Below are 1,153,433 nucleotides of genomic sequence, written 5' to 3' on the forward strand. Positions count from 1 at the left end.
TCCATCAATTCACTACAGCAGTCTACACGAACTGTGGGCAATCCTGTAATGAGTGTGATAAATACAATACAACCTCTCTGTAATTTCCTTAGGTTCCTGGTGAAGTCTTAGACCTGAAACTTAGTTAAAAATTTGTTGTGGATACAGTACCAGGTGCATAACTTACCTATAAGGCTTCTTCCCCACAGACGAAAAAAAACGCTACTTCTGTAGCATGTAGATTTTTTTTTTACAGATCAGAAAACACAGGTGCATTGTTGAATATTGGACACAGTTGCATATAGATCTGCTTAAAGATCTGTTATGCAGCAATGCAGTTTGAGGCTACGTTCACACTCATGCAGTGTGGTACTTCGCATGTGATTCACATAGGAACCGCACAGCATTCCTGTGCAAATCACTTGCGAATTGTGTGCTGTGTGATTGGAGCCATACATTATGTATGGCTCAAATCGCACCGCATCTGCACCAAAAAGGTGGAGGACCCTTTTTTGGGCCTGCACTAGAATCGGATCACATAGGTATTCACACCTATGCGATCCAATTCTGCACATCACACCGCGTTTTGCGGACCGATTTAGGGGTCTTGTTAACGTAACATACACATCCATTGCGGTTCGCATGAATGGGGTGCGATTCTGATGTGGTGCGGAATTCCAGACCGCATCAGTGTGAACCCAGGCTCAGTGCAGTAATTTTTAACAATGAAAACCAGCGCAAACCCACATATTCAATTGCATTACTCAACTTGAAAAATCATTTTTTTGCTAATAAAGATATATATAATAAATTATATATAAATAAATTAATATAAAAATAAAAACATTAAATTAAATTCATAAGTCCAGTGACAAAAAAATCAAGTGATAAAAAATCGAAAAAGTCCCAAAAAAATATATATATATTTAACAGTCCCGTGACAAAAATAAATCAATTTATAATTATCATTGGATTCTTCCGTGTTACTGATCCCTTCACCATCCACCAGTGCAGGAATCAACATTAACCGCACTCACCAGATATTAGTAAGTCACACGCCTTTCAGGAATATTAAGGGCTCCTGGACCCCCTTTACTTTTGTGAGACCTCCAAATGCTGTTTCCTCTTATATTTGGGTACCTCTTCTGCTTACTCCTCTCACCGAATCCCCCAAAGAAAATCAGGAAAAAGAAAAGACCATAGCGTGATACCGTAGTAATCTCTCCTCCAAATAATCTCTCCAGACCACTCACATTCTTTTGCGGGATATAGCCCGCCTTTTATTCAAAACAACAATGATTTTCTTCCAAAATGATCCACTTTTCAGGTACACCGACTTCTTATAAGAGACCCCACAGTCTAGTGTGCAGCAGGATGGCAGACCTCAGCTACAGACTCATCTACTAGGCTAAGATGGCCCCTTGGAACGCACCGCTCGGCATGCGCTCCACTCACCGGAAATGACGTCAGACGACGGACCAGGCAACCGGAAGTGCGTCAACGCGTTTCACCCCACCCACAGGGCGTTATCAAGACGCTCATTACCACTTCCAAGCCGCTTATAAAGCATTAGGGGATCCCTCCCACTAATTAATCTGGACACAAAACCTGGACACAGGCATGTCCATCACCGCCATCCATCTGCACACCCATGTGGGGTCCCTTTACAACAAAAACCATTACAATAAATACATTAATTAAAAGACATAATACCTAATTTTAATCCTAAGTCTTCACCCCAAACACAAGGGTAAAGACAGATAAGAATAAATATAAATGAAAATAAAAATAAAAATAAATAAAGATAAAAATAAAATACAAAAAATAATAATAATAAAAATAGAAATAAAAACAAATATAAGTAAATAAAAATAAAAATAAATAAAAATAAAAATAAATACAAAAATAACAATAAAAATAAATATAAATAATAAAAATAAAAATAAATAAAAATAAAAATAAATAAAAATAAAAAAAATAATAAAAAATATAAATAAATAAAAATAAAGATAAAAATAAAAATAAAAATAAATGTAAAAATAAAAATAATAAAAATAAAAATAAGATAAAAATGAAATAAAAACACCTAATTGAACACGCACTACGGACTTATAACTGGATATTACCAATTCGACAAAAAGCAATTTATATCAATATCTACATTCAACCCATTAGGATACAATGTACCCATTTGATAAATCCACTTCGTTTCATTTTGGGACACATTTATTACCATATTACCTCCTCTCCAAGGGGCTTCTACTCTATCTATCCCACAAAATTTCAACGATGCCGGATCTCTGTTATGATACCTTCTAAAATGATATGATAAACTATGATGTTTGAATCCCTTCTTTATGTTCCTAATATGTTCTCCCAATCTGGTGGCAAGTTTCCTAGTTGTTCTCCCTATATACTGGAGTTTACAAGAGCACTCCAGCAGATAGGTAACATGCGTACTATCACATGATATAAATTTATTGATCTTATGGGATCCTCCATTATAACAGGATTGAAAATCCTTGTATTGCTTCTTTCTATCCCCTTTCAGGGTTCTACAAGCCAAACACCTCCCACACTTGAAAAAACCAGCCCTATCCAAAAAAGTAACCAATTTCTTAGGTACATCTGGAACATTTTTAACAAGCCTAGACCTTAAAGTAGATGGTTTTCTATATATAAACAGGGGTTTACTAGGTAACACTTTCCCAAGGGTTTCATCCCTCATTAAAATTGACCAATATTTTTTAATAATGTTTTCAACTAATTTGTAATGCTTAGAATATCCTGTGATCAAAGCCACATCTCCCAACTTCTTTTTACTTTCTTTTTTCTTTAGAAGTTCATCTCTACTGATCTTTCTAACCTGTTCCAATGAAACCGCCAGATTTTCTTCTCCATAGCCTTTCTCCCTAAACCTTTGCAACAACACCGCAGACTGTTCCAAAAAAACACCTTCATCATCACAATTACGTTTGATCCTAATAAGCTGACTCTTAGGGATGGATTTTAGCCAATTTTTATGGTGGCAACTAAAACTTGGGATATATCCATTCCTATCTACTTGCTTGAAATATGTCTTGGTATAAAACCTGTCATCTTTCTTGTAAATTGTCAGATCCAAAAAATCCACTCCCTCCTCACTAATATTTTTAGTAAATGATATGTTAAAAGAATTAATCCCCATTTCTTGGATAAACTCCTCCAGTGTCTCTCTTGTACCTTTCCAAATTATAATAATGTCATCGATAAATCTTCTATACACTAGCAACTCTGTAGTTCTTTTCTTGAAAATGGCTTCACTTTCCCACCTACTCATGAACAAGTTTGCCACCGATGGTGCATACTTGGCCCCCATGGCCACACCCCTTGCTTGCCTATAATATTTCCCAGAGTACCAAAAGTAATTATGTGACATAGCTAAATTTAAACTATTAAGTAAAAATTCAGTTTGCTGTGATTTTAAACCTGCTTTTGCCTCCAAGGCCCATTTAACTGCTCCCAATGCATCCGCATGCCTTATATTAGTGTACAGGGAATTGACATCCACACTAGCCATCACACATCTCCCCTCTTCCCTAATTCCCCTAATCAGATTAATCAAATCACCACTATCCCTCAGGTACGCTGGAAACATGGGAACTAGAGGTTGCAGAAACTTATCCACATATTCACCCAATCTACAGAACAATGAATCTATCCCACTAATAATGGGTCTCCCGGGAGGTTTTTTAAGATCTTTGTGGATTTTTGGTAATTAGTAGATCACAGGTGTTATTGGAGCAGAAGGTACCAGATATTTAATCTCTTTTTTGTTAAGTATTCCTCTTTTACCCCCTTCTTTAACATGTTTTACTAACAGATTCTTATATTTAATAATGGGGTTACCCCTTAACAACTCATATGTTTCAACATCATCTACCAATCTACTTAGTTCTGTATAATAATCTACCTTGTTTAGTACCACCAGGCCACCACCCTTGTCGGCTGGCCTTATAACAATATTTTTATTTTCCTCCAGTCTTTTTATACCAGTTTCTAAATCATGTTTCTTCCTCATAAAGGGAATGGTTAATTCCTCCAGATCATGTTCCACCATTTTTTTAAATGTTTCTACACAACAATTATTAGAGATTTTCGGATTAAACACCAATTTATTCCTCAACTGTGTATGCAGAAAATAATCATCTCCCTTTACACTGTTATACTCAAAATTAGTTTTATTCGCCCAATATTTCTTTAAATTTATTTTCCTTACAAACTTATGTATATCTATATAAGTTTCCAGTTTATTAAGTTTTTTATCCGGTGCGTATTTCAATCCTAATGCTAAAACTTTTACCTCTTCTTCATTTAAAACAGAATCACTCAAATTGAAGATCCCTTGATTTAAGTTGACCTCTTTCTTTTTCCTTTTCCCCCCTCTACATCCCCCTTTTCAAGTGTGGGAGGTGTTTGGCTTGTAGAACCCTGAAAGGGGATAGAAAGAAGCAATACAAGGATTTTCAATCCTGTTATAATGGAGGATCCCATAAGATCAATAAATTTATATCATGTGATAGTACGCATGTTACCTATCTGCTGGAGTGCTCTTGTAAACTCCAGTATATAGGAAGAACAACTAGGAAACTTGCCACCAGATTGGGAGAACATATTAGGAACATAAAGAAGGGATTCAAACATCATAGTTTATCATATCATTTTAGAAGGTATCATAACAGAGATCCGGCATCGTTGAAATTTTGTGGGATAGATAGAGTAGAAGCCCCTTGGAGAGGAGGTAATATGGTAATAAATGTGTCCCAAAATGAAACGAAGTGGATTTATCAAATGGGTACATTGTATCCTAATGGGTTGAATGTAGATATTGATATAAATTGCTTTTTGTCGAATTGGTAATATCCAGTTATAAGTCCGTAGTGCGTGTTCATGATTAGGTGTTTTTATTTCATTTTTATCTTATTTTTATTATTTTTATTTTTACATTTATTTTTATTTTTATTTATTTTTATCTTTATTTTTATTTATTTATATTTTTTATTATATTTTTTTATTTTTATTTTTATTTTTATTTATTTTTATTTTTATTTATTTTTATTTTTATTATTTATATTTATTTTTATTTTTATTTTTGTATTTATTTTTATTTTTATTTATTTTTATTTACTTATATTTGTTTTTATTTCTATTATTATTATTTTTTGTATTTTATTTTTTTCTTTATTTATTTTTATTTTTATTTTCATTTATATTTATTCTTATCTGTCTTTACCCTTGTGTTTGGGGTGAAGACTTAGGATTAAAATTAGGTATTATGTCTTTTAATTAATGTATTTATTGTAATGGTTTTTGTTGTAAAGGGACCCCACATGGGTGTGCAGATGGATGGCGGTGATGGACATGCCTGTGTCCAGGTTTTGTGTCCAGATTAATTAGTGGGAGGGATCCCCTAATGCTTTATAAGCGGCTTGGAAGTGGTAATGAGCGTCTTGATAACGCCCTGTGGGTGGGGTGAAACGCGTTGACGCACTTCCGGTTGCCTGGTCCGTCGTCTGACGTCATTTCCGGTGAGTGGAGCGCACGCCGAGCGGTGCGTTCCAAGGGGCCATCTTAGCCTAGTAGATGAGTCTGTAGCTGAGGTCTGCCATCCTGCTGCACACTAGACTGTGGGGTCTCTTATAAGAAGTCGGTGTACCTGAAAAGTGGATCATTTTGGAAGAAAATCATTGTTGTTTTGAATAAAAGGCGGGCTATATCCCGCAAAAGAATGTGAGTGGTCTGGAGAGATTATTTGGAGGAGAGATTACTACGGTATCACGCTATGGTCTTTTCTTTTTCCTGATTTTCTTTGGGGGATTCGGTGAGAGGAGTAAGCAGAAGAGGTACCCAAATATAAGAGGAAACAGCATTTGGAGGTCTCACAAAAGTAAAGGGGGTCCAGGAGCCCTTAATATTCCTGAAAGGCGTGTGACTTACTAATATCTGGTGAGTGCGGTTAATGTTGATTTCTGCACTGGTGGATGGTGAAGGGATCAGTAACACGGAAGAATCCAATGATAATTATAAATTGATTTATTTTTGTCACGGGACTGTTAAATATATATATATTTTTTTGGGACTTTTTCGATTTTTTATCACTTGATTTTTTTGTCACTGGACTTATGAATTTAATTTAATGTTTTTATTTTTATATTAATTTATTTATATATAATTTATTATATATATCTTTATTAGCAAAAAAATGATTTTTCAAGTTGAGTAATGCAATTGAATATGTGGGTTTGCGCTGGTTTTCATTGTTAAAAGTTTTTTGGTCTTTGTACCTGTGCACAGCAGCATCTCACGGGGATTTGTGTGTTAAATAGGAGAGTCCTGGGCGCTGAGGTTTTGTTTTCTTTACATATTTTCAGTGCAGTAATTAACTTATGAGTATATGCAAATACAGTATTTATGAGTGTATATGCGTAAATTGCAACATTAGCAGTTAGAAGAGAATAAAGAAGAATTTTCATGCCTGTGTATGCATACACTTGTTTATGTGTCTATATGTGCAATGTCTTTACAGAAAACTAACTCATGTTTTTCTTTCTGCCAGCAACATCCTGCTTCTAAAAATCAATAAATCATTATGTCCGTGTTCAAGAGGCCCAATGAAGTATGTCCCATGTCCTGCTGGCTGCTGCTTACTACAGAAATCTCTCCTCAGTCAAAACCAGATACTCCCCACAGCAGTATTTTTCCACTGCTGCTGCCGCTCGCTTTCCACTTCCTCCACTCTCACACATTCACACATATTATTTCCTGCAATGCAAAGCGTTATGTGAATGGAGGAAGAGTAGACAAATGACAGGGCCCACCTCCCCCAGTCACAGAGAGCATTCTGAGAAAGCATACCACAATTTTTGTGACAGTGAAGGAAAGGAGCCAATATCCGGCTGTGTCTGGCAGAAGAAGGTCAATGATTGTATATCCGAATGTCTACTGCAAAGTGTTACTATAAATAAGAAATGTTGAGACCTATTTTATGACGCTCAATGTGACTTACATCAGGTTGTTATATTTGAATGTAGTTCACAAGCTGACGGGATTTTTAATTTATTTTACAGGATTTACATAGCTTCAACAGTTTGCTCAAAGCTGTACAACATGGATGAAAATCTCTGACTTAGATCATTGTACTGTTTATCTTTATCTAGACTAGAACCATATAGCCTGTATTACAGGTCATTTTTTGCAAGCCAGTAGTAATGGGTGGCCTATGTATCAGTAGTAAAATGGTAGCTTTAGATCAATCAGGCTTGGCATCCAGATTTGTAGAAAGAACAGTCTCTAACCCTTATCTCCATCTCGCCCAGTTAGAACAGAACTGTTCTGCAAACTCTGCAGAACAAACCCATAGCTCTAATTAGTTATTCACCTTACTAGTGACACCCCCCACCCACTGCTTCTCTGCCTCCTCTCTCCCTGCATTCTACTGCACCTCTACATCCCTGCACTGGCTGCTAAAAAGGCCCCCACCTTACATTCCCCTTCCTCTGTATTCACCGCCCTCAGCACCAATGCCCTGTTGCTCCAATGCAATTACTGGCTTCCCACCTCTGCCCTCCCACTGGCTTAATGTGCTGCACAGGTGATAAAAATATGTAAATAATTCCCCCAGCCACTGCGACCCCATTCAGTAGCCCCTCTCATCTATCTCTGGTGGTCCCCCAATGAGGCACTGCTGGATGTATGGAGAACGGGGGGGAGGGGGGGTTGGTAAGCATGTATTTACCAGCCCCCATCCTTTCCTGAATGAACATATTGAGCGATCGGTACAGATTGCTCTTGTGCTCTTTACTATGCTTCAGTTTGTGAATGAAAAGGAGTCTCTGTACAGAGACTTCTGCTCATTCATCTACTAAAGCAAACACCCATGATGGGCCGTGTTTACCTGCAGGGGAATGCACAGATGTTCCCTGTATTCCTGTGCAGGCAGTCCTATTCATGTCAATTGGGATGCAGCAGCTGCATGGACACAGCCAGTGATCCCAACTTGACATCTGTGTGGGTGCATGTCCCTGAACTCACACTGGCCATGTACCTACATCCGAACAGATGTAAGATTTGGAGCAGCAGCTCTGTCCTTGCAACCACTGCGACTCAATTGACATGAATGAGACTGCCTGCACAGAACACCTGTGCATTCCCATGCAAGTAAACACAGCCCTCCATGGGAGTTTGCTTTAATGCATATGAACCTTTAATAGGAATTTAGCAGGAATTTTGTAAGTTACATTGCATTTAGGTATGCAAACAAAGATTTTAGAGTTTTTAGTGAAAATAGTGGTTTGATAAACATTTTCAAAACTATAGTGGGGACTAAAAAATTAGTAGTCCCTTCTTTTTATTCTCCTGGTTCTACAGTATGCTTGCAGAAAATGTATGGTTTGGGAGGTGGGTCATTTACAAACGCTGAAAGATGTAAGGGAAAAATGAAAACATAAAAATGGAGATTTATATGGAGAGTCGGTTGGCCTAGGGCATTTTCTAGAGGAGACTTTCCACCACACCACTGAAGGTGGAGGTGCTGGTGGTAGAAGATCCCAGCCAGGCAGATCAGGCTGAGAAGACATCACAAAAATCAAATTCCTTAGGAGCTTGCATTTTTGCATACTTTCCATTCCGCTTAACTGTCAGGCTGAAAGGGATACCCCTAGTGTAAGTAATATGGTTTTCATGCAGTGTATACAGAAGGGGTTGGAGAAGTCTCCTCTTCTGGAGGGTCATCCAAGAAAGATCTGGGTGGAGTTGAACAGGAATCCCCTCAAAAAGAAAGGTGTGTGTGGATCTAGCCTTTATCCTCCTTAAGGATGTAGGAATGAATGCGACAGATTGGATGGGGACCCCTCAGGCCTTAGAACTCAATGAGCCCAATCCATTTCAATGAGTTGAGTGGAAGGTTCCCCAAGAAGGCTGTTGAGCAATGATTGGAGCACAGCTTTAGGATCTTCTGATTCAGCAGATCAGGAAGGCCGCAGACTCTAATGTTGTTTCTATGGTCCCTGTTGTCCAGGTCTTTCAGGTGCCTTTGAAAATCTCTTAGAAGTGAACGCTGGTCTGCAAGGTAGATTTGGACTTTGTGAACATTTAGTTTAGTGGTCTGAAAATTCTCTTCCACCATTTCAGCCCTCTAGGCCAGGTGGTGTATATCAGTCTGCAAGGCTTTAATATATCTGCGGCAAGTTTCTTTAACACCATAAAGTAATTGCTGCAGGTCTTCCTTACTCAGTATGGATCTTACTTATTCCTGCCAGACAAAGTGTCCAGAGGAATCAGAAATAGATAAGGTGGAAGAAGGACCCCAGGGGTGAACTTGATCCAATGTTTGGGTGACCGTATGGGAACCCAATGCAGCTAGCTAGTGGGCTGAGACACTATCAGTCGTCTGAGGGGTATTCCATGACAAATACCAAGCCTGCTGATGAGATGGAGAGAAAAAGGTTGCAGCAGTTGAGGGAGGACCAAGTAGGTTGGTCATATTTTCCAAGGGGGAAGCACCAGGTGGTGTAGATAGTTTAGAAATGCTAGAGTCCCTGAATCTCAGTGGTGTTTGAGGCTTAGGGGCACAGGGAGGCAGTGCAGGATAGACCGAGGAAATGAGTTCCCTTAGCCCTGACCTGCAGTGTAGAGAAGGAAGGAGAGAAGGGAGTGATATGTGGTGGAGATGCAGGAACAGATGCTGCAGATATGTTGCTTACCAGCCCATCTAGTGAGATATCTCCCTTGCAGGAAAGTGAAGGAGTGGAAGAGACAAATTCTAAAGCAGTGGTCGCAGGAGAACCACAAGGGCCCCGTGACAGAGGCGGTGAGATTCTGTGGGCTTGGTCTGGGACACGGCCCTATGGACAAGGCTGTGTGTCTGCAGTTCTTGCATTCAACAGTCAGTCTGGTGTGCATGGAGGAGACTGGATCTGTGGTTGTTGTATACCACCTGGGAGTGGGACATCCATCTCCCATGCTCCTGGGGGCTGTGTATCAGAGAGGATGCATGGCGGAGATCCGGCTGGTACCACCTTGCTTTCTTCCCACTGTGAGCTCCCAGCCAGGAGCTCAAAGAAGCAGCGGATCATCAGAGGGACCACTTGAGGAGTCTGGTTGGGTCCCACCAATTTGGTCGTGCGTGGAGCCTTAACTTTGCCCATCTGTTTTATGAAGAGTCCCCCAAAATAGTGATGAAAGATCAGGTTGTATGGAGGTTGTAAGTGCCTCAGAGGTCCATCCAGCTCAGCTTCCTGGCATGCCCCCATCTTCTTTTTGTTCTACTGGTCACATGCTTTCAGTAAATGTATGGTTTGGAGGTCTTTTACAAACTCTGAAAACTGTAAAGGAAAAAAGCAAAAGAAGAATTGAAAAAATGGTCTGGCCGCATTAGTTTAAAAAGCCTGGAAGCAAAAGGGTTACAGAAAAAGTGAGAGATTGTTAAAAAAAATACATATTTACCTGATGAAACATTGGTCCAAAGCTGCAGCTGTCCCCTACTGACTCTAAGCCCAAGAACTGAGCGATCACGTGACCACTAATCGCTTCCTTCTCAGGTCTGCTATGAGCAGAGAGGGGGGACTGTCTATCTCCACTCTATGCTCTGCCCCTTTAGCACTCACTGGAGCACCGGGTTGTGGAACAGGCAGGAACAGATGGCTCAGATTCTCAACGGTGCTCTGAGAGGCTGATCCAGCTGCCTGTCAGGAATCTGAGTGGATCTTGAAGTTATTGATGGGATCCTCTCAAACACTAGAGAAGATCTAAGACATCAGCAGTTAGTGAACTTTAGGCTGCTGTTGGCTGATTCTGGATCACATAAGTACAAAAGGAAGTGCACTACCATGGCCCATATAAGAAGTATGACAAAACAAGCTATGGCCATTCTTCTCATTTAAAGCTCTGCTGTACTGAGGTTGAACCAGAAATAAACCCTCCTCTACTTTACAGCTAAGGAAGCAGCTACATTAGCTTCTATTTTATCAGCATTTTACCTGGTGCTGCACATGTGGTCAATTTTGACACCATCCTTTTAATGGGTTGTCAAAAAAAGGCAACTGTGATGGTTATGCCTTGAATTTAACTGTTTTGGGAAAGCATTGGTTTAGTTCTACTTTACGTTTGGTTTTTCAATTAGTAATGTTGCCAATAATGGTTATACACGTGTACCACGTAACTACATCTTGAAATAAAAAGTGAATGAAAATATTTAAATAATCTGTAGAGCTAAACCTTTTTATTTTAGTTTTGGATAGAATAGAGAAGAGTTAGAGCCTTTGTCTTTTTTTAATTGTCGTCTGTGTCCCCACTAGGCAGTTGTATCCTCTCTATTTGATCTGATGACCATGGCAGAAATCCAAAATTTTACAATAAGTGAGAGAAAATCTTCTAAAGGGTATACCTGTTCCTCTGGCAATTGTCTAGGAGGAGAATTCCTTTCCCTTTATAGAGAATTCTTCTAACGAACAGAAAGTAAATGGGACACTTAAAAATGAAAAACTGACAGATGTTTTAATCCTCCCATACTCCATCCAAAACTAAAAAAAAAATGGAACTATACATAAACTTGATTTTCTCAAAGTGTTTTAAAGCATGTGTTTTTGAATACTGGTTTTAAAGGATTGCTTTATGCTAAAACACATTGAATATGACAGATTTAATAGTAACACACATACTGATTGAATGATATTACTAAAAATTATATACTGTATTTTTCGCTCCATAAGACGCACCTGACGATAAGACGCACCTAGATTTTAGAGGGGGAAAACAAGAAAAAAATATTCTGAACCAATGGACTGCAGACATAGTATAGCAGATGACCAGAGACTGCGGACACAGTACAGGAGATGACCAGAGACTGCAGACATAGTACAGGAAATGACCAGAGACTGCAGACATAGTACAGGAGATGACCAGAGACTGCAGACATAGTACAGGAGATGACCAGAGACTGCGGACATACTACAGGAGATGACATAAGACTGTAGACATAGTACAGGAAATGACCAGAGACTGCAGACATAGTACAGGAAATGACCAGAGACTGCAGACATAGTATAGTGTGCATGTACCTGAATTTGACAGGTACCCGCTCCCACTTCCACGAAGTTGTCCTTCCTGTAGTTTTGTGGGACACGTGACAGGTCCCAGAAGACTACAGGTGACCATTCACAAGGCATAGCGCTTCTTGCGCATGCTCAGTGGGCACCCGACTGAGAAGCTGCAAGCTGTCACAAAGGGGTGCCCACATTGAAGATGGATGCCGGGGAGAGAAGAGGGCTGGTGAAAGCAGGACACCACTGAACCGAGCAACAGGTGGACCAAGGAGCAAGTTTTTCTGCACAGTAGAGCAGAAATACCAACGTGGTATTCTAACACGGCGGCAGTGGGAATCAGACGTTGTGTTCACGTAGGATAAAACTAGCTTGCACCTTCAATTTTTTCATCTGAACAGTTGGAACTGGTAGTCGAAAGCACTAAACTATCAAACAAATAATCAACCGATTGATACTTGTACAGATATTTTTGTACGTTTTACCTATCGTGTGTACAGGTCTTAAGTTTCCTATTAGAATAATTTGAATCTGAGAACTACCACGACTAGATCAAACTGCATTGTGCGTAGTGTCTTTCATTATTCATAACAACAATAAAGTATGTATTTCAGAAACAAGCTTCATTTGCTATTACACAACTGAAAGTGTATAGAAAATTATTGTTTTTCATACAGGTTCATTAAAAACAAAAAGCACACATACTGTAGTAATTGTATTTTACTTTAATACATTTAGTAATTTGCCTAACGTCTTCCTGCAATAACTTATTGTACATATGCATGATGCTTCCCTGTGAGTTAGTTACTATGTATGTCTTCTTAGATAGGCCATGATTATTTACTTACATTGCAACAGTATATAAGATTTATTAAATGCCATAGCCGTCTTTTGTTACTTTGTCCAGGATTTTGGTTTAGGGTTGTCTGAATGTGATTTTCCTTGTGTGGCAGACAGAGCTGAGCTAGATGTTTACAATGTAAAGCTGCTTCAGGGTGAACACTGCAGCTGAGACTTCAGCTGCTCTATGCCGAAATCATAACCTTCACTGACTTGGATATCAGATGTCTTGTAAATCCACTCATAACAAAGAGCTGGAGTATTTATCTGTATTAAAATGTGTCCTGCATGCACCCTGATTACAGCATATTTCCAACATACCAATTAAAAGTCAAACCTGATGCATCATGCAGCATGTAAAGTACATGGAAAATCAGCCTTACTAATGGCTGTGTGACAGTAGACTAGTTACTGTAGAAATGTGTAATTAAGATCTGTAATTAGCTTGTTCCCTCGGATATTTGGACAAGTATTAATCATACAGTTGGAGAATACCGTACAAAACTGTAAGATGTGTATACGAAGCCTTGGCATTTCTTCCTCTTCCCCCAAAGTGTATTTTCAAAGTCACTGAGTACACAGCTACATGTACAAGATACACATGATCACCAACATCATTAGATTTGTTTATTGCAACTAGATTCTTCTGTACATTTTCTAGCATGCACTGGTCTATAAGTAATAGTCCTCCTTTCAAAAAAGGAGACAACATGCTATTTGTACATTGAAATATCTAAACACAATAGATTCAAGTTTACATAAAGATGATTGGAGTGATTTAGGTTACATTGATTTCACCATGATGAAAACTTATCATTTTTGATTAATGAGTTGCTTAGGTCAATTTTGTTTAAATAAAACAAAATAAAATATTTTAATTCATTGATATAAAGGTTGTGTTTTTGGGAAGGGTGTGTACACTCACCGGCCACTTTATTAGGTACACCGTGCTCGTACCAGGTTGGACCCCCTTTTACCTGCGGAACTGCCTTAATTCTTCGTTGCATAGATTCAAAAAGGTGTTGGAAACAGTCCTCAGAGATTTTGGTCCATATTGGCATGATAGCATCACGCAGCTGCTGCAGATTTGTCAGCTGCACATCCATGATGCAAATCTCCTATTTCACCACATCCCAAAGGTGCTCTATTGGATTAAGATCTGGTGACTGTGGAGGCCATTGGAGTACAGTGAACTCATCGTCATGTTCAAGGATCCAGTTTTAGATGATTTGAGCATTGTGACATGAAGATGGGTACACTGTAGTCATAAAGGGAGGGACATGGTCAGCAACAATACTCAGGTAGGCCATGGTATCTAAATGATGCTCAAATGGTACTAAGGGGTCCAAAGTGAGCAAGAAAATATCACCCACACAATTACACCACCAGGCTGAACTGTTGATACAAGGCAGGATGGATCTATGCCTTCATATAATTTATGACATATTCTGACTCTACCATCTGAATGTTGCAGCTAAAATGGAAACTCATCGGACCAGGCAATGTTTTTCCAATCTTCTATTGTCCAATTTTAGTGAGCCTGCAAATTGTAGCCTCCGTACTTAGCTGACAGGAGTGGCATGTCGGTGTGGTCTTCTGCTGCTGTAGCCAAACTGCTTCAAGGTTCGATTGAGGCCAATAAGTGGTTATTTGAGTTACTGTTGCTTTTCTATCATCTCGAACCAGTCTGCCCATTCTTCTCTGACATCAACAAGGCATTTTCGTCCATCCAACTGCCGCTCACTGGATATTTTCTCTTTTTCTGACCATTCTCTGTAAACCCTAGAGATGGTTGTGCATGAAAATCCCAGTAGATCAGCAGTTTTTGAAATACTCAGACCAGCCCCTCTGGCACCAACAAATATGCCACGTTCAAAATCCCTTAAGTCCTCTTCCTTCCCCATTCTGATGCTCGCTTTGAACTTCAGCAAGTCATTTTCACCATGTATTGATGCCTAAATGCATTGAGTTGCTACCATGTGATTGGCTGATTAGCAATTTGAGTTACCAAGCAATTGAACATGTGTACCTAATATATAGGCCGGTAAGTGTACTCTTAAGTAAAAAAACAAACACATATATATATGTATACACACACACACACACAGTGTTCAGCATAAATGAGTACACCATTTTTGAAAAGTAATATTTTAATCAATATCTCAATAAACACAGGTTCCAAAATTTTAACAAAACCCGAGTTTTATAGAACATTTGTTTAGCTCATTACATGAAAATAAGGTTAATAATATTCCTTAGATTACAAAATCTTCAGTTTTACTCAAATTAGTTGATGCAAAAATGAATACATCCCACAACAAAAACTACTACATCTAGTATTTTGCATGACCGCCATGATTTGTAAGGACAGCACCAAGTCTTGTAGGCATGGAATGAACAACTTGGCGACATATTGCAACATCTATTCTTTTCCATTCTTCAAGAACGGCCTCTTTTAGAGCCAGGATGCTGGATGGAGAGTGATGCTCAACTTGTCTCTTCAGTATTCCCCATAGGTGTTCGATTGGGTTCAGATCAGGAGACATACTTGGCCACGGAATCACTTTCACCCTGTTCTTCTTCAGAAATGCAACAGTGGCCTTAGATGTGTGTTTTGGATCATTGTTATGCTGGAAAAGTGCATGACAACCAAAGGCACAGTGATGGTACCATGTTCTCTTTCAATATAGAGCAGTACATCTGTGAATTCATGATACCATAAATGAAAGTCAGCTCCCAGACACCAGCAGCACTGCCACCACCATGTTTCACTGTAGGCACCATGCATTTTTCTTTGTACTCCTCACCTTTGTGACGCCATATGGTTTTGAAGCCATCAGTTCCAAAAATATTTATCTTGGTCTCATCACTCCAGAGTACAGAGTCCCAAAAGTCCTCTTCTTTTTCAGCATGGGCCCTGGCAAATTCTAGGCGAGAATTTTGTTCATGAGCTTTATGAAAGGCATCCTTCGTGGATGACACCATGCATGCCATTCCTCCGCAGTGTACGCTGTATTGTGTCACGGGAAACAATCACCTCAGTTTGGCTTTCTACTTATTTAGCTAACTGCTGAGCAATGTATATATATATATATATATATATATATACACACACACACTGCATATACTGTACATACACACTCTTTTTCACTGCTTGGTCTTTTCTGTGAAATAAAGTAAAATAACAAGGGAAATAAGTGGCCATTTTTGACACAGGTACAGGATAGGTAAATGGAGCTTCTGTTAATTTTACCTTGACTCCAATGTATTGAACCAAAATAGAGAAACTTTACCAAAATCTCTTGATTTTCACTGAATTTCCAGGGAATTAAAACTGTCATTTTTGCTTATCCCTAGCAATAACTGTTCTGTTTCTGACTCCACAACTTTGAGAAAATTACCCTGATTTACTAAAGGAATTGAGCATGTTCATTTTGCAAAGCAAACTTTCTTTTAGCAAGGGCATTTTTACTTAGATCCTCCACCAACCATAACAGGCAAATCTTAGGGCACTGGACACTCGGGAGACCTGTACTTTCTATCTTACTATTTTTAATCACCTCCATTTGTGTGATCCAGAAATTCCAGTTCCCCTGTGTCAGTCAGCTTTTGCAGGGGAAATGAGGGAGTGCTGACAGTAGCTAGGCCATGGGAGCCTATGAATTATGTCATAGCTCCCAGATTTCCCAACTGTTGTTGAATGCTCCCTGCAGGATCACATGATAAAACCACAGCAATTAGAAAATAGGTCATTATACAAATCTAATTTTATACAGGCTAGGACATTTGTAGTTATGGTCAGGGTTTTGTTTCCATGTTAACTCAGAGATGAAACTGTGATGACTTCAATCATCCAATCTATGCTAGCAAAAATCCTGTTTTTACATTTTCCTTGCACAAGATTAGGTGCTCTTTGCAAAGTTAATTTTAGCCACATTTACAGTACAAAGTTCAAATGTGCATTATGTACAGAGTGCAGTTCCAGGGGGGCCCTTTGTACAGAGTGCAGAGTTCAGCGGTGTGCTTCATACAGAGTGCAGAGTTCCGTGGTGTGCTTCATACAAAGTGCAGAGTTCAGCGGTGTGCTTCATACAGAGTACAGAGTTCAGGGGTGTGCACCGTACAGAGTGCAGAGTTCAGGTGTGCAACCTCACCACCCAAAGCTTACTCACATCTCTCTCTCTTACCTGGCCCTGCTGTAGTACCTCCCTGTGTATTTGACTCCTGTACCCCCCTGCGGAGGCGGCTCTGCCTTGTCCTGCAAAGAGATCGTTCTGTTTCAGATTCTGCAGATCTTTCCTTCCTCCATGAGTGCTTGCAGGGATCTGTTAGATTCAGAAGCCACTGTGAGCAAAACTTTCCCTGGTATACACAGAAGGCTTTGGTGTTTACTAGGCACAGAGGGGAGCAGGAACAGAGGGGGAGAGTCGGTGGTGTTGGAATGGAGTTCCGCCACGTTCCAGCTGCAAAAATGCATGCAAGGGCCACATGACAAGGCCTAGCGGGCCTGACTTGGCTTATGGACCTTGTGTTTGACATTTGTGGTCTAAAGGATTACAAGTAGAAATTTCTATGTGATCCTTCATTTGGTGAGTTTTGTTTAAGTTATGCTTTTATCTTTATGAATATTTTATCTTTAGTTATGGCCAACAAATGATGTTCTTGTTGTAACTGCCTAACACAAGCATCACTAAAAGGTTAAAAGAAAATGTGTCCAAGTCACACATCGGTATTGAGCCATTCACAATATAAGCAGTTGTAGATTGGTCACAACTGTTCAGATGTCTCAAGAGTAACAACTAGTGAGACACTTACCTGTCCTATCTGATATCACCTGACTATCCAGACCTGCCAAGATCATCATTTCCATTAGACAGCATATAGAGTATTTGCACAGCAAGAATTTGAGCTGATTACAACATTCCTGTACACTGAGCTTTCCACACAGTTTCAAAACTTTGATGCAAGATGGCTTATTTGAGAAATAGAATTCGGGCCTTTATTTGTAAAACTGGAGCAATGCTTTTAAAGCTGGACTCCAGGCAGTTATAAAATAATCTGAATCTGCCCTTATATCAGCCATTTGCACAGTAGCACAGGAAAGATAAGTACTCCAAGTCAAGCAAAGATCTTTTCCTTTACGCAGTGCTGTCAGTCTACCCTAATAAACATAGCTACATGGGACAGGAGGGGAAAGCAGAGGGACAATCTCTTCAGAGTCCTGCTGCCTGTCAGTGTCCAACCACTGGGCTGGTGACTAGATAGTGCTTTAACTGCAGCAAAGACAAGGGGAGGTTATCAATCTGGCTATTCTGTATGGTAGAAGGCTGGCTAAACTCAATTATAAATCCACTGAAATGTAATAAATGTATGAAAATACAGGGGCTGGACAAAAATATGGAAACACTACACGATTTGCAGGTGTGAAAGTGATGACAAGTTTTGCTTCAAAAGTTAAAGTAATGTAACATTCTTTTGCTTCCGCTGTGTGATGAGACACTTATCTAACATGTGGGAAGCCTCGCTTTTGTCATTCATTGTGTGCGTTGATAGTAATACGGAATCATATCAGATGGTTTGACGGCATATAAAGTTTCCAGGAAAACATCGTCTGATAAGCATAAGTGCGATCGACATAGTCAACTGACTGAAAGAGACAAAAGGACATTGTGCAGAATTGTGACCAGGAAAAAGAAAACAACTGCTGCAAAAGTGACTGCAGAGCTTAAGCTTCCAAACCCCGTGTCCACAAAAACTGCAGGGGAAATCCATAAGCAGAACATTCACGGCGAGCTGCAATTGCCAATCCACTAGTGACCGCTATTAATGCTCAGAAGAGGAGGAGTGGTGTAACGCCCATAAATCGTGGACTATAGATCAATGGAACACTGTAATATGGTCCAATAAATCAAGCTTCACACAACCAACAGTAAATCTCGGTGGTGGCGCAGTAATGGTTTGGGCAGCAATATCTTGGTATTCTGCAGACCCCATCATCACCAAGAAAAGATAGATTACTGTCAGCAACTATGTGCAAATCATGTCCTACCATGTGCACCCCATGGTGCAGACATTGTTAACAGAAGACAACGCCATTTACCAAGACGATAATGCTCTGATACACACAGGCGTATTGTCGAAGCATGAACATGGAAATTAAGTCTCACACCTTCCCTGGGTGCCACAGTCACCGGGCCTCAATATCATAAAGCCACTATGGTCAATTTTGGAGAACAAGGTTCAGGCTCATTTTCACCTCCGGCATTTCTGCGAGAGCTGGACTGATTTTTGAATGAGGAGTGGTATCAGATTCTATAATCCACCATCTAAGACTTATATTTGCCAATTCACAGGATAATTCAGGCCATCTTGGATACCAAAGGTGGTCCAACACATATTAAGTTACAATTTTGTTCTTTTACATAATATTGTTCAACCCCTGTATATTCCAACTGTGTATTTAGCTGTTTTCTGAAGTTTGCCTTTAATCCTTTATTGGTATGCCTGACATGAGGACAGTCCCTGGACATAATCCTTAGTACTCTAACCCTTGACTATAATACCCAGCCTCAACCTAAATATAACCTTACCCTCAAGCAATAGGATTAGCACTGATAAAACCACTGAGCTACACATTTCAAATTTTCTACTCAAACAGATTTAGTCAAAATATAACAATGTCAAACATTGTGCTTGAAATCATGTAGCTAATGCAAACTGAGCCAAGGATCTCTAAAGCAAGTAGTGTTCCGTCTAAAGCTCTATGACAACATTTGTTTTATCAAGTGAAAACAGTGGGGCTGACAAATACTCCTTTTTTGATAGTCAATCAATAATTTGCATGAAAAACATGGAAATTAAAATCCCAGTTGGATCTGTATAAAAAGTCTTGTTTTTTTTGCAATACATGCAAGTGAGTATGTACCTTAGTTTCAATCCTAACCGTTGTATTAAATTGTCTCCCTTTATTTTGTAAAGTGCTGTGCAAAGTATTGGTGCTATAGAAATCCTGTATAATAATAAAAAACTTTTATGTTTCCCTTGCCAAATGAACAGTGACAAGCTAAGGATGTGCTACCTTAATTTAAAGGTACATTGTTGTTTGTAAATGTTATCTTTTTGATAAAGAACTGACACTTAAGCTAAATATTAGTCCTATAGTTCATGTCTTAACAAAATTGAACTGTGGGATGAAACTAAACTAGGCATCTGAAAAGGAAACCCTACCCATAGGAAAGGAAACAGGCAGATTAAAAAAGTAAATGTAGAATTAAAGCGTATGTAAGCTCTAACCTTGTTTGCTGCCTCTTGGTCTGTTAAATGTACTACTGAAAGTATTTTTGAAAGTTTGTTTGGACGTTACACACGGCTGCTTTCCCAGGTTACAGCAGCTGAATGAGGTGACACAAGAGCAAATAACGTGCGTATGTGCACTGGGTAGAAGGGATTTAAGTGACCCTTTTACTTTGCCCTGCATCCCAAAGAATTCAAAGAAACAAATACATGTGCAAATTTTAAGATTTCTCAGTGATTAGACACTGCTAACGTTAGGTTAATGTTCTAAAGTTGTACATTACTGCCCAATCCACCTAATTATGTGAAACTCAGAAGATGGTTACATGTTTATGGGCAGTCTCCAGCCTGTACATATACCCCCTGACTAAACTCAAGAGCAAAAACATATTAGGTAGCTTAAAATTTCCATAGACAACAGTAAGCACCTTCAAACATGCATTGGGCAGACATAGATCATTTCTCAGACAAAAAAGCAAAAAAAATTAAAATACAAAACACGTAGTGGAAAAAAAATGAAACCGGGCAGACACTTGGTCTTTTTTTTTCTGCTCTCATTTTTCTATGTTTCTATGTAATTGCTATTATTCTATCGACAGCAATCTAAAGTCCATTGTCTGTTTATGATCAGCCATGAATGTTTTAAAGTATGTGTTTTTGTATTGCATGCAATCCTAGAACATACTCCATAGCCAATATAGGCTTGGCTTTGCATGCCAATTTTAGCTCATGCAACTGAGATATAGGCCTATTTCACACGTTTGGACCATTTGTCTATTTTTCATCCATTAATGGGCGAAAAATGGACATCAAGCATCTCTAGTGAAAAACAGATGTAAACGGATGATACATCCATTTACATGCATGTACATCCACATCCATCAACATCTGTTTTTTTAAACAAATCAAAGGCCTATTTTTGCTCCATTAAACAAACAGAACCGATGAAAAATGGATGTAATCGGCAGTCCATTTCTGTATTGTTAGTGGTTGTAAAAAAACTGATGTAAAAACTGATGAAAAAAACTGGTATAAGCTTAATCCATTTTTTCTTTAAAAAAACTTAACTGAACTGAAGAAGCGAACAGTCTGCATGTGTGAAAGGGGCCTTGTGCAACTACTAGCAATTATCCCATTAGCATCACATTGATTTCAATGTGCAACAAATGGGGTGACTGCCAAACGTGGCTGATGTAGCCCTAGATGTATAAACTGAAGATACATGTATTTATGCTTATTTTGTATGGACATTAGACCGTAAGATGCACACTGAGCATTAAACAGTGGACAAATGGGAACATAATCAACAGGTTATTAAGGCGAAACCATTTTATTGAAACAAGCATATAATTTGCATTTCAAATTATAATTTCATTTTTAACATTTCAGTAAAAAATATCAAGTAAAAAACTTTTGAATACCTTTCTTGTAGGAAATAATACCTTAGCTATTTAGAATATACCTTCATTTCAAACATATATTTGGGCTCAAATAAAAACAACAGTTTGAATTAAACATTATAAATATTAAAATCTGAATAGGATTCAAAATATGGCCATGCCTTCATGGTGTTCAAGGGCTTCATTCAGTAAAGGAGTTCAAGCACAGAAAGCATAATAATTGGCAAATTATCAGCTAGCTTGCATGAATGCACACAAATATGGTTGCTAACCCAAGAAGCAAAACAATTTTCTCATGCAATTACCAAATTAGCATCAATTTTGGAAGCAAAATACCACTATTAGTAATATTAATTTTTCTCTGCTTCTTAAAATGTACGTATAGATTATAACCAGAATAGCCAGCCATGTTGTAGCCATATTTATTAATGTTAGGAAATAAATGATCACCATAGCATGAACTTGTGGGATATCGCCAAGTGATTTTATTAGTTCCCAGTAAGCTACAAAGGGTTTTTATTGGTTAAACCCCAAACATGCTGCTTGTATTGTGTTGGAGCATTTACATTAAACCATTTTGAACAGGGATACAAAGAATTTTAATAGACTAAATATATTGATTCACATTGTTGATGCTATTCCAAGACTTGCAGTAGATATACTGTAAATAAACATAAAATAACTTTCATGTCAATAAAGATAAACTTGTAGTCTTTAAATGCTTAAAAGGTTAAAATAATGTCAACCCAAAGTGACAGTTACTACTTGGGATAAATCACATATTTAAAAAATGCAATATTATAGCTTAAAAAATATCTTTGCTACTACTGTAGAATTTATTAATTTCATCTTGTAGTCTCTCAATCTATTTTTACCCTGAGTACATACAGTCCTTTAAAGTGGTTGTAAACCTCTGAATTAAAAACTACACAAAACACCCTTCTTACTGTGCACCTGCCTCTATGCAGAGCCCCGAGTGTGATTTCTGTCTCCTCTCCCACTCCTCTGCTAACTGCATGAGTCACTTCTAACAATCTATGTCGGCACCAGACAATCCTGGGAGATATCCCCACCTCCAGTACACAGTGAGTTTCCTTATGAGACTGTGTAGAGGTGTGGGGAAGGGGGTGTCCTTTCCCTCCACTCAGGTCTCAGATTACACTCAGTTCCCTGCTCTATGCTGTGCAGTGTTTGACATCAGATCCCTATCCCCTGCCTTCTGAAGTCTAGAAATGCTGTCTAAACAGCTGTAGAGAGGAGGGTACTGCTAATAAACCTGTACAACTTATGTAGAACACATTCTTTATTCTCTGTGTATGACTAGTCCCTTCAGTGGATACATGTAATGGTTTACAACCACTTTAAGGTGTTGAGCAGAAATACTGAAGCTTTTTATGAGCATATTTACAGCTTGGTTTGAAGCTCAATGGAATAATAAATATCTCTTCACCAGAAAAAATAAGTCATAAGTGGTGACTTGCTTTGGCTTCCATACCATAAATATGTGCTGTTTTTCTATGGACTTAAAAAGAGACCATATTCACCAATGTAGTGGATCAGATAACATAAATGGATGGTTAAGCAGCACCAAACAGGTTGTGGAAGACTAAGCTCAATATTTATCTGGTGATTTTATCTGAGCAGTAGAAGCATAGTAATTGTTTTCCCATGGCTTTTTGATAGATGAACATGCAATGCATCTGATGTAAACACTAAAGAGATACAGGCACATACTGAAGAGACACGCTTCAAACAGTAAATATCTCTGGCAACAGTTGAACACAAGATACTGTATATCCTGATATAATTTTCATATTTTACTGGGGCAGCGCCATTCCTTCAATTATGGAACTCTTAAGAGGATGTTTACTACAGTGTTAATTTTAAGCTACATTTAATAGTCTCCATGTTATGATTAAGGAGAGTAACAGAAAAGCTAAACTACTTACCTTTACTAGAGAAAATGCAAATCTGTGCTCCTGCTAGTGATGGTTACATGATCAAAAGCCAAGATATTTGGTCACAAACTCTGTTAAAGTAGAACTTTAGTCCTGATAGATCACTTCAGGCTGGCACCTTTTGCAAGTATAATGTAAAAAAATTAAACATAAGTGCCTATACTGTAATACACTGTCTTACCTAAGTTGTCGTGGGAAAGTTACACTTTAAAGTGTCGGGGAGCTTAAGCAACAAGTGCTAATTCCTGTGCAAGAAGTGCTCATCATCATGAGCATAGAAGCCTAACTAGATGGGCAAGGATAAGATTGCGCATATGCATGAGCATTGGTGGGCACACCTACAGATCCTGGTGCCCAATGCCTATTTAAACCCAAGGTCTGCCTAGCTTTGTCTTCAGCTCTAGATCTTGTATCCTACGTTCTTGAATGTCTGCTTATCTTGTTCCTGACCTGACAAAGTTTGTTACTTCTCTTGGATCACATCTGACTGTTATGTCTGCTGCTTACTTGTGTTATTGAGCATGGCTTGGGCTTGTGACCATAATTTCACCTTCTGACTTGGTATCTAGCAGCCAGAATGTGACTGACTCCTTCCTGTTTCTGACCTGGAACTTGATCCTGACCCTGCACCTGTCTGCCTGGCTGCTGCTGAACATAGCTTATGACCTGACTCTATACTGCCACTGGAAGGACTCCTGTGTTTCCAAGCTCAAGTTCACTACTCCATCTTACTGCCACCTGGACCCTTTCACTACTCTAGCAGTCCCTGTCTCCACTACCATGGGAGCTTGGATAGGAATTGCACAATAGGCTGCCCTTGTTATCTAGAACTCCACAGTCAGGTACGTGACATAAAGGTAGGAATTCAAAAACCTGAACTCTGACCCTTTCTTTCAACAGAGATCAGATGATCAAATGCCTAGACCTTTGTTCATGTTAGCAGCACTCAAGGAGCTTTTTTTCCAGAAAGGCAAGTATTGTAGCTCTTCTATTATCCAGCAAGACTGTACAAATAGCTTTATGTTTAAGTGCATATCCAGCCAAAGCAGACAATGGTTTCACCAGACAATAGTAATAAAAATGAGTAGTAATAAAAACACTCTTTTCCGTAGACTAGGGGAAGGCTAGGACCCCTTTCAGTAAATACAAGCCATCCAACCATTTTTTTTCTATTGTATACAAAAATAATTGGTATAACTGGCAAAACAGGACACTTTGGGAGTATGTAGTTATAAAAGAAATGATCCTGTGAAACTATGTAAATTTGTTCAGTGCAAATGGGAGCAAATTTTCAAGTGGTTCTAAAACAATTTTTTACCTTAATGCTTTCCTTGAAATGTTTAGGTAAAAGTATTGTCCCCTCCATCCCCCCTTACAATTACCTGAACCCTCACTCAATCCAGCGCTGTTCCCATCTGCAGCATCTCTTTTCTCTTACTTCTCAATTTCACAGGCTTTGCTAAGTTAGCCTTGGCTCCTGCTGCTGTCAGTCAAATCCTGTGATGAAGGATTGGGGGTTGGGGTGGGTTCTGAGCCGTGCTGTCTGTGTTTATGGACACAGGGAGTGCAGCTTGGGATTAAGCCCATAGGTGTGCCACGATAGGATGGAACTTCCTATTGTGGCACACTGAGAAGAGGAGTAGCCAGGATCACCATTGGAGCACCCAAGAATAGGAGGTTAGGGGCATTATGTGCAATTCAATTGCACAGAGAAGGTAAGTATAAACCTGTTTGTTATTTTTAAAAGTGAGTTTACAATCACTTTAATGTTATTAGGCTATTTTCTCTCCAGGTTGCATGTTATTCTTCAAACAGAATACAGTGAATCGGGAAAATACTGCATTACATTCACTAGATAGAGCTGATGATCATAGAATAAAAGTATTTATTTTCTTTTATCTTGTGGCCATAATGTGGTATTTTCCTGATTCAGTCTTTTCTGTAAAAAGAATAACATTTGACATGGAGAGAAATAGCCCAGCCACATTCAACCCCCCCCCCCCCCCCCCCCGTTCACACAAATTAATGTGTATGCAGCTTCACAGGACAAATAACTCTATACATTTGCTATAAATACACCCCTTTGTATTTCATTAATAAATTTAAGGTGAGGGTTTTGCATCTATAAGCATTAAAATAATTAGTTTTAGGTGTTGATACAGTGATCATGGAACAAATACAAATGGGTTACTGGGATCCTATAGATAATGTACTGTAAAGCATATGAACTAGTTTTACAGTATAAACACCCAAAACACACACACAGAAGTACTAATTTGGAAGAAAAAAATCTGTTCATTTTCTCAGTATTCTTTGCTCTGGTGCAACTGTGCATGGTATCTAATCAGCTTCCAATTTCAGCTTGTTCAATTACCGTTATGCTTTGGCAATAGAACCTGGAAGTTGACGTGTTTCTTTACACTAGATTTTGCACTCTTTAGTTTTAGTAAATAAACTTTTTTTATGAAACTGACTTATATGATTCAAACTTTATAAAAGGCCCTATAATTGGTCATTATTTGATTTTGCCTGTAAACTGTAGTCTCAGTGTTTTCAGCACCTATATACAAAGCATATTTCACGCTTCCAATGAGTTGTTTGAAGCCCATAGTGGGTTGAGAACCTTGGATGTGTCATGTACAGCCCCAAAACGTCACTGAAGTAAATTGTCCTCTCCTCCACTGCTGCTTCCCCCTGCCATTTTTGTCTCCACAGTAGCCTTTGCTTTGTAGAGCTTATGAACAATATCTGTAAACACTGCTCAGGAGCTCAATAAGGAAATTAATTGTAAAATTGTTACTTTGTGTTTCCTTTTAAGCATTTTCAGGCATTCCCATTGATGTCTGATGGCCAAAAGTAGAACAAAAGAAAAGAAAACTGGAGTGTATCTGGGTGTCTGATCACTCCCAAAAAAATATAAAATATTTTATGGCCATGTCCTAATTATACCAGTCAAAAATTAAGGGAAGGAAATGGGGGAGAAATTTCTCCCCCGTTTCCTTCCCTTAATTTTTAACTGATGGCCAAAAATGCCCAAATCTGCCTCAAAAGCAGCTTAGGCTTCGAGCTGCAGGTGTCTCAGTGCTCATATGTGATCAGTCACCATTGTAATACATAGGATTTGGGATGCTGGGCATTTCAAAACTTCTAGCTACAAAACGCTCAGGTGTGGAAGGGACCTGAGGGGTATACAGGTGTAAGAACAGAATTGGTAAAGAACCCTTCATAAAGACCTCAAATGAAGAGCTAGATGTTGCTTAAAACACGTTTTCAACATCCTCAGCTTGCAAAAGCCCGTCAAAAGCTTATAGGATATACAGTACTCCCATTAAGATCTGAAAATCTTTCATTTGTAAAAGCTTTTTGAAATTGATGTAAACTGGTGTTTACAAACAAAGACCAAAAATTGCTGTCCATGTTTAGGGCCTTAGTGATCAATAGGGTATTAGTAGCTGACAGAATTTCAATACATTGTGCGTTGAAAAATGACTAACCTGATTTTAATCTTATAAAAAAATGTAATGCTGGTATGTTTAGACATTCCCAAACTTGATTTACTGGTAGTAATATCTACACTATAACTAGCAGTTCTGCTAATATTATAGAAAATTAATCAAGTACTGTCTGTCTTTTGGGAAAAATGCACATAAACAAGTTATATCTCTGAACACTGAAAACGTAATTATTTTAAGCTGTGAAAGTTACCTTAACTCCAGGGAAAAATTTGGGTATACTAACAGACAGGATGCCGAATAACAGCATAATAAGCACAATAGGAACTCTAGTTTTCTTAAATCCCTTGTTGGACCACATCTACAATGTTCTGCTTCATAAAGCACTGCAGAGAAACTACAAAATTGTTGTTCTCTCAAGCTGGGTCTAATGTTGTAGCTGCTTTCATGGAGGAGACATTTTCATGATCTGTTTGCTGTCTCAAATATAAGAGACATGAGAACATAATCTGATTTTCGGGAAGGTACATTTGATTTTTGCAAGCAGAAGAGGTCACGAGCCAAATTTTTTACTTGTTGGGTATGTTAATCAGAAAGTATGTATTTTAATCTTCATGACTTATTTAATACAACTACATCACTTTGTGGTCATTTGATTGCAAAGATGCTTTCAATATAGTGTAAAAAGCACATAACATGACACATATTTTTTAAAGCACATTTTAATTGCCAATCTGTTTAATATTTAAAAGTTGTTTGGAAAAAGTGCAGCACATACATATGGCCCTATATAATAACACATAACACACATGGAAAGAGATAGACCTCTACATTTAGGATTTAAAGAAAAAAAATAAGTAAGCCCTATGTCTGAAGACAGAACAGACACTGTATTCAACCATTGTAAAATAAATCTTTTTTTTAGCTTTTTTCCGGATATCTTTTGAGACAATTTAGGAGCCATCACTTTTGGAAGAACAATACATATTACATAATAGTCATTTAAAGACATCTTGCATAGGAAAGTAACATATAACTAAATTTTCCATATTAGGCCCTTCACTTGATTTATTAAACATGTGGGAATTTGTAGTTCTTTTTCAATAATTTCAGGATACTAGCTAGTTTGGTCTCTAACAGAGATGGAAAAACGTGGACACATGTCATTTCCTATAATAGTCACTACTGTTAGGAGGAGTGTCTGCAGTCTGCACCTGTTTCTAAGTAAGAATCATATGGGTACCGATTTAAATTTTAGCACATTGTACTCTTTGTAATATTGTGTCACTTATTGAATATTTCTATTTGTTGTCTAGATTTTGAGCAAACATGGCATATAACATATAACATAAGTTTACATTGTCTTTATTCATTTCCATTTCCCTTGACATTTCCTTTCTTATCCTGTTAACTATACTGTGTTCTCTGCTAGACAAATGCCATTGTCCTTCTAAATAAGAAGCAATGCCACGCACACAACCTCTCTGGAATGATGGTATGCAAGGCAGCCAAAGGCATTGTTTCTTGACATTCAGCTCTATATTTAGCAGTGCTCTCATTTTCTGACATACTTCATTTTGCATGGTTTTCCACAAAAAAGAAAGGCATATGCATGACTAATATTACATGGGAAATCAAGTTGCATTATTTTCATAAAACAGTTTTGACTGCAAGCTTTTCAGTGCACAATAGTTAAAACCCAACTTAAGTTTCATATTGTTTCTAATCTTCGGAAAATATTTTAGCAGATCGCTTTGGAATCTTGGAAGTTAATACTTACTTTCTCATCACCAATGTGTTCCACTTCCCATCCTGTATTCTTGTACATTCAATGCCACTCCACTTCCTGGATGGATGACACCCAGCATCATCCAGCCTACCATCACTCTGCCTGGGTTCACTGTTGAATTTTTGGTAATCCACACATGTTCATTCCCCATCCCAAGCAGCAATGAAAACATATTGCTTGCTGGGAACTATAGTTTTCAGATCGAAGACTGTGTTAGAACATTACAATGCGCCAGTGCCATAAAAGCCCATACACAGCCCCTATACAATACAGGGAGAAGGGAGCAGTCTTAGTTACATTACTGCAAATAAATTAAGGAATTATATCTAATGATAAACTAACTAAACATGAGGAGGTGTGCATTGATCTCAGAATTGGGCTTTAATGACCGTAGCACAAAGCTATGTAAAAGATATGTAATAACAGCACACTAGCTTTGCTTGGTAGATTATCATTATAATCATGCTTTTCTGTGGGTCTCAAATCCAGGGAACACAGGTATAGAATTTTAATTACAGAGAAAATATTTTGCATTTATCATGGGGTGCCATAGGCTGTCTTCTGGCCAGAAAAGCCATTATTTTTCATCCATTACAAATAAATAAGTAATCCCTAACAGATCTTTAAATGGTTGCTAAGGAATATAGAATAGATATTTGAATTAGTTCATTAAATGTGTTTGCTTCAAAAGGCCATTAACAGGGATGTTTTTTTGCTGTACTTGTGTTTCTGTGGACACGCCACCCTATCATCACTGTTAATGCATGGCCTTCAATCCACATAACCCTTCAATTGTTTAAACATCTCTTGTTTAACAAGAGTTGTATAAGTTCAAAAGCCACTCACTGATTAGTGAATTCAAATTGATTCAATGAAATATTATAGTGTAATCAAAAATGTATTTCAAGACATATACTGTATATTCAATACTCCTGCACAAGGAACAGACATTTATGTAAACATTTGTAAAAGGCACCCCACTCCCCAATTCTTAATAATCATTGACCAAATCAGTCTGGCATGGAACAATTTTTCAGAAAAACTTTAATAAGAAAATAAATAATAATGTATAATTATAACATTCCTTTTAGATTACATCGCCAAACCAAGATTGTACAAATGGTTATTCATCCTCTCTATAACCAATAAGCCATTTATAAATGTTTTGCAAGGAAAAGGAGGTCCTTGTTGCACTGATTTTTTTAAACAATAGTCAGAAACCATTATATATGAAAAAGTATGTGCATTCTGGGGATGTAACATGTGCACCTACATGCATATTTGGAAGAATATAAGCTAATATTTGCAATTGTAAAATGAACAGTTTTACTATTTAACACTTTAGACACAACACGCTTGTAGCTGATTGTATTTGTTTCCTTTTGTGGTTAGAATTTTGTTTTTTTTATTAACTGCACTGACATATTCTCCTTAACACATAAGAGGTGAACACTAGGTTAGAACACTCTTTGGTATGTTTTGGGGAACATTATATAGTACTCTATATTTTAGGGAACAATATCTAGCACTGTATATGACTTGCCTGTGGCTTACTTTTAACAGTGTCCAGTGCAAGCCCTTTTTTAATGTTGTATTGTATGAAAATTGGTGAATGGTTTAAATTCATTCTTTGTAAAAACCATTTTATTAAATATGTTGCAATTGTGTATACAACAAATAATATTAAACACATAAACTGTACAATGCAGACAAACGCTTTGCATATACTGTATGTATGTCAATTTAGTAATACATACCAACATTTCTTGATACACAGAGCTTACTACATGCAGATCATCGCCACCCTCTTCCCATGCAACAGATGAGACACAGAACTAAAAGAACTTAAGCGAAGAAACACACAGACAACAAATATTACTGTCATATGCGTCAACATAAAAAAGGAAATAAAATAATCCCATAAAGCAGCCATTCGAGAAAAAAAAAAAAAGAAACCTCTTACACAAGTTGTAGAAACATAGAATAAACAAAGATTATCCAACACATACATAACATAGTCATCATTTACAAAAATAAATTCAGCCTTAATTTCAACCAGTCAACTGGTTCGCTGGGCACGCAGCCCTGTATGTAGACTTTTATGACAATGGATTGGGACTCTTTACCTGAAGTTGGGACACCAGCCCCACACAGGTTACAATGAAATCTATGTTGTGCAATTTTAATTATACATTGGCTAATTTCTCACTTTGTAGAACATAGTAGAGAATGTCTGCTAATGTGCTTCACTGTCATGAGAGGGACAAGCATAGCATAGATGTGAATGATAACTATGAGCAGTGAATGTAGCTTAGCAGCAAATGTTCTCAACAGTCGAAGCAGCTCACATTTAAATCATTGTGAATAGATTTCAGAAATAAACTGTTGCAGTAAATCCTTCATAAGCAAACATGTTGATCCCATACACAGCTGTAAAACATTGTGGATTAAAAGAAGCAATACATTTTTAGCAGACACTGTGCAAAAGCAGAAAAAAGCAAAGGTACCCGTTTCTGCCAACTAAAACAGCCAACTAAAGGTTATAGTTTTTCCACTTAAGATGTCCAAGTGGACAGATATTTTAATCTGGTACGGATTACTCATGGAAGCGTACCTTCTCTATGCATGTATACAGAATGACCTCATTGTATCTTGTATACAATGGATGGACAACTTACTGGAATTAGTAACTGTTACATGTGAGGAACCCAATGCCTTTGTGAAAACCTAGTCACACGACAGACATAAAATAGGCACCTAATGACTTCAGATTCGCTTGAAAGTTCTCTTTCCACATAAAGTGGATTTGTGTAAAATATGCCACAACCTAAGCAAGGCACCTTTAACATGTAAATTCTGGTTCCTGAAGGTATCATGTTAGGATTATGCAGAATTTAGTGTGGAAAATAATAATACTACTGGACTCTGCATGCTCAGCAAATAGAAAAAAAGTAAAACATGGTGTTTAGTTACTACTTGCATTACTGTTTCAAAAAATGTGGACACAGCAAACAATGTGCCCATGCTTAGCAAACTTAATTTGCAGGAACTGCCAGAGTTGAAACTGATCTCAAAATGGAGGCAGCCTTTTTGCAAGCTTAAAAGCTACTTGAATGACCAATTTACTAATAGTGGTGTTGGTCTGGTTTTTTTTTTTTAAATATTGGAAGAATCCTCAGTATTCTCTCAAATATTTATTTAGGCCACGAGGTGGCCACCTCCTTCCTGAGCTGACAATGGGTGCACTTTAACATGAGCTTGGTAAAATTAAAAAGGAGTTTTTCTTTTTGGAATAAACGTTAGCTAGCAGAACAGTTGCTCGTTATGTTGATAGTTTTAACTATGAGGAATTATAGATGAAAAATGAGCCTTAATTCAGGCCTACAAGGCCTACAGAATTCTATGGACCCACCATATTAAAAAGCAAGTGGGTCTTGCTTACTGGGTAAGGCAAATGTCACCATTACCAGTAAGCCTGTGATATGTATAAAACACACACAAAAAGGAAAGTATAGGGTGTATCAAACACTAGTCTCAGCCTATTTCTCACTGGGCGTGTTTGACATATATCCCTCTAGTATTTATCGCCAACTTCTGAAGCACAACATCTGCTGTCACACTTGACCAGTATTTAAGTCCTGTTTGAATAATCGTGTTTAGAGAGTAGCGGTTTGAAGGCTTCCTGATTCCCTGATTGCTTTCGTAACTAAGCCACCTGAAACATTCAAGTTCTAGAGGAACGCAATCCCTGCAAAAAGGTCACAGACAGTGGTGCAAGCAGCCTTGTAAAAAAGGTTAGAGAAATCCTTTATAGCGCAGTTTACAGCGTCTAACTATAAATTACTTAATATTTGTGTGCTACAAAATAGAACTTAAACACATGGATTTCGCTGTAATTGGACTCAAAAGGGGGGAAAGGGTCATTGTCAGCAGGCAAGGTATCAAGTGTACTTGTGAAGTATGTCATTCACATGAAGTGTCACAGTCACGGATAAGATATTAAAAAGGCATTCCATATCTGGTAGGGCATTCCATGGTCTGAGTTTAGCTGGTTCCCCAGGTGTCTTCTAGTGAAGGGAGGAGATACACACTGAGTTTTATCCATCTTCAACATATTGGTTCTGGAACAGCAAAGAGCCAGTGCGTATTTACTTTTTTTGTTTCTTTTTATATTCCTTTTAATACAAACACTGGAGTTTGGACAGTCTGGCGGGGATAAAATGCTCAAGTGTGCCAAGGGCTCAGTGAGTCACAACACCCTTAAGGGTCTGGCTATGATGTCTTACTCTTAGTGACTGGTTTACCCCCGTTCATTATTGCAGATGCACTTGTGCTTTTACTTGGTGTCACACGGGCCTTTGGCACTGTCTCTCCAACATCATGCAACGACGGCTCTCTGTACATGGCAACTGAAAAGAAAAGCATATAAAAATGTAAGTTTAAAGGTGTAAAGAGAATGTTTTTTTTATATATATATATATATACATACACACACACACACACACACACACACACAGTACACAGACACACATATGTGCTAATAGTTTCAAATGTGTTACTATGTAAAAAAGTAGCTATATTTTATATGCAGATGATGTGCTTTGTTTCTTTCTAGTGCACGCTCTGCACACATCTGTGGATCCTTTTGGAAGCAAAATGATTCACGGAATACTATACAATTTGTAGATGGTTTACCCCATAACTGATTTTAGCTATTAACTGGTTATGCTGATTACAAGGGCAGAAGCAGAGATAGACAATACAGGAAGAACCTACAAATCTGTATATCAAAATACCATGAACAGTATAGGAACACAGAAAATATTACCTAAATCCAAATGTGTACTGGCTAAAGGATACACAATAATTTGCAAAAGCCTAAATGAAGATACACATTGTACGCAATATTTTATAAATATGCATATGCACTATACAAGAAATAAAACTTAACAATATTTATTGTACATCCTATACAGGCTTTTGAAATATCAAATGACATCTGCAGATAAATATACACAGATAAGACTAAGTGTCTCCCTACAAGGATTTTAAGTAAAAGGATTTTAACTCCTCTCTGGGATTGTCCTCTGTAGCAACTCATTCAGCTACTAACTGTTTCCTCATCATTCAAGTTTTAATCAACATTCAGTATCCCATATGACCCAGAAGATTGCAGGATGTAATAGACCTCCCTCTAACCATCATAGCACCCTACACAATGCAGAGGACAGTGCTGTACCAGTGCCAGTCTCTGCATTATTGAGGTTCACCCACCACTAAAGAAGATCCAGGAAGAAAGAGAACGTTGATCATCATCTGTAAAAAAAAAATATTGCCTAGGGAGGAGAGTTGACTACATTGGAATGCCTGCAGACAAGAGTTGGGCTTTAATACTAAGACAAATCTAATGATATTGCATATTGGACATAATGGAAATTGGTCTATTAATCAACAAATTAAATTTGAGGGCCCCCAGATAATAAATATAATGTTCGTTCATTTGGGGGCTGATCTAAAGCATAGGACTATTTACCTACTCCACGATCCAGTGACAGCCAGTGGTCTTTTCCTCTGCTGAAACATGGGTGGCCACTAACACCACATTGCTCAGTCTGCTGACTACACTACAATGGCAACTCAGCCGGAGCCTGCACCTGATAATTCACTAGACCTAACCAGCTTGGAGGCAATCATGGAGGTGATTACTACCTGCCACAACATTCTGTCCACCAAGACAGAGCATCTGCAAACGGATGTTGACTTGATCTGTTGTGATCTCAATTCCTTTTGGGATTGGATTTTATCAACAGAGCAAAAAGTGAGGAATGTAGAAGATGTTCATTCTTATATGGGGTCCCTACACAGCCTGCAAAGTAAAGTGAAGTCTCTGGAGGCCAGAGAGGAGGACGCAGAGAATAGAAATTGACACAACAATCTCCAACACTTTCTTTAGTTTTCTAGGGTAGGGGTTTGTTATTTGTCAGTGCTTACTGCCTTTCTATGCCTATTTTCTAATGTGCCACAGGGCAAGTGGGCTCGTCTCTTAACTATGACTGTTACAGCTGTCTATCTGGATCCTAGCTTAATTGAGTTTCCTGGGTTATGGCTTTAGTTTTCCAGAACCAAACCCATAATTGTATCTCCTGTCAGGAGATTAAACTCCCTTAAGAAGTATTCCCTTGTCTTCCAATTTCTCAAATACCACTGACCCCACATTTGTATTCCCCAAGAAACACATTTGCTGTGCAGGAGAGTGATGACTCTCAAGAAAGCATGGGTTGCACATTACAATAATGCTACATACGCCACAAATGCAAGGGGGTTAGTCCACAAATCAGTGCCATTCCACTTACTTCATCTTAAGCTGGATCCAGAGGGAAAATTTGTTCTGCAATATACTGAAGAGGAATGTGCTGACTTGGTTTTGATGGGATTGTATCTGCCCCCTCTGGCTAGACACAGACATTCCAGAGGTTGACAGCTATGTTAGCCCAATATCTTACCTCTAATCCTATTATCGTGGGCAAATTTACCATTACGCCTAATCTGAGCCTGGATAGACAGGGATCTGTGGCTGATGAGGATTTATAGAGTTGGGCTGTGGTATAAAAAGCCCATCAGAGAGGGCAGATACATGCCACTCTGCTACATATAGATCAAATGTGTCAAACACAAGGCCCACAGGCCAAATCCAGCCAGCCAGGCCATTTCATGTGGTCTTCACACCTCTTTTGCAGCTGTGGCACCCCCTGATCTCTGCCCCCACCATGTCTCAGCAGCTAGTAGCACAGAGGAGGACAGAAGTCCTCCACCAGATCCTACTCTTCTCCATGCAGCCAAAGAGAGGTGTGTCTTGTCTCTACGCCTCCCCCTCCCCTCTCAGTCGGCAGCAGAAAGGAGGAGAGAACTCCTCCTACACATCTTACACCTCACTGTGCGGCTGCAGCACCCCCTCATCTTCACCTCCCCTGGTCTCAGCATTCAGTAGATTCTGGCAGCTAACCCCAGCCTTCCTCTGATCCTCCTCCATTCCCTGAACTTTCTGCTTCCCAACTCAGCCCCCAGGTAAGGATGGGGGGGGGGGGCTCTTGACATCTGATATAACGGGAAAATCTGGAAATGTACTTATAATTATTGTAAGAATAATACAATTCTATGCCTATTGAAAATGAAAACACACCTCTGGTATCATCCACAAGAAACTTTATTGGAAACTGCTCAGACAGAACACCATGGCACAACCATATTCTGTCTGAGCAGTCTTTATTAAGGTCTTTTGTGGATGATACCAGCGATGTGCAACCAACTTTTTCAGACTTGCATCATCTGGTACAGGAGTGGAATATGTGCCGGTCTACACCTGCCCTATTTTACCATGAGGTATCTCTTATCACATACCTGTTTATTTACAGTTGTCTTTGACTGCTGTGCCAGGGAGTATTGTATGGAGGCTGTCATGGTAATGGATCTCTGATCCCGCTGTCAAACCTTGGATCCAAACCGCTATTTTTGGCCTATTGGTGCTTTAAATCTGACAACGCCTCTCCGGGCACTCTCTAGAACATGTTCTAAGCTTACACATGGGGAGAAAACAAGGCTTTGATTGGAAGAATCTGCAGGAACCATAATTCAGATCTTACTCAGGCAGAGGTTACAGAACAACTGTTAATAAGCAAATATATCACTCTTTTTGTCCCACGTCTTTTCTGATTTACAAGTGGCTTTTCAGTAACTAATGCTAATCCATACTGTACTTAACCAAGAAAAAGATGTTACTTCAGTCGCAACGTATTTTTGAGAAAGGTGAAAGAAATGGTAAACTACCAGCCTGGCTTGCATAAGGGCCCATTAGTGCCACAGCTAATACTGAGGACCCATCTCAGACATTACTTTCTTCCCCCAAACGTATTAATAAATGCTTTGCATTATACTATCATACCCTGTATACCTCCGACTTCCAGGCATTGGCTCAATATCTTGACATTATTAATTTACCAACTCATACCAAGACCCGAGGTACACAACAAGATCCCCTATTCTGGTCTAAGAGGTGCAGACCGCCATCACTCCTATCCAGTCAGGGAAACATTGGGGCCCGATCGTCTCCCAACAGAATTGTTTAAAACCTATCCTGAAGCACCCATCCTTCATAAGACCCTGGATGAGGCTCTGAGAGAGGGTACCTACCTTGATGTCTGAAGCGATTACAGTGATCATTCATTCCTAAGTTGAGTAAATATCTGACCTGCTGTGCCTCATACCGCCCAATTTCTTTTTTGAATGTTGATGCAAAAATATTTGCAAAAATTCTAGTGAATCGGCTGATAAATGTTATGTCCTCTTCAGTACACCCTGACCAAACTGAGTTCATGCCAGGCAAGGGAACAGACATCAGTATTCAAAATCTATGTATTAATATCTCAGCAGTTTTATATGGCAATTTGATTAATGGCTGAGAATGCTTTACTCTGCTCCTACAGCATGGGTGTGTATCAGTAATATACTGTCCCTATTGTTTAACCTACAAATGGGTACAAGACAAGGTTGCCCACTTTCGCCTGGGCTATTTGCCCCATGCGGATGATCTAGGTGATGCTACTTCATCACTATGTTCCATTTTAGAGATAATCAACTCCTTTGGCTCTAATTCTGGTAAAAAAAAATAATTGGGAAAAAGCACTTCTCTTCCCACTTGGGTTTCTAAATATAAATATCTTGGGGCTGAGATGCAGGCAGACCCTTCCATCTTCATTTTGGATAACCTGCAACCTTTGCTGCATAATTTCTCTTAAAAGAATGCTAGCTGGATTTCTCTTCCTTTGACTGCCATGGGTAGGTCATTATACCAAAATCCTTTCTTGTTAGGTTAGATAGTGTTATTGCAACATTTATTTGGGCATGGAAAACTCCCAGGCTGATAAAATCAGCTCTATATCATCCCCTCACCCTTGGGGGTGAATGCTGTTACTGCCAATCACAGCGGTTACATGATCTTAAAGGGCATAGATGAGGCATCAGGAAGGGGTTAAGCTAGTGCACAGAGTGTATTATACCCCACAGAGGCTGTCTCACATCTAACACACACAGGAGTCTGTCACAAATGCTCCATCGAAGTGGGTTCCTTTCTTCATATTCAATGGACCTGTTCTAGATTACAGGATTACTGGAGGGGAGTGGTGTCCACTCTGCATGCAGTGGTGGGGATGGCAGTCCCTGTGGATCCTCCTATATTTTTCCTGGTAATGACTAACCATGAAATCTTGCTCTGCCAAATTGCTTATCTTTTATGTTGCCTTTTATGCCAGATGAGAAATATTTAAAAATGGAAATTACCCTCACCCCCAACTGTTGCTGAGTGGAAGACAATGATTAATATTGTCTCACCTATATACAATCTCACCTATGTTAGTCACAATTGTCCTAAAAATTTCAATAAAACCTAAGGAAACTAGATAGATTCTAAAGACATAACTGTCTAATGAAGGATATTCAGTTTTTTTCTTTTAGGAATTGTATTCCAGTATTCTCTGACAATGCCTTGATGTACTTCCCTTTGTTCATTATAGCTGGAGTATGCATGCCCACCCATCACCCCCTTCCGACCTCCTTTTCCCTTTTCCCCACTACCCCCCTCACTGTTTTTCTACAGTAGGATCACACAGGAGCGGTGGGGGAAATTGCATGCAACTTAAACAGGAATTGCACCACATTCCTGTTCAAATTGCATGTAATTGTTTGCAGTATGATTTGAGCCCATTCATTTTGTATGGGCTCAAACTGCACCACAAAGATATGTTTCAGTATTGGGAGAATTTGTACGAGTACTCGTGCAGGTACCTGGTATCAGTACTCTGTATTGCTGCAACCCTAATTTTATTGTATAGTTTACTAAACACCTCATTAGGACTTTTCACTGTAATACATAGTGAAAAGTGTTATCACCCCTTATCATCAGCTTTTCATCATTTAATAAATGTACACATTAGCCTTTAAAAGTTTGCACAGTTGAAACAGTACAAAAATGGTGTTAAAAATTATTTACATACATTTTAGTTTCTTTTGTCTGCCTGTATAATATTAGATTTCTTACAATAGTATAATAAATATTTTTTTCATAAAATATTGATACTATATTATTACACAATAGAGAAATCATATAAAAACCAAAAAATATCTAGGGTAACACAAAAATACTGGTCTTCTTTTATATATAAAAATAAGAATTGTTTAGAGGTCTTTGAGATATTGAATGCAATTTTTAGGCCTTGATTTGCATTATACCGAAAACTAAACAGGATTTCCTCTGGGCCGTAAAAAATCTTATTACCAGATACTGTAATCTAATAATCGAAATAACATTTTCTGATTAAGTTTTAGAATATAGATAATATTAGGAGATAACAGAGCTTTATCACTACTGAATTCACAAAATTCAATTACTTTTTATAATAGAGTGATGCCTAAAATGTGTTGCAACAATTATAAAAATAAAAAGAATAAAATAAAAATGTCTACATGATGCAATTTTGTTTCCAGATCTTTACAGTTACAGATTCTAGCTTTTACAACAAGGCATTGTTTGGATACGTTTGCGGCCCTTTACGTACACATGTACTTACAGTATGTACTACAGGTTAACATACCCCCTGCTTATTTTCATACCCAAACACTGACCTCAGGTGCAGCAAAGGCCAACCCCAAAATGGATAATGTAAAAATCTGTCCCTCTCTACCCTCCGTGCTGCAGTGTGCAGGTGTAGCTATAGGCTTCATAGAGACAAAGTACACAGCCCAACTATCACCTCAGGCAACCTACATGGCATATGCTAGATCACCATGGTTGATAGCCAGCTGGAATGGCAGTGATTGGTGGGTGGTGCTGGGCATGGAGGTATAAAGCAGACTCAGCAACCAGCCGTGAGGTGCCCATCACCTTTCAGGCATTGCTGACATGATGGTGCCAGGTTGCCCATGAAGAAAACTTCATGATTAAATTAGATTCAACAGCACTGGAATACAGTAAAACAATAGTTGCAATGAAACTTTGCAAGGTGAACTGTTGACCTAACACAGTATGTTTTGATTTTATTCAGGCCAGCTTTAAAGTGATTGTAAAGATTCTGATATTTTTTTTCAAATAACAAATATGTCATTCTTTCCTGCTCTGTGCAGTGTTTTTGGACACAGCAGCCACGTTCCTCTTCTTCTCGGGTTCCCTGCCAGAACTCCAGGCCCCTCCTCCCTGCTGAGTGCCCCCAGAGCAGAGCTCTCTCTGTGTGTCTATGAGATACACATAGTGCAGCTCAGTTCTGCCCCCGCTCCCTCCTTACTGGCTGTGATTGGCTCCTGCTGCTGTGTCTCAGGCAATGAGGAGGCAGAGACCCGGGAGAGCTTCTGCTCTTATGCACATTGCTAGATTGGGATCGGGTTCAGGTGAGCAAAAGTGGAGGCTGAGGGGGGAGCTGCACACTGAGGGTTTTTTACCTTCAGGCTTTAGGACCACTTTAATCCTCCCTTCTTCAAACCCTTAGGGCTAGTTCACACTAGATGCAGTTCAGTGTACTTTTTTTCTGCATCAAAAATGCATGCACAGTGTTTTCCATGTATTCCAATGGTCCTAGTTCACACTAGTGCAGTCAGTTCCAGTCAGTTTGTAGTGCAGAAAAAAAAGTAGAACATGCTGCATTTTTTCTACACATAAGTGTATTGGAACATAGCAAACTGCATCAAAACTGGAGTGTGGTGTGAACTGTAAGCAAAAACGTATCCAGAATGTATCCAGAGTGCATTTGTGTAGTGTGAACTGGCCCTTAAGCTTGCAAGGACTGTTATATATAATTTTGTTTTTTTTGCACCTGGCACTTTTGGACAATATTAATTTGTAAATTTTCACTTATTGATTTGGAAAATCATTTATGTGGGTAGACATTTATGCACTGCACTGTTTTGTTATTTATATATGAATTTAGTGTCACATTCTTTTTTGTGCAAGCTGCTCCCAACTCTGTAGCGCTCGCCATTTATTTTCAATTTGCAGGTATTTAACTGGAAGTAATCGTATTCACTATTCTACAGATGGCAACTAAAGGAAGCATTTGAAATATAATGGGCAAAATATGGAACAGCGCATTAAATATTTTCAGGTCAATATTATGACTTAAAGGAGTATTGGGCCAGAGAGGGAGGAGCCTGAGCATGGCGGCAAGGCAGAGTGTGGTGTGAGCACTCTCCGACAGCCACCCTTCCTACCTTCCCTGGTACCCACGAGAGCTGCGGAGGATGTTCGTCTACTCTCCAGAGAGTTGCCCGTGAGAGGGGTGGTCGCGGAGGAAGGAATAGAGGCCTGGTTGGGTGAAAGAGGTGGCAAGGCAAGGCACCTGTGATGATCGCTGTCGGACAGCGGCGGTCTCTAGATGGAGTGCCGGGTTGCCGGGAGACGGAGTGACGTGGAGACCACGTGGTCTGCCGCAGAGGAGCGCTGGGAGGTGGGGAAGCAGGCCAGCATCCCAAGAAGGGAGAAAGACGCCAGTTTATCCCCGGCTCAATTCGGGTGAACATAGAGGCATGAGACCCGGAGGAATCCCCCCCAAAGAGAGGACATACTCCAGGGGAAGCTAACCACCAGAAGGGGAGCCTGGAGCCACCTCACTGAAGAAATAAGAAGAAAAGGGGAACATGAGTGAGTGCAGTGGGGCTAGAAGGATGTCTGTTTGCTGTGTAATGTAGAGGGGGGTGATTCCCAGTGAGTCTGAAGGAGGAGAAGATAAAGTGGGAAGTAATCAGCCCTAGAAGATATAAAATTCAAGGAAAAGGATATAGAAAAAGGAGCAGTGGATCAATAAAAAACCTTTAAATCTATCCCAGCGATTAAATAAATAAATACATGAGAGAAGCAAGTCTCACCTGCGGCATGAAAAATAAAAGTGTTAAAGGAAGTGGGCCTAAGGGTTCCCAAACAGGTACGATTCTAAAATATTCTTCACAGGGGAATATGCCCCCAGAAAGATCTCAGGCAGCAAGTGAAAGAAGCAAAATGGAAATCAGTATGGAAAATAGTCCTAGGCTATCCCTGGGAATGGTTAATAGCAGCCAACAAACGACAGAGCGAATGGAGGTGAAAGAACATGAAGAGGAACTACAAATGCCAAATAAAAAAGAAATGGCAGAAATGTTTAAAAAATTGAAAAAATCAATAAAGCAAGAGATGGGGATAATTCAGAAAGATCTGGGGCAATTGTTAACTAGAGTGGAAGAAAAGGAGGAAAAAGTTAAAAATCATGCCCAAATTATCTCAAAAATGGAAAAGTGGACATTAGAAATGAGGAAAGAGCAAAGAAAGCTGTTTTATAAGGTGGAGGATCAAGAAAATAGGGATAGGAGATGTAATCTAAGGATACGGGGAGTACCAGAGATTTCACAAGGGGAAGACCTAAGGGAAACAACACATAAAATGTTAAACACTATAATGGACAGATCTGTTTCTGAGACTTTTAAATTGGATGGTGTTTATAGAGTAGGAAAGTTTCAACAAGAAAGGAGTAAAGTAAAATTGAGAGATATAATTGTACAATTTCATAATTATGGAGACAAAGAAGAGACATGGAAAAAGATCAAAGGAAAAACAAGTATTAAGTATGGAGAAATAAAGATTCAGATTTTTGCAGATTTAGCAGTGGGGACACTGCTGAGAAGGAGATCTTTGAAACCATTATTAGAACAGATGAAAAAACAAAATGCGCAATATAGATGGGGCTTCCCGGCGTGTTTAATTGGTTGGAAAAATGGAGTTACAGCAATTTTGAGATTTCCTGAAGATATGAGAGATTTTTGTGATAAACTTGAATTGTAGAAAATGGAGATACCTGGATGGGAAGAAGAAGGAGAGACATGGACTATGGAAAAAGAGGACTGGCAGCTAATTAGAAGGAAAAATAGAGAATAGAGAAGTGTGTGGGGAGTGGGAGAAGAGATATGGAGGGGGAGGTGTTTTTTTTTTTCTCCTCTTTCTCCTTCATCTCTTTCCAGCCCCCCACTAGGAGAGTATGTGGATATTTATTGAAGTAGATAAATAATGGGTCACTGGGGGTGGGGGGGAGGGGAGTTGTACAGGGGCGGAGCTTCACCTCTAGGCTTGAATCTAAGGTGGGAGTAGGCCCACAAATGATTCATAGGAAAACTATAAGCCTAATAGGGAGGAGGGGGGAGCGGTGGATTGGGGGGGGGAAAGTGGGGCAGGGTGCGGGGGGAGGGATATGGGGGGTGGGTAGTTAGGTTTTCACTCTGCAATGTGATGGGAGACATATTAGTAAAGAGAGAAGGTGAGAGAAGAACGAAAAGAGGAGGGGAGGTAAAAGAAGAATGGAAGAGATACAGTTTGTAACTTATAATGTAAATGGGTTAAATTGCCCTGGGAAGAGATTCAGGATATTTAAAGAGTTACACCATAGATTATCTTCAGTGGTTTTCTTACAGGAGACACATCTGGAGATTGAGACAAATGTGAAATTAAATTCTAGACATTATTCTTTGTGGTACTATGCAGATTCCCCAATTAGAAGAGCAATAGGGGTGGCAATAGGGTTTGCAAAGAACGTAAGGTTTGATTTGGAGGATAGAGTGACAGACCCTGAAGGGAGATTTCTGTTTTTAAAGGGCAAATTACAAGAAATAGAGTGTACAGTAGCAAATATTTATTGCCCAAATAAGAAACCGGAGGTATTTTTGAAAAATGTCCTGAAAAAATTGATGGATTTTAAAAAAGGTGGTTTGATTGTGGCAGGAGATTAAATTTTTGTATGGATCCGCTGATGGATGCAACCTCTTCTGTGCAGAGAGAGGAGAGTAGGATTCTGAGATCACTGAAGAGGATGATGTATGAATGTCAATTGGTAGATGTATGGGGAATTAAGCATATGAAGGATAGAGACTATGCTTTTTTCTCACATGCACATGAGATGCATTCGAGACTGGATTATATATTGTTGGAACATCAACTTACAGAAACCTTGGTCAAAGTAAAAATTTAAGTGATGTCAATATCAGATCATGCTCCTGTTACAATGAAATTAATATGGGGAAAAGAGTTGAAAGGAGGAATAATATGGAGGTTGAATGAGACACTTCTCCTGCATCAGGAGACCGATAGAAAAATAAAGGAAGAAATACAGCGATTTTTTGAGGAAAATGATACAGGAGATGTGTCAGTGGCAACTGTATGGGAGGCTCATAAGGCTTATATCAGAGGTATCCTTATTGCAATCGGGGAAAAAAAGAAAAGGGAAAGGAGAGAAAAAATTAAGGGGCTCCTCAAGGAACTCTCTGAACTTGAACAAATGCATAAGAGTAGAATAACAAAAGAGATAACGCAGAGGGTAACAAATAAGAAAAAAGAACTAAATAATTTGTTGGAGGAAGAAAAGAGAAGAGTCTTTAATAAAATGATAAGCGAGAGATATAGATGGGGAGATAGACCTGGAAAGTATTTAATGAGAGCTCAGAGGAAAAAAAAGGCTAGAAATTATATAGAGAAAATAAGAGATTCCAAGGGAGAATTTGTACATTCAACCAAAGATATTGCTAGGGTGTTTAAAGAATACTATAGTAAGCTATATAATATTAACCCCCCTAATTCTATAAATAGTAATGGACCAGGGAAAATCAAAAAAAGACGGACATATTTAAAAAACACAGGATTATCGAAATTAAGCAAAGTGCAACTGAATTCCCTAGAATCAGAAATAACCCAGGAAGAAATACAAGTAGCTTTAAAAAGTACCATGGTTGGGAAAAGTCCAGGACCAGATGGATACACCGTAAGGTATTATAAAAAATATAAAGGACTATTAGTACCCAAATTGAAGATATATAGGAATGCACTGGGGGGAGAGATGAAAATGAGGCGAGAATCCCTACAGGCACATGTGGTTTTTATCCATAAAGAAGGAAAGGATGTTACTCATTGTTCAAGCTATAGACCGATTTCCTTACTGAACACAGATACTAAATTATATGCAAAGGTTTTAGCAAATAGGTTAAAAGATTTAATGCCTGAGTGGATACATATGGATCAGGTGGGTTTTGTCCCAGGGAGGGTAGAGACAATGGGTTGAGATCTTTGCTCCTCATACAGAAAAGTAGGAAAGAGAAAACCCCAGTGGTGGTGCTCTTGATTGATGCCGAGAAGGCATTTGATAGCGTAGATTGGGGATACATGATGGACACTTTGGAAGTATTGGAGATGGGAGTTAGAATGAGAGAGTGGATAAGGAAGTTATATAATGTGCCCTCCGCAGCAATCATGGTTAATGGGGATGTATCAGAATATTTTGGGATGTTAAATGGAACAAGACAGGGGTGCCCTCTGTCTCCATTATTGTATGTTTTGTCATTGTAATCTTTGCTGTCTACAATAAGGAATAATATAGACATAAAGGGAATATGGATAGGAGACACAGAGCATAAAGTCGCAGCTTATGCAAATGATTTGCTGTTTTATGTGGGGAACCCCAGGATAACATTGCCAAACTTATTAAGGTTACTGAAGGAATACGGGGAGTTGTCAAATCTAAAAATTAATCCAACAAAAACTGAGATTTTAAATATAAATATCCCAATTAGAGAGAAATTAAGATACAAGAGGAATTTCCCTTCATCTGGAGAGAAAAAGAATTAAAATACTTAGGAATAAAATTAGCTGTCTCTAATAAGAACTTATATAAATTAAATTATATTCCATTGTTGAATGAGATTTAGGAGGAACTAAGGAAATTAGGAGGAGGAAACCCGTCATAGATAGGTCGTATAAACTTGATAAAAATGGTAATTGTTCCTAAAATCTTATATAAATTTCAAATGATACCAATTAAGCTCTCAGAAGTATATTTTAAAACAATCAAAAAAATTATAACAAGATATATTTGGAGGAATAAAAAACCCAGAATACGTTATGAAAAATGATGTAGAAACAAAGAGAAGGGTGGACTGGGAGTTCCAGATCTTAAAAGATATTACAATTAAGTAATAATGGCGAGAATTTTTGATTGGCCGCGTAACCCAAAAAGGAAAAGTTGGGTTAAAATTGAAAATGTACTTAGCAAAGTTAATTTAAGTAGGATCATATGGGTGCCCACACAATATCGAGGATCAGCAGATAGCACATGTTTATACACTTTAAATGTTTTAAGAGTTTGGGATGTGTTGCACAGACAGAAGGGATGGGAATTTAATTCACTGTTAATGTCATTAGGGGATACAGAGTTTTTCCCACCGGGTAAAAAGGGTATCACAGGAAATTGGATTAGGAAGGAGGATGCACAGTTAAGGGATGTAATGGAGGGGGAGGAAATGGGTTCTTTTAAGGAATTGGAAAATAAAAAGGGAGATGTTTTCAGAAGAATGGATGAGTGGCGGTATAATAACTGAAACACTTTGTAGGGAAGCTTCCGAAACCCTTAAGAACTAGAAAGGATTGGAACCCTTTTGAACGGCTGTTAGAAACAAGGGGAGATGGAAAACACGGAATTGCTAAAATATATAAGATTTTCACTGAAATAGACACAGATATTAGGCCACCTTACATAGAAAAATGGGAAAGGGACATGGGTGTGGTAATAGATGAGGAAAAAAAGAAGAAAATGTATAAATTGATTCATGAAAATGTAAATATGCGGGAAGTAGAAATGAACTATACATTTTTAGGAAGATGGTATATCACACCAAGTGTGGCACATAGGTTAAACTTTGATAATTCACCAATGTGTTGGAGGGGATGTGGTGGTAGAGGCACTATGTATCATATATGGTGGGAGTGTTCAAAAATACAGGAATTTTGGGAGAAAATAGTGCACCTGATTAGGGAAATTACTGAAGTTGATATTATATTAGACCCAGAGACTTTCCTTGTTCATAGTACAGTTATCAGTTGACAAATATAAAAAATCTGGTATATGGTATTATTTGAATGCAGCAAAGGGTTTGATACCCAAGTTTTAGAGATGTGAGGTGCCGAGGGTAGAGGATTGGGTCGACCGAGTGGATCAAATATGTGAGATGGAGAAACTATGCCATATGTATGAAGATAAAATGGAGAGATATTATGTGAGATGGAATAGATGGGAAGAATTTAAAAATATAAAAAGTAAAAATTAAACGTGAAATATAGAGGGGCATAATGTAATGTAAAACATTACCTATCTCTTCAATTTAGAGGGGGTGGGGTCCCAAGAAGACAAGGAAATTGTAGAGTGGATTGGGAGGGGGGGTGAAGAGGGTGGGGGGTGGTGGATAAGAGGATTTGGGGGGAGAGTTTTTGGACGGGCAGGAATATACTGTAAGTACAAGTAAAAGTGAAGTGATAATTGTATTATAAGTGTGTCAATGATTTTTAAAGCATGTGTACTGTATAACTTATATGAAAATTAATAAATATTTAAATAAAAAAAACCTGGAATGAGTATTGTCTGATGGTATGTGGTTCCAAAAAAAACCACATACCAGCAGACAATACTCATTCCAGATAACATCCAGTGTATTCTTGTTGCTGAAGTGGTCAACACTTCTTTAAGGAGTTGAAAATATAATTAACCATCTGTCATTTTGATTTCCACAAAGTTTTTGATATTGTCACATAAAGTTTCAGTAAGAAATTTAAGCTTCAAAGTCAGTTTAATTTCCAATGTATTATCACAGCAGATTCTGGCTCTGACAGCTGAGCCCCTAATCAGATCAGGCTAGCTGAGTTTTCTGCTCTGTAGGTTTGACATTTGATTTGGACAAATGACCAGTGTCAATGTCAGTGTTCTCAAAGACATATCACGTCAAAAAATATTCCAAGTGCTCTTTTCTGTCTTTTTCTTTTTCATTCCAGACCTGATAATTTGTTTACCAGAACATTATGCAATACTCTACCGAACAACTGGACATGCATATTTTTTTTATTCAAGAATATGTGACATACTATACACATTTTACATATTTTAAAGAGTTCTATTTACATTCTTGTTCATATTTTAAAAAAATATGCTAAATATAAGGCCTACTCCAGACACGTTTTTTTTTCATTTTGGATAGAATTAGAACCTCTATCAAGTTTTTATTGCTCTCTTTAGTCCTATCGAGATTTATCCTCCTTTGATATCACCTGTCCCTTGGTCAAGAAGTAATGGGAAATCATTCCAGCTAAGTCATACATAACAATAAAAACAAGTTTAGGTTTTTCATTGAGTGTTGAGGGGTTAGCCCTTCTCCCAAGTTTTCTATTGTTGTATTTTCCCCTTTTTGTAACTCGTACTACTTGTGTGTTGACATCGTGGGGGAGATTTACTAAAGCTGGTGTACTCAGAGTCTGATGCAGCTGTGCATGGCAGCCAATCAGCTTCTAACCTCAGATTGTTCAGTGCACCTGATTTTGCACTCTCCAGCTTTGGTAAATAACCCCCCCTGTGTTTCAGGGTGTTAGGTGTCTCTGGGACATGATATGAGGGGAAACTTTCCTAATGGCAACACATCAGTAAAAACTAACTATTTTTATGAAATGTTATTATTTCAGTATTTTGTTTTTCATTCTATTATATAATTGTGTTCCTCCCACAGAATAAACCGTAAAAACCTTATGGAGGTTTTCATTCTTACTAGGTTAACAATTTTGGCTGGTGTTGGGCTTTAGAAGATACATTAAAGAGTAACTCCACTATTGAGAAAAATAACATTCCCCTCTGGGTGATCTATGAAAGGATTTTTAATAAACTTTGTTGCAGATTCCTATCTTTTGTTATTCTGAAGAAAAAGCTGTTTGTCTGATTCCATGTGGAAAGTGAATCTAATGGGAGTGGATTCATAATTACCAATCAGCTGTTGCACCTTCAGGGCTCTATTGAGGTAAATTGCTAGATCTAAAAGCCAAACAAAATAATTTCCTTGTGCTAGCAAAAATAAGAATATAAATAAAGACTGCTGCATCTACTACACAATCTAGATACTAGGTATAAAAACAACTACTTCATGAGTGGGCCATCTCTTAAAAATTCCAAAGTGCAATTTTGCATACAATATAACTATCAAACCGTATTATTTTAGAAGGAAATGATAATAGTGTAAACTCAATATATGCAATAACCTAAAAAAATTAAACATTGAAAACCAAATATAAACACAAATTAAATTGTGGCGTATACTTAAAAAAGCATTCAAACCTTAAAGTGTTACTAAACCCAGGACTCTACATTCACTCTATCTGGTCTCCCACAGTACACAGAACATAAAAGTGCAATTATTTTAGTAAACATAAAGGGCTAAATACCTTTTCTCATCAGCAGTTAGAGCAGTCTTGTTACTTCTATCAGTGTCCATCTGAGCACTGATTAATCTTGTAGGAGGAGTTTTCATTCTCCCCTGATTGTCCTATGAGGCTGCCGGACCCCTGACCTTCTGTCTGGACAGTGCTGATTGGCCCTGTGCTGATCACATGCACCCTCCCAAAGAAAACAAATCTAGCAATATACACGAAACTGAGTATGTGCAGCTTGCCCCCAAGGCTCTGTACTATCATCAGATGGCATGGACACAGTAGAAGTAGGGGAGGATCAGAAGAGTCAGGATCAAACAGCCTTTTTACACAATACAGAGAAATAACCCATAGGTTCCACAATTGAACAGACTGATTTTACCGTTGTGGGTTTAGTAACACTTTAAAGCATGTGTAATATAATACCATACTCTACTTTTAAAATAAAGATAAACATAGAAGAGTGTATATATACGTACATATGGACAAATGTGTATGTGGACAATTATAACCTCGATGTCAAAAGTACTCAAACTTTAAAGAGTATATAATATAACCCAGTACTCCACTCTCAAAATAGAAATAAACAAAGAATTGTATATATGTGCAGATGGATAAATGTACATACGGACAAATATAGATACAAATATGTTATTCAATATTGCAAACAAAGATAATAAAGATAAATAAAGCAAATGTGCAAAGTACCGTACAGATGGATAAATATCCTGGTGAAAAGTCCAAAATCAAGATGGAAAATCCCAAAGAAAAGGAAGACACACTTCAAAGTGTGAGATGGAGAGCATTCAATGCAGCAGGAATGAAGAGTGCCAGGAAATCACCCCACCCATATGTAAGGTGAATTCCTTACCAGAGACACTGATCCCACATAGAAATCATAAAGCGCCTTGCTGTCACGCAGCACAAAATATTCAGACACGCCACTCCAACTAGTTACAATCCTGTATAAGTGTGCTCAGCACAAAGGAGTTAAAAACAAGAAGGGACCACCATTGCCTCTATCCTCTGAAGACGCCGTTTACAGTGAAACACGCTAGAACGGGGCTCGACACGTGACGTTATCATGATGTTATCATGTGGGAATCTGACGGTGCTCAACATTTGTTATATGCCTGTGAGTGTCTTCTTATTTTAAGTACATTACCATATTAAAAGCCCTTGGTTTTAACATACTGCACTTTGGTGGTCCCTTCTTGTTTTTAACTGAGTTTACACTGTTATTATTTGCTTATAAAATAATACGGATTGATATCGTTATATTGTATGCAAAACTGCACTTTGGAATTTTTAAGAGACAGTGTGCCCACTTTTCTTGAAGAAATTGCAGGATCTGCATCCCTTTAGATTCCTATTGGGAGTATCTCACCAAAAATGACATTTTAGTTAAAGGGGATGCCTGAAATCTGACTTGTATCTTAGTGCAGACTTCTGGGAAAATCAGTAAGCCAATCACACACGCAGTAAATGATGTTTCTAGGGAGCGTTCTGTACACATTCTGTCTATAGAACATCTCCAGGTAGCCATATTGCATTGCATTTTACAAAAAATGTACAGAGCTGCAGATTGAAAAGGAAAGGTAATTTTTGATAAAATGTAATTACAATATCACAATTGTATATGCTATATTATATTTTTAGGAAATGAGAAAGTCCTCCAGCGCTCAACTATACAGGCCCCTATTAAATGTGCCAGCTGCTATCACCTATTCCCTATACCTCAGGATATGACAAAGTAAACCAATAAATGGTGAAGCGCTAAACTAATATAATAATACAATTTGATAAAATAAATAGGTAGTGCAAAATATTAAAAACCAAACTCCACATTCATAATTAATATAATACAAAAGATATTGATATTCAATAAATATATAAATATATAAATAATTATGCAGTGATAATAAGAAATACCATAAACACAGGTGAAACTCGAAAAATTAGAATATCGTGCAAAAGTTCATTTATTTCAGTAATGCAACTTAAAAGGTGAAACTAATATATGAGATAGACTCATTACATGCAAAGCAAGATAGTTCAAGCCGTGATTTGTCATAATTGTAATGATTATGGCTTACAGCTCATGAAAACCCCAAATCCACAATCTCAGAAAATTAGAATATTGTGAAAAGGTGCAATATTCTAGGCTCAAAGTGTCCCACTCTAATCAGCTAATTAAGCCATAACACCTGCAAAGGGTTCCTGAGCCTTTAAATGGTCTCTCAGTCTGGTTCAGTAGGAATCACAATCATGGGAAAGACTGCTGACCTGACAGTTGTGCAGAAAACCATCATTGACACCCTCCATAAGGAGGGAAAGCCTCAAAAGGTAGATGCAAAAGAGGTTTGATGTTCCCAAAGTGCTGTATCAAAGTTATGTGGAAGGGAAAAATGTGTAAGAAAAAGGTGCACAATCAGCAGGGATGACCGCAGCCTGGAGAGGATTGTCAGGAAAAGGCCATTCCAAAGTGTTGGGGACTTTCACAAGCAGTGGACTGAGGCTGGAGTCAGTGCATCAAGAGTCACCACACACAGACGGATCCTGGACATGGGCTTCAAATGTCGTATTCCTCTTGTCAAGCGGCTCCTGAACAAAAAATAACATCAGAAGCATCTTACCTGGGCTAAAGAAAAACAGACCTGGTCTGTTGCTCAGTGGTCCAAAGTCCAAGGACCCAGAGTATGCAGGAAGAATGGAGAGGCACACACTGCAAGATGCTTGAAGTCCAGTGTAAAGTTTCCACAGTCTGTGTTGATTTGGGGAGCCATGTCATCTGCTGGTGTTGGTCCACTGTGCTTCATTAAGTCCAGGGTCAACGAAGCCGTCTACCAGGAGATTTTGGAGCAGTTCATGCTTCCTTCCGCAGACGAGCTTTATGGGGATGCTGACTTCAATTTCCAGTAGGAGTTGGCACCTGCCCACACTGCCAAAAGCACCAAAACCTGGTTCAATGACCGTGGGATTACTGTGCTTGATTGGCCAGCAAACTCGCCTGACCTGAACCCCATAGAGAATCTATGGGGCATTTCCAAGAGAAAGATGAGAGACATAAGACCGAACAATGCAGAAGAGCTCAAGGCCACTATTGAAGCATCCTGGTCTTCCATAAGACCTCAGCAGTGCCACAGGCCGATAGCTTCCATGCCATGCCGCATTGAGGCAGTAATTGCTGCAAAAGGGGCCCAAACCAAGTACTGAGTACATATGCATGCTTATACTTTTCAGAGGTCTGATATTATTCTATGTACAATCCTTGTTTTATTGATTGCATGTAATATTCTAATTTTCTGAGATTGTGGATTTGGGGTTTTCATGAGCTGTAAGCCATAATCATTACAATTATGACATATCACGGCTTGTACTATCTTGCTTTGCATGTAATGAGTCTATCTCATATATTAGTTTCACCTTTTAAGTTGCATTACTGAAATAAATGAACTTTTGCGCGATATTCTAATTTTTCGAGTTTCACCTGTAAGTGACTCCAACAAATGATATATAAGTGACACGTGCTCAATTTGAAAACCCACAATGAACTGTGTACAACCAGATGCCTGGTCTGCCAACCAATTAGGCTCACCAGGTTAGTGTAGTATAAATATAAGTGATATCCACACTTAAATTATAAAGTGATCAGTGCTCAAATGCATTATAATCAAATTGATGTAAACATAAAGTTCTTGTGCAAATAACTGTGCTCATCAAACATAAAGTGCTTCAATCTTCATTCCACACTTGCTTTGTGCTCTTGGTGACACTATAGTGTGACTTATCCCACAGTGGCTAGAGTGCCTCCTCACCTCCTAGCATCAGGGCCACAACACTTTTAGGTATCCCACACCAGAGGATGTCTCACAATCTTGCTCCACCGGCTCCACTGGTTCCAATAGAACTCCGCACCTCAAGATACCTCAAGATACCCTTCCAAACAATCGGACTCAGGTATGTATGAAGGAGCAAACAGAGAAGACCTCCATAGTGTAATAACGTTTTAATGATCAAAAAACGCCAAATGAAATGAACACTCACATGTATTCCTTCACAGTACAGCAGTTCCCATGTGCTATGGGTGTACTAGGGGATTCGGGTGTACCAAGATGGCGTCAAACAGGAACCGCAAGTGTGTCTCCGCTTCTACCGGAAATACGTCACTGCACACGCGCTCTCCGCTTCTACCGGAAATACGTCACCGCGCAAGCATTCTGCACGTTACACCACGATCATCACGTGGCTTCATCAGGGTCCTGAGGAAGCCACGTGATGATCGTGGTGTAACGCGTAGAGTGCGTGCGCGATGACTTATTTCTGGTAGAAGGGGAGACGTACTTCCAGTTCCTGTTTGACGCCATCTTGGTACACCCGAATCCCCTAGTACACCCATAGCACATGAGAACTGCTGTACTGTGAAGGAATACATGTGAGTGTCCATTTCATTTGGCAATTTTTGATCATTAAAACATTATTACACTATGGAGGTCTTCTCTGTTTGCTCCTTCATACATACCTGAGTCCGATTGTGTGGAAGGGTATCTTGAGGTGCGGAGTTCTATTGGAACCAGTGGAGCCGGTGGAGCCAGATTGTGAGACATCCTCTGGTGTGGGATACCTAAAAGTGTTGTGGCTCTGAGGGGTCGATGCTAGGAGGTGAGGAGGCACTCTAGCCACTGTGGGATAAGTCACACTAGAGTGTGTCATTATTGCAATAACAGTGTATATTTTTAGCACTTATCACTGTATGAGTGTCACTGGTTCCCACAAAGTGATAGTTAGTGCCAGATTGTCTGCCGCAATATCGCAGTCCCGCTATAAGTCGCTGATTGCTGCCATTACTAGTATAAAAGAAATAAAAATTCCACTGTATATATATATATATATATGTTTGTAAAAGCTATAACTTTTGCGCAATCAATATACACTTATTGGAATATTTTTTACCAAAAATATGTAGCAAAATACATATTGGCCTAAATTTATGAAATCAAGTTTGTTAAAAAAAAATGTATTTGATGTTTTATAGCAGAAAGTAGAAGATATTGGGTTTTTTTTTTCCAAAATTGTCAGCCTTTTTTTCACTTATAGAGCAAAAAATAAAAAACCAAATGGTGATCAAATGCCACCAAAAGAAAGCTTTATTTATGGGGAAAAAATGTCCGTTAAAGTTAAACAAAATGGGGTAAGGGGGAAAATCTTCTGGAGGTCAAGTGGATGAATAATTGCAGCTGGTCATACCATATACTTCACATGTGTATATACAGTGTTCATATGAACCAAACAAAAAGGTGTAGTGCTGTTTATAATTTTTTTCTATATCAACCAAAAATTAATAAAATGTCCAAATAAAACACAATCTTTATTTGTGTCTTTTTAGTGGTTATCCCTCATGCATTCAAACATGTTCACTTCACTACTCCACCAACACCAGTTGTGCTCCCACAATCCTCCTGCAAACTCCCCCCCTAAGGAAGTCACATGTTCTGGTGATGAAATGCATTGAGGCCTTGGATGAAGTCATAGCATAGTTACCAACCCAGGAAGTGTGGTACTTGCTATGCCAGTGGAGATACTTATGTATTAATACATAAGTGGGTGCGCTTTGAGTAGTAAATGTGAGTGTATTTTCATTAGTGGGTTTAATAAAAGTGTTTTAAATGGCAAAGGACTATGGAGCCTTTGTATTTTACTTGAGTCACTGATTGAGGAATGGAGAATTAGAAAATGCAGGTTACTGGGGCACTGTCGGATTCTTCTTAAAGGGTCTGCACATCCCTTTGTTGGAGCAGTGGAGAAAAAAGAGGGGCAGGAGGATAAAGCACCCCAGTTAAAGGGTACACATGCTTATTATGATATTATAAGGGGTCATAAACATAAGGTGAGAGCACAACTGGTATTGGTGGAGGAATAGAGTGAACATGTTTGAATGCACAAGGGTTAACCACTAAGGAAGACACAAACAGAAACTATGTATATATATTATGGACATTTATTAATGTTTGGTTGATATAAAAAAAATTATAAGTAGAGCTACACTTTTCTGTGTGATTTATAGGGAGTATAACCCTTTCCTTACTTTTTTCAAAATGTGGGGGAAAAAAAGTTTCACTATACATACTATACACTTTAGATCCCATTTTATGCAATTACACTCCTAAGAGGTATTTATGCTTGTGAATTGAATATTTATTTATTATTATTTTTTTTAGGAAAAACTTATCAAGAGATACAATTGGGAGTGGAATGAAAACAACTCATTCATTATGAAACATGAGACTATATTATTATTGATTCTGAAAAAGAGACACCACATGCAGTAGTTATGTCTCATCCTCTGAATTTTCCACTAGAATTAAAATAATAAAGGTTTTTTGAATAGGAATACTGGACTTTGTAGCCAAAGATGTCTGAAAGAGGGATTGTCTGTGGTGCTCAAAAATAATCGTATCTTTATTGTCTTACCTGAACAAAAAGGTTGACTGGAGAAGTTGGGTAGTCACTAAGGACAATACAGACAAGTCTTTTTTTCAGACATTTTAAATCACATGACCTGGCAAAAATGGCATGTGACATATGGTGTGCTGTAAAAGTGGGTTCACATGCTAAGAAGAAAAAATCCAGCTATAACCAATTTTCCACTATGATGCATGTTATCTTCCATCCACTAAAATGATTCTAACAGGAAGCAGTTTTTAAATACATGCTACCCGAGATGTCCTGGAATTAAATGTAATAGTAGATAGTGTGAACAACCAGACATGAATGTGTAAACGACGTTCATGAATATACGAATATATGACCCTTACCTTCCAATGGCTTAGGTAGAAAATGGGCTGCTGGTTTTGTTTTCTTGACTCTGTTTCCTTTCATGACTTGACCTTCTTTATTGAGACCTAAGAACCAGGCTCTACCTGATTCTTGCTGTCTGTATATCATAGAGGAGTATATGACATAATAGTTTTCAAACACAGACTCCTTGAACTTGCATTCCAGAGTAAAAAGTTCCTAGGAAAAAAGAAGAGCAAAATGTTTAAACCCCATAAGTATTTTTAATAATGAATGTACTGTAGGTTTACAGTAGTTTACTACATGCCAGACTTCAAAATAGCCATAAAAATGTATAGTGTGAGCAAACAAAAATATATGAAAGTATATGTACTGTATAGCCAAAACCGGTTTCCGTTATTTTTTAATAGAGTGGTTTGAACCTCTTTCAGGTTTATATTGCTTTGTGTGCCCACTGGGGAGGACCACTCTGTCCATATGTCCTGGTAACCCCTGTTACTAAGAGAAAAGGTGAAGGGAAATGCAAGATGTTAGAGTTGTTACCAGAACACACCAGAACGAGAAGTGAGAGGAAATGTTTTACTGTTTTACTGGAGAAAACTGTCTGGGAGAGGTTACTAGTTGATAAACAAATACATATATGGGACTTTGGTGTCACAATTAATCTTGTCACTCAAAAATACGGTCATAAAAAATTCACATTGTTATTATACCTTTATAAAAGTGTAAGAGAAAAGGTAGTTGGTCTTGTTAAGGGAACCTATATTACCTAAGTGTATGTACACTTTTGTCTGCAGTATATACCAATGTAGTAAAACCCATATATAAAACCTATATCCCTTTTTTATACAATGATGGGATTTATTTGCTAAAACTGGAGAGTGCAAAATCTGGTGCAACTGTGCATGGTAGCCAATCAGCTTCTAACCTCAGCTTGTTCAATTGTTCAACTAAGCTTTGACAAAACAAACTGGAAGCTGATTGGTTTTTCTATGCAGTTCTGCACAAGATTTTGCATGCTCCAATCTTAGTAAATCAACCACAGTGTTTTAGTAAATGTATAATCAACTATGATCATTTTTTTGACTGCATTTTGAATGATGAGATTAATTGTGACACCTAAAACATCCCGAATAACATGTATTTGTTTATGAACTGGTGTCTTAAGTTGGGATATGGTGTTTAGATTGAATGACCATCAATTATACTGAATGTCTAGGAGGGGAATTCCCCATGCTTTGTAGAGATTTCCCCTTGTGTCCTGCTACATCAGTCAGGACAGCAAGTGAAGGGAAATCTATCTAATGGAGCACAGGCAGCAAAAAATAAAGCAACTTGGGTTTCAACCCTTCCCTGCTCTAAATCTAATATAAAATGTAAAAAACACTGAGCAATTATTCTACAAATTGAGGTTCATGGTCTGATTTTCACAACACATCATCATGTAGTTGGTATGCTTTCCCATGTGTGTATGGATTTTAGGCACTCTAGTTTAGAAAATCATCCCAAAAACAAACTATTAAGGTAACTGCAATAAAACTGACTGTAGTGTGTACTGCTGGGGTAGGAGGAGGGACAGATGTTCTCTGAATAACATTATTCCTGAACAAATAACAACAAACCCATATTTTTGTTGGATGGCAATATAAAAAATAACAGTGAGCAAATTTCCTGTATTAAAGCAGATTAATATTAAAGTATATTTAAAAGGTAAAACTTTTTTTTTCTCCATTTCTCTATTTTTTTCTGCGGTCCATTTTCCTTTAGGAAGATTTCTATTCTTTTCCTATACTGTAGAGGAAGTGAAAAGAAATCTGCTTAAAGAAGGAACTCTTCTCTGAGATAGTTATCACCAGAACAAGTGTTCATATTAGAAGTGTTCACTGACCTCTAGCTGGAAGCACTAAGCAGCAATTCATCCTCACAACTGCAGCTGCAGCTACAAACTAAGAGGGCTTTTTCTAAGGTTTAGTTATTGCTTTTAGGAAAGGGTAAATATGCGAATGTCCATAGCCTGGATACAGCTACACTTTAAGGTACATATGACATGTTTTAAAATCAGGAAGAAAACTTATTCAACATCATTATTGTGGTATGTGCAAGTGAGTTCTCCTCCAAAACTCTTCTTCCAACACTCATGATAATACAAAAAAAAGGCAGTCACTATCTAATATCGAATACATTTATCCTTTTGCTGCACTTCTTAACCATTCTGGAAATTAGTCTGCATAAACTAAAATAACATGATAGATTTTGTAGCTTTTATTGCCTACTCATGTAATTATTTAATGTGAACGTTTAAAATTTACTGCTGTTAATTACCCAGCAACAAGTCATTATCTTCTAAAATAGGTGCACATTATTTGTGTTATAAATATAAAGCAGCTATAATCATTCAGTGTTCTGACAATGGCTGTAATTATCCTATATGCTGTTTGTAGGGGTTTACACTGGGGTTTACACTAGTATCTACAACTAGCCAAAAACATCAGAGAGTTAATGGATAAGTGAATCCAATCGTCATAGAAGATTTTTTTTTTCAGACTGTCACATAAATATGCACACTTATTAGTCAAGCATTCATGTTTATTCCCATGGAGGGGGAGAAGGAGGAAAGCCAGACAAATGAGGCACAATTTGTAAAAAATGTCCAAAGGCCAATTGTTATTACTGCCAAGTGCTGGTGCCTACAGATATGAAGACTGATATTGGCCAGATGAGGCTACCTTAGTAATCTGTATTTTGAAAAATGTACAATCACAATAAAAGAAATTACATAAATTGGAATTGCGTGGCTCCTTCTAACCATATTATAAGTAACAGAAAGAACATTTTCTTATTTTATTAACAATGGTAAAGCTAGAATTTTGCATGCTCCCCATTCATTGCTGAGCAGTTTTAATGCATGCCAAGTAGGTTAGGTATGCCCAGTGGATAGCAAAGTGTCCTTTAGTATAAATACAGTATGTGTGCAGCCAATTGGAGGCAAGCACATCGTAACACAAGTCTTAGTATTTTACAATATAAACTGCCTTTGGCCTGACTGATAAAAACTAGAAAGGAGAGAAAGGAAAACTCTTTTGCATAGCAACCAATCAGGTGCTTGGGATCAATGGCCAAAATGAAATTTAAAAATGACAATTTTAATCAGAATAGTTGCTATAAGCAACATCTTTCTTTCCTTCTCCGGCTTCTGGTGGGAGCTAGCAATAATGTACTATTCCCCTGAAATGGAAAATGCTTTTCTGTTAGCTGTTGAAGAGCCCAGTGGTAGAAGCTTAGAATAGAATGTGAAATTCACCTTATACGACATCCTAGAGGAAGTCTCTTTCTTACAATAATAATATACTGTAATTACACTAGGTTAAATTAGGCTTTCAAAGTGGAACTGAAATAAAACACACACACAAAAAAAAAAAAACTTAGAAAGTGCTCTAAAACTTAGTCCAATAAAAAAATCCTCTTTAATTTTGTATGATGACTTTTGGGATGCGATCTTTGTGCTGAAGTTTCAAGGTCCTCTGGGTTTCTACAGCTATTATGAGGAACTATTACAGTTACAGTTGGATTTACAATTTTTCTGTCACTTTTTTCATTAAGTTTAAATGCCAACCACCTTCCCAACCACTTATACTCCTCAGCTGCTCTGTCAAAGCCGTTGTGAAATACCCATAGCTTCCAGGTACGGGGAAGCAAGTGAGCTCCTACCAGAATGTATTGCTTGAGCCTAACGGGCCAATTCCCAGGCCCAAACATTGTCATGTACAGAAGGAAAAAAAGTAATTGATTGTGTAAGCACTGACACCATCCAATATGCAGCTCACATGGAGGTTTGAATCTTGGCCCTGACAAATGAACAAATGCAATCAGCAGGAGTATAAGTGGGTTGGGGGGGATGGATTGGATAATAAAAGACTCTGAATAGGAACAGTGGCAGAGTTAGATTAATGCTATGTGGATAAACTTGAGCCTTCATTTGCTTCTTAAAGACCATAAAGGAAGAAAGAACCTGGAGTTCTGGAAAGGGAAGTTCACAGCTCCAAACCTCAAGAGAAAAACAGAAAATACACAAATCCAGCATGTGAATCAGCTTGCCAGTATTCACCCTAACAACTAAAATATAATTTCTTGGACGGTCTGACCCTTTCATGCTTGATGACAGGTCCACTTACATTCACATCAAAATCTAACCTTCATTATGTTTGTATTACCACAGAAACACACACAAATGCCACATGCTGATAATATAAGATGCATTATACCATTCTTCCCTGTTGAATGAAAGGCTATCAACGACAACATGTGAAATCCTTATTTACAGTAGATTAATTTCATATAAACATGGGTTTTTACCTATCAGTTTTCAAAGGAAAATTACATGGCATCAGTATCACTATATCAACATCACATTCAGTCACCGTTTAATACATTTCTCTGTCAATTGTGCTCCACAGTCCATTGCATCTATAAAAAATAAGTAGCTTTTAATATCCAGGAGATGGCAAAAGCAATCAAGCTTTGTGGTGGTGAAATTACTGCAACCCAAGCAGAGTGGCACAGTAATAAGTCTATGATGGCCTGCCCTCCTGGGCAGATGATGGCCTCTTTATGGGATGCTATACTTTCCAAATCAGGTTTGCCTTGTGTTTATTTATATGTCACAGATCCATCAAAGTACTTTTTTTTAAGAATGGGCTATTAAAATGACAACAGATATAAGAAATGTGTTGTCTGAAATTGCGTGTTTATGATATACTGTGTCACAAATTTAATATAGACTGGGAGATACAGATTATACAGCCCAAACTGTATTACTTGGAGCTGTGCTGACAATGTGCCACTGATGGCTGCAGCTGAGCTGTATATGACAGATGCTCTCCTGTTATAAACACTGAAGAAAGTTGTCATTTTATCAGTCCAATATCTTATCTGACCAGAGCCAGCACATCACATTCCCTCTGTGCTGTCACCTATTCGTCAGAAAATACATTTCTACCTAAAATATGAAAGCTCTGGTAAATGAGGTACAATTACATGTACCAATGACGGACAAGTATGCAAGGCCTTATTTACTAAAAGGCAGCATGGTTAAAGGGGGAAGCATCCAGCCTCAAAAAGTAGCAATTTGAATCAATCTTTCCTTATTTTATTCCCCTGTTTAGGCCACTTCTGAACTTACAGTGGGTTGGTAAATGCCACAAAGGAACTATAGGATATAGTGCTTACAGATGGTGTCCTAAGGTTCAGAAAACAGTTTAGAAACTATGGGGTTGATTTACTAAAGGCAAATTGGCTGTTCACTTTGCAAGACACTTTTCCACGGAGTGGGGGATTTCCATCATCAGATCATGTGCAAGCAAAAAAATTTGTTTTTTTGTTTTTTTCCTTGCATGTAATTGAGTGTTCTTTGCAAAGTGAAATTTCACCACATTCAATAAGCATGGGGAAATTCCCTTGCACAGTGAACAGCCTTTTTTCCTTTAGTAAATTAACCCACATGTCTCATAGTTCTTGTTTGATGGTCTATATAACTAAAAAGTAATTCTGCATTTAAAGCAGTCAGGATGCTATTTTAATAGCCTTTACTAAAATAATCATATGCCACAAGGAGCGGAGCATATCTAAAGATTCAAATCAAATAAAATGGTGTTGCGCTAATATCAGTTGTACTAAGGACACAATAATTAGAAGAGCGGAGGACAGAAAAAATAACCCCAAGACACAGGTGATAAGTATAAAGGCCTGAATCCAGATCTAATTAGGTGCAATATGAACTGTGACAAAGACAACGTGAGTAATAATCAGCAAGTGAACATAAATAATACATAAAAATGTAAAGGCCTGAACCCAGACCAAACTAAGTGCAATATAGATTGTGAGCTTTTTTCAATAGTCCTATCTATACCTATAGCAGCGCAGAAAGTTTTTTCTATTATTAACATATCCAAAGATTACTGCTATTCATGTGTGTCTATGGCAGCATTATGCTTAAATACACCCCTACATAGGGTTACCTGACAAATAAGTATACAGTATATTATAGCCATGGCCTAAGTAGGGCCAAAGGCAAGACATCAAATCAATCCCCAACCTAAAACAACTTCACAAAGCAAAAACACTAGACATTGTTTTTGACATTTGGAAAATGTTCTGCCAATAACATAAGAATTTTCTAAAACACAACAATAAATAAATACAACAGAACAACCAGGAAACAGACCATGGCAGTGCCACGCAATGCTGTACTCTAATGGATAACCAAACTCAGCCATTCACAACCAGCTTGGTGGTAACGCATGTCATACCACACTATTTAGCACCTCACAATAACCCTGGAAACTTTAAATTTCACTTGAGCTTAAACCTGTTTGAGTTAACAATTATAATAAAATACCTCACCTTTCCAAAGCAAAAATAATCCTGCAGATTTATAAATCTACCACATCCCGCATTTCTGAATTTAAAAGAGGAAGATAGGAGAAACTTCCTTTTCTCTTCAGTTACAAACTAACGCCTTCCTCACAACTACATGTTTATTCTCACTTTCTAGTCAAACTGATCACGTGTCCTTTACTGCAGCTCGATCACAGCTTGGGATAAACCACATTTTGTAAAATACGAATCCACTATTATACTTACCTTCCATAACAAATGCAGAAGGATAAATTACAATATCTTTGGAAACAAAGGCCTAACCAACAGCCTTGGAAGAAAAGGCAATCATAAGTAATGCAGTATAATCTAGTTTCATACATTTTATCTAGACAACAATAATGTGGCTAATAACTTAGAACAAAATAGACATTAAAATGTACTGTATGTATAGAGCCCCTCCATCAGAGTTATATTAAAATAAATGGTATGCTGTAGTGTTTGTGTTTTACTATAACTCAAGTGTCATTGTTGGAATTACTTATACTGTAGATTGTAGAAATTATAATATTGTTGGATTTAGGACTCGGTAGTTCAGTACACTTTTTTACTGCATCAAAAATGCATCCACAGTGTTTTCCATGTATTCAAATGACCCTGTTTCACAATAGTGCAGTCAGGTCCAGTCAGTTTCCGATTCAGAAAAAGAAGTAAAAGCATTTTTTCCGCACAAAAATATACTGGAACATGGCAAACTGCATCACAACTGCACCGGAACTGCACGTGGTGTGAACTGTAAAAAAAAAAGTATCCAGAATGCATCCGGAGTGCATCGGGAGTGCATTTTTGTAGTGTGAACTGGCCATTAATCATTTGTAGTTCCATCTCTGTTTGGAAACCTTTCTTAAATTCAGTTTATCATATAGTAGTTCAGTGTACAATTTCAGCATCTGAAACTCCCGTTATTTGATTATCATGAAATATGGAGAATGCAAAAAGTAAAGGATTTGCAAGTACGTATGCAAAGTTTTTAACTTTAAATTTCAGCATGTTTTCATTACAAAGATACCTAGTTCTGCTTCAAACATATTAAAAAAAAACTTTGAGAGAAGTTCTTGCCTTTGATTGGATTAGAAATAATTGCGCAGAGTTCAGCTTTTTGAACACCTTTAGTGACAGAAATATTGACCTTCTGAAAATATCAGTCTCAAAGTTGCCTCTGGCTTCAGCTTAATCACAAACCCGCTTGTTATCAAGTGAAGTCAGACTGAAGTCACAGGTCCTGACTGAAGTCACAGGTCCTGGTCTGCATATCTATTGCCACTCTGAAAATCAGAAAGTACTGATGCAATCACTGCATCAGCATGACAGCTGGGCAACTGGAATTTTTAGAAGGTGATCAGCAACAGAAACATACTTATTTCCATCAGCACAAGTAATTTAGTTTAAAGTGTGATTGAAGTCTTACATCATTTTATCTCTTTATAGTTGTTTACTTATGTATGTTGTGCTGTGATGGTTTTCTGCTTGCAAATGCATGACATTTTGTTTTTCTGATACTGAAAGTGCTGGCTACTGTCTTCACACTTTGTGATCTATTGTACTGTATGTTAGAATAGCTGAGTAACAGTCACAGTCTTTACAGAGACTTGTACAGGAAGAGATGGGTGTGTCCCTTATGTTACCAAGTCCTGAATACTGAGTGCACTGGGTCTAAAGTTGGCCCAATTTCCTCTGATTCCATCCTCAGGGTGAACAAGAGGAAATCAAATGATTCCCCAATCTACACTTACAGCATGGATGGAGATATCTCCACTGTTGGCTATTGTATTCAATAACTCTCATGAACATCTGAAAAAAGAGTTCACTATTCAGCCCACAATTTTCCACCTGGCTCTGTCAATTTGCAAAGCGACTTTTGTGGAACTGGATGGTGCTTGCAGCGCCATCCACAGCTGAAACAGGAAAGTGGAGTTAAGAGTATGAAAATGGAGGTTATAAGTCCAATGTCAATCCAACTTCATATCTATTTCTGTGACTTAAGTAAGGCTTTAAGTCATTTATAGTAGCCTAACTATGATATGCTATGAATGGCAGGAGGAATTATTTATATGAAGTTGAGATCATATGTGACAAAGATGACAGAGCAATGCCATACACAGGAATTATTAACAGATTTGCTTTGTACAACATGTTAAAATGGATGCAACATAAGGAATTTTTGCTTTTGAGCCATCCTATTGGTACTTATAAATGCACTGAAAAGTCTGTAATCTGTTTAAATAAGCATAACAATCAGAAAAGAGATGAACAGGAATGTAAGTAGTATGTTAGGCAGGGGACTCTACATGAAGACTGAAAAACCTGCTCTTCCATGATCAATTACTGAAACAAAAGCAAAAAGGTATGACAATAGAAGTCAGCGGGATAACAATCAGTAACAAAGAATGCCAGAATTGTACAGTTATTTGAAATTAATTGTGGGTCATTGTCACCTGTGTAGAAGGTCACTTCCATTTACATTACTTTTGAATGCCTTGGTTAACATCAGGGGTAAGATAGACAGTTGGCTACAGAATACGGTCCTCTATCTGGAGGACGGAAAACAATCTATGTTATCTATATAGCAGTGACCCCACTCAAGACACACATGTACTTTGTCAATTAACAGAAAGTGACAATCCCACTACATTATTAGTTATAGCACAGTCTGCGCAAGCTCTTTCTACTAATGCGTTTCACTCCAAACAGCTTATTTATAGCATAATATACCCCTGAAATTAACCTCTTTGGAGTGAAATGTGTCCATGAGAGAGGGTTGCGAAGACTGTGCTGTAACCAACAATGTTAATAGCAGGATTATTCTTGGTGCATACTGCCATTTCTGTTGAAACATGTGGTACCAACACGCTGAAGATAATTGCTAATACAATTTCAGCAGGACTGGATGAGCGTTCCAATGTCTGTGAATGCTATCAGACTGTAGCAGACACCATACATGGATGAACAACCACAAGGAAAGTAGTGATCACTGGTGCTGAATATTTTTAGTCTATCACTAGTGTTTCCCTGAGATAAGCCAGGGCTAGAGGTGTCTGGATATTCTCCCACCTATACTGACATAACCAAACACTGCAGGGCAATCCAGGCATGTATGTTTGCCGAAAGCGCTTTCTGAAAGAACTATTATTTAGTTGTCAGATGAAACCTATCACCATAAATGTCTATGGTTAGCTTAACAGTTAGAAATATTTATTATAGAGAATAATGATAAACTAGCAAATAATAAAAATAAAAGTATAGAAGCATACTCCCTGTATTAATTCTGATGCAATTTTAAATTTTTTCAAATCTGTGATTGATGAACAGATATTTTTAGAAAGGAACTGTTTTGTCTAATCAAATGAGAAAAAATGAATCATATGATGTATTCATAATTATTTGAAATACCTCAATTCACCATCAGAAGGAAATTAACTTTCAGATTCCTATTTTAATTAGCAATCTAAGATTTCCATAATGTTTTGAGGGGAAAGGTATGCTAATTTCTGTGACAGATAACAAGACAATGTAATAGGTAAACACTCTCTGAAATGATGGGTCTACATTCATTTGTGACATTAAAACATATAGTTTACAGCCTTAAAGTCACTTTTGGTCAATTCTGAGTTGGCCCACCCTTTGCAGCTATAACAGCTTCAACTCCTCTGGGAAGGCTATCCACAAGGTTTAGGAGTGTGTCTATGGGAATGTTTGACCATTCTTCCAGAAGTGCATTTGTGAGGTCAGGCACTGATGTCGGACGAGAAGGCCTGGCTCGCAGTCTCCGCTCTAATTCATCCCAAAGGTGTTCCATCGGGTTGATGTCAGGCCTCTGTGCAGGCCAGTCAAGTTCCTCCACCCCAAACTTGCTCATCCATGTCTTTATGGACCTTGCTTTGTGCACTGGTGCGCAGTCATGTTGGAACAGGAAGGGGCCATCCCCAGAACTGTTTCAACAAAGTTGGGAGCATGAAATTGTCCAAAATGTCTTGGCATACTGACACCTTAAGAGTTCCCTACACTGGAACTAAAGGGACAAGCTCAACCCCTGAAAAACAACCCCACACCATAATCCCTTCTCCACAAAATGTTACACTTTGTACAATGCAGTCAAGCAAGTACCGTTCTCCTGGCAAGTGCCAAACCCAGACACATCCATTGGATTGCCAGACAGAGAGGTGTCACTCCAGAGAACATGTCTCTTCTGCTCTAGAGTCCAGTGGTGGTGTGCTTTACACCACTGCATCCAATGCATTGCATTGAGCTTGGTGATGTAAGGCTTGGATGCAGCTGCTTGGCCATGGAAACCCATTCATGAAGTTCTCTATGCACTGTTGTGCTAATTTGATGGCCACATTAAGTTTGGAGGTCTTTAGCTATTGACTCTGCAGACAGTTGGTGACTTCTGTGCACTGTGTGCTTCAGCACAGTGATCCACTGTTGCAGTGATCCATTGTTGCTGGGAAAATCTATTGTTGCTGGGATGATGGGGCTATTGCTGCTGGCTGCAGAGGGGATATACTCTACTGCTTTTCTTGTTATCATTAATAAATTCCATACAAATTACGTACCACCACAAAATGATATTTGCCTCTTTATTCTCTAAAAGCAGCAGTGCTGGGAGGTGGGTAGGGGGTAGAACCAAAAGACAGTGCTCGGATGTGTGTGGGGGGAAAGGGGGGCAGGAGAGGGAGATGAGAAGTTCCTGTACATTTTCTCTTAGAAAAAAAGGCCTGTAGTACATATACGTATACATGGTGAGAGCAGGGGCGGACTGACCATTTGCAAACTCAGGCACTGCCCTAGGGACCGGCGTCAGTAGGGGGCCCCATGAGATACCCCTGGTACCTTTTTCATAGGCTTTTTTGAATTTGGGCAAGGACTCAGGGGCCCCATGATTTCCTATTGCCCGGGGGCCCCATGAGTTGTCAGTCCGCCCCTGGGTGAGAGAGGGAGATAGATGCAGGTTTATAAACAGATTCATGCTGGGTTCCCAGTTTTGTTCTTCTAAATTAAAATTTCATGCCAAGGCAGTTTATCAATAACAATTAAAGACGTATTATATAGATTTCATTGCAAAATTTGACAGGGGAAAGATACCTATGCAGGAGGATGCATGCAAATCATCCTGGCTAGCCAAGTCTTATTTTCCCATTATCCTGTAATATGAATATATGAGTACAGCATTGCATCCTCAAAATAGAAGGTATGTACATGGATGACTGTCTATTCTGTCTCATTACTATATCAGGTAGACAAGGCTGTTTTTTGCATGTTACAAAATGATGTTGCATATAGTGTATCAAAGCTATAGTGCTATAAACTCCCAGTTACACTGCTTTCAATGATGTATACTGTTCATTAGTACTGTACAAGGAATATACTGTGAACTGTTAAGTGATGAGGAAGTCCTAGAAGCCCCCAATGAATGCCAGCCTGGTGGCACCTGTGGTTACAGCAAATGCAGCTGTAACATTACCGCAGCTAAAGGTCTGGAAGATCCACAGTCACTGAAGAACCACCAAATGCATATGTCAATTAGGATCTACAACGTACTGCAGACAGGCAGTAATATCTTGATAATGTGCATTTCTCAAGCCCAGTCACTCATGGAACACTGGGGAATAGATGAGGCTGTCTCTATTAATATTCCTTATTTATTGTATCATATTAATATCACCTGTTGGTCATTTTTGAATATTGCTAATTTAATCCAGCAGCTGGAATTGTAAATGTCACTGCACATCAAAACCACATCTGCATTTGCTTGAAATTGTCTTTTTAGTCAATTTCACTTTAACACCCTAAGGAATATCTTCAATCTAGTTAGTGACCCATAGTAGAGTAGCTTTTTCTTTGGTACAGCTGTGGGGAATTCCTTATAATGCAGTGTCAATCGTGCTTATATATGTCTCCTAATGTAATGTCATTCTTGCTCACAGCATTTATTTTACAAACCGTTCTCTCTGCAGATGAGATTTTTTTTTTTGAGGCACAAAAGGATGGAACATACCAAAGTTGTTTTATACAAAGCCACTATAATCATTTATATTCTGTAGAACAGGAGAGATACAAAACATTCTGATGTCATAATACACTGATATTACATCTGCAATCACCCATTAGATAGGAAAGGAACATAATATAATAATTTTTATGACATTAAAAACTATGGGGGAAAAGTATTACCAACTAGTAATTACAAGTAGTGGTAGAGCCTGGTACACACTAGCATTTTTGTTCGTTCAACCTACTGGGCTGAACAAAAAAAAACTGCAGAGCTCAGGAGGAGCCGCTGTCCTAACAATCCAATGTTAGTACAATGATCTCCCAAGTTTAGCTATTGTGTTCTGACACAGGGAACGGCCCCCCCATCAGAGCACACCATTCAGCGCTCTCAGCCGTTGGGTGAGAGCGCTGATCGGCAGACCTTTTTTGGTCATGCCCCTTTGACAGACGCTGGCTGCCATACACATGTGCCAAATGTAGACCAGTTTTTATTGAACTAGCGGATGACGCCAGACATTTGGCCTGTGTGTAGCAGGCTTAAGTGGATAGCACTCTTACATTGCAGAAGAATCAGAAGCACTGGTTTCCTCCAACAGCTTGACCTGATTGTTGCTGTGTTTGTGCGCCTGTTACATGAAAACAATTGAGTGCTGTCTGTGATACTTTTTTTGCACTAACACCCACATTTTCAGGACAAGCTTTCATGGTGTATCCCCTTCTTCAAGGTCGAAGCAGTAATAATACACAAAGGTTTTGCAAAATGTTAATAAAACAAAAAAAGGAAAGAAAAACACGCAGACAAACATACACAGAAATAGTAATTAAACCTGGATAGTTAGGCTCCATGCACACTGACTTAAAAAACACTGCTAGCATTCTGTCTTCAGAAGCGACTTCTGTTATCCTATGTGTCTATGCACATTAGGTAGTCTAGAGGTGTTTATTTATTATTTATTTATTTATTTCAGGTACTTATATAGCACCATCAATTTACGCAGCTCTTTTACATATATATTGTACATTCACATCAGTCCCTAACCCTCAAGGGGCGTACAATCTAAGGTTTTTTAAGCTCAATGTGTAGAGGCAGAAAAAAAACCCTTCTGTTTTTCATTTTGGAGAGCATGAAATGCTCCTAAACACTGCTAAACACTCCTAAGCACTAGTGCCAAAAAAAACCCCTTAAATTAGCTTTTTTTTTCTGCCAAGAGCTCTGCCATTTTTTTTAAGCCAGTGTGCATGGAGCCTAACTGAGATAAGGCAGGGAGAGAGCTATGGAATGGGAGGGTGGAAAAGTCACAGAGGTGAGAGGGGTTGTAAAACTGTTGGATAATAATTTTGAAAATTAAGGTCCACATTTAGTACGTTATCTTTTGTGTTAAATAGAATTGTCATTCTTAGTTCAAATGTTTTCCTTTCCTTAGTAGTTTTGAAGTTCCCTTTAATTTATTTATTTAATACAGATACTTATATAGCACCATCAATTTACGCAGCGCTTTACATATATTGTACATTCACATCAGTCCCTAACCCTCAAGGAGTGTACAATCTAAGGTCCCTAACTCACATTCATACATACACATACTAAGACCAATTTAGACAGAAGCCAGTTAACCTACCAGCATGTCTTTGGAATGTGGGAGGAAACCAGAGTTCCCAGAGGAAACCCACTCAGGCACAGGGAGAACATACAAACTCTGTGCAGGTAGTGCCATGGTTGGGATTCAAACCTATGACCCTATTGCTGCCAGATGGAAGTGCAAGCCCCTTTAAGAAACAAAACCTTCATGTCTTCCACAGAGTGGTCTAGTTGTGAGAAATCAGATGTGAAGAAATTATCTTATTATCTTCCTTATGTTCTTTAATGGTGAGTCTGTGTAAATGTGGTCTTTTTTGTCCTGTTTCGTCAACATAAGATCCTTTGATGCATTGATTTCTCCAAGAGTTTCAAAACACATCAGTAGGTAATCTAACTTTCACCCAAACTGGCCCCAATATTTCATTGTGAGCATAAATGTACAACTCTTAGGAGGAAACTCAAGATCTATGATATTACATCAGGTTCCAAAGTGAACAAAAAAAGTAAACTGAAATGTCTTGTAAATAAATATATTAAAACTAATAGGAGGAGGAGGAGAACTAATTGTCAAGAAATTAATAATTATCATCATACCGTAAACTTCACATATAGAAAATGTATTGGGTGGTGAGCAGCACAATTGATTTGGAAAAAATGGTACAGAGTACAGTCAACAACACTACTGTTATGTAGTTAGTGCAGTGAACAGCACTACTGTAAAATCTACTTTAAATGGGAATGAACATGTTATTATATGAGCTAAGGTTGAATGCACTAATTAGCTGAATGGTTGAATGCTTTTAGCACATCATGCTGGACCGCATGCCAATGACCCTAAACTTCTCTCATTTTCGATAGCAAGTATAGAGTTTTATGTGTCCCTTTTAATTCAAGCTGTGAATGTTTCCATTTTTGCTTCAGTATGATTATAGTTATCGAGTCCGCCTTTATTTCTCATGGTGACAACATAATTAAGGAAAAGAAACACCTTGGCAAATGCAGCTATACAATGCTTACATGCAAGACATCGTGAGTGTAAAGTTGGAAAGATACACAGATGGAGGCGCCCTGTCAAAGTGGTAAACAGGAAACATGTGCAACACTAATTAATGCCACAAAAATAGACCCATTGTGGAACAGGAAGGTAGGAATGCTGATACTATATATTCTGTTTGTCACACATGCCACTTGCAAAACCTATCTTACTACAAGCAAAAATGTATAATTAGATGTGAAATGTAGATGAGTAAAGCTAATAAAAAAAATAAACTGTTTTCCTCTATATATCAGTCCCTAAACAATGACTGTCAGTGCCCATTATTTACATACTTGCTGAATTAAAATTTGCTCAAAGCCGTGTAGAGAAAGTCCAATTAATAACAACTTATGTGTTGATTCAAAGTTGATGAAGGTTATGGGCCTTTATCATAACAGCTGGGAAAAATGGCTATACCTGATGGTTTCTAGTGATTACTACTATAATATAATGCTGTAAAACTTTTTATATACATCACAAACTTATATAACACTACCCCCTAAATTAAAAGTAGACAGGAGTATACTGGATCCAACTACACAAACAATTTCCATCTTAAGCTCTGCATACAAACTATTATTATTATTAGTATTATTATTATTACAGGCATTTGCATCCTGAACCTGTAAGGAGTTAGCCCTAAAGGTTTTCTACATCGGCACCCTATGGCCAGACAATGGTAATATGACCTTAATGAAATCACAAATATCAATAATAATCACACTTGGTTATCCAATAAGCATGCTGTATATAAAATGAGAATACTGGTACTATTTAAATATGACACAGCCTATTTCAAAATTCTATACAACTGAACTTGTATTTATTAGCATTTATTTGACTGTGCTTGTCCTTTAACAACTGTACCTTCTTTAAGCACATAGAGGGCTTGTATCAAAATAAGTGGAGAGGCCAAAGTAATGACCCTTGTTAGCAAAGTCTATATTGCCTTACAAATTAGCGGTTTTATTGGATTAACCCAGAAAAGCAGTTTAAGAACTGTAGGCAAAACATTTTAAAATGAATTTACAAATTCTTGCATTCACAAACCCCTAAATGGATATTCACTGTGCTGAAATGGCCTTGTGATGGACAATTTGGTTGCAGCTGTGTAACACTGTGTTCTCTGCAAATTGTATGCAAATGAGACTAAATGTAGGCATTACACATTCAGTCACTACGTTAAATGGAGCTTTGTGGGTAATAAAAATGAGGTGACATGGGAATACTTCTAGTCAGGTTACCACTCAAATCCAAAATTCTGCTTAAAAAATCCAAGTCAGTTTTCAGCTGTTATGCTTGCAAACCAGAGACAATAACTGAACTTCTGTAACTCATTTGGGGTAAATAATTATGAAAAATATAAAAATAACTGACAAATCAGGCTATTGTATGACACCTTCTCTCACCATATACTGTTCCTTTCCATTACTTCCGCTTATGCAAACTGGTTAAACATGGTTTTAATAAAAGCAAGCAGATGTCTTGTTTTTGTGCCTTGTTTTCAATCATTTGGACATTTCTCAGCTGAGAAAACAAGTAAATTCTTGTGTCATAAAAACTCTTAAACCAAAACAGAGCTGTGTAACCCACTGAGAAGGATACTAATTAGAAATTGTAAAAAGCAAGAACTGGGAACACAGCAAACTACAATGGTCCATTAAAAGTTCCAGGGGAAGCTTGCAATGCTCCTCCTCTTGAAACTGACACTGACAGCCTGGATCATTGTCCCATGCTTGTCCTCAGAGTCTTCCCTAGATATTATCTGTTGAGTCTCGTTATGCACCAGAAAGGAATTTTCCATGACTTTACAAGTAAAATCACTGCCATCATTCTGACTCATGGGGCCTAAAGCATCTGTCTGCACCTTCTCCTCCTACAGTCTTCTCTGATATGCCTGCAGCTGCTTCTGCAGAGTAATGAGAAGTCTAGCCTATCCTTTTTAGATAATTTTTTGCCTGAGGAGGTTCAGTCTCCTGACAAAATTCCATAGCTTACAGATAACCATTTCAGTTCTTATTGACGCTGTGCATATATGTCTAGATATGATGCAACCTGCTTTTAAATTCTTGAATGTCACCAGTATGGCTTCTCTTGAAAGTCCCCAACCCATCAAACCTTTTCCAGTATATTGCTACAACTGATTCTGTGTGATGTTTGCTCCTCTTCTGAAAAGCTATTTTCCCCTCCCAAGCATTTTGCTGCACAGTTACCTATTGAGGAAGTATTTGTTAGGAAATGGGCTCTCCTTTTTGTGGGCCTTGATTTTTTTTGGCTTAACAAGTGCCTAACTGATCCTGTTGAGGACATTCTGGTATTTAAAGACTCCATTGATAAAACACTAGAATCTTTTTTCCAATTCCCTCTTTTCCTTGACAGGACTTGCTCTGCAGTCCACCATTGCTGTCATGTCCATTTGTCAGACATTGGAGGTTTGGTAGAAGGACATGTCTGAGTCACCTGAATCAATCCTAAATGATCCATCTTAGAACTCATAGAATTATTCCCCTTTCTGTACACACGTGGAGAACTCTCTGACCTGAATATTATTCTGCTGAACAGCAGTGCAAAAAATGCTTGCTACATATGCCTTTTGATAGAGAATGCCTCTTCTGTACTTTCCTGGCCAACTTTATTAATGTTACTGGGGGAAAGAATACCCTTTTCCCAGCAAAAGAAAGCTAAGGTTCAGGCTGGAAAAGCACCTTTCTCTGGAGCTAACAACAATTTATTTTTTTTCCCCAGACTTCTAAGCCTAGGTCCAATGCCAGGACTTTGTTTCTTAAAAGCTAGGAAGCTACTTACTAAAAGCCGGTAAATTCACCTCTCGCAAGGTTTACCTTCACACTTGGAATGCATACTGTGCATGGTACAAGGCAGGGAATTTCCATCCCAGGATACACTTAGTGGAATACAACATGGTCTTTGTCCAGTATGGTCTGGATCAACATTTGTCCTTGAGTACTATTAAAGGTTAGATCTTGGCTCTAGCAAATCTTTTTCAAAGACCACTTACCTCTTGTTTACTGGTGTAAACCTTTTTACAGGGTGTCATTCACATAGTTTAACTTTTATATCCATTTGTGACTTCATGGGTTCTCAATCTGGTACTACCAGCTCTTCAAAAATCACCCTTTCTCTGTCTACTCTCACCCACAAGGTAGCCTTCATCATTGCAATGATCTCTGTGAGAAGAATTTCTGAGTTAGCAACCTTGTCTACCAAAGAAACTTTTCTTGTTCTACACATACAGTGGATATAAAAAGTCTACACAGTCCTGTTAAAATGTCAGGTTTCTGTGATGTAAAAAATGAGACAAAGATAAATAATTTCAGAACTTTTTCTACCTTTAATGTGACCTATAAAGTATACAACTCAATTGAAAAACAAACTGAAATCTTTTAGGGGGTAAGTAAACATAAAAAACTAAAATAATAATATGGTTGCATAAGTGTGCACACCCTCTTATAACTGGGGATGTAGTTGTGTTCAGAAATAAACAATCACATTCAAAATCATGTTAAATAGGAGTCAGTACATACATGCCATCATTTAAAGTGCCTCTGATTAATCCCAAATAAAGTTCAGCTGTTCTAGTAGGTCTTTCCTGACATTTTCTTAGTCGCATCCTACAACAAAAGCCATGGTCCACAGGTATCAGTCAGAAGAAAGGTACAAAAGAATTTCCTAGGCATTAGATATACCATGGAACACAAAGACGACAGTCATCATCAAGTAGAGAAAATATGGCACAACAGTGGCATTACCAAGAACTGGACGTCCCTCCAAAATTGATGAAAAGACGAGAAGACTGGTCTGGTAGGCTGCCAAGAAGCCTACTGCAACATTAAGGGAGCTGCAGGAATATCTGGCAAGTACTGGGCTATGGGGTGGCAAGACAGAAGCCATTTCTTATGAAGAAAAACATCCAAGCCTGGCTAAATTTTGCAAAACCACATCTGAAGCCCTCAAATGTATGTGAGAAAATGTTTTATGGTCTGATGAAACCAAGGTTGAACTTTTTAGTCATAATTCCAAAAGATATGTTTGGCGCAAAATCAACAATGCACATCACCTAAAGAACACCATACTCACAGTGAAGCATGGTGGTGGTAGCATCATGCTTTGAGCCTGTTTTTTTTCAGCTGGAACTGAGGCCTTAGTCAAGGTAGAGGGAATTATGACAAGTTCCAAATACCAGTTAATATTGGCTATTGGCACAAAACCTTCAGGCTTCTGCTAGAAAGCTGAAGAGGAACGTCACCTTTCAGCATGACAATGACCCAAAGCATACATCAAATCAACAAAGGAATGGCTTCACCAGAAGAAGATTAAAGTTTTGGAATGGCCCAGCCAGAGTCCAGACCTAAATCTGATCAAAAATTTGTGGGGTGATCTGAAGAGGGCTGTGCACAGGAGATGCCCTCACAATCTGAGAGATTTGGAGTGTTTTTACAAGGAAGAATGGGCAAATATTGCCAAGTCAAGATGTGCCATGCTGATAGACTCATACCCAAAAAGATTGAGTGCTGTAATAAAATCAAAAGTTGATTCAACAAAGTATTAGTTTAAGGGTGTGCACACTTATGCAACCGTATTATTTTTGTTTTTTTATTTTTACTTCCCTCCACCTAAAGATTTGAGTTTGTTGTTCAACTGAGTTGTACAGTTTATAGGTTACATTAAAGGTGGAAAAAGTTCTGAAATTATTTATCTTTGTCTCATTCTTTACATCACAGAAACCTGACATTTTAACAGGGGTGTGTAGACTTTTAATATCCACTTAAAACATGGTTGTCATGAGGCCTTCCACCTTAAACAGGCCATTGTTCTTCTTTCTGTCCTGCTCCAGTACATCCCAAGTAGATGTCTCTCTATGTTTTGGATGTGGTACAAGCTGTTAGCTTGTATCTCTTGGCTATAATTTCTTTACGAATGTCAAATACAGGGATCTGTTTGTCAGATTTGCAAGTCTGCCACCTTGGTTTTCATCTATACATTCTCTAAGTTTTACCTGTTTGATGTTCAGGCCTCAGCTGATGCAGGCTTTTGATGTAAGGTCATTCAGGTGGTTCTTTTAGCTGTAAGCAGTCTCCATTTTATCTGTTGTTGTGGGCTTGTTTTTTTATTTGCTATGTTGTCCCTCAGTTGGATTGCTTTTGGACCTCCCATACATTTTAGAATCCCTTCTGATCCTGTGTTCCTTAATGAACAGTTAACAATCTTTAAATTTATTAAGAAACACAGGTTATATAAACACTCCTACTCATTTTGAACGAAACTGAAGCATGATGGAAGTGGGATGAGTTTTACTGGTTGACTAACAGTGTATTTATTGTCAGCATTTGTAGGTTCTGGTATACCCATAAATGTCAAAAATTCTTATGACTCTGTGTACTTGGTATTAAACCCCAAAGCAAAAATGTAATATTGCAGCTTACCAATCATTAGATGTGGTGGTTGCATTAGTTTTATTTTTTAGGATATTTTCCCTATGTTTTCGCCAGGTAACCTGACAATCTGGTCAGTAACACACCTCCTTTATTAGAATACCTCCAATCTGGATGAATGAGCACAGGGGACACCTTTGGACAGCAGCATTGTCAGTCAAAGGGCAGCAGAGGTTTAAATATACTAGCAGATTTAAATATACTAACAAATTGAAGCCAAACTCCAGTTAATACTGTATAATACAGTTAGAGCAATCCATTTTTTTCCATTTTAGAATAAAGGATTTGCATAAATAAATAAAATCTGACCATTGTAAGCACCCCTGCCAGTGGTAAATGGTTTGCTTTATCCCTGTAACTAAATGGGCAGCATAGGAGAGGGGCAGGCACAGCTACTGTGTGTGAAAAGACAGCATCTCTCCTTTCAGAGCCCCTGAGTGTAGCAATAGTTATCATTCAGGAGCTTCATAAAACTGTCAAATGTGAATAAAAGAAGTCCACAAGGTGGCATGGACTTTGTTCGACCTAACTCATAGTTTGTCTGCACATTTTGCCAAATGGCTGAATTCCTGGAGTTCAGCTTTAAGTTTATTTTAGGGCTAGGTTTAGGTCTGCTTCAATGTACTAATTATTATGTATCAAATCCTCTCAAAAAATGTATACAGTCCACTTAAATTGGTAACAAATTATTTTATTTTGGAAAGGTAGAATGTCTAGCTCTAAAAAAAAAGTGTGCTATTAGCAAAATAGAAATTAAAAAAATTGTGTAGGAGTAAGCTGGCTTGTATAATGTTTAGCTACAATGCTTCTGGCGGTGAGTAACAACTGTGAAATTAAATCTTTATATACTCTTGGATCCTCCATCAAGAAGAGTTTATGCCAACATCAAAAGGGACTGTAATATAATTTATTAAGGACTATATCCTTTACTACTGCAACTTCACAGGAAGCAAGGCTAGAGACTTTGGGGAAGCATGCAAAATCCTTTACTTTATCCCTGCTAGCATTAACTCATTTTTGTGCTTTAGCCAAAGGTGGATGTTTTCAAACCACGATAAGCTATACACAAAACAGCAGATCTATGTTGTGAGCTTTTTATTTAGTCACCAAAAATATCCATATATATTCTTGTGTCTCCTTTTATGCAGAAACTACTGCATGGCTCCCTTTCTAATTTAGTAGCACCCTAATGGATTTTCAGTGTTCACAGCATTTCTAAAACTATTTCTAAAATTGTTTTTAAAATATTACATTATTTTTTCCATGGTATCACAAATGTCTTGTGACATGTGCACATGAAGAATACTGACAAAACCAGAACACTCGTTATATAAAGGTAGGAGGGGGTGGTGGAACCACGAGTGCAGCTTGGAAGGAAACAGAAATAAGAGATGAAAATAACTGATAGGATTAGTACGGGCATTACGGAGAGAAAGCTAGTCACTTCTAATTGGGTATAATTGCATATTTTGGCGATTCTGGGACAAAAGCATAATTTCAGTGAAAAGGAATTGAAATTTAAACTGTTTGGGGGACTTAAAAAATATAAATCTGACTTAAAAATATACCAAAAAGAAACAAACTGACTAGTAAAATGGTTCATTTCTATATTATCTGTAGTATGGGGCTTGGTGAGTCTATGAGATGCATATTATTATTTGGTTATTCTGCTTAAGTCTAGAAGCTGTATGTGTTTTCTTTGAAACCCTTATCTGCTTGGTTTTTAGTTCCAGCAGAGTTCCAGGTGTGAAAAATACACATGTTGTGACATTTCAATGAAGAGGCAAAGGACCTCAAAGACCTCTGCTGTTTTCAGCACAGAACACTGCTTTAAGGAGCACAGAGTGCATCGCACTTGGCACCTTTCATTGCCATGGCTTGGCAGGTGGTATGTCAGTTTTCTTATAAACCAAAAATCAAAAAGTCAACAGTAAAGCATTCTGACCAGAAGTTGAAGGGCCCCAATATGATGTTTCGTAGTTATGACTTACTGTATGTTCAAATATTTTATTGTGCAGAATTATTGTCAATATTGGATGAAAAATGTTAAACTTTTTTTTTTTACTGTTGTTAGTATAGCCTTTATATCACATTAAAATGATTCTAAAGGCTAACGTTTTTTTACCTTCATGCATTCTATGCATGTATGTAGCTCCCCCAATTCTTATCTGAGCCTGATCGTGATCCAGCACTGTGCAAAAGAGGAGCTGCTCTCCCAGATCTCTGCCTCCTTATTGGCTCAGACCAGGGGCGGACTGACCATTTGGAAACTCGGGCACTGTCCGAGGCCCCAGGGTCAGTAGGGGGCCCCATGAGATGCCTCTGGTACCTTTTTCATAGGCTTTTTTGAGTTTGGGCAAGGACACAGGGGCCCCATGATCCCCTATTGCCCGGGGCCCCCATTAGTTGTCAGTCCACCCCTGGCTCAGACATAACAATGGAGTGAGGAGAGAGTGGGGTCAAGTCTTGTTCAGCATGTCTTATGGACCCACAGAGCGGGGCTGGGAAGAGAGCAGGAAGTTTGCCATGGGGGCGCTCAGCAGGAGGGATGGCGGGGGACCTGAAAAGAGAAGGATCAGGACTGCTCTACGCAAAACTATTGCACAGAACAGGTAAGTATGACATGTTTTGTTTTTTATATTTGTACCTTTAATATCATTTTAATGTAGCCAGGTGTTAAACCAGCATGAAAGGAGCTGCTGCGGAGACACTGTGCTGTTCCTGCTCTCTGTGTGTGACCACACAAAGCTTCTAAACTGATCCAGCTTGTTTTGTTTTCACCTCCATCACTCCATATACCAGATGGAGACTGTAGGACATGGAGTACCAGATTGACTGTGATGAAAGATCGTGGTGGATTGTGGAATGTTTAGTTTGCAGGAGACACTGAGCTATATTACAGACTGGCCGGAAAAACTACAACTCTCACAACAGAGATATTAAAGGGGAGGGGCTGGAGTGAGTTTCCTGGACTGAAAGAGAAAGAACTACTGAATTTCCTTCTGCATGGGAGACCAAGCTGATACACACCATAACCCAGTGTGCAATGTGAGCAGAGAGCAGGATGCCTTTACCTGGAAACAGCAGACACTATCCTTGAGCCTTGGACCATGACCTGGACCATGACCTGGACTGTGCGGAGCCTACTGTGCAACAAAGAGCGACACTCAGAGGATACAATCAGGGAAAGAAAGAAGGAAGCCCTTTTCCCAAGCACATGGTCTGAAAGCCTCTATGTACACAGGAATTGTGAGTGGCCACTGGCCAACCATACACTGCAGCTACAAGCAGAGAGACAAAATTTCTGGCTAGGAACACTATCCCACTGCATGAAAAAACTCTTAAATAGACAGTACCCCAAGTGTACCAACACAAGGTTTTGGGTCCCAAGCAGCTGGCCAGCAAAAAGTTCAGACCAGCTGTATTATTAATTACTGACTGTTGCTGTGGAGATCACCTATAGACCCTTTCACTAGTTAGGGTTACCCATAGTGGGTGCAGTAAAGAGGTGCACTCTTGGACATTTTCTGTTTGCTGCCTGATAAGTAAATTGTTCAGCTGTTGCTATTTGATTGTTGCAGTTATTTTTTAATGCTTTATAATGCTGTGATATATATTTTAATTGTGATCCAATGTAGAATATTTTTTTTTAGGAGCTCACCATTGCACAGTTCTTTTTCACATTCATCTGTGGCACTTAAATGATTTGGTGTAATTTTCTGTTGGATTTGTATTACTGTGTATATATACATGCACATGCACTTGCACATCTATCTGCAACTACAGCCTAAGCCCAGCCAAGTGTGTCAGAGAATACCAAGCTGTTCACAGAGTTGTGGGCACAAGAACAGAAGAACCAATACATCAAGCAGCTTCTTCGGGGGTAAATGTTTCATTATGTTTACACACACAGTTCCAAAGGATCTGAAATTCTAGGCTGGCTAATATGCCACAAATACCTCCCCACTTGCCTTTCTTGACACTCACAAATGACCACTTGCATTAAAAGTATAACTAAAGGCAAAGCATTTTTTTTTCTTTTAGTTTTGGATAGAGTAGAAGGGGATTGGAACCACTATCAGGTTTTTATTGCTGTCTGTGTCCTCTTAGGGAGGTCCATCCTCTCTATTTGTAATTTTTATCATTATCATTGAAAGTGAAAGTAAAAAAAAGTTTAAAAGTTGTCCCCAAAATAGTAATAAAGGAGAAATCTTCCAATAGGGACATTAGTTCTGGTGACCTTGGTGACAATAATGGATTCCCTTACTTTCTGTTTTGGCTCTGTGACAGGAAATGATGGGTGCCCAGAAGTCATGTGTATTTTCCTTACGTACGTCCACCAAAACTTGAAAATTAAAATCAGACAACAAAAAGACCTTTCACCCCTCTATTCAAAGAATAAAAAAGTTCAAGTTAGAATTTTATTCTAATTTTTTTTTTACTCAGTTGTTTTGGTGATATATAAACATGAACATTTACCTTGGTTCCTGCAATTAAATGGAATGTTATTTTAAGGTGCTGGAAACTGTATATTCACTTACAAAGGGCCTGACAATGGTCTCTCTGGAAAGTGTTCAGCAGTTTAATGTTCTCCTATTTATTGTGTGTGATACTGTACAAAAAACTGAGCTTCCCGACAAAAGTACTGCGACTGTATTAGTACTCTGCCCACTATCTTGATTTTTACTAGACACGTCTGAACCTACAACGTACAGTTGATGAATTGCAGCTTACGCAGTGACTAGCCATTCTTTCAGAGAAAAAAAACACATTTGAAAGCAAGCCCTGAGGAAATGCCTTAAAGACGTTTGGTAAAATAAAAATGAAACCAGCCCAAGGCTAGATATTATACACACAAAATGACATTTCAGTGTCAGAAAAAAAGATGGACTGAGCTTCTACACCTAAAATGTAAAATTAAAAATAAAACACTTTTATCTGCCACAAACCTATATAACATCTTGGCCTTACCATGGAGCAATCAACTGTGACATTTGCTTGGAAGGACAATTGTAGAATGTCTATTTTTACCTAATTCTTTCTGAAGAAAGAAATTGTATAACATGTTTTCCATTCAGTGCAGAGATCAGCCAATAGATTAGTTTGAATTGCATTTTTAATCCATGATTTCTATTCCACTAAAAAGGGTAAACAAAAAAGAAGCGATAAATGCCTTAAAATGTAGTTTAGCATTTAACCTGTTTAAGCAAAAATTAGGCTGGTGTACTGCTCAGTATATCCACTTTGCTTCTAATTGATGCATTTTAATATTTCTAGAACTAAGTGGCAGTTATCATCTGGTATATTCTATGTTGTTCTATATTTTCCAGTTGCTCAAAAAAAGTGAACTGTGTTTTTCTGCACATTACTACACATGTACAGAGTGAACAGAAAACATAGAAAACAATTGCATTCTGTTCACACCACACATGTTTGGTGGTGTGAAGAATCATGCAACTCAATGGACACTGAGTAAACAAACTCTAAGCATTTGGAATCAAAGACCTACAACTTGGTAGGTTGACTGGTTCATAAAAGCAAACCTGTAGGGCAAACGAAAAAAAGTCCCACCCCCATGAGAACATATTCATATTTCCTTCTTTCCCCTGCCACTTTTTTAAACCACCAGGGGTGAGAAAAGGAAGCATAATGTACTTTGCAAGTCACTAAAGTTGAGTTACAGAAGAATGTCTTCCTGCCCACCATGTGATAGCAATGAGTCAATCACCAAGCAGAGCACTATCACATGAGAAGAAAGGGCATAAGTCACACATTCCTTTATACCCAGTAAAAAGTATTTGCTTCACTCCTGAGGGCTGGATGGAGTGTTATGTTATTGAATTAAGGGTTAGTATGTGCTGTTGGAGAGAAGGACATTAACACAAACCAATAGCTTGGTCTGCAAGGACAGCAAACTCCCCCCATAAATTTTAAAAATACATATAAATACATACCACAACTCCCTTCTCACTGGCTGACCTCTACCTAGGCTATCCCCCTTTCAGTCCATCATGAATTCTGCTGCCAGACTCATTCATCTTACCATCCGTTCAGTGTCTGCTACTCCTCTTTGCAAATCCCTCCACTGGCTTCTGCTCACCCAACAAATTAAATTCAAAATTCCAGAAATAACATACAAAGCCATCTACAAATTGGCCCCTAGCTACATCACTAACCTAGTCTCAAAATACCAACCAAATAATTATTTTTGTTCCTCCCAAGACCTCCTGCTCTCTTGTCACTTCCTTCACTGCTTGTCTCCAGGACATTTTCTGAGTCTCTCCCATGCTATGGAATCTGTCCGACTGTCTCCTATTCTACCTTTGGATGATCCCTTAAAACCCTTCTCTTCAGAGAAGCCTATGCTGCCCCCATCTAATAACTGTACTTTATTTTCTCCATCAGCTCATCCTGCACGGTTATTACCTTTTGTATCACTTGACCCTCCCTTTTAGATTGTAAGCTCTAATGAGCAGGGCCCTATGATTCCTCCTGTATTGAATTGTATTGTACCTGTTGTATCTGCCCTCACGTTGTAAAGCACTGAGCAAACTGATGGAGATATATAAATCATGCATAATAATAATAATAATATAAAGATAACCCTAAAGGTAGATTTTATACAATTAAGGCCCTGTATACATTTAAGGACAGGCCTTAAATTATATCCACCCAAATGTGTTTTTCCTAGTTTGTGATACAGTAGAGAAGGGTAAGAATCACTCACGTTTTATTGCTATCTGTGGCCTTGTTGAGGAGATTAATCTTCACTTTGTGCCCTGATGACAATGTTGTATCCACACAGGAAGTGAGGTAAAATCTCAAAGAGGGACATTGAGGATAATAAAAAGCTAACAGAGGGTGCTAGCCTTTTCTACTCTACTCAATGAAGGATGTTTTTACTGCTGTCAAAGTTCTGACTTAAGATGTCTCCACATCTCCTGTCTTGGAGATATGCTGTCATTGTGAAAAGAGATAAGGGGAAAACTTTCCAGTTGGGCCACAGGGAACAGTAAAATGGAACAGAAATTCCAAATCATCCCCACTCTATCCCAAATAGAAAACACACATTTTGGCTGATGATTTACATTAAAGCAGAACTAACTGCAAAGCAGAAAACCAAATGCAAAGTTGACATACATATGTGTATGTTTTATCTGCCCAAATATTTCCAGCTCTACTAAGCTACTTGAGTGGTTCAGAACCCTGCTACCCTATATGCAGATGGATGATTACACCACTGTCAAGAACATGCAGCACTTCTGCTTTCTGTGGTGCCTTCCAACATCCATCCTGTCACAGGACTCGAGTACCGCTATATTGGTGATGAACACCTTGCGTTCTCTCCCCCACTGTACTATAATTCTTACATATTATTTGCTACAGCTTCTGGTATTTGGCTTGCAGTGCAGCCAACAATTCACAATAAACACTCCTACTTGAATGTCCCTTTTGCAAAATGGATCATCGTGGATTTGTATATAAAGCTCCTAGGAACAGCCCTTCCTTATATAGCTTTTGTTTTTCCATTTAAAAAGAGCATAAAAACAAATCCTGGTCTGCTTCATACCAATAAAGTTGTCAATGCAGCAGCCCTACTCTTAGTTTGATTTCTAGAAAATGTAATATTAATACAGATTTACAGTAATCATACTAACAGCTTTTAAAGATAATGTCAATTATTTTTTAATTGATTCAGAAATAGACTAAAGTATGTTTTTTAAATACTATTAAAAGAAAATATGATACATTTAGAAAAAAGTACACTCTATCCAAAAGCAGTATAAAAATGACAATACTGCTGTACCATGACATAGCACAGGTCCATAAACTTCTGGCCAGCCACAAGCCACCATGATCCCACTTAGCAATTTGCTGTTAACTTGATTATATCTGCACAATTCACAGAGATGTAAACACAATGGTAAGGAATCAAACAATAATTTAAAGTATATTTATAGACAGAGATGTTTTCTTGTTTTGTATAGCATAGGAAAGGGATAGAACCCCAGTTTTTTGACAGATTCACCTCTCTATCTCTCTTGGTGACCATTGTCACTGAGACAGAAATTAACAGGAAATAAAACATTTTACAGTTGTCAAAACATTTTCTAATGAAAATCCATGTTGTGTTGACAACCATTGGAATTATCCTTTGCTTTATATGGATTTTCTTTCACTTCCCATTGCATCCCCAGGACAGAAACTCAAGGAAAAATTCCCAGGGGGACAAAGACGAAAATAAAAAAAAAATATTCACAGGGGTTTTAAACTTACTTTACTCAATAGAAAACTAAAAAAGTTTTAGCTATAGACAATATAAGCAATGGACTTATTTTGTTTCATCTCCTAAAGTTCAAATTTAAACTTAAGCTATGAGCTAAAAACTGGTATCTGATGTAGCTATACAATGGTAGTATTGAACTCCATTTATTACATGCCTCTAGATGACGCTCACCTAATCCAAATCTACCATAGTGGCTGTGCAGGACATTTAAACTTTGCTCTCTTCACGCATGTTCTGTATGTGTAAACTGTAATCTTTTCAGTCACAAAAGGATACTTCAGTCAGTCGGTTTTCTCACATTTCAAGCTGACCTGCTTGGCATTAGCATCCTGACAAATAGACAAAACAATTCCATATACTGGTAATAACTTCCAAATCCCTTAGTTATGGTACATCAACCTTTAAGAGCTCTGTAACATCAGAGTAATCTCCAATGTGTGACCTCTGCCTCTTTCTCCACCTCTGATAATCTTGTCTTACTCATGTCTATAAAAAGCTTCTATTGAGCTCCAGATACTCTCAGCATGTCTTTGCACACTCTGTGTAAACCTTTATTAAAAGCATATTAATAATCCAAACTATATAAATATTGCATTTGGTGGCCTAAACTGCTAAAACCACTTGTGCTACCTACAACTTTGTAAATTGTACTCGTCATGACCATATCTGTCTGTTTAGAGGTTCCCTTTCCTCATAAATCCATTATTATTTTATATTGTAGTTTTTCGTAACTGTACATTAGGCCAAATTTAGAAAATTAGGCTCCTCCAAATACATGAAATTTTAAGGGAATCTAGCACTGTTTTTACAGCAGGTATTGTCACAATACCTGCATTGATTAGGAACTAGAGAGATTAGGGTAAGGATTATGAAAATTTTTCTTTACCATATTAAATTTGGATCACACTGACCAAACAAAGATATAATCTCTATTATAGCATTACAATTCAGCCTTCTTTCCTGTTACCGCAGATATCTATGAAAATGTACTATTCAACTAATAAAAGTGTTATTCTGCACCAAACCTTCATACTATTTCTTAAAGGTCTGCATAACTCAGGGTGTGGCAGGGTTGTGTCCACTGCCTAAACAGATTGTGCTAGAATTTGTACCTCTTTCCCGTCTCAAAACGTTTGGAGGAAGTGGGAGGTAGCTTTAATTACTGTCTGGATTATTATTACTGTATTTCTGGTCAAGTGATAATGGTTCCCCTAATTGCTTGTGCTTCTGTAACTAGCTGTCAGAGGGGCAGAAAATGAAGTAAAATGTGTCCATACAATCCTGATTTTGTGTTCAATTGGATATCCACCAAAACCTGGATATCAATTGCATTTTTTTGGGGTTTTTTTCCTTTCTGTAACAATGCCACCCACTGGTGAAAAGCAATATGAAAGTGTTACTTTAAAATACAACTATCCCCCAATTGTATTTCCAAGTTACATAGTTACATAGTTAGTCTGGCTGAAAAAAGACAAAAGTCCATCCAGTTCAACCATAGAAAAAAAAAAAAGTTATAATCCAATACCCACAGTTGATCCAAAAGAAGGCAAAAAAAGTTCTCACCCCTATCTTTATTTCACTATGCTTGCATGTTTCTTTACTCAAACTTCTTTTTTTTCTAGATTTATCATTTATGAAGGTACACGGCAGGGATGTCCTCTCTCCCCTGCATTATTTGCCATAGCTAGCTATGGAACCGATTACTGAGTCCCTGCATACCTCCCCTGCTATTTGCAGACTGTGGGTAAGTTGGCTGGAGGGAAGAGTCCCATTATACTGTATGTGGGCAACCTTCTACTTTTTCTGAATGATGCCGATTCCTCCTTGCAGAGGGTCTTGTATGTTTTACAGAACTTCTCCCAGGTCTCTGGTCTCAAAATAATTGGAATAAGTCACTCCTCTTTCCTATTGATACTGGAGCCTCGGCCTTAGTGACCCCAGATATGCAGCTGCGATGGGTTCAATCGTTTACATATCTTGGAGTAGCGATATTTCGAAATGTTAATTCCTATGCTGACTTGAACTTACTTCCTGTGCTGTCAGAGGTTAAAATAGTTTGAAATCATGGAGAAACCGGCCCCTATTTCTGCTCTGTCATATCAACCAAATGAAGATCTTCTTCGGGCGGCTTAACCAATTTCTACTCACTTTTGAGTTAGTACTCACTGGTGGCTAGCACTGAACCTGAACAATCTCACCACCATACTGGAGGTGACCATCCTACAATCCTTGGAAGGACTCGGACATTTATTATTCTGTATCTCAGGGCCCCCATCCCCTTTTAACCCTCATGAAAACTACAATTAGAGCTTGGTTGGTGGGGCTCCAGAGGAAAAGATGTCCCCCTCGTACTTTTTCCTATTTCACCCCACTGTGGAATAATTCTTCCTGTACTTGTATTCAGATGCTCCCTAATCCTCACTGCTGGGCTAGGTTTCATATCATGACCTTCTAGATTGTAAGCTCGAAAGAGCAGGGCCCTCAATCCCCTCATGTTTTGCATTGTATTGGTATTGTTCTGTCACATGTTCTGCCCCCCTTTGTAATGTACAGCGCTGAGTGAACTATTGGCGCTTTATAAATACTGTATAATAATAATAATAATGACCTTGGCCAATATTCTCAAAAATGGGCAACTGATACCCTTTGATCACTTCTGTCTAAAATACAATTTACCATTTTATTATTGATTTTGATATTTGCAACTTTCCCATGCCTTCTACACCCAGTTTTCACATCAGGACCTTTTTTTAGACTGCTTCTCTCTTGAAAAGATTCTGCATACTGATCAGCTCTCCAAATTAGCTTTATCCCTGTAACATCATGTCATTTTCACTACCCTCTCAGATCTCTCTGGTCTGCAGAGGCAATCGCAGGGCCACATACAGACATGGATACAGAAGATTGGACCGATATCTGGGATGTACCCTTCTACCAACTGGTTTCTGTCTGGGACAGGATGATCCAATTTAAAATTCTTCACAGACCATACTTTTACCTCCTACAGGCTACATAAGCTATGGCCAAACCTGTCATCAGCCTGTTGGAGATGCGGTCATCCAGACAGGGACTTTTTCCACATACCCCTTCATCTCCTAGTTCTGGTTGGAGATTTTCAATATGATAAATAAGGACACCCAGGCCTGATTTACTCCAATGCCAAGAGTATGTTTGTGGGGCCTAGTCAAAGAATTGGCTCCCACTTTAGCCGAACAGAAGCTCCTGTGTCTACTGCTCTTTTACACTAGGAAGTCAATCACCATGCATTGAAAGAAGACCCCCTTCCCCACTTGTTTTCTGGAAACATTTGGTTAACTCAAATCTTCCTCTATACCGTGATACTTATGAAAATAGGGGTAACAGAAAAAATTCAACAAGGTATGAGCTAGATGGCTGGAGAACTAATCCACTGCTGTGGATTAGATCTCTGATGTTTGATTATAATCTTTATGAGTATACTTGAACTCCTCAGGTTCAGTTGCCTTGCCACCTGATATGAGAAGATGATTTCTTCCACATCCCATAAGGCTATTGACTAGTATATGAGCCACCATATTAGGTACAGCCTAATGTTAGTTAGAAAGGTGTATGTGCATTTTTACAAATAACCTCCCCTGGTTACTTGGAGTCTGTTCAACTTTTTTTTCTTCAACTCAAAAACCAATAAAAACTGATTTTCAGATCAGATATACATTGAAAAATTGAAGCAAAACTCCAGCAGTTATTTATATAAGACAATTATAAGCAGTTACAGCAAACTGTTTTGTTTCCTTTTGAGTTAAAAGTTTTAAATAAAACTGATCATTGTAAGCACCCCACCAGTGTTGAATGGTTTGTCTCATCTCTATCATCTCTATCCAACTATGAAGGATAAATGACTATAATGTTGTTTTAGTTGGGTTTATGTTGATCAACAATTTTTTTTGTATGCTTGATGGAAAGTTTTACCATCAAAGACAAGGAGTAGTGATAGGAGGGCCCATGCGCCTACATATGAATGCATCCACTGTAGCGCTCTTGACACTAAACGTGAATGGGGGAGGTGTCCCAGCTGGAAAAATTTATGGGAGAATTAAACATGAATGAAAATAACATTTACATAAATAAGTAAATAACATTTGCTTATTTAACCAGAGTTGAGAGTATACAGTAATCAGTTTGTGAGTTTGGACTTTTTATTGAGGGCAGCAATATGTTAACCAAAACATCCAGGAAACATTTAGCTGGAAACTCCCTCCTGCACACTAAAAGCCATCAGCTACAAGTCCAAATCATGCTGTCCACATTAGGCATTTTTTTATGTCTCCTTGAGGAATTGCTACAAAATGGATTATGAGATCAATGGACTGAGAGAAGTGTGGGAGCATGTCCAACTTTAATAGCTAGCAGAGGGGTTAATCTGTGTGATGTGCTGGTGAAGAGCAAATTCTGTCCTGTGGGTAGTGTAGCGCTACCCTTGAGGGAATGGCTTGGTAGTCTGGGTCCTCTGTTCATTGGCTCAACTCTATGAATGATCCCAGCCCTTTTGACACACCAGATTAAGCAGATAGCAGCTGTTGTACCATAGAAAGTATAAGTATATGGACTCAACATAGAGTTATAACGCAGTATCTGATAAACACCAGTCTGGTTAGGAGTAAAGAATTACGTTATATTGTAATGAATTAAAGGAAGTGGCAATATGCACATATGGAGACAGGTAGAATGTATGTCTAATACAGCTCTGCAGACAAATGAAGCTACCTTGTGGAAGTAGTTTAAAGTAATGATCATAGCAGTTAGATGGCTCAATATTTGGTAAACTGCTAATCAGTGTTAAGCAAAGGCACAAGCCACAACCACAGTAGTGGTAATAAAAGTATCGACGTAATGTTCCTGATACAAGTATGCTATCTTACTAGAGTATACTCTAAGAGTGACTCGACTATAAAGCCAGATCTATTGCAGTGGTGCCACTACTTCTACAGGCAATGACTGGAGTCCTTTTAGAGGGCTTATACAACAGACAGTCATATGCCCTAGATATTCAGCCAGATAATGTTGGGGCCCTTCTTGCACGTGACTATAGCCACAGTAGAAATCTGCATGCAGTCGTTTAAGCTGTTGGTTAAGTGTCTAATCCCTAGAAGCTTAGCCTCTGATAGCAATAAACAGGTTATGACCGCATGGCCCTCTCACCAATCTAGCAATACAGCCTTGAAAGTCCTGCTGTGCAAGAGCCTTCTGGTTTTATGCAGTGCAACTCCAATGCTCAGTTTACCAGACTACAATGCTCCAGAGTCTGTGTAGCAAAAGACTGTATCCCACAGTGACTCAGTCCTCAGTCTCTGTACACCCTGATGCATTCTCGCTCTCACTCTCTGGCTCCCAGCTGCGTAAAGCCTCAATTACCGCTCAGGCAATTGGCCTTTGTGTAAGCCCAGGCAGGGAGATGTGCTCACTCTGGGTCACACGGCTAAAGACTCCACTATTTGAACTGCAGCCAAGGAAATACAGCTCCCTTCCACTCTCAACCCTGTCTTCTTGTGGATACTGTAATTCAATGGATTCCACAGCATGGTTCCCATTCAGGACTTCAATTCCAACTGCCCAGTGCAGCAGTATACAAGTCTATGGAGCTCCATCAACTTGTCTGCTCCCCGTGCTGGCGGGAGGCAGATAATGTTACTGCAGCACAGTGTCCTCATTTGCTCTCTACTTAGCCAAGCACTTGGCTCCAGTAGTAAAAAAAAAAGAGGCAAAGTGAAATGGATGTTTAGATGTTGTGGTTGTCCTATTTGTAGACATGTGGAATTTGTAGGAATGTTTGTCTATTTAAAACAATATGGCATTGGGAGTTTTATTAATTGTTTCACAACTCTACCAGTCAGTTTTCCCTTGTAACTTGAAATATATAGAGAAGGTCAAAAGAAAGTTGGGTAGGAGAACATATAAGATATGTATGCTCTGAGAATGAAAAGAGTTTGGTAGCTATACATTTTATTGGAAAAAAAAGACAGTGCTTGGATCTATGAGTGCTCAGCGCTGCCAAATAGAAACTAGGTATGTTTTTGTAAATTGGTTAATAGTTGCAATGATAGTAGTGAAAAAGAATGAATGAATAAAGGAAGAGGAGAGATGTCATGCAATTAAACAATGATATTGAGATATCTTCCCAGCCCGAGAACGTGTGGTTATAAAAAGGGGAACTCTCAGTATGCACAATAGAATCTTGATGAAGTTTATGGCCTAAGAGAAACGTTGCAATCAATGCAAAGTGACCGTTCTGCGTCCCCGTTTATAGAGAATGCTAGAGGGAAATAGCAAATTAATATAACCAATGTTTACGTTTATTTACTACTTGTCTTCTAGCATTCTCCTTAGAATTTTTGTATCTTGTATCTTTTGTTACAAAAATTTAGGTATTACCTATACTTCTAAGATACATCTAGTGACCATAATGCGGTATTTTACAATTGCTTCAGAAGAGGAAATAGCCCGAACAAAATTTGTTTTTATCCAATTCACACAGAATGAATGTACATGCAGATTCACTGGACAAATGGCTATGCATTTTTTTTATAAATAGACCCCTTGAGGAAATTGAAAATGTTTGCTGAATCACAGAGGGGCCCAGTTTACATAGGATGTGGTCACTGTTAAATCTGTGCAGTGATTATTGAGCTAGAGTGGTTGACAGCAAGCCCTCCAACCACCACCACACACACAAAATAAAAGTAATTAAAGTGTTTAGATTTTAAACAAATTTTTTTACAATAAGGTATGTAAATGAAAAGAAATAAACAATAGATGAAAATGGTATACAGCAGTCTTATGTAACATGTGGCTTACTAGTTGTGCAATGACAAGTCACATCATACCCTGACAGATGTCAGACAGAAGGGCATGCTGGAAGCTTGTTCTACAACAGCTGGAGAGCTACATCATGTTGCTAACCACTGCAATGTGTGCTTGCTGATAACAAATTTAAGATTTCAGCTTTCTTCAGATGTATGTATGAGGCAATGATCTACAAAGCAAAATCATGCAAAACCATGTCAACAAGCCCAACAGTAAGTGTTCTTATCAGGTGCTCCACTTGCAAACAATGCACTATCTACGGCCATCTTTTCTTTTTCTTTTTTCTTTTTTAATTCTTTTTATTGGTTTTCAAAAAAAAAAGTACAAAAACATACAGCAACAACATCAGAACATTCACATCCTTAGGCACCAAACCCACGCAAGGGCATCTTGATGGGAGTACAGCAAGTATACAGTCGGGAGTCTAGCCCAAAAATAGAGCAACACACAGAAACAATAACATTTGCTGTTCGTGGTCTGTAACCAGGACAGATAGACATGTCATTTCAAGTACACAAGGCCCACCCCATGCATCCAGAGATGAGACACAAGGAAGAACACAGATGGTACAAGGTGGTCAAATGTCAGTAGCTTTTGAAGGTTCCGCTAACCATTGTGCCCACACTGTCATACTTTTGGGGGCACCCTTTGTGCAAATAGGCAGGGTTTGTTTTTTCAGTGGGAACACAGGGAAACCTCCAGCACTGAATGTATATAATGACAAGGAGTTCTGGGATGTGCTGGAGGGTGTATGGATACTTGCTGCTGGGGGATATATTGTTGCTGGAGGGGATCTATTTTTGCGTGGCAGTCTATTGTTGCTGGGGGAGGCTTACGTTGCTTAAAGGGATCTACTCCTGAAGGAGGGGTCTATTGTTTCTGGATGCTGGGAGAGCCATTGTTGGTGGAGGTCTATTGTTGCTGGGAAGGTCTATTGTTGTGGTGGGGGATCTGTTGTTGCTGGGGGTCAAGTGTCCTATCCACCACTCTAGGAACCAGGTCTTCCACCAAACCTAACAGACAACCCCTGGGGGATGGGATCAAGGGAACATCCACCAGGAGATTAATGACAGACATTACTTGTGACCAAAACATAACTATTGCTAGGAAGGTCCAAAAGACATGTATAAAGTCCCCAGGGGCACAACCATAATGCCAGCACTCTGAGGAAGGATTAATGTTTTTGCAATCTGTAAGGAGTGAGATAGGCCCTATGGACAATTTTGAACTGTATGAGGCGGTCTCTCAGAGATACCAGTATTTTAAAAGCAAAATCCCATATATCCTCCCAATCCTCCAAACCTGGAACATTGCGGGCCCAAGTCAGAGCTCTGCAGTGGAGCATAGCTGTAGGGAATTGGCTTCTGAAAGCATGGGACAATTGCCAGTACCTGAAAACATGGGAAGGGGGCGACATTGTAGAGGGATATAAAATAATCAAAGAGGCATAGTGACACATTGTATACCACATCCGCTATGGTTTTAATGCCATATTTGGTCCATGTTATGGGTTCAGGAAGTCTGGTGAAAGTGTGACAGAGAAGGGTTGTTGCACAGGGGGGGATTGGGAGAAACAGCGGATAGGGGATAGCCCTCACAGGTGAGGCCAGCTTGAAGGGTGGTAAGCATGGCCTGAAGGGTGGTAAGCATGGAGAGAGTCAGGTCATAAGGGGCTCTAGGACCATGAAACAGTAAAAACTGGAGGGCCTCCACAGAACGTACCACTGCAGCTTCCAGTCTTGTGGCAGAATAGGACATATCTGGAGTCAACCAGCAGGAGGCAAAAACCAGTTGAGAGGCAAGGAAATCTTTATGGCAGTCTGGCAGTCTGCACAATCAACAACAGATAATAGTTAAAAGAAAAATGTAAGTAGTATTGACCTGAGAAATAAAATCACAATGGGTGAGACATTGTTGTGTCATGTTTATGAGAAAAGACACATAAACCAATCCACATTTGTCTCAATATCTAATTTATCGATCACCTTTTTTTTTTCAAATTAATAATAGCATACCATAAATAAATAGGGCATTGACATTCTGAAAAGTATTCCATAGCATGAAAATATCCTTAAAGAGAGTTGTCCCTTATCTAATTTGACATTCCATTGCATTCACTATGGATGCCTTGACAGAACTGGTTTACTGAATGCACTTTTCTTTAGCGTTAGACTATGTGAACTGACAGTCTCAAGTCATTCATGCCATGCTCATAGAGAATTACACAATAAGGCTTACAGTTCATATTAAGGTATGTGTTATCAAAGAGGAATAATCCAGTCAGAATATGAAACACACAGTTTTCTCAAACCTACATTAAGCCAATAATTACAAGCATCACCTACTTAGCTCAAGCAATGAAAACAGGTAGTTCCTTCTGAATTACAATTAGGTATCACAATGCTAATGGAGGTCCAGATACAGTGCTTTTCAATATTCATGTCATTAAATCCTTTTAGTGACTAGTTGTCCTCCATTTGACTGAAGATGAAAACAAAGGTGTGAGATATAGTAAAGCCGTGCAAAGGCACATGCCATATGATTAATCCTTTTCATGACTGATGGGAATAGTAATCAGTAGAGAAAAAAGCAGAGCAACAAGAGAATGGAATGAAACTATTATAGATATACATCTTACTATATAATAGGTAATCACTCCTCATTTATGCCTATACAAAAAGCCAAATAATGCAGAAATGACCATATTCAGAGAACATCTCTTCCATATGCTCGAGTTCTTACAAGGATTTGAAGCTGTCATGTTAGTGGTAAATACACTGATGCCAATAGCATTAGCAACACCACCAACCATGACCTCACATAAGAAATGCTTGTCCAGGCCTGTCATGTGTTTAAATGTCTAGGCATTTGGTCATGTGGTCTATATTAAATACGAGAATTATCCCACCTGAATTAGCCAACATGAAAATTGGAAAACCCAGTGCCCTGGCCTTCAATCATATGACCAAGCACTACAGTGAGCCTAGAGATGCCCGTCCTGGAGGAAAGGTATTTTGCCCCTTTTTGTACCTTTTATCTATCTGAACAAGACTGTTAACAAAGCTTTGGAGGTAACCTGTTATGTTCAAAGCAACATAAATGGTACAGTACAGATAGTCTGTGGTGCATACAAGTACAAGTCTCTTAATCTGTCTCTTTGCATTTGAGGAGGACACTAGATCCTTGATCCAGGCCATATACAGGGATTCGACTTCTCCACAAGTCCACATAAAGCAGACCTCCTTTTTGCTGAGGATGAGATGAAAAAGTATCCAGGGATTGAAAAAAACCCCCAGTATTTTCAGTTGCACACAAATATAATCTCTAATTTTTCCTTCCAAAGATGCAACTGTGTCATGTTAATAAGTACCAAATATATCCAAGCTCAAAATCACAATTACTCATGAAACAGCAAAGAACTACAATGCCTACAATTGCAAGTAGGCTACAATTTTTTTAAAAGAACTTTACGACCTCACTTTAGCTGCAAACCTAAATGATGGGTTTCGGAGGTTGATTCACTAACGGCAAATATACTGTGCACTGCATGTGCAGTTGTTTTAGATCTAAGGTGAAGCTCTGAAATGAGGAGAAGCTTTGCTGATTTCTATCACCTAACCATGTGCAAGTAAAAATACTGTTTTTCTATTTTCCTTGCATGTGATTGGGTATTATTTGCAAAGTGAAGCTTTACCTCATCTACTAAGATCTGGAGCAAGGGCACTTGCAGTGCATAGTATGATTGCCTTAAGTAAATTAACCCCAATGTGATTACTAACAAGTGGGCCTGATCTCACTGGGTCAGGGACAAGTGAGTATAAGACTTGGAGAAATTAAGGGAGTGCACCCCAGTAAGTGTAACTGCACTAAAAATATTTTTAATTGCATGTATTTTTTCATATTTTCCCAATTTATCTCAACTCAATTGCACACCGAGGGTCTATTGGGCCACAGAGGCTTCCAGCCAGTGAAAGTCAGGGACAGAGAATCCTCAATCTGCAGCTTACCCTGTGCAGTAGCAATACTTAACAACTCTGTATATGAAAGTGTTCAGAGCAGAACATTTTTTAGTTTAATCAGCCTAGAGGAGATCTGTGAGTGATGGTTTACCAATCTCCTCCTACTCTATCCTCATTTTCCCTGTAGTGGTCCCAGGCCCAAATAGGAGCAAGGAGAGCCCAGGAACCACAATTGAGGAGTGGATACAAGATGTGCGGGGATCTTTTTGCAAGCAGCTGTCAAAAACAGCCCAGTAGAGTGCCTTTGCAATAAACGCTAGGAACGAACACTATTCTGACAGTTGAATAGCAAGGGATAAACTAATCTTGACTTGGAGGGTAGTCTAGAATTTGTAAACATCTTCATCTTATTGTGGCCATACACGCTTTGATTTTTGTATTCGATCGGTGTGTGATTCAATCAAAATGATCAAATCCGCAAACAATTAAACAGTGCTAACTTCTCTTTTGATTGATTTAGACTTCAGTTAGATCAGATTCCATCACACTGAGTCAATCAGCCAGGGGGAAAATTTATCAATCGCTTTGAATTGATTTACAGCTTTAAGATACCTTGTTCATTAATATGATCACATTGCGATCAAATGATGATATTATATAGTGTAAACAGAGATGTGACTGAAAACGTATGTTCACAAGATATGATTGCATCAATCAAAATCCACTTCCCCCTGTGTGGCATATCGACTGAATGGGTTGTCGACTATAGATTGATCACTCCTATCGGATGAGATCGATCGGAAAAGAGACTGATCATTTGTCGAAACCTGTATAGCCAGAATTAGGAGTCCTCTCCATGCACAAAAAGAGACGTGTTTAAAGACAAAGACTGGAGCTTGTATGTGCCTGTAAATGACTTATTTAGTGTATAAATGTGCTGCACTGAAAACTGCATAAAGTTTTATACAAATGTTATGCAACACATTGCATTGCTTTAAATGAAATTTGTATAGATCTGTATGTAGTCCTCAGTGCAGCACATTTATACATATTCTTACACCTTTAGGCCCCTTTCACACGGGGTAGACTGCGATTTGCTCAACAGGGGATCTGTCTGCTGATCCCCTGCTGATCGGAGCATGGATGACAGGTCCATGTCCACTCAATTTAGGCAGAGCAAGCCCACTCTGCTCTAAGGGGAGCCGGTTGTAAACAGAAAGGCTATCTTCATACACCCGACTACCCTCTAAACCGATCCACCCACACAGAATAGAATGGATTCCCTTCAAATTATTTTAGCGGACCAGATCAGATTGGAGGTAGGTGGGAGTAGACAGACACCTCGGTCCATATAGATGAATGAACTGTCCAATCAGGAAAGGAGGACCTGACTAGAATAGTTGTGTGAAAGGGGCCTAAGGTGACTCATGGTGCATGCAGCTATAGTTAGGAATACACAGGGGCTGTTGTGCAAAGTTTTTCTTTATCACAAATTACTAATTGTGTTAGTTTTGTGGACATGTAAAACTACTTCAGTTTAACATCTGAGTAAGTAAATAAGTCTATTTTAAGAAACATGAATTGCTTAAAACTTTCAAATGTGATGTACTGAAACATGAACATCCGTCAGTTGGCTATTTGGTTTACGAAGCAACAACAAATACCACAAAAGAACATCGGCAGCTTTCAAATGACTGTCAAGTAAAATAATCATCACAATCCAAAAACACAATTCATGCATTTATAAGAACAGCTAACCCAAACTGCAAAGTCATTTAAAGAGAAGGAACCAATAAAAACACTCACAAGTATAAAGCCGAGATAAAGTTTTTTGAATTTCTGCATGTAAAATGTCAATAGACTAATAAAGACAGCAATTTGCAAAATGGTACACACTAACCTTTCCATGTCCCTATCTGTAAAAAAAAAAAAAGTTTTAGGCAGTGTAGAGAGAATTATTGTTTTAGACAGCTCTCCCAGGAGTGGTGGTCAAATATCATCTCTTTGAATTAGTAGGGATTGGGTGTGCAAGGAGGAACATGCCAAAAGCAGACCATATAAAGTTCAAATTCAATTTTATTCAGACTCTCGAGTCATAAAAATCCAATGCCTTAGGTCCTCCATCAAGGCTTGATGTTTACTGACTGATAAAATATGAGGGATCCTGTGGGGTAATTAGTATGATCACTGCAGATTTAGGTTAAGCATGATTGATATGATCCAGAAATATTTAGACAGAATAAAGGTAAATAAAGCACCTGGACTGGATGGCATACAGCCACGTGTCCTTAAATAATTGAGCTCTGTCATTTCAAAGCCATTTCTCATTTTTAGGGATTCTTTAATGACTGGCATAGTACCACTGGATTGGCATAAGGCCAATGTGGTGCCTATACTTAAAAAGGGGTCAAAATCTTTACCAAGTAATTATAGACCTGTTAGTTTAACTTCTAGTTGGGAAGATACTGGAGAGTTTAATAAAAGACCACATAGACGAGTTCTTGCTGGAAAAAAATATTTTAAGCAACAGACAGCATGGATTCATGAAAGACAGAAGTTGTCAAACAAATCTGATTTCTTTTTATGAGGGGTGAGCAAAGCCTTGGACAGAGGGAGGTGGTGGATGTGGTATATGTGGATTTTGCAAAAGCGTTTGAGACAGTTCCCCACACAAGGCTAATGTTTAAAGTAAAGTCAACAGGCTAGGAAAAATCTGTATGTAAGTGGTTGGACCCTTGCTTTTTAATATATTTATAAACAATTTAGGGTCTGGGATTAAAAATCCCATTTCAGTCTTTGCAGATGACACCAAGCTGTGGAGTGGAATAACGTCCTTACAGGATGTCTCCAATTTACAAGCCGACCTCAATGCACTGTTTAATTGGGCAACTATGTGGCAAATGAGGTTTAATGTTGATAAATGTACGGTTATGCACTTGAGGGCTAAGAATATGCATGCATCAGACATACTAGGGGGGGTACAACTGGGGAAATCAATGGTGGAGAAGGATCTGGGAGTTCTGGTAGATCACAACCTTAATAATGGCATGCAATGCCAAGCTGCGGTTTCTAAAGCGAGCAAAATCCTCTCTTGTATTAGAAGAGGTATAGACTCCAGAGAGAGAGATATAATATTACCCCTGCACAAATCATTAGTAATACCTCATCTGGAATATGCAGTTCAGTTTTGGGCACCAATTCACAAAAAGAACTTTGGGGAACTGGAGAAAGTACAGAGAAGCGCAACCAAACTGATACGAGGCATGGAGGAGCTCAGCTATGAGGAAAGATTAGAGGAACCAAATTTATTCTCTCTTGAGCAGAGGAGATACAATCAACATGTATAAATACATCAGTGGTTCATATAGTGAACTCGGTGTAGAGCTATTCACCCTGAGGTCATCACAGAGGACAAGGGGGCACTCTTTTCGTTTGGAGGAAAAGAAATGTAATCTCCAATGTAATCTCCAAATACGGAAAGGTTTCTTCACAGTAAGAGCTGTGAAAATGTGGAATAGAATCACTCAAGAGTTGGTTCTGGTCAGCTAAGTGTATTGCTTTGAAAAAAGGCCTGGATTCTTTCTTGGATATACAGAATATAACTGCTTACTTACATTTATAGGTAAAGGTGATCCAGGGAATATCCGATTGCCTCTCGGGGATCAGGAAATAATTGGAGCAAATTGGATCATGCTTTATTCGGTTTTTTGCCTTCCTCTGGATCAACTGTGGGTGTAGGATTATAACTTTTTTTTATGGTTGAACTGGATGGATTTTTGTCTTTTTTTTATCCAGGCTAACTATATGAAACTATAGTTTTCACAGGGGGACACTTTAATCCTCAAACAAATGACAAAGAACTCAAGGTAACTACTAAGGATTTACAGACATGACTTACAATTAACAACATGAGTCTGAAATAGTGTACATAGGAAGTTACCACAGGTGAAAGAACTACCACCTGAATACACTAGTACTCATGGTAGCCTCCCTGGCGGTATTCCCGAGTGTAGCTCGGGGTAAAGTTTCAGTACCACAAGCGGTAACACCGAGCTACACTCGGACTTAGCATGCGGCACTGCTCCGGGATCCCTCAATCACTTACCTTGTCCTGCGCTCCCGCGATGTCCCTCCTGCAGTGTCCCCTGTAATGTCCTCCGGCGGATACCGGCATCTGTCATCTGGGTTCCGTCCCCTGCGACGTCGGGACGTACGGGGGATGGAATGGCGGGAAATTTGAAAATGTGACATTCACTAAATTCACTAAAATAACATGGTAAAACATTACTGTATCAAACCATTTCACATACATTTTGTCCCTAGTTCTTTGTCCTGTGCCCTGCTTGCATTTTTACTGTTCTTTCTGCCTGGAAACTGAGAAACGTCCATGGCGTCCAAAAAGCGTCCCTTTAGGTTAAAAGCGGTTTTAGACCAGCTAGAGAACAGCGATAGTAAATCAGAACTACTTGCAGAATTGAGTGATAATGATTCGTGGGGAAATTCGTCATCAGACACTGAAAACGATTTTGTGACTTTGCTCAGTGATGTGTGAACTTGGCGCTCTATTTCAAATTTCAGTGTTTTTGGTTTGATTATATTATTGAATTAAATGTATTATTATTATATTCATTTTATTTTTATGATTATTTATTAAATTATAATTTATGATTTTGTGTTTCAAATTTTAACATACCCGGGATGTTTACTAGACTCTTGTTCAGACAGATTTCAGTGAGTTATTCCTAAAAATTACAGGCCTACAATAAAAAAAATACATATTTCCATGCAAAAAATGTACCGCTTTGAGCACAGACATATGGACATAATCAGACCACTAGGGAGGTTAAGATTGTTGGAGACCATTCAAATGTTGCAGAGCTTTACTGGAACAATTTTGAATTTCTTGCTATGTGTGCAGTATTGTGTTTGAAGGAAGCACGACACTGCATACCAATACCAAGTGCATCATTCCAGATGTGAAGCTGTGCTGCATTATGACATGGATGGCTTGTAATTACAGATTAAATTCCATGCTGTATCAGGAAATGCTATGGCAACGTTAAGGAATAAAGTTATAAAAAATTCAAAAGACAGTGGGGCATGAAACATGACAATGATCACACAAGAAAATCAACAAGAGAACTGTTTTTAAGAACGGCAGATTGAGAGTCTTGACCTCCATTCCACTGAAACTATGAGGCGTGATCTGAAGCGAACCATTCAAGCATGACATCTCAAAAATATGAAGCTGTAGACAAGAATGGAACAAAATACGTATTGTACCTGTTCTGCAGCAGCTACAGAAAGCATTTGGCAGAGGCTGTTACTAATAACATTACAATGAGATCATACACTGGTTCTATCTATGTCCTAGGTATTTAAATTCATCTGTTCAATAAACATACAGAAATGTAAAATGTCTGTATGCTACTTGTAATCACTGAATTTTAGGATGAACTCAGTCTTTCAGGAAAAGTTCCCTTTCCCTTGTGCAACAGAACAAAATACCAATTTTTTTTTACGTTACTAATTGGTCTATATCAGCAATGGGCAAACTACGGTCCGCGGGCCGTATACGGCCCGGCGGACCTTTTAATCCGGCCCGCGGAGCGTGGCAAACATTGCCTGTCAGGATGTGTGTAGGCGGGGCAGCGTGAGGAGTGGGGCAGCGTGAGGAGTGGGGCAGCATGAGGCGGGGCAGCAGGGGAGCTAGGCTCCTCTCACAGTCCGCCCTGAAGACCGGAACGGCGCGGGAACACGGCAAGAGGAACGCGCGGAGCAAAGGTAAGTGAATTGACACAATATGGGGAATTAATTACTATAGGGGGGATGAAGTACTATAGGGGGGATGAATTACTATATGGGGGATGAATTACTATGGGGGATGAATTACTATATGGGGGATGAATTGCTATATGGGGGATGAATTACTATAGGGGGGATGAATTACTATATGGGGGATGAATTACTATATGGGGGATGAATTACTATGGGGGATGAATTACTATATGGGGGATGAATTACTATAGGGGGGATGAATTACTATATGGGGGATGAATTACTATGGGGGATGAATTACTATATGGGGGATGAATTACTATGGGGGATGAATTACTATATGGGGGATGAATTACTATAGGGGGGATGAATTACTATAGGGGGGATGAATTACTATATGGGGGATGAATTACTATGGGGGATGAATTACTATGGGGGATGAATTACTATATGGGGGATGAATTACTATGGGGGATGAATTACTATATGGGGGATGAATTACTATGGGGGATGAATTACTATATGGGGGATTAATTACTATAGGGGATGAATTACTATGGGGGATGAATTACTATGGGGGATGAATTACTATGGGGGATGAATTACTATATGGGGGATGAATTACTATGGGGGATGAATTACTATGGGGGATGAATTACTATATGGGGGATTAATTACTATGCTTACTATGGGGGAATATTACTATACTTACTATGGATGACACATACACATCATTCATCTACTCTTGTTCCGGGCCCCCGGGTCCAATATATGAACCCATTGCGGCCCTCAAGTCAAAAAGTTTGCCCACCCCTGGTCTATATCCTTATTTCTCTGCAGCAGTCCCAGCGTCAAAGAGGAGCAAAGTAAGCCCAGGAATCACAATTGAGGAGTAGGGGAACATTGTGCAAGGCTGTTTTGCTGGCAGCTGGCAAAAAACAGCCGCATGGCATGCCGTGCAAATAATGCACTGAACCATCAGTAAGTTGACTATTTGGTTTTACTAAGCAACAACACATCACATATCACAAAAGGACACTGACAAACTCAAATTTCTGAAGAAAATTCCCTTTCCCTTATGCAAAAAAAATGTTTTTTCTGTAACTAATTGCAAAACTGAGAGACCTTTAGTATGGCGTGCTGTGATGTCATCATTCTTCAGTCAAGACTTCAGTTTTCCCCAAGAGGGAGGTATCTATAAAGGGGATGTCTTCATTACTTTTTATGGCAGACACCCCACACAGAACAACATGTCCCATGATCCTTTGGTACTGTGGTCATAGTGAAAGGTGAATGACAGATGCTCTATGCTGCCAGACCCAGACAAGTGTACAACAGACATTTGGGCAATGACAGTGAGAGGGGACAGATTTTAGGGGAAATCCCGACAAACATTAATGAAAAAAAGGTGTGGGTCAACCCCTAAAATTCATATCAGACCCTTAATCTAAGTATGCAGAATGGCTGGCCAGGAAAGGGCAGTTGAGTGTGCGACCACCCCCTGACCCATACCGGGCTATGTGACCTAAACATGGTGAAGTAACTTGCCAGGTTGAACTCACTGGCAAAACAGCTTGTTCACGTTGTCTCAGTAGTTGTGGGGGTCGGTGGTTGGAGAGCTTATTGGAATCTGGAAGCCAACTTTAACAATATAAGGGCATATAGATACCAACCCTCTCCATGTGAATGAGTATGAGGTACATATTACCTCAACTCATTCATAAAAAAATGTACCCAGTAAAAAAAAATGTAGAAAGTCATATATTAAAATACCCACGCCGATCTGCTGAAAAAAAAATGCCACCCTGCAGAGACACTTTTGATTCCCTCCCACTGAATGACAGGGCGAGTGGGTAATAGCTGTTATATAAAAGGGGGCAGAATCTCCCAGGTGACATCATTGACCATAAATAGGCATGAGCATATTTGATCAATGATGTAATTGACATACCGGTCATGTAATTAAACAAAAATAGTCATGTCCATATACAGTGGGGCAAAAAGTATTTAGTCAGCCACCAATTGTGCAAGTTCTCCCACTTAAAAAGATGAGAGAGGCCTGTAATTGGCATCATAGGTAAACCTCAACTATGAGAGACAAAATGAGAAAAAAAATCCAGACAATCACATTGGCTGATTTGGAAAGAATTTATTTGCAAATCATGGTGGAAAATAAGTATTTGGTCAATATCAAAAGTTCATCTCAATACTTTGTTATAAATCCTTTGTTGGCAATGACAGAGGTCAAACGTTTCCTGTAAGTCTTCACAAGGTTGGCACACACTGTTGCTGGTATGTTGGCCCATTCCTCTATGCAGATCTCCTCTAGAGCAGTGATGTTTTGGGGTTGTCGCTGGGCAACACAAACCTTTCAACTCACTCCAAAGGTTTTCTATGGGGTTGAGATGGAGACTGGCTAGGCCACTCCAGGACCTTGAAATGCTTCTTACAAATCCACTCCTTCATTGCCTGGGCAGTATGTTTGGGATCATTGTCATGTTGGAAGACCCAGCCACGTTTCATCTTTAATGCCCTTGCTGATGGAAGGAGGTTTGCACTCAAAATCTCACAGTACATGGCCACATTCATTCTGTCCTGTACATGGATCAGTCGTCCTGGTCCCTTTGCAGAGAAACAGCCCCAAAGCATGATGTTGCCAGCCCCAAGCACGATGAGTTGTGTTTCTACCAAACAGTTCTATTTTGGTTTCATCTGACCATATGACATTCTCCCAATCCTCTTCTGGATCATCCAAATGCTCTCTAGCAAACTTCAGACGGGCCCGGACATGTACTGGCTTAAGCAGGGGGACACGTCTGGCACTGCAGGATCTGAGTCCCCGGCGGCGTAATGTGTTACTGATGGTAGCCTTTGTTACGTTGGTCCCAGCTCTCTGCAGGTCATTCACTAGGTCCCCCCGTGTGGTCCTGGGATTTTTGCTCACCGTTCTTGTGATCATTTTGACCCCACCGGGTGAGATCTTGCGTGGAGCCCCAGATCGAGGGAGATTATCAGTGGTCTTGTATGTCTTCCATTTTCTAATTATTGCTCCCACAGTTGATTTGTTCACACCAAGCTGCTTGCCTATTGCAGATTCAGTCTTCCCAGCCTGGTGCAGGTCTACAATTTTGTTTCTGGTGTCCTTCGACAGCTCTTTGGTCTTCACCATAGTGGAGTTTGGAGTGTGACTGTTTGAGGTTGTGGACAGGTGTCTTTTATACTGATAACAAATTCAAACAGGTATCATTGATACAGGTAATGGGTGCAGGACAGAGGAGCCTCTTAAAAAAGAAGGTACAGGTCTGTGAGAGCCAGAAATCTTGCTTGTTTGTAGGTGACCAAATACTTATTTTCCACCATAATTTGCAAATAAATTCTTTCCAAATCAGCCAATGTGATTGTCTGGATTTTTTTTCTCATTTTGTCTCTCATAGTTGAGGTCTACCTATGATGCCAATTACAGGCCTCTCTCATCTTTTTAAGTGGGAGAACTTGCACAATTGGTGGCTGACTAAATACTTTTTTGCCCCACTCTATATATATATGTCAGAAATTATAATTGACATGCAACTGTATCCCAGGATGATGTAATTGGCTGTAGATTTACATTGTGGGACTTTTTTAAATTAATGGTCAAACTTATTCACTATTGGCTTTTTTATTGTAAATAAGTGCTATGTACCCCTTACTTATTCACATTGGAGTGGGGGGGTGGTATCGGGGGGGGTGGGCATTATTTTTAAAGGGTGCTTCCAGATTCCATAAAGTCCACTGCCCACAGACCCTCACAACCACTGAGCCAGGGTTGTGGGGAAGATGCCTGTGGATGAGGCCTGATATGGTTCAGAAGGGGAGGTGTACGTTCATCCCCCCTTTGCTGGCCACCCAGCCTGCATGCTCAGATGGGGTCCAGTTTGATTTTGGAATACTAATCCATATTTCTGCAGGTGTCCCCACTGGAAAATGTCCCTTGTTATGCTAACAACTGTAAAATTTTGTATTTCCCTTTATTTTCTGTCCCAGTGACAGTGATCACCAGATTATATAGAGGGGTAACTCTCTCCAGAAGGAGCACAAACAATGTATACCTGATAGGGAATCTAACCCCTCAGCAATATATAAAACTAAAAAAAAAGCCTTTTTTATGAATATCTATTTTTCTGAAACTTAAAGAGGAACTCCAGGCAAAAAATTATTTAAAGCGGTAGTAAACTGTAAAAAAAGAAAATCTCCTCCCTGCAAGTTAAGAACATAATGTGCTACTATGCATCGCATACTAGCACATTATGAAAGACTTGCCTGAAAATGAAGCCTTTCAGTGGAGCGCTGTCATGGCTCCCCGGAGTTTCCATCTTCACCCGGTCTTCCTTCTGGGTTTGCAGGCTGGGGCCGTTTAACTGGCCGAGCTACAATGACGCCACTCCCGCGCAGCGCAGCGTGGCTCGGCTCTCTTGATGGACAGCACACTGTCCATTTAGAGTGCAGTGCGATATCACTGGTGCTGCTAAAGTGAATATCTACTGTACCTACTGGTAAGCCTTATTATAGGCTTGCCTGTAGGTACAAGAGAAAAAAAGACTACCACTTTAAATACTTTTTACTAGAATAATAAAGACTTTTTTCATTTCTCTTTTTGTCTCCATCTGAGATATTTCTCATCCTATGATATATAATATTATTATAAATGTACTGACAGTTTAAAGTGGTAATGAGAAAAAGATTTCTAATGCAATCTGGGACTAAAAATGGTATTAATATACTGTACATTCATCAGGATTATGAAACAAAGCATAGATAGATAGAAGATTTGGTCATCTGTGACTAATAACTGAAAAGCTGTTAGATATCTAACAGATGGGAGGGTCAATGTTGTCCTACGGTGAATATCTTCATGTAGACGTCATATGATTATGTCTATCTTCCCCAGTATGATACAGTAGTTTAGCTCACAAGCATCAGATTGTGCCAACCCCATCTGTTAAAGTCTGGAAGTACAAGCTGAATTTTCCAATACAGAGACCACTTACGCATTATACATTCTGTTACTTTTGTATGTGTGATAACTTGGCTACTTATGAGCTACAGTATAACTTGGAAGCACTGAAAATGAGAGAATGAACTACAGTTCTGTTTTAATCATGATATATTATATGCCATTTACACAGGTATCGCTTATTATTGCCTAGGAAATCACATCAATTCTAATTAAAGTAAAGAACAGAGCTCCATAATTAAAAAGCAAATGATGACATTTCCATTAACAGTTGTCAGGAAGACCCCCAAAACCTACACAAATGTCGGAAAATCCTCTGATATTGGCAGAATACTTCAAATATATATTAAATAACCACTTGGTGTCACTGTTGTTCCAAACCACTAAGTTAGTGATCACTATTTGAATAAAGCAATGTGTTTGGTTAGCAGAGACCAAATACTACATTTCATTAAATTCATTAAATTGTGCTTTATAGAATCTTTCCTGAAAACTGAAGTCTTTACATATATATATATATATAATTTTTTTTTTATAACAGCAAACCACTGCAATTCCAAGCATAGCCAGATTACAAATAAACCCTCTATTTGTGTGTTAATGAATAAAACAGAGAGTGATTTACCAAACTGAAATGGACCAGGGTACACTTCAGACAACTCAATTGTTGAATGTTTGACTTGAGTTGTGATTCTTGTGCTTTTCACTTTCGTACATAATGTCAAGAGTGTAGTTTGTGCACAAATATCATCCTATCACGGCAAAGTTTTGCTGAACATACTGTATATTTTTAATATAACTTCAATATGATTGTATTTTACTCTGCAAAACTACACATGCAGCTGAAATCAATATTAAATAGATGTAAAATAAGCAATCGAATATATACACTTCTGCAACTATTCACGACACTTGTCATTGTAAAATGCTTTACATATAATAGTTTATGCTGAATTTATGTCTAGAAAATTATTTCGTAATCAACTATACTCCTGCAACCATTCACAGTAGTCACACTTGTCAATGTAATATGACTTTCATAAAATAATGAGTTTTGCGAATTCCTGTGTCTAGAAAACTATTTCATTATCAATAATCATCATCTCATGGGTGTGATGACACAACAAAAGCACCATATATTAATTGCCATATTATGTCATCAACATTACTAGATTTATGTAGTCACTAAACCCTGGCTTAAAGCAGTAGTAAAAAAAAAAAAAGAGAAAGAAAAATGAAAAACTTTTCCCCTGCAAGTTAATGTCAAAATGTGCTAGTAAGCATCTCACACTAGCACATTATGAAAGACTTACTTTGAAACAAAGACCTCCAGCAGTGTGACAGGGATTCCATCTTCACCCCATCTTCCTTCGCAGACTCTAAACGTTTGATTGGCTGAGCTGTGATGACATCACTCTCACGCATGCACATGACAGCCAGGATCGTGGCACAGTGCTCTAAAGGGATGGCTCTAAATGGAGTGAAGTGAAGTGAGCATGCTGCAGAAGTGATGAATATCTCCTAAAAGGGGCACGTTTAGGAGATATTCCTTAGACCTACAGGTAAGCTTTATTATAAACTTACCTGTAGGTACAAGCGAGCAAGCAGTGTTTACTACCGCTTTAAAAAATGCTATTCAAGTATTTATTCTCAACTGAAAAACGTACTTTCTATTGCTACCAGCCTCCTCCAAATCTCTTTTTTGCTATGGTGATCTGACTTAGAGGGTGAATACATTCTCCATGGTTCTACTGCAGGTAGGTACGTAGCCATCCACTCTTGCTCACTCCCAAGATGGACTAAGCTATGGACTGTGGGATTTGTAGTGTGCAGAGAGCAGAACATTTGACCACAATTAGCATGCGCTGCCCCAACAGTGAGGGGGAAAAGGTGAGATTCAAGAGCTCACAGATGTTACAGACAGAAAGTCCCAGTAAGGAACAATTTCATGAAAAATAGATCACAGCGTCATTAAGGAGTACATGTATATGGATTATTTTGGGAGAATAAAGATATTATTCAGTGTCACATTAACGGTTACCTACTAGGGCTTACAAGCATACAATACAAAATATTTTAGGCAACTTTAAACACCAAGCTACACCTTAAGCAGAAACAAGTTCTGTTTCTAGAAAATCTTTACACTTGCCTAAGCTTTACTGGTATTAAATGTGTTTTTTGGCTTAGAACTTTACTATTCCCTGCAGTGACAGAGTTTTTAAGACTCGCTGTCACTCCTGCAAATGGATTCCAGCTTTGCCACAATATAGCACTTCACAGTTCCTATTAGCAGGAAAATGCACTAGCATCCCCAGACTGATGCATTTGTTTAACTTGGTTAACCCCCGGCTAATAAAACTTGCTTCTTTAATAAATGTTTGTGGACTCCAGCGTAACATGCATTCAAATTCTAACTGACTTCCTTTCCACCTTGAGAGAAAGGTGTAGCATTTAGGAAACTCGTGCATAAGAGCTGTAGACAATTATGTGAAAGGATGCAGAGGCTCAGGATTAAGAGGGATTAGGTATTAAAGAAAAGATCACTGAAAATAAATCAGTGTGAATGTTACATCATGGGACTGCAATGTCATTAATTAGCCCTTGGAGTGGACAGGGAAAGATTACCCTCTCTAGCTGCTGTTGGTGATAAGAGTAATAAGAACATAGTTGTGGTATACATTTAGGGTAAACTGCTCTTCCTTTTTGAATCTTTTCTTTCCAGGATATAAATTGATGTGGCAGGTGACTTCTACATATAGGTAAACATGTAGAGAAATAAGGACAGTCTACTTCTTTAGAGCCTTTCAGAATTTAAAAAACAAAAAAGTATTTTTCTTCAATGGTAAACATAAAATCCACAAATGCATGCTAGCATTTAAAGTGAACGTGTATGGCTGCTAAAATACTGAACCTATAGTGTTAGCCCATATGTGATAACATAAACAAGTAGCACATATCAACAGTCAGCATTAATGATGGCATCTGAAGACCTAAGAAACCAAATATACCGATAGCACATCTTTGAAAACTGCCACTTGCACAAACATAGGCATGCCCCCCCCCCCCCCCCACATTTGACAGTCCTTGGACCTGTAATGCGTTACAAAAAACAAACTACAAGTAGAACTCTGTACTAGGAAAGGTATATTCCTTTTATTGATGAGTTGTACACATATGTGCTTTTTAATGTTTATGTAATAAATATAACAAAGTTTTTAAATTGAATTCATATTTGTGAAGTTGTTGCTCTTTAGAGGTACATAAATATATAGGTGGGTCACCCTAGAACACCCTTTTTTCTCTTTAGTGTTTTTTTTTCTCTGAAAAGTCTTAAACCTGGTACACGTTGGCCACAAATTGGCCAGTGCAAAAGAAACCAGCCAAACACTGTGTGTACAGCAGCCTGTCCAGCTTCTGTTGAACAGGCATGCTGGAAAAAAAACAGCCAATCGGCATTCCGATCAGCACTTGCAACCAATGACTGCGAGAGCTGGCTGGTGTGTTCTGGCAGGGGCTGGCAGTCCGGGGGTCAGAACACAATAGCTCAGCACGGAGATCGCTGTACTAACATCACATAGACAGTGAGTCCGCTGAGTTGAACGAAAAAAACTGCCTGTGTGTACAAAGCTTAAAAAACTGGCCATGCATGGCTCAAATTTTTTGGTTCAGTCAGCGACGGATCAAGGTGGAAGCGTGAATCTTCCCCACTGTGTCATTGTATTCTGACAACAGGAGTCAGCTGCACTCCTCCACTGTCAGAATGCACTGATCAGTGCTGCAGCCTATTGGCTGCCGCACTGATTGAACTAAAATTTTCCAGCAAGCCTGTTCGAGAGCAGTCGATCAATAGATTGACTGTTCTTGAACAGGACTCGCTATAGATGAATCAAAATGAGGCCAGGCTCTGCTGAATCAAAATTTGGCCAGTCCCTGCTGAACCGGCCAAATTTTGATCCATCTATATCCAGCTTTAGGCAACCTACCAAATATCTGCCATACAAATATCAACATATAAATATATAAACTATTAGTAATGGGAATTTTAGCCTTCATAGTTCATTTCTGTGCTGCAATAATGGAAAGATTGCTGAAAACGGTTATAATTCGGACAGTTATTATGTTATTACAATAAACTTTGTAGCATAAGAAGAGAGACAGTGCAAAAACTATAGTGTAGTACAATGAATGAATGAGTGTAGTGCAATGAATGTAAACACTTTATTAATAACAAGGTATCCTATACTATGGTTTGTGCACTGTTTCTCTCCCTCCCCTCTTGTTGTGCTCACACAGATGATGTTTCCCCTCCACAGTATGCATGAGTAGACCCCATCTTAGTGCTGGCTCTGAATGTCTAGTCCTGGACTACTCACTTTTGTTGATCTATGGTGACTAATGTTTACATTGTGCTTTGATTTATTCCTCATCACCATTAGTTTGGATTCATTAGGCAGTTGCTATATGTTTGTTAGTTTATTACTTTTTTAAATATCATTTAGACTTGGATTAAGTGCTGTGTTGCTGTGTGCCTCAAGGTGCTGGGGTGGTTGTCATAAAACGTGTTAGCCTGCATGTTTCAAATGCAGTTCAAAAACGGACTACCTCTCTTTTGAAAAATGAAATACAACGTACTATGATTTTTTTTATTAGCTATTGATATCCATTTTATATATATATATATATTAGTTATATATTCTATAGTTACCACTTTTGAACCTATATTGTATGGACCGAAGGATACTTGAAAACAAAGAGGACCTAAATCCCTAATAAAAGGATGCTGGAAAAGATGAACTGTGAGGAGTGAAGACAGACCGTATTAACCGTAGACTCCAGAAATGTCAGCATGGGCTACACGGCTATAAAATGATTGAAAGGCAAGATGTCATTTCAGACACATAATTCCCCTGCACAGCAGATACTATTTGAGGAAAGCTGGTGTATTTACTGAACCTTTCTACCCATTTAATAATGTTATTTGTCAAAAGGACACTTGCCCATTACGGTCAAATGACAAAAGTTTAAAGAAGATACATATATGGCAGTAATGACAATGCAAGAAAAAAAAAACCTCACCTACTATTAAGGAAATCATTTTTCCACGATACATTATCATGTGTAGGTGCGCATTGCTGTGGGGAAATCATTGTTTGTTATTCAAATTGCCTCCACTGGTCTATGACTGTACCTGTTTACATATTAATTATATACTGTACTGCAATTCAATAATGAAGACCACAGTTTCAATTAAAAGGCAATCTAAAGTTAATAATTCAGTATTTGGTGGACTCTTGTATGATATAAAAGCTCCTTATCTCTCTGAGGCTCTAGATGTGATATCTATTGCTAGTTTCTGGGGCATCCCTCTAAATTCTTCATTAACCACTTCAATACTGGGTACTTTCCCTTCCTTCCTGCCCAGGCCAATATTCAGCTTTCAGCACTCTCACAGTTTGAATGACAATTGCGCAGTCGTACAACACTGTACCCAAACTAAGTTTTTATAATTTTTCACGCAACTAGAGCTTTCTTTTGGTGGTATTTGATCACCACTGGGTTTTTTCTTTTTTGTTAAACCAAAAAAAGGACATTTTTGAAAAAAAAAAAGTTTTTCTTTGATTCTTTTTTAAAATTTAGCGAATAAATAATTGTTGTTTATAAATTTAGGTAAAAATTCTACATTTCTTTGGTGAAACTAACAAAAATAAGTGCATATTATTTTGTCTGTAGGAAGGTTATATAGCAGGGGTGTCAAACTGGGGCCCTCCAGGTGTTGCGACCTACAAGTCCCATTATGCCTCTAGCTTTGGAAGTCATGCTTGTAACTGTCAATCTTGCAATTCCTCATGGAACTTGTAGTTTAGCAACAGCTGGAAGGTCACCAGTTTGACACCCGTTTTATAGAGTCAGTTCCAAAGCCTGCCCATCTTGTCTGGTCAAAAGCAAATCAAAAGGCTTGTATTAATAATAGGAGATGGGCGAGAGGCATAAGCTACCATTGTTCACAATAAAATGTTTCATACACGGATCAAATTTGATCTGATTCCTGCAGAATTGGCTAAAATGCAACCCTGTCAACATTACGCAGCTCAGCAAAAGTCCGTTTTTCAAATGACTTTTGTTGAAGGAGCTGGGTGGAACATTCAGGCGTTGATAAGGTGTTTTGACAGCTGTGTGTACTGGCTGTCAGAATATAATAGTCAGCACTACAGATTTGTCTATCCACGATGTGGAACAAGAAAAATCTTAATGTGTGTGGCCATCTTTAGACCATCTAAGACCATAGAGTTTGACCTTTTCTGAGAGGAAAGTGCCGTCTGCCATAGCTATTTTCTCATTCTACAAATATTAATAACCTGGCCATCGTCTGATTCCTAATGCTTCAATAGCCTGCATCACTAATCTAGAAAAAGAATAGAGACAAAGTCCTCTGACTTTATTACTGTTCTACGTACTATTTCTAGGTTAGTGAGTCAAAGTTTAGCAATGTTTGCTTCCAAGTCTTATCTTCAGCTGGTATGTTTGTAAGTAAATGTGAACATAGTAAGATCCTAATGTATGAGCCCACAGTAAAAGGTTGAAGTGGTACTAAAGGCAAAATCAAAAGGACGTACAGTATAGAATGCAGTCTGCCACTAGCATTAAAGTTGAGCTCTACAATCCCTTTCTTTAAATGGTCTGAGGTCCCTCTCCGGTGTCAGCATCTTCTACCATTCTTCTTCCTGGTGGTGGGATGTGACATCTTCATCAACTAGCATGGGATGATGTCAATCCTGTGTATACGCAAGAGTTCATGTTTCTTTTGCAATAAAGAACCTGCCTGCTCCCAGTTTTTCAACTGAAGACTTTAGTTAACAAAGCAGTGTTTCTTTTTCTGAGCCCTTGTAACTTTGTGTTTTTTAACCTATTGATCCTGTTGGCATTTTTAAACTATCTTTAAAAGATCAAACTGACCAGCAAAAGTGGCATTAGAGGGTTGGGAGAAACCACTGACAGCAGTGACTTACAATGGTCAGTTTTTATTTCTTTATCCCAAAAGGAAAAATACAGTTTCTTAAAATTGTTAGGTGGAGTCATGCTTTAATTTGTTAGTTACTGTGCTGCTGATCCAAGGGAGTCTCTATTACCCCTCCATGGGTAGAGTTGCCTAAGCCTAGCACAGTTCTGTGTGTCGCGTTTGCATGTGCACAGCAGCCCCTTCATTTGAAAGGGCTGTTGTACATGCATTTCCTGCAAAAAAAAGTCCCTGAACCTTTTTTTAAAATGCAGCCACAGTGTTTTTTAGTGTGTGGGAGCATGTGGGGGTGCAAAAAGCAGCGTTTTGTTTGTACATCTCCATGCGGGTGTGGGAACACGTGTGATTTGAACACACTCACACAGATGTGAACCTAGCCTGAAACAGGAACTGTGTTACTGGCCTGATCACTGGATGAAATAAAGGAAATAGGACCTAAACTCTGAAAACTAACACATACAGCACATATAAGGATTGGTAACCTGCAATATATCACATTTTGGGTTTGGATACACTTTAACCACTTCCCGTCCAGCCCATGTATATAAACAGCCAGATAGGAGCAGTGCAGGGTCGGGTGGCCGTTTATAAACGTCCTCCCGCTTCCCTGCCTGTGCGCGCTCCCTGGGAGAGTGCAGCTCCACAATCCTGTGCCCGCTGTGACCAGAGGACACAGCGGAACACCAATCGCTGTGCAGGACCTCTGTGTGAGGTCCCGATCATGTGATCACTGATTGACCAATCAGTGATCACATGAATAGTAGTAAGCAAGATGTCACTTCTGACATCATTGCTTACTACTAGTGAAATCTGTGAATGATCACAAAGGTAACATGGTACAAGGCTATTCACAACAGCCTTGCACCATGTGACAAGCTGTGACCAATCACAGCTCACACAGTATTTCTCAATGGCTGCAAGAATGCAGCCAGAGAGAAGGAGAATTGATTGCTTTTACAGCCTTTATGGGTGTAGAAGCAATCAGTGTAAAAAAAAAAATCTTCATCACCCCCTACAAGCAGTACAGTGTCACTATGGTGACACTGTACTGCTAGGGTGACAGTATGTTAAAAAAAAATAATAATAATAATATAAAAAAAAAAAAAGTGTCAAAAAAAGTTAGAAAAAATGTAATTTTTGGTTATAAACTAATTAGTATTATTTTATTTTTGCTAAAAAGATAGCTGAATACATTTTGGCTAAGATTTATGAAGACATTTTATTTATTTGCAAAATTTTATAAGAAAAACACAATTTTTTCAAAATGTTTGGACTTTTTCATTTATATAGCAAAAAAATAAAAATCCCAGTGGTGAATAAATACCACCAAAATAAAGTTTTATCTGTCTCAAAAAAATGCTAAAAAATAATATGGGTACAGTGTTGCATGGCCGCGCAATTGTCATTCAAAGTGTGATAGCTCTGAAAGCTGAAAATTGGCCTGGACAGGAAGGGGGTGCAAGTGTCCAGACTTGAAGTGCTTAAGCAGAGTAGAATGTATCATTTAATCCAACAGTTACTTTTGGTTAATATTATACTATAGGACTTTTTTTTATAAAATGATTGAGCCTGGGTTCACACGGATTCGGTGGGAAATTTGCAGTAGTTTCTGTGCGAATTCCGCACCGCATCACAATCACACCCAATTCATGCGAACCACTGCGGGTATGTTAACAACACCCCGAAATCGGTCCACAAAAAGTGGTGCGATGTGCAGAATTGGATCGCATAGGTGTGAATACCCATGTGATCCGATTCTAGTGCAGACAAAAAAAGGGTCCTGCACCTTTTTGATGCGGATGTGTTGCGATTTGAGCCAAATGTATGGCTCAAATTGCACTGCACAGAATTTGCATGTAATTTGCACAGGAATGCGGTTCGGTTCTGGTACAAATCACATGCGATGTACCACACCGCACAAGTGTGATCCCAGGCTGAAGCTGATCTAACATTATGTAGCACTTACTAAACTATCTCTAATCCTTTGCCCCTGTTCTCTTTTCGAATAGAGCATAAGGCCTTTTGCTGTTTACCACACAACAGCATTATTAAGTGTAAGAGTTATTTGAATGTTACTACCACAGAGCAAATACATTAACCAAAAACAAAAACCTTACTGAAGGGCCGGGTGAAAAAAGTATTTTTACTTTGGTGGTACTGAAATGTTGGCCTAAAAATGTGTGTTCACATAGGGGCCCTTTTGGTGACCATGCCTGCCGCTGCCCCAAGTCACTCACTGACACATGCACAGGCATTCAGTCCTATGTGGAGCATGTAATTCAATCTATACAACGCACTTTTCCTCTATACTTTCGTGCTGCATTCCTATTCAGCAGACAGCATAACAAATCACACAGTTGCATTGCTATTCAGCTTCACAGTTCTAACACGACTTTACTTCAGCCCGTAATCTGTTGCCCCACGATCTTGGCATTCGCTGCAGCTTCCTTCCGCTTCTCCTGTCTTCGAGTCACCCAGGTCTTTATATTGTTTTTCTTCAGAGACTTTACAGTCTGTAGAAGATCCTACTCTGCAGGTGGAGCATAACCTTCACAACTGAGATAAGCACCGCAGAAGAAAGGAGATACCTTGTGCAGCAGGTTTAGTTCAACTTAAAAGCACATAAAAACATTAGAATCTACCCAACAGCATATTTGATGTGTTTTGTCAGTTGACTTTATTTCCCATTGGGAACCAGAGTTGCTGAGGGGAAGACAAAGAAGAGAGAGAGCCAGGTCTGGGTCTAAGAAAGGGAAACCAGATTAGGACAATATACTGCCAATGTGGTTAGACCTGCCAAAATATCGGTCTACAGGCTCATGTACACGGGACGTTTGGAGAACACTTCTGAACGCTGAAAATTGACAGCAGGAAAACGCAGGTTAAAAACGTTTGTTTTGCCGTGTTTGCATACCGCGTTTGCGTTGAGAAGCATTTTTTAAAGATACGCACAGGAGATCCTCCTAAATGTCCAGAATGCACTGAAAAGTGGTAAATTATTAACTATTTCAGACTGCTTCAGAGAAATACACACAGTAGAAGCAGACACAGCAGTATGTGTTGAGATAATTAGGTGTGAGTTGCTCATTAACATTTCTTTTGTTTCCAAGGGTGGGAAAGGTGTCTACTGGAATGAGTCATTAAGGTCACCTGGCAAGGGGTCTTCATGAGGAATTTGAGGTGTGAATGGGCATTAACATATCTTTTATTTCCAAGGGTGGGAGAGATCTGAGGTATGAATTGGTCATTACAATGTGTGACAAGCTTGGTAGGAACATCCTGTTAAGTGTTTTGTCCATCTGAGCACCTTGAAACACTTTATATGCATTTTTCATGATCTAAAAAGGTTCTGGACAGCATCGGGAACTGGAAGAGTTAAAAAAAATTTCAAACGCTTATAAAGGCGATTTACCGCGTTTAGCTGAAATGCTGATAGAATCGACGTATGAACGCAAGTTTGTTGTGTTAAAAAAACTACTGTAAACTCAACTGCTTGTAAACGACTGAAAATGAAGATGTGTACATGGACACATAGGAAAACATTAGGGTGTGTTCGGGGGCTGCTGAAAATAACGCTGAACAGCTCCTAAACGTGAGTTTACCAGCTGCAGTATACATGAGCCCTAAGAATGTGGTGAGCACAACAGGTGACTGGCAATAGTAAAGCCGTTTTAAACATGTGAAGTTGAATGGTGGTGCAGCTGTGTAATTCATTATATTGTGCTATGCAGAGCATTCTTTGTAGACTCCACCTTCTGTTCACATCTCTAAAGTAGCCTTAACCAACCTTAACAACACAGCCACATACAGGGCCTCTAACGCTGGATAGGTTACTTTTATTTCAAATGTTTTTATTGAAAGATTTTAACACAATACAAAATAATATATATATCAGTACGGTTCACAATCAAACATATACATACTTAGATGAAGAAGCAAGAGAAAAACCCCACCAATTGGTCGGGGGTACATGAACAATTAGCCAGTGTTTCAACGTGTCATTTATTCAGTGTGAGCCGTTAGGTATTAAAGAAAACGTTATATAAGTTGGAACGGGGTGGGGGGGAAGAGAAACGTTTGGGGGGGGGCACCAGTCTAGGACATAGGGTCGCAGTGTTATTCACTTGTGAGTGTGTTATCATTTTATAGAGCAATTGGGGTTATGTAGCCATAGGGACCATTGTTTATTAAATATGTGATGGGAAGAGTTATTATTAAAGGCTGATCTTCTTTCCATGTCACATTGGAAGTTCAGGTCCGTTATAAGGGCAGAGAGAGAGAAGGGGTTTTGGAAGAGTTCCAAAGTTTAGTGATGTTGAATTTGGCGGCTGCTAATATATGGATAATTATAGTACGGGATGTGTTGCTGAATTTTGGATAGGTTACTTTTAAAAGAAATCTTAGGATATTTAGCCTTTTGCTTGTTAAGCACTCTCAAACCTGCAATACTGTTGATGCATATCAATAGTATTGTCATTCACCAGTTTATCCCTTATTTCCTTTTTGGTACTTTTAGTTTCTTTACCCACTTTGTATGATCCATCCATTTGGTATATTTATTACAATTACCATCCACGTTATGTCTGGTTTATCAGACAACTTCTGAACACTGTAGTTTGTCTGGGTTTGACTCTTTCACTCACATATTTATTCCTTATTTATTAAGCAGGAAATGTGCCAACATAAAAACTCACTAGCTACATCAATAACATTCAGGTGGTTCCTAGTACAAACTATTATAACAGTTCAAAATGTTACAAATATTTTGATAGGCTAACATTTAAATTGTCCATAATTGTTGTCCAGTGCAAAACCTACATTACATTATGCCTCAATACATCTTTTCTGAAGGAAAAAATATATAAGCTGTCAACTGTTTCAATTGCTTTCTATAAGCTAGCAGCTTGTTTATCTCCAGGAATCCTCTGTAATGAACACATTTACATTCCAGAACACGCATGACTCACAAGTTATTGGGGTCTATGGAGGGTTAACACATCATATTCTGTTGGGTTTCACTTTAATACAATATCAAGGGATAAACACAAAATGACAGCAAACTATATATGAGGCACCAGTGATATTCTAGTGTGTTGTCACAGTATTAATACTCACTATATTGTTAAAATGTGTTTCTACCTTGCACATATTCATCCACAGGGACTACTGTAAGACTGGGGGGAAACATGGCATTAAATAACACAAGGAGATATCTTTTTTAAACTAAGCTAGTTCTAGTAGATATTAAAAGAGAAGTATAGGCCTTTTTTAATATCCTACTTACTTAGGTGAATGCAGCATCGAACTGATGCTTCATCTGTCCCCCACCGACTCTAAGAATGAGAACTGAGCGATCAGCGGTGACTGTCAGTCACTGCTGTCTGCTTTGCCCCCCCCCCGGTGCTTACTGGGCTGTGGAAGGGGCGGAAGCGGCTAGCTCAGGCTCTCAGCGGCTTGCTGAGAGGCTGAGCCGGGTGCCGGTCCTTGGTGAATCCCAACCATATGGTCAGGATCTTTTCCCAGCCCGGACTGGTGAATGATGTCAGAAACAACAGACTTTAGCCCACTGTCAGCTGAAAATGGTTTACAGAAGTGCAGAACGAACTGCACTCCTTTGATTCACAGGAGAAGTAGAGCCAAATGAGCTTTGGCTGTACGTTTCCTTTAACTACTAGGTCACCAAGTAAAGAAATATGAGTTTTATTGTACTTGACTGGAAAGCTCTGATTACTTGATACCGACCCTTGCTGCACTTCACTGTCTGCATATACAAAGTTATAACATACAAACTGTATATTGTAATGTACAAGTGGTGTAGAATGGACACACCGACAAATGTAAAATCCAAAACCTATCAGTGCAACACATAGGGGTTGATTTACTAAAGGCAAATAGGCTGTGCAATGCAGGTGCACTTGGAAGTGCACTAAAAGTGCAGTTGCTCTAAATCCGAGGGGAACATGCAAGCAAAAAAAAAAAACAACTGTATTTTTGCTTGCACATGATTGAATGAAAGAAATCAGCAGAGTTTCACCTCATTTCAGATCTTCCCCTGGGATCTAAAGCAACTGCTTTGCAGTGCACAGCATATTTGCCTTTAGTAAATCAACCCCATAATCTGATTCTATTTATAAGATTCATAGGAAGATTGAAATAGTTAGATGTCAGTCAGTGATATTTGTTCAGTCTCTACACGTTGATCACTCCTGGAGGCATTTTGAGTCTCAGATCAGCAACACTCCAAACCTCATTATTAATATAGTGTTCAGAAAGGAGGTGGCTGGGTATGATTGTGTTGTACCCTGTGCATTGATAATGCTACGTATGTTTAGTGCAGAGCCTTACTCAATCTTGCTGTTTAGATGGTAGTGCACATGCACAGATCTTGTGAAAAAGATACTCCCAAGGAGGCTGCACAGATGACAGTGGGGTGGAGTGGATAGAGCCTGATGGAGAACTGAGAGACTGACTGTTGATTCAAATTCCACCCACTACCATGCACTGTCATTCACAGGCAGGCTTCACCCACCCAACAGGCACAGCAGTTGTGAAACTGAGTTGTCAGGTGGGTGAAACCTGTCAGAGAACTCTGATAAACTAGTTCCTCGTCAGGTCCTCCCTGCCTGTGATTGACAGTGGATGGCATTGGGCAGTTGGTCTAAAAAGTGGTGGTAATAAGATCTACCTGATAATAAGATGGTGGTAACAAGATCTACATGTGTCTGTAATTGTACCAAAACTGGTGCAAGGCTTTAGGGCACAGGCCATGTTAGGAGCCATACAACCATAAAATTGACATTACTGCTTTACTGAATACCTCTGCATATGTATTTACATAGCTAGGCTGTTGGAATACTGCACAAGAGTTAGATATTCATTCCTGCAGCTCTGAAATTTGGAATATATATATATAACAGCTATAACAGCTTCAATTCCTCTGGGAAGGCTGTCCACAAGGTTTAGGAGTGTGTCTATGGGAATGTTTGACCATTCTTCCCAGACCACATTTGTGAGGTCAGGCACTGATGTCGGAAGAGAAGGCCTGGTTTGCAGTCTCCACCTCTAATTCATCCCAAAGGTGTTCTATCAGCTTGAGGTCAGAACTCTGTGCAGGCCAGACAAGTTCCTCCACCTGAACTCGCTCATCCATGTCTTTATGGACTTTGCTTTGTACACTGCTGCGCAGTCATGTTTGAACAGGAAGGGGCCATCCCCAAACAGTTCCCACAAAGTAGAGGGAGGGAGCATGAAATTGTCCTAAATGTCTTCGTATGCTGACACCTTAAGAGTTTGCTTCACTGGAACAAAGGGGCCAATTCCAACCCCTATAAAACAACCCCACACCATAATACCCCCTCCACCAAACTTTACACTTGACACAATGCAGTCAGGCATGTACCATTCTCCCGGTAACCACCAAACCTGGATTGCCAGACAGCGAAGCATGATTAAGCACTCCACAGAACACATCTCCACTGCTCTAGAGTCCAGTGGCGGTGTGCTTTACATTACTGCATCTGATGCGTGGCATTGCACTTGGTGGTGTAAGGCTTGGATGCAGCTGCTCGGCCATAGAAACCCATTCCTTGAAGCCCTCTACGCACTTTGGTTTTGCTAATCTGAGGTCTTTAGTTATTGGCTCTGCACACAGTTGGCGACTTCTGCGCTTCAGCATGACCCTGCTCCATCATTTTACGTGGCTTACCACTTCGTGGCTAAGTTGCTTTTGTTCCCAGTTGCTTCCCCTTTGTTATAATACCACTAACAGTTGACCATGGAATATTTACTTACATGGTTTACACATATCAGATCTTTTTTTATATGAAACTTCCGGTCCGCAAGTAACCGGCAATAATGTCCCTAGGCTCCGCCTCACAAGTTACGCCACGTTTGGTGACGTAACGTGTTGGGCGGAGCCTAGTGTCATCATTGCCAGTTACTTGCGGACCGGAAGTTTCATGCAGAAAAACTATCTGACATGTGTAAACCATGTGAGTGTTACTCTGGAATACATTTTAATTTGAAATAAACGGTATTATGCTATGGGAGCTGTCCCCTTTTCATCCTACATATGGAGTATAAGCTGAGAAGAGTTCTGAGTATTGTCTCATCTAAGGGGGTGCCTGTCATCAGCTCTTTGCCGCCATTCGGAGCAACCTTGGTGGAATTACTTTTCTTGGTCAACCTATATTAATTTATAGGTCCACTGTATGAGGTGAGCGGCCATCTATATATTTAGGTGGAGGTGCACAAAGTCAAGGTGGAGCACTGTCTTTGAAAAGCTTTAGCATTGTGGTGCACATCGTATAGAGCAAGCACTTTACAACCAATATATATACACACACACATATACACACTGTGTATTTATACTTCTAAGTACATATATACTTTTTTTCACATGTGTATATGGTGTGTGTGTATATATATATATATACACCCTGTTCCAAATTATTATGCAAATGATATTTTTCTCATTTATCTACATAATTGATGTAAATAACAGTCAGCATAATTCTCATGTTATCAACTATTAAGAGTAGAATTCAAATTTTATTGAACAAACCTCCTAATGATAACAGTATTTTTTTAAACATAAAACACTTACAATGCACTGTTTCAAATTATTACGCACAGTAAGTTTCAAAACACTTTATAGGTTGTAAAGAACTGAAAATTGTCATTTGTTGTGTTTGCAGCATATTTACTGAAATCAAAAGTGATTTCAATCAAACTTTTAACAACATTTTAACTTTTTAAACATTTTAACAGGTCACGTTACATTTTAACATAGGACCCCTTATTTGATAGCAGCTTCACAAGTCTTGCATCCATTGAACTTGTGAATTTTTGGACAGTTTCTGCTTGAATTTGTTTGCAAGATGTCAGAATAGCCTCCCAGAGCTGCTGTTTGGATGTAATCTGCCTCCCACCCTCATAGATCTTTTGCTTGAGGATGCTCCAAAGCTTCTCAATAGGATTAAGGTCAGGGGAGGATGGAGGCCACACCATGACTTTCTCTCCTTTTATCCCCATAGCAGCTATTGATGCAGAGGTATTCTTTGCAGCATGAGATGGTGCATTGTCATGCATGAAGATGATTTTATTACAGAAAGCGTAGTTCTTCCTTCTGTACCAGGGAAGAAAGTGGTCAGTCATAAACTCAACATACTTTGCAGAGGTCATCTTTACACCTTCGGGGACTCTAAAGGGGCCGACCAGCTCTGTTCCCATGATTCCGGCCCAAAACATGACCACCACCGCCTTGCTGACGTCGCAGCCTTGTTGGAACTGGGTGGCCGTCCACCAACCATCCACTACTCCATCCATCTGGACCATCCAGGGTTGCACGGCACTCATCAGTGAACAGGACTGTTTGAACATTAGTCTTCATGTATTTTTCTGCCCAATGCAGCCGTTTCTGCTTGTGAGTATTGGTTAGTGGTGGCCGAATAGAAGGTTTATGCACAGTTGCAAGACTCTGGAGGACTCTACACCTTGATCTTCGTGGGACTCCAGAGGCACCAGCAGCTTCAGATATCTGTTTGCTGCTATGTAATGGTATTTTAGCCACTGCTCTCTTGATCCGATGCATGGATTTGGCAGAAATCTTCCTCAATGTGCCTTTATCTGCAAGAACCCGTCTGTGCTCTGAATCAGCCACAAATCTCTTAATAGTGCGATGATCACGCTTAAGTTTTCATGAAATATCTAATGTTTTCATACCTCGTCCAAGGCTTTGAACTATTTCACTCTTTCCGGCAGCAGAGAGATCCTTTTTCTTCCCCATATTGCTTGAAAATGGCGCTCTGCTTAATAATGTGGAACACGGTCCTTTAGTAGTTTTTCCTTAAATTGGGCTCACCTGCCAATCTAATTATCACAGGTGTCCGAGATTGTTTTCAGTGATCAAAAGAGCCCTGACACACAATGCTATCCATGAGTTACACTGAAAAACAAAATATTTAATCTTTGTGACACAAATAGAATTTGCATAATAATTTGGAACAGGGTGTGTATATATATATATATATATATATATATATATACACGGTATATATATATATATATATATATACAATGTTTTCATAAACACAGATTCCAATAGAACTGCAACATCTGAGGATCTGCTTTCCTCATATGCATTTATATGAGGATGCCTGATGCAGATCAAGTGAAGCAGCAGATTCTGTTCCTCTGACAAGATGATAAATGCAAATTCCATCCTATAATTTATGTGCATGCAGTTCCTGAAACTTCTGCACTTTCCTATCTAATCTCTCCCAAAAGCAATTCAATATTAAGTTTGTAATTATTTGTGCCGCAAAATTACATTTCGTGACACTCCGGTATTGTGTAGAAATAGCGGCGCTTAAAAACATAACAGAAAAAAAAGTGTAAGCAGGAACTCAAATTGTGTATCGCTCAGAAATGTGGTGATTTATCTTAACTTTCACAATAATTATAGCAGAGAATCTGTGGCCATACAGCCTTGAATGTACTCTAAACGAAGAAGAGATGAAATTTTAATTAGGCCTCCAAGCTGAATTTCTGACACCCTCTAACATTACCTGATATGTGTAATTAATATAATTTTCAATCTCATTAAACAGTTCATGTCGACAATTGTATTCCTGGCTAGTCTTAGTTACCTTGCCTGTCTTAGTTTTCAAACTAGAAAGCCCCTGGGATAACTTAGCAACAAACAATATCAAGTATGCACACAGGTATCTTTAGTCACAGCAAGAAGCACAAAGGAAAGTCAACTGTACATCTATATTTATTATTTTAGATCATTTGATCTGACTGCTTAAATAGCTTGATCTAACTGCTTCACAAAGATTTACTGGAGTCCAGATGGCTTCACTGTCCTGTGCCCACTGAGCCAAAGAGCAGCATTATGAGCTCTTACTAGGCCCTGGAGAATAACACACTTCCAGCTGTCATGCCATGCTCCGGGAGCCCATTCAGTTTTCTTGTGTTTATCTACATAAAATAATATCAGAGGGTGTTTGAAATTCCAGGATTCCCCATATAAAGCAAGCAAAACACAAGAGTGTTAAAAATTAGTATGCTAACGAATTTAGAAATTAAACCTAAACAGTGGAGTCAATGAATTTTCTGTTTACAATGAATCAGATTGTATTTTGTCAGAGTTTCAGCACTTGTTAAATTTTAGGTTTAAATAAATTATTCTGCATGCCTACAAGAAATGATAATCCATTGTGTAAAACAGGTTAAAAGAGCAGGTAAAATTACCTAGGGAACCCAGGAACACATATATAGGTGAATCTGTTTCTTAAAAATATACATTTTTCAGGATTTGCATTTTCTTTGGAAGGCGGAAGGTGACCAGAGGGCACATATTAGTACTTCTAGATAGGTACTAGGACAAGCTGATGATTGTTGTTTCCTCTGCTTAACTGGAGAACTATTGGGAAAATCAAATTAAGCTTACTGCTTAACAGAGAGCTCCAATTGTTAGTAGTGCTTGCTCAGTATGTTTAAGTGCTTCTAATTCTACCCTCTGTATCAAAGTAACCTGGGAAGGTTCTGGATGTATAGGTGTAACTCATACAGAACACAGTATGAATGTTAATGCCTCTCCAGCCAATCTCAGGGAGTGTAGTCCTGAAGAATGCTGGGAGAAGGTATTTATTCTTTTGGCTTACTGAGCTCTAAGTCCTTCCTAGAGAGGATTGCACCAGCCTAGGGGAAGGCAAGCTGCCTCTCCAGGCACCTGCTGCCATGCAGCCTCAGGTGGGCGACCTGAGAGCCTGAAGTAAGATAGAGAAATACCTTGGTTCTTCAGTGAGCTGACTGAGAGGAGCTGTCTGCCAAAGATCTGTCTGGTATCACTGGAGGGCATCGTTTGGAAGATTGGAAGGAGGCTACCATTCTGTCTTTGGGCCTTGTGAGTACAGACACTGTGGGATATTAGGGACTCTGTGTGCTTTGCTACCCCTCTGGTGCATTATATTCAGCGTGGGTGATGCTGGCTAGTGTGCTGAAGAGCAATGCCCATTTGACCACTCTCTGATATTGGGACTTTGCTCAAGGCTGCTACTTAAGGAAGTTCTGTCCTCAGCTGTATATAGTTCTATTCCTGGAGTATCCAACTAAATTTCCCAACCCTATGCAAGTTCTCCAATAATAACGCTACAAAAACAATAACCCTAGACTAATCATTGGAGACAACATGCGAAAGTGTGTGTATCTGGCTGTCAAACTACTTTGTGCCTGGCTGCAGGGCAAAGATAGTGAAGACCTGGACAATAACTATAGGGACATCTGCTGGGGTAGTGCCACAGTACATTGATGTTCTACTTCTGAAAACCAGTGCCAGAGAACTACTGCAAATGTTATCAGTGCTGACACCAATCATTTATACTGTATATTATGCAATACTATGTGTCTGGCACTGTCACAACACATATTATGTTTTGACACAGCAATAATGTTCAACATTTCTAAATGTCCTTAACCATTAAACCTAAATTCGTCAATCTCACTCCTTAAGCTATGATTCTATATTATTACTTTAAAGGTTAACCAAACTCAAGAACACATATTTAATATATTGGAGCTTATGTAGCAAATAAATGAATAAACCTCCCAATAATGCTATTACTAGGCTGCTGCTAGAGGGAGCTAATGATTTGTACTGGGACTTCAGGAAACCAACAAGAGCACATTAAACTCGGAATGAGCAAGTGTTTTCTGTCCCCACTTGATACAGTCACACTTGGTTTCTGTTGTCTTAGTTCATTGCTTTCTGTTTGTCATGACACTTTCTCTGTTTAGTATCCTAATATCCCATGTAGCCTGTGCTGCCACTATAAAGAAAGTAATTATCTGTATAGTGTGATTAATTTCTGTGTATTACATTTAACTCAGAATGAGCAAGTGAGCACATGTGTTTTCTGTTCTCCTCTTGATACAAAAACTGCAGGCTCCATCTTTGTCATACCTCGCACAGATGTGGTTATTTTATTAGTTTTCTTGTTTCAGGCTAAGAATATTTTCAGCAAGTACAGAAAAATACTTGATAATCTTGTCAGAAATGCTATGTCCTTGTCACCTGTAAGCTGATCTTAAAGCATAAAAAAATTGTGTCTATCTCCTTTAAACGTCTAATTTCCTTATCCCCCATAACAGGGATGAACAAAGGCAGCCTAGGTCGCAATCATCGCAGCCCCCATAGATACAGTGGAGGAGTGAGAGTAGCAACCCAGGAACAGGAAGTGTGTTATTCACAGGATTACCAGAGGAATTTAAAGGAAAAAAAGCCTGAAAACTGATAAAGCCACCACATCTATGGACTGCTATGGGCTGCAATATATAAATCTGGGTTTTTGTTTTAGATAGGCTTTGACTTGTGGAGTTTATTCAGATGAGGTTCAATATTTTACACCTATGTTCCCTAGTGCAGAAGAGGCAAGGGAAAATTTCTCAAATTACCTTTCTGCAATGCAAATCAAGTTTAGTTCATAAAAATTGTAATGACAGGCATTGTAAAGCAGAATGGCTAAAAGTTACACAGCGGTTTTATTGTGACCTTGGTTTACATTAACTGCCATGCCTTTGGGAATCACAAACTTAAAAGAGATATATTGCAGCTTTCAGTTTTAAACAGGTTTGCTCAATTTAGGCTTGACAAAGGGGGGCGCACATTGTAGTTAGTGTGACAAGACGTGATAGGGTCAGGACACAAATTACTTCAATAATTGTGAAGTGAATGTTTTGCTGTGCAAAGATAGATTTTGATTGATTTGATGTGCCCTGACTTTTATTTGTAAAGGTTTATTTTTTATCTGACATCTTTATTTATCTCAAGTTTATCAGTGAATTTAGCATGCTCCAGTTGAGATATGACTTAAAAGGTTTTGAAATTACAGTTCAAACACAGCAACAAAGTGGCTTTAACTTTTAATGTTTGCTGTCACCAGCATGGAAAATTTTTAGAACTCTGGGGCTATCTTGGATGCTGCAGATTGCCGGCTTTCCCAAGCACTTCTGAAGAATTTATTTTACATAATATGGAATTGTAAAGCACACATGTTGCTGATGCATATGTTTGCATGCATTTGTTTCTTTAATGAGCTTTCTGTAATGCTTCATTATTCTGATTCTCCAAAATTATAGAATAAATGTTTGTTAATAATGAATTACACTAGTAAACTCGGAATGTCATCCTCATATTATGAGAAAGCGCAAAGAGCAAGCTCTGAACATACAGTATTTTTACCTTTACTAGTGAACAAAACATATTCTGTCCACTCGGGCTGCCTTAGCCCTTGAATATTTGTACACCAGCATGAACTGAGCAATGCAATCAAGATGCTCATAAACCAACCCCCAATTCAATGAAAAAACTACAGCAGTCAAATGAGTCCTAAAAATAGTGTGAATATTTCTGGACCATTTAGGACTAATACAGTCAGACATATTAATGAACCATGTTATTCAGCGATATCTATTGATGGGATAAGAACATGATCAATTAAGTGTCAAATGGCAAATACGATACGATTAGGTTTATGAATTTCAGATAAAGATCTTGACTTGTGAGGTATAGATCAAACCACACCATTTCATTCTGACTCTATATTGCAATTAACCTTTAAATCAAAATAGTTATTGCACGGTATAAATATCCTCACACAACTGTCAGATGATATAGCTGCTGGACAAAGGAATATTGCCTTGTGGGGTAAGTCGCAGTGATTACCTTATTACCCACCCCCTTGCTGGTAATAGAGGAAGATATGTACATTACAGGCCTATAACACCCATTTAATAACCAAACATGCCCAACAGTGGCTCAAAACGAAGAAAAAAATCCCATAATTTTATAAAATACCTGGCAAGTCAAACTTCGATTCTGTTCTAAATACATTTTTTACGATATTTACTTTATGACTGCCAAAAAGAGTCTATGAGAATTTGGGTCATATGTACCTTCTCCAAGATGGTGGACAGCAGGGAGAAGTATGGTTTGCATGTCATTTCCTAGACTGAATACTCCAGAAAAGTCTGCACTGATTTCCTGTCAATCACTAATTCTGTTGTCAAAGTTAGGCATTGCCAACTACCAATAAACTAGAGGTTGGTCAATCAGTGATGACAACTAGTTTAGATAAATGCAACGCCAACAATCCAGCTGGCAAGATCACTAGGTATTTTCATATTTTTAAAGGGAGCATGAAGACAAATAGTATGGGCAGTGATAATGTCCAGTCTAGTTAATATTAAATTTCTGCTTTGCCCAAAGTTCCCCTTTACAAAATCCAGCTAGAAATTGTCTGAACACAGACCCGTCTATGCATTCTAACGTTAATAGCAACCTTTTTAGATTGCAACATCTGGCTGGAATATCTGGCTCAGAAAAAAAAGAGCTGCTTTACTCAAGGAAAAGAAAGTGGGTTCTCCTGTTGTGCAAGCATTTAACCATAAAAGCCAACTCTACAAGCAAAGGTTGTCACTAGCCATTCATTCATTTTCTTCTTTAACATTGGCCAGGTAGATGCAAATAGCCTGGCAATAGTGGTGTTAGCTATATAAGCAACCTAAATACCATTCATCTTTATTCAAGAACAAATGGGATTGTTTTTAAGAATTCATGGAATCTTTGAGTAGACTGGTGTTCCAAGTGACCTATTGATATTTTGCCAAAAATTTTTGTTACCACCGCAGTATTGCTATTGCATTGTTTATTGATGCTTCCAGTCATTAATTTACCACTATGGGAAGGGCCGGATTTACATCTCAGGAGCCTATAGGCAGAGAATTCTGAAGTGCCCCTCTCAAAAAATAGACAGACTTTTTTTTTCTTGATAAAATATGTTTATATAAATATATTTATATGTGTAAAGGGGAATGCTGCGGACATTGATGTAAAGGGGAAGACTGCGGACTATAATGTAAAGGGGAACTCTGATGTAAGGGGGTCTCTGGTCACCAAAGCCTCCCCTTACACAAGAGTCCTCAGAGTTCCCCTTACATCAGAGTTCTCCTTTACATCAAAATCTGCAGGGTTCCCCCTTACAGTGCTAAGGGGACCTCTGCAGACCCTCATGTAAAGTGCAACTCTGATGTAAGGGGGATACTGCGGACTGTGATGTAAAGGGAAATCTGATGTAAAGTGATCTCTGGTCACCAAAACACCCCCCCCCCCCCTTCCATCACAGTTAGCAGCATTCCCCTTTACATCAGAGCCCTCAGTGTTCCCTCTTACATCAGAGTTTCCTTTTGCATCAGGGTCTGCAGAGGTCCACTTGCATTGTGGGGTGCTAGTGTGAAAGGGGCCTAATTCATCATGGGCAATATCCAGGGCATTGCATTTGGAAAAGGCACACACACTTTGCTGTGGATCTCTTTTATTGACTTTACCTTTTCTGAGAATTTTCTGCAGACTTGATGAATAAAGGATGGATGGAGGATCCCTCAACCTGTATACTGTGAGTTCACTTCACACTGACAGCTGCCTCTGCTCGCTGCACTGATGAAAGGATGTCAGTCATATGCCACCTTCCAACCTCCTGCTGATTCTTCTCAGCCCGAGCCCGCCCTTCCCTCAGCATTTCACTGAAAGAGGCAGGCAGTGAAGAAGCAGCTGTGAGTGGTATCACTGCGCCAGTGGGGAATGTGAGCTGCAACTATAATTTTATCAGCAAATGCAGCACCAGCAGCTTGTGTAAATCTGCCTGCAAGTGGATTTAGTCAGTCTCCCCCCTTGGAAGGGCACCTGTAGGCCCATGCCTACACTGCCTATTGGGAAATCCAGCCCTGACTATGGGTAGTTTTTCTGGAAAACCTAATAAAAACCCATTGAACTACAAGAACAAATGGAACTGTATTCCTATATGTCAATATACCAGAGCAACGGACTGTAACAGCTAATAGATTCATTAACCCTTAAAATAATTTGTAACTTGAAATAAAAATAGCAGCTATTAAATATAAAAATAAATAGGTAGATATATTTGACAAATGTATTGCAGCAAATGCCAGTTTCTTGTAAACTCACATGGCATGTAATAGTAATATAAAAAGAGTAGACAGTTCCTGGAACAGGTCCTGGGAAAAAAAACATGTTATTCCCTGTGATATGGAAACATTTTGTAAGCACTTTCACCTTGTCATTGATCCTTCAGTAAAACTGACTTTTATGGACAAGGGGGTAGCATAGGTTTCTCAATATGACAGAGATGTTCCATAGGACAGCTTAGGGGGCTCTCTGATTTATATAACCTACTGTTATACCATGAAACATTTTGCTCTTGTTTTGGGTTTTTTTCTGCTTTATTACAATTAGAAATAAAGATGCTGCTTCTAACGTAACCTTTTCACACATCTTTCTTTCATCCACATTCCCCGTAGCCCTTCGGCACTGCAGTTTTTTAGCTATTTCACTGCTGACAGTATGTGAAAGGATTTCAGATGAAAATTAATTGCACTGATACAAATTTACCAAGGGATATGCCTGTGTGGGTTGCTCATTTACCCCATGGGATAATGTGCCAGAAAAACAACAGCAGCAATATATCAGTGAACCTAACGTTTGCTACGCTTGGTGCAACACGGTACACCAATAAAAGAAGTTGTGTTTTGTGTTACAATCACAACAGACATACAGCTGTAAATAAATCATCTTATAGACCTTGCATTTAATACTGTGCCTTCTTTAATATATATAAGGAATTGCATTTTATGTTCTGCTTGCATTGAATATCTGAACACGCTTGTAAATCTAAAAGAACTTTGCAACTTGTTTCCCTCAAGGTACTGAGGTGATACCCCTCTTTTGGTATCATGTTGTTTTCCTAACAAAGTACTGCTGTTGCAATCACATTCACATGGTACCTGTTTGATGCCTATTTTCCAGAAGAAAACACATCACCAATCCCGATAGTGGAGTAAAGTTTATTAAGCAAAGTAGAATAATATACGCTGCTCAAAGGAACACTTTGAAAACACATTAGATCTCAATGGGGAAAAAAATCATGCTGAATATATTTACTGATATTGACTCGGTAATGTGTTAGGAACATAAAGATGCCCCATTGTTTGATGGAAATTAAAATTATCAACCTACTAAAGACTGAATTCAAAGGCACCCTGAAAAAATCGAAGTGAAAAAATGATGCAGCAGGCTAGTTCATTTTGCTGGAATTTCATTCCAGCAACTCAAAATGGTACTCAGTAGTTTGTATGGCCCCCACATGCTTGTATGCATGCCTGACAACATCGGGGTATGCTCCTAATGAGACGACGGATGGTGTCCTGGGGTATTTCCTCCAAGATCTGGACCAGGGCATCACTGAGCTCCTGGACAGTCTGAGGTGCAACCTGGTGGCATCAGATGGATCGAAATATGATATTCCAGAGGTGTTCTATTGGTGTTCTATTGGATTTAGGTCAGGTGAGTGTGGGGGCCATTCAGTGGTATCAATTCCTTCATCCTCCAGGAACTGCCTGTATACTCTCACCACATGAGGCCGGCATTGTCGTGCACCACGAGGAACCCAGGACCCACTGCGCTAGCGTAGGGTCTGACAATGGATCCAAGTATTTCATCCCGATACCTAAAGGCAGTCAGGGTACCATTGTTTAGCCTGTAGAGGTCTGTGCGTCCCTCCATGGGTATGCCTCCCCTGACCATCACTGACCCACCACCAAAATGGTCATGCTGAACGATGCTAAAGGCAGCATAACGTTCTCCACGACTTCACCAGATCCTTTCACGTCTGTCACATGTGCTCAGGGTGAACCTGCTCTCATCTGTGAAAAGCACAGGGCACCAGTGGTAGACCTGACTATTCTGGTGTTCAATGGCAAATGCCAATTGAGCTCTGTGGTGCTGGGCAGTAAGCACAGGGCCCACTAGAGGACATCGGACCCAAAGGCCACCATCATGAAGTCTGTTTTACGACTATTTGGTCAGAGACATTCATATCAGACTGCTGGAGGTAATTTTGTAGGGCTCTGTCAGTGCTCATCCTGTTCCTCCTTGCACAAAGGAGCAGATACCGATCCTGCTGATGGGTTATCGACCTTCTACGGCCCTGTCCAGCTCTCCTAGAGTAACTGCCTGTTCCTGGAATCTCCTCCATGCTCTTGAGACTGTGCTGGAAGAAACAGCAAACCTTCTGGCAATGGCACGTATTGATGTGCCATCCTGGACAAGTTGGACTGCCTGTGCCGCCTCTGTAGGGTCCAGGTATCGCCTCATGCTACCAGTAGTAACATTGACCCTAGCCAACTGCAAAACTAGTGAAAAACTGTCAGAAAAGATGAATAGGGAAAAAAATGTCATGGCCTCCACCTGTAAAACCATTCCTGTTTTAGGGGTCATCCCATTGTTGCCCATCTAGTGCACCTGCTGTTAATTTCATTAACACCAAAGTAGCTGAAACTGATTAACAACCCCTCAGCTACTTAACTGACTGGATCAATATCCCAGGAGCTTAATTGACTTGATGCTATACTCTGCTTAAAAAGTGTTCCTTTAATTTTCTTGAGCAGTGTATATATACACACACATACTGTGTATGTATACATATATATATATATATATACATATACTGTGCTGGGACTAATTGTCCCATCATCCTTTGCACCTTGTACACAAAACACATAGATTTCTGTCTGCGTTTGATACTTATTGATAAGAGTGCTGACACCAGGGGCAGACTGACCATTTGGAAACTCGGGCACTGCCTGAGGGCCCGGTGTCAGTAGGGGGCCCCATTAAATGCCCCTGGTACCTTTTTCATAGGCTTTTGTGAGTTTGGGCAAGGACACAGGGGCCCCATGATCCCCTATTGCCCAGGGGCCCCATGAGTTGTCAGTCTGCCCCGGCTGACAAATAAAAATGTAGTTTGCTAGGGCTTCAGAGATCCCTTCAAGGCAGAGTAGCCATGCTAAAGGCAAAATGCAGAGTCTGAAGAAATAATAAGCTCCAATGGAAAATCAAACTTATAGCAATATCAGATGAGGTATGGTACATTTCTTGTTGTAGGAGGGAGTTTAAGGCTAGGTATAGATCTATGCAGGCTGTGGTTGATGCATCTTTTTGAGTGCATTTTGCATTTTTAACACACTTTTTTGATGCCTTTGATGTGTTTTTTTTATGTGTTTTGTTGGTTTTTTTTGGCTAATATAAAAGTATGACAATTCTGTTCTTGTAGTGTGTGACTTTGATGCGGCTTTACACTCTCTGGCACTAGCATCAAAGTAGCAGGAACCGTTATGTGTCCAAGTCACATGTTAGGGTTAAGGGCTAGGGTTAAATGTTAGGGTAATCATTAGGGTTAGTGTTCTAACCCTAATATTTACCACTAACCCTAACTATAACCCTAACATTTAACCCCAGCCCTGGCCCTTAACCCCAACCCTAACATGCGCCTTTGGACACATAAATGTTCCTGCAAGACCTTGATATGACTTTGATGCTATTTGAGTGGCAGAGAGTGTAAAGTCGCACTACATGAACAGAACAGTCAACACTTGTATTTTTGATGCATGTCCATTGAAGTCTATTACACGTAAAACACAATCTGCTGCAAGAAAAAAGTCCCTGACCCCTCCAAAAAAAAACACCGGCTCAAACCACATAGGCGCGAACTAGATCCATAGGAAACTATGAGGATTGTTCAAGTCAAACCTGGACTTTTGAGTTTATAAAATAAAAGAACAAATTTCAAGGAGTGGAAATTGCATTTACTTTTCTACATATTCCCTTGCTACATTTATACACTTATCCCAGAATTTAACTAATTCCTGGAAAGCTTTGGCATAGAAAGATTTGTTGTAATACTTGAACCATCCTAGGACAGCCTGCTTCACTTCGTCATCAGTGATGAAATACTGACCTGAGAAAGATTTGTCTCTTGTGTAATTTCATGACAGGTTATGCGTTGATTATGCAGGATCAGGTGTTCCACGCACTGAATGTACATAGGAATGATTGCTGTGGGCTGGGAATCACTGACGGACGTATGGCCATCTTGTTTATACCATTCAAATATCTTACTGCAGCTGAGCGTCTCATCACCGTACTGTGCTTGAAGTCTTCTGTAGATATCCGCAGGTTTTTACGCCTTCATTCACAAAAAACTTCATCACCACACGCTGTTCCATGCACGCACCAACACTGTTGTCTGCCATCTTGATTAACGTTCTCTGGACTGGCCTGCGACATGTGCGCCACCTATCAGTAATAGGACACACTTGCCACTTACTACTGTACGTAGTACTGCCACGCTAGCATCCATTTTTTTATTTGTAATAATTAAAAGTCCCGGTTTGACTTGAACGCCCCTCGTATGTTTAATGGACTGTAGTGAGTTTCTGCAAAATGCACTAAAAATGCATAGATGTGAACCAAGGATAATAATGCTTTAATATTTTAAAAGGATGTTTTTAGAAATTCCAGTAGCTGTAGTAATTATTACTCAGTGCAGTATAAACACTTTGTCACACAGGAAAGCTACTTGATAACTGAACATGTTATGTGGTATTGGCTGGCAGGATTGAGGATGGTGTGAACACTTTATTAGGTATACCTTGCTAGCACCAGGTTGGACCCCCTTTTGCTCTTTTTTGGACCAGTCTCTTTAAACCCTAGAGATGGCTGTGCGTGAAAATCCCAGTACATCATACGTTTTTGCAATACTCAGAGCAGCCCGACTGGCACCAACAACCATGCCCTTAAATCCCCTTTCTTCCCAATTCTGATGCTCAGTTTGAACTTCAGCAAGTTGTCTTCACCACGTCTACATGCCTAAATACATTGAGTTGCTGCCATGTGATTGGCTGATTAGCAATTTGTGTTACCCAGAAATTGAACAGGTGTACCTAATAAAGTGGCCAATGAGTGTATGTGAGCTGACTGATGCTTAGGGCTCTCTCGCTCTCTCTACTGTGAGAGCCTGCTGCCAGGTGAATAGGAACATTTGGGAGATCATTAACAGTTCTGTCTGCTTCTTTTGAGGAACTCATAAGGGGGCAAATTGATGGACTGATTTAAATTTAGCAGTGGTTTTGTTTTGTTTTATGCTTGCTGTACAAGTCCCCCCCCCTCCCCACCTCATATTAAAACTGTGTTTCTTTGCTGCCATGCTTAATAAAAGTGCAGGACAAATCCTGTTTAGGCTGTTGCTGGTGTCCCTGTCTCATTTATAGTTTTCTGCTGCCAAAATTAGCTGAGCCTGACCCCATTTCAATATTTTCATTATTCACAATTTGTATCTCATTTTACAAACATAAGGGCAAATTCACCATGATGTATGCATTTTTTTTAAATGGGCTTGGAAACCTCATCTTTCAGTGTGAATGATAAGCACTAAAGCCAGCCAAACACGGGTCAAATTCCAAAATAATTTTCTTTCGAAAATCTTTTCTAAGAATTTTCATTCGAATTTCACGCCATTAGTGGGCTACAGTAATAGCCAATTTTCAAACAGCGATCAAATTTGAGTGATCGGGCATGTTGGAAATTTTTCCAAAAATTAAACAAATTTCTAATCAATTATGAGAGAGTCGTGCGAGAAATGTAATCGAAAAAGAAACGCGCATGAACTGTGACCTGGAAAGAAAAGAAAATTCTTGGCCATGAAAATTCTTTTCTGTAGCAACATGAGGTAAAATTAAAAGGCTTGGTTGGTTGAATTTCTAAATCAATGGTGGCACAATCGACCTACAAAACACACAAAATTTTTGATTTTCTAAAAAAAATGTGTTCAGAATTCAACCCATGTATGGCCTGCATACAAAAAGGTGCTCCTCAGAAAAACAGGCAAGCCTCTTACTGAACCAAATTGATCTCAAGCTATAGAGATCAAATGAGCAGATGGTGTCCGGACTCCACACTGACACTTTCACTGACAGATCCAGGGAGGATGGATGGATCACTGCGTGTTCACACCAGGAACTGGCTTAACCACTTCATACCACTCTCTGCAGTAGTGTATGAAAGGGTTTAAACAAGAAAATACTTCATAGTACAACCCGTTAAAAACAAATGTTTATTTAAAACCTAAGTATTGCACTTACATTGAGATAAGTTAAAGAGAGCAATGGAAAAATATATGACTATTCAGTAGTGGTGTCATTGGCTCATGCGTGGTGACGTCACAGAAAGGCTCCGCCTGACACATTTCCCCAAAAATGGCCTCCTCTAGGATTGGAGATCGTTCCCAGAGATTAGTTTTCACATATGCATGTGAAAATGTTCTTTGCTGCTTCTAATCAGGAATTATATACATTGAAGGTACATTTTTCTCACGGATTTGCTTTTTCACATATAACTTCGCTAATGGATCCCTGTGAGACAAACAAGCTGGATTTTTAGTACAGGTACAGTACACTGTAACCGCTATTGTTATTTTACCTTACAATATTTTCTTGTTAAAACATTCAATTCACAAAAATATTGAATAATTGTGTATTTTTTTTTCATGTGTGAAATGGATATTTCTATTGAAAGCTTTTTTTAGGTTTAGATAGAGTGATGAACCTTTATTTCTAATGAAATGGTGCTGAATCTTCTGAACAGTTATTTTTATCACCTCTTCAAAGGGCTCCATTTTTTGTTCTCCATAATAGACAATTCCTATAACTGCACAATTATCACCACTCAAACCCTAGCAGGATTTTAACCATTCAAGTCCCAGGTGCCATTTTAAACCAGCTAGCAACAGATCACTATAACTAAGCTGCAAGTCGTTTTGGGTATGTATCTACCAGCTTTGCACATCTACAGAGTGACATTTTTGCCCATTATTCATTGCAAAATAGCTCAAGCACTGTCAGATTGGATGGAGAGCTTCTGAACAGCAATTTTCAAGTCTTGTCACAAATTCTCAGTTGGATTTAGGTCTGGACTTTGACTGGGCCATTCTAACACATGAATATTCTTTGATCTAAACCATTCCATTGTAGCTCTGGCTGTATGTTTAGGGTCGTTGTCCTTTTGGAAGGTGAACCTCCACTCCAGTCTTAAGTCTTTTGCAGACTCTAACAGGTTTTCTTTCAAGATTGCCCTGTATTTGGCTCCATCCATCTTCCCATCAACTCTAATCAGCTTCCCTGTCCCTACTGAAGAAAATCATCCCCTCAACATGATACTGCCACCACCATGTTTCACAGTATGGATGGGGTGTTCAGGGTGATGTGCAGTGTTAGTTTTCCACCACACATAGCGTTTTGCTTTTAGGTCCAAAAGTTCAATTTTGGTCTCATCTGACCAGAGAATGTTCTTCAACATGTTATCTATGTCCCCACATGGCTTCTCGCAAACTGCAAATGGGACTTCTTATGGATTTTTTTCTACAGTGGCTTTCTTCTTGCCTCTCTTCCATAAAGGCCAGATTTGTGGAGTGCACAACTAATAGTTGTCCAGTGGACAGATTCTCCCACCTGTGCTGTGGATCTCTGCAGCTCCTCAAGAGTTTCCATGGGCCTCTTGGTTGCTTCTCTGATTAATGATCTCCTTGTCAGTTTAGGTGGACCACCATATCTTGGTAGGTTTGCAGTTGTGCCATACTCTTTCCATATTTGGATGATGGTATCATGTACCTGGTGATGGAGGGCAATGGAGAGAGGGCTAAGTTCCGGACTCCCCTGAGAGAGGGACAGCGGGAATAAGATCCAAACTTTTACAAGTCACCTGTAGGAGTGCTGGTTGGTGGTCCACTCAGAAGCACAGCTGGTGCACGGAGATAGGTCTGCAGACAGGAGGCGCCTGTGCGTAGTATGCAAGCCCTTTCGGGATTTAGATGTTTACTGGGTAGTCTGTTCAAGCCAAGGTCAGGTACCAGGTGGGAATCAGAGCAGATGTAGTCAGATGGGATAGCCGAGGTCATACACAGAGGAGCGAGAGAGAGAGTATCCGTAAGCCAAGCCGAGGTCAGATCAGGGGTAAATCAGAGTAGACAGGTCCAGGAGCAAGCCGAGTCGGTATCAGGAAATCACAGGAAACAGGAACAAGGAACGGGGAGCTAGAGATCATCCAGCAACTTGAGGAAGTGATGAGCCTCCTTATAAATGCCGTCTGAGATTGAGGCTGATGCGTGCTTCTGCGGCCATGCAGGGTATCTTCCAGAACTTCTGCCGTGGACAGGACCCTGACAGATGGATTTAATAGTGCTCCATGAGATGTTTAAAGCTTGGAATATTTTTTTAATAACCTAACCCTGCTTTAAACTTCCCCATAACATTTTCCCTGACCTGTCTGGTGTGTTCCTTGACCTTCATGATGCTGTTTGTTCACTAATGTTCTCTAACACACTTCTGAGGGCTTCACAGAACAGCTGTATTAATACTGAGATTAAATTACACACAGCTGGACTCTATTTACTAATTAGATGACTTCTGAAGGCAATTGGATCCACTAGATTTTAGTTAGGGTTATCAGAGTAAGGGGGGGCTGAATACAAATGCGCGCCACACTTTTCAGATATGTATTTGTAAAAAATTTTTAAAACCATTGATCGTTTTCCTTCCACTTTCCAATTATATGCCATTTTGTGTTGGTCTATCACATAAAATCCCAATAAAATACCTTTACGTTTTTGGTTGTAACATGACAAAATGTGGAAAATTTCAAGGGGTGTGAATACTTTTTCAAGGCACTGTATGTAAAGTGCTGTGTAACTTGACAGCGCTATATAAGTACCTGTAATAAATAAATACATTTGTTTTTGCATGTGTCATAATGATACATCAAAGGAGAAAAAAGCTCTTCTAAATTATCAACAAACACTAAATTTGAGCTTTACAATTTGGCTACATTACAGAAAAATTGCACCTTATATCTTTTTTTTCAGAAGACTTTTACATAGGAAGAGTTAAAGCCGTCCTGAAAAAAATTATGTTTAATATTTTAAGGTAGAGTACAAAAGCTAAAATAGTATACAGAAGCAGCTTCAAAAAAAAAAAAACATTTTGGGGCACTGATGGTTAGAGGGAAGGAAAAGGCTGTGGCACTTGATCATTTAAGGACCAATAACTTGTGTGACACTTTTTTTGAACTGACCCCCTAATCAGTTCCAGGCCAAAAAAAAAACCCATTACACATGGGTGTAATCACAAACAGAGTCAGCCTCAAGGATAAAGGCACACATTTTTCAAAGTTGTATATCCTGAAAATCTCAGCTTCTTAGCTGTGTAAGCAACATATAGAAAAGAGAAAAGAAAAAGGTGTGGGACACTTCTAAGAGTATCAATAGAAGGGTCATAAACTGGAACTTTACAAATGGAAAGTCCACTTAGATGTCAGCCCTACACCACCTCTTTTAAAATGTATAATTAGTTCTCAAACTATGTTTTTCTTGCCTAGAAACATTGCTTCAATGCTTTTGAGAAGCACAAGTGGTGTCTCCATGCCTCATTGCTAAATGCCAGGACAGCTGGGTGGCCAGAATTCTGCCAGAAAATTCTCCTGCACTGTGGTGGAGTGCATTCTTTTGTGATTTCAAGCAGCCATCTTTTCCAGCTTGTAGCAGAGCCAGTGACTCCCCCCATGCCTCCAAAAATTGGTTCCTAGGTTTGTTAATTTTTTTATATACATTATGTCTCAAAACACTTTTGTATTTACTGTTAATGCATCCAGGGCTGCTGTTGGAAACCATGGTGCCCCATACAGGCAACCTGGCAGCCCCCCCCACCTTAAAAAAAGCCAACGCAGTTTACTTCAGTTATGAATGAACACAGTGAGTGATTGGTACTGATCACTCATTGTGTTCATTCAGGAAAGGAAGGGCTGGTAAATGTAATATATTTACTGGACCCTTCCCCTACTCTCTATTCTGAAGAATTATATTATGTGTTTGAAGCTGCTGGTGCAAAAGAAAGAAGGGAATCCGGCAGCACTGTGGCGGTGGGGGCACAAAGGAGTGTCTGGGCAGCAGGGGGAAATGTATGATGCAGAAGGATGGTGAAGGGTGTGACAGGGAACAATTACTGGAACCAAATACCCTGTATGGCTATCCCTGCAGCAGCTGAAAGCCAGCAGGAGGGAGAGGAAAAGAAGCCAACTTTCAGCTGCTGCAGAGATGGCCATACAGTGGATCGGTTCCAGTAATTGCCCCTCCTGCCATGCCCATCACCCTCCCTTCCCACATGTGATTCAACCAGCTGCCTGGTCCCCGTACAGGAGGACTGGTGGTACCCCCTTATCCACAGCCCTGAATGCACCTTTTGTAATGCAAAACTAAATTCCGACCTGATGAACTTGCTGGGTGACACATGTCCCAATCTACAGTTATATTGCTTCCACATTTGGTGAGAGCTGGCTTTGCAAAACATCATCCATTGGTGAAAACAATCCCTGTGGCTTGTGCCAAGATAGATGGATTACTAAACTTATTTTGACCTTTTATTTGCCCACTAAGCTGTTTACAAAGAAATGTCCTCAATGCAAGAAATGCAATCAAGCAACCCCACATATGCAAATCGTTTTTTGGCTTTTCCATTTGAATGTAAACCTACTGAGACAATCCAGTGTATTTACTATTCCCGCAGTAATATCCATTTGCTATTATCTCACTGTGAGATCTCACACAGTATTACATGCTGGCTAAAAGATTCCTGCTGTAATATCACTATGACTGGGAAACACTGATAAGAACTTTACAGTGCATCATAAGTACTGTATGTGTGGTATCTTGCCCAAAGTATGTTACACAGCTTCGGGGCAATTATCATGAACTGGGGCTGGTTAAATTGATTCATTTAGACACAACAAGCTCATCCCACTACTTTCACAGTACCTCAGCAAAAAGGAGAAAAAAAAGGAAACCTAGAATGACTACATACATAATTTGGCTGAGTATAAACTGCAATCAGGGGACTAGAGACCTAAATTATGAGCACTTCTAGACACATCAAATCACATTTCAGCAGAATGAAGAAGAGCTTGGATAAAACTGTAGCCTGCAGCCAAAGGCATGAGCAAGTTATTATGTTCCATTTATTGCTGCAGATCTGTAATGGGGTCATATAAGCTATGGATGCCTACAGTTCCACTCTTCAAACACACTGTGGAACTATGAAGTGCTTTGCAAGCATTACGTCAAAAAAGAAGACGTAGCATGTAAACAAGCTACAGTTTGTATGCATAGATTTTAATGGATTAAAGCCTGGGCAGTAATTTCTTTAGAAGATTTACAATTGTAAGTAAATCTATTACTATGGCAAATTCACTAAATTGAGACAGCACAACAAAGTGCCTCTTAAGCTCATATGTTATTATCAAGCCCACTAGTGTCCCCAAACTAAATTTCGCAGCAGCCAGATGAATCCAAAACGCCCCCTGGCAGATGTTAACCAAATTTAGATCACACCACCTATACCATATATAGCAACACTCCTCTGTTCAACAGGTCTGTGTATGTTCAATATCCCAGGCTCTTACCAGATTTATTGACCCATATACAAATAAATGGGTCAGTCTGGAGAATAAAAGCTCTATTGGACCCATTTATTTGTATATGGGTCAATGAATCTGGTAAGAGCCTGATATATTGAACATACACAGACCTGTTGAATAGAGGAGTGTTTGCTTTATAGTGCTGGATATCATGGACTAAATTTGGACAACAAAGTACCTACCCACACCTTATAGTTGTAAACCCTTACATATACCCAGTAAAGTGACCGACCTTAGGAGATACATAGAGATTAAACAAATCCTCCTACATCATTTGTACTTGTTTGCAGCCTTCTCTTCTCTACATTCAGTTAGGTCCATATACATTTGGACAAAGGCACAATTTTATTTTTTTCAGCTATTTATCACAACATAATCAAGCTGTAGCTATATAATGGATATGAGGGTATGTACATCCAAATTGAAGGAAGGGTTTAGGAATTACACCTCTTAAGTGTAGCCATCCCCCCTTTTTCAAGGGACCAAAAGTAATTGGACAATTGAATCAAAAGCTGTTTCATGGCCAGGTGTGGGCTACTCCTTCGTTACTTCTTCATCAATTAAGCAGGTAAAAGGTCTGGAATTGATTCTAAGTGTGGTATTTACATTTGAAATCTATTGCTGTGAACCTACATCATACGTTCAAAGAAGCTGTCCATGCAAGTGAAACAGGCCATTGTAAGGCTTCAAAAATTAAACAAATCCATCAGAGAGACAGCAGCAACATTAGGAGTGGCCGAATCAACAGTTTGGTTTCTGAGGAAAGAAAAATGCAATGGTGAGCTCAGCAACATAAAAAAGGCATGGACGTCAACGGAAGACATAGATCCTCTCTATGGTAAAGAAAACCCCATTTACAACATCCAGATAAGTGAAGGACACTCTCCAGGAGGTGGGCATATCATTGTCAAAGTCTACAATCAAGAGAAGACTTCACAAGAGCAAATACAGAGGGTTCACCCACAAGGTGCAAACCATTCATAAGCCTGAAGAATAGAAAAACCAGATTAGACTTTGCCAAAAAACATCTAAAAAAGCCAGACCAGTTCTGGAAAAGCATTCTTTGGACGGATGAAACTAAGATTAATCTGTACCAAAATGACAAAAAGAAAAAATTGTGGAGAAGGCTTGGAATAGCTCGTGATCCAAAGCACACAACGTCATCTGTAAAACATGGTGGAGGCAGTGTGATGGCATGGGCATGCGTGGCACTAGGTCATTGGTGTTTATTAATTATGTGACAGAAGACAGAAGCAGCCAGATTAATTCTGCAGTGTTTAGAGATATACTGTCAGCCCAGATTCAGCCAATAGCAGCAAAGTTGATTGGACGGTGCTTCACAGTACAGATGGACAATGATCCAAAACACACTGCAAAAGCAACCCAGGAGCTTTTGAAGGAAAAGAAGTGGAATATTCTGCAATGGCCGAGTCAAACGCCTGATCTCAACCCAATTGAGCATGCATTTCACTTGCTGAAGGCAAAACTAAAGGCAGAAAGACCCACAAACAAAGAACAACTGAAGACAGCTGCAGTTAGAGCCTGGCAAAGCATCAGAAAGGAGGAAACCCAGTCTTTGGTAATGTCCATGGGTTCCAGACTTCAGGCAGTCATTGCCAGTAAAGGATTCTCAACAAAATATTACAAATGAACAATTTATTTATGATTATATTCATTTTTCATATTACATTTGAGCCCCTGAAAATGGAGGGACTGTGTATAAAAATGGTTGTAGTTCCTAAAATTTGTACTTGATATTTATGTTCAACCCCTTGAATTAAAGCTGAAAGTCTGCACTTCAAAATCATTTGGATTGTTACATTTTAATTTATTCTAATGCCATACAGAGTCAAAAGTCTGAAAACTGTGCCTGTGTCCAAATATATATGGACCTAACTGTATGTTTAAAGTGTTGAATTTGTACAGTTTGTCTGAGAGTTTATAAAACAGGGGTCGGAGTGCTGAAATTAAACTCTGCACAGCTCAGTGAGGAGAGCTCTGAAAGCTGATTGGAGGAACGACACACACCCCCCTCTACACAGCGCACGTGAACAGAGCTGAGGCTGTCAATCTGCAGGAAATCCCTCCCCTGTCACCTTTTTTATCTTGGTGTCAGAAAAGCTTGTCAGAAATGACTCATGCTGATAGCAGAGGAATGAAACAGCAGACAGAAATGACACTTAATGCTCTTAATTGAGACAAGTACATACTATAGAGGGATGTCCTTTGTTCATATTTCATGTTTGAGGTTTACAACCACTTTAAAGTATGTTCAGCCAAAACATATTTTCAGAATTAGAAAGAGTAAGGAAGCATTAGGACCTCTATCTGGGTCTCTATTGATTTCCCTTACATTCTATCATAGTGACATTGGATTTATTATACAGGAAGTGAGGGGGCATATGTGCAACAGGGACCCAACACAGACTGCATTTAAAAGATGACAAAGGCTTTATTTCTCTCTGGGTTGGTTTTAGAGAGATATTTCCATACATTCTGCCCAGGTGACAACAGGCTCATTAGACAAGAAGTATGGGGAAATCGCCAGCACAGCTCTTAAGAGCAGTATGACTCAGTTCACACTGCCGCAACTTGGGATCTGACTTGTGAGACCCCAAGTCCCATGCAGAGGCAGACTGACCATTTGGAAACTCGGGCACTGCCCGAGGGCCCGGGGTCAGTAGGGGGCCCCATGAGATGCCCCTGTTACCTTTTTCATAGGCTTTTTTGAGTTTGGGCAAAGACACAGGGGCCCCATGAGTTGTCAGTCCGCCCCTGGTCCCATGACATGTGAAATCCCATGTTAGTCAATGAGAGCCATTTTAACCAGCACTACTAAAGTCGCTGCAACTTTAGGAAAGGTTCCTGTACTACTTCAAGGCAACTTCTATCTGACTTTGGCCCATAGACTTTAATAGAATTTGCCTTTAATAGACGTCAGATCCTCATCTATATTGATGTGATTTGGATCTGACATTACAGGAAGATTACCCAGGCATTCCCTGAAAGTTGCTTCAGAGTTGCTTCAAAGTAGTACTCAAGTCACCTGGCAAAGTCGCAAAGTCACATGACTTTCAGGTCGCAGTAATGCGAACCAAGACTTTAACCTGACAGAGGCTTTAATCCTTTCCCATGCTACCCAAAACTAAAATAAACGTGTTAGCATGGTACAATGTAGTCAACAAAGGTGCACTCCATTGCAGGCTCAAAGTGTCTTTCCTTGGCCTTCAGGAGCAGTGAGCACAACCGTGAGCAGTTCAATCTCCACAGAATTGGCACATCAGGCGGTTTCTGTGTATTGCATCCTTTTGCTTTACAATAAATTTATATTGGCTTTATGGTGAGTGGTTCTCTTTGAAAGATTTTACATGTGGAGCTTGGCTCACTGTTTAAAGTTGGACTCTAGGGAAAACAAAAAAAAATTCTTTGCAGTGGGGCTCCCCCTGCACTGCAAGGATTAAAGCTCATTTATGCCTAGGGTACCAGGAAAAAGGATCTTTACTTGCCTAATCCCTTGCTCCCATAGGCCCCATGCCTCTTCTCTAAGGTGCCCCGATGGTAATTGACACTCTGACATCAAGTACAATAGCCCTGCATTGTACTTGAGGACACCAAGGGCCTGCCCACAAGCTGGGGAAGACTTGACCGACAGCTGCCTGGGGGAGCAAGGGATATGGTAAGTAAAAGTACTTTATACCGGTACCCTAAGAATATATGTCATATTTTTTTCGTCACTAAAGCACCCAAATTGGATTGTCAGTTGCAGATGGGGAGGAGGTATAGGATTTCAGGAAGTGTGTTTCCAGCTAAAAGGAGGCTCCTGAGGCACATAGAAACCTTTGATGCCTACTTTACTGGGGTTTAACCACTTCAAGTCCGGAAACGTTTACCCCCTTCCTGTCCAGGCCAATTTTTTGAGACAGATACAACTTTATTTTGGTGGTACTTATTCACCACTGGGATTTTTTTTTGCTATATAAATGAAGAAGTCCAAACATTTTGAAAAAAGGTGTTTTTCTTATAACATTTTGCAAATAAATAATCTTTCTTCATACATCCTGGCCAAAAATGATTTGGTTATCTTTTTTAGTAAAAAATAAAAACCCAAATTAGTTTATAACCAAAAATTATAATTTTTCTAATTTTTTATATTATTTATGGGTTTATTGTTTTTTTTTTTTAACATACTGTCACTCTAGCAGTACATTGTCACCATAGTGACACTGCACTACTTGTGGGGGGTGATGAAGATTTTTTTTTTTTACACTGATTGCTTTTATATCCATAAAGGCTGTAAAAGCAATAATTTCTCCTTCTCTCTGGCTGCATTCTTGCAGCCATTGAGAAATACTGTGAGAGCTGTGATTGGTCACAGCTTGTCACATAGTACAAGGCTGTTGTGAATACCCTTGTACCATGTGATCTCTGTGATCATTCACAGATTTCACAAGTAGTAAGCAATGATGTCAGGAAGTGACATCTTGCTTACTACTATTCATGTGATCATTGATTGGCCAATCAGTGATCACATGAATCGGGACCTCACACAGAGGTCCCGTACAGCGATCGATGTTCCGCTGTGTCCAGATTGTGATGCTGCGCTCCCAGGGAGCATGCACAGCTTGAAAATGCGGGTGCCGTTTATGAACAGCAACCCGCTCCTGCACTGCTCCCGTCTGGCCGTTTATGTACATGGGCCAGACGGGAAGTGGTTAAAGAATATGTAAAGCTAACATTTCATATTCCTGATAAGTGCATGCTGTACCATGTACTTGTATGAAAAAGTATCCTGTATTGATTCTTTTGTGTGAAATCCATGCTGTTCCTGCCAGTCCCTCTGTTTTCCTATTAAAAACTGACCTCACTAGGCATGAGAGCAAAGCGTGGACAGATTTCTAGATGTGCTGGGAGCTAATCCAATGATCAGGCTTTTGCTTCTTGCAGCCCATGCACACCCCCTACCTGGAAATGCAAAATCATGTATATATACGTGATTCTGAGCACCCCTGCTGCCCTGTAGCAGTATTTCTGCTATAGAGTGGCGGGAAAGCGGTTAAATAACAAATTGAACTTCTTCACACTAGCCAAGTGTCAAAACGATTCAGCACAGTTTAACTTTTTTTCTTTATTTTGTCAACTTTATTGAAATGTAAAGTGGCATTTCATTCGTTCAGTGATTTCAGGTGAGCGCTGATGTGCTGCAGAAAAGCGCAGCATGTACACATTTTTCTGCAATACACTGCAATCCATCCCAAAGGGGTGTTGCAGTGTGAACAGGGCACATAAAATAACAATTGGTTTCTATGTACCCTTTCTGGTAACTGGCAGTGATCAAATGCAGAACAATCCCATTCCCATCCCAGTGTACAGTGTGAACGGGCCCTTAGACTTCTTGGATCTCTTCTTTGAAAGAAACCTGTGCTAAAAACAATAAAATCCCACCACTGATTTTTTTGTGGTTGTTTCCTAGCTGTCATACTGATCCCATGGCTTCTGGGCAGCACAGTGGCTAAATGGTTAGCACTTCCACAGGGCAGTATTAGGGTCGTTGGTTCGAATCCCAGCCAGGGCACCACCTGCCTGGAGTTTGCATGTTCTCCCTGTGCCTGCATGGTGTTCTCTGGTTTCCTCCCACACTCCAAAGACATGCTGGTAGGTTCATTGACTTCTGTCTAAATTGGCCCTAGTATGTGTATGTATGAATGTGAGTTAGGGACCTTAGATTGTACACCCGTTGAGGGTCAGGGACTGATGTGAATATACAATATATATGTAAAGCGCTGCATAAATTGAGGGTGCTATATAAGTATCTGAAATAATACCTGAGTACCTCACCCAATGTGTAGACTTTACTTTGGCTGCATGCTTGTTATGGGTCAGTGGCTGAATGCTGAATCCAGAAACATCAAGGGAAAATGTATTTTCTGAAGGAAGTCTCCAATAGCAGTCTACATGCAGTATTTCTTTGCCTTAAATGATACATGGCCAGCACAAGGTGAGATCAGCATAAACTGGCACAATGTCTGATTCCCAGATGTATTTGCAGAATTTGAATTGAACAACTTAATGGGTTTACAAAGTAGAAAGATGTCCTCAGAATGACCTCATCCACATGCCTGGAACTAATAGCTGAAACTGCGTACTTGTCATACGTAGATAACACATTCGTTGCAGAAATCAGGCTATTACTAACATGTTCTCCAGTAAGGAAAACTCTTTATTATAACCTGTTATTACATTAAAACATAGATTGAGCAAGATGAGACTAACAGTACAGCAGACTCCTTTGTCACTGTTAGAATTCATTATGATTGTTGGGCTTTTTTTCCATCTTCACGCACATCAGGTGGCATATGGCAGCAAGTGTGTTAAATGCACAGAAATATTCTGCCTAGCAACATCTCTTGGGAGGAGGGGATGCCTCTGTCATGATGCCAACGTAAGACCCAGCTAACAAGCTCAACCTGACCTTGACTGGATTCCTTGAAAACAGATTAACGTCTAGTGATTGTGTCACGTGAGGTGCTTTAATGTGTGTGACATTTGTCCCTAGCTATGGGCGTCGTCAGGCTCAACAATGAATGCAATCGATAGCTGTGATGGTATTTTACACTGCACAAGGTTTCAAAATTCATTCTGCTTATATGATAAAAACACCTCTACGGTTGTGATTACTAAAGATGGTCACACATAGTCAGATCAACTGAGATTACTGATGACTGCGTATCACTGCGTATCAGGGGTCTACCTGAATGGATATAATATGAATGGATTGTTTACGTACATCCTCACACTACACATATCCATTTTGACAGATCAAAATCTATGTGTACACAGCTTGAAATGCCATTGAGTGCTTGATGGAAATCTTCCATTGATGGCCTCCTGAAATTGCAAGCTGCCTGGCTGTCACACTGTTAAGGCCTCATGCATGAAGCCACGTTTGCCCATTCAGCACAAAAACCAAGTGGTACAGGTGCAATCATAGGTTGCAATACATGGAGGCTGTACAGTGTTCTAAACAGTACAGGGACAGATGCCCTGAATGCAGACTTAATGCGTTCTGGGCATATTTATTTATTTTAGGTACTTATATTGCTCTGTCAATTTACGCAGCACTATATATATATATATATATATATATATATATATATATATATATATATGTAGTTGTGTTCAAAATAATAGCAGTCAGACATCACTAACCTGATCAATCACTGTTTTTGGTAGAAATTATATTTCTACATGGCAAATAATTTACTAGCAGGTGTAATAGAGTAATAGAAATCCAACAGACCCAACAGTCATGACATGCATGCTGCTGATTCTGTGTAATTGAATCACTAATTGAAAGGGGCATGTTCAAAATAATAGCAGTGTGGAGGTCTATTAGTGAGGTATTCATTCTTTGAATAACAGGTGGCAATTATTGCCCTTATTTAAGGAAGGAAGGCAGCAAATGTTGTACATGCTGGTTACAGTGCATTTCTCTCTGAAATTCTGAGGAAAATAGTCGTTCCAGACATTGTTCAGAAGAACAGCGTACCTTGATTAAAAAGTTGATTGGAGAGGGGAAAACATATAAAGAAGTGCAGAAAATGATAGGCTGCTCAGCTAAAATGATCGCAGATGCTTTAAAATGGCAACCAAAACCTGAAAGACGTAGAAGAAAGCGAAAAACTACCATTCAATGGATAGAAGAATAGCCAAAATGGCAAGGACTCAGCCAACAATCAGTTCCAGTAAGATCAAAGAAGGTCTAAAGTTACCTGTGAGTATTGTTACAATTAGAAGACACCTATGTGAAGCCAAGCTATCTGCAAGAAGCCCCCGCAAAGTCCCACTGTTGAAAAAAAGACATGTGCTGAAGAGGTTACAATTTGCCAAAGAGCACATTGACTGGCCTAAAGAGAAATGGCGCAACATTTTGTGGACTGATGAAAGTAAGATTGTTCTTTTTGGGTCTAGTGGCCGGAGACAGTTTGTCAGACGACCCCCAAACACTGAATTCAAGCCACAGTACACTGTGAAGACAGTGAAGCATGATATGGGGATGTTTCTCATACTACGGTGTTGGGCCTATTTATCGCATACCAGGGATCATGGATCAGTTTGAATACATCAGAATACTTGAAGAGGTCATGCTGCCTTATGCTGAAGAGGAAATGCCCTTGAAATGGGTGTTCCAACAAGACAACACCCCCAAACACACCAGTAAACGTGCAACATCTTGGTTCCAGACCAACAAGATTGACGTTATGGAGTGGCCAGCCCAATCCCCGGATCTTAATCCAATAGAAAACTTGTGGGGTGACATCAAAAATGCAGTTTCTGAGGCAAAACCAAGAAATAGAGAAGAACTGTGGAATGTAGTCCAATCATCCTGGGCTGGAATATCTGTTCACAGGTGCCAGAAGTTGGTTGACTCCATGCAACACAGATGTACAGCAGTTCTCAGAAACAGTGCTTATACAACTAAATATTAATTAAGTGATTCAAAGGAAAGCAAAATCTTCAAACATTTTTCAGTTCATATAGTGAATGTTTGAGTTTGTAAAGAAGAATACAAACACTGCTATTTTTTTTTGAACAGTCTAATATTCACTTTTCTTCAATTTTTTTTAGAGGAACAACACAAGTTTGATATATTTTTCTTCACGTTTTAAATTTGGAATAGAATGTGTAGTGTTCCCAATGCATTTGTGTGTATGGAAATAAAAGCTATTAGAAGGATTTTGAGCTTTATTCACTTTTTTCAAACACACTGCTATTATTTTGAACACAACTGTATATATATATATATATATATATATATATATATATTGTGCATTCACATCAGTCCCTAACCCTCAAGGGGTGTACAATCTAAGGTCCCTAACTTACATTCATACATACACATACTAGGACCAATTTAGAAAGGATCCACTCAACCTACTAGCATCTCTTTGGAGTGTGTGAGGAAACCCATGCAGGCACAGGGAGAACATGCAAACTCCAGGCAAGTGGTGCCATGGCTGGGATTCGAACCAACGACCCTAATACTGCCAGGTAAAAGTGCTAACCATTTAGCCACTGTGCTGCCCGTATGTTCCTGAATATTTACTGCCATGTATGCAAGTACCGCTTGGAACAATGTACAGCCAATGCGTATTGTAACCTGTCATTAGTTTTGATAGGCTGATGGCAGCAAGTTGCATGTCACACCCGTGCCTCCTGGGTGCCGGTGATAATAGATAATAGTGCCCATACTTTCCGAATCATTGACCCAGACCGAATCATTGACCCAGAGCAAATACACAAATCAGGGGTTTTGACTTTGCTCCCACTTTCCTGATTTGCATATTTTTTACAGACAGGTTACTCTAAGACATTGATGCCAGATGATCAGCATAACAACCAGTTACTCTAAGTACCATCTTCAGAAAGAGAGATCAGCAATGGCAACTTTTATATTTATCACATGATAGGTCACCTTAAAATAAATGTGATTCATAGATTAATGATATAAACAATTGCTCCTGTATTAGACAGATAAAATAATGAAGCCATCCTGACTGAAGCCTAGTACACAAAGGCTGAATGTCAGGCTGCATTGGCCGGTTCAATAGAAACTGGTCAACATTCAGCCCATGTGTAGGGCAGCCGGTCTTACAAAAGCCGACTTCTGCCGAAGGGGCATGACCGAAAAAGGTATGCTGATTGGCTCCCGAGCAGCACTCTCAGCCAATGCCTGTCAGAACACAATAGCACAGTATGGGAGATCGCTTTACTAACATTGGATAGTTAGTATAGCGCTTCCTCCTGAGCTATCAGGGTTTTTTCGCTTAGCCGGCTGGGTGTACTAGGCTTTAGTAGAAATACTTGGCTCTGCAAAGATAACATTTTTCTTGAAAATTCCATTTATCATGTAATCAGAGGAGTGACTTTATCTTGTATGCAGCAACCTATACAATGGAACATTAAAATAGGATTTATATAGCTCCTCTTTCCTTAGGGACTCTACAATATCACATAAAATTAGAAGAACATAAATGATAGATAAACATATGTAGAGGGGGCATTAAGAACATTGAGATGAAAAAGAGTTTTTGAAATGTTTGAGCTATAGAATGGAAACCATGCGATCAAAATGTCTAAAGAGCACATATGGGGTGATGTAGAATTCTATTTGTTTCTGTATAACCTGGGGCTTGACTATTTAAAAAGAAATGGGGTAAAAACTATCAGCTTATAGTGCTACTGATGCATAACAGCAAGTTCCTGCAAGTGCTATTAAGTACCCTCCAGGGCCTGTATTCCTGGGCAAACTGGCGTACAACTGTCAGTCAGCTCTTGTGTCCAAACGTCTGTGCTCCCATTCCCTAGATTTCATTGGCCAACAGTGAAGACAGAAAGTTAAAAGGCCAAGGGCCAGACTCTCAGCTATGGGAACTGGTCAGTATTTGCATATCAGATTTCCCACAGCACTTAATGGAAAAAACTTCATACAGAGGCACAACTACTACATGACTGCAGGATTGTTTTGACTTCAGATTAATGCTCTAAAAATTAGAAAGGAACATAAAGTCGTATTTACAAGCATCTAATGTGGCAGCAAACAAATAGTTTAATATGACAGTACAATATTTTGGTTGGCCACTTAGCAGCTAAATTGTGTATTTCTATTGTAACCTATTCTTAGGAAACCCTTGGTAAAGGGTATTGTTATAGTCATGCTGTGAATCATGGATTAACTTTGGTGTATCCTCTACTGGAAATGGGTGTTTTTTCAGTGTTTTTGAGATGAAAACAAAATGATTTAATGGTTTCTGATCATTACCAAATATCACTCTTAAACTGTTACTAAATCCAGGACCCTGCATTCACTATATCTGGTCTCCCACAATACTAGAACATGAAAATGCAATTATTTTAGTAAATATAAACTGCTAAATACCTTTTCTCATCAGCAGTTAGAGCAGTCATGTGACTTCTATCAGTGTTCAGCAGAGCATAGGTTAAAGCTTGTAGCAGTTTTCTTTCTGCTCTAGGAGGATGCAGAACCCCCGAACCTCTGTCTGGACAGTGCTTATTGGTCCTGTGCTGGTTACATGCACTTTCCCAAGGAAAAAAAACTCTCTAGCAATACACACTAAACTGAGCATGTGCAGAGTGTTTCCACACGATATGTCTTATCAAGAGATACGAGGAGGGCACTGAAAGAAGGGGGATCAGAGAAGTCAGCATCAGCCTTTTTACACAATGCAGAGGATTAAGCCCTTAGGTTCCACAGTGAGTATAACACGCATGGTTTACTGCATATACAGAATGATTTTACTGTTGTGGGTTTAGTAACACTTTAGGCTTCATACATGGTGTGATGTGTGTAGATTTACACCCCTTATTTCTGTTAGCCATTTTACACAAATAGCTTTTTTTATGAACCTTGGTCTTTCTACCAGAACTATCTTTGTCTCACCAGGGTTTAATTGCACCCAGCTAGCATCATCAGTTCTTCCTGATTAGCTAGGCAGGCATAAATTGTTGGTATTATGTCTTCAGCTGGATGTACTAGAGCTGAGTGATAAAACTCGGTTGTAACATATATTGCAAATGCAGCCAGTGATAGAAGTGACTCTTGAACAGGGGCGGACTGACCATTTGGAAACTCAGGCACTGCCCGAGGGCCCAGGGTCAGTAGGGGCCCCATGAGATGCCCCTGGTACCTTTTTCATAGGCTTTTTTGAGTGTGGGCAAGGACACAGGGGCCCCATGATCCCATATTGCCCGGGGGCCCCATGAGTTGTCAGCCCGCCCCTGCTATTGAAGTCCATAAAACAAATGATATATGTATATATGAATCTTTATTGTTTGAGCCTTTGGAATCTGCCTGGCAAGAAGGATTTAAGCTAGCTGAACAATGAGTCATCTATACCATGATATGGTTTTAGACATTCGATTAGGATGTGTGGTCTACTATACCAAAAGTTTAATGATTAAGGTGGAATAGTTTGCTTTTCTCCAGGCTTCAACATATTACACAAGTATTACTAGTTTTATGTAGAGTTAAAGATCAACCCCATACAAATAGATTAATTCACAGCTGGAATGCATCTGCTGGAGGGCTTTGTTTTATGGTAAGTCTGTCATAATGTGCTAGAATGCGATACATTCTAGCACATTATGATATTATCCTGCAGGGACCATTTTTTTTAACCGCCTCCCGCCCGCCACATAGTGTAATGACGGGTACAAGGCGGTTCTCTTGTTCAGGGAGGACATTATATGACATCGTCCCATTCTAACTGCACATGTGCGGCTCCGGGAGCGCGCAGCGATTGGTGGTGCACTGTGTCCCTCGAACACAGCGGGTCACTGATCAACGGAAAGAGCCGTAGATGTCGGCTCGGTCATGTGATCAGTTGTGTCCAATCATGGCTGATCGCATGTAAATAGGGAAATGCCGGTTATCGGCATTTCTCTCCTCTTGAGCTGTCACGGCATCCCTCAGAGGGGACATGTGCACTGATCATCAGGGCACTGATAATCAGTGTGCTCTGATGATCTGTGTAGCCCCAGCAGTGCCACCTGTTAGTGTCCATCAGTGCCAGCTGTCAGTGCTCATCCATGCCACCTGTCAGTGCCAATCAGTGCCACATCAATGCCACATATCAGTGCCCATCTGAGCTGCCTTTCAGTGTCACCCATCAGTGCCAGTCAGTGTCACCTATCAATGCCAGTCAGTGCCACCTATCAGTGCCAGTAAGTGCCGCATATCAGTGCCAGTAAGTGCTGCCTATCAGTGTGCATCAGTGCCGCCTATCTGTGCTCGTCAGTGCTCCCTATCAGTGCCGCCTAACAGTGCTAGTCAGTGCCACCTATTAGTGCTGCCTATCAGTGCCATATATGAGTGCTGTCTTTCAGTGCCCATCAGTGATGCCTGTCAATGCCCATCAGTGCCACCTACCAGTGCCTCCTCATCAGTGTCCATCAGTGCCACCTATCAGTGTCCATCAGTGTAGCCTATCAGTGCCCATCACTGCAGCTTCATTAGCGCACATCAGTAAAGGAGAAAAATCACTTATTTACAAAATTTTATAACAAAAACTAAGAAAAACTTTTTTTTTCAACATTTTCAGTGTTTTTTGGTTTTTTAGGAAAAAATAAAAAACCCAGAGGTGATTCAATACCACCAAAATAAAGCTCTATCTAAAAAAAAAAAGAAAAATGTCATATGGGTACAGTGTTGCATGACCACGCAATTGTCATTCAAAGTGTGACAGCGCTGAAAGCTGGAAATTAGCCTGGGCAGGAAGGGGGTATAAGTGCCCTGTAGGCAAGTGGTTAAATACCTACACAGGAACTGCTATCTGCCAAATGATTTTTAATTCTGTGAAGCCACTCGGACCACTGGCCTCTACAGCTGCAGCAGCATAGCTTGGTAAAAACACACTGATTGGACATTGAAGGAGTCGCAGTCATGAGCCAACAGTCTACTCTAGTCGTGCTGTAAGGGATTACAAAAAGTGATTAACAAGTAAAATTAAAACAAAATTGAGTAGTTGCATTTAACATTTTTTTTTTTACCTTTTTCTCAGTGTTTATTTTCTGTGAAAAAAGTAGGATACAGGATAGTTGAAATGAGCTACCATAATACTCAAGAGCCATTTATAGCCCTTTGCACTCCTAAAAAAACACAATCGCCTTAATTTTGCTTTTCCTATTGATTCCAATGCATTTTACCAAAATGCAAAAGCTTGCCAAAATCTCTGCTTTTTGCTTAAATTTCAGGGAAAAGATAAGAAAAAAAGGCACTTCTAAGGAACAAATATGTGCAGTTTGTAAAGTGTCATATCATATAAGTACCAGAAATAAATTAATAACCATATATATTTGAATTGGGTTAAGGAATCATTAAATAAAGCAGTAAAGAGCTAGATGACAACACTGAACATTTACAGTTGTGGCCAAAATTATTCAACCCCCAATGCTGTAAAGGGGTTTAGGGACTATAGTGTACATTTGGAATTGTATTCAGAATCAAATCCTACAAGGACGTTGTAACTACCCAAATGCAACTAAAATGACATCAATTGTTTATGTAATACAGTAGTAAATGGTTCTTATGTGGTTTCTTCATTGCCACAATTATTCAACCCCTTAAAGACTACCACTCTGAAGAACAGAGGTTCATACAGGTGCTTTCCATCAGGTATTGAAAACACCTGTGGATGTCACCGAGCAGCAATCAAGCATAATAAGCACCAATTAGGCAGCTTTAAAATGACTGTGATACTCAGCTCCTTCTAGACATTTACTGGTGTGGTTACAAACATGGTGAAGGCAAGAGAATGGTCCAGGAAGACAAGAGAAGAGGTGATTTCTCTTCACAGGAAGGGCAATGGCTATAAGAAGATTGCAAAGATGTTAAACATACCAAGAGACACCTTAGGAAGCATCATTCGCAAATTCAAGGCAAAGGGCACTGTTGAAACGCTACCTGGTCGTGGCAGAAAGAAGATGCTGACTTCGACTGCTGTGCGCTACCTGAAGCGTAGAGTGGAGAGAAGTCCCCGTGTGACTGCTGAGGAACTGAGAAAAGATTTGTCAGATGTGGGTACAGAAGTTTCAGCCCAGACAATAAGACGCACACTGCGTAATGAAGGCCTCCGTGCCAGAACTCCCAGGCGTACCCCCTTGCTGTCTCCAAAGAATAAGAAGAGTCGACTGCAGTATGCCAAAAGCCATGTGGACAAACCACAAAAGTTGTGGGATAGTGTTCTGTGGACTGATGAAACAAAATTAGAACTGTTTGGGCCCATGGATCAACGCTATGTTTGGAGGAGGAAGAACAAGGCCTATGATGAAAAGAACACCTTGCCTACTGTGAAGCATGGTGGAGGGTCAATCATGCTTTGGGGCTGTTTTGCTTCTGCAGGTACAGGGAAGCTTCAGCGTGTGCAAGGTACCATGAATTCTCTTCAGTACCAGGAGATATTGGATGGAAACGTGATGCAGTCCGTCACACACCTGAGGCTTGGGAGACGTTGGACCTTTCAACAGGACAATGATCCCAAGCATACCTCCAAGTCCACTAGAGCATGGTTGCAGAGGAAAGGCTGGAACATTTTGGAGTGGCCATCGCAGTCACCAGACTTAAATCCGATTGAGAACCTCTGGTGGGACTTAAAGAAAGCAGTTGCAGTGCGCAAGCCTAAGAATGTGACTGAACTGGAGGCCTTTGCCCATGAAGAATGGGCGAAGATACCCGTAGATCGCTGCAAGACACTTGTGTCAAGCTATGCTTCACGTTTAAAAGCTGTTATAACTGTAAAAGGATGCTGTACTAAGTACTAAGATTGAATGTCACTTGGGGGTTGAATAAAACTGATAATGCTGTGAGCACAGAAAAGACATTTGTGGTTATTTCATTATAACTGTTATGTTATATTTGTCTGACCTACAAGTGCCTCTTTAATGTAAATGTAAGCAAGATGACTGAATGATCAAAAGCAATGTCAAACTGGCCAAAACACTCAATTTCAGTGGGGGTTGAATAATTTTGGCCACAACTGTATAAAGCAGTTAGCTATGGCTGTTTTTATAATTCTATCTTGAAAGGTTTTCTTTTTAAATGTGTGCAGTTCATATGTGTTAAGGCTAAACAGATTTTAATAATTTTTTTTAGAATGCTGAAATGGCACAACATTTAACAGAAAAACAAAATACCAAACAAGGTAATGAATTCACAGCTGAGAAGAAAAATTATGATGTGTAATAGCATTGTCAGTAAGTTCTTGTTATAATAATATTCTAACACAGACAAGCTCCTGGAACGGAGCATGGATAATTAACTGGTAATGATCTATTCACCGTTTTCTCCCTAAATTCCTGTGTAGTCAGTGTGTGACAGACTTAAGGTAATGTGGTCAAAGCACATTACATACAGAAGTATGAAATAAACCAGTCTTTATATTAAGTAAACCATTTTTCAATTGTCCTTAAATCATATCACTCTCACTGTGACCGTTCCCTTATCTGTGTTGATGACATGGCCAAAGTGTTCTTTGGGCTTGTTTATAAAGAAGAGGCATGCTTATATTTGTACACCATTTCCTCATATGCCGCTTTGCATAGCCCACACACAAGCTGTTTTCCACCACGTTTAGATGGATTGAACCAATAACCAGTATTTTCAGAGAAATAGAACGTATTCTTGGTAATAAAAATCAAAAACCCATGCCAAACTAGACACCAAACCTGCCAAACCTAAAGAGGCATTCCAACTTCATCCTAACTACTCTGGAAACTGGCCCCTCCCTCCTCCTAACACCTATGTCAACTAACGTATATAAGAAAGATTCATATACTTACCTAGTTTCAAGTATATATATATATATATATATATATATATACACACAGTGGATATAAAAAGTCTACACACCTCTGTAAAAATGTCAGGTTTCTGTGATGTAAAAATATGAGACAAAGATAAATCATTTCAGAACCTTTTCCACCTTTAATGTAACCTATAAACTGTACAACTCAATTGAAAAACAAACTGAAGTCTTTTGGAGGGGGGGGGGGGGGAGTAAACATGAAAAATTAAAATAATGTGGTTGTATATGTGTGCACACCCTCTCATAACTGAGGATGTAGCTGTGTTCAGAATTAAACAATCGCATTCAAAATCATGTCAAATAGAAGTCAGTACACACCTGCCATCATTTAAAGTGCCTCTGATTAACCCCAAATAAAGTTCAGCCGTTCTAGTAGGTCTTTCCTGACATTTACTTTGCCGCATCCTACAGCAAAAGCCATGGTCCACAGAGAGCTTCCAAAGCATCAGAGGGATCTCATTGTTAAAAGGTATCAGTCAGGATAAGGGGACAAAAGAATGTCCAAGATATACCATGGAATATAGTGAAGACAGTCAACATCAAGTGGAGAAAATATGACGCAACAGTGATATTACCAAGAACTGGATGTCCCTCCAAAATTGATGAAAAGAAAACTGGTCTGAGAAGCTGCCAAGAGGCCTACAGCAACATTAAAGGAGCTGCAGGAATATCATGGTAAGTACTGGCTGTGTGGTACATGTGACAACAATCTTCCATATTCTTCATATGTCTGGGCTATGGGGTAGAGTGGCAAGACGGAAACCTATTCTTACGAAGAAAAACATCCAAGCTCAGCTAAATTTTGCAAAAACCACATCTGAAGTCTCCCAAAAGCATGTGGGAAAATATGTTATGGTCTGATGAAACCAAAGTTGAATTTTTTGGCCATAGTCCAAAAACATACGTTTGGTGGAAAAACAACACTGCACATCACCAAAACAACACCATACCCACAGTGAAGCATGGTGGTGGCAGCATCATGCTTTGGGGCTCTTTTTCTTCAGCTGGAACTGGAGCTTTAGTCAAGGTAGAGGGAATTATGAACAGTTCCAAATAACTGCCAATATTGGCACAAAACCTTCAAGCTTCTGCTTGAAAGCTGAACATGAAGAGGAACTTCATCTTTCAGCATGACAATGACCCAAAGCATACTCTGAAATAAACAAAGGAATGGCTTCACCAGAAGAAGATTAAAGTTTTGGAATGGCCCAGCCAAAGCCTAGACCTGAAAAACTGTTGGGTGATCTGAAGAGGACTGTGCATAGGAGATGCCCTCGCAATCTGACAGATTTGGAGTATTTTTGCAAGGAAGAGTGGGCAAATATTGCCAAGTCATGATGTGCCATGCTGATAAGACTCATACCCGAAAAGATTGAATGCTGTAATAAAATCAAAAGGTGATTCAACAAAGTATTAGTGTAAGGGTTGTTCAACTAAGTTGTAGGGTTTATAGATTACATCAATGGTGGCAAAAGTTCTGAAATGATTTATCTTTGTTTTTTACATCACAGAAACCTGACATCTAAACAGGGGCGCGTGTAGACTTTTTATATCCACAGTATATATACAGTATATATAAATATATTTATTTTTTTTAATTATCATGTGTACCATTCATGAACAATAAGGATAAAAAGGAGGGTGCAGTGGGGAAAACAACAAAATCAAAATGTAAGCCTGTATCATTGAGATGGATGGAACTGGTTTGAGAAATAGTCAGTTTGCCAATGATCCATCCTGTTTTTTGGGGAACTTAACCTTTAAATGTTTCACTTTCAAGACAGTATATGCCCTCATTCTATACCATATTTTCTAAATCTTATTTTTTACACCAGAGGAGACCCTAAAATAAGTTTCAGGTCTTAGGGAACCCTTACTAAAACCAATTCCTCAGGGGTCAACTTGAAAAATGCCCCTTACATTGGTAGTCAGTAGGAGGAATGCAACCCTTGGAGTGTTGGTCAGAATAGCACTTTTTATAGACAGTTAAAAAGAAAACTGCTGCCATACTGCTGGCTTTGCCAAGTAGCGTTGGCTCTGGAACTTTACAGACAGCATTAAATGGGAGGTCAATCAGCCACAGGTCAATGAACCGCAAGCAACCTCTGGAGGAACCCTAGGTTTTATGGAACTCTGGCTGAAAATGGCTTTTCTACATAGATGAACTTGGCTACAATCTGTCCCAAGGTTTCTTTCAGTTTGCAAACACAACACACACAAAGCAGTATATATAACAAAGGTCAGTTGCATTTACCTCAATTCAAGAGGTCAAAGCAGCACAAACATGTTTTAGACAGGGAATTGCTTTTTCAAGTAATGTGTGTGTTTCCTTCTGGGCAGAATATATAATCATCCACTACATCAGCTACCAATGTTATATTTCAGTGTTATTTCTCAGCCATATACAGATTGCATGTTTCTGCCAAGCACAAAAAGCCGTGTGGGTTTAGAACAATGACAAAAACATTAATACAGGCTGGATTCCATTCATGCCACATTGTCACACAGCTTGTCAAATTATTACCTATGCTCAAATGTTGTAGCTGTTAGAGCGGATTCTATTTCAGAGGGAAATACACTCACTTTCACAGACAATATAATGTGTTGAAATATACAAGTTATATTTAAATATGACATTTCAATTGTTTAAAGAATTCCTGTCAGACGTGATCTGAAACATGTATATAATTCAACTGAAGTTCTCGATAGTCATGCTTCTTATCACAGTATCAAGATAATACACTGGCAATTAGGAATGTCAAAAGAAAGTTCAGAAAACAGATAAAAATGAAATATATACTCAAAAGATGTACTAGAATCTTAAACTGGCATAAAAATTGTTATAATGTTGCAAGCTGAAGCGTTCTAAAAACAACAATACTGAAGGTTTTGTTGCATTAGGGTCCATTCTCACCTAAAGCAGTAAACATGCGTTTGTGCTCTGCGGTGCAAATGGCACCCTCATTGCACCCCCAAAATGCATGTGTGCTGCAAAGCATTGCACATGGGGGGTGATTTACTAAAAGCAAATAAGCTGTTCACTTTGCAAGGAAATGTGCCTTCTGTGTAGCCTAACTCCACCTTTTGCAACATGTTACCTGCTGCATCCCTATTTAGGGTGTAACATGTACATGTTGCTAAGCAACCTTCTCCTTCCCAACAAATGTCACTTTTAAAATCGTTGTGGCTGTGTGGGCCTCCATCACGTCATTCATTCACAGAAATTTAACCATTTCAAGTCCGGACACTTTTACCCCCTTCCTGTCCAGGCCAATTTTCAGCTTTCAGCGCTATCACACTTTGAATGACAATTGCACGGTCATGCAACACTGTACCCATATGAATTTTTTAGCATTTTTTTGAGACAGATAAAGCTTTATTTTGGTGGTATTTATTTACCACTGGGATTTTTATTTTTTTGCTATGTAAATGAAAAAGTCCACAAATTTTGAAAAAAAGTGTTTTTCTTATAAAATTTTGCAAATAAATAATATTTAATCATAAATCTTGACCAAAATGTATTCCTTTATCTTTTTAGTAAAAAAAATTAGTTTGTAATCAAAAATTATAATTTTTAAACTTTTTTTTTTTTACATTTTTATTTTTTTTATATAATTTTTTTTTTTATTACATATTGTCACCCTAGCAGTACAGTGTCACCATGGTGACACTGTACTACTTGTGGGGGGGTGATGAAGATTTTTTGTTTTTACACTGATTGCTTTTATATCCATAAAGGCTGTAAAAGCAATCATTGATCTTTCTCTCTGGCTGCATTCTTGTAGCCATTGAGAACTACTGTGTGAGCTGTAATTGTTCACAGCTTGTCACATGGTACAAGGCTGTTGTGAATAGCCTTGTACCATGTGACCTCTATAATCATTCACAGATTTCACATGTAGTAAGCAATGATATGAGAAGTGACATCTTGCTTACTACTCTGCATGTGATCACTGATTGGCCAATCAGTGATTACATGATCGGGACCTCGCACAGAGGTCCCGTCCGACGGTTGGTGTTCCACTGTGTCTGGAGGACACAGCGGGCACGGAATCGCGGTGCTGCACGCTCCCAGGGAGCGCGTACAAGCAGGGGGTGGGGAGGCCACCGGCTGCACTGCCACCGTCCGGCCGTTTATATACAACGGCCAGACGGGAGGTGGTTAATAGGCATGTGCATGGCGGACATTTTTGTTTTGTTTCATTTCAGATGTATCGAAGAATTTTGTTTTGTCATATTCATTATGTTGTTGTTTGTTGTTATATCGTTTTCGGAATTCACTTTGTATCTTTGGCATTCGTTTCATATATTTGGTAGTCTTGGGGTATTCAAAAAATGTTGCAGTTTTTTTCGACATATTGCTTTATAATAGTTTTCGGTTTTTCAGGTGAATTCATTATTTGTATAGCAAAACTATTCAATATTTTCGGATGCAATGGAATAAATAAAGCAAAATTCAGTGGTCTTGAATTTTTCCTACCTAAGAATTGCATTAGACTGTTGAACTGAACTGGCTGACTGTGACAATTACAAAATCAATTTAAATCACAACTCTACTCGAATCCAAATTATCGAACAAATTCGAAAATGTAATTCATTTCGAATGAAAATTGATTTTTTTACAAAATGAAATGCACATCTAACTGTTAATGCAGGCAGACGGACTTGTAGCTTTCAGTGGGTGGAGGAAGAGTCTGCAGGAGCCTGGCACTGCATCCGTAATCCACTGATCACAGGTGCAATATTTTGTAGGCTCCTGTAAAAAAAAACAAATACATACTGATTGTTTTCCTGCTAAAATACATATGTAAAGATGTGCTGGTTGCTTTAAATCTTAAACAGCAGTTGCAAAGCATTTTTTTTTCTTTTCCCTCTTTGTGAGGTACAGACAGGGAAAGCAAGACTGTGCTCTGATTGGTTGTTGCTACAGCTGAGAAGAATCCACCCATAGCAGCACTGTTGCAGCTGGACTTATGATTGGCTGTGCAGGAAAGGAGAGAGGAAAAAGGAAGAAGAAGCACATGGGAGGAGGCAGACATTTTCAGGGAACCGCATGGAGCAAGGGCTCCTGATGTAAAGTCACAGAGGCTCACTCTCTGTGCTGCTGGAACCCATAAACTGGGGTGGGAGTGTGTAGCAGAGGAATTGTTGCAGGAGGACAGTATGCAAATCAAGGATTGTCCTGCCTGACACTCAGGATTACAGCCACTCAAGTACATGTGTCTCTCAAAGTTTGGAGCTGCTGAAAGAGAGAGGATTTCTACTGCTGTCTAATGCTATCTAGAGGACAATCCAGAAACAGTGAGTACTCTCTGATGAAAGGGGATTTTGATGTTGGTGCATTTGCTGTTCTTCTCTGGAGAATGGTCATGAGAAAGCCTGCTCTCTAATTTTCAGAGTGACACAGATCTTGGAAAGCCCAAGCAGCTCAGAATTAGCTATTCCTGCTGCTGATTGATGAGAGAACTCTGTCTCTGTATATTACTGGTTTGTCTGTGGCTGAAGAGTGTGTTTAGTTCCAAGTCCCCACAGAAGCTTGCTGCTTTGAATATACCGAGCAAGTGTCAGTATATCAGGATTTCACCTGTATGGTAAAGATTTGTTGAAGTGTTGTATTTTTCTATTGCAATGTTCACTGGAAGATTGTGCTTAAAGGAGACTGTGCTATCCTGTTACCCCTGGATAACAAATACTCTCCCATGCAGAGAGTGAGCGCTCTTCCATTGATTAAAGGGCCCCAACGTTGAGAGACTTTAAGTTTTATCCCACTGGCCAGTGGTTAGGTAGGATATTTCTGCTCTAGATAATACTGCTATAACAAATGTCAATAAGCTGTTTAACCTCCTTAACAGTTATTGTTTCATGTGTCAATGTCAATCTCATGTGCCACCCTAGTCAGTGTGATACTAGTCAGTTTTTGGAGTCTTTGGCGAATAAAGTGTGATTTCTTACTAACTGTGTTATGCAAAGTGGTATCTGTGTTTTATGTACGTTACCTGTGTTAAATCAGCCAGTTCTTTTTCAGGGTTTGTTTTCTTCAATAAAACCCATATAAAATATTTTCAGAGTGTCAGAGAGTTCTGGTTATAATCGGAGGTGTCACCAGATTCAGGTGAGAGCTGAACCTGTATATCTAGCCAAGCATCACCCAAGGGTGTGCTACACATACATTTATTCTTTTTTTAAAGGTGAACTTAGCCTTTACCCACTTGCCCTCCAGAGGATTTACCCCCCTTCCTGACAAGGCCATTTTTTTATGTCGCTGCATTACTTTAACTGACAATTGCACGCTCATGCAACGCTGCACCCAAATTAAATTTATGTCCTTTTTTTTCCTACAAATAGAGCTTTTTTTCTGTGGTATTTGATTGCCTCTGCGTTTTTAATTTTTTGTGCAATAAAAAAATAAAGACTGCCAATTTTGAGAAAAAAACTATATTTATGACTTTTTGCTAGTAAACATGTCCAGTAAAAAAATGTTAAAAATCAAACTTCATCATAAATTTAGGCCAAAATGTATTCTGCTACATGTCTCTGCTAAAAAAAAAAAAATCCCAATACGTGTAAATGAATTGGTTTACGTGAAGATTATAGCGTCCACAAATGATGGTATACATACTGGCATTTTTTTTTATTTTTACAAGCAATGGAGGCAATCAGTGACTTATAGTGGGACTGCGGCGGGCGTTCTGACACCTGGAGGGGAACTGATTAACTGTCACTGACATCCCCAGTGACACAAATACAGTGTTCAGTGCTAATAAAAAGCACTGACACTGTACTAATGACACTGGGCAGGAAGGGGTTAACATCTGGGACGATGAAAGGGTTAACTGTGTGCTGTTTTAGTATGGGGGCTGTGTGTGTGTTTCACTGTAAGCACGCTGCTTTGTATGGCTCTGCTATGCAGAGCCATACAAAGCAGTGTGCAGGAGCTGACAGGGGAGAGATCTGTATTGTGTACATACAGGTCTCCCGAACCCCCTGTCAGTGATACTCAGTGATCTGCGGGTGCTGGCGGAGAATCACCGTCCTGGATCTGGTGTTGACAGCCGAAGCTGCCAATGGCGCACAGGTAGGGCGTGTGCGCCCCCTACCCAAAGATGCAAAATCACATATATATATATATACATATACATATACACACACGTGATTTTGCGCACCCCTGCCACCCTATAGCAGTAGTTCTGCTATAGGGCGGCGGGAAAGCGGTTAACTTAGCGAATGAAGTGAAGCTCTGCTGACTGCCTTCATCCAATCCTATGCAACCAAAAATATTTTTTTCATTTTCCCTGCATGTGATTATGTATTCTTTGGAAAGTGAATGTTTACCACATTCACTAAGTAAAGGTAAAATCCTCTTGTAAAGTGAACAGCCTAGTTGTCTTTAGTAAATCAACTTCAATGTATTCTGCAATAAAAAATAGCCTGTCCCCTTTCCATGTGTGTCACTATGCATGTGAGCCTATTCATTTTGAATGGGCTGTTTAACACACCACCAAACAAGACAATGCACAACAGCATGTGCAGTGCAGAGCAAAGCCTTGTGGTGTGAATGGTCCCTTCATCAGACAAAGCTATGATATGCCCATTGAAGCTTTTTGGTATAATAACTATGTTTCAACCTAAACCATGTTACCTTTAAACAATAAAAGGTTCCAATGCTTTTACTTTATAATGACCAAGCTGCTACCCAAATGAAGAAGTACAGGAATAATACACACCAAGGACCTTGTCATTATTTTTGTCTGTTGCCTCCATCTGACCTTCAATTGTCTATGTGGAAAGAGATGTTCTAAAGCTATAAACGCACTTTCTAACTAGAATGCTGGCCTTCTGCTAATACGTAAGAGAGCATCCTGATCAGTGAGGTGTTCCTGCTAATAAATCTCACAAAAGAATACAGACGCAATACTGATGTGTCACTTTTTTTTTTGAAAAGAGGGCTCCTTTATATTTCACATTTATAAGCATGAAAAAAAACAGTCACTTAAAACTGAAAATAAAATGAAAACCCGAATAAGCACAGGATGTGTAGGCCAATGTATGAAAATTGTGCTTACAAGTGTGTATGGCTAGAGATGTTTTTTATTTCTTGCAAGAGTGCATGTGATCAGCACAGGGCCAATCAGCCCTGTCCAGACAGAGATCAGAGGTTTTGCATCTTCCTAGTGCAGAAAGAAAACTCCTCCTACAAGCTTTAACCAGTGCTCTGCTGGACACTGAGAGAAGTCACAAGACTGCTCTAACTGCTGATGAGAAAAGGTATTTAGCAGTTTATATTTATTAAAATAATTGCATTTCCATGTTCTGTGTGAGACCAGATATAGTGAATGCAGGGTCCTGGGTTTATTAACACTTTAATTGTTTAAGGGTTCAGTCACACATGCTTTGCAGATTGCTCTTCAGAGGGCATTTGACAGGCAGTGAGGACGTATTATATCACCTTCTTGCCATATGCTTTAACCCCTTTATCACGGTATAGGGCCCCGGCCAATTATCAATTCCCGCTTACTGATCCAGAGTGTCATGATAGGAGTTATCTGCCAGCCCAGTTATTAATCCTCAGGTATTAATTCCTTGTTCCTAATCCCTCCTGGCCATAGCAAGAGCCTCCTCCAATTAGTATTCACTCCTGCGTGCCAAAGGCATCTAGCTGTAATTAAGGCTCCCCCTCCACAAAAAGTCCCAAATTCAATTAGTGTATACATCCCTAATTAGTGCCTTACTTTTGTATTAATGTATTTTCCCCACTGTTACACTGTTTACAGCTGCAGATTAAATTATCCTGTTTCAGTGTCCAGCCTGTCCAACCAGTATTTTCTGTTTACAGCTACAAATTAAATGACTGTAGTTCCATTCCTGTCCATTCTCTTCATTGTCACCTGCTAATGACCCCCCACCTCTCATCCTGCTCAGGGGGTTTAAGAGGCCAGTACTGGTCTCTCTTGTGGAGCCATTCTGCTGGGCAACCACTGAGGGGTCCAGCTGGACTCTAGTGGCTCTGCCTGCGCCCCATTGGAGGAAGGGGGACCCCAGAAGCTAAATCAGCCCTGCCTGAAACGCTGTCAGCTTTGCCGGAGACTACCACATCAGCTCTGACTGAGACCACCGCATCAGCTTTGCGTGAGTGTATGCTTCTCTTGTGCTATCTGACTGCTTATCAACTGCCTCTCTGATTACAAATTGCTGTAGAGACTTTAACTTTTCCCACCGGGGCTGGATTACAAGTATTTTGGACTCTCTCTCCCTGCACTACTCCCCACTGAGTGATTGTTGTCTGTTTTAATAAAGCTTTAAGTGTTTGCCGTCTGCCTTGTGTGTTCTGTCTCGCTTACCCTCCATCTCACCCTTCAACCCTGCACTAGTGTGCTGCAGCCACGTGCATTGCATATGACTGTGGGGCACTTGTAGAGCAGCACCATTCACATGAATGGGTCATGTTTGACAGAGATTATAATTCCAGCCATGGCATGTACATCTAAAGGGGATAGTGGTTGGGGGGCAGTAAAAGCTCAGCTCAAATATGTAGTTTTAACTCCCCCCCTTTCCCACACACACACACACACACACACACACACACACACACACACACGTGAGTGAGCCTTAAGGGATCATTCACGCATAAATCCCTTAGTTATTAAGTGGCTCAGAATTAAGTAGAAATACCTTAAAAAGTGAAATTTAGCTTTTTCTGAGAAAAAAGAAAAAAAATCTCAAGAACTATAATAATGGCAAGGATTTTAGCAAACATTTTGCAGATTTATACCATTATCTGCTTTGATGAAAATTGTATTTGTTTTTCATGTCTGATTTTTGAGTGGGAGAGTCCTCCCATCAATAAAATCACCTGAGCAAAGTCAGTGTTGCATTAAGCTGCTGTGTATGCATCTGGGTGAGGCAAGACATAGCTTTAGAAAGTAATACAAATACAACTTGTAGGGAACATGTTATTTAACCAGTAATTCTGTGCAGACTATCATAGATATGCGCACAGATAATGTTTAGTAATGTTTATATGATCCTATATATGTATATCATATTGTTCTAACAACAATCTTAGTCATAATATCTATGAAATGTTATCACGTTTTAATATGCATAGTTATGTCAGTAGGTATTCGCTTTATCTTGGAACAACTAAAAAAGGCACAATTTTAAGGTTGTATTGCCAATATCCCATATACTGTAACTATAGGTTCATGTAAAATATTTACTGTGTTTCACAAAAACAAAAAAAATCTTAATAGATGAGTAGTAAAACAAGCATTTTAAAATTAAAAAGTATGAATACTTAAGAATTCAAAGTTCTGCTATATTTTTCTTGCATGGTAACACCAAAGATATTACTAATTCTCCGCTTCCATAGTTGCTGAAGTTGCCATCTGTCAAAGAAAGTTTTGAAACTATATTTTTAGCTTGAGCGAAACTTTGCATACTTCAAGAAAAAAGTAACTTTACACAGTTCAAAAGAAGACAAATGCAAACTACAGTAAACATGTCATTTCCTGGAAAGGATTTTTCGTTAAAAAAACCAATAGCAGGAAAACAGAACATATTTCGAGTTCCCAGTAATTAAATAGCAACTCTAGGCAACAGTGAATTGGTAACTGTGCTAAGGGGAAAACCGTAAAATAAAAAATCAGTACACCTCCACAATACATGCACATTTTTCCATGTTTTATCTACTTAAAATTGCTGCATGTGCATAAAAATGCCAGTTGAAATCCATTGTGCATCCAACTTCCTGTCTGTGCTGACAACACAGTGCTTCTGCAGGTGTAGCAAGAGCTGCTTTCATTTTATTTTTGAATAGGCTACTCAGTTTTACCATGTTCTTTTTGGGTGGAGTTCCATTTTAATATGCTAAATGCAGCTTCTAGAATTTTACATTGCAACATAACTGAAGCAAGAAATGTTTATAATATTTGCACTGCTACAGGTTATGTTCACATTGACTGACCCAGTTTCACTAGGTGAATAAAATGTGACCCATGAATAGCATGACTGGGACCTGTACTCCCTATAGTGACATAAATACGTGAAAAGCATCACTGGATGGGACCCACAATGCATTATAAGACTTTCCTGATTTAAAGGTGCTAGCATTTCATGCTCTATTTACATGAAGTATATAGCACATTTATAGCTAACGTCACAGAAGCAAGGTGACCCATACATATGGGAATAAGAAATATGTCTACTTCCTTTCTATTCCTTTAGGTTTAATCAAATTATTTGTTCCAATGTTCTTTAAACATTATGTCGATCCTTGTTAGCACTGCTGCCAACAACATGAATCTATGTGTGCTTTTTGCTCTTTATCATGTCATGGATCTTTAGTCAATAAAAAGCAACCATCAGATCTCTGTATTCAAAGTTTATATACAAAGCCACATTTTTTTGCATAGCTATTCTTTCATCCAACTTGCATGCAAATTTGTTCTGTGACAATGGGGCAAAATGGACTGTTCTCCAACTCACTGCAATTCAAATACGTTAATGCACAAAATTTTACATTATGACCACTAGACTGCACTAAAGAGCACATTCATCTCTTATGATAGCGCCATCTAGTCACCATAATTTAGTATTTTCCCCATCCACACATTCAAATTGCAGAGAATATAGTTGGAGACAGGGGCCTATTTACCACAAGGCAAACAAGGCACTTGCCTAGGGCAGCATTTTTCAGAGGTGCAGCACCTCCCCCCAGAAGAAGGGATTAAAGAAGGGACATGCACGCCATGGGAACCAGGTGGGATCCAAGAGAGATTGCAGGCTGCTTGATGGTGTATGTAGAGCCTGACTCTCATTCCCGAGGATGTCTAGATCTTTGAAGATCAGTATCTTTCTCTCTGTCGCCAGGGGGGTAGTGGAAGGCTCTTCCGGGTGGGGGACAGGGGTGTTGTTGGTCAATGTCAGGGTCTCTCCATGGGAGGGGTAAGGGGGGGATGGTACTGGTCAGTGTCCGTGGAGGTAGACGATTTTTGTGTTACTTAGGGCAGTACAAAACCTAAATACCTCACTGGTTGGAGAACAATACATTTTTCTCCATTCACACAGAACAAATTTACCTGCTTGGATGGACAAATGGCTATTCAATTATTTTAGAACTACACCCCTAGGTGTTCATTAGCCTATACATGAAGTAGTCACAGGTTTGTGCACCACTAAGATACTCTGGAAAAGACTGTGAGAATTCTATTAAAATAGAGAGCTTTTCTTCAGGTAAGGAGAAAGTCCATCATTTATTACAATTCCTGCTCCATTCGAGGATATCAAATTGTATGTGTGCACCGAGCAATAAATGACCAACTTGCAATCTAATTTCTGTCTTTGCTTTATCAAGTTATCAACCTTCAGATAAACATGTAGCAGTAGATGTGGTAGCAGAATCTGTATAGCAAGCATTTAAAGTATAACTAAAGTTACAAACATTTGTTCCATTTTAGAAGCTCTGTAAGAATTTCACTATATGTGTCCCATTAGGGAAATGTTCCTTCACTACCTCTCTCCCAAGAGCAGGAAAGGCTGTTGTCAATGGAACAAGTGCCCCCATTATAAGATTTTTATCCCTATCCTTCTGGTGTCAACTCACAATTTTGGATTTTCCTTCACTTTCATTCTCAGTGACAATGGTCACCAGGACAAATAGAGTTGTTTTTCCTAAGGGGACATAGACAGCAATACAAACCTAATGGGTAGTGGTGCCCAATTGTCCTGTATTCATCATCTTACCACAAAGACAGGGATCCCCATGAGAGCACATTCACCCAAGTTGTGAAATCAAAGCATAATAGGTCAAAGAGAGTTCCAAATGAAAAATCTTTAGGAGTCCAACATTTGTATTGTTCAGCTGGTCACAACAAGCAGGGCAAAGGACAGCCAATGCATTTTTGGAGCCATAAAATCCACCTTCATCAGAAAAAAGCCTAAAGTGGAAGTTTAGTCAACACTAACTAAACTTAAATCTACTCCCACCCCAGTTCTAAGCCTCTTCTACCTACCTTGTGAAAAGAAAGATGTGTATACGTACAGATTCTGAGGGTGATCTGGTCTGGTCACATGGTTCCACTGTTGGCTTTATTTTAGAAGAGGGACAGCTCAGAACTGATGCCTCATAGTAAGTGGGGTGATGCCATTGCCCACACTCTGCAGCCGTTGTTGGTGATCTCTCCTCTTTGCTAAAGTCAGCACTGGGACTTGATCATGTGACCACACCAGAGCGCCTTCAGCACAGGTATGTATACAGATTTTTCCTTTCCAAGGTAGATAGAATAGGCTTAGAATAGGGATTGGAGTAGCATATAGTTAGTGTTTGACTAAACTTCCTTCATAAAATCGCGCACATAAAAATCATTATAATTATCATCATTTGTGTGTGTGTTATTTTAATCTTTTCCACCAGACCTGAGGAATGGGGGATTGTATGCACCCCACAAAGTGCTGGATTTCCTTTGCCCTGCTTGTTGCAACCAGATGAACAAATACTTTGGACTCCTAAAGATTTTTCATTTGGCACTCTTTTTGTGCAATAACTACCTGAAAGGAGTTCTAACCCCTTGGCAATCTACCCCCCCAAAGAAAACTTTAGGCTTTAGAAACACTTTAATTGACAAGTTCTAGTTTGTAGTCTTGAAGGAAGTTGATGTGTTTGCATTAACTGTATTGTGATATAGTCAATGCAGTGGTTTGGCATTTAGAAGAATATTTACAATAGCCAATTAACTGGTATATCATACCATAATATAGTTTCAATATAGTGTCCCTGTTTCAAGAGCACAGATGTGCAAAGTGGTCTAGAGAAATATTGCACAATGTTGTATTAAGGCAGGCCATACATGGGTTGAATTTTAAATGAATTTTCTTTAGAAAATCGGAACTTTCATGCATTTCGTAATCCGATGGTGCTACCATTGCTTTCGAAATTCAACCAACCAAGCCTTCAATCTCACCTCATGTTGCTACAGAAAATAATTTTTGTGGTTGCCAATCTTCTTTTCTTTCCAGGTCACAGCTCATACTCATTTCTTGTTTGATTACATTTCCCACATGATTCTCCCATCATTGATTAGAATTTGTTTTTCAAAAAATTTACAACATACCCAATCACTTAAATTTGATGGCCACACGAAAATCATCAGATGCTACTGCCCACTTATGATGTAAAATTCAAACAAAAATTCCTAATTACAACTTTTGAAAGAAAATTGTCTAGGAATTTGACCCATGTATGGCCTGCATTAGTACATATCCTGTATGTACACTGTATGGAACAACTTCTAATTCTGTGTGGCTTCACATGTAGTGAATCATGTAGAATATATTCATTTCACTTACTGTTTCTTTTTAAAATGTTAAAATGTGAATGTATAAACAAAAAAGATTGTAAACCAATAGAAGACTCATTTAACATGTTTCTAATCTAATGACTGCTGCAAAAAGCTTATTAGAATTCATCTTGATATATTGCCCATATTCACTTGGAGAAAGGCAGCAGTTAATGTTCTTGCAGTAACTTAGTTACTCTTCATACAATGATAAATGGGGCCCCAAATGTCACAATGAGAAATCTACCAGACACTGGCCACCCTTACCTAAAAGCTTTACTGTGTATTTTAGGAAATAAAATGAAAAAGGGATAACATAAGCACAATCATAAATCTTTTGAAAAAATATTTATGACTAAAACAAAATATTTTAATTGATAATGTCATATAATTTATGACTTCAGATAAAGTTAAATTATTTTCACCTATGTTCCAAAAAGTTTAATAACAGTGGACTTGACCTAAAAGAAATAGGATCCTCCCTATTTTCATTACCAAGACACAAAGTAGGGTTTTGATGATGGTTCTTGCTTCTATATTATTGTGTATATTTTAATATGTCCAAATAAGCTTTGTGATACTTTTATAGAAAAAGACCTGTATATGTAGACCTGTATATGTTTCTAGTTGTGGTGACTTAAAAATCTTTTTACCAGATTTTGGACTCAATATATTGGGACAGAGAACAAAGTACATTTTGCAATGGATCATAATATATTCAATTAAAATCTATTTATACAATGATCTGAAATACTGTTTCCTACGGATTTACAATCATGCTCTGATTTAAGTGGTAGAGTTTGAAGGGGCTTCGCAATGGAGCTCAGCTGTTTAAATCAATTCCCAGCACTCTGCCAAGAGTTGATTCCCTCAGCTGGTGGGCTTCTGCTCTTACAGGCTGCTCGAGTAATGATTTCATTGAACATTTTTTTTTTTTTAGCCGTTGACATTATGCTTAAGCCTCAGAGTAAATGTAAGATTTTCTTTCACTTGACTTGATCTGGACAAAATTCACTAATTTCTCCTCTAACCCAGCCCAGAAAGTTTTAGGCAAGTACATTTTATCTTGTTCAGGGGATTTACAATAATATTTAAGATTTATCTATATTATGACAATACTACTGTCTAGAATACTTGTTGATACATTTTGCAAATGGGAAGCCCAAGTACATCAATAAAATATGAAAATTGTAAACAAGGTAAAAAGATCACATTTTTTTTTTTAGGTGCCAAGAGGTTGACACCCTAGGTTTGTACATCATTCAGGCATTCCAGCAGCAGAATATCTGTACTCAAAGCAAATTTTAACTCTTAGTAAAATTGTTAAACTGCCCCCCAGGATCGGGATGTATTCCCGCAGCTGCACTGGAACCTGGTTTCATGGGAATAAGGAGGAAAGACCCTTAACCTGACAGCACTTGGCAGCTGGGAAAATCAATAATATCACCTTAATCATATCCAGGGCTGGTGCTTCCACAAGGCAAACTAGGCAGCCGCCTAGGGCGTGCTGACACCTAGGGGTGCCTGGGCGCAGCACAGGCTGGCATTCTCTCTGTGTGGTTTATGGACCTCTTGTATGAATTCTTCATTTCTCTACACAGGGAATGATGAGGGAATGATGGTATCTCTCCTCTGCACAATTGTCTCACAGCCTGTCCACACATGACCATTTATTACCTTCTTCTACACAGCTGGAGCCAATTGGGAAGCCAAGGGAAGTGGTGTAGTGCTGGGAAGCCACCTGTCCTCACTGAGAGCCACAGCCTGGACTCTGCACCTTGGCAGGAGCTATCAGAGGTGAGCTGAGCCTAGGAGGATAGCAGGTAAAGGAGGTGACAGGAGGAGGAGAGTGGCGCAGAATGGGCAGGGTGAGGGGAGCAGATGCTGATTGGTTGTGTGGGACACCGCCACATCATGAATGATCCTTCAGCTGAGGGGACAGGCAGCAGAGGGGGAGGAAGAAAGGACAGAGGAAGATGCTGGGTGTCTGGGGCCAGTGTAGCAGCTGAGCTGCAGCTCCTCCAGTGCTCTTCTCAGACTCAGTCCCTTACTGTAAGCCGACTGGTGGCTGCTGATCACTGTGGACTTTTGTAACTCTGTCTCTTTTTTTGCTTCTCTGTCTGAATGGTTAATACATTTAATTTACATTTGGTTAATATATATTTTGTCTTTAACACTGGTGCTGGAGGCATCTTATGGCACTTATTTTTGCAAATTAAAAGAAATTTAGCAGTTTCATGTTTTGTTGATTTAATATTTTCTACGGTTTTTAAAAAATGTTTATATTTTTTTTTTAGGGGGGGCGCAAGTAGCTGGTCTTGCCTAGGGTGCAAAATAGTCTAACTCCGGCCCTGATCATATCACCTTACCAGTATTGTTTTCACTTTAATGTCATGGTATAAGCCAGCTCAGCTCTCCCTGTGACTGCCCCAGCAACAATTTAGCACCCTTCAAACCAATCATATGCTTTGAAAGGGGGTAGAAGGGTGAGTAGAGCTATTGATGGAATCGATTTGAACAGCTTCAGAGTTCATACAGTGTTTTTGTCCTGAGTGTTAAGGTTTATTTGTTCCACAGTGATTTACGTTACAGATGTCAGTAAAGCCTCTTTTAAAGTTTTTAGGCACATGAATGTCTATAGCCTAACCACAGGTTCACTTTGAGAACTTTATTTAATGCTGGTTGTTTTTCCAAAACAGGTTAGGAAACCCTAATAAAACATTATATTATCCTGAACTATTTGGGTTTGGAATATAGCTAAAAAATTCCACAATCCTCATCAAAGACATGTTGTAAAACTGGTCCCCCAGGAATTACTCAAATACATCAAACAAGAAACTATGATTTTTATTTTCCTTTACACACAAAATCATCTTGTTTTGGCAACTAACATTTTCTGTGGTTTGTGAAATAATTTTAATGTTACTTTTTTAATGACTGAAACAGAAGCAGCCCCAGGGGTCTGTTTTCCTTAACTTCAAGAAGCAATCTAAACAGGTTTCTTTAGTAGTCTGTGCCTACTGTTATGTGCTCTAAATCCTTAGATGTAAAACACAGAAAACACAACAGGGTTTACCCTTCGCTTGCTATGCATCCTTTATTGCTGGTAATACAGTATTATTTTGTGATCAAATGCTGATTGAAGACTACAGTAAACAGTACCTAATACACCATGGGAATCCTCTTGAAGAGAAAAGCAACTTGCAGCTCCTTAGATAGGGGTTCATAATTTGTGTATAGGAATGTGGTTTTCCAGAGTGGTATTATGCATGTCCTCTTTATTCTATTTGCTTATTTTATATATTACTGTATACTACTTATCCATTTTCCTCGGACCCTCTCATGTCTTCTTTTTGTATGCCTCAGTGGTATATATCTATCATAATTAATGGATGTGCTTATTGCATGGCACAACTCATATGCAATGCTTTGAGATCTACCGTACTCTATAAAGAAGTAAGCTTGTCCTTATCCTCCAGAATCATCTCTACTTGCCTCTGTTTTATGTTACTCTTCTATATTGATACACCAAGTATAGGATAAGGTCGCTTTGTTACTCAGACTTTGCAATATTGTGTCATAGAAGGCACATGAATCCTAGGAATACTGTTTGTGGTTGTGTAGCGGATGATCATGCATGGGCACACACACAGGCATGTACATGTGTGAATGGGCATTGGCGCCAGGCAGGCTATTTAAACTGCACTAGTGCTCCCTGTCAGTGCCATTTGGTCAACTCCATTTCCTGAAGTATTGCTGCATCTGTTCCTGTATTGCTCTTCTGACTCGACCTTCTTCTGGCTCTACATGAATACCTCCTGCACCGCCCCTTGGCTTTCCTCTGGACTATGATACTGTCTCACCCCTCTACTCATCTGCCTTGCTGTTACCGATCCTGGTCTGATTCCTAACTACTCTTCTGCCTGCTGTCTATGTCTGATCTGCCTGCTAGTTGCTGACCCAGACTTTCTGACCTTGCCTTAGTTCTTCTGCATGTACCCTTACCAGCCGAGCCATGCTTGTCATCAACTCCTGTTCTTTTGCCTGCATGCTACCTAGTCTTGTCAGACAATCATGCAACTCTGGTGTTCCCTGTTACTTTACCAGGGCTCCAGAGCCAGAGCTGTAAGAAAGGCCTTCATCTACACTTCATCACCAGGTACATTACAATTGTATGTCAATTATACCATGGAAAATTCCTAATATGTGGTTACCTGTACTGTTTTATGTATCTAAATGTATCTCAGTAAAAATTGTAAAAAATATATATCAATCTATATATATAGATATATATTGTACATGCACACACACATATAACTGACCTAGTCTGAGAGAATGATGCTGAACAGGGAACTCGGTGCCTGCAAGTATTGTTGTTAACCTTCAGATTAACCAAAAGTGTCACTATGGAACCCTTTGAATCCAAGGACCAACTGTACATGATACCTTAACCTCTGCCAAAGTGGAAATTAAGCCCTGTCCACTGCTGGTATTAAGCCCCACCCACTCTAATTCAACTGGTAATCCCAAAACTGTAGTGGGTAGTACATGCTCTCACATTTTATAGTAAATAATTAGTGATGGAACTTATCAACAAAAGAGACAGGAGTTTATTTTGACCTGTACAGGTTTTAAAGTCCCAAGTCCAGCTTATGATTCAACATTTTCACCTCTAACAAATCCATATATTGATTTGGAAGCTTGTGCTAATGCCACTGGCTCCTTGATGCAGACTCTATAAAGTTATTAGGATATATAAGTTATTGCAGAAAAAAAGGAAGTTGACCTTATATTGAAGACTAGTGTGGTAGTCAGAAATGAAGTTAAAACGTCCCAACAGGAATGCAAACAGTTTTTTAAAGCCTGATAAAAAAACAACCAACCTCTATTCTATCCACACTTTTAAAAGCGTTTTCGGTTGAAGTTGCCTTTTAAAATGTTTTGAAGACAGCATTAAATCATCTCATATATGGATGTTCATTGTGGACAATGTTAGAAAGCACTTTGTGGTATTTAAGGCCACACAGAACACACTCCAGGGCAAATTGTTGCTTACCCACTCTAATTTTTTTTTTTCTTTTACGGTGATGTCATAATGGCAATTACACTAAAGCGCACTTTCACTAAAGGTTGTCACACCCTCCTTTGGTAGGAATGCTGTAGAATCTCACTCACTAGTGATGCAGTTGGTTCTGGCAGCAAGAGTGTGAAACAGACTCTTGTTGATGCTGTTGCTACCAGAAACTTGATTGTGTGGTATGGCCATGGTAACATTTATGCAACATGTAGGCACATTGGACTAAAGTTAGTCATATATGAGGCTCTCATTTTATAGTAAAATAAAACCTTAAGGCTGAATTCCAGCAAGACATACAGAAAACACCAATTAATGCAGATATGCATTAATTACAAGAAATAGAACATTTTTAATTTATTTTTAGGGTCAGGGTTAGAAGTTGGCTTCAGTGCTAGACGTTAATTACAGATGTTGTGCATGTGCTGGCAAGAAATATGTTAAAAGGAGGAGAGCAGGGAGATGAGCTCTTCAATTTGCTGCTTCTCCGTCATTGTCAAATCACCGGCTGAGGGACAGGGAAATTATCTAGCTGTATTGCTTCATCAACCTGACGGCTGTAATAATCCCAGAACAGCATAAACAGAAATGTAAACCTTTTGGCAGGTAAAACAACTATCATATATGTATTTCAAATGTGTGTTTAGCCATTTGCCTTGAATTCTGTTTTAATTATTAAAAGAACCAACAAACATTAAATGTAGACAGCTCTCCAATTGTTAGTGATTGAAGCTGCTGAAGTTGCTACCTAGACAGTAAGGCCAGGCTCCCAGCAGTAGTCCAAAAAAAACAATAAAATTAGGGCCAGCACATCTAAACAAACCCTCCACAGAAGGTTTATTCAAAGCGACATTTAAAGAAACCCTGTTCCTATACTAGTGTTTTTTAGTCAAGGCAAACCTGCAAAAAAATGACTAATACTCAACTGCCCTGCTGCCCAGCACTGCTGAAATCCTTAGAAATCTTCATGTGAAGTCTGCTCAGAAACCAAAACTTCCAGGAGTACCTGCACTGCTCAGTGCTGCTCTGGTCCTGAGAAATTATAGTTTGAAGCTACATGGAAACCAACGTTTCAGGGAATACCGATCTCCTGGGTTACCAGAAGCTCTCATTGGTTCCTTTGGCTATCCACCCCTTATTAATTCAAAGAAATATCAGTGATTTGCACCATAGGATTTTATGAAATCAGAGCAGCAGCTGTGTGTATCAGAAATAAAAACTTCTTACTGAATTGAGAACAAATAACAGCACTAGCTCTGATTTAAAAGTACACAATAAACACCAGTTGAAAATAAATAAATGAATACCTTCTATCCAGTGCATCAATTCAAAAACATAATGTGCATTAAAAATAAAGTGACATGTGCATACGACATTAAGAAAATTCATACTATTATTAAAAGTCCATATGTGCATATGACATTAAGAAAATTCATACTATTATTAAAAGTCCATAAGTGCATGTTCATCTGTGCCAGAAAAAACTTTTTTTTCCAATGAAGCGCATTGTGCAAAATGAAAAAATTGTTCGTTTGATTCTTTATTGAACACCACCAGCAAGTGTTCACCACCACCTCATGTTCTAAACACTCACCAAGAAAATTTGCACAAACACCAGCAAACATTGCATGTATATTTATTTGAAAACAAAGGGATTATACCAACCGCTTACATTAAAAAGTGTCACATCCGACACTGGTATATCTCACATTCACATGTCAGTGGGTCAGCTTCAGCCACTTTCCCTGGCTGCAAACACAGACCCAAAACACCATGGTGATGTAGTCCAGAAGCCATGCCCTACATATGTTTCGTCTGTTGACGTCCGCCCCATGAAGACGTCAATAGACAAAAAATTGGTGTTTGGTATAATCCCTTTTTTTTTCAAATAAATAGACAGCTTTCACACACTAGAGATCTTTGTTTTTCTTCCTTTCTGATGCCAAGGAGATTTGCTGGCTTAATTGGGGAATAATCACTGTTGTCCGAAGCTGAGACAGTCTCTTGAGAATCCATTAGCGCGATCTTTATCCACACGCTATGTTTGCTGGTGTTTTGATTCATACCAGCAAATTTGTTTGGTGAGTGTTTGGAACATGAGGTGGTGGTGAGAGTGCTAGTGGTGGAGTTAAATAAAAGATCAGCATAACTACTCCTAATCTTAGTCAAGTTATGGTGTGCACTTGACTTTAGGTGTGCCAGGTCAGTCCAACCATGCCTTGTCTCCAGATCAGCAGTTGAAGTTGAGTGCTAAAGTTTTCATTTATATTTTTAATTTGCTTTGTTCAGCTTTTGTTCTTTTTTAAATATCTTCTACTTACCAGTTTATGGCTACTGTGTTATTTTGGCCTTATGTGCCATGTGTTTAGCATAATGTATGTAATACACAAAGCCAGAAATAAGCAAAGAATTAAAAAATACATGAAGGATCAGATGCAAGATTTTGCAGTTTTGCACACTTTATTGAAGAAAATACATTATTCTGACACATATTAACTTTTTTGGTTTTGCACTTACAGACTTTTAATAATAGTATGAATTTTCCTATTGTCATAAGCACATGTCAATTATTTTTCATTTTTTATTTTGTTTTCAACTGTTTTTTTTTTTTTTATTTTGTACTTTTAAATCAGAGCAAGCACTCTTATTTGTTCTCAATTCTCTACCCTCCCCTTATTACAGAATACAGTAATTACACAGGGTCAGCAAGAGGAACTATGTCTTTATGTCTGTCTTTTTCATGCTCACAGTACATTTACGTACAAATTACTGAGGTGCTTTTAAATTCCAGCAACTATTTTCCAAGTAACCTGATTTCCTAAATTCTATTTCAGACTATAACTGAGAGTGATATGCACTTATATATTCAGTGCTGCTTGTCTTGTATTGTATTTGATATTGTATTATGACTAGTCAGTTGTAACCTAATGATACTCTATGATCAATGATCATATTATAGCTAAAGGTTTTTTGTATTTTGTCAAATAGCAACAGTACAATGTTGACCGCATTAGCAACCTGTGAATGGGTGCTTTTATTTTATTCTAGGTTGTAATTACAAGGATTGTAAAGAATGAAGTATTTCCCTAGGCCAGCAAGGTCATGGGGACCTAGACATTAATACTATTTCCCTTTACTTAGCTGCAGATTTATTTATTATTTCCTGTGTATCACATTATTTCCTTCACACTTCTTTTCTCTTCAGCTATTTAATCCTGATAATTATTTAAGGGAAAAAACTAGTGTTCCAGTTATATAGAATTTAAAAGCATAATAGTAAAACATTTCTACTAAATAGGGTAATGTATAATGGGGAAGGTGCTGTTCAGGATTTGTACCAGGACCTTTCAGGTTTAAATGATACCTCCAACTTTGTTTTTAAAACTTAAATATATGGCTACTACTACTATGGTTTCCTTTTCCAAATGTTATGTCAATAACATTTACTGATTTTCTGATCCATTTCCTGGCAGCTACTACTTTCTAGGACTTGCCAAGCATTTTAACTAGGTGTATGGAGGTGCTCTGTAACCCACAAGATGTAATTTTGTGGGAACTGAATTGCAAGCAGTTTTGAGGTTATGAAAATGTTACATCCATAACTGTAGTTTAATATATTTTAGGCATGACCTCTTATGGAAGTCCCTCGGATTTGAGCTAGCACATGAAATACATGAATTCTAAAACCCCACAGCTTTTTCAGATTTCTTTACGTTATACAAAGTGGTACTGTGTCTTTAATAAAAATAGAACTTTCCGGCTTGGTGCCTCCAATGCAATTACTGCTTTCCAGGCCATTCTGTAAACCAATGATATCAATGTGACATTAGCCCAACAGAAAACACTAACAAACACAGGTGAAAAAATAAAATGACCCTTGTGCCTTTCAGTAAGCTTTATTGAGCTGGCAACCTTTACAAAACAGCAGGCGCAAAATGGTATTTTCTACAAAAGAAATAAGTCTACTGTATATTTTTAGCCATGGCAAAGCAGACAAAACATTGGGTTCCTTTCATTTCACAAAATGGGGATATAATTCAAACTCTTTCACACCTGTAATCACTCAATGGATCAAACATGTGGAAATTCTAATTCCATGTTCAGGTGAAGGCATAGTGACTTTAATCCTATTCAGACTTGATGTTGTGAGTTTCTGGATATAAGAGCACACAGTGGCACTGGATATGTGATCTGCCAATTGCAGACGCATAGATTTTCCCTGCAAAACTAATTACCAGAAAATACATCACTGGCTCTGTTACACAGTCCAGATGACTTTGAATGAGCTTTTACCAGTATACAAGATAATCAGGGTTCTGAGGGAAGGATATAACAATGATTAGGCTTTAGCAGTGTGCAGGTTAATGCCAGGCCACGTACATACATACAATCCTTATAAAGCAACACTAGCGAGCAGCTCATTTTAATTAGCATTATAAATCTTGGTAACAGGGAATTAAGCAGTGCAGATTTTGCCATAGCCACAGCTTCTATTTTAAGCAGAGAATAACTTTCTAAAGTGACATCTGCTTACTTTTTTGTGTCAGGTGTGGTAAATGTCTGAATTGGTTGAATCTCATTAAAGAAAAAAAGTTATAAAACCTTGTCTGTTACTAAAGTCAAGGTCACTACCTGGCTCTGAGTACGTGTAACAGAAAGCAGTGACTGACAGATTTCCTAAGAGCTAAAGTATGCTTACAAATGAGCAAAACAGGGTATAAATTGTGAGAATGACGGTTGGAGCTCAATACTGAGTAGCAATCAGTGGTCAAAAGTATTTGCTTCATTTTCTTAGCCTACTAGAAAGCCCTATACTTGCATGACACTATAGATGTTCTATGGGAAAAATGTACAGTTTTGGAGCATTTTCACACAAACAAGACTTGTAATGAGAAAACACATTGGCTACTATTACTGAACTCTCTTGGCAATGGTATTCATCTGTCTATTATGTTAATCCAAAAGCTTTGATATGTTTGTTGAACAAGTACAAAGATCAGGAGATCTAACTTCCCTTTTAGTTAAAGTGGTAATAAACCACATCCCAAAAAAAAAACAAAGCCCTGTAAGATGTCAGCACCTGTGGTAGTGAGCCCTTGTAGATACTCAACTTGGGGTTCCCCAGGGCACAGAGTCTAAGCCCCAGCCTGCTTCTTCACCAGAGCCCCTGATGGTGGGGATGGACTTGCAGCAAGCTGGGACCAGGTTGCAGCTCCCGGGTACGCCCAGCTGAGGATGAGGAGACCATTCACGGGAGCAGAGTACAATGGGAGGAGACAAACAGAAATCCAATAGACTAGCCGAGGTCAGCACAGGCAGAAAACAAGCACAGTCAGAGAATGAAGCCGGGGTCAGTACACAAGTAGTCAATGCAGAATACAGGCAATAGCAACACACAGGAGCTCAGACAACTAGGAAGTTGCTCAGGCAAAGTGGCCTAGACTGAGCATGTCTTATATAGGCAGGCAAACAAGGAGGCAGGCCAGGAAGTGATGGAAGGGAAGGAAATAAAACCCAGAGAACAGCAGATGACGCCCATAGGTGAGCACAGACAAACACATATGTGAAGGGATCAGGAACAGCATTGCAACAAGGAGGTAAGAATACACAAACAAGAAACTGCAGGCTAACTTGTGACATAAGGTAAAGGCATAATGTGCTAGTATGCATTGCATACTAGGACATTATGAAGGACTTAACTTGCAACGAAGCCCTCCAACGGAGAGCTGTCACAGCTCCCCAGGGCTTTCATCTTCACCCAGTCTTCCTTCCGGGTTTGCGAGCTCTGGCTGGCTGACTGGCCGTGGTGCAATGAAGTCACTCCTGCACATGCCACGGCACAGTCCTCTGAAGGAATAGCATGGGTATGCCGTTCCTTCAGAGCGCATCAACCGGCTATCAACAAGGGCTAATATCTCCTAAACGGTTCATGTTTAGGAGATATTAATTTTACCTACAGGTAAGCGTTATTATAAGCTTATCTATAGGTAAAATTATTAAAGAAGAGTTTACTACCACTTTAAAGCAGTATTAATTATCATATGTAAAAAAAAACCTAGTGGTCTCTTCTGTCATAAATGCCTCTCCCGGGCTGTCAACAGTATTGTAATCTGAGCCACGCATGCACAGCTCAGACCACTTTTATGGGACCTGCTGTATGCTGTGGGGAAGTGCCTTCTTCGCGCATGCACAGAAGTGAGGGTTTCGTTTGAGAGGTACTTTTGTCATAATGTGTTAGTATATGGTGCATACTAGTACATAATGGTATCAACCTGCAGGTGGATCATTTATAAAAAAAATGTTTTGAGGAGTTCAATAGTGCTTTAAAGTGGATTTCTGGCTATAAACCTAATTAGTCTTAAAAATGTTCCCTCCCTTCTCCTAACACCTATGTTAACTAAGCTGTGTATGAAAGATGTATATAAATACCTGTTTTCAGTTTACTCCAGTCAAGTGATGCCCTATGTCAGCCAGTGGCAGCTGCAGGGGAGAAAAGAGAGTATTCCAACAATGGCTAGTAAAACCTGCAGTGGTGATGTCACCAATAGGCTTCAATGGCCCATCCATTGTTGGCGTTCCCTCCTCTCACCTGCAGGCACAATGGCTGTCAAAGAAGAGCAAGATCATGTGACAGGAGCAAAGCAGCCTGAAATAATGGAAGTATATACATCTTTCTTACATAGGTTAGTTAGCATAAGTATTTGGAGGGGGTGGGGACAGTTTTAAGGCTCGTTAGGTGTATTCAGTACAGGACTCCTTTAAACAGTCAGTAGTGATCAGTCTACAGACACAACATTCCACTTTAAAATATAGGATATTCTTTAGACAACTCAAAAATCCCAGTATTGACAACATAACTTCTCTGTCAGGTCAATATAACATACTGTTGTACATCTCTGCAACACATGCACATTTTTCTATGTTTTTCACTTTAAAAATTCACTCAGTTCCTAATTTCCAGTTTTGAGCTGGCAACATAGCGGAGGGTTGTAGTCCACCAGAAAATCTAAATGGGCTCTTTAGACTCCTAGAGATAACATAGGCATAGAGAACATGCATATGCAGTTCAGGTTTGGGCACCAATTCACAAAAAGAACATTGGGGAACTGGAGAAAGTACAGAGAAGGGCAACCAAAGTAATCAGAGGCATGGAGGAGTTCAGCTATGAGGAAAGATTAGAGAAACTGAATGTATTCTCTCTTGAGAAGAGAAGATTGAGGGGGAATATGACCAACATGTATAAATACATCAGTGGTTCATATAGTGAACTCAGTGTAGAGCTATTCACCCTGAGGTCATCACAGAGGACAAGGGGGCATTCTTTACGTCTGGAAAAAAGAAATTTAATCTCCGAACACGGAAAGGTTTCTTCACAGTAAGAGCTGTGAAAATGTGGAATAGACTCCCTCAAGAGTTGATTCTTGCCAGCTCAGTGGATTGCTTTAAAAAAGGCCTGGATTGTTTCTTGGATACACAGAATATAACTGGATACTAACATTTATAGGTAAAGTTGATCCAGGGAATATCCAATTGCCTCTCTGGGGATAGGGAAGGAATTTATTCCCCTGTAGGAACAAATTGGATCATGCTTTACTGGGTTTTTTTGCCTTCCTCTGGATCAACTGTGGGTATAGGATTATAACTATTTTTTTTTTATGGTTGAACTGGATGGACTTTTGTCTTTTTTCAGCCAGACTATGTAACAGGAAAGCTCTGGATTACTGATATGATATGATCACAGAGGTTTGTTTTTTATTGAGCAGATATACAAAAGAGCTTTCAAATTATATATTTTAACAGACCAAAAGAGAGCAAATGCAAAACGTTTATTGTTAGGGTTTACACTTTAAATGCAAAAAGATGTCTGGAATTAACGTACGGCCTGTTCATAGCCTATGCATTTAGCCCTGGCTGACTGTTCCTAGGAACACTGCCACTTTCCTTGCAGTATTGCACTGGGTGAAAGACTGAAACAACTACTGATCTAGTCTCTGCCACAAGCTAAAAACAATCTTAAGCGCACAGTTATAATGATATTGGGAATAAATTAAAAGGAAAGATGGCAATTACAATTTGGGGAATTTATAAGAATTTATTAGTGGATCATTTTCATATTCAAGCATACCCCAAAAAAAGATGTCCCACAGGCAGATTTATTCAGTTGGAGAAAAAAAAGTCTCTGCAATACTCCTTCATACATTAATATATTCCGTTCTCCTTTCTATAATTGACTTTAACTTTCTAGCTTCCATATGCTTCCTGTAACTGTGTTTGAAGCTAAACAAAATCAGACATTTCCATATGTTTATCTTACTGAGAACAAGAAGAGCTTCTACTGCTGCCTTAATATGCTGTGACAATGTGCTGTTTCACTCCTTCTCCAATTATTCCTGTGTTTGGTGACTGCAGAGCTTGCAACACCACAAGACACAACACATAACAGCTGAGAGTTGCTGATGCTTCACTGCATGCTTTAAACATCAGCACTCATTTTTCCGTTCATTAAACATACGGGGTCAAGTGTAACACTGTACCATGTCTCCAGTTCCTTCCCCAGAAAATAAATGAATGTATAGGCCTTCAAATAATGTGTATTAAAGAGGAGAGGACTTACTGTACACCAGGCTTTAGGTTATTGTTACCTAAGCAAATGTATTCATCCTCTTCATCTAGTAAGATATTAAAATGAATGCAATAAAGGCACAAATTTGACTGTTAAGCTGAGAGGACTGTCCGGTGTTTGATTGTGCAGAGTTTTTTAGGACTACATTATGTATGCGCAGATTGTCAGAGCATGCTCATATACACTTATTGGGGCACAAGGAGAATTTTCCCAATATCACTTTTGCTAGCTATTATCAGCCTCAGCAAACCCCTAAGATCAGTCAGATGGTATGTCTGGTGGCCTCTGCCAGTTCAAATAGTCATGAGGACTGTTGGATGATGACTGTCTAATTTCTAAGGCTCCTGTCTTAGGCTCCATGTACATAGGACACTTCTGAATGATGGAAACTGACTGGTGGAAAGCGTAGGTTAATAAACGTCTGTTATTTATATTATTATTATACAGGATTTATATAGCACCAACGGTTTGCTCAGCGCTTTACAATATAGTGGGAGACAATACAGCAACAATACAGTTCAATACAAGAGGGATTTGAGGGCCCTGCTCCTTGGAGCTTACAATCTAGGAGGGCGGGGTGAATGGTACAGTAGGTAGTAACTGTGGGGGATGGAGTGGTTGGAAGAGTAGAGGATTCAAGAATTAGCAGAGGGTGGGATAGGCTTCCCTGAAGAGATAGGTTTTCAGTGATCGCCTAAAGGCAAGTAGAGTAGGTGATAGTCTGATAGATTGGGGTAGGGAGTTCCAGAGGATGGGTGACGCCCTGGAGAAGTCTTGGAGACGACAATGGGAGGAGAAAATAAGGGAGCTAGAGAGTAAGAGGTCTTCCGAGGAGTGGAGTGTACGGTTTGGGTGATATTTAGAGATAAGATCGGTTATGTAAATTGGGGCAGTGTTGTGGATGGCTTTATATGTCATTGTTAGTGTTTTGAATTTTATCTGTTGGGCAACTGGGAGCCAGTGGAGGGATTGGCAGAGATGGGTGGCAGATACAGAACGGTTAGTGAGGTGAATGAGTCTGGTAGCAGCGTTCATGATAGACTGGAGGGGGGATAGCCTGCGATGAGGTAGGCCAATGAGGAGGAAGTTACAGTAGTCGAGGCGTGATATGACAAGGGAGTGAATAAAAAATTGTCTGATTAGCCGCGTTTGCATACCGTGTTTATGCGAGTTTATGAGCGTTTGCATTTAGAAGCGTTTTTTAAAGATAACCTCACAAGACCTTCCAAAATGCCCAGAATGCACTGAAAAACAGTAAAAAATTAACTATATCAGACATATTGAGAGAAATAGAGAGAGCAGAAGCAGAGAGAGCAGTATTTGTTGAGATTAGCTGTCTTTTTTTTTGTGGTGTTTGGATATGTTCCAGCATTTCTGTGCAGAAATTATTGCAGCAGTGTCTAACATTTTCTTTCATGCGAAACCTCAAAGTAAGGTGTACCAGGTCCATTTGATTGCCGGGAAAAAGCTTTGCATGCATTTTTCATGATGAAAAAAAGGCTCTGGACAGCATCTGGAAATGGAAGAGTAAAAACATTTTTCCAAACACTTATTAACGCAGTTAGCCGCATTTGAAATGCTGATAAAATCTACTCCTGAGCGCAAGTTTGGTGCGTTCAAAAAAACGACTGTAAACTCAACTGCCTGGAAACGACTGTACATGACATAGTGTACATGGACACATTGGAAAACATTAGGGAGAGTTCAGGCGCTGCTGAAATAAAACACAGAAAAGCTCCTAAACGTGAGTTTATCAGCTGCAGTGTACATGGAGCCTTATATGCATAGGAAGTAAATGTGGATACCGATATTATGGAAATGAAGAGTCTCAGGTCATATATCTACATCATATTGCATGTGGTAGGGTGCTATATCTCTAAATATTGTAGATAGAGCTGGTAGATTCCTTGTAGAGCAGGTCCATCAGTCAGTAAATCTGATCATTATCGGCTGTTCTCATACTTTTCAGTTGCTACGATTGTTAGTAAGTTGAGGATCTACAGTCTGTAATTAATTTCTAACTAAGATAATATCAGTCTAAATACAAATAGGGTGTAAAACTGATAGGTAAAGGAAATGATTTGAAATGTCTCATTGTGTACGGCTACAGCAATAACAACACTGTTTCCAATTTCTATGTCCACCCTTTCACCACCTACTTCTGAAATTAATATAATGGATCAATTTGCTCAATAGACTTTGATAAAGGTACAGTCAATGAACTACTCTCTTCTCTGTTTCAGGTTGTAAAATATGTTTGATTTCAAAGACAATATTGAAGATGACAGTTACATTGTAAAACTGCCTGTTGATGCATTTTTACTTTCAAGTAGACCAAATAAGAAGTAAGGTCACATAATTTGCATTCTTTACTCCAATCCATGCATAAAAGTTCAATAATGTTTAGATCTGTTGACTTGCCACATGGAAGGTGTTAGACTGAATTCTAGTATTCAATTTTGTTTTTTTTAATACATTGCTTCTGAAATCCAGATGCCATCAGCCCTATAAAGCTTACTTCACACTTGCTTTGAAAGCAGGCATTTGAGGGGCGTTTTTATCGCTCCTGAAATGTCTATGGAAATGATACTATGGGCAGCACACAGTGCTGTTCATATTAACAAAACATGAAGCGTTGCTTAAAAACTGAAGCTTCATGTCAAGTCAGGAAGAGGTGAAGCCTTTCAACGTCTCCCATTCAAGTCTATGGTGATGCTCCTCAAACGCCTGGCAGGTGTTTGCAGGGCATTTGTTAGGCGTTTGAAGGGGCATTTGCGGGGTGTTACTACCATTAGAGTTTATTATAGGTGTTTGTAGTGCAGTTTTAAAGCTTGTAAAATGCCTCAACACAGTGCATAGGGTGTTTGGGGAGTGTTTTTAATGGTTGTAGAACACGCATACTAAAGCTCATTAACGCCTGTCCAGGGGCGGACTGACAACTCATGGGGCCCCCGGGCAATAGGGGAGCATGGGGCCCCTGTGTCCTTGCCCAAACTCAAAAAAGCCTATGAAAAAGGTACCAGGGGCATCTCATGGGGAACCCTACTGACCCCGGACCCTCGGGCACTGCCCGACTTTCCAAATGGTCAGTCCACCCCTGTGCCTGTGCCTGTCTAACGCTATAGCTGAGTTTTTGAAATTTAGTCAAGTGTGAACAAGCCTTTCGGATGCCTCATGGCATGTTAAAGTGCTAATTGATATACCTCTTTTATAGCTCTTTATATGTTTGAATTCATTTAGTTGCTATCAAATTAAACTTTTATTTCATGTGGTACATATTGATGTTAGTTTTTTTTATAGTAGCAGTTTTGGACCCAAGTTCCCATTTCTAACACAATATTGAATATTAATAATTAGTGACCTATAGCAAAGAAGCTAAAGCATTAGACAGTAAACTATACACATTAGAATGAAAGTCTTTTTTTTTAATCTGAACTAAAGGATGAAAAATGGTATTGTCGTTTAGGGAATTAAAAATACATCACCAGTAAAACCACATATTTAGGGTATTGCATATTCAATTTTAAATGCAGTATGGAGTATTTTAGAGGAAGCATTTTCATTTTCCATATAAAGAATGAAGAATATATTAAAACAGCCAAAAGATGTACATAGAAAACCTGAATCAATTAACCTTTCAGCACAATGTATCTTTTTGTATAATTTCAGACCTTGATTCAGCGGGTTGATACTTTCTATCAGATAAAGTACTTCCTGCTAATAATAAAATGGCTTGGTTTAAAATATGTCATTATCTTCATTTATTTTGCACCTTATATAGGCAAACAAAAGCTTAAAAAGATACCCTTGGCATCATATATTTGGTGAGAGTTTTCCTTAGCAGACAAGCTTTATCTGTAGACTAATAATCCCAGAATTAGAATAATTCAATTCTGTTATTCAACTGTGTGAAACAAGAAACTTGCAGCAAATATAATAAACTATGCAAGGGAATTCTCATTCTCTTCAATGCTGGGCAATAAATTGTTATCTCAAGAAGCTCCAAACCTAAAAAAATGTGCAATGTATTCTATAATTCATATTACCATGTTATTTCACAGCTCACTGATTCTAAAATCGCTAGTTAATGGAAATTACTTTTAAGGTTCACTTTAATGCAACAGTAAGGAGTACTTTAATATATTTATAGGGGATTCACAAATAGGTTGGCTCCTTCAGTGAATTGCAGCCTAGAACTCCTTACACAATAAAACGATTAGATAACGAAATACTAAAGTAAAACAATGAATACCTATTTACTACTCAGTTAATTAAGACTTACAGACCGCATATGTTGTATCATGGGCTTAAAGATACCATTGTAATATAGTTACTCAATGCATTTATTTGATCCGGCTGTCTGTGTGCTCTCATGGACTGAGTTACCTCTGTCTGTCATTTTACTTCTTATGTATACATTATAAAATAAACAAAAATCAAATCATTATGTACATAACACCCAGCTTTACTAAAATGCATCATGCTTACATTTATCAGGACAACTCATTTTGCAGCCATAGGAAAATCTTTATATATTACACTTTACTTTTAATCAATTTTAGATGACATTTCATCATATAATTAAAATGACTGACAAAAGTATTTTATCAGCTACAGACTTTTCATCCTTCCAAATAAATTGTCTCTAAATATAGGAATAAGCAGTCTTTTGATAACAAGGTTTACAACATAACAAAACAAAGCGATCCTGTGTTGAATTCACTAAAATACATGTGGTGTTTTAAAGCTTAAAAAATAAATCAACATAAGGGATAGTACTTACCTTTGATGTGATATATTCATTGTGCTGCTGTGTCCTGGTTTAGCAGAAATATTTCTATTTCAATGCCCCCCTACCAGCATCATCTTCTGTTGAGGCTTAGGTTAATAGAACTGAGGGAACTGTGGCAGGCTCTCATCAAGACAGCCCGACTATGCCTGCCCTTTCCACCAAGCTCCTACATTCATAGAAGATGGTACTACAGCTTCTATGAATAAAACACAATCTATGAATGAAGAGGGTGGACCTTTCAATCATCTGCCACCTTTGTCGCATTAATCTCCACCCCAAATGACTGTTTTGTTTTCTACTTTAGGAAGGGGCCGGATTGTGGCCAGTGGGGATAGAAAATGTCACGGGCCCAGCTTTAGTGAGAATAAACTTAGTTTCAGGGTTCATAGTCAGTTACATAGCGCCTGTGGTCAGTAGGAGGAGGAGTAGTGGCCCATAATTGGTATTATTGGGGGAACAGTACCCCATCATTGGTATTGGTAGAAGGAATAATGTCCCACCATTGGCCTCAGTGGAAGAAATAGTCCCCTATTGTTGGTGTCAGAGGGAGGAATAGTGGCCCATCCTAAATATTAGTGGGAGGAATAGTGTCCCATCATTGATATTACTAGAAGGAATAGTGCCCGTCATTAATATTAGTGGAAGTAATAATGCCCAATCGTAGATATTAGTGGGAGAAATAGTACCCTATCATTAGTGTCAGTGGTAGGAATTATGCCCCACTGTTGGTGTCAGTGGAAAGAATAGTGCCCCATGTGAGTAGGAGGAATTGTGCCCCAAGGGTCGGATAAAGGCTAACAAAAGGCCACAACTATCCCTCAGGCCACAGTTTAAAGACCACTGTTATGGAGCATTGTATTAATTTCATATTCCTTTTTATTGTAACAAATACTGTTGTTACCAATGTTGTGCTGTTACTGGTGTTAAAATAGTGTGTTATTTGGTACAACACAAAAATATTGCTGCTGAATTTGTATAGATAATCTTGGTTAATCCTTTTTACTAAATGGCCAGTGAGACATTACTATATAGATTATTCAAAAAATACAAAGAAAGGCACATAGCACATGTGGTATAGATTTTTGAATGGACCCCCTCATCACACGGTTTTTCAATGGTTGTCTCAGCTGAAATGAATGGGAGGAAGTCAATGACTTGTGCCCAACAAAACAGTAAGGAGAAGTGTAAATCTGACAATTGTGAATATTTCTCAGGTTTTAATAAATATTTTAAAAGCAGCTGGAAATCTAACATGATTATAAACTTTATACTTCATCTATTATTCCTATAACCTAACTAATCATGATACACACACACACACACCAGTTGGCCAGTTTCAGTCTGAGTGGTCATTGATTTTTTAGCTCTTTAAAAAGATGAGAAAAAATGACTGCAGGTTTTTGGTCAGTTCTCTATTGCTCTCCCACGTCACTGTAAAGATAAGTACAGTGCCAGAGTTTATAATGCAATTCTGATAAACTGTTTGTATCTTGAGGGAGGGATAAAGATTCCCTGGAGGTCAGGTAACATCCTATAGTCTGAGCAACTATAGCTTTAGTTTTAGTATGACTTAGGAACCTCTGTTTGGAGTGCCAACGACAAAGATTAAAGACTAGTAAAACAACACATTCCATAGCAGGAATGACACAATATGACTTTTTATACAAGACAAAATAAGCAAATGTTATTTCCTGCTGGTGAATTCATTTCATAATTAAAGTTTGTTATTAGAAAGAAAGAAACCTGTAAATATCTCAAGTAATTGGCAAATCCTGCAGCATATGTTGGAATGTACAATTTGAGATAGGTAAACACAAGAGGATATAATGTCAGAAGCAAAGTAGCTATTTGTGCCGAGATCAATAAACTCACATTCCCCAGACTCTTACACCACATCCCTCATCATAAAGCCATTACAGAATACTAATGAATCAGGTTTGTGCAAACAGAAAATCTGCACTATTTTGCAGTTCTTTTGGGATGAGCCATTCCTGCAGTTAAAATAGTCTATTGTTTGGGCTTTTCGTGGGGAATCTGCTTATTTTTCTCATTGCTCAACTGCATAATGGAATTCTAATTAGATACCCAGATGATTGCTATTTCCAGCCTAAAGCACTTCTGCGTAAAGTTGCCTGAAGAAAGACTAATCTCTAACAACAGGCTATGGCATATCTGGCCATCCCTACTCAAACTGCATTCCAGGACAGTCAGTGCTTTTCCTGCTAACTATACTGAAAGGGTCTTTTCCATGGAGTTAAAGAAAAGAGTACTGACCATCTAAGCAGACATTTTCCAACAAGTCAAAAAAGTCACATACTAAATACGATTTATGATGTTCACAAAAGCTTTTTATCACCCTCTGCTACAGTAGAGCTGTCACAAGATAAATATAGGGGCTGCTGATGCTGGTCTACATCTGAAAATGCTGCCTGCCTGGTTGTGTCTAGCTTCAATATTTCTAAGGCTCCATGCACACTAGCTTAAATATTGCTGCTTCTACAGGAGTTTTGTGTTTTGCCTGTAGAAGCAGCTCAGTCTTATCCTATGTGTCCATTCACATTAGGACAATTAGAGGCAGGAAAAAAAAAACCTTCTGGTTTCCATTTTTAATTGGAGCTTTCTGGCAGAACAAAATGCTAAACTCTTTTAAACTCTACTAAACTGTTAACAAAAACGCTCTATATCAGCGCTTTTTTCTACCAAAGAAACTGGCATTTTTTAAAGCCAAGTGTGCATGGAGCCTAAAGCAGATCATGAATAATCATGCACCGAATAAATGTCAGAATTCCTTATATATAGACATATTCTGGGTCAAAGACTCAGGAGTATCATTATGACAGCTAGGCAAGAAGCATATTCAGAGAATACGACTAGCAATGGCAGCCTAAATATGTTTGTCATGAAAAGATTCATGAGATACATGGAATCTGTTGTGCTGCAGACCACATTTCTGACTGAGGGCCATAAAAAATGAGAGATCTGTTTGTTGTTGTGGCAGCTGTACAAATGTACACCGATGGTGGCCTCCTGGATAAGACATCGGTTAAAAAGTGGTAGATCTTCTTATGGATATTCAAAACTGCTTGCACTTTTTTTAATAATATATTACTAAGGATCAGAAGCTTTTTCTTGTAATCTATGTACAGGTTTTGAAGGTATACAGGAACCAGGTTGTTTGAGACTGACATCCCTGAAGAGTATTTTTGACAAGGAGGTTGAGTCACTTTGTGTAGTCACTTGGGCAACTGCACACCAGCAAACTGCCTATGACTTTTTAACCCTTGGGTGAGCTTAAAATTTGCTTCCCACAAAGTGAAAGGTTATTTTTTCTTTTTAAGGGGAAACCAATAACAATCACAAAGAATAAAAAGAAGAATTCTATAAAACTCTGCAAGTGATGATAATCTGTGCATTTGTATGTACATATAGCAAATGTGGTGTTTTCATTTTTTTTATTCATTTTATTTTTATGTATACAGTTTGTTAATAATTATCAGTAGTTATCAATCAATTCCTTCACTGGCTTCTGCTCACCCAACAAATTAAATTCAAATGACTAACAACTTACAAAGTCATCCACAACTCTGACCCCAGCTACATCCCTAACCTAGTCTCAAAATATCAAACAGATCGTTTTCTTCATTCCTCAAAAGCCCTCCTGCTCTCTAGCTCCCCCTTGTCACCTCCTCCCTCACCTCCAAGAGTTCTCCTGAGCCTCTTCCAACCTCTGGAACTCTCTACCTCAATCTGTCAGACCATCTCCTATTTCTGTCATTTGAATGGACTGTCGTGGCACGCAAAAGCGCAGGGAAACAGTCCCTGCACCTTTCCAGAAATCGTTTGCGGTTCCCAGTGCAAGTGCAATTTCCAGTGTGGGTGGTGTGATATTAAGTTTAATGGTCCTCATCCGTGGGTCCTGCGTTTTCTGTGTGGGTGGTTGCAGCTTCCGGACAAAGTGTGGGTCCCACAGCGGCTTCAACCTGCACTAATGTGAACTGAGCCTTAGGCGACTCCTGAAACCCTTTCTTTTCAGAAAAGCCTATCCTGCCTCCACCTAGCAACTGTACATTTATTTCATCTCCCAGAGTTATTACTTTTTGTATTGCTTGACCCTCCCTTTAAGATTGGAAGCTCTAACGCTCTAACGAGCGAGCCCTCTCAGTCTCCCTGTATTAAAATGTATTGTAACTGTACTGTTTTCCCTCCTGTTTTAAATGCTGCACAAACTGCTGGCATTATATAAATACTGTATAATAATAATCATCTTCAGTGACTGTCTGATAAGATAGGGGAGTATGCAATTAGTCCTTAAAGCTCAACTTTAGGCTCCATCGTTTACTAGCTTAATAGAGGTGAGTATCCGTTTGCCCAAGCAATGTAGTAATCAATGAGGTAAACAGATACTATTCTCTCTAATGACCGATTCACAACAGGAATCGCACAGGACCAAGCTCCGCATTCCTGTGTGATTCATGTGTGGTTCAGTGCGGTGCGATTTGAGCCCCTTCATTTTGAATGGGCTGAATTGCATCAGACTGCAGCAAACGTAGTGCATGCACTACTTTAAAAAAATTCACTATTTTAAAAAACTGTATGATGCAATCAGGAGCAAGTAAACGCACTGCGTTTGTGACCTGCATTTGGGTTGTCATAACTTAACATTGACACCTGCTGCAGATCATAACTGCACAGCCTTTTGAATGTGGTGCAGGGAATGCAGGTTTCCCATATTGCATTCTGATGTGAACTGGCCCTTAAGCTGATAAAAGGATGCTGTGTGGAGTAAGGATTTACAACATATTAGCAAATATAATAAGGATTAAACAAATTGTCTTTAACATGTACATTCTTAGAAAGAAGTATATAATAGGTAGTATACAGTTCCCTTTTTCTGTATTGCCATAGAAAGATGCAACTGAAACTGCAAGAGGAAAATACAAATTAACAACGTGTCACTCAGTAGCTGCTTAGTGTCAAATACACTGGAAACAAATTACATCTACGACATGCTCACTGATCACGAAAAACTGCAAATGATTTGTGTTATACTTGTTTTTGAGGAAACAAACAGTGCCAGTATTTTAATTATAGTAAACATGTACAGATGAATTTCAATTTTGTTCCAGAGCTGTTCACCTGCAAGCAGTTCCATATTGGCCTTTAATGGATATTGACAAGATAATAAAAAAGATCTGCCCTATAAGGCTTCAATCACACAGGCATATGTGTATTTTCTACACAGAATATAGGGTCTTGTTGGGAGAGCAAGTAGAAGATTCTGTATAAAATTTGTTCCTAAAGTTTTCACGCATTTAAAAGCATACAGCATTTAGATGTGTACAATTGTTCTGATGACTTTACATTATGCATTTACACATGTTTACACACATACAGATGCAGCTGTATCCTTCTTTTTGTATGCTGCTAAAGGCATATCTTTTCATTTATAGACACAGCTGTGTGTATGGGCCATTGGCTGCTATAATGCTGTGTTTAGATGCATACAAAACTATATGATGTATCCATCTAAACACAGCATTTTAGACACTTGTGTGAATGAGTCCTAAAGGAAAGGATGACAAGCTTGCTGTACATATATATATAATGTTTATTATTAAATATGATCAAATTGATCAACAAGAACCTGGTGTCCTCCTCTGAAATTGCTAGTTACCTGACTGCTTCTATATTTAGTAATAGTGAGAGATGCAGAACAAGTGTGCAGAATATGAAGGTCAGAGAAATCAGAACTATTTATATCTTTTTTCTGTTATCAGATGCAGTTTGGCCGGCAATTTTCCACCTTGCTCCTTCAACTAAGCCAACTGTAAAAATAACTTTTGTTGAGGCACATGGTGATTACAGGGCCATCAGCAACTCGAATGTTAAGCCTGTATGGCCATGTATGGCAAGCTTTAGTGAGTCACTGATCTGGCATAAATATACAGTCAGTGAATGGCCTGGACATCAGATCTATGTACTTGTTCCTAATCAGTGGCATTCCAAGAATTGACTTGTGGTTGTTGTAGGTGCTGGATCCCAATAGCTTAGGTGCCCCATTGAAAGGTAAGGTCCCAGTTCCATAGTGAAAATATTATTATTATACAGTATTTATAAAGCGCCAATAGTTCGCTCAGTGCTGTACATTACAAAGGGGGACAGAACAATACCAATACAATGCAAAACATGAGGGGATTGAGGGCCCTGCTCTTTCGAGCTTACAATCTAGGAGGGAGGGGATAGTGGTACAGGAGGAGATAGCTGTGGGGGATGGAGTGGTAGGAAGAGTGGAGGAGGTCTGCAAGTTAGCAGAGGGTGGGGTAGGCTTCCCTGAAGAGATGGGTTTTCAGGGTGCACCTAAAGGAGAGGAGAGTAGGTGATAATCTGATGGGTTGGGGCAGGGAGTTCCAGAGGATGGGTGACACCCTGGAGAAGTCCTGGAGGCGGGCATGGGAGAAGGAGACCAGGAAACTAGAGAGAAGGAGGTCTTGTGAGGAGCGGAGTATGTGTGCTGGGTGGTACTTGGATATTAGGTCAGTGATGTAGTTCGGGGCAGTATGGTGGACAGCTTTGTACGTAAGTGTTAGGATTTTTAATTTGATCCGTTGCGCAATCAGAAGCCAGTGGAGGGATTGGCAGAGGGGGGTGGCGGAAACGGAGCGGTTGGAAAGGTGAATGAGTCTGGTAGCCGTATTCAGGATCGACTGAAGCGGGGATAGCCAGCGGCGAGGCAGGCCAGTGAGGAGGGAGTTGCAGTAGTCGAGTCGTGATATGATGAGGGAGTGGATGAGCTGTTTGGTGGTTTCTGGGGTTAGGAACGTGCAGATTTTGGCGATGTTGAGGAGGTGGAGTCTGCACGAGCTTGTTAAAGATTGGACTTGGGGCTGGAAGGATAGGTTGGAGTCCAGAATGACACCAAGTACTCTGGCCTGCGGGGCGGGTTTGATGGTGGCGTTGTTGGATGTGATGGAGAAGTCAGTGGGGGGTGGAGTCCGGGCTGGGGGGAAAATAGCTCTCAAATACAGGGGCACTTCACATGGAATACAGTAGGTAAGCAAATAGGATGAAAATCAGTGGCTAGGACTCCAGTTGTGATTATATTATCATTAAAAAAGTTGGAACAGACCAATCAGTTTTGGGGGCTCCCTTCAACAAAATATTCTGTTTTGTTCCTAAGATTGGCTACAAAAACATGTCAGATACGCTCCAGCAGATAACGGAATAATTTCAACAGTCATCCAGTTAGAGACCAAATAGGTTATAGCTTCCTTTATGAAAGCAGTAAATGTGACAATTTGTCCAGAAAGGTGTCTGAAAGCACATTTTTCACCCATTTCTGGTTTGCAGAGACTTTGGAGTTTAAGTGATACCCTTTGCTGAAATTTATATAGCCTGAAGAACAGATCTAAGCTATCCCAAAAGCTTGCAACTTCAAAGACTTAATTAATCAGTGGCTAACATGAAGACCCTACTACTGTTTCTGTTTGAAAAGGCTTCTATTAGGCTCCATGCACACTAGCATTTTTTTATTAAGTTAAAAACACTGGAATAAACGCTGGATTAAAAATGCTGGTAATAGTGTTTTAGTGGTGTTTAGAAGTGTTTAGGAGCATTAGCGTTTTTACAGTACATGAAGAAAAAAAAAAGCTAGAAAAAAGCTGTAAGCATTTTAGTAGCATTTTGGAACATTCAGCATTTATTTCTGCTAGAAAAAAGCTGCCAAAGACTCTACAAAACCATAATTTTTGGCTCCTAAACACTGAGGCTTGAAAAATGCTACTACCCTAAAATAGTGTGCATGGACACATAGGATAACGCTATTTAGCTTCTAGAAGCAGAAAACGAATGCTGATAACAGCTTCTAGGAGCCTAAAAAATGCTATTGTGCATGGAACCTTACCTTACAACTACTAATTTACTATAGGTGTTTTAAAACAACATGCTAAGCATCAGGATTTGTGAGACTGTTGTGAACCCTGCCAAGTTCAGTCTATACAGGAATGTTTTTCTATTTAGATTTTATTAATTGTCAGCCAGACCCCTGCCCATGTGTACCTGATGCAGCAATTCAGAAAAGCAAACTGAAACGAAAAACTATATATCTTTCTTTTTTTTGTCCTCTTCTCAATATCAGTTTATGTTGTGTGTTAGAAAATGAATAAAGGAACCCTGTCATGAATAAATATTATGGCTGTATTTACCAACTTCTCTCTGAAAATACTAGTTGCATGGCTGTCATTCTGAACCACTGTTTTCAGATGTTTTGATGGCAGCTAACCAAAAATGAAATTGTACAGTGACTTAGTAGCTGGAAGTAATTCAATATTTTAAATAGAAGCACCCTTCTTATCCCAGAGTTTACTTGGATGCCCTCTGCAAGCCATAGAGTGTGCAGAAATTATAACATATTAAAGCAATACTATAGGATCTTTTTTTCTGTAAAATAACAAACATACCTATGCTTACCTGCTGTGTGCAGTGGTTTTGCACCGAGCAACCTGGTTTCTCCTCTACTCGGGTCCCCTGCAGGCTCTCCTGGCTCCTCCTGTCTGTCAGGTGCCCCCAAAGCAAGCAGCTTGCTATGGGGGTACCCACTGCTCCATGTGTCCATTCACACACGGAGCCGTGGCTTGGCCCTGCCCCCTCTATCTGCTTATTCGCTGACTGGCTGCGATTGACAGCAGCGGGATGCAATGGCTCCCACTTGCAGAAACCTGGGACAGCCAAGGCTGTTGTGCACATCGCTGGATCGCAATGGGGCTCAGATAAGTATTGAGGGGGCTGGGGGAGCTGCTGTACACTGAAGGTTTTTTACCTTCATGCAAAGAATGCATGAATGTAAAAACCTTGAGCCTTTACAACTATTTTACGAATACTATGCAATTAGCATGCAAGTCTTAAGATATGCTGTAAAAAGGTTTGACTCCACAGTCTCCAACCATCATTCATTCATATATGCTAACAAAGAACATGCCGATAGGAGGTGAGAGCAGAGAAATGACCTCATCAGTCTTGGTGTGCAATTACTATCCACTGCCTGGCTGTCATGCTGAGCCACATTTTGTCAGCTCTTTGATGTTTTCAATTTAAAGTGCTGGCAGTTAACTAGAAGTGATATTGTAGAAGAGACATGGTAGCTGGAAGTGATCCAATCCCTTTTAAATAGATGCAGCTTCCTTATCCCTGAACGTACTTGGATGCCTTTTGCAAGCCATAGAGTTTGCAGAGATCATAAGAGGAGACCAGGGAACTCCCATCCACTAATCTACCCAATGTGAACTGGAAATGTGTATTCTGAACACTTTTTTTGCAATTCAGCTCTGAACCCTAAACAGCTATAAACAAAGATGAAAAAAAATATGGGAACTGTTTTACCTGCCCACGAATGTGTATGTCCAGCCATCCATTCCTGATATTCACACAGTTCAGCCGCACAGCACAACTAGGTAAGAGTAGGATGGCAGCACTTACAGTTAAAGGATAAGTTCACCTTTTGTAACATGTTACATATCCCACCTTTAGGATAGAACCTGTAACATGTTCCAGCTCCTGCAGCCTCCCCCCCCCCCCCCCGATCCCTGCCACAGTGTGACAGTGGGAAGGGGATCCTTTTCCCGCACCCACTGTCACAATTCAAAAACAGTAAGGCCATGCTGGACTTTGCCCACATGGCTGCATCATTCATTCACAGTTTCCTGTGAATGGATAGACTACAACTACCATCAGCCGCTGCAGCAGACAGCTTATAGTTCTGTATGAACTGTGAGGGCGCTGATGAACTCTCTCTGTCTGCATTGTTGGAGGCACAGTCTGCAAACTGCAGGGCTTGTCTGTAGAAGTCTGACATCGCACCCCTGATCATGGGTGCAATGCTTTCCAGGCTTCTGCAGGAAAAAATAATAAATGCACATTTTTTTTTATCTGAAACAATATGTGCATTTATCATTTTTTTTTCTTAAAGTGTGAACTTATCTTTGAAAATATACAGTGGTATCCACTCATTGCCCCAGTTTTTAATGAAAGAGCAGCAGCAGACTAATGAAGTTACCCCTCTGCTTACTCTGCTCTCTCCTCTTCATAGCATATATATTGTTAACAGATTTTAAAACCGCACACATAATTGGCTGCCAGTGCTGCTCCCACTTCTCCCAACAGCCAGATACCAAGTCAAAATGATGTACTGGTTGTTCATACAAGTGCATACAAAATGCTAAAATTAATAGCAGAATGTGTGTATTTTAAATCTTCCTGAAAAAATAAAACTTAAAAAATGCATCATCCCAAATACATGCATGCACACGGCATAGGTAGGCACATGAATGTTTATTATACTGTGCACAATAGGCATCTCTGCACATATTAGTGGTATTAAAATAATTCTGGGACCCTAATTTTAGTATACCTGTCAAATAACATGTAGAAATACAGTATATTTCATGTAGTGTTTGTTTCAATTTGTGTATTGTTGTTTTTTTCTATTTCTTGGGTACATGTAATTTTAAGCTTACAAGTACTTCTTATTTACAAATTCATCACAATAATATCTTTTAATGTTAATGGAAAGTTTTCCATATTTGTGTCTTTATTGAAAACATACAGTAGATGTGATCAACATTTGAGCAAGTATGCCATATTAAGAATACTATGCAAGCAAAGTAACATGTAGGTTTTAATTTATCCTGTAATGAGGTTTTATTCAAGAGTCTCCAACCATCATTCATTCATACTAGATATGCTGACAAAGACATGCTGACAGGAGGTGAGAGTAGAGAAATTACCTCATCAGTCTTGCTGCTCCATTACTATCTAATCACAAGTTGGGGGCAGAGAATTGAGCTAGTTGTGTTGCTTAAAGCGGAGTTCCACCTGAAAAAAAAAGTCAGCAGCTACAAAAACTGTAGCTGCTGACTTTTAAAATACAGCCACTTACCAGTCCCTCGGTCTAGCAGTGTCCTCAGCACGGCTGGTTTCACCGGCCGCCTTTTCTCCCTGGCGCAGGCATCTTCAGTGTGGGCACCCGGCTGTGACAGCATGCGGCTTCACAGGCGGGTGCCCACTGCGCATGTGTGAGAAGTGCTACGCTTTGTGAATGGCCCCATAGTCTTCTGGGACCTGTCACGTGTCCCAGAACACTACGGGGAGGACAACTTCCGATTGCCTAGGCGATCGCAGCGGAAGTGGGAACGGTACCTGACAAATTCGAGTACCCGCTCCCCCAAGGTGCCAGTCCTTAATGGGGAATGGGGGACAAAGGCTTAAAGCAGAACTTCCCCTTTTGGGTGGAGCTCCGCTATAACCACTTGACATCTGCCCATAGTGTATTTACTACGGGCATGTAGCATGGTCAGGCTGGATCACGTACATGTACATCAGCCAGCCTGTTCTGGGTTAGGGGCATGCAGCATGGTGACACTGAACTACTCTGTTGAAAGTGTGTAAAAAGAAAAATAGTAAAGAAAGAAAAAAATGTAAAAAAAATTTTAATAGAAAGTTATTTAAATTTTTTTTAACATACTGTCACCAGTCAGCATCACACAAACCAAATAATATACACTTATTGGGAATTTTACACATGTATCAGAATACATTTTGGTCTAAATTTATGAAGAAATTATATTTTTTTATCTTTTTATAGGATATATTTTATAACAAAAAGAAGAAAATGTTTTGATTTATATATTAAAAACATTTAAAGACCCAGTGGTGATCAAATACCACCAATAAAAGCTATATTTGTGTTACAAAAATGTTAAAAATGTAATTTGCTTGCAGTGTTGCAATACTGCGCAATTGCCATTTAAAGTAGCACAGAGCTGAATAGCAAAAAATGGTCTGGTCAGGAAGAGGGTAAAACTTCCAGAGGTCAAGTGGTAAGGCTGAAGTTTAGGAATAGCTATTTTTACATAGGTACATTGTTCCAGCTTAGACCAATGTAAGTATGTATGTACCATACCTGTTCCAGTAATCTCCACTAGATTCCAGGTCCCATGCCGAGTAGCTGCCCTGCTGCATCGTGAATACAGGAGGTCACTGGCTTAGCATAGGCACCATTCCGGGAACACTTTGCATTTATTCAATTAAGATGGAGGTGGAGAGACAGGCCAGTGAAGTCATGATGTCCACCTTGTCCAATCAGAGAACACTTTGCATTCATTGAAAATTCCATGCAAAGTGGGTGACCTCCTGTGTTCAGTAACCAACACAGGACCCATAAGCTAGCGGCAATCACTGTAGTAGCAGTGCCTACTACAGTGATTTCCAGCTTTCAGGGGGATCCCACAGGTATGACACATACATACTTACAATAGTCAAAGCTGGACCAATGCACCTTTGTAAATATTGTTGTACCTAAACATCAGTACATCAGGCAGAGATTTGTAAATCTCAGGACTGGATGGACAGTAATAGAATTCCTTTATCAGGTAAAACAGCTCACATACTGAATATGCATTTCAATTGTGTAGTTAGCCGTTTGCCTGGAGTTCAGCTTTAATACAAGAAAATACATGAGGTTTTTCTGGTTAATTCAATAAAAAGGAAAGTCTTAAACACAGCAATCTGATATTGCATCTCTCCAATCCAGTTTGTGTTCGTTGATATGCTCTCTGTTAATGGGATCATGAGCTGAGTGGCAGAGAGCTTTCTGGCTTGAATTGATAAATTGTTCTCCTTTCCTTTTTCTTCATGGATTTCTAAACCTGTCAGTGCTAATAATATGCAAATGATGTTCCACCAAATGTCTATGCTATACTGATTCAATCTCTATCTCTACTGTGAAACAACAGGAGTCTTTCAGAATTTTATGAAGACTGTCTTATTTGTTTACATCCATACAAACAAACCCTGTATAGAAGTTTTGCAAATCAGATGCAGGCCAAAGGTAGATGGTAGAAAGTCTCTGTGACCTTGGGAAATCACCTTATCAGGTTAAGCCGGGAGATCTAAAAATTACATTGTAAACTATTTCAGATGTAATTTACCTATCATCCTGATAGTCATTTGACTTCTGTGATTCATGATTAATAGATGACTGTACAGTGGCAGTTTTTTAAGGACATCAGGCCTCATCAGCTGGGAAAAGAGATTTTCCTCTAACATATAATCCTCACCTGCTTTGTTAAATGGAGCTTCTTTTGCGAAATGTTTGAAAATAACAGCAGTGACTTTATTTGTCTTTCTTTAGCAAATACAATATTTTAAAGTTTACTTACATTGTAAAGTTGACCTTCACCCTCTCCAATAACTTGCCATTATGTTTCTCCTCCCCATCACACAATTAGATATTAAAGAAAAACGTGCTTTTTTGGGGGTGGGAGGAAGGGACATTAAATGCCCTTTCTGATCCCCTGGTCCCCTGATGTCTTAATTGTGCACCTAGGCAAGAATGATGCACCCCCCACCAGCCCGCTTGAAGCCTCCTACATCACATATCCTAAGAGGCTTTGGGCAATCTGCACCACACTGAAAATGCACTAGGCAAGAAGATAGAGAATAAAATTGTAAATGGAGGTAGTGAAATTCCTCTTTGTTTTAAACCAAAGTTTAGCATGTAATGAGAAAATACCTAAGTAGAGGTTATATGCAACTGTATTTCCCTGTATGACTCTACTCTTTCTTACCCTCCATATTGGTCAGAGATGCTATCCATCACATTGGAGGACCAACAGGGAGGCTTGGCTTGCCTTCACTTTAGCTGTGAATCCACAAATTGTTACAACATACGGTGGTCACTAAAGATAACCTTCCTAATGGAAAGTCTGCCCACAGTCCACTCTATTTACATAAACCCAGAAAAAAGTCCAGGTCAAAATATTGTTGCGTAAAATGAAATGTAATTACTGTATAATAATTGTAGGGTAATGTACCGAAACCACTAATTAAACAGATTTTTAAATGCAAGTAATATTAATACCTCATTCTGCTTTTTTATTAGCTAGTTGTAATCCCCTATGTAACACCATTTAGACATGGGTGATACAGCATTTTAAGCCAGTTAGGGCTCGAATACTTTGCACAATGCATTTGCTAACAGGAGAGGCAAAGAGATGACTTGATCAAATGTTTCCGTTATTCATTGTGTGGCAGGCCACAAGAAAACAGCGATTGAGGCACCGACATTTCTGTTGGTTCTGTTTCCTTTAAACACAATCACATGAATTATTACAATTGACATCATTTTAGAGGCAAATTGTTGAACTGTGCACAAAAAAATCCTGCATTTGTATTCTTTTCCTTGAGTTTTGTTTAAACTATTAAACTGTATATTGTTCCCAAATGTCCTTGGAAATTTATAGCATCCTTCATCGCATGTGTTCTCTCTAGTCTATCTAGTATTAATTACACACATTAGTCACACCCTAAACCACTAATGGGCTGGAACTTTTAAGTATCTCTCAGTGGAGTGAAATTTTTCATTTCTTTAGAATTTTTACTTCTAATAAATCTAATGGAATTTTTAATATAGACTTTATCCCTAAGAGAACATCCTTTTTTCTGATTATAATTTAAACATGTAGATTAAAAAGATTTGGGTGCTTAAAAATATACAGAAAAGTAAAACTCAGAATTTAAAGAGACCTTGTCTGAAACCAATTCATCAGTTATGGCCTCATTTCATCCTCTGTATAATTTGCTAATACACACAGGTCTTATATATTTAGGTTTAAAATAATCCATTTGGAGGGTTACCTCTTCAAGCATCTGACAATGCTTTTCAGAATAAAGGTTTCTCTTTTTATGAGAAAAGAATAGTCTAGGATTATATACAGAAAGTAATACTCTCATGTACAGTATCTGCATTTTAGAGCATAGTATTGAAAGAGAATAGCATTATTATCTGGACCAATGCGATTATGGGAGTTTCCCATGGTCTAGTTTATGTATGCATACTTTTATTAATGTAACATGCTAACTACAAAGGAAACATTGTAACTACAATACTTTCCACTGAAATACTAATTGTCAGACAACAAGGGAGCTGGAACAAGGAATTCTCAAAGGAATATACAGCACAAAACAATTTTTACTACTATGAATCCTTATTAGACTTAGTCTGGCTGGAGGCTGCACAGTTAAAGCGGAGTTCCACTCAAAAATGGAAGCTCTGCTTATTTGCCTCCTCCCCCCCTTCACTACCACATTTTGGGGGGGAGAGGAGAGTGGGTATGTAATTTTGACAGGTACCCGCTCCCACTTCCGGCTCAGTTCGCTACAGTGAAGTGAGCTGGAAATTTGGCCTCTCCTTCCTCCCGCAGTCTCCTGGGAACCTTCAAGACAAATGAGAATGCGCAGTGCGACTCATGCATGCGTAGTGCTTTAAAACCGCAAGCTGTCACAGCCTGGTTCCCACAGATGTGATGCCGGGGAGAAAAGAGGCAGAGAAGGGATGGAGAGCGGGTGAGCACATCGCTGGACTCTGGGACGGGTGAGTGTGTGTTTATTAAAAGTCAGCAGCTACTGACTTTTAATAAACACAAAAATGTCTGGAACTCCACTTTAAGGAAACCTGTCAACTTAATAAAGCTGTCAACATACAACAGTCAGCATATGGTGTCTGCTTTACGTTCACAGCTCAGCCTATGTCCTCTGTATGCCAGTGCAGCCCTCTAAAAAGGTGAACCCCCTGATAATGTGTAGCGATGGGCACCTATTTTGTAGGGTGTATATCTGAATTGAATAAACAACTTAGAGAAGAAGTGAGTTAAGCTTCTTAATGTAAAAAACACATTCTAACACCAGTCACTAAAATATATAAAAAATCCTGTGAGCAACCAAACACGCAAAAAAAAAATTATAAAAAAACAAATTATCACTCCAAATAAAGTTGGTTGCACTCTACACATACTCATCAATGTGTCTAAAACTAAACAAACAAATAAGTGCAGCTCCTTCCAATTACCAAAAACGTAATACAAAATATATACACATAGCAAATAAATCTTGTGCACAATAGTGAGTATATAAAGTCCCATATATCTTGACATAACTTTAATCTTTCAATATTCTATCTTCATACAACATAAAAGTGTTCCTCCACCAACACCCAACTTGTGCTCTCACCTGGAGCTTTTTGACCTCACATTATACAATGTTTTGGTCACACCACGCTTGTGTCCTCTAAATGGGACAAAAAAAGATGTAGGTTCCACTGTTGGTACTCCTTCCCACAATGGGCTTTGAATCTTGTCCTCCTCCTCCTCTCCCCAGCAATCCATAAAAAACAGAATCGTCAGAAACAGTGCTTTATTGCTTAAACACTTTATTAAAATAGATAAAAATGCTACTCACGTGCTTTTGGTGCTATATAGCACCAGTTACATACCGCATAACAGTAATATTACACTTCCTCTGTTATCGGAGTCAGAGTATAGGCCTTTTGCAGACGTGGCTGTCAATCACCAGGTACCGGCCAGTGAATACTCGCCGGCACCTGGTGATTTCCGACAATCTCCAACAGGGAGGAGAACTGTTTTGTTTACTAGCAGTTCTTCTCCCTGTCAGCTCGAGCAAACTGCTTTGGATGGCTGTGCACAGCACAGCCATCCAAAGCAGTGCGCTTACAGTAAAGCACACTGACACGGCCCCTAGTAAAACACTCCCTGCACACAGTTAACCCTTTGATTGCCCTTCATGTTAACCCCTTCCTGCCCAGTGCCATTAGTACAGTGTCAGTGCTTTTTTTTTAGCACTGATTACTGTATTGGTGTCACTGGGGATATCAGTGACACCAAGTCAGCTCCCCCCAGCGTTAGAATACCCGCCGCAGTCCTGCTATAAGTTGCTGATAGCCGCCATTACTAGTAAACAATTAAAAAATTCCAGTATCTATACCACCATTTGTAAATGCTAAAACTTTTATGTAAACCATGTAATTTACACATACTGGTATTATTTTTAGCAAAGATGTAGCAGAACACATGTTGGCCTAAATTTATGATGAAATTCGATTTTTTTAAATTTTTTTACTGGACATGTTTAATAGCAAAAAGTCAAACATATTGTTTTTTTTCTCAAAATGGTCATAATTTTTTTTTATAGTGCAAAAAATAAAAAAAAACACAGGCGATTAAATACCACTAAAAGAAAGCTAAATGCGTGGGAAAAAAGGATGTAAATTTAATTTGGGCACAGTGTTTCATGACCCCACAATTGTCAGTTAAAGTAACGCAGCACCGCAACATCAAAAATGTTCTGGTCAGGAAGGGGGGTAAATCCTCAGGAGGGCAAGTGGTTAAAGTTACGTCAAGATATATGGGACTTCATATACTCACCATTGTGTACAAGATTTCTTTGCTATGTGTATATATTTATGATTACTTGTTTGGTAATTGGAAGGCGCTGCACTTATTTGTTTGTATAACACCAGTCACTTTATGAGAATAGAGTCAGACAGTTTTGGTGCAGAGCCACTTCTTCCATCAACAAGGCAGTTTTCATACAGCCTTTACTAACACGTATCTGTTTTTTTTTTACCTTACACACCAACAAGGTCAGATGCTAGGCCCTGAAGTTTCCATATATGCATATGTGAATGATCCCAACCAAGAAATGTGCAGAGACAGACATTTTCCACAAGCAATTTTTAGGTTCGACATTTCCTCGGGGATTTAGCAGCCTACCCAAATGTCTAACCCTATATCGATATTTGTTCTATAGATTTGTCCTGTCTTTGATGTTTTTGCTATCTACCGTATATCTATCAAAGCATTCGTGAAATACTATGGTATAGAAGTCTCTTCTCTACTCTGACATTTTTTCCTGTTCTCACTTTTGGGGAGATCTCTACAACATGACCAGTGTCTAAGCTACCCATCACCATGTCTGCACATCTAGTCTTAAAGATGTAGTAAAGTGTCCCCCCCAAAAGAGAAAATTTTAAGGTGAGTCTCTCATAATGTGCTAGTATGCATCGCATACTAGCTCATTATGAGAGATCTACCATAAAACAAAACTCTTCAGTGGCATGCTCTCACCACTGACAGGGATCCCATGTTCACCTAGTCCTCCTTCCAGGCTCATGGCCTCCAGCTGTTTAAATGGCTGAGCTGCGATGACATCACTCCCTTGCATGTGCACATACACCACAGCCACGACACAGCACTCTGAAAGGACAAAATGTCATGCCTTCAGAGCACAGTGTTCCATGTGCCAATGACATCACTGGCTGCAGTAGTATTGAATATCTCCTAAACAGTGCATGTTTAAGAGATATTCCTTGTACCCACATGTAAGCTTTATTATAAACTTACCTGTTGGTACGAGATATCAAGACGTATTTACTACTGCTTTAAGAAAATACTGACTTCAAAGTATGCACATGCATAGGATTGGCAGTGTGTTACAGTAGCACATGGGGAAGTGGTTGTATATGTTTCCATTTTAGGATGCCTGCTATATAGCAACATTAGTGATTTCATTTCTACTAAGATGTTACAGGATTACTTTAGATAATTGGAAGTTTTTCTCTCTAAATTTAACTAATCATCTGGCCTTGCACAGAATTGGTGAAGACAAAGAGATAACCCCAGTGAATACTTATTTTTTTGCAAGTTGGAAAACATAGGAGTTTGCCTATATTTCAAATAAAGTAACTTTAAAGCTGGAATCTTGGTTTTTTTTTTCTTTTTTTCTTCTGTGCCATGCTAGAACATTAAGGGTCTAAGTGGAGCCCTTTTCAAGGTCCCAGGGCAGGGAATACCAATTTATGGAGAAGATAAATATCATATAACCCCCACATTCTTACTACCTACACCATGTCCTGGCACCAGACTGATGTTTTGAGAGAAGGAGCCCCATAGTTTCAGCCCAGTGCTTTAATCATGTAAAATAGAAAAATGATTGTAGCTATGCATTTTTTATAATATCCACATATTAGCATGTGAACAGTATCCTTATAAGAAAACCCAGTAGTATAAAAACAAAAGTTTCAATACAGTTTGTTAGAGTGGAAATTCTCAAATCCAGAAGGAGACAGCTGAGGGACATGAAGATAGCAGTCCTTCAAGGTGTGATAGATCTCCAATATATATTTTTTACATCAAAAACAAACAGCTTCAAAAATAGAGGAGAGCAAGATATTCATGCAAGAATTCAAATCAGTTCTGGTCTGTAGTTCAAATCCTGCCATCCATATACGGGATGGAACAGCACACCTAGATGCTTGACCACAATAGCAATTTATGTATTCTAGGTAGTTTAATAATCAAGAATCCAAATCAGTTCTGTTCTGGAGTTCAATCCTGCCACCCATAGAGGGGATGCAACAGCATGCCCAGATCCTTAACCACAATAGCAATATCTGCATTCCAGATAGTTTAATAATCAGCAGATCAAGATACTATAAAACACCATCCTCCAGGCAGATCCCATCAAACTAAGTGTTGAGATCTGCCTGGAGGATGGCGTTAGGAGTATCTTGATCTGCTGACTATTAAAGTATCTGGAATGCATATATTGCTATTGTGGTTAAGGATCTGGGCATGCTGTTGCATCCCCTTATGGATGGCAGAATTTGAACTCCAGACCAGAACTTGCATGATTATCTTGCTCTCTATGTTAAGTGGTTTAAAAGTGGAAGAATATATATATTATACTATATTGGAGATCTATCACACATTTTGGACTACTGTTTTCATGTCCCTCGGCTGTCCCCTTCAGGATTTAAGAATTTCCACTTCAACAAACTGTATGGAAACGTTTGATTTAACACTACTGGGTTTTCTTATTTGAATACTGTTCAGATGTTCCCGTGATGAAGATGTTTGAAGCATTCAAAACACAAGAACTGTGAACTTCATCTTGCAAATACTGGATGGTGCTTCATAGCATTTTAATAGTTGTATAATTAACTTTATGATTTTATTAGTTTAGTTTGTGGTACCATTTTCTATATGCTCAGAAAAAAACCCATTGCTACAAGAATTTTTCGGTTTTACATGTATTTGAGGATGTGGACATATAGGACAGAGAACCTTTATCCTTTATTTGTATACCAGTGCCTTAATCAGCTAAGGACCATGCATAGGCACAAGAAGTACACATCAAGTACTGCAGAAGGCAAGGGGTGGACAGCTGGGGCCAGGGGCCCCAAATATCTAACATTATGACTTGTCCCTGCAGTCCTATAGTTACAGCACCACAACAGATGGTCCAGATTTAAATTGGAAAGGCCAGTCATTATAACTGCAACCTGATTGAGGCCTCTTTTTACACTGATCTGGTACTCTTCTCCCCCTGCATAGGTGCAGTGCTGTGTACCCATGGTTTTTGTGCAGGTTAGCTGCGCTTTACTTTAGGCTTTTATTATGTCCTGTGGTTTTGCTGCATTTTCAGAAAGTGCACTAACCCTGTGGCCAGTGCAAAATGCTTTGGGGGCATGGCCTGGATGGTGTCTGGGCAGAGGCTGCTTTTACTACTGTTACTCCTGGGTCTTGTTGGATGTGCCGTGCCTGGAAAGATTCCTTCCCCCTGCATGCATTTTTGCTACCTGTGGTTTAAACAGTCATTGATTCTGGTGACTTTTCACTTTTTCGGGTGATTAAAGTTTTTTGAATTTCATTTGATGCACGTGTTATTGTGAAGAAGGCAATACACTGAAGTTTAATTTGAAAGAAACTTTTTTTCACACTGTATAAATATTCGTTATACATTTTCACCTTGAACATTCTTTCGGGTTTTGTATGTCAAACATTGATGTTAGCTGTCTAGTTATAGAAATCCCTAGCACTAACTTCTATTAATATATTTAAGTAAAAAATGTTTTTTCATATTTATTATTAAAAAAACCCAAAAAAACTAATGCAGCCATCACAGGATTGGTCAGCTGTAATCTGTTATATTTTTGTTCTTGAGTTTAATACCACTTTAATAGTACAGTAACTAACATTTTTGGAAGATTTCAGCAATGCTAGCTTTCATATTTCTTCAAGTATAGATTTCCTCTAATAAGCTCCTATTTAGGGCCCCTTTACATTTCTGCAGAGCACATATATTAACCTGCATTGGGTTAAGGCACCCCAGCATGTATAAAAATAAACATGACCCTTTTTTTGTAATACAAAGCACAGCAACATACTACCTTGCTGTTCCGTGTGCTTCTATGCCCTACAATGCAGGTATATTGGTAAGGTGCAATAGGGTTACATTCAAAATGAATGGCACTGCATCGCATGCATAACATATATATTACTGCATTGAAAAAGTGTGATTCTGCCCTCTTCATGATTTACTGTAGATTTTATCCAATATACATTTTGCAGAAAAATATCATTCAGGATTAAGTCAAATCCTAAAGTCAGAATTTGCATAATTCCATAGTTCACATACACACAGAATTTCTGTTTGGTACAAAATCACAAGCTGATACCAATCACATACCAGCTAGCACAGTGCTAACATATATTAATGTAGTGTGAGTAATTCAATGTAAATAAACTGTATGTGTACTTCCAAAGTAAAATGTTACAACTCTAAATTTTGCTCTTATAATGTTCAAGACTTTAGGTTTGTTTTTCATTTGACTTTGATTGTGAGGGTTATTTGAAAGCTGACTGAATAATAATGATTACCATCATCTCCTCCTGCTTTTGAACACTGTTATCTACAGCCCTGTATCCTTCCCTGTGGCTGGAAGTTGTTCTTCCTAGACAAGTCAATTATGAGGGCTTATAGAAAACGCAGCAATCAGCACTGTGACGCATTTTAAATGTCAGGAGAGACCCCTCAGTGCCAAAGCTTTTCCCCACTGAGAATTACTGGAGAGTGCAGATATCACAAACTCATATCCAGATAACAGCCAGTGACATTTCCACTAATTCCAAAATAACATAATAGAGGGCAAACTTAGCATCAGGAAAAAATATCAGTTTTTGCTAGCTGTAAAGTTAAACATCAAACAGAAGCCCAAGAATTCCTCATAGTTTAATTTCCAAGATTGTCCTGTTCAACCATTTGGTGTTTGTAGATAGAATTTTGTGTGGCACCATCACAAATGTAATGAATTCTTATTTTAATAGGATGCTTACAATGATGAGGATAATAGGAGAATAACAGCTAAATCTAAAGCTCTAGTGTATAAGAATGGAAGATTTGACAATATTTTAGCTGAGTAATTGTTTCACGAAACCTCATGGATTCTCTACATTCACAATGAATGTGACCCTCCAGGGGTGAAACGCATCAGTTAGATGTACTTCCGGTTTCCTATGTTGAGCGTGTGACGTCATATCCGGGTGAGTGGAGCGCACACCGGTCGGTGTGTTCCAGGGTCATCTTGTACATGCTTAGAGCTGGTCTCTTATTCAGTGCTGCCAGTTTGGTTTACTGTCTGGAATGCGTTTTACATTAGGAAGTCTGTTTTGGAGGATTTTGTCAATTGGCGATTTATTTTAAGTTATAATGTGAGTAGATTGAGCACTATTTTATTCAATGAAAAGTCTTTGCAATATTACACTATTGGTTCTCCTTTGTCTTCCTATATAACACATTGTTATGAGGGGAAATCCCTTTTGAAGTTGGATGTAAGGAAGCTCTTGTATGTGGAGAAGGCTATGGAGAGGAAATTTTCCCTGGGAATTGGAGGATGATATTGTATCCATAAAGTGCAATTTATTCTTATCTTTGGTGAGTACGGAATACATCAGTATTCACAGGAAAGTGTGAATCCGTGGAGTCTCTTCTGTGTATTACACTTATCCTAATTTTTTTTGGAGCACTATTTGCATGTTTAAAGGGGACTTTCTTTGTTTTTGGTTTCATCAATTTTTGTATTTGGACACAAATTTTCTAATTTTTTTTTAATTTTAGTGGTTTTGGACATTTATTTTATAACCACAGAATTTATTATGATTTGTGTATAATTATTTTTGATTCATTTCATGTTTTGCGCTGTTTTATTGTTTCACTGATTTATTGATTTTTATCAATCTTTTTGATTCTTATCAAGGCACAGCAGCATTTACTTTCACATTTTTCATTTTTTTGTTTGTGGTGCAGGTTGTTTTTGTTTTAGTTTATTCACAGGTGTTTAATCATATCCTGTCATTTAAAACACATGCACTAGGAAGTTTCACCTGCAGAAAATATTTGGTAAATGTAACACTCTCTTGGCGTCTATGATATCCTCAAATCAATAAATTTGTACTCCTAAATCAATCCACCTTTATGAAAGCATTCTTTATATCCATGTGTACCTCAAAAAAGAAGAACTCTACATAGTGCATTTCCCTATTACATAAGGAAAAATAAACATCAACCCAGTGCTAATAAAGTGCCTAACCACTCAGTGTCTACTGCTAAGTGGCTATATTAACCGTTTCAATACCGTGCAATTTTACACCTTCCTGCCCAGGCCAATTTTCATGTTTCAGTGCTCTCACACTTTGAATGACAATTGCGCGGTCATACAACATTGTACCCAAACAAAAATTTTATAATTTTCTTCACACAACTAGAGCTTTCTTTTGGTGGTATTTAATCACCGCTGGGGTTTTTATTTTTTGCTAAATTAACAAAAAAAGACCAAAAATTTAGAAAAAAACCCACATTTTTCTTTGTTTCTGTTATAAAAGTTTACAAATAAATAATTGTTCTTCATAAATTTAGGCCGAGATGTATTCTGCTACATGTCTTTGGTGAAAATAACCCAAATTAGGATGTATTTTTTAGTTTGTAGGAAAGTTATAGAGTTCACAAACTATGGTATAGATCTGAATATTGATCAATCCTGAAGTACTGACAGCCAATCTAATTTCTTGAGGTCCAAGAATGTCAGAATAGTACAGATATCCCACAAATTACCCCTTTTTGCAGAGTAGACAGTCCGACGTACTTCATAAGAGGCATGGCGAGTTTTTTGAAGTTGTATTTTTATGTCATAATTTTTCAGAAAATGAAAAGATTAAAAAAATTATTTTCACTATTTTTTTTTTTTACATACTGTCACCAGTGCAGTACAGCATCATATTATAACTGGCATGGCGGTTAACAGGGACACTGACTGGTGACAGTATGAAAAAAAAATATATATATATATTTTTTTAATTTTTTTTTTATTATATTTAATTTTTTATTACATTTTTTTTTATTTTTTTTAAGTTTTTTTTTTCATATTTTACTATGACCAAAGTAGTACAATGTTACCATAGTAACACTATACTACTTTGGGGAAGTGATCAGTATTTTTTTTTTTTTTTTTTTTACACAATTTGCTTATAGCAAAGAATTACTTTGCTATAAGCAAGCATTTACCTGAATGAAATCCATTCATTCAGCTTTTTTTTTTTTTTTTTTTTTTTGTGCTTAGCTGTGATTTGGTCACAGCTAATCACATGACATGTGCATGTGATTAGCTGTGACCATTCACAGCTAGGCACTAGTATACAATGGATGGCATCATGAATGAAGCCATCCATTGTATACAACTGTCATGTGACCTGCTGTGATTGGTCACAGCAGGTCACATGGTACCAGCAACGGGAGCCGGTACTCGGATCTGTCATCGGCCGTGTCCGAGGTGCACGGCCCGTGACAGATCCCGCTGCTGCGCCGCTCTGCATTACCGCAAACGGCGCATGTGCGGGAGCACGCCAAATGACGTGCACCCGGAATGAAGAGGCACATCTGAAGCCGCCAAACGGCCATTGGCCGGGGCGGCTAATGGTTAAATACCCTTACCCTATCAAAACTTGTGTATGACTTTAAATCTCATTCCATAGTATTCCATAAAAACTGGTGCTCCAAACCGTCCTTTTCTCCCATTAGTATTACCTCTGAAAGAACATATAATAGTGCAATATCCTTTTAAATATCCAAAGGTGCTCCGGTTCTCCACAGCACTAGTGTAATGTGAATCCACTCCCCACCACCTTCCAAACCATGCACCTTACCAGACTAAACAATCCACAAGCATAGATGGCTTCCCTCATCCGATATTACTTCCATACTCAATATCCATATGGCATCAAGACATGGGTCAAAAACAAGATTCTTATAGTATAGTATGTCTTAAAAAGGAGTCTAATTTATTAAAATTATGCTTACAACCAAAAACAGATTAAAATCACATTATCCTCAACAATAGGGATCATGTATCCTCAGTAAACGACAATCAGTGAATAAAACCTCTTTCAAGATGGCCGCTCCGTAACTTCTGCTCTACGTCTACGTCCGACTTCACGTCCTTGATGCGTTTCGTCACTTCTGACTCCTTCAAAAACTGTGTGTACGTTGGACTGGTGGCCACTTATATACTCTCACTCCTCCCCTTCCACAGACTGATATCTGCTATATATAACACACTGGCCTTATTTGGAATGGTGGTTTTCATCTGCTTTGTAATTGGGTTGTTTAGAGGTTAGATTACCCTATTCTAAGATGGCGCTATTGGTCTGTGGAAGGGGAGGAGTGAGAGTATATAAGTGGCCGCCAATCCGATGTACACACCCTTTTTGAAGAAGTTGGAAGTGATGACACACGTCAAGGACATGACGTTGGACGTAGATGTAGACCAGAAGTTACGGAGCGGCCATCTCGAGAGAGGTTTTATTCACTGATTGTTGTTTACTGAGGATACATGATCCCTATTGTTGAGGATAATGTGATTTTAATCCGTTTTTGATTGTAAGCATAATTTTAATAAATTAGACATCTTTTTAGGACATACTATACTATAAGAATCTTGTTTTTGACCCATGTCATGACACCATATGGATATTGAGTATGGAACTAATATTGGATGAGGGGAGCCATCTATGCTTGTGGATTGTTTAGTCCGGTAAGGTACATGGTTTAGAAGGTGGTGGGGAGTGGATTCACATTACACTAGTGCTGTGGAGAAGGGGAGCACCTTTGGATATTTAAAAGGATATTGCACGTTCTTTCGGAGGTAATACTGATGGGAGAAGAGGATGGCTTGGAGCACCAGTTTTTATGGAATACTATGGAATGAGATTTAAAAGGGTAAGGGTGTTTAATATAGCCAATTAGAAGTGGACACTGAGTGGTTTGACACTTTATTAGCACTGGGTTGATGTTTATTTTTCCTTATGTAATAGGAACATAATAGCGCCATCTTAGAATAGGGTAATCTAACCTCTAAACAACCCAATCACAAAGCGGATGAAAACCGCCATTCCAAATAAGGCCAGTGTGTTATATAAAGCGCATATCAGTCTGTGGAAGCGAAGGCGTGAGAGTATATAAGTGCACTATGTAGAGTTTTCTTTTTTGAGGTACACATGGATAAAAAGAATGCTTTCATGAAGGTGGATTGATTTAGGAGCACGAGTTTATTGATTTGAGGATATCACAGACACCAAGAGAGTGTTATCTTGACTTTGGACTTTCGGGGGAGAAAGCGCAACTATTTGCATCTAGGGTGGCAAATTATTTTAGGATTATATTTTAGTTTTGGGTAAACTGAATTTTGTGATTGTATAAATATTTGGTGAATGTTACATTCGCTGCTTTTGAAACATCGAGCAATGAGAGCCTTATCTGAAAATACAAATCTGGATGGTTTCCGAACAGCAATATGGAACATTTCTGACATTTCAGAACAATTACCTAGTGTCTTTTTTTTATATCTTTTGAACGTGAAAATAAAAAAGATGATACACTAAGCTATTACTACAATTTCAAAGTCAGACAGATGATTCATAACTTTACCAGAGATTACTAGAACAATAAAATTTTTATAGCAATCCATTAGTAGTTTAATAAATGTAAAAAGTCATTAGCACGAGTTGTTAAAGAATACAGTGTTTTCCTGGATGAAGGGAGGGCTTGTGCAGGGAAGCAATAGAAATATGTCTGCAATTAATTTATCAACAAGGCTGAAGTGAATGCTCACTGAGTTTTTTCTGTATTGAACCATACCACCAATCATATAATTCTTGTACTTGGGAAACAAAGGGTTCTAAGAGTATGACACCTTACAGTGGTATTTAACTGCTGATATGTTTTTCCTGTCTTACCTATATTGCCAGGTTGTCATCAAAATACACTCACCCGCACAGTGAAACCACCATTGTCCCACTTTTGATCCATTGTTTAGGTGAAATAGCCCAGGCCCCACGCCCTAGACCCTCTGTGTCCCTGGTCCTGCATCCTCCTGGAATATATTACATGAGTATTCCAAAAGGTTGCAGGACCAGGAACGTATCATTCTGGCCTGGCCAGAAGTTAAAAAAAACAAAACAAAAAACAGAAACAGAAAAAAAACACATCTGTGACTGTGGAGGGGGTTAGGGTTTGAAGGGAACAAACTTTACTTTTGGAGTCAAGTACCCCTTTAATCTTTGTAAACAAGACTATAGCTTTTATGCCTTCACACACTATGTGTACTCTTTGGTGTCTATTACAACATATGTATTCTATCCAGATATTAATTTTCATTTCAGCATGTCCATATACTTAGCTATCTTTTAATACCTGTTGAAGTTTGGCAGAATAGGTAATCAGCCAAAAGAGGAGATAGTTAATAAGTAAAATTGCAGTATACTAAACAAGTTCAAATTTAGAAGCAACTAATGCAAAAAGGATGGCAAAGAGCGTGGATACACTGCACAATAATACAAAACAGGTTATAAAGGCTTCACAGACATGGACTCTTCACAGCAATATCTCTGTGGCCCAAAAAGGGTAACATGTGACTGTATAGCATTGTCTCTATCACTACTCAGAATCACTACTTCAGCTACTTGCATGTATCCTCATAACGCATTCCTCAGTGAAGTCTAGGATAGCGCTGGTGACACAAACAGCTGTAGTGATCCAAATCCCAAGAACAAAGGGCTATTGGTCGTATTGATCGCATTGGGAAGGTGCTCTCCACAGTAACTGGATCTTCCAGGGAAGCTGCAGGCTGTTCTGACAGTGGAGGGCCACCTATCTGACTACATATCAGTTGCCCAGCCTCCTCTGCCTTCTAAGATGTCAACTCTCTGAGCTAATGAGGAAGATAAGCAAAGGAACATATCTTTCCTGGGACTGTCTAGGAGCCCAGGGAGTTTTCAGAAAAAAAGGAGTTAAAGGGTCCTGCACCTGCATATGATCATGGCGAGTAAATAGGCACCTGCTACAGACAAAAGTACTACTTTAATATATATGGCAGAAAAACTGTAGGTAGGCTGTAGAAAAATATGTTACTCTGAACTTCCCTTTGCCTTTTCCCAAATCACTTACTTGTCTATATACAGATTAATACGGCTCTTTTGGTATCAACCATAAGTCATCCAGATCACATTGTTTAAAAGTCTCAAAGTGCCACTATATAGCATAGTTTCATTTTTCTGCTGGCACCAATCGTCTGTTTCCCTGAACTTATCTTGTGAGAGCTTGTCATATATATTGAGAGCACCGGTTACTTGGGGCCTCTAAAGTAATTACATGATCAATTGTAGCAGTTTATTTTTCCACAAACACAACATCATAAATCCAAAGATGTGAAATGTGATGCAGCACCTAATGTACACACTATAATATGTGTTACTCTATACAGCTTGGCAAGGCAAAGGAAAAAAAGGCAAGACATCCTTGTTAACCATCTTAAATCCTCGTTCTTCTACATATATATATATATATATATATGTACTGTAACTGTTTTCTTACTGTCTGATGGGTTTCGGGGTTTCCAAATCTTCTGATCTCATCACGGCCAAATACATTTTTTTCAGCCATCTAAATGTGGTGCTTTCTGGTTATTATACATTTCTATGCATTACTGCTATTTGTATTCTATTATAACATAAACCCAAATTCGTACTTGTGTTGCTGTTTTTATGTCATTACTACCACACTCATCTGTGTGTTTTACAGCATTACAATGCTGTAAAAGGCTACTACACTTAATCTACACTTAGACTATAACATTATTTACAACAATGCATATAAAAATGCCAATTTGTGAATAGATCTTAAGATACCTTCTATGCTTGTAGGACATTGTTTAAAAATAGCACATACGTGTATATATATAAATATATATATATACACACACAAACACATGCATACAATGGTTAAGAGCCTTGTTAGGTTTTTGTTTGTGTCCCATTGGAGAGATTTTATTTCACTTTATGTCTTGGAGCTCAGTAGGATGACAAAAGCGATTTTCCTGTACTGTTCTGGTGACAAAGTACAATATTGAATTTTGCATTATTTTCAGTCCTGGTCACCAGGACAAAAACAGTGTAAAGGGGTGAATATCCCCAACAGGGACACAAACATCAATAAAAACCAACACTGCTTTTTTCTATTCAAAACAGTAAAAAATTACTATAGATGGGTTTTAAGTATCTTCAGCTATGATTACCTCTGGCTTTTTTAAAATTCATTCATAAATATTATAAACATACTTTTTTTTTGTAAATGTGCTTAAAGTATGGTTAGTTGCCCTTCAAAAAAAATGAAATGAAATTATATTTTGCAATTTATGACATGTCAGCTACTACTTGCTGAAACCCAGAGGTGGTACTTTGTAATTGTTGGAATATCTACAGCTTGAAAGGTAACCACAAAAATACTTATCACTTAACTCTTCTGACAACCAAGATGGGAAACCACAATATTTAGAAGCCACTATAGACATAATTCTTTTAGTTGAATATTTTGTCAGGCAATAGGGAACTTTTCTCCTGAGATAAGCTCAGATGCCAGAAATGTCTGCTGTGCGCACTGACATATAGGCTCCAAACATTCAGATAGTGGGATTATACTATCAAAATGTTTACATTTAGGTAATCCTTAAATATTTTGCATACAAATGTTTATGATAACCTCTGGGTTATGGATTTTTTAAATTATGCCTTAGGTGTCACCAGACAATCAAAACAAACAAGAAAAATGGATTATCGGAAACAAATTCAACACATGTAGACTGCATTGAGTTAACATATTTGCATAGTGAAGTTTAAATATTTCTGTAATTTAAAATACAATCATAACAGGTGGACACTTCCTGAAATGTAAACCTAAATCTATTTTATGTGATAGGTTTCATGCCATTTCTGACATGCTCTGATAATGCCAGCTGTTCGTCTCTTTCTGGTTAAATATTTTCCTAATCACAGATGTGGAACAATTACACTGCAAGTACATCAAAACACCAGATCTGCATATTATTTTGAGGTCAGTGACTCAGAAATAAAGAAATACAACAGCCAGGCAACTAGCATTTTCAGAAGAAGTCCAGCTTATTTATTCCTCAAAGGATTTGTTTCCTTTAACTGCATAAATGGAGTGGATATGTTCACAGTAATAGAGGGGCTAAAAATGCTGTTTCCGTATTTTTTTTGTGCCAGTTATATGTTCAAATGCCTAGGCATTTGGTCACATTATCTGTGCTGAAGTGAAGGATCATGGATCAGTCTAGCTCAGTAGATATCAATATGTATGGGGGCTCAACCATTGTCCCCAACAACATCAAATGTCTGCACAAAATGTTCAGTATTTTTAATGCTGGAATGACTGCTGACATACAACAGCAGATGATGGCCAGAGACTGATATGCTACAAAAGGCAGTAGGAGACTGAGAACATGTTCAATGTGGCTAGTAGAATATCATAGCTATTACCTCTTTACGAATATATGCTGCCACTCCAACTACAGACTGCTGGGGGTTGGTTTAGTAAAGGCAAATACACTGACTTTGCAGGGGTATTTCCCTCAGTTTAGTGAATGAGGTGAACTTTTGCCAACTTCCATCATCCAATCATGTGCAAGCACAATACTGTTGTTGTTGTTTTTTGTTTTATCCATGCACGTGATTGGAAAGTCTTTGCAAAATACATTTTTATCGCATTAAACAAGCTAAGGGAAAATTCCTTCTTAAAGTGAACAACCTATTTTCCTTTAGTAAAATCAACCCGCTATAATCCAAAATCTGCACAACAAAATTCTAAAGGAGTGCATGTGGCCCTCATGTGCCGCGGCAAAAATCATTTGACCATAGTAACATGAATGGCACAGAAGGAAGGCCAGAGCAGCATTTCTATTACTCTTTATTTATAATTCCCAGCAAAACCGTTAGCAAATCTTTATGTTAACATTGGAATTTAGGTCTGTTTTATACAATACTCAAAATGAAAAATTATATATTCTAAGTCACATTTCATAAAAATAGTATTTCCTATTATGCACTATTTTACTTAGTTTAAATATCATGTTACCTCCAAACGGCAATGCAAAATACATGTCTGCAAAAAAATAGCAACACCAATATATTTCCCATCTTGCAACACCATCAAACAAAACAGTACTTACTGATGTGTACAGGTAACCTTCTCCATTCATTGCAATATATAACCCCGTTTTTACGCCTTGGATTGCAACAACACGAAGACCCACTGGTATGAGGTTGAATAATGCTATAAAAGAAAGGGCATTTGGCTAAGTTATCTATTTTTTATTACTAAATGAATTACACAAAAAGGTTTATATAAATATTTCAATACAAAGGATGGTGATATCATACAAACACAGGTCTTTTTCAAATTTAGAAAGCTGACTTAGAAACATAGAAAATTGATGGCGGAAAAAAGACCAAGTGGTGCATCAAGTATATTTTTTTTTTATTTATACATTTTTTTTGTTTTGTTTTGTTTTGTTTTGGGGGGGGGGTTAACTTAAGTTTGTATTTATTTTGTTTAGTTGATTAATTTGAGATTTTTTTTAACCACTTGCCCTTCAGAGGATTTACCCCCTTCCTGACCAGGCCATTTTTTGCGATACAGCACTGCGTTATTTTAACTGACAATTAACTGACAATTGCGTGGTCATGCAACGCTGCACCCAAATAAAATTTACGTCCTTTTTTCCCCATAAATCGCCTCTGCGTTTTTAATTTTTGTGCTATAACAAAAATTAATAAAAGACCGCCAATTTTGAGAAAAAAAACTATATTTTTGACTTTTTGCTATTAAACATGTTCAGTAAAAAAATAAAAAAAAACACAAAAATGTATAGTTATATCATCTACAAATGGCAGTATATAGTGGAATTTTTTTTTTTACTAGTAATAACGGCAATCAGTAACTTATACCGGGACTGTAGTGAGCATTCTGATACTGGGGGGAACTGACTTGGAGTCACTGACATCCCCAGTGACACCAATACAGTGATCAGTGCTAATAAAAAGCACTGACACTGTACTAATGGCACTGGGCAGGAAGGAGTTAAAATCTGGGGAGATCAAAGGGTTAACTGTGTGCTGTTTCACTATGTTGGCTGTGTGTGTGCTTCACTGAAAGCACACTGCTTTGTATGGCTCTGCATATCAGTGTGCAGGAGCTGACAGGGGAGAGATCGGTGTTGTTTATACACAGGTCTCTCCCCTGTCGGAGATACTCGGCAATCACTGGGTACCGGCGAATAATCACCGGCCGGGACCAGGCGATTGACAGCCGAGGCCGTGAACGGCGGCGCAGGTAGGGCGCTTGCCCCCTACCTGGAACTGTAAAATCACGTATATATAAATGATTTTGCACACCCGTGTAGCCCTGTAGCAGTATTTCTGCTATAGGGTGGTGCAGAAACGGTTAATAGAATTAGGTCACTGGTGGCTGGCTCAAAATAATGTAGAAAATTGTCCATTATCATGGAAATCTGGAAATTGATAATAATACACTGTAGTAGAAATTGTTGCCTATTCAAAGGCAGACTTTTCTTTTACTTTGATCTCCTTGTCCTTGCCAAGTTTGGTGGACCCACTTTCGTTTTACAGCCTGGGTGATACTGACTACCTGTAGTGATACCTGAGTACAGAATATGATGCAAAAGTTCATTTATTTCAGTAATGCAACTTAAAAGGTGAAACTAATATATGAGATAGACTCATTACATGCAAAGCAAGATAGTTCAAGCCGTGATTTGTCATAATTGTGATGATTATGGCTTACAGCTCACGAAAATCCCAAATCCACAATCTCAGAAAATTAGAATATTGTGAAAAGGTGCAATATTCTAGGCTCAAAGTGTCCCACTCTAATCAGCTAATTAAGCCATAACACATGAAAAGGGATTCCTGAGCCTTTAAATGGTCTCTCAGTCTGGTTCAGTAGGAATCACAATCATGGGAAAGACTGCTGACCTGACAGTTGTAAAGAAAACCATCATTGACACCCTCCATAAGGAGGGAAAGCCTCAAAAGGTAATTGCAAAGGAGTTGTATGTTCCCAAAGTGCTGTATCAAAGCACATTAATAGAACGTTATGTGGAAAGGAAAAGTGTGGAAGAAAAAGGTGCACAAGTAGCAGGGATGACAGCAGCCTGGAGAGGATTGTCAGGAAAAGGCCATTCAAAAGTGTTGGCGACTTTCACAAGGAGTGGACTGAGGCTGGAGTCAGTGCATTAAGAGCCACCACACACAGATCCTGGACATGGGCTTCAAATGTTGTAGTCCTCTTGTCAAGCTGCTCCTAAACAACGTCAGAAGCGGCAGACCTGGTTTGTTGCTCAGTGGTCCAAAGTCCTCTTTTCTGATGAGAGCAACTTTTGCATCTGATTTGGAAACCAAGGACCCAGAGTATGGAGGAAGAATGGAGAGGCACACACTGCAAGATGCTTGAAGTCCAGTGTGAAGTTTCCACAGTCTGTGTTGATTTGGGGAGCCATGTCATCTGCTGGTGTTGGTCCACTGTGCTTCATTAAGTCCAGGGTCAACGCAGCCGTCTACCAGGAGATTTTGGAGCACTTCATGCTTCCTTCCGCAGACGAGCGTTATGGGGATGCTGACTTTGTTTTCCAGCAAGACTTGGCACCTGCCCACACTGCCAAAAGCACCAAAACCTGGTTCAATGACAGTGGGATTACTGTGCTTGATTGGCCAGCAAACTCGCCTGACCTGAACCCCATAGAGAATCTATATACAGGCCCCTATTAAATGTGCCAGCTGCTATCACCTATTCCCTATACCTCAGGATATGACAAAGTAAACCAATAAATGGTGAAGCGCTAAACTAATATAATAATACAATTTGATAAAATAAATAGGTAGTGCAAAATATTAAAAACCAAACTCCACATTCATAATTAATATAATACAAATGATATTGATATTCAATAAATATATAAATATATAAATAATTATGCAGTGATAATAAGAAATACCATAAACACAGGTGAAACTCGAAAAATTAGAATATCGTGCAAAAGTTCATTTATTTCAGTAATGCAACTTAAAAGGTGAAACTAATATATGAGATAGACTCATTACATGCAAAGCAAGATAGTTCAAGCCGTGATTTGTCATAATTGTAATGATTATGGCTTACAGCTCATGAAAACCCCAAATCCACAATCTCAGAAAATTAGAATATTGTGAAAAGGTGCAATATTCTAGGCTCAAAGTGTCCCACTCTAATCAGCTAATTAAGCCATAACACCTGCAAAGGGTTCCTGAGCCTTTAAATGGTCTCTCAGTCTGGTTCAGTAGGAATCACAATCATGGGAAAGACTGCTGACCTGACAGTTGTGCAGAAAACCATCATTGACACCCTCCATAAGGAGGGAAAGCCTCAAAAGGTAGATGCAAAAGAGGTTTGATGTTCCCAAAGTGCTGTATCAAAGTTATGTGGAAGGGAAAAATGTGTAAGAAAAAGGTGCACAATCAGCAGGGATGACCGCAGCCTGGAGAGGATTGTCAGGAAAAGGCCATTCCAAAGTGTTGGGGACTTTCACAAGCAGTGGACTGAGGCTGGAGTCAGTGCATCAAGAGTCACCACACACAGACGGATCCTGGACATGGGCTTCAAATGTCGTATTCCTCTTGTCAAGCCGCTCCTGAACAAAAAATAACATCAGAAGCATCTTACCTGGGCTAAAGAAAAACAGACCTGGTCTGTTGCTCAGTGGTCCAAAGTCCAAGGACCCAGAGTATGCAGGAAGAATGGAGAGGCACACACTGCAAGATGCTTGAAGTCCAGTGTAAAGTTTCCACAGTCTGTGTTGATTTGGGGAGCCATGTCATCTGCTGGTGTTGGTCCACTGTGCTTCATTAAGTCCAGGGTCAACGAAGCCGTCTACCAGGAGATTTTGGAGCAGTTCATGCTTCCTTCCGCAGACGAGCTTTATGGGGATGCTGACTTCAATTTCCAGTAGGAGTTGGCACCTGCCCACACTGCCAAAAGCACCAAAACCTGGTTCAATGACCGTGGGATTACTGTGCTTGATTGGCCAGCAAACTCGCCTGACCTGAACCCCATAGAGAATCTATGGGGCATTTCCAAGAGAAAGATGAGAGACATAAGACCGAACAATGCAGAAGAGCTCAAGGCCACTATTGAAGCATCCTGGTCTTCCATAACAACTCAGCAGTGCCACAGGCTGATAGCTTCCATGCCATGCTGCATTGAGGCAGTAATTGCTGCAAAAGGGGCCCAAACCAAGTATTGAGTACATATGCATGCTTACACTTTTCAGAGGTCCGATATTGTTCTATGTAGGGCAGCACAGTGGCTAAATGGTTAGCACTTCTGCCTGGCAGTACTAGGGTCATTGGTTAAAATCCCAACCACAGCACCACCTGCCTGGAGTTTGCATGTTCTCCCTGTGCCTGCGTGGGTTTCCTCCGGGTACTCCGGTTTCCTCCCACATTCCAAAGACATGCTGGTAGGTTAATTGGCTTCTCTCTAAACTGTCCCTAGTATGTATATGTATGAATGTGAGTTAGGGACCTTAGATTGTACACCTCTTGAGGGTTAGGGACTGATGTGAATGTACAATATATATATGAAAAAAAGCGCTGCGTAAATTGACGGCGCTATATAAGTACCTGTAATAAATAAATAAAATGTACAATCCTTGTTTTATTGATTGCATGTAATATTCTAATTTTCTGAGATTGTGGATTTGGGGTTTTCATGAGCTGTAAGCCATAATCATCACAATTATGACAAATCACGGCTTGAACTATCTTGCTTTGCATGTAATGAGTCTATCTCATATATTAGTTTCACCTTTTAAGTTGCATTACTGAAATAAATGAACTTTTGCACGATATTCTAATTTTTCGAGTTTCACCTGTATGTGTATATATATATATATATATATATATATATATATGCACACACACATATAATTTGCCATACTCTGCCAGATATTTGGAGCAAGTGTATTTGCTTGCAAAATTGTGATTAGTTCAAGGAGCATTGTTCTACCCCCCTTGCACTAACAGAAGTCTATTGGAAAAGGTATGACAAGGTGATTAGAGTTGACTAGCAGAATACGGGGATTAGCATTCTGGCTTGAACATAGAGAGAATACTCAAGAATGTCATGAATGTGAGCAGTAAAAACAGAGTTGAGCCAGACATAAAAGAATGCAATAAAATGAAAGCAAGGACCAAAATAGAGGCAGGAAATGCTTACACTGCAGTGGAGGAACGAAAAACAAAAGGTGATATCTAAACAGAAACACCTATATAGTGGTTCTACAGGTTTTTAATTATTCCTAAAAAAGGAGAGGATTTCAATCCATGTTTATTTCACTGTTAAAGTAAAATGTATAGCTGGATTTATTAGTCTTCCAATTTATAGGCTGTGTGGACTCCGCGCTTCTTTCCTCCACATGGTGTGCAGTTGCCAGGGAACTGAAGTGAACCTGCATGCACTTTCCTCGCCTGGACAGATCTCCCTGCTGGAGAGACAACTTGGAATCTGGGGGGTTGCTGGTCCTGGACTGCAAAAGTTGACATTAATTGGGGAGCCTGTGAATTGGAGGAGCTGGAGAGTGAGCAATCCTAGGAGAGCATTGGGGGCAGTTTGGAATTCTTTGCTGTTATCTCCAGATCAAGACTGAACCATTAAGTTTCAGGAAACATCTTCACACTTGGGTGATTCTTTATTTCCTATGAACATGGTTGACAGTTTGATTTTATCTTTATGATTGGTCAGCTCCATAGTATTGTTAGGATTTCAGCTGGTTGTCTCCCAGCTGTCAGTTGATCACAGAAAGGGAGCTTTTATCCACCCACAGAGCAGTTGTGCCATTGCTGACAGCGGAGTTTGAGTAGTGAGGGACACCATACCTTTTCCATCTTAAAGGGACCTCCATGTTACTGAGAGTGTTATCTCTAAATGTGCACTTTGATTGCGCATCTGGTGAGTGCGCAGTCTTTACATTTTTGGCCACATCACCACCATACAGGATAAGACCACCAGATATTGAAGATCATCATGATCTCCTATGCACTTCACTTTGGACTATATGAGGATCATTGATTGATTTCTTGACACCTTATACATCATTGGTCACTATATAGTGAAGCAATTTATCACTATTTAGTCATTTTATTTCATTGTCAGCTCTTTACCACTTTTATGTATTTATTTGCTTTATTATATGTACATATATGCATATTAATGTTTGAGAGTGACACTATTCTATGATACCACTGAGTCACTTTATTGCAGTCAGCACTTTGTCACTGATTATTTTATGATCTTATTATTATGGTCTGCATATGATTATAACTATTTTAGCGCTACACCCTATTTTAGATTAACATTAGGATGCTGGCTTTTGTCCCAAGCTTATTAGGTTTGTACTTGTTCAAAGCCTAGAAGTTTTCCCTTCACTGATGTGTACCAACATAGGAATCAGTCATACTGTCATGTACAATTAAATACCTTTAAGTAAACAAAAGCTGATTTCTGACAAGCTGAAATGGATTTCTGCAAATTACCTGCTTATGGACCACATTTTGTGAAATTATATCATAATTATAGTACCTTTGGTGGGAATTTAATAAGAAATCATATGTTAGTATCAACACATGTAGAATTTACAGCCAGTTTTATCAGGTAATTTGTCACCTGTAAAAGCCTGTTCCGGTTTTCTAGTTATTTATGGACCACACTGGAATTTTTGTAACACTAAATAATGTTATTTGACATGTGACCAGGCTTGTAAAAAAAGCACCACCCTCTCTTGAATGTCTAAGGTGACATTTCTTTACATTTATGTTCAAATGAAAATAAAGTAGGTATGGTATTTGATGATCTACTGTAGCCACTACTCTATGCAAAATTTTAAAAATTGGTTTGGGTCTATTAAATTATACACAAATCACAAAGGAAAACTGTACTGTGCTTCCTAGTACATGTCAGTACATGTCAGTGCAAAAGAAAAGAGTATATGCAAAGTGCAGTATTCCAGAGCAACAAATCAGACATTTTTTCCAGCTTTCCATCCAACTCCACATTCCATCCTGCTTTTAGTATCTGGATTATATCATAATTGTTCTATTCTCTTGTGAAATACAGTGTAGAATATCTGGCACCCAGGATATATGGAAAATTCAGCACATGTGACAAAACAAAACAAAAAAAACTAATTTTGTCTTAACCAGAATATTCTGATACGTTATCCTAGATATACAGTAAGTAGTGACAGAACACAAAAATGCTACTGTGAAAGGGCAGTACTTGAGTCTTTAATTGACTGCAGATGTCTTCAGTGTGTCCTTCTCCGTATGCTAAATAGAAATAGTCAGTCAAGCCAGTCATACATACAGGTGAAACTCGAAAAATTTGAATATCGTGCAAAAGTTGATTTATTTCAGTGCAGCAACTTAAAAGGTGAAACTAATAAATGAGATAGACTCATTACATGCAAAGCAAGATAGTTCAAGCTGTGATTTGTCATAATTGTGATGATTATGGCTTACAGCTCATGAAAACCCCAAATCCACAATCTCAGAAAATTAGAATATTACATGCAATCAATAAAACAAGGATTGTACATAGAACAATATCAGACCTCTGAAAAGTATAAGCATGCATATGTACTCAGTACTTGGTTTGGGCCCCTTGTGCAGCAATTACTGCCTCAATGTGGCATGGCATGGAAGCTATCAGCCTGTGGCACCGCTGAGGTGTTATGGAAGACCAGGATGCTTCAATAGCGGCCTTCAGTTCTTCTGCATTGTTTGGTCTCATGTCTCTCATCTTTCTCTTGGCAGTGCCCCATAGATTCTCTATGGGGTTCAGGTCAGGCGAGTTTGTTGGCCAATCAATCACAGTAATCCCACGGTCATTGAACCAGGTTTTGGTGCTTTTGGCAGTGTGGGCAGGTGCCATGTCCTGCTGGAAAATGAAGTTAGCATCCCCATAAAACTCATCTGCGGAAGGAAGCATGAAGTGCTCCAAAATCTCCTGGTAGACGGCTGCGTTAACCCTGGACTTAGTGAAGCACAGTGGACCAACACCAGCAGATGACATGGCTCCCCAAATCAACACAGACTGTGGAAACTGCACAATGGACTTCAAGCATCTCGCAGTGTGTGCCTCTCCATTCTTCCTCCATACTCTGGGTCCTTGGTTTCCAAATGAGATGCAAAAGTTGCTCTCATCAGAAAAGAGGACTTTGGACCACTGAGCAACAGACCAGGTCTGTTTTTCTTTAGCCCAGGTAAGACGGTTCTGACGTTGTTTGTTGTTCAGGAGCGGCTTGACAAGAGGAATACGACATTTGAAGCCCATGTCCAGGATCCGTCTGTGTGTTGGTGGCTCTTAATGCACTGACTCCAGCCTCAGTCCACTCCTTGTGAAAGTGCCCAACACTTTTGAATGGCCTTTTCCTGACAATCCTCTCCAGGCTGCGGTCATCCCTGCTGCTTGTGCACCTTTTTCTTCCACACTTTTCCCTTCCACATAACTTTCTATTAATGTGCTTTGATACAGAACTTTGGGAACATCCAACTTCTTTTACAATTACCTTTTGAGGCTTTCCCTCCTTATGGAGGGTGTCAATGATGGTTTTCTGCACAACTGTCAGGTCAGCAGTCTTTCCCATGATTGTGATTCTACTGAGACTGACTCAGTCCAGACTGAGAGACCATTTAAAGGCTCAGGAACCCTTTGCAGGTGTTATGGCTTAATTACCTGATTAGAGTGGGACATTTTGAGTCTAGAATATTGCACCTTTTCACAATATTCTAATTTTCTGAGTTTGTGGATTTGGGGCTTTCATGAGCTGTAAGCCATAATCATCACAATTATGACAAATCACGGCTTGAACTATCTTGCTTTGCATGTAATGAGTCTATCTCATATATTAGTTTCACCTTTTAAGTTGCATTACTGAAATAAATGAACTTTTGCACGATGGTCTAATTTTTCGAGTTTCACCTGTATGTGCCTCCATAAGCAACTGCCCTCCAGTCTCTGTGACCAGCTTTGATTAAAAATAACCTGTTGCTCTGGATGACTACACATCATAACTTCCCTTTGTACTGCTTTATTATGGTAGTTAAAAGCAAATTTCATCCTTTGCAAAAAAGTAATAAATGAATCCATATTATTTTTAAAAAAGCATATATTAAATTATTGCATTGGAGTATACAAAGCAATGCACAGTCTCCTGCAGTCTTTCCCCAGCCTCAGGTCTCAGGAGGTTGGGTATCGAGATACACACCCTCCAGTATGTGACTGGAGGAAGTATACAATGGACTACAAGTACTGTGACATTATTATTATTATTAATAATAATATTATACAGAATTTATATAGCGCCTACAGTTTACGCAAGGCTTTACAACATAAGGGTAGACAGTACAATTACAATACAATTTACCATACTTGTGCTTTATTGAGATCTACAAGACCCTTCTACCATGGTAGCAGATGGGACATTTACTCTGTCCATTCACAGCTGTTCATGGAGAGGTAATTAAAATGAAAATAGGACAGTGTGTGTGGTGGGGGAAGATTGTAGTTTGAGGGTGGAAGTTAGGAAAAGTTGCAACGTTTCATGTTAAACTCTAAATATGTGAGTAACATGGTGCATAGCCAGAAGGATGGAGCATGCTTTCATGTCTGTTGACTAATATTTCATATTTTCTTGTAACCCAATGTAAATAATGGCTAAATTTTTAGATTACAAAATGAATTATGCTCTAAGCAGGAAATGCGAAATATATACTGCAAGATATTAAAAACAACTGTTTAACAATTACTGCAAGCATAATTTTTATGGATAAAAGAGCCTCTACACACCATTTATTATGGTACATTAGTATTCTTTTACTAGTGTGATACTAAATTCATAATAGCTACATGGACCAAAAGAAAGACTTGCCAAGCGTGAGGGGCATTAAAGGGCTTTTGAAGTTTTATCAAGAAAGTAAGAAACAATAAAAGAAGACATCTCACTTGTTTCCTGAATAGCACTTTTTCTTTACTCTGGCTTTCAAATGAACCTTAGCATAGCTCAGGGATAGTGTTAATTGGCAAACAAAAGACTAATGAGGAAAAACAGAACAAACAGCACACACAATATCAACAATAATCACAGATGAGATAAGAAAGGTACTCACTAGAGTTGCTGCTGTCATCCTTGGTTCCATCGAGAGTTCCATCTGGGTGCATTTGCAAGTAGTATCCTTGCCTGCAATATAACCTGGTCACTATGCCCTTGAGCTGGGGATCTGTAATACAGACATATTTTGACATTAGTCTTACAACAGTCTCATCAATTAATTGTTTCTCTCTTGTTTGTGTCCTAAAATGCACTGACAAAGTCATATTCTCCATGACTGTTAGTTTCAACAAACAGAACAGGACTTAAGACAGAGATTCACTAAACCTAGCCCTTCCAGTTCTGTGACCTTTCAAACATTTTGACCTTTTCAGAAAAGGTGTGGTGACCTAAACAAGACCAGACTAGATGAGAAGCATATACACACATCTCCTAAAAACTGATTATTTTACTCAGTCCCTCCAGTTTTATGTGAGAAGATCTATTAAAACACACAATTTTTGTGATTATGTAAGAATTGGGATGCAGCACATTGTTTCATAACTTTTTGGTATACAATGAACTTGGTATTATAAAGTCCTTTTCTTTAAACCATAATTATTATTTAGATCATAATTATAAAGCACTGTCCTTTTATTCTATAAAGCAATTTCTCCCTAATGCACCACATCAAAAATATACATGACCTAACTGCCAGAACTCCACACATTGATAGTTCTCATGTTACTAATTGTATCAAAATTGTGTCTATTCACATGCACTAGTTAAGGATTAAGACCCCATGTACATGGGACACTTCTGAACGCTGAAAAACATAGGTTAACCATTTGCCGCCCGCCCTATGGCCGAATGGCGGCCGGCAAATGTCATTAGCGTTCCGGGTGGACACCATATGGCGTCCTCCCACACATACGCAGATTGTGCTCCTGCAGAGCCGCGCGATCTGTCACCGCCCGTGTACCTCGGACACGGCCGATGACAGATCTGAGTATCGGCCTCCATTGCCGGTACCATGTGACCTGCTGTGACCAATCACAGCAGGTCACATGACAGTTGTATACAATGGATGGCTTCATTCATGCCATCCATTGTATACTAGTGTCTAGCTGTGAATGGTCACAGCTAATCACATGCACATGTCATGTGATTAGCTGTGGCCAAATCACAGCTAAGCACAAAAAAAAAACCCTGAATGAATCGATGTCATTCAGGTAAATACTTGCTTATAGCAAAGTAATTCTTTGCTATAAGCAAATTGTGTAAAAATAAATAAATAAATACTGATCACTTCCCCAAAGTAGTACAATGTTACTATGGTAACATTGTACTACTTTGGTCATAGTGAAATAGGAAAAAAAAAAACTTAAAAAAAAGAAACAAAATGTAATAAAAAATAATAAAAAAAATTAAATATATATATATATTTTTTTTCTTTTTCATACTGTCACCAATCAGTGTCCCTGATCACCGCCATGCCAGTTATATGATGATGCTGTACTGCACTGGTGACAATATGTAAAAAAAAAATAGTGAAACTAATTTTTTTCATTTTTTCATTTTTCGAAAAATTATGACAAAAAAAATACAACTTCAAAAAACTCGCCATGCCTCTTATGTAGTACGTTGGACTGTCTACTTTGCAAAAAGGGGTCATTTGGGGGATATCTGTACTGTTCTGATATTCTTGGACCTCAAGAAATTAGATTGGCCGTCAGTACTTCAGGATTGATCAATATTAAGATCTATACCATAGTTTGTGAACTCTATAACTTTCCTACAAACTAAAAAATACATCCTAATTTGGGTTATTTTCACCAAAGACATGTAGCAGAATACATCTCGGCCTAAATTTATGAAGAACAATTATTTATTTGCAAACTTTTATAACAGAAACAAAGAAAAACGTGTGTTTTTTTCAAAATTTTTGGTCTTTTTTTGTTAATTTAGCAAAAAATAAAAACCCCAGCGGTGATTAAATACCACCAAAAGAAAGCTCTAGTTGTGTGAAGAAAATGATAAAATTTTAGTTTGGGTACAATGTTGTATGACCGTGCAATTGTCATTCAAAGTGTGAGAGCGCTGAAACCTGAAAATTGGCCTGGGCAGGAAGGTGTAAAATTGCCCGTATTGAATTGGTTAAAAAACGTCTGTTTAGCCACGTTTGCATAACGCGTTTATGTGCGTTTGCATTTAGAAGCGTTTTTTAAAGATAAGCACAGGAGACCTCCCAAATGCCCAGAATGCACTGAAAAGTGGTAAATTATTAACTATTTCAGACTGTTTCAGAGAAATACAGAGAGTAGAAGCAGAGATATTAGTATATTTTGAGATTATCTTAAGTGTGAGTTGCTCATTAACATTTCTTTTGTTTCCAAGGATGGGAAAGGTGTCTGGTGGAGTGAGTCATTAAGACCACCTGCCAGGGGGTCTTCATGAGGAATTTGAGGTGTGAATGGTCATTAACATATTTTTTGTTTCCAAGGGTGGGAGAGGTCTGAGGTGTGAATTGGTCATTACAATGTGTGACAAGCTTGGTAGGAACATCCTGTGTTCAGTCTTTTGTCCAGTTGAGTACCTTGAAAACGCATTGCATGCATTTTTTATGATGAAAAAAGGCTCTGGGCAGCATCGGGAACTGGAAGAGTTAGAAAAAAATTTCAAATGGAAAAGCTTATAAACGCAATTTGCTGCGTTTAGCCGCATTTACAAGCATTTTGAGATTGAAAAGCTGATACAATCGACTGCTGAACGCAAGTTTTCTGCGTTCAAAAAAACGACTGTAAACTCAAATGCCTGTAAATGACTGTAAATGAAGATGTGTACATGGACACTTAGGAAAACATTAGGGGGCTGCTGAAAAAAACACTGAACAGCTCCTAAACATGGGTTTATCAGCTGCAGTGTACATGAGCCATAAGAATGCTCTTGTAAAGCAAATGCTAAATTCCAACCATGGGAACACAATATGCCATAATCTGCTGATTTAAAATTGCATCCGCATGGCTGTTGTGTCTGAGAGGAAAACAAATTGCCACTTGACAATTTTATTGTGATGAGGAGGATAAAAAAATGGGGGAATTTATATTCCCCCAAACACAACAGAGATATAAGGGTAAGAATTGTATTATGTGCAACACTAAATAGGTTATTTGTGCTAACAAGTGCCTCTGTAAGAAGCTGTATGTAGGCACAACATGTTCAGAGCTAAAGGCACGCATAAAGGAATATTTTTGTAAAGGTGCCTCTTTTCTAGGTGGTGGAGAGTGAGAAAGGTGACTGGCAAGAGGGCAACATCATATGGAAAATGTCATCTGAATCCAAAAGGATATTTGAACTTGACACCATGGCCCCTGCTGAGATTAATTATGTTATTATTTGCCTTGGACTAAGGTGCAAGATTATTTTATATTTGTATTATTTCTATGGTTTTAAAAGAATATAGTAATAAAGTTGTTTTTACCTTAAGCATTTAATCTTAACCTATTCACTGGCATTTTATGTAATTGCTAATTATGCAATTAGTAAAGAGACCAATTAGTAATAAGGCTATGTAAATGTGATTTTAATTCAGCAAAGGAAGAAGTAATGGACTATAGTTAGAAGAAAGAATACGTGAAAAGGAACAAACTGTATGCCCACAGCGTTCTTTGAGAAAAACAAACGGTTCTATTGAAATGTGGCGGGTTTGATTCTGAGGTACGGAGTGGCAGCACCAGCAGAGCAGTTTTTGGACTGTTAGAATTTTTTCAAGGTACTGCACACCTGTCACTATGCCACCAGCCCACGCCCAGGCAGGAGAGTGGTTTGCTTTCTGGCATAGTCATTTGCTAAAGTTGTATTTATAAATTTACTAAAGTTGTATTTATGCAATTGAACAATTATTGATCCATAACTGTGGGTGAAAATGGCAGGACTAAAGTCCTAGTGGCTAGAACAGGGAACCATATTATAAACCAACATACTAGTGCATGGGAGTAGATACAATTTTGATAAAATTTGTAATATCAGAGTTTCCCATGTTTGGAATGCAGACTTTTACTTCATGTACTGCACACGTTTGATGTGTATGATTAAGGATACAGTGCTTTAGAACTAGAAGAAATTGGATACAATTTTGGTAGAGCTAGTCATGCTCAGAGCAAGCATTGACTGACACCTTGTTTAAATTATTTCTATTTGAATGAGTGGAAGATTTATCCAATTCAGCATGGCTGCTGGAAAACTATATTCTATCCCTTGCAGTGCACAGAATGATTTAATGTATTAAAGAACATGTCTTTAGCCATTAAGTCAATTGTACAGACAATGGCCTATCCATCTGTGGGGGACAGATTATGCTGGCACTAAGGATGTCTGCACAGTGCACACACATGCATACTCAGCAAGTTACAGCATGCATGTTTATGCAACAATTCTAAAGAACAATGTTCTAACATTTAAACCTTCCAGTTGTCATCTGATGTTAATGGGCACCTTTAAGGAATGTGCACAACACAACATTCCATGGATTCTACAATGATGCTTTAAACAGAAAATGAAATGTCCAGAATATGCTAATTGGTGCAGTTCATCATATAATAAAACACTTGTCTGAAAAGTTTTTGATGGAAGCAAGTATATTCTGACATAAAGCATGCATATTTCTTCTTGCCCAAGGAAGCCAATCCACTTTTGTTTCAATGAAAGTAATATCACTGTCTCGGATCTCAAATGTGGTTTATAAGCCAGAGAATAGCTGTTTGCATCTCAGACACTGAAGAGGTGTGGTAAGAATATTCTATTTAGCAACAAATTAAATGCAATCTAGTTCTAGTCTAGTTTTGTTTTTTCATCCTTTAATTTATACGCATATACTAAAGCTAAACACTCTTAAAATAATATCAAATACAATTCACAGCACTTTGGTATGACATTCTTACAAAACTATGAAAAAAAGTTTCAACACAAGATGGATTACTGAGCAACAAACCTATTCACTATATATCAGACACACAGTAATTTTTGCATACAAACATATACAATAAATAACAAACACATGCATAGCAATAGTGGTGTATAGTAGACCATGTTATCTTGCTAATACAGTGGGGCAAAAAAGTATTTAGTCAGCCACCAATTGTGCAAGTTCTCCCACTTAAAAAGATGAGAGGCCTGTAATTGGCATCATAGGTAGACCTCAACTATGAGAAACAAAATGAGAAAAAAATCCAGACAATCACATTGGCTGATTTGGAAAGAATTTTTTTGAAAATTATGGTGGAAAATAAGTATTTGGTCACCTACAAACAAGCAAGATTTCTAGCTCTCACAGACCTGTACCTTCTTCTTTAAGAGGCTCCTCTGTCCTGCACTCATTACCTGTATCAATGGCACCTGTTTGAACTTGTTATCAGTATAAAAGACACCTGTCCACAACCTCAAACAATCACACTCCAAACTCCACTATGATGAAGACCAAAGAGCTGTCGAAGGACACCAGAAACAAAATTGTAGACCTGCACAAGGCTGGGAAGACTGAATCTGCAATAGGCAAGCAGCTTGGTGTGAACAAATCAACTGTGGGAGCAATAATTAGAAAATGGAAGACATACAAGACCACTGATAATCTCCCTCGATCTGGGGCTCCACGCAAGATCTCACCCTGTGGGGTCAAAATGATCACAAGAACGGTGAGCAAAAATCCCAGGACCACACGGGGGGACCTAGTGAATGACCTGCAGAGAGCTGGGACCAACGTAACAACGGCTACCATCAGTAACACACTACGCCGCCAGGGACTCAGATCCTGCAGTGCCAGACGTGTCCCCCTGCTTAAGCCAGTACATGTCCGGGCCCATCTGAAGTTTGCTAGAGAGCATTTGGATGATCCAGAAGAGGATTGGGAGAATGTCATATGGTCAGATGAAACCAAAATAGAACTGTTTGGTAGAAACACAACTCGTCGTGTTTGGAGGAGAGAGAATGCTGAGTTGCATCCAAAGAACACCATACCTACTGTGAAGCATGGGGGTGGCAACATCATGCTTTGGGGCTGTTTCTTCGCAAAGGGACCAGGACGACTGATCCATGTACAGGACAGAATGAATGGGGCCATGTATCGTGAGATTTTGAGTGCAAACCTCCTTCCATCAGCAAGGGCATTGAAGATGAAACGTGGCTGGGTCTTCCAACATGACAATGATCCCAAACATACCGCCCGGGCAAAGAAGGAGTGGCTTCGTAAGAAGCATTTCAAGGTCCTGGAGTGGCCTAGCCAGTCTCCAGATCTCAACCCGATAGAAAACCTTTGGAGGGAGTTGAAAGTCTGCGTTGCCCAGCGACAACCCCAAAACATCACTGCTCTAGAGGAGATCTGCATGGAGGAATGGGCCAACATACCAGCAACAGTGTGTGCCAACCTTGTTGAGACTTACAGGAAACGTTTGACCTCTGTCATTGCCAACAAAGGATATATAACAAAGTATTGAGATGAACTTTTGATATTGACCAAATACTTCTTTTCCACCATAATTTGCAAATAAATTCTTTCCAAATTAGCCAATGTGATTGTCTGGATTTTTTTTCTCATTTTGTCTCTCATAGTTTAGGTCTACCTATGATGCCAATTACAGGCCTCTCTCATCTTTGTAAGTGGGAGAACTTGCACAATTGGTGGCTGACTAAATACTTTTTTGCCCCACTGTACCAAACATTCTCAAATGAACAAATAGCATAATGTGGGCTGTGTTTTTCATTCTGAGACTTGTGTTGCATATAGGACTTTCATTGTATAGTCACCACAGCCTACCTCATTCAACATGAAAGTCACTAAAATCTGAAATTACCTTTGTTAATTTGAACTTACACTAGTCACTATCTACTGCCATTAAAGATCTAAATGGATATGTAGAGTTTAAGTACACCTGTATGTTGTTCTTCCAGTTAAGTTTAGTCTATTTTGAAGGTATTAAAATATATATATTTACCCAAAAACAAAAATTCATATATTGCTACCCACTAGCCGAAAAGAAGTGGTGGCTTAATTTGTTTTCTTGCATTACAGAGATAAAAGTCTCAACACAGGAATCTTTGAATATATACTGTACAAATCAGGTCGGCAGGATTCCAAAGTATTAGCAAAGTGAACAGCATAATACTGTAAGGTTGATGTAATCATTTAGATGGTATCATTGTGAGGGTGTACAGGGAAACTTTATATGGGTGTGGAGATGTGACCCTCGTGGCAGTGGGGAGCAGGGGTAGGACAAGAAAGAAGTAGTAAGGAGCTTAGGGAGTGGGAAAAGAGAAGGGGGTAAGGTGCTTTGCATGAAAATCCCTATGTACCTGTAGAATGGTACACAGGTCAGTCTATCTTCACAAGAGAAGCTTGTATTTTACAGGTTCTGAAAATCACCTGAGTCCATGTAGTGGTTCCATGGTGACCACATTATGTTGAAGTGTACGTGGCAATTTTTGGTATGAACTGTCATTCTCTTTAATTTCATTATGGAGCAAAGATCCTGCATCCAATTGTAAAAAAGTTAGGATAGTTGAGCAATTCCAATGCCCAGGAATAAAGGTGTGTGCTATGGAAAGGAGGAGAAAGATAATAGAAAGAGATGCTACCTCAGGTGATTGGGGTATAGAGAACTCTGTTACTTGGACTATAAGTCAAATACGCCATTCCAGAATGGTCAGGACCTTCAGCAGCTCCACCAGTTATGGTGCATAGAACCAGCATAAAAATAAAATTGGACATCTATACCATTAGTTCAAGATCTTGTAGTCATTTTCCCTTGCTAAATTGGCTGGCTATAGATATTTTATGTGTTAGTATTAAGTCAGTATGCAGTGGTCTGAAGGAGGTCTTGACATCATCATCCCACTTGTACCCACTTGACAATAAAATATGGATGGGTGGGGGATTGTGCCAAGAGGGGGATCTGGTATAGCAGAGATATGACATGCATAGGTGTAGAGACAGTGAGATTTTTTCCTTAGATTAATAAATGTGGTGATAATCCACTTTGCAAAAAATCACATGCAAGGAAAATTTAAAAAAAAAACAGTATTTTTGCTTGCACATTTTTGGATGGAAGTCAGCAGACTGGATTCCTAGGGTTTGATAGGAGACTCAGAGTTGGATATATTGGAGCCAATGTCTGTGGGCATGTTCCTATACAGATAATATGTCTAACAAGGGTTTGAGTGTGTGGGCAGTAAGGATGAGTGATAAGTAGGCTTCAATTGACACCTAGAGCTTATGACCTGTGCTGTGTATCATGTCTATAACGTGTGTTAGTAAGGCAACTTGATGGTATGGTTTTTAGGTTGATGAGAATCCTCAAACACCCAGGCTCCCTGTAAGGGAATTCCTGTACGGCAACTGGCTAATAGAAATGAGCATAGGTCTGTGCATGCACGCAAAAAATGCGCGCACACGGGTGCACACACGTGGGAGCGTGCCCACGGTTTCTGGCGCCAGACAGACTATTTAAAGGAGGATCTTACTCTCTGTCAGTGCTGACTGGTCTTCAGCTAACTTCCTGTTTCCTGCTGTATCCTGTGTGTATCAGTTACTGACCCAGCTTGCCATTGACCTGCTCTTGGATCCTGTTTATGCTTCTGCTCATCGATTTCTGATCCTGGCTTCCTCCTGACCTCGTCCCTGTCTGATGTTTTGGTACCTCATCGCTTGCTCATTGCTGACCCTGGCTATTACTCTGACTATGCTTCTGGCTCCAGTTATGGCTCTACAGTCCTGCTGAGTGCCTCTCCTGTCTGTCAGTACATCAGCTCCGGTTGTCACAGTGTGTTCCGGCCTCACGCTTATCAGAAGTCCCGGCAAGCCACCTACACAGATCTTGCAGTTCCAGTGGAGTGCGTCCTTAACCTCAGCTGGCCGTTCCTGCATCTCCTCTGTTCCTGACTGGATGGCCTGTCTGATATACTGAGGGTACATCACCAGCCGCAAGTTCCACAATCAATATCCACAGGCACTCGTGTTCCTCCTGTCCCTCGGCACCACCTGTTTCACCTTCAGTGGGGCCTGGGTTGGAGATACAAGAGAGGCTGACCTTGTCAATTCAGACTTCTATCAGGTATGTGACACTCCCTAAGTCTGTCTAGTAAGTATGACAGGCTGGCTTGTTAATTAAGAAATATTTGAAGCCTGACCATAAGCGTTGGATAAAGATCTAAGGGAGACGAATGGAAATTTTGTGGAACAGGTAGATATATATTAGAATGTTCATTTTTAAGACCATTCTACCTGATGGGGTGGTGAAGGCATCTATTGCTGTCTTTTATTTTGTGGTGTGTAAAAGAAAAAGATAATTCAATTGGTACAAATCTAAGAGCTTGGTAGGGATATGTGTTTCAAGGTATGTAATGGCTCGTTGTTTCCAAGAGAAGGGAATACATTTTGTAAGTGTTGGGCCTCACTTTCAGGAAGGTAAATATAGACTACCTACTGACTGATGCAACTTACAGAATTAATTTAATAGTTACAGGAATCCAATTCTAGGTTGTTTGACATATAGTAAGTGATCATCAACTTAAAAACTTTGTGGAGATGGTTTTGGATGGTTATGCACTGGATGGAGGGATCGAGTCAGATGGCTTCTGTTAAGTGTTCCATAAACAGTATGTAAAGTGTACTAAGAGGTACAATTAACCTGCAGTTTTGCCTTTTTATGACTGCATTTGACTTCGAAGCTGCATCAACCTGCTCAAAGCTGCATTTGCTTTCCCTTTGACTTTTATGAGAGAAGCAGATCAGACGTAAACAAATGCCCATGAGCACAGCCCTTCATAGGGAGTGAGTCCCTAAACATCTGTTTCAGTAATAGCCATCCATATAGTTAAAATGTTACTAAACCCAGGACCTTGCATTCACTATATCTGGTCTCCAGCAGTACACAGAACATGGAAATGCAATTATTTTAATAAATATAAACTGCTGAATACCTTTTCTCATCATTAGTTAGAGCAGTCTTGTGACTTCTATCAGTGTCCAGCAGAGCACTGGTTAAAGCTTGTAGAAGGAGTTTTCATTCTCCTGTTGGAGGATGCAGAACCCCTGACCTTTATCTGGACACTGCTGATTGGCCCTGTGCTGATCACATTTACTCTCCCAAGAAATAAAAAAAAACCTCTCTAGCAATACACAACAAACTGAGCATGTGCAGTATGACTCCACACGATATATCAGGGGATATATCAGGGGATAAGAGGGGGGGAGTGGAAGAAGGGGGGGATCAGAGAAATCAGGATCAAACAGCCGTTTTACACAATGCAAGAGAATAACCCCTTAGGCTCCATAGTGAATATAACAAGCATGCTTTACTGCATATACAGACTGATTTTACTATTTTGGGTTTAGTCACACTTTAAATTTTACTTAATTAATATAAAACTGTACCCTGGGAAAATATGCTATGCAAGAAATGTAAGCTGCTGATTACTAAAGGAATTACAAAATAGGATGAAATAAGGAGTACCTTCTGCTAAAGTAATAACATAGAGAATACATGGAGGGTCTTTGCTTTTCTATAAAATAATCACCAAGCAGCTGCCACCAATCATGAAGAAGCCACTTGTTCCAATCCAGATAAACACATTGGAGGGAAAAATGGGTCCGAATGCCATCTGGCATTTTTATGCAGAATGAAGCGCTTGAACCTAGTGACTACCCAATTTAAATTACAGTAAAGTACAAACCAAGTGGAATATCTGCCTAGGCTTCTAATGGCTTGATTCATTTAAGATGACTAAGCTAATAACTTATGGAGCTGTGCCTTTTCCAAGAACTGCATTCAATAGAAAATGCTATAGCATTGTTTCTACCAGTATCACAAATAGTAACACTGCTCTTCACATATAGATATTTATAACTGCAGCAAGAAAGTTAAAATTACAAGTTCGGTTTACTAACTGATGTTTTCTCCTGAAATGTTCAAAATTACCAATATATTTTGGTGTGGAACAATTTTTTTTGCATGAAACAGGCATTTAAATATTGAAAGCCTAATGATTTTCCTGGGAATGATTCTTCCCCACCTCAAACAGCTCCCTTTCCTGTTCTCATCAATGGACAGCTCACTCAAGCAGTTCATCACCTTGAAACGTCCAGTGTTTAAAAGAGCAATAACCTGAGAACTAAGAAATTCTCTTCTACAGTCAAAATACTTTTTAAAAAAAGCTAAAATAATCTGCATGCAGTAACTGTAACTGAATACTGCAATAATACCTTTAGTGAATAAAGAAATCCAATTTCAACTACTAGAAACTGAAACCACATATAGTAATTAAAATACTACATTGGTTTAAACGTGAATCCTGCAAGTAGTGAAATACACGGCTGCAACATCCGCCTGTACTGCTCATATATAGTACTTAAAGAGGATCTGCACTCAGACGTGCCAAAATTAAAAGTCAGAAGCTACAAAAACTGTAGCTGCTGACTTTTAATAAGCAGACACTTACCTGTCTAAGGATTCATTGTAGTCCTCACCCATACCAATTCTTCATTGGTCTTGGGGTCCCTAGCGCCAGCATCTTAACTGTGGGCAGCGGGCTGTGACTGCTTGCGGCTGCGACTGCTTGCGGCTTCACAGCCTATTGGCCCACTGTACATGAGTGAGCCACATTGCACTTTATGAACCGTTCCACAGCCTTCTGGGACTTGTGACATGTCTCAGAAGATTGTGGACAGGTAGAGGGGAAGGAGAATTTCCACTCAAATTGCCTATGTGATCCAAGCAGAAGTAGAGCAGGTACCTGTCAAAACTAGGTACCTGCTCCCCCCACGTAAAAATAATAATCTAACTGTAGTGGAGGAAGAGTGGAACCTCTTCTTTTGGGTGAATTCTGCTTTAAGCCCCATTGCTTCCTACTATACTTAGTGTACCAACAGGTATCAAGAAGAGGTTTAGTGATATAGATATTTTTTATCTACAGTGCTGTGATCAAAGTATTTGCCCCCTTCCTGATAAATACGTAAATACAAAATGCAGTTTTTAAATGATGACTTCATCAAAACAAAATTAAGGTTTTGGAGTGTCCTAGTCAAAGCTCGGACTTAAATTCGTTTGAGATGCTGTGGCATGACTTTAAACAGGCAGTTCATGCCAATGTGCATGGATTTAAAATAATTCTGCAAAGAATAGTAGGCCAACATTCCTCCACAGCGATGTGGAAGACTCATTGGCAGTTATCGCAAATGCTTGATTGCAGTTGCTGACGCCAAGGGTGGCACAACCAGTTATTAGGTTTAGGGGCAATTACTTTCTCACATAAGACCAGGTAAGTTTGGACAGCTTTTTTCCCTTAATAAATGAAACCACCATCTAAAAACTGCATTTTGCATTTACTCGGGTTATCTTTGTGTAATATTAAAAATATGTTTGATGATCTGAATCATTTCAGTTTCACAGTTATGCAAAAAAAAAATCAGGAAGAGGCAAATACTTTTTCACAGCACTGTAGCTGTATGTATCATTTTGAAATGTTCCACTATATACCCTATACTATGCTAATATGATATCTGAATATGTCCTACTTTTTCTTTTGCTTATTTTTTTATATATCTCAAAATGTTCTTTCACTATTAATTATTCTCAAACCTTTGAGAGCTATGTATGTTCAGAATAATGTTATTCTGTATACACTTCCTACTGTATGATTTACGTATAGTTCTATCCTACATCTGAAGTAAAAACTTACAGTGAAAAAAAAAACTACATTGGTTATTGAGTTATGATATTGTGACTTGAGCCTTGTGATTATTAACGGACGTACTACGCACTGAAATATTTACATGCAAATTAACAGGAATCATAAACAATATAATGACAAAATTGACTTTCTTAGCAGTGAATATATGGACACCAGTTGTGGTGCCTAATGTGTTCGCATTAAGGGATAGTCACTGTACACATTTGTAAGGAGCCTTGGCTAGCCATTCACATGCCACATTTTCTGCAAGGAAAAAAAAAAGTGAACAAGGAAAAAAAAAAGAAAGAGTAAAGTGATGTAGCTCAAAACAATCAGGTTCTAGTTATTTATTTTCAATTTCTGTCACCCACTGAGTATGGTCAAATTAACTGAAAACAAAAAGGTAAAAAAATTATGAACCCAATACATATAACTCATATATAACATGCACCTATCTGTCATATTACCTTAATAATGAGATGCACTGGAACCAATAGACTGCAGGTCATATGTTATTTATTACATATTATCTATATCTGATGTGCTCCTGTATCATTTATGCTGTCATTTTCTTCAAGTCATTTTTGTTTCATTTATTTCATTCTATTTTCTTTAGTAATGGAGTCACTTGAGAGGACTCATACTGATATTCCTTTATATTGCCACCTAACCTGTGTATTGCCTTGCAACTAAATTTAAGATACATCATAGCCTCACGGTTACAGCAGCTCAGCTAGATTTTCATGCATGCATTGCATTGCACACAGTGGACTGCTTGAAATTTGTACACATTTTCACACCTGTGTGCCAAGTGTTTTCCTGCGTTTTTGCTGCGTTTGTCGCAGTGCCGGGACAAGGTCATCCAGTGCCCAGGGCAAAGATGTCACAAAGTGTTGGGCTTGATGTTCGAGTCGAACATTTGGCAGTTTGTGTGTTCCCTACAGTAAACCATGGCTGTTCGCCCACAATGCCCCACAATGCACTGCACTTTGACTATGCATTGGGATTGGCAAGGCAATGCACTTGACCACAAAAAATGTATTAATCACAAATGTATTTTTAAAGCACAATAAACATATATTTTCCATGTTACAGATATTTATCACAGAGATCCCTGCGGAACTGGCCAAGATTCAAGCCATCTTTGGCCGGCTTAAGATGGGGGTGAAGACACAATCGTAGTCAATGGACAATAATCTTTATGTAGTGTCTCCTAGATTGTAAGCTCCAAGGAGCAGGGCCCTCCTATCCCTCTTGTATTGAACTGTATTGTTATTGTATTGTCTCCCGTTATATTGTAAAGCGCTGAGCAAACTGTTGGCGCTATATAAATCCTGTATAGTAATAATAATGTAGTAGGTTGTGTGTACAAATGTCTCACTCAGTTCAACCCTTTACAGCCACCTGTTAACTTGTTGTTTTGTACAGCTTGTGTGAGCGACCACCCCCTTGCACAGCAAGGGCTCGTTCACTTGTACATTAAATTAGTGTCGCGCTCCTTTATAATTTAATTAAAATATTGTGTATATTATAAAAAGCTAAATTTTATACAAGTGAACCTCAGTGTATTCAAAGTGCAATGGGTGCTCTAATAATGATATTAGTAAAATATATATGTGAATATTGTTTCTAAGAATAATATAAATAATAACATTATATTAATTGAAGTGAAAAAATCAAAATATTTAAATATATCGATAAATCTATGGTGTTCAAATTCTCAAAAAAAATTCAAAATAATGTTCTATCCAGAAAGTCCACTCCGTGATTATATCCAAATGGCAGGTATAACTTTCTTTCTTATGCGCTCACCTTATTTTTAGCCCTACCAAACAGTAAGGCTAAAACAGCTTTTGTGTCCGTGTTGGACAAGTGAAGTCATTTGCAAACTTTGGCTGTGTTCCAGAGCTGATGGGCAGCTGAATGTAGTGATTCACTTTTCTCACATGGGGTCTCTTAGGCATGCTGATCCCTGTCTGTTTTTAATACACCATAGTAGCTCACTAGCACTGACACTTTATAAGGGCTCGTTCACACCTGACTTTATTTCTAACTCTTGCCAAACGCCCCTATAGCGTTTGACAGGCATCAGACAGGCATTTGCGTTTTTAACGCTCCTTAAATGCTCCCAAAATGCCTTATGCGCGGTTTTGAGGCGTTTGATAGGCATTTGCCAAGCGTTAAAACCGCACCACAAACTCCTATAATGAAGTTAAAAGGTATTAACGCTCCGCAAGCGCCTCATCGCAACCACACCACAAATGCCGGCCAGGCGTTTGCGGAGTGGCACCATGGACTTGAATGGGAGGCTTCAACTCCTCCTGAATCGCCCCGAGGCGTCAGTTTTGCCACGACGTGATGCTAACGCTTCAGTATGAACAGCACTGAGAGGTGTTAAAAACGCTTTCCAAATGCCTGTCTGACACCTGCTGACAAAGATAGTGTGAATGTAGCCCAAGGGTTAAATGTTCTTAAGTCTATGGGTGCATGAATAAGATGTAATATTTACCTTATTCCTCACTTCATCAGGGTCCCTTCAGCAGTGTAACCATTACCGCAAAGCCACCACTCTAAAGCACTCCCAGCCATGGACACACTCCTACCTCCTCCATGTATAATGCAAGGTTAACCCTTTTGCTGCCAGTGGGAGGTTTTACACACACTCCACTGGGATTGCGTGTGACCTCTGCCTGTCAGATGAAAGCATCTTGGCAGCTACACTGCCACTTTCCCTGTAATGCGTGCCTTGTCATGTATCCCGAGCTCTGCTTGCCCATCTGTGGGCTCAGGACTGGCTTAGTGGGTGCCACTGGTTAATGGAGAGAGCTAAGCAGACACAAGTCCGCTCTCCTCCCCTTCTTGTTGCTGAAAGCGACGCGTAAAACCCCATGTCAGTGTCCCCAGACAGTATAGCCAGGAATGAATGTAATGCAGAACATTCTGCACTGCAGTAGATTCAATGGAGCACAAGGGAGACATCCAGGGTCTTTTAGACCCTGGATATCTCATTAAACAGAACCTGTCACCAAAAAATCATCAAATAAGGGACTTTGTCCCCATGTGATGATTTCTTTTTTTTAATTGTAAAAAATGAAAGTTAATTCCAAGCACATGAAGTCCCCTCCAAATTTTTCTTGAGCCCCCCCACTCCCATATATACGCACATACAAACGTAAATGCATGCTTTGAGAGCACCTATGCATGAAACCATTGATTACGAAACATGTTACATATTGCCACGCACGCCAGAGTGAATGTAATATTTCTACCACCAGATCTCCTCTGTAACACCAAACTGATGAGCTATAGGGGGCTTTTACAGCAGTAAATAGGGTACACTGTTGCCATATCACAGGTGCACGCAAATTTAAGATTTGATATGTCGGGTATCTGATTATCTATTTACTCATCTTTTATATTTTACAAAAAAAATGGGTAATGTATTGTGTTTATGTGCCCTAAAATCGACTTCAGTGCATTTTTTTTCATGAACATTTGCATTTCTTGACCTTGACCGGTAATATTGTGTGACATAAAAAATTGCACCTACCACTATTTTATTCTCTAGGATGTCTGCTTTCAGAAAATATATAATGTTTTGGGTTAAAGCAATCTACAGCACAGTGGCTAAATGGTTAGCACTTCTGCCTGGCAGTACTGGGGTCGTTGGTTCAAATCCCAACCATGGCACCACCTGCCTGGAGTTTGCAGGGAGAACCCCTATGCCTGTGTGGGTTTCCTCCGGGTACTCTGGTTTCCTCCCACACTCCAAAGACATGCTGGTAGGTGAAAAGGATCCTGTCTAAATTGTGCCTAGTATGTGTATGTATGAATGTGAGTTAGGGACCTTAGATTGTACGCCCCTTGAGGGTTAGGGACTGATGTGAATGTACAATATATATACGTAAAGTGCTGCGTAAATTGACAGCGCTATATAAGTACCTGAAATAAATAAATCTACAGGCCTCAAATGATTTTTTAAATATGGGTGCAAAAAATGCAAACACAGCTCTGATAGCTAAAAGGCTAATATCCCTGCATTGTATGTGATGTTGCTGAGAGACTGCCCACAGACCAGAGCTTCGAGGTGTGGAAAATGCAGGAGCCTGGTTGAATGTGGAAAACAAAATACTTTACCCTTACAGTGCGTGGGGTACCACCAAGCCAAAGTATGACAAAATTCCAAAGTTGGACTTTAAGCTTTTAGGCACCATTGGATTACTGGAGATTAAAGTGTTACTAAATCTACAACAGTACAATCAGTCTGCATATGCAGTAAAGCATGCTTGTTATACTCACTGTCGAACGTAAGGGGTTAAATCTCTGCATTGTGCATTTGATCCTGTCTTCTCTGATCCTCCCCTTCCTCCATGTTCCCCATTTAATTTCCTGATACAGCCTCGGGGACACTCTGTACATGCTCAGTTTGGTGTGTACTGCTAGAGATTGTTTTTTCTTTTCTTTTTCTTGATCAGCACAGTGCCAATCAGCACTCTCCAGACAGAGGTCAAGGGTCCTGCATCCTCCTACATGAGAATAAAAATTCCTCCTACAAGCTTTAACCAGTGCTCTGCTAGACACTGATAGAAGTCACAAGATTGTCCTAACTGCTGATGAGAAAAAGGTATTTATCAGTTTATATTTACTAAAATAATTGCATTTCCATGTTCTGTGTACTGAGGGAGACCAGATATAGTGAATGCAGGGGCCTGGGTTTAGTAACACTTTAAAAGTGAAAATGTAGGAAACACAAGCATGCTTTGAATACTTATGCACAGACTGGTTTAACAGAGGATTGTTCAGTTTTGAAATCATTCCCAGAATATCATCTTCAAAGATCATGCTTTGAAAGTATTGTGATCCTAAACTGTAGCTGAAAATGTGAAAATAATTGCAGTAGGCACAGGTTTTTAAGCGAGTTAACAGTGTTACATGAGTCTTTATCATATATTAGTAATTCTTGCTAAGTGTCCTAAACAGATTTGACTCAGATTCTTAATTAAACCAATGCATATCAGTCAGCTCAGCTGTTAAAATGCCACTTTTAATAGCAATCCAAGGGAGATTCAGTTGTCTCTTGGCATAAAACCCTGAACAAAAACTCTTTAATTCACTTAAATGTAACATAGCTTCTCTGCAGCAAAGCTGTTGCTTGTGTAATCATGCAAATTACTGTTATTGAGAACACAAAAAAAATCCCACCTCTTCTCTATACTTACAGACATATGTCCTTTGCAAATGCTATTGTGTTAGTGCAAGTCTTGGCAAGAAGGGTCAAGAAAGTGACCCTCATTTAGCTCACTATCGTTAAAGGAAAAAAAGAACAGAGTGTTATAAGACTATGAAGATGATTTAACAGAGGTGCCACCAGATCAGGGGCATACTGACAACTCATGGGGCCCCTGGGCAATAGGTGATCATGGGGCCCCTGTGTCCTTGTCCAAACTCAAAAAAGCCTATGAAAAAGGTACCAGGGGCATCTCATGGGGCCCCCTACTGACCCCGGGCCCTCTGCAGTGCCCGAGTTTCCAAATGACCAGATTGTATAGTGACAAATAGAACTCCTTTGATGTTTACAGGTACATTCATAATTTAGCTTTTGCATATAAAAAATAGAACATTTTGTAAGCTAAACTCTTTGCCCGTTTTTTTTTTTCTTTTTTTCTTAATTTTTCTCTGTTTTTTCTTTTTTTGTGTCTTGGTTTATCTCGAAGCAAAACCTTTGTTTCAAATTTTATAGCGGGGAAGAGTTGGATCCTCAAGTCTTTTTTGCAGATATTATTAATATTATGCAGGGTTTATAAAATGCCAACAAACTGCTCAGTTAGTGTCCCCATTGGGAAGATTCGCTTGGAACCACTGTCACTAAGAAAAAAGCTGATGAGAAATACAAAATTTTAGATTTTTCCCTAGAAGGTGAGGGGAAATCTTCCAAAGAGGGCTCACATCCGATCAGGTCCACCAGTCAGTTTTTCAGGCAGACCTGATTGGAAGGTCAGTGCATTCTCATGAACAGGGGGGTGTCAGTGGAATTTACACCTGCCTACCTCCGGGTCTCATCCACCCCACTAAAAAAAATGGAAGGGGATATGGCTTCTTCTGTTTATGCGGATGGGATTGGAGGATAGTCAGGTGTAAACAGACAGCTGGGTTCATTTACTCCCGATCACCCATAGATCAGAGTGGTCCACCAGTGTCCTCTCTGCAGAAACTGAGTTATCTGTGAGCGGATCCCCTGCAGATCAGAATAGAATCTGCTCTGTGTAGGCTTTAGTATCTTTGGGACAAGAAGTGAAGAAAAATGTCTCCATTGATACACATAGAGGCATATTTACCACAAGGCAAACAAGGCATATGCCTAGGGCAGCATTTTTTGGGGGGGCAGCACTGCCCCCTGGAAGAAGGACATATGCAGCATGGGGACCAGGTGGGATCTGAGAGAGGCTGCAGGCTGCTTGATGGTGTATGCAGAGCCCGACTGTCATTCCCGGGGATGTCCAGAGCTGTAAAGGACTTTCTCTCACTGGGGGGTGGGTGTTAGTGAAAGGCTCTCTTGGGTAGGGGGGATGGGCAAGGGTGCTGTTGGTCACCATCAGGCTCTCTCCACAGGGTGGGTTTAGGTTGTCTAGTGTTGGTTGGTGTCAAGGCTCTCTACACCAGGGAGGAGGGGCGTCAGATTTTTTGTATTGCCTAGGGCAGCACAAAACATAAATACACCACTGGATACACACAGAGCAAAAAATTAACTGACGGGGGTTTTAACACCTCTCTACGCTATCCTAAGCTCCCTCCTATTCTCTTCATCATTTTTGAGCCCATTTATCTTTTGGGGGTTCTGGTTTTGAAGAAAGATGCAACTTCTGGGAGCCTTAGAGCTGTTCTACTACATTTATAATGGCTTTAAAAGCATGCTGGAAAAACATGAAATCTGATAAAGTGTTGTGATTTCAGAGAAACTTTTCATGATTTTATTAAAGATGAAGACACCTTCCATAAATAGAACAGAATTGCTAAAATCAAAAAAGTAAGGGGAGACTATATTACGAGTAATTACATTCACCAAGATCAATGTGTTGTACTCAACATGCAGACATTTTGCTCTTAAAGTATAACTAAAGTCAAGAACAAAAATGTAGTGTATTGCAAGTTACCAGTCCTCGGATGTGGTGACCGCATTCATTTTCTTTTTTTAGGCTAAGAATATTTTTAGCAGGTACAAATAATATGTGTTGATCTGGCTATTGCAGTGTTCTTGCCACTTATGAGCTGAACTTGAAGCAGAAACAATGTTACCTTTCTTGTATAGACTACAGATCCCATCAACTACTGTGTAATGGAAATGAACAAAAGGCAGACCTGGAAAAAACCTGAATAAAGAAAATAAATGCTTCTACCTCATCTAAGGACTAGTAAAATGCAATATCTAACATTTGGTTTTTTATTTAGATACATTTTAAAGTCCATACAGGGCCCTTTTATAAACATGAAATATTTCAATGTTAAATATTGGAAAACAATCAGTAAATGGGTAAATTGGAAAAGGTATCATTTAAAAAAAACTTCCTGGTGGCAATGTTTTATAAATAGGACAAACAAAGGCAGGGGGGTTGTTATATCATATTTTTGGAAGACTGTCTATGTTTTGATGTTTTGACCACTTTTTAAAGACTATTTATTGTTTGGCACCTTTGGCACTTTTTGGGGGTTACACTGATCAAGGTTTGGGATTTGAGCTACACTGTTCAATTGTCATTTTGGAAGGATTTAGGGAATTACAGTATTGTTTAAACTATTCATTACCAGGAATTCATCATGGAGTAGAACTGCAGGAAAATGTCTAAATTCACAGTTGAAATACATATGTAATTGTCAAATAATTCTATTCAGCCAGTCTTGTCAACATGTCACCTTGGTACCTCTGCCAGATCCATGCGCTTTAATAATGTTTAATGATAATTAGGGCACTTGAGTTTTTGGCACAGAGGATTTAGTACTAAGATTTTTCTGTATAAGTTGTATTTTGGTTTTAGTAGTGCAGTAATCTTTTTATCCTCGGTATTAGGTTATAGCTTAGGCTTTTGAAGTTAGGGTAAATGCAAGGGCTAGGTTTGGTAGTTGATTTAAAGTGGTTGTAAACCCTTATATGTACCAGTGAAGTGACTGGCCTCAGGTGATACCCTCCCCTGCCACCATTTTTATCTTGATGTCAGGAAAACTTGTCAGAAGTGACTCATGCTGACAGCAGAGGAGCAAAGCAGCAGACAAAAATTACACTTAGTGCTTTTAATTGGACAAGTACACACTATAGGGGGATATGCTTTGTTCATATTTCCTGTCTGAGGTTTACAACCACTTTAAGTTAAGGATTAGTATATCTGTTGTGTTTTTTTTTTTTGTTTTATTATATCTTTTATTACATTTTTGTTTAACAAAAAATACATTACAAAACAACCATATAATCTTATTATATCATACATGTAAACTTAATCCCCATTCCCACCCCAAAACACCCCTGTCCAATCTCGTCTTATCCTCTCTCTCCCCTCCTATTGATCTAGACATGTATATAGATCTCTTTAACCATTTAGAAGTGACTCATACAGAGGAGCAAAGCAGCAGACAGAAATGACACTTAGTGCTTTTAATTGAGACAAGTACACACTATAGAGGGATATGCGTTGTTCATATTTCATGTCTGAGGTTTACAACCACTTTAAGTTAAGGATTAGTATATCTGAAGCTTAGCATTAGTAACAGGTTTAATGGATGAATTAAGTTAGGAATTAAAGTGTTAATAAACCCAGGACCCTGCATTCACTCTATCTGGTCTCCCACATTACATTTTACATGGAAATGCAATTATTTTAGTAAGCTTCTAAATAGATTTTCTCATCAGCAGTTAGAGCAGTCTTGTGACTTCTATCAGTGTCCTCCTACAAGCTTTAACCAGTGCTCAGCTGGAGTTTTCTTTCTGCTCTAGAAGGTTGCAGGACCCCTGACCTCTGTCTGGTCAGTGCTGATTGGCCCTGTGCTGATCACATGTATTCTCCCAAGACAAAAAAAAACCTCACTATTAATACACACCAAACAGAGCATGTGCAGAATGTCTCCACACGATATGTCTTATCAGGAGATACAAGGGGGACACTGGAAGAAGGGGAGAATCAGAGAAATCATGATCAAACAGCATTTTTACACAATTCAGAGGATTAACCCCTTAGGTTCCACAATGAGTATAACAATCATGCTTTACGGCATATACAGACTGATTTTACCATTGTGGGTTTAGTAACACTTTAAATCTAGGGGTTAGATTGAGGTTAAAAGTTTAGATAGTTAGGTTCAGCTATAGTGATTGGGGGTTGGGTTATATTGTTAATTAGTTGTTATGTAACTGTTTATCATTACGTTGATTGTAAATTGGTATATTTGCTTTAAAATTCGGGGACATAAAAATTCTTTTTTAGTTGTTTTTATGTGTGCTGACATTCATGAATTTAATATATATCACCAATTTTTAATGTGCTATGGTCCCTAAGTTCAGTTTACCTCCATTGCATTCACAATACAGCTTGGCCAAGAACCATCCTACCTTGTAAATGGATAGTTAGGGAGCATCATCTCTCCTGCTATAAAACTAGATAAATTCAGTTGACAAATGTATGAGATCAAAACAAAATTATTACTTTGAAAGGTAATTAAGTGAATAATGTGTGGCAATATCAAAAAGTAAAAAATGATCTTGCTGATTAGAATACTAATGCATAATGACATCACTTTGGCTAGCACCAGCACTGATTTTCTTTCAGTTTAGTATAAAGAAAAAAAGATTAAATGTGATATAATGAATAGAGGGTCTTTTTGGAAATGGTATGATAGAAAAGAGTACAATAAAGTAATCTGCAAAACAAAATAGCAATTCAATGTGACTAAAGCTAAACTCAACACAGTTATAAAAAAAAAAACACAATTTAATGCAGTTGTACGTCTTAAAAAGTAAAGAAATGTTAGGCTGGATCATTTTTTTGACCAGCTAATGAGCTAATAAAAAACAAAACAAAAAACCAAACAAATAAAAGCAAGATGGATAAAGGAATCTTCTCTGCTGTGTTATTGTATTCTGACACTGGGGATGCCTCTTCAATTAGAATACACTGATCAGCACTGCAGCCAATTGACTGCATGCACTAATCAAATGAAAGTTTTCCAACACTCCTATTCAAGAGAAGCCGATCATTAGATCAATTTCCCCCAAGTGGGGATAGCCATAAATAGATTAAAATTCGGCTGGTCTTTTCCATTTAAGTCACCTATGGGCAGCTTCATTTATTTATTTATCTGTCCTAATATTAGCCTCCAGCAATAAGATTTTGCTGCATGCACGTGTACTGACAGGAGGAGAGTGTATTGTGAGCACAGTTGATGACTTAACAATACAGTATATCCTTCATTGTACAGTCAGTAGCCTGTGACAGGAAGGTGACACTGATTTATGCCTTAAAGCAGAATTAAACCCCAAAGCAAAAGTATTATATTGCAGCTTACCAATCATTAGATTGGCTGCATTAGCTTTTTCTAACATTAGCTTTTTTAACATGCCTCCAATATTAGAGTACCCCCACTCTGGATGAAGGAGCACAGGAGGCACAGGAGACAGCAGCAGTGTCAGTCTGTGGGTATTTGGGTGTTAGATGGACTAACAGATTTAAATATACTAACAAATTGAAGCCAAACTTCAGCTAACACTCTTCAATCAGTTACAGCAAACAGTTTTTTTTTCTATTGCTATAAAGGTTTTACATAAACAAATAATAGCTGATCATTGTAAGCACCCCTGCTAGTGTTAAATGGTTTGTCCCAACCCTGTAAACTGATACATTCTGCTGGAGAGCTTGTTCTTTTGAAAAACAACAGACTTGCTGGCCACCATATCACCAGATGAAAATAGAAGAAAGAAAGACTAAATAAAGAAAATGAATGCGGTCATCACATTTAAAGTGGAACTTCACTCTCTCCATCAGCAGTGACTATTTTGAATTCCTATTCTGCTAGCATTAGTAAATAGATAGGAAAGTATATCATATTTACTTACATACATACATCCCAGGAGTCTTTTGAAGAGAAGGAGGGGTTTTATCAGGTAAGCACACCCTTTTGCCTGTATGCCTGAGATAAGGGCAGATATATTCCAGAAACTAATTGCTATATAAATCATCTGCCCTTACTCAAATGATTTCTCAGCAAAAAGAAGTATGGCGACATGTGTGGATGGGGGAGAAATAGCGCTTTTGGTTTGTAGTACTCAGATACAGTGTAGTTCTGCTTTAAAGTGTCACTAAACCCAAAACAGTAATATCAGTCTGTATATACAGTAAAGCATGCTTGTTATACTCACTGTGGAACCTAAGGGGTTAACCATATGCATTGTGCAAAATGGCCCTTTGATCCTGATGTCTCTGTTCCTCCCTTTTTTCAAGCAACCACCACCTTCTATCTCCTGATAAGACAGACTGAACTGTAGGCATTTTGCACATGCTCAGTTTGGTGTGTATTGCTAGAGTGGTTTTTTTTTTCTCTTGGGAGAGTTCATGTGATCAGCACAGGGACAATCAACACTGTTCAGGCAGAGGTCAGACAGTTTTGCATCCTCCTAGAGCAGAAAGAAAACTCCTCCTACAAGATTTAGCTAGTGCTTGGCTGGACACAGATAGAAGCCACAAGACTGCTCTAACGTCTGATGAGAAAAGATATTTAGCAGTTTATATTTACTAAAATAATTGCACTTTCATGTTCTGTGTACTGTGGGAGACCAGATATAGTAAATGCAGGGTCCTGGGTTTAGTAACACTTAAGCTGCTTATATAATATAATAAATGGGTTTATGGGTTTACTGCTTTAACTATAGGAAACTTGTCACCCTCCTAGCTGTACTGTTGGCATAATTACAAAATCCATTGGAAAGAATTACAAATCCTTCATAGATAAGACAGTTTACATTCTGTATGTGTATTTCAACTATGCATTTAGCCCTATGTCTGGAGTTCAGCTTTAAAATGTTTTCAGCAATCTGTAGGTGTTGGAAAGATATAACTTATGATTGGCGGCATTCACTGTAAAGTAGACAGTGCCAACCAATATCTACAGTCATGTGACTACAGTGATGATACCTGAACAGACCCCGCTCCCCTCCATGATTGACAGACTGCATAGTATAGCTCCAGGCAGTGGGTAATGTATCAAATATATTGTGTAGATCCACTACAAAGATTCCTATGTCTTTGCTTTTTTTCTCAATTTGTTGCCTGCTATGGCAGCATATATTACTTGTCTATGCCTCTATAATAAGCATGAGTTTATTCAATCAGTATGCAGTTATCACTTGACCTATTTTACTTCTTATAATCAGATGATTATTTTATGAAATTCGGGTCTCTAGAGATCTTAATTAGGTGACTGTAATCACCCAACAGATTCCTAATTATTGGTACTTTCTATCCCCAACCCCCTCCACCAAAAAATGAAGAAAAAAAAAAAAAACAAGAAATAAATGTACTACTACAAGTGTGAAGAGTTTGAGAGGATGGTAGAGAGGATGGCGTGGCTGAAGTGCAGGCCGTCGTTTTCTGTTCAATATAAACAAATATAAACCAAACCTGTGTGTTGGCATTTGAACAACTTGTGTCCTTAGGGCACCTATTCAGCTTTCTGAAAAGGTTTTCGAAAATATCCTATTCCTTTGAGCACGTCTTGCTGTTTAACTCATTCTCCTCAACTAGTTCTCCACAGGAGGACTGCAGTCAAGTGCTGGAGGTCTGATCAAGCACGAGTCCAGTCAGTTTACAATGTAGATTACATATATACATATTTTAGATTACATTACATATTTCTCTAGGATATATATATATATATCCTAGAGAAACTTACAGTAGAAAGTAAAAAGGTTCAGTTTCTTAAAGTGATTGTCAACTTCAAGTTTTGTTTATTTTGTTTTTAATAGCAACCAGATTTATACTTACCTTCTCCATGCAATTGAATTGTACAGAGGGGCCTTGAACCTCCTCTTCTCAGGTCCCCCGCTGACACTCCTGGTTCCTCCTCTAATTGATGTGCCACCATAGGAAGCCGCTTTCTATTGTGGCATCCATAGATACAGGCAGCGTGGCCCTCCTCCCCATCCTCACAGGATTTGACTGACAGCAGCAGGAGCCATTAGCAAAGACCTTGAGACCGGTGAGTGAGAGGAGAGAGCAGCTGCAGATGGGCAGAGCGCTGAATCGAGTGAGGGGGTGAGGGAGCAGTACTTTTACCTATACATTTTTTTACTTTAAAGTGTTACTAAACACACAACAGTAAAATCAGTCTGTATATGCAGTAAAGCATGCTTGTTATAATCACTGTGGAACCTAAGGGGTTAATCCTCTGCATTGTGTAAAAAGGCTGTTTGGTCCTGACTTCTCTGCCCCTCCTCTTGTTCAAAAGTCCACACTGATAAGACAGACTGAACCCGTAGCCCTTCTGCACATGCTCAGTTTTGTGTGTATTGCTATAGAGGGGTTTTTTTTTCCTCCTAGAGCAGAAAGAAAACTCCTCCTACAAGCTTTAACCAGTGCTCTGCTGAAGTCACAAGACTGCTCTAACTTCTGATGAGAAAAGGTATTAGAAGTTTATATTTACTAAAATAATTGCATTTCCATGTTGTGTGTACTGTGGGAGACCAGATATAGTGAATGCAGGGTCCTGGGTTTAGTAATACTTTAAAGAAAACCCAGACAAATCAAATATTGATGCTGCCTTATCTGACCTTTTTGGAAAATGCTAACTCCCTGGCCAAGTCCAGCCTACTTTCTGAGTCACTTGAGTACCTGTTTCTGACTTGCTACAAATGTCAAGAACATAGTACAGAATGTGTACTGGCGCGTTTTGTGAATAATTAAACGGAAAAACCTAATTTGAAAACAAATGGGAGATAATTAATTGAACGATGGTACATGGTATTGACATATATGTTCCACTTTTAAAAATGAGATTCCAGGAAAAGTTCACGTAAAATGGGCCACACTGTTAATTGCATGTTCAGAAAACTGCTGGATTATTTTAAATGGAGATCAAACAGTGCACTTAGTATTTTGACCCACTTGTTAATATGAAACAAGCAATGATAAAATGAAATGAGCAATAACTCGTATCCAGAATATCCCACATTAATGTATTAATTCCTTTTAGCTATTCAGCTAATGCCTGTCAAATTTTTAGTGACCTCGTAACTTTTAACACCTGGGATCCTCTGCATTCCAAATTTAGAAAACACAGCCCACATATGCAGAAATCAGACACATCCCTAGTTCTGCTCCGTACATTCTTTTTTTTTTTCCATCAGAAAAGTATATAGGCTAAAATAAAGCTGAAAGCCAACATAACTTCACTTTGACTTTTTAAATATTCATCACGTAGGTCTTCACATATTTTTTGCTTCACTGACAAATGACCTGCTTGTCTTTGTCAGTAGAGAGATATGACATTCAGACTTGTTCAATAAGGCACAATGTAAAGTGCAGTAACCAGCTAATCAGAATTCATTTTTTTACTCGACTTCCTTCAGTACATTGTAATTACTCATATAAAAGACTGTTCATTTAAAGCTCATCTCTGGGCAAAATTAAATCCTTCTTACGTCAGACTGACTAAAAACAAGGCCCCGCTATGTGGTTTATTGTGATGTTACTTAGTAATAATGCTAAGTGAAATGACTGGTATATACTGTACATAGCCACTAACAGGACAATATACACATCTCTAGATGAAATAAAATACTTAAAGTGGAGTTCCACTCACCCTGTCAAAAAATAAGTCAGCAGCTACAAAAACTGCAGCTGCTGACTTTTAAAAAACAGCACTTACCTGTCCCTCAGTCCCGCGGTGTGTCCCCCGCAGCTCGTTTCAGCAGCTGTCCTGTATTCCAGAAGGCCGGCATCTTTGGTGTGGGCACTCGGCTGTGACAGCTTGCGGCTTCACAGTCAGGTACCCACTGCGCATGTGCGAGTAGTGCTGCGCTTTATGAATGGTCCTGTAGTCTTCTGGGACCTGTCACGTGTCCCAAAATGCTACAGGGAGGGAGGGAGGGAGGACAGCTTCCGTTTCCAATCGCCTAGGCCAGGGGTAGGCAACCTGCAGCTCTCCAGCTGTTGCAGGACTACAAGTTCCATCATGCCTCTGCAAGTCATAGCTGTAACTGTCAGTTTTGTAATGTTGCAATGCCTCATGGGAAATGTAGTTCCACAACAACTAGAGAGCCGCAGGTTGCCTACCCCTGGCCTAGGCGATCGGACCGGAAGTGGGAGCGGGTACCTGTCACCTGCCCCCAAAGGTGCCAATCCTTAATGGGGAGCAGTCCTTAAAGCGGAACTTCCCCTTTTGGGTGGAGCTCTGCTTTAAAATATAGAGCAGACAGGGCCTTTTTCAGCTGGAACTTAGTGGGATTCAGTTCCACCACCTCTGGCTCAGGCTCTCTGCTCCCTGCTCACCACTATCATGTATAAACACAGAAGTCCGGCTTCTCTGTGTCAAGTGACAGCTTGTCTCCCAATTGCTCCTACAGACTGCTAACAAACAATCTCCTATGCCTGGAAGTGGGATCCGGTGTTAACAGGTGACTTTATTGGTCATGCTTTGCCTTGCTGCCCTCTTCAGATTGGAGATGTCTAGATATGTTAAAATCATAAAACAAGTTAGAGGGCACACCGGTCTAGTGCATTATCCTTAAAATATGTCTTTTATTAACCACTTTCAGAAATACTAGTACAGGGTGGCAGTGGTGCCCAAAATCACGTATATATATATCTCCGGGTAGGGTAGGGGGCACATGTGAGCCGTGCACGTGTCCTTTCTGTGCCACCATTGGCGGCCTCACCTGCCGATCACTGGGTACCGATCGGTGATTCCCTGCCAGCACCTGGAGATCGCTGTGTATCACCGACGGGGGAGAGACCTGTATGTAAACAATACAGATCTCTCCCCTGTCAGCTCCTGCACATTGCTTTGTTTGACTCCTGCATAGCAGAGCCATACAAAGCAGTGTGCTTACAGTGTAAAGCACTCACACAGCACACAGTGAAACAGCACACAGTTAACCCTTTGATTGCCCCATATGCTAACCCCTTCCTGCCCAGTGCCATTAGCACTGTGTTAATGCTTTTTATTAGCACTGATCACTGTACTGGTGCCACTGGGGATGTCAGTGACACCAAGTCAGTTCCCACCCAGTGTCAGAATGCCCGCCGCAGTCCCGCAGTCCTGCTATAAGTTGCTGACCGCCACCATTACTAGTATAAACAAAAAAATTCCAGTATCTGTACCACCATCTGTAGACGCTATATCGTTCATGTAAACCAATTGATTTACACGTATTGGTATTTTTTTTTTAGCAAAGACATGTAGCAGAATACATTTTGGGCTAAATTTATGACCAATTTTAATTTTTACATTTTTTCACTGGACATGTTTAATAGTGAAAATTCAAGAATACTGTTTTTTTCTCAAATTTTCGGACTGCTTTTTTTTATAGTGCAAAAAAATAAAAACACAGAGGCGATCAAATACCACCGAAAGAAAGCTCTATTTGTGAGAAAAAAGGACATAAATTTAATTTGGGTGCAGCACTGCATGACCATGCAATTGTCAGTTAACGTAACGCAGCACCGTATCACAAAAACTGGCCTAGTCAGGAAGGGGGGTAAATCCTCTGGATGGCAAGTGGTTAATAAAACGATGGTAAGTATTATACTTGCAAACAGACAGATGCATAATAGCTCATAATAATCAAGCAGTAACCTCCTATCCACGATATCTTGCTATGGGGGCACTTGTGCTAGCTTGATCCCAATGCTATGGGGGCACTCTTCCTGTGTCTATAGACAAAGACAGCATGGTTCAGCCCTACCCCCTGCTCCCTAATCACAGGATTTGATTCAATGGCTCCTGCTGCTGCCTCCATGTCTTTTGAGCAGCTGAGGAATGCAGGTTTACGGTAAAAAAAAATCCTTTACAAGTACTTCAAATCTAAACTCCAGGCAAACCACAAAGTATGAGTAATGCGTATATATGGGAGCAGTTTGAACATCAAAGATTTGTATTTTTGTTCACCCAGTCCTGATATTTACACAAATGCTTAATAGCTCACCCTATGTGCTGTGATTTTTCTCTTCCACAGTTTAGTAACAAGTACTTCTTTTTCTTCTCCCAGCCCATGATTGGAAAAAAAAGGAGCAGAAGTAGGCTGGTAGTCTCATCACACAGCCACACAGCTGTCTTCTTCTTTAACATGCTCCTTTTATACAACTGAGTGGCTCTTTATGCCCAGCCCTAGCTTTCCCACCCCATTCCCAGGTTGAGCTTTGCTCTACAAGGATTTCAAGATGCTGAAACAAGGTCAAATAACAGGGACTTACTGTTTACATTAAAAAAAACACATTTAATGCTGTTTAAATGAATACAGAGCTGCATGAATTTGTGACTTTTTATCTGTCTGATGTTCAGCTTCAATAAGACATAATGCACAGTTACTATATTTGTTCAAGTTTTTTTTTTACAGCAACCAATCAAAATTCAATTTACAATAGATCAGTACAAGATTAGTTGTAGTATGGCTTCCCAATTGCTATTTTTTTTAGCCTAACACAGGTATCTGGTGCTTCACATTTGCTAAATCCATAATAATGCTCTCTGTAAATCACATGATTTGTGCAGAAACTAATCATGTCTTATTAATATATTCTTTCGTCCTTTTTCATTCACAGTCCTAGTTATATAATTAAATGCTTGAGTTGCAGGAAAATGAAATGTAATGTCAAATCACTGCCTTGGTGGAAGGCTTAATGAACTACATGGTATAGAAGAATTTTACATTAGGCTAAAATTTCAGTAGTGTTAATTAGAAAAACTGAAAATTTTCTTGTGAAGTATTCATTACATAGTATTTTTTTTTTATTATTTACTGAGGAAAATGTAACCTTCATTAAAAGACTTTCCAAATGTCAGCAGTATGAGAAAGCTACGAGGACAAGACTCTACCTGGACAACCAATGACTAAAGCTGTAGTAAACCACTATAACAAAACACAGGACAGATCACAAGCTTAATTATGCAGTGATCCTTATCTGGAAGATATCCTGAGGTATTAGCACTCGCCCAGATAAAGGCACACAAAATTCCATATTTGACAAAGAATGCATTCACATGTATGTAATTAAAAATGCAAACCTCAGCTGGAATTACCAAATTCACATACACACTCACGCATAATTCAAGAGGGGGTGATTCTCACACTGGTATTTGCTGAAAACCTGGATGTTCACTAATTAAACACAATATGCAATTATTGTGGTAGGTTCCTTGCAGGATTTTATTAGGGAACTATTTAAATAACGTGAACCAGTGCTTTGGATGTGATCCCTTAATTCACCACAGCTGCTGTACCAAGTGCTATACTAATCATATCAGCGCTTATATATACTATCTTTTATACAGCGCTATTGGTTTTTGTTTAAACATGTGCAATAAACAAGCATATTCTCTACAATGCCCATATCCTCAAATAAAAATGAAAGATGATTCTATAAAGTGTCCTTTGTGCTTCAATAAAGTCTCTCTGTGCATATAAAGTGTCCAAGTGTTATCAGTTATTCAAATATAATGCACAATGCCTTCAAAAAGTGTCTGTGTTCAAAAAAGTGCTCCATTTCCAACAATCAGTGCCATAGTGTTCCCGAAATCCTCCACCATAAACACAAAACACTCACCAGATTTATATGACTACCTATCACAGGTTAGTCTTACAGCGCTTAGTATCATGGATAGCCAACATCAGCCTTCTCCTTCTCGAGCCAGCTGCACTCTTTCCTTTTAAATGTCTCATACAACACATATGGAGAGATGGAGGGAGACTACCATAGTGTGAAATCTTTAAAACCTTTGATTTATTAAAAACCATTTCCACAATGTCCCCTCACAATGTTAGGTGCATACCCTTGCACCAGGATAAAAACGCATGTTACATCATAAGCATAGGGATAACATGGATCTGGCTCTAGGCTCTCTCACCGTCAGCTTCTCCTGTGTTAACCACTTCCAGAGTCGCTGTGTGGGATGATGTCCCTTCCTGCTATGCCCCGATGCAGCGTTTCATCTTCCAGATGTTCTCAAGAGGTGCTTCTCTCTGGACCCTTCACATTCTTCATCTTCTTTCCTGGCTCTCCAAATGCAACATCCTCTTTCCTGGTTTTCTGGAAACTGCAAGCTCTGCCAATACTACATATCATCTGCCAAGCTCTCAGGATACTACATCCTTTGCCCCAGCTGTTCAGATACAACATAATTTGTCCCAGCTCTCAAAATACTACATATTCTGTCCAGATCTCAAGATAATCCTTTGCCCCAGCTCCCTGGGTACCAAATGGTGTGCTCTGGCTTTCAAATCACCACATCCTCTGCCCTAGAACTCTAGACGCTATTTTCTGCCTTAGCACTACAACCAACACATCCTCTGGCCCGGGTCTCAAGATACTAGATGCTCTTCCATGGCCTTACAAATACTTTATCCTCTGTCCTAGCTCTCCAGATACTGCATTCTCTGCCCTAGTTATCCAGGTACTATATACTCTACCTTAGCACTTCATATACTACATTCTCTACATTCTTTTTAGTGACAGTGGCCCTTTGTTTTTAGGCTATATAAACTAGGATTAATAAGAGTTTGTCGTAGACAGATGTGTGAGTGTTTTGAGGAAGAACCTTTACTGAACGCTGCAGTAGTTTTAGGAGTTGCTTTGTTGAACATATAGCTCATGTGTTGGGTACCTTTAATTTCATAACTGATATAACAGATGATTGCAACAGAAGGCGTAATAAAAACTACATTTCAATCCCAACCTACGGCATGCTATAATTTCTTGGACTGTCTAATAATTCACATACTTCTAATTATTGCCATATTATTGTATACAGACCTGCCCCAGAAATGCCATTCCCTTCTTCTGAGATTGGTCCAATGCTGTTTTCTTTCACTCACACAATGGGACTACAGTGGGGACTACAGTGGGGAGAAACTGTGATTGGAAAAATGCTGTTCTCAGGAATTTCACCTATCATACCACTGTGACTGATCATGTGACTATAGCACCAGACCTTCCTACTCACCAAACAGGAGGAAGAAAGCAAATGGCATTCCTATGCAAATTTCAGTCAAACAGCAGAAGCAAGGGATCTACCACGATGTTTGCTAAAATTCTTGCAAAGTAACTGGCATGGGGAGGATTGCATTTCTATGAACAAACAGAGTTATACTAACTACCCTGGCTTTTGTGGGGTGAAAAATATTAGGTGTCAGCTTACTGGAACTTTAAAGAGAGGTTATTAAGGCACAACAAATTCAGGAGAAAGAATTAGAGTACAGAACACCCAAAAAGTCAAATGATTCCATTTTCATTAGCAACAGGCAACACCAAAATAAGAAACGTTAAGTCAAGACCAGTAACCTGTACTCTTCAGTTTGCTAATCAGCTACTGGCAGCAAACATACATTTTCAGTTGAGCCTACAGACTTTCTGCAATGTCCATCAGCAGCAGCTTGTACCCAACTCTCCATGACACTATTCAGCAGTGAAGCTCCTTCCCCTAGTGCTCCAACAAGGCTCCAGCTTCATTCCTCCTGGTCCTACTTTCTAGCAAGGCAGTGTACGTCTTTTACTTTCAATCTTGGCTTCAAACCCTCCCCAGGAAGCAGGCCTGGGGGACAGAGACCTCCAACATCACCTCCCCTCTTGGAGACCACCCAGAAGGCAAGGACAAAAGGCCCTTCTGGAAGGTCACCTCAAATATGTATGTCCTTCTCCAGCATGCATCACTAGCAATAAACTCCATAGTGATTTTCCAGAGAAACATACATATCCTAACTCTATCTTTCTACTTCTCACCTCACCCCTTCAGTCTCTTCTTGCATTACTAACCTACTAAGTGACATATCGGCATGGATGTCACTCCACTTCCTCAAACTCAATCTTTCCAAAACAGAGCTCATGATATTCCTCCAGCCCATTCCCACTCCCCTGACTTCTCCATCAAGATCAATATTACAACCATCACTCCCTCCCCTCATGCCAGGATATTAGGTGTGATCCTGGACTCCCATCTGTCCTTTCAGCCCCAAATCCAATCACTGTCCAAATCTTGTAGACTTCACCTCCGCAACATCTCCAAGATATGCCCGTTCTTAACCTCTGAAACCACTAAGCAACTTATTCACTCCCTTGTTATCTTTTGCCTTGACTATTGTAACTACCCCAATTTATCAGACTATTGCCGACTCTACTCACTTTTAGGCGATCTCTGAAAACCTATCTCTTCAGGGAAGCCTATCCTGCCTTCAGCTAATAATGGAATCTTCTATTCCTCCTACCAGTCCATCCCCCACAGTTACTACCTTTTGTACCACTAGCCCCTCCCTCTTAGATTGTAAGCTCCAAGCAGCAGGGCCCTCCTAACCCTCTTGAACTGTATTGTTTCACGTTATATTGTAAAGTGCTGAGCAAACTGTTGGCGCTATATAAATCCTGTATAATAATAATAATAATTGCTCAGTAATAGTGTTTCCTATTACACTATCTGCTAAGGAACACTTCCCTGCAACAGACATAAGCAAACAATATTCCAGTATAAGCATAATTATAATGTTCCAACTCATGTTGACTACAGCCAATTACAACATTAAATATAAAGTAGGGACACCCCAGATTATGGCAGAGTCCCTATAGTATGTAATGGAGCCTAAAGGTGTATAATTTTATTTCATTACTAGTTGGCTGGAAGAGGTAAGTTAAAGTGAAACTTTCATCTGGATAAAAACAGCTGACAAACAGGATTTTAATGCAGAAGAGACGTACTATGTACTATGTCTCTCCTGCATTAAATTTGCATACCTGCCTGCATGCCCCTGTGCACTGAACTGCATATATGCAGCTCAGTGTATAAACTTTAGTAATGCCGAGATGAATGAACTCCCGCTACATATGGAAGTGACACCTTCTCAGCTGGACCAATGAAAATGTGTAAAGATCAGTACCCAGACACCGATCTGGACAAAAAGTGACAGTGGTTGGCAAGGAGCTCTGGGATAAACTGAATATATTTCCACTTTAAAGTGTAACCAAATTCCAAAATTCCAAATGTAAAAAATGATTGTTGGCAGGCAGGTTTTGTATCAGAAGAGACTCTATATAAACTCTTGCAAAAATAAAAATCTTACCTGCCTGCCAACAATGTGTTTTTGAATGTACACTGAACTGTGGATGTGCAGCTTAGTGTACAATCATGGCATCTGCTGCATGGTAGTTACATCGTCAAAGCCTGGCCAATTAAGATGGCCAAAGGAACCAAACCTGGGAAGAGCCTAAGCAAAGACATCAGCAGCAGCAACGAGGTACATAGCTACCACTGAAGCTTGGTAGTGGGACACTTTTGCAAGTCTAAGTAAGTGCCACAATATGCAAATGTAATATATATATATTTTCAAATTAGGCAAAAACATTGGACATTGGCAGTGGAGTTTAATTCTGCTTTAAAACTGCCAACAGGCATGTAAAAGACTAGGTAGAGAGCAAGCTTGTGTCCTTGGTAACACAAAACATACAGGTACACAGTAAAGTTATTTCCATGGTAACCAGATTTATTCATATTCAAAGAAAAATTCATTTTATTGTGTAAGAAAGTTAAATAACGTTTGTTAAATTTTGCTAAAAAAAAAATATATATATATATATATATATATATATATATATATATATATATATTATGCTCAGAAAAATTAAGGAACACTTTGTAATCAGAGTATAGCACCAAGTCAATTAAATTCCTGGGATATTGATCTGGTCAGTTAAGTAGCAGGGGGTCGTTAATCAATTTCAGCTGCTTTGGTGTTAATGAAATTAATGACAGGTGCACTAGATGGGCAACAATGAGAAGGGTTTTACAGGTGGAGGCCAATGACATTTTTCTTCCCTACTCATCTTTTCTGACTGTTTTTCACTAGTTTTGCAGTTGGCTAGGGTCAGTGTCACTACTGGCAGCATGAGGCCATACCTGGACCCTACAGAGGTTGCACAGGCACTCCAACTCCTCCAGGATGGCACATCAATATGTGCCATTGCCAGAAAGTTTGCTGCGTCTCCCAGCACAGTGCCAAGACCATGGAGGAGATTTCAGAAAACAGGCAGTTACTCTAGGAGAGCTGGACAGGGCTGTAGAAGGTCCTTAACCCATCAGCAGGACTGGTATCTGCTCCTTTGTACAAGGAGGAACAGGATGAGCCCTACAAATTGACCTCCAGTGGGCCACTGATGTGAATGTCTCTGACCAATCAGAAACAGACTTCATGTGGGTGGCCTGAGGGTCCCATGTCCTCTAATGGGCCCTGTGCTCACTGCCCAGCACCATAGAGCTCGACTGGCATTTGCCATTGAACACCAGAATTTACAGGTCAGCCAATGGCACCCTGTGCTTTTCACAGATGACAGCAGGTTCACTCTGAGCACATGTGACAGATTTAAATGGGTCTGGAGAAGCCATGGAGAACATTATGTAGTCTGTAACGTTGTTCAGCATGACCGTTTTGGTGGTGGGTCAGTGATGGTCTGGGGAGGCATATTCATGGAGGGACGCACAGACCTCTACAGGCTAGACAATGGCACCCTGACTGCTATTAAGTATGGGGATGAAATCCTTGGATCCATTGTCAGACCCTACGCTGGTGCAGTGGGTCCTGGGCTCCTCCTGGTGCATGACAATGCCCAGCCTGATGTGATGAGAGTATGCAGGCAGTTCCTGAAGGATGAAGGGGTTGATATCATTGAATGGGCCCCCATGCTTGCCTAACCCAAATCCAATAGAACACCTCTGGGATATCATGTTTCGATCGATCCAACGCCACCGAGTTGCACCTCAGACTGTCCAGGAGCTCACTGATGCCCTGGTCCAGATCTGGGAGGAAATACCCCAGGACACCATCAGTTGTCTCATTAGGAGCATGCCCTGATGTTGTCAGGCATGCATACAAGCATGTGGGGGCCATACCAAATACTGAGTACCATTTGGAGTTGCTGCAATGAAATTCCAGCAAAATGGACTAGCCTGCTGCATAATTTGTTCACTTTGATTTTCGGGGTGTCTTTGAATTCCATACTCTGTAGGTTGATAATTTTCATTTACATCCACAATGGGGAATCCTTACATTCCTAACACATTACTGAGTCCATATCAATATAGATATCCAGCATATTTTTCCCCTTTGAGATCTGATGTGTTTTCAAAGTGTTCCTTTAACTTGCTGTGTTAGAGAGTTATAAGGTCCAAATGTTATAAATGTGGTAGAGCTCAGGAGAATGGTGTACAAAGTTGGCTGTATGTGTTACAACTATATTGCACAATAAACTAAAAATTGTACAGACATGTAAAGGCATGTGAGTTTATACATTATCAATCAATTCATAAAAATCTAAATACAGTTGTGTGAAATAGTATTTGAAAAATATTGACTTTTTTGCTAGACCTAAGCAGACTGTACAGCTTGCTGTTAAGGTTACAATCTGACTGTACAATTAAATTGTTTGGCACTTAAACAGAGCCGGTACTATCAGATTGTAACTATTGTGCTCATTCTGCAATTAATATACTATACACCTTCCAGTCTCTCCTACTGCATAATTTTCTTACAACTTGTTTGTATGAAATTTTTTTTTTCAACTTTACCTATCCTGAATTGATCACTCATTCACAATGTAACACGGGTGTCCAATTTCACAAGCTGAAGTTGAATGTATTAATATACTGAAATGTTACTTTAACAGACAAGAACACAGGGGGAAGTCACTATGTGGATAATTCAACAAAGCATTTGTGACACATTTATGGTAGTATTGTTGCATTAGAGGTTCTTGTGCCCAATTAATGAAAGTGCTGCGACAGTTCAGTTAACAGTTTCAACTCCTGCACCAGATCCAAGTAGTTGTTATCTGCATTATTTTCACAATATGCACAAATTCATAGAAACTCCAGGTAATTAAAACCAACTCTAATTTGGCATACAGAGACAGGCAAGAGTGCTAAGAACTCTGTGTAACATAGGCGTGAGGATTTATAAAACAGAATATATTATAAAGGTGTGAGACACTGCATGTAATAGAAAGGTATGAGGCACTGCATGTAATAGAAAGGCATGATATGCGGCATGAATTAGAGACATGGAACACTGCATGTAATAGAAAGGCATGAGATACTGCATGTAAAGAGGCATCAGGCACTGCAGATAATAGAAAGGCATAGCACACACAGTGCAGGGGTCAGGGGTAAGTAACACAGAGAATACAAGAAGTAAGCAACACACAGTGAGCAGTGGTCAGTAGTACGTAATGCAGGGTGCAGTGGTCAGTAATAGGTATTGCAGAGTTCAGAGGTCAGGAATAAGTAGTGCAAAAGTCACTAGTATGCGCAGGGGGCAGTAGTGAGTAGCACAGTATGCAGAGATCAGTAGTATGTAACACAGAGTGCAGGAGTCAGTAGTATATAGTACAGAGTGTGTGGGTCACTATGGTGTAACAGGAGTCAGGAGTAAGAATCACCAGTTGTCAGTCCCACGTTTAGGACACCCACCAGTTGTCACCCCTAAACTTAGGATACCCTAAATCGTGTATCAAAGAGGGTAGACTCAACTGCCCCCAAAGGTGAAAACCCCCCCTAATTTGCCAGGGTCCTGGGGAGAATGGAATAAGGCCAGGTTAGATGGGTTGCTTTTGCAGGTGTTGCCTGGTGACTGCAATAAACTCAGCGGTGGTTTAAAGCTTTCAAACAGTTGGCACACTGGATCACATATTCTTTGCTAAAGAATCAAATACTTTAATATCAACTCAGAAGAGGGAAAGTACAACTTACACTCATACTATGAAACTGGATACTGAAGTGTGAGGGGATATTATGTAATTCTCAAGCTTTGTGCAGCCTGAAGGAGTCTCACACCCTAACATGCTCCACACCTGGCCCAGTGTTCCTATCGGCCACTCTATGGTACTGGAGCCACAGACACAGCACTGCCAAAAATAGGGACTAATCCCAGATATTGGGCACATCTGTCAAGCAAAAATGTAGAGGCAGGAACCCCTCAACCTGTCCATCTTGTGGAGATACCAGCCTGCAATGCAGCCCAAAACTGGCCATGCACATTAGGATTTCTATCATTTAGCCCCAAAAAGAATACATTTGATTTCCCCATCCGTGCTAAATAGTGTGGATGGAAGAATCTACAATGACAGTTGTTGTATTCTGGCAACCGGCATCTATGGCCAGCAGAATACCTAAACAGTGCCTGTGACGGGAAACACTTTGGGTGGGGGGCCCATGGAACCCAGCTCACTTTAGAGAGGTGGGGAGACCCCTGTCTCAGCTCCCCATATCCCTCTTATGCGTAAGTTACCCTGTGCCTCTTTAGGGGTGTATGGTGGAATGTCCTGATATTGTGTAGACATGTATAGGTGGGGTGTGGGGGTTGTTTATTGTACTGCCATGTGGTGCATCCCATTGTTCTATTGTGTGTTTTGCTTGGGATCAAACTATTATGGGATGTATGTGTTTGTGTATTGGCTTGGTGGGGGATGTTTCCGGCAGCCCTTCCCCCTGATGGGACTGTCTGCTGATGTGTTTCTTATTGCTAGATTTGGTTTGCTTTGCCCTGTGTCCATATGCAGGGAGGTGGGTTGTTCTCTTGAATGTTTATATCTTGTGTCTGTGTTAAAATAAAGCAGTCTATTTCTTGATTTTACTTCGATTGGTGTCTGTGGATCTGTGTTCGGACAGGGAAGCGGGAGTCTAACGGAAATACCCTAGTGTAGTCGGGCTCCGGTTCCGTTACAGTGCCCGTATCTAATCAGATGCCATTTGGCTGAGGATTTTTTTTTCCTGGCTCCTTTGACAAAAGTCAAATGAAAAAATCGACTTTTGTTGAACACGGGGTTTGCTGACAGGTCCATCCATTTAACAAAATGTATAGCAAGTGTTAATATTATCTTCCCTTTGTGCTAGAATCCTGATACTACTAGACCTGAAATAAATGAACATATACAGAATGTGCACACATGCTACATGCAGTAAATTTACATTTTTATATTTTAATTTTTTTTTAAATATAGAATCTCCCTGGGGATCTGCTGCTATTCTAGGCTGTCTCAACAAAACCTTTTAAACTGTTGGACTTTCACCAAAAATAGCAGGCTATATGTGTGTCTAATAATGGAATGCAATTCCTCAACAGGTTCTATTTACTTTCATGCAACATGCCGTATTAAAATGATATCATATTGATATACTGTATGTGGATTCAACCACAGGAGCTCATGTGCACTGTTATCTCTGAAAACAGACATTCTGGTTCCTAGAGGGTTTATTGTGAGTACAGTGATGCATTAGTTTGATATGACTGAATACAATTCCTGGCATATTAGGAATATCTAAAGCAGCTGGCCAGGGGTGCAAATGAAACTATGACTGAGTGGATTTCCTTCAACGTTACATTAAATGTTATAAATGACTCTGTTACTCCTATGGCCTTATTTCACAGTAGAAGCACTTAGTTACTCAAGATGTCAGGCATACACTGTACTTCCTGTGCAGCCGAGCTAGGAGCATCTGCTTCATTTTATTGTTCATATAAAATTGCTCACACAAAAAAAAGATATCAACAAAGTAGCAGTTCTTGGAATCCAACAAAAGGAAAACTTCCGGTAGGTTATAATCTGTGAAATCAGTTGCCACAGTAACCAAAGCAATTTCTTTACAGACAACACACCTTGTGCTTGGCTTGTTTGGAAAAATACTAGACAGACAATGATGACATAAAGAAAAATTATATGTTCTGTGATTGGTTTCTTCTTTTGTAATTCATTGTACATATTCTCATTTAGAACAATCAAAAGAGAAAACTGGAAGGGATTTTTTTCTACCAAAAAAATTGCAGCATGTATTTAGGGTTAATCTACAAGTGATTAACATTACTGAAGTTTCCAATGTTGACTCTGTAAATGAGCTACTGCCTGAGATAGCTTAGTGAATGCTGTAAGATTAACCTCATGGGAATAATACCCTCAGATAAAAAAAATAACAAAAAAACAATTTCATAACAAACTCACTCAAGATAATAGCAATAAATAAAACTACTGGAAAGTATCCACAGCTATGTTTTGTTAAATTGTATGACAGCATGTGATGGAAAACACTTTCTGAAAATGAATAAGCTTTTAAATGGGAGGTCAGGTTGAAGTTTTGTTGGATCGAAAATGTTGCCATTATATTCATACGCATAATGTAAATGAAGTGTAGTTAAAAGAAAGTAAGCGTTTCCTTAAAGTAGATGTTTTCTACTTTGAAAATGGGTCTTTTCTCTAATATTTACATGGCAATTAACGTAAAAGGAGAACTAATCTGCAAAATACTCACCTCCACCTTGCAACAGTTACATCCCTTGTCATCTTTTCTCTGAGCTCTTTTTGGGTGGGTGCCAGGCTTTAGACCTCTTGATTGGCCAGCAGGGGATGATGTGATCCCTTGCATTAGCACATTAGTATGGGAGCCAGTCATTCCGGCACAACTAGAGTGTGCTGGATACATGGGCAACTCCTTTTAAATTTAATATCAGATCACAAGCAGGTAGGTAAATGTGTCCTATTGCAGAAGAGACATAGCATTAAGAGCTGCCTGCTTGCAATTTTTTACATTTTAGATTTACATTTTAGCTTTACTGTAGTTCTGCTTTATTAAGTACATAATACAAAACACTATCTGACATTATTATGTTACACCACTAAATAAACTTTATGCCCATTGTGGCAATTATGATATGATGCAGTGAGACTATCCTGGTTATGGGTGAATGCCATGTTCTGAGAATAACAGCAAAGAAACCTGCCCACCTGACTAGTATAAAGTACACAGGACAATATCTTGGCCAAATAGAGGAAAGCACACACAAGTAACCTATACTAAAAAGTTGAATACATTGCAGTCATTTCTAGTTTTTGGTATACAAAGCAGAAGTATGTATGTGACTCATATGGTTGCTGAAGCTGCAGCTGTTCTGACAAAATAAGAAAGTCTGCTTTCAATCATCTTGTGCATCCCTGTAGCTTGCATCATATGGTATAAGACAAAAAAAAATTAATGAATTATTGTTCAGTGTTATCACAAAAGCACTGCATATGATATCACATTATAAACGTGTGCTGTGGTGTATGTGTGATTCTATTCATATTATGCAGTCAATAACTCTCATAACAGAAAAAAAAAATGTATCCTCTACTGTACACTAAAGCACCCCCCCTCCCAGAAAACTCAGCATTCCACTTTCCCTTCCTCAACACTTAAGCCCGAAAATGAACCCTAACATTTAGAAACATTAATTTTTTTTTGTTGTCTAAGACAAGCAAAGTCCATTTTATTTTAGTAACTGGATATGGACAAAGATTGGATTGGGAAATGATTGTAAGTCGGCAATACATGGATCAAAATTCACTTGGTTCAGCAGGGACTGTCTGAGATTCGATCTATGTATGGGCAGGCTGATCATACCCAAGTCGATCTATCAATTGCCTGTTTAATTTTTTACATACAATTACTGTTGGTGGCTGTAGCCAGCTATAGCCACTAGCAGTAATCCTTGAAGCACTCCACGCCTTCCTTACCCACCAGTATAATATAATAGCGCAATAGGAGGCATTCAACATTCCACCCATGGTGGAAGGAAAGAAATCGAGTCATCTACAGTATCGGCTGTTTAAGTCAATGCACACACTTTGACTTCTGCAGATATCCACTGGCTGACAGAACTTAAAAAGATTGATTGTTCAAAATGGTTTGAGCCAGATGCCTGCTACTGGCCACCATGCTCGCCCACCCTAGGTTTGATGTGCTTTTTGGCAAAATAGACTGTGCACATGTTTGGATATATATTTCTTTAGTATCTATCTTCATATCTATAGATAACCTTAGAAAAGGAAAATAACATATTAAAAAGGAATAAAGCCACAATTTTTTATGACAGCATTTAAAAACAAGCAGGGCAGTCATTTATCTGACTATAATCAAAAATAATACTACCAGACGAATTTGAGCTGAAAGAAGGGAAATTCTCTCCAGTCCTGCTATAAACCTTCTGCAGTTATTCTATGGGAATTTAGGCTGAAAGCAAGGAAATTCCCTCCAGACATGGAGAGATATATCAGTGTAGTGGCCTCTATACTTTCATCCCGCTATAGATTTTCTGTAGGTATTCTACAAAAATATTGTAGTGCATAATAGGGTGAGACCCCAATCTTATTTCTAACTCTGTCAGACATGCCGTTAAGTCTATTCTTTGTCAAGAGCTATGTGAGTGGAATGGCCTGTAAATCTTGATCCCTTTACAAATCATCAGTGAGTATTCTATGGGAATAGTGCATAACATGAGGGATATACCCCAAATTGTCAGCCATGTCTTAAAGTGTATTCTAATAGTAAACCTCAAGCTAGGATCCTTTAAAAATGACAACCTGAATCCAGAGAGTGCAAATAATGGTAAGCCTGAATGCAGTCCTTTCTTTCCCACCACAATCCTGACTGATCCTCACCACAAACGATGACTGATATTCTGCATTTCTGTAGGTCTCTGTACTAGCTTTAATTTGCAGCTTTTCCAACTAATACATTCTTCCAGCCCATTCCTGTAACATCAAATTCAAATCAAGCAAAGTCTTTCTATGATAATAGCAACACGAATAGTAATTTATTAAAGAGGATTAGTATGACCCCAAGGAACAGTCTTCAGATATTATAAAAAGGAAAATAAGTGATGGGAGCATTTTGAATTTTAAATATGAGGAAGCCAGTGACAGCTGATCCATGAAATAGGAGTGGGCTTGGAATGACAGTTCTTCCAGATTTAGTCATCAGTACAGTAGTATAGTGGCACATATATCCTCCACATTAGCATGTATTGTGCTGAGTCTACACATTTCTCTGAATGACCTATTTTTCATTTGCTTTTGAGTTTCAGTAAACCTCTATGGGTTGCGTGATAAGTGAAGATAAAAGACACTGACAGTTCTACATGTCATATCTATCTCCCATATTGTAAATATTCTACATTTCTGAATGACAGAGGTTTAACACTTACAGACTCTTATTCAAAATGCATGTCAGCTCCAAGGTATTTCTCAGTACAAGAACCCAACATAAACATTTCTCATACCATGCAGATTTATCAACACACTTAAGTGGAAGCAAGGATAGATGCCACATTGTACACATTACTCCATGCACATACCTAAAAACAACTGGTTCAATCAAGGCAGCCATGGTAAATAGATGTGAAAGACAGCTTGGCTGCAAAGACATCAATATATAATGTGTAATGGCACAAAGTGTATAAAATAAAGCACCCTTCTGCCATGCAGCATAACATTTACCAGAAAGATTTTAAACTAACTCAACCACTCTGTCATAGTATATTACAAGGCAAGTCCGGACAATGTGCCTATTTTAAAAACAGAATTTTTTACTTCCACATTTTGTTAGATTATACTTGTACTGATCACAAAAATAACTAACTGACATAAAAAAGAATAAATAAGGATTGTGTTACATCCACCTTAGCCCAAGCTGCCATCAATCCTCTCCAAAGAGAATGACTATAAGTATAAGATATAGAGCTTGATTTACTAAAATTTGAGATTGCAAACTCTGGTGCAGCTGTGCATGGTAGCCTATCAGCTTCTAAATTCAGCTTGTTCAATTAAGCTTTGGCAAAAAAAAAACTGGAAGCTGTTTGGTTGCGATGCATAACTGCACCAGATTTGCACTCTCCAAATTGAGTAAATCAGTCCCAAAGTACCAAGTAGCAAGGTTGCACAAGAAACTATATGCTTTACTCCATAGGCATCTTTTTGCAGAGCTATTGCTTAATCTTAGTCTGTGTTGGTTTCCTAAAATAAATCCAGATTAATATTAGTAATCCACGCATTGTAATAATCCTGTAGTCAAGACTGCAGTAGTAAATGTATATAATTGCCACAATGCATGTGCCCAAATGTGGATTCAGTCTAATGTTTGCTTAAGGTGATTAAATAATAAGAGCAGAGTCTATGTCTCTAAATGCTGAATATTCCTAATACCTTAGTTTTGGCCAGCTGGGATCTGTTGTCAAAGAAAACTGAGGCAATTTGGGGTTGTGCTGTGTGGAGTATATAGAAAACCCCAGGTAATGGCATTGTACACGTTCAAGTGTTTTTGTTGTTTTAACTAGGAATTAGTGTAGTTATATTCCCTGTGTCCTTTGTTTGCCTTACCTTGTAATAATGGTCTCACATGTTGTGGCTGCAGTTTGTAGTCTCATGGCTTATCAATTCCCCTGTGTCCATGTGTTCATTTTCCTAGCTTGCAACGTTTTGTTCTGGATCACGCCATGTTAAATCCATGCATTGCCATTTTTTCTATGTTGAATCAAAAATGTTGCTAATGTATGTTGCTAATATGATAAAAATGCATCTCTTCTAGCATGGTGATCACTCTGTGAATGTGCTGCCTGCTTGTGTCTGTGTCAGACCTAATTACTATTTAGCCTTCAACTGCACCTGTGCTGGACTGAGGAACCCAGGGATTGCAAGATATGTAGTTTCTTCACAGTGTCAGTTCTTAGACTATAGACCATGGTCATGCATTAGCCTGTGCAATGTCATGCCGCACGTTTTGAATACAAATAGAAACTTCTGAACCCGGAATGTAAATATTTACTCTACTATACGCTGTGCATACAGGTCAACAAATGACACCACAAAACTACAGGACCACCATGCATCATACGCATGTGCAAAACGCAAGGTGCAGATAGGAAGGTTTATAATGTCTTTATTGAAGCAGAATTTGCCATGCTCACTTTCCAAGGGAATATTCACTTTAAAATGATTTTTTTACTTAGCTTAGTGAACATTGTGATCATTCATTATACACAGAATACTCAACTATATGCAAAGAAAGAAAAAAAAAACAGGAATTTTGCTGAAACTTGATTTTATGAACTTGTCAGCACAACTTTGTCACATCCAATATGCTAAGTAAAAACTCCCTGGCAAAGTGAACTTACCCTTCTCTTTTAGTAAATCAATCCCTATATGAATTGGATTTGTATCATTGAATGGGGTCCCTGCTGGAGATCTCTTTTCCTCCAAAATCCGTGAAGGTTCTGTTAGGATAGCTGTATTCTTTGCAGGGAAGGGACTGGTGAATGGTGGTATTTCAAATTTTAATGGAACAAAATAAATCTTAACTTTGATTCATGCCTACTGAATATGCATAAACCATCTACATGTTCAGACATACAGACATAATCCACTTATTAGATACCACTAAATTAATGGATTGACAGTAATGCTACTGCCAATATAACTGCTCAAAATATTTGTTCTGGTACCCAAAGTGGCCTTTTCCAGCTTTTATGCCAATCTAATTAACAAATTAACACTACATAAAATATGTTAACAAATGTGCAGTAAACTATTATAAACATATGCATACAAATACAATGTTGTTTTCAGTGCAGTGTCGGTGAATAAACCCTCAAGACAAGGAACAGCCAGAGAATGCAGAACACTACCCGCTCACCCTGCAGCCGTAACAAATGAGTTTCTGTATCTATTCCTCTATGGAACATTTACAGAAATTCCACCAAAGGGGAAATAAAAATCTAAATGGCCATCTCAGTTTTTATTTCACAGCTTCAAAATCATAACTGATGAAAAGAAACGCTTGAACATTTCAGCAATTCCAAAAATATGTCCAGATTCCCCACATTTAACTTTTGAATGAAACTCTAATACTATATCAACCTTTGTTTCTATAGAAAAAAACGTGCTATTGATTTCGAATGAAAGCTTTATCTCTGTGATGACACTATATTTCCGTTTGTTGCACTTGGTGCCATCAATAACAAAAGTGACATCACGTTATTAATGGCTGTCTCCTTGCTGCTGAATTGAAATCCAGTGCATGAAATTACCAGATGACAATCATAGCCGTAATTTTTAGATTAGGTTCCCTACATTTCTGCTAGTATTTTTGTTCCTAATACAAACAAAAATGCAATTTAATTACCCTCTTCAAACATAATGCTCGTTAGGCAGGAGTGACAAGTAATATGATGAAGCCACTGTCATATACACAGGAGGATAACAAGTCATATAAACACTAAATAATTGAACCATAGTTTTAACTTTCAAAACTGCTTGGCTCAAGAGAAAAATGATCACGCATTTCAATCGTTTTGTAAGTACAAATTAAAAATGTTTCTTCACACTACTAAATCACAAATATAAGATATTCTGCACATATGAGGTCAGGCAAGAGTATATTTTGAATGTATTTATTTAGGAAACTGGAAATAGCTCACAGTTTCATTTCACTGAATGGGGTTGATTCACTAAAGGAAACAGGTTGTTCACTTGCAAGGGAAGTTGCACTTTGCAAGGACATTTTCCCTAGAGCTCAGTGAATGAGGGGAAGCTCTGCTGACTTCCATCACGCAATCACATGGAAGCAAATATGCAGTTTTATTTTCCTTGCATGTGATTTGGTATTCGTTGGAAAGTGAAATTTCACCACATTCACAAAGATCTGGGGCAAATTCCCTTCCAAACAGCCTATTTGCCTTTGTTAAATCAATTCCAATACAGCACTCATACTAACCTAACAACTAACTTGTTAGAATCACTGGCAAGCAGTGGTGAGAATGACAAGCATTGGGACTCCCCATTCCAGGATCAGGGAAACTTTTAATTAGAGAATATCAATGCAGTCATTTCTAATGTCTTTGTGAAAAACTTAGTTGCTTATCTCTGGATTCAATACTTTCACTGGCATGAAATCAGCCCTCAGAAAACAAGAGTAAAACTCCCAATCTCTGTACTTGCCCCAAGTTCACAGCTCAAAAACAAATGATGAGAGCCTGAGCCAGCCGCTCCCTCTCCCTGCACTCCTGCTCCAGTGAGCACTGGGAGGGGGCAGAGTAGAGAGCAGTGACTGACAGTCACCGCTCTCTGCTCAGAGTAGAGAGGAGAACTCAGCAATCATGTGATTGATGAGTTCCCACCCTTAGAGCTGATGGGGGACAGATGCAGCATCTGTCTGATGCTGCATCCGATTAGGTGAGTATAAATGAGAGGGGAATAAACCCTACTTCTCTTTTGAGGCCTTTTTTAGATGTGTGGTTGGGTTGGTAAAAATGTGCGGTTGAGCCATGTTTTTTGAAAATGATGCACACAGGGAGCACAGCCTACCTGCTGACTTTTCATTCAGCAATTACTAAAGCTCTTCAATCCATCAAACACCCTTTTGACAGTAACCTAGTAATCAGAGAACAGGTATTTGTGATGCCTGAGAGCCCACCGTATTTCCAGTGCTGTCACTCATAAAGGCGGATATAAAAAAAAACACTTTATGAATAAAAAATTGCTCACAGTTGCCAATCAAATTGCTAACTGTCTAGGCTGCTTGAATGGAATTGGAGACCCAAAATGCACATAGATAAAGTAAGGTACACAATGTAGACTTCAGGAAATGCACTCCCAGTGACTCCCTAAAGAGCTGTGCATAGTTTGTGGCCACAAAAGATTGTAGAGAGCAAAGATAAGGTAGATTGGGTGGACACCTTGATTTTTTTTTATTTGACTATAAATTCTCTTAGATCTGGAATGACTGCTTTCAGTTGTTCCTGAAACTGCTTTTTATGCCATAGTTTCAGTGTTTTGTTTTGGTTATTTTCCCTAACTGGCTAGAATTCACATCCCCTGCAAGGTTGTAGTAAGGCTACTACAAACAATATGGATATAGACACAAAGTATAAAAGTGGGAAATACTAAATAATAATCACACATGGCAGTGTATCAAACAGAAATATCTACTTATTTGCCTCTTCTGGGAGTGCAGCTTGACATAATGCCCATAGGTAGCCCACAAGCAATCCTGTGAAGAGATAAATTGTCTAGCTTTTTCACAGCTAAATACAGCATTTATTTTTTATACTTTATCAGAACCTTACTTCGCATACAATGAGTTTCACAGTAACAAACTCTACAGGCAATGTAAGCTTTAGGAAGAGCATAATAGTTCTGCATTGTATTGGCAGCAAATAGGAAATGGATGTTTGAAAGCAATTTACTGTACTGACAGTTGCTGATTGGGAAAATGACTTTTCAAATGTGAGGGTTTTCACGGATGCCATATGGAATTCCAATTGGCTAACAACAGGAATTATCCAGATTTTTATTTTGTATCAGTTAAAAATATAAAATGTCAATATTGCTAACAAGGAATTTTCATTATAAGATTATCCATTAGAGATTATTTCCCCTGGGGTCAACTCTATAGAAGAATAATCTATGTGGCATTCATGGTTGGTTAGATTTATGGTCTATTATGACTGACCAAACAGATCATCTGTTGTGCTTCAATAGCTTTCCATGGAGAAAACTTTGAGCTGTAAGTTAAGGTGTTATAGAGGCAACCATTGGGGCTTTGTCAACCTTCTGATCTCACAGAATGTTTCTAAAAAAAAAAACAAGCCATAAGATTTTTCCAAGTTGATGGTTTATTATTTTGTAAAGTTTTGGGCAAACTGTTGGTGCTATAAAAATCCTGTATAATAATAATATTAATAAAATGGTTTGAAATGTTGGCAATACAGTGTGAGGTGGTCCTAGTCAAACTTTTGTAGCTAATACGTCTAATTCTCTAGAGGTAGATGTGGGTCTTTACATTTAGGCGGTGCTAAATTTTTTTACATTTAGGCGGTGCAAAGATTTCCCAAATCTCGGTTTAAATAGGACCTAATCTTTTTCTTCTTTGCAGAGAAAGAGCAATTCAAATTTCAAGACTGCCACTGATGGTCTCAGTAACACGACTATGAGTTTTAGAATAGGCAGATGATTTACTGGGCACCATTCTTGTTAAAACATGTGGCCATCTATGGTTGTCTAAATAAATACAAAATAATTAAAAATACAAATAAGAAGCCTTGATGGATCCTTTCAGTCAATGTATCACAACCTAAAGAATAAACTCACACTTTCTAAGTGTGTTAATAAAAAGCTAACATTTTGTTGCCACAAACAACAACTTACCACTCCCTGAGCAAGTTTTGGGTGTCATTGAATGAATATGCCTAATCAAAATAAAACTGAAGCTTTTCTATATGTCCCTCTAATATAAACTATGCATCTGCGGCAAGCGGAGGATACAGAGAAGAAAGAAATGGAATGGCTCGTATTCTCTTCTGGAAGGAAAGATTATAAAAACTTCAAAAAACAATGTCTATATGAGAGTCATTAAAAAGAGAGAGCATTGGTGTTCTCTTTAAAGCTTTATAATCCAGTATTTTTGGCTTTTTGTAACAATTAATTACTTTCTATGATTAAAAAAAAGTCTGAAACATAGTACAGCAACAAGAGGTGTCAGTTTATGACAACAATACTGCACTGATTAATAGGATTTCTGTCTGCTATAGTGTTCAGGGAATGATTCCATCAACACTGAATAGGTTTTGTTGCAGTTCACTATTTTTAAATACCTAATTTAAAAACCTAAATTCAGCTATAGATGGATCGAATCTTGGCTAGGTCAGTAGGGACCGACCAAGATTCAATATATCTATGGGTAGGCTGGTTGTACCCAAGTCAATCTATTGATCAACTTGGGTACAAGCAGCCTGTCAGATTTTTTATACTTGTGATTAATGCCAGCAGCCATAGCAGTAATCAGTGTGTTCTGCCATCCAGGAAGGCTCCCAGTCAGTAGAACACAATAGCACTGCAGGAGTGATTCCCCTATCAACACTGACTGTGTTGATGGGGGGGATTGAGTGATTTTCTTTTCTTCCACCCATAGTGGAAAGAAAAAATATTGCATAATCTATGGCCTGATTAAAGCAGACCTAAATGTTATCAAAACTTATTTCCCTGCCCTTTTTGCTGTTCTATAATCAACATTAATAAAAATAATCATAATACTTCACCATTAGCAGCTCCAGGTGCCTTCTTGTTGCTAGCCCCTAAACACAGCCATGGCTTCGGGAAAGGTGATTTCTGCCAAATGTGCAGCCACTGATTGGTTTGTTGAGGCTAACTATTACTCTTTTACTGAGAGCTTGGTAGATAAACATTGCAGTATAACAAAAAGTGGCTGGGCAGAATTAAAAAGACTTTGGCAGGCGAGATCAGATATGAGAGTTCACATAGGTGTACTTCAACTTTGTATCTAGTTTGCCTGGAGTTCAGCTTGAATTAGAAAAAGACAATTTCAGTAAAGGGGCCACTGGTGTACTTAGAGTCCATGAACTGTTGAAGGACTAATTGAACTTGTTTTAAGCTAGTATTGACATGTACTAAATATTAGAATCAATCGAAAAAAATGTAATTATTGATAGGTCAAGCACTTACAGTACATCTACCGGGAGATCATTACGGATTTTAGGGTAGGCAGAGAAAGCAGGAATATATATAATGTTGCTCTCTATCCCATAATTTTTTAGCTAAATAAAAAGCTGAAACTTTAAACTCTGGCACACAGTTAATGGGCTTTTAATTTTCAGCCTTCAGCCCTCCAGTTGACTGTTTTTAATCATCCAAACCTTATTTAATCCACACGAAAACTGAACTTAGAAGGTTCAAAGTCCTTCTCTCCTTGTGTCTACAAAAATATTACATAAACATATATTTCCTTTGACTGGAACTATTGTTGTCTCTATATGGTTACAGGTATTTGAAATATTTGGAAAAGGAAGACAAACGGTCTAATTCACACATATTACAGCAAAATGACTTGCATGCTCCAGGTATTACAAAAACAAAAAACACTATCAAAGATAACAAATAAAAATACAACTTAAAAATAAGAAACTATAGACAGAACTCATGTGATCCAGGAGACTGCACCTAAAATTCACTCTCAGTTTGTGGAAAATTGTATGCTGCATGCTGGCCTATCTTAAACTACAAGCTAGGCTAAAATGAAAAATAAGATTGTGGGCAGAAAGGCCGAGTCTAATAAATATTGGAGATTGGCCAGAGTCTTCTACACAATACATAGACACTGGTAGAATTTAAGATGACTATACACATATTACCAAATAAATGTGCAATCTCTGGTGCTATTTAGTACAAAGGCCTGCCTGATTAGGTACAAATTGAATGTGTTGTTTCGATGGACCTTCATAACACATAGGCAAATCTAAAGGAAATTGTACAGTATATAAAGTATATGGCTAGATTACTGTGATCAGATGATGTCAAAAATGATTGTATACCTTATTTCCAAGCTTATATTTTTTTTAATATTGTATTTTAGGATAAAAACACGTTAGAGTGTACATATCTTATTTATGAAGAGCTGTTTTCTTGTAAATATTTGCTTATACAAGATATTTAGTATTTACAACTGTCATCACTGCATGCTCTCTGCTGCACTAAAATAAGATATTTCCTCATTTGAATGTTTCCATGATTAGCTGTTAGGTCGTCTATGTGTTTGTGAAGGTGTTGTCTGCAATGAGCAATATAGGCTGACAACATCACAAATGTGCAAGGCTTGTCATAAGAAGGCTTAGAAATACTTATGAACCCTGCTACTACAAAAGAACCAATCTGTATAGCACATCAGTGGCAATGGTGCAAAATACTTGGAAACAATGCTAGTACAAGCTGTTCCACGCCAGCTTTGAAGCATGATAATTATGGATCTATGTGTATAATACCAAATGTGCATTCTGTTCATCTGACAAAAATGGTTTACAAAAGGCAAAGACTTCACAGATAAGCTCAGTTAATGAATTAGATACAGGCTTTGGGTATGTTGGGCCCTACAGTGCATGGTAAACGAAGAAGAAACAGCACAAAAAAATAAATGCTTTGGTTTCTGTAGCTTGAGTTTCACCAGAGTTCAGAGAAAGACAAAAAAAAGAACATGGCCCCGATATAATGAACTGATTCATGAATACAGTCAGTTTCAGCAGGGTAGGGCCAGATTACAGGAGAAGAGAGGTAGAGCTACAAAAAAAGATTCCCATACTATTTTGCTGGCTCCCTTCCTACTACGTCCTCCAGCAAGAGCTCATTTGATCTGAACAGACAGTGTGAGAGGTTTCTCCTAATCACACAGAGCCAATGCTCCTCTCCTGTACTGGCTTGGTAACAAAGGTCAGAAAAGAAGTGGAAGTTACTTGTTAGCAGCTGCTTCTGTTATTGCCCGATGACATTTAACTTCCTATCAGGTGCCAATTTCCATTATAGGGCAAGAATGGCAGTTCCAGGGGACGTATTACTAAATACCAGGCCGTGAGCTCTGTACCTGGGATGAGACAGGGAGGTGCAAGCTACTAAGAATATAAATGTTAGTAGTAATGTGTGATCCACAGAGCCTGGCTAAATTGTTTATTGGAGGATTTATCACATAATGTATATATTGCAAATAAAATGAAATAGTGCTTACTTTGCCTACAGGTCATTCAAGATATCATATGAAAGCTTGCAAAAAAGTGGACCTACAAATAGAAGGCAAGACTGTTGTTCTAAATTCACAAAATAAATGGATAATTTAACAAATTCCTATTGTTAAGATGTCTCTTACTTTACAAATTTTGTTGTCCAAAAAACACTAACAACAGCGCCATCTTCCATCAAAATAAAGTACTGTAGTCTACAAAAAATGTTTTGTACAAGCCATCAAGCTTACAACAATACTAGAATGAATGTTAAAAAATCTATTTACTTATTTCAGCATAAAACATTCTATTAAACTCCATGAAATGCATTTTTTAAGAGAATACCAAGTATTTCTACAGGGTACAGTATGTAGTATAAAAGCAATTAACTGATAATAATTGGAATACAGTAGAAAGGCTCTTGACCAAAATCACACTGTCTTCTGATGCTATTTTCTGCTATCCTTCTCCTCAGCTATTATCTGTATTTCATTTTTTACATTATTTACATAATAGATTTAAAATCTGGATAATCATTTACTACAGGACAAAGGATTCCCAGAGCACCAAGTATTTTTTTTCTATCCAGGGCTCAGTTTAACCCAAACAAGCAGCGCATCAATGCAGCCAAATTATTTTTCATCACTTATATTAAAAATGCTGAAAGTGGGTATCCGCTTTAGAAGCTATTGATACACTATTCTTCATATAAACCAATTGATTAGAGTCCCTTAGTCAAAATCTCACGCACAAGGCTACTAGCTTGCATACATGTTGAAATATCTTGCATCATGTTTATAGGAAGAAAATGTCTTAAATTATTTATGGACAATAATAATAATACACATTATTTCAGGATTAGAAACTAGTCCATCAAAATTCTTTTAATTAAGTCCACATTCATATACCTAATGGAACCCTATTAATGTGCAATAACTGTTAAGGATGGCCACCATTTACATTTGAGAACTGTCTGCCAGATGTCAGCCCTACAAATTCCAAAATAGGTAACAGAATTTGCTATGGACATTGGTCCTCTAAGGTAATCTTCTGGGTTCACACCCCCTAAACTGCTGTGTGGTGTGAACCAGTCCCGAATGAACACAAATAGAAAGGCTACAACATTTATTTTTTTTATTTTACATGTTTTATTTCAATACAAATGTTGAGCAGTTTAGAAATATCAACTTGTAAAGTAATATGCATCTAGGCCTGTTTTTCTTTACTCTTCTGACATGCAGACATGCATGCTGCTTGTCTTTGATTCATGGGGGGTGTATTTAATAAATAAATATTTTTTTTTAACTTGGTCAAGTGATCTTTTCCAATCAGCTTCTTAGGAATTTCCTTACAAATAAGTGTTACAGGTTCATTGAGCAAAATTAAAAATGTATTACTTTAGTAAACCAGCCCCAATGTTTTAAGCTTCTTGTACAAAATTAAGGTCTAGTATGGATAACAGTAATAGAATGGTAAAAATACAAAAAAATACCAATTTAATACAACATCAATTAATCTATATTTACTTATATTCGTTTTACAAACAGCATTTTGACCCCTGGCTGCTAGATATTTGTTTAATTGTAAAAAGTTTGCACACCTAGCATATGCAATGGTATTTGATAGGGTAATGGCTTGTACACTTCTATAAATTTTGTAAGCAAAAGGGCAATATGAACCAAAATCAAATATATAGCTATATGATCAGTAGTGGACATTGGCAACATTCGCCACCATAAAGACATGCCAGCTATCATCTATTATTGAAAACCGTGTAAATATATTTGTTGGTATTCAATTAGTGGTTTCCATTGTGGATAATGGTGGGAATATGATTACACTGGACTTCCAAGGAAAATAATGTTTGTATTGCCCAGAGCAGCCAATCCAAATGTTCCTTTCATTTACCCAGTACAATACATACAAATTAAAAAAAAGAATCTGACTGGTAGCTACGGGGAACACAAAACATTTATTCTGTCTGGTTCATAAATGAGGTCCAATATATTTTAATTTCAGAGTCATTGTCAACCAAGGTATTCCTGAGATGCTAGCAATTTGTGTTTTCAGAACAAAAAAACTATTGTAGGCAGCTGTACTGTGCAGAGACTACCATGCTGAACCCACACTAAAGAGCCATTTCCCCGAGAGCACATGCAATTATTGATTATTAATGGTCTTCTAGTTCAATGGCTGTTAACAATTGATAATAGCTATTACACTGTTGTTAAATAAGCACATTGTTGTGCAAAGCTCACTAGATTCTGCTGATTGTGACACATTGCTTTTCATTAGATAACTATCTCATGTATCCACTAGTGCTCCAGCTTAGGATGAAAACCAATATGTGACTAGAGGTAAGTTTACCAGCCTATACCATGAATATGATTCAAATGTGCCGGTGTTACAGCATACAGTGAATAAAGTGTTTATTCTTTGTAAGTGACAACCCTGGAACTGAAAACCCTGAAACATATTTTATATATAGTATATAAGTGTTTGTGTGTGTATATATATATATATATATATATATATATATATATATATAAATGTATATAAAATATATACATATATATATATACACACACACACATACACTTATATACTGTATATATATATATATATATATATATATATACACACACACTTCTATACTGTATATATACAGTATAAGTGTGTGTATATATATATATATATAGAGAGAGAGAGAGAGAGAGAGAGAAACACACAGTATATAAGTGTATGTGTGTATATACATATATATGTATATTTCAGGGTTTTCAGTTTCAGGGTCGTCACTTACAAAGTGTGTGTGTGTCTGTGTGTAATTTATCTGCACACATTTTTGTATAGTATATTATTTTATAATATACCTATTGTAAAAGTTTGCAACACTAAAAGAGCACATTAAAATTCTGCATGCCAGACATGAATATTTACTTAGCGTTGTCAAATGAACACAGAGTCAGTAAAAAAGCTCTGATGCTTTGTTTAGGCTTATTAGCTGGAAAGAATCTTAAGAGTAAACACACGACAAGGAACTGCATTCATATTCACTCTCCCTACTGCTCACAGCAATACAGGTTATTGATGGCTAATTTTCATTTATGCAAACACTGCTTGTATGCTGCTTTGTGGAAGTGAGCGATAAGATTCATGCATCACCTTGAGATGTGCTACGAATAGCCATTTTTTTTTTTACTCCTAAACTATTCTCAGCACATATAAGTGGACATTCAACCTATCTTCACAGCATCGGATCTCACACCCATTGGTCTGCTGTGATTTCTACTGAAAATGCATAACAACGTCTGCATACTAACTGCAGAAAGATTAAAATACCTGCCAGGCAGTGATGTTCTCAGTGTAGTGTAGCAACATAAAACAAAAGAAGAAAAGCGTAACTTCAAAAAGGCACAAAAGTTTCTTTTGCAAAATGTTTCAAATACCAAACATTATATTTGCAGTTCTGTATGTAGAAAAATTAAAAGAAAATATTAATATTTAAAATTTTTTTTTTTATTAAAACTGAAAAATATTTGCTCATCAAAATGTAATAGTATGCACCTTAAGCAATGTTCCTATTCATTACGAAAATTATAAAACATTAGTTTTGTATATATGTACAAGACAAAAATTTTAAATAATCTACATAGCAACCGGACTATAGCATCTGTCCTTTAAAGCCGAGTTATACAGTAGTCCCAGATTAACATTGGCTTTTGGTACTTTATCCACTGAATGCTCTCTGCTCTTTGGCATGATTTATATTCAGTAATATCTTTTTTTAAATGGTTACATTCAGTTGGATGTTCTGCTTGAATTTAACAAAATGGAATGTTTTATAGGCTAATTATTACCTATAAAACAGTTCAATTTGTATTATGATATATAAAGATGACAAAGTCATCATATATTACATTGGTCAGTGTTTAGAAGTATACATATAACCACCATACTATGTATATACATTTAGCACAAGGCTTCAGGAAACAAATACTTCTTTTTTCATTCTGATTTTTTGATAATGGAACTGAGTTGTCATCCTGCCCAAAGCAGACCTAGCTGTGTTCACATTGGATGCATAATATATGAATATATTATTAGCCATGATGAATTTTAGATCAGCTTCCTAGCTACTTAGAAAAATATATAGATCCATCCTATTGCCTGGTGTCATACTATTAGTATAAGGCGCCCCACATGAAGAATGATCCTTATTCCAAGGTCTAGTATAACACTGCCAAAAGATATGTGCTACACAATCCACCAAGCTCAGCATTCAGTAGTATGCAACAGTAATAGTTAATAGTCATCTTACAAGTGCATCAGAACTGTGTACCAATTCTAACATGGAATGAATACATAATTAGCAACCTGTGCTGTTGGCGTGTCGCCACTAAAGGTTAAGCGATTATGTAATGAATGCACTGACCGTTCAGTCTCGCCTTACATGTAAATACTGTAGATTTGTTACTACTATTGCACTTTTCTGAAGGAAAATATAAGCTAAGTGGGTGATGGTGCAAAGAAAAAATAATATTCACTGTATAGTGCAATGTTTCTATCTTATAATGTACCCCTTTTGAACCAGCAACTGTAAATCAAGAACCCCATTGTAATATACTGCTCAAGTACTTTGCAAACGTGTACTTTTATCAGCAGAATGTTTTATTAAAGTTTTTAAGCCGTTCCCTGTCTAATAACAAAAATAAACACGGTCTCCTCAGGTATGTGTAAGAATTTAACTTTAGAGAGCTACACTGAGTTTCCAAGTCCACGAAGATGAATCCTTAAAACAATCAGAATACTTCTAAAAATGAATTTACTAAAAAACTAAACATTTTCATCAAATTGTATGTAAATAGTTTAGCTGCACTAAAGGCTTTCGTTGGATTCTTCTACATAGGAAAAAAAAATCAACACTATTTGCAGCATCTAATCCAATTCATATTTTTAATGTTCAAAATAGCATATATTTCTTACCATTCCATTTGGATATAATATTTTTTATGAACTGGGTAAATCTTGCAATAGACTGGCCTACAGTCTATTAAAGAAAATTCAAATAGCTGAGATATTACTGCAAAGGGTAGCAGTACTCAAGATGTCCTAAGGATTTAGATCACATCTATTAATATTAATGAAATGATTTATTCAAACATTCATTGTTATCTTTTCTGTTATTTGCCCTTTTGACTTACTACCTTCTATTTCATTTTTTTTTTCATTAAAATATATACACTGTGTGAGTAAATGCTGAAATTGGAAGATAACATTCACATCAAGGATCATTAAAAGCACTTGCATTAACCCTGTTGCTGGAGGTGCCTACAGTACAATTCCTCTCCACAGCAGAGGGATAATGTGTGTTCTGTTAAAGACAAGAGAATTCCCGATGCATGAACACCGATTACATGCAACTTATCAGTTCAGTCTAAATAAAAATTTTGACATCAATGGCATCAGCAGGACCAAATGACAAAACACAGAAACGCAGAGAATGGTGGACAGAAACTTCCATCGGGCACATAGACACAGGGGGAAAAAAAATAAAGAGGTAATTATAAATACAGCCCACAGACACAGACCAACCGACCTTGCCTCCTGAGCCTTCGTTTCCTGAGGCCAAAGATTCGCACTTTGGAGAAGATATCCACCAGATTGCCATTACACAGGCCTCGGTTTTTGCTGGGACTGCTGCGCCTCTTGCTGGCCGATGGTCGGTCCAAGTGTTGCTCCCTTGCCTGGCGCTTTTGACGGATCAGTCCACTTGCAATAGCTGCTGCCATGCCACCTCCCGCACACCCTTACCGGGTTAGGAACCTCAGAGAGGGAGGGGCTGGCAGGAAGTTGTGGTGGGACACCCCACCAGGCTTGAGAAAGAACCCAGATAGATAAACACAGTCTGTGGAGGACACAGAGAAGCAAACCAAGGGGCTCAGCCCCTCTGGAGAGAGCCGAGCATCCCTCTCCTCCCTGTGCTGGATCACTTTAGACAACCAGTGGTGAAGTGGATGATAAGAAAAATGGACTATGACAACTAACAGAGCTCTCCTTTATCAGGAGCTGTATACATGTGAGATACCCATGCAGTATATGTAAGTATATATCTATTTATACATACATATAGGTAAAAGAAAGAAACAAAGCTAAAGTGTTGGTATGTTCCAACCAGAACTTCTTTAGCAGCTTTCTCTCACCTCTTCCACTGAAGACACTGGCATCTATGCTTGGTGGCAGGGCAAAGCTCAGAGAGGGGGGCTTAGCTTGGCTCCTCAGTGCCACCCACACACCAGACAATGCCTGCTTCTCTTTTGCGAGTGAGCTGAAAAATCAGGATGAAGAAGATGGTTAAACAGAGGAGGAAGGAGTAGGAGGAGGAAAAGAATGGGGAGGCTGGCTTTTCTCTGGCATTGGCATGGTCACAGGCAGCAGGTAAACAAAAGCTGAAACATCCGATTCAGTAGCCTTGAACTGATGCTCTCTTGCATCTTTGCAAGTCCATGCTCCTTGATCCTCTGTGATTTCAAGCACCAAGAAGCACTGCATGTGAAACAGCATCAGGAGGCAATCTTCTTTCCTGCACGTTCTGTAATCAAATCATCCCCCTCCTCTTCTCTCCTCCCATTTCTTACAAAAAAAAAAAAACACAGCTTTGTGCAATTTTCTTGAGAAATTGCTAGTTTATAACAGATCCAAGCCTCTTGCTCAGTTGGTGTTCTTGATTGTAATGCTTTTCTCACTAGAAATTAAGCATGCTTAACAGCAATCTTCTGCCTGTATTGCTTTTACTGCTTGCAGAGAACGGCGAGAGCTTATTCCAGCAGAAGCCAAACTGTCTCTCGTATTCCCATTCTTTTTTTTTTTTTCCTTCGGAAACAAGTGTCCAGAATTGCTTGAAGCAGACACAAAGCTACCTCACGTCGCTGTTAAGTTCCATAAAGATCCCTCCCGGTGCTTAGAATATATTGACTTTCTGTAGTGACAATGGAGGAAGGTGAAAGATATATGCACAAGAAAACACCAGAAATTAAGTGTGGAGGCATCGGAAGCAAAGCATTAGGCATTCACCGTGCAACAATCCCACTAGCAATAAAATAATGTATAGTAACAGACATGAGATAGTCGCTTTGAATGGAGGATGACAGGATGTGAAGCATCTGACAGCAACAGCAGGAGCAAAGCCAGCAAGTTTAGCAGATCAAATACGCAGGAGTGTCATCCCTAGACACCTCTGTCTTACACCATCACACGCAGGGGGAACACAGGGTTTTGATAGCGTGCCATAAATGTGAAAAATTACCCTCACCAATAGTTTCAGTCCTAAGAGCTCCTCATCAATCTGTGTGCAATTTCAGATGCCTGACTGCCCTCCCTAGTTTGTCCTATTTACATGTTCCTCTGTGATAAATGTGTGAATGACACAGAGCGGCTGCAGAATAGGAAGCGGAGAGGTTTGTTGTTGAAAAGCCTTCTTAGATGCATACAAATTCCAAACAATGGTGCGATAAAGACTAGAAGATGAATACGAGTGAAATGTAATGTTGTGAAGAAAAAAAATAACAAAATAACTGTGCTGTGCATGCGTTGTGGCCTTTGAATTCTCCCTGGTAGTACTGAGTCTTCCAAATCTAAAGAAGTTACATCTCTAGAGAACAATACACAGCTGAAATTTTAATTTAAACAGAAAGCAAAAAAAAGTTCAAATCTGTAATTAGATCTGTTTTATTTTCATGCATACCAGTGATGAGCTACAGGTTGCAGGTACTTTAACATACACCATTGTAGGATATCATGGTGTATTTAATAATATCTCTGGACACCTCTACAGTATATGTATTATCACTCATATGGAGCTAGGTGTATGTGCCATTTTTTTTATCATACACAGGTATACTTGTCTTTCAGTGAAGAATCATTCAATGAACCTCTCATGTTGACTGCCAATAGTGGTGAGATTTTTCCCTTCATCTTATTTTTATTAAAATTATATTGCTATGCACTGAGATCATCATCTGAATAATTTTACATAAGAGCAGCAGCAAATTTCCAGGATGTGCATTTCTCAAACAAATGTGATACAGGATCTTCAGTCACATTCTAAAAAATTGAATGTCAGCAGCTAAAAATCCTGTAGCTGCCGATTTTTAATAAAGAAACACTTACCAGTTCAGTGATCCAGTGCTGTCCTCACCCAGGCCGGTTCTTTGCCAGTTTTCGGGTCCCTGGCACCACCATGTTGACTGTGGGAAGGCAGCTGCAACTCCCTGCAGCTTCACAGTCAGCTCCCCACTGCACATGCGGGAGCAGCACTGTGCTCTGCGAATGGTCCCACACCCTCCTGGGATCTGTGTCATGTCCCAGGAGGTTGGAGGCAGGGAGGGAGGGGGTGAACTTTCCACTGTGAATCGGTGATTCCAGTGGAAGTGGGAGCAGATACCTGTCAAAACTAAATACCTGTCCCTCCCCTCCAAAAAAAAATTAAAAAGGTTTTCATTATTGGCAGAGGAGGGAAGGAGGAATGAAGTTTAAAGTGAAGTTCCACTTTAAAGAAGCTGAGTGCCAGTAGCGGTGTGATGTCTTTCCCTTTGATTTAAGATTCCCTTTTATTTATTCTACAACAAAATATACATGCATACTGATTGTTAGTGTAAAGCTGAGTTTGGAAGGATTTCACGTATTTCCAGGATGCAACAAATTTACAGGATGCCGAGAGACTTCCAAGACCCAATTCTACTGATAGTTATTAATTTATAATGCTTAATATTGCCAGTTCTTTATCCATCAATTATTATAAACCACCCAAAGCTCTTCATATAGTGCAAAGAGCAATACGGTTATTTACTAAACTGCAACAGCCCAAAAAGCAAAATATTGTCAAGAAAGTTTTGGATCCTTGTGGTCTCTGTTTTGTTTGATTACTATTTCTGTTATTCTGTTTATTACGGGATCTGCGTATCCACGTTGTTCTATGTATGTGTAATCCTGCTGTTGCAGTAATGTCATTGTGGATTCTGTAAGTACTGTTCCATTTTCTTTATTATCTTGACAATAAAAGTTGTTTGGATTTAAAAAAAAAAAAACTGCAACAGCCCATAACAACTGTCGTTTTAAAGTATATGTGAAACTTTACCTCAATCTATTCAGTTTAAAATAGCTGAAACTCTAGTGTGGGGGATATAAATCAAGGAAGATTTATTCAAATGTGGAATGCATGACTTCCTACCTTGTTGCCATCCGGATGTCTTAAGGCCTCCTTTTTGTCCCTTTTTTTCCTTTCCCTCTTTTCATTTATTAGGCGATCCCAGCGGCTGCTTGCGGGTGACTTTCAGGGCTTTTGGGGAATTCTCTTCATTCTCCCCTCTCTCCAATCTAGAAGGGGTATGGGGATATGGTGATATATGGCCATTTTGGTTCCGACAACCCTCTCACTCCAATGGTGCTTTTTGACGAATTGCTGGGATTACTCTACAGCAAATTAGAGTGACAGAACACAACCTTCAGGAACAAGGTTGAGCCTGCTGAAAGATTAATAGTCACATTAAGCTTTTCCTCCAGGAGGTTACCTGCCCTATGGATACTGGAGAGTGGAATATATAGATCTCCTGTTATTGCTACTTTACAAGTAGCATTCTGGTGAGTACAGAGTGGTGGTGGAACATTCACTGGCCATTAGAGCACTGTGTGGAACTGGACACATTCTGTTGTGGTTTTCAGAATCACATCACTGACACACAGACTTATATTGGAAGGACATTATTCATTTGTTATACTCATTTGTTTATGTGTAGCTTCATTGGTTGCACTAATTTGTAAACACATTTTTGACACCATATTTATTTGTTGTATGCGCTGCACTTTATATATATGTTTGTAACTCATAACAACTGTCCTTTTTTATAACTAATCACAACCTCTGTTCTCAGCTGCATAAGAGGCTTAGAAAATTGGGGGTGGAGACTGCAGGAAGGCGTGTCAGCATGAGGCAGAGAGAGAGCAGTACACTGATCTTCTATTGAAGAACTGTACAGGGGGAACTGTCAGCAGAAGGCTGCCCATTGGACCATTGGAGGGCAGGCAGGCTGTGCTTGTAAGTAGAATGCAAAGAAGCAAACTGACCACACTGATATGGATGTGCTTCCATGCCCAGCATGGCCAGCTTGCAATAGAAAAACAGGGGAACTGTCAGAATCACCGTGTATTTCATACAAAGGCAGCAACACAAAGAATAGGATACTATTTCAAACAAGTACACCAGACACATATAAGGAATATGAAATGTTGGGGTAACAAACAGTTTACGTCAGATTGGTAAACTGAACATCATAGCATCCTTGTTAAATGAGCTACTGGTTTGAAAATAAATAGACTATGTATAGGAATTCAGTCAATGCCTATAAAGGGGCATGCTGTTGGCTGTATAAGTTTCAGTGCTGTGCACAGTTAATTTAGCTTGCTAAATAAACTCATTACTAGATGGATAGTTTGGATGATATAGTATAACAGTGATTTGTGAAAACCCACAAAGTACCAAGTAACAACGCGTAATGAACAAATATACAGTATAGCTCAGCCAAATGACTGCTTTAATAAATTAGTCAGTAAATTAGTCATATTAAACTGTTTTAGCTTGGCTATACTCCCATCTCTCGGTACTACTGGTGGTGTCCACATCTGTTCCAACATTATAACTCTCACTGTGTAATATGCAATAATTAACTGATATCAGTAAAAAAAAAAACACAATAAGTAGACAATTGCAACAGGTTAATTGTGTGCTAACAAACAATTACCAGTGGTCTAATAGCTTTGTAAATTGGAAACATGTTTAATTTGTCTGAAGACACTTACAACAGAGCCTGAAGCACACGATCGTACTCACAATGCAAACAACAAATATACATATACATAAAAGGCATATAAAGCAAATAACACACTATAACACGTAAGATGTAGTTTCTCTGACACAGCTACCGTGTACACTATTTTGTGCCTCAGCTGACCAATCTACAGTATAGAAAGCCTTCATAAGTACCATGGACAGCTCACTGTGCTTTTCCCCATTACGCTGATACTCCTTATTGCAATGGATTACAGTAGTGTACTGTAAATATAAATACCGTGCAATAAAAGGTACTAACATGTTACTACAAGAAGTATCTTTACATTAATTTATATATTAAAAGCCAACAATTGACAACTATTATTAATAAAATAAGGTTTTTTTTCAGCTTTGGGCCTTAAAATTCAGCTTAAACTCAACCTCTCTACTGACACGCGAAGTGTATATAATTGAACAGAGGAGTATTTTTCAGCTTTGCATTTGTAATAAAGGTTTACAGTGCAAACACATCCTGCTATATTTCAAAGAAAACTCAAGAGAGCCATCTGCTGTCTTAATATATAATGCAACAAAACACATTTCAAATGCCCTCTTTCTACTTAAGAACTTAGCGATTCACGCCTGAATATAGGTAAAGGGGATTTCTATATCGTACGACACAATGGATTTTTAATCAAGCCTAATGACTCAATCAGCAGCACCTATTTCTTGACATACGTCTGATTTGCAGCAAGTTGAAATCAGTGTCTTGGTCAAGAGCTGCCTGCTAAAAAAGATCAATGTTGAAATTATTTATTCATTAAATGTATGTGCTGTTAGGCTGTGGACCACGCAAAACAACTAGAATACAATTTGCAATTTCTCATTCTGCAAATGCTAGATGCTTGGCTGTCATGCTGAGCCTCTGGCTTCAGTACTTTGAGTTACTTACCCAGCAGAACTATGAAGATAATGACTTTTCTCTGGATTCCAAACATGAATACTTTTTCCAGATCATGGATTTAGAAATTTACTATTATTGTTATTATTATACAGGATTTATATAGCACCAATAGTTTGAGCAGCGCTTTACAATATAAAGGGAGACAGTACAATTACAATACAATTCAATACAGAAGGAATAGGAGGGCACTGCTCATGGAACTTACAATCTAAAGGAAAAGGGAGGTGGTACAAAAGGTGATAGTTGCAGGGGATAATCTGATGGAGGTGACTCATACAGTTCTTAGGTGGAAGTCTACCCAAGGTAGAGGGTCAGCCAAACTTCCAGACATTTTCAGAAAAAGTTTAGCAAGTTTCTTCTAGGAAAGAATAACTTAAACCACACCTGTAATTTGTCCTCTGTTACTTTGTCTTGCATGAGCAAAACACAGGTGTGCTTTAAGAACAAGACTATTTGTGCAAACCTTAGTACCTGTGTTTGAAAATATAACCAATATCTCTATTTCATTCAAATATTTGTATAACTAATAGATGAATGGAGTAATATTTGTAAAAGCATTTTTTTTTAAATGAAGAACTATTGCTATGCATGATTAATCCATATAGTTTAAACAGCTAATGTAAAATTACAGATGTGTTTTCTTAATGCTTAGAAAAGTGGAGTGATGGAACGCTGATGTTTTCTGTATATTTTTAATATTACCATCATCCAAAACTATAGAGGCGGTGTTGGTATGGGGCAGGGATCTCCAAACTTTCTAAACAAAGGGCCAGTTTACTGTCTTTCAGACATTTAAAGGTATGGACTGTGGCCATTTGGGAGTAGAAAATGCCCCAGAGTGAATGTATATAATGCCTCAGGCTTAGTTACTAGTGAATGTAAAAAAATAACATAGTGCCCGTGGTCAGTAGGAGGAGAAATAGTGTCCCATAATTGGTGTCATTGGGAGGAATAGGGCCCCATCATTGGTGTCAGTGGAAGGAATAGTGCCCTATCATTGCTGTCAATCGGAGAAATAGTGCCCCTTCATTGATGTCAGTGGGGGGAATAGTGCCCCATCATTGCTGTCAATGGGAAAAATAGTGCCCCATCATTGATGTCAGTGGGAGGAATAGTGCCCCATCATTGCTATCAATGGGAGAAATAGTGCTCCATCATTGGTGTCAGTGGGAGGAATAGTGCCCCATCATTGGTATCAGTGGGAGGAATAGTGCCCCATCATTGATGTCAATGGGAGAAATAATGCCCCATCATTGGTGACAGTGGGGGGAATAGTGCCCCATCATTGCTATCAATGGGAGAAATAGTGCTCCATCATTGGTGTCAGGGGGAGGAATTATACCCCGCAGTTAGTATCAGTGGAAGGAATGGTGTTTCATTGTTGGTTTCAGTAGGATGAATAGTGTCTCATATGAGTTAGAGGAATAGTGCAACAAGAGCCGGATAAAGGCAAGCAAAGGGTCAAATCCTGCCCGTGTGCCACAGTTTGGAGACCACTGGTACAGGTTATCTGAATATTGGGCTGGCAGTTTCTACACAGCAAAAGATTTCCATGATTATCTTGGCTTGTGATATGGATTAGTGAAGTTATATTCGCCACACCGTGCTATGCAAGCCCAGATACAGGTTTATTCCAACTAAACAAATCCAATGCATTTAGGGGGCTACAGATCTTCCCCCTTATCAGGACTTAGGAAAATGAAACAATGTATGCGTCCTCAGTAGTAAGTGTATTGTTAAGTGTTTTGAGTTACCACTGCATCTGTCAGCAGCTGGTCCTGGGCCTGCAGTGCAGTGCTTCAGTTCAAGAATCACTCATGTTTTCTTAATGCTCTGTTAAATCTTCCAGCTGTTACATATCTGCCTAATACTATTTCTGAAAGCATCAGAAGGGCAGATATAAGTGTGCCTACTCTAAAATATAGAATAACAGTTTTTGTCTTACTGCACATATGCTTGCATTTTTAGTACAATACTATACGTACTATACTGTATATAATTCATATGTCTATCCACGTGACTACCCTCGCCTAGAAGCAAAATTCATTTTCCATTTTGTAGATATAATGACAAATGTTTCATATACTTGTGCATATCAGTCGATCGCACGAATCTGCACCCCCCCTTTCCAAGAAATAGTGTTAATCAATGTGCTGTAAAAAGCTTGTAGTCATGCAGAGTCATTGATTAACATTACACCTTGCACTAAGGAGCATTCTGTATTGAAAGATTCAACCCAGAAGTTAATGTTTGCAAGCTCTAAAGAAGTAAAAGGTCAGGGACCTCTTAGACTTTTCAATCTTTAGCACCACTAATAGGCTGATTTTCAGTTATTTGCACCTAGTATTTTATTTCTTTCAAAAAATATCACTTACAGGTATAACTTTCACTCACGTATTTCCACAAAGGCAAAATGAAAAAAAGAGAATACCGTGCTAAAGCAACATGCTTTGCTACATTTAAAAGTTTAATATGTTTTTACCCAACATTAAATATATATTAAGGATTGGGAAACTAAGTGAAGCAGAAAACACAACTACATAAAATGCAGACTGCAATTGCTAAAGGCTTCAACAGCACAAAGAACACTGCATAAATATTCAAGTAGAATTTGGTAAAAAAAAGTAAACATACTGTATACAAGATATATGCTTCCCTATGTATGTATTCTGCAGTAATAATTATGCTAAAGGGCTCAGTCTTGGGATAGCCTTTACGAAGGAGCTTAGTGAGGGTCTGGAGCTGTGTAGGGTCCTGTCTTGCACACATAAGACACAAACCCAGTTGAAACTTTTGTTTTGTTTTTTTTTTAATTCTAGGTAGAATAGAAAAAAATTTTAAAACCTATGTCAGTAATGTATCGTCTGTATGCCTATTGGCAGAGGTGTATCTACCGTGCAGCAAACAAGGCATTTGCCCTGGGCAGCATGTTTCATGGGGGCGGTGAAGCCCCCAGGCCAGTGGCTTATCATCCAAGGGTGCAGGGTGTTCACTGAACATGGGCCTCCAACATACACTGCACCAATGGATGATACTGTCAGGCACTACAGCTGTGGGTTAAGTGTCCCCACAGACAGTGTCCCCTCTGCTGATCCTGCCCCCTCCCATGCTGCGCCCCACCCTAAACAATACCCCCCTCTCCCTACCTCTCCACCCTAAACAATAACCCCCTCCCCATTTCTCCACCCTAAACAATAACCCCCTCCTCTGAAGAGGTGGAGATCTAATAGGAAGATGGTGGATCCTAAAGAGGAAGAGGTGGAGCTTACAGATGAAGGGGTGGATCTTAAACAGGAAGGGGTGGGACAAATTTAGATGGGGGGGCAATTTTAATCTTGCCTAGGGCAGCACAAAACCAAAATACACCACTGCCCATTGGAAAGACTTCTGGTCAATTCCTGGGCAGGAAGAGAGAGTGATTCTGCTAGGAAGGGAATAAAAATGTGTTGGCTGAAACTAGGCTCTAGGGTATAGCTACAATTGATAAAAAATAACACAGTTTAAAAAATAACGTTCAACACAAATAGCAGTGATGATACGCAAATTGTAGGAAAAGTAATCAAAACACATCTTTTTGGTTTAACTCCAGAACACTCATATCTATTTTGTATGAGTTTATTAACATATTAGCACTGTTTTTTTTAAAGGGTAACCCAACTTTCATGGGGAAATATAGAGTATACAACTGCGAAACACAAACCTTTCCTTTTCAAATCTGTAGAGCTGTCATTTTCTGTAAAATGCAATGCAATGTGGCTACCTAGAGGTGTTCTGTACACAGATGGTGTAAAGAACACCCCCCACCCCTTCAAGAAATGTCATTTCCTGATTGTGTGATTGGCTCACAGATTTTCCCAGAAATCTACACTAAGAAACAAGTCAGGTTTTGGGAACCCCCTGTAACAAAAGTTTCATTTTTGGTGAGTTGCTGCCAAAAGGAAATCACGGCTAAAGGGATGCAGACCCTGCCACTCATCAGAACCCTGCAGGTGCAGCAGCTGATTGATAATTATAAAACCTTCCCCATACAGATTCTCTCTGCACATGGACATAGACAAAGAAAACTGCTATCTCTTCAGAATAACAAAATGTAGGGATCTGCAACCAAGTTTGGTAAAATCCTTGCAATGTACATAGATCACCTAGAGGGGAATGTTTTTTGTTTTTTTTCTGCTCAACAAAAGTGGAGTTATTCTTTAACTAAACCTGATTGTGGCTTATTCTGTTCCCTGTCTCAACAATGGGACATGGCATTCTCATTAGAATTTTTTTTCGTGTTCCATATGCAGGCCATCTAATGCCAACAAAGTAATGTCAACTCACTGTGACCATTTCAGTAATACTGAGAACTTCCATTTGGTTTTCTTGTCAAGAAAGAGACATGAAAATAGACTGCCAAGCAAGTTTCTTTTTTCCACACAGGAAGTACACACTAGAGACGATTTAGGCAGACTCAAATTAGTTACTGAATCACTCAACTTAAAGTGGAGTTCCAGCTGAAAGAAAGAATAAAAGTTAGCAGCTACAAAAACTGTAGCTGCTGACTTTTAAAGTATGGCCATTTACCTGTCTCTTGGTCCAGAGGTGTCCTCACCAGCGCTGGTTTCATCGGCAGTCTTCTCTCCCTGGCACCAGCATCTTTAGTGTGGGCACCCGGCTGTGACAGCTTGTGGCTGCTCAAGCAGCACTGGGCTTTGTGAATGGACCCGTAGTCTTCTGGGAACTGTCACGTATCCTAGCAGACTACGGGGAGGGAGGACAACTTCCGCTTCCAATCTCCTACTCAATCGCAGTGGAAGTGGGAGCGGGTACCTGTCAAATTCGGGTACCCGCTCCCCAAAGGTGCCAATCCTGAATGGGGAACAGGGGACAGAGCATTAAAGTGGAACTTCCCCTTTTGGGTGGAACCCCGCTTTAAATAAACCCTTGTTAAACACAGGAAGAACTTACATCGCTTTTGTAAATATTACCATTGATGGAAAATGCACTCAGGGCGAACAACTTAGCTACCATGCTGCCCTTCTTATCTAGTAAACAACTGTTATTACTTGTCAATTCTGTATAATAGTTAAGACCTAAAATTTCTGAATAAATTGCATATTTATTTGAAATGAACTCCAATGGACTTTGGTAGAAGAGTAGATCACACACAACCACATGACTGTATGGTGGACATACACAGTCCTATAATGTATTGTTGTTGATCACTAAAGAGGATACCTTGAAACTATCTTTGATATCCCAGAATATAGATTAGTGATTGCATCAGTAAAAATGTTCTTAGTTTTGTTAAGAAAAATCCACTCCACATGAAGCATCTATTTTGAATGTTCAATCCTTGCTATCCTTATAATTAGCAGAGGATAGCAAGGAAGGATCTTTGTTTATGAGGATAGTGAGGACTGAGCATTTTGGATGAGCACAAGTATGCTGTTAATTTATGCACTACTCCCACATGCTTACTTTCTGATCTCGCTTATATAATGCACTATGTGGGAGTTGGATACACAGACTGAGAAGGAGAGAAGCAGCTGTGTGATAACACTTGTCATGGTGATTTTTACAACTCGAGTACTGCTGCATTGCTAATTGCAAGTGTTCCCAAGCAGCTTTAATATCATTACCAGAGTCTCAATTAGCTCACATTAATAACGTACCAAGTTGAAGAAAAAGTCAGGTGTGGGGTGTATTTGGTATTAGACATTTTATGTTTGTGTCTGCAAAATTTGTCAGTGCTATGATGTAAATAATCCAGTATTTCTACGACAGACACCACGTGCAACCTAAGCAAGCTGATGCTTTTAGTGCATTGACAGTAAAACCCTTTTGAAAGACCTCAGTGGACTTCATTTAATAATACAGTCAACATACACAATAGTAGGCTGCAAATCTCAAGCTGGCCATACATGTGTGTACAAAGAATACAATCAGTACATTCAATATTGCCATCAGAGATTTAGCAAATGCTGTCTCAAAGTACTTAAGAATGGTGTTTGCTTTTAACTTTTGATTTTAGAATAAATGGAATTTTCTGAGTGAAAACCATATTTACTTTGAGGCCCCTTTCACACGGGCGGTTAGATTTCAGCTTTTAGCTGCGGTTAGAGGAACTTACTTACTGCAGCTAAATGCAGACAATGCATCCCTATGGCTCCATGCACACACTGCGTTTAGCAACGTTTTCACAATATACGGTTTAATGCATCTAGAAAAAATAAAGTTGACTATGTTCAGGAGCGATGTACATAAACACAGTTAATGTACACAGTACAAAGAAAAAATAAACAGTTGCATTAAAAAAGGCAAGAATTTACTACCGCAGCTAAACGCAGCCGCATGTAAATGTAGATAAACGCAATGTACAGACGTAAGTGATCTCTGAGCCAGGAGTGTTGGAATTTCAAAATAAAAAAAACCTGTATTTACAAGCGACAGAACAACTGCCCGTCTGAAAGAGGCCTTAGAATTTCATTAAGTCAAGAAAAATTTTCCAGCCTGTTCGATTTTCTTTTTTTTTTTTACTATGGTTGAAAACTATTGCCAATTTGACCATATTTTGGCGGAGCTCCACCAAAAAGGTTAAGTTCTGCTTTAATGCATTGTCCCCCGCTCCCCATTAAGGATTGGCACCTTTGGGGAGCGAATACCCAAATTTGACAGGTACCCGCTCCAACTTCCACTGCAATCGCCTAAGGCGGTCAGAAGCAGAAGTTGTCCTCCTACCATCCCTCCCCGTAGTCTTCTGGGACACGTGACAGGTCCCAAAGACTACTGGGCCATTCACAAAGCTCAGCGCTTCTCGCGCATGCGCAGAGGGCACCCTGCCGTGAAGTCGCAAGCTGTCACAGCTGAGTGTCCACATTGAAGATGCCAGCAAGTAGACGGCCGGTGAAACCAGCCGTGGTGAGGGCACTGCTGGACTGAGGGACAGGTAAGTGTCTGTATTTTAAAAGTCAGCAACTACAATTTTTGCAGCTGCTGACTATTTTTATTTTTTTTTAAATCAACTGGAAATCGGCTTTAAAGTATAACTGTAGGGAAAACTCGTTTTTTGTTTTGGACAGAGTGGATATGGATTAAAACACCTATTTTTTTTTTTTTTTTAAATTGCAGCCTGTGTTCCCATTAGGGAGATTCACCCTCTCTATTTGCCCCGTTTACATTTATCATTGAGAGTGAAAGCACAAGAAAATCTAAAATTTTTGGTTGTGCCCAGAAAAGTATTAGGGGGGGGGGGCATTTTTCAATAGGGACATCAGTTCTGGTGACCTTGGGTTCCACAAGGAATTCCCTTAAGTTGCAGAAATTTTAACTCACTTCCTGTTTTGGCTATGGGACAGGAAGTGAAAGTAAATATCCCCGATAGGACACAGATGGCAAAAAATAAACTGACGAGTTATAACTCTCCCTTACTCTATCATATAGTTCTATGTTAACTATTTAAAAATTAAACATTCCAAAATCAATTTTTCTTCCTAGGAAACTCTACCCATGTATGGCCAGCTTTACTGTAGTAGCCTTGAAACCTCAGTTTTCAGCAGAATTTTGAGGTTAGACCAAAAATTGGTGACGTCCATATGTCTTCATGTTTACAAACAATATGAGCATTGCTCTCCAATTAAATAACTTGTTACCTCTGGTTCACACCTGCGCGGGTTTGCGGCTCCCATTTGCGCAGACTTGGCAGTCCACTCATTTGAATGAGATGCTGTGCCTGTGTTTTCCAAACAAAAAAGGTTCTTTCACCTTTTTAAAAAGTAAGAAGCAGAGAGAATGCAAAAGCACCCACAAATGCACTGCAGGTTGAGATGTGTGGGGGTGCCATTAAGAATGAATGGCGGCCCTGCGCATCTCTACAGAGCAGCGTGATTTGGCTGCGGGTGCTGGAATAGCAGCTGTGCCCACATCGACAACCACCCAGTCAAGTGCGAACTTAGCTTTAAGCCTTAAAGTATTAAGTGCCTACATTTTATAGAACATAATCATTATAATAATTTTTCCAAGCACATTACCAACTTTGGAACACTCTCCACCTATTACTAATAATGCAATAGTATGTACATTAAACTTAAAAAGATTTCAGCTTGATGCTAAAGTCTGGTAAAGTGGGAAATAGGAACAGCTTGTGTAGTAAAACAAATAGTGACCTGCTAATTGATCAAAGCTATCAGTGATAAAAGGCTCAGTGTTGTAGGTAGGTAGGGGGGGTATTGGTAAATTCAGGTCACTATGGGGTGATCCAGAATTCACCCCTCTTTAAGGTGATTTTAACTGCAGGTGTTGGGAGTATTCTTAGTGCCATAGTTTACAGGAACAAAATTAAATTACCATCAATATTCATTATTTTAACTTTTATAAATTAATTAAATGTTTTAAATAATACAACAGCACATCAAAGCATTTGCAGGAAATAAGCAAACACAGCAACGGAGAATAACAAGCCAGATTCTTGCTGCTATTTTTGCATTTAGGGTTTAAAGCCCATCTGAACCTTCAGTTAAAATAAGCTAAATACATTCCAAGGTGAATCAAATAAAACCGGATTCAAAGTTTAAAGAGTTTTCTTTAAAGTTGAACTGCAAAAATGAGACAAAAACCCTTGTAGTTGGCCGTCATGCTCTGCAAGGGTTAAATGCTCATTTAGTCTAAGTATGCAGGGATAAAGTTTATTATTTATCATATCCCTCCATCTCGTAGGCTCCAGCACTGCTCCCTTCTGCCTGAAGCTTCGGGCTGGCTGTGGACAGTCCCTTGCTGTGTGGGACTATTAACCCTGCATTGCCGGTAAGAGGGAGATCTTGTCATTGTTTCCTGAAGTGTCTTAGAGAGAAAACAGTGCTGCACCAGTCACACAAATGGAGAAAGTTTAGAGTAACATATATATTACACTTTATACCTGCAAACCGTAAAACAGGTATTCAACCCTTGAAGTGTGGGGAAACTCCACTGCAAGCGTAGATTTTGTCTAACTTCTGGAGCTCATCTTTAAAAAGCAGCCACAGCCTGAATAGAAAAGTCTGTCCACTGCCAGAGTGCTATGTAGTGTGACCCTTGCTCTCTGTGTGTAAACAGTAGTCTCTCTGTAGTGGTCCAACATGCCCCCTGCCAATTCAGACCTATATATCTCTGCACTTAGCAAAGCGCATACTCCCTATTTATTGGAGAGGTTTAGCACTACCTCTGAAGGAGATGTGTCTGACCTCTGTAGAGAGACCACTGCTTTCACGCAGAGATCCTACTTACTCTATGGCTCTTTTCTAAAGAAAACAATCTATAAGACTTTGTACACTTTTTTGCTACAATTTCAATTGTCCCTGAATACAACCTACTCTACTTACCTATATATAGCCCGATTTATATGAAAAAATTACTATAACTATTACATAGCTATTTAGCCACTGAAAAAGCTTTATTCACCATAAGTCAGTACTGTATCTTCGCCATAATGGCTTCTTTTCCTGCTCTCAATAGACATCTCACAGAACCTCACATTTATCACCAGCTGGAATCTAGGGATATTTTAGGGGGTGGAAATCAATGCCATAAAATTTGTAAACTGACTTTTACACAAAGGCAAATACTAACAATTTATCAGGAATACAGTGAAGGAGTACATTTATATTTATCCAAATAAATGTGCCTTGACTTGGCTAAGTAAGGACCATGTCGCAGTATTTTTCATCTCTGAGGTTTATATACAGTCACTTCCAAGGAACATTGCATGAAATCACCCTACTTGTACTTGGAGTCTTTAAGATGCAGGGCCTAGCAGGTAAACATTTCATTGATCCAAACAGTGACACAGAGACTACAGTTGAAGCATATTACATAATCATGCAAAAGGGATGAATGGAGAAGGATACTTTGCAGTGTTCAGTACAGTTGTGGGGGATCTATTTGATACCGCATCCTCTTAACTCACTCTGCATAATGGTTAATAAAGTTTTAAGACAGTAAAAAGGGAAGACCACAGTTAGGGTGAGCACCAAACTAAGTGTGAAAGAAGGGTTTCAGTAAAGTGGGCTATATTAATGTGCGGCATATAACAGGGGTGTAAGAAAAGGGGGACCTGGCCAAATTTGCATTGAGGCCATTACCTACTATACCACCATATCCAGAAGTCCAACAATCCTAAGCTAAAAGAAATGAGCTAAAAGAAATACATACATCAATGCAGTGCTGCAAATTTATTGGCCATCTCATTAGATAACAATCACTCATCTGACAAATTTGTGGTGATAGACTGGGTTTTGTAAAAGCTCAGAATCAAACTAGCTGCATGTTGATTAATTGTCTACAAGCGTAGCAAAGGATGCAATCAAATATTTAATCACAACCTGCAGTTATTAGTGATCTTGTTATATTATGCATTCAGAAGCCATAACACACAGTTTTATGTTTGCTGAAAAAAAAGTGACCCACACATGAATTAGAGATGTAATCTTCCAATATACATTCCATGTATGGAATGAAATAAAACCTTTTACAATGAATCAATATTGGTTTTTACAGGGACGGTGTCAAGGTGAAGCAGGTGGCAACAAACCACTGTCAGTAATACCAGGTTACTGCATGGTCAATAAAATAATGCCTGAAAAATAATGAACATTAAATTGTACAGTTGCAAATATATCCAGCATTACATATATACGGTGTCCTTTTTTAATACATATATATATATATATATACACATACACACACACACACACACTATATTGCCAAAAGTATACAGTGGCAGTGTACGCCTGCCTTTACACGCACATGCACTTTAATAGCATCGCAGTCTTAGTCCGTAGGGTTCAATATTGAGTTAGCCCACCTTTTGCAGCTATAACAGCTTCAACTCTTCTGGGAAGGCTGTCCACAAGGTTTAGGAGTGTTTAAATGGGAATGTTTGACCATTCTTCCAGAAGTGCGTTTGTGAGGTCAGGCACTGATGTTGGATGGGAAGGCCTGGCTCACAGTCTCCGCTCTAATTCATCCCAAAGGTGTTCTATTGGGTTGATGTCAGGACTCTGTGCAGGCCAGTCATGTTCCTCCACCCCAAACTTACTCACCCATGTCTTTATGGACCTTGCTTTGTGCACTGGTGTTCATGTTGGAAAAGGAAGGGGCCATCCCCAAACTGTTCCCACAAAGTTGGAAGTCTAAAATGTCTTGGTATGCTGATGTCTTAAGAGTTTCCTTCACTGGAACTAAGGGGCCAAGCCCAACCCCTGAAAAACAACCTCACACCATAATGCCCCCTCCACCAAACTTTACACTTTGCACAATGCAGTCAGGCAAGTACTGTTCTCCTGGCAACCGCCAAACCCAGACATGTCCATCGGATTGCCAGACAGAGAAACATGATTTGCCACTCCAAAGAACACATCTCCATTGCATCTGATGCTTTGCATTGCACATGGTGATGTAAGGCTTGAATTCAGCTGCTCAGCCATGGAAACGCATTCCATGAAGCTCTCTACACACTGTTGTTGTGCTAATCTGAAAGCCAAAGTTTGGAGGTCTTCAGCTATTGACTCTGCAGACAGTTGGTGACTTCTGCACACTGTGCGATTCAGCATGCGCTGACCCCGCTCTGTCATTTACGTGGCCTACCACTTGGTGGATGAGTTGCTGTTGTTCCCAGTTGCTTCCACTTTGTTATAATACCACTAACAGTTGACCATGGAATATTTAGTTGCAAGAAAATTTCACGGATGGCACAGGTGGCAACCTATCACAGTACCACGCTTGAATTCACTGAGCTCCTGAAGGCGACCCATTCTTTCACAAATGTTTGTAGAAGCAGTCTGCATGCCTAGGTGCTTGATTTTATGCACCTGTGGCCATGGGAGGTGATTGGAACAAATGAATCAAATGATTTGGAGGGGTGTCCCAATACTTTTGGCAATTTAGTGTGTGTGTGTACACACACACATACATATATATATATATATATATATACATATATTTTTATTTATTTTCAAGGGGGATCCAAAAACAGGGTATGGACAACAATAAAACCAAAAACATATGCCAATGCCAATACAACATGAGCATGCAGTGTGTGTAGGTAAAGGAGGCAAGTTACAGGTGATACATATTAGAATGAACGTGCAAGAGATGTAAAAAGTCAAATTAAACACATGAAACTGAAGGAGGACGTGCAAGTAATATAACAGAATCTGCTATGGATTGGTAAAACCTATAATTCAGTGCATACAGTGTTTGTTTTTTTTTCAAATCAGTTATTCTTTCTTTTCCATTATGTATGAAATGACACAACAAAACCTATTGCTCCAAACTACTTATAACTATTCTAAACCATTAGAAATTCTGTAACGTGCTGGGAAGTTTCCCTAGAGGTGAACAAGGTTGCTAGAAGAAAAATTAGCTTCCACTCTGCCTGTAAATGAGCTTGTGACACTTTTACAAATGCTTATAAGACCTATACGGTGACACGGCCATACTATATTGTAAAAATGATCAGTTGGTTTTAAAGGGGTTGTTCACGCTTAACGAAAAGAGATCCCTCAAATAGAACTGCTCCAAAAAGGAAGAGAAGTGACGGGTTCAACTGAAATCCATTATTACTGTTTCTAAGAATAGGATATCTCAATGTGACACTATCCTCAGATAATATATTAGCACAACTCACAGGAAACACTAAAGATTTCCTTTGAGACTATACCATGACATGGTTGTCAACTGCCTATAATGCATAAATGTTGCTTTATACAAGATGCATTTGACCTCTATATGAAAAAAACATCTTCCTGACAAGGAACTTATACTGATGATTTGCTATGTTAGTGGTCCTTTCTTCTTCCTTGCCTCCAAGTGATGACACTGTCCTTGAACCAACAGTAGTTGGAAAGGGTAGGTTGTTGCCACATACAAGATCAGCATCTCCTGAAATACTGTGCATCTGACAAGTTACAAGCTGCCCTTGTTGTACTAGCTGCCTAATAAATATGTTCTATGGAAGAAATGTTGACACTGGTTAGATCCACCAGGCTCCCTCCCACACATACACTATGGGAAAATAAAATTAGATTCTAATTGTCTGCTGCTAGTAACTGAAACCATTGCTCAATCAGATGCACGTACCTGAGCTTTCAGGTTTACTGAGAATTACTTTCTCACTTCTGGGCCGCTTCCATGAAACCATGTCACTTCTTATATCAAAGAATACATCTTTTATTTATTGTTTGAAAGCTAAACTATAGGCAAACTACTAAATACAATTTTAAAAAAAATATATGGGCGCTGCCTCACCTAGCAATAGACATGTCTTTTTTGTGCATCCAGTCCTGGGATTTACACAGCCCTACCACACAGCACAGTCAGCCTGTTGAATGTATAGTATACTTGCAGGTCCCTGTACATATTACTCAACCGAATTCTGGCTTTCAAACCTTGCATGAACTAGAAACCAGACGATGGTGCTGCATAAAACTTTATTGATTCAATGGGTGCACTCGCATTTCTGATAAACAAATGTGCATGTAGGATTTGCTCCAAGTAATGCCCCTTCCTCTCTAACTGCTGCTGTACAGGGGATTACAAAGACTGAAATAAAGTCAAATTCAAGTATTTATACTAGCTGCATTTAAACCAGACCTCCTGCCGCATAAATTTTAATTAAAAGGATAAATTCGCTTTTTAAAAAAATAATACATGGACCTTTTTTTGCAGGTAAAAAGCAGATCGCTGGTGCAATACAAGACTCTTGCAGACTGTCAGTGTGAACTATCAGCCCATACATTGCACAGGCAGGCAGTTTCCTGAACTGCTAGAGCACTCAACAGTGCCATGGTAGTTCATTGAGAACTACAAGCAGACAACCACAAAGGCTGTCAGGACTTGTAATTCTTCCATTCACAGAACTCTGTTTTGTTTTTAAATTGTGACAGAAGATCCCCCACTAGTTGTCACAACAGGGAATCATTGGGGGTGCAGAGGCTGGTGTTACAGTAACATGAATATGGGTGTAACATGTAACATGTTATGAGAGCTGACCTTATTCTTCAAATAGATTTCTCAATAGCCAAAAAAGATAGAAACCCACTTTGTGTGCACCACCTTGCCTTTGCAAACCCATTTACTGCTTTGTAAATCTAGTACAGACTTCATGCAGGAAACTTCAGGGGGTGGAAACAAAACCAGTCACCCTGCAGAAGAAGACTGGTCTTTACTACTGGAAGCTTCTGCTCAAAGGCAAAAGTTCTGCATTAGGGCTCATGTACACGGGGCATTTGGAAAACTCTTCTGAACGATTAGATTGCGTTTAGAAGCCTTTTTAAACGATAACCTCAGGAGACCTTCCCATATTCCCAGAATGCACTGAAAAATAGTAAAAAATTAACTATTTCAGACATTTTTAGAGGAATAGAGAGAGCAGAAGCAGAGAGAGCGCTGGTGTACTGGGTCCATTTGAATACATGGAAAACGCTTTGCATGCATTTCTGATGATGAAAAAAGGCTCTGGACAGCATCTGGACATGGAAAAGTTAAAAAAACTATTCTAAACGCAAAGGCTTATAAACGCAGTTAACCGCATTTACAAGCATTTGGCGTTTGAAACGCTGGTAAAATCTACTCCTGAACGCAAGTTTGGTGCGTTCAAATAAACGACTGTAAACTCATAAGAAAATATGAGGGAGAGTTCAGGGGCTGCTGAAAAAAACGCTGAACAGCTCCTGAACGTCAGTTTATCAGCTGCAGTGTTCATGAGCTCTTTGATTACTACACAGATGCGGAAGAAATACAGAAAGCACATCAATATTCAAGTGAAAACACACGCCTCATTTATTTAGACAAAACTTGACTTTTTTTTTTTAAATAAATACATAATTGCATTAATAGAGGTTTTTAATATGTGCCTGGAGTTTAGCTGTAAAACAATGTAACTGAATTGCAACTATATTTTAGATAGAAAACTACTTTTTTCAATGAAACAAGAACTGGAATTTAACTGGGATGATTTTGGAAATATACACACACGGTATAAAGTCAGCTAAGGATAATAAAGATTTCTTTGCAGTCAGGAAAGCATCCAGCTTCCTACAACCCCTGACACAAGTCTAACGATTCTAGCATAGAACAAATGTATTTTGCTGCAGCAGTGACAGCAGTTTGCAATGTGCCGTACCTATCAGAATAATGTATACCTCTGAGACATACTGTACATAGCTAGAATTACTGACACTTCTGGCTCAGGGAGATAAGCCCTCACACGTGTTATGTGCCAGCTGGACATTTACAATTCAAATTGACATATATATTTAATAAAATCCAGAGTTTTTCCTCCCTGTGTTCTATATATTTTCAGAGATTGGGAAGACGTTAGCTCCAATGGCATGGAAGAATTAGACAATTATGCAAAGCAATTAATGTGTCGGTTTACTCGTTTGCTTTGCACTTTAATCAGTCTATAAAAGCAAATGACTGTGAACTTGCAAAGTTGAAAAGTGTATAGTTTTACTTTTATCTAGAAAGTCATGTAAATGCAACCCAAACTGTAATCTATAATCTGATATTATGTTAATACTCTGCCTGGTACAACACATTTGATAATTGCTTTCAGCACAACTGTTTTTATCATTTGATATTCAGCTGCAATGAGAGGGTCAGAGACATGCATGAAATAGGCACTCCATACGTCATCAAAATCTTGTAAATCCTCTGAAAATATCTCTGTGCCAGAGCGATACCCAACCAGGCCTTAAACAGACATAAAGCAATAGTTATCCCCAAATTGATTTTTAGAACACCCAAGTTAGCTATCTTCAAGACCATGTGTGCAGCTTTATTCCAAATCTTAATTAGATTAAGATGGTTTAAGATAAGCAGAATTCAGTAGAGACAAGTAGAACTGTCCACAGAAAGCACATATATTTCCATTTACTTCACACTTGCTGAAGATTCACATTGCTTCTTGGGAACAAAAATCAATATGTAGCCAGGAAAGGCTTCTGAAAACGAATGAAGCACATACAACTATAAAAGAAATTGTAGCTGTAGTTTTATTTGCTGTCATTTAATTTGTCGTTTTTTTGTCATTACATGTGTTATTTCATTTGACATTTACCAATACACATTAAATATTACAACTATCATTGCTAAATTAATATAATAGCTGGGGCCAGTTTATAGCCCCAGGCAATGAGAGTGCTTGGCCTAGGGGATTAGGAAAATTATTTATGTGAAATATTGGTGGTTCACCCTAATTCAGATATCATTAACTAGGCTGTACATAAATGTAAGCCTTTGGGTGACTCCTTTTTGAAAGTGGGGCAACATAATTTCCTCATTCTGAAACAAGGCATCAAATTGATTTAATGTGGAAGATTGATATAATTGTGGAAGATATTACATGAAATACTGGATCACTGAGATCTGTATACTGGATCACTGAGATTTGGCACGTTAGGCAATTATTAACCACTTCCCACCGGCGCCTTTCGGCCCTTTAAGAGTTTCAGAAGCTGGGAGGCGGGACATGCGGGGCAGGGTTTAGGGATCATGTGACCGCCGTGATGCGCCATCACGGCGGTCACATAATTGGGAAAGGTCTTGATCGAAAGAGCAGACCGGGACCTTTCTGTGAGTACCGGACATGTGTGCGCGCTCTCAGCACATATGCTTTTTGTTAATTGCCCACAAATGTGCGGTTGGTCGGCGTCTAGGACCAGACTTTGGGAGGCCGCACATTTGTGTGCGGCCGGCGTGAAGAGGTTAAACTCAAAGATGTGCAGCCAATGCTGAAGCAAGTACATGTAGAAGAAATATGAAAATGGACTTAAAAAGTCGAAAGTGAAAGCATAACAATTGTTTATTAGAAATGGTGCTTTAGCAAAGAAAATGGCACCATTTAAGGTTTAGATCCCCAATCTGCTGCACATATAGTATATACAGTATATAACCAAAATGGGAAATCAATTGCATACCAACAACACTGGAAGGTGGTACCACCAATAACTGGGTGGCAGATCCTCAAGGTGGCACTGATATATGGAATAGGTATCCTCTATTTTACTGGAGTCCAGTGCATAATAACTGTACTCTACAAACTATTGCACTCACAACACTGGGATACGGTTGTTTGACTGGAGCTTTCATTTTTATAATGCTCATGTGTAACGATAGCTATAGCAGCCCACAAAACTTCTAGGGAGGGTTGTTGAGACAAATCAAAAATATAACATCTGTGTGCATGTGAAGGTAACACAAATTCAATACTGTATTTTTAAGGGTTATAAGGGTTAGAAAAGTTGCTGTTGACCCTAAATCCCTGTTACATTACCCAGGCAAGAAAAAGAGATATCACATGCAAAGTTGGAACCCTTAGAATCATTACCACTAGTCACAGATCGCGCACACCACCATCTGGTCATCTCAGCAACCCTGTATGCTTAATTCACGCTTTCCCAGGCTGTGAAAAAATGCCCCCTCACCTAAAAACTGATAAGACTTATTGCACTGGACTTATGTCCTCAACTACTACATCTCCATGTCATCTTCTGCACACCTGACATATATGGTCACTTCAGAGACTTCCACATCGACATATTTGGATCCTAGTGTGATCTCAGTCTGACTTCAAATGACAGCCTACCAATACAATCATGCTATGGCTGTTGATAGACATCTAAATGTTGTTCTGAGAATACTGAACTGCCCAGTGCTGGATGGGAATTTCTCCATGACCTGGTTATTTCTTGTTGATAGTCTTCATGGTATGGTCAGGTGATTGACCTCTCAGCCCATGGTTTCGAGCCTCTCCACCTCACCATGCTATGAACATCATTATCCTAAAAATGCATAGTTTAACCACAGAACAGTTCTTTACCTACCCCCTTTTTTCTACATAATGTGCTTGCCAACTTCAAGGTTATATGTGCCCAGTTATTGATAAAGGTTACTTCTGGACAGGCTGGAAAGGTTTGTTTCCAGACGCTCTCCCTGAATCCATCATTGACTCCTTTATTGCCCTAATTTTTCCAGGAACCTAGACCCTTTTGGTAGATGGCACCCCTGCAGCGATACAAAAGACAAAATTGGAACCTTTTGCATACATTAAATAAGCTTATCATTTATTGATATATACAGTTAGGTCTATATATATTTGGACGCAGGCACAATTTTCATACTTTTGGCTCTGCATGCCACCAGAATAAATTAAAACCAAACAAACTAAATGAATTTGAAGTGCAGACTTTCAGCTTTAAGTCATGGGGATGAACATAAATATCAAGTACAAATTTTAGGAACTGCAACCATTTTTATACACAGTCCCTCCATTTTCAGGGGCTCAAATGTAATATGAAAAATGAATATAATCATAAATAAATTGTTCATTTGTAATATTTTGTTGAGAATCCTTTACTGGCAATGACTGCCTGAAGTCTGGAACCCATGGACATTACCAAAGACTGGGGTTCCTCCTTTCTTATGCTTTGCCAGGCTCTAACTGCAGCTGTCTTCAGTTGTTCTTTCTGCCTTTAGTTTTGCTTTCAGCAAGTGAAATGCATGCTCAATTGGGTTGAGATCAGGTGATTGACTTGGCCATTACAGAATATTCCACTTCTTTTCCTTAAAAAGCTCCTGGGTTGCTTTTGCAGTGTGTTTTGGATCATTGTCCATCTGTACTGTGAAGCGCCGTCCAATCAACTTTGCTGCATTTGGCTAAATCTGGGCTGAAAGTATATCTCTGAACACTGCAGAATTCATCCGGCTGCTTCTGTCTTCTGTCACATCATCAATAAACACCAATGAGCCAGTGCCACTGGAAGCCATTATGCCTATGCCATCACACTGCCTCTACCATGTTTTACAGATGACGTTGTGTGCTTTAGATTATGAGCTGTTTAAAGCCTTCTCCGCACTTTCTTCTTCCCATCATTCTGGTACAGATTAAACTTAGTTTCATCCGTCCAAAGAATGCTTTTCCAGAACTGGTCTGGTTTTTTTAAATGTTTTTTGGCAAAGTCTAATCTGGCTTTTCTATTCTTCAGGCTTATGAATGGTTTGCACCTCGTGGTGAACCTTCTGTATTTGCTCTTGTGAAGTCTTCTCTTTATTGTAGACTTTCACAATGATACGCCCACCTCCTGCAGAGTGTCCTTCCCTTGTCTGGATGTTGTGAATGGCTTTTTTTTTTTACCATAGAGAGGATCCTGCAAACATCCACCACTGTTGTCTTCCATGGACATCCATGCCTCTTTATGTTGCTGAGCTCACCAGTGCATTCTTTTTTCCTTAGAATGTACCAAACTGTTGATTTGACCAATCCCAATGTTGTTGCTGTCTCTCTGATGGATTTGTTTAGTTTTTGAAGCCTTACAATGGCTTGTTTCACTTGCATGGACAGCTCCTTTGAACGCATGATGTAGGTTCACAGCAATAGATTCCAAATGCAAATACCACAATTAGAATCAACTTCAGACCTTTTACCTGCTTAATTGATGAAGAAATAACAAAGGTGTAGCCCACACCTGGCCATGAAACAGCTTTTGATTCAATTGTCCAATTACTTTTGGTCCCTTGAAAGGGGGGAATGGCTACTCTGTAATTCCTAAACCCTCCACCCATTTTGAATGTGCATACCCTCAAATTAAACCTGAGAGTATGTACTTTCATCCCATATCCATTATATAACTATAGCTTAAATATGATTTGGTAAATATCTGAAAAAAAACTAAAATTGTGCCTGTGTCTAAATATATATGGACTTAACTGTATGTTCTAACCCTTTATCTTTCTTTCATAGCACAATCCTGCTTTCTCCATCTTCCTGAAACACAAGCTACCAGCACTGGGTCATTGAATACGTGTTCTCTTTCCTCAGAGAAATAGCACACCTAATTCCTGCATATTGAAGTACTGTAAATCACATAAACCGTCCACACTACCAGCATGGCCAGATTTCTGTACTTAAATGTTAAAGGTATGAACTTTAATGCTAAAAAACTGATAAAATTTGACCGTGAACTTAAGAAAAAAAGTCAGAAGTGGTGTTTCTACCGGAAACACATCTAGACCTTGCAGGAACCTTTACATTTGTATGCTAACACCACCCCATGGCTTACACTGCCCCAACTAGTAACATGAAATACACTGGGGTAGCCATACATACTCTTTTAATGCACTCTTTCAATCATTGACCCAGAAGGGTACTATACAATCCTTTACCCACCTCCTGTCCGGCCGTTGTATATAAACGGCCAGATGGTGGCAGTGCAGGGTCGGGTGTCCGTTTATAAACAGCCACCCCACCCCCTGCTTGTGACCGCTCCCTGGGAGAGTGCAGCACCGCGATCCGGTGCCCGCTGTGTCCTCCGGACACAGTGGAACACCGATCGTCGGACAGGACCTCTGTGCGAGGTCCCGATCACATGATCACTGATTGGCCAATCAGTGATCACATGCAGAGTAGTAAGCAAGATGTAACTTCTGACATCAGTGCTCACTACGTGTAAAATCTGTGAATGATCACAGAGGTCACATGATACAAGGCTATTCACAACGGCCTTGTACCATGTGACAAGCTGTGACCAATCACAGCTCACACAGTAGTTCTCAATGGCTGCAAGAATGCAGCCAGAGAGAAGGAGAAATGATTGCTTTTACAGCGTTTATGGGTGTAAAAGCAATCAGTGTAAAAAAAAATCTTCATCACCCCCCACAAGTAGTACAGTGTCACCATGGTGACACTGTACTGCTAGGGTGACGGTATGTACAAAAAAAAACCCATAAATAATCTAAAAAAAAATAAATATGTAAATAATTATAATTTTTGGTTATAAACTAATTTGGGGTTTTTGGTTTTTTTTTAGTAAAAAGATAACGGAATAAATTTCGGCCAAGATTTATGATGAAATATTATTTATTTGCAAAATTTTATAAGAAAAACACTTTTTTTCTAAATTTTTGGACATTTTCATTTACATAGCAAAAAAAATAAAAATCACAATGGTGAAAAATACCACCAAAATAAAGCTTTATCTGTCTCAAAAAAATGCAAAAAAATTCATATGGGTACAGTGTTGCATAACCGCGCAATTGTCATTCAAAGTGTGATAGCGCTGAAAGCTGAAAATTGGCCTGGACAGAAAGGGGGTAAAAGTGTCCAGACTTGAAGTGGTTAAGGCCTCTCTTCAAATCACTCAGTGCTATGGCTAAAACACTAATACCTTCCAAATACCCTTCCTCGATCACATACTGCCCTTACTATTAACTCTAGACCATGCCTCTTTACAACTGGGTGGAGATCTCAATTTTCCTCTTTATCCACAAAATGAGAGCTTACCCTTGATGGACAATTCTGTGACCTTCAAACACTTAGACAGTCATGTAATTCCAGGCAACAAATCCAGAAACATGGTCTGTTTTATATCTGGCAGCTGCTGCACCAGACCTTATTACACACACAGATTGAATATTTTCACTAATACTGCTCTTCACCAACTTACCAAACACTCATTCATACTACCTATTACTTGGTTGGACCACATACACCAATCAATTTAAATCTAGAACCAAACCTGAGACCAACTAGGATATGTCATTGGTGTCTGACTACTTAAATTCTAAACACCTTTAACAGGCCCTTGGAGTATTTTTCAAAAAGAATTTGCACACAGTCATGATATCGGCAGCACATAAAGGGTGATTAGGCCCACAGAAACCAGAAGGCATCTACAGTACATGAAAGAAAAATATTTTGGCACTCCAATCCCAACTCATGCTGTAATTAAACATTTTAGGGCATCGCATACTAGCACATTATGTAAAACATACCTTAAAACAAACCCCTCCAGCTGCGCACTGTCATTTTTGTAGAGGATTCCATCTTCACCCGGTCTTCCTTCTGGGTTTGCTACCACTTTAACTTGGCTGAAGTGTCACAATATGACACCTTCATTGACCTCCATACCAACTGTGATATGGGGACCTGTAGTGTGGTGAGTTGTCCTGCACAAACATACTGCATTTTTACCCCACACACACCACTGCACATGTATGGTGTGACCATAGAAAACAATGGTAGCCCAGTGCTGGTCAAATTATCTGTACCACCGCCAGACATCTATATTAATGATTGTGTTGAATTAATGCCCCCTCTAGATTCCAGTTATAATAGAGACATTGTGTTCAATGACACAGAGAGAGGAGGATCTCATGGAGAGCAGGGGATTGTGAGACATGGTCCGGATAGGAGGGACTTGCAAAGAAATGATGCTGCTGGGAACTACAGGATCCAGCTGGCTGGAGGAGGAGAGGTGAATGTTGGGGGAGGATATATAAGTCGGACTCGGGAGACTGCTCTTCCTCTTGGGACTACGGGCTGAAGCTGCAAGCAGGGACCCATCTGCTATGGAGATCTGAGCAGGCCACTCGGTCCAGACGGAATGGGAGTCTTTAGCATGTGAGCTATTGCCCACCCACCAGAACAACCATCAGCAGTTTCCTGTTGGCAGACGTGACTAAGCTGAGACGTGAGCATTGTTACCATCTCATCCACAGAGGAATCCCAGTGTAACAAGGTGCTAGGCTGAGCATCCCACACCAGTAGCAGATTCTGCGGGAGCTGTCTAGGACACCTTGGAACCCTTGAGCCGCAATATCATCAGGAATGGTGAGCAGGCAGAAGCCCACACTGTGTATACTCTTCAACAGCGGACACTGAATGCAGACGCCCTTTATACCTCACACCTCCTTAAAAGTTTGAAACCTTTACCTAGTATCATCTCTATAAAATAATTATTAGTGCTAGTTGCCATTGCACCGCAATCCTTTGGGCCCTCATTGACCTAGCTGAAGACCGAGGACATCTTTTACACCAGGACTTTCCTTGGTACTCCTCAATCCTAGGACCTTATCCATGTACATATGTTAAAGTGGGACTGTTTTTAGCATAGCCCATACATTTAATATACAGAGTGCGCTGTTTTCAGGACCTGTGGAAAGAGAGGAAGAGGAAAATTCTGCTCCCTCAGAATCCTGATGGATTCTGAGGGAGCAGAATTTTCCTCTTCCCTTTCCTACCTGAAGTCAGAGGTCCCCCTTACTGCCCATATTTGAAACCCTGTTTGAATTATTGTGCTTATCTCTTCCAAGTTCATCTGTGGTCACGGTTTTGAATTTCCAGCAAGGTGTTTGCCACCTAAGAGGTATTCTCGTAACTGTTATTTACTGTTTACTGACTGAATAATTCTTAACAAATACCCAATTGCATTACTGCATTCAAATGCCTCTGTGCATTATGTCTGAACCCATGGTGTCAGAGGTGTCGGGTGGCTTGCAAGGTCAGGGCAACCTTTGGGGGCCCATGTCTTACAGTGGCCCACACGAAGGTAGCGCTACACAACTGTTTTCTATGTGCCATTGCATTGCATTGATCTACGCATACTAAAAATCTGTTTATTTGTTTTTTTACTATACCACATTACAGACTAATAAAGGTTGATTTACTAAAACTGTGCAAAATCTGATTCAACTCTGCATAGAAACCAATCAGCTGCCAGTTTTTTTGTCAAAGCTTAATTGAAGTACAGGTCAGTACTCTGGTACCTTCCCCTGCTCTAGAGACTTGGATAAGTTTTTGAAGCCAGTGGGTGGGGTTGAGGAGGGACTGACCGGCATATTTATGGGAGTCTGACCAATCCAAGGAAGGATGCCTGGCAGTGTGGGAGATCAGCCCATAAATATGAGAGAGCTTGGCCAGCAGGGAGTGAAGTGGAAAATGGAGTAGGGAAGTGCTGCTGGTGTGGAGCCTGGAAGGAGGCCCTGAAGGAGGGGATCTACCTACAGGCTGGGAGCTGGAAAAAGGGATCTCCACTGTTCTACAGTCTACAGTAAATGAAAGCCTGTCAGCAGGGGAAGAAGCCAGCTCAGTGTAAAGCCTGAAGCAGTTTCACCTTTTTAAAGCTACAGGAACAGTACAATATGAGTATCTCTATACCCCCTGGGCCTAGAAGGAGAGGGCAGTACGGTGCAATACCCAACTAGTTCTCCCTGGAACAGCATTCCCATGTGTCTCGAAATCCCTTACCCTGGGATACTCTTCATGACAGCCAGGTGGATGAGATTTTCATTTGGTGTCTGAAGTAGGTTCATTTAAAGAAGACTAAGTGCTCCTAGAAAAGACTGTGTGCTGTTCGAATCTTTCTTTTTTGTACATAAAACGTCCTCCAAATTGTTTCAGTTCCATTAGGCATCCCATATATCGCTAAGGCCCTATCCAAGTTGTTTAACCCCTAATAAAACAATAAAACCAAGCTCATGAACTGTTTTCTGACTTTGGATGCAAAAGTGGAAAATGTGTGTTGCCTGGCTGTGCAGGAAAATAGGGGGACCCAAAACCAGCAGCTGTGAAGAGGGTAGTGCTACATAGCCATTAATTTCCAGAGGATTACTTTGTTTAGAAGTGAATGATCAAAAAAGTGACTTCACATGAGGGAATAAATTTCAGATTTCTTTTAATGACTGGTTGGTTTTGGCTTCCAGATGAAGAATGAAGTATACATGTACTGTTTGGTCTGCCTGCATGCAATTGCAGTAATGATAAAAATTAAAATCTCTGCATTCTGTTGACTTTCCTGTATGATTTAAATATTGCATCTATTTGTATACAGATGTTCTTTAGGCACACAGGTCCAAAAGACTAAGCACCTTCATTTGTGAAATGTACTCAGACTACTGATGATCAAACTCATAAGTGGGGACATAAAGTGGACCTGCACTGCAACTGAGCACCACAAACCAAAAAATGCTATTTAATTCATTGTTAATATTCAAAGCAAACTCACCAATCCATCCATGTCGCCATGCTTTATTTTGCTGAGAATAAATTTTGAAAAACACCCCCTGGTATTTCTGGTAGTGGCCACCTTGAGTAAGGGCAGATGATTCATGTAGTATTTACTTCCTGTAATCCATCTGTCCTTAGCTCAGGCATTTGGACCTGAGCTGAGAACCCTCCCTCCCTCCTGAAGGCTCCTGCGACGTGTGACATCATTTGCCTAGGCATAGAAACCAGGAAGTAACTCAAGAAATGTAAAAAAAAAAACTTTAAAACAATTACATATGATATGCTTTCCTATCTATTTACTAATGCTAGCATCATAAAGATTAAAAACAGTCAATTTTGATTCAGAGAGTGAAGTTCCACTTCCACTACAGAATATGTAAACCCAACAATTTCAAATTCCTGATTTGTGCCTGCTGTACCATGTACTTGTATGACAAGGTAACCTTATCTCTTATCTCAAATCCCTGGTGTTCCTGCCAGTCCCTCTGCTTTCCTATTAAAAACTAACCACAATAGGCAGGAGAACACAGTGTGGTCAGTTCTCCAGATCTCAGCCTGCTCTCCTCCAATGATCAGACTTCTGCTGCACCCCCCCCCCTTTTAATGGGAAGATCGTTGTTCTGCTGTTTCTTCTCCCCTAGCTTTCTATGCATCTGAGAACAGAGGGAATGTGATCACTTATAAAAAACATTATATATACCCCTCTCCCTCTCTTTTTATATCTATACACAAATGTTTTGTGTTTCATTTCTATTTTAAACTGAATGGGTTGTTTTATAAGGTTTTAAGTCTTGCAAACACTTTAACGTGGGTTTGGAATGACTGGCAACAATTGAATCTACAACTCATTATTGAATATAAGAAAGTGTGAGCAGACTTATTCATTAAGTGCTAAATGACACATTATTTGGTTGTTTGCAGAAATGCCAAAGCTGGTGGGATTTCTATTAAATAAAACAGATTATCACAATGCAGTCAAAATATTGGCACCTACACAGTGTTATCAAAACCACTGTAACACCTATAAACATTTATCAAGAGAAACGTGACACGAGGTGACATTGCAGAGCCTTCATTCTGAATATGCTAGATGTTTGGCTGTTATACAGAGCCAATGGTCTTATTTCTAATAAAACAAAGACCTAGAACAGGTCTGGCAATGAGAGGTTTTTTAGCTGCATGCAGATCAGGTTGATAGCAGTCAGGCATAATCATGCAGCTACATTTTTTTTTTAATGAGACCAGCAATTGTAACTTCTGTATTCTTAACAGGGGTACTTTAAATAAGACTGATGAGGTCCTTACCCATTCTTCAGCCTTTTGCCAACTGTGGTAGTAGAATGAGCAGATTCCAATCACAAAATTTTAAAATAAAATCACTAGGAAAAGTTTATAAGAGGTAAAGAAAAACATGTTGCCCATAGCAACCAATTTGCAGACATTATTGATTTAAAAATACAGGTTTAATAATGAAATTTATCTTCTAATTCAGTGCTACGGGCAGCATTTGCTATTTTCTTTTCCTTCTTCAAAGGACAAAATTCCAGACTTGATAAAATAAGGTGTGCACATTTTTTACATAATTAAAAAAAAAAGTTTTCAATAACAATTTTGTATCTTTAAACAATTTATTATGTAGAACTAAAACACAAACTAGATTGTTCCCTAAATGTACATGGATTCACTGATCAACATGTGCTCTTTTAACTAATAATTTAAATAAAATCTAACAATACAGATTTGTTTGGCCATTCACTAAGTATGTGTAAATGTTTAAAAACACAGAAAAGAAGTAATGTTGCAGTTATGATTCTCACCAGTAGTGGGCATTATTCATCCACTTTTCAACTACAGATGGCAACATTACAAAGGAAATTACATTACCACTAAACCGAATACAGATGGCAGACTGCAGGGCTACATTTTTATCTAAAACGTGATGCAAATTTTGGTATCTATAATACATTGCAAACATAAACGGTTTTAAATGTTTATTACAATGTATTACACTGCAAAATATTTTTAGGAAATCAAAAGTGACAATTTAAATTTCAAACTGCATATACTCTGTAAACATGAAAATCTAAACCCAAATCATATACTGCAGAGCAAATATGAATATAATTAAAGTAGAGAAACATTTTTTTTTTAAAACCTGCAATGTCATTGGGAAGAGGTTTATCCCTGTGACACCAAGACAAGATAGAAGGGTATCAAGGGACACAGGGAAAGAAAGATACAGTAAAAATAAATGCACAAACAACTCTAACTGTAACCCACGCTATGAAAAAAAATGATATTGTTGCTGTGTCTGTCCCCATTGAAGACATATTTCATACTTCCCTGTGCCTCAGACAGGAAGGGAGTGTGAATGGGGTCACAGACAGCAATAAAATATGTTTTGGCTGGCGTTGAACTAAAATAATGAATAGATTCCTCTTAAATTTACTAATTTATATGATCTTGTATCTTCCAGGAATTTACATCGATGATGCTTTGATAGTGCTTTTTTGAAGCGTTAATGAAGCTTTGTCATAGACTTCTATGGAGGCTTTGAAGACACTTTAAAGCACCACAAAGCTGACAAGGGGTATCATTTTTGAAGAAAAGCAAAGCAAACACAACATGTAAACAGGACTGTAAGCTTACCATTTATTTAGTGACAGGTGCTTTGATTGTCATTCAGAGTGCTTTCTAAAAGCATGTCCCATGCCATGTCTTGAAGCATAAAGTGTGAAGTGTAAACGAGTCCTAAGGGACATTGGGTAAATTGAATGTGTATAAAATATATTTGTTGATGAAAAGTGGGAACTCAAACTGCCTAACATCATATAAAAACTAAGGTGATGAAAGATGCCAGAACACCCAGGGATGCATTTTACAAAATGTAATTTACAAAAAATTACATAGCAATTTTCCAGGTGAAATCACATTCGTTCTGTGTGAATGAGGCAAAAAAATGAATGTTATTGGGCTATTTCCTAGGCTGGTCAAATGTTTGTCATTGATTTAAAGTGGTTGTAAAGCCAGGATATTTTTTACTTTAATGCATTCCCTGTATTAAGGTAAAACATTTCCCTGCAGTTGTATTGCCCCCTCACCCCCCTTATACTGACCTAAGTACTATTTTGATCCAGTGCTGTGCCTGTCTGCCTGCAGTGTTGCTCTTTCTCCTCACAGGCCTAGAGGCAGCAGCTGGAGCCATTGATTCTTACTGCTGTCAATCAAATACAGTGAGGAGTAAGTGGGGGATGGCCCAAGCTGGCTCAGAAACAAGTTTGCTGGTGTGCTGGTTTGCGGGTGACCCCAGAAGAGTAGGTATGGGGCCCCTCCTCACCATAACAATGATAACAATAGCATGTTCATATATATATATATATATATATATATATATACACAGTATATATATATATATACACAGTATATATATATATATATACACAGTATATATATATATATATATATATATATATATATATCTTTCTTCTTAAAACTGCTTTAAAAAAGGAAAATACATCACTTGGCCACTAGATGACAGTAAGTATCACAGGAAATTCTTTGGAAATGCAACACACAACCACATATTCACACATTCAGCTCCTCTAGTGTTTTTTCCACATATTTGGCTTTTTTCTTGCCAATGAGAGAGGCAGCCAAGCGTGTGATGTAATACAAATGCTTTTGTACATGGAGAGCTGAGGACATACAGTTAAGGACTTGTGTGGCCTTTTAGAGCTCTTGTGAACAGGCATAAACATGTGGTTTATCCCTGCCTGCCACAGTCACACACGTTTCCCATTTCTATTACAGTCTATATAAAACATTTTTCTAGTTTTAGAGTGGGGAAGGACTAGAACCTCTGTCTGTTTTTTCTTTCTTTTGCAGTCTGTCGACTAAGGAGATTCACTCTCTTTATTGATCCTGGTGATCATTACAACACAGAACGTAAAAATGGAAAATCCAACATTTTTGAGTTGCCAAAGGAGCAGAGAGATGGGAAATCTTCCAGTGGGTATGCCTGTTCTGGTTACAACTGTTTAAAAAGAAGAGTTTTGTCATATTGGAGAGATCTCCTCTTACTTTTTGCAGTGTCTCCTATTACAGAAAGTGAAGGTAAATCTCCCCAATGAAACATAGAAAAAGTATCCTAACCATTGCCAATCTATCCAAAGTTAAAAAAAAAAGGTTTTGTCTTTACATATTCTTTTAGGCAGCCTGTAGGCAGGTGCAGTTTGTACTCCCCACTGTAGGGGGCGCTAAAACAAAGCAGCAATACAGAAGAGGAAGAAGATTGAGGAACTTAGTTCCTCTATGGCTTCCTGCGGTCAGCTGGGAGCAGCTGTTAGTTTGAACGCTGGGCCCCATGTGACCTCCATTGTCATCTTAGGTGAGGGCAGAGTTTATTTAGGCCCCTGTCCCCCTGAACTTGGGCATGCATCATGCGAGTGGGTAGTGTAGGGACAGGTTTCCCATCTGTTAGGGACAGCAATTAGCGGTAGGGAAAGGTTCCGAAGGAGTAGGTAAAGTGCAGGAACTATACTATCTCCACTGTGGAAGCTTCCCATTGGGTTGGGCCGGCCAGGCCCCAATGCTGCTCCTCAAAAGCCATGTTCAACCAGGGTTTCATGCAACCATAGGGTTCCTTTAAATGTTGGTAGAGGTTCTTTGAGATGTGGCCAACTGACTTCTTTTTGATGGTGCCTGCATAGTCCCAGGGCCAACACCACTTGGCAGCAGCATGACACCAATGATCTTTTTATCGGTCTATAAGAGTGGTATTCTGACCCTCTAATGTAAAAAGTATTCTCCCACTGACCGCTTATGAATTGTACTTAGCAGAGGTTCCCCGAGACCTGAAATTATTTTCAAAGGTTAAGCTGCTGAAAGGCTGCCAGAAGGTTAAACAAACTGTACTGTATATAATTTATATTTGTACTGATCATTTTCTTTTCAACCTTGCTATCAAAATAAAAATTAAAGATATAATAAAGGTTGAAAACGAAGGTGCTATACATGTCACGTACACACATTCTGGATATGCTGTTAGGGTACATTTACTCTGGTTGGTAAATTTGACTGTATCTCATCAGCCTATACTCTTTCCTGGAGGTCCTGTAGTAATTGCATCTTTATTTTGCTCTCTCTCACTTTTCAGCTTATGTAATGTTTTTATGAATGTATTGATTTCCGTTACATGTTTAGATGAAATTGAGTTTATTTTGTGCAGCACCTGACTTTAGGGAACAGGACTGAGACAAAATGTAATTTTATTTTAATTGATTGGTTCCCAATTTCAATACCCTAAAGTCAGCACTGATACATTTTCCACACTCCCTTTGATGCGGTTTAGCCTTCTCTGGGTCTCGTAGACCAAATGATAGTATGTCATGAAACCGATCTCTGAGACTATATTGGCTGCAAGTTTTAGCTGGGGAACCATTAGCATTGTTTCTTACATTGTCTGAAGTAATGAGGTCTGAAATGTTTAAAAAAGCTGATATCCAGAGAGGCATTACACGCTTTACCATCATGGGAGTTATAAAAATACATTGGTATTAAGAAGTAGTTAGAGTAAACCTAGGTTGAATATTATGTTTTTGGGAAAAACTGATAGTATCAATTAAAAGCATAAGCATCCCCACTTAAACAAAGATATTTGCTGTGGTATGCACACTTTCAATGTTCTTTATTAACCGGTTGAGGATAATGAAGATCTTCAGATGCTCAGTCCAAGTAACTATACAGGGTCATTTTATAAAGGGAAAGCAGGGAATTTGCCAAAACAATGCAACCACTAATGGGCTCATGTATAAAACAGAGGCATAGAAAATATGGAAGCCGAGAGGACCCTTGTTTTAAAAATAGGGATCAATATTTTCTAAAAAATAAATCTCCATCCAATTTTTGGGGGTTTTCAGATTCATTTATTGCAATACGTTTCTCTCTTTGTGTCCCTGTATTCTCTATGTATTTTAATGTATGCACTAGAAAACCAGCAACACTACTATATGACCCTAGATAAAAATAGAAATACTGTATGTGGAAAATGTACTTCAGAGAAGAAACCTCTGCAGCTGCAGGCACTCTGGGGCAAGTAGTAAAGACATTCAGGTTTCTGAGGCTTTTCCCTCAGCAGCTGGTGTACTGGTTCAGGAAGCACAGGGAGATAAGTTTCTGAAACAACATGAACAATTTTGGTGCTTTTGCTGGGAACTTTGAGGATGGATTTCTCCACAATGTCTGCAGTTACGGAGGCCAGTGGGGGCATCTTTTAAAGCTCATTTATTGCTTCTTCAGAATATGTAAATGCCTAAATGTTCATGCCTGGTTCTATTTAAAGGAGAAGTACAGCTAAAGCTCCTTTGGATCACAGGAGTGATGTTTGTTCTGCACTCCTAGGACCCATTTTCAGCTGACAGCAGGCTAAAGTCCTCTTTCAGCTGACTTCACTCTGCCAATCCAGGCTGGGGAAAGATCATGGACATATGGTTGGGATCCACATAGGAGTCTGGACCAGCGATCTGCTGAAAGTCTGAGACAGCTGCTCCCACCCCCACAACAGCCCAGCACTCCATTGAGCACTGGGGGGGCAGAGCAGATAGCAGTGGCTGACAGTCACCACTCTCTGTTCAGAGTGGTAGGGAGAACTGAGCAATCAGCCATGTCTGATTGCTCAGTCTCAGCCTTAGAGCCAGCGGGGGACAGATGAAGCATCCACCTAGGTAAGTATACTTAAAAAGAAAATCCCAAAACTTCTCTTTTAAGCATATAAATCTCAACTTCAGCAGAAAATAATAAGCTTCTTCTTCCCCCCGTTTAGCCTCACATCCCTCAATGTTAGTACGCGAGTCTACCCATGGCTTCAAGAGACATGCAAAGAGGTTAAGGAGGTAGTTAGGGGATGGGCTTGAAATTGTCTCTTTCTAGAAGATGAGACTTTCATGAGAGTTCCATGGGTGTTTTGGAGGTGCTCAGGTAGCTTTTGTAAATATATATCAATTGGTACCTGATTTACCCCTAGTGGCAGTTTAATGTTTACAGACACAAAGGGGTTTATTTACTAAAGCTGGAGAGTCCAAAATCAGACTCCCTTCTGCATAGGAACCAATCAGCTTCTAACCTCAGCTTGTTCAATGAAGCTTTGGCAATGAAACCTGGAAGCTGATTGGTTTCTATGCAGAAGGGAGTCTGATTTTGGACTCTCCAGCTTTAGTAAATAAACCCCAAAGAGTTTACTTGAAATACCTTTGTCCACATAATTATACATATTTAAAATGTTTAATGTTGATATACCCAGTTATTTTCTTTAACCCAAGTCAATTCTAAAATGATTAGTCAATTTTTACAGATTTTAGTTCCTCAAAAAATATTAATACATTTAAATTCCCACAAATGGTGCAGTTTGTTTCAAATGTACAAATTAAAGTGAACCAGTCAAGATATAAATATGGGAGGGAGCCACATTTACTGATTTGTATTTAAAAAATGAAGTCTAGGTGAAGATATGTGATGCTCATCTTGACAAAAATCATGTTAGCTGATAAAATCCTATGCTCTCTGTCTCTGCTGCATTTTTACAGGGTACTTTGTTCTAAAAACTACAGAACCCCACCATCTATGTTTTAGAGAAGAAAGATGTCTTTAGTCCTATCCTATTCCTGATACAGAATAGTGAGTGTCCTGCACCCTATGACAGGAAGCGTGATACTGGCAGAAACATCAGGTAAAATAAAGGAAAAAAAGAAATCTTATAAAAAAAAAAGAAAATGAATAGAGCCACCACATCTAAGGATTTGTATGTGACAATATATTACATTTTTGGTTTTGTGACTAGATACACTTTAAAGGTGCAGACTGTCATCCTGATCCTGTATTCTCTGCCTTGTGAGCCACCGGGATAGAACAAGACATGCAACAAATAAAGTTTAAAAAATCTGAATTCCCATCCTGCCTACTTGCATCAAGTCACTGAGTTGCTAGGTTGCCAGCAGCTGTCAGAATACTCGAAAGAGCTGCTGCATCTGATTGGATGCAGCCACTGTTCTGCTAACAGATTTTAGTCTGGCTCCTTCATTTTTTTTCAATCAAAGGCTTTTGGGTGAGAGAGGTCAACAGGGCTACCCAGAAAGCGAATTTCATCCAGTTCATTAGGTTGAAATTTGTACAGCATATGGCCACCTTTAGATTCATGAAAAATAAATTAACTGTTTGGAAAATATATCTTCTCATGAATGTAGTTCTTCAAATCTTTGTAAATATAATGTTTAGTCATTTCGGTTTAATGGCCTTTTAAATACTGTTTCCCCTACAGAATTTTCATCACATCTGTTTTATTTTTACTTACTTTATTATTACTTCTGTATCCATGTTATTGCTATGAAATGTATTGTTATCATGGTAACCAAGAAACTGCATGGGCGGATCAAGTCTATACTTTTCCTATTCATACAATAATGCTGTAAACAATATTTTATTGGAAAAAGCATATTGTCATAGACATAGTCATAGACAAAAGTCGTATTTCATATGAAGAGTAAGAGATCAGTAGTTAAAAAGAATGGCACTTTTGGTGTTAGGGATGTGTGTGCATTTTAGGCAGCATTTTTCTTCCCTCTGGCGCTCATGGCATTTCTTTGTATTGGCAGTGTAATCATATTACATCATACTCTGGCGCCTAGAACAGAAATAATGTGCACACATGTCAAGACCTTCCAGATCATTAGCAGTGATTCATGGGGACCAAATGTCTTGCCTAATCATGTTCACTAGTTTCGACCAACAGTAACTTAAAAAAGATTTCACATAGTACACAGAAGAAATACATGGGAGCTGGTTTATCAACCAAAGGATTTGTATTTCTGAGTTTTTGTACTTCCCTGCCAGACAACACAGCCAGAAGAGGAAACCAATTGCTCTGTGACACTTAGGGAGTAGAGTGGTGTCATCTCCACTCCCCTAGCCTATAAGTGGGCAGTGAAGGAGCTGGAGAAGACTGAAGAGGTTATCTCTCTGCTCACTCTGCCTCCTCCTATTAGAACATTAGCACATTTGCATGCAGTACTGCTGATTGCTTTCTGATGCTGGCCTTCCCTCTCTTAGTCTCAGTGCTGAGGCACATGGGAATAAAGGATACCAAGTTAAAGTCAGGATCCTACACCGCTGGCATTAAGAAAAAATATGAGGATTTACTAATGAATGTAGGTTTGCATTATTGTGTGTCTTTAAGATCTGCCTGGAGTCCAACTTTAGGCAAAGAACTCTGGGTGGTGAAGATATGAGACTGCAAGAGGTCACTGACAACAGAGGACTGGTATCTTGGCTATCTGGACTTGAGAGGATGTATTATTATTGTTTTTAATGTTCTCTCAAGTAATCTTCAGTGATATGAACTAGCTGTTATATTTCGGGTGGCTGTGAATTATCAGACTGTTTTATATTGTGCAATAACTTTATACCTGACAGGAGTGTCAGAACTATAAAGTTTTAGCTAAAACCTACAGTTGAGGTTGAGGTAGATGGCAGATAGATAGTATATCATATCTAAAGTCACCCCCATCTCCTAAATAGTGTATACGGCCCCCCACCCCATACTTTCTGGGGTGACTGTAGGGGCTCCCTGTTTAACCTGCAGTGAAAAGATTCCAAAACCTATATTTTCTTTTTGAGTACATTTACAGATACCATAGGTCAGCAGAAAAATAATATCTCTCTACGGTAACCCATGTGACTAGTTCTATGAATATACAGCAGCAGAGCATCTCGTGTGTGTGCTATGGGAAACTGGCTATAAAACAGTAAGAAGGCTTCTCTACAGCCAAGATGGTGGCATGGGGGATCCAAAGACCAACAAAGAACCAGCTCCCGGTGAAGACAAGCAGGACTGGTGAGTACCTGTTTATTAAAAGTCAGATGCTACAGTTTTTTTTTTTTAATTAATCATAGTTTCTCAAACAACTAGTGATGTGAGAGGTTTGTCTACTCCATGTGACCACCATGTCATAGCTATCACGGTGATCATAATTTGTAACCACACTGATAGGTTCCTGATCATTAATTGAGATCAGAGCTGTCAATGACAGCTAGCAGCACATACCTGATTAGTGTTTCCTTTTCACAGGGATCCATGTCTGGGAATATTAATCTACAGAACGTGTGGACACATGTGATTACTTGCAGTCAATGACCCGCTACCCATGAGACCAATTAAAGCGGTAGTTATGTCCGCTTTTTGATTTATATCTACAGGTAAGCCTTTAATAAGGCTTGCCTGTAGGTACAGTAAATATCTCCTAAATGTGCACCATTTAGGAGATATTTACTTTAGTAGCAGCTGATGACGTCACCGGTGCATATGCACAGAGCTCCATTCTGTGGCTTTCCTCGGGAGTGACGTCATCGCCATTCAGATGGCTGAAGCTTGCAAACTTGGAAGGAAGACTGGAAGATGAAATGAAGTAATAAGGATGCAAAGATGGAAGCCCCGGCAGTGGTGACAGCATGCTGCTGAAATGTTTCTGTTTAAGGTAGGTCTGTCATAATGTGCTAGTATGCAATGCATACTAGCACATTATGGCATTATCCTGCAATTCAGCAGCTATCTCAGATAGCACTCCAAGGAACACTGCTGGGGGCAGCACCGAGGATGGAGTGTCCATACTGACAGCTGGTTGAACGAAAAAAAAAAGACTTATCTATGGGCTGCTTTAGAGTCACTGACCTGAAACAAGCACACAGATCAGGAGTTTTGACTTCACTATAACTTGGTTATTTGCCTGCATGTTCCAGGCCAGTGACTCAAAGTATTAAAGCCAGAGGCAACAAGACAGCTGGTATTTTCAGAAGGTCAGCAGTGGAAGCCTCCATAACCCACAAAGTACAGGTTTCTCCTAATCAAAGCTGCAAGACACAAGCAAATGTAGCCTTCTATCTATCCATTTATTTCCTTAGAAGACAGCTTGTTCTAGTTACTCACTCAGACCTGCAATGTGATTTCTGCATCACTTGCAACCTTTAATTATCAAGAGGTTGGAGTGGTTGGATAAATACACAACACCAAAGTGAGACTGCACCAAGAATGCAGATAACTAACAAATGTGTCTGAATGTTTCTATAGTAACTGCTTGATGTGTACACACCATGCAGTCTTAAAAATAAGTTTAGACATGTCAGTATTTGGTTGTAGATTAAAGAACACATGAAAAAATACGGACTTTATAAGTACACACAGGTGGTCTAGGACCAGTTCTGTGCAGCAAACATACAATGAACAAACTAGAGCATAATAGCACTCATACCCTAAAAGAGTAGATATAAGGTATTAATACAGTATGGTGATAAGGGTGAAGGAAACACAGAGGAACAAAGAAAAGGAAAAAGTAATGGTAGAGAAAATAATTATACTTTATCTAAAATAGTCTGTAACAATCTAAGGTACACCATAAATGATTTTTCTTTCCTGCAACCATGGGTGGAAAAAAAGAACACAATGATTACTGTTGGTGGTTATAGCTGCCAGCAGTATCACATGCAAAACAGGCTGGTCGTACTAAAGTCAATAAATGGATCAACTTCAATACAACCAACCATCTTGTAGATGGATTGGATCTCAGCTGGTCTTGGCTGATCCATATTTGGCCAGCTTAGAGGCTTTTTTGTTGCATCAGAACTGATGTTACCATACAAACCAAAGGGACTGCAAAGCAGCTTGAAGCAAATTGAAGCACTAATTGGTGAACTCTGAATGATTTCAGATACATCTAAAACGTATCTCAAATGCAGAGTGAATGTGTCCAGAAGCAACTTGCCTTTGCTTATTGGACAAGCCCAATGTCCATCGACAAAGCCTCTATAGCTTTCCAACTTTAACTAACAAAACAAGAAAGAACACAAGCAGACTTCATGCCAACATTATCATGTATCTAATATTTCTTCATGGAAGATGAGAAATATCATGTAACTCTTGGGCACATTCATCCCAGCACCATGCCATATTGAGAATATACTTCTGTGGCTTAGTGTGCATTTAGAAGAAACATTGCTGGCAGACAGAAAAGGAGCTTTTACTATAGATGAAACCTGCAGATTTATTTGTGCAGTAAAAGTCTACCTGCTACCATTGTACCAAAGTACACATTTACCTGGGTTCTCAAAAATATGTATGTTACATGAATAGTTATCTATGTAAAATATACCATAAAATACATGTGTTTTCTATATATTCTAATGTACAGAGCTGCACAAGAAGTTCCCATACTGGTGTATCTTACCCTATGTTTGGTTCTTCCCCTTAGCTCCAGCTTGATATTGCATGTTCAAAATAATACTATATAGGGTTTAATCATATATACAGGGTTAAAAAATGTAGGAGGAGTGATACATGGAGATGTTGAATTTCTGAAAAAAACATTACCTTGAAAGTAAAACAAATAAAGAATACATTTGGATGTTTGACTTCTGAAAAATGGCTGCAGCACTGGAAGGGTTTGGAGGTACTGGAGGCAGAGCATGAGCTTTTTTAACATCTCACTGTTTTGCTACCATGCATCCATGGTAGCATCAACATTTAGGTGAAGACCAACTCTATCTGGAACAACCTTACCGAGGGGGAAGAACATCCAGAGCTATCCCTGCAGCAGGTGAGTTTTTGTTGCATTAGGATGTGACCTAATTTCTGGCTCAATCAGCTCACACTCTCTCTACCTCCAACTTCTGCAGTAGTCCACACAGGCATTGGTAATCTCAGGCTTGGCAGCTCACACCAGTCTCAGAAGCATCTCAAACTGATGCCATCAACACAGGCACAAAGCCATTTGTGGCAAGAGGACTGATTTTACTGTATAGGTCTACCTCTATTATCTTTGCCATGAGGAATCTGATTTTACTGTATTATGCCTGGTAAACACTATCATTTTTTTTTTTTCGTTCAATCCAGCGGGCTGAATGAAAAAACTGAAGCTCTCTGAAGGATCTCACTGTAATAACTATCCGATGTTAATACAGTGATCGCCCCTCTGAGTTGCTGTGTTCTGATAGGGGGATTGCCCCCCCGCCGGAACACAACGGTCAGCGCTCGTAGTCATTGGCTGCAAACACTGATCAGATGCCGATCAGATGCTGGTTTTCCCGTATGCCCAATCACCTGGCTTCTGTCAGACAAGCTGGTGTAAACAGAGGCCAAAAATACAAAAAAAGGTGTAGCGCTCTAATAAATAAATATGTAAATAATAATAAGATGGTGACCACATCCCTAGTGGGATATATAAGTGAAAAAAAGGGTGAATAAATATCATAAACCAATGGTCTACAAACGACCTAATGTGATCCAATAACACACAATTCAGTGCTGGATAATCCAGATCTCAAAAGTGAAAAAAACTTCAGTAATCAAATAGTATGTAAATGAATAGTGAAACACACATGTGATCCCAGCACTGGGGGATAGGTAACTATAAATAGTGACAAAAGTGCTCAAAACAACATACTGTACAGTTGCAAGAAAAAGTATGTGAACCCCTTGGGATTACGTGGAGTTTTGCATGAATTGGGCATAAAATGTGCTTTGAACGTCATCTAAGTCACAACAATAGAAGAACACAGTCTGCTGAACATAATACTACACAAACATTAGATGTTGCCATGGTTTAATTGCACATAACATGTAAACATTCACAGTGCAGGGAGGAAAAAGTATGTGAGGCCCTAGCTTAATGACTTCTCCCAGAGCTAATTGGAGCCAGGAGTGAGCCAACCTTGACTCCAATCAGTGTGATGATATTGGATGTGTTGCTGACAGCTGTCCTGCCCTTAAAAAACACACACCTGTTTTGGGTTTACTGGTTTCAAGAAGCACTGTCTGATGTGAACCATGCCTCGCAGAAAAGAGCTCTCAGAAGACCTAAGCTCAAGAATTGTTGACTTGCATGAAGCTGGAAAGGGTTACAAAAGTATCTCCAAAAGCTTTGATGTTCATGTGTCCACGGTAAGACAGACTGTCTACAAATGGAGAAATATTAGCACTGTTGCTACTCTCCCTAGGCGTGGTTGTCCTGTAAAAATGACTGCAAGAGCACAGCGCAGAATGCTGCATGAGGTAAAGAAGAATCCCAGAGTGTCAGCTAAAGACCTACAGAAATCTCTGGCACATGCTAACATTTTTGTTGACACATCTACAATAAGGAAAACATTAAACAAGAATGGAGTACATGGGAGGACACAACGGAGGAAGCCATTGCTGTCCAAAAAGAATATTGCAGCATGTTTGAAGTTTGCAAAAGAGCACCTGGATGTTCCACAGCACTACTGGCAAAATATACTGTGGACAGATGAAACCAAGATTGAGTTGTTTGGGAAGAACACACAACGCTATGTGCGGAGAAAAAAAGGCACAGCACACCAACATCAAAACCTCATCCCCACTGTGAAACATGGCGGAGGGAGCATCATGGTTTGGGGCTGCTTTGCTGTCTCAGGGCCTGGACGGATTGTTGTCATTGATGGGAAAATGAATTCCAGAGTTTATCAAGACATTTTGCAGGAAAACGTACGACCATCTGTCCGCCAACTGAAGCTCCGCAGAGGATGGGTGATGCAACAGGACAATGACCCAAAGCATACAAGTAATTCAACAAAACAATGGCTGCAACAGCACAGAATACGCCTTCTGGAGTGGCCCAGTCAGAGTCCTGACCTCAACCCGATTGAAATGCTGTGGCATGACCTTAAGAGAGCGATTCACACCAGACATCCCAAGAATATTGCTACACTGAAACAGTTTTGTGAAGAGGAGTGGTCCAAAATGACTCCAGATCGTTGTGCAGGTCTGATCTGCAACTACAGGAAACATTTGGTTGAGGTTATTGCTGTCAAAGGAGGGTCAACCAGTTATTAAGTCCAAAGGTTCACATACCTTTTCCTCCCTGCACTGTGAATGTTTACATGTTATGTGCAATTAAACCATGGCAACATCTAATGTTTGTGTAGTATTATGTTCAGCAGACTGTGTTCTTCTATTGTTGTGACTTAGATGACGTTCAGAGCACATTTTATGCCCAATTCATGCAAAACTCCACGTAATCCCAAGGGGTTCACATACTTTTTCTTGCAACTGTATATAAATGTGATAATGAATAATGATATAGGTGACAGAGTAAACATATACAGTCATGGCCGAAATTGTTGGCACCCTTGATATTTTTCCTGAAAATCAAGTATTTCACACAAAAAAGGTATTGCATTAACACATGTTTTGCTATACACATGTTTATTCCCTTTGTATGTATTGGAACAAATATAAAACAGAGGCAGAAAAGCAAATATGACATAATGTCACACAAAACCCCAAAAATGGGCTGGACAAAAGTATTGGCACCCTTAACTTAATATTTGGTTGCACACCCTTTGGAAAACATAACTGAAATCAGTCGCTTCCTATAACCATCAATAAGCTTCTGACACCTCTCACCCGGAATTTTGGACCACTCTTCCTTTGCAAACAGCTCCAGGTCTCTCTTATTGGAAGGACACCTTTTCCCAACAGCAATTTTAAGATCTCTCCACAGGTGTTCAATGGGATTTAGATCTGGGCTCATTGCTGGCCACTTCAGAACTCTCCAGCGCTTCTTTGCCATCCATTTCTGAGTGCTTTTTGACGTATGTTTGGGGTCATTGTCCTGCTGGAAGACCCAGGATCTTGGACGCAAACCCAGCTTTCTGACACTGGGCCCTACAGTGCGACCCAAAATCCTTTGGTAATCCTCAGATTTCATGATGCCTTGCACACAGTCAAGGCACCCAGTGCCAGAGGCAGCAAAACAACCCCAAAACATCATTGAACCTCCACCATATTTTACCGTAGGTACTGTGTTTTGTTCTTTGTAGGCCTCATTCCGTTTTCGGTAAACAGTAGAATGATGTGCTTTACCGAAAAGCTCTATCTTGGTCTCATCTGTCCACAAGACGTTTTCCCAGAAGGCTTTTGGCTTACTCAAGTACATTTTGGCAAACTGTAGTCTTGCTTTTTTATGTCTCTGTGTCAGCAGTGGGGTCCTCCTGGGTCTCCTGCCATAGCGTTTCATTTCATTTAAATGTCGACGGATAGTTCGCGCTGACACTGATGCTCCCTGAGCCTGCAGGACAGCTTGAATGTCTTTGGAACATGTTTGGGGCTGCTTATCCACCATCCGGACTATTCTGCGTTGCAATCTTTCATCAATTTTCCTCATCCGTCCACGACCAGGGAGATTAGCTACAGTGCCATGGGTTGCAAACTTCTTGATAATGTTGCGCACTGTGGACAAAGGCAAATCTAGTTCTCTGGAGATGGACTTGTAACCTTGAGATTGTTGATATTTTGCCACAATTTTGGTTCTCAGGTCCTCAGACAGTTCTCGTCTCCTCTTTCTGTTGTCCATGCTTAGTGTGGCACAGACAGACACACAATGCAAAGGTTAAGTGAACGTCTCTCCTTTTTATCTGCTTTCAGGTGTGATTTCTATATTGCCCACACCTGTTACTTGCCCCAGGTGAGTTTACAGGAGCATCACATGCTTGTAACATTCTTATTTATCCGCAGTTGTGAAAGGGTGCCAATACTTTTGTCCAGCCCATTTTTGGAGGTTTGTGTGACATTATGTCGAATTTGCTTTCTTTCCTCCCTTTTTTTGTTTTGTCCCAATACACACAAAGGGAATAAACATGTGTATAGCAAAACATGTGTTAATGCAATACGTTTCGTGAGAAATACATGATTTCCTGGAGAAATATCAAGGGTGCCAACAATTTCGGCCATGACTGTAAATCCCCTATGAAAATACAATCCGAATAATAATAAACAAATAAAAAATGGATGATGATATTAGTGGCAAATAGACAATCAAAATTAAACATATAAATCCACAAAAGTCCACAAAAACACAAAAACATGCAGGTGATCTTGTGCGTTGCAGCCTCTGGTGATCAATCCACACACAGCTAAATTGGCTCCGCACCTCCTTACCGTGACCCTACAGAGGACATCACCAGAGGCTACAACGCACAAGATCACCTGCATGTTTTTGTATTTTTGTGGACACTGGTGTCACACATTGTTTGACTGGACTTGCATTTATTATTATTCAGATTGGTTTTCCATAGGGGATTTATATGTTTAATTTTGATTGTCTATTTGCCACTAATATCATCATCCATTTTTTATTTGTTTATTATTATTCGGATTGTATTTTCATAGGGGATTTATATGTTTACTTTTGATTTTATATTTGTCACCTATATCATTATTCATTATCACATTTATATATGTTGTTTTGAGTGTTTTGCAATACTGGGCACTTTTGTCACTATTTATAGTTACCTATCCCCCAGTGCTGGGATCACATGTGTGTTTCACTATTCATTTACATACTTTTTGATTATTGAGGTTTTTTTTCACTTTTGAGATCTGGATTATCCAGCACTGGATTGTGTGTTATTGGATCACATTAGGTTGTTTGTAGACCATTGGTTTATGATATTTATTCACCCTTTTTTTCACTTATATATCCCACTAGGGATGTGGTCACCATCTTAGTATTATTTACATATTTCTTTATTATTTATTAGAGCGCTACACCTTTTTTTTTCATTTTTAGCATATTTTCACTTCTAAGTAACAAGGTGCAGGTGTTAGCAGCCCTAACGAGATATAATTGGGTTTCTGAGTGCAGGAGGTTTTTATTATATATTGTACACGGAGGCCAATTGTCCGTTTCTGTTGAACTGGCCAACTTTCAGGCTGTGTGTATGGGGCTTAAGTCTGCATTGCATATTTTGACATAAGAGGGTTAGTTTCATTGTGTATGACAAAAAAAAGCTGATATAGGAGTTTTTACATGTGAATGGGAGTTATCCCTTTAAAACCTCATATGTTATACCTAATATATATATACCTATATGTTGTTAAGTTGTTTCTCAGTTTGGCTTACAGTATAGGTAGATAGACTGCAGAATGTAGATTATAAACATTTCTTTATCAAAAGAAAATATAACCGCTAAATTTGGAAAGCTGTGTATTTGATCATCTGCATCATTTGTATGTATAAGTTAAACTGTAAAAACATAATAAGCAACAGAAGGGAGACCGTATGTTGCAGAATCTTAACATATCCTTTGAAAGGTAATATCTATGCTCACAAGATGTTCCGTACTGTTTATTTAGACTGAGAACATTGTATGATGGTATTCTATCACAAGGACATTTGTGAGGTCATTTAGTAAAGTGGTGCAAAGAACTAAGGTCAAAGTGCAGTAGGCCATAGCAGCCAATCAGAAACACAACTTTATTCATAACGCATACATTTGAATGCAAAATGTAGCATTTGACAAGAAAAGGCTGTGTTTGACCTGCTTTGCCTGCAATTCAAATGCACTTCAAAAGGACCTGCTGCACCCAAAGAAACAAAACACAACGCAAAGCATGTCAAACATTACAAGAGAGTTCTTCTGTTGGATTGTACACAAGTGTATGTAATTTTAAAGTGTTTCTAAAATCAAACATGTGCAAATCATATTTGGTTTACATGTCCATGCAATGGCAAAAAGTGTAATCCTTTAATATTTTCTGCATTCAGTGAAATCATACTATGTGGACATAGTAGCAAGATGTATTCACAGGCATTTTCTTTCCTAGGCTGACAACACTATGTTCACTATTGCAATCACATTTGAAAAAAAACATTATATGTTTGTTATCGTGTTCTCAATCACACAACATTCCTCAAATATTCTAATAAATATGTATTACCTTTTAGATGTTGCTCAACAGGAGGTGTCATGGCTAACCGCAAGGGTTTTTGAACAAGGTTAGAGTGAGCCTGTCCCAAATATGTCCTCATTAACATACAATACATGAAGCCCAACTTTTGCACCTCTAACCCTTTTGTGAGGAAAGGCTGGGTTCAAATTTAGTTGTTACTGATAATGGAGATCAGCCTGCACAGTACAGACAGGGTTAATAATGACAAACACTGCTGCCCAGTCCCCCTCACAAAGTGAATTACCTAGTATTTTTCCTCGATGGGGGGGGGGGTTCCATAATAAAGCATCTAAAAAGGCCATCTGCAATTTTTAAATATTTAGTAAGTTGTGCTATGTGAATGAGGGCATGTATCAAATATAAAGTAGGTGCTATCCAAATTTGGCTGCAAGTGTGGAAATATACTTTAAGCTGGCCATACACTGCGTGAATTATGGCTGATTCTTGATGAACCAGTCAAAATTTGCTACATGGGGGGCTCTGTTGGCCCACTCCCACCCAAATGAGAAATCAAAGGAGTCAGGGGGCAAATTGTTGGCCGTGCATAGACTGCATCCAATTACATGCAGCCACTATTCAGGTATTCTTACAGCTGCCAGCATCAGAATACAATAGCCCAGCAGGAGGGAGTCGTCCCTGCGATTTCAGTGAAAAAAAATTACATTGCAACGTGCTGTGTACAGTGCATTAGTAACACTGCCTTTACATCAATAGTGGTCGTGCTGCTGGCATGAACCAACTCTGAAGGACAGAAGTGTCTGTCTTCTTGCTTTGAATCATGTGCGCCAAATACAAAACATTTGGGAGGACTTTCCCTGCATATTGCAATTTGGAAGAACAGCTTCCTGTGGACCATTTTGCACATTGCACTATATGTTGGCATAATTGATATGGTTGTTATGGTACTACACAATATAGTAGCTTATGTTTATTGTTAATATTTTGCATACACATCAGGCCTATACAGCACTATCGCACATTATTTTTACATACAAGTTATGGAATATGTAAAAATACACTTTAGATTTTTATTTATAGCTCCCTTTTCACTTTATGAGTAGTATGGCACTGAATTTTTATTCTCATTTCTATACTGGGGTTCTATATCAGGGTTGAGCATGTTGATAGTTTGTTTTTAAACCACAATTAGTGTCACTTTGAAGTATAACCAAAGGCAAAGCGTTTTTTTTTAGCTTTGTATAGAGTAGAGAAGGATTAGAACACCTGTTATTATTTGAATAAGCGCTGTCTTTAGCGTGAAACGCGTTTACCTGCCAGTCCCTCACTGTATTTCCACTGTCTGTATTGGTTTTATCTTGGTTCAATAAAGTGGATTGTTTGGAGTGCTGCCGATCAGACTTCCTTTGTTCTCATCTATGTAGCATACGAGCTGGGCTAGCACCTACAGGAGGAGTTGTGATTGGAGATTGGAAGTCTCTCTACCTTGAGCAGTGATAAAAAAAAACCAGGTTTTATTGCTGTTTGTGTTTTTGTTCAGGAGATTCACTCTCTCTATGTGCCCTGTTAATTGTTATCACCAAGAAAGTGAAAGAAAATCCAAAATTTTGTGTTATCACCAGAACATTTTGTACTGTAAAAATTGTTTGCACTTCTTGCTCGCATGCCAGAATGATGCAATCCCTTTCTGAAAACATTTTCACTCTATTCATGTTACATAGGGACCCATCATCATGTTACATAGGGACCCAAGGCAAAAATGCATGCTCGTTGGTGCCTTATGCGGTGTTGGTAGCAAAAGCTGTTTGCTCCACCAAGTCACTTCAACCCATCTTTACCAAGCCATAAAGACAAAGTAGGCATGATGGGTGGGTGTATGAATACTGGACTTTTTTTCTCCATGTGGTGTGAATATTCACACCCAGCACCTTGCCTATTGAGAAGGAGACCTACTGAACTTGTTTTTAAGTCTCTTGTAAGTAGATTTTGAAGGAATCAAAGGGTCCATTTTCCAGAGAAAAAGACAGAAACTTGCTTACAATTTCACAGATAGCTTTGTAATAACTTCCTCTCACTGTACATGAGCAGAAACATGTGTCTGACAAGGCTCTCTATCTCAGGATTTAGTTTATATTAAAGATGAAATAAAAACACCAGCAACAAAATACAATTGTTGCTGATCCTGGAAATGTAGAACGTATGGTCTTATTTTCATGTATCTATTCTGAGATTAACAGTAACTTTATAGACAAGGAAATGACCACTACAGACAAGGAAAATTATCTGTACATCATTAAAAAACAAATTAGTGTGCTACCACAATGTACAGAGAGAGTAAAATGTTATGTAAATAGTTATTAAAATTAAGGTTATTTGTTTCCTGATTTTGTTAAAGAGATTGATGTGAAGGGTGCATGATAATTTAATAATGTTATTAGTAGAACCCTGCTCGGCATTATTTGTATTTAAATGGCCACATAAAATCCATATAATTGTAGAAAAATGGCCACTCTTTCAATGATAGAAAGTTATATTACATAGTGTCCCCAGGCTTATGTCAGGAAGCAAGACCAGTTGTCTAAAAGGCTGATTTACTAAAACAGCTGGGAATGTTCACACAATAAATTATGTGATTATTCACTTCAATTATCTAATTATGTGAAAAGCAAACTCCCGGCCACTACTTATTCTTTCTACATATGGTTGGATGACTGAAGTGAATATTCAAACAATTTAGTGAGTAAAGCCTGGTACACAGGGCACGTTTTTTTCGTTCAGCCCAGCGGGCTGCTTAAAAAAAAAAACTGAACAGCTTTTGAGGTCTATGTACTAACTATTCAATGTTAGTACAGCAATCTCCCCATTGTGCTATTGCGTTCTGACAAGGGGACCCACCAGAACACACCGATCAGCGCTCTTAGCCAGTGGCTTTGCCAATGGTTTTCCAGCTAGCTTGTTCAACAGAAGCCAGTCGTGAGATTGACTTCTGTCAAACAAGGACCTGGACACACGGGCCAAATGTCAGTCGATATCTAGCTGATTTCAGACGATATTTGGCCTGTGTACAGGTTTTTAGTCTGAACGAGAAAAAAAGCAGCTCAACTGCAAGTAAGAAATACTTTTGACCTATGTAATCTGTGCTGTCCATCTGTATGATGTGGTGGTTAAACAAGCCTGAGCCTGCCTCTGAAGCAGCTGGTTGGGAAAGGGCTGTTCCCACACTCCCTGGTCTCTATGAACTCTGATGGACTTCAACAATATGATAGGTACCTTCAATTTGTCTTGACTTTGTTCTGATGCCTCAACTCTACTTATTTTAGAAGAATCCTTTTACTAACATGCAGCAAAGTGACTGCCACTGCTATTCCTTAAGGACCTGATTTTGGCTATTTCCTAGACCAGACTCCATCTATCCTGTGTATGAGGGAGGTTCACCTGTTACATATATTCTCCCCCGGATGGTGCGTCGAGCCTTGGGCGCCAGAGGGAGGTGAAGCTATGGTCTAAATACATATACAGCCTATATTATTGGTCTCCTCCTCTGGACTACATTTAGATTGGTGTACTGTCTAGGACTTTAACATGATTATCCCCAACGAGATGGGCTTGATCTACTATCCAGTGTAAGAAGGACCATACCATTTGCAGCATTCTGAAGGATATCCTCCTCTGGACTACACATTTTCATCTCCATATGGAGATTTAATATTGTATTATTCTATCTATTGTATTTTTCCTTTGAGTGGCAGATATATGTGATGCAAGGAGCATTCCTTTTGAAGAGAATTTACAGTGATCATCTTTGAAATCTTATGTGTTGAGCAGTATGTTTCTTTCAGAGAGAGTTACCAAATGTTACCAACTGTTCACTTATTGATATTATGGGTACCGCATTATGGGGAGCATAATATGAGACCTGTGGAGTGTGGTGCTTTTTGTTGTTTTTAGATATGTCTTTGTTTAATAAAGGAAGCGTTGTGTGCCTTTGGCCACCAGTCCCATTGTGTATTATTCAATATAAGTTTACCAATTTAAAAAAAAACACTATCCTGGTTGAGTCCATAACTAATCATTTGTTGTTCAGTTTATCATGATGTGGTGGGTACAGACTTAATTCAAGGTATCTGGTACTGGATTTTAAATCATCTGCTTTTCCATGTATTGATATAATTGTATTAACAACTGCTCCTTTTATGATAATCTGTTTTTTTGGACTGAAGTTTTAATTTTAACCAGACATAGTAGTAGTACTGCACAGTTTTAGTTCAAAAGTGATTATACAGAAAATATAGAATGATATATAAAACCTTCTTCTACCCAGGTCCTCATAATTTACATATCCCAGTAACCTTTCAGTAAGAATTTGTCAGCTGTTTGGCGTTGGATTGTGATGTGCAACACTCACCTATAAATTCTGTTTCTAAGAGGCCATCAAATTATAGAAAATAAAGTTATACAAAATAGGCATTTTTTACCTTACATTACCAATTAAATCCACCAGTAATGTATTTATTTTACCAGAGGTAATATAAGGTGTTAAAAAAAACTTTTTGAGATTTGCATGAACAATGTAGATTTCTACAGAATCATTCAGAAGTAAATTAAATCCAAGTACCACTTTTTAGCAATAATACTGTTGCCAAAGCTAATAACCACAAAGCTCTCCATACAATATACTTTCTTAGCTAATATTATCACAGTGCGCTCTTCTCCATATTGCATATTCTCCTTTTAGTACTGTAAAAAAAAGCTGAAAAATCTGGGGTCCGATACTATTCATGGCTGTTCAATCAAGGTCTTTGTGAGAAATATGGTTTAGAAGCGAACGGATGACCACGGGCCTTGTTTTCACCAACAACAAAGTTTTAATCTGTGTTGTGGCTTAGTGGGTAGATCTTCTGCCTTGAAGCACTAGGGCCCCCAGTTTGAATCCTGCTCAGGAGGCTATCTGCATGGAGTTTGGGTTTGCATGAGTTAACTTCCACACTCTAAAGACATGATCGTAGGTTAATTGGCTACTTTCCAAATTGGCCATAGTATGTATGAATGTGAGGTAGGAACCTTAGATTAGAAGCTCCTTGAGGGTAGTAACAGTAAGGGTTATCAGACAAGTTATTCTGCTCCCAGCAACATATCAATGGTATCAGAATCACTGAGGTGAGGTGATCGCTTCTCCTAAGAGCTTTGCTCCCTCTCTGGCCCAGAAATGCTACAGAATTCCAGTCACTATAGAGGGAGCTAGCAGGGGAGATAGGTAGGTGGTGTCTTAGTGATCCTGTCACCAGTGACCCAAGATTGAAACATGGTAAAAGGTTTGACTTCTGTTTAAAAATCAGTCAAAACTGCTAAACTAGAGGAAATCAAAACAAATTTCCAGCAAGGCAATTGTCATTTCAGCCTCAGCTTAGAAAAGTATTCCTTTCTGTGCCTGTCAATCTCCAGTAGATGTTGTAAAGTCCATAGTGGAGCAGGAAGCTGCAAGATGGATAGTGGCACTCTTTGTGAGCCATGGTCCAACATACCCCCCCCCCCACACACACACCTCCTTTGATCCATAGTTAAATCCTAAAGTGATATAAAAGGATTATATACATTTTTTTAAAATAACAAACATGTTATACTTACCTGCTCTGTGCAAGGGATCCTCCTCTTCTCAGGTCCTCCGCCGCCACTTTGGGCTCCTCCCCCTTGCCGAGTGCCTCCATAGCAACTTACTTGCTAGGGGGGCACTCGTGCATGCTCACTCCCAAGCCCCACTCTCTCCTCACTGACTGTGATTGACAGCAGTGGGAGCCAATGGCTCCCACTGCTGTCTCTAAGTCACTGAGGAGGCAGCATCCCCTCTCCTGCACATTGCTGGATTGAAATCTTGATCTGGTAAGTAATAGGGAGGCTGTGGGGGAGCTGCATACTGAAGGTATTTTACATTTATTTTGCATAGAATGCATAAAGGTAAAAAACCTTCAGGCTTTACAACCACTTTAACTTTAGTTTTTGTTTTTTGGGTTTTTTTATTATCAGTACAAGATGGTACTTACACTGAATTAGAAGTGTCCCTTGTGCTGGTGTCTACTCTCTTTGTTTAAAACTTCTGTCCTCTGTCCACCGTATACCCCCACAGCAATAATTTCTTGTGCTGCGGGGGTTAAGCCAGCTGCTGGACATGTCATAGGCACTTGTCAAGAGTGCCGACTGTGCTCACCCTTTCTGCCCCCTCCACAATAATAAAAATTGTACTATAGCTTCCAGCTATGAAAAGCACTCTGTGAATGGAGGACAGGTAGGTGAATGAAAAGACTACCTCCTCCTTTCAGCTTTTGATTTAAATACACACACACATATATATATATATATATATATATATATATATATATATATATATAGTTTTCCCACTTAGAAATCATGGAGGGGTCTGGAATTCACATTGTAGGTGCAGTCCCACTCTGAGAGACATAATTAAAAAAAAAAAATCAGGAAATCACATTGTATGATTTTTAAAGAATTTATTTGTCTTGCACTGCTGAATATAAGTATTTGAACACCTAAGAAACAGCAAGAATTCTGGCTCTCAAAGACCTGTTACTGTGCCTTTAAAAAGTCCACCTCTACTCCACTCATTAATCTAACTTAGTAGCACCTGTCTGACCTCTTTAAAGACACCTGTCCACCCCACAGTCAGTCAGACGCTAACTACTACCATGGGCAAGACCAAAGAGCTGTAAAAAGACACCAGAGACAAAATTGTGGACCTCCACAAGGCTGGAAAGGATTATGGGGCAATTGCCAAGCAGCTTGGTGAAAATAGATCAACTGTTGGAGCAATTGTTAGAAAATGGAAGAGGCTAAAGACGACTCTCAGTCTCCCTCGGACTGGGGCTCCATGCAAGATCTCACCTCGTGGGGTATCACTGATGATAAGAAAGGTGAGGAATCAGCCCAGAACTACAAGGGAGGAGCTGGTCAATGACATGAAGAGAGCTGGGACCACAGTTTCAAAGGTCACTGTCGGTAGAACACTACGCCGTCATGGTTTCAAATCATGCATTGCACGGAATGTTCCTCTGCTCAAGTCATCACATGTCCAGGCCCGTCTGAAGTTTGCCAACGACCATCTGGATGATCCAGAGGAGGCATGGGAGAAAGTCATGTGGTCAGATGAGACCAAAGTAGAACTTTTTGGTCTAAACTTCACTCATCGTGTTTGGAGGAAAAAGAAGGATGAGTTGCATCCCAAGAACACCATCCCTACTGTGAAGCATGGGGGTGGTAACATCATGCTTTGGGGGTGCTTTTCTGCGAAGGGGACAGGACGACTGCACTGTATTAAGGAGAGGATGAATGGGGCCATTTATTGTGAGATTTTGAGTAACAACCTCCTTCCCTCAGTCAGAGCATTGAAGATGGGTCGTGGCTGGGTCTTCCAACATAACAATGACCCGAAGCACACAGCCAGGATAACCAAGGAGTGGCTCCGTAAGAAGCATATCAAGGTTCTGGAGTGGCCTAGCCAGTCTCCAGACCTAAATCCAATAGAACATCTTTGGAGGGAGCTGAAACTCCGTGTTGCTCAGTGACAGCCCCGAAACCTGACAGATCTAGAGGAGATCTGTGTGGAGGAGTGGGCCAAAATCCCTGTTGCAGTGTGTGCAAACCTGGTCAAGAACTACAGGAAACGTTTGACCTCTGTAATTGCAAACAAACGCTGTACCAAATATTAACACCGATTTTCTCAGGTGTTCAAATACTTATGTTCAGCAGTGCAAGACAAATACATTTTTTAAAAATCATACAATGTGATTTCCTGAATTTGTTTTTAATTCTGTCTCTCAGAGTGGGAATGCACCTACAATGTGAATTTCAGACCTCTCCATGATTTCTAAGTGGGAGAACGTGCAAAATCGCAGGGTGTTCAAATACTTCTGTTCCTCACTGTACATATATATACTGTGTATATATATACATACACACACATGCATATCCTGTTTTTTAGCCAGTGTTTTAACCTGTAATCAGAACCAGTATAAGGCAGGAAAATAAATCTGTCATGTGCCATTAAATGCTTTATTTCAAGTACTACATTGCAATCTTCTATATGTGCACTTTGCTTTAATGATATTCATAGCAGTATAGCAGTTTACTCATTAATGTAAGGAAGAGATTAATGTGTGAGCACGCTTGCAATGAGTTTGGCTCATGGCCTAGTATTTTTTTTATATACAAATCAAAGACTTTTGTAGGATGCCTAGCAGCTGATAAAATACAGTTGATTTCTGTTCAGTTATAGTCTTTAGCACCCATGGCACTGCAGAGCTACTTTCACAAAGTTGAATAAAACAGCTTGATCCAGTGAATTAATCAAAATCACAAATAAGTTATGACCTTCAGATTAACTACTGTAGCGTCAAACTGTTGAATTCCCAAAAGCTATTAAAAAAAATGATTGTATTGTTTAAACTGGGCTGTAAATTAGTTTCCATAGAATACAATAATGATGTTGCTTTTTTAAATATATATATTAAAAAATGGATCTTGAATCAAATAGAATATCCATGAAATTAAAAAAAACCCTAGAAAAGGTTTCTACGAGCACCCAAATCATATTGAATTATGCAGCACCCTGTATTCCACTACTGCTGACTAGAAAGTTGGTGAAAGGAACAAGTATACAAGTGACTAAAGTGACATGCACACCCACACTGCTGAACTACAGACACCAAAAGACTGACCCTATCCTTTTAGCACATTGGTTGGGGCATGTTACTGTTGGCTGTTTCCCCATGTGCAAGAACTAAGTTAAAGGGTCAAATTAGGGTTTTTTTTTGGGGGGGGGGGGTTTACACAAAAAGTGGCCTGAAGCAAAAAAATGTTTTTTTTTAGAGACAGCAGGAGAGTGGATGCTACTTACCAGGATTGGTCAATTTGCCATGGCAAACGGAGCCAGAAGTGGTAGTGGGTACCTGTCAACTACTGGGAAATAAACCCTGGGCATCTTTCAAGCAGCACCTATGGAGGGTAGTGCTGCACGTCTAATCCTTCTGCCCTACTATCAAGAACCCCCCTCCCATTACACAGCAAATCTCAGCTCTGATTGATCAAAGCCAGAGTCTGTGTACTCAGGGCCCATTTACACCAGAACATGGTGCAGGAAACTCGTATTTCATGCACGTTTCCCACAATGAATTCAAACTGCACTGCAGTTGTAATCTGCAGCATGTGTCAATGTTAAGTTAATGACACCCCAAACTCAGGTCGCGTTTGACTGCACTGGATCACATATATGCGATCCAGTTGCGCTGAGTTTTTATAATACTGCTGCAGTCCGCTGCAATTTACTCTAATCAGCCCTAATTAACTCCTTATTCTCCTTTTCCATTCAGTTGTTGTTTTACTGTTTTTCTATTTTAACCGCTTTCCGACCGCCCTATAGCAGCAATACTGCTACGGGGCGGCAAGGATGCGCAAAATCCCATAAATATTCATGATTTCGCATTTCCGGGTAAGGGACATGCGCGCGCCTTACCTACGCCACATTTGGTGGCCACGGCTGTCAATCACCTGCCAATGCCCGGTGATTACCGAGCATCTCCGACAGGGAGGAGGACTGTTTTGTTTACTAACAGTTCTCCTCCCTGTCAGCTCGGGCACACTGCTTCAGTGTTCTTCACTGTAAGCAGTGTGCTTACAGTGAAGAACACTGACACGGCCCCCTAGTAAAACAATCCCCGCACACAGTTAACCCTTTGATTGCCCCTCATGTTAACCCCTTCCTGCCCAGTGCCATTAGTACAGTGTCAGTGCTTTTTTTTAGCACTGATCACTGTACTGGTGTCACTGGAGATGTCAGTGACACCAAGTAAGTTCCCCCCAATGCCAGAATATCCTCTGCAGTCCCGCTATAAATCGCTGATCGCCGTCATTACTAGTAGAAAAATACACGAACGCCAGAGTTACCAGATGGTTTTTGTCATTGCAAGTGTTGTAGTTGAACACAGACCAGGAAAGCAACACCAAAACGCGGATGCCCTCTCTAGGGTACACTGTAGGGTGTCCCACATTGCCTCAGACACCTCCGCATTGAGACGGGGGAGGGGGGATATGTACAGGACACCAGGAATTGGTCCTGGATGGCAGATACATTTCCCCGATATCTGGGGTGTGGTCTCGTTAAGGGGGGCAATTTCAGAGACATTGCATTACTCTCTAGATCAGGGGTCTCCAAACTTTTCAAACAAAGGACCAGTATACTGTCCTTCAGACTTTAGAAGGTCCAGATTAGGGCCAGTGAGGATAGAAAATATCCTGGCCTCAGCATCAGTGAGAATAAACATGGCCTCAGGGTTGCTGGTCGGTAGGAGGAGTAGTGCCCCGCCATCGGTATTAGTAGGAATAATAGTACACCATCATTGGTTTCATGAGAAGAAGTACTGCCTCATTCTAGGTCTCAATGGGAGGAATAGTGCCCCAAGGGCCAGATGAAGGGTAGAAAAGGGTCACATCTGGCCTTCAGGTCGCAGTTTGGAGACCCCTGCTCTAGATGGCTAAATATGTATTAGGGTCCTGACTACAAAGTGGTTAAATCCCAGGTAAGGGAGGCTTAAATGGCAGCAGAGGGAAATCAGCAAGTGTGTCAGGGAAGTGAATGGAAGAGAGAATCCCAAGCTGTGTGGCAAGTGAGAGCTCTCAGACAAGCTGAGATACGGGCTGCTGACCCCCCCAATGTGGCCTGCCTGGCACCCTTACTATGGAGGAGCCTAATCCCTGTATGGGACCAAAGATTAACAATGAGCTTGTGGTTTAGCTTCTGATACCAGGTTTTGGACTGTTTATAGACTTTGGCTGAAGTAAGCTGTCTTTTTGTTTGTCCGTGATCCAAATAAATGAAAGGTTTTGCTTTCACCAAACTGACTGGCGGTCATTCCAGAGCTACCCCAGACTACTATATATATTTGGTACCGTTACTTTAAAACAGTATGATTTCAGTCAGGAAAAAGAACAGTCTTCCATTCTAGAGTTGTCCTTACTAATGTAATGTCTAGCCAGAGCAGACAGGCCACATCTATGAAAAGTATCCTTGCTTGAAAGACAGCAGCTGATGGTGTGGAGAAAAATTAGCAAGCCTAATAAGTCAGGCCTGAGACATTACTGTGCATGGAAATTCAATCATTCAATGCACCTTATGAAAACTCATATCTTGCGATGACAAAAAGAAAAATGGCTTTCTTGCAGGTGCATTATTAAGCCAATGTTGTGTGTTTTACCTTTCTAAAGCTGTTTTTATTACATTTAAATATACACACACATTACTGTGTTGAATTAAGTAACAAAATATGTGCTAAAATATCTGGTTATTTACTACTATTACCTGTCCTGTAACTGAAAAAAAAAACTCTATACAGGACCACCATAATTCTATACTACAAAAAAAAGATTAAGAAACAAAATATGTATACAAAAATATGTCAGATTTACAAACTTTTACAAAATTTTTTTTGTAACATCACTTAAAACTATTCCTTAACATCTGCATGCTTATGTTCATTATAATCCTCTTCAATCATGTCCAGAAATAGGCATGAAATTATTGGCTATTATGATCTACTTAGGCAGTGGAATTATTACCTAAAATATTTAAACAATACAAAGCACAGTGTTATATATTATCTGCATTAAGTAATTGCAAGGGCTGTAAAAACATCACTGTAATATCCAGTGACTCCAATTTTTAAATAGGTGTTGAGTAAATAAGCTTAGTGTATGTACTTTTTTATACAAGATATTTACAGTAAATCTGAAAGAAATGCAAAAGATGATGTTGGTGACCTCCTAATGAAAATGCTAGATGCCTGGTTTTTATGCTTGTTCTTTATGTGCATTTTTGTTCTCAAAGCATAATTATTAAAAGGTTGCCAAACCTTTTAAGGGTTTTTAAAGGGTACCTTTAAATATTAACACCCAACCTATCTCTCCACTCTACAGCTCACTCATTCTGTCTCCTCATGCATCACTAAATTACTAATTGACATATTTGGTGGAAGTCCTACTACTACAAACTTTCCCCAACTTTTCCACTGAGATCAACAATACTGCAATAAAAAGCTCCCTTCAGGCCAAGGTGCTAGACATTTTCTTTCAGCCCCATAATCAATCACTGTCCATATCTTTCTGCCTTCATCTCCACATCATTCATCCCTTCTTTACCTATGACACCACAAAACGTTTTTAAATCACTCTCTTGCTATCTGTCACCTTGACTATTGCCCCATGGTTGGCTTACTCCCTCAAAGGATATCCCTACTTTAGTCTATCATGAATTCTGCTGCCAGACTCATCCACCTAACCTACTCCTCAGTGTCCTACAACCCTCTGTGCCAATTCATCCACTGGCTTTTGCTTGCTCAGCACAAAAAATTCTAAATTTACACAATATACAAATCCATCCACAAGTCTGCACCAAGCTAAATTACTAGCTGCATCTCAAAATATCACCTTATATGTCCTCATGTCTCCTCTCCAAACTTCCTGCTCTCTAGCCGCCTTGTCACCTCCTCCCATGCTCATCTCCACGATTTCTATGGAGCCTTTACCTTCCTTTCTAAATCCCTTCCTCAATCCATCCAGCTATCTCCTACTCTGATCCTTGAAAACTCATCTCATCACAGAAGCCTATCTACAACTGGAATTTTCCTTTATCTATCAATTCATCCCCTTACAGTTATTACCGTTTGTATCACTTGCCTCTCCCTTTAGATTGTAAGGTATCATGAGAATGGTGGGCCCTCTGAACCCTCCAGTGTTGGATTGGATTGTGACTGTATGGCCTCCCCTAATTTTTTAGGGGAGGCCATACAGTGCTAAGTAAAATGTTGGCACAGTATAAATCATGTACAATAATAACTGAACTTCAACCCTATACTAACTATACCTCCTTGTACTTACCTTAAATCAGTAGAAGAGCTGATCCAAGAGTGGAGACTTACATGGGGCTGAGCAACATTCCAATCCTCTTCTCAGCCAGAGAAGGTTTTATGGTACTGCCTATTCTTAATAGGGCCAAATTTAAAAGTAGTCACTTTCATGTAATGTTCTGTCTAGGACCTCAAAATATTCAGTCAATTTTTAAATGTGATTCAACATCCCTTGTTTCATTAAAGCAGTATTAAATCCAGAAATGTAAAAAGTTAAGTCTGTTATTTTCCATCTTGCTGTAACAGATTAAGATGTGCAGACAAAGTAGCAGTTAGAAGATTGAGACAAACCATTAAACATGGATGCTTACAATAATTAGTTTATATTAATTTACGTAAAACCTTTATCCCCAAAGAAAAAAAAAGTTTGCTGTAACTGTTCATAAAGTGTTAGCTGGAGTTCTGTTTCAGATTGTTAGTCAAGTCCATCTAAATCTGCTAGTCTAAAACTACTCTCTCACCAGACTGACAAGGCTGCTGTCCAAAGGTGTTTACTTTACTACTTCATCCAGAATGGAGACACACTAAGACAGGAGGTATGTTACTGGCTGGATCCCCAGTTGAAATAAGGGGAAGAGTCTAACAATAGAAAACCAATGCAGCCATCACATATAATGTTTGGCAAGTTTTATTATATAACATTTTTGTTTTTGAGTTTATTACTGCTTTAAGTCCTAAGATACCTACATTCACTAATACTGGCTAAAAATGAGCAGAGCTTTTGGCTGTTTGTGTTTCTTTTTTCTCTTCTCAGAAGCATTGTAGAGCATTCCAATAATTTGTGGATGTGCTCCTTTTCATTTAAAATTTAGAAAAGAGTGTTAAAACCTTTTTAATACACTTTTCCTGTTTGCTATATACACAATTTGATGGCTACAGGATATCAAAGAACAGAGGTTTACTAACATGCTTGGTGCCTGAGGTGTAATGCATGTTTTTTGGACAGTAAGCACACTGTTTGTACCAATGCCCTGAGTAACATTACCATATTACGTACATTTGCAATACATTTCACTTCATATTCCTAATAAATGCTATATTTAGCAGAAATATTGCCAGCCTTGTGTACAGCCCTCCAAAGGAGCTTTTAAAAAATATATATTTTCTTTTTTTTTACCACAAAGTGCTGCCATTTCATCCCTTCCCCAATTAGACCGATGGTGCAATGAATCAAATGCTTGCTTGCATGCTGTATATCTATTTTCATAGAATCTAGTTCTCTTAGAAGTCTTTTGTCTGTTCAGTAGAGTTACCATATTGACATTTTATGGGTTATCTCAGTGGTATTGCTATCTTAAAGTATAGATGTTGCTGTAAATGATTTGGTTCCTAGGCCAGCAGTTTCTACACCCCAGATGATCTCCACAGTCTCCTTGGCTTGTAGTGTAATGTATCAAAAATGGTAATTGAAGCGCCACACCACTGCTAAGAAGTTCAGATACAACTTCATTCAAATAAAAGTCAGGGTTACAATCCAAAAAGTATTCAACATGTTTCAGGGGTCCAAGAGCAGCCCCTTCATCAAGGCTTGATTAAAAATGAATAGATGAGAAGTGAACTGGACCTTTAAAGTAGAATTCCTTACTAAACCTAACTAATCGTGAAATGCTCCCCCCACACACACACACACACCTATTCTGCCTAAGCTGTGTAAGAAAGATCTGTATACTTACCTATTTTCAGGCCGCTCCAGTCCAGTCACCAGTCACGTTAGCCGGCTCCCCATGCTAGCCAGCAACTGCTCTAGGGAAGAGGAGGAAGTGCCAACACCAGATGGGCCATAGTAAGCCTATGGGTGATGTCACTGCTCCCAGGTATTGCCAAGCCATTGTTGGCAGTCTCTCCTCCCAACTGCAGCCGGAGCTAGCTAACACAGGGGAGATCACGTGACCTGATCGATTGGAGTGGCCTGAAATTAGGTAAGAATATGAAATTTTCCTACACGAGTTTGTCAGAAAAGGTGTTAGGAGGGGAGAGAGAATTTTTAGGATTAGTTAGGTTTAACATTGAATTCTACTTTATTGTTTTTTTTTTCCCAGTGTGATTGTAAGCACAGGTCTTGTCAGCAGCTGGTTTGGTTTGCATCTGGACCCTTTTAGCAGTGGTGTGGTGCTTCAATTTCCATTTTTGTTACATTGCATTAGCTTGGACCAAAAGGAAGTCACAAAATACCACTGAAATATACAACTTTCCTAAACAGTTAGCTTATATCAATCTGCTCTAATTCCACACTTCTAAAGGAATATAAAAAGAATGTGTTTCTCCACTTACACATTTTTCCTTGTAGCTAGCATTTTCCCACTACGTATTTCAATTTTTATAACAGGCTTTTAGTAGCAGTTAAAATCTGAAAAGTACATAGCTAGATTTAAGCCATTATACAGTCATGGCCGAAATTGTTGGCACCCTTGATATTTCTCCAGGAAATCATGTATTTCTCACGAAACGTATTGCATTAACACATGTTTTGCTATACACATGTTTATTCCCTTTGTGTGTATTGGGACAAAACAAAAAAAGGGAGGAAAGAAAGCAAATTCGACATAATGTCACACAAACCTCCAAAAATGGGCTGGACAAAAGTATTGGCACCCTTTCACAACTGCGGATAAATAAGAATGTTACAAGCATGTGATGCTCCTGTAAACTCACCTGGGGCAAGTAACAGGTGTGGGCAATATAGAAATCACACCTGAAAGCAGATAAAAAGGAGAGACGTTCACTTAACCTTTGCATTGTGTGTCTGTCTGTGCCACACTAAGCATGGACAACAGAAAGAGGAGACGAGAACTGTCTGAGGACCTGAGAACCAAAATTGTGGCAAAATATCAACAATCTCAAGGTTACAAGTCCATCTCCAGAGAACTAGATTTGCCTTTGTCCACAGTGCGCAACATTATCAAGAAGTTTGCAACCCATGGCACTGTAGCTAATCTCCCTGGTCGTGGACGGATGAGGAAAATTGATGAAAGATTGCAACGCAGAATAGTCCGGATGGTGGATAAGCAGCCCCAAACATGTTCCAAAGACATTCAAGCTGTCCTGCAGGCTCAGGGAGCATCAGTGTCAGCGCGAACTATCCGTCGACATTTAAATGAAATGAAACGCTATGGCAGGAGACCCAGGAGGACCCCACTGCTGACACAGAGACATAAAAAAGCAAGACTACAGTTTGCCAAAATGTACTTGAGTAAGCCAAAAGCCTTCTGGGAAAACGTCTTGTGGACAGATGAGACCAAGATAGAGCTTTTCGGTAAAGCACATCATTCTACTGTTTACCGAAAACGGAATGAGGCCTACAAAGAACAAAACACAGTACCTACGGTAAAATATGGTGGAGGTTCAATGATGTTTTGGGGTTGTTTTGCTGCCTCTGGCACTGGGTGCCTTGACTGTGTGCAAGGCATCATGAAATCTGAGGATTACCAAAGGATTTTGGGTCGCACTGTAGGGCCCAGTGTCAGAAAGCTGGGTTTGCGTCCAAGATCCTGGGTCTTCCAGCAGGACAATGACCCCAAACATACGTCAAAAAGCACTCAGAAATGGATGGCAAAGAAGCGCTGGAGAGTTCTGAAGTGGCCAGCAATGAGCCCAGATCTAAATCCCATTGAACACCTGTGGAGAGATCTTAAAATTGCTGTTGGGAAAAGGTGTCCTTCCAATAAGAGAGACCTGGAGCTGTTTGCAAAGGAAGAGTGGTCCAAAATTCCGGGTGAGAGGTGTCAGAAGCTTATTGATGGTTATAGGAAGCGACTGATTTCAGTTATGTTTTCCAAAGGGTGTGCAACCAAATATTAAGTTAAGGGTGCCAATACTTTTGTCCAGCCCATTTTTGGGGTTTTGTGTGACATTATGTCATATTTGCTTTTCTGCCTCTGTTTTATATTTGTTCCAATACATACAAAGGGAATAAACATGTGTATAGCAAAACATGTGTTAATGCAATACCTTTTTTGTGTGAAATACTTGATTTTCAGGAAAAATATCAAGGGTGCCAACAATTTCGGCCATGACTGTATGTATCCACTCTACCTCAGAAAGCATTTATAAAACATATTACTTTAAAATAAAATGACCTTTAAGAATTACCTAAGGATATATTTTAAGAGGATTTAACAAAACCGCATACTGTGATTATTCTCTATCTTAAGAATATTTTAAAGTATTCAAATACACCAAGCTACATTTGCTGCAGAGAACAAGATATACATATGTTAATATACTTAAAACTAGCTCCTGTATATAAACCAAACCTGTCACATAACCTGCTAGGTCCAACCATCCAACTAGAGGCCCCATTGTCCAGATCTGGTAAAAGGTGTCACAGAGATGTGTAGTAACCCAAAACTGCCATCACTTCTAGAAGTGGCAATCACAACCTCCAGCTCTGCATTAAAGTCTTGGTAAGACAGATAAAAGTTGACATATACAAGTATCCTTGTAAAATAACGATAATACAAAAATAAGCACTAACAGAGTAACTTTAGCAACTGCTCCATCTTGGCACAAGGCAGGCTTTCTCACCATTTGCACTTATTTAATGAGTTTCCATGTGTAACAGCAAGATCTGCTGACCATAACATAACAGTTTAAAATATAACTAGACCCAAACCTTTTTTTTTAAGTTTTGGATAGAATGAAGAGGGATTAGAATACCTGTTGAGTTTGTATTGCTGTCTGTTTTCCCCACTTGGGAGAGTCACCCTCTCTTTTTGTCCTGTTTACCATGCATCAAAGTGAAAGAAAATCCCAAATATTGGGTTGTCACCAGAAATCTTCCAACAGGTAGTTGGAACACTAGTACTGAGGACCTCGGTGGCAACCAGGGATTTCCTCACTTTTGAGGGATTTCCACTAACTGTTATTCTATCCAAAATTACTTTACACCAAACTCAAAAATTATCCAAAACCAAAAATTGCTTGCAGTAAAACAATGCTATTAAAGCAAATCTTCGAACAAATTTCTTTTGCATACCTGCTGAAGCATTGGTTTACTCATCTAGGTCTGCTGTCTGGGTCCATCAGTAGCACCATTCCCAGGTGCGGGGTACCAGTAATCCAGTGCTGCAGATGTGCCCAAGTGGGCCAGGTCCTGACAGTCCCGTCATGCTGACACCATCACCTGCAGACTCTCTTTTTGGAAAATGAGAGGACCCTGGAGCTGGACAGTTAAATATATAAAGTGTCCAGGTATCATAGACAGGGCTTTTAACACCTTAAGGAGGGCACCATTTCCTGTACACAAGAGAAGACCAAAATGTGACATGAGGAGGCGAGGGGGAGCCAGGAGACCAACTTTAAACAACTGGTTTCCTGACCTCCCTAGATACAGTATGTATCTTTTTCCCGACTTACAGCAACTGTCAATACCTTCACTTTGCCACAATAGCAGACAGTTCTGTACAAGCAAAGCCACTTCCTAGTGGTATCAGAGCCTGCATGGTCCCTCCTAACCCCATATATTACTATTAGGCCATCATTATGATATACTGTCTCAGTGGCCAGATGGTGTAGGACAAGCTTCAGCACTGCCAGGCCCACCCCTGTATTCAAGCAGACAAGCTGGCAACTTTTTGTATTTATTAAAGTGATCAAACAAGGTCCAATTTCAGCAATACCAAAATCGATGTGTTCACAGAGGCATTATTGTAAGGATTCAAGGATAATACAAATTCTTCAAAGTAATTTTTTTAAACTACTGTATCTATTACTTAGTCTGATTTTGAGCAGTGACCTCTAATTGAAAAGTGGTATATAGGTATTAAAGACACATTATCAGGACACACGGCAGAAAAAAAAGTATCTATGAGGAATAGAGAAAAATATGCTAAGATGACATGCATAGCTCACAAGTGCCAGCTAATTCTGGCTTGTTAACAATATTGCCAACAATACTCAGCTTTGTCATAGCTCTAAATAAAATTTTTGTGTATAAGTAGCCAAAGGGTAATTTGTTAAAGAGCAAATTAGTACATTTTGCAGTGCTATGTCTATCCAAACTAGAAAAATGTCAGCATATGCGGGGCCATTCCTCATTAAGCATGGGACAGCAAACTAGTAAGCACTAAAGGGTTGATTTACTAAAGGCAAATAGTGTTCTCACTTTGCAAGAAAATTTACCTTTAGCTTAGTGAATTAGGTCAAGCTCTGCCAATGTAATCATCCAATCATGAGCAAACAACATTTTTTTTTTTTGCATATGATTGGGTATTCTTTCAAAGTGAATTTGCACCACATTCACTAAGGGTAAATTCTCTTGAACAGCCTATTGGACTTTAGTAAATCAACCCCCATATTTTTCCAGCCATAAACGTTAACCACCTCCCCTCCGGCCGTTGCATATAAACGACCGGACGGTAGCACTGCAGGGTCGGGTGGCCATTTTTAAACGGCCTCCCGGCACCCTGCTTGTGAGCACTCCCTGGAATTAGGTGCCCGCTGTGTCCTCCAGACACAGTGAAACACCGATTGTCGGACAGGACCTCTGTACGAGGTCCCGATCATGTGATCGCTGATTAGCCAATCAGCGATCACATGCTAAGTAGTAAGCAAGATGTCACTTGTGACATCATTGCTCACTACGGGTGAAATCTGTGAATGATCACAGAGGTCACATGGTACAAGGTTATTCACAACAGCCTTGTACCATGTGACAAGCTGTGACCAATCACAGCTCACTCAGTAGTTCTCAATAGCTGCAAGAATGCAGACAGAGAGAAAGAGAAATGATTGCTTTTACATCCCATATGGGTGTAAAAGCAATCAGTGTAAAAAAAAAAAAATCTTCATCACCCCCCACAAGTAGTACAGTGTCACCATGGTGACACTGTACTGCTAGGGTGACAGTATGTAAAAAAAATAAAGAATAATATAAACAAATAAAATAAAAATGTACAAAAAAGTTTAAAAACTATAATTTTTGGTTATAAACTAATTTGGCTTATTTTTTTTACTAAAAAGATAAAAGAATACATTTTGATCAGGATTTATTATGAAATATTATTTATTTGCAAAATTTTTGGACTTTTTCATTTACGTAGCAAAAAAAATAAAAATCCCAGTGGTGAATAAATACCACCAAAATAAAGTTTTATCTGTCTCAAAAAAATGGAAAAAAATTCATATGGGTACAGTGTTGCATGACCGTGCAATTGCCATTCAAAGTGTGATAGTGCTGAAAGCTGAAAATTGCCCTGAACAGGAAGGGGGTAAAAGCGTCTGGACAGGAAGTGGTTAAAGGAGAAGTTTGGGATTACAAAAAACAAATTTGCATACTCACCTCTAAGCCATGGCATCACTGTAATGCTGCAGTTGTCCCCCCACTGGCTCTAGCAGGAGAACTGAGCAATCATTTGACCACTGATTGCTCAGTTCTTGATCAGCTCTGAGCTTAGAGCAGTGACAGTAAGAGGGGCAGGCACAGATGAATTCAGCCGTCAGCCACGCCCTGAGAGCCAAAGCCAGAAGTCAATCAGACAGCTGGGTGGATCCTGAATATATTGTTTGGATCTTTCCAGAGCCTGGAGCTGCTCTGTGACATCAGCCAAAGCAGGCCTTGACCCGCTGTCTGTTGATTCTGGGTCACAGGAGAGCACTCCTGTGACTCACAATAGAAGTATAACCAAAAAAACTTTGCCAGACTAGGCATGAAAATCCTCTTATCCTGCAGCACCCCTCCCTCCACCCTCTCCATGCCAAAAATGTAGAAAAAAAAAAAACACAGGAAAAAATTGTAAAGAAATTGGAAAGAATGCTTACCTTACACCCTCACTTCTGGCACATTTACCTAGGTGCCTTTGACATCACTGGGACTTTTTATGGAATCCTGAGAAAACTGGGGAGCACAAATATTGCAAACATGGGCTCCTTAACCAAAGCTTTCTCTAAGATTTTGGCCGGTGGCCATTTTGGAAAGTGGAAAATTTAGATTTTTTTTTTTGCCATTGAATGCCTAATGATGTTTTCTTACATGTGAGTGCAACCATACTTTAAATAAATGTTGTGATTAGGGTTTTACACTATGTGGAGTGTTCTTTCTTTGCATGTTTTCCACTATGAGTCCAAGTCTTATCCTGAATGGTTTGGCTACCCTAATTAAGGTCCATTGTTTGGAAGATCCTTATCTGCTGTTTTGGTGATCTGGAGGAGGATTCGAGTGACCAGCTTTCTGGGTTGTTTAACAAAGTGCGATTGACCACTCTTAACAGGGGGTCATGCCTTTCTGGTGAGCCTTCTGTAGTAGTGGTTGGTGACACAACAACTATCCTTGGATATCTTTTGTTTCATCACAGCCTCTGGTACTTTTCTTTTTTTTTGGATGGAATATTTTTGACACATTTTTCACTGTTTTCTTATGATTATTTGCAACTTTTTAAGCGCTGCACTTTTATGTATTTATTGTTGATTTCCTAGTATCAGGGTTTTTGTGTTCAGCTGCTATATATTTTACACCTCATTTTTGATTATTATCTATTGTAGTTCTTATTAGCACAGGTTTATATATATATTTATCCTTCAACAGTATCTACCCTGAACCCATGGTAGACCTAAACCTTATCAATAGTCAATATAAGAAGTATTATTTTAGTAACTAGACAAGCTACAATTTCTGGGGAAATTGTATGAAGTGTTCTTGCCTCCACCAGTAGTCTACAACTGGAGTGGGCTGAGTAACTGGGTGGAGTGGCTCGTCACTCTGCTGCCTGCTCACACACCTGGGTTCCTATGGCAACTCACTCTACAGCAAGGGCAGAGAAGAGCAGTTAAAAACAAACTGCTCCAACTTGCTCACTTCACTGGTGGTTGCCATATTCAAACTACTGTAGTTTAAAAATTATAACTCCTACACCAAAGAGCTTGTATTGTGAGAATCACAAGACCCAGACCTACATTTTGATGCATAGTATGTCTCTGAAATATTAAAAATGAAGGCCCAGTCGCAGTTTAGAAATTGCCTTTCAAATCTGAGGTGGCTAGAGTGGAGTTTCAATGAATGTCAATGGGCGGTGTGAGTTAGCAAACAAATGGTCATATTGTGAAAACTATCAGGACTATGGCTTAGTCGTGGACATTTTTTGTGGCAGCAGGGATAGCTGAACGTTTTGATATAAGATTTGTGTAGGTGGGCTTGAAAACGATGGAGTGATGGCAGTTTACAAATCAAGTCCTGATTTTTCATCTCACACTCTAGCTTTTGTCAGCTCCCACTCTAGTTTTGAACTTTCCGCCATCCATTCCTATGGGACCAGTTTCACCACAAAAACGCCGATATTTCGTGAACCATTCGGCAAAACATTCCACAAAGTAATAGCACACCAATCGGGAACAATCCGCATGTTTCGGTATATTACTGTCTATGTAGTGTAAAAACTGTGGGAGGAGTTAGGGTGGTAAATTTGGCTATAATAATAAGAATATATATGTGAGATAACAGTAAGTGGTCTTGCCATGCAAGAACACTTAATAAGGTTAAAAGCATCACTAGAAACAAAGTGAAGCTGTCATTTTCTGTGTGACCAATAGGGAACAGTGTTCATTTGTGCAGTGCAAAGAATATAAAGCTTTTCTGCATGTAGTAAACCACAGTAGTGTGATAGAAATACCATTCTGTGAACCCTTGGCAATTCTGCCATGTCACTATCTGTCCTAGCATGACAATGCTTACTTACTGTCAGGGCCTGGACTTGAACCTGGGACTTCTACTATGTCAGGCGGCGACTCTTCTCACTGAGCTACCTGGGATGCTGAACAGCACTCTGCCTGATTTATTGGACTATCCTGCCTTGTGACTTGTTTTCTGATGAACCTTGAACTCCTTGCTCCTCCCATGAACTTCCTGATAAAAGCCATGTCTCTGCACTTCCTGGTTGCCAGATTATTGTGCCTTCCCAGCCAATATCCTGCTTGTCTCTCCTGCTGCCGTCTATATCTTCGCTACTGACCTTTGGCTTGTTCCTGGACTACGATTTTGCTTCATCCTCATCTACTACCGTTTGTGACTGACCCTTGGCTTGTTAACTGACTCTGCTTCTGTTTGATCCCTAACCTGTTTGATCCACTATCGGTTACCGGCTTGCTCATTCCCTGGTGGGGTGATCCTGAGATGTGCGACCTGGTATTAAGGGCTCGTTCACACTTGGCTGTTTTACTAACGCTTGCCAAACGCCCCTATAGCGTTTGGCAAGCGTTGGTCCGGCGTTTGTGGAGCGTTTTTTAACGCTCTGCAAACGCCGCATGCATGGTTTAGCGGCGGTTGCTAGGCGTTTGCCGAGCGTTAATAACGCCCCACAAACGCCTATAATGCAGTTTGAGTGGTGTTACCGCTACGCAAACGCCCCGCAACTGCATCACAACCGCACCGCAAACGCCGGCCGGGCGTTTGCGGAGCGGCACCATAGACGAGAATAGGAGGCTTCAAAGCCTCCTGACTCGACCAGAGGCGTCCGTTTTGATGCGACGCAAACGCTCCCGTTAGAACAGCACCATGTGCTGTAATGTGCAGAATTGGCAGAGGCGTTTGGGAAGTGGTAAAAACGCTTCCCAAACGCCTCTCTGCCACCTGCACACAACGCTAGTGTGAACGTAGCCTTACACGCAGCCAAATCCATCTCCACCACTAGGAGCTCTGGTGAAAACCGGTTAATGCTTAGACCCCGCACCTCAGGTGAGCCTGCGTCATTTCCCAGGATGACCTGCTGGTGTACCTATCCTGCTGCTTTCAGGTAAGCCTTACACTGCTATAGCAACTGGTCTCTGAACCTGACCTCACACCATGACACTTACCGTACTATGGAAAAGCAGAACACCCTATACTAGGACCTACCACAAGACTACAACAACATTCCCCTTTCCTCTTTTCCATAACATAGAGGGAAGAAGTTGTGTAGCCCTCACAAATAACAGGGAGCAATGTAACTGATAAAGAGTGCAGAGAAGGCATGCAGCAAAGACATTTAACAGCCAGAAAGATTTCTGATAGGTTCAAAGGTAATTTTTGTACTTATTCCAGGCATTTCTATACCACCAACAATTTATGAAGTGCTTCAACATACTATTCATACACGTCAGTCATTGAACAGATATAACAAAGTGCTTCAACATGCGAAAAGGGCCCAAATAAAAGAGGTTTATTGTTACCGTTTAAAAGTTTATATATCATTTAGGTGAGATACAGTATATCATGCAAGTGATAATTAGGTGCAGATCTAGATCTAATAATTAGGTGCAGATCTAGTGCAAATCTAACTGCATTTGACTTAGCAATACATTTGCTTTAGATTTGCATACCTATGCGATGCATACGCCTGCAAGTCTGGGCACCTGAAAAAAAAGATGTCATTCAGACACGTGACAGATACATAAATGAACTGAGACTGCATTGCACTCAAAAGCCATTGCTCAGGGATATGTTTATATAGTCTTGGATAAACAAATCGCCATGTAGACCTATTTAAAAACTTAAACGGGCAGCACAGTGGCTAAATGGTTAGCACTTCCACCTGGCAGTACTAGGGTCGCTGGTTCGAATCCCAACCACAGCACTACCTGCCTGGAGTTTGCATGTTCTCCCTGTGACTGCGTGGGTTTCCGCCTGGTACTCCGGTTTCCTCCCACACTCCAAAGACATGCTGGTAGGTTAATTGGATCCTGTCTAAAATTGGCCCTAGTGTGTATATGTATGAATGTAAGTTATGGACCTTAGATTGTACACCCCTTGAGGGCTAGGGACTGATGTGAATGTACACTATATATGTAAAAGGCTGTGTAAATTGACGGTGCTACAGAAGTACCTGAAATAAGTAAATAGTCGCAGTGTGACTTGTGCGGGATTTATGAGTCAAGCTGCTTTCTCATAATTCTTACAGCATATTTCTCTCACTATTCCTGTTTTGCACTAACTTGCACTATTTAAAAATTGATAAATGTTCTTTATCTTGAATACTGGCTGCATTTTTGAAGAAGGACCTTCATTGATTATTTCATATGTAAATTTCCTTCACATCAGTGATTCATACACCTAAGAGCTATTTGTGTACTATTATAATACCACTTCAATTATTTATTCCTATATAACACAATGTTTGGATAAACAAATTGTCATGTAGACCTATTTAAAAACGTAAATATTGTTTTTGGAAAGCAGAGTCCTACCTTTGAAAGCCTTCTTTGGCTGTTCCATTTTTATCTTCTCTAATAGAGTACAGATGACATTCTACGTATCCTATTAAGCCACAAAGTAGTGTATGCATATGTTTTGTTTAAATCATGTAGGATACCAAGATTTACTCAATATGCAAATACATGATACCACTATGCACTCGATGCAAAGCACCAAATGCCACCAAATTACAACTTCCTGTCAACATAAGGCACTTGCGTATTTTCCTTTCTGTATAACCATGAACACAATAAAAGCAGATGTGACAGTTTCTGTAAATGCAATTACAATGTTCCTCGTTAATTAAAAAAACCCTTTCAGTTGAAGAGTCTTTTTAAGCTAAATATGAAAGAATTCTAAGTAGATATTCTAATTCCACATCCCCATTGTGTTTTACTATTGTGCCTTTAGTGCTGTTACTGTATATAGTTACACTCCCTGTTACCCCTGTTTGCAGCACTAGTACATAAAACCACAAAGAGGGCGATGCCAAAAATTGAAAACCTTGAAGCGTATTGAGTCATACAGAAGGCACATGTGAGCTGCTTTGGCATCCAAATATAAGGAAGATGTTCATTCTGTGTTTGCGTTTCTTAAAGTGGAACTTTACCCCCTCATCACGCCCCTACCTTGTCACCTTCCTGCACCACCATCTTGAAAAATCTAGTGGTAGCACAGATGTGACACAGGTCTTGGACAAATATTTCGGACCTGCTAGAGACCGTATGTACAGGGGATTTATGTGCTTGCATACAAATGCTGCTAATTTCCAGTATATAGGCATTATGGCAACCTCTGTGCGCAGCTGCAGGGATCCCCATATAATTTCTGAATATGGTTTGATGGCTGAGAATTTCAAATCAAAGGATGTCGGGTGGGAGGGTATTGACAGGGCCACCTGAAACTCAAATTTCATCAAGCACCATAAGAAAATAATTCCATCTATGGGCAGCTTTGGAGCTAATTCCAGCTCAGTTTACTCCTGCTACTATTTTATACCTTTTTGCCATATAAATCCACATTTAAATTGTGTGTCATTGGGTCACAAATACCCCAAAATAGCTTGGAGGTTGGACACTTGATTCACATGATGACATGTTTCATTAAACAACTGTTGCCCATGCTGTTCATAAAGTACACAGGTCTGTATGCAGGTAAGCTTGACATTCAAAATTAGAGGTGAGTACCAGGCAGTATGTCAATTTACCAGTTTGGCACAAAAGACACATGAGCACACTAAAAGAGCCAATCTACCCAATTCCATAAGGTCATTTGGTACCCTCATTGTTAAACATTTACTGGCATTGACATTTCACATTTCCTAGCCTTCTTTTCTCAACATCCCCTGTACCCCTTCTACACAGTTTTCTTGCTGAGCTTTGCCACAGAATAATGAAAAATACATCTCAGTTTAGGGGCGGACTGACCATTTGGAAACTCGGGCACTGCCCGAGGGCCTGGGGTCAGTAGGGGGGCCCATGAGATGCCCCTGGTACCTATTTCATAGGCTTTTTTGAGTTTGGGCAAGGACACAGGGGCCCCATGATCCCCTATTGCCCAGGGGCCCCATGAGTTGTCAGTCCGCCCCTGCTCGGTTTGTAAATGTGAGGGCCTGTTGCTGTTCCCTATAACCTTGCTTACCCAAGACTACCAGTGCCAATATGGAAAATATATCTCTGTAAGTCTTAGCTATACTGCTATTATTACATGAACGCATTTCAAAGCAAACCTTCACACAAAAATGTACTCTACATCCCCATTCCCTATTTCTGCAATCTAAGAAGCCGACATTTTGGTTGTGTTTTTTTTTTTTTTTTTTTTACTCCTGCCTCCATTCTCACCAAGGTCAGGGGTGGGCAACTGTGGCCCTCCAGCTGTTGGTGAACTACATTCCCATCGTGCCTCTACCTTTGGGAGTCATGCTTGTAACTGTCAATTTTGCAATGCCTCATGGGACTTGTAGTTCTACAACAGCTGGAGGGCCACAGTTGCCCACCCCTAACCTAGGTGATGTATTGCTCCTAAAGCCTCCTGGAATATACACGTCACAAATCCCAGGAGGCTGCAGGTTTCCACATTGAAGTTTGAGAAGGAAAGATCTGGCAGCATATCATTAGGTGGGCTGGCTGCTGAGACAGCCAGCCTCCAATGACATAAGGAAGATAGTGGCATGGGACCTCGTATGCGGTGGCGGATTACAACAGGGCAACTTTGGATTTGCTGGGCATTTGAGTATGCATATTGTGGGCCACCCCTGCAAAAAAAGGTAAGAGGGGGTATTAAAAAAAAAATACATTGGAGGTGGAGTGCCTCCTTAATTAGAACATATGTCCTATCTACTATCATAGCCAGTAAGAGATATATAAATTATATCATGATTTTAAACTAAAGCTGCATTCATATACTAGACCTGTGAGAGTCAGACATATGGATAAATGATTAGAACATCCTAATAACTTATCACATTATACGTTTACAGCAACAGACTTACTGAGAGAGCTGTAGGGCTTAACAAGAAACAGAAGGAATGCTGACATACAAATCTCTGTCTTCTATAAAGCGGAATACTTCAAGCCAGAGGGAGGAATTTTAGGAGATCATTAAAAGTTTCCAGCACACACTTATTTAAAATTCATGACACAGTAGCATACAAAGGTAAAAAAAAAGAAAAAACTCAGGACACAGATGAGCTACGTATATATTTTCCATCAGGAGGAACTTTTTTCTGTGTCCTTCTGCCTCATCCTTTAGGGAAGCAGCAGAATAATTAACTAAAATTGTATTACATTTCCTCCTTCTAAAATTCTTTCTTGACAAGTTTTATTCACTTAACAAATCCTATCCTATAAATCCAAATCCTAGCCTATACTACACTTTCACAAGGAGGATTCTACCACCGGTCCTAAATTTAGTTGCAAAGACTATGCATTAGTGGTGAGATTCCACATCCCACACATGAACTGGTTTTTTCCCTGTATCTTGGCACCAGCACACAAATCCCATGGTCCACACTACCATGAGCTAGCCTTTCCAGGATGCAGAGATATCCTTCCTCTCCCTTGTATAATATAGAAAGATGTACTAGAAGCTTCTTACACCCATTAAGGTCTCATGCACACTGGAACGCTTATCTTATTGCCAGCATAAAAACCATAAACATGGCAAAAACGTGTGTAAACTTGGTACTGCGTTTACCCGTGTTTAGCTGCTTTTAGCGCTTGCATATTTATTAATTTAATTGGCCAGAGTATTTGCCATTAAAATGAATAAACGGCCAAGTACTAAACACGGTTAGCGCTTAGGCATGTTTACCTTCATCTGCACACGGTTATGCGTGTTTCTGCCGCATTTGACATTTTTTGGACAAAACGTTCCTCTCCTGAACACAAACTCCAAGCAGGTGTTGCCGTGGTTGAGATTCAAACCAATGACCCTAGTGCTGCCAGGCAGAAGTCCAACTATTTAGCCACTGTGCTGCCCAGGGGCTTTGGCAAAAAAACACCAAAAGCTTCTGAACTCATATTTAGGAGCAGCAGTGTGCATGAGGCCTAAGCTTTACACCCTCCATGGGTATGCTTCCATTTTGCGGTCTGCTCTCCTCCTTAATATTCATCTTTCCCTTCAATCTTGCCTTTGTAGAAGGGCACATCCTGCTTACTGTCACCATTACTAAAAGCATTCTGGACAGAAACAACTTTACACTCTCATTGCTCATGCACCAACTGTCTCTGCTCTCTGCCCTGTTGCACTCCCCTCCACCCTACATACTCTCCCTATCAATCTTACATTTGCCTTTTTTTCATCTGTGTCAATCTGCTGCTGACCTAGGTGAGAATGCGGTTTCCCCCTGCTGCCATATGAGATACTGTAATCATATATCCCAGAAGGCATTACTTTCCATTCATGTAAATAGGTGCCAGATCTTCCACATGCACAGGAATCTGGTGCTGTATCGTTGGTATGGGTTTGGCTGTAGGAACCAGGAAAAGACATCTGGCTCTTCATGACATAAACAATGAAAATGACGACTCAGGACAGGACCTGGAGCAGGAAAGTGGGACATGAGAAGAGGACATTGCTGGAACCAATGGGTTGTAAGTATATTACAACATAACAAGAACACGGAAAATAAGTGGGGAAAACAGACCATTTCATTGGCTGGTAAAAGTCCCTTTTAAAACCTGCAAGCAGACTGCACACTCAGTCACAGAAAACAGACCATGTACAATCAAACTAGCACAATAAGATTACACAGTCAATCACAGTACACAGAGAGGCAGTATACACCGTCACAGTACACAGAGAGGCAGTATACACCGTCACAGTACACAGAGAGGCAGTATACACCGTCACAGTACACAGAGAGGCAGTATACACCGTCACAGTACACAGAGAGGCAGTATACACCATCACAGTACACAGAGAGGCAGTATACACCGTCACAGTACACAGAGAGGCAGTATACACCGTCACAGTACACAGAGAGGCAGTATACACCGTCACAGTACACAGAGAGGTAGTATACACCGTCACAGCGCACGGAGAGGCAGTATACACCATCACAGTACACAGAGAGGCAGTATACACCGTCACAGTACACAGAGAGGCAGTATACACCATCACAGTACACAGAGAGGCAGTATACACCGTCACAGTACACAGAGAGGCAGTATACACCGTCACAGTGCACAGAGAGGCAGTATACGTAGTCACAGTACACAGAGAGGCAGTATACACCGTCACAGTGCACAGAGAGGCAGTATACGCAGTCACAGTACACAGAGAGGCAGTATACGCAGTCACAGTACACAGAGAGGCAGTATACACCGTCACAGTACACAGAGAGGCAGTATACACCGTCACAGTACACAGAGAGGCAGTATACACCTTCACAGTGCACAGAGAGGCAGTATACACCGTCACAGTACACAGAGAGGCAGTATACACCGTCACAGTACACAGAGAGGCAGTACACGCAGTCAATCACAGTGCACGGAGAGGCAGTATACACCGTCACAGCGCACGGAGAGGCAGTATACACCGTCACAGCGCACGGAGAGGCAGTATACACCGTCACAGTACACCGAGAGGCAGTATACACCGTCACAGTACACAGAGAGGCAGTATACACAGTCACAGTACACCGAGAGGCAGTATACACCGTCACAGTACACAGAGAGGCAGTATACACAGTCACAGTACACAGAGAGGCAGTATACACAGTCACAGCGCACGGAGAGGCAGTATACACAGTCACAGTACACAGAGAGGCAGTATACACAGTCACAGCGCACGGAGAGGCAGTATACACCGTCACAGTACACAGAGAGGCAGTATACACAGTCACAGTACACAGAGAGGCAGTATACACCGTCACAGTACACAGAGAGGCAGTATACACCGTCACAGCACACGGAGAGGCAGTATACACCATCACAGTACACAGAGAGGCAGTATACACCGTCACAGTACACAGAGAGGCAGTATACACCGTCACAGTGCACAGAGAGGCAGTATACGTAGTCACAGTACACAGAGAGGCAGTATACACCGTCACAGTGCACAGAGAGGCAGTATACGCAGTCACAGTACACAGAGAGGCAGTATACGCAGTCACAGTACACAGAGAGGCAGTATACACCGTCACAGTACACAGAGAGGCAGTATACACCGTCACAGTACACAGAGAGGCAGTATACACCTTCACAGTGCACAGAGAGGCAGTATACACCGTCACAGTACACAGAGAGGCAGTATACACCGTCACAGTACACAGAGAGGCAGTACACGCAGTCAATCACAGTGCACGGAGAGGCAGTATACACCGTCACAGCGCACGGAGAGGCAGTATACACCGTCACAGCGCACGGAGAGGCAGTATACACCGTCACAGTACACCGAGAGGCAGTATACACCGTCACAGTACACAGAGAGGCAGTATACACAGTCACAGTACACCGAGAGGCAGTATACACCGTCACAGTACACAGAGAGGCAGTATACACAGTCACAGTACACAGAGAGGCAGTATACACAGTCACAGCGCACGGAGAGGCAGTATACACCGTCACAGTACACAGAGAGGCAGTATACACAGTCACAGTACACAGAGAGGCAGTATACACAGTCACAGCGCACGGAGAGGCAGTATACACCGTCACAGTACACAGAGAGGCAGTATACACAGTCACAGTACACAGAGAGGCAGTATACACCGTCACAGTACACAGAGAGGCAGTATACACCGTCACAGCACACGGAGAGGCAGTATACACCGTCACAGCGCACGGAGAGGCAGTATACACCGTCACAGCACATAGAGAGGCAGAATACACCGTCACAGTACACAGACCACAGAAAGGCACAAGTCATAAAACAGACATAGTAAACAGTCAAACCACACATAGCACACAGCAGTCACAGGAAAAACAAATATGATGTTATTACTATTTCTAGTCTTAAAGAGTAATTCCACTTTTGCTGAGAGTAAAACCTTCCCCACTGGGTGCTCTATGTACATTGCAGGGATTTCTACCTTTTGTTCTTCTGAAGAAACAGCTGTTTGTCTGTGTCCATGTGCAAAGTGAAGGAGAATGGAATGGTTTTATAATTATCAATCAGCAGCTGCATTTGCAGGGCTCTAATGAGGAAAGTGTCAGGGTCTGAATCCCTCTAGACGTGATTTCCCTTTGGAAGCATCTCACCAAAAACAACATTTTTGTTGCAGGGGATGTCCAAAATCTGACATATCTTAGTACAGATTTCTGGGAAAATCAGTAAGCCAATCACACAAGCAGGAAATAACATACCTGGGGGGTATTCTGTACACTATCTGTGTACAGAACACCTCCAAGTAGCCATATTGGATTGAATTTTACAGAAAATTAAAGTGGTTGCAGACTAAAAAGGAATGGTGATTTTTAATATCATCCAACTACAATATGACTTGTGTAGCAATTGTATAGGCTATATCATTCTTTTTTTTTTTTTGCTATTTGTTCCCCCAGGAAAGTAGAGTTACCCTTTAATATAACATTTGTGTAATGTACTGGTGTGCATATGTGGGATAGATCTATGTTGTATGTTAACATGCCAGTGGCTGGAGTCTAGTGAAATATGGTGGCTTGGTTGGTACACAAACACAAAATGCTCAGTAGATTACAGAAGGTGACAAGATAACTTCATAAAGAAGCCAGATTATTGCACAAGTAGAAATAATTACTTTAAATCGTTCTAAAGGCAGGATATTTTTTTACCTGAATGCATAGCATTCCCATTGGTTCTTTTGCTCCCTCACCTCCCCTATATTTACCTGAATCCTATTTTGATCCAGCACTGTGCCCTAATACAGCAGTTCTGCTCTCTTTCCTCTCATTACAGGACTCAATCACAGCAACAGGAGCCATTGGCTCCACATTGACGCACACAGCCCTGCTCAGGAGTGAGCCTGCATATGCGCCCACATAGGATGCGGCTTCCTACGGTGGTGTATGGAGAAGAGAAGGAGCTTAGAGTCCCGGCGGGGAACCCGAGAAGAGGAGGCTCAGGGCAGGTCTGTGCACAGAGCAGGTAAGTATAACATGTTTGTTATCGTTTAAATAAGAATTTTAATCTTTACAAATGCTTTAACACATCAGTTCAGGTTTGGTAGGCATACATCTCGGTTTCATGTATTAAAACAATTTGCATTGAATAAGTGCCTGCTAAGGGAACGCTGTGGAACACCGCAGTATTAATTGCACATAAAGTCTTACAAAAGTAAATTAACATGCAGAGGGCTATAGCAGGATGGCTTTATATTGTAGAAGAGTACATGGTGTTAGTGTGTAAGTGATGCTATAGGAAAATGGCTTTATATTGCATATAAGTATATAAAGTTATTATTAATATTTCAGGTACTTATATAGTGCCATCAATTTACACAGCACTTTACATATATATATATTGTACATTTACATCAGTCCCTAACCCTCAGTCCCTACAATCTAAGGTCCATAACTCAGATTCATATACTAGGGCCAATTTTAGACAGGATCCAATTAACCTACCAGCATGTGTTTGGAGTGTGGGAGGAAACTGGAGTACCCAGAGGAAACCCACGCAGGCACAGGGAGAACATGCAAACTCCAGGCAGGTGGTGCCGTGGCTGGGATTCAAACCAACGACCCTAGTACTGCCAGGCGAAAGTGCTAACCATTTAGCCACTGTGCTGCCCTGTTATGGATGTGAGTCTATAGGAAGAAGGTGAGCACATAGCTGAGCACAGACAAACCACACGTGAAAGGAATCAGGAACAGCACTGCAGCAAGGAGGTATAAATACCATCTCCAAAATGGTGGTTTTACACTTCCTGATAAGGATTTATTGGTCGAAATGCATCAAGGTTTGATGACGTAACTTCCACCGACGTCACTTCTGCCCTTTGGAATGCACGCTGGAACGCGGCGGTCATCTTTTTCTTCCAATACAAATTAACAGAGCTGAACACACTCAGTGCCAAGGGTTCGGCACTTATTTTGTAAGTTTTAGCTCAACTATTTATCCCCAATATTAAAAGTATACAGTTTTACACTATGGGATGTCGTCCGTTTTTTTATTTTTCTATGCTGACAACATACTACATTGCTTGTGGAGGAGAGGAGTAGTGCTAGTATCAAACTAGCCCCAGAGAAGAACTACTGGTTATCACTTACCACTTGACCCGGTGATAACACACTGGTTACCAGTAGCAACATTGTGGAACATACGGGAGAGAGTACCAACACATGGCATTTTGGGATAGTCCCAATTAAAGCGCTAGTGACTTACCTAGAGATAGGTGGTCAAGGAATGATGGTGATTGTAATTCCATGTGGGGCACCAGTCTGAGCACAATGAAGCACTTGTCACCTTAATACGGAGTTTACTATTAAGGATTTAGCATGTTTGCACTTTATTTGCACATACTGGGACCACACAACTTTTTTTATAGATGTGTCTTGGTTATTATGATAATCAATATAATTAACTGTTCTGTGTCTCACACATTTATGTGCGGTCTATATGGTATATTTTGTAACTTTGTGTCTATTAGTTCACAATTAGGACTGCTGCGTCACACAGGGGTTTTTTTTTTGTACACAGGTTTATTTCAGCAGCATCTTTTTAATTTTCTATAAGAAGAAGGCTCTATATTGTAGATGGGTATATGAAGTTACAGGTGTGAGTTTACAGGAAGATGACTTTATACTGTATTGTAGATGACCATATGATGTTATGGACGTGATGCTATTGGAAGATGACTATTTAAAGTTATGGATGTGAGTCTATAGGTAGACAGCTCTATATCTTAGATGGGTATAGATGGTATATAGAGTTATGGAGGTGAGGTTAGAAGATCACTTTATATTGTAGATTATTTTATGAAGTTATTGTTTTGAGGAGCTAAGAAGATGACTTTATATTGCAGATGAGTACATGAAGTTATGAAGTCAAGTCTATAGGAAAATGGTTCTATATCATACAGTTGTGGCCAAAATTATTCAACCCCCAATGCTGTAAAGGGGTTTAGGGACTATAGTGTACATTTGGAATTGTATTCAGAATCAAATCCTACAAGGACGTTGTAACTACCCAAATGCAACTAAAATGACATCAATTGTTTATGTAATACAGTAGTAAATGGTTCTTATGTGGTTTCTTCATTGCCACAATTATTCAACCCCTTAAAGACTACCACTCTGAAGAACAGAGGTTCATACAGGTGCTTTCCATCAGGTATTGAAAACACCTGTGGATGTCACCGAGCAGCAATCAAGCATAATAAGCACCAATTAGGCAGCTTTAAAATGACTGTGATACTCAGCTCCTTCTAGACATTTACTGGTGTGGTTACAAACATGGTGAAGGCAAGAGAATGGTCCAGGAAGACAAGAGAAGAGGTGATTTCTCTTCACAGGAAGGGCAATGGCTATAAGAAGATTGCAAAGATGTTAAACATACCAAGAGACACCTTAGGAAGCATCATTCGCAAATTCAAGGCAAAGGGCACTGTTGAAACGCTACCTGGTCGTGGCAGAAAGAAGATGCTGACTTCGACTGCTGTGCGCTACCTGAAGCGTAGAGTGGAGAGAAGTCCCCGTGTGACTGCTGAGGAACTGAGAAAAGATTTGTCAGATGTGGGTACAGAAGTTTCAGCCCAGACAATAAGACGCACACTGCGTAATGAAGGCCTCCGTGCCAGAACTCCCAGGCGTACCCCCTTGCTGTCTCCAAAGAATAAGAAGAGTCGACTGCAGTATGCCAAAAGCCATGTGGACAAACCACAAAAGTTGTGGGATAGTGTTCTGTGGACTGATGAAACAAAATTAGAACTGTTTGGGCCCATGGATCAACGCTATGTTTGGAGGAGGAAGAACAAGGCCTATGATGAAAAGAACACCTTGCCTACTGTGAAGCATGGTGGAGGGTCAATCATGCTTTGGGGCTGTTTTGCTTCTGCAGGTACAGGGAAGCTTCAGCGTGTGCAAGGTACCATGAATTCTCTTCAGTACCAGGAGATATTGGATGGAAACGTGATGCAGTCCGTCACACACCTGAGGCTTGGGAGACGTTGGACCTTTCAACAGGACAATGATCCCAAGCATACCTCCAAGTCCACTAGAGCATGGTTGCAGAGGAAAGGCTGGAACATTTTGGAGTGGCCATCGCAGTCACCAGACTTAAATCCGATTGAGAACCTCTGGTGGGACTTAAAGAAAGCAGTTGCAGTGCGCAAGCCTAAGAATGTGACTGAACTGGAGGCCTTTGCCCATGAAGAATGGGCGAAGATACCCGTAGATCGCTGCAAGACACTTGTGTCAAGCTATGCTTCACGTTTAAAAGCTGTTATAACTGTAAAAGGATGCTGTACTAAGTACTAAGATTGAATGTCACTTGGGGGTTGAATAAAACTGATAATGCTGTGAGCACAGAAAAGACATTTGTGGTTATTTCATTATAACTGTTATGTTATATTTGTCTGACCTACAAGTGCCTCTTTAATGTAAATGTAAGCAAGATGACTGAATGATCAAAAGCAATGTCAAACTGGCCAAAACACTCAATTTCAGTGGGGGTTGAATAATTTTGGCCACAACTGTAGATGGATACATGAAGTTATGGATATAAGTTTATTGGAAGATGGCTATAAATTGTAGCTGGGTTTATGGAGTTATGAATATGATGTAACAGGAAGATGGTTCTATGGATTTATGGAGGTGCGGTTATAGGAAGATGGGTTTACATTGCAGATGAGTACATCAAGTTATGGATGTAATGCATTGGAAGAGGGCTTTATATTGTAGATGGGTATATGGAGTTATGGATGATGCTATAGGAAAATGGCTCTATGCATTTGGCGATATGAGGTTATAGGATGATGTTTCAATATAGTAGATGAATATATAGAGTATAGATGTGAGGTTATAGGAAGATGGCTTTGTATTGTAGATGAGTATATGAAGTTATGGATGTGAGGTTAAAGAAAGATGACTTTATTTTGTAGATGGGTATATGGAGCTATGGATGTAACGCTATACGAAACTTGCTTAATACTGTAAATGGACACAAAGTTATATATGTGTGGCTATAGGAATGTGGGCAGGAGGCTATTGGAATTCTGGTTTTGAGGCTATAAAAAAAGGGCTTTATACAGCTGTGCTCAAAAGTTAGTATACGCTGGCAGAAATCATGATATTTGCGCATTGATTGAAGCCTTTATTGCACCAATGCCACACAAAAAAAGCCCAGTAAGGAGCACCAAGGTGTTGTCAGGCATAATGTAAGCGGGATTTTTTGTGGCATTGGCGCAGTAAAGGCTTCTTTCTGGCCACTTGACCATGCAGATTATTTTTGTTCAAGTACTGTGGTATTGTGCTCCTTTTAAACAACCACACAGTCTTTTTTCTAGAGCAGCATGTATTTCTCTTGAGGCTACCTGTGGATTTTTTTTTGTATCCTTCTTTGTATTCTTCTAGCAGTTGTGGCTGCAATCTTTCTTGATCTACCTGACCTTGGCTTGCTATCAAGAGATCCCTAAATTTTCCACTTCTTATTAAGTGAACAGTACTGGCTGGAACATTCAAGGCTTTGAATATCGTTTTATATCCTTTTCCATCTTTTTAAAGTTCCACCATCTTGTTATGCAGGTCTTTTGACATTTCTTTTCTGCTCCCCATGGCTCAGTATCTAGCCTGCTCAGTGCATCCACGTGACAGCTAACAAACTCATTGACTATTTATACACAGACACTAATTACAATTTAAAAAACCACAGGTATGGGAAATTAACCTTTAATTGCAATTTTAACTTGTATGTGTCACCTCGCATGTCTGTACGAAGGCCAAACATTACAAGGTATGAAAACTTTTGATCAGAACCATTTGGGTGATCTCTGTTATCATTATGATTTAAAAAGGAGCCAAAGAACTATACAATAATAAATGGATTCATATGATCACTATCCTTAAATAAAAAATATATTTTTGACATGATCAGTCATAATATCAATATCAATGTAAAAATGTCAACATTTCTGTCAGGGTATGCAAACTTGTATTTTGGATGTGTATATGAAGTTATGGATAAGAGACCTTGGAATAGTGACAACAGTGTAATACTGGCTGTTGCACTCGTCCAGCCTCCTGCAAATATTGCTATATTACTGGAGCTTGTGTATAGAAGTCCAGATGACCATGGTACATTATGACAATTTATCTGAATTAATCGATCAATGTACAGGAACATTTTGCTAATCTTTATAAATATGTGATAATGTGAGTCACTGTGATGACACACAGCTATTTCTCATTAGAGGCGTGTTAAATATAAAAAAAATCAGCATGTGCAACTTAGAAATTCACAGAGTGAGCATACCCAGTCATTTATATGGACCTTGAAAGGTCACACAATAGTTGGTGCACTCATGTGAGAATTATTTATATAATTAACGTATTGATTGGTTTCCTACCGAAAACTGTACTGCTCTATTTATTCTAGGTGTAACTGGAATATACCAGCGTGCATTCCAATATTATATTATCTACTCCTATGTGATTTTCAGATTTATCTTTAGGATTGAACTTTAAAACTGACTGCTTTTAATACAGGTATCTGTAAAAGCAGTACGCCCTTTTCGAGTTCAGTAAGTGTTCCAGAGATTTGGTTTATTCTTGGGAGAGTTAAAACATGAAGAAATGGAGGATATCAGTTAAGAACAGAAGCTAATAATATACTCACTGTCATTTTGCAATGCAGTACGGAAAAGAGATTGAATTGTGTAACACATCCGCTTCCTTTTTGTTTTAAAATATTGCTGGCTATTTATTTACATGGGTTGGAAAACCAAAAATAACCCTTCATACAATCTACTAAGAAATTGCCATACAAATTGAAGTTAACTGGTCACAAATATTTGCTTAAAGTAAGCTTATTATCTAAAAATAAGCAAAAATGTATTTCATCTTCTGCCTACCCGCCACTGCCCTTGTAGGCTAGGTAATTACAGAAGATGGTTCATACTCAAGTGTCCTGAAGATATTTGTTCTTGAAATCCTTCAGTGGTGGTTCAGTGTCCAATGTCAAAGGTGGCACATGGCCTCTGCCAAAGTGGAGGTTCAGTCTTCAGGTAGAACTACTGATTATCCAGCATTACCTTGTGTGTTACATCAGTTCAGGTGTATCCAACTCTTAGCAATTCTTTTGGTCAACACCCTGGGCACCATATCTGAAACGTTTGGGAGCCTTTTCTATGGAATTCCCTTGGCGGTTTCCTTCTTTTTTTTTTTTTTTTTTTACAGGGTAGCTTACTAAAGTCTTTCCTCAACCCTCCCCATTTGCATTGGTTTGGGACTGACTTGCAAAATGTAATAACCTATGTACACACATAGTAGGGCCGATTTAGACAAGAACCAATTAACCTACCAGCATACCTTTGGAGTGTAGAAGAAAACCAGACAACCTGAAGGAAACCCATGCAACCAGTGAGCTTGCAGCCTAGCTATATCAATGTGATCTGACAGCCAAGTGGCTGCCCATCACATTAATAACATCCTGTATCAGGAGTTGTGCCTTAAAGTAACAACAGTAAAATCAGTCTGTATGCTTGTTATACTCACTGCGGAACCTAAGGCGTTAATCCTCTGCATTGTGTAAAAAAGCTGTTTGATCCTGGCTTCTCTGCTCTTCCTCTTGTTCAAATGTCCACTTCTTATCTCCTGATGAGACAGACTGAACCATAGTCATTCTGCACATGCTCAGTTTAGTGTGTATTGCTAGAGAGGTGTTTTTGTTTCTTGGGAGAATGCATGTGATCAGCACAAGGCCAATCAGCACTGTCCAGACAGAGGTCAGGGGTTTTGCATCCTCCTAGAGCAGAAAGAAAACTCCTACAAGCTTTATCCAGTGCTATGCTGAACACTGATATAAGTCACAAGACTGCTTTAACTGGTGATGAGAAAGTATTTAGCAGTTTATATTTACTAAAATAATTTCACTTCCATGTTCTGTGTACTGTGGAAGACCAGATATAGTGAATGCAGGATCCTGGGTTTAGTAACAGTTTAACTCCTGATACAGGAGGCCTTTAAAAATGTACTCTCCATTACAAATCGGCCCCTATTGCAGTACACACATTACATATTCTTGCACAAATTAGGGGTATTTTAGGCTAGATTTATACTTTTGCACTGTGCTGTGTTGTGTTCCTGCATGTGATTATTTGCCCCAAGGCCCATGCACCCCAACACAGGCAAAAACCTACTTGACCCTTTTTTCAATGCAGTGCACCACAGCATTTGCCATGTGCTCTGTGTAAGTACATTGGCCTCTACCGTATTGGTGCATTCTGATGCACTGCAATGCACCATGGCATACATGTGCTTTACTACCCATTACTGCAAGTTTGAATGGTGCTTTATTTTAGAACAATGCTAAATAGCTAAAGGTACATTGCATTGCAGTGCACGCACATTAAGACACACTGTCACAGCCATTCAGGTCAAAGTGACAGTGTCCATGAATTAACCCCCTCCACAATGTACTCTAAAGACTCACCTTTTCAGTGATCCCCTGCTGCTCCTACCTCTGGTTTAATTGGTGCAATATACCCAGCGTATACAGAGTACGATGTGATGGTGGGTTTAGTGGCAATTGCTGTGACCAAGCACTGTCACATAGCAGAGAAGATATCATTGCTCCCTCTAGGCTCTGACAATCAGCAACATCAGGTATTTTGGTGGCAACTGCAATGGGGGGTATTAGTAGCAGGGGATCACTGGAAAGGTAGTAGTGGGTCAGGAGGAGCCTTTTTCAGATTGAATGGATAAGACAATGTGTGTTATTTTGTGCATTAATGTGCATGGTGTTAAAGCAGCCCATTCATTTTGAATTGGGTCCAAATGCCACCACTGCAGCTGATTATACACTATTGATGTTTACAGGTCGGCCCCGAATGAGTCATTAATGTCGCAGCAGCGCATGTGCAGAATGAACGAAGGGACCAATACCTCTGCATGCTGGTAAAAATAAGCTCACTGTGAACTGCAAGAAAGCTGAAAATGTATTTAAAAGACATAGGGGTTGATTTACTAAAGGCAAATAGACTGTGCACTTGCACAGGTGCAGCTGCACTCTACAAGTTCAGTTGCTCTGCAGCTTGGTAAATGAGCTAAAGCTTCATGCTACAAAGAATACCCAAACAGGCGCACGGAAAAACATTTGCTGCACATGATTGGATGGTGGAAATAAGCAGAGCTTTACCATAGTTACTAAGCTCTGGAGAAACTGCACTTGCAGAGTGCAAATGCCCAGTCCATTTTCCTTTAGTAAATCAACCCCATAATGTGCACTTTGGTAAAATATAATGATTGTTATTTGTCATAACAATTAAAGAAGCGCTAATAATGAGTTTTGCTGACAAATTTTCAATTTGCCTTGTAAAAAGTGATTTAGAGAACCACTAACTGGTTAATTTTTGTTAAGAAAGGTGTCAGCAGGACCCCCTCCCCCATGCAGGTAGCTCCATCACCTGGCAGGATCTAAAGTTATATTGCTGCAGAAGGTTATGTGACAAGAATCATCCCCCCCCCCCTCCACTTTTAAATAACTGTTCCTATACTTGCTTCTTAGAATAGCATTTGATTGTAGTGTATGGTAATTCGTAACAGCATAGATGGGGTTGGATTCTCATCCTGTAACCCTAAGTAGTGTTAAAGTCAAGACCCCTTTTAAATCCATACAGGCCACATGCCCTGTTCATGCTGCTAAATCCCAAGCCAGAAGGGACTATTAAGCAATTATTCCTGTGATGTAATTGTTTAACTGCAGCTGCTGAGTGCAAATCCTTGTAACAGACAGAATATCTTTGCCCTGTCCTTCTTATTAATTCACATGCATGATGCCAGATAATTAGCTTTATGCTACTGTATGTGTGTAGTGGTCTCCTTCCAGTATACTAGTAGGTGAACATGTTTATGGCAATATATTTTATATGCAGCTCCTGTTATTCTAGGTAACCCTGCTCCTTCTGGTCCAGGATTCTATAGCTAGTTTTAGTTCAGGGCCTGATAACCAGCATAGGCTAGAGCCAGATTAGACTTCCGATGGCCACGTTGGGATCATTAGCGTAAAGGTCCGGTTACATGTCAGATTAGAAACTATTAGGAAAGGACTAAAGTGCAGAGCAGATAAGCAGACTCAGTTCCAATGCCACACCATAGTTCCTGCTGGTGAGAAGCTCTGTTCCAGGATTGTTGGACAACAGTTGGAGGATCCCCCCATGGCTGCAGATCTTGACTTCAGGTCTCCAACACAAAGACATATCCCACATCATCCTCAGGGGCCCCTACAACTGTACTTTTCTGGAACATTAATGGAAGTATCTCTATTGATAACTATATATAAATCTGGGTATAAGTACACAATTCCACCAGAACTCCTATTAGACCTTCTGCTGATAATACCTGTTTGTACATTGGATGTATGTACTGCTATTAATCTCTTCCTATATAAAACTTGTATAATTTCTATACTGGTGTGCATCTATGGTTAATGTTGTATACTGGTTGCGGTAGTTCTTCTCCTCCAAATTACTTTGTAATCCCCTCTGTTCCTGTACTGGGTAGAGGCACTGCCAACCTTCTATATCAAACTCACTTTTCCACTTAAAGCGGAGTTCCACTCACGCTGTAAAAAAATAAAAGTCAGCAGCTACAAAAACTAAAAAACAGCCACTTACCTGTCCCTCGGTCCCGCAGTGTGTCCCCTGCAGCCAGTTTCACCAGCCGTCCTGCATTCCAGGAGGCCGGCATCTTCAGTGTGGGCACCTGGCTGTGATAGCTTGCGGCTTCACAGCCGGGTACCCACTGCGCATGCACGAGCAGCGCTGCGCTTCATGAATGGTCCTGTAGTCTTCTGGGTGTCCAAAAGACTACAGGTGAGGAGGGAGGACACCTTCCGTTTCCAATCGCCTAGGCGATCGGACCGGACGTGGGAGCGGGTACCTGTCAAATTCAGGTCCCCCCCCCCCAAAGGTGCCAATCCTTAATGGGGAGCGGGGGAGCAGTCCTTAAAGCGGAACTTCCCCTTTTGGGTGAAGCTCCGCTTTAACAAAAGTTCTGGTTCTCTTATTTACCTACAGGTTTAGCACAATATCCTGTATGGGGAGTGTCATTTGGCAAACCCCCCTTCCCAAAAGAGGTATACTTTTACATTGGAAAGGACCTTTCCCCTGCTAGTCTTCATCAAATTCAATGCCAAAGGTGAACTGGGGCATGTGAACTGACCATATTTACTCCAAGTACTAACTAGATCCACTAATCTCTAATAAGTATCATTATTTGTAGGCAGATGGCAAATACTGATTGTCAAAGCTTTAGGTGAATATACACTTATCCCTTAAGTAATGCCACATGCAATGATAAAGTAAAAAGTACAGTAACTCATTATTATTACTATACAGGATTCATATAGCACCAACAGTTTACGCAGCGCTTTACAACGTAAGGGCAAACAGTACAATTACAATACAAATGAATACAGGAAGATTCAGAGGGCCCTGCATAACAAGATTTCAATTCACAGTACATTTCTATTTAGTTGCAATGCCTTATATACTGATCCCCAGAAACAATTGAGTACTGACGTGATACTTTTTTTTATTTGCACTAACATACAATTTTAAGGACAAGCTTTTGGGGTATGTCCCCTTCTTCAATGTCCCCTTCTTCAAGGTAGTACTGCTTGGACCTTGAAGAAGGGGACATACCCCGAAAGCTTGTCCTCAAAATTGTATGTTAGTGCAAATAAAAAAAGTATCACGTCAGTACTCAATTGTTTCTGTCGCAAGTGCACTAATACGGCTACAATCACCTCAAGCAATACTGATCCCCTAAATTTTGATTATTTAAATACCTGAGAAACTGTTTTGCTAGTAAATTCTTTTGTCACGCTAAGTTGGAAGCCAGATATATATTTCATATCCAGTAAAGAAATCCGTGAAAATTAATTCTTATTGTTGCTGTACTTCCGAGGGTAAACTGAAGGAAAGACCACTAGAGAGCGCTGTAACACAGTAAGATTTCTCTTATGTCCCAGTTGGCCCAATGACTCCCAGACATTAAAAATATATCCCATTTACAACACAGAGCAAGCTACATAGTGTTAAATTACATGATTATTATTTTTTGACATTTACGGTTATGCTTCATGTACATTATAACTAAAGCTTCAGATTAATTCTTTGCAGCAGCACACAAAATTATATAACTGTTGTACCTGCGTTAATCAGCAGTACTATTATCTATAATAAAATATGAAGTTCACTGTTTGTTCTAGGATGCCTGTTTTATAACAAACTGTCTCTATACCATAGCAGAGTATTGTGCTTCCATTGTGCGTTCTGCTCTATGTAAATAGAAAGAACAATATCAGTTTGCGCTTACTGCAAGCAAACTCACATGTAAACACTATTAATTACGTTAGCAGACATAAAGTAATTTGATAAACACAGCTATCTCATTAAAGTCCCAGGTGAATTCTGAATGGCATATTTAGAAAAAGCGGATCGTTCAACAGAAATAAACAGAAATAAAAGACTGTAATATTTATTTCTCTGCTTGTTCAATTTTGATATCATAAAATCATAAACTGCTCTGTAAAGCTGTATTGGCTACTTACCTAGTAATGCAAACAATGATTTGCTGTTTACCATGGCAAACAGTCGATGGAAGTTATGCTAAGAAAAGCTGATCTGGCATTGGTTTCTGTGGGTTACTGCACCACATTGTCCTTTACAACATTTTAATATGAACATATCATTTGTGATATCAATAAGAGCATCACCAATGACATCTGCTTAGTGTATGGGTGGCAACATAAATGAATAGTAATCACAATGTGATATGCTGTACATCACAATGAGCCATAAACATTAGGTACAATGGCTGATAGTACTTAATGATGTATGCAGGGCAATATAAAGTCAAATAGTTTTCATTGAATAGTGTCCTAAATTGGAATAAACAAATACAATGTGTACCTAATTTTTCTTTAACGTGACTCAATATGTAATATCATTACATTATATAATAATATATATGTGATTCACTTATCCTTCCTGATCTTCATATCTGCAGTCAGTGCTGGGTCAAGGTCATTCAGTGCCCAGGGCAAAGATGCCAAACTGTGCCCCCTCATTCATAATGTGCAAGCTTAGGGGATCCTACACCCAGCAGTCAAAATCACTGCTGCTGGCATTGCTCGTCAACCTTGTAACAGAAGGAAGTCTCCCCAATCTCTGTAGTAAACCATTGTGCCCAGGGCAGCTGCCCCTCCCGCCCACCCATTGTCTTTAGTCACTAAATTACATACTGCAGTGGTAGGAGGGTTTAGTTAAAGGGTGGACAAAATAATAAGACATTTAGGAATCAGTCTGTCCAATCCAGGAGCCAGCAGGATCTTTTTTGGCTCCGTTGACAACAAAAAGAAAACCTCAAAAGTTAGGCGCCAGCTCTAATTTCTAGAGATCATTGGCTACCTGACTCCTGGGATTGTCCAGTCTTCGTGTAATTTGATGATACTCAACTACCAGGTATAAGTTAGATGCTGAAAGTGAAGGGCTGAGCATGCTTTCTGGTCATCCTGTTCTGTACAGGGGTCCATTATATAGGCAGATAGGAAGTCATATGGGAAGTCCTAATGGTATTGATTAAACAGGTGGTTCTGAAGAGGGACCATACATTAATAAGAAGCCTTATTAATATGGGCTTGATGTCTTGCACATAGGCACAGAACCGAAGATTGAAATTTAAGGCTGTGGAGCAAATTTGAAATTGTTTAAAGTGGTACTAAACCCACAACAGTAAACACTCAGAGACAAAATTCAAGGAGCAAATGTCCAGAGTAATTAAAATGTAACAGCAGTCATTTGCTACACCTGGCCTTAGACTGTACTGTAGGCAACTTTAAATACCTGCTCGCTCCTTCACTTTATTTCTAAAGCATCCTAGAAAACACATAGACCTTTATTAATCAATTTGCAACAAGACCTCAAAAAAGCAAGCCCTGGCACACTTTCTTTTACTTCTACACCTCCCTTTTGGCCACTAAATATTGCAGGCAGTCATTATAGAGGCAATCAATATAGAGGTGCAAGGTCCAAGCAGAGCTCAATATTCACAACAGAGGACCCTAGGTTTTAGAGCATTTTAGAATAGGCTGAAACAATGTGCAAGATAGAAGCCAAGGCCAGGTTTACCATGTTTAACATCATTGAAGTTTACTTAAAAGTAGGTCTTTGGCAAAGCTGTGTAACTAATAGCTGATCATATGATGGAAAAATACATAATCAGAGGATCTCTTGCGAAAAGAGAAAACTGCATACCAAAACCATAAGTAGATCCTAGATGTCCCTTCTGAATTTTTATTGATTAATAACACTATCCAGAAGGAGGTGGTGTGAAACTTTTCCTTCAACAGGAAAATTTGTCTGTCCTGATCCTCGTAAAGTATTTCTTGCAGCAGACATGGAAGATTGGGCTGCTACTTTCTTCAATGCAACTGTTATATAGGTTCATGCACTGAGCAAATTGCCTGTGAGGCCTACTGCATTCATTAGTGTTGTTGGCAGATACTGTGGATGTCAGCTATTTAAGTACAAGATTCTGGCAAATCAACTGGCTACATTAACAGGATGTCAAGGACAACTTATAAAAGCATAACTCTGAATGTCAGCCAGCATATGGAAATTTGTTGTATACCTAACTGCTTTCAGCTTTTTATGCAGTTGGTTCTGTATTGTATTGCACTGTTGCCTCAATTGTTTGATAAAGTTCAGTTGATTGCAAGCTATTGAGCATTACTCAGTGACCCCACATTACACTACTATTGTTCTTTGAATGTTTTTACAGTGGGCTTAGTATTGGTTGCATGCAATAGTGACCTTTTGCAAAATGTTGCGCTTTTACTTGTTAACCATTGAATTCTGCATATAATGTACCCTCTCCATCCCCAGTAACCGATTGTTTGCTCATATTCTTAGTCAAAAGGTTTCAGGTGCAGGTGCAAACCTAATTACATTTATGTTTTATCCTAAACTCAGTAAATAATGTCCTTTGACTGAGCTTTGTAAAACTGAATATTCCATGCAACCTTAAACCTTACATATTGTCCATGAACATTATTGTTTAGGTTTAATGCAGAGCTTCCATGCCAAACAGAAGCTCCACTTTTTTGAAAGCCCCCTGCTCCCCAACACAAATGGCTTTAAAACATTTGTAAACAAACTACTTGCCTCATTGATGTCACACATGCCTCCGAAAGTACTGGAGGCTGGAGCTCTGGCAAGTATTTGATGCGAGGGGAAGATGAGGATGTGTAGATAGGCATCTTGTATGTCTACTCATGCCAGAAATGTACCTAGTCTGAGAGAGGCAATGCCAGATCTCCTTGATTCCATCCAGAATTTTGACAAAGACATTTGTTCAATCCAGTATTTGGCAGATGCCCCCAAGTGGTTTAGGGACTCTAAATAGGTATGTATAGAATCTTTGAAACCATTTTTCTGAAGGATTTGGTACAAAGACTCTTTGTGCCTGAAGTTGGTGAAAGGCAATCTTTAAATCTGCATTGTTTTGGTCTGCAGCTGGCACGTTTGAAGACAAAAAGCAACGAGTAGGCAGAGATAGAAATTAAATTTTGTACCCCTTCTGGGATCCAGACTGGCATGAATGCCAACAGAATTCCCACACTCCTTAGAGTGAGGGTGCCCCTTCTTTGTGAGGAGATCTTCTAGGCAGGCTTGGTAGAATTAGGTGTCCAGGGCTTGCAACAAGAGCTTGTAAACCTTGGTTTGAAGTAGATACATGGGGTCTATTTATACCAAATGCAATAGGACTGCATTGGGCAGCTATTCCATTGCAGCCCCACCGCATGTCAAGGCAAAATGCCTTGTCTATCTGCCTGGTTCACCACTATATTGGGGTGGTGTGCAGGAGGTGCACGTTGCAGAAAACTAATTTTTTCAGCACAGCAGAATCCACTACCTCACACCACTTGGCTGGAAATTAAACTGTATGAGATGTCTCAATAACGTTTGTTTAAAAAAAAAAAAAGAAGGAAAACAGTGCGATGCATTGAGATCAGTTGATCATCACTGTGCTGATTTTGGCTGGACCACACCGCACACTAGTTGGTGTGTTGAAATGCAGCGGCTGGTGTGAACATACCCTAAATCTGATTTCTGGTGTGCTATGGGATATGGAAAATAATATAAAGGCAGATTTTAGATGCATCTACTATTTACTATAGTTATTTAAAATACAACATTTTTAATTAGTGTATAACAAGATCAAAAGTCGTTTTAAATTTCCCTGATATTTAGCTTTTATGTGATAAATAATTATCCTGTTTGTCCCATAACATCCAATTAAATTCCTTCTTTGATAAGCAGCTATAATTTTTCAGCACAGATGTACATTTGACAAGGGGTCACTGGCAACAGAGACCATTGCAATCTGCAAAAGCTTTAACCACTTGCCCTTCCTGACCAGGCCTCTTTTTGCTATTCGGCGCTGCACTATTTCAACTGGTGATTGCGCGGTCATGCAATGATGTACCCAAATAAAATTTAAGTCCTTTTTTTCACACAAATAGAGCTTTCTTTCAGTGATATTTTATCACCTGTGTGCTTTTTATTATGCTATAAACAAAAAAAGACAGAAAATTTTGAAAAAAAACTATATTTTTTTACTTTCGGCTATAAAAAATATGTAGAGAACTCAGACATAAATTTAGGCCAAAATGTATTCTGCTACATGTTTTTTGTGCAAAAAAATCCCAACAAGTGTATATTGATTGCTTTGTGTGAAAGTTATAGCGTCTACAAACTATGGTATACATACTGCAATTTCCCCCTTTTTTGTTTTTTTTGTTTTTTACAATTGTGCGATGTTGCAATGCTGTACATAAATTAAATTATGTTCTTTTTTCACACAAATAGAGCTTTCTTTCGGTGGTATTTGATCACCTGTGTGCTTTTTATTTTTTGCGCTATATACAAAAAAAACCCAATATTTTCTAATTTCTGTCATAAAAATATCCAAAAAACTCACATAATAAGCTCACATAATAACACAACATAAACTCACTTGTCATAAATTTAGGCCTAAATGTATTCTGCTACATGTTTTTGGTTGAAAAAAATCCCAATAAGTGTATATTTATTGCTTTGTGTGAACGTTATAGTGTCTACATAATATGGCGTAGATAATTGAATTTACACAGCTTTTACTTTCTGACTGCCTATCACATTTCTTGAGGTGCTAAAATACCAGGACAGTACAAATACCCCCAAATGACCCCTTTTCGGAAAGTAGTCACCGTAAGCTATATGCTGAGAGGCATATTGAGTCCATGGAAGATTTATTTTTTTTCCACAAGTTTTTGGAAAATGACAAAACATTTTTCTTTTTTTAAACAAAGTTGTCATTTAAATGATATATTGCTCACACAAGTCATGGGTATATGTGGACTTACACCCCAAAATACATTCTGCTACTTCTCCCGAGTATGGGGATACCACATGTGTGAGACTTTTTGGGAGCCTAATCACATACAGGAGCCTGACAGGTGCGTAACTTCCTCACTACCTATCACAGTTTTAGAGGCCCTGAAATGCCAGGATAGCACCCCCCCCCCCCCCAATGGGCCCTTTTTGGAAAGTAGACACCCCAAGGAATTTAAAAAGAGGATTGGTAAGTATTTTGCAGATCTCATTTTTTCTCACAAGGTTTTGAAATATAAAAAAAGAAAAGAAAAAATATGTTTTTGTTTTCTTTCTTCATTTTCCAAAAACTTGTGGCAACAAATGAGATCTGCATCATACTCACCATGCTTCTTGTCAAATTCCTTAGGGTGTATTATTTCCAAAAAGGGGTCATTTGGGGGGGGGGGGGTGGTGCTATTCTGGCATTTCATGGCCTACAAAACTGTGATAGGTAGTCAGGAAGTGTAGTGAGGAAATAAAGCCTGGGGGTGCTTATTGGATTTTAGGGCCCTGTACTTGGCTAGACGGCCAAAAATTCTCTCACATGTGGTACCCTATACTCGGGAGAAGTTGCAGATTGTATTGTGGGGAGTAATTCCACATATACCCATGGCATGTGTGAGCAATAGATCATTTAAATGACAATTTTGTGTAAAAAAAAAAAAAAATTTTGTCATTTTCCAAAAACGTGTAAAAAAATAAAATTGTTCTATTGACTCAACATGAATCTCAGCAAATAGTTTGGGGTGTCTACTTTCCAAAAATGGGTTGTTGTTTTTTTGGTAGGGGGGGGCATTAGACATTTATGCCACACATACATATACACTCTTCTAGCCACCTGAAGACCAATACTTTTCTGATACTTTTTGTTCACATGTACAAAATCTGTATTTTTTTTTCTAGGAAATTACTTTGAACCCCCAAACATTATATATTTTTAAAGCAGCCACCCTAGTGAATAAAATGGGTTCTGCAATGTTTTATGTCACATAGTACTCGTGCATTTTTAAAAATACACTTTTTTTTACTTTACGCACAAAAACACAATCTATTGGCCAATTATTTGGTAAGATATAAAAGATGATCGTATGCTGAGTAAATAGATACTAAACATGACATGCTTTAAAACTGCGCATGCCCCGTGCAATGGCGACAAACTGCATACATTTTTAATATCCATAGGCAACGTTTTAAAAGCCTTTAAAAGATACCATTTTAGATTTACCGAGGAGGTCTAGTGCTAGAATTACTGCCCTTAATCTGACATTTGTGGCGATACCTCACATGCATGGTGCAACCGCTGTTTACATACTGTGTATGTGTGTGTATATATATATATATATATATATATATATATATTTATAAATACCTTTTTTTTTTATATATATTTTTTTTTGGTAAGTGATCACATAATATTTGCTCTGAGAGCTGTGGGCAGAGAAACAGCAGTGCACTGAATTTTCATTGAATGGCTGCACATGTCTTATCATTGGAGGATAGGAAGGCTGTCCTCCCAGCACGGCAAAAAACTGACTATGTTGGGATGGGTGAGCTCTGATACCTGGCAGGAGCACCAGACATTTCACACAAAGGAAGCAATACAAAGAGAATAGGATACTTTTTAACACAAGGTACAACAGACACGTATCAGGAATATAAAATGTTTGGATAACCTATTCCTTAAAATGGAGACCAAATAATAACAAAAATGTAATACACAGTTCCATACACTTTTGTTGCAGTTTGAACATTTATATAGAAGAGAACATTAAATGGAACCTTTTTAGGGAGCCAATCCACCAGTTAGGTGGCATTTAAGGGCTTCTTGCTTGCTTTTATTTATCCACCAAACCATATTTATCATATAGGCATTAAATCCAACCTCACAGGTTATTTGGACTCATAATTATAACACAAATCTTTATTCCCTCCTAGATTGTAAGCTCGAAAGAGCAGGGCCCTCGAACCCCTCGTGTATTGTATTGTTACTGTATTGTCTCATGTTCTGTCCCCCACTATAATGTACAGCGCTGAGCAAACCTTTTGGCGCTATATAAATACTGTATAATAATAATAATAATTCTCCTGGCTGTTTGGTCAGTTCCCAGTCTCGGCCTGTTCCCAGCATAGACTGAATCTCCCTCTCCAGCTTCTCACTACTACACTTAGGAGGGTAATATTAACCCCTTGCGAAACAGCAAGAAGACGGGAGTCAGCCAGTCTTCCTGGGTGGGTGGCACATACAGAGTAGGGATAAGGGGTTTGGGGGCAGAATGTGCCGTAAGTGTAGTGTTCATATATGGAGGGGGGCACATTAGAAGCTCCAACTACTTCATTCTCCGGCACCTCACTGACTGGAGGGACTACATTGTCCAAAAAAAAGAATGAGCATTGATAGCTGCCGGAGGGAGGATTATGTTTTCTCCTCCCTCTGACAGAAGCCTGCTGTGGGTGGAAGAGACTTGACCCAGCTGAGAACGCACCTCAGTCTCCCTGCAGAACTGCTGGGGATTGAGGGCAGAGAGCCATTTTCCAGTCACCCCTTGTCATGTGACATATCACAAGCCCAGGAAATAGAGGCTGCCTTTTTCCCCAACTGTCATTGATGCAATGCCATTTTCCTCTTAGCAACAACACCACAGACAAAAGGACATTTCTTCCTTCTAGTGACAACACCCATGCAGGGACATGTTTCCCTTTCGGTGACACCATCGAGATAGGGATATTTTTTTCCCTCCAGTGACACCTCTAAACGCAAGGGCATTTTTTTCTGTCCAGTGAAACCACCTTTACAGGGATATTTTTTTCCTTCCAGTGACACCGCTGATACAAGGACATTTTTTTCTCCTCCAGTGACACCACCAACACATATGTTAGCCCCATATTTGTGCACCAATATTAAATGCTTCAGTTCAATACAGTGTACCAGAACCATTGACACTATTTAAGCACATTTTGGCATGGCATGAGCCACTATTAGCTCAATTTCCTTACCCACGTAAGCACAGTTTGCCACCCTGGACAATAACTGACCTTGTCCCAGCACTGAACACTTACAATCCATCCTGGACTAGGCCCTTAACCAGCTGAGGCTGTCTGTCACATATAAATAACATAGCTATAATCTCCTTCTAGATTCTTTAAAAAAAACTGTCAAGCCCGAATAATGGTAGGATGGACATAATCAAAGTGAAATGATCCTCTAAATACATTTGTGTGAGACACAGAATTCATGCTGTGTGTCCGCTCATCACCAATGCAGTGTATGTAAGGATTCAGCATGAGACCCTCAAGTGCAAGCAGCCATCCATGTCATTTTATAGGAAGACAGTAGCCCCAGGCTGCTAAATTACCCATTTACAAGGAATGTGATACAATCTTCTGGCACATAATCTGTTTTCTGTTTAAAGGGATTTTCCCCTTTTTACACAGCAATATTTCCCAGCAGCAGTTAAAAACATCAACATATGCATCGTCTACACCCTCTATAGAACCAGGATAGAACGCACTAAAAATGGCTATGCCATGTGCCATCCTGTCAGGCATATGTTCTGCAGAGGGCAATGTTATTATCAAAGTAAGCATTTTCCTTGCCATCATGTTAGGTTCAGTCCGTATGTACAGAAATTTAAAAAAAAAAAGGCTACAAATTAATATTTAACCTACTTGCCGGAAATGTAAGATCTTGCTGTCTGCAAAATGAGTCCTGCTGCTCAGCAATGCAGTAAGGTATTATTAAGGCCTCCTGCACACTGGTTTATTGTAAACGCTGTTTCCACTCATAGGGGAAAATCAGAGTTAAAAACTCACCTAAGCTGCATTTTTTTTCAAACCAGTTTAGGCAAGCTTAGCAGTGTTTGGGCATTTATTTATTTGATTAGCCAGATTTTTAATTTATTCTGGCCACTGAAATTAATAAATGCTGAAGTGCTAAAGGTGCCTAGTGCTTAGGCACATTTAGCATTTTTATGCCCAAAAGCTTCTCTTGAATGCGATTCTTCTGCATTCAGGAGAAGGAGCTTTGCCTCTAAATTCTAATGATCCTAAACTCCTCTAAAAGCCTATGTTTGCAGGGACACATAGGCTTTTATGGAGGTGCCTTCATGGGCTTAGGCAGAAAATGCCTGTAGCCCCAAAATCAATCAGGTTAGGAGCAGTAGTGTGCATGAGGCCTAAAGGGGATCTATGGTAACAGCAAACACTTTCATTTAAGAACATCAGCATTGAAATAACATAGTTATAACTGGCAATCCAATATAAGCTTTCTTGAAAAATCTTCTTTCATGTTGTGACTGTTGCCTGTCTGCTGGCCATCTCTTTCCACAACTTTGTGCATTACATGCATCCTTTGCAGCTTCTCTTCTGCTGTTTGCTTTCAACTTCTAAAGACTACATATCCCATGGTACCTTGCTGCCTGCAAGCAGTGATTCCTGTACTGACTCTGCCTCCTGAAACGCCTCCTTTCAGCACCTCTGTCGTTCAAAAAGCAGACTCTGTGAAATGTGTGACACAGCAGTGCCTACTCACAAGGCATGGTGATTACCACAGAAATCAAGAAAGAAAATGTGTGGGGATTTTCATCAAGTTTACAAATTGGAAATTAATATATAATTTTACATTTAGACCATAGATGTGTTTTAATGGATTTTTTGCAGAATCAAACATGATCCTTGCCAATGCAGTAGATGAAACCAAAGTTAAGATTAATGGATTTTCTTAGATCCTTTCCTCAGTGTTTCAGCGTAAAGTGTCATTAAACCCAGATTATGAAAAACTCTCATTACATGCTATATGACAGAGTGTGCATACTCACAAGACCCCTTTATCATTCGTTTTGTGTAGAGTGAAATATACTTTGTTGATACTGCCTTCAGATGTCCCTCCCATCTTCTCTGTGTCCCTACTGATGCCTGGGATTGTGTAGATCAGCTGTTGTCATCTACTGAGCATGCATTGGTTTCCTTCTAAGCTCATCATGGCCTCCTTTTTCTTATCTGTGCTGTCCACACGACACACATGTGGGCGTATTCATTTATACTTCCTCCTCCTCCACATTCTCCTATTGCTAAACACTAAGGGGGCAGGATATAGCATGCCGATTGATTATATTCACTAAAAAACACACAACATTTTTTTTATATAATTTAGTATTTAATATATCAAATGTAATTGATAATACACAGGCTCATACTGGGATCTTTCCCTACATATGCCAAAGAACAGGGAAAAAAAGCATGTGATCACACAACAGTGCTGCAGGAATAACTTGGAGGATTAAAAAAAAATACAGTGGCATGATATATATAATTTATCACTTCACTGCTTCCTATGATACTCAATCTAAATGTACTGTGCAGTTAGCGTATTTCCTGTCTGCTCCTGGCCATAGATTATACTTTTTTTTTTTTTTGTTCAATCAGCAGGTTGAATGAAAAAAATGTGCCAATTACCCCATCAACACACATGATGCTGATGGGGGAATTCTTCCCGCAGTGTTATTGTGTTCTGCCTGTGGGACACCTTCCCCATTGACAATACAATGATCAGTGTTTCCTGCTATAGCCAGTGGCACTGCTTATTTTGGAAAAACACAATAGGCTGGTGGTACACAGTCGATCGATAGATTGACTTGTGTACATCCAGCTCTCCCCTACATGTATTAAAATTAATCTGGCCCCTGCTGAACCAGTCGAAATTTTGATCCATTTATGGCCAGCTTAACCTTGAATCCCACCCAAACCCAGGATATTAGCACCCCCCCCCCCCACACTCCTCATCTAACTAATCACTGTTATAAGAAAAAAAAAATCCTATCCAAATGCCCATTTTAGTTACCTGAAGCCATAGTGACATAGCGATCCTTTTCTATTCTCTTTGCTTCCTAGGATCCCTCCACTACCTGCACAATGTGGACACCTTCTACCTTCTTACAGTGCCAAAGAAGCCCTCATGTAAAGTTATTAGTTTGGCTTATAGAGGAAACTGTGAATGGACTGTGATCCATTACACTGTGGGATGGCTTAGGAAGAGGTGTTTGGAATCAAGACTGAGAAGTAAGGTAGTTGATGCATAATTTCATTTTTGCCTGGATTTGGGCTTTAAGTATATGGCTAACGTTTTACAGAAGAGCAAAACTGCTACATTTACCAGCCAACAGTCCCTTGAAATATATCCAAAACCAGTTTTTCAACTTGGGAATGCTTAGAACCTTTGTCAATTTTTTTTTGTTTTATTTTTATGACATCTGTGTCCCTTTGGCAAAATAATGTGCTTTCACTTTCTGTTCTGCAGACACAACAGTTAGTGAGATGAAATCTGAAGATTTCCCATCTAGTAGGTTTAACCTACCTATCATGTTCAAACTGTAGATACACCTCTTTGAAGTGTATCTAAACTCTAAGGCTCCATTCACATATGTGCATTTTGTAGCTCACAGCTTTAAAACGCTCAACATCCAAAATCTCAGGGTTCGTAAAGGAGACGTTATGGGTTTGCCAAAAAATAAACATAGATACTCACCTGCATGCTGCAGAATCAGTGATGCTGAAGCTGTCCCATGTCGGCTCTAAGACTGAGAACCAAGTGATCACGTCTCCTGATTACTTAGTTCTGTTCAGAGCAGAGAGCATTGACTGTCAATTATCACTCTCTCTTCTGCTCCTGCAGCATTCACTGGAGCACTGGGCTGAGGGGAGGGCGGGTGCTGCTAGGTCTAACTCTCAGATATGCGCCAAAAGGTTGAGCCAGATGTCAATCAGGCAGCTTGGCGAATCCAAACTAAATTGTCAGGATTTTCCCAGAGCCTGGAGCCATGTCAGCTGATAGCAGGCTACAACCTACTGTCAGCTGATTCTAGGTCACAGCAGAGCATAAGTCTACCCCTGTGACCCACAAAAGAAGTATGGCCAAAAATCTTTTGACTATACTTCTCTTTAATTGTGCCTGTTCACACCTGAGTATGGTGTCACTTGAGCTTCAATCTAATAGCTTGAAAAATCAAATGAGCTTTTTTTGAGCTACAAGTTTCAAGCTTCAAGCGTTTTTGGCCCCAGAAGACTTCTATAAGAGTGCCTGAACAACACACGAAGAAACACAGAAAAAAACCACACATACCGTACTGCATTTTTTCCTAGTAAAAAATTATTTAACAATAAATTTAAAAAATGTTCAAGCCTCAGACACCCAGAAATATGCCCATGCAAAAAACCTGCAGAATGGCCAGACACTCAGCGCAAGTGTCAATAAAGCCTTAAACAAAGTACAATATACTGCAGTTTACCAGTCATTAGATGTAATGGCTGCATTAGTTTTCTTTTGTCAGACTTTTTTTCCTTTATTTTCTTTTTGCTGTTCCAGCCAATAACATACTTCCTGTTCTAGGGAAACAACGCTAACTTACATAACGGTGTCCATGGAGGAGCAGCATTGTAAACCTAGACTACTCATGATGTGGACCACAAATACCTCTTCCTGTTATCACCTTTATATAGAATGAATGTATTTTATAGTTCACAGAGAATAGCTTGGAAAGTGGATTCCTGCAATTCCCTGTTATGCGGTACCGCTCTTTTTTTCTGACGAGTCATTGAGCTCCAGCTGTCTAGACAGGACACCAACTCTTCCACCTTCATTCCATATATACAAAATAATCCATCTGACAGTAAAGCTGACCATACATTATACAATTTTCTTATTCAATTTTCATTAGATTTACCTTCAACTATTTAGAACAAGGACCTGCTTGATTACATATAAATTGAAAGTGTTTAGGTTTGACCTCATGTTATATGGTTTTGGTAAATCTAAAGGAAAATTATACAAGACAATTTTAATTAGATTTACCTTCAACTATTTAGAACAAGGGGCTTCCTTATTACATACAAACTGAAAGTGTTTAGGTTTAACCTCATATTTTATGGTTTTGGTAAATCTAAAGGAAAATTGTAGAATGTATGGCCAGCCCTTGTATTTTGATGTCAAGTTGTTGAATAACAAATGACTGGCATTGTGAATCTTTTTACTTTATACATATAGGAAGTACCTACCTTAGGAGGTTAGGTCTAAACAGCTCAGCTGGCTGTCTTCAGTAATGTGTGAATGGGCCCATTAAAAGACACTAGTAAGTGAAGGAGATGCTGAGAGAGCCTGAAGCAGCAGCTGTTTCAGGCAACTGCGCTAATTTTCTGGAAGTAAAGTTCCCTGGGATTAGTTGCCTATGGCTTTATGATCAATTATCCCAGTAGTACACCAGTTTATGGAGATATTTATGGAGTTTAAAACTTTTGAGCAAAGTTCCCAAATGGGACATTTTATTTTGAATGTCAAAGTCAAAAACTCTTCTAGTTAATCAAAATTTTAACATCAACCATTTTAAAAAACGGCCAATGTTCATTTGATTCAGCTTGAATTGCAGGATAGGTATATGTTCATGTAGCTGTCATCTAAAGGGCTCTTTTCACCTCCTGATCAGCACAGTGTATTACAATACTGACCCTTACATCAGCCGATGCCTGTGTATTGATGCTTTAGGATACCCTGTGGGTTCTGCTGGTCTGTATCGGGTGCTGCTATACTAGGCCTGTCTAATGCAGTATTCATATGCTCCCATGGGCTCCCATGAACCTGTAGGTTTATAGGTAGAAATGCTATCCATAGCAGTGTGTGGTACATGTGGCAGGCGCAGCACCCTTTGGTGCCTTGTGCGCTGTGGCATCAGAAAAATTATGCAATTGCTGTTTCTTTGTTTGATTAGACTGACTTTACTCTGTAATTCCTCCAGTGCCGCTCTATGGATGCAGTAGGTTTAAAGAGCACATCGAATACTTTAGTTAACTTCTTTAATAACTTCAATCTTCTTCATATAACACTGCTTACAATGGCTTGTTTTGTTTCATATTACATTGGGTTGATTCATATTACATTGGGTTGATTCGATAGCTTATCTCTATAGATTCGTTAAATTTGTTCTGTATATTTCGATTGATAAATTCACTTGGATTTATAAATTCGTTAGATTACTCTACAGTGACTTGATTCGTAAGTTCGTAAATTCGATAAGTTCGATAAGTTCGTAAGTTCGGTGGAACTACAAGTAAACACATACAACAGTTTTTACATACAGATCTACCTGCATTACTAAACAATAGAGGAACACACAAGTGCATTAAATACCTATTTGGCCTGCTCTGCTTCCATAAAGCTTTTCTGATTGGAACTGTCTCTTTCCTCCTCTGTCTGGTGAGCATGTGTCTCTAGAAAATCCTAGCAGGGAGTTTTACACAGGCATAGATGTGAAACTGGCTGGGATTGGTTAAGGCTCTGTACAGTGTGAAGCTGTCTGTGATTGGCTCATCTTTAACTAACTCTTAAAGGCATATTTTCCTTTTCTGCTTCTGCTAACACAATGAATATAGAAATGTCATATAACAATCAAAGACATAAGTTACAGCAATGATTCTGCTTTTGGCTTTAACATGTGCCCATATACACTGTACTGAGGTTATTGGCAGGTTTGGTATACACATATATGTGAACCATATTAGCAACCTAGGACTGGTCTTAGCTGGCCAGCTACAGTACAAGGTTTGGCATCTTTAGTACAGTGGCACAGTGGGAAGGATTGTAACATTTGGGGTTGCTTAGGAGGCTGATGGGGGCTTATGGATGACAGAAGCATGAAAGTGTATCGGTTCTTTAGAGTCTAGCATATTTTATGCATGTGTTTGTTTTGATGTCTTCAATGTGTTACAATTAGCAACCAATACCAGCTAACCTTTTTTCTGATGGTTAGAAAATCACACAAAATACCATTTCAGCTGCTGTGGGCAACATCTCTATTTTCTGTTTTCTCCATGTTTGAAACCTCAGACGCATAGAAAGCGATGAAGTGATCAGAAAAGCCTACTATACACAGGCTTTTATTTCACTACTTACTGTAACTATTCACCTGACCTTTAAGTACAATTTATTGTGCAGCACATGAAGAAAGACTGAAAGTGACCTACATAATAATGAAAAAATCAACAAGCTCAGCACTGGGGAAACCATGTAAACTCAACACAAGAAAATACTGAATGACAGGAAAAATCATATATTAATATAACAATGCTGTTCACTTAGAGCAGAACTCTAGGCAAGAGGCTTAAAGTGAGTGTAAACCTATTTTTTAAATACCATTTTTGTTATACCTACCTGCTCTGTGCAATGGTTTTGCACAGAGCAGCCCTGATCTTTCTCTTCTTGGGTCACCCACTGGCACTTCTGGCTCCTCCCACTGCTGAGTGCCCCCAGAGCAAGCCTCTTGTCCATTGACACACAGAGCATGGCTTGGCCCCAGTCCCTGCGCTATGTACACTGGCTGTGATTGACAGCAACAGGAGCCAATGGCTCCCACTCCTGCTGCTTTGTCCAGTGAGTAGAGAGAGAGAGAGAGAGAGGCACTGCTCTTGGGCACAGCGATGGATCGAGAGAAATATAGGAGGGGTGGCTGCATAAAAAAGGTTTTTTTTTACCCTAATGTGGAGAATACATTAAGGTGAAAAACCCTTATGCCTTTAGAACCACTTTAATCTGCAATTAAAATATATACTTGTGAGCTGTTTTACCTGCCAGTGTTTTTTGTCCATTTTGTTCAGTCAGTTTTGTGATCCAGAGAGTTATGCCAGGATGTTTGGCCATATTCTAAGTCCAGATATGTCCCAGATTGTGACTGGACAAAGAAGTAGTGGTCACCCGCTGACTTGGTCCTCAATCTTCTATGTTCTCCTATTAGCATTAGTTAGGCAGTACTATATCAGTAGTTCTAGTACTGACCAGTTATACTTACACTATGACAGCAAAAATAAATGTGACTCATGGTTGGGGTAACTGACAGCTCAGTTGTGGACACTTTTTAAAATAAGGGTTATGCTTCTAAATACCCATATTACTTGACAGGCCATTTTCATAGTATTGAGCTGATGCGGACTAAAAAATCATGGCATGAATTCTTGATCCGCTCACCTGCATTTTCCAATACTAGTTAACCGAATCATAGTCTTTCCCACTGATTGTAAAATATATCTGCATAGCATCTTTATTGCAGTGGGTACCTTGAAAACAGTTTTCTTTCTTACTGTATACACATTGTAGTACATACCTTTTTACTGTGCTTATTTTTAAGAGCGGTTTGTTACTTTATTATACACCGAGCCAGTCGTAAAAAAATAATATTTGCAGGTATAGAGCTAAATAAGTGAATTTTCATATTATTTGGAATCAATCCCCAACCATAAAACGTTACTCTTGTGTGTACAGCTGTCAATAATACAGGCCTGAATAGATTAGATACACAGCCCACGGGTAGATTACAAGCAGTTTGCGCATGCTACCTAGGCCACAACATGAGAGACAACAATTGGCACCAATATTTTAGGTAAGTTACTACAAACCCCTTGTCATACCTATATATGTTCTGACATAAAGAAAAAAGTCCTAGAAACTTTGTTAACAAAATACTTCTACAATGGTCTATATCAATAGAGAATTATTACAATCACAATCCACTAACTCCATTAAAGTATAAATAAAGGCAATTTTTTTTGTTTTGGATAGAGTGGAGAGGGATTAAAATGCTTGTCAGTTTTTATTGCTGTCTTGGCCCCCATTAAAGAGATTCATCCTCTCTATTATTCCATTTACCACTATTATTGAAAATTAAAGTAAAAGAAAATACCAAATTTTGGGTTGCTCCGAGAAAGGTAATAGAGGGGAAATCTTCCAGCAGGGACACTAGTTCTGGTGATCTGAGGGCCCTCAAGGAATTCCCCTTAATTTGCAGGGATTTCCTCCCACTTCCAATTTGGCTATGGGACAGGAAATGAAGGGAAATCCCTGCAATGGGACACAGATGGCATAAAAAAATCTGAAAATTTGACAAAATGAAAACACAAGTTTTGCCTATTGTTCTACTTTAAGTTTCTAGAGTAGCATAGAAAAGGAAAACATGCATTTGACTAGTTGTGGATAACACTCATCCTTGGGTATGGAATGATTTCCAGGATGGACTTTGGTATACCATCAAGAGCTGTATAAACACTTTAGGCAAAAAGAACATGTACAGATCTATACATTAGACTTTAAAGCAGGTCAGACAGACTGTTGGGATCAGTGAATCTGAACAATTTCATCAAAGCCATAAAGGCTCTCCACTACCAGAGGCGTGAACCTGCAAAAACAAGAATGACATCCACATTTCTATTGATGCCATATTATAGAATTCATGTTACAAAAGAATTACATAACATTGCTAGATGTACTATAATGTAGAAAGTAATATTTAGAAAATTGCGTTAGAAGAGATGCCATGCTACAAAAAACAAAAGAATGGTAAAAAAAAAAAAAAAAACAGGTTAGGAGAGATGCTTTCTTATGACAAGACAGAAGGGCAATAGCTAGCAGAGGTGCCATGTTACAAAAAACAGATAAATGGCAATACCATACCATATTATAGGTTTTACTCCTTCTGTCATGTGATCATTTTAGTGAAAACAAATGCCAGGATGTACTTTTAGAGGCAGCACACAGTATATGTATAAGCAGGATGTCTTTTCAAACTGGAAACACCATCAAACAAGAGAAACATTTCATTTTTCCTAAACTGTAAGGAGCCTTTTGACTCCCCTCAACATCCTCTGTTCTCCCCTACCATAAATGTAAAGAGGTGGTTAGAAAAAAGGAACAAATTAAGAAAAGGTTTTTAAGTTTTTACAATTTGCAAATGTTATGGTTCAAATCTTGCCCCCCATTCCTGCTGTTCTAGGCTCCGGTGCACAAGTATAATTATGGTAAATTCAAACCTGGATATATATGAATAACATTGTGCATATTGCTAAACTAATGCATACTGAAGATCAACTTACCAATAATATTCCATGAGACTGTTCTACTAAGGGAGTTCATTATGTCCATATGATCCAAACTTGAGCAAAGTTTTTTATTTGTATTTCAAGAATAAGTCAACTTTCTACTTCCTTTATAATCTGTTTTTGTGCATGACTAAAATAAAATCAAGAAAAAAATCTTTATCAATCTAAGTTACTCCTCTTTTATCTCCCTATCTTTAACTGTCATAATAGAAGGATGTGCCTCTATAAATGACAAAGCTCCGTATACTTGTTTCAGAACCACAGAGAAACATTTTGATCAATATCTAAATGCTAAAGATATGGAAATGTCATTATTAAATGGGTCATTTATACAGTACCTCTGGAACTGAATGCCAGTAAGGCCAGAATGAATAATCAACACAAGCATGTCTTTAATCAGACAGAGCCACTTAAATGCATTAAAAGTCACTTAAACATGGTCCCTTCTGTGCAGTTGTAAAACAATAACATACATATGTTTAGTGGAGGGTACAAGGGGGCATGAATATAACAGATAACAGCAGTGTGGCAAACAGTTTCAAAAAGAAGCTCCAAGGAAGAAATGTATTTATTTATTTATTTTTTCATAAAAGATCAGCAAATGCTTGTATAGTAAATTGCTGTATATTATTAGTATTTGATTTAGGAAAAAGAGCCCCCTCGTGACAGATTTATTACTCGTTGATCATGCCAGAGGGTCCAGTATTTTTCTACTTCTTGTAAGAGGTCAAACTGTCTAGCAAAAGTGGCAGTTACAGTTGGGAAGAATATTACTAATTTTATAAGGGTGTATACTTGTGAGCTACTATGGTGTCAAAAAAGTGCTTACAATTAATTAACTATTTTAAATATAGTGGTGCATCAACACATGAAACACATACTCAAAATACTGTGTAAAAATAGACAAATAAAATATTATATGTGTTGCGCTCCTCAAAATATTATTTGGTGATATATAATATAATATATTATAATGTATAATTAAAAATAAATTAAATAAATATAAATAAATGTAATCTCATAATAATATAATGTGAATGAAATTAAAACATACCCAGTGCTATAATTAATATAATTATAAATAACTAAAAATTACGTGTATAAAAATGTAAAAAAATATAATATAATGTGCCACAAATCAAGTAAACAAAGAGAAACCTCTTTGATCAATAATAAATATGTGCAAAGAATTGTTGCATGTGCAAGAAATGCAAATATTGCCCAAGACAGTAAAAATTATATATATAATAAAGTGCAATACTCAATTAAATGTGGAAAAATAAATAATAGTAAAAAAACGTGCAAATAATGTATTGTTATCACTCCACTTGTGCCACCTGAGACGGTGATTAGGACTGTGTACTCCTAATCCTTATCTAAGCTGAGATATAAACGTCCCAATCTATGCAGATATATGGAAAGTCTATTGCTGTTACAGTAGACCGTGATGTTGCTTTCCTTCCACTAGATGGCCTCCCAGTTCCTTCCAGATATGAGGGCTGAATGGATAAATATAGGTATCTTCCCTCTTGTAGTTTGGGGTCTGTCTCCTATTTCCTCTTCCTCCCCTTTGCTCCTCCGATTTAGGCCATGAAAAAGAAGAAAAATCCCCACATGGTGCTTATATCCTTTAAAAAGGTTTTAATGTGTCTCCTGACAAATACAAACTCACATTTCCAAAGATCAATACAGAGCGTTTTTTTAAAATTGTGTGCCCGCGCACAAAGACAGTACTCGCCGTTCCTCTGGTAGTGACATCCCCCTGAGGAAGCCACGTGACCCTGTGGCGTAACGCGTAGGGGAGGGGCTCTGACGTCACGACGCCACTACCAGAGGAACGGCGAGTACTGTCTTTGTGCGCGGGCACACAATTTTAAAAAAACGCTCTGTATTGATCTTTGGAAATGTGAGTTTGTATTTGTCAGGAGACACATTAAAACCTTTTTAAAGGATATAAGCACCATGTGGGGATTTTTCTTCTTTTTCATGGCCTAAATCGGAGGAGCAAAGGGGAGGAAGAGGAAATAGGAGACAGACCCCAAACTACAAGAGGGAAGATACCTATATTTATCCATTCAGCCCTCATATCTGGAAGGAACTGGGAGGCCATCTAGTGGAAGGAAAGCAACATCACGGTCTACTGTAACAGCAATAGACTTTCCATATATCTGCATAGATTGGGACGTTTATATCTCAGCTTAGATAAGGATTAGGAGTACACAGTCCTAATCACCGTCTCAGGTGGCACAAGTGGAGTGATAACAATACATTATTTGCACGTTTTTTACTATTATTTATTTTTCCACATTTAATTGAGTATTGCACTTTATTATATATATAATTTTTACTGTCTTGGGCAATATTTGCATTTTTTGCACATGCAACAATTCTTTGCACATATTTATTATTGATCAAAGAGGTTTCTCTTTGTTTACTTGATTTGTGGCACATTATATTATATTTTTTTACATTTTTATACACATAATTTTTAGTTATTTATAATTATATTAATTATAGCACTGGGTATGTTTTAATTTCATTCACATTATATTATTATGAGATTACATTTATTTATATTTATTTAATTTATTTTTAATTATACATTATAATATATTATATTATATATCACCAAATAATATTTTGAGGAGCGCAACACATATAATATTTTATTTGGGAAGAATATTACACTGACTATTTTATTCGTGTTGTTTAATTTTTTTTAACAAAAGGCAAAAGGAAAAATCTATTACTGTAACTGTACTGTAAAGTGGTTCTAAAGTAAAAACAGTTTTTATTTTAATGTATTCCCTGCATTATAGTAAAAAAAAGTCTCACTACTTGTTCCTTCCCCCTCCCCTCCATAAACATTTACCCAAGTCCTCTCTTAATTCAATGCTGTGCCCATTTGCAGCAGCAGTGTTCCTTCTTCCTGGTCTACAGGTGACTCAGGCAGCAATAGGAAACATAGGCTCCTGCTGCAGTCAGTAAAATCCTGTGAGGAGAGAGCGGGGGCATGGCAAGCCATGCTGCATGTGTCTGTGGATGCACACACCCCAGCTCGGGAGCACACCTGCACAGATAACCCCCTGGCTACAATCGGCTTGCTGAGGGAGCACTTGAAGAAGGAGGAGGAGCAGGGGACCCCAGAAGGGGAGGTAAGTGGCCTCTCTGTGCAATACCATTGCACAGAGCAGGTAAGTATAACATCTTTATTCATTTTAGGGAAAAAATCTCCTTTAGAACCACTTTTAAAAAGTGTTAGCTGGAGATGAGCTTTCATCTTTTTCTTAAAGTCTATTTAAAATAACACCTCCATCTAAGACTAACCTGTCCTAAGAGTGACAATACAGGTAACAATGCTGTTGTGTGGTTTCATTGCAGAATAAAAAAAAAGTATGTACATCATATTACAGGAAGTGGAAAAATAATGAAACTACTGACAGGACCATCACATAAATAATTGCATCATATACAGTATGCCATTATTTATTGTTTCTCCATTATTACACTTAAAGCCTAATGCAGTATACCCACCTTTTACTATCTGTGCCTCTCCAACTGATGTGTACAGTGCCTTGAAAAAGTATTTATACCCCTTGAAATTTTCCACATTTTGTCATGTCACAACCAAAAATGTAAATGTATTTTATTGGGATTTTATGTGATAGACCAACACAAAGTGGCACATAATTGTGAAGTGGAAGGAAAATGATAAATGGTTTTCAACATTTTTTACAAATAAATATCTGAAAAGTCTGGCTTGTATTTGTATTCAGCACCCTTCACTCTGATACCCCTAACTAAAATCTAGTGGAACCAATTGCCTTTAGAAGTCACTTAATTAGTAAATAGAGTCCACCTGTGTGATTTAATCTCAGCATAAAATACAGCTGTTCTATGAAACCCTCAGAGGTTTGTTAGAGAACATTAGTGAACAAACAGCATCATGAAGGCCAAGGAACGCACCAGACAGGTCAGGGATAAAATTGTGGGGAAGTTTAAAGCAGCGATAGGTTATACAAAAATATCCCAGCTTTGAACATCTCACAGTGCACTGTTCAATCCATCATCCAAAAATGGAAAGAGTATGACACAATTGCAAACCTACCAAGACATGGCAGCCACTTAAACTGACAGGTCGGGCAAGGAAAGCATTAATCAAAGAAGCAGGCAAGAGGCCCATGGTAACTCTGGAGGAACTGCAGAGATCCACAGCTCAGGTGAAAGAATCTGTCCACGGGACAACTATTAGTTGTGCACGCCACAAATTTGGCCTTTATGGAAGAGTGGCAAGAAGAAAGCCATTGTTGAAAGAAAGCCATAAGATGTCCTGTTTGCAGTTTGTGAGAAGCCATGTGGGGGACACAGCAAACATGTGGAAGAAGGTTTGGTCAGATGAGACCAAAATTTAACTTTTTGGCCTAAAATCAAAATGCTATGTGTGGCAGAAAACTAAAACTGCACATCACTATGAACACACCATCCCCACCGTGAAACATGGTGGTGGCAGCATCATGTTGTGGGGATGCTTTTCTTCAGCAAGGACAAGGAAGCTGGTCAGAGTTGATGGGAAGATGGATGGAGCCAAATACAGGGCAATCTTAAAAGAAAACCTGTTAGAGTCTGCAAAAGATGTGAGACTGGGGCGGATGTTCACCTTCCAGCAGGACAATGACCCTAAACATACAGCCAGAGCTACAATGCAATAACCGGAAGTGTCGCCGCGGCCATTTTGTTGGTTATCTACACATGGTTTTCTGCATTGTTTGTTGAAGCCTGTACAGGAGCCATGGTCAGAGCTGGAATCTCTGTATTTTTAATGTAAGTTACTATAAAATTTTCCCTATGCTTTGAAGATCAGTCTTAAGACCCTTATTGTCTTTCTGAGGACCTTGGAAAATTATCTTTGAAGAGAGGATGGAGGATTTTGATCCATAGTATTGATAAGCTGATTAATACTTACAGAGGGTAATAGTATTTGGCACTATTGGGTGCTGGTCCACGGTGTGTACACAGAGTTGCAGTGATCACAGAGTGTTCACAGTTCATAGTTTGTGTTATATGTGCACATATAAGGAATTACTTTTATTACTACCTTTTTTTTTTTTTGACACTTTTCTTTGGAGTAGTTTGTGATTTGCACTGAATAATTATTCTTTTTGTATAAAAGGTAATGCACTAGAGGATTTATTTCTTTATTTTGAGGTTTTCGCCGGATTAAATAGGAGTCAATCCTTCTTATTGGATGAAAGTTTGGAAATTTTGGACTTTTGGACACTTTTGGGACTTTATTGGTATTGGACACTTTATGGTTTAATTTTAATTTTTTAATGTGTTATAATATTTATCATTATTTTATGGTATATCACAAAAAGGTTATATTATTTGAACTTTCTAGGGAGAAAGTATGACTTTTTGAGGGGATTGTAGTGGAGGAGGTTATATATTTATTTGTCTACCATGGAATGGTTTAGATCAAAGCATATTCATGTGTTAGAATGGCCTTGTCAAAGTCCAGACCTAAATTCAATTGATAATCTGTGGCAAGACTTGAAAATTGCTGTTCACAGACACTCTCCATCCAATCTGACAGAGCTTGAGCTATTTTGCAGAGAAGAATGGGCGAAAATGTCACTCTTAAGATGTGCAAAGCTGGTAGATATATACCCAAAAAAGACTTGCAGCTGTAATTGCAGTGAAAGGTGGTTCTACAAAGTATTGACTCAGGGGGGCTGAATACAAATGCACTCCACACTTTTCACATATTTATTTGTAAAACAATTTTAAAAACTATTTATCATTTTCCTTCCACTTCACAATTATGTGATATGTTGTGTTGGTCTATCACATAAAATCCTAATAAAACACATTTACGTTTTTGGTTGTAACATGACAAAACGTGGAAAATTTCAAGGGGTAAGAATACTTTTTCAAGGCATTGTAACTACAAGTTCAAGCATGCTTTGCCAGGGAAAGTTGCCAGAGCAGGGCCTGTTGCCTCACAACAACAGGACAGCTATGAGTTGTGAAAAACCGATATTCAATTGTATTGGGCAGAAACGCTAAAGCCAAAGGAGGACAGCAAGTCGTCCATGTAGGTGGGTGTGAAGGTAAGCCATGATGGGCTGCATAGCTGTCCCTTAGAACAAGTTTAGTTTTGATCCTCACTAAATAAGACCCTAAGTGATTAAGTGATGTAGCCATTTATAACTTGGGATTGTTCTGTGTGGAGTGCACTTTTGTTGCTTAAGTGAAACTCCAGCCAATTTTTTTTTTTTTTTTTAATATTGGAGAGTGGGAAAGTGTTTAGACTTTTTGCTATTATTGCTGACTGTGTCCACATTAAAGATATTTTTCCTCACCATCCCTCTATCATCTCTTTCCCACAAGGACATACAAGCAGCACTAACAAACTAGGCAACATTACCAGAGGAATATAATAAGTATATTTAAAAAATACATACAACAGAAAACTATATAGTTTACCTAATCTCTGGCAACACAGAATAAGATTTTAAAATGCCAAAGCTGCAAAAATGAAACAATGAATATGTAAAAGGCCTAATGCTTGCTTGTGATACCGGGAGGCAAGAGCTTCCTACAAGACAAGGCTATGTGACAAAGTCATGTGTACAGTGACATTTACTGTATCTCCTCTGTATGTATCACTGGTTAGATTGATGTCAGGTGCTGTTTTCTTCTTGGGTTTACAGTATATACACTTTAAGCAGCTGCTGTGTCTTAACATAAGGAGTATATATGATATAACTAGCAGATTTTTTCAATGGATAAACATAAAAAAATAAACTAAATGAAGGATACCTAACACCTAAGTCCAGTCAGGGTGAAACGCATCAGTGGGGCATGGCCAGGATGTGGGAACTGTAGCTGAAGCCTTTGTTAGCTCATAGGCACATGTGGTTGATGTATGGGGTGTGCACCCTTAATTTTGCTACTGTCATTTTTTCATGGAGTGAGACACGTTCCTGGAGAGGCTAGCAGCCACTGTGGGTAGAGATCCAACAGGAGGACGAGGTGCCTGAGCCGTGCTATTTTTAACAAATGGTAAAATTTTCACTATATTTATCATTTTTAATTTAACAGCGGCGGGTACCTAAAGAAAAGCAAAGACAATGCATTTGTGTATACAGTATTTTATCTTTTTGTTTTATTTTTTACATACTGCTTATGACTAGGACTATAAATACTTGTATAAGAAAAGGAAGCAGAAGAGTGGAGTAGAAATATGAAAGTGTTGTGTTATGAATAGTAGTAGTAGAATTGGCTAGACAATGGCATTTTCCTAGGCAGTTTATTTATAGAAAATGAAACCTTTTACTACTTTTTTTTAACACACCAACTTGTCTTTTTATCAACACTGTCTGCTTTGCTACATGAACTTCCAGAAGACTACAGCATTTAAGAATTACAAAGCACATGATCATCAACAGTGTGTAACTACACCATAGAACAACATTTCAGGGAATTTTCAAGTGCTACAGTGATGAACTACACGTGTACACAAAATCATAAAACCTTTTTTTTTATTAGTATAAGGTATAGAAAAAAATCATAAAAACTACCCATAAACACAAGAGGGTTTGAAACGTTATGCAAATGCTGAATACAGTACTTAAAGCACTTAAATGATTGCTCCTACCAATATCCCACCAATCAGCACTTCACTGATTATACAACAACTTTAAGTAAGTTAAGTGAACATTGACTTTGCTAACATTCTCTACTCCTTTACCAAATCAACCTTATTTGTTAATATTTAAAACTACTATTCTACAGAGCTTACTGATAGGACAAAGGAAGGAACAGAATGTCAGTGTTTTTCATTCAGTAAAGAGGAATCTGATTGGCTAGCTGACTTTTCTTTGCATTTTTTTTATGGTAGTGCAAAAAAATTATAAATGACTGTTTTCACATTAAAGTAAAATACGCTCTTGCAAAGAAGCTGTCTTGACACTGCAAGGGTTAACTGTTCCTTTAGGTCTAAGGGATGGTAAATAATATTTTTACGTACACAATCCTCTGCTCCCACAGGCTCCGCTAGCCTTTAAGGCTGGTACCCACAACCGTTTCCCCCTACACTGTCGCAGCCCTCTGATGTCAAAGACTAAAAGCCCATAGCCCTGCATTGGACATTGAAGAGACTGAGGGACAGCCCAATATAGGAGCATAGAGGAGTGGGGAAAAGTTCTGGCTGCCAGGGGGGTGCAGGATGGAGTAAGTAAAAGTGCTTTTCGCCCCCCAGACACAAATGAACATTTAACCCTTGCAATACAGGGTAAACCCCATTACAAAGGAGCATTTTTGTTCTCCCCGGAGAAGGGCTTTAAAAGTTTTTAAAATATTTTGTTTAATTTATTTATGTAAAATCTTAATCATGAAAATAAGTAGTTAATAAAATTTATGTAGCCAAGTCATTCACAGGCTTTTCTCTCTAAAATAAGCCTTTCCTAAGACAATATGAAGAGCAAGAGGGCCAGAAGTCCTTATCTGAATGCTTGTTATCAGTTACTTAAGCTGGTGATACATGGCTCAAACATTTGTGCAATTCCTACTGAATCGACCAAAATTCCAAACATCAGCTGAACAGTGACTGCATCCTATTCTATCAGATGCAGTCACTATTTGAGTATTTAGGTAGCTGGAAGTGCTGCAGCTGCCTGAATGCATAGAAAGCAGTAGAGATTCCTCCATCCATATTGTTAGCATGGTTGGAGGAATTGATTAATCTTTCATTGATCGACGTTGAATGAGAGAAAACAAAACATGTAACATGGCTAGCTTCAGTAATAGAAATACTAATAAAACCATATGTAACCATGTGTCTTGTGATCTCTTCATTCTACCAATCCTTGGACTGTCAAAACAGGCACCTCCTATTTGGGCCCATCATATCTTAAAAATCAACCCCTTAATATAGTATTAACAGATCTAAATATCTACCAACATATCTTGTGCAGCACATGTACACTCATCTCCCCGCCATTTAGTTATAATCTAAGCCTGTAGAAAGCCAGTGATCCTATTTAGAGCTTTCTACCTACTGGCTGCCTATCTGAAAAAACACATGGTTATCAGACTTGAAAAATATCGTATGGGTCCCTTATCTCATTTCTGGTTGTACTGACTGCATGTTGTAAATATATATTCATATGCATTGTTTTATATTTACATGATACAGTAAACTTTTACACAATCATTGAAAAGTATACACAAAATAGAAATCCAAAAAAATGTATGTTAAAATACACACTATATATATATATATATATATATATATATATATATATTGTGAGAACTAGCATCAAGTGTAGGACTTTTACAGCACACAGCCACTCGCCTTCTTTTTGAGGGCCTTTAGCCCAATTTTATTTAAAGAAAGTTCCATACAATATGTTTCCCACGGAGGGGTATCCACCATCAATACAAACGAAACAAATATTTAGTCTCCTGGCTCTCTCAGGTATACAGCTAGCAGCCCCTTGCTGCTCTGGCTCCCACCTCTCCTAGGTGGAGCCCTCCTGATTCCTGGGCAACGACCTCCTGTCTGCCAGGGTGGAGCCCAGAGCCATGGTTAGGCCCAGGGGCGGACTGACAACTCATGGGGCCCCCCGGGCAATAGGGGATCATGGGGCCCCTGTGTCCTTGCCCAAACTCAAAAAAGCCTTTTAAAAAGGTACCAGGGGCATCTCATGGGGCCCCCTACTGACCCCGGGCCCTCGGGCAGTGCCCAAGTTTCCAAATGGTCAGTCCGCCCCTGGTTAGGCCTCTACAAAAAGGCCTGCACACACCCGTGTAATCAGTGTGCTGGATGTTCACAAAACATGGGCCCAGGATTGGAGATTTCATCCCTCCCAAGTCACTTTGAAACCTCCTAGCCCCAGGTCCCAAAACGGGCTTTACGAACCAACAAGGAAACTGACAAACCAGTTTCCTCTGCATTAAGCAAACCACCTGGTGCCCCTCAACCTGTATAGTTGAGAATCCTGGGTCATAATATTGATTTAGACCGTGGCAGGATACTGCACTGCCACAATATATATATATATATATATATATATATATATATCTACATACACACACACGATAGATAGATAGATAGATAGATAGATAGATAGATAGATAGATAGATAGATAGATAGATAGATATAGATATAGATAGATATTGTCATGTTGTAAAGCACTGTGCAAACTTTTGCTATATAAATACTGAAGAATAATAATAATATACACCCATACATACACAAAGACAGGTATATATGTATCTCACTTGCTCTGACTTTAAAATGAAAGAGCATTTTAAAAAATGGGAGTGGAGCACAATATATACATTTATATACTCAACATTAATTGTCTCTTTTCCTTGATGCACTACAATATGTGCAGTCAAACAGCCTTTTTTCCGTAACTGCACACGCTGCCAGAACAGACAAATCTATTTTTCTTGGATGTTCTTAGCAAGAACATTAATAGACCAAAAAAAAAAAAAAAGAAAGAAATACTGTGATGTGCTGGCTTGCTTGATTTTTTGGTGCAATATTCTTCAACTCAATTTATTGTCCAATTATACAGCACAGACTGAATACTGCCTCTAGTCACATCTCGCTAACTGTAGTTGCCAGTTGACAAAACACAGCAGATTTTTAGCAAGCTTCTGAGCTACTGATCTGGAAGAACTGGAATTAAGTCAATCGCGTGTACTAACTGTGACAATGCAAGGAAATAATCTGTCATTTCTTTCATATGAGAGCATGCTATAACTGCAGCTTATTCGATGAGATGCCATTTCTGTCCAAGCAAACCAGATCTGTCAGTTTCGAACACTGCTGGTACAAGTATACCCAAGGTTTAGGTTTAACAACTTCTAGGTCAGGGGTCTGCAACCTTTAAGACATAAAGAGCCACTTGGACCCGTTTCCGAAGGGAAAAAAAAGACTGGGAGCCGCAAAACCATTGCAACATTTATAACAAATCCGACACTGCATATATTGCAAAAAGCACTCTGGTCATGAAGGGGGTTTGAGGGCCCAGTAAGCAAAGGGTTAATCAGGGCCACAGTGTATCTTCATAATCACAATCATAGCCTTAGGTCAGTGGTGGGCAACCTTTTTTTTCAACTGAGCCAAATCTCGCCAAAACCACGATTGAAATTTATTTTGACAGCCACATTTTTAAAACTGAAAATACATCCCCCATATAGTAATTCATCCCCCATAGTAATTCATCCCCCATATAGTAATTCATCCCCCATAGTAATTCATCCCCCATATAGTAATTCATCCCCCATATAGTAATTCATCCCCCATATAGTAATTCTTCCCCCATAGTAATTCATCCCCCATATAGTAATTCATCCCCCATATAGTAATTCATCCCCCATAGTAATTCATCCCCCACATAGTAATTCATCCCCCATAGTAATTCATCCCCCATATAGTAATTCATCCCCCATATAGTAATTCTTCCCCCATAGTAATTCATCCCCCATATAGTAATTCTTCCCCCATAGTAATTCATCCCCCACATAGTAATTCATTCCCCATAGTAATTCATTCCCCATAGTAATTCATCCCCCATAGTAATTCATCCCCCACATAGTAATTCATCCCCCACATAGTAATTCATCCCCCACACAGTAATTCATCCCCCACATAGTAATTCATCCCCCACATAGTAATTCATCCCCCATATTGTCTCAATTCACTTACCTTTGCTCCGCGCGTTCCTCTCGCTGTGTTCCCGCGCCGTTCTGGTCTTCAGGGCGGACTGAGAGAGGAGTTCGTCACTCTGCCCCGCCTACATCCTGGCTGCCCCACCTACATCCTGACAGCCAATGTTCCATGCTCCGCGGGCCGGATTTTTGAGGAGGGAGGGGAGCGGGCGCCCGGCACACAGAAGAGCCGCATGTGGCTCGCGATCTGCGGCTTGCCGACCACCTGGTGGGTAGTGTGCTCCGGAGCCGCAGCAAAGATGAAAAAGAGCCGCATGCGGCTCTGGAGCCGCGGGTTGCCGACACCCGTTCTAGGTCATACCAAATAGGACAGCTACATAAGAACTGGCAGGATTCTGTACATACAAATGATTTTAATACAACTCTTTAGCTATGATCTGTACAAATTGCATAAAGGATACCTATACTGAAACTTTTTTTGCTGACTTCCTTATGAAAATGCTAGTTCCATGATTGCCTTTTTTTTAAGGGAATGACCTGAAACAAACATGTAGATCAGGAACCTCCTGATTTCCATATTTTTCAGAGGCTGTGTCAAATTAGAAAGTCAGAGGCTGCCAAGCATTTAGCATTTTCAAGAGCTCAGCAATGACAACTTATAAATATCTGTAGAGGTTTCCTTCAAAAGAGGAAATGATCTCTGGAAGCTGTGCCCAAAAAAAGACAGAAGAGAGCAAAGGAATTGTCACCAGCATTACCTGGAATCTTCCTGCAGAGGATCTTATCCATATTATTGACTTACCATGCCTGAACAGTTGCTGTGTAATGGCAGCCATCTTGGCAGAAGCAAGTTTTGCTTAAAGTAGTATTAAACCCCAAACCAAATATATAATATATTGCAGCTTACTGATTCTTCGATGTGGCAGCTGCCTCAGTTTGAAACCTTTTTCCTCTGATTTCACCTGATGCTCTGGACAGTAACACACCCCATATTTTAGAGTTCCTCCATTCTGGATGAAGGAGCACAGGGGACATATTTGGACACCAACATTGTCACTCTGGGTGGGGAGGGGAGTGTTAGATGGACTAGCAGATTTAGGTACACTAACAAATTGAAGCCAAGCTCTAGACCACACTGCAGTTATACACAAGCATTTACAGGAAACTGTTTTTTGCTTTTGGGATAAAGGTTTTACATGAATAAAAAAAAAGCTGATCATTATAAGCACCCTCTTTCAGTGGTAAATGGTATGTATCAACACTCTTAACTGATACATCTACAGGACAGCTTGTTCTGTTAAAAAACAACACACTTACTGGCTGGAAGAGAAAAGAAAGCCTAAGAAAAACTAATACAGTCATCACATCTAGGAATTGGTAGGCTGCAATATAATAAATATTTGCTTTTGTGTTTAAAGAAAAAGTAAAGCCAATGCTCTTTTGGCTTTGCTTCTGTGGGTCACAGTAGTGCAGTTAGTTCTGCGCTCCTGTGGCTACTTTTTAGCTGACAGTAGGCTAAAGCCCCCTGTTGGCTGACGTCACAGAGCAGGTCCAGGCTCTGAAAAGATCCTGACCATATGGTTGGGATCCATTCAAATGCCTGAACCAGCAGCTAACTTAGGGATCCTCTCAGCATGAGCCGGCCCCTCTTGCCCCATGCACAGCCCAGCGATCCAGTGAGCACTGGAGGGGCAGAGCAGAGAGGAGGTGATTGACAGTCACCAGCTCTCTGCTCTCTGAAAATTGAGAACTGAGCGATCAGTGTTCTTTGATCAAAAAGTTCTCTTAGAGGGGACGAAGGACAGATGCAGCATTTCATTGATGTTGCATGCACCTAGGTGAGTATAATTAGTTTTTTTTATTTAACCCATACTTTTTTAATACCACTTTAAACTAGCTATAGATGGTTAGGTTTTTGTTTTGTTTTTGTTCAACCAGAGGTCTGAAAAAATAAACTAATTCCTACATCGACATAAGAGAGTTGAAAGGAGGAATCTCCCATCAGGTAACTATAAGGGGGGCTTGGGGGTGAGAACAAAGAAGGTTTTTTAGCTTAATGCAGAGAATACATTGAAGTAGAACTAAATTTTAATTTTCGGTAGAGTTTGGCCACCTGTGTTCACAGATTTCTCAAATGGTTATACACTGCTTCTTAAAGTGTTACTAAACCCAGGACCCTGCATTCACTATATCTGGTCTCCCACAGTACACAGAACATAGAAATGCAATTATTTTAGTAAATATAAACTGCTAAATACCTTTTCTCGTCAGCAGTTAGAACAGTCTTGTGACTTCTATTAGTGTCCAGCAGAGGTGGACACTAATAAAAGTTAAAGCTTGTAGAAGGATTTTTCATTCTTCTCTCACTACCAAATGAGCCTGCATAACCCCTGACCCTTTGCTTGGACAGTGCTGATTGGCCCTATGCTGATCACATGCACTCTCCTAAGAAAAAGAAAAAAACTCTAGCAAAACACACCAAACTGAGCATGTGCAGAGTGTCCCCAAGGCTCTGTTGTGTCTCGGAGATGAAATGGGGAACATGGAAGAAAAGGAGGATCAGAGAAGACAGGATCAAACATCCTTTTTACACAATGCAGGGGATTAACCCCTTAGGTCCCACAGAGAATATAACAAGCATGTTTTACTGCATATACAGACTGATTTTACTGTTGTGGGTTTAGTAACACTTTAATGTCCTGTCCCATAGCCAAAACCGAACGTGAGAGGAAATCACTGCAAAGTCAGGGAATCCAGGGTCACCAGAATCAGTGTACCTATTGGAAGATTTCCCCTCTGTTACTGTACTAGTGTCAACTCAAAAGTTGGTATTTTCTCTCACTTTCACGGATAATGATAAATAGGACAAATAAAGAGGGTGAATCTCCCTAATGGAAACACAGACAGCAATAAAACCTGACAGGGGTTCTAATCCCTCTCCACTCTATCCAAATCTAAAAATAAAAGTTTTGCCGTTAGTTACACTTTAAGGTAAAACAAAAACCTTCTGCCTTTACAACCACTTAAAACCAGCTATACAAAATAGAAAATTCTAACATGTATTTTAGCTATTATTTGCAATGATGTATTTAGAGGTTTCAACATTAAAGTGTACTTGTCATGAAAGAAGTATGTAAGCTGTCATTGCTGGCCTTCTTTAGAGAATATGAGTTGTTTGCTGTGTTAGCATCTATTCTCCCAGAGGCACAGTTCTGGAACACGTATGCAGCAAAATGAATTCCTCATCTGCATGCATGTCCCAGCTCATTGACTCAAACAATCAAAGCACCAGTATGACATCCAGGCAGCTACCATTTTCAGAGGAAAAGGCGGCAATGTGATCCTCCATACTTTTCTCATAGCAGATTTAGCCCAACTTTGCATTTTTTCTGAACAAACTGGAGAGTGGTTAGAACCACAGAGTTTATGCACAGTATTATTTTAAGACTATCTGTGTCCCTGTTGGGGACCATGGACCATTGAACAGGACGCAAAAGGAAATCCAAAACTTGATTGGTGTCATTGGAAGGAACAGGTACAGGGAAATGCTGTATTCAAGAGGGAAATCTTTTCCAGGAACAACTTAATGAGGTGTTTGCCTTTAATTTGGGATTTTGAAAAGTAGGGGCCATGCCATGCAATTTCCCTGAAGTTCCCGCACCCGCAAACGCGCTGCAGGCTAAGATGTGTGGGGGCACCATTAACCACTTGCTGCATGGCCCATAGTCAAATGACGGCCATGCGAACCTCTCGTCAGAAGGGCGTCATATTATGTCCTTCCCGGATCGTGCTTTACTCATGCCCGCAGGGCAGTGCTGTGGCGAGATCTGTCACCGGCTGTGTACCTCCCACGGCCGATAAAAGATCTGTGTATCGACCCCGTTGCCAGTACCATGTGACCTGCTGTGACCAATCACAGCAGGTCACATGACAGTTGTAAACAATGGATGGCTTCCTTTCATGCCATCCATTGTATACAAGTATGTCTAGTTGTGAATGGTCACAGTGATCATATGCACAGGCTGGGCCAATCACATCCCATCTGTGTCATGTGATTAGCAGTGGCCAATCACAGATAATCACAACAAAAAAAAAAATGAATGAATTGATTTCATTCAGTTAAATGCTTGCTTATAGCAAAGAAATTCTTTGCTATAAGCAATCAAATTGTGTAAAAAAAAAATACTGATCACTTCCCCAAAGTAGTACAATGTTACTACAGTTATACATTATACTACTTTGGTCAATGTAATATGAAAACAAAATCTTAAAAAAAAAGAGAAAAAAATATAACAAAACCGCCACACCAGTTATATGATGATGCTGTACTGCATTGGTGACAGTATATATATATAAAAAAAAAAAAAATTTCAGTCTTTTTTGTTAATTTAGCAATAGATAAAAACCCCAGCAGTGACTAAATACCACCAAAAGAAAGCTCTAGCTGTGTGAACAAAATTATAGAATGTTAGTTTGGATACAGTGTTGCATGACCACGCAATTGTCATTCAAAGTCTGAGAGTGCTGAAACCTGAAAATTGGCCTGGGCAGGAAGGGGGTAAAAGTGCCCTGCATGGAAGTGGTTAAGAATGAATCTGTGTGTCTCCTGCACCCACAACCACCCACCACAGTGTGAACCTAGGGTAAAAAAACAACAAAGGCTCTATCCCTTCTTTGATTTTTCCAAAATTTCCAAAAACGTATTGGCTGAAAATCTAATCCAACCCCTTCCCACCTCCCAGCCGTTTAAGTGGATATAAATGCCGGGAGGTGGGCATTTCCGACCATGTGACTGTTGTGATTGGCTGTCGCATGATAACATACTCCTGATCACAGGTATGCGGGGGGAGCTTTCCACAACAGTTTAGTTACTGTGCTGGGAGAGTGGAGGGAGTGCACTCTCAGCACAGTAAAATGTGTACATACAGCGTCATATATGCAGCTGCTCGGCATTAAAGCCTACCCACCGAGAGGCCACATATATGTGTGCAGCTGGTGGGAGGAGGCTAAAATAACCTCTTCTAAGTTCTGTTCAATAAAAATCAACTCAGACCATTTTATTTGCAGTATGTTTACGGCGCAGCATGACCTATATTCTGATACAGGTATGAGAAATGAATACATACTGTAACACAAACCTACATACAATATGTACAGATACATTTGCTATTGTTGTAAGGCCTCATTTACATATGCATGGTGTGTTAAGCACTTTGGAGTGCATTGGCAGGCCATTAAAAATGAATGCCTGAATGCGTTAACACTCTGTACATATATAAATGGGACCTAAAGAAAGTGTCACCAGAGCCATCAGTGGTCATCTTTTGCCTAGTTGATGAACAGATCCTTGTGGTCAGTCTGAAAGTTTATTTGTGAAAAGGGTGGGATGGCCTACTTCAATAAAGCACCATAAGCAGTGTCAGGAAAGGAAGGCATAAACATAAATGTTTAAAGTTGAACTCTAGGCAGGATATATGAGACACAAATTAATGCAGTTCTGTAATCATGAATACACATAATTAAATGCATTATTTAAATCAGGCCTTAAAATTTCCACTCGCCAGCTCGCATTGGCGAGTGGAAATTATGGTGGGGCGAGTGTGTCCCCAGGGCTGTCTTGCTGAGTAGGCTCGGAGCTCCAGCCGCATCTGTCACTCGCACTGGGAGCTGTCAGACTGCTCAATAGTTGAGCAAAGTGAAAGCAAAGGAAGGAGTGTGTGCTGTGCTCTCTGCCTCCCCCTGGAGTGCAGTACCCGGCTCTGTGAGTGAAGGTAATGAACTACTGCAACTTTTTATAGGGGGTGTGTGTATGTACATGTATCTGTGAGTGTGTTTGTGTGTGTCTGTGTGTATGTACATGTGTGCATCTGTACATGTGTCTGCGTGTATGTACATGTATGTGTGTGCACATGTGTCTGTGTGTGTGTACATGTGTCTGTGTGTGTGTATATGTGTGTGTGTGTGTGTGTGTGTGCATGTACATGTGTGTGCGTTTGTGTGTATTCAAAGTGTGTCTCTGTGTACATGTGTCTGTGTATGTATGTACATGTGTCTGTGTCTATGTACATGTGTCTGTGTATGTATGTATGTACATGTGTCTGTGCATGTGTATTTCTGTGTATGTACATGTGTCTGTATGTACATGTATGTGTGTCTGTAAATGTGTCTGTGTATACATGTGTCTGTATGTGTGTGTGTGTGTACATGTGTCTCTGTACATGTTTCTGTGTGTGTATGTACATGTCTGTGTATGTGTACAGGTGTCTCTGTATGTGTGTATGTACATGTGTCTGTATGTAAGCCTACATGTATGGGTGGTTTGGTCAGGTTCAGGATTATGTGGTTATTATGAGTGGTAGAGTATGGGGCATTTGAGGTATTGCTGGGTTGGATAGTAGGTAGGATATGGTTGGTAGAGTTATGGTTTTGTGAGTGAAAGATTATGGGAGGTTATAGTTGTATGGGGTACATGGTCTAAGTGTGATGGAGTGTTTAGGTGGACATTGGAGGCCCTAATGTAATGTGGGGGGACTCTGGGGACCCTGATGTAATGTGGGTAACATTTAACAGTGTAATTTCATGAAATAATTTACGAGGGCGTGCTTAGGGGCGGAATTAGAGGTGTAGCAGGGTAAGGGTTGGGTGGGGCAACTGATGGCGAGTAACTCTTAAGGCCTGGCTAGTTGCTCAGGACTTGAAATTTTAAGCCCTGATTTAAATGCAAGTCGTGTAAGTATCAGGATTTGACCTGGTGTTAGGTCTGATCTGAACCTGGGACTTCTGCTGTAGCTGACAGCAACTCTTCTTGCTGAGCCAACATAAATGCTGTAGAGCTCCTTGTCTGTTTTGTTAGATAATCCTGCCTTGTACCGGTTCTTCATTAACCAAGAACTCAAAATTTCTATTTAAGCCATGCCTATGCACTGTTTGCCAGATTATTGTGCTCTCTCCAGCCAACATCTTGCTCATGTCACTCCACTCCTACTGCCATCCGTATCTTCGCTACCACTCGTGTGGATTCACACATATGCGGTGCAGATTGAAGCTCAGATTTTACAGCTAATTGACACAGTATTTGTTCAACGGTTTGGGTCAGGTTTACATCAGATTCATGACAGGTTTAGATCAGGTTCAAGTCAGGATTTCATCCAGTTCAAAACTAATGACGTGCGGTTTAGAAACAGTTCCCAGAGAAGTCAATAGCCTGTAATCCGCACCACACTGCTCAGAATACGGACATGACTCTTTTTCAATCCACAATGAATCCGCACTGCCAGTGCACTGGACATATGTGAACAGGCACCATAGGAAGCAATGTTATTTCACATGTCATGTGGATTGGATTGGATTGGAATGGATTGGATGACAATTTGGGCCCAATTTGGACATTGTCACTTAGGGGTGTACTCACTTTTGTTGCCAGCGGTTTAGACATTAATGGCTGTGTGTTGAATTATTTTGAGGGGACAGCAAATTTACACTGTTATACAAACTGTACACTCAGTGTAATTTCTTCAGTGTTGTCACATGAAAAGATAGAATAAAATATTTACCAAAATGTGAGGGGTGTACTCACTTTTGGGAGATACTGTATGTGAACTGACATTTATCAACCTTTGGTTTGTTTACTTCTGCTTGATCCCTACCTGCTATACCTGCAACTGGAGCCCAGCTTGCTCACCTCTTGGAGGGGCAAACATAAGGACCGAGACCTAGAACTAATATGGAGGAATACCCATCTCCACCATTAGCAGCTCTGGTGAGGACCAGTTAGTACTTAGACCCAGCACCTCGGGTGAGCCCGCGTCATCCGCTAGGGTGACCTGTTTGTATATCTATCCTGTTGGTCAGTGGGAGCCCCTCTACTGTTATAACTACTGGACTCCAAGCTTGACTCCAGAAAATGACACCTCTTGCAGCCTCTGTACAGCAGGGATGGAGTGTGAGAGGAAAAAGCCAATCAGTTCATGTGCTGACAAGAAGCATGCTGATAGGACAGGAAAGCAGAGTGATATTGAGATGAGCTACTGCTTCTTCTTTCACTGTCGTCACATGGTTTGGGAGTGTTCAGGACAACTTGCGCTCAGAAGAAGTTGAATTATCCTGTCCATAAGACTGAGGACATAAAGTGACAGAAAAAGTTACCTCCAATGAAATCCCTGGATTGAAGCTGAATATTGCAGCACAAGCTAGTTTTATTATTTTATCTTATAAAGAACCATTCATTTGTCTCATGTTATTTTTTGTTGAAGTCCTTTTTTGAACAATTTGACAGGACTTTCCAGATATAAGACAACCTGATTCATCAAAATCAAGTGCTCATAATCCTGATCAATGGTTTTATAGCAAAAAAAGACAAAATTTACTCTTGCAGAGGGTAACGGAGCTACTCTGACGTGTTAGCATGTGTTAAAGATAAAGCTGTCGTGCACACGTCAGCCAGGTCAGCACTGCAATACACTGTACGTAGGTGGACAGATGGTTGTATTTCCATACACATTTAGCACACTGAATTATCAGTAACTTATAATACCACAAATGAAGCTGTGCTTCTTTGACCTGTTTATTCAACTTTGAGAATGAGTCATAATAGTAAAGTAGATGTAAACCCTAACTGGATGACATTTCGTTTGATAAAAGCACTGTGGAAATATAAAATTGCCATAGTTTACTTTCATCCTTTGTTGCATCTCAATGCTGCTTATCTCTTCCAACCTCTTTGCTGCCACCTTCTGTATCATGCATGCGCTCCAATGGCAGCTATAGGTCAGTGCTCAGAGAAATCTTCATGACAACAACAGTGGACCATGCCTGGGCAATTAGCGCTGACGCGGCTGCTCAGTCTTATTGGAAGTGCATGTGACAAGCTAACAATACACAAGAGTAATGGGTTGACAGTGGCAGAGCATTGTCACCCTAGAACATTAAGAGCCTGAACAAAGACTTTCATGGCAGGATCAGAAAGTATTGCTTTAATGAAAACAGTAGATTTAAATGACCTTTAAAATTACAATAACATGTCAAAGAATACATGAGGTTTTAGTGACTGGGTTTATATATACATTAAAGCTATATGGCTAAATGAATAGTTAAAGTACATCTAGGACCTAGGACCCTCCCAAGCCTGTGCTTGGACAATAAAGGAGACGCAGGATGCCAACTTTTCCTTGTCACACCCCACAGCAGTTATATAGCAGGAATTATACCCCAGTCAAGTTCTCTTGAAGTGACTATTTGAAAATAATTTCTGAACAAAAGTCTATTTATGCAAGTGAACAATTTTAGCCACTAAAGTATTTTTAATTCTGTTTTACCAATCTTATGATTCAGGTATCCCTGCCAGACAGCACAGCAAGGTGCTTAGCACTGGAGACCACCCTCTGTGCAAACTGTACTGCATCTGAGCAATATAGACTCACCTAGGACCCTCCCAAGCCTGTGCTTGGACAATAAAGGAGACGCAGGATGCCAACTTTTCCTTGACACTTCACACAGCAGTTATATAGCAGGCATTATACCCCAGACAAGTTCTCTTGCAAGTGACTATTTAAAAATAATTTCTGAACGAAAGTTTATCTATGCACAAAATGTTTTTTTTTGGTTTTGGATTAAATGGGAAAGGATTAGAACCCTTGTCTGTTTCTACTGATATTCATGGCTCTGTTATAAATTTTTACCATCACTTACTGTTTATTTATTTTTTTTATTAGTTAAAGAGCTATTGTATACATTTTTTACACTGTTCTGCCCCCCCTCCTCACCCCATGGCAAATACGACGACAGCTAGGAAAGAGATGGACCCATCCTAACTGCAGCTTGACTCACCTTTGAGCACTTTCCTGAGACAAGAGGAATGAGAAGGGAGAGGGGGGATCTGTTCACATACTTGTCTCTCTGCTTTCCTCTTGTCTTGGGAAAGTGCACAGAACTGAGTCAAGCTGCCATCTTGATGAGTCCTTATCCTTGCTAGCTGTTTTCAGATTTGGCAAGAGGCAGGAGGGCAGATCGGACCTCATAATTAGATTTAAGCTGGCTACACACGGATTGAACTTCAGCCGGTTCAGCAAGGACTGGCTGAATTTTGATCTGTAAATGGCCCTTGCTGTCTGACAGAAGTCGATCAGTAGACTGACTTTTGTCAAACAGGACTACTGAAAAACTTTCATTCGATCAGCCACTGCAGTGCTGATCAGTGTATTTTTACAGCAGAGGATTTCCCCTATAGAATTCAATAGCACAGAAGAGAGGATTCCTCCATCCATCTCACTTGTGTGGCTGGGGGAAACTATTATCCTGCCAGCCAAGCAAGAAAAACAAACTGTTATGTGTTTAGGAAGTACCTAGCTACATGGGACAGAGTAGTACATGTACTTTGTCCCATGGGTGGCAGAACAATGTAAAAAAAAAAAGTAATGATAGTTCTTCTTTAAGGGCTCATTCACACATAGTGTGGTAACTGGCATTCTTTTACACTGGAAAAGTGCCAGTCACTGATAGGGCATCCAGAAAACAATTGTTTTCTGTATGTCCTTTTCGCACTGCAGTGAAGCCTGGAGGTGTGGTCCAGTGAGCTGCGATAAAATGCAGACATGCTGCATTTTATCACAGGTAGACACCGTTTGTCATTGCACAGCAACGCAATACATATCAAATAGAGCTGACAATAAAGGGGACTGTGTGATGCACGGAAATGTGCACCTCAGTGCCCCTAACCATGACTTACTGCAGTCAAAACTAACACACTAATGGCAGTGTGTACGGGCCCTCAGTAGGTCTCCTATCATATTTTTTTTACTGTTGGTTTCTCTGTTGCAGAAGGTTGTCCCCAAAACAAAAGAGAAAGTTAGCAGAACATTTCTCTACCAGGGCCATTGGGAGAAGTTAAAACTGCTAGGGATTCTAACCCTTTCCCACTCTATTCAAAACTACACTGCTCAAAAAAATTAAAGGAACACTTTTTAATCAGAGTATAGCATCAAGTCAATTAAACTCCTGGGATATTAATCTGGTCTGTTAAGTAGCAGAGGGGGTTCAGTTTCAGCTGCTTTGGTATTAATGAATTTAACTAGAGGTGCACAAGATGGGTAACAATGAGACGACCTCCAAAACAGGAATGGTTTTAGAGGTGGAGGCCACTGACATTTTTTTCCCTACTGATCTTTTCTGACTTTTTTTCACTAGTTTTGCATTTGGCTAGGGTCAGTGTCACTACTGGAAGCATGAGGCAATACCTGAACCCTACAGAGGTTGCACAGACAGTCCCACTCCTCCAGGATGGCACATCAATACATGCCAGTGCCAGAAGGTTTGCTGTGTCTCCCAACACAGTCTCAAGAGCATGGAGGAGATTCCAAGAGACAGGAAGTTACTCTAGGAGAGCTGAACAGGGCTGTAGAAGGTCCTTAACCCATCAGCAGGACCGGTGTCTGCTCCTTTGTGCAAGGAGGAACAAGAACAAGATGAGCACTGCCAGAGCCTTACAAAATGTCCTCCAGCAGGCCACTGGTGTGAATGTCTCTGACCAAACAATCAGAAACAGTCTTCATGAGGGTGCCCTGAGGGCCTGACATCCTCTAGTGGGCCCTGTGCTCACTGCCCAGCACCATAGAGCTCAATCGGCATTTGCCATTGAACACCAAAATTGGCAGGTCTGCCATTGGCACCCTGTGCTTTTCACAGATGAGAGCAGGTTCACCCTGAGCACATGTTCAGAACGTTATGCTGCCTGTAACATCGTTCAGCATGACTGTGGTGGATCAGTGATGGTCTTGGGAGGCATATCTATGGAGAGACGCGTAGACCTCTACAGGCTAGACAATTGTACCCTGACTGCCATTAGGCATTGCAATGAAATCCTTGGGCCCATTGTCAGACTCTACTCTGGTGTAATGGCTCCTGGGTTCCTTCTGGTGCTTGACAATGCCCGGCCTCATGTGCCAAGAATATGCAGGCAGGTCCTGGAGAATGAAGGAATTGATACCACTAAATGGCCCCCAAGCTCAACTGACCTAAATCCAATAGAATGCCTGTGGGATATCATGTTTTGCTCCATATGAAGCCGCCAGGTTGCACCTCAGACTGCCCAGGTGCTCAGTGATGCCCTGGTCCAGATCTGGGAGGAAATACCCCAGGACACCATCCATCGTCTCATTAGGAGCATGCCCTGATGTTGTAAGGCATGCATACAAGCACATGGGGGCCATACAAACTACTGAGTACCATTTTGAATTGCTGCAATGAAATTTCAGCAAAACGGACTAGCCTGCTGCATCATTTTTTCACTTTGATTTTCGGGGTGTCTTTGATGGAACTGAAAATGATTCAAACAATGGGGCATCCATTACAACACATTACCCAGTCCATATCAGTATAGATATCCAGGATGATATTTTTCCCCATTGAGATCTGATGTGTTTTCAAAGTGTTCCTTTAATTTTTTTGAGCAGTGCATAAAAATACATTTTTGGTATAGTTACACTTTAAACATTGAATGCATATGTACTCTTGGCAGTATACTATAGATGGCATAAACCTGCTCCATAAAAAAGGCTTTGAATTCTCCATTTTACATTCACAAGTTTGCCCATCAAACCTTAGTACAGTTTAGTAATCCATACATTTAGAAGACTATAAAAACCACTGGTGTTGAAAATTAAGCGAAGGAACATTTAGGGATTCCTCAGAGAATCATTTTAGCAAGGTAAATGTGCAAAGTCAGCTCTATCTTTTATTATCCCTCTGTCTCTATAGGGTAAGGAATATTACACAAGTCATACATCATGGCAGCATAAAATTACTTGTCTGACGTGATCTGCTCATAGACGTGTGTTTTACACTTGGCATTTACAGTGCGTATTCCAACACAGAGCTCCTCTACGGAGAAACATACAGGCCATACAAAAGGTCTTTCTCCTTAATGGTAAAATACAATTAGACCATATAGAATTTAAAGTGTAACTACGTATATAGCACACGCAATTAAAATGGCCATTGCCTTCCCGCCATCACTTCATTAGAAGCTACAGCTTCATACTCCAATGTGGACTGGACAGTGGCTCCTAATGAATTGATTACCTGGGGATTGCTTCAAGTACAACATGGCTGCTCGCAATGCTTAAACAAGTATACTTTGCACAATATTAAAATATTCTATTAAAAATGTATTATATATTAGGTCACCTAGAAATGTTTGAGCTGAAGTTTAGAAGAAGTTTATCCAACGTTTATACAACGTTGTGCTGATTGTTCCTTTGTGTAGAAGTCTTCTCTCCAGTGATGACAGGTCCTCTTCACAGCAATGGTGCTGTATTGGTTAACTTCCTGTGCACTAATGCTGTGGTACATCCACTTTCCCCTTTTGTGGCCTCTCCTCCATCTATAAAAATGGAATAGTTTTTTACTGATTGCAACATGTTCTGTGACTGGGGGAGAGGATACTGTCATTCATCCATCCATTTCTTATTCACAGAATGCGTTACATTCAGTGAAGACAATGCAAGGACTTTCATGAATGGAGGCGAGGACACAAAGGGGTGGGTTGCCTTCGGAACTTCTTCAATGTTGAACCTGAAGCTAACCCATGCAACACCAGAAGTTCCGCACTGTGAAGATGACCTGAAATCACTAAGAAGAAGATTTCTACACTAAAGAGCAATCAGCAGGATGTGGGATGAATTTCATTACAGGTAATATATCTGGCCATAGCTGTACCGGCTTTTGACTTCCAACTCACTGAACTCATCAGTATACACTTCTAGTTCTCTCCAGGTAATCTGTTTTGTTTCAAATGCTGATATATGCAATGACATACCTTCTTAACCTGGGTCTGTGTGGACAGTATGGCCACTTGTTGACTTGGCAGAATCCACAGGCAGCCTAACTCTTCAATATGGCACAGAAGTTGAATCCAACATAGTTTTACTTCAGATACGTGTAATACAAGGATGTTTTTACGGGCTTTAGAAGTATAAGCAGACATTGACTTCCCAAAGTCCTTCCTTTTGTGGTAAAAAATCAAACTAAACTGAGCAGCAAAAGGCCTTATTCACACAGACACTTAGAAGGAGATTTACTAAAACACTCTGAATCTGGTGCAGCTGTGCATAGTAGCCAATAGGCTACCAACTTCAGCTTGTTCATTTAATCTTTGACAGTTAAACCTGGAAGCTGATTTATTATTATGCACAGCTGCATCAGTTTTAGTAAATGTCCCCCTTATTGTCCAGGGAGTCACATGTGGCACATACAGCCAACAATACAAGTGAATGGCTATATGTGGTCATACTCTGGTAAATACTGATGGCTGTTACATTTACCAGCACAAGTGGGTACTGCACTTATCCCTGCATTTGTCACCCCGCATTTTTGGAGAAGCGCATTCGAAGGTAAACACCATTTCAGAAGCCACTGGAATTTACCCAAGCATTTGAGAAACGCATTCACAGGTAAACACCGTCTCAGAAGCCATTGGCATTTACCCAAGCATTACAGAAACACATTCACAGGTAAACACCGTCTCAGAAGCCATTGGCATTTACCCAAGCACAGCCACGTACAACCAAACACCTGTATTGGCAAATGTCTGCAGCACATGCGGCTCCCCAGGTGCTGGAAATCTTCAAGGATTTTGTGCCTCAGACAAGGGAGCTGCCAAACATCCATGTATATGAGGTCTAAGGGAGCAGAGTGTGCCTAGCTAGGAACTCTAGTAACTAGAGACAAAACTGAATCTGTTCAATTTGCCTATACACTATTCACAAGATGAAGTAAATGAGAACTTGAAACTGTGAAAAAGCAAAGCACACAAATGAAAAGGAGTTTTGACTCTTATGCCATAGGATGATTATAATTCCACTGTATTCCGGTATGTCTTTATCCTGCAGACACCCTGTTTGTGTGCCTAGTCATTTTAGGCCAAATTATAGAGTATTAGCAGGCAGAACAGTAATAGTTCTCACAGTTCCACTTCTCCATGCCTGTTCTTTACTTTCTTGTTAGGAATAGATTTACCACTTTCTAATGATAGTTTGTCACTTCTGCTTTGACGTTTGGAGTTACATTAACTATTGCTTGTCACTTAATAAATATAGTACTTCAGATCAGCACCTTTAGAACCCTATTTGCTTAAAGTCTAGCTCCACTTTTGTTGAAAAAACAAAATTTTCCCCTCTGGGTGATCTATGTACATTGCAAAGATTTTAACAATCGTTGTTGCAGATTCCTGCCTTTCGTTACTCTGAAGAAATAGCTGTTTGTTTGTCTGTGTCCATGTGCAGATTGAATCTGTAAAGGAGTGGTTTTATTATTAACAGTCAGGCGCTGCACCTGCAGGGCTCTAGTGAGTCTGCATCCCTTTAAACGTGATTTCCCTTTGGGCTCATTTCACCAAAAATTACATTTTTGTTGCAGGGGATGCCAAAAATCTGACTTGTATCTTAGTGCAGACTTCTGGGAAAATCAGTAATCACTCACTTAAGCAGGACATTTTCAGGGGGTGTTCTGTACACCGTCTCTATACATACACCTCCAGGTAGCCATATTGTTACAGAAATTTACAGTGCTGCGGATTGCAAAGGAAAGGTAATTTTTAATCACATTCAATTACAATATGACTTGAGTCACAATTGTGTATGCTATATTATTTTATTTCTCATGAAAGTGGAGTTACACTTTAATAAATACAGAATAAAATAGAAGGAAAGTTACTTTAAAGTGATATTGCGGATAAAGCTGTACTGTGCATAGGAAATATGTTTGCACCAAGTCTTATTTGTTGTACCATATTTGTCTCATTGCACCTTTGCCAAATTCTAGTAAAAAACCTTCTAGGGTAGGTACCATAAAGGAACCATTTTAGTTTTGCTATGCAACTACTGCATATACGCTATTTTATTTCTTATGAAAGCGGAGTTACACTTTAATAAATAAAGAATAAAATAGAAGGAAAGTTACTTTAAAGCGACAGCAAAAAGCACAGCATTCTTCATACATAGCCCCCATGGTTTCAGATTTACATGTGTGTTGTGTCTTATATTTCATAGACAGAAATAGGCCACAACTATACACATTAGAAAGTATGGTTGGTTTCTAGGACATAAGACAAGCATCTAGTCTAGAAGTACAGGATAAGCTGGATGCATGCATGCTTGTGTGTGTTCTGTGTCTATGATATTGCCCTATAAGCTAATATACACTGCTCCAAAAAAAATTAAAGGAACACTTTGAAAACACATCAGATCTCAATGGAGAAAAATATCATGCTGGATATCTATACTGATATGGATTGGGTAATGTGTTAGGAATGTGAGGCTTCCCCATCGTTTGATGGAGATGAAAAATATCGACCTACAGAGGACTGAATTCAATGACACCCCGAAAATCAAAGTGAAAAAATGATGAAGCAGACTAGTCCATTTTGCTGAAATTTAATTACAGCAACTCATAATGGTACTCAGTAGTTTGTATGGCCCCCATGTGCTTGTATGCATGCCTGATAAAATAAGGGCATGCTCCTAATGAGAGGACAGATGGTGTCCTGGGGTTTTTCCTCCCAAATCTGGACCAGGGCATCACTGAGCTCCTGGACAGTCTGAGGTGCAACCTGGCGGCGTCGGATGGACTGAAACATGATATCCCAGAGGTGTTCTATTGGATTTAGGTCAGATGAGAATGGGGGCCTAAGGACAATGGGCAAGGATAATGGACAATGGGCCCAAGGATTTCATTTCAATGCCTAATGGCAGTCAGGGTGCCATTGTCTAGCCTGTAGAGGTCTGTGCGTCCCTCCATAGATATGCCTCCTCAGACCATCACTGACCCACCACCAAAACAGTCATGCTGAACGATGTTACAGGCAGTATAATGTTCTCCACGGCTTCTCCAGACCCTTTCATGTCTGTCACATGTGCTCAGGGTGAACCTGCTCTCATCTGTGAAAAGCACAGGGCGCCAGTGGCAGACCTGCCGATTCTGGTGTTCAATGGCAAATGAAAATCGAGTTCTATTGTGCCAGGCTGTGAGCACAGGGCACACTAGAGGATGTAGGGCCCTCAGGCCACCCTCATGAAGACTGTTTCTAATTGTTTGGTCAGAGACATTCACACCAGTGGCCTCCTGGAGGTCATTTTGTAGGGCTCTGGCAGTGCTCATTCTGTTCCTCCTTGCACAAAGGAGCCGATACTGGTCCTGCTGATGGGTTATGGACCTTCTGCGGCCCTGTCCAGCTCTCCTAGAGGTACTTCCTGTCTCTTGGAATCTCCTCCATGCTCTTGAGACTGTGCTGGGAGACACAGCAATCCTTCTGGCAATGGCACGTATTGATGTGCCTTCCTGGAGGAGTGGGACTGCCTGTGCAACCTCTGTAGGGTCCAGGTATCGCCTCATACTACCAGTAGTGACACTGACTGTAGCCAAATGCAAAACTAGTGAAAAACAGTCAGAAAAGATAAGTAGGGAAAAAATGTCAGTGGCCTCCACCTCTAAAACCATTCCTGTTTTGGGGGTCATCTCACTGTTGCCCATCTAGTGCACCTGTTGTTAATTCATTAACACCAAAGCAGCTGAAACTGATTAACAACCCCCTCTGATACTTAACTGACCAGATCAATATCCCAGGAGTTTAATTGACTTGATGCTATACTCTGATTAAAAAGTGTTCCTGTAATTTTTTTAGCAGTATATATATATATATATATATATATATATATATATATATATATATACACACACACACATGTGTGTATATATATCTATATCTATATATATATATATATATATATATATATACACACACACACTATATTGCCAAAAGAATTGGGACGCCTGCCTGTACACACACATGAACTTTAATGGCATCCCAGTCTTAGTCCGTAGGGTGCAATATTGAGTTCTATTGGGTTGAGGTGTTCTATTGGGTTTTGGTTTGAGGTCCGGACCCTATGCAGGCCAGTCAAGTTCCTCCACCCAAAATGCACTCGTCCATGTCTTTATGGACCTTGCTTTGTGCACTGGTGCACAGTCATGTTGGAACAGGAAGGGGCCATCCCCAACTGTTCCCACAAAGAAATTGTCCAAAATGTCTGGATATGCTGACACCTTAAGTGTCCGCTTCACTGGAACTAAGGGGCCAAGCCAAACCCCTGAAAAACAACCCCACACTATAATCCCCCCTCCACCAAACTTTACACTTGGCACAGTGCAGTCAGGCAGTTACCATTCTCTTGGCAACCACTGAACCCAGACACGTCAGATTGCCAGACCAAGAAGTGTGATTCGTCACTCTAGAAAACATGTCTCCACTGTTCTAGAGTCCAGTGGCGGTGTGCTTTACACCACTGCATCCAACGTTTTGCATTGCACTTGGTAATGTAAGGCTTGGATGCAGCTGCTCGGCCATGGAAACCCATTCTATGAAGCTCTCTATGCATTATTGTGTTAATCTGAAGCCCACATGAAGTTTGGAGGTCTTTAGTTATTGACTCTGCAGACAGTTGGCAAATTCTGCACACTGTGCGCTACAGCATGTGCTGACCACACTCTGTCATTTTACGTGGCCTACCACTTCATGGCTGAGTTGCTGTTGTTCCATCTGCTTCCACTTTGTTATAATACCACTAACAGTTGACTGTGGAATATTTAGTAGCAAGGACATTTCACAGATGGACTTATTGCACAGGTGGCCACCTATCAGGGCTTGAATTCACTGAGCTCCTGAGAGCGACCCATTCTTTCACAAATGTTTGTAGAAGTTGATTTTATACACCTGTGGCCATGGAGGTGATTGTTACACCTGAATCCAATGGTTTGGAGGGGTGTCCCAATACTTTTGGCAATATCGTGTGTATATATATATATATATATATATATATATATATATATAAAAACAGTATACGTATATGCATACTGTATAAACACTTACATTTTTATTTTTATTCATATTACATGTCCAAGGAAGAGGTCATACTTGCTGATATAAGTAAATGTGCTGTGTTTTAAGTGATAAACAGGTCCTTGCTGCATCTCTTTTCCATCAGGTCCTTTTCTGCATCAGGACTCTTTTAAAAAGCTTTAGCATAATATACTCTTGCTAATTCTAAAATGAAATCCTATCTTCATAGTACCAAGGATGCCAATTACACTGTCTGACACACAGGGGTTGATTTACTAAAGGCAAATAGACTGCACTCTGCAAGGTGCTCCGGAGCTTAGTAAATGAGGTAAAGCTTCAAATTGCAAAGAATACCCAAATCACAGGCAAGGAAAAGTAAAAAAAAAAAAAATGCATTTTTGCCTGCACATGATTGGATGATGGAAGTTAGCAGAGTGTCTGCTCATTTACTAAGCTCCAGAGCAACTGCTCTTACAGAGTGCAACTTTCCATTGCAAAGTGCACAGTCTATTTGCCTTTAGCCGATCAACCCCATAGGTTGCGGATATACCTGTACTGTGCATAGGAAATATGTTTGAATATTTGTTGTACCATATTTGTCTCATTGCACCTTTGTCAAATTCTAGTAAAAAACCTTCTAGGGTAGGTACCACAAAGGAACCTTTTAATTTTGCTATGCAACTACTATATATATGCTGACTTCACAAAAACTGCAGGGAGAAGCTGAACTCAAAAACACTGTATCCCAATGACATAAAAAATTCTGCCTTTTTGAATAAGGAGTGTAAAAATGCACCAAATTAATAAATGTAGAGGGTAGTAATATGCAACACACTTACTTTCATTGTGTTAAATGAAACGACAGATGCTTTGAAAATAAACGTCCCCATCTCATTATTTATTTAAATCTCTTCCAGGTTGTCCAAGCAGGCTTCTGGGAGAAAATGCAATAGCAATAAACCTATCAGGAATAATTGGATGGCAGCAGAAAACGTAGAGATAAACCACATTGTCAATAAGAAGAAAAAGTAATCTACTGACAATGCAATGCTATTGATCCGCTTTCTGCAGATTAAACATGTGCTGCTATTTTATTTTGAAATGGAAATCAGCATTCTTAGCATGACTGGTTATGGTATGGCACACACATTGGTTAAGATTTATGGCAACTGAAGATGTACATTTATCTATAATGCATAAACAACATAAAAATATTTTTGCATGGGACTGCTTTAGTTGTTAGTGAATTGAGCCCATCCGGGCAGCGTACGAAGTGGAATAAACTACTGTTATTGAAATCCAGCTGTTATAGTTTACTACACCTTGTAGAGGATTTGTAAATAAGCCAGTGCTAAACATAAGACTATGCTAAACTGATTTCAAAATTAGATATTTTGTTGTCGTACATGTTTTGGTCAGAACAAAATAACAAAAAGAGAGAGTCCTAAATGGCCACCATAAGATCTCTTTCCACCCCGACTACTGTCTCTAGGATATCCAAATAGGAGGTTATTAATCAGACAAAATCAATGAAAATGCATTAAAAAGCAATTCCAGGCAAAAAGTGAAACCGGTCAATGTACTGCTAATGCTATCCAGCAATCATGTTCACTCACCCTATCTAAATATCCTGTGCTATGTAAAATCTCTCTCCAGTTCATGTATTACCAGTTAGAAATAAACTTTCAGCAAGTCTGAATTTGATTGGAGGCTATAAAAATCTCCTACATCAGCTTATTCTATAAGGCAGACATCAAGGCAATGGGTGTGTTTGGGATTGCCTCTATCATATTGCAGATAGGTAAGCAAACAGGGTTCTCAGGTCATCAATGTACACCCTCTGCATCTGTAAAATGCTGAGAATGGAGCAGGGTGGGGGATAATGTTAACTCCAGTGTACATATGGGGGAGTTACATCATCACCAGCCACCCAAAAAAAAAAATGTATTTTTTCAGCACAAAACATAATAAATAATACGGATAAATAGAAAGCTTTAGTGCTGACGGTATCAGGTCACTAGTACCTGCATCCAAAACTTGATATAAGCACAGTACAAAAAAAAAAACTGTAAAGGGACTTTTCATGGTACCCAAATAATCATATTGTAAAACATATAAAATATTCATCATCCAATTGTTGTTACATCTACATAGATTGCGTCCAACAAAACCTGGCCTAAAGTACAACTACAAGCACTTGTTCAAAGGTTACGCCAAGACATAATTGCCTTTCATGTATCTGTTGAAACAAAGAAGTATCAAGGCAGGGCTTCTGCAGTCCCCAAGGATTTCGTGGAACATATGTCCACTTCTTCAGGAGGTAAATGGAGGTGGTATTATTATGTTCAAATGCAAATTGTTTGCATGCCAGTAAAAATCTTCAGGTTTGTCCAACCACCAGGGGCCATCCCAGCACCAATATATTCAGGGGAACCTTCTCATCCATGTAGCATTTCTACAGTCAGCAATGAACCACCAATCTCCAGGTCTCCACATTAACACATTAATACTGTACATACGGGACACCAAATGCATGAACATAACAGGGAGATATCAGTTCATAACCTGGGCTGCTGGATTCTCATGACCTAAAGCTGTCTAGATTGGTCTCTTACTTATCTTAAAGTGTTACTAAACCCAGGACCCTGCATTTACTATATTTGGTCTCCCCCAGTACACACAACATGGAAATGCAATTATTTTAGGAAATATAAACTGCTAAATACCTTTTCTCATTAGCAGTTACTTCTATCAGTGTCCAAAAGAGCACTGGTTAAAGCTTGAGGGAGGATTTTTCATTCTCCCGATTGTCCTATGAGGCTGCATAACCACTGACTCTCTGTCTGGACAGCGCTGATTGACCCTGTGCTGATCACATGCACCCTCCCAAAAAAGAGAAAACTCTCTAGCAATACACACCAAACTGAGCATGTGCAGCTTGCCCTCAAGGCCCTGTTCTATCAGCAGATGGATTGGGACAGTAGAAGAAGGGGAGGATCAGAGAAGACAGGATCAAACAGATTTTTTAGACAATGCGGAAGATTAACCTCTTAGGTTCCACAGTGAGTATAACGAGCATGTTTTATTTCATATACAGACCGATTTTACTGTTGTGGGTTTATTAACACTTTAAGTTCTAATAAGCATCAGAAATGTACTTCAGATGGGGTATCTTAATGACATACAATGAACCTGAAGAAGTGGCTTGATTGAGCTACAAAGGATCTTCAACATTACAGAACATGTCATGTTGAATGCGACTAACTACTACCAGCTATAACAATCTGCAGTTTTCATTAAAATATTACCTAGTGATACTATCATATAGGTCCTTCTTCAGGCTCTTCCTGTTCTGAGACGACAACACTCTGTCCCTGTTTCCCAGTTGTTCTTTTGCATTGTCAGATGCATTTCTGGTGGAGGCTACAATTGGCTGTGCTAATATACATTTCGCAGAATTGATCCACACTATTAGGAAACTGGCCTTGGGAAATATACATGCAGCTGCCACTGGAGTGATTGGATGTTGACAAGAATCAACAGCAGAGGCTGAAAGACATCAGCAGTGCTGAGATGCAAAAGAAGGATGAAGAAGGTGAAAACTGTACACATTGACATACATAGCAATTGTTTATTATATGCAGTGCTTTAGCAAACTAATCCAACCACAATTTAGATCTACTTGTACTTGTATACCTGTACTTGAATACCACTTAAAGGGTTAGTTCACTTTTACAGATCGCTTATAATTGTGACCAACCACCGCACATCTTCCCCACTCCTCTACTCTCCGCTGTAATTGATTGTAGGGATGCTGAGCTGTCAGTGCCCCTACATCTGGGCCAGTGATCCTCCAACTTTTCCACACAGCACTTCTGGGATGGACCAAAGAAATTCGCCGTGACAGTGCTGACCAATCAGAAATGATATAGTCCATCCAGGAAGCGCTGCAAGGGGAAGAGGTGGAAGGGTGAGATTTCAAATCCTCACACAGCTGGACTGGCTACGGGGGCACTGACAGCTCAGCATCCCTGGAGGTAAGTAAAAAAGGGACTGGGGGGTAGGGGGGTGTACAGTGTTTGTTCACAGCTCATTTAATCTTTTGTGATACCATGTTCTCAAGCAGTAATATGCATGCCAGACAGCTACATTTTAATGTATAGATTGTAGCAAATGAAGCTAGATAAATACACCATAGATCCATGTGTTACTATCACCAACTAACCATCATAAAAGCACCACCCTCCCTCCACCACTCTACCACATGAGCTATTTCATGGCAGGACACATTTTTATGCAGACGCTCTAAAATTGCAAGATAAAAGGACATGCATGCATACTTGCAAAACTGTGAGTCTTGTGGCATTTCCAAGAAGTCTCTAAGCTGCTGTGAAAGGCACAATGCAAAACCTGATATTTACTATGACCCCTGGGTTTCAGCACTGCTGGCTGAACAGCTCAGAGTTCATAGACTTTCCAAACCCCCATTAGTATGTCATTATGTTCCTATGTTTACATAAGAGCAGAGGCCATCATTGCACAGAACAATGTGGCTCCTGTCAGTCCTATCCTGTCTTCTCTCTATATGTCTTGACAGCTGCATTGTTTCTAAAGCAACACATAGCTACTGATGGGGCAGGGAGGGTAGAACTGTTCTACTAAACACTAGCTTCCTGGCAAAGAATGAAAGTAGTTCCTTCAGAGACCTTCCCTTTAAAGTGTTACTAAACCTCGGACCCTGCATCCACTATATCTGGTCTCCCACAGTACACACAGCATGGAAATGCAATTATTTTAGTAAAAATAAACTGCTAAATACCTTTTCCCATCAGCAATTAGAGCAGTCTTATGACTCCTATCAGTGTCCAGCAGAGCACTGGTTAAAGCTAATAGGAGAACTTTTCATTCTCCCCTGATTGCTCAATGACGCTGCAGAACCCCCGGACCTCTGTCTGGACAGTGCTGATTGGCCCTCTACCAATCACATGCACTCTCTCAAGGAAAAAAAAAATTATCTAGCAATACACACCATACTGAGCATGTGCATCTTGCCTCCAAGGCTTTGTTCTATCAGCAGATGGATGGGGGACAGTAGAAAAAGGGTAGGATCAGAGAAGACAGGATCAAACATCCTTTTTACACAACGCAGAAGATTAACCCCTTAGGTTCCACAATGAGTATAACAAGCATGCTTTAGGGCTCTGTCACACAGATGTTCCGATCGGCTCCGCCTGCCCGTTTTTCAGGCGAACCCAATCGGAAACTCCATTCACCTCTAAGGAGCGGTGGGTATAAATGGACAGGTGTCCCGCCGACATCCAATCCACCAAAAAGGGACAGATGGGGATCCAATTCCCCTTCTGTGTGTAGGATTGGGTTGGATGCGGGCACAGGCTGTAAATGCGGGCGCCGTTTATGAACGACACCCCGCTCCTGCACTGCTCCCGTCTGGCCATTTATGTACATGGACTGGACGGGAAGTGGTTAATATTACTAAACCAAAAGCAGTAGCTGATTTGACAGCTTGTTTTTAAATTCTACAATATTCACAGAGTCTTTGCATTTGCAGTTACCATTTTCTACTATTATGGTTGTCTAATTCTTTTTTTTATAACTATTTCAAAGGGTCCTAGGACTGATTTGCCTTTGATATATTTTACGTAATGAAACTTTACAAGAGATAAAACTTTTCATGTCATAGTGTTTATTACAACTGGGTTATGTATCACTGAATAAATGAGTATATTTGATACTTTTAGAATATGTACTGCATGTTTTGGCACATAATTTGCATAAGGCCTCATGCACACTGGGCATAAAAAAAGTCACATTTAAGGGCGCTGACTTTGCTGGTCATGCACACAAACAATTACAGACGTATCAGAAGAGGAGCTTTTAGAGGCAGAAAAAAAATAATCAATTACACATTCAGGAGATGATTGTTTGAGCAGAAAAAACGCTTGATGTGCCTAAACATCTCTAAACGCGTCTAAACATGCCTAAATGCTAGACGCTTTTACTACTTGAGTGTTCATGAATTTAATTGGCCAAAATTAATTATAATTATGACCTATAGATGGAATGAACGCCCATAAACTTGATGCACCTAAAGGTGTTTGCAAAACGAGGCTTTAGGCATGTTTTTTAAAGCTGCTTTTCTCCTGCCAGGAGAAAAGGCGCTCAGAGGAGCTGGACAAACTCCCAGTGTGCATGAGGCCCAAGATTTGATTTTTTATAAAGGTTTACCCCACACCAGGCCTGGACTGGCCACAGGGCAAGCAGTACATTTGCCCTGTGGGCCGGGGCCACATGTCCTTACAAGAGAGCTCCAGAGGGCGAGTTGCAGGCCATCGAGAAGCCACTAGTGGTGATGGGGGTCAGGGCTGGCAGGCTGCTCCTTACCTCGTCGCCCTGTGTATCTTCTGGGACAGCCTCGGAGCTGGCCACAGGAGCTCACTTGGAAGAGGAGGCAGTGGACATGTACACAAGGGGGGGACTGGGGGTGGTGGGAGAGATCGGTAGGAGAGGGGAGCGCCTTGGACAGGAGGAAGCCAACAACTTGGTGGAGAACTAAACCAACAGGCCATCTGTGGAGGTGGTGCCGGGGAAGCACGGTGAGGATCACTCATGGATCAACATGCCCGTTACTGGGGCCACATAGTGGCTGCTCTTTTTAAATGTGCTGATGTAGGTATCACTACATGTCCCTCCAGATAAGCAACTAAAAGTTGACACATTCGCTATTGGCACTTTTGACACCCAGTGACCTTCTTTTTGCATTTACTAAAATTCTGTTTGTGAATCTGCCCTACGCTAACTGTATAAAAGCTAGTTGGAGCTAAATAACAGAGATAGCTTAAGTGTCTTTTTACAGCTTCTTTTTTTGTTTTTTAGTGACTGTGTCTGATGCTGACCATACACACAGAAATTTCAAGCAAATTTTGATTGCAAATAGTAACAATGCCAAGTTACCACTAACCTTTTTGTTCAACTGGCAAGCTTTGATAAAACTTACAGAGTAAGGCCCCTTTAATACTGGCAGGGTCTGCTAGTGAATCAGCCTACTCAGTGAAGATCTCTCCACTGATCCCCCTCTGAACAGGTGAATGACAGGTCTGTGTCTGCTCCGCTGATGCAGAGCGGATACAGCCCGCTTTCCTCTATAGATGGTAAGATGGAAACCGACTGTCTGTCCATTTCCATTCAATTGGCCTCCGATCTGCCAAACAGATGTGGAACGGATCCCCACCCATCTATTTTTAGTAGATAGGATCGGATGTTGGCAGGTGTCAACGGACATGTCCGTTGACATTCAACACTCCATAGAGGGCAATGGGTGGACCGATTTGGTCAGCCTGAAAAACAAACAGGAGAACCTGACTGGTCCGCGTGTGAAAGGGGCCTAAATGTGAAAATATTGAGATCAAAAAGAATCTAATAGGAAAAGTCTGCATTTAAAGGCTAAGTTCACCTTTGGGAGCATGCTAAACCTTATACCCATATTTAGGGTGTCAAACGCTCCAGTTAGTCTCCCAAACCCAATCCCCCCCCATTCCTCCCCTGTGACAGTGAACAAGGCTTCTCCTTGCACCCGCTGTCACAATATACAAATAGTGCAACTGTGCAGGGCTCAACCCACACAGCAGAGTCATTCATTCACAGCGATCTGTGAGTGAATGGACTACACTGGATTACAATTCTTGTTTACCACTGCAGATGGCTTGATCTCTTGTAGTTCATTGATCTTCCTGCTTTTCAGAAATTCTCTGCCCCTACCTCTGTATATTGAATTATTATACATAATTCCAAATGATTCTTGAATTACAATGACTGAAGCATGATAAATATAACTAAAAGACATAAAGAAAACGGTAGTTGCCATTATTTGTAATTTGGTTTTAAAAAAAAAATGGGCTGCTCAGTCTAAAATGCCCAGGCCTATTGTTTGTCCCAGTCTGGGCCTGCCCCCCACAGAAATGTACACCCAAGTCAAGGTGAGCCACAGGGTTTGATTAACTAAATACTTCTGAAGCCAATAATTTGCAATAAAAAATAATGTTTTTTAAAATGTTTTTCTTGCACGTGAGAAGGTATTTTTTACAAAGTGAATTTTCACCACATTCACTAAGCAAAGAGAAAGTTCCCTTATAAAGTGAACAGTCTATTTGCCTTTAGTAAATCAACCCCTGTATCTTGTGGATGAAATCTTTATTTTTAGGTCTTTTTAATTGAACACATTGTCTGTCTGCAGTACCTCTAGTATCCACACTATTGCTACATCTACATGCTTCTAAAGTGGATGTAAACCCATCAATCAAATCTCATATAACTCAACAGTTATGTTCAATATTTTTTTAATTCTGGAGTGTATTTAAATACAGTTTGCTGAGCGATGCATACTGTATATATTTACTGCTATCCACCAAAGAACTGTAAATTGACCAGCCAGCAGTGTTGACAACTTACCAAAGTAAAATTTACTGACAGGACACCCAAACATTAGTGATATTTTAAAAAAGTTACATAAATTCAGTTTAAGTGAAAATTTCAGTGTTTGGCTACTTTAATACCAGGCATTACATTCCCTTCCTACTCGGGGAAATTTTCAGTTTTACAGCACTGTCACACTTTGAATGAAAATTGCGTGATCATGCAACACTGTATGCATATAAAATGTATCATTTCTTTCACACAAATAATGCTTTCTTTTGGCAGTATTTTAATCCCCACTGGGGTTTTTTTTTGCTAAATAAAAGAGAAAAGACCAAAAATGTCGAAAAAACAATTGTTTTCTTTGTTTCCGTCGTTCATCATAAATTTAGGTCGAAATGTATTCTTCTACATTTCTTTGGTGAAAATAACTCAAATCAGTGTATATTATTTAGTCAGTAGGAAAATAATAGAGTCCACAAACTATGGGATATGTATATATATATATATATATATATATATATATATGAAAATCAATGCTGCTGTACTGATGGTCTACCTCATTTTTTGACGCCCTAAAATTCCAGGACAGAACAAATACCCCCCCCCCAATGACCACCACTTTTTGGAAAATAGTCTGAGGTAATTAGAGAGAGGCATGGTGAGTTTACTGAAGTTGTAATTTTTTTGTCACAATTTTTTGGAAAATGAAGAAATTAAATAAAATGTGGGTTTTTTTCACCTTTTTTTTTTCTTACATACTGACACCAGTGCAGTACAGTGTCAACATATGACTAGTATGGTGGTGATCGGGGATACTGACTGATGGCAGTGTATTAAAAAAAAATAAATACATTTAATTCAAATTTTTTAAACATTCTTTTAAACTTTTTTTGTTATTATTTTTTTAAAAATCCTGTCATCAGAGTAGCTCAGTGTCACCATAGTTATACTGTACTATGCGGGGGAGGGGGTTATCAGGGATTTTTTTTTTTTTACACTGCTATTGTATTGATTATACAGTGATAATCACTGTATAAGTCATAGCTTTACCTTTCATGAATAGGTTTCCCATTCATAAACAGCTGGTTGTGATCTGTAATTGGCTACAGCTAATCACAAGGTACAAGCAGCCAGGTACCAAGTGATTGCTTTGGGCCAATCACAGATGACAACAGTAAGCAAGCTGTTCATAAATGCTAATCCATTCATGATAGGTTGTTTACATTGTTATCATTTGATCGCTGTGACCATTCATAGCAATCACATGATACCCGGTTACCAGTTACCGATAACAGTCAAAAGAGGGGCCGATGATGCACACGTACACGATCTAGCCTGCTTGTGCCGTCCCCCCCTCACAGTATAATTACAGTGGGAAGGCGGCAAGTGGTTAAAGCTAATCTCAGGGCAAAACTAACCTATCCAGGCCAGCCTTTTTTTGTTACCGGGTGGAGCTCTTTATACTTACCTAAGATCCCCTGTCTAGGTCCCTCACCTTCATATTTTTCAGGTGCCATCAACCAGAAATTCAGTGATGCATATGTGTCTATGCCAATCAGTCCCCTTGCATGGACACAATCGCTGGACTGCCGATAGAAAGTGTCCTTATCATGCAGGCAATGACATGGACATCTGAAGTAGGACCCTACCTACTGTAAAAAAAAGAAGATAAAAGAGGTGGGATTGAAATGTCACGTGACAGTGGATTTAGGAGAGTAAAAGGGGCATTAGGTGGGTTTTTTATTATTTTGTCAGTGATTAATTAAAAGTGCTGAGGGAGTGGGCAGCCCAGCATATGTGTATTTAGCTATATGCCTAGAGTTGGGCATTAATATCAATCATGATAAGATATGATATGTGTACAAGGGAGACTCTTATTGAACGGTAGAAGTTCTGTTTCATTATTTTTGCCATAAAGCAGTCCACTCTTTAATTAATAGAAAACACATTGAGAATGCTTTCAGAAAAAGTAATTACAATGTGTGTATAAATAGATTTAATAAATTTAAATTGTATGAAGTCATTGAAAGGGTTATTTTTAGAACTTTAGAACTGTGCTCAGTGTACAGTGTCTCTCTGCTTACAGTTAACACAACACCTTTCATTATAATGGATTTCTAACTTCTTTAGCAGTAAACAATTTCAAAAGGATTTAATGTTTATTTCTCTTTGAAAACTTCTGTATAATGAAGATCACTAGAGTTAAACCTCTTTTGCTGTCAAGGTGTTTGCTTATTAGATCTGAATAATGTATCATTGATTTGATGTGATCAGATGCGCTCTACAGCAAGCTCTTTATCCTCCAACTTTTTGATACCACTAACAAATACAGAAGGAAATATTCATAAGAATTATTTTAAAAGAAAAGTAGGCCTGCTTGTTTACTGAAGCATTATTGATGGCAATCCTTTCACTAGTGAGCTCAAGAACCCTAGTACCATATACACATTGTGGCTGGTGTGCTTCCTATGCCAGGGCTGTTTTTCATTTCCAGGCCAGAACTCTGCTGAACCTACCGTCATCACCTATCAGTGAGACTTCATTAAAGCAGAATACCACCCATATGGAAGAAAAATATATTTTAAAAATATTTTTCCCAAATATATTGATATATATTTGAAATACTACACTTTTGGACATATTCAATACATTTCAAAATATATTTCAATAATATATATATATATATATATATATATATATATATATATATACACACACTGTATATTGAAATGCGTTCTTATTACAAAATATATGAAAAATATTTTTAAAAATACATTTCAAATATACTGCATGTCTTTAAAAATACAAATCTACATTTTTGGAATGCATATACAAATATGTAAAAATATATGTTAAAATGACTTTTTTATATGTTAAAAAAAATCTGAAGAATATATTTTAAAAATATATATTCTAAAAAATATTTTTCATATATTGTGTAATATATACAAAACACATCTCAACATGCAATATATATATATATATATATATCTTTATTATTGAAATATATTGTGAAATATATTGAATATGGCCAAAACTGTAGTATTTCAAATATATGTCAATATATTTGGGAAGAACATTTTTAAAATATATTTCAAATATATTTTTCTTCCATGTGAGCACCCTTACCTTTTATCCTCCCATCTGCTTCTGTTGCTTGATGGAAAACTGTGATGCTCTGTAATTTTCTCCCCCTCCTCTCCCCGTTGTTTGCCTACAAATCTTCATTGAAGGACATTGCTGCAGGCATATTTCTGGTCTACAGATGCCCAGTCTCCCACGGGACCCACTGATTGTCTCATTGATTGTCCCCTGGGCTTCACCTACAGCAGATATTTCCTATCCGGTGCACAAAACTTCCATAGTTCAAGTTTCATCTGGATGAAAGAGTATGTTACCTGCCCGAACTCAGGATTTTCAGTTAAGGGTGAACTGCAAGTTGTTGCTTTGCTTTTTATGTGTGAATGAAGTGTTTCTGCTAAATGTCAAATGCTGTTGAGTGGTTGTTACTGTAGTGATATGCTGGTTCCATCTGACTCCTGTCAGACATGCAACTGTAGCGGAAGCGCAAAATCATAGAGATGGTCATGTGACCTTTTTTTTATATTTCTCCCCATTTTTAAAAGGTAGAAAACTTCATACAAATGTTATAATAAGGGAAGACAGCTGTCCGGCGTGTGGGGGATATAAAAATACATATTAGTGCAAACAATTTTTTCTTTAATACATTCCTAACATGTCACAATCTATAGTAGTTTATTTTTTCAAAACACCAAAGCACATGCGATGGGGCTAACTGCTGCAGAGCACCATGGGGTGGATCTCTGCAAACTGTGGCCAATGAGAGGCACTGCAGTTGCAAGTTTTTTTGATATGTCTGTTAAAGTGTTACTAAACCCAGGACCCTGCATTCACTATATCTGGTCTCCCACAGTACTTGGAACATGGAAATGCAATTATTTAGTAAATATAAAACTGCTAAATACCTTTTCTCATCAGCAGCTAGAGCAGTCTTGTGACTTCTAACAGTGTCCAACTGAGCACTGGTTACAGCTTGCAGGAGGAGTTTTCATTCTCCTCTGACTGTCCTATGACCCCTGACCCTCTGTCTGGACAGTGTTGATTGGCCATCTGCCGATCACATGCACCCCCCCCACCAAAAAAAAACCCTCACTAGCCATATACACCAAACTGAGCATGAGCAGAGTGTCTCCTAGGGCTCTGTACAATCGGCAGATAGATTGGAGACAGTAGAAGAAGAGGAGGATCAGAGAAGACTAGATCAAACAGCCTTTTTACACAATGCAGCAGGTTAACCCCTTAGGTTCCACAGTGAGTATAACAAGTATGCTTTACTGCATATACAGACTGATATTACAGTTATTAGTTTAGTAACACTTTAAGTTTTGTTCATTCATGTCCATAAGCCCATAGTTTTTGAACATTAAAGTCATCAAACAAGTATATAATACCAAATTAAATTTCAATAATGCTATACATGGCAGCTGATGCATTGCCTGAGAAATTCAGTGGTAAAAATGCAATTGATAACTTCTGAGTTCAATGTCCACAATAAAGCAGTATTAAACCCCAAAATGTATTATATTGCAGCTTACTAATCATTAGATGTGGTGGCTGTATCAGTTTTCTTTTCTTTGGCTTTTTCCTTCTGTTTTTCACCTGGTGTGCCAGTAACACACCTCCTGCATTAGTGAGAAACAACTCTGGAGATGAGCAGAGGAGACACAGTAGACAGGAGCATTATCAGTCTGGGGGGAGAGTAGTGTTAAAGTAGAACTCTGGGTAAAAAATGTTCTCCTATGCAGTGGGTCTGTGCCCACTCAGCATGGGTTAACTGCTTTTGTCTAGGGGTGAACACAGAATCTATACTCACCCATTCCTTCAATCCTTTGAAAAACAGTGCTCTCCGTCCCCCCCAGTTGTGGACTGTTCCTGCTGTCCTCACGTCTGGAGCTAGTCCTATGGACGTGGTGACGTCAGGGACAGCAGGTACCAGGCTTGCGCTGGAAATATTGGCGAATTAGACGAGTATATCTTGGCTCTCCTCACCCCTAGATAAAAACAAGCAGCATACAGCGCTACTGCATGGGGGGAAAAAAACGCAGAGTTCTTATTTAAATGTATTAACAGATTTAGATGCACTAACAAGCTGAAATCAAACTCCAGTTCACACTTTAAAACAGTTACAGCAACAGTTTTTTTTTTCTTTTTGGGATAAAGGTTTGAAGTTATCATTTTAAGTGGTTTGTCTCATTCATGTAAACTGATACTTTCTGCGGGAGAGCTTGAGCTTCTGAAAAACAACAGACCACAAGATTGAAATAGAAGAAGAAAAGCCAAAAAGCTAAACTAATACAGCCATCACATCTAAGAACTGGTAAGCTGTAATATAATAAAGGTTTGCTCATCTTATCTACAGCAGGTATAAAAGTAGTCATCATAGAAACCAGAAACACGCTTTAAGCACCCAATTTTAACAACTGTACGCTCTTTAAAATCTGCTTTACTACAACGATGAAACTGTTAATATCCCACAATATGAGCACAAGCTGGTTCTGCATTTTTTCCTACTTCCTTACTTCTACCTTTGATGCTGCAGCTTTTGAATGTGACATTTGCACACGCAATGATTTAATTTGTGATTTCAGAAAGTGAAACACAGCACTTTTCTAGAACACGGGAGAGCTCTCTTTCAGTACAACATTTTTACAGTGCTAAACAATGGCAAGAGAAAGGCATTATAAAGAACTGCGAAGGCTCGGGCATGAAAAGTCAGCCAGTAATATATGAAGACAGTAATTAATTTGGTCTCCTTGCTGAGTTCTTCTTCACACACTACAAATTATTCATAACCATTCATTCATTACACTTACGTAATAGTCTACCTAATATTCCAAGATTCCATTCCTTGCAAATTAACAGTTGTGTGTTGTAATACAATTTACATGACAGATATCACAAAAGGGTGTTTTACCATGATTAGAAAAAAAAAAACAACAATGTTAATTGCACAGTTTATGGTAAATCCAAACAATTGCCCACACACTATTCTAGGCAATAGGAGCATTTTTGCCCTTGATCGTTGCTCTAGTTCTTGCCTTCCTATCTCTAAAAACATGTTAATTAATACATTGGTGAACTACAAAAAAGGCTTATTCACCTAGTAAGACTAGGTTATTGACAAAGATCACAAAGCCTCATCGTACCAGTAAGCACCTTAAGAAAAAACCTTAGTAAGAAGAATATAAACCAGAATACACTTGGGCTCATATACTAAAGGGGTAGAGAGCGTTCACCTACTATAGCAAACATTTATTTGGCTACGTGACTAAAATTAAAGTGGAGTTCCACCCAAAAGTGGAAGCTCCACTTGTTTGGTTCCTCCCCCCCTCCACTGCCATATTTGGCACCTTTTCAAGGGGATCGGGTACCTGGTTTTGACAGGTACCCACTCCCACATCAGGCTCAGTTCACTGCGGTGAAGTGAACCGGAAATTCAGGCCCCCTCCTTCCTCCCGCAGTCTCCTAGAAACTTTCACAGGTCCCAGAAGACTGCCGGACCATCAGGAGGTGCAGCGCGACTCGCGTATGCGCAGAGGGCACGAGGCTGTGAAGTCGCAAGCTATCACATCCTAGTGCCCACAGCTGAGATGCCGGCACCATGGAGGAGAGAAGGGACTGCGTGGGTGAGCACATCGCTGGGCCCTAGGACAGGTAAGTGTGTATTTATTAAAAGTCAGCAGCTCCAGGTAATAAACACAAAAATGGCTGGAACTCTGCTTGCTTTAAGTTGTATAATACCACACACTAAAATAGTGAAGCGCTAAGAAAACCCTATATATACATGATACATACCATTAAAACTGTAATAATTACAGAATACCATCAATCTAAAAATAATATTAATAATATATCCGTGAGATATCTTAAATAAATAAATATATCATAAATAACCGTGACATAAATAACTCATAATATTATAAACCCGTGATTAAAAATATATAACAAAATTAATATTCCCTTGATTCTTCTTCAAATTAATCAGTGATATAAAATCAAAAACCGTGATTATAATATTCAATAATGCAAAAATGATATATATATCTGTGATAAATTGTGACAGACCTATAAATTGGAATTAATAAAACTGTGATTTTTAATCAAATTACGTGATTATTAATTAATGTGACGAACCATATATCAAAAAATTCAATAAAAAATAAATTATATATTAAATCCACCATTTGCTTGTGATAAATAAATACATAAAAAAAACACTGTGTCTAAAATCAGAAAAAAAGTCCATGCAATGTTGTGAAAACACACAGTGATCTTCACTTCTAGTGCTCAAAAAGGAATCCTCCAATGGCAGAAATGCCTGCTCACCTCCGCCAGGGTCATCAGGTTCACCCTGATGAAGTCACGACGCACGTGACGCAACGCGTCGGAACGCCATTCCCAGTTCAGATATACGTCACTTCCGGTCACGTGGGGACGCATGTCCGGACGCAGCGGCCATATTGGTTTCCCTCTCTGTATGTGAATACACCCAAGGAAAGAGGTGGAAAGTGCTTTGTATAAAGAAATACATGTGAGTGGGAACAATATGTTGTATCGAGTGTCTTATTAAACAGTATTACACTATGGGAAATTCTGTTTGTGTCCTATATGACGTTTAAGAGGAGGTGGAGTGGAAGTCCTGTGATCCCATGCTGAGCTGCCTGGATTAAAGGATTACCTTTGAGGAGAGCTATAGCCTTGGGGCCCTGTGTGGGTCAAGGTGGGGAGGTGAGCAGGCATTTCTGCCATTGGAGGATTCCTTTTTGAGCACTAGAAGTGAAGATCGCTGTGTGTTTTCACAACATTGCATGGACTTTTTTTCTGATTTTAGACACAGTGTTTTTTTTATGTATTTATTTATCACAAGCAAATGGTGGATTTAATATATAATTTATTTTTTATTGAATTTTTTGATATATGGTTCGTCACATTAATTAATAATCACGTAATTTGATTAAAAATCACAGTTTTATTAATTCCAATTTATAGGTCTGTCACAATTTATCACGGATATATATATCATTTTTGCATTATTGAATATTATAATCACGGTTTTTGATTTTATATCACTGATTAATTTGAAGAAGAATCAAGGTAATATAAATGTTGTTATATATTTTTAATCACGGGTTTATATTATTATGAGTTATTTATGTCACGGTTATTTATGATATATTTATTTATTTAAGATATCTCACGGATATATTAATATTATTTTTAGATTGATGGTATTCTGTAATTATTACAGTTTTGATGGTATGTATCATGTATATATAGGGTTTTCTTAGCGCTTCACTATTTTAGTGTGTGGTATTATATTACTTATTGGTTAAGGCAGAGTGATAGCAGCTGTTAGGATAGGGATTGATTCATATTGAGCGCAGGAGGACATTCCCAGTTTTTACCTGCTTTAAGTTGTATTTACTCTAAATACCCAATGATGTGCGAGGAACATAAGAAACATGTACATGATAGGATGAGTAAAGTGAAAGCAGCTTCACCTTATTCTCTAAGTTATGTGAACATTCACTTTTGAAAGTAAAAAGTCTATATTTCTTTAAATCAACATTAAAGTATGATAGTGCAGTCTGATACCAGTCATTAACACTGAGCAAGGAAATTACCTATTAGACAGCTGTCACTGCCAGTGGCGGACTGACAACTCATGGGGCCCCCAGGCAATGGGGGATCATGGGGCCCCTGTGTCCTTACCAACACTCAAAAAAGCCTATAAAAAAGGTACCAGGGGCATTTCATGGGGTCCCCTACTGACCCCGGGCCCTCGGGCAGTGCCCGAGTGCTCAAATGGTCAGTCCACCCCTGGTCACTGCTACAAGTATCCCTAGAAGTACATTTCCTCTCTATTTTTCAAATTTTCATTTTCTTTTACTTTAATCCCCATGACAATGATCTCCAGGAAAAATAGAGAGTGAATATTTCCAGTAGGGACACAGACAGCAATAATAGCCTAACAGGATTATTAACCCCATCAATCTCTTTCCAAAATTAACAAATTTGGCTTTAGATTCACTTTAAAGGATAAGTTCACCTTTCCACAAAAAAATAAATAAAAATAAATGCACGGTTTTTTTTTGCAGATAAAAAAATATGCGTTTATTATTTTTTGTGTTAGGAGGCTGTAAAGCATTGCACCAGCGATCAGAAGATCGCCGGTGTCATGCAGGACTCCTGCACACTGTTAGTGTATCTGCTTGTTCACACATCCCATATGGGCAGGCCGATACATGCTGACAGGAAGACTTGAACTACCATAATGCTCACAGCGCTGTGATAGCTCATTGAGGCCTACAGGCCGACAGCCACTTGTAGTCCATTCATTCACAGAGGACTGTAAATGAATGACGCAGCCGCGTGGGTGGAGCCCTGCATGACCGCATTGTTTTTGAAAGCTGACAGCTAGTATGGGGAACTTCTCCCCGTACTTCTGTCACAGGGAGAGGGGGCAGAGGGTAGCAGCTGCAGGATCGGGAACATGTTACATTATTATTATTATTATACAGGACTTATATAGTGCCAACAGTTTGCTCAGCGCTTTACATGTTACATGTTCCACTCTAAAAACAAGGTGAACTTATCCTTTAATATCTAAAGTATAATTGATATAATTGGTATCACTTCCGAATAAACCAATAGCCAGGCTTTTAAAGCGAGCCTTGCAGTGATCAATGCAAAGTCACATACTTAGCCCCCTTCCACAGTATAGAATGCCTGCTGATTGTAGGTTAAAATAATGCTTATAAGGAAAAAAATTAGATTTATACATAGTCAAATGTCAGTGCAGCGCTAAAGCATAAGTGACAAATGCAATCATAAGTGCTTATGTGAATAGAAGTGTTCATACAATATTCCAATGAAGTAAATCAAATAAAACGTCTCATATCACATAGAATCACAAAAAACTCTGAATATAAATAGCGGATAGTCCGTGGCACTGCAGGTCACAGAAGTGCCAAGTGATATATGTGTGCTTATTTAGCAATATTAGTGATTATACATAGTCCGTGGCACTACAGGTCAAAGCAATGCCCGGTGTTCGTGGAAATACAAGGTGCAGCAATACTAGCTGGGCTGCTCAAGAGTGCTCATAATCCAACATGGGGATCCACCACCTTATATGGATGTGCACTCACTAGAACGGTACTTGTATAATAGTGTTAATGCTGATCCTTGTGTGGGGTCTCAGGAAGCCATAAATAGGGACCGGACTTCTCCAGGGTCAGGGCTATGCAAAACCACCAAAGGATCCTCCTAGGGGGAGAAGCTCACCACAGGAGCCGAAGGTATGGCAATAAAGTGTAGTATTTATTGTAAATAGTTAATAGCAATCCAAGTGGATACAGCAAAGAGTTAAATACCAAAATGGCCACCGCTCCGTCTCCACCCAACGTGTTTCGTGCACATGCACGTCTTCAGGGACATGCTTACTATGTGATCTGAGACGTTTTATTTGATTTATTTCACTGGAATATTGTATGAACACTTCTATTCACATAAGCACTTTATGATTGCATTTGTCACTTATGTTTTAGCGCTGCACTTACATTTGAATTGATTACTGTGGGTTTGTTACCTTACCTTTTGTGCTAGCGGCTACTATATTATCTGTGCTCGCCTCATATCTTGTGTTATATCTCTAGATTTTTACATAGCTTACCTCTATCTTCGAATCTTCGGCATCACTGGGAATGATGTCACCGTCCTTCTGGGAAGATTCCTGGGCAACGCAGAGCAGGGAAAATCATGAGAGAAGACACGACTGTCTATTGCAGCAGCGACTGTGTGAGATTTGGAATGCATTTTCTTGCCCAGGATCTTGCTAGAAGGAGCATGATGCCATCCCCGCCTATGCTCTATGGACAATGTATACAGGGGAGCGGGCCCGGACAGTATTTGTGGACCTTGTTTACACTAAAGCAAACTAATTTCAATGAAACAGATGATCACTATATGGAAAGGTAAAAAGAAGCAAGAGGAAGAAATGTTATGTCTTACTTGTGTCCACCATCTCAACTTGCTCAGAATATGAACAGCTGTTAAACATTCTAGGCATAACATGAAAGATTCTATTCATTTCAAGACTCCCTAAAGGAATGAAGCTGCTTCAGCATATGGGTGATGGTTTGAGCAGTAAAAGGAGGTCATATTAGCCAGCGGTATTTTGCCATTTGTATTGAACTATGGTCTCAGGGTGAAAAAAGATGAGACAGAGGGACTACGCTTAGGCAAAGAAAATACAATACAACAGGGCCTTTTTCATTCAGGCGTCTGAGCTAGTGCAACAAATTCTGTCATATTGCCCCTGGCCAGAAAGTTTAGATGATGCATACAACTACCTATTGATATGAATGGTTGTATGTGACTTCTCTCTGGTATACACTGGTGCTCATCTAAAAATGAGGATAGCATACAGTATGGACATATGCAAAAAAGGACCATTTTCTACTTTTTGCATACATCTGTGTGCTATACTTGTGTTTACAAAAGCACAATTGCAGGGGCGGACTGACAACTCATGGGGCCCCCGGGCAATAGGGGATCATGGGGCCCGTGTCCTTGCCCAAACTCAAAAAAGCCTATGAAAAAGGTACCAGGGGCATCTCATGGGGCCCCCTACTGACCCCGGGCCCTCGGGCAGTGCCCGAGTTTCCAAATGGGCAGTCCGCCCCTGCACAAGTGTATACCCAAGTATAGCTGGAATTTACATTGAATCTAAATACCTAAACATAGGGTCAGATATTTGATTATGGAGTGATCCAGTCTTGTGGCCTAAGAGAAGGAATTTTTATATAGTATACACCAGCCTTTCTCAACCAGGGTGCCCAGGCACCCTAGGGTGCCTTGAGGTTTCTTCAGGGGTGCCTTGGCAAAGCCACAGGATTTATTTGTGCACCACTACGACCTTCGAGCCGGCATCCTGACAACCAATGACATCATCAGTTGATAAGAAGGATGTTAGCTGTCTGCACAGGATCCTAGTTTGACCCTCCCCTGCCCCTTCTCCATCAGTACTGGGGTCACATTAGCTCAGTGATGGAGAAAATTTGATGGAGTAGAGAAACATGGGAATACTACTCAGTACCAGTGTGCAAAAGTGTATTTGCTTTGGAAGAATAAATCACCTCTAATGTTGGGTGTCCTAGATGTGTGGATGTTGCTGTGTTATATAAAAGTATTAGAATAGTTTTTCACATTTTAGAATGGGGGGCCTCAAGACTGTCCATAATTTTAAAGGGTGCCTTGACTGAGAAAAGGCTGAGAAACACTGGTGTACACATTATAGACATGTGACTTTGTAAGCTCCTAGGATAAAAAGGGCAGCCAATTAAGTTGGTCCAGCGTGGATGTCATGGGGGCAAACAATCCCCATTTCTAGAGCAATGACACCAGAAGTATAGAACCTTGCAAACTAAAAATGCCATTGCGTGGGATATGCCTGGCTTATGGCTCTGGTATAAACCCTGCCTCATTTTATCTGTATTAAGATATTTCTCCTTCTTTATTTCTGTAATTAGCAGGATAATAATAACCGGACCGGCCGCTTTACATTCGCTCCATAAGACGCACTGACATTTTCCCCCCTTTTTTGGGGGGAAAAAAGTGTGTCTTATGGAGCGAAAAATACGGTATAATATAATAATCATAAAGAATAATAATAAACTAATAATAAATATAATTCAATAATGTAATCAAACCAAAAACACTGAAATTTGAAATAGAGCGCACATCACTGAGCAAAGCTGCAAAATCGTTAGGTTAATTGGCTCCTGTCTAAATTGTCCCTAGTATGTGTATGCATGAATGTGAGTTAGGGACCTTAGATTGTACGCCCCTTGAGGGTTAGGGACTGATGTGAATGTACAATATATATGTAAAGCGCTGTGTAAACTGACGGCGCTATATAAGTACCTGAAATGAATGAATTAAATCATTTTCAGTGTCTGATGAAGAATTTCCCCTACGAATCATTATCACTCAGTTCTGCAAGTGGTTCTAATTTACTATCGCTGTTCTCTAGCTGGTCTAAAACCGCTTTTGACCTAAAGGGACGCTTTTTGGACGCCATAGCCGTTTCTCAGTTTCCAGGCAGACAGAACAGTAAAAATGCAGGCAGGGCACAGGACAAAGCACTCGGGACAAAATGTATGTGAAATGGTTTGATACAGTAATGTTATACTATGTGATTTTAGTGTATTGAGTGAATGTCACTTTTTAACATTTTTAAATTTCCCGCTGGTTCCGTCCCCCATATGTCCCATACGTCCCGTCGTCGCAGGGAACGGAACCCAAAAGACGGATGCCGGCATCTGCTGGAGGAGATAGCCAGGGACGCTGCAGGAGGGACATCGCGGGAGTGCAGGACAAGGTAAGTGCAGAAGGGATCCCGGAGTAACGCTACATGGTATTCCTGAGTGTAGCTTGGGGTTACCGCTTCTGGTACTGAAACTTTACCCTGAGCTACACTCGGGAATACCGCCAGGGGGGTTAAAATAATGAGCCATTGGTATAAGAACCTGGTGATTTAAAGTGGTTCTAATGGCAGAAAGTTTTTTTTTTTCAACCATATTTTTTTAACCTTAGAATTCTATGCATTAAGGTGAAAAACCTGCATGTAGCTTCCGCCCTTTACTTACCTGAGCCCAATCTCAATCCAGCAATGTGCATGAGAGCAGAGACTCTCTGCTCTCTGACTTCTCAGTGGCTGAGACACAACAGAGGAAGCCATTGGCTCTTGCTGCTATCAATCACAGCCAGTGAGGAGGAAGCAAGGGGTGGTGCCGAGCCCCGCTCTGTGTGTGTTATGGACACACAGAGCGGGGCTAGGGAGTGAGCATGCATGACTGCCCCCAGAGCAAGCGGTTTCCTATGGGGGAACACTTGGCAGGGGGAGAAGCCAGGAGCACAGGCATGGGTCACCAGAAGAGGAGGTTTGGGAATGCTCTATGTAAAACCATTCCACAGAGCAGGTAAGTATAACATGTTTGTTATTAAAAAAAAAACAACTTTTACAGTCACTTTAATGCTAACAAAAGTTCTAACTTGCCATCAGGTCCTGTTTGGACATATTTTTCTTTCTTAACACAGTGGGCTTTGCGAAGTTCAAAATAAAGAAACGTATATAGGTACAGATGAAGGTGATATAAAAACATTGGTCATTGTACATAGTTCATGGCCTTGTGACCTGAAAACTGTTTCCAATGTCCTAGTTTTCCAAAAAGAGTTCTCACAGCCATACATATGGACATTGTAATGGTTGTACTGGATCTACCTTCCACTTTGTATTCAAGTAACATGTGAATGTGCACATAACATACATGCATACATTTTGCTGCTGAGCTCCATGTCAAGGGCACTGGAGAATTATGTTTTATACAAGCCCTTAGACAAGGTTCACTAACACATGCTATGTTGGTCGTATCAAAGCAAAATCCAACAATTTATCCAGGATATCAGTCACACTTCAAGCTTACACTTTTCAGCCATGAATGAGTTTTGTTGTTTTCTCTCTCTCAAAAAAAGTGTAAGCCACCTTTTAAACAAAGATTGTTGCACACCAAAATAAGTTTAGCTTGTATGTTAATTATTATTATTTTTTGGGTTTGGGTTCATTTGGGGTTTTTTCACCAAAGAAATGCAGCAAAATACATTTTGGCCAAATTTTTAAAGAAAGATTTATTTGCAAAATTTTATGAGAAATGAAGAAAAACACTTTTTTTTAATTTTCAGTCTTTTTGTTTATTTAGCAAAAAAATATAAAAAAAACCCAGTGGTGATTAAAGTGGTTCTAAAGGCTCAAGGTGTTTTACTTTCATGCATTCTACGCATGAAGGTCAAAAACCTTTGTGCAGCTCCCCCCCAGCTCCCACTAATACTCACCTAAGCCCCCTTTTGATCCAGCAATGTGCACTGGAGTCTCGGCTATTCCAGAACTCTCTCTCTCCTCTTCAGTTGAGGCAGAGCCATTGGCTCCCACTGCTGTCAATCACAGCCAGTGAGCCAATTAGAAGAGAGAGAGGGCAGGGCCAACCCACGGCTCCATGTGTGAATGGACACATAAAACAGCGGGTGCCCCCATAGCAAGCTGCTTGCTGTGGAGGCACCCAACAGGAGGGATGATCCAGGAGTGCTGGTGGGGGACCTGAGAAGAGGAGGATCCGGGCTGCTCTGTGCAAAACCACTGCATACAGCAGGCAAGTATAGACATGTTTCTAATTTTAAAAAAAAATAAAAATAAGCTTTTAGTATCATATTAAATACCACCAAAAGAAAGCTCTATTTGTTAGAAAAAAAATTGAAAAATGTAATATGTGTACAGCGTTGCATGATTGCACAATTGTCATTCAAAATACGACAGCGCTAAAAGCTGAAAATTGGCCTGGACAGGAAGGGGGTGATTGTAAGCTCGAAAGAGCAGGGCCCTCGAACCCCTCGTGTATTGTATTGTTACTGTCTTGTCTCATGTTCTGTCCCCCTGCTACTGTACAGCGCTGAGCATACCCTTTGGCGCTATATAAATACTGTATAATAATAATAATGTTGCTTGGTATTGAAGTGGTTTAATTCTCTGCATACAGTGTAGACACTGAAGTCTGTTGATATATTTTGCATGCTGAACTTTTGTCTCTACTGCCCGAGAAATACTACTATTCAATATATTAAACCCAAACACAGACATTACAGCAACTCTATAAATTTAACATTATGACTTAGACAATAAAACATGGCGTGAAATGGTACAATGAGGTAATGGCGGGCAAAACTAATACAAACATTAATCAGAACAGATCTGTAAATCAAACCTTAAATGTGAAAACGATAAATCTCTGGATTGAAGGTTCATGCTTTTAGAGACCTTTGACAGAAATGATCATTTATTTGAACCAAACTTTGTATTTCATTAGGAATACAGTAATCATCAAGGAAACAAGTGAGCGGTGTTTATTATTCCAAAAACCAGCCTTGCATATTCAGATACGTTTTCATATATAGTTATATGTTAACTGTGTTTCAAAAAAGGAACCTTTAATTATTATTATTGTTATTATTATTATTCTATAGAAGAAAAATTAACTTGCTTATATGCAGTGCATGATAATGTTGAATACAAAAAAAAGATGCAAAAGAGGATGTTGTATTGCTAATAAAAAGAAACAATACAAATCAAACATAAGGGTTGGTATTATTATCATTATTATTATTATTATACAGGATTTCTATAGAGCCAACAGTTTGCTCAGCGCTTTACAAAATGAAGGCAGACAGTACAGTTACAATACAATTCAGCACAAGAGAAATCAGAGGCCCTGTTCGTTAGAGTTTACAATCTAAGAGGGAGAGTCAAGTGATACAAAAGTTAGTAGCCAATATTCCTTTACCAGACTGCCCCATGCATGTTCAAACACCCACAAAACATTTTAAGATAAGACTGCTATCTTCTAATTTCAGTTCACTCATAAGAGAGGTTGCTTGTCTCCTTAAAATAAAAGTTACCTAGCATACACTGTAGGGTTTGAGCAATCACAAACAGATCGCTGTCATAGTGCATGCCATGGCATTCCAATGAATGCTACACCTGAAATCTCGAATTAGATATATGGTAATCCAAAGCCATGACTTGGATTGCAGCTATTTTTTTTATGTATTTTTATAAGAACAGGATATATTCAGTTTTTCATTTTCATGTACTACAATACTACTTTGACCCAGTATGTTGTCAGTATAAGCAGTGACTTTTATTCAAACACCTTCTCAGCCATAAAAATATTTCTATCTATCTGAAGAGATAAAACCAAGTGCAGATATGATCATGGGATCACATCTTTCTTAATGGTAGTAAATACAGTCACATCTGTCCAGGCATACTATATAGGAAAAACATGAACTGCTTGTAATTAGCTCAGGCAGATTGCAAACCTTACCATGATAGTCTTGTAGATTTTAATTTTTTTACAGATAAACATGGATTTCAGACATAACACCAATAAAATAATACAACTTTTCTGGCTGTAGCATTTCATAAAACTGATCCTGGAATACAAAGTTAATATAAAGGAGTATAATGTAATTAAAGGTACCAAAGCCTTTTGAGCTGCTATTGCATCAAAAAGCTAATTAACATAATCTGTATATGGAATTGCCCACACTATACCCACCATCATATATAAAGTGTTAAATGTGTGTTAAATCTGATCAGATCACTCTGATGAAACCAGGTGACCCTGTGGTGTAATGCGCAGGGGACGGGCTTGCTGACGTCATGACGCTCATAATCCTTTGATGGTGTCTGGTAACTATGCATTGGAGAAAACAACACAGATGTGATTTCTGCTTGCATATTGTGTAGAATAGTGTGGTACACTATAGCATCAATTACATGTGAGTGCAATACTGGGAGTTTTGTTTTTATGCTAAATAAAGCTTTTATACGTATAAAACATAATGTATGGCAATTTCTCTTTCTACATGAATGGCTGCGGAGGAATGAAGTGTGGAATGAAAGAAGTATTAAAGTGTTACTAAACCCACAACAGTAAAATCGGTCTGTATATGCAGTAAAGCATGCTTGTTATACTCACTGTGGAACCTAAGGGGTTAATCTTCTGCATTGTGTAAAAAGACTGTTTGATCCTTTCTTCTCTGCCCCTCCTCTTGTTCAAATGTCTATGTCATATCTCCTGATAAAACAGACTGAACCCTTAGCCATTCTGCACATGCTCAGTTTAGTGTGTATTGTCAAAGAGGTTTGTGGGGGTTTTTTCTTGGCAGAGTGCATGTGATCAGCACAGGGCCAATCAGTCATGTCCAGACAGAGGTCAGGGGTTCTGAATCCTCCTAGAGCAGAAATATAACTCCTACAAGCTTTTACCAGTGTTCTTCTAAACACTGATGGAAATCACAAGACTGCTCTAACTGCTGCTGAGAAAAGGTATTTAGCAGTTTATATTTACTAAAATAATTGCATTTCCAAGTTCTGTGTATTGTGGGGGACCAGATATAGTGAATGCAGGGTCCTGGGTTTAATAACACTTTAAGAAGCAGTGTATAACCATTTGAGAAGTGGAATCATCTGATACACTGAGGAATCATTATATTAGTCCTGTCAGAGAGGACGCAAGCGTTAGATGACCTCACTTAGCGGTTTGGTCATATACCCCAGTACTTTTAATAACAGTACTTTTGTCAGATAAAAGGTGATGATAAAGAATGAAAAAGTAAAATGCGGTTTATAACACCATTGTGAAGCACAGAAGATACATAATAGTACTTGGACTGCACAATTGTGGAATTCTTTGGATGGTTTATATGATTTTTTGAAGTACACATTTGATCGTTTTATGTTAAAGGAAGTGTGGCACTGGTGGATATTATTTTATATCCACAACTTAAAAGAGTTCTCATTTATAAGTGGAGTCTGGTCATTTGCAGTCTGAAGTAAACAGAAGCATAGTCAGAATGGAGTGTCAGAAACAGGGGCGGACTGACAACTCATGGGGCCCCTGGGCAATAGGGGATCATGGGGCCCCTGTGTCCTTGCCCAAACTCAAAAAAGCCTATGAAAAAGGTACCAGGGGCATCTCATGGGGCCCCCTACTGACCCCAGGCCCTCGGGCAGTGCCCGAGTTTCCAAATGGTCAGTCCGCCCCTGGTCAGAAATTGTGTGGTTTTCATGAATATCTGCCTGCATGATGGCAACCCCGTGCACCTCAGAGCAAACATTCACCTGATGGTATTACAGTATATAAACACTTACTGAAAATAAAATATGAACAATGAAAGTATATCATCTCAATAAAGTAACATGAAACATTTTTATCAGATTTCTGTTATCACAATACGGAAGTATGCTGGTGCTTTAGTATGCTCCCTTTAGGGAGCTCATATGATGTGTATCAAGCAATACAGATCACGTTAAACAATCTTCCAAGGGTCACAGCTTTTATGCCCAACTAAAGTCACAGAAATAGAGATGAAGTCAGATAGACATTGTACTGGCAGTCTTATCTCCACTTTCCCCTTCAATCAGATTTGTAGTGTGTCTGAATATAACTGTGTAGTTAAAGGCTACTTGCACATGCATTTTTTTTTAATAACCTTTATTTTATTTTTCATTGCATATATATCAAAATACAGGAGCAAAAAACACACAAAAATAATTCACATAACAAAACAATACCTATATCACCATCAACATTAGACAACCTTACACAACTCCTCCCATATTAGCATGTATTAAATATATTACCACATATACTGTACATGTAACTACATGAACAAATAGACAAAAAAAAATCAAAACAACCGTATAAAATAATAAAAGAGAGCTTAGAGAACCTTTTCCATATAACAGGAAGTAAACCCTGTTATACATTATGTTTATACATTTATATATATATTCCAACATCTATTAGATCGAGCTGCCCTTTATTGATTGCGGTTCCTTCTCCCCCGTCCATCCCAGCATTTTAGTGTGTCTGAGAAGGACAGATGCTGCCTCCAACCTGTCAAAGTCTATGGCAGGCTTTGCTTGGAGAGGGCTACAGGGCTGAACACTGTACCTAGTGGTGCTTGCATTTAGCCCCCGTTCTCACCGATGCAACTTGTCATGCAATTTGACCGTTCAAATCGCATGACAAGTTGCACCCAATGATCAACAATGAAACCGTTCTAATCAGTGCGACTCCGACCTCGTCGGAGTTGCACTGATTTGCAAAGTAATTCCTACACTTTTGGCAACTTTGGGTGCGACTTGCATAGACAGCTGTGCATGAATTCACAAAGGTGTCTTACAAGTCCCACTTGAAGTCGCACTGACATCTGACTTCCAGGTAAAGTCGCACGATTTCAAAGTCGTATTCAGTGTGAACCCAGGCTTGTGGTCCTTTCAGGGACAAATGCACATAATGCAAGACTTCTCAGCACTCAGTAACGGATTTGGTCAGGGATTAGGATATGCCCTACCCTTTCTCCTCTGTGTGAGGACAATTGTGATGAGGCATATAGGTATTATTCATTCATGGCAGAACAGAGCATTAGAGTGTGAGGGCAGAAATCAGCATTTTTTTACTGAGAGAAAAGGGTATTCTGAAGCATCTATAGCAAAAACCTGCCACAAATCCTAAAAAATATGCATGGTTACAGAGCTATAAAGAGAAAAAAAGATGAACAAATTCAAATTGGGCTTTAAAGTGATATTAAAGGCATTTCTTAAAAAAAAAAAAAACATGTTATACTTGCCTGTTCTGTGCAGTGATTTTGCACAAAGCAGCCCCGATTCTCCTCTTCTCGGGTCCCCCGCCAGCGCTCCTGGCCCCTCCCTCCTGCCGAGTGCCCCCAGAGCAAGAAGTTGGCTATTTGAGCAGCCATGCAGGCTCGCTCCTGAGCCGCTGCTCTATGTGTCTATTCACACACAGAGCACAGCTTGGCTCTGCTCTCTCCTCATTGGGTTACTGGCTGCGATTGGCAGTAGTTTGAGCCAATGAGATAGCAATAAAAACCCAACAAAAGTTCTAATTCTTACCTCTCTTTCCAAATGTAGATTAAATTATATTGGCTTGACATGCACTTTAATGACCATAAAAATTGCACACTCCTCTGTGCATCAAAAGTCTAAAACATTTATTCAGATATTATCATAAACATGCATGATCTGGTTGCCTGAGCAGGTATAGTTAGGAATTTGGAGCAGGGAATGGGAACAAAGCCAAATACTAGCTTTTCTTAGATTAAAATATTATGATGTTTTTCCAAAAATACTCCTTAAGGCTTGACCACACCAGCAGTGGGCATCACCACACGGCCACTGGTATACTATAGGAAGTCAGCAGTGCTGATGCACTGTAAACCATGCACCGCACTGTAACCTTTTTTTCTATTAGAAATGTATTGAACCAGGGGCGGACTGACCATTCGAGAACTCGGGCACTGCCCGAGGGCCTAGGGTCAAGTAGGGGGCCCCATGAAATGCCCCTGATACCTTTTTATAGGCTTTTTTGGGTGTGTTTTGATTGTGGGCCAGGACACAGGGGCCCCATGATCCCCTATTTCCCGGGGGCCCCATGAGTTGTCAGTCCATCCCTGTATTGAACTGTCATAGCCCAGAATAGGCCTTAGAGCTGATGTTAGTTTCCCCAAGATCAGTAGGTAAATTGTGGAGTGTGCTGGTCCAATACAATGGGGAACAGTTAACAAAAGCAGCCCGACTGGGCAGTATTATTTTTAACATTCATAATAATATTCAACAATGTCACAATCTTTCTGAAGATGGAGCTAAACCAATAACGACATATCATTCAAGCATCGGACTCTACATGAGATATGCAAATAATTTCAGCTGATATTTTGTTTTTGCAGTTTTGAAAGATGAGGAATAAACACAAACTATGTGCTTAACTAATTTGCTTGAACTACATGAGCCACCCAGAGATAGGTGTTGATCTAAATAAGATCTTCCTATGGGGCTACTCAAAAGCTTGTGTCTATGAAAACCTTTAAAACAGCTTAACAACAGAAGTTTGAAATGCATTATCATACCAAATTTTGCAAAGATCCCAACCACAGAAATCTATACACAGGATTTATATAGCGCCAACAGTTTGCTCAGCGCTTTACAATATAACGGGAGACAATATAGCAACAATACAGTTCAAGACAAGAGGGAAAGGAGGGCCCTGGGAACAAAGGTGCAAATGTTCCTCTGAAGTTTAACATGTTGGAAAGTACCAATAGTATTACCGGAAACACAATATCATCTCAATTTACAATACATAGAGATACGAGTACTAAACTGGAAAATGCCTATAACCAGTTCCATTTACTACCTGCAAAGCTTAAATCAAAGAACTAATTACAGTAGTGTTACATGAACTAAAGAGATACATAGGAAAGAATTATGGATCAGGAGGTTACAATATTTAGCAGAGGTCGCAAAGAAATAGTCCTTGTCAGGATGCAGATGTCTTACAGCACTCTTATACCATAAGAGATCTGAGCTGAACACTAAAGAGATCAAAGCTTAGTAATGGGAAAAAAGATCAAAGAATTATTCAGAGAGCTCAAATCCAAATGATACTTGGGAAAAAACAGAAAAAAGTTGCAATTTCATTCAAACTGATATGCCAGAAAGTAATATACTAAGGAATAATAAAATAGGACCATTTTAGTACCCCTAAGGTGTGCAGAGTGAGACTGCATAAATAAATGTAGCGTACTTCTCTATGTTCATTTCCTCTTAAAGGAAAACATTTTTTGGATTTGCAGAAGCTGGACAATCAGATGATTCCATAGAACCACTCTCCAAGAAAAAGGTCCACCTGAGAATAATGGAAAATGGAATGTCTGCTAGGACTTAACCCTTCACTGGACACCACTTTTTATGCAACCTTGATTTCAATGAGATGCAAATAGGGCAGTGGTGGCGAACCTATGGCATGTGTGTCGCAGCGGGCATGCAGAGCCCTCTCTGTCGGCATGCAAGCCAAGTTGTCCCAGCATCGCCCCAGCAGCCAAGCATTGGCTAACAGAGCACATAGGGGCCATGTGCATGCTCGGAAAAGAGTAGCGGTGCCAGGCAATGACGTCACGAGATGCAACTCATTACCCGCAACTTGTCAAAGCTTTCGCATGGCCTGTCAGTGAGTTGCCAAGGATATACTGTATATATTGGACTGGCTGTGAGTTTTAATAGATTCATTTTTATTAATAGAAACCTTTAGCTTGTGCTGGTGGTCAGTGGAACTTTGCCCCCTTGTGTTGGTGGTCAGTGGAACTTTGCCCGTTGTGCTGGTGGTCAGTGGAACTTTTCCCCCTTGTGCTGGTGGTCAGTGGAACTTTGCCCATTGTGCTGGTGGTCTGTGGAACTTTGCCCATTGTGCTGGTGGTCAGTGGAACTTTGCCCACTGTGCTGGTGGTCTGTGGAACTTTTCCCCCTTGTGCTGGTGGTCAGTGGAACTTTGCCCCCTTGTGCTGGTGGTCAGTGGAAGCTCTGTTATTGTGTTTTACTTTTAAGACAAAAGATGTAAATGTATGGGTTGTTTTTTCTAAACTAAAACCTCAGTATTCAGGTTTAATTGCAGTGTTGGCACTTTGCGATAAATAAGTGGGTTTTGGGTTGCAGTCTGGGCACTCAGTCTCTAAAAGTTCACCATCTCTGAAATAGGGTAACTGCCAACATAAGGTTAAATCATTAAATAGCAGGAAATTAAAATTATCCATGTCATTTTGCCTTTTACAAAGACAGCAGAGCTTGACAGTATCACAGAGGACAACTGTTACTAATTGTTTTTAATTTATTTATAAAGACCCAACATGTTACACAGTGCAAACCATTAATCACAGGTGTGAATGAGAAACTTCCAGGCAAGAATAACTACTAATTATTATCCAGGAGTATATTCATGTTCTTCCATGACACAGAAACTATTAAATAATCATTTTTATTATTATTTTTATTATCATCAACATTTATATACACTGCTCAAAACAAAAAAATTTAAAGAACATTTTTGAGTATAGCATCAAGTCAATTCAACTCCTGGGATATTGATCTTGTTAGTTAAGTTGCAGAGGGGGTTGTTAATCTGTTTCAGTTGCTTTGGTGTTAATGAAATTATCAACAGGTGCGCTAGATGAGCAACAATGAGATGACCCCCAAAACAGGAATGTCTTTAAAGGTGGAGGCCACTGACAGTTTTTCCCTACTCATCTTTCCTGACTGTTTTTCACTAGTTTTGCATTTGGCTAGGATCAGTGTCACTACTGGTAGCATGAGGCGATACCTGGACCCTACAGAGGTTGCACAGGCAGTCCAATTCCTCCAGGATGGCACATCAACACGTGTCATTGCCTGAAGGTTTGCTGTGTCTCCCAGCACAGTCTCAAGAGGATGGAGGAGATTCCAGAAGACAGGCAGTTACTCTAGGAGAGCTGGACAGGGCCGTAGAAGGTCCTTAACCCATCAGCAGTACCGGTATCTGCTCCTTTGTGCAAGGAGAAACAGGATGAGCACTGCCAGAGCCCTACAAAAATCACTCAAGCAGGCCACTAGTGTGAATGCCTCTGACCAAACAATCAGAAACAGACTTCATGAGGGTGGCCTGAGGGCCCAACATCCTCTAGTGGGCCCTGTGCTCACTGCCCAGCACCATAGAGCTCGATTGGCATTTTCCATTGCACACCAGAATTGGAAGGTCCGCCACTGGTGCCCTCTGCTTTTCACAGATGAGAGCATGTTCAACCTGAGCACATGTGACAGACATGAAAGAGTCTGGACAAGCTGTGGAGAATGCTATGCTGCCTGTAACATCGCTCAGCATGACCATTTTGGTGGTGGATCAGTGATGGTCTGGGAAGGCATATCCATGGAGGGAGGCACAGACCTCTACAGGCTAAACAATGGCACCCTGACTGTCATTAGGGATCGAGATGAAACCCTTGGACCCATTGTCAGACCCTATGCTGGTACAGTGGGTCCTGGGTTCCTCCTGGTGCAACGATAATGCATGGCCTCATGTGGCGAGAGTATGCAGGCAGGTCCTGGAGAATGAAGGAATTGATACCATTGAATGGCCCCCACACTTGCCTGACCTAAATCCAATAGAACACCTCTGGGATATCATGTTTCATGGATAAGAATATCACATTACTAAAAGGGCCTAAATACTTACCCTTCCTGGGGAACATGCTATTCACAAAACACAAAGACAAGACGTTTGCTTGCATGATCAGTTGCTTTAAGTTGAGACAACAGGGTTGTAAAATCAAAGATTTTGCAGCACCAACAATATGTACGTATATATACATACAGCTGAGAACTTAACTTGAACCTGACATTTGTTACAATACGATACTTCAATGCTACAGTATATGGGTCAATTGGATAATTAGAGGCCCTCATAGTGACTATATCAACTTGCTTATTTACTATGTTTTTTTATTCATGCATTTTCTTGCAGGCTTTAGGGTCTACTTGGAAAAAAGGTACTGTATAATATAAAAGATAATGAGCCTATGTGTTGTATCATATGTAGCTAAAAAGTTAAATTTTCACTTGTTTCTGGGATTTGTGTCCAGAACTTGCAGCTAATTAGAACACAGCCACTCGTGTGCGGTAGGATGACATTACATGTGCTATTTTTTTCAGCGCACACCACCACAGTGCAGTGTTGTGAACCAGCTAGGTAAGAGACAAGGCATTTTGCTGTGAAACCATGCTGGAAAGGCCACCAAGCGCAGACCTATGGCACCCAGTGTGAACAGGTCTAAAAACATTTATGTAATATTAAGAACATGTAGAAATACTAAAAGCAGATGTATTAGCTATGAGCTTTCAACACAGAGGCTTAAGTAGCAGACGAGGAGCACAGTCACAGATGGGGTGCAGTTTTCTGCGTGTGTTTGATGCTGTAGTGTGAAGATGCAGTTGAACACAGCACCCTAATCATGGCTTCTCTGCTTTTTCACAGGTAAACTGCTGCTCTCATCTCCACTCTAAACTGTAACTTCAGCAACGCATTGACTTCTGCTATCTCTGGGTAAATTGCTGCTCTCATCTGCTCTCATCTCCACTCTAAACTGTAACTTCAGCAACGCATAGACTTCTGCTATCTCTGGGTAAATTGCTGCTCTCATCTCCACTCTAAACTAACTTCAGCAACGTATAGACTTTCTGCAAAACTCAGAACAATTAGTGTATATCTTTTGGGTTGTTTGTGGTGATTGATTCTCCCCTTCTCTTGCACTTCTTTTTTGACTCTGGCCTGTGTCTGTGGCTGGTCTGTCTTTGAGAAACACCCCCTCCCCCCCAATTCATGTGATCCTTATCGGTTCCTATATGGGGCAGAGAAGAGTTGCTCATTTGACCATATCCCTATAAATTTAGACCAGCTCATGGGGGGAGGTCACAGATGGGGGGCACAGTTACAGATGGGGTTCAGTTTTCTGTGTAAGTGTGTTTGATGCTGGAGAGTGACGATGCAGTTGAACATAGCAGTTTAACTAAAGCAGGATAACCCAAGCAGGAAGATACAACAACGAACTCTACTGCACGCTAGATGGACTGCAAGCAAACACCCTGGGAAATATTTCCTACAAGTCTGAGTCCCACTCCATCTACCTTTTAATATGTCCCCTCTACTCCTCCTTTTCATATTACTATCCTGCAAATCTCACTTCTTTACCCCTCTGCTCCACCTCAAAGCTTATACATCTCACCCTCACTGCTGCCATCTCCCTACTACTGCTCTCATCACCTCCTGCTGATACTTCACTCTCCTGCTGACCCAAACACCAGGACTGGAAGGCATGTGCACTCGTATACATCCCGCTCCCATCTTACTTTCCTCACCCTCCTTCTTCTCCTAACCTCTGGGGATATCTCCCCAAACCCTGGTCCTCTACTATCTCACCCCCACACCAGGCACTCTCTTTCCTCCAGGAATAGCAGCAATCCGCTCAATTTAATATCAGTCCCTGTGCTCCCAAAAGCCACCCTCCCTTTTTCATGTGTACTCTGGAATGCCCTCTCTGTCTGTAATAAGCTCACCTCTGTCCATGACCGTTTTGTCTCCAGCTCCCTTAACCTACTAGCAATTACAGAAACCTGGCTTCAAGCAGCAGATTCTGCTTCTCCCGCAGCACTTTCCTATGGAGGCCTTCTCTGGACCCACTCACCCAGACCCAGTGGTCGGCAAGGAGGTGGGGTTGGTTTGCTTCTATCCCCACTGAGCATCTTTCAAGTCCTCCCTACCCCTCCGTCTCTATCCTTCTCTTCTTTTGAGACTCACTGTATTCGGCTGTTTTCTCCCATTTCTCTGAGGATTGCAGTGATCTATCGGCCTCCTGGACCGATTGTCCCGCTTTCTTGATGATTTCTCCACCTGGCTACCCTACTTTGCCTCCTCTGAACTACCCACTATCATTCTTGGTGATTTTAACATCCCCATTAATGTGAACAACCCAGCTACATCCCAACTCTTCAACCTAACCTTATCTTTTGCCTTAGTACAATGGACACAGTCCTCCACTCACTCTGATGGGAATACATTAGAGCTTGTTTTCTCCCATCTTTGCACTCCCTACAACCTCACAAACACCCCCTTTCCTCTCTCTGATCATAATCTCATCACTTTCACAGTGTCCTCATCTTCAAACACCTATCCCTCCAAGCAGCAAACAATTACCCACAGAAACCTTCACAACTTGAACCCTGCTCCTTTCCACTCTGCAACTGACCACCTCTATGACAGAATCTCTCCCCTATCCTGCCCTGACCTGGTCACTGCTGTCTACAATAGTTCCCTTTCATCCACACTAGACTCACTTGCTCCTCTAACAACATGAAGCATCAGGCCTGACCATTACAACCTTGGCAGACTGACGACACCAGAAATCTTAAACGACATAGTCGTGCTCTGGAGCGAATGTGGCGTAAAACCAAATCTCACCAAGCTATCACCTTATATAAATCTGCTTTCTTAACATACAATTCCTCCTTCCATGCTGCCAAACAAGCCTACTTTGTCACTCATCAATAGCTTGTCATCCAGTCCTCATTGTCTCTTCTCCACTTTTAACTCTCTACTTTCTCCACCTTCACCCAGTACCTCACTCACTGCTTACGAGATTGCAAATCATTTCAAAAACAAGACTGATCCAATTCGTGGGGCATTTCCACTGCATAGACATCCATCCCACTTATCATACCTTATACTAAACCTCCCTCAACACTTTCCTCTTTTGACATTGCTACTACCGAAGATGTCAGTAAGATTTTCTCAGAAGCCCATCTCACTACCTGCCCCCTGGATCCTTTCCCCTCACAACTACTATGGTCACCCTCTTCTTCCATCCTATGCTCCCTCACTCACATCTTCAATCTCTCCCTCTCTAACGGTGCCTTGCCCTCCCCTCTAAAGCATGCGCACATCACTCCCATACTTAAAAAGCCCTCCCTGGACCCCACCAACCTGAACAACTTAAGACCCATCTCCCTGCTCCCATTTACCTCTAACCTCTTAAAACGCTTAGTTTACAATCGTCTAAACTCCTACCTCACTGACAACAACCTTCTTGACCCTTTACAGTCTGGCTTTCGCTCACTACACTCTACTGAAACTGCCCTGCTAAAACTCACTAATGATCTACTAACTGCTAACACCAATGGCCACCACTCCATACTCTTACTACTTGACCTCTCTGCGGCTTTTGATACTGTTGACCATCCCCCTCCTCCTCAAAAAACTCCACTCTTTTGGCCTCTGCTCTCTCCTGTTTCTCCTCCTACCTATTGCAGCGCTCCTTAAGCATTACCTATAACTCTGGCCCCTCCTCTCCACTCCCTCTTTCTGTAGGGGTCCCTCAAGGTTCTGTCCTTGGACCCCTACTCTTCTCCATCTACACCTCCTCCCTTGGTCACTTGATAAACTCCCACGGCTTTAAGTACCATCTCTATGCCGATGACACACAAATCTATCTTTCTACTCCTCACCTCACCCCTTCAGTCTCCTCTCGCATTCCTAACCTAGTAAGCGACATATCTGCATGGATGTCACTCCACTTCCTCAAATTCAATCTTTCCAAAACTGAGCTCTTAGTATTTCCTCCAACCCATGCCCCCTCCCCTGACTTCTCCATGAAGATCAATAACACAATCATCAGTCCCTCCCCTCATGCCAGGGTACTAGGTGTAATCCTAGACTCCCATCTGTCCTTTCAGCCCCAAATCCAATCGCTGTCCAAATCTTGTAGACTTCACCTCCGCAACATTTCCAATATACGCCCGTTCTTAACCTCTGAAACTACTAAGCAACTTATTCACTCCCTTCTTATCTCTCGCCTTGACTATTTTAACTCCCTCCTCATTTGCCTACCTCATCGCAGGCTATCCCCTCTTCAGTCTATCATGAATGCTGCTGCCAGACTCATCCACATTACTAACCATTCCATATCTGCCACCCCTCTCTGCCAATCCCTCCACTGGCTTCCCATTACCCAATGAATAAAATTCAAAACATTAACAATAACATATAAGCCATTTATAACTCTGCCCCAAATTACATCACCAATCTTGTCTCCAAATATCACGCAAACCGTACTCTCAGCTCCTCGCGCGACCTCCTGCTCTCTAGCTCCCTTATCTCCTCCTCCCATGCTCGTCTCCAGGACTTCTCCAGAGCTTCCCCCATCCTCTGAAACTCTCTACCCCAATTTATCAGACTATCGCCTACTCTGCTCACATTTAGGCGATCTCTGAAAACCTATCTCTTCAGGGAAGCCTATCCTGCCCTCAGCTAATAATGGAATCTTCTACTCCTCCTACCAGTCCATCCCCCACAGTTACTACCTTTTGTACCACTAGCCCCTCCCTCCTAGATTGTAAGCTCCAAGGAGCAGGGCCCTCCTAACCCTCTTGTATTGAACTGTATTGTTTCCCATTATATTGTAAAGTGCTGAGCAAACTGTTGGCGCTATAATAATCCTGGATAATAATAATAATGTAGCAGATTCTTAGCCTGGCCATACATGTATAGACTTACTTCTATAAGTCTATGGGATGAACAAAATAAATCTAACAGACTCCCCCAAGCAGGAATTAGACAAAAATGTAAGCAGTGTTTGGCCAGCTTTAGACTTGGAGCAAAATACCCTGAAACCCTGGCAATACTTAAGTGTAATTTATTGCTGAGCATATGGCCTAATCAAGGCCAATTATGTCAAGGCTGTCTGAACAGGGGAATCTCCAACTCTCAAAAACTTTGGGAAAGCCAGAGCACCTGGCTCTATGGAGAGAGGCTGTGTGGCAGCAGCTTTTGGCAAGTCATAACTACTGTTTTTGGTGATCTGAACAGAAGTTACATTTCCCTGCTAGAAAGAGACTTGATGTGCAGTTGCAGTGAGTTAGGTGAGGATTTATGTTTGCATCAGGATTTAATGCTGTGGACAATTTGCCTAAATTATACGTACTGGAAATGCTGTTAATGCTTTTCTGAGGCTGGAACTGCATTAAAGCCATCTACAGCAAGTAAAAAAACAAACCTGCTGTGCGGACTCTCAATACCTGTAAGAAAAATTTTAGGCTGTCTAGCACACACATATAAATATATATATATATATATATATATATATATACACACACACACACAGGAAAAATAAAATATAAACACTAAAAAATGGCAAATTCAGCAAAAAGTCTTACTTACATCTGAAGAGGAGATCACTATATTTCTATGTTTGGCTCTCACAAGAGAACCTCAGATTCCCCTTCTGGTTTACCAGCTAATTATAGCTCAGACATTTATGATTGCTACCATGGTAACCCGTTACACTGCACTGTATTATTGTACATTGAACGTCATGCTGTCATACACAGTATGCACATGGCTAATTCTCTATGACCAATACATGAACTGCATCAAAGTGGAATAAAGCAGCGTAAATAAAAGTGCCATTTGCCAGCAACTGAACTGACCTACATTTCAAACAAAGGGACACCCCTCTGTGTTTATCATTCAAAATCCCATTTTTGTCTCGGACATCTAAATTATAATACAAATCTGACAAGCAGTGGAGGTTGAACAAAATTCAGCCTCCAAATTCCCTAAGAACCAGTAGAAACAATCGGATACTGTCCATGGTACTTTTTAATTATCATTAACATACAATTTTTCAGGACAAGCTTTCGAGGTGTACCCCCTGCTTCAAGGTCCAAGCGGTAATAATGCACAAAGTTTTACAGAGTGTTAAGGCAATCTTTAAGAAAGAGAAACAACCCAAAACATACACAGCAATGGTAATTACCTAATCACTTGATTTACCCCCCTTCATGGCCAATTTTTGCAAACAAATAGAGCTTTCTTTTGGTGGTATTTGATCACCACAGGGTTTTTTTTTATTCTTTGTGCTATAAACAAAAAAAGCCCTTTCTGCTATAAAGCATATACCATAAAAAAATTTGCAAAATATAATTTCTTTATAAATTTAGGCCAATATGTATTCTGCTACATATTTTTGGTAAAAAAAATTCCAATAGGCATATATGGATTGGTTTGCACAAAAGTTATAGGGTCTACAAGCTATGGGATATATACTGAAATGTTGTTACTTTTTTGTTTTCATACTAGTAATGGCACAGGATCAGTGACTTACAGCAGGACTGCAAAATTGCGGTGGGCATTCTGGCACTAACTGACACTTTGTGGGAAACAGTGACACTAATACAGTGATCAGTGCTAAAAATATGTACTGTCACTGTACTAATGATACTGACTTGGAAGAGGTTAAACTTCCAGGTCAATCAAAGGGTTAAATGTGTGCCTAACCAGTGTTTTTGTGTGTAAAGTGTGCTGATTTCACTAATGGAGGACTGAATTCAAACACACCCTGAAAATCAAAGTGGAAAAATGATGCAGCAGGCTAGTCCGTTTTGCTGAAATTTCATTGCAACAACTCAAAATGGTAGTTTGTATGGATCCCACGTGCTTGTATGCATTCTTGACAACGTTAGGGCATGCTCTTAATGAGACAATGGATGGTGTCCTGTGGTATTTCCTCCCAGATCTGGACCAGGGCATCACTGAGCTCCTGGACAGTCTGAAGTGCAACCTGGGAGCATCGGATGGACCGAAACATGATATCCCAGAGGTGTTCTGTTGGATTTATGTCAAGCGAGCATGGAGTGCATTCAATGGTATCAATTCCTTCATCCTCCAGGAACTGCCTGCATAATCTCTCTACATGAGGCTGGGCACTAGGAGGAACCCAGGACTCATTGCACTAGCGTAGGGTCTGACAATGGGTCCAAGGATTTCATCCCGATACCTAATGGCAGTCAGGGTGCCATTGTCTAGCCTGTAGAGGTCTGTGCGTCCCTCCGTGGATATGCCTCCCCAGACCATCACTGACCCACCACCAAAACGGTCATGCTGAACGATGATAACGTTCTCCACAGCTTCTCCAGATCCTTTCATGTCTGTCACATGTGCTCAGGGTGAACCTGCTCTCATCTGTGAAAAGCACAGGCCGTCTGTGGAGGACCTGCCAATTCTGGTGTTCAATGACAAATGCCAATCGAGCTCTGTGGTGCTGAGCAGTGAGCACAGGGCCCACTAGAGGACATCGGGCCTTCAGGCCACCCTCATGAAGTCTATTTCTGATTGTTTGGTCAGAGACATTCACACCACTGGCCTGCTGGAGGTCATTTTGTAGGGCTCTGGCAGTGCTCATCCTGTTCCTCTTTGCACAAAGGAGCCGATACCGGTCCTGCTGATGAGCTAAAGACCTTCTACGGCCCTGTCCAGCTCTCCTAGAGTAATTGCCTGTTTCCTGGATTCTCCTCCATGCTCTTGAGACTGTGCTGGGAGACACAGCAATCCTTCTGGCAATGGCACATAATGATGTGCCATCCTGGAAGATTTGGACTGCCTGTGCAACCTCTGTTGGGTCCAGGTATCGCCTCACGCTACCAGTAGTGACACTGACCCTAGCCAAATGCAAAACTAGTGAAAACAGTCACAAAAGATGAGTAGGGAAAAAAATGTCATTGGCCTCCACCTTGAAAACCATTCCTGTTTTGGGAGTCATCTCATTGTTGCCCATTTAGTGCACCTGTTGTTAATTATATTACCACCAAAGCAGCTGAAACTGATTAACAACCCCCTCTGCTACTTAACTGATCAGATCAATATCCCAGGAGTTTAACTGACTTGATGCTATACTCTGATCAAAAAGTGTTCCTTTAATTTTTTTGAGCAGTGTGTATATATAATGTTTGGGGGTTCCGAGTCATTTTCCAGCAAAAAAAAAAATGCAGAATTTTACATGCAGGAGAGAAATGTCAGAATAGACTTGGGAAGCAAGTGGGTTTAAAGCTTAAAGCTGAATTCCAGGAGCCAAGACTTTCATTCAAATATATTCCTCAGTAGTCAAAAAGGATTTAAACCCACTTTGTCATGACATCATCACTATGCTATACATAACCTGTGCAGAGAGCAGAGCTGCGGGAGGGGCCCAGCAGGCTGCCTGCAGAAAACTATATGAGTGGACCAAGACAAGACCAGTCACCCTACACACAAACACCCTACATAGACAGAAAGTGCATTATTGGCAGATCACCAAAAAAAGAAAGAAAATCAATGTAGCCACTACATCTAAAGTCTGCTATGCTGCAATAAATTACATTTTATTTCGGTCGTAGATACGCTTTACCAGAAGGATAAACAACCACCAATAATTAATGCAAGAGACACCAAAAGAAGAATCCACAATACATCAAATAATAAGGAAGGACCGTTATAATAACATTTTAAACAACAGTACAGAAATGATTGCCACTATTCAGAAGAGAAGACTTCTGAAGAGACAAGAAAATATGTATAAAAAATACTGTATATGTTGAGCAACAAATGGCATACAGAAAAGACAACATCATTTTAAAACAATGATGCCATTTCTGATCTGTGGAAGCCAAAGAACAAAACTAAGGAATGTCTATACTTGAAAGAGATCAGACACAGAGACACATAAGAGGAAAGGTAGCTTGAAGATCCATGCGAGTGGTAGATGCACTTTGGCTTTCTCGGGAGACAAATAAATGCTGTCAACAAAGAGGCAGTCTAAACTGCTGATGACATGCTTTACTATATTTTTAGTTGAAATTGACAAAAATTATTGAAAGATTACATTCTCATATTTGCTGCCCTCTTGTTTAAAAATGGAAACAGGAAAAAAGCAGTTGAAACACTTATTTGTTAACTATTTAACCTGCCAAAAGATTTGCCAGAAAGCACAGCCAGATTTTTCACTGTACCGTAGACTACACTGTAGTTAAAGCGTATCTAAACTCTCCTAATCAACGTTATGTTTAATCCTTATGCGGTCTACATTGATACATAGATAATGAAAATCGTTTTATACTTTCTTTTTTTTTTCTACATTTCTTCAGCTGCTTCCTGGTTTATGGCCTAGGCCAGAATGATGTCATATGTCCCAGGAGCCTTCACAACATTTTTTTTTCTTCATCTGAAGGAGGAGAGAAGGGGCTTTGTCAGCACACCCTTCAGCCTGCATGCCTGAGATAAGCAAACAATCACTCATCGCAGCTCAAACCCCCAGCGTCCTCAAATGACTGTGGAGACACTGTGCTCGCTGACAGATCCTGCTCCCTATCCACAATAGTTACGTATATAACAGCAGAACACATCTTCAGAATCCAACAAGATCTTTATTTGTCACAGTTAAAAAAACATAGTCGCCCCCAATGCTAATGTGTTTCTGCCCAGAACATACATATGATCGGATACTTTTGAATCGTGTATTGTTTTCTATGTGTCTTGTAATTAGGTAATTATTCCACACCTAAGTTTCATTGATTATCATTGGGTGTGGAAGTTTTTAAATGCAATGGTGAAGATGGCCCCAGCTAGCTATGATTAAGGCCCGTTCTGGGCAGAAACACGTTAGCGTTGGGATCCACTATGTTTTTTTAACTGTGACAAATACAACTCTTGTTGGATTCTGAAGACGTGTGCCACTGCTACATACATATAAACACAGCAAACTCTGTACTCCTGCGCTTGGAGATGGACTAAGCAAAGGCAATGGTAACAATTCAGATATCCTGGAAAATGCACTCCTTGCCAAACTGGGGTAGTCCAAAGTCACTGGATACAAAGAAAAAAAACAGAGAACGCACCAGCCTAGTGCATTATCGTGCAAAATATGTATTAAAAGGATAAAAAGTAAATATCGTACTCACAATTGACATACAGGACAAAGGAACATCACACTAAAGAGCGGTGTCCAATCCACACTGTATATAAGTCCATAAATGGAACCCTGGACTTCCAACAGGCTAACGTGTTTTGAGGCTGGTGCGCCCTCTGTTTGTTTTCTTTGTATATAGTGGTATATACATGTGCCTGAGCTATGGGCAGATGGATTACATGAAGTAAATGCTACGTGAATCACCTGCCTTTACTCAAGATGGCAATGGCTAGAAATACGAGGGGGTGTTTTTCAAAGTGCTTTCACAATAAAATAAAGTTTGGAAACATGGATGGGTGGGTGAGTTTGCTTTGAATATTAAAAAGTCATTAAATAGAGTTTTCAGTTTCTGGTGCTGAGTTCCACTTTAAGCAAGACAGTCCAGAGTTCAGTTCCAGAGTCACAGGAACGCCTGAGATTGGACAATGAACGACAATTTTCTGATGGATGAGTTTTGTCTTTGCTCTCTCCTCCTGTAAGCACTGTACAGAGCAGTAGAGCCTTACAGTACAGTACTGTACTGTGAAAAAGTATGCAATGCTCAAAAAATGCCCAGATTTCTATATGTAGGACATTGTACAAAGCAAAAGCTCTCACTAAAGAAATAATACAGTACTTGTACTACATGTACACATCAAACCATAAGACACAAAAAAGAAGAAAAAAAGCAGCTTGCACGGGTATATTTTTATAGCGTTACGGAGTGCTTTTTCAGCTAACATGAACATTTGCCAAGCTTACTTAATTGCAAAGCTAAAAGCTAAAAGTATCCTACCAGTAGGTAATATTCTGCAATAAAAAGGCAGTGCTGCATTTTTAATGGTCTCTGCCCTAGGCACAGTAAGTGAATGCACTCTAATAATAATTGGTGGTGACACCAACTCATTCTTTTTAATCAACATGGTATATTCAGATTTTAATGGAAAAACAGTGTGCCAAGCCAAACAGTAAAATACATAACAGCAAATAAAACTGTACACAGTAGTTTAATGGTGCCCTTTAAATAGTCCTGCCTCAGGACGTCTTTACAACAGATGTGTTGTTATGCATTTGTGCTGCATTATCCAGAGCAACCAAAATGCATAGACATAAGAAAACCTATTCTTTTCGTTAGGACCTATACCCATTATGCTGTACAGTGGTATGTTGGAGAAAAGTCATTCATGCTACATTGATCTGCATTTTGCCAGTGAGCAATTGTACAGGGGCCTTCAAAACTCATGTCAACACATGTCAATTCAACATGCATCAAAAGAAACCTAGTTTGAGAGAAATATCCAGTCACTGACCCAGGGCAAGCATGCAGAAAGTGAAAACAGAACCTCTGATCTGCAAGTTTACTCCAGGTTAGTTAGTTAGACAGAACTGAAGCCATATGATCAGCATTACAGACAGATAATTGCATTTTTAGAAGAGAGTAGAGCAATAAACGTCTACATATTCAGTATTTTTTCTTTAACGCTCCATGGATGGTATGAAATATGTAGGAGACATGGCCTGGAAAGAGCCAGGCTGAAGCCGTCTACACTAATCTTGGGGTTTCTTGTTTTGTACTGTGTGTATAGGGCCAGGATGGGCTCTTTTTACTCCCGCACCTGATGGTGTGAGTTGCTTGACATTTTGGATAGAGACCTGGTGTGGCATCCCAAATTTTATACATTCACAGTGAATTCCAGGTATTTTTACAGTAATTAATATAGTTACATTGGTCCAGCCTGGACCAACATATGCATACATATTCCATACTATGAAAGCAGAGAATCACTGTAGTATTCACCGCTACTACAGTGACCCTTAATGTCTTCCGTGTCCTGTGTCGGGCAGCTGCCCTGCTACATAGTAACATCAAGGGGCGTCAGTCAGAGAATGTTTTACATTTTCTTAAAGAATGCAAAGCTTTCTCTGACTAGGCTAGGTGGAGAGGCAGGGTGGGGACATCATTGGTGGAAGACAGCAAGGGTTACTCTAGTAGCAGTAGCTAATTCTCTGATTTCACAGGTATCCCATAGGTATGAAATATGCATACTTAGATTAGTCCTAGCTGAGCCAATGCAACTATGCAAAAAAACCCAAAACATACCCGATATCCATATCATGGATACTGGTGTAAATGCGTTCTTTGGCATATGGCTAGGTCACTTACATGGTAAACATAATGCAGTCAACAGACATGCTACAAGCCTATTTATGCAAAACATGGCATGTAAGCTTTTTTTTTAATAACTGCATGAAAACAGTGATGATGTGCAATAATCAAAGCAACTAGTCAAATATCAGCTTTCATTAGCTTTTCTAAATTAAGAATGAAAAATGAGGGCTCTAACATATGAGCCCAACAGCATGGGAATGCGGCCACCATCCCTCCAAAGTTAAAAAAAAAAAATTTAGTTTTTCTTAAGTAATAGATATGAATAAGGTTAGGGCCCTTTTAGAAATCCATATAGGAAAAAAGCAGGAAAGGGAGTAGGCACATGACCATTGGAAAAGGTGGGAAAATTACGTGACCCTTTGGAACATTCTGGAATAATGGGGCTTATTATATAAAAGCACTCCGTAACAGAAGATTTTGCAGTTGGTCAGCATCGGCCAACGGGATCCCCACCCTCCCTCCTTTGTTGAAAGACACTATTTATCTGGTTTGTGTAACCTTTTCTATAGAAAAGGGGGACTTAGTGATATAATTATTTCAATATAGCTCAGGTCCTTAAAAACTGAGCAAGTTTATTTACAGTTGATAATAAAGTGTAAGATGTGTGAATAAATTATATTTCAAGTTATGTTACGTGTAATACCAATAAAAGTAGTCATTTGAGCATAATTTTATTAAGTATGGTATTTGGGGAAGAGGAATAAAGTGCGTCCTGCATTCCCATGATTATTATTATTATACAGGATTTATATAGCGCCAACAGTTTGCGCAGCGCTTTACATCATGAAGGTAGACATTACAGTTACAATACAATTTGGTACAAGAGGAAACAGAGGGCCCTGCTCATTAGAGCTTACAATCTAGGAGACTATGACTGACCCCAGGAAACATAGTATGTCATTAGACCTCATACACACACACTGACTTCTACGAAGAGTACACAGAAATACTATACTGTATATACCCCGTTTTCAAGAATGGTGTTAAGTAGAATGGAAAAACATTTGCATGTTTTATTCTAACAGTGATTCTGCCATCTCTGTGTTTTCGTTCTTCCTGGTATTTGCATATAGCTCTCATAGGTACTTAACCTTACCCTTTGCTCTAGGTCATTTAGCAAGGTTTTAATCATTGAAATATATATGTTATTAATATTTGTATCACAATTAATAGTGTTCAGTTACACATTTGTCTTATACAGTACATTTCATCACAGCCCATAATACAGAAAATGCTTTGACCTGCGTAACTTTTGTGGTTATACATCAATACATGGCTGTTTAAAAGGTGTCCATAGATCTGAGGCACAGGTCTTAAGATGTAAAAGATTGTTTCAACAATCAAGTAATTAACATTTAATGGCCCTAACAGCCAAGAATGTACAGATAAGACATAAGACTAATTTCAAGGGAAAAAATAGCAGTTGGCAGGTGAACCCTCAAAACTGCTTAAAAAAGGAATCTGTGAGCTGTGTGCTTACAGACATACGATCATTTCTGTGCGCCTATAGACATATAACCATTCCTGCTTTGTCTGAGTAACAATCATCTATGTCTATGGCCACATAAATATATTTTCCTGCTGCTGGCAGCAGAAAGAAGCACCATTGAAGCGGGCGATGAAAGTGAACTTGTTGCTTTGCGTATGTCTATATTTCTAGAACTATATTTTACCTATTGGACTGTCCCCTTTTCCCTTTTTAATTAAACAGCCCTGTATGAGTTATTTAATATGTAAAAAGTGTTCCTCATTTAGCTAGTAGTAGTTAGCCACATTCAGCTGGACTTTATCTGCAACAATTAAATCTATTTCATTGCTTATCCAAACACTATCTTCACTTCTAGTAAGATATGGGAACATACGCCAGCATTTATATCTACACAGGTAGCACAGGCACCTTAAACCGGTAGAACAGGCACCTTAAACCAATCACCCTGGAATGTGTCAAGGCAGACATTGGTTGTCCAAGAATGGGATGTGAGGTGAGAAAGTTGTGGATACTTTTTCTAGTTATATAAACCCATTCTTGGTGCTCGGAAGTTTTTCGTACATTTTAATAATTTTATTCAAATGGCTAAAGGTGTGAGCTGTTGTCATATCTCTGAGGTAGAGATGTAAAAAGTTCATATATGGCAGACAAATGGCATTAAAGACATACACGTCCCTTTAGGGATATATTTTCCAGGCAGAATTCCAAAACTTTCACACCCCTCATCCTGTTCTTGGACAATCAGCATCTGCCTTGACACAGGGGGGTTTATTTACTAAAGCTGAAAAGTGCAAACTCAGGCTAGCGTCTACATAGAAACCCATCAGCTTCTAACCTCAGCTTGTTCAATTAAGCTTTGGCAATAAAACCTGGAAGCTGGTTGGTTTCTGTGCGGAAATGAGCCTGATTTTGCATTCTCCGGCTTTAGTAAATAAACCCCATTCCTTGTTAATTGGATTAAGGTGTCTTTGCTACCTTTATGGGGTACGTTGTCTGACTTATTCGAAATCAAGAAGTGGCTTGGATAAGCTATGAAATGTCTCCAATATTACAGAACAAGCCCAGTTGAAAGTACCCAACTATTAGCTAATCTGGATAAGTGAGAACCTTCACAAACATGTCCCTAAATACAGATGAATTTCCAAATGACACCATAGCACTAAGGACTTCATAGGATCAGAAGAACTGTTGTATAGACCATTTGAGTATCAATTCTTGTCACATACTGGTAGGAGTGGGAAATCGTGAAAACAGACTTATACAAAAAATATAAAGGCACAAAGGCCTAGTGCATTATGAGATAAAACCTTATTGGAAAAGGTGAATGTAATGCGTGCACACTCACAATAGCCAAAGGCACATCATATAGACCAGACCCAAGTGGCAGGGTAGCCCTCAAAAGGATGAGTTTCACCACAATCCTGATGTCACTAAGACTCCCCCACTAACACTTTTCAAGGATGAACCTTCTTCCTCAGAGCATCCCTTTTTACTTTTATCTGTTGTTCCCCCATTGAAAGACTAACACTGCTAACCTCACACCCCTAGCACAGAAAACTATTTCTGGACTGAGACAAGGAGAGACTCTAAGCAAGATCCATCAGAGAATCCAACCCTAACTCATGGACCTTCGTGATTGAACAGTGAAGGAGCACAAGAATGAGATCATTCTGTTACGCTCCTTGTCGGCCTATAAACTGATTTGCCCCTTGTGTAGCTTATTCCTCTCACAGCAATTTAATACATACAAACACAATATAACACGCAATTTTTTTGTAAAATATAAAAGATTATGTTGTGCCGTGTAAGCAGATACCAAACATGTCACGCTTTAAAATTGTGCCTGCCTGTGGAACGGCAACAGACTTTGGTACATCAAATTATCTACAGGCAACACCTTAAAAGCCTTTAAAGACTTTAAAAGACTTTAAAAGTCTAGTGCTAGTATTATTGCTCTCATGCTGACATTTGTGGTGATACCTTACGTTTAGTGCAATCACTGTTTATGTATACATAAGGCACCGATGTGTGCGCTAGCTTTCGAGCACAAGCACGGGGGTGGGGTTCTTAAAATTTGTTTTATTTGATTTTTTTATTATCATTATTTTTACCCTGTAGCTTTACTTTTTTTTTTATCACTTTTATTGCTATTACAAGGGATAAACAACATCCTTTGTGATAGCATGGGCCATGACAGGTCCTCTTTATGGAGAGACCTGGGGTTTATGAGACCCCAGATCTCTCTTCTGGCCTGCAAGGCAGCCGATAAAGCTGAGATTGGTTTGATCTGCTGTTCACCAGCCACAAATTGGCTTGTGAACAGCACAACCGTAAGTGACAAAATCCTTATCTCTTCTTTTTTCTGATGTCACACAGTGGGAGGCACAAGATCAGTTCCTCTATCTGTGTTTAGGAAAGCTGATTCCACTGGTGGCATCCTTACTGGGCTCCCTAATCACTCGGAAGAGTCTAGTAAAGGTGACAGCAGATGGGGGGGTGGTATCCTCTTTCGCCACCTGTAAAAGTAATCCAGCGGCTTCTTAGCCGCAAGTATTACTTTTACATTCAAGGGAATTGCTGGCCCTAAAAAAATTATATTTCAGTCCTCACTTCAGCTGCAGCGATGACTGACATATCACCCTTCCAATACAGCGACTCACTAGTACGTGGCAACCTCTAGTCTGGTGATGTCATCACATTTGTAGTCCATTGATACTTCCTTCAGCCTGTAGCTTTAGGCCCATACCTCTGTACAGACCAGGGGCTGAAGAAAGAGTCTGCAGGAGCCAGAGCATTGAACCCTAGATCCACTGACTGCAGTTACAATGCTTTGCAGGCTCAAATGCAAAAAAATAGCGAATGCACACTTTTGCATTTTGCAATATGAATGTGTTTATTATTTTTGGGGGGAAAGTGGAATTCTGCTAAAATGGGCTCCTCTACAATTTTAAAGAAGTTCCAATTTATTGGTAGCAGCGGGAGAGAGGAAAATTAGTGAAATGACTTCTTTCCTCCAATTAATATAATCCATACTGGAAGCAATGCAAAGAGCCCAAAGAGTTCTGAAGTAACATTTCCATGATATGCTAAGAAAGAGTTAAAAAGTAATATAAAATAACACAGGTGTAATATAAATATATATATAAATGTGTATATATATATATATATATACACACACGACTTTACATGGATCAGTCACGTGTACATATGTCATAACATGGATCAGCCACATCAGTTTTGCATGTGTCATGTTCTTTCTACAAACACTCGGGAATAAAAAAAATGAAAGGCAGTATTTGTGAATGACAGCGGATATGGAGAGCTGGAGTCAGAATGCCATCACATTCCAAGATCTTCCGCAGTAACTGGTAAGTGGTAACACCTCCAGCCACATGTTTTATGACAGCACTTGTTATGTATCTACTTGAGAAAAGCAAGGTTATTGTGCGGAAAAGCAGTAAGTGAGAGAGTTGAAAGGCTAATTATAGCAACATAAAAATGCCACTTTTGTTGCTAAAATGGAAAAGCTTTAGGATAATGACAATGAATTTAGCACAGTATGTCGGATTCTATACATATTTAGCAATCACAATGTGATGAGTTGCTGCTTAGACTTTACACCTGTGTGATTTACATTAACCTATCAATGAAAAAGGTGCTCAAACCCAAAATAACAGGACACTCAGGGTAACACAGAAAGTCCTAATGTTATGCAAAGCATAAAAACATAAATGTCAAGTAAAACATGAGATTACTATACTTTCAGACCACATGTTTAACCCCTTCAGGTCTAGCCTTGGTGGTCCTTATGGACCAGCATAGTTTGCACATTAACAATGGGACTACTGATTTGCCAATAACTTTGTATTTTATGTATACATGTAGCACCCTCCTAGTTTAGCTAGGGGGAGCTAGTGTTTAATTGGTGGTAAGGAAGGCTGAGTAGCAGGCTATTATACCCATAATAGCCAGAAGGTCAAATCATGGTCAGGAGCTGAGCTGAGAGGCTCTGCAGTCCAGCCCCTCTGGAATTTCCTCCTGCTCTAGGGCTTTGGAGGAAGGCTCTAGAGGCAGTGGGTGGATTTGAGGAGTGTCTGGATGTACTCTTGAGGGACCTTAGCCAATCACCGACAGAAGGCTTGGCAAGGGGCAGGGACACCCTTAAAGGTGTTGGAGCCTGCTCAGTAGCTGGAGAGTTTGGGTGGAAGATAGAGAGGAAGATGTGAGGCTAAAGGAAGGAGGCTGCGAGGAGGCCCAGTGGGATGGAGCCTACCCGCAGGCCTGGAGCTGGAAAAGAGGAAAGCTCAGAGCTAACCAGCCCCCTGAGAGAGGACCACCTGTACGGTAGGGAAGAAGCGGCCCAGCTGATAGGTGTGGTAGCAGCCACCAATCCATCAGCAGTACAGGACAGGATCTGAGCAAGTACTTCTGCACCCCCTGGGCAGATAGGGGAAGGCGCACTCTGGTGGGAAACCAGATTCGCCACCTGCCAGTGACTGTTTATCTCTTAAAGTGACAGGAACCGGATCCACTGTTCAGGGATACCTCCAAATTTCTGGGTGAAGAGGAGACGTTCATTTAGGGTCTGGGATGGTACACTAAAGAGGCAGTGGCTAGCTCTCCAACAGAGACTGTGCTGCAGAGAAGGCTTGTAAATAATTCCAGGAAGTTGTCCTCAGTTTATCAGTTTCCTTGGGCATCCTGTACACCACTATCCCTATCCTAGTGTAAATCCCCTAAATAAAATAAAAGCAAAGCTTAAGGACTGATTCCTGACTTTGTTTGCAAGCCTGTGTGAAGATGCAAGTTGCCTGGCTGTGCAGGACTTTAGGGGGACCAAAATCTTCCTGCAACTCCCAAGGGGGTAGTGGTACACACACATATTTTATATATACACACACACACACTGGGCTGGGGTACTGTTGAGTGAACTAGGGAGCTGCCTAAGGCTCACTGCCTGTCTAGGCCGCAGCCATAGCTACTGGTTTCAGGCTATCCTCTGTGCAGTGTCTGTGGTCCCCAGTGGTATGTGGCTTTTGTGCCCACCTGTAGCAGCTGAGTTTAGTGCTGAGCGGGAATGTCATAGCCTGGCCTGTCTTTGTTTTCTCCCCGCTCTGCAGCCATGATCACATACTGACTCACACCGGGGAGGAAGGGGAGATTAGCAGCCATTCAATCAGCCTGTAGCAGCCATCTTCACTTTCTCTCCTCCTCCATCCCTGGGATCTAAGCAGTGCCGAACAGCTCTATGCCCGCCTCTCTCCCTGGGCACAGCGAAGCTGGTACCAGGCTGTATGCAGCCATTGGAGAAGCAGGTTAAGAAGCATTGTGGACAGAGACAACTGGGATCAATCCAGTGAATCTCTTTCATTGGGAGGAAGAGGGAGATCAGTGAATGGTGAGTAGACACTTCTCTGTCATACTAATCATGGACTTGTGCGGGAATGGAGGCCAACATCATCACCCCCTTCATCACTGCCAGAGCAGGGGAGCCCTCAGGCCTTAATCATGGCTCAAGTCATGATTAAGCCTTGAGGATTGAAATGTAGTGGTTTTACTTATGTTCATTGGAGATTGGGGGTTTTCAGAGACCTTAGAGGCTGGGAGCTGCATTGTGGAAGCTGAGAAATATTGACAGGTGATAGCTCTACGCACTTGTTTCAGTTTGATCCATTTACTAGTTATATCCTTTATAATTCCCATTTGCTAAAACTATTCTAAATATATAGTGAAGGAGCTCAGAATTCAGACACTTCTGGATCTTAGGGGATGGCTGAAAATAGAGAACATATTTACAATTAAACATGTTTCTCATACCTAAAATGTTAACTAAACTCAAGAACAAAAATGTAATGTACTGCAACTTACAGTCCTTAGAGGCGATGACTGCTTTCGTTTTCTATTTCAGAAAATATTTTCTGATCTTGTCAGTAATGCAGTGTTCTTGTTACTTCATGTGAGCTGCCCTGAACAATATCTTCCTTTCTACCTAACTTCTGTAAACTACCGATTTCCTTACCCCCTCATGTATTCCATATTAGGATAGCAGCCTAGGGTGACAACCATGGCTCTCTCCATAGATACAGTGGAAGAATGACATAGCCACCCAGGGAAAGGAAATGTGTGGAGATGCAGCCACCATATAAAGGACTAGTAAGCTGCAATATAATACATGTTTGGTTTTGGGTTAGTCACACGTTAAAATCTGATGCATAGGTGTCTGAACTTGTGTCCTGATTAAATAGATTTCTTATAGCTTAACCAGGGTACAAGGTTTTTAGCACTGGTACGGGCTAAACCATTTTAATATAGTTATTAATATTTGTAAATGTAGTATTGTTATATTTTAATGGTACATGGTTGCAGAACTCAATTGTTTTGAAAGTTTAGAAATGTATTAGATCCTTGAAAAGTCATTCTAAAGCTCAGTTCACACTGCCACTACTTGGGTCCAACTTGTGAGACACCAAGTTGCAGGACATGTAAAATCCCATGTTAGTCAACGAGAGCCATCTTAATTAGCTCTACTGAAGTCGCTCTGATTTTAGAAAAGATTCCTGGTTCCTGTGTTTTATCCTACTTGTGCCCATATATTTTAAAAGAAGTCGCCTCCAAGTCAGATCCTCATCTATATTGATGTGATTTGGATCCAACATTACAGGAAGATTACCCAGCATTCCCTGAAAGTTGCTGCAGAGTTGCTTCAAAGTAGTACTCAAGTCGCCTGGCAAAGTCGCACTGTAAGTCGCAACACTTTCAGGTAGCAGTAGTGTGAACCGATACTTAGGCTGGAGTTAAACTAAACTTTGTTCCTTTGAATGCACTTGTTTGCCATTTGTTCAATCACGTTTTTTCTAAGAAAAAATTGATTCAGTTTACATCACCTTGTACATTCGTCTTCAGTTAGGTATTCAACAGTTTTTACTTTAGTTCAGTTCTATTGAGTTCAGTTTACATCAATATACGTCCATTTTTGCATCTGTTTTTTTTAGTTGTTGCAGAAACCAATTATAGGTGACAAAAGTATAAAAAAAAATTTTTTTTGCCTAAAAACATGGATATAACTGTAATGGACGTAAACAGACAGCATCCATTAAGATCTGCCTAAACGCAAAAGGAAACAACCTTGTTCCATTTAAGACCTGAACGGACACAGATTTAGGCATTTGTAAAAGCATGATCAAACATTTACATTTGCCTGCTCATAAATATACATTGTGATTCACTCTGGATCCTTCTCAAAAACAGACAGGTGGATCCAGACTGAGTGCCTTAGTTTATAACATATGTAGCACCCTCCTAGTTAGCTAGAGACAGCTAGATTCCAATTGTTAGTTAGGGCTGAGTAGCAGCCTGGGTGTGATAGCTAGCAGGGGTCAAATTTTGGTCAGAGCTGAAAGGCCCTGCAGACCAGCCCTCTGGAAATTCCCCCTGCTCTAGAACCTTGGAGAAAGGTTTAGAAGCAGTGGGTGGATCTGAAGAGTACTCTTAGAGGATCCTGGCCAATCCCCAACAGGAGGCTTGGCAAGGGGCCAGGACAACCTTTCAGAGTAACTAAGCCTGATCAGCAGGAGGAGAGTTGGAGAGAGGGAGTCAGGTGGAAGATGTGAGAAAGGAAGAGATGCAGGCACCTGTGAAGGGGGCCCAGATGGGAAAGGGGCTCACCTCCAGAGAGAGACCTTGGAAGGAGGAAAGCTTGGAGCGGCCCAGCCAGAAGGCCTGGTAGCAGCCACTGACCCACCAGCAACACAACAGAAGGGCCACGTGAGTAGACCTGCACCCCTTGGGCCAGCAAGGGGAAAGAGGCACTCTGGTGGGAAACTGGATTAGCTTTTTTCCCGGGACTGTTAACACTGCCATGGCAGGCACTGGATCCCCTGCCCAGGGATTCACCCAGTATAGCTGGATGAGCAGAGGATTCATCTAGGGTCTAGGGCGGTAAAGTGGGTGATGATGACTAACTCTCCAGAAGAATTTTTGCTGTAAAGACTTGTACATAGTTGCTAAGGAGTTTGTCGTCTGTTGAAATTATCCTTGGGCATCCCATACACCCCTCACCCCATCCAAGTTCTAATTCCCCTAATAAAACTTCAAAACAGAGCTCAAGGACTGGTAACTGTCTCCTGATGCACATCTGAAGGAAATGCATGTTGCCTGGCTGTACAGGACTATAGAGGGACCCAAATACTCAGTAACTCCTAGGGGTGTAGTCTTACACATAAAAATTAAGGAACAATGGATTTGTCCAACATTACTGCAGTTACACACATTTGTATAGCCAAACCTTTTTTGGGATTTTAGATGAGGATGAGAAAGATTTAAAACCAGTCAGTTATTTTTGTTGTTTGTGTCCTGTTGGGGTAAAACTCTCCAAAGCAAGGGAAATTCTGCTTTTAGACAATTGTCGTTCATTGAAAGATTTCTCCTAACAGCTTTTTACTCTGGTGACAACTTTTTGGGTTTTCTGGCATTTTTTTTTCACAGTGACAGAGGTCCCCAGGACACATAGAGAGGGTGAACCCACCAACAGGGATACGGACAGAATGAAAACCTAACAGGATCCTAAATCCTCCCTACTTTATTCAAGACTAAAAAAGAAAGTTATGGCTATACATATATTTCCAACTGGTACCATCCACCAGTCCATTCGTTACCCCCTATTTACACTCTTTCTTCAATCTATCTTACCTCTAATCTTTTTTTCTCAGTGCTCCTATTTCTTTCTATGTCTACTTTAAGGAATCCTTCATTTTCCAAGTATTATTGCTGATTTTATGGAAGGACATACTTGTCATTAAGTAGGAGTTGTGTGTGTATACATTTCAGTTGATGAAGTATACAGAAAGACAAAAACAATATACAACAGCAGTCCTTCCTTTGCTGTGCATATCCCTTTCTACTTACGGTAATTAATCTTGTACAGAACAATCCTGCTTAACGACTGGTAAAATGAAATGGTACATACTACAGGTTTGTACAGTAAACCCATAACAGTAGATTGGCTTGATGTGTAATATGTAGCTCCTGCTTCTTTCCAAATTAAATCTTGAAAACTAACATTGTACATTTACTTGAATGATATCATTGCAGAGCGTAGCATATGGACAACAAAATACCCTGTTCAAAGACTAAACAAGAAACAAATGCATCCACTTGTTTAGAATTTCAACTACAACTAGTAAGATGCACCTTTTAAAAAGGAATTACTAGATTAACAAAAACATTTACAAACTCAGTTCTCTAGGGATAATGTTGGGAATAATTTAGACAACAACTTTGGTCCACCTAACAATTTTAGAAATTCACAGTAAGCGTTCAACATTTTCAATACTCAAACTTTTTTTTTTTTTTTTTTAATTTCAAGCTCTGACACTGGCTCATGAAAGAGAAATGCCCAAGGTTACATAGTTACTCTTGGGAGTTGTAGTAGGGAGGGCACAGTGGGCACCCTGCTGACTGCTGTAGGTCAGAGGCAGATACTTTGGTGATGTTATGGACTCTGAAAAAGGCTGATAATAAATAAGTATCTTAGCTGTTGTATAAATATTCCTAGGGATATAAATATGAATAGGTGAATGCAATAATAGAAAACTAGCACAAAATAAAATAACAAAGTAAAATAAAAGATCTGTGCTAAAAATATCCTAACATAAAGTGCATATATATTCATATCATTCATATAAATGGACAAGAAAGGAAGAAGGAGATCATTATAGTGCAAACTATGTATTAAGATTAAAATAAAAAGGGATTGAAATCACAGTCAAAGTGCCCAGTAATAAAGTATGTCAGCTCAGTCTCTCCCAGGCTCTACAGTGCTGCGCAACTTTTATCACAGATGGACTTCCTTAGGAGACTACGCATTTTATGTTTGGGCATTTTTAGCATAGATTTATTCATCACATTTATTTTACACCAAGGTTTTGTTAGCTTTTAGTGATGTATTATATTTATTTAGAAAATAATTCTGGTGTGTTTTTATGACATCCAACTTCATATTAGCCGACTGCCAACCTTCAGAAGGCAACAATTTTTAAATAGATGACATTAAAGGCAATACAAAATTGTGTGTTTTCTTTAACATAAGTTCACATTTTGTAACATGTTACACCCATATTCAGTGTGTAACATGTAACAGTGTTCACTGTGTAACATGTTCCAAAAGGACCACCCTCAATCCCTGCTGTGACAACTAGCAGGGGACACTAAACAATGAATACAAAAAAAAAAAACTTCTGTGCAATTGATCAGTGTCTCAAAGTGCAATAAAAGTGTATGACATGATAAAAATAAAGTGCTGAAAAAAATAAAGTGCATATGCAAAGTCTCTGTGCTTCTTAATAGATATTCTCCGCATGCCGCTCTGTGCTTAACACATATAATAAGGTGTTCTCAGTGTTGCAGCACTGGGTAGAGCACTGACAACATCTTTATTACTGTATATGCACAATAATTGATGGACACTTTCAGGCTATATACATTTATTGCACTTTGAGACAATGATCATTTGCACATTACCTTTTTTAGATTTGTATTTATTTAATGTCACTTTTATATATATATATATATATATATATATATATATATATATATATATATATAATTCAGCTATTCATTTTAAAGGGCTGCCTTATATGATTTTCTTTATATAGGAGTTTTTTCATATTAACATTGGTATAGACAAGCAGCTTAAGGGGTTTTTAAACCTAAGCGTGGATGAGTTATATTTTCATTTTAGGTGAGGGTGATGTCAGCTTCCTTTGAACAAGATGACAGGGAACATTAAGTAGCCCAAATCTCTCTAAGAATCCTGCAAATCCTGCACTGTCCTGCAGCGTCTTCTCACCAGATTTGGACTCAGAATTCTTCAGGATCTCAGTTGGCATTACTGTACCGCAGAAGACGGGGAAAGGTAAGTATATTTTTTTTACTTTTTTTAACCCTACAGGTGTTTTTTGTTTTTTTTTTTAACGTTAATATTTCAGCAAGGGGGAGGGGTGCACTTAAAAAGTTAAAAAGTGGATCCTTTTCCAGTTGCTTAAAATTCAGGGTATAAATTTTGTGTAGTTTAATTAGAAAACTACCAGTGAAAATGTGATCTGTAACTATCATATTTTTAGTTTGACAAAAATAATCCCTTCCTATGCCATTGGCATTGTTGATGATTTTATGCAACACATCTTTATCAGAACAACTATTTCTATTCAGTCATACAAAAGACAAAGGATATAAATTATACCAAGAATGCTCAATCTAAAACCAAATTAATGATAGTCCAAAAACAAGCAGAAGGAAGAGGAAACATCTTGATATGATATTTTTAGGCCTGCAGTTTGAAAGATCTCCATTGCTCTTTTATATCAATGCACAAAAGGCTTGTTCTCATGGTTATGACCTGAAGTCTTTTTCTTATTTTTATGACACTTTCAGCAGAAATAGAAAAGCTATTGGAATAAATGATTCCTGCCTTCCTGTTCACATGAAACACCATCAAAACCCATGCATGTTTAACTGCTGTAATGAAAGCTTCTTTAAGGGGTTACATATGAATAGCTCATCCTTGACAGTTTATTTTATAAAATGAATCCCTATTGTATTTTATGATTTCATATATAGACTCCCTTCTGCATAGAAGACCTATCTGTAGCCCAAGATTGCTAGCAGAGGATAAGGACTCGTTTACAAGGGCAATTCACGTGTGACTTTAGAAAAGGGCTTGCGTTTATCTATATAAAGAGCACACTTTAGAGACAACACTGCATGCAATGATACAAAATTAAGAAACCTGAATGGAGCATATGTTATAATAGTTGACAAAAGTATGGCTACCAACATACAGGCATCAATTAGATTTTTTCTGTACCAAGCACAGAGCAGATCAGATTAGTGCACATAGCTGACGTCATTAGTGGCATACTGTCACCAGAAGTAGGGATACGCACCCATTGAAACACTGTGTCACTGTTCCCTTCCTAGAATTTAAACCAATTGTGTGAATAGAGGAGAACGAGCCTCGTCTTAGAACTGTATGACATGCCTCTACCTGTATGCCTAATGTGATATTAGCAAGGGTCTCAGGTGTTATCGTCCATTCTGCAAAGTCACACAGCTGTGTACGATGATCCAAAGTTTACTTTACAAACATGGAGGATATTTGCTCATGCACAGGTATTATGATAGCATGGTCCTCAGCAGTGCAACATAGAAAAGTAAGTAATATTGCCACTCCTAAACATGTTGGTAGATGAATTGGTTGGTGGTATGTATGTATGCAAGACAGAGACCTTAGATTGTAACCCCTTGAGGTCAAAGACGTAATAATGTAAACGTACATTATATTAGAAAAGCATTGTGTAGATTATTAGTACAATATAAATACCTGTAATAAATAAAAAAATACATAAATAAGACTCATCAAAGATAGCTATATAAATACGGCAGCCTCAGTGTTACATTGTCTCTCTCAATATTCTGTAAGCCCAACATTCATAATTCCATAGTCCTTTGTATGCAGTTGGGTTGATTTACTAAAGGCAAATAGGCTGCTGACTCCATCATCCAATAATGTGCAAATGAAAATACAGGTTTTTTTCTTGCATGCAATTGGGTATTCTTTACAAAATGACATGTCACTGTATTCACCAAGCTCTAGGAAAAAATTCCTTGCAAAGTGAGCAGTAGCATTTGTCTTTAGTAAATCACCCCACCATGTGTCTGTCCTGACAAAGGAAAGACTTGGGTGAGGGACTGGAGTGTAATATTGAAGAGAAATGCAGATAGAGAAGTGCTGCATAAAGGAGCAAAGCTAAATGTTTGCAGGAAGCATTCAGTACTGCTGGCAGGAAGAAAGATGCTCCCTTCTGCAAAGAATAGCCAGAGGAGAACAGACAGGGGGCAGGAGCATGCTTACAGAAGGTCTAAAGTTATATGGATCCAATAAGACCCCAATGCTTCCGCCAGAATACAGAAAATGCTCTTCTTTTATATAATATGAATGCATAAAGGATATGTACAGTTTACTAAGCACATCTTATGAATACAAAAGCATATTTCATTTGGAATAGGGATGGATCCCTTTATAAATTCCCTTTTGTCAATACAGTATATTTAATTAGAGTGCATCAAATTTTTCCTAATCTGTATTGCATATGTTGCTAAAGTGGCTATATTTATACCAGTACAGAACACTTTTGCAGGACAAATCACACTACATTGAAACAGATAATTAGGTATTAGGTTTATTTCATGTCTTGACTCTTTATATACTGAGGACCTTAATAAATGACACTATTCACATGCACATGAAATACCACCTAGGTACTTTTTAAGTTAATTTTCTTCAACATCAGATGAACTAGAGAAATTGTGAATGAAATGTTCCATGCGTGATTTCAGGCAGAATTCTGCCAGCAACGCACTGGTGTAGATTAGCCTCATCTCCTACATCTGCAGCCAACAATTTCTTGTGATTTACTAAGTGGAATAACATCAAGAACAGCTCAATTCCCAATGGCCTTTTTGAAATACAGCAGCATAAACGAAGAAAAGGGGGATGGTATCATGATATTTAGAGCATGTAAATTAACACTGCTCCTGTTTGCAAATAGCCCATTTAATGGTCCGAGTGACTTTTATGCAAGCATTTTGTTCGATCAAACTTGTTGTTCCAAGTGAATGAAAAGTAGCACATTCCAACCTTTTGATTTTGTTCAAGGACCTCACTTACTGTATGTCTTATTAGGTTTCCAATAAGAAGCTCCAGACCAAACAGACTAGAAACCGGCACAATACTAACCACACGCCAGTCAAATTCCTCCTCTGATTCAGAAAAAAAAAAAAACAACTCCTACAGATAAAAACATACAGTCAAAAGAAAAAACACAACACAAGCGCTCATGTCCGTGAGCATCCCAGGACCAGAGTAACAGTCACTCGCTTGGGTGTAGCCCTCTAAAGATAGGGGAATTTTAATTATACTGGAAGGAAGCAAAGAAAGGGCGCACTCTCCTTGTGCATTACCATGGTAAAAAGGAATTTATTTGAAAATGACAAAAGATATATACTCACAAACCAAGATTCATAAAACAAGCTAGGAACCAATGTGACAGTCCAAGCAACCGGTATTCTAACAGCAGGGTGTGGTAACGCATTTTGGGAGACGTACTCCCTTCCTCAGAGCTAAAGCAACTATACAAAGAGCAAAGTTATATAGAGGAGTAAGATTAAATGGGAGGCCACTTGAGCAGATCATGTAGGAGGCCAAAGAGGCTTCTCCCTATCCGGGTGACCGCTCTAACAATAGGTCGACCAATCGGGAGGGGAGGCAAAATAGAAATCATTCGACAGAGATGTCAAACGTCCAATACGTGACAACTGCCAAAAACAGAGCAAAAAAAAAAAGGGTGTTAAAAATATAATATACATAAGTGTGTGTGTTTGCAACTTAAGTGCTATTGGTGCTGGTATGAAAAAAAGAATAGAGACATTTTGGAAGCATATCAATATATATGACTTACTAGATCATAGATGGGCAGGTTTTCATGAATGGAACATCCAACAAGCAGCTAGCCACCAAGTGGAGTACCCTTTTTGGTTAAAAAGGTAGCTATAAATGTGGGGTGCCCAATTGTGGGTATATTTGTGAGTATATATTTTTTGTCATTTTCAAATAAATTCCTTTTTATCACGGTAATGCACAAGGAGAGTGAGCCTCTTCTTTGCTTTCTTCCAGTAAAAACATCCAGTAATATAATACAATACTTGAAAGTTTTAACTAACAAAACATGGAAGACTGGATTTTGTGGTGTGAGTGCAGTCAAGTTTGGAATAACTTCCAGGGACTTTTTGGCTACAGCATGAGTAGTTTCAGTTTAGGGGCCATGGTATCATCTTAGCAAACTGTATGGCACAATAGCGCTCCATATCCTCCTTTCCTTTTTATTCTACTTCTTCTCCTAGACCTCCAGGCTTACAGTTCTGCCTGCATTAGACTCACAATTCCATACACAACTTTTAATACATTTTAAAAAGGGTTTTAAATGGTTAGATTTTTATTTTGTCCTTATTGAAAAGATTTTCTGTTATTCTTGTTGTGTCACTGGAACGGAAAGAATCTCACCAATGAGGACACATAACGTGATGAAAGCACTTTCATTAATAGAATTGGGAAAGTCAAATCTCTAATGTTGTTGCTGCCATTAATTCTTCCTCATTTACTGCTGGATCATCAGGACAAGAAATAAAGGGAAATATCATCAGCAAAGACACACAGCAATGGAAACCTGACCAACAGTAAAGTAAAGTTTAATCTGTAGTTATTTTAAAAAAGTAAGGAAGGAGTAAAAAGGGATTAAGGGTCAATTACTTAAACATACGCCTTTTTTTTCAATGTCGTCATCATGTCAGCTAATTCCTGTAACATTGCCTCACAGTCTTAGCTGCACATGTATGTTAGTTTTTTTAAAGCTTTAAAAAAAGTTTTACAATGTTCAAAAGTTTTTCATAAGATGAATCTGCCCATGCGTGTTACTACTTGATTGCACGATCTCCTGCTGCTACAAAATTAAGCAAGCCCATAGATGATTCCATTTTTTTTCCTTCCACCACAGTCAGTGTTGATGGGGGAATATTTCCCACAGTGCTATTGTGTTCTGCCCAGTGAAAAGGGGGACAGGGCGGAGGGCCTTCCCGGTTGGCAGAACACAATGAATACTGCTAGCAGCTATAGCTACTGGCAGTAATCATATGTAAAAAATCCAACAGGCTGGTTGCACCCCAGTTGATTGATGGATTGACTTGGGTACAATCAGCATGGCTATACATGGATCGAATCTCGGCCAGTCCCTGTTGAACTGGCCTAATTTTGATCCATGTATGGCCAGCTTTAAAGTGGTTGTAAAGGCAGAAGCTTTTGTACCTTACTGTATTCTATGTTGTTGCTGTATGTCTGCTGTTATTCAGAGCTAGTGACAAGGAAGTCGGGGGTGGTCCCCAGCCACGCTCTGTGTGTCTTACAGAGCAGGACTTGGGAGCCAGCATACATGAGTGACCTTGCTATGGGGTCACTCAGGAGGGAAGAGCCAAGACAACCAGCTACTTAAATAATTTATTAAATTTAAATCTAATCAGGCAGGCCCTCACACTACATAGATTTATGCAAATCTTGAAGACATTGGACAATCAGAAGGTACCATGTGGATTTTTAGTTTTTTGTGCTTACAAATCCCGGTTAGAGCCATACTATATATTTGAAATATTGACCACTTTAATTTAATTTAGGTACAAAACAAAATTAACAAGAGCCTAAAATGGGACAAAAGAAAAAAGCTGCCAGATTTGAGACTACAAGATTGCAAATTAGGAAAGCAATTAGCAACTTGCACTGTTATTAGAAGAGAAGAGTGTTGCAGCAATCACTCACATATGTCAATGCCACTAAATGGCCTATTTCACAAAGCGAAAATAAGACATTGAAACCACAAGTCATGAAAAATGGTGCCAAGTATTATGCAGAAAATATGCTATCCTGCTCATATTAATATACCCAGATAGCTTTCTTCCCATAGTCATACAACTGTCCCTTTAAAAGGAACATATTGGCAGAGTCAATTTGGATAGTACAGAAAATGTACTTGGTAAGCATAAACATGGATTGTCCTTGTCAAGATTCATTCAGTTTGTCCTATGACATCATCACTGTGTGCTATGCAGCTCAAAAGTCTATACTCATTCAGAATTTACACTACTTATGTAAGCAAGAATGTAACATATTGGGCACTGCTTCAAGGTTAGATTGATTGTAATCTTCCCTCAGAATATCCTAGATGCAAATGGTCTAATCTAAATTTGGCCACATTCATAATCCAGCTCTCTGAAAACATAAATAGGCAAAAATTAAAACACCACAGTAAAGCAGGCATTAACTTTTTGCTGCAGAAGAAACCAGTGTCATATTGGGGGGTACAACCATTTATAATCTGAGCATACCAGATGGTATTTTGCTACAGGTGGAATGGAACAAACAATATATATGAGGGTTCCTCAAACTTTTATAACACCCACATACACACACACACATATATATATATATATATATATGGAAACTTTTTGAAGACCAGCTGCTGACAAGCTTGAAAAACTATGAGATTTTACCTATTTTCTCCAGGAAAATAAACAAGCCTTGCTGAAAGTTCCAGAAATACCTTAAAAGTTTGGATATGTCTAAATTTATTTCACTCAGTACTAAAGGCATCTGTATAGCAATTGAAAAAACTGATTAGAATCTATTAGGTGGAAATAACTTGTGGGTTATTATTATTATACAAAATGTATATAGAACCAAGAATTTGCACAGTGCTTTACAAAATAAAAGGAAGTAGTACAGTTACAATATATTGTTACAATATATATTTGTCTTACAATATATTGCAAGACAAAAGCGTTAAGAGGGTGCAGCTCATGAAAGCTTACAGTCAAAACTATGGTAGTGGTGATGGGATGTGTTCCATTTTATACAACGAAAAAGATTTGTTTTCGTCAAGTTTAGCATTATGAGTAACATTTGCTTGATAGTCTCTGACTAAGTCTAATGTTGACATAAGGTTGTTTCTCTCCACCACCACGTAGCCCCCTGTCAGTATTATTGGACAGCCTGTCCTGCAGTTCTAACTCTGTGACCTTATGTTACAAAAATGAACTCAGTAGGAGTCAGGGCACCCTGCTGCACTGCAACTGACGTAACTGTCCTGAACAGTTTTCTGGTCAGCTTTGCCTATGGCCAGTTTTAAACCTGCACTGGGACCAACCCAAAACACACCAATGTGAACCCAGCATAATACCAGGTTTCAGTGAACTGTAAATCCATTTTTTAGACCTAGCTAGTCCAAACAAACCATTTCCTTCACTAATCGATGCAGAGAATATCAGCACTGTATAAACTGGATGTAACATTAGCTACATACAGTATACAGCGCTGTGTTCCACCAGCGGGATGGGAACTTCCTGTCCCACTCTTGTAACTGTGATGGATTTGGTAAAATGCCTATTTTGTTTCCTATTGAATATATATACGCTATTTCTATAAGTTTTATAAATATTTACTTTTAAACTTTAATACATATGTTGTGTGAATATTTTCTGCCTGCTGGGCTTTGTGGTACTATAAGAAATCCTTGCTTAAGAAATGTCTGCTCACACACACAGACCCCCTCCCACCGTGTGATTTGGAAGACAAAAGAATGTTTTCCTATGAGACAAGGCCTGGAAGAAGATCACACCTATACCATGAGATTGTTTTTGTGTGGAAATGACCAATCAAAGACTAATATAATGCTTATGCTGTTCTCACATGACTCTTGCATCATTTTGCATATATAAGCTCACTTTCTCATTATAATAAACTAGAAGTATTCATAGACTGAACTTGTGTGTCAGCGTGAGTCTCTTCCAGTGTGCGCACATTCCAAAGCTAGCGTCATAAATTAGGACAGGAACAGATAAGCACCGGACATTTTTAGTCCTTGACTAACTCAGCTGATGCCGAAATCTGGGACTCCGGGTCATTAACCTGCAGCCAGCCGACCTGAAAGGGCGTTAGGTGTCAGTCAAACTGGACGGGCCGGAGATTGATCACCTCTGGAGCATGGTAAGATATATTTTGCTATCTTACCATTGCTTATCCTGTCTTTGTTGTTGATTCATACCTGTGCCTAGTACGGCTGTTAAGGACACTAAAGGCAGGTATCTTTGCTTGCCCGGAGTTTATTTCATTCTTACCTGCATGTGCTTATCTGTTACCTGGTTTTATGTTTTTTTGTGTTTGTTTTTATGTATCAGTCTTGAGGTGGAAGAGGAGTGGACCTACTGAGGGTTTTGACACATAATTTCTCTTGGTGTGGTAACCTTGTGTGTTGACCACTAGAGGAGGTGTCACGGTAGTGTGGCAGCGGGTGCCTTAGCCATGTTTGGGGCTAGGAAGAGTTACTTAGTGATCTGTACTCATAGCCCACCAAGATAGACTGCTATGTTATGTCCTAAATGTGTGTCTGTAAGTTAATGTTTGCCGTTTATAACAGAAGGTTGGGGTTTGTTAAGGGTTAAGGAAAGTTTGGACAGCCGCCTGTGAAGTGTCTTAGATTCCTGTTAGGAAGGACAGAGAAGGGGGGAGGAGATGGGTCAGACGCTGATAAGACCCCTAGAAAGGAATGTTAGCATGTGACCTGGTTGCAGAGAGAGAAGAGGAAAAGTATGTGGAATTAAAGATAAGGAGGTATAGAAAAAAAAAAAAAAAGAAGAGAAGAAAGATGTCTTAGTTGACAAACATGTGCTGAAGACAGCAAGAAGTTTGGTATAATGTAGCCAAAGTTATCCACAAAGAGCAGTGGACAGAACAGGTATTGCTACAGGAAAAAAAAACAATAACTGTTTATTTGTTAAAATATTGAAAAGGATTACTAGTATGTCATATTGTGAAGAGGTGTGAAGGAAGTAAAGCAGTTAAAAAGTTATCTAAAGTAGCAAAAGTTTGTAAGCTGAAGGTCAGGACTGGCATAAATCATTGTAGGAACAGAGAGGAATTTTATGTGATAAAGGTTTGCTGAACGCGACAGAAGCTTGGTAAAAAAAAAAAAAAACTGCAAAAGCAATGCATAAAGAAGGATGATTGGAAGAAATTCAATAAAATGGCGCTTGTATAATGTATGTGTATCATAAAATTGAAAATGGAAGTGTGCTAAAACCACCGCCCTATGATGATAGAATTCAGAACAAAGGAGGCCAGGAACAGTCCTGCCCAGCCCAGTACACTTCCTGATGGCAGCCATCTTGCTGCACCTGCTTTGTCCCTTCCTGCCCAGCCCAGTACACTTCCTGGAGGCGGCCATATTGGTACACCAAATTAGACAACTGGAAGGCCAGCGCCTCGAGTGAGCCGCCTCTACCCAGTGTGTCCGGTCTTACAAGTCAATGGTACATTCTACGTAGCACCGGATGTGCTGAGCAGAATCCCAAGTTGTCTATGGTCCACAGGACCCGAAGATATTGGACGTTTAAAAGGTACCCCCAATTATGGTGGAACTGAAGCCTGGAGCTCCCCTACCTAGGAAACCACAGTACCCACCAAAACCAGCGCAATCCAAGGCCATTTCGAAGCAGGTCAAGTCCCTTGTGGCAAATGGTGCACTCATACCTTGTACCTCTCCATGTAATACACTTTTGTTCCCGATAAAAGAGAAGACACCCAAAGGAGAACCAGAGAAGTACAGGATGGTACAGGACCTTCGAGCAGTGAATGAAGCCACTGTCTTAGAGACACCTATCGTTCCAAATCCCCACACTTTACTTACAGGGGTACCTCCAACAGCAAAGTATTTCACTGTGGTGGACCTGGCAAATGTATTCTCCAGTGTTCCCTTGTATCCTCCCTGCAGATACTTTTTTGTTTTTATGCCACAAGGGGGCGCAACATTTCCTGAGCCAGTTTGCCAAAGCCATGACCACCATACTGGGCACGTGGCAAAAGGAACATTCGGCAGTGGTCCTTCTTCAATATGTGGATGACTTTTCCTCTGTGCTGATGACCTGCCCACGGCTGAAGAAGCCTCAGAGAGTTTACTATGTTACTTGGCACACCAAGGCTGTAAGGCCTCTAAACCGAAGTTGCAATGGTGCTCTACAACAGTCGTGTTCTTGGGCCACTGCCTCTCACATGGAACAAGGCATCTTACGGAGGAAAGAGTTAAGGCCATCCAGAACTTGCCACTGCCGTTAGGCCAGAACCCACTCCACGCCTTTCTTGGCCTCATATCCTACTGTAGGTCATGGATTCCTGATGTTTCTTGGTTTATGCAACCACTCTACGATGCTCTCAAGTCTGAGCCCTTCCATCTGTCCGAAGAGGCCGACTCCAACTTTTTTTGGCTCTAAAATGCTTACTTTCTTCAGCCCCAGCCCTAGGTCTACCAGACTACAAGAAATTTTTTCAAACTGTTCGTGTCTGAACGCCAAGGCCATGGCACAGGAGTATTGGCCCAGTCCCACGGAGACTGCCTACAATCCGTAGGCTACTACTCAGTGGCTAGAGGAGTACCCTCATGTCTGCGTGCAGTTTTCGCTGCTCCAGCTCTGCTGGATAAGCGAAAACGATATCGTACTGGGACATGAACTTGTTCTTCGGGGCACCGTATGCCATTGCTGCCATTTTAAACCAAGTCCAACCTAAACATTTGTCCACAGCGAGGCATCTTAGACTACAGTGTTCCCCCCAATTTCCTGATAACGTCACTCTCCTACGTTGCCAAACCCTGAATCCGGCCACTCTCCTCCCAACTGCTGAGGGGGGTAATGAAGGTAATGCAGAAAGTGGAGAGGATGATGGAGCCACTGAGCCTCATAATTGTCTTGAAGTGATGAAAATGGAAACCTTCCATCTCCCCACAGTGAGTGAAACACCACTGCAGGACCCAGACTTCACCTTTTTTGTTGATGGTTCCAGATATGCAGACGATGGAGGCAAATATTATACAGGATTTGTGGTCACTACTGCAGACACAGTCCTACAGGCAAGAGCCCTATCGCCAGCAATATCTGCACAGGGAGCTGAACTTCAAGCACTTACAACAGCATGCCAGATGGCGGAAGGAAAAAGGGCCAATATCTACACAGACTCCAGATACGCCTTTGGGATGGCCCATGACTTTGGACCCATATGGAAGGCAAGAGGATTTACAGTTGTGACCAAAATTATTCAACCCCCACTGAAATTGAGTGTTTTGGCCAGTTTGACATTGCTTTTGATCATTCAGTCATCTTGCTTACATTTACATTAAAGAGGCACTTGTAGGTCAGACAAATATAACATAACAGTTATAATGAAATAACCACAAATGTCTTTTCTGTGCTCACAGCATTATCAGTTTTATTCAACCCCCAAGTGACATTCAATCTTAGTACTTAGTACAGCATCCTTTTACAGTTATAACAGCTTTTAAACGTGAAGCATAGCTTGACACAAGTGTCTTGCAGCGATCTACGGGTATCTTCGCCCATTCTTCATGGGCAAAGGCCTCCAGTTCAGTCACATTCTTAGGCTTGCGCACTGCAACTGCTTTCTTTAAGTCCCACCAGAGGTTCTCAATCGGATTTAAGTCTGGTGACTGCGATGGCCACTCCAAAATGTTCCAGCCTTTCCTCTGCAACCATGCTCTAGTGGACTTGGAGGTATGCTTGGGATCATTGTCCTGTTGAAAGGTCCAACGTCTCCCAAGCCTCAGGTGTGTGACGGACTGCATCACGTTTCCATCCAATATCTCCTGGTACTGAAGAGAATTCATGGTACCTTGCACACGCTGAAGCTTCCCTGTACCTGCAGAAGCAAAACAGCCCCAAAGCATGATTGACCCTCCACCATGCTTCACAGTAGGCAAGGTGTTCTTTTCATCATAGGCCTTGTTCTTCCTCCTCCAAACATAGCGTTGATCCATGGGCCCAAACAGTTCTAATTTTGTTTCATCAGTCCACAGAACACTATCCCACAACTTTTGTGGTTTGTCCACATGGCTTTTGGCATACTGCAGTCGACTCTTCTTATTCTTTGGAGACAGCAAGGGGGTACGCCTGGGAGTTCTGGCACGGAGGCCTTCATTACGCAGTGTGCGTCTTATTGTCTGGGCTGAAACTTCTGTACCCACATCTGACAAATCTTTTCTCAGTTCCTCAGCAGTCACACGGGGACTTCTCTCCACTCTACGCTTCAGGTAGCGCACAGCAGTCGAAGTCAGCATCTTCTTTCTGCCACGACCAGGTAGCGTTTCAACAGTGCCCTTTGCCTTGAATTTGCGAATGATGCTTCCTAAGGTGTCTCTTGGTATGTTTAACATCTTTGCAATCTTCTTATAGCCATTGCCCTTCCTGTGAAGAGAAATCACCTCTTCTCTTGTCTTCCTGGACCATTCTCTTGCCTTCACCATGTTTGTAACCACACCAGTAAATGTCTAGAAGGAGCTGAGTATCACAGTCATTTTAAAGCTGCCTAATTGGTGCTTATTATGCTTGATTGCTGCTCGGTGACATCCACAGGTGTTTTCAATACCTGATGGAAAGCACCTGTATGAACCTCTGTTCTTCAGAGTGGTAGTCTTTAAGGGGTTGAATAATTGTGGCAATGAAGAAACCACATAAGAACCATTTACTACTGTATTACATAAACAATTGATGTCATTTTAGTTGCATTTGGGTAGTTACAACGTCCTTGTAGGATTTGATTCTGAATACAATTCCAAATGTACACTATAGTCCCTAAACCCCTTTACAGCATTGGGGGTTGAATAATTTTGGTCACAACTGTATGACTGCGGCAGGTACGTCCATAAGACATGGAGCAGCCATTGGACGACTGCTGGAAGCACTCCTTCTACTCATTCAAGTGGCTATTCTGAAGGTAAAGCTCATGGGAAATTAAACTCCTCAGAAGCCAAAGGCAATAATCTGGCAGATTTGGCGGCAAAACGAGCGGCCATTGGACCACCAGAAATGGAAGGAGAGGTGACCGGAGAGTGGGAACCAATATTCACCTTACAGACCTTACCTGTGGACAGAAGCTACCTCAAGGAACTCCAAGAAGCAGCAAGTCCAGAAGAAAAAGAAAGCTGGAGACGGGGAGGAGCTATTCTCAAAGACGGTCTGTTTGAGTGCAATAAGAGGCTTTGTTTACCCAAGAATATGTTTCCAGCTGTAGTCCAGTGGGCACACGGAGCAGCCCAATGTGTCAAAGAGCCTCATGAACTCTTTTATCAACAAGAACGATATAGCGCCTGGAATCACCACATTGACGAACAATGTTTGCAGAACATGTGCCATCTGTGCAAAAATGCAATCCGGGACGCACAGAGAAGACACCACAGAAACACTTGGCCAAACCCCTATACCCTTTTCAAAGGATACAAATTGATCATATCCAGATGCCAAAGAGTGGGCGGTTGAGTACACCCTAGTGGTGTTGGACATGTTTTCCAGTTGGCCAGAGGCCTTTGCTGTAACTAACATGACTGCTAAAACAACTGCGAAGAAACTCCTCACTGAGGTTGTAGGCAGATATGGGCTTCCAGAGGTGATAGAGAGTGACCAGTGCCCCACTTTCACAGCTTCAGTAACCAAAGAAATATGGGCGGCATTAGGAGTCACTCTGGCATTCCAAACCCCTATCCCCCCCAAAGTAGTGGAAAAGTAGAAAGAATGCTAAAAATAGCCCAAGAGACTGGCATGAGTTGGCCAGACAGTCTGCCTATTTTCCTATTTAGTGTCAGATACACACCAAGAGGAGAACACTCCCTATCCCCTTATGAGATTTTGTTTAGCTCAGCCCCCAGACTTGGTTGTTATTTTCTACAACAGTTGCAATTACAATTTGATGTGTTAACTGATTATGTGACTGTATTATCACGTGAATTAACCCGTATCCATGTCCAAGTGTTTTCTCCATTCCAGATCCTGAGTCAGATACAGGAACTCACAGCCTATTACCCGAAGATTGGGTATTAGTCCAAGATATGATGGTCCCTTCCAAGTTCTGCTGACCACAGCCCCTTCTGACAAGGTGGCCGGGAAGAACACTTGGAAACACGCCTCCCAATGCAAGAAAGTCCCAAACCCTGAGGAAAAGGCGTCATCTACACCATGACAACTATGTTGTATATCCTTTTTCTTATAAGTCTGACAGAGGCTCAACAGGTGGATATCACTGAAATAGGTGACACCACTATATTTTGGTACAACTCATTCAACACTCATGTAGCTATTTTCACCTTTGATTTCTGTAGTATAGATCCCATGTGGTGCTATGACCATAATCTATATGATCTTGAAACAACGAGCATGTTCCGATAGCAGTGACCAGGTATACATATATGTCATGGATGATTTCTGGGGACCAAAAGATTAGAATCAGATTGGAAGGGATTTGGACTGGTGAGTATGCTCTTGCAAAGGTCATTATGGCTCTCCACATCCTGGCAGAAAATACCCATGACCCAATGCCTGGCCATAGGAGGAAACGAAAAGCTCCTTCTGGCAGTTTTGACCCACATGTGTATATAGATGCTATTGGAGTCCCAAGGGGGGTGCCTAATAAATTTAAAGCCAGAGACCAAGTAAAGCAGGCTTTGAATCCCTGATTCCCATGATAACTGTTAATAAAAATGTAGATTAGATAAATTACATATACTACAACCAATAGAGGTTTGTGAATTACACCAGGGATGCCCTTCAAGGAATCGTTGACCAGTTAGCCCCTACATCCTACATGACATTCCAGAATAGAATGGCTCTGGACATGATTTTAGCAGAAAAAGGAGGTGTCTGTAAAATGATAGAAGGAACCGGAACATGTTGTACATATATTCCTGACAATACTGGCCCGAATGGTAAGGTTACTCTGTCTATAAAGAAATTGGAAGATCTGTCAGTTGAGTTGAAAAAGAATTCAGGAATCACAGACTCGTGGGATCAATATTTCAGTTGGATGAGTGGGTGGCAAAAGATACTTGCCCAAACAGGGGTAACTGTATTAATAATTCTGATTCTCCTGGCCCTGGTTGTATGCTGTGTTATACCATGTGTGAGGAAATTGATGAGCAAAGCAGTAGACAACAGAACACCTACCTTCCTGAATCAGGAGCAAGAGGATCTCCATATGATAGATGAAGGAAAACCTTATACCCCATTACGGTCCCTCTCCGCCAATAGTAATCTCACAATTTTGGAGGGATAGCATCTGACATCCTTATGTACAAAGCCTGTGGCAATGGGGGGTGATGAAATAGTCATCACCTGTCTAACGTACAGCATAAAAGAGTTCCAAGGTACATAAGGACAGATGAGCTAGGTCTTATAGGGAGAGAGTAAAATAGTCATTTTAAGGGGGGACTGTGATGGATTTGGTAAAATGCCTATTTCGTTTCCTATTGAATATATATATATATACGCTATTTCTATAAGTTTTATAAATATTTACTTTTATACTTTAATACATATGTTGTGTGAATATTTTCTGCCTGCTGGGCTTTGTGGTACTATAAGAAATCCTTGCTTAAGAAATGTCTGCTCACACACACAGACCCCCTCCCACCGTGTGATTTGGAAGACAAAAGAATGTTTTCTTATGAGATAAGGCCTGGAAGAAGATCACACCTATACCATGAGATTGTTTTCGTGTGGAAATGACCAATCAAAGACTAATATAATGCTTATGCTGTTCTCACATGACTCTTGCATCATTTTGCATATATAAGCTCACTTTCTCATTATAATAAACTAGAAGTATTCATAGACTGAACTTGTGTGTCAGCGTGAGTCTCTTCCAGTGTGCGCACATTCCAAAGCTAGCGTCATAAATTAGGACAGGAACAGATAAGCACCGGACATTTTTAGTCCTTGACTAACTCATAACAAAATTGGGTCAGGCTGAACATTACTCACCCATTCACAGGAGGCTTTGTATTTCATTAATGAATACAAGGTTTCTTCCGATTGGCTGAGGTAGAGATCATTGCATCATCTGAACACCTCTTCGCCTAAGCAAATCAGAAAAAGCCTTGTATTTTTGGGGGGGAAGGGAGGAGTTAGTGGGCGAGTGTTTTGCCTCAGCTCCCTCTGGGGGGGTGGGTTTGTGTGGGGGTACTCCTGGGGGGTCATTGTGTTCTTGGGGGAGTTTGTGGGGAGGGGAGTGGGGTGGGTGGAGTGTGTGATGTGGCATCAGCTTGGGGCGGCATTGGTCATCTCCCTCAAATATCACCATTTGGGGGTGCCCTTTTTATGGGGGAACTCTGGGAGGCGGTACGATCGGGTTTTGGCACCTGTATCCACAATGCACTGTAGTTTTTATTATCTAATATTATATTTGCAATAAATATTGGTTTGAGGGATAGCTTTATGGGTGTGTAGCCTATTTTCTTTTTCTCAGTTTTCTTATGAAGCCTTGTATGCATTCAGAAAATACAAAGCTTCCTGTGAATAGCGGAGCACTGCTCAGTTTAACTTGATTTTGTTCTGGGAAAGAGTCAAGCAGTTCCTGGATCTCTGCAGGAGCACAGCACTGTATACTGTATGTACAGTAGCTGATGCTACATACAGTTTATACAGCGTTGAAAGCCACTGCATGATTTGGTAAAAGTGTAAGAAATAAGTTTGGTCAAAACAAACTGTTACATGTCTACTAAAACCTGGAGTTAGGATTTAAAAATAACTCCTGCATCATGGCATTGTAAATTCAACCAGTTAGGAGATACTACATTTTGAAGACTGAGGTTTTACCATTTTAAATGGCAAATATCTATATACGGCATAACAGTTTTTATATAAACTGCTGTAAATTCTGGCGTAATTATAATATGATAAAAACTGTAAATGCTGTTCTTCATCTTTTTAAAACCAGAGAATAATCTTTTCATTCTATTGGTCCTGTCATGTGACATGCTGATGTAGGAATATTGATTAAAACAGTCTAGTTTATTTACAGTACAGATAAGTAAAAGGCATTCAATATCTGACTAATGGTTAACAAAAGCTCCAGTAAGATGATACTACTAAATATCCTCATATGGACACATGCCAGTACAGCTCGCAAGCTATTAGACACTTATCTATTAAAGCTAATCGGCCCAGAGGGAATATCACTGACATTGTTATGAGTTTGTTTTCATTGTTTTTCCATACCGCTTATATAATATTTATACAAGGACGAGAACAATGATGTTCTCCCACAATGCATGGCTCTCAAGCAAAGATAAGAAATGTGTGAAGTATCACATGATGCTTTATCTGGAGACTGATAGTCTGCTCTTCCAAAGCATGTGTCTCCTGTTTCTATTTCAGGGCATTAACCACCAGCTTTCTGCCAACGTGAAACCCTTTCTTCAGTTTCCAGTCCATTGTTAACATTTAAAATGGTTTATAATAAAGAAAAGAGGAGCCTCGATCACCATGATCTTGAGCTCATTTTTGGGTCAAAAAATAAACTTGTTTTGACATCCAAATAAAACTTCAAACTGAAAAGCAAGCATCTGAATATACCTTTGGCTAGGTGCTTTAGTGTCCCATATGCTGTAAAACCCAAAGCTGTTTTTGTATTCCCCTTTACACCTCCTTATCAGTCTATAACTTTGATGGGTGACTTCATTGAGAAACAACTAGCTCTTTAACACTATAACCTGAGGAAATAAAGTCAAGATTTGCATAGTAGCATTCTATGTTTACAGTCATGTTATCAGTTTGATAGGTTTAATGCCAAGAAATGTATTGTTTAATACAGACATGGTTTAACAGTGATCGTACGCATCTATTTGTACAGGAATATTACCCAAAGTCACAAAATCCTAAAAACAACATAACCTCCTTGCTCTCATTGGCCTCTAAACATTTAGAACACCTGGTTACAATCATCTGCACTGCAACCTCACTGACAATACCTTCCTGTTCCCTTACATTGCAGTACTGCTTTCGTCTGCAACACTCTACAGAAACTGCCCTACTAAAACTCACTAATAACCTATTAACTGCTAAACCTGATAGTCACTGCTCCATACTTATATTAGTGGACCTTTCTGCTACGTTTGATACAGCTGACCATCTGCATCTCCTGAAAAAACTACACTCTCTTGGCCACCAAGCATCTGTTCATTCCTGGTTCTCCTCCTACCTTCAGTGTCACCTACAACTCCTTCTCCTCCTCTTTCCTTAAAGATCTTCCAAGGCTCTGTCAGTTGAAAACCTCAAATAGCTTCCAATACCGTCTGAATGCTGATGCCATTCAAATATCGCTCTCTACTTCTCACCTCTCCAGTCTCCTCGCACATCACTAATTTACTAACTAGCATAACAGTATGGATGTCAGACCACTTCCTAAAATTAAAAGTTTCAAAAATGAGCTCATAATAATTACCTCCCTCATCTTTTTTATTAAGATCAATAATACAACTATTGGTTCCTCCTCTCATGCCAGGGTGCTAGGTGTAATCCTAGACTTTTAATTCCTTTTCAGCCTCAAATTCAATCACTGTCCAAATCTTCCAGGCTTCATCTCCATAACATTATCTCTCACCTCAGCTAATGCAACTCCCTCGTCATTCACCTATCTACACAGACTATCCCCACTTCAGTCAATCAGTGTTGCTGCTGCCAGACTCATCTACCTTAGCAACCACTCAGTACCCACCACCCCTTTCTGCCAATCTTTCCATTGACATCCACTTACCCAACCAGTAAAATTCAAAATTCTAACTACAACATACAAAATCATTAAAAACTCTGCACCAAGCTACATCATCCATCCGATCTCAAAATATCACCCAAACCACCTCTTTGGTACTCCCAAGACCTCCTGCTCAGTGGCTCCCTCGTCACTTCCCTCATGGTCCCCTCCAAGATTTATGCAGAGCCACTTCCATCTTCTGGAGCGCTCTACCTCAGCTAGTTCTATCTCTTGCCATAGCTGCCCTGAAAACCCATCTCCTCAGGAAGCCTATCCTACCTCTACTTAACAACTGAACTTTTACCTTTTCCATCATCTCATCCCTGCACAAATATTACCTTTTTAACCCCTACCTCCCCATATGATAGCAACATAATTAAATGAAAAAAAGTTTTAAAAAGAAAAAGTAAATGAAAACAAAACAAAAAAAAAATGTATCGCCTCTACCTCTACATACATGCACAGATGTGCATAAACACGTGTGTTGGGTACAGCTATGTACAAAAATGATGATTGAGGCGTGTAAATTACGCTGTAGGTATTGCTGTATATACCACAGTGAAAGCAAATGTTATGGGGCCATTATTCACTGTTAACTCTACAATAATGAGCTGGTATAAACAACTGTAAGGCTTGACAGCTATATATATATATATATATATATATATATATATATATACACACACAATGAACTAAAATAACTAAACTTCAAGAACAAAAATAAATATATATATATATAAATGAGTGTGTGTGTGTGTTATTCACAAGATAAGGATAGTGCACACTGAAGTAGCCTAAATTCGCCATCAAGACATTCTTTACAATGAGCATGTACATAGTGAAAAATAAGATTGTAAAAACACCATTCAGTAAACTCCAACTGCAGCCAAAATGTTTTTTTGTGATTCTGAGGGGAAAAATAGAACCCCTATTAGATGTGTATGCTTTCTTTTTCATTCATATCCTGGTGGTAGGGGTCAGAGGTACAGGAAGTGATAAGAAATGTCTCCAATGGTAACAGAAATTATACCTAAATACTTTTTTTTTTTTTTAGAGAGAGAAAGGTTTAGACCCTCTGGGGGTGATTTACTAAAACTGGAAAGTGCAAAACCCGGTGCAGCTCTGCATAGAAACCAATCAGCTTTCAGGTTTAATTTTCAAAGCTTCATTGAACAAGCAGAAGGTGGGTGTAAAGGCTCAAAGTTTTTTTTTACCTCCAAGCATTCTATGCATTAAGATAAAAAACCTTCTGTGTGCAGCAGTGCCCCCAGCCCCCTCAATACGTAGATGAGTCCCATCGCAATCCATCGATGTGCACAACAGCCTCGGCTGTCTCATTGGCTGAAACAGCAAGTGGGAGCCATTGTCAATCACAGCCAGTCAGCCAATGAGGAGAGAGGGGGCAGGGCCAATACAGGGCTCCTTGTGTGAATGGACACATGGAGCAGCGGCTTGGGAAAACACCTGCTCGGAATCCCTCATAGCAAGCTGCTTGCTATGAGGGCACCTGACAGAAAGGAGGAGCCAGGAGTGTCAGCAGGGGACCCAAGAAGAGGAGAATCCAGGCTGCACAGAGCAGGTAAGTAAAACATGTTTGTTATTTTCAAAAAAAAGAAAAAAAAAGCAAGCCTTTAGTATCGCTTGAAGTTAGAAGCTGAAGGGTTGCTATGCACAAATGCACCAGATTTTGCACACTCCGGTTTTAGTAAATCTCCCCCTCTGCATTTTTATTATTGCTTTATGAAATTTTCTGAACCCTTCCATCTCCTCATTACTTGGCTTGCTGTTTCCATGATGATATCTGAAGGGATTTTCTATCACATGAGTCACAGACAGCTGTAGAAACCTTACAAAATTCTAACCCTAACCCACCCTATTGAACACCAAAAAAAGCTTTGGTTGCAGTTGAGTGTTACCACCTCACTGTATATATATGTGTAACTGATAACTACTGATATCCAGTATAGGAGTATCACATTGAAAAGATAAGACATGTGGCCATAAGATCAATAGGAAGCAAACAATATCCCCTGTTTATGAGTACCTTTTATATATATATATATATATATATATATATATATATATATACACTGTATACATCTAGATGATCTAAAAGCCTATTAAGTGTCACTGCTATTCAATTATTTAAGTGTTATGTTAAATGCAGTATATACTTCTGCATCTCCTTTGATGCTGAATCATTTACCATATCAGTCTACATAAAGAAGGAAAACACTTTGTGAGCCATTTAGGTCTTTAGAGTATACCTCAGCTAACCTTAAAGCATGTTTAGCATTTAAATAGAAGGTTTACTTATCTTTTAGACCCTCAACACTTCTCATGAAAAATAAGCAAAGGTTATTTAAATAAAATCAAACATTGGGAAGAAAAAGATAATTACACTTTGTCTTCTGACTGGCTGCGTATTTGCGAGGCTAACATAACTCCAACTTTTTGTGGGAACCTTGGGTTTCATTTTTTTACGTTCACATTTTTTTTTTTTAACATGGGGCACGAGGGTCTACTCTAGAAGATAAGCATGCAAGGTACATTTTAAGGTGATGATTGTTATTTCACAACATATTACTAAAATATCTTCCACGACACAGCAATAAAAACTGTATATATTACAGCTGGTCAGGAAACATTTTTCAAAGTCAGTACTAGCCACAAAACATATGACGGTATAATTAAGAAAAACAATGTCAACGTAAGTCAATGAACAATCACACCTCAGTCCACTAATAAATACTTTGTCCAGAGCAATAGACATTTAGGGGTTTATTTACTAAAGCTGGAGAGTCCAAAATCAGACTCCCTTCTGCATAGAAACCAATCAGCTTCTAACCTCAGCTTGTTCAATGAAGCTTTGGCAATGAAACCTGGAAGCTGATTGGTTTCTATGCAGAAGGGAGTCTGATTTTGCACTCTCCAGCTTTAGTAAATAAACCCCTTATTGTTTAGACAGGTCCAAGAACTACACAAGGTCCGCCCTTGAGGAATGGCCTTAAGTTTTACCTACTCAGGTGCTATATTGGCATCTCTTTATACATCTCAAATCCCAAACAGCAGTAAAAAAAAGAAATAAAAACATAATGAAAGGGTATTGACCCTTCTAGATTTTGATCTCATATAAATATAAGACAAGCATATAAAACCTAATTCTGAATTTTAATTGAGATGCTTAGATCTTATGTGGCAAATGGCTATTTGGTAAGGAGGTAAGGAAAAAATAACAAAAGAGCATATACATGCTACATTAGAAAATAGGTCTAAATTAAAAACATTATTTTCATAAATTTTTAGTATTTATAAAATGCCAACATATTAGGAGGCTCTTTTTGAGCATGCAGAATTGTTCAGTCCCTGTATCACCAAAGAAGTTCACAGCCTAATGCCCCACTCAAACAAACACCAGGGGTTACTAATAATTATTATCCTGTGCTTTGCACAATAAACTATTAATGTGCCTGTAACTCCGTGGTGCCTATACCTGAAAAATAAGTGAGTTTGCTCGTTTCATAAACCACAACAAGGTAATCTAGTGACAATATACATCAAAAAATATATAAATTGCCAATATAAAATTAATTATAGAAGCTGCAGCTCCTATTAGGGGTACTGACCCCCACAGAATGTAAAATTAGAAAGAATACATGTGCTGCCCCCTTATGTACAAACATACACAGTCCCTTGTGACTTTTTAGTTGGTGAACTTTATAGCTTCCAAATATTAAGATTAAAGTGCTCTTCAAATATCCATACACTCCATGCCCTGTGCTCCCCACCAGTGGTTCCACTCATTCACCGACTCCTGTGGACTCATATGAACAAACAATAGTCCGACTCGCTTTGGTGGAGGAGATGCTAGGTTCTGCTGTGACTTGTAGTCCGCCTCTATTCAGCTACACTGGTCTGTTTCAATCCAACATCAGTGACAATCGGGTACTCATGCATAAGGAATGGAGGAGGAAGGCCACGTGTAATTCCATTTATTAAATCCAAGAAATAAAACATGTATTGCACTTACAATCAAAAGATGTAAACACGAACTAAAAACCAGGAAATGCATGCACTCCACCGGCCAGGAATAACGTCTCCACGGGCTGCACTGACGCATTTCACCCCTCCCACTGGATGCCTTCAGAGGTCAGGGGCCGTGGCGATAGAAAACATCTTATATACCCCTGTTCCACTGACCCCTGCCCCTATTGTTAAAAATATTGGGAGTGTTCCAAAACCTGAAGTGAAACCTGCAGCCATATTGGAAAAAATTGGAAGTAGTTTGAACCGGAAGTGCTCCCACGATCATCTTGCTTCTCTCAAAATCCCACTAAATCGGGTACCAGTACCTAGTATCTGAGGGCCAAGTCAGGTGATGAGCCATATTGCTACTCTTAAAATTTTGACACTGAATCTGCCCTATTAGCTCACTGGATGTAAACCTAATGCTCCAGGAATATTAACCCACCAATGTAATATGTCCACTGACATCAAAGTTACATATCTGATCAGTCAGACATCGCTTAGAGAGTAGATAGACATTGTGTCTTGGGGGTACCAAACCCGATTAACCTTTAGTGTATGGCCCCAATGGCCCTGAGCAATTGTAAGTTAAGGGCCAATGGTACCTCATAGTGGTAATTTAATAATACTACAAAAATATAAGATTTAAAAATAAATATGCTGTTGCATGCACAAACATGTACGGTACTTATACAAATCACAATTACTTCTCTGATGACATACCCAATAAAATATAAATACACCCCCCCTAACAAATAACCTGTAAGTTACAATCTAAAAATTGGAAATTAAACAGTTTACATCAATTTGTACATTAGGTCATCTCGGGACCATGGTACCCAATTGGTAAATCCATTGGGAGTAATTTTGTGAGATAGCCTGTGTCATGTTCGGCCCTCTCCAGTGTTGGTCTACCTTATCTATGCCACAGAATTTTAGCTGGGTACGGTCTCTGTTATGATGTGTTATAAATTAGTGAGACAAATTTCAGTGAAGGAAGTCCTTCTTGATGTTATTGATATGTCTGACTCTAAGTTCTCGAGTTGTCCTTCCCACAATATATTGGAGCCCACAACTGCATTTTAAAAAGGTACGTAACGTGTAGTACAGCATGTAATACATTGTTTTAATCTCAAACCTCCTACCTGTGACCCCAGATTGAAAGTGTGTGCTCTTTCTACTACCTTTAGTGCAAGACCTACATGCTAAACATTTACCACATTTAAAGAACCCTACTTGATCTAAGAAAGCAACCTTTTTATAGGAGGGTCGGGTATATTTTTACTAACTTATCTCTTAATGTTAATAAGCGTTTATAGGCAAATTTAGGTTGTTTTGGAAGTACCTTCACTAATACCTTGTTCTCCAATAAGGGTATGTTGTTACTGCCTTTTACGGTGTTGGGTGGAGGTTTTTTAAATTGGCATAAATTTCAGATGCCATTATTTTTTTTATTGCATATTGTCCAAATAAAGCATTATATTTTTAGTCAAGATACTTTGATTGACCACAATACCTCCCTTTTCCAGGTTCTTTCCCTGGATAAGTATTGCCCAATTTGTTTAGGGTACTTGATCCACACTGTTAATCAGTGAGTTAAGCTGGCCATACATTATATATTTTTGTTGTTTAACCTCTTCATGTTGGCCGCACGCAAATGTGCAGCCTCCCGGCGTCTGGGCCTAGACGCCAAGCGGCCGCACATTTCAGCAACACTTTCTTTCCTTTTGCAAATTAGGACAAAACTAAACAAATATTGGTATTTTATTTCATTTTTTTTTTAAAGAGGAAACCCAAATCCATGCAACTGGTGTCTCGGTTGGGATTTAAACCCTACAGAGTTCCAAGCAAGAGCACTAACCGTTACTAATCACTTTTTTTATTAAAATAAGCATGCACATACAGAAAAAAGCTATGCATGATACTAAATTATTTGCATCTGACATTTTAAATATTCTCCTGCATTTAAGGAGGTGGACAGAACCTTTAAAGAAGACAGAAGCAACCTTATGCTATGGCAAATTTAAACTTCAACAAGGAAATGTCACCAGTTTCTCTCCCTTTATTATACACCTACTTTTTTTTTACAGCTGCCAAAAATGAACAAACAACCATCTATTGTGATTGATGTATTTAGTTAATCAGATGACATATGATGCATACAGCAAATGATGCAATGAAGAGAAGTTTCTCAGGGCATGAATTTGCTATCAATAATCTGGACAGTGAAGCAAATGTATTTCTTAAACATGCAGAACAGTTTTCTTTTGAGCAATGCTTGGAGATGGATTTTCCCTACCACACATTTATGCTGTGCTTTGTGGTGGAATGTGCATAATAAGAAAGATGCAAATGCAACATCTTAATACAAATTCACCATATGCTCACCTCCCAGTGCAAAACAAAACCTGTCACTGATATGGGCAAAAGAAAAGGAGTATGTGATTAAAAATACATAAGTAGAGGCTAAGTTTAGACAAATTCAGCTGAGGATATATGTATATTCTGACTTTTCTTGCAAAAGTCAAGCTCGGCCTCTTCCTCTAACATCTTGTGATTTTTGTATTTATTGGCCAGTGAATTCAGTGATTTTATTAAAGAACCAACAGGGAGGTATGGGAAATCCCTCACTGTGCAAGTGTCAGGGTTCAGAGGAGATGCAAATCAGCAGTTTACATCAGAAACAAATAGTAGTAATTTCCTTCGCTACACAATCCTTGCAAAAATCAGCCCTGATCCTCTCTCCCCTCTTCTCAGGTCCATTGGCACTCCTGCCTCTTCCTCCTGCCAAGTTTCCCCACAGCAAGCAGCTTGCAAGTTGTGCTCTGTGTGTCCATTCACACGCAAAGCCACGGCATGTCCCTGCCTCCTCACTTTCCTCATTGGCTCAGTGATTGTGATTGAAAGCAGTGGGAGCCAATGGCTCCAGCTGTTGTCTCAGCCAATGAGGAGGGAGAGTCCCAGAGAGCTAAGGCTCTCATGCACAGTACTGAATTGCGATGGGGCTCAGGTAAGTAATGGGTGGGCTTCTGCACACAGAAGGAATTTTACCATCTAGCATGAGTATAAAAGAACCTTGAGCCTTTACAACTAATTTAACCTCCCTAGCGGTCTGATTATGTCCATATTTCTGTACTCAAAGCGGTAAATTTTTTTTTCATGGAAATATGTATTTTTTTTATTGTAGGCCTGTAATTTTTAGGAGTATCTCACTGAAATCTGTTCGAACAAGAGTCTAGTAAACATCCCGGGTATGATAAAATTTGAAACACAAAATCATAAATTATAATTTAATAATCATAAAAAATAATATAATAATAATAAATTTAATTCAATAATATAATCAAACCAAAAACACTGAAATTTGAAATAGAGCGCCAAGTTTGCACATCACTGAGCAAAGTCGCAGAATCGTTTTCAGTGTCTGATGACGAATTTCCCCACGAATCATTATCACTCAATTCTGCAAGTGGTTCTGATTTACTATCGCTGTTCTCTAGCTGGTCTAAAACCAATTTTGACCTAAAGGGACGCTTTTTGGACGCCATGGATTTTCTCAGTTTCAAGGCAGACAGAACAGTAAAAATGCAGACAGGGTACAGGACAAAGCACTAGGGACAAAATGTATGTGAAATGGTTTGATACAGTAATGTTTTACTATGTGATTTTAGTGAATTTAGTGAATGTCACTTTTTGTCATTTTCAAATTTCCCGCTGTTCCGTCCCCCGTATGTCCCAACGTCGCAGGTGACGGAACCCAGATGACAGATGTCGGCATCCGTCGGATTACATTGCCGGGGACACTGCAGGAGGGACATTGCGGGAGCGCAGGAGAAGGTAAGTGAAGAACAGATGCCGGAGCAGCGCCGCATGGTAAGCCCGAGTGTAGCTCGGTGTTACCGCTTTTGGTACTGAAACTTTACCCCAAGCTACACTCGGGAATACCGCCAGGGAGGCTACGAATCCATATGCATACAGTTGAATGAGCATGCCAAACAAACATCCAAAACTCCACAAAAAAACGCACTACATTTTTTTTTGCTATGAATCAATTTTATAATTAAAAACCTTGGACTTGTGGATGTTCTTTTTGAAGCTGTCTGTAGACTGCATGTATGTAGATTATTTTTTACTTTATGTGTCCAGTTAGGGAGGATTCTCTTCATCTTTTCTTGGAGATAAACAGGATGTTGGAGATAAACTCAACAAAGTGGTGAAAATCCACCTCATGGACAGTTGTCATCAGAATAGGTGTGCGGGTGACAAAACGAAATTTAGAATTTCCCATCATTTTCTCACTCAGTGGCAATGGTCACTGAGACAAATAGACATTACCAGGGTACAAAAAAAAAGAAAGAAAGAAACCTTGATAGGAGTTCTACCTCATCCCCACACTAACCAAAACTTTTATGGGGATAAACATAGCAAATCAAAATAATATAGAATATACTGCTGTGATACTGTAATTGAATGTTATTAAAAATGACCTTTCTTTTTCAATTTGCAGAGCTGTAATCTTCTGTACAATGCAATGCAATATGGCAACCTGTTCCATACACAAATGCTGTACAGCAGGGGTGGGCAACTGTGGCCCTCCAGCTGTTGGTGAACTTCAAGTCCCATCATGCCTCTGCCTTTGGGAGTCATGCTTGTAATTGTCAGTTTTGCAATGCCTCATGGGACTTGTAATTCTACAACAGCTGGAGGGCTACAGTTGCCCACCCCTGGTGTACAGAATGCCCTCTAGAAATGTCATTTTCTGCTTGTGTAATTGGCTTACTGATTTTCCCAAAAGTCTCTACTAAGAGTCATATTCCCTGCAACAAAAAATGTCCTTTTTGGTGAGATACTCCCAAAGAGAAATCATGTCTAAAGGGATGCAGACCCTGCCATCTTCCTCATTAGAACCCTGCACGTCCAACAGCTGATCGTTCATTATAAATCACTCCCACTAACATTAAGCCCCTGGTCACATCAAGCCCGATTTTGAAATTGTGCAACTTACAGCGAAGTCGCATGATTTCAAAGTCGGGTGACCTGTCGATTTGAGGTGTGATTTGCAAGACATCTGACTATGTGTATGCAAATCGCACCAAAAGTAGTACATGCACTACTTTAGATATCAGTGCAGCTCTGACCAAGTCATAACCACAACGATATGACCGCTCTAATAGCGGACAATAAGGTGCGACTTGGCATACGATTTGCAAGTCACATGGCATGCAAATCGCATGCCAAGTCGCACTTGATGTGAACGGGGTGTAACTTAGCAAATGGACATAGACAAACAAAAAGTATTTGCTTATTAAGTAATAAGCAATGTATAAGTTGAATACTAACTTGTATTTATTACCTGTCAAGGAGATCACACTACTCCTCCAGGCAATGCCTTTCTTTTCCTTTCTTCCCAGAAAAGAAAAAGCCATCTTTGTTCAGATATCATACAGGGTCAACTACCTAGACTGAGATACTGACTCAAAGATGACACAACCATACAAACCCACGCTGCCTCTTCAGTAGTCTTTGTGCCCTTGGCTATATGTGTACATGTAATCTCACCCAGCTCTGCCCTTGTACACTGTGTAGTCTGACTGAACGATGACTGAAGGGAAAGAAACCAAGAAAAGGTTTCCTTCTTAGCAGACTGATGAAAATATTCTCCTAAGATGTTCCTCTAGTCACAGTCACTAACTAAAACTCAAGCACTGCTTTCTACTGCATTTTATTTATATAAAATGGAAAATGATACTATATATTGTGACATGTAATTAATGCATTCATGAAGACTTGAAAAGTTATTTGTATTAATATCCTACCATTAGTTCACATTCAAAGAAGTGGGGAGGTTCGAATAGTTTCCATGAACAAAAAACATTTTATTTGTTATCACTTTACAGGGTGATTTGCCATCCACTAGACATATAATTGTATTAGCTTTTTCTTCTTGCATTTCTTTGTATAATATAAAGAGAGGGTTCAAACATTACACATTTGCACCTATTTAACAGACATCCGAGCAATTCTTTATTAACATGGTGAGTCACAATAATGTTCCCTTCGTGCCATATGCTTTTTTTCAGACGCTTGTTGTCAAGGTACTGACATACCACTTCACTTTAATCAGATTCTTGGCCTTGGAGAATTACCAGAACTGTACAATACATTAGGTTTCTACCATCTCACCATCAGAAATTCTCTTTTCATTTGCTAGACTGCAAAAAAAAAAATAAAAAAATACCCCTTGACAATGACTCTGCATCTTCTACAATTTCTAAATGGACTTTTTCAGTTAAATACTACATATTTCCTTTTTATATAATTAGGCCTCATGCACACTGCACAATTTTTCAGCTGCTCCTTGGGCCGCCATGCGTTTTTTTTCCCCTGCCTCTAAACTGCCCTGCATGGTAGCCTGTGTCCATGAACACATAGGATTTTAGCAACGTTTGGTGGCAGGAGCGTTTAGTGGCATTACAAAAAAACAAACTACTGCCAGGGCGTCCTGGAGCAGCAGCTTTGTGGCTGAAGAAACATTGGACATGTTTAAACGTGCATAAATATGTGTAAACGTGCCTAAATGCAACTAAACACTAGGTGTGTTTATCACTTGAGCATTCATTTATTTCAATGGCCAGAATAAATTATTTATGAAAATGCTTGATGTGGGTAAACAAGTGTAAACACAGAACACACTTACAAGCATCAAGTGTTTTTTGGCCAAAATGCTGCTGGCTTCTAAGAGAGTTAAAATTAATGTCAGTGTGCATGAGGCCTTAGAATCTAGTCTTTTTTTTTTTTTGCTTATCTACAAATATAAATGTTTCAAATGAGACACCTACATTATATACACAATTTTCTAGAATGTTTATATTTATTATGTAGCAAAGCCACAGTCACCTTGCCTATGCACAGCAATGGGCCATTATCTCTAAAAAAGAGCATCCCCTGGCCCCATATACTCACATTACCATCACTCCCTTGTAGCCTCTAGCTGCTCCACAGCCAACATAGAAAGTGTCACTAAACTGAAAAAAAAAAGCATATACACTATCTTAATTTGTTCTCAGAACTGTCCCTTCCAATGGCAAGGTTGGACCAGAAAAATAAGTTTAAACTTTTCTGAACTTCAACCTTCTTTAGGAGGATGGTTATATTCGCTCTCATGCTCCCACTGTATGTGGGAATGTAGCCACTCTCCTCAGCACAGCCCTGAGATGGACTACAGACTTGCCAGTAGATGCTTGAGAAAGGTATCAGTCTGAACAAAAGAAAAGGGCACGCCAAGAACAGTAAAATTGGCAGAAGCAATGATAGATGGGATTTTTAGTTTGGAAGAAAAGTGATGTATGTGGTCACAGTATATGTGCTCATACCCACAAACTGGAAGTGAAGGGAAAAGAGCCTATATGGGGGGAAAGGGACACACAGAAAGTAAATTTATGAGAAAGTGGGCCCCATTCAAAAAACGGTATTTTACTTTTCAAAAATTGAGGTAAAATAGCTCACAGCGTTTTTCCACAATTTTTTTACAGTTCACAAAAAAATTCTACTAAAATGAGGCATGTGGTATTTCATTGAAATGTGCGGTATTTATCTCATGAAACCATTTCCAGTGGGATGGATACAGTGGAGAAGGATTAGAACTCCTGTCAGTTTCTATTGCTAATAAAGAGGTAAAATGGTTTAAACCATAGAAATATTCCTCATCCTATTCTGTCTTGCGAATTTTTGAGCCAAAGATATCTCTAAAAATATAATGAAAGAGTAAAGTATCCTCAACTAAGTATGACATGTTCTAACAAGGGAATTGACCATTGAGATATGCATGGGCATTGTATTATGTTTGGAAGGATTGGGAGTTTTTTTGCAGCAAATGAGGTATATGCTTGTATATACACAAGAAAGTCTGAAAATCTAGTGAAATGACAGTAGAAAATAGATACTACATTATTATTATTATAGAGTATTTATATAGCGCCAAAGGGTTTGCTCAGCACTGTACATTAGAATGGGGGACAAGACATGAGACAATACAGTAGCAAAACAATACACGATACACGAGGGTTAGAGGGCCCTGCCCTTTCAAGCTTACAGTCTAGGACTACATGTAATGTGGTGGATTTACTAAAGGTACATAGGCTGAGCACTTTGCAAGTGCAGTTGCTCTACAGCTTAGTAAATGTGAGGGAGCTCTGCTGAACTCCATCATCTAATCATGTGTAAGCAAAAAGCTTTTTTTGTTGTCTTTATTTTCCTTGCACTTGTGACTGAGTATTCTTTGTGAAGTTATGCAACTTGCAAAGTGCCTTAAAGTAGAACTATAGACAAAACTTTTTTTTAAATTTTGAATAGAGTACTGGAATGTTAAAACCCTTCTTATTTCTTTTTTTGGCCATCTGTGTCCCATTGGGGAGATTTCCCTTCGCTTCCTGTCCCACAGCCAAAACAAGAAGTGGGAGGAAATCCCTGCAAATTAAAGGAATCTCTTGGGGGGTCCCCATGTCACCTGAACCAGTGTCCCCATTGGGAGATTTACCCTCTATTACTTTTCTGGGTACAACCCAAAAATTTGGGATACACTTTTACTTTCACTTTCAATGATAATGGCAAACATGACAAATAGAAAAGGTGAATCTCCCTAATGGGGGCACAGACAGCAATAAAACCTGACAGGGGTTCTAATCCATCTCCACTCTATCCAAAACTAAAAAAAAAAAAAGTTTTACCTTTAGTTATACTTTAAGTAAATCAACCCCAGTGTTTCTGTGTTTTTCCAAATTTAGGTCTCTATGCATTACTGTTGAGAGAACTGATCCAAAAAGGTAGAGACTACTCCAAATTGGCAGCTATTGTATTTTTACATTCCTTAAATACTGCATAAAAAGCATGAGCAAACAAATGCTGTAACTCCTGCACTGGACGATGAGCTTCACAATGTCAGTAACCCCACATGGAGTACTTTTGGGAATGCAAACCTTGCTGCCCTCAACGGACCAGTGAAAATCCAAAGGAGCTGTGTGCAAAGAAACAAACAGAGGGCGCACTGGCCTTGTTGCATTACCTTCTAAAAATGAGATTTATTGAATAAAAAGTAGTATACTCACAAAAAAATAAAATCAAAGGCACATCACAAAATAGGCAGCATGGTCCATTCTCCCTAGATGGTGGCCATTGTGGGACTGTAGGCTTCAATATGGCTCTACATGGCCTACAGTTCCCCAACAGCCACCATCTTTTAGAAGGTAATACACTAGGCTTGTGCACCCTCTGTTTGTTTCTCTGCACCCAGCTTAAATACTGCATGCCTGGACCACTACTTATTTAACTCATGAATGTATTTATTTATTTTCTTTAGTGAAATTACTTTAATGCTTTTTTTGCCTGCGTGTTTTTGCTTATTGAGGTAAATACCTGCATAAGGTGATAGTGAGTTGACATTATCAGCATTGCATGCAATATTTGGGGAAAATGTGTCAGATCACCTAAATATCGCATGTGATCTGGTTTAGTAAATGGAGCCCCATATTTGAACTTCACTTGCAAAAATGGTATGCAAAATTTATTTTCAGACTTTAAAAATTGGCAGTGGTGCTCGGTTGAGATTTTATTTTAACAGTGAGCATTTAATGACACTTTGATTAATTTACAATGTAGAACCTATTGACAATATATGTCGGACTGAGATATTATTTTGTCATGGTGCGCTTAGTGACACTCTGATTCATTTACAATGTAGATCCTATTTGCAATATATGTCGGACTGAGATATTATTTTGTCATGGTGAGTTTAGTGACACCTTGACTCATTTACAATGTAGAACCTATTGGCTTCTGATTTTATACTCTTGTTACTGAAAGTAAACCGAACACAATCAATACTGAAACGTGGCCTATAATATTATTTAATCGAATATATGCTATAACACATAGCAACCAACTAAATTGCACTCTGCTAAAGGCAGAGTAACAGTTTACAATTTCTGAAGGATGCTATGAGTAAATGCATTTGAGAATAAAAATTCTCTGCTGTGAATAAGGCTTACAGAGGTACTAAACCAAAAAATGTTATATATTGCAGTGTACAATTCCCTAAATGTGATGGCTGCATCAGATTTATATTTTTCTGCTTTTTTTTCCCCACCTGGTGGTCCAGCCAGTAATACACCTCCTGCATTAAGGGGTCTCTGTTCTCAATGGAGGAGCAACAGAGCCATCCTTGGACAGCAGCATTGTCAGTTTGTGGAGAGGTATACAGTGCAGTGATACCTTTAATAAAATAGTACACATAAGAACAGAGGGAAATATTGCAATCACATGTGTGGATATAGAGGGCACCCATACAAGAAAGCTCAGCCTCCTGTTATGTGTCCAGTGTAAAGCCTATGCAGCTGCCGCCATGGGCAGGACGATAGATCGCACTGCGGACACTCCAGAAACACTGGCGTAAGGATCAGACACCACCACTGAGGGATAATAGCAGGCCACTCTCATGCCTGTCAACTCACAAGACACCCTGGAAACATGTTTTCGGAGAAACTTCTGCTTAGTCAGCCTAACTGTCCACGGCCCCTTGGGGATGTTTTAAAGAGACTGAAGCATTAACTCTTTCCTGATCTTACAGCCTAAATATAATAGTATGCTGGTACAGGTGTAATTGTACAAGGGAAATCTATCTAAAAAATGAAAAATATATACTAATTACAATCCTTAATAACAAGATATTTATTGAAAGTAAAAGAGTGTATGGGCTCTTACAAAACAAATTATGTTTTGGAGCCCATACACCATACAATCGGGCAAAGTTGTGTTCAGAGAGTAACTTACTCAGGACAACATGACTAACTAGGCATATAAAAAAATTGTCTCAAAATTAAGGGTAAATACTTCAAGAAAATTTTAAATACCTCAGAAGTAATGATAATAATACAATAAATCAGATACATTCAATACAGAAAAAATATATAAATATATCAAAAACAACTATTAAGACCAATAAAAAATCAAAACCAGTCACAAATTACATGGATTCTATATTTCTACTTGTGGAATACTCATAGTTAACACTGCTTGTAATATGCACCAATTGGATAATAATAAATATGACTGAATCTCATCAAGTATACATTACATTCTATTAAAGGTAAACTGATATACCAAAACGTTTATACCAAAACAAATCCTAAACCAAAAAATTGTCTACCAAAAAATTGAAAACAAAGGATCCATGGATGACTGCTTAACCATAAAAAATCATCTAAAACGCAGGTGCTAGATATTAATAAGATATCCTGGCTTTACCATAATGGCAAGTGTTCTGAGTGAAACCATATACATGAAAATGATTAGCAATAAGGAATCCACAAGTGATGATGAAAACTAAATAAACATAAAAAACTAATACATAATATTAATAGGTAAAAGAAAATGTTATAGCAAATAAATAGCATCGTTATAATAAAAAAAATCGAAAGCAAAACATAAAAATATTAAATAAAAATGCAATGCACTATGTAGCTTTTGTTACAGAATGTCTTTTGGATTCCCAGTCCAGCTTCAATTGGCAGCAAAGGCACACAGCAAGTGACAGCTTTTCAGTTATACCTCCAGGAAGATGTTAATTGATATGCTGTGATTTTAATAGTAGATATATAATATGAGGTGATACATAATTATCTTATGCTTTGTTACATTTTTAGTATATTAAGCATATTTTCATATACTGAATATTTATTTTACAGCTGGAGAAAGTGGTTTTAGAACTATGGAACCAAGATCATTGCGTTTAATATTTTTTCCAAGTTGTTGAGAGGGTAGTGTGGGATGCACCAGCAGATTTAGATAGACTTCACTAACAAATTATAGCTGAACTCCAGCTAACACTTTTAGCAGTTACAGCAACAGTTTTTTTTTCCTTTTGGGATAAGCTTTTTAATTAAATAAATAAAAGCTGACCATAAGTACCCTTCTCAGAGTTAAATGGTTTGTCTGAATGCTCTTAACTCTTAACTGTCACTTTCCCTGCACAGCTTGGTGTTAAATTCTGGAGGAAAAATACCAGACTTGTTTGTCAGACCACCAGGTGAAAAAAGGAAGAAAAAAGTCTGAAAAAGAAAAACTAATGTAGCCACCACATTTAAAGCAGACTTCCACTCACTCTGTAAAAAAATAAAAGTCAGCAGCTACAAAAACTGCCACTCACCTGTCCCACGATCCCCCGTTGCCCCTGCCGCAGCCTGTTTCACCGGCCGTCCTGTATTCCAGGAGGCCGGCATCTTCAGTGTGGGCACCCGACTGTGACAGCTTGCGGCTTCACAGCCGGGTGCCTACTGCGCATGTGCGAGTAGCACTGCGCTTCCTGAATGGCCCCGTAGTTTTCTGTGACCTAATGCAAGTGTACAATCCAAACACACACGTTCCTGCAGTAAAAATGGCTTTGTGTATAAGTGGGTGGTGCAGTGACCGTTGGCTGGAACCTAACAGAATCAGCAAGGGAAAATGTCACCAGCACACAGAGGATCACCAATATGGGTCCACAAGTTTTAATGAACGATCACATAGTTACAGCAAAGCAACGTTTTGGAGTCTCGCAGGACCCCTTCATCAGGCATGTGAAAAATTGTGACAGAAACAAAGTGGGAGCGGGTGCCTGTCAAATTTGGGTACCCGTTCCCCCCCGCTCCCCATAGGTGCCAATCCTTAATGGGGAGCGGGGGACCAATCTTTAAAGCAGAACTTCCCCTTTTGGATGGAACTCCGCTTTAAGGATTGGTAAGCTGGTGTATATTACATTTGTTTTTGGGTTTATTACAGCTTTACAAGTTGTACTATACCCATATTTTATTGTTCTGCCCTCTTGAACCCTAGTCCATATATCTATATTTCAAAGAATTTATCCACCTGATCAGCTTCCTATACAATCCATCTCTGCAAATCAGCCCCAGTTTTTACAGTAAAAAGCACACACTTTAAAAACTAATATTTATTCATGTGTACAGGAGAGCTTCTATAGCTAAATGCATGTTGTGCAATAGCAAGCAGAATGCACTGACAGGAGGTTGATTTATGGCATATGGGAAAAGCTGACAGTGATAATGAGTATTACTATATGTGCAGCACTACCAGTGTCTGTTCATACAAAGCTACTTTATATCTCAAGGTAAAAAATGTACAGTAATGGTAAGCTGGCTAAAGGGGCAAGGTGTAATTACATTTGAGGCTATTTGGAAATGTTGCTTATCCTACCTACAAATGTAGAAGATCCAGAAAGAAGTCCTTGTTCACACTACAGTAGACACAATCCACATTTACTTCTATTTTCAAGTAAACAGAAAAAACAAGCAAATTAAAGATGCGGACCTAGTGGACACACATCTAATAAAATGCTCTTCCTCCTGAGAAATCTGGAAAGTGGTTCTACTAGTCTGTATTCAGAGGGTTTTTTTTACTAAAAGAGTGTGGATGGTTCAGTCTGCAAAGTGAATATTTATGGTGATGCGGTGTTCACTTTAATCATCAAATCATGTCCGAGAAAAAAAATCCTGTTCTTTCAATTTCCCTTATATATCACTGAACATTCAAATAAGACCACAGATTTAAGTTATTCTCTTTGCAAAATGCTCATTCTAAAGGCAAATCCTTATTTTTTAGCGTTTGATAGAGTGGTGAGGGGTGACCACTGTCCGTTTTTTTTATTCTCGTCTGTGACCCTATTAGAGAAATTAATTCTCTCTCATTGTCCTAATCACCAATGCCATTGGAAAAGAAAGAGAGTAAATCCAACATTTTGAATTGCCAGCAGAACAGAAATAGAGGGGAAATCTTCTAATAGGGACTCTTGTGGCTATGATAGTTGCCTAAAGTTAGCTACACACTTATAGAAGTTAGTTAGAAATTTTCCATTTTCTGATTTGAGGTTTATTTCAGTTTTCCAATAGTTAATGCTTTCAAATGCATGGGGTTGATTTACTAAAGGCAAATAGGCTGTGCACTTTGCAAGTGCAGTTGCTCCAGAGCTTAATGAGGAAAAACCTCACTTTCCAAAGACTATCCAATCACATGCAAGGAAATTTTTTTAAAAAAGCATTTTTGCTTTCACATGAATGGATGATGGAAGTCAGCAGAGCTTCCCCTTATTTACTAATTTTTGCAGCAACTGCACCTGCAGAGTGCAACTTCCCTTGCAAAGTGCACAGTCTATTTGCCCTTAGTAAATCAGTCCTAATTACTATTATTGGACAGGATTTTTTATAGCGCCAACAGTTTGCTCAGCGCTTTACAATATAAAGGATTTGCTTTCTACTGCAGGATGGAACATTTCTTTCAAACAAATTTCTACAGTGTGTTTTTTGTTTAGGAATTTCCATTTATACCAAAGTCAGATGTTAAAAGCCATCAACATTTTGAAGTACTTTCAAACAACACTGAACATCAAGTCTCTGTTGGCATTATCAAATATACTACCAATATTATCAGGAGAGACTTCATTAACTTAATATATGCAGTCTGGAGGAAAGAAGGGAAAGGGAAGACATGACTGAAACCTTTTACTACATCAAGGGTGTGATTAACCTCCCTGGCGGTATGATTATTTCAGATTTTTGGTGCTGAAAGCGGTACCATTTTTTTGCATGGAAATATGTATTTTTTTTATTGTAGGCTGTAATTTTTAGGAAAAACTCACTGAAATCTGTCCGAACAAGAGTCTAGTAAACATCCCGGGTATGATAAAATTTGAAACACAAAATCATAAATTATAATTTAATAAATAATCATAAAAATAATATAAAAATAATAAAAAATTTAATTCAATAATATAATCAAACCAAAAACACTGAAATGTGAAATAGAGCGCCAAGTTCGCACATCGCTGAGCAAAGTCGCAAAATTGTTTTCAGTTTCTGATGACGAATTTCCCCCACGAATCATTATCACTCAATTCTGTAAGTGGTTCTGATTTACTATCGCTGTTCTCTAGCTGATCTAAAACCGCTGTTGACCTAAAGGGACACTTTTTGGACGCCATGGACATTTCTCAATTTCCAGGCAGAAAGAACAGACAAAATGCAGGCAGGGCGCAGGACAAAGCACTAGGGACAATATGTATGTGAAATAGGTTGAAACAGCAATGTTTTACTGTGTAAAATGAAAAAAAAAAAAAATGACATTTTTTAAAATTTTTAAATTTCCCGCCGCCGGCGGCGGCGGCGCCCGTACGTCCCGACGTCACAGGGACAGGACACAGAAGCCGGATGCTGGCATCGGCCGGAGGAGATGGCCGGGGACGCTGCAGGGGACACATCGTGGGAGCGCAGGGTAAGGTAAGTGAAGAACACATGCTGGAGCAGCGCCGCATGGTATTCCCGAGTGTAGCTCGGGGTTACCGCTTTTGGTACTGAAATGTTACCCCGAGCTACACTCGGGAATACCGCCAGGGAGGTTAAGGTTCAGAAGGGCAGTATATGAAGGTATGATCAAGAACATGGGGACATGACCTCAAACTAGCAGGAGGAAAGTTAAAAAAAAAAAAACTTTTTTTTTTTGCCGTTAACTTGGGTCCGAGCCCTAGTGACTTGATGAATGAGAGATCTAAAAATAAGTCAGTTTTGTGCTAGTCTGGTGAGATCTTCTAGTGTCATCCCTATAGCTGTAGTCAATGTGTCCTACCATCTAATAGCTGGTGTCCTTTTTCGCTTGGTGCCTTCATCTTCCAAACAATATTTCCTTTTCTAGTGATCTTTCTTTCTAACAGGGTGACCAAAATAGGACAGTCGTAACTTCAACATTTCGGCTTCAAGTGACATAGCCGCTTTGATCTCTTTCAAAATTGATCTATTAGTTCTATGGGCTGTCCATGGCATACATAAAATCCTTTGCCAGCACCAAAGCTCAAATGAGTCGATCTTCTTTCTGTCCCATTTTCATTGTGTTCAGCTTTCACAGCCGTAATTGAAAACTACGGAAATTATTGCATGGACAAGCCTGATCTTCCTATTTAACTAATCTTAGTAAGGATTATTTTACCAAAAGAGTAGTTGATGCTTAGAATTGGCTTCCAGCAGAGGTAGTGAGTCAGTCAATAGTAAGTAAATTTTAACATGCTTGGGACAAATGTACATCTATAATCAGGGAAAAAAAAGTTAAAAAGTTAAAAACACAAAAAATATATAATAAAAATGGAGCAAACTCAATGGACCACCTGGTATGTTTTTTGACATAATTCTTCTATGTTTCTATGAAGATTTTTTGAACCAGCATTGGTTTGAAAATCTACCACGTGTAAGGCCATCCATCAAGATATTCTCTCACTTCCTGTTGAGTCTGCAGGACATGAATCGAAGAGAAATCTCCAGGTTTGCCTGAAAGGCAGCTCATTTCTCTTTGGGGAGGAATAGGCTACCTCCAGGCATATTTTTCTCAATGTATTTATTGATGTATATATTCCAAGATGGAGGCTCTCTTAGATTAAAATTAGGAACCTTGCCTCACAGGGGCTTCTTGACAAGGCAGTGTAGTTTTCACATATATTTGCAAATGTATGCAGCTAAAATCTCTTGTTTTAATGTAAATTGCTGAAAACTTTAAATTTGTGGGTTTCCTTACTAGCTGGCTGGAAAGTGTGTGTTGTATTGTATGTGTTCCATCCAAGGAGGCCCCAAAAATCTGCAGTTTATGTTGGCAACTGGCTGCTAAGTATGAAGTTCATGTTTTATGCAGCTAGTGCAGCTTTCTGCTAGAGAATGTCTGTCACATTCATTCCAAATGGCTGGTGCTAAAAACACTTGTTGATGAAATTCAATTCATGCTACCAAAACACAAGTTCGTGAGTTGATGGCAATGGCTGAGTATTAGCAGCAAAAATAAATAGAGCTCCTTTATGTATATGTCCAGCTGTGGAGCAATTACATTAACTATACTAGAGCAGAGTTATACTTTATATGTTAGCAATTCCATGATTGCAAATTATAAAAACTATTTTATGACTGATTGCCTTACAGAGCAGAAAAAAACAGCCATCTCTCAGCTCCACATTATAATAGCTTGATCTAATAAGGCTAGTAAACAGTTCCTATGAAATGTAATGTTACAAATGACATTTAACTGGTGTTTTATTTTTATTACATTTCAGTGTTCAGGATTTAATCAGAATATCTCTAGTGATAACATATCTAGTCATCAGGCCTATTATTTCACATCATGGCACATCAGAGTAGAAGATCTCTGTATGTCATTTCATATCATTTATGGTCATGTGTCAGTAATGACAGTTATTTGTTAGCATCAATAAAACAAGTAATTTCTTCTTCCTCTACTTACTTTCCCCCCTTGGTTGATTATCTCCATTTATACCCAGTATATACCCAGTGTATTCAGAAATAAGCTCAGTGTATTCAGAAAAGGTAGATCACAAAAGAAAATGTTGTTTTAAAAAACTCTTCTAATTAATGTGTAAAAGAAATGTAATAACCATATAAGAAAGAAGCAGGGAGTGAAAGAGAAAAAATACCACTGGGTATTCAGATACACAGCCTTTGTAATTTTAGGGATAACTATAGATTTATAAAGTATGTTACCAACCTCTTCTGTTGGCACCCCCCAAAGTCTTACATTGGCCAAAATCTATATATCCCTCCTTCACCGCCCCGAGTCAAATTTCACCTTGCAACCTAGAACTTACACAAATTGGAACTTGTAGCCTGATTCCAACCATGCTACCACTCCTCTACACCGGCCCCGGGCACCATAGATCCCTGGGACCAGTACCACCCTTGGCCACAAGACACTTAACTGACCTCTACCGAACTTAAGCAAGAGAACTCTAGCTACAAGTAGACACAACTGCGAAAGACTCCACTGCACACTGGGCCATCTGCAATCAAGCACCCAGGGAAACTCTTCTCCACACCTGACTCCCACTCCGTATACCTCTGGAAATGCCTCCCCTACTCCTCCTCCTCATATTCCTCTCCTGCGTCCCAAAATCTCTTTTCTCCGTCCCTCTGCTCCTGCCAAGCAAATGTACATCTCACCTTCACTGCTTTCATCTCCTGTTGCCGATCCTGCTTGTCCATGGCCAGGTGTGTGTTATTCCTTCATTATCCCAATTACAATGAGCAGATAAAAGGTCCAGAGTTCATTTCAAGTGTGCTATTTGCATTTGGAATCTGTTGCTGTCAACTCTGAAGATGAGATCCAAAGAGCTGTCACTATCAGTGAAGCAAGCCATCATTAGGCTGAAAAAACAAATCGAACCCATAGCAAAAACATTAGGCGTGGCCAAAACAACTGTTTGGAACATTCGTAAAAAGAAGGAACGCACCAGTGAGCTCAGCAACACCAAAAGACCCGGAAGACCACGGAAAACAACTGTGGTGGATGACCGAAGAATTCTTTCCCTGGTAAAGAAAACACCCTTCACAACAGTTGGCCAGATCAAGAACACTCTCCAGGAGGTAGGTGTATGTGTGTCAAAGTCAACAATCAAGAGAAGACTTCACCAGAGTGAATACAGAGGGTTCACCACAAGATGGAAACCATTGGTGAGCCTCAAAAACAGGAAGGCCAGATTAGAGTTTGCCAAACGACATCTAAAAAAGCCTTCACAGTTCTGGAACAACATCCTATGGACAGATGAGACCAAGATCAACTTGTACCAGAGTGATGGGAAGAGAAGAGTATGGAGAAGGAAAGGAACTGCTCATGATCCTAAGCATACCACCTCATCAGTGAAGCATGGTGGTGGTAGTGTCATGACGTGGGCATGTATGGCTGCCAATGGAACTGGTTCTCTTGTATTTATTGATGATGTGACTGCTGACAAAAGCAGCAGGATGAATTCTCAAGTGTTTCAGGCAATATTATCTGCTCATATTCAGCCAAATGCTTCAGAACTCATTGGACGCCGCTTCACAGTGCAGATGGACAATGACCCAAAGCAGACTGCAAAAGCAACCAAAGAGTTTTTTAAGGGAAAAAAGTGGAATGTTATGCAATGGCCAAGTCAATCACCTGACCTGAATCCGATTGAGCATGCATTTCACTTGCTGAAGACAAAACTGAAGGGAAAATGCCCCAAGAACAAGCAGGAACTGAAGACAGTTGCAGTAGAGGCCTGGCAGAGCAGCACCAAGGATGAAACCCAGCGTCTGGTGATGTCTATGCGTTCCAGACTTCAGGCTGTAATTGACTGCAAAGGATTTGCAACCAAGTATTAAAAAGTGAAAGTTTGATTTATGATTATTATTCTGTCCCATTACTTTTGGTCCCTTAAGAAGTGGGAGGCACATATGCAAACTGTTGTAATTCCTACACCGTTCACCTGATTTGGATGTAAATACCCTCAAATTAAAGCTGACAGTCTGCAGTTAAAGCACATCTTGTTTGTTTCATTTCAAATCCATTGTGGTGGTGTATAGAGCCAAAAATGTTAGAATTGTGTTGATGTCCCAATATTTATGGACCTGACTGTACATCCCGCTCCCATGCCACCTTTCTCACCCTTCTTCTTCTCCTAACCTCCGGGGATATCTCCCCGAACCCTGGTCCCCCACTACCTCGCCCACACACAAGACATCCTCTCTCTTCCGTTAGCTGCCGCAACCCCCTCAATCTTATATCTGTCCCCCTGCTCCCCAAAACCACCCTCCCGGTTTCATGCGCACTCTGGAACACCTTCTTGGTCTGCAACAAGCTCACCTCCATCCATGACCTCTTTATCTCCCGTTCCCTTAACCTCCTAGCGATCACCGAAACCTGGGTCCAAGCAACAGACTCTGCCTCCCCCGCAGCACTCTCCTATGGAGGTCTCATCTGGACCCACTCACCCAGACCCAGTGGTCGGAAAGGTGGTGGGGTTGGTTTGCTCCTGTCACCACTGAGCACCTTCCAGGTCCTCCCTAACCCTCCTCTATCCTTCTCTTCCTTCGAGACCTACTGCATCCGGCTATTCTCTCCAATCTCTCTGAGGATTGCAGTGATCTATCGGCCTCCTGGACCCATGTCCCGCTTTCTTGACGACTTCGCAGCTTGGCTACCCTTCTTTCTCTCCACTGAGCTACCCACTATCATTCTTGGAGACTTCAACATTCCTATCAACATCAATAACCCGGCTACATCCCAACTCTTCCACATAACCTCTTCTTTTGCACTAACACAGTGCATAGAGTCCTCCACTCACTCTGACGGGAACACTCTTGACCTTGTCTTCTCTCACCTTTGCACTCCCTGCAACCTCACAAACGCCCCCTTTCCTCTCTCCGACCACAACCTTATCACCTTCTCCGTCTCCTCGTCCTCAAACACCTATCCCTTCAAACGGCAAACAGTTACCAGCAGAAGCCTCCGGAACTGGAACCCTGATCCCTTCCACTCTGCAACTGACCAACTTTACGACAGCATCTATCCCGTCATGCCCTGACCTGGCCACTACTGTCTACAGCAACTCGCTCTCAGCCGCCCTAGACTCGCTCGCACTCCCAACAACATGAAGCATTAGGCCCCGACCGCTACAACCCTGGCAAACCTCAAACGGCATAGTCGTGCGCTAGAGCGACCATGGCGTAAAACCAAATCCCAACAAGCGTTCACCCACTATAAATCTGCCTTCCTAACGTACACTTCCTCCCTTCACGCTGCCAAACAAGCCTATTTTATTACCCTCATCAATACCTTCTTGTCAGGGACTGCGGGTCTCGCTGTGGCGCACAGGTCTGCGCATGCGCAGATTGCCTAGGTGCACTAATGTGCAAGCACTAGGACCTGGGCTTCGGCAGCGGCAATTGCGGGTGTGCATGCGCACTTGCGCACGCGGGCCTGGCACCAATGGCGGTTCAGGGCGGACTATTTAAACTGACCAGGCGGTGATCAGGTCGCCGCAAGGTCTAGTTCCTGTACCTGTGTTTCTGAAGTGTGTTCCTGTTGCCGATCCTGCTTGTCCTGGTTTGTGTTGACCTTCTCCTGCTCTGACCCCCGGCTCGTCCCTGACTACTCTTCTGCCTGTTATATTACTATTGGACCCCCCCGTTGCTGAACCTTGGCTTGTGACCCGGCTGCTCTCTGTCTACTGCTTGGTACCTACCTACCTCCACCGTTACCAACCCGGCTAGTCTGACTACGCTCATTCCTGACTGTCATCCATCCATCCCGCTCGGGACCTGGACTTGTCAGCCTCTTCACATCAGGCTCACCCCCGGCACATACCCTCGGCGGGACCCCTCCACCATAGTTGGGTGCACTCAGGGGTCGCGACCTGGTTTCAGTCTTGCACCAAGTCCATCCCCACCATCAGGGGCTCTGGTGAAAAGGCAGACTGGGACTTAAGACTCCACGTCCTGGGGAATCCCATTCTGTGGATCACTAGAGATCCCGCCGAGCGGTGTCTGACACTTCTCCTCCAGACCTCGCCGGCTCTTCTCCACTTTTAACTCTCTACTTTCTCCACCTCCACCCAGTACCTCACTTACCGCCCACGAGATTGCTAACCACTTCAAAAACAAGATTGATGCAATTCGTAGGGACTTCGCCACTGCTCAGACACCCACCCCACCTAGCACTCCTCACACAATAACCCCCTCAACACTTTGCTCCCTTGACCCCACTACTAGCGAGGAGGTCACTAAGATTTTCTCCGAAGCCCGCCTCACCAATTGCCCCCTGGACCCTGTCCCCTCACAACTCCTGCGGTCCCCCTCCTCTTCCATCCTATGCTCCCTCACTCACATCTTCAACTTTCCCTTTTCACCGATACCTTCCCCTCCCCTCTAAAGCATGTGCACATCACTAACATACTTAAGAAACCCTCCCTGGACCCCATCGACCTGAACAACTTAAGACCCATCTCCCTACTGCCATTCACCTCTAAACTCCTAGAACGCTTAGTCTACAATCACCTGAGTTCCCATCTGAGCAGAGAGATACAAAACAGCAAGTCCATGCTGAGAGCAGAGAGACCTGTGTTGCTTTCCCCAACGATCACCAAGTGCTGGCCATCGGTGATTGACATCTCTAGCTACTAATAGAGGCACAGGTAGAGTGGTGCGTGCGCATCCCCTACCCGGAAATGCAAGTCACATACATATATATATATACACACACATACACGTGATTTTGCACAGTTCTGCCGCCCTGTAGCAGTATTTCTGCTACAGGGAGGAGGGCAAGTGGTTAATGATGTAGCTAGACTATACAGTATAATCTGTAATTCGGTAATGGCAAAGTTAAAATCTGCTGGTATAGCCAGATGAATGCTACACACACTTTACATTCTATTTACTAACTAAACACAAAATGAATAATCACCATTTAGTTCACACAGTCTGTTTACTTACCATGATTTGTAATGTATAATAAAGAAGAATATCCAAAAGAACCCAACACTACCCCCACATGTGTTATTAACATCATGTACTAACTAGTGATTTATCACCACTCTCCTGACACTGAATGTCTGTGAGTTGTCTAATTCATCAGGTTCTGATTCAGTCTTGATTCCATTTTATGGTCACTGCTTGGCAGATCATGGAGTTAGGGATGATATTACAGTACATGATTGATGGTCGCATTTACAATGGCTCTTTGATGTCCCTTATGCATAAATAGAATAGTTGAGGACCCATTTATATATTCTGTCACTGCTGCCTAATCCTGGCAAGATCCGCCATTGTCAAAACACTACGTTGCTCAGAAAGGTTTGTTTATTTATTACAGGTACTTAAATAGCACCATCAATTTACACAGCACTTTACATATATATATTGCACATTCACGTCAGTCCCTAACCCTCAAGGAGCTTACAATCTAAGATCCCTAACTTATATTCATGCATACACATACTAGGGCCAATTTAGACAGGATCCAATTAACCTACCAGCATGTCTTTCAAGTGTGGGAGGAAACCGGAGTACACCCACGCAGGCACAGGGAGAACATGCAAACTCCAGGCAGGTGGTGCCGTGGTTGGGATTCGAATCAATGACCCTGGTAGTGCCAGGTGGAAGTGCTAACTATTTAGCCACTGTGCTGCCCAGGTTTAAACTATTTTATTTCAAGTGCTGGTCCAAGACTAAACTACATGGGCATTTCTGACACTTCTGACAATTTTCAGATGCATGATCTGCTATGATTTAAACGGATTTCAAATATAACTAAAGGCAAAACTTTTTATTTCAGTTTTTGATAGAGTGGAGAGGGATTAGAACGCCTGCCCAGGTTTTTATTGCTGTCTGTGCTTACATTAGGGAGATTATTATTATACAGGATTTATATAGCGTCAACAGTTTGCTCCGCGCTTTACAATATTATTATTATTACATCGAGTTTATATAGCGCCAAAGGGTTTGCTCAGCGCTGTACAATAGAGGGGGGGGGGACAATACAAGAAACAGAACAGCAACTACAAACAGCACACGAGGGGTTAGAGGGCCCTACTCTTTCGAGCTTACAATCTATGAACTGGAAGTTGAGGGAAATCACCCAAATGGGACACAGATGGAAAATGAAACCTGATGGGGGTTACAACCCTCCCTTATGCTAATTTTATAAATAATTTTGAAGAACACCCCCTGACATTTCTGGCAGTGGCCATCTTGAGTCATGTTACATTTACATCCTGGAATCCATCTGTCCTTAGCTCAGGCATTGGCTAAGCTGATAACCCTTTCCTCCTGTAGACTCCTGGGATGTATGGTATCATTTGTCTAGACATGGAAACCAGCAAGTAACATAAGAAATGAGGGGTTTAAAATAAATACTTTCCTAACCATTTACTAATGCTAGCAGCATAAGGATTAAACATAGTCAATGTTGATTGAGAGAGTGACGTTCCACTTTAGGCTCTGCGGTTTCCTCCTTTTACAGTAAAGAACAGCTACTTAGAACTGACATAACATAGCAGAGCAACAAACAAAAGTTATTAGTCCAACTGTATCGGAAGGATTAAATTCATTGAACTTTCCAGACTTTGATATAGAGGTATTTCTTTAGTTCATAAAAGGCCTTTTGGTGCACAGATTGTTCTTTAGATAATACAACAATAATTCATGCAAATCAAACACAGGCATCTTTCTTTTACTAACCAAACACTCATGGTCAAGAGCACCTGCTTTCCCATATGGACACTGTTCATCTATGCCTATTCTCCATGTGCTCAGGACATTGTACAGTGCAGCAAAATGTGCCAAAAAAAAAATGTGAAACAACACGAGGCTCTGTGCTCTATGCAGTGCTGTTCTTTCATAATACCAATTGTTCTTTTCCCTTTCTACTGTTCGACAAGCCAGGAAATTCAACAGTGAAGAACAACATCATATAAACATAGCGCTCACAAAACATAACAAAAATAAATAAAAATGGAAGAATGACCTTTACTTACTACCATCTGCATTGCAGTAATTAGTTGTATCTGCCATCAATAAGCCAAATGAAGAGCAAGTCTAAGCAGCACTTCAGCAGAAATTTTCCTGACGATACTTTTGTTTTGATTGTGACGTGCAAAGATCACACACATGGAAAATGGCTCGCAATATTGTCTCAATGCTTTGAAGTACTTGATATGCCAAAGACACTTCTGGTGTGATATCCAAAAAACAGCATGACACTGGCAGTACTTAATTCAACATGTCAAAAAACAAAAACCCCACAATGAGACCAGGCACGGGTTTTCAATACATGAAAGAAGATTTCCTGAAGCACTATTAGAATATTTCATTTTCTCTACCATGACTAGTTTACTAATCAAGCCAATAAAAATATTTAGACAGATGCTTGTCATTTGTAAAAGTCATGAAAAGCATCACAATATACAGTATATCTATATAGTATATAAATATGGAACTGACATGTGCCTCTGCTGAGCTCTCTTTCCTCTCTGTGCAAGGTACACGATTCTTAGGTACAGAAGAAATCAAAGTAACAACACTTTATATTTGTTGCTTCCATATTGAAAAGTTCTAAACAGGGGCAGACTGACAATTCAAGGGGCCCCCGGCAATAGGGGATCATGGGGCCCGTGTCCTTGCCCAAACTCAAAAAAGCCTATGAAAAAGGTACCATGGGCATCTCATGGGGCCCCCTACTGACCCCGGGCCCTCGGGCAGTGCCCGAGTTTCCAAATGGTCAGTCCGCACCTGGTTCTAAAGATTGTTATACAGTAGCCACTTGTCCTCCATCCTATAGTAGAAACAGTGCTACAGGGAGGCAGGGCTGTGTATATATGTGATTTGCATTTCCGAGTAGGGGGTGCGCATGTGGGTGTGTGCGCGCACCACCCTACCTGCGCTGCAATTGGTGGCTAGGGATATCAATCACTGGGTCCCTGTCGGCGATTCCCGGCTGGCACTCGGCAATCGTCGGGGAAAGCCAACGGGAGAGACCTGTGTGTAATCAAAACAGGTCTCTCTGCTGTTAGCATGGGCATGCTGTTTTGCGTCTCTCTGCACAGCAGAGAGATACAAAACAGCATGCCTCCCTATGAAAACACAGCACACAGTTAACACTTTGGTTGCCCCAGATGTTAACCCCTTCCTGCCCAGTGTTATAAGTACATGTTTGTTAGCACTGATCACTGTATTAGTGTCACTGAGGATGTCAGTGGCAGTTAGTCACTTCCCACCCAGTGTCAGAATGCCCGCCACAGTCCTGCAGTAAGTCGCTGACTGCCACCATTACTAGTATAAAAAAAAAATTCTAGTATCTATACCGCCATTTATAGACACTATAACTTTCACGGAAACCAATTTAGGTAATTTACACGTATTGGGATTTTGTTTTTAGCAAAGACATGTAGCAGAATACATTTTGGCCTAAATTAATGAAGACATTTGATTTGTAACATTTTTTTATTGGATATGTTAGTTGGCAAAAAGTCAAAAATATTTATTTTTTTTCAAAATTGTCGGTCTTTTTTCGTTTATAGCCAAAAAAATAAAAACCACAGTGATTATCAAATACCACTGAAAGAAAGCTCTGTGTGTGGGAAAATTTTTCACTTAAATTTAATTTATGTACAGTGTTGCATGACTGCGTAATTGTCAGTTAAAATAATGCAGTGCCATGTTGCAAAAAATGGCCTGGTAAGGAAGGGGGTAAATCTTCTGGAAGGCAAGTGGCTAGAGACTGCGGTCCTTTGTTTCTAAATTCACAGGCCCTTGCGGGGTCCTTTTTTCATTCACCAAGCACATTCACTATTCAGCGTGTCAGTAGTATGAGGAATGGCATCATCTATTCTATATTTTTACAGGTGACTTTAGCTATACAAATCACAGAACATAATTTTTTAAAGGTAATCTATTGAATATACACTGATCAGAGATAACATTAAGATCACTGCCAGGTAAAGTGAATAACATTGATTATCTTGCTACAGTGACATTGGGAAGTTGGTGTATATTAGGCAGCAAGTAAACATGTTGTCCCTGAAGTTGGTGCGTTGAAAGCAGAAAAAGTATAAGGGGGGCTGGGAGGAGAGCTGCTTGCAGAAGGTTTTTTTACCTTAATGCAGAGAATGCATTGAGGTGAAAAAATCTTCCACCTTTAGAATCACTTTAACTGCTTCTGGACCGCCCACTGCGTTTTTGCTGCAGACGGGCAGCCCACCTGCTCTGGATCACATACATGTACGTAATCCAGCATTTCCAGGTATAGGGTGCACACTACAGTGCAAGTCCTGGTCAATAATTTTTAGCCGGGACATGTCAATTGTCTGTAGTGAATCACAGTGCAGAGCCTTGTATTTACTAACACTGCAAAGCACGGAGAAAAAACAGCCACATCTATTAGTAAAATCAGCACATATTACACACATTAGACATTGTTGGACACACAGTTACATAGTTAGTCTGGCTGAAAAAAGAGTCCATCCAGTTCAACCATTAAAAATAAAAAAGAAAGTTATAATCCTACACCCACAGTTGATCCAGAGGAAGGAAAAAAAAACAGCAGAGCATGATCCAATTTGCTCCTGCTGGGAAAAAATCCTTCCTGATCCCCCGAGAGGCAATCGGATATTCCCTGGATCAACTTTACCTATAAATGTTAGTATCCAGTTATATTCTTTGTATCCAAGAAAGAATCCAGGCCTTTTTTATAGCAATCCATTGAGCTGGCCAGAACCAACTCTTGAGGGAGTCTATTCCACATATTCACAGCTCTCATTGTGAAGAAACCTTTCCGTGTTTGGAGATTAAATTTTATTTCCTCCAGACGTAAAGAGTGACCCCTTGTCCTCTGTGATCTCAGGGTGAATAACTCTACACCAAGTTCAGTATGTGAACCACTGATGTATTTATACCTGTTGATCATATCCCCCCTTAATCTCCTCTTCTCAAGAGAGAATAAATTCAGTTCCTCTAATCTTTCCGCATAGCTGATCTCCTCCATGCCTCTTATCAGTTTGGTTGCCCTTCTCTGTACTTTCTCCAGTTCCCCAATGTTCTTTTTGTGAATTGGTACCCAACATTGAACTGCATACTCCAGATGAGGTCTTACTAATGACTTGTACAGGGGTAATATGATATCTCTCTCTCTGGAGTCTATACCTCTTTTAATACAAGAGAGGATTTTGCTCACTTTAAAAACCGCAGCTTGGCATTGCATGCCATTATTAAGCTTGTGATCTAAAAGAACCCCCAGATCCTTCACCATTGATTCCCCCAGTTGTACTCCCCCTAGTATGTATGATGCATGAATATTCTTAACCCCCAAGTGCATAACCTTACATTTATCAACATTAAACTTCATTTGCCACATAGTTGCCCAATTAAACAGTGCATTGAGGTCGGCTTGTAAGTTGGAGACATCCTGTAAGGACGTTATTCCACTGCACAGCTTGGTGTCATCTGCAAAGACTGAAATTGGATTTTTAATCCCTTATATTGTTTACAACTATATTAAAAAGTAAGGGTCCCAACACTGAACCTTGGGGTACACCACTGACAACCCTAGACCATTCAGAGTATGAATCATTAACCACTACTCTACAGCTAAAATCTTTTAGCCAGTTTTCTACCCATTTAAATATTGGCACCATATTGGCCTTACGCCAATCCAGTATTACTATGCCAGTCATTAAAGAGTCCCTAAAAATTAGAAACAATGGCTTTGAAATGACAGAGCTCAATTCTTTAAGGATTCGTGGGTGTATGCCATCCGGTCCAGATGCTTTATTCACCTTTATTCTGTCTATATATTTTTGGATCATATCAATTGTGAGCCAATGTGGATCATCTGGGGCTGTGTCAATACCATGCCCATTATGGACAAGAGCTGCTCCCCCAAGCTCCTTTGTATACACAGAGCTGAAGAAGGTATTTAATAAATTTGCCTTTTCTTTGTCCCCAGTCACCCACTCTAGATTATTTTGTAAAGGGCCTACATGCTCGAACCGGACCTTTTTACTATTAATATATTTGAAGAAGTTTTGGGGATTGTTCCTGCTATCTTTTGCAGTCTGTTGTTCGTTTTCAATTTTTGTGGCCTTTATTTCCTTTTTTCATATTCTGTTATATTCTTTGTAATGTTTAAATGATGATAGCATTCCTTAATTTTTATATTTAATAAAAGCTCTTTTCTTATTATCTATAGCTTTTTTAACTTTGGCTGTAAGCCACATAGGTTTAATTTTTAGCCTTTTAAATTTGTTGCCCATGGAAATATATTTTGCAGTGTGTTCACATTCAGTCTTTTTGAAGAACTCCCATTTCTGTGTTGTGTTCACTGATGCCAATATTCCCAGTCTAAGTCTTGGAGGGCAGCTCTCAGCCTTGGAAAATTAGCTCTTTTAAAATTGAGTGTTTTTATTTTTCCCGTATGTGCTCGCTGTTTACAGCTAACAAATGAAATCATGTTATGGTCACTGCTAACCAGATGTTCTTTTATATGGACAACCCTTTCATAACCCCTAGATGTTAACCCCTTCCCAGCCAGTGTCATTAATACAGTGACAGTGTACAGTATTAGCACTGATCACTGTTTAGTGTCACTATTGATGTCAGTGTTAATTAGTGCCCCTCCCAGCTAGTGTCAGCTAGTGCCAGATTGCCCATCACAGTATCACAGTCTCAGTATAAGTGCCAAATACCAAAGCATGTCTTCAGAGGTCTAGTGGCCTCCATGTCACAAAGGATCAGTGCTGTTTTGGGACCTATTCAATATTAGATGAGTCATCATAATGTTATGGCTGATTGGTGTGTGTGTATGTGTATATATGTATTTAATTTTTTTTCTATATGTTCAGAGCTAAAATAAAGAAGTTCATGCAAATGAAAGCACTGCATGTAAAAATGTCATCTTTACCAGCAGTACACAATAGGTGGAGCTCTAAGCATAGACAGAATCTGAGATTTCAGAAAGCAGTTCTTGCTCTAAACAGTATAAAATGTGTTTATACCAAAAAAAAAACATTTTAAAAGAAAAACTGGAGTGAATGTTAATGCTTGTATTGTTTTGTCTGGGAGGTAGGTTAAGAGTTAATTTAAGGAAAGGGTTATTAGGGTGGGGGAGAGGTTTCATGTTCAGGTGATATTAAATGTTAGGGAATAGGTGATACATAGGGAAAGCATGCATGTTGATAACACTACAAACTCTCCCCATCTACCTGTCTGAAGAGGCAGCGTTCAACAAAAATGGCAACTCTGTAGTAAATGGACTATAATGAGAGTTGCCACCTCGTTTCCAGACACTGACAGGATTGCCAGTTTTTCTAAAGGGATAGAACATGCAAATTCTAATAAATCATTGTGGTTTGCTTTATTTATTTACGATTAATCTATGTTTTGATTTGTTTTTTACTTTCCAACTTTAAATGAACAGGCAATTATATTTTTGGGGGTGTTCTGCACAATGCATATTGCATAGTGCCATGAATTTTACAGCAAATTACAGCAGCTGCACATTGAAAAGAAAAGTTAATTTTTAATAAAGATAAATTATAACATGGCTTGTGTAGCAAATGAATATGCTACTTGCTATTTTTGCCATGTAAGTGGAGCTTGTATGGCCTCTGATCTCTTTTACAGTGTGCGTGCCCTGGTTCAACATCTCCCCCTTCCTCGGCAGACCTCCCCCACCTGTTAACAGGAACCCAAAACCACATTGGAGGGCTTCAAAATGGCATCATTATTTGCCTGATACTGCAAGGGAGGCATGTAACCGAGCTTCCAATGTCTCCATAAAGAGTACCTGTCTCCTGCCCAATGCTATCACATTAGGTTTGATAACCCCTTGTGATAGAAATAAAGTTGAAGAAAAAGAAAAGAAAAAAGTTGAAAAATTGAAATTCGAATTCAATTTACTAGAAAAAAAAACCCAAAATGTAATGCTATGTGCTGCCCTGCACACACACACAAATGCAAACAGGTACCCAGGGTGCGCACATGTACATAAATTGTGATCACACCACACGTGATGTATCACCTCGAACGTCAATGTGAGCTCCAGAACTTAGGCTCCTTTGCCAATGGAGATTTTTGGGTACCAGTGTTTACTATACCATGGGCGCACGCAAAAAAACTTGGCATTGTTCAGTATCTATTTACCGGACACAACCCCATCTTTTATATTTTATGAAAAACATTAGTATTATATTGAGTTGAGGTACATTAAGGTTAATTTTCCTATATTTTTTTCCTGGAAAATTAACAGTTGCGCAAATATCGTGCAATATAATAAAATGCAACAACTATCTGTTTATTCAACAGGTTTTCTGCTTTCATAAAATATTTAATGTTCTGGGTTTTTAGTAATTTTATAGCCCAAAATGCTGATTTTTACCTGGGTGCACAAAATGAAAAAACTGCTCTAGTGGTTAAGTATAGGTTGTGTGTAGTCTTAATTCTAGTCTATTAGTGCCCAAATCGAATGTACCGATTAGTTTCCAAGAGACTTCCAGGGAAACTAATGTAATGTCAAGCGCCACTTTCCACCCCTCTATTTAAATTGGAATAACCTTGGATGCATTAGATAAATGATGTTCAAAACAGCAGCAATATCAATGAACTAATGTAGAAATGAGAAGAAAATGATCATACTGACAGTGGGTCAAGTTAGCAGGTCTGCTGCAGCACTTCATCTTCAGCATACGTTGCAGCCTGTATTAATATGTGTGACATTTAAATAACAACATGAATTTCATATGATAGCTTTTGTGTTAACACCTGCAGGTTACAGTTCCGTTTTCTGTGTACAGAAGGCCTATAAAACCTACTAATTAATATGTATGTATAGGAAGATGCAGCCCTTAAACACGTCTTGCTCTTGACGCTGAAGTTCAAAGCAAGACCGAGCCTTTGTACTGTATGATATGTGAAAAGTGGTGGCACACCTGTGTACTACATTCTTCATTAACAATTCTGGGATGTCAACATAAAACTAATGTCGTACCCAACATGATTTCAGGCCTTTTAAATACATATTACCTGTCAAATTAAATTCCACTGTGTATTACGAAGTCTCTAATACCGCTTTTATAATTGCTCAGGATAAATAAGGTCACCTATGAGTTTTAGAAATAATCAAAATTAAAACAGAGATGCACATACCAACAGACTAATCTGATTCCAAAATTCAATTGGTTTCAAAAAGATTATAAAGGCTGGCACATATTTACGTACTACAGTTAACCAAAGCCAGATTTCCCATAAGGCACATGTGGGCATGTGAAAACATTATGTTAACTGGAAAAGGTGCCCTTTGTACAACAAATTTACTATGCTAGTGTTTCTCAACCTTTTTTCAGTCAAGGCACCCTTTACATTTCTGCACAATCTCAAGGCACCCCATTCTAAAATGTAAAAAAAGGAAACTAATATTTTTTATTAGCGCAAATACACCTTGCACACTTGTATTGACTAGTATTCCAATGTTTCTCTTCTCCCTCAGTTTTCTTCCTCACATCTATGACATCTTTGCAGAACCAGGACCAATCAGCTAATGTGACCCCAGTGCTGATGGAGAATAGCAGGGGATGGGCAAACAAGGATGCTGTGCAGGGGTCCAATGTCCCTCTTATCAACCAATGATGTAATTGTTTTGTTAGGATTTGCCTAGAAGATTGTAATGTTGCACAGTGGAAACCTGTGGCTTTCGGTAACTAAGGCAGGCTTGATCTACCTGCTGGCTTGTATAGATTTTTTTTTGCAGTTTTTAAGTATTTTCCCAAGGCTTCCCTGAAGAAACCTGAAGGTACTCCAGGGTGCCTGGACATCCTGGTTGAAAAAGGCTGGCCTATGCCGTAGTAACCAGGGAAAGCACTGTGTCTCGGTGAGATGCAGTTTCCCAAAACGGTCATTATTCCTTAGTCTTAGTATTTTTAGTGCATTAATCCATAGCAACAAATCAGAATCAGGTGGTATTGGATTAAATTTAAATTTTGTTCCTTACAGATGGACCATACAATCTAATTTCTCATGTCTATCATTGAGCCAGGGTAGATAAAAAGGGCAAAATACCCGTTAGGCTTCTTGCACACTGCTTCTTGAAAATGCTCAGTTTTCAGGCATTTTTACTGATCTAAAATGCAGCCCATTGTTTTCAATGTGCCTGTACGCATAGGAGAGTAAACAAACGCTGCAGATTGATCAGATAAAAAAAACCCCACATAAATCAGAGTTGCTGTATTGTTTCATGTATACCCACAAACACATGTGAATATGCACAAATACGGTCATACGCCACACTTCCTGTTTGTGTGTGCATCATTCAGCTAGGCGAATGATGTAGGGAGAAGATTGAATCGTTAAAAAAGGTATTTACAGATAGAAACATATCATTTTTTATTTAATTTATAATAAAGGAGGGGGACAGCATTCTATCAGAGGCAACATAGACTGAAGATCTTCTTTAAGAAAAAGAGAGAAGACACCTTTTGAAGATAACTGCTTCATTAGAACCATATATCATCAGTGGGTCGTGAAATCTGGTAAGAGCTTAGATCATTCAACACTCACAAGAATATGCCTATGTAAATTTGATGAATCACATTAAGGGCATCCTTATCCTAGATATGGAGAAAGAATGTTAGAGATTCACCAGGGGTGCTGGGGCACTGTACGACTGCTGTGGGAAGTTTTATTTTGGGACACTTGTGCACTACTGAACGTTGGGACATGTTATAGACATGCTAAAGTGAAAAAAGCAAGTCAGTGTGTAGAATTTAAAAAAGTTCTGAAGTCTGTTTGTCCTCACTCCCCCCATGCGTGAACACTTGCCTGTCTCCTCTCAAGGTCCAATGCTGTCCCGATTACACCCCTGTCCAACTACAGCCCTGTCCCAACTACAGCCATGCTTTTCTCTCTTCCTGGCCTCATAGGACACACAGACAGCAGCAGAAGCCATAGGCTCCCACTGGTATCAGTGATACTTCTGTGAGGAGTGAAAGGGGATAGGGTGTACCGGCACTGTGTGCCTATGGATGCACACAATCCGATCGGGATTGCACCTGCATGGGTGCCCCTTTAGCACATAGCTTGCTGAGGGGATACCCACAGGAAGGAGGAGCAGAGAGCGGTGGCAAGGAGCTCCAGAAAACGAGGGTGCAACTCTGTACAAAATTAGCCTTTATATCACTTTAACTTTTACCAGTGCCACAAAATTCTGGCCATAAGACCTGGCACAGATGAGTATATTTCAGAAAAAATAAACTTTATAACATTAGATTTTTCACAACATTTTGTTTAGCCCAATTCTCCTTATAATAAGAATGTTAACAAGAGTCCCCTGCTATGGAAAAGGTTGAGCCCTACCACTCTACAGTGTATAAAACCCACTAAAAATATTACATTATTATGACTGTATTTTAATTTATGTCAAGAAAACTATAACATTCCCTAAGGATGGTATGCAGTAACAATGATTAATAGGTGCACTTATCTTTTAATGCAATATTCAGCAGAAAACAAATGGTACATTACATAATTTACTTCCAGTTTGATGTAAGATCAAATTCCCAATAGGACAAATTGTTCTTTAGATAATGACAAAAGTTCTTTATTTAGGAGATGTAAATCAAACTCACATCCTGGGATGAGAAGGAAGATATACAGTAACTATTCTCACAACCTCAAGGTGTACATGTTAAAAACTCTGGTGCTCACATTCAAAATTCCACCTTTCCAGCAAAATTAAATTGTAAGGTAGAGAAGGAAAATAACATCTGTGAGGAGTATACATGTAGCATGTCTTCTTCTGATATACTTTCCCAGGATGTCAATTCCAAAATTGTAATTTCGTATATATACTGGTGATCAGAATCACCTGTCTGCTCCTTAATATTGCTAAAGCTCCAGAGCAAGATTTCCCCACTGTAGTCTGTATCTACCATCCCTCCCATAAGGCTACAATTGAGTTTCCATTGCCAGCTGAATTTCCCAATTATTGATTGTACAATATATAGAGCCAAACACCTTCATTGCAAATTCTAATGGCTGCAGCATCTGAGCAGAACTGAGAACTAGGATCTCTTAGCACTGGAGTCCCAAGAGATATAAATAGCCAGCATGTGATTCAACGGGACAATTAGAGTGCAGAATTTTCATCATAAATGCTTCTGAGTCAGTGTGCAGGCTACTGTCATATTACTTGTCCTGTCCAACCTCCCACTCGTGCCTCAAATACATTTTTAACAGGGCTGAGATCTTGGTGCTGTATGATCATTCAAGGACATTGATGTTTCAGCACCAAGCATTTCCAGCACTGATAAGGTAAGTACACAATTTTAGGAGTTTATTTAGTGTTAACTTAAATTGTCTCTTGAGTATCTCCAGTCAAAACGTCTATTTCCCCCTTTGGTAAGGCCTCCTTTTGCATCCTGTCTCAGAGATACAATAGGAAGTGAAAGGACACTTCTTCAAAATGAGAAGATATGAGATTCCACTGGAGCAGGTGTCACCATTGTAAGATTCCTCCTTTATTTTTGTTCTGGGGAAAAAAACACACCATTTTGCATCATCCTTTGTCTTGTGTGTCAGTGATAATGTCCAGGACAAAAAAAGAGGGTGGATATCCCCAGGGCACAGACAGCAATAAAAAGGTCCAGCAAACACAAATGCTCCTGCGCCTGGGGATGGACTCGATGCAGGCTACAACCACATTAAGAATGTCCTGGAACATGCACACCTTGCTGCCCTCAATAGACCAGGGAAATCCAAATATACTGAATGAGGAAAGAACAAACAGAGGGCGCAGAGACCTAGTGCATTACCATAAAAAATGTTTAATAAGAAATAAAGTAGGTGTTGTACTCACAAATGACAATAAAGTCAAGGCACGTCATAAAAGAACAGCTGGGTCAACACCGCGCTGAGTAACATTCCGCAATAGGGGGTGTAGACATCCAATAGGCTGACGCGTTTCGAGGACTTGCCTCTTGCTTGTGAGCCTATTGGATGTCTATACTCCCTATTACGGACTGTTACTCAGCGCGGTGTTGACCCAGCTGTTCTTTTATGATGTGCCTTGACTTTATTCTCGTTTGTGAGTACAACACCTACTTTATTTCTTATTAAAAAATTTTATGGTAATGCACTAGGCCTGTGCGCCCTCTGTTTGTTCTTTCCTCATTCAGCAATAAAAAAGTGACAAGGTTTTAGCTTTTCCCGACTCAAATCAAAAAATAAAGAAAAATCATTTGGCTACAGATACACTTTAAAGGTTAGTATTGGGGGAATGTTAAAGGTTAATTTTAAAGCGTAGACTAGGGTTAATTTAAAGAGTAAGTATATATTTTAGGTAAGGGTAGGATTACCTGTTTTGTGAGGTTAAAGTAGAACAAAATGCTCATAAACTTACTTTGAATATGGGGTTGAACTGCCTAACAATTTTGAAAAAATTCTGTTGGAAATAGGAACTTACCAAAATATTACCTCCATGCATGCCATATCCTTTACTTCCATTTTTTGTGCACACATGACACATATACCTAGCTTCTTGTCACAAGTACACATGGCTGCAATGTGGGAGTGAAACTGTAGAAGTTACTGTTACACTGGTCAGTCAAGCATGCTATCATATTTAAAAGCAGGGATGAGAAACCCCACGTGACAACTGTGCTCCTATTAAAGATGATGCCGCCCAGGAAAAGAAAGCATGGGTGGGCCTTTCCCCAACTGTAAAGGCAGAGAAAACCTAGGAAGACAGCAAGGAAGGCAACACTTAAGATGAATAACAATAGCCCTTTCATGTACTTTAAGTCAGGAGTATGGGTACACAGTTTCATTCACACTTATTTTCAGCACCAAAAGCCACTAACCAAAACAACAGCACACGGCCATCAAAATCAAATTACAGTTTTTTATATTTCAGTTAAATAGATAAAGCTTCAGGAACAACAGAGAGTGAGTGGAGCTTAATGTGATATTAAAGGCAATTAAAAAAACAAAAAACAAACATGTTATACTTACATGCTCTTTGCAAAGATTTGCACAGAGCAGACCGATTCTCCTGTTCTTTGGTCCCCCACAGGCACTCCTGTCCCCTCCCTCCTGCTCAGTGCCCTCAGAGCAAGCTGCTTGCCCTGGGGAAACCCAAGCAGGACTGCTCCCAAGCTGCTGCTCTGCGTCTCCACTCACACAGAGCCGTGGCTCAGCCCCACCCCATATCTCCTCATTGGCTCACTGGCTGTGATTGACAGCAGTGGGACCAATGGCTCCTACTCCTCTCTCAATCAATGAGGAAGGGGAGTCCCTGGAGAGCTGAGGCTCTCATGCACATTACTAGATCACGGTGGTACTCAGGTAAGTTTTAGGGGGCTGAGAGGGGCTTCAAAAGCCTTCAGCCTTTACAACCACTTTAAACCAATAAACAGTGTCCTGCTTTTTCAGGCTTAGGGTACCGTATCACAGACTTTCCATTAAATACTTCTTTAGCACATTTATAAGGCACTGCTGCATGCTTAACCATTAGCCGCCCGGCCAATGGACGTTTGGCAGCTTCAGATGTGTATCTGCATTCCGGGTGCACGCCATTTGGCGTGCTCCCACACATGCGCCGTTTGCGCTAGTGCAGAGCGGCGCAGCAGTGCGATCTGTCATCGGCCGTGCACCTCGGACACGGCCGATGACAGATCCGAGTACCGGCTCCCGTTGCTGGTACCATGTGACCTGCTGTGACCAATCACAGCAGGTCACATGACAGTTGTATACAATGGATGGCTTCATTCATGATGCCATCCATTGTATACTAGTGCCTAGCTGTGAATGGTCACAGCTAATCACATGCACATGTCATGTGATTAGCTGTGACCAAATCACAGCTAAGCACAAAAAAAAAAAAAAAAAAAGCTGAATGAATCGATTTCATTCAGGTAAATGCTTGCTTATAGCAAAGTAATTCTTTGCTATAAGCAAATTGTGTAAAAAAAAAAAAAAAAAAAATACTGATCACTTCCCCAAAGTAGTACAATGTTACTATGGTAACATTGTACTATATGGTCATAGTAAAATATGAAAAAAAATCTTAAAAAAAAAAAAAAATGTAATAAAAAATTAAATATAATAAAAAAATTTAAAAAAATTAAAAAAAAATATATATATTTTTTTTTCATACTGTCACCAGTCAGTGTCCCTGTTCACCGCCATGCCAGTTATATGATGATGCTGTACTGCACTGGTGACAGTATGTAAAAAAAAAAATAGTGAAAATAATTGTTTTCATTTTTTCATTTTCCGAAAAATTATGACAAAAAAATACAACTTCAAAAAACTCGCCATGCCTCTTATGAAGTACGTCGGACTGTCTACTCTGCAAAAAGGGGTCATTTGGGGATAACTATACTATTCTGACATTCTTGGACCTCAAGAAATTAGATTGGCCGTCAGTACTTCAGGATTGATCAATTTTCAGATCTATACCATAGTTTGTGAACTCTATACCTTTCCTAAAAACTAAAAAATACATCCTAATTTGGGTTATTTTCACCAAAGACATGTAGCAGAATACATCTCGGCCTAAATTTATGAAGAACAATTATTTATTTGTAAACGTTTATAACAGAAACAAAGAAAAATGTGTTTTTTTTTTCAAAATTTTTGGTCTTTTTTTGTTAATTTAGCAAAAAATAAAAACCCCAGTGGTGATTAAATACCACCAAAAGAAAGCTCTAGTTGTGTGAAGAAAATGATAAAATTTTAGTTTGGGTACAGTGTTGTATGACCGCGCAATTGTCATTCAAAGTGTGAGAGCGCTGAAACCTGAAAAATGGCCTGGGCAGGAAGGTGTAAAATTGCACGGTATTGAAACGGTTAATAAATGTGCATTGTACTTTGCCTACATCAGGATTATGAAGCATGCAAAACCCTTATACATTCTAATGCAAAAAAAGAAAAAATAGTATGCCAAGAGGAGGAGGAACCTGTCAAATGAACTTATGTGACTGTACTCTCCTCCTATCCATGAGACTATCCATAAGAATATCCATGAGAATACACTGCAAGAAATCATAAACTTCAGACTGCATCCTGCAAATCCTTAGATGGCAACTATAAGGCCCCTTTCAGATGGGGCAGACCCATCAGCGGATCCGATTGCTCAGTGGGGAGATCTCTCTGCTGATCCCTACTGAGCAAGCAGACGACAGGTATGTGTTCCGCTGATGCAGAGCTGACACAGACAGAGCCAGCTGTTTTCTATGGGGTGGTCGAATGGAAACGAACCTCCTGTCCATTTCCATCCAACTGTCATCCAATCCGATCAGCCAGACAGATGGGGGTCGGATACCCACCCATCTGTTTTTAGCATACAGGATTGGATCGCATCAGATAAAGGTAGGTGTCAGCAGACACATGTCCGCTGACACCTGCCGCTCTATAGAGAGATATGGATGGTCCCATCGTGTCCTCCTGAAAAACTGACAGGTGGACCTGATCGAACCGTCAGTGTGAAAGGGGCCTAAGACACTGATATTTCTTTCGAATATTTATATATCACTGACACTGTGCGGAAGTTTGGAGTATTTACAACAATGCACAATGTCTTGCTACCTTAGAAGGTAATATCATAGGTAAGGTCAGTCAGCCTGCCAGAGCATCCACAGAAGAAATACATAAACTCCATGAAGACAGTATTTCAGTGGACATATTGTGGGCTATTTACTAAAACTGGTGCACACAAAATCTGCTGCAGCTGTGCTTAGTAACCAATCAGCTTTTAACTTCAGCTTGTTCAATTAAGCATTGACAATAAAATATGGAAGCTGACTGGGTACTGTACAGCTGCACCACATTCTGTGTTTCTGTGTGCACCAGTTTTAGTAAATCTCCCCCATGGTGTACCCAGAGCTGCACGGCAGGAACATTTATCATTTAGCTGCCCTGCTTTTAGCTGTCTAATTTTATTGGCAGCTAGTTGATGTGCAAAGTTTAATTGCAAAACTGGAGTTTAAAACAAAATGGCACTTGAGGTTTGTTTATAGATATAACCATCACTATACTAGACTTGACTAAGAATATTTGTCAGCAAGAATGCATAACCATGACCCTAAGATTCTAACCCATTCTATCCCCATAATATCTCATGGCCCTCTTCAAAAGAACATTGAATAACAAATTATATCCATAGGCTGTATTATTTTCTTAAATACTTAAAAAAACAAGTTTTAAAAAGTGATACTGCCCTGCTATTGTTGAATTGTGAGCACTGACATCCCACTTAAATTGAACAAATATAGTGAGCATATGCAGTAAGTGAAAGAATTATAACATAGAACAACTGATGTAAACTGTTTTACTGTTATGACATGATATATATGATGAACTACTTGATTTGATTTACTGTAGGTACATATTTGGATCTGTGACATCCATTAATGGGACTCGTATAAATTTCATCAGTTGCCATATTATACAGAGGAAGCAGATTCAGACTGCAAAACATGTAGACCATTCATGTGGTACTACCATTGGTGCAACATTATGAGACAATATTGGTGGTCCTTTATTAGGGTTTTTTGTATAAATGTCCAAATGTTGTATGACAGCAGGAGGCTCCATGTCATTTTGCATACCTACATTTTTCATCACTTTCTATTAAATAAATTATGTTTTCTAAATTATGTTTATAAATACTTAATAATTAACAACTAAATGAATCACTAAAAATCAAAATGTTCATTCAGTCTGCCAGATCCTATAATCTGGTTCAAGAATTTAGAGCTTTTAACATAAAAGGTAGAAGGTTGGAGCACCAGGCATACATATTGTTGTTCCCACAGCTAAAACCTGTGGATAGTCAACAGTCTGGTGTTTTAAAAGTAGCGAATCTGCATCCTAACATCATCAGTCCACATTGAGGGCATCCCAAGTTCTGTCACACCTCTTTGGCCAATGGAGGCATGAGTATCTCAAAGATAATGAGTCCATTGGTCAAGCTGTCTGCCTTTAGCCATATGCTACAGTACAAGGGAACAGTCAAGAATTAAAATGGTTTCTGTATTAGGTGTCGTTATTGAAGAGATATTCTAATTCCATTATCACTTCACCTTTTGATCCCACAAAGGCGCAGAATAGCTCAGAATGCTTTCACAATTGACTGCTATTTTTGGCAAGGGGCTGTTATCTTAACATCCATTCTCTTCCAAGTTCAGACTGTGGCCAATGGTCATATGGGCTGGAATCCGCTAAACCAGGAGCCTGCACACTTGTAGCCCTCTTGACATGGTGACACCAATACTACTTTGCACAACTAAAACACCAGGATTTAAAAATAAAAAAAACTTTGAACCACTTTATGACCAGGGCATTTTTTGCTATATGGCACTGCGTTACTTTAACTGACAATTGCGCGGTCATGCAACACTGTACACAAATTAAATTTATATCATTTTTCCCGACAAAAATAGAGCTTTCTTTTGGTGGTATTTTATCACCAATGGGTTTTTTTTATTTTTTGTGCTATAAATGGAAAAATACCAGCAATTTAAAAAAACAAAACAATATTTTTTACTTTTTGCTATAAGTCCTCATGCACACTGGATGTTTTTATAGCTGCTCTTTTTGGCTTTTGACATTTTTTTCTATAGCCAGTAAACTCCCCATTGTGTTATCCTATGTATCCATTCACACATAGACTGTAATCAGCATTTTTTTTTGTAGGGGCGTTTTTTGGCTGGGAAAAAAACCCCATAACTAGTGGGTTTCTAGAGGAGTTTTTTTAGCTGTAAAAACAATCCAACGCTGAAAAACGTGGCAAAACGCGGTAAAACATGGTAAATCGCAGCAAACTGGCATTTTTGGAGCCAGTAAGAGCACAGCGGGGTGGGCGACCCTACCCGAATAAAACCCAAAATAAACAATCACATATACACTACATTGTATACAAGTATTGGGACACCCTTCCAAATCATTGGATTCAGGTGTTCCATTCACCTCCATGGCCACAGGTGTATAAATTCAAGCACCTAGGCATGCAGACTGTTTCAACAAACATTTGTGAAAGGATGGGTCGCTCTCAGGAGCTCAGTGAATTCAAGCATGGTACCGTGATAGGTTGCCACCTGTGCAATAGGTCCACCCATGAAATTTCCTTGCTACTAAATATTCCACGGTCAACTGTTAGTGGTATTACAACAAAGTGGAAGCAACTGGGAATAACAGCAACTCAGCCATGAAGTGGTAGGCCATGTAAAATGATAGAGCGGGGTCAACACATGCTGAAGAGTACAGTGCGCAGAAGTCATCAAATGTCTGCAAAGTCAACAGCTAAAGACCTCTAAACTTCGTGTGACTTTCAGATTAGCACAACAGTGCGTAGAGAGCTTTATAAAATGGGTTTCCAAGGCTGAGCAATGCATCTAAGCCTTACATCACCAAGTGAAATGCAAAGCATCGAATGCAGTGGTGTAAAGCACGCCACGACTGGACTCTCGAGCAGTGGACACGTTCTCTGAAGTGACGAATCACGCTTCTTTGTCTGGCAAGCAATGGACATGCCTGGGTTTGGTGGTTGCCAGGAGAACAGTACTTGTCTGACTGCATTGTGCTAAGTGTAAAGTTTGGTGGAGGGGGGATTATGGTGTGGGGTTGTTTTTTCAGGGGTTGGGCTTGGCCCCTTAGTTCCAGTGAAGGGAACTTCTAACGTGTCAGCATGCCAAGACATTTTGGACAATTTCATGCTTCCAACTTTGTGGGAACAGTTTGGGGATGACCCCATCCTGTTCCAACATTACTGTGCAAGGTCCATAAAGACATGGATTAGTGAGTTTGGGGTGGAGGAACTTGACTGGCCTGCAAAGAGTCCTGACTTGAACTGATAGAACACCTTTGGGATGAATTAGAGTGGAGATTGCAAGCCAGGCCTTCCTGTCTGACATTAGTGCCTGACCTCACAAATGTGCTTCTGGAAGAATGGTCAAACATTCCCATAGACACACTCCTAACCTTGTGGACAGCCTTCCCAGAAGAGTTGAAGCTGTTATAGCTGCAAAGGGTAGGCCAACTCAATATTGAAACCTACGGACTAAGACTGGGATGCCATTAAAGGTCATGTGCATGTAAAGATAGACGTCCCAATACTTTTGGCAATATAGTGTATAAACACATGGTTCTGCGCAGCCGGCCTGCAGTGAAATTACAGTGCACTCGGCAAGCAGTTAAAGAATTAGAAACACAGCAACCAACAAATACAGATGTGCCCAAGTTCAAGAATCTGGGCTTTTTATTTCTCCTTTCTGATAGTAACAACAATAAAACTGTGCTGAAGTTGAAACTACTAAAACTACTAAGTTCTTGACTGATATTATATGAAATAGCTACGATTAAGACCAATACCTGGAATGAAAAAGCATGAAAGAACTCACTAGATGGGCTGTGACTGTTCATCTTTAAGGCTGGCCCCAGGGCTCCTACTTACCTGTCTTTTGAGATTTTGAATCATTAATGTCAGAGGTATAAGACTCGTGGATAAGTACGAGATGTACTGGTTGACATTAATGCAACTTGACGTACTCTACTAAAACATTTTTATAATGTTGTTGAAAATAAAAATGTACAATTTGAAATGTCATTTTGGTTTTTATCCAAAGGCTACAGTAGTGCAATCATATAAGGAAGCACTTAAGCTGTGCATTGGTCATGTAGTATTTAGTATATGTCGTAATAAGTCATTACTTGAAACTGCTAGGGCTAATAGCCATTCACTTACAGTCAGTCATCAGAAGGCAATTTCACTATCAAAATAATTTTCTCCCTCTCAATATTTATGGGAACTTGTACACCTATTTAAAGCAGGGCTCCACTCAAAAGGGGAAGCTCCTCTTTAAGGCATTGTTTCCTGCTCCCTGTTAAGGACTGGCAACCTTTTGGGGAGCGGGGGGGTGACAACCCGAATTTGACAGGTACCAGTTCCCACTTCCGCTTCAACCGTCTAGGCGATCAGAAGAAGAAGTTGTTTTTCCCCCCTCCCCGTAGTCTTCTGGGGCACGTGACAGGTCGCAGAAGACCATGGGACCATTCACAAGGCGCAGCACTACTCATGCATGCGCAGTGGGCACCTGGCTGCGAAACCAAAAGCTGTCACAGCCGGGTGCCCACCCTTAAGATAAGACCATGGGACCATTCACAAGGCGCAGCACTACTCATGCATGCGCAGTGGGCACCTGGCTGCGAAACCAAAAGCTGTCACAGCTGGGTGCCCACCCTTAAGATTCCGACGCCATGCCTTTACCACACCGCTGGATTGAGGGACAAGTGAGTGTCTGTTTTTTTAAAAGTCAGCAGCTACAGTTTTTGTAGCTGCTGACCTATTTTTTTACGTTTTGGCTAGAGGTCGGCTTTAAAGTGATATTAAAGGCTTACACTTTTTTTTTTAAAATAACAAACACATCATACTTACCTGCTCTCTGCAGTGGTTTTGCACAGAGCAGCCCAGATCCTCCACTTCTTGGGTCCCCCGTCTGCGCTCCTGGCCCTTCCCTACTGTCGGGTGCCCCCACAGCAAGCAGCTTGCTATAGCGGCACTCGCTGCTCCGTGTGTCCATTCACACATGGAGCCACGGATTTGCCCTGCCCCTCTCTCTTCTCATTGGCTTACTAGCTGTGATTGACTGCAGCAGGAGCCAGTGGCTACTGCTGCTTTCTCAGCAAAGGAGGAGAGGGAGTTTTGTGATTGCCGAGACTCTAGTGCACATTGCTGGATTGAGAGGGGGCTTAGGTGAGTATTAGGGGGGACTGGGGGAGCTGCTGCACAGAGAAGAGCCATTACAACCACTTTAAGTGTCTGTGGCAACTGTTTCCATAAGTCTTAGCATTATAATGACTGACCAGTAGGTCATTCCTCCCACTCCCCATTACTAGTAGCTGGAGGATGTCTGCCTTAGTCCCCTGTGCCCCACTGACTGTAATGTGATTGTGTAAACTTGCAAAATTTGAAGCACTGGCATATCAATAAGCATCTTTAGTCTTGCATGTGCACTTCTTAGCTGTTTGAAATAAACATTTGGGTCCAAGCTATTAAGCATTGCTTCGGTTGAGGAAACAAAGCATATGTTGTTGACAACTGTCCCTTTTGCAGATGGAAAACATCTCAATTAGATAATTGATGAGATCGTATGCCCTTTGTACAGAATACTCTAGTTCTTGGTAACCCATCTCTGCCTCTTCAAATATATAGCAAATTTAGTGCAGCATGGTTTGAAATAACCAGTGTCAATTGCATAGTCCTGGTGCACAGGTAATTACACAGCTCAAGTCAATTCATACAGTATTTCAAGCAAATTTGCATAGTTCTAGCACATAGGTGATCATATAATTAAACTTCATTTGCAATTTGGCATTATATGAAAGAATAGAATCATTTGATCTTTCAACAAGTTAAATGTTGAGTTAAGGTACAGTGGATATAAAACATCTACACACTCCTGTTAAAATGTAATTTTTCTGTGATGTTAAAAAATGAGACAAAGATAAACCATTTCAGAACTTTTTCCACCTTTAATGTGACCTATAAATTGTACAACTCAATTGAAAAACAAACAAATCTTTTAGGGGGGGGGGGAGTAAACATTAAAAAATAAAATAATGTGGATGTATATGTGTGCACACCCTCTCATAACTGAGGATGTAGCTGTGTTCAGAATTAAGCAATCACATTCAAAAGCATGTTAAATAGGAGTCAGTACACACCTTCCATCATTTAAAGTGCCTCTGATTAATCCCAAATAAAGTTCAGCTGTTCTAGCAGGTCTTTCCTGACATTTTCTTAGTCGCATCCTACAGCAAAAGCCATGGTCCGCAGAGAGCTTCCAAAGCATCAGAGGGATCTCATTGTTAAAAGGTATCAGTCAGGGTACAAGGGTAAAAGGGTACAAAAGAATTTCCAAAGCATTAGATATACCATGGTAGAGTGGTAAGACAGAAGCCTTTTCTTACTAAGAAAAATATCCAAGCCCGGCTACATTTTGCAAAAACACATCTGAAGTCTCCCAAAAGCATGTGGGAAAATGTATTATGGTCTGATGACAACAAGGTTGAACTTTTTGGCCATAATTCCAAAAGGTATGTTTGGTGCAAAAACAACACTGCACATCACCAAAAGAACACCATACCCACAGTGAAGCATGGTGGTGGCAGCATCATGCTTTGGAGCTGTTTTTCTTCAGCTGGATCTGGGGCCTTAGTCAAGGTAGAGGGAATTATGAAGAGTTCCAAATAACAGTCAATATTGGCACAAAACCTTCAGGCTTCTGCTAGAAAGCTGAGCATAAAGAGGAACTTCATCTTTCAGCATGACGACCCAAAGCATACATCCAAATCAACAAAGGAATTACTTCACCAGAAGAAGGTTAAAGTTTTGGAATAACCCAGCCAGAGCCCAGACCTGAATCCGATCAAAAATCTCTGGGATGACTTGAAGAGGGCTGTGCACAGGAGATGCCCTTGCAATCTGACAGATTTGGAGTGTTTTTGCAAGGAAGAGTGGGCAAATATTGCCAAGTCAAGATGTGTCATGTTGATAGACTCATACCCAAAAAGACTGAGTGCTGTAATGAAATCAAAAGGTACTTCAACAAAGTATCAGTTTAAGGGTGTGCACACGTATGCAGCCATATTATTTTAGTTTTTTTTATTTTTACTTCCCTCTGCCTAAAAGATTTCAGTTTGTTGTTCAATTGAGTTGTACAGTTTATAGGTTACATTAAAGGTGGAAAAAGTTCTGAAATGATGTATCTTTGTCTCAATTTTGTACATCACAGAAACCTGACATTGTAACAGGGGTGTGTAGACTCTTTATATCCACTGTATATTTAATGTAAGTGCAACCTAGTATGGCTTTTTTATTATAGTCTGAAAGTTTTTTTTGCCCCATTATTTTGCTCAGTTATTACTGTCAAAAATTAAAAGCAGAGGTATGTGAACCAACACAGTGGTAAAAGCATCTATTTGTTTTTAGCTTGAATTATTTATGTGGCTAAATGAAAGAGCAGCAGCTTAGGCAACAGGCGGTTAACTGGGTCTGCTGTTTCAAGCAACCTGAACCATTGCTGGCGAGGAAAGAATGCATCATTCAAAACTGATGCACTAGAGGCACTAGAGGCATCAATATAGTATATACAGAGCTCCAACTGGAGTGTAGCACAGCAATCAAAGCTTGGCTGCATGCTACTAGAGCTCCAGATCCTGTATGACTCACGTCATCTATTCCCCAGCAGTTTAATCATAATGCCTGATTCCAGTACTTGTGCTGAGATCAGCCTTTATTCTTTATGGTTAGATCCTACACATGTGTAAGGACCTGGGACATTGGGGTTGCATAGAGTAAACACTGTATAGCTGCTGCTTAGGTTGGGAAGTCAGAATATGCTATTGTTTGTAATTTAATTTGTTGTATTTTTTTAAACTCTATTTATTGATCTGAACCAGTTGGACATACGTATATAAGTGCATATATGTTCTCAATTACATTAATCGTAAAAAAACCCAAACCATTTGAGTACAAATAAGTTTCATAAAAAAAGAACTGGAACAGTGACTGGCTCTCCTGTGCTTTTGTTACACAAATGCTTTCTAAAACACCATTGCAAAGAAGTTCACATATCCTATAACTTTAAGGCTTGGGAGGTCACTCCGAACTTAACGTGAGAGCAGATTTACAACATCAGGTCCCATATTTAACAAAAGGGGACAGTTCCTATTCCATATATATGATTTTCATAAGGTATCTGATGACCAGTTATTTCTACTGGACTACAGGAGAGTAGTATGGATTTATCCATTTAATAGCTATGGCTTTGTACGTTTCTCACAAGAACATTCTTGTATAGTATTGCCAACATTCTTCACCTAGATTACCGAATAAACAAAATTCAGGTGATATCTGCCTGAGGTTCACTGCATCGTTTACAGTTGGGGGAGAGGAATATGCAGGGCCATAGATAAGGGTGTACCACCAGTCCTCCTGTACAGGGCCCAGGCCAGCAGGGGGGCCCAGGCAGCTGGGTGAAGCAAACGTGGGCAGAAGAGGGGGTAATCGACATGGTGGGGGAACAATTACTTGAACCGATCCCCTGTATGGCTCTCCATTCAGCAGTTCAAAGCTGGCTTCTTCTCCTCTACCTTCTGCTGGCTTTCAGCTTCTTCAGAGACAGCCATACAGGGGATCAATTCCAGTACTTATAACACACAGTATATCCCCAAGTGGAAGATATATACATATAATAAGTATGTGTATATAATCCACTTTACTGAATATAAACCGTGCTCAAAATGGTAAATTCATAAGTGAAAAAATATTAAATTAATAAGTGAATAAAACTATATATATATATATATATATATATATATATAGCCGCTACTTCCCCCTGTAAACAAAAAATTGTAACCAATAATATTTTGAAATGCCAAAATATGTATGCAGCGCTCTGTAAATCATAAATAAGAAAAAAATTCATAAACAAAAAGTCCATCAATAAAAGTCCTCTTTAAAATCACCGTGTAGGTTGAATTTTTCAAAATAAATCACCACGTGACTGTAAATAAATAAATATCCAAATTGTGCTGTGCTCCCCCTTTAGGTGTGCACTCACCAACTTTGTTTGCCTCCCACTCTCATGGTTGGCAAAATTTGCTTTGGTTTAAACATATATTTCTCCAGACCAGGATAATCGCTCATATACATTGACTTTTCTCAGAATGGTTCCAACACTCCAAACCAATAGCCTCAGTGAATGACTTTCCACAGAAACTTCCCCAGAGTGGCTCCAATATTTTGGCATTTCAAAATATTATTTATTGGTTACAATTCCAGTACTTGCCCCCCCAGTACATCAGCCTCCCTGTGCACCATATATTTCCTCCATTGCCCAAGCCATCCCAGCAGTGCTGCCGGCTTCCCTCCTTTCCTTCCCACCAGCAGCTGTAAGCACACAGGATGGAGAGTGGGGGAATGGTCCTCTAAATATGTCCCATTTACCAGCCCTTCCTTTCCTGAATAAACACAATGAGTGATCGGTACTGATCACTCACTGTGTTCATTCATACGGCAACTGAAGCATAGCAAACTGTGTTTTTTTGGGGGGGCTGTATGGGGCCCCGCGGTTTCTAACAGCAGCCCTGGGCATATGTTCCCGTTTTGTGCAGCTGAACAGGAGATAGGTATGTTTGGAGTAAAATATACATTTTGATTAATTATTAACTGCTGGTGAGACCAACATAAGAGAGAAGTTTATATCATCCAATTGTTCTGTAGAGACAAAACACAGTGAGGTCTGTCATTTAATCTTAATAGCAAGTGGAGTTTCACCCAGCTTAGTGTGTAGCAAGTAGGAAGGGAACGTGGATATCAACTCTTTGAGGCCTTGAGACTTTAACACATCTATTGATGAGTATTCAGAGATGGGTCTATCTTGCTCCCTGAATTGTGCCACCAAGCCACGGCATAGCTGTCAGGATCGGTAGAAAGAATTAAGGGTCAAAACGTGTCTCTCCTGTAGTTGCATGAACAAGTATACCATTTTTTTCTGGTATGTGTCTGCAAGAGTTACAACACCATGGGATATCTATAATGCAGTACCTGGAATCACAGGTTGTGTAAATATAGGGTTTTCCCATAAGGATAAGTTATCTGGGAGGTCCTAAAATCAAGTGAGGAATTTAATCTCAATCCATACCAATCTGTCCAGTTTCAAGATGGGTAGTGTTTTTTATTTTATTTTTAATTTATAAATTCAATTCTACTTTAATACAACTTGCAAAGGAATATGTCCACATTTATATGTATGCTTTTTATGTTAAATATAATTATTTACGTAAGCAAAAAGTATGCTCAAGCATGCGTTGTTTAGCCCATACAATTCCACATTAAATGTGATGTAATTTCCTTGATGCATAGCTTAGTAAACAGAGTTATTGATGTGATAGAGATCTCCCATAGCAGCCCAGGGGGTGGTCGATCCTGTGGTTTGTCCCATCAAAGGTGCTCTTTACGTGCTGTATACACTAAACACATCCTCCCTGTAAGAAGCTGAAAAAGATCCTAACAGCATATTTCTATGTTTTTTAAACTTGGTACCCAGAAAGCAGCAGCTGTCAGCACAGTGATAAATGAATGCAAACCTCCCTTGCTAATACATTATTTCATAGCAGTGGATATTTTCCATTTCTAGGAGCTACTATTCCTAACAAACGTCAGGTCAGTGCTGATGTGGTAGAAGCTTGCTGCACTGCACCAAACACATTGAACATGCAGCACTACTCTGTACACCCAAGTATTCCTCTGGAATCCAGCCATACAAGCAATGCACTAGACGCTGTTTCTCCTCGGAAACAATGGGCTGCAATTTCACCATATGACAGCAATAAAACACATACGATTAATTAAAAAGAAGAGAATAGCAGCAAAAACAACACATCAAGTCTTAACACTTTGAGCACCAACTATGGAGAGAGCCAGTGCTATTTTATGTATTATATTAAACAATATTATGTTTGCCATAATACACTGAAGTACTGAAAGCTAAGCAGCTCTGGGTTACTATAGGATCTTATATCAGTGTACAATTTTATCAACTTTAGAAATTGGTACTGAATGCCACCAGACAATCCATAGACAACATTCAAGGGCACATTTGAAATTGCAAAAAATGGCAATGAAGATTTGGTAAACACACAATACATATATAAATTATACATAACAAGGAATTCAGAGAAATGTATCCTAATCCAACCCTCAAGAGCCACTTATAGGCGAAGGCTGTTCTGCTTAGCGATTTACATTTTATTACAAGTAGAAATCCCTAAAGTGGTTGTAAACCTCAGGCATGAAATATGAACAAAGAATATCCCTCTATAGTGTGCTTTTGTCTCAGTAAAAGAGCACCAAGTGTAATTTCTGTCTGCTGCTTTGTTCCTCTGTTATCAGCATGAATCGTTTCTGACAAGTTTTCCTGACACCAAGAGAAAAATGGTGACAGGAGAGGGACCTCCAGCAGATTGACAGCTTCAGCTCTGTTCCTGTGAACTGTGTAGAGGGGGGGGGGGGGTGTTCCTTCCCTCCAATCAGCTATCAGAGCTCTCTTCACTGTCTCCTCTCAGAAAAGCTTTATAAATGCAGCACCTTGAACAGCGAAGAGAAGAGAATACCACAAATAAACAGGTACAACTTATGTAGGGGGATTTTTTCATCTCTGTGTATGACCTGAGGCCAGTCACTTCACAGGGTATATGCAAGGATTTACAACCACTTTAAAGGGTAATCTATAGTGCAATATATATTTTTTCATTATGATCAGCACTAAAAATAGGTAAATATTAAATATTGCATACAGCTCACATTTACCAGCTGCAGTCAGCAGGTGGACATGTAAGCATGTGTTAAATAGCAGCTAGCGGGTCAGAGCAGATGTTCTGCTAAGCAGAAACTTGAATGGCCTGGCGGTGGGACATAACCCCTATTCCATCTGCTAGCTAAGACAGTAATATATTAAAGGTAATGTGTCACGAGAGAACATAGAATGCCATTGCTGAACTTTCCTTCTGAATACACTACTTATCTAGCTTTCATACTGGTGCATAATTTCAATCAACTTTATAAATTGGTATTAATTGCCACCAGACAATCCATAGACAAGATTCAAGTGTACATTTGAAATTGCAATAAATGGTAATGGAAGATATGAATCTTTCAATAAAATAATCCTTGGCATGGAATGTTGCTATGGAGGTCTTTGTTCCTATTATAAGGCAAAAATACTGTGTTCCTGTTTCCCTGTTGTATTTCTGCATTGACACCCCCTGCCACTTGTACTAAAGAGGCACACTACAAGTACCTATTCCATTACACAATAAACAGATCTGATGTACTGCACTGGCTGCAAAGATAAAGCAAGAAATCAACAGATCTGAGATGAAACAATGAATGAAAAAAGATGAAAACAAGCATTTTATTTTAAAAACAAAATTGTGTATGATACACAGTACTTTCCCAAGCTAAAGGTCTTTAATTTTAGCATTACATCTTTGATGCAATCCTTTTTTCTGAAATTGTATTTTTACTTGGACTTTCTGCCAGTGTTCCAAGCATGAGTCAAACAAGATCATTTTAACAGAATGTTCCATCTTATTATATGTAAAACTACTCTAATATTTCTTTAGCATTGTGTTTGTGCTAACCACCACTTTCTTCAAGCAGTATCCAGCATGCAGATGGTCATACAAGAGGAAGCCATCTCACTTGATACCTTCCAATGCCAACTGTCACAGTACATGTGGAAGCATTCCTAGAATGGAAATTTAAATCGCAGCATGCTGCTGGTCATCATTATTAAGCCTTATGACTTCACGTTGAACTGGTGCAAGTGCAACCAGATGACCCAGCAGATTGCTCACCTCAGGTGCATTGTAAGACAGCTTGGCTCTTACAGGAGTGAAAATTTACCAGGAGTGAACATATATGGTCTGATAAAGGTATGGATGTGAATATAAAAAAAAAAAAGAGATATTGCTTGCCATTAAAAAGACTAAAATAATCTAACAAACTATCCTTTAAAAAATGTATTAAAATAAAAATAATTAGGTATTGCTGGAGGTAGGCTCAATAACAGAGAAGGTTGATTCATGGAACTGTACTACAAAGACTGAAGGTTTCGCAATCTCCCTGTTGCTTACTTTGTTACTCATCCCGAACAGCCTTTTCAAGCTGCAAAATACTGATATTTAAAGATTACCATTCCACTGCTATGAACGCACCTGGCTCATTCTTGCTAGAATCCTTTTTTTTATAATGTGAAATATGTAACATTCATAAAAAAAGGATAATTATCTCCAGGATTATGAAAACTTACACTTAGCTCCCAACAGGGGTGGTATAGCAAATAATATTTAGGAGTTATTACACTTCTTATAACAGCTAAAATGGGAGGCAAGTCTGCAAAGATACCATTGGCAAGCCATTGAGCTTGGGCATAAGCAAAGGTCTATTATGTCTGATACCATTTTTTGGGGATCTGTTTTGCAACAATATCTCTGTACACTGAGAATTAATGATTGCCTAGTGAGGCAAAATTTACAGAAATGCAATAAGTTGTAATAATTGTTTTCTTCCCATGGTGCAAAGACTAACTAATATAATGTCCAACTGCCTGCAAGACTATGTTTCTCACTGAATTTGTGATTAAATAATCGGGTACCCTGATGTATAGCCAGCTTTTAAGTGCTCACACATTACAATCAAAATGTTCAGGTTGCTAAATTTGGAAACCTACAGTACACAAAAAACAAGCAAGCACATGGTTTTCATTGGGGATGGGGCTAGAGACTCTGTTTCAATCTGTGGTGTTTTTTTTAGTAAGGTCCACATTAATATTGAGAGAGGAGATGCAGTGTGTGGGGGGATTGACAGCTATTTCCTCTTTAGACCACTGAATTTAGTTTGACATTTTTCAACTGTTATATATTTTGAGATAGAAGTAATTTTCCTGGCTCTCCATCCTGCACAATACTGAGAAAGGATTGATAACACTTTTCAGGATTGGTCATATAGGGACACAGGTTCCTTGTAAGTGTTTCATATCTCCACATCATAGGGAGTTCCTGCATATGAAGTTATAGTTGGAGTTTTCTTTCTGGACAGTTCCATCCAAACCACCAATAGCTTTTTGTTTGGAGTCCTCCTCTTCTTGGGTGTTTGCCTCCACCTTAGTATATCAACACACACGCAGTCTGCAATATACATTTTTATTATTCAAGTCCTAGTAAAGGTTAAATTTTATCCTAGTGGCCATGGGGTGCGTGGGTAGACGCACCCCAGTCCTGCAAAGGCTAACTAATATAATGTCCAATTGCCTTCAAGCCTATGTTTCCCACTGACTTTGCCTGGCAAGTGAAATTATCCTATAATCTGTGATGAAATAATCAGATACCCTGATGTATAGCCAGCATTTAAAGCTATTTATTTCATTTTTAATATTCAGAGCAGATTCACCCATCCATTCATGTCTCCATGCTTTATTTTGCTGAGAAATCATTTTGAAAAACACCCTCTAGCATATCTGGCTGTGGCCATCTTGAGTAGTTACATAGTTAGTCTGGCTGAAATAAGACTAAAGTCCATCCAGTTCAACCATTAATAAAAAAAAAAAAAAGTTATAATCCCACACCCACAGTTGATCCAGACGAAGGCAAAAAAAACCCCAACAAACCATGATCCAATTTGCTCCTGCAGGGAAAAAAAATTCTTCTTGATCCCCTAAGAGGCAATCAGATATTTCCTGGATCAACTTTACCTATAAATGTTAGTATCCAGTTATATTCTGTGTATCTAAGAAAGAATCCAGGCCTTTTTTGAAGCAATCCACTGAGCTGGCCAGAACCAACTCTTGAGAGAGTCCATTCCACATTTTCACAGCTCTCTCTCTGAAGAAACCTTTCTGTGTTTGGAGATTAAATTTCTTTCCTACAGACGTAAAGAGTGCTCCCTTGTCCTCTGTGATGACCTCAGGGTGAATAACTCTACACCGAGTTCACTATATGAACCACTGATGTATTTATATGTTGATCATATCCCCCCTTAATCTCCTCTTCTCAAGAGAGAATAAATTCAGTTCATCTCATCTTTCCTCATAGCTGAGCTCCTCTGTGAGTAAGGGTAGATGATTCATGTATCATATACTTTCTGGAATCTATCTGTCCTTCACTCAGGAATAGGCTGAGCTGAGGAACCTTCCCTCCTGAAGACTGCTGGGATTTATTACATCATTTGCCTAGGCATGGAAACCAGGAAGTAACTGAACAAAAAACAAAAGGTTAAAACAAGTAAATGTAATATACCTTATCTATTTACTAATGCTAGCAGCATGAGGATTGAAAATATTCCCTGTTGATTGAGAGAGTGCAATTTCGCTTTAAGTACTTACACATTATAATAAAAATTCTCAGGCTACTAAATGTGGAAACCTATAGTACAAAAAACAATCTAGTATACTGGGTATGGTTTAAGCAGGTGTTTTCCACTTGTAAACTCTATACATTATTCTATGTGACCATCAGTACAAATCTGTCTTGTGGAGTCATTGGGTAAATATTGCAAAATAAACATACAATGTGAAATAAAACCATAAAGCCACATAAATACCTCCATATCTTTTGTCAGATTAACATAACATAGATATGAAATACAGCCTAATTGACTCACAGAGCATAACCTCCCACTCTCAGTCTGATTTCTGCTGCGTAGGGGATGGCAGGAAAAAAATGTAAAGTCACATTTCTGGCAGTTAGACTAGCAGTATTTGAAAATAAAGGTAATGGTTTTTAATGAATACACATATTAACTATCCCATACATTTTTCCATGGAATTTTGCTTCAACATAAAAGAAAAATGTGAATGATCTGCCTGCAATCTGACAGTACCTCTAAATGGGATCTTATACATGATAACCTCTGCCTCAACCCTACTAACATTCTATTGTTTAAACCATTTACACAGCCACATTTTCTCTCAAATGATTCAACGTGTATAACCTTCCTCAGATGTACTGTTTAAATGAAATGTAAAAGAAGCCATTCTCATTGAGATAAAATGGTTCCTCACTAAAATTCAAGCACAGTGGGAGCTGATATATATTTTGAGAGCAGTCAGTATGCTCTATGATAAGCAGAGATGACTAAAATATACAAAATAGTATTTTCTGAACTTAAAATGACAACATCACAATAATTATTCAATTATGTCACTCAATGTGGACCTGAACTAAAAAATAATTAAGATATGCTATGTCATAGGGACCATATAGAAGTGTTAATTATGCCTAAGTACCACCCTGAACGCCGAAAGACAGATACAGAGTAGTTGTCCAGTTCTGGGAGGGCGTCCATAGACGTCCTCCCAGAACGCGCCCCCTGCGCTCCCCCAGCGGCGCGCACCCGGCGCTCACTGTGTCCTACGGTCACAGCTCATCACATGACAAGGTAAAAGGCCAATCACAATGGCCTTTTACCATGTGACCAGCTGTGTCCAATGGCACGACAGATCACAAAGTAAATATAGTTGCCGGTTACCGGCAGCACTTTCCTCACGCTGTCACAGCATGAGGAAAGTACTGCCGATAACCAGCAAATGTGACAGAGGAGATCTGCACTGATTATCAGTGCTGCCCAGCAGTGTCACCCAGAAGTGCCCAGCAGTGCCACCCATCAGTGCTGCCTGTCAGTGCCCAGCAGTGCCACTAATCAGTGCCGTCCAATCAGTGCTACCAGTCAGTGCCCACCAGTACCGCCCATCGGTGCCGCCTATCAGTGCCCATCATTGCTGCATATCAGTGCATCATCAGTGCCTCCTCAATGCCCACCAGTGCTACCTATTAGTGTCGACTCATCAGTGCCCATCAGTGCTGCCTCATTAACGCACATTAGTGAAGGAGAAAAAGTACCGGTTTGAAAAATTTTATAATAGAAAAAAAAGAAAACCTTTTTTTTCTTCAAATGTTTTGCTCTTTTTTTGTTTATAGTGCAAAAAAATAAAAAACCCCAGTAGCGATTAAATACCACCAAAAGAAAGATGTATTTGTTTAAAAAAAATTATAGAAATTTCATATAGGTACAGTGTTGCATGACCATGCAATTTTCGATCAAAGTGCAACAGCACTGAAAGCTGAACATTTGCCTGGGTAGGAAGGGGGTACAAGTGCCTGGTAGGAAAGTGTTTAACGCAAACTGTTAGACAGGGCCAAATTGGTTGTTTCGCAGGCTGGCTGGTAAGTGTTTCTGGGAAATCCTTTGTTTGTTTGCAATGTGCATTGCCCTCCCATATGCACCTTACTGCTAAGGCTGGTTATAGGTTGGGACGGTTGCCATTTTTTGTGCTTTTATTCCCATCAGAGTGCCCCCTGACATAAGGTGTCCCCATTGGAGGGAGCTGGGTCATTGTCGTTCTTGGAGGGTTGGGAAAGAGAATTGGGTATAAATATGAATGATCACCTGAAGAGGAAAATGTTAATGCACGGGATGACGAACACAACTATAGTGGAGATGAATTATAAATGTTTGTCTAGATGGTATTGTACACCAAGTGTGGCACATAAACAGAGAGAAGAAGTATCACCTTTATGTTGGAGAGGATGTGGGGCAATAGGGACAATGGCTCATATATGGTGGGAATGCCCAAAAATTCAGTTATATTGGCAGGAGATAATATGGGGGACATCTATCCAGAAGGATCCATGGGCATGTCCTTTCTATAGAACAGAGTCGTCGGTAAAACAATATAAAAACAATTTATTATATCATCTGATTGGTGCGGCAAAGGGTTTAATTCCTAGGTTTTGGAAGGCCCAAGATCCACCAACAATGAGGGATTGGATAGACAGAGTAGAATATGTTAGTAGAATGGAGGAACTTTGTTACATGGAGAATGATGAAATGGAAAAGTTTAGAAAGATTTGGGGTAAATGGTATGAGTTTAAAACTTCAGAAAAATACTTAAAAATTAAAGGTCCCCCAATAGTAGTACCAGAGAATTTAAATGGTTAAAAGAGATCTATATATATGACTAGATTAATAGGAAGGGAAAGAGAGGATAAGATGAGATTGGACAAGGGTGTGTTGGGGTGGGTATGGGGATAAAGTTTAAAGGTATGATGTAAAAAGATTTATGATGGTTTTGTAAGATATTTTTTTTAAAAGCAAATGTAATAAAATATAGAATTGAAAAATACCTCAAATATCAAAATGAAACTTGAGTTGCAAACAGAAAATCTGGAATTCCAGGCAAAGGGTGGCCTAGTTTTTCATTCAGCCTTTGCTATACATGAGTGCCCTCTATTCCCTTTTGTCGATAATCATTGATGCAATATGTCTTATAAAAAGACACTTCTAACTTATTACTACTGTAATTAAATTATAGTCCAGATAATGTACACATGTAGGCAGGGGTGTATTTACCACAAGGCAAACAAGGCATTTGCCTAGGGCGGCAGTTTTCAGGGGGGCAGCAGTATTTTTCAGGGGGACAGCGACGCCCCATGAAAGAAGGGATGGAAGAAGGGACAGACGCAGCATGAGGACAAGGTGGGATCTGACAGAGGCTGCGGGCTGCTTGATGGTGTATGCAGAGCCTGACTCTTGTTCCCGGGGATGTCTGGAACTGTGAGGGTGAGTATCTTATCTCTTCCCCGGGTGGGGTTGGGGGGTTGCCAGTGTATGGGGGGCGGTGGTAGTGGAAGGCTCTATCAGGTGGGGGGCTGGGGTGTTGTTGGCCAATGTCAGGCTCTCTTCGTGGCGGAGGGAGGTGATGGTCGGTGTCAGGGTCTCTCCGTGGGGGGGGGGGGCAATTTTTGTGTTGCCTCGGGCAGCACGAAACCTAAATACACCACTGCATGTAGGACTATAATTGGTCAAGCCTCCAGGTGTTCAGTGGGCAACTCATAGGCTGTGTGCACCATGTTGTTCTTCTTGATACTTTCAAGGCATTCCTACTATTTCTAAATGTTGCAACTATGCGGATAGCTACTCTAAGCCCCTGCATGTCAGGCAAAGTTCAATCTCTGCATAAATTGTACTTATGATGGCTGCTGTCTGCCCTACACTGGACAATTCTGCTCCCAACTCCACCATCATGACTTTTAATTTAATAATTATTACTGACATTTTTTTGGATGCATAGGAAGGAATGTAAAAAAAGTGATCTGCTCAAAATGGGCCCAAATGGGCTAAGTATGCCACTGCTCACTTCAGTATCAAAAAAGTGATCAACTTTTCATTCAGTCCTCTCAATGGAACAACACACAGCTGCTGAATGCAGGTACAGACACAAGCCCTCAAATGTTCCTTTTTCTTGAAGTTGGTATATCAGAAGCCAAGGAGGTTCCTGTGTTTTTATTTATAGAAAATATTATTAGCATTGGGAGATTAAGAGAGTACTATAGTATTGGTTTTAGCCATTTAAAAATAAGCTACAAATCACATATACATGCTATTATAATAACAATATAAAAACAAATTGTAAACCACAACAAAAAACATATTGGGGTTGATTTACTAAAGCTGGAAAGTGCAAAGTCAAGTGACTGCTGCAAAGAAACCAATCTGCGTCCATGTTTAATTGCCAAAGCCTAACTGAACAAGCCGAGGTTAGAAGATGACTGGACACCATGCACAGGTGCATCAGATTCTGAATGATACCGTTTTAGTAAATCTCCCCCATTGTCTTTCTTGTCAGTTCAAAGCTAAATAGACACATATTTTGAACTGTGAAGACTGACATGTACCAGAAGAAGACTGATACAATATATATATATATATATATATATATATATATATATATATACATATATATATTTTTTTTTTTGTGATAACACATTTTGACCAAGTAAAGAGGGTCTATGACTATTAACAGAGATCCTCAAATACTCACACAGTTTTTTTTCTGCAAAGATAACTAGGCTGTGTCTGTGGAAAGTAAGAAAGCATTTGTTTGCCTAAATGGTTAAAAGCTTCATAAAGCAGAACCAATATGGGGATACACATCTAGCTATAATCAATACCATGGTTTACAGAACAGGCTTTAAATATATCTCTCACCTTCATCTTAAAATGTTACTAAACCCAGGCCCCTGCATTCACTGTATCTGGTCTCCCACAATACACATAACATAGAAATGCAATTATTTTACTAAATATAAACTGTTAAATACCTTCACTCATCAGCAGTATATAGCAGTATCGTAACTTCTATCAGTGTCCAACTGATCACTGGTTAAACCTTGTAGGAGGAGTATTCATTCTGCTCTCCTCTCCCTATGAGATAGCATAACCCCTGACCCTCTGTCTAGACAGTGCTGATTGGCCCTGTGTTGATCACATGCACCCTCCCACGAAATAAACTCTCTAGCAATACATACCAAACTGAGCATGTGCAGAGTGTCCCTGAGGCTGTGTCCCATCAGAAGATTAAAGGGGGAACGTGGAAGAAGAGGAGGATCAGAGAAGACAGGATCAAACATCCTTTTCACACAATGCAGAGGATTAACCCCTTAAGTTCCATAATGCGTATAACAAGCATGCTTTACTGCATATACAGACTGATTTTACTGTTGTGAGTTTAGTAAAACTTTAAACCAAGATATATAGCATATAGAGGGGTTGACTTGCTAAAGGGGAAGATAATGGTAATTTTGCAAGGGAATTTTACCTTAGTTTAGTGAATGTGGTTAAAATAGGCTTTGCAAAGAATACCTAAGCACATGCATGGGAAATTTAAAAAAACAGGATCTTTTGTTTGCCCATGATTGGATGGTGGGAATGAGAAGAGCTTCACCTCATTCACTAATCTAAGGGAACATTCCCTTGCAAAGTGAAAATTCATTTTGCTAAGTGCACGGCTGTTAGTAACCAAACCTCAATGAGTACCAGTGTGCGCTTTTTCCACAACATTAGAAAAAACATTTTAAGGCCCACTATAGCAAAACATATTGTATTCTGGTTAATGTATAGAGTTAGCACCTGTAAGGAAACTATTCAGTATATACATTACTTTCTTTATTTGACAGTATTATTATTATTAGTATTATTATTATACAGGATTTATATGACCCCAGCAGTTTACACAGCGCTTTACAACATGAAGGCAGACAGTACAGTTACAATACAATTCAGTACAGGAGGAATCAGTGGGCCCTGTTCATTAGAGCTTGCAATCTAAATGGGAGGGTCATGCGATACAATAGATAATAACTGTGGGGAATAAGCTGATGGAGAAATTGAAAAGCATGCCTTTTATATATTTATCTCTAAATTTCCATGTAGACCAAGCTGTCCTGCAAAAGCAATTGCTACAGAAGACGGGACAACAACATATAACACTACCAAGATGGCTTACAATGATCCCCTTTATTTATACAGGTTACATTTTTTAACAAAACAAAAACTGTTTCTGTAACTGATAAAAGCGTTAGCTGAAGTTAGGCTGAAATTTGTTTGTGTCCTACCTAAAGTCAATTAAAAAAATAAATGTCCATCTAAGGCAGGCCATACATGATTCATTTTCTTTCCTTCAACCAGCGGGTAGAACGAAAGAAGATGGATTCCCTCATCCACACATTTGAGGTGGATGGGGGAATCCTTCTGGTGGAGCTATTGTATTCTGGACAGCAGGGAGGCTTCCTTACCATCAATATGCATTCATCAGCACTGCAGGCTATAGCCTTTGCTACTGACTGAGCAACAATTTTCCAACAGGCTTGTTCTACAGAAGTCAATCAAGAGATTGATTTCTGTACAACCAGCCTGCCTATAGATGGATCAAAATTTGTCCGGTCCCTGCTTAGCTAACTGAATTCCAATAAATCTATGGCCAGCTTGAGACTGCTCTGCCCACAGGGTGACAACACTGCCACAAAACAGTGTTGCCACTCTGTTACAGGAACTGGAAACAAATTTGCTCTCAAAATCAACAGGTAGTAAACCTATGTCACAGGAGGATTCAGACGAAAAAAAACTGCTGTGTGAATGCTGGAGACAGACTATATCATATATGTCTTTTTTTGTTTTTCCAATACTGTACATTCAAGTTTAATTTTAGAGGCAGTATCAAATAATAATGGAACAAAGCTTATAATCACAATTTAACACTGTATAAAAAAGTCAAACACTGTCATTTAAGTCCAGGTGCCCCAGAGCAACTTCTGTTGCTTTGGAGATATTTTTTTTAATTGCTACAAAGTTCAAAAACGAATAATGGATCACCAAACCATACAGAAACACATTCACAAATCTTTCTGTGCTGCACTTTGCCATATCTGCTTATATTGTATTCTCTTTGCTTTCAATTCACTTTATTTTGAAATATTTATCAGGGTTGTCAGTGCCATCTCAGTAGGAACCATACTTCACTCTCTGGCTGCTTCTACGATCTACAGCTGTTTAATATGTAATAGAGCAAGTCTTTATTCTTGTAGCCTTAACATATCCACCTATGACAAGTGAATACATTTTAGAATGGTAATATGTATGTCTAGTACTATAAATAGGAGTGGAATAAACACACACACTACAAGAAAATGTAGATGTAAATGAAGGGGATATTGGAGATATTCTTACAAGCAATGTTATCATTTTATTTACAAAAACCTATACTACTATGTCCTTATCAAGTCAAATACAGTACAGGGGGTAGGCATTCTAAAAAATACTGCAGAACAAAATGCCTTCTGCGCATGAATGTGGTGTGGCACTCCATGTCCAAACCCTGTGACACATCGATTCTTGACTAAGGACTGAAGATGTCTTAACGGTACACTGAAAAAAACACAAAAAAAGAGGGTGCACCAGCCTAGTATATTATCCCAGTAACAATAATAAAAAAGAAAGCATTAAATAAATCTTCTCACAAACAAAAAGTGTCAAAGGCAGGCTCTGAGGAAGAGGGTTTACCCTTGAAACACATTAACAAGTTGCATCCAGATGATGACCTCCAAGGAAAGGACTGTACTATTGGTACTTTATGATGTGCCTTTGATGCTTTTTGTTTGTGCGTTTATTTACTTATTTCTTTTTAATAGATGTTACTGGGATAATGCGCTAGGCTGGTGCACCCCCTCTCTTGTTTGTGTGTTTTCAGGGTAGGAATTCTCAGCCTATAATAACTTGGATTGCTAAAAAAAAAAGGATATCCATTGGAACACCTTTGTGCCACTTTTTACACTAACACACCAAGAAAAACAGCTATTAGACCAATGGACAAGTACTGGACTCCACTTTCCAATTATGAAGTGGATTTTACATTACTTGCTCATCTATAAATATTCACATAACATTACGTTAACGTTTTACAAAATTATGTTGAACTATGCCCCAAAGAAACACGCCACTAATCAGCATGGCACTTGTGGTTCAATGGACTAAGTGCTGTTTAAAATGGAACTCCACTGTATCTGAGCATCACAAACTGAAAGTAATATTTAATACATTTTTAATATTCAAAGCAAACTCACCCATACATCCATGCCTCTATGCTTTATTTTGTTGAGAAAAAACTTTGAATAACACCCCTAGCATTTCTAGTTATGGCCATCCATCTGACCTTAGCTCAGGCATGCAGGCAGGAGAGTGTGCTTAGCTGAGAAAGTCCCTCCTCTCTTCTCCAGATGAAAGAAAAGAAATGCCTGGGATAAAGGACATCATTGTGGCCTAGGGCAGAAATCAGGAAGTTGAAAACAAGTGACTATAACATGCCTTCCTATCTATTTATGAACACTAATAGCATAATGATTAAAACAGATAATGTTGACTGAGAGAGTTTAGTTCTGCTTTTATTCAGTACAGTTGGCTGGCATTGTGCCCTGCAGTATCTACTTTCTTTGTATGATCTGAAACCTTTGTAAACGTGCTTGTGGGCTATCACTCTAGAAACCACACTGATCAACAATCTTATAATGTGGACTTTAGGAGTAAAACAGCTTTCCAGGGACAGGAGAAGCTAAAGCCCCAACATCCAGTAGTACTGTCAATGCCCTGCCATATACACATACATAGCAAGTAGTGCCAAACTAACCAGAATCCATAATCTTTTTGGTATTTTTTGGAGTGTTGGAAGAATATAGAACAAATAAAACCACAAGATCTAGGGAGAGTATGCACATGCCATACAAAGAATGACCTGATAAGAAGAATGTAATGTATTATATACTATACAAGGATAGATATGTAATTATCGCTGCATACACACACACTGTACACACTGTATTTAGAAAGTAAAAGATACAATCCTCCAAATGGGAATCAAATACTTTGCCCTTTCTTACATTCCTGTTACATTAAAGTGTTACTAAACCCACAACAGTAAAATCAATCTGTTTATGCAGTAAAGCATGCTTGTTATACTCACTGTGGAACCTAAGGGGTTAATCTTCAGCATTGTGTATAAATGCTGCTTGATCCCGACTTCTCTGATCCTCCCCTTCTTCCAGTGTCCCCCTCTTATGTCCTGATAAGCCATATCGTGTGGAGTCACTCTGCACATGCTCAGTTTGGTGTGTATTTCTAGAGTGTTTTGTTTTCTTGGGAGAGTGCATGTGATCAGCACAGGGCCAAACAGCACTGTCCAGACAGAGGTCAAGGGTTCTGCATCCTCCTACAGCTGAATGAAAACTCCTCCTACAAGCTTTAACCAGTGCTCTGCTGGACACTGATAGAAGTCACAAGACTGACCTAACTGCTAATAAGGTAATAATGAGGTAATTAGAAGTTTATACTTACTACAATAATTCCATTTCCATGTTGTGTGTACTGTGGGAGACCAGATATAGTGAATGCAGGGTCCTGGGTTTAGTAACACTTTAATACCAAATGCATTGTTTTTTTCTTCCCCACAGCCATTTAAATGCTAGTACAACAAAGTTTCTACAAAATCCCAAATTAAATTAAAACAAGGAAACTTGCATGGAGGAATAAATACAGTATGTACTATCCTGTAATCTATATCTGTTTCAATTATTAAAATCCAATATTACAACATAACAAAAATCATTATTAGAACATTAAACAAATCAAATATTAAAACAATATTTTTTCAAATATTTATCTACATAATTGTTCCAAATGTTGATAGAGGGCTGACAAAATGATGATGATATAATTAACTATTTATGAGGAAATGCTTTACTTAAAGCATATTTAAATGGACATTTTAAAGTGTTACTAAACCCACAACAGTAAAATCAGTCTGTATATGCAGTAAAGCATGCTTGTTATACTCACTGTGGAACCTAAGGGGTTAATCCTCTGCATTGTATAAAAATGCTGCTTGATCCTGACTTCTCTGATCCTCCACTTCTTCTAGTGCCCCCCCCCCTCTTATCTCCTGATAAGACATACTACTGTGGAGACACTCTGCACATGCTCAGTTTGGTGTGTATTGCTAGAGTTTTTTTTTCCCGGGAGAGTGCATGTGATCAGCACAGGGCCAATCAGCACTGTCCAGACAGAGGTCAGGGGTCCTGCATCCTCCTAGAAAAGAAAGAAAATTCCTCCTACAAGTTTAACTAGAGCTCTGCTGAACACTGATATAAGTCACAAGACTGCTCTAACTGCAGATGAGAAAAGGTATTTAGCAGTTTATATTTACTAAAAAAAAAATTGCATTTCCATGTAGTGTGGGTACTGTGGGAGACCAGGTAGAGTGAACGCAGGGTCCTGGGTATAGTAACACTAACTGATGGAATACTTCACATTAATTGTGTGGAATGTTACCTAGCTACTGTAGGTTGAGCATCAATGGATATTAGGTACAATTAGATTGGAATGGAAAATTTGGCTTTTGGAGCCATTACTGGCAACTGGCAAAAGCCAGAGAAATTAAATGCCATTTGATATTATTACTTTGTTATTTTATTATGATTACTTTGTTATTTTGCTATATTGTGGTTAAGTTAAAAGATTGTTCTAGCTTTCAATCATAGTGCATTATACTGAATAGTGGATTGTAGATGCATTATTAGGAGAGAGATTTACATGGTCAAGTGGAATTACTGGAAAGGCAGATGTTCAAGGACCAACAAACAGGGCATTAATCAAATCAGCCTACCAAAGTGAATCAAACATCTCTACATAGTGCACCTTTGCAAAGACTCACACATTGGTATGTAAAGGATCCAAATACAAAAAAGAAGACATCTTGCTGAGCAGGAGGATGACACCACTAACACCGGATCCAAACTTTGAAACATACACCACTGACTACTAGTTATAGGTAAACTACAGTCAATGATTTTTTCTTACTTTGGAAGAAGTGGAAGAGGTAGAACACCTGTCAAGTTTAAAATCCTGTCTTAGTTCCCGCTGAGTCAGATTTAAAGGTTTCTGCAACCACTACAAGGCAGTTCTCTTCTCTTTGTTCTGTTTGACACCCATCAACTAGACAGGAGGTAAGAGAAATCCCTCTTATCTTGATACAGATAACAAAATCCTGGCAGAGGTTAGAAGCTTTCCTCAACCTACCAGAAAATATTTTTACAACTGTTTTTGTCTTAGTCAGGGGAAGGAGGTCCCCTCCTTTCCTGTTCTATCTGAAAGTAAGGGGGAGATTTACTAAAACTGCTGCACACAGAAGCTGAGTGGTTACCATGCACAACTGCACCAGATTCTAACTTCAGCTTGTCCAACTAAGCTTTGACAGTAAAATTCAGTTTTAGTAAATCTCCCCTACAGTTAGAAAAAAGTCCCCAAAATGAGATGCAACCACCAATAAAAACGTGACAGAGGTTCAACCCTTTCCCCACATCAACCAAAACTAGAAAAAAGCCTGGTATTTTAGGTATCGTAATGGTCATTATTATTATACAGTATTTATATAGTGCCAACAGTTTGCTCAGCGCTGTACATTATAATGGGAGACAGTACACGAGACAGCACAGTAACAATACAATACAATACACGAGGGGTTTGAGGGCCCTGCTCCTTGGAGCTTACAATCTAGGAGGGAGGGGAGAGTGGTACAGGAGGAAATAGCTGTGGGGGATGGAGTGGTAGGAAGAGTGGAGGAGATCAGCAATTAGGTGAGGGCAGAGTAGGCTTCTCTGAAGAGGTGAGTTTTCAGGGTGCGCCTAAAGGTGAGGAGGGAAGGTGACAGTCTGATGGATTGGGGTAGTGAGTTCCAGAGGATGGAGGAAGCCCTGGAGAAGTCATGGAGATGGGCATGGGAGGAGGAGATCAGGAAACTGGAGAGTAGAAGGTCTTGTGAGGAGTGGAGAGTGTGTTTTGGGTGGTATTTGGATATCAGGTCGGTGATGTACTTTGGGACAGTGTTATGAATAGCTTTGTACGTCAATGTTAATATTTAGAATTTTATGCGTTGGGCAATCGGAAGCCAGTGGAGAGATTGGCAGAGGGGGGTGGTGGATATGCAGCGGTTGGTAAGGTGGATGAGTCTGGCCGCAGAATTCAGGATAGACTGAAGTGGGGATAGCCTGTGTTGGGGTAGGCCAGTGAGGAGGGAGTTGCAGTAGTCAAGTCGTGATATGATAAGGGAGTGAATGAGTTGCTTTGTAGTTTCTGGAGTTAGAAATGTGTGTATTTTGGAGATGTTGCGGAGGTGGAGTCTGCATGAATTTGTCAGTGATTGGATCTGGGGCTGGAAAGACAGATTGGAGTCTAGAATGATACCTAGTACTCTGTCTTGCGGGGTGTGGCTGATGGTGGCGTTGTTGGTCATGTGATACCATGGTGGTAAGCGGTTTGTTCTCTATCAGATATACCATCTACTTTAGAATTTATTCTCTGTGTTCATATGGGTTTCCTTTGGGGACTCTAGTTTACTCAGCATTTAAACACATATAGTAGGGTTCATTGAATTTCTGAACAAGTGGCTCTAGAGCACAGGTGTCAAACTGGCAGCCCTCCAGTTGTTGCCAAACTACAAGTCCCACGAGGCATTGCAAGATTGACAGTTACAAGCATGACTCCCAAAGGCAGAGACATGATGGGACTTGTAGTTTTGCAGTAGCTGGAGGGCCACCAGTTTGACACCCTTGTTCTAGAGCACGGGTGTCAAACTGGTGACCCTCCAGCTGTTGCCAAACTACAAGTCTCATGAGGCATTGCAAGATTGATAGTTACAAGCATGACTCCCAAAGGCAGAGGCATGATGGGACTTGTAGTTTTGCACCAGCTGGAGGGCCACCAGTTTGACACCCTTGCTCTAGAGTGTTCATGTGAGTGCATTTATGGGTGAGAAAGGGATTTTAGACTGTTGGTTCCCATAGGTGAAGGGACTAATACCCACTGTTCTTTTCTTTGTAAATGTGCTGTAATAAGTCAGTATTAAATAAATAGCTTAACATATTCCCATCGCACACAGTCCTGGGAGAAGCCTGGAATGGGGGGTGCTATAGCAACAGCCAGCTGGTTAACTGGTATTAGCATAGATGTGAACATATGTCGCCAGCTCACAGTGGATCCCTAACATATCACACAAACATTTATTGAAGTGATCACATCACAGACAGTGCCAGGGCAATATTTCAAGGCCGTGCAGGACCCCTTCGTCAGGCATGTGAAGACAAAGAGGTTCTGCACAATTGAAATAGGTTCTTAAAATGTTGCATTGTAACTGTTTTTGGTGTGCTGGCTTCAATACACATTTGGATAACATGTTAAGGTTCCATGCTGCTGGCGACATTTGTTCACATCTATGCTAAATACATTGGGTAAATAAAATAAGAAGGAAAAAAAAAGAAGATCTGTTATGAATTTTGTTATGGTCAAAACCACTACTATTTTGTGGGACACTAATAAGATGAAAGTACAACAAAAGGAGAGGGATTAGAACACCTGTAAGGTTTTTATTGTTACCTCTGCCCCCATTAGGGAGATTCATCCTCTCTATTTGTCCTGTTTACTATTATCATTGAAAGTGAAAAAAAAAAAATCACAAATTTTGGGTTGTCCCCAGAATAATAGAGGGGAAATCTTCCAATGGGGGCACTAGTTCTGGTGATCTCAGGGTCCCCTAGGGATTCTCTTAATTTGCAGGGATTTTCTCTCACTTCCTGTTTTGGCTATGGGACAAGATGTGAAGGGTATTCTCCCCAATGGGACATAGATGGAAACAAATAACGGGGTTTATGGCCTTCCCTTACTCTATCCACAGTGAAAAAAACATTTTGCCTAGTTTTTCCTAGATTCCTACTTTAAGGAATATCTATCGCAATTTATAGTTACTACTGTATTCCTCGCATGCTCATTTCCTAGCCCAAAGGCGACACTCTACATCATACTGAACACTGCAGGCCTGCTGATTGTGAATAATTAAGATGCCATTCATTCTGAAAAAAGCTGTCTGTCAAAAAAAAAAAGTCAGCAGCTACAAAAACTGAAGCTGCTGACTTTTAAAAAACACACACTTACCTTTTCACTCGGTCCCGCGGTGTGTCCCCTGCAGTCCGTTTTACCGGCCGTCTTCTCTCCTTGGGCGCAGGCATCTTCAGTGTGGGCACCTGGCTGTGACAGCTTGCGGCTTCCTGAATGGTCCTGTAGTCTTCTGGGACCTGTCACGTGTCCCAAAAGACTACGGGGAGGGAGGAAGGGAGGACACCTTCCATGCCTAGGTGATCGAAGCGGAAGTGGGAGCGGGTACCTGTCAAATTCAGGTACCCACTCCCCCCGCCCCATAAAGGCTCCAATCATTAATGGGCAGCGGGGGACCAGTCTTTAAAGCGGAACATCCTCTTTTGGGTGGAGCTCGGCTTTAAATTAATGCTCTCTATTAGTAAGAAAATAAAAACAAACAAGTAGGACTATTTTTCCTAAAAACTAAATGACTTTATAATTCAGGTACCAGTGTGTTTAAAGAGAAATTGATCCTCTTGCTGAATTTGTAATTATAACAGCCTTGTTTTTGAAGCATATGTTCTTATTTCAAGATACAATGTTAATTACATCTTTTCCTTTTTCCCTCTCCATTTTACTCATCTAGAAAAACTTTCAGTAAAAAAAAAAAATCCTCCAAAGACCTGTTTAGTAGCAGTCACTTGAATCTTCTATCCTCTTCTGCTGTAATTGTTTTCTGTTGAACTTATGTGACCAGGTTGCTGCTTTTATTCATTTGTTCATGACCTTTTACATAGGAAACATGCACTTTACTGCTGTTTCTGTGTTAACTTTCATCTATAGAATGCTGTAAATATTTACAACAGCCTCCTGTTCAATCAAACTTCTAATGAAATATTGGAGTCTTAAACAGTGGATATTAAGGACCAGTCCAAGGTCCAAGGTTTTGAATGATGAACGGAATGCTTTAGGAGGCTTCCTGATTCATTATTTTATAGACTTGTAAAAGCTAAGGTCACTTACTTGTACAAAAGGTTTTAGAGTAGTACCTAGAGCTGTGGTACCTGTGTCTCCATAGATTGGATATTTTATTTATAAGTGGAGGCTAGTGGGCCTAGTTACCAACCTTGCTTTTTTATAAGCCTTGGATTCTTTGCAACACCTCATTGCCAAAGTTCCCAGTTTTGTTTCTGTCCATCTGGGAGTTCCTACACACCTTTTGAATATTGTTGTGCTCCAGCTGCATTCTCCATAATACACTGATCAACCATAACTTTGAGACCGCCGGAAGGTTAAGTGAATATCACTGATTATCTAATTACAATGGCATCTTAAAGTTGGTGGGATATATTAGGCAGCAAGTGATAAGTTGTCTCTGAAGTTGCTGTGTTGTCGCATATGGGTCAGGATGCCCATGCTTACCCATATCCACAGCCAAAAGTGCCTACAATTAGTATGTAGCCATCAGAACTGAGCCACAGAGCAATAGAAGAAGGTGGCCTGGTCTGAGGAATTTACATTTTTTTTTCATCAGATGGATGGCAGGGTGCATGTGCGTCACATACCTTGGAAAGAGATAGCACCATGATGCAGTATCAGAATAATCAAGCAGTGTGATGCTTTTGGCAATGTTCTTTTGGAAATGTTGGTCCTGCCATTCATGTTACTTGACATGTACCAGCTACCTAAAAATTGTTGCAGATCAAGTGCAGTATGGAAACCATATTCTCTGGTGGCAGTGACCTCTTTCAGCAGAACAATGTGCCTTACCGCATTACAAAAATGGTTAAAGAATCGTTTAAGGAACACAACAATGAGCTTGAGGTGTTGACTAAGCCTCCAAATTCTCCAGATCTCAATCCAATTGAGCATATGTGGGATGTACTGGAAAAACAAGTCCAATCCATGGAGGCCCCACCTTGAAACTTACAGGACTTAAAGGATCTACCACTGATGGCTTGGTGCCAGATACCACACATACCTTCAGAGGTCTAGTGGGGTCCATGCCTCAATGGATCAGGGCGAAGTGGGACTTACTCAATATCAGTTGTGTGGTCAGAAAGTCATGATTGATCAATGTACACAATAATACTATATATACTCCTATTCCTTCTGTACTGAAATGTATTGTAATTGTACTGTCTCCCTTATATTGTAAAGTGCTGCGAAAACTATTGGTGCTATATAAATCCTGTAGAATAATAATAATAATAAACTGAAAAAAGTTGAAAGTGAAAGTCCCTCAAAAGGATTGCAGCAAACGACAGTAAGTCAAGCACAGAGTTGAAATCCAGGCAGATACAGAAGGTTAAAATTAATGTAGCTCTGTATTCATGAATACATTGTATTTTTTGAATACTGAATTATATTTATACAAAGAAACACAATGATCTATGGATGAACTTGATACAAAAGAAAGATTGAAATACATTTGTTTTGGACTTTTTTTAGAAACAGATACAGATGTTTTAAGTTTGTATTTTATTATTTTCACAGTGTCACATTGTGTGATGTTTCTACGTATATTGTAGCTTGAAGGGTAAATCTTTCACTTTAATATAGTTGGAGTGACATACAATACGGCAGCAGCAACACGTACGTATAGCGTTCACTGGTGGGGATTTATTAGTTCACAGTGCAGAGTTGGGATGGTTCATAAATTGTTCACAAGCAGTATACACTCATCGGCCACTTTATTAGGTACACCCTGCTAGTACCGAGTTGGACCCCCTTTTGTCTTCAGAAGTGCCTTAATTCTTAGTGGCATAGATTCAACAAGGATTTGAAAACATTCCTCAGAGATTTTGCTCCATATTGATATGATAGCATTACACAGTTGCTGCTGATTTGTCGGCTGCACATCCATGATGCGAATCTCCCGTTCCACCACATCCCAAATGTGCCCTATTGGTTTGAGACCTGGTGACTATGGAGGCCATTGGAGTACAATGAACTCATTGTCATGTTCAAGATTTGTGTCATGGTGGATTATCCTGCTGAAAGTAGCCACCAGAAGATAGGTACACTGTAGTCATAAAGGGTTGAACATGGTCAGCAACAATACTCAGGAAGGCCGTGGCGTTTAAACGATGCTCAAATGGTATTAAGAGGCCCAAAATGTGCCAAGAAAATATCCCCCACACTATTACACCACCAGTAGCCTAAACCGTTGATGCAAGGCAGGATGGATCCACGCTTTCATGTTGTTTGCACCAAATTCTTACCCCACCATCTGAATGTCGCAGTTGAAATCAAGACTCATCGGACCAGGCATCGTTTTTCCATTAGTCTATTGTCCAATTTTGGTGAGCCTGTGCAAATTGTAGCCTTCATTGCCTGTTCTTAGCTGACAGGAGTCGCACCCTGTGTGGATTTTTGCTGCTGTTGCCCATCTGCTTCAAGGTTCAACGTGTTGTGTATTCAGGGATGGTATTCTGCATAGCTTGGTTGTAACGAGTGGTATTTGAGTTACTGTTGCCTTTCTATCATCTCGAACCAGTCTACCCATTCTCCTCTGACCTCTGGCTTCAAGAAGGCATTTTTGTCCACAAAACTGGATATTTTCTCTTTTTTGGGCCATTCTCTGTAAACCTTAGAGATGGTTGTGCATGCAAATCCCAGTAGATCAGCAGTTTTTGAAATACTCAAACCAGCCTGTCTGGCACCCACAGCTATGCTACATTTAAGTCACTTAAATCCCCATTCTGATGCTCGATTTGAACTTCAGCAAGTCGTCTTCACCACATCTACATCCCTAAATGCATTGAGTTGCTGCCATGTGATTAGCTGATTAGCAAATTGTGTTACCTAGCAATTGAACAGGTGTACCGAATAAAGAGTGTAAGTACCTCAATTTAACAATGCATCATTCTCTTGTGGTCCCTCTACAGCAGATCCCAGACAGGGACAGGAAAAAGCAGCACAAGGACAAGAAGGCAATCAGTTGTGCTGCAGTGACAGAGAAAAGAGCTAAACAGTCTGCTCCTTCTCCCATCACCATCAAGTCACTGACTGAAAGAAGGAACAAATTTGCAAGTGTATTACTTATCTGCAGGAGAGGGAAATCAGGCCTCCTGCCCTGACAGGCATGACTGTGCAGAGCCATGTAAATTGTAGGACTGGATGGACAAACATACTAATCCTTTGGCAAGTAAAACAGCTTCCTTTTTATGCATTCATCTGTGTGATAAGCGGTTTCACTGAAGTCCAGCTTTAAGTCTCCAACATCTACCAAAAACCAATATCAGTTCTGGATAAACATTCTAAATATTTTAGACATAATCTGCTCTGCCACACCCAAGCCCGCTGCTATTCAAACAAGACATATTGAAGGCTACTTTTAAATATAGCAAAGGGTTGAATGGGTTACGTGCACAAATTTCACAAATTTATTAAAGCGGTAGTAAACTGTAGGAAAGAGAAAAAAAAAGTCCCCTGCATCGCATACTAGCACGTTATGTAAAACTTACCTTAAAATATATTGTAAAGCGCTGAGCAAACTGTTGGCGCTATATAAATCCTGCATCATAATAATAATGAAGCCCTCCAGCGGAGCTGTCATCACTGCAGAGGCTTTTATCTTCATCTGATCTTCCTTCCGGGTTCACAAACTCCGGCTGTCTGACAGGCCGGGTTGCGATGACACCACCATGCATGTGCGCTGGAATCCTGGGCCACGGCACACACCTCTGAAGGACCAGCACAGGTATGCCGTTCCTTCAGAGCGCATGCACCGGCTTTAAAAAAAAAAAAAAGAATATCTCCTAAATGTAAAATATTAATTTTACCTACAGGTAAGCTTTATTATAAGCATACCTGTAGGTAAACTTTTAAAAAAATGTTTACCTACAAAATTACTACCACTTTAATTTTTCACAGTGGAAAGGAAATCCAATAGCGGGATTAAGCTCTATACAGACTTTTGTCCACTGTAGATTGTGCTGTGATACTCGGTCAACATTATGACCATGCAGGGAGGTGCACAATGGATGTGGAAGAGGGGGGGGGGAACTATCGATCACATATACAATACAAACGTTGCTCAGTAGTCTGTTAAATGTATGAATGTGTCTGAAAACTTACTACACCTAAAGCTTTACTTGCAGCATATGGACAGTACTGTAAAAGGTAACATCCAACTCCAGAACAACTGAACCCTAGAATGTATACTTTCAGCTAACAAGGTGGCAGTAATTTATAGGGGCCAGGTGAGACGTCTTCTGGCTTTATGTCATTAATTGCACAGTACAGCAATGCAGTAAAATTCCCACGTATTTGTATGTACAAAATGGCATTTTACAGTTCTGTAACAAGACGGTACAATTCAAGGAGGAGTGCTCCTTAAGCAGGTCCTCTTGACTGCTATGAAGTGAGCTCACAATGGGGTTCTGTGCTGGTGCTGTAGGGTGCAAGTCTGTGGTAATCCTAATGCAGGATGGGCAACAGGATCCTTCCCCAAACTCACAGAAGTCTCCAGGGGTAACAGAGTGCTAATCTCTCCTTAACCAACATGCCTTTGCCCCTATCACACACGTCAGGGATCCCAGACTGACCCAAATACAAGCCCTTTCTACATTTGCACAGTACTTAGTAAAGTAAAGTCACCTAATCAGAGAGGGTTATTAAACATTTCTTGTCTCTTGCAGATGACAAGCTGACGTTTGTATCATACCACAGGGTACTATTACCAGATGGCTTGATCATATTTTTCATTACTATGCAAACAGCAAACTGTCTTTTGCATTGGATAATAAGGTCTGTGTGCAGAATATGTTACCTTTAAGTATCGGGGTACCAGACATCACAAATAATGTCTGACAAAATAAATGTAACAGATATAATCATTATAGAAATTACATTTGATAAAATTATGCCAGACTAAACTTAGGGGGGGGGGGGCGTAAATTAAATACTTTTTGTTTGTATAAGACAAGCTATATCAAGTTTAATGCATAGTTAAAGATACCAATACTGACATGACTGTCCAAAATGGCCATTTGACAAATCAGGCAATGTTTGCATATCTATGGTATCTATGTATCAGTGCCAGGAAGATCAGCCTGTACTATACCATAATCACCTGACCTGAGTTAGATACTCCAAGTAATCCTACTGAGATGATAGAGTAGATGTCCTTTAACCCAAGAAGGTTCTTTAGTACAATAAAGAGATAAAGAGCTTGTTATCCTATTCATAAATTTGTAAAAAAAAAAAAAAAATGTATATGAGGTCTCCAAGGTGTGATCAAAGCTCAACCTTTTTTAGGCCTTTAGAGGGGAACTTCTGTTAAAGGTTTTTGTTTTGTTTTTTTGTATACAGTTGTCTGTGCTTTCCTTTCATGCAGAAAACTGCTCCGGTTAAACTGGTACAAAAATGTGGGTTCAAACAGCATGGATAACACTCCTCAGTGGTGGTCACAGACAGAAATGAGCCTGGCAGAAAGGGCACTGCGGTGCATAACATTGTGGATCCCTTGTTTGGTTGGCAGTTTTGCATTGCAGATCTGGGTCTTTGGTTTGATTGCATCGAGGATACTACCTACAAATATTTTGATAGTGTTTATTTTCACCAAGTGTTCTTGTTCCTTCCCAATATCCAAAAGTACACTGGTAGGATAACTAGCTTTCCATATAGAATTTCCGCTATACTAAATGCATGTGTATATAACAATGGCTGCATCATTATGCAACAAACTCCTTCAGTGGAAGGAACTGAAAGGAATGGTTCAAATCACTGCATTAAAGGGTCACTGCTATATAAATCAATAAAACAAATCAACAGAAATGTCCATCAAACCTCAATCCTAAAACCAAAGGGTCCAACATGGACCAGTCTCCAAATTTACCAAAACATTCATGTTTAGATGTGTAACTCGCTTCCTTACAAATCGAAATTCAGACAAAATTTTGTTATGTATTCGAATCCCCAAAACACAATAGTAATGAATTTCAATGAATCTAAAGTAAATTATAACAAAGCAATGAATTCATTTGTATTCATTTGTTTTATTCAGAAGACATGATGCGATAGTTAGGGCCTTTTGTGAATGTTTGAAACATCCAAAATAATGTAACATAACAAATGATCCAAATTGATTTGGATCCATTTGGTTTTTATTTTCAATTAACATTTTTCATTATTATAAAAAATGCACTGCATATGAAATGGAGACATATTGCAATAAATACAGAAAGGTATAAAAGTAAAATAAGATGATGATTCCTACTTGTTTTGTTTGGGTTGGATAGAGGTGGATCGATCAGAATCTCCGAATAATAACATAATGAATTAATCCAAAATTAATTTAGATCCATATGTTACTCCAGTCAATATCGTAAAATCAGCTCATTCTCCGTGATCAAACACCTATCCTTATCTTGCTGTCTCCATCCTGCTTTGCACTCTATTTAGAGCAGAAAACCTCCACTTTCTCCATGTATCTGTTTTATTAGCTTTTAATTGAACAATTGTTTAACCTTCCCCTACCCAATGCCTGTATAAATTTAGTTCAACTGTTAGGACAGCTTGCGAGGTCAGGCTTGCCTGGCACTTTCAACACAGCACTTTAACTAAGGCAAAAGAAAGTACAAGCAGTAGTGCTCCACTCCAAGTTGTCTGGAATTTCCCTTTTATCTTTTCTCTCTCCCTCAGCCTTCTTCTTCTGCTCTCCCTAGCCTCCAACATGCTCATACTAATCTCCTTCTTTGTAATAACGCCCTCTCCTCAAACTCACATTTCTTTACCCCCCTCTCAGGGCCGATGCTTCCACTAGGCAAACTAGGTGGTCACCTAGGGCGCACTGCCATCTAGGGGCACCTGGGCGCAGCACAGGCCAGCACTCTCTCTGTGTGGGATACCGCCATGTCATGAATGATCCTTCAGCCAAGAGAAGGGGTGGCAGAGGGGAGGAAGAAAGGACAGAGGAAGATGCCGGGTGTCTGGGGCCAGTGTAGCAGCTGAGCTGCCGCTCCTTCCAGCGTTCCTCTCAGACTCACTTACTGCAAGACAGCTGAAGGCTGCTGATCACTGTAGAGTTCCAGCTCTTCTCTTCCCACTCATCAGCAGAGGAGGAGCTACTGCTGCGGAAGAAGGTGATGTCTGACTCTGATGTCTCATGTCTGTGTGAGTGCGACTCGGCTGACTGGCCATCCATCACATGTGCAATGTGTCAATGAGTGATGACATCATTACGATCCCGCAGTCTGTTCTTCCAGCACCTGCTGGGCCTGCTGATCTGTGTCAGTGTTGGTGGTGTTGTGTTGTGGTGGATCTGTCATTGTGTGGGAGCGCTCAATTCAGCTGCCTGCTGTCACTTATCTCCCCCCACTGCCTGGGAAATAGTGTAGATCCATCAACCTCCACTCACTGCAGCTGTCATGTTTAGTTCATTTAATATTTTATACTGTTTTAAAAAAAATTGTATTTATTTTTATTTTGGGGAGGAGCGCAAGTAGGTGGTCTTCCCTAGGGAGCAAAATAGTCTAGCACCAGCCCTTCCCCACACAGTATCACCACTTAAAATTCACTGCAACATCTGCCATCATTTAAATCCCACTCACAACTTACCGCCCTTACCCTCCTACTACTCCTAACTTCTTGGGATATTGCTCCAAACCCTGGCCTTTCACCAGTTAACTCTCACCCCCAGAACTGGCAGTCTACTTTCCCTGGCAGCAGCAAAACCCTCACTCTCTTATCTCAATCTCCCTTCTTCCACAAGTCAGTCTCCCTTTTATGTGTGCCCTCTGGAATGCCAGCTCAGTCTCTTAACAAACTTGCCTCCATCAATGACCTTTTCTTCTCCAACTCCCTCAATTTACTTGCTATTACCAAAACTTGGTTCCAGGAATCTGACACTGCCTCTCCAGCTGCCCTGTCCCATGGTGGCCCCCTTTGGACTCACTCACCCAGGCCCAGTGGATGAAAAGAAGGCAGAGTTGGACTTCTCTTCTCCCCACAAAGCCCCTTCCAGGTTATTCCTTCACCTCCCTCTCTCTCCCTCTGTTCTTTTGAATTTCTCTATTTTCTCCAGTTTGTCCGAGGGTTGCAGTCATTTACCTCCCTCCCGCCCTAGAGTCAAGCTTTAACAATGATTTCTCCTCATGGCTACCATACGTTCTCTCCACTGAAATACCAGCCATCATTCTTGGTGACTTTAACATTCAAATCAATGTTAACACCTCAGCCACATCTCAACTTAACAACTTAACCTCCTCTTTTAACCTAATACAATGGACACAAACCACCATTCACTCCAATGGCAACACCCTTGACCTTGTATTCTCCCACTTCTGCACCTCCTGCAACTCTCCAACATCCCCTTTCCTCTCTCTGATCACAACCTTATCAGTTTCACACTCTCCCTGTCCCTGTTTCCTACCTCCCATGCCTCCAATCTGCAAACAGTTACCCGCAGGAACCTTCACCACCTCAACCCTTCCCTTCTTCATCCTGCTACTGACTACCTTTATGATAAATTTGCACTCCTGTCCTGCCCAGACCTGGCCACTTCTGCCTACAACAACACACTGTCATCCACCCTGGACACACTCGCTCCCCTATCTACACGCAGGACCAGGCCTCACCCTGCTAAAACCTTGGCAAACAGATGTTTGGCAGACATGTCAGCCACCAAAAGTCTCAAGAGACATAGCAGTGCTTTTGAGAGAGCGTGGCGTAAAACTAAAACTCTGCAACCTCTATAAATCTGTCCTTCTCAAATACAACTCCTGCCTCCACACCGCTAAACAAACTTACACCACTCTCATCAAAACGTTCTCATCTAAACCTTGTCAACTCCTTTCTACCCTTAATTCCTTACTTCGCCCCCCACAGCCTTCAACCACCAACCTACTTAACGCCCAGAAAATTGCCAATCATTTAAAAAAATAAGTAAAGTTCAACACCACACTCAACACTTTCCTCCTTCAACCCTATTACCACTGAGGAAGTTGCCAAACTCCTTTCCGCTGCCCACCTCACCACCTGTCCCCTGGACCCTGTTCTCTCAAAATTACTGCAACCACCTTTCTGCTCCATCCTAAATTCTCTAACCCACATCTTCAACCTCTCCTTATTCTCTGGCACCTTTCCCTCCCCACTCAAACATGCATTGATCACACCCATACATAAAATACCCTCACTGGACCCCACCTGTTTGAATAACTTAAGGCCCATCTTCCTACTCCCATTTGCCTCCAAGCTTCTTGAATGCCTTGTCCACAGCGGTATGACTTGCTACCTCATTGGCAACCTTCTCGATCCACTACAGTCTGACTTCCGCCAACAACCTTCCACTGAAACTGCCCTATTAAAGCTCACCAATGACCTACTAGCTGCTAAAACCAACTACCAGTATTCCGTACTAATACTCCTAGACCTTTCTGCTGCCTTTGACACAGTTGACCACCCGCTCCTCAGTAAACTCCACTCCCTTCACCTCCATGACTCTGCTCTTTCCTGGTTCTCCACCTATCTATCTCAGGAAACCTTTAGTGTCACATGCAATGCCATCTCCTTTGCCCCTCTTCCTCTTTCTGTTGGGGTACCCCAAGGCTCTCTGCTTGGGCCTCTCCTCTTCTCTCTCTATACCTCAACCCACCCTTTCAATCTCCTTATGTATCACAAATTTACTGAGCGACATGCCCGTATGGATGTCACACCACTTCCTCAAACTCAATCCTTCTAAAACTGAGCTTGTAATATTTCCTCCTCCCTGATCCCCTCCCCATGACTTTACCATTGCAATCAATGGCACAACCATTGGTCCCTCCCCACATACCAGGGTACTAGGTGTAATCCTAGACTCTGACCTCTCCTTCAGCCCCCACATCCAATCACTGGCTAAATCTTGCCACCTCAACCTCCGCAACATTTCCAGAATTCACTCCATCCTGACTAACACCACCACAAAATAGCTAATTCACTCCTTGGTTATTTCCTGGCTTGACTACTGCACCTCCCTCGTCACTGGCTTACCCCTACACAGGCTATCCCCCCTTCAGTCTATTATGAATGCTGCTGCCAGACTAATACACCTTACTAACTGATCCATGACTGCTGCCCCTCTCTGCCAATCTCTTCACTGGCTTCCACTAGCCCAATGTATAAAATTCAGAATACTAACCACAACATACAAGGTCATTCACAACATTGCCCCCAGCTACATCGCCAGCCTCATCTGCAGATATCGCCCAAACTGTCCTCTCTGCTCCTCCTAAGACCTCCTGCTCTCCAGTTCCCTTGTTGCTTGCTCCCACTCTCATCTCCGGAACTTCTTCAGAGCCTCTCTAATCCTCTGGAACTCGCTGTCCCAGTATGTCCGGTTATCCCCTACCTAGACAATCCTTGAAAACTAATTTATTCAGGGAAGCCTACCCCACCTAAGAACTGTACTTGAGTCACCTCCATCAGATCATCCCCTGTAGCTATAACCTTTTGTACCACCTCCCCCTCACTTTAGATTGTGAGCTCCATGAGCAGGGCCCTCCAATTCCTTCTGTATCAAACTGCATTGTAATTGTACTGCCCCCCTTATATTGTAAAGTACTGTGTAAACTGTAGGCACTATATAAATCCTGTATAATAATAATAATAATAATAATTCCATTTCTCCTTCTAGATAGGACTAGCAGGGATGACCAGAAAAAACAAATTAAAATGTTAAAATTAATATAGCCAATCTTATAACTTTCGAAAATACAAATTGATTTGAAACAAAGAATATAGGAAATTAATCTGTATATGCCAAACTAATCTGAATATACAATATGAATTCTGAAAAGGAATTATTCTAACATAAGGAATATGATAAAGCACAATGATTTACTTAACAAATCTGAAATTAAACAGTTTTTTTTCATTGGCCACATCTCCAATATCCTTCCAGCAGAATAGTTGACACTTGAAAAAATATACCAGTAAGTTACAGGTGTTGGCTTGCATCCCTTTGGGACATCAAAAGCTGTGTTGCCAAGACCACCTTCCTGACACAGCCTTTGCATGGAGATCCCACTCTTCTCATTTTTTCATTTACAAAGGCTGCAGTGGACAAAATTAGACTCTCTTGGTTGTTTTTATAATGTGCTCAGTGAATTGCTGGAAATCCATTGGGGAGCTCTAACTTCCCAGGTATATAGAGAAGCATGTTACCATTTCAACCCTTTGAGATTGATGCAAAACTGCAATGTCAGTTTTTAGTGAACTTATTTGCCAGCATGGAATCAGACTATGTAACGGTTATGTGAAAAAGTAAGTACACCTGTTGGAAAAACCGTTTCAACGTGATGCAAAGCACATTAGAAATTCTTCCAAAGAATGCCTCAAAAATAAAAAAAATTAAATAAAACAAATGAAATAAAATTGAAATTTTGTTAAGGTATTTGAGGTGGCAAAAAAACCTTACAAACCTCTTGCAACTGAAGGAAATTTTAAATTGAAGAGTGGTCAAAAGTTTCACCAAGGTGATGTCAGAGACTGGTAGGCAGTTATGAAAAACACCTACAAGAAGACATTTCTGCTAACAGGGAGCAATACCAGTAGGTCAAGGTTGTACTTAATTTTCCCACAGTACACCGTTACATAAATTCCTGTATTGAATAAATAATTGCAATTGTCAATATTCCTTGTGTTTTTACACAAGAATATCCTCTATCTGTAGGCACTTTTTAAAATGAAGATCTAATGTTTGCCTGTTCAAATTGCTTAAAAAGTTTACTATTTCCATAGGGTGTAGTTACTTTTTCACACAACTATATTCTCCATGACCAGTATCAGAAGAAGTCAGCTAAAAAAAGGATTATTTAATCACATTACTAAGTAGTGATAATGACACACTTTAGCTAGCGCGTATGACCCTGGCGTTATATACAGACCAATGTGTAACATTAGTAACTGGTAAAAGGAAAAACAGTAATGTCATGAATGAGGATCAGCACTCCTATGTAAGAAAAAAGTATGACAGAGGATTAAGCTTGCTGGCCTACGGTCTTTTGATATACACTTTTTTTTACATATTTTACCAGTTTCGTTAATATTGTTTACTGTATTTAAATAAAAATGTCCATTCTCATTATCCATACCTGTTCTTTCTTTGTTAGCCCATATTATAGAACTGATAAGCAGAGCAGAATATGCATAATCTAGTATTTTCGCTATTTTTACATGTGCATCATCCTAAATATATTGTAAATGTTATCAAACACACAATATTGGTAGGAGATTTTGTCTATGAGCTTTAACCATTTTAAACTGCAGAAAGGAAAGGCTGTATTTGTGTTTATTGGGCTGTTTCTGCTTGCCTTGTGTAAATTGGCTCTCACTGAGCAAGAACTTGCTGCAGAGTCATGTAAACATCACTGATCGTTTCACATTATGCATTAGAAACTCTCTCCCGGGACAAAGATATACTGCAGTAACTTGTCATGTGTCATCTGAGGGGTTTTTGGATGCATGAGTCACAACTCCCCCAGGAATACCTGATTTTTTTCATGAACCTGCATTAAGAAAATTCTTGCAGGAAATTTACTGTATTATTTTAATATCAACCACAATGATGATATTTAGTAGGAGTAAAAAAGAAATCCATATTGCCATATAATATCGTTCACTCCATTGCACACTGTCTTTTAGAAAAATAATGCAGTTACAAAAGGTAAATTATGACACTAGCCAGATAAAATAGATGGAATGATCCCTACCTGGAGGTGATATATTTCTAACAAAGCTACAAAAATAACTTCAATGAGCTAAGTACATACAGTATATGGTGATATTATTGGTGCATAGTAAACCTTGGTAATTATTCAGAATTTTTAATTTAACGGCTAAAAGTGACCAGACTGAAGGTACCCATAGACATCAGTAGTCTTATTTAACTGAACTAGACAACAATTCCATGTCTGTTGGCAGCCCCTGAATTTGCTGGCTAGAAACTTCTAGGGCAACAAGTGATCGGACATATCAGATCACTTTTCCCAGTACCTATTGTTCTCTGCTCCTCTCAAAGAACAATAGAGAACATTAGTTTGTAAGCTTGAACATTTTTTTTCTCTTACTTTTTATTGATCAAGGTTTATAGAGCACCCTGTGTTAAAAAGGTTTTCCATCCCAAGGGCGAATTCATTGTGTCTGCAGATCTGACTGACCTCTGAAGATTGTGAAAGTCTTAATATGAATTAGTTCAGTTTGGTTGGTATAGATTACTTAAAAGTATTACTCCAAAATCTCAAGTCTTGCCAAACCTCTACTTTAATCCTTTTTTATATATTAAAGATAAACATCTGCCTGCCATGGTGACACCCTTGGCTTTAACCTATAGATATTAAATAAGACCATATAGCTTCTTGTTCCTATTAAAACATTTGATAACAGCAGGGGCGTAGCTAGAACCTTTAGGGCACCGATGCAAGAAATCATGAAGGGCCTCCCTCCTCTGGTCCCGATATGCTGGGGGTTATTATTGACACTAATATTGGGTACTAGTGTACTGCAACTTCTTCAGTGTGAATTGCAATCCCCTCCAAAAAAAAGAGCAGGGACCCTGAAATGCAGTGCTATTGTGCAGCCCTCTGGAAGTGTTGGAGACTGCACTTGAGGACCTCTGTAAGTTGACCACCACTAGAGATGAGCTGAGGCATGTCCAGACAGGAATCTGAACCTTCCTGAGCTATCCTGCCAAAAAGCTGTCACTGCAGACTGCCATTCATAAGCAACAGAGACATTGCCCTGCAAACACATACAGGTATATATCGGCCCCTTGAACACGTGTGGCTGCAGGGTGAGGCATGCCTCTGCTGCTTATTACTTGCTGTCAGCAGCGATAACTTCTTGACAGGATCACTCAGGACGGTTTGGACTCATGTCTGATTGCACTGGTGCTCATCCCTGACCACCACTGCTGTAAAGGATAGGATGGTTTAGTTCTGCTTTGAGACCTAAAGGGTGGGTGGGTGGGAAGAGGTTAAAAACTCCTCAATGTCATACCCGGTGACCCTAATTTGATGGTCCCTCCATGTCATACTGTCATAACCAGTGACCCTAACATTCCTCCATGTCACACCCAGAGACATTGATGTTCCTCCAAGTCGCACCCAGTGACCCTGATCCCCCATGTCACACCCTTTGGCCCATATCCTACATGTCACACCTAGTGACTTTCAATTCTCAATGTCACAGCTGGTGACCCCAATCCCCTGTCCTGGTGACCTTGATCCCATGTTACAGCTGGTGACCCCTGATTTCCTGTCCTAGTAACCCCAATCCCATATTACACCTTTAGACCCCTGATTTTCTGTCCTGGTAACCCCAATCTCATGTTACACCCAGTGACCTCTGATTTCCTGTCATGGTGACCCCAATCCCATGTTACAACTGCTGCCCCCAAAACCATATCCTGTTTGCACTTATCTTTCCTGGACAGCAGTGCTTAGCACAGCTCCAGCCAGCTCCTGGTGGAGGGAGAAGGAGCCCTTTTTCACCATCCTCCTCAGACCATTCCGGGACTCCAGAGCCCACAGGGGCTCCTCTGCTTTTAGTCTGGTGAAGCTGCTGCCCTAAAGCATCGGGCTCCGGCTCAGGTCCAGCTCCCTTCTGCTCCCGGCTCAGTTCCGGCCTAGGGAAGTGAACATTCCCACATTCATCAGTCAGTTTGGTGCAGAATCACCTCCTGCCCAAGGATCAGCCCACTCACTTCCAGCCAAAGAGGATCATGAAACAGGCAGCTCTCAGGTGGGCATTCTTCCTGCCTCTTGGGGCCCCCCACAGTGGTGGAATGCCAGGATCTGGTCACAATCTTTGCGACCCTGGTAGTTTCGCCACTGGATTACATACAGTTATTCTGTGGATGCGCTTTTTTTCTCCCATTTTAAGTTTACAAATAAAAAAAAGTTATTTCAGTTTTAAAAGCATGCTATAACTGGGTATAACACATAGGTTGTAGTAATCTAATCAATAACTTGTTTTAAAGTTGCTGTTCCTATAATAAAACAATGTAGTACTGTCTTTGATACTTTATTTGCACTAAAAAGTAAAGAATACTCCCGCGATACCTACAGTGTCACAATATAGTTGACGTGCTAAAATATGTATTGTGAGCTGCTGCTAGCATCAAAAATTGTGTTCCCACAACATAATCGTGAATAAAACCAATAAACTTAATGCTGCGCTGCTAATGTGAAACGTAAATAACAAATAATCAAAAATTGAAAACAATGAATGAAAAATGGATCAAATAATCAAGTGTGCATAATACAGTGCATACAACATGGTATATATATGTTAACAAAAAACAATGCCCATACAAATAAATCCATGCGATTTGAAATTATAGCAGTGAATGTGAATGATGTTTGACATCAAATATCTTTCAAGAATCCATAGAATTTCTTACATGCTCACAAAACCATCACCTTCTCTTTAAGTGCTGCATATATTCAGGTTTTGACTGGGATTCCTTCACTCTCCTGGTCCTCCACCACTTTTTGGCCACTGGGGGCCCTCCTTCCTTCCGATCTGTGGAACCAATTACAGGACAGGTCCCTTTAAGGGTTGTTTGGGATCAAATTTGCTCCACTCATGTAGAGGAAACAGAGAGATCTCCAATAGTGCAGTATGTTCCAATAAATTAATTCTATTAAACGTATTGCACTTACATATTAAACTTGTAAAAACACCATTAACCGCTTCCCGACCGCCCTATAGTAGATATACTGCTACAGGGTGGCACGGGTGTGCAAAATCACGTGTATATATATATATATATAAGATGTTGCATTTCTGGGTATGGGGCCCAGCCGGTGATTTGTTGCTGGTGCCCGGCGATTGCCGAGCATCTCTGTCGGGGAGGAGAACTGTTTCTAAACAAAACAGTTCTCCCTGTCAGCTCTTGCACACTTGCACACTGCTCTGGATGGCCATGCATAGCAGTGTGCTTACAGTGAAGCACATGGACACAGCACACAGTTAACCCTTTGATTGCCCCCCATGTTAACCCCTTCCTGCCCAGTGCCATTAGTACAATGTCAGTTTAGCACTGATCACTGTATTGGTGTCCCTGGAGATGTCAGTGACATCAAGTCAGTTCCCCCCCAGTGTCAGAATACCCCCCGCAGTCCCGCTATAAGTCGCTGATTGCTGTCATTACGTGTAAAAATAAATAAAAAAAAAAAATCTTAGTATATATACCGCCATTTGTAAACGCTATAACTTTCAAGTAAACCAATTAATGTATACCTATTTTTTTTAGCAAAGACATGTAGCAGAATACATTTTGGCCTAAATTTATGATGAAACTTGATTTTTAAAATTTTTTACTGGATATGTTTAATAGCAAACAGTCAAAAATATTGTTTTTTTCTCAAAATTGTCGGTCTTTTTTTTTATAGTGCAAAAAAGAAAAACTGCACAAGCGATCAAATACCGCCAAAAGAAAGCTCTATGTGTGTGAAAAAAAGACGAATTTAATTTGGGTGCAGCATTGCATGACCGTGCAATTGTCAGTTAAAGTAACGCAGTGCCGTAATGCAAAAAATGGCCTGGTCAATAAGGGGGGTAAATCCTCTGGAAGGCAAGTGTTTAAAATCACATATGGAGTAAACAACCACAGACCGCATTTCCGCATACAACACTTCCAGTTCACTTCTGCCTTCGGCCACGCCCTACGCATTATGTCACAGACATTGTGTTTTTTTAACATATATATACACCACGTTGTATGCACTGTATTATGCATACTTCATTATTTGATCCATTTTTCATTCATTGCTTTCAATTTTTGATTATTTATTTATGTTTCACATTAGCAGCACAGCATTAGGTTTATTGGTTTTATTCACTTTATGTGCACTAACATTCAAACTCTCAGGACAAAGATTCAGGGGGTACTCCCTTCTTCAAAAGGTCCAAGCAGTGCGAATACACAAGTTCTCACAAAAGTGTAACCAAGACAATCTACGAGAAGAAAAAAAATAATACACCTGTTCTTATAACAGAGTGCCAGCTTTACAACACATAGCCCTGTGTACAGTATATATAATAGATATTTATCAGTTTAGAGCTTGGAGAGAGTACCATACAACATGTAGAGCATTATTGAACATAAGACACTTGTCAGCTTGTGCCTTGGGCACTATCAGATCAAAAAATTACTAATCTTTTTTGGTTTTATTTATCATCTGAGGGTGGTAAGAGGATTGATGAGAAGACTGATGTGATGATTATTTAAGTTCTGTGCCAGGGTTGAATGTTATTATTATTATTATTATACAGGATTTATATAGCGCCAACAGTTTGCTCAGCACTTTACAATATAATGGGAGACAATACAGCAACAATACAGTTCAATACAAGAGGGTCAGGAGGGCCCTGCTCCTTGGAGCTTACAATCTAAGAGGTTATCCCCATCCATTTCTAACATTTAAATGACATTACTTTTGTAGTTATGTTTTCCATATAGTCAATACCTTGAATTAAAAAATCAAGTGGCTACATTTTGTGAACAGCTAATAAATCGCACCTTTTATCAGTACATTTCACAAGCATTCAGCAAAGAAAAAGATACATTCACAGCATCTTACATAAGGGCATTTAATTGTAATGAAGCAAATCTGTCAAAGAAAGAGGTATTGATGTCCATTTTAACACCACACTTAGCACTTCTCTGAATGCTGGTTTTGCTTGTGGGGGTTGGTGGGGACCAAATGAATTTGTCCACTGGTGAAATAAATCTATTCATGCCCTAATGCTTTTAGATCTTTAGGGAAAATAACTAATGCATGAAGTCAGAAAACTATAGTGCTGTGCAATTCAGAACTAATGCTGCACACTCAGCATTCTTCATATAGGTTACAATTGTATTGTTTGGAAAACTGTAAAACACTGCCCTTTGGTTATTTCTTCTGAGAGACAATTAACCTTTACAGAAAAAGGAAGCTACATTCACTGCTTCACTCCCTCCACCTAACTGAATGTTATAATTAGACAAGTAGCTTGTTCCTGCCTCCATCAGTTTCTTTAATTCCTATAATTATTAATTGTCTTTTAAAAATAAGGTCAATGGAAATGTTCTGAGAAATGTTTTGACCGTCTCAAAACAAATAATTTTGTAAACATCCAAAAATAAACTCACTGCTAAAATTTAAAGTCATCCTGTCACCTTTATAAGAGTAAAAAAAAATGTTAAGTTAAAAGATACCTGTAAATGGCTGCAGAAGCTCTCATTCACCTATGCCGGGGGTATAAACTGGCAGCCCTCCAGCTGTTTCCAAACTACAAGTCCCATCATGCCTCTGCCTTTGGGAGTCATGCTTGTAACTGTTAATCTCGCAATGCCTCATGGGACTTGTAGTTTGGCAACAGCTGGAGGGCTGTCAGTTTGACACCTGTGCCTATGCCAAGGTCAAATGCTGGCTATTGTCAATGGGCAAAATCCAATATTGTTGGGTAGTGATGAAACTTGCTATAGCCCTTACTTTCCCAATAGGTTTTGGCCATTCTCTATAATGAACTGACACTTTGACCAATAAGAATGTGTTTTAGACAGTGAAGTGGAGGAGGGCATTAAAGCTCTGTCATTACCCCAGGAATTGCCAGAGCTTTGCCCATAAAGAACAGCCACCAGTCAGCCTTAGCAGAGGGCAATGAATGCCCCTGCATGAATCAGCAGCAGATCTAGGTACCTACACTTTATATCTGCTAACAGCTCTCTCTTTTATCAAACAAACTCACTTTGACTCAAAAAAATTTTATATGCTGGTGCTGTGTATTGAAATGAAGATGATGGTCGCACACCGGAGGTTTGTAAAAAATAGAAAATCCTTTATTGATCCACAAAATAGGACAAACAGCACAAGGACTGTACAAGCTGTTAACACGTTTCACACGGTCACATGCCTAATCATTTAGTTATGATTAACCAATAGCCGCCCGGCCAATAGCCGTTTGGCGTCCGGCAAAATGCTGTAGATTTCCGGGTGGACGCCATATGGCGTACTCCCGGCATGCGCAGTTTTCGCGCTTGCAGAGCCGCACAGCGACGCGATCTGTCACCGGCCGTGTACCTCGGACACAGCCGATGACAGATCTGAGTACCGGCCCCCGTTGCCGGTACCATGTGACCTGCTGTGACCAATCACAGCAGGTCACATGACAGTTGTATACAATGGATGGCTTCATTCAAGCCATCCATTTTATACTAGTGTCTAGCTGTGAATGGTCACAGCGATCACATGCACATGTCATGTGATTAGCTGTGGACAAATCACAGCTAAGTACAAAAAAAAAAAGCCTGAATGAATCGATGTAATTCAGGTAAATGCTTGCTTATAGCAAAGTAATTCTTTGCTATAAGCAAATTGTGTAAAAAAAAAAAAAAATACTGATCACTTTCCCAAAGTAGTACAATGTTACTATGGTAACATTGTACTACTTTGGACATAGTGAAATATGAAAATAAATCTTAAAAAAAGAAAAAAAGTAATAAAAAATTAAAAAAAAAAAAAAAAAACTTTTTAAAAAAAATATATATATTTTTTTTTCATATTGTCACCAGTCAGTGTCCCTGATCACCGCCATGCCAGTTATATGATGACGCTGTACTGCACTGGTGACAATATGTAAAAAAAAAATAGTGAAAATAATTTTTTTAATTTTTTAATTTTACGAACAATTATGACAAAAAAAATACAACGTCAAAAAACTTGCCATGCCTCTTATGAAGTACGTCGGACTGTCTACTTTGCAAAAAGGGGTCATTTGGGGGATATCTGTACTGTTCTGACATTCTTGGACCTCAAGAAATTAGATTGGCTGATAGTACTTGAGGATTGATCAATATTCAGATCTATCCCATAGTTTGTGAACTCTATAACTTTCCTACAAACTAAAAAATACATCCTAATTTGGGTTATTTTCACCAAAGACATGTAGCAGAATACATCTCGGCCTAAATTTATGAAGAACAATTATTTATTTGCAAACGTTTATAACAGAAACAAAGAAAAACGTGTTTTCTTTTCACAATTTTCGGTCTTTGTTAATTTAGCAAAAAATAAAAACCCCAGCGGTGATTAAATACCACCAAAAGAAAGCTATAGTTGTGTGAAGAAAATGATAAAATGTTAGTTTGGGTACAGTGTTGTATGACCGCGCAATTGTCATTCAAAGTGTGAGAGCGCTGAAACCTGAAAAATGGCCTGGGAGGGAAGGGGGTTAAAGTGCCCGGTATGGAAATGGTTAAGCAAATGACTGTGTGAAACACGTTAACAGCTTGTACAGTCCCCTGTGCTGTTTTTCCTATTTTTTGGATCAATAAAGGATTTTCAATTTTTTTCAAGCCAGTGTGCAACCATCATCTTCAATTCATACGTTTCTGGTGGTGAGCCAGGGTCTGCACCTGTCAAGGCTTGAGTGAACTTTTTCACCTGAGTGGTATTTTGCTCATTAATGGTGCTGTATATTGGTTGGGCTCTTTCCAGAGCCTGGACTGGTCCTGTCATGTCAGTCGACAGCTGGCTTTAGCCTGTTGTTGGCTGAAAATGGGTCACAGGAGTGCAGAACAAACTGTATCTGCAACTGTGATCCCCAGGAGAAGCACAGCCAAAAGAACTTTGGCTATAATTCTCTTTTAATAAACACAGAGCCTCATTACTTTGTGTATTTTAGAACTGTCTGAAAGTATCAAAGACTAAGACAACAAATACAGGAGATGTTCCTGATGCATTAAAAAACTTGATGATGGCAGAACTATGGCAGCGAATGAGTGAATGTGTGTATGCATGTACCTACATTATATGACAAATGTGAACATTTATATGTGTTGACCACAGAGAATAGAAAATCTGGATTCATAAAAATAGAAAGCTATCTGCAATTTAACTTTACGTGGAACAATGGGCAGCCAGATTTGTCAGAATATCCTAAAAACATAACTGAATTTTGGCTCACTTGAGTTATGCAGTCTAATGATGAGCTCATCGCAAGAACACCAGAACCGTGACCTTGGCTGATTTCATACGTGAGTGCCTGCTGACAGTGGTAGGAATTTCAGACATTAAAAGTCCAGAACTAAATGTAGGTAGTACATGTTTCTTTTTAAGAAACATTTACAATATACAATAAGGCAGAAAAGAAACGTTGATATATATATATATATATATATATATATATATATATATACATACATACACACACACACATACATACATAAATACACACATACAGTGGGGCAAAAAAGTATTTAGTCAGCCACCAATTATGCAAGTTCTCCCACTTAAAAAGGTGAGAGAGGCCTGTAATTGGCATCATAGGTAGACCTCAACTATGAGAGACAAAATGAGAAAAAAAATCCAGACAATCACATTGGCTGATTTGGAAAGAATTTATTTGCAAATTATGGTGGAAAATAAGTATTTGGTCACCTACAAACAAGCAAGATTTCTGGCTCTCACAGACCTGTACCTTCTTCTTTAAGAGGCTCCTCTGTCCTGCACTCATTACCTGTATCAATGGCACCTGTTTGAACTTGTTATCAGTATAAATGACACCTGTACAACCTCAGTCACACTCCGAACTCCACTATGGTGAAGACCAAAGAGCTGTCGAAGGACACCAGAAACAAAATTGTAGACCTGCACCAGGCTGGGAAGACTGAATCTACAATAGGCAAGCAGCTTGGTGTGAACAAATCAACTGTGGGATCAATAATTAGAAAATGGAAGACATTCAAGACCACTGATAATCTCCCTCGATCTGGGGCTCCACACAAGATCTCACCCCGTGGGGTCAAAATGATCACAAGAACGGTGAGCAAAAATCCCAGGACCACACGGGGGGACCTAGTGAATGACCTGCAGAGAGCTGGGACCAACGTAATAAAGGCTACCATCAGTAACACACTATGCCGCCAGGGACTCAGATCCTGCAGTGCCAGACGTGTTTCCCTGCTTAAGCCAGTACATGTCTGGGCCCATCTGAAGTTTGCTATAGAGCATTTGGATGATCCAGCAGAGGATTGGGAGAATGTCATATGGTCAGATGAAACCAAAATAGAACTGTTTGGTAGAAACACAACTCGTCGTGTTTGGAGGAGAGAGAATGCTGAGTTGCATCCAAAGAATACCATACCTACTGTGAAGCATGGGGGTGGCAACATCATGCTTTGGGGCTGTATCTCCGCAAAGGGAGCAGGACGACTGATCCATATACAGGACAGAATGAATGGGGCCATGTATCGTGAGATTTTGAGTGCAAACCTCCTTCCATCAGCAAGGGCATTGAAGATGAAACGTGGCTGGGTCTTCCAACATGACAATGATCCCAAACATAACACCCGGGAAATGAAGGAGTGGCTTCGTAAGAAGCATTTCAAGGTCCTGGAGTGGCCTAGCCAGTCTCCAGATCTCAACTCCATAGAAAACCTTTGGAGGGAGTTGAAAGTCCGTGTTGCCCAGCAACAGCCCCAAAACATCACTGCTCTAGAGGAGATCTGCATGGAGGAATGGGCCAACATACCAGCAACAGTGTGTGCCAACCTTGTGAAGACTTACAGGAAACGTTTGACCTCTGTCATTGCCAACAGAGGATATATAACAAAGTATTGAGATGAACTTTTGATATTGACCAAATACTTATTTTCCACCATAATTTGCAAATAAATTCTTTCCAAATCAGCCAATGTGATTGTCTGGATTTTTTTTCTCATTTTGTCTCTCATAGTTGAGGTCTTTCTATGATGCATACAAGGGAGAGGTGCAGCGCTAGCTGAATAAATATACACTTATATACTTGATAAATATAAATCAGTAAAAAGTGCTGTTAAAGTGCAAAACGGTGACTAAAATAATGAGTATAGTCCATAGCGTGCTCAGAATCCAAGAGAGTCCTTTAAGAGCTCCAATCCCTGGATTCGTGGATGAGGTGATAAAGGTAAAAATTGCGCAGTCACCAGATACGCAATTCAAATGCGCATTCAAAGCTGACAATTCCAGGGTCCTCATATGGATCTGGTCAGATCTGGTCACAAAAGGCCCTCCGCCACCATACAATGGATAGGTAGGTAATAGATGGCCGCCGGGACCCTCGTGGCGCCGGTCGGCGTGACGTCACACCGCTTGTAGCCGCTCCCTGACGCGTTTCGTGCGAAGGCACGTAGTCATAGGGGGAAGCTAATCCCCTATGACTACGTGCCTTCGCACGAAACGCGTCAGAGAGCGGCTACAAGCGGTGTGACGTCACGCCGACCGGCGCCACGAGGGCCCCGGCGGCCATCTATTACCTACCTATCCATTGTATGGTGGCGGAGGGCCTTTTGTGACCAGATCTGACCAGATCCATATGAGGACCCTGGAATTGTCAGCTTTGAATGCGCATTTGAATTGCGTATCTGGTGAGTGCGCAATTTTTACCTTTATCACCTCATCCACGAATCCAGGGATTGGAGCTCTTAAAGGACTCTCTTGGATTCTGAGCACGCTATGGACTATACTCATTATTTTAGTCACCGTTTTGCACTTTAACAGCACTTTTTACTGATTTATATTTATCAAGTATATAAGTGTATATTTATTCAGCTAGCGCTGCACCTCTCCCTTGTATGCATTTTTGTTTATTGAGAAGGTTCATATGGTACCTCTTTGGTGTTCAGCTGCTATTTTCTTATCTCATTTTATTTATTAATTGATTTTATATTAGCTGTATTAAGCGCTCACTTATTTTGAGAATTACTCTTTCTATGATGGCAATTACAGGCCTCTCTCATCTTTTTAAGTGGGAGAACTTGCACAACTGGTGGCTGACTAAATACTTTTTTTGCCCCACTGTATATACTTAGTGTAGGCACAGTAATATATGTGTTAGGGTAACATAATATGTGTTAGCGCTACAATATATCAGACAATGATCTGTTGCCACACATGGCCATACCAGAGTGGGGATTGGCCAATAATGGAATTCCTTAGGAGCCAATGCCAAATGTTTCTGATGGATTCACACCTAATAGTGATCTTGTTGAAACATGTCTATATAATTGAATTTTAATGGAAAATGGGAACAAAACCACATGTGCACTGAATGTATTGCGGTCCAGAGCACAAAAAAGATTTAAATGTAAAAGACAGACAGATGTATGTGTGGTGTGAGACTTCTGCCCGTGTATGAACAGACTAAGACATAAATCATATATCCAGGATAACAAAACTACGGAATTTAATGAGAACCACAAAGTGGCTGTAGTTGACCCAGTGTGTCTGCATCCTTCTATTTAGGACATGTTTCTTAGTTCAGTCTGCACCAGATAAGAAGGTGCCAGCTGCACAGTTTGGCAAGACCAGCAATGCTCATTAGTAAGCCATGTGCAACAGAGCACAGAATAACAAATACAAAATCTAGTATAACAAGGGCTGTACTGTGACAGATTATAAAAGAGGTGCTTTGTGTGGCCTCCTGGGTCCTATAACAACCTGACAACCTACTCAAAAAACTGCCACAGCAAAATGCAATAGTTTGTTTTTTTCTTAACTTTGTAGGCAGTCACAATATGTCTTCATGCCAGAGGATCTCAACATGAGTGGCTGCAATAACTGGCTTCTTCATCTTCTTGCATGCTGCTTTGGAATGATTAGTCCATTCATATTTGAGCCACAGCTTTTTTTGCACAGGCAACCATTTATTTAAGATGATATTGCATTGTGGCCTTTCAGGAGACCATTCATGAAGATACTGGAAAGCAGCTTTGGAGCCAAGTATTCTACTGCATCCTCTGGCATACTTTCATGAAGGAGTTCTGTCAGGTTGGAAGTGTACATTGAACAGCTTAGACTTTTTAGATTATCCATTACTAATGACAATCCTACCAGACTTCCTAAAATCCCTTTTAGGTCTCCACAAATTCAAACATTAGCCCACACTGGAACATTCAACCCTCTGTTGGTCACTGAAGTCACCTATGATCCCTTAGGATGCTTTAGGAGGCAGGAAAAAAGGCAAGTCAAAAGCTAAAATTTGCCTAATAAAGTGCTTTTCAGGGCTGCGAGGATATTGAATGAATTACTAAGCGCACATGAAGGCATCTAAGGCTGCTTTTGCTTTATGATACCAATTCAGAGGTTCACATTTTTTATGCCCATGTACTTTTTCTACATGCATCATCAATTACTAAAAAATCAAAAGAAAATTTTAGTTTTAAAGGATATGATTTACCTCCAATCTGCATTTAGTCCAGATTACGCATTTTCCAAAGCCTTTAATTACGAATATGCATGAAAAAGCATGATGAACCATGTATAAAAACACTTATGAAATGGACTTTAAATCAAACCAAATCTCTATTTGTAGCTGTTAGTTGCTGTTAAAGGAGTAATACAGTGAGCACTTACCAGTGCAGAGGGACGTGATTATGTCATATTAAAAACAACTCTGTAAAATTACTTTCTGCCACTATAAGGTCAAACAGCAAAACCTGATCAGCTTTCCTCAGACCAGAGCAGAATAGGCGCAGGAAATCCCCTATCTAAATCACCCCTTGTCTCGGCCCCCCTACCCACCTCTGAGCATCACCCCTCGGTTCCACTCCCTACCCACCTCTCAGTACCAGCCCCTTAAGAGAACACAGAACTAAGCTTCATTTTGTGGTGGAAATTTGTATAGAATTTGGTAATGATACCAAGAAAAGTAGTAAAATAGATCCCCTTCAGCCAATAACAATAGACCCCACAACAACACTAGATCCAATCTACAATAATAGGCCCCCCGGCAACAAAGGACCCCCCACAACAAATGACCACCCCAGTAACAATAGACCCCAGCAGCAACAACATATCTTCCAGTAGCCGTAATCAATAGACCTCTCCCTTAACATTAAATCCCTAGCAGCAACAACTGATCCCACAGTAACATAAGACTCCCCCCAGCAACAATACAGTCCCCACAAGCAAAAATAGATCTCAACAGCAACAATAGACCCCACACAAAAATAGATCCCCTCCAGTGACAATAGATCCCCCAACAGTCAGCATTAATAGACCCTCCAGCACACTTCAGCACCCCTTACCATTACATACATTCAGTGCTGGAGGTGCTGGAACTGCTTTTCCCCACGTTCCAAATGAAAAAAAGTCCTGGCTCTCTATAAAGTACATCAAGGTTACAGGCAACTGTTGCTAGTTCTCACATTTTTTTTTTAATTTTACATGTGGGTTGATGTGTTTTTTTTTTAATGCACATCGATTTGTTTTTTTTTCTGGCATAATCGTTTATTTTGTAGCAAATTTATAAAAAAAAATGCATGTTCAAAATGCACATGAACTTGGATGTAAAAATGTGTGCATTTTGAAAACTCAGCAAGACCTCCTAGTAATTGGTAGGTAAGGGTATGGTCTCTATGCAGTAGGCTGAGGGAGCAATAAGACAGTATACTAAGGAAAATAGTCCTTCAATAAAATACTATGAATAAAGGAAGAGCTTTCTTAAAACAGAACTTTGATCACTGACAAAGGCTAGCAAATTCAAAACAAGAGTATGCCAACAGGGCAAAGGCTCTAGATTTTTGGCCATATCTGTGGTATTCTTACACAGAGGTATTGGATGTACAGTAGGGCACTGGAATGAAAAGGGATGTATGGCTCTTCCCATCATCCATTGAAAAGAACGTATAACAAAATATATATATATATATATATATATATATATATATATATATACACATACACACAATAGACAGACATAAAATAGTCTGGCACATTACAATAATAAGATTGAGTCTTTTTGTTCCTTTCAGCCCTTTAGCCTTAACATGACCATTCATATTATCTAACTGCAGACTTTTCATTCATACAATGCATTTACTCCACTTTCTCCAGTCAGTAAAATTGTAAAAAAATCATATTAATGATATATCCTCTGCTCATTTCACACATCCTTTTTTGCCTTTAAATCTATAATTCCTTGACTTTTTTTAATTATTCTTTGCTTTTCCACTTGGAACCATTAGTTGTATATTTTTATGTATCATAATTGGTCTATAAAGTGTAAAGAAATGGGAACAAAATTTCAGATTTCTTTTCAGTGTGCTGTAGTTTCTTTTCCAAGAAAAAAAAAAACACAGGTAGCTCTTCTACATTCACCCCTTTACGATCACTTTTATTTCTACAAAAGACTTGCTAACACTTTATGTCTGTATCAGGGGCGAACTGACCATTTGGAAAGTCGGGCACTGCCCGAGGGCCCGGGGTCAGTAGGGGGCCCCAGGAGATGCCCCTGGTACCTTTTTCATAGGCTTTTTTGAGTTTGTGCAAGGACACAGGGGCCCCATAATCCCCTATTGCCCGGGGGCCCCATGAGTTGTCAGTCCGCCCCTGGTCTGTATTTGTACACAAGCCCGTTGGTGGCAGGTGCATTTATTACTATCAATGATTCAACACATTTCACGCTTATGCTTTTATAAATTGCTAGCCCTTCAATGAAACAGCCACTTGTGCCTTCTGTAATTATTTCCATATTTTTTTTTCATTGTAATTTACAATGAATACATGGCTCACACCTGCACCCATTCATAGTTTGGCTACAGCATATGCTGTCATTGCAATGAAATGATTATAGAAGGTAAGACGAGACACAAAAGAGTAACGCTTTAGCACAAATCACTAGGGCCTTCAACAAATGCAGTCATATACATGTAGCCTTTGAAGTACACTAGGCTTTGTGGTCACTAAGCTCAGCACAGAGGAATGAACCACTACTGGCTTAATAAGTGGAGTACAGCTTTGCTTAACCACTTCCCTGCCGGGCACTTTCACCCCCTTCCTGCCCTGGCCAATTTTCAGCTTTCAGTAGTGGCACACTTTGAATGACAATTGCGTGGTCATGCAACACTGTACTCGTATGAACTTTTTATCATTTTTAACACACAAATAGAGCTTTGTCTTGGTGGTATTTAATCACCACTGGGTTTTTTATTTTTTGCTACTAAAAAAAGACCAACAATAATGAATAAAAATAGTTTTGCTTAGTTTCTGTTATAAGATTTTGCAAACAGGTAATTTTTCTCCTTCACTGATGTGCGCTGATGTGGCAGCACCGATGGGCACTGATGAGGCTGCACTGATATGCGGCACTAATGGGCACTGACAAACGGCACTAATGGACACTAATAGACAGCACTGAAGGGCATTGATAGGCAGCACTTATAGGTGGCACTGATGGGCACTGATAGGTGCCACTGACTGGCAGCACTGATGGCCACTGATGGGCAGCACTGATGGCCACTGACGGGCAGCACTGATGGCCACTGATTAGCATCACTGATGGACTTTGTAGGAGGCACTCACTGGCAGCTCCGATGGCCACTTATTAGCAGCACTGAAGAACAATGCTTAGCAGCACTGAAGGACACTGTTGGGGCTGCACTGATCATCAGGACACTGATGATCAGTGCCCTGATTATCATTGTAGATGTCCCCTTTCACACTTGCCGATTAGCAGCTCTGTATTTACATCGTTATCAGCTGTGTCATTGGACACTTTTGATCACATGGTAAAGGGCAGCTGTTATTGGACCCTTACAGTGATCTGTGATCAGCTGTGTCCGAAGGCCGGGTGCGTGCAGCAGCAGGCACATGGGGGGCGGAGTTCTGGCAGGACATCAATAGACGCCCTCCCAGAACTGGATGACAGTGCTGTAGCGGTCATTCAGCTATAGCACGGTCAGCAAGCAGTTAAAGAGGAACTAAACTCTCTCAATCAGCATTAACTATTTTAATCCTTATACTGCTATATTTAGTAAATAATAGGAAGGTATATTATATTTACTTGTATGACATCATTTTGGCCTAGGCCAGATACCAGAAGGCAACTAAAGAAACATAAAATTTAAAACAACTCCTAAATCTTGATGAGCATTTTTTTCCTTTCATCTGGAGGGGAGGAGGGGCTTTCTCAGCTAAGAACACCCTCCTGCATGCATGCTTGAGCTAAGGGCAGAGGGATTCTGGGAAGTAAACGCTAAATCAATCTTCTGCCCTTATTCAAGATGAATATGGTCAGAAATTCTAAGGGGGGCATCTTTCTTAGTGATTTCTAACAAAATAAAGCATGGAGATGTGGACAGAAGGGTGAGTTTGCTTTTAATATTAAACTTATTAAATAATGTTTCTAGTGCTCAGCTACAGTTAAGTTTCACTTTAACATGGGAGTCATCAATAAATGCTAAAGGAATTTACACTGTTAGGCTTAATTTGTAGCTCAAGTATCTGAATGATATTTCTAGAAGAAATTAAAACAATCCAGAGAATATCTGGCCTGTGGCATACAATGAAGGCTGGAGCAGACAATGCTTCCAGACATTTTTGAAATGTTACTCACAAGGAGCTTTGATTGCACACTAAAACCAATATATTTTTGTCAATATTCATCATGTAGGAAAACTGCAGCTCGCAGTCCAAAAAAGAGAAAACGTTAGACATGACCTATATTATGGATTAATAATGCATTTAATTAGACTGGAACACTCCTATAAGAAACCTAATCCTTCCCCACTCTACCCAAAAGTTTTTAAAAACTGTTGAAGTATTGGGTATGGATATACTTTAAAGTTAGAAATCATATAATTCAGTCTGACTAAGGAGACAAAACACAATCCTTTTTGCATGTGTACAGTCAAAACATTTCTCCTTTAAAATTTCAAGCTACTGAGAAAATGAGTATAAGCAAAAGTGGCGGGGATCTAAAAGCTAAATTGTCATGTAGAGAGACATTCTGGATTTTTACTTAACAGACACGAACAGCTCTTGGCTTAAACTGTCACTGTGATATCAGTCTGTTTAATCCCGAACACCATTCTTACATAAATGTTTTCAATCTATGAAGCGTTGTCAAAAATGATTCTTAAATGTTACAGGTTTATAAATACTGTAAGCTTTTGTAATATCATATACAGTATTTTGTCTTGGATAACGGTTAATAGTTTAGTAATTCAACATTGTTAATAGATTCTACTGGGAACAAGATCTCTTTGATGTCCCAAGACAATGAAGCCTGTTGCACACTGTGTATAAAAAATGCTGCTTATACAGGCTTTTGTCGGGGGGGGGGGGGGGGGTTCAGCCTGTATAAGCAACTCTATTTTAGCCTATTTGTCCACATTTGGACGTTTACAGGCATATTTGCAGAGGAGCATTTTCATGCTGAAAAAAACAAAAACAAACAAAAAAATCATGACTAGTACATTTGCGAGATTATTATTATTATTATACAGTATTCATATAGCGCCAAAGGGTTTGCTCAGCACTGTACAATAGCGAGGGGGACAGAACATGAGACCATACAGAAACAATACACTACACGAGGGGTTCGAGGGCCCTGCTCTTTCCAGCTTACAATCTAGGAGGGAGGGGAAAGTGGTACAGAAGGAAATGGCTGTGGGGGATGGAGTGGTGGGAGGAGTGGAGGAGGTCAGTTGTTAGGTGAGGGTGGGGTAGGCTTCCCTGAAGAGGTGGGTTTTCAGGGTGTGCCTGAAGGTGAGGAGGGTAGGTGACAGTCTGATGGATTGGGGTAGGGAGTTCCAGAGGATGGGGAAGTCCTGGAGAAATCCTGCAATCGGGCGTGGGAGGAGGAGATCAGGGAGCTAGAGAGTAGAAGGTCCTGTGAGGAGCTTTCGGGCAGAAATAATGCATGATGCGCATAAGCTCACCTAAATCTTCATAAATAAAGCATTTAGGACCATTCAGCATTTTCAAGTGTACATTGATTATAGTGAAAAATGAATGTTTTGAATAAAAAAAAGCCTCTAAAAACAAACAAATGTCCATAAACATATATAAACTCTTGTGCAATATGAGTCATTACGAGTGTTTTTTGTGTGTCTTTTTCTGCCAGAGGTTTTGGTATATTTTAGCCCCTATTGTGCATGTAACCTAAAAACACAGATTTTTTTTTTAGGTGTACAAGTATTTTGGGGTTTTTTAGGGTTTTTTTTTACTGATGTAAATGCAGACCACGGTTTTCAGTGTGTCTGTACACAGAGACTCGTAAACACGCACTGCGTATAGATCAGTAAAAAAATAAATAGATACTGAAACCTGTGTTGCCAGTCAGTATATTACACATGTATGATGTTAATTTGAAGGGATTGGAATTGCATTCTCTGAGCTAGAATTTATTTTACATGTGTCTGTGCAAAATAAAAAATTAAGAAATTTTTTTGGCCAGGAATACCAGTGTTCAAACATCAGTATCATGTGTTAGAACCCATTGGATGCCAGAAAACAGTGTTTGGGTCAGCAATGTAACAATACCTTTGAAAACATTTCCTTTTATTAGTTACATTTTTATTGTGTACTTCAGCAAGACAAGAGATCTTACAAAAAGAATGCACTGTTACAAATCTCAGAGGTGCATCCAATACCACTGAACAGTCAGAGCAGTATCACAGCCTATTGCAAGTACTAAAACAGTAAATAAAGACAAAGCTTATCCGGCATATAATAAGAGGGTGGTAACTGGACCAAAAATATCTATCCATCTGGGGAAAACCCCTGATATATGGAGTCACCTTAGCTATATGTTGTGTAGGCATAAGACTACAATACCTCTTAAGAAAAATCTTGCTTATGTACTTAGTATTTTCTAAGGTAGAACTTAAAAGAAAGGGAACCCAACTAAGAACACAAAAAACATTTCCTTTTAAATGAATATCCCTTCTTCTGCAAAAATAAACAAGTACACCAACATTGATTAATGAAAAAAATGTGCATTTATTTATTTTTTGCATTGAAGCCAGCAAAGCATGGCAACCATGATCAGCCAATCAAGGAAACAAAGGACAGGTTCTCACAGACTACTCCTCCAGCCACAGGTCCATACCAAGGTATGGCTCTTCGATTATGGGGCTGGAGGAAGTATCACTGGTCTACAAGTGTGGTGATATCACAGCACTTGAGTTCCATTGAGAACTAGAAGTCCCTCTGCCACAGGGGCAGATGAGACTTGTAGTCTCCATTCACAGATCTCTGTAAATGGATGAAGCTGTGCAGGTGGAGCCACATACAACCATGCAGATTTAAAGAAAATTACAGGAGCCTGCAAGGAGAAGAACCCCTGAATTCAGTAAGCAGAGTGGCAGTTTAGGTGTAGGTGACTACCCTAAATATGATTGGAACATACAACATGGTTAGAAAAATGGACTGCTCCCTCTTAGACTGTAAGCTTTAAGCAGCAGGGCCATCCTAACACTCTGGTATTGAACTGTATTGTTGTTGTATTGTCTCCAGGGGCGGACTGACAACTCATGGGGCCCCCGGGCAATAGGGGATTATGGAGCCCGTGTCCTTGCCCAAACTCAAAAAAGCCTATGAAAAGGTACTAGGGGCATCTCATGGGGCCCCCTACTGACCTTGGGCCCTCGGGCAGTGCCCGAGTTTCCAAATGGTCAGTCCGCCCCTGATTGTCTCCCTTTATATTGTAAAGCGCTGAGCAAACTGTTGGCGCTATATAAATTCTGTATAATAATAATAATCCACCTAAAAAAATGTATATTTTAGCTTCCGGTTAAAGATGAAGAGTCATACACATAGTTTCTTAGATTTCTCAGGAACCCCGAAGGTGAGCTCTCTGCATACCTACCATTATGATGGGGTCCTGTTATCAATCAGAGAGATTTACGATTTATGTTATGTTGAATGCAGCAGGAAGACTAGAAACATTGCAAGGTAGATAGAAACAGAGCTTGGGGTTATAGCCGGGAGATTACACCATGAAGAAGAATTCAAAAGATATAAAAAAGATGAAGTAATCCACACTTTGGATAGACCTCATTTTACCTTTTATTTGGTTAATGCACTACACTGAGCTTTTCGTTAACATGCTGATATAAATTACAAATAAGAGGAGACAGAAGCAAAACTGGATGCATGTCGTTAACCGTAATCACATCACTCCTCAAACTCGATCACACTGCTATTTTAGTAACACCATCAAGCTCTTTCAATTTTAGTAATTACATGTAGAACATTTTTAATCTCAATGAAGAATGCAAACCAAAAGAAACCTCTTAAAATATGAAAACTCACTGGTGTCAGAGAGAAGAAAGAGATAATTGCCAGATTAAGGTTTCCTTACTGATTGGAACCATGAAACAACTTTAACTCAGCAGGAATTCTTGCAGTTGTGCAATGAAATGGTTTTGCTGAGACAGTGAGGAATATTTATCCAGCCCTGAGCTAGGATGTCAGGAGAATCTGCTAATGCCTCGGTAAAAGATGATTTTATTTCCTTCAGCCGTTGCTCTTTCTGACAGCAAACATGTTTTGTGTCGCCCCATCTTCTGAGCAGAACAAGGCTTTTACCCTGAAATATGTGTCATAATAATGACAATAGACTAAAATGTCTATAAAGTGGAGGCGACCACAGCCTCTCTACATGAATGTATTGACTGCACAAATATCCTTAAATATGTCAAAATATATAATAAACCCAGAAATACAGAGTTTCTATAGAACGCTATATGTGGCAAAGCAAACATTTCATGGATGATTACTCAATATTGTTTGAAATCTAGCTGGTTTTACTGCTTACAAAATTGTTAGAACACTCTAAGACTTTGGAAGATGGGCAAACAGAATAAAAGAAACTTGAACTGAGAACAATATGAAGGCTGCAAATGCTGACTTTTTCTGAAATGCTAACTACCTGGCTGTTTCTGTCCTCTTTGCAGCACTACCATGAAACAAGCATGCATCTAATGAAGTCCAAGTGGAAAAAAAAACCTTCAGGTCAGCAACCTAAGTATGGAATCATTTGGATCAACATAAAAGCCAGCAATTGAGTGTGTAAGCCACATTGAGTTCAGATGGAAAGATACCAGGAGCACTGCGTATAGTAAAAGGAGGCGATTGTAAAAGGCAAAGATATTCGTACATTATATTCATCATCAACAGGGTTACATGCACATATTATTATTATTATTACATCGAGTTTATATAGCGCCAAAGGGTTTGCACAGTGCTGTACAATAGGGGGGGGACAATACATGGCACAGTACAACAATAACAAACAACGTATCAAATTAGCTGCACGCTTGCCCTGGCATCAGTGATCATAATCCCCCCCCCCCACAAATAAAAAAATAAATAAATCAGTGATACAATGTCCAAGGGCTGTAAATTATAGTGTCCAGAGGATATATACAAGAGAAGGGAAGGGAACAAGTGCCTTTCTCTGCCTAACGCCCATTTCCAGGGTGGAGAAAATAGAAACCTGCAGTATGGTTCCGAGCTCTGCAAGGGTTAAAAGCTCATTAGGTCTAGAAGGAGCTGAAGAGGCTGTATTAAATACTTTACGTTCCCCTTCCACCCCAGCAAGCTCTGATGCTTTCCACTCAGGGTTGTAGGTGGTCCCCTTGCATCTGTACTTACAATGAAGGACTAATAACCCTGCATTGTATAGGGAGGAGGCAGGTGTGCAACCATGGCCGAGAGTGCCTTAGAGAGCAGGCATCACATTGATGGAGGGAATAAGTATTATCCTTATCGCTATACCCCTAGACTTATTGAGCAGTTAACCCTTGTAGCGGGGCTGAGTCTAGGCATAGCTATATTTTAGTTTTTTAAAACTTTACTTCCTACACTACACTGTATGTTTTATTATTTATTCAGGAGATTTTAAGCACTACAATTGAATGGGGTCTAATATCAACACTTGTTCTGATGTTGTACATGCTCCATGTCCCCCTGCTGTGTCACTTGATGGCACAGATCGGGGATAATGTTCCAGCTGTGCTTTTTAAATGACACCAGAATAAGGGGAAGTACAACACCAAAACTAGTGTCGGTCATAGACTCCATTTGAATGCAGCAGGCAGTTGGAAGTGTGGATCCGGCTGCACATATCAGTAGTGATCAGAGAAGATTAGCAAGCTCCTGAAGTAATAAAAAAATTACAGAGCTAAAGTGATTAGAAGGGAACATTTTGTACTTAAACACTTGCTATGGGGGCACTTGTGCATGCTCAATCCTGAGCCAGCTCTGTGTCCATAAAACACACAGATTACGGCTCTGCTCTGCCCTGTCCTCTGCTCCCTCTACAATGGCTGTAATTGACAGCAGTGGAAGAGCAGGGACAGCAGTGAGCCAATGAGAAGAGAGATCTCCATCTTTATTGTAAATACACAAAATGCTTAACAAGTCCAGGCACAAGCCTCTGCAATGCAAGTCCTCTGCCGTAATCTTTTATAAATAATATGTTCGTTTTGTGACAAATTAGCTAGGCAATCTTCCATGAAGCCAGACCCCGCTTATCTCCTATGCAGGGATCTGATAAACGGATGTCTGCCATCTCCGTTATTTAAGTACAGGAGGTCCCTTGAGTACAAGAATGAAAGTCCAGAGATTTTGCATAGAAAATAAGTTGCACCTTACTCTACCAGTATGTCACAAACAGAAAGGTCGTGGTAAAAAAACAAAAGCCAGATGGTCAACGTTACTGGGCCTGGCTTCTACATTTGTCAAGCTACCAAAAATACAAGGTGCGTAATGAACTCCCTCCTCTCTGGAAGTACACAACTGTTCACAATTAATGGTTTCAGTGTACAGAAATCAGTGGCCTTGAATGTACAGAAAAAAAGGCTACAAATGACTTTGAAATGAAACATTACCGTAAAATATGCAGTTCTGCAGAATACATCAACTAGCAGATGTACTTTTTAGAGGTTTTATCCATCTTTCTAACTTAATGATGACATTTGGGAATCGTTTTCACTGCTGCGCTGATCTAAGTCAACACTTAAAATTATGATACTCTTTAAATGTTATATTCAAATAGGAAAAGTTGAATATGTGAAAGTTCTAGTTAATTCTCCAGCAGTACTATTAAGTTAACCTTTACTTGATTTACAAATGTAAGTGTACAAGGATAAATTAAATACTCAAATTAACCTTTATAAAATCAAACAAAGTACTCTTAAAGCATATCCTCATAAAAACAATTTAAATAAAAGAAGGCCAAGTCAGGGAGATAAGTTTCACAGACTGCTTGTAGTCATTATAGAAATGTTACATCATTGTGACTAGCAAGCACTGGTATACACAAGCCATTAATGGCGTATAGAAATCAGGGTGTGCAGGGCCCATTTCAGTCCGATTCCAGCTGTCAATTTTATAATACTGCTTAGAAAATGAGAACAGACATCTGTCTGGTTACAATGGGCAAAACTGACTTTTTTTTCTCCAATAGTTTTATACATATTTCTACTGCCGTTATAACATCCACATGGAATTAAATGATTTTGTTATACCGGCTTTAAGAGACGATCCAGTGCCATCATATAACTATAAAAATCCCTTTGCTGACACTTGCTACAAAGAGACCTTAAATAGCATTACAAATGATGATGGTTTATACAGTTTTAAATGACATTTTGCTAATACCCTTCAACATCTCTTGTGAATGGAAGACAGATTTAAAAATGTTCCGTGATATGAAGTGTTGAATTAAGCATATACAGCGAGAGTACATAGCCTGCACTTTGTTGGTTGATGATGTTAGCTGTGTGTGTATATATATATATATATATCAGGGGCGGACTGACAACTTACGGGGCCCCCGGGCAATAGGGGATCATGGGGCCCCTGTGTCCTTGCCCAAACTCAAAAAAGCCTATGAAAAAGGTACCAGGGGCATCTCATGGGCCCCCCTACTGACCCCGGGCCCTTGGGCATTGCCACCCCTGATATATATATATATATATATATATATATATATATATAGCGGGAGAGAGAGATAAGGAAAGAGTGTGTGTTTTGTGGGTACAATAAGGGTTTGTTTGTTTTTGCCATTTTCTCTAGGTTTGTTAAAGCCTGGTAAGGGTCCTGTAGCTCGGATACTTTGCGAGCTACAGGACCCTGCGATGAAGGGTGCGATGAAGCTTTCAGGTCTGGGCCCACATTATGGTGGCGATTGTGATTATATTCCTAATCAAACAATCACATGGCAGCAACTCATTTAGGCATCTAAACATGGTGAAGACAACTTGCTGAAGTTCAAACCGAGCATCAGCATGAGAAAGAAAGGAGATTGTCTTTGAACATGGCATTGTTGTTGGTCCCAGAAGTGCTGGTCTGAGTATTTCAAAAACTGCAGATCCTTTGGGATTTACATGCACAACCAACTCTAGGGTTTACAGAGAATGGTCCGAAAAAGAGAAACTATCCAGTGAGCGGTAGTTGTGTGGACAAAAATGCCTTGTTGATGTCAGTGGTCATAGGAGAATGGGCAGACTGGTTTGAGATGGTAGAAAGCCAACAGTAACTCAAATAACCACTCGTTACAACCAAAGTATGCAGAATACCATCTCTGAATGCACAACATATCGAACATTGAAGCAGATGGGCTACAGCAGCAGAAGACCACGCCGGGTACCACTCCTGTCAGCTAAAAATATGAAACAGAGGCTGCAATTCACACAGGCTCACCAAAATTGGACAATAGAATGTTGGAAAACATTCCCTGGTTTGATGAGTCTTGATTTCAGCTGCAACATTCATATGGTAGAATCAGAATTTGGCATAAACATGAAAGCATGGATCTATCCTGCCTTGTATCAACGGTTCAGGCTGGTGCTGGTGGTGTAATGGTGTGGGCATATTTGCCACAAGGCACTTGCTTAGGGCAGCATTTTTCAGGGGGGCAGCACCTCCCCCCAGAACAAGGGTTGAAAGAAGGGATACGTGCACTATGGGAACCAGGTGGGATCTGAGAAAGGCTGCGGGCTGCTTGATGGTGTAAGTAGAGCCTGACTCTCTCTGTTTTGTTATTTTTAAGGTTCTAAATCAAAATGTTGAACTTATTGTCAACTTTATTCCAGCCAGGGAATTCCATTTTAGGGCTTTTGGCCCATTTTATTTAAAGTAATTTATTTAAAGTATTTTTAAGTAAAGTTTAAAAAAAACTCACATGGTTACCTTCACAGGGGATTTCATGGTTAACTATATCAAAGCATAATTGTTTCAGCCTCCTGGCTATCACAGCTCTGCCCACCTTGGACTGCACAGGCTCCTGCCTAGTTACACATCATCACTTAGTATTACTATAAGTCCCTAGCCTTACTCTCTATCCACACTCCATGCTCCGGCAGCATCTTTCCTCCAGGAAAAGGACCACTGAATCTGAGATAGCTCCCTAATTACAAAAGCTGTGCACACATGCACCATGACCCCTGGCCGTGCGGGCCGCGATTTGTATGGGCACGAGAGCCCATTCATTTGAATGGACTCCCGTGTCCGTGACACGCAGGGAAGAAGTCCCTGCGCGTCTTTATAAAACGCAGCTCACACGGGAAACTCGGTTCCCAGTACGGTTACGTTTTTGCCCCGCAAGTACAACCAGGTAAGAAACCCAAATTTAAGTGAAGGGTGATAGTTTCAGAGCAGCTAGCTGTGACTTACTGGTGCTACCCCTGAAGATCACATCTGTAGACATGAAAAATGTTTTCCACTGATGGCCAAGACACCTTAATTTTATTGGTACAGTCCTTTAACAAACTGGGGTTAATTTACTAAAGGGCAATTAGGTTGTTTACTTTGCAAGGGAATTTTCCCTTAGCTTAGTGAATAAGGTAAAGCTCTGCTGCCTCACCCAATCATGTACAAGATAAGATACAGTTTTCTAAATTTTCTGTGCATGTGACCGAGTATTTGCAAAATGAATTCCCACCCCTTTCACTAATCTAATTGAAAAAGTTCCTTGCAAAGTGAACAGCCTAATTGCCTTGAGTACATCAACACTTAATTACATACCTTTAGAATATTAATATTGTGAAATTTGAAAACAAGCAATACACCCGCTATTATAAAGCTTATTAAAGACATGCCTTTAGATAATTATTAACATGATTGTCATGTAATACCGCCGAGCTCGTCCAGATCAAACCCACCATTAGACCATGTTAAAGTTTCAAGGTCCAGAACTATAGATTAGGTTGCTATTTGTAAATATTTTTCTTCTCTCCGCCTCCCTCTTGTATAATGCTTTACGCACAGGTTTGGATCATCTGAGCATGCAGAATAATAATGAAAACTATTTTGATTGTAATAATGAAGATTTTTTGGAGGTTGGATAAAGCCACCATATAGCATGTTTTGCCTGTGAACTACAGTAAAGCCTACAAGGGCTCAAGTACACTGCAGCTGCCAAACTGAAGTTCAGGAGCAGTTGTGCTTTTTTTTCAGCAGCTCCTGAACTCTCTTTTATGTTTTCCTATGTGTCCATGTACACATTTATTTATTTCAGGTACTTATATAGCGCTGTCAATTTACACAGCGCTTTACATATATATATATGTTGTACATTCACATCAGTCCCTAACCCTCAAGGGGCGTACAATCTAAGGTCCCTAACTCACATTCATACATACACATACTAGGGACAGTTTAGACAGGAGCCAATTCACCTACCAGCATGTCTTTGGAGTGTGGGAGGAAACCGGAGTACCTGGAGTAAACCCATGCAGTCACAGGGAGAACATGCAAACTCCAGGCAGGTGGTGCCGGGGTTGGGCTTCGAACCAGTGATCCTATGCACTGTCAGGCGGAAATGCTAACCATTTAGCCACTGTGCTGCCCATTATATGGCAATATGGATTTCTTTTTTACTCCTACTAAATATCATCATTTAGCCACTGTGCTGCCCATATCTTCGTTTACAAGCAGTTGAGGTTACAGGCATTTTTTTTAAAGCACAAAAATCACGTTCAGGAGTAGAGTTTACCTGCGTCTCAAATGCCAAATGCTTGTAACCGTGTGTAAATGCTTGTAAACGCGTTCATGCGCCTTTGCGTTTAGATGCGTTTTTGGGCTGGTCCATATCCAGATGCTGTCCAGTGCCTTTTTTCTTCATCAAAAATGCATGCACAGCGTTTTCCATGTATTCAAATGGACCTAGTACACCAATGCAGTCAGTTCCAGGTTTTGCGTGCAGGAAAAAAAATGGTAGAACATGCTGCATTATTTCTGCACAGAACTATACTGGAACACATCAAGACACAGCAAAAAAGCACAAGGAGTGTTGTGTGCACTCCAGAATGCATCCGCAGGCATTTCAGCACTATGTAACTCCTCCCACAGTGCCAAGCATGTTTCACGAGACACTTTTGCTAGAGTTGCAACACACATCAGAAAGTAGTGCTCACTCTGCTTCTGCTCTCTCTATTTCTCACAGAATGTCTGAAATAGTTAATTATTTACTATTTTTCAGTGCATTCTGGGAATTTGGGAGGGTCTTCTGAAGTTATCTTTTAAAAACGCTTCTAAACGCAAACGTGCATAAACGCGGCTAAACGCACATAAACGCAGTATGTAAACGCGGTTAAACTGACGTTTTTATGCTACGTTTTCTAGCAGTCAGTTTCCAGTATTCAGAAACGTTTTTCAAACGCCCTGTGTACTGAGCCCTAACTGTTCAGAACTCCAGATGTGATACTTCCTAATAATCATTTTAAGGCTACAGAATTTTATAGTAAAATATTTTATACATAATTAGTCGATTGCTGTAACACAATGGAAATCTATAATGTTCGCTGAATGTTAGTTTTTCAATAGAACACAACTGTGGTATTACACAAGCCTTGTATATCCTCAAAAAAAACTTTGATCACCTTGAGCAGCTGACAGCAGTTCATTTCCATGATTGACCACTAGTTACTATTGTAAAATGGTTCTCAATAAGAGTGGGCATAGCATGATGTACTGAAAATGAGAATTGAGCTATATACCGTTTAACCACTTGCCCTCCAGAGGATTTACCCCCCTTCATAACCAGGCCAGTTTTTGCGATACAGTGCTGCGTTTTTTTAACTGACAACTGCACGGTCATGCAACGCTGCATCCAAATTAAATATACAGCCTTTTTTCTCCACAAATAGAGCTTTCTTTCGGTGGTATTTTATCACCTGTGCGGTTTTTATTTTTTGCACTATAAACAAAAAAAAAAACAATTTTAAGAAAAAAAACAATATTTTTAACTTTTTGCTATTAAACATGCCCAGTATAAAAATTTAAAACATCTAATTTTGGTGTAAATTTAGGCCAAAATGTTTTCTGTGACATGTCTTTGCTAAAAAAAAATCCCAATACGTGTAAATGATTTGGTTTACTTATAAGTTATAACGTTTACAAATAGCAGTATATATACTGAAATTTTTTTTTTGACTAGTAATGGCGGCGATCAGTGACTAATAGCGGGACTGTAGCGGGCATTCTGACCCTGCGGGGGAAATGACTTGGTGTCACAATAAAAAGCACTGACACTGTACTAATGGCACTGGGCAGAAAGGGGTTAACATCTGGGGCAATCAAAGGGTTAACTGAGTGCTGTTTCACTGTGTGCTGTGTAAGTGCTTTATACTGTAAGGATCTGACAGGGAAGAGATCTGTGTTGATTATACACAGATCTGTCATGCGTAGGAGAAATTCGGCGATCACCAGGTGCTGGCAAGAAATCACCGGCTGGGACCCGGTTATTGACAGCCGAGGCCACGAATGGCGGTCCTACCCGGAACTTCAAAATCACACACATATATATATATATATATATATATATATATATATATATATATATATAGATAGATATGCACCCCTGCTGCTCTTTAGAAGTATTTCTGCTATAGGGCGGTGCGGAAGCGGTTAAAATTACATGGGTTAAAACATGTCATTAGGATTTAGGAATTCTAACCTACATATTAGAGTCTTTAATAGGCAGACACCAAAAAGACCATTACTCGTAACTAGTAGTGCAGTTAAAAAGTGTATTTCCCTCTTCCATTGACCACTAGCAGAATGACCCTGAGGGGTTTATTTACTAAAACTGGAGAGTGCAAAATCTGGTGCAGCTGTGCATGGTAGCCAATCAGATTCTAACTTTCAGCTTGTTCAATTAAACTGGAAGCTGATTTGTTTAAATGCAGAACTGCACCAGATGTTGCACTCTACAGGATTTAATAAATCGATCCCTAAGTGTCTTATCAGGGACCAGCAAATTTTGATCAGTGTGTGACCATTCCCGCTGGACAGAAGTCAATTCTTTGATCAATGTCTGTCGAGGAGAGATACTGGAAATGTTTTCTTAATCAGTGGCTGCAGCTGCTGATCAGTGTATTCTGACAGCTGCAGGTGCCACTGCCAGAATACAGTGTCCCAGGGGGGATTATTCCTTTATCCACCTTGTTTGTGTGGATGGAGGAAAAAAAACTAGCGGTGTATAACCAGTTATAGAGGAAAAAGCTAGATGGTAATCCAGATTTCATGTGTAAACTTGTTTACATATATAAACAACATGAATTGGTAATTCCAAGACTAGGGGCTTCATCAAGACAATAATCAATATACAATAATTCTAACATCCAAGCAATCATTTTTCATCCATGAAACCATATTAAAGTAAAATCTATCGATTGTGCACTCTTTATTTTATTATTACTCTCTATATTATCCCTGAATAATCCTGGATGAGTCCAGAAAGGAGAGTGTAGCAAAAGAGAGGAAAGTGTGTGCAGCCTTTTATATAATTTGGGAATCTCTAGCCTGCATGTCTTTCTCTCATTTCATTGTCTGTCAGCGCCCTACCAAGATAGCCCAACAGCATATTATGTTTGGAGAAGTAACAGTAATTTACTCATCATGATCACCTTTCCCTCCACACTGCCTGAAGACTTTGTGTAACTTGCTTCCACTGATATGTAGTTAAATTTAGTAGTTAATCTAATTAATCTACCTATCCACCATTCACTGATTATTTTTCATTCATGGGAGCTGTAATACAGTGTCTATGAATGGAGGAGGGGGGCAGAAAGGGCATTGTTGGAACTCTGAGTGCCTGTCACAGGCCCAGCACTGGTATTAACTGGAAACGTGCGATTTCTTTCATTACGAATCGAAATTCGGACAAAATTTTTGTTATTCAGAAATTTGGCTGTATTTGAATTTCTGAATCACAATAGTACCGAATTTCAATGAATCCATAATAAATTATATCTGAATCCGAATAAACAAAAAGAAGTCCAAAAATGAATCATTCAAAGCAAACGAATATGATGAAACAAATGTATTAACTTAAAACGGAGGTCCAGTCAGAATTAAAAAAAATAAAAGTCAGCAGCTACAAAAACTCATCTGTCCCTTGATCCCACGGTGTCCTCACACCAGCCGGGTTGACCGACCATCCTATCTCCCTAGGGCCGGCATCTTCAGTGTGGGCACCCGGCTGTGACAGCTTGCAGCTTCACAGCCGGGTGCCCACTGCGCATGAGCAAGTAGCGCTGCGCTTTGTGAATGGCCCCATAGTCTTCTGGGACCTGTCATGTGTCCCAGAAGACTACGGGAAGGGAGGACAGCTTACGCTTCGCAGTGGAAGTGGGAGCGGGTACCTGTAAAATTCGGGTACCCCCGCTCCCCAAAGGTGCCAATCCTTAACAGGGAGCCGGTGACAAAGCCTTAAAGCGGAACCTCCCCTTTTGAGTGAAGCACCGCTTTAAAGTGTTACTAAACCCAGGACCCTGCATTCACTATATCTGGTCTCCCACAGTGAACAGAACATGGAAGTGCAATTATTTTAGTGAATATAAACTGATAAATACTTTTTCTTGTCAGCAGGTAGAGTAGTCTTGTGACTTCTATCAGTGTCCAGCAGAACACTGGTTAAAACTTGTAGAAGGAGTTTTTATTCACCCCTGATTGCCCTATGAGGCTGCATAACCCCTGATCCTCTGTCTGCACAGGGCTGATTGAATCTGTGCTGATCACATGCACTCTCCCAAGAAAAAAAAACTCTCTAGCAATACCCACCTCACTTAGCATGTGCAGCATGCCCCCAAGGCTCTGTTCTATCAGCTGATGGATTGGGGACAGTAAAAGGGGAGGATCAGAGAAGTCAGGATCAAACATCCTTTTTACACAATGCAGAAGATTAACCCCTTAGGTTCCACAGTGAATATAACAAGCATGCTTTGCCGCATATACAGACTGATTTTACTGTTGTGGGGTTGGTAACACTTTAACTTTCCGTCATGCACATCCCTAACCAGAAGATTACAGTTGCAGGATATAGGAGGGGAGGCAGAGGACTTTGGATTTAAACTTCTTCAGTGGGAACCAACACAAGGGACACTTTGGATTAGACATACAGTAAGTATTGACCCTTGTGCTGAATTTTTTTTTTTTTAAATTTTCCTAAACTTAGGCTTTTAGAATACATACTTTTATCATTTTTTTTTCCAAAAACAGAGTTTCGCGTTAAAAGCACAAAGTCTGGGAGAAAGCAGACAGGTGACAGAATGCATTTAGGGTAAGCAGAAGAATGGCTATGTGTTTTGAAAGGATTTTATAAAACATTGTGCCCCCCACATGGCCTTTGATGCTATATTGTGCGGCTCAGACAGCACTGGGAATGTAAACATTACAACATCTCCCTGAATTCCAAAGATCCAGCACTAGATATAAAAAGCAAGGCATACATCAAGTCCCAAGAGACTGATACACTGGGAATCATGCTGCAGACCTTAGGTGTTGAGGTCACCATAGAAGCACTTCATCTCCATATTATGAAAGGCTGCAAACTACCTACCAGGGACTAGCAAGCATTTCACAAGAACCTCCTGTATCCTGACTGCTGCACCTGACAAATGATGTCAGTCTTCAAAACTAGCACATACATTTCTGAAATATGCTGAAACGAAAACTGCAGAAGATTCAGTTGAGTTCACGGATCAGTTTCTACACTATTTATTCCCTTTTACAAGTGTGCACATTTGACCTAAGAAATGGGAAGTAAGAATGAAGGAGCCATTGCCTTTGTATGAACTATGGAAAAAAAAATATGAAAAAAATGCTTTTTTGATCTTTAATAGAAAATGACAAACGTTATTCTACCATTAGTTCCATTTAATAGAATACTAAAATCACAGTTCTGTTACATAGCATGAAGTGATTTGTAAATGAAAAAAAACATGTTTTATCTGAATTGTTTTGTACATTTTTTTCCATAGCAAAATCACCTTAAAGTGTTACTAAACCCACAACAGTAAAATCAGTCTGTATATGCAGTAAAGCATGCTTGATATACTCACTGGGGAACCTAAGGGGTTAATCCTCTGCATTGTGTAAAAAGGCTGTTTGATCCTCCCCTTTCTTCCAGTGTCTCCCTCTTATCTCCTGATAAGACATATGGTGTGGAGACACTCTGCACATGCTCAGTTTGGTGTGTATTGCTAGAGAGGTCTTTTTTTTCTTGGGAAAGTGCATGTGGTCCGCACAGAGCCAATCAGCACTGTCCAGAGGTGAGGGGTTCTGCATCCTCCTACAGGCAAATGAAAACTCCTCCTGCAAGCTTTAACATGTACTCTGCTAGAATGAAAAGTTCTATTATCTTTAACCAGTGCTCTGCTGGACACTGATAGAAGTCACAAGACTGTTCTAACTGCTAATGAGAAAAGGTATTTACCAGTTTATATTTACTAAAATAATTGTATTTCCGTGTTCTGTGTACTGTGTACTGTGGGAGACCAGATATAGTGAATGCAGGGGCCTGGGTTTAGTAACACTTGAAAGCTGGACTCTGGAATAAGTAAATATTGTCTAAATACATTGATCATGTGCATCCTTACTTGAATTTTGGTGTGATGTGTATTTCTTCCAGATCTGTGCAGTAATTCTGTGTGATGCTTTGCCTCTGTGCAGTAGCTTCTTGTAAGGCCCTGTTCAAACTGGCATTAATTAATGAGTTTAAGGTACGTTTTTAACTCTCCTCCTTCCTCTTCTGGTAAAGGAGTCTGCATCTGATAATATGGACAGTACACAGTGCTGCATTGTGCTTCAAAAATCAAGCTTCACGTGGGGTTTGGAAGAATATGAAGCGTCTTAACTGCTTCCATTCAAGTCTATGGTAATGCACCATAAATGTGCCGGCACTTGCAGCGTGTTTCTGATGTGTTTGCGATGCGTTATGCCTTGTCAAAACAGCAAAAAAAAACCCTAAGCATCTGGGGTGTGTTTTTAACACACATTTAAAGCATGTCAAACATGCATAGGAAGTTTGGGGAGAGTTTCTAACACGCGCAACTTGTGGAAAACTCAAAGAACAATTTGCATTAACAGTATAGGCCTGCTGGTCAAACATCAGTATTTTGAGGAAGTGTGAAGAAGGCCTAATATAGATTGTTCACTGCATCTCTCTCTCCTTGAGCAGGGTTACTGGTCTCATTTCTGCTCCCTCCTGTAGTTTTCTGCAGGCACCTGTACTGACGTCCTCCCAGGATCGCACCTCGCGAGCACTCACAGGCTGCACTGCGGCGTGATCTGTCACACGATGTGTCCACTGGACACAGCTGATGACAGATCAGTGTACTCCACTGCCAGTACCATGTGATTGCTGTGGCCAATCAGAACAGGTCACATGACAATTGTACACAATGGATTCATGCCATTCATTGTGTACTATTGTGTTGATCTATGTGATTGGTCACAGTGATCACATGGTAAAGACAGGGCCAATGACAGCCCATCTGTACCATGCGATTAGCTGTGGCTGATCAGAGCTAATCACAACAGTATACACTGAAGGAATCAATGTTATTCAGAAAAAAAAATTTTTGCTTAGAGTGATCATAGAGTGTAAAAAAAATCCTGATCACCTCCACAGAGTAGTACAGTGTTACTATGGTGACACTGTATTGCTCGTCACAGTAAGTAAAAAAAAAATTAAAGAGAAAAAAAAAAGGGAAAAAATTAATACATTTTTCTTTCTTTTTTTACCATACTGTCACCAGTCAGTGTCCCTGATCACCACCACACCAGTTATATGACAATACTGTACTGCACTTGTGACTGTATATTTTTTTTTTTCAAAACAATTGTGGCAAAAAAATTGCAGCTTCACAAAATTCACCATACCTTGGACTGTCTATTTACAAAAAGGGGTCATTTGGGGGTATTTGTACTGTCCTGCCATTTTCAGACCTCAAGAAATGAGATTGGCTGTCAGTACATCGGAATTGATCAATTTTCATATATATATATACCATAGTATGTGAACTCTATAACTTTCCTACATACTAAAAATTATACTCTGATTATTGGCACTTGGTTGTCCTTTTCTTTCAGTATGTAGAAGGAAGGAAAAAAGGAAGAAAGGAAAGCAAGAAAAGAAAGGAAAGACAGACCACCCTATTCAGTTTCACAACCACTTTTGCAGCACTGTTTTTTTTCCTAGATAAAAGAAAAAAAATGAAAAAAAAGGTTTCTTAGTTTCTGCTAAAAATGTTGCAAATAAATAATATTTCCTCATAAATTTTGTCAAAAATATATTCTGCTACATTCCTTGGAGGAATAAACATCAAATATGTGTATATTATTTAGTCAGTGTGAATGTTATAGAGCCTACAAACTACAGTACATGTATTTGAAAATGAATCAGCCTTGATGTACTGACAGCCTATTTCATTTCATGAGGCCCTAAAATGCCTAGACAGTACAAATATCCCCAAAATTACCCCTTTTTGGAAAATAGTCAGTCCAAGGCATTTGGTAAAAGGTATTGTGAGTTTTTGAAATTTAAATTTTGTGTCATAATTTTTTAGAAAATGAAGAAAGTAAAAAGTTTTTTTTCACAAAGCTGTCATTTTAACAAGTAATTTGAACACACAGAGAAGGCATACTTAGAAGAACTCCCCAAAACACAATCTGCTACTTCAAAGTATGGCAATAGCACATATGTGAGACTTTTTCAAAGTCTAGCCACATACGAAGGCTCAAAATCCAAGAAGCAAATTCAGGCTCTCTAGGCCATAAATTACGCATCTAATTTCCTGACTACCTTTCACATTTTTGGAGGCCCTGCAACACTAGGACAGTGGAAACACCCAAAAAGTAGCACATTTTGGAGAGTAAACACCTTAACCTCCTTGGCGGTATTCCCGAGTGTAGCTCGGGGTAACATTTCAGTACCAAAAGCGGTAACCCCGAGCTACACTCGGGAATACCATGCGGCGCTGCTCCGGCATGTGTTCTTCACTTACCTTACCCTGCGCTCCCACGATGTGTCCCCTGCAGCGTCCCCGGCCATCTCCTCCGGCCGATGCCGGCATCCGGCTTCTGTGTCCTGTCCCTGTGACGTCGGGACGTACGGGCGCCGCCGCCTCCGGCGGCGGGAAATTTAAAAATTTTAAAAAATGTCATTTTTTTTTTTTTCATTTTACACAGTAAAACATTGCTGTTTCAACCTATTTCACATACATATTGTCCCTAGTGCTTTGTCCTGTGCCCTGCCTGCATTTTGTCTGTTCTTTCTGCCTGGAAACTGAGAAATGTCCATGGCGTCCAAAAAGTGTCCCTTTAGGTCAAAAGCGGTTTAGATCAGCTAGAGAACGATAGTAAATCAGAACCACTTGCAGAATTGAGTGATAATGATTCGTGGGGGAAATTCGTCATCAGAAACTGAAAACGATTTTGCGACTGAGCTCAGCAATGTGCGAACTTGGCGCTCTATTTCAAATTTCAGTGTTTTTGGTTTGATTATATTATTGAATTAAATTTTTTATTATTTTTATATTATTTTTATGATTATTTATTAAATTATAATTTAAGATTTTGTGTTTCAAATTTTATCATACCCGGGATGTTTACTAGACTCTTGTTCGGACAGATTTCAGTGAGTTTTTCCTAAACATTACAGCCTACAATAAAAAAAATACATATTTCCATGCAAAAAAATGGTACCGCTTTCAGCACCAAAAATCTGAAATAATCATACCGCCAGGGAGGTTAAGGTATTTTTAAGAGGCATGGTCAGGATTATTCGGTTTATGCAGTTAGAGGGAGTGATAGGGGCCAGTCCTGTGTTTGAAGTTGGTGGAAGATGAGAGGGTGGCAAACCACAGGTGGCAGCCCTAGATGTAGAGGCATGGAGGAGCTAAAAAATGAGGACAGAGTAATTGATGAACTTAATTTATTCTGTCTTGCAAAGTGGAGATTAAGGAAGGATATGATAAACATTTCTTTATTTATATAAGTGGTCCATATAATGAACTTGGTGTAGAGTTATTCACTTTCAGGAAGAGATTTAAACTTAACATAAAAAAAGGCTTCTTCACAGTAAGAGCTGTGAAATTGTGGAATAGATTTCTTCAAGAACTGGGTCTGGCCAGCTCCCTAGATCACTTTAAATAATAGCCGGATGCATTCCTAAATGCACAAAGTAACTGGATATTAACCCCTTAGTGAATGAGGTTAAAACAAATCTTAACCTCTTGCCGTCCGCCTGCTGTTTATAAACGGCAGGGCGGTGGCAGTCCAGGGGCGGGTTGCCGTTCCTAAACGGCACCCGCCTTTTCTAGCTGTGCGCGCTCCCTGGGAGCGTGCACCACCGCGATCCGGTGCCCGCTGTGTCCTCCGGACACAGTGAAACACCGATCGTCGGACGGGACCTCTGTACGAGGTCCCGATCATGTGATCACTGATTGGCGAATCAGTGATCACATGCAAAGTAGTAAGCAAGATGTCACTTGTGACATCATTGCTTACTATGTGTGAAATCTGTGAGTGATCACAGAGGTCACATGGTACAGGGATATTCACAACAGCCTTGTACCATGCGACAAGCTGTGACCAATCACAGCTCACTCAGTATTTCTCAATGACTGCAAGAATGCAGACAGAGAGAAAGAGAAATGATTGCTTTTACATCCTATATGGGTGTAAAAGCAATCAGTGTAAAAAAAAAAAAATCTTCATCACCCCCCACAAGTAGTACACTGTACTGCTAGGGTGACAGTATGTAAAAAAAAAAAAAAAATAATAATAATATAAAAAAATAAAATAAAAATGTAAAAAAAAATGTTTAAAAATTATAATTTTTGGTTATAAACTAATTTGGATTTTTTTTTTTTACTAAAAAAATAACGGAATAAATTTTGGCCAAGATTTATGCTGAAATATTATTTATTTGCAAAATTTTATAAAAAAAAAAACTTTTTTTCAAAATTTTTGGACTTTCATTTACATAGTAAAAAAAATAAAAATCCCAGCGGTGAATAAATACCACCAAAATAAAGCTTTATCTGTCTCAAAAAAATGGTAAAAAATTCATATGGGTACAGTATTGCATGACCGCGCAATTGTCATTCAAAGTGTGATAGCGCTGAAAGCTGAAAATTGCCCTGGACAGGAAGGGGGTAAAAGTGTCCGGACAGGAAGTGGTTAATGCCTGAACAAAATTTTGCAACTTTGACATGTGTTAGTAAAATCATACATATTATCGCAAGTACTTTGTGCATCTCGGTGGATTATACCTTGTTTTTTTGGGACAAATTGGGCCTTCTTTGGTGGTAAATGGTAACAGATGACTCCTGGATTTTTTTGTTATCAAAGAAAAATTTGCCCAAAATAGTAAAAAAAAAGCTTTTTTTTAAATTTAGCTGTGTACTTCTTGCTACTACTATACCCTACCACCAAAGAACAACCCATAATACATTTTCCTGCTCCTGACAATCACAGTGATACCACATATGTGTATGTTATTTGTTGTTTGTACCCGTAGTAAGGCCCAGAAACAATAATGTGCATTTTGTTTTTTTTATCCTACCTAAAACACGCTGACACTGACAATAATTTTGATTTTTTTTTCAATCCTGCCCAAAATTTACTGACCCCTGACCTTTGATCCTTACTTGACCCTAACAATAACCCGACACCTATCCAGATCTAAGGTATTTTTTCTTTTTTTTTTATTAGTATTGTTATTATTATTTTTTCACACACATTTGTTTACTTTCTCTCTGTAAAACACAGGGGAGGGGTGCCCAGTGATGGATCACTGTGATAGCCAATTAGAGGCTATCGCAGCGATCAGGTAATCTGAAACCAGGAGTCCTGGGTCCTGATCATTTGTATGGGACCTGGGGCTCCCGGTGACAGCCCGGTCAAAGAGATATGTGGCCTCACGGGAAAAAAAGCCCAGTTCTGTGAGCCCACATTTATGTGTATGGTCGGCAGGAACGGGTTAAAATTAATTCATAGGTAATAGTGACAGGGGTAGTTGATACAGGGAATATCCAATTGCACTGGAATCCAATTCCAGTGCAATTGATACAATTCCCTGTATCAAATGTATCCAATTGATACAGGAAATATCCAATATCCACTGCAGTGAACTTGATCATGCCTTATTGCGTTTTTGCCTTTCTATAGATCGGGGGTCAGCAACCCATTGATTGTGATCAGGGGCAGACTGACCATTTGGAAACTTGGGCACTGCCCGAGGGCCCGGGGTCAGTAGGGGGCCCCATGAGATGCCCCTAGTACCTTTTTCATAGGCTTTTTTGAGTTTGGGCAAGGACACAGGGGCCCCATGATCCCCTATTGCCCAGGGGCCCCATGAGTTGTCAGTCTGCCCCTGATTGTAATCGACTAGTAGACCGCAGGGAGCTGACAGGTCGATCGTGACCATGTTTCTGCCTCCCCCCAGCCTTTGCCGCTCTCATGTTACCGGCAGAGCGGAGAGCAGGAGACAGCATAGTGCTGGATGGAGGGCAGGGTCAGGGGCAGAAGCTGCTCCATGATTGGTTGCTAGGCTGTCCTAGCAACCAATCACCAAGATTGGTATTATGAAATATGGCAGCTCCTGCTCCCGCCTTCCACCCAGCACTGTGCCATCTTCTGATCTCCGCTCTGCTGTACACACGCTGACAGGTAGGAAGTGTTACCTGTGAGTGTGATATGAATGGGACACAGGAGACACTGGGGAGGGGGGACACAGGAGACTCTGTGAGAGAGGTGGCTTAGGAGACACTGTGGGAGGGGGGACAGAGTAGACTACAGTGGGGGAGATTTTGATGAGAAAAGGACAGGGGACACTGCTTTGGGGATGGGGAGGCAGAGGACACTTGGTAGGAGGCAGATAATACTGCTATGGGGCAGGGTAGAGAAAACTACACAATGGGGGGGTGATGTGAAGGGGAGCAGAGGTTTTGGGGGTACAGGACACTACTGGGGGGAAGGGGGCAGAGGATACGACAGTGGGGGGAATGTAGTGTGAAGGGGTGCAGAGGCCACTGCTTTGGGAGGGTACAGGACACTGCTTTGGTGGCTACAGGACGCTGCTTACGGAGGGGTACAGAACACTACTGTGGGGGGGAGGGGGGCAAAGCACACAGCACTGAGGGGGTACAGGACATACAGTTATAATATAATATTCTTATAGGCACAGCTCCTTTATGTTTATATATGTGTGTGTATATAAATATATATTTATTTATTTTTAATAAACAGAATTTTTAGCCAATATAATATTACATTTGAGATTGCTAAAAATTGCCATTAAGTGCCAGCATTAAAAGTCAGCCAAAAGAAAAAAATGTAAAAAACTGGATTCCAATTCTCATTTGAATTATGTTAATGCATAAATGGTTATCTCTTTCAATACATTTCCTTTATCCACAGACATCACAAACACTTATTTAACAGCCGGTACTATATAATTAACTGTGGGAGTGATTCCCGATCCCAAAGCATCTGCACATTTTTCAATTAGAGTGGCTGTTCAAAATACATAGGTGTAATTTGTATCATGAAGACAATTGGAGCTTTCAGTTAAACTATTTAAGACATTCTGGCCTAGAAATCCATCCTGTCTCCACAGCCAGGAAGAGGAGTGGTGGTTATGTAAGCCGTGTACCGGGGTGGGCTCCCCAGGATACAGTGAAGTCACGAACGAGGAAAGCAACCCTGACACCAGCTTTTGCCACAACAGAATTTTACTTAGATGTGGCAAATAAACATAACCACAAATGCTGAAAACATACAATAAATTTACATACACCCAGCCCAAAGGCTGAGACCCTTGTGCTGCACAGCACGGCACCTTCTGATGGATGAAGGTAGAAAGTGAAGTAATTTACCTACTGGTGGGCACAAATAAGCTGCCACACCTTACCTGTTATTACCCTAAAAGAGCAGGAATCAGTGTATGGTATGGGCTAGCCTGCGGTGCAGCACAACAGCTTACAATCTTACACAAATCTACAGTATTCCCCCTCCCATAACTGGTCCTGTAGTACGTGCCTGAGTATTCCTTCTGAGCAAAACACCAGTCTGGCTTGAGTTTGTAGGATTTTATCAACTCTCCAATGTGAAATGTCACTTTAAGTTGTGGAGTCCTTCCAATGATCAGTAATAACACTTGTGGCAAGACACAAACAGGGACCCTAACTAACTAAAGACCTGGACTCAAGGCGCCAACACTGAAATGAGGTGCGTGCACGATCTTACCGACCGGGGTCTGCTTTGCATCCGCTGGTGACTCTGAACAGAACAAATGTCTCTCCAACAGGCCTGCGATATTGTAGTGTATGCTGCATTGCTCCTCGGCTTTCATCAGCTTCCTGGCAGCAATCTCATCAGCTTCACCCAGCCGCAGCTCACACGGCCCCTTCATTCAGCATTCTCCAGAACATGGCTCCTGCATTCAGCATCGTCCAAAACATGGCTGCAGTCCCCTCTTCCTGTTCACTAAAAACCCCACCTCTTCATGAATATACAAATATCTATGCAGTCTGAGCCTGTGTTAGAAAAACAGTGACATCTTGTGGCTAAACCGCAGAATGTCAGTCAAAACATCAATTTACTCCACACCATAATTTACTGCACACAGTGTTCAAACAATGAGAGCCGTTTCCCCATCTCACAGTTATCTGTCCTTAGTGTGGTTAGTTTTGAAACATTGGGATTTCGGTACTTCCCGTTTCTGTTCTGGTTTCTGCAGGCTTCTGTATGCATTTAGATGTTATGCTGTGTCAACTTTTTTTGTCCTGATTGGATTTCTTCATTGTGAACACTGGAGTTTTCCTTTCTCTCTCCTAATGAGAGCTCTGTTTCCCTTTTAATAATGACTGTGCTAAATTTAGACAAAACTATAATAAAGTAAAAGTATCTTTAAAGAGACAGCCTACAACCTGACCACTGCATACTCCCCTCTCCAGAATTTCAGCTCTTTAGAGGTAGCAGTGACATCCCAATATTCACCATGTGCCAGAGTTTGGGCCTAGTAATTGGTGGCTAGGATTAAGTTATGCATTATGGCAGTGGTGTCCAAACTGTGACCCAGGGGCCGGATGGGACCCTTTGCCTGCTTTTATCTGGCCCTTAAGGCAATAGTTCATCCTCAGGCGCCAACAATGGTGCATAATTCCCTCCACTAAAACCAATGAAGGGGCACAATTCCTCTCAATAACATTAACGATGGGGCACAGTTCCTCCAAATAACACCAATGATGGGGCACAATTTATCCCAATTACACCAATGATGGGGCATGTTTCTTCCCAGCCATTGACACCAATGAGGGGGCTCAATTCCTCTCACAGACATCAAAGATGGGGCATTGTTTACTCCCACTGATGTCAGGGCCAGGGGCGGAATGACCATTTGGAAACTGGGGCACTACCCGAGGGCCCGGGTCAGTAGGGGGCCACATGAGATGCCCCTGGTACCTTTTTCATAGGCTTTTTTGAGTTTTGGCAAGGACACAGGGGCCCCATGATCCCCTATTGCCAGGGGGCCCCATGAGTTGTCAGTCCACCCCTGGTCAGGGCATTTTCCACTTCCAATAGCCACAGTCCGGCCCCTCTAAAGTCTGAAGGACAGTAAACTGGCCCCTTGTTTAGAAAGTTTGGAGACCCCTGCATTATGGGTTCACATGCACTCCAAAACCAGAAGCACTGGGCAGTTTGCATAAGCAACCACAGAGGGAGCTGTAGGAGTGTGCTGGAAAAGCAAGTATGAAGGGATCAGAGATGAGCCAGTCACTGTTATTTTGACCTGATTGGGTTTTCTGCAGCAATAAAACATGTGGTTGAAGTAAAGTTGAAGTAAAGCTGACAACACATAGCACATTGGAGGGGATTTAATAAAACTGGAGCACTCAGAGTCTGATCCAGCTGTCCATAGTAACCAATCAGCTTCTAAAATAATAGTTCAGTGCACTATATATTATTCAAATGAAAGTCTATATAAAACAACCATGTTACAAAAATAACCACTTTTTGTCTTTTTCCTCTGTTGCCTCTGTATGGCCAGAATTCCAAAACCCATAATGGCAATTGCAGTATCTTCAGAACATTCGGATACAGTATCCATTACTATTCCGAAAATTCGTCATGAAAGATCCATCGCTGAGGGAAAACAAATGTGGCACCAAAAGGCATGGCTACACGGTCACACGTACATTACATCATTTCCACAGCTATGCTACGGCGTTCGTACAATATTCTCATGCATACAAGCACAACGCTTTCGACCAGCAGCTTACAATCGATGATAACCGGACAATCGTTCATCCAATTTTCTTATAGTGTGTACGGGGCATAACTTCAGCTTGTTTAATTGAACACTGACAATTAAAACCTAGAAGCTGATTGGTTACTATGCACAGCTGCACCAGATTCGGTGTGCTTATAGTACATCCCCCCATTGTATTTGTACATCTCATTTAAGTTTTTTTGAACAATAAAAAGAGATGGCTTACCTAAATGCATATAACTTTGAAATTGAATTTTTGATAGGCCCCCACATTATTTGGCACATTGAAAGGAGATTGTCAAGAGATTATACAATCCCATCGTAACATGTCAGCAGCCTCACAGAGCAGGCCTTTAATATTTATAAGAATGCATTGGGGTTTTTTTAATGAACACAAACGGTTATCTAACTGGAAGAAGTGGAGAGACGGGGTGGCAATGTCATACTCCCCACCTTGCCCAACTCCAATATTCTAAAAGATATCCTAATGTGTAAATAAAGATCAAGCTATTAGGTTGGACATAGGTGGCTCAAATTGTGTCCAATTCCTGCTGCAATTTCAGCCATTAATGACCCTGCAAGCACAACCTGGATCAAAAAAAGTTGATTTAAAAACACACTTATCTGGATGGAAATGTATCTGCTGAACAGTGATTTTATCCTATTAGATGTAATCACTGGGGTTGATTTACTAAAACTGGAGATTGCAAAATCTGGTGCAGCTGTGCATGGTATCCAATCAGCTTCTAACTTCAGCTTGTCCAATTAAGCTTGGTTTCTATGCAGAGCTGTATCACAATATGCACTATGCTCTCGCCAGTTTTAGTAAATCAACTCCACTGTGCGGCACGGTCACTGTATTCAGGCAACTGCAGTGAAGAGCCAGTAGTAGAAATTCTTCCATACGTGCCGTTTAGCTTGCAACAGTGTGTCCCCATTGAAAGATTTCCCTTCTTCTCCTATCCTGGTGACAACTGTAACATTTTGGATTTGGGTCACTTCACAACTGAAGAGTGTTACCTACACCTGCCTTTGTATTAAAGTGAAGAGGGAGTAATCCTGTGTGGCTTCTTTTGCTGACCTATGACATAGGTGTCGGGGAGGAAGAGGGCAAGTGGGAATGTTCATTGATTGCATGTGAGTGTTACATTTGCCTGAACTTTTTGTTCCATTGATATTGGGAACTGTGTGACCCTGAACATATTTTACTTTTTCCTGTAAGTATATGCCCTGTAAGTATAAGCCCATTTGTTCTTTACATGCAAATTCTATGCAAAACCAAAATAAGCACTTTTGAAATAAAAAAGTAAAGAGTGGAGACTTAAATGCAGAGACTTGACATTGAGGGTAGGCCAAAAAGTGAGGAACTCAAAGGAGAAATCGGTAAGTAACTATAAGGTATAAGGTATATAACCATGATAGTGGAGGGGGAACTGAAAAGAATAAGAGCACTTATTCTTTAAAAGCATGTCCTAGACCAGGGGTCTCCAAACTATGGCACCCCAGCTGTTGAAGTACTATAAGTGCCATCATGCCTCTGCGAGTCTTGCTTGTGGCTGTCATGGGACTTGCAGTTCCTCAACACCTGGAGGGCCATAGTTTGGAGACCCCTGCCCTAGAAAAATAGTTAACAGGGGCAGCTGCCAAGCAGGCACTCTGGTAACATTAGTATTTGCTTTTAAATGGAAATATCCCTACTAAATTAATCCAAATGGCAGATGTTATACAATACACCATATCCCAATATTTTTTTTATTAATATTCTAAAGTTGTTTTTGTTGTAATTGGACAGAGGTTGTACAGAAGTGTATAAATGTGTACCCAACAAAATACATTCCCTTAACCAAAGGATACTGCAAGACACATATAAATAAGACACAGCTGGATTTAAACCAGATATGGGCCTATTCTCTTTTCGTAGCTTGATCGCTAAACCCTTGTTGTCCTTGTGCCTTTGGTGAGACTTTCCTTTACTTCCTGTTCTGAAGACACAACAGAAACATGTTTTTGAACTAAGAGAAAACACCTTCTTGGCGGTCACTGGAACAGGTCTCCCCATTGGATAATTTAAAAACAAAAAAAAAGATTGGTCGTCACCATCTATTTGCAGATTTATTAGAAGTGGTAAAATCCAAAAAAAATTGCACACAAAATAAAAGCATAATAGAATATTGAGTCATCTGTCCTATGCGGTTATTCTTTTACCAAATGTGAGTGCAACTTTATTTGATTTTACCACTTCTAATAAATCTACAATTAGATGGTGGCATCCAATATTATTTTGTTTTGAAAGTGGAGAGTTAATGTCTTAATACTCATACAGAGGAGCAGCAGCCATGTCCAGTGGATATACTATATCTATTGCTTCTTAGCACAAGGTTTTATTACTTAGTCCATACACCTCATGTTCTGGACTTTTTGTGTCTTATCTACCCCCAACTTCACCACCTTAGCTCTTCTAGCACCATATGGTGTGTCATGTTTGTGCTATTGGATAATTTTCCTTTGAATCACATTCCATTGACAGCTGTAGGGTTGTGGATTTTCTTTAACCCTGTCCTAGCGACAATGGTCACCAGGGTAGGGTGAATCATCTTAGTGGGGACATATGCACCAATACAATGTTTTGACTTTATAAACTTCTATACTTTAAGATCCATTTTCCACCCAATATCTGCATATACAATGCATGCCAGGACAGTTCTCCCCCAGAGTTTGGTGGGAGGTATAGATAGTTATGGGTCAGATCAGAGAACAAATGAACACTGACTGGACACATTTCAGGTTGCCCAGTTGATTTACCAACACTCAAAAGGACAACTGTTGCGATATTTCTTACCAGATTAGACAGTTGTCCAGCTGCATTACAATAGTTTATGTTTTATTCTATTTAAGTATCACAGCAACAGACATTGCTGTAATGAATCAGAGCCATTCATTGACAGAGTCTACCTTTAGACTTGGATCTTAATGGTGGTTTAAACTGCCAAACTAAGTCAATCACAAAAAGTGAGCTGCAGATGTGGAATGCCCTGTGTTGACCAGAGACCAGAGCATCTCTAGTGCTTTTTACATGCAGTATATATCATACATTATTAATTCACAACCTTTGTTCACACCCTAGTCTTTTTCTTTTTATGCCATTACTACTCTTAGTTACATCCCTTTCTCTCTATAAATAAATCATTAGGGCAAAAACTTCTTGTGTGTTTTACTGAGCATTTTTCCTAAGGGTGTTTGAAATATTTCTAGATGCAGCCAATGCCATGAACCCACTTCAGTCAGGAGAGCAGAACTAAACCCTCAACTTCATGCCAAGATCTTGTTCTTTTCTTGATTCCAAACATAACATAGTTCTTATAGCACACAAATGGCAATTAACCATTTAAATTATAGCCTTGGAAAGAATTTATTTTATATTTTTCATGAAAAATTGTATTATATACTGGAGTCTATTTGTCTCTATAGCACTTGCTTTATACTTCAAACTATGTTCAGCCATCTAGTACAAGAAGAATGTCCAGCATTTAGTGTAGCTTTCACAAGCTGGAATTAGAAAAGAATATCTTTCATTGAGGTTTATTGTTTTAGTAAAAGAAAGTTTTTTTAAGCTGTGGATTTTATGGAGTGTTTATATCCTCTTAGGAGACATACTTTTTATTTTACATTTCCTCCTGCAAGCTGCAATTATTTATGTACTGTATATACATACGCACACATATATATATATATATATATATATACGCACACACACACACACAGGACATAAGGGATGGATCCCCTTATCCCCTTTGTTTGGATTGTGGTCCATTAAGGAGATAGCAAGTCAGCTTAAAATACTTAGTGTCCTATATAGATGAGACATAGGTAGGGTGAGGAGTTGTGGGGTGGTAAAGTAAAAGAGGAAAACTGACTGACTGCAGGTTGTTAATTTAAAGGCTCACAGAGATTTTTAGGCGGGAAAGCCTCCAACCATGATTACAAGGACTTTGGTTCTGAAAGGGTTAACCCACCGGTGGAAGAGGGCTAAAAAGACCTGGAAGCAGTCAGTAGGTGTCTTAGAGGTGTAGTGTGGAACAGCACACAGTTGTGGGAGGACTGTAGGGTACTGGCATTGCTATATAGCGGCAGGGAGACATATCCAATCAGATTAATTTTTCTCTTCTCTTCAGTGGGTGAATGGCATGGCAGGGGAATGAAAGGAAAGAGCATATGTACTATATGTACTGGGGGGAAGGGGTTGGACAATTTAGCAAATATACTAAGCAATGGTTCATTTTAAAGCTCAACTTCAGGTGAACAACTAAATGTACAATCAAGCTACAGATAAAACTGGCTTATTTTTTATGAAATTGGAACTGTGTAGCCCCTTTATGATCCAGACACCCCAGCTCTATAGTACAGACAGGTCTTACACTTACTGGTGTCAGTGGGAGGAACAGTGCCCCATCATTGGTGTCAGTGGGAGGAACAGTGCCCCATCGCTGGTGTCAGTGGGAGGAACAGTGTCCCGTCATTGGGGTCAGTGGGAGGAACAGTGCCCCATCGTTGGTGTCAGTGGGAGGAACAGCGCCCCATCGTTGGTGTCAGTGGGAGGAATAGCGCCCCATCGTTGGTGTCAGTGGGAGGAATAGCGCCCCATCGTTGGTGTCAGTGGGAAGAATAGCGCCCCATCATTGGTGTCAGTGGGAAGAATAGCGCCTAATCACTGGTGTCAGTGGGAAGAATAGTGCCTCATCATTGGTGTCAATGGAAGGAATAATGCTTCATATCAGTGGAAGGAAATGTGCCCTAAGGGCTGGATAAAAGCAAGCAAAGAGCTACATCCGGCCCACAGGCCGCAGTTTGCAGACCCCTGGGGTAGATGGTAGATGGAAAGCACTGTGTAATACAGTCAAGCACGACAGGCTAAGGATAACCTTTTCAACTACAGTGGGCTACGGAAGGCTGATATCAAATGGGATTAAATTTTTTTTTGCCAACTAAATATAAATATTTAAAAATTTAAAAAAAGGTCTAGTTAGTGTATTTTATGCAGTTTCTTTCTGAATTTAAATTTTAAATCATTTTACCTGAAATAATACTACTATAAAATAATATAGTTTAGAAGGGCTTAATACATTCCATTCTACCTACAAATTAATGTCCAGTTTTACCATAATACCAAAAAATGTGTGCACATTAATTTTTTATATCTACAACCACCATAAGCAGCCATTTCATTTTATGCAATGTACATCTTTTATATAACAAAATATACAAACATTAGCTTTCCTATGCTGATCTCAGTTAAGAAATAAAAAGGCCTGTGCTTAGAAGTAACATCATAAAACCGATAACTATTGAAAATAGCATGTTTGCATTAGAAGCGAGTTAAATATTAACCCCCAAATTGCCAATGATGTATCCTATGGTGCTGATTTACTAAAGGTGAATAGGCTATTCATTTTGCAAGGGAAGTTGCACTTTGCAAAGGGATCCTTCCTAGAATTTAGTGAATGTGTTATAATTCCACTTTGCAAAAAATACGCAATAAAAAAACCCTGAATTTTTGCTTTCACATAATTGGATAATGGAAGTCAGAGCCTCACCTCATTTACTAAGCTCTGGGAAATATTCTCTTGCAAAATGAACAGTCTATTTGCCTTTAGCAAATCAAGCCTTATATGCCATGGCCACCCAGCTCCTACAAGGTCTATGATGTAAGGATAGATCACAGTAATAGAAGAGTTCATACAAGCTAACAGCTACCTGAACATTTCTACATTGTAGAAAACTGATATATAATGAAGTTGTCACTCTTGCATTCCCCTCTTGATATGAGTCCCCCTGCTTCTTCCTTCATTCTCTTCTGTTTAGTGATCAAGGTTTCTGTCACTAATCTCTGCAGCCAGCTGCACTCTTGCACTTTATTGACTGCAGGAATAATGATGTCATGCCTGCTATGTCAAACCAAGAAACTGGTCTGGAAGCAAAGGGTTTTTAAATTTGAACAAAGAAGCCCTAATTATTCAGTGCTCCTTGTTGTTCTGGTTAATGTTCCAACACTGGCAGCTTATAAAACAGGAGGGCCGATCTCTTTTTCCCCAATCCAAACCTGCAGTATGTAGTCTAGTCATCAGAGGTCTATTTATATGGCAAAAAAAAAAAATGTAATAAAAATAAAAAAATATATAAATGAAGCACATATACACACTTAGACTTATTAGGCCGATTCACACTGACATGTATTACTGCAACACACCTCCTCCATGTGTGTTCTATTCCAGTGCCTTTCATTGGGAATAACACTCCAATGCACCGTCTGCTCAAATGAGCCCAACACACAGCACAGAGCACCACAGCACATGAGTTGCATTGCAGAAAATGGTCATGGGCCTTTTTTCATTTGTTAATAGTGCACTGGCTGTCCATTCACATTGAATGGACTGCTATAACACAATGTATGTTAATACATGGCATAATGTGCATTAATGCACCACATCATATCATTAGAGTGCAACTAGTCCCATAGTTTACGTCAATGTAGAGGTAGGATGCAAAGACGGATATAAATCCCTTGTATCAACCCACAAGAGGTATATTTGTACATGTTACAGGTTCAATAAATGCATACTTTTTGCTTTATGGGTGTAAGGATCTTCAATTTCTTTGGTTGCTTCATTACGCCCACTTAATTTAAAGGTATTTATTAGCTCAAATCAATTTGATCTTTTTGTATTTAGTAGGAATTGTTAACATAAAATTGTGCACTAATATGAACTTTATTGCATTTATTGCAAACTTTGTTATATTTGTATTTATACACCTTGCTCTTTGCATTGTTTATTGCATATGTCCATTACTCTGAAAATAGCTGGCAACATACAGTATCTGATCAATGCTGAATCAATTACATTATACCCCTTTAGGGCTAAAAAAGCTGAGCTTTGATGTGTGTGGACAAGGCAGTTAAAGGCTGGGCCACTCTACTCAAATGCAATTCAAGCCAATCCAATCAAGAAGTGTTGTAAAATAGCAAAACTAATATTTAAACAGCTGTTCATACAAGTTGAAGAGATAATCGAGGAACATTTACTACCAAAGATAGGTTTTGTTGCCTACAACAGCTGATTAAGTGAAACGGAAATTAAAATGCTTTCTATTCCTCATTGATCTATGTGCCCTTCCTTGGATACCTCCTACACTATGCAGAGGCTCTCTGTCCCCTGTAGAACTGACACAACAGATATATTGGGGGAAATTTACTAAAACTGGAGTGCTCAGAATATAGTGCAGTTCTGTATGGTAGCCAATCAGCTTCTAACTTCAGCTTGTTCAACTAAGCTTTGGAAATAAAACCTGGAAGCTGATTGGTTTGTATGCAGAGCTGATCCGGATTTTGCACGCTCCAGTTATAGTAAATCTCCCTTTGTATCTGGGACCATTCAATTCTGACCCTCCTTCTATCTAACTACTTGGGTCCAATGACTCCCTTTTTCAATAACCCAGCCTTTCCACCAGCTCTTCAAACCTCTACTTTTGGCCCTTGGAATAAGCATATCCATCAACTGCTCCTGCAAATACTCCAATTTGACCCATCACGGCAAGTCCATCCAGTAGTTGCTGACACACTACTGCACAGTGACTACAGAGGAAACAGACCTTATCCTTTATTTGATCCATTAATAGACTCTCAAATATCACCATTAGTCCTATGCATCTGGATTTTTACAGAATGACCCACAACATCTCTCAGTTGTGCTTTATTATGCTATCTGTGGTGCACCCAGACCCGCCCCTCTTACATACTAACCTGGGAAAATGTCCAGACCAATATTGGCTCTTTGGATTGGGAAAAATGTTTCATTCTGGCCCACAAACTTTAAATAAAAAGTGTTCAAACTCATAACCAGATGGCACAGATGCCCCTCCATTCTCCATCAGTGTAACCATACAGTACAAGATACTTGTTGGTGGTGTCATTTATAAAGACACTATGCTTCACATGTGGTGGGTGTGCCCTTCTATTCAAGTATTCTGGATGTGAATCCTTAATCTTTATTGTAAGCTCAAATCCCACTTTTTCCTATGTTAGAACCTCCCTTCATGATTCCAGGACCCATTAAAACCGCTAAAAAGATGTACTCAGACACTTCCTGGCAACTTCCAGGATAGTCATACTCAGTTACTGGAAAACAACTACCACACCTCCCCTTGTGGAATGGGCAAACAAACCTGACTCTATCAGGGAACTAGAACTTCTGCTGTTGCAGGAAATCGACAGAGAACAACAGTTCAAAAAAACAAACTTGGACCTCCTGGTCTATGTTCCATTATTCATCAGCGTTTCAGGCTTGGATTAGGGAGGATAACTTCCCAGCACTCGGTTAGCCATGATGAAGTGACCACATCTTTTTCCATTCCTCCATACCTCTTTGTCCTTTACTCTCTTTTCAACTTCCCCCTTGAAATGCTTTCTTTTTTTGTCGCCTTCTTTTCTACACTTGGACACTAGGTTTATTGTTCAACCAGCCTCTCCTTATCATCAGAATTTGAAAGTTAACACGTTACTCACCATTCAGTTTCTCATGAAGGGTAACCTCCTACTTGCAGAGTTGTTAGCCTCAGTAGTTACATTCTGGATGGCTGAGATTGTAGTGCCCAACTCTAAATTGTTATTACCTTTTTGTTGTCTTCAGACACAACATGTTTACATGGTTTTGCTAATGTGTATGATCTAATACTGTTGCAGTACTTAAAGTGTTACTAAACCCACAACAGTAAAATCAGTCTGTATATGCAGTAAAGCATGCTTGTTATACTCACTGTGGAACCTAAGGAGTTAATCCTCTGCATTGTGTAAAAAGGCTATTTGATCTTGTTTTCTCTGCCTCTCCTCTTGTTCAAATGTCCACCTAATAAGACAAACTGAACCCGTATCCACATGTGAGTGTACGCCCCTTGAGGGTTAGGGACTGATGTAAACGTACAATATATATGTAAAGTGCTGTGTAAATTGATAGTGCTATATAAGTACCTGTAATAAAATATAAAATCATATATTCACTTCCACATGGTATTTCCATTGTTTGTTTTGCCTACTCCTAGTAAGCTTAACAATCTTAAATTTTGTAAACTTACTTTGTGAAGATCCCCACACCTTTACTTTACATTGAGTTCTGTGACAAGTATTCAGTAGGCATTTATGTGTCACAGAATTCACAGAGCCTGCCGTCTGAACTACACAAGTGCTGAAAGGAGGAATTCCAGGAGGTGGAGTGAGTACATGAATCACTGCTTGCAGGCAGCAAGGTACCATGGGATATGTAGTCCTTAGAAATTGAAAGTAAACAATAGAGGAAAATATAGAACGCATGCAGGGAATCCATGAAGTTGCAGAAAAAGATAGACAGCAGGCGCACACAACAAGAAAGGAGATTTTTCAAGTAAGATGGATTGTCAAAGATACCTATTAATTGTATTGCTATTATAAAGCTGATTTTAGAAAATGAAAGTGTATGCTGTGAACACAGAACTCCTTTAACTTTATCAGTACTTATAGCTCTTCTTCAGGATCGAGGTAATAAAGCAAGCACCACAACATTTATTATCACAGTACACAGCACTGCACGTTCACATGGCAGCACAAATGCTTTGTATGCTGTGCTGTGTGGTTTGAACCATTCCATTCCATGCTGTGCTGCATGGTTTGAATATTCCGTTTCATTCCAGCTGGCTACACTGTTTTCTTACCCAACCAATCTTCTAGGGGTCTCTAATTTGGTCAAGCAGCAGAAGTCATTTGATGAACACAAACACTGCATAGCAAACATACATAATGGAAGTGACTGACTAAATGACCAATGTTTTTACTGGTAAGCGATAAACTGCCAGAGGTGAAGAAAAAAGTTTACGTTAACAAAAACTGATAACTATTGAAAATGGCATAATTATGCAAAAGGGATTTTTTTCAGAGAAGTAGTAAAGGGTTAACAACTCATAGTTGTTCTGCAGCAATGTAAGTAAATTAGGACTTGATTTTCAGCTCACACTGAATCCAACTTTGACAATTCAATGTCACATGTCAGTGCAACTTCAGGTGTGACTTGGCTGACATCTGTGCGACTTCAAGTAGCACCTGAAATGTGCAGGAACCTTTTTCCAAATTGGTGCAGCACTGCAAAGTCGCACCGAGTTGAAAGGTTTCATTGCGGACAATAGGGTGCAGCTTGTCATGTGATTTGAAACTGTCAAATCACATGACAAGTCACACCGGTGTAAACGAGGGCTGAAAGCCTATGATAACAATTCTTACAGGTGTCCCAATTTTTGTTGATTTCTTACACGTTCTCTGCCTGTGACTGTGTCACTACACCCCCTTAAATCGGAGCTACACCCAGAAGGGGAAGTTCCGCTTTAAGCCTTTGTCCCCCGCTCCCCTTTAAGGATTGGCACCTTTGGGGAGCGGAGGTGGAGCAGGTACCCGAATTTGACAGGTACCCGCTCCCACTTCCTGTCCGATCGCCTAGGCCAGTGGTCGGCAAGCCGCGGCTCGCGAGCCACATGCGGCTCTTTACAAACTTAAATGCGGCTCTTCTGTGTGCCGGGCGCCCGCTCCCCTCCCTCCTCTCGGGCGGCCGCCCCAAAAGTCAGGACTCTGCAGCTGTCAGGATGTAGGCGGGGCAGCCAGGATGTAGGCGGGGCAGCGTGACGATCTCCTCTCACAGTCCGCCCTGAAGACCAGAACGGCGCGGGAACCCGGCGAGAAGAACGCGCGGAGCAAAGCTAAGTGAATTGACACAATATGGGGAATGAATTACTATAGGGGGGATGAATTACTATATGGGGGATGAATTACTATGGGGGATGAATTACTATATGGGGGATGAATTACTATATGGGGGATGTATTACTATATAAGGGATGAATTACTATATGGGGGATGAATTACTATGGGGGATGAATTACTATATGGGGGATGAATTACTATGGGGGATGAATTACTATATGGGGGATGAATTACTATGGGGGATGAATTACTATGGGGGATGAATTACTATATGGGGGATGTATTTTCAGTTTTAAAAATGTGGCTCTCAAAATAAATTTCAATCGTGGTTTTGGCGAGATTTGGCTCAGTTGAAAAAAAAGGTTGCCCACCACTGGCCTAGGCGATTGGAAGTGGAAGTTGTCCTCTCTCCCCAAAGTCTTATGGGACAGGTCCCAGAAGACTACAGAGCCATTCACAAAGCGCAGCGCTTCTCGTGCATGCACAGTGGGCACCCGGCTGTGAAGCCACAAGCTGTCACAGCCGGGTGCCCACACTGAAGATGCCGGCGCCAGGGAGAGAAGACGGCCAGTGAAACCAGCGGTGACGAGGACACCGCTTGACCGAGGAACAGGTAAATGTCTGTACTTTAAAAGTAAGCAGCTACAGTTTTTTTATTTATTTTTTTCAGATGGAACTCCACTTTAAATAATATTTGGACAGTATTGTGCTGCAGGAAGTAGTATATTGTGCTCAAAATGGTGAAAAGAAGGCAATTAACAAAGGAAGACAGACAGCATTATAACCCTTAAAAGTGTAGGTCTTTCCTTTAGAGAAAGTACAAAGAAAGCCAAGGTGTCAGTGAGAACAGTTTCCCACACCATCAAAAAGCACTTGGAGGAGGTCTGGCAGACCCAAAGTTACAACAGAATCAGAAGCCAGGTATCTGAGAGTCAACAGCTTGTGTGACAGGTGGCTCACAGGACAACAGCTTAACACTGATTGAAGTAAGCAAGTTGCAGTTTCAACTGTGAAGAGAAGACTTCGAGCTGCAGGCTTGACAGGTGAAGTGGCTGTAAGTCAGCCATTGCTAAGATGGCAAGAAAAGAAAAAAAGAGGCTTGCCTGGGCAATGAAGTACCGCTGATGGACTACTTAAGACTAGAAGAAAGTCTTATGGACAGGTGAAGCTAAATTTGAGATCTTGAGTTTATCACACAAGGTTTTCGTATGCCATCAAGTAGGTGAAAGGATGGTTCCTATGTATGTGAAACCAGCTGTCAAACAGAGGAGGAAGTGTGAAGTTTGGGGTTCTTTTGCTCCAATCATTGCCCTACCCCCACATGCAGCAATAGACTCCATTTGATATAATAGCAAGCCTGTCAAACAGCCTGTTGATAAGCTTTCCATTGACGTCCCTGAAGTCTAGGGCATCCATTAGCAAGGTAGCACAATACAGAACGTCAAAGATTTCCTTACAGAGGTTATGCAGCTCCAGGAAGGCTGCAAAGTGAAGACCCCAGAAAAGCAGCGTTACATATACATATATATATATATATATATATATATATATATATATATATATATATCTATTAAAAAAAACAAAAAAAAAAACTTCAGGAGGAATTGGATAGGAGGGGGTGAAACATATAACTATATACCGTATATCACTATGCAAACAATACATGAAATCCAACTACAAAATGATCAGGTCTTCACAGTGGTCACAGTGGTACAGTGAGAGTGTGTGTTCTCCCAATGCTTTGGTTACCTTGATTAATAAAATAAATAAATACATAAAAGTAAGTTAGCTGGCATCGCATTAATTTGATCCTATTCTGTATTTCCTTTGTTAAAGAAAGGCCTGGCAATCTACTTCCATATCTTGGCAAGAACAACCAATGAGTAGTCATACTATGATTATATTAACTAAAGTTGCCATATGTCAAACCAGAATCCAGACAGAAATAATTATAAAATCAGATTTAAAACTACTGCTTGGTATGGTCATCAGTAGGTCTAGGCTAGTAAAGCATAGGGGTTGATTTACTAAAACTGGAGAGTGCAAAATCTGGTGCTGCTTTGCACAGAAACCAATGAACTTTCATGTTTTATTTTCGCAGCTTAACTGAACAAGGTGAAGTTAGAAGCTGATTGGTTACCATATGCAGTTGCACCAAATTGTGTGCTCTCCGGTTTTAGTAAATCAACTCCAAAGTGTTCTAAAGCTTTAAAAAAAAAAACCACGTATATTCTTGTATTTAAGAGCCTACGTGTTGAATGTTTGCAAATGGCATAAGAAATTACTTTTTATAGACTGATCAGCTTTGACAAACATTGCATACAAAAAAGAATGAGATTCTTGAGGGACATTTTGACACATATAAATTAGTAACATGCACATGTCAGTGGATGATTGACTATAGCAAAGATACCTTTTTTGAACTGTCAGTTTTTAATCAGAAAGTCATTCATGTACAGCATACCAGAAAAATCTGTGATGGAAGAATCCTCTGTAATATAGTGTAATAAAACATGGGGATAAATAAATATGAATCCTTCTTTTATTCAAATTGCCCATGAAGTATTGTCCAAAGTGTATTGATTAAAGCTGGCCGTACACTAGTAGAAGTTTATTAGAAAATGTTCATTTTAAGAATATTAATTTAAACTTTTTAATCATTAATGGGGTCAAATCAATGTTTGTTATTGACCATAGTGATGAAAAAATTCAAAGTTGCAGGATGGAAAACTTTTCTTGAGCAAATAAATTTTGAATGAGGTTAATCTTCGGGAAAGTCATTCCAAAACTGATGATAAAAGCAAACTTTTATGAAAGTACATGTGAATGGCATTATTCATGTCAACAAATGTACTATGGGAATCTTCGTATGAAAAATATGAATAAAATAATACATTTTGTATGAACATTAATTTGAGAATAAGCTAGTGTATGGCAATCAGAAGCAGAAATCTGGATGTAGCCTTTATTAGATATGTCACTGCATTTTCCTGAGCTAGTACACATCTGTCATCTGTTAACATGATTAAAGAAAAAAAGAAGGGTTTCTAAGCTTTATGCTGTTTTAAGTGGTTATGCTACCCATCTGCGTTTACATCCTATACCTCCAAAACGTGGCCTCACCTAACCTGTACATGGTTAAATATGTAGCTTGACATTTCATATTTTCAGAATACTAACATGTAATCTGATTGGTTTAAATGGCTCCAGTTTTTCCTCTATATGCATAATTCAGCAAAGAATAGTAGCAGGCGGCAGCTGGGGACGGCTGAGAAATGGCAATCTTATTTCATATTGCCCCTAAAGGGCTTTGCATGATGTCAGAGTTTCTTCAGTTTTTCTTCTGCTCTCATAAATCAACAAAGCATGACAACGGAAGGCAGTTGGGGACAAGCTGAGAAATGGCAACCTTGCTTCATATTGCCCCTAACAGGTGCTGCCTAATACAATGGTCTTCTGCCTCTTTAGCATGAAAAACAAACTTGACAATGAATGTCAGTCCTACAGTCATAGGCCTACATGCATTGTTAACATTACGGCAAATAATCACTGCGCAATTAAATTCCAACAATAGCAAACAATATTTAAACAAATGCATTCTAATGTGTTCCCACACCTACACAGATGAATAACATTTTTTTTCATGCAGTGCAACCTACTATCAAACTTATATCCAAACAACTGTATAAACTGCAATAAACAATAAGAAAAATTGCAATATAGCAATATTGGCGATACCCTCTCCCACCATATTAACTAAAGTGTTTGCAATACTAATACATTTACAAAAAGTCCACAACAATAGTCTTTATATCACCATGTTGTTACTTATTTATCATTCACCACATGCTATCCTCTATTATTATTATACAGGATTTATATAGCGCCAACAGTTTGCGCAGTGCTTTACAAAATGAAGGTAGACATAACAGTTACAATACAATTTGGTACAAGAGGAAACAGAGGGCCCTGCTTGTTAGAGCTTACAATCTACCAACTGCTCACCCTCACATTATGACCTAAATACAATATAGGTCAATATGTGTTTTCCCTTTAAATAGGGTATTCCTCTCCTGCCCAGGTTTTACTCCAGGATAGGATTCACTTATAGTTGTATCAAGCTCCTCCGGATGTTAGACCACATTAGCACTTGCATTGTTCTTAGCTGGACTGTAGTCATTCGGATCTAGCTAGGGTTTTGCATTTTGCTGGAGTCACTCTATTTTCTGACAAGGTCCCTTCTACTTGCTGCTATGGCTTCGCTGGTATATGTACATGCGTGTGTCTTCAAGCATGTGTAATGTTATTGTTTCCTTGATCCACCAAAGGGTTAAGGTGTAGAAGCTGGGCACATTGTATTCTGTGTGTTAATGAGGACAGACTTGGGATAGGGTCATTCTAAAGCCAGGTACGGATGCACTGAAATTAGGTTAGTTCAGCAGGAACTATCCGAATTTCAGTGTGTGTAACAATGTCTGTTCAACAGAAACTGGTTGTTAGACTGACTTCTGTTGAAGGGTCCTGCAGGAAAACCAGTATTCGCACATGCAGGCAATGGCTGCAGTATTGATCTGTGTATTCTGACAAAGGGGATGGGGGGAGTCCCCGCTGTCAGAATACAATAGGACAGCAGGGGAGATCCCTGCTTCCACATCATTTGTGTGAATAAAGGGATCTGTCAGGTTGTTTTTTTTTGTTCAACCAGCATGTATACCCAACTTAACACTGTTCAAAAAACTTTGCAGGAAGTCATGACACCTCATTCTGAGAAACACCTAAAAGATAAGAGATATTTAAAAAAAAAATAAAAAAAGGCATGCTGTGTAAATAACAACACATAACAAACATATAGGTTTAGCACCCTCTAGGTAGCTAGGGTTTGTTGTTTGTTAGTCAGAGGCTGGGTAGCAGCCTGGGATGAGTCAGCCTGAGAGTGAGCTAGTGAGTTCACCTCAGGACAAGCTGGGAGGCTCTACTAGTAAAGGCTTCTGCAGCCCTCCCAACCTTCCAGAGACTGAGAGAATTTTCCAGAAGAGGGGCGGCGGAGGGCAGGAAGTCCAGATTTGCATGTTTAGGGGAACATGGCCAATCCCTAGGCAGGAGCCCGGGCATAGTGACCAACGACAATCCTTAAATGGACAGATCCTAAGCAGCAGGGGAGCCAGGTGGAAGATGGACTGAGAGAAGGCTGGAGTGTGGAGCCTGGAAGGGGACCCCAGGGAGGGGAGCCTACCTACAGGCAGTATGCTGGAAATGAGGATCTACACTTGCCAAAATCTCCTATGGAGGACATCCTGAGCAGCAGGGAAGAAGCCAGACCAGCATTCTGAGCAGCAGGGAAGAAGCCAGACCAGCATAAGGCCTGAAGGCAGCCACCAATCCACCAAGCTAAGAGGACAGCGTAAGTACTTCTACACCGCATGGACCAGATAAAGCGACAGGGTGGCCAGGTGCAAGACCCAACTAGTTCTCATCCGGGACTACTTCAATGTTAGCTCTTGGAATCCCTTGCCGAGGCATACCCTTGTGCAGCTGGGTGAAGAGGAGGATTCATCTGGTTCCTGAGGAGGTACATCAAGGGGACTTCAGTGCTCCTTTAAAAAGACAGTGCTATATTTTCCCTCGATGCATATTTTTTGTACAGTGTACAGGTTGCTAAGAAGTTCATCCTCAAGTTTGCACTTCCTTGGTCATCCCATATACCACTAGACCCTCCAAGTTGTTAACCCCTTAATAAAAACAAAAAAAAAACAGCTCAAGGACTATATTACTGACTTGTGCGTGTGAAGATGTGTGTTGCCTGGCTGTGCAAAGCTAAAGGGGGACCCAAACTCAGCGGCCCTTGAGAGGGTAGCACTATATAGGTTTTCTCAAATCTGACTGCAAAAGTGGAAATACGCACTACGGTGTCCATAGGGCTCAAGTGCCTAATCAGAAGTATTAGTGATGACTAATAAAATGGAGCTAAAAATGTTCCCCGGCCTCCACAGCCCCTAGCTCAAAGGCTTTTCTCAATGTTTTGCTTAGGAAAGCAGTGGTTAGGAAACACATTGATATACACCTAAAAATCCAGCATCTGCTCTTGGTTCTATGGCCAGATTAAAACTACACGACTTGATGCCTGCCATGTTCTCAGCCTGCCTCCAGTCTGTGACTGTCCCATTTGCCTCTGCTTCCATGACTGCATATACCTTCCTTACCCTGCTTCAGATGTTACTAGGTTAGTGAAGCAGGCATTACCACTAGGCTTTTTTCATAGTAAGAACAGATACAGATCTTCGTTTATTCGGTCTGATTTTAACTTTGTGTTTCAAATCAAAGTTTTTCTTCAGCTGCAGCTAATAACTATTGCAAATACAGCTTTCATGTTTAAAATTAATATTCCCATCAAAAACTGATAAATCTTTTGTGGAAACTTTCACCGAAGTGCACAAATTATTTTCATGTACTTATCAGTTACATAACTAAATGTGTATGTCCTAAGGCATACCTAGAAAACAGGGCTATTTTGTGCATTATAAATATTAAAGAGGTTTACATAGGAACTATTCATAGGATTTGGACAAATAGATCTACATATTCTATTAGTGCTGTCAATCAGCTAGAGCTGAACATCTTTCTGAAAAATCTAAAATTACCCCTGTAGTGGGGCTGCCCCCACATTTCAAGGGTTAAAGCCAGTTCACATACACTAGATTGCCAAAAGTATTGGGACACCTGTCTTTACACGTACATGAACTTTAATGGCATCCCAGTCTTAGTCCATAGGGTTCAATATTGAGTTGGCCCACCATTGCAGCTATAACAGCTTCAACTCTTCTGGGAAGGCTGTCCACAAGGTTTAGGAATGTGTCTATGGGAATGTCTGACCATTCTTCCCAGACCACATTTGTGAGGTCAGGCACTGATGTTGGACGAGAAGGCCTGGATTGCAGTCTCCACTGTAATTCATCCCAAAGGTGTTCTATTGGGTTGAGGTCAGGATTCTTTGAAGGCCAAGCAAGGTCCTCCACCCCAAACTCACTCATCCATGTCTTTATGGACCTTGCTTTGTGCACTGATGCGCAATCATGTTGGAACAGGAAGGGGCCATCCCCAAACTCTTCCTACAAAGTTGGGAGCATGAAATTGTCCAAAATGTATTGGTATGCTGACGCTTTAAGAGTTCCCTTCACTGGACCTAAGGGGACAAGCCCGAACCCTGGAAAACAACCCCACACCATAATCCCCCCTCCACCAAATTTTACACTGGGCACAATGCAGTCAGGCAAATAACCGCCAAACCCAGACATGTCCATCAGACTGCCAGACAGGATACAATCCTGACCTGAACCTGATTTAAACTTGTCCTAAACCTCATGTAAACGTGACCTGAACTGCTGAACTACTGTATCAGTTACCTGTGAAACCGGAGCTTCAATCTGCACTGCACATGTGTGAATCAGCACTAAATGCTCTTTTTGGTTAAAGCTCCATTGAAAAGCAGCTTTACTTAAATGGTCCTTCGCTCCTGCAGGCGCCTGTGTAACCAGTCCTATAGGTCGCTATCTGACATCATCACATACCATCTAGGACCAGCAGCACCCACCCACAACCTAGACAGTTGGATAGCAGAGGAGAGTGCCAGCTACTGGGGTAGTGAGGAATAAAAAAAGTAAAGCTACTTTTTAGTAGCACTGTAGACAAAAACAAGCACTTAGCCCTTTCAATGCAAGGAAGTCCCCCCTGTTAGATTGACTTTAGATTTCAGCATTAAGCAACTATATTAAAATGGAACTGATTTTTGTGTCAATTTACATTTATATATCTCCCACTGGAATAGTCTGCCTTTATACTAAGCCATACCCTGGTGACTATATCCCAAACGCTGAACTCAAAATGCAGCAGGATCAAAAAGTCCATGATCAGCCATGAAAAGTTAGTCACAACATAAGTGATTCATAATACTACAACCGTCAAGAAGTAGGAGTATTCATATTTATATCACTAGGCTGGGCAGCCTGTTCAGCACCTGTCATCACTTTGGATACATTTTCACCACCATTGTTACAACATTATAATAACCCTATCATTGACCACTTCCTACATGCCATGGACAAATTTGTTAGTACCCTTACAGCTCAATGCTTCTTTCCTCCTGCAAACTGATAAAATGTCTCATGTGCTATATACCTACATGCATTTAGTATATCAGAGTAAAGCAAAGAAATTGTAAAAAGATATAAAATTATTGGTTACACTATAAAAATATTTTGAAATGTCCTGGGCAGATTTTTTGGTACTTCTAGAAGAAATGATAAATAATGGGATCATAGTGATATTTCAAACTGTTTTTTGTAATTAGTTTCACACATCTTCAATCTTGTAATCAGTCAGTCAGACTAATTAAATGCAGAAAAGTAGTCACTCTGCTTTCTGGTATCATGTGCACCACACTGAACATGGACTAGAGAAAGCAAAGAAGAGAGGTGTCTGAGGAGATCAGAAAGAAAATTATAGTCTAGCACACGGGTGTCAAACTGGTGGCCCTCCAGCTGTTGCCAAACTACAAGTCCCATGAGGCATTGCAAGACTGACAGTTACAAGCATGACTCCCAAAGGCAGAGGCATGATGGGACGTGTAGTTTTGCAACAGCTGGAGGGCCGCCAGTTTGACACCCCTGATCTAGCAGGTAAACGTTATAAGACCATCTTCACTGTGACTACAGTTGCAAATGTTATTAAGTAGTTTAAAGTGGCTGTAGACTTCTTACATGAAATACAAACAAAGCCTATCCCTCTATAGTAAGTCCTGAGCACTAAGTGTTATTTCTGTCTACTGCTTCATTACTCTGCTATCAGCATGAGTCACTTCTGAAAAGTTTTCCTGACACCAAGAGAAAAACAGTGACAGCGGACGGACCTCCAACAGACTGACAGCCTCGACTCTGTTCATGTGAACTGTGTTGGGAGGGGTGTGTCCTTTCCCACCAAACAGTTTCCCGAGCTTTCTTCACTGAGCTCTGCAGAGTGTAGTTTCAGCTCTCCATCCCTTTTTTCTGACAGCTCAAACAAGCTTTATAAATGTTGGACTTTGAACAGACGTACAGAAGAGAAGACTGCAGATAGAGAGGTACAACTTATGTAGAAGGATTTCTTTCATCTGTGTGTATCACCTGAGGCCAGTAACTTCACTGGGTATATGTAAGGGTTTATAAACACTTTAAAGTCCTTAGGAGTGTAGGTGTCAAAGATCTGCTGCTTTGCTGCTGATCTGTCACCTCTATTTCAAAGACTATGATGCATGCTAGTGCATGTTCCATAGCTTTAACTTGGAAGGTTCTTTTGTTACCTGTTATCCCAGAGGACTTGTGTTCAAGACTGGCATTCACCTGAAGTTGATTCAATTGGCTACAAACCCAGCTAAGCCTTCTCTCTTTTTATTGAGCTCATTTCCACAAGCATCTTATGAGAGATTCCAAGTGATTGCAGGACTCCCAATGTTCCTGTAGCTGGACCCCCTTGTCCCTAGAGATTTTGAAAGTGTCCTACAGAACCTTCCAGTGTTCCTAGTGTTATCCAGCCTATAGACTCTCTGGTTTCCTGTCTGCAATCTGTATTTTTGCACTTGTTGTATCCTCTGACCATCCAAGTGTACTTGAGCCTCTGTTTCCCTTGCACAGAGCAGGTAAGTATCAAAGGTTTGCTATTTATAAAAAAAACAAACTTTGATCCTTTCCAATCACTTTAAACTTGAACTATACTGTATCTGAGCACCACAAATGAAAAGTGCTATTTAACCTCCCTGGCGGTATGATTATTTCAGATTTTTGGTGCTGAAAGTGGTACCATTATTTTGCAAGGAAATTTGGCGTTTTATATTGTAGGCCTGTAATTCTTAGGAATAACTCACTGAAATCTGTCCGAACAAGAGTCTAGTAAACATCCCGGGTAGGATAAAACTTGAAACACGAAATCATAAAATTATAATTTAATAATCATAAAAAATAATAATATAATAATAAATTTAATTCAATAATATAATCAAACCAAAAACACTGAAATTTGAAATACAGCGCCAAGTTCGCACATCACTGAGCAAAGTCGCAGAATCGTTTTCCGTGTCTGATGACGAATTTCCCCCACGAATCATCACTCAATTCTTCAAGTGGTTTTGATTTACTATCGCTGTTCTCTAGCTGGTCTAAAACCGCTTTTGACCTAAAGGGACGCTTTTTGTACGCCATGGACGTTTCTCAGTTTCCAGGCAGAAAGAGCAGTACAAATGCAGGCAGGCTACAGGACAAAGCACTCGGGACAAAATGTATGTGAAATGGTTTGATACAGGAATGTTTTACTATGTGATTTTAGTGTATTTAGTGAATGTCACTTTTTGTCATTTTCAAATTTCCCGCCGTTCTGTCCCCCGTACGTCCCGACATTGCAGGGGACGGAACCCAGAAGACAGATGCCGGCATCCACCGGATTACATTGCCAGGGACACTGCAGGAGGGACATAGCGGGAGTGCAGGACAAGGTAAGTGATCGAGGGATCGCGGAGCAGCTCCGCATGGTAAGCCCAAGTGTAGCTCGGGGTTACCGCTTGTGGTACTGAAACTTTACCCCGAGCTACACTCGGGAATACCGCCAGGGGGGGTTAAAATAAGCAAATAAGATATACATTCCTACGTATTTACTAACACTAGTAGCATAAGGATTTAAAATAGTCAATGTTGATTGAGAGATTGAAGTTTTAAGCAGCTTTATTCTTGATAGGATTTGGCGATGCACAACAGATCAGTGGCCACTTGCCATTTACTTTCACAGCTACTTCCTAAAATCACTCACAGTCCTACATCAGTGACACCATATGCCTTGAACTGGATCAGATGATAGAAAACCTGTGAAAGAATATGGTGTTCTACACCAATCACGACGATGTAAAGACAAACAATACTGATATATACATCTCAGCTTTTTTTCCTAATTAAAAAAAAAATACTTCAGGAAAATGACCGAAAAGGACACAATTTTAAAACCAGGTGAAGCCAACTAATGATTTTTAATTTTACAAAAGTGAGCCCTTTTAACAGTATTAAAAGTGTACAAGTACAACACTGTACTCTGTTTTGTTTTTTCTTTCTATAACAGAATATTTTGACAACAGGTATCTGAGCACACGAACAGACTCCTGTACATCTGGATTTAAAGCAGAACTCTATGTAATTTTTTTCATTTTCCCATGCAGTGGGGTTGTGTCTGCAAGCATGGGAAAACTGCTCATTTTGTCCAGGGGGTTAGGGAAGAGCTATACTTACCCTGTCCTCTTATTCTTCGGAAAACTATTCTCTCCAAATGCAGCGGTGGACTGTTCCTGTCGTCCTCAAGCCCAGAGCCGGTCTATGGACGTGATGATGTCAGGAACAGTCCATTCACAAGACCGCTAGTGTGCAGGGGGGAGAACAGATAGGGACCAGTCTTGTGCTCTGAGGATCGATGGTAAGTATATCTTCACTGTTATCACCCCTAGACAAAAATGAGCAGTTAGCCCATGTAGTGCGGGCATAGTCCCACTGCATGGTTCAAAAACATTTTGCCCAGATTACTGCTTCAAAAAAAAAACAAACCCTCTTCCCCCACCTCAAACTTGCAAACCCTTTCACCATGAAGAAAATTGTGACTGCCGTAATGTGTACTTGTCTCAAGATGACCCCCAACACACATTAAACAAGCCTACAACTTCCAGAGACCTCTGCATAGCAAATGAACATAGGTATAAATAATGCCATTAAAAAAAATGGTCAAATCCAAGAATTATTTCATGTCTATATTTTCATATATCTTAGTGAAATTTAAAATAATAGTTCAGTGCAGTATATATTATTCAAATTAAAGTCTACATAAAACAAGACACTTTGGGGTTGATTTACTAAACCCGGAGAGTGCAAAATCTGGTGCAGCTGTGCATGGTAGCCAGTCAGAATCTAATTTCAGCTTGTTCAATAAATCTTTAAGAAAAAAAAAAAAAACTGGAAGCTAATTGGTTTCTATGCAGAGCTGCACCATATTCTGCACTCTCCAATTTTAGTAAATCAATGTCTGTCTTAGCCTGACAACATTTATACAGTTCAAATGCAGCGTTGTAACTTTTTCCTGTGTGCTACTGAGCTCTGCACTACAACCAGCCATGCTAATGCACATTGTGCTGGCAGATTATTATTCAGGATTTATATAGCGCCAATAGTCTGTGCAGCGCTTTACAATATACTGTAAAGAGGGACAGTACAATCACAATACAGTTCAATACAACAGGAATAGGAGCGCACATTATGCTGCAGTCACCAAAGTAAAACTGTTACGTTCAGCGGCTGATTACACACATTTGCAGGAAGTTCAAAGAACGGATGAGCTCAGCACAGGGAGAGAACACATGTATGGTAAAAGGAAAGGGTAAAAAAATAAATGTTTCTAAATATAATAAAAATGTAATGTAAAGAAATACAATTAAGCAATCCTATTTTACTTACAATTTAACTTACTACACAAAACTAAATACTCTTTTGCAAGAATGTTCTTGTTATAAGGGGTTGATAACATAACAATAGTATACAGTATGTAGTGTTAGGGAGAACCTTCACATTTACTTAAGGTACTCAGCCCATTTGCACACACTTCACTTTAAAGTGGAACTGCACTGCAGCTGAGCACCACAATCCAAAAATGCTATTTAATCCATTTCTAATAGGCAAAACAAACTCCTGCATCCATCCATATCTCCCTGCTTTATTTTGCTAAGAAATCATTTTGAAAAATGCCTCCTGGCATTTCTGGATGTGGCCATCTTGAGTAAGGGCAGATGATTCATGTAGCAGTTACATTTTAGAATCCATCCATCTTTAGCTCAGGCATTGGCTTAGCTGAGAACCCTCCCCTCCTGAAGACTCCTGGGATGTATGACATTGTTTGCCTAGGCATGGAAACCAGCAAGTGAATGAAGGAATGCAAAAAAAAAAGGTTAAAACAAGTAAATATGATATATTTTCCTTTCTATTTACTAATACTAGCAGCATACAGATTAGAAATAGTTCATGTTGATTGAGAGAGTGAAGTTTCTCTTTAACTACTACACCAAGACTAGCATGCTATATGGATAGGTATTCACTAAATGTCAGATTTGTCACATTTAACAGCTAGAATCCCAAAAAAATCAATAGCCAGGCTTTTCTGTTTCTCCATCTTAATATCATATCAAGGAGACATACTTATCACTGCTCCAAACATCTTTTGCAATAAACAGATTTCTTCCCAGTACTCTTTAATGTCCTGAAGGGGAAAATCCCTTAAGGAGGTGACCTGCTCAAGTTAGCCTTAGCCTTAAGTACCCTTCTCCACATTGTCATCCCACAGCACGTTACCATTACCTCCCTAATTCGTACCTGTGTTCATTCCAGAACAGTCTCCTTTATGGTACTGTAGTAGTAAAAGAATATCTACAGAGTTGGATTGTAAGAAAAGTATGGAATAATGGAACCACAAATCACTATTTAACAAAATGACATTTATTAGCGTTTGCAGTACTGAAAGGGTTTCAATTCCCTTTTTTACTATTCCTCCATATTGGAGTAATACATACGTTCCAGGATAGGAGAGACCATTTAGCAATCACAAGCAATCCATCAGTCCTCTTCCAGAGAATAGGAATCTTTCCTCTCTTTGTCAATGTTTAATTCCAATACCAACCTGTCCCTTTTTAATCCAACAAATCATCCACTCACACCCAGGTATCAGCAAAACGTATCCAAAAAGAAAGCAGTCTGTTGAAAAATACTCAGCAAAGAGACAATTTTCAGCCCTAAATTCTTATTATACAGGATTTATATAGCGCCAACAGTTTACGCAGCGCTTTACAACATGAGGGCAGGCAGTACAGTTATAATACAATTTAATACAGGAGGAATCAGAGAGCCCTGCTCGTTAAAGCTTACAATCTAGGAAGGGGGATCAAGTGATACAAAAGGTAATAGCTGTATGAGATGATGATGGAGAAAGTAAAACTCCAGTTGTAAGGTGGGGGCAGAATACGCTTCTCTGAAGAGTGATTTTCAGGGATCGTTTAAAAGCAAACAGAGTACGGGAAAGTCGGACAGATTGGGGTAAGGAGTTCCATAGGATAGGAGAGGCTCGGGAAAAGTCCTGGAGGCAAGCATGGCAGGAGGTCTTGGGAGGAAGAAAGAGAATGATTAAGTCTTTATTTATAGACTAGTTTAGTAATGTAGCTGGGGACAGAGTTTTGGATGGCTTTGTAAGTTGTTGTTTGTATTTGAATTTAATTTGTTGGGTGAGTGGAAGCCAGTGGAGGGATTGGCAGACAGGAGTAGCAGACACTAAATGGTTGGTAAGGTGGGTGAGCCTTAACACTATTAGTATAGTGGACATAGTGGAAATAAAATGCAATGGGGTTATTTACTAAAGCTAAAGAATGCAAATGCATACACACCAATTAGCTTCCAGGTTTTATTGCCAAAGCTTAACTGAACAAGCCGAAATTAGATTCTGGATGTTCCAGTTTTAGTAAATCACCCCCAATGTAAATTCGATTCATGTTGCATCTAGGTGTATCCCTGGTTCCAGTGGCATACCTTGGCTATCTGGCACCCAGGGCTGATGATTTTGTTTACACCCTGCCCTCAATATCAAATTATATAATTTTTGAATGTCATGATTATATTACAGAATTATGTAATGGGAGAGAGGTTTCCCCAGCCTGCCTTGTCCCACTTTGGAAGATGTCTTACTCTCTTCTTAAGACCACCAGTGCTCTTCATTTCCATGCTCTCCCTTAACCCTACCCCTTTAATTTTTTTTTGTTCATTTTGTTTTTTGTTTATTGACTGACAACTGATTTATTTCTGTGCCAAGTATATTATGCTCATTTTATCTTGCTATAAACGAGAAAGGAAATTTCATTTACCACATTAAAATGTATATATTGTGTGGAATATAGCATTCTATACGGTAAATTAAATTCCAGAAAAGCCATTTATTCTAACATGCAGATAGGTTTGGTACAACCCATTCTTGTCCGACTTCCAGATAAAATTAAATAGATTTACTCTTTTTGATATTTATTGATTCCTTGGCTTTCTTGCAACAATTGCTGCCAGAGATCCAAGGGCAGCAGTAGGACAATTCACAGTAACCATTGACTTGCCAGTGTGTAGGAAACAGAGAAATAAAGTGCATTACCCCCTTATGTATCATTCATGATGAAGATATGCTGAATCATGATTTTACTGTTGAAGCACTGTGGGATCCTTTAAAAATGGAGGAAGAAAGCTTAGTTCTGTCGTTGATAATGGTGTTATAACAATCCTGCAAGGAATATTTATATGGAAAATAAACTGCGAACTGTGGGCTTCTTGAAAAAATAAAAACAGGCTCCTATAAAAATGCGTTATATACGTATTCCATACTCACTTCACCTGTTTCTTTCAGATAGATCAAAACAAAACTGCAGTCATTGCTTCAATGTATCGGACTACGTATCCATATGTTTCCATAGCACTAACTTACCCTGACAAATATACTTTGATAATGTAGGACAACTAAATCCACTACAAGATCTTCAAGGGCAGGTGCAAACAATGAATCCTTGCAGCATCAGGGTTCTGGGTTAAATTCCTAACTAATGTTTATGGAGTTTCTAGTGTTTGACATTTATCTGGCTGCTCCAATTTTGTCCCTTTCCAAACTTCTTGCCGAGTTAATTATTAAAAGCAGAATACATACCAATGCATGTGCAGACCATCAGCTTAACTACGGTGAAAACTGTTGTGAATGGTAAATACATATTCTGTAAAAGACAATGAAGGATTATGAAATGGAGCTCCTATGGATGGGAAAACCAGATCTTACACTTGCCATATACGTATATCCTGACAGCGTAGGCTTTTGTGCCCTCCATGAAAGAGCAAAGCAGGCTAAGCTGAGAACCCTCCACTACTGAAGACAGCTAGGATGTATGACATCATTTGCCTGGGCATGGAAACCACTAAGTAAATGAAAGAATGCAAAAAAAAAGGTTAAAACAAATGAAAATGATATACTTTCCTATCCTTTTACTAATGCTATCAGCATAAGGATTAGAATGAGTATGTTGATTGAAAGCCTGACGGTCCACTTTAAGCAGTCAAGTTCACTTATAAAAAAAGCGGTAATGGTTATATTTATAATAAAATATAATAGTGGTGTAGCGCGGATAACTAAATGTGCAAGCTCCACAATAATAAGATAAAAAACATAAATCACATAAATTAATGATTATAAATGTAGGTATAATATAAGTGATAGATCTTTCAAGATCTAAAAAAAACAGTATCTCAAACTGTGATATTATCAGTACACAAAGTGCATATGATGAAGCTGGTCCTATGCCCGGACCCTCATACAGTGACAATACCCAGTCCCACTTGGGACCAAACCCCAAAAGACTAGGTGCTATATACAGTGGATCCCAAAATAAGGGATATGATCACAAATAAAGTGAATGATATATAAAGTGTATCCCAAAGTTGTGATATAAACCAAATAAAGTGACTAGTGAATAATGTTAAACACAAAACCAACGTCATAAACGCATAAAACAAAAAGTGTCCAACAAATTGCCAAGAATAGCAAAGATGGCAATTACTGCAAAAATGTGCCTATATCTTCAAACCACGTGCTATAGTGCTGGTGCAGATGGTGAGCATATATCCTTAGATGGCATGCATGCCCCCTCACCTCCTTGCTGCGACCCAAAAGGGTCAACATGCCTTTTGGATCACTCTGGATCCTACAGGTACCAATTCTCCAGGTCGCTCTGATTCCACTGAACCTCACTGGTAACTTCCTTCCAATATAAATCACTCTTCCATCCAGGGATAAACGCAGTGCAGGCCAATAAATAAGTATTACATTACAGCCATGAAAAGACAAAAAAACAAGTCTCCCATAGTGCAACAGTATTATATATATATATATATATATATATATATATATATATATATATATATATAAACACTGTAAAAAAAAAAAAAGAAAAGTCCTTTCCATACTGTATGTATTCTGGTTTACAACCTAATTGAAATATAAAGACTTTTTTTTTAAACTGCGCTGGAAAACAGTGGAGGCACAAAAATGTATTTTTTGTATTTCTGTAGAAGAGAAAAAAACAAAAAAAAACAGGTGAGCAATAGTGTATAATTTCATTGAGGAACTCCAGGGGAGTTAATACCTAATCATATACAGCATGTATCAGCAGGTCTGCAGAGCTTGATTTGTAACTGTTGAGAGTTCTCAATAAAAGAGTCTTCCCACAATTCACCTATAACACAATAATTCTTATGGTATATTACAAATGCTGCCAATGGGGTTTTTCAAAGTCTTGCAAAAACTCATATTTAACCCTTCATACAGGGTTGTTGGTAAAATCCACATTTGGCTTAAAAAAATAATATTCTATTGTGCTAGAATGTAAGTGGTTCTAAAATCGAGATGTTTTTCACCTTAATGCATTCTATGCATTAAAGTAAAAAACTCCCCAACTACCTGTTACCCCCCTCTCCATCCCTAAATACTTACCTGACTCCTCTCACTGATCCAGCACTGTTCCAGCTGCAGCACAACTCTCCTTTTGTTCAGGTCTCTCAGGAGACAGCAGCAGGAGCCAAAAGCTTTTACTGTTGTCATTCAAACTCCTGTGAGGAGGGGGAAGGCACATGGCTTAACGGCACAGTATGTATCTATGGATGCACTTAGCCCAGCTATGGAGCGCACCCCCAGGGGTGCATCCTGAGCACACAGCTTGCTGAGAGGGCACTTGGAGGAGGGAGGAATGGAGAGCGCCAGCAGAGGACTCTAAGTGCCTGTTCACATATATGCGTATTGGATGCTGTTTGAACCGCATCCAATCCTCATGAAATGTGAAAAAACATTGCTTCCTATGGTGCCTGTTCACATATGTCCAGTGCACTGGCGGTGCGGATTCACTGCGGTTTTAAAAAGAGTCATGTCCAATTTTTGAAAAGTGCGGTCCGGTTCAGGTGCGGATTACAGGCTATTGACTTCTATGGGAACGGTTTCTAAACCGCATGTGTGAACAAGATAAGATCCTGAGATAATCCAGTCCTGAACCTGACCTGAACCTGTGAACAAGTACTGTATCAATGAGCTATGAAACCTGAGCTTCAATACGCACCGCACATGTGTGAATCAGCTCTTAAACAGGCGATAAGGGACCGCTTTGTGCAATACCACTGCACAGAGTAGGTAAGTATAGTAAATAAAAAAAAAAAATCTTTACAATCACTTTAAAGCATAGTATAGTCAAAACCTTTTTGTTTTTTGGTTTTGTATAGTGTAAGGAAGAACAGAGTTTGCCCTTTTGTATTCGATCTGGTGACCACTGTCATGGGGACAGAAAGTGTTAGCTTCTCCATAATTATACAGTTGTCCCCAGTACAAGAAGTGAGGGTAAATTTTCCAATGGCGACACTTGTTAGGATGAAAATGGTCAGAGAGAAATTTCTTTCACTTTGCAGAGATTTCCTTTTACTTGTGTTGCCAGATCAGGAAATCTCCCTGATGTGACACCAACAAAAAGTTTGACGGAGGTTTTAACCTTTCCTATAATAACAGAAACACTTGGGCTATCCATACACTTTAAGGGCTGGTTCACACTATGCCTTAAGCTGAATCGCACAGGAACACTGAGCATTGCAGTGCCATTCATCCGCAGCTCTGTGCGGTGCGATTTCAAGCTCATTCATTTGAACGGGCTGAAATCGCACCACACCAAAACTAGTGCATGCATGGCAACCATGCAGGCCAGTGCAGGAAAAACACAATGCATTTGTGACCTGCATTTAGGGTGTCATTAACTTTTAACTGTTTCGGTGGTATTTGATCACCTGTGCGTTTTAATTTTTTGCGCATTAAACAAAAAAGACTGACAATTTTGATTAAAAAAACCTATATTTTTTACTTTTTGCTATAAAATATATCCAGTGTGTTGTTTGCACATAGGTCTCTCTCCTGTCACTGTTTCTTAGCGATCGCCAGGTACTGGCGGGGAATCTCCGGCCGGGACCCAGTGATTGATGGCAGGGTGCTGCCCTTCCCGGAAACGCAGAACATATGTGATTTTGCACAGCCCTGCCACCCTGTAGCAGTATTTCTGCTATAGGGTGTCGGTGAAGCAGTTAAAGTGTTACTAAGCCCAGGACCCTGCATTCACTATATGTGGTCTCCCACAGTACACACTACACAGAAGTGCAATTATTTTAGTAAATATAAACTGCTAAATACCTTTTATCATCAGCAGTTAGAGCAGTCTTGTGACTTCTATCAGTGTCCAGCAGAGCACTGGTTAAAGCTTGTAGGAGGAGTTTTCATTCAGCTCTAGGAGGATGCAGGACCCCTGACCTCTGTCTGAACAGTGCTGATTGGCCCTGTGCTGATCACATGCATGCTCCCAAAAAAGAAAAAAAACCTCTAGCAATACACACCAAACTGAGCATGTGCAGACTGACTCCACATGATATCACTTATCAGGAGATAAGAGGGGGGGACACTGGAAGAAGGGGAGGATCAGAGAAGTCAGGATCAAATAGCATTTTTACACACCGCAGATGATTAACCCCTTAGGTTCCACAGTGAGTATGTTTACTGCATGCTTTACTGCATATACAGACAGATTTTACTGTTGTGGGTTTAGTAACACTTTAAGAAGAGCACCAGCATCCACTGTCCAGCAGAAAATAGTTTTCAATCCATAGACCTTGTATATAGTTTTATTTCATTGGTATATGGAAGAAATCTATAATATATGCACAGAAAATCACATCTCCTTATTCTGACAAGGTAACTAGTAACAACTGAATCAAAAATTAGAAATCTGCCTCAGTGTTTTCTTGCAGCTAAATGACTGCCTTTGTAGGTTATGGAGTGGTGGTAATAAATAAATAATACATAACTTCTGTGAAAGGATTTGTGTGCCAAGAGGAATGGTTAGCTTGTTTCAGCTGTCTGGCTTTTACATCAAAATGTAATATTTTTCCAGGACAATGCACCCAACCAGACTATCTGTTTTAGGTGCTTTATGATACCAAAAATGGAACTGATAAGGGTTAGCGCTTCTACTCTGTCTTTAATGCTGTGAATTACACAGGCAGACAGTTCTAGGAGTAATGTGAGAACAATGGAAACCTACAGTGAGATAGAGCAGAACAGAAACAGAAATGTCATTTCAGATTGGCAGAGTTAAAAGACCCTCATAAAAGTAGTCCATGCCACTCATAGGGTTCCATGCACACTGGGCGTTTTAATAAAGCTGGTAGCGTTAGCTGTGTAAAAACGTGAGTTTTTCAGCATTTTGTAGTACAGGCAGTCCCCGGGTTACGTACAAGATAGGGACTGTAGGTTTGTTCATAAGTCGAATTTGTTCATAAGTTGAATCAGGCACTTTTATAAGCACTAACTACTAACCAAACGACAGGATATTAGATTACGTTTTTGTAATAAGGTTACAGAAAGCAGTAAAACCTCAAGAGGCTCTAAACTGGTGTTTTGCATAAGAACTGCAGCTTGGACACATGTTTGCCTTAACATATTTAACTTTTATGTGCATGTAAATGTTTTATTGCATTATTGCAGGGTAAAAATACACTGTACTGTAATGTACTGTATGAGAGAACTCTGCTCTCCTTTACACAGCACACGCTGCCCCCTCCCCCCTGCACAGACGGAGGATCACTTCAGTGAGCAGCCTGACAGCCTCTCCTTTCCTCTCCCCGGAGGTGCAGACAGACAGTCTTAAATCACTTTGGAGATAGTGGGCAGACACTGCTAGCCCCACAAGTAACGAGCAATGGATGTCTCTGTCTCTTATGTCTCTCTGATGTCTCTTATCAGCTAGTCTCTTATCAGCTTGCTGCACAAGAATGCTGACAGCTTGACTTCCGGTCCCGAGGGAAGTGTACGTAAGTATGAGTATTACGTAAGCCGAATGTACTTAACTCGGGGACTGCCTGTATTTTGTATTAGCGTTTAGCCACGTTTGCGTTTTTTTTTTTACACAAAAAAATGTTGCTAAAAAACGCCAGTTTGCCGAGTTTTACTGCAGTTTCCAGTGTTAGAGTGTTTTTACTCATCTAGAAACCCACTAGTTCTGGGTTTTTTCCAGCTAAAAAATGCCCCTGCCAAAAAACACTGATTAAAGCCTACAGTCAGGTCAATAAATATTGGGACATCGACATAATTCTAACATTTTTGGCTCTATACACCACCACAATGGATTTGAAATGAAACGAACAAGATGTGCTTTAACTGCAGACTGTCAGCTTTAATTTGAGGGTATTTACATCCAAATCAGTTGTAGGTGTAGGAATTACAACAGTTTGCATATGTGCCTCCCACTTGTTAAGGGACCAAAAGTAATGGGACAGAATGATAATCATAAATCAAACTTTCACTTTTTAATACTTGAGTGCAAATACTTTGCAGTCAATTACAGCCTGAAGTCTGGAACGCATAGACATCACCAGACGCTGGGTTTCATCCCTGGTGATGCTCTGGCAGGCCTCTACTGCAACTGTCTTCAGTTCCTGCTTGTTCTTGGGGCATTTTCCCTTCAGTTTTGTCTTCAGCAAGTGAAATGCATGCTCAATCGGATTCAGGTCAGGTGATTGACTTGGCCATTGCATAACATTCCACTTCTTTCCCTTAAAAAACTCTTTGGTTGCTTTTGCAGTATGCTTTGGGTCATTGTCCATCTGCACTGTGAAGCGGCGTCCAATGAGTTCTGAAGCATTTGGCTGAATATGAGCAGATAATATTCCCGAAACACTTCAGAATTCATCCTGCTGCTTTTGTCAGCAGTCACATCATCAATAAATACAAGAGAACCAGTTCCATTGGCAGCCATACATGCCCACGTCATGACACTACCACCACCATGCTTCACTGATGAGGTGGTATGCTTAGGATCATGAGCAGTTCCTTTCCTTCTCCATACTCTTCTCTTCCCATCACTCTGGTACAAGTTGATCTCGGTCTCATCTGTCCATAGGATGTTGTTCCAGAACTGTGAAGGCTTTTTTAGATGTCGTTTGGCAAACTCTAATCTGGCCTTCCTGTTTTTGAGGCTCACCAATGGTTTACATCTTGTGGTGAACCCTCTGTATTCACTCTGGTGAAGTCTTCTCTTGATTGTTGACTTTGACACACATACACCTACCTCCTGGAGAGTGTTCTTGATCTGGCCAACTGTTGTGAAGGGTGTTTTCTTCACCAGGGAAAGAATTCTTCGGTCATCCACCACCGTTGTTTTCCGTGGTCTTCCGGGTCTTTTGGTGTTGCTGAGCCCACTGGTGCATTCCTTCTTTTTAAGAATGTTCCAAACAGTTGTTTTGGCCACGCCTAATGTTTTTGCTATCTCTCTGATGAGTTTCTTTTGTTTTTTAAGCCTAATGATGGCTTGCTTCACTGATAGTGACAGCTCTTTGGATCTCATCTTGAGAGTTGACAGCAACAGATTCCAAATGCAAATAGCACACTTGAAATTAACTCTGGACCTTTTATCTGCTCATTGTAATTGGGATAATGAGGAAATAACACACACCTGGCCATGGAACAGCTGAGAAGCCAATTGTCCCATTACTTTTGGTCCCTTAACAAGTGGGAGGCACATTTGCAAACTGTTGTAATTCCTACACTGTTCATCTGAAATGGATGTAAATACCCTCAAATTAAAGCTGACAGTCTGCAGTTAAAGTACATCTTGTTCATTTCATTTCAAATTCATTGTGGTGGTGTATAGAGCCAAAAATGTTAGAATTGTGTTGATGTCCCAATATTTATGGACCTGACTGTATGTGTACATGAACACAGGATGACATGCTGGGAAGTTCACTGGCTGTAGAACAAAAAAAACGCCAAAAGCCAAAAACAACAGCTGTAAAAACATCCAGTGTGCATGAGGACTAAACATACAAACTTCAGATAGTAAAAAAAAGAGAGGAAAAAGGGGGGTAATGTCAGACTATTTATTTATTACAGGTACTTATATAGTGCTGTCAATTTACGCAGCACTTTACATATATATTGTACATTCACATCAGTCCCTAACCCTCAAGGGGTGTACAATCTAAGGTCCATACCTTACATTCATATATACCTGTAATAAATAAACAGTCTGACATACTAGGGCCAATTTAGACAGGAGCCATTTCACCTAGCAGCACATCTTTGGCGTGTGGGAGGAAACTGGAGTACCCGGAGAAAACCCACGCAGGCACAGGGAGAACATGCAAACTTCAGGCAGGTGGTGCCGTGGTTGGGATTCGAACCAATGACCTTAGTACTGGCAGGCAGATGTACTAACCATTTATCCACTGTGCTGCCCAGACTAAAGAAACTGTAGTCTTGGTATAGAAAGCACACAGACTGGAGAGAAATGTTGAGCAGCAAACAGGGTCAGGGATTATTACAAAGTAAATGAGTAAGAGGAAGTTACTTTTATACATCATGGACCTATTACTTGAAGTGACCCCAAAAGTGTGCCTGGAAAATATGTCTGTTGTCAAGAATTATTTACTGGCATTTACTTGTTTGCAGGCCTTTTTAGCAACAGATCCACTAAGGCCCAGTAAAATAGGAGGTCGCACTAACAGGCTAAAGTAAAGTTTAAATATAAGCTCTACGGGCAGAGAAGCATTTACATATTAAGATTCTTTGTCACAGAAGCTCTGGCGCCCAATTCCAATTTCTCAACATACCATACCCCAAGCCATGGCCATTCAGTGGCCTGTATATATCACAAGTTTTTTCGTAACCCCTTTATGACCTAACACATATGTGCGGCAGCAAAAGTGTGGGCTTTGTTGTCCGATGTGCTGACAGCTCTCGACCTGGCCTAAAGATTGGTAGCCGGCAGGACTGGCTTCTGATCATGTGACACCACAAAGCTTCTAACTCACTCCCTGGTCATCTCCCGCTTTGACTTCTGCAACTCCCTCCTCACTGGCTTACCTTTACATAGGCTATCCCCCCTCCAGTGATTCCTAAATGCTGCTACCAGGCTCATCCACCTTACCAACCATTCAGTGCCAGCAACCCTTCTCTGCCAGTCCCTCCACTGGCTTCTGCTCACCCAACAAATTCAATTCAAGATATTTCCAACAATTTATAAAGCCATCCACAACTTAGCCCCCAGCTACATCACTAACCTTGTCTCAAAATACTGACCAAAACTCATCACTTCAGAGAGGCCTATCCTGCCCCCACCTAGCAACTGTACATGTAATTTATCCATCAGCCCATCCCCCACAGTTATTACCTTTTTGTATCAATTGATTTCCCTCTTCAATTGTAAGCTTTAACAAGCAGGGCCCTCTGAATCCTCCTGTATTAATTTGTATTGCAATAATACTGCTTGCCCTTATGTTATAAAGCGCTGCGTAAACTGTTGGCGCTATATAAATCCTGCATAATAATTAGAAGAAGAATATTGGGACCACTCTGACAATGGTCACATGATTGCTGATCCTTCCCACTCTCCTGGGCATTCAAGGGAAGGGGTTAATCTGCTTTACTGTGCTTTTTCCTTCTTTTTCTTCAACATAGGAAACCGATTTGGGTGAACAAAGATGTCTAGCCATTGACACTCTTCAGTTTACACATTGGAGTTGATTTACTAAAGGCAAATACACTGTTCCCTTTGCAAGTGAAGTTGCACTCTGCAAGGGAATATTCCCCAGAGCTTAGTGAATGTGGTGAAATTTCACTTTCACTACCTAATCATGTGCAAGGAACATAAAAAAAAAAGTATTTTTGCTTACAGATGACTGGATGATAAAAGTCAACAGAACTTTACCCCATTTGCTAACTCTGAGGATAATTCTCTTGCGCCGTGTAACTGCACTTGCAAAGTAAACAGTCTTTTTATTTTTAGTAGTCAACCCCTTGGAGTATACATATGTCATTGCAGTAAAATAATTGCCACGAAAGTCAACACCGATTTAAGAAAAAAGGTCATTACTGGAATCTTACTGAAAAATCTGGTCAGCGCCACAAGACCACAAGGGATATTAAATATGTCCCATGACAAATCTAAAGGGATCCTCCCGAGACTATAAATACATTATATGAAATGTTCATGAATGAGTACTTGCTAGAATAATCAAAACATATACAACCAAAGCTACTGAACATTATGCAGTCCTTGGAGTAAAAAAAAGGCCATCCCTGAAGAGCAGTGGTTGAACAGGCTAAGGCGCTATATATACACACACTATATTGTCAAAAGTATTGGAAGGCCTGCCTTTACACGCACATGAACTTTAATGGCATCCCACTCTTAGTCTGTAGGGTTCAATATTGAGTTGGCCCACCCATTGCAGCTATAACAGCTTCAACTGTTCTGGGAAGGCTGTCCACAAGGTTTAGGAGTGTGTCTATGGGAATGTTTGACCATTCTTCCAGAAGCGCATTTGTGAGGTCAGGCACTGATTTCAGATGAGAAGGCCTAGCTAGCAGTCTCCTCTCTAATTCATCCCAAAGGTATTCTATCAGGTTGAGGTCAGGACTCTGTGCAGGTCAATCAAGTTCCAAGAATTTGGAGATTTGGACAAATAGATCTACATATTCTATTAGTGCTGTCAATAAGCTAGAGCTGAAAATCTTTTTGAAAAATCTAAAATTAGCCCTGCAGTGGGGCTGGCCCACATTGCAAGGTTTAATTGCCAGTTCACATACACTAGATTGCCAAAAGTATTGGGATGCCTGCCTTTACACATACATTAACTTTAATGGCATCCCAAGCCTTAGTCAATAGAGCTCAATATTGAGTTGGCCCACCCTTTGCAGCTATAACAGCTTCAACTCTTCTGAGAAGGCTGTCCATAAGGTTTAGGAGTGTGTCTGTTGGAATGTCTAACCATTCTTCCAGGACCACATTTGTGAGGTCAGGCACGGATGTTGGACAAGAAGGCCTGGATCGCTGTCTCCACTCTAATTCATCCCAAAGGTGTTCTATCGGGTTGAGGTCAAAACTCTGTGCAGGACTGCAGGTCAATCAAGTTCCTCCATCCCAAACTCGCTCATCCATGTCTTTATGGACCTTGCTTTGTGCACTGGTGCGCAGTCATGTTGGGACAGGAAGGGGCCATCCCCAAATAGTTCTCATGAAGTTGGGAGCATAAAATTGTCCAAAATGTCTTGGTATGCTGACGCCTTAAGAGTTCCCTTCACTGGAACTAAGGGGCCAAGCCAAACCCCTGAAAAGCAACCCCACACCATAATCCCCCCTCTACCAAACGTTACCCTTGGCATAATGCAGTCAGGCAAGTACCGTTCTTCTGGCTACCGCCAAACCCACACACATCCATCGGATTGCCAGACAGAGGAGCGTGATTCGTCACTCCAGAGAACATGTCCCCACTGCTCTAGAGTCCAGTAGCAGCGTGCTTTACGCTACTGAATCCAACACTTTGCATTGCACTTGGTGATGTAAGGCTTGGATGCAGCTGCTTGGCCATGGAAACCCATCCTGAACCTCTCTATGCACTGTTGTGCTAATCTGAAAGTCACACGAAGTTTGGAGGTCTTTAGCTATTGACTCTGCAGACAGTTGACGACTTCTGTGCACTGTGTACTTCAGCATGTGCTGACCCCACTCTGTCATTTTACGTGGCCTACCACTTCGTGGCTGAATTGCTGCTTTTCCCAGTTGCTTACAATTTGTTATAATACCACTAATAGTCGACCGTGGAATACTTAGTTGCAATGAAATTTCATGGATGGACTTATTGCACAGGTGGCAACCTATCACGGTACCACATTTAAATTCACTGAGCTCCTGAGAGCGACCCATTCTTTCACAATGTTTGTAGAAGCAGTCTGCATGCCTAGGTGCTTGATTTTATACACCTGTGGCCATGGAGGTGATTGGAACAACTGAATCCAATGATGTGGAGGGGTGTCCCAATACTTTTGGCAATATAGTGTGTGTATAATTTTTTGTTATTATTATTATTTCTTTGTTTAAGTACAAACACACACAATTCCATGCCCAGTTTGCATGGCATTAAATGTATGGTTTCATATTTTGTTTGGCTATACATGCTGTCAGAAATGTAGGATTTTGGAGAAGGGAGCAATTTTACCTATCTCCACATTTAGCTTTTTATGTTTTACTTTTGCTTTATTGATGCATGTGAAAATCTGTGTGAGCAAGCCTGTAGCATAGAGAAGGTTACACACAGGAACCTCCATTACAAGCTGTCTCATAACATTGACAGTAGATCTCTCTCTGTCACAGTCAGCTGTAATTTGCATGCAAATGTGGAGGTAGCACCCATGTGACATAATCCAAATATGCAGAGCTGAAACACACCTGATTTTCCATAACAAGATCCTCTTTATGTATTCATTCTATGCTTAGAGGAGCCATCATCATAGTGAAGGATGTCAGAGCATATTCTGACAAGAGCGTGCGCAAAATCTAGCCACATGTTCAGCTGTTCACCGTTTCTGTAATACTGCAGGCAGACAGTTCTTGTTTCTGGCTTGTATTGTGTGCTTACATGGACCAGACATTTATACACATCAATAACAGACTATAGGGATTCTGGGAGCTGAGATTTTCCGTGTGCACTGATAGCTGTGTAAAGGTGTAGCCACCAGTTGATAGAATTCATATAATGCAATAGTAAATGAGAAAGATGCATTATTAGATAGGAAACATGTTCTTTTTATTTTGCATTGCTCAGTGCCCTTTGTAATTCACACAGTAAAACATTTAAAGCAGTAATAAACCCAAAAAGCAAACATTTATTATATTGCAGTTTACCAATTCTTAGAAGAGATGGCTGTACTAGTTTTCTTTTTTAGGCTTTCCTTCTTATATTTTCATATGGTGATCCAGCCAGCAAGTCTGTTTTTCTTTCAAAAGCACAATCTCTCCAACAGACTATATCAGTTTACATAGCTGAGACAATCCACTTAACACTGACAGGGGTGTATAAAATGATCAGCTTTTATTTATTCATATAAAACCTTTATCCCAAAATGAAAAAATGTTTGCTGTAACTGGTTATAAAGTGTGAGCTGGAGTTTGGCTTTAAATGTGTTAATTTAGTTAAAGTGTTACAAAACATAGGACCCTGAATTCACTATATCCAGTCTCCCACAGTGCACGGAACATGGAAATGCAATTATTTTAGTAAATATAAACTGCTAAATACCTTTTCTCACCAGCAGTTAGAGCAGTCTTGTGACTTCTATCAGTGTTCAGCAGAGCACTGGTTAAAGCTTGTAGGAGGAGTTTTCATTGTCCTGTAGGGGAATGGAGGACCCCTGACCTCTGTCTGGATAGGGCTGATTAGCCCTGTGCTGATCACATGCACTCTCCCAAGACAAAAAAAAACTCTCTAGCAATACACACCAAACTGAGCATGTGCAGTGACTCCACACGATATGTCTTATCAGGAGATCAGAGAGGGCACTGGAGGAAGGGGAGGATCAGAGAAGTCCGGATCAAACAGCCTTTTTACACAATGCAGAGGATTAACCCCTTAGGTTCCACAGTGAGTATAACAAGCATACTTTACTGCATAAACAGACTTATTTAACTGTTGTGGGTTTAGTACAGTAACACTTTAAATCTGCTAGTACATCTATCACTAACACCCCCAGTTTGACAATACTGCTGTCTGCTGTGCCTTCTGAGATCATTCATCCAGAGTTGTGTCCCAATAAAACAGGAGGTGTGTTACTGGCGAGATCCCCAGGTGAAAACAGAGGGAAAAAAAAAAGAAACAGATGCAGCCACCACATCTAATGATTGGTAAGCTGCAATATAATACATTTAGTTTTGGGTTTAATACCGTTGTAAGGCATATGCTATGCCAATAAATACCTCCAAACTTCCAGCTCTGAGAATTACACTCCTGGCTCTAGCACGCTGCACACAGTAAAAGCTAAACGGTCATCATAACTCCATCTCTTTCATCCATAAAACATCTTGTATCCTTTTCATAGAATATAAAGTGTTCTTTGATTGTCCAAAAGGAAAACGCACACCACAATCTCACCACCTGCAATCACAGAACCCTTGTAACCCTGTGAAAAGAATACAAGACATTTAACAAATAGGGTAGGTGGACTATGAGCAACTTACATAGCCTTCCCTGTATGTGGTGTACTAGAATGGGGAATGGAAGTCCCATGCTTAAAGTGGTGTCAGAAAAAAAATCAAATTAGTGTTTTTACCGCACTCAGAAACATTCACCAACAGGACACATAAGTCGTAATTGATTTTTACATAGAAAATGTGCAAATATTGTTCACATTTAAGAGGTTGGATGAAAGGTTTAGTACATTTTAATTTATAGAGATCTTTATGTCAAACCAGAAAGAAGGAAAACTGAGGAGCAAAGAGGAATTCGGTTCCAAAAAAAAATGTGAGTCCCTCCAAACAAGGGCCATTTGGGAGCTATGAAGAATGCATAATTCATTTACACAATATGCTATGTCTAATACAAAAACTTCTGTAAATAAGACATATGAATCCTGGTGAGATAGTACAGCATAGCTGAGAGCTGAAATCTCACCAACATTAGTATGCATATTAAAATCGGGTTAATGTAATAAATTAAAATACACCTTAGCCAAATACAGATTACTTTTCCTGGAAATATACTTGACGGAAACATTCTGAGATAAAAAAGGATGTGGGCAATGCCGATTCCACATTCTGGCTAGTTGCCTGGCTGTCTTGCTGACCCTATTTTGCTTCAATACTTTGAGTCACTGACCTGGAACAAGCAGGAAAATTTAGAGTTTCGACTTTGCTCTGACTTACCTGATCTGCATATTTTTCCAGGTCAGTGACTCAATACTAGAAGATATTGAAGCCAGTGGGTCAGCATAACAACCAGTCAACTAGCATTTTTAGAAGGAGATCAGCTATGGCAGTCTCATATCTCTTAGGAAAGGTTTCCTTTTATTTGGACCACAGCACACACTTCCAGACTATATTCAGATTAATATATTGAAGGTTTTGTAGGTGGAAAGAATGAGTTAAAACTACAAAATCAACAACTTTTGTACAAGGATATGTCCATCAAAGGCAGCTCAGTGGCCCTTAATTTCCTGGGTGAAGGCACTGGACAAACTGATGTTGCGTGGCCAATCTGCCAAGTTATTGCTATGTACTGAGCGGTCATTCAACACTGTACCAAGCTAATCCAAGGGGCTGGGTACCAAGTGATCACTGTGATTGGTCATCACAGCATTCACACGGTGCTTGTTTACAGTGCTGATCCCTCGCCTTCTCCTTTCCAAGGGAAGGAGAGAGATTGAGTACTTGTGAATGGATTTACAATGATGGATCAGCAACATCAGACTCATTAATTATATTTCAGTGACACAGGGATCATTTTTATTAACTTTTTCATGCCCATCTCCTCTCCTACACAAGCTTGCTCCATGTAACCTGTATAATAACCCTCTCACCACCATTATCCTGCACCTCGGAACAATAACCTCTTCATGAGTAATAAAAGAATAAATGCTGCTCTATCACCAATAGTTTATCTTTGAGTAATAACCAATATCTGCAATCTGATGTGTTTGTATGTGTTTTCAGCATTCATCAAATAATCAGAAAAAAAATCAACTAATCGTAAATAATAAAACAGTAAAAGGTCCATATAATTGTCAATGTGATAGTCCCATACAACTTGTGCTATACATATCACTCCCAGGTAAGTGCTGCAAGACCGTGCAAGTAGAAAACACCTTCACCTCGGTGGATCCCCTATGGGCAAGCTCTCATTTCTCTGTATTTACCCCCATGACAAAGGTCAATATGCCCTCTAGCAATAAAATTGGAGTCCTTTTCTTCTTAATCAGCAAGGGATCAGCTCAGGTGAGTGGATGGATGATTCTGTATTAGGAGCAGACGTGAGCTTGTACAGCTTTAAAAAGTTCCCATCTGTAACTGTCAGGGTGGATGGCTATGGATTGGATCCTTCAATGTAAGCTGAGAGAGAACAAACTGACAGTGGAAGCTTTCATTGAAGGAGCCAATCAAATCCAATCTATTGCCATCCGCCCTGACAGTTACAGATGGGAACGTTTTAAAGCTGTATATGTTCATGTCTGGTAAGTTTTTGCACTTCATGCTTGCAGCTTTAATTATTCACATGCTTGTGCACAGATAATCACATACACCAAAACCCCCTCATCTTCATCCTGCCAGTCTATGTGACCAATACATTAACCCCTTTACTTCATGCTTCCTCTGTCTATGACCTGTACATTATTGCATCTAGTGCACCATTCTCTAGTTGTGTATAATTCCCTCAGTACCATCATGTTTCTTTATTTCAAAAAAATTGAGGCAAAAAAAAGAAATTGTTTTGCGGTATATACTTTAAAAACAGGGTAATTCAGTAGGGGGGTTCATACTATTTTTATTTTAACAGAAAGTAAGGGAAAATGGTTATTTTTCAAACTTTTTAATATTGTTTCCTATTCATAGTAAAATAAATGAATAAATAAACAGTTATTAACCCTTTTCTGCCTGGCCTATAGCAAAATAAGGGCCGAGCGGAACTTTCGTCGATCCTGGTGGACATCATATGACGTCCTCTCGAATCACCGCCTCACGTGTGCACACAAGTCCATGCTGTGGCGAGAACTGTCACCACCTATGTCCATCGGACACAGCCGATGACTAATCTGTGTACAGGCCCCTTATCGGTACCATGTGACCACTGTCACCAATCATAGCAGGTTACATGACAATTGTAAATAATGGGTGGCTTCCTTTCACGCTATCCATTGTATACAATTCTGCTGATAGCTGTGATTGGTCACAGTGATCACATGCTACAGACTTGGCCAATCACAGCCCATCTATGTCATGTGATTAGCTGTGGCCAGTTACAGCTAATCACAATAAAACAACTTGAATGGATCAATTTAACTCAGTAAAATGTTTGCTTATAGCAATGAAATTGATTGCTATAAGCCCATGTTTCTCAAGTAATGGGTCACACCCAAGGGCCAGGCAAGTGCCCCCCCAGGCCTCTCTAATGCCCCAATGAAGCGTTTGGTGCCCTGACAACATAGCTTAATAAAAACTGCTGGCCACACTATAAATGTTAAGACTGCAACTACGGCCGGCTTTAATATTTGTATTATTGCGGCCAGCCATTTCCACTAAGGTGCATGGTGCAATTACAAAGCAGTCCCACGGCCCAAGCGCTCATTCTTCCTTCCTCTGTGACAGCACTGGGAGGAAGTGACAGATAACCACACTTCCTTCCAGTCAGCCAGTCATGCATGAGGGAAGAAAAGCACCACTGTACGCCAGGGGATGACTCCGCTAGGTACTTTTCCTGGGTTGTGGCTGGGTGATGGAGGGCACATTTTGAAAGGAGTGAAAGAAAACAGGAAAGCAATAGTGATGGGGGGGGGGGCTGAAAGTGTGAGTGGACTGAAAAGAGGAGGACTGAAGGAAGCCATGAAAGGGGAGGGCATGAAAAGGGGTCAAGGTGGGTATTAAAGGAAGGTGTGAAAGGGGGGTAAGGAAAGAGCATAAAAGGGGAAAGGAAGGGGGGGGCATGAAAGGGGGAATTGAAGGACTGCATGAAATGGGGGGGAGGGGAACTGAAAACACTCAAACAAATATTGCATAAGCTATATTGTTTATCTAAAAAGCCACTGAATTCATTCATACTCTTAACTTAGTGTACCTTTGAGAGAGTGAGAGGTAGAGGGGGCATTGCTCAGCTTAATGGACTGCTAGTGTGAGGTGGAGGGGACATTGCTTAAAGTTAGGGGGGATTGGTGGATTTTTGTTCGTTTATACTTAAAATAATAATTTATTTTAAAAGTCTAAATAAGTGTTTTCTTATGTAAAATTATGTACATTGCACAAGTTGTTTTGTGGAATAAATGATAAAGTTTTGGAAATTAAATTTGTTTTCGGTCACGACTTAATGACCAAGGACATGTGGGTCCTGAGGTTCCACAGGTTGAGAACCACTGCTATAAGCAATCATAATGTGTAAAAAAAATACTGATCACTCCCCCAGAGTAGTACAATGTTACTATGTGCATGTCTGGACATGAACAGTAGGGAGTCAGCTGTGAGTCATCAGGGAATGAGAACCAGCTCTCATAGCCAAGATGGTGGCAAGGAACAACAAGCACCTTGGGAAGCATCGGTTGCGTAGAATACAGTACTTGACTGTATCAACTGCTAAGTATCTGTTTCAATATGCATAGCTGCTGACTTTCAATTTTTTGATTTCGCACTAAAGTTCCTCATTAAATATGTTAACTTCTGACTGGTAATAATTATGAGGCTCCATAATGTGTTTCCTCAGAAGAGCAGTAAATTGAGCAATTTGAGGTGAAAATAGAATAAAGATTTGTGAAAATAGAGGGTTTTCATAGCTAAATATCAATTTAGTACGAAAAAAATAGAGATTCCAGACATATATGTGTGAACAAAACATTTTGATGAGAAATCCTCATGAAGGAAAATAACATTGTAAAATGATATCATACATCTTTGTGAACTGAACCTTATGACAGAAAAATAAAATGATAATTAGCTTGCAAAAGATGTATAAATATCTACAAGAAACCAAAAAATGTACGGTCCTTCTGATTTGCAGGCTTTGTGCTGAAACTTACAAAGTAAGCATTATTACGTGAGACAAGCACATTGTCCATAGCAATGTCTTCCAGCCACATCAGTCATAATGTCAACGAGGACTCAGACATGCCCACAATAAGACAGGGCTTTCATGACAAGTTTATTCTGAAAAATGGATTGTGTAAAGTCTCATAATATGCTTTGAACAAAGGACTTTAATTACCAGCATGCTTTGTCCTCAGAGATGAATAATGAGAAGAAAATCTCAAGGAAAAGTGTAGAATGGTGAGTTCCATTCACACTACAGAGTGGGAGACCAGTGACATGATTGTCTGTAGTTTATATTAATTTGACCAGACTAGTTACTGCAGACACCTCCACACTCCTTTATTCTAGCTTTTATGAAATGCAAAAGTCTTGCAAAAACTTCTGTTATAATACACTGTGATTACAGTAGCTGTAAAGCCTTGACACACAAAAAAAGCAACTGGCAGTCAATTCATTTTTATGCTGGCTGTGATGAATAAAATGATCAAAAGTACTTGACTACTACCTTTTTATAAATGTTTGTCCACATGGTCACATAATCGCAATTTCCTTTCATCTACTAAGACTGTGCATCTGGTTGGCAGAATATATGCTCACTGAAATGTGGGTATCCATGGCATCTCAACACCAGCCCTAACAGAAGAATGGGACGAACTGTCTACAAGACGTGCACGCATGCACTGTTGAAGCTTTCTCAGGAATGTGTACCCATTCATGGAAAAGCATCTTAAGTGCATAGGTCACCAGTAAAAAAAAAAGAAATGCGGAGAGCTGTCAACACTGGTAGGAAATAGGATTCAATAGCAGCATAACAGCAAAGTAAGCCCCGAAACAGAAATACACAGAAGACGAGCAAATTGTCAGAATAACTAGGTACTTTATTAATATTACATTAAGTTAAACGGTTCCAGATCCAGCTCTAGGGGCGTAATATGGTATTAAAACCCTGCAAGATAATATATCTTGGGTACAGCTGCTAATGTTTAATGGTCTCAAGGCCCAGTTCCATCTCTTTAATGCTATGTATTTCAGGTACCTGCAACGTCGACATGCGACTGACCCTCAAATTAATGTCCCACTTGTGCTGGCTTCTCACGAGATTGAAAGTTTGTTGATAGCAGATCAGCTAGACAAGCCCCTATCCTCTCTCTGCAAGTGCTTAGTTCAGTCCACTACTTCTGGAGTAACCTGTTTGTACGAAGCATGGCAACAAGACCTGCCAACCTTGACCGCTGGGGATTGGGAAGAAGGTATACAACAGTGTCTCCTCCTTATGATATCCTCTAGGAATAGGTGGATCAAGCGTAAATTTTTACACAGGGTGTATTATTCCCCTCAACGCCTCTTGGCTATTTACCCCTCGATGGACTCGCTTTGCCTTTAACGTGGGGTCTTCACTGGCCCGTTCATCCATATGGTTTGGTCTTGCCCTATGCTACAATCCTTCTGGAGAGAGATTGTGACTGACATTAGTACCCTCGTTACACTTCTGGGAATTTGCGATACACTAATCACTACCCTCCATAAATGGTTGTTTCTGTACTATACATTATATTACGCCAGGAAATCTACCCTCCTCAACTGGAAGTTGCCTGTTCCACTACAATACAGCAATGGAAGTCCCTGGTTAATCAAGTGCTGGCTTGGTATAAGATGACTTGTCTTGGTTGTAACTGCCCTAAGAAATTCTGCAAAATCTTGGAGGCCTGGGCGAAAAGCTGGAGATCTAACACTGTAGGTTTGGGGGACATCATTGGTAGCCAGTCTAATAACTCCTTTTCCTTACCTCTCTCCTTTCTTCTCCCCTTCTTCCTGCATTACTTCTTCTCCCCTCCCCTCTACACTTCTGATCCCCCTCCCTTTCTTTCCTTTTTTCTTCTATTTCCTTCTCCTTTGTCCTATTCCCACCTCAGATCAGATTCATTTTTCCCCTACCCCTCCCTTTTTTTTTACTTCTTAACGATCTAGTTGCAGGTTCATTTGTTGATATATTTACCTCAACTTGCTCCCTGGGTTTTCTAGGAAACTGCCATGTCCTGTGAAAATAGCCTATGCATTATTGTTCTTGAAACATTGTATTGGTTCACCACTTATGTTTTAGGTATGTTCATCATTCTTTCTGTGCTTTATGTACCTAATCTGTTTGTATTTTTATGCAAATACTTAATAAAAAGTTCTGTTAAAAATAATACATTAAGAATTAAATGTAATGCACAACACAGAAGATGATTGGTTAGCACATGGAAGTTAATGGGAGATTTAATATTCTGAGTGGAATTTTACTTCAACAGAAATTCTAGGCAATTCTTGGTCTTCTGCTGACTGTTTCCTTTCTTCAGGTACTTTGTACTAACTCCTACTTAAGCTTGCGATCTTAATTTTTATGTAATGCAGCAGGTTACTGCTGTTTCATTTCTGAGCTGAGCCTCTCTCTGAACGTCAACAGATCAATAACCACAAAGGCCACCACTACTCTATAGCTCTCTGTTGCTTTTTGTGGGCAAACTATTCATAAATCAAATCAAATAATTTCAATGTAATGAAATATAACCCTTTTTTTTAGTGGTGCACCGAAATGAAAGTTCTGGTGCTAAAACCAAACATGAAAATTCAAAATGCACTTGGCTGAAAACCGAAATGCGCAGTTTTTAAAAATGAATATATATATTTTTTGGAAAAAAATACACTTTGATTAAAAAAAAAAAAAAAAAAAACCCACAATAAATACCCCAATTTTTTTGTAAATTATTAAAGAGGATGTTACAGCGAGTAAATCCCAACATTGTCACGCTTTAAAATTGAGCACACTTGTGGAATAGCGTGAAACTGCGGTACTTAAAAATCTCCATGGGTGATGCTTTAAAAATTTCTACAGGTTAGTAGTGTAAAGTTACAGAGGAGGTCTAGTGCGAGAATTATTGCTCTTACTCTGATGTTCGTGGCGATACCTCACGTATGTGGTTTGAACACCATTTACATATGTGGGTATGGCCTACGTATGCATTCACCACAGCGAGCACAGGGGGACGGGAGCACTTTAAACTTTTTATTTTAAATTTATTTAATTTTTTGGGCTTTTTTTTTTTGCACTGTCCCTTTAAAAATAATTTTAATCACTTTTATTCTTATCACAAGGAATGCATGCATCCCTTGTGATAAAAATAATTAGTGACAGGTCCTCTTTATGGAGAGATATGGGGTCTCCTCTGCAATGTAAAGCATTAGATCAAAAAAAGCATTGATCTAGTGCTTTTAAAAAAAAATAGACGGAACGAACATCGCTCTGGTCCTCCAAGGGCATAGAGATGAGTGGAGGTCATCTTTCCTTCACTAATTTCTATTCCGAGCGCCGGGATCGTTCCATGGTTTCTCAGGTAAGGCTGAAAACTACTGAGCAGCGGGCGGCAGCAGCAGGCGGCGGCAAGGGGCGGGGTTTTTTCGGCACCAGTATCAGTGCATTTTTTCATATTGGCCAAAGGCCAATAGGGGTGTTTTCAGCCGAAGAGTTTTGGCCACTGAAACTTTGGTGTATCCCTACTTTTTTTATATTCTTCAAGGCTTACATAAGTAATAAGATGATAAATCAAAAGATGCTTGCCATCCTAGGCAAAGGCTTGTTTGGCTTCTCTACAAGTCAATTCTGGGCCTTACGATAAGTTTTTCCTTAATATATAGTAGGCTGTGTGGTATGGAGATCATACTATGCAAAGGTTATGGCATGCTACTTAGGTAAGAGGTGCCTTCATACATTAGGAGCAGTGAAGAAGTACCTACTTTGGTGGTCAACAAAGAAATCCTGTTACATTGCTGATCACAGCTAGCCAGATAGTTTTTTGGGTACCGGTAGTGATTACTTACTTTTGAGAGGAGTGACTCTGCTCAACCTACAACACTGGCTCTGGCTTTTGTTAGGCAGGAGGTGATGCCACCTAAGACAGCATTCATGCCAGCTAGGTGTCACGTTATCCCAGTCTCTTCAACAAATGTAATCCCTATTGCCTACAGCAGGGCCCAACTTTTCCCACTGCCCTACCTTTGATTTGATACTGTCCTAAAAATGGCTAAGATCCCAGACTTCCCAGCATGAATTAACATAAAACATATTTAAAATAAAAAGATCAATTAAAATTGATAGCTATCCCAGATTAAGGCTTTTGAATTAGCTGTCTAGGAAGAACAATTATCAGAAAAACAACACATACTGAGTTTGCCCAAAATGCAGCCTCATAGAAATCGCTTTCAATTAAAATGAAAAGTAGTTTTAAAAGGGCATCAAATTCCACACATTGTTCATTCTGACAAATCAGTATTGAGTGGAACCCTTAAGAGGCATTAACTATGGATCAATTACTGTGTGTATATACTTTAACACTATGATTGTTAGGTTAACTTATTCAGAAAAGTAGCACTTCACAAACAGCCATGGATTGAGTTTAGTAGGATTGTACTATAACCGATTATGAGGGCTAGCACAGTTTGCTAGGTTTATGTACGTATCCTTAAATCCAGAGTGGTTGTCGTCTATGCCTGCAAGTGACAGAAAAAGGATCTAGCCAAACTACCCATTCATTAGGATATGGTCATATGTGCCTTCGCTCAAAACTTCACCAGCTTATATAATAAGAACAAATACTGAAAAATAGGTCAACATACAAGGTTTTCCATCTCATCCATTTTTAACCAAGTAGTTTGCTAGCTTCCAGATTGGTTACGGAAGTTGTTTTCACCTCATAAACAAGACAAATATCAAAGCAAAAAAAGTTGAACTCTAGAAAGATGCAAGAAAGTGTAATTTAATGCAGTTATCTATTAATAATAAACAAAATTGGATAAACATATTTTGGAACTATTAGCGAACAGAAACAGCTTATTTGTTCTGTAGATAAAATTCCTGTAATCTTTTGCAGAACAGGACTTGAACCGAACAGGAAGGTCGGGCATTAGGAACCAATAAGGATTTGCTACTTTCCACTATCTACAATCTTGTACAACTAAAATCTAAAAATAGAAACTTGCTGGGAGGAGAAAGCTAAGCAGATTAGTGACCTAATCAATGTAGCAAGCCCCACTCTTTATTTATCCATCTTAAAAACATCATCCCCGGGAACTTTCACCCCCTTCCTGCCCAGGCCAATTTTCAGCTTTCAGTGCTGTTTCAGTTTGAATGACAATTGTGTGGTCATGCAACACTGTACCCAAATGAAATTTTAATAATTTTTTTTGAGTTAGATAGAGCTTTCTTTTGGTGGTATTTATTCACCACTTGTTTTTTCTGTGTTTTGTTTTTTTTGCTAAACAAATGAAAAAAAAGACCAAAAATGTTGAAAAAAATAGTTCTTAGTTTCTGTTATAAAATTTTGCAAATAAGTGGTGATGAGGCGGCACTGTTAGGTTGCACTGATGGGCAATTATATTCTGCACTGACACTGACTGGCACTGATGGGGCAGCACTGATGATCAGTGCCCTTTATTAGTGTAAGGGTTCTCTGTCACAGGAAGGCCGGTTATTGGCTTTCCTTTCCTCACACAGTGACAGCGATGGGGAAAGAAAGTGCCCATAGCCAGCATTTGTTTACATATGATCAGCTGTGATTGGACACAGCTGATCACATGGTAAAGAGCCAACAAAATGTGCTCTTTACCCTGATCGGTGATACGCTGTGTCTGAGGAACACAGCTCACCACCGTTCACCTAATCGGGAAAATTGTATAATACAGTGAGGAACAGAAGTATTTGAACACCCTGCGATTTTGCAAGTTCTCCCACTTAGAAATCATGGAGGGGTCTGGAATTCACATTGTAGGTGCATTCCCACTCTGAGAGACAGGATTAAAAAAAAAATTCAGGAAATCACATTGTATGATTTTTAAAGAATTTATTTGTCTTGCACTGCTGAACATAGGTATTTGATCACCTAAGAAACAGCAAGAATTCTAGCTCTCAAAGACCTGTTACTGTGCCTTTAAAAAGGCCACCTCTACTCCACTCATTAATCTAACTTAGTAGCACCTGCCTGAGCTCTTTAAAGATACCTGTCCACCCCACAGTCAGTCAGATGCCAACTACTACCATGGGCAAGACCAAAGAGCTGTCAAAAGACACCAGAGACAAAATTGTGGACCTCCACAAGGCTGGAAAGGGCTACGGGGCAATTGCCAAGCAGCTTGGTGAAAATAGATCAGAAAATAGCAATTGTTAGAAAATGGAAGAGGCTAAAGACGACTGTCAGTCTCCCTCGGACTGGGGCTCCATGCAAGATCTCACCTCGTGGGGTATCACTGATGATAAGAAAGGTGAGGAATCAGCCCAGAACTACAAGGGAGGAGCTGGTTAATGACATGAAGAGAGCTGGGACCACAGTTTCAAAGGTCACTGTCGGTAGAACACTACGCTGTCATGGTTTCAAATCATGCATTGCACGGAAGGTTGCCCTGCTCAAGTCATCAAATGTCCAGGCCCATCTGAAGTTTGCCATTGACCATCTGGATGATCCAGAGGAGGCATGGTAGAAAGTCATGTGGTCAGATGAGACCAAAGTAGAACTTTTTGGTCTAAACTTCACTCGTCGTGTTTGGAGGAAAAAGAAGGATGAGTTGCATCCCAAGAACAACATCCCTACTGTGAAGATGGGGGTGGTAACATCATGCTTTGGGGGTGCTTTTCTGCAAAGGGGACAGGACGACTGCACTGAATTAAGGAGAGGATGAATGGGGCCATTTATTGTGAGATTTTGAGCAACAACCTCCTTCCCTCAGTCAGAGCTTTGAAGATGGGTCGTGGCTGGGTCTTCCAACATGACAATGACCCGAAGCACACAGCTAGGATAACCAAGGAGTGGCTCCGTAAGAAGCATATCAAGGTTCTGGAGTGGCCTAGCCAGTCTCCAGACCTAAATCCAATAGAACATCTTTGGAGGGAGCTGAAACTCCATGTTGCTCAGCGACAGCCCCGACACCTGACAGATCTAGAGGAGATCTGTGTGGAGGAGTGGGCCAAAATCCCTGTTGCAGTGTGTGCAAACCTGGTCAAGAACTACAGGAAACATTTGACCTCTGTAATTGCAAACAAAGGCTTCTGTACCAAATATTAACACTGATTTTCTCAGGTGTTCAAATACTGTATGTTCAGCAGTGCAAGACAAATTCTTTAAAAATCATACAATGTGATTTCCTGAATTTTTTTTTTAAATTCTGTCTCTCAGAGTGGGAATGCACCTACAATGTGAATTTCAGACCCCTCCATGATTTCTAAGTGGGAGAACTTGCAAAATCTCAGGGTGTTCAAATACTTCTGTTCCTCACTGCATATGGTCAGCCTAAAAATGTATCGGTAACTAATGTGTAGGTGCTCCAAGTATAACTAGAGACATTTTTTTAAGTTTTCAATGGTGGGGAGCAGGATTAGAGCATGTGTCAGGTGTATATTAATATGCAAACATACATATTAGCCAGCACACCATAGATCTCCAATATGGACCAAAAAAGGTTTTTATTGCAAAAAGATCACATCACAAAAAAGAGTGTAACGTTTCGGAGCCACATAGGACCCCTTTGTCAGGCATGTCATGGGCAGGTGTATATTGCTGGCTCTGTCTGTTAGAGAAATTAATCCTTTCTATTTGACCTGTTTACCATTATAACCAAAAATGAAAAAAATCCAACACTTTGCCACCAGAACAAAAATAAGGGAAAATCTTCCACTTGGGTGACCCTGGTGACAACCAGGGATTCTTCTAACTTTGGTAGGGTTTCCTCTCATTTCCTGTTTTGGTTATGGGGCAGGAAGTGAATGGAAATCTCCCTAATAGGACACAGATGGCACAAGAAAAAAAAACTGACAGATGTCCTCTATCCAACAATGAAAAAAAGGTTTTGCCCTTAATTCTACCTTAACTTCATGGAGAAAAGTTGGCTACTTGGCTGCAGTTTAGCATAATGTACAGACATTTTCATAGATCTATATAGCCACTTTAAAGGCAGTTACAAATCTTAGAAATACAGAAGATATGACTACTACTGAATATACAAGATGGGAGATATAACAAGATACACAAAGGTATGAGAAAGAATCAGATAATAACATCAAAAGCAAGAGCTCCCCTCTCTCCCCTCTGAAACAGCCTTCATAAACTCTCATACTATTTTCAGACAGATGCTGCCATCAATTCCTTCGACTCTTTTCTCTGTAGAAGAGGTAGATACTGTGAAAGTGGTGGTACTTCTCTTCAGAAGGATTTACATGTCATTTCAAATCCCAAAATCTAGGTCATCCTGAGATCTTGTACAATGCTACCACACTTCACAATTCCCAACATCTGCATTAAACATTTTAAAGGTAGTGTGTGCTCCACTAAGAGGCTCTGCCCTATATTCCTACATCATCCGTTATTTCTCCTGTTGAGACACAAATAATTCATCACTTTAAAGTCACTTCCAAACGCAGCAAAGAGCCTTTGCTGCGTATATCCTATTGCAGGTACGTCTGTGAATAAAGGAAGTTTAAAAACACTAAAAGAAGAATTAAATAAAAGAAAGATACTGCATAATATATGAGAGTATACAAAACTGACGTAATAAAATATATCATTAATGAACATTACAAATGCATCAGAAGGATGGCTGTGCATGCTATCATTTGTGCATCAGTATAGAACAGGACTTATTCAGTAAGCGTAAAAGTTACTAAACCCAGGACCCTGCATTCATTATATCTGATCTCCCACATTACACAGAACATGGAAATGTAATTATTTTAGTAAATATAAATTGCTAAATATCTTTTCTCATCAGCAGTTACAGCAGTCTTGTGACTTCTATCAGTGTCCAGCAGAGCACACGTTAAAGCTTTTAGAAGGAGTTTTCTTTCTGCTGTAGGAGGATACAGAATCCCTGACCTCTGTCTGGGCAGCACTGATTAGCTCTGTGCTGATCACATGCACTCTCCCAAGAAAAAAAAACCTCTCTAGCAATACACACTAAACTGAGCATGTGCAGAATGGCTATGGTTCAGTCTGTCTTATATGAAGATAAGAAGTGGACATTTGAACAAGAGGAGGATCATAGAAGACAAGATCAAATGTCCTTTTTAGACGAGGATTAACCCCACAGGTTCCACAGAGAGTATAACACGCATTATTTACTGCATATACAGACTGAGTTTACTGCTGTGGGTTTAGTAACACTTTAAAGTGTCATTAAACCCAATATTTTGCTAATTGTGTTCTTATTTATTATTACTAGGGATACATGGATACTATTTTTTGATAGGTTAATACGAGTACCGATACTATCAGTCAAGTACTCGCTGATACTCAGTACCGATGCTTTGCAGGGCGATTTGCATCCATACAGAATATTCAAAATGTGTGGATGCAAATTGCACTGCAAAGAATAGCATGAGATTTGAACAGGGATGTGATTCCTGTCCAAATCACATGTGGTTTCCCCACTGATCCTGTGTAAACTCAAGCTTGTCATAGCCTGAATACACACAGGAGCGGTGCAGGGAGATTTTCTGCAGTGGAGAGTGGGAGAGAAGGGAATGTGGGGATGTATACCTTGGTGACAGATGGAGGCAGATGCTCTGTATTTTCAGCTGTAGTAGACAAGAGAAAGCTGCGGGGATTTGAAAGCCACATGGTTTTCTCTCCTCTCCTTGCAGGGATGAAAAAGTACAGATAAGAGGGCTTTTGATTGGTGAGCACCGTCACATGGATGGTGCTATCCAATCAGAAGCCACCTAGCCTATACAGTCATCCCTGCAAGAAGAGGAGAAAAAAACTGTTGCACAGGTCTGGGGATTTGAGATCCATTTCTCTGCTCTCCTTGTAGGGATGACAGTACAGACTAGCCCTACCAGGGCTGGATCTAGAGGGGTTTTGGGGTGGGCTGTGCCCCCCTAGATTTTTGCTGCCCCCCCCCCCCAGGTCTCAGAGTGCATCCATTGATCAATGAGCCAGTCTGAAGTCGACAGTTGATATAAGGAGGCACTCTGATAGGAACTTTACATGTAAGGGGGCACTCTGATAGAGACAGCTGATGTAAGGGGGCACTTTGATGGGGACAGCAGATGTAAGGGGGCACTCTGATAGGGATAACTAATCATATGTAATGGGACACTCTGGTGGGCACGATTGATGTAAAGGCACACTTTGATGGGAACCTGATGTAAGGAGGCACTCTGATGGCAACCTGTTGAGTAGCCATGATGTAAAGAGGGACTCTGATAAGGACTCCTGATGTAAGAGGACACTTTGATGGTGACCTGATGTAAAAGGGACTCTGATGAGGACTCCTGATTTAAAGGGGGACTCTTATAGGGACATTTGATATAAGGGGGAACAGGTTCTGTTTAGTCACCTTAATCTAATGACAACCCAATACATACTAGTGTTTCCTAGGTCATGATACTGTGTGATAGACTATGCAGACCAATACAACGCAAAGTTCTGGAGTGGACAGGGGAGAGATCTGTATGGTTTACATACAGACCCCTCCCCTGCCAGTGTTCCTTGCCGATTGCCGGTTGCCGGTTGCCGGCGGGGAATCTCCGGCCGGGACCCGGTGATCGACAGCTGTAGCCGCCAATGGCGGCACGGGTAGGGCGCACGTCCTCCCTACCCAAAAATACTAAATCACGTATATATAACACGTGATTTTTTCGCAGCCGTGCCACTCTGTAGCAGTAGTTCTGCTATAGGGCAGTCAGGTTACTTCATTTCGTTGGCCAGAATAAGAATAATTTGGACCATTGCAATGAAATAATGGTCAAGCATTAACATGCATTTACAAGCTTCAGTAGTTTTTTTTCTTCCAAAACGCTGCGGCTCCTGGACTTGCTAGCTGCGTTTTCTTTCCTGCCTCCAAGCTCTCCTGCCACTACACACTGCTAAAGGTCTATGTGTGCACGGACACCTAGGATAATATGGAGAACACCTAGGATAATATCACGTAATATAGAAGGCAGGAAGTCATATCTGAAAATTAGAAGCCGGAACAAAAAAAAAAAACCAGCAGATGCCCCTTACACTAGGTTCACATATGTGTGGCCATGTGGGCTGCAATTTGCATGGGCACAAGAGCCCATTCATTTGAATGGACTCCAGTGCCCCAGGACACACTGGGAAGAAGTCCCTGCATTCCTTTGGAAATCTCAGCCTGCATGGGAAATGAGGTTCCTAGTACGGTTTCGATTTCCAGTGTGGGCAGCGTGCCATTAGAATTAATGGCACCCGCCCGTGGGTCCCGCATTCCTCTGTTTGGGTGGTGCGTCTGCAGGTTTTTGTGCGAGTCCTGCAGTGGCACCACCCGCACAGATGTGAACCAGGCCTTAAAGCAGCAGTAAAAACATCTTGTGTGCATGAGGACTAATAATGATGTGCAAAGTGCACTAACTCATAGGAATGAATTTGATTATACATAAACTAGGTACTCAAACCCCATTCCAACTTTAGATTTGCATTGAGCTTTCCCTTCACTTCATGCCCCAGTGGGAGAAAGGAAGGACAAAGTTAAAATAATAATAATAATTGCTCAGGAAGACATTAAAAAAACAAAAACCCTTCTCTACTGTACTAAAAAGTGTTTTGCTTGTTATCTGTGTCTCCCTTGGAAAGCCTGTCCCTCATGTCATACCCGTGTGACACGTGTCAGCACAACAGGAATGAGTACATTGCAATGACAATACAAAACCATTTGTCCTGGATTTGTGTGTCTGCTTTAGAACAATAGAGAGTACACTAAGTATTTAACAGAGGGATCTCGTAATATAGAAGGCAGGAAGTCATATCTGAAAACATTCCTTTCTATCTTTTAATTAACGATATGGAGCAGCGGGCGGTTTATTTATGGTGGATAATTGTACACCTGAGGGAAGTGGTCAGATAATGTGCTCAGCTTTCCATTTCTTAGACAAATAGCAACCAACCCAGCATTTCTCTCCTCCACCTTATGGTGTCAACTTTCAATATGTATGAGATACAAATGGAAGACAAAGCCACCATGCTCAGTACTTTCACATATTTAACACTTCTACAACAATGGCACTTAGCATTGACAGCAAAATGAAGTGTTTATTGACACATGTGCATGAGGAAAGCATGCTGCAGGTAACTGTGTGTCTCATTGGTTGGGATAGAAATGAGGGAACTGAAACATTTCTATATGAGGTTCCTGAAATGTGCACAAATACCATTGCAAAAGGGTTTGTAACAGATATTTCTTTTAATTTTGCAGGTGAGAGGAGCGAGGTTCAACTATATGACATTTTTTGTGTCTTTGTCTGTGATGTATTGCTGACCCTGCTATACTTTTCCAATTATTGCGGGTTCAATTTACTAAAGGGTTAGGGATTTTTTCTTTTACATAGTGAATGATCACTTAAGTAAGCCGTAGTCAATATGATTTTCTTTTCTGCAACCACGGGAAAGAAAGGAAATCGCTCGATTCCTCCTGCAGAGCTATTGTGTTTAGACGTGCAAAACCATAACATTTGTTTAATTTCTATTCATTATATAAATTATATTGTTTTGTTACATTTGTTTAATTCATTTTGGGAATTTGTTTTGTTTTCAAATTTGATTCAGTTCTATTGAAATTCCCCTGGGTGTGATGGAGGCCATGCACCCACACCCACATAGATGTCATATTGGGAGCAGTGGCTAGGTCGGTGTGCCAACAGATATGAATGGGACTGCTGGCATGGGAAGGATGTAGAGAACAACTGTGCACAAGGCTGCTGTTAGAAAACATGGGGCCCCATACAGCCAACCTGACAGGGCCACCCCTCCTAGATAAAAAAAATCCACACACAGTTTATTATGCTTCAGTTATAAATTAATACAGTGAGTGATTGGTATCGACCACTTATTGGGTTCATTCAGGAAAGCAAGGGGCTGGTAAATGTGACATTCACCGGACCCTTCCTCCACTCTCCATTCTGAAGAATCCTATTGTGTGCTTGCAGCTGCTGGTAAAAAGGAGAGGAGGAAAGCTGCAAGCACTGTGGGGCACACGTGGGGGGGCCTGGGCAGCATGGGGAAACGTATGGTGCACAGGGATGGTGATGGGGGCAGCATGGGGAAACGTATGGTGCACAGGGAGGGCGATGGGGGCAGCATGGGGAAACGTATGGTGCACAGGGAGGGCGATGGGGGCAGCATGGGGAAACGTATGGTGCACAGGGAGGGCAATAGGGGCAGCATGGGGAAATGTATGGTGCACAGGGAGGGTGATGGGGGCAGCATGGGTAAATGTATGGTGCACAGGGAGGGTGATGGGGGCAGCATGGGGAAACGTATGGTGCACAGGGAGGGTGATGGGGGCAGCATGGGGAAACGTATGGTGCACAGGGAGGGTGATGGGGCAGCATGGGGAAATGTATGGTGCACAGGGAGGGTGATGGGGGCAGCATGGGGAAACGTATGGTGCACAGGGAGGGTGATGGGGGCAGCGGGGGGCAATTACTGTAACCGATCCCCTGTGTGGCTCTCTGCAGCAGCTGAAAGCCAGCAGGAGGGAGAGGAGAAGTCAGCTTTCAGCTGCTGCAGAGAGCCATACAGAGGATCAGTTACAGTAATTACCTCCCCCCTGTGCCATGTCAATCACACTCCATGTCCACATTCAATTCACCCAGCTGCCTGGGCCCCCACACTGGCCTGGGCCCCGTAGAGGAGGACTGGTGGTACCCCCTTATCCATGGCCCTGCCTGTGCATCCTGATGCTGATAAAACATGTCCCTGAACAGGGCATGAATGTAATCGCCCTATAAGAACAAGGTCTAAGAAAGTAACTGATCCGTCTCTCTTAAATATGAAATCAACCTTACTAGGCAACAGTTTTTTTCAAAAGGTTGCTCCTGGGTGCCCTGTGTGCTCCCTAAAACCCAGAAGCCCAAAGCTTCCACTATGCTTGGTAAAACCTTTTATAAAACTAACCGCATGGATTGAACTTCTGGTGGTGCTTAGTCTTACCCGACAAAGATTGTTTCATACAACAGCAATAATGACAAGTGTAACTTAAAGTAGGACTAACCCCCCCCCCCCCCTTTCCTTTACAGATGAAGACAACACCATTTTAGCCTAGATCTGCTTCTGCCATTGTGCTACACATGTGATCAGCTATGCCACCACCTATCTGAAGCTTAAGGCCTAATGCACACGAGGCTTTAAAAAAAGCCTTTTACAAGCAGAAAAAATATTTGACACACTTATATGTGTCTTAATGCATCTAAATGCGCCGAAACACTAGAAGGGTTTAGCGCTTCAGTTCACTCATTCATTACAATGGCCAGAATGAATATTCTGGCCAATGGAATACATAAACATTCACGCGCTTGCTACACCTAAACACACATGCAATACACAGCTTTGACCTTTCTTTAACCCCTTGACGCCGACAAATTAGCGGCCTCACAGAACTGGGGTTTTCTCCGTGGGGCATCTAATTTGCGTACCTGTCTTTCTACTGGGAGCGTGCCACATAGGGTGCTCCCACCACAAAGACTGGTGTGTCACTGAGAGCCCCGGGTCCCGTTCTAATGATCGGGACCCAGAACTCCCAATTCTGGCTCACCTGATTGCTGTGAAAGCCTCTGATTGGCTATCACAGTGATCAGTCACTGTAAAGCCTGCCCCCCTTGTTTTCTTTTTCTGAATGAGGAGAAAGATACCAAGTTCTGAATGGAGAGATTAAAAAAAAAACAAGTGTGTGTAATAAATAAACAAAAATAATAATTAAAAAAAGAAACAAAAATACCTAGATCAAGGTATGATCTAGGTCTGTGCCAGGGTTAGTGTTTGGGTCAAGGTCAGGGTCAGTTTTTTTTTTTCAGTCAGGGTTTTTTCAATTTTTAAATTAGTATCAGTGTCAGTTATTGGTAGGATACAAACAAATTGTGCACTATTGTTTCTGGATTGTATGATGGGAACATACAACAACTATCATACACACATATGGCATTGCTGTAATCCTCAGGAGTGGGAGAATTTTTTTTTCTTTGGGGTGTGGGGGGGGGGGGGTTGGTAGTAGATTATGGTAGTAGCAGCTAAGTTAAAAAAAATGTTTTTTTTTTACTATTGTGGACCAGTTTTCCTTTGGTAATAAAAACAGGAGATATCCGTTACCATTCACCACCAAATGAAAGCACAATTTGTCCTGAAAAAAACAAGGTATAATTCACCTGAATGCACAAAGTAGTTGTGATGATATGTACGGTTTTGCTAACACAAGTCAAAGTTGCAAAATTGTGCTTAGGAGTAAAGATTTGTTTTACCTTTAGGCATGAAGGGGTTAAGCTGCTTTTTCCCAGCCAGCGCTGAAAGGCATTTAGAGGAGTTATTCAAACCCCCTTTGTGCATGAGGCCTAAAAGTCCAGTTGAGAGCTGACATAAGCATACTAGCCACTGTGACAGTTATTACAGGATACACGTGCTTTTCACCAGTTTTTCTGCATCTATGGTTTGAATGAGGCCTAAATCCCCCTTAAAGTGGTACTATACCCAGGACCCTGCATTCACTCTATCTGGTCTCCCACAGTACACAGTAGTGCAATTATTTTAGTAAATATAAACTGCTAAATACCTTTTCTCATCAGATGTTAGAGCAGTCTTGTGACTTCTATCAGTGTTCAGCCAAGCACTAGCTAAAGCTTCTAGGAAGAGTTTTATTTCTGCTCTAGGAGGATGCAAATCCCCTGAACTCTGTCTGGACAGTGCTGATTGGTCCTGTGCTGATCTTATGCACTCTCCCAAGAGAAAAAAAACAAACTTCTCTAGCAACACACAGCAAACTGAGCATGTGCATGTGACCACAGGTTCAGTCTGTATCAGGTGGTCATTTCAACAAGAGGAAGGGCAGAGAAGAAAGGATCAAACAGCCTTTTTACACAATGCAGAGTATTAACCCCTTAGGTTCCACAGTGAGTATAACAAGCATGCTTTACTGCATATACAGACTGATTTTACTGTTGTGGGTTTAGTAACATTTTAAGACCATGTTCACACTATTGCAGGGCGATTTTGATCCAATTTTCAGTGCAGTTTTGTACTGCAACTGCAGTGCAACTTGGTGAACTTTTGATATGTTTTAATGCATTTTACTATTGTGACTCACCCCTGCTGTCAGTCAGCAGGGATGAGTCATTGGTTATTAGGGAGCCAGCCCCCTCCAGCATCCTATCGACCAGTCATCCCTGCTGTCAGAAGGGACTTCCCCACTGAGAGCAGCATGTAATCAAAAAACAATATCACAAAACCACATTTTCTTAGGTATTTAACCAGTCGCAGATTGTGGGCATGTTACAAATGCAATCAAAACATAAAAATGTCAACAAAAAATTCATCATTGTACACAGGGAGTGTTTAACACTTCCAGTTCTTCTACCCTGCTGCCAGGACCTCCTCTGTCCCAGTACTTGGCAATTCAGCTCTGATTAATCGGCATTGCCCGCTACACAGAGAAAGTTCCCACAACTAGAGCTCTCCAAAAAAAGCAGTCTGGGAATGTTTATCAACAACATTGCTGAAAGTTAAATACAGAAACATACAAAGAAACATTGTTTAATTTTGTATCTTTCTGTTTATTCATCTACAGATCAAAGGGATGAACTTCATGAAGTCAGTCAAAGCAACCTGACAAGTAAAAAAAAAAAAAAAAAAGTTTTGTCTTGTTTTGAATTAAACAATTCTCTGTTTAACCCCTTTTTAACAGTTAGTTTACTCTAATCAGCCCTAACTAACTGCTTATTCTCTTTCTCCATTCAATTATTATTTTCCTGTTGATTTTTTTTTGTTGATCTTTATTTTATTAACTAATAATTTTTAAACTTTTTTTGTTCATAAATATTGTTACATCTTTAACATATATTTACACATTTCACAAAAAAGCACAAAATGAAAAAAAAAAAAAAAACACTTTACTTCATTTGTAAATACCTTTCCAATGATTTGTACCAGAATCATAACTTTAGAGTAATTTTAAACAAGACAATTTACAGGATAAAATGTGCACTATTTTTAAACTAACATTACTCAAAAAAAGAAAAAGTGTGTTTTGTTATGTTTAATTGTTTGAGTATTGTGAAAAGAAAATTAGTGTTGCAAGACAACATTCACGAACATTGTCCTTAAAAAACAATATATGTATTATGTTTTTATCTTAAGGAATGACAAAGTTATTGCTGACTAATCAGGCCCATAGCAGAAATGCAAAAATGTTTCTGCTCCATAGGAAATGAACAGGTGTGAGAGAAAGTGGTTTAAAGACCAATATTGATGAGCAAACTGGTTTGAAAACCAGTACAATTCAAGTCTTTGAAAGTCTGAATATATGCATAAAGATTAGTCCAATCTGAAGAGAATCAAATAATTGATTAATCATGATTGTCTGAGCTACTAAACTATGTGATTCTATGCTGATCAGACAGATTTATGTGGAAATATTAAAACTAAACAAAAATAGATGAACAGATGATTCTTCTGATTCTATCATCGCTAAATATTTGCTCATAGCATGGATCTTTTGTTCTAACAGTGCGTGGTTACAGGGCCACAGGTGCAAATGTTTCTACTATGCTGATCTCAACACTGGTATAAGTCATACACGTCTAGTGCACTATAAAAACATAGCAGAGTACAACTTGAAAGAAAAAAGCATAAGAATCAAGAATATCGGCTATTAGTCAACTCCTCAGTTGAGAAAGCTACTTGGATGGGTAGCGAAATATCTTCAACACCACAAAGCAAGTCCAGTAAAATGTATATCCTACCATTGCCAATTCTATTTTGCTATAGTGCCACACACATTTATCAACATGGGATGAAAACAAACCCCACCATGTACTAGTCTATCCACCCATACCCAAAGTTTAGACTGCTTTCAAACTGATCTGTTTGTCTTCCGATTTTGCATTCAAAAAAGCGGAAGAAACATACGTGGCCATGTGTTCCTACTGAACTCTTCACACTGATCCATTGTGGGTTAGGTGCATTTTTCAAAATCCTGCCTGCTGCATTTTTGGTGCTGGCTTGGTGCCAACCCCACCTCCCCTTTGAAATCAATATAAAACAAGGCAATAATCGCATTAAAAAATGCACTCGTTGTGCGTTTGAGTCACATGTTCTGTAAAAAATGCAGTAAAATGCTAGGATCAATGAGAAAGTAGCCTTTAAACTGCCTACGTATTGGTTTACTCCAGCATTTCCCAAACTTTTCAATGCAGAGGAACCCTTGACACAACTTTCCAGTCCCAGGGAACCCCTGCTAAAAATGACTTTATCTACAATTCATGATACATTAGTGTGATAGTCAGAGGTAAGAATGCTCCTTACACTTGTGGTCATTGGGAAGAATTACCCCCTTACAGATTGCTAAAAAGATCAATGGTGTCAGTGGGAACTTACCTGAGAGGCAAAAATTGCTCATTGCTCAAGGAACCCCTGGCAACCTCTGTAGGAACCCTAGGGTTCTACGGAACACTGCTTGAGAAACCCTGGTTTACTCTATGTTTTTAATGCCCAGATATTTGCTGCAAGCAAATGTGATGTGACTGTTCACGTAAAAATCTGGCATGGGTTTAGTAAGCTGGATACTTGAGCCTGCTGACATAAGTGACTGGTACACATACAATGAAGATTCTCTTCTTACTGGACTGTCTATTCGCCATGGTCGACAGGCTTTGGGTTTATGTCGATGGCATCAGTTTGAGATACTTCTGTCATCAGTTCAGGTGCATTTAGCCTGCTTTAAACAAATTTTGCATTCCTGTACTCTTGTATGGGAATGCAAACCCCAATTGAAATGAACAGAAGCCAGCCAACGCAGGCCCTAAATATCTCCATACATTTTATAGGCTATAAATAGTAAAAAAAATATATATATATCACTTTTCACATATTTGTAAACATAATAAATAGACATACATATATGGATCAAACTACACTATTTTATTTATATCTATGAGCACAGTAAACCAGGTATAGTTTGACATCAGATACTGTATATGACCAGTTTTACAAAAATAGTTGTAACCCATATTTCAGTTGTCACTTTTATTTCCAGCTGCTGTTAGAAGAAGTGGTGCAGCTGCATCCCTACTGGAATGTGTATGATATGGCAGCTAATGCAGTAGCCTAATTAAATTAACAATGGGTTGCTGACATTGAAAGGCTGGTGTCTATCAAAGAACGCACTATACTTTATCTGGTTTATTCATGTAAAATGGAATTCCAACCCAAAGCATTTTATTGAGTGTGGAAACACATATAAACAGCACACATATAGTGACCTAGTTCTTCACTAGGTCACCATTGCTGTTGTAATAACACCCATTTGAGGCGGCTTATTACATACATACTTAATCATAATCTGACACCAAAGCAGAGCAGAAGTATTCCCTTTCAGATTTTATTCATCTAGATATGATGTTCTGAGACCAATGTGTAAGATGCAAGAATAATGTCATTAATATATATGTATTTGGTGCATCTTGCAGCACAAAACAAACAATGAACTTCCACACATTTCTCCGGGTTAACTTAGGTGATTTATAATGTAAAATGTATGTTATTAAAGTTATTAGGATTTACCTACAGATGAACTTTAAACCGTTGAGGATATTTTAGAGGAGTCCCAAATGCTGGAGTCATTTAGGCCTGGTTCATATTAGTGTTTGTGCGGGCACTAGTTGCGTTTGCATGGACATTGCAGTCCATTCATTTGAATGGGCTGCTGTGCCTACATTTCATGCAAAGAAAAGGTGCATGCACGTTTTGCAAAATGCATCCGCGGGGGAACTGCATGGTCTTTTTGACCATGTGGTTTCCGTGCAATTCCTGCACCCCCGATCGCGCTGACATGGGATGTGTAGGGGTGCCATTCCCTGCGCATCTCGCAAGAGAAACTCAATGCAGCTGCGGGTGGTTGTGAGAACAAGTGCAATTCCTGCACCTGCAACCAGCCCACAGCGTGTGGGATAGTGTAAACCAGGGCTAGATATGCAAATAGCTTAGGTTTGCACTAGCCTGTTCTCTGTGTTCCAGTTATGAGAATCGCATCCATTCCAGCATCCGCAGCTGAACTCCATTTTGAATGGCACCCCCATGCATCTCAGCCCAGAGCGTGGTTGCGGGTGTGGGAACCGCAGGGAAACCACATGATCAAAAGACCATGTAGTTTCCCTGCAGCCGCAGTTTTCAAAAATGTGCATGCACCTTTTTTGTGTGGTTCGCATGGCACAGCAGCCAATTCAAATGTATTTGCAAAATGTATCCTCAAACTTTAGCAAAATGCATCAGCGGGGGAACTGCATGGTCTTTTGGACCATGTGGTTTCTGTGCAGTTCCCGCACCCCTGATCGCACTGGGATGGGATGTGTAGGGGTCCCATTCCCTGCGTATCTCGCAAGAGAAACACAATGCAGCTGTGGGTGGTTGTGAGTGTGGGAACAAGTGTAATTCCTGCACCTGCAACCAGCCTGCAGCATGTGGGATAGTGTGAACCAGGACTAAATATGAAATTAGGCTAGGTTCTCACTAGGTTGCACTCTGTGTTCCGGTTGTGGGAATCGCATTGATTCTGGCACCCACAGAAGAGCCGCATTTGAATAGCACTTCCATGCATCTCAGCCCACAGCGTGGTTGAGGGTATGGGAGCCGCAGGGAAACCACATAGTCAAAAGATCATGCGTTTTCTCTGCAGCCGCATTTTTAAAAAGGTGCATGCGCCTTTTTTGTGTGGTTTGCGCGGCACAGCAGCCCATTCAAATGAACGGGCTGCTGTGCCGAAGCAAATACGGGCCACATGGCCTGCACTAATTTGAATTAAGCCCAACAGAGAACCCCTAGAAATGGCCTAGGTTCACACCTAAGCGTTTTGCGGTGCGTTTTGCATTTTGCAGAAACACACTCCAGTACATTTAGCTTGATTTCCTATGGGACGCGATCACATCTCTGTGTTTTCACCTGGCACGTTTTTTGGAAAAGGTCAAGGACTTCTTTAAATACAAGATGTTGCGTTTTGGTTCAATAAACATCAATGGAGACGCTGCAGAAATGCATGTAGTACTTTTTGATGCATTTTGCATTTTAATATTCCCAGCAACAAGTTGGCAAAAAAACGCAAAACACATAAAAAATGTCAGAAACGCATGTGCAAAAATGCACCACAAAAAGCACTGCAGAAATGGATCAAATGCAAACTGCATAGGTGTGAACCTAGCCTAAAGCTGATCAGCACTTTTCCACCTCTTATTTAACATCCTACTGGCCTTCAGAAGCAAAGAGAAGACTCCCTGTGTAAGTTTTAACCCTCAACCTGGAGCTAACACAAGGCTGGTATTCCCCTCTATCACCATTTGCCAGCACTGGAAGCCTGAGCAACCAATTGCAGTGTACCAGCACTGTCATATGGAAGGAAGGGGAGTGTATTATTTGCTCCCCTATATCCAGAAGTAAAGGGTATGTCACTTTGCTTAGCTTGGCAAATGAAGCATCAGGGGAGCAAAGATTAACCACATGTGAACAGGTAATTTTTTTGCGATATAGCGGTGCGTTACTTTAACTGACAATTGCGCGATCATGCAACACTGCACCCAAATCAAATTTACGTCCTTTTTTTCCCACGAATAAAGCTTTCTTTCGGTGGTATTTGATCGCCTGTGCATTTTTTATTGCTAGTGCTATAAACAAAAAAACAGACAATTTTGAGAAAAAAAAACAATATTTTTGAGTTTTTGCTTTTAAACATGTCCAGTAAAAAATTTGAAAAAATCAAATTTCGTCATAAATTTAGGCCAAAATGTATTCTGTGACATGTCTCTACTAAAAAAAAAAATCTCAATACCTGTAAATTAATTGGTTTATATGAAAGTTATAGAGTTTACATATGATGGTATATATACTGGAATTATTTTTTTTAAACTAGTAATGGCGGCGATCAGCGACTTATAGTGGGACTGCGGCGAGCATTCTGACACTGGGGAGAACTGACTTGGTGTTACTGACATCCCCAGTGACACCAATACAGTGATCAGTGCTAATAAAAAGCACTGACACTGTACTAATGGCACTGGGCAGGAAGGGGTTAACATGTGGGGTGATCAAAGGGTTAACTGTGAGCTGTTTCACTATGTTGGCTGTGTGTGTTTCACTGTAAGCACACTACAAGCAACACTAGCCATACAAAGCAGTGTTCATGAGCTGATAGGGGAGGGAACTGTGTTGTTTATACACAGGTCTCTCCCCCATCTGAGATACTCGGTGATCACCAGGTGTCGGCGCGTAATCACTGGCTGGGACTCGGTGATTGATAGCCGAGACAGCAAATAGCGGAGCAGGTAGGGCGTGCGCACCCCCTCCTCGGAACTGCAAAATCACGTATATACACGTGATTTTGCACACCCGTGCCACCCTGTAGCAGTATTTCTGCTATAGAACGGCACGGAACTGGATAAACAGATGCACTGGTATAAAAAGTTTGTTTTTCTATCTTAAAAGTTGATAGTCAGTATGGCTGAGCAGAGTGATTTAGGAGAAACTATGGATTTGTGGTTGGCAAAAAGTAGTCTGGGGGAAATCTTTGCTCATTGTGCTGCTTAGGTGAAATATGCTTGAAAAAAAATCAACTTTAGTGGTCTTTGTATTCGTTTTTTTCCTATTTTTTTAATTTAGATCTTTGTAAATTTTGCTTTCTTAATTTTTTTTTTCTGTCAAAGAAACGTAAAAAATGAACACAAATAAAGGGTAATTGGTACTAGAAGAGATCCAACACAATTCAAATGAGCTTCACTAAACTTTTAGGAGTGATTTAAAGCCCATAGAACCCTTAACAACTACCCTAATTTTGGCTCTCCTACTGCCTTCAATACATTTTGTCAAAATGGCAAACTTTTACCCAAATCTCCTGATATTTGCCCATATTTTTGGGAGATGAGATGTTTTCAATTTCGCTCAACTCCAATGCTCAGCAGATTTTTATATAATTACAGAATTGCTATCCTTACACTTGTGACTACTTGTCAAAATGCTTAGAGGGCTAATCAACCCAAAACTAAATTTTAACAAAATTTTAGGCCTCTTTTGATGTGCGGACATCAACAGAGCCCGCTCTGCTTTATGGGCCCTCCAATCTGACCCATCTAGATGGAAGAGGATGGGTCCCCTTCAGTTTTTTTTTTAGCAGACTGGATCAGACCTGGAGGTATGCGGGTGTAAATGGACACAAGTCTATTTACACCCGCCTGTTCATAGGAATGCTTTCCGATCAGGTCCACCTGAAAAACTGACAGGGGGAGCTAATCAGATCGCCCATGTGAATGGGGCCTTAGTGTTCAAAGTAAGCCTGTGAACTTAACAAATGTATTAAACTGACAACTCAAACAGCATAGGATGAGAGCAGGTATTTTTCTTCTAGTTCTAGGCCAGCAGCATCATTCAAGGTTCTGACTCAGCTATGCATTTTGACTTTTTAACAAGCTTGTGGCCTGAAGAGGTATTTACCTGGGAGTGTGTTTTTCACAATGCACCTTAAAAGGACTTATAAACTCTTATACCTAAAATTTTTTAAATATCTAGTTACCGCCTAGTTTTTTTCACCTAATATGTTTGCAAAAGCATATCTTATTTCTTCTATGAAGAGAGCTGCACAGGAAATTCCAGCATAGTAGAGCAAAAAAAAAAAGTTGGACTTCAAGCTGGCAGATAGATGACTGTGAAGTAGAGCGGAGGTCTCCAAACTTTTTAAATAAAGGACCGGTTTACTGTCTGGTGAACCTTAGGGGGGCTGGACTGTGGCCAGTGGGGGGGAGCAGAAACTGCACTGGCGTCAGTGGGAGTAAACAATATCTTTGATATTAGGAGGAAAAATAGTGCCTCATTTTTTTGGGTCAGTGGTAGGAATTATGCCCCATTGTTGGTGCCAGTGGGAAGAACAGTGTCTCGTAACAGTGGGAGGCCCCAAAGGCTGGATAAAGGCAAGTAGAGGGCCGCATCTGGCCCCCGAGCCACAGTTTGGAGACCCCCTGATGTAGAGCACTGACAGGAACTACAAGTTCCAGCAACATGCTGGTGTCCCTCATCTGCCTGCGGAAGGGACCAGTATTTAGAGGGTCTGTAGGTTATCTTAGGATGTTGTGGTCTACAGCTAAGACTAAACGTGTCAGCATGCAGTGTATCCGCACATTCATTTGTTGTTGCAATCAGTAGTGTGCATGCAAGGGTGACAACACTGCTGCTCTAAAGAATATATACAAAAGCAGAGTTGTCACCCTTTCAGTGCGGGATGCTTTCTTTTAAAATACATTTTTCTCCAAAGCCTGAAAACAAGGCAGATACAGAGAAAGGTAAAACCTTATTGCTTTTTCTATGAAGAAATTTCATTTATAATTTAAAACAGAACTGAACTCAAATATTTGGTGTTATAAATCTAGAAATGTTAATTGTGCCTACGCAGCACCCTGAAGATACTCAGATATTCTCTGAGGCATCCTTACCCTAGGTTCATACCTAAGCGTTTTCCGCAGCATTTTGTGTTTTGTAGAAACGCACTACAGTCCATTTAACATTTCCTAATGGGACACGTTCACATCTCCGCATTTTCTCCCAGTGCGCTTTTTGGAAAGGGTCAGGAACTTTTATAAAACGCAAAAAGTTGCGTTTTTTTGGTTCTATAGACTTCAATGGAAATGCTGCAGAAAAGCATGTAACACATTTTTGACGTGTTTTTGATGCATTTTAATCTGCCTAGCAACCAGAAAAAAAACGCAAAACACATCAAAAACAAGTAAAAAACACATGCAAAAACACAAAACGGACCACAAAAAGCACTACAGAAACGAATCAAACACAAACTGCATAGGTGTGAACCTAGCCAAATTGAGGAATCGTGTTCTGGCCAGATCACCAGATGAAAACAGAGGTAAGGTAAAAATTAATTTTCTTTTCTAAAAGAAAAGAAAATTAATCTAACCAACATATAATGATTGGTAAGCTACAATATATTACATTTATGGTTTTGTGTCTTAACACTGCTTTAAGCAGAGATAAATTTGCCTGGCACATAAGAATATTTTAAATAGAAACAATAGCCTTTTATGTGCCTTTTTTTAATATATTGGCATGTCATAATTTAAAGTGCACCCTTGTGAAAATTGTAACTAAGCAATAGGGAGCCCGGGAAACTTAGCCTACCCACCTAGGGCCTCGGTTATTCTTCCAGGCATAGGTAAAGTACACCATTCACTCCCACTTGTCAGTAATCTGGGAACTCTTGGCTTCTTTCACACTGTTTACCACACCCCCACCCTGAAAGGCGATCCACAGTGGATTGCTGCTTAGAGGACACTGGTTTGCAGGTGTTCAGGAGGCAACATTGCCGCCTCCTGCTACCCCCTTTTTTTTTTTTGTTTGTTTAACTTTTTTTTAGTTGCTGAATGGTAATTTTACACCACAGGACCATGCCTGTAACTACAAGGCAAGTAGTTGGTTGCTTAGCCCCATTCATTTACATGGAAGAGTTTGGACCGGCAGTACCATCTTTAAACTCTACGTGTGGCGTTAAAATTGTTGCATCAACGTGTACTCCTCCAAACAGCACCATGTCCGCTTGTAGGTGAGTCGTTGGGGCCACCTTTGTGAAAGGAATCTTCTATTTACTGGAGGGGTATTTCCAAACACACTGAAGGTGTCCCCACTGTTTTGCAAACAATGAATCGAAGTGTTGGTCTTTAAAATGTAAGTCTGGGCAAAAAAAAACATATTTGGTACATTGCACGCACATTTCCCATGATACTGTCTCGTTGAAAATGCTAAGTAGATACAGAACCTTGCGTTACAGTTTCATTGCTATATGTAACTGCCTCCACTGTGCTTATATCCTCACTAAGGCTAAGTGTACACCTACGCAGGTTGCGTTTGACCCATTTCTGCATTGCGTTTTGTGGTTTTCCACCTGCATTTTTTACACGTTTTGCATTTTTTCCTTTTTTTTAATTTTTCTTGTTGCTAGGCAGATTTAAACCGCATAAAGCAAAGCACATCTAAAACGCAGCAAAAACGCACTACATGCTTTTCTGCAGCATTTCCATTGAAGTATATAGAACCAAAAACGCAACTTTTTGCGTTAAAAAAAGCCCCTGACCCTTTCCAAAAATGCACAGAGTGAAAACGTGGAGATGTGAACATGTCCCATAGGAAATCATGCTAAATGGACTGCACTGCATTTCTACAAAACACAAAATGCTAGAAAATGCAAGAAACTAGAACGAAAACTAGAAATGGTGTGGTGCTTACTATGTTCCAACTATAAAGCATGAAAATAAAAATATCTAAAAATAAAATGAAAATGTGCGTTTAAATGGTGTGCTCTTCTTTCTGAAGTGTTACATCACTGCTGTGACTATATCAACCATAATACATTACCATGAATTTCAGAAACTCAAATAATACTCTCTGTGTATAAATACCTGCTACTATAAACAATAACTCTCTTATAAAATGAATAAAATCTCTATATAAGGTGCAGAAATAAAAGTCCCGCTTTCATAAAGTACTTTAAAAAGTGACTGGTGCTTAAGCCGTAAAACTATTCTATCTTCTAATTCATGGAAAACACTCTTTGCTCCCCACTTGGCCACCACACTCACCAGAGCTCCATGACACCTATCATGGGTCTCATATGCAGCATAAGTGGGTCTCAAGTGCTTTCAGATGTATAATCTCTCCTACAGCTTGCTCCAGTGTCACCACTTTGAAACATTTCTTTACAGATTGCTCTCCAGTTTCCATGCATATAAGGAACAAAACATAACCAGGAAGCAGCCTCCAATAGCATAATTCCATTTTATTTAAACAATAAAAACAATTAAAATCCACTTACTCCATAATATTGCTTGTGTATGTACATGCTAACAGCGCATGTATTACTTCCTGCACAGCTGCGATCCACCTATCCATGGATACATGTGCTCCTACTATGGAGCCTTTGGAAATTTTAGTTAGGTCCACAGTATACAGAGGACCCTGACGTGGGACTGTGACTTACGCATGTATTTGCAAAGGTGTGCAAACAAAACCCTCTGTTTTTAACGCAAACTGTTAAGACAGGGCCAAATTGGTTGTTTTGCAGACTGGTTGGTAAGTGTTGCTGGGAAATCCTGTTTGTTTGTGATGTGCATTGCCCTTCCACGTGCACCTTACTGCTAAGGCTGGTTATAGGTTGGGACGGTTGCCATTTTTTGTGTAGTTGGCTAATTTGAATGCAGGGACGCACTGGATGCCTTTGCTGTCATTTTGGTATAGCTGGACGTCACGTGCGTCCCTGTACCTTTTAGGGAGGATGGGCTCCTCCAGGCACACCTGCCCTTAACCTATCCATGGATACATGTGCTACTATTATGGAGGCTTTGCAAATTTTAGTTAAGTCCACAGTATACAGAGGCCCCTTGATGCGGGACTGTGGCTTACGCATGTATTTGCAAATGTGTGCAAACAAAACCCTCTGTTTTTAACACATACTGTTAGACAGGGCCAAATTGGTTGTTTCGCAAGCTGGCTGGTAAGTGTTAAATCCTTTGTTTGTTTGCGAAAGTGGAAGTAACGTCACAAGCCGCAATCAACGCGTTTTGTCACACATCTTCACGAGCGGCCATACATGGAGAATGTTACCACACTGCTGCAATCACACAAATGCTGATGGAACTGAGATTTTCTTCACATGCACTCTCCCAAGAGAAAAAAAAACTCTCTAGCAATCCACTCAGAACTGAGTATGCGCAGCTTGCCCCCAAGGCTCTGTCCAATCATGGAGATCGCCGGGTGCGTGCCGCTGCGGGAGCGTGGGATGGCGCATTCTGGGAGGATGTCATATGACGCCCTCCCAGAACTGGACAATCACGCTGTAGCCATCATTCGGCTATAGTGCAGTGAGGATGTGGTTAAACATTCCTTTTACATTCTTTTTATATAAAACCAGATGAGCAGAAAGATAAACTGCATGGTCAAACAGAGGAAACGATTTCTTTCCTCTTCCTTCCTATGTGGCCTGAGCACAGCAGTAGGGGACATGCCAAAGATCGATGGGCATTAAAGTAAATGAGGAAAGTTGTCCGGAACACTGTCAAATGTCAGGTAAAAAATGAAGATTATACTGTACATGGACACAACACTCCTCATTTATCACTGCTTTTACAGTATGAACAATCTTCAATATATTTGTATTTTACCTGTATTTTATTTGGTGCTGGTTAAGTCGAGTCCATGTATCTGTGCAAGGAGGTTAAGGGACTGGTGGGTGAGCTGTACTTTCTTTGGGCTCACTATGTAGAGGTATTACCAGAACGTCATCTACATGTGATAATGTAGAACAGGGGTATCAAATTCATTGTAGGCCACATCAGTCTTATGGTTGCCCTCAAAGGGCCGATTCTATCTATAAGACTAGATATCTGGAGCACCCCACCCCCCTTATATCAGATGTCAAGAGTCCCCCCAGCATCAGAAGTCAAGAGCCCCCCACCCTCCCTTACATAACAGTGCACCCCCTTACCATGTTCTGCTGCCAGGAAGAAGCTGGGGACAGAACTGGGAAGCAGAAAGTGCAGGGTACGGAGGAGGACCAGAGGAGGACTGGAGTTAGTTGCTGGAGTCTGCTGAATGCTGAGACCAGGGGAGACAGAGGAGAAGAGGTGCTGAAGCTGCACAGAGAGGTGAGGGATCTGTAGGAGGAGGTCTTTCCTCCTCTTTGCGTCCATTGCTGAGACAGAGGGGTGCAGAGACAAGCCTCTCTGCAGCTGCGCAGTGAAGTGCAGAATATGATGGAGGAGTTCTGTCCTCTTCTCTGCTGTTGACTGCTGAGACAAGGTGGGGGAGGAGATGAGGGGGGTGCCGCAGCTACAGGAGAGGTGCGAGGGCCACATGAAATAGCCTGGAGGGCCGGATTCGGCCCACAGGCCTTGTGTTTAACATATGTGATGTAGAAGTTTTGTACAAACGATTAATGCTGTGATGAACATTACTACATCTCAGAGGTCCTTAGAATCAAAGTACATACAATGCTGCAGCAGATAAATTAAAAAAATCCAATCCAAAAGGAATCCAACCACAGTGTCAGAAACCATAGTAAAGCACCTCCTATATCACACATATTAAGCATCCAATCCTCCTGAACAATGTATTGCAGAATCCTTATTTCTCATATTAACTATTTGTTACATTTATTATATTTCAGCTAATTTTGATCCATAGTTGCTATGTAGGATCAATCATGCAATGTTACAACGTCCCCCAGGCAACAATGTTTAACAGCTGCCAACCAATTCTTGCACTATGTTTAGGCAGTAATGTTCAGACTACATAAATGCACCTAAAGGTGATATGCATGTTGGATGTTGGACTTGAGGGTATGACCATACACAAACTCAAAATATAACACATATAATATCAGAATATAGCACAAAGCTTACAAAAACCCAGGTAGAAAAGGCAATCATTCAGAGCGGACACTAAAACTAAATTACTAGGCTATGTCCAAGAGCCAGCATAACACCGATTATTCATTTTGGGCCAACACATTCCCCCCTATGTAAACAAGTGGAACCATTAATGTTAGGCCCACATTTAAAGGGAACTTTCTGTGTTAAAATATGAAGCATGTCATTGCCTACTTGCAATCTCCAGGACTGTTATCCTTATTTCACTTCTTAGTAAGTCACTTGACCTGGAACTAATATGCACGTTGATGGTTTGCTATGACCTCACTTTCTGATTACTTGTTATGGGTCAGTGAGTCACAAATGAGTAAAGCATTGAATGAGGATGATCCCTGAAGCACAAAGCTTTGAAATTGGGAGAACATTGGTAGCTCACATACTTCTATTTTGACAGGTTCCCTTTAAGCTTTCCATCAATATATGGAATATCCATTCATATGGATAATCATCACCTTCATTAATGAATGCATTATTAATGTAGCATTTTATGCCGAGTTTGAGTACCCTTTTATCTAAATTCCAGCTCCCATTATGTACCAAAATACCATTAATGTACCTTGCAGAAAAATAAAAGCTTTCTTTGATTTTTAGATCAAGGCCTTTGGTGTGTTCCACAGAAAAGTTCATGACTTCCTGGTATGTAGATTTAGGACATAAAAACCAGTACGACACAGGAAGCAGTTCACTAGCTGACCTCATTACATACACCCTGCACCTGTCAACTATGTTTGCACAGCATCCCTGATATCTCTCCAGGCATTCAATTGCCTGGCTTTCAATGTAGTCTACCACAGTTGCTATGTTTGCACAGCATCCCTCCAGACGGGCCTGGGTCATACTAAAAACTCTCCGGGGCCATAGGTTGGACAACCTGATGTAGGGAAAGGCCCTGCCTGATTGGAAACAGAGTGTATGGATAGATAGGTGGGTCCTCCTATTCCATAGTTTTGGTAAACATAAAGGAAATTGTACAGAGATTGCACAATTAGTTTGTATAGTGGATGGCCACTTTTACACACCTAAAATAAACTAGTTGCGCTTTTAGAGCCATGAATTGTAATTGCACCCCAAACGCGGGAGCAAACACATGTTTTGCCACATGAAAAAGCAAGGGTCAAACTCAGCACACGCACGGTAAAAAAGGTGCAAACTGCAACACGGAAGAATGTCCCATACACCAGGGGTTAAAATTTCGAGTCCAGACCTACTAGCCGGTCACAGAACTTACTCTCCACCAGTTGCCCCACCCAACCTTGCCCAGGTCCACCCCCAACCCCACCCCCAGCCCGCCCCCAACCACGCCCCCTTAAAGCTTATGAAATTTAATTTTTATTTAGAATAGAGTCCAAAATATAAAACTGTACACAGTAATGTATATCCCAGCTCCCCTGTACTCCATTATAGTGATGACATGTATACAGTATGTATATCCCAGCTCCCCTGTACTCCATTATAGTGATATGACGTGTATACAGTAATGTATATCCCAGCTCCCCTGTACTCCATTATAGTGATATGACGTGTATACAGTATGTATATCCCAGCTCCCCTGTACTCCATTATAGCGATATGACATGTATACAGTAATGTATATCCCAGCTCCCCTGTACTCCATTATTGCGATATGACATGTATACAGTAATGTATATCCCAGCTCCCCTGTACTCCATTATTGCGATATGACGTGTATACAGTAATGTATATCCCAGCTCCCCTGTACTCCATTATTGCGATATGACGTGTATACAGTAATGTATATCCCAGCTCCCCTGTTCTCCATTATTGCGATATGACGTGTATACAGTAATGTATATCCCAGCTCCCCTGTACTCCATTATTGCGATATGACGTGTATACAGTAATGTATATCCCAGCTCCCCTGTACTCTATTATTGCGATATGACGTGTATACAGTAATGTATATCCCAGCTCCCCTGTACTCCATTATAGCGATATGCCGTGTATACAGTAATGTATATCCCAGCTCCCCTGTACTCCATTATAGCGATATGACGTGTATACAGTAATGTATATCCCAGCTCCCCTGTACTCCATTATAGCGATATGACGTGTATACAGTAATGTATATCCCAGCTCCCCTGTACTCCATTATAGCGATATGACGTGTATACAGTAATGTATATCCCAGCTCCCCTGTACTCCATTATAGCGATATGACGTGTATACAGTAATGTATATCCCAGCTCCCCTGTACTCCATTATAGCGATATGACGTGTATACAGTAATGTATATCCCAGCTCCCCTGTACTCCATTATTGCGATATGACGTGTATACTGTAATGTATATCCCAGCTCCCCTGTACTCCATTATTGCGATATGACATGTATACAGTAATGTATATCCCAGCTCCCCTGTACTCCATTATAGCGATATGACATGTATACAGTAATGTATATCCCAGCTCCCCTGTACTCCATTATAGCGATATGACATGTATACAGTAATGTATATCCCCCCTCCCCTGTACTCCATTATAGCGATATGACAGGTATACAGTAATGTAAATCCCAGCTCCCCTGTACTCCATTATAGCGATATGACATGTATACAGTAATGTATATCCCCCCTCCCCTGTACTCCATTATAGCGATATGACATGTATACAGTAATGTATATCCCAGTTGATTGGTACACGGTGTGTGTGCTAATTAGATTAGCTGGTGAACTGCTTCCAGTGTCTTCACAGTTTTCATGTCCTAAATCTACATACCAGGAAGTCAAGAACTTTTCTATGGAACACAATACATTCTTCTAAAAATCAAAGAAAGCTTTTATTTTTCTACAACAGAGGTACATTAACCGCTTGCTCGCCACCCTATAGCAGATGTACTGTTACAGGGCGACACAGCTGCACAAAATCATGTATATATACTGTACGTGATTTGCATTTCTGGGTAGGGGGTGCGTGGGAGCCACCCTACCCACACCACCTTTGATGGCTAGGCATATCAATCTTGGTGATCGTCTGCAAAGCTGAGAGGGGAGAGATCTGTGTGTAAACAACACAGGTCTCTCTCCTGTCAGCATGGACATGCTCCTTTGTATCTCTCCGCACAGCAGAGAGATACAAAGCAGCATGTCTCCCAAGTAAAACAGCACACAGCACACAATATAAAACACACAGCACACTGTTAATCCCAGTTGTTAACCCCTTCCTGCCCAGTGTCATTAGTACAGTGTCAGTGCTTTTAATTAGCACTGATCACTGTATTAGTGTCACTGAGGATGTCAGTGGCAGTTAGTCATTTCCCACCCAGTATCAGAATGCCCTCCACAGTCCCACTATAAGTCGCTGATCGCCACCATAACTAGTATTAAAAAAGAAAAAAAATTCCAGTATATATACCACCATTTGTATACATTATAACTTTCACGTAAACCAATTAACTGAATCCCCACCGCCCTATAGCAGATATACTGCTACAGGGTGGCAGGGGTGTGCAAAATCACGTGTATATATACGTGATTTTGCAATTCAGGGTAGGGGGGCGCGCATGAGCCACACACACGCCCTACCCGAGCCACCATTCGCAGCCGTGGCTGTCAATCACCGGGTCCTGGTCGGTGATTACCGAGGATCTCTGAAGGGGAGGAGGGCTGCTTTGTTTACGAACAGTCCTCCTCCCTGTTGGCTCGGGCACACTGCTCTGGATGGCTGTGTACAGCACAGTCATCCAGAGCAGTGTGATTACAGTAAAGCCCACACACACCGCTCCCAGTAAAACACTCCCATCACACAGTTAACCCTTTGATCGCCCCTCATGTTAACCCCTTCCTGCTCAGTGCCATTAGTACTTAGTAATTAGTGTCAGTGCTTCTTTTTAGCGCTGATCACTGTATTGGTGTCACTGGGGATGTCAGTGACACCAAGTCAGTTCCACCCAGTGTCAGAATGCCCACCACAGTCACACTATAAGTCGCTGATCACCGCCATTAGTAACAAAAAAAAAAATCCAGTATCCATACCGTCATTTGTAGATGCTATAACTTTCATGTAAACCAATTAATTTACACGTATTGGGATTTGTTTTAGCATGTAGCAGAATACATTTTGGCCTAAATTTATTACGAAATTTGATTTTTAAAATTTTTTTACTGGATGTTTCATAGCAAAAAGTAAAAAATATGGTCTTTTTTTTCAAAATGATGTCTTTTTTTAGTTTATAGCGCAAAAAATAAAAACCACAGAGGTGATCAAATATCATAGAAAGAAAGCTCTATTTGTGGGGAAAAAATGACATACATTTAATTTATGTACAGCGTTGCATGACCGTGCAATTGTCAGTTAAAGTAATGCTGCACCGTATCGCAAAAATTGCCTTGTCAGGAAGGGGGGGGGGGGGGTAAATCCTCTGGAGGGCAAGTGGTTAGTGGTATAGTGGTACGTAAGGGAGCTGGAATTCAGAAAAAAAAGTAAACTTAGCCTTTAATTATAATTCCCAGAAAACAAAATAATGTATGGGATTGGAACTCCTGACCCTTGTGCTGCAAGTGCTAACCACTCTGCTGCCCTAATTTATAGAATTGAATGTAATAGAACTTCTGCATGTATTATGTGACATATATGCATACTTTTATTCCAAATATTATTCAATACCAAGTTAGAAATCAAAGCAGATAACTGTTCTGAGGACACAGTGGTGGGAATTCAATAAAGCTGCTGTGCCATGTTTCTTATGTTAACCCCTCTTGTTAATGTTGTGCTACAATGAATGTTCCAAAGTAAAAAAAAAAATAACTGACAGTTTGTATCTTGCAAAAGTTGAGCTAATTAAAAGGATATCATCACTTTTGGGAACATGTTGTATGTTCCACCCATTTTTTATGGTGGAACATGTAACATGTTCCCAATTCTGCAGCCACTGCCAATCCCTCCCCTCCCTGTGACAGACGTACGAGGAGAAGGTCCCCATACAAGCTGTCACTTTATAAAACAGCACATGTGTGCAGAGTTCTGTGAATGAATGAATTACAAGTCCCGACAGCCTTTGCGGATGTTGGATTGTAGCTCTCAATGAACTATCATGGAGCTGTGGAGTGCTTTGGTAGTTCATGGATTCTTCCTGTCAGTGTATCTGCTTGTCCATAAGGGATGCACAGGCTAACATATATAATGACAGGTCTGCAGGACTCCTGCATGGCACCAGCGATCTGCTGATCACTGGTGCAATGCTTTACAGGCTCCTGCAACAAAAAAATAATAAATGCACATTTTTTTACCTGCAAAAAAAATGCACATTTATATTTTTTTGTAAAAGGCGAACTTATCCTTTAAGACCAATTCTTTTTTGGCATACAGAGAGAGAAACTGGTGCAGACAGATCTTGTGTATGTTCTAAAAGTGGAGCAGAATGTGGCAAAATCAAGACAGGTACATGAATTTGGTGCATGCCAAATTTTACAATCCATCAGAGACACTTTTGCAAATTCTGTCTTCGACAGGGAGTGTGTGCTTAAAACAGTTTCAGCACAACTGTAAGACACAGGATCAAATGCTCTGCCACCCATTCCCAGCACAGCGACTCTGAATAATCAAGCATTCACAAAAATGTTATAATGACGCCAAGAAAATATATAAGTAACAAAAAAAAGCAGGATCACATATCCACTTCAGCTCCAAGCCATTTCTGGCACTTTTTATATACATTTTAAAAAATCTGTATTTTTTGCTAGAAAACATCTTAGAACCCCTAAACATTATATATATTTTTTTAAAGCAGAGGCTTAAATTGGTGGTTTTTGCATTTTTTTTTATGTCACACGGTATTTGCGTCACAATTGAGTGATTGAGCTCTGCAGTCACTTTTGCTGAAGTTGTTTTCTTATTCCAGGTCACAATCCTGCGCAATGTCCTTTTGTCTCTTTGGTCAGTTGACCATGTCCACCATGCTTATACTTATCAGACACCGTGTTCCTGGAAACTGTATATGCCATTATAATCTTTGATACTGTACCTCACGACATGGCAGACAAATTGGCACCTCCATTTACAGAGGCATCAGCTAAGTAGCATCACAAAGCTCAATAAGCTCTGACATGACGTATCACTAGCAGCGCATGTAGTGAATGAGGAAAGTGAGGCTTCCCACCTGTTAGCTAGGTGTCTCATCACACAGTGGAAGCAAAAGAATGTTACATCACTTCCGCTTTCAACACAAAACTTTGTTGTTACTTTCACACCTACAAGTCATGTAGGGTTTCCATATTTTTGTCCAACCCCTGTATATAACAGGGTTTGCTAAACAAATGTAAAATGTAATGATCCTTTCTAAATGAAAGAACAAATGATTGTTTACACTTTTCAAGGCTGTATCTGCAAAACCAGAAACCACCCTAGCTAGTTCAATTCAATGGTTACACTAATGCTCCTTATCCTTCCTTTGATCATCCCAAATAAATGCAATCAATGAGATGTAGACAGTGCCAACTGCCCAAAAGGGGAGGTGAGGACATGAAATACTGTGCCTAAATACAACCCTCCCTGTGTTTTCGATATGCATAGCTAGTGGAATGGTTTCACTAAGTTGAGCGCTTCATCATTTATATAATTTGTTTGCACATATCTTGAGGTATAAAGAATAGGTGATAGCAGCTTACTTTTGATCACTAGGTTTTGTGGAGCGCAGGGGGATTTTTTGTATATTTATTTCTGTCTAGTGGAATGGTTTCATTACATTTCCACAGAACAGCACCACATCTGCAGCACATCTGCATCTTTGTAATAAACACCAAGATATACTGGCTGTAAAGTGGCATTTTCTGTAACTTTTACTCCTTGCCACCACAAAACAGCCCTTTATAGGGGTCTTAATACCAGTAGGTGGAGGGGAGCTTCCTGGTCATGTGACCACTGTGATTGGCTGTCACAGTAATCACATGATCAGTAAACAATGACCATGAGCTGTTTGGGAAAGCACGGTCAGCATGCTGAAAATGTACAGTGAGTGTGCTTTCACCCCAGAATGGTGGTTCCCTATGGATGCATATGTGTTAAGGCAAAGTCTGCATAAATTAATTTGTTTTAGAATATAAAACAGCAGTGCCTCCTAAAGCTGAAGCCAGGTACAAAAACTGCCATTTATTATCCTCCTCCTTAGCAGCAAAGGATATACAGTAAATCCACTTTGTGTGCATCAAATGGCTTTATAATCCTAGATATCCCCTTATAAAAGTAGCTGTGACATCATCAGTGCGCTGGGCAGAGCCTGTGCAGGGAGTGGAGCTGTGGGAGGGAACCAGAAAGACTCACCCACTACAGGTCCCTTGTAAAAAATGACAGAAAGGGGTGGAGACAAGACCAGTCACCCTGCACAAGGAGAGAGAGCAGCAGTGACCAGTCTATATAACAGGAAGCTCCTGCACAGAGGCAAAGCTTCACACTTGATTACTGCTCAGATCTGGAAGAAATACACAAAGGGGGAGATTTACTAAAACTGCTTCACTCAGGCTTGGTTCACACATGTGCGGGTGGTGCCGCTGCGGATCCGCACAAAACTCCATGCAACTGCACCACCCGCACAGAGGAATGCGGACCCAGGGCGGGAGTCATTAGTTCTAATGGCACACTGCCCGCACTGAAAAATGCAACAGTACTGGGAACCGAGGTTCCCGTGGGGGCTGTGTTTTCAGAAGAAGTGCAGGGGCTTCTTCCCTGCGTGTCACGGGGCATGGGAGTCCATTAAAAAGAATGGGCTCTTATGCCCTCGCAAAACGTGGCCCGCACGGCCGCATATATGTGAACCAGGGGTTAGAATCTGGTGCAGCTGTGTTCAATTAAGCTTTGACAATAAAACCTGGAAGCTGATTGATTTCTATGTAGAAGTGCACCTGATTTTGCACTCTCCAGCTTTAGCAAATAAACCCCAAAGAGTCAGGTAAGAATACACAACAAATGTATTCAGCCAATATTTGCTTTTCCTAGTGTTCAGCTTTAACCACTTGCCCTTCTGAGGATTTACCCCCCTTGCTGATCAGGCCATTTTTTGCAATACGGCGCTGCGTGACTTTAACTGACAAATGCACGGTCATGCAACGCTGTACATAAATAAAATTTATGTAATTTTTTCCTCACAAATAGAGCTTTCTTTTAGCGGTATTTGATCATCTCTTGGGCAGCAATTGGCCCATCTATGTATGAATGTAAGTTAGGGACCTTAGATTGTACACCCATTGAGGGTTAGGGACTGATATGAATGTACAATATATATGTAAAGTGCTGCGTAAATTGACGGCACTATATAAGTACTTGAAATAAATAAATAAATCTCTGTGTTTTTTTACAGTCAATTCTGAAAAACATATATATATTTTTGACTTTTTGCTAAAGAGCATATCCAATAAAAAAATTTTTAAAAATAAAATTCATAAATTTAAGCCAAAATGTATTCTGCTACATGTCTTTGCTAAAACAAATCCCAATATATGTAAATTAATGGTTTATATGAAAGTTATAGCATCTACAAATGGCGGTATATATACTGGAATTTGTATTTATTTATTTTTTTTATACTAGTAATGGCAGCGATCAGCAATTTATAGCGTGACTGCGGTGGGAATCCTGATACTGGGTGGGAACTGACTAATGGCCACTGACATCTCCAGTGACACTAATACAGTGATCAGTGCTAATAAAAAGCACTGACACTGTACTAATGACACTGGGCAGGAAGGTGTTAACATCTGGGGCGATCAAAGGGTAAACTGTGTGTTGTGTTGTGCTTACACTGTGTGCTGTTTTACTAGGCAGACATGCTGCTTTCTATCTCTCTGCTGTGTAGAGAGATAGAAAGCAGCATGTCAATGCTGACAGGAGAGAGATCTGTGTTGTATATACACAGATCTCTCCCCTCTCAGCTTTAGTGGAGATCACCGTGTGCCGGCCGACAATTATTGGATGGGACGCGGTGATTAACATCCGCTACAACCAATGGCAGAGCGGTGTGCACTCCCTACCCGGAACTGCAAAATCACGTATATTGACGTGATTTTGCGCAGAGTGGCCACCCTGTAGCAGTATATCTGCTATAAGGTGGTAGGTAAGTGGTTGAAGTAGTATTAAACCCCCAATGTTTTTGTAGCCTAACACATTCAGCACAGTAAATAAACATTCCCCAGTAAACTACTTGTTAAAATTTTTGCCCCAGCACTTGCCGTTTATAACTTTTAATGCTACTGGCTCTCAGTGCCGCTTCATAGGAAAAAGGTAACAGTGGACAATGTGGTCTCCAGTCAGTTTGTTAGTTTGGAAAAGGGAGAGGGGTGAAGGAAGGATGAAAAGGGGAGTGCCTTGCTATCCTAGGCTACATGGGCTATATGTTCCTATTAATACATATGTTGTACATACAGTTAAAGGATAAGTTCACCTTCTGAACAGGTTATGTGTTCCACTCATTTTTAGAGTGGACCATGCAACATGTTCCAGCATTTGCCCCTTCTCCCCCTTCCTCATGACAGCAGACAGGGGATGTGCTCCTGGCACCCACTGTCACAATTTTAAAGTAATGCGCCATGCAGAGCTTGCCCACATAGTAATGTCATTCATTCATGCTTTAATAAATGGCAGCTGAAATGGAATAGAGGGCATTTATCACGGTGAGGGAACAGGGATGTAATTGACAGAACAGTCACACAGAATATAGAACATACATATAGACTGTAACAAGCACACTAATAGTGCTACTACCCATATGTTTTGAATTAAGAAGGACCACAGGTGCCTGATCCGCAGTCGCTTGGCTGTGTACAATATTTGGGCTTGGTTTCTAGGGACTCCCGGAATACATATTTTCGTTTGACTATATATTTTTAGGTACCTTGAGGCTTATTTTTGGACATTTTGCAATATAGTGCACAATGTATATGGTTAAGGAAGGATCCACACGACCATGGATGCTCTTTAAATTCTTGAATTCATTAGAAGACCACAGTATAAAAATTGCAGATACAAAAAGTTAATGTGTTTCAGCCTACATGGCCTTAGTCATAACTAATATTATGGCATGAAACAAAAAATATATAGTGGTGAACACATGCATTCCGCCTAATGGCTGATATGACAACCACCATGTGCAAGTATGAACCACCATTCAAATCCACATGCAATCACATTACTAAATATTAGTTATGACTAAGGCATTGTAGGCTGAAACAGGTCAACTTTTTCTATCTGCAATTTTTATACTGTGGTCTAATACATGCAAGAATTTAAAGAACATCCATCGTCGTGCGGATCCTTCCTTACCCATACATATAGATTGTGCACTATATTGCAAAACTTCCAAAAAGAAGTGTCAAGGTACCTAAAAATATATAATCAAACAAAAATATGTATTCCGGGAGTCCCTAGACACCAAGCCAATGAGAAACTACCAGAAAAAGGCCTATTTGTGGACTCAACCGGAATGGGAAATTTGTAAATACTCGAGAAAAATAATACAAACAAAAATAATTCTTGAGTATTTACAAATTCCCCATTTCAGGGAATTCCCCATTTCCGAAGTCCACAACTAGTCCTTTTTCTGGTAGTTTAAAAAAAAAAGTAAAAAATATTGTTTTTTTTTTCAAAATTGTCAGTCTTTTTTTTGTTTATAGCGCAAAAAAAAGGAAAACCGCACAGGTGATCAAATACCACCAAAAGAAAGCTCCATCTGTGGGGGAAAAAAAGGTGTAAATTTCATTTGGGTGCAGTGTAGCATGACTGCGCAATTGTCAGTTAAAGTACCGAAGTTCCATATTACAAAAAGTGGCCTGGTCAGGAAGGGGGATTAGATTGTGCACTATCAAATGATTCTAACTCAGATTCCAATGACAAAGTGCAAAAATCCAATGTGCTCTGTATGCTGGGAACATTTTAGTTTAAACCTACATGGACAATCATGCAGCTTGTTCTCTGATCACACTGCACTTGTTTTACATGTCACGGGACCATAAACCAGATCATATCAATCTGCCTCATTCACAGTTGTGGCTCAGAGAATAACCTCTCTTACCTGCAATGGAACAGAGGATATTCAGAGGGGTGTAACTGACTGGAAGTTGCCACCAGAAACAAGGAAAGAAGTTCCCCTTTCCAATTTGTGTGCCCTCTTTCTAAAAACACAGCTTTACTTGTAGGGTGTTATTATTGAGACTATAAGACCTTTTGCGCATTGGGCATTAAAAATATTGGTTATACAGGCTTCTGGGATTTTTTTCTTCAGCCTCTATAAGCAACTTTATGTAAGCACTTTACTCATGGTTTACATTTGTATATTTATGCATTATTTATTGTATAATGATTTATATCACTTTGATTGCATTTTAGTGCAACACTAGATTTTTATTCATAGATGTAAGCCTATCTGTCCATGCACAATTGAACGTTTATAGCCATATTTGCAGAGGAGCGTTTTTAAGCTGCAAAAAATACTATCACAAATGCATTTTTTAGAGGAGCTTTCGGGCAGACAAAAACACTTGACAAGCATAAATAAGCATAAACACAGCATTTAGGAGTGTTCAGCGTTTTCAAGTGTACATTGATTATAGTGAAAATGAGTGTAGGGGTATGCTTTGAAAGAAAAAAGGCTTATAATAGCAAATGCCTATAAATGCACATTAACTCTTGTGTAATAAGAGCCACTATGAGTATTTATGCTGCTTTTTCTGCTAGAAATTCTGACATTTTTCAGCTGCCTAGTGTGCATGGACCCTAAGTCATACAGGTGCTATTTCATGTAATCTGTGTGAATGTCAGTGTATTAACATTTGTGATTTGCTGCAGCGCAAGTAGTTCTTGCATTACTTTTTCTGAAGTTTTGTTGCGATTTCACATACATAGCAAATAATGTAAATCGCACTGTAAACTGCAAGAAATTGTTGAAAATCTTCACAAGTAGCAATAAAGTCTTTAGAAATCGCACCTGAAATCACGCTGAAATTGCACACAAATCGCGTGATTTTAAATCACAGCAGTGTGAACAGTGATTAATAGGATTCTATTTTTGGGGTGTCAATTTTTACATACTTTACACACACAGTGCAGGGAGTCAACTCTAGTCTCTGCATGCAAGGATGACTTCATAGGACACCGCAAGCAAAAGGAGGCACCCTGAAAGGGGAAATATGGGGCAGTGTTATTGGCACTGACTGAAACTGGAACATAGTAAGGGTTGACAGATGAAAAAGCAGTATAATCAGTAAGTGATCAAATCAACTGCTGAAAAGTGCTTAACCACTTGCCCTCCAGAGGATTTACCCCCCTCCTGACCAGGCCATTTTTTGTGATACGACGCTTTGGTACTTTAACTGACAATTGCACAGTCATGCAACGCTGTACCCAAATTAAATTTACACCCTTTTTTTCCCCACAAATAGAGCTTTCTTTCAGTGGTATTTGATTGCCTGTGCACTTTTTTTTTGTGCTATAAACAAAAAAAGACTGACAATTTTGAAAAAAAAAACAATATTTTTGACTTTTTGCTATAAAACATATCCAGTAAAAAAAATGTAAAAATCTAATTTCATCATAAATTTAGGCCAAAATGTATTTTGCTACATGTCTTTGCTAAAAAAAAATCCCAATACGTGTAAATTAATTTGTTTACATGAAAGTTATAGCATTTACAAATGGAGGTATAGATATACTGGATTTTTTTTTTATATATACTAGTAATTGTGGGGATCAGCAACTTATAGCGGGACTGCGGCAGGCATTCTGACACTGGGGGGGGAACTGACCGTCACTGACATCCCCAGTGACACTAATACAGTGATCAGTGCTAATTCAAAGCACTGACACTGTACTAATGACAATAAAGGAGACATTCTGGCGCACAGAGGTGAGATTATTCCAACACGATACAATATGTATTATAAACAATATGAATAATGTCAAATGTCCACAAGGCAAATGACATGTGTATATGTAACTTTTATACGTATAACTCCGTGCCAGGGACAGGCACGGGTTTAATGCAAATCAACTCTGTTAAAAGAATAAATCATAATATGTCCATAGACATAACCAAGTCCTAGAAAGTCTCTGGGACACTGGGTGTCAGATAGCAGCAGCCATCCTATAGAGCAGGGGTCTCCAAACTATGGCCCTTCAGCTGTTGAAGTACTACAAGTCCCATTATGCCACTGCCTCTGGGAGTCTTGCCTGTCAGAGTCTTCAAAGGCCTCATGGGACTTGCAGTTCCTCAACACCTGGAGGACCATAGTTTGGAGACCCCTGCTATAGAGCAGTGGTCTCCAAACTACAGCCCGGGGGCCAAATGCGGCCCTTTACTTGCCCTTATCTGGCCCTTGGGGCACTTTTTCTCCCTGTGATACAAGACAATATTCCTCTCACTGACACCAACAGGGGGGTATAATTCCTGCTGCTGACATCAGCAACAGGCACTATTCCTCCCATTGACACCTACAATGGGGCACTATTCCTCTCACTGAAACAAACCATGAGGCACTATTCCTCCCATTGACACTAACAACGGGGCATCATACTTCCCACTGACACCAACGATGGGGCACTATTTCTCCAATTTACACCAAGAATAGGGCACTATTCCTTCCCCTAATGCCAAAGATGCATTGTTTACTCCCAATAACGTAGAACAATTTCTACTCCCAATGGCCACAGACTGGCCCCCCCTAAAGTCTGAAAGCCAGTAAACTGGCCCTTTGTTCAAAAGGTTTGGAGCCCCCTGCTATAGAGCAAAGCCAACTCTACATGCAAAGACAAAAGAAAGAAGAACAGGAGGCGCCAGCTAAGTGCAGTAATTAGATGCTGTATTTAATAATATAGGATTAAACACACTCACAAGAGGCAAAAAAATGTACTGACGACACTGAGCAGGAAGGGGTTGATATCTGGGGTGAAGAAAGGGTTAACTGTGTGCTATGTATGTTTTACTGTGTGATGTGCTTTACTGTGTAAGCTACTTTGTATTGCTGTGCTATGCATATGCTGATCGCAAGGTGCCGACGGGGAATCAACGGCCGGGACCCAGTGATCGACAACTGTAGCCACCAATGGGGGTGCAGATAGGGCACATGCGCCCTACCCAGAAACACAAAATCACATCTGATTTTGCGCAGCCCTGCCGTCCTGTAGCAGTAGTTCTGCTATAGGGCGATCGGAAGTGGTTAAAGAGGAGCTATGCTCACCTTCATTCCAGCAAGGTAGCCTCTCAAAGCTCTCCACTGGCTGCTGACATCTTTAGGCGGCTGGCTTCCAGGTATCAATCGCCAGCGGGACTGAGATGAGGTCAATTCTGCACATGCGTGGGAGTTTAGTCAGCTCAGTATTGCTGGATTTGTACAACCAGCTCACTTTACGAGGACAGAGAGGCAGGTAAGTAACTTTAATGCAGAAGAGATATTACATGACTCTTCTGCATTAAAAATCCTGCTTGTTTGCCCATTTTTTGTTTTTGCCATAAACTTCCACTTTAAAAAACTGAGGGTTTAAACATTGCATCTGAGCACCACAAACCAAAAAAGCTATTTATTTAGGTTTAATATTCAAAAGAAAACTCCCCCATCCATTCATGTCTCCATGCTTTATTTTACTGAGAAATCACTTCAAAAAACACCCCCTAGCATTTCTGGCCATGGTCATCTTGAGTAAGAGTAGATTCATGTAGTATTGACTTCCTAAAATCCATCTGCCCTTAGCTCAGGCATGCAGGCAAGAAGGTGTGCTTAGCTGAAAAAACCCCGTCCTCCCCCCTGGGATGTATGACATCATTTGCCTAGGCCTGGAAACCAGGAAGTAACTAAAGAAATGTGAAGAAAAGTTCAAAACAAGTAAATATGATATACTTTCCTATCTATTTTCCAATGCTAGCAGCATAACAATTACAAAAGTCAATGCTGTTAGAGAGAGAGAAGTTCCACTTTAATACCTGCCTATAAAAAGCATGCCGGGAGAATGAGGTCATCAATCTGCTACTGGCAGTATGAAAGCATTTCCTCGGCCTCTCCTCTTCAGGGGATTAATCATTTAAGCTGTACATTGTAACCTTTTTGTGCATGTCACAGAGTGAGAGGCTTGTTGGGTGAGACAACCATTCCAGGGCCTGCGCAGGTATCAGGATTTACATGACCAGCTCCAGGGCCAGCAATCCTAATGCCTGATCTAAGACAGCAGTGGCCTTCTAGAGGGATAGGCAGATAAAGGCCTAGTCATGGGGGCATTCTCTGAGATAAGTTCCCGGAAAGGTTTAGGTCACTTAGCATGCCTGAACTTAGTATGACTGTAGATCGTTGTGGGTCCACATTAATTTACCATTCAAGGTTTCAATACACCAATTTAGTCTGTAATAAAATCAAGATAAAAAAACAATACATGCTAGTGACACATTAGCTTTGTAACCATAGCAGCAGTGGTTTAGACATTTTTGCTGAAAAACTAAACTTAGCATGTTAGCGTTGATAGTGTTAATATAGTATATGCAGGTGTTTTTGTTGTTAAATAAATAGAATTTATTCTAACCTTCATACACAGAAACCAGTAGAGTCCATATGTTGTGCAGAAGAGCTTATGGGATGTTAAATCACATGAGGACACAAAAAATGATTAATGACATGACTAACAAATGTGTTTATCCACTATTATTTCCATACGCCACTAACAACCAAATAACACTGGTAATGCCAGAAAACAAGAATGCGCCAGTTATGGGCGCGCCACCATTATTATTATTATACAGGATTTATATAGCACCTACAGTTTGCTCAGTGCTTTACAATATAACAGGAGACAATACAGCAATGATACAGTTCAATACAAGAGGGTTAGGAGGGTCCTGCTCCTTGGAGCTTAAAATCGAATTGGTCATCATATTATTTACTAAGGTTTGATAGAAAAACACACAGCAAGATTACTCAAAGAAGTATCCTTCCCCTATTTCACTTTTATTATATATACTAGCCAATATAGTAAAAAAAAAAGAAAAAAGACACGTCTATCTCTTTTAGGTCCTCATGCACTTGGGTGTTTGGCTGCTCCTATGTGCTGAATCCCAAAATCTCTGGCACTTTCTGGCACCCAAGGAGCCACACGTCGCTAATACAAGTGCATGGCTGTGTTTGGGTAGCCATCAATGGCTTCTGCATCTGCTTCTACTTATGCATGCACATGTGGAGCTTCTCCCCGAACACAAGTGTTGCATTTGGAGAGAAGAGCTGAACACACAAGTCATCAGTGTTTACCCCAGTACAATCATGTATAGCCATGCTCTTGTATAGGTGGTCGCTGGATCCATTGGGTTCCCGTTGCTGACTCAGCCAATAAGGAGGGAGAGTCTGCATACAGCTGAAGCTATCATGAACATTGCTGGATCAGAGGAGGCTCAGGTAAGGATTGTGGGGGGGGGGGGGGGGGCGTTGCACACAGAAGGTTTTTTATCTTCATGCATAGAATACATAAAAGGTAAAAAAAATACCTTGAGCCTTTAGAACCACTTTAACTTTGCCAGTATGTTTTCAGCAGTCCTTTTGTGATGTAACCCAGTGACATGATTTAACCCTTTTATGTTATGTCTAAATAGCATCTGATCAAACACATACTATATGACATGCAAATGAAATTCATGAAATTGCCTTTCCATGTATAAACATTCAGGCCCAATTCAACTGGAGCGTTTTGTAGTTCCAAAAAAGTACATGAACTTCTTTTGAGCTAGAAGCTCCACGCTTCAGGGGATTTTGGCCCCAAAAGACTTCAATGTGAGCACTAAAAGAAAAAAAAACATATTGCATGTTTTTTACACTAGTAACTAGCTTTCAATTGGCTATAATAATTAAAAAGAAAATGAATGTAGTTGTAGGTTTTTTTTAATCTATATGCATTCTATTCATGAAGGTAAAAAACCTTCTGTGTGCTGCTCCCCACACAGCCCTCCCCTAATATTCACCTGAGCCCTATCTCAATCCAGCATACGGGAGCCTCGGCTGTCCCAGGTCTGTCTCTCCTCACTGGATGAGACAGCAGGAAGAATCAATGGCTCCCACTGCTGTCAATCACAGCCAGTGAGCCAATGAGGAGAGAGTGGGGGGGGGCGACTCGCGGCTTTAAGTGTCTTAAGTGTCTTAAAACACATACAGTGGGGCTTGGGAGTGAACAAGCACCAGTTCCCCCTAAGCAAGCGGCTTGCTATTGGGGGCACTGGTCCCTGGCACTTGGGTCCCCAGCTGTGACCCAAGAAGAAAGCATAGAATGCATTAAGGTAAAATAAAAAAATTCTAATTTAGAACCACTTTAACATCTCGTATAACACAATTATACTGTATATATAACTTAGAAGTGTTTTCTTATCTTCCCTGTAGCAGCATATTTCAATCTTATTATTTCCCCATGCTTAGGGTAAGCTGATGTTTCATAGAGAATTAAATAATGTAAATGAAATAATCAACAATTTTGAGTGTGGCCACCTATTAGCTTTAAGTGAAATCAATATTTAAGTACATATGCATGAACCCATTAAAAACCAGAGATGTTATCTTCTCCTGCATGAACAGTCAGCTGCCCCCGCCCTCCTCCCTCAGACAAATCAAAATGAATTGTCTTTTAAGGTTAAAAGTTAAAAGGGTGAATAAATAAGTGTTTCCCTGGCAACTATTGTAGAAGGTAAAAAAAAAAACATTAATCCTATCATGCATTTTCAAAAAAATATTTTTTATATGAAAAATAGTAAATATACTAACATCTGTTTATATTAGCTTATGCTGCTCTCCACACCAGATGTCAGGCCAGCCTTGCGAGCCAATTAATGTGGTTGTAAAACTCAGACATGAAATATGAACAAAGCATATCCCTCTGTAGTGTGTACTTGTCTCAATCCAGAGCACTAAGTGTCATTTCTGTCTGCTGTCTCATTCCTCTAATATTAGCATGAGTCACTTCTGACAAGTTTCCCTATCACCAAAAGCTGAAATGGTGATAGGGAAGGGATCTCCAGCAGACTGACAGCCTCAGCTCTGTTCCAGGAAGCTGTGTGGAGGGGGTGTGCCTTTTTCCTCCAATCAGTTCTCAGAGCTCTCATCACTGTGCTCTGAAGTGTGTAATTTCAGCTCCCTGCACTCTTTTTCTTAACGCTCAGCCAAATTGTATAAATTCAACACTTTGAATGGCTTTAGAAAAGAGAAGACTGCAGATAAACAGGTACAAATTTTGTAGGAGTATTTATTTTATCTCTGTGGGTCACCTGAGACCAGTCACTTCACTGGGTATATGCAAGGGTTTGCAACCACATTAAGCTACATTGTATTGCACGGTGATTTTGAGTTAATAGTGGGAACATGCTCACAGGAGGAGAGAGCAAAGAGATGAGGTCATCACTGTAATGCTATTCCTTCATTGTCTAATAAACTAACTAGGGGTGGGAAGTTATCCAAACCAGCAACAGCTTAAAGGCATATTCAGATGTGTAGCAAGGACTGCCTCTCCACTGAAAAGCCTGTTTTAACCCATTAAATGCCACACTGCCATACTGCAATTAGTTGCAGAGCATCTCCATAGACCTACATTAGTCGCATTCAGCAACACCTGCCAAAAGCGAAATGCTGTTTAATTTTGCCGTTGCTGTAAAGCATAGCATCACAGCTGTAGCACATGTACAGAGGTGAGTGTCTGCACGTCACCATTCAGGTGGGAGATTGGGGGTAATAAAACTGCAGCTCAACCACCTAATTTTACTGCCCTTAGCCGCATGTGCAAAAAAGCCTAACAGCTGTTTTGTTCATTTACAGTCACAAATCAGAGGGGTGAGCATATCAGTGGAGGAAGGGGTTTAGAACTGTGCAAATGGAAGACCCTTGCTGCCTTAAAATTTAAAGTAGGACAAATACATGGGAGATAAGGATTAACACCCTGAAGTTATGATTTTATTAGTTTCATGTTAACATTTTTCTACACATACCCTATTAAAGTAGAACTAAAGCCAGAACATTTTTAATATAAAATGTAAAATTTTGGATAGAGTAAGTAAGAGTTATAACCCCTGTAAGGTTTTTTTTTCTGCCATCCAGTGAAAGAATCCCTGGTTGTCACCAGAAATAGTGTTCCCACTGAAAGAATTCCCTTCTATTCCTATTCTGGGGACAAACCAAATGTAGAGTTGTTTTCTTTTTCACTCTCAATGATAATGATAAACTGGATAAACTATGAGCATGAATCTCCCAAACCACAGAGATTAGTAAAGACCTGACAGATGTTCTAATCCTTCTCCACTCTATTCAAAACTAAAAAAATAAAGTTTGACATGTAGTTATACTTTAATAGTACATGAAGACCCCAATAACCCAGCAACACACTGACACAAAAGTGGTTTTACGAAACTAACTATATTTATTCATCATCTTTGTTATTTAAAACAAACACACTGTATATAGATCTTCGGTCAGTAAAAAGTAGCAAAAACAAATCCAGAGAAACAAACCGTTCTTGCAATGGCAAATTCTAAATAGCACAACCTGGAGACTACAGGACAGACAGTCCTGGCTGGAACATTTGATATTGTTTACAAGTGAACCAGATCTAAAAGAACTTTGATCACTATTACTTTCCTATGGGATGACAGAGTACAAAAGTTAAATGTACAAAATGAAAATGAATAGAGTTACATCATTATCAAGGGATTTACATACAAAACAGCATCCTTGGATAGTTGATAGATATCTCATCAGATCAAAAGAAGCACTGTATTCAGTCTGTGGATTTTTGTTCAGTAGCCATTTGTTTATAATACACAGCTAATGGATAGGAAGTTCAAAGAAAGCCGGCCTAACAAGCAAATCAGACAAACACCTGACCTGAAAATTCTGTATAAATACCCCCTCAAGACCATTTATATTTAGACAGAAAAAATGGCCGTTACAAGGAAAGCGATCAGATTAATAACATTTTCCAGGTCAATAAATAATACAGCTACTGTTAATCCAATTATTTCTAATGGAGTATATAGCGCTACCAGTGAATGCTAACGAAGGCAAGTTTGATGAATTAAACTTTCCACTGAGCCACATAACATCTACTACCCAATGGACTGCTCTAAAAGCTTCTTCCACAGAATAGATCTCTCACCGGAATCCTTTATTTGTGCATTAAGGGTTACATTGATTGCATTGGACTCCAAGGTAATTGATGAAATTCTTTTCAGGATCTGTACCTTGGGAATAAAGCCCTTCACACCGCCTCAGGTTCTGCTGTTTTGTGCATTGTTGGGTAGTCTGACAAAGGGCATAACACGGACTGCAGAGTCCCTTCTTACACAGTTTTGTCATACACACTATTTTTATTTGTGCTTGAATGGAAAGAATGGTGATAAGCCGATACAGAGTTTTGTATACTTCTGGCCCAGAACAGAAAAATACAATACTGACTGCACTTCTACAAGTTTATCCCTTAATTGCAAGCCAAGATTCTACAATTTGAAGATGTTGTTCCAGATGATAAAGCCATTTGATGACTTTTATGTAGAAGTTTTTGCACAAGTCATGAATTGGTACCCTCTAAGAATTTGTGATAGATAGATAGATAGATAGATAGATAGATAGATAGATAGATAGATAGATAGATAGATAGATAGATAGACCTACCAAGATAAAAAAAAAACAAAAAAAATCTTCCATGCATGTTGTAAAGAGTGTTTCATCTAATTAATGATGTAATATTATCTATGAAGTTAATGTGCTTTCACTTGAAGGGGATGCAGGGCCTGTACATGATATCTCCATTCCAAGAATTTTATAAAATATATATGCTGCAATATAGCGAAATGCTTAAAGAAAACAATGATAGGTTTCTCCATGAAAATAAAAAAATACAGTACTCTCCCATGGGCAAGTAATGCAGCGAGCCCCTAATACTATCCGAGTCTACGTTTCATGTTTCTCAATGGAGTCAAGGTAAGGCACAGACCTAAGCTCTTCTAGCTCACTGCAGTAATTGAGAGCCTCTGCCAACTGGTACCTTTAACAAATAAAAGAACCGGCTCTCAGACCTGGAAGCAGTCAATGAGCAATTTTAGCCAGACAGCTGGGTTAATTCTACCTCTTTGGTATTCCAAGAAGTACTCTTTGCTGCAGAACGATATGACAACACACACATACACACGTTCTCAGAGAATCCAGCCCTGCAAAGCATTGCCTCATTGTAACTGCCCTTAAATAATGAGTTCTTCAGCGGGAACCAGCATACAGAAACATGTACAAGAAGATTTTTACATCCAAGGGCTAAATGGCAAAAATGTGACCCTACAGGTTCTGCTGTTTGTTGATGTTGGGATGTCACAATAGCAAAAAAGCTATGATCTACTACACTGCAGTGCCAACGTCAGAGGCAAACCAAGGGATTCGTCTTAATGGGACTGAAAACCAAAAGGAAAGGCAGGTCATGCAGGACCAAGGGAATGCAACAGAAAACATTTCATTATAATCTTGTAACCCGCTATCAGCACACATTGTAATAGCAACACAGGCCATGGGGACAGACCAAACAATACCGGAGGCACATAGCTCAGTTTCCTTCTAAAGCAAGTCTCAGTGAAAATCAACCTGCTGTTGCTTTTGTGTTCTCTATTTTATTGTCTCTGTTAGCTTTTTCAGCCTAGCAAAATGTGTCCTTAAAACACAAATGGGACTGGGAAATTCTATTAATCTCCAACAGGAGGAAGCCTACACAGTGTACTGCAAACATTAACCCTGTGCAGGCTGCTTTCACTGCATCACATAGCAGCTCGACTGATGCTGCATGGAAATCACACACTCTATGGATAGGAAACACAAAATAGCCAGCGTCAAACACATTTCCACAAGATGTTCACTTAGTCACTGTGCTCCTCTGGATGGCACTGCCATGCTCTCAGGGTATTATGAAGAGGCAGAAATGAGTAACAACCTGCCACTGTTTGGAATTTTTTTTTCTACTTTGGAGAGGTGGTTCGTGTTTGGAATATTTGCAAGCTAATCAGAAACTATTGCAGGATGTCAGAGCCATAGCTGATGTGTGCTAGCCAACTGCAGATCTTCTACTGAAAGGTGCTTACATACCAGCTACCTGCATTGGCAATATTTACCATTTTTTTTCTAAAACAAAATAAATAAAACCACACAAAGTTACCGCTCCTCTAGGAAATGAACACTAACACCAAAAACCTGAATCTCATTTTATCCTTCAAGTTTAAAAATGTAGGCTTAGAGGTACGTGAAAATTGCATCGGCCTTTTTGTAAAATTAATCTCATTGCTTAATCTGATTAAAGACGTAGAGCTAGTCATCAGAATGCCATAGGCAGCTATTCAAAAGCAACATTATGCAAGGTCTTTTTTTTCTTTATATAGCTTACCACTTGGGTTCTTGTTTTTCTTGAGACTCTTGCCACAAAGACACTGCAGCATATGCGTTCCTTTGCTGAAAATGTTCCAAAGAAACCACATTGATTTGGGCGAAAAGCAATCCAGCAGCTTAGACACCCTGAGAACGAAGAAATCCTTGTTGTTGCATACTAAGAGGTTGTGATCAGTTCTCCAGAACAAGGGTACCAATTTAACCATAGAAAATGATTATTTTCCTAGCTTCTCCCAGTCTTTGATTTCCTGGCGAGGGTTTTCTTTTTGGAGACTCCTCAATTAGAGAGCTATGTTGTATTTTGCTTTTTTTTTTTCTTTTTTTTCTTTTTTTTTTTATTGTTTCCGCTTTCAGATGTGTATAAGATTTAAAGGTTGTAAGTATATCAGCATGAGCTATTGCCAAAGTGCACAATCTTCCTTTCCAGCATGCAGCCAAATGAAAGTAAGCTAAAGAATTCCCAAGAGAGGCCAAAAAAACTAATCTCAGAACAGTGAGGCATGTACGATCCCCGAAGTAAAAACCATTGCCTGTCACTTGATTGCTATGAGGAAGGGTGGATCTGTAGAGCATCAAAAGCCAAGGCAGGATTCATGGTACTAAAAGACTGCAGTTGTAGCAGCAAGCACAACAAATATCACCCAGCCAGGCAGGAAAGATGATAGAAACTCCCCTCTGCAAGTGTCAATAGTATTACCATCAATCCCCAGTGATCTCTGCAATCTTATTTAACCTGCAGTTCCAAATCATAGAACAGCACTGATGTAAATCCAGATCCCCTTAATAGATGATTACTGTGGGTGGAAAGAGAGACAGATCCTCTTCCCCTGCTCTCACTCTCCCTGCTGCTTCAAGCACTGGTGTGCATTAGAAATAAATTTCCCTGTCTTTCACTCCCTGTGCTTGGCTCTGAATTGCAGGCACAGATAGAGTAGGAGGAGTTGAAGATTTTTTTCCTTTTTTTTTTTTTTTTGGTGTAATAAAAAGCTTTATTTCATCCTAAACCTAGACACATGGTTTTTTTTTTTCTACTGATGCTGAGATACAATTCTGTATCATCTTAAGGCACTGCAAAGGTTAATGGAATATTTATGACAGCAGTTAAAAGCTGAGTTGATTATTTAATATGATCAAATTGTTCTGCAGCTTGCGTCTCCTAGTAATAATAAAACCTGTAAATATGAAAATAATTACAGGAAATATTAAGGAAACAGAATATTTGATTGGCAAATAAGAAAAAACATTTTTGGATGAACAAAAGAGCGGGAGGAATGTCATCTTTTTGCACAGATGCTTTTGAAAGCTTTGAATGGTTTATATGCACTAAATCTCAATGGACATCTAAACATTAAACTGCACTGATAGCACAAACAATAGCAATGCAGTGCACATGTCTGCGGCTCGGCTGTTTGCACTGGGGACTTGCTGATCAGTCAGGCAACGTGCGTTATTGCAGCATGTTACTAGTGTTTTACCTTCTGAGCATGCTTTTCTATGGAAATGAGTCGTGCATTGTTTTATTAATGTCCGTGGTTGCTATAGCAACCCAACACTGTGTTTAGTTTAGGGTTTTGTCCATTTCATTTTTTTTTCTTTTATTTTATGTGTGTGTGTGTTCATGGGGGAGGGGTGGTGGGTGTCTTCTAAGATAAATATAACTCTCTGTTACTATTTATAAGAATAAACTGTTCTGGATGGGAATAAAAACTCAGATGAAACTGTATGATGCAGTAGCATCACTTTCAAAGAATCACTAAGGTAACCAGTTATTTTAAAAGTCGGTTGCAATTATCTTTTTTTTTTTAAAGCATGCTCTATATCATACAGTTACACAATGCAACAAAATTTGTTACACATTCCTTATCAAAACTGTCTTTAACCACTTGCCCTTCAGAGGATTTACCCCCCTTCCTGATCAGGCCATTTTTTGCAATATGGCATTGTGTTACTTTAACTGACAATTGTGCGGTCATGCAACACTGTACAAAGCTTTCTTTCGGTGGTATTGATCACCTGTGTGTTTTTTTTATTTTTGCACTATAAACAAAAAAAAACTGACAGTTTAGAAAAAAAACAGTATTTTTGACTTTTTGCTATAAAACATATCCAATAAAAAAGTTTAAAAAATAAAATTTTGTCATAAATTTAGGCCAAAATGTGTTCTGCTACATGTCTTTGCTGGAAAAAAAATTCCAAAAGGGTATATTAATGGGTTTAAATGAAAGTTATACCATCTGACGATGTATATACACTGGAATTTGTGTTTATTTATTTATACTAGCAATGATGGTGATCAGCATCTTATAGCAGGACTGGAGGACTGTGGGGGGCATTCTGACAGGGGGGGGGGAACTGACTAACTGCCACCGACATCTCCAGTGACACTAATACAGAGATCAGTGCTAATGAAAAGCACTGACACTATACTAATGACACTGGGCAGGAAGGGTTTAACATCTAGGGCGATCAAAGGATTAACTGTGTGTTAGAGAGTGATTTTATTGTATAATGTGTTGTGTTTTACTAAGCAGACATGCTGCTTTGTATCTCTCTGCTGTGCTGTTTACACACAGATCTCTCCCCTCTCAGCTTCACCGTCGAATGCTGAGTCCCAGCCGTGCGCGCCCCCTGCCCTGAAATGCAAAATCAAGTATATTTACAGTACATGATTTTGCCCAGTGAAGCTACCCTGTAGCAGTACATCTGCTATTGGGTGGTGGGCAAGCCGTTAAAGCTGGCCATACACTTTACAATCTGATTGTACAATCTCCGTCAGATTTACCAAAACTATGTAATATGAGGACAAACCTAAGCATGTATTTCAATTAGCTTTAAATCAAGCAAGCTGCTGTACTACATAGTTGATGGCAGATCTAAAAATCACATTGTATAGATTATATTTATTTACTAGAGGTACTTATATATAGTGCTGTCAATTTACACATCGCTTTATGTATATATATTGTACATTCACATCAGTCCCTGCCCTCAAGGAGCTTACAATCTAAGGCCCTTAACTCATATCTCATCATCATCTCACGCCTGGACTATTGCAATTCCCTTCTCACTGGCCTACCCAAACGAACGCTATCCCCACTCCAGTCTATCCTGAACTCAGCGGCTAGACTCATCCACCTCACCAACCGCTCCACATCTGCCTCCCCCCTCTGCCAATCCCTTCATTGGCTCTCGATTGCCCAGCGCATCAAATTCAAACTGCTAACTCTGACCTACAAAGCCATTCACAACGCCGCCCCAAACTACATAACTGACCTGATACCCAAATACCACCCTACCCGTGCCCTCCGCTCCTCACAGGACCTCCTACTCTCTAGCTCCCTGGTCTCCTCCTCCCATGCCCGATTGCAGGACTTCTCCAGGACTTCCCCCATCCTCTGGAACTCCCTACCCCAATCTATCAGACTGTCACCTACCCTCCTCACCTTCAGGCGCACCCTGAAAACCCTCCTCTTCAGGGAAGCCTACCCCAACCTCACCTAAAACCTGACCTCACCTAACAACTAACCTCCTCCACTCCTCCCACCACTCCATCCCCCACAGCCATCTCCTCCTGTACTACCTTCCCCTCCCTCCTAGATTGTAAGCTCGAAAGAGCAGGGCCCTCGAAGCCCTTGTGTAGTGTATTGTTACTGTCTTGTCTCATGTTCTGTCCCCCTTGCTATTGTACAGCGCTGAGCATACCCTTTGGCGCTATATAAATACTGTATAATAATAATATCCATGCATACTACAGTCAGTTTAGACAGGATCTAATTAACTTACAAGATTACAGAGTGTTGGAAGAAACAAATGCAGGCACAAGGAGCAAATACAAACTCTAGGACGGTGTGATTGGGATTTGAACCGATGACCCTAGTGCTGCTAGGTGGAGGTGCTAACCACTTAGCCACTATGCTTCTCTTTCTGGCCCTTTAAAGCTGGTTAAGTTCAACTCTGATTTCCCTGTGCTATCTATTTATCTATCTATCTATGTTTTCCTAAGTATCTATATATATAGATACTTAGGAAAACATATACTGGGGACTTTGCAGGTGCCAATAATGCAGTTAACTCAGTATTTAAATGTTATTGTACTAATTACTATCCACCTTAAGATAACACAGGAAATTACATAAAATACTTATTACATATTGAAGGATGTGTTTATTGGAATTTACCCATGATTCCCTAAATATAGTACACACCCATCGTCTTTATATTCTTGAACCTCTAAATCTGTATTATAACCTGACATTAGGCATGTTGTCTCCTCTTACAATAATCTGATGACGGAGAGTTGTGGTCTCCTCTCCTTCACCCATTTTGCAATAAAGCTTCATTGGGGGATAGAGAGGTTTATAATTACCCTTTAAAAAATCAAAAAGAGAATTTGACACACCAATTACTGCCCTTCATGAGGGGTGATTGGAGCACCAGGGATATTTTTGGAGACCTGTTGGCAGTGAGCATGTCAGGTAAGTGTACTTTATTTGCCCATAATGAGTGCCTGTCGGAAATATAGGTATAGATAGATGTCTATCCACCAAAGATGTATTTATATTAAGGAATAATTGTCTCAAGTAAGCGTTCAGGGTCTGCTTATCTGTATTTCCTCTGAATATTTCCCAATAAAACAGTTAAACCACTTCCCCATTACATTTTCACAGGTCGACCTTCCTCCCGATGCTCACATGTATAGCACCCCTGGTATCCAAGGGAAAGCACTAAGTCCCGTCAACATTGAGCCCAGGAGGAGATCAGGTAATGTCCATTCCCCATTCAAGTCTGCGACCAATGAACTTGGTTTAGACCAGGTCTGAACAGACGTGTGTGGTATCTCTAGTGATGATTTTCCCCTGCCTTTAGTATGTCTCAGGTGTGGTTGTTGGAAGATAACAAACTCAGTTTCTGTGTACACTATTTTGTATATTCATGTGGAGCCCTGCTGGACTGTATTAATGATGTACATTCTCTAGTTAGAAAGGTGAAATATAAGTTGAGTTTTGTTCAACCACTGCTCCAAACCTGGTCTGAAATGTCATCTTCAGCCACAGCTAATTTACACTAATCCATTCCTGCCTCTAGCCTTCCCAAACATCTTCATCTCTGTTACTCATGGCAACCACCATGTCATCCTCAGCCACAGTTAATTTACAGCAGTTTATTCCTGCCTCTTGCTCTCTCATTACCCATAGTAACCGCAGCTGCAGCTTAAGCCGACCACAAACAGGTAAAATCTTGGCCGGTTCAGCAGGAAGGTTCGAACCATGTATGGGCAGGCTGAATGTACCCAAGTAATCAATCAACTTGGGTGCAACCAGCCTACTGGATTTTACATACGATTATTGCTAGCGGCTTCTCCCAGCAGGGACAGCTTCCCCCACCAGGAGAATACAATGGCTTAGCAGGAGGGATTCCCCTGTCAATACTGTCCTTGTTGATGGGAACTCATTGCAGGAAAGAAATTCACTCCATCTATGGATGGCCTTAGTATACCTTACTCCTGACCATGTATCAGTACCCTACTCCATAGCCTTCTGTTCCTGCTTATACCAGCTGTACAGTCTCTGTGACTAGTAATCTGAAGTTTCTTTCAACCTCTCCATCAGACATGGCAAGCCTTCAGACACCCTATCCTGCCACTTCTACCATGTGCTCCCAGCTTCCCACTGCTGTTGCAATTCTCCTGCCATCAAAGCAGCTGGATCGGTTCCTGTCATTTCAGTGGGATTCCAGTGTCAAAGCCAAAACAGAAGCAAAAGTTTTTTTCCAGTTCACACAATTCAGTCACTGTCTACCCCAGCCTCAGCCATCATTCAGCCATATCCAGTGCCAGCTGTTCCAGTTCATCTATTCTCTATGCCAGCTGTTCTTTCCAGCTTGTCTCTGTGCCAACCTTCAGCCAATTTGCTCCTGTAGCAGCTTCTGCCCTGGCTGTTGCCACTCTGCATTTGGAACTCTCAGGTCCCAGCACCTAACTGGATCTCTCAAAAATGGGAAAAACAAATTGATGCTCATTTTTGGGCTTTAAATTGGAAGAAACAATAGACTAGAATTTTAAAAATACACCCCAGCTGTCTATGAATGTGCAGGCTTGCAGTACCCAATGCCAAAAATAACTTTTATGAATCTCAGTTTCGGCACCTAGCTAGATAGGGATAAAGAATTGTGAAGACCCTATTCGTAGGCTACTTAGTCAAGGGCAGAGGCGGACTGACAACTTATGGGGCCCTCGGCAATAGGGGATCATGGGGCCCCTGTGTCCTTGCCCAAACTCAAAAAAGCCTATGAAAAAGGTACCAGGGACATCTCATGGGGCCCCCTACTGACCCTGGGCCCTTGGGCAGTGCCCGAGTTTCCAAATGGTCAGTCAAGGGATTACTGATCCGCCTTCTTTTGCTTGTCTGGTAGCAGAACTACTTGCTGCTAAGCCTCATCGCCCCACATTTATTCTTCTAGACAGGCTTTGAATGATAATAAAGAAAGTTTTGTAAATTTGGGCTTTAATTTACACACCATATTAAGGCAAAATATACATTTTATTGAACTAAATGATCTTCAAGTGTTTGAATCCTCACAATCCCAGGGCATTACTTTTTTTATCAGTCAGGTCCATAAATATTGAGACATCGACACAATTCTAACATTTTTGGCTCTATACACCACCACAATGGATTTGAAATGAAACAAACAAGATGTGCTTTAACTGAAGACTGTCCGCTTTAATTTGAGGGTATTTACATCCAAATCAGGTGAACGGTGTAGGATTTACAACAGTTTGCATATGTGCCTCCCACTTGTTAAGGGACCAAAAGTAATGGGACAGAAAAATAATCATAAATCAAACTTTCACTTTTTAATTCTTGGTTGCAAATCCTTTGCAGTCAATTACAGCCTGAAGTCTGGAATGCATAGACATCACCAGACGCTGGGTTTCATCCCTGGTGATGCTCTGCCAGGCCTCTACTGCAACTGTCTTCAGCAAGTGAAATGCTTGCTCAATCGGATTCAGGTCAGGTGATTGACTTGGCCATTGCATAACATTCCACTTCTTTCCCTTAAAAAACTGTTTGGTTGCTTTTGCAGTATGCTTTGGGTCATTGTCCATCTGTACTGTGAAGCGGCGTCCAATGAGTTGTGAAGCATTTGGCTGAATATGAGCAGATAATATTCCCCGAAACACTTCAGAATTCATCCTGCTGCTTTTGTCAGCAGTCACATCATCAACAAATACAAGAGAACCAGTTCTGTTGGCAGCCATTGGCAGGATACTTTTATATCCTATGTTTCTTCACTAATTCTATGGATACCTAAAATTATGACAGCCAATTGAAGTGCTCAGGTGCATTACTTCATACATAGCTTCTAAGTGGCCAAGGGGGATCATTTCTTCTCTTTGTGCCTTACTTGTGGTAGGCCCAAGTGTCTCTGCATCTTTACCATGTAGGTCCAGCTTGGAAAGGGAAAAATATCAAGTGACCAATGAGAGGCTACTTTGTCTCTATTGCTCCAAATATCATTATTCCTTTCACAAAAATGAACCCAATTATTTAATTTCAATTTCACCAGACACCTATAAAGTTGGTCCATTGGGGTAGACTGAACACTTCCATTTGTCCAAATGTGGAGCAGAATTCAGGAGATCTAATGTGTATGCTATGGAGATGTCCCAAATTAACTTGATACTACACAGAGGTAACTGATTATTCCCAGTGTATTACATGTGAATACTCCTTTTAGTCCCCAAAAAATGTCCTCTGGGTGCATTAAATGAGGATGTGAATCAGCCAGATGTGCTTAGACCAGATATAAGATTTTTTTTTTATATTTCAATTTTTTTTATTAAAGAAACCACATACAGATTAACAAAACCCACAGTTGTGGATGCCAAAATTCCAAACAATAAATCCTTGCGAAAATAAATTATACAATCATTAAATAAAGGGATGTAAAAACGGACTGAGCAATTAGGTATGAGACCTACCAATCCCTCCAGTGCAGTCTAGAGACCAGGAAAAATCACAACAACAGGAAACAAAGATCTGGTATAGAGTGCACAGTGAGAATTAAGTAACCCTAGGCATATTCAGTCTGTAGTAAAATACCAGTATATATTACAACAAAGTGGAATGTCAGAGTCAAAAATGTAGGGAACAATAATGAAGACGAAAGAGAGAAGGAGAGCATAGAAGGAAGAGTAAAGTAAAGGCGGATCAGCCATGAATCCATTAAGGCAGGGCTTGAATATTCTGCTCGCCCGCTCGCCAAATGCGAGGGGAAATCCCTTTGTGGTGAGCACAGATGGAGCAGGTGGTTTGCAATGGAGCGGGTGGCTTGCAATGCAATCCCCAGGCCCTGGGGATCGATTTGCGTTCCACTCATGCTCCAAGCCTCGTTGTGAAGCCGACTTCCGAATTTCGACTTCTGGTTTCCGACTTCCAGTTTCTTCTTCGCCTCCATGGGGGACACGAGGAGAGGCCCGCTCTCCACCGCCTTGGGGGACACAAGGAGAGACCCGCTCCCCACTGCCTTGGGGGACACGAGGCCCGCTCTCCACCGCCTTGGGGGACATGAGGCCCGCTCTTCATCGCCTTGGTGGACACGAGGCCCGCTCTACACCGCCTTAGGGGACACGAGGCCCGCTCTCCCCTGCCTTGGGGGACACGAGGTCCGCTCTCCCCCGCCTTGGGGGACATAAGGCCCGCTCTACACTACCTTGGGGGAAACGAGGCCTACTCTCCACCGCCTTGGGGGACACGAGGCCCGCTCTCCACTGCCTTGGGGGACACGAGGCCAGCTCTACACCGCCTTGGGGGACACAAGGCCAGCTCTACAACGCCTTGGGGGACACGAGGCCTGCTCTACACCGCCTTGGGGACACGAGGCCCGCTCTCCACTGCCTTGGGGGACATGAGACCCTCTCTGCACCGCCTTGGGAGACACGAGGCCCACTTTCCACCGCTTTGGGGACACGAGACCCTCTCTACACCACCTTGGGGGACACGAGGAGAGGCCCGCTCTACACCGCCTTGGTTGTTCACGAGGAGAGGCCCGCTCTACACCGACGTGGGGGACATGAAGGAGAGACCCACCAACGGTGCACATCCCTACACCCGCCAGCTTAAGGTAAATGACATAAATACAACATGTTCACAGTAACTATTATTCCATGTTTTTTGGCATCAAAATAAGCATTTTTTCTTATGCTATACTTCTGTAAACTAAATTTACATCTTTTAAAAGAGACTTTAGTTACTAAAGTCTCTTTTTAAAGATGCAGGAGATAAAAAAAAAAATACAATATGTTTACTACAGGTTTAAAGCTGTAAAACTTGATATTTTGATTGCACCCTATTGCTATTAAGCTATTGCTGTTATGTTTAAATTGACATAATAAAGCTATGTTATAATTGCAGGTTTTTATATTTTGGACTCTTTATTCTAAAGAAAAATGTAATGTCATAAGCTGTAAGGGGGCGTGGTTGGGGCAGGGCTGGGGGCGGGGTGTAAGACTTGTATGATTTTTGTTTTTAGCAAACAAATTGGTAGCTCACTAGTGGTTATCCCCACACCCCCCAACTTTATTCTCCTTGAGAAAACATGATGCTGTCTAGAGAGAAGTTAGTGTATCATTCCAGGAGAAGGCCTTTCTGAAAGGCCGAAAGGATCCTGGACAATGTCTCCACACATAGCAATGACTCCCAAGGGAGCAACTGAGATGTTGGATCCTCCTTGTGCTTCCAGTTGTGATCTGCCCAAAGCTGAACCCGAAACTCAACAACAAGCTAGTAACAATGCAAAGGGATTTATTAGAGCCAGTAAAAGCCCGGTAAAAAAAACTTCTGTTAAACAGTATGGCAATAACAAAGTTAAACTGTATCTATGATCAAAATTTAAAATCACATATAAATTTCCACATTTATTTCAATTATTTCTAGCCTACTCCCATCGTTCTAAATAATATTGAAGTTTAAAAACATACTTTTTGAAGAATCCCACACATTTACTTCTGAATTCTGTTACACATATCTACTCTGCCCTGTAAATACACACTGCTTGTGTTACACATTTCACAGAGCCTGCTGTCTGAACTACAAATGTGCAGAGAGGATGCATTTCAGGGGGAAGGGTCAGGACATGAATAACTGGTTGCAGGCAGCAAGGTACCATGGGATATATAGTCCTTACAAATCCAAAGTAAGCCAAAGGAATGAACAAAGGAAAATCTGCAAAGCATGCAGGGAAGTTATGGAAAGATATGCTCAGCAGATAGGCATACACACGTAGCTCTCACAACTTAGAAGGACATTTTTAAAGTAAACGTATATTGGATTGTTAAAAATAACTACTGCTTATTTTGCTATTAGAATGATAATGTTATAAAATGAAAGAGAATGCTCTGGCTATAGATTTCATTTAAAGTGTTACTAAACCCAGGACCCTACATCCACTATATCTGGTCTCACACAGAACATGGAAGTGCAATTATTTTAGTAAATATAAACTGCTAAATACCTCTTCTCATCAGCAGTTAGAGCAGTCTTGTGACTTCAGCAGAGCACTGGTTAAATCTTGTAGGAGGAGTTTTCTTTCTGCTCTAGGAGGATGCAAAACCCCTGACCTCTGTCTGGACAGTGCTGATTGGCCCTGAGCTGATCAAATGCACTCACCCAAGAAAAAAAACCATTCTAGCAATACACATCAAACTGAGCATGTGCAAATGCCTACGGTGCAGTCTGTCTTAACAGGAGATAAGAGGTAGTCGCTTGAAAAAGGGGAAGAACAGAGAAAGAAGGACCAAACAGCCTTTTTACACAATACAGAAGATTAACCCCTTAGGTACCACAGTGAGTATAAGCATACTATACTGCATATACAGGCTGATTTTATTGTTGTGGGTTTAGTAACACTTTAAGTAGTAGAAAATCTATTTAATGGGGAATCTTTATATATTATTTGTTAAATCAAGTACAGTGGATTTAGAGAGAACTATCATTATTATACATTTTGTATATTGATAATTATGAGATATCTGGAATGTATGCCTGTTATCTCAATTTGCTATGAGAATTGCTTATTGGATGGCCTTTAAGTGCAGAGCAAGCAGGGTCAACTTTGGTTATATAATTGTTTATTTCCCTTTAAAGAGTTTGGAGAAAGAGGGAGGGGATATTTGGGGAAAATGTTTGTACTAAATAAATACAAAACCTTCAATAAAATTATTGCTTTATTGAAAAATAAAACTGCTGCTTCCTGATTCTGCTCTGAGGACTGAGAATTTTTTAATCTCTTCTTCTGAGGTTGTGCACCCTAAATATGCTCCAAAAGTCGAGCTCTTTGACTGTTCCTGAAGCCTTGAAACTTGCCTCTGCTCAGTGGTTTTGCAACCCAACTCTATTTCAAGTACTTTGCACCCTGTCTCCATTCTAGAAGTTATGTACCTCATCCCTGTTTCAAAGATCTTGCATTTTGTTGCTGCTCCTGAGGTCCTGTACCCAGATTTGGCTTGCAAAGTCTTGTACTCCAATCAGATTCCAAGATATGTACCCTGATTGAGTGTCCAAGATCTTATAACCTGATTTGGCTTCTGAGGTCTTTTATTCCTAATTTTGGATTACAGGGTCTTGTATCCTTTCAAAGGTCTTGTATCCTGATTCAGCTTCCTATGTCCTGAATGTCAGTTCTCCTGACTTTCCACCTGCATCCCAATTTGTCTTTCAAGGTCCTGTATCCAGGTTAGCTTATGAGGTCCTGTACGCTGACTCTACTGACCCTCGCCTGCATCCCAGTTTATATTCTGAAGTCCTGCATCCCCACTTTGCTGACTCCCTGAATGCTGTCCAGCTGCACTCTTCTAATTTTCTGGCTGTTGTTTGGTCTAAACCTGGTGTTAAAGTTGACTGGTCTGGTATTTCTGAGTACCCCTTTTTCTCACATGCCTGGAACAGGTTGCCTCTCTGGCCTGAGATTCTTCTAGTAGCTGATGTGAATAAGTTCACATGACACTCTGTTGCTGCTTTTGTGCCAAGACCTGCTGGTCCATTCACTCTGAAAATGATAGTTGTATTTACAATGACAACCCTAATGGTATTGATCTTCTGGGGAATGGTAGAGCTCAATTTTTGCCTTCCCACATGTAATTACTGTGACTCTAGGTGTGTTTGAGGACCCAGGTTGGGTAACCAGTGCTCTGATAAGACCTAGGTGGCTGTCATTTGCAGAGCAGGTCCTAGCAAGAAGGCCTTAAATTGTACCATCTACCCAGATGTGGAGTATCCTTTGTATGTTGAAACACCCTGGCTTCAGGGTGTCTGTTTTCAAAAGACCCAATGCTGAATCTTCCCCAGCATTAGGATATCTGCTGCCTTGATGGACTTTGGGACTAGCTTGTAATCAAATCCCAGCGATAATGCACCTAGCCTGTTAAAAGACCTCAGTGGATGGGCAACTAGCCTGTCATCAGACACCAGTGGTTTGGCATCTAATCTGTTACTTAACCCCGGCAGCAAGGCACCTATCCTATTACCAGAGGGAAGGGATTTCGATTCCACAAGTGCCACATAGACATTAATTACTGGTTTGCTTTACTTGAGTAACTTCCTGTTTGTATTACAACTATTGTTGTACAGGAGTGTAAAGGATCAATGTTTCCTGAGGTCACTCATTAAAGAGGGGGTGCGTTCACTGTCAGGAACTAGAAAACCTGCTGGTGGTTATTGATGAGCTAGGCTTTCTTGGGGTATTCCCCACCCACAGCCGCACATACAGAATTGGCATGTATACGTGCGACTGTGGGGCAGGGAATGCACCAGCTGCAGATGATTGGCGCGTACAGATAACAGTTTACTGGCAGTCTCAAACACATGAGTTCAGATCCTAGTCCAAACATGCCCAAGGTCATACCTTCTGGTGGCACTGTTGTCCCTGGACTTAAATGTTGTAGTTCCAAAATCCACCAGATGGTGTCCCTCAGCAGGTTCAAGCAATTACTCACCACCTGATGCTAGCTGCTTGTTTAGCCCCACCTCAGATGTAAGGACAAGTATAGGTTTGGTTTGAACGTGGCTGTGGACTGAAGTCAGAAGAAAGCTGTTACTCCCTCCCATATAAGGTCAATAATATTATGAGAATCCCCCACCCCCTTTTTGTAAGTGTAGGTGTAGGGAAGGGAATGCCCTGTACACTGTTGATTGGACAGCAGTGACAGTTTTCTTCTGGCTTCGATCCAAACCCAAGTTCAGACCAAACCCATGCTCAGCCCCATGCTCAGCTGAAATTATACTGAAATTAAATTACACACAGGTGGACTCTATTTACTAATTAGATGACTTCTGAAGGCAAATGGTTCCACTAGATTTTAGTTAGGGGTATCAGAGTAAAGGGGGCTGAATACAAATGCACGCTACATACAAAAAATTTGAAAACCATTTATCATTTTCCTTCCACTTCACAATTATGTGCCACTTGTTTGTCTATCACATAAAATCCCAATAAAATACATTTACGTTTTTGGTTGTAACATGACAAAAGGTGCAAAAAGGGATATAATTACTTTTTCAAGACACTTTACCTTCAAAGTTAGTGCCCAAAATGTCTAAAAAAAGGTACACAAGTGAGGAGGCATCATGGGCGGACTGACCATTCGGGTACTGCCCGAGGCCCGGGGTCAGCAGGGGGCCCCATGAGATGCCCCTGGTAACTTTCATAGGCTTTTTTGGGTGTGGTTTGAGTGTTGGTGAGGACACAGGGGCCCCATGATCCCCTATTGCCTGAGGGCCCCATGAGTTGTCAGTCCGCCCCTGGGAGGCATAACAGATGAGAACAAAGGGGAGGCCACACTGCCTGAATTAGGCTCAGAATATAAAGTTGTAGAAAGCAGTGGCACCCTGACAGCTAGCCTGGAAGATGGTGAATAGATCCCTGCTAAAACCAGGGGTACCTGACCACATGTTGCAGAAGTGCAAGAAACACTAATTACACTCAGATGCAGCAGGGCGCAGATACTAGCGATGCACTAAATTTTGGTAATCTAGCAAGCACCAGCAGCGTAGTACATCTTGACTTTTTAGACACCAGCACTGCAGTATTTCATGGTGAAGTGGCTAGCACCAGCAATGCAGTACAAGTTGGTGAGATGGCTAGACCAGTAGTATAATGAAACTGCAGCTACCAAGAATTCAGGTACAGGCCTGTATAGCCCATAGTAGCCTTGCAGAGGTTCTTGCAAACTCTAATTGGCCGCTCCCAGATTCAGCAGCACCCGTTATCTCCTCATTCGCAGCCCAGCCTGGGGCTCAGGAAACAGCCAACTAACAACACCCCTTGACTTTTTTAAGCTGTTTTACACTGAAGACCTCTATAATTTGATTGTGGACCAAAGAAATGTTTAGGCCATACAGTACATCAGCGCTAATCCAATTTCATAACTTGCCAGACAATTTGAGTGGAAATGTATCACAGTTCCAAAATTTAAAACTTTTTTTGGCCTAACCCTTAACATGGCCATTACAAAAAAAAATGAATTGTGGCCATATTGGTCCACAGAACTTAATTCATCATTTGTCCATGTTCTCTGCTGCAATGGCCAGGAAAAGATTTGGGATAATAATGTGTTTTATGTATTTGAGTAACAATAACCTCTGTCACCCCCAGGGTAACCCTGACTATCGGCTCCACAAAATTCAGAACCTTCATAAATTACCTGTTCCCAAAATTTGCAAATGTGTATACGCCCCAACAAAACATCTGCATAGATGACTCCCTTGTACATTTTACTGGCGGGCTTGCAATCAAGCAATATCTCCCCACCAAGCGTGCCAGATATGGTTTCAAAATGTAGAGTATAAGCTCTGTCAGAGGGACACAGGCTATACATACCACTTTGAATTTCTGAGGGAAAAGACAGTCAAGTGGTGCCCCCTGGCTGCCCAGACTACATGGGGAACAATGGTAAGATTGTGTGGGACTTGTTGTCAACCTTGTCCTATATGGTGTACCATTTGTACATGGACAACTTATGTGCAAGCGTGCCACTTTTTAGACATTTGTTCCTTCAAACAATTGGCTGCTGTGGCACCATGTGACCTAATAAGGGGGAGAAAGCCTGCTTGCAGAATGAAGAACTACTAGCAGTAAAATGGTAGGACAAATGTGATATATTCATCCTGTCTTCCATAAACTCAGACATGACGATCCAAATTTGCACAGCATATGGTGTAATTGAAGAGCCTCTCTGCATCCACGACTATCACATTTTGAGTGACCTTAAAATCAAAGACTGGAAAGGTTATTGTTCTGAAAAGTTAAGTTACAAAAAAGTTAAAAAGAACATTACATGTATGTCCAATGTTAGATGTGCGGGGTGGATGTGTCGTGGAACCGTCTAATATTGGGCATACACTTTTCCTGGTAGAGATTTCTTCATTCACATTGATTGATTTTACTGAAGGAATATTTTAGGTTTGTTTTTTTGTTCAGCCCACAGGCTGAATTAAAAAAAGAACATTGCATGTGTGCCCAATATTAGGAGTGTGCTGAAAACTCCTAATGCTGGCCATACACATAAATGTTTTAGAGACCCTAAAATGCCAGGACAGTTCTGGCATTTTAGGGTCTCTAAAAATATTATGTATATGGCCAGCATTAGGAGTTTCCGTCACACTCCTAATATTGGGCACACATGCAAAGTTCTGGCAGAACACACCCCCAAATGACCCCTTTTTGGAAAGTAGAGATTCCAAGGTATTTGCTGAGAGGAATGTTCAGTCCATGGAAGATTTTATTTTTTGCGACAAGTTTTTTTTGCAAAATTACAAAAAAAAAAAACTAATTTACACAAAGTTGTCACTGAGATATTTTTTATATATATATATATATATATATATATATATATATATAAATGCACATTTTTTTGCAGGTAACAAAATGTGCATTTATTATTATTTTTTAGAGCCTGTAAAGCGTTTCACCCACAATCAGCATATCATGGGTGGAATCTCAGGCTCCTGAAGACTGTCGGTGTGCTGTCTACCTGTACCTTGTATGGACAGGCAGTTACACAATGACAGGAAGAGTCAATGAACTACCTATAGTGCTCAAAAGCACCCTGGAAGTTAATTGAGAACTACAAGCTGTCAGCCGCAAAGGTTGTCGGTACTTGTAGTTCATTCATTCACAGAACTTTGAATGAGTGAATGAATGACTCAGCTGTATGGGTGGAGCCCCGATGGCCGCGCTCTTTTCAAATTGTGCAAGGAGAAGATCCCCGGCCCACTGTCATCGGGGGGGTCGAGGAGAAGCTGCAAGAGTGGGGACATGTTACATGTTGCACCCTAAAAACAGGTGGAACATGTTACATGTTCCCAAAGGTGAACTCTTCCTTTAAATACAACCTGAGCATGCTCCCTGAATACACCAAACATTTGCCACAGTCCTTGTACCCACAAAATATCCCTTAAATACTAAGCAACATTCAAGAGTCACACAGACACAAATAAACCTCAAGACAAAACTAACATTTTCCCTGATACAGGCAATATCCAATTACTTCCTGGGGAATGAGAAATAATTTTTTCCCCCCACTTGTGCGAATTGGATCATGCTTTTTTGTCTTTCTCTGGATCAACTGTTGGTATAGGATTGTGTTTATGAGGCTTTGTTTGTTTTTATATTGGTTGAGCTAGATCATCTTGTGTCTTTTTTTTTAACCTAACTACTGTATGTAAGGCTTGGTTCACATTTGTGCAGTTGATGCCCCTGCAGGACCCACACAAATACCGGCAGCTGCAACCACCCACACAGAGAAATGCGGGACCCGCGGGTGGGTGCCATTAATCCTAATGGCACGCTGCCTGCACTGGGGACCTCAATTCCTGTGCGGGCTGCGATTTTAAAAATAGTGCAGGGACTTCTTTCCCACAAGTCCCGGGACATTGCAGCCCATTCAAATTAATAGGCTCTCATACCTGCGCAAACTGCGGCCTGCATGGCTGCACAGGTGTAAACCTAGCCTAACAAAAAAAAAGTTAAAAAAGTGAAGCTCTTCCATTACACATTATTTTCTGCACACAGAATACAGACACAAAGCTAATACTTTGTGCTAGCCTTTCTTAAAGAGACCCAGTCACAAGACATTACTCTGCTGCTAGTAACAAGTCTGGCTACCTGTCCATCCCTATGGAATCGCTCCAAGCTAAAGCTAGCTAAGGTTTCCTTGCTAGATAGATGTTTCCCCCATCGCTAGCGTTCGAGATTCAACAGCATTTGTTGCCAGCAAAGGAATGATTCCATAGAGGTAAGTGGAAGGCACTCTGCTGCTGGTGATTTGTTGCTAGTGGAAGAGTCTCTAATCTGAAATCAGCTTTTGCACAAGGGTGTATGAATGCACCAATATATTGCCAGAAGTTGGCAGAATTTAGGCGTGTTTATGCACATTTACATGGTATTAAAAGCTTTAGAACATGATCTAATTTAATTGGCTAGAATATTCATGGATCCTAGCCACTAGAATAAATGCATGCACATAAAAGAGTGTGTATATACATATATACACATTTAGGTGGGTTAACACTTTCACACGTAAATAACGCTCATGAGCTCCTCTCCAAACACAGCTTCGAGGCATTTTTTAATGTTTCTAAATGCTACTGTTAAAATACAGATCTAAACAGTCAATGTGCATGGCTACATACTGAACTGAGTTTAAAGGTAGAAAAAAGATGCTGCCTGTAAAAACTGAATTTTTTACTCCCATGTGGTCTTAGAAGAGTTTATACATGTTACAGTGTTGCCTTTTCTTCTGTGTGTGTTTTTTAGCTGATGCTACTCTTTGCTGGTGCTGGGCTCCAGACACGGCTTCATCATGTCTGTAACATGTCTTTATGAGGCTGACAGGGGGAGCCAGACAAAGGAGAGCTGGCAGCAGCTGTCAGGATGCTAGTATTCAGCTCACTCCACTGACAGGAAAAGCTACACACAAGGCAAGCTGGCACCAATTGCTAATATGCTGGCAATTCTAGTAAATGATGAGTTATATGTCAGTTGAGTGCAGACTCCTCTGACATGGCTGAGACAAATACTGGCATCTTTGCTGTTGCTGTCCTTCTCTGTGCAGCTCCCCCTGTCAGCACCAGGATGGCACATGACAGGCATGATAAGGCAGTGTGTGGAGTCCATAACAAACAGTAGAATGTGCAACAGAAGAAGAACAAGTGGGGAGGAGCTGCAGGGAGAGCAAGAGCAACTAACAAGTGAACACAGAAATCTGACACTGCTGGAAGTGTCAAATTCATCTGAAACATATTTTTGTAACCTAGAGCACAAAATGATTTTATGCCTTGTACTTTTTCAAGGCTTAACAATAAAATTAAAAACTTCTCTTTGAAGGAGAAATGTATTAAAACAGTTCAGGACTACTTAGTAAGCTGCAACTGTTGCGACAACAAATACAGTATCTAGGTCAGGAATATTTACTGTACTGCCCCTTGCATTGCTGGTCATTGGGTGCAATAAACCCCCTTGTTGTGTCAATGGGCAATAAATCAGCCCCATTGATGTCAGTGGATATAAAAATAAAGTCATTTTTTGTGTCAGTGGGCTTTGTGTTAGTCTCACTGGCTTTGCTGAGGCAGCAGGAGCCACTGGCGGATTGGGTCCTCCTGAAAAAAAGACAGGCAGACCCAATTGGAACGTTCTTGTGAAAGGGTCCTTACACATTGAGAACAATATAATAAACATTCCTCAGTAAACTATTTGTTAAAAAATTCTTTCCCTGGCACTTCCAGTTTACAACTGTCAGTGCTGCTGGCTCCTGCTGCCTCAGTGCTGCTTTCCTTAATTTCCGGTCTTCATAGAAAAGAGTTAACAGTAGATAGTGCAGTCTGGAGTCAGTCTGCTGGTTGGAGAAGAGAGAAGGAGGAGGAGGGAGGAGCAAAGGAATGCTTTGCCATCGAAGGCTATGAGGCTGTGTGAAGAAGATGGCTCTATTCCCTGAATGCAAGGGTTGCTCCATAGGACACTGCAAGAGAAAGGAGCCACCCTGAAACAAGCCACCTGCTTAATTCTAGTAGATACGATCAGAAAATTGTACAAAAATACCATTTTCAAAGCGATCGTACGATAATGTGATCATTAGTACACAGCACAGCTTCGAAATTATTCGAAGGGGCAAGCACAAAAATGTATCTGGTAAGATATCAGATCGTACGATTTTTCGTTTAATTAGTACAGTTTTTGGCCGAAAATACAATACAATACATTATATCACTTCCACATTTTTTTTCTGTCATACAAGAATTTTTATAACGTTAGACTGGAACATAGGAAAGGATTAAAAGATAAGTAAACTTACTAAGTAAGAGATTCAATTGGCTGCTGAAAGCTTAAAAAACAGAGGGTTTAATATCACTTTAACCTGAGAGGTCTCAAATTCCCCTGCAGCACACTACCGTACAGAGGGGCAGTAGGAGATCAAGAAGAGTGTACTTCCTACAACTTCCGCTGTGTAGCTTCCTGTTTTTAACTCTCATGGTAGATTTAAAACTGATAGATTGCTGAAAGAAAAATCTTTATACTGTCGATTCTGTTTGCAGACTTTCTGTGCATGAGAGTAATTCAGCATCACAAATGGGTGTAGTCCAAGATCATTTGCTTACTGATAAAAGGGGATTTGGAGGAATGGCACAGTACAGCATGCACAGCAGGTAGGCTAATTTTCATGTAAGTGTCTCAGGGTTTGATTTTCAGTTTGGACTGGAGAGCACCTTTATATCAAGCAGGCAGGTTGCTTAAATTTATGCTCTGTGCAGAAATTCTAAAAGTTATGAATGTCAAAACTTGCCAGCATGACTGACTGACATATGAAACCACTGATTTCTGTGTCATAATATTTTAGCAGAAAAAAGTAATTGCAATATTATGTGGAAACTCTCAGGTTGGCATAGCCAAAACTGAAATTATACTGTAACATTTTCCTTCTTCCCAAAAAAAAACTGCAGGCTTCCCACTTTTGTCATTTCTAAGTGCTAAAAAATAGGGGATTAGCAACAAATATGTTTCATGTTATTGTTTGTCGTGCGTACTAACCTGTATATACTTGATGTCAAAGACCTTCCTTCAAATTGAATACAAAGATGGTGTTAGCTGTACTCACCATTTTCTATAGTCCTATTGCATTGTGTAAATGGGCAAAAACACAACAGGTTTAAAATACTTCATATTAATTCATATTGTCTGTATTTTAGCTGCACAGTTTCAAACACATTTTACAGGTATTTCTATTCATACCTCTGGAAAGTGCATTTTCTGTAAACCAGACCAAACAGTGAGAAATAAATATTTGTCACTCTCAAACTTGCTGTATGATGGAAGCAGCATTTATGGGTGGTCTCTCTTCCATATGCAGTAGGGGTCTCCAAATGTTTCAGTATGAGAGCCATGTCATACATTTTACAAATATTCATGAGCCAAAAAAAAAAATCACTTTTATAAACAGTCACCCCTTACATCCAGGAGTGTCCAGCAGAGTACAGCCTTTTATACAGGTGTGCCCAGCTAAGAACCCTATTCTAGAGAGATTTGCTAACAATTTGACCGTCTTTGTTACCCTAGTTATGACAATGTAATTCTCTGAAAGAATTGGTATATGTTTCATTCCTTCTAAGTCTGACTTTGTGCTCCCTCTTTGCTTGTACCTAAAGTTGTTTCATTTCCTGTTAGTAGGGCTTTATATTTGGTATTACCATTCTGAGTTAATTGTTTGCTTGGTTAAATGCTTTTATAGTTTTTTTCTTTACTGTGAAATATTTTCTTCATACAAAGCCTTGCCCTAATGTATTAAAATAATTCCTTCCACCTTTCTTCCATCTGAAGAGGACACCGCTGACCCCAACCCAGACTTTGGGAAGGCATTGGAAATCATTTAGGTTTACTGTATTATTACTATATTGATCTACATCTTTGTGATGTATGGGAGAATTTTGACATTTGGGGACCTTTAGCCATTTAACATCCCAGGAAATTACCATTTGATCTCCAATGGAAGTCACAGTGGAGGCTTATTACATGTGCTAACATCTATTATGACCTTATAGCTTCTTAAGAATTTGTTAAAAGGGTTGCGGTGCATGGAGGGGGACACCATTTCAAAAAAAGACAGCATTGTTTGACCTGACCGATACAAATAAGTTAGATCAAGCCTATAACATATAATGTTCAAAACTGAAGGTAACCAATAACTAAGAACGTAGGTCCAATTATTCTGTAGGGAGATTTAATGTCCCCTTACATAGACAGTACTGTCTTTGGGGGGTATAAATGGGTTAGGGTTTGGTGTAAGGGTTCCTTTTTTTCTTAATCCCCAACACAGGATAGCACTAGGAGTAGGTTGAAATCAGATGGAGAAAGTTTGTTAAAGTAACAGGGTCTCTCTGGTTTGCTAATGAAAGCTTATCTAAACAAAAAAGTGCTAAGCTTGAATAGTCGTGACTGGGGAGAAAAAAATAAGTATTTATGCTTTGAGATAAACAGATATGGTGATACTTGTAGTTGGTCATTTAAAGTGGTGAGTCTGAAGGACAATCATACAGAAAGGTGCTTCTGCAAAGACCGGCTTCAAGGAGGTGACAAACGATGTCTATTGTCTCCTGGATGTAAGACCATTTTGATGGCTTTTTTTTAGAGTGTTGAAGGTACATCACTGAACAACTGGAGTTTGGAGATGCAGAATTGCCAAGTAGGCCAGGTAGAAATGGATTCAGCGAAGCAAATGTTTTTCTTTTTCTTACTTCAATCTATCAATTAGCATATATCAGGAGTCTGTCAGAGGGTTCTAGCTATTCTAACAACCTTCAGAATATTGGTTTTGTAATTATAACTGAGGAATTTAACCATCACTGGTTGTATTGGTTCTATGCTGTAGAGTTGTTTTGAAACCTACTTGTATTTTTGAAGACTTTAATAAAAAGATGACAAATAAAAATAAAAATGGGGTGGGGAATGGAATTATCTGGTTTTAGTGGTCCCACACAGTGGACCCTTTCAACTTTGCATCACTTCTCCTGCCCAAATTTGATGATATGTTCTGAGAGTATATGTCGTACAGTGCTGCTAGCACCCTGGTAGGCCTATGATGGATTGTTACTCATGGAATGGTTTTCAAGATCTATTTGATCAATTAGTTTTTAGTGCTGTTGAATACTTTAGTTGATGTGGGTCTGGGCTTCAGTTAGCTTATCTTATAATAAAATATTCTGTGGCCTGGGTTGCAATAAATGGCACTGTATCAACTGCCTCTTGAATGCTTGGTTTTACAGCTTTGTCATTCACACTCATTTACCACCCCTTGACCAGGGGCGGACTGACAACTCATGGGGCCCCTGGGCAATAGGGCATCATGGGGCCCCTGTGTCCTTGCCCACACTCAAAGTACACCCAAAAAAGCCTATAAAAGGTACCAGGGGCATTTCATGGGGCCCCCTACTGACCCCGGGCCCTCAGGCAGTGCCCGAGTGCTCGAATGGTCAGTCCGCCCCTGCCCTTGACCACTCATCTGAACAAGGAGATGTAGCCACTTAGGGATGTACACATGCTACAGCCACCGTGCTTTGCTTTGTGGCTGTAGTAAAAATGAAAGGTTGCATTTGGCATGTGGTGCAAGTGAATCTGGCCACACTGCAACCATGTGCAATGTGGCTGCAGTGTGGTGGATCAGTATTTTCAGGGTTACAACCTGAAGCAAGGAGGAGCCTCCTCACTGCCTGTCAAGTGCCTTCTGAAAATTGATCCACAGCAAATCAGTTTTCATGTGGCAACAACCATTTCCACACATCTGAATGAGCCCTTAAAGCCCTTTCAGCCTCCTTCCTCAGAGTCCCCTAGATCCCTTTAGTTCCATGAACCCCTCAGAGCTCACCTCCCAGTTCCCCTCCTTCATCCCACTGACATACAGTAAATGCCAAATCAGTCCTCCTTAAACTGACATCAGAGGCGCAGAGACATTTTCCCTCACTGACACTGATGCAGTGCCATTTTCCTATTAACAGCATCACTGACACGTGAACATTTTCTTTCAAGTGATACCACCAACGAAGAGGCATTTTTTCCTTCCAGTGACACTACTGTCTCTGGGGCATTTTTCCTTTCAATGACACCACCAATACTGGTTAATTTTTTCTTTTCAGTGACAAAACCAACACTGGGGCATTTTAATATTCCATTGCTACCACCTGTATAGGAACATTTTACCCCACATTTTTGCATTGATTTAAAATATTTCAGTTTGCTGTAGTGTAACTGAACTATTGGTATTATTTCAGCATATGCCACAAACATTGCATACATTATACATACATAGCACTATTATCCCCATGTCCCATTGCTGACTGGGGACTCTCTGTATAACTAGACAATGGCTTCTTATGCCAATGTTCCTCTTTAACAAATGCAGGAATTTTGAGTCAATTTTTTATAATGAGGAACTTTTTATAATGAGGAACTGGATTATTATTACACCATTAAATGCATTTTCATTCTATGGCTGCTATCTACTTTTTTACCTTTTAATGGGTATAACTAGGCAGTGCAGGAATTAAAGAGGTGTGCTTGATCTTGAGACTTTAATGAGACTTGGTTAGTTCATGTGCTCTGCCACTGTATGGTGAGACTAGTATACCAGCAAAGTATAGATGTTCATAAGGCACACAACACTTTACATCTAAAGCAAGCCCTTAACTGGGAACCTTTATACTGGGCCAGGTTACATGTCTTATTATATACTGCAGATTACAGAGGCCGAAATATGGTCACTGTAAGCCTTTCGCTGGCAAGGAAATGTCCTACATGTCATGGTAGTCAAGGGGTTAAAATAAACTCATGTCTTCAAAAGCAGCCCAATCTTGTTTTAAAATCTCTCAGCCAACTCTGTGCTTAATTGTAGAATCAGTTACTTCTACAAGCTTTGAAAGTGATGGTCCCACACCATAGTGGTTCCCATGGTCCCCTGGTTCTTTTTGGAGCTCAGGACAACAAAAAATGATGTCCAAATGCCAAGTGGGAGGAAATCAATGAACATCTATTTTTGATCCCTACTCCAGCCACTGGACTTTGAAGTACTTTGCTCTGAACATTTTCAGGTGTCAGAAACTGTCTGGTAGTGGCCTGATTACGTGGCAATGATACATGGGAGACATTTAATAGATCCCCCAATATCTCTTATAAGAGAACTTGTCACTGCACAATACTATTGCAAGGAGGCTTGTCAATCCTTTTGTGATAATAAAATTAAGTTAAAAAATTGATAAAAGTGAGTTTAAAAAAATAATTATTCGTAGTTTATTAAAATGTAAAAATTAAGGGCTCATGTGCCCAGCACAACAATTGCTTAATGTCTGGTACACATGGGCAGTTTTTAATTTTTTTTTGTTCTGAACGAAAAAAAACCCACAGATTGTTGTACTATCACAAACAATGGTAGTGCAGCGATCTCCCACACTGAGCTATTGTGTTCTGACAGGGTGACTGACAGGGTTCACTCGCAGCCATTGGATGCAAGCACTGATCAGATGCTGGTCGGCTACAGGTTTTCGAGCATGCGTGTTTGACAGAAGCTGGTTGTGAGTTTGGCTTGTACAAGCAGCTGTGCACATGGGCCCAAAATCAGATGATTTCTACTGTATTGGCTGATTTCTGCCAATATTCGGCCTGTGTGTTTGGGGCTGAACACAAACTAGGTACTGCCATGCATGCCAGAGTGAGAGGTATACTATTAGGGACATCATTCATAAAGTAATAAGCTTTAAAAGTAAACGTTGCTTATGTACATTTACAATTTTTTGATATCATAGTTTGCTGCACTTAAGTAGATGCATACAATTTTGAGCCTTGACATGTTTAGAGACATAATCTCATCTTTTATATTTCCAAATTTTTTGTCACAATCTCCTGCTTGTTCACATATTGTCTTGATTACTTCTATATACTTTTGATTGCGTGCTTGCTTGCATATTGCCACAACTGCCAATTTGTTGCTCCCATGTAGTCACAATTGCCCATTTGTTGGCCACATATTGTCCCATTCAGGCATTTGTCATCTTATGGTAACTTATTGTCACAACTGACTGTTTCAGTTCAAACACTTCATTGATTGTCTGTTTGCTGCCTGAACAGTTGTAGTAGTTGACTGATTAAAAAAAAAAAAAAAACACTCATGTGCTGCCTATACCACCAAATAGATACTTAAATTTAAAAAAACTGCTGCATACACTCAAATGTGTTCCAACATCCAATACAAGCAAATATAAATGTAAATCAGTGTAGTGCTGCTCTTGACAATATATATATATATATATATATATATATATATATATATATATATATATATAGTATATATAAAACAGAAGTCCCAAAGTCCAATAAATAAAGTGATTCCAGTACAATATCTTGATAGTGCTCAAATACACCCCAGGAAGAAGGACAGTACTCTACCCCCTTCTAGAATGTATGCTCACCTCAGCATTACAACCCTAAATTAATATAGATCACATGTGCTTCAAGATATCCATGCAATCACTCTTCCATAATAACTAATAAATCATCCCAGAGAAAGGATGTGCAGGTACATTTAAGAGGTCCAAACCGCTTGGCCATATACAGCATATCTCAAAAGCAGGAAAGAAATCCAAAACTAGTATTTCTTTTATTAGGATATATAAAAGCAAGAGAAACACTTACAAACACAGAGAGTCAATCAGATTTATGCAAAGCACATAAAACAGAGTAATACCGCTATTTCCAGTTTCGATCTCCAACCGGAAATTACGTCACCTGGCTCCACCCGATGCGTTTCATCACTGAACGTGTGACTTTTTCAGGGTAAGCATTGTTATTATTGGTATAATATTACACAGCATAGGATATTATGTGCTAATGTTTATCTCATAATAATGATTATTTATGAGTATTTTTTTCAAGCTGTGATTTGGGGAGCAGTTTTACATTGATCCTATTTATATATTCTGAAGAGCAATGCTACACTGATCCACATTTATTTTTGCTAGTAGTTGACTGATTGCTCCCTGTGTATTATATACAATTGCTCACTTGTGGCTTATGTATTGTCAGAATAGCGTGTCAGAATAGAATGTGTTTGAAGTCACAGCTGTTTATAGGTTCGTTTCTTGTAGGCTTGTAGGTTTCTGTTGCTATCAAAGGTTAACGCTATTATCCTTATTTTTATAATGGTGCACCACATGCACTGTTATTTAAACCTTCAATCTTATTTGATTTTATATAGGACATCTCTATCATCCCCATGTTTTGCTGAGGTGCACTATGTGTGATCCTATTAAAAGCTTGCATTTAATTTCATTCAGCATGTGGGTAATTTTCCATATTTTCACCACAGGGCACTATGTAGGCCGGTATGAAACCATCAATTTTTTAACCTTTCAATTTTTTACTAACGTGACTAGTTATATAACATTCAGAAAAAGAAAATGTTTACTGTCTCCAATTTTGTTCTACCTATGATTAGCATTCTTTAAATTTCATGACTACTACTGAAAATAACTGTGACGTATAGAGGAGCATGCTGGGGAGAGTGTTAAAAAATAATCTACTGAGGGAGCCAACTATGTTATGTACGCCTTCCTGATAAATGTTTTCACCTGAACATCAATGTACAGAGGTTCCATAGAGGTGAGAGCATCACCTGTTCACATTGACAGATCACAGTATACAACAGAGATTCCTTTATTTGTAGGCTGGGTGTAATTCTCAGTACTTGTTCTTTTCTGTAGGTATAGATGCTGTACAGTACTACAATTTTTCTTGTCTGCTCGGTATGATTCTTAGTATCTGCTGCTATTCTGTATTATGGATGGTGCAGTCTGTGTACTGGGAGTAATTCTCAGTATTTGCTCTTATTCTGTATGTGCAGATGGTTCAGTTTGTGTACTGGGAGTAATTATCAGTATCTGTTCTTATTCTGTATGTATGGATGGTGCACGGTATCACTTCTATGTTCTATATACTCAATGTAATTCTTGTTCCGTGTTAACAAACACTGCATAAATGCAATTCATTCCTCTTCAACAGAATGCCGCTGCAGGGAAAACTGCACCTATCCATAATCTTAGCAATGCGGTGCACCATAATGCACATTAATGTTTTGCCCTGTGTTGCGGTACACTGCATGTATGGGCATTGCTTTAGTGTGTTGGGGTGCCATTCAGAATTAATGCATGGTGCCATATCGAACATTAGGTTAATGCAGCTTTTTTCAACCAGGGTGCCCAGGCATCCTGGGGTGCCTTGCGGTTTCTTCAGGGGTGCCTTGAGGTTTCTTCAGGGGTGCCTTGGCAAAATGTCTAAAAATTGGCTAAAACTTGTATACAAGTCAGCGGATAGAACAAGCCTGCTTTTTAGTTACACAAAGCCATTATGCTCCATTACAATCTTCTAGCCGCCGGCTTCCTGGCAACCAATGACATCATGAGTTGATAAGGTGGATGTCGGTTGCCTGCACAACATCCTTGTTCAACTCTCCCCTGCCTCTCTCCATCAGTGCTGGGGTCACATTAGCTGAGTGATGGAGCAAAACTGAGGGAAAAAGTTCAAAAGTGTACTTGCTTAAGAAGAATAAATCACCTCTAATCTTGGGTGTCCCACGTTTATAGATGTTGTTGCATTATATAAAACTATTAGACTACATTTTAGAATGGGGTAACTCAAGACTGCCCATACTATTAAAGGGTGCCTTGGGACTGTGCATACTTTTAGAGGGTGCCTTGACTGATAAAAGTTTGAGAAACACTGGGTTAATGCATTTATTAATGCCTAGATTGCAAAGAATGAAACTGGCCTGAATCTTTTTCGCACTATGCTTTGCGCCTTGTCTGACTGTTTAAGGTTTTCTTGAGTAAATCACTTTCATGTCTCTGTTACAAAGTTTCTCACCTAGAGATCACCTGGAGATCCTGCCAGAAACAGCACTTCCTGTTGTAAATTGACAAAGCTAAACCACTGCCTCTTAATTGGTGGTAACATCATCAGCCTGCTGTGTAGTAAATGTCATTACTTATGTTTAATAATGGTGTCTCTATTACATGGGTGAAATCATTGATAAAAAAAAACAGGCCATGTGGTTGTCAACAATCAATGATATATTGAAAATAGAAATACTGGATCTGCTTTTGCTGACCTGAAAATGCTAGTTTCTAATTCTTCTCCTAATTCTTCTGCTGAGACTCTTACTTCATTACTTTGTGAGTCGCTGACCTGGAACAACTATACAGGTCAGCAAAGTCAGAAGCCCCTATCTATGTGTTCCGGGTCAGTGAGTCAAAGCTCTGAGATCAAAAGGCTGGCATCCCAGCCAAGCAACCAGAAGCTGCAGAATGAGATGCCAGAAATAAAAATCTCCATTTTCACATTAGGGCCCTCTACAACCATTTCATTATTATTATACAGGATTTATATAGCGCCAACATTTTGCTCAGTGCTTTACAAAATGAAGGTAGACATTACAGTTACAATAGAGTTTGGTACAAGAGGAAACAGAGGACCCTGCTCGTTAGAGCTTACAATCTAGGAGTATTTCATTAGGTTGTGTACCATTACTTAAATATCAAATAAAGATTTTATTTTTCTACTTAACTGCAATGGTAAATCATTGCAATTTTTTCTCATTGAACCATTGTTAGTCATCGGCACCAACAATTTTATATTACCATTACTGAGCTTCTATACGTCCAGATGGCATGTCTGCAATGCTTCACTAAAGTGATGTCATAAACTGTATACCACTGTATACCATATGGGACTAATACAGGGAAATGACCATTGCAGACCATGGCGCAGACTGGACTAACATCTGGAGTGTATGTTTAAGTGACTCTCGTGAATGTACAAAGAAAATATGTCAACTGTATAAAAATGTTAGCTAGTACACCGCGTTCCAAATTATTATGCAAATTCTATTTAAGTGTCACAAAGATTAAATATTTTGTTTTTCAGTGTAACTCATGCATGGCATTGTGTGTCAGGGCTCTTTTGATCACTGAACACAATCTCGGACACCTGTGATAATTAGATTGGCCGGTGAACCCAAGTTAAGGAAAAACTACTAAAGGAGTGTGTTCCACATTATTATGCAGAGCACCATTTTCAAGCAATATGGGGAAGAAAAAGGATCTCTCTGCTGCCAAAAAAAATGAAATAGTTCAATGCCTTGGACGAGGTATGAAAACATTAGATATTTCACGAAAACTTAAGCGTGATCATCGCACTATTAAGAGATTTGTGGCTGATTCAGAGCACAGACGGGTTCGTGCAGATAAAGGCACATTGAGGAATATTTCTGCTAGAGCCATGCATCGGATCAAGAGAGCAGCTGCTAAAATACCATTACATAGCAGCAAACAGATATTTGAAGCTGCTGGTGTCTCTGGAGTCCCACGGACATCAAGGTGTAGAGTCCTCCAGAGTCTTGCAACTGTGCATAAACCTTCTATTCGGCCACCACTAACCAATGCTCACAAGCAGAAACGGCAGCATTGGGCAGAAAAATACATGAAGACTAATTTTCAAACAGTCCTGTTCACTGATGATTGCTGTGCAACCCTGGATGGTCCAGATGGATAGAGTAGTGGATGCTTGGTGGATGGCCACCCTGTTCCAACAAGGCTGCGACATCAGCAAGGCGGTGGTGGAGTCATGTTTTGGGCTGGAATCATGGGAACTGTCAGGAATCTAGGAGTGACCAGAAAGGTGTGGACTGACACAGGGAAACGCAGGTTTCAGGTATAGTATAATAATACAGTTTATTATTAGCCACACATATATATATATAAACGCACAGTGAACAAATCAACCTACCACTAATCTTAGTACGTGCAGGAACACAGGCGTAGTCAGGGCTGGAGAGGTGGAATGGTCAGGCCGGCCGTAGGGTTCTGTAATGACCGTTCGGTGGTACCTCTAGCAGTTCCCAGGACAGGATTCCCCAGGGCACGGAGTCTAAGTCCCAGTCTGCTTATTCACCAGGGCCCCTGATGGTGGGGATGGACTTGGAGCAGACAGGAACCAGGTCGCGGCCCCTGAGTACCCCTGCTCGTGGTAGAGGGATCTGCCAGAGGTATGTGCAGGTAGAAAGCCTGATGTGAAGAGGCAGAAGGTGTGAGCAGGGACGGCTGGATCCGTGCAGGATGGATGGATGGCAGAGTAGCTAGCGTGGTCAGACGGGTCAGGTCAGCAACGTGCGGGCAGCGAGGTACCAAAGGAGCAGGCAGAGAATGGTCAGGGTCACAAGCTGGGTTCAGTAACTCACGGGCAGCGGTAGAAAGGATCAGGCAGAAGGATGGTCAGGCAAGCCAGGGGTTCAACAGGAGACGGTCAGCAGAGGATCAAGCAGGGTCAGCAACGAAGCAGAAACACAGGATACCAGGTACAGGGGCTCATGGAAAACATACACCAAGGCCCAGATCACAGGCCTGGTCATGCCTTAAATACACCTTCTGCAATCAGCCCCAGGCTTGGCTGATTGCAGGTGCGAGCCTCCAGCCGCCGAGAGCACCCGCCGGTCAGCTCCGGCACTGCAGCCCACACGGCAGGCGAGTCCCACCACCAGTGCTGAGTCCATTCCTGACAGGAGCAGAGCTAGTCGGCCCCTTTAGGGTCCCCGAAAGGTGTAAAGATGACCTCTGCAAAGTATGTGGAGTTTATGACTGACCACTTTCTTCCCTGGTACAGAAGGAAGAACTATGCTTTCCGTAATAAAATCATCTTCATGTATGACAATGCACCATCTCATGCTGCAAAGAATACCTCTGCATCAATGGCTGTTATGGGGATAAAAGTAGAGAAAGTCATGGTGTGGCCTCCATCCTCCCTGACCTCAATCCTATTGAGAACCTTTGGAGCATCCTCAAGCAAAAGATCTATGAGGGTGGGAGGAAGTTTACATCCAAACAGCAGCTCTGGGAGGCTATTCTGACATCTTGCAAACAAATTCAAGCAGAAACTGTCCAAAAACTCACAAGTTCAATGGATGCAAGCCTTGTGAAGCTGCTATCAAATAAGGGGTCATATGTTAAAATGTAACGTCACCTGTTAAAATGTTTAAAAAGTTAAAATGTTGTTAAAAGTTTGATTGAAATAGCTTTTGATTTCAGTAAATATGCTGTAAACACAATAAATGACAATTTTCAGTTCTTTACAACCTATAAAGTGTTTTGAAACTTACTTAATAATTTGGAACAGTGCATTGTAAGTGTTTTATGTTTAAAAAAAATCCTGTTATCATTAGGAGGTTTGTTCAATAAAATTTGAATTTTACTATTAATAGTTGATAACATGAGAATTATGCTGACTGTTATTTACATCAATTATTTAGGTAAATGAGAAAAATATCATTTGCATAATAATTTGGAACACGGTGTAGACTCAAAGTTAAGATTTTGGCTGCTCAGCTTTAACATGCTATGGTATGATGCAATTTATTTATTTATTTTTATTTCAGGTACTTATATAGCACCGTCAATTTATGCAGCGCTTTACATATATATTGTACATTCACATCAGTCCCTAACCATCAAGGGGTGTACAATCTAAGGTCCCTAACTCACATTCATACATACTAGGACCAATTTAGACAGGATCCAATTCACCTACCAGCATGTCTTTGGAGTGTGGGAGGAAACCAGAGTACCCGAAGGAAACCCACGCAGGCACAGGGAGAACATGCAAACTCCAGGCAGGTGGTGCCGTGGTTGGGATTTGCACCAACGACCCTATTACTGCCAGGCAGAAGTGCTAACCGTTAAGCCACTGTTCAAGAAGTATTCCTAGTTAAATTGGAACTCCTAGTCTTGGACTGAGTTGAAAAGGGTTAGAAGCTCTGTCAGATTTGTATTATCCTAAATAAATTACTTTATTAGGTTACATTGGTACAGGTACAGGAAATCAGTATGACAGGTCACATATCATCTGAAGAAAGTACTGAAAAGAACATAAATTCATAGAAACTGTCAGTGTAGGGGAGGTTACATAGAAACTGGTTCAAAGAGGATAGATACAGTATCTTTAAAACAATCAGTCTGTATATTAAAAATGAAATGGGGATATAAACCATACAAATCTGTGGCAAAATGTGCCTCAGTCCTGATAGTATCAATAAGTAGACATGTTTGTTTAGTTTCTTTACGATATATTTTTTCGGACAAAAATTTCATTTTCAGGAATTCGGATGTACAGTATACAAATCTCCAAATGGACATTGTAATGTGTAAACAAACCTAAAAACAGTTCAAATGAAATTAACGAATGCATTTGTTTCGAATGATGGCTAAAGCATGGTTGTCCTGTCCTGGGAGGACGTCATATGACGTCCTCCCAGAACGCACCCTCCCGCGTGCCCCCGGGGGCGAGCACTCGGCGATCTCTGTGATCGATGTGTCCTACGGACACAGCTAATCACGTGATGTGGTAAAAGGCCAATCACAGCGGCCTTTTACCACGTGATCAGCTGTCACAGCGTGAGGAAAGTACTGCCGATAAACAGCAATTGTCAGAGGACGGATCGGCACCAATCATCAGAGCATTGATGATTAGTGCCCTCATGATTGGTGCCCAGCAGTGCCACCCAACAGTGCCACCCATCAGTGCTGCCCAGCAGTGCCACCCATCAGTGCCACCCATCAGTGCCACCTATCAGTGCCACCTATCAGTGCCCATCATTGTTGCATATCAGTGCAGCATCAGTGCCACCTATCAGTGCTGCCTATCAGTGCCCGTCAGTGCTGCCTATCCGTGCCACCTAATCAGTGTCGATATTGTCCAATCAACTCATGCCATTTCTCTTGGTGGGTTGGACTAGAGTCAGAAAATATCTACTCTAGCCGATTCGATAATATATTGAGTATATAGCAATCTTCCGGAAAAACTGCAAGATTTTTCAAATCCACCCAGACCAATGAATATACAAAACAAATGCCGAAGATACAAAATAAATTCTGAAATTAATCTGTTCAACATAATAAATATGAAGAAACTAAGTTTTTCAATGAACGAATGCATCCAAAACAAAATGAACATTTCTGATGTGCACATGTGTACCAATTAGGTATGGAAAGGGGATGGAGAAAGCAGCATGGCGTGGGTGCATTTCTAGGAGCTCCGTCTCAGACTCATCCATTTCTGCTGATCCTGCATGATATCCTGCTCACACTCACACCCGATACGCCCGCCAATCTCTCCTCTGCCCTCTTGTGCCATGTCGCCACCAAAAAAAGTTGCTGGTGGCAAACTTAATAACTTTCGCCATAAGGAGAAATACACCGTGGGGGAAGATGGCGCCGTTGCCTCCGCTGCAGGGAAACCTGCAAAATCTGACACTAATAAGGTATTAGAGGCGATTTCCACCTGCCAGAGCACCCTAACCTGCAAAATTGAAGAGGTAAAGATTGACATCTCACTTATTTACAAAATTTACAAGATTTACAAAAGCTCAGGGAGCAGGTTATGGAAGCGGAAGCGCGTCTTAGTCACGTGGAGGATGATTTGCCGCCATTACAGGCTACCACTGAACGCCTGCAACACCAGCTTCATACAGTGCTGCAGAAACAAGACGACATGGAAAACAGACTTCGTAGGTACAACCTCCGATTCGTTGGGCTACCCGAGGGTGTGGAGGGATCGGATCCGGCTACTTTCTTGGAGTCGTTGCTCACTAATACCTATGGCAGGGAGGCACTCTCCCCTACCTTCGTGGTGGAGCCTGCCTATCGCCTAGTCTCTAGGCCTCCGCCAAAGGGTGCACCGCCACGCACGTTTATTGTCAAATTCCTGAACTATCATGATCGGAACACTATCCTTCGCCTCACCAGGGAACAGGGAAGCATCCCTTTTCAGAATATCAAGATTGCAGTTTTTCCCGATTTCTCAGCTGAGGTGCAACAACGCCGTGCACAATTTGTGGAGGCCAAGCGCCAACTTCGGATTCATCAGGTTTCCTATTGTGGGTAATGACAAGGTTAACTTTTTTGAAGACCCAGAATCGGTACTGACCTGACTAGATCAACGAACTGCACCGGCCTGATTTCTTGGGACATCTAGTGGAATTGTGCTTCATTTCTCCCCACTCCGGGGATCCGTGAGTGTATCACGCTGCACCTATCCATGACTTTGACTCCCCTTTATTCTCCACATCTCTTTTTGCCTTTTCCCCCCTCCTGATATTCTCTATTTTTTCTTTTCGTTCTTCTCCCCCTCTCCCCCCCTCCTTTTTTTATTGTTTTATTTTTCAGTTTCAGCTCCTAATTCCTTTTATTTTGTCCTACCTGTGAGTCTCAGGCCCATCCTATCTAAATGTCCAGTGGTTTCTTCAACTGCTCTGTTTCTTTTTTCTATACTCCCTTTTTCTTTTTAATTTCTCATCTATTTCTTTCTTCTGTTTACTTTTCTTTTTCTCCCCCCCCCCGCCTTTCCCTTCTTTTGCTCCCTCATCCCCCTTCTTTCCCTTCCTTTCTTCCCCCCCCCTTTCCACCCCTCCCTCTCGTTCCCTCTCCTTTCTTCCCTCCCCACATCTCCTTTTCTTTTTCCACTTGGCCCTCTGACACCCTGGACTATGAACCGCTTTTCAGCGGATTGTTCGCTCCCCTAGTACTGGAACCTCCCTCCATATGCTCCAGATTTTGCTGGCTTTTTTTGTTCGCAAGGTCTGGTTTAGGGTAGAGGTTTGCCATTTTTTTTCTTTTTATTACATTTACATACTCTATGTGCGGTTTCCCTGGCCAGCTGGAGTGGGGCAATTTGTCAACTTCCTGTATTTTCTATTGCCCTCTCCATACTGGCCCAGAGTGTATAGCTTATTTTGTTACTCGTTTTGTTTGTTCCTGTTAGTATTGTATTGTGTTTGCAAACTCCAGAACAATGTTATGCTATCCATTGATAGATATGTGGTTTCTTTATATGTAAAGTTAATAGCTCCTCTGACTATACCCTATGTGGGTGAATACCTGTACTTTGTATTGCCTTTGGATCGTGGGAGGACGCCTGCTTGTCTGGGCTATATGTTTTATTATGATCCTTTTGTGTTATGTGCTCTGCTCATGTGGATCCGCCTGCACAATGTCATGGCTACTCTTAAGTTTTTGACTTGGAATGTCCGTGGTATGAGGGCACTGAAAAGCGAATCGCTGTGTTGTCTCATTTAAAATCTTTGAAGGTTGACATGGCGGTCCTTGTTGAGACCCATATTACCGGTCAGCTCCAACTGGCCCTTAAAAAACCTTGGACTGTGTGGCTTTATCAAGCCCCTTACACCTCTAATTCTCGAGGCGTTGCCATACTAATTGCCAAGACAATCTGTTTTCAGCTACTAACTCTGCAGGCGGATCCACAGGGTAGATTTCTTTTTTTACATACTATCCTTAATGATATAGAAATGTTGATACTGACTTACTACATCCCTCCCCCCCTCCAGTTTGCTGTTTTAACTGAAGGCCTGGCGTTTATTGAACAATACCCCGGTATCCCTACAGTGTGGTTGGGGGATTTCAATATGATTATAGACCCTAGTCTGAATAAATTGGATTACAACTCCTCTGTCCCCACCCCATCCCATGTTACTTGTTTTGGAAAACGTTTGACAGAATTTGCGCTGGTGGACACCTGGAGGTACTTGCACTCCACGACTAAAGCTTACTCTTGTTTTTCTGCTTCCCACTCCACTATGTCTCACATAGGCTACATATTTGTATCCAAATCACTGTTACCTAAATTGGGGGAGGCGGGTTTTGCCCCTCGGGTATTATCTGACCATGCTCCTTACTGGATGACACTTTGCAAACCTTCTTCCTTTCCTATATATATGTGGAAACTGGACCCCTTTTGGTTAACTGTCCTCCTGGATGTGGAGGGCATGCAGGCCGATTGGGCTTGTTTCTTTGCTGCTAATGAGGGGTTGGCCGACTTCGGGACTGTCTGGGACTCCTTTAAGTTGCACGCTTGTGGCGTTCTGGTGTCCCGCATCTCTAGGTACATGTCTGAATCTAGATTAGTTGTTCATCAGGCGGAGGAAAGTTTGCTGGACCTAGAACACTCTTTCCAGGCAAACGCTTGAGTGAAGCCGCTTCCCTTGTTAAGCTACAGGCTCGCCTGGTTAATCACTTGCTCTTTGAGAAGGCCAAACAGAATATTTTTTTAGTAGATAGAGAATATTCGAGCATGGGGAATGAGCTGGTCGCCTTTTGGCATACCTGGCACATTTGGATCTCAGGCCCCCCCGCTGTGATCTCCTAGCGGGAGGCCTCGGGTGCCCGTATCACTGACCTGGACATGGTGGCGTGGGAGTTTCGTGACTTTTTTCCACCCTCTATTCATCCATGGTTAATGACTCTCCTGCTGAGCTTATACAATTTTTACAGACCATACCGTTTCCTACCCTTACCCCTTCTCAAATTGCAAACCTGGAGGTCCCCATTTCTGTAGAAGATATTACTGAAGCCATGGCTCACTTATCCCCCTCTAATTCGCCAGGTTGTGGTGGACTCCCTTTGGAGTTTTATACCTACTTCCAGGACTCCCTTATCCCTCGTTTACATTCTTTGTACCAACATATCTATCAATCCGCCTCAATCCCTCGCTCTATGAGTGAAGCCTTAATAGTCCTCTTTCGTAAACCTGGCAAGGATCCCCTGTTCCCCGAGTCATATGGTCCCATCTCTCTCTTACAGCTGGATATTAAGATTTGGCTAAGGCCCTGGCCCTACACTTAAATAAAATCATATTAAATTTAATGCACCCAGATCACGTCGGGTTTATGCTAGCCAAAAACACGGCATTCAATCTCCAGAGGCTTTTTATGAACCTGCAGGCCGGCTATGATTATATGGGTTCCAGAGTCGTTGTTTCACTCAATGCAGCTAAAGCTTTTGACTCTGTGGAATGGGGGTATTTATTGGAATGTTTATGTAGATTCGGATTTGGGCCCAAATTTCTCAAATGGGTCAGACTACTATATCACGCTCCTACAGTTAGGGTATTGGTTGGTGGTCGGGTGTCTGATTCCTTTTCCCTTTTTAGAGGTACGCGCCAGGGATGTCCCCTTTCCCCCCTGTTATATGCGCTAGCGGTGGAGCCACTGCCCATAGCTCTTTGTGCACACCCCAATATTCATGGTCTGTGCTCTGGTCTGCTAACCAAAATGGTGAGTATATATGCGGATGACATGCTCTTGTACCTGGAGGATGCGGGCCCTTCGCTTCGCTTTGTCGTGGCATGCTCTTAAAAATTCAATGCACCTGGGGGTTGCGGCACTCCCAGATCTTAATCTTTATTACTTAGCAGCCCAATTGTTTCACTTCTTCCATTTGGACAAGGGGGATAGGGACAGGTATCTTGCCTTGGTGTGTGCTCCGGCCTTCTCTTGGGCCGTTCACCCCTTTCAACTGTTATTAAAGGGCATGCGATAGCCCTCAATTATGGGCGGCCACAGGGGATTATTGTACCACCACTGTAAGATTTGGTCGTTGGCCTCAAGTACATTACAAGTCCCACACATACACGCCCATACCCCCTTATGGGACAACTTGAACCTTCCTGAATTGCTCACTCTTCCCGATCTTCATTTATGGGTCAATAGGGGGATTTTGTATGTTTCCCATGTGTTCACCAGCGCTGATATTAAACCCTTCCAGGATCTGAAAGTGGAATTTAACCTCCCCAATTTCATGCTCTTTCATTATCTCCAGCTTTGCCACACGCTATGTGCCCAATTTGGTGAATCTGTCTTGCAGCTGGACTCTACATATCTTATGGATGTGATTTTGGGTACGGAGTCCAAAAAACTTACATCCACCTGTTATAACGCTCTCCTTTTACCCTCTGCATCGATATTGGCATATCGACTTAAAACCCGTTGGGAGGTGGACGTGGGGGAGCTGGATGATGAAATGTGGGAGGAGGTGCTGTCCTCAAACAAGTTGGTCTCCCCGAAATTGTTGGACCATCTCACCCAGTTATATTTAATACATAGAACCTATCTAACACCTATCTGGTTGTCTAGATACAGACCACAATATAGTCTGCTTTGTCCTAAATGTGGGGCCCCAATAGTACTATTTTTTCATTTAATATGGCCTTGTCCCCTCATTCAGGGCTATTGGATTCAGGTGTTCCAGTTTCTCCATGAAAAAATGGGCTCTCCCCTTACCCTATGCCCTAAGCAATGTTTACATGGTCTTTTCCTTAGTTCAGAAACCGACAAATTTCAAACCCTCTTTTCACAAGAAACTTTGTTTGTGGCTAGATTATTGCTTGCTCGCATGTGGCTGCAGGCATTACTGCCTACATTTTCACAGTGGGTTTGCTATTTCTGTTATGTTTAAAATGACATAATAAAGCTATGTTATAATTGCAGTTTTTTATATTTTGGACTCTTTATTCTAGAGTAAAATGTAATTTCATAAGCTTTAAGGGGGCGTGGTTGGGGGCAGGGCTGGGGGCGGGGTTGGGGGACTGGCCAGGGGTGGGGTTGGAGGCAGACTTGGGCAAGGTTGGGTGGGGCAACTGGTGGAGAGTAAGCTTTGTGCCTGGCTAGTAGGTCTAGACTCGAAATTTTAAGCCCTGGCATAGAGGATGCCCTGCTAAATATCATAAAATTTGTGATAAATGGCTTGACTCCATCCACGTTCACTTGCGATGAGGAGGAGGTGTGATTATGTCCTGTTTAACTTTATTCTTTTTTTTTTTGCATGTTGTATTTTTTTTTTCCATGTGATGGAGGTACCGTGTTAGTTTACGCTATGTTAGTCTTCCTTTACTTAGTTTCCTAGTCTTATAGTCTGTGTACAATTATTTCCTTTTGTCCACTGTTTTGTCTTCGCCTTTATTGCATCTGTGATGTGATTGCATGTATTCTTCCCTTAATAAAGAGTTTGCTTGATAGGCTCCCCAGTAAACCTGGCAGAGACTATTTTAAAGTCTGTGTTGATGGGTTTTTGTTTGGCATCAAACAAGTTTTAAATTTCCATACAAGTCTAATGCAAAGCCCACTTAAGACAGGTCAAATTAAGACCAGAAGGAGGTCACCTGCAAGTTAAATGCACCTGTAATTTAATTCTGAATGCTCTCAGGAGCATCTAAAATGGATATGCAGAGTAAAAGTAAGCGATAGAGTGAGTAATGCTGGCAGCTAGCAACATTGGTCGATATACATAAACCTCTCAAATGGTATAGTTGTCTGGGGTGCAATGTTAAATTACAGTATAAAACAAACAAAGCGAAAAGAAAGGAATCACAAAAAAGGAACTGTCACGTACCTTACTCGTGAGCCTGATGGCAGGAGGAAGGCCTCTCGTACAGCTCCGGTTCAAGGGCCACTGAAGGTGGAACAGCAACCACAAGAGCACGGCGGGGTATGAGTGCCTGGTTAGTCCTGTAGTCTATGCAGGAATTGTTGGCACTTCACTGGGAGATGGAATAGCTGGAGCGGCTGGCAGCAGAGCAGGCAGGCAGGCAATGAAGCAGGCTGGTAGCAGACTGTATGCAGGGTCAGACAAGCTGGGTCGGTAACAGATGAGCGGATCAGACATGAACAGTAAACAGAAGAATAGTCAGCTCATAAGCCAGGGTCAGTGTTGGTGGGAGCAGATCAGGCAGTATCAGAAGGCAGAGGCAGAGTCCAAGAAACAAGCTGGGGTCAATCACAGGTAATCACTCACAGGAACAGGATCAGGCACAGGAATACAGGAGGGGGAGCTGCAGATCAGACAGCATAGGATATTAGTGCTGCTGGGTTTAAATAGTCTGATTGGCGCCAACATTAGCAACGGGCTGTCACATGTGTGTGTGTGTGTGCGCATGTGTGAACGCAAATGCACACGACCCTCCTTCTGGACAAACTGTTAGTAGCCCTTTTGAACTTCTGGGTGACAGGGAATGCCTTTTGGCCTTGGACAGCCACAGTCATAAATTTGAATCAAAGTTCTCCAGATATTTCCTAAACTGCATTCTTTTACTATTAATTAGATAAACAAGTTACCCCTTGAAGAATGCTATTTACCATACTTAATACCCCTTTTCATGTTATTAGATATTAGACACTGGCCAAGTCCTTTCAAGTCTGACTGAGCAATCTGCATTTTATCACCCTTGCAAGTTTGCAAATTACCTTCTTTGAAACTTAACAAGTTGGCCCTGAAGTACCTTGGTGATCTTGCATAAAATTAGCATAGCAAAGAGTTCTTGGCTATCCTTTTGTTGTGTAAAATACATCTACCTCAGTCAGCTGCTGGTTCACACACTCTCAGTTTATCTAGATTGCAATAAAGACTTTCGTAAGCAAGATAATCTTTTTGTCTTCCCTTAAGGTTCAAGTAAAGACTTTGTGGTGCCATCTAAGGTCATGCCTTCATGGATTGTTAAGACAATATAAATTGCCTAAGAAGCCCTAGACCTACCAACTGCCTTTGGAAGTAAGGGCACATTCAATGAGAGGTATTTCAACATTATAATCAGTTTATGCTAAAGTGTTGGCAAAGATGATTTGCAGTACAGTGAGCTGGAGCACAGTGAATACCTTTATTCACCACTACAGGGTCAATGTGGCTCTTCCATCTGCGGAGACATTTGATTCCACGGTTATTGCATTGACTGTTAGTCATTGAAGTTTATATGCAGCAATCAGTTGTTTGTCTGTTGTTAACCTTTAACTTTTTTTCCTTTTAGCATTGCCTGGTATATCCTGTTGTAAGCTGACAAGGGGAGGTCCAGGAATAGGGAAAATTGTATTCCTTACTTACCGTAATTTTCCTTTCCTAGATCCTCCCCATGTCAGTTCCCATCGTGAGGAGTGGTATACTGAATTGAGGGAGGACAGCCGCACTTTATGGGCTAAGAAAGACGTTGTCCTGGAGGAGTCAGAGGGGGTGGAGCTGACCCATTGTAGGCAGACATGGGGAGGATCAAGGAAAGGAAAATTACAGTAAGTAATTTTGTGATTCCTTTTTTCTTTTTGGTTTGTTTTATATTATAATTTGGTGCTACACCCTATGTAAATATATCATTTGGGAGATTTACATACAGTATATTGGCCTACATTCCTGATTTCCAGAGTTATTCACTCTGGTGCTGACTTTTACTCTGAATACTGTTGTCCTCTATTTGATGGAAGAAATACACGGACATGTAAATATAATCAGTGGACTTTATTGTATTATATTATATTTGTTCTTAAAGGGACAGTCTCTTATATATTCACTTGTATTTATGGAGAAAGGTTTTATGTGATTCCTTTTTTCGTGTTTCCTTCTTTTCTTTTGACTTGTTGGTTTGTTTTATATTGTCATTTGATGCTGCAACCCATAAAAGTATATCTAAAACAGGTGTCAAACTGATGCCATCAACACAAACCCAAAGCCCATCGACACAGACCTTTGGTGAAACTGAGTTCTCTCCATAATACAGACATATGACCTGACTTGGTATATTATGGTAAATTATCTGAATTATTATTTCACATTGTTCTAGATCTGTGACTCATCTCCAATTTCTTTATTACCAATTGAAGTTATTTATAGAAGTTAATAGGTTGAGAAGAATACATCTGAGGAATTAAAAGTCAAGCATAAAGAGATATGTATGACAGATAAGATGACTAAAAAAAGCTGTGTTGACAAATCTATAAAATAAATTTGCCAAGATTTTAATACATCTGCTTGCTTAAATCTGGAATATACCAGATGGGAATACAAATTATGGAGAATGTCACTTTTAATAAAAACAGAGAAGATAATCACTTATTACCTATTTTTTAACAATGTACAGTCATGGCCGAAATTGTTGGCACCCTTGATATTTTTCCTGAAAATCAAGTATTTCACACAAAAAAGGTATTGCATTAACACATGTTTTGCTATACACATGTTTATTCCCTTTGTATGTATTGGAACAAATATAAAACAGAAGCAGAAAAGCAAATATGACATAATGTCACACAAAACCCCAAAAATGGGCTGGACAAAAGTATTGGCACCCTTAACTTAATATTTGGTTGCACACCCTTTGGAAAACATAACTGAAATCAGTCGCTTCCTATAACCATCAATAAGCTTCTGACACCTCTCACCCGGAATTTTGGACCACTCTTCCTTTGCAAACAGCTCCAGGTCTCTCTTATTGGAAGGACACCTTTTCCCAACAGCAATTTTAAGATCTCTCCACAGGTGTTCAATGGGATTTAGATCTGGGCTCATTGCTGGCCACTTCAGAACTCTCCAGCGCTTCTTTGCCATCCATTTCTGAGTGCTTTTTGACGTATGTTTGGGGTCATTGTCCTGCTGGAAGACCCAGGATCTTGGACGCAAACCCAGCTTTCTGACACTGGGCCCTACAGTGCGACCCAAAATCCTTTGGTAATCCTCAGATTTCATGATGCCTTGCACACAGTCAAGGCACCCAGTGCCAGAGGCAGCAAAACAACCCCAAAACATCATTGAACCTCCACCATATTTTACCGTAGGTACTGTGTTTTGTTCTTTGTAGGCCTCATTCCGTTTTCGGTAAACAGTAGAATGATGTGCTTTACCGAAAAGCTCTATCTTGGTCTCATCTGTCCACAAGACGTTTTCCCAGAAGGCTTTTGGCTTACTCAAGTACATTTTGGCAAACTGTAGTCTTGCTTTTTTATGTCTCTGTGTCAGCAGTGGGGTCCTCCTGGGTCTCCTGCCATAGCGTTTCATTTCATTTAAATGTCGACGGATAGTTCGCGCTGACACTGATGCTCCCTGAGCCTGCAGGACAGCTTGAATGTCTTTGGAACATGTTTGGGGCTGCTTATCCACCATCCGGACTATTCTGCGTTGCAATCTTTCATCAATTTTCCTCATCCGTCCACGACCAGGGAGATTAGCTACAGTGCCATGGGTTGCAAACTTCTTGATAATGTTGCGCACTGTGGACAAAGGCAAATCTAGTTCTCTGGAGATGGACTTGTAACCTTGAGATTGTTGATATTTTGCCACAATTTTGGTTCTCAGGTCCTCAGACAGTTCTCGTCTCCTCTTTCTGTTGTCCATGCTTAGTGTGGCACAGACAGACACACAATGCAAAGGTTAAGTGAACGTCTCTCCTTTTTATCTGCTTTCAGGTGTGATTTCTATATTGCCCACACCTGTTACTTGCCCCAGGTGAGTTTACAGGAGCATCACATGCTTGTAACATTCTTATTTATCCGCAGTTGTGAAAGGGTGCCAATACTTTTGTCCAGCCCATTTTTGGAGGTTTGTGTGACATTATGTCGAATTTGCTTTCTTTCCTCCCTTTTTTTGTTTTGTCCCAATACACACAAAGGGAATAAACATGTGTATAGCAAAACATGTGTTAATGCAATACGTTTCGTGAGAAATACATGATTTCCTGGAGAAATATCAAGGGTGCCAACAATTTCGGCCATGACTGTAAATGAAGCAACAAACTAGATCTCCTAATAAAGCAAGCAGAGATAAATTTTTATTCTTACATTTTACGTCATACTGACCTATAACAATTTAACACAGGCAAGAAAATGCAGAGTAGTAATATTCAGTACATAAGGTTTGCTGCATGTTTTACTGGCTATTATCATGCTTTCTCATTTGATCCCTGTTTTTTGTTCTAATTGGATTATAGAAAGACAAAAAGAGGGCAGACCATCCTAGTGTGTTTATTCAAAAACACCTTTTATTTGAAAGATAAAAGCGGTATATTATACTTGCAAACAATACCATTCAAAGGAGTCATATCATATATCAAAAGGAAACCACCAGAACCACTGTTCATGCCCCCAAGTGGGCTTATGATGATCCTACAGAGGCCTTTAGACACTGATGTGTTTCAAGGGTGTCCCCTCTTTCTCAGAGCTAGATGTCTGCTGAATTCCACTTCCTTACATACAATAAATGTATGAGGACTAAAACTATTGGCTCCACCTCCAATTAGTGGGGAGAAGTTAATTGGTCTTTGTAGGTGCTCTAGACAAACGTTCCCAGGGCAAAGGTTTAACCACCAATCCAATAATAACAAAAATAATCTACCATAACAGACTCTTATAGTTCAATACAGTCTCATCAGGAGAAATTAAAATGTAAACGAATATTAATCAATAAATAAATGAATGTTATAATATATACAGTAAATCATATATACATAACTGGTAACTATGGAACAATTGGGGATTGCCAGCTTTTATATGTTACAACAATATGGATGATAAAAGAGATGGAAAATGCCCAATGTTCTTCACTAATGTGTAGTAAAATGAAGCAGAGGAAGGAGTCTGCATATATATTACTGTTGGTATGAAGTTTTGCCCCTTTAGGCAGCTTCAAATGTGATCCCTGGTAGCCATATTAGTGCACTTGTAACAGAAACAATTGAGTACTGTCCATGATACTTTTTTTAAAATTTGCACTAACATCCAAATTTCCAGGACAAGCTTTTGTGATGTACCCCAATATTCAAGATCCAGGCATTTATTTGTGTATTAGTACTACTTGGACCTTGAAGAAGGGAGTAGACCCTTAAAGCTTGTCCTAGAAATTTGGATGCTAGTGCAAAGAAAGTATCATGAACAGTACCCCTAAAGCTGGAAGGCACTCCAAACCACTTGAGTGGAAGTACCATTCAACTGTGCGTTCCAAACGATCTTGCAGTTCCTCCATCCTGAGCTGTATACAGTCTGCCAGAAGGGGGTGGTATTTCTTTCTGTATTCTTCATTAACAGCCTTGCTGTTCCAAAGCCTAGCATAGAGCCAGAACAGATCACACCCCGACCATCCTTCCATTCACTCATCGCCCAACACCACACAACCTGCGATTTTGATGGCCACCAAATGTTGCCATGGTCTTTATAACGGACATATATCTCATAGATCCTCATAATTCAGCAACTCCCTCTGATTTCACAGTAGCAGAAAAAATAAAAAAAAGGTGAGGATAAAAAAACAGTAAATAAATAAATTCATAAATAAATACATACTTATTTAAATACAGTTATGCTCAAAAGTTTACATACCCTGGCAGAAATTGTGAAATTTTGGCATTGATATTGAAAATATGACTGATCATGCCAAAAAATGCTCTTTCGTTGAAGGATGATGATTATATGAAACCATTTATTATCAAATAGTTGTTTGGCTCCTTTTTAAATCATAATGATAACAGAAATCACCCAAATGGCCTGGATCAAAAGTTTACATACCCTTGAATGTTTGGCTTTGGTACAGACACACAAGGTGACACACACGGGTTAGAATGTCAATTAGAGGTTAATGTCCCACATCTGTGGCTTTTTACATTGCAATTAGTGTCAGTGTATAAATAGTCAATGAGTTTGTTAGCTCTTACGTGGAAGCACTGACTAGGCTAGATACTGAGCCATGGGAATCAGAAAAGAACTGTCAAAAGTCCTGCGTAACAAGGTAATGGAACTTTATAAAGATGGAAAAGGACATATAAAGATGTCCAAAGCCTTCAATATGCCAATCAGTACTGTTAAATCACCTATTAAGAAGTGTAAAGTTTGGAGATCTCTTGATACCAAGCCAAGGTGAGGTAGACCAAGAAGGATTGCAGCCACAACTGATAGAAGAATTGTCTGGGATACAAAGGGAAACCCATAGGTAACCACAAGAAAAATACAGGCTGTTCTAGAAAAAGACAGTGTGGTTGTTTTGAAGGAGCACAATATGACCGTGACAATGGACCTGACTGTAGGACCAACAGACCCTAGGTAGACCTATGATCCCAGCAGCAAGAAGGGGAAGAGGAGACTTCTCGTCAGTTAGCTCCCTCTAAGCCCTGATGCCACAGGCAAATAAAAATAACAAAGCACAGTTTATGTAACTTGGGTAAGAGCTCTCCTTTAAAATACACAATTGCTACATTAAGGGAAAAAGGGTCAACCAGACTCTGCAGACTGAATCCTTTGAATGGAGGAGTCCTAGAGGGAAGGGTATCTGTTGTATTCAGTTAGCTACAAAGGGGGCCAAAGGAAACACTGTGCAATGGCAACCAGCAAAGTGGATAAAACAGAAAGGGCGTTTCCCAGCAAGGAGTTTTTAAGTGGATAAGGAGGGGGTAACGGTGTCTGCATACAGTCTCTATACTGTGTTAAGGAGAATGTTGGGCTTGCACCCACTCACCAGTCCTTTGGGAGGTAACACAACCGAAATCTGCTTTGGAAGTTCAGGCTCCTGGCATAGTAGAGTCGCACCGTATCACCTCCTGACAACCAATCAGGACAGTGGGTAGCAATACTTGCAAGGTGGCTAGCAGCGGATGACCCAATTTCTGGATGATATTGCGGTCCCTGGAACATTGAGGGTCACTTCACGGTGCTGGGTGATGCTGGGCGATGCTGGGCTGCCAAGCAGGTTCAGTGCAGTGAGCAATGGTGAACCGTGGCCTAGTCCTGAGGGGGAAAGAGATACTCTCCCTTCTGTCCAGCTCCAATTCCCCGCGCCAAGCAAGCCAGTTCGGCTACTGCAGGGAAGTGTACCCCCTTCCCCAGAATGCCCTTCAGTTTCCTTACTTCTGGTAAGTTTAGTTCAAAAAAGGCTGAAGAATACAATGTCACTAGACTGTGGGACTACAAGTTCCAAGATCATCTGCTTGTCAGACACAATTCCCACTCTGCTACCAGGAAATTATGTGATTACTCTGAGTTGAACACTAGAGGAGGAGAAAGAGGAGTCTAGCTGCAGATGTCCCTGAATTGCAGAATGACACAGCTTGGACTTGGCTACCAATAATACAACTGGTTTAATATACTCAAAATCACTGACCTGGAATAGGCATGTAGATCAGAAATGTAAAAGAAAAGTCCTGATCTGCATATTTATTCCTTGTAAATAACTCAAAGCAAGAGGGTCAGTATGATGGCCTGGCAACAAGCATTTTTGAGGGTCAGCAATGGAAACCCCAAGCCAGAAAGTAGAGCTAAAGTACTGAGGTAGGAGTGTACTTCTGGAAGCCTTTGCAAAGTACCTTCATCCCTCTTACTGCTTTATACATTACTGATCACACTCTAAATTCCAAATTTCAATACTGCTTAGAATCTAATCGCCTTTTTTTCTTTTTTTACATCAGACTTCAACAGACATCACAGCATCACAAGTAGGTGTATTCTAGGATCACCAGATTTCTAACCAAATAGACTGGGTGAGCTGGTGCAATATATAACAATGTCTGGATGAAAAACTGAAGCACTGAGCAGATAGTCAGATATTTCCTATATGTATCAAAAGCATTATTTTCAGATTTACCTGGAGAACAATGGCCTGTCTGCAATATTATTATTATTATTATTACACCAGATTCATTGAGTGCCAGTGGGAGTTTCTGTAGATGTATTTTTCACTGAATTATTAATGTTATTACAGCGCTAATAGAATTATAGGACTAGAAGATGAACACAATTGTATTAATATACAGTTTTTTTGTGCTGCCAAAATGACCACAGTTCCATGAAACCTGTGTCAGATAATTATGTGTACTCATCCTATGATGAAATATTAATGTGTTAGTGTTCCATACTTTCATGTAATCTGATAAAATAAATGAAACTAATTTGAGCCTTCCTCTCCAACAGTAATTGCAACCCTAAGGTCCAAGTTGGTGTGACTCTAACCCAGAAAAGAGTATGATTGCAAGAAAGGAATACAATGAATTGCAAACCAAAAAGAAAAATAACAATATGCAAGCAAGGAAAGGAAAACAGAGATTTTCAATGAAATGTAGAAGCTTAAGATCTGCTTCTATTACTACTTGCTGTACCAATTATAGTAAGAAATTACGGTTCTCCAGAAAAGGAACCTAGCTCTAGGTCAAAAGGTTCCTTTAAAATTAATTTTGTTAAGAGACATGTGAAGAGCTCTTAGCTCGCTTTCATGAAGCACACATTAAATAGCTAAGCTTTAACGTGTTATTTAGAGCTGATTTAATTTAATTTTGCTTCATATAGCATGTGATCGTGTTATGCAAACCTACACATTTTCAGCCTCCATTGTTACACCAGTTGATGTAGGAGTAAATTGCACCTTCATTGAAGCTCTGCTTTAGTTTTTGCCATATAATGACCACATGCTGTGCTGCTTGCAAACACTTTTAGCTAAAGTAGAAAGAACTGAAATTTGAATGATGTGCGTCTAATAATATAAATTTGGCAGTTTATAAGCAACCTATGATACAGCTGTAGAGCAGTGGAACTATCACACATCCTTAGGCTATTGTGCCCACATAACTGCTGTTGTGCCCATATAGCTTCTGTTGTGCCCATGTAGATGGTGTTGTGCCCATATACAGTAGCTGATATTATGCATCTATATGGGCACAACAGCAGCTGCTTTTGTGCCCATATAGCTGAAATACACTGTGCCTGGCTGTGGGGCAAAGTAAGGGGAATCTGGAGCATACATACAAGCTGCCCTCACGAGGGTAGCTCTACATGTGGGGGGCATCCATCTGGGATTTTCCACTTGGAAGTTGCAGCAGTTGCCGTGGGCAACAGAAAAGACCATCAGTGAGATTGTTGGTGCTGTGTGGATTGTAGAGAGGCAATCGGGATGTCAGATTGCAGAGAGGCAATCGGTGTGCTTGAGAATTGCTGTGTCTCAATGGAGAATGTCCGCTTTACAGTTAAGAACACTGCCAGGGCAGGGGCATTTCCAGGTGGCGGCACCAGAAGAGTTAATGTGTAAAGGATGTCTGAGAGGAGACAGGATTGCTATCGGTGTCTGTACCACAGAGGAAGAATTCTGCTACACAGTTGCCAGTAACGGGACATTTTCGAGTGGTGATAGCAAAGAGGTTAACGTGCAGGAAAAAGTGTGCTTAGAGTGTCTGCCCAACAGGAGGGGCTGCCACCAAAGTGTCTGTCAATCAGGAAGAATGGCCCAAGGCTGGCCAATATGGAGAGAGGGGCGGAGCTAAGCAGACATTTCTGGGTGCAGCTGAGATAGAGGCACTTGTGAGGAGTAGCAAGATGCAAGAAGCAGGTGTGTTTGCCGGAGCTGCATAGAGAGGTGATGAGTATCCAGCATGACTGACTGACATCAAGTGCATTTGATCCCCCATGGGAGTCTGGCCTTATGCAGTGGAGAGGATGGAGAACATTTGGGACTGGCATGTGGCAGATGCTAGTGTGTGACCATGAAGCTGCGTGCCTGGGGCCAGAGAGGTCATTGTGGAGAAATCAAACTGTTACAAGTGAACTGGGAGACTGGGTACAGCACATGAGCGCAGCTTGCTGGGGCTTTTCATTTAGCTCCCTGAGAATATAGGAATGTGAGGCAAAGACCACTGGGACCAGTGGTGCATACACAAATTATCATCTGCCAAAGCAGGGAGACCAGTATCATCTCTGTCCAAGACATTTACCCAGTTCAGGCTGAGCGATCACAAGCCCCTTCAGCAGCAGTCACTATTAGTTACCCACAAGTAGGGACCCCATTCCAGCAGCCCGCAGAGGTTAGCGTCTTTGAACTTTTCAGGAGAGGAAGAGCTGGGGCTTATCAACACGGGGCCACCTAGCTTCCAGTATCGCTATGGGCCCCTGGGAGAAGAGATCGCAGACTGGGGGTCAGCGGAAGAGATGGAGTGGGCCCACGAGGCTGCAGAGGAGAAAAGCTGTGACTGCTCCGATGAGGGAGATGCCTTTCTGATGCAATGTGCCAAAAATTTGGGGTTCTGTGAATACTATGCAAACTGGAGGCCTGATCTGTTCCCTCCTAGGAGTTAAGCTGAGGCCCGAGCAGAGAACGAGGCTTACAGTATCCTCATCTCAAAGGAGAACAACCCATATGCCCCAGCAGGGAGAGGTGACATGCAGAAGTTACCCAGATTCTCCTGCTTCCAGTGTATTGTACAGCGGAAAGTAGCTCTGGAATATGGGTATGACTACCCCTATGCACTGAGGAAGCTCATGGAAGAGATAGAGGCAAAGAGAAATTCGTGGTGTGAGGAAGCTGTATTGGGACTTCATGTACATCCTTAAACCCTTCCGTAACAGGTCAAAACCTCCACCGTGGGAGGAATTTTTGTCCGACTAGGAAAATTGGAGCCTGGGAAGATCCATCTTCATAGACAGGGTGTGATTAAAAAACCCAGACAGCAGGATCAAGTGTGGGCCAGTAATGTCTGGGGCCCTGATGAAAAGATAGTCCAGATTCCACACCCTGACTCCTGCTGAAGATATAATTTGTTTTTGATGGGATTTGTAGTTAAAGGTCTTACAATTATTGTGTCAGGAGCAGGAGCGGACTGACCATTTGGAAACTCGGGCACTGCTGAGGGCCTGGGGTCAGTAGGGGGCCCCATGAGATGCCCCTGGTACCTTTTTTCTTAGGCTTTTTTGAGTGTGGGCAAGGATTCAGGGGCCCCATGATCCCTTATTGCCCGGGGGCCCCATGAGTTGTCAGTCCGCCCCTGGTCAGGAGGCACCTGACTGAAGTTTTTTTGTTAATAAAGTATCATAGTTGTTGCTAGAGGGCAAACCCTCTAATCCCAAATTCCCCTTCTATCCTTGCAAAGTAAAGAGGGATACATCTGGGGATTGTTACTATTTTCAGGTGAAAAGGACTTCCAGTATGAGGTCTTCTTCTATCCAACACCCAGGACTACAAGCGGGAGAGGGTAAACCCCTGATGCTCAGAGAACTCTTTGTTTTTTCCTCCAGCCTAGTCTATGTGGGCTGCTGTTGTGGCTGTAGCTGCTCATTTCTGTTCTACTCAGGTGCAGGAAAAAAGACTTCATATTGAAAGCTCTCCAGTTGTTTAAGTTTCAAGCTCAAGTGGTAAAGGAACTGCAACTTAAAGGGATAACTCCCTAGTTCCAAATCCCTTCCTTTACCTTCCTGTGACAAGGAGGAAGGGTACTTTGGCTCATGCCTGGACATGCCATGCCAAGAGAAGTTATGCCCAAAGGAAAAGAAACCTTTGTGAAGTCTTGGTTTTCAGCTAGCAAACTAAACTGTTGCCCAGTGCAGGGGGCAGCCTTTGTTCCTCTTTAGATGTCTTTTGAGCTGTTGCCTTAGGGGCAGGTGATGGTTCATCACTAGAGATGCCTACAGAAAGCCACTTCCAAACAGCAGGGGAAGGATCCCTTGCCAAGTTCTTTTTTTGAAAGGACACTTTGCAAAGATTCTTGTTATGGACACTTTGTGAAGATCTTTGCTGTGAAGTAATTGTGTCCAGTGAAGAAAGAATCCCTTGCTAATTTCTTACTGCTGTTGTAAATGTGGCTATTCCTGGTACCTCAAGAAAAGATGTGCTGCTTGCAGGGAGACCTAAGCTCTCAATCCTCTGTGTGAGGGCCATGGACTTTGGTTAGCAGAGCCTGGGCCTCAATCTTGAAAAAAAAAGAATTTACAGTTTGATGAGTCTATTTTTCATGACATGTTTAGGTAGCCAGATTAGTCTGGATATCTACCTCTGTTTTCTTTCAGGGCTCTGAGAGACGATGTGTCAAAACTTGCCCTTAGGGGGCCATCATTGGATCTGTCCGCTTTGAGAATGTTAGAGCAGATTTGATAGTTGCCTTTCTGTGGGAGGAACACCCCTTCGGGAGAGGATGTTCCCACACTTAGCTTGTAAAATAGGATACGCAATGTGTGCATATCTGTTCTCTTCCTGCAGGACTGCAAGGAACTACTCTGCCCTGGCTGAGGCCCTGCACTGTACTATATTTTCTGCATTGCTGATAATGTCTAAAATGTATTAGATATTTTAGGGTATAGTTAGGTATGTGTTTATTTCACCCCACCAATTACTTCCATTTTTGGCGGGAGTGCACATTAAAGCTGCATTTGGTTGGACTCTACCTAAAAAAACCTGTGAACATGTTTTAACCTATGTAAATACTTGTACAACAGATACTTTATTTTTGCACTACTAATTTATTTACCCATATTGGGTCTGTACATATGTACATATTTCCCTTTTCCCCCCTCCAGGTTTGTGGGATACTCCATCTAGACTTTTTTACAAAGTTATTTTGTAGGGGCAGCTGCCCCGGCCAGTGAGGACATGGCTTATTTTTGGCAGGGGGTGAGTGTAGCACCCTCCTAGTCAGGTACTAGGATTTGTATAGTTAGGTTAAGCATTAAGACGGTGGCCCCATTGCATGCTGGGAGTGGTATTTATGTTCGGGGAGCACATGGGCTCTGTGTCTTTCCTGGGATTGGATTGCACCAAGCCAGGCTGGAGGCAGGCTGCCTCGGCTGGCACTTGCTGTGTTGCAGCCTCAGGTTGGTCGACCTGAGTGCCTGAAGTTAGAGAGAGTGACCCTGGTTTTACAGTAAGCTAACTGAGGGAAGCTGTCTGCCAAAGATCTGTCGGGTATCACTGGAGAGAGTCGCTTAGAAGATTGGAAGGAGGCAACCATTCTGTCCTTGAACTAGTGAGTACAGATACTGAGAGATCTTGGGGACTCTATTGCTGACCTGCTTCTGAAAATGCTAGTTGCCTTGCTTTGTCTTACTTCAGTGCTTTCCATTCACAGACCTGGAAGCGGGACAGTTACTCAGACAGCATTAAAGTCAAAGCATTAGAATGACAGCGAGGGAAAAACTTTATTAAAAGGCACGGTCAGCAATTAATCATGACAGATTCCCTTTAACTGCCTATAAAACAAAAACAGTATGCTAGTAATTTATTGATAATTACAAAGGAGCAAAAATTAAAATGGTACAGGTGAAGCTTTCCAAATGTCTGGCAAAATTAGTGGGTGACATTGTGCCAGACAATATATTTTTTGAATGATGTTACGCAGTACAAACAATTTGTACTGCACCAATGATTTTCTCCAAAATGGCTTATATGTGGGATTTCTGTAAGAAAGTATGAGTTCTGCTGATTTCCCAGGAAAGACACAATAAAATATAATATAAAACATAGCTCCAAAAGACAATGTCAGCTACCAGACTGAACCCTTCCATAACAGATTCTGCCACTGTGCCTCAAAAAATCTGTTCACATCTCTGTCCAAAACAAAGAAACTCAGTATGGGCGGAAGTTAAACTTTAAACAATATATAGAAATCAATGTTCAACAAAATGCAATCAGTTTTTTGCACGTCAAGAAAATTGAAGGCAAAGTCTCTTGAAGGCAAAACTGGTGTTATATCTCATCATAGCTCAGTAAATGTCTCTGTCATTTTGGCTAAAAAGTGGTATTTGGTTGCTATGTGATCACATGATCACAATGTCAAGAAGGCTGTTATGAATGAATTTCATTCATAACAGCCGTAATTCCCAAAATGATGCTGTGATTGGCCCACAGCTATCAGATTGTACCTGGGTCAATCAGAGCACCCTGTACCATGTGATAGCTGTGGGCCAATTACAGCACACAATAGTAATCACAGCTGTTATGAATGTAACCGATTCATGACAGTACAAAACATTGCGGTTACAGTGATCATCACTGTAACAGCAATCAAAGTGTAAAAAAAAAGCCCTGATCACATACACCCCCCTTCCCCAGAGTAGTACAGTGTCACTATGGCCTCTGATGAAAGTGTGTAAAAAAATATAGTAACAAAAATTTAAAAAATTAAAAAAAAAGCAAAAAAAATTATAAAAGAAATTGTTTTAAAAAATTAAATAAAACCTTTTTTATATTTTATTTTTTAACATACTGTCACCAGTCAGTATCCATGGTCACTGCCACACCAGTCATCGGATGATGCTGAACTGCACTGGCGACAGTATATAAATTATAATTGTGGGGAAAAAACGTATTTTATTTAATTTCTTCATTTTCCAAAAAAAGTGACAAAACAATTACAACCTCAAAAAACTTGCAATGTCTCTTACTCATTTGGGGGTATTTTTATTTCCCTGTCATTTTAAGGGCCGTCAGAACTGATCAATTTTAAATACTGCACATACATTATAGTTTGTAGATGTTATACCTTTCATACAGACTAATTAATATACACTTATTGTATTTTTTTTACCAAAGACATGTAGCAGAATATCTTTTGGCCTAAATTTATGAAGAAATTAAATTTTTGGGGATTTTTTTTAACAGACGATAGCAAGCATCGTTTTTTTTTTTTTTTTTCAAATTTTTAGTCCTTTTTCCATTTATTTAATAAAAAATGAAAAACATGGTGATCAAATACCACCAAAAGAAAGCTCTATTTGTGTGAAAAATGTTACATGACTGCGCAACTGCCCATTAAAGTAGCGCAGTGCTGAACAGCAAAAAGTGGCCTGGTCTTGAAGGGGGTAAAACCTTCCTAAGCTGAAGTGGTTAACCATGCAATACTCTTTTATTTCAAGAACTATTGCAAAACAAAATAAAGGAGATATATGATCACAGCAAACACTTTCATTTCATAATATCTTCATTGTAATAACAATACAAACAATAGTTATATTTGACATTCCAATATAAGCTTACTTGAAAAGTTTCCTTTCATGTTGTGAGTGCAATGCTTTCCAGCTTCTTCGCTGATGCTTACTTTCAATTTCTGAGGACTACATATCCCATGGTACCTTGCTGCCTGCAATCAGTGATCCCAGTACTGACTGCCTCATGAAACTCCTCCTCTCAGCTCCTCTGTAGTTCAGAAGGCAGGCTCTATGAAATGTGTGACACAGCAGTACCTACTCACAGGGCATAATGAATACATGTCACAGAATCCAAGGAAGTATATGTATAGAGATCATTAAAAAAATGTACACACTTCAAGATCATTCAGATTAATAGGAGTAGGCTAGAAATAATTATGAATGAGAAAATGAATATATGACTTTACATTTTGACCATAGATACACTTTAAGTAATTTCTGAATTAAACAAGAAACAATGTTTTCTTCAATGCAGGACAGAGTGTTTTGCACTGATAGCAAGTGTATTTGGTTACAAGACAAGACTGAATACAACCTATAACAAAAATGAAATTGTCAAAAAGTAATCTTCAGCCTAGACCAGGCATCACTAAATTGCAGACCGAGTCTCTGTCCCATCCGGGCCCATGAGATCCCGACATTTTGGAGTCTTTTCTTCCCCCAGTCATCCTCACAGAGCTGACAGCGAGAGGCAGGACAGTTCTGGATGGAGGGCGGGAGCTACCTGAGGTTAACAAGCAGGTGATTGGGTGCTAGGATGAAGGGCAGTCCTAGAAATCAATTACTGTCTGTGTAAGGTTGGACAGTAGGGGGAGGGGGTGAAGTTAAAGGGGCTAAGGACAATAGTGTGAAGGGTGGCTGATGTAAAAAGGAGCCGAAGACTGAATGTGGGGGGGCTGATGACTGAATGCGGGGGGGGGCTTAGAACAGTAATGTTAGTGGGGAGCTGAGGACATTTAGTGGGGGGGCTGAGAACAATAATGTGGGGGTTGCTGAGGACAGTAATGTGGGGGGGCTAAGGAATGTGGTGCCTGGAGGCTGAGGACATTAAAGTGGGGTGCTGAGAACTGTAATGTGGGGTGGCTGAGGAAAGTAACGTGGGGGAACTGAAGACAGCAATGTGGGGGGCAGGGCTGTGGACAATAATGTGAGGGCTGAGGACATGTGGAGGGGGGCTGAGGACAGTAATGTGGGGGGGGGGTTCGGGACAGTAATGTGGGGCCTGAGGACAGTAATGAGGGGGCTGAGGACAGTAATGTGGAGGGGAGCTGAGGACAGTAATGTAGGGAGATGATGTAAAAAGGGGAAGAGTACTCTGCAGTGAAGGGAGAGTACTGTTGGGGGGGGTTATGTCAAAGAAAGGTGGGAACACTACTGTGAAAGGGGTGGAACGGGATTGATGTAAAGAGGGAGCTGAGGACACTCATCAAGAGGGGATCTTGCTGTAAATGAGGAGGGGACTGTGATGTGCAGTGGGGATTGAGGACACTGATGTAAGAACAGGCTCAGATCTGTACATGTGCATTTTGTGCGCACATCGTGGGTAAGTCAACCCATTCATTTTAATGGGCTGCACTACCCACGAGAAACACAAAGAAGTCCCTGACCCTTTTTTTTTCAAAATCGCACCGTAGCAACATGTGGTTTGGTGCACACAAAAATACACTGCAGGTGCCGATATGAGACTCGGACCTCTGATGCATGACAATTTTACTCCCCGGACCTCGGTGAATTTTAATTCAATACCCCTGGCCTAGACCTTAGTAGTGACATTCTGCTCAATTAATTTTCATGTTGATGATTTTCACAAGACTGATTTAAATTCTTTCAGGTTCTCTGTATATATAGCAAATCTACCTATCTACAAATGAATTGAGACCTGCTGCCCACTACATAAGTCATTGTGAACTTCTGTGGTGATCGTTTCTTCTGCTGTGCAAAAGAAAATGCTAAAAACTCACATAGCCAACATTGCAAGTGTGCATAAACACAAGTTAACTTTCCAATACAATAATGCAGTTTTGTTTGTCTGCTTTTTTTAACATTTTTAGGCCCACCTGAGATGGGCAGATCAGAGATAAAAAAGAAATAAATGGTATGCTGTCCCTTTGAGAAACCTAAATAAGATTAGTGATTAATCTTGAAATAAAATATGTACATCCAGGACTCCTATATCACAAGAAAAACCTTCATTATTAATTATATAACCTTGCAAAACTTCTGAAAAACCTTATAAAACTACTGAAAAAAACTATATAAAACCATCAAACGAGCTCAAAACATAATATTTTCAAACACTCAGGTGCAAATAAGTCAATGTCCTTAAACATCACATTCAGTGTCCGAATAATAAAGATGTGCTCATGGGCAGCACAGTGGCTAAATGGTTAGCACTTCCGCCTGGCAGTACTAAGGTTTGAGTCCCAACCACAGCACCACCTTCCTGGAGTTTGCATGTTCTCCCTGTGCCTGCGTGGGTTTCCCCCAGGTACTCCGGTTTCCTCCCACACTCCAAAGACATGCTGGTAGGTTAATTGGTTCCTATCTGAATTGGCCCTAGTAAGTATGAATATGAGATAGGGACTTTACATTGTACACCCCTTGAGGGTTAGGGACTGAGGTGAATGTACAATATATATGTAAAGTGCTGTGTAAATTGACGGCGCTATATAAGTACCTGAAATAAATAAAAAAAAACAATAAATCTTCCCGAAGGTGCTTTTCATAAAAAGGCTCCAGTGCCCAAGCCGCCAATCCACCAATGTATGCAATGTCCACTTAAAATTTGATCTAAAGTACTAGATCACTTGAGCTTTAACAGGTTATTCATGCGGTTCCACCTCCAGCTATCAGCAGCCACTTCCTGTGTACGGTTGATGCGTTTTTACGGTGCATTTTGCAATGCGTTTTGGATTTTTGAACACACATTTTAGCTGTGCTTTGAGGGTTTCTTTTGCTAATAGAAAAGTATGACAGTTCTGTTAATTTAATGTGACTTTGTTACGCCTTTACACCCTCTGACACTCAAGTTGCATCAAAGTCTAATCAAATTTGCATGAAAGTAGTACAGGAACCTTTATGTAAGCAAAGTTGCACGTCAGGGTTAGGGATAAGGGCTAAGGTTAGGGTTAGTGGCTAGGGTTAGGGTTAAATGTTAGGGTTAGCAGTAATTGTTAGGGTTAGAGTTTCATCAATTACTGCTAGCTCTAATCCTAATGACTACTGCTAACCCTAACCTTAACTCTAACCTTAACCCCAGCCCTTAACTTTAACCCTAGCCATTAACCTAACATGCGACTTTGGTCATATAAAAGTTCCTGCACTACTTTGATGCTCCTTTAATGCTACTTGAGTGCCAGAGAGTGCAAAGTCGCATCAAAGTCACATCAAAGCTGCACAACATGAACAGAACTGTCATACTTTTCTATTAGCAAACAAAACCCTCAAAACACAGCTAAAATGCAGCAAAAACTGTTGCGTTTTTGGTGCGGGGACATTGAAGTCTATTACACACAAGATGCAATCTGCTGTGGGAAAAAGTCCCTGATACTTGCCAAAAAAAGAGGCACGGGCTCAAAATGCACAGATGTGAACTAGATCCATGGGAAATCATGTTAAATGGACTATAGTGCATTTCTGCAAACCGAAAAACGCACTGAAATCCACATAAGTGTGAACCTAGGGTAAATTATGGAATGATCTTAATATTTACAACCCTGTCCTCTTGGTCCTCTTGCAAAGTGCAACTTTAGAAGTACTTTAAGCGTACGGAAAGCTGCTGTCAGATATATGTGAAGTATATACACCCAAAACTCCCCAACATTTTGGCACAGTAGAGGATAGAAAGCTGTTGCAGATATGTACAGGCACTGCTGGCTACCTACATGTCATCTCCGTCAGCAGCTTTCAGAATTCTGAAATATTGTCGTTTTTTAACTCTTAACAGGGAAACTAATGCAACCTTCATGGTTGTGCTGTCTGGGAGAGGTGCATGAATCACATAAATGGCTGGACATAAGTATTAGTCCTTTGGCAGATAAGCCAATTCACCTATGTGTTTTACAATTGCATACTGAGCTATTTGCATGGAGTTCACATTTAAAGTGGAATTTTAGGGTGGACAATGCCACAGGGATGCTTTTATTGAATAAGAAATGCTGTGGGGTTGATTTACTAAAGGCAGATAGGCTTTTCACTTCAAAAAGGAATTTTCCCTTAGCTTAGTGAATGTGGTAAAAATTCACTTTGCATGGAATACCCAATGATGTGCAAAGGGGAAAAAAGCTGTGTTTTCTTGCACATGATTGGATGATGGAAGTCAGAAGAGTTTCACCTCATTCACTAATCTAAGGGAAAATTCCCTTGGAGAAGCAACATTCCTGTGCAAAGTGAACAGCCTATTTGCCTTTAGCAAATCAATCCCTGCATGTCTGTTGCAATACAAAAGTCTAACCTTCCTGCTATTAAGTCTCTTAAGATTTTAGAATGAGCTGTGCATGCCAAAGACTGCCAACGACACTGAACTTGGCAAAAGACTGCTCATCAAAGGAGACCATGGATGTGGCATCACTAGAGGGGAAGTAGGATGTGATTTAAGATTACCCCAAACTTTTTAGAAGATCAACATACTATGTACTAATGATGAGGTCTGGGGACATGTTTAGGAACTGCTTGTTACTGAATGCCCTGCATTAGTAACTGTCATTCATTGTTGATTCAAATATCCATTTTTGTAAAAGTCAGACCTTAATTAATTTCGCTACAGCACTTCTGCAGTGTCCTTTACCATTAGCAGTTTTACCTTTCACTAGTTAATCATGCATCAGTACTTGGATTCCCATAGGGAATTAAGTTCTGGGTTACCTGGTGTTAGCAATAATATCTTTTACTAGCAAGGGTGGGATAGAAAACATGGACACGCCACAACTGTATCTAAACAGGCAGAATGTGCACCAAAGAGAGCTTGTTCAATAAAGCTTTGGCAAAAAACCTGGAAGCTGATTGGTTTCTATGCAGAGCTGCACCAGGTTTTATACTTTCCAGTTTCAGTAATCAACCCCATAACTTAGTCAAGGAGAGTTGCGTAATGTTGTTTCTGGGGGTAACTTGGAGCATGGAGAAAAGACATCATCAGGAACAAAGGAAAAGAGCAGGGCAAGAAAGCAGTCAGATCCAGAGCTTAGTGAAGGAGGTGAATCTCTGCTGACTTCCATTATCCAGTCATGTACAAAAAAAGTTTTTTTTTATTTTCCTTGCCAATGATTGGGTATTCTTTGCAAAGGGAAATTTCACCACACTAAGACTGGCCATACACTATACAATTTTCTGTCCAATTTCTGCCCAATTTCTTTTAGATTTACCTTCAACTATGTAGTGCAAGAGCCTGCCTAATTGGATACAATTGAAAGTGTTGTTAGTTTTGACCTCCTATTATATGGTTTTTGGTAAATCTAAACCAAAAATCTCAAGAAAATTGTATAATGTATGGCCAGCCTTAGGCTGGCCATACACTATACAATTTTCTGCCCAATTGCTGCCCAATTTTCTTTAGATTTACTTTCAAATGTGTAGTGCAAGGGCCCGCCTAATTGGATACAACTGAAAGTGTTGTTTAGGTTTGACCTCCTATTATATGGTTTTTGGTAAATCTAAAGCAATTTTCTAAAGAAAATTGTATAGTGCATGGTCAGCCTTACTAAGCTCTGCATATAATTCCCTTGCAAACTGGACAGCCTAGTTGCCTTTAGTAAACCAATCTCAGAAAGTCCAACCGATTCAGGTGAGCTAGGTGAGAGAGCCAAGTGCTAATGGAAAGCTACAAGAAATTGATTATGACCGGGTAATGATAGGAGGATCAATATCAGAAAACAAAAGAAATAGAGGAAACATCAAGGAAGGTTCACTACAACCAAGAGCCCACCAAAACCACAACCTGAGGAACATTTATAATAATATCATTTTCTAATGTTTATCATTATCGCTTTTATAGTGCTTGAAGTTTGTTAGGTAAATTAGGATACACTGAGTAATATAGTTTATGAGAACACACATCTTAGAACCAAAGTGTGTAAGGGAAGATTATGAGGGGTTATAAAGGCATGAATCATACTGCAGGATGAAATGACTATTATCTCTCACATACTTTACAATCTGACTCCATTACCAATTCCCAAGTAATAACCCTGAGCAAGACAAATGACTCGGCAACTGCTTGTCACAAAGACAGAGATCTGCCAAATACATTTCATGCAATGCAAACACTTGTCAGTCTTACTTAATGGAGCTCAGATTTATTCATCATTTTTGCTTTTCTGCTAAATTGAGTTATCATATAAGAGAGGTTATTTACTTGACACCAGTAAACAATCTTTGTCCGATGCAACATTTATGTTCTGTGATGAGATAAAGCTGGAAAAGTTAAGAGTTGCATTAGGATATGAAGTCTTGAAGTATAAATGATTGAATGATAAAACAAATACACCGTGCCCGTTATTAGTGAAATTATATGCCCAAAACCTTCTCTACCAAGACAAGTCTCTCTACAAACTTAAACAGATGGTAGAGGAAGAAGGGATCCCCACCACACTCTGCATAGTCCTTCAGCTGCTGTGGCACATGGGACTTGTAGTACCTTACTTTCATTGTTCTCTAAATGCGAGTGTAATATGAACATGGTTCAAAAGGTAGACTTAGCCTTTAATTCCCTTTCTTACAATAACATATTTAAATGAATGGAAGGAATAGTGAGTTTACATTTTATTTCTTCAGATTCTTGTGAAGTGAAAAAGTTGTACATCCGTAATGTAGATTTTCTTCTGCAGATCAGATGGAACTCTGGACAAAGCGTATGGCACATTTTACAGTGGTCCAGTGGTTAATGTCATACACATTAGTAGTTTTACATTTTGACATAGCCAGCAGTGGTAATAATGCTAATATATACAACAATATCAGGAAAACACTGACACACCTGTTAACAGTTTGTTAAAAGCAAAGCCCTGTGAAGAAAATCATGGAAGAGACAAATGCAATGTAACAGTAACTAGACCATTAAAGTAGTACCAACTTTAGGATTAAACACTATAATAAATAACAAGATCCAGCTTCAAAAACAATGCCCTGCCTATTTCACTGGCCAGTGGGACTAAATAACAGTGATTTAACTCTGCTGGCATTGGAGGAGTGGATGTGGAGTGCTCAATTGAAACAAGACAAGATGGTGGCCAAGAGGCTTCTGACTAACAGCAGGTCTTGGGGATTCTTACATTCCCTCTCAAGCAGGTGTCTAGCAGCGATAACAAGAGTTCCTTGAACAGCAGAAAAATGGCCCCAGGATAGCCAGAACACTGGACAGCAGCGCTGCAGTAGTAGCACAGTATGTAACATGTCTCAGCACAGTCTCTAGCAGCTGTGGTGGTAGCAGCTCATGGTCTTCTGCAGGTCTCTCTCTGGCAGCAGAAGCACATGATTCTGGGTCAGCAGCAGTCTTTGCAGGCTCACAGCCCGGGAAACACTAAGGGGACACTTCTCCACACTTTCTCCAGTAGTTTTGCTGCCCTCCTTGTGGGTTCCTTTAGACTTATAACACTCATATGGTTCTCCCTACACTCTCCAGGATGGCAGCTCTCTCCTGAGTCCCAACTCTATTGCTAGGGGTAGGTTGTACCAGGTTGCAGTAGCAGCCAATCAACAGTCACATGTCCACCTTTCTTCCTGTAACTGTCCATCAACCGCAGAGAAGAAAGAGAGAGAAGAAAATAAAAACAGTACTGTGTAGCACAATATCAGCACTGATCATGCAAAATATACACTGCTCAAAAAAATTAAAGGAACACTCTTCAATCAGAGTATTGCATCAAGTCAATTAAACTCCTGGGATATTGATCTGGTCAGTTAAGTAGCAGAGGGAGTTGTTAATCAGTTTCAGCTGCTTTGGTGTTAATTAAAATAACAGCAGGTGCACTAGATGGGCAACAATGAGACAACCCCCAAAACAGGAATGGTTTTACAGGGGGAGGGCACTTAAATTTTTTTCCCTGCTCATCATTTCTGACTGTTTTTCACTAGTTTTTAATTTAGCTAGGGTCAGTGTCACTACTGGTAGCATGAGGCCATACCTGGGCCCTACAGAGGCTGCACGGGTAGCCCAACTCCTCCAGGATGGCACATCAATATATGCCATTGCCAGAAGGTATACTGTGTCTCCGAGCATAGTCTCAAGACCATGGAGGAGATTCCAGGAGAAAGGCAGTTACTCTAGGAGATCTGGACAGGGCCGTAGAAGGTCCTTAACCCATCAGCAGGCCCGGTTTCTGCTCCTTTGTGCAAGGAGGAATAGGATGAGCACTGCCAGAGCCCTACAAAATGACCTCCAGCAGGCCACTGATGTGAATGTCTCTGACAAAACAACCAGAAACAGACTTCATAAGGATGGCTTGAGGGCCTGACATCCTCTAGTTGGTCTTGTGCTCACTGCCCGGCACCATAGAGCTCGATTGGCATTTGCCATTGAACACAGGGATTGGCAGGTCTGCCACTGGCACCCTATGCTTTTCACAGATGAGAGCAGGTTCACCCTGAGCACATGTGACAGACGTGAAAGGATCTTGAGAAGCCGTGGAGAATGTTATGCTGCCTGTAACATCATTTAGCATGACCGTTTTGGTGGTGGGTCAGTGATGGTCTGGGGAGGCATATCCATGGAGGGACGCAGAGACCTCTACAGGCTAGACAATGGCACCCTGACTGCCATTAGGTATCGTGATGAAATCCTTGGACCCATTGTCAGACCCTACGCTGGTGTAGTGGGTCCTGGGTTCCTCCTAGTGCATTACAATGCCGGGCCTCATGTGGCGAGAGTATGCAGGCAGTTCCTGGAGGATTAAGGAATTGATACAATTGAATGGCCCCCACGCTTGCCTGACCTAAATCCAGTAGAACACCTCTGGGATATCATGTTTCTGTCCATCTGATGCTGCCACGTTGCACCTCAGACTGTCCAGGAGCTCAGAGATGCCCTGGTCCAGATCTGGGAGGAAATTCTCCAGGACACCATCCTGTCAAGGTCCTACCTTTCCTCAGGGCTTGTGCTGCTCCATGTGCTGGCATCCATCTTAGGTGTCTGCAAAGCATTATGGGATTCTTTATGCTTTCATCCCTCTGCGGCTCCTCCCCCAGGAGGTGGCGGCTTATCACATATAAGTCTGCTGTTTGTAGCTGTCCATTGCATTCGTGTCCTGTCTCTTGCACAGCAGCAAGCTCCTGTTTAGCTACTTATTGCTTTCCTGGATACCGACTCGGCTTTGGCTAAAACTCCTCCTGGCTTCTGACCCCAGCTCTTACGACCATTCTTCCTGGCTCCTGGTCCCGGCTCTGATGACGATTCTTCCTGGCTCCTGATCCCGGCTCTGGTGACGATTCTTCCTGGCTCCTGATCCCGGCTGTGGCAACGATTCTTCCTGGCTCTTGATCTCGGCTTTGGCTACAATTTCTGCTGTTGGACTTGCATAGACTCTTGTCTTATTTTGATATTAATAAACCTACCTTTAATTGCACCTCCTTGTGTGTCTGGCTCCTCGCTCCCTGACACATCCGTCGTCTCATTAGGAGCATGCCCCGATGTTGTCAGGCTTGCTTACAAGCATGTGGGGGCCATACAAACTACTGAGTACCATTTTGAGTTGTTGAAGTGGAATTTCAGCAAAATGGACTAGCATGCTGCATCATTTTTTCACTTTGATTTTCAGGGTGTCTTTGAATTCAGTTATCTGTAGATTGATAATTTTCATTTCCATCAAATGATGGGGCATCATTACATTCCTAACACATTACCCAGTCCATATCAGTCTAGATATCCAGCATGATGTGTTTCCCCATTGAGATATGATGTGCTTTCAAAGTGTTCCTTTAATTTTTTTTTAGCAGTGTATATTAGCAATAGAAGTAGTTTACAGGAAATTATAACATTCAATAATAGTACTAGTAATTAGTGTCAACAATGTCCATTAACATTACTAACAGTTATGACTTGCAATGTTCTTACAGACATTTTGTATGCGTTCTTGTAATATCTTTCACCTTTCCTACCTGACAACTGTCTCCTCTGGCAGCCATTTTAGCCAGAAAGGTATAGTGATATGTGTTCTAGAGGCAGATCTAATCATGGCATTTTTTTTACTTCAGTTGCTTTAACGGGTAACAGGCTGTAATGTTTTTGTTCATTTTAAAATTGCAGTCAACACAAGCAGCATTGTCTGCTCCATATGCTGCTTGCTTCCACAGCATTGCATGGGCCTAGAGAGGAAAGCCTTTCTACTGGCCCACCATCTTCTCTCCTCCAAGTGATTGACAGAAGCTTGGATTTTGCACTGCCCCTGTTCAGCTAATAGTGAAAATTAAACTATGGGGGGATTTACTAAAACTGGTGCACACAGAATTTGGTGCAGCTCTGTATAATAACCAACAGGCTTCTAGGTTTTATTGTCAAAGCTTAATTGAACAAGCTAAAATTAGAAGCCGATTGGTTACTATGCAAAATTGCACCCAATTTTGCATGCACCGCTTTTAGTAAATCTAGTTTATGTGTTTCGACAGCGATACAAAGCAAAACCCATATTTGCCAATGTTACATTGAGAAGATAGACTGTAATTATTAAAAACAAACTTAAACAAACAGTACTTTAAATTTGTTATTCAAAATTGAGTCTCATCCTTAAAACATACTGTATGCCACAAGTTTTAAAGTGGCATCCTTATAACCAAACATACATTTGCCCCTCTAAACTATCAACCATTTTCAATACCATAATTTGAAATAGTGCATTGCCTTTAATGTACACTGGGTATAAAGTGATTTTTTTATTTTTGGGACAGAGTAAGTAAGAGTTAAACCCCTATCAATTTTTTAATTTTGCTTTTTGTTGTCATATTGGGGAAATTTCTCTTCACTTCCTATCCCGGAGACACAACAGAAAGCAAGAGGAAATCTCTCTAGCTCAGATATATAGATATATAGGGGAGATCCCCTCTTGGAAGATTTTCCTTCACCTCCTGTGCTGTAACAGCTTTAACATTTTGGATTTCTCATAACCTGATGTATGAAAATAGTCAAAAGGACACAGAGAGAGTGAATCTCCCCAGCAGGGACATAGGCAGCAATAAAAACCTAATAGAGGTTTTAACCCTTCTCTACTCTTCTCAAACCAAAGTTTTGGATTCAGGTGTACTTTAGAGTCAAACAAACATAAAATAAAAGATTGTTGGAACTATCAATGGAAATATTGGAGAAAGTATAAAATTTAGCTGGAACTAAAGGAAAAAGCTATAGGGCCCCTTTTGTAGGTTTATATAAACTTACTGGGAAGCCAGATTTAATACAAATATATGGAACAATTGAAGTAACTTTGGAGTCATATGAATAACACAATAATTAGAAAAAAAGAGAAAAAATGGTGTAGTGATTCACTTTTGCTAGGTTTTTTTGCTTGGATTATATGTCATGCTGCTCCTGTATTTAGACTTATAGTTATGTATGATTCTCATTATGATTAACACTACTGCAAAATGTAGTAGAATATATATGCACATTTATCTCTGCACATAAATTACATAATTAAACTTATTACAAAATCTCCAAACATATTTTTCTCATTTGCTTACCTAAATGCAATGTTATCCATAGTTTCACAGCATAGTGTTAAGACTGATAGTTGAAATAGTGGTGTCATAACATTCCAAGAGACTAGAAGATGCTGACTTTGCAGTAAGACAGCATACAAGAAATGACAGTGATGGTCAATGTGGCCTCCACTAGGCGCTGCAGATGATTTTCACAGCTGGCTCCATATATTCTTGTCAGATAAATGGATGTCATCAGCAGAATGTATGAATCTAAAGCAGATGTGTGCCTCCAACAGTTTGCATTGTTTGGAAGGCAGCCTCCATGTGAAAGGTTAACCATAAGTTAGGGGAATTAACTGTACAAAACAACCCATAGGAAATGTAAGAATCAAACAAGCATCTATTCACTGTTATAAGTTAATCAATGTCTTATTAGAAACTGGTAGCCTATAAGCATTATTTGTTCTGTGATCATTCTCTAAATAAACGTATTAAACTGGAATTCTGGGACTAAAATGAACACTAAAGACTTGATTCATTGAAGAATGCTAGATAAAGCAGTTATTTGGATCCAGTGATTATCTCTGATTCATAATTATCATGCATTTTGTGTAAGTAATGACCCAAGAAAGATTTAAACTAATTTTAACAGAATACTGGTATAAAAGAAATTCAAGTAATTGGCATGATATAGACTGTCCATGGAACTGATGACACTGTAATGGCTCCATTTTTGTTATATTTCCTAAACAATTGCAAGAAAAATTAGATATTTTCTTGTTCTTAGTATAGTCCTGAATTGTTCCAAACACTCACATAGAGAGCAAAAGCTTACCCTGCCTCACTCCCTAGGGTACATCACCAAATTGCCAATATATACTACAAAATATAGGAAATGAGAAATTGAGCGCTGCGTATAGAACATATAATAGCTGCTAGCATCAAAAGGTACCTCGAGAACCCATACACAGTATATAAAATAAAATAAAAAATGCTAAAAAATAGGTAATGGTAGTCACAATACACTGGAAAGTATTAAAAACCAGAATAAATCTAAGTAAAATCCAAACAGTTCGTGGTAAAGATAGATCAAATACATCAATATCTTAGGTAATACTAGATATAGGCAATAAACCTTAATGAAGCTCCATGCGCATCCTTTTGCACTATCTGGTTAGTGCAATGTTTGTCTCTCTCTATCACCACAGAAGCCACAAGCCCATGATATATATTATATAGAGATTATGTGCACGCATCACTGCTATCATCTCAGTTTATAGAGACTATTGCACTTTATCGTTATAACTTCATTAAGGTTTATTACCTATATCTAGTATTACCTAAGATATTGATGTATTTGATCTATCTTTACCATGAACTGTTTGGATTTTACTTAGATTTATTCTGGTTTTTAATACTTTCCAGTGTATTGTGACTACCATTACCTATTTTTCAGCACTGCATTTTTTATTTTAATATATACTACAATATTGCTGACATTGTTCACTTGAATATTAGAATAAGTGTTATGTCTGATATGTTGTTATGTAGCAATGCACACAGAATTCAGAATTCAGTGTACCCATGAAGTGAACTCATGACAAGGCTATGGACTTAAAGTAGTTACATGACAAGCCATGTCAAGCAGTAAATGAGCTTCACAATAAGCCCGAGCTGACCTCTGTAGCTGCAGCTTTTGGAGATAAATTCACTCTCAAAATTCATAGTGGAAGCACTGAAGTCCTCCAAGTCATTTTCATAGTAGCTCTGCTCACCCTGCTCTCCTTTTCAGTAGTGACTAAGTAACCTTCCAACCTTCTAATCTCTAATTTAATCACTTCAACACTGGCACTTTTACCCTCTTCCGGCCCAGAACAATTTTCAGCTTTCAGTGCTCTCACAATTTGAATGACGATTACTCAGTCATGCAACACTGTACCCAAAACAAATTTTTATCATTTTTGAGACAGACAGAGCTTTCTTTTTGTGGTATTTAATCACAACTGGGATTTTTTTTTTGCAATATAAGCAAAATGTAGGCCAGATTTTATACTGCTACATTTCTTTGCAAAAAATAATCCAAATCAGTGTATATTATTTAGTCTGTGTGAAAGTTATAGAGTATGCATGTTATGGTACGTATCATTAAAAATTGATCAATCCTGATGTACTGACTGTCTCATTTCTTGAGGCCCTAAAATGCCAGGACAGTACAAATACCCCCCAAATGATCCCTTTTTAGAAAATAGACAGTCCAAGGCATTTATTAAGAGGTATGATGAGTTTTTTTTAAGCACAGCACGAACATAGCAAGAATTACACTCTAAAATACATTCTGCTATTCCTCCTGAGTGTGGTGATACCACATGTTTGAGACTTTTTTACAGTCTAGCAACAGAGAGAGGCCCAACATCTAAGGAGCACCTTCAGGTGTTCTAGGGACATAAATTACACATCTAATTTTGTGACTACTTATCACACTTTTGAAGGTCCTGGAGCACCAAGACAAAGGAAACACCAACAAAATGACTACATTTTGAAAAGTAAACACCCCAACGTATATTCTATGAGGCATAATGAGTCTTTTGAACATATACCTTTTTTCATAGGTTTTTGGAAAATGCAGAAAGAAAATGAAAAAGTATTTTTGTTTTTCACAAAGTTGGCAATTTATAAGATATTTCTAACACTCAGCATGGTCATACTAAAAATTACACCCCAAAATACATTCTGCTACTCCTCCTGAGTATGCAATACCACATGTGTGAGACTTTTTCGCAGCCTAGCTGAACAAAGGGTAAGCAGAAGGTTACCTGTGGTTTTAGTAGAGCAGGTATCCACAGCAGACAGCATTGGTCCAGGAAGCAGGCAGAGATGTGGTCTGCAACAGCCAAAGGAATTGTCCAGGCAGCAGACAGGAATATAGTCCATAAACAGGCCTGGGTCAGTACAGGCAGCAGGCTGACATCCAGGCAGCAGGCAGGAACATGGTCCTAAAAAAGCCCTGGGTCAGTACAGGCAGCAGGCAAAGATATGATCAGCACAATCAAAATATTGGTCCAGGCAGCAGGCAGGAACATGGTCCATAAAAAGTCCTGGGTCTGTACAGGCAGCAGGCAGAGATATGGTCAGCAGAGTCAAAGTATTGGTTCAGGCAGCAAGCAGGAACAGGGGAAGAGGCTTCTTCCACCCAAATCTCTTTGAAGCCTTTGGACTCCAGACCCAGATCCAAGGATTACAAAACTCAGAGATAACCATTTCTAAAGCCTCTCACATATGTGAAATCCCTGTGTTATCTTGAATCCCACCACTACAGTAGCAGGGCAAAAGATCAGTCCAAGCGGCAGGCAAAAAACATGGTCAATTAACAGGCCGAGGTCAGTGCAGGTAGTAGGAAAAAATGTGGTTGATAAACAATCCAGATGACAGGCAGAGACATTGTCGATAAACAGGCCAGGATCAGTTCAGCTGGATGGCAGAAACATGGTTGATAAGCAATCCAGACAGCAGGCAGAGGCATCGTCAATAAATAGGCCAGAGTCAGTTAAGGTGGAAAGGCGTTGTCCATCGAGGCAGCAGGCAAGTGATCAGCACAGATTTTAGAAATGGGGAAATGTCAGGCTATTAGAAATATGGGCACTATACTTTCACTAATATTTCAGTGATGTGTGGTAATGTTGGAAGCAGTCTATGATGTATAGGCCTGGTTGGTAGGATAATTGGGAGCAATGAAAACTGCTGTCTCTCTTAACTCCCACTCTGCTTCATAACTGACATTTATTTTGCATCTTCGACCTGCTTCTTTGGGTGGAATATTCTCTGGAAAATGTTGCTCATGAAGTCTGAAGTCTGCTTTCAGAATCAGAGCGAAAGTTTTCAGGTGGAGATCCTTGCTGGTGGATCAGGGCAGTGACAATATTTTCTATAAATCTGAGGTGGGTCGCTGTTTGTTCTTGTTGTACCACAGGATAAGGTTTTCTGAAGGTGGAGGTAGTGGAAAAGAGGCAGACTTGTGTAGAAGTTCTCTTGTAGATGTGATACCCATTTTTGAATAGTGGAAATGTCAGCTCTCAGACAATTTTTCCACATGATGTAGGATGGGCACTCAGGGGACTGGAGCTGGGAGCCTCTGCCTTTGTACATGTGGAAGGCATACACGTATGCTGTGGCTCTCTCACAGAGCTTGTAGAGCTTCGCTTCATATCTGGCCCTTTTACTGAGCAAGTACTGCTTGATACCCAGTCAGGAATTGTAGTGGACAAGGGACTCGTCTGCACAGAAGTTTTTGTCAGGGACATACAATTCAGCGAATCTCTTGGTATATTTTGTAGATCTTATCATAGCCAGGCTGATTTTGAAGAGAAAGTATATGATCATGTCATAGCGTGACCTGGACATAACAGCTGAATAAATGGGCATGTGATGAATAGGTTTGGTGAACCAGTAACCATGCCCTTCATTTTTTTTTTTAAGCCCCATGTTAATTGTGAGGCCTAAAAATAATTTGCTCTCCTCCACTGTGAGACGTCTCCTTTCAAGCTGATGGGCATAGGTTGAACTGGGATTATTTTTGATATATTGCTGGACAAACAGATTGATCTGGTCCACAAGCAACTAAAGGAAATTGTCAGTAAAAATTCAATCTCTGAAAAATTTTCAGTGTTGGCCTGAACACCTGACAAAGGGGGGGATTGTAGATGATCATGAATTGCAAGGCAACCATAATGGATTTAAAAGTGCGTCTGGGAGATATGTATGAGCCCTAATTCTTGGGGTCTGATGTGATCACCCAGTACTAGTACTGGGCCTTTCATCCAGGGGTCTAGTCTCATTGGTGTTTTCCAGTTCATCAGTGGCTGCTGGTGGTTGCCTGGTATTATCCTTTTTGGAGGAACTGTTTCCTCCTCTGATTCAGTAATTGATCCACTACTTCCTGGGGGTTTGCACTCCAAATCGGAATGTGAAAGCTCCCCTTTGCTCTCATCTGTCATACTGAGGATGTAAAATGCCACCTCACTAGTATAAAATGTTTTGGATATGGCTGACTCTGGTGATACAGGGACAGATACACTGCTGATGGCAGCTGTGTGACAGGTATACTGCTGATGGCGACTGTGTGACAGGTGCACACTGCTGAAGGTGGCTGTGTGACAGGTACACTGCTAATGAGCGGCTGTGTGACAGGTACACACTGCTAATGGTGGCTGTATGACAGGTACACTGCTGATGGCTGCTGTGTGACAGGTACACTCTGCTAATGGTGGCTGTATGATGGGTACATTGCTGATGGCTGCTGTGTGACAAGTACACACACTGCTCATAGCGGCTCTGTGACAGGTACACACTGCTGATGGGGGCTGTATGACGGGTACACTGCTGATGGTGACTGTGTCACGGGTACACTGCTGATGGCGCCTGTGTCACGGGTACACTGCTGATGGTGACTGTGTCACGGGTACACTGCTGATGGCGCCTGTGTCACGGGTACACTGCTGATGGCGGCTGTGTCACGGGTTCACTGCTAATGGCGACTGTGTCACGGGTACACTGCTGATGGCGACTGTGTCACGGGTTCACTGCTGATGGCGACTGTGTCACGGGTACACTGCTGATGGCGGCTGTGTCACGGGTACACTGCTGATGGCGACTGTGTCACGGGTACACTGCTGATGGCGACTGTGTCACGGGTACACTGCTGATGGCGACTGTGTCACGGGTACACTGCTGATGGCGACTGTGTCACGGGTACACTGCTGATGGCGACTGTGTCACGGGAACACTGCTGATGGCGACTGTGTCACGGGAACACTGCTGATGGCGACTGTGTCACGGGTACACTGCTGATGGCGGCTGTGTCACAGGTACACTGCTGATGGCGACTGTGTCACGGGTACACTGCTGATGGCGGCTGTGTCACGGGTACACTGCTGATGGCGCCTGTGTCACGGGTACACTGCTGATGGCGGCTGTGTCACGGGTTCACTGCTAATGGCGACTGTGTCACGGGTACACTGCTGATGGCGACTGTGTCACGGGTTCACTGCTGATGGCGACTGTGTCACGGGTACACTGCTGATGGCGGCTGTGTCACGGGTACACTGCTGATGGCGACTGTGTCACGGGTACACTGCTGATGGCGACTGTGTCACGGGAACACTGCTGATGGCGACTGTGTCACGGGTACACTGCTGATGGCGACTGTGTCACGGGAACACTGCTGATGGCGACTGTGTCACGGGTACACTGCTGATGGGGGCTGTATGACGGGTACACTGCTGATGGCGACTGTGTCACGGGTACACTGCTGATGGCGGCTGTGTCACAGGTACACTGCTGATGGCGACTGTGTCACGGGTACACTGCTGATGGCGGCTGTGTCACGGGTACACTGCTGATGGTGACTGTGTCACGGGTACACTGCTGATGGCGACTGTGTCACGGGTACACTGCTGATGGTGGCTGTGTCACAGGTACACTGCTAATGGGTGGCTGTGACGACTGCACTGCTGATGGCAGCTGTGTGACAGGTACACTGCAATGGGCAGCTGTGTGATGAGTACTTTGCTGATGGCAGCTCTGTGACAGGTACACTGCTGTACATTGTCCCTGGGGGCGTGCATGAGCTGCAAGTCTGGGAGGACATCATATGATGTCCACCGAGAACGGCAAGCTCACTGTGCTCCCCACAACTGTATTTAACCGGTTCCCGTCCGGCCTGTAGGTAAATGACGGCCAAGCTGGAACCGGTTAAATACAGATCAGCTTTTCTATATGTGGGGAGCACAGCTAGCTGAGCTGCTGAGAGAAAACCAATTCAGTGCTTCTGCTTTGAACTCTGAGCATGAATTGCTCCCAACTTTTTGCAGCTACAAAGGTTAGAGAGGACTTGTTTTGAAGCTCATTTACTGCTTGATAAGAATGTTGTCAATGTAAATATTATTTATTAGCAGTTAGGAGTTTGTTTATCTTCTCTCTGGAGGATGTAGGCTTCCATCTGTGTGACATAAAAAATTGCATCTGCTGCTGTTTAATTCTGTAGGGTCTCTGCTTTCAGAAACTATCTAATGTTTTAGAGGTATTTTTCAGGCCTAAAATGTGCATATTAGCATGTGTGCAAAAAGTTAATAACAATGGCTCTGGCAGTAAAAGTGTTAGGCCTCATTCACGTTGCATTTTAAAGTAGAACTATAGGCATTTTTTTAAAAATTTGGATAGAGAAATGGAGGGTTATAATCCCTGTCATATTTTTTTTCGCCATCCCATTGGGGAGATTTCCCTTCACTTCATGTCCCATAGCCAAACAGGAAGTGAGAAGAAATCCCTGCAAATTAAGTGAATACCTTGGAGACCACCCAGGTCACCAGAACCAGTGTCCCCATTGGAAGATGTCCCCTCTATTACATTTCTTTAAATTCTGTTCATTTTTTACAAATAGATATCTGAAAAGTGTGGCGTGCATTTGTATTCAGCCTCCCCTGAGTCAATACTTTTTAGAACCACCTTTTGCTGCAATTACAGCTGCAAGCCTTTTTGGGGATGTCTCTACCAGCTTTGCACATCTAGAGAGTGAAATGTTTGACCATTCTTCTTTGCAAAATAGCTCAAGCTCTGTCAGATTGGATGGAGAGCTGTGAACAGCAATTTTCAAGTCCTGCCACAGATTCTCAATTGGATTTAGGTCTGGGCTTTGACTGGGCCATTCCAACACATGAAAATGCTTTGATCTAAACCATTCCACTGTAGCTCTGGCTGTATGTTTAGGGTCGTTGTCCTGCTGGAAGGTGAACCTCCACCCCAGTCTCAAGTCTTTTGCAGATTGCCCTGTATTTGGCTCCATATATCTTCCCCTCAACTCTGACCAGCTTCCCTGTCCCTGCAGAAGAAAAGCATCCCCACAACATGATGCTGCAACCACCATGTTTCAAAGTGGGGATGGTGTGTTCAGGGTGATGTGCAGTGTTAGTTTTCCACCACACATAGCATTTTGCTTTTAGGCCACAAAGTTAAATTTTGGTCTCATCTGACCAGAGCACCTTCTTCCACATGTTTGCTGTGTCCCCCACATGGCTTCTCGCAAACTGAAAACGGGACTTCTTATGGCTTACTTTCAACAATGGCTTTCTTCTTGCCTCTCTTCCATAAAGGCCAGATTTTTGGAGTGCACGACTAATAGTTGTCCTGTGGACAGATTCTCCCACCTGAGCTGTGGACCTCTGCAGCTCCTCCAGAGTTACCATGGGCCTCTTGGCTGCTTCTCTGATTAATGCTCTCCTTGCCCAGCCTGTCAGTTTAGGTGGATGGCCATGTCTTGGTAGGTTTGCAGTTGTGTCATACTCTTTTCATTTGCGGATGATAAATTGAACAATGCTTCGTGAGATGTACAAAGCTTGGAATATTTTTTATAACCTAACTCTGCTTCAAACTTCTCCACAACTTTATCCCTGACCTGTCTGGTGTGTTCCTTGGCCTATGATGATGTTTGTTCACTAATGTTCTCTAACAAACCTCTGCGGGCTTCACAGAACAGCTGTATTTATACTGAGATTAAATTACACACAGGTGGACTCTATTTACTAATTAGGTGACTTCTGAAGGCAATTGGTTCCACTAGATTTTAGTTAGGGGTATCAGAGTAAAGGGGGCTGAATACAAATGCACCCCACACTTTTCAAATATTTACTTGTACAAAAATTTGAAAACCATTTATCATTTTCCTTCCACTTCACAATTATGTGCCACTTTGTGTTGGTCTATCACATAAAATCTCAACAAAACACATTTACGTTTTTGGATTTACCATGACAAAATGTGGAAAATTTCAAGGGGCATGAATGCTTTTTCAAGGCACTGTAAATCTCCTTAAACACTTTAACCCCGTCCTGACCAGGCCATTTTTTGCGTTACGGCACTGTGTTACTTTAACTGACAATTGCGTGGTCATGCAATGCTGCACCTGTGTGTTTTTTATTTTTTGGCATAATAAAAAAAAAGACCGACAATTTCGAGAAAAACTATATTGTTGACTTTTTGCTATTAAGCATGTCCAGTAAAAAAAATTTAAAAATCACATTTCGTTATAAATTTAGGCCAAAATGTATTCTGCTACATGTCTTGGCTAAAAAAACTCCTAATATGTGTAAATTAATTGGTTTACGTGAAAGTTATAGTGTTTACAAATGGCGGCATAGATACTGGAATTATTTGTGTTTTTTTTTACTAATAATGGCGGCGATCAGAGACTTATAGCAGGGCTGTGGGACTGTGGCGGACATTCTCACACTGGGGGGGAACTGACTTGTTGTCACTGGCATCCCCAGTGACACCAATACAGTGATTAGTGCTAAAAAAAAAAGCACTGTCACTGTACTAATGGCACTGGGCAGGAAGGGGTTAACATGAGGGACGATCAAAGGGTTAACTGTGTGCTGGGAGTGTTTTACTTGGGGCCGGAGTGTTGGTGCTTCACTGTAAGTACACTGCTCTGGATGGCTGTGCTATGCACAGCCATCCAGAGTAGTGTGCCCGAGCCGACAGGGAGGAGGACTGTTAGTAAACAAAGCAGCCCTCCTTCCCGTTGGAAATCATTGGTAATCACCGGGCGCCGGTGGGTAATCACCAGCCAGGACCTGGTGATTGACAGCCGAGGCTGCGAAATATGTGATTTTGAGCACCCCTGCCACCCTGTAGCAGTTTATCTGCTATAGGGCGGCGGGGAAAGGGTTAATGAGGGCACAGACATAAATAAAAACCTGAGAGGTGTTCTAATGCATAGTTGTATACTATTTTAAAATGTTTGGCTTGTGGGTCTATTCCTTGGGTGCATATACTGTAATTATTTTTGTGCTGCAGATTGTAGAATTCATCCCTCTCCTATAGTACCAGCTAGAAAAACTCAATTCTGCCGTGTGAGTTACAGGAATTATTTTGCAGTTATGTGGTGGGAATTGAAATTCTGGCATAGTAATGGTAGCTATAATGCCATGTTTCTGACTTTCTGGAGTAGTCTAGGTGATTTTTATCCCTGTCCTGCAATACAATCTGGAGAATATTTCATTATTCTGCAGTGCTTATGTCAGAATGTTTCCCATCATGCAGTAAAAGCATGGAACCTGCAGTCAAAGTCATTTTACATACTGTAAAGCAAAGTGAATTTGATTTGAATACTTTTCCCATATTACAATGTAATTTACAAAGTCGTTGATGATTTTTAATGCAAAATAGAAAACCTACTAGATTGCAATGGGAAATGCAATATCAGTTTTAATATATTCAAGCAAGCTGTGGGATATTGTTTGTTTGATGCAAATGTCCTTCATTTTTTTCACTATATGGACTCTCAAAGCAATACTACTTTTTTATAATAATAAAATTAACGTTACTTAATACAGTTGTATCTTGGATAGAACAGGGACAGGGCTGTCATTTGCAGGGATGTCTGGAATGACATTTATGAATTAATTAAATTGAATGCATTTATTGTCATTGTCCAACAAAGCATGTACAGTTGTCTCTCACTCCTGACTCATTCATTCTGATGATTCTTGACAAAACCAATCAACCTAATGTAACTATCTACTACATGTTGTAATTTAGCCATGAATGCTTTTTCTTATTACTTTATTAATTAGCAAAGTACAGTCATTGATGACTACATTAGATGAGTAAATATATCACTATACCTGTGTATATTTTCAGTTCTGCAGCCAAAAAATGTTTTTCATACATACATTTCAGCTCAAATAAATGAGGTTACAGATGAAGTATCCCTAATATTGTATCACAGTTAGATCACAATTAGATGGGGTGAAAAGTTAACATTTTTAGTGTTTTCATATAGGACACTGTACACTGAAACTGATGTAGACTGGAAGAAATTTCTACAGCATATAGGATATTAGGATGTATAATATTTTTTATTTATGATGTGTATATTTAAGTTTTATTAAGAAAGGGTTTTTCTAATAGTATTGACTGATAGTGTATATATACAGTTGTGTTCAAAAAATTGTGTTGAAAAAAAGTGAATAAAGCTCAAAATCCTTCTAATAGCTTTTATTTCCATACACACAAATGCATTGGGAACACTACACATTCTATTCCAAATCAAAACATCAAGAAAAATATATCAAATTTGTGTTGTTCCTCTAAAAACATTGAAGAAAAGTGAATATTAATTAGACTGTTCAAAAAATTAGCAGTGTTTGTATTCTTCTTTACAAACTCAAACATTCACTATATACACTGAAAAATGTTTGAAGATTTTGCTTTCCTTTGAATCATTTAATTAATATTTAGTTGTATAAGCACTGTTTCTGAGAACTGCTGTACATCTGTGTTGCATGGAGTCAACCAACTTCTGGCACCTGTGAACAGGTATTCCAGCCCAGGATGATTGGACTACATTCCACAGTTCTTCTCTATTTCTTGGTTTTGCCTCAGAAACTGCATTTGTGATGTCACCCCACAAGTTTTCTATTGGATTAAGATCCGGGGATGGGGCTGGCCACTCCATAACATCAATCTTGTTGGTCTGGAACCAAGATGTTGCACATTTACTGGTGTGTTTGGGGTCGTTGTCTTGTTGGAACACCCATTTCAAGGGCATTTCCTCTTCAGCATAAGGCAGCATGACCTCTTCAAGTATTCTGATGTATTCAAACTGATCCATGATCCCTGGTATGCGATAAATAGGCCCAACACCGTAGTATGAGAAACATCCCCATATCATGATGCTTGCGCAACCATGCTTCACTGTCTTCACAGTGTACTGTGGCTTGAATTCAGTGTTTGGGGGTCGTCTGACAAACTGTCTCCGGCCACTAGACCCAAAAAGAACAATCTTACTTTCATCAGTCCACAAAATGTTGCGCCATTTCTCTTTAGGCCAGTCAATGTGCTCTTTGGCAAATTGTAACCTCTTCAGCACGTATTTTTTTCAACAGTGGGACTTTGCGGGGGCTTCTTGCAGATAGCTTGGCTTCACATAGGTGTCTTCTAATTGTAACAGTCCTCACAGGGAACTTTAGACCTTCTTTGATCTTCCTGGAGCTGATTGTTGGCTGAGTCCTTGCCATTTTGGCTATTCTTCTTTCCATTCGAATGGTAGTTTTTTGCTTTCTTCCACGTCTTTCAGGTTTTGGTTGCCATTTTAAAGCATTTGCGATCACTTTAGCTGAGCAGCCTATCATTTTCTGCACTTCTTTATATGTTTTCCCCTCTCCAATCAACTTTTTAATCAAGGTACGCTGTTCTTCTGAACAATGTCTGGAACGACCCATTTTCCTCAGAATTTCAGAGAGAAATGCACTGTAACCAGCATGTACAACATTTGCTGCCTTCCTTTCTTAAATAAGGGCAATAATTGCCACCTGTTCTTCAAAGAATGAATGACCTCACTAATAGAACTCCACACTGCTATTATTTTGAACATGCCCCATTCAATTAGTGATTCAATTACACAGAATCAGCAGCATGAATGTCATGACTGTTGGGTCTGTTGGATTTCTATTACTCTACTACACCTGCTAGTAAATTATTTGCCATGAAGAAATATCATTTCTACCAAAAACAGTGATAGATCAGGTTAGTGATGTCTGACTGCTATTATTTTGAACACAACTGTATATCACTCTTATTGTTAGAAACAGAAAGTGTTTTAAAATTTTGGTCAAAGTTAGAAGCCAAATTTTCTACAGAATGTGAATGTCCGGCTCTCAAACTAGAAACCATAAGGGAATAGGATGTTTGTTACCTCACTTGATTGTGGTCGGCTGAAAGTAGGATCTTTATCTGATCAGAGGCTGAATTGGTGTTCTGCAGTGCATACGTTTCTGCTAATTTGGTGTTAATATAACTAACTTGAAAATGGAGGCAAAACTTTATCTGCACTGTTGCAGAATAGAAAATGCCAGAGCAATGGAAGAAAAACATGAAGCCTAAGTATTATGCAGTGAGATATACAGTATAGTGGGAGAAGCCAATAAGAGGAGTGAGCAAATAAAGAAATGGGAGATAGGAGGATGAAAATATAACAGATTATATGGAGACGGTTTCTTCTACTGGTGAGCTACTGTTTGGTGGCGGCAGACCATCACTGGTTCTTTTTTGCTGTTAAACCTACTCCAGACGTAATCCTCAACTCACTAATTTCCCTATCCTTTAGATTATCCATTAGTGGTTGTAGAGGCTCAAGGTTTTTTACATTCATGCATTCTATGCATGAAGGTAAAAAACCTTCTGTGTGCAACATCCCACCCAGCCCCCCTAATACTCACCTAAGCCCCCTCTCAATCCAGCGATGTATACTAGAGTCTCGGCTTCTCATTGGCTGAGACGGAAGCGTGAGCCATTGGCTGCCACTGCTGTCAATCACAGCAAGTGAGCCAATGAAAATAGAGAGGGAGTGAGGCCGAGCCGCGGCTCCGTGTGTGAATGGACACACGGAGCAGCGGATGCCCCCATAACAAGCTGCTTGCTATGGGGGCACCCTCGCAGGGAGGAGGGGCCAGGAGAGCCTGCGGGGGACCCGAGAAGAGGAGGATCCAGGCTGCTCAGTGCTAAACCACTGCACACAGCAGGTAAGTATAGACATGTTTGTTATTCTTTCTTTAAAAAAATAAGCCTTTAGAATCACTTTAAACTAACACAAACCTAAACCTTAAAACACTTTACTGTGACTTTGCCTGGATGTTGGTGCTAATTTCCACAAACAATCATTTTAAAAAGTATCTATAGTCAAAATGTAAAATCGTATATTCATTTTCACCTTGAATTTCAATTATTTCTAGCCTGCCCCTATTACTCTGAATGATTTGCATGTTCTCCCTGTGCCTGTGTGGGTTTCCTCCAGATACTCTGGTTTCCTCTCACACTCCAAAGACATGCTGGTAGGTTAATTGGATCCTGTCTAAATTGACCCTAGTATGTGTATGTATGAATGTAAGTTAGGGACCTTAGATTGTATGCCCCTTGAGGGTTAGGGACTGATGCAAATGTGCAATATATATATATATATATATATATATATATATATATAAATATAAAGAACTGTGTAAATTGACGGCGCTATATAAGTACCTGTAATAAATAAAAATAAATAAAAGATATTAAAGTTTGTAAACTTACTTTGTTAAGATTCCCTCACATTTACTTTCTTGAATTCTGTGACACATATTCACTATGGCCCGTGAGTATGCACTGCTGTGTCACACATTTCACAGAGCCTGCCTTCTGAACTACAGAGGAGCTGAGAGGAGGAGTTTCAGGAGGCAGAACCAGTACAGGAGTCACTACTTGAAGGCAGTAAGGTACCATGAGATATGTAGTTCTTATAAATTAAGAATAAACAGCAGAAGAGAAGCTGCAAAGGATGCAGGGGATTCAGGAGTTGTGGAAAGAGATGGTTAGCAGACAGGCAGAACTCATAACATGAAAGGAGACTTTTGAAGTAATCTTATATTGGATTGTCAAAAAGTAATATTGTTTGTTTTGTTATTACAATGCTGATGTTATAAAAGGAAAGTGTATGCTATGATCATAGATTTCCTTTAAAAATGAAATTCAATGTGGAAATGAATATGATTTGAAATTCTGGCCATAGATAAACTTTAAGTTACTCTGTTTTAGGCACTAAATTTCATCCATCTGCCATTTTAGCAATTGATAATAATACCACTGGTAACAACAAATCACATAGCAGTGTTATAGCAATATGGGATTAGAAAGATAGCAACCACTCTCTGGCCCGTTGCTACCTAGATGAAAGAATGCTCATAATTTCACCCTTAATAATTCATGTTATCAATACTGTTTACAGTTTGCAAGGATTTTTGCACTTTATGGTTCAGTTTAGGTTTTTAAAGCAGTAGTAAAGTCCATCAACCCCTTGACGCTAATGTCACACAAATATGCGGCCTCACAGAACTGGGCTTGTTTCCGTGGGGCCGTATATTTGCGTAACTGTCTTTCTGCTGGGAGCGCACCGCACAGCGCGCTCCCAGCACAAAGACCGGGGTGTCACTGCAGAGCCCTGGGTCCTGTTCTAACAATCGGGACCCAGGACTACCGATTCTGGTTCACATGATCGCTGTGATAGTCTCTGATTGGCCCCTAGGTTGTTTTGTTTTTCTCTATAAATGGAGGAGAGAGATACATTGTATCTCTCTAACTCCTGGCATAAAGGGGGGAAAATGTTTGTTAAAAAAAATAAAATAAAAATTAAATAAATATTAAAAAATAAAATAAAAAATCAAGAAAAAATACCTAGATCAAGGTTTGATCTAGTTTAGTGCCAGGGTATGTGTTTGGGTCAAGGTCAGGGTCAATGGTCAAGGTCAAACGGTCAGGATATATATATATATATATATATATATTTTTTTTTAAATTGGTATTAGTGTCAGTTATGCAGGCCATAGACGGGTCGAAAATCGGCCGATTTTTCGGCCGAAAATAAAATCGGCCGATTTTCGGATCGTTAGTGGGCGATTTGGTCGGCCGTTTTTCGGTATTTTGGCCCGTTTTGTTTTTCGGTAAAGTTGGAAAAAAATCGGCCGATTTTGCCGATCGGCCGATTTTCGCGGCAATTAGTGGGCAAATCGGCCGATTTTTTACCGATAAAAAATCTGCGCATGAGCAGTGACCTGCAAGAGGAAGACAAAAAGAAGAAAAAGAAGAAGAGGAAGACGATGAAGAAGAGGATGAAGAAGAAGAAGAGGAAGAAGAAGAGGATGAAGAAGAAGAGGATGAGGATGATGATGATGAAGAAGAAGAGGATGGGGATGAAGAAGAGGATGAGGATGATGATGATGAAGAAGAAGAGGATGAGGATGAAGAAGAAGAAGAAGAAGAAGAGGAGGATGAGGATGATGATGATGAAGAAGAAGATGAGGATGAAGAAGAGGATGAGGATGAAGAAGAAGAAGAAGAAGAAGAAGAAGAAGAGGAGGATGAGGATGATGATGATGAAGAAGAAGAGGATGAGGATGATGATGAAGAAGAAGAATAGGATGAGGATGCAGAAGAAGAAGAAGAGGATGAGGATGAAGAAGAAGAGGATGAGGATGAAGAAGAAGAAGAAGAAGAAGAAGAAGAAGAAGAAGAGGATGAGGATGAGGATGATGAAGAAGAAGAAGAAGAAGAAGAAGAAGAGGATGAGGATGAAGAAGAATAAGAAGAAGAGGATGAGGATGAAGAAGAAGAAGAAGAAGAAGAAGATGAGGATGAGGATGAAGAAGAAGAAGAAGTAGGATGAAAATAAGAAGAATTCCAGTCCAGCATAAAGTGTCTCTGCAGAGAGCTCCGCTATTTCTGACAGTTCTCTGACAGTTCCTTGACATTTACAGCGGTTGAAACATTGTATCTATTTGTTTCCGAATAAAAACATCTGTATCCTAAATGGAAACAAATAGATACATTGTTGCAACTTCTATAAATGTCAGAGAACTGTCAAAGAAATAGCAGAGCTCTCTGCAGGGACACTTTTTGCCGGCTCTAGACGGGTAGAAAATCGGCCGATTTTTTTTACCATTGATGGTAACGTCGGCCACTTGAACAACCGATTTTTCGTTTTTAAAAAGAAAAATCTGCAGTTTTTCTCCCCATCTATGGCCTGCATTAGTGTGTTAGTGTTAGTGTGTTTTTCAGTGTCAGTGTGTTTTAGGTAAACAAAAAACAAAATGTGCACTATTGTTTCTGGGCTGTACTATGGGTACAAACAACAAATAACATACACATATATGGTATCGGTGTGACAGGGGCGGACTGACAACTCATGGGGCCCCCGGGCAATAGGGGATCATGGGGCCCCTGTGTCCTTGCCCAAACTCAAAAAAGCCTATGAAAAAGGTACCAGGGGCATCTCATGGGGCCCCCTACTGACCCCGGGCCCTCGGGCAGTGCCCAAGTTTCCAAATGGTCAGTCTGCCCCTGCGCTGTGATCATCAAGAGCTGGAAAATTTATTTTGGGAGGTTATGGCAGTAACAAGAAACACACAGCTAAATTTTAAAATATGATTTATTTTTTTTACTATTTTGGGCCAGTTTTTCTTGGATAATAAAAAAAACAGGAGATATCCATTACCATTCACCACCAAATGAAAACCCAATTTGTTCTGAAAAGAACAAGGTATAATTCACCTGGATGTACAAAGTAGTTGTGATGATATGTACAGTTTTACTATCACATGTCAACGTTGCAAAATTGTGCTTAGGCATTAAGATTTGTTTTACCCTTAGGTGTGAAGGGGTTAAAAAAAATCTTTCCCCTGCAAGTAAAGAGCATAATGTGCTAGTATGCATTGCATAATTATGAAGAATTACCTTAAAACGAAGCCCTCCAGCGGCGTGCTGTCACCATTTTACATCTTCACTCGGTCTTCCTTCCGAGTTTGCGGGCTGCACCCGTTTAAATAGCCATGCCGCGATGATGTCACTCCCATGCGTGCATGTGGGTATTATGGCCGTGGCACAACTCTCTTCATGAATGGTATGCCCGCCGGTGCACATGTAGGAGATATTCACTGTACCTACAAGTAAGCCTTATTATAATCTTCTCTGTAGGTACAATTGAGCATGCGGTGTTTACTGACACTTTAAGGGTTTAGCTGAAACCGATCAAAAGTGCAACAGCGAGATTTCACTTTGTGAATGTCAGACCAAATGATCAGTGATTGGTTACTATTTCATTTCAAATATGTACACCTCTAATTTCTTCCCATGCTTGGAAAACAAAGAAAAATTATAAAAATGAGTCTCATTACAAATGGCAGCGCATCTGATTTTCTTTGAACGCCGGCATTTAATAATAAAGAATAAAAATACTATTTCTTGTTTTATGACACCAATTCCAAACTGTTTTTCAGTATACAAGTAACATTGATATTTATTTACTAAAGCTGAAGAGTGCAAAATCAGGCTCATGTCTGCATAGAAACCAATCGGCTTCCAGGTTTTATTGCCAAAGCCTAACTGAACAAGCTGAGGTTAGAAGCTGATTAGTTTCTATGCAAAAGTGAGCCTGATATTGCACTTTCCAGCTTTAGTAAATGAACCCCAATATGTCTATCAGTGCAATGTAGTTTGGCTGTGTGTGAGTAAGACCTGTCCAAGGTTCTAAAACCAGGGAATTAAAGTGTTACTAAACCCACAACAGTCAAATCAGTCTGTATATACAGTAGAGCATGCATGTTATGCTCACTGTGGAACATAAGGGGTTAATCCTCTGCATTGTGTAAAAAGGCCTTTTGATCCTGACTTCTCTGCTCCTCCTCTTCTTCAAATGTCCACATCTTATCTCCTGATAAGACAGACTGAGCCATAGCCATTCTGCACATGCTCAGTTTAGTGTGTATTGATAGAGAGGTTTTTTTGTTTCTTCGGAGAGTGCATGTGATCAGCACAGGGTCAATAAGCACTGTCCAGACAGAGGTCAGGGGTTCTGCATCCTCCTAGAGCAAAATGAAAACTGCTCCTACAAGCTTTAACCAGTGCTCTGCTGGACACTGATAGAAGTCACAAGACTGCTTTAACTGCTGATGAGAAAATATATTTAGCAGTTTATATTTACTAAAATAATTGCACTTCCATGTTCTGAGTACTGTGGGAGACCAGATAAAGTGAATGCAGGGTCCTGGGTTTAGTAACACTTTAAGCAGGCTTGCATTATCATATTCAAAAACCAAAGATGTACTTAATGAGGGGTGCCAATTTGGAGGAAAGAGCATAACTGCATTACATAATACCAACCAAAAGACTGTATAGGCTCCTTTATCAACACCCCACATCTGTCAGTATAATGGTTCATTTTCTGAAAAACAAACTCATATTGCAAATAGTTTAAACTGTTTGCTATTAATATTAGGCTGTGCTGCAGGTTGGGGATATTTATCATTGGTTTACTGAAGTGGAACATTTATAAAGACAGCAACTAAATCATTCTGTCACTGTGGAATACAGCACAAAGCAATGCATTTGGCTAGCAACAAAAGTCAGCTAATGCATGTCTATAGCCACCCCGTGGCCAGTCTGAATATTGCATCTTTCTGCAAAACTGAAATTTCCAGAAGATTTTAAATATAATCTTCAACCAAGAGTAGAATACCTGGACATGTAGAAGATCTGCAACATACTTCTGCTAATCCCTGTTCAGATGAATGATTTGATGTTATACATACTATTCTCTGAAATGTCAAGGCACAGCTTTAAAGTATGTTTAAAGCAATTTTTTTTGTTTTAGAAAGAATTGGGAGGGCTTACAACCTCAGTCTGCTTTATATAGCTTTATGTGTTCCCTCTGAAAATATCTGAGTTGTCATTGGAACAGAAATAAATGGTAAATCTAATAACGGCCAATTGATCCAGTAACAAATGCTTTAAAAATTATTTCCCTTACTTTGGAGACAGCGTCTCTTCTCGGTGAGGCACAGAAAACAAACAAAAAAATAAAAAGCTATTTACCAATCAATGCAAAAAAGCTTTAGACATACTTTAAGAGCACCTAATGTTCATACGTTTTCTGCTGGACAATTAGACATTTTCTTAAAAGGCACAAAAATGAATTTTCCAGTGGTGTTTACCTAGCAAAAAATACATGAATTTCAATAAACAAATATGAGCCCCACTGCTTTTTGTAGTCTTATCCACAATACTATAAGCATACTTCACATGATCACAAGGCAAGTTTTAATGCAGTATATACTACAATAAAAAGAGACACTCCGACTGAATAAGCAGGTGCATTTGGCAGGGACATCTTTATGATTACATTATGGTGTGTAATCCAATTGCCAATTTCAAGGGTTTTTTTTTTTTGGAAAGAAAAGCTCCTCAAGGTCAATTAAATATATAACAAAGATTTTAGCTAATGTTAGGCGTTTTTTAACCTGCTTCTATAGTGTACAGTATATGTGAGACAGTTCCTTTGTTGTAGGCTTTCCATGCTCCCCCTTGCAAGGTACCATTCCAATGCTGAAGGGATGTGGCCTGGTATGGTTCAGGAGGGTGGTGCAAACACGCTGCTTCCCCTTCCTTTCACCCATGCTGCATGCCTTGGATAAATGTCTTTTTTGAGTTTATGGGCCCCCATGCCAATTTATGTTTAACTGCCTCCCGCCCCCCATACAAGGAAATGACAGGTGCAAGGCGGTTCTCTTGTTCTGGGAGAACATCATATGATGTCCTCCCACTCTAACCACATGTGCAAGCCCCCGGGTGCGGCGATCGGCGGTGCGCTGTGTCCCTGGGACACAGCGGATCACCGATCACGGAAAGAGCCGATGACTTCAACTCTGTCATGTGATCAGCTGTGTCCAATCACAGCTGATTGCATGTAAATAAGGAAATGTCGGTTATCGGCATTTCTCTCCACACGAGCTGTCACGCTGACAGCTCGTGAGGAGAGGAGAGCCAGTAATCGGCATTCCTTAGAGGGGACATCTACACAGATCATCAGGACACTGATGATCAGTGTAGCCCCCATCAGTGCCACCTGTCAGTGTCCATCTATACCACTTGCCATTGCCCATCAATGCCACCTGTCAGTGCCCATCAGTGCACATCAATGCCACATATCAGTGCCCATCTGAGCTGCCTTTCAGTGCCAACTATCAGTGCCAGTCAGTGCCACTTAACAGTGCCAGTCAGTGCCACCTATCAGTGCTGCCAATCAGTGTCGCCTATCAGTACCAGTCAGTGCAGCCTATCAGTGCCAGTCAGTGCTGCCTATCAGTGCCCATCAGTGCCACCTAACAGTTCCAGTCAGTGCCACCTAACAGTGCCAGTCAGTGCTGCCTATCAGTGCCACCTATCAGTACCATATACGAGTACTGCCTTTCAGTGCCCATCAGTGATGTCAGTGAATGCCCACCAGTGATGCCTGTCAATGCCCATCAATGCCACCTACCAGTGCCTCCTCATCAGTGCCACCCATCAGTGCCCATCAGTGCAGCCTATCAGTGCCCATCACAGCAGCCTCATTAGCGCACATCAGTGAAGGAGAAAAATTACTCATTTACAAAATTTTATAACAGAAACTAAGAAAAAAACTTTTTTTTTCAAAATTTTCAGTTGTTTTTGGTTTGTTTATCAAAAAATAAAAAACCCAGAGGTGATTAAATACCACCAAAAGAAAGCTCTATATGTCTCAAAAATATGATAAAAATGTCATATGGGTACAGTGTTGCATGACTTGTCATACAAAGTGTGACAGTGCTGAAAGCTGAAAATTGGCCTGGGCAGGAAGGGGGTATAAGTGTCCTGTAGGCAAGTGGTTACACATTTTGAGTATACATATGTACTGTCCTCTTAAGAAAATGCAAAAAACAAAAAAGACGTGGGGGTTTCCCTACAAGTTTATAAAAGCCCCTTATCTATGAATGCAGCCTGGGTAGCCAGGAAAGAAGGGGAAGGGTACCTTGCAAGGGGGTATGCATGACCTAGGTAAATGAGAGTGTTACAGTAAATACAGTATATAGCCAGATTTTGTTATGTTTTTTCCAGACTCGCATAATCACATCTGATGACACGTTTCAGGACTAAACACTCTTCAGTTTCTGGTGGGATCATTTCTAAACACGTTATTGTTATATCAAGAAAAGTGTTTCCACAAGGCTAGTAAACAATAGGAATATATGCTATTGTGGTACATTTGGCAATGTTCACTATTGGTCAACAAAGTACACATTTGTAGCTGTTCCCATAGTTTTAGAGGAGTTCTTGTCAAACACTGGACTCAAGCTATGTTAATAAGGATCAGCAATAGCCAGACCTGTTGACATACATGTCCCATGTTATGTATGATACTACAGTGCCATATAGAGCCAGTAGTCTCCTATTTTTAGTTGTTTCCATTGTTTAACCACTTGCCATCCTCAGGATTTACCCCCCTTCCTGACCAGGCCTCTTTTTGCTATTCGGCGCTGCACTATTTCAACTGATAATTGCGCGGTCATGCAATGCTGTACCCAAACAAAATGTACATCCTTTTTTTCACACAAATAGAGCTTTCTTTCGGTTGTATTTGGTCACCTGTGCGCTTTTTATTTTTCACACTATAAACAAAAAAAAAGAATGAAAATTTTGAAGAAAAACAATATTTTTTACTTTCAGCTATAAAAAATATATAGTAAACTCAAATTTAGGCCAAAATGTATTCTGCTACATTATTTTGGTAAAAAAAATCCCAATAAGTGTATATTGATTGCTTTGTGTGAAAGTTATAGCGTCTAAAAACTATGGTATAGATCAGGGGTGGGCAAACTTTTTCACTTGAGGGCCGCAATGGGTTAATTATTTGGACCCGGGGGCCGGACCAAGAGTAGATGAATGAGGTGTATGTGTCATCCATAGTAAGTATAGTAATATTCCCCCATAGTAGTAATTAATCCCCCATATAGTAATTCATCCCCCATAGTAATTCATCCCCCATAGTAATTAATCCCCCATATAGTAATTCATCCCCCATAGTAATTAATCCCCCATATAGTAATTCATCCCCCATATAGTAATTCATCCCCCATAGTAATTCATCCCCCATAGTAATTAATCCCCCATATAGTAATTCATCCCCCATAGTAATTAATTCCCCATATAGTAATTCATCCCCCATAGTAATTAATCCCCCATATAGTAATTCATCCCCCATAGTAATTCATCCCCCATAGTAATTCATCCCCCATATAGTAATTCATCCCCCCTATAGTAATTCATTCCCCATATTAATTCATCCCCCATATTAATTCATCCCTCATATAGTATTTCATCCCCCATAGTACTATTCCCCCCCAAGTAGTAAGCCAAGTCCCCCCTGTGTCAATTCACTTACCTTTGCTCCGCGCGTTCCTCTCGCCGTGTCCCCGCGCCGTTCCGGTCTTCAGGGCGGACTGTGAGAGGAGCCTAGCTCCCCTCACGTTCGTCACGCTGCCCCGCCTACACACATCCTGACAGCCATCCTGACAGTATCACGCTCCACGGGCCGGATTAAAAGGTCCGCCGGGCCGTATACTAGTAATAGTTTGCCCATTGCTGGTATAGATACTGCAATTTAAGCCATTTTTTTGCTATACAGCGCTGCATTAGTTTAACTGAGAATTGCACGGTCATGCAATATGGTACATAAATGAAATTTATGTCCTTTTTTGCACACAAATAGAGCTTGGTGGTATTTGTTCACCTGTGCGCTTTTTATTTTTGGCGCTATAAACAAAAAAATGTTGAAAGAAAATTTGCTTGTTTTCTCATTTCTGTCATAAAAAATATCCAAAAAACTCAAATTTCATCATAAATGTAGGCCAAAATATATTTTGCTACATGTTTTTGGATAAAAAAAAATCCAAATAAGTGTGTATTGATTGCTTTGTGTAAAAGTTATAGCATCTACAAACTACTGGATGGTATAGATAATGGAATTTACACAGCTTTTACTTTCTGACTGCCCATCACATTTCTTGAGGTGCTAAAATACCAGGATAGTGCAAACACCCCCAAATGACCCCTTTTCTGAAAGTAGACACCCTAAGCTATCTGCTGAGAGGCATATTGAGTCCATGGATGATTTATTTTTTTCCACAAGTTTTTGGAAAATGACAAAAACGTTTTTTTTTACACAAAGTTGTCATTTAAATTATTTATATCTCACACAAGCCATGGGTATATGTGGAATTACACCCCAAAATACATTCTGCTACTTCTACAAAGTATGGGGGTACCACATGTGTGAGACTTTTTGGGAGCCTAGCCACATACAGGAGCCTGGAATCCAATGACCACTTTGAAAGCCTGAAGGTGCGTATATTCCTCATTTCACTTCCTCACTACCTATTACAGTTTCGAAGGCCCTGAAATGCCAGGATAGCACCAACACCCCCCCCCCCAATGACCCCTTTTTGGAAAGTAGACACCCCCAAGGAATTTAAAAAGAGGCATGGTGAGCATTTTGCAGATCTAATTTTTTCTCACACGGTTTTGAAATATAAAATAAGAAAAGAGAAATTAGGTTTTTGTTTTTTTTCTTCATTTTCCAAAAACTTGTGGCAAAAAACGAGAACTGCAAAATACTCAACATGCTTTTTATCAAATTCTTTGGGCTGTCTACTTTCCAAAAAGGGGTCATTTGGGGGGTTTGGTTCTATCCCGGCATTTCAGGGCCTCCGAAACTGTGATAGGTAATCAGGAAGGGTAATGAGGAAGTAAAGTCCTTTAAAAGCCTGAAGGTGCTTATTGGATTTTGGGGTCCTGTACTTAGCTAGACTGCCAAAATGTCTCTCACATGTGGTACCCCCATACTCAGGAGAAGTAGCAGAATGTATTTTGGGGAGTAATTTCACATATACCCATGGCATGTGTGAGCAATAAATCATTCAATTGACAATTTTGTGTAAAAAAAAAAAATTTTGTAATTTTCCAAAAACTTGTGGTATATTGTAAATTGTTGTACATATAAAATGCTTTGATCCACAATCAATGCATACAGATATTCTGTGAATAGCAGCTCCAAAAAATCAAGGGGAGTAGTTAAATTTGCTATTTTCACCTGAATTCCAGGTTGGGCAGTGAATGGAGGAAGTACGGGTGCTGATTCTGCGAACACTGCGCTTTTGTGTGCAATCCATCAAGTGACAGTAACCTACTGACACTGCACTTGCTGGGGGAGAAGGGAGCGTAAGTGTAGGGGCTAAACGCAGGTGCTGGCAGGTGTCGGGGCTGATCCCGCTAACGCTGCGTTTTTGGAGATACTATACTAATGTGAACGCTGGTATAGTGCTGATCTGATCAAAGATATTGATCCATTCAGAAACTATACTAGCAATGGAGGTTTACTGTGTATGAGTGTGCTCCTGGCAATAAAGGGGTTAAATGGGATATATATATATATATATATATATATATTGTAAGCTCGAAAGAGCAGGGCCCTCGATCCCCTCATGTTTTGCATTGTATTGGTATTGTTCTGTCACATGTTCTGTCTCCCTTTGTAATGTACAGCGCTGAGCGAACTATTGGCGCTTTATAAATACTGTATAATAATAATAATAATAATATATATATGTGTGTGTGTGTGTGTGTGATTTTGAGCACCAGTGCCGCCCCATAGCAGTATTTCTGCTATAGGGCGGCCAGGAAGCAGTTACAGAAGTGGCTTGTGTTACAGCGCTATGTTATTTTAACTGACAATTGCGCAGTCATGCAATGCTGCACCCAAATGAAATTTACGCCCTTTATTTGCCACGAATTGAGCTTTCTTTCGGTGGTATTTGATCACCTGTGCGTTTTTTAGTTTTTGCGCTATAAAAAAAAGGACCAACAATTTTGAGAAAAAAAACAATATTTTGGACTTTTTGCTATGAAACATGTCCAGTAAAAAAATTTAAAAATAAAATTTCATCATAAATTTAGGCCAAAATGTATTCTGTGACATGTGTTTGCTAAAAAAAATCCCAATATATGTAAATTAATTGGTTTACGTGAAAGTTTTAGCGTCTACAAATGGCAGTATATATACTGGGATTTTTTTCATACGAATAATGGCAGCGATCAGCGACTTATGGCGGCGATAAGCGACTTATGGCAGGGACTGCGGGAGACATTCTGACACTGGGGGGAACTGACTTGGGGTCACTGACATCCCCAGTGACACCAATACAGTGACCAGTGCAAAAAAAAAGCACTGATACTGCACTAATGGCACTTGGTAGGAAGGGGTTAACATTTGAAGGCAATCAAAGGGTTAACTGTGTGATGGGAGTGTTTTACTAGGGGGCGGGGGTGTGTTCTTCACTGTAAGCACACTGATCAGGATGGCTGTGCCCAAACTGATAGTAAACAATGCAGCCCTCCTCCCTGTCAGTGTTTGCCGGTAATCACCAGGTTTCGGCGGGTAATCACCGGCCGGGACCCAGTGCTTGACACCCACGGCTGCGATCGGCGGCATAGTTACATAGTTAGTCTGGCTGAAGAAAGACAAAAGTTATAATCCTATACCCACAGTTGATCCAGAGGAATGCAAAAAAAACCCCAGCAAAGCACGATCCAATTTGCTCCTGCTTAGAACAAAATTTCTTCCTGATCCCCCGAGAGGCAATCGGATATTCCCTGGATCAACTTTACCTATAAATGTTAGTATCCAGTTATATTCTGTGTATCTAAGAAAGAATCCAGGCCTTTTTTGAAGCAATCCACTGGGCTCGCCAGAACCAACTCTTGAGGAAGTCTATTTCACATTTCTCACAGCTCTCACTGTGAAGAAACCTTTCCGTGTTTGGAGATTAAATTTCTCTTCCTCTAGATGTAAAGAGTGCCCCCTTGTCCTCTGTGATTACCTCAGGGCGAATAGCTCTACACCGAGTTCACTATATGAACCATTGATGTATTTATACATGTTGATCATATCCCCCCTTAATCTTCTCTTCTCAAGAGAGAATAAATTCAGTTCCTCTAATCTTTCCTCATAGCTGAGCTCCTCCATGCCTCTTATCAGTTTGGTTGCCCTTCTCTGTACTTTCTCCAGTTCCCCAATGTTCTTTTTGTGAATTGGTGCCCAAAATTGAACTGCATATTCCAGATGAGGTGTTACTAATGATTTGTACAGGGGTAATATGATATCTCTCTCTCTGGAGTCTATACCTCTTTTAATACAAGAAAGGATTTTGCTCGCTTTAGAAACCGCAGCTTGGCATTGCATGCCATTATTAAGCTTGTGATCTACCAGAACTCCCAGATCCTACTCCACCATTGATTCCCCCAGTTGTACCCCCCTAGTATGTATGATGCATGCATATTCTTAGCCCACAAGTGCATAACCTTACATTTATCAACATTAAACCTCATTTGCCACATAGTTGCCCAATTAAACAGTGCATTGAGGTTGGCTTGTAGATTGAAGACATTCTTTAAGGACGTTATTCCACTGCACAGCTTGCTGTCATCTGCAAAGACTAAAATGGGATTTTCTCAGACCCTATATCGTTTAGAAATATATTAAAAAGTAAGGGTCCCAACACTGAACCTTGGGGTACACCACTGATGACCCCAGACCATTCAGAGTATGAATCATTAACCTCCCTAGCGGTCTGATTAAGTCTGTGCTCAAAGCGGTACATTTTTTTGCATGGAAATATGTATTTTTTTTATTGTAGGCCTGTAATTCTTAGGAATAACTCACTGAAATCTGTCCGAACAAGAGTCTAGTAAACATCCCGAGTATGATAAAATTTGAAACACGAAATCATAAATTATATCATAATAAATAATCATAAAAAATAATAATATAATAATAATACATTTAATTCAATAATGTAATCAAACCAAAAACACTGAAATTTGAAATTGAGCGCCAAGTTCGCACATCACTGAGCTTAGTCGCAAAATCGTTTTCAGTGTCTGATGACGAATTTCCCCACAAATTATTATCACTCAGTTCTGCAAGTGGTTCTAATTTACTATCACTGTTCTCTAGCTGGCCTAAAACCTAAAGGGTTGCTTTTTGGATGCCATGGACATTTCTCAGTTTCCAGGCACAAAGAACAGTAAAAATGCAGGCAGAGCACAGGACAAAGCACTCGGGACAAAATGTATGTGAAATGGTATGATACAGTAATGCTATGCTATGAGATTTTAGTGTATTGAGTGAACATCACTTTCAAAATTTTTTTAATTTCCCGCCGGTTCTGTCCCCCATACATCCCGTACGTCCCGACGCTCTCAGGGAACAGAACCCGGAAGACGGATGCTGACATACGTCGGAGGATATGGCTGGGGACGCTACAGGGAGGACATCACTGGAGCGCAGGACAAAGTAAGTGCTGGAGGGAATCCCTGAGCAACGCTGCAGGGTATTCCCGAGTGTAGCTCGGGATTACCACTTTTCGTACTGAATTTTACCCCGAGCTACACTCAGGAATACCGCCAGGGAGGTTACTAACCATTGCCTCCTGGACATAGTCCTTTTTCACTTTCTACCTACATCAGTTTCTTTGAGGCAAGCATTTTTACAACTCTAGATGGCACTGTAGTATCATACATATGTCGGTCAAGGCTGCTGTTCCTTATTGACATAGCATGGGCCCAGTATTTGACAATACTGGGCCCATGCTATGGTTTGATTATATTATTGAATTAAATGTATTATTATTATATTATTATTTTTTATGATTATTTATTATATTATAATTTATGATTTCGTGTTTCAAATTTTGTCATACCCGGAATGTTTACTGACTCTTGTTCGGACAGATTTCAGTGAGTCATTCCTAAAAATTACAGCCTACAATAAAAAAAACACAGAAATATTGACATAATCAGACCACTAGGGAGGTTAAATATTCTAAAGAAAAGGCTAGTGGCAGAAACAAACCAAGGAAGTTTGTTTTTTTTACAAACATTGGCTGAGGATTCGGACAGGTGAACTGGCCAAATCTGGCCACTGCAGATAACTGACTGTCCTCTGCAAGGCTCTCATATGTGATTGTTTTGTTAACCTCTGGCAGCTAATGTGAAACTGAGAGATCTATAGATTACTACTTCACACCCCCACTCTGCCTCCTGCATTGAGCAAGCTGCCAGCTGGCCTCCCCCCCCTACAGCTTTGTCACATAGTTTATACTCAATATTTCCGTAGTAGTAATTTAATAAACATTTAGCATCAACAATACTTTATCTGTGAAGTTTACAAAATTTTACATTCCAACTTGGAATAGGTATTTTTAATATATCTAAGTGTTTTATAGCATCTGCAGAACAAATGGAAATATCAATAACTTCTGAAAGTACTATAATAGGCAAACCTAGATCAGACAAGTGTTAGCCTCCAAATACAGCTCTAGATAAGGTTTTATTTAGGCTGCATTAAATACAGAAAAACATTCAATGCAGAGTCTATTTAGGCAGTGTTGGTTATACCTTGACTGCTTTCCTGAACGTGGTGGGGAGCCATACAAAACCATAGGCAGCTGGACCCAATAGGACCCAATGCAGTAACACCTTGACCCACAACCATGAAGTGTGAACATAGCAGCAGTCAAAAACTCTTTGTAATTACCAGGAAAGCTCCAATAAAAAACAGTATGTGTTTGCATCGATGCACACATCTGTGCATAAGTATTTTTATACTCATAAGTAAAACAATGATGAGTACTGTTTTAACAGTTCAGTTGCTAGAATTAAGGTTTGTGTCATGGCAAAAAAAAAAACATATGTAGTACATTTCTGCAATACATGTACATTTTCCGAAGACTCTGCAAAAAATAAAACAAAAGGAATGCGCTAAATAAACATATAAAAAAATATAACACAGAAAAAATATATTCTATAAAAAAGAAAAAGTGTTCATAAATAAAATAAATGTCCACAAATTATATCTTCCAAAATCAAGTAATGTCCACACCATGCTAAATCCACCACCAAGAACATTTTGGATCAGTCACCAGAGCTCAATGCTGATCAGCAAATGGACCAGCAAAAAACACTCTTGCTCTGGGAGCAATAGATATCAATCCAGTTCTTAGATGCAATGCTCTCCAGGTAAAAGATATCCCATAGGATGAGTGGCCACCATTCAAAGATAAGTGTAGATTCCAGGGGTATATATCACCTTTTTATCATATATCTCCTTACCATTGAGACCATATTCAAAGGCAAAAGAAAGAGATCATAGTGCAGCAAGTTCCAAAATCATTAACCGCTTTAATGTATGAATAACACTCACAATTTAAGGTGTCTACACCGACACCAGTATCACAGGCATAGACTCAGGCAAGGGTACATAGGCACACCGCCGTTCACCGCGGATCTCCGGTTCACAGACCCAGAGCTGTTCCCAGACGTCAGCATCCAGCAGGCCACGTCCTATGCGTTTCGTCACCAATGACGTCCTCATGGGGCGGTCTGGATGCAGACGTCACTACAATGTCAATTATACCGGTCGCACTCTGCATCACGGTACGACCCAGCCAATCACAATGATATGAAAGGTGGTGTGCATATCAGATGTAATCAAACATAGAGACAAAGTATCCAGCCACCCCAAATATGACTGAACACTCCGTCCCTCATATGCACTATTCTAAATAAAAAAAGCAACAAACTAGAATCATTCTCTAAACATAGCAGACATTCTATAAATATCACAATGTCTATTTAAAGGGCCATCCTCCACATTAAAGGAGTACTCTACACATAATAATAAAAATACATATTAAAATATGTGTATAATAATTGAATAAATTTATACCTAAAAACCACATATATAAATACACGTGTGTCTCCCAGACAACATAATATATTTCTCTGCACACACATCTATACTCCATACAATTTCAAAATAGATTTTAAAAACATTGTTCACCCTCTGATCCTCATACCAACTGGCTATCCACAAATCGATCGCCCAAATTCACATCAATAATATTCCCAACACCTAGCTCTCCCTCAAAAGTTCGTCAAAAAACTGTTCAAATCGATATCTATATTTAAACCTTTCGGTTTTAAACTATTTAATTCATATATCCAATATGTTTCCGTTTTGGATATTTCTTTAATCATATCTGAACCTCTCCAATGTTCATTTATTTTTTCAATACCATAAAAGGTTGCTAGTCTTGGATCACTATTATGTTTTAATTTAAAATGCCTTGACACACTATGTTTGTCATAGCCTTTTTTTATATTATTTAGATGTTCAGCAATCCTTGTTTTTAATTGTCTCCCTGTTCTCCCCACATATTGGAGGCGACATGGGCACTCCAAAATGTAGACCACATGTGTCGAATTACACGAGATGTACGAATCAATATTATATTCTCTATTAGTTATATTTGAAACAAATGTATTTCTATTCTTCCTATTCGAGGATTTATTCACCGTATTACATGCTTTTTTTCTTTTTTTGGTGGGTCTAAGACGTTATGGACTATTTTTGTTCTCAGTGATCTGTTCTTTCTCTGCAAAAAAATACCTGTTAATCTGTCAGAAATGTACTCATCTCCTGCATCCTGTTGTGGGCTAACAACACACAGCATTTTGGGGGACTGGGTGTTGTCAGCTTTGCCCAATTGTATCTTGTCAAAATGCTCAGACCCACCTGCTCTCTTATCTCCACATCATAAAAGCGCTATTTACTGTCCTTCAGATATTAGAGAGAGAGCACTGGACACAGGACAGTTCTAAATTTTAGACAAGATTAACAGCTTTTTTTGTGCACGTATCGGACACTTTCAATGATATATTTAACAGACCAAAAGAGAGCCAAGCTGAACTTTCTCCAGTTCTTCAAAACCTTTTTTGTAAACTTTTGCCCAAAATTTTACTGCATGTTCCAGATTAATTCTTACTAATGTTTTGTACGCTGGAGTCTATTCCTCTTTTATTACAAAAAATGATGTTGCTAGCTTCAGAAACTGAATGTTGGCATTGTGATCTCGGTCTACTAGAACACCCAGGAGCCTTCTCAACCATTGATTCCCCCAACTGTTCTTTTTCTAGAATGCATAATACATGCATGTTTGTATCCCCCAAGGCATAACTTTCCATTTATCAACAATAAACCTCAGTTCCTCCAGTTCTGGTCACCAATCCTCAGGAGGGAGGTGTGAGAACTGGAGAGAGTCCAGAGAAGGGCAACAAAGTTAATAAGGGGACTGGAGGACCTCAGTTACAAGGAACGACTACAAACATTAAACTTATTCTCCCTGGAGAAGAGACAATTGAGAAGGGATATGATAGCGATACACAAATATCTTAAAGGTGATTCTAGCATAGGGAATAAACTATTCAGTCTCAGGGAGTGTAAGAAGACGTGCAGCCACTCGATGAAATTGGAGGAGAAGCGGTTTAACCTTAAACTGCGTAAGGGCTTTTTCACTTTCAGGGCGGTAAGGATGTGGAACTCACTTCCACAATTGGTGGTGTCAGCAGGAAGCATTGATAGTTTAAAAAAAAACTGTTGTACAAGTTTCTTGATGAACAAAGTATACAGGGATATGGGCAATGATTTTGACATGAACACACACCCACACAGGTTGAACTGGGTGAACTGGTGTCTTTTTAATCAACCTTACCAACTATGTAATCCCAAACTCAATATTATTTATAAATATGTTAACAAGTAAGGGTTCCGATACTGAACTTTGGGGTACACCACTAATAGCCTTAGACCATTTGGAGCATGAATCCTTAATCACTATAGTTTTTACCTTACACATTAGCCATGTGTGGGAAACTGGGTCAAACATTTTTGCAAAATACAAGTATACTATATCCACAACCACCCCTTTGTCTAAGTTTTTGCTTTCTTAAAAAGAAAGCAGATTTCTTTTACAACTTTGGTCTTTCATGAATCCATGCTATCGCTTAAAATATTATTTTCTAGCAAAAACTCTTCTGTGTGGTCTTTTATCAAATTCTCAAGTATGTTCCTAGCAATACAAGCTAAACTAACCAGTCTGTAGTAAGTAGATAAGGACTTTGATCCCTTTTTAAAAATAGACACCACACTGGCCTTACACCAATATAGTGCCCCAAGGCATTCGTTAAAAAGTCTCCAAAAATTTGTAGCAATGGCTTTGAAATAACAGAGCTCAACTCTTTTAGGACACTTGAGTGCAAGCCTTTATTTGTCTAAATTTTTCTGGACTATGTCCCTTGCCTAAGCACAAAATTGAAGCTACAAACAAGACCACATTTGTTAAAAATTTTTTCTTTCTCTCTTATGACTCTGTTGGTGTCTCTATACCAGTTGTGTTCTTTACATGTACCGTATTTTTCGCACCATAAGACACACTTTTTTCCCCCAAAAAAGGGGGAAAATGTCTGTGCGTCTTATGGAGCGAATATGGCCACTCGGGTCTTCTGTGCAGCAGAACCTGCTCCTCGGTCCTACCTCTTCCTTGGTCCAGTGGTGTCCTCACTGTCTTCTCTCCCCGGCACTGGCATCTTTAGTGTGGACGCCCGACTGTGACAGCTTGCGGCTTCACAGCCGGGTACCCACTGTGCAAGTGAAGAAGCGCTGCACTTTGTGAATGGTCTGGCAGTCTTCTGGGACCTGTCATGTGTCCCAGAAGACGGGGAAGGAGGACAACTCAGTGGAAGTGGGAGCGGGTACCTGTCAAAGGTACCCCCAAAGGTCCCCAGTCTCTGTTCATCTCCTGTACTATGTCCGCAGTCTCTGTTCATCTCCTGTACTATGTCCGCAGTCTCTGTTCATCTCCTGTACTATGTCCACAGTCTCTGGTCATCTCCTGTACTATGTCTGCAGTCTCTGTTCATCTCCTGTACTATGTCTACAGTCTCTGGTCATCTCCTGTACTATGTCCGCAGTCTCTGGTCATCTCCTGTACTATGTCTGCAGTTTCTGGTCATCTCCTGTACTATGTCTGCAGTCTCTGGTCATTTCCTGTACTATGTCTGCAATCTCTGGTCATCTCCTGTACTATGTCCGCAGTCTCTGGTCATCTCCTGTACTGTGTCCGCAGTATCTGGTCATCTTCTGTACTATGTCTGAAGTCTCTGGTCATCTCCTGTACTATGTTCGCAGTATCTGGTCATCTCCTGTACTATGTCCGCAGTATCTGGTCATCTTCTGTACTATGTCTGAAGTCTCTGGTCATCTCCTGTACTATGTCTGCAGTTTCTGGTCATCTCCTGTACTATGTCTGCAGTCTCTGGTCATCTCCTGTACTGTGTCCGCAGTCTCTGGTCATCTCCTGTACTATGTCCGCAGTATCTGGTCATCTTCTGTACTATGTCTGAAGTCTCTGGTCATCTCCTGTACTATGTCCGCAGTATCTGGTCATCTCCTGTACTATGTCCGCAGTATCTGGTCATCTTCTGTACTATGTCTGAAGTCTCTGGTCATCTCCTGTACTATGTCTGCAGTTTCTGGTCATCTCCTGTACTATGTCTACAGTCTCTGATCATCTCCTGTACCATGTCTGCAGTTTCTGGTCATCTCCTGTACTATGTCTGAAGTCTCTGGTCATCTCCTGTACTATGTCTGCAGTTTTTTCTTGTTTTCCTTCTCTAAAATGTAGCTGTGTCTTATGGTCATGTGCTCTTATGAGGCGAGAAACACGGTAATTCTTTATTTGCACTTCTGTAAAACTTGTAATCAACATAGTGAAAAAAAAGAAATATCCACATAGCTTGTGGCTATTTAGGGGCTTTGTGCTGACCAGCCAATCCTGGTGCATTTGCTTGAGTTAGTCTGCACTATTCATACGTTTTGGTTAAGTCTCCTATCTTGTATAACTGACCTCTTTTGGCTTTAACTTCTGTTCCTTTTTGTCTGTCTATATTGGTTCTAATCTCTGTTCCTGTTTGCTTGTATGTGTATCCTGTTGGTCCTGGGTATGTCTATTTGTGTTTCTCAACATCTGCTGTGTATTTCATCTCTTCCTGTTTGTCTGCAGTTGTCCAAGTAAACAACCCAACGGGTCCCATACTGGTAGGTATTGTGATGCTTTCTATTTGTATCTGTAATGGCCATGGCAAATAAATAGATGGTCCTGGTCCTTGCACTCCAGTAAAAGCAATTCATTATTAACTGGTCTTGAAATATGCTACTCTTGGTCCTCTTTGATTCTGTACCTGCCTCCTCTTGTTTCTATACTTGGTACATATACAGTTGTGTTCAAAATAATAGCAGTGTGTTGAAAAAAGTGAATAAAGCTCAAAATCCTTCTAATAGCTTTTATTTCCATACACACAAATGCATTGGGAACACTACACATTCTATTCCAAATCAAAACATCAAGAAAAATATATCAAATTTGTGTTGTTCCTCTAAAAACATTGAAGAAAAGTGAATATTAGACTGTTCCAAAAAATAGCAGTGTTTGTATTCTTCTTTACAAACTCAAACATTCACTATATAAACTGAAAAATGTTTGAAGATTTTGCTTTCCTTTGAATCACCTAATTAATATTTAGTTGTATAAGCACTGTTTCTGAGAACTGCTGTACATCTGTGTTGCATGGAGTCAACCAACTTCTGGCACCTGTGAACAGGTATTCCAGCCCAGGATGATTGGACTACATTCCACAGTTCTTCTCTATTTGTTGGTTTTGCATCAGAAACTGCATTTTTGATGTCACCCCACAAGTTTTCTATTGGATTAAGATCCGGGGATTGGGCTGGCCACTCCATAACGTCAATCTTGTTGGTCTGGAACCAAAATGTTGCACGTTTACTGGTGTGTTTGGGGTCGTTGTCTTGTTGGAACACCCATTTCAAGGGCATTTCCTCTTCAGCATAAGGCAGCATGACCTCTTCAAGTATTCTGATGTATTCAAACTGATCCATGATCCCTGGTATGCGATAAATAGGCCCAACACCGTAGTATGAGAAACATCCCCATATCATGATGCTTGCGCAACCATGCTTCACTGTCTTCTCAGTGTACTGTGACTTGAATTCAGTGTTTGGGGGTCGTCTGACAAACTGTCTCCGGCCATTAGACCCAAAAAGAACAATCTTACTTTCAGCAGTCCACAAAATGTTGCACCATTTCTCTTTAGGCCAGTCAATGTGCTCTTTGGCAAATTGTAACCTCTTCAGCACGTCTTTTTTTCAACAGTGGGACTTTGCGGGGGGCTTCTTGCAGATAGCTTGGCTTCACATAGGCGTCTTCTAACATAGGCTTGGCTTCACATAGGCGTCTTGTAACAGTACTCACAGGTAACTTTAGACCTTCTTTGATCTTCCTGGAGCTGATTGTTGGCTGAGTCCTTGCCATTTTGGCTATTCTAATCCATTTGAATGGTAGTTTTTCGCTTTCTTCCACGTCTTTCAGGTTTTGGTTGCCGTTTTAAAGCATTTGCGATCATTTTAGCTGAGCAGCCTATCATTTTCTGCACTTCTTTATATGTTTTCCCCTCTCCAATCAACTTTTTAATCAAGGTACGCTGTTCTTCTGAACAATGTCTGGAATGACCCATTTTCCTCAGAATTTCAGAGAGAAATGCACTGTAACCAGCATGTACAACATTTGCTGCCTTCCTTCCTTAAATAAGGGCAATAATTGCCACCTGTTTTTCAAAGAATGAATGACCTCACTAATAGAACTCCACACTGCTATTATTTTGAACATGCCCCTTTCAATTAGTGATTCAATTCCACAGAATCAGCAGCATGCATGTCATGACTGTTGGGTCTGTTAGATTTCTATTACTCTACTACACCTGCTAGTAAATTATTTGCCATGTAGAAATATCATTTCTACCAAAAACAGTGATTGATCAGGTTAGTGATTTCTGACTGCTATTATTTTGAACGCAACTGTATCAGTTCTTGATGCTCCACGTAGGATATCTACTCATCTCTTGTCATCAAGTCCCTTTGCATCAGGAGTTCCCCAAATCCCCTTTATACTGTACTACCAGCAGTCCCCGCTGCCAATGCCATAACACAGGAGTACATGCAGAGTATTAAAATGTTACATTTCTCAAAACAGGTCAGTATGAGTATGGCTTCCTAATTTAACATAAAAGGTATGCTTTAAAGGTTAAGTCCACCTTTTGGAAAAAAAAATCATAAATGCAAATGAACCTGCGAAGCATTGCAGTGGATCATGGGTGCAATGCCAGGCTCCTGCAGATACTTCCTCCAGTTTTATGTTTGTACCAATATACGGGTTTTCAGTAACAGACCTGAAGGAAGAGCTGAAGGATGTGGTAATCAGCTCACTTGTGTTCTGTTGAGTCTGCTGCAGTGGCGCATGTGACTTGTTGTTTATTCATTCCCAGCTTTGATGACTGCTAGGGGAAAGAAGAGCCCCTGCACACTCTCAAGATGGGGGTGCATTTGGGGGCTGGGAGGTACCAAACCATGTTAATTGTTACACCCTAAATATGGGGTGAAGTTAGCCTATAATTACACATTCAAATACTATTTAGCCAAAAGGGGTTAAATTACTAACCTTGTATATTATGAGACTTGCCAAAAAGTCCAAGACACAGCACCATTGTAATTTAATATGAATCAGCCACATGCTCAGGAATGTGGTAGTAGCAAACTTCTTTGGAATGAATTGTTAATTTTGGAAGGCAATCAATGACCTCATCACCATTAAAAGGACCCTTTGCTGTAAATCAATAGCTGCATCTTATTTGGCTGAGCTAGGTTTTAATGGAAAGAAGAGTTTTGTCAGCTGTGACACTAGAGAAAATGTGGTTCAAAGGGTCAGCATTTCAGGGAGGTTAACTCAGCCTTTCACCTATACAATTTGCCTGTTCCTACTCAGTAATTATCACAGTGTGCATTTTATTTTGGATTAAGCGAGGGTAATTGAGACATTGCAATTAACTGTAAATGGCAGAATAATAAAATGGTACATATCAGCTCAGCACTAAAACCAAATGGGGCCTCTCTCTCTCCTGCTGTTGGACAATAACAAGCTTACAGATTGCTGGTTTTCACCAACAAACTCTGCAGAGCAAAGCTGTATTCATACAGGTAAACCCTTGATGGCTAGAATATTTTTAGCTGTTCCTGTAGCGTGCTAGAGAATAAGAAATGCCACGGTAATCAACTAACTTTTTCAAATAAGTGACTTTTTACGACTAATTACACCCTTTTATTTTTCGGGACCATTTAGTGTACAAGTAATGGGCATCAGGAAAACAGTGGTACTAGTTAATGCCTGTATACTATATACATAAAGAAATACAATACAACTATAGAAACAGAACATTTAATGTAAATGAAAAAACATTCACCACCAACAAGTATGTATTTATACATTTTCTGAAGCATCTTTTGGTTAAACTGTTATTTAGAAACAAACCAATCAATGCCAAGCAAGTTATACACATTGAAAAAAATGTACACATTTAATTTGCAGTTTCTTACCTGCTTCTGTTCTGTATATACTGAGAGAGGAACATTACGCTTTCTGTCTAAAACAAACTGCTAAACAGGGGGGTTTGCATATGGTCACCAGTGCGATCTGTTCCAATTGTGTAAAAAGAGAAAGCCTGAATTGGGGCATCCTGGTATACAAAAGGATATCCAGGGTATGGCACCTATGGCAAGTGCCTTGGCCATCACTTGAAGGGGGGATATGCAGGAGCAGTGCCACGGGGGTGTTTGGGTGCATTATAGCACCCCCAAAATTTCTGCTAGCACCCCCATCAGTTTAGCAGATCAATAAACCCTTATTTTTTCTGAGATCCTAGATTTCTGAGAGTCCTCCATTTATTGGTGCTGCACAGTTTCATGTGTTTTCATGGTGCAGGCAGGCTGGCCTGTCCACACCATGAAAATGCATGATGCTGATTCAGGACGAGCAACATTCCCTCCATCCTAACCTACACTGCCTCCTGACTTCTGCCATGCTGTCACTGCTATACTAATTATAAATGAGGACACTGATCTCAGAGGGTGTAAGGAAATATGTCTTATTAACTGGCATCTATTTTGTATATTGCCTCCATTTCTAGACGTGTGAACAGTTAGTTTTGTTTTTGTAACTTCTCTCATTTTCTTAGACTAGTTTCATTTCTGTAAACAGAACTACCTTATATGGTATCCCTCAGCTATTTGCAGTTTCTGTTCTTCATGTAACTATATTGATAAGAATGGAATGTTTCATTGGTCATCCTAAGATTAAGCAATACCTACTGAGTTCTGTATAACCATTCTGTCATGCATTAAACTTTCAGAGATTTAGCTTGCACACTTCAGTATCAGAGCTTTATTTTTCCCAGGCCTGAGGGTGAAAATAACGAGGACAGGGGCTACAGACATAATCTGAATCCTTGCAGAGGGCTCTGAGGATACTAATGTAAGAGGGGGTTAAGAAGACACTTATGTCAAGAGGTTCTAAGGACTTTGACATTTGGTGGCTCTGAAGACACTGATATGAGGGGGTCTGAGAAAACTGATGTGAGGGCCTCTGATGTGAAGGGGGGGGGGGGGTATGAGGACTACAATGTGAAGAGGGACTCCTGATGTGAAGGGAGCTCTGATGTGAAAGCGGCTTCTAATGTGATTTTGACAGCCGGTTCCCTTAGTGTTGCTCACACTGCATTGTAAACACAATCGATGTTAATTTTCTGTACATGTTTGTTAAATTTATAAAAAGCCAAGTTCTCCCCATATAGGTTCCCTTGCAGAGCACCTTTCTGGGATTTACATGTGCAATACATTCATTACATAAAAATAGTGCAGCGCTGAAAATAATGACAAAATGACAAAAAAAGTAGTCCACTAAAAGTCTATGTCATATAAACGTATCCAGTGTCAGATGTGGATTCAGAATAGGTGATCCGTGTGGAAATGGCTGGAAAACGCACTCACCAGAAGTAAGACACATAAACGCAGTGTGTATATAAAGCTCATGGATCTTCAATCCAGAGGGAAGTAAAGCTGATCCGGTTACAGGAATGGTGGATCCCTCCTCCGCAGATGCAGCAACAGATCTTCCTTAACACGATTAGATGTAGAATTCCAAGACCAAGGTTCTGCAAGCAAAAGCAGTTCTTAGATGTGATGACTACATTAGTTTCCTTTTTTAGTCTTTTTTCTTTTATTTTCACCTGGTGATCCAACCAGTAAGTCTGTTATTTTTCAACTTACTTGAACAAACCAAGCTTTTTTCTAATCAATATCACATAGATCTTTCCCAGCCTCTCTGCAGGAAAAGCAGGAGGAGCTTCTAGTCCTCTGCCGCTGGTCACATGTTCAAAATTAAAAAAGAAAAAAAAAAAACAGCCTACACAGGTAACAGGATACAAAGACCATTCGGCCGAATGGTCTTTGTATCCTGTTACCTGTGTAGGCTGTTTTTTTTTTTTCTTTTTTAATTTTGAACATGTGACCAGCGGCAGAGGACTAGAAGCTCCTCCTGCTTTTCCTGCAGAGAGGCTGGGAAAGATCTATGTGATATTGATTAGAAAAAAGCTTGGTTTGTTCAAGTAAGTTGAAAAATAACAGACTTACTGGTTGGATCACCAGGTGAAAATAAAAGAAAAAAGACTAAAAAAGGAAACTAATGTAGTCATCACATCTAAGAACTGCTTTTGCTTGCAGAACCTTGGTCTTGGAATTCTACATCTAATCGTGTTAAGGAAGATCTGTTGCTGCATCTGCGGAGGAGGGATCCACCATTCCTGTAACCGGATCAGCTTTACTTCCCTCTGGATTGAAGATCCATGAGCTTTATATACACACTGCGTTTATGTGTCTTACTTCTGGTGAGTGCGTTTTCCAGCCATTTCCACACGGATCACCTATTCTGAATCCACATCTGACACTGGATACGTTTATATGACATAGACTTTTAGTGGACTACTTTTTTTGTCATTTTGTCATTATTTTCAGCGCTGCACTATTTTTATGTTATTGCTTTTAAGTGTTATTGGTTGCTTAGAGTGCCTAGCCGCTTTCAGGATTAGCGCTCACTGCTATTTTTTCTTATTCAATACATTCATTACAACTGTGATAAACTTTGATAAAAAAAAATATTCTTATTGGTAAGTGCTCATTGGTTTATACACTGTATGTGCTACATAGGATTTTAAATCGTTTTTAGGGATTAGGGTCTTATATGTTTTCTTATATTGTTTTATTTAACAAATGATATACAGGGGTTAGACAAAAAAATGGAAACACTCCATGATTTTCAGGTGTGAAAGTGACAACATGTTACACGTTGAGAGCGGAAGTGATATGACATTGTTTTGCTTCCGCTGTGTGATGAGACACCTAGCTAACAGGTGGGAAGCCTCACTTTCATCATTTACTGCATGTACTGCTAGTAATACGAAGTCATATCAGAGCTTACTGAGCTTCAAAGAGGGTACATTGTCAGTGCTTGAGGGCCCTGTGCTCACTGCCCAGCACCATAGAGCTCAATTGGGATTTGCCATTGAACACCAGAATTGTCAGGTCCACCACTGGAGCCCTGTGCTTTTCACAGAATGAGAGCAGGTTCATCCTGAGCACAAGTGACGGACTTGACAGGGTCTGGAGAAGCCATGGAGAACATTATGCTGCTTGTAACATCGTTCAGCATGACCGTTTTGGTAGTGGGTCAGTAATGGTCTGGGGAGGCATATCCATGGAGGGACGCACAGACCTCTACAGGCTAGACAATGGCACCCTGATTGCCATTAGATATCAGGATGAAATCCTTGGACCCATTGTCAGACCCTACACTGGTGCAGTGGGTCCTGGGTTCCTCCTGGTGCATGACAATGCCCGGCCTCATGTGATGAAAGTATGCACGCAGTTCCTGAAGGATGAAGGAATTGATACCACTGAATGGCCCCCATGCGCACCTGACCTATAGAACACCTCTGGGATATCATGACCAATAGAACACCTCTGGGATATCATGTTTCAGTCCATCCAATGCTGCCAGGTGGCACCTCAGACTGTCCAGGAGCTCAGTGATGCCCTGGTCCAGATCTGGGAGGAAATACCCCAGGACACCATCCATCATCTCATTAGGAGCATGCTCCAACGTTGGGGGCCATACAAACTACTGAGTACCATTTTGAGTTGCTGGAATGAAGTTTCAGCAAAATGAACTAGCCTACTGCATATTTTTCTGGGTGTCTTTGAATTCAGTCCTCTGTAGGCTGATCATTTTCATTTCCATCAAATGATGGGGCATCCTTACGTTCCTAACACATTCCCCAGTCCATATCAGTATAGATATCCAACTTGATATTTTTCCCCATTGAGATCTGATGTGTTTTCAAACTGTTCCTTTAATTTTGAGCAGTGTATTATCTCTGGTAAGATACATGGGCTCTAATTGCCTTGTGTTGCAAAATACCTGGCCTACTATGATTGTGTTATTTCCTTGCTTCTTGGCAGTTTTTGCTTGGATGTAGTTTTTTTATCTGTTTTTTAAAGCACTTAATTTTAGTCATCAATGCTACAGCTTTCTACATTTAACATTGCTGATCGCTTGCTCCATAGCAAGGTGATATGAAATTATATTCAAGTGCAATAAAACCAGAGGTATTGAATTAAAATTCAAGGAGGTCCGGTCACTAAAATTTTCTTCTGGCCGAGGTCCGAATAGGGTGTGCCCATCAGTGTGCGCCCTTACATTAGGTGTCTTCATCAGACTGCAACATTACATCTTGTATTCCCATCACATCAGGTGTGCCCATCAGAGTGCTCCTTTACATCAGTTGTCCCCATCAGAGTGCCCCTTTACATCAGGTATCCCCATCACATTACCACCTTACATCAGGTATTCCCATCAGAATTCCCCCTTGCATTGAAAGTACCCCTTTACATCATATTTCCCCATCAGAGTGCCCCTTTACATCATATTCCCCATCAGAGTGCCTCTTTCCATCACATGTGCCAATCAGACTGCCCCTTTCCATCACATGTGCCCATCAGACTACCTCTTTCCACAGTATGTGGCCATTTGTGCCCACTTAACATATCATGTGCCCATCAGAGTGCCCCTTAACATAAAAGATGCCCATCAGAGTGTCCCTTAACATAAAATGTGCCCATCAGAGTGCCCCTTAACATAAAATAAGGGGCACTCTGATGAGCACATTTATATTAAGGGGCACTCTGATGGGCACATTTATATTAAGGAGCACTCTGATGAGCACATTTATGTTAAGGGGCACTCTGATGGGCACATTTATGTTAAGGGGCACTCTGATGAGCACATTTATATTAAGGGGCACTCTGATGGGCACATTTTATGTTAAGGGGCACTCTGATGGGCACATTTATATTAAGGGGCACTCTGATGGGCACATTTATGTTAAGGGGCACTCTGATGAGCACATTTATATTAAGGGGCACTCTGATGGGCACGTTTATATTAAAGGGCACTCTGATGAGCACATTTATATTAAGGGGCACTCTGATGGGCACGTTTATATTAAAGGGCACTCTGATGAGCACATTTATATTAAGGGGCACTCTGATGGGCACGTTTATATTAAGGGGCACTCTGATGAGCACATTTATATTAAGGGACACTCTGATGGGCACGTTTATATTAAGGGGCACTCTGATGGGCACATTTATATTAAGGGGCACTCTGATGGGCACATTTATATTAAGGGGCACTCTGATGAGCACATTTATTTGTAGGAACGTAGCCACCCTCTCTTGCACATGCCAAAACTAGACATGGATTTGTAGTGTAAAGCAGTGTACATGAAGGCAACGAACGTGTACTGCTCAGTCCAAACAAATGCAGTGAAGAGGAAAAGGAGAGGTTCAAAGGATGTTACAAGGAGGAAGTAAAACATAGCAATAAATGATTTCATGCAAAAACAGATCACAAGAACATTTTGGGAGAGTAACAGTATGGTTTAGTGTCACTTTAATCACTGGTTTACATGCCAGTTGTTTCCCAGTATTCGTACCCAAAAAAGATCATTAAAATGTAGATATCTGTCTACTTTTATCTACCAAAATATATATAAGTGCGACAAAAGAATTGTGTTGTCTTTCTGATATTTTGTGGAACTTGTTTTATAATATCAATAGGCCTTCTTTATTGTGTTGTTCTTCAGGCAGTAAATTTCTCAGGGGGTTATTTTGCTGTTTCATTTACTTCCTGTCTGTTTATTACATCAGATGCAGTGCAAAATGCTTTCTCCAAAAAGACAATTAAAATACCTATGTTTTAAGTACCGACCAAAGCATATTGGTAGAAATAAAGAAGAGCTTTGCCCTCCTGACCTTCTCTCTGCATGCTGTAGACTGATTTCATTACCCTATGTTGTAAAACTGTGTGAACTGTCCATTAGCCCCTGTCTATTTTTTGCACAAGGAGGGGTGGAGTGAGCTGCAGCCTCCAGAGTGAAGTACATTACAATATGTCAGTTATTAAACTGTAATCAAGCACATTAAATAGAAATTCAAGTGAAAGTAACCACTCTGTTCTTTTTCTGTCTTTTGGCAGTAGCAATTAGTAGCAGGGCCCTTGCAAATGTTTTTATCCAGTTTTGTGTGTGTAGAGGCCAGGGGCGGACTGATAACTCATGGGGTCCCCGGGCAATAGGGGATCATGGGACCCCCGTGTCCTTGCTCAAACTCAAAAAAGCCTATGAAAAAGGTACCAGGGGAATCTCATGGGGCCCCCTACTGACCTCGGGCCCTCGGGCAGTGCCCGAGTTTCCAAATGGTCAGTCCGCCCCTGGTAGGGGCCCAGCCTTAAGAAGTTATGTCCTTTGTTTGGTTCAATGTGTACTTGTAGCAGCTAAATGGTTCAAATCAACTTCAAATACCACCAAAAGAAAGCTCTATTTGTGTGAAGAAAAGGACGTAAATTTCATTTGGGTACAGCATTGCATGACCACGCAATTATCAGTTGAATTAGTGCAGCGGCGAGTAGCAAAAAGAAGCCATGCTAAAGTAGTGTTAAGCACTCACCTTTTTTTTAACAAACACATTAACCACTTGCCCTCTAGAGGATTTGCCCCCCTTAGTGACCCGGCCTCTTTTTGCTATTCGCCGTTGCACTAATTCAACTGATAGGTGCGCGGTCATGCAATGCTGTACCCAAATGAAATTTACGTCCTTTTTTTCACACAAATAGAGCTTTCTTTCTGTGGTATTTGATCACCTGTGCGCTTTTTATTTTTCACGCTATAAATAAAAAAAGATCAAAATTTTGAAGAAAAACTATATTTTTTACTTTCGGCTATAAAAAATATATAGTAAACTCAAAGTTAGTCATAAATTTAGGCCAAAATGTATTCTGCTACATGTTTTTGGTAAAAAATCCCAATAAGTGTATATTGATTGCTTTGTGTGAAAGTTATAGCGTCTACAAACTATGGTATAGATACTGCAATTTACACAGCTTTTACTTTCTGACAGCTCATCACATTTCTTGAGGTGCTAAAATACCAGGACAGTGCAAACACCCCCAAATGACCCATTTTTGGAACGTAGACACCCTAAGCTATCTGCTGAGAGGCATTTTGAGTCCATGGAAGATTGATTTTTTTTCCCACACGTTTCTGGAAAATAACAAAAACATTTTTTTTTTACACAAAGTTGTCATTTAAATGAATTATTTCTCGCACAGGCCATGGGCATATGTAGAATTACAGCCCAAAATACATTCTGCTACTTCTACCGAGTGCTGCAATACCACATGTGTGAGATGTTTTGGGAGCCTAGCCACATACAGGAGCCTGAAATCCAATGACCACTTTGAAACCTGGATGGTGCGTAACTTCCTCACTACCTATAACAGTTTCGGAGGCCCTGAAATGACAGGATAGCACCAAACACCCCCCCCCCCCCAAATGATCTACTTTTGGAAAGTAGACACCCCAAGGAATTTAAAAAGAGGCATGATGAGTATTTTGCAGATCTCATTTTTTCTCACAAGGTTTTGAAATGTTTTGAAAGGTTCAAGGTTTTGAAAAAATGTTTTTGTTTTTTTTCTTCATATTCCAAAAACTTGTGGCAACAAACGAGATCTGCAAAATACTCACCATGATTTTTATCAAATTTCTTGGGATGTCTACTTTACAAAAAGGGGTCATTTGGGGGGGTTAGGTGCTATCCTGGTATTTCAGGCCCTACAAAACTGTGATAGGTAGTCAGGAAGTTTAATTAGAAAATAAAGCTTTTTAAAAGCCTGAAGGTGCTTATCGGCTTTTTGGTCCTGTACTTGGCTAGACTGCCAAAACATCTCTCACATGTGGTACCCCCATACTCGGGAGAAGTAGCAGAATGTATTTTGGGGAGTAATTCCACATATACCCATGGCATGTGTGAGCAGTAAATAATTTAAGTCATTTTCCAAAAACTTGTGGTAAAAAAATAAATTCTTCTATTGATTCAACATGCCACTCATCAAATAGTTTGGGGTGTCTACTTTCCAAAAAGGGGTTGTATTGGGGGGTGGGGGCATTTTATGCCCAGCATGAGAAGTTTATGCCACACATCATTCACTCTTCTAACCACCTGAAGATCAAGCCTTTTCTGACATTTTTTGGTCACATGAAAAAACATTTTTGCTAGGAAATTAATTTAAACCCCCAAACATTATATATATTTTTTAAAGCAGACACCCTAGTAAATAAAATGGTGGGTGCTACAATTTTTTATGTCAGATAATACTCGTGCAGCGATTTTTCAAAAGCAAATTCTAAAACAAAAATACACGTTTTTTACTTTTAATGCACAAAAACACAATACATTGGCGAATTATTTGGTAAAATATAAAAGATGATGGTATGCCGAGTAAAAAGATCCCAAACTTGACATGATTTAAAACTGCACATACCCCGGAGGAGGTCTAGTGTTAGAATGACTGCCCTTGATCTGACGTTCACGACAATACCTCACATACATGGTGCAACCGCTGTTTACATACCGACACAGGGTCGACGCTCGCGCACACAGGTGTTATTAAATTTACACTGTCCCTTTCATTTTTTTTTATCACTTTTAATGCTATTACAGGTAATGCAAATATCCCCTATAACTTCAATGGGCATTGTCATATATACTTTTTTCAGAAATCTGGAGTCTATCAGACTCTAGATATCTCCTCTGCCCTTACATTATCTAATCAAACCAAGATCGGTGTGATCAGATGCTTTGCCAATTTACAAATGGCGCTGTTTATATCCTGCGAAACTGAAGTGATGAAATGCTCGTAGCTTCTGATTTCTTAGGCTATAGAGATGATTGGCACCACTCTGGTCTCCAATCAGCTCTATGGTCAGCTGGCAGAAACACCAGCTGCATTCTCAGGTTCCCCCGATGGCACAGGACTGCCCGAGAAGGCCGTGGAAGGCAGCAAGGGAGGGGGGACATCATCTCGTGCTGCTTGTTAAAGCAATCCTGCAACTAATTAGACACTAGGGTTGCTTTTACATGAAAGCTGATCGCCAGCTGAAAAAACAATGCCAGGATGATGCATGCAGCTGAAGGCATCATCCTGGTATAACCATTCAAAGTCCAGGGATGTACCAATACATCACTGATCCTTGTTGGGTATATATGCTATGTTCTTTTTTTTTGTATGCAGCCTGTGGGCTGAATGAAAAAAAGAGAAGAAATCTCTGCCAGAAAATGTGTGTGGTATGCCCATGATTAGAATATACCGCCCTGCATCCACCCACTTCTAATGGTGGGCACACATTAGGTCACACTGTGCCACATGCGCCAGTTCCAAGATTGTACAAATATCTAAATAGTGGCACGCTTGAATAAAAATTGTCCACATATAAGTGGTACCCCATATGGAAAAAGGATGACACCAAGTCTCAAACTATCTTGCCACTGCTCCCCATGTAGTCTGGGCATTCGGGGAGGGAGGGGGGGCTCCACGTGACACTCTTGTAAATCCAAAACTTATATGTATAGCCTGTTGCCTTTTCACAGGTCTTCTACATCTTGACCCCATATCTGGCACGCTTGCTGGGAAGAAATTGTTTGAATGCAAGGCGGCCAGATTAAATTAATGAGGGACTTATCAACGCAGATTTTTTGCTGGGGAGTATAGACATCTGCAAATTTTTGGTTAAGGTGATTTGCGAGGGGCTGAATTTTGTGGAGCCGGTCAAATTCAGGGTCCCCTCGAGGACAACAGAGTGTATTGTCGTTGAAAAGCATAAAACACATTATACTCTCATATCTATGTCTGGCCATAGCAGCAGAGAACACGGGATATGATGAATCGGGTCTGTGGACCAATACAACTGCAATTCATTTTTTTTTAGTAATGCCCATGCTGAGGGTAAGGTCCAAAAAAAAATGTAAATTCGGAAACCGTAATGGGTTTCCATGCAAATGGTCTGGCAAGGTTTGAATTTGGGTTGGTGGCAATAAATTGTTGTGCATAGAAATTGCTTTGATCCACAATCAATACATACAGATCTTCCGTGAAAAACAGCTCCAAAAAATCAAGGGGAGTAGTTAAATTTGCTGTTTCCACCTGAATTTCAGGTTGGGCAGTGAATGGAGGAAGTATGGGTGTTGCAGAATTTGTGGGCTGCCAATCAGGATTTGGATACTAGGGGCTCTACAAGCCCGTGTGCAAATTCTTGGTGGTTGTGGGACAATTCTTGTGCTCGTCACCACACCAGCTTGTACTACACTTATGGGACTCATCACGTCACCAAGTCATACTGCAGTGCTGGTATTATTATTATTATACAGGATTTATATAGCGCCAACAGTTTCCTCAGTGCTTTACAATATAACGGGAGACAATACAGCAACAATACAGTCCAATACAAGAGGGTTAGGGGGGCCTAATCCTGGGAGCTTACAATCTAAGAGGTATGTGAAAGACCAGGATGTACTAGGCCACTAGTGCTCGCCAGTTCACCAAAAGGTAGCGTGGCACTAGTACTGGCACTCTGCTGCATATGAGAGTCATCAAAATTTACCGACAAGTGCTAACAGAGATCAGGCCTGATCTCTGATTGCGGTTTTGTGTGCAATGTATCAAGTGACAGTGACCTACTGACACTGCACTTGCTGGGGGAGAAGGGGGGGGTAAGCGTAGGGGCAAAACACAGGTGCTGGCAGGTGCCGGGGCTGATCCTGCTAATGCTGCATTTTTGGGGATGCTATACTAATGTGAACGTTGGTATAGTGCTGGTCTGATCAAAGAAATTGATCCGTTCAGAGACTATACCAGCAATGGAGGTTTATTGTGTATGAGCATTTTCCTGGCAATCAGGGGGTTAAATGTGATTACTGGTGTACTGATGGGCAATGTGATGCTATCTGGGAGGGGTGTGAAAACCATGGGAGCACAAATCACATATATATACAGTATGTGATTTTGCGCACCCTTGCCACACTGTAGCAGTATTTCTGCTATAGGGCGGTCAGGAAGCGGTTACAGAAGCGGCGTTGCATTACTTTAACTGACAATTGCGTGGTCATGCAACACTGCACCAAAATGAAATTTACATCATTTTTCCCCACTAATTGAGCTTTCTATGGGTGGTATTTGATCGCCTGTGCGTTTTTTATTTTTTGCGCTATCAAAAATAAAGAACGACAATTTTGAGAAAAAAAACAATATTTTGGACTTTTTGCTATAAAACATGTCCAGTAAAAAAAAGGTAAAAATCAAATTTCGTCATAAATTTCAGCCAAAATGTATTCTGCGACACGTCTTTGCTAAAAAAAAATCCCAACACGTGTAAATGAATTGGTTTACGTGAAAGTTATAGCGTGCACAAATCGCGGCATAGATACTGGATTTTTTTTGTATACTAATAATAGCTGCGATCAGTGACTTATGGAGACAATCAGCGACTTATGGTGGGACTGCGGTGGACATTCTGAAACTAGGGGGGAACTGAAATGGGGTCACTCACATCCCTACTGACACCAATACAGTGATCAGTGCAAAAAAAAAGCACTGACACTGTACTAATGGCACTGGGAAGGGGTTAACATTTTTAGACAATCAAAGGGTTAACTGTGCGAGGGGAGTGTTTTACTAGGGGGCATTCTTCACAGTTACACACTGTTCCAGAAAGCTAAGCTCTGCTCTCCGGAACAGTGTGCTGGAAACTGACAGGGAGGAGAGCTGCATTGAAATCAATGCAGCTGTGCCCCCTGTCAGTGTTTGCCGGCAATTGCTGGGCTCCAGCCGGTAATCACCAGTGATTGACACCCGCGGCTGCAATCGGTGCTGGGGGTAGGTCGGTCGCGCGCCTCACATATGCACCCTACCATGTAAACAGGATGACATTTATAAACATGATCCTGCGCACAGGAGCCACTTTGCGGTCCCCTAGTGGTTAAGCAAAATAAAATAAACATTCCCCAGTAGAATATTTGTTAAAATTCTTACCCCAGTCCTCTGCAGTTTTCAACTTTCAATACTGATAGCTAATGCTCTCTCAGTGCTGCTTCCCTGAACTTCCCAGTCTTCACAAGAAAAGATAACAGTGGAGAGTGCAGTCTTAAGTCAGTCTGTTAGCTCTGAGAAGGGAGAGGAAGGGAGGAGCAGGGGAGTGCCTTGCCATCTTAGGCTATGGGGTTGTGTGTATTGGTGCACACAGTGTAGGGAGACAGCTCTATTCCTTGCATATACTGCAAGACAAAAGAACCACACTGAGGATAGGTTCACACCACACTTTTGCGATCCAGATGTGTTTCTGCATGCACAATTCTGATGCAATTTTTCCCCCTCTTCCCCCTCGCTGGCATATCAACAACAAGTCACTCATCCCTGCTGTCTGCAGTAGGGATGAATCTTTGATTGTTAACCACTTCAAGTCCAGGCCAATTTTCAGCTTTCAGCGCTATCACACTTTGAATGACAATTGCTCGGTCCTGCAACACTTACCCATATGAATTTTTTAGCATTTTTTTGAGACAGATAACACTTTATTTTGGTGGTATTTATTCACCACTGGGATTTTTATCTTTTTGCTATATAAATGAAAAAGTCCAATAATTTTGAAAAAAAGTGTTTTTCTTATAACATTTTGCAAAGAAATAATCTTTCTTCATAAATCTTGGCCTAAATGTATTCATCTATCTTTAAAAAAAACAAAAAACAAATTAGTTTATAACCAAAAATTATAATTTTTCAAAACATATTTTTACATTTTTAGTTTATTTTTTCATATTATTATTTATGTTTTTTTAAAACCATACTGTCACCCTAGCAGCAGTGTCACCATGGTGACACTGTACTGTTTGTGGGGGGTGATGAAGATTTTTTTCTTTTTTTACACTGATTGCTTTTACACCCATAAAGGCTATATAAGCAATCATTTCTCCTTCTCTCTTGCTGCATTCGTGCAGCCATTGAGAAATATTGTGCAAGCTGAGATTGGTCACAGCTTGTCACATGGTACAAGGCTGTTGTGAATAGTTTGGATAACTGTAAAGCTCACTTAAGTTACAATCTGATTGTACAATCTCCTTGAAATCTACCAACAACTATTTAATACAAGGGCCTTCCTGACTGTATACACACTGATTGGATAGATTAGGTACGTCCTTGTAATGCATAGTTTTGGTAAATCTAAAGTTGATTGCACACAGATTGTATGTCCAATTGTAATGTGTGTGGTGACCCTAAGGTGATAGTACAGAGATTATACAATGGGATGGTAATGTGCATGTCCAGTTTTCAACTACAGTATTTATAGACACACTTAGTAATGATTGGTCATAATATAAAATGCGTCCTATCCCAAAGCTCAGCCCCTTGTTACACAAATTGTGTATCCCCCAATAAATGTTTGAGTTCCTAAAACTCTATTTAGGAATGAATGCATTGGGAATATATTATATGGGGAACAATGACAAAAACTGAAAGTAGAGAATTCTAGAAAATGTTACACTGATCCTTTTACCATAACCCAAAAAGATTCCTGTGTAACACCCTGCTGTAATACTGGCTGCAGGATGGTAAATGGACAAAAGATGGCAGTGTCCTGCAGCCCAGTTAGGCTTCATGTACAGGAGCCTACCCTGACTGCTGGCTGCTGGAAATGCAAATCACAGCAAAAATGCGCTACCGCGGTTGCCGCGTTTTGCTGCATTTTGCTTTTTCTTGCGTTCGACGGTCAAAACATTCCTATCCTGCACGTGATTCTTTTACATTCAGGAGAGGGAGGTTTAACCTCACCTAACCGCGCCAGGTCCTAAACGCTTCTAAAAGCCTATGTGCACATGGACACATAGGCTTTTATAGAGTTGAGTTTAGGAGCTTTGGCAAAAAAATTGCAAAATCTCCTAAATTCAAGTTTCGGAGCTGCTCGTGTACATGAAGCCTTACACAGACTCTGTTGAAAAGCTTTGTGGGATTTGTAGGCTGATTGCAGGACTTCACATTTTGACAGTGAGCTAGCAAACTACACTTCCCAGAAGCACTAGCTAATGGACAGAGGCAGATAAATACAGAAGTTCGGGAACCCGAGGACAGGAAGTGAACAGAGGAGAGCTGGAGAGCAGGTGTGAGAAGGTAGTGCTGGACGTTGAAGGTCCAGGCTGGGCCAGGCCGCACAGAGAGTGGAGGAGAATGGAGGAATTCCTGACCGCTGACACCGCTGACACCGCTGACACTGCTGACAAGCCTGGTGAACTGCCTGCGAGCAGGTGGACTAGAGTGCTGTTGACTGGAGTGATCACTGAAGGAGGAACCACAAGAACATAGGGGTCCCCATCTACAGAGAGACTATTCTCTACCAGACTGAGGCCACAGATCAAGTGAGAGAGTTCAATTCTCAAGCCATTTAAGTTGCAAATGACAATATTAAATTCAGCTGCTTTCTACTCAGTTTAACTGACACTGTTTCTCAAGTTACATGTGTTAAGGCCCAGTTCGTCCGACCTACTAGTTATTACACTTTCAACATAACCAATTACAATCTACTGCAGTGTCTGCCCTCTGCAGGTCAAGCTGTATAATTCATTCCATCACGGTCTGCCCTATTTGCTAGGGAGCTCCTTTATTGCCACAGTTTGCCACTGTGGTTCAAAGAGGAACTGATCCCTACAGATGTGTGTTTTGTCCATTTTGTTAATCTCTGCCTAATTCTACATCCCACCTTGCGAGTGTTAAAGGAGTACTGTCAAAACTAAATACCACTTAAAGGGGCAGCTCCTTTTCTTTGTGTTTACCCCCTTTTAAGGAACCTCTACCTGTGCCTCAGTGAAGATTTGAAATCTTATGTGCACCAGCTAGGGCCCCAACAAGCACTAAGAAGATCAGATGCTGCAAGTTAAAGGGACATGGACCTATTTGATTGAACAGTTATTAGTTCCTCAGAATAAAACCCAGTTATCAGCCCCTGAGAGCCCAGAGTGAGTTAGCCTCTCTGTTTGTTAGGTTTTTTTTGGCTCACTGGGGAAGAAACATCTCAGGACTGGTCTACCGTTTAAATTCTGAATTGGAGGACATCTAGAATTTATTGAGAGTGTTCTGTTTTATGACCCTTACCTGAAGTTACTTAGAGTGATAGCTGTTATTATATGCACGTTCCTCTGTTGCTTCACTGTGCCCACATTTGACCTTAATACAACCAAAATATCAGTTCACTCTAAACTGTGTATGAGTCTATTTTATGGTTGCAGCCAGAGGGTTCTTCTGGCCAGAGGTTTAGGGTGGTGTCAGCAGGGGTTGGGTTTCCAGAGCGGGGTCACAAAAGACAGAGAACCCAAAAATTACTCGGCGACCCCTGAGGGAGTAGTGCTACACCAGCAACTATGGTTTAGCTCACAAAGTTCACTTATTTTAAATGAGGATCCTTGGAAGTGTTTGATGACAAGGGTCACGTGACTGAGCATTTGTCTGAGCAGTTTTCACGGTACAGAAAATCCATATGCAAACATTTTTGGGATTGATAGAGAATTTTGTAAACTATATACAGTTTTTGTACATGAATAAAAAATAAGAAGCAGTTGCAAAAAGTGATGTCCCTCATCAAGTTGTCTGTAGTTTTCCTGTTTTGCAGATTCTGAGTGACAGAAGCAATCCTCTCCAGTCTACCCATGATGCAGTCATTAGTCTGCTAGAAGATAATCAAATCAGCTGCTCCTACTGCGCACTCTGCATTATTGGAAAGAGCCCCACTGGGAACATTTATTCTAAAGCACTAACAATATAATAGATTTCTAAAATTTTGTAGGTATTTGATGTTCCCCTTTCCAGTCTATGTAAGTGTTAACTAAAACGTAGGTTAAACAAGAATTTTTATATTTTTTGGATTTGTTACATTCTTGCTTTAGCTAATGCTACATGACATTTTTTTTTTTTAAATTTAAACTACACAACATAATTAAAGAGGATATACTGTATCAGCAGTCTCCACAAATCAGTTTGTGACATGTTAAATTTAAAGCAATATTATAATTTAAAAAAAATGACATAACAATAAAAGTTAAGTGAACCAAGTGCACAGACATGAGATGAGCATCTTCAGAGAAAGTTGATATCAATCTGTTGCATGTGGGGGGAAGTGTGTTTTTAGATTCTTATCCTCCAATCATCACTCTCTCAGACCATACATTGTAATTTTCTGAAGGTCAGAAGCTGAGACACACAGCAAGGGGACCAAGCAGTCTGAGACATCATGTACACGTTGTGCAGGATATAAACGGTACATAGCAAGCATTGGGATTTACATTATTGTGTCGTCTCTGTGCCTATGTTTAGACCACAAAATAAATGCTGACCTTTTGATGATTCCTGAACAACATTAAAGCATTATTGAGGAGTACACAAACCTCTTTCAGCAGTCATAAATACCTATAGGTGTTAAGTAGGGTTTAAACATATTGAAATTCATCTGGTTCAGCAGGAACGGGCTGAATTTCGATGTGTGCTTATCCCTCTCTGTCCATCAGAACCCAGTTGTTAGACAGGCTTCTGTTAAATGGTCCAGCTAGAAAACCAGCATTCGATCAGTGCATGCAGCAAAATACCTAGCATTCATGCATTCAGTGGTGGCACCAGGGGGTGACTGTCTGTGCTATAGCACAACCAAAACATCCTAAAGCAGAACTAAAGTCATGCTTTCAAAAACTGCAAGCAGGCAGGCTTTTTATTGCAGAAGAGACATGCAATATAAATATATTTTTTAAACATGCAAAGATACTAATACAGCAAAGTGTTAAACACTTTTTTTTATTATTATTATTATTATTATAATACAGGATTTATATAGTGCCAACAGTTTGCTCAGCGCTTTACAATATAAAGGGAGACAATACAGCAATGATACAGTTCAATACAAGAGGGTTAGGAGGGCCCTGATCCTAGGAGCTTACAATCTAAGAGGGAGGGGCTGGTGGTACAAAAGGTAATAACTGGGGTGGGGATAAACTGATAGGAGAAATAGAAGATTTGGTTATTAGCTGAAGGCAGGATAGGCTTCCCTGAAGAGAAAGGTTTTCAGAGATCGCCTAAAAGTGGGCAAAGTAGGGGATAGTCAGATAGATTGGGGTAGAGAGTTCCAGAGGATGGGGGATGCTCTGGAGATGAGCATGGGAGGAGGAGACAAGGGAGCTAGAGAGCAGGAGGTCGTGGGAGGAGGGGAGAGGACGGTTTGGGTGATATTTGGAGACAAGATTGGTGATATAATTTGGGGCAGAGTTATAAATGGCTTTATATGTTATTGTTAATGTTTTGAATTTTATTTGTTGGGCAATGAGAAGTCAGTGGAAGGATTGTCAGAAAGATTGGCAGATACGAAATGGTTAGTATGGTGGATGAGTCTGGCAGCAGCATTCGTGATAGACTGAAGAGGGGATAGCCTGCTATTAGGTAGACCAATGAGGAGGGAGTTACAATAGTCAAGGCAAGAGATAACAACGGAGTGAATAAGTTGCTTAGTGGTTTCAGTGGTTAAAAATTGGGGTATCTTAAGATGTTGTGGAGGTGAAGTCTACAAGATTTGGACAGTGATTGGATTTGGGGCTGAAAGGACAGATGGGAGTTCAGGATTACACCTAGTACCCTGGAATGTGGGGAGGGACTGATGGTTGATTATTGATCTTGATGGACAAGTCATGGGAGGGGGCACAGGCTGGAGGGAATAGTATGAGTTCTGTTTTAGAAAGATTTAGTTTGAAGAAGTGGAGTGACATCCATGCTGATATGTCACTTAGTAGGTTAATAATGCAAGAGGAGACTGAAGGGGTGAGGTGAGAAGTAGAAAGATAGATTTGTGTGTCATCAGCATAGAGATGGTATGGCGGTTTATCAACCAAACCAAAGGAGGAGGTGTAGATGGAGAAGAGAAGGGGTCCAAGGACAGAACCTTGAGGGACCCCTACAGAAAGAGGAAGTAGAGAGGAGGAGACAGAGCTAAAGGTAACACTGAAGGAGCTCTGCGATAGGTAGGAGGAGAACCAGGAGAGAGCAGAGTCTCGGAGGCCAAGAGAGTGAAGTTTTTTGAGGAGGAAGAGATGGTCAACAGTATCAAAAGCCGCAGAGAGGTCAAGTAGTAAGAGTATAGAGTAGTGGCCATTAATTTTAGCAGTTAGTAAATCATTAGGGAGTTTTAGTAGGGCAGTTTCAGTTGAATGTAGTGAGCGAAAGCCATACTGTAAAGGGTCAAGAAGGTTGTTGTCAGTGAGGTAGGAGCTCAGGCGATTGTAGACTAAGCATTCTAAGAGTTTAGAGGTAAACAGTGAGGTAGGAGCTCAGGCGATTGTAGACTAAGCATTCTAAGAGTTTAGAGGTAAACGGGAGCAGGGAGATGGGTCTTAAGTTGTTCAGATTGGTGGGGTTGAATGAGGGCTTTTTAAGTATGAGAGTGATCTGTGCATGCTTTAGATGTGAGTGAGGGAGCAAAGGATAGAAGAAGAGGGTGACTGTAGTAGTTGTGAGGGGACAGGATCCAGGGGGCAGGTAGTGAGATGGGCTTCTGAAAAAACTTTACTGACCTCTTCAGTAGCAGCAAGGTCAAAAGAGGAAAAAATCAAGGGAGGTTTAGTATAAGGTATGCTAAGTGGAATAGATGTCTGTGTAGTGGAGATGCCCCTACGAATTGCATCAATCTTGTTTTTGAAATGATTGGCAATCTAGTAAGCAGTGAGTGAGTTACTGGGTGGAGGTGGAGGTAGACAAAGTAGAGAGTTAAAAGTAGAGAAGAGACGATGAGGACTGGATGACAAGGTAATAATAAAAGTGACAAAGTAGGCTTTTTTGGCAGCATGGAGGGAGGAATTGTATTTTAAGAAAGCAGATTTATATAGGGTGAATGCTTGCTTGGATTTGGTTTTACACCATAAACGCTCCAGCGCACGACTATATCGTTTAAGATTTCTGGCATCATCATTCTGCCAAGGTTGTAATAGTCGGGGCCTGATGCTTCGTGTTGTTAGAGGAACAAGTGAGTCTACTGTGGATGAAAGTGAACTGCTGTAGACAGAAGAGTCCAGGTCAGGACAGGGGAGAGACTCTGTCATAGAGGTTGTCAGTTGCAGGGTAGAAAAGTGAAAGGTTAAAGTTGTGAAGGTTTCTGCGGGTAATTGTTTGCTGCTTGGAGGGATAGGTGCTTGAAGATGAGGACACTGTGAAGGTGATGAGATTGTGAAAAGAGAGAGGAAAAGGGGTGTTTGTGAGGTTGTAGGGAGTGCAAAGATGGGAGAAAACAAGGTCTAATGTATTCCGATCAGTGTGAATGGAGGACTGTATACATTGTGTTAAGGCAAAAGATGAGGCTAGGTTGAAGAGTTGGGATGTAGCCGGGTTGTTCACATTAATGGGGATGGTAAAATCACCAAGTATGATAGTGGGTATTTCAGAGGAGAGAAAGTAGGGTAGCCAGGCAGAGAAATTATCAGGAAAGCGCAACACTGGTCCAGGAGGCCGATAGATCACTGCAATCCTCAGAGAAATGGGAGAAAACAGTTGAATGCAGTGAGTCTCGAAAGAAGAGAAGGATAGAGACGGAGGGGTAGGGAGGACTTGAAAGGTGCTCAGTGGGGATAGCAGCAAACCAACTCCACCTCCTTTCTGACCACTGGGTTTGGGTGAGTGAGTCCAGTGGAGGCCTCCATAGGAAAGTGCTGCGAGAGAAGCAGAATCTGATGCTTGAAGCCAGGTTTCTGTAATTGCTAGTAAGTTAAGAGAGTGGGAGTCAAAAAGGTCATGGACAGAGGTGAGCTTATTACAGACAGAGCGGGCATTCCAGAGTGCACATGAAAAAGGGAGTGTGGTTTTTAGGAGCATGGGGATTTATATTAAATTGAGTGGATTGCAGCTATTCTGCTTTAAATTTATCCACAACTTTATCTCTGACCTTTACTTCTGATCTGGGCAAAAATATCACTCTCTAGATGTGCACAGCTGGTAGAGACATACCCAAAAAGACTTGCAGCTGTAATTGCAGAGAAACATGGTTCTACAAAGTAGGGACTGAATACAAATGCAAGCCACACTTTTCAGATATTTATTTGTAAAAAATTTAGAAAACCATTTATCATTTTTCTTCCACTTCCCAACTATGTGCTGCACTGTGTTGGTCTATCACATAAAATCCCAATAAAAAACATTTGTGTTTTTGGTTGTAACATGACAAAATGTGGAAAATTTCAAGAGGTATGAATACTTTTTCAAGGCACTGTAAGATGGGAGCTGGATGTATATGAATGCACATGCCATCCTGATCTGGTGTTTGGGTCAGCAGGTGAGCCAACATTTTTTTGGTTATTAGCAGGAGGTGATGAGAGCAGTAATATGGAGATGGTAGAAGTGAGGGTGATGGGGTGGAGCAGAGGGGTAAATACATGAGATTTTGAGAACAGAGGATACTAATATGAAAAGGAGGAGTAGAGGGGACATACAGTCAGGTCCATAAATATTGGGACATCGACACAATTCTAATATTTTTGGCTCTATACACCACCACAATGGATTTGAAATGAAACAAACAAGATGTGCTTTAACTGCAGACTGTCAGCTTTAATTTGAGGGTATTTACATCCAAATCAGGTGAACAGTGTAGGAATTACAACAGTTTGCATATGTGCCTCCCACTTGTTAAGGGACCAAAAGTAATGGGACAATTGGCTTCTCAGCTGTTCCATGGCCAGGTGTGTGTTATTCCCTCATTATCCCAATTACAATGAGCAGATAAAAGGTCCAGAGCTCATTTCAAGTGTGCTATTTGCATTTGGAATTTGTTGCTGTCAACTCTCAAGATGAGATCCAAAGAGCTGTCACTATCAGTGAAGCAAGCCATCATTAGGCTGAAAAAACAAAACAAACCCATCAGAGAGATATCAAAAACATTAGGCGTGGCCAAAACAACTGTTGGGAACATTCTTAAAATGAAGGAACGCACCGGTGAGCTCAGCAACACCAAAAGACCCGGAAGACCACGGAAAACAACTGTGGTGGATGAGCGAAGAATTCTTTCCCTGGTGAAGAAAACACCCTTCACAACAGTTGGCCAGATCAAGAACACTCTCCAGGAGGTTGGTGTATGTGTGTCAAAGTCAACAATCAAGAGAAGACTTCACCAGAGTGAATACAGAGGGTTCACCACAAGATGGAAACCATTGGTGAGCTTCAAAAACAGGAAGGCCAGATTAGAGTTTGCCAAACGACATCTAAAAAAGCCTTCACAGTTCTGGAACAACATCCTATGGACAGATGAGACCGAGATCAACTTGTACCAGAGTGATGGGAAGAGAAGAGTATGGAGAAGGAAAGGAACTGCTCATGATCCTAAGCATACCACCTCATCAGTGAAGCATGGTGGTGGTAGTGTAATGGCGTGGGCATGTATGGCTGCCAGTGGAACTGGTTCTCTTGTATTTATTGATGATGTGACTGCTGACAAAAGCAGCAGGATGAATTCTGAAGTGTTTCGGGCAATATTATCTGCTCATATTCAGCCAAATGCTTTAGAACTCATTGGACGCTTCACAGTGCAGATGGACAATGACCCAAAGCACACTGCAAAAGCAACCAAAGAGTTTTTTAAGGGAAAGAAGTGGAATGTTCTGCAATGGCCAAGTCAATCACCTGACCTGAATCCGATTGAGCATGCACTTCACTTGCTGAAGACAAAACTGAAGGGAAAATGCCCCAAGAACAAGCAGGAACTGAAGATAGTTGCAGTAGAGGCCTGGCAGAGCATCACCAGGGATGAAACCCAGCGTCTGGTGATGTCTATGCGTTCCAGACTTCAGGCTGTAATTGACTGAAAAGGATTTGCAACCAAGTATTAAAAAGTGAAAGTTTGATTTATGATTATTATTCTGTCCCATTACTTTTGGTCCCTTAACACGTGGGAGGCACATATGCAAACTGTTGTAATTCCTACACCATTCACCTGATTTGGATGTAAATACCCTCAAATTAAAACTGACAGTCTGCAGTTAAAGAACATCTTGTTCATTTCATTTCAAATCCATTGTGATGGTGTATAGAGCCAAAAGTGTTAGAATTGTGTCGATGTCCCAATATTTATGGACCTGACTGTATTAAAAGGTAGATGGAGTGGGAATCAGACTTGTAGGAGATGTTTCCCAAGATGTTTTGCTGTACATCCAGAGTGCAATAGAGTTCTTTGTTGTATCTTCTCGCTGCTTCAGTTATACTGCTTTAGTTAAACTGCTGTGTTCAACTGCTGTTTCGCACTCCAGCAGAAAATGCACTCACGCAGGACAATGCCCCATCTGTGACTGTACCCCCTGCCTGTACTTTTAGAAGGAAAATGTAAATATGAGTAAGTGGCACACAAAACAGACACAAAAATATCTGTATTTTAGGCATAGGCATTTCTTTTGGGATCACGGCAATTTAACCAGAATTTAAGAGAATATAACTGGATACTAACATTTATAGGTAAAGTTGATCCAGGGAATATCCGATTGCCTCTCGGGGGATCAGGAAGGAATTTTTTCCCCCGCAGGAGCAAATTGGATCATGCTTTGCTGGGTTTTTTTGTCTTCCTCTGGATCAATTGTCGGTATAGGATTATAACCTTTTTCTTTTTTTTTTTTGGTTGAACTGGATGGAAGTTTGTCTTTATTTCAGGCAGACTAACTATAACTATGTAATTATATAACCACAGTCAGGCCATAATATGGTAATTGGTCTGGTTTGCCGATACCCGCTGTTTTTTTTTTTTCATTTCCCTGGCCACTGAGCTGGGAAGTTCATCCATTTATGTCACTTCTGTATGTTTATATTGCTCTCATAGTAATGGTGGTAATCTATATAAACGTGCTGACAGTGTTGGGCCAGTACCTACTGAAGAAGTCCCGATTGGTCATGTAACGCATATAAGGGTGGAGTTTGGGGGGCACTGTGGAAGCTGAGGGCTCTAAGAGGCCTGAGGGCACTGTGGGTCACAATGGCAGGTTGTGGCACACTATAGGAGCTAAGAGACATTGGAAGTTAAGAGATCTGCAGCTGGGGGAAGCCTGGGATAGGGAAGGCCTGGCTCAGATGCCCAGGAGAGGGAAAGCACTGGCCTGGTGGATGAAAACCACTGATTTAACAACAGGTTGCACTGCTTTTGAAAATACTCAGGGGGTCTATGGAATAAGTCCATAAGGCCCCTTTCATGCTGGCGTCATTCGTTCTTCATTCAGTCACATTTTTTTAAAAGAAAAAAACGGATTCAGTTTACATCTACTTACATCAGTTTACATCAGAGTTCAGTTCAATTTAGGTTAGTTTATGTCAATTTACTTCAGTTTTCACTTCTGTTTAGTTCAGGTCAGTTTACATCAGAGGTTACAATAGTAAAAACAAAAGCAACATAAGCAAAATGGATGTAAACAGATGGTATGTGTTTACATCCAGTTAGATCTGTTCTGTTTCAATGGATCTGGATGTATGCTTGTTTGGTTAAGAAAATGAACCGTAACAGACACGGATGTAAATGGATGATAATCCGTTCACATCTGTTGGTCCATAGAAATACAACGCTGTCTGCTTTTCATCCATCAACTGATGGATGAAAAATGGACAGTCTGCACATGTGGAAGGGACCTAAACATTCCACTTGTCATGCTGATTAATCCACAAAATATGTATTGCTGTATTTCTGTTTATCATGTTGTAGAAAGATGCTGACATATTGTTTGTTGAAGCTGAAGTGCTTCTAAGGTGTACTATTGTGGGATGATTAGGAAAAACATCAGTTCAGTCCACCATAACCTACACTTGTAAAATAAATGAAATAAATTGTACTGACAGTAGCAAACTCCTAAAAATCAGAGCTATAGCGAGTAAGTGAGAAAAGGACATGCATGCTACATGAAGGGTCAGATTGTGCATCCCAATGAGTGACTATGCAGCAATGTATATCAGGGAAAATTGCCCTTGTAAAAACTCTTTCTGCCAGCTAGTGGTTAGATTCTTGTACATTTCTAGGAATGTAAATGGTTTGCCTGTGATGGAACTACAGAGGATGTTGATCCTGATTGACACAGAAGGCCCATTCTGTCAAGCTAGCTGGAAAGGGAGAGCATACTGGTTCCTGTCTCTTTACATGATAAAACTGTTATGGGATGTAAAGCTACTGTCACATCCAGAGAGCAGCTCTTAAATTCGATATGTGGGGAAAGACTTTACAGTTCATTTCAGAAGCTCATATAAATCAAGGCTGTAAATACAGCACCTGATGTGACTGGGGTATATTATTCATGAGAGCTGCCTATATTTCTAACAGGCCTAGAGCACAAAGGCTGATACAGTCTTGTGGTACTTTTCCTTTCTGCTAATTAACATTTTCAGAGAATAGCCCTCTTGTGTTCATTTATAATGTCTTATTGACATGAAGCACCGCTTTCATTGGAAATACCATATACATAATGGCAATATATGGTGCTTTCGCAACAGTTTCGGAATGACCTGGAAGCTTTTCAATAAGGCAGAACAAAGAGCATGAAAAGCATTACTCGTATATTGTGTGTAAAAGATACAGTACACCACAATGCCTGAGTTACAGAATGATGGCCATAACTAGACCAATCCAGTAGAGTGTGGCCCATGAAAACCATATTCGTGATTTTTACCCCTTGTGTCCTGGCCACCATATTAAAATAACTTGATAAGTTCATTTGTATGTTCTAATTGTAGCACTACCCTCTTGAGAGCCACTGGTTTTGGGTCCCCCTATTTTTCTGCACAGCCAGGCAACAAACATTTTCCACTCTTGCATCCAAAGCCAGTAAACAGTCCATAAGCTTGGTTTTGTTGTTGTTTTTTGTTTTTTTTGGGTTAAGTAACCTGGATGAGGTCTAGGGGTATATGGGATGCCGAATGGAAATGACACAATTTGGAGGACAAATTTCCTCTGTACAAAAAATTCTGATCCTGGACTTTCTACTCCCTCTGGAGTGGCTCTTATCTCTTAACGGATCAGTGCACAGTCCTTACTTAGATCACTCAGTCCCCTTAAATGAACCTTCTTCAGACCCCAGATGAAAACCTCTTCATCCACTTGGCTATTATTGTAAAGTATCATTGAAAAGTATTCCAGGGTAAGGGATTCCGAGACACATAAGAATACTGTCACAGGGAGAACTAGTTTGGTATTGTACCTGACTGCCCTCTCCCTTGTAGTCCCAGGGGGTGTAGAGGTACTCACACTGTCCTGTTCCTGTTGATTTAAAAGGTGGGTTGGCTTCATACCTTGCTGACAGGCTGCCCTTTCCTGTAGACTGTAGAACAGTGGAGGTCCCTTTATCAAGCTCCCAGCCTGTAGGTTAACCCCCCTCCTCCGGGCCCCCTCCCAGGCTCCACCCCAGCAGCACCTCCTCACTCCATCTTCCCCCCTGATTCCCCTGCTGGCCAGGCTCTTTCATATTTATGGACTGGTCTCCCACACTGCCAGGCATCCTGCCTGGGATTGGCCAGGCTACCATAAATATGCAGATCAGCCCCTCCTCACCCCTGCCTACTGGCTTCTAGAAACGTTTCCAAGTCTCTAGAGTAGTGGGAGGTACCAGAGGACTGACCTGTAGAGCCCTCCAGCCCTAATCTAAAGTAACCTTGCTGACTCACACCCAGGCATCCAGCAAGCCTCTAACTGTAATCAAAAAAACCTATCTACACTAAAGGGCATTAAATAATGTTATCTTAAATGTGTACCTAGTTTCAGCAGCTGCAGTGAATCGCTGTAGCATTGAGCGTTGGTATCGCAGTTTGTACCAGCCGGGATTCAGTGCTATGTCCAGAAGCTAGATCAGCTCCTAGGTTTCTCATTCTGCTACAGATTGCTCTACAAGAGTTTATATGTGGTCAGTGATGTTATTTAGATTTCCTGTTAGCCCTGACAGCCATCTTTAAGCAGGCTAGAGCTAATACAGTTCAGTCCTGCCTTTCCCTGCAACAACAGATCGCAAAAGTAATCTACTGCTTGCTAATAACAGCTAATAAAATGCCTTTAACTCCGTGCCAAAAAGAGGTACATGAGCTACTTTGGTGCGATTGTTGTGTGTAGGGCAGCCCTTTCAAGTTAATGGGCTTACTTATGCTGTCATGCAACAAACGTGTCAAAAAAAAACAACAAAAAGATGTTGCACACCTCTGAAAATCAAAAAACTCTCATGGGCTGCCACTGTATAATCAATAAAAGGGAGTACATATAAGGTCATACATATAGTATAAGAGCTACTGCAGACACCCAAATGTGTTCCCACATCAACAAATAAATGTTATTGCACTGCTCCCACCAATTTTCAAAAAGCCTTAAAATGGAAAATCCAGGCGATAAAACAAAAATAAAAAGACTCAGTAAGAGATTATAACAAATAAGTGAAAAATAAACACATGGCAGAGCTCCTTTAACCTTATATATGTAAAGCAATGTGATGCAATCACTAAAAATAAATCAAAATATGCTTAGGGCAAAATAATACACATAAAGTGAAAATGCATATTAAAGTAAATAGCTGGCAGAGCTCCTAAAATGACCTTATATATGTGAAGCCATGTGATATAATCACTAGAAACAAATACAAAATGCTCAATGATAAGAAATAAAGTGAAAAAATATAATAAATAAAAAGTAAAAACATGACAGAGCTCTCCCCAAAAATTATATTTTAGAGTTATTAATTAAAGTTATTATTAAAAATAAAATGAACACACCCAATGGATCATGTCAATAAAATACCATATCAGTGAATAAATGAGGGCGAATAAACCACACACTAAAAAACTGCAAAGGTGTAAAATGGAATCCACATATTATGAGTATAAGAATAAAAACCCAGCTGAGCACCTGACGGAACAATTATTACTAATAATCATCAAAAAAGTGAAAAAAAGCAGAATATGCCAAATGTGAACATAAGTCCCAAGGTCAATATCCCAAAAAAAAAAATGGTACAGTCCTTTTGTCCTAAATCTTCCAAACACAGAAGAAGATTGACCCATACGTTATACTGGTCAAATGTACTTTGTGATTAGATCAATCCCCGGATGGATTTGGCTATCCCACAGGTCTCCACAGGTTAAAGTATGGCAGTCTCTTGTGATATCACTTCAGTGGATATGCACTCAAAAAACAAGGAACAGAAGACTTCTCACAGTGCAAAAATCTTTAATATATAAAAGGAACAAATAGAAATCTACTCACAACTTTAAAAGGGGTTCACAGAACCCATTCAAGCATGTAACGATCCTAAACCGAGGCTGGGCACAGTAAGATGGTGGCTTCCGCCCGCAACTGGAAATAACTACGTCACGCTTCTATCCTACGCAATTACACCACAAGTCACATGACTTCACATCACACATGTTAATGCAGCCTAAAGGTTTAAAATAGAGAGCAAAAGAATATTACATTGTTAACTTGTTGGCTTGAAACTGGTGTCCTCTAGTGGACATTACCAAAAGACACAAGAGCCTGGTTACAAAAACTGGAGAAATGAAAGTTTACCAGAAAAGAGAACTTTCAAACAGCAACCAGGTTTTATTTTTTATTCTCTGGGTAAATCAGACTAGAAATATGACTGGTAATTTTGGCCATGTTTTATGGAAATCATTCTTTTTTCCAGTTTTTAGAAAAGCAAATTAAAAGTGACTGTAAGGTAATAACTCACTGTACCAAGCTCTAACTTACACAAACGCATTTTTCTTGTCTTATTTTATGTACATTGTTCTAAAGGACATAACATGCAATATGCATTTGCAAAGACAACCCAAATATTTGAAAAGTTAAGATTCAACAGTATATTTTGACTCATTACTGCTGTGTTGTAAATATGTGTAGCACTACCCCTTTCGGAGTCACTGAAGTTTGGGTCCCCCAATAGTACTGCACAGCTAGGCAACGCACATTTCCTTCACTCAGACTTGCATCAGGAGACAGTAACCAGTCCTTGAGCTTTGTTTTGAATTTTTATTAGGGGATTGAACTTGGATGGGGTAAGGGGTTTATGGGATGCCCAAGGGTAATGGCAATAGAGGACAAACTCCTTAACAACTATGTACAAGTATTTTCAGCAAAATTTCTTCTGGAGAGCTAGCCAGCATCTCCTGTTGTACCACCCCAGACCCCATATGAATCCTCTCCTCATCCAGCTGTACTGGCTGAATCCCTGGGCAGGGGATCTGCTGCCTGCCACTGCAGTGTGAAACAGTCCTGGGTGAGAAAGCTAATCCAGTTTCCCTCTAGTGTGCCTTTTTCCACTTGCTGGCCCAGAGTGAGCAGGTCTACTCACTTAGTCGTTCTCCATTACTGCTGGGTTGGTGGCTGCTCTCAGGCCGTGTGCTGGGCCACTCCTTCCCTGCTGCACAGGTGGTCCTCGCTCTGGAGTCTGGTGATGTCCTGAGCTTTCCTCCCTCCAAGGTCCTCTGCCCGTAGGTGGGACCTTCTCCATCTGGGCCCCCTCCCAGACTCCTGCTCTCCAGCCTCACTTCTCCATCTTCCACCCGAATTCTGCTCCTGCTGAGCAGGCTCTCTCACTCTTAAGGACTGTCCTGGTCCCAAGACAAGCCTCCTGTTGGGGATTGGCCAGGATCCCTTGAGAGTGCAGACCAGCCACTCCTCACTCCCACTGCTTCTAGAACTTTCTCCAAAGTACCAGAACAATGGGAAGTCACAGAGAGGTGGTCTGTAGAACCTCTCAACCCTGACCGAATTGTTACCTCTCTGACTGTTGCACCAGGCTGCTGCTTAGCTTCTAACAAAGCTAAAGCTCCCCCTAACTACCTAGGAGGGTGCTACATATGTTATATTTTTCTAGCCATAAGCAGTTTGATCAAACTTCAGATACATGTCCCTGCGTTTATCTAAAGTCATACACTCTCATATAGGTATTCAGTTTATCTGTTTACTACTGTATTATTTTGTCAAAATTCTAATTGGAAGTTGCTTAATCAAAGTTTTCAGTTGCAAAAAATGACCAAATAGATTAAGACATCCTATATATCTCTAACAATATATATTTATTGCTGTATGGCACAGATGGTGCAAGATTGTGCTGAACCATCATTGTTGTTATTGAATGCTTGTTGAGAATGTTGCAATATATCACAACAATGTCATTGTAACAGCAACTGAAACAAGAAGATGTGATTTCTTTATTGTTCATTGAGGGAAACGGGATTCATAGACATTGGGGTTATACTGCTGCCTAGTTTTTTGCTAAATTCTAGGAGTATGGATCACAACTGATCTAGTTGTGGTGAGATAGCTTAACTTACAGTTTCCTTAGCTTGACAGTAACTCGATCCAAATGACATCTGCAGATAGTAGACAACTTTAATCCAAATACTTGTACAGATCATAACAGATGAACATCAAATAGGTAAAAAAAAATCATAATGTGTCTAGCACCAGCAGAATACAGCACAAGTGATGAATGGAGGCTAGAAGAAGAGGGGTGGAACTAATTTCATAAAGCATCCCCTAGCTACGAAGTGAGATAGAGACAAAATGATTAAAGGCAAACAAACAGACAATGCATGTGTAACATGATACTGCAGGTATCCCAACTCCTAATCATCCTGATTCTGAAGCTTGGGGCCCTTTGGTTGCTTCTACAACTTTGGACATCTGGAGGTTCCTCCCATCAGGATCCAGTCAGAGAATGCCACAGCAGTGGTGTACATAAATCATAATAGAGGAACCAGAAATCTTGCCATATCAAGCACAGTAGAATGGATTTGCATTTGCATTGCAATTGGCATTATTATGACTCCAATTGTTGTACTAGTGACCTATCCCTTCCTGAGACCTCTGTGCCCAGCCTGAACATAGCAAAGACAATCACTAAAGACAATCGTCATCGAATAACTGAACTAAGTAAACAGTTGGCATCTACGAAAATCTTTATTGCATGAAGAACATTGATGCAAAACAATACAATGTGATAGAGGAGATATTGAAGTGGTCAAAATTAATATAAGCTTTTCCTAGCCTCAATGTGTACCCTATAGGAAGGATACAGGAGCAGATCTTCTGCTGGAAGCAGTAGATGTTGGGTGGCTCTGTTGGATTAAAACAAACTGATCAATGACTTTCTGCCCCTAACATGCCTTCCTCTTCAGCTTTGTAGGATCGAGATGGAGATCATTATGGTTATCTTCATAGATTCAGACTGGCCCAGGCAATTGTGGTATTCTATGAATTCTTCCAGATCAACTGGATCAGTGGTCCCAAAGTGTCAGGAATGGACTGGCCAGCAATGGTGGGACTCACCTGCCTTATGAGCTGCAGTACCAGGGCTGGCCAGCGGGTGCTCCCAGCAATCAGAGACTCAACCTTGCAGCCAGTCAAACACCTGGAACTGATTATACTGGTGTATTTAAGGGATGGCCAGACTTGCAGACTCTGCCTTGGTGTGTGTTTCTCCTGGGCCCTGTATCCTGTTCCTGCTCCCTGTTCCTGTTCCTGTCTCTGTCTGATTCGTTGCTGACCCTGCTCTGATCCCTGGCTTTGTCTGACCATTCTCCTGCTCCTGATCCCTGGCTTGTCTGACCATTCTCCTCTTCCTGACCCTCTGTACCACGCTGCCCGCTACCTGCTGAACCTGGCTTGTAACCCCGACCATTCTCCGCTTGCTCCCCCTGTACCTACCTGCCCGATTGATATTGACCCGGCCTGCCTGACGACGCTTGCATTGTATGTACTGTCATCTGTGGGTGGTTGGTTTGGTTTGTTTGCACTGTGTTATGTTTTAGTATTGCACTGCGTTTATGTTTGTATTGTTAGTGTTAATAAATTATATTGTTTATAACATATCTGAAGTCTGCGTTTCCCTGCGTCAGTCACACACCTCTGGTCATACCCGGGAGCTCTGACACAAAGACCAGCTTACAATCCTGCTTCATGCATGTTGCTTCATGACTTGACTGTTAATGTCCAGGTCTTGAGGGACAGGGGTTTCTCCAACTCAATAATCTCCACAATGTTAAAAGCTAACCATGACATTGTGTTTCTGACCCTCTATCTGCCCACAGTACATCAGAAGGAGATCTCCTTTCATTGTCTTAATGTAGTTAGTGTTGTGCATGCATACCTTGCAGCCACTGCCTCCATTAGAAAGGCTGACACTCTTTGTCATCCCCAGTAGTTCTTGTAAATGGAAACCAGCTTCTTCTTCTACTGTTTTGTGGTGGTTCCGACAAATCATCATTTAACCCCTTTCCGCTGAACGTCGGTATGCATATATGTGGCCTCACAGAAGTGGGCCTTTATCCGTGGGGCTGGATATATGCATATCTCTCTTTGTTCTGGGAGTGCCACACACAGCGAGCTTCCAGCACAGAGACCAAGATTTCACCAGGAGCCCCGAATCCCATACTGGGTCACCTGATTGCTGTGATAGCCTCTGGTTGGCTATCACAGTGAGCAGTCACTGTGCAGCCCACCACAGTGTTTTCTTTCTCTCTGAATGGAGGGATAGATACATTGTATCTTGCAGGGAGAAACATGTAAGTAAACAAAAGTGTGTACATAAATAAATAATAAATAGAAATGAAGAAAAGAAAAGAAAATAGCTAGATTAAAGTTTGATCTAGGTAAGTGCCAGGGTTAGTGTTTGAGTCACGTAAAGGTGAAAGGTCAAGGGCAGGATCGAATGCCAGGTTCAAAGGCCATGGTCAGTATATTTTGGGCAAGATTTAAAAAAACAAAACAAAAAACAACTTTTAAATTTGTAGCAGTGTCAGTTAGGGGTTGATTTACTAAAACTGGAGAGTGCAAAATCTATTGTAGCTGTGCATGGCAGCCAATCAGCTTCTAACTTCAGCTTGTTCAATTAAACTTTGACAATAAAATCTGGAAGCTGATTGGTTCTATGCAGCGCTACACCAGATTTTCCACTGTGCAGTTTTAGAAAATACCCCTGTTAGTGTCAGTGTGTTTTAGGTAGGATAAAAAAAAAGCAAAATGTACACCATTGTTTCTGGGCTGTACTGCAGGTACAAACAACAACTAACATACACATATGTGGTATCGTTGTGATTGTCAGGACCAGGAGAATTTATTTTTGGTTGTTCTTTGGTGGTAGGTTATGGTAGAAGCAAGAAATACACAGCAACATTTTTTACAATGATTTTTTTTTACTATTTTTGGCCAGTTTCCTTTGATAATGAAATCAAAAATAATGAAAAAAATCTGAGATTTCTGTTACAATTTAGCACCAAAAGAAAGTCCAATTTTTCCTGAAGAAAAAAAAGTATAATCCACCTGGATGCACAGAGTAGTTGTTATGATATGTACGGTTTTACTAACACATGTCACAAGTTGCAAAATCGTGCTCGGTTTCTTTATTTAGACATTGTGCAATTACAAAACATGTGCTCTCACTCCGATATACAATAAATGAGAGAAAAAGCTCCACAAGGAATCAACAATGGCACACAAGGGCACAACATGTCAATAAATTGCCAGTATCAAATAACACTGGACTAGGTACATTATGACTGTTACAATACCATATATACTGGAAATAAGGGATAATGAACCTAAAATACACAAAACACTTCATTATGAAAAATAACCTCATTCCTTTAAGCCAGGGGGTCTCCAAACTTTCAAACAAAAAGTCCGGTTTACTGTCCTTCAGACTTTAGGAGGGCTGGAGTGGCCGGTGGGAGTAGAAAATTTCCCCACCCCACCTAATTAGGAGTTAAGAAAAAGTGCGTAGTGTTGTAGTCAGTGGAAGGAGGAATAGTGTCCAGTCATTTGTAATAGTTGGAGGAATAGTGCCCCATCATTAATGTCAGTGGGATGAATAGTGCCCCATCATTAGTGTCAGTAGGAAGAATAGTGTCCCATCATTGCTGTCAGTGGGATGAATAGTGCTCCATCATTGGTGTCAGTTGGATGAAGAGTGTCCCATCATTGGTATTAAAGGAAGGAATAGTGTCCCATCCTTAGAATTAGTTGGAGGAATAGTACCTAATTGTTTATATCAGTGGGAGGAACTGTGCCTCATCATTGGTGTCAGTAGAAGGAAAAATGTCCCATAGTTGGTGCCAGTGGAAGAAATGGTGCCTCCTTGTTGGTATCAGTGGGAGGAATAGTTCCCTGAGAGCCAGATAGAGGCAAGCAAAGGGCCGCATTCGGTCCATGTGCCACAGTTTGGAGACCACTGCATTAAACCATGGGAATAGAAAAATATTGTGAAAAATATCACTCAGGGAGAAAAAAAGAGGGCTGGGGGGGAGAGGTGGGGGACCCTGAGAACTTCCCACTTTTGCAAAAAAAAAGGGGGGTGGAGGGGGAAATGAAGGGGGGGTACAGGATGGGGCAGGACCAGCAAGAGGGAGCTGGAAGTGGATCCAGGGGGTGGGGGGCGGGCAGGGAACTTCAACACTTCCCTATTCCATCTACTCCCTCCCCCGAAGAACCAGCCAGCGCACAAAGTCAGGAGCAGGCAGTTGTTCTCAGGTATTAACATTTATTTTACCCTTCATAACTAAGGGGTTAAGTTTATGGTCTCTTTTTTTTCATATTCTTTATTTATAATGACTTATTAAAAATTCCACACATTAAAAAGTCTTAATATACAATAAATAAAAAAAGGAACTATACATATATACTACCATCCAGGTACCTAACAATCTAATTGCCAAGCACAGCATTTATATTTATAATACAGGTATATGTACCTGGCGCCCCGGCTTGGCCCATAGCTCTTTAAGAAAATAAACAATAAATTACTTTTACATTTCGGTTTGCGATGATTTTCTCTGTTTTACCCCCTTTTATTCCCTTAAAGTGGTTCTAAAGCCTTAAGGTTTTTCACTTTAATGCATTCTATCCATTAAAATGAAAAACCTTCTGTGCTGCAGCTTCCCCCCAGCCTCCCATTTTCTTACCTGAGCCCAATCCGATCCAGCGAAGTGCACAAGAGCAGCGGATCTAGCCGGTGTCTCCCTCCTTGTTGGGCAGATTGATAGCACAGGGAGCCATTGGCTCCCGCTGCTGTCAATCAAATGCTGTGACCAGGGGTGAACTGACAACTCATGGGGCCCCCGGGCAATAGGGGATCATGGGGCCCCTGTGTCCTTGCCCAAACTCAAAAAAGCCTATAAAAAAGGTACCAGGGGCATCTCATGGGGCCCCCTACTGACCCCAGGCCCTCGGGCAGTGCCCGAGTTTCCAAATGGTCAGTCCGCCCCTGGCTGTGACATAGGAGTGGGGAGGGAGGCCGCCCGCTATGTGTCAATGGATGCAGATAGGGTACCCCCACAGCAAGCTCACAGGGGTGCTTCCATGGAAAGTGGCTTTCTGTGGGGGCACCTGACGAAGAGGAGGGGCCAGGAGCGCCTGGCATGGACCCCAGAAGAGGAGGATTGGGGCTGCTATGTTCAAAACCAATTCACAGAGCAGATAACTATAGACCTGTTTGTTATTTTAATTTTTTTTTAAATTAAGTTTTAAAATCACTTTGTCTATGGTCTTAAGGAACCGATTTCACCCTTTCCTGTCAAGGCATACTCTACTAGTCCTGTGACTGCTTCTTGGGCTTTTTAGCATCAGACAATTGTTTCCCAGATTTGCAAGGCTAGCACCTGGTCTTATTTTTCACACTTTCCTTAAGTTGTACCAAGTGGATGTTCAGGCCTCTGCTCATGCTGGAAGACCTGAACATATTTCTAATAAAACAGAACACGGATCTAAATCTGCAGGGCTAATCAATTAGTGGCAGGTAAGAGGTATAGTGTGGAACACTACAGGACTACTGGCCTATAGCTGAAAACAAATGGCTGCAGCACACTGATCTCTTTGTAGTGTCCTGACATTATACACAAAACTGTGGCAGGTTGTGGAGGAGAATCAGCCTCTGCAATCTACAGAATTTCATGTGTATTGGTTTGAAAACATCCACAAGAGGGCAGCAACCCTTTATATACTATGCATTCGTTTCTTGCATGGTATTCTGGACTGTCAGAAACAGTAGTATTTGTTTTAGAGTTGGTCCTAGGATTTAGTCCTAAAATTAGAATACAGAATGTAAGTAACAAAATGAATGCTTCCTTCATCAGAACCTAATCACACGGGTGTATAAAGGTCAGCACAGAAATATGGAAAATTGACACTACTTGTTTTTGTAGTACAAATTCTGAGGCTTCCATCCCATTTTTATTTCACTACACAGAACCAACTATTTTTCTTAAAGTGTACCTAATGCCAAAATTGTTTGGGTTTTGGATGCTGGGCCGGGTCTAGCCAGTCTGATATGGGGGTGCAGTAAAAATGTCAGGGGGGCAGAGGATAGGAGGTCAGCAGGGCAGCATGCAAAAACAGGAATCAGTAGCGAAAGGTATTGGGGGTCATCAGGGCAGAGGACAGGAATTATCAGAGCAAAGGGCAGAGATCAGCAGTTTGTAGGGCAGTGTACAGGGGTCAGCAGTGCACAGGACATATATGTTTTTATATTCAAATACTTTTTATTAACGTTTTAACATACAAAGAAAATGTGTGATAGTCAATCATAACTGGTTCACATTTGAGAAAAGTAACATTAAGAGCATGAACTTGAATAGGTTGAGAAGTGATGGTTCCCCACCAGGTGGCCAGGGAGCCTATCTTCCTTTACGTATATACATGAGAGGTATGCTCAGTGTGTTGTGAACCGTTCAAGGAAACTGGTGAGATATAAGGGGGGAAGAACATAGGATTTGGGGGGGAGAGGAGGATAGGAAATAGTAAACTAGGAACACATGGAAGGGAAGGGAAGAGCACCTACTCAGTGTGGATAGGGAGCCTTGTGCTAATATTGGTAGTAATCAGATTATTGAACATTTGGGGTTGTTTAACCAGCATGACCATTGGGTTATAAATTTATGAAAGGAGAAGTTATTGAGTGCTGTTCTTCTTTCCATCTCGCATTGGAGATTTAGGTCAGATATAAGACGGGACAATGAGGGGGCAGTGATGGATCTCCATAACCTGGTGATGTTGGATTTTGCAGCTGCTAAAATGTGGATAATAATGGTGCGTACAGTTATAGGAAATGTGTCTATTCCAATGTGGAGGAGCGCTAAGGTGGGGTTTGGAGTAACTAAAGTACCTGAGATTGAGGAGATTATCTGAAATATTTTATTCCAGTATGATTTGAGTGATTTACATTCCCAGAGTATGTGAAGAAGTGATCCTCTTTCTCCACAATGTCTCCAGCATGTCGGCGAGTGCTGGGGGTAGATTATGGATAGTTTGGTTGGGGTTAAGTACCAGTGATGTAGGATTTTCAAATAAGTTTCCCAATGGGAGCTACATTTGGAAGCTTTAAAGGTGGTGGTAAACGTTTTTTCCCAAGTGTTTGGGTTTATTGTCTGGGAAAGATTTCGTTCCCAGTTAATTAAGGAGGAGGTGTATGTAGTGAATTGCATTTCGGTTATGAGTGAATAGAAAGTCGAAATTCCTTTCTTAGGGTAATGTATTCTCTGGAAAAAATGTTGTGCAGTTGCAGGAATTGTTATTTCAATTGGAATTTTTGTTTTGTAAATGGAGTGGGCTATTCTTATATAGGTAAATTGTTCCTTGTCAGGAAGATGGAATTTTTGTTGGATAGCGGAGAAGGAGTCTAATTTATGGTTTGTAAAGATATCCCGGATATGAAGTATACCAAGGCTTTTCCATATTGATATGTTTTGATAAGTGAGGGGTTAGGAAGTGCAGTGATGATAAGGGGGTTGGGATTTTCACGTTACTTTTGTTTGTTTGAGTGCGGGTGGAGAAGTCAAGCCAAGCATTAAGTGAAGCCTGTATACAGGGGTGTGTTTGCAGGGTTTTAGGTTGAGCTGCTCGGGGTATGAATAGTGTATCTGTTATTGCTTGTGGTAGGCTCAAGGAGGTTTCCAGTTTGGTCCAGATCTTCTCCTGAGTAGGATGCCACCAGAAGAAGAGCTGGTCCAGTAGAGCAGCTTGGTAGTAAGATTTTAGGTGTGGGAGACCCGCTCCACCTCTAGAGGGTGGGCGTAGTAGTAGGTTCGTGGAGCATCTAGGTCTTCTATAGTTCCATAAGAATTTGTTTAGTGTGGTTTGAAGTTTGGAGAAAAAGGTGTGGGTTACTGGAATAGGAAGTGTCTGAAAGATATACAATATTTTAGGTAAAATGCACATTTTCATAGTTGCTACTCTTCCTAGAGTCGATAGAGTGGTCGTGCGTAAACTTTTTAACTCTTGAGGAATGGTTTCCAGTAATGGTTTGTAATTAGTTGCGTAGAGCTGGTTGGTAGTTGTGGTGAGTTTGATCCCTAAATAGGGTATGCTATGTGTTTCCCAGGTGAAGGGGAAATTTTTGGATATTAAGGTTTGGGTTTCAATAGGCGTATGTAGATTTAGTATAGATGATTTGGGTTCATTAAGTTTGTAGTATGAAACATCCGCATATCTGCGTATATGTGTGCGTATAGAGTGAAGTGATTTGTAGGGGTTTGTAATCATAAGGATAATATCGTCTGCAAAAAGACTAAGCTTGTGTTCCTGTTGGTGGAATTTAATTCCCGTGAAACATATATGTTTTTAAAGGTGAACTTAGCCTCTAAACAGTACAAACAATATGTAAACATTAACAATACTCATATGAGTAATCGGACTGGCTTTACAATTAAAAAGTCAAAACAGAATGACAAAATATGAGCAAGACTGCACAGTGGCTAAATGGTTAGCACTTCTGCCTGGCAGTACTAGGGTCATTGGTTTGAATCCCAACCACGGCACCATCCACCTGGAGTTTGCATGTTTTTCCTGTACCTGTGTGGGTTTCCTCCGGGTACTCCAGTTTCCTGCCACACTCCAAAGACATGCTGGTAGGTTACTTGGCTCCTGTCTAAATTGGCCCTAGTATATAAATGTGAGTTAGGGACCTTAGACTGTACACCCCTTGAGGGTTAGGAACTGATGTGACTGTACAATATATATGTAAAGCGCTACATAAATTGACAGCACTTTATAAGTACCTTACATAGTTAGTCTGGCTGAAAAAAGACAAGTCCATCCTGTTCAACCATTAAAAAAAAAAAAAAGAAAAGAATCCAAGGCCTTTTTTAAAGCAATCCACTGAGCTGGCCAGAACCAACTCTTGAGGGAGTCTATTCCACATTGTCACAGCTCTCACTGTGAAGAAACCTTTCCCTGTATGGAGATTACATTTCTTTTCCTCCAGACGTAGAGAGTGCCCCCTTGTCCTCTGTGATGACCTCAGGGTGAATGACTTTACAACGAGTTCACTATATGAACCATTGATGTATTTATACATTTTGATCATATCCCCCCTTAATCTCCTCTTCTCAAGAGAGAATACATTTAGTTCCTCTAATCTTTCCTCATAGCTGAGCTCCTCCATGCCTCTTATCAGTTTTTTTTGCCCTTGTAGTTTCTCCAGTTCCCCAATGTTCTTTTTGTGAATTGGTGCCCAAAATTGAACTGCATATTCCAGATGAGGTCTTACTAATGATTTGTACAGGGGTAATGTGATATCTCTCTCTATACCTCTTTTAATACAAGAGAGGATTTTGCTCGCTTTAGAAACATTGCATGCCATTATTAAGCTTGTGATCTACCAGAACTCCCAGATCCTTCTCCACCATTGATTCCCCCAGTTGTACCCCCCTAGTATGTATGATGCATGTATATTCTTAGCCCCCAAGTGCATCACCTTACATTTATCAACATTAAACCTCATTTGCCACATAGTTGCCCAATTAAACAGTGTATTGAGGTCGGCTTGTAAGTTGGAGACATCCTGGAAGGACGTTATTCCACTGCACAGCTTGGTGTCATCTGCAAAGACTGAAAATGTATTTTTAATCCTAGACCCTGTAATAAAAAAAAAAAAATAAGACTAAGATCATGAAAGACATGGGGCACCCTGGAAAAGAACAGAGAAATAAATTATGTGGCTGGCCAGTAGGAGGGTCTTAAAGGGGGATTGAACAGAATCTGTGCCTGCTGTGTACAATACACAACTATACCACACTCCTTGTACCCACAAAATACTAAACACTGTGCCACAACTGACAGTCTCAAAGACACAAATAAACCTCAGGAAAAAGGAACATTTTTTTTTAATTAATTGTTTCCATCCCATATGTTTTTATGCACACAAAAAGGATATTTTTGCCCTAGGCAGCCATACTTTGATCAAAATTAATTTGCTTCAGTTGGGACTGGTTTAATTTTAATCCATGTATGGGCAGGCTGGTTGTACAGAAGTTGATCTACCAATCGACGTTTGTACAATCAGCCTCTAGGATACTTTCTGCGCAATTAGCACCACTGGCTATAGCTGGCAGCAATGATCAATGTATTCTGGCAGCATTGAAGTCTCTTCGCTGTCAGAACACATTACCTCAGCGGGAGTGATTCCCCATCCACTTTGAATTTGTGGATGAGAGAATCAAAGTTTGATTGCAGATATATTCAGCCTTTGATCCACCACGTTTCAAATGTTTTGATGCTTCCCTATGTAGTACTAATTGATGGGAGACAATGAAATTAATTGCAATGTTTGCCCCCATGAACATTCAATAAAGGGGTGCATATATGGATATGACCATTTCATGAACTGTATATATATATATATATATATATATATATATATATATATATATATGTACACTGCTCAAAAAAAATTGAAGGAACACTTTGAATACACATCAGATCTTAATGGGGAAAAATAGAAAAATATAATGGATACTTATATGGACTGGATAATGTGTTAGGAATGTAAGGATGCCCCAATCGTTTGAAGGAAATGAAAATTATCAAACTACAAAGGACTGAATTCAAAGGCACCCCAAAAATCCATTTTACTGAAATTTCATTTCAGCAACTCAGAATGGTGCTCAGTAGTTTGTATGGTCCTCGCGTGCTTGTATGCATGCCTGGCAATGTCGGGGCATGCTCCTAATGAAACAACAGATGGTATCCTGGGGTATTTCCTCCCAGATCTGGACCAGGGCATCACCGAGCTCCTGGACAGTCTGAGCTGCAACCTGGTGGCGTCAGATGGACCGAAACCTGATATCCCAGAGGTGTTCTATTGGATTTAGGTCAGGCGTGCGTGGTGGCCATTCAAAGGTATCAATTCCATTATCCTCCAGGTACTGCCTGCATACTATCACCACATGAGGCCGGGCATTGTCGTGCACTAGAAGGAGCCCAGGACCCACTGCACCAGCGTAGGGTCTGACAATGGGTCCAAGCATTTCATCCCGATACCTTATGGCAGACAAGGTGCCATTGTCTAGTCTGTAGACGTCTGTGCGTCCCTCCATGGATTTATCTTCCCAGACCATCACTGACCCACCACCAAAACTGTCATGCTGAACAATGTTACAGGCAGCATAACCTTCTCCGTGACTTCTCCAGAACCTTTCACGTCTGTCACATGTGCTCAGGGTGAACCTGCTCTCATCTGTGAAAAGCACAGGGCACCAGTGGCAGAGCTGAGATTCTGGTGTTCAATGGCAAATGCCAATCGAGTTCTATGGTGCTGGGCAGTGAGCACAGGCTCCACTAGAGGATGTTGGGCTCTCAGGCCACCCTCATGAAGTCTGTTTCTGATCGTTTGGTCAGAAATATTCACACCAGTTGTCGCTAGAGGTCATTTTGTAGGGCTCTGGCAGTGCTCACCCTGTTCCTCCTTTCACAAATCAACAGATACCGGTCCTGCTGATTGGTTAAGGACCTTCTACGGCCCTGTCCAGCTCTCCTAGAGTAACTGCCTATCTGAATGTTTTGGGGGGAAGTGGGTACCTGTCAAAACCAGTTCTCACTTTCAGAATGAGTTTGCGGCGGTGGTCTCTGGCCCTTCTTCCTTCCCCCTGAACAATTGTGGGACACATCACAGGTCCCAGAAGACTGCAGGATCAATCACAAAGTGCAGTATTGCTTGAGTGTGCACAGTAAGAATCCAGCTGTGAACCCAGAAGGCTTCACTGCCGGTTTCCCTTTAAGATGCCGATGCCTGCACCCAAAGATTAAGAAAATCAGCCCAGGTGCGGACATCGCCGGACACCTGGACGTGTAAGTGTCCTTATATTAAAAGTTAGAAGCTACAGTTTGTAGCAGAACTTCGCTTTAATGTCAAGATGTAGGAATTAAGCATATTAGAATAATAACAATGTGTGTGAAACTCTACCCTGATAAAGTGACCAAAACGAATAGCTGCTGCTCACACCAATCATGTATTCCCATGTGCGTTAAACCAAAATTAAACAAAAACAGGTGCTGCACGGCTTACTAAGTAACACTACTAAGCAAAATATACAAAATATGATTTATTTTGCCTCTACTGTACATAAATTGTTAATCACATACTGTATATTAAGTTAATGTGAATAAAAAAAAAAAGGGGGTATTGTCGGGGGCGGAGGAACCTGTTTCCCCCAATGCTCAGTGGGTGAACTGTGGGTGGGGTTCCCAGACAATGGAGCAATGTGCCTGCAAATTGGTTCCAGGAGACACACTTTTAACTGCTCCATTGCCCGGTTGTGTTGTAGGCTGACCTGGGACAACAACATTTTTTCACTTGAGTCTGCCTGCCTTCTCTCTGATGGAAGAATGGTCCAGGTAAGACATCCCTGGAAAGGTGCTGTGCTGCACACAGCAGGTTTGGAAGGAGGCACTAAACAGTTCCTGATGGGCCAGTCAGTGGTGTCTGAAATCTGGTGGCGCCAGTGTGGGATGTGGCTCCTCCTGCTGTGTGGGGCAATGGGTTGGGCAGCTTGAGGAACTTGGCCCATTTTCTCCTCCACTAGCTCTGGGAAAAGCCAGGACTGGGAGTCCCAAAATCAGTTAGGAACAGATCCACCCCATTCTCAGTGCTCTCACTTGAAATTAGGACAGGAGAGTGAGGCAGCCTGTCCTGGACTGTCTCTTTTCCCGTTAGGTGGTCTTTTGCTTCTGAAATAGATGAGATAGGCAGTGTTGTTGATGACTACATGCAAAGACATGAATTTGTAGAAATTAGCCTTTTATGTGTTTTATATGCTAATATCTGTGTATTTAATGTGTAGGTAATGATGTGTCCTATTTGTTTATATGCAGCTTGTGTACTTCCGCAGAGGAGTCATGGGCCGCTACAGGGATATGGCTTTCTGTGAAAGACAGAAGAAAAAAGAGTCAATGTAAGGCAGTGTTTCTCAACTCCAGTCCTCATGGACCCCCAACAGGTCATGTTTTCAGGATTCCCCTCAGATGAAACAGCTGTGGTAATTACTAAGGCAGTGAAACTGATCAAATCACCTGTGCAAAATAATGGAAATCCTGAAAACATGACCTGTTGGGGGTCCATGAGGACTGGGGTTGAGAAACACTGATGTAAGGTAACATAAGGTGAAAGGGAAGGATTTACTAAAACTGGACCACAGAATCTGGTGCAACTGTTCATAGTAACCAATCAGCATCTAACTTCAGCTTGTTCAATGAAACTTTGACAATAAAACCTGCAAGTTGATTGGTTACTATGCACAGCTGCAGCAGACTTTGTGCTCCAGTTTTTTATAAATGGCCCCCAATGTTTTTCAGATAACATCGTTATTGTCATGCCTGTGTGTAATGTGTAATGATGGTATGTCCTGTTGGTTTATATCAGCAGTATGTGTAATTACGCAGTTACAGGCTGCAGTTTCAGGCCAGAATAAGGTGGTGCTGCTGGGATACGGTTTTCTGTTAAAGATTAGAAGAAAAAAGAGTCAAGGTAAAGATAAAAGTCCACATTTTTTTGGATAACATAGTTATTTACTTTTAGCTGTAATTTGTTGTACAATATATTTAACCACCTCCCGCCCGCCATATAGTAATATGACGGATGCAAGGTGGTTCTCTCGTTCTGGGAGGACGTCATATGATGTTCTCCCATTCTCACCGCACATGCGCGGCTCAGGGAGCGCGCAGTGCGGCGATTGGGGGTGCGCTGTGTCCCTCAGATAAAGCGGATCACGGAAAGAGATGAAGATGTCGGCTCGGTCATGTGATCAGCTGTGTCCAATAACAGCTGATCACATGTAAACGGAAATGCCGATTATCAACATTTCTCTCCTCTCGAGCTGTCACACTAACAGCTCAAGAGGAGAGGAGAGCCGGTAATCGGCTTTCCGCGAAGGGGACATGTACACTGATCATCAGGGCACTGATGATCAGTGTGCCCTGATGATCAGTGTAGCCCCAGCAGTGCCACCTGTCAGTGTCCATCAGTGCCTTGTGTCAGTGCTCATCAGTGCCTCGTGCCAGTGCCCATCAGTGCCACATCAATGCCACATATCAGTGCCTACCAGTACACATCAATGCCACATATCAGTGCCCATCTGAGCTGCCTTTCAGTGTCACCCACCAGTGCCAGTCAGTGCCACCTATCAATGCCAATCAGTGCCACCTATCAATGCCAATCAGTGCCACCTATCAGTGCTGCCAATCAGTGCCACCTATCAGTGCCAGTCAGTGGTGCCTATCAATGCGCATCAGTGCCAGTTAGTGCCGCCTATCAGTGCCAGCCAGTGCCGCCTATCAGTGCTGTCTATCAGTGCCATGTATCAGTGCTGCCTTTCAGTGCCCATCAGTGATGCCTGTCAATGCCCATCAGTGCCACCTACCAGTGCCTCCTCATCAGTGCCCATCAGTGCCACCTATCAGTGTCCATCAGTGCAGCCTATCAGTGTCCATCAGTGCAGCCTATCAGTGCCCACCACTGTAGCCTCATTAGTGCATATCAGTGAAGGAGAAAAATCTCTTATTTACAACATTTTATAACAAAAACTAAGAAAAAACTTTTTTTTTTCAAAATTTTCAGTGGTTTTTGGTTTGTTTAAGAAAAAATAAAAACCCAGAGGTGATTAAATACCACCAAAATAAAGCTCTATCTGTCACAAAAAAATGATAAAAATGTCATATGGGTACAATGTTGTAGGACCGCGCAATTATCATGCAAAGTGCAACAGCGCTGAAAGCTGGAAATTGGCCTGGGCAGGAAGGGGGTATAAGTGCCCTGTAGGCTAGCAGTTAAAGTGGTTATAAAGCCTAAAGGTTTTTTACCTTAATGCATTCTATGCATTAAGGTTGAAAACCTTCAGTAACTGAAATCCCCCTTTGGCCCCCACTTATACTTACGTGAGCCCCATCGCGTTCCAGTGCTTTACACAAGAGCAGTGGTTTTCTCCACTCTTTCCCTACTCACAGGGCAGATCAATAACAGCAGGAGCTGCTCTGTGATGAGACAGCGGGGGGGTAGGGACCCGCCATCTGTGTTTACGGACGCAGACAACAGAGCTCAGGAGCGAGCCCATATGAGTTCCCCATAGGAAGCAGCTCCTATGGAGACACTTGTTGAAGAGGAGGAGCCAGGAGCGATGGTGGGTAACCCCAAGAAGTGGAAGATTGGGGCTGCACTGTGCAGAACCATTGCACAGAGCAGGTAAGAATTGTATAAGATGTTTATAAAAAAAAAAGAAGCTGTAATATCACTTTAATATCATAATTATAGTCTATTCACAAAAGAGTTCATTGAGATGAATTTGCAAAGGAACTGCAACATCAAAGTTTCAGTAGCTAGCTGATATGTTAAAAAAAGAATCAAGATGTTAAATTTCTTTGCAAATTTACCCCAATTAATATATTTGCAAACAGGCATTTAAACATAGTACTTTACAACAGGACTTATCTAGGCTTAAATTAATGACGTTTCCTTGCACATTGTGCCTTTTATTGGCACAGTCAGATGACACTATCAGTCACTGAATAGATGGCAGGATTGTCATCAGGCTTCTACAGCGCAGCAAAAGCCAGATGTTGTAAATCTAGTTGCAGGTAGACCAGGATCCCACTGAGTCCCCGATAAGAGGGCAAATCATTGCTAAACAGTTTGGCCCTTTACCAGAGCACTGGGTCTGCTGCATACTTTTTGCATACTATTGTAGTAAGCCTTTACATGTTGGATAGATGTTCATCATTAAAAAATCCTTTGTGTTTGTGTTAGGTACCCACCAGAATGGCCAAGACAACTTGAACAGCCTGGAGATGATCCTTCTTCAGATGTTGTGGGATCTGGAAAACATGATTGTAAAGCAAAACATAAGCCTCATGTAGTTATAATAAAGTGAGTACTGAGCTTGAAAAAAACATATAACTTCAATATATAATGATATATTTCAATTTACTCACCAACTCTCCTTTTGGGCCTGACTAGCAGCAGCCTCTGGCAGAAGCCTATCCCTCAGCTGGGTCTCCCAATCACTCCATAGCACCTTCTTCTGACTCTTTCCAAGGAGAGGCATCTTCTGGACCTTGGCCTTGCAATCATAGTACCCGGCAGGCCCAGACTGGGGCGAAAAATAGGCCCGGTCATTTTGGACTGAGCAGCCCCAAGCCCGGGGACCCTTTCCTCGAAGCCCAGTGGTGGAACGCCAGGGCCTGGTCGCAAGAATGACATTTGCAACCCTGGCAGTTCCACCACTAGTGTCAGTAGGTTTTTATTTTTATTTCATTTTTTACAATTTTATATTTTATAATTTTTTTTACATTTTTCTTGTAGGCGAGAAAAAAGAAAGAAAGGAAGGAGGGAAAGAAAGGAAGGAAGGAAGGAAGGAAGGAAGGGAAAGAAAGGAAGGAAGGAGGGAAAGGAAGGAAGAAAGGAGGGAAAGAAGACAGAAGGCTGGTGGGGAATGTGGGCGGAGCAGACACAAGACGAGAGGGTGGGAGGAGGAGGGGAAGAATCAGCTTTCTCTCTCCTCTCCCATCTGTGGTGGGGGCTGTCAGCACTGGGGACAGAATATGCTGACAGATCCCCCGCAGCACTGGAGGAGATGGGGGGGGCGGCCGTGAGGGGAGCATACAGGAGCCCATGGCATGCAGGAGATGGATAGGAGGGGCAGCACATAGAGGTACCGAGAAATGCACGGCCCGGTTTCTTTATGTGCTGTCAGGCCTCACCTCCTATCCCGATGGCCCTGGCCCACCAGGCAAATGCCCGGAGTGCCCTGTGGCCAGTCTAGGCCTGGTACCCATAAATAAAAATGCAGCATTATTAATTAAGCAAATTAGAATTTGAGATGCTCGCTAACAAAAAAAATGCCTTTTCTTGAGAAATGACAGCTTCTACTAACAAGTTAACCTCAAATCTTTGCCAAGGGAGTTTAACAAATTAAAATAAAAAGGATTTAAAAATCACTTTGACTTAATCCCATAGTTGGAGGGAGGCAGGGCCTGCCTCCGGCAAGGAGGTTGTGGTAAAAATGCCAGTAAACTCCTCGCAACCTTTGGAACCAATTTACCCCAAGCTGCCAGCATGCTACCCAGCTAATGTGAGGAGAGAGGAAAGGGATGGTGGATAAATCTGCAGTGAAGTGCCAGTAGAGACCGGCTGGAAATGTGATCTGTGTAGTTGCCACTATTCTTGCACCAGCCTAGCTGCCTTATGCTGGTTGAAGGAGGATCGGAGAGGACATGTTAAACAAAAAAATGGAAACACTACATGATTTGTAAGTAACAACATGTTTTGTGTTGAAAGCAGAAGTGATATAACATTCTTTTGCTTCCGCTGTGCGATGAGACACCTAGATAACAGGTGGGAATCCTCACTTTCGTCATTCACTGTGTGCTCTGCTATTAATTTGAAGTCATGTTAGAGCTTACTGAGATTCAAAGAGGGTAAATTGTTGGTACCCACTTAGCTGGTGCTCTGTGACTGAAGTTGTCCCGTGAAGACTGAGATTGAGCGCTGCAGTCACTTTTGCAGCAGTTGTTTTCTTATTTCAGGTCACAAACCTGCGCTATGTCCTTTTGTCTCTTTCGGTCACTTGACCATATTGATTGCAGTTATGCTTATCAGTTGTTTTCCTGGAAACTGTATATGCTGTCATAACATTTGATACTGTACCTCACGATACGGCAAATAAACTTCAGTCACAGAGGCGCCAGCTAAGCGGGCAGCAACAATTTGCCCTTTATTTATGCCTGATGCAGTCCAATGCCCAGTTGACTGCCCAAATGGAATAAACTGCTTCACTGACACATGCCACTCTCCATATCACCAACATGCTCCTCAACATGCTCACCAACATACACATGCACACGCTCAACTCACCAACAAGTTCACGTACACACGCAAAGTCACCACCACCAACACACACCTCCATCTCACAAACACCCTCCCTCTAACACACCACAGACACAATGGGGTTTATTTACTAAAGCTGGAGAGTCCAAAATCAGACTCCCTTCTGCATAGAAACCAATCAGCTTCCAGGTTTCATTGCCAAAGCTTCATTGAACAAGCTGAGGTTTGAAGCTGATTGGTTTCTATGCAGAAGGGAGTCTGATTTTGGACTCTCCAGCTTTAGTAAATAAACCCCAATCTCTCTAATGGCACACAATCTACTATCAAACAACACATGGAAATCACGGTGTGCTCCTGCAGTCCTGCCCCAACAACAAACTGTCAAAAAATGACTGACAAGGGTCCTCAGGTGCTTGTGCATTAAAGTAAATTGTTAATTTATATTGAATTTGGTTTGAGAAATTATGGGGCCGTTGATATATTGAAAACATTCGAAAGAAGGAAGTAATTAAAGCAAATTGTTAAATAAAATTGAATTTAGTTTGAAAAATTTCAGGGCCGCTGATGTATCGAAAACTTTTGAAAGAAAGAAGTAATTAAAGTAAATTGTTCATTTAAATTGAATTTGGCTTGAAAATTTTTGGGGCCGCAGATATATCAAAAAAGAATTTGGAAAACTTTTCGAATCCATCCAGTCCAATGAATAAACAAAAACAAATGCTGCAGAAACAAAACAAATCCTGAAAACTGGACCAGCAAAACAAATATAAAGAAATTATATTACCAACTTAATGAATTCATTAACAAAACAAAATTTTTCCAGTGTGCGTATGTCTATTAATATCTGTTTAATAAAGAGTGCATTGGGTTTGTAGAGTATGTTCATTATTTTGTTTTTAAGTGATACCAATAGTACAATCAGTGATAAAGACAAAGAGAAGCCTAACTATAGATTTGCTCGTGACATGTTTTACATATTTTTTTACATCTTCCTTTTAATAGTAAATAGAGGAATTTTAATAACAATAATAATGAAGTTTTACTTTCTGTAACTGTCTATACTGTACTTTACACATAACTGGGGCCACAGCTCACAAAAGGAAGGATGTGGTTTTAAGGTGGGAGACACTATTCCATAAATAAAGCATTTATTTTGTTTATATCTCTCCATCTTTGGTAATTGTTGTTTTGAACCAGACAGTATATAGAAAATGTCTATTTTCTGACATTCATAAACATACTGTATACATATAATATGAATTAAAATGTAAGTGCAGCGCTAAAGCATAAGTGACAAATACAATCATAGAGTGCTTATGTGAATAGAAGTGTTCATCCATTAAAAATGTCTCAGATCATATAAAATCAGAGAATCATAAAAAAAACTCTAAAAATCTGAACATCTGATCCAACATGGGAATCCACCACCTTATATGGATGTTCATTCACCAGAAAGCTACTTGTATAATAGTGTTAATGCTGATCCTTATGGGGGGGTCTCAGGAAGCCATAAATAGGGACCGGACTACTCCAGGATCCGGGCTATGCAAAACCAGGCCATTTTGGTATGCTTTTATGCATTTAACTCTTTGCTGTATCCACGTGGATTGCTTTTAAATTATTTACAATAAATACTACACTATATTGCCATACCTTCAGCTCCTGAGGTGAGCTTCTCCCCCTAGGGGGGATCCTTTGGTGGTTTTGCATTGCCCTGACCCTGGAGAAGTCCGGTCCCTATTTATGGCTTCCTGAGACCCCCCCCATAATGATCAGCATTAACACTATTATACAAGTACCGTTCTGGTGAGTGCACATCCATATAAGGTGGTGGATCCCCATGTTGGATCATGAGCACTCTTGAGCATCCCAGCTGGTATTGCTGCACCTTGTAGTTCCACAAACACCGGGCATTGCTGTGACCTGTAGTGCCACAGACTATGTATAATCACTAATATTGCTAAATAAGCACACATATATCACTTGGTACTTCTGTGACCTGTAGTGCCACGGACTATTTATAATCTAAATAGAATCTAAAGTGTTCTCTTCTCTGTTCAGAGAGCTGAACATACACACTGCACACTGCAGAGCTCGGTGAGGAGAGCTCTGAGAGCTGATTGGAGAGAAGAGACATCCCCCTCCCTTCACACAGCTTACAGGAACAGAGCTGAGGCTGTCAATCACAGGCTGTGTGTTGGAGCTCGCTCTCCTGTCACCTTTTTTCTCTTGGTGTCAGGATACCTTGTTAGTAGTGACTCATGCTGATAATGGAGCAGCAGAGAGAAATGACACTTAGTGCTCTTAATTGAGACAAACACACACTATAAAGGGCTTTGTTCATATTTCATGTCTGAGGTCTACAACCACTTTAATGTTTTGAAGTCTTATGGTGCATTGTCTTATCATTACACTGCAGTTTTTGGTGTATGATGAGGTCGCCATGAGGGAACCAATCAGCTTGAACACAGACTGCAGCGCTGGATCACTGTTCTTTATTCTATTCTACATTACATTCTGTTCAGGAAAATACTAAACTACAGGCAGATAGAAAAGACACAAATTCTGTTCTGTGATGCAATATTTACACAGACAGACAGACAGACAGACAGACAGACAGACAGACACTGTATTGCCAAAATCCCACCAAACCATTGGATTCAGTTGTTCCAATCACCTCCAAGGCCACAGGTGTATAAAATCAAGCACCTAGGCATGCATACTGTATATATAAATATTTTTTTTTTCAGACTTAAAGAGTAACTCCATTTTTGCTGAGAAAAAAACATTTTCCTCTGGGTGATCAATGTACATTGCAAGGATTTTAACAAACTTTGTTGCAAATTCTTAGATTGTACGCCCCTTGATGTGAATGTACAATATATATGTAAAGTGCTGCGTAAATTGACAGCGCTATATAAGTACCTGAAATAAATAAATTCTGAAGAAGTAGTTGTTTGTTTGTCTGTGTCCATGTGCAGAGCAACTCTGTATGGGAATGGCTGATTTATTATGTAATTTCCCATAGGGAGTATTTTACCAAAAATTACATGTTTGCTGCAGGGGATGCCAAAAATCTAACTGCACTTGTAAGCGCAGACTTCTGGGAAAATCAGTAAGCCAATCACACAAGCAGAAAATTATACTTTCAGGGGGAGTTTTGTACACACTGTGTACAAAAGTGGCAGGGTCTGCATCCCTTTAGATGTGATTTCCCTTTGGGGTATCTCACCAAAAATGACATTTTTGTTGCAGGGAATGTCCAAATTTGACTTGTATCTTAGTGCAGACCTCTGGGAAAATCAGTGAGCCAATCACACAAGCAGGAAATTACATTTCTGTGGGGCCTTTCATATGACATCTGTGTACAGAACACCTCCAGGTAGCCTTATTGCATTTCATTTTACAGAAAATTACAGCGCTGCAGATTGAAAAGGAAAGATAATTTTTAATAACATTCACTTACAATATGACTTGAGTTGCAATGCTATATTATTATTATTTTTTTGCTAATTTTTTCCCAAAAAATGTGGAGTTACCTTTTAATGTCAATCTCTTACAAAATGAATGCTCAACCTGTGGCCCTCCAGGTCTTGCAGAACTACAAATCCCATCAGCCATTGCAAGGCTGACAGGTACAAGTATAGCACCCTCTAGTGTGCTACTAGAATAGTGTATTGAATTATAGGTAAAATCATTGTGTATGACTCATGGTAAATTTGTGAGTCTGTGATTGAGGTTGGGTTATTGCAGGTCCACTGGATGACTCAACAGGTTGTGGCTCTATCGCCTCCTCCTGACTCTGGAGGACCATAGAACCTTCCAGAAGTCCATAAGCAGGAAGGGGTAGAGGCCTAATCTGCAAATTCATGGAGGTTCAGCCAATCCCAGATTTGGAGGTCCTGGTAGAGTGGTCGACTGGCCCATAAATATGGGAGAATTAGGCTGACAGAGGAGTTGGGTGGAAGATGGAGTGCTGAAGAGACTGTTGGTGCCTAGGAGGAATCCCCTAGGTCTAGGGGTGGCCAGTCTCCAGGAGGATACATTCAGCAGTAAGAAGTGAATGAGATCGAGACCTGGAGCAGCAGGGAGCAAAGAGGACGGTGTGAGTACAGCAGCATTCTCTGGAATCTGAAAGGGGAAATATTGCCACATGTAACAAGCTTTCTAGGGACAGCACTGAGCTAAATGCTTTATCCTTCTCCTGGGAAACCTTCCGAGAAGCCAGGACAGCTGGTAGAGTTTGCAGGTTGTGGATCTGAGAGCAGCTCTACAAGTGGTGAGGAGACATCTCTGCATGTAGCTACGTGAAGATAAGTTGATTTTTGAACGGCTGCTAGTTTCTTACCAATAAAGGGCAGCTGCTACTGATCTGCAACGACTGACAGCTTTCAGGAAAAGAACAGTCCAGAATCTGCCTTTGTACATAGGAAGGAAGTGTCCCCCTTCCATTGATTCAAGCCAAACTTGGCATCCCATAATCCCTATTTCCCTATCCAAGCTGATTTCTCCTAATAAAACAAGAAAACCGAGTCCACGGACTGGTCGTTGTCTTTGGATGCAAGTCTGTGTGAGAAATTCCTGTTGCCTGACTGTGCGAAGAGAGGCTTAGGGGTACCCATGAGGGAAGCGCTACACAAGCATCACTCCCAAAGGCAGAGGCATGATGGGACGTAGTAACGCAACAGCTGGAGGGCCACAGGTTGAGCACCCATGTCTTACAACCTACTGTACAGTCTATACAGCAGAGCTTAGAAAAAGAAAGAGAGAAGCATGATGATAGGAGGACAGAGCAGGGTGACAGAGAGAAGACCTGATAGAATAAAAAGAAAAAGAAGGGTGGGATTTTCTTGGTACCAAGCAACACCATTAGCGTAAAAAATACAATGTTTATTTTACCAAAGCTAAAAATGTACATATATAGCATATAATGGACCAATTTGTATTTTTACATGACTTATCGAATGAGTTCCATCTGGGAAAATATCTTCAGATGGAGTCTGAGACCTTAAAATGTCAACGTGTTTCAGCTCTCAACCAGCCAGGAGTGAAAGATACGGTCCAGAAAAGAAGTATAATAAAAGATACATAGAAAGATGCATGTCCTCTATGGTAGACCTCCAATAAAATCAGATGAAGTGCAAAGAAGATGAACCCATTCAGATGGCATAAAAAAAGAGACAAAAGGTCAGACTAAAAGTGTCATGAATTATAGATTTAAGGGTCACATGGGTGATCACAATAGGTCCATAACAATCACAATAGTACATGTACCCAGATAAGTCATTTAACAGGGTCCCAGGGAGAGCAAATCCACCAGCCTTTGAGTATCACAAGGTGTAGCTCTAGGGGTCACATACTGTAGATGATCACAATAGATCCATAGCAATGATAATACTGCATGCACCAAAACAAGTCATTTAGCACTGTCCCAGAGAGCACATAGCAACTAATCCAGTGCTGTCTGTGTTACGGATCTGTTTGGAACCATCAAGGCAATCCGGGAAGCCCCACATGTATAAGCTAAAATTCTGACTCTCAATGTGCCTTTTTTTCCAGGACAATGGACTAGTCTTTTTTGTTGTACTCTACCTACTGACTTAGGCATTACACTCTCCTGACCCATGCACTCTGTATTACTTACTCCCAGGCCCAGCCCCTGTACTCTCTGTCCTCTGGGTCCCCAAAAATGACCCATGGGAAAAAAAATATCTACAGTCCTGACACAGAAAATGAAAAAGTAGGTATGACTCAAAATGTTGCTGTAGGTTAGATCCTTGTCCCTGGATAGTCCTCATAGTTCTCAACACTGCAGTGATAACATATAAATTGTATAACAGTCCTTACGGTTATGTGCAGATCTCATGGGGCACTAAACTCTTATAGCGCTCGGCCTGCTATTGTACAACTTTTATAGCTATTTTTTGTCAATGTGATCTTTTGTCTTTTTGTTCCCCTTAATATTCAGCTTTCAGGCCACTCATACGGATATGTCCTTCTCATATCACTTTACTTGGTTTCCAGAGGCTGGTCCTTTATTCTTTATTAAATTTACATATTTTGATGTAAGGAATTGGTGCACTTTATCTAATCTTTGTATAAATGTACAATGAAGCAAGAGACTATTTGGCATCCACTTCAGCCCACTAGTTAGAAAGTTCACTGTAGAAAGAAGGACGTTGCGGAAATCAATACTGAGCGATTGAAGGGGGGATTATGATAACAAAACTTCCTCATGAATGTGTACTCATTGCTGACAGATTTATCTGCTGTGTACATTTAACAGAATGTATGCAAATGTAAAAATATACTTTCTATTCATTCAAAGCCAAAGGAAGGAATAAACAACACCAATAAATTTGAAAGGGAAGGAGTAAAGTTATGATTCTTAAGGCTCCCTGCTGACGTGGAGCTTTAAAGAGGCAATATCTCAGCCAGGCCAGCTGTAAACTTACATCTGGGGCAATGAATAGAGAACAAAGTGTTTCTCATCCTAAATGAGGAACAAGAATATGTTCTTCACTGCATGTCAAAAGAAAAGTAGGAGAATATCACTCGTGGTTTGGGTGCTGATTGCAAGTCTCTGCTATTGTTAAATAATTAGGGAACCTTCATAAAGGAAATAAAAATAAACATAATATTGTTCCTAATACCTTCTTGATTACTAGGCACTGCTTCTGCTAAAAAAAATATACTGTAAGTCCAGAACATCCCTGGAAACAGCAGGGCCTAAGAGGTAAGCAGCTTGAAACCTAACACCATTTTTGCTATCATTAAATAGTCAGTTTAGCCAGGGTTTCTCTGTGAGATGGGGAAACAGCTCTCATTGTTTGAACACTGTTTGTGTGGAAGTAAATTAATGTTTTGACTGACATTCTGCGGTTTAGCCACAAGATGTCACTGTTTTTCTAACACAGCCTCAGACTGCATAGATAGTTGTATATTCATGAAGAGGTGGGATTTTACACACAGAGTTGTAGAGAACAGGAAGGAGAGAGAGAAGCCATGTTTTGGAGCATGGTGAATAAGGGGCCGTGTGAGCTGAGAATCTGATTACATCCAGGTGTGAAAGCGTCCCTCAGTAACCAGAGATTGCTGCCAGGAATGCTGTTGAGATTGCTGCCAGGAAGCTGATGAGATTGTTGCCAGGAATGCTGATGAGATTGCTGCCAGGAAGGCTGATGAGAGCAGAGGAACTAAGCAACATATATGGCAAGACCGCATGCTTGTTGGAGAGACATTTGTTCTGTTCAGAGTTACCAGTGGATGCAAAGCAGACCCGGGTCAGTAAGATCGTGCACGCACCTCATTTCAGTATTGGTGCCTTGAGACTGAGTCCAGGCCTATAGTTAGTTAGTTAGGGTCTCTGTTTGTGTCAGGCCACAAGTGTTGTTACTGATTATTGGAAGGACTCCACAACTTAAATGACATTTCACATTGGAGAGCTGATAAAATCCTACAAACTCAAGCCAGACTGGCGTTTTGCTCAGAAGGAATACTCAGGCATGTGCTACAGGACCAGTTATGGGAGGGGGAATATTGTAGATTTGTGTAAGATTGTAAGCTGTTGTACTGCACCGCAGGCTAGCCCATACTATACACCCATACACTGATTCCTGCTCTTTTAGGGTAATAACAGGTAAGGTGTGGCAGCTTATTTGTGCCCACCAGTAGGTAAATTACTTCACTTTCTACCTTCATCCATCAGAAGGTGCCGTGCTGTGCAGCACAAAGGTCTCAGCCTTTGGGCTGGTTGTATGTAAATTTATTGTATGTTTCCAGCATTTGTGGTTGTGCTTATTTGCCACATCTAAGTAAAATTCTGTTGTGGCAAAAGCTGGTGTTGGGGTTGCTTTCCTCGTTCATGACTTCACTGTATCCTGGGGAGCCCCCCAAGTACACGGCTTACAACTCAACCAGGGTTCCATGGAATCCTAGGGTTCCTCCAGAGGTTGCAAGGGGATCCTTCAGCAAAGAGCAATTTCTGCCTCTCAGATAAGTTCCCAGTGACATCATTTATCTTTTTAGCTAGCTGTAAGATGGTAATTCTTCCCAAAGACCACAAGTGTAAGGAGCATTCTTCCCACTACCCATCACACCAATGTATCACTAGATATAGTAACTTTTAGCCGTGGTTCCTTGAGACCAGAAAGATATTTCAAGGGTTCCTCTGCGCTGTGCTCTTGCAGTCATTTTTACAGGACGACAACGCCTAGGGAGAGTAGCAACAGTGCTAAACTTTCTCCATTTGTAGACAGTCTGTCGTACTGTGGACACATGAACATCAAGGCTTTTGGAGATACTTTTGTAACCCTTTCCAGCTTCATGCAAGTCAACAATTCTTGATCGTAGGTCTTCTGAGAGCTCTTTTCTGCGAGGCATGGTTCACATCAGACAGTGCTTCTTGAAACCAGTAAACAGGTGTGTGTTTTTTGTATTTCAATGGTTTTTATTAATTTTAAACAGTATAAAACAGAGGCAACAAAACACACCCACGCAGGGGCTATCAATTGCACCAATAAAAAAGGCATAATAGAGCAGACAACGCTCTAATTCCAATAAGGCAAAACGTATGCCCACGCAGGGGCTATCAATGGCACATAGGTTACAATAACATCAGTAAGACTCTGACTATCGCAACTAAAGACAGTTGTCCACTGTCACATCAAAACAAACAGAAAAGGAGAGAAGAAGAGCAGAGAAGAAAGGGAAAAAAAACAAAAAACAAAAAAACCCAAAGAGCAGGGGTCCACGAGCGCCAATACCAAACTCCATTACCTCCCCACACTGGCCGGGGGGAGCGTGGGAAAGGCGTATTGCAACCACGGCTCCCATACTTTCAAAAATTTATGTTGAGAGTCGTTGCATATACTCGACATCTGTTCGTTGAGCATCATAGTAGTCATACGATCCCGCACCCCCTGGAAATGTACAAACGGACTCTTCCAGGCCTGAGCAATTGTCCTAGTAGCCGATAAAAACAAATAGGAAGCCAACCGCTGCTGACGAGCCAAGAGGCCCGGTATGGGGCAATGAAGCAAAGCATACCGAGCATCCCGGCGTATGGAGAGATGGAACAAAGTGAAAAGGAGGCCAAACACACGAGACCAAAAACGAACCAACCTCGGGCATGACCACCAGATATGCAGTACATCGCCACGATGGCCACAACCCCGAAAACATCGATCACTACAGGCAGGGTTAGCCTGGGCCAGACGAGCCGGAACCCAGTACCAACGGAACAATACCTTGTAGGCTGCTTCCAGCGTGGTCGTATTAAATGAACATTTAGCTATGAGTGACCAGGCCCTACTCCAGTCCTCCGGATCCACAGCCACTCCCAGGTCGCGTTCCCACTGAACAACATATGAAAGAGAAGTGTGAGACGAGCGTCTGTTCAAAGCTGCGTAAAGAAGGGAGATAAGGCCCGGGGCGCCCGGGTGCTGCTGGCAAAGCCGTTCAAAGGCAGATTTCTGATATGGGAAAGCAGAAGTGGCTCTCAGCGAAAGTAGCCAGTGCCGCAATTGAAGGTACCGAAAAAATTCCGCTGGGGGAACATCCCGAGACTCCCGAAGGACATTCCAGGCGGGAAAGGACCGAAAAATCAAAAAGTGTTGCACCTGTGAGAAACCATGAGCCACCCACCAAGAAAATGCCCTCGGGCAATCTAGACCCGGTGGGAAAAGAGGGTTGTTAACGATTGGAAGCAAGGGCAAAAAGGGTGACATCAGGCCACTGGAGTAACGTGCCAAGTCCCAGACTTGTAGGCCATGGAGCAACATCGGACTCAGCGCCATAGGGCGCAGGGCAGGGGGAAGCCATAGGAGTGTCGACAGTGCAATAGGGGCACAATTAGGTAGTTCCAGCAGGACCCAGAGAGGAACATCGGAGGAAGCGTGCAACATAGACAGCGGGGCAATCTGGCTCGCCTGATAATACTTAGCTACATTGGGTACCCCAAGACCACCCTGGAGTCTATGAGCAAAGAGCGTATTTCTAGAGACTCTGGGGTGTTTATCGGCCCAGATAAAACGCATAAACTTCGCCTGAAGCAACCGAAGAAAGTGAGGGGGAACCCGCACCGGGAGGGTGCGAAAATAATATAACAATTTCGGCAAGATGGTCATTTTCACTGAATGAACCCGTCCTATCCAAGACAGGTGCGGAAATTGCCAGGAATGCATAAGAGAAGATAAAGAGCTAAGCAAAGGATAATAATTTGCATCAAAAAGGGAGTCATAGGTGGGGGTCAAGTGAATGCCCAAGTATTCCAGAAAAGAGGAAGCCCACCGGTAAGGAAGTGGGATTGTAGGCGCGAAACCAAATCTGAAGCCAAAGTAATATTGAGAGCGACGGTTTTATCTAAGTTGATACATAGACCCGAAATCAAGGAGAAGCGCTCAAGAACTCATTGCAAGTTAGGAAGCGTCGTCAGAGGATTAGTAAGGGTCAAGAGGGCATCGTCCGCAAAGAGGCTCAGCTTAAACTCCTGTCCCGCGTATGGAACCCCCGATATATTGCAATCGGTCCGGAGCGCTAAAGCCAGTGGCTCGAGCGCCAGGACAAAGAGCGCTGGGGACAGCGGGCAACCCTGCCTCGTCCCTCGCCCAACAGGAAAGGGATCCGAGAAATACCCAGCGTATTTAACGGAGGCCGAAGGAAAGGAATACAAGGCCTGAATCCAAGAGAGAATAGAATCCCCGAAACCCCAACGAGACAGCACAAACCGCAGATATTCCCAAGATAGAGAATCAAAAGCTTTATATATGTCCAAGGACAGTAGGAATCCTGGGATTTTCCGTTGTTGCAGAAAATGTATAAGATGGACCACCTTACGGACATTATCACCCGCCTGCCTCCCAGGGACGAACCCTACTTGGTCCCGGTGGACCAGGCTACACAAATATTTATTGATGCGAAAACTAAGGATCTTGCCCAATATCTTCAGGTCTTCATTAAGAAGAGAAATGGGCCGAAAGGCTTGCGGTTCCTGGACATCGTCGGTCGTCTTAGGAATCATAGAGATATGTGCCCTAAGTGCGTCCGGAGAGGGCAAAGAGCCCTGTCGTAACTCATTGAAATAGGCCGCTAAAAAGGGTGCCAATAGGGCTGAGAATTTTTTATAATAGAGACCGGAGAAGCCATCGGGACCTGGGGCCGCGGTGGACCGTAAAGATTTGATCGCTTGGAGCACTTCCGGTACGGTGACACCAGCGTTGAGGGCCGCCTGTGCTGCCTCGGTTAATCCAGGAAGATGGAGGTCTTGAAAGAATGCCTCTGCCTGGGCCACAGGGAAAGGATCTGGGGCAGCATAGAGGCGCGAAAGGAAGTCCGAAAATCGGGAAACAATCTGCTGGGGATTAGAAGTACAGCCACCTGTGGAAAGTCGAAGTCGAATCGGTTTATGGGGTTTCCCCACAGAATTGAGTTTCCTGGCTAGCATGGGACCGGGCATATTAGCGCAGGAGTAAAATTTATGTCTGGTCCAACGCAGGGCCCGTTCCGCCTCCGAAGAGGCGAGGAGGTCCAATTCTGTCGCCAGAGCGTCCCGAGAGCGTTTATGGGCCACGGATGGAGATGACTTCCAACGCGCATCCGCAGAGGCCAGGAGAGAATAAAGCTCCAAGAGTCGGCGTTCCCGCTCCCGCTTCCGGACCGCAGCCAGCTGTATAACATGACCCCGCATCGTGGCCTTATGAGCTTCCCAAAGGGGCACTGCTGAAGAGACCGATCCCGAATTTTCCGCAAAGTATGTTCGTAAAAAGAATTCTATTTGTTGGCAGGTAGCCTGAGTGGTCAGCAAAGAGTCATTGATGCGCCAATGAAAAGGGCGCCGTTCTGACCCAGAAAGGGCAAGGAGGAGTACCAAGGGATCATGATCTGACCAGGGTGAGGAGGGAATAGTTATCCGCCAGACCGAGGGGAGCTGATGGACCTGCATGAATATATGATCAATTCTACAAAAACTGTCATGAGGATTGGAATAGAACGTAAAGTCGCGTTCAGTTGGATGAAGTTCCCTCCAGACGTCCGCTAGCCCCGCCGTCCGTAAAAGAGAGCGCATACGTTCCTCTAGCACCAAGTCATGAGAGGGGGTCGCTCCCCGTGCGTAGCGCCTATCCAATGTGGAATCCAAGGTAACATTCGAATCCCCCATAACAAGAAGAAGACCCTTAGAGTGTCGAGAAACAATGGTGCAAAGATGCGAAAAGAATTTATGCTGGAAACGGTTAGGCGCGTAGTAAGAGACAAAGGTAACCTCCTGGTCCCAGAGGGTGCCTTGCAGAAGCAAATACCTGCCCGTGGGGTCCGCTATATGCCTAGAACAGACAAAGGGGAGATTGCGTTTAAAAGCTATCAGAACACCCCGACGCTTCTCAGGAGCCGAGGCCATGTAAAAGATGGGATAGTGATGTGAAAGATAACGTGGAGCGGAGGACTGAGAAAACCTGGTCTCCTGTAGACATACCACATCAATTTGTTGCAATTTGAGGTGATGAAAAACTTTAGCCCGTTTCTGAGGTGAATTGAAGCCTTGAACATTTTGTGAATGTATTTTCAAAAGGGGCGAGGCCATGGTGGTATCAACGCAACACGCTCAGCAGAAAAAATCCCAAAGCAGCCAGCAATCTCCGCTCCCAATGGCAATCGGACCATGGCGTCCCGGAACCCTGCAGAAAACAAAAACAAACAGAGAAAAAGAAAAGAACAAAGAAAGAAAAAAGGAAAAAGACACAAAAAGTATACATAACAGTGCAATTGTGTCACACCAATGGTGACGTGCATCCTACACATGAAGGATACAGTTAGGGGTAACTCTACCGCCGGACACATGGCTGCAAATGGAAACATCAAAACAGAAGCCCTCAGAGGGCAAAAAGGTAATAAACATAATATAATGTAGTAAAACTTAATAAAACTAAAAGTCCCAGGAGCAGGGACCTCCGCGATAACCTCCCCATAGAAACCTGGAGAACCATAGGGGCCAATCCCCTTCCACCCAACCAGACCCACCGGGTCAACCTCCCACCCCGGAGCCCGAGGAGCAGTATCAACCCGGAACGCAAACAAACTGGGGGAGTCCCAAGGGCCAAACTCACGGTCCCGTCAGAGAGTTCATCGGTGAGATGATACATGGAAAATCCAGGACGCATCTTCAGCCCGGAGAAGAACAGGAAGGACTTGATCGCGAAGGGGTCTGAGACAGGGCCCTCTTCCTATTGGACGACCGCTCCCAGATGCGGCTCGGAGGAAGCGGCCTCGCCGGGGATCCAGATGAATGAACTGGGCTCCAATCCGCAGCCTCCGGCGAAAAAAGGTGTAAGGATTCCAGGAGAGAGTGAGCCTCCTCTGGTGTAGCCACAGAGTGACTACGGCCCTGGTAGGTGAAGGTGAGGCGGAACGGAAAGCCCCAGGCGTATTTAATACTATGTTTCACCAGGACCGAAGTGAAGGGCTTCAACTGGCGGCGCTTTTGAAGAGTGGTCTGGGAGAGGTCCGCGAAGAGCTGATAGCGATGCCCCTGGAAGCTGAGATCAGGTTTATTTCTGGCTGCCAAGAGGATGGTTTCCTTAGTGCGGTAATAAGTGAACTTGATGATAATGTCTCTCGGGGGCCCATCCGGTCTTCTGGGGCCCAATGCACGATGTATACGATCAAATTCAAGACGGTCAATGGGAATGGCGGACGTCAGCTCCTGGAACAGAGCAGTAGCAGTGGAGGTAAGATCCGTAACCGTTTCCGGGATACCCCTTAACCGCAAATTGCCACGGCGGGAACGATTTTCAAAATCCTCAAGCCGTAGCAGCGCGTCCGCCAATTCTTTCTTGAGGTCGCATAAATCCTGCTCGTGATTTTCAAGGACCGTAGCCGCAGCATCCATTTTATCTTCAAGGTCGTTCGTCCGACTGCCCAACTCCCGAATTTCCCGTGAGAGACGGTCGGCCAGCTTGGAGGTAGCGGAGGACAATTCTGATTGTAACATAAACTGGAAGCGGCGCAGGAGCTCAGCATCCCGCAGAGATGGCATGGGAGACTGCTGGGATGGCTCCAATGGCATGGGAGACTGCTGGGACGGGTCCTCCACACTGCCATGATCCGACCCACCTGCAGATGGTGATGGCATGGGACCCAAAATTGCGGCTGGGGCTCCATTTAAGGTCTCCGGCGGGACCCGCGAATCCGCGGCCGGGGTCCTGGAAGTGTTCGGCGGCCGGCCCAAAATCGAGGCCCCGGCTTCAGCCGCGATCTCCGGCGGGTAGGCCGCAAACTTCTGAACGGCCCCCCGGGAGCTGGAGGCACGGGCGGCCGGCGTTTTTTTGCCCATCAGGACACCAGGGAGACAGGGGGCCAGTGAGGAAACAGGGGGACCCCCCCTGGAGGGCGAAAATCGGCCGATGTGTCCGGCGGCCAAAGCACAGATTTAGAATGCAGCCATCCTGGCTGCTGCTCACGAGCGCCCCCCCACTCATCAACAGGTGTGTGTTTTTTAAGGGCAGGACAGCTGTCAGCAACACATCCAATATCATCACACTGATTGGAGTCAAGGTTGGCTCACTCCTGGCTCCAATTAGCTCTGGGAGAAGTCATTAAGCTAGGACCTCACATACTTTTTCCTCCCTGCACTGTGAATGTTTACATGTTATGTGCAATTAAACCATGGCAACATCTAATGTTTGTGTAGTATTATGTTCAGCAGACTGTGTTCTTCTATTGTTGTGACTTAGATGACGTTCAGAGCACATTTTATGCCCAATTCATGCAAAACTTCACGTAATCCCAAGGGGTTCACATACTTTTTCTTGCAAATGTATTACTACATTTGTTAATTTGAAAAGACAAGATAAATAAAAACTGAGGTTAAAAAAAGCACTTGTTTGGTTTAGCCAATCATTCTCTGCACATTAGGTCTTTGTGGTCCATGTATCCGGAGCTGTGGGAGAAACGGGAAGTTTGAAGGTATGCTCTCTATAGATCCTGTTACTGTTATCACTGGTCAGGAAAAGAAGGGAGAACTTACAATGGGGACATTAGTTTTGGTGACAACTAAGGATTCCCTCACTTTGGAGGGATTTTCTCTACTTTCTTGTTTTGACTATGGGACAGGAAGTGAAGGAAAATCTCTTTTAATGGGACACAGATGGCACAAAAAATTAACAGGTTTTATAACAGTCCATTACTCTATCCAAAATGAAAAAAGTTTTGTTTCTTGTTTTACTTTAACCACTTGCCCTCCAGAGGATTTCCCCCCCTTCCTGACCTTCCTGGTGTGATGTGCAGTGCATTGTAATGTGGAAAAACGCACCATGTCTGCATTTTTCTGCACTGTACTGGCTGGTGCTACATGTCACCACACAGCAGTGCAATGCACCGTGCTTTGGTGCAGTGGCATGAATGAAGTATAAACAATAGCAAACAAGGGGTGCAGCCAACAAAGTGTAGTCATTTCATTACGACATCACACATTGAGGAAGGGGAGTGTATGGCCTGAAACGTGTAGCCACGCTCATGTGTCACACCCATGTTGATGTATGGCGTTATCCAGGGGCGGACTGACAACTCATGGGGCCCCTGGGCAATAGGGGATCATGGGGCCCCTGTGTCTTTGCCCAATCTCAAAAAAGCCTATGAAAAAGGTACCAGGGGCATTTCATGGGGCCCCCTACTGACCCCGGGCCCTCGGGCAGTTTCCAAATGGTCAGTCCGCCCCTGACGTTATCTACCCATCCCAGAATCTCTCATCCTGTGTTGCTGTGTGCTGGTTCTACCTGCAGCTCATCCATCTTGAGTCTGACTTGTGGGGGATGTTATGTCTGCCTATGTGAACCCCATGTGAGTGCATCTATGCTTTTACTACACTTAGATGATCACGCCCTCTGCTTGCTTTTGCTTATAGTGTTGTGTTTGAAGGATTCACTGGTCCACTTTTTGAGAAGCTGCAACCATCCATGGATGACTGTCATTTACCTTGAGCTTTTTAAGGGGCCAGTCCCCATATTATTATACAGGATTTATATAGCACCAACAGTTTGCTCAGCGCTTTACAATATAATGGTAATAGTCAGTGCTATAATATTTACTGTTTATTCTTTGGCATAAATGCAGTGTCTTCTACTGCAGTGAGCTGGGTCAGATTATATCTTCCTTCCACCCAGTCAGTGGAGGGCATGCAAGATGTGAAGAGAATAATCAAGTCTTCTGCACTTACAGTTCTGAGCCCCATATAATTTACTGACATTAGCATTAAAAATTGCTAAGTAGCTGAAGGCTGTACATTTAGAAAAAATCTCTGTACTTTTGTAAAAATATAGATAGCTGATGGAAAGTAGAGCATGTTCACCTTTCTGGTTTGCTGATAGGAAACAGGAAGGCAGCTGCGACTGATGGAAGGATAACAGAAAAAAAAAAGACAATAGTTGACATATAATACAAAAGATATATAACTGAAATGCTACCGGCACTTACAAGGACCCCTGTTTATTCACAGTGAGTAAACTGCTGAAGCACCCCTTTCACAGTTATAGTATGTCACTGTCAGCATGTAAATGTAAAGAAAAAGTGTGGGGAAAAAGGGATTTATGTGCTGAATCCTATCATTACGTGTTACCATATTTTTATGGAGGACGTAACCCAAGTCATTAGGAATGACGAGAGTTATGTTTTTAACCACTTGCCAACTGCGCTATAGCTGAATGATGGCTACAGCTTGGTTGTCCAGTTCTGGGAGGGCATCATATGACTTCCTCCCAGAACTCACCCTCCTGTGCGCCCCCAGCGGTGTGCACTTGGCTCTCTCTGTGATCAGTGTGTCCTACAGACACAGCTGATCACGTGATGAGGTAAAAGGCAAATCACAGCGGCCTATTACCACATGATCAGCTGTGTCCAATGACACAGCAGATCAAAATTTAAATACAGTTGCTGTTTATCAGCAGCATGTGACAGCGTGAAGAAAGTACTGCCGTTAACTGGCAAATGACACAGAGGACATCTGCACTGATGATCAGTGCCCTGATGATCAATGCCCAGCAGTGCCACCCACCAATGCCTCCCACCAGTGCCACCCATCATTCCTCTCAGCAGTTGTGCCCAGTGTCACCCATCAGTGCCGCCAGTCAGCGCTGTCAGTCAGTGCCGCCAGTCAGAACTGTCAGTCAGTGCTGCCAGTCAGCGCTACCCATCAGTGTCAGTGCCCATCAGTGCAGCATCAGCAGTGCCTCATCATCAGTGCCACCTCATTGGTGCAGCCTATCAGTGCCCATCAGTGCTGCCTATCAGTGCAGCCTCACCAACGCACATCAGTGAAAGAGAAAAATTACCTGTTTGCAAATTTTTATAATAGAAACAAAGAAAAATTTTTTTTTTTAATTTTTTTGCTCTTTTTTCATAATGCAAAAAATAAAACCCTTGTGGCGAATAAATACTACCAAAAGAAAGCTCTAAGTGTGTGAAACAAATAATAAAAATGTCAGTGTTGCATGACCGCACAATTGTCATTCAAAGTGCGACGGCGCTGAAAGCTGAAAATTGGCCTGGGCAGGAAGGGGTTATAAGTGCCCTGTAGGCTTGTGGTTAAACACAGCAGTTGTGAGGTGTTAAGAAAATGCCAAATTCTCTTTCTTCTTCATTTGCACATATTTATTGTCTGTTGGTAGATTCATAATCTCACATTAAGATCAGATTTACAGTAATTCTTAATACTAAAAACTGCTATGTGGTGTGAATTTAAAAAACTTTTCTTCTGTCTCAATATTTTTTATTGTTTTAAGAGTAGAACATAGAAACAACAATGATATAGACAGAGATTAAATCAAAACCCAGAGTGCTGAAGCTCAAAAGCTACAATCCTCTATATCAGGCACTAAAAATATATATATATTATACAATATATCTGGAACTTGCAGTAAGGCATCAAGCCACTAGAAGGCCAAGTGGTCAAGAAGATATAGAAGAATGGGGAAAAAGTAAAAAGTAGCAAAGACCAAAGAAATAAATAAAAGAGAATAGGATAGAAGCCACCCATGCGACCTGCCCCACCAAGCTGATACAACGATCATAGAGCAAATTCAGGACTCAGCTTGCAGGTAACCAATCCAGGGACTCCAGACCCGCTCATACTTGGCAGAGGTAACTCACAGTATACTGACCATTTTCTCATTAATCATGATCCAGGAAAGTTTGCGTTTCATCTACACCAAGTCCACCACTGGGTCCTTCTAGGCAGAAGCAATCGCAATTTTAGCTGCCAGGAACATGAAATAAATTAGAGTCTGAGCGGATCTGGAGGCCCTGAGCAACAGTTTCTGGTCGATTTTCGTTTTCTGGGTAAGGTGAGTGATGCTGTGGAGTCATAGATGGAGCAGTAGTAATCAAGCCCAAATGTAGTAATAAAGATTCTCCCTCAGTAAAGGTTGCAAATGAATACGATTTTCCACTGTAGGTGAATGACAGTCGAAAGGGGAACATTTAACGATATTTAATGTTCTGATCTCAGACAGGTTTCAACAGTGGTTTGAATGTTCGTTGTTTCTGTACGATGGCATGTGAGATATCAGCAAAGAATTGGACAACATGGCCTCCTATCTGAATATTGGGGTTTTCTCTGGCTTTGATCATGATCCTTTCCTTAACCCCCCAAAAAATGGGGATTCACAATAATGTCCCTAGGAGGCCCATTTGAACGGGGGGCCATTAGGGCTCTATGGGCCCAATCCAACTCAAACTTTTGATCCTGTGCATCAGGTAGCAAAGAACGCATAAGTTCCATAACTGCTGCATGAGTATCAGTATAAGACTCAGGAAGGCCTCTAATTCGAAAGTTGTATCTTTGAGACCTATTTTCCAAGTCATTGATTTTTGCCGTTTAACATGTAAATGAGAAATCTAATCAGTATTCTGATTGGTTCTGGATACCGTGGCGTCCAGCTTAGTTTCTATGGTATTGATACGATCACCAAGATCTTTGAATTCTTGCTTAAGCTCAGTGGTGCTACGGTTACTGGCCTTCTCTAGGCCTTGATCCGGTAGAGCCACAAATCTTGCCAGTATGATAGGGTCACCCAAATATTCAGGCTGAGGCTGCTGGGAAAGTTGGGAGGAAAGGGCCTGTAACTCAGTGCTAGCGATAAGGTTACTTTGGCTTGTAATAATCTCTCCTATGGCACTGTCTAATGAGGAGCTGGTAGATTGTGCAGAGCCCCTACCTAGGCAATCATCCTCAGAAGGAGAGAGTGGGCGATCTTGCTCACCGTGACTGTGAGAAGAGAAATCCAGAGATGCAGCCCACGGGTCGCAGTCTACCACGTGTCAGGAGCTGGCAGCGGAGTTGCGGCGGCCATGTTGGATGTGGCCCAGTCCGAGACGCGGGTCTCCTGGAGGCACACCGGCGCCGATTTATGTTTCCCCTTCACCATGGGGATGATGCCAGAGATGCTAAGGGCTGACGGGAGTCGGTCTTAAGCAGATGGATCCCCCCGGCTGCTTGTATCAGTGGTAATTGGTTAAACCTGGTTCAATGACCGTGAGATTACTGTGCTTGATTGGCCAGCAAACTCGCCTGACCTGAACCCCATAGAGAATCTATGGGGTATTACCAAGAGAAAGATGAGAGACATGAGACCGAACAATGCAGAAGAGCTGGAGGCCGCTATTGAAGCAGCCTGGTCTTCCATAACACCTCAGCAGTGCCACAGGCTGATAGCTTCCATGCCACGCCTCATTGAGGCAGTAATTGCTGCAAAAGGGGCCCAAACCAAGTACTGAGTACATATGCATGCTTATACTTTTCAGCGGTCCGATATTGTTCTTGTTATGATCCGCCAGGTGGTGCCTCTGGCAGCCCACTGGACAGACCTACCCAAAGCGTGGAATCTAAGTCCCGGTCTGTGCTTTCACCAGGGCCCCTGATGGTGGGGATGGACTTGTAACAGACCAGGGCCAGGTCATGACCTCCGAGCAGGCCTACCAGTGGCAGAGGCAACCTCCGGGGATGTATAGGTACCGGGAGAGCCAGATGTGAGGAGGACGGCGGGACCTAGCAGGATGGGTCACGAGCAGCGGTCCCGTGGGGTAAGTGAGGTACAGAATCGGCAAGCAAAGAGCAGTCAGGTCACACGCAGGGTCAGCAGGATAAGTCAGTCCGCAGATAGGTCAAACAAGCCGAGGATCAGGAGTGGAGAAGGCAGAGTAGTCATGGCAATCCGAGTCAAATGCAGGAGAAGGCAGCGTAGTCAGGACAATCCGGGTCAAAGCACAGGAGAAGGCAGTGTAGTCAGGGTCAATCAGGGTCAAAATGCAGGTACAGGAACTCAGGATCACAGATAGACCTTGCGGCGATTAGTGACAGTGCAGGGCATCTTTAAATATTGCGCCCTGCACTGTCATTGGCCGTCCAGGACGAGCCCTTGGGCTGTCATTAGCCGCCCGAGGCGCGCCCACGGCTCCTACTGCGCATGCGCGGCGTCCTGTCATCTGCGGCCCGCTGGGACCTGGTGCTTGTGTCCCGGCGTGAGCCGTCGCCAGTGCGCGTGCACCGGACAAGGATACGCCGCAATCCCTGACAGTTCTATGTACAATCTTTGTTTTATTGATTGCATGTAATATTCTAATTTTCTGAGATTGTGGATTTGGGGTTTTCATGAGCTGTAAACCATAATCATCACAATTATGACAAATCACGTCTTGAACTATCTTGCTTCGCATGTAATGAGTCTATCTCATATATTAGTTTCACCTTTTAAGTTGCATTACTGAAATAAATAAACTTTTGCACGATATTCTAATTTTTCGAGTTTCACCTGTATATGGGTGGTATCTTCTTGGGATCCTTGTAGTGGCCCTGTGGATTTTGGAGATGTGGATACCATCAGTCTGATGGCCCCTGGCGGATGGTGGTGTCACTGTTTTTCCTTCTTGGACGTCTGCATTGAAACGGCCTTTATTGATGCATGCAATGATTGTAAGTCTTTTCATATATTAAGGCATTTGCATACATTGGCCTGCCATGGTATATATTTGTTTACAATTTGTAACATATACCTTGATTCTGGTTATATATACTATTGCTGTGATAGTATTGTATTATAGCACCACTATACCAATTTGTTCTTCTGAGGAAGGAACTTTGTTCCAAAACTTGCTGGCAGCTATGGGAAGAATACAACACTCATCAATCAAGACATGTGTCTACATTGGTGTATCTGTAATCCATTTGGGTATATGTTGGTCAATCCAATTGGTGTACCACACTCTGTTTTATCAAAGTTTACCGTCTATGTGGCTATTGTTGTTATCATAAATAAAAATTGACAATTGGTCTTTTAACATATTGTATTTTTCATACCTCTCTGCCTTCAAAGTCCCATGGGGTTCTCTTGACTCTTTGGTCTTGTTTTTCTGTATCATTAATAGGGATGTTCGCAGCAGCTTCTCACTATTGTTTGGCTCACTTTCAATTTTCATTCACTATATCTGGTCTCCCACAGCACACAGAACACGGCAATGCAATTATTTTAGTAAATATAAACTGATAAATACCTTTTCTCATCAGCAGTTAGAGCAGTCTTGTGACTTCTATCAGTGTCCAGCAGAACACTAGTTAAAGCTTGTAGGGGAGTTTTTGTCTGCTCTAAAAGGATGCAGAATCCCTAAACTCTGTCTGGATAGTACTGTTTGGCCATGTGCTGATCACATGCACTTTCCCAAGAAAAAAAAAAAAGACTCTCTAGCAATACACACCAAACTGAGCATGTGCAGGGTCTCCACAGATATGTCTTATCAGGAGATAAGAGGGGGGCACTGCAAGAAGGGGAGGATCAGAGAAGTCAGGATCAAAAAGCATTTTTACATATTGCAGAGGATTAACCCCTTAGGTTCCACAGTGAGTATAACAAACATGCTTTATTGCATATACAGACCGATTTTACAGTTGTAATGAAAGAATACACTCACTAAATGGCTGACTGGTGCTGATTAACTCATTTTGGCTGTCATTTACAGCACCTGTAGATTATTTCCCATATTGAATACCTATTGGATGCACTTTTTATTTATGTTTTGATGTTTTTGAGATTTTATAAGGATGTTTATGTTACTTCACTGGTGCTCATAAAGATTGTCACTTTAAAAAAACAACCATCCATAGTCTGAGGAAGGGGGCCAGTTCCCCGAAACACATCAGATGGCTCCTTCATTCATTCACAAATTGAAGTTGGATAGCAAACTAATGCATTTTGTGTCTGTGTGCTTACATACTTTCAAACTTATAGGCTATATATTTTTATTTGTTTCACCAAGAAAGTACTAAAGATAATGCACTAGATGTTTGCACCCTTTCTGTTTCTGTTATTTAAGCATTGGATATCCCAGATTCGAGGAGGGCTGCACCGCCTACCCTTCCAGTATGGGTTGTCTGACTTTGGCATAACTCTGCAGCAAAGGATGAGGCCTCCACCATTTGTGAGCGCTGAAGTGTCAAGTTTTCTATCCCTCTCTAGATTGGCACAGGCGTACCTCGGTTTTATAAAAATGTGCTCGGTTAATGTAAGTTTACGAATGAAAATCCAGTGAAAATAATGCCTCGGTTTACAAATTTGTTACGCAATACGAAGTAAGTTTCCTCAGGATGCATTGCACCTGGGAGGTTTACAGCACCGGCCTCGTGCATTTTATAAAGAGTTTTGAACAGATAAGACTTTTTTTTTACTTTTTCTGACCTCCAGAATGGATTAATTGGTTTTCAATACATTTACAAATTTTTTTTACTCATGTACAGTGGGGCAAAAAAGTATTTAGTCAGCCACCAATTGTGCAAGTTCTCCCACTTAAAAAGATGAGAGAGGCCTGTAATTGGCATCATAAGTTGACCTCAACTATGAGAGACAAAATGAGAAAAAAAATTCAGACAATCACATTGGCTGATTTGGAAAGAATTTATTTGCAAATTATGGTGGAAAATAAGTATTTGGTCAATATGAAAAGTTCATCTCAATACTTTGTTATATATCCTTTGTTGGCAATGACAGAGGTCAAACATTTCCTGTAAGTCTTCACAAGGTTGGCACACACTGTTGCTGGTATGTTGGCCCATTCCTCCATGCAGATCTCCTCTAGAGCAGTGATGTTTTGGGGCTGTCGCTGGGCAACACGGACTTTCAACTCCCTCCAAAGGTTTTCTATGGGGTTGAGATCTGAAGATTGGCTAGGCCACTTCAGGACCTTGAAATGCTTCTTACGAAGCCACTCCCTCGTTGCCCGGGCGGTATGTTTGGGATCATTGTCATGTTGGAAGACCCAGCCACGTTTCATCTTCAATGCCCTTGCTGATGGAAGGAGGTTTGCACTCAAAATCTCACGATACATGGCCCCATTCATTCTGTCCTGTACATGGATCAGTCACCCTGGTCCCTTTGCGGAGAAACAGCCCCAAAGCATGATGTTGCCGCCCCCATGCTTTACAGTAGGTATGGTGTTCTTTGGATGCAACTCAGCATTCTCTCTCCTCCAAACACGACGAGTTGTGTTTCTACCAAACAGTTCTATTTTGGTTTCATCTGACCATATGACATTCTCCCAATCCTCTTCTGGATCATCCAAATGCTCTCTAGCAAACTTCAGACGGGCCAGGACATGTACTGGCTTAAGCAGGGGGACACGTCTGGCACTGCAGGATCTGAGTCCCTGGCGGCGTAGTGTGTTACTGATGGTAGCCTTTGTTACGTTGGTCCCAGCTCTCTGCAGGTCATTCACTAGGTCCCCCCGTGTGGTCCTGGGATTTTTGCTCACCATTCTTGTGATCATTTTGACCCCACGGGGTGAGATCTTGCGTGGAGCCCCAGATCGAGGGAGATTATCAGTGGTCTTGTATGTCTTCCATTTTCTAATTATTGCTCCCACAGTTGATTTGTTCACACCAAGCTGCTTGCCTATTGCAGATTCAGTCTTCCCAGCCTGGTGCAGGTCTACAATTTTGTTTCTGGTGTCCTTCGACAGCTCTTTGGTCTTCACCATAGTGGAGTTCGGAGTGTGACTGTTTGAGGTTGTGGACAGGTGTCTTTTATACTGATAACAAGTTCAAACAGGTGCCATTGATACAGGTAATGAGTGCAGGACAGAGGAGCCTCTTAAAGAAGAAGGTACAGGTCTGTGAGAGCCAGAAATCTTGCTTGTTTGTAGGTGACCAAATACTAATTTTCCACCATAATTTGCAAAAAAATTATTTCCAAATCAGCCAATGTGATTGTCTGGATTTTGTTTCTCATTTTGTCTCTCATAGTTGAGGTCTACCTATGATGCCAATTACAGGCCTCTCTCATCTTTTTAAGTGGGAAAACTTGCACAATTGGTGGCTGACTAAATACTTTTTTGCCCCACTGTACCTGTACAGTACTATGCCTTTAAAGTGCACTTTATAAAGAGTTTTGAACAGATAAAATACTTTTTTTGACTTTTTTTATGACCTCCGGAACAGATTAATTGGTTTTCAATGCATTCCTAGTTTCGGTTTACGAATTGTTCGCAAACATCCATTTAAAGGGATAGCACAACATTTTTTAACATGTTATCTTAGCAAACATGTTATTGGATTTAATGTTAAAAAACAATGTGAAAAATGGGTGCAAGACATAATATCCATCTATCTTTACACAGATCAGTTTATATTAGTAGACATTATTAGCTAATCATACTCTAGCCAAAAAAATCAGTGCCTGACCTCACAAATGCGCTTCTGGAAGAATGGTCAAACCTTCCCATAGACACACTCCTAAACCTTGTGGACAGCCTTCCCAGAAGAGATGAAGCTGTTATAGCTGCAAAGGGTGGGCCAACTCAATATTGAACCCTACAGACTAAGGCTGGGATGCCATTAAAGTTAATGTGTGTATAAAGGCAGGCGTCCCAATACTAGTATACAAATATAGTGTATATTTGTTCTGGTCTTTAAGTTTTGGTATTCCAGTACTAATAAAGCGGTAGATGATATTAGGTCTAAATTGAGCATTTGTAAATAACTTTGCAATGTTTTGTATCAGAATCATAATTTTGTCATTTTAAATAGGATATGATAGGCTAAAATGTATATGTTTATCTACAGTAACACTGTAACTAAACTTTGACACTGAACAAAGTAGAAACAAAAGTACATTTGTTACATTTTTTTCTCTTGTCTACGGATTGCCTGATAAATGAAAATATTTTTTGTAAGACAGTATCACTAAAAGAAAGCATTGCTGGTCCTCAAAAATATGATATATGAATTTTTTTGTAATAAGTAATGACAGTGATGCTGACCATACACTGTTGGAAAATAGTTTGAAAAAGTATTTGATGCTGATGTGGAAAGTATTGAGCAGGCAGTGAATTTCCAAGAGAGCAAGGGGTTTACTATCAGCTGCAGCTGGGAGCAAATTCAAAACTTGCTCAGAAATATAGAGTTTTCAGGCTCCTTTTATAAGAATCTTTGACCATACAAATTAAATATGGTACAATAAGGCTTCATGTACATGAGCAGCTCCTACAGTGAAGGAAGTTTGCCCACTCACAAAGAAATGATCAGTATAAAAATCGAATGATAGGTGTATTGTAACACTGAGAGACAGAATAGCAACAAAAAAGTCAAAAGAAATGCATGTCTAACAAATTATGCACAGATTTGCATGTTCATGAGGGAAATAAGTATCTGATCCCCTATCATTCAGCAGAATTTCTTGCTACCAGGTGTCTTTCATACAGGTAACAAGCTGAGATTAGAAGAAGCCTCTTAAAGGGAGTGCTGCTAATTTCATTTTGTAACCTGTGTAAAAGACACCTGTCCACAGGAGCAATCAATCAGATTCCAAAATCTCCACCATGGCAAAGACCAAGGAGCTGTTCAAGGATGTCAGGGACAAGATTGTAAACCTACACAAGGCTGGACTGGGCTATCAAACTATCGCCAAGCAGCTTGGTGAGAAGGTGACAACAGGTGGTGCAATCATTCGCAAATGGAAGAAACACAAAACAACTGTCAGTCTCCCTAGGTCTGGTGCACCATGCAAGATCTCACTTCGTGGAGTGTCAATGATCATGAGAACAGTGAGGAATCATCAGAGAACTACACGTGAGGATCTTATCAATGATCTCCAGGCAGCTGGGACCACAGTCACCAAGAAAACAATTGGTAACACACTACGCCGCCAAGGATTGAAATCCTGCAGTGCCCGCAAGGTCCCTCTGCTCAAGAAAGCACATGCCCAGGCCCATCTGATGTTTGCCACTGAACATCGGAATCATGCAGAGGAGGACTGGTTGAAAGTGTTGTGGTCAGATGAGACCAAAATCGAGCTCTTTGGCATCAACTCAACTCGCCGTGTTTGGAGGAGGAGGAATGCTGCCTATGACCCCAAGAACACCATCCCAACTGTCAAACATGGTGGTGGAAACATTCTGCTTTGGGGGTGTTTTTCTGTTAAGGGGACAGGACAACTGCACTGCATCAAAGGGACATTGGACAAGGCAATGTACCGTCAAATCTTGGGAGAAAACCTTCTTCCCTCAGCCAGGGCATTGAAAATGGGTCGTGGATGGGTGTTCCAGCATGACAATGACCCAAAACACAATGCCAAGGCAACAAAGGAGTGGCTCATGAAGAAGCACATTAAGATCCCGGAGTGGCCTAGCCAGTCTCCAGACCTTAGCCCAATTGAAAATCTGTGGAGGGAACTGAAAGTTTGAGTTGCCAAACGTCAGCCACCAAACCTTAATGACTTGGAAGGGATCTGCCAAGAGGAGTGGGCCAAAATCCCTCCTGAGATGTGTTCAAACCTGGAGGCCAACTACAGGAAACGTCTGACCTCTGTGATTGCCAATAAGGGATTTGCCACCAAGTACTAAGTCATGTTTTGTGAATGGGATCAAATACTTATTTCCCTCATGAACATGGAAATCAGTGCATCATTTGTTAGACATGCATTTCTTTTGAATTTTTTGTTGCTATTCTGTCTCTCAGTGTTACAATACATTTACCATTCGATTTTTAGACTGATCATTTCTTTGTGAGTGGGCAAACATTCAAAATCAGCAGGGGATCAAATACTTATTTCCTTCCTGAAGTTTAGGAGATTTTAGCATTTTTTTGCCAAAGCTCCTAAACTCAACTCCATAAAAGCCTATGTGTCCATGTACACATAGGCTTTTAGCAGAGTTTAGGAACTGCCGCATTTAGGTGAGGTTGAACCTCCCTTTCCTGAATGCAGGAAAATCACGTTCAGGATAGGAACGTCTTGACCGCCGACTGTGGGAAAACGCAAAACTCCGTAAAATCACGGCACCACGGTTGCCGCATTTTTGCTTTTTTCCGCATTTTTGACTGTCTTTAAAAAAGTACCAATATGAGGCAGAAAGGTCACCCAGAGTTCAACGTTTAAATATACATATTTTACTTTAACATTTCTAGAAAAAATAACTTTTGCTTAACAAAATGAACTATTACTACTTAATAAATACATATGCTAGTTATCAATAATAAGAAATACCGTATATGGGTTAATATGAACATCCTACTACAATATGCTTGATCATTCAACTTTTGAAACGTTAGTGGGCTAATTTTTGAGCCAAAACGATTGATTTTCTAAACATTAGTAGTGGAATTTATCAAAAACAGTTAGAAAACATCTACAGTGCATGCGCATGTTAAAATGTCACCCCAGAAGTACAACCAACAAAAAGAACGATCTTTCTTTTAAATACAGTTGATGAGTGGGAGGGTTCACAAAGGCAAAAAAATCTTCACATGATTTTCTCCGATCGCCGAAAAATGTACCATTAATGTTGTTAACAATTGATAATATGTCGACAATTGGGGGAAATATTTTGATGCAATGATGGTGTTATCGCATGCATGTTTGACAGATCTTTATAAATTTGACAGTTTTTCTCAAACAATTTTCTAACAGTGTATGGCCAGCATTTTGCAGGCCATACATTGATCAAATTCTGAATTAATTTTCCTTAGAAAATCAGAAAATTTGTAATCCGATGGTGCAACCAAGCCTTCAATATCACCTCAAGTTGCTACAGAAAAGAATTTTCATGGCCAAGAATTTTCTTTTCATTCCAGGTCACAAGTCATGCTCATTTCTTTTTTGATTATATTTCTTGTGCGATTCTCCCATGATTGATTAGAAATTGGTTTGTTTTTCAAAAAATTTCCAGCATGCCCGATCACTCAAATTTGATGGTTGAATGAAAAATCGGCCATTTCTGCGGCCCACTAATGATGGGAAACTCAAATGAAAATCGTTAGAAAATTTTTTCGAAAGGAAATTTTTTCAGAATTCGACCCATGTAAGGCCAGTTAAAGGCCATACATAATACAATTTTCTTGAGATTTTTGATTTACATTTACTGAAAACCATATAATATGAGGTAAAACCTAAACAACACTTTCAGTTGTATCCAATTAGCCAGGACCTTGCACTACATAGCTGAAGGTAAATCTAAAGGAAAGTGGGCAGAAATTGGACAGAAAATTGTATAGTGTGTGGCCAGTCTTAAGCCAGACATTTATTTTTTTTTCAAAAATCTTTTCTAAGGGTCGATTTTTGAACAATTTTTCATTTGAAAATCGGACCTAAGAATAATTGGCTGATTTTTGCTCTGTTATTGGGGCAATGGCGCCGGCCGATTTTCGTGGTTCCTCCCAATTTAGTTTATCAGGCATGCTGGAAAATTTGTGAAAAACGTCCAATTTTCGAAATCATTGGTGGCACCATCGGATTACAGAACGAATGATGTTTTTGATTTTTGATCGAAAAATGCTTAAGAATTTTCATTCAAATTTCGCACCATTAGTGGGCTACAGCAAAGTCCGATTTTTGAACGACCATCAAATTTGAGTGATTGAAAAATGAATGAATTTCTAATCGATGAGAGAATCATGTGAGAAATGTAATCGAAAAAGAAATAAGCATGAGCTGTGACCTGGAAAGAAATGAAAAGAAAATTCTTGGCCACAAACAATTTTTTCTGTAGCAACATGACATGAAATTAAAGGCTTGGTTGGTTGTATTTCAAAATCAATGGTGGTACCATCAGATTACAAAATGCATGAAATTTCCAATTTTCCAAAGAAAATTTGTTTGGAATTTGACCCGTGTATGGCCGACTTTTGCACAGGTGACCATCACTGGTGGAAATGATCACATCAGGAATCTGCTGACTCCTGCAGCTGCTTCAGCCACCTGTGAATGGCTAGCTGAGGCCGCCAAGCCCCGCACATTTCAATGAGAAGTCAGCAGCAGTGGTAGCTATCCGTAGCTGTCTGCAGAGCCAGCTATCATCTGTGTTGATCACTGCTGGATGCACTGTGTCTCAGGATATCTGAGAATATTAGAAACACAATCATTTGTTTTACATAAGCTGGTTACTTAGCTGCATAGTTTTGGGATATATTTGTACATATTGTAGTTCCAGTGTTGAGTGTTTGCACATTGGTGTTATCCTTTATGTGTTTGGTGAAGCAGAACCAATATTCTCATGTTTACATATCTAAACTTTAGCAGGTGTTTCCCTTTTTCTTAAGAAGCAACATTTGTCTCCCTTTAATAAATATTTTTCAGATAAACAAGAACTCAAAGGATATAAAAAGTAACTGCTATGGCAGATGGATGTTAGAAGGCCAAGAAAGTTTAGAGAAGTCGTATCAAGGAACCAAGGTTAATTGGTCCTCAGAGTATGAAATGTAAAGTTTCTTCTCTTGTAGCATGCAGTGTACCTTTCACTAATGTTTAGTTCAAGCAACTCTTAGCAAAATATGTATTTTTACAGTTAGATTTCACAATTTTAATGCTGAATTCATGCTTTACCCTTTCCTATCCTTCCTCCCTTCACATAGCATGCTGAGAATTTACCTCTCTGACATTTGTCTAGATCAGGGGTCTCCAAACTGTGGCCCCCAAGGTGGATGTGGCCCTTTGCTTGCTTTTATTCGGCCCTTGGGCCACTCCACTGATACGAAGCACTATCCCTTCCCCTGACACCAAAGACAGGGCACTATTCCCCTCACTGACACCAACAATGGGGCACTATTCCCCCCACTGACACCAACAATGGGGCACTATTCCACTCATTGACATCAATGATGGGGCACTATTCCACCCACTAATACCAATGATGTGGCACTATTTCTCCCACTGACACCAACGATGGGGCACTATTCCTCCCACTGACATCAATGATGGGGCACTATTCCTCACACTGACATCAATGATGGGGCACTATTCCACCTACTAACACCAGTGATTGCTCACTATTTCTCCCACTGGCACCAACGATGGGTCACTATTCCTCCCACTGACACCAATGATTGGGCACTATTCCTCCTACTGACACCAACAATGGGGCACTATTCCTCCCACTGGCATCAATGATGGGGCACTATTCCACTCACTGACACCAATGATTGGGCACTGTTTCTCCCACTGACACCAACGATCGGTCACTATTCCTCCCACTGACACCAATGATAGGGCACTATTCCACCCACTGACACCAATGATTGGGCACTATTTCTCCCACTGACACCAATGATTGGACACTATTCCCCCCACTGATACCAATGATTGGACACTATTCCTCCCACTGACACCAATGATTGGGCATTTTTCCTCCCACCGACACCAACATAGGGGCACTATTCCTCCCACTGACACCAATGATGGAACACTATTCCTCCCACTGACACCAATTATGTAAAACATTTTTACCCACATTTAGTAAACCAAGCCCATGTGGCCAGTTGGAGCATTTTCTACTCCCACTGGCCTCAGTCCGGCCCCCCTAAAGATTGAAGGGCAGTAAACTGGCCCTCTGTTTCAAAAGTTTAGAGACCCCTGGTCTAGATATTTTATATGTTATTTTCAGTCTACTTCTGAAATGACTTATAACGGGCAGTACCATGCTAGTTCCTGTTTTAATCAATCCTGTTATTTTTAGAAATATAGGCAATATTCTGCTCTGGCTCTGGACAAGCACTGTGAACCATTCTGAATATTGGTCAATAGAAATGTTGCTGTTCCATTATTAGTTATTGTTAAAATGCCATAGTTTAAATTAAAGGAGAGATTTTGGAAATAAAAAACATACATAATACCTATATGGCTGCAGCTTTGGTTCGATACTGCAGCTGTCCCCCACCAGCTCTTAGCTCAAGAACTGAATGATGAGGTGACCACTGATCGCTCAACTCCTGGTCTTTTCTGAGCAGAGAGCCATGACTTTCAATTAGCAGCTCATTTCTCTGTCCCTCTAAAGCTCACTGGAGCGCTGGGATGTGGAGGGGCATGAAAGGTTGGCTCGGGACTTCAGCGGTGTGCTACGTGGCTGAGCCAGCTGCCTGTAAGGTATTTGGGTGGATCCCAACATTATTGCATGGTGCATGGTCTTGTATTTGCCCCCTCTAGTTTTCTGCAGGCAGCCTGTAGTGTGCTTGGTTCCTCCAACAACTCTGCCTTCTACACAGGCTATGGGCACCATAGGGATAATGTCAATGCTACTTACACAAAGGTATAACTGGGCTTGGCATTCGGTGCACAGAAAGTAGATTTCCATCAATCAGTCATATTTTTATGACCACTAACAAGTTAAGTAAATAAAATTGATTATTATGTTAAAATGGAATCTGAAAGTTGTGGGGTATATCAGACAGCAAGTAAACGTCCCTGAATTTGGTGTGTTGAAAACAAAAAAAATGGGCATCGCAGTTGTTGTGTACGGGGCTGCATAGCCACAGACCAGTCAGGATGCCCATGCTGACCTGTGTCTAAAGTCAAAAGCCTACACTGGGCATGTGAGCATCAGAACTGGATCACAGAGCAATGGAAGAAGGTGGCCTGGTCTGATGAATCATGTTTTGTTTTACATCATGTGGACAGCCAGGTGGGTGTGCGTCCCTTACCTGGGGAAGAGATGGCACCAGGCTGCAGTGTGGGAAGAGGGTAAGCTGGTGGAGGCAGTGTGATGCTTTAGGCAATGTTCTGCCAGGAAACCATGAATTCTGCCATTGTATTGCTATGGTTATGTTGGTGATATTTATAGCTTAAATATGTGAGTGGTTAGATTTTAGTTTCATGTGTTGTGTTTGGAAGATAAGGCTCCCCCTGTAGCAAACTTTCTCATCAGAGATGGACGCGGAGTTCCCCTTTTTTATTAGAAGTATTCCTCAATCCTTTATTCCCTACCCCCTCCCTTCCTGAGAGGCACAGGGACAGATGTGGGGGTGTTAAAAGTTGCTGGCAGGCTGGAGCAGCAGGGGGCCAGGCGCTACAAAGCCCCCCCATAGAGACAGCAGACACTCTGTCCCAAGGCCTGTGTAAATTCACACCTCCTAACCAAGATAAGGTAGTTTTTTTCCTGGACTTGAAAGAAGTTGGAACCTCATAAACCCTACCAGCCAGGTGACAGAAGTTAAATGAACATTCCTCAGGTCAGCTGTCACATATGTTTCATATTATGGATTATGAAGCTGTCAGTTTTAATGCAGAGCCCATCCGACGATCCCGCCCAAAACAGGGTATTGGCCAGTTACTCAGCACCACCCCCCTTGCTGGGGGACTTTAAAAAACACAGGCTGTAGGCCTGAAGGAAGCTAAACTCATCTCCCAATTTTAACATCGTAACAGCAGGAGATCAAAGACCCCTCACTCTGCAACTTGGATCTGCTTACCTTAAGGCTTAACATGGCAAGTAACTTAACCTTTTAACTTCTCCCTGTTATCTCTTTGCTGTGCTGTGCTATTTTTATATATAAATATATATCTTAGTTACATCTTTTTCTGTAAATATTTTATTGCACCTGTTTGACTCTTTTAGTAATAAATCTCTTTCTTTCTGAAAGTGTTAAACTGTTTCTAAAGCATTTAATTGGAATTTACGAATTCCTGCCTTTTGAAGAGACGCTACTGTGTTTGTTTAATCCTCTGCCCAATCAGCCTGCGGTGACCGTATTGGACAGGCGACTTTTCAACCAATACAGTGTATATTGGATAAAGAGAGTTTTCCCTTTCTCTGTACAAAAAGGGGTGGTGGCAGTGAAGGGTTAGTTGCGTAATTAATCCGACCCGGTAACAAGCGCATTCAGGCTGTCGGTGCGTCGATTGCGTTCCATTAGCTGGACAATCGTTGTGCAGGGTGCAGCCGAGTGTGGCATTGTTACGCAGGTCACATCGTGGTTTTAAATCGGCCGGTCTTTCGGTCACAAGTTTGGTGAGAAGGTCTGGGGTCTGACACCGTGGGCATGACCTTTGTTGGTCGCGGTCGTGCGCTTGTCGCATGTTGAGGGTGGCGATCGCGCGTCCGTGACATATTGGTGGCAGCGGTGGGATATGTCACGGACGCGGAGGAACACAACAATGAGTATGAAGTGTGATTGGACTCCGATGTTTCCAGAGCTCAGTCAATCGAGCATCTGTGGGATGTGCTAGAAAAACAAGTCCAATACATGGAGGCCCCACCTTGCAACTTACAGGACTTAAAGGCCATGCTACTGCCAGCTTGATGCCAGATACCACAAAATACTTTCAGAGGTCTAGTGGGATCCATGCCCCGATAGGTCAAGGCTGTTTTGGAGGCAAAGGGGGAACCTACTCAATACTAGGTGGGTGTTTAGAAAGTTATGGCTGATCTGTGTATATCCTTTTGTGGCTATTGAGGAATAAAAGTAAATACATTTTTTATTCCTAGACTTCAACATTAAAAGTTAGAATGACGATGTTTTCATAGTGACTTGTGCATTACTGAATTAAAACACAAGAGGTCACATAACGGCTACATGTGCATTGGTGTGACGGTGTGTGCAGTGCACTAGTGATGAGGAATTAATTTGCCACTATAATTGTTTCACAACAATCCTGTGTGTTCAAGGTTCGCTGTCCCAGCATACGAATGTGGGTATTTGTCAAACCAAATCATTTTAAACCATAACGCACTGACTGGCTATAGGTCAGCTGGCTTAGAAGGACCAGTAAGGGGGCTTTTGGATAAGCCAGCCCCCTCACTATAAAAGAGTGAGGTCACATCAGCCGTATTGGCAGTGTGCTTGAGCTATGAGAGTTTAAAATAGATATAAACCATTACTGAATGTCCTGTAGGTAGAACAATTCGGTGTATCTTGGAGAATTTAGTGGCATGGACTCTTCGCTTGGCCCACTCCACGTGCACTACACTGATGACAGGCTGCATGTTTGTTTTCACAGGGCATATTTCCTCAGTGTTGCTGGCTGCAAGTTGTTTTCACAGACATTTTTTTAAACATAGACTTTCTATGAAAATGGAAGGTCCACTCTACTGAAAACCCTCAACTCCCAAACTCAAATAGCCTGCAAAGGCAATATAAAAAAAAACTATCCCAGGAGGCAGTGGTGAGGCACTGTGACATCACTCGCTCCTCCCAGAAGTGTCAAAAGTCTTTTTTTTAAGCTATAGATACATTTTTACATCATCTTTGCAGGTGATTTGACTTTGGGCAAGGGAGGCTTTCAATACAGTTGGTGTTCATTTTTCATGTGCAATAGCACTGAAGCTTATACACTGCTCAAAAAAATTAAAGGAACACTTTGAAAACATCAGATTAAATGATGTTACAGGCAGCATAATGTTCTCCACGGCTTCTCCAGACCCTTTCATGTCTGCAACATGTGCTCAGGGTGAATCTGCTCTCATCTGTGAAAAGCACTGGGCGCACCTACCAATTCTGGTATTCAATGGCAAACAAGCTCTATCGTGCTGGGCAGTGAGCACAGGGCCCATTAGAGGATGTTGGGCCCACTAGAGGACATCGGGCCTTCATGAAGTTTGTTTCTGATTGTTTGATCAGAGACATTCATATCAGCGGCCTCCTGGAGGTCATTTTGTAGGGCTCCGGCAACGCTCATCCTGTTCTTCCTTGCACAAAAGAGCAGATACCGGTCCTGCTGATGGGTTAAGGACCTTCTACAGCCCTGTCCAGATCTCCTAGAGTAACGGCCTGTCTGTCTGTTTTGGGGGAAAGTGGGTCCCTTTCTCCTGGAATCTCCTCCATGCTCTTGAGACTGTGCTGGGAGACACAGCGAACGCAATGGCATGTATTGATCTGCCATCCTGGAGGAGTTGGACTGCCTGTGCAACCTCTGTAGGGTCCAGGTATCGCCTCATGCGTACACTGTGTACCCAAATTACCAAACATCCTCATTCTATGTGCACCATAACCCTCTGTTGTATCCCCTTATACCCGAGATTTAGTTTTTCTTCTTAGTTAAACGTATATTAAAGATATGTATGAATTTTATTAGTAACATCTGCAGATGGTGTTTGGTATTCCTCTGTGAACCAGGGCTGATTGATTTTATCAGCTTCCAAGTCACAAATCTCCCCACTGTGCTGAATGCCTTCTCTGAAATGACATGTGCAGCAGGATAGGCTAGAACCTCAAGCACATATCAGGCCATCTCCAGCCAGTGGCAACCATTAGCCCATTGGAATGAATGCTTGTAAGGGTTTTAGTTTCAGCCTTGCTGTTCCTGCCAGTGTTTGTTTAACAGGGGCAGCCTTATGAGGTAAAAATAAAATAAAAACATTTTTTAAAGTAAAAAAGGTAAGTGTAAAAATTCTGAAACTGTAAATAATGTTAAAAAAATGAAAAAAAAAGTGTAAATATTGGATATTCCCAGGCCATAAACTAGAGGAAGGGGCTATTTTCAGCTGGAAGTGCCAAGATGGAACACAGGTACTCGGAATGCAGGGTTTTTTCTTCTGCTCCAGCAAAAACCTGGCATGGGAAGGTTGTTACTGGAGATGGTGAGTTGGTTGTTGACAAGTGCTGCCTTGAGTTTCAAGGCAGCCTATGTCTGTAGGATTTTATTCTTAATTTCTGCTGCCTGCCCTTTCCCCCTTGTCCCTGGAGAAAGACTTACAGGAAAAGGCCAATGGGGACCAAGTGGGATTTAAAAAGGAGTCTACTACTAAATGTGGCACCTCCACAAATTATAATTGGTTCCCCCTTCTCAGCTGCCATTATTTTTATCCAGTTTGCATTGCCGTTCCTGCTGAACTGGCCCAATTTCGATACATGTATATCCAGCTTTACTGCACGAGGCATGCACTGCGGCCAGAGTCTTAAGTATTCATTTAAACCAATCTTGTCCAAACTAACTTTTGACAGTGAGAGTGACAGTTTTTCTTTAAGAACTGCTAAATGTAATGGTTAAAAAAATCAATTATACATCCAAAATATGTGATGCCAGATTACAGCGTTGCTGATGCGGTCTGTGAAAATTGTACAGTTCCATAACATCGTATACAGCTTAAAGGCATCTTCCCAAGCTTGTAATTTAAGGGATTAGTGTTTTCCCATGTGTCCCCCTGAGTTGCATTAAAAGGAACCTCCCCCTGTTGTAGGACATTTTTTAAACTTTTATTTTTTTTTGCTTTGTTAAATGTCTGCAGGGCCACTAGTTCCCAGCTCCTCATGGCAAGAGCACTGACAATAGCTTCTCTATTAGCCTAAAAAATTACCTGAGTTTGGTATCAAGATTCACCTCCCGTAGATTTCAATGGGGCTCAAAGCTAAGTTCAGGTATCACAAATTTAAAGCAGGGTTTGACTAACTCCTCATGGATTGAACCGCATATTCACTCATCCCTACACTGCACTGCATATTGTTAAAGTGTTACTAAACCCAGGACCCTACATTCACTATATCTGGTCTCCCACAGTACACAGAACATGGAAGTGCAACTATTTTAGTAAATATAAACTGCTAAATAGATTTTCTCCTCAGCAGTTAGAGCAGTCTTGTGACTTCTATCAGTGTCTAGCCAAGCACTGGGTAAAGTTTGTAGGAGGAGTTTTCATTCTCTGCTATGAGGCTGCAGGACCCCTGACCCTTTGTCTGAACAGCCCTTATTGGCCCTGTGATGATCACATGCACCAGGGAAAAAAAAACACCAAACTGAGCATGTGCAGCTTGCCTCAATGCCTCTGTTCTATCAGGAGATATATTAGGGACAGTAGAAGGAGAGGATCCTAGAAGACAGGATCAAACAGTTCCACAGTGAGTATAACAAGTATTCTTTACTTCATATACAGACTGATTTTACTGTTGTGGGTTTTGTAACACTTTAAGGTCTTTCTTTATACAGGAAACAAAACTTCCTCTTATTGAAAACTGGATGTCAGCCAACAACATTTCCCCTATCAAAAAACAATATTATATATTCCACTACTCACTAAACCTAACATAAATGAAGCATTACTAAGCAAATGATTTCATATCTCTTTAAGAACTGTCTGGCAGACATATTTCAAGTGCTACTAAACCCAGGACCCTGCATTCACTATATCTGCTCTCCCACAATACACACAACATGGAAATGCAATTGTTTTAGTAAATATAAATTGCTAAATACCTTTTCTCATTAGCAGTTAGAGTAGTCTTGTGACTTCTATTAGTTTTCAGCAGAGCACTGGTTAAAGCTTGTAGGAGGAGTTCTCTTTCTGCTCTAGGAAGATGCAGAACCCCTGACCTCTATCTGGACAGTGCTGATTGGCCCTGTGCTGATCACATGCACTCTCCCAAGCAAAAAAACCTCTCTAGCAATACACAGTAAACTGAGCATGTGCATAGTGTCTCCACACGATATGTCTTATTAGTACACTGGAAGAAGGGGAGGATCAGAGAAGTCAGGATCAAACATCCTTTTTGCACAATGCAGAGTATTAACCCCTTAGGTTCCACAGTGAGTATAACAAACATGCTTTACTGCATATACAGATTGATTTTACTGTTGTGAGTTTTTTTTTAACACTTTAAGCACTTTTAATGTGACACATTAGTCAACCCCCCAAAAAGCCCATGGTGTGCATTGTTATAAGAACAGCTTTTATTGGACCTCTTACATTGAAAATATTTCAAAGAAGAATTGTCAGTACTATCCATGAGCCATTGAAACGTATTCACTGTGATGACATTAGAACTTACTACTACTTACATTTGTAGTGCTGTCCTTTCCTGACACCTGTTTCACATGTAAAAGTTCCATAAAGCAAGGATGTGAACTCCAGTTTGGATACCAAACTACTGATGGTTTTGGTATTCATTTTTTTGGACTGTGAGCTGTCACGATTGCGGCGTCAGACCCCAGACCTTCTCACCAAACTCGTGACCGAAGGACTGGCCAATCGGAAATCGCGATGTGACGTGCGTAACAATGCCACACCCAGCTGCACCCTGCACAGCGATTTTCCAGCTAATGGACTACAATCTGTGCCTGCAGCCTGAATGCGCTTGTTACTGGGTCAGGTTAATCACGCAATTAACCATTCACTGCCACTACCTCCTTTTTGGTACAGAGAAAGAGGAAACTCGGCTTCAGCTATGACACTATAATGGTCGATATAATCATCTGTATAAAACGGTCATAACACAGGTCTTTTACACAGAGGGTTAAACAAACAGTAGCATCTCTTTAAAGGCAGGGATTCGTAAATTGCAATTAAAAGCTATAGAAACAGTTCAACACTTTCAGAAAGGAAGATTTATTGCTAAAAGGTCAAACACGGTGTAATAAAAATATTTACAGAAAAAATGATATATATATATATATATATATATATATATATATATATACACACACACAAAGAACCATAGTACAGCAAAGAGATATCAGAGAGAAAGGGAAGAGTTAAAGTACTTGCCAAAGCCCTGGGTCAGCAGATCCAAGTTGCAGAGCAGAAGTGGGATTTGATCTCCCTATGTTACAATGGAAAGATAGGAGATGTCTTCAACTTACTTCTTTAGGCCTGCTAACCTGTTTTTTAAAGTCCCCCAGCAGGGGGGTGGCTCTGAGTAACTGACCAATACTCTATTTAGGGAGGGATTGGCAGGAGGAACCCAAAATTAAAACCAGCATCTTTCATAATTCATATTCTAGCCTATAACTTCCCAGCTGCACAAGCGACAATCTCTCCGCAGGTATTTTATTATGCAGATAAGTCTAAGGATCATGTAGATATGAATTATGAAATTGTACATTACATGGTGTACGAGTTCTATGTTTTGGCTCCCCTGATGATCTGAGGTGGCAGAGTGACCCATCAAAATGTTCTTCTGCACATTGGCCATTTGACGAGGTGCTTGGTTTTTATGTAAGTCTTCCATATTTCAAGATATGAAAAATAGGGGAAAAACTGTTTTACCAGAAGTTATCTGATCATGCCACCTACACTGAGCTAGGTTTTATGAGGTTACAATTCTTTCAATTCCTGGGAGAGCTGCCTTATCTCCTTGCGAGGTGTGAAATGTTATAGCTTCTGGGACAGTGAGTCTCCAATTCTCTTAGGACAGCTGAGTTATCCTGGCCTAGGTGAGAGAGGCTACACTTCCACAGACTGCTAGGCACTGAACTAGGTGCCTTGGCCTGTCAGTGACCCATAACCAGCCACATCTGTCACTGTGCCTCTCAGGAAGGGAGGGGGAAGGAATGAGGGGGAAATGGATACCCTTAGCAAGATGGAGTCTGAAAACAAAATGGTTGAACCGCATCCATCTTGGATGCGCGCGTTTGCGACATGAGCCTGTCTAGAACCTGTAATGAAGGTTTCATAGCTGTTCCCAGCAGTGTTTGTTTACAAGTATGGCTTTGTGTAAAAAGGTTCATTCACTATTGAATGGAACAACATTCTGAAAGGGCTAGTCAGCATTCAGAACACTGAAAAGCAGGACACAATCTGAGATAGATTGGCTAAATTGTTACATAACCAGATTTTAAAGAAGCATTATTTTTTACAATTTCAATTAATGAATTCAAAATAAAAAGCAGACACAAATAAATGTTTGAGAGACTATGCAAAGACTTTGAGAACACTCATGGTCTTCTGCAATCAGAAGTAGGTGGGCAAAATAGAGATGTAAGGGAAAAAGACATTTGGAAGATCATCTAAATTAGCATTTCTCAACCTCCTTACCCCAGAAGAACCCGAATATAACTTTCAGATCTCAGGGAACCCTTACAAAAATAAATTCATCAGCGGTCTGTTGAAAAAATGCAGCTTACCATCGGATCAGTAAGAAGAACACCACCCTTACAATGGGGGTTAGGATTCCACTGTTAGACAACTAAAAAGATCATTTCTGTCATGCAGCTGGTATTGTCAAGTGGTGATGGACCTGCAGCGATCCAGGCACCATCAAACAGGAGGACAATCAATCACAGCTCAAGGAACCCCTAAGACCAAGACTTGTACAACAGGGGTCTTCAATCTTTCTAAACAAAGGGCCAGACCTTCAGACTCTAGAGGGGCCAGATCATGACCATCAGGAGTAAAAAATGTCCCAGCATCAGAGGGAGTAAATAATGCCCCATCTTTTGTGTCAGTGAGAGGAACTGTGCCCCTTCAAAGGTGTTATTGGGAGGAATTGTGCCCCATCATTGGTGTCATTAGGATGAACTGTGCCCCATCGTTGGAGTAATTGGTGGGAATTGTGCCCCATCATTAGTGTCATTGGCAGGAATTGTTCCCCTTTGTTGGTGTCATTGGATGAACAAGTGCCCCAAGAGCCAGATAAAAGCAAGCAAAGGGCCACAGTTTGAGGAGCACTATGCTAGAAGAACCCAAGAATGGATGATCTAAATAAATAAAAGCAGAGATAAGAATAATTTTATCAAAATGTTGTCTATTAGAACATACACCAGATTATCAACATACGGTTCATGTTCTGGGGGAGGAAGCAAGAGCTGATTTTAGAGTAGGGTGCCATCTGGTGGTGAAGGGAAGAAGCACAAATGTTGATGGTGGGGATGGGACAATAGTAGCTGAACAGGGGAGGAAAAGAAGCTGATGTAGCAGAGATATCAACCCAAGAAGGAGTAACACACCATGGGTTCCATGACAAAAAGTGGCGGACACTTAATTTGATTAAGAAATTTGGTGAATATTTATACTGTCAATGGCATGTTTTTATTTTCATGTAAATAGTAAAAAAAATTATATTAGCAGTAGTAGCTTCCACTATATTTTGATCATTCACACAGCCGATTCTGGCCACACTATGTCAAGAATCAATGTAATTCTGTGGCAGGTATGCACATATGTTTGAGATCTGCCACAGCCAACAGCTGGTACAAATCAATGACATGCTGTGAGTTAAACAATGACTCCACTTTTTTTGAGAAAAAAACATTCCCCTCAGGGTGATCAATGTACATTGCAGGGATTTTAGCAAACTTTGTTGCAGATTCCTACCTTATTTTATTCTGAGAAAAACAGCTGTTTGTTTGCCTGTGTTCATGTGCAGTGTGAATCTAATGGGAGTGATTTTCCCATTGTAATTTCCTATAGGGAGTATTTTACCAAAAATTACATTATTGCTGCAGGAGATGCCAAAAATCTAACTGCATTTATAAGTGCAGACTTGTGGGAAAAACAGTAAGCCAATCACACAAGCAGAAAAATATACTTTCAGGGGAAGTTCTGTACACACTGTGTACGAACGTGGCAGGGTCTGCATCCCTTTAGATGTGATTTCCCTTTGGGGTATCTCACCAAAAATGACATTTTTGTTGCAGGGAATGTCCAAATTTGACTTGTATCTTAGGGCAGACTTCTGGGAAAAATCGGTGAGCCAATCACACAAGCATGAAATGACATATCTGTGGGGCCTTCCATATGTCATCTGTGTACAGAACGCATCCAGGTTGCCATATTGTATTTAATTGTACAGAAAATTACAGCACTGAAGATTGAAAAGAAAAGGTCATTTTTAATCATATTCATTAATTTACAATATGACTTGTACAGCAATTGTATATGTTATATTATTTTTGTTCTCCATGAAAGTAGAGCTACCCTTTAAGGGCCACTCCTTTCTTCCAATGCTTGAATGTGTGGTTCCAGCAATGTCACTTTTCTGCCTCACTGCTGGTTACAAATGCCTGTGCATACATGCCATTGATTTGGGCTGATTCTTGGTGCCATTAGTCCTGTGAATGAGGCCTTAAATCCAGAACTGCTTTAAAAAAAGATTTGCTAAGATTTTAAACCTACCTTTTTTAAACATAATAAAGCAACTCAGATTTCATAAGCTGGAAGTTTCTTAACCATGTAAATCAAATATTGCCTGTTATTTTAGAATGCCCCCTCCCTCATAGTCCAGACATCAATAGCCAGCAGTCCAAAATGGTAAACCAGAACTCCAGTTACATTTTTTACTTACCATGAAGTGGGGCTATGCCCCACTGTATGGATCAGTCCACAGCAGTGGACTGTGGGTGGAGCGAGCATTGAGCGTGCAGAGGTCAAGAACAGTCCATTTAGAAGACCGCTGGAGCACAAGGGGCAAGAGCCGAAATGACTGGTCTGGTGCGAGGAGAATTGCTGGGTCAGGTGAGTATATCTTCGGTGTCCTCTCCCCTAGGACAAAACTTGCATTTAACCCATGCAGTGGGTCTGTCCTGGCAAAAAAAAAAATAGTTTCCTGGATTTCTGCTTTAAGCTACCCTTCACACTATGCTGTTCTGTTAAGGAGCATTACTGCATACATGTTAAAGTGTTACTAAACTTACAACAGTAAAATCAGTCTGTATATGCAGTAAAGTATGCTTGTAATACTGTGGAACATAAGGGGTTAATCCTCTGCATTGTATAAAATGGCTGGTTGATGCTGGCTTCTCTGATCTTCCCCTTCTTATACAGTCCTCAATCCATCTGCTGATAGTAGAACTCTAGGAGTCACTGCACATACTCAGTTTAGTGTGTATTGTTAAAAAGGTTTTTTTTTTAAATTTGGGAGGGTGCATGTGATCAGCACAGGTCAAATCTGCACTGTCCAGAGGGTCAGGGGTTATGCAGACTTATAGGACAGTCAGAGCAGAATGAAAACTCCTCTTACAAGCTTTAACCAGTGCTCAGCTGGACACTGATAGTAATCACAAGATTATATACTGCTGCTGAGAAAAGGTATTTAGCAGTTTATATTTACTACAATAATTGCATTTCCATGTTCTGTGTACTGTGGGAGACTAGATACAGTGAATGCAGGGTCCTCGGGTTAGTAACACCTTAAAGTGTGGTATTTTGCACATTAATGTACTTTGTGCTAAGGCAGCCCTTTTATTTAGGACAGGCTGATACTACAAGAAAAAAAGGACCCTTGTGCACTGTGCTGTGTTGCCACGTGAGTCCATTTGCACCTACTGTACTTGTACATCGGCATGCCATTCTAAATGCACTGTAGGGCTCTGCATTGCAGCAACGTGTGTTAAAAGACAATAATGTAATGCATAGGTCTGAAGCAGGCCCAAATCATCACTATACTTAAATAACAATCTTAATGACCCTATACCCCATACTAAGTAAAGCCTCTAGAATTTAGCTCAAACAAATGTGATGCAGTCCTGGAGCCTACCTCAGGTGGTGCTATTCTCGTTTGGAGAAGAATCTCTGTAGACTTCCAAGTACACCCCGGAAAATGCACCTTTGACACTATACCAACCTGTAACTGAACCTACCTGTACCCATGATACTGCACCCCTGACACTCCCTGAATCCCTGTTACCTTTAAAGTCAGTAGACAATGAGATGGAGAAATACGAACCGAGCAGGAAAGTGAGGAGAAAGTAGTAATAATAAAAAAAAAAAAACAAAATCTCCCAAGAAGGATGATTACAGAGCAGAGCACTTTTCTAAACAGAGAACACAACAGAGGATTTTACCTTTCAGACACAAAAAAAAGAAAATATTAAATCAGACTAAGTTGACAACTACGGCTGCATTTCTATTTGCAAAAGCAATGGGAGGCTGTCAGCTCCCGCAGCTAGTCGTGGCCACTCTCGTGTAATCTCTCATGCGCCCATCACACATGAACAATTGCAGCATGAACAAATACATGCGAGTGGCTGCAGTAAGCTGAGGGAGCCAGCAGCCTCATATTGCTTTCTGCTGCTGTTAATCATGGGAACATCTGCATTCGCAGGTGTTCATGCACCCTAAGGCTGCGTTCACACTGGTTCGCCTCAAAAATGCTTGACAAATGACCAGCGTTTTTGGAGTGTTTTTGAGGCATTTTTCAAGTGGAACATCCTGGATATGTTTTCTAGCTCAAATTGGGCAGATTTGCATGTGTTGGTATCTAATTGCATAGCATTATAGCATTTTTAAAAAAAAACATTTGAATCCACTAAAAACGCTACTAAAATACCGCATGAGTTATTTAATCAAGTCATATGGTATTTTAGTAGTGAAAACCATGCGGTAATGTTTCAGCTGTCAGCGGGGTTCCCCACTGACAGCTGAAAGTAAAAGAAAGAATTGCCGGCAATTAAAAAAAATAAACAAATGGCGTGGGGTTCCCCCCCCAAAATCCATGGACCTTTAGCCGAGCATGCAGCCTTTGCAGGTCAGGAAAGGGGGGGTGGGGACCAGCGAGCACTTCCCCCAAACCATATCAGGCCACATGCGTCTCAATATAGTGGGGTGCTTTGGCCAGGGGGGCTCCCCCAAAGCACCTTGTCCCCATGTTGATGAGGACAAGGGCCTCTTCCCCACACGAGAGTGGCCACGACTAGCTGCGGGAGCTGACAGACTCCCATTGCTTTTGCAAATAGAAATGCAGCCGTAGTTGTCAATTTAATCTGATTTTATATTTTCTTTTTTTTGTGTCTGAAATGTAAAATCATCTGTTGAGTTCTTTGTTTAGAAAAGTGCTCTGTTCTGTAATCATCCTTCTTGAGGGCATGTGGCCTGATATGGTTCGGGGGGGTGCTCGCTGGTCCCCACCCCCCCTTTCCTGACCTGCCGAGCTGTATGCTCGGATAAGGGTCTGGTAGGGATTTTGCGGGGGGGGGGGCCATGTCATTTTGTTAACTATATTTTAATTGCTGGCACTTCTTTCTTTACATTCAGCTGTCAGTGGGGAATCCTGCTGACAACTGAAACAGCCTTACAGACCTTCCCACATGTGTGGTGCATTTTTGAGGCAGTTACCATTCATTTCAATGGGAAGAGGCATTTTTTTTTTAAACATGCCTAAAAGATGCTGCAAGCAGGAGTTTTTACACCACACTGCAACACCTCAGTGTGAAAACATACATAGATATACATTCACATACACAGGGAAGCATTTTTTCTTTTGCTTTTCAAGCGTTTTGTTTTAACGCAAAAGTGCTTCAAAAACTCCTCAGTGTGAAAGCAGCCTAATGGAAAAGAGGAATCGGATCGAGGCATTGCTGGGACTCTTTAACTGCCTCCCACCTGCCCCATAGTAATATGATGGACGCAAGGTGGTTCTCTCGTTCTGGGAGGACGTCATATGACGTCCTCCCATTCTAAGCGCACATGCGCGGCTCCCGTAGCGCGCAGCGTGGCGATCAGCGGTGCGCTGTGTCCCTCGGACACAGCGGATCACCGATTCACGGAAAAAGCCAAAGATGTCGGCTTGGTCATGTGATCAGCTGTGTCCAATCACAGCTGATCACATGTAAAAAGGGAAATGCCAGTTATCTGCATTTCTCTCCCCACGAGATGTCACGCTGACAGCTCGAGGAGAGCCGGTAATCAGCTTTCCGCAGAGGGGACATGTACACTGATCATCAGGGTACTGATGATCGGTGTGCCCTGATGATCTGTGTAGCCCCATCAGTACCAGCTCTCAGTGCTCATCCATGCCACCTGCCAGTGCCCATCAGTACCACATTTCAGTGCCCATCTGAGCAGCCTTTCAGTGTCACCCATCAGTGCCTATCAGTGCCAGTCATTACAGCCTATCAGTGTGCATCAGTGCTACCTAACAGTGCCAGTCAGTGCTGCCTATCAGTGCCATGAGTGCTGCCTTTCAGTGCCCATCAGTGATGCCTGTCAATGCCCATCAGTGCCACCTACAAGTACCACCTATCAGTGTCCATCAGTGCAGCCTACCAGTGCCCATCAGTGCAGCCTCATTAGTGCACATCAGTGAAGGAGAAAAATCACTTTTTTACAAAATTTTATAACAAAAACTAAGAAAAAACTTTTTTTTTTCAAAATTTCCAGTGGTTTTTGGTTTAAGAAAAAAATAAAAAACCCAGAGGTGATTAAATACCACCAAAATAAAGCTCTATCTGTCACAAAAAAAATGATAAAAATGTCATATGGTACAGTGTTGCATGACCGCGCAACTGTCATTCAAAGTGCAACAGCGCTGAAAGCTGGAAGGGGGTATAAGTGCCCTGTAGGCTAGTGGTTAAAGATGTGTGTGTAAATTTAGGTGGAAATAGGAATAAGGATGACTCATTGCTCCAAATATTTAACCATTAGCCGCCCGGTCAATGGCCGTTTGGCGGCTTCAGATGTGCCTCTTCATTCCGGGTGCACGCCATTTGGCGTGCTCCCGCACATGCGCCGTTTGCGGTAATGCAGAGCGGCATCTGTCACGGGCCGTGCACCTTGGACACGGCCGATGACAGATCCGAGTACCGGCTCCCGTTGCTGGTGCCATGTGACCTGCTGTGACCAATCACAGCAGGTCACATGACAGTTGTATACAATGGATGGCTTCATTCATGATGCCATCCATTGTATACTAGTGCCTAGCTGTGAATGGTCACAGCTAATCACATGCACATGTCATGTGATTAGCTGTGACCAAATCACAGCTAAGCACAAAAAAAAAAAAAAAAAGCTGAATGAATCGATTTCATTCAGGTAAATGCTTGCTTATAGCAAACTAATTCTTTGCTATAAGCAAATTGTGTAAAACAAAAAAAAAAAAAATACTGATCACTTCCCCAAAGTAGTACAGTGTTACTATGGTAACCTTGTACTACTTTGGTCATAGTAAAATATGAAAAAAAAATCTTAAAAAAAATAAAAAAAAAATGTAGTAAAAAATTAAATATAATAAAAAAAATATATATATATATATTTTTTTCATACTGTCACCAGTCAGTGTCCCTGTTAACCGCCATGCCAGTTATATGATGATGCTTTACTGCACTGGTGACAGTATGTAAAAAAAAAAAAGTGAAAATAATTTATTTAATTTTTTAATTTTCCGAAAAATTATGACATAAAAATACAACTTCAAAAAACTCGCCATGCCTCTTATGAAGTACGTCGAACTGTCTAGTTTGTGAACTCTATAACTTTCCTACAAATTAAAAAATACATCCTAATTTGGGTTATTTTCACCAAAGACATGTAGCAGAATACATCTCGGCCTAAATTTATGAAGAACAATTATTTATTTGTAAACTTTTATAACAGAAACAAAGAAAAATGTGTTTTTCTTTCAAAATTTTTGGTCTTTTTTTTGTTAATTTAGCAAAAAATAAAAACCCCAGCGGTGATTAAATACCACCAAAAGAAAGCTCTAGTTGTGTGAAGAAAATGATAAAATTTTAGTTTGGGTACAGTGTTGTATGACCGCGCAATTGTCATTCAAAGTGTGAGAGCGCTGAAACCTGAAAAATGGCCTGGGCAGGAAGGTGTAAAATTGCACGGTATTGAAACGGTTAAGGTGTGTGTGTGTTTGTAGCTATATTACTGAACTCAGTACACAGGCTTTTATCAGCAGGAGGCAACGATAAACTTAAAAATTTGACAAGTAAATATGTAATAGTATTTAGGCGCAATGTTTCGTATTTATTGGACTCCAAAATGTTTTAATCCTTTTCGTCCTGACAATAATAAAGAAAATACATAGAACCAAAGCTACTGTGCATTCCCTTTGAAGTGTGAGAATGTCCACAGCCCTTCTAAAGTGTTCATGTAAATGGCAAGTTTCTTTTTGGTTACAGAGGTGTAGACATATACCTGACTCCTTATCCCCACTGTCTTGTTGGATAGATACAGGGATCATCACCGTTTTCTTTTTTTTTCTTAAGAAGGAAAGGATACTGGGGGGGGGGGGAATCATAAAATGTTTTAGACCCTCCTCAGAATTCCCTCACACCACCGAAATAGACGATTTATGTCTGGACCCATAGGTTTATTTTACTGGTATTGTTACCTTAAGGTATTAGTGTTGATGTAAATTATTTGGTTCCTGGGCAAGCGGCTTCTACACCCCCAGAGGATCTTCACAGTCTCCTTGACTTGTAGTGTGATGTAAAAAAAGAGTTGAAACAAACTGTTGATTAGGCCTGTGCTTTTAATTTACTCGGGGAAAAAAATACCATTGTAGGTCCAGTTCACTTCTCATTTTTCATTTTTTTGCCAGACAAGCTCTGATGAAGGGAGCACTTAGACCCCTGAAATGCATTGGCTACTTCTTTGAATTGTGCTCGTGACCTTTGATGAAAAAAGTCATATCTGGACTGTGATGGGAGTGACTTTTGGTGGGGGGCCCATGGAACACAGCTCACTTTAGAGGGGTGGGGAGACCCCTGTCTCAGCTCCCCATATCCCTCCTATGTGTAAGTCACCCTGTGCCTGTTAGGGGTACAGGGTGGAATGTCCTGATATTGTGGGTGTGGGGGTTGTTCATTGTTTACTGCCATGTGGCGCATCCCATTGTTCTATTGTGTGTCTTGCTTGGGAGCAAACTATTATGGGATGTATGTGGTTGTGTATTGGCTTGGTGGGGGGGGTGTCTGCTGATGTGTCTCTGGTTGCTAGATTTGGTTTGCCCCGCCCTGTGTCCATATGCAGGGAGGTGGGTTGTTCCCTTGAATGTTTATATCTTGTGTCTGTGTTGAAAGAAACCAGGAAATAGACTGCTTTATTTTAAGAATGGTGTTCGTGGATCTGTGTTTGGACAGGGAAGCGGGAGTCTACCGGAAATACCCTAGTGCAGTCGGGGTCCGGTTCTGTTACATGGACCTCTTCGCAGTGGTGTGGCACTTCAAGTTAGTTTTATTCTTAAACCAATTGCTTTGCTAACACAGAGTACAGAAGTAAACCATTCCTCAACTATGTTCTCTATTAGCACTCATTCAGGAGTCCTCCTATAAATTTCTCTCTAGCTAGTATAAAACCCCTTCCACTTTAGCTCAGATGTTCCCAACTGCTGACCCTCAATGTTGGTGGGGTTGCAACCAATGGGGTACACTTCTCTACCTTTGGTAGTCTTGCCTTAAGAATAAGAATTTTTGAGAGGCAACTACCCCCTTTTTTTCTCAAGGAATTTGGTGCTTGAACTCCGCCCCTTTTGAGTCACCCCTTGTCTCTGCCCCTACCCACCTCCAAGCACATTCCCTTAGTTCCACCCCCTACCCACCTTCAGCCCCTTTTAAAGAATACAGAACCAAATATCATTTTATGGTGCTAAGTAATTTGTATGTAATCTGTTAATGATAAGAAAAGCAGTAAAATACAGTAGATTCCCTAGAGCCAGAAACAATAGAGCTCCCAGAATAAAATACACCCCAGCAACCATAGACCCCCCAGCATCAATAAAAGATCTTCCAGCAGCCAGCATCAATAGGCCCAGCAGAAGGAAGCAACAATGGACTCCTCATTCAACAGGAGATCCCTCCCAGCAACAAAGAACCCTCATGCAATAATAGACTTCCATTAGTGACAATAAACCCCCCAGCACCCCTTGGTATTACATAGATTCACTGTTGGAGGTGCCGGAAATGTGTTCACCCACACTGAAAAAAAAGCCCTGGTCACTGGTTAAATGCGGCAAAATCCTTAATTCCATGCTTTTGGAAACAAGCCACCAGCCCTTCAATAGTTCATGGGAAACGAGAGGTGAATACTATAATGTAAGCAGAATGCTGGGTAAACATAATCAAAAATTCACAGGATAAACTTAGGGATGTGTAATTCAGCCAAAATACCTGATGCCTGTTTACTTACCTGTCATTGAGCAACCCTAGTTTGTATACTTACCTGGCCTAGAAATAAAGATCTTTTTTGTATGTCTCCCTGATCTTACCTGTTCTAATTTTGCCTTATTTTTATTGGGAGGCATATTGTACTTGAAACACTTTGATGACATTTGATGATGCTTATGCACACGCTGTGCTGCTGGGTTGTTTTTCAGGTCATCACTCCACTGTCTGGTACTGTCACTAAGCAATATTATTGGATGTGTACTGTGTACTTTAGACTTTTACTGAGTAATTTCTTACATTCTGAATTTGTACACTAAAAATATGAAATGAGTAATTATCCCACACCTTCCAAACTTACGTCTAAAATAATAACAGTGTTAGCGCTCAGTGTATTGCTGGGCCTCTCAAATCAAGGAGTAACTTCACCTACAAAATTAAATTAACAACCTAAAATCACTCAATCCTAAAAGTGCATATCAATACATACCATACAATTAGCAATTCAGAAATTTCCGTGCTTATAGACTATAGTGATAATGAATATAAATGTTAGTCAAATAAACGTCCGCAATTCATAAGATATGCATGTGATTTCTTTAGTGTTCATGTTCCACCTCCTGTATTTACTCCAAAACATGCAAAATGTTTGCTACCACCATTCAATACTGCGCTCACCACCACTTATAGACCTGCCCTCTTACAGGTCATATGTGCTTGTTTCCTTTATCTGGGATCCTTAGGTTGGTGCTTCTCATGTATATGGCCTCTCCTTGTGTTGGTATCCCGTCCTACATCCACTATGCAGATAACTCAAATTCTTGGAGGCCTGACCCTTTAAATGTGCAGTTCCCTTTTCTGTAACCCCACCCCATCAATGATGTCACATGAGGCAGGGTCACTCAGGTGATGTCGCCAGGTGGCCCTGCCCTTTACATATTTAAGAGCTGTCAAGCCAGCTCAGAGGCATAGGGCAGGCAGCCATCATTGGGAATGGAACCTTCTTTTTTTAGGTTGGCATCAGCGGGCATCGTGATTGATGTTGGATCTACTGAATCAATTCCCCCTGATGAAGATACGTGACCAGAGGCGTAACGCGTAGGGAAGGGGCTCTGACGTCACCGCGTTCGATCGGCTTTGCTGTGATATGGCAAGTACTGAGAGAGAGTGTGATACACACTGATGGCTATTTTTACTGATGGGCTTGTTTTTATCTGTTACAATGTGAGTGTGGCAAACTTAGTTTTGCAATAAAGTGTTTTAAAAGGATAAAGCACTATTCTTTGTTTCCCTTTATTACCATACATGTGGAGATTACTGGAGTAATCTTCAGGAGGTTCATTCCCCAGGAGGGGTGGAAGAGGCATACTATATCCATTTATCTGTAAGTCCATAGAAGAGGATTAAGTGTCCAAGTGGTTAATCAGGAACACTGAAGTGTGGAGATCCAAAGAAGGTGGTGGTCATCCAAGGGATTCTTCATCCTCATGTGGGATAAACTGCATTTATTAGCCTGACCGGCTGTGAATTGAGGTGAGCGCATAATAGAGCAGCAGTGTTGCTATAAGGAACTTGGAAACCAGGAATGAATCCATTTGATTGAAGCTGATTTATGGGAAAGAGGACTTATGTTTATTATACTGTGATGATTTTTGATGCATGGGTGGGATAAACTGCGTTTATTAGCCTGATAGGCTGTGAATATAGGTGAGCACATAATAGAGCAGCAGTGTTGCTATAAGGAACTTGGAAACCTGGAATTAATCCATTTGATTGAAGCTGATTTATAGGAAAGAGGACTTTTGTTTATTACACTGGGATGTTTTTTTGATGCATGGGTGATTTTTTTATGAGGATTTTTTGTCTATTATATTGGGATGTTTTTGCTACATGGGTGGATTTTTAGTGGAACACAACTAAGAGGGTTACTGCATGTTTCTGAAAATTGATATATATGCACATGCTGTTTTTGTTTTTAGGGAGCGCAGCACAATAATTTATTTATTTACTATTATATACACTATTATATGAGTTGGGTGTGAAGCGTTTGCGAACCACATATTGTTTTTATTTTTGGTTTACTTTATGTTTTTATTCATTTTTAAAAAATAGTATTTTGTTACACATTCTGAAGGTGAAAGTCACTATATTGGCTCACGAGTTTTTTTTAAAAAATTTTTTTTTACCAAACATGATATGCTTTAAAACTGCGCATGTCCCGTGCAATGACAACAAACTGTATACATTTTTAATATCCATAGGAAATGCTTTAAAAGCCTTTACAAGCTACCATTTTAGATTTACAGAGGAGGTCTAGTGCTAGAATTACTGCCCTTGATCTGATGTTCGTTGCAATACCTCACACGCATGGTGCAATCTGATGCTATCTGGGAGGGGCGCTTACTGACACTATCTGAAGTCGCCAGCGACACTAATACAGTGATTAGCAAAAAATCTGTACACTGTACTAATGACACTGGTGACAGGGCAGTGAAAGGGTTAATTGGGAGGGGGCGATCAAGGGGTTAAATGTGTCCTAGAGCGTTCTAACTGTAATTGTGTAGTGCTTGTACTTACTTTTGTGTTGGTTCTGCTCTCTGGGATGGAATGTGCTCAGAGAGAAGATTTCATCACTTCCTGTACCTGTGTAATTGTTTTTGCAGACAGGCAAGGTAAATTGCTATGCAAAATGGCAACCTGGAGGACTTCTGTACACAGATTGTGTACAGAACTCCCCCTGAAAGTATAATTTTCTGCTTGTGTGATTGGCTTACTGATTTTTTCAGAAGTCTGCATTAAGATACAAGGCAGATTTTAGGCATCCTCTACAACAAAAATGTCAATTTGGTGAGATACTCCCAAAAGAAAAAAAAAGTTCACTAAAGTGATGCAGACCCTGCCACTTTCCTCATTGGAGCCCTGCAGGTGCAGTAGCTGATTGATAATTATAAAATGATTTCCATACAGTTTCGCTCAGCATACTGACACAAACCGCTATTTCTTCAGAATAACAAAAGGTAGGAATCCGCTATTATGCTATGAAGTTTTTTTAAAATCTCTGCAATGTACATAGGTCACCTAGAGGGGAATGATTTTTTTCTCATCAAATGTGGAGTTACTGTTTAAATATACCCAGTGAAGTGACTGGCCTCAGGTGATACACAGAGGTGAAACAAATCCTCCTACATACACTATATTGCCAAAAGTATTGGTCGGCCTGCCTTTACACACACATGAACTTAATGGCATCCCAGTCTTAGTCTGTAGGGTTCAGTATTGAGTTGGCCTACCCTTTACAGCTATAACAGCTTCAACTCTTCTGGGAAGGCTGTCCACAAGGTTTAGGAGTGTGTCTATGGGAATGTTTGACCATTCTTCCAGAAGAGCATTTGTGAGGTCAGGCACTGATGTCAGACGAGAAGGCCTAGCTCGCAGTCTCTGCTCCAGTTCATCCCAAAAGTGTTCTAATGGGGTTGAGGTCAGGACTCTGTGCAGGCCAGTCAAGTTTCTCCACCCCAAACTTGCTCATCAATGGACCTTGCTTTGTGTATTGGTGCACAGTCATGTTGGAACAGAAAGGGGCCATATTGTCCAAAATTACTTGGTATGCTGACACCTTAATAGTTCCCTTCACTGGAACTAAGGGGCCAAGATCAACCCCTGAAAAACCACCCCACACCATAATCACCTCTCCACCAAACTTTACACTTGGCACAATGCAGTCAGGCAAGTACTGTTCTCCTGGCAACCGCCAAACACAGACACGTCCATCTGATTACTAGATAGAGAAGCGTGTTTTGTCACTCCAGAGAATATGTCTCCACTGCTCTAGAGTCCAGTGACAGCGTGCTTTACACCACTGCATCCAATGCTTTGCATTGCACTTGGTGATGTAAGGCTTGGATGCAGCTGCTTGGCCATGGAAACCCATTCCATGAAGTTCTCTACGCACTGTTGTACTAGCATGAAGGCCACATGAAGTTTGGAGGTCTTTAGCTATTGACTCTGCAGACAGTTGGCAACATCTCTGCCCTGGCGCTTCAGCATAAGCTGACCCAGCGCTGTCATTTTACGTGGTCTGCTACTTCGTGGCTGAGTTCCTGTTGTCCCAGTTGCTTTCACTTTGTTATAATACCACTAACAGTTGACTGTAGAGTATTTATTAGCAAGGAAATTTCACAGATGGACTTATTGCACAGGTGGCAATCTATCACGGTACCATGCTTGAATTCACTGAGCTCCTGAGAGCGACCCATTCTTGCACAAATGTTTGTAGAAACAGTCTGCATGCCTAGGTGCTTGATTTATACACCTGTGGCCATGGAGGTGACTGGAACATCTGTATCCAATTATTTGGTGGGGTGTCCCAATACTTTTGGCAATATAGTGAAAGTTGTATCTGTTTATTTGTAGCCATTTGTCCTGTATATCAATAATGCAACAATAAAAAGGATTTTTCACAGACTCAGAAAGTAGGGGGAGGGGAGCTGCAATTGCATATGGTACAAGAGCTCTGGAAGATAATTGGGGGAAGGGATCCCCCACGCAGGAACAGAGCTGAGGTTGTCAGTCATGTGCTGTGTTGCTGGAGTTCCCTTTCCTGTCACCTTTTAAGCTCTCGGTGTCAGGAAAACCTGTCAGACGTAACACATGCTGATAGCAGAGAAACTAGACAGCAGAGAGAAATGACACTTTGTGCTTTGGAGAAAGGCTATGTGCCTTGTTCAGATTTTGTCTCTGAGGTTAACAACCACTTTAATTTACAACCTACCTGAAAAGTGCAGGTTTGGTGCTAGCTGCTGCTATCAGAGAGAAAAAAACTTCCAGTAAGTAAGAAGACCAATAGCAAAGATATTTATTAGGAAACATAGTGGCCTTGTTTTATCAGTTGTTTTCCAATTGGAAGCAAACATAATAAACACCAAAAGGAACAGATATTACTTATCACATTAATACATAGTTATCAGTATGGTTTTATGCACATACATCCATCTCCTCGCCTTTCCCTTTTTTGTGTTTGTGGTAAAACAAAAGGTGTAGAAAGACATGAAAAGATCACTGATCTCGAATGTATAACTGTATTTTTAAAATGCATTAGCTCTTTTATTAAATCCAAGAAAACCAAGCAATTTTGCAAATATAACCACTTACACCTCTATCTCGTCTTTCCCTGTGCTTTAAGGGCCATCATCACACTGACCGTCTACACTGATATAGCTTGCTAGCCTTATGTTTCTTCTATAGCAGTTTATTTTTTATTTTTTTTTATCTAGAAAAGGATGATAAAAGACCTTACAGGACAGACACTAACCTTCTGTTATCAATTACCTGAGGTTATGACAGGTTGCATGGAAGGCTATGGGCTAGCAATAGTAAAATAATCTCTAGGAATCTCCACTGTAGCAAGAAAGAAACTTTATTACTCACCTCTCTGGTGGCCTGTGTGCCTACCTTCTCTCTGTTCCAGTGTTGCAGCCCTTCGCATTCCACATTTCGGGGTGCAGGATGCCCATGTCCTCCACTGTTCACCATGGTTTTTTTATCTTACAACCTCTTGAACCTGACCAATACAAAACCAACCAGTGACATAGAAGGACGGGGATGGAACTTTAGCACAGGAGGAGAACTCCCCATCAGTAATGAATGCTGTAGAGTGTTATGGAGGCTGCAGCACTGGAAGTGTTGAATGGTAGGAGACACAGGAAGGCAGTCAAAACTTTTGCTTGAATTTTTTGGTTAGCGTGGTAAGAGGTTAGTACCCCTGTCAGGTTTTTATTGCTATGTGCCACCACTGGGGAAAATCACCCAGAATTCAACATTTTTAATTGTCAGCCAGCAGGAAGAGGCAACAGACCAAGAAGGGATTAGGGTTAGGATAAGTGTGTTTGGGACAGGAAGTGAAGGACAATTTCTCCAATGGAACAGAGTGCAAAAAAAGTTACCACTATTATATTCGAACTAAAACATATACTAGAAGAGAGTACTGGGTGTCAATATGTCTTTTGGCAGCAATATTGATTTGTATAGGCTGCAGTAAGAGGTCTATTCTGATGAACTAGAAACTAGATTATAGGATCACATTGGAAACTGCTCCTGTTATAATCATGTTTACATTTTTAGAAACCAGAGGTCCATACAGTATTTATTATACTCTGACATTTGGCCAAACCTACTCAGCTTATCATTGCAGTGCAGCAACATTATAGATTTGCTTAGCTTTTTATCCATTTTCCAGCAATACAAAGAGATCAGGCTCTCTTAGTACAAAAAACACATACATCATTTCCTAAGCTGTGAAAATGTACACTGAATACATCATCTAGAAAACCCCACTTTTTATGCAAATATTAACACATTGTAGCTTGTTTAATATAGGAGTAAAGCATATTCATTGAGCATAGTGAATACTGACTGGGAAGCTGTGCTGACTTCTATCATTCAATTTTGTGCCTAACTGGGTATTTTTTTGCAAAGTGAATTTTCAGAGCATTCACTAAGGAAATTTTAAATTCATTTTGCAAATTTACTCTACTCCTTCAATAAATTAGCTATAATACTTACATAAAAATCTTGTTAAAATATCACTATTTCAGTATAATTAAAGAACTGTCCTGCTTTGCACAATGCCATGTAGTAGGTTTTCAGAGTGTTTAAAAATACATTAACCACTTTGTCCAAGTGTAATACATATAAAAAGGATCTTTGGATAGAACATGAGCAGAAAACAATATTGCAAATTTCCCTGAATATCATCGCTGTAATAAAAAGTTGGTAGCCAAGTTGACATCATTGTTTGATGCCCTTAGTGCAGTTAAGACATCATCTCTGGAGAATCCCATCTCCATCAGTTGTGCAACCTGCAATAGTAAGAAGACATCTGATCAGCCCTTTGCAATTGTACGTTTATTTATTCAGAATACATTCTAAACACTCTCTTAAGTGATTCTAAAGGTTTTTTCTTTTTTTTTGTAAAACAACATGTCTACACTTACCAACTGTGTGCAGTGGTTTTGCACAGAACAGCCCAGATCTTCCTTTTCTCTGGTCTCCCACAGGCTCTCCTAGCTACTCCTTTCTGTCGGGTGCCCCCACAGCAAGCAGCTTACTATGTGGGCAACTGCTGCTCCATGTGTCCATTCTCACACGGAGCCGTGGATTGGCCCCACCCTCTCTCTCCCCTCATTGGCTGACTGGCTGTGATTGACAGCAGCGGGAGCCAATGGCTCCTGCTTGCTGCCTCAGCCAATGAGGAGGCAGAGACCCAGGACAGCTGAGGCTGTTGTGCACATCGCTGGATCTCGATGGGGCTCATGTAAGTATTGAGGGGGCTGGGGGCACTGCTGCACACAAAAGGTTCTTTACCTTCATGTATAGAATGCAGGAAAGTAAAAAACCTTGACCCTTTACAACCACCTGAACACTCTCCAGGCATACAAGACTCAAAGCTAAGGCAGGCCATAGACGGGCCGTTTATCAGCAGAATTTTTGGCCGATAAACAAAAAATCGGTCGGCCCCGTTGCCGATGCTGCCACCAATGTCCACAAAAACGGCCATTTTTTGCAGATTTTCCAGCATGACCAATAAAACGAAACAAGACGATCTGTGAAAAACGACCGATGGGCTGGCCCCACTAACAGCGTGAATATCGGCCGATTTTTCGTGCGGACAAAAAAAATCAGCCGATAAACAACCCGTCTATGGCCTGCATAAGATTTCTCCATTCAACATCTGGAACATAATATGAAAGATCCTAGACACAGAAGATTAGGTAATTAATAATGTATTGTTCTTCCCAGTAATTGTCAGCTGGCATACTGTTCTTAAAGAGATCTCTTAAATAAATAACTAAATAAAAAGGTACCTGAAAGTGTGCTCAAATTACACCACACCAACAATTTTTACAGGTAAATGTACAAGTGAGCAGTACACTGCAAAAATTCTGCATTAAAGTTTATCTAAACCTAATCACTGCAATCTTATATAAGCTGACTCCTGATTGTGCTTCTGCATTGTCACTATATCACACGTACCCCTGGTGGGCTAATGATAGAGATGACTGTGGACCATGCCTGCATACTTTAACTAGCAACATTTTGAACTTTGTTTCTATGCCAACTTTTCTTTTTGTTTCAGATAGTGGGAGACATTGGAACCTCTCTCTGACTTTTATTGCTTCTGTTTCCACACGGGACAGTTCACCTCACTTCCTGACAGGAGGCTAAAAGCTTCAGGGACTGCCTAAAGGTGGACAGAGTAGGAGATAGCCAGACTGATTAGAGTAAGAGGTTCCAGAGGAAGGGAGAGACTAGAGAAATCCTGGAGGCGAGCATGGGAGGAGGTGATGAAGTAACTAAGGAACAGGAGCTCTTAAGAGGAGTGAGGATGGTTTGGGTAATATTTTAAGACAGGGTGGTGATGTAGCTTGGGGCAGAGTTGTGGATTACTTTGTATGTTGCTATTAGTACTGTGAATTTCATTTGTTGGGAGAGTGGAATCCAGTGGAGGAATTGGCAGAGAGTGGTGGCAGACACTGAGCGGTTGTTATTAGTCTGGCAGCAACATTTATGATGGACTGAAGGGGGAATATTAGTAAAGACCCTATACTAGGTGCCTAGTGTAGCCCAGAAGAACCCACCCCGGGGGTAGGCCTTTCATGTGACCCTTGCTTGGCGCTCAATGAGGGGAAGCATAGAGGATGTGACAAACAACCACCACTACTACCCCTTACAAGCACACTGTATCTGTATATCCTGTGTTTATAAGGTTTATTTTTTTTTCATTTTGCTGTTTTAAGTGTCTTCCTTATAAGCTCCCTCAGTAACAATATGCAAAAACAGTAACAGGTCCTTTTTTTTTTTTTTTTTTAATGGAAAAATCATAGGTCTCTACAGTTCACAAGAGATTGTGGAAATGCTCCTAAACAGAGATTAAATGATTGCAGAAGTGACTAAATGGCCATGCAGTCACCAGGACCACTTGTACGGTCAACACAGAGATCATGAATTTACACAACTGCATTCAGGACATTATATTACTGTCACTGGTTCCCTAAGAGTGCGTACAGATGTATGTAATGAGATCAGAAGGTAAATGTGTTATCACATGAAAGGGCCTTCTGTCCTGTTAAAAGAAGACATAATTTGTTAGGCTACAAAACCATTTCATCCAAAAACTGAAATAATCTTTTTTTATTATTATTATTATTATTATTATTATTATTATTAGGGCTCGTTGACACCAATAGATGCAAAAACCATGCAGATTTCACTTGCAGAGACACAAGTTTACATCAGTTTTCATGCGCGTTTTAGTCGGTTTAATACACGTTGACACCAGTTTTTATGCATGTCTTTTATGCACAGACTGACATCACATCCTGTGTTATCACCCTCTTATCAGAGACCCCATCATAAGTACCCCCCTCATTAGTGATTCCCACATCAGAGACTCCTCAGGTTCCCCTTCTCATAGACTCCCCCATCAGAGACCCCCTCACATCAGAAACTCCTCATCAGAGCCTTCACATTAGTTTCTCTCATTAGAGAATCCTCATCAGGGACCCCCACCATTGGTGCCCTCTCATCTGATCCCCTGCAATCGGTGTCCTCTCCTCTGTCCCCCATTATTGGTGTCATCAACATCACCAGATTTGCTGAAATTGATCACCCAGCCAAAGGCCTTTAGCATCTGAATTGTCTTTTGGACATTTTCTGCTCAATGAGAGATAAGTTCTTCAAAAGTAGATCATACAGATAGCTTGCATCTTAGATACCCTGAGTTCTCAGAAAGGCAAACAGAAGTGCTATGACCTGTGTGAACACTTTGGGGGCAGAGGATAGGTCAAAGGGCAGTGTGACAAATGGAAGCACGGAAAGTGCTGATGAAGTAGAGAAATAGGAACATGCAAATAAGCATATTGAATGTCCATGAATACCATCTTTTCTCCTTGTCTCAGAGTGGCAATTACTGATCTTGCAGATTCCATGTAAACACTTGGAATTTAAAGTATTTATTTTGAGGGATTTTTCACTTTTTCATTTCGGTTAAAAAAGGTTTCTTGTGTAAATGACACAGATTAATTTCCTCTCACAGATGAGGTCTGTGGGAGGAGAGAGAACTGATCTTTACTTTCGCCTGCACTGGATCCAGTCTGAAAGAACATACCAGGATGTCCTCACAGGCGGTCTTGGTATGGCTTCCAAGGTTTTACTGAGGTTGCATTGATCAGCACTGGCAGCTATAATGGTGCTGATCAAGCGGGGAAAACTGAACAGGGTGGTTGTGCAGGAGTAGAACCACTTTGCCCATACATGGATTGAAATTCGGCCAATCCCCACTGAACTTGTACGGCTCCATGTATGGCTGGCTTAAGACAAAAAGTATTTATAACTATAAAGATATCTCTTTAAAATATATAATATGCAAACAAAGCAGTCACTATCAAAGTTTCCTGTGACAATAAAAGTCACCAAAAATAAGCCAACGCTAACTATATCCAAAAAATGTGATACTTTCTATTGTTAACCCCCTTTATGCCTAGTGGGAGCCAATGATTTAAATGGGCTGACAACCAAAACCAGTAGCAGGGGCTCGTGATTATGTGGCATTGTGTTGCTGTCATTGGGAGCCACCTTACAGACTCCTGATCATCAGTAGTTGACCATAAGCTCTCTGGGCATTAAGGCTCACCTGCCCTGCTACTACCTACAGTATATGTGGATTGTTTTTGTCAAAGGGTTAAAGAGAATCTGTTATAAAAATAAAACAAAAGAAAACGACTCTGCCCACAAAAAAAGGGTAAACTATATGGATGAGATTGTGTAGACCGAACCAACTTCATTAATTATTGGGCGTGTGCTCACCCTGGTGGGGAGGGGCTCTTTTTCTTGCAGGTCCCAACTTCCACTTCCGCTGGAATTGCCTAGGCAATTCCACTAGAAGTTCACCCTGCCCCCCTGCTACCAGCAACCTCCAGGGACACGTCACAGGTCCCAGGAGGCTACATGTCCATTCACAAAGCACAGTGCGATTCATGCATGCCCAGTCGACCTGGGTGAGGACAGCGCAGGATCCCTGGACAGGAAGTGTCCTTTTCTTAAAATTCAGCAGCTATGATATTTTTAGATGCAGAGTTTTATTTAATTTTTTTTATTCGGACTGAAGAACCGCTTTAGGTTTTTCTGCATGTAAAACAATTACAGTATATGTCAAATCTATCTAGTTTAACAAAAAGGTAGCTATTTCACTAGTTTCTTTTTGTTGGGTTAAGACACTTTATTCTGACTCTGACTGGGGCTGCCTTTGAAGCTGGAGCAGGGGAGGAAAAAATGTTACATTACTAAAAACTTGCAAGAAGAAAATGAAGTCTAATAAATCTGGGGATTTCCATACTGTCAGGGGACGTTATATTCCATGGTGTAGTTGATCATGACAGTATCAACTGCTTTGCATTAAAGGGGGTTTACTTGAAAGAGTGTCTGTGAGTTGAAGCTGCAACAGTTTTAAAATTGCATTGGGAATTTACAACACAGTTATCACCTGTTTCTATCTCAAATAATAATTTGCCAAGCAGTTTCTTTATAAGCAAAAACCAAGACATTTGTGGGTCAGATATTTTTCAGCATTGTTCTTAAACAAACAATTGACTCTTTTCGCTCTCTTTTTAGTTAACGTGTACAGTAAAACTGAAATACTGTATATAATAGACATTACTCTAGAATAATATTCTCAAGGAATAATAATTTTCTACTACTGATATCACCTGGATAACAGGTAAAATTTACATTGAAGCCTGAAACTATTGCCATTATATCAACCAGTTATGTTACTTGCTCTTCCAATACCCCGACATAAGGGGGACAGCTGAGAAACTAGTATATTATTTCAGGTGGACAAACTGATTACTTCCAAAAAAGTACATTTATATTATTCTCCAAGAAGTGTGGCTACAAATCCGATTTAACAACAGCAGTGCTGTGTTACAAAAATCCTCTAGAGAAAGATATGTTTATTAGAAAACTTAATGTAGATTTTTTTGTTAAAGGACACTTATGCAATCCTGCAGTTTAAATAAGGTCTTACCTGTTCCTCAGGAGCTGGAGGAGGAGGTGCCTGTGGTTCTGCTTGATTTACCACCTGTCGTTGCCGTAATGGTGGAAATAAACGATTCCAAACAAACATTCCTCCCTATATTAACAAAAACACCATGTTTATGAATAAGTAATGTGTTAGACCCAAAAGGTCAATTACTCTGGACCGTTGCTTTATAATACACCAAAGAAGAAATGCTGGACACACAAAAAAAGAATTTTCCGCTTTTCTGTGGCTATAGACACACACAGCCTGGCTCGAGAGACCCTGCAGGTGAACTGCAATAGGAAGCGGCTTCTTATGGTGGCACACTGAAAAGAGCAGTAGAGAGCGCCAGATCTGAAAGCAACGTAGAGTTTCAGCTTCTATCAATTCGCCCTAGTAAGCTTGTACCCACATACTGACTATGTAAGTAATAAAGATTTAAGTTAGCCATCATGGTTCATGTTAGTGGACATAGGCACTCAGACAAGAAGAATCTATGTTGCAAATTTTAGTTTTGCCTGTCTTCTTACAAAAATACAAATCTAGCAACATTTGAAAAAAAAAAAAAAGCTTTAGGACCTGTTTATCTCTGAATCGCACACCACTGCAGTCTGCATTCCTGTGCAACTCAGTGTGTTATGCGATTTTCAGCTGATTGATTTGAATGGGTTGAAATTGCATTGGATCACTCCAAAAGTAGTACATATTTTACTTTTTAAAAACGCACTACACCTGTTTGCATGGTACTACTGTACCATGCGATCTGATGCAGGCAAATGCACTGGGTTTGTGATCTGCATTTGGGGTGCCATTAGGATTATAATGCCACCCGCAGTAGATCACACAACCAATTAATTTTGAATACAGTACAGGAAACCGTGAACATGGGTTTCCCACATCGTATTCTGGTGTGAATGAGTCGTTACTTTATGTACTTTATAGGGTGCTGCAGCAAAAGCACACAAGTGCGAATGTCAGCACAGGAAGCTGCAGGCACCAAGTTTCATGTATATCCATGTATTACCCAATTCTAACCCCAAACCATCCTTATACGCTCTAGAACATTCCCCAGCATTCACGGTTTTATATTTTTTTTTCCTGCAGAAATAAACAACTTTTATTTCTACCTTTGACATCATAAGACTTTTGCAAATCTTGCATGGAGAGCTGCTTGGAGGTTAGTATCTAAGGACACAAACAGCCCCCAGAACTGCATCTCTCAAGAGCCCTTTCCCTACACACTATGCAAGGTAGTAGCAGTTTAAAGTGAAAATCTTGTTTGTTTGCTTTTTCTTAAAAATAACATAACAAACATGTCTATACTTACCTGCTCTGCGCAGTGGTTTTGCACAGAGCAGCCAGATCCATCTCTTCTCTGGTCCCCCGCTGGAGCTCCTGGCCCCTCCCCTTGTCAGGTTCCCCCACAGCAAACAGTTTGCTATGGGGAATCCTGAGCAGGCTCGCTCTCGTGCCGCGGCTCTGCGTATCCATTCACACACACAGAACCACAGCTTGGCCCTCCCCATGGCTCCTGATTAGCTCACTGGCTGTGACTGACAAATAATGGCTCCTGCTGTTGTCTCAGCCAATCAGGAATGAGAGTCCCTGGAGAACCAAGGCTCTCGTGGACATCACTGGATCAAGAGTGGGCTCAGGTAAGTACATGAAGGTAAAAAAGACTTTAGAACCAATTTAAAGCTTGTAAAGAAATCATTGTATGTATGTGGAGTAGGATGGAAAAGGATGGGGATAAGCGAGGTCCTGTAGTTCACCAGGTAGTGCCAACTGACTGGATTTCTGGAAAATTAATGTGTTTTTCTTTACTTGCAGCAGCATTTAAAAATATAAAATGAACGTGAAATGTGCTGGAGAGTTGTCCATTTATACTGAATATTTTTTTTCGCCATGATCCTTTAAGTATGTCTTTACCATTATGGGGATAGCACAAAAACAAGCCTATTATGAGCAACATCCAAATTAATTTTCTCTCATTGCATTTCTTTTTTTTTTTACTTACAGTGTAGCAAAAACAGATAAATACACAACTAAAGAAGCGGAGTTCATGAACTCTTATCTTCTACTTAATAAAAATTGAGCAAACCTGTGGCCTTTTGCACCAATATTTTGCAGTATGACATATCATCATGTCTTAATTTAAAACTCCACTTCAAAAGGGCTTCATTTGCCTTACAAATCATATAAAATATTACGGTACTTTTTTAAAGATGTATCAGTGGTTTAAATTATCTTCATCCTAAGCAACCTTTATCTACAAAGAAACACCACTATCCAGTAGCAGAAGATAAACGCAATTACTAATGCATCTAGTTCCAGACACTTCCTGCAGGGAAAAGGTGTCATGAAAGATAAAACAAAACAGATACCAAAATCTACACCAATCTAAACAGTCATGATATACCCGATGCTTTAGATTTTACAGAAGTATTCAAAATTGAAGCAACATTGTTATCTGAAATCATTTGTAACTAGTATATAAATTTGCCATTCTATATGGAAAACTGCTGTATTCTCTTTGTTAATTAAGTGCAGACCCAGTGCCAGTTTATAATTCACCCTGAAACAGAAATTAGCACGGATGGCACGGATAAATGTGAAATAGGACTATCTGCTTCCCTAATGTGATGCACAACACAAACGCTAGTTTCATGCATCATTATGACGCAGGAAAAATTGTTAATTGCCCCTATTTTGTCTGATGATGTCATGAATATTACTTTTCTTATTACAGCAATAATATATCATGGTTAGTCTTACAGGGTGAAAATGTTGAGACAATACCATTTCTTCTCCACACCCACAGTCTATTTCTTCAGGAGGGCAAAATCAGGAGAATCTATTCCACAATGAGAATTATACAGTATATATTTGTATTGTTCAAATAATTATCAAAATTGCTAACATGATATCTCTGTATATTCAAATATGCATTTAAATACTGTATGCAGTATCAGAGGATTTACAAACCCAGTTAAAATCGTGCATCAATTTCCCAGCGTACTAGTCTCAACCGTGTATATTAACCACTTCCATACCGGGCACTTTTACCCCCTTCCTGCCCAGGCCATTTTTCAGGTTTCAGCGCTCTCACACTTTGATTGACAATTGCGCGGTCATACAACATTGTACCCAAACTAAAATTTTATCATTTTCTTCACACAACTAGAGCTTTCTTTTGGTGGTATTTAATCACCGCCGGGGTTTTTATTTTTTGCTAAATTAGCAAAAAAAAAAAGACCAAAAATTTTGAAAAAAAACCCCACATTTTTCTTTGTTTCTGTTATAAAAGTTTACAAATAAATAATTGTTCTTCATAAATTTAGGCCAAGATGTATTCTGCTACATGTCTTTGGTGAAAATAACCAGAATTAGGATGTATTTTTTAGTTTGTAGGAAAGTTATAGAGTTCACAAACTATGGTATAGATCTGAATATTGATCAATCCTGAAGTACTGACAGCCAATCTAATTTCTTGAAGAATGTCAGAATAGTACAGATATCCCCCAAATGACCACTTTTTGCAAAGTAGACAGTCCGACGTACTTTATAAGAGGAATGGCAAGTTTTTTGAAGTTGTATTTTTGTCATAATTTTTCAGAAAATTAAAAAATTAAAAAAATTATTTTCACAATTTTTTTTTACATACTGTCACCAGTGCAGTACAGCATCATCATATAACTGGCATGGCGGTGATCAGGGACACTTACTGGTGACAGTATGAAAAAAAAAAAAAAAAATAAATATATATATATATATATATATATATATATATATTTTTTTTTTTTTTTATTACATTTTTTTAGGATTTTTTTTTTCATATGACCAAAGTAGTACAATGTTACCATAGTAACAGTGTACTACTTTGAGGAAGTGATCAGTATTTTTTTTTTTTCTCTTTTTACACAATTTGCTTATAGCAAAGAATTACTTTGCTATAAGCAAGCATTTACCTCAATGACATCGATTCATTCAGGGTTTTTTTTTTTTTTTTTTTGGCCACAGCTAATCACATGACATGTGCATGTGATCGCGGTGACCATTTACAGCTAGACACTAGTATACAATGGATGGCATGAATGAAGGGGGCCGGTAATCAGATCTTTCATTGGCCGTTTCCGAGGTACACGGCCGGTGACAGATCGCGCCGCTGCACGGCTCTGCAAGCGCACAAACTGCGCATGCCCGGGAGTACGCCATATGGCATCCATCCGGAAATCTAAAGCATTTTTCCGGCCGCCAAACGGCTATTGGCCGGGCGGCTAATGGTTAAAGATTATATCTGAGGAAGTAGATTGGCCGGACTCCTTGCTCCACATCCCAGGTAGAGAGTTGTAAATACATGCCTACCATGTATAAAGTCTCGCAGAGTTGCCAATAGTCACTGAAGGTGGAGGACAAACAAATATTATAAAAATGTAGTTAAGAAGTAGTACCACAAACTTGTCCTACAAAAAAGGAAACTCACCCTATTAAATCAGACTGGCCATCAAAAATGACCCCGCATCTGTGAGCAGCACCACAAACGTACAATCCTCAAGTGCTGCCCTCCATCTGTCCCCCGCCATGTACTGTCCAAAGTGTATCATACCTGCGGGACTGTATCCAAAGTGTATGATACCTGTGGAAACCCCCCTTATATGACAAGATGGTGACATGAGTGCAGCACATACGCCGTTAAGCCATTATTTATACACATTGACTATATAAATTTACAAAGATATCAAATGCTAACAAGTTAGATAATTTTCGAACAACACTTAAATCATACTAACTGTACATTAGATCTTCCTGTTTTTGTTCCCCTGAAGTAGACGATGAGTCTGAGAAATGCATACAGAAGTAAATAAATTTTATTTGCCGTACTATCAATCCTACTGCTATACGTGATTGTTAGTTATTTAATTGTCAAATAAAATTTTATTCATTTTTATATTTTCATAGTCCAAACTTTCACACAATTTTATTGTAATTAATATCTACAAAGGGAATTAATTCAAGAAATAATTAATTAGGTCAGTGTATTTAATCATTTATTTCATATTGGAGGCACTGTCCTATAGCGATTGATTGATTAAGTAATTGATATCACTGACCTAATTAATCATTCAAACTTCTTGCCAATCAACATGCTGTGCTTCATTTTGCAGATAAGTACCTACTTTTTTATTTATGTTCATCCCTCTCCGTTCTGAAGCTGGCAGCACATACCCAGCTTTGTTCCCTACCCGCACACTTACAGTCCACTTTCTCTCGCAGCTCAGCACTGTGTGCGAATGAAAGAAAGTGGACTGCACATAATTGGGCAGGAAATGAAAGCAGAAGTGCTCCAGTGCTGGGGGGACAATTACATGAGCATTCCATAGGGTAAACATTTATTCACAAAATGGAGCATAGCAAGTTAATGAATTAAGAACACTGAACGGCATAGGGATGTTTTTAGGAAAAGTAAGAAAAAGTGAACTAACCCTTTAATGGAATATGTTAACACACCACAACAGTGTAAATCCAAAAACTCTCATTTTTATATTATTTAGAATTCCACATAGACTATTTACATTAGTCCCTACCTTGTATGATACAATGAAAGGTAGTTATGTTTTGGGCTGTGGAGGGAAAACCATGCAAATATTCCAAGCAAACATTGCCACTGGTAAAAATGAAACACAAGGAAATAGTAATAAGCACTAAACTAGTGTACAGTCCACCATAAAGACTTCCATGTGTGGAAATCTGTAAGGGTGTTGTGGTTATGCATCACTGCAAAGATGCTTCTTGTACACACTATAGTGTAGCCTGGAGGATCAACATTAGTTTCCATCATTTATATTAACCTTAGGTATATGTTTTGGCAGATCATACACTTTAAACCAGGGGTTTCCAAACTTTTGACTTTCCTGGGCCACATTGGAAGAAGACGCTTTGTCTAGGGCCACACCTCAAATGCACTAACAATAAAGCCAGTTGTACATGGCTATTTACTGATGTTTATACCCATGATCTTGTTGACAAAAAGATTCAGAGTAAAATGTTCTGTAAAGACCTTGTGTACAAAGGAGCTCAAAAGCGCATACAAGCGAACAATTCTTCTTCATTGCCAGTATTGCAATATACATGCATAAACGATGCATAAATACGCGTATGCGCGTAAAGTACTGCACTCAAACACAAAAGTTTCTATTTTAGTTTAATAGCTCTGAACGCACTGCTGTATTACTCATGTTTACACAGTTGTGTGTATGGTTCCATAGACAACAATGCATCTATAGTCAGATCAGAAAAACATAAAAGGTTCAATATCTGGTTTGATGGATGTAGCAGCAATTCTCAATGAATTCTCAAAATATTTTGGTTCTAATTTTGCTCCTCGTATGCTTCATTCTTGAAAATGATTGCTCACAAATATAGATGCTGCTGAAAACTGATGACTTGGATAAGACGGGATATTTTTCTTTGGGAAGCTAAAACTTATAAAAGTCCAGTAAAGAGACTATGTTAATTTTATCTTCGGCTGCATGTGTTTGCCGAGTGTAAACACATTTTTACAAAAAATTCCAAATAGTAAGTTTACGATGTTGTGTTGGACCACATTCAGTGCCGTCTTGGACAGCATGTGGCCCATGGGCCGCAGGTTGGACACCCCTGCTTTAAACTAAATTATGCACTGTCTTCACTAACTGGTTTCTGTATAGAGGCAGGGAGACGCTTGCCTCTCTTTGTACATTGGTCAGAGACTGGGGGAATAAAGTTCACAGTTTTTTTTTTGTAGTTTAAATCAGTGGAAGGTACAAAACTAAAATGAAAATCAACTCTGTTTAAGCACCTTTAATAGGATCTCTGTGGTTTTAAACATAGCAAGGGAAGCTGTAGACCATTTCCTGCCAAATCTTACTTTGTGATTTGTCATAATGACAGTAAAATATACTGACATGTTGTGACACCTGCTGCTGTATGCAAATGTTTAGAATGGCTATTATGCTACTTTGCTGAAATGTTACAATTAAGCTCTACCATTTAGGTGTTCACTTTTGTTATGGGCAGACCAGGAACGGACTGACAACTCATGGGGCCACCGAGCAATAGGGGATCATGAGGCCCCTGTATCCTTGCCCAAACTCCAAAAAGCCTATGAAAAAAGGTACCAGGGGCATCTCATGGGGCCCTCTACTGACCCCGGGCCCTCGGGCAGTGCCCGAGCTTCCAAATGGTCAGTCCGCCCCTGGGGCAGACAAAAAAGCTATCCCATTCATTATTGTTTTTTCTCTTTGTGTGTCTAAGAGAACAGAACTTTTCAAAAGCACTCAAAGTATTAAAAAAAAAAAAAAAAATCATTTATTGACTGCCTGTATAAACAGGGAGATTTGGCTCACCTGTAAATTCCATATCTTAGAGCCAAAATCAAAATACAGTGCAGTGCAACCCTTCAAAACAATATAAACATATCTACAATTTCAATCATAAATAAAGTCTCCAGAAAGTGAATATGTATAATTATATATAGAGTCCACAGATACAATGATATGGTGCACAAAAGTCCAAAAATGTAAAAAACCACCACAGTGCCTCCAAGTAAAGTATGCTTTGGGGCCAGTTCACACTGCAAGAGTTTCAGTTGCTTTTTTTCTGCATCCAAAACACACAGAAAGTAGGTTATATGGTTATCAGTGTCATAGTTCACATTAGTGCTTGCAATTCCAGTGTGTTCCGGTTGCAGAAAAAAAAAAAAAGTAGAACATGGTGCATTTTTTCTGCACAGAACTGTACTGGAATGCGGTAAAACATATCAAAAACATACCAGAAGGCAATAAAAAGTCACTGGAACGCACATGTCCCTATTTAAATAGAAGAAAAAGAGAGGGGAAAAGATTAATTGGAATGCATTAAAAACGCACTGGAACGCATAAAAAATGCATCAAAAATGCACCAGAATGTGTCAAAAACGCACATGCAGAAACGCATCCGGAATGCATCTGGACTGTGTTTCTATAGTGTGAACCGGCCCTTAATCAAGCACAAATTAAGGTGCAACTCAAACCCACATCAACAGTGAATAATGGCTACTCACCTCCCAGGTATGACCCCTGAATAAACAGTAAGGTTACAATGCCTTTGTCCCCTTCAGGGGTTAATCTTCTGGTGCAAACAAGCTTTCCTATCATCACTTCTGAGTGTGGGAACACATTCATAAAAAAGAAAAAAAGAGAAAGCCACTAATGTTCTCCTTTTTAAAACTTTAATACTTAGATTGTAAGCTCCAAGTAGCAAGTACCCTCCTAACCCTCTTGTATTGAACTGTATCATTGCTGTATTGTTTCCCGTTATATTGTAAAGTGCTGATCAAACTGTTGGCGCTATATAAATCCTGTATAATAATAATACTGCCAATGAGAATAAAATCCACCTGTACCAGTGCTAATAGGAGCGAATAAATATAAAACGGCTGAAAGCCGCTAGTAAGATGGCTGTGGGATGATGTCATGTGCGTGGCTCAGCCCCCCCCCCCACATAACGTGTTATGTCTTAAGGCAGGGCTTCTTTAGTAGTCTCCTATGTTAACCCTTCCTCTTCCATGCTATACAGTTAAGCTGAGGACCTCCGTAATGCTAGTCTGCTCCCAGTTGCTATGGGAGACGAACCTCTAGGGAGGGTGCCCAAATAGCAACCTCCTCACAACTAGAGGACACCTCACCTCACCCAGGTACCACACTTCATCTGATTGCTTAGTGTCTTAGAGGTCACTGTGTTCTCAATGGCAACAAACTTGTTATCCTTTAACATACTGGTTTGACGCTGTATATGCTTCATACCCCTCTAGTACTATTAAAGCCCCATTATGCACCCATTTGAATAGCTTCAGACCTGGCTTGAGACAAATGTTTAACAGTCTTTACTAGACTCCATAGTGCAAAACGTGGATACAGAACACAGAGTAAACTTTCCTTTCATAGCCCTGTCAATCAAAAGGCCCAGGCATACAGTTTACTATACAAGAGTCCATACATGGTGGCAAAGTCCTTTACTGGGCAGAAGAAGTCCTTTTAGATGCGGGTCAAAAATGGAACACACCGGAAAGTGCGGTATCCAGCAAAACAAATCCCCAGAGTTCTCCATGGGCAAAGCGGGACTCTTGGACCTCAGTCTTTCCCTAATTTAGATCACAGGTGGGCTGGCTGACGCTCTAAAAAGCCCACGCAATGGGAGCAGTAAAATTTCCCCCTTCGCAACCCAGCCTAGGCCAGATCCTAACTTATTAGCAGTTTCAACCTGCTTAAACACAGATCTGGTGAAGTGATACTCTGATAGGAAAAGAAGGAACACTATATCCTTAAGAGTGTAAGATGTAGAAATAAGCTGTCTGAACCACCTGGTGATGGTGGAGTGGGAAGCAGAATGTCCTCTACAAGAGCAAGAAGGGAGGATAAAAAGGGACTACGTTTTATGGGTAGAAGCAGTGGCTAGCAAGTAAACTCTGACAGACCTGACTACATCTATTAAGTGTAGGGAAATCTTCTTGGCATATTTTGCAGTGGGACAGAGGCAATGTCCCCACCTTAGGTAGAAAAAAAAAGGTCACTCTGAAATACAAGAAAGGGGTGCCAGCTCAGAAACTCACCAAACAGATGTAGGACCACTAGGAAGGCAACCTTACATATGGTGTCTTCCGGATGGATATCTGCTAAAAGGGGGTCTCTGGAGTGCAGAGATCAGTAGGGTAAGATCCCAAGGTGACATCAGAGGTCAAATTAGTGGTTTATATGAAGAAAAGTCCTGATTATGAACTGTGAAGGAAGAGGTTTTTGAAAAAGAATAAATAGGATAGAAACCTGAAGTCTATAGAACCAAAAACGCAACTTTGTGCGTTCAAAAAAGTCCCTAACCCTTTCCAAAAACGCACCAGGTGAAAGCGCACAGATGTGAACATGTCCCATAGGAAATCATTAGAGATGAGCGAATTATTCAAAAATTCGATTCGGCTGATTCGCCGAATTTGCGGGAGAAATTTGATTCGATGCGAATTTATTCGCCGCGAATTTAACTTATTTAAAGGGTTTCTAGGCTTCAGAGAGCCTTTATATTAGTGCAGAACACTGTACCTTTAATTTAAATGCCCTTGGAGTCTGCTGGGGAAGAGAAATAATACTGTCAGTCAGTATGACATGCAGATGAGTGCCGTCGATCTTAGAATCACCGCACACTTCACTCATTTGGGCAGTCACGGGGCACGACGAAGAAGAAGAAGAAGAAGAAGAAGAAGAAGAAGAAGAAGAAGAAGAATGAAAAGAAGAATGAAAAGAAGAAGAAGAAGAATGAAAAGAAGAAGAAGAATGAAAAGAAGAAGAAGAATGAAAATAAGAAGAAGAAGAAGAATGAAAAGAAGAATGAAAAGAAGAATGAGAAGAAGAATGAAAAGAAGAATGAGAAGAAGAATGAAAAGATGAAAAGAAGAATGAAAAGAAGAATGAAAAGAAGAAGGAAAAGAAGAAGAAGAATGAAAAGAAGAAGAAGAATGAAAAGAAGAATGAAAAGAAGAATGAAAAGAAGAATGAAAAGAAGAAGCAGAACAATGAAAAGAAGCAGAACAATGAAAAGAAGCAGAACAATGAAAAGAAGAAGAATGAAAAGAAGAAGAAGAATGAAAAGAAGAAGAAGAATGAAAAGAAGAAGAAGAATGAAAAGAAGAATGAAAAGAAGAAGAAGAATGAAAAGAAGAATGAAAAGAAGCAGAAGAAGAATGAAAAGAAGAATGAAAAGAAGAAGAAGAAGAAGGAAAAGAAGAATGAGAAGAAGAATGAGAAGAAGAATGAAAAGAAGAATGAGAAGAAGAATGAAAAGATGAAAAGAAGAATGAAAAGAAGGAAAAGAAGAAGAAGAAGAATGAAAAGAAGAAGAAGAATGAAAAGAAGAATGAAAATAAGAATGAAAAGAAGAATGAAAAGAAGAAGCAGAACAATGAAAAGAAGCAGAAGAATGAAAAGAAGCAGAACAATGAAAAGAAGAAGAAGAATGAAAAGAAGAATGAAAATAAGAATGAAAAGAAGAAGAATGAAAAGAAGAATGAAAAGAAGAAGAAGAATGAAAAGAAGAATGAAAAGAAGAATGAAAAGAAGAATGAAAAGAAGAAGAAGAAGAATGAAAAGAAGAATGAAAAGAAGAAGCAGAAGAAGAATGAAAAGAAGAATGAAAAGAAGCAGAAGAAGAATGAAAAAAAGAAGAAGAAGAAGAAGAATGAAAAGAAGCAGAAGAAGAATGAAAAGAAGAATGAAAAGAAGAATGAAAAGAAGAAGAATGAAAAGAAGCAGAAGAATGAAAAGAAGAATGAAAAGAAGAAGAATGAAAAGAAGAATGAAAAGAAGAATGAAAAGAAGAAGAAGAATGAAAAGAAGAATGAAAAGAAGAAGAAGAAGAAGAAGAAGGAAAAGAAGGAAAAGAAGAATGAAAAGAAGGAAAAGAAGAAGAATGAAAAGAAGAAGAAGAAGAATGAAAAGAAGAATGAAAAGAAGAAGAAGAAGAAGAATGAAAAGAAGAAGAAGAAGAAGAATGAAAAGAAGAAGAAGAAGAAGAATGAAAAGAAGAAGAATGAAAAGAAGAAGAATGAAAAGAAGAAGAATGAAAAGAAGAAGAATGAAAAGAAGAAGAATGAAAAGAAGAATGAAAAGAAGAAGAATGAAAAGAAGAAGAATGAAAAGAAGAAGAAGAAGAATGAAAAGAAGAAGAAGAAGAATGAAAAGAAGAAGAATGAAAAGAAGAAGAAAAAGAATGAAAAGAAGAAGAAGAATGAAAAGAAGAATGAAAAGAAGAAGAATGAAAAGAAGAAGAAGAATGAAAAGAAGAATGAAAAGAAGAAGAATGAAAAGAAGAAGAAGAAGAATGAAAAGAAGAAGAAGAAGAATGAAAAGAAGAGGAATGAAAAGAAGAAGAAGAAGAATGAAAAGAAGAAGAAGAAGAATGAAAAGAAGAAGAAGAAGAAGAATGAAAAGAAGAATGAAAAGAAGAATGAAAAGAAGAATGAAAAGAAGAAGACGAAGAATGAAAAGAAGAATGAAAAGAAGAAGAAGAAGAAAGAAAAGAAGAAGAAGAAAGAAAAGAAGAAAGAAAAGAAGAAGAAGAAGAAAGAAAAGAAGAAGAAGAAGAATGAAAAGAAGAAGAAGAAGAAGAATGAAAAGAAGAAGAAGAAGAATGAAAAGAAGAAGAAGAAGAAGAATGAAAAGAAGAATGAAAAGAAGAAGAAGAATGAAAAGAAGAAGAATTCCAGTACAGCAAAAAGTGTATCTGCAGAGAGCTCCGCTATTTCTGACAGTTCTCTGACAGTTCTGACAGTTCATTTACAGCGGTTGAAACATTGTATCTATTTATTTCCGAATAAAAACATCTGTATCCTAAATGGAAACAAATAGATACAATGTTTCAACCGCTGTAAATGAACTGTCAGAACTGTCAGAGAACTGTCAGAAATAGCGGAGCTCTCTGCAGTGACACTTTTGCCGGCTGATCGGGGAAAATTCGATTCGTGCATCCGAAGTTTGCTAAAATTCGGATTCGATGCGAATCGAATTTTTCCTAATATTCAAAACGAATTCCACTTCGCCAAGTTCGATTCGCTCATCTCTAGAAATCATGTTAAATGGACTGTACTGCATTTCTGCAAAACTCTGCAGAAAACGCTTAGGTGTGAACCTAGGGTTAGGGCAGTTCCACTTCTGGTGCCCCCCTGATGGTTTATGTAAACCACTGCTGTGCCATTGTCCAACTGCACCAAGACTGGGGGTCCATTTTATGCACAGATAGTGTGAGGTCTCCACAATGTTGATGGTGAGTCCTAAATCCGCTGAAGACCATGTCCCCTGAACAGTGAAGTTGTAAATCCCCCCCCTCCAGCAATCAGTAAGGGTGGCATCCATTGTCACCACTTTCTAGGATGTGGAAAGGCTTTCCCAACTCCAGGGCAGAGTTGAAGACTCACCAGGCCAGTGAGACGATTGTCTGGTTGCATAGACAGGTTCAGGGAGTGGACCTGTTTGTTCCATGACATGAGATGCTGAGTTAAAGAGTCCTGGAGTGGAAATGGAGAAAGTGAACTGTCTTGAAGGAGACTACTATTCAGCCCAGAACCCTCATGCAGAAACAAACTGAGGAGTGCCTTTTAGATCTGAGGGTTTGTGTGGGACTTTAAAAGGTAACCTTTTCTGGAGAAAGGAAGATTCTGGCTTGGGCTGTGTTCCAGATTAAACCCAGGAACTCCAGATAATGTGAGGGCTACAGAGCAGACTTTGAAAATTTGATTTACCAGTTGAAGGTTTGAAATAACTGAATAGTTCTTTGTACACTGGCTGCAAATGCCATGGAAGAGAAGTTCTTCAGTAAAAGGTTGTCCATGTACCCTGTCACATGAATGCCCTGGGTCCGCAGAAGAGCAAGAAGCTGGGAAAGTACCTTTTGTGAACCTGAATGGTAGTGCTATATATTTGAAGTGCTGGTCCAGAATTGGCCGAACACACCCATTTGATTTGGGGACTGTGTAGGTTTTGAATGAAAACCACAGGAAAACCTCCCCCCCCAAGGAATTGGTATCAATACCATCCCCCCCGGTGACAAAAGTTGTCACAAAGTGGGCAATAAATCTGCTTGTTTTTGTGCTGATGCTTGTAGATTGGAGGGTAGAAGCAAGAGGGGGCAGAGATGGCAAATCTATTTTGTACTCCTTCAAAATAGCATACTAGACCCAGAGGTTTGGAATGTCTCGGGTTCACTCCAATATCCCTGTGTACTCTGATAGGTAGTCTGCTTACCTTGAAACTGACCTCTGATAAATAAGGAGTCCAAAACAGGCAATATCTGACTAGGAAGAGGGATACTCCACATCTCCACCCAAAATTGGAAGAACTGGGATCATTTCATGGAGGCCCATGCACAGAGTCAACGTACTATATGCCCCTCAAATCGGTAAAAGCTAGAGGATCTAGTGCTCTCCATTTTAAAATCAATATTTAACAATAGAAACAAGCTTTCAAACAACTCACATAGTAACAGGATGAAAAGCAACATCTCTCTTTAAGTGCTAGTTCACATATATTAAGTTTTTTTAATGTTCTTACCAGAATACCCATATCCGTCTGGACAATTAACTACCCTCAGTTGTACGCGGCCATGTGGGCACACGACCATGCTGTTTTCAAATCTAACAGATAGTACGGGGAGATTTCTCCCCGTATTACCTGTCAGAGGGAGGGGGGCGACGGACGGTGGCTGCGGCTATGGGAACATGTTACATGTTCCACTCTAAAAATGGGTGGAACATGTAACATGTTCCAAAGGTGAACTTATCTTTTAACAGATGGATCATGCCCCCCCAGGCCTGTGTAGCACCCTGCATCTAACTCATTGTGCTGCACTACTTGGCTAGGTCAACACCAAACCAAGGACCTAGTGCTGCAAGCAACATTATAGGCAAGCCCTGTAACAGCTTCCTGGAGGGATCCAGGTAGAGTCCACCAAGGAGCAGACCGAAATCGATTCAGATGAATTTAGAACGTTGCAAGGTGGAAGCTGCAGTAGCCTTGTAGCAGCTAGAAGACTTGCTAAAAGAGTCTTAATGAAAAAATAGCACAGACAGACAAATAGATAGATATGTTATTGTATAAATACAACAAGCTTTCACTGAGGACTATTGCTGCAAGCTGTAAAGACATAAATAACATTCTATTCCATCACTAACCACTTAAGCAGCTCATCTTAACTAAAACCATAAACCTCATACACACATCCCCACCTAAACACACCACCCTTTTTATACAGTAATTCTTAATAATAAGGTATGAAGAAATGGTTTGCTTCTCTCAGAGCAGAGAAGAAATCTGTTCACCTAAGGACATTAGCAAAACCCGATACTTGCTGCGAGTGGGAGGGGTTATGCTAGGGCTGTCTTTACAGCATTATTTGCCAGTGTCCAATCACCTGAAGGTAGCTGCATAACCATATGGTCTAAGACTAAGCTCCTGTGTCCTATAAAATACAAATAAGAAATGGCCATATTATATGACCTCAGTATAATTTTATAGGAAAAGTTAACTGGTTAAATCTATGCACATTTTAGAATAACCAATACTCTAACACAGCTGAGGTGTAAAATTTGCACTGGTTGAACTTGCTGCACTTGTACTCCTTTTCCAACCTTTACTACTATTTGGTATATTCAATTTGCCAAGTTAATACATTTAACAAACATCTCACTATGAGAAGCATTTTACCTGCTCTTGCCGTCGTCTTCCCAGCTGAGAAATTTGGGAAAGCATTATTTGCTGGTCCAGCAGCTCTATCCTCTGCTGCCTTTGTATGTCAACAGTTGCTCCCATCCCAATACTGGCCTCACCGACAGGCTCGGCAGATGAGAATATTGGTTCTACAGTATGGGAGAAGATTTTTGCTATGCCATTAGGGATGTAAAGAACCTGCTGAACACTGAGAACATTCTTCTTGTACCAAAAGCCTGAAATCTGGAAAAAGAAAACCCATAAGTAATAAAGAAAAAAGTCAAGTTGGTTTCTAGTATTAAAAAAAGAAACACATTAAAAGGACACACAAATCATAGTGTGTTCAAACAAACATTTACTGATATTATTTTTAAAAATCCCCCAAGGAAAACAAACAAAAACATGTTAAAAGCCATAGGTTGCCACCCATGCAATAAGTCCATCCATGAAATTTCCTTCCTACTAAATATTCCACGGTCAACTGTTAGTGGTATTATAACAAAGTGAAAGCAACTGGGAACAACAGCAACTCAGCCAGGAAGTGGTAGGCCACATAAAATGCCGGAGTGGGGTCAGCGCAAGCTGAATCGCACAGTGCACAGAAGTCGCCAACTGTCTGCAGAGTCAATGAGCTAAAGACCTCCAAACTTCATGTGGCCTTCAGATTAACAGAACAACAGTGCATAGAGAGCTTCATGGCCAAACAGCTGCATCCAAGCCTTACATCACCAAGTGCAATGCAAAGCATCGGATGCAGTGGTGTAAAGCATGCAGTCACTAGACTCTAGAGCAGTGGAGACGTGTTCTCTGAATTGACCACTCACACTTCCCTGTCTGGTAATCTGATAGACATTACTGGGTATGGCGGTTGCCAGGAGAACGGTACTTGCCTGACTGCATTGTGCAAAGTGTAAAATTTGGTGGAGGGGGGATTATGGTGTGGGGTTGTATTTCAGGGGTTGGGCTTTGCCCCTTAGTTCCAGTGAAGGGAACTCTTAAGGCATCAGCATACCAAGACATTTTGGACAATTTCATGCTCCCAACGTTGTGGGAACAGTTTAGGGATGTCCCCTTCCTGTTCCAACATGACTGCGCACCACTGCACAAAGAAGGTCCATAAACACACGGATGAGCGAGTTTGAGGTAGAGGAACTTGACTGGCCTGCAGAGAGTCCTGGCCTCAACCCTATAAAACACCTTTGGGATGAATTAAAGACTGTGAGCCAGGCCTCCTCGTTAGACATTAGTGCCTGACCTCACAAATGTGCTTCTGGAAGAATGGTCAAACATTCCCATATAGACACACTCTTAAATCTTGTGGACAGCCTTCCCAGAAGAATTTAAGCTGTTATAGTTGCAAAAGGTGGGCCAATTCAATGCTCCACCCTATGGACTAAGCTGGGATGCCATGAAAGTGCATGTGCGTGTAGAGGCAGGCACCCCAATACCTTTGGCAATATAGTTTGTGTGTGTGTATATTTATCTATCTGTCTATCTATATATATATATATACACACACATACATAGTTGGTTCCATATATATTTGGACACAGGCACAATTTCAGTTTTTTTCAGGTATTTACCAAAACATATTCAAGCTATAGTTATATAATTGATATGGGCTGAAAGTACACACTCTCATGTTCAATTTGAGGGTATGTACATCCAAATTGGAGCAAGGGTTTAGGAAATACAGCCCAAAAGTAATTGGACAATTGAATCAAAAGCTGTTTCATGGCCAGGTGTGGGCTACGCCATCATTTCTTCATCAAATAAACAGGAAAAAGGTCTGGAGTTGATTCTAAGTGTAGTATTTGCATTTGGAATCTATTGCTCTGAACCTACATCATGCGTTCAAAGGAGCGTCCATGCAAGTGAAGCAGGCCATTGTAAGGCTTCAAAAATGAAACAAATCCAGAGATAGCAGCAACATTAGCAGTAGCCAAATCAACAGTTTGGTACATTATGAGAAAAGAAGAATACACTGGTGAGCTCAGCAACATAAAAAGGCATGGAAAAAAAGTGTGGAGAAGGCTTTGAACAGCTCATGAGTCAAAGTACACAAAGTCCTCTGTAAAACATGGTGGAGGCAGTGTGATGGCATAGGCATAATGGCTTCCAGTGGCACTGGGTCATTGGTGTTTATTGATGATGTGACAGAAGACAGAAGCAGCCGGATGAATTGTGCAGTGTTTAGAGATATACTTTCTGGCCAGATTCAGCCAAATGCAGCAAAGTTGATTGGATGGCGCTTCACAGTACAGATGGACAATGATCTAAAACACACTGCAAAAGCAACCAAGGAGCTTTTGAAGGAAAAGAAGGAGCTGAGGCAGTTTCTCCTCCCTCAGCTCCTTATATAGCTGAGAACAAAGGGTATTTGATAACTTATATAAAAGGGGGAAAAAAATGTATTTATAATGTTTTTTTTTTATAATGTTTTTTATATGTATGCACAAATGTTTTGCCATTCATTTCTATTTTAAACTGAATGGGATGTTTTATAAGGTGAGCGTTTAAATATACTTTAAAGCTTCTACAGCCTTCCTCTCTAGCTGAACCAAGACATACTAATCAGGCTGGAAATGCATGTATTTTTACTAGAGAGTAACATATAGGGGGAGATTTACTGAAACTGGAGTGTACAAAAACTGGTGCAGCTCTGCATAAAAACCAATCAACTTCCAGGTTTTATTGTCAAAGCTTAATTGAACAAGCTGATTGGCTGCCATGCACAGCTGCACCAGATTCTAAGTGCTCCAGTTGTAGTAAATCTCCCCCATAGTTTTAGAGACTAAGGAAAGGGAAAGAATTTTCAATAAGAAAGCAATTACTCTGGGCTTCAGAAAAATAGCAGCCTCCAGTAAGATGAACCTTTTTTTTGGGCGTTGTGAGTCCCGCGATTTTGTTTGTGTAATCGTGGCACATTTGTCACATGGAAAAACACTCCATGATCACGGCAAAAATGTGTTTTCAGGTGCCATTGAAATGAATGGCAACTGAGCACACGATTACGCATTTTCATACTTTTACAGTGCATTTTCAAAATGTGGACAGAATCGCATAAATTTCGCCCGCGATTTGAATAACCCTAGTGTGAATTAAGCCTAACTTTCAGAGCAGTGGAATGGAACACTTTTTTCTGAGTCCTAACTTGCTCTGTCTTCCCCTGCACTACAGTGCAAAACAAACAGTTTCATGTTCTGACTTGCACTGCCTGGATCGCTGACCATCTGGCTCAGTCTTTACAGAGTAGTAGAAGAATTAACACGTGTGTGCGTTGTGCTGTTGGTGGAAAATGAGTAACAGGAATCTGGAGCAGAGAACTGTATGAGCAGAACTGCTTTTCTAAACTATTTGGATTGTATTTTTAGGGATCATTCACAAAAGGGGTAAGGACTGCCATTACGCTGAACAGCGAGCCATGGTCAGATTGCTTATCAGAGGCATTTGACAGGCAGTGAGGAGGCAATATGTTGCCTCCTCTCCACCTGTTTTAAACCCCTAAATGCAGGACTGGTATGCCACAACCACATGCAATGCAAGCAGTTGTGAGGCGGTTACAGCATGGCCTCATTCACATTAATAGGCAACAGGGGGTATAAATCCTGCCACAGCCGCAAAGCAGAGAATTGTGGCCACAACATGTGTACAACCCCAGCTGATGCCTCTGCAGTTAAAGTGGGAACAATTTGGGGTGGTAAAAATGCTACTCTAACTTGTGTTGTGAGCAAGCCCTTAGACTGGGGTACCTTGAGGCTGAAAATACTTTTAATAAGAACTTAAATAAGGTTAAGAAACACTGATCTGGGTGGTATTTATTATACATTGAATTGTGCCCCACACTACACAGAACGTCCGAAAGTGAAACCAAACTAAACAGTTTTCAAATACTAATAAAAAGGTAATTATTAGGCATACATGTGTGTTTTTATTGGTAATGCCCTAGACATACAATACTGCTATACAGTTGTATTTATTTTCAATAAAAAAGGGATAGGAAAAATAGCAATAAACACTAGAAGGAAATATTTCACAACAATGTCACAGTTTCCTCTTTCTGAGCCACAATACTATGAAAAATGGTATGCAGTGAATTCATGCTAAGAAATTAAAATACTGATTCATAATAGTTTGAAAACACAAAAATGCAGGTAATATACCAAGGAATAAGGAGTCTGATTTTGAACTTACAACTTAAACATTATTAGCTATGTTTGTATCAGTAGGACATTAATAGGTTTCCTAGCTGGACATGTGGTTTTTGAAGTATTATTCTGTAGAAACATGCTGCTTCCTGTTTTGATGCAGTAATATCTTCCTTTTACTAACTGCACCCAAACTATGTCTTAACACTGTCTTAATCACACATGTGAGAATGTCTTTGAGGCAGTAAAATAAGAAAGAAAAAAAAAACTCTCCTTTTTAAATATATGTGTTGATACATAAAGATCAATATCAGCTTGGGTGTGCTAGAAAAGGGTGTAGCTTGATCACATTTCCCACCACGCACACACACACTATTGCCAAAAGTATTGGGACACCTGCCTTAACACGCACATGAACTTTAATGGCATCCCAGTCTTAGTCCGTAGTGTTAAACATGGAGTTGGCCCACCCTTTACAGCTACAACAGCTTCAACTCTTCTGGGAAGGCTGTCCACAAGGTTTAGGAGTGTGCCTATGGGAATGTTTGACTATTCTTCCAGAAGCGCATTTGTAAGGGCGGACAAAAAGGCCTGACTCACAGTCTTCGCTCTAATTCATCCCAAACGTGTCCATTCGGGTTGAGGTCAGGACTCTCTGCAGGCCCAGTCAAGTTCCTCCACCCCAAACTCACTCATCCATATCTTTATGGACCTTGCTTTGTGCACTGGTGTGCAGTAATCTTGAAGCAGGAAAGGGCCATCTCCGAACTGTTCCCACAAAGTTGGGAGCATGAAATTGTCCCAAAATGTTTTGATATGCTGAAGCCTTAAGACTTCCCTTCACTGAAATGAAGGGGCCATGCCCAAGCCCTGAAAAACAATCCCAAACCATAATCCGGCCTCCACCAAATGTTACACTTTGCACAATGCAGCCAGACAAGTACCGTTCTCCTGGCAACAGCCAAACCCAGACACGTCCATGTGATTGCCAGAGAAGTACGATTTGCCACTTCAGAGAACACGTCTCCACTGCTCTAGAGTCCAGTGGCAGCGTGCTTTACGCCACTGCATCCGATGCTTTGCATTGCACTTGGTGATGTAAGGCTTGGATACAGCTGCTCGGCCATGGAAACTTATTCCATGAAGCTCTCTACGCACTGTTATTATGCTAATCTGAAGGCCACATGAATTTTGGAGGTCTTTATCTATTGACTCTGCAGACAGTTGGCGACTTCTGCGCACTGTGCGCTTCAGCATACGCTGACCCCGTGCTGTCATTTTACGTGGTCTACTACTTCATGGCTGAGTTGCTGTTGTTCCCAGTTGCTTTCACTTAGTTATAATACCACTAACAGTTGACCGTGGAATATTTAGCAGCAAGGAAATTTCACAGATGGACTTATTGCACAGGTGACAACCTATCACGGTACCATGCTTGAATTCACTGAGCTCCTGAGAGCGACCCATTCTTTCCCAAATGTTTGTAGAAGTAGTCTGCATGCCTAGGTGCTTGACTTTATACACCTGTGGCCATGGAGGTGATTGGATCACCTGAATCCAATGATTTGGAGGGGTGTCACAATACTTTTGACAATAGTGTCTGTTTATAATATATATATATACACACACACACACACACACACACATACATACATACACTTTTTTTTTTTTAAAGCTCAGTTCACCAGAGTATCTGAAGCGGTCATCAGATTAACACTGCATTGATTGTGCAATACCCTGTACACATGGGGACTGTTTACTCCACACTCCATGGCTGATTGCATCCATTAAGCCAGAGATTCACTATGGCTTCTCCATAACTTCATCCCAGGTTTGCCATGCATTGCTACACTTTGCTAAGGGTCTCTGAGGCTGGTCCCATTACCTGCTACCTTTATATTTATTCATATTGATGTGTCATCATATCCATCAATTATTGGGTTTCCTCCACAATAGCTGTTTCGACAGGAATAACGGTCTGCCATATCCCTACTGCCATTGTTACATTGAAAGGTGCACCAATCAGGTGCTACCAATATGCCCCGGTACTGGGTGATTATATTCAGTGTGTGTATGAACTGGCAGTTGGAACATTACTTACTGTACTATCTGGTTTCACAGATTGAAATCAATGGACAATCATATGATATGTGTCAGGCACTCTATTGGACTTTGATAATTCTCATCTATTATCTGTGCCATATCTATGTTATTGATGCCTCATTTATCAATTGATTTGTGTCACAGTAACATACAGAATTAACTCACTCCCTGCTTCTCCACATTATATATAGCACCCGCGGTGGTGTAGAACTTATCTCGATATGAGGTTACTTTCAAGATGGGAGAATTAGGCAGGTTTGAGTGATCTCCACCCTAACTGGGGAGTCATCAATCCATCAATCATTCATAGGAATATCATCTATGGCCTCAAGCAATATTGATAACCATATATATTTATTATCTATGTCATTATTCCTTATTGCTATGATTGCATTCACTCTCCTTTTTGTCCATCATTTTTTCTTGATCTTATTCCTGTCCTTTTCCATCAGTGTTTCCTCTATTTTTCCATCTACATTATTTCCATCCTTTCTTGTGAGTGTACGTGTGCATGTCAGGGGAGCTGGAATCCCAGAGCGTGGGCCGTCTTCTTTTATGATAACGTTGTCATTTTATCTGTCTATGTGAGGTGGAGGTGGTATATAATTTTTGCTAGTGATTTGATTTTTGTCTAGCTGCTGTTTGTCCTTATTGGAACCTCTATGCCAGTGGATCTCTTTCCCCTGGTTTCCCTTCCCCTTACTAAATATTATACGGTTCCGAGGACACCACTTTTGAATTTAGTGAATCGGCAGCATTACATTTTTGTGTAATATTTGAGGTACCCAATTTGGGACTCTATTACATTATATTTGTACTATTTTTGTGAGGCATCCCAGTTCTTTTTATGCTATTTTGCTATTCCCAAGTGCCCTGCCTGATAATATTTCTGTATGTCAGGGACTGTGATACGCCTTTGTAGTCTGAAAGGTTGGCCATATGTATCAGATTGAGGACTTTTGTGGTATTGTTGCGAGCTTCACAAGTCAGTATAAAGCCCACTTGGTCAAGGTTTGTCAGATTGGTCAGATTTGGTTAAATGCGAGTGGCCAGGATTTCCTGGTCCACGTTTAATAAAGAACTACCGCAAAATGAGGGGTCTTTGCCCTCTTTGTGAATGACAGAAATGTGGGCCCATAGGCAATCTCATGTCCCAAAGCATTAAACATTTGTACCATGTGTGAACCTAATAGGGGTAGGAAGAGCTGGTAGTATCTGAGTGTATAGCTGTCTTGGCCTGGTGCTTTGCCAGGCTTTGAGGAGCCAACAGCCACTTGCAGTTCTTCCAAAGTAATTGGTTTCTCCAGATCTTTGTGGATTTGAGCAGATAGCCGGGAGAGATTCTGCTCTCCATGGCAACCATAGAAGATTTCCCCGTGGTAAGGTGATCAGATATCTGTTGCACATCAGTGCTCAACGCCTGGAGTTCCTGTTGATAAGATTCGGTCATGCGGAGGAACAAGGCCTCAATATAGGTCCTTGTGGGGAGGGTCCGAAAGAGCTCTCTAATCTTCGCATAGGGAAAAAGACGCTGCTGGGAGGGAGATAGAGCCCATTAGATGTGAAGTCAGTGCCGCGGGGAAATCTAAGTATGTATCTGAACAGGATGGAGCTGGGGATGCAGCTGGTTCTGGCAGTCTCAGCCATGCCACCACGAGGATCTGCCATAATGGCCTGGGGGCTGGAGGCCTGGGTACCCAGGAAAAAAAGTTTTGAAAGCAGATCAAGCAGCAAGTCCTGTCTTTTACTTTCCTGCGCACTGTGCTTATGCTTGGGCTGAAAGGCTGTTAGGTGAGAGTGTAATGCCGGAGGGAGACGGGAGCTCAGGAGAGGCACATCTTCACGCAGCCATGTCTAAGCCATGCTCCCAGCACATTCTACTTCTAATGTATATTCGTTTTATACAGGGCAAATATGTCAAATGACTAAAACTTTGTGGAAGTATGTGGTTTTCAGAAGACAACCACAGCGATTGAGAAACATATTAGGGTGGGATCAAGGACAAAGAAAAAAGATGAAGAAAAAATATAATTTCCACATACAACTATAACACTCTAATATGAAAATGGTGGTGTATGCTGTGGTTATTTAAATATTGTGATATGCGATTTGATTATTCTGTTTAAACATAACTCACATACAAAATCCTAGCCAGGCAACCTTGAGAACTGTTCTAGCCTGTCTGTATATTACCCTGATCAGTGGAAAACTGTTACAAGATTTTTCACTTAAACTCTTTTACATGCATGTTGTTCTGTGGTGCCCTCTGAACAGCAACCTGCGTTTGGATTGCTTTTCAGAGGGCATGTGACAGGCAGTAAGGAGACATTGCATCCTCACCTTCTACCGTGCATTTCATCCCCATTGGATACAATGAGCAAGTTTAACAGGTGCCACTGACAGTCAAAGTTTGCACCCATGTTAAAAGTGCTGCAGCACAAAGCATTGCAGCCATGGCATGTGCAGCGATACAGACTGCCAAGCTGTATTTTAACAAACTGGGGTGGGAGGCCAGCCAGAAGAGAGGTAAAATGGTGGAACTACACTTAGAGCCAAAAATATTGGCACCCCTGCATTTCTGCCAGATAATGCACCACTTTGTCCAGAAAATTGTTGCAATTACAAATGTTGAGGCATTCTTATGTTTATTTCTTTTGTTTGTATTGGTATGACACAACAAAACAAAAAGCCAAATCTGACACATTCCACGCAAAACCCCAATCATAGAGTGGACAAAATTATTGGAACCTCCTCAAAATTGTAAGAAATAATTGCATTCCAAGTTTGTGATGCTCCTTTAATTTGTATTTAAACTTCATTGTATAATAGAACAGGTGCTGACAATCTAGAAATCACATCGGCAAACAGATAAAATGGTGAAAAATTTAGCCTGTTGTGTGTCTCTGTGTGCCACATAAAGCATGGAGAAGAGAAAGAGCAGCAAAGAATTGTCTGAGGATTTGAGAACAAAAATTGTGGAAAAGCATGGACAATCTCAAGGTTACAAGTCCACCTCCAGAGATCTTAATGTTCCTGTGTCCACAATGTGAAATATTGACAAGAAGTTTACAGCCGATGACACTATAGCTAATCTCTCTGGACAAAAGAAAAAAATTGATCAAAGTTTGCAAGGATTGTTCGAATGGTGGATAAAGAACCTTCAACTACCAGACAAATTGAAGCTTACCTTCAGGCACAGGATACAACTGTGTCAGCTTGCACTATATGTCGCAATCTGAAAAGGGACGCTATATAGCAGGAGACCCAAGAGGACACTACTGCTGACACAGAAACGTGCAGTATGCCAAAACTTACCTGAAGAAGCCAAAGTCCTTTTGGGAGAATGTGCTGTGGACAGACGAAACAAGATTACAGCTTTTTTGGTAAAGCCCATCATTCTATTTTCATAAAAAGAAATGAGGCCTTTAAAGAAAAGAATACAGTCCCTACAGTCAAACGTGGTGAAGGTTTACTGATGTTTTGAGGTTGCTTTGCTGCTTCAGGCACTGGATGTCTTGACTGTGTGTATGGCATTATGAGATCTAAAGACTACCAAAGAATTCTGGGGTGTTATGTACAGCCCAGTGTCAGAATGTTGGGTCTCCATTAGAGGTCATGGGTCTTACAGCAGGACAATGGTCCAAAGCACACATCAAAAAGCACCCTAAAATGGTTTCAGACAAAGCGCTGGAAAGTACTGAACTGGCCCTGATCTAAATCCCATAGAGCACCTGCAAAGAGATCAAAAAACAGCAGTTGGGAAAAGGAACCCTTTTAATCTGAGAGATCTGCAGCAGTTGATGAAAGAAGAGTGGTCCAAAATCCTAGTAGAGAGGTGTAAGAAATGCATTGATGGTTACAGGAAGCGATTGATTTCAGGTATTTTTTCCAAGGGCTGTGCTACCAAATATTAAATTGAGGGTGCCAAAAATTTTGCCCAGTCCATTTTTGGCATTTTGGGTGGAATGTGTCAGATTTGGCTTTTTGTTTCTCCACTTTTTTGTGTTGTAACAATGCAAACAAAAGAAAAACACGAGAATTTCTAAATATGTGTAATTGCAATGTTTTCTGGCGAAGTAGTGCATTATCTGACAAAAATGGCCAATATTTTTAGCCATGACTGTATATATATTGTGGTCAACAAGACAACGGTTGGGCTGTATTCACACTGGCTATTATTATTATACAGTATTTATATAGCGCTAAAAGGTTTGCTCAGCGCTGTACATTATAGTGGGGAACAGAACATGAGACAATACAGTAACAATACAATACACGAGGGGTTCGAGGGCCCTGCTCTTTCGAGCTTACAATCTAGGAGGGGGGGGGGGATAGTGGTACAGGAGGAAGTAGCTGTGGGGGATGGAGTGGTAGGAGGAGATCGGCTGTTAGGTGAGGGCGGGGTAGGCTTCCCTGAAGAGATGGGTTTTCAGGGTGCGCCTAAAGGTGAGGAGGGTAGGTGACAGTCTGATGGATTGGGGTAGTGAGTTCCAGAGGATAAGGGGAAGTCCTGGAAAAGTCCTGCAGTCGGGCGTGGGAGGTGGAGACCAGGGAGCTAGAAAGTAGGAGGTCTTGTGAGGAGCGAAGATTACGGGTAGGGTGGTATTTGGGTATCAGGTCAGTGAGGTAGTTTGGGGCAGCATTGTGAATGGCTTTGTATGTCTGTGTTAGTAGTTTGAATTTAATGCGTTGGGCAATCGGGAGCCAGTGGAGGGAATGACAGAGGGAGGTGGCAGATGCGGAGCAGTTGGTAAGGTGGATGAGTCTGGCCGCTGAGTTCAGGATAGACTGAAGCGGGGATAGTCTGCGACGAGGTAGGCCGGTGAGAAGGGAGTTGCAGTAGTCCAGACGTGAGATAATAAAGGAATGAACGAGTAGTTTAGTAGTGTCTTGGGTTAGGAACGAATGTATTTTGGAGATGTTGCGGAGGTGGACGCTGCATGAGTTTGCCAACGATTGGACATGGGGTTGGAAGGACAAGTTTGAGTCTAGAGCAGCAATGGGCAAACTACGGCCCGGCGGACCTTTTAATCCGGCCCGCAGAGCTAGGCTCCTCTCACAGTCCGCCCTGAAGACCGGTGTAGCATGAAAATCTGTCTCCTATGAGGATCTGTCCCCCTCGACGTATCTGCGCATGTGCCGGAGATCGCTGATCGGCTGCTAATGCCTGAAACTGGCACATGCGCAGATACGTCGAGTGGGACAGATCCTCATAGGAGACAGATTTTCATGCTACACCGGAACGGCGCGGGAACACGGCGAAAGGAACGCGCGGAGCAAAGGTAATTGAATTGACACAGGGGGGACTTGGGGACTTAATATGAGGAATGAATTACTATAGGGGGGATGAATTACTATATGGGGGATGAATTACTATGGGGGATGAATTACTATATGGGGGATGAATTACTATATGGGGGATGAATTACTATAGGGGGGATGAATTACTATATGGGGGATGAATTACTATGGGGGATGAATTACTATATGGGGGATGAATTACTATGGGGGATTAATTACTATATGGGGGATTAATTACTATGCTTACTATGGGGGAATATTACTATACTTACTATGGATGACACATACACATCATTCATCTACTCTTGGTCCAGCCCCCGGGTCCAATATATGAACCCATTGCGGCCCTCAAGTCAAAAAGTTTGCCCACCCCTGGTCTAGAGTGACACCTAGGACTTTGGCTTGTGGGGTGGGACTGATGGTGGCATTGTTGGTCATGATAGAGAGGGTGGGGGGGGAGGGGGGCACTGGCTGGGGGGAAAATCAGGAGCTAGCGATAAAATGCAGGGAAAATGTACATTTCCATTCAATTCTTGTGTGTTTTAGCACACTTTAAACTGCACTGCATTTTGCAGGATTTCCTGTGACATCACATCCTGTGGGTCACAAAAAAAAGAAAAAATAATCCCAAAGCAAACTTTTTTTCTTTACCTGCCTTGATCTGTATTGCGTTAAAATGCATACATGTTGCAATTTAACGCAATGCAGGTCAATGCAGCTTTGTAGTGTGAATAGGGCACTTTTTTTTTTTTTAGGTGCCCTTGTGTTGACCTGTGTTTTACAGCTGCGTGGATCAACGCACTAGTGTGAATTGGCCCTTACTACATTCTGTTTTTCAACATCTCTAAACACATTGTACGGATTGTCTAAAACTGGATCATACATATTACTGGATGCACACAGTTGCTTCTAGTTTGGAAGAGTTACTCATGTAATCTATATTAAATATAAGAATCAGTTGTTTAAGTATTTTCTAACATATAACCATAATTGTTTTATGAAAACTATCCATTTTTATTTTTGCCGTTGCAATAAAAGTACATAAACCCAGATTATTTCACACCTAAATCAGCAATGACTAAACATTTGATGTTTGGAAGTCATGAAAATGGGCAGTGGAAAACAGATGATTTTTTGACACAGCATAAAAGAATTGTACACTCACCAGCCCACTTGCTGCAACCACCAGCATGTACGGATTTGAAGTCAAAAGCTGAACAAAAGAAATTAAACAAGTGATAAAACAATCCTGGTTTCACATCTCTAGAAAATACAAGCAATTATAGTTATTTCTACAAAGAGGGTGTCACTAAAATGTCAACATTTTCCAGATATAGAAGGTGGTCAGCACGGACTTTTTAAATTAAGTTCTTACAAAGACATTAAATTCTGTGTTTCTTATCTGTAGAACATGAATTTCATAAAAGTAAAAAAAAAGAAGAAACTTTTAGCACAGGAATTTCTGTTCCTAAAATGTAACATTTTTCAGTATTAATGTCTTCTTCAGACAGAAAATATTTACACATCATTGCTGCCTTAACCACTTCAATACCGGGCACTTTTACCCCCTTCCTGCCCAGGCCAATTTTCAGGTTTCAGCGCTCTCACACTTTGAATGACAATTGCGGGGTCATGCAACACTGCCCAAACTAAAATTTTATCATTTTGTTCACACAACTAGAGCTTTCTTTTGGTGGTATTTAATCATCACTGGGGTTGCTAATTTAATTTTAAAAAAAAAAATTTGAAAAAGTTTTTCTTTGTTTCTGTTATAAAAGTTTGCAAGTAAATAATTGTTCTTCATAAATTTAGTCCAAGATGTATTCTGCTACATTTCTTTGGTGAAAATAACCCAAATCAGTGTTTATTATTTAGTCTGTAGGAAAGTTATAGAGATCACAAACTATGGGATATATCTGAAAATTGACCAATCCTGAAGTATTGACGGTCAATCTAATTTCTTGAGACCCGAAAATGTCAGAACAGTACAGATATTGCCCAAATGACCCCTTTTTGCAAAGTAGACAGTCTGACGTATTTCATAAAAGGCATGGTGAGTTTTTTTTAAGTTTTAATTTTTGTGTCATCATTTTTCGGAAAATTAAGAAATGAAAAAAATTTTCACCATTTTTTTTTTTACATACTGTCACCAGTGCAGTTATATAGTTATATAGTTATATAGTTTTTTTTCAATTTTTTTTAAATTGTTTTTATTTTTTATTCATTTTTTTTAAAGATTTTTTTTAAGATTTCTTACACAATTTGATTGCTTATATAGCAAAGAATTTATTTGCTATAAGCAAGCATTTAACTGAATAAAATCGATTCATTCAGGTTTTTTTTGTTGTGGTTAGCTGTGATTGGCCACGGCTAATCACATGACACAGATGGCCTGTGATTGGCCCAGTCTGTGCATGTGATCGCTGTGACCACTCACAGCTAGACACAGTTGTATACAATGGATGGCATGAAAGGTAGCCATCCATTGTATACAACTGTCATGTACCGTGCTGTGACTGGTCACAGCAGATCACATAGTACTGGCAACGGGGCCGATACACAGATCTGTCATCGGCTGTGTCTCACCACAGCGCGGCCCTGTGGGCATGCTCAATGCACGATACGAGAAGGACGTCATATGACGCCCTCCCGGAGGGACGAAGTGTTCGCCCGGCCGTCATTTGACCATGGGCTGGGCAACAAGTGGTTAAAAATCCCAAACCACTCAACAAAGGAACAGTTCAATAGTTTTTTGCGCTTACAGCCAACAGTGAACCAAAACTGATGTTTTTTTGTTTTGTGTTTTATAGCACAGATGCTATATACACTATATTACCAAAAGTATTGGGACACCTGCCTTTACACGCACATGAACTTTAATGGCATCCCAGTCTTAGTTCATAGGGTTCAATATTGAGTTGGCCCACCCTTTGCAGGTATAACAGCTTCAACTCTTCTGGGAAGGCTGTCCACAAGGTTTAGGAGTGTGTCTATGGGAATGTTTGACTATTCTTACAGAAGCGCATTTGTGAGGTCAGGCACTGATGTCAGACAAGAAAGGCCTGGCTCGCAGTCTCCATTCTAAGTCATCCCAAAGGTGTTCTATTGGGTTGAGGTCAGGACTCTGTCCAGGCCAGTCAAGTTCCTCCTCCCCAAACTCACTCATCCATGTTTATATGGACCTTGCTTTGCGCACTGTTGCGCAATCATGTTGGAACAGGAAGGGGCCATCCCTAAACTGTTCCCACACAGTTGGGAGCATGAAATTGTCCAAAATGTCTTGGTATGCTGATGCCTTAAGAGTTCCTTTCACTGGAACTAAGGGGCCAAGCTCAACCCCTGAAAAACAATCCCATTCTCCTGGAAACCGCCAAACCCAGACATGTCCATCAGATTGCCATACAGAAAAGCGTGATTTATCACTCCAGAGAACATCTGCTCTAGAGTCCAGTGGCGGCGTGCTTTACACCACTGCATCCAATAATTTGCATTGCACTTGGTGATGCAAGGCTTGGATGAAGCTGCTCGGCCATGGGAACCCATTCCATGAAGCTCTCTGAATCTGAAGACCACATGAAGTTTCAAGGTCTTTATCTATTGACTCTGCAGACAGCTGGCGACTTCTGTGCACTGTGTGCTTTAGCATGTGCTGACCCCGCTCTGTTATTTTATGTGGCCTACTACTTCGTGGCCGAGTTACTGTTGTTCCCAGTTGCTTCCACTTTGATATAATACCACTAACAGTTGACCGTGGAATATTTAGTAGTGAGGAAATTTCACGGATGGACTTACGGATGGCAACCTATCATGGTACCATGCTTGAATTCACTGAGCTCCTGAGAGCTACCATTCTTTCACAAATGTTTGTAGAAGCAGTCTGCATGCCTAGGTGCTTGATTTTATATACCTGTGGCCGTGGAGGTGATTAGAACACCTGAATCCAATGATTTGGAGGGGTGTCCCAATACGTTTGGCAATAGTGTGTGTGTGTGTATTATATATATATATATACACACATATACACACGCATATACATACACACATATACATATATATATGTATACATACATACACACACACACACACACACATACAGTTGTGTTCAAAGTAATAGCAGTCAGACATCACTAACCTGATCAATCACTGTTTTTGTTAGAAATTATATTTCTACATGGCAAATAATTTACTAGCAGGTGTAGTAGAGTAATAGAAATCCAACAGACCCAACAGTCATGACATGCATGCTGCTGATTCTATGTAATTGAATCACTAATTGAAAGGGGGCATGCTCAAAATAATAGCAGTGTGGAGTTCTATTAGTGAGGTCATTCATTCTTTGAAAAACAGGTGGCAATTATTGCCCTTATTTAAGGAAGGAAGGCAGCAAATGTTGTACATGCTGGTTACAGTGCATTTCTCTCTGAAATTCTGAGGAAAATGGGTCGTTCCAGACATTGTTCAGAAGAACAGCGTACCTTGATTAAAAAGTTGATTGGAGAGGGGAAAACATAAAGAAGAGCAGAAAATGATAGGCTGCTCAGCTAAAATGATCGCAAATGCTTTAAAATGGCAACCAAAACTTGAAAGACGTGGAAGAAAGCGAAAAACTACCATTCGAATGGATAGAAGAATAGCCAAAATGGCAAGGAGTCTGCCAACAATCAGCTCCAGGAAGATTATTATTATTATACAGGATTTATATAGTGCCAACGGTTTGCTCAGCGCTTTACAATATAACGGGAGACAATACAGTAACAATACAGTTCAATACAAGAGGGAGTTGAGGGCCCTGCTCCTTGGAGCTTACAATTTAGGAGGGAGGGGTGAGTGGTACAATAGGTAAAACTGTGGGGAATGGAGTGGTTGGAAGCGTAGAGGATACCAGTATTAGCAGAGGGCGGGATAGGCTTCCCTGAAGAGATAGGTTTTCAATGATCGCCTTAAGGTAAGTAGAGTAGGTGATAGTCTGATAGATTGGGGTAGGGAGTTCCAGAGGATGGGTTGTGACGGGAGTGACTTTTGTGTGTCGGGGGACCTCTGTATCATCTCCCCAAATCATTATGTTTAACCCACCCTGTGCCTGTTAAGGGTTACAGGGTGTGTATGTGAATGCCTGAGTCCTGTGTATAGTGTGTTGTCCTTTGTCTAGGCCACATGGCTGTCCATTGTCTGTTTACCATGTGCTACCCCCCATGGTGCTGTGTCTTCCTGCCCAGCCAACTATTATGGGATGTACTGTTTGTGTATTGGTGTGGGGGTTGGTCAATGTCCTTTGCCACATGGTTGCATCCCATTGTTCTGTGTCTGGTTGGATGGGGAGGGGTGATGAGGTGTTTCCTGCCTATACTGTAGCCCTTCCCACTGAGAGGGTGGGCTGATGATGTATTTCCTGTTCCTGGTTGTGTTTCCCCGCCCTCTGTATATATTCTGTGTTTTGTGTACAATAAAGTAGTTGGCTTCCTGTTTTGGTAAGAGCTGGGTATTGTCTATTTTCCTGAGGGATTCCAAGGGCGTGGTCCATGGATGGTGTTCGGACAGGGGAAGCTGCAGTATAACGGAATATACCCAAGTGCGGTCGGGTACCGGTTCCGTTACATTGGTGGCAAGCGGTGGGATTGTGCTTCCAACCTGTAAACACATCCAAACCATCACCGGGATCCAAGAGCAGGAGAAGAGAGACAGATACCACCTGCAGCTATGGAAACTGAGGTCTTATGGCGCATGCAGCAAGTGCTGGCTTATTTAGATGACCCGGTTTCTACATGGGATGAGCTTGGATGGAGGAATGCGTCTGTCCAACAACTGGATGAGGGTATGGAAGATGGAGAAGTTGGCTCATCCCTCCAAGTACAGATCCCAGAATGCATGGATCTAATTGATTTTTCAATGGAGGACGTTGTGGGTGATGAGTTACCTGCCAAAGTGCTGGCACTGGACTCAAGGGCCTCCAGCCCGTGCCCTGGACATTTAGCCATTCCAGAGACTGGGGATTGTACTGATTTTTTTTCTGAGGAGGAACCAGCCGGGGAGCTGCCAGCTGAAGCGCTGACAACCGGACAGAGGGTCCAGGACCTCTGCCCTACACCTGTGGTAGTTTCAGAGGCCCAGGGTGAGAAGGGAGAGGAGGTTGTTGTCCTCCCTCCCCCACAGTCAGCCAAAGTGGAGGAAACTCTTTTCCCTCCCAAGCCAGGATCTGTGCACCAGGGGGACAGTGACAGAGGAATGCCATCCCAGCAGCAGATCCACAGTCTGGGAGTGGGGGAAGACAGCCTCCCTCCCCCATGGTTAGCCGGAGCAGATGTGGGGTCCCCAGCAGAAGCGCTGGCACCAGGGCAGAGTGCCGCTGGCCTCTGCCTAGCAACTACAGTCACCACTTGGATACCCCAGGGATGCTGGGTAGTCAGCCCAGATCCCCTACAGAAGGATGGAGTCGGCCCAGCCACCCTGTCTTCTCTCCAGCGGCTGAGAGGATTTCCGGGAGAAGGACCAGTCCGTACTTCTCCCCAGCGGCGGGTATGTTCTATGGGAGAGGCAGAGGTTGGCTGGGTGAGTAACGCTTGGTGTGGGACAATTTGCATGCGGTACTGTGTGGGTGCTGGCATTGAGGGACTGGAAGTACAGACTAACTTCAGAGTACATCCGTCTGGGATATACTCCTGTGTTAGTCTCCTGCCGAAAGGGGAGATATGTGACGGGAGTGACTTTTGGGTGTCGGGGGACCTCTGTATCATCTCCCCAAATCATTATGTTTAACCCACCCTGTGCCTGTTAAGGGTTACAGGGTGTGTATGTGAATGCCTGAGTCCTGTGTATAGTGTGTTGTCCTTTGTCTAGGCCACATGGCTGTCCATTGTCTGTTTACCATGTGCTACCCCCCATGGTGCTGTGTCTTCCTGCCCAGCCAACTATTATGGGATGTACTGTTTGTGTATTGGTGTGGGGGTTGGTCAATGTCCTTTGCCACATGGTTGCATCCCATTGTTCTGTGTCTGGTTGGATGGGGAGGAGTGATGAGGTGTTTCCTGCCTATACTGTAGCCCTTCCCACTGAGAGGGTGGGCTGATGATGTATTTCCTGTTCCTGGTTGTGTTTCCCCGCCCTCTGTATATATTCTGTGTTTTGTGTACAATAAAGTAGTTGGCTTCCTGTTTTGGTAAGAGCTGGGTATTGTCTATTTTCCTGAGGGATTCCAAGGGCGTGGTCCGTGGATGGTGTTCGGACAGGGGAAGCTGCAGTATAACGGAATATACCCAAGTGCGGTCGGGTACCGGTTCCGTTACATGGGCGATGCCCTGGAGAAGTCTTGGAGACGAGCTTGGGAGCTTAAGGGAGCTAGAGAGCAGGAGGTCTTGCGAGGAGCGGAGTGTACGGTTTGGGTGATATTTAGAAATAAGATTGGATATGTAAATTGGGGCACAGCTTTATATGTCATTGTTAGCGTTTTGAATTTTATCCGTTGGGCAACTGGGAGCCAGTGGAGGGATTGGCAGAGAGGGGTGGCAGATACAGAATGGTTAGTAAGGTGGATGACTTTGGCAGCAGTGTTCATGATAGACTGGAGGGGGGATAGCCTGCGATGAGGTAGGCCAATGAGGAAGGAGTTACAATAGTCGAGGCGTGATATGACAAGGGAGTGAACAAGTAGCTTAGTGGTTTCCGGGGTTAGGAACGGTTGTATCTTGGAGATGTTGTGGAGGTGTAATCTACATGATTTTGTTAGCGATTGGATCTGGGGCTGGAATGACAGATGGGAGTCTAGGATTACACCTAGTATTCTGGCATGAGGGGATGGACTGATGATTGTGTTACCGATATTTATGGTGAGGTCAGTGGAGGTGGCACGGGCAGGGGGGAATACGAAGAGCTCAGTTTTAGAGAGGTTGAGTTTGAGGAAGTGGAATGACATCTAAGCCGACATGTCACTTAGTAGGCTAGTGATGCGAGTGGAGACTGAAGGGGTGAGGTGAGGGGTAGAGAGATAGATTTGCGTGTCATCAACAGAGATGGTACTTGAAGCTGTGGGAGTTAATCAAGTGACCAAGGGAGGAGGTGTAGATGGAGAAGAGAAGGGGTCCAAGGACAGAACCTTGAGGGACCCCTACAGAGAGGGAGTGAAGAGGAGGTGGCAGTGCTATAGGTAACACTGGAGGAGCACTGTGATAGATAGGAGGAGAACCAGGAGAGAGCGGAGTCTCTGAGGCCAAGAGAGTGTAGTTTTTTGAGGAGGAGGGGATGGTTAACCGTGTCAAAAGCCGCAGAGAGGTCAAGTAGTAGGAGTATTGAATAGCGGCCGTTGGGTTTTGCAGTTAGTACGTCATTAGAGAGTTTAAGTAGGGCAGTTTCAGTGGAGTGTAGAGGGCAATAGCCAGACTGTAAAGGGTCGAGAAGGTTGTTGTCGGTGAGGTGGGAGCCCAGACGATTGTAGACTAAGCGTTCTAGGAGTTTAGAGGTAAATGGCAGCAGGGAGGTGGGTCTTCGGTTGTTTAGGTTGGTGGGGTCTAGGGAGGGTTTTTTTAAGTATGGAAGTTATGTGCGCGTGCTTTAGAGGGGAGGGGAGGGGAAGACACCTGTAGAGAGGGAAAGATTGAAGATGTGAGTGAGGGAGAATAGGATGGAGGAGGAGGGTGACCGAAGGAGTTGTGAGGGGACAGGGTCCAGGGGGCAGGTGGTGAGGCGGGCTTCAGAGAAGACCTTGAGGACCTCTTCGGTGGTAGCGAGGTCAAAGGAGGAGAGTGTTGAGGGAGCTATGGTATGAGGAATGCTAAGTGGGGTGGGTGTCTGTGTAATGGCGATGTCCCTACGAATTGCGTCAATCTTGTTTTGGAAGTGGTTTGCAATCTCATGGGCAGTGAGTGAGGCGCTGGGTGGAGGTGGGGGCAGAGAAAGTAGAGAGATGAAGGTAGAGAAGAGCCAATGAGGACTCGAAGAGAAGGTATTGATGAGAGTGACAAAGTAGGCTTGTTTGGCAGAGTAAAGGGAGGAAGTGTATGTGAGGAAGCAGATTTATAATGGGTGAATGCTTCGTGGGATTTGGTTTTACGCCATAACGACTGTGTCATTTGAGATTCCGGATGTGGTCAGCCTGCCAAGGTTGTAGAGGTCGGAGCTGGATGCTCAGTGTTGTTGGGGGAGCAAGCGAGTCTAGAGCGGATGAGAGCGAGTTGTTGAAGACAGCAGTGGCCAGATCGGGGCAGGACAGGGGGTTGATGCTGTCATAAAGTTGGTCAGTTGCAGAGTGGAAGGGAGCCGGGTTTAGGTTTTGGAGATTTCTGCTGGTAATTGTCTGCTGTTTGGTGGGATAGGTGTTAGAGGGCGAGGAGATCAAAGAAGGTCTAAAGTTACCTGTGAGTACTGTTACAATTAGAAGACGCCTATGTGAAGCCAAGCTATCTGCAAGAAGCCCCCGCAAAGTCCCACTGTTGAAAAAAAGACGTGTGCTGAAGAGGTTACATTTTGCCAAAGAGCACATTGACTGGCCTAAAGAGAAATGGCGCAACATTTTGTGGACTGATGAAAGTAAGATTGTTCTTTTTGGGTCTAGTAGACGGAGACAGTTTGTCAGACAACCCCCAAACACTGAATTCAAGCCATAGTACACTGTGAAGACAGTGAAGCATGGTTGCGCAAGCATCTTGATATGGGGATGTTTCTCATACTACGGTGTTGGGCCTATTTATCGCATACCAGGGTTCATGGAGTATGTTTGAATACATCAGAATACTTGAAGAGGTCATGCTGCCTTATGCTGAGGTGGAAATGCCCTTGAACTGGGTGTTCCAACAAGACAACGACCCCAAACACACCAGTAAACGTGCAACATCTTGGTTCCAGCCCAACAAGATTGACGTTATGGAGTGGCCAGCCCAATCCCCGGATCTTAATCCAACAGAAAACTTGTGGGGTGACATCAAAAATGCAGTTTCTGAGGCAAAACCAAGAAATAGAGAAGAACTGTGGAATGTAGTCCAATCATCCTGGGCTGGAATACCTGTTCACAGGTACCAGAAGTTGGTTGACTCCATGCAACACAGATGTACAGCAGTTCTCAGAAACAGTGCTTATACAACTAAATATTAAATAAGTAATTCAAAGGAAAGCAAACCCTTCAAAGATTTTTCAGTTTATATAGTGAATGTTTGAGTTTGTAAAGAAGAACACAAACACTGCTATTTTTTTGAACAGTCTAATATTCACTTTCCTTCAATTTTTTTTTAGAGGGGCAACACAAATTTGATATATTTTTCTTCATGTTTTGATTTGGAATAGAATGTGTAGTGTTCCCAATGCATTTGTGTGTATGGAAATAAAAGCTATTAGAAGGATTTTGAGCTTTATTCACTTTTTTCAACACACTGCTGTTATTTTGAACACAACTGTACATACATACACATTTTTTTATTTTTTTTTAAAGATCAGTTCACCTTTTGGTAAACAAATAATAAATGCACACTTCATTTTTTTACAGGTAAAAAAGTGTGTATTTATTATTGTTTTGCTGCAGGAGCCTGTAAAGCATTGCACCAGTGATCAGTAGATTGCTGGTGCCATGCAGTTCTCCTTCAGACCTGTCAGTACATCCCACTTGGTTTTATACACCTGTGGCCATGGAGGTGATTGGAACACCTGAATCCAATAATTTAGAGGAGTGTCCCAATACTTTTGGCAATATAGTGTATGTGGAACCATAAACCTAACTGGTACAAGCTCATAGGATTTTCAGACGATAACATTAAAATAGACTCTGATATGGAAAAATTAGGATGTGTGACTTACCAGTATAATCTATTTCCTGGAGAACAGTACAGGACATGGGCTTCTTTAAATCCTTACAAGGGGGTTATATGCAACTACCTTCAAGCGATTAGACATTGACAAAAAATGCAGCTGGGATACTCTCTATATAACCCTCTCACTCCCAGCTAGCCTAGTTTTGTATCAAGCAATAGGGAGATTATATGAACAGAGGAGAGGGTCTTGTGTCCTGTACTGTACTCCAGAAAATGTATTTTGCTGGCAAGTCAAAAATTCTATTTTCCCGATCACACAGTACAGGACACAGGCTTTTTAAAGCCTTCCAACTGGGAGGTCCAAAAGCAGTCCAAAAGAGGAGTCGGGAAGATAGCAAAAAGCTAATAGGCTCGCATAACAACCAAACACTTCTAGTAGAGTTGAAAACTTATAAAAAGCAGCCTGTAGCACATTGCGCTTGAAAATGGTGTAAGAAGAGGCCTGAACATCTATCTGCTAAAAACTTAAACATGTAAACAGAAACCCAGGTGAGAGCCTAGTAAACAGATGCCTTGTGTTGAAAAGTCCATGTGCTAACAGTTCTGGTAGAATGTGCACTGACAGGGAAGGGAGGCACCCTATCCTTCAAACTATAGGGTTTGACAATAATGTGTCCAATCTCCTTTGCAATGGTGGAACAAGATGCAGGAAGACCTTACTTGAGCAGTCCCAAAAAGTACAAAGAGGGAATCTGATTACTGATAGGAGGAAGTAGCCGAAAGGTAAACTCTCACAGCATGCACAATGTCCAGACAGTGCAGGAAAATTTCTTTAGGATGCTTCAGAGCAGGATATAAGAAAAAAAGAGGCTAAATCCTGGTTAATGTGGAAGGAAGAGGTCACCTTGGTGAGGATCATTGCAGGATAAGGCTATAAATTCAGAGTCTCTTCTTGCAGATATGATAGCAAACAGAAAGGTCACCCTGTGCGAAAGGTCTGACAAGGAAACATCCCTAATAGATTAGAAGGGTGTTTTTGGTAGTACCAGAATAACAAGATTGAGGTTCTAGGGGGACACAGGAGGTTGGTGAGATACACGCTGAACAAAGGCCTTACCTGGAGCCTAGAGGTCTCTGAAGTAGAAGTCCAAGGCTAAGATTAGTCGTTTGATGGTACTCAGGACCAGATGTTGGTCCATACCAGACAGCACAAGGGACAGAATTTGTCCTAAGGCGTTACTACCAGGATTACATTTTCTTGCATTGCACCAAACAAAGTAGGATTCCAGGTGTGATGGCAGATATGTTTCTTTCAAAATTTTTTATATTTGGAATTTTACAAGCCTTTAAGACAGGGGTGGGCAACTGTGGCCCTCCAGCTGTTGTAGAACTACAAGTCCCATAAGGCATTGCAAAACTGACAGTTACAAGCATGACTCCCAAAGGCAGAGGCATGATGGGACTTGTAGTTCACCAACAGCTGGCGGGCCACAGTTGCTCACCCCTGCTTTAAGACAATAATCAATTTGATGTATGCAAAATATACATAACATACACAACGTAGAACACAATTATATTAACTTGGCCAGACACTGGTAGTATGCCATCCATGGCCCAAATGTTACATTAAAGCTGACAGTCTGCAGTTAAAGCACATCTTGTTTGTTTCATTTCAAATCCATTGTGGTGGTGTATAGAGCCAAAAGTGTTAGATTTGTCCCAATATTTACAGACCTGACTGTACATACTGGCCAGCATAGCAGGAGTGTGTTATATTCTGAGAAAGAACATGGAAATGTATCAAATGATCCCTGGCTGATGTTAAATGCTTGAAAGTCATCCCAGTCCTTGCCTCTTGGACGACATTCCCCATCCACCTAACACCTTGCTGGGCCCAAACCACAGGACCAGGCAGCGTGTTAAAATGTGGGAAATGGGGGTTCATCCACAGTGGGGATGAGGGGGAAACACCACAGAACCGAGGCTGCATAACCTTTTGTGCAAGTTACCAGGCCTTAATGGTATCCTTCATAGAAGTAATAGGCAAGGTAGATCATGCCCCCTCATAGGATCCAAGGTTAGCAGCCTTTACGACCATAGTGGAACCCCCTTCATCCCTTTGTAGCCAGTGGTGAGCAAACACTATCTGGCCAGCCAGATAGTATTTCTGACAATCTGGTACAGAAAACCACCTTGCTCCCAGGGTTCCTGTATGGTTCGTAGACTTACATAAGGAGAGAAAGGGGATCAGAGAAAGGTGCAAAATATGCTATGGATTTTTTCAGAATATGCCTTAGGCACCCATATCAGGGCATTGCGGAGAAAATAAAGGAAAAATAGGGAGAATTTTCAATTTAAGGAGATTAATTGTACTGAACAAAGACAAAGGAAGATTCTTCCAGGCCTGAATTTTCCAACTAAGGAGTGCAAGCAGGGGAGTTTAATTCAAAGCCAAGTAGTCCTCCACCATATTGGCCGATATGCAAACACCCATGTAGGTCAATTGGGACACCCAGCGCAGAGCAAGAGCAGGATCTGCCCCATGCTACCTCTGATTACAACACATTTTGAAACATGTTAGGCAGAGCCACAAGTCCGCTTTGACCCACAGCTGGAGCCAGCGGCTCTACTTGTCTATGCGAATACCTCCTTAGTGTCGGGCATGACACATCAATGTGAGTGCATTTATGATGGGTTATAATAATATATAATGGATTGTTTTATGCTATGAAGCCTTCCTTTCTGTTTTTTGAGACGTTGGCAAATGGTCTGGAACTATGAGAACCTTTCAAGCCCATTAATAAAGAGAGTGGATCCATTAACCCATTGTTTGCTGTTAAAGATTGCATAGTGCTCCAACAGGATTGGAAGTGGATTGCATTGTGTATGATACCTATTAAAAGGAACACATTTTTACTTTGTATTTTGTGTTGAAAGAGGTGAGCCATTTACCTGAAGAGGTGAAAGACACTGTGTGCTTTGATATTACTCTTAAGCAAAGAGGATTTTTGTACAAATTGTTTTCATTTTATGTTTTTTTACACATGTATTTCTCTTGATGGTGAACATTAAGAACTTTGTTTTTGTTTATTTGGATTTAGGAATAATTATCATGGACACATTGTGTACTGAGCTGCACAATATTTTAAACGTGAATAAAGCGTATGAAGCTGGGGCATTTGAGTCTCAGCGAAAGTATTATACCATTCTATTGGAAACACGTCTGGACCAAGGGCTTTATTGGCATGAATGAATGGATATTCTGTTCAGAGAGGGAAGGGAGGGACAGGGAGCTTCTTCACGGCTTCTTTATCATAGGGTGGAATGGGAGAGTATAAAGTTGTATAATACTGAACTAAAGTTTCTAAAATAAGGTTGGGGTCAGAGTCTTGTTCTCCTCTGTCTTTTCTGATAGTGGGAATGTTTGTGTACATTTTCTGGTAGGCCACCAACATAGCCAAAAGTTTGCCATTTTTATTCCCCTGAGCAAACAGGGACTCAGCAAAATTGACATCCATGGGGGAGGAGTCATGAGCATCTGCTCACACCCTCTCATGCAGTTCTGGATATCTGAATTATGATCCCTGTGGGTCACCTCAATGGCCGATATGCTTTGATGGCAGACTTAGTAAGAAGTTGACTTTATAAGGGTAGGAATGAAAGAATTTGAGAGGCTCTTGTCCTTCTTGACTGGGCTTCAAGAAAGTCAGCGAAAAAGAATCAGGATGGAACACTGGCCCATGGAACAGGAGGTGCAGGCAGTCTGGAGTGCTCATGGAGCATCTGCCAGGAATCTAAGTATGTCTGAGTATCAGATTACCTTAAGCCAATTCAGCGCAATAGGAATAGTTGGAATGCCCTCCATCTTGATCCTGTGAAGTAGGCGGGAGAGTATCAGGAGGGGTGGAAAAGCCTAGATTAGGCTAATCTGATCCCACAGTGTCACAAAAGTGTCCACTGCAAATGCCTGAGGGTCCCTGGTGACAAACCTGCCAAGTTTTCTGTTGAATCTGGATGCTAGGATATTTACATCCTGTTTCCCCCACCTCTGGCATTTGGGTTGAAATACCTCCATATGGAGGGTCCATTCCTTGGGCCCGAATGCTGACAAATGAGAAAGTCTGCTGTCAATTTTTTTACACCAAGAATGTGAATATTAAACAAGGCTGGAATGTGAAGTTCTGTCCAAGGAGAGATCAAGTCTGCCTCTCTTTGAGTGGTGCTACTCCTAGTGCCTCTTTGATGAGTAATAGCAATGAGCCTAATAATTAGTTCAAAATGAGCTGAATATTAAGCAATATTGTACATTTTCTAGCGAATAGGAAAGAACATGTACCAAAAGCAAAAAAAAAAAAAAAAAAAAAAGGTTAAAAAATGTGATGTGGAGCAACAGTTTTAAAACTGGTTTAACCCTTTCGCTGCCACAGCCTGTTTTTTGCATGTTCAAAAATCATTTTAGACCCAATGATTGGGTAAAAAAAAAACTATTTTATGATTAACTGTGAATACTGGCTCTAGAATTATTGCTCTCAGTTCAATGTGACAGCAATTTGTAACATGTGTAGTATAATCAATGTGTTTACACGTAGGTGCTTCTGACATGTGTATACATTTGTATGTACGTGGGGGTGAGGCAGGCTTTTTTATTTCTTTTTTTTTGGGGGGGGGGGTTAAGTGCTTGGGTAGAACTGTAATTTTTTTCCCCCTTTTTAATGCAACTTTTTTTTATTACCTACACCACTTATAGTCCCTTATGTGATAGCATTTTGCTGTGATGGGTTCTCTTTAATGAGACATCAAGGGTCTATTTAGAATGATCCTTGATGTCTAACCTGCCTTCAACTGAAGCTAATAGAGCACACCGGCTGACAGCCTAATTGCTTTCATGCTTTCATGTTTCCTTTGAACATTGCTTTCATGTTTCCTTTAGCTAGGGAAAATCAGCAAATGGATGTTCTCTGTTCTCAATCCCCTCTACTCAGCAACAACCACCATGGAGGCCCAGGCCTGACAGTGGGACAGCAGAACCTAGGAAACATGGCGGATAGTCACACACTATTGGGGGTCTGTGGAAGCGATACAGCCACCAGATCTTTTCCATCTGACAGATGGCTTGTCAACTTTACACACACACACACACACTAAGCATAAAACCCCCTTTTGGTGTTGGTGTATGACATGCATTGAAGGCAGCAGAAGGGTTAAGGCGACATTAAAAATGCAAAATTCCTTTCAATAATATTAATGGGGAATGCCCTGAACCATCCTGAGAAGTGGCATAGCTGTAAGATGTATACAACCTACCAAAGCAAAACTGATATTGAAAAAAAAAAAGATTGACTTTCCTGTAAATTTGATATCTTGGAGTACAGTACAGGGCACAGGCTGAATAGGGATGCACCAAAATTTCGGTGGGCGAAATGTTTCGGCCGAAAACCTCCCATCAGCCCTTGGCCGGTATGAAAATAAGCACCGATACGGGTGCCGAAAATAACCCCGCCCCTCGGTGGTTCTCAGAGAAACCATGAGAAACCATCAAATGATGCAGCACTGGGCATAGAGATAAGTGAAGGAAAGATGACCTCCACTCATCTCTATACCCTTGGAGAACCGGAGCGACGTCACTACGTCACTTCCTTGTAAACAAGGCCATTTTTTTTTTTAAAGCACTAGATCAATGCTTTTTTTATCTAATGCTTTACATAACAGAGAAGAGATGTAGGGTGTTATTGACTCCACATCTCTTCATAAAGAGGACCTGTCACTGCTTATTTCTATCACAAGGGATGCATGCATGATTTAAATTTTTTTTTCTTAACCATTTCAATACCGTGCAATTTTACACCTTCCTGCCCAGGCCATTTTTCAGGTTTCAGCGCTCTCACACTTTGAATGACAATTGCGCAGTCATACAACATTGTACCCAAACTAAAATGTTATCATTTTCTTCACACAACTAGAGCTTTCTTTTGGTGGTATTTAATCACCACTGGGGTTTTTATTTTTTGCTAAACTAACAAAAAAAGACCACAAATTTTGAAAAAAAAAACACGTTTTTCTTTGTTTCTGTTATAAAAGTTTACAAATAAATAATTGTTCTTCATAAATTTAGGCCAATATGTATTCTGCTACATGTTTTTGGTGAAAATAACCCAAATTAGGATGTATTTTTTAGTTTGTAGGAAAGTTATTGAGTTCACAAACTATGGTATAGATCTGAATATTGATCAATCCTGAAGTACTGACAGCCAATCTAATTTCTTGAGGTCCAAGAATGTCAGAATAGTACAGATATCCCCAAATGACCCCTTTTTGCAGAGTAGACAGTCCGACGTACTTCATAAGAGGCATGGCGAGTTTTTTGAAGTTGTATTTTTTTGTCATAATTTTTCGGAAAATGAAAAAATTAAAAAAATTATTTTCACTTTTTTTTTTTTTTACATGCTGTCACCAGTGCAGTACAGCATCATCATATAACTGGCATGGCGGTGAACAGGGACACTGACTGGTGACAGTATGAAAAAAAAAAAATATATATATATTTTTATTATTTTTAATTTTTTATTACATTTTTTTTATTTTTTTTTAAGATTTTTTTTTAAGATTTTACTATGACCAAAGTAGTACAATGTTACCATAGTAACATTGTACTACTTTGGGGAAGTGATCAGTATTTATTTATTTTTATTTTTTTACACAATTTGCTCATAGCAAAGAATTACTTTGCTATAAGCAAGCATTTACCAGAATGAAATCGATTCATTCAGGGTTTTTTTTTTGTGCTTAGCTGTGATTTGATCACAGCTAATCACATGACATCTGCATGTGATTAGCTGTGACCATTCACAGCTAGGCACTAGTATACAATGGGTGGCATGAATGAAGCCATCCATTGTATACAACTGTCATGTGACCTGCTGTGATTGGTCACAGCAGGTCACATGGTACCAGCAACGGGGGCCAGTACTAAGATCTGTCATCGGCCGTGTCCGAGGTACACGGCCGGTGACAGATCGCGCCGCTGCGTGGCTCTGCATTAGCCCAAACTGTGCATGTGCGGGAGCACGCCAAATGGCGTGCACCCGGAATGCCGAAGCACTTTTGAAGCCGCCAAACGGCCATTGGCCGGGCGGCTAATGGTTAAAAAAGGGACCGTGTTAAAAAAAAAAAAAAATTAACGTGCCCCCCGTACTCGCACGTAGTGGTGAAATACATATGTAGGCCACGCTCACATATGTAAACAGTGCTCAAACCACACGTGAGGTATCGCCACGAACATCAGAGCAAGAGCAATAATTCTAGCACTAGAACTCCTCTGTAACTTTAAACTGGTAACCTGTACAAATATTTAAAGCACGTCACCCATGGAAATTTTTAACTACTGTAGTTTGGCCCCATTCAACGAGCATGAAAATTTTTAAAGCATGACAGGCTGGGCATCTATTTACTTGGCATAACATCATCTTTCAAATTTTACAAAAAAATTGGATATATATTGTGGTTTTTTTTTACTCATTAAAGTGTATTTTTTTCCACAAAATTGCATTTGAAAAATATATTCATTTTTAAAATCTGTCTGTTTCAGTTTTCGGCCAAGTGCATCCTGAATTTTCTGTTTCGGCACCAGAATTTTCATTTCGGAGCACCACTAAGGCTGAGTAATCATAGACCATGGGTTATATGCTATAAGCAATGAAGAGTAACCCAGAAGGGTGCCCCATGTCCTGTACTGTACCACCGCTGCAAGAAGCTTGGGAGCGAAAAGCTGCACCTGAAGATGATTGAACGAATCTTTTATTTAGAAGAACTTTGCATCGATATAACCAGAGGAGCAGGTGAAAACCTTACAAATCTGGGCAACAGAGGCTTAGTAGCAAAAATGCCAGCAACCCCAACCGACTTGGTACACAGTAATCCTTATTGCTCTGAGCTTGATAGCTAACTTAGCTTTCATCAATGACCCTGTTCCCAGAATTGTGAGGGACTGGAACAGCCAAAAAAGCTGGCATCTCTCATTATCACTTTCTAGTCATATTAAAAGGAACAACTTCCCCATTATTAAGGCTGGTCTGGAGATCTACCAAGCTAGGGAATTCCCTGCTTGGACAGAAGCATGAGTAGGTTGAGAGAAATATTCAACAATATATCGTGTCTCAAATGAAATTGGGTGAATGGAGAAATAGTCTGCTTGTTTCATGCCAACAAGATATTGTGTCTCAAATTAAACTGGGTGACTGGAACAGCTTTGAAGGAGGCCACCATGAGACCTCGAACTGCATGACAGCAGAAACTCACAGAGGGGCATCTCTTTGATCTCAAGTCCCGAGCATGAGTTCTGAGACAGCACAGTTTCTTCTCTGGAATGAAGACTGTTGATTGGGATGAGTCTAGATTTAGGCCCAAGTATTCCAGGTAAAGAGCAGGTAAAAAAAGTAGAAATTTGGAAGTTAACCACACAACCAAACTGAAGCATCTGAATTGTCCTGGGTGGTCATTCGCAGATGGCTGGAATGAACATGAGTACCTCAGAAAGTCATCTAGCTAACCTGTGACCTGGATGCCCTGTGTTCTTTGAAAGGCAAGAAGAATACTCAAAGGATAGTCCAATTGGCAGTGTAACAAACTGGAAGTGATTATGTCCTACTGCAAAGTGTAGAAAATGCTGAAAAAGTAGATAAATGGGAATATGCAGGAAAGTATTCTGGATGTTTACGGATGCCAAGTAGTCATCTTGTTTCAGGTAATAACTGACCTTGAGGATTCCATGTGCAATTTTGGAATTTTAAGGTAGAGATTTTAGGTTCAGGATAAGAAGAATACTCCCGTTGAGCTTTGGTATTTTGAACAGGTTTGAAAAGAATCCTTTGTACCTGTCCTCTTCATGTACTGGCACATGAGATGTTTCAGGGCATTCTGCAAATCTGACTGTCCTTGAGAAAATTCCTTAGGGAAGAATTTGGTTGAGAAGAAAGCAGTGAGGGAGTAGAGTTTTAAACAATATATTTTGCACCCCTTTGAAACGACCGATTTAATCCACAAGTCTTTAACTTCTCCCACTCTTAAGAATGAGAGCAATTTTGCACCAAAACAAAGGGCTGAATTTAGGCTTAGAATTTCATATTCCTTCTGTACTGAAATGTATTATAATTGTACGGTTTCCCTTATATTGTAAAGCGGTGCGCAAACTGTTGGCGCTATATAAATCCTGTATAATAATAATAATAATGTCTGGGTAGAGCAAGGAGGTGCCCTGCATTTTGAGGAGGTAAAGGCTGCTTAGGAAGGGGATTTTTTTACTTTTCGCTGTATAAAAAGAACCTTTCCTCCTGTGACATATTTCATGAATTTGTAAAGTGCCTCGCCAATAAGATGTCCTCATTCAAAGGGCAAAGGTGTCTCAATGCAAGCACCAGTAGCCTGCAGACCCAGGAGAAAGAAACATCACTGCTTACTGTGCCCCATGCAAGCAGGAGATGTGAATTAGAGAGCGACCGAAGAGGCAGGGAAGAGAAACGTAGGCACAGAAACCACCTCTAGAGCAAGACGAGCTGCACAAGCAGCAGAGCCACCACAGATGTTCTCCAGAAATACTAGTTTTCACACTACGCTCTCAGGGGAACAGCAGTAGTAGATCCCCCAAAGAGGAAAAATACACAAAGGCACCCTGAAATGAAGGGTTAAAAGGCTTTTGCCTTGACTTAACATACAAGCTACAGGAATAAAGGGAAATTAACCCCCTTCCTGGCTTTACCCTCTGTGGTGGGCATGCTGGCATTGGTGTCTTCAGAGACTGGGCTCTGCAGCAGGAGGACCATGGCTCTAAACCTGTAAAGCACCCTTTGATAACTCTGCATGTTGCACTATGAGCCTAATGCATCCCCCACTGCTGGATCCACAACAAACAATATTTCCATTGATCATTTTCCTGGAGTTAGCTAAGAGGTAGACGGGTGCTGCAGCAACTGTCAGCTGGAACCTGGTAACAGATTAATGTACATATTGCCAGCACACCGAGAATCTTCACGTAACATCCAAACATTTTAATTCAGAGTGATCACATCATAGTGGAAGAGTGCATACAGAAATGCAACAACATTTAAAGTACCATCCACCAATCATTTACATTGCGTAGAAAGCCACCTACTGTATGAAATCATATAGCATCATAAATTCTGCCAAAAGTACTGAAAAGTAAACAGACAATAGTAAATACCCTTGCCTCTTTTCAACACATGCATAGAAACAATCTGCAATAAAAAGGCACTGGATGCTGCAGCTGTCCAATACTAGGCCTCCAATTACTATAATCATATCACTCAACTGGGTACAGTATATCTGTTAGATGTGCCCGATCAGTGAAACACCACTCTCTAGGTCTGCTAGGTGACCGAACCGCCATCCAACAATACCCGCTGTCACATCACTACTGTGATGTAATCACCTTGGAATAAAAACATTTGGATGTCAGAATCCAGTGTCACAGTAGCATTACAGGCTAGACCCGCATCTTTCATGTACCAGGGTCGGGATACAGTTTTCTCCCACCCCCCCACCCCCAAGGCTCTGCCAATGAGTCAACCAATCCAGTAGCTGCAGAAAAGCCGCAGTGACTATGGTGAAGCCAAGTCTTAGTAGAAGAATCACCATTGAAAAGATCCACAGAAATGAAAAAAACTCCATAAAAGAAGATAAGCATATCTAATGCAGTCCATAGATGGATGGAAATTTGACTGGATCAGCAGGGACTGGCTAAATTTCGATCCATGTGTGGCAGACAGAAGTCGATTGGTAGATCAACTTCTGTCAGACAGGAATGTTGGAAAACTTTTCACTGATCAGTGGGAGATCGAAAATAAATGTAAAGCTGGCCATGGATAGATACAAATTTGGCTAGTTCAGCAAGGACTGGCTGAATTTCAATCCATGTATGGCCATTGAAAAACTTTTGTCAATTAGTGGTTGTCCAGCTCTGAGAATACAATGCTGCTGTTAATGGAGGAACGTGTTCGCCAATCATCTATGGCCAGCTTATGTAGAAAGAAGAGATCCATCACCTAAGGACACTATCAAATAACTGAGGCTAGCTGGGAATGGGAGGAGTCATACAGAAGACGTCCCAGCAACTTTTTTTGACAGTGTCCAATCAGCTGAAGGTAGCTGCATATAATCCAGTTGTAAGGAATTAGATAAGATTGTGTCCTGTAATGTACGATCAGGAAATTTTATTTTAGACTGGAAGAAACTCATTCCACCTACCTTGCAGTCTTGAAAGGCTGTAATCAGCTAATTTCTATATAAAGCCATGTCTGTGAGAAGAGGTATGTCATATGAATTCAATAGAGTTTGGGCGAGTTAGCTAGTCTCGGAACATACTAGGTGTGATCAACAATAATTTTCTAAAGGTCCAAAAGCACTGACATGGACACATAAAGCGGAAGGAATGGACAAAGATCAACCCATAGGGACCAGAAAACGCATGGATTTATATATAGGAATCAGACCTGCATTTTCAATGGGAAATTCTTTAAGAACAGGATTCTTTTATTGCCTATTGAACAGAGGGAAGGATGTAATGTTCCAAGGTTTTCACCATCAGAAAACCCACCCTAAAAATGCTATGTAGTCACCAGTGGAATGCATGGATGTAGATAAACAGGGAGTGGTTGGAAAGCAGCTGCAAGAGATTTGCAGCACTGAGAAGCAACAAAATTAAACAAAATAAAAACATGTTTTTGACTTATAAAACATTTAGATTGCAAAAGCACTGTTAATCATAAACAATTCTTTCATTAGGTTGGGGTGTAAATGAATCCCAGTTTTAAAAGAGATCCAGATTCTCTCCAAGAGAAAGAAGAGACGGGTCTAACAACTCCTCCCATCAGTCTCCTCTATCTCCTTCCTTTACCTCTGAGCAGTTCACTAGGAATGCCAGATAGACTAGCTGTAGTATGTTGATCATCCAAGCAGCCTACATAACATACCTAAAATCTGACTAAGAGTCTCCACAGGGCACCAGGTCAGGAAACCATTATGACTCAAAATGACAATATTGCATTTAAAATACATATACTTTTGAGAATTTTTCATACACTGGGTGCTTTTTTTATACTTATAAATATTCACAAAACTACATCTAAAAATACACTGCATAAGAGATGTTCTGAAAAGCTAGAAAACGTTAAGTAATTAACACAAATGTACCTGTAATCCCACGATGTACACTAATGTTTTGTTCGTGATTGGAAACCACCCAAATATGTGAGCCAAGGATACTCGTGGCACTGAACAATAAAATGGAACAAAAAGTGCAAACACCGGAGATAAACTGTGGAAAAGAAAAGAACATATATATTACTTTACATTTAAATTTCTGAAAAACAGGAAAAAACAAAACAAAACAAGAATTCAAGCATATATAGAATAGACACGTTTGGAAGTGTATATGGGACCAAATAAACAATATAGATTCACATTATTATATGACTTGTATATATAAAATAACACTTCAACACATCAGGTTGTATGACACCTTGAATATACAGTATTCTCTCTATTTTAGTAGTAATTGAACTTTTGTTCTAATAATATTTTGAGTGCAAGGGTGTAATTACAGTCATAGTCGACCATACGACTGCTAGGAGTCCTCAAAGAACAGGAGGAGAGCCTTGTTTGCAACTGCTATGAAAATACTTAGTATTTCCGATGACTACAGGAATTGCCTTCAAGATGTAGATAAGAGAGACAAGGTGACCCCTTAAGAGCCGGTTCAGAATCGTACAGGAATGCAGTCCACATTCCTGTGCATTCCTCTGCAGTGTGACTCGGTTGTAAAAATTGGCACCGGAAAGCACAAAAACTAGTGTATGTACTTTTTTTTTTTTAAACGCACCACACCAAATTGTATGGTACTGTGGTACCATGCAATCTAGTGCATGCAAACGCACTGCATTTGTAATCTTCCTTTAGCATGCCATTAAAAATGGATTGGCACCCACATCAGATTGCAAAGGCAGTGCATTTTGAATGCAGTGCGACAAATACGCACAGAATGTGCCTTTTTCCCACCAAGCTCTAGTGTGAACCGGACCAAAAGGCCTTGTTCACACCTATGCATTTTTGGTGCTTTTTGCAGAAATGCACTACAGTTCATTTAACATGGTTTCCTACACATTCACATCTATGCTTTTTTGCAGCTGTTACATTTTTGGAAAGGGTCAGGGACTTTTTTAAATGCAAAATGGTGCGTTTTAGGTTCAATGTAGATGCTACAAAAAAATCATGTAGTGTGTTTTTGATGCATTTTGCATTTTCTAATTTGCCCAACTACAAGTTGGCCAAAAAAAAACGCATCAAAAATGTGTGAAAAACACGTGTGTAATAACGCAAAACACACCACAAAAAGCACTGCAGAAACAGAACAAAATCAAACTGCACAGGTGTAAACCAAGCCTAAGATTTGCTTCAGTGTCTGAATACTCATAGTTAATGCACTGCTTGAGAGTACTAAATATATTCCTTTTTTTCATTTCAAGATTATTGAAATGGATGTTTATTTTGCTTCATATATTTATGCAACATATTGTAACACTTTATTTCAAGTTTTTTTTACATGTTGTTCTTGTTATCTTTCATCACATTGCAAGATAGATCAAGCAGCAAACATTAGCTGGAAAGAGAACATACCAGTGCACCCATATGAACCTGTGACACCATACATGACAGAGAATAGTTCAACTAGCTCAAGCTCTGGCATACTATTCAATCAATTGCAAACTGTTTGGCTTCCATCCTGGTCACCGTTATTCATCAGCTACTTCTGGAAGGCTGTAGAATTTTCTGAGAAACATATAATAATTCTTTAGTGTCTATCGGCGATTTGCGAATAATAAAGAGTCGGTGAAGTAAAAAATAAAGTGTGATTTTATTTTATCACACAATGGCTTAAAATAACAATGTAAAACGTATCATGAACAGTTCTGTGTAGGTAAAACAAAAATATAAAAAACAGAAGTTATAAAGATGTGTCACCCTTATTTTCATGGCCGTTGTCTCATGTGCTCTTCCATGTGGTGCTTCTTGTCCTGAGTTTTTAGCAAGAAGACGGAAGTGACGAGTTCTTGTCTTAGAGTATGCACCTGTTCCAGTCTGTCAGTTCTGTGAATAACCATAGTGTCTTCATGCCATGCTTGTGTACGTATGAGTGTCTGTGTGTGTGTGTATGAAGCGCCCATCGCATCTCTTAGGATGTCTGTTTATGATGCTTGTGTACGTCATAATTTGTGATCTTAGAACCTTGTATGGCAAACAATACTGCTTAGCAGAGCAATTTCATTGAGGGGAGGGGACACTACATATATGGTCTTTTGATTGACAAGCCCATATGTAATGACTTCATATTGTAACACATCAAAATATGAATATTAAATCTATTAACATAAATAAATACCAGGCTTGGAGGCTGGAAATATTGAAGAGATGACTACCTAGTGATAAGGACTCGCAATGATATTTCATATGAAAACTTGAAACAAAAGCTTAAAAATAATCTAATACTACAATCTTCTTCTAACGTTGTTTCACAGCAGTTCAAAGTTTAAATTTCTCTAGATACCATCATTTCATTTCCGCTGGCAAGTATACAATGTCAAGCAAATGTATGGACCTATGGTGAAGCTAGACATTTATTTTCTCAGTGAAAAGAAGATGGCAAAGCCTCAGCAAGAAGAACGTTAAAATTAACCTGTGACCATGCTATGAACATTTATGGTTTAAGCATTATTTATTTGTTTATTACAGGTACTTATATAGCACCATCAATTTATGCAGCGCTTTACATATATATTGTACATTTACATCAGTCCCTGCCCTCAAGCAGCGTACATTCTAAGGTCCCTAACTCACATTCATACATACACATACTAGGGCCAATTTAGACAGGAGCCAATTAACTTACCACATACTGTCTTTGGAATGTGGGAGGAAACCGGAGTACCTGGAGGAAACCCACGCAGGCACAGGGAGAACATGCAAACTCCAGGCAGGTGGTGCCGTGGCTAGGATTCGAACCAACGACCCTAGTACTGCCAGGCGGAAGGGCTAACCATTTAGCCACTGTGCTGCAGTATGTAAATGGAGCTTAAAACAGTCTCTCTAAAATATGTAGCTGCAGCCATTTTGGAGCAATTCTTTCACAAAGTTTACTCTAGCTCAGGAGCCGTTTAGCTTTTTAGCTCCTGACATGTTACGCAACTAATCAGCATCTTCAGTGGTATGGAGTCTTCAGGGGTATGTGGCTCCATACCCCTGAAGATGTTGACTGGCGATAAAACAGGTTGGTTGCGTCACATGAAAGCCGAGACTGGGATCTCGGCGTTTGTATTTGCTGTGGGCTCCTGTTCCTGTATACTTTGTAAGTGCCTGTCTTTTTTAATAAAACAAGCTTTTATGGTATAAACACTATTTGTGGCTGCTTTGGCTACTCTTTGGAGGGACATTCCAGTGTAGAGGTGGTGTGAATTCACTATATCTCTTACAGGACATATCCTGGCAGGGTGTTAGGAACCAGGAGATTGTTCATAGTATGGCCAGCTGTGCTTAACTTCATACAAGTGCATATTAATTTCTGTGTTGGAATCAACTCATTCAGTAAGAGGCTAATCTTTTGTGGTGGTGCATTCACTCAGATCACTATTGCATGGTGGGAAGTTGTTGCACAAGGAAATGTTTGGATACTTATGGGCTGAGCACATTCACCCTAAACACAAACTGGACTTGTATATATGAAGTTTGTCTTTATATAACAGACGTACTTTATTGGCAAGATTTCTGATTACACTGGATGCACTTTATATCAATTTAATTTTTGGAGACATACAGTATGTAATATTTACGTTTGTTGTTATATTTGAGAGCTCATTCACCTAGGAGGTAGCACATCTACATACAGAACATAAAATCTTTTTGGTTTAGTATGCAAACCACTAGGTTTTAGTATCTTTTCACTAGGTGCAAAATTATTTATTAATATTTCTTGTAGCTAACCTACAATCTTTAAAACTATAACAGCACATATTTGTCCTCATTTAGATGAAATTCAGACACCACCTTCAGCAAAAAAAAAAAAAAGTCTCTGGCAAAGCACCATCTTGTCCTTCTGGAAAACATGTAAGCATCTGTTGCTTACGAGTAAAAAGCCCTTCAAAAACAGTGATGAGGGCATCCAAAGAAAAGGCATCTAACAGGGAGAGATGTGGATGCCTGCAAACCCATAGTGATGTGGATGCCTGCAAACCCATAGTGGGTGTATATTTAACACAGATAGAGTCTGAGAGTGAAGATGAGATGGGGCTGACCACAGGCAGAACACAGCTGTAAGAGTTCCATAACAGTGGTGCAAACAGCCCCCTAGCATCCCCTTGGGAGCTCTGAGTGATGTCACATACTTGCCCTAAGGCAGCAATGGGCAAACTGCGGCCCGCGGGCCGTATACGGCCCGGCGGACCTTTTAATCCGGCCCGCGGAGTGTGATACATTGGCTGTCAGGATGTGTGTAGGCGGGGCAGCGTGACGAACGTGAGGGGAGCTAGGCTCCTCTCACAGTCTGCCCTGAAGACCGGAACGGCGCGGGAACACGGCGAGAGGGACTCGCGGAGCAAAGGTAAGTGAACTGACACAGGGGTTACTTGGCTTACTACTTGGGGGGGAACAGTACTGTGGGGGATGAAATACTATATGAGGGATGAATTAATATGGGGGATGAATTAATATGGGGGATGAATTACTATATGGGGGATGAATTACTATATGGGGGATTAATTACTATGCTTACTATGGGGGAATATTACTATACTTACTATGGATGACACATACACATCATTCATCTACTCTTGGTCCGGCCCCCGGGTCCAATATATGAACCCATTGCGGCCCTCAAGTCAAAAAGTTTGCTCACCCCTGCCCTAAGGTAAAAAGTTATGAGGTCTTCTTCCCCACAATGCATGGCTGCCGAGCCCTCACTGTGTGCAGAAGACTACTTGAGGAAGCACAGATAAACAATGCACTCTAAGCAGAGAGATGCCAACAAAAATAAAGCATCTGCAGCACTTAGGCTGTAGAGAGGGAAGGAAAGGTAAAGGAGGGAAACAATTTGGGTAACCACTGACCATTCACAGCCAATAACCAGGGGGATGGTCCACATGTTTACCTATCCCTGCAGGATGCATGGAGGGTACTGATTCCCAAAACAGGTCAACTACGACCGCAGCAGGTGCACTGTCTGTTTGGGGGACAAGGTGACAGAGCAAACAGGTCACTTGGTCATAAATTCCCACCATGAGAAATCTTGCAGCAGAAATATAATCTCAGTACTGATCACTCATTGGGGTTTATTTACTTAAGCTGGAGAGTACAGAATCAGGCTCACTTCTGCATAGAAAGCAACCAGCTTCTAACCTCAGCTTGTTAAATTAAAGTTTTACTAAACCCACAACAGTAAAATCAGTCTGTATATGCAGTAAAGCATCCTTGTTATACTCACTGTGGAACATAAGGGGTTAATCCTCTGCATTGTGTAAAAAGGCTATTTGATCCTTTCTTCTCTGTTCCTCCCCTTTTTCAAGTGACAACCACTTATCTCCAGACTGAACCGTGCACATGCTCAGTTTGATGTATATTGCTAGAGAGTTTTTTTTTCTTGAGACAGTGCATGTGATCAGCACTGTCCAGACAGAGGTCAGGGGATCTCCATCCTCCCAAAGCAGAAAGAAAACTCCTCCTACAAGCTTTAGCTAGTGCTGGGCTGGACACAGATAGAAGCCACAAGACTGCTGTAACTGCTGATGAGAAAAGGTATTTAGCAGTTTATATTTACTAAAATAATTGCATTTCCATGTTCTGTGTACTGTGGGAGACCAGATATAGTGAATGCAGGGTCCTGGGTTTAGTAACACTTCAAAGGCAAATTTGTCTTTATTATTTTGCATAAATTTAACAGACATAGCATGAGAAGTATAAAGAACATGTACAAGTAGATAAACAAAAAAAAAAAAAAACATCACAGATGAGGTTATGATCCATATGGATGTAAGAAAATGATGCAATAAAACTGCAAGAGGAAGGGATCAATAACTTATTACGGAGGAATAACATAATAAAGTATCAGGGGGGTATCCCCAGGCGAGATGTCTGAAACAATATGAGAGAACTCCATACAACCAAAAATGGAAACTAAAAAAAAGAAAGAGAAAAAAAAAGGGGGGGGAGGGGGAGAGAAAAAAGCCAGCGGAAAGGAAAGCAACAGAGGAGAAGAGAGGGGGTTGGGAGACGGGGACAGTAGAAAGCAACAGTGGGGTGGTTCCTCAACTGAATCTCACCCAATCGATCCCGCTGCCTGCATCTAGGCACGGACCGCAGGGTCCAAGCGGCGGATAAGCCAAAATGAAAATTAGTCGTGGGAGCAAAGCTCAACTAGAGTGCAACAGGGGAACACATATCTCAGAAAGTCGCAGAGGAGGAGAAATGGAGCCAGATTGACCACAGCAACTTATGTTTATCATAGGTATCATTGGTAAACGCCAGCATTTCCTCCATACGCATGGTATCATTAAGCACGGAAACCCACATTAGAAAAGGGGGGGGGTTTGGCAGTTTTCCAAAAGAGGGGTATCAATTGGCGGGCCGCAGACAGAAAGAAGCACAACAGACATTTCTTCTGTGCTGCTTGTGAGCCCGGTAATATAGATAGAAGGACAATTTCTGGAGAAGGGGCCAAGAACTCACCGTAGACCCGGTTATATACAGCAAAGACTTGTCGCCAGAAGGGTTGTATTTGATCACAATCCCGCCAGATGTGGAGCTGTGTATCAACAGCTCCATTACAGCGCCAACAAAGATCAGGTGTAGAAGGAAAGATTTTGTGTAGGGAGAGGGGATCCCTGTACCATCGAGAAAGAAGCTTAAAATTCTTTTCTTGTGAGTAGCAAGAAATAGACTATTTATGAGTAAAGTGAAACGACGTGGACCAATCTTCCTCTGAAATGTCCTTACCTAGGTCTCGAGTGCACGCCTTAGTGTAGGGAGAGGGTTCAGAGTGAAGAGCGTTGTGGAGCACTTTATAGAGAGAAGCTAGGACTTGTCTCGGTGGTTCAGAGAGGGAACAAAGCTGTTCAATCTCAGAAAGTGGGCGATGAATGTTGGAGGAAGAGTGCAAGTGCTTGCAAAAGGAGGATAGGTGTAGAGTGGTTAACCAATCCCTGGACCCACCCTGATGGAGCGGAAGACCCGATTGGGGGAAGATAAAGTCCCGAGCCATGGGCCAGGAAGCGCATGTGAAGGGTCCAATAATGGAAGAGCCCAACCCCTGAGGAAGAGTGGGGGTTATCAAATAGTGGTGATAAGGGAGAGGGATCGGAAGATAAAAGAGTAATTATGCCTTGTTTATACCACAACCGTATTACAGCTAAAGTCAAAGGGGACAAGCCGGGAAAACGCAGATATTCCCGATCATACCCCCATGGTAATGCCCGAAGATCAACCTGAGAAAGATCCTGTTCAATCATACAAAAGGCTTTACAGAGGGGTCTGGGAAACCAATCAAGCATCTGGGCCAGTAACGTTGCTCTGTAGTAAAGCTCGAAGTCCGGCACACCCACTCCACCATCGAGTTTCGGATAAGTAAGTAACCCGTGTTTTAATCTGGAAAACCCACGGTGCCAAATAATTCTAATCAAAAGGGAGCGTAATGAAAGGAAAAAACTCCTAGGGACAGTGATCGGTACAGTCTGAAAAACGTATAGTAGCTTAGGCAAAGTATCCATCTTGAAGGTGTTGATGCGGCTGAACCAGGGCAGGGTTGAAGCGCCCCATGAAGCCAAATCTCTTTGGATTGGCGAAAGTAAGGGTAAATAATTAAGGGAAAATAGAGCATTAAGATCTGGATCCCCAAGTAAGTGATAGCCTTTGGACGCCATTGAAATGCAAAGTTAGGCCGAAGGTTCGTCAATACATGGGGAGGTAAAGAAATATTGAGGGCCTCCGTTTTAGAGATATTAAGTTTCCATGAATTTTGTAGATTTGGTTCCTTCAGCAGCTTTAAAAGAGTGGGAAGCGAAACAAGTGGCTGTTGAACGTAAACTAGAAGGTCGTCGGCGTAGAAGGATAATTTATGATGTGCGGAGGGAGTGTGGATGCCCAAGATTGAGTTGTTAGCTCGTATGGCTCTCGCAAGATGTTCCATTATTAAAACAAAGAGAAGGGGTGAAAGGGGACATCCTTCTCTGGTCCCGTTCAATATGGGAAAGGGCAAAGAAACCATACCGATCAGGACAGATGCCGAAGGATGAGAATAGAGTGACATAATCCGAGCAAGGAACCGCTAACCCAAACCGATCTGTTCCAAGGTAAGACAGAGAAAGCGCCAGTCGACATGATCAAACACCTTCTCAGTGTCAAATGAAAGCAGGCAAGCCTTTAAGCCGTGTTGCTTGATATAGGATGGATTGTTTTAGAAGTATTATCCCTAGCTTCACGACCCGGGACACAGCCAACCTGGTCGTGGTAGATCAAGGTTGGTAGGAAAGGGTAAAGACGGTTTGCTAAAAGTTTAGCAAAAAGCTTAATGTCCAAGTTGAGTAGAGAAATTGGGCGATAACTACCGCAATGAGAAGGGTCTTTACCCGGCTTAGGAATGACCGAAATAGTGGTGGATAAAAAAGCTGATGAAGGTACATTCAAATCATCGAACATTAAACGCATGGGCCAGAAGCGGGGCTAATTGGGTGGCAAATGTTTTGTAAAAGCGTGGGGTGAATCTGTACGGACACACGCACTTACCAGTTTTCAGGGCCTTTATTGCCCCAAGAACTTCTATAAATCAAGAAGGGCTCCTCCAGATCCAATGCATCTTGGGGATCTAGAACAGGGAACGCCATCTCCATAATATATTGGGATATAGTCGGCAAGGAAGAAACGGGAGGAGCATCAAGATTCGTTGAGTTGAGAATAGTAGTGCTCAAACACAGAACAGATGCCCTTATTGTGATAGATTTTAGTATCGCCAGGCGCCTTGATGTGTTGGATCGGATGACGGGGTGGTTGAGAGTGGAGTACACACGCCAGGTGCTGACCACATTTCTTAGCTAGAGAGTAATGAGTGTTGCATGCTTCGTCTCGTGCAACAAGGGAGGAGGAATCTAGTAGTTGGAGTAAATCTCTATGAGCGTCAAAGAGGTCCACCGCAAGCACCGGGTCCAATGTACGTTTGTGGGACTATTCAAGGCATGCAATGAGTAAAAATAAGCAACGCAAATCCGTCGTACGAGCTTTTTTCAAGCATGAGCCAATAAGAACCCCTCTAAAAACACATTTGAGGGTCTCCCATTGGTTAAGAGGGCTGGTAGTGTCCGATGCGTGGTCCAGAATAAAGTCCTGGATAGTCTTCACGACCTCCGCGATACATAGAGAATCCCTGAGTAGGGTATTGTTCAAGCGCCACGAAAAGCAATGCAAAGACGACGGTCGGTCCTGAATCGTAAGATGGACTGGGGCATGGTCTGACCATAAGAAATGACCAAGAGAGGATGAAATGGGACAATCTAGAAAAGACTGTGAATCAAAGAAATAGTCTATACGACTGTATGATGCATGAGCTGTATCATAGTCTCTCTTCGAAGGATGTTGGATGCACCAAAACATCCACTAGGTGTAAGTCATGCAAACGCGACTTAAGTTGAGATAAGGCCGATAAGGAGTGAGAAGATTTACCCGCTGAAGTGTCCAAGTCTGGAGAAAGAGCTACGTTAAAGTCCCCTCCGATGATGAAACAGGGATCCCCAAAAGCGGACAGCCTAGAGAGGACCGTCGCCAAAAACGGAGCCTGATCTATAATGGGAGCGCAAATATTCGCCACTGTAAAAACAAAATCTTGGTATTTCAGTTTCAGGAAGGTAGCGACCAGTTGGATTGATTAGGGAGTCCAGGACCTCCAGGCCGAAGGTATGATGAAAGGCCACCGACACCCCCCCCAGACCTAGCCTGCGGATTAGTACTACGATACCACTGAGTATAGTGACGATTGTGAAGGGCTGGGATACCATCAGAGAGAAAATGAGTCTCCTGGAGTAGCAAGATCTGTGTTCCACATTTATGGAAATGGTAGAGCATCTGTCTTGTCTTCACCGAAGTGGTGTTAAAGCCCCTACAATTAATAGAGGAAAATTTAATCGGAGTCATAGTTGGTTGAGGGAGAACAAATAGGAGAAAAAAAAAGCCAAGAAAGGAAGAGCAGAAAAAAAAAACTAGATAAATGAGAAGGAGAAACTATTAGACAGGCGAACTGTCAAAATAACACAGCGTGACACTGCGTAACACACCGAAGGCCTAGGTGGGGAACGTCAAAGGCGCATGTATCCGATCCCGACCCAGGCCCCCCACAGGCAAATGATAACTTGAGGGACGTCACCCTCAGGTGAGGACGACCCCCTCTACAAAACGTATTCAATAATCCCTCAAACAGGCATGAGAAAATAGGCCCCCGGCCCCAACAAATAAACAGCACGGTAATGACGGGGTGAGGATGAGACAAATAAAGGAAGGGCCTAAAGCCCCTGAGAATAGGGCCGAAGGCGTCCCTGCCCATCACGGCAAATGGCGGTGGTGGAACCCAGGGACCAGCCGTAGGCCACAGCCCCAGAACCTAAAAAAAAACAACAGGTACAAATATAAGGCAAAGATCTAATAGAAGTAACCAGCAGCATGTGCAAAAACTGTAAGAAGAGGAGGAAAGGGAAAAACCTCCCAATTCACGCAGATACAGCATCATCCCTCCGAGATCTTTTGGGAGGAAGATCTGGAATGCGTCTTCTTCTTGCGATCGGACCGCTGCCAGGAAGAGGAGAATTCAAGGCCAGGGGTCGGTAGTTGAAAGGGCCAATCCGGGAGGGACACCTGAAGTAGCTCGAACACACCGAGAAATTTAGGCAAGTCCCCAAAGGTGCAGAATTGACCAGATTTACCGTTCTCTGAGACGTGAAGTTGAAATGGGAACCGCCACTGGTAGCAGATATGCCTCTCCTGCAGCATCTGAGTGAGAGGGCACAGCCCTGCGCATAATTAGAGTCTGGCGGGAAAGGTCAGGGAGGAGCATCACTGGCACTTTGTTAAATAGGATGGTGTCCTGCGTGCTGGCCGCACGCATAATGGCGTCCTTGACCTTAAAGTAGTTGACCCTGCACAGGGTATAACGGACAAAAGATGGGTCAGGATTCCTGGGGCCCAGTGTGCGATGTACGCAGTCCAACTCAATATGGGTGTCTTTAGGTTGCTGGAGCAGTTGATTGAAGATGGCGATAACCGCTGTGACCAAATCTTTAGATTCAATGGTTTCTGGTATGCCCCTGATCCGAATATTGTTACGGCAGTTCCTGTTCTCAATGTCATCCTGTTGGTACATGAGCTGTTGTACAAGAACCGTATGGGAGTTAAGGGTTTCTTCGTGGGTTTGTAAAGCATTACACAGACCGTCGGCAGTATTTTCAATCTCTTCCATGCGCACACAAATGTCTTGTTTAAGATCAGAAATCTCCTGCTTGGATGTGTTTTCAATATGTTTCACATAAAGTTCAAAATCTTCCTTTGTAGGAAGGTATTTCATGTAGGTGTGCAGGGATTTCATGTGGGACTGCAGATCCCAGCCATCCTCAGAGCAGAGAGATGCTGGGGAGGGGCTGCAGGATCTCTGTGTGCTCTGTGTTTGCTGTGCCCCTGTAACAGGATCCCCAGGAGGAGAGAGAGCCCCGAGGGCTTACCTGCCCTTCTTCTGTATGGATCCCTCTATCCACAGGGGACGAAGAGGGGAGAGGTGCCAGCGCCATCTTGGAGGCCGGGGAGGCCGAGGATCGGGTAAAAAAAACTGGCTCATACCGGCGCTGCAGCGCCCCCCTGTTGCTCTCTGGGGGGTCTGGTGTTGATTCCTCCCCATGGGGATTATATAACAGCGCCCGTGAGGGAGCCTGCAGCGGAGGTCCGGGCCGGGAGCTGTGCAGTGTCACTGCTCTCACTCCATGCGCCGAGGCATGCCCCCCTTAGTAACACTTTAAGCTTTGGCAATAAAACCTGGAAGCTGATTGGTTTCTATGCAGAAGTGAGCCTGATTTTGCACTCTCCAGCTTTAGTAAATAAACCCCATTATGTTCATTCAGGAAATGAAGGGGCCAGTAAATATTACATTTACTGGCCCCTTACCCCCTCTCAATCCTGAAACAACATCACTTGTATGCCTGCAGCTGCCGGCGTGAGAGAAGAGGAAAGTAGCTGGGAGCACTGTGAGCAGGATAGAAAGGGTTGGGGGGGGTGCACACAGAGGGCCGAGGCAGCAGAATGGTGTGTAGGGAAGGTGATTGGAGCAGTGGAGGGGCAATCCCTTGTATGGCACTCTCTGCATTAGCTAAAAGCCAACGTGAGAGACAATAGGAGAAGCTGGTTTTTAGCTGCTGCAGAGAGTGCCATACAGGGGATGGGTCCACTAATTACTCCTCCTTCCACCCCCCCCACCTCCACTGATCACCCTCCCTGCCCACATCTGATTCCCCCTACTTCCTGGGCCCCATACAGAAGGACCAGTGGTACGTCCTTATCAGCGGCTGTGCCTCTGTATATTACCGATGACTCTAAGCTCCTCCCTGAACACAGGTTTGGGGCATTTTTTTATGCTGCTCTAAAAAACAGATCTAAACACTTCAGTATGCATAGAGACATTGTCATAAATAGTCACACATTCCAAGGCATAAAAAAATGAAAATAATTTCTTTAAAAGCAACATTTTTCTCTGCCCATGGGCATGAGGCCTTTGGCTACATTCACATGCGCAATTACCACACCCTGCTACTTCCAGCAACAGGAATCCGTGGATTCCTGTGGTTGGAATAACAGATCTGCAAAGAGCTGTGGCTGCTCAGCCTATACAGTGCAATTACAGGCTGGCAGTGGCCACAACTATCCATGAATTTTTGCATAGCCAATGATTACTTTCAGTGATTGTGGATGGATGCACACACAATGCATCAAGTCAGAATCATCTCTCCCTAACCACAGGTAATCGGTGTGGGAATAGTTTGAGCTAGCTGCAGTTCTTTCCACACACCTGTCATTCCAGCTGCTGGAATCCAAGTGCTTTAATCACCCATATGAATGTAGCCTTGATGGTAAAATAGACATGTTTCCTAAATTTAGATATGCTTAATCTAGCAGTATTTAGAGAAAACAGAATTCTGTGCATTTATGGTCAGATTACATACACTCAACATGTCTAAATGCATATAACTGCATGCAAAATCACTCTGACGTGTGTAAACGCATAAAAATGCACACAAGGGCAAATACTGTACATCTAAACTCATGAAAACTTTATCTGGGAAATATGAAGGTTGTTCATTCATCCCAGATAATATCTCCTGAATTTAAACAGCCTACAGGAGGCTAGTGAGAATGTAGGGTAACACATGCAAAGCAGTGTGCTTACAGTGAAGCACACAGACACAGCCCCTAGAAAAACAGCACACTTAACTATTTGATCACACCACATGTTAACCCCTTCCTGCTCAGTGCCATTAGTACAGTGTCAGTGCTTTTTATTAGCAATGATCACTGTATTGGTGTCACCGGAGATGTCAGTGACACCAAGCCAGCTCCCCCAAGTGTCAGAATGCCCGCTGCAGTCCTGTTATAAGTCGCTGACTGCCACCATTACTAGTGAAAAAAAAATTCCAGTATATATACCGCCATTTGTAGATGCTATAACTTTCATTCAAGCCAATTAATTTACAAGTATTTGGATTTATTTTAGCAAAGATATGTAGCAGAATACATTTTAGCATAAATTTGAGACGAAATTTGATTTTTACATTTTTTTTTTAATGGACATGTTTTTAGTCAAAAATGTTTTTTTTCTCAAAATTGACATCCTTTTTTTTTTTTATAGCACAAAAAATAAAAACCGCACAGGCAGTCAAAAGAAAACTCTATTTGTGGGGAAAAAAATAGGTAAATTTCATTTGGGTGCAGCGTTGCATGACCACGCAATTGTCAGTTAAAGTAACAGCTCCGTAAAGCAAAAAATGGCCTGGTCAGGAAGGGAGGAAAATCATCTGGAGGGCGAGTGGTTAAAATTTGTGGCCTCTGTTAAAAATGAAGTCAACTTTATAGATTGCAACTAATTTGCTTCTTTTTGCTTCCCAATGGTAAGCTTCCATTCTTCAATGCTTCCATTTAGAAGAAATCTACTGTAAACTCGCATTCGTTTCATGCTTGCTGTTGGATAGCATTCTCCATCATTACCTGTGTTATGATCTTTTCCACTTTAACAGAACTGGTTTACCTACAACTACACACAAACATACTCTACTAAAGTGCAAGGGTTTTTGCTTTTATTAGACTGTGGAAAGATTAGAACCTCTGTCTGTCGTCCTTTTCAGGAGATTCACCCTCTTTTTACATCCTAGTGATGATTTTAAAAAGTTAAATGTCAAATAAAACCTTGTATAGTTATCAGAACAGGAGGTAAGAGGAAATCTTCCAAACCAGACATCTGTCTGACAACAGTCTTAAAGGGGATTTCCCCTCACTTTTGGAGAGATGCTGATGAATCCTGGAACCCTTGGCCAAAACTAAGGCCAAGTGTTTGGGGACAGGGGGGATTGCAAAAGCATTGGGACTTTTGTACCTGATTAGTGTTAATGCATTAAGGTAAAAACAATTATAGAATAAAAAAAAAATAAAAAAAAAACAAAAACTTAGATGCATTTATTGAAAAAACAATAGTTCAATACAAATGCCTAAAAAGTATCAAAATCTCCGGTAAAGAAAACCAATGGTAACTTTGGTTAATCCCCAGTAAGCGCTACTACTACATTAAGCATCTACTTTAGTGTTTTTAAAACATTATAATTCAAAGCTGAAAGTCTTGTACCTCCCACAGACAAGATTTCACTTCACATTAAGTACAAGGAACAATGTTCAAACCACAAGCTAAAAAAAAAGCGCTGATTATGACACCAAAAACACTGAGAGGAACTTTTCTTGAAATCACAGGAGGGAACTTGTGGCTCACTCACTTTTAACAGACCAAGACACTGAAAGAACCTACTTCTCAGTAAGTAAGAAAACTACGGTTATATGTTATATTGACTAGGGCTTTATTATTCAATTAAAATATTCTATTCTTTGCTTAAAATAAGCGTGTCATTATATGTGTATATAATATATATCTATATATTTTGTTTAATAAACAATATTTTGATATATTTATAGAAACCTATCAGTATTTAAGCATAAAATGACTCATTACTGAATGGGTACAATTGTGCTTATTTACACAGCACATTCAACTTTTTAAAAGCTTAGATTTTTCGATTAAAACAATATAACATTATAAAATAAATAGCTGTAGAAAGGCTTTAGAAATAAATTGGAGAGAGGCAGTTAGCTGACTGTAATGGTGATTTTTATTTCTAAAGACAGCCTCAGTGAGCATACTGATGAGAAGAGCCTACAATGCCAATAATGTGATTTAAAAGAGCATGTGACCAGGACATTCATCAGACAGTACTAAAGTGGACTTGTTAGACTGCAAGGTGGGCTCACTTTTTACGTTTTCATAGCCAGTTAACCTGGATAAACAGTCTCAATTCCTATATATCAAAAGCTAGTAGTTGACTGCATCTAATAAAGCATCGACCAATTACTATGCTCTGTGAGGGTCTCTGTCCATTCATTAAAGTGTTACTAAACCCACAGCAGTAAAATCAGTCTTTATATGCAGTAAAGCATGCTTGTTATACTCTCTGTGGAGCCTAAGAGGTTACCGTATTTTTCCCTCCATAAGACGCACCTGACCATAAGACGCACCTAGATTTTAGAGGCAGAAAACAGGAAAAAAAAAATTCTGAACTAATGGACTGCAGACATAGTACAGGAGATGACCGGAGACTGCAGACACAGTACAGGAGATGACCAGAGACTGCGGACACAGTACAGGAGATGACCAGAGACTGCGGACACAGTACAGGAGATGACCAGAGACTGCACACATAGTACAGGAGATGACCAGAGACTGCGGACACAGTACAGGAGATGACCAGAGACTGCGGACACAGTACAGGAGATGACCAGAGACTGCGGACACAGTACAGGGATGACCAGAGACTGCGGACACAGTACAGGGATGACCAGAGACTGCGGACACAGTACAGGGATGACCAGAGACTGCGGACACAGTACAGGGATGACCAGAGACTGCGGACACAGTACAGGGATGACCAGAGACTGCGGACACAGTACAGGGATGACCAGAGACTGCGGACACAGTACAGGGATGACCAGAGACTGCGGACAGCACAGGGATGACCAGAGACTGCGGACAGCACAGGGATGACCAGAGACTGCGGACAGCACAGGGATGACCAGAGACTGCGGACAGCACAGGGATGACCGGAGACTGCGGACAGCACAGGGATGACCGGAGACTGCGGACATAGTACAGGAGATGACCAGAGACTGCGGACAGCACAGGGATGACCAGAGACTGCGGACAGTACAGGGATGACCAGAGACTGTGGATAGTACAGGAGATGACTGCTGACCTTTGGGGAGGTGGGGAGCGGGTACCTGAATTTGACAGGTACCCGCTCCCACTTCCATGGAGTTCTTTCATCTTACCTGTTCCTCTATCCAGCCGCTCGCTGTCTTCCCGGGCTTCTGTAATGGTGCTCGGCATGACAGCCGGGTGCCCAGTGCGCATGAGCGAGAAGCACTTGTGCTTTGTGATTGGTCCGGCGGCTTCTGGGATCTGTCATGTGTCCCAGGTGCCGCCTTACCATTCACAAAAAGCACCGCTTCTTGCGCATGCGCACTTGGCACCCGGCTGTCATGCCCACACTACAGAAGCCGGGAAGACAGCGCGCCGCTGGATAGAGGAACAGGTAAGATGAGAGAACAACTCCACGGAAGTAAGAGCGAGTACCTGTCAAATTCAGGTACCCGCTCCCCCTCCCTCCCCAAAAGTCAGCAGTCATCTCTATAAAGTCCCGCTGCAGAGCTGAGCGGCCGGCCTGGTATTCTGCACGGCGGCGGTGGAAGTACCGGACCGGCCGCTCCATATGACGCACTGACATTTTCCCCCCTTTTTTTGGGGGAAAAAAGTGCGTCTTATGGAGTGAAAAATATGGCAATCCTCTGCATTGTGTAAAAAAACTGTTTGGTCCTGTCTTCTCTGGCCCACTTCTTGTTCAAATGTTCACCTGATAAGATAAACTGAACCCCGAGTCACATGCACATGCTCAGTTTAGTTTCTATTGCTAGAGAGGTTTTTTTTTTTCTTGGGAGAATGCACGTGATCAGCACAGGGCCAATCAGCACTGTCCAGACAGAGGGTCAGGGGTCCTGCATCTTCCTAGAGCAGAAAGAAAACTCCTCCAAGCTATAACCAGTCACAAGACTGCTCTAACTGCTGATGAGAAAAGGTATTTAGCAGTTTATATTTACTAAAATAATTGCATTTCCATGTTGTGTGTACTGTGGGAGACCAGATATAGTGAACGCAGGGTCCTGGGTTTAGTAACACTTTAACACTTAAACGGATTTCAGTGTATTTTCCAGTTTGCACAAATGTCCATTTAACATGGTTTACTATAGATCTAGCTTACATCTGTGTTTTGAGCTGATGCGTTTTTTGGAAAGGGTCAAGGAATTTTTTTCCTGCAGCAGATTGCATTTTGCATGTAATAGACTTTAATGGACCGGCACCAAAAATGCAAGTGTTGCGTTTTTTACATGTTTTGTGGGGTTTTTTGAAAATAGAAAAGTATGACAATTCTGTTCATGTAGTATGACTCTGATGCGACTTTACACTCTCTAGCACGCAAGTAGCATTAAAGTCGCATCAAAGTCACACTACATTAACAAAACTGTCATACTTAACTATTAGTAAAAAGAAAACAAAACAGCAAAACGCGGCAAAAAACGCATGTTCAAAAACGCATTGCAAAACGTGCTGGTAAAAAAACAGCAACCTGTACAGATGTGAACCTACCCTTAACATCAAGTCAGGTAGTCCCTCTTACTACATACTTGCTAGTAAATGTTGTTGATCCAAAAGAGAAAAATAAAAAAATTTAATTCTAAGGCCTGGTTCATACCTATGCAGTTTGCTTTTGATCCGTTTCTGCAGTGCTTTGTGCAGTATGTTTTGGCATACACATTTTTGACGCATTTTTTTTTTGCATTTTGCGATATGCATTTTTTAATCTTTTTTTTGGACAATCTGATGTTGGGTTAAAGGTTGAGATTAAAAAACGCATCAAAAACTCACTACATGTTTGTTTTTCTGCAGCATTTCCATTGAAGTTTATTGAACCAAAAACACACTGTTTTGCATTTAAAAAAGTCCCTGACCTTTTCCAAAAACGCAGTGGCAGAAAAAAGCATAGATGTGAATGTGTCACATAGGAAACCATGTTAAATGGACTGTAGTGAGTTTCTGCAAAAAGCACCAAAAAACGCATTAGAGTGAATCGGGCCTAACTCATTTTAAGTCAGCATAGGAACCGTTATTACCCATATAATCAAACTCAAGCCTGTCCTGTGAAATCAGACTGGTCATTGGTCACTGAAGGGAAATCATGACTGTACTAAAGTACTGACACTTCAAGCCTGATTCTAAATTTTCCCAGTCTGTCTAGAATGCTCAGAATTTTACTTCCCCTTTTGAGCAAGTTTTCTGTGATAAAAGCATTATAAACACTCTACAACTTTGACCAAGATAACTGCTTCCCTAATGTTTGCCTTTTTTCTACCGCCTCTGCTGGAATTTGCAGTTTGCTTTCAAACAACTCTTATTTGGAAACTTTTGTTCAAGCTTCGAATTAAAATGTAGACAGATTTTCCATCAATAGATGTCTTTTGGGTGGGTGAGCCATGTGAAATAAATTCCCCTCCCCTTTCATTTCTTAGAATAGCACAGCATGTTTCCTAAATGAGAGGTATGACCAAGTATTTTTTTGGTCACACTTTTGTTCACCTGTGACCCAGAATCAGCAAATCCCCGCTAAAGTACTGCTTAGAGCCAGAACCAGCCACTCCCGCCCCCCTCTCCAGCCCAGTGCTCCGGTGAGAGCTGGAGTGGCAGAGCGGAGAGCAGTGACTGACAATCGCCACTCTCTGCTCCGAGAAGACAGAGAACTGAACGATCCAGAGTCAAGTGATTGCTCAGTTCTCAGGCTTAGAACCATCAGAGACAGCTGCAGCATATAAGTGAGTATGTATGTTTTTTTTCTTATCAACCCATTCATCTCCTTTAAGCATCAGTGATACTTTGATGTAATGATGCAATTCACAGAAACTTAATTGGCTAAATTCACTAAGCTGCAACAATCCTCGTTTGTCATAATAATTGCTTTCAGAAATGAGTAGCAAAAACAATCACACTGCTAAAAATATTGATTATTATGGCAAATACCAATACAAGTTATTGAGCCAAGTCAGTTATTTACTGTACATTTCTGACAAAAGCGGCAGCAACGCAGAGCAGGATTTACAGTAGGGAATATAATTATTTGATAGCCTGCAGATTTTGTAAATTTGTCCACTTACAAAGAAATTAAGGGTCTATAATTTTTATCATAGGAGTATTTTAAATGATAGAGACAGAATACTAACCACAACTTTAGAAAAAACACAATACAAATGTTATAAATTGAGTTGCAGTTCAGTGAGAAAAAAAAAAGTATTTGATCCTCAAGCAAAACATGACTTATTACTTGGTGGAGAAACCCTTGTTGGCAAGCACAGAGGTAAGACTTTTTTTGTAGTTGGTTACCGGGTTTGCACACATCTCAGGAGGGATTTTGGTCCACTATTTTTTACAGATCTTCTCTAAATCCTTAAGGTTTCTTGGCTGCTGCTTGGCAATTCGACGTTTCAGCTCCCTCTATAAATTTTCTATAGGATTAAGGTCTGGAGACTGGCTAGGCCACGCCATGACCTTAATGAGCTTCTTCTTCAGCTACTCCTTTGTTGGACTGGAGGTATGTTTTGGGTCATTGTCACGCTGGAAGACCCATCCACAACCTATGTTCAGTGTTCTGGCTGAGGGAAGAAGGCTCTCATCCAAGAATTTACAATACTTGGCCCCGTCCATTGGCCCCTCAATGCTGCTAAGTCGTCCTGTACCTTTAGCAGAGAAACAGCCCCAAAGCATAATGTTTCCACCTCCAGGCTTGACTGTAGGGATGGTGTTCTTAGGGTCATAGTCAGCATTTTTCTTCAAGTTAATGTCAAAGAGTTCAATTTTGGTCTCATCTGACCACAGCACTTTCTCCCAATTCTCTGAATCATTTAGATGTTCATTGGTAAACTTCAGACAGGTCTGTACATGTGCGTTCTTGAGGATGGGGACCTTGCGGGTGCTGAAGGATTTCAATCCATGGCGTTGTATTGTGCTACCAATGGTTTGTTTGGGGACTGTGGTCCCAACTGCCTTAAGTTCATTCACAAGCAGTGTAGTTCTGGGCTGATCCCTAAGTTTTCTCATAATCATCCTTACCCCACGAGTAAAAATCTTGTGTGGAGCTCCAGACCGAGGGCGATTTATGGTTATTTTTTCATTCTTCCATTTGCAAATAATTGCCCCAACAGTTTTCTCCTTCTCACCAAACTTCTTGCTGATGGTCTTGTAGGCCATTCCAGCCTTGTGCATATCTACAATCTTGTCCCTGACATTCTTTGACATCTCTTTGATCATTTGCCCATGATAGTGAGGTTTGAATGGAAGAAAGATTCTGTGGACAGGTGTCTTTTGTACACATAACAAGTTGTCGTTAAGAGAACCTTGTTAAATTGACAGGACTAATCTGTGTACCACATTAGCACATAGCCAGTTCTGTGGGAGCCAGAATTATTGTTGGTTGGTAGGGGATAAAATACTTATTTTACTCAGTGAACTGCAACTCAATTTACATCATTTGTATCTTGTGTTGTTTCTGGATTTTTGGTTGATATTCTGTCTCTATCGTTTAAAATACACCTATGATAAAAATTATAGATGCTTCATTTCTTTCTAAGTGGACAAACTTATGAAATCTGCAGGGGATCAAATAATTATTTTCCCCAATGTAAGTCTAGGGAAACAAGAACATCGGTTTTACTTACTCAATCCTCTGCCCCTGCAGGCTCTTTCAGCATTGTAAGACCAGTTCCTGCAACCTATTCTCCCCTATGTGCGGCAGACACAGGTCCTCTGACATAAAAAAGACCAATGCAGGGTCCATAGCTGGAGCATAGGGGAGCAACAGACTGGGTAAGTGAAACTGCTTTTTTTCATCCTCTAAACCTTAATAAGCATTTAACCCTTACAGTGTAGGCGCATCCCCACTGCAAATGTCAATTTTAATTTTCCCTGGAGTTGGGATTTAAAGTGGTTCTAAAGGCAGAACTTTTTTTTTTTACCTTAATGCATTTTATGCATTAACCAGTTCTCAACCGCGCTATAGCCGAAGGACGGCCACAGCGCGGTTGTCTAGTTCTGGGACGATGTCCATGGATGTCATTCCAGAACAAGCCCCCCTGTGCGCCCCCAGCTGCGTGCACCCGGCACCGCCGGTGATCGCTGTGTCCTACGGACACAGATGATCACGTGATGCGGTAATCGGCCAATGACAGCAGCCTTTTACTACGTGATCAGATGTGTCCAATGACACAGCAGATCACCGGGCAAATACAGTTGCCGGTTATCGGCTGCAATCTCCTCACCCTGTGACAGCGTTAGGAAAGTACTGCCGAGAACCGGCAATTTTCAGCGAAAGGATCGGCAGTTATCAGGGCACTGATTATCAGTGCTGCCCACCTGTGCCCTGCAGTGCCGCCCATCAGTTCAGCATCATCAGTGCCAGCTCATCAATGCCTCCTATCAGTGCTGCCTACTTGTGCCACCTCATGAGTGCCCATCAGTGCTGCCTATCAATGCAGCCTCATCCATGCACATCAGTGATGGAGAAAAATTACCTTTTATAATAGAAACAAAGAAACTTTTTTTTTTTAAATTTTTTGCTCTTTTTTCATTTACAGCGCAAAAAATAAAACACCCAGCGGCGATTAAAAACCAACAAAAGAAAGCTCTATTTATGTGAAAAAAATTATAAAGTTTCCGTCCCTGATCTTCAGGCTATTTAGCGGCTAATAATGTTCCCTTAGCCCATCTTCACGCATCTCGCAATATCGCCTTGTGGGCTACTGTAGATCTGATGGATTCATACCAGATACCACTCTCTTCTTTACCATGGCTTCCCCCTATTCATCGCTCTTCACCTCTTAGACCGACGTTGGTGCACACGCTTCGACTTTGGGATTCTATTAAATATTCCGCTGGTCTCATTTCTGCCCATTTGCCTTTGCTGCGTTTGCTCCATAACCCATTATTTCCCCTGGGCCTTGACAGACCCGGACAGTTCACATGGTGGCTAGCCCATGGCTTCTACGATGTGCGTTCTTTGCTTTCTCCCACCCGGATACTCACCTTTGAGACTCTGCATTCTTCTTATGATATTCCATTGCGGGAGCACTATGGCTACCTTTAACTTCGTCACTTTATCAATACATTAATAAATGCGCATTCGGGACCCTATAGGATGACCCCTTTTGAAAGTCTTTGCTGAAAATAGACCCCATGCCCCGGGCTTGATCTCTCTTGTCTACTCCGCTATTATTTCTTATAGAACCCCCCCCCCCCGGTTCGTTCGAATCATCAGTGATGGCATTCTGAACTTGGGGAAGTCTGGATCAGCAAGACAGGCAGATCATGACCCAGACATTTTCTAAATGTTCAAGGAATGTTATTTTAGAAAATGCCTATAAGGTCCTTTATAGATGGTATTAGACACCTGCCCGTCTAGCCCTTTTTATCCCTGCATACTCCCAGACTTGCTTTCAGGGTTGTCAACAAGTAGGCACCATGGCCCATATTTGGTGGACTTGCCCCAAGGTTTGCAGACTGTGGATCAGGGTTTATGCCTTTCTTCGCACTATGTTTCATACAGACATTAACTGCAACCCATACGAGGGGCTATTATTTAAACCATTAGTGGGCCTACTGAGCGGCAGCTGGCATCGCATCTATTCATGGACACCAAACTAACGATCACGAAGGCCTAGAAGACCCCCCTCCTCAGCTTCGAAACAGTCAAAAATCAGATGAATTTTATAATGGTTAATGAGAAATTGAGGGCTATGCTGTTAGACACTCACACAAAGTTTCTACAGATCTGGCGTCCCTGGCTTGATATAGCCCAACCGTCCAGATTTGACCAGACCCTTTTGTCAATATAAGATTTTTTCCGTCGCGACCTCCTGGAGCCCTTTACTATTATTATTATACAGTATTTATATAGCGCCAAAAAGTTTTCTCAGCGCTGTATATTATAGTGGGGGACAGTACATGAGACAATACAGTAACAATACAATACACGAGGGGTTCGAGGGCCCTGCTCCTTGGAGCTTACAATCTAGGAATTTGTCTTTTGTATTTTCTTTCTTCGTTCCTCCCTTTCTATTCTCTGTCGTTTGTTTTAATGATATTTGCGCTGATTGGAACTTTTTTTTTTATATATAAGAACTGCACCAGCAATGTTATATCTATCTGTCAGACCTCCATGGGAGTATTGGGCATGGTGTGCCAATGTGCATCTAGTGAGACTCTGTGTTTCATTTTTCTTGCCTTCTGTATGCAGATTTTATGATAACCTTTGATCTTTGTTTACTAATTTCTTGGTCTCTAAATTGTCTGCCATTTTCGCAAATCATTATGCTTTATTTTATCTTCTCATATACTGCACTTGTGTACTCAGTTTATTTCCTTGTCTATATTTCAGTGCACTTATTGTACTATTCATCAGAAAACTTGTATGTTTTATCTCTGTTGGTCAGTGCTCTTGGTTATGACTGTTTTTCTGATGCTGTTAATTCTATAATAAAATCCATTGTAAAAGAAAAAAAATGATAAAAAGTTCATATGGGTACAATATTGCATGACCGTGCAATTGTCAAAGTGCAACAGCGTTGAAAGCTGAAAATTGGCCTGGGCAGGAAGAGGGTAGAAGTGCCCAGTAGGCAAGTGGTTAAAGGTAAAAAAAAAAAAAAACCTTCTGGGTGCAGTTCCTCACTCAGCTCACCTCCCCCCACGTCTCTCTCTCCACATTGGCTCACACAGCAGCAGGAACCACTGGCTCCTGCTGCTGCCAATCACAAACTGTGAGCCAATGATGATTGAGCAGGGGAAGGGGCAAAGCCATGCTCTGTGTGTGAATTGACAACATCCATTAACAGGAGCACAGCTCAGGAGCGAGCCTGCTTGCTGTTGGGGCACTCAGCTTGGGAGAGGAGCTAAGACCACTGGTGGGGAACCCAAAAAGAAGAGGATTGGAGCTGCTCTGTGCAAAACCATTGCACAGCAGTTATGACTTTTTTTTTGTTTTTAATTAATTACAACCTTTAGAATCACTTTACTTTAGACATAGGGACTAGCACAGAGGAAAGTGGCTGTGCTGCCCTTAACAAAATAGGTCAGTTTGTGGTGTAGCAAAAGAAATTGACAAATGACTACTCACAAGTGGGAACAATTCCGTAGTGAAATTTATAAATGAAGCTGTAATTCAATATAGTATGGTATCTATAGTTTCAAACATTAAATCTATTAAATAAATGATATAATAACCCAAACCACCAAACAAATAAAAAGTAGAAATATTAGTATGGAACTTTTTTCTGAATATTCTGAAACTAGGTGTTCTCTGGACCTTTGCTTTTTCCCCAACAAAAGGGGGCCAATGTGGGGTGTAAGCATTTTATTATCCCTTTATATTCTGGGCTTTTTACAGGAAAGAAAAGAATGTGCGCCAGCACTGCACTGCATTGTATTACTGCTCGTCATTAGTAATGACTGGCAATCCTGTGATATAGTGCTTCTGTAGGATTACTGTACATAGTAAGGCATTTTCTGTTAGAAAACCAGTACAGGGCTGTCTTATGCAGCATCTGGAATCATATTTTTTCTGTAGAGCTATACAAAGGAAATTTTGAACAAAACTCCCATACACAGCTTAAAACAATGTAGTGGGAAACTTTCCATTTTAAACTGTGTACTTCCTGGAAACATTCTTCAGAAACCACCAAAATGTTTGATAACCAAAAGTATTTGAAATTACCGCCTACTGTTCTATAACAATGAATTGCGCAAACAAGAACCTATAGACTTACCCATTACATCTTTTCTGGTTATAAATCATATCATGATCTAGTAAGACAAGGTAAATGCGATAGGTTCAGTTCACCAATTTTACACACCAGAATAAAGATACCCATTTTAAAAAATGACAATTATTTTCAACCAAGCCCAATGAGATTTGAAAATCGCAGTTGCATAGCTAAAAGAAAATTCTCATCCTTGTGTTAAAGGAGAAGTTCACCTTTCATAACATCTTACAGCCATATTCATGGGGTAACATGTAACCTGTTACAAATAGACCGGCCCTGCTCCCCTCTGATCCCTGTTGCGACAGCTAGCGGGGGATCTTCTCCCCCCTGCTAGCTGTCACAATTGGAAAAAAAAACCACACAGCTTAGCGGGGCTCTGCCCACCTGGCCGCGTCACTCATACACCATATTCTATGAATAAGAACAATACAAGTTCTCAAAGAACTACCATGGCGCTGTGGAGCGCTGCGCTAGTTCACCGAGTCTTCCTGTCAGTAGTATCTGCTTGCCCGTACGAGGTGTATGGGCACACAGATACAATGAAAAGTCTGCAGGAGACCTGCATGGCACCAGCGATCTGCTGGCTCCAGAAAAAAAATTATAAATGCACAATTTTTAACCTGCAAAAAAATGTGCATTAATTATTTTTGTTAAAAGGTGAACTTATCCTTTAAAGATTTGTAAACTGAGCGTAAGGTCTTTTCATAGTATATACACCCAACTCTATTAGGCACACTCAATGTAGAACAATTTTGCCTTTCGTGCAGCTTGAATTCTTCCCATTGATTTAAAAAGGTGCTGACAACTGGATTTTGTTTTTGCTGACTAAATGGCAACACAGTTCCTGCAAATTTGTTGGCCACACATCCGTAGGTGCACCTTGCATAGTACCAAGTATTCATACTAGAGATGGCAAAATTCTGACTTTACCATCTGCATGTGGCAACCAAAGGTTCTTTGGAACAGACAAAGTTTTTCCAGCCCTTAAATTTTTTTTCCATCTGTGTCTCATAAGGTGGATTTTCCATCACTTTCTGTTCTGTAGACGCAAAATTAAGGGAAAGAATATATTTGAAATGTAAGGTAAATATCCTCTTAGACACACCAAGTGTCCCCATTTTCATTTGTTGAAGGCAACTTCATATTCTTATATTTACCCCTAATTTTTGTTCGCAGTGAAATTCCTGATCAGGAAAATTTTAAAGTGTGAATTCCCCTAACAGGGACACAGTCAGCAATTAGAACCTGAAAGTGGTTCTAAGCAAGGGTTTCTCAACCAGGGTTCTGTAGAACCCTTGGGTTCCTCCAGAGGTTGCCAATGAGCAATTTTTGCCTCTAAGGTAAGTTCGCACTGATACCATTGATCTTTATAGCAATCTGTAAGGGGGTAATTCTATCCCAATGACCACAAGTGTAAGGAGCATTCTTACCTCTGACTATCACACTAATGTATCATGAATTGTAGATAAAGTTATTTTAGCAGGGGTTCCCTGGCACTGGAAAGTTATGTCAAGGGTTCCTCTGCGTTGAAAAGGTTGAGAAAGGATGTTCTAACCTCTCACCATCCTATTCCATCTACAAAAATCTATCCAAATTATGTTTCTGCTTTTAAATGACAAGAGCGGAAACTGGCCCATCGTTGTCAGTAGTCATAGGCATACAGCACAACTACAATGAAATTTAACTATACACCACATTGTAACAGCAAAGAGACGCAATCTGTGCAATGTTCAGTTAAAGCATATCTAGGAGTCAAAATGTAAAAGCATATATCCAATTCTACATTGTGTTTCAATCGTTTCTAGAGGTGATTGTAGCCGTATTAGTGTATTTGCGACAGAAACAATTGAGTACTGTCCGTGATACTTTTTTTTATTTGCACTAACATACAATTTTGAGGACAAGCTTTCGGTGTATGTCCCCTTCTTCAAGGTCCAAGCAGTACTATACAAATTCAAATCACAAAGTTTCAGCAGAGTATTAGAAGGGATGAAAAAAAAAAAAAAAAAAAAAAAAGGAGGCTAGAGATAAGAGACAGCAAAAGCGAGGGGGGAGGGGGGGGGAATCAGGGGTGGACTGACCATTTGGAAACTCGGGCACTGGGCTCGGGGTTAGTAGGGGGCCCCATGAGATGCCCCTGGTACCTTTTTCATAGGCTTTTTTGAGTTTGGGCTAGGACATAGGGGCCCCATGATCCCGTATTGCCCGGGGGCCTCATGAGTTGTCAGTCCGCCCCTGGGGGGAATACTACACTCACGCAGAGGCAGTCATGCTTGAGGTGATAAAACTGCTGGATAATGGTTGAGGAATCCCATGTCCAAATTCAGGCCGTTATCTCTTGTGTCAAATAGAATTATCATTCTTAGTTCAAAAGCTTTTCTTTCATGAATAGATTTGAAATTTCCTTTAAGAACTAAAATATTGAGGTCTCCCATTGTGTGGCCTGGTTGTGCGAAATGGTGTCCCACAGGTGTGCAGAAGTCATCTTCTTTATGTTCCTTGATGGTGTGTCTGTGCAAATTCATCCTTGTTTGCAACTTCTGTCCTGTTTCGCCAACATGAGATCCTTTGCTGCATTTTCTGCTCTGGATAAGGTACACAACATTATTGGAGGTGCAGCTGTATGATCCGGAAATATTGAAGATCCCTTTTGAGTGTCTGACACTTTTTGATGGATTGATTTGGTTGCACAGTTTGCAGCGTTTTCTATTGCAGGGTTTGCTTCCATTATTTGTGACATCTTGATCAGAAGGAAGTTTCCTACTGATTAGTTTATTTCTGAGGTTGGGGGGGTTGTCTGAAGGCCAGTATTGGTGGTTGCTGGAATATTTCTTTCAGAGTTCCATCCTCTGTTATGATGGGTTGTAAATCTTTAATTATTTTTCTTATCCCTTCTAGTGCTGGGTTGTATGTGGTTACTAGAGGTACACGGTTGTTTGTTTTTTTCCCTTTGTACTGAAGTAGGTTTTCCCTTCGTGTTCTCAAGGCTGTGTTTATGCTGGTGTTGATAGTTTTGTCCTTGTAACCTTTCTTATGGAAAGCGTCTGCTAATGTCCTGAGATGTTTATCTCTGTCTCTTGGGTCAGAACATATTCGGTGGCATCTAATGGCCTGACTGTGTATGATGGCACGTTTCATGTTTTGGGGGTGGAAGCTGGAACTGTGGAGGTAGTTGCATCTGTCAGTAGGTTTCCTGTATATTGAGGTGTGAAGCTCATCATCCCTGATGTATACTGTGGTGTCTAGGAAGTTGACGTGTGTGTCAGAGTATTCCATTTTTAGTTTGATTGATGGATGAAAAGTGTTCATCAATGAGTAAAATTGTTTTAGGTTTTCTTCACCTTCTGTCCATATGATGAAAATATCATCAATATAGTGATAGAATCTGTATGGTTTTTGTTCCATACTGTTCAAGAATTTTTCCTCCAGGTCAGCCATAAATAAATTGGCATATTGGGGTGCCATTTTACTTCCCATCGCAGTACCCATGGCACCCCAATATGCCAATTTATTTATGGCTGACCTGGAGGAAAAATTCCTGAACAGCATGGAACAAAAACCATACAGATACTATCGCTATATTGATGATATTTTCATCATATGGACAAAAGGTGAAGAAAACCTAAAACAATTTTACTCATTGATCAACACTTTGAGTATTCCATTTTTAGTTTGATTGATGGATGAAAAGAGATAAACATCTCGGGACACTAGCAGACGCTTTCCATAAGAAAGGTTACAAGGACAAAACTATCAACACCGGCATAAACACATCCTTGAGAACACGAAGGGAAAACCTACTTCAGTACAAAGAGAAAAAAAAAAAAACAACCGTGTACCTCTAGTAACCACATACAACCCAGCACTAGAAGGGAAAAGAAAAATAATCAAAGATTTACAACCCATCATAACAGAGGATGGAACTCTGAAAGAAATATTTCAGCAACCACCAATACTAGCCTTCAGACAACCCCCCAACCTCAGAAATAAACTAATCAGTAGGAAACTTCCTTCTGATCAAGATGTCACAAATAATGGAAGCAAACCCTGCAATAGAAAATGCTGCAAACAGTGCAACCAAATCAATCCATCAAAAAGTGTCAGACACTCAAAAGGGATCTTCAATATTTCCGGATCATACAGCTGCACCTCCAGTAATGTTGTGTACCTTATCCAGAGCAGAAAATGCAGCAAAGGATCTTATGTTGGCGAAACGGGACAGAAGTTGCAAACAAGGATGAATTTGCACAGACACACCATCAAGGAACATAAAGAAGATGACTTCTGCACACCTGTGGGACACCATTTCGCACAACCAGGCCACACAATGGGAGACCTCAATATTTTAGTTCTTAAAGGAAATTTCAAATCTATTCAGGAAAGAAAAGCTTTTGAACTAAGAATGATAATTCTATTTGACACAAGAGATAACGGCCTGAATTTGGACATGGGATTCTTCAACCATTATCCAACAGTTTTATCACCTCAAGCATGACTGCCTCTGTGTGAGTGTAGTATTCCCCCCCCCCCCTCGCTTTTGCGGTCTCTTCTCTCTTGCCTCTTTTTTTTTTTTTTTTCATCCCTTCTAATATTCTGCTGAAACTTTGTGAATTGTATAGTACTGCTTGGACCTTGAAGAAGGGGACATACCCCGAAAGCTTGTCCTCAAAATTGTATATTAGTGCAAATAAAAAAAGTATCACAGACAGTACTCAATCATTTCTAGCCTACTCTTATTAGGCTGAATGATCTTGAAGTTTGTAAACTTACTTTGTGTAGATCCCAAAACATTTTCTTCCTTAAATTCTGTAACACATATTCACTGTGCCCTGTAAGTAGGCACTGCTGTGTCACACATTTCACAAAGCCTGCCTTCTGAACTACAGAGGTGCTGAGAAAATTATGTGTCAGCAGAGAAAGCACAAAAGCGACGACCAAAAAGAATTAAACTGCATCAGCAATACAGGGCAGTATTTCAAGTTGCAGCTTAAATACAGGAACACATAGATGATAGGATAGTTGGTTGCATAGTTTACATAATTACTACAGAACTAAACCAGAAATTTTGCAATGCATATAATATGCTTTGATAAGTCTTCTTTAACCCTATTTCATAAACCTGAATAGGTTAACATTTAGAGAAAGCAAAAGGATGCATTTAACTAACAACATCCTACGCCAACTGTTACCAATGGGGCTCATTCTATGGCAAATTGCACAGCCATCTCAGGGGAGTGATTAGGTGCTTTGACTTCTCTGAATGGTCATGTAAGACATGTGGTTCCCTCATCATATTAAAATTCTGGTATAATACTTTCCCATACACACTGGAAATTCAAGTGTTACTAAACCCACAGTAAAATCAGTCTGTATATGCAGTAAACCCCTAAGGGGTTAATCATCCGCATTGTGTAAAAAGGCTGTTTGATCCAGTCTTCTCTGATCCTCCCCTTCTTCTACTGTCCCCAATCCATGTGCTGATAGTACAGAGCTCTAGTAGTCACTCAGCACATACTCAGTTTAAGAGTGCATGTGATCAGCACAGGCCCAATCAGCACTGTTCAGAAAGAGTCAGTGGTTATGCAGCCTCATGGGACAGTCAGAGGAGAATGAAAACTCCTACAAGCTTTAACCAGTACTCAGCTGGACACTGATAGAAGTCACATGTTACGTGTACTGTGGGAGATCAGATATAGTGAATGTGGGGTCCTGGATTTAGTAGTACTTTAAAGAGTGCTATCATTATCACAAGATTAAAGTAGTTCTAAAGGCAGAAGGTTTTTTTTACCTTATTGCGTGCACCCCTCCTCTCAGCCCACCTGAGCCTGATGTCGATCCAGTGCTGTGCTCTAAAGCAGCATCGCTGCTCTCTCCCCCTCCTCACTGGCTCCGAGACAGCAGCAGGAGCCGGAGCCATTGGATCCTGCTGCTGTCAATCACAGCCAGTATGGAGAGGGGGCGGGGCTTCACCACGCTGCACTGTGTGCGTCAATGGACAGGGAGGAAAGAGGAGCGCTGGCGTGGAACCAGAGAAGAGGAGGATCAGGGCTGCTCTGTGCAAAACCATTGCAAACAGCACGTAAGTATACTATGTTTGTTATTTATTAACAAAATGTTTTTCCCTTTACAAATACATTAAGTAAAATTCTATCTATAGTTTGTATGAACACATGACTGATTGTCATTGGATCTTACGGCAAGTTTTCTCCTGCATCACTGCAGGATAACCAAATTTCATGGGAGAAGCTGAAGCTGTTAGCAAAGCAATAGGCTAAAGGCTAGGTTCACACGTATGCGTTTTGCTTTAGATCTGTTTTCTTGGGCCAAATTGTTGTTGGCCAGATTAAAAAAAAAAAAAAACGTCAAAAACCACACTGCTTTTCTGCAGCATCTGTATTGAAGTCTATTGAACCAGAAATGTTCATTTTGCATTTAAAAAAGTCCCTGACCCTTTCCAAAAACGCAGGAGTTTAAAAAAGCATAGATGTGAATGTGTCCCTTAGCAACCATGTTAAATGGACTGTAATGCGTTTCTGCAAAAAGGACCCAAAAACGCACAGGTGTGAACCAGGCCTAATGCACTGCATATTGACACCTTGATATCTATAAACTGTTAGGTATTTTCACTAATTATGTACTATAACACTGCTGATTGAAGTGACTCACTGGTTTACATATGAGTCATTCACATCTGCAATCATAGTTATGTATTTCATTCCATGCCTATTCTTGTGTTGGTTGAATCTATCTCTTAGCGCAGAATATAGCATGGTTTGTAAACCACAAGTGTATATTAACACAAAAAATTAAACGGCAAAACTACATTCTGTGACGATCCAGGCGTCAGACCCCAGCCCTTCGCACCAAACTCGTGACCGAAGGACTAGCCAATCTAAAACCGTGCATAACAATACGACGCCCAGCTGCACTCTGCACAAAGATTTTCCAGCTAATGGACCACAATCTGTGTATCTGCCGCCTGGGAGCGATTGTTACTGGGTCAGGTTAATTACGCAATTAACCCTTCACACTGCCACCATCTCCTTTTTGTACAGAGAAAGGGGAAACTCTGCAATATCAGCAATAACACTATAAAGTTTCCATAAGTGTCGGTATACCACTGTCACCGCAGGCAGAGATATACCGAAGTTTAAAACACACACAGTAGCACTCTTCAGAGGCAGGGGTTCTTAGTTTGCATTAAAGAGCTTTAGAAACAGTTCACTTTCAGAAAGTAAGATTTATTACTAAAAGGTCAAAAGGGTGCAATAAAAATATTTACAGAAAAAGATGTAGCATATATATATATATATATATATATATATATATATATATATATATATATATATATATATATATATCTCAATAGCACAGCAAAGGGATAACTGAAAGAAGTTTAGAGGGATAAAGTACTTGCCGTCAGCCTTGGTTTAAGCAGATCAGGTTTCAGAGCCAAAAGGATGCCTTATCTCCCAAAGTTAGTTCCGTTGTTAAAAGGGAGAATCTTCAACTTAATTTAACTCAGCTTAGCTCAGCTTTTTCTAGGAACTCAGCAGGGTGTCTCCTTAAAGCAGAGAACCAATCGCCTCATTTGGGGAGGGGTGTTGGGGTGGAGACCCAAGCTAGAACCAAAAACTCTCCCAGTTGATGTCATGGTTCATAACTTATTCTCGGTGCATTTAGCAGCCTGGCCACTAGTAGAGTAATATGCAGACACATCTGCTGAACATTTAGATATGAAATATGATATACCTGCTTGGATGGTTAGGGAGATATAATCTTCTAGTCTCCTGTATATGCAAGATAGGGGATGTAATATATCAGGCGACTAGTATTAAAGTGAGCCATCCGAATATGTGCTCCATGTTTATGTAATAATGTCCTATTTAAAGATTTTAAATTATATGGAAAAGTGAGTTTTTAAATGTAAGCCTGTTTTTACGACTACCTGGAATGTCTTTGAAGCTCAGTGAGGGCTTGGTTTATGATTTTACAATCCCTTCTCCAGCAAGAGTCTCACAGACATAGGGGCACCAGCTAGTGGGGTTTATAGCCATGATGCCCTCCCAATGAGTTTGCTGCCTGTGATCTCTGTCATCATCCAGACCCCATGTCACTCAACAGAGAAGGAGGGGGATATCGGAGGAATCTGATTTGGGAGAGAGAAATACAAGATGGAGGTGTTTGGAGCAAAATGGATGACCTAGTCCATCTCTGTTTGCATGATTGCTACACATTCATCTTTACATACTCTTTAATTTTTTTCTGTTGTTTAATTATTCATAACTTTGACTGCAGGTTAAATATCTGGTCATCCTGCCAGTCTCCTCTATGCTGCAGGATTTCCTGTTGAGATCTGCCATAGACACATATCTATGGTACCATGGTCAGTTTGCATCCTTGCTACATTTATTACAAGTAGTACTGTTCTCAGGCTTTGCTATCACAGGCTAACGCATGCCCTGCCCAGCCCTGCAAAGCCTGACACTTGCTCTTGACTGTAGTCCTGCTGTCAATACACTTTTTATAACCATGCCCTGAAGAAGAGCCACAGGAAAGGACTGATTGTGGTTGCATGACCACAGAAGAACATTTCTTCTCTACATGGGAGTCTTTTTGCAGTGTACAGTATAGACTATGGAGCACTTACTATATGCTGTGATAGCCTCCCTGTAACAAGCATACTGCACGTAAAATAATCTCAGTGGTTGCCGATTTGTGAATTTTGTTAAGCTGTTGGTTAAGTGTGATCGGTGAATCTTGTCCAGTATTGGAATTCTCTTTGTTGTTTGCGACTGTAAAAGCTTTAAGAGATTTATCCCTTTCCTTTTGAGGAAAATCACCTAATCATGAAAAGGTCATGGACAGTGGGAGTGCTGGAGCTTTGGAACAATAACGAAAGGTCCAGCATGTAAAAGAAAAATAGTGACAGTGTTTCCTTGTCCTAGGGAAACATGGCACTGCTGGTTGGTGCTCTTCCAGGGACAGCTTAGATTCTCCAGAGAGGAACAGGGAGACAAGAATGGCTCTTTATTGGTACCAAAGTACTGCTGTACAAGGGACTGTGCACATGGCTATAGAGTACTGACTATGTCTAGCAGTTTTGTGAGTTACCCACATTGCTGTAACCTCATAAAACTTAAGGTCACCACTCAAGCTCCTGTAAATCCCTCCATGATTAAGCCCTGTGGGTTGCGGTGAAACACATTGGGAGTGTGGCTTTAACTAAGTTGGCTGAGGATGCTTTCACCTGTTTACTAATGTCAATCTGCGGACAAGATAGCGTTAGATGCTCTAGCAGAGAGCATCTAACACTACCCTCTCTTTGGGGATAAATGTTTTACATAAATGAATGCACCCCTGTCAGCGTTAAATGGTTTGTCTCAACCCTCTAACTGACACATTTGTTAGACAGCAAGTCTGTTAAAGCAAATTGAAAAATAAGAGACTTACTGGCCAGATCACCAGGTGAAAATAAAAGTCTTCCAACCCCTGGGTCTACCACATGGTTAAAGGGTCTGAAGGGACTAGACTCCTGTGGGAGGATGTGAGTGACTATCCAAAGTGAGCCTGGAGACTAAAGTGCAAATGTCAGTTTATCATGAAGACTGAATATGTCTTCCTGAGGCTTTAAAGCCCCTGAATGTTGCATACGAGCTTGCTCATAAGTGTCTCAGCTCTGAAATTAAAGAAATGTTTCCTGAAGTGCTCTGTGGCCTAAAGGAAATGCATAGATATTACCACTTATATGCTAATGGTTGAATCTTTTTCAAATGTGATGGGTGAATCCTCTTTAAAACTTTCTGGCAATCACTCACTGTGTGAATCGCTTATGTGTAGCACTATCCCAACAGGAGCCGCTTGGGAGATTGGGTTCTCTGTTCTGCCTTGACTCTGAGAATAACCTCAGCCCCAGCAAAATCAGCAAAAAGCAATGATATTAGAAAACAGAAACAGCAATGATAATCAATACTGCGATAACTCCTCTGTAAACAGTAGAGTATATCCACTTTACAGTGCATGCTATATGATTGACAGAGATTAAACTTAAAACTCCCTAAAAAGGTACCTCTTACTATGGACAAGAGGCAAAGTTCTTGAAGCAGCCAGCTGAGTGAGGAATCTTTAGCCCTAGTTCTTTAGCTGGCTAGCGTTAAGGCCCAGTCTTTACGGTGGTGCACATGAGTCCCAATAAAGTCTGCATGCAGTAAATAATGCTGCTAGTTAAGTGGCCAGTCCCAATGTGCTCAGTCTCTGCTTGTAGCAGAAGGTTGATAGCAGCAGTGTTCTCTCACCAAACTCAGCCATACAGCAACAGGGGTTTCATTGTTAAGATGTCAGCTCACTTTTGGATCTTAAACAAAAATAAACAAACTTCGCACCATTGAAAAATTATTCTATGCGTGTGCCACAGTCTGTTGCTCTATCCATGTGCATGATTAACTTCCACCTAGTGCCTTTAATTGTTGTAGAAAAAATGAACAGTACTATGGAAATGTGGAAACTATCAATTGGTCTATGGTCAGTAAGTGTTTTTAAACATAAAAAAAACCCAAACTGAATAAATAAACCAATTCAGATCACCATTCAAAAAGTGTCCTTGTGTTTTTGGTGCAATAACTCTTAATATCACATGAATTCCTCATTTATGAAGACCATCAAAATGAAAACGTGTAAAAACAATAAATGCTTAGAAACAAAGATAACAGTCCCTCTAAAAGTGACTACCACTCGGCATGCACTATAGTCTCTAGTGTTTGCAGAGAATGGTGGCAAACAGAAATATTGATATTCATGAAAGTGGTCAGAAGAGAAATGGCCAAACATGTTTAGGGCTAGGTTCACACCTGTGCATTTTTAGCATGTTTTCAGAAGCACAGGAACATACAAATGATTTAACATTTCCTTTGGGTCCCATTCATATCTATGCAGTTTCCTAGAGTGTATTTATGGAAGAGATGCAGGGACTTTTTCATGCAGAAAGGTGTGTTTTCAGGTCCATAGATTGCAATGGAAGCGCTTCAAAAACACACAAAAAACGCATATACATGCATTTTTGGTAGGGTCTAGTGTTTAACAACCAGTCTTCTCCAGCGAAAAAAAAATCCATGAAGCATGAAACTACATAAAAATACACCGAAAAAGCACAAAAAGCACATGAAACCAGTTGAAAACTTAAACTGAGAGCTGAAAAGTTGAAATCTGCTATTTAAAACAGTGGTGTGCAGAAAGTCATCTCTGAACACACAACTTTTCAAAATTTGATGATAGATTACAGTAGCAGAAGACCAAAATGTGTTCCATTCTAATCAGAAAATGAGAGACTAAAGAAATGAAACATGACATGAAACCAACAAAACTGGACAACACAAGATTAGGAAAATATTGCTTGGCCAGATAAAACTTTTTATTTTTTTTTAATCAAATAGTTTACTAACAAGTTTTGTAGGGTTTACAAAAACAAGACAAAAAAACCCCCACAATAATAATAAAAAATGGTACAATAAAAGGATTGCAGTGTACATTGCCCTATACGCAAACATAGTGACATTGCATTACAAGTGCAGTTCCTGTATATACAAGAAAATTATATTGACAATCACAATATGTTAGCAAGGTGCACAAAGAAAGACTCGCTGCCAATCTCACTCAGGGAATGCCAAGTACAGCAAGGTTTCATTGTTAAAACCTGAACATACTAGAACCACACTCTAACCAAAGAACAGGAAAGTGTGTCACAACTAGAGCCAGCCTGTAAATCTGTGCACTTCTACTATACCTATATCAGTTGGATACATACACCTAGCAGATTGATAGAAACTGAGATATATCTACAAAGCCATACGCAATGTAGTTCCTTTGCAGTGTTAACACCGAAATATGCATAAAGACAATAGGACAAGTCAAGCAAAGCCTGGGGTCTGCAGCCAAGGTTCCCATAGTTTCTCAAAAGTGTGGGGGATACCCCTTTGTTGGAGAATATGACACTCTTTAAGAAAGATAGAATTAACCTGAACGCACCAATCCTCAAACGTTGGGGGAAGAGGAGATAGCCACTTGGTGGCAATACATTTGCGCTCCAGGAATAACAGTCTGGTAATAGGAGGTTCTGACCTGAAACGTAAAGGCTTTTTCATCCAAGAATCCTAACACATGTCAAGGGATCATGGTTCAAGTTTACCTGGAATGATTTATTTATAGTATTGATATTAAGATGCCAGTAGCGAACCAACTTGGGGCAGATCCAGATCATATGTAAGAGATCAGTAGGCAAGCCATAGCGTCTAGGGCAATCAGGGCTCTCCCTATGGTTCCACTGATGGAGCTTCAGCGACATTCTATATACCCTGTGCATTACAAATATTTGAGGGATACTAGTATAACCTGTTGCAGTATGGCCCTCCATGTCTCCTCATCAAGCTCCCCAAGATCTCTGTCCCACCCTATCCTTCCGGGAATATAAAGGTTGGACAAGGCATTATCTAACAATGGCCTATAGAGCGAGGAAATAAGGCCCTTCTTGTCCGTAGCAGAGGCTAGGAAGTCTATAAGAGGACTGGGGATCAAATTCATGTTAGATCATTTAGGCTGCAATGAGAGGGTGTGGCGTAATTGGAGGTAGTGAAAAAATCTACGAGGGAAAATATTAAACTCACATTCTGCAGGTGCTGAAACAACTGGTGAAGGAACTGGACCCCTCTATAAAACCAATCAAAACCTTGTAGATTACTCAACTCCTCAAAGCATCCTCCTTCCCATATTGGAGAGTAGTGAGAAACCCCGTCATATCCCATAATCTTTTTAATTTCCTCCCACACTTTATACATCAGTTTCAAGGTGAGGTACCGTGAGGAGTCCCTAAACCCAACCGCATCCAACTGAGCCAGGAGATGGTATTTGGTATCTCAAGTGAGTAGGATGGCTTAATTAGGATTACTCATATCTTGAGTGCCCCACACTGAGAAGTGCTGTAGATGTGCAGCTAAGAAATATAGTCTCCCATGAGGCACAGCAAGACCCTCACTGTCTTTATGTAATTGTAAAATAGGCAATCTAATTCTGGGATTCCTGCCTTTCCAAAAAAAAAAAGTTCAAAAGAGGGAGTCTATCCTTTTAAACCAGTCAAGGAGAGGCTGTATATTATAACATAAATAATCTTCCCAACTATGATGAACCTAAAAACCCCAAGGTAGTTAATCTGCTGCGCGCATTGCGGAAGCAGCAGTTGCTGGGAGTCTAAGGGCAGGATGACAGATATGTCCCAGTTAATGACAAATTCAGAGAAGTATCAAAATGTGGTTATTATGGACATAAGGGATGACAGAGAACCTTTAGTGTCCCCTAGATACAGCAATGCATCATCAGCATATAAGGGTATTTGGTCTTCCCTGTCCCCCCTTCGGAACCCCACAATGGATTTAGATTGACCGCAAGTAGCTCAATCGCCAAAACAAAGAGAAGAGGGAAAAGGGGGCACCCCTGTCTCATTCTTCTGTGTAGTGGAAACGTCTCAGAGTAGGCTCCATTGATGTGTATAACAGCCTTAGGAGCAGAATATAGCAATTAGCAATAAAACGGTTACTTGGCCAAAGAGCTTCAGAACCTCCCAGAGATGGGGCCATTCGCCGCTATCAAATGCTTTTTCTGCGTCCAATGAGAGATGCGCCCTATCTCCCATATTGTCGGAAGGAAGCTGTTGGTTAAGATGTAGTCTACGAATAATCATGGCCGTTGATCTAGTAGGTAAAAAAACCTGTTTGATCGGGATGTACCAAGCGCCTCATGACCCTGCTGAATCTGTTCGCTAGCACCTTAGATAGGATTTTGATGTCTGAATTTATTAGTGAGATTGGACGTTAGGAGTCAGGGTATAGCCTGTCTTTCAGATAAATCTTAGTACTTCTTGTGATATAGATAACGTGCATTCAGAATATGGCATACACATCATTTATGTTTATTGTCTTGCTTTAGTGATTCAGCCCAGTGTTGTAATGGAGCTGCTACTTAAAGAGGAACTTCAGAAATGTTTAGTAATAGCAGTCTACAATATATTTACTGAGAATTTCGTTTTTTATTTTTTTTTCATCTGCATACCTTAGTTTTCTTTTCCTCCCCATTATTCTTGTGGTGGCCATTTTAACTAAGGACAGATAAATCCATTTCCTTTTACTTCCTGAAACTCTGGTTCTGCCTCATGGAACATGTGCACATCATCTGAGGGGAAGACACTGAGGACGTAGCCTTTTCCAGATGCATCTGTGAGTACAGTGCTACATCCCCAGTGCCACACTCAACCAGGAAGTGGAAAAACAGTAATTGTAAGTAAGGCCCTTTCACATGGGTGTCATCCGTTCAGTCATATTTTTTTCAAAGAAAAAAACAGATTCAGTTTACATCAGTTTTTAGTTCAGTTTACTTCAGTTTTCCTTTCAGTTCACTTTAGTTTACATCAGTTTATATCAGTTCAGTAGAATTTACATCAGTCTGCATCCGTTTTTTGCACCTGATTCTTTTAGTTGTTGCAGAAACCAATCAGAGGCGATAATTATATAAACAAACATCTCTTGCCTAAAAACGGACACAAACAAGATGGATATAAACATCCATTCCATTTCAATGGATCTGGACATTGGCTGTTCCATTTAAAAAAAAACTAACTGAATGAACACAGATGACAACGCGTTTACATCCATTTGTTCATAGAAATAAATTGCCATCTGTTTTTCATCTGTCAATAGACAGAACGCCTGTGTGAAAGGTCCATAAAGCAAAAAATGTTTGTATGCAGAGCTGCATACTAATGCGATTTTAATGAGGAGGGAAAGATCCATTTCCTAAAGAATGTTTCAAGTAGCTTTCTAATCCATGCCACATACAATTCAAAAAGTTTTAAAGGAAACACTGACCTCTTTCTTTTATATTTCCAGCTCCCCCTTTGCCGGCTCTCTGTACCCTAACATATCATGTTACGTTATTCCCATAGTATTGCTACCCATAACTAAAAAGTCAAACCCCATCTCAGACCAACTTTTCCTTTTTCCATATACAATGTATTAAAGTCTTACCTCCTTGCCCTTCCCCTACATCATTCTCCCTTACTATAGGGAATGGTAGCCCATTGTTCTAAATCCTATGTTTATTCCCTTGTTCTTTCCTTTGTTTACTTGGTCTAAACCTTAAAGAAAATTCAAATCAACGAGACTGTCACTGACGGAAAACTGATGATTTATTTCCATTCTCCTTATAAATCAGGTATAGGCAACATGGGAGATATAGAAAAATATAGATGGCGCCACAGAAAAAATATTACTCACAATATGCCAAACAAAAAAAAAATTAAATTAATTCTACCAGCTGCAAAATCCGCCCTATAACCATAAGGTGTACAAACAATAAAACAAACAAATTGAGCTAGCAGGGAAAAAATAAAATATATCACCAAAATATTGTCATAAAATAAAAAAAGAAAAAAATGTCCCATAAATATATATATAATAAATATACATTTTATTTATTTATTTCAGGTACTTATATAGCGCCGTCAATTTGCGCAGCGCTTTACACATATATATTGTACATTCATATCAGTCCCTAACCCTCAAGGGGCATACAATCTAAGGTCCTTAACTCGCATTCATACATACAAATACTACGGCCAATTTAGACAGGATCCAATTCACCTACCAGCATGTCTTTGGAGTGTGGGAGGAAACTGGAGTACCCGGAGGAAACCCACGCAGGCACAGGGAGAACATGCAAACTCCAGGTAGGTGGTGCCGTGGCTGGGATTCGAACCAACAACCCTAGTACTGCCAGGCGGAAGTGCTAACCATTTAGCCACTGTGCATAAAAAATCCCAAAAAGTAACTCTTCAATGATGTAATTGATGAAAAAATATATTCAAACGAAATCCACCAAAAGTGTCAATCCACTAAAATGAATGAACTCACCAGAGCTATATGCTGAAAATTTTATAAATTAGCATAAAACACTTTTTGCTCTGGGAGCAATGATCTGCAGACTGATGAGACAATGCTTGGCTTGAAAATCGATATCCAGGGAGCAATACTCTGCAGTAGGATGTATCACTAAATAGATCCACTTCATATAGACACGACCATATCCATAGGATGTTAGAACAGCCACTCAGAAAAAGAACAAAAGCTCATGGTGCAGTACCTCTTAAAATCTCTCTTTTAATAAAAACACATTGCACTTACAAAAAACGATGTCCTAGCTGACACCAGCATCAACAGCATATTCAGATCAAACAAAAGGAACCCAGCCGCCTTGCACATGTGCCGTACCGACCACTGGGAACGTAATGACATCACATCAATCAAGCCCTGGGGAAAAATTTTCCCTCTATTCCTGTTCTGCCGACAACATTTCTTTCTTTCTCATTTGGTGATGATGTTAAACAGGACAAATTTAGAGGGAGGATCTCCCTAATAGTGTCACAGACAGCAATGAAACCTGACCGGTGTTCTAAAACCTCACAACTCTATCCAAAACAAACAAAAAAAAAAGTTTTGCTTTTAGTTAAACTTTAAAGTGTAAGCAAAGCCAAAAGGCTCTTACAGTTTTAGGTAAAGACTGGATTTGGGTTTACAGGAAAAGAAGTATAGGAAAATTTTCCCAATGGAACGCTGATGGCCAAAACAAAGTCCTTACTCTTTTCAAAACTAAAAAGGGCTACGATTTAGATAAACTTTATCAAACATGTTTGAGTTTAAATCCAATCTAACCTTACTAGTAACTTCAAAATTATATGATTTTGGTCTCAGGTTAGCCTGTGGCTAGTAGTAAATTTAAATAGTGTGGATATTAATAAAACTTTAGTTTTTCTAAGACGACTCTTACAAAATTTTATGGCTCCTTATCACAATAGCTGAAACAAACGCACATGCCTAACCAACTGTCCGTTAACTTTAGCCAATTAAAAAATATTTTTGTACTTACCAAAAAATTATTTTGAGAGACACAGAACTTCAGATATAGTTGGGTTATACTGCTGCCTTCAAGTTTTATACACTGGTAAACAGAAAAGTCATAAGCCAGTTTCAGTAAAACCCCTCCTCTACGTAGCATATCTCAGTTTTGTTGAAGAGCAAAAAACATCTCAACTCAAACTAGATTAAGTGAAGTGCCCTGCAAGACAAGGGAAACTGCAAATGACCCGGGGGAGGTTATAGAGGATCAACCTGATGAAGAGAGAACACACTACTACATGATGTGATTAACAGGAAAAAAAACACTAGTGTAGGACCCTAGGAGAACAGGTCCACAGAGAGAAAGCCAGATAAAGCCAGGTCCCCAGAGAGCACCTCAGACAAAGCCAGGTCTGCAAGGAAAGACTAGCTGGACCATACAGGAGTTTCCATGACAAACAGGAGGCTACTGAGCCAGACAATTATTTCTCACTAGCGAGAAGGTCATCCCACACTGGGAGTGAGTGCCAAGAGAGGGCACAATTATGCATCAAAAGCCTAACACTCTAGGAGGTAGGAGGGGCCAGGTCATAGTTTTGGCAAGGGAGAGGTATAATTTGTCCCATTCAAACTTGTAGGTCAGAAAGTCCCACTAGAAGAAAGAGATGCTGAAGGCTACCATGCAGAAGGTTACCATGCTATCAAAAAAAAAAAAAAGTTAGACTTTACTTAAAGCTGAAAAAAGGCATCCAGCCTCCTAGGACACCAGCAAAAATCAGAGGCATGCTGAGTAGAGAAGGGTTGATATGGTGTGCAAACCTGCCAAAGGCGATAGTATAGTTCAAGGGTTTCTGAATTCTTGCGTGACTCAATGGACAATACAGAAATAGTACATGCACTAAAATTTTCAAAAACTCGGTCATCTTTAATTGAGTATGCTTTGTTGCGTTACCAGGCATGCATGTCTAACCTTTTGACCTCAACTATTCTCTCACCAATACCATCTTCTTTATTTTGTTGTGAATATAAAGATTTTCCACACATTATCGCTGTATAATCTTTTTTTTAATCTGCTTTAGAGCATTGCAAAACAGCTATGCGGTTAGTTAATATTTCACCATGATTAAAATGCAAGATAATGAAGAAACAGGGTAGTGATGTATATCTTAAAAGAATATATTAAAAAAAGAAGAAAACTTAGACGCATGTGTGATAGAAGAGCCAAGACAAAAGAATCATATGTAGATGTACCATTAACCAAACTTCTTAGGTAATGTGCAGGTGCCATAGTGGCAATCTTAAAAAAAAAAAGATAATGCATAAAATGTACCCACCCCTCAAGGTTAAAATTCATGACTCCTGCCCCAACCACCCTTTCTCTGTGGCCTATCCCTCATTGTTAATCAAATACTGCTACATGCCATCACTGTTGTGGATCATTGTTTCACAAGCTTATACTCGCATGTATAGGGTTGCTCTTATCTCAGACTCTGTTCCCTGACAAACACTTGCTTTGCCAGCTTACTGAAAATACTCTTGTTCCTATTCTCAGAAACCACACAGACAAAAAGATAAGTACTTAACATTTCTGACAATTATCACCACCAAGCACCTGAATCTTCGAGACCAAACTAGTTGCTTGGTGCCTACTAAATTTACAAAGACTACGTGGCCGTATCTAATGTTGCTTTGATATCTACCTGTTGCCAGGTCCACTGTTCTAATGTGCAGGAAGAAGTCTGGCACACTCAGGAAGAAACCAGCAGATAGTGATCCTTCAAGACTTGTCTCCTCACCATTGCCAACTTGTTCTTGAACGTTTTGGGTCCAAAAGTGTCATCATTATTCTGTTTTCTGTCTTGCAAGTCATTGATCTGGGACAAGCATGCATGGCAGGTGTTTAGACTTTTCAGTGTCTGCATGCTTACCCAGGTTAGTAGCCTAATATGCAGAAAAGCCAGAAAAGCATAAATATACTGGGAGTATTCACATGATAGCAGCGGTGGTGTCCACACTCATTATTACATTCTGTTTTTACAAATTCCAGTCTTCCAGATGACACCACTCTATCAAGATATGGGTCTCTCCTACAATAGAGAAAGCCCACCATTGTCACTCTCCCATACCCGAATCTAAAGAGAAGCTATAAAATCTTCATAAACAGATTTAAATTTTGAGATGTAAACATACAAAAAAACATGTCTTTTCATGGTTACATACAATTTACACAACCAAAGCAAGAAATGGAGTATGTTACAATACAGCAGGCATATGTTGTTGACAAGTTCCTGTAATTCAAAGCACGACAGGAAGTATATACATTTAAACTTTTGAACCCTTTCAAAGTCAGTTTTCTCCCTTCTAACATATCCTAGCCACATTTTTTGTTTCAGGTTATCTCTTTCCATTCAGACATTAGAATGATAGCATTTCACTGCTACTAAGAAATTTTGGAATTGTAACAAAGTTAATGAAGGAAAATGATAATATTTTATGCTATCTTCTGCTATAGAGACAGTGATTCATGAGTCACTGTGTTACCTCTAGCCAACACTTAATTAATACCCTTCCCTAAAATAGCTTTTACAAACTAGCTATAAATGCTACAAAACAAACCAACCATGTTCAAAACAAACTGTCTGAAATGTGCCCTTTTGTCGAACATGCCTTGCATAATAATTCAAAGACAAATTAGGTACCCACTTAGCTACTCCTGTCAGCCTGCATACTTTTCACAATACCTGAATCAGGTTGCACTGACAAATCGCAACAGATTTGCCAGTAGCCTCCAATATCGTGGCTCTTTATCCATTCCTGGAATTCAAACCTCACAAATTTCAATCACCTCTTACTGATGGTTTTCCTTCTTCTGCACTTGTAGGCACTGTCTGGGCTCCTATTCCTGTATTGGCTAGCACATACTTCAGTGGTATAATGCAGTGAAGTATGGGCACCGCAAAATTAATGACTTCAAAATATTACAGGGTTATATGTGTCATCATGTACCCATGTCATACCCTTTATACACCATGTATGACCATGCCCATGAATCTATGGTGTTTATATGCACCACATACCCTTTTCATTTCCGATGTGCAACCATACCCTGGAATCTTCAGTCTTTTGTGTTCTCCCCTGTCTTCTATTTTTCATATGTGCCACTATGCATATCCTCCCTGTTCATCTGTACACAAATGACTCCTGTCTTCACTCATTCCTCCGGGTACTCCAGTTTCCTCCCACACTCCAAAGACATGCTGGTAGGTTAATTGGATCCTGTCTAAATTGGCCCTAATATATGTATGTATGACTGTAAGGGACCTTAGATTGTACACCCCTTGAGGGTTAGGGACTGATGTGAATGTTCAATATATATGTGTAAAGCGCTGCGTAAATTGACTGCGCTATATAAGTACCTGAAATAAATAAATAATAAATAAATTCCACTATTTCTCCCTAACATGCCCCCATCAAGCCCACAGGTTTCCCTTGTATGCCCCATAAAGTTCCTAGCTTCTCCCTATATACCCATCATGCTCACAACTTTTTTTGTGCCCCCAACATTAAGGCCAGAATTTGCGCCTCCACTCTGTCAGTTATTTATTGTCGCACAGTTCAGCTTCTTTCCAGTCCAAAACTGCTGAAAAACAGTGACAGAGAACCTCAAAGCAAACAAAAAAAAAACAACAGCACAGACCCAGAAATCCAGTTTAGTATTCCCCCTTGAAAGGTTGAGTCAGTTTTATAGTGAACTACAATGGGAATTGTAATCTGTGCTTCTAATTGGCTGCCACCCAATCCTCCAGCTAAAAGGAAGTAAGTCTGGCATATTAATTTTAAGAAATCCCAAGAAATCCTAGAGTGTGGAATTTACCAGTGGTACTTGGTAGGGGTGGGCAAAGATAGTTAACACATGTTATGGGGCACGATGATGATCAGTGGCTCTTTTCCAGTAGAACAAATTTCCAAAATTTTGACAAAACTGAGTTTTATAAAAACATTTGTTTAGCTCATTACATGAAAGTAAGGTTAATAATAAAACTAAGATTATAAAACTTTCAATTCTACTCAAATTAATTGCAAAAATGAACACACCCTGCAACAAAGACTACCGAATCTAGTATTTTTTATGACGTCCTTGATTTGTAAGGACAGCACTAAGTCTTCTAGGCATGGAATGAACAAGTTGGCAACATATTGCAAAATCTCTTTTTCCAATCTTCAAGAACAACCTCTTATAGAGACTGGATGCTGGATGGAGAGTGATGTTCAATTTATCTTTTCAGAATTCCCCATAGGCGTTCAATTGGGTTCAGATCAGGAGACAAACTTGGCCACTGAATCATTTCACCCTGTTCTTCAGAAATACACCAGTGGCCTTAGATGTGCGTTTGGATCATTGTCATGTGTACGACGACCAAGGGCATGGAGTGATGGTAGCATCTTCTCTTTCAATATAGAGCAGTAGATCTGTGAATTCATGATCCCATTAATGAAATGTAGCTCCCAAACAGCAGTAGCACTCATGCACCCCACAGAAGGACACTGCCACCACCATGTTTCAATGTAGGCACTGTGCATTTTTCTTTGTACTTGAAGAAAATTAATAAATCAAATGCATGATTCGGCACTTACATTGATGGCAAGCTTGCAAAGTATTTGGTTTTTATGATTATTCATAATTAATATGTGTGAATGGCCTTTGACAAATGGTAGTATTTAATTCTTCAGTACTAAGCTGAGACAGTAAAATAAAGACAGGAGTTAAGCTGAACTAGATAAACCAGCTGATAGCGGAGTATTCTATACTAAGGCACAGCTGGTTAGAAGTCTTTAGTAAATGTCAAGGGTATTAGAAGTGACTCAATTATTACATAATGTATTTTAATAGTATCTGTGTGTATTTAGTATGATTTATAAGTTGCTAATATTGTTACATCTATAGATTAGTGATTATACATTGATATGTTGTAAAGATACGTTATTAATTTATATTATCATTTAAATATGAGTAGCTGATGTTACATCACTAGCTTATTATGGACCACATATGTACCTGTCAATCAAAAACATCATATATCTAGTGTCCCCTCCCTTCTATGAAAATGCTCTGCTAAGCAGTACTGATTTCCATACAAGGCCTCAAGATACCAAGTTATGACGTGTATTTTCTTGATAAAAGACCATAAAGGGAGTCTGACAGGGACGCTAACACTGACAATCTGACACACACACATGGCTGTTCCAACATACACACATAAGGACATTCTGAGAAGCTGGAACAGGTGCTACAAGACAAGAAAATAGTCATGAACGTCACTTCCGTCTTCTTACTCGGACTCAGCTGCATTGAACAAGACAAGATCACATGAAAGACAGAACAGCACATGGCCGGACAGCCATGACAATAATGGTGACTTTGCTTTAAACTTCTGCTTGATATTTCTAGTTTTATCTACATGGAACTGTTCATAATACGCTTTACATTGTTGTTTTAAGCCATTGTGTGATAGAATAAAATCACACTTTATTTTTTATTTCAACGGCTCTTTTTATTCATAATCGCCTCAGGACACTAAAGAAGTATTATATGTGTCTAAAATCCAACAGTACTCCTCACTTTTGCGACGCCATACAGTTTTGAAGCTATCCGTTTCAAAAACATTTATCTTGGTCTCATCACTCCAGAGTACAGAGGCCCAGTAGTCCCTGGCAAATTCTAGGTGGGCATTTTTTGTGCATGGGCTTGCCATTCCTCTGCAATGTACACCTTATTGTGTCACGGGAAACAATCACCCCCGTTTGGTTACTTTAGCTAACTGTAGTGAACTTTCATGGCGATTTTCTTCAACCCTTCTCAATAGAAAACGCTGCTGTAGAGATGTTAACTTCCATGGATGGCCTGACATCTCTGTGAGATGGTTGCAATTCCACCTTTGTTACATTTTTGTATCACTTTTCCTACAGTATTGTGACTGATAAGTAAAGCTTTGCTGCTCTTCTTATAGCCCTCCCCTGTCTTGCGTGAAGAAATTATTTTCTTTTTCAGGCCTTGTGACATTTCTCTTCCATGTGGTGCCATTGCTAACAGCATGAATTGGGAAGGGGTTTTCTTTGTTAAGTAACACCCTTTTATAATCAACTGTCTGCTAGACACCTGTTCAATTAATTAGACTCACCTGTAGTTGAATTCCTGTTAATTAGGATTTTGTGTCTCAAATTTAGCTCTGCTCCTAAGACTTTCATTGGAGTGTATAGATTTTTGTAACATGGTCTTGAATAAATTTGTTAGGAAAACTTTGCACACACAAAAAAGTATTAACAAATCTTGTTTGCAATAAATGGCCTGCATTTGTGGGAGTATTTTGTAGTATAGTGTCCCATAGAAAATGTTGATTCTGAAAGGCAAGTAAAGGTTTTCTGACAAATCTGTTGGGGTGTATGCATTTATGCTGAGCACTGTATGTACAGTATAAATAGACCCTATAGTGTTGGCAATAACACATAAAAAAAGGTACAAATATTGACAAACCTGTTGCAAACATTCTTCGGTACCCTGACCCCTGAAGGTCCAAGATTTGCTGCACTATATTTTTTTACCTGTCACCAGTTGTGCATGAGCCTCTATTCAATTTTGTGATGAATTCATGGACCAGGAAAGCAGTTTTCTACATTTTTAGTCCACTGATTTGTAGACCTGTGCTTCCATTATGTATGCCCTTCATTCATTATAGAGAAAAAAAACTGTAGGTGCACAAATAGCTGCTGCTGACTTTCAATATCTGCCCAGGAGAGCAGGCTTGTAAATCCTCAGATATTCGTGTAAGGGTGCAATTATTCCTTGAGCACTATGGGAATTGTGTAATTTTTCCACATATCTTGAATGAGATAAAGATGTGTGGTTAACATAAGGTTTGGGCTTTAAAATGTTTAAATTCTAAAAAATTAAATGTAAAAAAATGTATGAGCAAAGTCACAAGCTCACTTTCACAATTTCCTTGAAGTAGTCAAGATAAACATGTGAACCTCATTGTCTGTTTATAGTTCTTATGTCTAGACATTCATTTTTTAAAAGTTTAAAAAAAACTCTTGAGAGGGTCTGCCTAAGTGACCATATATTAATTTAAGTGGTTCTGCTTGGTTGATAAAGAATTGCTTTATATCTTGTTGGCCTTCACCTTTCCACCCTACAACCAAACATGCCACCAACACAAAAATATCCATATCATGGGTACAGTTAACCATTGTAGTGTAAATACACCAATAGAACTATGACTGCAAATTAGCACAGCTATATCGATTTTAGTGCACTACACTTAGAGGTCATGATATAGAAAACAAATAATTGCAAGCAGATAATTTACAAATACATTGAAGTCTTTTGTTGTAACTGGAGTTCGAGATCAGTGTAAATACAAATTTTATCCATTAGTTTCATAACTGATTACATTACCTACAAGGTGACTACCAATTATTTGCCAAAATTATATTTAATTTTGTATGGACTGCAAATATTTATGTAGGTAATAATAATAATAATAATATGTGGAACAACTTTTTGTTGGTGTAGACATTAAAGAATTATACACATTGCAAGCATTTTATTACAGATCCCTACCAGTTTCTGATCTGGATTGATTGCTAAGAGGGTTACCTGGACTAGAACCTCGCGATTAGTGTTGTAATACATAAACAGCAGCCTCAACATCCCTTTACAAGTGCCAACATCCTAAAAAGTATCTCACCAAAAAAATAAACTCCTAAACACAGCTGTACCTTGGCTTTACCTTGATGCCAACCAAAACCTTGCATTTTGACAGTGTGGGGAAGGGTTAAAAGTTCAGCCTGCTTTTACTACAGTCTGTATTGCCATTGGGGAGATCTTCCCTAACTTACATGGTGGACCATGGGTGTTAGGAAAATACCTGTAGAGATTGGAGATCAAATGGCTGAGAACGTCAGGCTAAGCACTGTTCAGAGTTCTTAAGAGGCTGAATTGTCTGAACCACTAGACAGATAAGTGTTGGAGTCACTAACCAAGGTTGATGCAGGAGAAGAGTTTCGTACTTTTGAGTAACAAGCCAAGGTCGATTCCAGGTAGTAATAGTCATAGCTCGAGGCTGTGGATAGATACTGAGAGAAGCACAATAATCTGGCAACAGGAAGTGCAGATGCATGGCTTAAATCAGGAAGTGCATAGGAGGAGAAAAGAGGTCAAGGTTTAAGACAAAACAAGGTTCAAGACAGGATTTGTTCAGGTCTAGCATTCCAGGTGGTTCAACAAGAAGAGACACCACCTGACACAGCAGAGGTCCAGGGTTCAAACCCAGTCTTTGACATCCTGACACTACCTCTCCCTCTCAAAAGGACTTCCCCTGGACAGTTCTCTGTTTGGCTTATCAGGATATTATCTGTGGAAATTTCTCATAGGCTTTCCATCTTATCACGTATTATAATTTACCACAACATATACAGGAATCAAGAACTTTAGCCACCAAGAATTCTTCCTCCCCTTGCACTTTGGATTGGGTCCGGTAGAGGATGTGTACGTCTAGAAAAGGGATTCTTTCTGAAGTGATTTAAAAAGGGCCATATGAAAAACAGGATAGATTTTCATTGAAGGAGCTAACTTCAAATTGTAGACCACAGGGTTAAGTTGCACAATTACTTCGAAAGGACCAATGAACTTGGGACCAAGCTGTAAATGTTTAGTGGTTAGCCAGACTTTATCACCTAATGAATAGGAAGGAATGGTTCTCTGTGTCTATTTGCATTTTCCTTATAGGATTGTTGAACTTTGGGTAACGTCTTCTTCAGTAATTCTTGTCTGTTTTGTAGAGTAGACAGTCTTGTATTTACAGTTGGTAATGATGAATCTACCAGAAGTCCAGGAATAGAAGATGGGTGATATTCATAATTAGCAAAAAATGAGCTTTGAGAGATGAAAGTATAGGAGTTGTTGTAAGCAAATTCTGCTAACGGTAGATAATCAGCCCAATTGTCCTGGAGATGGCAGATAAAACAATGGAGATATTGATCTAACGTTTGATTGGTTCTTTCGGTCTGACCATTTGTTTGTGGATGAAAGGCAGTAGATAGGTTAACTTCAACTCTCAAAATAGAACAGAGGGTCTTCCAAAGCCAAGATGTGAATTGCAAACAAATATCTAAAAGAAACGAGCGCTAGGTCTGTGTAGTGAAGCAGCTTAGCAAAAAAAAGGTAAAACCTCAGAAAACCTCTTAGGATAACATCTATATATAAAACAAACATGCAGCACTCCTATCAATGATATAAAACAAATGAAATGAAGACATATGTATATTACTCCAAAAATTACATATAGGCTTATATGTGTGCAAAATAGTGTATAACGCACACAGCTATGAGTCACCGTGCATAGATAAGTTCATGAATAAATTTCCAAAATTGAAACGTGAAGATGGGTGACAGTATTTGTAGCAAACAAACAATATTCGTGACATCAATGGTGAGGAAATGAGAATAGTATGCACTAACCAGATAGCGCTATATAAAACGCATGTAGATGAGATCATCTAGGTGTGAGCATCTGGACCCAGGTGTTCTGACTAGTGGCAACATCTATCACAGCATTTCAACAGGATTTCCAAATGGCAGAGCTCTGATTGTAGACCACCAGAGGGAGCCAGCAACCAGGATCTCTTCAGACCAGGTATCCCAAGGCGTATGATGTGTTTACCGACCACCAGAGGGAGAAAGAGCTCAGGGGAATATCCAATGATTTCCTAAGGGAAAATTGGCTCAAGCAAAAAAGAGCCAAAGAACAAAAATATCTAAGTGCAGCATTGCTTTATTCAAATGCAAAGAAATGGTAAAAATACAGCTCACATGATATGCAAAAAGCTTTCTAGAAAGATGCCCTCAGTGACTTTCTATCCACGTGGACCTCTTCTGTCTGGCCAACTGGCCTTTTTGCATATCATGTGAGTTGTATTTTTACCATTTCAATTTAATAGTCATATAGACCTTATAGAGGCTTATCTATTCTGGATAACTCCTCTTTTATATCCTCAGAAAGTTCTTTTCTAAAGTGAATGTGCTTTGCACTGTCGTTCCAAGTGGTATCAGTTACCCATTGACAAAATTTTGCAGCATATTCACCAACAAAACGTATCCCTCTGCACAAGTTCAATAACACAGGTTCAGCAGTTGCATTGCAATAGATATGAAGACGCCCATGCTAGGGCCTTATCAATTAGCAGAGATATTATAAAGCCTGTCTTGGAGCATAGGGTTGCAAATCAGTAAGGCTGCAGCTGAAAGCAAAGCCAACATTGATTCAGGAAGCCTCTAACGTTTTGGATTCCCACTAAATTGATCAGGCAAAGGGAGGAAGTTAGGATCACTGTTTATAGCTGTTTGCTGTTGTTGCTGCAAAAATTGTGATTGCAATTCAGCAACCTTTCCTTTTAACTCTTGCGCTTGTGCTTGTAAGCCTTGAATCATCTCGGCTTGTTTTGTAACAGCCACAGTTAGCAAAACAACATGTTCACTCAGAGATTGTGAAGTTGCAGCAGTCTCCACGTTTTTAAGGCCAGATTATTCTGTTAGGAAAATACCTGTAGAGAGTGAAAACCAATGGCCGTGAACGTCAGGCTAAGCACCGTTCACAGTTCTTAACAGGTTGAATTGTCTGAAACACTAGACAGATGATCGGTGACAGAGTCACTAACCAAGGTTGATGCAGGAGAACAGATTCATAGTGGGGGGCACAAGCCAAGGTTGATTCCTAGTACTAATAGTAGTAGCTCGAGGCTGCGGACAGAAATACTGAGAAGAGCACAACAATCTGGGAACAGGAAGTGCACAGGTATGTCTTAAATCGGGAGGTGCATAGGAGAAGCAAAAAGTTCAAGGTTCAAGACAGGATCGTTCAGGGAACTGTCCAGCATTCCAGGTGGCTCAACAAGAAAAGACACCGCCTGACACAGCAGAGCTCCTGGGTTCAAACCTAGTCTTCAACATCCTGCCACTGAGCCATAAAGTGATCAGAATTCAATAAGAACATAGACAGCAATAAAAGAATTTCTTTAAGAAACTGGGAACATTTTGAAACCTTTGTCAGGTTTTTATATTGCTGTCTAAGCACGGAGACATTCTGTTCACTTCCTGTGTGGTCAGATGGATAGGTGGCAGGGCTAAATCTCCTCTGAAATTACACAGAAAATCATTTTATTCAAAAACTTAAAGCAAACAAATACACGGTTCAAGCACTAAAGTGGAACTTAACTGTATCTAAGCTCCACAAATTGAAAAACACTACTTATTTTATTTTTAATATTCAAAGCTTACTCCTCCATCCATGTCTCCATGCTTTATTTTGTTCAAAAATCAAAATACCCCCCCCCCCCCTACAATTTCTGGCCACACTTATCTTGAGCAAGCCAGGTGATTCATGTAGCATTTACTTCTTGGAATCCATCTGCTCTTAGGTCAGGCATGCAGATAGCACAGAAAGCCCCTCCTCCACATGAAAAAAAAAACAAAACAAAAATGACCATAAAAGACTCCTATGATGTATGGCATAATTTATGTCATACATAATGATGATTTAGGCCTAGGCCAGAAACCAGGAAGAAACTGAAAAAAAAGGGAAATATAACATACCTTCCTATTTACTAATGCTTGCAACATAAGGATTAAAAATAGTGAAGCATAAGTAAAGACAACATTTTTCTTTTTTTTTTTTGTTATGGATAGAGTGGAGAGGGATTAGAACACCTGAGTTTATATTGCTGTAGGTCTCACTCCCTCTATTTGTCTTGTTTGCAGTTATCATGGAAGGGGAAGGTGACAATAAAAGAAAATCCCACATCTTTTGGTTGTCATCAGAACAGGAATAGAGGGGAAATCTTCTAATGGGGACAATAGTTCTCACTCACTTTGGAGGGATTTCTTTTCACTTTCTGTTTTGGCTTTGGGACAAGAAGTGAAGAGAAATTTCTCCAAAAGGGACACAGACGGAACAAAAAAAAAATGAAAAAAAACTGACAGGTGTTAAAACCCTCCCTTATTCTATCCTAAATGAAACAAGATTTTGCCTTTAGTTACATTTTAATACTGATTGAGAGAGTTTAGTTCTGCTTTAAATTGACACTGAACAATATCCTTATTCTCCAAATATAATTCATACATATCCACTACTTAATGGCCTTTGTAATCTATTTTTCATAAAAAAAAAAAATGTTTCTGCCTCTCCTTTTCCACCCATTGCTTACAGTCATGTGCACTGCTCTATGCACAGTACCTATAGCCCATAATCCATCTCAGAAGCGAGCAAGAGAGGATGGCCATATTGCTACATACAGTGGAACCTTGGAAAAGAAAATATAGCCACCCTCTAATATAAAAAAAAAGAAAAAAGGAATTTGAACATTTAGAGGAGACTGAGAGCAAAAGACGAAGAATATATATGTGAATATTTGTTTTACACCAGAGTTTAGTGTCATTTTAAGATCTATACAGACTTTCAGGAAAAGCAGTGAGTCACTTGTGAGCAAAGGGATGGAAATTCTGTGGTGTTTATATACTGCGTTCTGTTGCCCTGGTTGCAAGGACAAATGTTTACAAAACAGTAAACATAAAATTGCTTGTGTAACAATTATATAAATGCTAGAAAGCTCAAATCTAACTTTTCTTTTTTTTAATGATTACAAACTATGTGTACCTCTCTTTTGGAAAGCTGTCTATTTCACAGTGTCGAGCTCTCCTTCAGCAGTAGCCACCTCCCTTTTTGGTTGAATGACACACAGTGTCATTCAATTAGGCCATGTTAGCACAGGCTGTCATAAACATACCCCTGGTCTTCATGATGCTCCCTGTGTTCAATGAAACAGAAAGTTTACAGCATAGCGTTCACACCTCAGGGTATTCAGAGGCATGAGCGCCAAAAAAGCTCTGCGTTGGAACAACAGAAGAAAAGACAGCGGATGTTGTGTGATGGCAACTCTGCTTTGACATTTAGGGTAAGTAAACTTATTTATTAAAAATGACATGCAGGAGTGTGTTAAGGTTAGTATACGAATGGTGTTATTTGTAGCCAGAGTTAGGTTTTAATGAAAGTGACAAGTTTTTATGCTAACTACGTTCAATTTAGGAGCTTATCAAGGAGCAGTAAAAATTGTGCACATGAATATATGAAATATCACTCCTGGAATTTAAACAGCATTCAGTCTTCTGTGAATTATGCTGAAATAATCTGTTTAAAGTAATTTGAAAGTACAGTAATGTATATAATAACTGTCACTGTGTACTATGTTTTCCAGAATACTTAAGTGTTGCCAAGATGAATGACACCAACAGTTCCATCGAGAAATGTGACTGGTACTTCCACCGCAACACAGCAAGAATTCTGCTGCCAATATTTTATAGTATGATTTTTGTGTTTGGACTCTTTGGAAACATATTGGCTTTGTTTGTTATCCACAAAAACAGAAGAAAGCTCAATTCAACCACTCTCTACTCAAAGAATCTTGTTATTTCGGATATATTTTTTGCGATCGCCTCACCTACCAGAATTGTATACTATGCCTTGGGGTTTAATTGGATGTTAGGAGAAGCATTTTGTCGAATCACTGCCCTCTTCCTTTACATTAACACTTATGCCGGAGTAAACTTTATGACTTGCCTGAGCATTGACAGGTTTCTGGCGGTAGTACATCCACACCGTTTTAGCAGGATCCGGAGGGTGAGGTCTGCGAAGATCATCTGCATTGTGGTTTGGCTGCTAGTCTTTCTCCAAACATTCCCTCTACTGCTAATGGATATGTCAAACAAGGAGCCAGATGATAAGATTACCTGTATGGAATATCCCAACTTTGAAAAAATACCGAATTTGCCATTTATGCTTTTGGGCGCATGTCTCATTGGATATTTAATTCCTTTAATAATTATATTGTTCTGCTATTCCCAGATAAGCTTAAAACTCTTCCAGACCGCAAAGAAAAATCCACTGGCAGAAAAATCTGGCACCAACAAAAAAGCAACCAACACAATCATTTTAGTCATTGTGGTGTTTTTTGTCTGTTTTACTCCTTATCACATTGCTATTATACAGTATATGTTTAAAAAGTTATCATATGACCCTGACTGCAGTGAGAAGCAGATCTTTCATGCCATACTTCACATTACTGTGTGTCTCATGAACCTTAACTGCTGTCTGGATCCCCTCATATACTTCTTTGCATGCAAAGGATACAAGAATCAGATCATGAGAATATTAAGGAGGCAAGCCAGCATATCATCCTCCAGTGCCACAAGACCAGCAGCTGATGGAAGCTCACGTGATATCACTGAAAGCCAAGTAGCACAATGCATGCCGCTAAACCACGAACCAAGTAACAAGCAAAGAATAACTAAGGGCAATGGTAGCAAATAAAGACCAATATAAAAAAATAAACTCAACCAAAAATGGACAATGTGTTTGTTGATGAAATAGCTGGTATATAATATGACAGTTATAGCAATGCAACAACAGTCCTTTCTCTATAGAAAGAAGAGTATTGTCACCCTGTCAAAGAAGCGCCTATCTAGTGGTTCTATTGGCAGGGTCAACAGATATTTACAAAATGTTCCAGGGGTTACTCTGAAAAACTAAAAGCCCAATCTTACTGGTATGGACAGCCTGATTTTATAGTTTTACCCGTAGTTTTGCATTTAAAGGATACGTGACTTTTTCTGTTTGGTTTCATCGCAATATTTTCCAATATTTCTACAGCTTTTTTTAGAGGATCACAATGGGAAGCAGCATTGTTGACAATGCATACTGCTAAACCACAAGCAAATCAACACGCATTGAATTACTAAGGACAATGGAAGCAAATGAGACCAATACAAAATACACAAAAATGTTAATGTAGCCTAGACATTAAAAAGAAGACTATGCATCTGGATTGTCCTACATTGTTGGAGGCATAAACTGTATGATATATGACAATTATATGAAGTCTTGGGATACTCATTACAAAGATGGTCACTGAATTTATTTTGAGAAATTATTTTCCAATGATACAAAGACTGCAGGGTGCATGCGCAGGATGTAGCATAGAAAATGCACAAATGTACGAACTGTTTCCATTTACTGCTAGCATATCATACCCTCCAACATAGTGAGGAAAACAAAGTACACCTTGCCTAGCACAACTCACCCCCCCCCCCCCCCCCCCTTCCCACACCTGTCATTGAACTGTGGACTTCAGCCTCAGGTGTCTTTCATACCCTAACTTGTGTGGTAATGTGCATGACAATACATTTTTTTTTAATGTGTTACCACAATGCATCAATGCATGGTAACATACTAAATTTGAGGTGTTCCAATAATTTTAATAGCATCCCAATAAATGAAAAGAGTAAGAAAAGAATGCTATTGTGCACCATATTGCACAAGTATGAATGTAATGTGCTGTGTTGTTGGTCCTTAGCCAAAGAACAACAAAGAAATATATGATCCAGTTAGGTACCAGCTTAAGGAGGTAAACAGTATACAAGCATATAGTTTGAACAGCTCATCTGGATCACAGGCAGTCCCTCTGGGTCACAAAATAGTAATCAGTGAGCATGTAAAAGATTTTCCAGATAAAGATAAAAGCTCCTGCAAATAAACTGTAAGCCAATCAAACCAATCCTTCCCTTAACCTGCAGATACAGTATTTATCTCCTGACCGCTCACATGCATAGGGATGCCCATTAATTTCAACAGACTGCACTTTCTCCCTGCATCCAAGCTGCTTGTTCTCAGTGAGGCTACCATGTTCTCTGCAGCTGCTACTTTTTGATACTTTTAGAGAATAGTATTCATCTCAATTTTGCTGGCCATCAGGCACTCTCAATCAAGGTGGCAAATGACAGCTGCACAGCAGATGTTTCCACTTTTTTTTTACTAGAATGAAACAATCATGAACATGTTAAGGAGTGGAGACAGGTCATCAAATAGAGACTGACAAAATGGTCCATGTGTGCCTGCAACAGTGTTTTACAGATTGGAAAGTTCCTCCTGTACCTTAGGCCCTGGTTCACACCGATGCGGCTTGTCATGCGATTTGACTGTTCCAAATCACATTACAAGTTGCAACCTATTGCCGGCAATGGAACCATTCAAATTGATGCGACTCCGACAGAGACTGAGTCGCATCAATTTTGCAAGTAATTCAAATGAAGTAGTGTGATTTCAAAATCGCATTCAGTGTGAACCAGGGGTAAAGCGGTATCAAACCCAAAAACCAAAATGTATTAAAAACTGCATTCCATGTGGTGGCTGCATTTGTTTTCTTTTTTAGGCTTTTTTCCTTCATTTTAAATGATGATCTGTCCAGTAAGTCTGTTATTTTTCAACATACTTTAGCAGAATAAGCTGTCCAAGTGCATGAGAGGGTTCAGACAAACCCATTTAACAGGAGAGCTTACAATGATCAACTTTTTTCATTTATGTAAAATCTTTATCACAAAAAGGAAAAAACTGTTTGCTGTAACAGTTTATAAAGTTTTTAGCTGGAGTTCAGCTTCAGCTTGTTAGTCCATCTAAATCTGCTAGTCTAGGAAAATGCTGCTGTCCAAAGGTGTCTGCTTTACTACTTCATCCAGAATGCTGACACCCTAGGGCCTCATGCACACTGTGAAACTCAAAAATGTTTTTTTCCCCTACAGGAGTTCTCAGCATCAAAAATGTGGTAAAAAGACACTTTTTTTTGCATGCGCATTAATGCCCGTTCATGCAAGTCTGGTGTTAATGTATTCTGCTGGCCAGAATTCTTGTAATTAGAATGCATTAATGCGGGAATGCGCATTAATGCGCCTAGAGGTAATGCATGCCAATTAACATTTTTTATGCTTTTATGTTTTGTATATACCTGTGATGGTTTTCTTCTGCCTGTAAATCCCCCTACCATTAAACTCCTGAAAACGCCTACAGTGTGCATGGCCAAATAGGCCAACATAGAGGGAAATTAACAGGCAGAGAAAAAATAGCTCAAATTCCCATAGGAGCAGCTTCTTTGAGTTGCAGGGTGTATGAGGCCTAAGACAGAAAGTGTGTTATTGGCTGGATCACCATGTGAAATAAAAGGGAAAAAAGCCTAAGGCCTCACTAACATTTGAGTTGATAACTGACAATTGCGCGGTATATATAATGGGATTTTTTTAATGTTTTATTTTTACTAGTAATGTCGGCGATCAGCGACTTATAGCAGGACTGCAGCGGGCATTCTAACACTGAGGGGAACTGACTTGGTGTCACTGACATCCCCAGTGACACCACTTCAGTGATCAGCGCTAAAAGAAAAAAAAAAAGCACTGACACTGTACAAATGACACTGGACAGAAAGGGGTTAACATGAGCGGTGACCAAAGGGTTTTACTATAAGCTGTGTCTGTGTGCTTCACTGAAAGCACACTGCTTTGGATGGCTGTGCTGCGCACAGCCATCCAAAGCAGTGCGCACGAGCTGACAGGGAGGAGAACTGCTTTGTTTACAAACAGTTCTCCTCCCCGTCAGATGCTCAGCAATCACCGGGTGCCGGCGAGTAATCACCGGCCAGGACCTGGTAACTGACAACCGTGAATGGCGGCAAGAGTAGGGCAGGCGCCCCTTAACCTGGAAATGCAAAATCATGTATATGAATGTGATTTTGCGCACCTGTGCCACGCTGTTGCAGTATTTCTTGAAGCGGTTAAAGCACCTATCGCTTTAAAATGCATTTTCAAGATGTGTTTTTGATGCTTTTGTGAAGCTTTAATGAAGTTTGGCAAATGTCCTGTGTGCTTTTCTATTTGTTTTAAAGGGAAAGTGATGATGAGGAAGTGGCCAGATTTGAGGTGTGGTTAGGTGTTGATGTGGTAGCTGGTGTTTATGATGGCTCAGTAGTACCTCTACTCATCAGTTTGCTGGCTCAGTAGATCTCCTGCACAGTGGTTCTCTGTCTCAGTAGTACCCTGGTTTAGTAGATGCCCCGCTCTACAGTTTTCTGGCTCAACAGATTCCCTGCTTAGCATTTTCTTGGTTCAATAGTACCCCCTTCTCAGTAGTATCCCCCCACCACTCAGTAGTACAGTCCTTCCCTCTCAGTAGTAGTATCCCCCACCTTGCTACGTAGTAAGATTCACAGTTAGAGAGTCTGCCAAGTGAAATAAAATGTTGAAAATAGCTTAAAATCGATCTGTAATATTATAGTAAGCATGATGTTATACATGTTTAACTATTAGCCACCAGGCCAATGGCCGTTTGGCAGCTGGCAAAATCCTTCAGCGTTCTGGGCGTCCTCCTGGGCATGCGCAGTTTGTGCAACCTGCAATCACAGCAGGTCACATGACAGTTGTATACAACAGATGGCTTCATTCATGCCATCCATTGTATACTAGTGTGCCTAGCTGTGAATGGTCACAGCGATAACATGCACAAGCTGGGCCAATCACAGCTCAGCTGTGTCATGTGATTAGCCATGGCCAAATCACAGCTAAGCACAAAAAAAAAAAAAAAAAGCCCTGAATGAATCAATGTCATTCAGGTAAATGCTTGCTTATAGCAAAGTAATTCTTTGCTATTAGCAAATTGTGTAAAAAAAATACTGATCACTTCCCCATAGTACAATGTTACTATGGTAACACTGTACTACTTTGGTCAAAGTGAATTATGAAAAAAAATCTTACAAAAAAAAATGTATTAAAAAATTAAAAATAAAAAAAAAAAAATATTTTTTTTTTTTTATACTGTCACCAGTCAGTGTCCCTAATCACCGCCATGCCAGTTGTATGATGATGCTGTACTGCACTGGTGACAGTATGTAAAAAAAAAATTCGCCATGCCTCTTATGAAGTACGTCGGACTGTCTACTTTGCAAAAAAGGAGTCATTTGGGGGATATCTATACTGTTCTGACATTCTTGGACCTCAAGAAATTAGATTGGCTGTCAGTACTTCAGGATTGATCAATATTCAGATCTATACCATAATTTGTGAACTCTATAACTTTCCTACAGTCTTAAAAAATACATCCTAATTTGGGTTATTTTCACCAAAAACATGTAGCAGAATACATTTTGTCCTAAATTTATGAAGAACAATTATTTATTTGCAAACTTTTATAACAGAAACAAAGAAAAAACGTGTTTTATTTTCAAAATTTTCTGTCTTTTTTTGTTAATTTAGCAAAAAATAAAAACCCCAGTGTTAATTAAATACCACCAAAAGAAAGCTCTAGTTGTGTGAAGAAAATGATACAATTTTAGTTTGGGTACAGTGTTGTATGACCGCGCAATTGTCATTCAAAGTGTGAGCGCTGAAACCTGAAAAATGGCCTGGGAGGGAAGGGGGTAAAAGTGCCCGGTATGGAAATGGTTAAGTTCTTCCCCATTCTCAGTGTCAGTCACACATAAATGTCGACAGCCTTACCACTTTCAAATGCCATGGTAATCTGCCTAAAGGACAACAGCAAGCATTAAAGTACGGTTCATATGAAGTCGAAACTTTTTAGCATTTCGAAGTAAAGATTGGTTAAACCTCCTATTACTTTTGTTGACTATTTGTATTCTGTTTAGCAAATTTCCCTTTACTTCCTGTCCCAGAGACACAAACAGAAAGTTTATTCTGGCCAATGGAATATATTTATGCCATGCATGCGCACTCAATGCGCTTTTTTTCAGCTCAACTGTTCCTGTTAGGCAATTTTACATGCAGCCAAGAGCTAGGGATCATGTCACAAGAGCAACACCTATGGAGGCTGATGTACTTAGATACTTACAGTGTATGTGCATAACAAATACAGAGAATGAGAAGGTACTGGTCCACACTATATCTAAAAGAAACTTGGTTGCATGTCCGAGAGTACATGAGAAGTAACATAAAGCAGAGGCACTCATGGGGCTTATCACAAATACATAAGTTACTATTTATTGAGACTGACATTCTAGTGCAGTGGAGCCTACCTTTCTCAATATTACAGAAAACCTGTTAAAGTACCTCCACAATTCAAAGATCCCACTCACCCGAATATATGCAAGAACATAACATCACATAACCCTTTAGACAAATATCAAACTGATACAATCAGATGGTAATCACAGGTAATATGAATAACTCAGTGTTTTCCTTCAATTAGTCTTTGGCTCCCCAAAAGCTTACAATGCAAAGCAACCATCCAGTTAATTATCCGGACTCTGCATATTTGTTTAGCCAACTGTTAAAACCCACACAATGGAAAACAGTGAAATAATGGAAAAAGTGTAAATTTTTTTCAACGTGGCATATGGAAGAGTACTTTGGATAAAGATTGAAAAAAGAGGGCTTTGTGTCTCTAATGTATTTATGGCTGCCTTCCATAGCTTGCCAAAATGACATAAAGAAGATGGCAGGCCAGTAAAAATGTCAGAGTATCCATACTTTCTAGCCTGTCACACTTGACATACACAAATTTACATGCGAGTAAGAAGAACAAGAAACTTTAGAACTCTTGACAATTCAGCATGTGTGGTTGATTAAAACAGCCATTTTCGAGTATGTGTCAGTTTCAGACACCTGGAAGATACAATTATGAATACAGAGTAAGAATCTGGAGAGCTGGCACTGAAGTTACTAACAAATGGAATTTACAGAATGTATTTGCAGATACAAAAAAGTGGTACAAAAAAAAAAAAAAAAAAAAAGGGAGGAAAAAACGATGGGCCAAATCCCAAACAAAAATGTAAATACTGTATGTAAAAGTGAATTGTGTATCATTTTGTTTTTGCTGCACATATGCAAATACTGTAAATAAAGATGAAAAAATATGTTGCGTCTGCAATGTATTGTACTGAATATTTAGATCATTTTTTTTTTACAGGTGTGTTTATTGAGAGTTTTCACATCATTAAACCATTACATTAGATCAGTGGTTCTCAACCTTTCTAATGCCGCGACCCCTTAATACAGTTCCTCATGTTGTGGTGACCCCCAACCATAAAATTATTTTCGTTGCTACTTCATAACTAACTGATGTCAGTGGGGGGAGGAATAGTGTCCCATCGTTGGTGTCAGTGGGGGGAGGAATAGTGTCCCATCGTTGGTGTCAGTGGGGGGAGGAATAGTGTCCCATCGTTGGTGTCAGTGGGGGGGAGGAATAGTGCCCCATCGTTGGTGTCAGTGGGGGGAGGAATAGTGCCCCATCGTTGGTGTCAGTGGGGGGAGGAATAGTGCCCCATCGTTGGTGTCAGTGGGGGGAGGAATAGTGCCCCATCGTTGGTGTCAGTGGGGGGAGGAATAGTGCCCCATCGTTGGTGTCAGTGGGGGGAGGAATAGTGCCCCATCGTTGGTGTCAGTGGGGGGAGGAATAGTGCCCCATCGTTGGTGTCAGTGGGGGGAGGAATAGTGCCCCATCGTTGGTGTCAGTGGGGGGAGGAATAGTGCCCCATCGTTGGTGTCAGTGGGGGGAGGAATAGTGCCCCATCGTTGGTGTCAGTGGGGGGAGGAATAGTGCCCCATCGTTGGTGTCAGTGGGGGGAGGAATAGTGCCCCATCGTTGGTGTCAGTGGGGGGAGGAATAGTGCCCCATCGTTGGTGTCAGTGGGGGGAGGAATAGTGCCCCATCGTTGGTGTCAGTGGGGGGAGGAATAGTGCCCCATCGTTGGTGTCAGTGGGGGGAGGAATAGTGCCCCATCGTTGGTGTCAGTGGGGGGAGGAATAGTGCCCCATCGTTGGTGTCAGTGGGGGGAGGAATAGTGCCCCATCGTTGGTGTCAGTGGGGGGAGGAATAGTGCCCCATCGTTGGTGTCAGTGGGGGGAGGAATAGTGCCCCATCGTTGGTGTCAGTGGGGGGAGGAATAGTGCCCCATCGTTGGTGTCAGTGGGGGGAGGAATAGTGCCCCATCGTTGGTGTCAGTGGGGGGAGGAATAGTGCCCCATCGTTGGTGTCAGTGGGGGGAGGAATAGTGCCCCATCGTTGGTGTCAGTGGGGGGAGGAATAGTGCCCCATCGTTGGTGTCAGTGGGGGGAGGAATAGTGCCCCATCGTTGGTGTCAGTGGGGGGAGGAATAGTGCCCCATCGTTGGTATTAGTGACACAAATGATGGGGCACTATCCCTTCCACTGACACCAATGATACTTACCTTGCTGACCCCTGCTCCAGCCTGGGCTCGCTCTCTCCCTCTCCCATCTAAAGCCTGCATACCTGGCTGCAGCAGCAAAATTTGCACTTACCTGTCAGCTGTCTTCCTTCTCTGGCCTCTCTCTTCACTCGTTCCTGCTGCTCCCTCAATCTTCTTCGATCTCCGCGCGCTGCCGCTCGGCTCCTCCTCTCCAAGCTCCACCTTCTCGCCGGTGATTGGCCGCCTGTGTGCCTCTCCTGAGCTACAGTTCCGGTGGCCAATCAGCGGCGAGGAGGCGGTGACAGGGGCAGCATATCATCCCGCCCACACATCGCCGGAGACAGCAGCGGTGTCTCGGTTCCTAAGACCATCGGAAATATGTGTTTTCCGATGGTCTTAGGCGACCCCTGGGAAATGGTCGTTCGACCCCCAAAGGGGACGCGACCCCCAGGTTGAGAACCGCTGCATTAGATGATTAGATTTCTGTCAATTCGGACATGTCAATAATTCACAGGCACTGGTGAATGAACTATAAATCCCATCTGCCACTGTAGCAATCAGTGCACTCTTAATCCACTGAATCTTCCTCCTGCTCTCCAAATGACAGTCAGAGGAAGATTTTGCAAGAGCCTGACATTATCAGTGGGTTGCGGGTGCAATGCTCTGCAGGCTCCTGTAAAAAAATAATAAATGCACATTATTTCCTGCAAACACATGCATTTATATTTGAATTATTTTTATTTTATTTCTCAAAAAAAAAAAAGTGAACATAACTATTAAGGCGTTCACCATAAGAAACCAGGACTGCTCTAGTCAGCCCTTACACATCAATCCAATGAGCCCATATTTTATTAAACTGTTGAGGGCAGTCCCAGCTGAGAGAGGTAAGTCTATATAGCAGTAGGCCCCTGTTGAGCGCCGCTCATCATGTAGGTACTGTAGATGGGGTAAAGAGCTTCTATTTTAGCAGGATTTGACGTCTAGCAAAAGAGGACATAAAAAATGTAGCACAGTGGCTAAATGGTTAGCACTTTCACCTGGCAGTACTAGGGTCGTTGGTTCAAATCCCAGCCACGGCACCTCCTGCCTGGAGTTTGCATGTTCTCCCTGTGCCTGCGTGGGTTTCCTCCGGGTACTCCGGTTTCCTCCCACACTCCAAACACATGCTGGTAGGTGAATTGGATCCTGTCTAAATTGTCCCTAGTATGTGTATGTATGTAAGCTAGGGACCGCAGATTGTACGCCCCTTGAGGGTTAGGGACTGATGTGAAAGTACAATATATATGTAAAGAGCGTAAATTGACAGCGCTATATAAGTACCATAAATAAATAAAAAGTGGGTTGAACGGAAAAAAAAAAAAAAAAAAAAAAAAAAAAAGGACTCGATTCCCCTATCCACACACTCGATGGTCAATTGGTAGATCGACTCCTGTACAAGCAGCCTGCTGACACATGGATCGAAATGGAAAGAAAATAGAGGAAAAAAGCCTCCCCTCCTTAAATGCTGTAGCTGAGATTGGTTTCTTTTTTAAGGACTGGTAAATTGCAATACATCAAATTTCCAGTTTTGGTTTTAACACTGCTTTAACTCAGTTAGGTGTATACTAGCCACACATGGTCCATAGGCTGAACAAGAGAAAATCAGTCCATGACCATGTTTTTTGGGGGATAAGGGGAGGGATTGCAAATGAGATAGAGATGGTCAATGTTAAAGAGCTAAAGGGAACCTTTCACTAAAAACAAAAAAAAATAAAAAAATAAACCCAAACATTGAAATAGCCATTACTGATTGCTCATTATGAAAGTGCTAACTGGTTGTCATGCCAACCTCTGGCTTCAATACTTACTGAAAGACAGTCACTGACCTAGATGATGTATGCATGTCAGGAAAGTCAGAGTAAAGCCATGCACCTGGAGGAAGCCAGTGGACGTGTCATATTTACTAGCTGTGCGTTGCCGCTTGCATTTTCACGATGCATAGAATTGCAGTTGAGAATGGGAATTAACTTTGGCAGTATTAGGGGTGAGAATGCAGCCGATGTAAAAATTCCTAGTCAAGGCTTAAGGCACAACTACATCACCAGTACTTTCTGGTAGCGACCAGAAGCTGGGTTTCAAGGTAAGTATTTATTTTTTTTTTTTTCAATAATCCTGTTGTATCATGATAGACATGAATCCACGTTTTAGCTTTGAGTCAGAATTTTCTATTTGGGGTGTCGGTGGGGGGGATTAGTATTAATTTTCATGCAAGGTCCAACTTAGGAAAACAAATATGTTTGTACTTCAGAGGTATTATAGAAGCTATAACATTGATGAGTATGTCAAGGCAACTCCCCCCCACCCAAAAAAAAAAAAAAAACATTTAGTACGCCTCTGAAATACATGCACAATTTCCCATGTCTTATCCCTTTGACCACGCAGTAACTGTTGATGTGCCAGAAATATGGTGTGTTTCTACATTTCCTCTTTGATGCAACAACATACTGGGGGACATTTATCAAGCACATTAAAGATAAAATTAGTTGCAAATCAGGCTGCTTCTCCTTCAGAAAAGCCTCTGCTACCTATGCCTCTGTATTCCTGGGCAGCCAAGTGTGAAGGTTTTGTAAAGTTCTAGACCAAATTTATTACTGTAGATAAAACAGTTTTACACTTTAAACAGGTGCATAAATGAGAAATGGTCAGGGTCAGGTTTGATGCAGTTGCAAGTGAGGAATTTAGAGCAGCCAAAATGAAGAATTTATGACTCGGTCTGTAACATTCTAATAAATAAGTTTCATGAGACGCCTCACTGCTCCTGTTTTTGTATTGCTTACTGTTGAGAAATATCCCCTAGTGTATTTTTGACTGTGAATTCCAAATTACACTAAGCACATTTTGTAAGCCCTACCTACTTTATTACCAATGCATTGCAAATAACACAGACCTCTCCTTATCTCCTCCACCCTTATAAACTACATAACCCCTCCTTGTCCACACGTAGAGAATACAGGGAGTCATCAGCTCACCAAATTTATAGCAAAATCCACACATTTTTTGCACTTATTGAACAGATGTAACAAAAATAAATCTTTCAACAGTATATTTAGCCAGCCAAAAGGGAGGAAATAGAAGAGGTTCATTGTTGGAGTTCATATACAGTATAACAAAATCTATGAAATAAGGATGTAATTCACTTCGTAGTGTTAACACAGGGTGGCAGCAACAGATTGCATTCTTCTGGTACACAGACAATTTGCAGTGTCAATATCAGCCCGAAAGTGGCAATATAAACACGAATACGATTAGGCTTTGAACCAAAATTCCGTCTCAGTTCTATACATCAACTACTGTAGACAAGTATCAATCCAGAAGTTCAATAGAGTAGAAAAACTCACATAACATGGTGGTATTCTAAAAGGGCCTAGAGTCCACAACCTTAACATTAATTCAGAAATTTCAGTTTACATATTTCAGACTTTACAGGTTATCCCATTTAACACTTTCATGAGAATTATACATATATTTCAGCTTATATAAATACACTTCGTACATGCAAGAAAAAGACATAACCTGTATATTGTTTTTTTTCTCGTATAAAGATGTGGGACAGATAAACTGTTACCTATATTTGTAAGTAAACTACTGGTACATTCAGATCTAAGCTTTAATGTTTAATGTGTAATGATGAACGTATAAAAACATGTAGTTATGTTAAACATTAATTAAATCACAACTGCCTGCCTAATTAATCTCTTACAAGAATTTCCACATCTGGCTAATGCTTTTTTGCTAAATCTCAGAACGAGGATGCGCATACTCACGCACCAGAAGCCACTGGGAAACCAAGTTACCTAATCATATTGTTAGGACTTTTTTTTATATATTCAAGGGTATAAAGTCAAGGGTCTCATATGTTGTAACACCTGAAGATGGAGGTCTAATCAGCAATATCATAATTCACCCCAAAAGGCGTCAGAAGAAAATTGATTATCTTTGCCTGACAACAAAAAACCGTAGTATAAGAACTATGCATCAATGTCTCCAAACTGGTGACTAACACTTCTAAAAGGGTGAAGAGAATTCACTCACCAAGTCTTATTAGAAATGGTAAAGGATGGTATACATCTGTGTCCATCCATAACTGAAAAAGGCAATAATACCCACAGGTTTCTGACTGGAAGCGACTGCTGGCCAGAGGGAAGGAATGGACTTCTAGCTCTTGTTTCTATATCTCTTGAGCTGCTCCAACCTCATAGTTAGTATTGCCTTTATCAAAATACACATAAGCTATCCAATGACCACATATTCACCTATAGGTGTCTGATGAAAATGTAAAGCGGTTTGATCTCCATCCTATGAAATACAAATAAAAGGTGCTCTTAAAGGAAAACAACCACCAAAAATAAACTTAAACTTAAAATGTTTCGCTCCTAAAAATGGAGCTTCATCAGGAGTATTGAAATCGTAATATGTAGTGCACCCCACCATGTGAAACAAAACATAGCTTGTATGTGTGGGTCTTCTATTTATAGTATCCAAAAACGAAGATGGCCACCATGTACAATGATGAGATTGAATCATCACATCACGTCCGTGCGTAATGACGTAATTCGCTGCCCTTGCGCAGATATTACAACGCTAGATACAATGAGCGCTGCACATCACAATTCACTGCATTCAATTAACAATAAGCTTTTATATAGGAAGCCTATTACACGAGTATATAAGGCAAGTGTATATTCTCTCTTGTAAGATACTACTCTGCCCATGAAAGGCAAGAAGGTGAACCCCTCATTTAATCCATGAGGGGATCTTGAGCCCAGGCGAATATCCATTTTGCTTCTAATTTGAGAAAAATCTTATCCAGATCTCCTGTCCTTGGGCCTAATTTTACTTGTTTCACTGCCCAAAAAGCCAAACATTCAGATTTTCCTTCATGTTTTTCCAGATCATGTCTGGCTATTGGTCTATCTTTTTTAAAAATTCCATTAACATGTTCCAATACACGATGTCTTAATTGATGCCTTGTTTTTCCAACATATATGTAAGGACAAGGGCATTTGGCTATGTAGATTACACCTTTCGTGCTGCACAGATCCCACTCAAGAATATCTGACCACTCTGCAATACATTTTGGAAGAGGCTAAGTCACAGAAGATTCTATCTAAAGATGAGTATGAATTCACCATCCCACGCTGGCCACTTTTTATGTACTAGCAAAAATACAAAAAAACATCAGACCCCACCACCTGGGAGACCAATAGTCTCTCATAATCAAAATCTCACAGAAAATTCTAGCAAATACATAGATTTTGTTTTAAGACCATATGTATATGAACTATCTTCATATATAGAAGATATAATGGGGTTTAATAATTTGGGTTTACGAGCCTGTGAATATTTCTTACAAAATCGTGGTATCATCTTTCAATCACACACACTAGATTTATACTGAAATTGTTGCGGTTTGTTCTTGAATAGAATTTCTTCACATTTGAAGGCAGGATATACAAACAGCAGAGGGGTACCGCATGTGCTTCCACATATGCAAACCTATTTATGGGCTGGTGGGAAAAAACAGTTGTGTTTATAGACAATATCAGATCTATACATTCAAAATGCTAGTCTGGGCTAGATTTATTGATGACGTCTTTATTTTATGGCAGGGCTCAGATGAAACCTTCCATAATTTTGTGAGAATACTTAACACCAACGATATTCGTATGTTTTTTACCAGTTAAATCCATAAGGATAGTATACATTTTTTAAATTTAAACATCACCAGGGATAAGGAAGGAAATATAGGCACGACAATATATCACAAGCCCACCTCTACAAATAGTCTCCTACATTGGGACAGTTATTATCCCATTCTCCTCAAGCGAGGCATTCCTAGAGGACAGTTTTTAGCAAAAAGATGAAGCGTCTTAAACAGAAAGTGTTCGTCTTTTTGAACGGTTTAGGAAAAGAGGTTATAAAAGTTTAGATCTTAAAAGATCCTATGGCAAAGTGAAAAAGACCCCGAGGGATCATTTTTTCGTTCCGAAAAGGAAAAAAAAGGGATGAGGGAGAAATGAGGATTGTAGGGACTTACTGTAGACAATCAGGCCAAATTTACAACTTTTTAAAAAAAGTACTGGCATATACTGTTAGATGATAAATATCTGTCTAAGATATTATCTAACATTCCTCTTTTTACATACCGTAAAAGGGAAAAGTTTACGTGATCTGCTGGTACCATATGGCCAAAATATCTCAACCATGTTATATCCATACTTAGTTACCAAATAACCGACAGGTAGCCATAAATGTGGGCACTGTAAAGCCTGTACCTATATCCCTAGGGTAAAAGAATTCACTAACCCAAAAAAATGGGGGAAAAACTACCATCAAGGATTTTTTGATTGCAGCACTGTAGGTGTAATCTATATAGCCAAATGCCCTTGTCCTTATTTATATGTTGGAAAAATGAGGTGTCAATTAAGACGACGTGTATTGGAAAATGTTAATGACATTTTGAAAAAAGATAGACCAATAGCCAGATGTGTTATGGAAAAACATGAAGGAAAACCAGATTTGTTTGGCTTTTTGGGCAGTACAACAAGTAAAATTAGGCCCAAGGAAAGGAGATCTGGATAAGATTTTGCTCAAATTAGATGCAAAATGGATATTCCGCCTGGGCTCAAGATCCCCTCATGGATTAAATGATCATGTGCTGATTGTGTACCTACATGAGTCTGCATCTCTCTGAGTACATATATAGTTACTAGTATATTAGCTAGGGTAGTTTTTTAGCGAAGGTGTGGCAAAAATGTGAATCTTACAAGTGAGAAAATACACTTGCCTTACAGTATATACTCGTGTAATAGGCTTCCTATATAAAAGCTTATTGTTAATTGAATGCAGTGAATTGTGATGTGAAGCGTTTATTTTATCCAGCGCTGTAATATCTCTTTTGTGCCACAAAATTGCGGTGCGAAGAGATACTGCGCAAGGGCTGCGGATGATGTCATTACACACAGATGTGATGTGCTGATTCAATTGCGTCATTGTACGTGGTGGCCATCTTCGTTTTTGGATATTATAAATAGAATACCCACACATACAAGCCATTTTTTGTTTCACATGGCAGGGTGCGCTATATATTATGATTTCAATACTCCTGACGAAGCTCCATGTTTAGGAGCGAAACATTTATACATAGTTCTTATACTATGGTTTTTTGATGTCAGGCGAAGATAATCAATTTCTTCTGATGCCTTCTGGGGTGAATTATGATATTGCTAATTAGATTTCCATCCTCAGGTGTTACAACATGTGGGACCCTTGACTTTATACCCTTGAATATATAGAAAATCCTAACCATATAATTTGGTAACTTGGTTTCCCAGTGGCTTCTGGTGCGTGAGTATGCACACCCCCATTCTGAGATTTAGCAAATTTATGTTAAACATACCATATGCGATTTTTCATGCCCTGTGCAAGCTGGGTTCTCAATGGCAAATTTTAGATAAAACAAGGTCCTATTCAGAATATAAAGCAGAGATTTCTGTGTTAAAAGGCATTATAAACCTTCATACCTGAACCTTGTGTTTTTCACTTAAGATGTACATTGATCATGTAGTTTCATGGTGTCATTTGTTGACCTGTACACAGTCTATAAAAGCTTCTGTTTGTGTTCAGACATTAGGCATGCGGCATGGCATTGCACAGGCTTAATGCACAACTTCTGTCTGTAAAATGAGAACTTAAGTTCCTGTGAAGAAACTGTATATCTAACAATCACGGGGTTTCTCAGTCTAGTGCTCTGCAGGTGAGAACTTAACAGTAATTAGATATGACACAGACACAAATAGGCAGCAATTAACAGGGAGATCACCATGCAGTGCTTCACATCATTTGTACGCACACATTTGTTATGCAACACAGAAGAAATGGGGAGTCATGTATTGGACACCCAGAAGAATTTACTTGTCCCTTTTCACGAATAAGGACAGGCTATCTGCAGCAATACATGGACTTAGGGGAAACATTTAGCCAACTGCAGCTGTAACATGTGAGCCCAGCATTACAAGCAAGGCAAACAAATGACACAGGGAATATAACTACACTAACACCTTGTTAAAAATAACAAAAACATTTGAAAGTGTACAATGCCTTTAAGGAACCTATAGACATAAAACAGCTGTCAGCAGGACAAAAAAAACCAAGCATAGTCATAAAATGTGCATGCACTGATCAGAAATTCCTTAAAGTGATAATAACCCAAAATCAAACAACATATTGTAGCTTTTTTCTTTTTTAAGCTCTCTCTCCTTTATTGTCACCAGGTGATCTGGCCAGTAAGTCTGTTCAACAGAACAAGCTCTCCTGCAAATGTAGCAGTTACAGAATAAAACCAAACCATTTAACACCGATAGGGGTGCTTACAATGAAAGGCTTGTATTTATTCATATAAAACCTTTACCCCAAAAGAAAAAAAAATGTTGCTGTAACTGCTTGTGTAACTGCAGTGTGAGCTGATATTTATCTTCAGTTTTAAGTGTATCTACTGTATATTTGTCAGTCCATCCAACACTATCATCCCCCCAGACTGACAATGCTGCTGTCCAAAGGTTCCCTGTGCTCCATCATCCATAAGGGGGCACTCTAGTACTGGAGGTGTGTTACTAGCAGGATCACCAGATGGAAAAAAAAAAAAAAAGAAGGAGGGGAGAAAGCCTAAGTTAGAGAACAAATACAGCTACCACACCTGACTGGTAAGGTACAATATTGCATTAATAAATTATATTTTTGGTTTTGAGTTAAAATACTGCTTTAAGTTGACCAGATGTCAAACAAACAATTGCTGTGGAGACTAAAGTGATTGTAAACCTCTGAAATGAAAACGGAACAATTTGCCTCTACAGTATGTACATTCCAAAGCACCAAGTGTGATTTCTGTGTGAGCATGCCGTAAACTAAAACCCTGCAAGACTTCACCCTCTACCCCTCTCAAATACAACTCCTGCCTTCACATTGCTAAACAAACCTACTACACCACTTTCATCACAACCCTCTCATCCAAACCTCATCAACTCGTCTCTACTCTTAAATTCCTTTCTTCACCCCCCACTGCCTCCATCTACCAACTTGCTTACTGCCAATCATTTCAAAAACAAAATTGACTCAATTCATGATCAGATATCCAGCGTCCAGCTTTCTCCCCCAACCAACACACCAGGACCAACACCACAGTCAACCCTTTCCCTCTTCAATCCTAATGCCACTGCAGAAGTTGCCAAACTACTTTCCACGGCCCACCTCACCACCTATCCCCTGTGACCTGTCCCCTCAAAATTGCTGCGACCACCTTCCTGCTCCATCCAAAACTCTCCTCCCCGCTCAAACATGCACCAGTTACCCCCATACAAAAAAACAAATAAAACAAACAAAAAAAAAAAACAACAATCACTGGACCCCACCTATTTGAATAACTTAAGACCCATCTCCCTGCTCCCGTTTGCCTCAAAGCTTCTTGCATGCCTTCTTCCTACCTATTTCAGCACACTTTCAGTGTCACATACAATACTATCTCCTCCACTCCTCTTCCTCTTTCTGTAGGGGTACCCCAAGGCTCTGTCCTTGGGCCCCTCCTATTCTCTCTCTATACCTCTTCCCTGGGCCAGTTGATAACCTCCCATGGTTTCCAATAACTCTATGCTGACAACACCCAGATCTATCTCTCAACCTCTCAAATCACCCCCTCAATCGCCTTACGTATCACAAATTTACTGAGTGATATATCAGTATGGATGTCATACCACTTCCTCAAACTCAATATTTCTAAAACCAAGCTTATCATATTTCCTCCTCCCCAATCCCCTCCCCATGACATTACCATTGAGATCAATGGCATAATCATTGGTCCCTCCACACATCAGGATGTTAGGTGTAATCCTAGACTGTTACCTTTACTTCAGCACCCACATCCAATCATTGGGTAAATACTGCTGTCAACTTCCGCAACATTTCCAGAAATCAGCCCTTTCTGATTAACAAGACCACAACACAACTTATTCACTCCTTGGTTATTTCCCTCTTTGACTACTGCAACTCCCTACTCACTGGCCTGCCTTTACACAGGCTTTACCCCCCTTCAGTCTATTATGAATGCTGCTGCTAGACTAATATACATACTAACCAATCTGTGACTGCTGCCCCTCTCTGCCAATCTCTTCACTAGCTTCCCCTATCCCACTGTATAAAATTCAAAATACTAACCACAACACAAGGCCATCCACAACATCGCCCCCAGCTACATCACCAACCTAATTTGCAGATATCGCCCAAATCGTCCTCTCCGCTCCTCCCAAGTCCTACTGCTCTCTAGCTCCCTTGTTACCTCCTCCATGCTTGCCAAGACTTCTCCAGAGCCTTTCCCATCTTCTGGAACTCCCTGCCCCAGAATGACCGGTCAGCTCCTACCCTGTCCACCTTTAGAAGATCCTTGAAAACTCATTTATTCAGGGAACCCTACCCCAACTCCACTTCAGAACTGTACTTGAGTCACCTCCATTAGATCTTCCCCTGTAGCTATTACCCTTTTGTACCATCTTCCCCTCCCTCTAGATTGCATAAGCAGGGCCCTCCGATTTCTTCTGTTTTGAAATTGGAATATCCCGCTTTATATTGTAAAAGCGCTGTGTAAACTGTTGGCTCTATATAAATCCTGCATTATAATAATAATTAGAATTGACAACCTTATAGGAGTATGTTTTTCTATGCGACTGTGCAGAGAGGAGATTCCTTTCCTTCCACTCAGGTCTCAGATTTCACTCTGCTGTCTTGTCTTGACTATAGGTCTCTTTAGTATACTTCATAGCATAATATAATTTCTTAAATAACAGTGCCAGATTAATATTATGTTGGAAGTTACTGACAACTGTCTTGGAGGTCATAATGCACTACTAGAAACTTATTATGTTTAATGAGTGTCAGTCTACCCAGAACAGTGTTTGGTATATACAAGACATTTAAACACCTAACAGACTAATATTCTTCGGGTGGGTCTGATTTCTGCACCTAACTCCCCAGAATTCCATGCAACATCCATTAACAGAGGTCTCCAAATCTATTAAGATTTGCTCGTTCTTTAAGATTATAAAGATTGCAACAAATGAGTTGAGGATACTAAAGGGTAATCAGGGACACCCAAAAATCAAAAAGGTGGGTGAGAACAGAGCTAGGATTTATGGTAGAGTGATTTTCTCCATCAAAGTATCCAACAGTTCAATGAAGCCAGTATGTGGCTCCTTCTTGCCCCACTCAAACCTGAAATACCAGTTTTGGATGGAGTGAACCTTTGGATAATAAAATAGTTCATATTTATACATGTTATGTGCTCCTTAATATAGTACATTACAAACATCAAGGGGCCATTAGAAGTGATGGCGCATACAATTCAGTAAAACAGACATTTGCTGTTCAGACAAGAAGGTACTGGGTACACTCAGTTATTATCACATAGTTACACAGTCAGGTTGAAAAAAAAAAAAAAAAGTCCATCCCATCCAACCAACACACACACCCTATTCCCACAGTTGATCCAGAGGAAGGCAAAAAACCCCAATACGGCATGATCCAATTTGCTGCAGTGGAGGAAAAGGAATTCCTTCCTGATCCTCCATGAAGCAATCAGTTATTCCCTAGAACTACCCCTGGTGTTATCACCTATAAATATTAGCATTCAGGTAAATTTTATGCATTTAGCAAAGCATCCAGGCTTTTTAAAAACAATCTACTGAGCTGACCAGAACTAGTTCTTGAAGGAGTATACGTCACATTTTCACAGCTCTTACTGTAAAGAAGCCTTTCCATAGTTGCAGGGAAGATATCTTTTTCTCCAAATGTAAAGAGTTCCCCCTGGTCCTTTGTAAAATGGATAATCCAACACCAAGTTTACTATATGGACCACTTATGTCTTTATACAAGGTGATCGTATCCCCATCCTCCATGCTTCTCATCAGTTTAATTGCCCTCCTCTGAACTTTGTCCAGTTTCCCAGTATCCTTTTTGTGAACTGGTGCCCTAAACTGAACTGCATATTGCAGATGAGGTCCTGCTAATGATTTGTACAGGGGTAAAATTATATATATATAATCTATCTATCTATCTATCTATCTCTGGAGTCTGTACCTCTTAATACAAGAAAGGGGTTTGCTTGCTTAGAATGCATGCATGTTATTATTTAGTCTCAGATCTACCACAACAGCCAGAATCTTCTCCACCATTGATTCCCCAGTTGTACGCTTCCTAGTATGTATGATGCATGCATGTTTTAACCCCCAAGTACTTAACATTTAAATTTGTCATCATTAAACCTTATTTGCCACATTGTTGACACACAGTTGCCCATTTGAATAGTGCATTGAGGTTTGCAAGTAAAATGGAGACATTCACAACACTCCTTTACTGCATAGTGATCTGCAAACAATGAAATTGCACCTGCTATACCATTAATAAATGGGTTTAAAAGTAAAGGTCCCAGCACTGAACCTTGGAGTACACCAAGTGCAGGAAAACCCCATATGTGCACAGACAGAACTTCTCAGCTAGACAAAAAAGAAGCAGAAGTGCTGCTTTGCAACACGAATAAAGTGATTTGTACAAAAAAAAAAAAAAAAAATTGTTAAGAGAAGGAGGGGGAGGAGGCAGAACAGCATAAGATGTAATTTAGGGTAAAGGTTAATTTTAAGTGGCAAGCACAGTGTCTACACTGGCTCCTGTTCCACATACCGTGTTGCAGCGATAGGCGCTTACATGGAAGAAAAAAATGGGGTGTTGGCTGGTGTTTGATGCGCTCATTAGGCCAGCCTGACATAATCCAGGTCTCGGACATCTTTTTTTTCCTTGTATTCTCGGCATGTTCCTGTTCACTCGTAGACTGGCCATACACTACATAATTTTCTTACAATTTTCTATCCAATTTCCTTTAGATTTACCTTCAATCATGTAGTGCAAGGGCCTACCTAATTGGATACAATAGAAAGTATTGTTTAGGTTTGACCTCATATTATATGGTTTTTGGTAAATCTAAAGCAAAATTCTCAAGAAAATTTTATAATGTATGGCCAGCCTTAGTCTACGCAAAATGGCTTAAAAATCAGTGCTTCTACAGTTTTGTGTTTTGCCTGCAGAAGCAGCTCAATGTTCTCCTATGTGTTCACACACATTAGGATGTTTAGAGGCATATTTTAAGCTCAGCATTTAGAGGCAGAAAAAAAAAGCCCTTCTGGTTTGGAGTTTGATTGCAAGTTTGTAGCAGAAAAAAAATGCTAAACAATCCTAAATGCACCTAAACATGTACAAAAATGCTTTGTATATATTTTTTTTTGCCAAGGGAATTGTCATTTTTTTTTAAGCCTAGTGTGCATGAAGCCTTACAATGTAAAAGTATACTGGTAGGCTCATTGGTGTCTGACCAAAACAATACCTAGAAATCTGTGTGTCTCAGTTTTGTAGTATGAATGTTGCAGTATGACACGGTTTTTATTAGGGGGCAGAGATGAATTCTAGGTTCACATCTATGTGGGTGCATGACTGTGTGTAAATCGCATGTCTTCCTGCACCCACAACTACAAGCAGTTTCAGTGCAGCTGCAGTTTTAGAAAAGGTATAGCAACCTTTTTTCTGCATTTCATTCAAATGAATTTGCTGCTGTGCAGGACTGCATGAGTGCGAACCTAGCCTAAGTAAAGTTCTGTGTATTATGCTGGTAGCACATAAGCATGGGAAGTATTATTATACAGGATTTAAATAGCGCCAACAGGGTGGAGGTAGAGAAAGTAGAGAGTTAAAAGTAGAGAAGAGACGAGGAGGACTGGATGACAAGCTATCGATAAGAGTGACACAGTAGGCTTGTTTGGCAGCATGGAGGGAGGAATTGTATGTTAAGAAAGCAGATTTATATACGGTGAAAGCTTGCTGAGATTTGGTTTTACGTCACAAATCGCTCCAGTGCACGACTATGTCACTTAAGATTTCTGGTGTCGTCAGTCTGCCAAGGTTGTAATGGTCAGGGCCTGATGCTTTGTGTTGTTAGAGGAGCAAGTGAGTTTTAATATGGATGAAAGTGAACTGTTGTAGACAGCAGTGGCCAGGTCAGGCCAGGACAGGGGAGAGATTCTGTCATAGAGGCAGTCAGTTGCAGAGTGGAAAAGAGAAGGGTTAAAGTTGTGAAGATTTCTGCGGGTAATTGTTTGGTGCTTGGAGGGATAGCTGTCTGAAGATGGACACTGTGAAGGTGATGAAATTGTCACCAAAGATCCATTATCTCCTGAGATCAAAGACTCAGATCAAACGGGCGTTAGTAACAAGCAGAATGTTGTGTGTTCATCCGCTGGTGATCAGAGGTTGTGCAGCTCTATCATGAAGCTGGGGAAGCTTGATAAAACTGTAGAAGAAGATGAAAGAAAGAGCGCACAAACCTTGCGCATTTCCTCAATAAATAGTGACTAATTTTATTATTAAGGAAATATACTCACAAAGTGATGGTATAACAGGCATAAGTAACCATAGTCCAAACAGGGTTACAGGTAAATCCAAAGGGGGGGAGGGGATGAAAATTTTCATGTGTATTGCTATGCTCATCTACAGTATCACCACCTGTTTTACCATCATGATTCATGTAAATAGTTTGAGGGGAATTTGTATATGTATTTGTTTGTTTTGTTTGATCAGCTCTGATGAAGGGAGCACCCTCCGAAACGCATTAGCCTTCATCCCCCCCCTTTTGGATTTACCTGTAACCCTGTTTGGACTATGGTTACTTATGCCTGTTATACCATCACTTTGTGAGTATATTTCCTTAATAATAAAATTAGTCACCATTTATTGAGGTAATGCACAAGGTTTGTGCGCTCTTTCTTTCATCTTCTTCTATGGTGATGAAATTGTGATCAGAGAGAGGAAAGGGGGTGTTTGTGAGGTTGTAGAGAGTGCAACGATAAGAGAAAACAAGGTCTAATGTATTCCCATCAGAGTGAGTGGAGGACTGTGTCCATTGTGTTAAGGCAAAAGATGAGGTTAGGTTGAAAAGTCTGGAAGTAAACAAACTTGCCCAAAAGACCCCCACTCCTCTGAAAATGATCAGCCAAGTAAGTCTGCTAATGTTATGTGTCCTTAAGCCAGGGGAAGCCTTGTATCGTAAGTCTGTACAAGTAAGGATGTTGCTAAAGTTCTTCAGAGATCTGGTTACTTTATTTTTAAAGACTATTTCCTCATATACATTTGCATATACATTATGCACGCAAGGGAATTTTAGAACGTCAAAATTCCCCAACAAAGTTTCACTTCAACAAGACCACTAATGTTCTTGCAATGTGTGGATTCAAATGCATTAGGGTCTGTGTAAACAGGTTTTTGTTTGTGTCTAATTATTTTCCCATACAAGTTTAAATGGGAATGGAGAGAAGGTTAAACACTGGTAAGAAGGTGGTCACCTACAGGTAAGGTTAAGGAATTCTGAATGATATTACCCACTTGCCCACCTGAGGACTTACTACCCTTCCTGACCAGGCCAGTTTTTGCGTTATATTAACTGACAATTGCACGGTCATGCAACGCTGCACCCAAATGAAATTTAGGTTCTTTTTTCCCCACAAATTGAGCTTTCTTTAGGTGGTATTTGATCAACTGTGCATTTTTTATTTTTTGCGCTATAAAAAACAATAGATCGAAATTGAGAAAAACAATATTTTTAACTTTTTGCTATTAAACATATCCAGTAAACAAATTAAAAAAAAAAAAAAAAAAAATCAAACTTCGTCATAAATTTAGGTTAAAATGTATTCTGCTACATGTCTTTGCTTAAAAAAATCCCAATATGTGTAAATTAATTGGTTTACGTGAAAGTTATAGCGTTTACAAATGGCGGTATATTTAATCTGATTTTTTTAACTAGTAATGGTGGCGATCAGCGACTTATAGCGGGACTGAAGCAGACATTCTGACAGAGGGAGGAACTGACTTGGTGTCACTGATACACCAATACAGTGATCAGTGCTTAAAAAAAAAAAAAAAAAAAAAAAAAAAAAAAGCACTGACACTGTACTAATGGAACTGGGCAGGAAGGGGTTAACATGAGGGGCAATCAAAGGGTTAACTGTGTGCAGGGAGTGTTTTACTAGGGGGCGGTGTCTGTGTGCTTCACTGTAAGCACACTGCTTTGGATGGCTGTGCTGTACAGTGTGCCCGAGCTGACAGTAAACAAAAAAACAGTTCTCCTCCCCATCAGAGATCCCTGGTAATCACCGGCGAGTAATCACTAGCCAGCAGGACCCGGCGATTCACAGCCCAGCTCGTGTGCCCCATATATATATATATATATATATATATATATACACACACACACACACACAGTATATATATATATATATATATATATATATATATATATATATATATATACACACACACACACACACACACACACACACATATACACAGTCAGGTCCATAAGCTGACAGTCTGCAGTTAAAGCACATCGTGTTCGTTTAATTTCAAATCCATTGTGGTGGTGTATAGAGCCAAAAATGTTAGAATTGTGTCGATGTCCCAATATTTATGGACCGGACTGTATGTATGTATGTATGTATCAGCAAACACAAATGCTCCTGCGCTTGGGGATGGACTCGATGCTACAACCACATTAAGAATGTCCTGGAACATGCACACCTTGCTGCCCTCAAATGGACCGGGGGAATCCAAATATACTGAATGGGGAAAGAACAAAAAGAGGGCGCACAGGCCTAGTGCATTACCATAAAAAATGTTTAATAAAAAATAATAAAGTAGGTGTTGTACTCACAAACGACAATATAGTCAAGGCACATCATAAAAGAACAGCTGGATCAACACCGCGCTGAGTAACAGTCCGCAATAGGGAGTTTAGACATCCAAAAGGCTGACGCGTTTCGAGGACTTGCCTCTTCCTCAGAGCCTCTGAGGAAGAGGCAAGTCCTCGAAACGCGCCAGACTTTTGGATGTCTAAACTCCCTATTGCGGACTGTTACTCAGCGCGGTGTTGATCCAGCTGTTCTTTTATGATGTGCCTTGACTATATTGTCGTTTGTGAGTACAACACCTACTTTATTATTTTTTATTAAACATTTTTTATGGTAATGCACTATGTATGTATGTATGTATGTATGTATATATATATATATATACACACACACATACATATATACACACACATATATACATACACATATATACACACACACACACACACTGCTACATATACACACACACACGATTTTGCGCACCAGTGCCACACAGTAGCAGTATTTCTGCTATAGGGCGATCGGGAAGCGGTTAAAAGCATCTCAAACTGTTGTCAAACAGTCTGCATTTGCAGCCCGAAGCCCTTTGACACTGGTCCTTAAAGTCTAACTGCACTGCATCTGAGCACCACAAACCAAAAATTCTATAACTCATTGTTACTATTCAAAGAAAATTCACCCGTCCATCCATGTCTCCATGCTTTATTTTGTTGAGAAATCATTTTGAAAAATACCCCCTGGCATTTCTGGCAGTGGCCAGCTTGAGTAAGGGCAGATGGTTCATGTAGCATTTACTTCCTGGAATCCATCTGCCCTTAGCCCAGGCATTGGCTGAGCTGAGAATCCTCCCCTCCTGAAGACTGCTGGGATGTACAGTGTCTTTAAAAAGTATTCATACCCCTTGAAATTTGTCATGTTACAACCAAAAATTTAAATGTATTTTATTGAGATTTCATGTGATAGACCAACACAAAGTGGCACATAATTGTGAAGTGGAAGGAAAATGATAAATGGTTTTCAACATTTTTTACAAATAAATATCTGAAAAGATTCTCAAATGGATTTAGGTCTGGACTTTGGACATTCTAACTTTGATCTAAACCATTCCATTGTAGCTCTGGCTGTATGTTTAGGGTCGTTCTGCTGGAAGGTGAACCTCCGCCCCAGTCTCACATCTTTTGCAGACTCTAACAGGTTTTCTTCTAATATTGCCCTGTATTTGGCTCTATCCATCTTCCCATCAATTCTGACCAGCTTCCCTGTCCTTGGTGAAGAAAAGCATCCTCACAACATGATGCTGCCACCACGTTTCACAGTGGGGATGGTGTGTTCAGGGTGATGTGCAGTGTTAGTTTTCTGCCACAAAAAGTGTTTTGCTTTTAGGCCAAAAAGTTCAATTTTGGACTCATCTGACCAGAGCAACATGTTTGCTTCTCTCAAAATGCAAATGGGACATCTTATGGCTTTCTTTTAACAATGGCTTTCTTCTTTCCACTCTTCCATAAAGGCCAGATTTGAGGCATGGACAGATTCTCACATCTGAGCTGTGGATCTCTGCAGCTCCTCCAGAATTACCCTGGGCCTCTTGGCCGCTTCTCTGATTAATGCTCTCCTTACCCAGCCTGTCAATTTAGGTAGACAGCCATGTCTTGGTAGGTCTGCAGTAGTGCCATACTCTCGATTTTTAGATAATGGATTGAACAGTGCTCCAGGAGATGTTCAAAGCTGGGATATTTTTTTAAAACCTAACCCTGCTTTAAACTTCTCCACAACGTTATCCCTGACCTGTCAGGGTACTCCTTGACCTTCATGATTCTGCTTAAATAATACACAGGTGGACTCTATTTACTAATTAGGTGACCTCTGAAGGCAATTCGTTTCACTAGATTTTAGTTAGGGGTATCTAATTAAAGGGGGCTGAATACAGATGCAAGCCACACTTTTCAGATATTTGTAAAAAATTTGAAAACCATTTATCATTTTCCTTCCACTTCACAATTATGTGCCACTTTGTATTGGTCTAGAATGCAAGTGTACAATTCAAACGCACACGTTCCTGTGTTAAAAATGGCTGTGTGTATAAGTAGGTGTTGCAGCGACCGTCAGCTGGAACCGAACAGAATCAGCAAGGGAGAATGTCACCAGCACACCGAGGATCACCAATATGGGTCATTAGGCTTCATCTGGGGTCCTGCGAGACACAGAAACATTGCCTTGCTGTAACTATGTGATCGTTCATTAAAACTTTTGGACCCATATTGATGACCATCAGTGTTGCTGGTCTCCCTTACTTTTTGTTGGTCTATAACATAAAATCCCCAAAAAATACATTTACATTTTTGGTTGTAACATGAAAAAAATTTCAAGGGATCTGAATACTTTTTCTAGGCACTGTATGCCATCATTTGCCTAGGCATGGAAACCAGGAAGCAAACGAAGAAATGTAAAAAAAAAGTTTAAAACAAGTACTTTACTAATGCTAGCAGCATACGGATTAAAAATAGTCGATGTTGATTGAGAGAGTAAAGTTCCACTTTAAGCTGGCCATACAGGGAGCAAATATCAAATGAAATAAATGACATTCAAGTTATGGTTGGCCCTGTCGGCATTTATCCACCTGACATCCTTTGGTCTGAAAATTGAAGCAGCAGGGTGGAAAATTGTACACCGAACAGTGGCTGCATCCATTCAGATGCAGCCAAAGTACAAAGTATTCTGACAGTAGTGGGTGATTGCTTTCTGAATAAAATAGCCTGCAGGGAAGATTCCACCATTCAACAACATGGATGGGGGAATCATGAGATTTCTCTTGTCTAGCACGCGGGGCTAAATAAGGGAAATCTTCCAATGAATGGCTAAGCTTTAGTTGCACAGTCTCTAGGTACAGAGTTCTTCTGAACACTAATAACATGTGTTGATGAAGACTACAACTAATACCAACACAACTACTACCATCTACTGATAAAAAAATGGCATATTCCATCTTCTAAATCTATTTGTTTTACTTACAACTAGGCAGAAGTTGCTGTATGTACCACTTTTATTGTACATTTAATAAACGTTTATATGAAAAAGAAGACAAAAATTAAGCAGCAGTTGATTAATGATCATATCATACATTCTGATAGTTGTCTCTTTACATCTTTCAAATGCCACATAAATTTTGCTGAGCACTGGGTATTAGACATCTTTGGCAAGAAGCATTTATCCACACTCTTTGCTGTTAAGCGTGCACATAAATGATCTAGGAGGGTTGTCCTATCTGATTATTAAACTATAGAGACAAAGAGGGTATCCTTTGCCAGGCTAGAATGATGAAAGACTCATTACAATGCTTCAAAAATTGTGTTTTCCTGACCTCTCACCTAAAGCACATAAGCGTAGAGCAAGTTTCCAGGAGATTAAAAAGAGAATGCAACAATTAACAATTAACAAGTTAACATATTCCAGGAGCTATCCTGCCTGGCTTAGACTAGTACATGAAGAGCAGGCCCATTTTTTTGACTCACTGAAGGCCGCTTGATCGGCATTATAAGGGATAAGGATTATGCTTGGTCAAGGTGTCCTTTCCTTTCCATTTGGTTTTTCTTTTTTTTGCTTGATGATCTTGGTTGCATGTTGTTGGCATGAGTAAGCTAAAAATTTGATAATTATAATACCAACTAGAGAATATGTTGTTAGTATTCCAATTATCCTGTCTAGCCAGAATATATTCCAGCAGTTGGCTAATTTTTGGAACCCCCTAATTTTCTCTCTCTCCTGTGAGATGTTCACAATCCCTTCCCCCATTTTGTTTGTCCCCCCCTTTCCTTCTTTTTTTCCTCAGAGAAGCGCATGTGTGTGTGCAGTACATACAGGTAAGAGTACTATTTAGGGTTATTATTACATTTAGCTCCTATCCATAACATAAGTTTTGTTTCTTTTTTTTGGAAACATGTCTAATCATATACTTGAACCACTTTCGTGGACCGTTCAGGGTATGAATGATACTCTTAAAAGACAATCTGTGTTTGACCAAGTATACTCCTTCTGCCCTTCTGTGATTTGCCTGCAGAACTCACGCCACCAAGGAAAATATTTTCTCAAACCCTGAGGTATTCAAACTGCCCACCATTCTACATATTCTTCATAGTCACAAGGACTTTCTATTTTGATTTGTCAGGGAGTAGCATTCTCCTGTAGGCAGGTCTTGGCTGATGGGGGGGGGGGGATAGGTTTATCTACATTGTACTTTATGGGATTTTGAAACGGTACTTGCTGCAGTGTATATCTTACCTCCATATAGTTCTGGAGTGTTGCAACATTTTGTTTTTTTCAGATGTTTTACCTATACCTGTGGTTATAATGGGAAATTTTAACAATGTTTTGATCCCAGTAAAGACAGCTTTCTCCGTTCCTAAGTGCTTCTAGGTGATAAACTATCTTATTTAAGGCAATTATGTAGAGAAATGGGACTACGGGATGTTTGAAGGAAAACACACCCATAAGAGCTGTGGTATACATGTTATTCCAGAACCCACAATACATTGCCTAGACTAGACATGGTCTTGTCATCAGTGCAGCTTGTGACAGCATTTTTGGATACTTCTATTGAGCCCAGAGGGATCTCTGTTTACTCGCTTGTAGTTACCATAATGGCACTGGGCCGTATATGTTCAAGGTTTTTGCGGCGTTTGAATCCTCTTTGGCTGGACTTTTTCCTGCCAATGGGTGGTGTAAAGCTCCTAGGATGGATGGACTCCCTTATAGAAATCTACAAGAAATATAAAGTGGCATTACTACCGAATCTACTGCTTACTTTGATTAAGGCGTGTAATGCGGGGAAGTTCCCGACGTCCAAGTATGAGGCAGCTATAGTGGTCATTCCTAAGGACAAAGATATCCTTTGCCGAGTCATACAAGCCAATATTGTTATTACTTTCTAATGTCAAAATCGTAGCAAAAGGTACTTGAAAATATACTCAAAACTATTTCTCATGTTATATATCCTGATGAGCCAGGTTATATGTCCAACATGTCTGCTGCAGTAAACAATTGCATGCTTATTTAAACACGAAAGCACTGTGGAGTAATATATTTAATAGAGCTTTTTTTTGCATTAGATGCCATTAAGGCATTCAACAGGGTGGAATGGGTCTATTTGTGGGCTGTTTTGGAAAGAATTCAGGCTGGAATTAAGTTTAGTAAATGGGTGAAATTACTTTATGCTGCTTCAAGAGTCTGTGTTAGAGTTAATGGTTTTCAGTCTCCTTTCTTTAATCTACATAGAGGCACTAGACAGTGATGTCCGTTGTCCCCTTTTCTTTTCACCAATGCTACAGAGCCATTGTCCTGTCATCTCTGTCATTCCTCTCATATCTCAGGATTGGTGAGGGTCATCGGAGGAAAAGATAACTGTATGCAGATGACGTACTTTTATTTATTTCAAATGCTCATACTTCTCTTACAGCGGTGATTCAACAGATCAATGCCTTTAAAAGGTTTTCAGGGCTCGCTATAAATTGGGACAAATCAATGCTGCTTCCCATAGGTCCATTTACCTGAACCTCTACCTCCTTCATTAGCGCAACTTAAAAGTAGTTTATTTGGTTAAATATTTGGGGGTTAATATGTCTAACTCTCCTAGAGTCTATATTTTAGATAATATTCTCCCTTTACTTTCCAAATTTCAAAAACAAACAAATGTTAAGTGTGGTACAAAATACCTCTTTCCGTTTGGGGCAGAACTTATTTTTGTAAAATGATTTGGTGGCTGCAGTTTCACTAATTTCTTCATAATTCCCCTATATGGATACTCCCAAAGATTTTTGCAAGGATTAATACTATTTTTAGGGACCTGATCTGTAGAAGGAAGTCACCAAGGATAAAACTAGAATTTTTACAATATCCTACTGTTGTAGGAGGTTTAGCGGTCCCTAGTTCATGGATTTATTTCTTAGCTGCCCAGCTACAACATCTAGCAGGGTAGAACTCTGAGATGTCCCTTAAATCCTCTTATAATTTATGCGTCAATGCTACTAACCTCTATTTTTTTAGATGCCAGTTCAAAGGGCTTTTCAGGTATAATCTCCCATTCTTTTCCTAATGTGTAAAATATGGACTGTGACTAAAAAACTGATGGAGATTTCCCTTTTACTGAATATACTCTTATTTGGGATATTCCCCTTTTCCCAGAAATCTGTAAGCTTCCTGTATTTCAGAGATGGAAAAAAACAGGAATGCGTACCCTAAAACATCTCTACAATAGTGGTACCTTAAAATATTTTCAACAATTAACAGCAAAATTTAAGATTAGTTCTAAGCGGTTTTACTGTATATCTCCAACTTAGGCTTGCCATTCAAGCTCACTTGATTTGGAAACAGTTTTGTTTTTTCTTCCATGCCTCTTCTTAATAATATACACTGCTCAAAAAAAATTTAAAGAATACTTTGAAAACACATCAGATCTCAATGGGGAAAAAGAGGATATGGACTGGGTAATGTGTTAGGAACGTAAGGATGCACAATCGTTTGATGGAAATGAAAATTATCAACCTACATAGGCCTGAATTTAAAGACACCCTGAAAACCAAAGTGAAAATATGATGCACCAGGCTAGTCCATTTTGCTGAAATTTCATTGCAGCATCTCAAAATGGTATTCAGTAGTTTGTATGGCCCCAACGTGCTTGTATGCATGCCTGACAATGTCGGGGCATGCTCCTAATGAGACGACGAATGGTGTCCTGGGGTATTTCCTCACAGATCTGGACCAGGGCATCACTGAGATGGCTTGCTGATTTGAGACCATTATTTATAGCTCGCAGATTGACTGTACTCAGTTGGAGCTCTACTCGGCCCCCTTCTCTTTCTGAATGGATAACAGTGCTTAATAAAATGTATTCTCTAAGAAAAACATACCTATTATTCTAGGAATTCTATGAGGAAGTTTGAAGCAATATTGTCTAAAAGGATGGGTATACTGCAACCTGATCAAACAAATGGTGCAGCGCTATATCATAATCTTACACAACTATGGGATAATGACCTTCTAGAACATATATATAGAAATTAACATGCTCAGATATGGTAATATACACAGTAGTACAGTGCCTACGAATGTGTTAGATCTGACAGGATCCTGAGGAAGTCACGAGGGCGTGACCTAATGCGTAGATGAGGCGTGGTGACGCACTTCCGGTGAGCGCCATCTTAGTACACCACAAGTGCATGCAGTACACCCATGGTTAGCAGTGTAAGAAGCCTGACTGTTTTCTACCCAAATGTGAGTTTACACCTTGGCGTTTTAATTTGATTTGCTAATAAATACGGCACTATGGAGGATCTTTGTTTTATCATTCTATGTATATATATTCTATAAGTATGAATATACCTTTGGTAACCTGTGTATGGAGGAGTAATTGGAAGTGAAGGAGAGATCATTAAGGGGCTGCGGAACCAGACCTACCTGGAGATTGTGTACAGGATCCGAGGAGATCCAAAAAGCGTGTTAACCTTTGTGGGTCGCAGCAGGAAGGTAAGCGGGCATGCCTGCCATTTAGGATTTGAACTCACCGCTTGCACCAGCACTGGAGCACCCGTACAAGGAAAGGTTATTGCTATATTCTCGCCATTAGCATGCATGATGGTTGAATATGAACATTGAAGTTTACACTTGTTTTAACAGTAGATGTGGGTTAATACGCTGAGCACTTGTTGATTTTATTATACAGTGGGGCAAAAAAGTATTTAGTCAGCCACCAATTGTGCAAGTTCTCCCACTTACAAAGATGAGAGAGGCCTGTAATTGGCATCATGGGTAGACCTCAACTATGAGAGACAAAATGAGAAAAAAAATCCAGACAATCACATTGGCTGATTTGGAAAGAATTTATTTGTAAATTATGGTGGAAAATAAGTGTTTGGTCAATATCAAAAGTTCATCTCAATACTTTGTTATATATCCTTTGTTGGCAATGACAGAGGTCAAACGTTTCCTGTAAGTCTTCACAAGGTTGGCACACACTGTTGCTGGTATGCCCATTCCTCCATGCAGATCTCCTCTAGAGCAGTGATGTTTTGAAGCTGTCGCTGGGCAACACGGACTTTCAACTCCCTCCAAAGGTTTTCTATGGGGTTGAGATCTGGAGACTGGCTAGGCCACTCCAGGACCTTGAAATGCTTCTTACGAAGCCACTCCTTCGTTGCCCAGGCGGTATGTTTGGGATCATTGTCATGTTGGAAGACCCAGCCACGTTTCATCTTTAATGCCCTTGCTGATGGAAGGAGGTTTGCACTCAAAATCTCACGATACATGGCCCCATTCATTCTGTCCTGTACATGGATCAGTCGTCCTGGTCCCTTTGTGGAGAAACAGCCCCAAAGCATGATGTTGCCACCCCCATGCTTCACAGTAGGTATGGTGTTCTTTGGATGCAACTCAGCATTCTCTCTCCTCCAAACACAACGAGTTGTGTTTCTACCAAATAGTTCTATTTTGGTTTCATCTGACCATATGACATTCTGCCAGTCCTCTTCTGGATCATCCAAATGCTTTCTAGCAAACTTCAGACAGGCCCGGACATGTACTGACTTAAGCAGGGGGACACGTCTGGCACTGCAGGATCTGAGTCCCTGGCAACGTAGTGTGTTACTGATGATAGCCTTTGTTACGTTGGTCCCAGCTCTCTACAGGTCATTCACTAGGTCCCCCCCATGTGGTCCTGGGATTTTTGCTCACCGTTCTTGTGATCATTTTGACCCCACGGGTGAGATCTTGCGTGGAGCCCCAGATCGAGGGAGATTATCAGTGGTCTTGTATGTCTTCCATTTTCTAATTATTGCTCCCACAGTTGATTTGTTCACACCAAGCTGCTTGCCTATTGCAGATTCAGTCTTCCCAGCCTGGTGCAGATCTACAATTTTGTTTCTGGTGTCCTTCGACAGCTCTTTAGTCTTCACCATAGTGGAGTTTGGAGTGTGACTGTTTGAGGTTGTGGACAGGTGTCTTTTATACTGATAACAAGTTCAAACAGGTGCCATTGATACAGGTAATGAGTGCAGGACAGAGGTGCCTCTTAAAAAAGAAGGTACAGGTCTGTAAGAGCCAGAAATCTTGCTTGTTTGTAGGTGACCAAATACTTATTTTCCACCAAATTTGCAAATAAATTCTTTCCAAATTAGCCAATGCGATTGTCTGGATTTTTTTTTCTCGTTTTGTCTCTCATAGTTGAGGTCTACCTATGATGCCAATTACAGACCTCTCTCATCTTTTTAAGTGGGAGAACTTGCACAATTGGTGGCTGACTAAATACTTTTTTGCCCCACTGTATATCCCTACACAGGGACCCACTTGTTTTGTATATTACACTTTGGATTGGTCCCATTGGGGGGCAAGTATTATCACGCATTTAGGTCCTGTATTGGACCATTTGTTTTTGCACTATTTATCACCTGATAGATCCTGTAAGATCTAACATATTCGTAGGTACTGTACTACTGTGTATATTACCATATTTGAGCATGTTAATTTCTATATATATGTTCTAGAAGGTCATTATCCCATAGTTGTGTAAGATTATGATACAGCGCTGCACCATTTGTTTGATCATATTGTATTGTCCATATATAGGTATAGGATTAGGTGGTAGCTGCTAGAATATAGATTTATTCATTTCTAGCAGCGCAGGAGGATTTTTATAATATACTGCAACCTGATTTTTAATTGTGTTTATATGTTGATTGCGATTCTCTTTTGGGCTACCAAGCCATACCACCCTCCCCCTGGGTTTGTTTTTGGGGGGGGGTCCCTTTTTTTCTTTTTGGATTGTTTGCTCCGCCCAGCAAAGTGGGTGTTTGTTGTTTTTGTTTGTCAGTAAAATGTGGAAAAATAATCTTATAAATAAAAAATTAAAAATGCTGTAACTGTATTAATCCCTTTGCAGGGCTTGCCCTGGCCCTAATAAAGCCTTTTTGAATCACCTAATGATGTGTTTGTGAATTGTCAAGACCTGCTAAGGGTGTGCCACCCCTGGGAGTGGTAGAAAGTCCCAACCGTCCAGCAGCTCTCTAGGGAGTAGTTGCTACAGATATATTCAGGGTAATTCCAAAGTAAAAAGAAACATGTAGGTATGTGGCAGCAAATGCAGTATGCCTATTTGTAATACTTTTGTGTTGTCAATGTGAAGACAAAGTAATTTATTCCAAGATGCATGAAGCTCACCCACTACTTTTTTCTGCATCTTACAAATATGGGCATTTACTGAGTCTGATTCCTGTGAGGTCTAAAAGGGAAGCCAGATTTAAAGCTTAGTAACTTATACAGCACTGATGTCTGTTCACACTTCATTTTCACTTCCTGACAGCCAGTTTTGTGAACTATCAAGAGGAGGAAGTTTAAAGAAGCAGTTTGATGAGAGCACAGAGAAGAGTTGAAAATGTCCACCATGCATTGACAGGTACGTGCAAGGCATTTGCTTCACTGTTGAAAGAAAATAGGTCAGGATCACATATGCAAAACAGCAAAAGTACAGCAGAAGTTCAAACTATTATGTATCAGATTCAGTAAGGGAATTATTAAATTATAGAAAGAATTGCATAATTTAGCTACATTCATGATGATGTGATACTTCCACAAAAAAGGCTACTGATAAAATTGTAACATCAATTAATGACACAGCTATAAGTGGTCTAGATATTCAGGGAACACTTTTGTTCATGGATAGCCACAAGCAGACTAAGATCATGGGTTAGCCAGCTTCCTATGGCTGAAGTACTCCCACCACATCATCTGCCTGCACTTTTTCTGAATCTTTGTTTTTCTGGGAGTTTTGAGTGTTCCCACTCAACCTCTTACCTATCTTACCTATAGAGTTCCCTATACAGACAACAAAATCCCAGGTACTTTAGCTTTCCAGCATCCACCAAAAAACTAAAATATTAGTTGTAAATGGATTGACCCTTTAAAGGGATGCTGATGCTTTTAAGGGAAACACAAAGTCTTCGTGAGCTCCAGCTCAGTGTAATGTCCAGAATCTTCCCGGCATCCTCTTTAACTTAAATGCATTGCCCTGGTGCACTTTATTTGATTCCAATTTACTGCTTATACACACCTCTGCACAAATTCACTGACCAACAGATGCCCATCACCTTCACAATGCTCCCTACTTTTTTCTTTATTACAAGCATACATATATGCAAATACTAGGGCCAGTTTAGACAAGAACCATTTACCCTACCTGCATGTCTTTGGCGTATGGGGGGAAACTAGAGCACCCAGGAAAAAAAAACCCACGCAAGTGCAGGGTTGGGGCAGTGGGCCACTGTGCTGCTCCACTTTTGCTCACAAATGGATTTGCCTACAGACTTCCTTACAAACATTACTTCAGTATCAAAAGTAATATAATAATGTTGCCAGATCTATAGATGCAGGCTGAAATGTAATTCTGGTCTAAAAGGAGTATACAGGTGTGGAGCTTAAGTGGTTCATTATAACTGTACAAGCTTACTAGAGATTTAATTCTCCCCTTATTAAACTTTACTTACGCTATTCAAGCCTGGAGCATTGTGGACAATTTCAGTCTGCCAACTGCCTGATCTTACATACTGTACACTCAAACTGGGAGACAGGGTTGGCCAGTTGACAGGCCAACATCTATCAGACGTTTAGTGATTGCCAATCCTTATCGGTGAAAGTTGATATTTTTCTACCCTTACAGGTAACTTTTAGGTTGGACTCAGACCTGTGCATGTGGTAACATATGTTAAAACTTGTGGTTTAATGCACGGTACTGCAACACCCCTGCACTACAGTGTACTGCAGCACATGTATGTAAATGTACATTCCTATTGTGTTTACTGTGTTGCCCCAAATAAGTGTACATGAAATAAGGAAGCCACCTTTGAAAGCCTCCTCCTAGAAAAGCTAGCTCTTTGGTATTGCAGAGTCACAGACAGACAAGCATGCATCAAAAAAATAAATAAAATCCGGTTTTATTATCTCCATATGTGTTCCAGGTAGAAGGTGTATCAACAAGTATGACTTCTATAAAATACAGCAATGAGCTATAAATTATTGCATAAAAGAGAATACAAATGTTATATAGCACAGACAAATGTTTCCAATAATTAGACTTCATGTATCAGACAGTTTAAAACTGTAACCAATTAAAAAGTAAAATAATTTAAGAAATGTACTATAAAAACTATATTAAGGATAGCAGTCACAGAATAAAAGCAAAAAAAAAAAAACAAAGTTACTGGATTACTATTAAATGTATTATCAGGCTAATGAAAGGTGCAGTATGGGCTAACTGATGGTGATTATCCTTAAAAGGTTTAAAATAATAGGTAAGGTCTAATAGATGTGTTTGACAAAATAGCAAAGATTTTGTATATGACCAAGTTATACTTTACAGAGCAAGTATAGCCGCATATAGTGCTGTAGGCTGCACCTTGTTACCTACTATGTTGTAATGGAATATAGTTAAAGCAAGTGACAAATAATGAAACCGAGTTTAGAGCTTTGAAATTGCAACACCAAGTAAAGGGAAAGCTAGCTAAAAACAGAAACCCAGACAGGTCTTTGCAAAACCAAAAAAGTAAAATACCACACTACCCACACAATTAAACACATTATGAGCCTAATGTCCCCAATTAGCGAAGGGGACATAAATGACCACCCAGCAGATGATATAATACAGCCACTCATGTTGTTACTCAAATAACACTTCAGCCAACAGTCCCTTTTTACGTCATCATTCCAGATTATTTGATTCGTCAAGGGCAAGGAAATGGCACTAATAAAGTAAGCTAAGATTTTCTACAAAGCAGAGATTAAACAGATCAGAGATAACATTTAAAAAAGTATCCCTGTGTTGGGTTTTAAGGGACTAGTTGATATTTCGTAACATGTTACACCCATATTCAGGATGTAACATGCTACAAATAGACCGTCCCCCACTCCCCCCGATCCCTGTTGTGACAGCTAGCAAGGGACCTTCTCCCCACTAGCTGGTACAATTTAAAAAAGAAAAGTGGAAGTGCGGGGCACCGCCCACCTTGCCGCATCACTCATTAACAGTATTCTGTGAATGAGGACACTACAAGTTCCGACAGCCTTTGCAGCTATCGGCTTGTAGTTCTCAATGAACTGCTATGGCTGTGGAGCGGCGTGGTATTTAATTGAGTCTTACTGTCAGTAGTGTTTACTTGACCGTAAAAGGTGTACAGGTGCACAGATGCAATGACAGGTCTGCAGGGGACCTGCAAGGCACCAGCGATCTGCTGATCACTGGTGCAGTGCATCACAGGCTCTAGAAACAAAAAATAATAAATGCACATTTTATTATCTGCAAAGCATTTATCATTTTATGTTAAAAGGTAAACTTATCCTTGAAAGTATTAAGAGGTATACAATAAAAACTCTGCTTTGCTTGTGATTTTCCAAAGAGTCACCTAGGCACCTCTCTGACTTCAACATGTGTGCCCATTACCTATTAGATGTTACATACTTTCTCTATTTTAAGGTCATTACTGGCTCGATGTATAGTATAGTGGGTCTGTAATAAATTTGTGTGCATAATAAGCAATCAAAAAAAAATACATTATAAACTGAATTATGAATTAAAACTGATAAATATCTCTAAAAATGATAATTTCCTGGTGCCAATATAATTTCAAAAAAGTATGTACAACATTTGCTGCTTTTCAGTACTTTTATTCAAAGTGATTCTAAAGGATATATATTTTTTGCAAAGGATATATATTTTTTTGGTGGTCCCCCACCAGAGCTTCTGCTTCCTCCCCCCTCCTAATATACACTCGCTCCGAAGCCACGCTCCGTGTGCCCACTGAAATACACAGCGTGACTCATCCCCACCCCCGTTCTCTCTTCACTATGATTGACAGCAGCAGGAGCCAATGGTTCCCGCTGCTGCCTCTCTGTCTGGAGTAGAGCCAAGAGAGCTGCTGCTCTCATGCACAGCGCTGTATCGAGAGAGAGCTCAGGTAAGTAATAGAGGGAGCAGGATTGATGTAAAAAAAAAAAAAAAAAAAAAAAAAAAAATTTACCTTTAGAAGCCAAGTAATAAGGAACTCATTCTCACAACAAACCTGTACTGACATAATTTACATAGGCTGCGTCCATTCTGAAAATGTAATTTACCTTGCTTGGTCATTTAGAAAGGAAAAAGTATACAACAACTGAAATCAATGAATCAATGATAGGTTGACAGGAGCCACAGCTATTCACATATAACCACACATTGTGCAATTACCAGCAATTAGGGACCAATGAGCAGCCCTAGATGCAAACAGTTTATATCTGTATGCAACTGGTAATAGGCTGTGTGAATGAGGCCTAATCCAGAAAGCACGGAAGCCAACACATTAGTATTTGCAGAAGGAGATGTCAGCAATGACAGCCTCCATTATTCTCTCAGTACAGGAATGTAATGGCTGAAAATAACAGGTCAGTAGTTTGGCAGCTGTAGTTGAAAGCATCAATCACAAGAACAGTCTTCATTTCCACAAATCCAAACACACAATTAAAAACAATAAAATATGGAAGTTCAAATTGCAGGTTAGCTGCTGTGGGGCAATACGGACAGTTCCCATGAAAGATTTACAAGCATTGTCAAGGTGAAAAGTACTACAAGAAAACAACCATATAGAAAAAGTATGGAATATAAACATCTAGGAAACAGAGTGTTGGTTAATATTAAAATGGGCCCACACGGGCCTATTCACAATAAAGTATTTACATAATCTAAACAAGCAGCTAAAGCATTTATAACAAGCCCTCGTTCACTTTTATAGCTATAGACATTGTGTAGATATTAATCTTCAAAATTCACTACAGAGGCTGTGAAACTTTAAGTTTTTTCATATTACTTTCTAAGCAGATCTTGGAAGCCTGCCAGCCCTCTAAAATAAACATACAGCAAGTGTTTCTAGGCTTAGAAACCGACAGAAAATGGATTTTAGAGATGGACGAAAAACGGATTTATGGATTTTGGAGTTTTGGTTGTGATCTTTGAGGATCTTTAAACATTAGATTACTTCAAAAAGTCAACATTATTCAGAAATTGAAACAAATACATGTGTTGTCACTGTTCATTTGGATGTAAAAGTTTTAGTTTTAGTCATAGTCTGACTAAAATGCCATTTTAGTTCTAGTCGTATTTTAGTCATCTGAATTGTTTTCACTGTATTTTAGTCAACTAAAATCTCCAGTACATTTTGTGGATGAATGTGTGGAACTGCATGGGAAAGGGAAAAGGATTGATGATTTGGTTAATTAGAGAGCAGAACACTGACAGCGGAACAGAAAGGTGTGATTAGATGAAAGTGTGCAGCATGCTTTTTGAGGATGGGGAGTTGACCTAAAAATGGGGATGGGGGGTAAATGAGGGTGAGGGACAGCACAGGGCAGGGTGCATTTTACTTTGGGGATGGGGAGGTAACCTGAAAGTGGGGATGGGGAGGTAAATTGGTGTTTAGGGAGTGTACAGTGCAGGTTGCATTATACTTTGGGGATGGGGAGGTAACCTGAAAATGGGGATGGGGAGGTAAATTGGGGTTTAGGGAGTGCACAGTGCAGGGTGCATTATACTTTGGGGATGGGGAGGTAACCTGAAAGTGGGGATGGGGAGGTAAATTAGGGTTTAGGGAGTGCACAGTGCATTATACTTTGGGGATGGGGAGGTAACCTGAAAGTGGGGATGGGGAGGTAAATTGGGGTTAGGGAGTGCACATGCCAGAGAACTGAACGGTCTGTGGAGGCTTTACATAGTGCTAAGCACTGCTTCCTTGATGGAAGGGGAAACACTCAACGTCACATCCAGACAGACACAAATCTGATGGAGGAGTTTATCTTCTGTCGTTTCCAGAGCATCCCAGGCAACAGGCAGACAGAGGAAGCCTGCGTCTCTCAGCCAATACAGCTTGCCAATAGAGTCAGGGGGCTGGGGCTTTAACGGACAGGCAGAGCTCTGGGAAAAAAGAAAGTTCAAGTGGGTAAATGTTCCTCCCTCGCATTTCATTCTGTTTTTGTTTGTTGGTGAAAACTGGAATTGATTTTTGTCAATTTACTTAATTCTAATCCTGTTTTTGTTTAGTTTTCCTCCCTGAAAACATGCAGCTGATGAAAAAGTATGGCGAAAATAGTTTTGATGATGAAATTAACACTCTGAGCTGTAAATTCGTCTGTTCTGTGCAATGATACATTTATTGAACTAAAAATAACCTTTTTTGATTGTTAAAAACAGAAATAACACATGATAATGAAAAAACATTACCTACCTCTTGTAGCCACTAAAACTGCACAGTATCCACTAATTTATTAACAACTGTTCTTTTGTGTCGTAGAGTACCTGGGATTTGCTTAACATAAAATTATGGATATTGTAAATCAAAGTCAAACTCGTGCTCCAGATGTCTGGTTGTTTCAAGAATATGGAATCCCTGCACTTGTATATTACAGTATTGTCTTCCCAATTGGACTGTTTGTTAATGTCACAGCACTCTGGGTCTTTAGTTGCACCACTAAAAAAAGAACAACGGTTACTGTATACATGATGAACGTGGCACTGCTAGATTTAATGTTTTTACTGTTTGTTCCTTTCCGGATAATGTACTACGCCAAACAATCCTGGCCATTTGGAGATGTGTTCTGCCGAATTATGGGTGCACTTACTGTATTTTATCCAAGTGTGACATTATGGCTGCTTGCTTTTATCAGTACGGATCGGTATATGGCCATCGTGCAGCCCAAGCACATCAAAGAACTGAAGAACATCTCCAAAGCAATGGCAGCATGTTTTGGAATTTGGATAATGACAATAGTGACCACAACTCCTTTGCTCTTTGTATATGAGGACCCCGACAAAGACTTTAATTTCACCACTTGCTTTAAAATGTTTGATCTCATCCACTTTAAACGAAACAGTATCTTGAACTTTGCACGCTTAATTTTCTTTTTTCTGATCCCTCTGCTCATCATGATAGGCTGTTATAGCATCATAATCTACAGCCTAGTGATTGGAAGAACTTCTCGACTAAAGCCCAAAGCAAAAAGAAAATCCATACAGATCATTGTCACACTAGTTGTGCAAGTTCTGCTCTGTTTTGTACCATTTCATGTGTGTTTTTTGATACTCATGACCCAGCAGGCACATGAGCACTACATTTTATGGGGGCAGGTGTCTACCTTCTTGATGAACCTGAGTACATGCTTGGATATAATCTTGTATTACATTGTCTCAAAGCAGTTTCAGGCAAGAGTTATCAGTGTCATCTGGTACCGCAACTATCTGCGCAGTGTACGTAGGAAGAGCATGAGAGCGGGCAGCATTCGTTCCTTGAGTAATGTTAACAGTGAAATGATTTGATAAATGTACATTTACTATATGGATATATAAAATATATTTTCAATAAAAGTATATGATAAAAATAGGATAACTTTCAGTTGATCAAGTTTAAAACAGCACTCACAGAGACCTTTATTTAAAGTGGACCATTCTCCCCTTTTATAAAAATCACAGCAGCATACAGCTCTGCATACGGATATGAACTCATCTTACGTTCATTAGTTAAACATATTTGCACTTACTTACAATTAAGTATGTTCCACTTCCTGGATGAATGAGGCACTGGTTATGTACCAGGGCCTCACAGATGCATCCTGGGAAGTTCCTGTCACAAGGTACAATGCAATTTTTGAAAAAAAAAAAAAAGAAAAAGAGGATACATAACCCAAAGTTTTTGGAAAATATAAAAGATGATGTTACGCCGAGTAACGAGTAAATAGAAAACAAACATGTCACTCTTTAAAATTGCACACTCCCGTGCAACGGCGACAAACTAAGTAAATTATACTATTCATAGGTGACAGTTACCACTTTAGCTTTACAGAAGAGAAAAGGTCTAGTGCTAGAACTACTGGCCATGATCTGACGATACCTCACATATGTGGGACGCTGTTTGTGTGAGTGCGAGACCAACGCGTGTGTTCACCTTTGAGAGCAAGCACGGATGGGAACGAAGGCATGGGCAGGGCACTTTTGTTTTTTAGGGGTTTTTTTACACTGTCACTAATTTTTTTTTTTTTTAGAACTTTTATTGCGGTCACAAGGAATGTAAACATCTGTGACACGTGACAGGCATTTTTTAATGGAGGGATCTGGGGTCTATAAGACCAATTCCGGCTTTGTTCCACTGTTCGGCCAGCCAGTAGACACACAGACTGGTCACTCAGGATTCCAAGTGGAACCGGAGATCCCAAAAGGGAGGCAGAAGGGCAGACAAAAGGTGGCAGGGGGTTTGCTGTCCCCTCCCACTCCTTGTAGAAGCAATCGAGCAGCTAGTTAGCTGCTCCGATTGCTTGTACAAGAGAGCCGACTGCCAGTTAACAAAAAAAACAGGTACAACCATTGAAAGTCCAGCGACGCACAGAGCCATCATTGTTAGCAAAAAAGAAAGAGAAACTACTCCTGCCATTGCCTTCTGTGCTGTAGTGCAGGCTATGCTGGATAGGGCAGAAGGGATTGTACACACTCTTTTAGCCCCTAATGTGGGACATATTGAAAATAACAGAACACCTATAGTCTAGTAATTATTTAGTCTGTTAGCAGATCAACCTCTACATTTTCAACACAGCACCAAAAAATAGAGAGCAACTGAGCACGTGCAGAGCAGGGTGGAACACTGTATTATTAGAATTTAAACAATATAGGCACTTATTTTCAACGTTTACCATAGCTATACCTGGAAAAGGGGATAGTATCAAGTGATTGAGTAGAGCTTAATTTTCTGACTAAAGTTCCACTCAAGTTCACAACAATCAAAAGAACAGAGGAAGTGTTGTTAAATGATGACTAAGCCCTGGTGGGCTGGGCAAAATGAATCAGGGTGTGTGGTTTGGTGAAGACATGCAGGCTGAGGCCGCTCCTCAAAGTTTATTCACCTGGAAAGGTTGGAAGTAGTGGCGATCCTTTCCTCTTTACATTTACTAGCTATCTGATTTGGTATCAGGACAAGCCTGCACTCCATGCTCTGGGACACAGAGATATACTTTCACTTCAACTTTGAGCAGCACCAAATGCTGTATGACAGGTCACAAAAATTGCATTATTTACAATCTCAAATGGCCTAATTGTGTGAACTATTAATTAAAAGCACTTTGAGTTTAACTGGGGAAACAGTATGAGAGCATGACAGATTAAATATAACTGGGTCCATTTTCATATCCCCAAAATGGCCTGTATGAAAAAACTGTCAGGCCTATATATGGCTAAAATAATGTTAAAGCAGATTGTATACTGCTCAAGATGAGTGTCTCCACTGCAAAATCTTCAAATGGCAATTTCACTATTTGCACGTTGGAAAAACAGTCAGAAAAAGAAATGAAGCACTGTGCTAAAGGCTGCAGCTAATTTTTTATTTTGTTTAAACAGCAGCAGAGGTCAACTGTTACTTGTTTCTTACTAACAGAACTTTTTCAGAGTGGATGAAATGTATTTTTTTAAAGCAGTCTTTTAGAAAATACGGTTTTCACCTCTGCTACATTTTACTTTTGCACCTCAGTGCTACTGAATAGCCTTTTTCAGGAAAGCAGCTGGGAGACAGGGACAGAATATCATCACCCGCTAACAAGAAGAGGTTCTAAACAAGAACTTCATAGCAGAATCACCAGGTATTATTTTAATAAAAGCTACAGATATAAAAATATTTAAAATATTTAAAACTTATTAAAAAGTTAAGGATTAAATTAGATTTTTTTTTAATTGGGATTAGATTTATTGCATCATCCTTTGGAACTTCTGCTACTTTAACAAGAAGGCAGGCAGTGTTTGTGGGATATTGTTAAGATGGGGGTCAGGGCTGCATAGGGTACCATTCGCACAGGCATTTATCTACTGACTCCTGCTGCTGTCAATGACCACTGCAGGTAAACATGGCCAAATGCACACAAAGAGCAAGGTATGGGCTCAGCAGCAGCTGTCAATCCCAAGAGCGTGAATCAGATCCCTGCCTCTGAGATTTGCAGTGGTGCTAAATGCCTGCGTAAATTGTACCAAGGGCTGGCTGCGAATGACTAATTGCCAGTTGGGCACAAAATCGGCCCCATCATACACCTACAGTACATTGCCCTCTCATAGAGAAGCACTGACAACAAAGGATGGAAACTGTGTGTTCACCAAATAGATTAGTCAGTGCAAAAGACACTTTGCCAATCCATTCCCTAGGTTTTTCAAGAAAAATCAATGTTCTCCTTTAATGTATAGCTGCCATTACCATTTAGATGCTGAATAGGCTGTGGCAGTACAATGCAGACACCAATCAGTAAGTACACAGCCCTATGGCTGTCCTGTTTAGTGCTCAGCTAGAGAAAGCTGAAAATACAGTAAAAGCAACATCTACAGTGTACACATGTAGGAGGTACAGCTTGAGGTTGAGTTCCTGCACAGAGTGAAAAAAAACCACAAGTCTGCAATGCATTGTGGTAAACAAAGACCTCCTATGAGTTTCACACTACGTGGTTCTCACGTAATTGTTCTCTTTTCAGAAAACTGGTATTTAAAGAAATAATTACTTACAACCCAGATGGTAAAGTGCTGAGGTTTACACCACTGACAATCTGTACAGCTTCAACGAGAAGGAGATCAAAAACTGCTGAGAGAATCCAGGACCCCAATAAATATGACTGCAAGAAAAATTAAACATGTATTTAAAAAGGTGCAAATAAGTAAAATGACTTGTATACAATCCAATATTAAAGATCTTTTCAATCAAAAAATGTTTAAGCCTAAGTGCAGCCAAATAGAAAAAAAAAATCAACACTCAAAACATAACTTATAGTCAGTAGAATGTGCCCTTTGTGCTGATGCCCCTCCTTTTAGGTAATATCCTCCTCTGTCCATAACCCCCTCATTCCCTCCACCATAATCTTCCAGTGTGGCAGGGGTAATAGAACTAACGAGCCATCACAAGCTCTCACCAAGAGTGCCGGACTATGCTCACCCTTTCCACCCAGCTGTTCCATTCACAGAAGTTATACTACATTTTCTACGAATGAAACATGATCTCTGAATGGAGGACGGGTGGACAAATGAAAGGTCCATCTCCTTCAGTCATAGATCATGTTTCATTTGCAGAAGCTGTTGTATAACTTCTGTGAATGGAACAGCTGGGTGGAAAGGGTGAGAAAAGTCAGGCACTCTTGATGAGAGCTTGTGACAGCCCCTTCATTCTATTGATTTTTCTGTTTTTGTTTTGGCTACACTTAGGCTTTAAGATGTGTGGGAAAGGACCCATGTCTGTTTTGTATCTGTTTCTATTTCCCCTACTACTCCAGTGACAGGTTCTTAGTGGGACAGAAAATCATTTTAAATCTGTCCAGCAGGGACTTGGACAACAGCAAACGCTTTTTCAGTAGAATAAGTACCTCTGTGTTATCTTTTTTTTTCTCTCTAAGGGCTTGTTCACACTGGCCATGTGCTGAACACTCTGGTTTTAGCATGCAGGAAGCTGTCAGTTTTGCAGTGAAGTGTGATATGTGTTAAGCACATCACTGTGTTTACTTTTTTAAACTTTATTTGAGAAAAAAAAAAAAAAAGACACTTCATTTATGTCTCATATAAGCAAAGTGCATTGTGCTGCAGTGCGGTGACATGCAGGGATGTCCAATAGACTATAGAAAATTGCAGCACATCTTTTTTTTTGCCATACTGCACATCAAAATTGTAGTATGAATGGGCCGCAACATTGCTGCGATAGCCTTGCATTGACTGGCATTTATTCAATGCAGAAAACCGTTAGTGGCTGCACATAGTTTGAATGAGCCCTGTAGGTCCATTCACACCAGATGTGGCTGGTCTGCATTGGGTGACTATACTAGCACAGTCCCACTGCAAGGAAAGGCAAAATAGCTTATCTCTGGTGCAGCTGGTTGACACCACATTGCCGTGGTTTGTGGGTACTATACCATTTCAATAAAGTTGAATGAAAAAGATTGAAAAAAAGAGAACAGTGTGATTTACTGGGATTGGAGCATCAGCACTGCACTGATCGCAGAGCACATCGGCAGCTGGTTCCCTTTATTGTCCAGGTATCACAGAATTGAAAAGCTAGGGAAAATCTTCCCTATGAAGACACATAAATAAAACTGACAAACGCTCAAGCCGTGTCCCACTGTGATAAAACTTTAGCTGGGATAAGGCTGTAATCTTTTGTGGTCTGGTTAGGTTAAAAAATTTAAAATTGTGTTGTGTCAAGTTGAGTTTAAGGGCAGCACGTGTATATAATGTCTAGCTGTCCAAACGTGATGAAAGAGATGCAAAGAAATTAAGCTTCTGGCATCTGATCTCCTCACTTGCTGCTAACAGTAGAACAATATGTGTGCGCTCCATCAAAATATATACAGAAAAACCTGATACCAAGACATGCAAACACAGAAGAGTTTACAAAGGAGCTGGGGATCTTCTCATCAGTCAGCATACCACACATAATGTTACGTACAAGCCTTCTCATTTCCCATCAAATGACATAAATTAGTTTTTTTGATGAACTTATTTAAAGAGAACAGTAGCAACAAAGGTTCATGTAGGAAAGGCCTTCAGTTCAGACTCTCTCTACATTCCTTCTTTTAGATTGTAAACTCCAAGAGCAGGGCCTTCCTATTCCTTTTATATTGAAATTGTACTGTCTGCCTTTATATTATCAAGCATTGTGAAAACTGTTGGCGCTATATAAAACCTGTAAAATAATTACACAGGGTTCCTGTTGGTACAGAGGCATGACTTACATCTCCTACTGTCGGTTCATACTGAATCCGACTTTGAAATTGCGCAAGTTCACTTGAAGTAGCACAAATTGCATGTCCGTGCAACTTGGCTGACATCTGTGTGACTTCATGCACAGATGTCTATGCAAGTCACACAAAGAAAAAAAAACACCACAAAAAATAGCGCAGGAACCTTTTTTTTTTCAAATCGGTGTGGCACCACAAAGTCGGAGTCGCATCAATTAGAACACATCCATTGCGGACAATAGGGTACGACTTGTCATGTGATTTGAAACTGTCAAATTGCACCGGTGTGAACCAGGGCATAATGCTTCACACCTACATTTTCATTTCTCCACTGCACCAACAAGGGACATGCAAACGAGAGCAACCCCTATCTGTGCATCTGAAATATCAGTAGACAGATCATACACAAGTCATAATTAGAGGCGCTTGGAGCCTCCATTTTGCCCATCTGTGGTGGTGACAGCAAACAGTTCTCTCTGGATGATATACAATACATGATCTGCAGATGCTTGAACTAACATTCATAACAAAATGGAGATTCCATTTAAAATGAATGCCCCATTGTGTCAGCCATAAAACATAATACAAAGTAAAAACATAGAAAATACCACCGTTTTTACCTTTCAAATGGCATATGTATTTCTTAGGCTAGAAAGTTAAAATATTATCAATGATCAAAGGCAGTAAAACAAATATGCAGCGCTATACAATCAAGTGATCAAGTGAAAAAAAGACGCAAAATATCTGCGTGAAATAATGAGATGAACTAAATATTGTGGCAAGTGAAAAAGTGAATGGATGAAATAAATTCACACAGATGAATCAATTAATTCAACACTAGAAGTATACATCATATATAAATAGGTTATGAAGTTCATAAAAGTGCTAATAAAGTGCTAATAAATCCATATTCCAGTAAACTTGTGACTGGATGAAAATCAAAAAGTGATTGATGCAATACTCCAAATGTAAACAGTGACTCCGGTGACTGGGAAGCAGGAACGTTGAAATAACTCCAGTGCTTGTAACTTCAAATGGTGATAAAATGGTATGTGCTTGCACTTACCAGAAGCGCAAGTTATATGCGCATATAGCAATAATCTCCAAAAGGGACCCTGTTGGTCGTCATGGATCTGGTCAGGGACAGAAGGGGGCTCCACTGGCACATACAAACAACAGGGGAAGCACTCCAGACATCACTAACGGACCAATCCAGCAAACAGGGACAGCTCTTTATCATCAGACTTAGCCAAAGTATACTTATACTGCCAGATGGTAATCCTCCACCTTAAATGGCTCAGTAATCAAGCCACCAGAGACATAGGTATTATAGTGTAGTAAATGTAATCAGAATTCGGCAACGTAATCCAAATATTTGCATAGAATGCAGATCAGGCTTACATAGACAGTGTTAAAGATGCCCGCCAGACCATCATGCGGCCTCGGCGGCGTGACGTCAGCACGGCAAGACTCCTCCCTGACGTGTTTTGTGCGACAGCATGTTATCCCTTCGATAACGTCGAACGTCACTTGCCACAATAGTTAGTTCATCTCATTATTTCACGCAGATATTTCGCGTTTTTTTTTTGATCACTTGATTGTATAGCGCTGCATATTTGTTTTACTGTATATTTAAGGATTAAGGGGTTTTATCCTTTATGATAGCAGCTCATTTGTGAGCTTGCCTATATTCATTTTATTTAACATTTTAATGATCAAAGGCAAGATATATCTCATGTAACTATGTACTTGCAAAAAGCCAGTAAAAAAATAATCATGCCTTTGGGAAGGCACACTCATTGCTAACTGCACATTTCTTGAAAAAAAAACCAAAACATTCCGTTCTGGGTGATCAGTGTAGATTGCACGGATACAAAAAAACCTTGCAGATTCCTACCTTTTGTTATTCTGTAGAAATCAATGTTTGCCTGTGCCCATGCGCAAAATGAATGTGATTTTATAATGATCCATCAGCTGCTGTACTTGCACGGTTCTAATGAGAAGAGTGGCAGGGTCTGCACCACTTTAGTTGCGATTTCCCTTTGGGGGTAGCACACCAAAAATTAGATTTCTGTTGCAGGGGATGCCAAAGATCTGACTTGTATCTTAGTGAAGACTTCTGGGAAAATCAGTAAGAAATCTCACAAGCAAGAAATTACATTTCTGGTGACGTTTTGTACAACATCTGTGTACAGAACACCTCCAGGTTGCCATGTTACATTGCATTTAACTGAAAATTACAGCCCTGCAGATTGAAAAGGAAAGGTCATTTTTAAGAACAATGAATTACAATATGACTTGTATTCTTACACTTGTAGGTACTTAAAATCCCTGCACCCCAATTTCTAGCTTCCTCTTGGCCAGTATAGCAACGTCTCACTGCTGTTGAACACTTGATACATTTTTACCTTGCGTAGATTGACTTCATAAGGACCATAAAAAAAAGGACAGGTAATAAAATGCCAGAAACCCCATCTTAGCAAAAAAAAATTTCCCTTTATAGAATTAGAAGAACCGGATTATGAATTAAGATGAGTCTAGAGAGAGGAGCCTGGACATGGCGGTGAGGGAGAGCGAGATTTGAGCGCTCTCCGCAAGTCAGCCACCTGACCCTCATTGTGTCCTGTAGCCGTCAGAGATGCCCGTAAAGCCCTACCTGTGAGAGGGGGGAGCTTTCTGGAGAAGTGAGAGTGCGAGGAGACGTGGCGAGCGTGGAGACCGCGGGACGGGTCGGTCGGAGAGGAGGACAGAGCATCTGGGGTCCACTGCAGTAGGACAGCTGAAGTTTTCTGTCCGGGGCGGCGGGTTGCTTGGAGCCCGGAGGACGCGAAGCGGCCACGTGACCTCCTGCAAGGGAGTACTGGGAGGAGGAGAAGCTGGCCGGCGTTCCCAGGCAGAGGGAGATGCTGGCTCCTCCATTGAAAACACTGAGCACATACCTCCAGGAACGCGACCCAGCAGGAAAATCCCCCCCTAAAACAAAGTAAAAGGAGTAAAACAAACGGAGGGGCTGATGAGAATCACAGCTCACAGCCCACAGAAGGAAAAGCTTGAAGCCACCTCATATAAAAGAGAAGACGGCAGGAGGGGGAGTGTGAGAGCTGAGGTGTAATGTATTGCGTGAAATGAACTATATTTAAAGTGAATGTAAAGGGGGAGATTACCCAGGGGGAGTAGAAGAAAGGAAGACAAAGTAATAAACTACAGGTCCCCAGAAGATATAGAGTCTAGTGGAAGAGAATTTAAAGTGATATACGGGACTGTAAAATAACTAACCCACCCCCCAGAGCTTGGATAAGTGAATCAAATCTTTGACGGCATGAAAAATAAAAAAGCCAAAAGGAGGTGGGCCCAAGCGTTCCCAAACAGGTACGATTAAAAAATATATACCTTCACAGGGGAATCTGACCCCAGAAAGACAACAAGGACTAATTGAAAAGAGTGTGTGGGAAATCAGTATGGAAGACAGTACTAGACTATCCCTGCGAATGGCTAATAGTAGTCAACGAAGGAGAGAAAAAGTGGAGGCGGTAGAACAGGAAAAGGAACTACAAATGCCAAATAAAAAAGAAATAGCAGAAATGTTTAAAAGCCTTGAAAAATCAATAAAACAAGAGATGGCGATAATACAGAAAGATCTGGGACAAATGATATCAACAGTGGAAGAAAAAGAGGGAAAAGTTGAAGAACAGGCCCAAACTATTTTGAAACTAGAAAAGCGGACGATAGAAATGAGAAAAGAACAAAGAAAGCTGCTATATAGGATAGAGGATCAAGAAACTAGGGATAGGAGATGTAATCGAAGGATAAGAGTACCAGAGAATTCACACGGTGAAGAACTAATGAGTATAATATGTAAAATATTGAATACTATAATGGACAGATCGATATCAGAGATGCTTAAATTGGACAGTGTGTATAGAATAGGAAAGCTCCAACAAGAAAGGGGTAAAGAAAAATCAAGAAATATAATTGTGCAATGCCATAATTTTGGGGATAAAGAAGATATGGAAGAAGATAAAAGGAAGAGCAGCAATTAAATATGGAGAAATAAATATTCAGATTTTTGCTGATCTAGCTGTAGAGACACTGACAAGGAGATCTCTGAAACCATTATTAGAGCAGATGAAGAAGCAAAATGTGCAGTATAGATGGGGCTTCCTGGCATGTTTAATCGGATGGAAAAATGGACGTACAGCAAGATTAAGATTTCCTGAGAGACTTTTGTGAGAGACTTGAATTACAGGAAATGGCGATACCTGGGTGGTAAGAAGAGGAAGGAGAGATAGGGGCTATGGGAAAAGAAAATTGGCAGGTAGTTGGAAGGAGGAATAGAGAATAGAGAAGAGGAGGAGGGGGGGGTCCTTTTTTTTTGTCCCCCTTTTTCCTTTTGCTCCAGCCCTTCCAAATAGATAGGTCGCTGAAGACTTATTAGATATAGTGAGGGGCAGGACACGGAGGAGGATAGGTGGCTGGCGAACCGTTCGTGGTCGGAGCACCACCTTAAACTTGAATCAAGGGTGGTATAGGGACCACGAATGATTTGTAGGCAAAAAGGTAGCCTGAGGGATGGGGAGGGTAGTGGGAGAAGAGGGAAAGGGAAATTGAGGGGGGGAGGGTAAAGGGATAAGGGTGACACTCAGCATAAAGAGGAGATAGAAGAATTAGGGAGAATCCTAGGGAAAGAAAGAATGGAAAATATATATAGTAATGGAGGAGGTTAACTTTATGACTTACAAATGTTAAAGGGCTAAAAAGCTGGGAGAAAAGATTTAAGATACTTCAAGAAATACAAAAAACATTTATCGAGGTAGTGTTTATAAGGGAAACCCATCTAATACAAGAACCAAATGTGAAAGTATACTCTAAGCACTACTCATTAAGGTATTATGCAGACTCCCCAATTAAACATGCTAAAGGTGTGGCAATTGGGTTTGCAAAAAAATTTAAGGTTTAGTCTGGAAGATAAAATGGAGGATCCGGAGGGGAGATTTTTAGTCTTAAAGGGGAAATTGCAAGAGGTAGAATGTAGATATATATATTGCCCCAATAAAAAAATCAGAGGTTTATCTAAAGAACATACTGAAGAAGCTAATAGATTTCAAAAAAAGCAAACTAATTGTTGCAGGGGATTTTAATTGTTGCATGGAACCACAGATTGACACGACATCTCGTGTGTTGAGAGAGGGTAAGAAACATCTGAATGAATTAAGGAAAACAATACAATATTGTCAGTTGGTGGATAGTTGGAGAATTAAAAATCTAAGTGATAGAGATTATACATTCCATTCTCACGCACACAAGACGTACTCAAGATTGGATTATATATTGCTAGATCATAGACTTATAGTGTCTTTGGTGAAAGCAAAGATAGAAATTATAACGCTGTCCGATCATGCACCTGTCACAATAAGGTTAAAATGGGGAAGAGAACAAAAAAAGGTAAACACGTGGAGATTAAATGAGGCACTTCTTCAGGATCAGGAGACGGAACAGATAATTAAAAGAGAAGTAGAACTATATTTTGAAAGAAATGAGACTGAGGAGGTGTCAGTGGCGACTGTATGGGAAGCCCACAAGGCCTATATTAGAGGAATCTTAATGGCGATTGGGGTGAAAAAGAAAAAGGAAAGGAAAGAGAGAATTAACACACTTCATAGAGAATTACTTGAATTAGAACAGGTATATAAAAAGAATATAACAAAACAGAGTAAGCAGAATGTAATGGAAAAAAGGAGGAGAAGAACTAAATAACTTAATGGAGGAAGAAAAAAGGAGAGTGTTTAATAAGATGAGCAGTGAAAGATATCGGTGGGGAGATAGAGAAGGAAAATTCTTAAAGAGAGCTCAAAGAAAAAAAGAAAAAGGTAGGAACTATATAGAGCAAATAAGAGACAATAAAGGAGAACTAAAATATTCTACCAAAAATATTGCAAAAGTGTTTAAAGATTATTATAGTAAAATATACAATATCAATCCCCAACAGTCCATAAGAGAAGAGGAAGAAAGAAGTAAAAAAAGACTGACACACCTAAAAGAGGCGGGGCTACCGAAATTGAGAGAAAAGCAGTTAATATCCCTAGAGAGATCAATAACAGAAGAAGAAATTTATAGTGTATTGAAGAGTACTATGGCAGGGAAAAGTCCAGGACCGGAAGGGTATACTGTGAGATACTATAAGAAATTTAAAGATCAATTGACACCTAAACTAACTATATATATGAACGCATTGGGAGGGGAGATGTAAATGAGGGAGGAATCCCTCCAGGCTCATATCACAATAATACCAAAAGAAGGGAAAGATAGTACACAGTGTTCTAGTTATAGGTTGATATCCCTACTAAATATAGACACCAAACTATATGCAAAAGTGCTGGCAAATAGGCTGAAGGAGTTAATGCCGGAATGGATCCATATGGATCAAGTGGGGTTTGTCCCTGGGAGAGAAGGTAGGGATAACGTATTAAGATCAATAATGCTCATACAAAAAAGTAAAAGAGAAAAATTCCCTGTATTGTTACTGTTAGTAGACGTTAAAAAAGCGTTTGACAGATTAGACTGGGGGTATATGTTGGATACACTGAAAGTCCTGGGGATGGGTCCTATAATGAGAATATGGATAGGGAAATTGTACAGTCAACCATCAGCTGCAATAAAGGTTAATGGGGAAATATCAGAGAGCTTTAAGATGTATAATGGGATACGTCAGGGATGCCCTTTGTCACCTTTGCTGTTTGTCCTGTCCTTAAAATCCCTTTTAGAGAAAATAAGGAAAAATATAGATATCAAGGGAATTAGGATAGGAGAGAGAGAGCATAAAGTAGCGGCATATGCCGACGACTTGCTGTTCTATGTAGGTAACCCAAGGATAACATTACCCAATTTAATGAACACGCTGAAGGAATATGGGGAGTTGCCTAACTTAAAAATTAACCCAACTAAAACAGAAATCTTGAATATAAATCTTCCAAGAGGAGAGAAAAAGGCTTTGCAAAGGGAATTTTCTTTCTCGTGGAAGGAAAAAGAACTAAAATACTTAGGAATAAATGTAGCTGTCTCCCTGAAGAATCTATATAAAGTAAATTATATTCCATTATTAAACGAAATTAAAGACGAAATGAGAGAATTTGGGATAGGTGGTATATCTTGGATAGGACAAATAAATCTAATTAAAATGGTAATTGTCCCAAAAATTTTATATAAATTCCAGATGATCCCAATAAAGCTGCCAGGACAGTATTTTAGGATAATGAAAAAAATTATGTTAAAGTTTATATGGAGAAATGAAAAACCTAGAATAAGTTATGAAGTTCTAACTAGAGACAAAGAAAACTGGGGTTTAGGTGTACCCAATTTCAGAAGATAATATAACTTAGTATCGATAGCACAAATTTTTGATTGGACACATAATTCACAGGGGAAAAGCTGGATAAATATAGAAAACACATGAAGTAAAACACATTTGGATAGGATAATATGGTTGCCACCTTACCTTCGTGGAGTGATAGATAGTACAAGCGTATTTACAAGAATTGTTTTGAGAGCTTGGGACACAATACACAGATGGGATGGGAATTTAACTCTATGTTGATGCCTATTGTAAACACTGATTTTTTTTCACCGGGGAATGAAAAGATTGCAGGGAGATGGATAAAAAAGGAGATGCTCAATTAAGAGACCTAATGAAAGACGAGGAAATTTGCCCCTTAGTAGAAATGAAAAAGAAGGAGTTGTTCACTAAAGTAGATGAGTGGCGGTATTTACAAATAAAACATTTTATAGAAAAACTTCCTAGGCCCCTAAGGAAGAAAGAACAATGGAACCCATTTAAGTTAACACAAGGTAATGTGAGCATGAAAGAGGTAGAGATGAACTAAAAATGTCTGGCGAGGTGGTATATGACACCAAATATAGTACACAAACAAAATAGGGATAAATCACCTTTATGTTGGAGGGGTTGTGGGGAACAGGGCACAGTAGGTCACATTTGGTGGGAGTGTCACAAAATTCAAAAATATTGGGAAGAAGAAATTCACTTGATACAAGAAATAACTGGGATAAAAATATTAAAGGAACCAGGGGTATGTCTTTTTCATGGAACAGAGTTAACGGTGGGAAGGTATACAAATTCTGGGTTATTGCACTATATTAATGCAGCAAAGGGTTTGATTACTACATTCTGGATGGAACAGGAAGCACCAAGAATATCGGACTGGATTAAAAAGGTAGATCAGATATACAGGATGGAAGAACTATACCATATAGAGGAGGATAAAATGGAGTGTGTTCGTGAGAAATGGAAAAAGTGGGAGGAGTTTAAGAAGGTTAAATTAATTGAAAGTGTATAGGAAAGAAGAATACATGAAAACCCTAGGATTCCAAAAGAGAGAGGAATGAAGCTGAGAAGAAGGGGGGGGGGGAGGTAAGGGAAGGGAAGGTATGGAGTGGGATAGGGAGGGGGAAGGGGGAGTTTGTATTTTTTGTATGTTGGGTGAAAATAATTGAATAAAAGTTATACTGAAATTTTATTGGATGGAATAGATGAAATGTAAAACTTAATAAAATATTAATAAAAAAAAAAAAAAGAATTAGAAGAACCTGGAGGCTTCATCCCCCACAAACATACTGTACCTGTATATCAGAGCCTGAAAATCACATTTGTGTGGGGTTATTCTCATTACCTAAAATAATCAATGTGTTCCTCCATTTCAAACTATACAACTAATATAGCTCCAGAACTCTCATGCATCTCAAATATTTAGCAGGACCTTTACATTCCTGCCACATATAAAGAAAAAAAACATGAGACGTACCTTGGCAGGTGGTGTATATTAAACCCAAAGTATGCACTACAAGTATATGCTGATGTTTGTTAAAAATACTTTTATATCAGTCTGTACTTTGAATGACACATCTTTGTATATGAGTAATTATCAAACCTATATGTGTATTATGCTTAATAGAGGTCTATGCTGATAAAAATAAGGAGGCTGCCACTGCTGACCTCAGCTTCTATAAATTTTAGTTTCCTTGCGGATATGCTAATGTCATCAATGATTTCTGAGTAAGTCACCTACAACACAATTACAGATTTAGATCTCTGTTTGTAGTAGTAATTCACATTCAACTTTGCAACCACAGCTTATACAAGCAGCCTTTTCAATTCTGAGTGTCAGGATCACCGGAACAGCGTGTCAACTTGGATGAACTGTGACTCATCAGAAAACAAGACTAGTTTAATGTGAATATCTACAACTAGCCATTTTATGTCCCGGATAACTGAGAAAGTTCTCACTTCTCTGCAGTTCTGACTTCTTTTACTCCAAACTAGTTTTGGGTTAGCGACTCAGAAATCGAGAGGATTAGAATGACTGTCCTGGCAACTAGGATTTTCAAGAGGAGGTCAACAATGGTAGCTACTACAATGTTCCTTTCATTTACAGCCAGGGTTTATTCCCATTTATCTTAAATAACGAAGCACATCTTACCGTAAATTTCCGTGTGCCAAAACGTCTCTCTAAGGTTCTAAAATTATATATAAGTAAACTGCTACAAAATGTATCCTTCAGATCCAGACATATGATTCTCCCAAAGAATAGTCTCCATATCTAAAACAAAAAGTTCAAAAGGAGTATGCAAAAGCTGATATTAGAAGGATGAAAACAAGTCTACAATTGAAAAAAGAAGTCAAAAAGTATGTGACAGAATTTGTGAATTTACTGATGCTGGAAAAAAAAAAAAAAAAGAATTGATTTTGTCCTGAAAAGTTAGTGTTATTAAACCCTCAGTGTTACTTAAGTACAAGTAGAGAATAGTATATATCCCTGTGAGGTTTTTGTATTCTCATCTGTGTCTCATTGGGGACATTTCTTTCACTTCCTGTCGTGTAGACATAAAAGGGAGTGAGAAAATTGGAAATGCCTTCTTTGACAGATGTCCTCATCGAAAGATTTCCCCTCCCCTCCTGTTCTGATGATGGCTCAAAATCTTTATATTAGGTAGACAGACAGCAATTAAAAGCTGCCGCGGATTTTAACCATTCACCACTATCCAAAATTAGAATGCCAAGTTTTGGCTTGAATTAACTTTTGGACTTTTGGACAACAATTGCTGTGTTTCTTTAATAGTAGCTAACCCGGTACCATCACTTGTTATAAAATATATAACCTATAAAATAAATATTTCTTGTGATTAAAGTCCATCTTTGGGCATGAGAATACACCTTCCTATCACTCCCTCCCCACCCCCATCACTCATGTAGGTTTCGTTTACCTTTAGATGCCATTTTATACTTCACTAATTCAACGGTTTATGTCCCTTTCTACTGCAGTTTCCAGAATCAACGGTCCAGCGCTGCAGTAAACAGTTCACATCCTCTTGATGTCATCAGCACTATACAAAATAACCCTGCTTCTGGACAGGTGATAGCAAGTGATCTCATGAGCCAGGCTGTGACTTGCTACACAGTGGCCACTGCAAAAAGTTTTCTGACCAGGCACTTCTTAAGCCAAATCAGCAGAATAATTTCCATTCATCCCTTTGGAAAGACCATCTATAATGTGTGGAGAGCTGCTCCGTAATAAAAGTATAATTAGGGTCCTTTCACAATAGAATGCAGTGCAGGAAAGCAGTGTTCCTGTGCAGCTTCCCACACCATAATCCAGTCACACTGCCTTTGCGATCTGCTGCAAGCGTCAGTGCAAAGTTAATGATGCCCCAAACGCAGACCGCAAACACAGTGTGCATTTGTCTGCATCGGCCCACACTGGAAAGCATGGTACAAAAGTAGCATGCGATCGAGTTGCTGTGCTTGCCAAAGTGCAGTGCATGCACTATTTTTGGTGCTGTGCGATTTCACCCCATTAAAAATTAAATGTGGCGGAAATTGCACTGCACAGGACTGTATGTGACTTGCACGAGAACTGCACAGCATGCATGTCCTATTCAAATGCAGTTCCTAGTGTGAAAAGGGTGCCAAGACTTGGAGGGAGGGAAGGAATGTGAAAGTAGATTAGCGCTCCACCTGCTCATTACATGTGAAAATACATAAATGTTCATATGCAATATTCCATGTTTACCTGGCTTTACTCATGCCCAAGCAGCAGCCATCATTAATCCAACACAATTTCTCTGGAATGGGAACCTCAGGAGCTAGCACGAAGGACAGTGCACCCTACATCATTTTCTACTGGTATAGGCTGCCCTGAAGAGCTATATTTACCATAAGCACTGACCAGCTCTTGGATATGTGGAGCAAACAACTTATCTGTTATTTCTAGGACACACAAGCCCACGTAATAATTGTGAAAAGCAGCAACACTGCAGGAAAAACTGCAATGCACTCTAACCAAGTACTTGTCAGAGTGCAATGGTTTGCATGGCAACAATGATAGGTCACCAGCACATACGTTTAACCAGTAGTGCTGACACCGATAGCATCCACCTTTATCATCAGTGTTTCATCTTCCCACCACACACTTCCTCCCTACTGCTGGAAATAAACAGATAGTCACATGGCACCTCAGCCATATAGGAACAGCCTTGTATGTTTATCAGTGAGAACAAGGTGTTCTCTGGTTGGCTGAGATGGAAAAGTGGGCAGATGATGTCATGATCTCCACCATGCCCAATCAAAGAATTCACTGGTAAAAAATACAAGATGGTTCCATAATGGTCATGGTGCCACACACAGTGCTCAGCATAAATGAGTACACCCTTTTTGAAAAGTAAGATTTTAATCAATTTCTCAATGAACACAAAAAATATTTCCATAAAACTGAGTTTTATAGAACATTTCTTTAGCTCATTCCATGAAAGTAAGGTTAATAATATAACTTAGATTACAAAATCTTCAGTTTTACTCAAATTAGTTCAACAATTAATACACCACACAAAAACTACTACATCTAGTATTTGGTATGAACTTATAATTTGTAAGGACAGCACCAAGTCTTCCATGCATGGAATGAACAAGTTAGCAACATATTGCAACATCTATCTTTATCCATTCTTCAGGAACAGCCTCTTTTAGAGCCTGAATGCTGGACGGAGAATGATGCTCAACTTGTCTCTTCAGAATTCCCCATAGGTGTTCTCAGATCAGGATACTTGGTCAGTGAATCACTTTCACCGTGCTCTTCTTCAGAAATGCAACATTGGCCTTAGATGTATGTTTTGGATCACTGTCATGTTGGAAAAGTGCACAAAAACGGAAGGCACATAGTGATGGTAGCATCATCTCTTTCAATATAGAGCCGTACATCTGTGAATTCATGATACCATTAATGAAATGCAGCTCCCCGACACCAGCAGCACTCATGCAGCCCCACAGAAGGATACTGCCACCACCATGTTGCACTGTAGGCATCATGCATTTTTCTTTGTACTCCTCACCTTTGTGACACCGAACAGTTTTGAAGCCATCAGTTCCAAAAACATTTATCTTGGTCTCATCACTCCACGCTTCCTTCGTGGATGACACCCATGCATGGCATTTCTCTGCAGTGTATGCCGTATTGTATTACGGGGAGCAATTACCCAGGTTTGATTTTCTACTTCTTTAGCGAACTGCAAGGAACTTGAATGATGATTTTCCTCAACCCTTCTCAACAGAAGACACCCTTGTCGAGGTGTTACCTTCCGTGGACAGCCTGGACATCTCTGTGAGATGGTTGTAGTTCCATCTTTGGAAAATATTTGTATCACTTTTGCTATAGTATTCTGACTGATAAGTATAGCTTTGCTGATCTTCTTGTAGCCTTCACCTTTCTTGTGTAAATAAAGTATATTCTTTCTCAGGCCTTGTGACATTTCTCTTCCATGTGGTGCCATTGCTAACAGCATGAAATGGGAAGGGGATTATAACGCCCTTTTATAATCAACTGTCTGATGGACATCTGTTTAATGAATAGACTCACCTGTAGTTGAATTCTTGTTAATTAGGACTTTGTGGTCTAAAATTTAGATTTGCTCTTAAGACTTTCATTGGGGTGTATTCATTTTTGCAACATGATCTTGAATGAATCTGTTAGGAAAAATACTTTTGTGTGTGTGCAAATTAACAAATCTTGTTTGAAATCAATGGCCTGCATTTATGGGAGTATTTTGTAGCATATTGTCCCATTGAAAATGTTGATTTGGAAAAGAAAGGTTTTCTGATAAATCTGTTGGGGTGTACTCATTTATGCTGAGCATTGTAATGGACTCTGCTTCTTTCCAACAGCATAGAAGAAGTGTCTGATACCTATGCAGGAAGACCACTTACTGTTTGTAGCACAAACTAACACAGTGTATTATAGCATGCCCAGCAGTCAAACCATTCCACAATGGTAAGCAATGGTTTTAACCAAGCTGGAAAAACAAACAAACAAACAAACAAACAATCTCTTTAATCTGCTTTAAAAGGATAAGTTCACCTTTGGGAACATGATAAAATGTACCACCCATTTTTAGGGTGGAACATGTAACATGTTCTCAGAGCTGCAGCCCCGCCGCCCCCCCTCCCTCTGACAGATAGTACAGGGAGACTTCTCGCCGTACGATCTGTCAAATTTGAAAACAGCGTGGGCTGAGGGGCTCCACCTACAGGGCCGTATCATTCATTCATGGACAGCGAAGGCTGTCGGGACTGGCAGTTCATTTAATCGCGGAAGTTTGTACTTGTAGTTGTCACGGCTGTAGAGCGCCGTGGTAGTCCATTGAAGCTTCCGGTCAGAATATCTGCTTGCTTGTACATCCCGTACGGCAAGCAAATATTCTGACAGGTCTGCAGGAGACCTGCATGGCATCAGTGATCTACTGATCGCTGGTGCAATGCTTTCCGGGCTCCTGTAGACAAAAATAATTAATGTAAATATAAAGTGCAGCGCTGTCCCTAAATAAACTAAATACATATAAATTTAAATATAAAGTGCAAACTGACTATTCAAAGTGCTCTAAATAATACCACAAGGTACTAAACATATGTGCAAAATTGTGCATTTACAAAAATTGTGCAACCCGTGTATTCCAAAAAATGAGAATAAAGTGCAATTAGTGACAATCAAAATCACTGCAACCATCTGTTATACATGATAATAAGTCCAAAGAAAAATTAAAGTGTCCAAATGCAACAAAAAAGACTTTCAATCTTCATGCATGTGTCACACGTGTCCACACTGTGTGAATCCAAACTTTAGCAGTGATTGCCCCTCACCTCCTTGCCACGACCCCACAGGGTCAGCTCGCTTTAAAACAGGACACCACTTTAATAGCTCACCAGGACCTCCCCCGCCTCTTATACTCTATCAGCAGTCTCCTCCTCGATTCATATACAAACAAAAAAGACTCACATAGTGTAATCCTGTTTATTTTGTAAAATAGATATAGAATAAAATTGCCCACTCACCTTTGAGTTCGTCTCCTCACAAGCCTTCAATACCCCATGCTATGAATCTCCTGCATGGGTATTAGATACAGGGATTTCAAATATGGCCACGAGGAGGATTCTGGGAGCGCGGTGACGTCATTTCCGGCGTGGCTGCCATATTTGAAATCCCTGTATCTAATACCCATGCAGGAGATTTTTGCACATATGTTTAGTACCTTGCGGTATTATTTAGAGCACTTTGAATAGTCAGTTTGCACTTTATATTTAAATTTATATGTATTTAGTTTATTTAGGGATAGCGCTGCACTTTATATTTATATTTATTCACTCTTGTTGGTAAGGAGCTTTGTGTCAGCAGCTTGGTGAATAGGGCCCCATTCCTAGCGCAGGAAGTTCTTGCTTTTAAAAATAATTAATGCACATTTTTTTACCTGCAAAAAAATGTGCATTTAATATTTTTGTCTGAAAGGTGAACTTATCCTTTAAGTATAGACTAGCGATATGACACAGAGCTCACAGACACTGTCATATTATCTTTAAAGTTGGAATAAACCCCCTCAAAAAATCTAATATAATTGTAGCCCACCAATTCTTAGATGTGGGGGCTTAGTTTTTTTTTTAGCCTTTTTTTCCCCTTTCTTCACATGGTGGATCCAGCCAGGAACTGACCAAGCTGTCCAGACAAAAATCCATTAGAGGGTTGAGACAAGCCATGCAACGTTGACATAGGTGCGTACATTGGTCAGCTTTTATCCCTTTATGTAAAACCTTTATCCCAAAAGAGATAAATGGTTTGCTGTAGCTGCTTATAAATTGTTAGCTGAAGTTCAGTTTCAATTTGTTAGTTAAATCCATCTAAATCTGCTGGTCTAACACTACCCTCTCCCCAGACAATGCTGTTGTCCAAAAGATCTCTGCTTAACTACTTAATTCAGAATGCAGACAAACCTAGTACAGGAAGCGTGTTACTGGCTGGAAATAAAAGAAAAAACCTAAAATAAACTAAAAAAAGAAAACTAATGCGGCTACCACATTCAAGGGTTGGTAAGCTACAATATATTACATTTTTGTTTTCGGGTTTAATACCACTTTAATAAGTATATTTATTCCAGCTGTTAAACATGGCAGAAAAAAAAAAGACTGTCAAACTAAATACACATTAATTTTCACAGTCAAAAGTATTAGATTAGGATTAGATCTTAAAGCTTAGAACCAACAATGAGGAGCACATGTCTAAGTCACACTTACATGAAAATTGTCTTTTATTGCTTGCACGTCATATACAAAAAGTGCTTGCTGCTGCTGAAACAGGAGGGCAAGTATAATAGAGAGAGCACCTAGGATGAGTAGAAGGCTTTTGGATAGTGGAGCTTTATCTGGAGAAAAAAAAAAAATGAACTGTTAAATAATGCCATAAATAACACTGAAAAGCCACTGCAAACGACTTGAATTGAAGTTCCCTACACAACCCACAGATCCCAGCATTATCACTAATGATGCAGGAAGTCATTTTATGATTTAGAAATCTCTTATAAATTCACTGAGCATGCACAGGCCAACCCAAAACACAGATGCAGCGCTTACAGAATACGAAAGTGCTGCTCCCAGGCTCCACCCTCTGTATGACACACACGAAAAAAAAAAAACCCTCACTCGGCAAGACAGTGGCAAAGTTACCCACACATGGTGACATTTGAGGGAGGGCAGAACAAGTGACAAGACTAGGGATTGTGAGGACAGTGGTTGACACATCCACTGCAATCCAACCAGATAAAGAGGCACAGGAAAGAAGATATGGCCCCGATAGTGATGTCCCTTAGAAGGAGGGAAAAAAAGAGAGCGCACACGATGGCACCAAAAGTACACACAGAGATGGTCATAAAGACCAAAATAAATTCAAATTATTACAATAAAAATAAAATAAATCAAACAATACAAAACTTAAAAAAAAAGCTATGTGAACAAAAATAAATCTCATACAATCAAACATTTACAGCTACAATATATCCCACTGTGCACTATATGGACCTATACAAATTCTGTATGTGTCATTTTAACAGATAAAAGGAGAAGAGGTCAAACAAAAAATCCACTGGGGTAAGGCCAACCTTACTTACAAATGAATATTATAATATGGTACAAAAGAAGTGACATAATATGAGACACTGGGCTTTTGAGTTTTAACTACCAATATGGAGCAACCATTTGGAGATTAACGCTGTAAACATATTAGAACTCTGCGCGACTCTGCATTGTTTAACGCTGCTGGCATTTCTAAAATGCTCAGTGTGCATGAGGCCTTAAACTTGACACAGGTTCTAACCATTTACCCTTTACCCACTCTGTAAACCTTAAAAAAAAAAAAAGTTTGACAGGATTGTGTTTCTACAGAGGACCCCCCTCATACTCATGTTACCAGTTCTCTCCTAACGCTCCTTCCTTTGTTGCAGTTTCTAACTCACCTCAGTGCTCCTGCGTATAGGGACGCATGGGACCTCCTTTCCGGTCACAATGCACAGGTCTAGAAACAATCAGGTAAGTCTATGACCAAGGCAGGGACATCAATGCTCCACCTGGGTCACCTACACAGCTCATTTTAATGCTACCTGTGATGGAGGAAGAATTGGTGAGAGTGCAGGTAAGGAGAGTGTAAGATGGTAGGCATGCATGTAAAAGGCCAGTTCACATCACAAAAAACGCACTCTGGATGCATTTTTGCTTCCAGTTCACACCACACTCTGTTCCGGTGCAGTTTTGCTGCACTTTGCGGTGTTCCAGTATAGTTCTGTGCAGACAAAAAGGCAGCATGTTCTACTTTTTTTTGCATTGGAAACTGACTGGAGTTGACTGCACTAGTGTGAACCAGGGCCATTGGAATACATGGAAAACACTGTGCATGCATTTTTGCTGCAGAAAAAAAAAAAAAACGGACTGTATCTAGTGTGAACTAGCCCTAAAAGGTCACTGTCCTTTTTAATGCATGCGCAAGATGACAGCATCTCTAACTGGTTGTATGCTTTTAGTAAACTCTAATATTCAGCTAATATTTAGCTTATGGGTTTACTGGTAGGTATAGGAGGCAAAGTGTTAATACATTTGCCAAATGTTTGTTTGCCAAAATGATATACCCAGCAACAGCATGTGCTTATTTTTATTAAAAAGGTGTGTCAGAACATATATTCTTCAAGAAATATGAGTAAACAAACCTATTTTAGATTGTGGTTCCTCTAGCTTCTAGTTTGCTCAAAGCCTTTTTTGGTAGTTTTGCTCAACCTTACTTTGCTGTGGTTGTGATGACTGCAATTTACATACACAGGAATAAGAGAACTGAAATGTTTAATAAACACATTAATTCTTTCTAACTTGTTTAAGTTTTTTCAGTCTCTTGTTGATTTTTTTTTCATTCAGTTAAATCTTATTTCTTATTCAGTTTCTTACATGGGAAAATCAAACAGGAGTTTTGGATAGTGCTGAGCGAACTATTGGCGCTTTATAAATACTGTATAATAATAATAAAATCCAGGCTGTTTCAATATGCTATGCCCTACTGCCTTCTGTAGCTCATCACTGGTTAATAAGGACAATACATGCTTAAAGGGTAATTCCACTTTGGTAGTTAAAAAAAAATAATAATAATGTAGCACACACAATTGAGACTGAAGTCATGTTGTAATAGAATGTTATTAAAAATGACTGTTGCTTTCCAAGTTACTGCTGTGTAGTTTTCTGTAAAATGCAATATGGCTACCTGGAGTTCTGTACACAGATGGTGTACAGAACACACTCCAGATATGTCATTTCCTGCTTGAGTGAATGGCTCACTGATTTTCACAGAAATCTGCACTAAGATACAAGTCAGATTTTGAGCATCCTCAGCAACAACAATGTCATTTTTGGGGAGCTACTCCCAAAGGGAAATCACATCTAAAAGGGATGCAGACCTTGCCAATTTTCTCAGAGCCCTGTAGATGCAGCAGCTGACTGATAATTATAAAGTCACTCCCTTACAGATTCACTCTGCATACGGACACAAAGAGCCATTTCTTCAGAATAACAAAAAGGCAGGATTCTGCTACAAAGTTTGTTACAATCTTTGCAATGTACATTGATCACCCAGAGGGGAATGTTTTTTTTCTTATCAAAAGTTGAGTTACTTTTTAAAGTTAGTGGGAAATTTATCAATGCACCGTAACTGCATGTTGAGGAACTTTATCAAAAGGGACAGGAAAATCTAGGCAGACAGTTTTAGCCTAGGTTCACACTATTGTGGGCTGTCCAGCCGGCGTTTGCTTGGGCACTCATTTGACTTGGCTGCTGTGCCCACGTTACCCACAGGAAAAAGGTGCATGCAACTTTTAAAAACGCAGTCGCAGGGAAACTGCTTTTTGACCATGCGGGTTCCTGCACTTGCAAACGCGCTGTGATGCATAAGGGTGCCATTCAGAATAAATGGCAGCCCCTCTTGTCTCGTAAGAGCAGTACAATTTGGCTGCGGGTAGTTGTGGGTTTGGGAACAGGTGTGATTCCTGTACCCGCAACCAGTCCACAACATGTTGGCAAGTGTGAACCTGGAGTCCCAAAAGTTCCCCAGATATATACGAGTTTGCTGTATGCAACACTGGCTTTCCAGTTGGAAATAAAGTTGCTGTACACCCTCCAATGACTAGATGTGGAATTCCCATTACATAGAGACCACGCGATGTTTGGGTGTTCATGGGTTGCTCTGGTTCCTAGGCACTCCTACCACTTGGATATCTAAAATAATCTGTTTCCATTATTTCTATATCAAAAACAAAAAAGTCTCTCATAGCATCTGTACAGTAAAATACCTATACAGTGTACATCTTACTTACAAATGACAAATAATGACATGTACAGCAATATTAATACATGGCTAATGTTTCTAAGACCAATAAGAACTACAGAGCATCCTGTTAAATGGCTAATACATATGTCTAAAACCAATTATCACTTGAAAGAACATAAAATAGTGGACAGTATCACTCCCTGCTGCCATCTAGTGATATATTAAATGTATGCATGGTGAACTCTATTTAAACTACATAACATACCCTGTTGATATTAATACCAGATGAAATCTAATTAATGACTGGGGACAAATACAGAATGAGAAAGGAGAGAATAAACTAAATTTAGAGCCCATTAATATGTAAATATATTAATTATATAGCGGAATTGTTATCTCTATAGATAAATTACAGAGCATTACCTGTTATTATTTTAGATGTCTTACTATAACTTATAACTACGCACCCATACAGAGTGTAAACAGGAGGAACATACCTGTTTAAGAGCTCCTTCAGCTATATATTATGAACATTGGTTGGCTCTATTATAATACCGCAAACTACAAAAATGTCCTCGAATAATAGATGTATAAGGGAGGTAGATGGTGCACAATACAACTCAACCCCAGCTATAAGCAAATAGCCAGAATGAATCAAGTAATAATCCTAATATGACGCACATATTAACGGGGGAAGGTTCTAAGTCATATAACCTCATTTATATATATAGATTTACTACTAGATAAAGATTATAACCACCATCTAAATAGTTAAAATTGCTAAAAAGGGACTACAAAGGAAGACAAAGGAAATAGCTGAAAGCTATAACCCCCAAGGCTATGAATAATCAAAATACAAAAAGGAAGGTGAGAAAAGTGGCTACACCTATGCCACCACTATGAGTGCAGCCACATCTAAAGTGTATTCACAAATCCGATATGAAGCAGTTAAGATCTAACTCCACATTCAGCCCCTTGGGTTTCATAGTGTCTCTCATAAATCCAATAAGTTTCATTTCTGGAGATTTCTCTAGTCCTAATATTACCCCTCCAGTGACCATCCACTCTATCCCACAAAATTTTAACTGGGAGGGATCACAGCTATGAGCATCCTTGAAATGTCTAGACAAGCTATGATCTTTTTTTTCCCCTTTCTTTATATTAGAAACATGTTCTCTTAATCTCACGTATAACTGCCTAGTAGTTCGACCTAGATATTGGAATTTGCACGGACATTCCAACAAGTAGGTAACATAATGGGTGGTGCATGTTTTACATTCTTTATTGGTCACATGTGACACAAAGTTTTCTATTTTCCTTGTTTTCATTCCTGTTACTCTACAAATATTACATTTCCTACATGGAAATAACCCTTTTAGATCAAACATCCTGTTACTGTTGTTCTTGGGGGGAGAAACAATACTTTTTACCAACTTATTCTGTAAATTGGATGCCCTTCTATATATAAATGGTGGTTTACTGGGATGTAAAGGACCTTACATTTTATCCATTTTCACAATAGGCCAGTGTTTCTGCATAATCCTCTCCATATCTTTGTATTGACAGCTAAAATTAGAGACAAAAGAATACTCCAATTTCCCTTTACCTTTTTGTTTACTACCATTTGTGACCTTTTTTCTTCCATCTCCTATATACTCTTTGCGAATTACAAACCTCAATTTTTCCAACTTATCAGGGTCATAACCCTTCTGAATAAATCGTTGTTTGATCATTTCAAATTGTTCTATGTAATCCCCTAATCTCGAACAGTTCCTCTTGATACAACAGAATTCTATGAATGAATGAACTACAAGTTCCAACATGCTTTGTGGATGTCGGCTTGTAGTTGTCAATGAACTACAACGGCGCAGTTGAGCACTGTTGTAGTTCATTAAGTCTTCCTGTCAGTGTAAAACTGTTTGGCGATAAAAGGTACGAGCAGACAGATTACACTGACAGTCTGCAGAAGACCTGCATGGCATCAGTGATCTGCTGATTGCTAGTACAATGATTTACAGGCTCAAAAAATAAATAAAAATGTAAATGCAGATTTTTTTTTACCTGCAAAAATGGGCTTTTTTTCTGAAAAGTGAAATCATAATTAAAAAAGAAAAAAGTATAGCTAAAGCTCTTTTGGCAATACTTCTCCTATGGATCACTGGAGTGTATTTCGTTCTGCATCTGATCTATTTTCAGCCAATAGCACTGTCAGCTGACATCAGAGAAGATAAATGCTCTGAAAAGATCCCGACCATATAGTCCGGATCCACATAGAAGCCTGGATTTGCACTTGGCTGAGGCTCTCAGCCATCCGCTAAGAACCAAAGCCAGCCTCTTTTGCTCCCTCCACAGCCCAGAACTCCAATGAGCTGGAGGGGCAGAGCATAAAGCTGGAGACCGACAGTCACAGCTCTCTTCTCAGAACGGAGGGGGGAGAAGTTATTAGCAGTGTTTAAGCGCTCAGTTCTCTGTATAGAGCCAGCAAGGGACAGCAGAATAGGATTGATGCGGCATCCAAAACCCCTACTGCTCTTTTAAGTAAGCCATTTCCACTGGTGTGCTTACACCTTTGCATTCTGCCCTGCCAAACTGTTTATAGAACATACACATTTTAGAATTCTGATTAAACTGGAAACCTCCATCTTCCTCATACTTTTTTTGAATACCTCGGTAGTAGGACATATCAGCTAGATCCTTAGTTTTAAAGTGCTCAATGAGCGCTGTACTAATTTTTGCAGTTTCCTTTTCCTCTTTGTGAGCAATAACCAAATCATCAACCATCTCTGCACTTAGAGTATTAACATGGATCAGCTTTTCTACATTACTTGTTTGTAGTGACTGTTTGGGATAGAGGGGAAGTGTAGATAACCTTGCACTGGTCCTTTGAAGACATTATACTGCCCATAAGCCCCAGTCACACCTCAGCGTTTTAGGAGTGGTGTGCTAAACACAAGTCTTACTTGGTGCATCTTTGAGTTTTAGGTTACATGTGTTTTATGTGTGTTACCATTAAACTCTATATTATGTGCATTTTGATGAAAGTTCATCAATCATACAGATGTGAACTAGCCCTTAGCCGGTTGCTTTGATACAGCTCCAAGATACAACCGTTCCTAACCCCGGAAACCACTAAGCAACTTATTCACTCCCTTGTCATATCACGCCTCGACTACTGTAACTCCCTCCTCATTGGCCTACCTCATCGTAGGCTATCCCCCCTCCAGTCTATCATGAACACTGCTGCCAGACTCATCCACCTCACTAACCGTTCTATATCTGCCTCCCCGCTCTGCCAATCCCTCCACTGGCTCTCAGTTGCCCAACGGATAAAATTAAAAAACTCTAACGACGACATATAAAGTCATCCACAACACTGCCCCAACTTACATAATCGATCTTATCTCTAAATATCACCCAAACCGTACACTCCACTCCTCGCAAGACCTCTTACTCTCTAGCTCCCTCATCTCCTCCTCCCATGCTCATCTCCAAGACTTCTCCAGGGCGTCACCCATCCTCTGGAACTCCCTACCCCAATCTATCAGATTATCACCTACTCTACTTGCCTTTCGGCGATCACTGAAAACCTCTCTCTTCAGGGAAGCCTATCCCACCCTCTGCTAATTCTGGAATCCTCTACTCTTCCAACCGCTCCATCCCCCACCTACCTACTGTACCATTCACCCCGCCCTCCTAGATTGTAAGCTCCAAGGAGCAGGGCCCTCAAATCCCTCTTGTATCGAACTGTATTGTCTCCCACTAAAATGTAAAGCGCTGAGCAAACCGCTGGCGCTATATAAATCCTGTATAATAATAATGCAGCTGAGTAAGGAATTTTTAGCACTGGTCAAATGGCTTGTAGCTCCAGAGTCAATACACCAGGTAAAAAATGGTGTTCCGCCCTCTTTGGAGTAACAGGCATACTCTGTATCTGAAAAGTTTGTTTTTTTTCTTTTAAACACATTTGCCTTTTGTTTGTTGTTTTTTTTAATCTTTTTATTACTTTTCTCATAAAAAACCAAGGAAGAGAACAATGACTGACTATCAAGGTAACCATCTGGCTTAAAAAGAGAGTCTATCAGTCTAACCATGTTTTCATGTTACACCCATATCTAGGGTGTAACATGAAATATGGAGGGTGTCCACAGCCCTCCCTTGTAGCAATCGTGCGCACAAATATGGACGTGGACGTCCATGTTGCTAAGGATCCTCCATCTTGTCATTCTCACTGCAATTCAGCCCCCTCCCTTTCTGTTGAGTGACATCTGGTCTGTGGGTGTTCTGAGTTCAGGAGCGCAAAAGGGCACGGCTGGATACCCTTGATGGTTGTAAAGCCAATTAGCTGATACCAGGGTGTCTGTCCCACTCTTGCTCTGAAGCTGATCGTAAAACTATAAACCCCGTCAGTCACTGGACTTCAAAAGCATTCTGGGATAGCAGTAAAACATATATCCCATGTGAAAACACTTTTTCATACAATTTCGCAATTTCTCGTAGGTAATACATACAATAAAATAAGACATATTCAGAAAGGTCATTTTGATACCTGATACCTTACACCCCTAGATTACGTCTACCCGAGAGCAGAAAGTGATATCTCCTTAACCGTCACAACAGATATGTCATATGTGATGTCTGGAGGTTCAGAATATCGTTCTGCATATTATCCTGCCAGTGGATAGGATGCTACATGTGCCTAGGGAAGGTTATTGACCATGATATAAACTGAGAGGGATTTGGTCATAGCCTGAGTTCCCCGCCTAAAACACCCCTCCACAAATGAGGCAATTGGTTCTCTGCTTTAAGGAGACACCCTGCTGGGTTCCAAGAAAAAGGCTGTTATGCTTGAAGTAAGTTGAAGAGATCTCCCTTTTAACATCAGGAACCAACTTTGGGACAAAAGGCACCCTTTTGCTCAGGACCCTTGAACGCTGCTTAAACCAGGACTTCTGCAAGTATTCTACCTTTCTAAACTTCTTTCTGTTATCTCTCTGCTGTTATTGCTCTGTGTGTATATATATATATATATATATATATATATATATATATATATATATATATATATATATATATATATATATATATATATAAGCTACATCTTTTTCTGTAAATATTTTATTGCACCATTTTGACCTATTTAGTAATAAATCCTATTTTCTGAAAAGTGTTGAACGGTTTCTAAAGCTCTTTAATGCAAAACTAAGAATCCCTGTCTCTGAAGAGCGCTACTGTGTGTTTTTAACTTCTGCATACATCTGCCTGCGGTGACAGTGTGTATACAGACGCTTATTCAAACATCATAGTGTTACTGCTAAGATTCGCAAGTTTCCTCCTACTCTGTACAAAAATAAGGTGGTGGCAGTGTGAAGGGTTAATTGCGCAATTAACCTGACCCAGTAACAATCACTCTCAGGCTGCGGTACATAGATTGTGGTCCATTAGCTGGAAAATCTTTGTGCAGGGTGCAGCTGAGCGTGGCATTTTTACACACGTGACAGCGCGGTTTTAGATTGGCTAGTCCTTTGGTCACAAGTCGGTGAGAAGGACTGGGGGTCTGATGCTGCGTCCGTCACCCCCCCCCATCTTTTATGTGATCGTGGTGTTCTTCTCCACATTGTCTCCTGTCAAATTCTTATCTTGTGCAGCCATGTCATTCATTCATAGGAATCTGTAAATGACTAAACTAGAAGTATCATCTGCCATTGAAGGTCTTGTAGTTCTAAAGTCACCACATGACACACACCAGGTGACTTGAATTTTGAGAAAGAAGTCAGCAATGGTAGCCACCATGTTTCTCTTAGAACAGATGTAGAGATGCAGTGAGGAGGGAAGGAACCACAGTGCACAGAGGTGTATGCAGGCAACTGAAACACAAAGGCAGCTATTTAAAAAACATTTGTTTGATGAATGTCGCACACACTTGTGCAGGCTGGATTCATTTCCCGTATTTTCTGTAACGGAATAATTACTCTAATCATCAGCTCCATCTAGTGGCCTAAAATTGCTAAAGTTTTCTGAAATAACTCCGTGTGAAAATATACAGCGTCGGATGTAGCTGATGATCATAGGAATGAAGGGGAAAATTTGTCCAACCTCCTCGAATTTGTGCAACAGTCATCAAAAAATTGTCTGATAAACAGACCCCCCCTCAAGTGTCAGATGCTGAAGAATCTTCAGCCATTGTAGCTCTGCAACAGAGCAAAGCCAAGAGTCACCAGCAGAAGCACTGGTATTATTACTCTTATTTTACAAGCTTGCCTTTCAAAATTATTTTGCTTTATTGACAAAGTTGCTTATGATGACATACTGAAATAAATTCATGATTAACCTACTTCCAAAAGTTCTTTTAGGGGATCTTCAATCTACCTTTAGCCCTGGTTCACACTAATGCAGTGCGACACATCGCATGTGATTCGCATAGGAACCGCACCCCATTCCTGTGCCAATCACATACTATCTACACAAACAAAATGGCAACCGTCCCAACCTATAACCAGCCTTAGCAGTAAGGTGCACATGGAAGGGCAATGCACATGGCAAGCAAAGGACTTCCCAGCAACACTTACCAGCCAGCCTGTGAAATAACCAATTTGGCCCTGTCTAACAGTTTGCATTAAAAACAGAAGGTTTTGTTTGCACACATTTGCAAATACATGCGTAAGCCACAGTCCCGCATCAAGGGGCCTCTGTATACTGTGGACTTAACTAAAAATTCCAAAGCCTCCATAGTAGGAGCACATGTATCCATGGAAAGGTTAAAGAGCAGGTGTGCCTGGAGGAGCCCATCCCCCCTTAAAAGGTACAGCGACACACGTGACGTCCAGCTATACCAAAATGACAGCAAAGGCATCCAGTGCGTCCCTGCATTCAAATTAGCCAACTACACAAAAAATGGCAACCTTCCCAACCTATAACCAGCCTTAGCAGTAAGGTACACATGGAAGGGCAATGCACACCGCACACAAACAAAGGTTTGAAAAATCACATGCAATGTCTGTGCAGTGCAATTTGAGTCATACATTTTGTATAGCTCAAATCACATTGCATCAAAAAAAAAAAAAAAAAATTTCCTGCACCTGATTCACATTGCATGGGTGTTCACACCCATGTGATGTGAATACTGGTAATCGCACTGCATTGTTTGATCAGTTTCAGGATGTCGTTAATTTAACATTGACACCAATATCAGATCGTATGGATGCTGTGTGATTGCAATGCGTTCCCTGCACTGCATTAGTGTGAACCAGGGCTCAGTTTTAAAACGGTCTCTGCCAAGTACAAACAGAGAAACAGTGTTGTTCCCAACTTACACAAGTCAGATTACACACATTCAGAGCAAGATAAATACTGAAAATCCTTGACAAGCAGCAGTTTGTTAAATTTATGAAATTCATTTGCCCATTTCTTCAGGTAGTGTATTATTGCGCTGGAGGAGACACTATCAAATCGCTAATGATCCGCTAGCAAATTCTATTAGTCAAAATGAGTAGGTCTAGATGGGTCCAAATCAGTGTTGGCTTGCGGGAACACATTCTGACTTTTTTCAGTCTGCACTTGACCAACTTCAGGGTTTCTCTAGTGACATTTGAGGATGAATTACTCCACAATTCCGACAGCAATAGAGGTCAGTGGAGGCGTGTTTTAAAGCCCAACTCCAGAAAAAAAAAAAAAAACACCTCCTCAGTGGCACTCATACCTAGTGGTGTGAGCGTGCGCTGGGACTTGTAATGCCATGACACCTGGGAGACTCAAGAAAGGTTCCCTTTACCTAGTTAGAGCACTTGTAGGCAGGAGGAGGCACATCGCTGACCCTGCATGGCTGTCATCAGTAGAAAATGTGGACAAGGTAGCTCAGTGTGACTACAGGGCTTGGAAAGGAGTTGTGTGGGCGGCAAGTTGCTAGCTGCTTGCATCCGTGCCACTACCTGAGCCTTGGCGGGACCATATTAGGCAGGCAAACATTCTGTACATTGAACACTCCCCCCCCCCCCCCCCCACACACACACACTCTCTTTCTCCCTCTCTCCCCTTCTCTTCTCCCCCTAACCTCCCCTCTCTCTCCCTACCTCCCCCCTCCTCCTGACCTCTGTACTCTACATACTATGTTGTACATTACATAGTCCTGACCAAAGTGTTCATTGTCTCAACAATTGCTAGTATTAATGTAATTCCTCTTTAAGATAGGCTCTGTCAAACAAAGTGATATTTTGTGTATTGAAAAGCATATGGAAGCAAAAATTTACATTTTTAATAAATGTGTGTCCTGAAGTTTATGCATGTCTGTGAGACTATTGCTTTTTGCTCAGCAATTAGGAGTACATGGGTAAACACCGCACACCAAACAATTTATAGTGTTTGGAGACTAGGGACGGCCTCAGCCCCAACTCTTCCTGTTAAGCCACGCCCCACTGACGCATTTCATACCTCTATGACTAAGCCCCCACGGCACCACAAAATGTGTCAGCGGCGTGGCTTAACAGAAGGAGCTGGGGCTGAGGCCATTCCCTACTCTCCAAACAATAAGAGCTGATCATTGTGGTATAGGAATGCAGTGTATACAGCATCTAGGCTCAGGTTCTGTTTAATCATCCCTCTTTAAGCCACTCACACAGTTAATAGCAACCTGACAATGACCACCATTTTTCATGGTGCTTTGTGCATGACACAGGACTTGTTTTTCTGTTCCTTTCCAGTGTTCCCCAGGTCTTTCAAAAACCCTGTCAGGCTCACATTATTTTGACATTTTCATTATAAAGCAAGGCAGATTGCTTGTTATGGGTATTGTTAAAGCCTAAGTTACTTTAAAATAAAAATAAAAAAAAAACCACAACAAATAAAAAATATCAGCACAAGGGACATTGCTTACTATAAATGTGATGTGTCCATTGTGCTGCTGACTTTTGCTCTAGCTTAAATCCTCCTTTTGTGATACCCCCCCCCCCCTACTCCTGCAACCATAAACTTTAGAAGCAGTGGGGGTTATTAAAGCCATGGGACCTGTCATATGCACTCATCAAGAGTGCAGACCATGCCCACCCTTTCCACTCACCTCCTCCTTTCAAAGATGCTGTACTTAAGCACCATGAATGGAAAACAAAAATCCAAGGAGGCAGACTTCCACCTCCAGTCATCTGCTCCTGCCAGTTCAAGGAGGCTTCTGGTGATTAGTCTGCATTTGTTTGATGTTCTGAAGAATGCAGCAGGAGGAATGAGACTCAGTTGCAAGAGGGTAGAGCATGGGACCCAGGTGGATAAGTCTGGTTGGCATCCTCTCAAAATTACAGAAACATTGGTCTGGGGTAGTGATTTTAACCATTCTCAAGGAAGAATCCACCAGCAATTCCACCACACAAAGGAGAGCAAATGCTTAGAATACCAGCCACAATATAGCTATAATGGTTAAAATGTCTTTCCTGCAAAGAAAAATTAAGTTTACAAAATCCAGTATTAGTAAATGGTGCTTATTCATACCAGATGCATTTAGCTGAAATTTGTGCATGCAACATTCTGGCTCAATCAGCTCCACTTTCGATTGTATTAATTAAATAGGGTTCCTCACAAACAGACTAATAGTCCATTTATTTGTATTCAACATTTGTGTCTTGTGTGGACATAGTCAAATTACAATGTAAGATGAGGACACCGTGCAGGTTTATTACACTTCTGCTATCTTACATGACACATGCAGTGTGTACTCACAAAGTCCACTGGAACCAGTAGTAGCAATCATTGTAAGTCTGTATTCTGCCAAGTGCAGAGATCATGACAGGCTGTAATTTTCAGTCCAGTTCCGTCATATAGACTTCGCTATATCATATCCTTCATTTCCAACTTGGAAAGTTGAATAGAAACCTACAAGGCAAAAAAACAAATATTTAGTTTTAAAAAGGGAAAGTATTTCATATGGGTTTCTCCACAATTTTTTAAGGTAATATGTTCAGGATAAAAAATAACAAAAAAAAACCCCCACAGTTTTAAAAATGCTTATTTCTTCTCACTGCACATTTCATACTTACCCTTTTTCAGCCAGTAAGTGGGGAGTGTGTGTCTGACACAAAAGATTTCACACTGAGGGCATTTTTCATATTCCCTGTATCAGGAGATGGCCCCATAGAAGTCTATGGGTATTATTATTATTATTTAGTATTTATAAAACACCAACAGTTCACTCAGCGCTGTACATTACAAAAGGGGGACAGAACATGCAACAGTACAGTAACAATACAATGTGATACACGAGGGGTTCGAGGGCCCTGCTCTTTCGAGCTTACAATCTAGGAGAGAGGGGATACTGGTACAGGAGGAGATAGCTGTGGGGGATGGAGTGGTAGGAAGAGTGGAGGAGGTCGGCAAATTAGCAGAGGGTGGGGTAGGCTTCCCTGAAGAGGTGGGTTTTCAGGGTGCGCCTAAAGGAGAGGAGAGTAGGTGATAGCCTGATGGGTTGGGGCAGGGAGTTCCAGAGGATGGGTGACACCCTGGAGAAGTCCTGGAGGTGGGCATGGGAGGAGGAGACCAGGGAACTAGAGAGAAGGAGGTCTTGTGAGGAGCGGAGTGTGCGTGTTGGGTGGTACTTGGATATTAGGTCAGTGATGTAGTTCGGGGCAGTATGGTGGACAGCTTTGTACGTCAGTGTTAGGATTTTAAATTTGATCCGTTGCGCAATCGGAAGCCAGTGAAGGGATTTGCAGAGGGGGGTGGCGGAAACGGAGCGGTTGGTAAGGTGGATGAGTCTGGCTGCCGTATTCAGGATCGACTGAAGCAGGGATAGCCTGTGGCGAGGCAGGCCAGTGAGGAGGCAGTTGCAGTAATCGAGTCGTGATATGATGAGGGAGTGGATGAGTTGCTTAGTGGTTTCTGAGGGTATTGACTGCACTGGCGAAAGTTGAGGCACGAGTTTCAGATTCAGGAAAATATTACTCTGGCTTTTAACTACTTTAGGAGCTTTTTTTTTTTTTTTTTAATACAGGTCAGCTTTATCTTTATTCCTACCACAAGGGAACTAGCATGTACCTGACAGTGAATAGTGAGTGTACAATCCAAACGCACACGTTCCTGCATTAAAAATGGCTGTGTGTATAAGTGGGTGCTGAAGCGATCGTCGGCTGGAACCGAACAAAATTGGCAAGGGAGAATGTCACCAGCACACAGAGGATCATCAATATGGGTCCAAAAGTTTTAAATGAAAGATCACATAGTTACAGCAAGGCAATGTTTTGGAGTCTCGCAGGACCCCTTCATCAGGCAGGTGACCTGATGAAGGGGTCCTGCGAGACTCCGAAACGGTGCCTTGCTGTAACTATGTGATCATTCATTATTACTTTTGAACCCATATTGGTGATCCTCGGTGTGCTGGCGACAATTCTCCCTTGCTGACAATGAATAGTGACTCAAAAGTTTCTCAATATAGTGACATCAGAGTTCTAAACAGGCCCTTGGTGCCTCCTCTGTGTTCAGAAGATGCATACAAGCAACAGAGCAACCCTGTCTGCAGCTCAGTTGACACCTGGAACAGACACACTAAAGCCATGAATGAGGAATGGCTCAGAGATTAGCACTTTTGGGTTCATTCACAGAGTCTGTGAACTGTCACTCTGACAGAAGCTGAACGATTATAGTTCACAGAGAGGAAATGTTATTGTAGAGGAGCCTGGGTGGCTTTCAAGCTACCCAAGCCATTTCTATAATATGTACAGAGGCAGACTAAAATAGTAATTACCTGGTGTGTGTGTGATTGCGCTGGACCAATAGAACTGAAAGTTGGTTCCAATGGATCGAACAAAGTGACTTTTCCTTCAAAGAAGCAGATCTGCAATTTAAATATAACGATAGGTGAAGCTTGTTCTGGCCCTAGGTTGCTACTTCTCTGATAGCAACAAAGGATGTGTTCGTCAGACAGTAAATTCTTAGAGGAGTATCGAGGAGCGCCTGGTACAAAAGTTTATCTAACTTAAAGGACTTTTTGGAACATTAAAGCATCAAGTATAGCCAACGCATTTCTGGGGAAAAAGCCTTCCCCTTCTTCAGGGCTTGAGCACTCGATAGTAATTAAACCAGTGGGTTGCCTTTAGTGCTCTCAGGATATATTAATCTTCGTCATGCTTTAAAACAGGTCACCTAGTGTATTCTGTCATGATTTTAATAATAGACTATTCAAGCCCTAACGAAGGGAATGTTTTAACCCCCCCCCCCCCACAATGCATTGGCTGTATTTGATGCTTTTAACCATTAAAAGTCCTTCAAGTGAGATGAACTTTTGTACATGGCACTCCTCAGTACACGTCCTAAAATGTTAATTAAAGCAATTCTAAAGGCTCTTTTTTTTGTAAATTAACAAACATGCTATGCTTACCTACTGTGTGCAGTGGTTTTGCACTGAGCTGCCCAGATCCTCCTCTTCTCTGATCCCCCACCAGTGCTCCTGGTTTTTCCTGTCTGTTGGGTGCTCCCACAGCAAGCAGCTTGCTAAGGGGGCACCCGCTGCTCAGTTTCTCCATTCATACATGGAGCTACGGCTTGCCCCCCCCTTCCTTATTGGCGGACTAGCTGTGATTGACAGCAGCAGGAGCCAATGGCTCCTGCTTGCTGTCTCAGCCATGAGGAGTCAGAGACCCGGAACAGCCGAGGCTGTCATTCACATCACTGGATCTCGATGGGGCTCAGGTAAGTATTGAGGGGGCTGGGCGCACCGCTGCACACAGCAATTATTTTAACCTGCATGCATAGAATGCACGAAGGTAAAAAATATTCAGCCTTTACAACCGCTTTAAGCAATGCCTAGGCTTGTTTTAGCCCTCTGATTGCTATTACTAATACATTAACATACAAAAAAATTAGTTATCAGCTATGCCATTTCAGGTATTGGCTTCCATACTGTATTAGAGAGAGACAAAGAGCGAGTGCAAGGAAGCCCAATGATGGGCACTGCACTAAGATAAGGGCAAATACTACCAGGACGCACTCAAGGCAAGCACAAATGGTCCAGTGGAAGGGGCATTCGCAGATCTTGTACCAAAGCATCATAAACAGATTTGATGTTTCTCTTTTGCAAGACTGTCTTTAGAAAGACAAGAAGTGCCTTGCTAAAACGTACACCAACAAATCTGTTTGTTTTGCATCAGTACATGACCCACAAGTGCCTTTTCTACCAGACCATACAAATATACACACAATATAAAGACACACTCAGGAATAAGTATGTATAACTCACAGGGAATTGTTGACTTTTTCAGCATATCTGAACATTCAAACATTAGTTTTTTGTTCAAACAGTGCCTACAGATAGAAGTGATATATTTGAACAAATGACACACAAAACAGACTTGGTGGATTCTTTCTCATAAGTGAAGTTAACGAAAATGTTGATTTGTCAAGTGGAAAAAAAAAAAAAAGTACATCCCTACTTTTACTACATCAAATCCATGAAAATTAGAATCTGGTGTTCCAGATTAGGTGACAATTATTATTATACAGGATTTATATAGCGCCAACAGTCTGCGCAGTGCTTTACAAAATGAAGGTAGTGAATGAAGGTAATGAAGGATGAAGTAGAGAGTTAAAAGTTAGAAAAGAGTTGCCGGGGATTGTGTGAGAGGGTGTTAATGAGAGTATTAAAATAGATCTGTTTGGCAGTGTGGAGACAAGAATTGCATTTTTGAAGGACAGGTTTATATTGGTCGAAGTCTTGCTGGGTGTTAGTCTTACGTCATAAACGCTCAAGAGCACGGCTACGTTTTTTGAGGCATCTGGTATTGTCTGTTTGCCAGGGCTGTGGCGGACAGGGCCTAATTCTGTGTGTAGTGAGGGGGGCCAATGTGTCCAGGGTGGATGACAGTGAACTATTGTAGACAGAATTGGCCAGGTTGGGGCAGGACAGGGCTTAGATTTTGTCAGAGACAATCTGTTGCCGTAAAAAGAAGAGACGGGCTAAGATAACAACTACTGTGGGGGGCGATATGAAAGGAGGTAGAGGACCCTGATATGGGGGTGTCCCTGCCCATAGCAGTGTCCTCTGCACATCAACTCCCCCCCAGTACTGTCCTCTGCCCCCCTTTCCCCCACAGCAGTGATCTCTAGCCCCCCCCCCCCCAGCAATGTTTTCTGCCCTCCTTTCCCCCCAGCCTCCTCTGCTGCTACTGACATTCTCAGTGCATAGCAGAGAACGGAAGGCAGCACTGCTCAGGACAGAGGGCGGGAGGAGGAGCTGGCCAAATTAACTTTTATTAAACAAACTTAAAGTGGTTCTAAAGGTTCAAGTTTTCTACCTTCATGTATTCTATGTGTGCAGCTCCCCCCCTCAGTGCCCCTCCCCCAAATCCTTACCTGAGTCCCCTCCGATCCAGCGACGTTCACGGCAGCCTGAGGGGGAGGAGCCAGGAGTGCTGCCTGGGACTTGAAAAGAAGAGGATTGGGGACACTCTGTGCAAAACCACTGCACAAAGCAGGTAAGTATAGGCATGTTTGTTAATTTAAGAGAAAAAAAAAAAAAAAAAAACTTTGTGGCTAGTTCACACTAGATGCAGTCCAGTGTGTTTTTTTCTGCATCAAAAATGCATGCACAGTGTTTCCATGTATCCCAATGGTCCTAGTTCACACTAGTAAAGCGCTGAGCAAACTGTTGGCACTATATAAATCCTGTATAATAATAATAGTGCAATTAGTTCTAGTCAGTTTCAGGTGCAGAAAAAAAAAATAGAACATGCTGCATTTTTTTTCAGCACAGAACCATACTGGAACATAGCAAACTGCACTAGAACTGCGTGTGGTGTGAACTGTAACGTATCTGGATTGCATCCGGAGTGCATTGTTGTAGTGTGAACTGGCCCTTAGTGTCACTTTAAAGAAAAGTTGAAAACATGACAGCTGCCCATACAGGGGGTGTTCACCAGCAAACACAGAAAATGGAAAGCAGCGACACTACTTAAGCTTTAACCTTGGAACCTGCTCTCTTGACTCTCTGGGTTCTCTTAGCACCCCTATCTCTCCTAGACAATTCAGTTGCAGCACCCTGCTGCATGGGCCCACTTCCGGGCCTTTTGATTCTGGTTCTACTGACACCCTAGGGCTCTCTCACTCCTCCGAGACTTCCAGATTCCCTCAGTCACTGGGATTTGCCTAGTAGTACTTCTCCCAGTCTCCCAAACTCACTTAGCTGCTTCAACTTTCCTATCCCTATGGACATGGAATCGCTCTTCCAGCACGTATGGCTCTTTAGTAGAAGATTTCTGGCTCCTAACAGCAGAACACACCTGTCTCCAAATGGGAGACCTGAGCTATGCCCAAGCCTGTCATTATAAGGGCTGTGCGCACCTGGTCACACATCCTGCTGGTCTTCAGCAAGACCTGGACACTGGAATGGAGGTTTCTTCCCTCCCAAAACACTTAGAAAAGTCCAAACTATGGAGCCCACTCTGTGAATACCAGAATCTGGGGAAAGCTATAAAAACAGCTTCTTCTTCTTCTCTGCTCACAACCAATACTGTGCTTTGAAGCTCTGAAAAGACAGGTGGAACAACAGAGAGTGTACTCACTCTGGGCATGGTTGACCCAAAAAGTGACCAAGTTCCTCACTTCTCTGCTGGTCTGTGCTTGAAAGAAAATGGACATATATATGACATCACCTCTGCCTACAAAACCATAGTGATCCCTGCTTCTGAGCTCAATGGCCTATGGAGAGTGTTCAGGCGCAGTTTACCCAGGCACATATCAGAGCACTCACAAACAAACAAAAACAAAGGGCTTTACAGCCCCCCGGTATGGTTAAACCTTCCAGTGTAAGTACACTCTGCTATATTTGGCGCACATGGAAGTGTTGGATGCTGAAGATTCTAGCTGTATAAGACAACAAAGACCATTGTCACCAGCAGCTGTGCTGTGCTTAATTATTGGACTTTTACAGGTTTCTATTTGCTTTTTTTTTCTTATGTAATAGGTGCTTTAAACAGATTAATTTGAAATTTAAAAAAATATATATCTCTCAGCCTCACCTCAGTCTGCACCAAGGTGTCTATTGTGATGCTTTTAAAGGATCATTTTTGTGTTCTTGTTTTATACCTTTCTGAATTATGACATCTGTCCCTTAGTATTCAGGAGACAAGAGAAGTATGGCCAAAGCTTTTTTGTACTCCTATGACACAGAGTCTGAGTCTGGAAGGATCCACCCAGCTGGCTGATTAACAGATGGCTATGCCTCTCAGCATGCGGCTAAAAGCTGTGCCCACCCACTCTGCAACCTGGCACTCCAGTGAGACCTGGAGGAGCAGAAAGTGATGACTGACAGTCACTGCTCTCCGCTCCAAGCGGACAAAGAACTGAGCGATCAGTGATCATGTGACCCCTCATCTTAGAGCCGACGTGGGACAGCAGCAGCTTAACACTGATACTACAGCAGAGAGGGGAGTATGGATGTTATTTTTTTTTTTTTCATAAACCCACATTTCTCCTTTAATAAACATACAAAATACCAGCCTGCTCTCAGATAATAAAACAAGCTATTTAATCACGCTTATGAGGAAGATGGTACACACTAATGTTAACTATCTGCTCTACATGCAAAAACGGTTCATTAGTGTGCCGTCTCGTAGTCCAGCCTTGCAGTGCCACACACCTTTACAACACAATTGCTCTGTACTGTGAGGGCAATGCGTGCGCATTGCGCTGTCAAAACATTCTGCATGCACAATTTTTGCTTTGTTGTGGTACACTGATAAATGATTCAAATGAATTGGCTGCCCTAGTGCAATGCTTTTAGAAGTGTGAGTCAATGCACTTTAACACAGTGCAGTGGATTGGGGCAGTGTGATTAGGCCCTTGCTGTACTGAGCACAGTGGGCCATTTATGAAGGTGCTTTTTCCACATTTGTTCACACAACATAGTCTTCCTGAACTCTTTTGAGAGACTTACCACTTAAGATTCAGCAAAACCGCGCACAAACTCTGCGACAAATGAGGAAATGTTGGCCTGCTTTTGCAATTTTGTGGCAAGTATCAGGGATGTTGAATTCATATCGCCCGATGCCCAGGACATGCAGTTCCGGGTGCTGGGCAGGTAGTTTTTTTCTTTTTTAACCTTTATCCCTGCTGCAGGCAAGCAGCAGGGCTCACCTGTTAGGTGGAAGCTTTAGGGCGGCAGCGCTGCTGCCGACTGCTTTCACACAGTGCCAGCCTTCCACTTAGCCCACTGTCTCCTGGCCTCTGCTTACCCATCTACAGGCCCGGGACCGGCTCACCGCCGTCGGCTAGAGGAGAGGGAGGAGAGCGGACAAGTGATGTTATGATGTCACTTCCAGGTCCCCGTTGAGAGTTTCCCGGCCATGGAGGCTGGGAAAGAATGTGTGATATGCACTGCATTACATTCAGGGGAGACATGCAGGGTCTTTTAGACCTTGGATGTCTCAATAAAGAGAACCTGTCGCCAAAAATTGTCACATAGGAGACTTTGTCCCCTATGTGATAAAAAAGTAAAAAATAAAAAAAAAGTTTTTTTTAATTGTAAAAAAAGTGACACCAAAGCCCATAACACCCACCCCCTCAAACGGAAAGAAAAAAAAATTGAGGCCCCCCCACCCCCACATATGCACACAAATGTAAAAACACAAGCTGGGGCGTCTACGCATAAAAATGTTGATTGCGATACACATCGCATATCACCGCGCACGCTAGGATGAAAGCAATAATTCTAGCACCAGACCTCCTCCATAATGCTAAACTGATAGCCTATAAGGGGCTTTAAAAGCGTCACCTATAGAAAATATGGGGTCCTGAAGTTCGCCACCATTTCACGAGCGTCCATAAATTTAAGGTTTGACAAGTTGGATAGCTATTTAAATCGCTGCAACCTCATCTTTTATATTATACAAAAAATAGGGTAATTTATTGCTTCTTTGGCTCTAAAATTAACTTGCTTGTATTTTTTACTGAAATTTTGTGGTAATATCATGCAACATAAAAAATTGGAACTACCACTATTTTATTCTCTAGGGTCTCCGCTTTCATAAAATATATAATGTTTGGGTGTTTTATGTAATCTTTAGGCCTAAATTGATTTTTTTTAAACTTGTGCAAAAAATGCAAAAACGGCTCTGTCAGCGAAAGGGATATAGGATAAGCCACACACTCCCTGCACAGTCTCTCTCCTCCTTGCTAGTCCTCGGGTGCGGTGCTGGAGACAGGCAGGGAGGGGAGGAGAAGATAAACAGCCCAATGTTAAAATATTACACGTTTAAGTCGCCAGAAAACCTCTTTTGTTTTTAAAACATTCCTAAAATCACCTCCAATTTAAATACGGTTTTGGTTAAAATGCATATTTTTAAAATCTGGACAAGTAGATTGTCATGAGGGAAAAGTAGATTGGGGCACCGATTTTGTCCCTGGACAAGTAGTTTTTTAAAAAAAAATGTCCATACCCCTGAAGGGCTCGCTCACACTTGACTTTTTTTTCCAACTCTTGCCAAACGCCCCTATAGCGTTTGAGTAGCGTTGGTCCGGCATTTGTTAAGTGTTTTTAACGCTCCAAAAACGATGTATGCACGGTTTTGCGGCAGTTGCCAAGCGTTAAAAACGCCCCACACATGCCTATAATGAAGTTTGAATGGTGCAAATGCCGGCCAGTTGTTTGTAGAGCGGTACCATAGACTTGAATAGGAGGCTTCAACTCCTCCTGACTCGACCAGAGGCGTCCGTTTTGCCGCAACGCTAACGGTTCTGTGTGAACAGCACTGTGTGCTGCAATGTGCAGAATTTTCAGAAGCGTTTGGAAAGCGGTAAAAACGCTTCCCAAACGCCTGTCTGCTGCCTGCTGACAACGCTAGTGTGAACGTAGCCAAAGTATTCTAATCTAGTTTGCAGCAGAATTAGGCCTGCAAACTAGATTAGAATCTAGATTAGAATTAGAACAGATTTTTAAACAGGCACAGAGTGCCAATTTTAAGAAAACTATATTTACATTTGAGGCTATCATGTGCAACATGTTTACATATTATTGTAATTATTATACAGAATTTTATATTGCCAACAGTCTGCACAGAGCTTTACAACATGGGGGCAGACAGTACAGTTACAATGCAAGAGGAATCCAGAGGGCACTGCACATTAGAGCTTACAATCTAAAAAAGGGAGTTAAGGGATACAAAAGGTAATAATTGTGGGGAATGAGCTGATGGAGAAAATAAAAGTACAGTTGTTAGGTGGAGGCAGGCTTCTCTAAAGAGAAGGGATTTCCTAAAACTGGACAGAGTGGTAGATAGCTGGACGGATTGGGGTAGGGAGTTCCATAGGATGGTGGTTGAATGGAAAAAGCCCTAGAGACAAGCATGGGAGGAGGCAAAGAGGTTGATAACAAGCAGGAGGTCTTGGGAGGTTGGTATTTTGAAATTAGGTTAGTGATGTGGCTGGGGACGGAGTTGTGGATGGCTAAGTTATCGTTGGTAATTTGAATTTATTGGGTGAGCGGAAGCATACTTAGATAAAACAGAGGGTTCAAAAGGATTGCCTAAATGTTTGTTATATTAAACACAACCTTGTGGTAATTCTGTCACTTTTGCATGATAAATACACAGAATGCTGCACATTTCTGGACACATTGGGGATTTTCTAAAACTGGAGAGTGCAAAAATTGGTGCAGCTGTGATTGGAAGCCAATCAGCTTCCAGGTTTTATTGTCACGGCTTTATTGAACAAGCTGAAGTTAGAACCTGATTGGCTACCATGCACAGCTGCACCAGATTCTGAGTGCTCCAGTTTTATTAAATCAACCCCAGAGTTAGCGACTTTACAGACAAATATCCCCCACAGAGTAAAATTTCTTTCCAAAGCAAGATTTCACACTGTATCTTCAACCCCTACCCACAATAAAATAATTACAGTACCTTTTCTAGTGACCTGCTATTCCATCTTACTGTACAACACAAGTAATAAAAGCTGCACACAACCTCTTCACCTTCTTAGGCTTCACACTTGTTCAGCTTCTCTTTCCTGTTTCTCCATAAGAACCAAGCCTCGTTCTGAGAGACAGTCTAATATCATGTGATCACCTCTCTTGCTTCCTATTGGTCCTGCTTCACTTCCTTGTTCCTCTATAACAGCCCAGCCGAGCAATAAAGTCTGGCAGCAAAATGGAGCTCCATTTTCGACAAGAAACATGTGACCTCCACTCCCTCTTTTTTTTTTCCTAGTGAAATTTAATGTAACAAAAAAGCAGAGGCTGCAGAGTGGAGGGCCACTTGACAGGAAGCATGTGACCTCCACTCCACTTTTTTTTTATTTAATGAACTTTAATGTCATAAACACATTTCCTGTGTATACTTTTTCAAGAGGGTGTGGCTGCAGACTGAAGCTGCACTCCGGCCAGCAAACATGTAACCTTCACTGCAACTTTGTTTTGGTTTTAGGGAGGTTTCCCACAACTCTTCTGTGTGAACTCAGGCTCAAAACGCTATGACAGCCCAGGGTTCACACAGGAGCTGTGCGCAAAACCGCATGTGATTCAGATAACAATCGCACTGCATTATTGTTCAAATTGAATGCAATTTTTTGCAGTGTGATTTGAACCCATTCATTGTGTATGGGCTTATGTGCACCGTAAAGGTATCGTTTTTGGAATTGGAACCATACCAGTATAGGTGCAACCCTACTTATAACTGAATGTCATGCCGGTGCAGTATGCATTTCAAGAAAACATTTGTAAATACATTTTGTTGATCGCTAAAGATTTAACCAGTTGCGCTCTAGAGGATTTATCCCCCTTAATGACCAGGCCTCTTTTTACTACTCAGCGCTGCACTAATTCAACTGATAATTGCACGGTCATGCAATGTTATACCCAAACAAAATTTACGTCCTTTTTTTTACACAGAGCTTTCTTTCAGTGGTATTTGATCACCTGTGTGCTTTTTATTTTTTGCGCTATAAACAAAAATAGACCGAAAATTTTGAAGAAAAACAATATTTTTTACTTTCCGCTATAAAAAATATATAGTAAACTCAAAGTTCGTTATAAATTTAGGCCAAAATGTATTCTGCTACATGTTTTTGGTAAAAAAAATCCCAGTAAGTGTATATTGATTGCTTTGTGTGAAAGTTATAGCGTCTACAAACTATGGTATAGATACTGCAATTTACGCCTTTTTTTTGCTATACAGCGCTACACTAGTTTAACTGAAAATTGCGCAGTCATGCAATACGGTACATAAATGAAATTTATGTATTTTTTTTTACACAAATAGAGTTTTCTTTTGATGGTATTTGATCACCTGTGCACATTTTGTTTTTGGCGCTATAAACAAAAATTTTTGGAAAAAAAATGTTTTTGAAAAAAACAATATTTTCTCATTTCTGTCATGAAAAATATCCAAAAACTTCAAATTTCTTCATAAATTTAGGCCAAAATGTATTCTGCTACATGTTTTTGGTTAAAAAAAATCCCAATAAGTTTATTTATTGCTTTGTGTGAAAGTTATAGCATCTACAAACCATGGTATAGATAATGGAATTTACACAGCTTTTACTTTCTGACTGCTCATCACATTTCTTGACGCGCTAAAATACCAGGACAGTACAAACACCCCCAAATGACCCCTTTTCGGAAAGTAGACGCCCTAAGCTATCTGCTGAGAGGTATATTGAGTCCATGAAAGATTTATTTTTTTTCCACAAGTTTCTGGAATATGACAAAAACATTTTTTTGTTTTGCACAAAGTTGTCATTTCAATCCTATTTTCACACACAAGCCATGGGTATATATGGAATTACACCCCAAAATACATTCTGATACTTCTACCGAGTATGAGGGTACCACATGTGTGAGACTTTTTGGTAGTCTAGCCACATACAGGAGCGTGAAATCCAGTGACCACTTTGAAAGCCTGAAGGTGCGTAACTAACTCATTTCACTTCCTCATTACCTATCACAGTTTCGTGAGGCCCTGAAATGCCAGGATAGCACCAACCCCCCATAGCCATCTGCAAATTTTTGGTTAAAGTGATTTGCAAGGGGCTGAATTTTGTGGAGTCAAATTCAGGGTCACCTCGAGGACGACAGAGTGTGTTGTCGTTGAAATGCATAAAACACATTATGCTCTCATATCTATGCCTGGCCATGGCAGCAAAGAACACGGGCATATGATGAATCCGGTCTGAGGTCCAATACAACCGCAATTCATTTTTTTTTAGTAATGCCCATGTTGAGGTTTAGGCCCAAAAAAAATTTAATTCGGAAACTGTATTGGGTTTCCATGCGAATGATCTGGCAAGGTTTCAATTTGGGTTGGCGGCCATAAATTGTTGTGCATATAAATTGCTTCAATCCACAGTCAGTGTATACGGATCTTCCGTGAAAAACAGCTCTAAGAAATCAAGGGGAGTAGTTAAATTTGCTGTTTCCACCTGAATTTCAGGTTGGGCAGTGAATGGGGGAAGTACGGGTGCTGCAGACTTTGTGGGCTGCCAATCGGGATTTGCAAGCACATCCGGAAGGATACTTTATGAGCCTGTGTGCGAATTCTTGGTGGTTGCGAGACAATATTTGTGCTTGCCACCGCATCAGCTTGTACTGCACTTATGGGACCCCCCACGTCATTAAGTGATACTGCTGTGCTGGTATTTGAAAGTACTGGGCCGCTGGTGCTCCCCAGTTCAGCAAAAGGTAGCGTGGCACTAGTACTGGCACTCTGATATTGATGAGAGTCATCAAAATTTACTGGCAAGTGCTAACAGAGATCAGTCCTGATTCTGCGAACACTGTGATTTTATGTGCAATGTATCAAGTGACAGTGACCTACTGACACTGCACTTGCTGGGGGTGAAGGGAGGGGGGGTAAGCGTAGAGGCTAAACATAGGTGCTGGCAGGCAGACTGGTATAGTGCTGATCTGATCAAAGATATTGATCCGTTCAGACACTATACTAGCAATGGAGGTTTATTGTGTATGAGTGTCTTCCTGGCAATCGAGGGGTTAAATGTGATTACTGGTGTTCTGACAGGCAATCTAATGCTATCTGGGAAAGGAGTGAAAACCGCAGGAGCGTGAATCACGTACGTGATTTTGCGCAGCCGTACCACCCTGTAGCAGTTTTTCTGATATAGGGCGGTCAGACGCTGTTTGCGTTACAGTGCTGCGTTACTTTAACTGACAATTGCGCAGTCATGCAACGCTGCACCAAAATTCAATTTACGTCCTTTTTTCCCCACAAATTGAGCTTTCTTTTGGTGGTATTTGATCGCCTGTGCGTTTTTTATTCTTTTGCGCTATAAAAAAAAAGACTGACAATTTTGAGGAAAAAAAATATTTGGGACTTTTTGCTATAAAACATGTCCAGTAAAAAAATTTAAGAATCAAATTTCGTCATAAATTTCATCCAAAATGTATTCTGCGACATGTCTTTGCTAAAAAAAAATTCCAATACGTGTAAATTAATTGGTTTACGTGAAAAAGTTATAGCGTTTACAAATGGCTATATAGATACTGGATTTTTTTTCATACTAATAATAGCGGCAATCAGCGACTAATGGCGGCAATCAGCAACCTATGGCGGTGATCAGCGACTTATGGAGGGACTGCGTCGGACATACTGACACTGGGGGGGAACTGATTTGGGGTCACTGACATCCCCAATAACACCAATACAGTGATCAGTGCTAAAAACAAGCATTGACACTGTACTAATGGCACTGGGGAGGAAGGGGTCATGATTGGGAGGCAATCAAAGAGTTAACTGTGTGATGGGAGTGTTTTACTAGGAGGCGGTGGGTGTGTGCTTCACTGTAAGCACACTGATCGGGACAGCCATCCCAAGCGGTGTGCCCAAACTGACCTCCTCCCTGTCGGTGCTTGCCAGCAGGTAGTCACCTGTCGGGAACCGGTGATTGATTCCCAAGGCCACAGTCGGCGGCGCAGGTCGGGCAGTCGCACGCCTCGTGTGCGCCCCTACCCGGAAATGCAAGGGCCACCTTGTCGCAGTATTTGTACTATGGGCGGTCCCCTAGTGGTTAACCGTTAACCGCTTACCGACCGCCCTATAACAGAAACACTGCAACAGGGTTGCACTGGTGCGCAAAATCACGTATGTATACTTGATTTCGCATTTCTGGGTAGGGGACGCGCGCGCCCTACCCGTGCCACCATTCGCGGGCGTCTCTCAGTCACCGGGTCCTGGCCGGTGATTACCTGCCCCCGCCAGGTGATTACCAAGCATCTCTGATGGGGAGGAGGACTGTTTTGTTTACTAACGGTTCTCCTTTCTGTCAGCTTGTACAGCACAGCCATCCAAAGCAATGTGCTTACAGTGAAGCACATGGATGCAGCCCCAATGTAAAACACTCCTTGCACACAGTTATCCCTTTGATTGTCCCAGATGTTAACCCCTTCCAGACCAGTACCATTAGTACAGTTTCAGTGCTTTTTTTGTAGCACTGATCACTGTATTGGTGTAACTGGGGATGTCGGTGACAACAAGTCAGTTCCCCCCCGTGTCAGAATGTCCGCCGCAGTCCCGCTATAAGTTGCTGATCGCTGCCATTACAAGTAAAAAAAATCCCAGTATATATACCGCAATTTGTAAACACTATGACTTTCACGTAAACCAATTAATTTACACGTATTGGGATTTTTTTTTAAGCAAAGACATGTAGCAGAATACATTTCGGTGTAAATTTATGATGAAATGTTATTTTTAAAATTTTTTTACTGGACATGTTTAATAGCAAAGAGTAAAAAATATTTTTTTTTCCTCAAAATTATCGGTCAATTAGGAGGGGGTGGGGCCGAGCCGCAGCTCTGTGTGTGAATGGACATGCAGTGCCGCGGCCTGGGAGCGCACCTGCTCGGCTGCCCCCATAGCAAGCTGCTTGCTATGGGGGCACTGGACAGGAGGGAGGGGCCAGGAGCTACAGTGAGGGACCAGAGAAGAGGAAGATCCGGGCTGCTCTGTGCTAAACCACTGTACACAGCAAGTAAAATGTATGTTTTTCTGGTGTTTTTTTATAAAAGCAAGACTTTGCTATCACTTTAACTGCTTCCCCGCCACCCTATAGCAGAAATACTGCTATAGGGCAGCAGGGGTGTGCAAAATCACATATATATATGTGATTTTGCATTTCTGGGTAGGGGCATGCTTGAGGCGTGCATGCGCCCTACCCGCGCCGCCATTCGAGTCCACAGCTGTCAGTCCTCCTCCCTGTGAGCACAGCACAGCTATCCAGAGCAGTGTGCTTACAGTGAAGCACCACCAGTAAAACACTCCCAGCACACAGTTAACCTTTTGATCGCCCCCTCATGTTAACCCCTTCCTGCTCAGAGCCATTATTAAAATGAAGGCAAGTCACCACTGTCGTTGCTGACAGGGCATCCATCCCCCCCCCCCCCGCTCTTCCTTCTGGGTTTGAAGGCTCCTGCCATGTGACTGGCCATGCCTCGATGATGTCACTCGGGAGCCCCGGGCTTGGCACACGATTCTGAAGGAACAGCATGGGTATGCCGTTGCTTCACTGCGCATGCGCCTGTGATGGCTCTGGCTGCTGCTCCCTGGAATATCTCCTAAACTGTGCACATTTAGGAGATAGTCATTTTACCTTCAGGTAAAAGTCAAAGCACACACTTTACTACCCTTTAACAGAAATCACAAAACCCACCATTTCTGTGCATTTGCTAAAAAACACACTACAGTGTTTCTGCAAAAATATACACAGGAAAAATGTCACAGGAATCATGTGACCTCCTCTTCCTTGACTGGTGTCTATTTGTTGTTTGTTAGTTCATTAAGTAAACAAAAACAAAGCGTAGAGGTCACATGTTTCCTTTCCACAGTGGAGCTGCAGTCTGCAGCCACACCACCCTTGAAATGTATACACAGGAAATATGTGACCTCCGCTTCCTTGAGTAGTGGTTATTGCTTGTTTATGACAATAAAGTTCATGAAATTACAAAAAAAAAAAAAAGAAGTGGAGTGGAGGTCACATGTTTCCTGTTGAACATAGAACTCCATTCTGCAGCCAGACCGCTTTCTCCTTTCAACCAAAAAGCCAGGGAAGAGTTTTCAGAGCACACAGGAAGTAAGTGTGTTGTAATATTCCGCTGTTTCTGGTGTAAGGATGGAGCATGCAGGCGCACTGTACAGAGGGGAGATGTTCTCTGTCTGGGGCAGAGGATGGCTGTGGAGAGGGGACACACCAGGTCCTGCCTGGGACTGAGGAAGGCTGCATGGCTGTGGGGGACTACAAGCAGCAGCCAGGCTTGCAGGGTGTGCTGGGACTATTAGTTCCCCATGGAAAACAGAGTATCCCTCACACCGGCTTCTTCTGGCCTCAGGAAGAATCCTCCAGACTGATTGGAGTCACAGAGCTCCCATTGTATGATCCCAGCCTCCCCTCATTGTAGTGTATGGAGGTTAGGAGAGTCAGGTCCTCTACCATGTGTTTATTTTTGGCTGCGGCCCCATTGGGGAGATTTGCCTCACTTCCTGTTCTGGTGACCCACCGGTCAAGTCCTGACATTATGGTTTTTCCAGGGACAGAAGAGAGGGGAAGTCTCCCCAGTGGGGCCCCAGACAGCATTCCCTGCCCCCTCCCCATATAACTTCTAACCCCATCCTCCGCTGTTTACAGAACATGAAGAGGCCCTGTTACCACCTGATCAAATGGCAGGGAAAAGCTTGAACACAGCCAGGATTTTACTTGCCATGCTTTTCCTTCCCATCAATCAATTTCTCTTCCCTTGTGATGTGACTTTGTACTTGCTGGAAGATGTTCCTCTTCCTGTTGTGACTGGATCTCTATAGATCTTCTTTCCAGGGGGCTCAGAACGATCGTCAAAGGGAAGGACGCCATCTTGGATGCAATTTATAGAATATCATACAGTTTAGATCGGAGACAATAAACCAACCAGCATGTCTGTGAACGTGGACCTGGGATGTGTACCACTGATCCCTGCTTAATGCTCTCCTGTTTGTTTGTTTTTTTGGTGATCCAACTTCCTGCTATGGGCTTTGCAGTGTACACAACTGCAGCTAGCGTGAACTGCTCGTTCCAAACAGAATTGAGGGGAAAGGGAAGAGTGTGGGAGCTCATGGAGGATGATACAAGGAAGCAGAAAACACAGAATTGATTTCATGAAAAATAGATTAGAGGTACATTAACTAGTGGATGTATATGGGTTTTTTTCTCTTGAAATATAAGGTTATTGTTTATTGTCACAAAAAATATCCAGCCACCTCCTCCCCTTATCGCCGGCCAATCATGCTCCTTTTTAGTAAGATGTTAAAGAATTGACACTAAATTCTGGTTTAAAAAATTAGCCAAATCAAGTATGTGTTCTTAACTTCCAAAAAGTACTTTTTACTGCTCTGAGACTCCCTCTCTTTTCCACTGTAAGCTATGGAATTTGTGCTTTGTAGTGTGCATAGAGCAGAGACCATGGTAGCAACTAATGTGCACTGCTCATTCCAAACAAACAGAAGTGAAGGGGAAAAGGAGAGGTGTGGGAGCTCATGGAGGATGTTACAAGGAAGCAGAAAACACAGTAAGAATTGATGTAATGAAAAATAGATTACAGGGCTATTAATTAGTGGATGTTATGGGGTTTTTCTGCGCAGTAGGGATATTGTTTAATGTCACAAAAAATTCGGCCTCCTCCTCTCCTTACAGCCGGCCAATCATGGTCCTTTTTAGTAAGATGTTAAAGAAGTGACACTGAATTCTGGTTTAAAAAAAGTTAGCTAATTCAAGTATGTGTTCTTTACCCCAAAAAAGTAGTCCTTACTGCTCTCAGACCCTCCAAATCTCCATTTTTTCTTTTTTTTTGTGATCCAACTTTCTGTTATGGGCTTTGCGGTGTACATAACTGCAGTTAGCATGAACTGCTCATTCTAAACAGAATTACGAGGAAAAGGAGAGGTGTGGGAGCTCATGGAGGATGATACAAGGAAGCAGAAAAACACAGAAAATGTTACAATATATAGATTACAGGGCCATTAACTAGTGGATGTGTATTGATTTTTTTCTGAAATATAAGGATATTGTTTAGAGTCACAAATAAAATAATACAATCGGCCTCCTCCTCCCCTTACAGCCAGCCAATCACACTCCTTTTTTGTTAGATGTCAAAGAAGTCACACTAAATTCTGGTTAAAAAAATATATTTAATACAAGTATGTGTTCTTAACCCAACAAGTACCTTTTACTGCTCTCAGACTCCTCCAAATCTCCATATTTTAAAAAATGTGTTTGTGATCCAACTTCCTGATGTGGGCTGTGGGCGATGGGCTATGCGTGCTGAGTGATGGGGCGAGCAGCGTACATGGCCATAACTAATATTCACCTCTCTTGTCAAGCAAGCAGAAGTGGGGGGAAAAGGAGAGGTTTGGGAGCTAACATGATGTCACAAGGTGGCTGATACACGCAGTAAGAAACAATTTCATGAAAAATACTTGACAAGAACATTAACAATATAATCTATCTTATCTACAGTCAGGTCCATAAATATTGGGACATCGACACAATTCTAACATTTTTGGCTCTATACACCACCACAATGGATTTGAAATGAAACGAACAAGATGTGCTTTAACTGCAGACTGCCAGCTTTAATTTGAGGTTATTTACATCCAAATCAGGTGAACGTTGTAGGAATTACAACAGTTTGCATATGTGCCTCCCACTTGTTAAGAGAACAAATGTAATGGGATAGAATAATAATCATAAATCAAACTTTCACTTTTTAATACTTGGTTGCAAATCCTTTGCAGTCAATTACAGCCTGAAGTTTGGAACGCATAGACATCACCAGACGCTGGGTTTCATCCCTGGTGATGCTCTGCCAGGCCTCTACTGCAACTGTCTTCAGTTCCTGCTTGTTCTTGGGGCATTTTCCCTTCAGTTTTGTCTTCAGCAAGTGAAATGCATGCTCAATCGGATTCAGGTCAGGTGATGGACTTGGCCATTGCATAACATTCCACTTCTTTCCCTTAAAAAACTCTTTGGTTGCTTTTGCAGTATGCTTTGGGTCATTGTCCATCTGCACTGTGAAGCGGCATCCAATGAGTTCTGAAGCATTTGGCTGAATATGAGCAGATAATATTGCCCGAAACACTTCATGCATCACTGATGAGGTGGTATGCTTAGGATCATGAGCAGTTCCTTTCCTTCTCCATACTCTTCTCTTCCCATCACTCTGGTACAAGTTGATCTTGGTCTCATCTGTCCATAGGATGTTGTTCCAGAACTGTGAAGGCTTTTTTAGATGTCGTTTGGCAAACTCTAATCTGGCCTTCCTGTTTTTGAGGCTCACCAATGGTTTCCATCTTGTGGTGAACCCTCTGTATTCACTCTGGTGAAGTCTTCTCTTGATTGTTGACTTTGACACACATACACCTACCTCCTGGAGAGTGTTCTTGATCTGGCCAACTGTTGTGAAGGGTGTTTTCTTCACCAGGGAAAGAATTCTTCGGTTATCCACCACAGTTGTTTTTCGTGGTCTTCCGGGTCTTTTGGTGTTCCTTCTTTTTAAGAATGTTCCAAACAGTTGTTTTGGCCACGCCTAATGTTTTTGCTATCTCTCTGATGGGTTTGTTTTGTTTTTTCAGCCTAATGATGGCTTGCTTCACTGATAGTGACAGCTCTTTGGATCTCATCTTGAGAGTTGACAGCAACAGATTCCAAATGCAAATAGCACACTTGAATGAACTCTGGACCTTTTATCTGCTCATTGTAATTGGGATAATGAGGGAATAACACACACCTTGCCATGGAACAGCTGAGAAGCCAATTGTCTCATTACTTTTGGTCCCTTAACAAGTGGGAGGCACATATGCAAACTGTTGTAATTCCTACACCGTTCACCTGATTTGGATGTAAATACCCTCAAATTAAAGCTGACAGTCTGCAGTTAAAGCACATCTTGATTGTTTCATTTCAAATCCATTGTGGTGGTATATAGAGCCAACAATGTTAGAATTGTGTCGATGTCCCAATATTTATGGACCTGACTGTCTACCTAATTTCTAACATATATGTATAATTTTTTTTTTAAACCACTTGCCTTCCTGAGGATTAACCCCCCCCCCCCCCTTCCTGACCAGGCCATTTTTTGCGTTATGGTGCTGCGTTACTTTAACTGACAATTGCACAGTCATGCAACGCTGCACCCAAATTAAATTTATGTCCTCTTTTTCCCCCACAAATTGAGCTTTCTTTTGCACTATAAGCAAAAAAAGACCAAAAATTTTGAGAAAAAAAAACTATACTGTTGATGAGGCAGCACTAATAGGCGGCACTGATGGGCAGCACTGAGGTGTCACGGATAGGCGGCACTGCTAGGCGGCACTGACTGGCGCAACTGCTGGCCACTGACTGGCAGCACTGGTGGGTGCCCATCAGTGCTGCCTCATCAACGCACATCAGTGAAGGAGAAAAATTACCTGTTTGAAAAAATTTTTAATAGAAACAAAGAAACTTTTTTTTTTCTCAAATTTTTTTGCAATTTTTTTGTTTATAGCGCAAAAAGTAAAGTGCCCACGGGCGATTAAATACCACAAAAAGAAAGCTCTATTTGTGAGAAAAAAATGCTAAAAGTTTCATATGGGTACAATGTTGCATGACTGCGCAATTGTCAATCAAAGTGCGACAGCGCTGAAAGCTGAAAATTGGCCTGGTACAGAAGGGTGTATAAGTGCCCGGTAGGCAAGTGGTTAACTATTGGATGTGTATGGTTTTTTTTTTTTTCCTGAAATATAAAGATATTGTTTAGTGTCACAAAAATAAAACCCAGCCTCCTCCCCTTACAGCCGGCCAATCACGCTCCTTTTTAGTAAGATGTTAAAGAAGTGACACTGAATTCTGGTTTAAAAAAATTATCCAATTCAAGTACTGTATGTGTTATTTACCCCAAAAAAGTAGTCCTTGCTGCTCTCAGAGCCTCTGAATCTCCTTTTCTTTTTGTGATCCAACTTCCTGCTATGGGCTTTGCGGTGTACATAACTGCAGCTAGCGTGAACTGCTCGTTCCAAACAGAACTGAGGGAAAAAGAGAGGTGTGGGAGCTCATGGAGGATGTTACAAGGAAGAAAAAAAACAGTAATAGTACAAAAAATAGATTACAGGGCCATTAACTAGTGGATGTCTATGGATTATCTTCTGAAATGTAAGGATATTGATTAGTGTCACAAAAAAACACCTGGCCTCCTTCTCCCCTTACAGCCAGCCAATCACACTCCTTTTTTGTTAAGAAGTGACACTAAACTCTGAGAGCAGAAAAAGTACTTTTTTGGGTTAAGAACACATGAATAGAATTATATATATTTTTTAATCCAGACTCCCTCTCTTGCTCGCTGTGGGCTTTGCAGTGTGCATGACTGCAACTAAAGTGCACTGCTTGTTACAAACAAATAGTGAGGGGAAAAAGGAGAGGTGTGGGAGCTCATGAAGGATATTACAAGGAAGCAGAAAACAAATAAAGAAATAATTTCATGAAAAATAGATTACAGGGACGTTAACTAGTAGATGTATATGGATTTGTTTTTCTGAAATATAAGGATATTGTTTGGTGTCACAAAAAAAAATTCGGCCTCCTCCTCCCCTTATAGCCGGCCAGTCACGCTCCTTTTTGTAAGATGTTACAGAAATGGCACTAAGCTCTGTTTTAAAAAATATATTTAATTCAAGTATGTGTTCTTAACCCAATAAGTACTTTTACTTCCCTCAGACTCCTCCAAATCTCCATTTAAAAAAAAAAATTTTTTATTTATGATCCACCTTCCTGATGCAGGCTATGGGTAATGGGGCGTGCAGTGTATATAGAGCAGTGTACATGACCATAACTAATATTCACTGCTCTTGTCAAGAAAACAGAAGTGGGAAAAAGAGAGGTTCGGGAGCTAACAGATGATGTCACAGGAGGCTGATACACGCAGTAAGAAACAATTTCATGAAAAATACTTGACAAGAACATTAACAATATAATCTGTTATCTATCTCTAATTTCTATCATATATGTATATTTTTTTTTTTAACAAGACATACCATAGTATCTTTATATATGTTTAAAAACTATCTATCTTATCTATATCTTTTTGTGTTTTTGTTTTTATTTTATTTTAGATACAGAAGTGAGGGGAAAGGAGAGGTTTGGGAGCTAACAGAGGATGTGACAAGGAGGCTGAAATATGAAGTAAGATGAGGAATAATATGAGGATATTGTTTAATGTCACAAAAAAAACAATCGGCCTCCTCCTCCCCTTACAGCCAGCCAATTACACTCCTTTTTTGTTAAATGTTTAAGAAGTGACACTAAACTCTGAGAACAGAAAAAAGTACTTTTTTGAGTTAAGAACACATATATTTGAATATAAATATTTTTTAATCCAGACTCACTCTCTTTCTCGCTGTGGGCTTTGCAGTGAGCATGACTACAACTACCGTGTACTGCTTGTTACAAACAAATAGTAAGTGAGAAGGAAAAAGGAGAGGTGTGGGAGCTCATGGAGGATGTTACAAGGATGCAGAAATCACATAAAGAAATTTTCATGAAAGATAGATTACAGGGACATTAACTAGTAGATGGAGATGGACATATTTTTTGTCTGAAATATAAGGATATTGTTTCAGCTGGCCTATCACACTCCTTTTTTGTAAGATGTTAAAGAAGTGAAACAAAAATTTGGTTTAAAAAAAATTATCCAATTCAAGTATGTGTTCTTTACCCCAAAAAAAGTACCGTATTTGCCGGCGTATAAGACGACTTTTTACCCCTTGAAAATCTTCTCAAAAGTCGGGTGTCGTCTTATACGCCGGTATACAGCATACTGACACTTTTTAGGGGGGTGGCACGGTGCCGCCGTCACCGTCCCCCTTCCAACGGAAGGGACACTAAGTACAGGGGTGGGCAGGGGCTGTTTCTTACCTGGCTCCAGTCCCACGACGATCCGGTCCAGGAAGCGCGGCTGCTCCTTCAGTTCGGCCACTGGATGTTCGCGCGGCTGCTCGGCTCCGCCTCCTCACCGGTGATTGGCCGCCAGAACTGTAGCTCAGGAAAGGCACACAGGCAGCCAATCACCGGCGAGGGGGCGGAGCCGAGCGGCCCTGCGAAAATCGAGTGCAGGAGCAGCAGGTAAGTGTTCAGTGTAGTGGTGCTGCTGCAACCACATATGCTGGCTGCAGCAGCACCATACTAGAACAGGGTCAGCAAGTGTAATTGGTGTCAGTGGGAGGAATAGTGCCCCAACATTGGTGTCACTGATACCAATGATGGAGCACTATTCCTCCCACTGACACCAATGATGGAGCACTATTCCTCCCACTGACACCAATGATGGGGCACTATTCCTCCCACTGACACCAACGATGGGGCACTATTCCCCCCCCCCCCACTGACACCAATGATGGGGCACTATTCCTCCCCCCCACTGACACCAATGATGGGGCACTATTTCCCCCCCCCCCCCCCCACTGACACCAATGATGGGGCACTATTCCCCCCCCGCACTGACACCAATGATGGGGCACTATTCCACCCCCCACTGACACCAATGATGGGGCACTATTCCACCCCCCACTGACACCAATGATGGGACACTATTCCACCCCCCACTGACACCAATGATGGGACACCATTCCTCCCACTGACACCAATGTTGGGACACTATTCCTCC

The 1,153,433-nt window shown here is 40.3% G+C and overlaps 4 protein-coding genes across 9 annotated transcripts; 2 read left to right on the forward strand and 2 right to left on the reverse strand.

The window, feature by feature from the left end:
* Positions 1 to 29,809: 29,809 nt before the first annotated feature.
* FGF14 (fibroblast growth factor 14) lies at positions 29,810 to 735,372 on the reverse strand. Of its 4 annotated transcripts, none has more exons than XM_089679953.1 (5): positions 734,461 to 735,372; positions 232,167 to 232,277; positions 222,116 to 222,219; positions 55,885 to 56,083; positions 29,810 to 33,197 (listed from the first exon to the last, which is right to left on the reverse strand). In XM_089679953.1, the coding sequence occupies exons 1-5, from the start codon at positions 734,666 to 734,668 to the stop codon at positions 33,061 to 33,063; spliced, it is 759 nt and encodes a 252-aa protein (XP_089536079.1). In that variant the 5' UTR covers positions 734,669 to 735,372; the 3' UTR covers positions 29,810 to 33,060. The 4 variants fall into 4 exon arrangements, with proteins under 4 accessions (XP_089536079.1, XP_089536082.1, XP_089536083.1 ...); XM_089679956.1 differs by lacking the exon at positions 734,461 to 735,372 and adding an exon at positions 402,806 to 402,914; XM_089679957.1 differs by lacking the exon at positions 734,461 to 735,372 and adding an exon at positions 291,590 to 291,956.
* A 204,568-nt stretch (positions 735,373 to 939,940) lies between these two features.
* UBAC2 (UBA domain containing 2) lies at positions 939,941 to 1,139,826 on the reverse strand. Of its 3 annotated transcripts, XM_089679960.1 has the most exons (11): positions 1,139,668 to 1,139,824; positions 1,131,522 to 1,131,611; positions 1,129,505 to 1,129,657; positions 1,116,247 to 1,116,374; positions 1,110,119 to 1,110,238; positions 1,098,418 to 1,098,524; positions 996,929 to 997,052; positions 975,166 to 975,213; positions 962,446 to 962,691; positions 947,192 to 947,296; positions 939,941 to 941,966 (listed from the first exon to the last, which is right to left on the reverse strand). In XM_089679960.1, the coding sequence occupies exons 3-11, from the start codon at positions 1,129,533 to 1,129,535 to the stop codon at positions 941,859 to 941,861; spliced, it is 1,017 nt and encodes a 338-aa protein (XP_089536086.1). In that variant the 5' UTR covers positions 1,129,536 to 1,129,657; positions 1,131,522 to 1,131,611; positions 1,139,668 to 1,139,824; the 3' UTR covers positions 939,941 to 941,858. The 3 variants fall into 3 exon arrangements, with proteins under 3 accessions (XP_089536086.1, XP_089536085.1, XP_089536087.1); XM_089679959.1 differs by lacking the exon at positions 1,131,522 to 1,131,611 and having other exon boundaries at positions 1,139,668 to 1,139,826; XM_089679961.1 differs by lacking the exons at positions 1,110,119 to 1,110,238; positions 1,131,522 to 1,131,611 and having other exon boundaries at positions 1,139,668 to 1,139,826.
* GPR183 (G protein-coupled receptor 183) lies at positions 1,011,842 to 1,059,755 on the forward strand. The gene is made up of 2 exons (XM_089679958.1): positions 1,011,842 to 1,011,869; positions 1,052,254 to 1,059,755. The coding sequence occupies exon 2, from the start codon at positions 1,052,274 to 1,052,276 to the stop codon at positions 1,053,363 to 1,053,365; it is 1,092 nt and encodes a 363-aa protein (XP_089536084.1). The 5' UTR covers positions 1,011,842 to 1,011,869; positions 1,052,254 to 1,052,273; the 3' UTR covers positions 1,053,366 to 1,059,755.
* On the forward strand, positions 1,088,179 to 1,095,274 carry GPR18 (G protein-coupled receptor 18). The gene is made up of 2 exons (XM_089679998.1): positions 1,088,179 to 1,088,277; positions 1,094,189 to 1,095,274. Exon 2 carries the CDS (start codon positions 1,094,218 to 1,094,220, stop codon positions 1,095,208 to 1,095,210), a length of 993 nt encoding a protein of 330 aa, XP_089536124.1. The 5' UTR covers positions 1,088,179 to 1,088,277; positions 1,094,189 to 1,094,217; the 3' UTR covers positions 1,095,211 to 1,095,274.
* Positions 1,139,827 to 1,153,433: the final 13,607 nt, after the last annotated feature.

Source organism: Staurois parvus, unplaced genomic scaffold (genome assembly GCF_062004578.1).
Source record: "Staurois parvus isolate SC_StPar_1 unplaced genomic scaffold, SC_StPar_1.0 ptg000233l, whole genome shotgun sequence".
In the NCBI taxonomy this organism is placed as follows: Eukaryota; Metazoa; Chordata; class Amphibia; order Anura; family Ranidae; genus Staurois; species Staurois parvus.

Excerpts from the sequence above, each read along its gene's own strand:
- FGF14 (XM_089679953.1), bottom strand. The coding sequence starts at position 734,668 with ATGGTTAAATTGGTACCCTTGTTCTGGAGAACTGATCACAACCTCTTA. Across the intron at positions 56,084-222,115 it reads AAGGTTACCTGTACACATCA|GAACTTTTTACTCTGGAATG; the intron begins GTAAGTACTGTT and ends CTTTTTTCCTAG. Across the intron at positions 33,198-55,884 it reads TCTACCTAAGCCATTGGAAG|TTGCCATGTACAGAGAGCCG; the intron begins GTAAGGGTCATA and ends TTTTCTTTTCAG.
- GPR183 (XM_089679958.1), top strand. The coding sequence starts at position 1,052,274 with ATGAATGACACCAACAGTTCCATCGAGAAATGTGACTGGTACTTCCAC.
- GPR18 (XM_089679998.1), top strand. The coding sequence starts at position 1,094,218 with ATGGATATTGTAAATCAAAGTCAAACTCGTGCTCCAGATGTCTGGTTG.
- UBAC2 (XM_089679959.1), bottom strand. The coding sequence starts at position 1,129,535 with ATGATTGCTACTACTGGTTCCAGTGGACTTT. Across the intron at positions 962,692-975,165 it reads TGGTTGCAGCAAGTGGGCTG|ATTTCAGGCTTTTGGTACAA; the intron begins GTGAGTGTACAA and ends TTCTTTTTCCAG. Across the intron at positions 941,967-947,191 it reads CTCCAGCTCCTGAGGAACAG|GTTGCACAACTGATGGAGAT; the intron begins GTAAGACCTTAT and ends TTACTATTGCAG.